This window comes from Jaculus jaculus, chromosome 15 (assembly GCF_020740685.1).
Source record: "Jaculus jaculus isolate mJacJac1 chromosome 15, mJacJac1.mat.Y.cur, whole genome shotgun sequence".
Taxonomy (NCBI): Eukaryota; Metazoa; Chordata; class Mammalia; order Rodentia; family Dipodidae; genus Jaculus; species Jaculus jaculus.
This window is the reverse complement of record NC_059116.1, coordinates 65721568-66870665: the sequence shown is the minus strand read 5'-3', so window position 1 is coordinate 66870665 and position 1149098 is coordinate 65721568. Positions and strand designations below refer to the sequence as shown.

At 44.4% G+C, this 1149098-nt stretch overlaps 3 protein-coding genes, 1 long non-coding RNA gene and 3 pseudogenes across 16 annotated transcripts; 4 read left to right on the top strand and 3 right to left on the bottom strand.

The window, feature by feature from the left end:
• Positions 1-19090: 19090 nt before the first annotated feature.
• On the bottom strand, positions 19091-75622 carry LOC123455070 (annotated as a pseudogene).
• A 383-nt stretch (positions 75623-76005) lies between these two features.
• Positions 76006-77127, top strand: LOC101603514 (annotated as a pseudogene).
• Positions 77128-104811: 27684 nt separating this feature from the next.
• Positions 104812-198234, bottom strand: Bend7 (BEN domain containing 7). 5 transcript variants are annotated; one of them, XM_045135427.1, is made up of 9 exons: positions 198146-198234; positions 195626-195709; positions 161812-162114; positions 156254-156376; positions 151292-151560; positions 139481-139706; positions 116536-116655; positions 110249-110302; positions 104812-106958 (listed from the first exon to the last, which is right to left on the bottom strand). In XM_045135427.1, exons 1-9 carry the CDS (start codon positions 198204-198206, stop codon positions 106897-106899), a joined length of 1302 nt encoding a protein of 433 aa, XP_044991362.1. In that variant the 5' UTR covers positions 198207-198234; the 3' UTR covers positions 104812-106896. The 5 variants fall into 5 exon arrangements, with proteins under 5 accessions (XP_044991362.1, XP_044991363.1, XP_044991364.1 ...); XM_045135428.1 differs by having other exon boundaries at positions 110249-110299; XM_045135429.1 differs by lacking the exon at positions 198146-198234 and adding an exon at positions 197467-197493.
• Positions 198235-220429: 22195 nt separating this feature from the next.
• Positions 220430-230668, top strand: LOC101610727 (annotated as a pseudogene).
• A 75834-nt stretch (positions 230669-306502) lies between these two features.
• Prpf18 (pre-mRNA processing factor 18) lies at positions 306503-348737 on the top strand. 4 transcript variants are annotated; one of them, XM_045135279.1, is made up of 12 exons: positions 306503-306680; positions 313457-313534; positions 313649-313675; positions 315492-315596; positions 319875-319988; positions 324393-324539; positions 326369-326437; positions 327899-328039; positions 328166-328237; positions 331065-331220; positions 343500-343539; positions 347938-348737. In XM_045135279.1, the coding sequence occupies exons 1-12, from the start codon at positions 306615-306617 to the stop codon at positions 347982-347984; spliced, it is 1062 nt and encodes a 353-aa protein (XP_044991214.1). In that variant the 5' UTR covers positions 306503-306614; the 3' UTR covers positions 347985-348737. The 4 variants fall into 4 exon arrangements, with proteins under 4 accessions (XP_044991214.1, XP_044991216.1, XP_044991215.1 ...); XM_045135281.1 differs by lacking the exon at positions 313649-313675 and having other exon boundaries at positions 347938-348736; XM_045135280.1 differs by lacking the exon at positions 343500-343539 and having other exon boundaries at positions 347938-348735.
• Positions 348738-360253: 11516 nt separating this feature from the next.
• Positions 360254-1066171, bottom strand: Frmd4a (FERM domain containing 4A). 5 transcript variants are annotated; one of them, XM_045135267.1, is made up of 25 exons: positions 1065868-1066171; positions 1065324-1065444; positions 581300-581365; positions 530484-530578; positions 515825-515917; positions 500988-501072; positions 482699-482755; positions 481249-481271; positions 465287-465370; positions 458211-458276; positions 457867-457924; positions 453516-453602; positions 420317-420393; positions 415168-415306; positions 407837-407978; positions 393451-393584; positions 388749-388871; positions 384219-384447; positions 381738-381794; positions 378197-378434; positions 377208-377375; positions 374116-375086; positions 371947-372043; positions 368317-368388; positions 360254-363019 (listed from the first exon to the last, which is right to left on the bottom strand). In XM_045135267.1, exons 2-24 carry the CDS (start codon positions 1065366-1065368, stop codon positions 368319-368321), a joined length of 3204 nt encoding a protein of 1067 aa, XP_044991202.1. In that variant the 5' UTR covers positions 1065369-1065444; positions 1065868-1066171; the 3' UTR covers positions 360254-363019; positions 368317-368318. The 5 variants fall into 5 exon arrangements, with proteins under 5 accessions (XP_044991202.1, XP_044991206.1, XP_044991203.1 ...); XM_045135271.1 differs by lacking the exons at positions 1065324-1065444; positions 1065868-1066171 and adding exons at positions 611929-612338; positions 612894-613004; XM_045135268.1 differs by lacking the exons at positions 1065324-1065444; positions 1065868-1066171 and adding an exon at positions 895555-895815.
• LOC123455102 lies at positions 611396-621136 on the top strand. 2 transcript variants are annotated; one of them, XR_006633682.1, is made up of 3 exons: positions 611396-611690; positions 614366-614477; positions 619158-621136. It is a non-coding gene; the product is annotated as an uncharacterized LOC123455102 (long non-coding RNA). The 2 variants fall into 2 exon arrangements; XR_006633681.1 differs by lacking the exon at positions 611396-611690 and having other exon boundaries at positions 613964-614477.
• Positions 1066172-1149098: the final 82927 nt, after the last annotated feature.

Below are 1149098 nucleotides of genomic sequence, written 5' to 3'. Positions count from 1 at the left end.
TACAATGATTTATTACATATCTCAAAATAAGTAAAAGAGATGGCTTTGAAGGTTCTTAACACAAAGAAATGCTAATTACCCTAATTCGATGAGTACACATTATATATATGTATGTATGTGTATGGCAAGTTACCACACCGTAGCCTATAAACTTGTATAATTATTATATGTCAATTAAAGATAAAATATAGTATATGTTTAAATTTAATGCTTTGTTCACATAGAACTAAAACCATGTAATATAATTGTGCTAGTTACCAGGTAATTAGGGATTTTTATCAGAGAAAGCACATCTTTTGCATTTCTAAAACATGAGGCTATGACCTCAGAGAAGGATGAGGAATTTTCTTTCTTTCTTTTTCTCTTTCTTCCCCTTCTTCTCTTCTCCTTTCAGTCCCTCCACCCTCCTTCCCTCTCTTCTTCTCTCCTCTGAAGTTCTAGTGAACAAAGCCTACTTAGCAAGGTCAGGGATAAGAAGAGACCTCGTCTCAATAAAGGTGGACAGCAGCTGAAGGAGGTCACCCCAGTTGCCTTGGACCCCACATGCTTGTGCACATGGACCCGCATGCACATACTTGTGCACCCAGACTGTAGTAGCTACACCCTTAGACTTCCAAGAGCTTCTTTTGATAAGTTGATTTTATTCCTTTTAAAAAATCTTATTTATTTATTTATTTGAGAGCGACAAACTGAGAGAGAAAGAAGCAGACAGAGAGAGAGAATGGGCACACCAGGGCCTCCAGCCACTGCAAACGAACTCCAGATACGTGCGCCCCCTTGTGCATCTGGCTAATGTGGGACCTGGGGAACTGAGCCTCGAACCAGGGTCCTCAGGCTTCACAGGCAAGTGCTTAACTGCTAAGCCATCTCTCCAGTCCTGATTATATTTCTTGATAATTTTGTACATGTATAGAATGTATGTTGACCATAACCCCATCACGTTAACTACTCTTGTCCTCAACCCCTACAACTGAACCCTTTTCTTCTTCCTAATCAGACCTTCTTGTACTTTTTATTATTATTATTATTTATTTGTTTGAGATAGGGAGACACACACACACACACACACACACACACACACACACAGAGAGAGAGAGAGAGAGAGAGAGAGAGAGAGAATGGGTGCGTCAGTCCAGCCACTGCGAACTAACTCTAGACACAAGTGCCACCTTGTGCATCTGGTTTATGTGGATCCTGGGAAAATGAAGCTGGGTCTTTTGGCTCTGCAGGCCTTAACTGCCAAGCCATCTCTCCAGCCCCCTCTTGTACTTTGACATCTTTTTGTTTTCCTTGTGTGTGTGACCCACTGAGTTACATTAGGGTTGCTTTCATGAGCATGGGTTGGGGGTTACTTACCAGAGAATGTGCAATTTATCCCTGGCTACACCATTGAAGAAAATGTCTCCCACTTCCCCAGCAACTATTAACTGCAAATAACTCCTCAGAGCGGGATGGGTGCCTCATACCCCCCTCCACCATTTACGATGGAATATTGATTGGACCAATATTGTAAAGGTATTTGAACAGATAACAACAGTTACTATGAAGTTATAAATGTGCTGACCGGTGTTCCATAGCACTCCTCCCCCATGCTTTTACATTCTTTCTGTACCCCCTCATTCTGCAATGTTCTCCAAGCCTGAGGGGTGACACATATGTGTGTGTGTGTGTGTGTGTGTGTGTGTGTGTGTGTGTGTAATATATATCAGGGATGTTCTTGTACTGTGATTCTCAAAGGCTGATCCCTGGAACAGCCCCAACTGTTTCTCTTATGAACTTGGTAGAAAAACACATTTGGGGTCCAACTACATCTGATCTGTTGACTCTGACATTGGGGAAGAAAGCATACTGTGTTTTGGCAAACTCTACAGGGAGGTGGATGTTGGTGTGCTCCCAAGTTTGGGCACACTGCTCTGATGTGATCACACTGCTCTGGTGTGATCGCCCTGTTCTGGTGTGATCACATTTCTCTTTGCACCCACCTCGGGGGATGGGGTATACCTTCAAAGGTTTCTGAATTGTTACCAAGACAAAAAGAAATTTAGATTTCTGTGTGCTGCCCTGTCTTCATGATGGCTGTGGGTACTGCCAGGGTCAGCCCAGCTGAGTGGCAGCTGCCCTGCGGTGCTTGGCAGGCCTCACTCCCACCTCAGCTGGGCTTGACTCACTGTCTGTCTCTGGCCTCAAGCTCAGCTCTCCTCACTGGCCTTTGCAGACCTCCTAAAACTGCCCGTTCAGTCACTGGCAGGGTGTAAGTCCTTCCCAGAGGAGCTGTAACACCTTTGGGGAATTGGGATAAAGCCAGGTACCCTGGGTAGAGAGGGGTGGATCCCTGGGTAGAGAGGGGTGGATCCCTGGGTAGAGAGGGGTGGATCCCTGGGTAGAGAGGGGTGGACCCCGGGTAGAGAGGGGTGGATCCCTGGGTAGAGAGGGTGGATCCCTGGGGAGAGAGGAGTGGATACCCGGGTAGAGGGTGGATCCCTGGGTAGAGAGGGTGGATCCCTGGGTAGAGAGGGGTGGATCCCTGGGTAGAGAGGGTGGAATCTCGGGTAGAGAGGGTGGATTCCCGGGTAGAGAGGGTGGATCCCTGGGTAGAGAGGGTGGATACCCAGGTACAGAGGGGTGGATCCCATGGAAAATGTTAATAAAAATTAAATTTTTTTTTTAAAAGAGGGGTGGATCCCTGGGAAGAGAGGGGTGGATACCCGGGTAGAGAGGGTGGATTCCCAGGTAATAAGGGGTGGATCCCATGGAAAATGTTAATAAAAAGTAATTTTTTTTTTTAAAAGAGGGGTGGATACCCGGGTAGAGAGGGTTGGATCCCTGGGTAGAGAGGGTGGATCCCCGGGCATAGAGGGGGTGGATACCAGGGTAGAGAGTGTGAATACCCGGGAAGAGAGGGTGGATATCTGGGTAGAGAGAGATGGATACCCAGGAAGAGAAGGGTAGCTCTGTGCTCCACCAACTTGTTGACCAAACACTCAGCTTGCCTGAGCAAGGTACTACCCTCCTTAACTGGGGTTTTATTTCTTTAATTAATTTACTTTACTTAAATATATATTTCACTCTCTTTTTACAGTTTCATACATGCATTTTGATTATATCAATCCCTCATTACACTCACCCCCTTCTATTCCAGCTGAACCCCTTTCTTCCCACCTAGCTCCTCGCCCACTTTCATGTCCTGTGCGTGTGTGTGTGTGTGTGTGTGTGTGGCATACATGTATGCATGTGTGTTCATGTGTGTGTGCATATATGTGTGTGCATGTTGGTATGGAGGCCAGAGGCTGATTTTGTGTGTCTTCCTCAGCCACTCCTCACCTTGTTCTTTTGAGACAGAATCTCACGCTGACGCTAGAGCTCACTGCTAAAGCTAGATGAGCTAACCAGCCGCTGCTCTCTACCTCCCCAGTGCTGGGATTACAGGCCCAAAACACCATGCTCAGCTTTTGCATGGGTGTTAGGGATCCAAACTCAGGTCCTTATGCTCATGTTCCTCATCTCCCCACAACCACCCCAACCTCAGCTTGGCTTTTAAAGCCCTCAGTGACTTGGCCCCGTTTTCCCTCTCCCTTGAAAATTATCTGTGGCTCTGGAAAAGCAGCATTTCTCATTGCCTAAGGAGGATGTGTTTATATTTTCTTGGTTTTTTTTTTTTTAATTATTTTATTTTGGGCTGGAGACATGGCTTAGAGGTTAAGGAACTTGCCTGTGAAGCCTAAGGACCTAGGTTCGATTCTCCAGGTTCCACGTAAGCCAGATGCACATGGTGGTGCATGTGTCTGGGGCTCATATGCAGTGGCTAGAAGCCCTGGTGTGGACATTCTTTCTCCCTCAGTCTGTCTCTAATAAGTTAATTAAAAATTTATTTTATTCTTATTTATTTATTTGAGAGAGAAGGAGACAGAGTGTGAGAGAGAAGAGAATGGGTACACCAGTGCCTCCAGCCACTGCAAACAAACTCCAGACACATGTGCCACCATGTGCGTCTGTTTTATGTGGGTCCTGGGAATTGGACCTGGGTCCTTTGGCTTTGTGGGCAAAGCATCTTAACTGCTAAACCAGTTCTCCAGCCCTTAATTTCTTATTTTATCTTTCTTCTGTCTGGAATAGCCTCCCAATTTGGCAGTTCCTCTTCCCCATTCACAGATAGGACATATCACCTCAGATTAGCCTCGAAGCCCTTCCCCTCCTTCTTTTACTAGAAGCCATGATGAAGCTGTCAGCTTCTGGAAACTGCAATCCATCGGCCACACTCCCTCTTGTGTTCAGTGTTTATCCATCCGTCCATCACACTCTCGGGTTCTAGCGTTGCACTCTCGTGTGCTGGGGTTGATCTCTCGGCCACAGTCCATCTTGTGTTCCAGTATTTATCCATCCACCACACATTCATGGTCCAGTGTCCATATATCCGCCACACTCCAGCTCTGGTTCCTGTGCTTATTTATGTTCTTAGTCTGCAAACCTCTTATTCAAACTTCTTTGTCAAGATGATTTCTTTATATTTTTTTATTATTTACTTATGAGAGAAAGAGAGAGAGAAAGAGGCAAGTAGAGAGAGAGGGAGGGAGGGAGAGAGGGAGGGAGAGTAGACATATCCTCCAGTCACTGCAAATGAACTCTAGATGCGTGTGCCGCCTTGTGCATCTGGCTTATGTGGGTCCTGGGGAATTGAACCGGGGTCCTTAGGCTTTGCAGGCAAGCACCTTAACTGCTAAGCCACCTCTCCAGCCCCAAGATGATTTCTTTAATAAATTGAACATATTTTCAAATGGAAAGGACATAAAAATATATCATTTGCCAACATTGATGACATGGTCTTCTGTCCTTGACATCAACAAGGTAGACATCTATACACAATTGACGCGACTGTCATAGAGTTTAGGACCTTGAGCAGTGGAATGGTCTGGGGATCTTCTGCTTGTTAAGAGGTGCGGGGAGGGAGGTGTGGCAGGTTTACACAAAGAAGGTGGCATGAGATGCTCTGAAGGTCTGTGACCTCATAAAAAAAGATCTGTAGAGGGGCTGGAGTGATGGCTTAGTGGTTAAGGCATGTGCCTGCAAAGCCAAAGGATCCCAGTTGGACTCTGACTCTCCAGGACCCACATAAGCCAGATGCACAAGGGGGCGCATGCACCTGGAGTTCGTTTGCAGTGGCTGGAGACCCTGGTGCACCCATTCTCTCTCTCTCTTTCTGTCTGCCTCTTTCTCTCTCTCAAGTGAATAAATAAATAAGTAAATAAAATATGTTTTTTAAAAAAGAAAGAGCTGTAGGGTTGGAGATACAGATCAGTTGGTAAACTGTTTGCTTTGTAAGCATGGGAACCTGAGTCTGATATGAAGAACCCATGTACAAATGCCAGGGTGGTGGCCCAGCCAGCCCAGCCTAGTTTATGAGCTCCAGGATGAGGAGAGCACTGGTCTCTAAGGCATTGTAGATAGTGTTCCTGAGGAACATGGCAACTTAAGTAGTTCTTTAGCTTTCTCTCTCTCTCTCTCTCTCTCTCTCTCTCTCTCTCACACACACACACACACACGTGTCTGTTTGTTGTGGAGATATCTCAGTCTGAAAAGTGCTTGCCACCCAAGTGTGAGGACATGAGTTCAGATTCCCAGTACCTAAGGAGAAACTGGATGTGGTCTTGTGCACCAGTGATCCCAGCAAAACAGAAGTAATGATCGCAGGGTCTCTGGGGATTCTGGCTTGCTAGTGTAGCTGAATAAGTGAGTTCAGTGAGAGATCTTGTCTCAAAAAAATATGTGGAGCAGCAAAAATGTGGAGCAATCCCACCGAAGAGAGTCCCTCGTGGAAGCGGGGCAGGGAGGAGGGACATGATGGTACTAACAAATGATGTGTCCATACAAAGTTTCTACTTAATAAAAAAGAAAGAAAGAAAAATTATGTGGAGAGCGATTGAGGAAGACACCAAATATTGATCTTTGCTTTCCACACATACACACACACATGCCCTCTCACATATACATGTGCCCACACTTACATGAACATATATGAACATGCATACATACATGCATGCACACCACACACAGCTTTAAAAAAAAACACAATGCCAGGGCCAAGCAAAGCTGTGCCCCTAGTTTATGAACAAGGGAAAGACAGAAGGACAATTTCACAGAAGCCAGGGAAGAGTCTGCTCTGCAGGAGTGGGCCTCTCAACAGCAGCACAAGCTAGAGGAGAGGTGGCCTGGCTGAAGGTCATAATCACTCCAAGATTATTTCAGGATTACTCAAAGTGTGTATCCTGAGGACCAAGACAATGCCTGCTTTTCAGGATCACCCTTGGAAAGCAGCTCTTGGAATTTGCAACTCGGTTGCTATTGCACTTTGTCATTTGTGACATCTAGAGTGGTGAATTTCACCCTGGAGATTGAGGATATATTTCAAAGATTTTTTTTTAACCTCCTTAGAGAGAACCTGTGTTTTATTAATCAAGTTGAGAAACTGAATTACAAATTTTCCTTCCAGTGGGTTTTGTGCACATTCCCACTTTGGCCACCAGGGGGCAGTACAACCCAATGCTCTGAGTCAGAATCCTGGTGGCCTCTAGTCCTAGCAGGAGCTCCTGGGGACTGCGGGAGTTAATCTCTCTACACTGTAAGTGGTGTCTACTTGAGTGATCAATAGCTGAACATCTTCCGACATTCAGTTCAATGGGTGTTCCAGGCTTTGCTGCAGAACTACAGCCCAGTGCAACACTACTCTCCTTGCTGTCCTAGAATCTAAAAAGCTCTACACTTTTTCTGGATCTTGTTCTCATCCCGGCAGATGAGAAGTCTAGTACTTTAATGCTCTGGAAGATGAAAGAAAAATTGAGGGAGAAACGTCATGTAGATCTTCCAGGTAGATCTCCAGGAGGTAGACATAACTAAACTGATAATAACATTGAAGCCATTTCTTTTTTTAGGGTAGATCTATTTTATTTTATTTTTCCAAATTTTTATTAACAAGTTCCATGATTATTAAAAATACCCCATGGTAATGCCCTCCCTCCCCCCACTTTCCCCTTTGAAACTCCATTCTCCATCATACCCCCTCCTCATCTCAATCAGTCTCTCTTTTAATTCTGATGTCATGATCTTTTCCTCCTCTCATGGTGGTCTTGTGTAGGTAGTGTCAGGCACTGTGAGGCCACGGATATCCAGGTCATTTTGTGTCTGGAGGGAGCATGTTGTAAGGAGTCCTACCCTTCCTTTGGCTCTTACATTCTTTCCCCCACCTCTTCCGCATTAGACCCTGAGCCTTGGAAGGTGTGATAGAGACACTGCAGTCACTTCTTTCCAGCACTATGATACCTTCTGAGTCTTCCCAAGGTCACTGCCATCTGAAAAGAGAAGATTCTCTACCAAAAGTGAGAGTAGCATTAATATATAAGGGTATGAACATTAACAGAAGTGCTTACTGGGCAGTTTGATAAGCATAGTATACACATTTAGCCAGACAACAGCAGACATTATGCCCCTAGGGCTCATGACAACCCGTTTTAAGTTTTCAGTATCAGGGATGTATTCCCTCCCATGGAGTGGGCTCCAGTCCAATTAGAGGGTAGTTGATTTCCACCATGACAGACATGCCACTATTGTACCCACTGGCTCATTTGGCCTGGCTGGCCAAATATAAGGCTTGCAGTGTCCACTATTGAGTATCTTCACTGGTGATTTTCTTTCTCCCGTTGAACTGCATGCAGAATGGCTTCTTCCAGCTTTCTGTCAGCTGGTCTACATGGAGGAGGTTATCAGCTCAGTTCCAGCAGGATTTCTCAGTGGCCTTGCAGCCCAAGTATGTGGAATCTTCAGCAATAGGGTCTTACCATCTATCCCTGGTGGGAAACCAAGGGCCTCGGCAATGGCCTATAATGTTTTGGGGGCATCAGGGACCTCCCTGGCCAACAACTCACTGGAAGGTATCCCATCCCTGGCACTGAAAATTTTCTAGAAACAATCTATGGCTCCTGAGTGTTCCATTGTCCAAAAAAGTAAGGATTTCATATGATTTATTTATATCCTCTTAGATTTTGATTAGACCTCCCTCCACCTTTCCTTTACTCAATCTCTTCCCCTGACTTCATTTTTGGCCTTTTCACCCCCATTAATCTATTCTTCTACTTACATATATATGATACCATCCTCTTAAGTACCTCCTCCCTTCCTTTCTCTTCATTTATATCTCTTTTCTAGCTTACCGGACTCTGCTGCTGAGTTTCTTCCTTCTTACAGAGAAGCCCAATCATCTGTAGCTAGGATCTACATATGAGACAGAACATGTGCCTCTTGGCTTTCTGGGCCTGGGTTACCTCACTTAGTATAATCCTTTCCAGATCCATCCATTTTCCTGCAAATTTCATAACTTCATTTTTCTTTACTGCTGAGTAGAACTCCATTGTATAAATGTGCCATATCATCATTATCCACTCATTAGTTGAGGGACATTTAGGCTGGTTCCATTTTCCAGCTACTGTGAATTGAGCGGCAATAAACATGGTTGAGCAAGTATGTCTGAGGTAATGAGATGAGTCCTTAGGATATATGCCTAGGAGTTCTATAGCTGGGTCATATGGTAGATCAATTTTTAGCTGTCTTAGGAACCTCCACACTGATTTCCACAATGGCTGGACCAGACTGCATTCCCACCAACAGTGTAGAAGGGTTCCACTTTTTTCACATCCTTGCCAGCTTTTATGGTCATTTGTTTTCATGATGGTAGCCAATCTTATAGGAGGGAGATAGAATCTCAATGTAGCTTTAATTTGCATTTCCCTGATGACTAGGGACGTAGAACATTTTTTAGAAGCTTATATGCCATCCGTATTTCTTCTTTTGAGAACTCTCTATTCCATAGCCCATTTTTTTAATTGGCTTGTTTGACTTCTTATTATTTCATCTTTTGAGTTCTTTGTATGTCCTAGATATTAATCCTCTATCAGATATATAGCTGGCAAAGAATTTTTCCCATTCTGTAGGTTGCCTCTTTGCTTTATTCACAGTGTCCTTTGCTATATAAAATCTTTGTAATTTCATGAGATCCCAGTAGTTAATCTGTGGTTTTATTGCCTGAGCAATTGGGGTTATAGTCAGAAAGTCTTTTCCAAGACCAATATGTTGAAGGGTTTCCCCTACTTTTTCCTCTAGAAGTTTCAGAGTTTCAGGTCTGATGTTAAGGTCTTTAATCCATATGGACTTAATTCTTGTGCATGGAGAGGGAGAAGAATCTATTTTCATCTTTCTACAGATACATATCCAGCACCATTTGCTGAAGAGGCTGTCTTTTCTCCAGTGAGTATTTTTGCATTTTAATCGAATATCAGGTGGCTATATCTACCTGGACTTACATCTGGGGCCTCTATTCTGTTCCATTGATCTACATGTCTGCTTTTGTGTCAGTACCATGCTGTTTTTGCTACTATGGCTCTGTAGTATAGGTTAAAATCAGGCATGGTGATACCACCAGCCTCATTTTTGTTGGTCAGTATTATTTTAGATATTCGAGGGTTTTTTTGTGATTCCAAATGAATTTTTGGATTGTTTTTTCTATTTCCGTGAAGAATGTCATTGGAATTTTGATGGGGATTGCATTAAATGTGTAGATTGCTTTTGGTAAGATTGCCACTTTCACAATATTGATTCTTCCGATCCAGGTACAAAGGATGTTTCTCCATTTCCTAGTGTCTTCTGCAATTTCTTGCTTAAGTGTTTTAAAGTTTTCATTGTAGAGATCCTTTACTACCTTGGTTAGGTTTATTCCAAGGTACTTTATTTTCTTTGATGCAATTGTGAATGGGAAAGATTCTCTGATTTCATCCTCTGTCTGTTTGTTGTTAGCATATAGGAATGCTATTGATTTCTGTGTATTTATTTTATATCTTGCTACATGGCTGTAGGTGTTTATCAGCTGTAACAGTTTGCTGGTAGAGTCTTTGGGGTCCTTTATGTATAGAATCATGTCATCTGCAAATAATAACAACTTGATCTCTTCCTTTCCAATTTGTATCCCTTTTATATGCATCTCTTGCCTTATTGCTATGGCTAAGACTTCCAGTACTATATTAAATAAAAGTGGGGACAGTGGACAGCCTTGTCTTGTTCCTGATTTTAGTGGAAAACCTTACAGTTTTTCCCCATTTAGTAATATGTTGGCTGTAGGCTTGTCATAAATAGCCTTTATTATATTGAGATATGTTCCTTCTATTCCCTGTCTCTGTAGGACTTTTATCATGAAGGGGTGTTGGACTTTGTCAAATGATTTGTCTGCATCTAATGAGATGACCATATGATTTTTGTCCTTCAGTCCATTTATATAATGTATTACATTTATCAATTTGCATATGCTGAACCATCCCTGCATGTCTGGGATAAAGCCTACTTGGTCAGGGTGAATGATCATTCTGATATATTCTTGTATTCTGTTTTCCAATATTTTGTTGAGAATTTTTGCATCTATGTTCATGAGGGAGATTGGTCTGTAATTTTCTTTTTTTGTTCTATCTTTGCCTGATTTTGGTATCAGGGTGATTCTTGCTTCTTAGAAGGAGTTTGGTAGGATTCCTTCTTTTTCTAATTAATGGAAAAGCTTAAGAAGCAATGGTGTTAGTTCTTCCCTGAAGGGCTGGTAAAATTCAGCAGTGAAACCATCTGGGCTTGGGTTTTTTTTAGTTTGGAGATTTTTGATAACTGCTTTGATATCCATACTTGTTATAGGTGTATTTACGTGATTAATCTCGTCTTGATTTAATTTAGGTAGGTCATATAAATTAAGGAAATCATCCATTTCTTTCAGATTTTCATACTTAGTGAGTATATGTTTTTATAGTATGTCCCTATGATATTTTGAATTTCTCTGGTATCTGTTGTGATATTGCCTTTTTCATTTCTAATTTTTAAAATTTGTGTCTCTTCTCTTTCTTTTTCTTTTTTTCTTTTGGTTTTTTGGGGTAGGGTCTCACTCTAGCTCAGGCTGACCTGGAATTCATCTGTACTCTCAGGGTGGCTTTGAACTCACAGCGATCCTCCTACCTCTGCCTCCCGAGTGCTGGGAATAAAGGTGTGCGCCACCATGTCCGGTTTCTTTACTTTTTCTCTTGGTCAGATTTACTAAGGGTTTATCAATCTTGTTTATCCTTTCAAAGAACCAACTCTTTGTTTCATTGATTCTTTGGATTGTTTTTTGGTTTCCATTTCATTAATTTCTGCCCTAATCTTTATTATTTCTTTCCATCTATTGATTTTTGGTTTGCCTTGTTCTTCTTTTTCCAAGGCTTTAAGGTGAAGCATTAGGTCATTTCCTTGCAACCTTTCTAATTTCTTAATATAGGCACTTAAAGCTATAAATTTACCTCTTAGAACTGCCTTCATTGTGTCCCAGAGATTTTGGTATGTTGTGTTCTCATTATCATTTGACTCTATGAATTTTTTGATTTCCTTCTTGATTTCTTCATTGACCCATTCATCATTTAGTAGTGTATTGTTTAGTTTCCATGATTTTGTGTATGCTTTATAGCTTTTCTTGCTATTGATTTGTAGTTTGATTCCATTGTGGTCAGATAGAATGCAAGGAATTATTTCAATTTTCCTGTATTTGTTAAGATTTGCTTTGTGTCCTAATATGTGGTCTATTTTAGAGAATGTTCCATGTGCTGCTGAAAATGTGTATTCTGCAGCATTTGGATGAAATGTACTGTAGATATCTGTTAGGTCCATTCCTTCTATGACCCTGCTTAGTCCAGATGCCTCTCTGTTTATTTTTTCCAGGAATGACCTGTCAACTGATGAGAGTGGGTTCTTGAAGTCATCCACTACCACTGTGTTTGGTGTTATCTGTGACCTTAGTTCTAATAGCGTTTGTTTGACGAATTTGGGAGCCCCCATGTTAGGTGTATATATGTTTAGGATTACAATGTCCTCCTGTTGGAGTGTGCCCTTAATCAATATAAAGTGACCTTCCTTATCTTTCTTAACTAACGTTGGACTGAAGACTACCTTGTCAGATATTAGGATAGCAACCCCTGCTTGTTTTCTAGGCCCATTTGCTTGAAACACCGTTTTCCAACCTTTCACTCTATGATAGTGTCCATCCTTTGTAGAAAGGTGGGTTTCTTGGAGGCAACAAATTGTGGGATCCTGCTTTTTAACCCAGTCTGCAAACCTATGTCTTTTGGTTGAGGTATTGAGGCCGTTGATATTAAAAGATATTATTGAAAGGTGTGTATTTATGTTTGCCATTGTTTTTGTAGTTCTTCCAGTTTTACCTTTGCTCTCTTGTGTTAACTAGTATTTGAGTATTGTTTGTTTTTTCCAGTTTCCTTATATGTGTGCTTTTCCTTCTCTTCAGCATGGAGGATTCTTTTAAAAATTTTCTGTAGAACTGGTTTTGTCTTCAAATACTCCTTTAGCCTGCTTTTGTCATGGAATGTCCTTATTTCTCCATCTATTTGAATGGATAGCTTTTTAGGATAAAGTAACCTTAGTTGACAGTTGTTATCTCTCAGAACTTGGAATACATCACTTCACGTCCTTCTGGCTTTTAAAGTTTGTGTTGAATAATCTGCTGTAATCCTGATGGGCTTGCCTTTGTAGGTAACTTGATTTTTCTCTCTAACTGCTTTCAGTGTTTTTTCTTTGGTTTTTGTGTTTGGTAGTTTGATTATAATATGGTGAGGAGAGGTTCTTTCCAGGTTTTGTCTGGTTGGTGTTCTAAAAGGATTCCTGTATCTGCATTGGTACCTCTTTCCCAATTTAGGGGAAGTTTTCTTCTATGATTTTGTTGAAGATGCCTACTATACCTTTGGAGTGAAATTCTTCTCCTTCTACTATACCCTGAATGTTTGATCTTTTCATAGTGTCCTGAATATCTTGAAATTCCCATTCATACTTTTCTTTTTTCTTTTTTTTTTGAGGTAGGGTCTCACTCTAGCCCAGGCTGACCTGGAATTCACTATGGAGTCTCAGGGTGGCCTTGAACTCACGGTGATCCTCCCACCTGTGCCTCCCAGTGCTGGGATTAAAGGCGTGGCCCCCACGCCCGGCATACTTTTCTTTTTTAAAAAATATTTTTGTTTGTTTATTTTTACTTATTTTAGAGCAATAGACAGAGAAGGCGGGAGAGAGAGAGAGAGAATGGATGCACCAGGGCTTCCAGCCACTGTAAATGAACTCTAGACACATGAGCCACCTTATGCATCTGGCTTATGTTGGTCCTGAGGAATTGAGCCTCGAACCTGGGTCCTTAGGCTTCTCAGGCACGCGCTTAACCACTAAGCCATCTCTCCAGCCCCCATTCATACTTTTCTATAAATTTGTCTTTCTCTTTGTTGGACTGAATTAGATCTGCCACCTGGTCTTCTAGCTTAGATATTCTGTTCTCGCCTTCATCCATCCTACTGGTGAGATTTTCTACAGAGTTTTTTATTTCATTAACTGTTCTTCATTGCTAGTAATTCTGACTGGTTTTTCTTTATTATTTCTATTTCCTTATTTATGTCTTGAATTGACCTCTTTATTTCATTAAATTGGTGTCCTGTGTCTTCTCTGATTCCTTTGATTTCCTCTTTCATTCCTTTGATTTCCTCTTTCATTCCTTTGATTTCTTCTTTGACTTCTTTTGTTTGTTTGTTTGTTTGTTTATTTATTTGAGAGCGACAGAGAGAAGGAGGGAGGGAGGGAGAGAGAGAGAGAGAGAGAGAGAGAGAGATAATGGGTGCGCTAGAGCTTCCAGCCTCTGTAAACGAACTCCAGATGCGTGTGCCCCCTTGTGCATCTGGCTAACGTGGGTCTTGGGGAATTGAGCCTCAAACTGGGGTCCTTAGGCTTCACAGGCAAGTGCTTAACCGCTAAGCCATCTCTCCAGCCCTCTTCTTTGACTTCTTTGAACATATTTACAATCATTCTTTTGAAATCTTTCTCAGGCATTTCCTTTAACTTGTTCTCACTGGAGGTCATTTCTGATGTATTAATACTTTTTGGTGGATTTATATTGTTTTGATTTTGGTGTTTCTTGTGTTATAATGTATATATGTTTGCATCTTGGATTGAGTTAATGCTTGGGTTTTCTAGTTAGCTGGGTATTATTAGATGTATCAATTGATCTGATGTTACATATTTTCAGGGTAGGAACTTAAGGTGCTAGGTGTGGCTCTTAAGACTCAGAGTATCTACAACAGTGAACCTCGGTGTTGGGTTTCCCTGCTGTGGGAGTACTCAAGTAGGCTGAGTGGAACAAAATATAGATAGATTCTAAACTTTAACTAAACAACGTACACATTCAGTGAAAAACAGCACAGAATATTTATGCAAGAGTAGGTTTTATGACAACCAGATCCTCTATCAACAAGGTTAAGATTTCTGGTCTGTTGAGGGTTCCAAGTCAGATTGTGGCCAAGTGAGACCCTTCCCTAATGTACAACAGAAGAGGAAACAAAGCCACTATACATCAAGAAGCAACAAATAACAACCCCAAAATATAGCTTATTTCTGAATGGCAAATCTGACCATCCATCAGATTTAACATATAATTTATCCTGATACGGAAGGTGCAATTAGCACTTCTGGTTCAGGCCTATATACCAGGCTTATTTAGCGGGTACTGACCTGGTGTAATCCCAGTTACCTTTTGGGATGATTTTGGTCTCAGTTATGCTGAATTCCTGCTTGGGTCCTTCTTTGGTGCACTGTGGGTTCAAGTAGGCTGGCTGGGTCAGTGGACTGCTATTCTGTTTTCTGGAGCTGGGCACTGGCTTTTCCTGTGTCTCAAGCTGAGCCTGGCAGCTGTGGCCCCGCAGAGCTGGTGCTGCCGCTGCCGGAGCTGCTTCTGCCTGCCTGAGGGGGCTCTGGATGCTCTGGATCTTTCCTACTTCTCTGCTGCTGCTGCCGGAACTGTGAAGCCACTTCTTAACTTTAACTTTTCTAGTAGCTATGTGGGAAGAATAAAAAACACAGATGAAATTAATTAATTTTTTTTTCTGTTTTTTGAGGTAGGGTCTCTCTCTAGTTCAGGCTGAGCTGGAATTCACTATGTAGTCACAGGGTCGCCTTGAACTCACAGCGATCCTCTTACCTCTGCCTCCCGAGTGCTGGGATTAAAGGTGTGTGCCACCACATCCTGATGAAATCATTTTTTTTTTTTTTTTTTTTGGTTTTTCGAGGTAGGGTCTCACTCTGGTCCAGGCTGACCTGGAATTAACTCTGTCATCTCAGGGTGGCCTTGAACTCATGGCAATCCTCCTACCTCTGCCTCCCAAGTGCTGGGATTAAAGGTGTGTGCCACCACATCCTGATGAAATCATTTTTTAATAATATGTCATATTTAAATCCACCAACCCAAAACACTGTCATTTCAACATATATTTCATTCAACCAAAAGTTTTTTAAATTTGTTTTTATGAAATATGTACATACTTAGTATTTAAACAGCACATGTTAGTACCATCATTTCCCTCATTCCTGCGATTTTTCCAAAGAGGCTCTCATTGGGGATGCAGGTCAACCCCGTGGGGATTGTGGGTCACTCATTGTGGGAGCAGCAGTCACTTATGGGGGAAAGGCAATGACTGTGAAAAATGTCCCAACTTGTGGCTCTAACAATCTTTCTGCTCTCTCTTCCCCCAAATTCCCTGAGCCCCATTGTGTAGATTTTAAGTCTACTTCAGTGATGGGGTCTTAGGAGTCTCTGGATCTCTGGTTTGGTAGGAATTGAGTGTCTATCTCCTTCACCCTTGTGCTGATATCAGGTTCACTGAGAAAGCAGGACTCTTGCTCATTTCCCCAATGCCTCTGTGGTTTCAGCTGGTGCCGGGGTGGAATGCACTGAGTCGTTTATCTCCTCATGTTTTGCTAGAATCTCCAATGGAGAGTGAAGTCGGCATTGGTTAAATGGGATAACCATTATTAATTTAGAGAGAATTTAAAGGGTGTAGACCCTCTTATAGCCCAAGATTAGTGGGAGCTTGACAATGGAAAGCAGAATCATTATCTGGATATGATTTGATATGATTCTGACTTGTTTTTCAGTCCCAGATATGGTTTCCTTTGCACTGAGTGGATTTGTTAGCCAATCCAAGAGCAGTTGGTTACCCACCATGGCTGTGTGCCACTATTGCACTTGTGTGAGCATCATGTCAGGTTGTTTGCTGCTGAGTCACAGACTTTGAGTTGCTTGGTCAGATGTTGACCACTTTCCCCCAGTAGAGCCTTCCAGGACTAGATGGGCTAATTATCTGAGGACTGGCTCTCCTCTGGATTCCAACCAGGTCTCTCCATGGTCCGTGCCTTTAGTGTTTGGTGTCTTCAGCAGTAGGGTCTTACCATTAACCTCTGGTGGGTAATCAAGTGCTCTGACATACATCTGTCTTGTTTGTTTTGGGAGACCTTGTAGGTCTCTCTGACCAAGAGCTCTTTGGGGAGGTTAACCACATCCTGGTACAGGGAATTACAGGCCAGCACCAAGGGGCGGGGGGAGAGAAACAGGACGAGTTTAAGGTTAGGCTTCATTTCACCCCATCCAGGGCCCTTTAATTCAGGTGCTCCCCCAAAGGTTGAGGGTTCAACCTTTTAGTCTAATTCGAGGATATAGGATTCTATGTTACATGTTCAATTTGGGTTCAGTCTTGTGTTCCCCCACCACACTCTTCTTCCCCCAAGGGCTATCCTCCCTATTGTCCAAGCCTCAAGATGCCCTTCAGGTATGTCCGACACTCAGGTTAGGAATTGCAGGTGAGGGAGACCATGCAATGATTGTCTTTCTGTGGTTGTGTGAGTTCGCTTAGTATGATTTGTTCCAAGCTTGACCATTTTTCTACAAATTTAATTGTGTCATTTCTTCCTACTGCTGAGTAGAATTCCATCATGTAGATATGCCACATCTTGGTTATCCATTTATCCAATGATGAGTTCCTGGGTTGATTCCAGTTTTTAGCTATTATGAACTGAGCAGCTATAAACATGGTTGAGCAAATATCTCTGAACTGAGATGTAGCGTTTTTAGGGTAAATGCCCAGTAAGGGAATAACAGGATCTGTTGGCAACTCTATATTCATTCTTTTCAGGTGTCTTCATATTGATTTCCATAGCACTTATACCAGCTTACATCCCCACCAACAGTGAATGATCAACCACAAGTTTAAAAATCACTGGCAGGGCTGGAGCGATGGCTTAGCGGTTAAGCGCTTGCCTGTGAAGCCTAAGGACCCCGGTTCGAGGCTCGGTTCCCCAGGTCCCATGTTAGCCAGATGCACAAGGGGGCGCAAGCGTCTGGAGTTTGTTTGCAGAGGCTGGAAGCCCTGGCATGCCCATTCTCTCTCTCTCCCTCTATCTGTCTTTCTCTCTGTGTCTGTCGCTCTCAAATAAATAAATAAAAATTTAAAAAAAAAATCACTGGCAACACACACACACACATTTGGTTTTTCGAGGTAGGGTTTCACTGTAGTGAAATTCTAGGCTTGTAGGGAGCCAATGCAGACGCCATTCTCACCAGTCTTGAGGTAAATACTTCCTCAGTTAGGCAGCAACCTCCCTTGAGGTTGTGCATGCGCTTGATGCACCTTGTCCTGAGCCTATCCCGTGGCTCCTGTGGGTGGGTGAGCCTATGGCAGCCAATCAGCAGGCGTCCCATAGTATTCTGCCCTATAAAAGCAGCTACACTCCTGCGCCCCTCGCCCCTCGCCATCAACTTTTCTGTTAACCAAGAGGCTCTCCAATAAAGTGTGATCAAGAAGGATCCTTGTTTGCTGGTCGTGCTTTTCCTGTGGGACAGGGGCTCGCCGCATAGGCTGACCTGGAATTCACTCTGTAGTCTCAGGGTGGTCTCGAATTCATGGTGATCCTCTTACCTTTGCCTCCCAAGTGCTGGGATTAAAGGTGTGCACTACCATGCCCAGCTCACTGGCAACATTTTATTGAGGTTTTGAAAAAGTATTTTTATTTTTTATAAGAGAGAGAGGGAGAGAGAGAGAGATCTGGAGAGAGAGTTTAGTGGTTAAGATGCTTGCTTGCAAAGGCAAAGGACACAGGTTCAATTCCCCAGTACCCATGTAAAACCATATGCACTAGTTGGCACATGTGTCTGGAGTGCATTTGCAGTGGCTAGAGGCCCGGGTGTGCCCATTTTCTCTTTCTCTCTTTTGCTTCTCTCTCTCTCAAATAAATAAATAAAATATTTATTTATTTTTTTTTTTGGTTTTTCGAGGTAGGGTCTCACTCTAGCCCAGGCTGACCTGGAATTCACTATGGAGTCTCGGGATGGCCTCGAACTCATGGCAATTCTTCTACCTCTGCCTCCCGAGTGCTGGGATTAAAGGCGTGTACCACCACCCCCGTCAAATAAAATATATTTTTTGTTTGTTTCTGTTTTTTTTTTTTCCAAGCCAAACTGTATCCAGCTTTATTAAAGATACTTTTCATAAACAATCATGGTACTTCAGGCAGGACATGGGCAGACACTCAGTAACGGTATACAAGAACTTTCAAACTCCCTTCTTGTATGGACTACCGAAATCAGAAAGCCACTATAAAATCCAATGAAGTCTTCATGTGATGCTCGGAACAGGGGAGTTTAGAGTGAGGGTTGACATTTCACATTGAGCATGTTGTTTTAACAACTTTTCACAAGCCGGCCCTGACTTTCAGGAAATGAAATGAAAATGGAAGGATTATTAATCTGAAAAATCCACAATCTTTTAGAAAAGGTACCACAGCTCTTGAGAGGAACACCGTCATCTCAGTGATGTCACTGCAGAGTCCAGGTCATCTGACACACTGGCAGAACCAGTGGGAAGGGGTCAGGTCCCACAGGTCTCTGGTCTTAAGGGAGTTAAGTCTATGCTGATGGTGGAGGGCGGAACATAAAAATGGACTTTTGAGTTTTCTCATGCCATGAGGCATCTGTGCCAAGGTTGGCTCCTGTGTCAACCCAAGGGAATCCCTCCTCCCCAGAGCCAAGGGGAATCTTTCAAAACTAGCAGGGAAAGGTGTTTTCCCATCACTCCAGCTTGGGATGGGAGACCTTCTGTTAGTGACACTTGTTCCACCCCCTACCCCCAAAACAATGAAGTGTTCTGTGTGCTAACAACATAGCTTTAAAAAAAAAGTAAAACAAAATTCTGCATTTTTATAAAACTTGATAAAAAATAGTATTTCAAACTGTACAGTCACCAGAAGTACACAGTTATCAAAAATGCACACACTTCACTTGGCATCTCTGGCACCTTCGGCTTTCTGTGCCTGGTCTGTTTTGGCATCTCCGGTTTCTGCAGGGTTATTCCCTCCTTGCCAGCGTCAGCTTTTCCTTTTTTTCCCTTTGGGTACCTTCTCTCCCTTCTTTGCAGGGGTCTTTTTAGGTTTGGGCTCTGGCTTTGGAGGAGCAGGTTTAGCAGATAACCTTGCGGATCTTCTCTGTGGTTCGTCCTTCACCTTGGCTCTATCTCCTTTAGCATCCCCCTCAGCCTTTCTTTTGGGCGTGGCGGCAGCGAGGGGGGACGGGGATGTAGGTGCTGAATGCGGGGATGCGGCAGCGTGCGGCTTTGGTCGGTCCGGGGGTCGTCCTCGCTTCTTCTTCACACTGCTCTCAAATAAAATATTTTAAAGAGAGAAAGAGAGGAGAGAAACAGAGAGAGAATGTGCACACCAGAGCCTCTTGCTGCTGCACATGAACTCCAGGTGCATGCACACCTTTGTGCATCTGGCTTACATGGTGTTGGAGTCAGGTTCACATTGCTGGCAGGAAATACCCAACTGTTGCAGTCAGGTTCGCACTGCTGGTAGAAATCACCCAACCAAGAGCAGCTTGTGGGAAAAAGAGGTTCATTTTGGCTTACAGCCTCAAGGGGAAGCTCCACTATGGCAGAGGAAAATGATGGCATGAGCAGAGGGTGGACATCACATCCTGGCCAACATAAGGTGGACCATAGCAACAGGAGAGTGTGTCAAACACTGGCACGGGGAAACTGGATATAAAGCCCATAAACCCGCCCCCAACAATACACTCCCTCCAGGAGGCATTAATTCTCAAATCTCTGTCAGCTGGGAACCTAGCACTCAGAACACCTAAGTTTATGGGGGACACCTGAATCAAACTACCAAAGCAACCAAGAGCAGTTTGTGGGGAAAAAATACCATTTATTTCGGCTTAGCAGACTCTAGGGGAAGCTCCATGATGGCAAGGAAAATGATGGCTGAGCAGAGGGTGGACATCACCTCCTCACCAACATCAGGTGGTCAATGGCAACAGGAGAGTGTGCCAAACACTGGCAAGGGGAAACTGACTATAATACCCATAAGCCCTCCCCCAACAATACATTGCTGCCAGGAGGTGTTAATTCCCAAATTTCCATCAGCTGGGAACCTAGCATTCAGGCCACCTAAGTTTATGGGGAACACCTGAATCAAATGACCACATTCTGCCCCTGGCCCCATAAACTGATAACCATGCATGATGTAAAATGTAATGCATTCACCCAACTTTAAAAGTCCTCATAGTTTTTATCACTCCCAATGATGTTCAAACATCCCCATAGTCCAAACTCTTTTAACTGAGTCATCATACCAAAAATAAACCAAAAAAGACACCCCATAATGGCACAGAATACACATTTACGCTGCAAAAGATGTCACTGGGCATAGCAAAGAAATATTGAACCAATACAAGATTTCAACAGGGCAAACATCAAACTCTGTAGCTCTAAGTCCAATAACTCTAGTCAGTAACAAATCCCTGAGTCCGATAATTCTAACCAGCAACAAGTCTTTGGAGTTCTAATTCTGCTCCTCCAGCTAGGCTACTCACAGTCCTGGAAAACATCCAGGGCCTGAAGCTCTCCTTAGCAGCTGTCTCATGGTCCTGGCATCTCTACTGAGTCTCCACTGCAACCCACAATTCATCCTCATGGCTCCTTCAACTGCCAACTCATCTTCCCAGCCCTCACTGAGGTTTTGAAATGAGGTGTGTACTTTATACTCAGGGAACATTTCAAATCTGATCACCCATCTGTCAAATATGTAATCGTCACATGGCTAGTGGCTACTGTATTGGACAACGTGGGCTTACAGAACCCATGCATCAGAAAGAACTCCACGTAGAATCTGAAAAGTTACCAAAGAATTACAGGGAAAATAATGAAAAAGGATAGAAGGTGCAGACTGGCTGGGGAGATGGCTTGGTGAATGACGTGCTTCCCGCATAAAGATGATGGCCTGGGGTCTGATTCCCAGCACGCACAGACAAGCGGACTATAGTGATGCAGGCTGGTCATCCCAGTGCTGGGTGTGGGGACAGGGGCATCCTTACAGCATGCTTGTCTAGCCAGATCAGAAAGCTTTAAATTCAGTGTGAGACCTTGTCTCAAAAATAAGGTGGAATGGGCTGGAGAGATGGCTTAGTGGTTAAGCACTTGCCTGTGAAGCCTAAGGACCCCAGTTCGAGGCTCGATCCCCCAGGACCCTCATTAGCCAGATGCATAAGGGGGCACACATGTCTGGATTTCGTTTTCAGTGGCTGGAGGCCCTGGCGCGCTCATTCTCTCTCTCTCTTTCTCTCAGCCTCTTTCTCTCTGTGTCTGTCAGTCTCAAATAAACAAACAAACAAACAAACAAAAAAAGTTGGAAAGAAGACATCCAATGTCAATCTCATAACTACACCCACGCATACACATGTGAACACACACAGGCAAAAACAGGGTACAGTATTATGAATGTAAAGAGCAAGGGGAGGGTTAGTCTTGTCAACTTGACTAGATTGAGAAGTGCCGAGGAAAGTAGTCGAGCCTGCTGTTGAGTGTGTCTATGAGGATGCTGCCAGGCACACTAGATCATTGGGTTCACACACTGATGGATACAAAAACAATTTTTTTTTGAGGTAGGGTCTCACTCTAGCCGAGGCTGACCTGGAATTCACTGTTAGTCTCATGGTGGCCTCGAACTCATGACCATCCTCCTACCTCGTCCACGTGTTGGGATTAAAGACATGTAACACCACGTCCAGCTAAAAAAGATTTTTATTGGTAATTTTCAAACAAATGTAAAATATATTGTGATCGCAATCGCCTCTTGTTGTTACCTTCTCTCATCCTCTGTCTCCCATCTTTCTGCTGAACCACTTCTTGCTAACTACTCTCTTTTCTACTTTGATGTCTTTTTTTTTAATCTTTGGCCCTCCACCACCGCCCATGACAAAGTGTTGATGGGCCCAAGCTCATGCATGTCTTGGGCAGGTAGACAGTCACTGGGAGGTCCTGAATGCAATGGCCACTCCATGTCAGGAAGGCAGTGTTCCAGAGCGCCCCTCCCACCCTCTGGCTCTTAAATTCTTTCCACTCCCTCTTCTGCTATATTCTGTAAGCCTTGAAGGGTGTGAGAGAGAAGGCTCACTCGAAATTGAGCACTAAAAAGTCACTTATTCTTAGCACTGTGATTCCTTTTGCGTATCACCAGTAATCTCTGCCAATTACAAAACAAAGCTTCTCCAGGGCTGGAGGGATGGTTTGGCGGTTAAGGCGCTTGCCTGCAAAGTCAAAGCACCCAGGTTCGATTCCCCGGGACCCACGTTAGGCAGATGCACAAGGGGGCTCATGCATTTGGAGTTCGTTTGCAGTGGCTGGAGGCCCTGGAACACTCGCATGTGCACACTCTCTCTCTCTGAAATAAATAAATAAAATTACCAACAACAACAACAAAAAAACAAAACAAAGCTTCTCTGACTAAAGGTGAGAGCATCTCTAATCTATGGGCATAAACAAATACTGACAGGGTAATTTGATGGGCACAAAATATTCAGTTCACCAAACAACAGTAGCAGATTCCCATCTAGGACCCATGATCTTCACAGCCATAGGCGTTTGAGTAGGCATTCAGTATCAGGTGTGAATTCCCTCAAATCTAGGCAGAGGGTAGTTGGCTATTCCCACAAGATTCACACCACTATTGAACCACTGGGCACACCTGCCTGGCCGGGGTTCAAAATGTGAATAGACTGTTGGGAAGTGATGGATTTGTGGAAGGTGGGGCTGTTGAGGGGAAGGGGGTTACCAGGGCTGTGTCCTCGGGGGTTCATCATGCCAGACCCTTCCTGTTACTGTTCTCCTCTGCCTCCTGTCTGCGATGAGGTGAGCTGCGCAGCCAGGCTTTACCACCATGATAAATGGAAGCCTCTGGAACTGTGTGCAAAAGAAATCTTTCTTCTCCTTAAGCTCTTTGTCAGGCCTTTAGTCACAGCAATGATGAAAACACAGTCAAATGTTAGAAGGCAGCGTACCCAGGCAAAGGCTTAAATGACAATGAAATTATATTGGGATTCAGAAGGATCTGCTATGCAAGAAATACAAACCAGATAAAAGTTGTGACCACTTTTTTTTTTTTTTTTTTTTTTGCATTTCTCTTAATATCCCTAGCAGGGTGGAGGAGAGGCACTTGCGTAGTAGGCCAGGAGGCAGCAATCTCACATTCATCTGTTGCTTTGATTTCTAGCTCAGTTGTTCTCGATGTCAGGATGACAAGACCGCAGTAGAGCTTGCCGTGTTAATTATCTTTCTCATAATTCTCTACATAGGCAACACCTGACTGACTGTGCAACATGAGTAATTTGTGGGTGTGTGTGAATGTGTGTATATATGTTCATGTCTGTGGGTGCATGCGTGTATGAAGGACAGAGATTGTCATTAGATGTCTTCAGAAGGAGGATCCACCTTAGAGTTTTTGAGGCAGGGTCACTTACTGATCCTGGAGTTCACCCTTTAATAGACTAGCTAATCGGCAAGCCATAAAAGATCCTCCTGCCTTCATCTCCTCAGTGCTGGGATTACACGTTATAAACCACCGTGCCCAGTTTTTATATGGGTGCTGGAGATCTGAACCCAGGTTCTCATACTTGCACAGCAAGCATTTGACCCACAGGGCCACATTCCCACTCCCTGAGAGAGTTTCTAAACTCCATGGATGAAGGTTTTACCAGAAACTGGAGATGATTTTATTTCTAGGCCTCATTTTAGGTTTTGGCATCTAGACTTCCCACTGTGTCTACATCAACGTTCTCTACATCCTCAGCCAAGCTCTCTCCCTGTGTCTCCACTCTGTCCTCACCTGACGTTCTCTACACCCTCTCCCAGGCTCCCTCCTGTGTCTCCATCTGTCCTCACCTGACGTTCTCTACACCCTCTCCCAGGCTCCCTCCTGTGTCTCCACTCTGTCCTCACCTGACGTTCTCTACACCCTCTCCCAGGCTCCCTCCTGTGTCTCCACTCTGTCCTCACCTGACGTTCTCTACACCCTCTACCAGGCTCCCTCTTGTGTCCCACTCTGTCCTCACCTGACGTTCTCTACACCCTCTCCCAGGCTCCCTCCTGTGTCTCCATCTGTCCTCACCTGACGTTCTCTACACCCTCTCCCAGGCTCCCTCCTGTGTCTCCATCTGTCCTCACCTGACGTTCTCTACACCCTCTCCCAGGCTCCCTCCTGTGTCTCCACTCTGTCCTCACCTGACGTTCTCTACACCCTCTACCAGGCTCCCTCTTGTGTCCCACTCTGTCCTCACCTGACGTTCTCTACACCCTCTCCCAGGCTCCCTCCTGTGTCTCCATCTGTCCTCACCTGACGTTCTCTGCACCCTCACCCAGGCTCCCTCCTGTGTCTCCATCTGTCCTCACCTGACGTTCTCTGCACCCTCTCCCAGGCTCCCTCCTGTGTCTCCACTCTGTCCTCACCTGACGTTCTCTGCACCCTCTCCCAGGCTCCCTCCTGTGTCTCCACTCTCTCCACACCTGACGTTCTCTACACCCTCTCCCAGGCTCCCTCCTGTGTCTCCATCTGTCCTCACCTGACGTTCTCTGCACCCTCTCCCAGGCTCCCTACTGTGTCTCCACTCTGTCCTCACCTGACGTTCTCTGCACCCTCTCCTAGGCTCCCTCCTGTGTCTCCACTCTGTCTACACCTGACGTTCTCTACACCCTCTCCCAGGCTCCCTCCTGTGTCTCCATCTGTCCTCACCTGACGTTCTCTGCACCCTCTCCCAGGCTCCCTACTGTGTCTCCACTCTGTCCTCACCTGACGTTCTCTGCACCCTCTCCTAGGCTCCCTCCTGTGTCTCCACTCTGTCTACACCTGACGTTCTCTACACCCTCTCCCAGGCTCCCTCCTGTGTCTCCACTCTGTCCTCACCTGACGTTCTCTACACCCTCTCCCAGGCTCCCTCCTGTGTCTCCACTCTGTCCACACCTGACGTTCTCTACACCCTCTCCCAGGCTCTCTCCTGTGTCTCCACTCTGTCCTCACCTGACGTTCTCTGCACCCTCTCCCAGGCTCCCTCCTGTGTCTCCACTCTGTCCTCACCTGACGTTCTCTGCACCCTCTCCCAGGCTCCCTCCTGTGTCTCCACTCTGTCCTCACCTGACGTTCTCTACACCCTCTCCCAGGCTCCCTCCTGTGTCTCCACTCTGTCCTCACCTGACGTTCTCTACACCCTCTCCCAGGCTCCCTCCTGTGTCTTCTCTGTCCTCACCTGATGTTCTCTGCACCCTCTCCCAGGCTCCCTCCTGTGTCTTCTCTGTCCTCACCTGATGTTCTCTGCACCCTCTCCCAGGCTCCCTCCTGTGTCTCCACTCTGTCCTCACCTGACGTTCTCTACACCCTCTCCCAGGCTCCCTCCTGTGTCTCCACTCTGTCCTCACCTGACGTTCTCTGCACCCTCTCCCAGGCTCCCTCCTGTGTCTCCACTCTGTCCTCACCTGACGTTCTCTGCACCCTCTCCCAGGCTCCCTCCTGTGTCTCCACTCTGTCCTCACCTGACGTTCTCTACACCCTCTCACAGGCTCCCTCCTGTGTCTCCATCTGTCCTCACCTGACGTTCTCTGCACCCTCTCACAGGCTCCCTCCTGTGTCTCCACTCTGTCCTCACCTGACGTTCTCTGCACCCTCTCCCAGGCTCCCTCCTGTGTCTCCATCTGTCCTCACCTGACGTTCTCTGCACCCTCTCCCAGGCTCCCTCCTGTGTCTCCACTCTCTCCACACCTGACGTTCTCTACACCCTCTCCCAGGCTCCCTCCTGTGTCTCCACTCTGTCTACACCTGACGTTCTCTGCACCCTCTCCCAGGCTCCCTCCTGTGTCTCCACTCTGTCCTCACCTGACGTTCTCTGCACCCTCTCCCAGGCTCCCTCCTGTGTCTCCATCTGTCCTCACCTGACGTTCTCTGCACCCTCTCCCAGGCTCCCTCCTGTGTCTCCATCTGTCCTCACCTGACGTTCTCTGCACCCTCTCCCAGGCTCCCTCCTGTGTCTCCATCTGTCCTCACCTGACGTTCTCTGCACCCTCTCCCAGGCTCCCTCCTGTGTCTCCACTCTCTCCACACCTGACATTCTCTCCACCCTCTCCCAGGCTCCCTCTTGTGTCCCACTCTGTCCTCACCTGACGTTCTCTACACCCTCACCCAGGCTCCCTCCTGTGTCTCCACTCTGTCCTCACCTGACGTTCTCTACACCCTCTCCCAGGCTCCCTCCTGTGTCTCCACTCTGTCCTCACCTGACGTTCTCTGCACCCTCTCCCAGGCTCCCTCCTGTGTCTCCACTCTGTCCTCACCTGACGTTCTCTGCACCCTCTCCCAGGCTCCCTCCTGTGTCTCCACTCTGTCTACACCTGACGTTCTCTCCACCCTCACCCAGGCTCCCTCCTGTGTCTCCATCTGTCCTCACCTGACGTTCTCTGCACCCTCTCCCAGGCTCCCTCCTGTGTCTCCACTCTGTCTACACCTGACGTTCTCTGCACCCTCTCCCAGGCTCCCTCCTGTGTCTCCACTCTGTCCTTACCTGACGTTCTCTGCACCCTCTCCCAGGCTCCCTCCTGTGTCTCCACTCTGTCTACACCTGACGTGCTCTGCACCCTCACCCAGGCTCCCTCCTGTGTCTCCACTTGGCACTTACGTGGGTGCTGGGCATGCCAACTCTGGTTCTGAAACTTGCACAGCAAAGGCTCTGTCCGTTGAGCCCTCTCTCCAGCCTCTTTACAAAATGCATGTGCAGGCATGTTTGTGTGTCTATACATTGTGCCCCGTGAGTGGAGGCCAGAGGACTGCTTCAGGTGTTGTTTCTCTCAATTGCCTTCCACATTTTCGACAGAGAGAAAGAGAGAGAGAGAGAGAGAGAGAGAGAGAGAGAGGGAGGATGGGTTTGTCAGGGCTTCCAGCCACTGCAAATGAATTCCAGATGCTTGTGTCCCCTTGTGCATCTTGCTAACGTGGGTCCTGGGGAATAGAACTGTGGTCCTTTGGCTTTGTAGGCAAATGCCTTAACTGCTAAGCCATCCCTGCAGTTCGAAGAATGTTGTTTTTGATTATGTGACTTCCTGAGGCCAGGTTTCCGCTGACAAGGGGAGAAGAAAGACGTATGGGGAAAATGGCTTGTAAAGAGCGATGTAGACTCATACATGCCTGGTGGTCTAGCTCCTCCTGCCTGGGCCTGTCTATACTATGAACTTGGGTTTTTTCTGATCTGTTCTTTCATCCTCACTCCTTTTGTTAGCATCTGCCCTCAGAAAAGAAGCCAATCAAGCTAGTATATGCATTAAGGATTTTTAAAAAATATATAATGCATATAATAAAATTCATTCTTCTAAAAAGTATACAATTGAACGTTTTTAGGTATATTTATAAAGCTATACAACCAGCACCTCTACCTAATTCCAGAACATTTTTGTCACCCGAGAGAAACTGTTCCCACCACCAGTCAGTCCCTTTACCCTCCCTGTCCACCCCTGGCAACATCTTACCTGCATTTTGTCCTTGAGATGTGCGTATTCCTCTAAAAGCAGTCGCAGCACGAGGCTTTTCGTGGCTGTATCTGGCACTGAGCATTAGAGCATTGAAGTCTTACCCATGCTGTCTTGGGAGTCAGGACGTTACTCCTTTGGCCAGCTGGGCAATGTTTTGTTCATTTGCTCATCAGTTGGTGAGTTCTATGTCGTGCTTACCTTTTGGCTTTTATGAACAATGGTGCTCTGAGCATTGCGTGTCCAAGCTTTTGGGTGGATGTGTTTACTTTCCCCATGGGCGCGTCACTGAGTAGAAATTTATTTACTATAGCTTAGGGTAGTGCCGTGCTTACTTTTTTGAGGAATTCCAAACTGTTTCTCAAAGTGGCTGCATCATTTTACAATCCCACCAACACCATATAAGGGTTCTATTTTCCTTATAATATCCATATTTACTATGACCTGCCTGCTCTTCCCTTCTGTTTTCCTCCCTCCCTCCCTCCCTCCCTCCCTCCCTCCCTCCCTCCCTTCTTCCTTCCTTCCTTCCTTCCTTCCACCTTTCCTCCCTCCCTCCATTTTTCTCATTTTTGGTGGGTCTGTATGTGTGTGATGTGTGTATATACAGGTGCATGTGTGCCATGGCATGTGGGTGGCATCGGGTGCTGGTCTTTGTTTTACCTTGTCTGTGGCAGGGCTTCCTTCTCGTGCCATTCCGTCACTGTGGACGCTAGACTGGCCCCTCAGCTTCGAGTCTCCTGGCTGGGCTTCCCACTGTGGGATTACAGACGTGGGAACTACTTGCTTCCAGTGGGTTCTGGATATCCAAACTGCTCGCCAGGCTTTTAACCGCGCAGTGACGTCCCCAGCCCCGCCTTTTCATGATGGCCATCTTAACTGGTGCGACGCAGCGTCTCACGCTGGCTTGGGTTTGCATCTCCTTTTGTGAAGGAGTGTGAGAAACAGGAGAGGTGTGCTGTCTTTCCTGTTAAGGGGTTAAAAGAAAGACAAACTCAATTCTGGAGGGATGCCAGTCTGTCCCTTCCTGAGTCAGCTAGTCTTGAGACCAAAACAACCCTTGAAAGCACCGCTTCTATTTCTGCAACTTGTAAAAGACCCCTGTGGTAGTTTGAATAGATGGCCCCCAATATATTCAGCGCTTTATTAGTTTGCAGTTTACATCTGCAGCCACCTGGCTGGAGGGGGTGTCACTGGGCTGATCTTAAGGTGTGGTGGTGGGTTTGGGATTTCAATCTAAAGATATGCAAAGTGTTCTTAGCTGGAGTTCCTCAAGTGTGCTGTGCTGTGTGGCATTTTGCTTTTTGCTTGTGCTTCTCTCTGTGTTTGGTCCTGTGAAAGCAGGCAATTTCTTCTGCCATTATGGAACTTCCCCTGGATCTGTAAACTTCAATAAATCCCTTTGTCCGTAACTGTGCCTGGTCTGGAAGTTCATCTCAGCGACCCTGAAGCTGTTGGCTACAATCCCTAAATCTACCTTTTCTTTAGTTTCCCCCTAGAAAGTGCATCTTTTTTATATGTTAGCCAATTGCATGAGATTGTGAGGCCAAACTCTGGCTCATTGTAATGCCCAGGACCCCACCTGTATTAAGGGATATAAAAACTCCAGCAGGCTCCTGGTTTTGTGCTTGCTTGACCCAACTCTTTAAAAGTTATGGACCCTGGGCTGGAGAGATGGCTTAGTGGTTAAGACATTTGCCTGCAAAGCCAAAGGACCCAGGTTAAACTCCCCAGTACCCACGTAAACCAGATGCACAAGGTGGTGCACATGTCTGCCACTCTCTTTCTCAAATAAATAAAATTAAATTAAAATAATATTTAAAAAAAAAGCTATGTACCCTTCTGCACAAGTAAACATTGGCTTGCCAATATACTGCAATATACAATATGCTTCGAAGTGTGGTCAATCTCAGACCCTAGTCTCATTTCTCATACTGATGACAATGACACTTTGCTCCTGTCCACGTGCTTATTAGCCATTGTCTCTCTCTGGAGAAATGTCTATTCTGGTCCTTATTTTTGGTGACTGTTGTCTTCTCGGAGGATGGGTTGCTGGAGTTCTTTTTGAACACCGGCTCCCCACTGAGATACATGATTTTCAAACTATTCCCATTTTGTGGATCATGTTTATTTTTAAAAAAGTATTTTATTTTTATTACTTATTTATTTGACAGAGAAAGAGGGAGGGGGAGGGAGGGAGAAAGAGAATGAATGGGTGCACCAGGGCCTCCAGCCACTGCAAACAAACTCCAGATGCATGTGTCCCCCTGTGAATCTGGCTAATGTGGGTCCTGAGGAATTGAACCTCAGTCCTTTGGCTTTGCTGGCAAACGCCTTAACTGTAAGCCATCTCTCCAGCCCTCATGTTTGCTTTTGATAGTATCCTTTGAAGCATGAAAGTTTTTAGTTTGGATGAGTCCTATTCATTGATTTTTAAAAATTTTGTGTCTGTGTTTAAGATTATTGTAAACTAGGCCATCTCTCTGAGTGTCCTTACATTTTAAAACTGATTTATTTATTTATTTTTTTATGAGGTAGGGTCTCACTAGCCCAGGCTGACCTGGAATTCAGCATGTAGTCTCAAGGTGGCCTCACACTCAGGGAAATTCTCCTACCTCTGCCTCCTGAGTGTTGGGATTAAAGGTGTGCACCACCTCAGCCAGCTTAAAAGCTGAATGTTAGGGCTGTAGAGATGGCCCAGTAGTTAAGGTGCTTGCTTGCAAAGCCTAATGACCAGGGTTCAATTCCCAGTACCCACGTAAAGCCAGATACAGAATGGCATATGCATGTGGAGTTAGTTTGCAGTGGCTGGATGCCCTGGCATGACCATTCTCTCTCTTTCTCTCTTCTATCTCTCTATGCTTTCAAACAAACAAATAAACTTTTTTTTTTTTTTTTTTTTGGTTTTTCGAGGTTGGGTCTCACTCTAGCTCAGGCTGACCTGGAACTCACTATGAAGTCTCAGGGTGGCCTCGAACTCATGGCGATCCTCCTACCTCTGCCTCCCGAGTGCTGGGATTAAAGACATGCACCACCATGCCCGGCAAATAGACTGTATTTTAATCATTGAATCTTTGCTGTCAGTAAGAGTAATGTAAGCATAAAGATCAGTGAGGTTAAGTTCTCTCTCTCTGTGTGTGTGTGTGTGTGTGTGTGTGTGTGTGCATGTGTGTGTTCCTGGGGACCATGCCCAGGACCCTGTACCTGCTAGGCAAGAGCTGTATTACTGAGTCTTCTCGAACCCAAGGAAAGGGTGCCTGAGGCAGGGAGCTCCTTGGGCCATGTGCTAGAAAGCACCTAGTCACAGGTCAGTACTGAGATGAGTCCTGCAGCACACGTGCAGATTGACATTACCCAGGGCCTTGGAAATAGGACCCATAGTTAAAAATAATGCAGATTTCAGACCTGAACTAATTTAACGAGGGAGGAAACCACCTTTTACCCATGTGGTTCGCCCCAGCTCCAAACCTCCTAAGTCCACACCAAAGAGAATGCTCTCCACTTTCCCCACGCGCCTAAGTTAAGCTTCTCCCTGGCTTCCTGGCATGGCCACCTTCCCCATGAGAGTGCAGTCCTTCCTCCGAGGCAGGCTCCAGCGCAGCTCCTTACAGAGAAGCAGAGACATCTAGGCTCTCAGTCTGCCTGTTTTTTTTATTTATTTGTTCATTTAGCAGTGCTGGGGATCAACAGGAGGGCCTTGTGTTGACTAGGCCAGCACCCTACCACTGACCTTCATTCCCCAGGCACACTCCCTTTTGGGGATGTTATTATTCTCTGCTTTGTACCTTGCTGGCCCACACTGTCCATGACAAAGTCAACTCCCACCACTGCCCCCCCCCCCCCGAGATAGAGTCTTACTCTTGCCCAGGCTGACCTAGAATTCACGACGTAGTCTCAGGGCAGCCTCGAACTCAAAGCAATCCTCCTACCTCTGCCTCCCAAGTGCTGGGATTAAAGGTGTGCACCACCACGCCCAGCTATGACTTAGCATTGACAACCTGATCCCAAGGATGAAAGCAATTACTCTTTAGGTTGTGGGAAGGAGCCTAACTCTGAAAGCAAGAAGCCAGGATTCTAGCTGATTCTGAGGTGCCTGCCTGCTGGTCCCTTAGCCACTGCAGCCCACGGCCTGCAGGTTCCCGTGACTGTCTTGGCCTGCTGTGTTCTTGTCCTGGACTAGTGAACTTGCCTTGTTCCGCTCTGGGCTGACAGATGAATTCTTTTGCTGCCCACCAATTCCCAGCCACCAGTACCTGTGGCCTGTCTGTCTGGCTGACTGACAGGTTTATAGGAACTAGCAGCAGACAGCTAGCTTTCTTCCAGTAGTTCTTCTAAAGGTCTAGTCACAGACTAGAATAAAAGAAAAAGAAAAAGAAATAGTAGGTATTAACCTGGAAGAAAAGAGCAAAATGTAAGCCTACTAAGAAGTGTCAGAGCGGGCTGGAGAGATGGCTTAGCGGTTAAGCGCTTGCCTGTGAAGCCTAAGGACCCCGGTTCGAGGCTCGGTTCCCCAGGTCCCACGTTAGCCAGATGCACAAGGGGGCGCACGCGTCTGGAGTTCGTTTGCAGAGGCTGGAAGCCCTGGCGCGCCCATTCTCTCTCTCTCTCTCTCTCCCTCTATCTGTATTTCTCTCTGTGTCTGTCGCTCTCAAATAAATTAAAAAAAAAAAAAAAAAAGAAGTGTCAGAGCTGCAAAGTGGTGGTTTACTCTCCCTTCCCAAGGGTCAGAAGGAAGCTCACAGAGTGAAGGGAACCAACCATTGCACACAAGTTGGTGGCTGATCTGAAGGAAATGGATCGCTGACCATCGAGAAAGGATATTTTGTCATCTGAAAAATATTCCAAGACAGGAACTTTGTGTGGAGAATTTAGATTACAAAATCTCTTGACTGTAATACCAAAAGACACATTGTGAAACTTAGGCTCCTAGAAAAAGTGTGTAACCAAATCTTCACAGAGGGAGAATTCATGACATGTCTTCAAAAATATTTGGGGATGAAAGTAGGGACTTCTAACTTAATTTCATAATTGTACCATGCCAAGTAGAAAGGAAGCACCTACTTTTTCATCTGATGTGAGGAAAAAGAAAATGGTTACAAATGATGCTATTTTGAAAGGCCTGACATACTCAAGACACTATAATGTCAGCCAAGCGAAACCCTGAGCTACACGGGGAGTGGACGGAAGAACGTGTGGCCGCAGCTGGACGTGGTGGCGCATGCCTTTATCCCAGCATGCAGCCGGCTAAGGTAGGAGGGTTGCTGTGAGTTCCAGGTCAGCATGAGACTACAAAGTGAATTCCAGGCCAGCCTGGCCTAGGGCAAGAACCTTTCTCAAAACAAAATGAGACTATAGGGGGCTGGAGAGATGACTTAGCAGTTAAGGTGTTTGCCTGTGAAGCCTAAGGGCCCAGGTTCAATTCCCCAGGACCCACATAAGCCAGATGCACAAGGTGGCGCATGCATTTGGGATTTGTTCGCAGTGGCTGAAGGCCCTGGTGTGCCCATTCTCCAACAACCCCCCCCACCTCTTTCTCTCAAATAAGATCTCTCTCTTTTTTTTTTTGTTTTTTTGAGGTAGGATCTCACTCTAGTTCAGACTGACCTGGAATTCACTCTGTAGTCTCAGGATGGCCTTGAACTCTTGGCGATCCTCCTACCTCTGCCTCCCGAGTGCTGGGATTAAAGGTATGCGCCACCACGCCCGGCTAAATAAGATAACTTTAAAAAAAAAAAAGAATATGTGGCTACATGATGGGATAACCCTTCCACTTCTGAGAGGCAGAGCTAGCTTCCCAGGCCGCTGAGCAAAGGGCTAGGTGCAGTCATAGCCTGTGAACTTGATCATGAGCATTTGTGAAATTGATCCAGGAGCGTGACTTCCTGGGGGAGGTGGCGAGCTGGTGTCTCAGTCACTGGTCACTTGTGGGGATTAGAGGCCAGAGCAGCATGTTGAAAGGCCCAAGAATTCAGAAGCCCAGAAATACTATCACGCTCCAAAGGGAGCTTAAGTGGGCCCCTGCATACCTCAAACTCCAGGCTTTACTCTCTGTTGGAAGCAAGTAAAAAATCCCTCTTCTCATTATATCAGAGCCCGCTCCTAATATAAAACTAGGTAAAAAGGGCATGAGATAGCCCTCAAGGATGGGAAATGAATAATAAAGTAAACCACTTATTTGGTTTCTGTAAATAGCCTGCACCATAAGCCTTAATAGCCCACACCATAAGCCTTAGTAGCCCGCACCATAAGCCGTAGCAGCCTGCCTCAGACCACCAAGGTCATAGGAGGCTGATACCACACTCTGCTACTCCCACCCAAGGACCTGCGCAAATGCTGACCTCCAAGGTCATAGGAGACTGATTGGTCTAATGCACAGGCTTTGTTAGAAACCCTATAAAAACTGTCCCGTTCCTGCATTCGGGGCTCTGCAGTCCTCTGCCCCTGCGTGGTGTACGACTGTGGGCCCCAGTGCGCTTGGAATAAAATCCTCTTGCAGTTTGCATCAAGACCGCTTCTTGTGAGTGATTTGGGGTGTCGCCATATCCGGGCAGAGCGTGGGGTCCTCGTTTTGGGGGTCTTATAGTGCTAAGGACCAGCCTAAAGAGACTAGTAGGTACAGCAAAGGGGCTCCACAGTGGGAAGCAGGGCACAGAGAAAACCAAACAATCGATTGCCAGGGCCCCAGGGCCCAGACAAGGAAAGTTTAAAACCCTTGGAGAAAATGAAGAGGAGGAGAAGGGGGGGGTGGGCAAGAAAATCAGATGCAGCAGGCCTCGGAAGTTGGTTGCTGTTGTCCTTGGGCAAAGGTTTTAGGCCTGGCCAGGGGCAGTGAAGAAAGAACCCTAGGCTGATTGCCAAAGATCAGAGGTAAACGATGCAGGAAGAGTTCAGAAGTTCAGGAAAATAAAAGATGATTACCGTTCAAGGGTTCTGTGAACCTGGAAGTGGCTGGAGCTGCCACTGGAGGGTTTGGGGGGGACAAGGAGGGCAGAGGGGGGCTAAGCGTTGGGAAGGTGAGGAGCTCTGGGATGTGCAGGTTGAGCTGAACTCTTCCCACAGAACCAGGGACCACCTCAGGAGTTTCTACACGTGGCCATACTGCAGGGGGAAATAAAGCAGTGTTCTGAGGGGCTGAGCTCGCAGGGCCTCCTGCGTATTAAGCAAGCCTCTGCCACAGATCGAAGGTACCCCAGGCCTAGACTCGATTGCACGGAACAGATGCTCTGTTTCACTTAATAGGATTTTTATTGTTACGATAGCTCTTTTTTTTTTCTTTCGAGGTACGGTCTCGCTCTAGCCCACACTGACCTGGAATTCACTATGAGGTCTCAGGGTGGCCTTGAACTTACAGAAATTCTCCCATCTCTGCCTCCCAAGTGCTGGAATTAAAGATAAGGGCCACTAGGCCCGGCCAGTACTGCTCCTTTGAAAAATTATTTTTGAGAAGAGAGAGAGAGAGAAAAAAAAAATGAGCGAAAGAATACACCAAGGTCTCTTGCCCCTGCAAATAAACTCCAGGCACATACTGCACTTTTTGCATCTGGCTTTACATTGAGTCCTGGGGAAGCAAATCCTAGCTGGCAGGCTTTGCAAGCAAGTGCCTTTAACCACTGAGCAATTTCCCTAGCCTAAAGCACCTTTCAAGTTCAAGATACTAAGTCAATTAGGAACTACTAAATGTCAGCAATACCAAGCTGTGTGTGTGTGGGGGGAGGTCACACACCCCAGTGGCCATTTGCATTTGTCTGCTTGGCTCTGAGAGGCGGATCCTGGCATCGTGGTCCCCAGCACTTCCCAGCCTCCCAGTTCCAGCACCGGCTGGAGACCCAGCTGGGATTCCCCTCTGCTGTTCTCAGCCCGAAGCACCCACGCGCCGCGCCTGCGTCTGAAAACCTTTGAGACAGTATATGCGGAAACTGCATGTAGTTAGCATCTTGCCAGTCTTCCCAATCACTGCGGCCGGGGTGTCAATCACATACAACTGTGGACAATGGAGGAAAAAATCCCAAAACTGTGTGGTAGAATGATCAGCCTTTGACTCTTTGATAAATACAGACTAATGGGAATTCCAGGCCGCATTTTGGCAAAGCTGGAGTGGAGACAGTTGGCAGGAAAAGGAGTGAGCAACACTGACAGTGTTATCAACTAAATGAAGGGTGGAAGAAATAGAAGGGCTCCCTTCCTTCTCTGTTGTTTATTTTTTTTTATTTTTGAGGAGGGTTTAATTTTGGATCCCAGGCTAGCCTGGAACTCACAGTGATCCCCTGCATCAGCCTTCTGATTTCTGGTATTACAGAAACAAGCCGTCATGCTCAGCAATGTATGAATTCTCATCCATTCATTCCCGTGTGTGTGTGTGTGTGTGTGTGTGTGTGTGTGTGTGTGTGTGTGTGTTGGAACTGGGGCTGGGCCATTAACCTTCAAAGACCCACTTCTCTTGACTTTCTCTGACCAGCTATACTACATCTCCTAAAGACCTCACAGCCTTCAGCAGCGTGGTGATGAACTCAGAGCCTCACACTTGCTAGGCAAGCACTATAGCACTGAGTCATACCCTAGTCCCTGATTTTTTAAATAAATATTTGATTTATTTTTATTTGAGAGAGAGAGAGAGACAGAGAGGGAGAAAGAGGGGAGAGAGAGAGAGAGGGAGAGAATGGGCATGCCAGGGCCTCCAGCCACTGCAAATGAACTCCAGACACATGTGCCACCTTGTGCATCTGGCTTACATGAGTCCTTGGGAATCAAACCTGGGTCTTTTGGCTTTGGAGGCAAATGCCTTAACCACTAAGCCATCTCTCCAGCTCCCTAGCCCCTGTTTTATCAGCATTTCTTGATCTTTACTATCATGTAGTTGTTTACTATATATATTAATTTTGATTCATATTGATTATATCTGTACAATAAGATATAATTCCGACACGATTATGGTAGGGTTAGCATTATTGTGTTAGCATGTTCAGATGTGAATCTTTCTTTTTTTTTTTTTTTGAGCCAGTATCTTACTCTGGCACAGGATGAGCTGGAACTCACTCTGTGGTTCCTGTTGGACTTGGAACTCACAATTCTCCTTCTACTTCTGCCTCCCGAGTTCTGGGATTAAAGGGGTGAGTCCTCCTGGCCAGGCACCTTAGTTTTGGGTGTGTGTGTTTTAAATTATTCATGAGCAGAGAAAGAGAAGGGAGGAGAGAGGGAGAGAAGCACATGCCAGGATCTCATGCCACTGCAAACTCCAGACACAGGGGCCACTTTGTGGATCTGGCTTCATGTGGGTACTGAGGAATCAAGCCCAGGATATCTAGCTCTGCAAGCAAGTGTCTAACCACTGAGTAATCTCCACAGCTTAATTTTGTTTGTTCATTTGTCTTGAGGTAGGGTCCCACTATAGCACAGGCTGACCTGGAACTCTTTCTGTAGTCTCAGGCTGGCTCAACTCATAGTTATTAGTTGTTTTTTTTTTTAAAATGCTAATTTATTTTTTGTTTAAAACATTTGGGTAAGGGAAGTGCATAAAAGAATATTTGAGCACTGAGACATGACTCAGTGGGTAAAATTCTTTTTTTCTCAATTTTTTTATTAACAACTTCCATAATTATACAAAAAATACCCCATGGTAATGCCCTCCCTCCCCCAACTTTCCCTTTTGAAACTCCATTCTCTATCATATCCCCTCCGCCTCTCAGTCAGTCTCTTTTATTTTGATGTCGTGATCTTTTCCTCCTATTATGATGGTCTTATGTAGATAGTTTCAGGCACTGTGAGGTCATGGATATCCAGGCCATTTTGTGTCTGGGGGAGCACGTTGTAAGGAGTCCTACCCTTCCTTTGGTTCTTACATTCTTTCTGCCACCTCTTCTGCAATGGACCCTGAGCATTGGAAGGTGTGTTAGAGTACTGAGCACTCCTGTCACTTCTTTCCAACACCGTAATGCCTTCTGAGTCATCCTTAGGTCACTGCCATCTGAAAAGAGAAGATTCTGTACCAAAAGTGAGAGTAGCATTAATATAAGGGCATGACCATTAAGAGAAGTGCTTACTGGGCAGTTTGATAAGCATAGTATCTACATTTAGCCAGATAGCAGCAGACATTACACCCCTAGGGCTCATGACTACCCCATTTTAAGTTTTCAGTATCAGGGATGTATTCCCTCCCATGGAGTGGGCCTCCAATCCAATTAGAGGGCAGTTGGTTTCCACCATGACAGATGTGCCACTATTGCACCCGTTTGCTCATTTGGCCTGGCTGGCCAAATATAAGGCTTGCAGTGTCCACTGTTGAGTATCTTCACTGGTGATTTCTCTTTCGCACAGTGGGTAAAATTCTTGCCACACAAGCATGAGGAACTGAGTTTGGATCCCCAGCACCCACATAAAATCTGAATGTGGCAGTGTGTACCTGTAATTCCTGCTCTAGGGAGGCAGAGACCAGATGGCCCCCAGGGCTTGTTGGCTGGCTACTGTAGCCAAGCCAGGTGAGCTCAGGGCCAGTGAGAGACCCTGTCTCAAAAAACAAGATGGAAAGCAATTAAGAAAGACACCTCATCTTGACCTCTGGTCTCCACACACATGCATACAAATGTATGCACACACGTATATGTGCACCCCACACATACAAACGTGCATGTACACATGCATTCATACCACACATGTGTACAAAAATAGGGGAAAAAAGACTTTTCATAATCCCAAGAAGATGCTTTGTCATCTAGGGAAGGGTGCCCATGTCAAGTCTCTTGTGCCACTTGCTCTGTGACCTTGGGGAAACTAGTCTACTTCTATAAATTGCAATACCTCTATCAGTGAATTAGACCCCTTTTTTAAAAAAAAAACTTTTTTTGTTACTTTTATTTATTTGAGAGCGACAGACAGAGTGAGAAAGAGGCAGATAGATAGATAGATAGATAGAGAGAGAGAGAGAGAGAGAGAGAGAGAGAGAGAGAGAGAGAGAATGGGCGCACCAGGGCTTCAGCCCTGCAAACGAACTCCAAATGCGTGCGCCCCCTTGTGCATCTGGCTAACGTGGGACCTGGGGAACCGAGCCTTGAACCAGGGTCCTTAGGCTTCACAGGCAAGCGCTTAACCGCTAAGCCATCTCTCCAGCCCTAGACCCCTTTTTTATTTAAAAATTTTACTTTATTTATTTGAGAGAGAAAAGGAATATATATATATATATATATATATATATATATATATATATATATATATATATATATGTTATACACACACACACATATATACCCACACACCTATATATGGAGAGAGAGACCAGGATCTCTAGCCATTGCAAATGAACTCTGGATGCATGCAACACGTTGTACATTTAGCTTATATGGGAACTGGGGAATCAAACCTGGGTCCTTAGGCCTTGTGCACCTTAACTGCTGAGCCATCTCCTCAGCTACTAGATCCCTTTGATAGAGCTGTCGGAAGGTGGGTGAAGTCATTTTGTGATGACACTCAGTTAATGAAGCGCATCCATCACCAGCATGTTATTTCCACAAAATGAAATGGCCTGAACTCCAGGGTCCCCATCTCAGAGGTTGGGCATTGATTCTGGAAACCTCCACAAAATAAGATGGCCAGGATTCTAAGGTCTTCATCTCAGGGGTTGGGTGTTGGTTCTGGAAACTTCCACAAAGTAAGATGGCCAGGATTCCAAGGTCCTCACTTCAGGAGTTGGGCCTTGGTTCTGGAAACAAGCTCTACAAAGTGCAGAGAGCCGCCCATCAACAAACAGTTCCTGAGGGCGCTCTCAGTGAGGCCGGCTGGGTCCCTCGCCTTCCCGGGGAGCTGAGTGGGACCTCTGCACCAGAAACTGGGAAATGCAGAGCCAAGTAATCGATGGCTGGTTGGAACAGCAAAAGGAGGAGAAGCGAAAAAGTACCAAGAGCTACCCCTCCTGGGAGGGAAGAGGAAACAGCTGACAAAGGAAATGGGGATGTTCAAAGTAAAGGGAAAGGCCTGATCTAGTTCCTGAGCAGCAAGCAGAGCAGCCATCAAACTTCCAGAGGCCTGAGACAGGGTGCATGGAAGAACAAAGCAAAGGGCAGGCAAGCGAGCGTGGTGGCGCACGCCTTCATCCCAGCACTCAGGAGGCAGAGGTAGGAGGATCGCCGTGAGTTCGAGGGCAGCCTGAGACTCCATAGTGAATTCCAGGTCAGCCTGAGCTAGAGTGAGACCCTACCTCGAAAAGCCAAAAAAAAAAAAAAAAAAAAAAAAAAAAAAGGCAGGCAACTGGGAGGCTAGGAATTAGAAAATTGAACAAAACTGTAAACAATAAAATACATTACAAGCCTGTAAGTCAAAAAAGAAACTGAAAACAAAACTAACTATTCAAGATAATTAGAGAACATGGCGAAGAAAGTCACTTCCCTGGTCAGAATCCAAAAATGGCCTCCTTGCCTCAGTGTTTAATTATGGTTTTCTGTCATTTTGACCAAAATGTCCCTATTCAGTATTGATTTTTCTTTTTCTAAAACAAAGTCATTGAAAAACCACTTCTCTCTTCTCTTACTTCTTTTTCTGTGGTGCTGGGGTTGAACCCAGGGCTCCACACATGCTAGGCAAGTGTTCCGCCACTGAATTCCATTGCAGCCCTGTTTTTTTTTATTAATATTTTTGTTCATTATTTATTTATTTATTTGAGAGTGACAGACACAGAGAGAAAGACAGAGAGAGAGAGAGAGAATGGGCATGCCAGGGCTTCCAGCCTCTGCAAACGAACTCCAGACGCGTGCGCCCCCTTGTGCATCTGGCTAACGTGGGACCTGGGGAACTGAGCCTCGAACCGGGGTCCTTAGGCTTCATAGGCAAGCGCTTAACCGCTAAGCCATCTCTCCAGCCCGCAGCCCTGTTTTGCTGAGATCAATTCTTGTAATACAGCCTGATATTGGCCTGGAACTCACAATCTTCTGACCTCAGCCCAGATGGTTTCTAAAATTAACAAAGATAATGATTTGTAAGTGTAATTTTTATATGCATCTATCAGGGAAAAAGAAGATTGCATACCAAAATACGTGTTTAGCAAATGCTAGCCAAGCAGTGTTCTGGAGTCAGAGAGACAAGCTTACTGCCCTTCTAATCGCATAGTCTTTCTGCTAGGGTGGCCAGACAACAGACGAACAAGTAGATCAAAGTAACAGAATTACTAAGAAAAATAAAGCAAGGTCAAGGTGTGGGTAATGTGGACACACAGACAATGGTTATTTCAAGACAGAAGGATGACAACTGATTATTATTGGTTCCCTTGTGTTTTTCTCTACTTTCCAAATTCTTGACAGTAAGCACACATGTCTTCTATAATTAGCAACAAAAACAAATCAATGTGGAGCAGTATTTATTAAGTGACAATGAAAGGTTGCTCTGCTTTTTCTTACATCCTACTTGGTTCTTTTTTTTGACAAAGGTCCCCTTGGCTTGCTATTGATCGAGCCATTGTAAGTACAGGAAGAACAGGGAAAAAAAGAGGAGGGCAGGTGGATATGCAGTTTTAAAAAATTCACGTTAGCCATGAAACCCAACATTGCAGGGAACCCAACATTGCCAGGGTTATGCTTGGAAAGAAGTGATTGGTGGAGTCTATGATAGCAGCAGCTCCTACCTAGTTTCCACTCATCGGTGTGTGTGTGTGTGTGTGTGTGTGTGTCTGTGTGTGTGTGTGTGTGCGTATGTGTGTGTCCTTCACAAAGAACGGACATCCATGGAATTACTGGAACGTCCGCTGCCTCTCTCACAGCCCATGTTGGTCCAGTCCCAAAGCTGCAAAGATACCAGTTGAATCAGTCTCTGTGGTTGTGACACTCTGCTAGTGGAGCCCTTGGATCTGCCCAGTGTCACCACACGCAGGAGTCACCAGCCCCTGCGCCTGTCTGACTTGATTGGCAGTTGTCAAGGTCACGGAGCAAGGGCATGTGGGGCTGGGCGGAGTAAGAGGATAAGCAGAACGAAGGTAGCCCACAGACTCTTAGGGCTTTGAGTGACCCGGAGGGCCGTGCCCGTAGGAATAAAGGTCTTGGGGTTAGCAGAGATATTGGGGAGGGATGCTAGGATGTTGTGAGATGCTCCACATTCCTGTGTGAATGAATATATAGTCCCCAGCTAGGGTTGCTGTTTTGGGAGGTTTGCCTACATGCTATGGGATTGTGGGAGACAGGTAAAGTCTGACAGGGAACATATATGAAGGTAGCCCCAGAATATGTGAACACACATGTTGTAGTCCGGTTCGCATTGCTGGTAGAAATCACCCAACCAAGAGTAGCTTCTGGGAAAAAGAGGTTTATTTTGGCTCACAGGCTTGAGGGGAAGCTCCACGATGGCAGGGGAAAACGATGGCATGAGCAGAGGGTGGACATCACCCCCTGGCAAACATAAGATGGACCATAGCAACAGAAGGGTGTGCCAAACACTGGGATGGGGAAACTGGCTATAAAGCCCATAAGCCCACCCCCAACAATACACTCCCTGCAGGAGGCATTAATTCCCAAATATCCATCAGCTGGGAACCTAGCATTCAGAACACCTAAGTTTATGGGGGACACCTGAATCAAACCACCACAACACATTTTTTTTTATTTTAATATTTTTATTTATTTGTTTGGGAGAGAGAGGGAGAGAGGCAGATATATAGAGAGAAGGGGTGCTCCAGAGCCTCTAGCCATTGCAAAGGAACTCCAGATGCAGAGAGGCAGAGAGAGAGAGAGAGAGAATGGGTGAGCCAGGGCCTCCAGCCACTGCAAACAAACTCCAGATGCATGAGCCCCCTTGTGCATCTGTCTAACGTGGGTCCTGGGGAATCGAGCCTCGAACCGGGGTCCTTAGGCTTCACAGGCAAGCGCTTAACCGCTAAGCCATCTCTCCAGCCCGACAAATACAATTTTCACAAATTATACATTTGAATAGGTATGAATTTTCAAGGCTCCTTTCTAAGGAGAACTATTTTCCCTGGGATTTCATTGACTGAAAATCACTATGGTCTGACAGCCTTGGCCACTCAGCACATTCCAGTGTGATTGCTCCACAGGGCCTGTCTTAATCCATTGGCTGTTCCTGTAACAAATTACTTGAGACTGGAGGCCCAAAGTCCAGGACTAAAGGCTGCACTGGCAAGTGTCTCATGCTGTGTGTTGAGTCAGGTTCACATTGCTGGTAGAAATCACTCAACCAAGAGCAGCTTGTGGGAAAAAGAGGTTTATTTTGGCTTACAGGCTTGAGGGGAAGCTCCACAATGGCAGAAGAAAACAATGGCATGAGCAGAGGGTGGACATCAACCCCTGGCCCACATAAGGTGGACAACAGTAACAGGGGAGTGTGCCAAACACTGGCTTGGCTGTAACACCCATAAGCCCGCCCCCAACAATACACCGCCTCCAGGAGGCTTCAGTTTCCAATTGCCATCAGCTGGGGATCCTAGCATCCAGAACGCGTAAGTTTATGGGGGACACCTGAATCAAACCACCACACTGTGTCATAACACAAAGTAAAAGTGAGCAGAAGAGGCAAAACCCAAAAGGATAGCCTTGCTTTATAATTTACTCTAGTGCTAATCTAGCTCTTTGAGACGAGAGAGCTCATGCCCACAAACATTAACCTGGCCTCATCTTGCCTCTCATGATTCAGTCACCTCTTGAAGTCACACCACCAAGGAGCACTAATCCATCGGGAATTAAGGCTGGCTCAGTCCATGAGCCACACATGGTTCTTTCTGCCAAATACAAACATCTGTTACCCAAACTGCTGTTTGCCGTGGTACTTCCTGGGCTCAGCATGCTTCCACTGTGTGACTCTGGTGTGGCACTTTAAAAGCCACGTGGATGATCTACACAGTGAGTTAGTACATCGTGCTTAGTGATCTATGACAAAATAACAAGATTTAACACATCCATGTGTTTGTTACCTTCCTGTTGCTGCCGTGACACATCACTGCAATTAGTACCTGTAAGAAAGCACTCAGAAATTTATTATCTTATACTTTAGGAGGCCACAAGCCTGAGACATGACTTCAAAAGCTAAGATCAAGGTGTCAGCAGAGCTGCTTTCTTTCTGTTTAAAAATTTTTTAATTATTTATTAGAGATAGAGTGAGAATGGGTGTGCCAGGGCCTCTAGCCACTGCAAAGAACTCCAGAAGCATGTGCCACCATGTGCATCTGGCTTATGTGGGACCTGGAGAATCGAACCTGGGTCCTTAGGCTTTTCAGGCAGGTGCTTTAACTGCTAAGCCATCTCTCCAGCCTCAGAGCTGCTTGCTTTCTGGAGGCCAAGGGTAGTGGTAGTTTGGGAATCCGTTTCCTGGTGTTTCTCTGTGTTCTTGACTTTGGGCCATTTTTCCTCCTTTGAATATGCTGTCTGACTTTGATTCTGTCCTCACATTCTCTTTTGTGATTTTATTTATTTATTTTGAGAGAGAGAGGGAGAGAGAAAGAAAGAGGCACATAGAGAGTAAGAGAGAGAATGGGTGCATCAGGACCGCTAGCCACTGCAAACGAACTCAAGACGCATGCACCACCTTGTGCATCCTGGCTTACATGTGTTCTGGGGAATTGAACCTGGGTCCTTGGGTATCTCAGGTGAGCACTGTAACCACTAAGCAATCTCTCCAGCCCTATCTCTTTTGTGATTTTGACCTTTTATGTTGTTGTTGTTGTTTTGTTACATTTCCTGTCTTTTCTTCTTTACTCCTCCATCCCTTCTTCTTTATTTGGGAGTGGGGATTGCTGAGGATCAAAACTAGGCCTTACACATACAAGGTTCTACCACCCTACTGTACCCTAGCGTTCCGCCATGCATATGTGGTGTGTGTCCAAATATATGTGTGCAAATATACGTGCATAGATATGGAGGCCAGAGAATACCCTTGGGTTTCATTCCTAAGCACCATCCATTTTTTTTTTTGAGGCACAATCTCTTACCGGCCTGAAACTCGCCAAGTAGGCTAGATTGTCTGGCCAGAGAACCCAGAGATCTACCTGTCCCTCCTCCCAAGTGTTGGTTTATAAGCATGTGCCACCACACCCAACCTTTTTAAAAATTATTTTTTGTTTATTATTTATGTATTTGTTCATTTGAGAGTGACAGAGAGAAAAAGAGGCAGAGAGAGAGAGAGAGAGAGAGAGAGAGAGAGAGAGAGAGAGAGAGAGAGAATGGGCATGCCAGGGCCTTCAGCCACTGAAAATGAACTCCAGATGCGTGCGCCCCCTTGTGCGTCTGGCTAATGTGGGTCCTGGGGAATTGAACCTCAAACCCAGGTCGTTAGGCTTCATAGACAAGTGCTTAACTACTAAGCCATCTCTCCAGCCCACATCCAACTTTTTAAAAAGTGGATTCTGATCATCATGCTAGTAAGGCAGGCACTATACCAAGTGAGCCATCTCCCCAGCTCTGCCCCCTTTTACTGTTGTAAAATAATATATGACAAGAAATATGTAACATAGAATTTGCCATGAAAACATTTTTTAAAGTGTACAAGTCAGTGATCGTATAACATCTGCAACATTGTACAATGCTTACCACTGTCTGTTTCCCGTCACCCCCGTGGAAAGATCGCACCCATCAAGCAATGCCTTCCTCCTCCCCCTCCGCCGCCCCATGACCTCTGTTGCACTTTCTGCATGTACGAACTTGAGGTTCTTGATGTTTATGTACATGGAAATATAAAATATCCATCCTTTTGTATTCACCTGCTTCACTGAGCATCTCTCCAGGGAGCCAGGGCTGTTACCATCTGTGGGACAAATGTCGACAAGGTCAGAGATCATGACCTTGCAAGTTGGAACAAACGATCTTGGGCAACTTTCACCTAGGACCTCCCCTTAACCCCTTGTTTCCTTCTTACAACGGGGATAGCTTTCCTCTTTTCTTTCTATGGAAAAGGATGAGGAATAAGCGGATCTACTTTGGGGCTTTTTTTTGTACACATGGATCAGAAGTCCCAAGTATAAAAGTCATTATAGGGAATTTCAAGAAAACAATAGCATGGAATTTATGTGGGTTTGTATCAGGGAGGAAATAACAAACCTATAAAATAAATAAGACCATGTCCCTGAAAATTTAAAAAACATTTTTTTATTATTTATTTGTAAGCAGAGAAAGCTCGAGAGAAGGGAGACAGAATGAGAGAATGGGCACACCAGGGCCTCCAGCTGCTGCAAACAAACTCCAGATGCATGCACCACTTTGTGCATCTGGCTTTATGTGGGTACTGGGGCACTGAACCTGGGTTGTTAGGCTTTGCAGGCAAGTGCCTTAAATGCTGAGCCATCTCTCCAGCCCCCCCAAATCTTTAAATGAAGATATGTCTACACCCTTGCTCCCCTTACCTTTTTACCTTTTACTCATCCCTATATTGCCCATCTATTCCTAGGAGCTATTAAAACACCCTGGCATTACTGGAATGAATAATTGTGATTTGGGTGTGAATGTGGAGTCCACCCCATGTGGGAACATAGGATCAAATGCTGGATTAGCATCAGGAGCGAGCTGGGTAGAATACTCCCTCACCAGGGGCCATGGAAGCTGAGAACATAGATATTTCCTGTGCTCCTCAAGGCCTTAGAAATGAACATGTGCATATTTCACATAATGATTTCGCCTATAGGGATTTAGCCTAAAGGAATCATCAATGATGTTTGCTAGCATTATTTATAATTGTCAAAAAGTGGATACCTGAGCTGGAGAGATGGCTCAGTGGTGAAGGCAGTTGCCAAAAAACTCTAAGACCTGGGTTCGATTCCCCAGTATCCACATAAAACCAAATGCACCAAGTGGCACATGCATGTGAGTTCATTTGCAGTGGCAGGAGGCCCTGGCATGCCCATTCTCTCTCTCTCTCTCTCTCTCTCTCTCTCTCTTTGACTCATTTCTCTCTGTGTGCAAATCAATAAACATACAAATAAATAAAAAGTGGGTACCCAAATGTCCAACAGTTGGAAAATGGTTTTTAGATTCAGTGCATATAATAGTTTAAATGTATGTTCCCCCATAGACTCAGGTGTTTTATTAAACTTGTAATTTGGATCTCTAGCCCCCTGATCTAGAGGAGGTGTCACTGGGGGAAGATTCTGGAGTCCAGCCAAAAGTGTGTTTGGGGAAGAGCTGAATTCTAGCCTAAAGGTGCAGAAAGGTTTGGGGCTGGTGGTGTCTCTCTCTGTCTGGATTCATGAATGGGACCCAACTTCTTTCACCATTAAAGAAACTTACTCTGGCTCTGTAAGCTTGAAGTAAATCCCTTCCTCCCATAAGCTGTGTCCGGTTTGGATGTTCATTCCAGCAACAGGAAACTGCTTACTACAGAACGCCCATTATTATGCAGTCATTCAGCATGAGAAAGAATAATTATTTTTTAAAGACAGGGATATAACTCAAGCTAGTCATTTTTTTTTTTTTTGCTTTTTTTTGAAGTAGGGTCTCACTCTAGCCCAGGCTGACCTGGAATTCACTCTGTATTCTCAGGGTGGCCTCGGACTCATGGCAATCCTCCTACCTCTGCCTCCTAAGTGCTGGGATTAAAGGCATGCGCCACCACGCCTGGCATTTTTTTTTTTTTTTTGAGGTAGGGTTTTGCTCTAGCCTAGGCTGACCTGGAATTCACTATGATGTAGTCTCAGGGTGGCTTTGAACTCACAGTGATCCTCCTACCTCTGCCTCCCAAGTGCTGGGATTAAATGTATGTGCCACCATGCTTGGCTTCAAGCTAGTCTTGAGTGAGTAGTTGAGTATGACCTTGAACCTTCTTTTTTTTTTTAATTAATTAATTAATTTATTTATTTGAGAGTGACAGACACAGAGAGAAAGACAGATAGAGGGAGAGAGAGAGAATGGGCGCGCCAGGGCTTCCAGCCTCTGCAAACGAACTCCAGACGCATGCGCCCCCTTGTGCATCTGGCTAACGTGGGACCTGGGGAACCGAGCCTCGAACTGGGGTCCTTAGGCTTCACAGGCAAGCGCTTAACCGCTAAGCCATCTCTCCAGCCCGAAACTTCTTTTTTGAGTTAGGGTCTCACTCTAGCCCAGGCTGGCCTGGAATTCTCAGGGTGGTCTCGAACTCACGATGATCCTCCTACCTCTGCCCCTCAAATGCTAGGATTAAAAGCATACACCACAATGCCTGGCAAGAATAATTTTTTTTTTTTAAATTTTGTTTATTTGAGAGCGATAGACAGATAGAAACAGGCAAAGAGAGAGAGAGAGAATGGGCATGCCAGGGCCACCAGCCACTGCAAACGAACTCCAGATGCATGCGTCCCTTTGTGCATCTAGCTAACATGGGTCCTGGGGAATCAAGCCTTGAACCTGGGTCCTTAGGCTACACAGGCAAGCACTTAACTGCTAAGCCACCTCTCTAGCCCAAGAATAATTTTTATAAGATTAGAAAATATGTATGATAAATACAACAGACAAAAAGCAAGGCTCATCTTCTATATGTACACACAAATGAGATCATCAGCCATGTCAATACTGTTGGGACAGCTGGTGAACTGAATACACTCCCGTGAGGGCGCCTCTGCCACTCAGGTGCACCTTCCAGACTTCATCTGTGCTCCATTTGCCTAAGATGTGTTTCTTTTATGAAAGACATTGAATAAATCAAGGCAGGGCAATGTCATTTGTGGTAACATAGGGAGTGACCATTTTTATTTTCTTTTTCTTTCAAAGCCTATCTTTTTTTTAAGTTTTTTTTTTGGTTTATTTTTATTTATTTATTTGAGAGCAACAGACAGAGAACGAGGCAGAGAGAGAGAGAGAGAGAGAGAGAGAGAGAGAATGGGCGCGCCAGGGCTTCCAGCCTCTGCAAACGAACTCCAGACGCGTGCGCCCCCTTGTGCATCTGGCTAACGTGGGACCTGGGGAACTGAGCCTCGAACCGGGGTCCTTAGGCTTCACAGGCAAGCGCTTAACCGCTAAGCCATCTCTCCAGCCCAAAGCCTATCTTTTTTTGACAACTTCCATACTTAACAGACAATAAGCCATGATAATTCCCTCCCCTTCCCTCCTCTTCCCTTCACAACTCCACTCTCCATTATACCCCCTCCCTCTCTCCATTAGTATCTCTTTTATTTTGATATTATCACTTTTCCCTCCTATTATGAGGGTCTTCTGAAGGCAGTGCTAGGCACCGCGAGGTCCTGGATGTCGAGGCCAGTTCCTGTCTGAACGATTGCACTGTGAGCAGCCCCGTCCTTCCTTCAGCTGCCACATTCCCGACACCTCTTCCGCAATGGATCCTGAGCCTTGGAGGGTGTAATAGAGATGTTTCAATGCTGTCACTTCTTCTCAGTCCTATGGTGCCTTTTGGGTCATCCCAGTTGTCACCTCATCTGAAAAGACAAGCTTTTCTAATTAAAAGTGAGAGTAGCATTAATGTATGGGTATGAATGCAAAGTAAAGTGCTTACAGGGCAGTTTAGTGAGCATAATATATGCACTTAGCCAGACAAGAGCATGTGTTACACTCCTAAGGCTCATGACCCACCTCCCATAGGCTTTTGATTAGGCTTACGGTACCAGACATGTATTCCCTCCCACAGAGCGGACCTCCAGTCCAATTAGAGAGCAGTGGGTTTCCCCCAGAGAAGACATGTCCCTATTGCACCCATTTTGTCTTTTGGCCAGGCTGGCTAAACTTGAGGCTTACAGTGTCCACTGTTTTCACCTCTGCTGATTTCTGTCTCTCATAAGGCCGCATGCAGTGCAGCTTTTTCCAGCTTTCTGGCACTTGGTTTATAGTGAGCAGATTTTTCAGCTCAGCTTGATTTCTCAGTGACCTTGCAGCCTAGGCATGTGGAGTCTTCAGCAATAGGGTCTCACCATCTCTTTCTGCTGGGAAACCAAGAGCCTTGGCAATAGCCTGTAATGTTCTGGGGACATCATGGTCCTCCCTGGCCAAAAATTCACTGGAAGGTATCCTGTCCCTGGTACTAAAATTTTTCTAGTAACAGTCTATGGTTTCGGGGTGTGCCATGATCCAAAAAAGTAGATTTTCACATGGCTTATTCACAATATCTTGAATTTTGATTGACCCTCCCCCACTCTTCTTTTACTCAGTCTCTTCCCCTGACCTCGCTTAGGCCATTCCACCCCTAGTGATCTGTTTTTCCACTTAGCATATATACAACACCATCCGCATAAGTCCTTCCCTTCCCTCCCTCCCTTAGGGCCCTTACCTATCTTACTGGTCTCTGCTGCTGATTTTTTTTCTCCAACTCACACACAGGTGTAAACATTTGCAACTAGGATCCACATATGAGAGAGAACATGTGATGTTTGGCTTTCTGAGCCTGGGTTACCTCACTTAGGTCCATCCATTTCACTGAAAATTGTATAATTTCATTTTCTTTACTGCTGAATAGAATTCCATTGTATAAATGCACCACATCTTCATTATCCATTCATCAGTTTAGGGACATCTAGGCTGGTTCCATTTCCACTTGCCTAAGGTAGAGTTTTCTAGATTGCTTCACTGTGAAAGTACTCCCTTCCCTTCTTTTCCAGTCTTGGGAAGGAACTTGTTGTGCACGCCCCGTATTTAACAAGAGATGGCGCATTACACTCACCTCCTTGACAGAACCGTATTTATTTATCTAGCAGGGCCAACAATAGAACACAAAGTCTCATTGTTGAGGTCCAGTTCACGTTGCTGGTTGCAATCACCCAACCAAGAGCAGCTTGTGGGGAAAAAAAGGTTTGTTTTGGCTTATAGGCTTGAAGGGAAGCTCCACAATGGCAGGGGGAAACAATGGTATGAGCAGAGAGTGGACATCACCCCCTGGCCAACATAAGGTGGACCACAGCAACAGGAAGGTGTGCCAAACACTGGCATGGGGAAACTGGCCCTAAAGCCCTTAAGCCCGCCCCCAACAATACACTCCCTCCAGGAGGCGTTATTTCCCAATTGCCATCAGCTGGGGAACCTAGCATTCAGAACACCCAAGTTTATGGGGACACCTGAATCAAACCACCACACTCATGTACTCTCCCACTGAGCCACACCCCAGGCCAGCAGAGCTGTTTTTGCAACCGCTCTGTTGAGGTATAATATACCGACTGCAAAATACACTTGTTTCACATAAACAGTTTGCTGGGTGGTAGGAAATTTATATAGCCGTGCCTGAGGGAAAAGGTCTTTGAGTTGACATCTAAGGGATGAGAATGATTTAACTCCGGGAGGAAGAAAAAGACTATTCCAGACAATGGGGACAGTATGAGCCTCTGCAGGGAAGCATGGCCCATTCAAAGAACTTAGACTGAACTTGGAGAACAGAGGAAAGGGATAATATGTCACTGTACTTCATTTATTATGCTTCATATTTAATACTTTTTAAAACATTTAAAAGTTAACAGCCCTTAGGTGACTTAATGTATGAACTCCATTTATGTGAAATACTTGTCTAAAACAGTTCAGTCCCCAATGGGCTATCCAAGGTTTCACTAAAACAATAAGTAAATATTAGCGTAGTAAAATGCAAAATGATCCCTGAGGGAAATAAAATTGTAATAAGATTTCCTTCTTTCTCAGGTCTTATTGTAGTGAAAATGTAAAGTATGTACAGTATGTGTTTCTTGATGAGTTCTTTAATTTATTTCCTTCTAGTACAAATATGCCACAAAAAAAAAAAAAAGTGAATGGGAAGGTGTTACGGCTTGAAGCTGAAATGTCCCTGCAGGCCCACGCGTGGTGAGGTGGTGGCACTCTTTTAAAGGCTATGGAGCCTGGCTGGCAAAGGTGGGTCAATAGAGGTGTGCCTGAGGCTATTCCCACCTCTGGTTCCCACTGAGCTCTCTGCTTCCTACCCTGCCGCGAGGTGAGGAGCTGCCAGGACATGTTTCCATTGCTGTGAGCTCTGCCAGGCTTTCCTTGCCATCATGGACTGCAATTCCCCTGAAAACACAAGCCAAAATAAACCCTTTTCTCCCTTAAGTTTTTTTTATGTCAGGGTTTTGGTCACAGGTAATAGTCACAGGGCAAAGGTAATAGTATAAAAGATAATTCAGGCCGGGAGAGATGGCTTTAGCAGTTAAGCGCTTGCCTGTGAAGTCTAAGGACCCTGGTTCGAGGCTCGCTTCCCCAGGACCCTGTTAGCCAGATGCACAAGGGGGCGCTCACGTCTGGAGTTCATTTGCAGTGGCTGGAGGCCCTGGTGCACCCATTCTCTCTCTCGATGCCTCTTTCTCTGACTGTCGCTCTCAAATAAATAAATAAAAAATAAACAGAAGATAATTCAGAAGTGGGAGTGAAGACAGGAATGATATTCAGAAATACGTCCCCACAACAGATTAAAATCGGAACAAACATCTAGTTTGTGGAAACACTGAAAGTTTATTTCCACGTGCGACATATCTGAGAGGCTCTCTCAGAGCACCTGCAAGACATTGAAACCCCTGGCATAAGCATGCATGAGTTCCACGTTAGCCAGAATACGTCTATGTGGTAGTAACAAAGAAATTCATATTGTCAGTGGCTTCCTACCACAGGGCATTGTTTGTTATAGGTTCAGCGATGTTCCTTAGCAGCTCGTCTCCAATAACTGATTCAAGTATCTAGGCTTTTCTAGATGCTCTACTTAAGTCATCATCTTGCTACCTTAAGAGTTTGCTGCAGAAGATGTAGAGAGAATAATGATGATATGAGAGGATTTCATGGCCAGGTGTGCCCACATCCCTGATCAGAGCCCAGCTTCACTGGCCGACCTGGGGGCAAAGAGGACTGGGAGATGGAATCTTATGTGTGCAAGAAGAATATATGAGATTTGGTGAAAATTGCTATTACATTTGCCACTAGCTTTTTTGGGGGTGGGGTGGGCGGAGGTGGACAGAGCCTTGCTATGTAGCCACGGCTGTCTGGAAGCCGTGATTCTCCTGCCTCAGCCTCCCAGGTGCTGGGATTATAGGTGAGTGCTAATATACTCAGCTGCTCTTTAATATTTTTGTTATTTTCCAAGGTAGGGTCTTGCTGTAGACCAGGTTGACTTGGAATTCACTATGTAGTCTCAGGATGGTCTCAAACTCCCAGCAATCTTCCCAAATACTGGGATTATAGGTGTGCGCCACCACGCCTGGCATCTTTAGTATTTTTTATTGAGTGCTTTCTTAAACAGTTTTTGCTTGTGAGTATAGAGCATGTGTGGTGTGGCGTGTTATGCATTGTGTAGGCGTGTGTGTGTGTGCACCGTGCGCATGTAAGCAACAGCCAGAGAACAGTGGGCGTCCTTCTCTATTGCCCAAATGTGTGCTTCCTTGAGACAGAGTCTCTCCCTCAACTCAGTGCTTCCACTTCCCATCAGGAGCCCCAGCAATTCTCTGGTCTCTGCCCCTTTCCCTCCCCTCTCCCATGGACTAGGGTTACAGACCTGAGTGACCATGCCCAACTTTTTTTTTTAAATTTTTTAAAAAATTTATTTATTTGAGAGCGACAGACACCGAGAGAAAGACAGATAGAGGGAGAGAGAGAGAATGGGCACGCCAGGGCTTCCAGCCTCTGCAAACGAACTCCAGACGCGTGCGCCCCCTTGTGCATCTGGCTAACGTGGGACCTGGGGAACCAAGCCTCGAACCGGGGTCCTTAGACTTCACAGGCAAGCGCTTAACTGCTAAGCCATCTCTCCAGCCCCATGCCCAACTTTTTATGTGGGTTCCGAGGGAACCAAACTCAAGTGGTCTCAGGCCCTCCTAGACGCTTATGCTTATGGGTCAGCTGTGCTTAACTGCCGAGCTATCTCTCTCCAGGCCCACCGAGTGCGTTCTTTCTTTAAACAATGAAATTCTGGCCAGGTGTGGTGGCGCATGCCTTTAATCCCAGCACTCGGGAGGCAGACATAGGAGGATTGCTGTGAGTTCCAGGTCAGCCTGGGCTAGAGTGAGACCCTACCTCGAAAATACAGAAAAAAAAATCTGTTATTTTAAAAATATTTTTATAGGGTTGGAGAGAAGGTTAGTGATTAAGATGCTTGTCTGTGAAGCCTAAGGACCCAGGTACAACTCCCCAGGACCCATGTAAGCCAGATGCACTAGGTGGCGCAAGTGTCTGGAGCTCATTTGCAGTGGCTGGCTGCCCTGGTACGCCCATTCTCTTTCTCTCCTTCTCTCTCTCAAATAAATATCATGAAATATTTTTTATTTATTTATTTGAGAAAGAGAAGAAGAGAAACTGTGAGGGTACTAGAGCCTCTTGCCATAGCAACCAAACACCAGATGCATGTGCCATTTTGTGCTTCTGGCTTTACGTGGGTACTGGGGATTTGAACCCAGGCCAGTAGGCTTTGCCATCAAGTGTCTTTACATGCGGAGCTCTCTCTTCAGTCCTGAAATGTATTTATTTGTTTGCATGTGTGAGTATACGGGTGCACCAACGTCTTTTGCCACACCTCAGACACTTGTGCCACTTTTTGCATGTGGCTTATGTGGATGGCTTGGGAATTGAGCCCTAGCTGCCAGGCTTTACAAGCAAGCCTCTTTAACTGCTGATCCACTTTCTCTGCCCCCAAATGAAATTTGTATCTGTTTACTTGTGTGTGCGCGCACATGTGCTTGCGTGCGTCAAGCTCTCTTGCCACTGCAGCAGAATACCAGGTGCTACATCACGGTTTGTCTCCTGCTGCCCATGGGATGGGGAATTGATCCTGGGCCAGCAGGCTTTGCAAGCAAGTGCCTTCAAAAAACTTTCTATCTAATACAAGAATATGCACTTAAAACAAGTGAAACATCGGCGAGTCAAAGGGAAACGAGCCATCGTCTGATTCTGTTTCTCCTCACTTCTTCTTGTGCTTTCTTTTCTTTATTGCCATGATTGCATTCCAAGTGCGCGTATGAGTCAGGAGAAACGAACTCTGCAAAACCTGCAGAAGAGGATATTTTTCTGATAATGAATTGTGGAAAATCATCTGGGTGAAATAGTCATCTAAGCTGACCACTAGGCTGGCAGCCGTGAGAGCAACTGACTGAAATTTAAAAGCCAGTGCATTTATGAATTTATTATTTTCTTAGCTGACTGTGGTTTTTGACAGTAGTTTCAGTATCAGACCTGGACTCAGAGCTTGCTGTGTGTGTGTGTGTGTGTGTGTGTGTGTGTGGAGGGGATGGTGGTGTGTGTATGTGCCCTTGTGGAACCCCCTATGTTTGTCTATAGCAGGGATAATTCACCTGTGAAGGCAAAAAAGGAATGTTGGGTGGACTGCTCCATCACTCTTCTGCTTGTTTTTTTTTTTTTTTTTTTTTTTTTTTGAGTAAAATGAAGTCTCTTTTTACTAATTCTAAATCTTTCAGGGTTCCAAAGAGTCTTAGGTCTCTGCTACCCTGTGGGAGCACATGGCCACGCCCGGCCGTTTCACGTGGGATCTGGAGATTTGAACTCGGGCAGTCTCAGGCCTCCTCCGGGCCTCATGGTTGTGCTGAAGGAAGCACATTTAACTGCAGAGCCGTCTCTCCAGCCCTTATCTCGTACTTGAAACAGACACCTGGTACTTGATTCATGTGGTGTCCTACGATACTACAAGAAAGCCTACTTTCAAATCTCTCACTCGCTGGGTCTCTATGGCATATTAGCTTCCACAGCTAGAGTCCAGACTAGTCTCTAGAAAGTGGTTATGTTACACGAAGCACAGAACCTTATGATGGGAAGGAAGAGAAAATATAAACTCAAAAAAAATGTTAGTGGAGGGCTGGAAAGTGGGCATGTGCTTGCCTTGTAAGTGTGAGAACTGGAGTTTGGTTTCCCAGCACCCATGTAAGAGCCAGGTGCTGTAGTGGGTGCCTGTAACCCCAGTCCACCAACAAGAAAGGGGGCAGAGCCAGGAGAATCTCCCAGAAGCTCATGGGCCAGCTGGCTGGGCAAATATAACCATAGACCATGATAGACCTGGACTCGGATGAGGCGGACGGTGAAGACCGCCGCCGGCTGTCTCTGCTCGCCACATGTGCCCTAGGGTGTGCCCGTGTCTGCACTCGAAATACGACATGACCGGGCATTCACCTACGCGTACCTCCAAAACCGTTAGTGGACCGGGAGTATCCACTTAGGCCGGGAAACAACGTACAGGGACATGAATATTAGGAGATCTGGAAGTTATCAGAAGCATGTTGAGACCCATCAGGTCATTTTGATACCAATTTTCCTGTTCATTAGGTATGCATAGCTCCTGTCTACAGGGGCAGAGTCATGCTGTGCCCTAATAGAACAAAACACTCAGTACTACTTGGAGGATGAGATGTTCCCAGAGGAAAGGGCTTGGCTCTGCCCAGTGCTCTCAACTTCTTTTGCTGTTTACTGTAATAGTGATAAAGGGATTGGAGCACAGTAAGGGTTAGCACAGGTCTTACTTGCCCTTGTTGGGAAGGTGTTGTAAAGAAACAACAAAGACCAAAAAAAAAAAAAAAAAAAAAAAAAAAAATTAAAAGATGAAAGATCGGGGGCTGGAGAGATGGCTTAGCGGTTAAGCGCTTGCCTGTGAAGCCTAAGGACCCCGGTTCGAGGCTCGGTTCCCCAGGTCCCACGTTAGCCAGATGCACAAGGGGGCGCACGCGTCTGGAGTTCGTTTGCAGAGGCTGGAAGCCCTGGCGCGCCCATTCTCTCTCTCTCCCTCTATCTGTCTTTCTCTCTGTGTCTGTCGCTCTCAAATAAATAAATAAAAAATTAAAAAAAAAAAAGATGAAAGATCGTACTGAATAACTCAGCCACAATGACAAAAGAGAGAGGTCTAGAAGGAAGTTCTTGCACATTGATAAGAGTGAAGGAAACACATTTGAGTGTTTGGTCTGAAGAAGTAGAAATTGCCTTAGGTATTTCCAAAGAGAGGCACTCTTTGTCGGGAGTTTAGGAAGCTGGCGGAAGGGCCAGGAGAGCAAGCACGGGAAGGACGCGCCCAGAGACGGGGGACTGCGGCGGCTGGGGACACGTTGCAGAGGGCTGAAATCTGGACACCGCAAGCTGCAAGTCACCTGATGGTTTTTTTTTTTTAATATTTTTTTGTTCATTTTTATTTACTTATTTGAGAGTGACAGAGAGAGAGGGAGTGAGAGACAGATAGAGAGAGAGAATGGGCGCGCCAGGGCTTCCAGCCTCTGCAAACGAACTCCAGACGCGTGCGCCCCCTGGTGCATCTGGCTAACGTGGGACCTGGGGAACCGAGCCTCGAACCGGGGTCCTTAGGCTTCACAGGCAAGCGCTTAACCGCTAAGCCATCTCTCCAGCCCCACCTGATGTTTTAAGGACAGCTCTGCAGTTTTTCTGGTACTTGTGCTTCCTGCAAGTGTAGGTGAGGGCATAATCCCAAGGCATAATTCTATGGTCTTTTATTATGATTTGAATGTGTCCCCCAAGGATCCATATTCCGGAAGTTTGGTGTTCACTGTGATGATGTTTAGAGGTGGCCTAACCTTTAAGAGATGGGTTTACTGGGGAGCAGTTAGGTCATAGAGGTCATGATGCCCTTGAAAACGACTAATGCTGGTTTCTGGAAGCAAGTGACAGTGGGCAATTAAAAGAGAGTCTCGGGCTGGAGAGATGGCTCAGTGGTTAAGGTGCTTACCTGTGAAGCCTAAGGACCCAGGTTCAGTTCCCCAGTACCCACGCAAAGCCAGATGCACAAGGTGGCACATGCATCTGGAGTTGTTTGCAGTGGCTGGAGGCCCTTGCTTATCCATCCTCTCTCTCTCTGGTAAATAAAATATTAAAAAAGGAAGTCCTTACACTGGAGTCTTCCTGGCATCCTATCTCACCACATGACCTTTCCCTCTGGCCTGATTTTGCACCATGATGCCATTTGCCATGGTGTGATGTAGCCAGTGCCAAGCCGATGAGGCTGTCTGGTCTTGGACATTCAAACTCCAAAACTGTGAGCGAGATAAACTTTTTGTAAATACCCAGCTTTAGAGGTTCTGTTATAGTAATTTAGTGCCCTATACGTGTTCAAGGCATGATACTGGTAATGTGGTCACGTGTAAGCCTTGAGGACTGGTCCATGATACCAGAATGCTTTAGCCTTGGCTGAAGCTCGATGGTGGAGCATTTAACTAATGCTTGCAAGGCGTGTGCACGCATGCCTCCTAGTGGTTGTTGATGCACATGGGCTGCTCAAAGCTGCTCAATTTTGTTCCTTCTGATTAATGTTAATGAAGGGTTTGCAGCTGGAGTTTTTCCCATTTAGGCATGCATCCGACTGGTCTCTCTCTCTCTCTCTTTTAATTTATTTATTTACTTATTTGAGAGAGAGAGAGAGAGAGAGCTAGAGAGAGAGAGAGAGAGAAAGAGAGAGAGAATGGTGCACCAAGGCCTCCAGACACTGCAAACAAACTCCAAATGCATGAGCCACTGTGTGCATCTTACGCGGATACTGGGGAATTGAGCCTGGGTCCTTAGGCTTCACAGGCAAGCGCCTTAACCGCTAAGCCATTTCTTCAGCCTTGGATCTTAAAAAAATATTAATTATATTCCCATCAGCTTATCCTCTTATATTCCCTCTCCCCTGCCCCCATTCCACTGAGGACCCTCCTAAGTGGGGTTTCTGGTATTCATGGTGGGGTCATGAATGCACCAGTCAGTCATTGTGTGGGGGAGACACTGCCTCATGATACTCCTTCCCACCCTGTGTCTCTTACAGTCTTTCTGCCCCCCTTCCACAATGATCCCCAAGCCTTGATGGGTGTGTTAAGTCTCCTTTCATATTAAGCTCTCTGCAACCTCTGTTTTTTTTTTTTTTTGCTTTGGTGAGTTTTGAGTGTCCTCAGTGTCTACTGATGTCTCCCTGGAGTTTGGTGAGTTAAATTCAGGCCATTAGACTTTGTAAGCAAATGCCTTTAGCAAAGAAGCCAGCCCCTACTATGAGGACTATTAAAGCCGAACTGAATACATTTTATGTGATACAATGGCCATGAGTCTATGAGGTCAGGACCAGAACATGGCAGCTTGAATATCAAATATCCCCCACAGGCTTGTGTGTTTGAACTTAACCTCTAGATGGTGGCACTATGTAGGAAGGCTGTAGATCCATGCTGGAGGAAGAGCCTTACTGTGGGCGGGCCTTGAGGTTTTATAGTCTATAGTCTTTTTTTCTTTTTACTGTTTCTCCCCTCTCTCCCTCTCCCTGCTATGTGACGTGGGAACTGAGATGCTTTTCCTACTGTGATGGATACTCTTTGAAACCGTAAGCCAGAATAAACTCCTTTCCTTAAAAAAAAAAAAAAAAAAAAAAAAAAGTAGAGGCTGGAGAGATGGCTTAGCAGTGAAGGTGCTTGCCTGCAAAGCCTAAGGATCCAGGTTCGATTCCCCAGGACCCACATAAGCCATATGCATAAAGTGGTGCATGTGTCTGGAGTTTGTTTTACAGTGGCTGGAGGCCCTGGTGTGCCCATTCTCTGTCTCTGTCTCTCTCTCTCTCTGCCTCTCTGTTAAGTAAATTAATTTTTTTTTTATTATAAAAAGCAGGGCTGGAGAGTCAGCTTAGTTTGCCTGTGAAGCCTAAGGATCCAGCTTTGACTCCCCAGCACCCACATAAACCAGATGCACAAGGTGGCACACACATCTGGAGTTTGTAGTGGCTAAAGGCCCTAGTGCACCAATTCTCTCTCTCATAAATAATAATAGAAAAAGTAAAAGTGGGGTTTATGAGGATAAAGGTCTTAATCCTGGAATCTGATGGCACGTGGATGGGTGAGAATCTATTCCCATTTCCTCTGCTTCCACTGTGCTGGGAACCGCAGACTTCCCTGAAGCCCCAGGGGTTGGGCCTTACCGGGGTCTGGCTGGGAGAACTATCCCGCGTTACTCAGCAAGCTTCACCTATCATAACTCTCCAATTTACATTCTCAAACGTACCACCTCTAGAAGCTCACACCATGCCTTTTCTTTGTGTAGTAACTTTGATTTGAAAAATTTTGGGCATTGGGACCTTCCTCAGTTCTTGGGTTGGCAATCATAACTCAGGAGCTAGGGTGCTGGACCCTCAACGTCATGCAAAGTGAGCTAGGGGCCTTCCAGGGGGTCTTGTCTTTCAATGAACAAAATCCACAGAGCTGAGGACAAGGTCTCAAAAGATTCTACTGCGGAGCTTGGAGCTTATAGAGACGGAGCTTTAGAGAAGGAAAGGATACGGAGCTCCTGTACAGCAAAGGAGGTTTCTGGAACTGGAGACCCAGACTGGAGTCTTAGGGGAGCTTACTGGGTGGGGTGAACTGGCCAGTCTGGCCCCGATGGCTGGTGTCTAGGTGCTGTCAGATTTTCAGGAAGGGATTAATTCCTTTACATTCCTTTCTCTTCTAAGAAAGAAGGAGGAAAAGCCAGAGGCACCTCTTCACACCCCCAGACAAGGTTTAGGGGAAAATGATGAGGCGAAAAACCACATTCTTCCTCATGGGCTCCAGGAAATTCCTCACTTCCACTTTAGGTTGGGGAGCGGGGACTGTTGTTCCTCAACTGTCTCACGTTCTTGATCTCTTGCCCTCTTAATATGGTGTGGTAGTTTGATTGGATGGCCCCCAATATCTTCAGTGCTTTATTAGTTTGTAGTTTGCTTCTGTAGCCACCTGGCTGGAGGCAGTGTCACTGGGCTGATCTTAAGGTGTGGTGGTGGGTTTGAGATTTCAATCTAAAGATATGCAAAGTGTGCCTAGCTGGAGTTCCTGAAGTGTGCTAGGCTGTATAGCTTCTTGCTTTTAGGCTTGGCTTCCCTCTGTGTTTGGTTCTGTGAAAGCAGTCAGCTTTTTCTGCCATTATGGAACTTCCCCTGGATCTGTAAGCTTCAAGAACTCCCTTCCTCCATAACTGTGCCTGGTCTGGAAGTTCATCTCAGCGACCCTGAAGCTGTCTGCTACATATGGTCTATAAGCTCCTGAGTCTGACAACTTCTTTGCAACTTTTTTTTTTTTTTTTTTTGGTGAGGATGCAAGTAAAATTAATAACATCAAAGAAAGATTTTTTAAAATATTTTTATTTATTTATTTATTTATTTATTTATTTATTTATTTATTTATTTGAGAGTGACAGACACAGAGAGAAAGACAGATAGAGGGAGAGAGAGAGAATGGGCGTGCCAGGGCTTCCAGCCTCTGCAAACAAACTCCAGATGTGTGCGCCCCCTTGTGCATCTGGCTAACGTGGGACCTGGGCAACCGAGCCTTGAACCGGGGTCCTTAGGCTTCATAGGCAAGCGCTTAACCGCTAAGCCATCTCTCCAGCCCCAAAGAAAGATTTTTAAAATACATTTTCTCCCATGAATTTCAAGTTTGTCAACTTATTCTTCTTAACTGCTTAACCACATCTCTCCAGCTCTATGTCAACTTATATTTGTTTAATATTTTTATTTATTTGCAAACAGAGGGAGAGAGAGAAAGAGAGAGAGAGAGAGAGAGAGAGAGAGAGAGAATGGGCACACCAGATACTCTTGCCTCTATAAATAAACTCCAGATGCATATACCAATTTGTGCATCTGGCTTAATGTGGATACGAGAGAATTGAACCCAGGCCATTAGGTTTTGCAAGCAAGCACCTTAACCACTGAGCAATCACTCCAGACCATCAACTTTGTGTGTGTGTGTGTGTGTGTGTGTGTGTGTGTGTGTGTGAGGTAGGGTCTTGCTGTAGCCTAGGCTGACCTGAAATTCACTAAGTAGTCTCAGGCTGGCCTTGAACTCATGGCGATCCTCTTTGCCCTGCCTTCTGAGTGCTGGGATTAAAGGTATGTGGCACCACACCCAGCAAATCAGCTTATTTTGATCTGTCTATTTTTGCATGTGTGTAGTATGCATATTCATACATGTGTGGGCACAGTTGTGTGTGTGTGTGTGTGTGTGTGCACACATGAATCTGTGTGCGGAGGCTACAGGACAACAATGCTATCCCTCAGGTACCCCCTCCTACCTCTTTTTGAGGTCACCTGGCACTTGCCAAGTAGGCTAGATTGGCTGGCCAGTAAGCTCCAAAAATCGTTCACCTCTGTCTCCCCACATTGGGATTACAGGGGGGTGCTAGTACACCCCCACTTTGCTTGGGTACTGGGGGTTGGATTCAGGTCCTCATGCTTACAAGGCAAGAACTTTACCCATCAGCTCTTTCCCCAGCCCCAGATTTTGTTGACTTAATTCACCGGCCCTGGTGTTGGACATAAGACTGTGGAAGAAAAGTTTATCTTTCTCTACCGAGGGAACTTGGAGACCAAGGACCATTTTCTCCTTGAATTGTCTTGAAAATTGAGTTTTCCACCAGCAAACAAGCTATTCTCTCTGCTTTAAAACAAAATCTGGATTTCTCTACTTAATTTTCAGGAGACCAGGCAGCAAGTAGTGATTGGAACGTGTTCGTCATTTATAGCAATTATTACACCTGCCGGTGCTGGGCTAGCTGTGTCTAAGGGGTGTGTGTGTGCGCGCATGCATGGAAGTCAAAAGTTGACTGTGGGAGTCTTCCTCAGTAGTTCTCTCTCTCTCTCTCTCTCTCTTATTTTTTAGGTAGGGTCTTGGCTCTAGCTCAGGCTGACCTGAAATTCACTATGTCATCTCAGGGTGGCCTTGAACTCATGGCGATCCTCCTACCTCTGCCACTCAAGTGCTGGAATTAAAGGTGTGCGTCACCATGCCTGGCTCTCCTTTTTTTTTTTTTTAATTTTTATTAACATTTTCCATGATTATAAAATATATCCCATGGTAATTCCCTCCCTCCCCACCCCCACACTTTCCCATTTGAAATTCCATTCTCAATCATATTACCTCCCCATTACAAACATTGTAATTACATATATACAATATCAACCTATTAAGTATCCTCCTCCCTTCCTTTCTCCACCCTTTATGTCTCCTTTTCAACTTACTGGCCTCTGCTACTAAGTATTTTCATTCTCACGCAGAAGCCCAGTCATCTGTAGCTAGGATCCCCATATGAGAGAGAACATGTGGCGCTTGGCTTTCTGGGCCTGGGTTACCTGACTTAGTATAATACTTTCCAGGTCCATCCATTTTTCTGCAAATTTCATAACTTCATTTTTCTTTACCGCTGAGTAGAACTCCATTGTATAAATGTACCACATCTTCATTATCCACTCATCTGTTGAGGGACATCTAGGCTGGTTCCATTTCCCAGCTATTATAAATTGAGCAGCAATAAACATGGTTGAGCATGTACTTCTGAGGAAATGAGATGAGCCCTTTGGATATATGCCTAGGAGTGCTATAGCTGGGTCATATGGTAGATCAATCTCTAGCTGCTTTAGGAACTCCACACTGTTTTCCACAATGGCTGGAGCAGATTGCATTCCCACCAGCAGTGCAGAAGGGTTCCTTTTGTTCCACATCCCCGCCAACATTTATGATCATTTGTTTTCATGATGGTGGCCAATCTGACAGGAGTGAGATGGAATCTCAATGTAGTTTTAATCTGCATTTCCCTGATGACTAGTGACGTAGAACATTTTTTTAGGTGCTTATATGCCATTCGTATTTCTTCCTTTGAGAACTCTCTATTTAGCTCCTTAGCCCATTTTTTGATTGGCTTGTTTGATTCCTTATTAGTTAACTTTTTGAGTTCTTTGTATATCCTAGATATTAATCCTCTATCAGATATATAGCTGGCGAAGATTTTTTCCCATTCTGTAGGTTGCCTCTTTGCTTTTTTCACAGTGTCCTTTGTGGTGCAAAATCTTTGTAATTTCATTAGGTCCCAGTGGTTAATCTGTGGTTTTATTGCCTGAGCAATTGGGGTTGTATTCAGAAAGTCTTTGCCAAGACCAATATGTTGAAGGGTTTCCCCTACTTTTTCCTCTAGCAGTTTCAAAGTTTCTGGTCTGATGTTAAGGTCTTTAATCCATTTGGACTTAATTTTTGTGCATGGCGAGAGAGAAGAATCTATTTTCATCCTTCTGCAGATATTTATCCAGTTTTCAAAACACCATTTGCTGAAGAGGCTGTCTCTTCTCCAATGAGTACCTTTTTTTTTTTTTAATTTGTTTATTTTTATTCATTTGTTTTGACAGTGACAGAGAGAGAAAGAGGCAGAGAGAGAGAGAGAATGGGCGTGCCAGGGCTTCCAGCCACTGCAATCAAACTCCAGAAACATGTGCCCCCTTGTGCATCTGGCTAACGTGGGTGCTGGGGAATCAAGCCTCGAACCAGAGTCCTTAGGCTTCACAGGCAAGCGCTTAACCACTAAGCCATCTCTCCAGCCCGTTTTTTTTTTTTTAAAAAGATATTTTTATTTATTTAAGACAAAACAAAGCAGACACACACACACACACACAGAGAGAGAGAGAGAGAGAGAGAGAGAGAGAGAAAGAGAGAGAGAGAGAGAGAGAGAGAGAGAGAGAGAGAATGAGTGCTCTAGGGCTTCCTCCCACTGTAAACAATCTCCAAATGATGTAACACTGTAACACTTTGTATATTTGGCTTTATTTGAGTACTGGGGAATTGGATCCAGGCCATCAGGCTTTGCAAGAAAGTGCCTTAACTGCTGAGCCATCTCTTCAGCACATCCATTTAATTTTTTTTTTTTTTTGAGGTAGGGTGTCACTGTAGTCCAGGCTGACCTACAATTCACTGTGTAGTCTAAGGGTGGCCTTGAACTCATGGCAATCCTCCTACCTCTGTCTCCCGAGTGTTGGGGCTAAAGATGAGTGCCACCATGCCCAGCCTTTTTTTTTTTTTTTTTTTTCGAGACAAAGTTTCTCACTGAACCCAGAGCTCGCGGGTTTGGTCAGACTAGCTGGCCAGTGAGCCCCTGCCCTCACCTTCCCCGTGCTGGGAATACAACGGTGTGCCACCATGCTTGGCATTTTTCTGTGGCTCCTGGGGACAGAACTCAGGTCTTCATCCTTGTGTGGCGAACACGTGACCCGCTGAGCCATCTCCCCAGCATTCCCTTGTTTCTTGGGTCCTGGTGCCGCCTCTGCACAGCTGGAGTACACAGAGCCCAGGGCTTGGAAGCTGAAAAGTAGCCCAAGTCGCCAGTACAGCCTTTCTAAGCCCAGTGCCTACTTGGTTCAAAGACCCGGCAGCATGGCACTGGAGAGCTTGTGGAGGGCTGGTTCCAGGGTACAGGGTCAGCCTGGCAAGACTTGCCAGGAGGTAAAGCCTGCCAAACCAGTTTGTACCCCAGCTCCGGCTACTTCAGGGAAACTGTTGGATGCCTAGATGAACACAAACGTCTTATGTTCAGTTTTCTTTTAACTTGAGAAGATCTTTTCCTTTCCTTTCCTTTTAATCTTTTTGCAGCTGGTTCTTAGATCTGCTCCAGGCCGGCCTATTTGTCAAATGAGCTTCAGAAGGCATGCTCTCCCCCCGCCCCCCGCCCATTACTACTACCATTGGATTGCATCTTTCCTTGGCAGTGGAGTTTTTGGCTGGTCTTTGTACAGTGCTAAGCCACAAGGAGGCAAAGATATTCTCCCCGTGTCTTAGAAGGTGCTTTTCTTGCCTGAGCTGTCAATGTTTCCGATTTTGCTCCTGGTTGGGAAAGGGGCTGATATCAGGGAGAAGATTGGATGCTATCATATGTCAATTGGCGTTTAAAAGAAATAAGCAATAGTTGCTCATAGGCTGAAGCTCAGGACAAATGTAGAGCTGTCTCCCGAGAGGCCAATCAATTTTAATTAAGGGATTAAGAGTTCTGAGCACAGAGAAGCCCGGCTCCATGCTTCTGAATGCCTCAATCCTTCAATGCCATGAAAACAAAGCACTAGGGCCCATAATCGCTGAACTGCAAGCACTGGGTCAATGTTAAGGTGACAAACCAAGCAGACGAGGGAACCAAAGGAAAAGCAGCTCATTGTTTTCCCAGGAGGCTGTCGTGGTGGTTGGGGCAGGACTGCTACCTTATACTACATGGGTGCGCTAATCGCAGCGTGCCTACATCGCTGTCACAGACCCACGTCACTGTGCCAGCCACCCCAAAACCAGCTCCCCACAAAACCAATGTCCACACACTTGCAAGTGGATAGACCTACCCATGGGGCCCTGATAGCCCTGCTCTCAAGGGGCACCAGGAGGCCTCTGCCTCACGGAACAAGTGATTGGACTCTCTTGTCCTTCTCCTGTACTGGATACCTGCACATTGAGTTTTATTTATTTTCATTTATTTACTTATTTATTTTGTTTTTCGAGGTAGAGTCTCACTCTAGCCCAGGCTGACCTGGAATTCACTATGGCGTCTCAGACTGGCCTCGAACTCACTGCGATCCTCCTACCTCTGCTTCCCGAGTGCTGGGATTAAAGGCGTGCGCCACCATGCCTGGCTACATTGAGTTTTAGATCTCCATGTTTCCTAACTTCCTGGAGCTCTCTCTCTCTCTCTCTCTCTCTCTCTTTGTGCATGTGTGTGTGTGTGCATGTGCACATGTATGTGTACATGTTGGTGAGTGCGTTTGCATGTGGGGCTGCACATGCATGTGTGTGTTCATGTGTGGAGGTCAGAGGTTGACTCCCAGAAGGCCTTCCTCGGCAGCTCTCCAGTGCTCCTCCTTATTTATTGAGACAGATTCTCCACTGAACCCAGAGCTCACCAACTTAGCCGAAGCGTCAGTGATTGCCAGGAATTCCCTGCCTCTTCCTCCTCAGCACTGGGATCCCCAGGCGTTTGAGATAGGTGCTGGAGATCTGAACTCCGTCTTCATACTTGCACAGCCAGCGTTTTACTCACTGGGCCATCTTCCACCCTAACAGCAGGCAAGGCAAGGGCAAGGCTTACAGAGGAGGGAGAAGGAGGTGGCAAGGGAGGAGCTGAGGTCCTGCTGGGGGCTTTCTTATTGTATACACTGGGTTGACCCGGTCTCTGCTCGCCACCCTCCCTGAGCTGCTGGATGTGGTCGATTTGTGCTTATTTCTTTTTAAGACAAACGCACTTCACATTCTGTATTTATAAGAAGGGATCTGGGTGTTTTTTTTCCCCCAGGTTCACAGGAGGGAGTGGATGTGCATACATGTCACCTAGCCAGCCTTCTAGCTCCATGGCTACAGAGATGCAGGGCGGGCGGAGGGACACTCAGCTTCCAGATATGATGGCCTAAGTGTCTGCGTCGTTCTCCAGATTCCTCGCTGCCTGTAAATTGTGCAGACAGCTCGAGAGATGCAGCTTCACGCTTGCCACCCATGCTGGAGTGGGCTTTTTGGAGATGCAGCTGACTGAGTTTTCCACGCTTCTTTAAGTAGACCCCCACCCACTGTTGTAGCTCCACGTTGCTGGAACGACCATCCAACCAGACAGAGCTTATGGGAGAAATGGGTTTATAACAAGCTTCCACCCATGCTGGAAGAAGCTGGCTCCCTTTCAGAGATCCAAGCAGTGAGACATTACCAACAGCCGGCTGCACAAGATGGGAACGGCCGGAGCTCACGCTGTTCTCTATACCTTTGGGCTGGACTGCAGATCTGCCCTCAGTGACACCTCCTCCAGCTAGACAGCTGAGACCCAAGTTTATTTATTTTGTTTTTATTTATCTATTTGACAAAGAAAGAGGGGGGGGAGAGAGAAAGAATGGGCCCATTAGGGCCTCTAGCCACTGCAAACAAACTCCAGATGCGTGCGCCCCCTTGTGCATCTGGCTAATGTGGGTCCTGGGAACTCGAACCTCAGTCCTTTGGTTTTGCAGACAAATGCCTTCACCGCTAAGCCATCCCTCCAGCCCCCAAGTTTAATTTTAACAAAACACCTGAGGGTTGGAGAAGCCTGCAAAGCCTAAGGACTCATGTTCAACTCTCCAGGTCCCACGTAAGCCAGATGCACAGTGACACAGATACACCGTGTCACACAGGCGCACAAGGGACACACACATCTGGAGTTCATTCACAGTGGCTGGAGTGCCTGCTGCGCCAATTTGCTCTCTCTCTAGTATGTAAAAAAAAGTTTGTTGGGTTTGCCTCCAAAAATTACACCTGAGTCTATAGGGCCATATATTTACACTACCACATTCAAAGTACCACACCCAAATTCCTCTAAGTTATCTCAATAAACTCACAGCTCACTAAGCTCGACTTAGGTGAAATCATGTCTGGGGTCTGTTGTCGGTGCCCTATCTGATGCAAACAGACCTTTGGTTCATGTGTCCCCAGGAAAAGTCACACCACAGGGGCAGATGACAGGCTAAAGTCATAGTTGCCGAGTGGCTGTCCTGATGGGCCTCCACCCTCTCCCCACTCCCCATCTTTCTGCCGATTTCCTAGTAATAAGATGGCCTGGAGAGGGAAGGGGGGAGAAGGTGAAGGGTTCTCACTCCATTTGGGCAGTGGGGTGTGGGCTAGAGACACAGCTTCACAGTGCTGACTGCGACAGCCCGAGAAGTTCTTTGAGCAGCTTCCACTCAGATGACATGCTGGACTCTGCCAGAGAGCAAGAACTTCAGAACAGCCAGTACGAAGAAGAGCTGGAGTTTATTAGGAGATGCTAACATAACAGAACATGGATTTAAGATGAGAGTTAATAGAAAGATGCTCAGGAAAAGAACAAGACGCGCTCAGGTGTGGGCGTGGGCTCCTCAAAGGAGAAGTGCTCTAGCAGTCACCACGGAGATGGTGGTGGCTCTCAGCTTACACTGCAAAGAGCTGCTGATGAATTTTATTTCCATATCAGCGAGATGATAGGGCGGCCTTGGAGGTGACTTAGATAGGGATCCCAGTCTGATAAGCTAAAATCATGGATCACGAGGGCGGCCCAAGGGAGTTAAGGCATGTCTGTACTGTACATGGACTCCATTGTGCAATTCCTAGAAAAGTGCAGGTTCACTACTGCCCGACTGTGGAGGGGCCTTGGAGTCGACGCTGACTCCTGGAGTTGTTTAAAGCCAAGGATGAGCTTGCCGTCTCTGCCTCTGCTGGGTCACTATAGCTTCTGGGTGGGCAAGCACGCATCTGGTGTTCTTACTGGACAGCAAAAGTGCTGATATGTGAGTGAGCTGAGCCAGCAATCAGCATTACATGAGCAAAGGGCAGGCAATGAAGAGTGAGGGACAAGGAACTTTGACTCTGAAAAATTCCTTAAACATTTGCTGGTGGAAGGGCTGGTAGAACTCTGCTAATCTAGAACACACACACACACACACACACACACACACACACACACACACACGCACACACAGTTGACAGATTCCGCCACTCTCAGCTCACATGTTGCTTTCAACATTCTTGTGGGTATTTCATTGCTTTTAACATCCATTGGTTTCGACGGCGGGTCAACATGTCACACACATGCACACATTGTTCTGGGCCATGAGTATAGCCAGGTCACTGAAGAGGCAGGGCAACCATGTCCGTGGGTCTAACATTCCTTGTCAATATTGGCCACCTGTGCAGTCCAGGGTGAAGGCAATCCAAGGCATAGTAAGTCTGGTTGCATTGGTCTAAGAAGGCTGAACACAGTGTTGTAAGATTAACTTCAGGTCCAGTTACAAGACATGAGTTTCGCAGAAAAATACACTATAGCAATATTCTCAGAAAAGTTATTTGTAAGGTCCATAAGAAGTATTCCCATAGTTCTTTCCTATACTTCATTCCCACATAGTGGTGGGATGGGAAAAAGGACATAGCTAAAGGTCATATGTGCTTAGGACTTAAACATGGTTCATTGTTATTTTAACCTCCTTATTTGAATCCTCTCTATATAAACACACACACACACACACACACACACACACACACACACATATGATATCATATGTGTAGGCAACCTCCCCAGCAAGTGTTAGCTGATGCTAAAATTCTATTTTTAAAACTTTTTATTGACAAATTCCATAAATAAAACAATATACCATATCATAATCCCTCCCAAATACCTACCCTTTCCTCCTCCAATCTCCCTCCAAGTCCCTCTCTCCACTGATTCTCTTTTCCAACTGGTTCCTTCTATTTTGTTGTCATCTTTCCCCCACTCCTCTCATGCAGGTCTTGTGTAGGTGGCATCAGCCACTGTGAGGTCGTGAATATCAAGGCCACTTTGTGTCTGGAAGACAGTATTTTAAGAACTCCTTCCTTTCCTCTGGCTCTTACATTCTTTCCACCACCTCTTCTACAGTGGTCCCTGAGCCTTGGAAGGCGTGATAAAGATGTCTCATGTAGTGCTGAACACTCCACGGTCACTTCTTTGTAGTACTTTGGTGAGTTTTGAGTCACCCCAGTGGTCAACGCTATCTGAAAAGAGAAGCCTCTCTAACCAAAAGTGAGAGTAGCATCAATATATGAATATAAACATAATTGTTAGAGAGCATTCTGGTGGGCATAATATATCCATTTAGCAAGACAATAGTAGTAGTTCCTCACAAGGGCTTGTGACTTCCAAGCCATAGGCTTTTGATTAGGTTTTCAGTACCAGACAGGAATTCTCTCTTGTGGATAGGGTCTCCAGCCCAATCAAAGAGCACTTGGTTTCCCCAATAACAGACATGCCTCCATTGCACCAGTTGGTACATTTGGCCTGGTTGGCCAGCCATAAAGCTTGCAGAGTCCACTGCTGGTTAACACCATTGATGACTTTTCTCCCCCAACAGGCTGCGTAACTCTTTCCAGCATCTGACAGCTGGATGTGCTGGGTTCTTGACTCCCAGCTGATAAGGCTTCAACCTGACTCCAGGGGAGGAGCTCCTTTTCCTTTCCACGTCACCACACTTCATATGGTTATCTACAAGGACACCCAGGGGTGGCTCTTGAAAACAACTGCTTCACGAAGTAGGGCCAGATCCTTGTGAGGTGACGACACGAGAGGACCCCTGTTGGTTAATGACAGGGCCATCTCCTGTTCTCCAGTCAGGAGGTCCTTCTGAGAAACTGGGAGCTAGGTAGCTTTCAAGTCATAGGCAGTTTAGTCAGTCCTGGAACCCTCAAGGAGAGGAAAACGTAGATCCGCCCTGAAGAGCAGCGCTCAGGGAGTTCCAGAGTCCTTAAAGATCTCCTAGTCCTCAAGGTGATGGCTGCTGCTTGTCCACTCACTGCCTAACTCCCTGCCTTTGCCCGCTCTTCTCCCGTGTACCTTAGGACCTTGGAGGGCTGTCCACTTCCTGACCTTCTTAGGAATCTCTGAGGCTCCCTTGATCCTGTGCAATCTCACCTTACTTCTTCATTTATCAGAGACTCCCAGATAGGTTTATGTAGACCTGTCATCACTGGTACCTGTTCAATGCCTGCGTCACCACCACCCAGACTCGTCCCAAACCTATAAGAGCTGCTGCAACCTGCAAAAGTCTTGTATAATATCGGACCACGTGCTGGTTTGATTCACATGTCCCCCATATACTTAGGCGTACTGAAGGCTGGGTTCCCAGCTGATGGAGATTTGGGAATTAACACGCCAGGAGGCAGTGTATTGGGGGCGGGCTTATGGGTGTTATAGCCAGGGTCCCCTTTCTGGTGTTTGGCACATTGTCCTGTTTTTGTTGTCCACCTTATGTTGGCTGGGGGTGATGTCCACCCTCTGCTCATGCCATCGTTTTTCCCTGCCATCGTGGAGCTTCCCCTTGAGTCTGTCAGCCAATATAAACCTTTTCTCCCCCACAAGCTGCTCTTGGTTGGGTGATTTCTGCCAGCAACGCGAACCTGACTGCAATAGGCCATCAACATGTCATCATGGATGATGAAAGAGGGCAAAAACCATGACATCAAAATAGATAGAAGAGGGAGTAGTTGAAAAAAGAAGGGTTCAGTGGAAGGGGGGATGGGAGGAGATACAAGAAAATAAAGCTAAAAGGGCACTGCAGTCCCGAGTGCCAGTGGGTAACCCTTCTTGAGTTCCTTCCTTACTTCTACTGGGAACTTTGTTCTAGCTCCTTCCAGCAAACCTTATTTGCATACCCCTCTTCGCATGCCCTCCTCTGCCTCCCACTGTTCTGAGCAAGCTGGAAGCAAAGACCTTGGCAGCCACTGGCTTGGGGATTCATTGTTGTTTATTATATTATTATTATTATTTATTTACTTATTTGAGAGCGACAGAGAGAGGGAGGTAGAGGGAGGGAGAGAGTGAGAGAGAGAATGGATGTGCCACTGCAAAGGAACTCCATACGTGTGCGCCCCCTAGTGCATCTGGCTAACGTGGGTCCTGGGGAATCGAGTCAAACCGGGGTCCTTAGGCTTCACAGGCAAGCGCTCAACTGCTATGGCTTGAGGATTTTAGTGACTGTGGACCCCCAAGCTATTCTGGTCCATTGCTCTCAAACCTGCTACTGCATCTCAGACCCACAGCTCAGAATAGTTGAAAAATGAATGGCTGCAGCTACAAGCTTAGGTTTGTTTGTAAACTTCTAAAATATCTGACCTCTTTTCTAAAAGAAAATTATTCTTATGCAGTTACAGGTCTTGTAAATACTTGCACAGGTGCTAATTTTCTTGATATAAGCTTTTTTTTTTTTTTTTTTTTTTGAGGTAGGGTCTCACTCTTGTCCAGGCTGACCTGGAATTAGTCTCAGGGTGGCCTTGAACTCACAGCGATCCTCCTACCTCTGCCTCCCGAGTGCTGGGATTAAAGGCGTGCGCCACCACGCCTGGCTAAGCTTGTTTTTTTTTTTTTTAAGTTATGTATTTGCAAGCAGAGAGAGAGAGAGAGGGACAGAGAGAGGGGGAGAGGGGGAGAAAATTGGTGCTCCAGAGCCTCCAGCTGCTGCAAATGAACTCTAGATACTTTGTGCACCTGGTTTTACGTGGACACTGGGGAATCAAACCCAGGTCATGAGGCTTTGCAGGCAAGCACCTAAACGACTGAGCCATCTCTCCAGCCCCTTATTTTTAAGCAATGGAAAAAACGAACTTACTATTTATTCTGAAACGGAGAGAAAACTTTGAGGTTGCTAAGAACGGAATAGAAGGTTTCTAAATGGGATCCTGGTCTCATGGTGGCAGCGATGTTGTGAGAGGGAGGGGACTGTGAACCTCCAGGCCCTCTCCCTTCTTTCTGAGGCAGAGACTGTGAGGGATGGCTGGCAAGCACGAGGGCAGGGCACGGTGGTCAAGTCAGATGGCAGAAGGAAGGGGTGTGCTGTGCTTCAGGACTTGTGAAGACTCAGTTGGGCATCCAGTGTTCTGGGGATTGGCTTTGTCATATCACGAACCCAGGCCAGTTTCTTCTGTTTTATTTTTATTTATTTATTTGAAAGCGACAGACAGAGAAAGAGGCAGATAGAGAGAGAGAGAGAGAGGGAATGGGTATGCCAGGGCCTCCAGCTACTGCAAAAGAACTCCAGATGCGTGTGCCCCTTTGTGCATCTGGCTAACGTGGGTCCTGGGGAATTAAGCCTTGAACCGGGGTCCCTAGGCTTCACAGGCAAGCGCTTAACCGCTAAGCCATTTCTCCAGCCCCAGGCCAGTTTTAATAAAGACCGGAGGGAAGAATGGATTGCCAGCAGAGGCCACATCAGCCAGGGGGCTGTGGCCTGTCCCAGTGTGCATCAGTAGCAAAACAGGGTCTGCAGTTAGCTCACACTGCTGCAACAGAACACCCTGGCCAGGTGGCTCAAACAGTGAGTTACTCCTCTCGGTGAGGAGGGGAGAGGTGAAAACCAGAGCACCAGCATGCTGTTTTGGTAAGGGAGTCTCCTGGTTCTCTTCTCACAAACCTCCTCTGGTGCACGCACCCACAGACAAGGGACCCCACTCTCTTTCTCTTCCTATAAGAACAGGAATTCACTGTAACCTTGACTACACCCAGGCACCTCCCAAGGGCTTCACCTCCAAGAACTGCCAAATTGGGGTCAGGGCTTTCTACATATGCAATTTGAGGGAACATTCATGATAGCAACGGCACACAACAAGAAATCCAAAAGCATTGGTGGGGTCTCCTCTACCCATGGAGCCGCTGCGAGGTGGGGGTGGGGGAAGGGAGCAGGGTCAGCCCTTAAGATGGCCGCGAGCACTGGAAAAGGAGGTACGTGTATGGTTTGAATACGAAATGTCCTCCATAGCCTCGTGTGTGGGGGCTTGGTTACCAGCAGATGACTTTTGGATGTGATTAAAACCTGATGGCTCTAACAATGTATTGCTCTGTTGATGGATTCATAAGGTGATATCATTAGAAGACTTTGGGAGATGGTAAAAACAAACAAACAAACAAACAAACAAACAAACAAACGACCAGGTGTGGCCTAACTGGAGGAAGGAGGTCAGTAGGGGCATTGGCATGAAGGACTATCTATGAATCTAGAGGGGACTCTTTCAAACTGCGAGCCAAAAAGAAATCTTTCTCCCCTTTGGCTGTTTCTGTCAAGTGTTTTGGTCATAGCGATGAGAAAAGTAAGAAGTGCAGAAAGCTAGCGTGGACCCCTTGTGGCAGGGTTGGGCCGGAGGTTTGGGAGAACCTGGTTGGTGAAGGTGGAGGTGGGTGTGAAGATACCGCGCAGCCTGGCTTCTGAGGCAGCTCTAGCGCGTCTATTACAGCACAAACCCTCCACACTTCCATGCAGAGGGCAGCTGTGCCCAGTCATTTTTTGGCAAGGTGATGCTGAGGAGTGGCCGCTGCTGTGGAACTGCCTGGAAGCTTACGGGCAATCCCTGAAGAGGAAGTTCCTCCCTGTAGCAGGAAGGTGCCAGGACAGAGAACAGCTACCGCAGCAGCCGACAAGCAGGAGCCAAGACTTGACCAGGTGCAGGTGGCCTGGGGGGCTCCGGCAGCCTGGGACCAGATTTCCCTGGTCTTGGACATGTAAAAGCTCATCCTAGATTTGAGCTTGGTCTTCCAAGTACTGCTGGATGTGGGACTTAAGGCATGCTGTGCAACTTTAAGAAAAAAATTCATTTGTATTTATTTATTTGACAGAGAAAGAGGGCGAGAGAGTGAGAAAATGGGCACACCAGGGCTTCTAGCCACTGCAAATGAACTCCAGATGCATGTGCCCCCTTGCGCATCTGGCTCATGTGGGTCTTGGGGAATCGAACATGGGTCCTTTGACCTTGCAGGCTCCTTTACCGCTAAGCCATCCCTCCAGCCCCTGTGCAGCTTTTTTTTTTTTTTTTAGTGAAAATTTATTTACGATGCATAGGTAATAAAAACAATGACTATCTCCTTAGCTGTTCTGAACCTTGAGATATGGCCGTAGCCACAATGCACCACAAAACAAAACAAATTAGTCCTTAGGACAGACAATCCAGAAACAGTGAACAACCACCAAATACAAACTTTCCAATTAAGGACAGAAAACAAGTCAGCAATGCCTTTATAGCAGTGTTGATGCAATGCAAAATAAATGATGTTGGAAAATATTGACTCTCTTTCAGAACCGACCATAGGCTTCACTCAGGTTTTAGTCACACACCACTTCCAATAGATTCTGGTCTCCTTGGAAATCACAGAAATCGATGTGTTTTAGGACCCAAATGACACCATGTTTTCTTTGGGAAATAAGGCCTATTTGGGAGAGGGAAAAAAAAACCAAAAAAAAAAAAAAAAAAAACCAACTCCTGTCTTAACAAAATTGAAAGCATATCTGTCTTCAGATTTATTTGATTACAGAGTCTTTCTTGGGGGTAATTAGTTTCAGAACCAGTTCCTATTGGCACCTGGGCGCCAATAAAAAAAAAAAAAAAGAAAATCCAGGAGAAAAAAGAATCACAACTCAGAGAAAGAGGTTCTTCATTAAAAAAAAATCAAAACATTGAATCAACGTTCGCAGCACAGTCAGTTTATTTACACATACACTATGGATTTGCATACCCAGAATTTGTTAGTGGTAGGGCATGATAAATTGCACCTGACTTATTTGTGAAAAATCATCCTAAGATTTTTCTCCAGTGGAAAAAACATGCAGAGGACAGCTGGTGGGGTTTACTGAAGCTGTTCTTCGGGTGGTGGGGGAGGGGAGGGGCCTCACTTTGCTGAGTCGGGATGGATGGTTCTGGATTTCAGCTTTGGAGCGGTTTTGTGATGCTCATCAAGTTACTTACCTCCGATCATCATTTTCTTCATATCTGACATAAGTTCCCGATTCAAGGGTTTCTGTAAATATGAAAGGGCACAGTGCATGCCGAGAGCTTTGCGTGAGCCCTCCCAGGGTGAAGAGTCCAGCAAATGGCAGCTTTTACAGTGTCATTGTCACAGAGGCCCTTTGTCTGTTTATATTTCATCTGCAAAAAAAGAATTCAGGGAAGCACTTTGAAAATGGCATCCTTGGGCTGGAGAGATGGCTCAGCTGTTAAGTGCTTGCCTGTGAAGCCTAAGGACCCCGGTTTGAGGCTTGGTTCCCCAGGTCCCACGTTAGCCAGATGCACAAGGGGGCGCACGCGTCTGGAGTTCGTTTGCAGTGGCTGGAAGCCCTGGCGCGCCCATTCTCTCTCTCCCTCTATCTGTCTTTCTCTCTATGTCTGTCGCTCTCAAATAAATAAATTAAAACAAAAAAAAAGAAGAAAATGGCATCCTCCTCAATAAGAGCTCCTGCCCCGGCAGCTGGAAAAGATGAATTTCCCAGTGAGAAGTCTGAGCCAGAGAACCGAGACAAAGCAGAACTCCTCACTTGTTCCTGATGGTTGGAAGGAGCCCACACTCTCTAAAGAAGATAATCCCAGAGGATTCTGGGAGGAAAGCAGTTTTGCAACGTTGTTTCCAAAATACAGAGAAGCTTACCTGAAAGAATGTTGGCCTTTGGTGCAGAAAGCCTTGAATGAACATCATGTTAGTGCAACCCTGGACTTGATTGAGGGCAGCATGACCATTTGTACCACAAAGAAGACTTTTGACCCACATATCATCCTTAGAGCCAGAGACATAATAAAGCTGTTAGCAAGGAGTGTTGCATTTGAACAGGCAGTACGACTTCTTCAGGATGATGTTGCCTGTGACATTATTAAGATAGGCTCTTTAGTAAGGAATAAGGAAAGGTTTGTAAAGAGGAGACGGCAGCTTATTGGTCCAAAGCATCTACGTTGAAGGCATTGGAACGCTTAACACACTGTTACATATGGTTCAGGGAAATAGTGTCTCAGCCATTGGACCTTTTAATGGCCTACAGGAGATTCAAAAAGTAGTCCTAGATACCATGAAGAATATTCATCCCATTTACAACATTAAAACCTTAATGATTAAACAAGAGTTAGCAAAGGATTCTGAATTACGAACACAAAGTTGGGAAAGATTTTTGCCACAGTTCAAACATAAAAATGTGAATAAATGCAAGGAACCAAAGAAGAAAACTGTTAAGAAGGAGTATATACCGTTCCCACCACCACAGCCAGAAAGTCAGATTGATAAAGAACTAGCTAGTGGTGAGTACTTTTTGAAGGCAAATCAGAAGAAATGGCAGAAAATGGAAGCAATACAGGCTAAACGGGCAGGAGCGCTTAGTAAGAGACAAGAGGAAAGAAACAAAGGCACTTGTGAAACCTAAGGAAGCTTCTACTGAGGGTCAACTCGATGTGGCTGCTGTCAAGGAGAAGGTCAAAAAAGCAAAGGGGAGGAAACCTGGAGCTCTCACTGCTGAAGAAGTGAAGCTGAAGATGGAAGCAGATGAGGAGAAAAAGAAGAGAAAAAAGTAACTCTGAGAAGCCTTCTTGAAGTGAAACTTATATCCCCTTTTGTAGAGGGCTGTGAGAAAGCTGGCCATGAGTTGCCTTATACGTGAGCAATTACACTGCTCATCTCTTTTCCCGAGTGTCTTCGGTTCGTAGAGCAGCGCTCATTATAACTGATCTTCATGTGTCTTGACAAAGAGTGTGCTGGGATGTGCTGTATGTCCTTGTGAACTATTGTCTGTCCACCCCAGCCAGTGTTTGACACCATTGGATAGTCTTTGTGGTCATGCCCAGCATGTGAAAAAACATTGCAACATTTTCAGTGCTTTCATTCTTCCTAGATGCAATAGCTCCCAAGCCTTTGGAATCAAATCCCATTGTTCTGTGTCTGGGGAAACGGCAAACCAGAAAGACAGCAAGTTGCAAGAGAGATTGAAAACATGGCAAATTGGGATTTTTTTTTTTTTTTTTGAGGTCATGCTGTTATGTGGCTCAGGCTACTTTGAATATGAACCTAGAGCTTCCGCCTTCGAGTTCTGGGATTATAGGTATGGATGGACCACCATGGCCTGCCTGAATCATGATGTTTTCTTAGCTGTATCAATTGATTTGATGTTATATATTTTCAGGGTAGGAGCTTAAGGTGTTAGATGTGGCTCTTAAGACTCTAAGAGTATCTACAAAGGTGCTCCTAGAGGTTGAGTTTCCCTGCTATGGGGGTATTCAAGTAGGCTGAGTGGAATAAAATACAGGTAGATTCTAAAAGTTAACTAAACACTGTACCCATTCAGTCAAAAACAGCCCCAAGTATGTATGCCAGAGTAGTTATTATAACAACCAGATCCTCTATCAACACAGAGGTTAAGATTTCTGGTCTGTTGAGGGATCCAAGTCAGCTTGTGACCAAGTGAGACCCTTCCCTGGTGCAAACCCAGTTACCTTGGATGAGTTTGGTCTCAGTCAAGTTGCTGCCTGGGTCGTCGGGCTGCTGTTCTGATTTCTGGAGCTGGGCACTGGCTTTTCCTGCGGGCAAACCAAGCCTGGCAACTGTGGCCCTGCAAATCAGCACCCCTGCTGCTGGAACTGCTGCTGCTAAAACTGCTGCTGCTGGGTCTGTCAGCAGCTCAAGCTGCTGCTGCTGGGCCCACTGCTGCTGTTGCCTCTGCTGCTGCTGCTGCTGCTGCTGTAGCTGCCACTGCTGGAGCCACTGCTGCTGCAGAAGCTGCTGCTGCCGAGTCTGCCGCTGCTGCCGCTCCTGGGTCCGCTGCTGCTGGGGCCGCTGTTACCGGTGCCGGAGCTGCTGATGTTGCTCCCAGACTCTGCTCCTGCTTGGGTCCCGCTGTCAGCCCAAGTTGGCGTGGCCGGGTCCCGGGCCGCTGCTCTGTTCGCTGGAGCTGGGCTCAGGCGGTGGGGGAGGGGAGGGAGCCGCGGCTGCTCTGGTTCTCTCGCTGCTCCACGTGTTCTTCTACCTCGCGGTCTGCTCCTCCGCTGCTCGCTGCCGCTCTCCCCTCACGTTTCCCGAGTCGCGGAGAGCGCGGTGTGAGGGGAAAATCCCGCACCTGGCTTCTCCTGCGGCTGGAGCCGAGTCTGGCGGCTTTCTGGTGCCCCGCCGCCGCCGCCGCGGTTCACAGAGCTGCCGGGGCCACTTTTGCCACCTGTGCGGGCTCTGGATGCTCTGGATCTCTCCTACTTCTCCGCTGCTGCTTCACTTTCCTATACACCTCACTTTTTAGTAAAAGTGTGTATTTTGCTGAGTTTTTTTGGTCTTTTTTCCCCCCAGGCTGCTTTGGCATGGTACCTACGCCGCCATCTTAACCGGAAGTCCCTGAATCATGATGTTTTGAACTGATGACTGCTACTTGAATTACTCAATACCACCTAGATGTACGGAGCTCACTCATTTTACAGACTTGGAAACTAAAGCTTAGAGACAAGGCTACTTAATGAAAGTCCAGCTATTGAAGCTTACAAACAATATTTGTTTGTAGAAATGTGGAAAATAAAGGGGGGGAGGGTGGCTAACTTACAGAGTTAGGAAGCCAAGCAGTTCTTTTGACTAAAGCTTTATTGCAACATACATTTTTCTGAAATATTTTAAAATAGAAATTAAAAATATCCCCAGTTGTAACAACAGCAACAACAACAAAAAGAATTCAATTTGTTGGGAAAACAAGCATTGAGTCTCCCTTGAATGGGCTATCAGCTCTAAAGAGAGATGTTTCCCCCAACCCAGCATAAGCTTGGCCGGGGAAGGAAGAGTTGGTGGAGTTGGATAGTGAAATGATGTAGAGGTTCTAGTGTTTTCTGTCTCCCCTTTGAGGCTTCACTATTTGGCTTCCTATTGTATGAATTACAAGATCAGCAGATCTACCTGCTAAACACCAGTGCCCAGCTCTTTCCAAATTCAACAACAACAATTGTCATCATCATCATCATTACTTTTTTGTTCACATCACTGTCCCATTGTAGCAGAGAAGCTTGAAGTTGAACCAATGAACCACTGAATGGAGGGAATCCATCTGGATTATGAATTTTGTGGACTTGCACGTTTGTGTACCTCTACCTCAAATCCATATGTTGGAATCCTAGCAGCCAATGATACTAGGAAATGGGGTCCCTGGAAGGGGCTTAAGTCATGAGGGTGGGCCCCTTTCCATGAGAATAGTGGCCTTTTCAAGAAGCAATAAAGGGCTGGAGAGATAGCTTAGTGGTTAAGGCACTTGCCTGTGAAGCCCAAGGACTCATGTTAGGCTCTCCAGATCCCACATAAGCCAGACACACAAGGTGACCCAAGCACACAAGATGGCACACGTGTCTGGAGTTCGGTTGCAGTGGCTGGAGGCCCTGGCGTGCCCATTCTTTCTCTCTGTCTCATAAAAAAGAAAAGAAAGAAGAGGCGATAGAGAGACTACTTCTTTCTCTGCCTACTACCAGGTGAGGATTCAGCTAGAAAATGGACATCCGCAAAACAGTGGCCTCTTGCAAGAACCCTGCTTGCTGGTACCCAGTCCCTGGTAAAAAGCGCCTGGAGAGATGGATTAGCGGTTAAGCGCTTGCCTGTGAAGCCTAAGGACCCCGGTTCGAGGCTCGGTTCCCCAGGTCCCACGTTAGCCAGATGCACAAGGGGGCGCACGCGTCTGGAGTTTGTTTGCAGTTTCTGTAAGCCCTGGCACACCCATTCTCTCCCTCCCTCCCTCCCTCTCTCTCTCTCTCTCTCTCTCTCTCTCTCTCTCTCTCTCTCTCTCTCTCTGTCTATTTCTCTGTCTGTCACTCTCAAACAAACAAAAAGACAAAGACAATGGTTGTTTCAAATCACAAGAACTCGAAGACCTTCTGACTTCCTGCTGCTAGGTACCCTGCTTGCAGGTTGCAATTTGCATCGAAGAAGCAAGGGACCTGGGATAAAGGGAGGGATAGATTTCCCCCTTGTCCCACAGGCTATAGCTTCACATTTTACCTAATGCTCGTGGAGACATGTCCAGCAACGAGAAGGGCCAGTGTGATAGCATGCCAAAGCAGGAATGCTGGAGAAAGTTCTGTCTCGCATTTTGCCGCCTGCCCCAGTGACAATAGGGCTGCTATTTATTGAGTGATTATCATAAGGGGTTGGCTTGGCATATTTTATTTCTGGATCATATAACAACTGTTTAGGTAGTCATGGTTACTCCTACTTTAGAGATGAGTTCACCGCAGCCTGATCCTCACAGCTAATAAGTAAAAAAGACAGGGGTGGCTCCAGATCCCAAATTTTAACCCCCGAGACACTTTTATTATATATTTTATTTTAAAATAGTTTATTTCACAATCAGAAGGTAACTGCAGCAATACTAAATGAAATAAGACAGGTACAAAAAGAACTATCTTATGCTGTTTACAATGACAAGCTTCTAAGATCTTCATAACCTGCCCATTCTCATCAGCTGCAGTGGAATGACCACTTCTCCTTGCTTTCTATTCATTCCTCAAGAATCAGTTTAAAGCCCCCTCTTCCATGGAGCCCTCCAATGGCACCACAGTTGCAGACGTTCCAAATTTTTTTTTTTTTTATTTTTTTTTTGTTCATTTTTTATTTATTTATTTGAGAGCGACAGACATAGAGAGAAAGACAGATAGAGGGAGAGAGAAAGAATGGGCATACCAGGGCTTCCAGCACTGCAAACGAACTCCAGATGCGTGCGCCCCCTTGTGCATCTGGCTAACGTGGGACCTGGGGAACCGAGCCTCGAACCGGGGTCCTTAGGCTTCACAGGCAAGCGCTTAACCGCTAAGCCATCTTTCCAGCCCAGACGTTCCAAATTTTATGGGTTGTTTTGGACTCACCAGTGCTGGAGAAAGGATTTTGTGGTGGAAGTTGGGAAATGCCGTTTTCCATGCAGCCTTTTGGCAAACACTACATGGTGCCTTGTAGTCCCTCGTTCACAGTTCTGGTAGCTTCTCTAATGCTCGTGGGCTGATGAAGTGAGCATTGTGGAAGGTTCCCTCAGTACTCTTTGCAGGTGCAGGGCTCTGACCACTGTAGCCTCACAAGAGGTAACTGTTAGTTTGAGTAATGTCTTTTTGGAATGAAATTTTAAAAAAATATTTGTATTTATTTGCAAGCAGAGACAGAGATAGGGATGAGAGAGGAGGAGAGAGTATACGGGTGTACCAGGACCTGTTCTCACTGTAAATGAATTCCTGATACTTGTGTCACTTTGTGCCTCTGGCTTTATGTGGGTCTGGAGAATTGAACCCAGAATGGCAGGCTTTGCAAGCAAGTACTTTTAACTGCTGAGCCATCTTCCCATCTCCAGGAATTTTGATTTCCTCTACAGCAACTGCCTCCTGATCCTGGGCAAAAAGTCTGCTGATTCAGCCAGGCGTGGTGGTGCACGCCTTTAATCCCAGCACTCGGGAGGCAGAGGTAGGAGGAACGCCATGAGTTTGAGGCCACCCTGAGACCTATAGTGAATTCCAGGTCAGCCTGGGCTACAGTGAGACCCTACCTCGAAAAATCAAAAACAAAAACAAACAAAAAATTCTGCTGATTCAAGGTCAGTTTTTTTTTTTTTTTTTTTGGTTTTTCGAGGTAGGGTCTCACTCTGGCTCAGGCTGACCTGGAATTCCTATGTAGTCTCAGGGTGGCCTTGAACTCACAGCGATCCTCCTACCTCTGCCTCCCGAGTGCTGGGATTAAAGGCATGTGCCACCATGCCTGGCACCAAGGTCAGTTTTTAAGTTTATTTTTTAGTTTTGGTGTGTGTGAATATGATGCGTATATGGTATATGTGTGTGTATGAGAGCTGATTTTTCCCCAACAGCAATCCCCATGTGACGGGTTTACCTGAGGCTCTGGCACTTCCAGATGCTTCTGCAATCCACGCAGGGTCTCTCCAATCAGAATGGAAGGGCAGAGTAATGACACCAGAGAGACGGCTCTGAATCTGCTGTAATTCATTACAGGCAAGGATCCCCACATTGCTATTGAGAACCACAGGTAGTCATGACCTACTCGTGGCTCAGCAGTAAGACCTTGCCACATCTCTCAGCTCATTTAGGGCTACGTGTCCCAAACTTAGGCATGCTCTCAGGATCCCCTGGAGGCTCTGCTCCCAGGACATGGGAGGCAGCAGGGCTGGGATGGAGCTGGGGGTTCTCTATTTGTAACACATTTCCAGGCGATGCTGATGTTGCTGGTTTGGGGGCCACACTTGGAGGATCACTACTGAGTGACATCACTTCCTTGTGGTTGCCCCCTCAGCAAATGTCTTTCCAGTGAGGTGGGGACTCCAGTGATTTCTGTGGTGCTCACCATTGGGGAATCGTTTGATTTCCATTTCAATCTCCTCTGGTTCATTGGGAGAATGGAGGGGTGGTGGAGAAGAGAGAGGAAATGGCAGGGTGAAAAGGTCCCAGAGCTACACCAGCGGTAGAGCCAGTATCTGCTCTCTGGTCATTCTGGTCTCCAGACTCCCTCTTTTAGCCACTTTGCTATGACCCCTCAAAATATTTTAATAATGACAGCCAACAACCTGATGTGATACTCTCACAACTGCAACAGTGGCACACAGCCATGGTGGGAAACCAGCTGCTCTTGATTTGGCTAACTGATCTGCTCAGTGGAACAGGACCCATAGCTGGAACTGGGAAACAAGTCAGAACCATATCCAAACATGAGCCCGCTCTCCACTATCAAGCTCCCACCAATCGTGGGCTACAAGAGAGCCTACACCTGTTAAATTCTCTCTAAAAAAATAATGCTTATCCCATTTGTCTGGTGCTAATTTTACTCTGTTGGAGAATCTGCTTCTTTTTCAGGTAGATGCAGATCCTAAGGAGAGAACCACCCCATCATACCTCAAAAGGGCCCCAGCTGAAACTAAGAAGAATTGGTGAAGCTGTTTTCTTGGTGAGCCTGGTACCAGCACAAGGGTGAAGGAGATAGACACAGAGAACAATCACCTCCTACCAAACATGATACCCAGAGACAGAGGCTCCCAAGACCTCATCACTAAAGCAGACCTAAAACGAACCCAACATGGCTCGGGGAAATTTGTGGAAGAGGGGGCGGAAACAATGTCAGAGCCCCACGTTGGGTCATGATACACAGAGCCATTGCCTTCTACCCATAACTGATGGCTAAACCCACAATGCACGACCCATACTCCACAACAAGGAGGGTCCCTGTGGAGGGGGGTGGTCAGGGAAGAGACTAACAATGGTACCAACTTGACTGTATTCACTAAGTACAAAACTAATAAAAATATATTTTAATAATGAATCAATAATAAAGACTCTAGCATATACTTTCCACCATCTATTGGGCAATATATTGGAGGTATTTCAGATGAGATGATCCAACTCATACACATAAAATAAGACCTAGCATTTCACAATAACCGATGCATTTCCCTAGAATATAGCCTGTGGCATAGATCATAAAACTTTGGTTCAATCCTGGCTCTGCTAGTTGTTAGCTCTCTGATGTTAGGCAAGATGCTCAAACTCTATGACTTGGTCTCCTCACCAGTAAATGGAGATGACAGTGAAAGTGCTACCAGGTTTATGGTAGAGATGAACTAAATTGCTCTCAGTAACATGTTTGACAACGCCTGGCTCAAAAGAGGCACTCAGAAAATACATGCTCTTGTGTTCGGCTCAGTGATGCTGGGTGAACTCAAGTACTAAGTACTGTAAAGGGGAATCATACGGGGTGCATCTTCATTGGGTCTATTCTGGATGCTTCTCTGCACTTGGAGGCAAAACAGACGGTAAACAGATAGGATTTGGAGTCACAACCACTGGGCAAAAATGACTCTTCAGTCACGTGAGCTGAAACAAGTTCACTTGTGAAATGGGGCTAGTAAGAGCGTCACTTTTTTTTTTTTAATTTATTTATTTGAGAGCGACAGACACAGAGAGAAAGACAGATAGAGGGAGAGAGAGAGAATGGGCGCGCCAGGGCTTCCAGCCTCTGCAAACAAACTCCAGATGCATGCACCCCCTTGTGCATCTGGCTAACGTGGGACCTGGGGAACCGAGCCTCGAACCGGGGTCCTTAGGCTTCACAGGCAAGCACTTAACCGCTAAGCCATCTCTCCAGCCCAAGAGCGTCACTTTGTAAGATGCTCCGGGGATGAGCTGAGCTGACCGGAGGACGAAGCTTAGGGCCACGACCAAGCAGGCTCTGGACGCCCAGCACATGTCTTCCCGCCACATGCTGGACTCAAGGGGCACCAAACACAGATTCCTTAAGCCTGGACACCTGTTAGGTGAGTGCAGAATTGCATGGATGAGTCAGAAGTCTGTGCGAGACCAGATCCTGTGGCTGTAACTGGTTAGGTTCCTGGTTTAATATGTTGTAACCATTGCCTCATGTTTTGCCACATGTGTATGTGTGTGGCCCGGTGGGTGCATGTGCATGAGGTCTTCAGACATTGATGCTGAGTGTCACTCCAACCCCTTCCACCTCATTCTTCTGAGGCAGGTTCTCTCACTGAACCGGATCCCCTGGGGCATCTCCACGCCTCCACACCTGCCATTTATGTGCGCGAGCGCTGGGGATCCACACTCACTTCCTCGTGCGTGTGCAGCCAGGACTTCGCCAATGGAGCCAGCTGCCCAGCCCACCTCATGTTCTGTTTTTCTTGGATTGCACTCCAAATCCCAAAGGCCCTGGGGCCATTGCTTTTTTTGAGCTGATGTGTCAGATGCAGATCAGTCTCAGATGGTTTTCTTCTCACCTTGCAACTGGTACATTTTTTATGAAGTTCTGTCTCCAGTGTCAGGCTGCAGAGAGGATACCCTCTTCTTTCTAGCTTGCAGACTAATTGTTTTTCCTTCAAAGTAAAGCATCAGCCTCTGGGGCCCTGTGTGTGGCTTTAATACGCCTGTCACTGGAGCAGCAAGGATCGGGAAGACAAAGTTTTCTCTGGAGTGTATCTGATACATGAGAAGCCTGCATCATAAGAATTTCAGGTTTTCATAACAATCTCTGAGTAGTGAGTGCCACAGATTTCCAGATATGTGCACTTGAACCTTTTCTTCTATATTTATCTGTTCTGTATGTATCTTTATTTTTAGAAAATGACATGTATTCCTTTTAGAAAATATAAAACATGGGCTGGAGAGATGGCTTAGTGGTTAAGCGCTTGCCTGTGAAGCCTAAGGATCCTGGTTCGAGGCTTGATTCCCCAGGACCCACGTTAGCCAGATGCACAAGGGGGCGCTTGCATCTGGAGTTCGTTTGCAGTGGCTGGAGGCCCTGGCACGCCCATTCTCTTTCTATCTGCCTCTTTCTCTCTCTGTCACTCTCAAATAAATAAATAAAATGAACAAAAGATCTTGTCTTAATATATATATATATATAAAACATAAAATCATATTGTAAAAAAACATTACACATGGGATTGGAGAGATTGCTCAGTGGTTAACACCTCTTGCTGCACAAACCACAAGCCCAACACCCTGTGTTCAGATCTCCAGAACCATGTAAAGCCAGAGGCAAGTAGTGTATGCCTGTAACCCCAATGTGCCTACAGCAAGGGAGGCCGAGTCAGGAGGATATGGAGGCTCTTGGGACTGCTAGTGAGGAGTCTATAGTTACTAGAATCAAGAGAGACTTAAACAAGGTAGAAAGAGAGGACCATCACGTAGGGGTTGTCCTCTGACTTCCACAACGCACCATGGCATGTGTGTGCCACATCACACACACACACACACACACACACACACACAATTCCATGTAATTCCATCACTCAGAGTTAACTGCTATCAATAAGTTCCTTCTGCTTTTATTTCCATGCACATTTTTCTTTCACAATGTGATAAGGCTAATATTTAATGAACAGATTGTCTATGACTTTATAAAGAAGTATGTATACAACTTTTGAAAATTATACAATTGGTCAGTATTTATAGATACAATTATAACTAACTTTATGAAAATAAAGGTGATTTTGAAATTAAAAAAAAATAAACAAAATCCAAGCAGGTTGAACTTAACAAAAAACATGTCATGAGCATCTTCCATGGCATTCCATCTTCTTTTAGTGTTAAAAATTTTTTATAAAGTAACTTCCCTTCTTATTGCAAAAGTGAGATGTTCATTATAGATTTCAAAGCATCCACAATCTCATCATCCCGAGGTAACTATGGTCAATAGTTCAGATGATGACTTGGTCTTTTTTTCTTTTTTATAATGAACAACTTCCATGATTGTAAACAATATCCCATGGTAATGCCCTCCCTCCCCTACTTTCCCCTTTGAAACTCCACTCTGTCATATCCCCTCCCCCTCTCAATTAGTCTCTCTTTTATTTTAATGTTATCATCTTTTCCTCCTATTATGATGGTCTTGTGTAGATAGTATCAGGCACTGTGAGGTCATGGATATCCAGGCCATTTTGTGTCTGGAGGAGTACATTGTAAGGAGTCCTACCCTTCCTTTGGCTCTTACATTCTTTCCGCCACCTATTCCGCAATGGACCCTGAGCCTTGGGAGGTGTGATAGAGATATTGCAGTGCTGAGCACTCCTCTGTCATTTCTCATCACTATGATGCCTTCTGAGTCATCCCAAGGTCACTGCCATCTGAAAAGAGAAGGTTCTCTAACTAAAAGTGAGAGTAGCATTAATATATGGGTATGCACATTAAGAGAAGTGTTTACTGGGCAGTTTGATGAGCATAGTATATACATTTAGCCAGACAGCTGCAGACATTATATACCTAGGGCTCATGATTACCCCTGTTGTAAAGTTTTCAGTATCAGGGATGTATTCCCTCCCATGGAGCGGGCCTCCAGTGCAGTTGGTTTTCCTCATAACAGACATGCCACTATTGCACCTGTTGGCTCATTTGGCCTGGTTGGCCAAATATAAGGCTTGCAGTGTCCACTATTGGGTATCTTCATTGGTGATTTCTCTCTCTCCCATTGAGCTGTATGCAGTGTGGCTTTTTCTAGCGTTCTATCAGCTGGTCTACATGGAGGAGGTTTTCAGCTAAGTTCCAGCAGGACTTCTCAGTGACCTTGCAGCCTATGTACGTGAAGTCTTCAGCCATAGGGTTTTATCATCTATTCCTGTTGGGAAACCAAGGACCTTGACAATGGCCTGTAATGTTTTGGGGGCATCAGGGACCTCCCTGGCCAACAACTCACTGAAAGGTTTCCCATGCCTGGCACTGAAAATTTTTTACTAACAGTCTATGACTCCTGAGTGTTCCATTGTCTAAAAAAGTAGGTTTCTATATAGATTACTTATATCCTCTTAGATTTTGATTAGCCCTCCCTCCATCTTTCCTTTACCCAATCTCTTCTCTTGACCTTACTTAGGCCTTTTCACCCCCATTAATCTGTTCTTCTACTTACATATATATAGTACTATTTGTCTTTTTAAAAGATTATTTTAATTTATTTGAGATAGAGTGAGTGAGAGAGAGAGAAAACGGGCATGGCAGGGCCTCTAGCCATTGCAAACAAACTCCCAATGCATGTGCCACCATGTGCATCTGGCTTACGTGGGACCTGGAGAATCGAACCTGGGTCCTTAGGCTTCTCAGGCATGCAGCTTAACTGCTAAGCCATCTCTCTAACCCAATTTGATCTTTTTCGTCTGGGTCTGTGCATCAAAACAGAGAACCCAGGCTGGAGAGATGGCTTAGCAGTTAAGGCGCTTGCCTGAGAAGCCTAAGAATGCATGTTCAAATCTCCAGGTCCCACATAGCCAGATGCTCTATGACACAAGTGTGCAATGTCTCAGATGCACACAGAGCAGCACACACCTCTGGTGTTTGCCTGCAGCGGCTGAGGGCCCTGGTGTACCCATTCTCTCTCTGCCTCTTTCTCCCTCTCTCTCAAAGATCAAAATACAAAAAAAGCAAAGAACCTTACTATATATTTTTGTAATCTAGTTTTTTACAGTTAGCTGAGATTCTTTTTGAACATCACCTAAAATGGATCCATGGGATTCCCTTTTAAGGATGTCTTATAATTTACATTATTATTGGATGTATGAATTGTTTTAATTTTTTGTTTGCTGTGATGAAGAACCTATGACTTGATCCTTGCGCCAATCTTTGATCACTTCTTTAATTCTTTCAGATAGAATTGCTAGGCCAAAGGCTGGGCAAGGTTGTGAGCAGCTGAACGAATAAGCTCTGGGTCTGGTGAGAGACCCTGGTTCAATAACTAAGATGGAGAGCCACCAAGGAAGACACTGATGTGACCTCCATCTGCACACACACATACACCTGCACGCAAACATGCCCCTGCACATATTAACACACATGCATACTCATGCCCACCATATACAATATGTTTTTTTTAAACTATATTTTGGATGCAAGATTTTCGTAAGACATACAATTTGCATGCATGTTCTCCCATTCTGTAAATTTTCTTCTTTTGGATTTTTGGTATCCTTCCTAGCACAAATGTTGCTTTTTTTTTTTTTTTTTTTTGGTAATGTCCAGTTCATGTATTTTTCTTTTGTAATTTATTCTTTTGGCATCAGATCTAAGAGATTATTACCTGACCCAAAAGTATGAAGATTTTTTTCTAGATTTTCTTCTAATTATTATATAGCTTTAGCTCTTCTATTTAGGCCTATAATTCATTTTGAATTGATTCTTGTGTATGTCTGAACTTCCTATTTCTCTTAAAATTTTTTTTTGTTATTTTTATTAATTTATTTGAGAGCAACAGAGAGAGAAAGAGGCAGAGAGAGAGAACGAGAGAGAGGGAGAGAGAGGGAGAGAGAATGGGCGCACCAGGGCCTCTAGTCACTGCAAACGAACTCCAGATGTGTGCGCCCCCTTGTGCATCTGGCTGACATGGGTCCTGGGGAGTTGATCCTTGAACCAGGGTCCTTAGGCTTCACAAGCAAGCGCTTAACCATTAAGCCATCTCTCCAGCCCAGAACTTCCTATTTCTTTGACAAATGGCATAGCCAGTTACCTCAACACTAGTACTTGAATAATTCATCCTCCCCCCCCCCCAATTAAAACAGAACCTGTGATGTCAGCAGCTAATTGTTCCAAGGATTGAGACTTGTTCTCCTTCCAGTAGAAATAGAATCAAGCCAGGCGTGGTGGCACACGCCTTTAATTCCAGCACTTGGGAGGTAGAGGTAGGAGGATCGCCATGAGTCCAAGGCCATCCTGAGACTACAGAGTTAACTCCAGGTCAGCCTGGACCAGAGTGAGACCCTACCTTGAAAAACCAAACAAAAAAAGAAATAGAATCAAAATTTTGTCTGGGTATGGAGCCCCCAAAGAGTTTGTATATCTCAGCCTTCTGGGCCGCCGTCTCACCAAGTTTCAGCCACAGGGTAACATTTTCACAAGGAAGCCAGGCATGGTGGCTCACACCTTTAATCCTAGCATTCAGGAGGCAGAGGAAGGAGGATTGCCATGAAGTTTGAGGCCACCCTGAGACTATATAGTAAATTCCAGGTCAGCCTGGGCCAGAATGAGACCCTACCTCCCAAAATGAAAAAAAGAAAAACATAAAAAAAATCACAAGGAATTTACCTTCTTGACCTTTCCTTCTCAAAGCCTTCAGTGGACCTGTTAGAGACAGCTCTGAGGATGTGCACGTGGGTCTCTCTAAAAGGGAGGCCAAACAATAAGATGGCCTGCCTGGATTTCTAGGTGGCCTCATGGCGCAGAGTTCTGCTGCCCAGCACCGTCCATCCAGCTCGGGGCTGTTAGGAGTTAGAAACCATTTCACTGTAGCTACCATTTCAGGGAGCCCTTTGTCTAGCAGCACAATATATATAATGCCTATTGCTATGTCGCCTTTAATATATGTTTTGGTATTTATATTTTTTCCTTACATGCCTTATACTGTAGTCAAAGATTCAATTTCCTTTTTTGTCTAGATTTAAAAAATTTTAATTTTACTCATTTATTTATTAGAGGGAGAGAGATGCGCAGATAGAGAGAATGGGCATGCCAGGGCCTCTAGCCACTGCAAACAAACTCCAAATGCATATGACATCTTATGCATCTGGCTTTATGTGGTTTCTGGGGAATTAATCCTGGGTCCTTTGGCTTTGCAGGCAAACTCCTTAACTGCTAAGCCATCTCTCCAGCCCAAAGATTCAAATTCCGTAGTATTACTCTTTCACTGGGAGCAGTGGAAGAGAAGTAAGTTTCTTTCACATTTTTAAAAGGACCATTTGGCTTTTCACCCACATAGGTGAATAGTATTTCAGATGAATTTTATCAGCTTGTGCCATCTCTTCCTTTCCTCCCCTTAAGTCATTTTCTAAGGCTGTGTGTTACCATAAGGGCATGGTCATGGTGCATTAGGACTCCTGGTCAGCAGCCAGTGTCCAGAAGTCAGCCCAACATTTATAATAGGGTCACACCCTGTGACCGGGAGTCAGTCCCACTGGGGCAGGCAAAGGAACTATTTCAGGACCATTAACATTGTTGGGGAGGAGAGCCGACACACTTGAACAGTGCCTAGCCCAAATTGTGGCAACAAACACAAAAATATTCAGTTCTTTGTGTGTGTGTATGTGTGTGTGTGTTTGTGTGCGTGTGTGTGTGCAGATATATGTGAGGAATAGCAGGTGTCTTCCTCAATCACTCTCCATCTTATTTGTTTTTATTTTTATTCTATTATTTGGTTTTTTTTTAAGGTAGCATTTTGCTCTGGTCCAGGCTGACCTGGGATTCACTAGGTAGCCTTAGGGTGGCCTCGAACACTTGGTGATCCTCTTCTCTCTGCCTCCCAAGTGCTGGGATTAAAGGCATGCGCCACCAAGGCCGGCTCACCTTACTTTTTTTTAAAAATTAATTAATTAATTAATTAATTTATTTGAGAGTGACAGACACAGAGAGAAAGACAGATAGAGGAAGAGAGAGAGAATGGGCACGCCAGGGCTTCCAGCCTCTGCAAACGAACTCCAGACGCGTGCGCCCCCTTGTGCATCTGGCTAACGTGGGACCTGGGGAACCCAGCCTCGAACCGGGGTCCTTAGGCTTCACAGGCAAGCGCTTAACCGCTAAGCCATCTCTCCAGCCCTCACCTTACTTTTTGAGACAGGATCTCTCCTTAAACAAGGAGCTCGTTGATTCCGCTAGACGAGCTAGCAGTAAGTCCTGGGGATCTTCCTGTTTCCACCGCCCAGCACTGGGATGTAAAGGCATGTGCTGCCATGCCTGGTTTTTTATGTTGATATCCAGGATCTGAACTCAGGTCCTCCTGCTTGCATGGCAAGAGCTTTTCCTCACCGAGCCGTCTCTCCAGCCCCCAGACCCAGAAATCTTAATGAAAGCTAAAGCTACCACAATTACTGGGCCACGCTACCAGGAGCGCCGGGGAAGGGCGCGGTGAGGAAGGCGGCACGGCTTCATGCAGTGAACCGGGTTTCTCATAAGGACCGTGAAACGTCACCTGAGCAGGACTTGTTAGCTTGGTGGTTGTCATTGAGTCACTTCTGATTTTCCTGACCAGGTGCTTTAAAATACATTACTTCTGAAGAAAATTTAATTTGGAACAACACAGAGTGAGCATTCTCTATTATAATAGTCTCTCCCTCGTGCAAGAATATAGGAGAAAGTAATTTTCCTAACAAAATATGCAATCGGCATCAATTCATTGGAACAATTTAGGATGCTCCATTTCCCTTATAAAATTGATTTTCACTCCACATTCATATTATTCTTGGCTTTTTTTTTTTACTACAGTTCTTTGAATGCTCTTCTGTTTTCACTAATAGCAAGATGAAATAAACAAATATATACACATTTGTATGTATGTAATATATAGAGGCATATGTTATGTTGGGGTGATTAATTTCATGCATTCTAAGTTATAAGTACAGGAGTGGATGCAGGTTAAAGCAGCAGTTGGAATGGAATCATGAAATCCTCACCATGCAGAGCCAGTGTCTCTGGCCATCAACTGTCGCAATTTCTCCACGATTTATGAAAGCAACAGGTGGTGACGGGGAAGGAGGTGCCCATGATCTAGACTGTAGGGAGGAGCAAAGGGCGTCCCTGGAGCTCGCTGGCTGGCTGGAGTAGCTGAGTAAGAGAGCTCTATGTCTAGGGAACGACCCTGACAGTGGTCGAGAGAGGTAACCTACGTCTGTCTCTGGTGCCCACACATGCCCACACATCTGCCCACAAACATGCAGCCACACACACATACATGCACGTGAGTGCACACATACACCGCACACCACAAAGTGTAAAAGCGAAAATAAAAGGCCTTCCCATTTTGCTGATGACAGGGGAGTTACTCCTGTAATCAGTTCCACTGGGTATGAGGCACTGATCTGGAATGTCCCCCAGTGGCTCGTGTGTTGGAGGCGTAACAGTGTTCAGTGGCGGGTCACTGATGAGGAGGGCTCTGGCTGACCCACTGATGAGCAGCTCACAGGTGAATGGGCTATTCAGAGTGGGGGCTCGTTGGAGGGAGTTACTGGGGGCGTGACTGGAAAGGTATTATTTTGTCCCTGGTCCCCTCCTCTTCCCCCCTCCCCGCTTCCTGGCCACCACCAGGGAGCAGCTTTGCTGAGCCGCATTCTCCCCACCACAGCACAGCAGTGAGGTCAAGCCAGCAACAAAACAAACCTTTCCTTCCTGCAGTTATCTCTCTCAAGCAATTTTCCAGCAACAGGAAGCGTGCAGGAGAGCACAGCAGGCTGTGGCCAGGATGGCTAGGTGGCAGATTAAGAAAACCTCACGTGGAGCTGGAGGGATGGCTTAGCGGTTAAGGCGTTTGCCTGCAATGCCAAAGGACCCAGGTTGGAGGCTCGATTCCCCAGGACCCATGTCAGCCGGATGCACAAGGGGGCGCACGCGTCTGGAGTTCGTTTGCAGTGGCTGGAGGCCCTGGCGTGCCCATAACTCTCTCACCTTCTTTTCTCTGTCACATAAATAAAAATAAAATGTTTAAAAAAAAGAAAACCTCTGTAGGACTTTTATCATGAAGGGATGTTGGATTTTGTCAAATGCTTTCTCTGCATCTAATGAGATGATCATGTGATTTTTGTCCTTCAACCCATTTATGTAATGTATTACATTTATAGATTTGCGTATGTTGAACCATCCCTGCATCTCTGGGATAAAGCCTACTTGGTCAGGGTGAATGATCTTTTTGATATACTCTTGTATTCTGTTTGCCAATATTTTGTTGAGAATTTTTGCATCTATGTTCATGAGGGAGATTGGTCTGTAATTTTCTTTTTTTGTTCTATCTTTGCCTGGTTTTGGTATCAGGGTGATGCTGGCCTCATAGAAGGAGTTTGGTAGGATTCCTTCTTTTTCTATTTCCTGGAAAAGCTTAAGAAGCAATGGTGTTAGCTCTTCCTTAAAAGTCTGGTAAAATTCAGCAGTGAATCCATCCGGGCCTGGGCTTTTTTTAGTTGGGAGATTATTGATAACTGCTCGGATCTCCATGTTTGTTATAGGTCTATTTAAGTGATTAATCTCATTTTGATTTAATTTAGGTAGGTCATATAGATCAAGGAAATCATCCATTTCTTTCAGATTTTCATACTTTGTGGAGTATATGCTTTTATAGTATGTCCCTATAATTTTTTGAATTTCTCTGGAATCTGTTGTGATGTTACCTTGTTCATCTCTGATTTTATTAATTTGTGTCTCTTCTCTCTTTCTTTTGGTCAGATTTGCTAAGGGTTTATCAATCTTGTTTATCCTTTCAAAGAACCAACTCTTTGTTTTATTAATTCTTTGGATTGTTCTTTTTGTTTCTATTTCATTAATTTCTGCCCTAATCTTTATTATTTCTTCCCGTCTACTACTTTTTGGTTTGCCTTGTTCTTCTTTTTCCAAGGCTTTAAGGCGAAGCATTAGGTCGTTTACTTGCGACCTTTCTAATTTCTTAATATAGGCACTTAAGGCTATAAATTTACCTCTTAGAACTGCCTTCATTGTGTCCCAGAGATTTTGGTATGTTGTGTTCTCATTATCATTTGACTCTATAAATTTTTTGATTTCCTTTTTGATTTCTTCATTGACCCACTCATCATTTAGTAGTGTATTGTTTAGCTTCCATGATTTTGTGTATGCTCTATAGCCTTTCTTGCTACTGATTTGTAGTTTAATTCCATTGTGGTCAGATAGAATGCAAGGAATTATTTCAATTTTCCTGAATTTGTTAAGATTTGCTTTGTGTCCTAATATATGGTCTATTTTAGAGAATGTTCCATGTGCTGCTGAAAAGAATGTATATTCTGCAGCCTTTGGATGAAATGTCCTGTATATATCTGTTAGGTCCATATCTTCTATGACCTCATTTAGTCCAGATGCCTCTCTGTTTATTCTTTCCCTGGATGACCTGTCAATTGATGAGAGTGGGGTGTTAAAGTCACCCACCACCACCGTGTTTGGTGTTATCTGTGACCTTAGTTCTAATAGTGTTTGTTTGACGAATTTGGGAGCCCCCATGTTAGGTGCATATATGTTTTTACAGAAGACACTAGAAAGTGGAGAAACATCCCTTGTTCCTGGCTTGGGAGAATCAATATCGTGAAAATGGCAATCTTACCTAAAGCAATCTACACATTTAATGCAATCCCTATCAAAATTCCAAAGGCTTTCTTCATGGAAATAGAAAAAACAATCCAAAAATTCATTTGGAATCATAAAAAACCTCGAATATCTAAAATAATACTGAGCAACAAAAAAGAGGCTGGTGGTATCACCATACCTGATTTTAACCTATACTACAGAGCCATAGTAACAAAAACAGCATGGTACTGGCACAAAAACAGACATGTAGATCAGTGGAACAGAATAGAGGACCCAGATGTAAGCCCAAGTAGCTATAGCCACCTGATATTCGATAAAAATGCCAAAAATACTCATTGGAGAAGAGACAGCCTCTTCAACAAATGGTGTTTTGAAAACTGGATAAATATCTGCAGAAGGATGAAAATAGATTCTTCTCTCTCGCCATGCACAAGAATTAAGTCCAAATGGATTAAAGACCTTAACATCAGACCGGAAACTTTGAAACTGCTAGAGGAAAAAGTAGGGGAAACCCTCCAACATATTGGTCTTGGCAAAGACTTTCTAAATACAACCCCAATTGCTCAGGCAATAAAACCACAGATTAACCACTGGGACCTAATGAAATTACAAAGATTTTGCACCGCAAAGGACACAGTGAAAAAAGCAAAGAGGCAACCTACAGAATGGGAAAAAATCTTCGCCAGCTATATATCTGATAAAGGATTAATATCTAGGATATACAAAGAACTCAAAAAGTTAACTAATAAGGAATCAAACAGGCCAATCAAAAAATGGGCTAAGGAGCTAAATAGAGAGTTCTCAAAGGAAGAAATACGAATGGCATATAAGCACCTAAAAAAATGTTCTACGTCACTAGTCATCAGGGAAATGCAGATTAAAACTACATTGAGATTCCATCTCACTCCTGTCAGATTGGCCACCATCATGAAAACAAATGATCATAAATGTTGGCGGGGATGTGGAAAAAAAGGAACCCTTCTGCACTGCTGGTGGGAATGCAATCTGGTCCAGCCATTGTGGAAAACAGTGTGGAGGTTCCTAAAGCAGCTAGAGATTGATCTACCATATGACCCAGCTATAGCACTCCTAGGCATATATCCAAAGGACTCATCTCATTTCCTTAGAAGTACATGCTCAACCATGTTTATTGCAGCTCAATTTATAATAGCTGGGAAATGGAACCAGCCTAGATGTCCCTCAACAGATGAGTGGATAATGAAGATGTGGTACATTTATACAATGGAGTTCTACTCAGCGGTAAAGAAAAATGAAGTTATGAAATTTGCAGAAAAATGGATGGACCTGGAAAGTATTATACTAAGTCAGGTAACCCAGGCCCAGAAAGCCAAGCGCCACATGTTCTCCCTCATATGGGGATCCTAGCTACAGATGACTGGGCTTCTGTGTGAGAATGAAAATACTTAGTAGCAGAGGCCAGTAAGTTGAAAAGGAGACATAAAGGGTGGAGAAAGGAAGGGAGGAGGATACTTAATAGGTTGATATTGTATATATGTAATTACAATGATTGTAATGGGGAGGTAATATGATTGAGAATGGAATTTCAAACGGGAAAGTGTGGGGGTGGGGAGGGAGGGAATTACCATGGGATATATTTTATAATCATGGAAAGTGTTAATAAAAATTAAAAAAAAAAAAAAAAAAGAAAACCTCACGTAAAACTTTTCAGCCAATTCACACTTAACTCTAAAAGCATCCTAAAACCCGTTTACACCAGGGCTCAGAATCTTTTTATGCTTTTCATTTGTGTGTGGTGTGTGTGTGCCTGTCTGTGGGTACATGTGGGTGTGCAAGAGTGACATGTGTGCTCTTGCATGATGAAGTGTCTTCTATAGATCTCCACCTCATTTTATTTGAGACAGGGTCTGTCTCTGAACCCAAGACTAACCAATTCAGCTAATCTAGCTAGCCAGCCAGCAAACTCCAGGGATTCTCCTGTCTCTGCCTCCCCAGTGCTGGGATGACAGGCACATGCCACCAGGCCTGGCTTTTAGCATGGGCCTAAGGTTCTCAACGCAGGTCTCATACTTTACTGACTGAGCCATTCCCTAGACCAAGGTCAGGAATCTTTAAATAAATAAATAAATAAATAAATAAATTTATAATTTATTTATTTGAGTGGGAGGAGAGGCAGATAGAGGGAGAGAATGGGCATGCCAGGGCTTCCAGCCACTGCAAACGAAGTCCATACACATGTGCCACTTTGTGCATGTGGTTTATGTGGGTACTGGGGAATAGAACCTGGGTCCTTAACCACTAAGCCATCTCTCCAGCTCTAAAAATATTTTTTTTTGTTTATTTGCAAGCAGAGAGAGAGGGAGAGAGAGAGAAGTGAGACAGAATGGGTGCACCAGGGCCTCCAGCCACTGCAAATGGACTCCAGATGCACTTGCCACTTCATGCATCTGGCTTTATGTGGGTACTGGAGAAATGAACTTGGGTCATTAGGCTTTGCAAGCAATTGCTTTCACCACTAAGCCCTCTCTAGCCTCCAGTGATCTTTTTGAACATATATTTTAAATAGAAATGTACATTTTATATAAAAATGTACACAATTTCATCCCACCACCTTTTCCCATCCCTACTCCATTCACTGACCTCCCTCTTTTTTCCAACTATTTCTTGTTCTATTTTTAAAATGTATTAATTTATATTTATTTATTTGCATAGAGAGTCAGAGAGAGAAATGGTGTGCTAGAGATTCTAGCTACTACAAACGAATTCCAGATGCATGCACCACTGTGCATCTGGCTTTACATGGTTACTGGAGAATTAACCCTGGTCATTAGGCTTTGCAAGTGCCTTAACCACTGAGAAATCTCTCCAGCCCCTCCTGTTCTATGTATTTATTTGCAAGCAGAGAAAGAGAGAGACAGAGAGACAGAGAGACAGACAGGGAGATATACAGATAGAGACGGAATGGCACATCAAGGTCTCTGGACACTGCACACAAACTCCAGATGCGTGCACTGCCAGGAGCCAGCCCCAGCTGGAGTGAGTTATTGCAGCTGTGGAGTCGCGGGGAAGAATGAGAGACACCAGGTTGCTGTTTCAGGTGATTCCGGCATCTCTGCCTTCTTCAAAACCTTGTGTTTTATTTCTACTACTACAGAACAAAAGCAGGCCTATTTTCCAGGAAATATCAAAACACTCAATTTTCAGCAAAAAAAAAAAAAAAAAAATCAGTAATGTGCTTGCCAGACTGTTTCATACCAAAAGGCATTCTTGAAACTTTCTTATACATTTCTTGTAGCCAAGTTTAGCAAAGTTGTTATTAACCTGTTTGATTAAAGAGTTCTATTGTTTTCTGGATAACAAACTGATCGAGCAAGCGTTTCCAAGAAGGGCAGTGAACTATAGCGTACCCATTTTCCATTCTTATTCACGACATGACTGAGTTCTCATCACAAATTCCTGCATAGGGTAGAGGTGGATCGGCAGGAAACCTCAATGCATTTGTCTTAGCTCCTCGAGGTGGACTTCGGAATTTCTGGTGTTGTAATGGGAGGGTCAAGTAATTCTTATTTCTGTAACTTTGCAAAGAACTCCTTATTAATCGTATTCTTATATTTATCTGGGGAACATAAGTCTGTACAAATGGTTTTAGTTTCATTTTCTTTCAGCTCTCTTATTTCTCTGCAGCACAGTTTGAGTTTTCTTTTCTTTTCTCTCCCTCTCTTTTTTGGTTCTTTGAGGTAGGGTCTCACCCTAGCCCAGGCTGACCTGAAATTTACTCTGTAGTCCCAGGGTGGCCTCAAACTCACAGCGATCCTCCCACCTCTGCTTCCCAAGTGCTGGGATTAAACATCTGCACCACCATACCCGGCTGAGTTTTCTTTTCTTGAAAGCCTAAAAATGACAGGAGTGCTATTGTTTTATCTTTATTTATTTTTCTCAAAGTAGGGTTTCACTCTAGCTCAGGCTGACCTGGAATTCACTATGTAGTCTCAGGATGGCCTCGAACTCATGGCGGTTCTCCTACCTCTGCCTCTGTGCAAGGATTAAAGGCGTGTGCCACCACACCAGGCCAGGAGTGCTACTGTTAAAACTAAACACAGGGAACCGAATAATTTCAGCTCCATCATGAAATTCCAGCCATGTGGTAACCTGCTCCTAGCCGGGACCCTGTCAAATGGCAGAAGTGACTTTGCCTCCACCAGCATACCTTTGTGTATCTGGCTTTACGTGGGTACTGGGGAATCAAACTCAGGTCATTACTAGGTTTTGAAGGCAAGCACCTTAACTGCTGATCCATCTCTCCAGCCTTCCTGTTCTATTTTTAAATTTTTAAAAATTTGTTTGCAAGGAGAGAGAGAGAGAGAGAGAGAGAGAGAGAGAGAGAGAGAGAGAGAGAGAGGGCGAGAATGGGGGTGGGGAGCGAGTATAAGCATGCCATGGCTTCTTGCTGCTGCAAATGAACTCCAGACGCACGGGGCACTTTGTGCATTTGATTTTATGTGGGTACTGCAGAATCAAATTCCTAGTTCAACTGCAGGCTTTGCAGCAAGCATCTTCATCTGTTGGGCCATCTCCTCTTCTGTTTTGATGTCTGGATGATTTTTTGTTGTCCTCTTCCATAACCCATGACAACATGTTGATGGGACCCATGTTATGCAATCTTGTGCAGGTAACAGTAGCTGCTGTGAGATCATGAATACAATGACGACTTTGTGCACCGTAGACGGTGTTCCAAAGCACTTCTCCCCTTCCTTTGGCTCTTACATTCTGTCACCTCTTCTGCAATGGTCTCTGAGCCTTGGAGGGTGTGATAGGGATGTCTCAGTGCTGAACGCACCACCGTTACTTCTTCCTAGCACTTTGATGAGTTTGGAATTTCCCCAGTGGTCAGCACCATCTGAAAAGAGAAGCTTCTCTAACCAAACGAGAAAGCAGCACTAAGATATGGGCATTCACATAAATATTGAGAGGACAATTTGGTGGGCACAATATCTTCATTTAGGGCTGGAGAGATGGCTTAGCAGTTAAGTGCTTGCCTGTGAAGCCTAAGGAGCCCAGTTCGAGGCTTAATTCTCCGGGACCCACGTTAGCCAGATGCACAAGGGGGTGCACGCGTCTGGAGTTCGTTTGCAGTGGCTGGAAGCCCTGGCACGCCCATTCTCTCTCCATATATATGTCTCTTTCTCTCTTGGCACTCTCAAATAAATAAATAAAAATGAACAACAACAAAAAAATCTTCATTTAGCCAAAAACACTAGCAGCAGTCCCCGAAGGGTATATGTTTTTTCCCGGCCATAGGTTTTTGATTATATTTACAGTGTCAGACGTGAAGTCCCTCTTGTAAAGGAGGCCTCAAATCCAGTCAGACAACAGTTGGTTATCCCCGCCTCTATTGCACACCTTGCCTGGTTGGTTGGTCATGCAGCTCTAGGGCCCGCTGAAGATCAACACTGTTGATGATCTTTCTCCCCCAAGAACCTGCGTAGCACTTTCCAGCACTATGCCATCAAGACAGCCAGGAAGGAGGGAAGAGGATTCCAGCTCAGTTCTAGCTTGATTTCTCAAGTGTCCCTGCAACTGAAGCATGTGTTATCTTCAGGAGTAGGGTCTTACCAGCTAGCTCTGGAGGACAATCGAGGGTTTTGACAATAGCCTGTATTGATTAGGGGGCCTCAGGTGCCTTCCAGACCAACAACTCACCAAGAGGTATCCCACCCGACAGTGGGATTTTTCCATAACAATTTATGGCTTCTGGGTGCAGCATTATCCACTTCCGCAGGGTATTTCTGCCTAAACTCTCTATTTTTTAAATTATCTAACAAAGACCTGGGTGTGGTGGCGCACGCCTTTAATCCCTGTGAGCTCTAGGCCACCCTGAGACTACATAGCATATTCCAGGTCAGCCTGGGCTAGAGTGAGACACTAACTACCTTGGAAAAAAAACAATTAGCTAACAAAGGTTTCCATATAGCTTACTTGTAACTTCTTTTTTTAAAAATTATTTATTTATTTATTTGAGAGCGACAGACACAGAGAGAAAGACAGATAGAGGGAGAGAGAGAGAATGGGCGTGCCAGGGCTTCCAGCCTCTGCAAACGAACTCCAGATGTGTGCGCCCCCTTGTGCATCTGGCTAACGTGGGACCTGGGGAACCGAGCCTTGAACCAAGGTCCTTAGGCTTCACAGGCAAGCGCTTAACCGCTAAGCCATCTCTCCAGCCCTACTTGTAACTTCTTTTGCTTTGATTAACTCTCTCCCACACCTTCCTCTTCTCCATCTCCAATCTCACTTTACTTGGACCTTCCCGCCTCAATTACGTAACCACTATCCCCTCTCCTTAAGCTCTCCTCTCCTCCACCTTCAAAACTCTTCTGGCTTCCTGGTCTCTACTACCCATTCTTACTCCAGCTCACATACAAGACTAAAAATTTGAAGCTAGGATCCACATATGACAGACAACGCGGTCAAGGCCAGAAATCTTAGTGGCCTCAAAGTGAGGCTGCCTGATCTTATGAACCTTAGACTCCAGAGGAGATGAACAATAATCGAATGTATAAAAAAACAAGATAATTCAGTAGAGTTCATCATTCCAACGGAAGTGAACACAAGTGACTTGATGTGGAACCTGGATGCCTACCTGTGCACGACAGCCATAATTAGACTGTATTTTAAATTTACTATGAGATGGGGAGCAGGCAGGATGGGGAGAGGGAGGGAGGAACGGGCTCGCAGACTTCTTGGTACTGCAGAGGAACTCAGCGTGTATGTGCCACTTAGTGCGTCTGGCTTTATTGGGACCAGCAGGCTTTGCAAACAAGCCCCTTTAACTGATGAGCCACCCCCAGTCCCCATGAACCCCTCATTGATGACGTACTTGAATTACGAGGAATGAATGGTGCTTCAAATCTTGACTCTGAGTTTGGGACAAAGCTTCCAAGTTTAAATTCCCCCCATCTGCTAACATGGTTTAGGCCTTGTGTGGGGCTGTTGTCCCCAGCATTTGGCCCTCTGTCCCCTCCGCTGAGGCGTGGTCAGAGGAAGCTCTGAAAGAGCAGGGCACTGTTACCCACTGCTATGCCCCCAGTGTGGCACGGAGCACAGCGTCAACACCGAGAGTGTGAATGAGCGAACACGCTTCCCACCCTTCTCCAAACCATCCCTCTGTGTCCTGTTTCTTTAAAAATATATTTTCAGGGCTGGAGAGATGGCTTAGCAGTTAAGGTGTTTGTCTGCGAATCCTAAAGACCCACGTTAGCCAGATGCACAAGGTGGCACATGCATCTGGAGTTCCTTTGTGGTGACTGGAGGCCCTGGCGCGCCCATTTTCTTCCTCCCTCCCTCTCTCTCTGCTTCTTTCTATTTCTCTCTCTCAAATAAATAAAAATAAATTTAAAAGATATTTTTATGTTTCTGTGCGGGCACACACGTGGGAGGGTGCACATTCCCATGCGTATGCATACATGAGGAGGTCAGAGGACACCCTTGGGTTATGCCATTTGCCTGTTATTTACTTGAGAGAGAAAGAGGCAGAGAGAGAGAGAGAGAGAGAGGGAGGGAGGGAGAGAATGGGCACACCAGGGCCTCCAGGCACCGCAAACAAACTCCAGACGCATGTGCCTCCTTGTGCATCTGGCTTACATGGGTCCTGGAGAATCCAACCAGGGTCCTTTGGCTTTGCAGGCATGCGCCTTAACCACTAAGCCATCCCTCCAGCCCACTATTTATTTTGTGGGGGATGGGGGTTTTTCCTTGGCTTGGGGCTTGTCAATTAGGCTGGACTGGCTGACCAGTGAGCCTCAGAGGATTCTCCTGTCTTTGCCCCCTCAATGCTGGGACTGTAAGCACAACCCGGAGTCCAGCCCTTTTATGTGGGCTCTGGGGATTGAGTTTAGGTCCTCCTGCATGCTAGACAAGCACTTTTTCAGCTGAACTATTCCTTGGCCCTGTGTTCTGTATCTTAGTGAGCAAAGGACATTCCAGCTCCCCACCTGGAACCATCTCTCCTTCCTCTAGCCCAAGCTAGTTACTGAGTTTTGTTGATTCTCCTCTTTTGTGTGTGTGGATTTTGCCCCGTGTTTTTTTTTTTTAAACCAAAAACTTTTTTATTGACAACTTCTATAAGTATAAACAACATATGATCATAATTGCCTCCCACAACCTTCCCTTTCTCCCATCAAATTCCTCCTCCATTCTTTCCAGCTAGTTTCTCTTCTATTTTGATACATTCCTCTTTTCCTCCTATGGTGCAGTTCTTGTGTAGGTAGGGCCAGCCACTGGGACATGGTCATGGATGGAGATCAAGGCCACTTCGTGTCTAGAAGGTAGTGCTGTAAACACACCCCCTTTCCTTTGGCTCTTACCTTCTTTCCACCACCTCTTCTGCAATGGACCCTGAGCCTTGGAGAGTGGCAGAAGGTCTCAGCACTGTGTCGAGGTCTGAGTCACCCACTGGTCACCGCCATCTGAAAAGAGAAGCTTCTCTAACCCAAAGGGAGAGTAGCATTAGGGTTTGACTGCCCTGGGCTCCTATCATCTACCCGTCGCTCTCCCAACAGCTGACCGATGCTTACTACAGCCAAACCATCGTCAACGCGTGACAGACACCAGGACTTTCACTTAGAAGGCTTCGGTGGCTGTCCCCACCGTCCTGCTCATCAGTGCCGCCCCGGTCTCGGATCTTGCCTCACCTCTGCACCCCAACCCGTGTGGTCCTAAGCCATCACAGGGTCTGACCCAGTTGGTACCGAGTAGATGGTGGAGCGGTTTGGATTGAGCCCATTGCACTCAGCAATCACGGGGCAAAGCTGGAAAGCAGCCCGAGGCAGGGATGAGTGCGCGGGCCACGTGGGCTGGGTGGGTCCTGTATTGTCGTCATCCATGGCAAGCAGCTCATCTGCTGCCTCCTTCCCCCAGGTGAGCTGCTTAAAAAACATTTACTGGGGACTTTACTACAGGAATATACTGTAATGTGGTAGTGTTCCCAGCAGGTTATCCTCTTTTTTCCCTCGCCCACGCCCATTCCACCGAGGACCCTCCTCTGTCAAAGCAGTCCTTCCTCTGTCTTCCCATTCCTTCTGCCCTCCTCCATCTTTGGTGTCAAAATGGCAGGTCCCAGGCCACCGCTTCTCACAGCTGCTGACCCCTCCTCACCCTGCAGGAAAGCCCCATTGGGGCCAGGTTTCAGCCTGGGGTACTATATGCCCTGGGAAGGGGGCTGGGCGTGTCCTTGGGAGGCAAGCAGGGGTGGTAGTGGGGAGGCGTGGGGGGGCGACAGGTGCTCAGTGAGGAGTAGCGCCCTCCTGTGTTCAAAGATGAAAATAACAGCAATTTTGTTTTAGCAGCCACTTTGCATTGGAGAAGATTGAAGTGTTCTTCTGATGTGTTGTTTCCATAGAAGCAGGGCTTAACCTTTTAAGAGAAGATTATAAATCTACCTAATTCATTTAAAACTGGGCCCGAAGCATCTCAGCACTTAATGCCCAAGTGTTTCTGGGGACTCGCTGCAGCCATTCATCTGATCGCCAGCAGAGCTCCGACCTCTGCAGCTTTTCAAGACGCTCATTCTGGTAGCAATCTACTTTGCTTGGTTTTTGTTTTTTTTAAATTAACTTCATAAAGAGGTATAACTTCAGAGGAATACCACCAGAGTGTTCATGAATACCTTTAAATTGACGAGGAGCACTGATTTCATAACCATAGGAAAAAGACTATTGCACAAGCAAGACACAGATACATTCATTCAATTAAAGTAATTTATTGTATTCTTCCAGAATGGACATAAAGAGCATCTTGAGAGTGGATATCACAACACAGTGTTATACACCATTTTCACAACTAGCTTTGCGTTGAATTCTTTTCTTTTACAGAGCATAGTAATTTAAAAAATCTAAGTATTTACATATTAATAAAACATATGTACAGAAGACCAAGACACATTATCCATAGGTATGGACTTGTTTTTGCTAAGAAAGCCTGTAAAAGGGATTTCTGAACAAAGTCCAAACAGTAGTCACAGTAAGTTAACACAAAAAAAATTTTAATGTACAAAATATGATTTTCCTGTTGCAGTTTTGATATGTCTTTCCCATGTGTGACTCCACTGCACATATCTGTGGGCTGGATAATCCCTACCCCTCCTCAAGTACTGAGACTCCAGGCTGCCACCTGGCCTGGGAAGGAAGTGCTTTTCAAGGTTCACAGTGCGTGTTCATCAGATCTCCTGTTGTAAGTCAATGTTTCTACCTTTCCTAGCAACGAATTCATCATAGTTTAATAGAGTAAAGGTCGCTAATTCATCTTTCCTACTCCCTTGAGGAATATTTCATTCTCGGAGGCAGAGGGCATTTTTTCTAGCATCTGCTGCAGAGTTAAGTACAAGTCCTGCTCTCTGTGCAGTTGATCAGGACACAGACAAAGGGCCAGCTTCGTGAAAGTGGTCGTACTGGCTGCAAGGACCAGGCAACCGAAAGGTATGATGGGAATAGTTTCTCTAAGCCATCCTTGTAGCTTCCAAAGGAAGTAAAATAAGACGTACGTGTATGAGATGCAACTGTCTGATAGCTAGGCTAAATTCCACAAGCCACACCTGAAACCAGGTTTTTGTCACATTGCAGGGATATCGTGCAGCATCCTCAGTTGTCAGTGTTAGCGGCACACTGCCTCGCCCGAGGGGTCCTGTCTCTAGCTTTGGATGTCCAGTGGGGTGTGACGCAGTACCTCGCACACAGGGCAGGACGGCCATCCACTTCCACTAACCTGACCCCGGGCAATCACTTACCCCTCCTCAGTGCCCTCAGCGGCAGAGCAGGGGGAACTGAATCCCTTCAGCAGCAACAGCTAGCTGTGTACCGGGGGAGGAGCTGGGCTCCAGCACCGCACCATTAATCCCGAGTTTGGCAATCTGCAGTCACATTTCTTTCATGTCAATTTTGGCCTTTGTGTTAAATGCCAAAGATTCATGGCAATTTTCTGTACACAATAAATGATGTGTAAACATGATGTTTCTAAATTTTAATATGTTATTTTCAACACACTATTTTATTAGTGAAAGCAATCTGGAAGTAAATATTTCTACAAAACAAATACCCTCATGGCAAGACAGCTCTTTAAAATAGGTTCAGATTTCCTGTAGTGAAGTGGAGAGCAGTGTCCCGGGGAGCAAACTGTAGAATCTTCAGCATGAACAGTGTCAAAACCTTGGGGCGCCCACTGCAAGCCATCTGAGAACATGTTGGCTATCAGGTGGGTAACCGGTCACTTTGAGCTCATTATTTCATCCCTGTGTCATTATAAATTACATAAAAGGTTCTCATTTCCTAAGAATTCATACATCACTTGTACTTCTGCAGTTCCGAATGGTTGTTGTGAGCTATTATGACTGATGTCATCTACGATTTCATCCACCAGGTCAGAGCTGTCCTCCCTCCCCGAACAAGCTGACAAAGGCATACTTTTTACTTCCATAACCACCCAGTCAGTCCTGGAAAGAACCATTTTCCTTCACATGCAGCTAAGCGATATACAATAAAATAAATATGTTTTAAAACTCTGTATATTCACATTGAGGGCATGAATGAGAAAGCCAGGAAGAGAATGGCTCCTTCATGATGGACTTTGAAAGGGAAGGAATTCTAAAAATGATTTTTTTAAAAAAAATTCTTATACCAAACTGGAGGTGTCATATCACATATTACAAAGAACCCATTTGTAACTCTTTAAACATGACGCCACAGAACACCCACACTTTGCAGGAAGCTGAAGTGCTACATGGATCTTTGAGGAAACAGAAGAGTATGCTAATGACCAAGGCCACTAAATGCAAGTCTAGGCAATGAAATCTGCTTCTGGCTCCTCCGCGTGTTCTCTCCTGGCGGCAAACAGGTTACCTGCAACAGAGACAGAACAATGGAGGGGAGCCACTTCTCTGGGTGTTCTGGGCAGGCGGGGAACAAGTAAGTCCACTGGGAGGGGTCTGTGTCATTGAGTCAAGTCACCAAGTATTCAGACAGACTTTTATTACTACATGAGCATTTAAGCATGAGGGATAATGAGGATTTTTTACTTTTTAAACAGGAAAGTGTGAGTGACTATGCTATGCTCAGTAGTAATGTATTGTTCAGTAATAGAAAATAATAGCATGCTTTCCCTGCAAAACAGAGCAACACACAGCTAGTAATATCAGTGAAGACTGTAACAAAACAGAAAGAATGCTTCTTGGGTAAAAAGCCAAACAACTCAAGTGGCAAAACTATATGTATTTGATCTCCATTATATAAATAAACTGAGAGAAAAGTTGAAGGTGAGGGGAGTGAAATACCCCACAATGCTTGTTCCTGAGTGGTCACATGAATTTACCTTTTTTCCTTGCACTTATACCAAAGAAGAGTTTGTGAAAGACCACCAATTCAGGATGCTAACTGCTAAGCCCAGATGAACATCACCCTATTTCAAATTCAGAAGCTCCACCTTTAAATTTTAGGAGGGATTATTTTAATTTTATATTTTCTGAATTTTTTACAAGTATCAACGGTTCCCAGATTCTGGGAAGTTCTCTTTCCTCACCCAGCACTCCCTGCACATCTGAGCACAGCACGCTCCTGTCTCTCACCCTAGCCCGAGGACAGGCATTTGTGCGCAGACCCCAACATCCTGCCGGCTACAGTTGGTTGGTCAAATGGCCCACTGAGCAGGGCAGAGGAAGGAATTTGTTGGGTAACATGTGCCAGTGGGGTGCCATGGCATACGTCTGTGAACCTAGCACTAGAATTAGGAGTTCAAGGCCAAAGGCTACCTGAGACCTTATTTTAGGTTTTACTGTGGTCCATGGATACAAATGACATTTAACTGTAATTCTATCCTGACCCCTACAGCCTCACAGTAACATGAGAATTTCTACTTCTTCCCTTACCCTCTCCCTTATACACACAAAACTGGAAAACAAAAAAACAAACAAACAAAAAATCAAGACCCTAAAATTAATAAAAACATTGTTGCAAAGGACGGACCGTTGCCAGCTCAGATAAGTGAGGAAACGGGTGTGTGTCAGAGCCTTGGCTCGTCCCTCGGTTCTAGCCATGAGGCTGGGCCCGGGATGAAGTGGATGAGGGTGAGTGCGGACAGCCCATAGAGGGGGCTCACAGCAGCACCTCCTTCTAAGCAGCCAACCAGAATGGAGATTTTACTTCAGAGAAGTCACCCAAAAGCACTATGTGTTATGGCAAAATTTGAGCCCCAATCTGTGACTTCCCCCTTTCCAAGAGTGATATACATTTGTTTCTTAGTCTCTCATGCTGTTTAGTAATGTGCATTAGCATCCAGAAGTAATCTACAATCTACTTTGTTCATTATGCATTAGAGCCACGGGTAAAGATCTGAGAAAGAACGTGAACAAATGAACTTCAACTGCAGCGAGGCTCCAGTGCACTGACTCTGCTTGACTGCGGAGGCCGAGGGACACGAAATAGAACCTGAAGAGACTGGTCGGTCCCCATCTCTCAGGAGCTTTAAGAAACATGGAGAGAAAGCTGCCCTTGGCCTAGGTATAAGAAACCTCAACGGAGGGAATGGAAGGGCCTGGGCTCTGGCCAGGAATCACAGCTGTGAGACCTTGGGAAAGTCATTTAATGTTTCTGGGCCTCAGGCCTTTTTTCCTGTAAAATAAAAGGACTGGATAAAAAGAAAGGATTGGACTAGAAGATCGCTCATGTTTGTTCTTACTGTCAGCTTCCTTGACAGCTTGCTCGATTTTGGGAGGCTGTTCTAGCTATCTCTAAGCAGTTAAATGCAGAGGTATTACTGCAAAGGGCATGGCCTTCAAATATGAAAGCAAAACCCACTATGTCTTCTCCGGTTAGGGGAAGTTGTTGCAAATGCGCAGGGGGCAAGCAGTTCTCCTAGAGGCCCCCAGAAAAAAAATTCATTATTAAGATTTAGTTTGCCACATCTGCTGGGGCAGGGCCAGGAGTGATTATGAATATGGCCAATGTGAGTTGTCCTGATATTCACAGAACGACCGATTGGGAAAGAACAATAGAGATCACATACATAATTCTCCTAATTCACACGTGGAAACAGCGAAGCAAGAGGAGCAAACCCTTTTACATGATGACTATATTTGGCAAGAACTCGATATAGGCAGCTCCTTTTACATCATGTGGCTCACTGCATTTATTTGTCCATCACTCTGTTGCTTAGCTACTCAAGGCAGAGAAAGCAAGGTATCATTTACATGGCTGGCTTTTCCGGCTGCTCTCAAGTTGACTAACATATGCCCGTCCTTCACCTGTGAACTCTGCTTTGGGGACCACCTCAGGGGATATGCTGTCAGTGACCATGTGACTACTAGGGACTGTACTAAGAGTCCCTGCGTAGACCAGATATTTTACTTGTATGTTTTTGAATTTAACTAGTCTTATCACCCCAGATCTAAAGGAAAAATTTAAATACTGAAATTTTAGGTTAGAGGTTTCTTTGGGGTGCCTGTAACATTCAGGTATTTTTGAGGGCGGTCAATAAGTGCTGACACCAAGTGAGGGGCTACCTTATTTGATAACATGGCTCACTGCGCAGACCCCGCCTCTCTATGCTCAGCTATGAGCTGATAGGCAGGCAGAAAGCCCGATCAGTGTCATTGTTTGAGTCCTGGGAGGTGAAGCCAGCATCATGTTTATGGCTGAAGACAGCCTTGCGGAGCCAGTGCTCTGGTGCTGATTTCATTCGAGTTACAGGTGCGTGTCACTTTCACTGCGCAGACAGGCTTACCCAATCACACAGGAAAAACAGCAGTTACAGAGCGCCTCTCAGAAACGGCCTTTTGGAGGAGGTGAAAGAAACGGAACAGGCATGAATTTGCTTACCCAAAACCAATGACTGCTATACTAAAGTGAAGTCTCTTTTCATGCTAATATATATATATATATCTCCAAAGGTTTACAGAACGTTGTGCTGCTAACTTCTTAGGATTTGCATTTTTGAGATTTTTATGAATATGAAGTAGGCTGTGATTAAAAATGCTGCTTTTCATACTGAATGTGAAAGATCTCTGGACCACGGGCCTGGGTCGGCTACAGAGGCAGCTTTCCCAGCATCTGCATCCTAATGTGAAAACCATTTTCAATGCAAATGTTTGCATGCGCTCTACTTTGCAGCGGGTGATGAAAATGTAAATGTGCTTTACCTGTTGGTGGTAGAGAGATGCCGTCCAGTCTTTCATCACCGTCAGCCACCTCTGCTGGTTACAAACATAAAACACAAATCTCATTAGTTGCAGGGAGCACATTCATTTTGCTGAATACAGGAACACAATTAAAATAACTCCAGTGTACATAGCAGTCTTCATCCTTCTTTCCCTTTTTCGCCTCGCTTGCTTCACATTACAGGTTTTATCATCATTATTTAAATGAAATTTTGTTTTCATGATGACAGAAAAATCAACCCTCATGGATTCAAATAGAAAAATATCCTATGAAGCATTCTGTCAATCATTGATGATTTTTCATTTTCACTCATTTACATAGGCATAAGTCATCCAGCAGCAGGGTGCACTGTTCAAACATGCCACTGAAGTGAATTCCCATTGTAGAATTGTACTTTTCCCACCCCTTGCCAGAGCCCATTCCTACTGGGAAGTGCTGAGAATGAACCTTCCTTGGGAGATGCCTGGAAATTCAGGTATTGAGCTGCCAGCTAACTCTGGCATCCATTCAGTCACAAAGTCAGACATGAAGATAGCTCCAATTTGTGAAATACCATGCCAACCTTGCCTTTCAGTTTATGTATTTCAGTCTCCTTAGGAGCTTGTGAAGGGAGATCCTTGGGGTCACAGAGCATTCCAGTAAATGCAAAGAGAAGGGCCCATAAGTCTCCTAGTAGCGGAAGGGTAGGTGACTCTCCTTTATCGAGGTAGGACACAGGAAACATCTGCCCATGACCGCTGCTGTCACTGTGGTGGCAATTTCTGCATTCCAGAGCTAGAGGTCCTGGAAAGTTCTCTGATGACTGCACTTGTTTTTGGTCAAAGAAGGGCTGCCTTTCACATCACACTGCAGTCCTATGTTCTTATTTGTTTATTTATTTATTTATTTCGAGGTAGGGTCTCACTCTAGCTCAGGCTGACTTGGAATTCACTATGTAGTCTCAGGGTGGCCTCGAACTCATGGTGATCCTCCTACCTCTGCCTCCCGAGTGCTGAGATTAAAGGCGTGCGCCACCACACCTGGCTTCTATGTTCTTATTTTTAAAACACAATCAGAGATAGACGCAGTTAGAAATGTCCTGAACTTTCTACCCCTGGCTTGTCCTCACATCTTGTTCTTACATGAGACATCTGGCATTAAGGAAAGAGCCACTGTCTGTTGGCCTGTTAGTCACTGCAGGGAAACAGAGGAGAGGTGGAATGACCCAGGCCAGTTTTGACTGAAGTACAGTAGAAAGTACCAGAAATGATGCTATATGTGAATATGTAATAACACGGGAGAATGGTAGTCAAAGAAGAGGATAAACAGCACAATTAAATTATGTAAAGTGGTTTACAGAAAAATAATTATGACAAGGTAAAATTCTTGGACACAAGAGATTAGGTATTTTAGTTAAATTCTGTGGGGTTTAAAAATATTTTATTTGTTAAAAGCAATGAACACGTGTCTTTCTAAAGTTAAAATCTGTATGTGTGTGCATGTGTGTGTCTGTGGTGTGTTCATGTGAGCTGCTTGGGTCTAATGCACATTTGTGTGGAGGACAAAGGAGAATGTCAAGTGTCCTCCTGTATCATTTCTACCCTGTTTTCTTGAGACCATCTCTCACTGACTCTGCAGCTGCTGCCTTTAAACGATTCATTTTATTATTATTATTATTATTATTTTAATTTAATTTATTAGTTTTCTTTTCAGTAAAAGAGAGAGAATGGGCACACCAGGGCTTCCAGCCACTGTAAATGAAGTCCAGACGCGTGCGCCCCCTTGTGCATCTAGCTAACGTGGGTCCTGGGGAATCGAGCCTTGAACCGGGGTCCTTAGGCTTTACAGGCAAGTACTTAACCACTAAGCCAACTCTCCAGCCCCCTCATTTTATTATTTATTTATCTGTGTGAATTTGTGTGTGCACGTGTTTACATGCAGAGGCACATGCTATGGCACCCGTGTGGAAGTTAGGGGATAACTTTCAGGTTGGTCTTTGCCTATCTGCCTCCTCTGAGGCAAGGTGTCTCGTCCTGTGTCCTAGCTTGGCTCTTGTGCTGGGTTCACCATGAGCTCCGTCTCTGCCTCCCATCTGGCCATGGGCATGAGCACAAGCTGGCGGCCACTGCGGAAGCTGCCGTGGCGTTCAGCGCTGTACGTGGGGCTGAGCGCCTGGCCGCTTTATTCACTTAGCGTCTCCCCAGCCCTCATTTATCTGTTTCATGCTTAGGACCACCACTTATTTCTTGTTGGTTTGAGTGATTTCGAAAGCTGCATGGGGTGGATAGGATAAAAAGTATTATACGTAGGTATGAAATTGTCAAAATTACAAATTAAAAAAATGAAAGAGATGGCTTACACGGTGAAAATTTCTCATTTTTAGGATGTAAGCATTCTTCAACAATAACAAATAATAAGGACAGCTACCACCACTTATTAAATGCTTAACTTTTACTGAGCACTTTATGTGCAGCCCATCATTTAACCCTTGAAAACCTCTAGGTCCGTTGCTTTGCTCCTTTTAACATGAAGCAACAGAGAGGTGAAGAAAACTGAGGCGGCAGCTGGTACGTGGCTGTGCCAAGGATCTGAACGGGATTTCTTTGCTATTGATAGTCCAAACATAAGGCTCACATTATTACAAGCTAAGTTTGTTTTTTGTTTGTTTGTTTTTTGGGTTTTCGAGGTAGGGTCTTACTCTGGTCCAGGCTGACCTGGAATTAACTCTGTAGTCTCAGGGTAGCCTCGAACTCATGGTGATCCTCCTACCTCTGCCTCCCAAGTGCTGGGATTGAAGGCATGCGCCACCATGCCTGGCACAAGCTAAGTTTTTAAAGTCACCAACTTTTGGTTCTTTGTAAACTTTAGGAACATCTACCTGATATGCATAATTGCTTTTCAGTTAGTTCTAACAAAAATCAGTTTGGGGCCGGGCATGGTGGTGCACTTGAGACTACATAGTGAATTTCAGGCTAGCCTAGACTAGAGTGAAACCTTACCTCTAAAAACAAGCAAACAAACAAAATCAGTTTGGGGTGTACAGTGGCCTTCCCTTGCAATTCTGCTTTCCTTACTTGTTTTATGCAGACCTATGCAGTCATGTGTTTTTGTTAGGTAGGACATGTATAGCCCCGATATTTGTCAGTGATATATAAAGCAGAACACGCTGGCTACATAAAAAAAGGGCCAAGTATCATGGTTGATGAACATCAGTGTGTTACTTAAACTTAATTATAACGTCTGTCTATAACAACAAGTTCACAATCTTTCTTCCTTGGTGACACTCATGTTGTAAAATTTGGTAAAGATTGAGCAAGTCTAATAAAAATTTAATAGCAGTGGCATCTTTAGTCTTGGATCTAACACAAATAATAAATTGTGATTTCAGCTATGGAAGGTAGTCTAATGAAAATGATAAAAATCCACACTAGGAATCATTCTAGTTATAGTAAAAAAAATTATTACATGTGATGAGAGCCCAAATTAATTTCTATTTGGATTTGCCTAACAACTTTTCCAATCTGTGTGGGGCACTTTTTTATCCCTTAGAGGCAGTGCAGACTTCCCTGAGCTAGTAAGTTAGATTTTCCCAGTCAGTTTGTACCTGGCTCCAGGAATTGAGCTAAATATGCTAAGGCTGAAGTTGTGGGATATCTATGAGTCACTGTTGATATCATCATTTGGATAGAAAATAATCAAGATAGAAAGTCTGACAGCCCCATGACTGAGCCTCTTGCAGACAGGCAATTGATGTTTCTTGTTTGGATTTGAGGCAGTCCCACTTCTGCGTTGCCCAAGAGGAAGTTTAACAACGCCCATGTGTCAGGCCATGACCTATGTACCTTCCTCTTGGTCTGGTTTGGTCTGTGTTGGGGTGGCCTGTCTTAAAGCCACCTCCCATTTCTCAGTTGCTGATAGAATTTACAAACATCCAGGTGGAGCTTGCAAACCTTCAGGTCAAGTTAAAATATCTTAAACCATAATGCTGACAGGAGTGGACAACCCCTGGGTTAAGGAGTGAAGGGCTCCTAGGGGAAGGGAAGCGTGGGGTTGTAGGCCGCCTGGATCTCTTTCTGGAGAAAGAGGCAAACGTGTCTGTGTGTGTGCATGGCGGGGTAGCGGAGTACGTGCTGTGATGGTTAAGAAAGTCAGCCCTGGGCCACGCTGGGGGAAGGCACAAGGGATGCGGAGGCACATCCCTACTGAGTGTGTGGGGGGAAGGTGGAAAAGGAAGAGATCAGGACTTACCCTCCTCTCAGCATTTGACAAGAGATCTGTTTCCACGCAACAAAGTGTGATTTGGATGTGAAGTGTCCCCCACAAGTTTGAACACTTGGTCCCCAGCTAGTAGCCCCGGATTTTGCAAGCTGTGGAACCCTAAGCAGGGGAGGCCTAGCTGGCAGGAGCCAGGTCACTAGGGACATAGTGTGGGTTTTGGCCTTCCTGCTTTCCTTCTTGTTCTACGGAGACGAGGCGGTGAGGAGTCCCAGGAGCACCTCCAACCACGCGCTGAAGCAGCTTCCTCCGTGGACTAGCTCCGTGTCAGGTCTCTTGTCCCAGCAATGAGAAAAGCAACGAATACACACAGGCAGCATAGTGAAGGCACTAGAAAAACTTGAAGCTGAACTTCTTAGTTTCATCTTACGATCCAGCAAGGCTGCTTCTCTGTCCTCTGGGCATATCCGTCTCCAATATCTCCTTACTTTTTATGACTTGTACCTTTACAATTTCTCTTAGATTGAAACTTCTCGGGTCCTTTAGGGGGCTTTTTGTTCTCTCCCTTTAGTGAGCTACAGGCTGTGGAACGTGACACCTTCTTCTCTTTCCTCAGGTGGTCTCTGGAGCACTTAATTAAGAGCACAGAGAGCCTGGGAGCCGAGTCTCCTTGTACTTGAACTCTCAGGGAGCAGTTGGGGTTCTCACCGTTGCCTCTCTGCTCCCAGCAGCCCCTGGGAAGCAGGAAGGGGGCAGCTACAGGTGTTCGCTGGACTCCCACAGGTTAGTTCAAAGTCAACAGCAGAGTTGAGACCAGGATATGAGACAGCCCAAAACAGTTAGGTGGCCAGATCTCGGGTATGTTGGTCCTTTGCCTTGTTTTTTTTTTTTTTTTTTTTGAGGTAGAGTCTCACTCTAGCCCAGGCTGACCTGGAATTCTCTATGAAGTCTCAGGGTGGCCTCGAACTCATGGCAATCCTCCTACCTCTGCCTCCTGAGTGCTGGGATTAAAGGCGTGCGCCACCACGCCTGGCAGTCCTTTGCCTTTTGGGCTCGTTGATAATGGAGTTCGGTCTTTTTAGCTTGATACATTTTAAGTTTCTGTCAAGCCTGAATACATATTTAGTATCTTTGTATTTTGGGTCAATAATGTCCCCCTCTACATGAGTAGTTAAAGGGAGGCTCTAACATAGTCCAATAGTTGAGATGTCCAAGTTGGACTCTAGGAAACACAAGGCATGGATACCATTCATGCTTAATGTCTGAAACTTGCCTATGCTTAATTAATACATGTATTACCTCACATACTTTGTGGTGAAAACATTAAAAATGTTCTTTCTTAATTTTCTTGTCTTTTTAAAAATTTATTTATGAGAGAGAGAGAGAGGGAGAGATAGAGAGACAGAGAAGGAGAGAGAGAGAGAAAGAGAGAATGGGTGCACCAAGGCCTTTGGCTGCTGCAAATGAACTCCAGATGCACGTGCCACTTTGTGCATCTGGCTTACATGGGTCCTGGGGAATTGAACCTGGGTTCTTTGGCTTTGTAGGCAAGCACCTTAAATGCTAAGCCATCTCTCCAGCCTTTCTCTTAATTTTCTTAATCATAAATAGCACTGTTAGTAACTGGTGGTTCTGGTGTAAAGTGGTCCCCATAGCCTCAAGCATTGGTAACTAAACCCCCTACTTGGTCCCAAGCTGATGGCACTTTTGGGAGGTAGGCAGATCCTGGCTGGAGGGGTTTATTGCTGGGGGCAGACCCCAGGTTGATTAGTGCACCCCATTGGGTGTTCAGAGCCAACTTAGCTCAGTCTTGCTGCTCTCTCCCAGTCCTTTTCTCTTACACTATTCAAAGTAAATGACCTGACATAATTTCTACTATTAACTTGAGGTGAGTTTCAAAATTCCCCTGAGTAAGATTTTAAGATAGCACATTATAGGGAGTGTATCCTTCAAAGGACAAAGACACCACAATACTTGGAGAAAAGCACTGTGTTTCATAAAGAATAAGGATTCAGTAAAACACTTCCCCAGTTACTTTTTTTTTTTTTTTTTTTTTTTTACAGCTTATTCCTACCTGAGCCTCTTTTTAACCTTCTTCTGGCCAGTTTAATTTGATCCTGTAGAATCTGTACCCAGTCTCTTGGGCCAGGAAGTTTATCCACATGGTTAGCAGTACAGTACTTTTCTGTGAAGACTGAAAGAAATCATAAGATGCCATTAATACTTACAACAACAACAACAGTGCAGAGCTAAAACAGGAATGTAGTTCAAGAAGAAAAGAAGTGTATTGCTTTTCTTTCTCAGTGCCGGGAATTTAACCTAGGCACAGGCACACGCTTAGCTCCACCACTGAGCTGCGTCCTCAGTCCTCAGGGTGAGGGTCTAAAGAATGTCAGACCCGCAGGGTGTGTGCTCCTTATTTGCATGAAACCCACATGGTAAAGATGGAAATCAGCTGGGACTGGCTCTGTGCTAAGGATTGTGCTTCAACATGAAACTGGTTAGAAGCCCCACACAGTTGACATGGAAGCTGTTTGTTCACTCATTCATGTCTGTGTGTGTGCGTCTTATAGGCAGAAATGTAAATGCTTTCTATGGGTTCTTTGGCCCCACCCAGGAAAAAGCTCAGCGAACATTTGCTGTCAATTCAAAATCAAATGCAGCATCACACAAAAGTTCATGTTTTCATGGTGATTCCCATGAACCCAATTAGTACTCAAATAATAGGGCTGGAGAGATGGCTTAGTGGTTAAGGCACTTGCCTGCAAAGCCAAAGGATCCAGGTTTGACTCCCCAGGACCCACATAAGCCAGATGCACAAGGTGATGTGCACTCATCTGGAGTTCATTTGTAACATGCTCATTTTCTCTCTCTCCCTCCATGTCTCAATGACAAATAAAAATAACATATAAAAATAAATAATAACACAGTGTGTCTTAATGAAATGTTAAGACACAATCTGATATAAATCCCAATTCTGCTTTAAGCCAACCCTTGTACATTGTACTAGCTGTGAGGAGAGTGTCACCCTATTTCATATTATTGCACAAAGCAACTATGAGAGTCAGTGGGCAGGACAATGACCTCAGGAGAGTTGTACACAGTGTGGCTGCATGTGAGGTGCCAGTGTTGACAACTCTGCATTGCACCCTTTCCTGAGGACCAACGTCAAGACTGCCTTTGCACCTTGCTCTCTGTAAGGTCCACGTTACATCTGCAGTCCCATCTCACTACGTTCGTGGGGTTTAGCATATCAGTAATTTTAATGCTTTAAAAGGTTTCTTTTTAAGAAGAAATGACACGGTAGTATACTTGTCTCTACAAAATATACATCAAACTATATAAAAATTGAAATTTCCATTGAATTGAAAACAAACATTTCCACAGGTTAAGAAAAACTAGCTATATTAAATGTTCTAGATCCACTACCACATAGTGAATAGCCTCAAATAAAGAGCCACTTCAAAAGTCCACAGAGGTAAATGGGCAGGGTGTCTTGGCAGTATAAAAATATTAGGGCAAATGGTAAACTATGACGTCAAGCAAAGGGCTGCAAGAACACTTCTTATTTATACCTAGGCTCAGTAAAAACGCTGCCGAAGAGCTTCTGCTTGACAGTGACGACAGACATGGTGGCGACCCGGGAGAGCCCAGCAGTGCTGGGGGCATGAAACTAGCAACATCCTCTTAGGAAACCAAAGCAATACATGATGAGAGCCATAGACCTGTTATCCTTTGAGACGATACCATCGGTCCTAGAAATGTAACCTAAGGAGGCCATTGAAGGAGGAAACAAGGCTGTCTGTGTTTTAAAGTGTAAGCCGTCACGTGTGTGGGAAGAGGCTCCAGGCTCCCGAGGGGGTCTGGAGGTAGAGAGCACTGGAAGGATTGAAATGGTCACTGAGAACAGGAACGCGGCCCAGGGAGGACAACAGTCCACATGGGTGGGATGCTGACTCCCTTGGCACTGGGCAGCTGTCTAGGACACTGGAAGGTAGGGCTGCCCATGAGTCAGCATTTTGCTGGCTAATTTCAGAGCGGGAACATAAAGCACTTGGAGGCGGTGGTTCAATGATGCCAGAGAAAGGCTCATGGACATGGAGACACCTATGCAGACCAAGACAGGGAGATGCCAAGGGGTTGGCCGGCAGGAGCTATACAGGGGGCAGGAAGCATCTAGAATAGTCTCACTGGGATAGGGAAGCCTAAAACAGCACTGGTGCAATCGCTGTGTGGGAGGGTGCTGAAGGTATATTCCATGTGCAGAAGAAAGAAAAGGCACAACTGAGTAAGTAGGTCCTGGCACTGCGGGGCCGGGAGGCAGAAGGATCTCCCCGTGGACAGTGGAGGCATCCATACTGGATGACAGCAGGTCCCGGCGGAGGAGAGGAAGACACACAGCTCTGTTAGGGGTCTTAGTGGGAAGGTCCTGTCTCAGCCCCGCCTGAATGGGGGCTGGAAGTAGAATGAAGGTGCAGGAAAACATCAACTCGGTGACCCGCTGTGGCTTACGTGAGGCAAAGGAGAGCATGGAGCCTCCACCTGGCCCGGATGCAGAGGAGCTATTCCTGGGGTAGAGAGGTGCTCTCCCGTCTCCTACAAACATGCTGTATAGTGCCTTGTGTTGAAGAATCTCAAGAAACGTGATGAACAAACAAATATATTTCTCAGTTTTGCTTCTAGTGTTAGCAAATAACAGTAGCTCACAAAATTTAGACTAAATGGAGGAGAACGGCCTATCTGAAGTAGCAGGAAGTCACAATTAACTGAATATGTCTTAAAAAAGACAAGGGTTTATTATACTCAAATGTCACATTTACGAAATGGAGCCCTGTCAAATGGTTTCTGAAGTTCTCTTTTAATAAATACAAAAATACATTTGCATTTGGTACCCATTCACTTATCTAAAAAAAGAGTACTATAAAATGACTGAACATGCTATCTCAGTAGGTAAGCATCTTCCCACTTATAATGTTATTTACACAATTAACTTCCATAGCAACCTCTTTTCTTAGATTGTGAAAAGCTTGCACTCAAATTATCACACATTAGAAAGTAGTGGCTCCAAAATAACAATGCAGACCTGAACTGAGCCAAACTCCTAATGACACCCGTATGTGCCAAACAGCTGAGTTCACGCGCTGCAGCGTGCAGGCTGTGGGAAGTCCTCTCCACTTTATCAGAGGCCGAAGATCGCAGAGCTTTAGAATGTAACCTTGAGCTCAAGCATTCTGTCACTCGCCAAGAAAGGCAATGGTTCCTGCTTGTTTTTCTCCTTGCAGTGAAAATGTATCTGCTTTCAATAGAAATATGCCAGGGAAATTGCCGTCTCCTGGGTCTGTGACTGAGACCTTTGAAGGCTTCTCAAAAACATATCCACACAAACAAATATTTCCACCAGGCACATTATTGACATTCTAGCTCACGGATTACATCCAAGCTTCAAAGGCACTTTTAACTAGAATTTACCTATTGAAGATGAAATCCTGTTCTCTCCATTACAATCACAGATGAGGCCTTAGAACAAGGCCAAAAGATTGTCCCTGCATTGATGTGCAAACAGTCAATCACGCTATGTGAGTACAGGTCTGGAGTAAGCAGAATATATTTTTGCTATCTGAATCTATAGCTAAAGGTCAGGCTATTATCGTGGTAACAGTTCCATTAGGAGTAATGATGTGAAAACTGGTATTGCCTTAATGCACTGGGTTTCCTACGATGTTAATAGTGGGTCATTAAGAATCATAGGAGGATAATTTGCATCCATCCTTAGAATGCAATAGGTTCTGAAAAGAAATTTCCCTCCTTTCCCATTTTAATACATTAAGGAGACATGAGGGCTAATTTTAAATGAGCCCAAATAATCTGAACAAGTGGAATGAGACCAACGATTAAACTAAATAAGAGAGTTTAAACATCTCCTCTGTTTAATCTAATTTGAGGTCTCAAGGCACTGAGAGTATGTTAAGTCACCGGGGAAATGACAAATGCTGGAGTAGATTCGTGCATGAATAATGACTTTCCCAGACGCTTGTATTCATTCAAACCATGCCCTTTAATTGTTTATAAATAATGAATAAGCTTGTGGTAGCAGAGCAGATCCTTCCCTAGGAATGCAGCTTTTAATATAATCATCAATGACCATGGTGTGGAGCAGCGTGTATGACATGAAGAATATGTACCCTAAGAGGGCACACTGCCATGCCCCCAAACCACTTTCTTTTCTAAAATCTTCTCATCTGAGCTGGGCGTGGTAGCACACACCTTTAATTCCAGTGCTTGGGAGGCAAAGGGAGGAGGATCACTGTGAGTTTGAGGCCATCCTGAGACTTCATAGTGAATTCCAGGTCAGCCTAGACTAGAGTGAGACCCTACCTCAAATGCCCCCTCCAAAAATAAAAAAAAAATTTTAAAAAATAAAGAAACCAACAACTTCTCATCTGGATTCTTTTTTGGGGGGTGTCTGTGCTAGAAAAGCAAAGCAGGGTATGCACTTTTAAAAGATGTCACTGTGTCATGCAGACACCTGAAGGAGTGGGAGATTTGCAGAGTTCCAGTCTTCCTATGGAGTCCTACAGGAACTCTGGCCAGCAGTGACAGCCAGCTTCGACTATATGACAACTAATGTGTCATTTAAGGTCAAGCAGTCAGTACTTGATGTCAATTCCAACTGAAAACTCATGAGATCTTCCAGACTGCTCGGGCCTGTGACGGGTAGGGCAACCGTGTTGGCAGTAGTGTCCCAGGTGGCAAGCTGTGTGGCTCAGCTGGGCACCACTTGTAGCCAGGGCAGTATAAAAACAGAGGGAATGTGGGGATCTGAATGAAACATCTAATCCCTCGCACACCCTCTTCTGCTCTGGGAAGGCTGCTACGGGAGGCTTCCTATGCCGGGCAGTTTCTGCATCTCACTTAATCTTCACAATAACCAGCAAAATGAACCTACAGATGACAAGATCAAAGCATGGGGCACTTAAGGAACTGGTTTGAGATTCCCTGACTAATACATGTTGTTATACATGTTAATTTTTTTTTAAAAAATTAACCTTTGATTTTGTAGATGAATATACAGGTATTATAAAAGAAAGATGTTCAAAGTTGACATAGAAGCAAGGTAATGACTCAATCAATCACCCCATGTTAAAGGTGAGAATGTGGGTGTTACTTTCAACCACACACCACGGAAGTAAGGTGACACCTGGAGACAGCTGAGTGGGGTGGTAGTCATCTGTCCCTGTGGTCCCCAGTCCCTAGACCAAGGAGGTCAGTTGGGCATGGGAGGGAAGCTGTTCGCAGAAGCTGGATGCTAGGGGCTGAGCACTAGTGAGGTGCTGGCGATGCCCAACACTACATCAAGGGTGGGCAATGGTAACAAAGGGTTCAGGCGAGACTGGGAGCCCACGATGTGAGCAGCCTCGTTGGACCAGGTGAAAAACGCAGAGGTGTGGGGGAGTGGAAGGCAAGCAGAGGGAGCAGGAGGCAGAGCTACAAAGAGGAGCGAGGACAGAGAGGCCGAGCACACGCTCCCGTGGGACCTGCTGCGCGCATCACAGAGAAGCGGGGGGCGGCCGCCCCCTCGCCATGCTCACGCATGGGCTTATGGGACAGCTGGTGCAAAGCGCAGTTGGGTAATAGCCACTTCTGGAAATCACGGAGCCTTCATGAAGGGAGCATCTTCATATATTTTTTATTTATTTATTTGCAAGGAAAGTGGGGCACGGTAGGGCCTCTAGCCACTGCATACTCCAGATGCATGTACCACTTCTTGTGCATCTGGCTTCAGGTGGGTACTGGGGAATCAAACCTGGGTGGCTAGGGTTTGCAGGCAAGTGACTTAACCACTAAGTCATCTCTCCAGCCCCTGAGGCAGCATTTTATACAGGCTGGAGGAAAGTACCACGAATTATGTCAGAATATGTACTTTAATGCCACCTGACGTCCGCGTGCCCATTGGCCACCACCTCTTTCTTATCACTGGCCTCTATGCTGACAGATCTTGGGAGGGCACCGTCAGAGAAAAGGCCACCAAGGATGTTGTAAGATAGGATTGCGTCTATGGTTTCACCTGTTTGTTGATTCTTATTAAGGTCACTTAGAGTGGGTGATGTTTTCTGATCCTGTACACAAATAGGGAAGTGCTTTATATCCTGAATCTAAATGCCACCATGCCCTTACTAGAAAAACAACATACACTCCTTCAGGAAAAATCTAGCCAGTACCCAGAGCCAGGAAGCACTAGGTTCCAGGGAATAAATGGCTCCTTGGTTCTCAAAAAGCTTGCAGTGAAGTGGAAGATGAAGGTAAATAAGAACTCAAGAAGCAGTCTAGGGCTGGAGGGATGGCTTAGCAATTAAGGCACTTGCCTGCAAAGCCAAAGGGCCTGGGGTCCACTTCCCCAAGACCCACGTAAGCCAGATGCCCAAGGTGGCACGTGTGTCTGGAGTTCACTTGCAATGGCTGGAGGTCCTGGCATGCCCCTTCTCTATATCTGCTCCCCCCTTTATCATAAATAAATAAAATATTAAAAACAAGATCCAGGCCACATATACATGCACATTCATGCATGCACACCCCATACAATAAGAACAGATATGCACACAACGAGGAAAGAAAATAAGAAAAAAAAGAACAGTAGAGAGCCAGGCATGGTGACACACACCTGTAAATCTAAACACTTGAGAGCCTGAGGCAGGAGGATTGACAGTTTGAGGCCAATTGGGCTATTTAGTGAGATGTCTATTGAATAAAACGAATCAAAACAAATAAAGACACAACAAAAGCACAGATCAAATTGCTTCTACAGAAATAAACACAAGACTGCAGAAAAGGGACACCTCATCATGCTGGAGCTGAACGGCAGGAAGTTGGGGAAAGATCTGGATAAAGTGATGGCTAAGTTGAACCTTAAGAAAAAAGTAGAGGCTAGAAGAAAAAGCAAGAGGAGGTGGAGAACATGTCAGGCACAGGAAAGGGCACATCCTGAAGCCATCGGCTGCTGCTGTAGCCACAGTGCCCGTGTCTCTCAGGTCTCCCACTGGTGAGGGAGGAGGCGATGCAATGCAGTCCTGGGCTTGAGGGAGGTGGATGTGAAAGCAAGCTGTGAAGACAGCAGCAACTGCCCCAGGCCCGGGGTGGGTGCCACAATGAGCAAACACTGGCCTGCCTAACAGAAGAGCTCAGATAATAAAAATCCATGACCTGAGAGAAATGCTGGAAAAACATGAAATTCACATAAGAGAAATAACAAATACGGACAACAATGAAGTGATGCTCGGTCAATATTAGAGATCAGGGACCCTACCATTAGTTCCCATTCAGAAGGTCTAAAGCTAAGAAATGGAGGCAGTATTCCTCTTCATCTTTGAAGATAATGAAAATTTTTTGCTAAAATTTGTTTTCTCTCTGCATTACTCCTGAGATTTAAAAACTGGTGTTATATTTACGTCATACCTATCTCTTCAGTTGTTTTTTTTTAATGTTTGTTTATTTGTGTGTGAGAGAGCAATACAAAGAGGCAGATAGAGAGAATGGGTGTCCTGGGGCCTCTATCCACTGTAAACAAACTCCAGATGCAAGTGCTACCTTGTGCATCTGGCTTTACATGGGTCCTGGGGAATTGAACCTGGGTCCTTTGGCTTAATGGCAAGTGCCTTAACTACTGTGTCATCTCTCCAGCCCTCTTTAGTTTTGAAGAATAAAAAAGCACAGCTATTTTTAATAAAAAAGTGATGTCTGAAACTGAGGCTTACTGTGAATCTCACCATCTCACTTAAGATTGTAAAATTTCAGGGCTGGAGAGGCGGCTTAGCTGTTAAGGTGCTTGCATTATAATTATAGTTGATGAACATCAAGGTTCTGTTTGTTGTCACATTTTTATTATGTGTATATTTCTATGAATTCTATACGCCTTACCATTATTTCAAACTGTTTTACATTTAAAGATGAATAGTACAGTTCTTATGTGCCCTGTTGAGAACATGAATTTTCATCAGTAAATGTCATATATATATATATACATATATGTATATACATATATATATGTATATGTATGTGTGTATATACATATATTGATGTCTGTTAACAACAACATGTGAACACTGACCGGGCTTGATGAACATGCTTTACCAGCACTGGTTTGAGGTCAGCATGGAAAGTGAGATTTAAGAGGGGTCTGGGAGGAGGCTCTGTAATTTCTTTGCAGGGACTACTAGAGGAAAGCCAGCTGTCCATTACACCTTTCAGGCCCCTGGCCTTCTCAGATAAGGCCTCCCTGAGTTCACACCGGTACGTTCTCAGTAACAATGTCTAGTGTTTACCTAGACTATAAGCACAATGAGGGTGGAGACTGTCTCGTTCACTGCTGGCACACAAGAGGCAAATGCAAAAGAGAAATAAAAGAAGGGTTTCCTTAGTAAATAGCCACAGGTCTCAAATCTACAAGGTCCCAGAAGCTCATTTCCAATTTGGCTTAGCAGTAAGTACAGTCCTCAGTACCTCAGAGCGCAGTAGGGGAAGATATGGAAATACAGTGCTGCAAACGATGACATACTGAGGAAAGAACAGCGTCCAGGTCAGTTCTCCTCAGGCGCTTGCAGGGAAGGTCCACCCCACAGTAGCAGGCCCGTGGTCGGACCTGGTCCTAATGACCACCCACCACTCAGAATTGACTGTCACTGCAGGGCTCTACTATTTGCAGTTAGTGGCTGGAATGAAAAGGGCCCTAGATATCTACACCACTTATCCCCAGCTATATTTATTTAATTCTGTAGATTTACTTCTGAGAATTTGGATGATAACTTCTGATCCAGAAAATTACTAGCTTGGAGGGTCTAAAAATTAGACAAGCCAGCCAGGCATGGTGGTGCACGTCTTTAATCCCAGCACTCGGGAGGCAGAGGTAGGGGAATCACCATGAGTTCAAGGACACGCTGAGACAACATAGTGAATTCCAGGTCAGCCTGGGCCAGAGTGAGACCCTACCTTGAAAAACAAAAAAACAAAACAAAACAAAACAAAAAAATTAGACAAGCCACACTCTTTTGTAAATAAGATACTGTTTCCAGAGATTAAATGGCTGCCAGGAACAAGTCTGCATCTTACATTATCCCTTTCATCACCTCCAACTTGGTGCAACTGTGAGTTTGAACAATCTTGCTTAATCACAGCGATTCTCAAAGGGCTGAGGCCAGTGGAGGAGTCTGGGGGAAAACAAGCTTACCACTTGTCTACCCTCATTCTGTTCTGCTACGATGGCATCTCCATCTAGAGTGGAGGGTTGAAAAATGTTTCCAGTGCCTTCCAGAATTAAACAAAGCTAACTGCAATTTATAGTCATTTAAGAAAGCCCACAACAGCCTACACCTATTAAATTCTCTCTAAAAAAAATTATGGTTATCCCATTTATCTGGTGCTAACTTTATTCTCCGTTGGAGAATCTGCTTCTCCTTTTCAGATAGACACAGATCCTAAGGAGAGAACCACCCCATCATACCTCAAAAGGGCCCCAGCTGAAACTAAGAACAATTGGTGAAACAAGCAAGGGTGCTGTTTTCTTGGTGAACCTGGTACCAGCACAAGGGTGAAGGAGATCGACACAGAGAACAACCAACTCTTACCAAATCAGATATCCAGAGACACAGAGGCTCCCAAGACCTCACCACTGAAGCAGACCTAAAAAGAACCCAACATGGCTCAGGGAGACTTGTGGAAGAGGGGTTGGAAAGAATGTCAGAGCCACACGTTGGGTCATGATACACAGACATTTCCTCCTACCCATAACTGATGGCTAAACACAAAATGCACGACCCATACACCCCAACAAAGCGGGGTCCTGTGGAGGGAGAAGGACAGGGAGGGGCTAACAATGGTACCAAGTTGACTGTATTCACTGAGTACAAAACTAATAAAAAAAAATAATTAAAAAAAAGAAAGCCCACAACAAAGCTCATCTATATAAGGAAATACGATTAACACTTCCCATTGGCAAACTGGGCTGCAAGGCACCTCTGTTTAATGTGTCTGGTACAGTGCAAGGGAATAGACTGTATCTGCTAGATATTAATACCTGGACCACCACAAACTTTGAGGGCATGGGGTTCTAATATTTATTCCATTTTTTTAAGCACATAAAAATGCTTCACAATCACAGATTGATAGGAATTCTACTTGAAAGGCATTTTGGAAACATTAATAAAATTAATTCATTTTATAATGAGTCAGCTCAAGTAAAACAAAAGTTTCAAAGACTGTGAATCGTCAAGTTAGTAGACAAGTGGTCTCTGCCCAAGCACTCTGCACCACAGAGCTTGCCTATGCTCATCTGCTCTTAGACAAATGCTTGAATGAGAAAGTAAGGTTTGATAGCTAATGCTTCTGGATATATGAGCTTCTGAGCTCATTCCACGGGCTGCAGAGTTGATACTACAGCCAGCAAGTCTGGGGGAGGCGCCTGCAACGCCAGTGGAAGTTATGATGCTGAGAGAAGTTCAGGAGCTGTGGGAAGGAACTACAGGAAGAAACTGGGAATGAACTGTAAGAATGAACCATGGGAAAGAACTGTGGGAATGTTTCTTACGGACTTACAAATAACTTTTCTTTTTTTTTCAAGGTAGGGTCTCACTCTAGCCCAGGCTGACCTGGAATTCACTAAGGAGTCTCAGGATGGCCTTGAACTCATGGCGATCCTCCTACCTCTGCCTCCCAAGTGCTGGGATTTAAGGCGTGCACCGTCACGCCCGGCACAAATAACTTTTCTGAGAATATTGCCGCGGGATGCTTTTCCTGCCAAATTCCTGACCTGCATCTTGCCCTGAAGTTAATCTTACAACCGTGTAACCCATCTGCTTGAAGCAATGTGACGAGGTTTCCTCTGCCTTGGTGAACCTTTGTCCTGAACAGCACAGATGGCCAATATTGACAAGGGATATTCAGAGATGCTGACTGATATTAATCTATACTCTTTGTCCTACTTCCTTGGTGACCTGGTGACGGTCTTGACCCAGAACAAGTGCGCATGTGTGAGAAGTGCTGAGCACGCCGAACTGCCACGGTTGCTACTGATGACAACAGTGGGTTTAGTGTGATCACATCTGTGAATGGTGTGTGTGTGTGTGTGTGTGTGAGTGTGCGTGTGTGTGTTCGGGATCAGCAGATCTAATATGTCACACCCCTAAATCCCTTACTTTAACAAATGTTTAAGGACTACTCAAAGTCAAAAGCTCCTTGCCCTTTACTCATAGCGTTCAACCTTTCATGTATTTCTGCTTTTTGCCATTCAGTAAAAACCCCCAGGAGGGCCTGTCAGCAGAGACACGAGAGCGGCGACTGCAGATGTGGTGGGCTCGTCCCTGTTTCAAGGACTCCACGGGTCCCTGGCTTTTCCTCAGGCTCTGCTCCAGCAGCTGACTCACTCTTGGGTAAATGATTCCAAGGATCAGTTTCCTTCTTTCAGGCTCTCCTCTGAAAAGCAGCCAGCCCACTCACGGCAATCAAATCCAAGAGTCAGTTTCTATAATTGCAGGGCTGTGCCTCCCCAGTTGGGCAAGGGACCACGTGGCCCTCACAGCCATCTCAATGTGGAGGCAACCCAGGCCGGAAGAACAAAGCACCACACGCTGGGACGTCACTGCTCACACCCCGCAGGACTCCCCGCGGCTGCGGAGCAGTGACATCAGCGTGAAGATGCCTGGCTGTGAGGGCTCGTGCTCCGAGGTAGGGTTTCCCTTCTTTTCTTTTTCTGAGATTTACACAAACTCTGAACTTAACAGTTTGAGTCTTAAAATCAAGTTCTTAGACTTCCTCTTGTGTGTGTGTGTGTATGTGAGAGACAGAGAGGGAGGGAGACAGGATGGGCACACCAGGGCCTCTAGCCAGTGCAATTGAGTCTAGATGCGTGTGCCGCTTTGTGTGCATGTGCCACCTTGTACATCTGGCTTACATGGGTTCTGGAGAGTCGAACCTGGGTCCTTAGGCTTCACAGGCCAGCACCTTAACTGCTAAGTCATCTCTCCAGCCCTCTTAGACTTTCTTTTTGATACCTTAGCTTTAGGCACCAATTTGCTATGATAATGAATGCTAAAAAAGTATGGTTCAGTGGGGATATGGCTCATGGTTAAAAGTGTTTGCTTACAAGCCTTCCAACCTAAGTCCGATCCTTCCCAGAATCCACATAAAGTCAGACACAAAGTGGCAAGCGTCTGTGATTCCAATGTGCCTGTGGCAATGAGAGGCAGAACTGGAAGAATCTCAAAGCTAGTGTGCCAGCTAGTCTGGCCTTCCCAGAGGAAAACAAGAAGAAGAAAGATTCTGTCTCAAAGTAGGCAAAAGGAAAGAATGGACAGCTTGAAGCTGTCCTCTGACCTCCACATGTATGCACTGACATACACATGCCCATGTTCCCATGTGTACACACGGCGAGATAAACATTATGTCTTAAGAAATTTTGAGATAGAATAGATGGGAAATGATACATTGAGCTTGACTAGGGATTCCCTTTATTAGATTTATTCAAACCCAAATCCCATAATTAACTTAGTCCATCCCACCTTTTGAAGATGACTTTATCATCTGGTGTGAAAGAAAGACAACAAATGGTATTGTGCACACTGCATCCTGTAAAGTTTTTCTTTGATATGGAACTATAATTAATGTGTTCTAAGCCCCTACTGAGTATAAATTTGGATGCATATTTGGGATTGCCTTAATGTTTTTGATCAGCAAGCTTTATACCATGCTTGATCATTATACACCACTTGGTCTGTTGCACTTGTTTTTCTAATCTTCAAACTAATATTCTACCTTCCTGAATTCCAGCTGCACTTTTCCAACTTGTCACAGAGACGTGGTATGACTATCCTGAAACTCACAGTCTATATACAGCTAATGTGGTAGAGCTGTGTTTTGACTATAAGAAAGCACCGTGTTCAATGAAGATAAATTGACTGTCTTGTTCCTTCATTCCCTCTCTCTTTCCTTTCTCCCTCCTCCTGCCTTTTTTCCTGGGCTTACCAGTCATTCATCATGTGAATGGAACTGTTTCATGTGCCAAGGAACTGACGAAGCAGATACAAACATACTCTCTGCCCACAGGAACTAAGACTCTTGCTGGGAAGAGATGTTCAGCATCAGACGCATGACCATACATCCCCAGCTCTCTGTTTTCCCAGTGAAATTATTATCAGAACCATGGTACTCCTTGAACTGTCCTAATTTGAGGTATCTTCCACATAAACCACTAACAACAGAGCAAAGGGTTAAGACTTTTTACTAAGCCATATAAAGGTAGTGAATACTACAGGAATTTAGAGAAAGAGACAATCGGTGTATTCGGGCCTCTGGAGAAAGTGTCACGGTTGCAGTGATGAGACTTGGGCTGGGCCAGGAAGCATGAGCTGGACCTCTCTAGAAGAGCTGAGTGAGAGAACAGCATTGAAGGCTGAGGGGGAATGCTGAACCCAAAGCTGAGACTTAGGTGGGCGTGATGTCTGAGGAACACGGCAAGGTGTGGTTAGCTCACTACGAAGACTGAGAACTCTACTTGCAAGGGGATGGAGATCAAGCTGAGCAGGCTGGAGAAGACCAGAGATTAGACTTGACTTCATAGGTAGAGGCAGGGACTGAGGATGAGGCACAGTTGGATGAGTGCTTGCCTATCATACATGAAGCCCTGAGTTCAATCCCCAACACTACATAGAACTGGGTATAGGGCCACATCCACCTAATCCCAGCTGTCAGGAGGTGGAGACAGAAGGACCCTCAGCTACATGGTCAGTTTAAGCTACATGAGACCTTGTCTCAAAACAAACAAACAAACAAACAAACAAACAAACAAACAAACAAACAAAAAACAGGTAAAGAGAAGCAGGAAAAGTAACACAATAAAAGAAGTTTGGTTTTATTGGCATTAATTGGCTTTTAGAATACAGTATGACCCAGAGGGGAGAAGGAGGAACAAAGCATTTTGAGGTTTTGTGGAACTTTGAGACAAAGCGATGGACAGCTGGATGAGGTCAGAGAAGTTCAAAGCTATCGATGAAGTGAAGAAGGACAAAGAGCATTGGCAGGGCCGCGGGAAGACTCGGGACGAGTTGTAAGAACAGGCGCAGGAAGAGCCGGCCAGGGTCAGCGCTGAGCCGGTTCTGTGCTTCTTAGCTCCTGTCCACCCTGACTGGAATTTGGCCCCTTGAGTTGCACCTAAGCCAGTTAAACATGGTACATGAGGCGACAAAGAGGAGTCGAGGGAAATGCTTAGATACTGGATTTGCTCTCATCACAGCGAGGCTGAATACAGGAAAGTCTCTGAGAATAGAATGATGGAGGGGCCAAGGGCTCCCCCAGAGCAGCAGCAAGAGGTAAGGCTTGGAGACCGTCACGGTGCTCCAGTGTCGCGGGAAGCCCGAGACATTCCAAGATAGGAGCCTCCCTGTCCCCCACGGATGCAGCCACACTTTCTCTTATGCAGAGGTAGAATCTTTAGGGGTGGCCCCAAATCAGTGACAGCTTTTGTTTCTAATTTAAATGAAAGACTACAGATTTTAAAGTTTTTTTTTTTTGGTGGATTTCTCATCAGTCCACAATATTGTACTGACTAAAAATGTCCCACAATCATTTACGTGCGGACTTTTAGGACAGAACCACTAGCAACTACAAATTCTCTGAATCTTTTATATTTTGATGCATGCCTTGTATGGGACAGTCAGTAGCAGCTTACAGAACTACTGTAGACACTGCTGGAATCAGCTTCAGGCCCAGGAAAGGGTAGAAGGGTGTAAGAGGCCAATTACGATACAATGCTACTTCCTTTTATTCCTTTCTACTTTTTAAAATATATTTTATGTATCTGAGAAAGAGAGAGAGAGAGAGACCGAGAATGGGTGCACCAGGGCCTCCAGCCACTGCAAACGAGCTCCAGATGCATGCACCACCTTGCGCATCTGGCTTATGTGGGTCCTGGAGAATTGAATCGGGATCCTTTGGCTTTGCAGGCAAATGCCTTAACCAGTAAGCCATCTCTCCAGCCCGCTACTTCCTTTTAAGAAGAGAGAAAACAGGAGGATGTGGTGAGCATCTTAGATCAAGCACATAATTCAGGGAGTTGAACAGAACGAGAGTGGGCTAGGTAGGAACACTGCTTTCAATCTGTCAGATCCATAGCTGGCCCGCAGGACAGCACAGCATACATAACAAAGGTGTCCTTCCCTCACGACCCTGCCTCCTCCTGCTAGGAAACTGTCATCATGATTATATAAATTGGCAGTGTTCACAGGAGTAATGGTGCCACTTACGTTGGGCAATACACAGTAGCCGCTTATGGTACAGGGGCCCATGTACTCTGTGGGCGTGGATAATGCATCCAGAAGCTACAGATGTTTACAAGAAAATTTCAGTGCCAGGGGGCTGCTGGTGAGGGAGGTCTCTGATGCTCCCCCAAACAATAGAGGCTACTGCCAAGGCCCTTGGCTGCCCACCAGAGCTGAGAGACCTCACTGCTGAAGATATCCCGTGCTTGGGCTGCAGGGCACTGGGAAATCAAGCTGGAGCTGAGCTGGAAGCCTCCTCTCTGTTGACTCACTGTCATAGCGCTGGAAAAAGCTACGCAGTCGGCTGGGACGGAAAAGTTATCAGTGGTCTCAGCCAACAGTGGACTCTGCAAGCTTCACAACTGGACAGCCACACTGAATGTACCAACTGGTGCAATAGTGGCATGCCTCTGATTGCATGTGAGACCCACTTCACAGGAGGTAACTCGCGCTGGGCACTGAAAACCTACTCTAAAGCCCACGGCTAGAAAGGGGAGAAGCGACTAACCATTGTTTGGTTACGTGGATATGAGATGCCCACCAAATTGCCTCTAAATCTTTGTGTATGCCCATGCCACTTGCACTTTTGGCTAGAAAAATTTCTTTTTCTTTTTTTCTTCAGATGGTGATAGTACTAGGAGACTCAAGACTCATCAGAGGGCTGAGAAGTGACAGTGGAGTCCTCAGCACTGAGAGGAGTCTCTGTTACAACCTCCAAGGCTCGCGGACCACTGTGGAAGAGGTGGCAGACACTAAGTGGTGGCTGCATTATGCTCTCACAGTGGCTGACGCCACCTACGTAAGACTTGCCTAATAAGAGGGCAAAGGAGAAGAGACGACATCAAAATAGTAAAGGGACCAGTTGGAAAGAAGAAGGGATTTAGTGGAGGGAGGTAAGGAGGTAAGGTAAGGGTAAGGGAGACAAGGGAGGCTGGTTGGAATGGGGTATGATCAGGGTACATTCTGATATGAATGGAGGTTGTCAATAAAAAGGGGTTTTTTTTAAATAAAATGCAGGTTTAGTAAGAATTTAACATCTGTGAATTAAAATTGAGTCCCTGAAAGCTAATATAGAACTGGTTTCTACTCATTACGTGAAAGGCTAAAGAAAAGCCAACCAAAGCCACCATTTCTTCAATTTCTCAACACTTCCCCTTGCTCCTTCTGTAGGAAGCCGATGGGCCTATAATTCTGAAGATAAAGATGAGAGTCTTCTTTTATGTCTCCAGAAGACTAGTGATAAAGGACAGACATCAGATCCACCTTGGCTCCAACTCTAACGGTTTTGATTTATTAGTTCTAGGATGGGACTTGGGTAGCTTTAAGAAGCAAATTTAGGACTGGAGAGATGGCTTAGTGGTTCAGGCACTTGCCTGCAATGCCAAAGGATCCAGGTTCAATTCCTCGGTACCCATGTAAGCCAGATGCGCAAGGTGGCACATGTGTCTGGAGTTTGTTTACAATGCCCCTGGCATGTCCATTCTCTCTCTGTCCCCCGCCCCCATCATCTAGCTCAAATAAATAAAACATTAAAAAAACAGTAAACTTAAGAAGGACTATTCTGGTTGAAAACCCCTGGAGGCCCACTGTATGTGTGTTCACTTCATTGACATTATGTTCCTGAAGTTAAATACTTTAAACAGGTTGCCAAGGACTCAAAGTCCACTGTGAGAGTAAGTTTTCAATAGTTCTGGAGGCAAAGGACTTTTATTCCATATTTTATTGAGTTTAAGCATCTCGTGTTTTCTGTAGGTTACTGTCCTTCTGGAACAAATGAGAACACAGCGGTGACTCAGCAGCCCTCCGCAGGCAAGTCCCCCGTTCCCTTTGCATGTGACAGACTTCTCGTCATTCCCAGTCTATGTTGATGTCACCTGCTCAGTGAAGCCTTCTTCTACTGGGATTTGCATTTTCTACGCTTCTTCCCCATTAGCCAGCAGGCATCTTAATATCTATCTATGTATTCTGGCATGGAGTATTATTCTGTGATATTGTGTGATAAAGGCCACTGTTGACATGACATAGAACATTCCTTAAGGTCAGGAGCCAAGTCAACATAAAATGATGTCACCAGCTCCTGACTTACAGTGGTGGATAATAGATGGCTGTGCTCATAACAGAAATTTCATGTCTGCGGAATATTTTCAGGTTTATAAGGCCAGTGTGGAAATAGTCTCATGGCCTCTTTAATACATGAAAAGCAGCAGAGGACATGTTGTCTCCATCACTGGAGAAAAAGCTGACTGAATAAGCACTTCAGACATGCTACTGAGGAGACTTTGGCCAAGATAGCACCAGGAGTGTAATGACAAAGCCACGTGGAATGCCAGCTTGGTTGTGTCTAGTGATCCGTGAGTTACTCTGATGCCTCGTAATGCTTTTCTCCCCCCTGGCGAAGTGGCTGAAGGGGACGGTCATTCAGTCAAGTGTGGGGACCCATAAGTGTACCCCAAACCAGAAACTTTGTGCAACAAAACAGAAAAAAAATATCCTTTTAAACCTCACAGCTCAAAGGAGGAGGGCAGCTGAGAGACAGTGCTGCGTTCTCATCTCATCTGTTCTAAAAAGGAAGCTGAACAGCCTTTAGAAAGGTGGGCACTGATCTGAAAGGACAGCTAAGGAAGCGCAGTCCCCCACTGTGGGCTAGAATCAGAGCCGGGAGGTGCTGCCTCTCGAAAGGGGTCGAGGTTCTGAAAAAAGAAAACAACATTAGCATTGTCTGTTCAAAATCAAGATTTCAGGACTATCTTATAGCTACTGACTCAGTCTCTGAGGACGGAAAGGGATGGAAAAATAGATGGCTGTGCACACGTGAGGAGAGGTCCAGTGTGACTTACTTGTCATGAGCTTCTAGAAAAGTACGGAAATACAAATAGTAGCTAGTGAAGGCTGCACATGGAGGCCGACGGCAGAACACTTCCCCAGGTTCAATCCCCCAAGCAACAAAACAATCAGGTGCAGCTAAAGTTGACAGATAAGCTATGCTTAATGTAATTTTTAGTTGTTATAGAGTTATATCTTAAGTATATTTGTTATATGAAAATATGAATAAAGTACCAGATGCTTACACATGTTCCACAGATTTTTGAAACAAAGCATCCACCAATTGGCTCTATTGCAAATGTCTAAATAAAAAGGTCATTAACATACAACCTGAGAAGACATATTTTCTATAATTTTTTCCAAGATAGCTATCTTTTGTTATTGTTGGTTTTGTTTTCAGCTCTATGGACTGTGAGAGTCTAGGAAGTGTTTCCCTAGCACCATGGGACTGATTCTCAGTATCTTCAAGAAAAGATCTAGCCTTGAAGCTAATCAGTAAATTAAAGCTGAACTGTACTTTAACCAGCAATTCATTATGAATATATTTCAAATAAACAACAACTGGCTGGTTGTAGATCACTAGCCTAGCCACCATCCTCACAGTCCTGGCTACACTGCAGTTCTTTTATTTTTATTTTTATTATTTTTTTTTGGTTTTTCAAGACAGGGTCTCACTCTAGTCCAGGCTGACCTGGCCTCAGACTCATGGTAATCCTCCTACCTCTGCCTCCTGAGCACTGGGATTAAAGGCGTGCACCACCACGCCCAGCCTTACAGTGCAGTTCTTAATCCACCACGCACTGAGCTTTACTCACACTAAATTTAATGCCATTCTGGAGATCCAATCCAGGTTCTCAAGCACTATGCCACGGAGCAACATCCTCAGCCTTCAGAAGAGTTTTTCTAATTCAGGTTATTTTCATTAGCAATATCTTAAGTGATATTTATCAATGAACTTTAAATGGATTACCATTAAGCAACCATCCCTATTAAAAGCATAAGATAAAGCTGGGCATGGTGGCACATGCCTTTAATCCCAGCACTTGGGAGGCAGAGGTAGGAGGGTCATTGAAAGTTCGAGGCCACCCTGAGAAACTACATAGTGAATTCCAGGTCAGCCTGAGCCAGAGTGAGACCCTACCTTGAAAAACCAAAAAAAAAAAAAAAAAAGATAATGTGAAAAGTATTATTTGTACAAAGACGTTACACTTTACTTTTGAGATACTGTCATAGGGAGTATTTTCCCACAAAAAGCTTGCTAATAATTTTTGAATAAAGCCGGGCATGATGGCGCACGCCTTTAGTCCCAGCACTTGGGAGGCAGAGGTAGGAGGATCGCTGTGAGTTCGAGGGTACCCTGAGAATACAGAGTGAATCCCAGGTCAGCCTGGGCTAGAGTGAGACCCTACCTTGAAAAACAAACAAAACAACAACAACAACAACAAAATTCTGAATAACTTTTTTTCCCAGTGTATTTCAGTTTCTACTTAAAACCATTTTATAGATTTTCATTCACCTTTCCCCTATTGTTTTAATCAATCTAATCACCTTTATTTGAAACAGTATCAAAACCCAACCCCTATTTTTTACATATGAGAATTAATAAAATTAACCAATCTTCTGGTTCCTAGGTCATGATACTTTCAAATTAATACACAATTTGTTCATTATTTTGTAAGAGAGAGAGAGAAAGAATGAAAACTTAAAATCTTTCTGTGTATGTGATGGAAAACAGCCCAAACAAATATCCTTGGCAGTATGAAACAGAAGAAAGCATGTGTCACTTGTCCAGAGTACCCAGATCCCAAACCTTGTATTAGGTAAATAACATTCTGTTTGTCTCTACTGATAGTAATAAAAATCAGAAATAGCTATTCCCTATGAATTTCATTCAGTAGCTACTTCCAAACTTCATTTGCAATATGTGGGCTAATAAACACTGAGAGAAGAACTATGGCAAAGAAAAAATGTATTAGGGAGTTAAGAGAGTAGCATTCAAATTTGTACTCTACTTTGGTTTCTACTTTTTTTTTTTTTACTTTCCCTGTTACTTTATTAAGTGGGAGACATTTACAAGTGTGTTTTGATGTCATTTGCTTACAAGAAGACAGAAGACTAGAAATTTAACATACAATCCATCATGTGAATAAAAGCCAAATTCCAGATGAAAGTAAAAGCCTGTGCCTGCTCGCTCAGCGGACACGTATTCTCAGAAGTCCTACTCGATAAAGCCCTCAGTAACGCGTGTAGAGGAGGGACAACTTCCAACTTTCCCTGACCATGAGAGGTCGAAGACTGACAAAACCTGGCAAGGGGCAGATGAACAGGGCAAAAGGTACATGCGCCGAAAGAAGAAGGAATACCCCCAGCCCAGCGAGATTTAGAAACTTGCACCCCTTCCTCAGAGAGGAGAAATGACTTGGAGGAGAGATCGAGGGGCCCAAAGAACAGGAGGTAGCTGGAGACAGGCTGCCTGGGTGTGCTGTGACCCTCAGGTTCCCTTTCCAGGAGCCATGAGCTCCTTGGGAGCATCCCACAGAGCAGGTGCAAGGGGCTCGGGGGGGGGGGGCACCCCTGCTCACCAGGCTCCTCCCTCTGTGCCCTCAGCTGAAGTTGGCAGAGCAACGAGTGCTAGGTATGTCTTGAACCCCTTCAATTGCCCCAAGTAATAAAAATATTTAAGTCAAAATTTGTTTTCAAGGTGCTTATAAGAAATTATCAGAATTAATCAAGCAAAATCACTGGTGGTCAGTATAAAGAGAACGTCTTGTGCAAGAGACCAGCCTCCGCACACGTTCACTTGTGAGTGAACACGACACAGGAAGCCCACAACAGCCTCCCAAGTGTGAGATTCTGAAGGCCTTTCAGTGAGCTCTCCTTTCTTTTTCATGAATTAAGACTTTTACAAGGATGAGTTACTCTTATAATTGGGGAAAGAAACCAAAATATATGCCTGTAGTTAAACATTGCAAGGTGACAAATGAAACTAAAGTCTTCTGATTATGGGTGGGTTTTTGTTTGCAAGTTAGTGTGTTGTTAGAGAATTTCAATGACATAGTTAATTAAATATAGAAACTTTAAGTTAACTTGAATAATTTCATATTAGGAGTAGGAATCTTGCTGCTATTTTTCCTGCTAACTATCGAATATAGCTGAAAAAAAATTAAGACAACCTTTTCTGTTTATAGTATACTTTCTAAGTTGTTTGATATTTAGTATAGATGGAAAAGGGTTAGATGAGCCTAAGTTGGTCTACTGAAATAATCTCTTTCATTACCATCCATTATTAAGTGAGCTCTTCTATGTCACTAAAACAGAATGTGGTCATTTTTATAGTGCTCTAACTTTGAAATGCTTTTAGGAAGTTAATAAACTTCCCTGGGAAAACAAAGCAAACCAATTCCCGTGTGTTTTGAAAGGCATCCGCGCTCGACCTTTACGGTGTGAGATGGCCCGGCCTGTAACGGGAAGCCAGCCTTCTTGACTACTGACATCACAGCCGTCTTCTCTTCTCTCACTCAGTTTTTAGTGTCACTGCAGGTGGCATCATTCTTTTCATAAGTGGCAGAGATCGTGATACTCTGTAGTTTCCCTTACTTTACATAACTCAACTGTTACTGTAAGCGAAACAATTCTGATGGCGTAGGAGAAATCTCCTGTTAATAAAGGCTCATGTCCTTCTGTCCATGGATAGAGGGTGTCTGGTACTTGCTAACTCCATTTGAACATCGAATTATTTTGTAAAGTTAATTGTGAGTTTCCAAGTACCCTTTAAGCATTATTAAATTCATTTACTTGTCCTGAAAGATAAGGAGGCCGCAGTCAGCCCCGCTCACAGGCCCAACAGTGCGCAGCCGAGCCACTGGGCACTGTCCTCAGTTATGTGAGGCTTAGGGAAGGTGGCCCAAAGTTTCATTTTCATGGTAGTTGTGTTTTGATTTGAGACTTGGTATGCATTCATTCTTTTTGAAAATCACATTGAAAAAACTTCTACTTCCTGGGCTGGAGAGATGGCGTAGTGGTTAAGGCATTTGTCTGCAAAGCCTAAGGACCCAGATTTGATACCCCAGTATCCACATAAGCCAGATGCACAAAGGGGTACATGCACCTGGAGTTTGTTTGCAGTGGCTAGAGGCCCTGGCATATCCATTTGCTCTCTTTACCTGCTTCTTTCTCCTCTCTCTCAAAATAAATAAGTAAATAATTAAATGATTAAAAAAGACAACAACCCTTCTCAAGGTAACAGTCACGAGAGTCCTGAGTGAGAACACTGAACAGTGAAGAAGGTTTAGGAGCTGGAAGAGGCTAGACGTGACAACGCACGATCATGCACTTGCCAAACCACAGAAGGGACACGTGCTCAAAGGAGTGAGGGGAGAGCCAGGCGCTCCCTCCACGTACCAGGTAGACTGCCCAGCACAATGGGAGGCACCAAAGCGGCCAGGACTGTGAGGAGAAACCCCGCGACTGGCTCAACTTACACTTGAGATTTCATCAGATGCAACAACCTGCCAACTCAGCATCCAAACTTCAGGTGAAACTTTGGTTATCAGAAAACATGCCATAGCTTTATTCATATTTACGTTGAAAAATCAAGTTTAAACCATACTTTGAACAAGTTCTTAGAAATTTCTGAAAGGAAAATAGTTTCTTTTGAAAGTCTTTTTTTTTGGCTCTGTAGCAGATCAAATTGGCGTTTGTTATTATTTTTAAAACTTAATGTCATTTTATAGCATTCTAATAGTATGTGGTCAGGGAGTGGCAGAGATCACACTCAGGAGCCATGTCTATGGGTAAGTGGCTACTGGGAACTGAAATCAAGTCTATTTAGCTGCATCTTAATTGAATGAAGGCAAAAGGCAACAAGGAACCCATAAAATGCAAAATGACAAGACCAACCTTTGATTGCACCCACAATATTTTGGTCTAGTCCTTTCCGGTTGTCATTGAGTCCTCTTTTCCTCTTCCCATTGGGTAGGGAGTTAGCCAAAGTCTTGTCATCAAAAAACGCACACACCAGTTTTCTAAACAGAAGGCTTCCTGAGCGAGTGTAGTTTGACAATATAGGGTCCAGCTGAGATTTAGGCATAAACACATCGAAGCCTTCAGCAAGTTGCACTTCTGGCTGCCAAAAGAACAGAAATAATCCATTAAGAGAGAGATGAGAAGCATTTCCCTTTGGCATAAGTGCAGCAAGGACGTCAGCAGCTCCGAGCGCCCGTGCCGCACAGTGATACACTCTAGCTGCGTGCCAGAATTTGCAATTGAGACAATCAACGACCAAGTATAATTCATAAAATGGGGAGCTCCATTTCAACATGAAGTCTTAGGAACACACTGGGAATGACTCTGATTCATAGAAACAGTTCAGGGAGGCTGGATAATCACACAATCTTATCATTCCACAGCTAAAGAGACATGCGCCTTCTATCAGCAACATACATTCTGTAAATAAAGCAACTAAAGCCCAAAGAGACCATATAGAAAATGACTTCAAAATAGCTCAGATGTGCTTGGTACATTACTATTTATAGTACTTCTTATGCATTAAAATTTCTCTCACCCACAGTGACAAACACTGAGCTACCCTGTTCTTTCCACTAACTGTGCAACTAGTTTTCTCCCCATAAAAACTTACATAGAGTAATAAATCAAAATAAATGATCCAGCTGTAGTGGTGCAAACCTTTAATCTCAGCACCCTCCAGAGGCAGAAGTAGGAGGATTGCTGTTTGAGGCCAGCCTGGGTCTACAGAGTGCCAGGGCAGCCTGGGCTAGAGTGAAAAAAAACAAAACAAAACAAAACAAATAAATAAAATCAGCAGACAGGTTCCCCAGACTGTTTCAATCAACTCCCTTCCTCTACTTGTGACAGGGCACCCTGGCAAACCACTACACTGGCCATACTGCTTCCCTGCCAGGGATCAGAGGACCAGTTAAGGTGCCTTTCAACGTGTATGCTATCCTATGACAATACGGGCCCAGACAAGCCTGCCTTCCACGTCAGTGCTCCACAGACAGTTACACCTAGCTTTTCCCCTTGCAGCCCTGATCACATCACCTCCTTTCCAGAGCTTTTCCTGCTCATGGAGGTGGCCCTGTACTCTGTTCCCCTCGTGATTTTACATAAGCACACGACAGTATTTATCATTCTATACTTTGTATCCCTAGTGCCTGGCTCATAGTAGGCACACAGAAAATTCCTACCGAGAAAACAAAAGTTTATTAGCCATAATTTAAACTGTTAAATCATTTGCTGTTGGACATGTCATGGCAGCATAAAAATAACAACTTTAGTATGAAGAAACATAGTTGATAAATTTAATTAGGAAAAAAATGGGGTTGGGGGAGATTGTTCAGTGATCAGAGGCACATGCTCCTCAAGCCTGCCAACCAGAGTTTGGGTGCCCAGCTCCCACATAAAGCCAGACACGAAAGTGGTACATGTGTCTGTCATCCGAGTGTGCCTACAGCCATGTTAAAAGGATTCAGGAGAATCTTAAAGTTCATGGGCCAGTTAGTACGGCGGCCTACCCAGCAGCAAGACACAGCCCACCTTGAACATGGTAGAAGAAGCGCACCAACACCCCAAGGTTGTCTTCTGACCTCCACGCGCACTCCATGGCACATGTGCCCCCATAAACACACACGTGCACACATACATGTACATACAAACAGTGATAGATGAAACAGACTTTAAAATAAAAAGGAATGTCTGTCCTACAAAGCTGTCAATACTATTAGAATCACTGTTAGATATCGTATTTGTTACTTTGCAAACCTGGCACTAATTTATAGGTTTTCTATATCACATTAGACACATGAGGATTCGGAGCCAGTTTCTGTCCTGGCAAACAGGAACTAATTTTTTTTTTGTTTATGTAAAGTGTGTGTGTGTGTGTGTGTGTGTGTGTGTGTGTTTGTGTGTGGTGTATGCATGTGTGTCTGCCATGTGTGAGCCCCGTGTGCGTGTGCATGTGTGTGTGTGCAAGTGAGGGCTAGAGAAGACTGTCAGGCATATTCCATCACTTTTCTGGTTTCCTTAAGACATAAGTCTCTCACTGAACCTGGAGCTGCCATTTTTGGTCATGCCAGCAAGCCTCGGCAATCCCCCTACCTCTGCTCCCCACAGGACTGGGGTCACAGGTGTGTGGCCATGCGCAGCTTTCTACATGGATGCTAGAGATCCAGCACATGCAGCCTCGGGTCCCCTCAGGTCCTCACGCTTGCATGACATGCGCTCTTTTCGACGTAGCCAGTTTTCCAGCACGAGGACTATTCTTAAATGCCCAGCACACTCTAGTCAGAGTGAAGAGCTCTCCCAGTACAGCTGGGTTGACGTGTATGACGTAGGGAGGTGTTTGTGACCTGTCCCTTCAGAATGGAAATTTAGATTAGATTATCCAGAAAGTCATCTCACTCCTCTCTAAATGCTTGGTAAATATCACAGGACAGGCAGTACTGTTAGACCTTCCCTGACTTTTGCATCTCGCTGCCTGCTGGTCAAAGGTCTGCAGAGGAGCTTGGCAGGAGCTGGAGGCTGAATACCTAATCCCTAGAACTGCTCTGGCACATACCAAGCACTCCAAAAATGTCTCTGGACTGAGTCAATGTGGAAATGTTGGGACTGAGAGAATTTTACCCTTGTAGTCTTAAGATGAAGTTTTATTCATGATCAGAATATATATATATTCTGTATATCCTATGAACTTTGATTCTAGTTGAGCTGATCTTGAATTAAAAAAAAATACTTATTTAGCCAGGCGTGGTGGCGCATGCCTTTAATCCCAGCACTCAGGAGGCAGAGGTAGGAGGATTGCCATGAGTTCAAGGCCACCCTGAGATGACAAAGTTAATTCCAGGTCAGCCTGGACCAGAGTGAGACCCTACCTCAAAAACAACAAACAAACAAACAAAAAAAACACAAAAAACTTATTTATTTACCACACACACACACACACACACACACACACACACACAGAGAGAGAGAGAGAGAGAGAGGGAATGGGCACACCAGGGCGTCCAGCTACTGCAAACTCCCCAAATGCATATGCCACCTTGTGCATCTGGCGTTACGTGGGTACTGGCAATCAATCTCTGGTCCTTAGGTTTTGTAGGCAAGTGTCTTAACCACTGAGCAATCTCTCCAGCCCTGGTCTTGGATTTGTCAAAAAGCGCTCTTATATCACTTGGAAGCCATTAAAACAAAACACCAAGTGTGTCACACTGCTGTGCAAAGCTCTGGGGTGGCACAGAAGTTGGAAAGTTGCAAGACAGGAAAGGGAAGGGTGCCAACTTATTTCATGCAAGTAACCCTCAGTTTGATTTTGATACACAAACCTGGGACTTAAAACTCAGCCACTGGACTTCTGGGACTCCTAGAACTTTCCCTTTGATCTGTCCTGGAGGACGTGGACCTAGCTTGAGAAACATGCACCAAATGAGCCACCAGGCATACCTGGCCACTCCCTTCTGTATGCACTCAGAATATTTTCTATGAAATATGTTCATAGCACTTAAAACATTTTTTAAAAAATGCTTATTTATTTGTTTGTAAGCAGAGAGAGAGTTAGAGATAAAGAACGAAGATTGAGAGAATGAAAATGAACACACCAGGGTCTCTAGCCATTGCAAATGAACTATATACGCACGTGCCACCTTGTGCATCTCACTTATGTGGGTACTGTGGAACTGAACCTGGGTCTTTAGGCTTCACACACAAGCACCTTAATACCTAAGCCATCTCTCCAGCCCCTCACAGCACTTTCTGCACTGCACTGATTTAGTTAGGAGCTTGGTTTCTCCTAAGGACGAGCAACTTTTCCGTAGTCACCAGGCCAAGTACCCACTTAGTGTCCAAAGGATGCATTTAGAATTAACAAAAGGCTATGAGAAAATTCTTTCACAGTGCCTAGTGCTGGGTTAGAGTTCTTGCCTCTGAACAGAGGCAGTGGCCTGTAAGTCTCCTGCTGTGGCTAGGTACACCCATGTCAGTGTCTTAGAATGGTCAGATGCCAGCACCAGGAGCATATGACCTGGACAATGTTGACCGTCTGATTTAGTGTCTACTTATGAAGCACTACCTGTAGGGGTTTCGAGGCTGGCTCTGCAGCTGAGACATAAACACTTGCACCCACACAGAAGGTGAGGAACACCACCAGAGGGGTACAGAGCAAGTGTCAGCATCAGGCAGGAGGGACTCTTGGGGCCAAAGGGTAGAGGGGGTGCCAGGACAGGCAGGGGAATGGGATAGCACTTAGCAGGGCCTTGAAGTTTAGATTCAGGAGACAACAGTGTAGTTGCTGTTTGTGGCAGCCACTGGGATGCCAAACACTAAGCACCTGGAGGGTTCTGTGGAGCCAGGACTTCTTATGGCATTGGCATTGAAGTTACACTGATTTCAGAGGTGCCATCCAGGGCTGAAGGTTTCCCTGCTTTCTGTTCCACTTTCTATAGACCAGTATGGTCATTTTGTTTACTCCAGATCAAGGAACAGGACCTGCTTCCTTGAAAGCACCTTACAGGGGAGTCAACAGTCTGCTTACCTCCAGCAGGAGCAGCAGCAGTCAGGGCAGGGTGGCCAAGCTCTGGCTCCTCCCCGCCTCCATTCCTCTTTCTTTAGAGGCAAGACTGACTGCTAAAGCATGGTTACCAGTGCCACAGAGCACTATTCCTTAAAAAAAAAAAAAAAGAGCTGGACAGATAGCTTAGCAGTTAAGGTGTTTGCAGTTCGATTCTCCATGACCATTGTAAGCCAGATGCACATATATATTTAAAAACCACATTAAAATTCTTTTGTTGTAGAATCATATGTCTTTTTATTTACTGGCCATTGTTGACATGAGACGTCTCTGTTTACTGATGTTAAAAAAAAACACTGTGCCAAATAAGTATTATTAAAATAAAAATCTACACTTCCTTTAACAAATTCTCTACTAGTCTAGCTAGCCGGCTTGCCCTGGGCACCTCCAGAGTCCACCTTCCAAGTGCTGGTCTTACAGGTGGTTGCCAAGCCCACCTGGCATTTATGTGAATGTTGGTCCTCAGGCTTGTAGGGAAAGTACTCTGCCAGCTGAGCCAGCCCCTCAGCCCTGTGAGAAAGACACTTTCAAGGAGAGTACATAAGTGAGTTAGGCAAGGAACATGCCTGATGCAGGCCACTATACATAAGGTATTACCATTTCCAGATTACAATGAGACATGGGACCAACTGCATGTGGTCGTTGCTTATGAGTAAGAAGCAGTGCGTAAATGCCCATTGTGCCCAGATTTTCAACTGTGCATGAATACTGATTATGCATAACAGTTTTCAAGTTCTGTGTTGTGCAATATCTGCATCTACAGACATCGTCACACAGCTGTTGGCATAAGATATGCTGTGTGGTGTAGCCCAGAAAGGTGAGGCTGGCTGGCTGGTTAAGTATCATCCTGACTCAGGGTGAAAACCTCAAAGAAAGCCACAGCAGAAGCCGTGGGTTCTGCAGAGCAAGACTGACTGACCTTCTACTGAAAAATGTAAAATGTAAACCATGGCTAATAAGAATGGTTAAGGATTTCATTTAGTCTTTCATTCATGGGGTTACCATTTACAATGATCCTCTGTTCTATTCGCTTAGATGCATTTACAAGAAAATGAGCTTAAGGGTATGAAAGAAAAATTCTTACAAATACACAAAAATCCTGACTGATTTTGTTTTGCTCATAAGTATGATCATCTGTTTAAGAAAATTTAACATAATTTCCTAGAAATCAGGCCTGCTCGAGATAAAACTTATTGTGATCATTTATTAAATGCTATGAAAAGTACTTGGCCAGTGAATCGCTGAAGCTTGCTCAGGCTGGCCCAGCTGTGCAACTGTTATTGTTAAGCCTCTCAGAACAGACGTGGCCTGGGGTTGGGGCTAGGCTGAGAGCTCCCAGTGCTAGAAGGGCAGAAGTCTGCTGGATGTCCTCCATCAAGACCAGCATTGTAAGGTGGATGTTCTGTATGAATCGAAAAGTGCTCAGTCACAAGTTATATGAAAAAGCAAGTGTATTAATCATGGCATATATTTAATATTGACTAGGATCAAAATTATAAGGCGCCATTAAGGGTCTAGTTATTTTAAAAAATTGTGTGTGTGTTGGGCGTGATGTATGCATGCACATGTACAGATACGTGCACCCCATGTGCAAGGCTGTGGAGGCCAGAGAAGGGATCTGGGTCACTTCCTTCTTCTACTCTTCTGTCTCATCTCTCTAAGACAATCTCTCAGTAAGCCTGGGGCTTGCACTGTTTCTCAGTCAGGCTGGCTGAGCAGGGAGCTCCACCAACCCTCCTGTCTCTGCCTCCCACAGCTCTAGGATTTAAAGGCAGGCCTAGGTTTTTAAGTGAGAATTGAACTCAGGTCCTAATGTTTATGTAATAAGCACTCTTACATGCAGAGCTATGTCCCTACCTCACAAGATCCAATTCTCTTCCTGGCTTTTTGAAGCAGGGTCTCATTCTAGCCCAGGCTGACCTGGGACTTACTCTGTAGCCCTGGCTGGCCTTGAGCTCACATGGATCCTCCTACTTCACCCTCTCAAGAGCTGGGATGATGGGCATGAGCAGAGCCCCCCCATGCCTGGCTGACCCAATTCTTTTAATTTTTTATTTGTCAAAATTTTGGTAGAGTTAAGCATTTAATTTTAGAAAAGATAATACAATGTGGTCCCTTGAAAGCTTCTTCATGTATTTGCATAATGAGAGATTCCAGCCTTTTCCTTCCCAGGTAATAAATTAATGACTCTGAAGACTAGGGCTTGATTTATGTTGTAGATAGTTGCGCCAAATGGACAATATATAAGGTTTTAACAGCACAGTCTAGCTTCTTTCCTCCTGAGTCCTCTGAGATGATGTCTACCCTAAGTATCTGTCTTTGACCTTGTAGGTAGATAAGTCCCATTCTTCCCAGTTCCTATGAGACTCGGGCTGCCGGAACCCGAGCTTCAATCCTACTACACTGTAATCGCAAGCATTGTTAGTGAATCTCCTCTGTGTGCTGTGAAAAAGGCAAAGAATATTACGTTCACTTCAGTACCCCCTAGAAAATGGTGATGTAATTAATGTTTATTTGCTACTTACTATGTTCTAGGCCCTAGGCTAGCATACAATTCATCACTTTTCTAATTTAATTCTCATCTGACAAAGTGGCTATCATTACTATTCCCCAATTTGTAAATGCAAAAACCCAGACTCAGGAAGCTAAGCAAGCAACTTGTTTAAGATCATCCAACTACGATGCGATGAACCAGGGATTTGAACTCAAGAAGCCTGAGCTCGGAACTTGTGCCGTCACGCATCCATCGCCTCAATCTCCATGTGTCAATGGGAAAATGAAAAATGGCTTCCTTGATTTACCTCAGTAGATCCCAGCAGATCATTTTAGCTACTGGGCTAAAAAGTGCCATGAAAACATTCTGAATTTGGAAGATATTTCTGTTGAAAGCATCATGCATTTAAAATCATTTAAGAATATAAAAGAAACATTAACAAATCTATCATAAACTGACGAATACTCACAAATTTATCTTCTGATAATTTTACAATTTGTGCAATTTAGAATTACTGGATAATATCCGTAGTCACTTCAACAAATAAAAGCATTTTCTATTATTAAAAATGATTAGTAGCTGCTCACAGATTCTCACTGCTAAGGCTGTTGGCTTTGCTGAGTTGTAACTCAAAAAGTGTAACTGCTGGGCGTGATTGACACATGCGTTTAATCCCAGCACTCAGGATGCAGAGGTAGGAGGATTGCTGTGAGTTCCAGGCCATCCCGAGACTACATAGTGAGTTCCAGGTCAGCCTGGGCCAGAAGGAGACCCTACTTCAAAAAAAAAAAAGGTATAACTTCCTTTTCTCCATTATTTCTTTCTCTTTCCTTTTTTGCTTTTTGAGGTAGGGTGTACCTCTAGCCCAGGCTGATCTCCATGAAATCCACTATGTAGTCTCTCAAGCTGGACTTGAACTCATCGGGACCTCTGCCTCCAAATGCTGGGATTAAAGGTGTGCGCCACCATGCCTGCTCACAAATAATTTTCTTAAAGCTTGTCCAAGGGTTTCACCAAAGCTCCCTTTCCCCTAAAAAGTTAAGCAACAGCAATAAAACTACCTGAAGTCAGCTACAGCTGCCTAGAGGAATGCAAGTCAAAATACCCAGCCCTGGGAAGCTGGGATGACAAGAGACCAGTGACCGCCGCAGCTGCGCCCTCGTGACAAGAGCTCAACACTGCAATCTCAGCTTGGGTTTCGGGCTTCTGCCTTTGCTTCTGTGTAAGTCAGGCTTGAGTTCTATGTGAGCGCTGATTTAGAGAGGGTCAACTGATCCTGCTCCAAGCGCTGCCCTCATCAAAAGCAGCTTGTTCAGACAGATCTGCTTATTCATGTCAACAGTTCAGTTTACTTAAAAATAGTTACATTTGGGCTGGAGAGATAGCTTAGAAGTTAAGTGCTTGCCTGTGAAGCCTAAGGACCTCGGTTCAAGGCTCGACTCCCCAGGGCCCACGTTAGCCAGATGCACAAGGGGGGCGCATGCGTCTGGAGTTCGTTTGCAGTGGCTGGAGGCCCTGGTAAGCCCATTCTCTCTCTGCCTATTTCTCCATCTGTTGCTCTCAAATAAATAATTTTTTTAAAAAAGTTACATTTGTTCCTATAGTATATTTAGGAAGCACTGCTAAGGTTGAAAAATGACCAATATTCTGTCTCTTTTTCTTTCTTAATAAGTAAATAAAATTATTTTAAAAATAGGGCTGGAGAGGTGGCTTAAAAAGTATCTCCTGTGAAGCCTGAGGACTGAGGTTTCATTTTGGAGTACCCATGTAAGCCAGATACACATGGCAGTAGATGCATCTGGCGTTCATCTGCAGTGGCCGGAGGCCCTGGCTTACCTGTCCTCTTCATCTCTCACTCTCATAATAAATAAATAAAACTGATAAAAAAATGACAAATATTTATTGTGCTTAAAATACTCTAGATACTCCTACGAGTCCAATTCTATGAGGAAACCATTGCTATGGCGCTCATTTGCAGAGGAAAAGCAGCGGTTCACTCGCTCAGGCACACAGCTGAGAGTGTAGCCCGGCAGCCTGCTTTCTTACCCGCTCCCTTTTCAACGAAGAAAATTCCAAGTAACCTGAATCAACAGCTATAGCCTAACTCCTCAGTTCATAGGATGATCACCCCGTGAAGGTACTGGGCGCTCATCAGGCAGAACCTGTGCCTGAATGGACACCCAGGGTCTTCTTCAGTGGACAAGGGCAGACGCCGGCCTGGGGCAGGGAACCAGCCTATGAGAACTTGTCACAGCAGGACAAGAAGACCTCCGAGCGAGCTGAGGTGAGACCGCTTACTAGGTGCACGATGGCACACGACTCCTGTCAGTATACGTGACCCGCTCCTGAGAAGATGGGACAACATCATGGGCATGACTATTTCAAAATGTAGAAAGTCCCATAAGGGAGAACTGTTCAAATTAGAAGAGAGCCCTGAGGTGGACAGGATAGAGAGGAGGAAGAGATAAGCTTCAGTTCAATGGAGGAGGAGTTACAACTGGAGGCAAGTCTGGACCCAATGTGTCATAGGCTTTTATGCACAGTGTGGTCAATGCGAATGTAAGTGTTTTGTCACTTACAGATCAGGTAAATAAAGTTACTGAGTACTGTTTATGTGCCAGGTGCAACTGGACAGTCCAGCGACGTTTGGTCAGTCGGAACATGTGCGATATCTCCAGTATCTCCAGTCCCCCACGGGCCCCTGCCTCTGTGCTGGTACCATACCTTTCTTGCTTTTCTTTAACTGCATGCTATTCTTCAGAGGAAATCAGTGCTTTAGCTTTCATGAACAATTCTGAACATGCTCAGTCAAATTAAATAGCTCTTATTAGCAAAAATTGTCAGGAGTAAAGGTAATTTTACATAATAGATAAATAAAATTAAATTACCAACTTAAAATTGATAATAATAAAATCTTATTTTATGCCATTTTATGAATATACATAAGGCTTTTACAAGATCTCTTTCAATTTATTTCAAAAATAGAGGGCTGGAGAGATGGCTTAGCGGTTAAGCGCTTGCCTGTGAAGCCTAAGGACCCCGGTTCGAGGCTCACTTCCCCAGGTCCCACGTTAGCCAGATGCACAAGGGGGCGCACGTGTCTGGAGTTCATTTGCAGTGGCTGGAAGCCCTGGTGCGCCCATTCTCTCTCTCTCCCTCTATCTGTCTTTCTCTCTATGTCTGTCGCTCTCAAAAAAAAAAAAAAAAAAAATTAAAAAAAAATAGATTTGGAGCTTAACAATAAAAAAGGGAGAAAGTTCAGTTAGTAACGCTAGCCCAACCCAGGACGCAGGTGGTTTATACAGCCCAATTCTGCTCCCAGCGTCAGCACCAAGCAGAAAAAGAATGTTTAGAAAATGTAGGGAAAATGTGAAAGCTTATAGAAAACTGCTTAACCACACTTAGTGGAATAATGTTCCTGTTTCCAAACACATGATCTATGTAGGCCTCTGAGCCAGTGACAACATGGTGGAATCAGAATTGGCGGGTCCCAGAGAGAACTCAGGATCATTAATGAGTTTCTCTATCAAATTCGTAGTTTCAAAGAGCTTAATGGTTGTAGCATATGCTTACAGAGGAAAACAAAATACCTTTTTAGCACTAAGGATTGGATGGAAGTTCACATGATTTTCTAGTCTAAAAATGCTCAAGACGATTACTCTTATTGCCTCCTTTTATTAAAGATCCCATGTGGATATATGCTAGCAAGCTGTCTCCCTACAACTGAAAGAGAATGCTTTATTAAAAAAAAAAAAAAACCCAGCAATTTGTTTCTTATTTAAAGTGTAAAAGGTAGGCCCAAACCCCAATCCTAGATAAGCCTGTGGGTGTTCTCAGCAGGATCCTCTTCCTGTGTGATCTGATAATAATAAAGCACTCCTTCTTATTTATTTTAAGAACTCTGCCAACAAGCTTGGGTTCCCAACATGAATGTACTTAGATAAAGATATTGTAAATTGAGTACACAATTGCAAATTCAGCACATTATGACCGAAGTTCATCTATGGTCCTATGAATCTAAAGCAGCGAGTCAGATGGATACTTCAGATGTACTCCAGCACCCTAGACCGCAACAGCATTCTGGCTATGAGACTAAAATAGCAAACCCTTGCAGAGCAGAGTGTTAACCCATCATTAGAGTAAATGGCACGGCACTACCACCTAATTAGCAGTAGAGCTTGCATCTATAAAACAGAATTAGTACTACTGTTCCTCTTTTATTATTAGTTTGTGTTTCCAGAAAGGTATGACCTTATCTGTACGTGTCTATTCATTTATACCCATCTACAAAGAATTTAATTATGTTCTTTTAGTTTTCTTTACTGAGGAAATTAAAAACTGTCACTTTGAAATTAAAAATGTTAAAGAAATTAGTGAGCAGATTATTTACGCCACCAACCTTCTTTCAGAGATAAAAGAATGGAAATGTGTTTGAATAAATAAAGCACGAACTTTTTAGAAAAGAAAAATCTAGGCAAAGGGAGACTACTACTTTTGTTTCTTTCCCTTTCCACATGCATTCTCTATGTTTCCCTAGTTATCGTGGGCAGAAGGACTTAGGGGGAAAGTACCCTAACACCATAAAATTCCTGAAAGTTCCATCGATTGGGTCAGCAGACAGAAAATATGAACTTACATCTGAGGAAGGTGATTCAAGAACAATGCCAAATCCCGGGACACGGCTCTCCTCGGCAGACATGTGCTCCTTGGCTTGGAGACCAGACTGTCCCATGGCCTCGGCAGCTGGCTTCTTGTCCATTTCCAGCACACTGGGCTTTGGTTTCACAGTCACAGGGTCCCCGGTCTTTGGGAGCACTTTTTTCTTTTTATTTCTCTTGCGTGAGACAGCAGTTCGCTGGGAGCATATAAGGGAAATTGGGGGTTGTTGTCTGTTTTGAGTTCCAACTGTGGACAATAAACACAAATATGGTACCGGCACTTGTGTCTAGCTGAGGAAAGTTAGCCCTGGTCTACGGCTGTGCCTGAGACCTGACACCAAGGACAGGAGACCCCCTCAAGGAAGAAGCAATGGAAACAATCTCACTTTGCACCTCAAAGTTGTCCAGTCAAGCTCAGGGGTACTCTAATGTTCTAAGGGCTGAGCAACTCCCAGGAGAAAGTGGCACCAAATGTCGTGGTTCATTACAGTGTCTTCACATTGCTGACTTCAAAGGAAGGAAAGGGTTAAAAGCTGTGGGAACACACAGCTTCATGACATTTATGTGAGAACTCCAGAACTTACGTTTAGGAATAGATATCCATGCTTTCTCATAAGCCATGTCAGAGATATTCCCACTGTCATTTGGGTTCAATTGATTGGCTACAAGTAACCTACAGGTTCCAAAACTGGCAAAAACGAACCACCGATTGTTTTGGCAAGATTGATCAAACAGTCTGGAAGGATTCTAGAACAGGGACTGTTAGTCATTCAGGATCTCTCCCCATCAAATATTCTCTGTACAACAACTATCTCCAAGACACCATGTTCCATGCTACCAGACCAGGCTAGTTCTCTGGAACTCACTTTTACATAGATGAAGAGTAAGGATGAATAATTCTGAACAAGTCAAGCAAATGAGGAAAATCTACGAACAGCCTAGTCCCATGAGAGAAGTCCAGCACGAGGACCAAGGTGCCCACTGGACATAAACTTAAAGAACAGCAGGTGGGGCCAGAGCAGGGTCCCAGTCACTCATACGCATGCAGGCGGACCTGGGGTCACAGTCCCACTGCCCACGTGAGCTCTGGGCATGGTGGCACGTATCTGTAGTTTCAGCACTTGGGAAGTAAAGACAGGAGAATCCTTAGGGTCTCTGGGGCAAGTTGGCCAGCTAGACTGACCAGTAAGCTCTGGGTTCAGTGAGAGTTCCTGCCTCAGTTGATATGGTGGGAGAATGATGGAGGACGACACCTGATGTTGACCTCTGACCCCTACATGCATATGCAATGATACACATATGAACATGTACAAATGTGTAACACACACACACACAGCCATAAAAATAAATAAACAATTTCAAAGAAAACCCAGAATGGCAAGTTTGGTTTTTACAGTACGGTCTGAAAAGTGTTTATTAGCCATTTGAAAATATTCTGATGGAATGTGAAACAGGAAAATATGGCTGAAATTTGCATTAAATCCTCATATATGAATATGGTTTCCTACATATGACCGCCAGATGCACTGCTTTTTTTTTTCTACAGAAAGAAATCTATCAAAAAATAGCCAAGTGAAAAGTAACGACAATTCAAATGTACATGGATATGGAGTATATTTCCTCTAACTTATTTTCGGTGTGAAAACAAAGACACACATTTTATCTCCACACTGGAGGTGACCTATAAGGATCAAAAGCAAGGAGCTGGAGTTGTGTAACCACTCATATGGCAATCGGTGTCACTGGCTCTAGCCTTTAACTGCACATTAGATTACTGGAGTTTTAAGAATTTATTTTTATTTATTTATTTACCTATTTATCTATTTATTTATGTGAAAGACAAAGAGGCAGATAGAGGAAGGAAGGAAGGGAAGAAGGAAGGGAGGAAGAGAGAGAATAGACATGCCAGGGCCTCCAGCCACTGCAAATGAACTCCAGACACAAGTCACCTTATACATCTGGCTTACATGGGTCCTGGAGCATGGAACCTGGCCTGGGTCCTTAGCCTTTGCAGGCAAGTGCCTTCGCTGCTAAGCCATCTCTCCAGCCCAATCACTGGGGCCACAAAAGCACATCAATACCTTAGCCCGTCCCAGGTTGAGTGGGTCAGAAGGTTGGCAGAGGGTCGGGGGGAGAAGAGGGGGAGGGAGTGACTCTAGGACACAGCCACATGCACCTGAACTCCAGCCTAGTCTGTTCTGTCCCCAAGGGCCAGTGGACTCTCGAAGTGATGGTCAAAACCGGCGAGGCCACAGCTCTCAAGCCTCACTCTTCAAGTTAAAAGTGAGAGCGTTTCGGCGTGAAGCAACAGAGGCTACTGCAGCTCCGCCTTGACTCTTACTGAGTTCCGCAGAGCTGAGATTCTCGCACTCAGGTCTTGCTGCTTGACCTAGCTCCCTCTTCTCTTAAAGTAAGGCTGGAACTTTCAAAACATAATTTAAATCTAAGTCTCAGAGGCAATAAACCCTAAGTAAATTTGCCCACACAATGCACAGTTTTTAAGACAATTAAAGGAGCGTCGTCCACTCATTTTATCCTTTATGCTATCCACGGCTCAGAACCGCTCACCTCCCTAATCTTCAAAGATTCAGAAAAGAAAACATGGTGACAAAGTGGCATTTACTTAATAGATTCAAAAAAGCTTCAGTCAAGGATTTAAATGGTTGCAATTTGTAGCTTGCCATTTCAGTGGTAAGGAGCTTAAGTAACAAAATAAATCATTACAATTTCATATGCATATTTTCTTAAGTACTAACAAATTCTCCCTCTGTGCAAAGGATCCATCCAGAATAAAATAACCTTTCTGCTTGAGGCCCTTACTTTGGGGCCAATAACCTTTGTCTGGTTAATAAGAACACATATTATTGTGGTGGAACAATGTGAATTAAATACTTTCTGGACTGAAAAAATGCTTACTTTTGCCTTGGGACAAGTCCAAATTTTCTCCTAAAAAAATACTACTTTCTAGCTGGGTATGGTGGCACACACCTTTAATCCCAGCACTCAGGAGGCAGAGGTAGGAGGATTGCTGTGAGTTCAAGGTCACTGTGAGACTACACAGTGAGTTCCAGGTCAGCCTGGACTAGTGTGAGACCATACCTTGAAAAACCAAAAAAAAAAAAACCAAAAAAAAAACAAAAAAACCCCTACTTTCTAGAAAGCCTTTAGCTTGCCTTATGTTAAAAAGGTGATCTTGGGCTGGAGAGATGGCTTAGGGGTTAAGGCACCTGCCTCCAAAGCCAAAGGACCCAGGTTCAATTCCCCAGGACCCACATAAGCCAGATGCACAAGGTGGCATATGCATCTGGAGTTCGTTTGCGTGGCTCAAGGCCCTGATGTGACCATCTCCCCTCTCCCTCCCTCCTTCTCTCCCTCCCTCCCCCTCTCCCTCTCTGCCTCTTTCTCTCTCTTAAAAAATAAAATAAAAATTTTTAAACAAGTGATCTTGGGTGACTGAAATGTCCAAGTATGAAGCTTTATAGTTTTAATTTTTTAAAAATATATTTAATTTATTTGAGAAATTTGGGAAAGAGAAAGAGGCAGAGAGAGAGAGAAAGAAAGAGGGAGAGAATGGGCGTACCAGGGCCTTTAGCCACTGCAAACAAACTCCAGATGCATGCGACCCCTTGGGCACCTGGCTTACGTGGGTCCTGGAGAATCAAACCGGGATCCTATCCTTTGGCTTTGCAGGCAAACACCTTAGCCACTAAGCCATCTCTCCAGCCCCTGTACTTTTAATTATTTTTAAATTATTTTTACTTACTTGCAAGTACACGCACACACACACACACACACACACACACACACACACACACTCAGGGCCTCAAGAGGCTGCAAACGATCTCCAGATGAACGCACTACTTTGTGTATCCAGCTTTACATGTGTCCTGGGAAATCAAACCCAGGTTGTTAGGCTTTGCAGGCAAGCTCCTTAACCACCAAGCAATTTCTCCAGCCCAAGCTTTTGTATCAAAACCACATCGCTGAACATGAGGCTTTTTACTAGAATTCACTGAATAGCACCAAGAGCAGTTTCTGAGCGACTTCTGGCATGGCACCCTGATGAAAGGGAAGGAAGGTCAGTCACGATGGGGCTGCGCTGCCGTCCTGCACCGAACTCAGAGGGAAGGCTCAGTAAAACGGTTTGTTATTTCTTGTGCCTATGACAAGAACTTCCTGGTTTTCCTCCTGACTGTGGACACTGGAGAACGAGTCCCTAACTAAAAACTGTGAGCCCAGATTTTAAACCCTCATCGGTGCAGGTGACATATGTGTGCATTACGCCTTGCATGGTGCATTTACAGCTGCTCTCTCCTGAGTCAAAACCCACCTTCCATTTGCAGATGAGAGCTGGGAGGCTCAGGACTCATCCAGCTAGGAGGTGAGAAACTTGGCATTCAGTCCCCAAATATGCACCCTGTTCTGTTGTTCACCTCCTAGATGAGGTCGAGAACAAAAACAGAAGTTGTGGATCAAGGGGCAAGACTTGAGCTGTGTCTGAGCTACATGCTGATGTGAGAGGAGAGGTCACAAGCAGAGCGTGAGGCTCCCTGCTTCTCGCCTGTCTACATCCATGCGCGTCTTCAACAGGGAAGCTGCGTTTCCTGAAGGGCTCTCTCATGTTAGATATTCCAAAATTTAATTAACTGACATTTGTGAAGTACCAGGAGCTCATGGGATGAAGTACACTGAGAGCATGTACATAAGCCTATGAGCTGTATTAGGAGCAATATAAAATGTGTTTGATTTGCTAAACACACACGTACGCACACATGCACACACACCACCACCACCACCAACAAAAGCACAGAAAATGGATACGTGAAAAGGTACAGTGAGACAGCAAGGTGGGATGGTTCTAACCAAAAGACTGTGAAATTGCAGTGAAGATGCCACATATGCAGTCACAGAGGACATATGCAGAGGACTGCTCTTTGTACCTGCTTGAAACTGCATCAGTTTCCTCATGGTCCTGAGTTCCTGCAGAATGGCCTGCAATGTTGACTGGCAGTTACAAGTACAGCAGTTTGATCCAACTGATGAATTCACCACCGGAAGTTCTCCTAAGTATGAAAGGAAAGAATGATATATTCCCAAAACACACACACACACACAAATCTATAAAGAGAAGGGGGGAAAAGGTATGACAGGATTTTGAAGTGTGTGTAATAATCATGAAACTGCCTAAGAAAAACATACCCAATAATTTTCATCACCTAAATTTGGGGGTATGACTTTATCCAAGCTTGCGTATTTTTTAAAATATATTTTATTTATTTATTTATTTTAGAGTGATACAGAAGTAAGCTGGGAGAGAGAGAGAGAGAGAGAGAGAGAAAGAGAGAGAGAAAGAGAAAGAATGGGCACACCAGGGCCTCCAGCCACTGCAAACTCCAGATACATGCGCCCCCTTGTGCATCTGATTATGTGGGTCCTGGGGAGTTGAACCTGGGTCCTCTGGCTTTGCAGGCAAGTGCCTTAACAGCTAAGCCATCTCTCCAGCCCTTGGGCTTGTGTATTTTAAGGTGCATTCATGTCACAGGTGGCAGGGTCTGCGTGAATACATGCACACAATGAATGCACGGCCATGGAAGTCCCCTGAGGTGAGGCCATCTCACCCTAGATAGCAAGGCCCTAAGAGTCACCATAAACATTCATGCTAGCTTCTACAAAAAGAACATTAAACGAACTCTGAGAGCAATTTTGCAAAACTGCTGGTGTTGTGTATGCTATCAGGGTTCATATTAAGAACTACATCAGTCTATTAAAAGTTTGATGGTAAGTGTACTATTTCAACAATGAAGACACATAAAAACTTCTAGAATAGCTTGGCTGGGAATTGTTTGAGTGGGGAAAAATAGGGGTGCAAGGTAGAAGTGTGTACCTTGATGAGCTAGAGGTATTAGAGTGCTGCTTTTCTTCACAAAGGGGTCTTTCTCTAATTTTTATCCCTCCCACTTCTTTTTTTTTTTTTCCTGGCTGGATAAATTTATTTATTTATTTATTTATTTATTTATTTTAAATTTGTATTAACATTTTCCATGATTATAAAATATATCCCATGGTAATTCCCTCCCTCCCCACCCCCACACTTTCCCATTTGAAATTCCATTCTCCATCATATTACCTCCCCATTACAATCATTGTAATTACATATATACAATATCAACCTATTAAGTATCCTCTTCCCTTCTTTTCTCTACCCTTTATGTCTCCTTTTTACCTTACTGGCCTCTGCTACTAAGTATTTTCCTTCTCACGCAGAAGCCCAGTCATCTGTAGCTAGGGTCCACATATGAGAGAGAACATGTGGTGCTTGGCTTTCTGGGCCTGGGTTACCTCACTTAGTATAATACTTTCTAGGTCCATCCATTTTTCTGCAAATTTCATAACTTCATTTTTCTTTACTGCTGAGTAGAACTCCATTGTATAAATGTGCCACATCTTCATTATCCACTCATCTGTTGAGGGACATCTAGGCTGGTTCCATTTCCCAGCTATTATAGATTGAGCAGCAATAAACATGGTTGAGCCCGTACTTCTAAGGAAATGAGATGAGTCCTTTGGATATATGCCTAGGAGTGCTATAGCTGGGTCATATGGTAGATCAATCTTTAGCTGTTTTAGGAGCCTCCACACTGTTTTCCACAATGGCTGGACCAGATTGCATTCCCACCAGCAGTGTAGAAGGGTTCCTTTTTTTTCACATCCCCACCAACATTTATGATCATTTGTTTTCATGACCCTCCCACTTCTTACATCCCCTCACCAGTCTCTTTTTTTTTTTTTAAATTTTTATTTATTTGAGAGCGACAGACACAGAGAGAAAGACAGATAGAGGGAGAAAGAGAGAATGGGCGTGCCAAGGCTTCCAGCCTCTGCAAACGAACTCCAGACGCGTGCGCCCCCTTGTGCATCTGGCTAACGTGGGACCTGGGGAACCGAGCCTCAAACCGGGGTCCTTAGGCTTCACAGGCAAGCGCTTAACCGCTAAGCCATCTCTCCAGCCCTCACCAGTCTCTTTTTTACTGTTTAAATTTAGTGTATTTTCTTTAACAAAACTGTTCCATTCTGTTTTCCGTATATGTAAACAAATTATCTCTGGTTTGGTCTTGAAATAAAATAACACATTTGGTAGCTTTTGGTAGTGTTTTTAGAATAAATTTTAAAAATACTTTTTTTTTTCTTTATTAGAGAAAGGGGGGAGTGGGATGGGCTCGCCAGGGCCTCTTGCCACTGCAGGTGAGCTCCAGACACGCGCTCCACCTGGCGCACTTGGCTTTACGTGGGTACTGGGGAACTGGCACCCAGCCATCATGCTTGGCAAATAAGCACCTTACCATTTAGCCACTTCTCTCGCTAAAGTAGCCTTTGGAAAAGAGATGTGAAGACAAGGTCCCCTCTTGCATCAAGTCCAACCACTATGAACTGAAGCTGTTTAAAGGGAAGCTACTGCTTACGTTTCCGATAGGTGGGCAAATCAAAGTTCTAAGGTTTTGTTCCAAGTATGTGACTTATTAGACACTGGATATAATTTAAATACCATAATCTGCACTATCAGTGGATACTAAAGTTCACCACAGCAATACCATGAAATAACTAAAGAAAAGCTTTGGAATCACTTTTCAAAATGAGATGTTGTAACATTTAAGTTAGAAATGATTCCAATGAAGCACCAGGATGGTCAAGAGTTAGATGCGGGTGAGCCTGAGCAATGCCAAGTGGTGAGGGTGAGGCACCTTAAAACCTTAAGTCCATCTCTCTCTCTCTGTGTATTATTTATTTTGATTTTTCAAGGTAGGGTCTTTCTCTAGCCCAGGCTAATGTGGAACTCACTCTAGAGTATCAGGCTGGCCTTGAACTCACAGTAATCCTCCTACCTTTGCTTCCCGAGGGCTGTGATTAGTGTGTGAGTGCTGTGTGCATGTGTGAGAGTTCTGTGTGTGTGTGTGCGTGTGTGTGCGTGTGTGTGTGTGTGTTTGTGAGTGCTGTGTGTGTGTGAGCACCACCACATCTGAAAATCAATATTTAACTTAATTCCTCACATTGACAGCAGGAAATAGCTATGAAATTATTACACTTAATTTTATGAAGTTGTTACTTAATATAGCATCTTTACATTTGTTTAATTTCTCTCAGATAAAAATGGTATCATGTATAGTCTCTAAGTGTTTGTGTATATAAGTTTTGTTTTTGGTTTTTCAAGGTAGGGTCTTGCTCTAGCCCAGGCTGACTTGAAATTCACTATGTAGTCTTAGGGTGGCCTTGAACTCTTGAACTCACGGTGATCCTCCTAGCTCTGCCTCCTGAGTGCTGGATATAAAGGTGTGCACCACCACATCTGGCTTTGTGCATAGTTTTGACAAATCTTGTTTTGAAAATGGTCTTGTATGTATTTTGGTAATAAATGATAAAGATTACTATCTACATATAGTTTATGCAATCATGACATGACTCATATATATTTCCCTTGTTTTCACAATTGTAGACTGTGAGGTCCACTTGAGAGTTTTCACAAATAGTAGCATTTTGTGTTTGTTGTTGTTTTGAGGTAGGGTTTCACTCTAGCCCAGGCTGACCTGGAATTCACTCTGTAGTCTCAGTCTGGCCTTGAACTCATAGCAGTCCTTCTACCTCTGCATCCTGAGTGTTGGGATTAAAGGTGTGCACCACCAAGCCTATAGGAAGTCCTACACATTACAACATGCATTATTCAAGGTTCGACTGCACAGTGCTTTTTATTGGGAGCCTGCAGGCAATAAACACGGGAAGGTCTGCTGACAGAGTTATTTGTAACTTTAACATTTTCCAAGCAGACCTGTCACCTTGTTGTGGGCTGGAAAGAAGAGTACTCGTTGCCACAGACTGTCCATGTAGGGCCAGCAACGTCACACATGGTAAAGGGCATCGCATGTCTCTTATTGGCAGGAGTTAGGAGAGCTCTACAGAACATTCCCAAAGCACTAGTAAGCATTATCTTTATGAGTTTTAGAGGACAAAACTAGCTCTTCTCAGCTCATTATAAATCATTTTCCAATTTTAAGAGAACTGACTTAATATTTTTATGGAGGAGGCTTTAAAGAGCCTCCTCCTCCAAGCTGGAAGCATGCCAGCACATGAGCCTGATCTTGGCTTATGTACCACTGAGAGGAAGAGAAGACCCCATACGTCTCTGGGGTCCCCAATGTTCCCTCATCAGTATCACAGGATGTCTTCTTATGCCCCTGGATTACTTATTGTGAATTGTGTTTAAAAAAAAATCACATCAAAACATCTTCTTTTTCTTCAAAAATATCATAAAATAAAAATAAATGGAAAAAAGTTTATTAACTTTCCAAGCAAGGTGAAAATGCCTTATTTTTTCCTTTGTTCTTTGTGAAAACTATAGATCTGGACATAATTTATAAACCAAATAACATCCAATGTCACTGGATGTAAAATTAATATGACCAAGCAAAGCATCAATTTTCCCCTTAACAGTTGCGGATTTTAAGTGCTGAAGTTTTACTTTCAGCACTAATGAGGTTCAGATATAAATATGGGTCCTGTGCTGTTCTGCACTGTAGGACAGAGGTGGCCATAGGAGGGAGCAGTGAGAGAGGCCGAGTTATCAGCCCTGCCTCTGACTCAGGCTCCTCTGATGGAGCAAAGCGAAGAAGTGAGAGCAGACAACCAATAAAACCGTACAGCCGTACAGCCAATCATACAGCCATGCAGACATACAACCATACAGCCATGCAACCATACAGCCAATCATACAGCCATGCAGACATACAGCCGTACAGTCAATCATACAGCCATGCAGACATACAACCATACAGCCATGCAACTGTACAGTCGTATAGCCAATCATACAGCCATGCAGACATACAGCCATACAGCCAATCATACAGCCATGCAGACATACAACCATACAGCCATGAAACCATGCAGACATACATCCATACAGCCATGCAACCATACAAACGTATAGCCAATCAGACAGCCAGGCAACCATGCAGACATATAACCATGCAACCACACAACCACACAGCCACACAGCCACACAGCCATGCAGCCAGGCAACTTCTTCCAGGGCTGAAGGGGAGCTGTGTCTGCCTTGATGCTCTGTCTGATCTATGTCTTGGCAGATCTTTGGTTTCATTAAGACACTAATACAGTTTTATCTAATACAGAACCTCTGACTTTCCTGAGTCTAAAATCTGTTGTAATTTTAAATACACTTCAACCTCTTTCTTTATCTCTTCCTTATCTCTTAAAGTACCCCAGTGAAGGGCTGGGGTTGCAGCTCAGTGGTAGAGTGTGAGCTTGTGCAAAGCCCTGGATTCTGTTCCTAGAACCAGAGCTCCTTCTCCTCCCAAACAAGAACAATCTCAGTGGAAACAGATGATTAAGGGAAGGCTTAGTAGATTTATCTCAAGAAACAAACTATTTAGAAATAACAAAAGCCAGGACCACTCCCCACAATTACATTCTTAACACTGAATAACAATCATACCATTAGAACTTGAAGCGGTCTGAGGCTGACTCTGGAAAGTTCTAGAGCGGGTGCCATATTGCCCTGAGAACTGCCCGCTTTGGGGTGGTAGCTCATTCCACACACCACGTGAAGGGGGGTGTACGTTCTGAGGGGTCTCAGCAGAGGAGTTCAGACGCTGAGGCCACACTAAATCCAAGTCCTGGGGCTCTTCTTTTAATTTTTCTCCCTCTTTGCCGACACGCTGATATATCCTCCCCGCGCTGTCGTTCAGCAATCTTCTCATCCCTGTAATTTGCTTTTTAATTTCCATGCTCTCATCTCCTAATGGAAACAGGGCCAAAGTTAGCAATGTCACATTAACAAGAGAAAGAAACACTCCATGACCAAAAGCTCCAGACCATACAGCCCTTCTTTGGAAATGAGAAAGAAAACTGATTCTACTCATAAAACCTAAACGCAGGAAAAGTGGTTATGATCTGAAGACCATGGACTTGGTACATCTCATTTTTATCTTTTTATGACCAAGTTCTCTCTGAGAAAAGAGCTTTCTTTAGTGTGTCATCAGAAACAAACTTTCAGCTTCCTCTGTGGAAGCGTTTTCTGAGTGAGGATGTCATGCGCAAAGCAGCTGTGAGAGAAGACAAGGATGGAACTGGAAGGGAAGAGCCATCTGCTCAACCAGTCCTCCATGTACGGCAAATGGAGGCCAGCCAGCTATCTCATTCTGTTCTGGTCACTCAGGCATTAGCCTCAGAGGGCAGACATCAAAACAAAGAAGGCAGGCTACTGGGATGTGGGGTGGAGTGTGGGCCACACACACAGCACCTTAGGAACACCCCTGACAGCACGTGTCATTTAGGGTGGCACGCTGTTTCTCCTTACCTCCCCGTGAATAGTGGGAGACAGAATTACTGAGGTTCACAGGGAAAGCAAGGTGGCCTGTGCCTCTATCAGCCTAGGGATGTCTCTGAGGTCCTGGCCCACTCCAGGACACTGGCTGCACCAGTATAAAAAGTGAAGGGAGTGCAGCCTCCCGTCTCCGCCTTCTGCAAGAACAAAACCTCCCAGCTTGGTTGGCTCCAACTAACCCAAGCCCAGTTATCTTTCCTACAGGGCTGACACCGTAACTTGGTGCAACTTACATCTGCGTCACCTATTTCGACTTCCTGTTTAACTATAGAAAAGTATACATACCATAAAATTTACCATCATGGGGCTGGAGAGATGATTTAGCAGTTAATGCACTTGCCTGCGAAGCCTAAGGACCCAGGTTCAATTCCCAAGCACCACGTAAGCCAGATGCAGAAGGTGGCATAGGCATTTGGCGTTTGTTTGCAGTGGCTAGAGGCCCTGGCACACCCATTCTCTCTCTCTCTCTCTCATTCTTTTTTGTCACTCTCTCAAATAAAATAAATAAATAAAAAGCCAGGCACATGCCTTTAATCTCAGCACTTGGGAGGCAGAGGTAGGAGGACTGCCATGAGTTCAAGGCTACCCTGAGAATACACAGTGAATTCCAGGTTAGCCTGGGCTACAGCGAGACCTTACCTGGATAAACCAAAAGCTAAAATAAATAAATTAATTTAAAAAATTAAAAAAATTGTCATAATAACTATTTTCAAGTCCACAGTTCAGTAAAATGCTTTTATATTTTATAAAATATTTTCATTTTCATAAAATATTTCATTGTTGTGTAATGAATCTCAAGATCTTAGTTTTTGTTGTCATTTTATTTGAAGTAGGGTCTCACTCTAGCCAGGCTGACAAGGAACTAACTCTGTAGCCCAGGTTTCCCTAAAAGTCATGGCTATCCTCCTGCCTCAGTCTCCCAAGTGCTGGGATTAAAGGTGTGTACCATCATGCCTGGGGCTGGGAAGACAGCTTATCAGTAAAGTACTGGCTTGCCTTGCAAACATGTGAACCTGGGATGGACCCTCAGTACACATGTGAATACCAGGCAGGCATCCTGCTCCTGTGATAACCGTGCTGGGGTGGTGGAGACCAGAGGATCGCCAGGCAGGGCTCACTGGTCAGCAAGTCGTCCCTAATCAATGAGCTCCAGGCCAGTGAGCATCCCTGTTTCAGAAAGAAGTGGATATGGTACCTAAGGAGAACAACTGATTGCTTTGGTTTCCACAGACATTCACACTCCCCCACACAACACATAAACACACACACATGAACACAGACCACACACCTACTCATGTAAACAAAAAATAAACTTGAAGCACATTAGTTTTCCCTCAGGGATGTCTTATTTTTTTCATTAAGGTATCTCTCTATATTGGAATTATATTTAGTAAGTGTTAAATATTATAAAATTATACAGATATTAGGAGCTACTACACACATACTGCCTGTGGTGGTTTGATTCAGGTGGTCCCCCATAAACTTGGGTGTTCTGAATGCTAGGTTCCCAGCTGGTGGAGATTTGGGAATTAACGCCTCCTGCAGGGAGTGTATTGTTGGGGGTGGGCTTAGGGGTGTTACAGCCAGTTTCCCCGTGCCAGTGTTTGGCACACTCTCCTGTTACTGTTGTCCACCTGATGTTGGCCAGGGGTTGATGTCCACCCTCTGCTCATGCCATCATTTTTCCCTGTCATCGTGGAGCTTCCCATCTAATCTGTAAACCAAAATGAACCCTTTTTCCCACAAGCTGCTCTTGGTCAGATGTTTTCTGCCAGCAATGTGGACCAGACTACAGCACTGCCCCTTTCTTGTTCTTTCTCTTACACTGCTTGAAATGGAACCCAGGGCCTCATGCACGCTACCCAAGTACTGTACCCAGCTCCACACTGCACACCACACCAGCAAGTACCCACACTGTGATTACCAGTAGTGTGCTTTCATTTCTGGGCCATCAACATCCGACACGGAGAATGCAGGAGGTCAAAAGGAACAAGACAACAAAGCAGAAGGAAGAGTGTCCTCTGGGGATGGAGTGTGAGGGAGAGGGGACAAAAAAGGGATAAAGAGGGGAGGGGCTGGAGAGATGGCTTAGCGGTTAAGCGCTTGCCTGTGAAGCCCGAGGACCCCAGTTGGAGGCTCGGTTCCCCAGGTCCCACGTTAGCCAGATGCACAAGGGGGCGCACGTGTCTGGAGTTCGTTTGCAGTGGCTGGAGGCCCTGGCGCGCCCTTTGTCTCTCTTTCTCTCTCTGCCTCTTTCTCTCTCTGTTTGTTGCTCTCCAATAAATAAATAAAATTAAAAGAAAATAAAAAACGAATAAAGGGGATATGATAAAATTATTTATGTTAATATATTAAAGTACTCAATAAGAAAAATAAAAGTAAGGCTGCAGAGATGGCTCAGTGCATAAGGTGCTTGTCTGCAAAGCCTAACAACCTGAGTTCAATTTCTCAGTACCCATGTAAAGCCAGATGCACAAAGTACTGCATCTGGAGATTGTTTGCAGTAGCTAGAGGCCCTGGCATGCCTGTCTGTCTGTCTGCCCATCCATCTATCTATCTATCTATCTATCTATCTATCTATCTATCTATCTATCTATCTATCTATCATCTATCTATCTATCTATCATCTATCTATCTATCATCTATCTATCTATCTATCTATCTATCTATCTATCTATCTATCTTCAATCATTTCTCTATGCTAGCAAATAAATTATATGTATATAAATAAAAATAGGATGCTTTTCTCTAACCAGAGTATTAAAGTCTTACACCATAATATGTATGTGTATCTATGCAATCACCCTACTATGGCATCATACTATAGCATCAATTTTTTTTCTGCTAGCATTGGCAGTGGCAGAGCTAGGGTGATGGCTCAGTGGATCAAGTGCTTGGCATGCCAATGTGAGGAACAGAGTCTGGCATTCCAGCACCCATGTAAAGGCAGGGTGGATGTCATGGCCACCTGTGGTTCCAGCACTTGGTGAGGTGGAGATGGGCTCCCCAGGATAAGCTGACTGGCTAGACCAGTTGAATTAGTGAGCTTTGGACTCAGGGAGGAGTGTATGTGTCTCACTAAAATAAACAGAGTGATTAAGAAAGTTACCAGATGTTAAGCTCTGGTTTCCATATATACTTGCATATACATGCACCTAGTTACACACAGACACATACGTACACCACACACATATATATGCAAAAAAATAACTGGTGGTTGTATAAAAACTCTACATATTTGGGCCAGAGAGATGGCTTAGTGGTTAAGGCGCATGCCTGCGAAGCCTAAGGACCCAGATTCAATTCTCTAGGTCCTATGTAAGCCAGATGCTTACGTATGCTGAGGCATGCGTCTGGAATTCTTTTGCAGTGGCTAGAGGCCCTGGTGTGCCCATTCTCTCTCTCTCTCCCCCTCGCTTTGTCTCTAATAAATAAATAAAAATATATCTTCAAAAAACCTCTGCATATGCATATTCATATTATCCAGCATGGTGGTTTGATTCAGGTGTCCCCTATAAACTAAGGTGTTCTGAATGCTAGGTTCCCAGCTGATGGAGATTTGGGAATTAACACCTCCTGGAGGCAGTTTATTGTTGGGGGTAGGTTTATGGGTGTTATAGCCAGTGTTCCCTTGCCAGTGTTTGGCACACTCTTCTGTTGCTACTATTCACCTGATGTTGGCCAGGGGTGATGTCCACCCTCTGTTCATGTCCTTGTTTTCCCCTGCCATCATGGAGCTTCTGCTCAAATCTGTAAGCCAAAATAAACCTTTTTTTTTTTTTTTTTCTCAATAGCTGCTCTTGGTTGGGTGATTTCTGGCAGCAATGTGAACCTGACTACAACATCTAGATATTTAGTTTATTATTATATGTATTACATTACTGGTACTATATAAGGAAATTTTATATACCATTTTGAAATAAGTATCTTCAAAAAGGCTATTTTTGTTGTTGTCTTCTGGGGATCAAATCCAGGGATGTGTTCATGCTAGGTATGCACAACTGAGTGACAATCTAGTCCTTCCAGCTTTTAAAAATGGTAATAAGGACTGGAGTGATTGCCCAGTGGCTAAGGCGCTTGCCTGCAAAACCTAACAACCCAAGTTCAATTTCCCAGTACCCAGGTAAAGTCAGATGCACAGAGTGGCACATGTATCTGGAGTTAATTTGCAGCATACAGAGGCCCTGATGCACCCATTCTGTCTCTTTGCTGGAAGTGGGGGTGCACATCTTTAATCCCAACACTCAGGAGGCAGAGGTGTGCTGGTTTGATTCAGGTGCCCCTTATTAACTTAGGTGTTCTGAATGCTAGGTTCCCAGCTGATGGAGATTTGGGAATTAACACCTCCTGGAGGCGGTGTATTGTTGTGGGTGGGCTTATGGGTGTTACAGTCAGCTTCCTGTTCCCAGTGTTTGGCACTTTCTCCTGTTGCTGTTGTCAATCTAATGTTGGGCAGGAGGTGATGCCCACCCTCTGCTCATGCCATCATTTCCCCTGCCATTGCATCCCCTTGAGTCTGTAATCCAAAATAAATCCTTTTATTCCCTACAAGCTGCTCTTGGTTGGGTGTTTTCTGTCAGCAGTGCAAACCTGACTGCAACAGTCAAGTTTATACCAGAAGTGGGGATTTTGCGGCTAGAAACCTGTATGGCTTTTGGTCTTTTGGAGCTGATTTTCAGGAGGAATGTGGAAGGATTTGAAACCTTGGCCTAAGAGATGCCTTGCAGTGCTGTAAGTACAGCTTGATGGACTATTCTGCTCAGAGTTGAAAGATCTGAATGCAGTAAGAAGTATGGACTGTGAGGTTTGGCTTATGAGGGTGAGAAAGAGCTTTGCCTGGACTGGGCTAGAAGCAGTTTGTGTGACAGGCTTGCTGTTATGCCCATGTCCTGAGAACTTTTGCAGGGTTGCATTGTGTAGAGATGGACTGGTGTGAGCAGAGGGATATGGTAGAGAAAAAAAATGAAATGTTTGAGCCAAAACTACTACTCACTCAGCTGTAACTGTATGAGAGATTACAACCACTGAAATTGGGCCAGCTGACCTGCCTTTGGACAATAGGTAGAAGGGGCCTCATTTCCCCTTGGATTAAACAAATTGGCATCCCACCTGGCATTATTGAGTATAACAAATGCAGGAAAGAGAAAGTCATTGAATTTGCAACACAGTTTTTATATTGTGGAAATGGCCATGGGCAGTGGGAAGCAGGCTTGTTGAACTACCTGTGTGTAGACCCAATGGAGCCATGAGGATGAACACCATGGGGTTGCAGTGGAGGCTCCATGGAGATGCCAGGACTATGAGAAGGCTGCCAAGGAGAGCTGTCAGCACCAGCTGATGTTTTCTGGGAGTAGCCTAGCTGGTGTAGGAGGGTGCAGAACTGGAACTCCACAGTCTGGTCACTGGTTAGACTTGGAGACTTGTCACTGGTTAGAGTTGTTGGACTTGGAGCTACAGAGTTTGATGTTCGCCCTGTTTTTTTTTTTATTATTTATTTATTTATTTGAGAGCAACAGACACAGAGAGAAAGACAGATAGAGGAAGAGAGAGAGAATGGGCACGCCAGGGCTTCCAGCCTCTGCAAACGAACTCCAGACGCATGTGCCCCCTTGTGCATCTGGCTCACGTGGGACCTGGGGAACCGAGCCTCGAACTGGGGTCCTTAGGCTTCACAGGCAAGCGCTTAACCGCTAAGCCATCTCTCCAGCCCAATGTTCGCCCTGTTTAAATCTTGTATTTGTTGAATATTTCTTTGCTATACCCAATGTCATCTTTGCAATGTGAATGCTTATTTTGTGCTATTATTGTTTTTTATTTTTTTTTTGGTATTACAGCTCAGTTAAAAGATCTTGGAATATGGGGATATTTGAATATCATTGGGATTGATTAAAAATTATAGGGACTTTTAAAGTTGGATGAATGCATTGCATTTTATATCACGCATGCTTATCAGTTTATGGGGGTCAGGGGCAGAATGTTGGTTGATTTGAGTGTCCCCCATAAGCTTAGGCATTCTGAATGCTAGGTTCACAGCTGATGGCGATTTGGGAATTAACACCTCCCAGAGGCGGTGTGTTGTTGGGCGCAGGCTTATGGGTGGTATAGCCAGCTTCCTCTTGCCAGTGTTTGGCATGTTCGCCTGTTGCTGTTGTCCACCTGCTGTTGGCCAGGAGGTGATGTTTACTCTCTGCTCATGTCATCATTTTCCCCTGCCATCATGGAGCTTCCCCTTGAGTCTGAAAACCAAAATAAACCCTTTCTGTTCCTCAAGCTGCTCTTGGTTAGGTGTTTTTTCTGTCAGCAATACAAACCTGACTGCAACAAGAGGTAGGAGTCACTATGAATTCAAGGCCAGCCTGAGACTACACAGTGAATTTCAGACTAGCCTGGGCTACAGTGAGATCCTACATTGAACCCCCCCCCAAAGGTAATAAAATACTAATGCTGTCTAAATATTAAACACTGATGCATACAGAGAAAGCAGATTTCCAAATTTATAATATCATTACATGTTAGCATATGCTTGAGGAGAAATATCTTAATTTGTAATAAAACTATTTCTGCTTCAAACACCAGCAAAAACTGTAATACAGACATAATAAATCACATTCCAGATTTTATGAGAATGAATGACCAAGCACAATTTAAATAACACAGAGTCAGCAAAATGTCCATCATTCTCACAATGTCTATAAAGCAGGGTGTGTCTGGAAGAGTTCCCAGAGCCATTCTGGAAGAAGCCCTACTACTACTGGCAAAGGTGGTGTTAATTTCACTGTCCAAACATGTCCTTCCCGCTGACTAACAGCACAATTCCGGAGGAAGTCTCTTTCGCAGTGGTTTCAGTTTCTGTTTTTGACCCTTTTGATCAGTCACAGTGTACCAGAGGCTGGGACGAGGCTGGTCTTCAATGACATAGGGGCTATGTCATTGCCCCTAGGTCATGACATGGTGGCTACTCCTCCTCTTATGTGGACCTCCTGGAAAGAGCTCCCCTCAGCCAGAGCAGCCAGCTTTCAAGCTAGTGCCCAACCCTGTGTGTAGAGAAGCTGGGAGAGCCCAAGGCCACCACCTCTGTGTCCCTAGAGTGGAGGAAGTCCTGTGGCTCCTGGAGTTGTAGACTTCAGCAGAGAGAAAAGCTTTACTTGCATATTTGGGATACACGGAGCAGAAGGTCAGAAATGAGACATAAAGAGTAGAGAATCACCAAATATCTGAGGGAGCCTACAGAAACCGGGGGCAGTGGGTACCAAAAACAGACAGACAGATGGAACCAGGGAAGCTCAGACAACAGGCGTTTGTTGGGTAAGTGAAGAAATCTGAACTTGCTTCTCAAAGTGCTGTCTTAATACTAGCTATATGACAAGTCTGTTTCTGGAATCATCAGTTGAAAGTTTGAACTACACTGAGGCTATGCATAACCCAAGGGGTAGAAAGAACCTGTCTAGGAGGGATGAGCTATTCATAGCCTCCAAGACGTTAACGAAGCATGAAAAGCTGCACAGAAAGGTGGCGGTGTCCTCAGAGAAGGGCCTTAACCTACTACAGTCCTCAGAGAAGGGCCTTAACCTACTACAGTGGAGTCTAAGTACTTTGATTAAAAAAAAAAAAAAAAAACTGATGGAACGCATATAAAAGATTGAGATTTAAAGTAGTTGATGTCTACTTATTTTTATATTTGTAATGAGTCAGTGTCTTCTCTATATATAGATATTGGAAAAGGAAACTCAGAAATTAGGCATTCTGGAGAACAAGATTCTGAAAGGGAACCTTTTTCCAATTTCTTAAACTCAACTCAAAGAGACTGCAGAAGTCTTACTCTAGCAGAGCTGGGCCATGTAGCTGCTTTGTTGGTAAAACACCAGTAACTGAATTCCTTTCAAGAGTACAGTAACTGTGATCCACGGACAAGGCCCCAAAAAGATTGTAGATCAAATTCTACTCTTTACTAAGTGTCAAGACTCTATCAGATCATTTTCCTTTACACAAAGAATTTATGTGATGGTATAGTAAATATTGGGACAACATAGAATTCCTACACATAATCTTCCTTAGCTTGGCCAAAAGAGACAAATACATTTCACAGAACGTGACTATTCATAGTCCGGGGTGATTAAAAAAGGAAAACAGCTGGTTGGCGACGTGGATCTGCTGTGCCCCCCACGTTTCTCTGTAAACATTTATGCTCATGTACACGCACGAGCGCTGCTCTCACCTTTGGTCAGAGAAGCTTCTTTCTGTAGTTGGCAGTGCCTACTTGGGAGACTCCAAACTTGCCAAAGTGCTCAGAGTAAGGGACTGTGTAATGCTCAGCACTAAATGAGACATTTACATGGCCCCCTTCCAAGGCTCAGGGAACACTGCAGAAGAGGGCGTAAAAAGAATGCAGAAGCCAGAGAACGGGCCTGGGGAGGAGTGCTGTGGCACACTGGTTCATGCACCCATGACTTCAGGGATTGTCATTACCTACACAAGACCTGAATGATATTGGGCTTATCAATATTCCATTATGGATGATGGAAGAGGACGCAAGGCCTCCTTCCCTCCCTGGTGAGTAACTGGTAGCTCGAGGTTGTTAAGAGAGCAGGAGACGTTTTCCTTGGGGTACCGCCACTCACAGGTTGCACGTGCTCTGTTGTTTACTCCTCTATTCAAGCTTGGGCTGGCAATTCTACATAAGCTCAGTGGGTCACATAAACAATAAGAAAAGACATCAAAGTAAGAGAGGGACGAGTCGGGAAGAAGAAGGGGTTCAGTGGAAGCATCACTGGGAAGGAAGACAAGAGGAGGTTAGAAAAGATAAGAAAAAGGAAAGTTAAAAAGAAAGAAAAAAACAGAAACTACTTAAAAAAGAAAAAAGGATGACAGCAAACAGACCTCCAGAGAACAGCTGCATGTGAGCACCGTAGGTCACACACATGCCTGTGTCCATGAAGACACACAGGGAACAGGAGCCACGTCTCCGCCTTACAAATGAGCCCATGCTGATACGCAGTAAGGGTTCAGAAGCCTTTCGGAAGAAACTGAAGGCAATGGCTTATCAAAACCAGAACGAAGATCAGTAGAAACAAGTGCGATGCTAAGGTGGTAAACAGGTAATATGTTAAGAGGAAAGGGTGAAAAGGCACTAAAATAAATTATTTAACAAAACAGTTATCACATCCCAGGGACACAAGAACCACTGGGCACAAATTGCAAGTACTCCCTCCAGAATCTCTCCGCATTCTGCACCCACCCCCTTCCTGCTGACTTGCTACATGGAAAACTGGTCCCGACCTCTCTGCTCTCCTGACGCCACCTCTTCTGCACGCTCCGGACTCTAGCCAGCAAACTTGCCCCGTCTTTAACTGACCACGCATCTTGTTTCCTTTCTGGAGTTAAAACAGGACTCTTCTCCAATGATGCTGTTTTCCCCACAGCCCCCTGCATAAAAGTTACTCATTCTTTCCAGCAGGCAGGGGAAGGTGGAAGGTGAACTTTGGCTTTTTTTCTGGATCCCAAAGTTCGCTCTTCCAGCCTCAGGACAAAGTTCTTGGAGAGGTGACACCTTCCCTTCCTCTACCTGAGCAGCCGCTCTGTGCCCAGCAGTTCAAGATGTCATAGGAGACGTGGCAGGTGACACAAGGTAGAGTGAGACCATCGCTCCATTAAAGGCCTTCCATGCCAGGTTAAGCAGAATGCCACACTGGAGACTGGGTACCTATGCTGGATAACTTAAATTCATTATCTTTTATAAGGATGGGAAATAATCAGGCATATTCTGTAGAAAAACATTCCAGTAAGTTATAGTGATACTGATATGGGGTGAGAATGACATGGGAATTTTGGGGTGGGAACAGAAGATGGAAAGACATGAAGGAACTGGCAGGTCATGAGCAGGGGAGGAGCTCCTGGGGTAACGTCACAGAAGAATCAGCGACAGCACACCAAGGTTTCCGGCGCAGGTGCCTGAATGGATTCTAGCACCAGTCAGAGAAGCAGAAAAGAGAAAAGTGCTGAGATATGGGGAAACAATGAGCCTCGTTTTCTGCCTGAGGCACTGGGGATTTGAGGCACTAAGCCAGAGCCTTAGCACACCCTCCACCACCGAACCACACCCAGATCCATGAGCCTTGTTTTGATAGGATTTAGGTAACAAGTACGCCCTTGGAAATGTAACGATGGGTTATATAAAGTTTATGGGGAGGCAATACTCCAGTACTAATCCCAAAAGTAACTGGCCTTCTAGCAGAGTATCTCGATTGGAGGGCCCCTTACAGGGAGACACTAGTACTGTAGTGAGCAGACGAACTGGACACGTGCATTCACATTCAATAGTGGAGATAGGACTAGATTTGTTTCCAAGCTAGAAGGTGAGTCAAATCTGTTCCTTCTGAATTCCCAATTCCACTGCTCCCTCTCCGTGCTCCCATATGAAACCAGCCCACACAGGTGGCATGCCAGGAGACCTGTCTTAGCAGAATCAACTGACGGAATTCTAAGAAGCTGAGTACAATCTTCCACTACATTCGATGTTGGTCACAGGCTTGTATTGTACTATCCTGTCCAATTTATTTTTCCATTTTAAAGAGGCCATGGAGAAACAAGGAGATAATGAGAAAGCCAACAAAAATGACTCAAAGAGCAAGGAAAAGGTTAAAGAAATTGGGCTGTTTCACTAAGAAATAAATGGCTCCTGAGTGACTTAATTATCTTCAAAAACACTGTAAAGCATTCTGAGCAGGACACTGTGGACTAAAAACATAGCTTCCAGGCTGGAGGGCAGCAACAGATGGTCTTGAAGAGCCGGCCCCTCCAGCTCACAACGCCAGAGTCAGAGAGCAGACCCTCTGCCCGAGAGGGGACAGCGAGGACGGTTCTGCTCAGGACGATGAAAAGGCTCTGGAACCAGATAGTGGCAATGGTTACACAACACTGTCAGAGTACCTTTTATAACTTTTAATTAATTTATTTATTTGAGAAAGAGAGAGAGAGAGGCAGAGAGAGGGAGAAAAAAGGAGGGAAGTGAGAGAATGGACACTCCAGGGCCTCCAGTCACTGCAAAAAACAAAAACCGAAACAACAAAACCCTCCAGATGCAGGTACCACCTTGTGCATCTGGCTTACAGGGGTCCTAGGGACTTGAACCTGGATCCTTTGGCTTTGTAGGCAAGTGCCTTAACTGCTAAGCCAGCTCTCCAGCCGCAGGGTGCTTTTTAAAGGAATGCTTCAAAGCCCTTGCATTTTTCAGGTAATGGCATGTTGAAATAGATACAAAACATTTGAGTCTATCAGTAGGAAATAGTTTGATGAAAAGATTATACTGTACGATTTCAAATATTTTCCCAGACAGCTGTATAGATTGGCATGAAGCTAAGTCTTAGGAAAGACTAGGCGGCAGCCTCGGATACCAGCAATGAGGCGGGCCAGCAGAGAGGGCCGAGTGCTCATGTATAGGGTGCGTCTTTTCTTCAGCACTAATCTTAAGCAGTGAATTAGGAGAAAAGGAATGTGAAGTAGGCTCTGCTATGAGGGGACAGGAGGGGGCACCTCATTCCAGATTCCAGGCTGATGCACATGTATGCTATCAGGGTCCCACTTGGTGGCCCTCAGGGACTATGTTTACAAGAGGCATGCAAGACTGGGATGCTAACTCAGCACAGACCAAAAAACAAAATGTCTTCAAAGCAAGTCATCAGAAGAGGGGGAGAGAAACTGTTTTCCAAGTGAACCCCGATAAATAAGGAGCAAGCTCTGTTGAAGAGGGCACGCCATAATCCAGAATCCTGTAACAGTCCTTGGAGTACATTCAAAGAACTCCAAGGACTCCACACAGCATAGTTGAAATACCTTTTAAGAGGCAAAAAAAAAAAAAAAAAAATTGTGCCCACAAGTCATGGAATTGGCTGAATCAAATACTACCATAAGGGTTATCTAGGCTGCAAATGTGCTGCCACGTTTGGGGAATTCGCTCAACTAAAAGCTACAGGTGGGGACTAGTCAAGCAGATCGATGCACATATAGCATCTGCACTGAGGGCACAGCCAGGCTCCCGTCAGACGACGCTACAGAATATCAGGTTCAATGATCCATCGAACAGATACCTGTCACATGACTATGAAATGCTGTACAACCTAGGAATATGACAGAGCCGCTTCCCTTAGCATGGGGTGAAATAAATGCACATACTCAGCTTTAACACTGCAAGGCATGGTTTCTCACAGGCGAGCAGACTGAGCTACTACCGCAAGGCAGGAACTAACAGCATCTTCTAATAGGAGCCAAGGAATGGGAAACCGGAACAGGTGCTGAGAAAACACCACAGATCCTACCTGGAAAACAGACCTTCAAATCAAAATGAGCAAAAAAGAGGCAAGACTGGTATCCGGAGCACAGGGAGCACCTGGAAAGGTGGCAAGAAACAGCTTCCACAACAGGCTGCTACACTGCTTCTCAAACTGCTCCCTCAAAGTTTCTGGAAGGGAATAAGGACCAAACAATTGTCTTCGATGTCTCTGTGTTTTATCCTAAGAATACAAGCAGTTTCTTTGTTACGCCGTGCGTGGTGGCACACACCTTTGATCCTGGGAGTTTGAAGATGGAGGTAGGAAGATCACTGTGAGTTCAAGCCCAGCGTGGGCTAGAGTGAGCTCATGCCTTTTATTTTTTTATTTTTATTTTTTTTAATTTTTGTTTATTTTTATTTATTTATTTGAGAGCAACAGAGAGAGAGAAAGAGGCAGAGAGAGAGAGAGAGAGAGAGAGAGGGAGGAAGGAGAGTGGGCGCGGCAGGGCTTCCAGCCACTGCAAACGAACTCCAGACGTGTGCGCCCCCTTGTGCATCTGGCTAACGTGGGTCCTGGGGAATCGAGCCTCGAACTGGGGTCCTTAGGCTTGACAGGCAAGTGCTTAACCACTAAGCCATCTCTCCAACCCAGGTCATGCCTTTTAAAAAATTCTTTTTGTTTCTGTATGTAATTTAAAAACAAGTATCCACCCACTGAGATACGCAGCTTCCCACAGAACGTGGGTAGCCGTGGGCATCCAGAGCTGTTTTCTGGGAGAGAGAGCACGGGCCCAGTGACTGGGTGCGCTTTACAGGGAGAGGCTGGCGTTTACAAGTCAGGCTTCCCGTGGCGCCTGCTCTGCCTGGTGGCGGTGGTGGTTTTCTGAGGCAAGGTCTCACTCTCTAGCCCAGGCTAGCAAAGAATTCCTGAGTGCTGGGTTCACAGAGTAAGCCACCATGCCCAGGTACGAGGTACACTTCCTGGGGATACATTTAGTGCCCACTACTTAACAGACACATCACAGTAATAACATATGACAGGCGCCTTAGAAATTATATTTTAACAACTAAGGAGAAGAAGGGCTGGAAATGTAGCTCTGTAATAGACACCTTGCCTAGCATGTATATGACCCTAGGTTCAATCCCCGGTGCTGAAAAAAAAAAGTTCCTTTTTAAAAAGGATTTTAAAAAATTTATTTATTAGAGAGAGTGAGAATGTTTGCCCAAACTCCAGATGCATGTGCCACCATGTGCATCTGGCATATGCAGGACCTGGAGAATCAAACCTGGGTCCTTAGGCTCCGCAAGAAAATGCCTTAACCATTAAGCCATCTCTACAGCCCCCCCTTTAAAAAAAACTAGGGGATGGTGGCACTTATCTATAATAGCATCTAGCACTCAGGGGCAGAGGCAGGAGGACTGCTGCAAGTTCAAGGCCAGCCAGGTTTTTATAGTGAGTTCCAGGATAGCCAGATTTATAGAGAGTCTGTCTCAAAGCACACACGAAAACAAGCATACACACACACAGAATTAAGATCATTTTAAACTTGGAATATTAATTACAGGAGCTTTATGAAGCTGTAAGATCAGAGGTAGCCAATAAGAGGAGATAGTGTTTCCATGGTGAACTTGAGAAAAAAGGAAAACATCAAAAGAGGCTCAAGGACAGAGCAAAACCAAGTGGACAATGGTGGAAAAGCTAACTTTGCTGGAATGAAGGCAAAGTCGGAAACAAATGGAGCTGGACGCTTGGACTTCAGCGCAAAGTCAGGAAGTCAGTGAGGGCATTTCCTAAGGAGTCACATGGCACAGTTAGAGCTGTCCAAATAATTCAAATGTTCTTGTAGCGCAGAAGATGAGGTTCTGTTTTACAATGAATACAGCACGTCCAATCTTCCTCTGATGAGTAATTCTATCCACCATTAAGTAAGCCTGAGAATAATCAGTGCAGCCTTAAAATCACAAATACAGGGGCTGGGAAATGGCTCAGCGGATAATGGCACTTGCCCACAAGCATGAGCCCCTGAGAAGGCCTGAGTTTGATCCACAGCACTCACATAAAACAATAACAATAACAGTACTAGCCTTTCATCCCAGCATTTGGGAGACTGAAGCAGCTCAGCTGCCGTGAGACCACCCTAGGATGCAAAAGTGAGTTTCAGGTCAGTCTGGGCTAGAGTAAGACTGCCTCACAAAAATAAAAATAAATAATACTGGGCTGGAGAGATGGCTCAGCAGTTAAAAGCACTGACTTTCCAAGCCTGACAGCTTGGGTTCGAGTCCTCAGTACCGCATAAATCTGAATGCATAAAGTGGCACATGCATTGGGAGTTTGTTTTCCAAGAGTCCCTGGTGCACCCATTCCCCTCTTTCCCCACGCTCTGCTTGCAAATAAATAAATATATGTTAAAAACCCTGTCTGTGACCACATGCACCTGAGACCTTAGCCCTGTCGGGAGCAGAGACTCACCGAGGCTCACTGTCCGGCTGGTGTGACTGGACACACGAGCTCCAGGCTCCGCGAGAGGCCATCTCGAGGACACAAGAAACAGGGTGGTAGAGGGCACGCACATCGTCCCCGCGCCTCTGCGTGCACACACAGGGGCACACACGGGCACACATGGGCGCACACCACGCCTGCAGCGCACCACACAGACTGACTCTTATGGTCAGGTTTGCATTGCTGGCAGAAAACGCCTGACCAAGAGCAGCTTGTAGGAAAGAAGAGTTTATTTTGGCTTGCACACTCAAGGGGAAGGTCCATGATGGCAGGGGAAACAATGGCAGGAGCAGAGGCTGGACGTCACCTCCTCACCAACACCAGGCAGACAACAGCAACAGGAGAGCTTGCCAAACCCTGCCAACATGGAGCTGGCTATAATACCCGCCCTCAACAATACCCTGCCTCCAGGAGGCTTTAATTTCCAAACTGGATCAGCTGAGGACCTAGCATTCAGAACACCTAAGTTTATGGGGGACACCTGGGTCAAACCAGCACATTCTACCTGTAGCCCCCATAAACTGATAACCATTCATGATGTAAAATGCAAGGCATGCAGTCTAACTTTAAAAGTTCCCATAGTTTTTAATCAATCCTAATGATGTTCAAACATTCCTATAGTCTGAGATCTTTCAACTAAGCCATAATACCAAAAAATCCCCCAAAACTCCATAATGACACAGAATAAACATTCAAACCTCAAAAGATGGCACTGGGTATAGCAAAGAAATATTCCATCCATACAAGATTTAAACGGGGCAAACATCAAAGTCTGTAGCTCCAAGTCTAACAACTCTAGCCAGTGACAAGTTTCCAAATCCAGTAATTCTAACCAGCAACAAGTCTCTGGAGTTCCAATTCCGCCCCTCCAGCTCTGCTGCTCACAGTCCTGGAAAACTTCATCAGGGCCGGCAGCTTTCCTTAGCAGCCATCTCGTGGTCCCAGCATCTCCACTGGGTCCTCATTGCAACCCATAGTTCATCCTCACAGCTCCATCAGGCCTCCATGCAGGCAAGCCTGCTTCATACTGCCTATGGCCATTTCTAAAACATAAGACTGCATTGCAAATTCAATGATGCTCTCTTTCCTGCATTTCTTATACTCCATAATACCAGGTAAGGCGACAAGTTGTTAATCCAGAGGGAAATAAAGCAGAGTTTGAAGAACAGGACACGCCTTCAGCATTCAGGTCCCTTGAAAAGAGTTTACAGTTTTCCTATTGGCCCACTGCAGGTAAACTAGCACAATCTCAATGGTTGTAATCTCTCAATTGTGACTAGACAGGCAGCAGTTTCACCCAAAGATTTCATTTTTTATTTCATTTATTTGAGAGAGAGAGAGAAAGAGGGGGTGGGGGAGAAGCAGAGAGAGAGAACAGGCACGCCAGGGCTGCTAGCCACTGCAAACCAACTTCAGACACATGCGCCCCCTTGTGCATCTGGCTTATGTGGGTCCAAGGGAATTGAACCAGGGTTCTTAGGATTCGTAGGCAAATGCCTTAACCACTAACCCATTTCCTCAGCCCCAGATTTCATTTTTTATGTGCCATGTCCCTCTGCTCACACCAGTCCATTTCTATGCAACGCAACCCACGCTTGCTTCTAGAGGCAAAGATCTTTCTCACCCTTATAAACCAAACTTCACAGTCCTTAGTTCTTACTGCATTCAGGCCTTTCAACTCTGACCAGAACAGTCCATCAAGCCGTACTTATAGCACTGCAAGGCATCTCTTAGGCTGAGGTTTCAAATCCTTCCACATTCCTCTTGAAAATCAGCTACAAAAGGTCAGGCTTCAAGCAGCAATAACCCACTCCTGGTATCAACGTTACTGTTGCAGTCAGGTTGCTAGAAAATACCCAACTAAGAGCAGTTTGTGCAGAGAAAGGGTTTAGTTTGGCTTACAGACTTGAGAGGAAGTTCCATGATGGCAGGGGAAAAGAATGGCATGAGAAGAGGGTAGATATCACCTCCTTGCCAACATCAGGTGGACAACAGCAACAGGAGAGTGTGCCAAACACTGGCAAGGGGAAACTGGCTATATTCCCCATAAGCCCCCCCCCCCCAACAATACACTGCCTCCAGAAGGCTTTAATTTTCAAATTGCCATCAGCTGGGGACCTAGAATTCAGAATACCTAAGTTTATGGGGGACACCGGAATCAAACCACCACACTACCCTTGGCCATATACACAAAACCCACAAATACCTGGAAGATGTGCTGTGAGTAAAGATACATACCAATTATGGAAAACCAGGGAAAGGGTTCAAACATAATTTATAAGAGAAATAAATGATTAATAAATAGTCTATGGCCGGGCATGGTGACACACACCTTTAATTCCAGCACTCAGGAGACAGAGGTAGGAGGATCACCATGAGTTCGGGGCCACCCTGAGACGACATAATGAATTCCAGGTAAGCCTGAGCTAGAGGGGAGACCTTATCAACCATATATATATATATATATATATATATATATATATATATCTATGTATGTATGTATGTATATGTATATATGTATATATGTGTGTGTGTGTGTGTGTGTTTAGTCATTCTAATTTTATCTCTCTGATGACTTATGCAATGTGCATTAATGTCAAATTCATTATTCTTTAATTTGGCAAATAACATAGACTCACATAGAGTCCATTTTTTATGAAAGAATGCATCCACTTTTATATGTTCCTAGTAGGTCTGTCTTGGCAAATGATCTGGCAATTTCACTTATAGGAATTTAACCTACAGAAATAGTCCAACAAATATCTATGACATGTGTACATGATATTCACCTAGTTGTTATCAACACAGCACCACAGCAATTATAGTGTCTACTTACATCTTAGGTAAGGAGTGATAGAGACTATTCTATAATCACTGGCAAGTTTGTATGCATTCCGTGCAGGCTGATCTCATTCAGTTCTGGGTGATCTGGGCTTATGACTACCTGGCTTAAACTGAGTACTCACCATGAGTGAGGCGAGTGGAGATCTGCTGACGTGAGAAGACGCAGCGCACATGCGCATGTGTTTTACAGACGCCCGCGCGAGCGTGTGGCTGGGCTGTGAGCTCCACTTTGTACCTTGCGTAAAAGCTCACAAGCTTTAGCTCTGAGATAAATATGAATTACTTTTTGAAGAAACAATAATCTAGAAAATTATTTATAATATTTTCCTTGTGGTATTCTAAAACTGGGTACAAGGTAACTGATAGCAACAGCTTTGGACGTAAAAACATCTTGATGAAGGTGAGCAGAAATGACTAGGAGGCAGGTAGACAGGTCACAAGGAAATACTTTGCAACTACTGAATACATGTCCTAGATCATTTTCCCTTGATCTGCAGTCCAAACTGTGTTTTAAAAACCGAATTTAGAAATATTTAAGGGAAAGAGTGCTAAAGCCACCATTTATAGAGCATTTACTAGCCCCAGGCCTTCCAGCAACTTCTTTACTGTACCCCTGAGAACAAGCTGAGAGTTTTCAATATTAGTGCATATACATATCCCCCCGCAACCCCCATGGCAAACCGTGACTCAGAGAACTGAACTGGATGCCTCTGGCTCTGAGGTCCATATGATTTACTGCTGTTCCAACTCATGCAAGTAGACAGGGAAAGGGCAGGAGGGACTCCATTCATGCCATGTTCAAGCTGCCATGACTGGATATGGGTGCTGACTGAACTGCTTAGCACCTCAGTCACCTAGCTATGCAAACGTACACAGGGAGGCATATGGGCTCATTGGATGGTCCATTTTTATGGATTCTGACTTAGCTGCAAACTAAGGACAATGGAGCTCAGAAATCCCCTTTTACAATGGAAACCTGGTTCAAAAGAATCCTGTCAGCATTATAAAAGACAAAGATTAAAAGTTGAAAGATGAGGGCTCAGCAATTAAGGTGCTTGCCTACAAAGCTTAAGGACCTGAGTTTGATTTCCCAGAACCCATGTAAAGCCAGATGCATAGATGGCACATGTGTCTGGAGTTTGTTTGCAGTAGATAGAGGCCCTGGCACACCTATTCTATCTTCCTCTTTCTCTCTCAAATAAAATAAAAGTTGGGAGATGAGCCTGGTGTGGTGGCACACACCTTTAATCCCAGCATTCAAGAGGCAGAGGTAGGAGGACTGCTTTGAGTTTGAGGCCAGCCTGGGACTAGAGTGCGTTCCAGGTCAGCCTGGGCTACAGTGAGACCCTTCCTTGAAAAAAACCAAATAATAATATAAAAGTTGGGAGACAAACATAAATTTATTTATGTTGGTGATTCTAGGAAGCATATAACAAAAAGCTCACAATGCATATAGGAGAAAATATTATAACAATATTGTGGATTAAGAGCTGCTTAATTCCCAGAACTGCAAAGGCAAAACAAAACAACTATAAAACAAACAACAAAAACAAGCCACGTCAACACCACCTCCAGCAAAACAAAACCATAAAAGAGCTGCTTCCGAATTCCTATAGTAATAATGTAAATGGAATTTTGCCTTCATTCAATAAAAAAATAAAATATTTATAAGTTATTCTTTGGAAAGAGACACCCGTTTCAATGTAACTTGAAATGCTGATCTTTTAATCAACTGCACAGAAAACTTCTGACAGAGCCCTAATACACAATGCAAATCTTTCTTCCATATCCTTATCTTGGATCAGTTAAATATGAACATGATAGGGCTCTGGATCATTACATTTCTTCAGCAGTTGACTTTAATATTACAAGTTAAATATACGTCTGTTTCATAGTTTTATTTTCAATATAAATAATGTAAGAATGATGAAAACGAGTCACATTTGTAGCCTTTTTCTTCTATATATCTCATGGAAATCAGGTATGCTTGGACCCAAAAGCCTTCCATGAGCCTGGTGGGAAATCCCCAGATCTAATCAATGGTAGTTTATATCCGTAGCCTCCATGTTTCCTGACCACAGTTCAAAGCAAGAAACACATTTCCATGACGAGCTAGAACAAGGATCCGTATTTGGACACCTTGCACACACGGGACAAGCTCCATGAATTTATTCTCTTTCCGTGCAATGTACTCGATATTCTCTATGCCTTTATTACTGCTTTTGTCTTTGCTGCCGTTGCTCTCAGTGTTGGTGACCAGGTCTATGTCACAAGCGCCGGTGTGCAAAGCACCGCCTTTGGTGTCCAGCACCCCAGCACCGGCTTCGGCTTCTTGGCCTCTACGCTCTTCGTGCCCCTGCTTCACATGGGTGTGGCATACGCGGCAGGGCATGTGCCGCAGGCTGCAGGAAGTGTCACGAGCTCAAAGGTATGCGGGGTGTGGAGCTCTGCTGGGTTCCTGCTGTCTGGCTGCTGGATTTGCTCTTGCTTGAGGTGCTGGCTGAGTCTCTCCTCATGTCTGCGAAAGCGGGCCAGCTTCTTCTGCCATCAACAGAACTGGCCCTGGATCCATGAGCTTCAGCAAATCCCTTCTTCCCAGAAACCGTGTCACTTTGGAAGGAGCTGCCGATGGCACACGTGCACGTGCTGATGTGGTGCCCTGCCTGAGGCAGCCTGAGGAAAACATCCAGTGTCGCCCTCCATCACTCTCCGGCTCTGGGCGAGCGTGTGTATGTCTCATGGAGTCTTTTACTTATCCTGAAGCTTTCTGCTTGAGAGCCCAGAGATTCTCTAGTCTCCACTCCAACCCTGGGGTTACATCCATGTGGCCACACCCAGCTGATTTGATGGGTTCTGGAGATTTCCTGAGGGGCCCTCATGCTTGTGCATGGGGAAAAAAAACCCCACTTAACCGCTGAGTCATGACTCCGGCCTCTAGGCCTCCAGATTCTTTCTGGATCCACTGATCTGCTCTTGGATTGAGGGCTCATCTGTTGCAAGTACCCTGCTTCAGGACCTCAGACCCACATGCCTAACCGCCTGTTAGACAGCTTCAAAAGCAACATTATAATCTTATCTAAAAATGTCAACGGCAACTATCAGCAGGTCTTCATAAGTGGCACCCACTCAGCTACCTAAGCCAGAAACTTAAGAGCTACTCTTTTCCTCCGCACTGCGGCCCAGGCACCACAGTCCTGCCTTTGCTCATTTCTAAATTATTTCGGGATGCTCCCCGTTCTTTCTACCACAACCCTGTCCTATAATCACTTGACAGGGCTACTGTCCAAAGACTCCAGCGACACCCTCCTCCATCTACCCCGCTCTGGAGCTAGAGGGATCATTCAAAAGCTATAAAGCTGGGTTAAAAAGTAAAACCAAAAACCTGTAAGCCTCTACGTCCTGTCCCCCAGTAGAAGGCTCTCTCATCTCCTCGCTCATCGGGAGCCGTGGTCCTGGCCCCTCCTCCTGTGGCAGTGGGGCTCAGGCGAGGCTGCACATCAGAACTGCAGAAGTACCTTTTACAATGCTAGCGCCCAGGCCTCCCTTCAGCACAAGTCAATCAGAATCGAGTGAATGACTGTCACACACGGCCAGTGGGTCTCCCGCTGCTCACACCTCCCATGTCTCCTCTGCACAGGCCGCCTGCTCACCATGCTCAGCCCCCTCCACCCCCATGTTCAGCTGTCAGCTTCTCTTTTTGTTTTTAAACATTTTTTTGTTCATTTTTCTTTATTTATTTGAGAGTGACAGAGAGAGAATGGGCACGCCAGGGCCTCCAGCCACTGCAAACAAACTCCAGATGCGTGTGCCCCCTTGCGCATCTGGCTAACGTGGGCCCTGGGGAGCGGAGCCTCGAACCGGGGTTCTTAGGCTTCACAGGCAAGCGCTTAACTGCAAAGCCATCTCTCCAGCCCCCAGCTTCTCTTAAGAAAGGTCATGTCCCTTAATCCTCCGGACGTGTTCACCATCCTTCTTTTCCTTTGGGTTTTAACATCTCCTAGTCTGGCCCTAATGGCTATCTCATAGATAGCTACAAAATACAATTTTTAAAAATGTATTAACAGATGGTAGGAAGATTCTGTTAGGAAAGTGGAGGAAAATACTAACAGAAAGGAAGTAATTGGGCCACTGTGACATCTCTGAAAGAAATTCTTCTTTCCATAGAGCCTGCATGGGGCCACTCACATCTTGGCCCCATCATGTCTATTTCCAAAGAATATCTGTCTGTATCTTCCCCTTAGCTCACCAAAGATGGTAGGGGTCAGGAATAGTTTCCTCTACTTAACAAATGAAGGAACGAAGCTGCTTGGCCACATTGTCCAAAGTCAAGCAGGGGGAGCAGGGCCAGATGGGGATCACATATCTCCACTGTGCTCCATGCCAGGCTCCCTGCCAGAGCAGAGTCCAGAGGAGGAATTCTGAGCTGAGGAGAAAGGCTGCAGCTAACGTGCCGGCGGCAGAGGCCCCCCCCCCCCAGCCGTAGCTTATGCAGTGCATATTAAGGTTCCCATTAAAGTCTTGCTAGTAATCGAAAAAATTATCTATGTGCAATGAGAATGAGTTAATGTTAATGGAAGAACCTTAACTTCTGCCTCCCCTGACTTTGTACTTTTAAGTTGTACCTTAACCTTGCATTTTTGTGGGTTCGTTACATTTATGTGTAGGTGTAGAGTCATATTTGAGATATAATTCCATTAACCACACAAGCAACTTCATAGTCTGTTATGTTGCATCAACTTCTGTAAGAATAAATTCTGAAGGATATTATTCCTGGAACCGAATAAATTCTTGGAATTACTGAGTAACTTATGTACTGTACCACTGTTCCAAGAACGCATTACTTATTTTATCATGACAAAATAAAGTTATTAATCTTCCGGCTTCCACTTCAACAATGAGAAATGCTATAAGATGCACAGACACCTGCATTACATTTCAGTTCAACTTTATATCATCCATAAACATCTCTGGTTTGGACACCTCGTCCAAACAAATGCTTCCAGAATACTCTATGTAGCTTTCAATTTTATGAAACTATAAAAGTTCCTTGCTGTTAATTACAGAGACAAATGTCTCATCACACATTTGGTTACCAGATAGAATAATTAGTTTTCTCCATTAACCTTTCAGATATAAAATTTGATTTCCAAGTAAAAAACATTGTAAAGCCCTTGGAACTCAAATAACACAGTATATCTGTACATGTTTGGAAAAAAAATGTAATAGCCAGAGAACAATTTCATGGAGCCTGTTGTTTTTAATATTTTATTGATTTACTTATTTTTGAGGGGGAGGAGGAAAGGCAAATAGAGAGAGGGAGAGGCAGATAGAGAGAGAAAATGGGCACACCAGGGCCTCCAGCCACTAAAAACAAACTCCAGACGCATATGTCACCATGTGCATTTGGCTTCATGGGTTCTGGGGAGTCGAACCTGGGTTCTTGGGCTTCACAGGCAAGCGCCTTAACAGCTTAGCCATCTCTCTAGCCCCAATTTTATGGACTCTTATTTACAAGCATACTGATTGGAATGGTAAAAGAAAGATCTGTCTAAACTTTGCAGTGATTTAAAATATATCGTCAAGTATGTCTGTAATAACCTGTCCTTTGAATAGAAAGCAAGCACAGTAATCTGACCATCATGGAATGTGCCCTTGATCTTTCTCTTCTAGTCATGATTTTGCGGCTAAATTAGTTCGTCATAGCCTCTCATTTGTGACAAACAGGCAAGGGTGAGACAATAAGCAAAAGAAGGGTGTTGAGCCAGCTGACAGCAATAGAACAGTCATTTACCACATAACATCACTGTGATCCTCTAAGACTGTATCAAATAGCAATGCTGTAGCAACTGTAGCTTTGAGAATACAATCTGTAAGTGTCTCTCACACAACGACAGAATTTGTTACTGGACCGTGTCTTGGGATACATTCCCACTGGTAAGTGCTGCATGACTGCAGTTTTTTGTTGCGAGTTAATTGCTCACCAGTGGACAGGTCCCGCAGCCATGGCCACTAAGGGTGTACTTCAGCTCACATGTGTCAGGGACGTGTCAGATCGTCACAGGCAGATGGAATTGACTGAAATTTACGTATCTTTATGTTGCCAACATTTCAAAGGTAAGGTGAAGACCTCATTGTATTACTGCATGGGACAGTCCTGCAAATGAAAGCTGGCTCTACTCAATTCACTCCTGGTGGTCAATTATATTGAACATGTTTTAACACAGTACTCATTTGTTCAAAATGGTTATGAGGAGCGTGCTCTGTGCCAAATATTGCACTAGGAATATAGTAAGCATTTAAACTTGGAAGTCTTGCCCTGAAGGGACTCAGGCCGAGCATGTGGGGATGAATAAAGGAGGACTATGCCGACAATGGAAGAAGGCCGCTAGGCTTAGAGACCAGAGTGAATGTGCTCAGGCCACAGCAATGTCCCGGGGACACCTTCATGTACAGTGTGCACGTGTAAGGTCTGGGCGTGGAAGGTAGTTTACACGCAGGGCATATTAGCATCCTATTTCAGATGAAGAGCACTTATTAATCCAGTGAAACTGCAAACATATACAGTGAAAAATAACACTCCCTTTTTAGAGTTGACTTGTTTTATTCCTTATACGTGAGGTTTAGTTAGCTACTAAGAAAGAAGGATGTACAGGGTTTCTACAACAAGAGCTCGGATGAGAACTTGGCGGTAAAAGAGCCAGAGAATTTCAAATTGGCTGACTTCGCTTTACACTGAACTTAAAATCAGACTCCCATTTCACTCATTCACTACTATGTGACTGGCAGGCACAGCGCTGGGCAGCAGGACACAGCACCGACCCTGCATTTACCGTGCACTGGGAGGTCCACACATGCCCTAGTAACACCTCTGCTCTGAGGAGGATCTGCACAGTGTGCTGCAAAGTGTGTGTGTGTGTGTGGGGGGGGGATCTGTGTGGACGGCCTGCGGAAGCTTCAGGAGAGAGAGTGGGGAGGTAAGGAAAAGAGGTTGGCCTGGCTGAGCACACAAGCTGAGAAAGGAAGCATCAGGTTAAGCTGGAAGGAGCCAGGCACAGCCATGCTGGGCCTCCATTAGCTGAGGAGTTTGGGTTTTAACTGGAACGCAGGTGGTGATGAAGGTGTGCTGTGCAAGGCTGAAAGGAGCTTAAAGGCATCCTCTGGGTCAACCGCTGCACATCTGGGCTTCTGCCATGCTCAGTCTGTCTCCCGCCACTCCTGCTGATACATCCCTTTCCGACCCTTTTCTCTCCAACAACCTGTACTTATAAGAATAACAGACTTGGGCTGGAGAGATGGCTTAGCGGTTAAGCGTTTGCCTGTGAAGCCTAAGGACCCCGGTTCGAGGCTCGGTTCCCCAGGTCCCACGTTAGCCAGATGCACAAGGGGGCACACGCGTCTGGAGTTCGTTTGCAGAGGCTGGAAGCCCTGGCACGCCCATTCTCTCTCTCTCCCTCTATCTGTCTTTCTCTCTATGTCTGTCACTCTCAAATAAATAAATAAAAAATTTAAAAAAAAAAGAATAACAGACTTCCTGTGTCAATGTTCTAGGACTATTTTTAAATTTAAGATGCAAAACACACCATTCCAAAATCTTTACTTTCTCTCTTTTTAAAATATTTCATTATTTATTTATTTACTTATTTGAGAGAGAAAGACAAGGGGAGAAAGAGAATCGGTGTGCCAGGGCCTCCAGCCACTGCAAATGAACTCCAGACGCATGCACCACTTTGTACATCTGACTTACATGGGTCCTGGGGAATCGAACTGAGGTCTACTGGCTTTGCAGGCAAACGCCTTAACCACTAAGCCTTCTCTCCAGCCCCCCAAATCTTTACTATCTCTAATAGAGTGCCATGTCATGTTTTCCAAAGTACAATCCTAGTCCCATGGAAACCAGAGAGGTGGAATTGTCAATATGTCTCAGATTCTGCCCTTCATAGGCATTTTTAAATGACCGAGTCATGATCAGTAAAGGAAAAGTAAAACGTCACAAGATATCCTCCTCACTCTGGGGAAGTTGCTGAACCACAGGGTGCCATCTTGAGAAACATAAGGCAACTTTTCTCCAGACAGATGTTGCCCCAGTGTGGATCCTGGAGTGGCTGCAGGTGAGATGCCAGCTCCACATGCCTCTTGTGGGGTGCCCCCAGGTAGGAATAACCTGCACAGCTATATGCAGGGGCCCTGTGGCCCCACAAACGTGGCAGTTACTAAAGTTTATTGTTGGCATTCTAAAATATGTATCATGTGACTTTATTTTCTTAAACAAGTAAAAAATTTGGAGATGTAGACAAGGTCAAATGCTGCACTTGAGTGGGTTGGTATTGTCTCACACATTTATATAGTGGCCCTGATGTTACATCAAGAGTTCAGAATGAGCTGCAAATTTAGTTTTCACCGTGTTATTATCTTTACATGTGTGTTTTTCTCCTTTCTGATCTTTTGTAGATTTGTAAGAGAAAAGATTTCAAATTGTTTCTCACAAAGCAACATTAATAAACCAAGATTTCTGCAATAGTTTTATACATTACAAAAGCTTCTTCAAGTTCCGTAAGATGCTGACGTATGGCTCATTAGCTTTCACAAAAGTCTCAGTACAGTAGCGTACTTTACGATGAAACTTCCGAGTCTGAGACAAGTGTCCAAAGTGTCCACGTACTTAAATAACACGAGTCTGAGGCCCTGTGCGCTGGGTGTCATTTGTGACATAACACAGGTCTAGGCAGCCCTAGAATGCAAACAGGAATCCAGGCCACCTTCTTTTAGGATCAGACTATCGGCATCAGGAGAGCTTGGGAGAGATGATGCAAATCAATGAGTGCAATTCAGGGTGTAACAGTTGAGGCCAGGCCGGAGAGGGATTTTCAGGGTCACCTAGACCCCAATGAGGCCACGCACAAAAACAAACCAAGCCAAGGCAGTATGTGATGACTGTTCTTCACTTCTGAAATGCTAAGGAGGAAAACAACTTGTAATTTCGATGGGTGTGGAAGAGGGGAGTAATAAAAATAGGAGCACAGTGCCTTCCAGTTCGAATGCGTGTTTCACCGCACAGGACTCTGCATGTCCAGAAGAACTGGCGAAGTGGGCAGGCCAATATTCTACCACAGATGATGAAGGCGGCATGCCCAGTTTAGTTCAAGGTGTCTTTAACTGTTTATCTGAGATCAAACCACGATTTTCTGATCCAAAGTCTGGCTGTTCACTGCTTTGCTATGAATTGAAAAGTCTAATGGGATTGGCAATGAACTTTAACCCTTACAGGAGGGACAGAATTTAACAAGGACTCTGGACATGAGGTAAGACCAGGTAGCAGAGTGAAGACTGGAGAAGATGCCTTGGTTAGGAGAGCAGAGATGAGGCAGAGGGCGCTTTGGGGAGTTAGGGGGTCAGTTTGACACAGCACACTTGTTCACGAAGGGTGAAGCAAAGAATGAGAAGGTAAGCTGCGAACAGTTTATAGAAAAAGAAGGAACACAGGGCCCTCCTTTTGCCCAGGCAACGTGACAAAGTAAAAGGATGTGGCCAGATCCCATTTTTGTTGTTGTTGTTGTTGTTTTGTTCATTTTTTTATTTATTTATTTGAGAGTGACAGACACAGAGAGAAAGACAGATAGAGGGAGAGAGAGAGAATGGGCGCGCCAGGGCTTCCAGCCACTGCAAACGAACTCCAGACACGTGCGCCCCCTTGTGCATCTGGCTAACGTGGGACCTCGGGAACAGAGCCTCGAATCAGGGTCCTTAGGCTTCACAGGCAAGCGCTTAACCGCTAAGCCATCTCTCCAGCCCGAGATCCCGTTTAAATCTAGCTCTTTATAGCTCTGTAGCTTAGAGCAGGTGAGCAATGCTACAGGCCCAGGTCTCATCTATCCAAATTAAAATCTTCTCAGAAGTCATTTGGGTTAAATGTAGTAAGTATGGAAGTGCCTAGAATACAGGTTATGGTAAACAAACCGTACTTCCTGCCCTCCTCCAGTGGTTCCTGAACTTCCCCACTGCTTCCCTCCTCCCCAAGGACTCACTTCACCAGAAGTTATACGGTAGTTGGAGGTAGGGTTGGACTGGAGATGCTGAATGCTTAGTTAAGAGAAGCAACCCTGACACCAGAGTCCCTGACACCAGAGTCCATGAGAAGGCAGTTTAAGTCTCTGACGATGCAGAGGAAGAAAATTTACTCAGTAAGAACAACTTATGAAAGCACAATAGGAGAACGAGACACAGACTTGAAGCAATTCATTCATAGCAAAAAAGGTCTCAGAAATGGATGTCAGAGACCTGATTTTAGTCATGGTCAACTATCAAGTGATATGTGGTCTTGTGTGAATCACTTTTATCTCTGAGCTTAGCTTTTCACTATAACAGGTGATGGACTGAGGCCTATCTCTTGGTAGATTTTATTTATCTTTATATTTCCTAAGTTTTAGGTCACCGTTAACATCATAAGAAGGACCAAGGCTGTGCCCACCAATACCAAAGGACACTGACATGTGCACACAGGCCTCCAGACGCCGTGGGTGCACATGGCCCTCAGGAGGCTCTCCAAGCTGTGGCCTAGCCTGCAGTTGTTTTTGAAGGCACTCTGAGAGCCCTGCAGCATAATCAGGGTGACTTTTTGTGTATGCTGCATGCAACCTGGAAAGCGTGGAATTTCAGGGTTTTTTCAATAGCGACTAAGGTACCCTAATGAGTCGCAGAGACCCACAGAAGACTGTGGGATGCAAGGTGCTTTGGGTCTCCTCTACCTTTCCTCAGACAGTTCTGCTCCCCTCTGAACAACTGTACATGCTGGGGTCTTTGAGAAAAGCATGCCATATGATCAAAGGCAAGATTTCTGTAAAGTTATTTTTTAATTCTTTTGCAAGTGTATGTATATGTGACATGTTTGTATGGTGTATGTGGAAGCCAGAGGTCAACATCTGGTGTCTTCCTCAGTTGCTGTCTGTCATATCCTTTGGGACAAGGTCTTCTGCTGAATCTAGAGCTCACAGATCTGGTTAGACTAGGTAGCCTGTGAGCCCCAAGGAGCCCTGTCTTCGCTTCTGCAGCTCGGAAATCACAGGCGCTTGCTGTCAGACCCAGCATACTGACGTGGGTGCTGGGGAGCCAAACTCAGGTCCTCATGCTTATGCTGCACACTTTACCCACTGAGCCGTCTCCCATCCCAGCGGCATGATAACTGAGAGACATGCTGGAGATCGTGGGGACCCTGGTAAAGGCAGCTGCCAGCCAGCCAGCCACTGAAAGCAGATTCAAAAATTCAGATCAGGGGCTGAAGAGATGGCTTAGCAGTTAAGGTGCTTGCCTGTGAAGCCTAAGGACCCATGTTCAATTCCTCAGTACCCACATCAGCCAGTTGTACACGGTGGCACTTGTGTCTGGCATTCATTTGCAGCGGCTGGAGACTCTGGTGTGCCCATTCTCTCTAGGTTTGCCTCTCTCTCTCTCAAATAAGTAAATAAATAAAATATATTTTTTAATTTTTATTTATTTATTTGAGAGCGACAGACACAGAGAGAAAGACAGATAGAGGGAGAGAGAGAGAGAATGGGCGCACCAGGGCTTCCAGCCAAATAAAATATTTTTAAAAGAATTTTAAAAGTTGGGCTGGAGAGATGGCTTAGCGGTTGAGCGCTTGCCTGTGAAGCCTAAGGACCCCGGTTCGAGGTCCCACGTCCCCAGGTCCCACGTTAGCCAGATGCACAAGGGGGCGCATGTGTCTGGAGTTCGTTTGCAGAGGCTGGAAGCCCTGGCGCGCCCATCCTCTCTCTCTCCCTCTATCTGTCTTTCTCCCTGTGTCTGTCACTCTCAAATAAATAAATAAATAAATGAACAAAAAAAGAATTTTAAAAGTTCAGATCAGAGCTGAACCCTGCTCAGATGGCATAGCTACCACGCCACGTGCTGAATCTACTGACAGTCGTATAACTAAACTGAATATGAGAAAGAACAAGAAGAACAGGGCCCGGCACGCAAGTTCCTGGAGTTCAACAAGCATTTGTTAAATGAATAAAGTAATGAAACCTGAACATCTGAAAAATAAGTATGCCTCGTATTTATTACTATGATAGTAAACCTAAACTAAAATCCAAGGCATAAGAAGAGACTTCATTTAATGGTTGTTGCGAATAATGAATTGTCTCAATAAGATACTTAAAGAAAAATATTTTCCTACCAGCTGAGGCCTCTTCAACGATTCCTAAATTGACTTGCCTCAACATGGAAAATGGAGAATTTGGATAGAAGGCTGTATTTGCTCCAGGTTCTGATACTTATGGGCCAGTTGCCCCACTTTGAGCTTTAGTTCCCATTCTTGTGGGACTAATGATACCTGCCCTGGTCATAAACATCCTCTGAGATAGCAGATGTGAATGCACTTTCTAAACTACAAAGAAAAGCCCCCACTTAAAGTCTAATTATAAGGATACTAATCTCTGCCTTGGCCTACCCCCCCCCCCCAACAATCCTCTGCCTATGCAAATCTTGCCCATAGTTCAAGGTCCAGTTTTCCACTCTACCCTCCAATTCTACTTTGCTCATTGCCCTACCCATTTGCATCTGTCATTTAATAACTATTCACACATAGAGGCATATAGTGGGGCATTTAAAACTCAGAAAATCTTGTCCTGGAACCCCAGTCAGGGCAAGTCTATTGGGTGACCTTGACATCTCTAAGCTTTATCAAGAATGAGGACAATGATGATGCTTACAGATTTGCTGTGAGAAGTAATTAGCACACTCATAATAAATTGGAAAGTCTTGCACACAGAACTTAAACCATATCTGTGGTGATTGCTGCCCTCCGTTCCCTCGCTGCTTCTGGAATTGGTCCATCCCCACATCCCTTGATGACTCTCAGAACTGAGCCCAGGGTCCCTGTCCTGCCCATTCTCACCTCACACCCATGCCAGAAAAGGGCTGGCCAAGCTCACAGCATTTCCTCACAGAAACTTCTTGAATTGATCTTCAAATGGCACTCAAGTCTTGACTGCAGTTCCTCTGAGCTCCCTTGAGAAAGTTAAAGTCCACAGGGTAAATTTGCCTCTCCTAACCTCTTGTCAAATCAAAAACATGTGAGTAATTACCAAACCACCAAGACAAGCCATTTCTACTACGGGGCCACCTTATCATGTCAGATGTGTAATATTGTTAACAGCCTGAAACCACTTCTGAGAAACAGTTTTGACGTGGGAACCTCTGACGAATTGTAGAGACTCTCTTTCCTCCCTGGAACATGCACTTAAGTCATACAGATGCAAAGTGTCAAAAGAGAACACATACGTCTGAACGCACAGAGTCCTATACAACACCACGGTAATAGTTCAAGTATTTTTTACAGGCGAAACAGTTCTCAAGTATTTTGATATCAAATTCTCCTAGATCCACATCACAAGCCATATCATGATGCAAAGGCCAACAATTTACAAAATAAACCTGATATGAATCTGTGTTGTGAGAAGAGTAACTATAAAGTGTAACACTGCCAACAACAAAATTCTTAATTTCAGATAATAACTAACTTTTCCTGATTGTTCTAAAGCTATTTCCATAATCACTTCCATTATATTTTCAAAAATTGATCTGATGATTATAAAAAGGAATGCATTCTTTGGAAACTGTACCCAATGTTCCCCAGAACAGCAAAAGATTGAGTACTAACAGCCAACCCCAGGGCTGCTGCATTTTGCCTCCTTTTTCATCCCACAAATTTATTTTCTGTCCATAACACTGTGACTAATTTCCAAGCACACAGCAGGAAGAGGGCTGCAGGGAGATCTTTGCTGGACAAGAGCAAAATCCAGGACATGACGTTCCACTTGTAGGAGAAATGTAAAGTTTGCACTACAAGGCAAATTCATTCTTTCAAATGGCTAAATCAAGTGGTACTTAGAAACAGAACTCATTTGGGCACGGTCAGGGCACTGAAGAGTCCAGACTGAGACATGTCTCTTTCTGGGCCTGTAGTGTTTCACCGGATTTGGGTTCTTAGGGCTATTAACAGCCAGCAGGTGCCGCAAGCAGTGCTGGCCTCGCTAACGGGCTCTGCCATAGTTGAAAGGTCCTCTTGTGCCTCCAGGGGTCATTCCTGCAGGAAGGGCTCATGTTTCCCTCCTGTTTCTTCTCTGAATGTGTGTCTCCCCCGTCCTTTGCAAGGCACCCCAATTTTCCCTCAAAGCCAAACGGATCCCGACTTAAGTCCCTTCTGCTCTGACTGCAGCAGTGTTGTCAGCTGAAAGACTACCAAGGCGGGTCTGGGCGACAAGGTCACTCCAGTCGTCGCCGGTGGCAGGGCCATCCTGGCCTTTTGCTCCCAAGCATGCTTGCCCTTTCGCCCCTATTCTGTTTCCTGTGAAACAACTGGTCCTCACCTGGGGTTGAAGATAGCTGAGGATGGGCGAGGTTAAAGCCAAACACTGGCATTTACCCAGAATCCTGCCACGAGGGGCACTTGGCTCACCTTTGAAGCAAACATTCTAAGTGGCTCGGGTTTTGGCTCTTGCTGTGTGGATGATGAACTGTACAACCAAGGTTCCTCACGTACAGGATCTGTGCCCAAAGCTACTCACGGACAGGAGAAGGGCAACGCACTTGGCTACCTACCCATCTGTGGCACAAGGACACTTGTCTGCAGACCCAGGGGGCCGCTGCCTTTGCTCTGCCTGTCCCCGAGGTGTGCCTGAGGATGGCAGGTGAGAGGCATTGGTGAGCAAGGAACACACAGCCGGGGAACGAGGAGCTGCTCAGTCAAGAGGTGGTTAGGCCGACAATCACACTCTTATTCTCCTTACGCTTTTTGACTGTAGATTTAATTGAATTTTGTCATGGCAGGATTAGCAACCAGGCCACAGAGGTGAAGGGACATTATAATAAGACAGCACATTAATCCTCTATCCCACCCAAGGCAGAGGCAAAACCAAACAAATAGCAGCTTCCTGGAAATTGAATTTCTGTTATCCAGATGTCAAAGATGTAATACCCCAATTACACAAACTATTGCCAGTGGAGCATGCCAGCGAATATGCAATGTAAATGGGGTGAGCACGGAGTGGCAAAACCGCACAGTCAGCATCTGGCTCTGCAAGTGAGTGATAATTAGCACTGTGTGTAGGCACTAATAAACATTTATGTCTGAAATTACAACTTTTAGCAATGTTAATAAGGGATCTATTGGCAATCTACAAAATAAAAGGTCCTGAAAAGAATGTCATAAATTAAGCAATGGCAGACATTTCCCGTTCTTGCACGATCTCTATTTTTCCCCTAATTGCTAATGGCCACACTGTTTTGCTGAGAAATTATTTGACAGAGGAACCTACCTAAAAAAATGGGCTGTGTCTCTTTGGCCTCCCCATTAACATCATGGCTGAGTTCTGAGATCTTATACACCTCATGGTGATAATCTGGTATGAGGAAAAAAAAAAACCGAAAATTAGAATTCTAATGACTTCAAAATAGTAATAAGCAATAAAATCTAGATTTCTATTTTACACATCTATAATTTATAAATGTATTTTTTGGGAACTCAGTCACAGAATTTGTAGTCATAAATAATCGTTCAACTTTGCCTATTCCGCAGTGCACAAACTTGAAATATGACTTTGCCTCTAGAATTCAGCTATGATTACTACAGTTTTCATGGTAAATATTGCCCCCAGATGCTAATGATCAGGTTTCTTTGAGACAGCAAGTGTGTTTGTAAGAAAAGGAAAAACTTCTCGAATCACAGGCCAGGGGAGTGTCCCAAATGCATGTCCACAACCCATTTTTATGAGAATGTCAATGGCACGCTTTAGAATGGCTCGATGCTGTTTTCTCAGTTTGTCCCAAACATCTCAGCTGGTAGGCAGCTTCCAAGCAACCACCCATGACGTGTCGTTTCAAATAAAGCATAATTGGAAAGAAAGAGTTTTCATCTTTCAGTACTAAGTGAATTTTTTCCCATTCGGATACAGTACTTTATTTAATATGGAATAGTTTATTTTCTTTAAAAAATGCACCTGCACAGCAGAAAGAAGAGTCAGACCCATAATTTTAAAAAGAGAAGGAAAAACGTGTACGGTCAATGGAAGTTTAAAATACATTTTATAAGCTGTTCCTATGGAGGCAACTGCACTTGGGTAATCAGTTTTATCTTTAAAAGTATTCATAAGAGCCAGGCACAGTGGTGCATGCCTTTAATCCCAGCACTCAGGAGGCAGAGGTAGGAGGACCGCTGTGACTACATAGTGAATTCCAGGCCAGCCTGGGCTAGAGCGAAATTATGCCTCAAAAACAAAAGCAAACAAAAAAAAAAGTGTTCATAAAGTATGAAAATAGAGATCCCTTCTTAACAGCTATTCTGTTTTGTTGGCCCTAGATGTTACAGGATGTGACAAAACTACTCTTAGTTTTAAGATACAGTAGTAGAGTTTCCTGAAGTTGTTAATAAGATAGCGGCTTATATTCCTGAATGAATCGCATAGCAGCGACAGGACCATCATACAGGGAGAGACTTCCAAAGCACAAATAACTGAGTAATCAACACCCCTGGGAGGGGTTCCTAAGAAAGAAGAAGAGCCAAATATTTTGCATACAAACACGACTGCAAACCTCTTTCATTAAACGGCACGGCAAACTAAATTAGGGGAAACCCAGATGAGTTGATCCTCAAATTGCCTATAATTAAACCATTTTCAGACTAACCCAAAGTGGGCTTTATTGAATCCTCATCTCAGCTTAGCTGAGTTTGAAAAACTGGATTACTTGCAATTGCCTTCCAATTTCGTCTGTTTGCAAGCGACTTCTGCAGGTTGTTGAGCAATCACGTGGTTCTCTGTGCTGATGCCAATGCTAAGATAAGGCACCCCGAGAGAAGCAGACAGGTTTTGTGTTTGGGTTTTTACGTCCACTTGGTCAAAGCCATTTAGAGAGGATGAGTCTAAACTCAAGACAAAGACTTATGGCCTTACAATTAAAAAAAGAAAAAAGTCACTTGCCTCTCATTTAAGGTGACACAAGTCGTCTGAACAGACAGACTTCCATGACTGCTCTTGTCTTTAGTTGCCATCATTTTTTTTTTCTTTTAGAATCAAATCAAGAGGCAACACCGTGACAAGTAACTGAACACACAGGACCCCGGATTCAACTTTGCCCTCCCCGAACAAAGGGTGCTGTACACCTGTTAAGTCGTTAGAAGCCGGCCGCATTGTTGTGTGTTCTCGTCATGATACTTGTCCGGCCGGCAGACGATGGAGTCTCACACACCTTTCCACCCCAAGGCAGCCAGCTGGGGAAGATGCTGCACGGCGCCAGCTCGGACAGCTCCGAACCGCTGCCGCCGCTTCTTAACAAGAGCGATGGTCTCGTCCCTCCCTCTCCTTGGGGGTTGGGGGCGGGGGTGGGAAGGACCCAACAAAACCCAAACACCGAATCCCCCCGGTGCTAGCGTGCAGCTCGGCCTGCCGGCCAAGGCAGCCCTTGGGCCATCCATCCATGTGCACGCATGCATCCATGCATGCGTGCGTGCATGCAGCCGGGCCGCGGCACCCCGCGACGACTGGGGCTCCCCGGTGTCATTGTTTGCTAATTTCCCGACCTGACCTCCGACTTGTTTACGTGCCGTAGCGCCCTGCTCTCTCCTCCCGCGCGCAACTTTCCCCGCCCCGGGCGCGCGTGGGAGCGGCGGGGCCCGGGGTCGGTCGGTCGGTCGGGCAGGCGGGCGGGCGGGGACGCGGGGACGCGGGGCGGGAGGACGGGCGGGCGGGCGCGCCCCCGGCGTGGACCCCGGGGCGGGCGGGCGCGCGGGGCCGGAGCGCGGCGGCGCTGCCTTCCTCCGCCGCCCCGGGCCGGCCGCTTACCTCGGCTCACCAGTTTGAAGCTCTGGGATTTCCTGCTCCTCCTCCTCTCCGAGAACTCCATGGTGCGGGGCGGCGCGAGCTCGTGCCGCCGCGGCCGACGCGGGCAGCGCCAGGCCGAGCGACCCGGGCGGGCGCTCCTCCGCTCCGGCGCGGGCTCCCGGCGCCCTAGGCGTCCCCGCGCCCGCCCGTCATGCCGCCGCCCGCCGCCGCTCAACTTTCCGCGGGCAGCGGGGGCGCGGAGGAGGAGGAGGAGGAGGAGGCGGCGGAGGGCTCGGGCGCACGGGCGCGGCGATCCGGGGCTGCGGGGCGCTCGCCTGCCGACGCGGCGGGAGAGGGCGGCGGCGGCGGCGGGCGGCCGGGGCGCTGACCGCCCCCGCGGGAGGAGGGGCGCCGGCGGAGGGGGCGGCGCCGCCGGGACCCCGGGGCCACCTGCTGGCGGAGCCCGGCCGCCGCCGCCGCCGCCGCCGCCCCGGGGACCGTCGCCTCCGGCCTGGCCGTGCGGCGCCCCGAGGAGGCGCGGAGGCCGCGGCGCAGCGCCCCGGCCCGGGCCCCGCGCAGCCGACCCCGCTGCTGGCCGGCCTCCCTCCGGCGCCGCCCCGAGCCCCGCGGCTCCGCGGAAATAGTCCCGCGGGCGGCCGCGCGTGCGTCCCCGGCGGCCGGTCCCCGGACCCCGCGTCCCGAGAGCCGGCCGCGCGGCGCCAGGGCCGCAGACGCTGATCGCTAGGCAAGTTTTAGGGGCAGAAAAACTTACCCCGTCCTCGCTCTGCCCACACCCGGGAGGAGATTGGGTTTTTTGTTTTTCTTTTTTTTAGAATTTGTAGTTGAGAAAAGTCTCGGGGAGAGTGAGCTCCAATTCTTTACCCCATCCGGGGGGTGGGGGGGTGACTGTGGGAACGAGCCAAGGAGCGCTTGGAACGTGGGGGGCTGAGCAGGGTTGAAGGGGTCAGGGGTGCTTGCTGGCTCCGAGGACTTTTAGGGGAGCAAGTGGCCATGGCAGGAACAGAGGACATTGTCACCTAACGTCCAAATACCCAAATAATTGACATATGCAGATTGATGTGCTTAACGGTTCTATGCAAGACTTTTCTCTGGGGAGCTGAGAACGCACTCCAGGCACCGTTTCCTTCTCGCAACACCTTTTAAGCAGGAATAGAGAGGAATTTTGCAGCACGTGGGAATGGCAGTGCCGGAACACGAGTTGACATGTTTTAAAGTCTTGTCGTCAAACCAAAATGCAGAGCGAATAAAGGAATAGGCACTTCAGGTGGCCCCAAGGTGTAGAAAGGAAAACGAGAAAGGGGCGTGTGGGTGAGTGAGAGTCCCACTCAGATGGGACAGTCACTCAAGACCCACCTTGAAGTATCAAGGACATGAGTAGGGCAACTAGCAAGGAACTGCCAGTGTAAAACTAGCCAGGGCAGCGGGATGATGGCCATGCGTGAGGTCTGTCTGTTTCTGCTTCCCCGAGCACTGGGAGTACAGGCACGGGTCACCACGTCCTGTCCAGCATTTATGTGGCTGCTGGTGATCTGAACTCAGGTCCCCACTCTTGGCAGAACAAGCGCTTTATCCCCTGATTGATTACCTCCCCAGCTTGAAACTTCATTGGTTGAGGTTGTCGCCTCTCTGGAGTTTAGAGGTGGCAGACGGGAGTAACAGAACAGTGATTTAAGCAACTGTCCCATTAGGTTCTTGTCCCACCCCTTCCCTTTTCTTCATGTGGGATGCTTCATAAGTAACAGAGCTACTCCTGACTTCCTGGTTCTGGGCCCCTGGCTTTCTTTTCTGTATCGTCTTGCCAGATATGATTCCAACGTCCACAGGTTGAGTGCCATGCCCATTGAGAAGGGCTGAGTGTTGTTCATGCCTTGGAGCATTAACTGAGATTGTACTGTGCTTATTATGTATTATCCTAGGGAATTCTTAGTCCGAGTAGAAATATGAATTCCACCTACTAAAGAGGTTATTCTTTATAATATTAAGAAAATATTTTAAAAGATATCCAAAAATAGTCATAACTTTTCCTTGACCTTTTGTACCTGAATCACCAAAGATAGTCTTTGAGTGGGTGGGTCTGCAGTGGACATAAGCTAGCCTGACCCTATTCATTTTTAGAGAGAGAGAGAGAGAGAAAATACTTATTTCCTCTCCACTTGGCGCATGTTACCATGCCTTATTCTAGCAGAATGTATGTATCCATAATTAGTATTAAGCAGTATTAATTATTAAGATAAGATTGCTTTAAGTAGGAGGTACCCACACTCATCTGCTTGGATTGCCTTAACAAAATAGCACAGGTTGGAGCTGGAGAGATGGATTAGTGGTTAAGGCACTTGCCTACAAAGTCAAAGGACCCAGGTTCAACTCCCCAGGACCCACATTAGCCAGATGCACAAGGGGGTGCATGCATTTGGAGTTTGTGGCCACAGGCCCTGGTGCACCTATTCTCTCTCTCTATCTGCCTCTTTCTCTCTCTCTCTCTCTCTCTCTCTCAAATAAATAAATAATACAAATCTTTGGGGAAAAAAGCGCAGGTTGGCTTAAGCAAAAGAAATTCCTTTTCCTTTCACGCTGGAGGCCAGAAGTCATAGGTGCAGGCCTGACATCTCTCTCTGGGGAGGGTCTCTTCCTTGGTTTGTGGGTTGGTGCCTTTTTGCCGTGTGTGTGCACATGGAAGATGGAAGAGAGGTCTCTGATGAGGCCACCTGTCTTACTGTGTAAGGGCCCTACACTTATGACCTCTTTTCAACTCTAATTATCTCTGATGAAAGGTCCCGTCTCCAAATACAGTCATATTAAGGGTTAGGGCTTCCACGTAGAACCTTTGAGGGGATGCAGTTCCATCCACAGAGGTGTTTTTATTTGACTATGGTGTCTGGCAAATCCTGTCGGGCATCTACTAAGGGTTTTTGCTGGATACTTTAGTTCTCAGAAGTTTCAGAACCACACGTTTACATGTTACTGGAGTTCAGGGAAGACTGGGCAAACATTCCATGACATCATGCAGGCCAAACATCTTATTATATGACCATTCTAAAACCCAGTTGATTATAAAGATTAAATGTAGGTTTTAATCTTTGACAAAGACAGATGACATTAAGTAACCATAGCACCAATACTTAAAACTCTGAGTTGTCCTGAGAGAAATAAATAGCATTATAAAAATTTCCATCTTTTTTTTTTTTTTTTTTTCGAGGTAGGGTCTCACTCTAGCCCAGGCTGACCTGCAATTCACTATGGAGTCTCAGGGTGGCCTCAAACTCACAGCAGTCCTCCTACCTCTGCCGCCCAAGTGCTGGGATTAAAGGTGTGTGACACCACGCCTGGCTAAAATTTCCATCTTTAAATATATTTAGAGTCCTGATATACAGTAGAAAGATAACACAAGCCATATGTGTAAATTTATTGGCCACATTCAAAAGTAAAAATTGTGTTAAACTCATTTTCATTTCCTTAAACACATTAAAAATTTGGACATGTAATATAAGAATGTTACTGAAATATTTTACAAAGTTTGGAAACTGGTATGTGGAATGTTTTATATTCTTAGTGAATCAATTTAAAGGGGCCAAATTTCAGATTCCCATAATTGGTGGCTACTGTATCGGACAACTCAGATTTAGAGGAGCTGCATGATGGGCGCCAGCCTGTGAACATAGGTGTGGCTACAGCTTGCTTATTACCTGACTGTTTCATTATTAACCTCAAAATTAAAAGCAGAATAGTATTATTCAACTTTAGCTGTTATTAGCCCTTGTATGGATTCTTCAGAATTGAGCATCTTGTCACTAAATACATTCTGGGAATCCTTTAGGAAGACTTAAATATAAATATTAGTTTTGTTTTTTTTTTTTAGTTCTATAACAGTCACTTATTAGAAAGGTCATAGAGTAGATAGTCCTACTTTAGCCCCTATTTATTCATTCCTGTTCTTATACATATTTGCAGACTAGTGCACTTACTTTCAGTGACTGTAATTTAAAGTAATGGGGAAAGTCTAAGAGATTAATTAAGTAAAAATGAGATTTTGGAATGTTGTACAAATATTGTTACATTATATTTGCAGGGCTTCTCTTTTAGTAACTCAAACATATTTGTGTAAAATCTAGTTATCTTAATCTCTCTATAAGGTTGTTATATATGAGTGTTTTGGTTTTTGCAACTAAGAACAATGTTTTCACAAGACCACATTTTATTGACACTTGAATAGCCAGTTTTCTATAAGTGATGTGGGCTAAACTTACTATTTTTCTCTCAATTCTTTTAAAGATATTCATGTCTTTATTTGATATACATGCATGTACATGCTCGTGTGTGTGTGTGTTTATGTTTATGTGCCAGCTTTTACTGGGGATCTGAACTCAGGTATTCAAGAGTTGCCCAGCAGGCACGTAATCCACTAAACCATCTTCCCAGCCCCCCTTTCTGTTTCTTTAAAAATATTTGGGGGGGCGGGAAAGATGGCTTAGTAGCTAAGCGCTTGCTTGTGAAGCCTAAGGACTCTGGTTCAAGGCTCGATTCCCCAGGACCCACATAAGCCAGATGCACAAGGTGGTGATGCATCTGGAGTTCGTTTGCAGTGGCTGGAGGCCCTGGTTCTCTCTGTCTCTCTGCTTCTTTCTCTGTCTGTCACTCTCAAATAAATAAAACTAAACAAAAAATTTTAAAAATATTTTTTGGGGATTTTTTCCCTTCAGAACTAATGTAAATACAGTAAAGAATACAAATCTGAAGTGAGTAGTTGTTTCTTTTACTAATATAGCCCTCCATGTATCTAGCACCTCAAAGAAGACATAGAGCTTTCCTAAACCAACTAGCAAGCGCCCCCTGAAATCTCCTCAGGAAACCACACTTCTAACTTCCGTCATTAGAACATCATACAAATGCAGTCATACAGTATGTCCTGTTTTGCATCTGACTTCTTTTGCTTAACATGTCTAAGAGACTGATTTATCTTGATGGCTGTAGTTAGCATCCATTCCTTTCCCTTGCTGTACATTACTTTGTGATATAAATATGCCACTTCTTACATCTGTTGATGGTGGACATCCTGCACTTTTGATCATGTTGTCTGATGCATATAAGCGTCCTTTAGCTTATGTAGCAGTAAATACATATGTTTTGACTTAGTAAACTACTGCCAACATAGTTTTTGTTGTTGTTTTATTTTATTTATTTGTTTATTTATTTGAGAGCAACAGAGAGAGAAAGAGGCAGATAGAGAGAGAGAATGGGCATGCCAGGGCCTCCAGCCACTGCAAATGAACTCCAGATGCATGCATCACCTTGTGCATCTGGCTTATGTGGGTCCTGGGGAATCGAGCCTTGAACCAGGGTCCTTAGGCTTCATAGGCAAGCACCTAACCGCTAAGCCACTTCTCCAGCCCAATTACTGCCAAAATAGTTTTCAAAGTAGTCCTACTAACTTCCACTAGTAGTGTATGGAATTCTCGTTATTTCATGTCTTCACCAACACGTGGCATAGTCAGAGCTTTTAATTTTAGCCATGGAGAAGTAATGCTATCTCACCGTGTCGCTGAAATTTTTCATTTGCATTCCCTGGTAGATCAATGATGTTGAGTTACATGTTCATATACATATTGGTCATTTGGACATCCTGTTTTGTGATAGACCTGATTTTATTAATTTTTAAGAAGTTCTTGCTATATTCTGGTAGAAGTCTTATGTAGAATTTTTATATTATGAATGGTTCCTACAAATCTGTTGCTTGTGGTTTCATTTATTTTAAAAGCTTTTTTATTTGTATTAATTAATTGTTGTGTGTGATATTCCTGCATGTGTGAATATGTGTTTATATGTGTAGAAGTGCATGGAAGGGCCAAAGGCATGTATGTGTGAAGGGCATGCGTGAAGACCAAAGGTCAATGTTGGGTATTTTCCTCAATCGCTCTTCAACTTTGAGACAAGGTCCTTCACTGAACCCAGACCTTACTGATTTGACTATTTGCCAACCAGTGAGCTCCAAGAATTTTCTGTCTCTGTCTTTCTAGGGCTGGAGCCACAGGCACAAACTACCACACCCATCCTTTTATGTGGATACTGTGATTCTGAATTCTGGCCCCTGTGCCCACATGAAAAGCACTTTACCATTGAAGCCATCTGTCTAGGCCAAAGTTTATATGGTGCTAGGGATTAAGCTCCGGGCTTTGTGCATGCTAACCAAGCACTCCACTAACCAAGCTGCATTTCCTGATTTACTTCTAAATAGTCTTAACTTTAATGAAACCAAGTTTCTAATGTTATGCCACATTAAGATAGTATCTGCTACCCACATAAATTTTTCGTTTAAGCTTGAATTTGTCAGTATATTGGCTTCCTGGGGCTCAATAACAAATTATCTAAAACTTGGTATCTTAAAACATCTTTTCTTCCACAGTTCTAGAGGTTGGAAGTATCAGTATTACTCGCTGAAGTCAAAACATCCTGAGACTCTAAAGGAATATCTGCTCTTTGGCTTCTAGAAGCTGCTAGCTTTCCTTGGCTTGTGGCTTCATTGCTTCAATGTCTTCCTACTGTGACCTTCTGTGGAAAGCTCTCTCTGGCCATCTTGTACAAGGACTGTCATGATGGCATTTAGGCCACTCTTAGGTACTCTCCCATCACAAGGTCCTTACTTTAATCACATCCAACACCCATTTTGACATACCCTAACCTTCTGAGTCAGTGTTCACTGGGATCTGTTTTCATCCAAGCACGCTGGTTCTGGAATAACCAAATTTCATGATATTATAGACCAAGGCAGTCTGGCTAGCTTGCTTGGTAGAACATGAGGCTTTTACAGACAAAGTCTCAGTAGGATTTAGCAGACTCGTTTGCGGACCTAACTTTATATATGGAAACAATTATATATTCCTTGTCAATGCTACAGAATTATTGGAGATGTAATCCTGCTTGAGAAAGTGACTTGAAAGTTAAAATTTAGGATGTGATAATGTCAGTCTGTTATATTTGAGAAGACAAAGTCAAGTATTTACCTATTGGATTGGAAGTCTTTTATATTTATTTATTTATTTTATTTTATTTTTGGTTTTTCGAGGTAGGTTCTCACTTTAGTCCAGGCTGACCTGGAATTCACTGTGTAGTCTCAGGTGACCTTGAACTCACAGCGATCCTACCTCTGCCTCCCAAGTGCTGGGATTAAAAGCATGTGCCACCACACCCGGCTCTCTCTCTCTCTCTCTCTCTTTTTCTTTTTCTTTTTTTTTTTTTTGCCATTGATTTAAAGTCCTAGATCTTACAGCATTAGTGGTATTCAGACTGCAGTAAAAGTTAATCTGAACTTGATCTCATACCTCGGAGCAGTGAAGCAGAATAATTTGGATGTTATACTCTGCTATCAGACAACTTGGATTGAAAGCCAAGTATTCATAGTGATAGTCTTGTGCAATTCTGTGTCTGATATGATACAGTACTCTAACAGTACTATATTTGAGGAAAAATTAAAGAATTGCTAATTTATGCATAGTTATCTAGTTACAAAACAGGATTAAAGAAAGCCAGGCATGGTAGCATATGCATGTAATCCCAGCATCCTAGAAGGAAGAGGCATGAAGACACTCAGTTCAAGGCCAGCCTGGGCCTTTAGACCCCATCTCAAAATAAATATAATAGAAAATAAAAATTAAGAAATTTGAAGGGCAATGGGAGTATCTGGAAAGGATTATACTTAGTGAGGTAACCCAGGCCCAGAAAGCCAAGCACTACATTTCTTTCTCATGTGTGGGTCCTAGCTACAAATGTTTAGACTTGTATGTGAGTTGGAATAAAACTTGGTAGCAAAGGCCAGTAAGCTAGAAAGAGACTGTAAGGGAGGGAGGATTTAAGGGGATGGTATTGTATATATGTAAATATATATATATATATATATATATATATATATATATATATATATATATATATATATATATGTAAGTAGATAAACAGATTACTGGGAGTGGAATGACCTAAGTGAGGTCAGGGGAAGAGACTGAATGAAGGAAGGGTGAGAGGGGTAACCAAAATCTAAGAGGGTATGAATAAGTCATATGGAACCCTACTTTTTTGGACAATGGCACACCCAGAAGCCATAGATTGCTACTAGAAAAATTTCAGTGCCCGGGATGGGCTACTTCTAGTGATTTTTTTTTAGCCAGAGAGGTTCTGAACGCCCTCAAAACATTATAGGGCATTGCCCAGGCTCTTGGTTTCCCACCAGGAATAGATAGTAAGACCCTATTGCTGAAGGTTCCACAGGCTTATGCAGCAGGGTCACTGAGAAATCTTGCTAGAGCTGGGCTAAAAGCCTCCTGTGGACCAGCTGACAGAAAGCTGGAAAAAGCTATGCTGTGTGCAACTCCATAGGAGAGAGAGAAATCACCAGTGGAGATAAACAACAGTGGACACTGCAAGCCTTAAGTTTGGCCAGCCAGGCCAAATGAGTCAGTGGTTGCAATAGTGGCATGTCTGTTATGGAGGAAACTAACCACTCTATAATTGGACTGGAGGCCTACTCCACAGGAGGGAATGCATGCTTGGTACTGAAAACCTATGATGGGGGAGGTCATGAGCCATAGGGGTGTAATGCATGCTTTTATCTGGCTAAATGCATTTATTATGCTCACCAAATTGCCCAGTAAGTACTTCTCTTAATGTTCATACTCATATATTAATGCTACTCACTTTTAGTTAGAGAAGCTTCTCTTTTCAGATGGCAGTGACCTCTGGGATGATTCAAAAGCCACCACAGTGCTGAGAAGAAGTGACAGAGGATTATTCAGCACTGAAACATCTCTATCATACCTTCCAAGGCTCAGGGTCAATTGCAAAAGAGGAGGCAGAAAGAATGCAAGGGCCAAAGGAAGGGTAGGACTGCTTACAACATACTCCTCCAGACACAAAATGGCCAGGATATCCATGACCTCACAGTGCCTGGGATCACCTATATAAGACCATCATATTAGGAGGAAAAGATGGTGACATAAAAAAATAAGACTAATTGAGACGGGGAGGGGATATGATGGAGAGTGGAATTGCAAAGGGGAAAGGGGAGGAATTATCATGGTTTATTGTCTATAATTATGGAAATTATCAATAAAACCATTAAAAAATTTTGGGGGGAGCGATTTAAAAATTTTTTGTTTATTATTTTTATTTATTTGAGAGCAACAGACACAGAGAGAAAGAGGCACAGAGAGAGAGAGAGAGAGAGAGAGAGAGAGAGAGAGAGAGAGAGAGAGAGTATGCCAGGGCTTCTAGCCACTGCAAATGAACTCCAGACTTGTGCATCTGGCTAACGTGGGTCCTGGGGAATTGAGCCTTGAACCGGGGTCCTTAGGCTTCACAGGCAAGTGCTTAACTGGTAAGCCATCTCTCCAGCCCGGGAGTGATTTTTTTTATTGACAACTTCCATGATTGTAAACAACAACCCATGGTAATTCCCTTCCCTTTCCCCACTTTCCCCTTTGAAACTCCACTCTCCATCATATCCCCTCCCTCTCTCAATCAGTATCTCTCTTATTATTTTTTGTTTATTTATTTATTTGAGAGTGACAGACAGAGAAAGAGGCAGAGAGAAGGAGAGAGAGAATGTGCACACCAGGGCCTCAAGCATTGCAAACAAACTCCAGATGCATGTGTCACATTGTACATCTGGCTTACGTGGGTCTTGGGGAATCGAGCCTTGAACCAGGGACCTTAGGCTTCACTGGCAAGCACTTAACCACTAAGCCATCACTTCAGCCTCAGTCTCTCTTTTGACGTCATGCTCTTTTCTTCCTAGTATGATGGTCTTGTGCAGGTAGTGTCAGGCGTTGTGTTTTTATTGACAACTTCTACAATTGTAGACAGTATCCCATGGTAATTCCCCCCCCCACACACACTTTCCCTTTGAAACTCCACTCTCCATATCCCTTCCCCCTCTCAATCAGTCTCTCTTTTATTTTGATGTCATGATCTTTTCCTCTTATGATGGTCTTGTGTAGGTAGCGTCAGGCACTGTGAGGTCATGGATATCCAGGCCATTTTGTGTCTGGAGGAGCACGTTGTAAGGAGTCCTACCCTTCCTTTGGCTCTTTCATTCTGTCTGACACCTCTTTTGCAATGGACCCTGAGACTTGGAAGGTACAATAGAGATATTTCAGTGCTGAGCACTCCTCTGTCACTTCTTCTCAGCACCATGGTGCCTTCTGAGTCATCCTAAGGTCACTGCCATCTGAAAAGAGAAGCTTCTCAACCAGAAGTGAGAGTAACATTAATAAATGAGTGTGAACATTAAGAAAAGTACTTACCAGGCAGTTTGGTGAGCATAGTATATGCATTTAGCCAGACAGCAGCAGACATTACACCCCTAGGGCTCATGACTACCCCTGTTGTAGCTTTTCAGTATCAGGGATGTATTTCCTCCCATGGAGCAGACCTCCAGTCCAGTTAGAGGGTGGTTTGCTTCCCCCATAACAGACGTACCACTATTACACCTGTTGGCTCATTTGGCCTGGCTGGCCAAATATAAGGCTTGCAGTGTCTGCTGTTGAATATCTTCACTGGTGATTTCTCTCTCCCATTGAACTGCACACAGCATGGCTTTTTTCCAACTTTCTGTCAGCTGGTCTACATGGAGGAGGTTTTCAGCTCAGCTCCAGCAGGATTTGTCAGTGGCCTTGCAGCCCAAGTACGTGCAGTCTTCAGCAATAGGGTCTTACCATCTATGCCTGGTGGGAAACCAAGGGCCTCAGCAATGGCCTGTGAGATATCTAAAGGGAACTGCTATCAGGCAAAAAAGAAAAGAAAAGAAAAGAAAAGAAAAGAAAAGAAAAAAGAAAAGAAAAGTGTGTGTGTGTGTGTGTCAGAAAACAACTAAAATATTTACTACCTTTTGGCTTAGGGAAAGTGGACAATAAAGGAGCCAAAGACTAGAAATATGGCAGCAGTCCCACCCCAAGATTGGCATACAACTCTCTTTGAAGAGCATGTGACAACCACAGGGACACCCAACCTGCTGATAGCAAAAGGCTCAGGCTGGTCTGCAGAAGCAGCTACGGGAAGGACAAGGGAGTCTGAGAAGAGCTTAGAACTCTTACAAATTGGCCACTGTGCTTCCAGGCGGCGTGACAGCAGCGCCTGCTCTGGGGAGCCCTGCAAAATCCCTCCTGTGCCCTCTGTTGACCGAGCTAAAAGCCGCAGGTTCGGAACCACTAGAAAGGGCACACAAAAGTGGATGCGGAGCCCAGAGACCATGCATTGATGACCAGCAGTAATCTATTTTCTTAGGCTTTATTTTTATCATCTGAAAATGAGGGATAATAGTTGTACTTCTGACATAGAATGATTGTGAAGAGTGAGTAAATTTTAATACAACAGTCGCTCAGCCTGACTGACTAGTCTCTATCACTTCTCCCGATTGGCTCTTACTCATCCCAGCCCAATGTTTCAAGCTCATATAGAAAGGGAAGTAAGAAATCGTCCCTTATACTCATGAAGCCTCATCTTTAGTGCCCTTAATAAGATTGTTCTATTTTAAATACATCAGTGTTTATATTTTAAAGGCTACTACTATCTCAGAGCCCCCATTTAGGAGTTTAAAGAATTTCTTCTATATTAACGTATCCATTGTCTTGTATTAATTTTGGCAGATGGTATGCATGATATCTTCACATTTGCTCCCTTAAATAGAGAAATGTGTCAAATAAGTGAATTTATTCCATCTATTAATTATTTGATTACCTTGGGTCAGGCACTGTTCAGAAACATATAAGTATATAAAAGTTGCATGAGATTTCCATCCTCATGGAGCTTAAATTCTAGTAGAGAAGCTGAATCTGATAAGCAATAAATAAAATAAATATAATTGTAAGTTTAGTGATGGGTTTTATGGAGAAAAATAAAAATTTGTTTTGAAAATGAAATTTGTAACAAATTTTATTTTAACATGGATTTCAATTTTATTTAGTTAGTTAGCAAAAAGAGATTCAGGTATCATTCATTCTATCATCTTCAGCTACAGTTTGCTTCAGTAGATTCACTGATTCTTAGATCTCATTGCTTGAGTTATGTGTGCACCTATAATTGCAATAATCACGAGGCCAAGGCAGGCAAATCCCATGACTTTGAGACCAGTGTGGGCTAGAGAGTGAGACCATGTGTTAAAAAATGAAAAATGAAAAAGAAAGTCATGTGTGTGAGCCTGTGCTCACATTTGTGTATGTTTATGTTTAAGGGCAATTTAATCTTTATTCTGAAATTTTTAAAAAATATTTTTATTTATTTGAGAGAGAGAGAGAGAATGGGTGTGTCAGCTCCAGCTGCTGCAAATGAACTCCAGATGCATGTGCCACCTTGTGCATCTGGCTTATCTGGGTCCTGGGGAATTGAACCTTGGTCCTTTGGCTTTTCAAGCAAGTGCCCTAACTGCTAAGCCTTCTCTCCAGCCCTATTATGAAACTTTGTGTTTGTTGTGGAGATCAGAAATCCCAGCAGTTACCTTGGTATCACTGGGACAATCCACCTGATGGAAAGCAGCTGGTGGGAAGAAAGGACTTATTTTTGGTAAATCGTCTCAATGGGAACCTTCATCCTGGCGGGGGAGAGATAGAGCAGAGAGGCTGGACATCACTTTTGCCACAGCAGGTAGAAAACAGCAGTAAGAGAGTGAGCCAAGCCAAGTGGAGTGGCACATGCCTTTAATCCCAGCACTCAGGAGGCAGAGGCAGAGGTAGGAGGATCACTGAATTTGAGGCTATCTGGACTACAGAATAAGTTCCAGGTCAGCCTGGGCTACAGTGAGATCCTATCTTAAAAAAACAAACAAACAAACACCAGAGCAAGTGAGCAAGAGAGAGAGAACACCAAGTTCTGGCAAGAGGAAAGCTGACTATAATACTCCTCTAAACCTGCCCCCAGCAAGACGCTTCCTCCAGCAAGACTGCACCTCCCAAATTGCCACCAGCTAGCCAGCTGGAGACCAAGCATTCAAAACACATGAACTGGTCTGGAGAGATGGCTGAGAATTAAGGTGCTTGCCTCCAAAGCCAGAGGACCCAGGTTCAATTCTCCGGTACCCACATAAAACAAGATGCACAAAGTGGAACATACATCTACAGTTTGTTTGTAGTGGCTAGAGGCCCTGGCATGCTCACTCTCTCCCTCCCTCTCTCTCCCTTTCTGCCTCTCTCTCTCTCTCTCTCTCTCTCTCTCTCAATCTCTTTCTCAATCTCTCTCTTTTCTCTTGCTCAAACAAATAAATTAATTAATTTTAAAAATACAGAAGAGTTTATGGGAGACATCTGGTTCAAACCATGACTGTTGTGAAACTCACTTTTCCACCTGTCTGAATATCTGCATCTCCTCAAATTTGGGCAGGGCTTTCATGTTCGATTTACTTCTAAAAAGTTCTTCCCAAGCTGGAGAGATGGCTTCGTGGTTAAGACATTTGTCTGCGAAGCCTAATGGCCCATGTTCAACTCCCCAGATCGCACATGAGTCAGATGCACAGGGTGACACGTGCAGGGTCACAGGCACAGGAGGTGGCGCACATGTTTGGAGTTCCATGACGGTGGATGGAGGCCCAGCGCACCATTTCTCTCTCTCTCTCTCTTTCTCTCTCTCACAGACACACATATTAAAAAGGCCAATCTGTTGAGCTTGCCTCAAAGGAGAAAAACGTTCTTCCACTTTTAAATATTCATAGGAATGGCCAATCCACAATCTATGGAAGAATGGTAGAAGTTTGAGACTAATCTCTCCCATCTAGTTCCCCTATTTCAAAGACCCCAGAAACAGGTCTGAAAATCATAAGAACCACAAATTTAAAGTGTTCGTTTGATATGTCTGAAATTAATGCTTTAATTTATTCAGTACAGAATGTCTTCACACATCGCTGTTTTATGTAATTTATACCATATACCGTCTACTCAGTTAATGTTAAATTATGCCTATAGAGGAATATGAAAAACTGTCTACAGGCTGGTGAGGGGAAGAGGGTCTAACTAGGAGTAATGGGGCAAAATTTAAATGAAACAAACTGGAATTAAAGTTTCAGACAAGCTCTCAAGTGCTTAAATCGGTCCTGCCTGGAATGAGCTTCTCAGGAGACCTCACGATATTTAGAGTAAGTCTACTGGAAATGGATTAGACTACATTCTAGAAAACATTTCTATAGGGAATGCATAATTGTACACATGGCCTAAAAAATTCGATCAGTTAATCCAATAGTCTTTTATGTGTTTCATATCTTCAGTTTTCAATCTTGGGTTAATCATGTCAAAGAAGATTTGGGATAAAGATCAAATGAACAGTTCTATAGAGAAGAAAGGCACGTCTTGCCAGTATGATTACATTTTGTTCTTTGCCCCAATGAGGGTAGCGTACTGACAGGCCTCTCTCTCATTTTCTTACGGATAGTTTAATGCTGGTGAAGGGTGCCACACTCAACTCAGGAGGCTGGCTTCTATTCCATTCTCCACTAACTTTGCATGTCAGTTTCAGTCTAACCATGCTCTCTATGTGATTCACTTTTATTTTTTGAGATTAGTAATACAGTATTAATTAGTGGTTGTATATTTAGCAATTTGGAAATTATATTCATTAGTTGACTTACGTCCCTACCTGTATCCAAAACAGTTTGTTCCAGTTGTCAGGGTGTGTATCACCATCCTTGACCCCCATGGTCCTGCTTTTGTTCCGTTTTGTGTGTGCATGCATGTGTGCGTGCGTGCGCGTGTGTGTGTGTGTGTGTGTGAGTGTAAGAGCTGAAGGACAGCTGCCTTCAGGGAGTGCACAGTTTGGCAAGCTATTAAATTGAGAAAGAGGTCGGGATACAGCTCACTGGGAGAGTGCCTGCCTAGAATGTGTGAGGCCCCGGGGACTACCCCAGCCCAGCAATGAAGAGGAGAAAGCTGCTAGCATTGGTCTGGGTGATCACTTCTGAATGACTAGAAGCACAGGATGAATGATGGAGCTGAAAGAGCTCAGCGCCTAGGGGTGCCCAGAGGAGACGTCTGGGGGAGCTTGCCAAGGAGAGGATGGTTAAGTATAGGATTATTGCCCCCTCTGAGGTTTCACCGCTTTGGTTTGACTCTACAGTCATAGGTCAGTAGAAGAGCATTCTTTCACAAAGCAGACTTAGAGATGGGAATAATTCTTAGCATTCTTCAGAAGCGCAGTAAGCAGGACAAGGACACTGTGCCTGAGCGTTTCCCCCGAGGCAGTGGAAACTTTGTCCTGTTCCCTTGTCCACATTCTGAGCAGCTCTCCCAGTCTCTACTCTTCTTGGGAGCTCTGCTTTCGTTCAGACAGCATCTTGTCATTGACTTACACTTCTAGAGTACCTCCATATATCGCCGGGCAACAGGTTAGAGGAGAAATGGAGCAAGACTTACCTGAGATTAACTGAGCACCATAGATGTCATCCTCGGGGAAAACTGTCAGGAATTTATGATATGCCTAAACTGGAATAAGAGCCTCAGAAAAGACCTTAAGACATTTAGAGTAAGTCTATGAGAAAGGGATTAGACAAAGTTCTAGAATATTCTGGTAGGCACAGGAAGCACTTAGGCACCGAGCATCCACCATGGCTATTTCTGAGCATCCTGAGCTTCTGTCGTAGTAGCTGCAGTGGCCTCGTGGCATCCTCGATGCAGGGCCCAGGGCCTCTGCTCCCCTCCGCAGCATGGTTTACACGGAGACCAGACTCACCCCCCTTGGACACTGTCTGCATCGTACATAGTAATTCAATTTTCGGAACAGGGAAGTGAAACAAATTGGAACTGTCATAAAACTAAGGAGATTTTTCTGGTTTCATACTTTGATTATTTGTAATTAGTTATCTGTTTATATACCTCTCATAACTTTTACTTGTTTAATTTTGATGTTTATAGTTACAGAGCAAAAACTATACATCTACTCCATACGACCTATAGAATCATGATGTCCTATGCAGTTGCACTGTGAGAGCGTCTATTTCAGCTAAGAATTAGGATGTCAGTCCACATTCCTTTTACAAGGAAAATTGAGGGTGAAGATTAGAAAGTGATAGCCAGATTAGATTGTTTATCCCTTCTGATGCTCCCCTTCGGCTCGATCTGCAGTAGTGCTTCTCAACAAAAACCTCTTTTTTTGCACGTCTGTGATTTCTCCTCCCTTCCCTTCCCTTCCTTATGGTTGTCTGGTTACGGGAGCTACATTTTATTGTAGTATCTTTGGCCTACATGTTTTCTTAATTTGGCAATTCAGATTTCTTTTGAATAGTCGTACTTTGAAACTGCTCTCCTACATAGATTATGCTGACAAGTAATTTTCACGTGCATTCCGCGACCCTGTGCGCTCTTGAAAGGACAAGCTGACTGGCTCTGTGTGTAGTGCGCCCCGAAACAGTCTTGGCTACTTAAGCACATTTGTGCTCCCGACTTTCAGTCTGACCCTGATGTTTTCAAAGACTTTTAAAAAATATATCCTTAGGTTTCAGGGAATTTTTTTTTTTTTTACAATTAAAGAGAGTATATGCCTAGCAATTCTCATTTTGGTGGGGTGGGGATTGTATGATGTGTGTAGCTCACGTATGGAGGTACAGGTGCATACATGCCACAGAGCATGTGTGTAGATCAGAGGACCTTACGTGTTGGTCCTTGCCTTCTTCCTTATTTGAAGCAAGTTGTGCAGCTGCATTTCCAAGGCTAGCTGGTCCAAAAGGTTCCACAAAATTCTCCTGTCTCTGTCTCCCTTCTTTCTGTGGGCACACTGGGGTTACAGAAGATTATGCATGCCCATCACAGCGTCCCGCTAGCTTTTACTAGGGTTCAGGGACTTTTTCAGCAAGCACTTTATCCACAGAGCCACTCCCTAGCGTTCTACTTGAAATTTTTTAATTATGAATTTTACAGTATGAACACACGGCATATTGGTCATATTCCCACTGTGCTCTAGTCATATCTCCTCTCCCTTGCCCCATTCTACTGAGGACCCTCCTAAGTGGGTTACTGGTATTCGTGGTAGAGTCATGAATGCACCAGTCAATGTCTGTGTGTATTGGGGGGAGGGTGATAATGCCTCTGGATACGCCTTCCCACCCTGTGGCTCTTACAGTCTTTCTGCCCCCTCTTCCACAATGTTCCCTTGGCGAGCATGTTTAACTCTCCTTTAGGGTTTAGCCCTCTGTATCTTCTGAATTTCTACTTTGATGAGTTTTGAGTTTCTTTGGTGTCTACCATCTCCCCAGAGGGGGTTGTCAGTCTAGCAGTAAGAGCAGAATTTGTGTTTAAAGGTTTTTCCATTTTATTGTATTCATTTATTTACGAGAGAAAGAGAGAGAAAGGGAGAGAATGGGCATGCCAGGGCCTCTAGCCAGTGCAAATGAATACCAGACATACGTGCCACCATTTGCATCTGACTTATGTGGGTTCTGGGGAGTTGAACCTGGGTCCTTGGGCTTCACAGGCAAGCACCTTAACTGCTAAGCCAGCTCTCCAGCCCAGAACTCGTGTTTAAATTGCCACTTCCTGCATTGTGTCTCCTGGGCCCTGACAGATGTGGTAGAGATGACTCAGCTCACAATAGGCAGTCGGTTTTCTTTGCTTGTCACACTGATGGATCTTGGTTCTCCCTGGTATTTGCTGCCGTCTGTGAAAAGATTCTCCAACCAAGTGTGAGAGGAGCATGGATCAAATGGGATATGCATAGTCCTTCCACAGCGTTTTGATGGGCATGGCCACTCTTCTTAGACAAAGGACAGTGGAAGCCTCTCTCTAGAGCCTATAACCATCCTATCTGTAGGATTCTGACTTAGTTCTCAGTGTCAAATATGAGTTCCCGCCCACTGAGTGAGCCTCCTATCCAATCAGAGAGCAGTTAATTACCCCCATAGTCTGTGTGCCATGGGTGGGTACATCTTGCCTGGCTGGTTGATGTCAGAGCTTGCAGGATCCCTTGCTTCTTCACCACAGCAGCTCGCATAGCATGTGCCAGCACTGTGAGAGCTAGCCAGCACAGAGCTGGCTTTGAACTCAGTTCCAGGGTGATCGTTCCTTTCCCTGTGCCCTTAGCCTGTGGTATCTTAAGCAATAGGGTCTTACCATTTAGCTCGGGTGGGTAACCAAGTGTTTTGACAGTGGCCTGCATTATTTTGGGGACCTCATAGGCCTTCCTGACCAACAACTCTCTGTGCAGACTAACCCAGTTCTGGCGCTGGGATTTACCACCCAGTGCCTATAGTTTTAGGGTTAAGCTTTCTCGAATCCATACAGGGCACTTCTGCCCAAATAATTCACGCCCACCATCCTTATTACGAGCTTAATTTTTAATCTTTTAATTTCTAAAGCAAGAGGAAGGGTTCTGTGGTGCAGATTCATTGCCCTACACCCCCCTTACCCCCATAATCCCAAGACCCTTCAACCCATGTAGTCCGTCCGTCCTCTTATCTGTCAGGGATCTCCTCACATCCGCCCCTGTTCTCACACTCTCCTGGCTTCGTTCTCGCTCCTTGCTGGTGCTACTGGTGCTTAGTACAACTTTTCTCTATCTGAGCCGGTGTGAACTCACTTAGCTTGACTTTTTCCCAAGCCCATCCATTTTTTCTACAAATTGTATTATTTCATTTTTCCTCACTATAAGTAAGGAAAACGAGTAGACTTTCATGATGTATATCTACCACGTCTTCTTTATGCATTCATCAGTTGGTGGGCATCTGGGCCGATTTTAATTCTTAACTCTGCCTCCCAAGTGCTAGCATTGAAGGCATGTGCCACCATGCCCACTGAATTTTATTGGCTTTTTTGTGTCTGAAATCATTGGGGATATTGGTTTCTAATTTTCTTGTTGCATTCTCTGTCTGGTTTTGGTATTAGTGTAATGCTTGCTTCACAGTCAAGGGAAATCCATCCTTTACAATTGTGTGAAATAACTTGAGAAAAACTGGTTTGAGTTCTTCAGTGAAGGCATGGTAAAGCTCAGTAGTGAACCTGTATGGGCCTGAACATTTTTTTGTTGGGAGGATTTTTAAAATTTTAATTTAATTAATTTATTTGTAAGCAGAGAGAGGAGAGAGATAGACAGAGAGAGAAGGGGCACACTAGGGCCTCTAGCTACTGCTAATAAACTCCAAACACATGTGCCCCTTGTGCATCCGGCTTTATGTGGGTCCTGGGGAATCGAACCTGGGTCATTTGGCTTTGCAGGCAAACACCTTAACTGCTAAGCCATCTCTCCAGCCCTGTTGGGAAGATTTTAATTTTTAATTGTGTTTTCAGTAATGTTAGATGCTATAGCTCTAATTTAGGTTATTTATCTCTTCTGGGTTTAGGGGGTATGAATCAAAAAATTAATCCATTTCCTCAAGATTTTCCAATTTTGTAGAATATAAGTTTTTGAAACAGGTCCTAATGCTTCTCCCAGTTGCATTGATATCTGTTGTGAAGTCGCCTTTTCCAACTCTAAACTTGTTGATTAGAGTCATCTCTCTTTTCCTTTGATTAATTTCACCAGGGGTTTATCAATCTTGTTTATTTTTCTTATTTTTGCCTTAATCACTTTGTTTTTTTATATTTTTTTGAATTGTTTTCATTTCTAATTCCTGATTTCAGCTCTGATCTTGATTATTTCTTCCCATCCAGTAGTTTTGGGTTTGGATTGTTCTTGTTTGTTCAAAGCCTTCAAATGGATGGTTATTTATTTGAGAGTCCCTATTTTTGTAATATATGCACATAGAGCTATACACTTCCCTCTTAGGGCTGCCTTCATTGTATGCTATAAGTCTGGGTATGTTTTGTTTTCATTATCATTCAGTTTGTTTAATAGTGAATTGTTCTGTCTCTGGGAGTTTGTGTACCTTCTGTTGTTTCCCTGGTTCATTTCTAGCTTGTTTGCATTATAGCCCATTATACTCCAGAGAGTGCTGTCAGGTTTCCTGGACTTGTGGGGACTTGGTTTATGTCCTGATATATGATCTATCTTAGAGTAGGTCCCATGAGCTGCTGAGAAGATCATGTGTTCTGTAAAGTTAGGAAGGAATGTTTTATAGACATTTGTTAAGGCCATTTGATCTGTGGTGGTGTTTAGCTCCATATTTCTGTGTTTATTTTCTTTGATGGTGTGTCTCTTAATGATCATGGGAGTATTAAAATCTCTTACTATTATTATGTTGAGATTTCTGATTTATGTCTAATAGATTTTGCTTTATAAAATGTGGTACAACTGTGTTTGGTACATATATGTTTATAATTGTAATGTCCACTTGTTGAATTGTTTCCTTAATGAGTATAAAGTGGTCTTCTCTTTGGAATACTTTTGGATTAAAGTCTATTTTGTCAGATATCATTATAGCTGTACATGCTTGCTTTCCTACTTCTGGTTGCTTGGAATATCTTTTTTCCATCTTTTCACTCTAAGGTGGTGTCTATCTTGAATTGTAAAGTGGGCTTCTTATAGATAGCAAATGGATAGATCCAGTTTTCTTACCCAGCCTGTTAACCATTTCTTTTAATTGGAGGGTTGAATCCATTGATGTTCAGAGTTATAATTGAGAGGTGTGAGTTAATCCCTGTCAAATTGAAGACTTTGTGAAGCTTGGTGCTTTCTGTTTGAGTTTTGATTATTGCTTTTTCCCTCCTGTAGCCTCTTGGGGATGTTTGTTCATCTCCTCAGTATAGACTATTCCATGCAGTATTCTCTGTAGGGCTAGTTAGTGGTTAGTGCTCATGTATTAAATGAACTGGATTTCATCATGGATATTTTTTTCTTTCACTTTCTATTATGAGAGGTAATGTTTCTGGGTACAGTAGTTTGGGTTGGCAGTCATGTCTTTTAATTTTTTTTTAATTTATTTTTATTTTATTTATATGTGTGTGTGTGAGAGAGAATGGGTGCTCTAGGGCCTATAGTCACTGCAAATGAACTCCAAATGCATGTACCACCTTGTGCATCTGGCTTATGTGGGACCTGGAGAATCGAACCTGGAGCCTTAGGCTTCACAGGCAAGCACCTTAACCACTAAGCCATCTCTCCAGCCCTGTCTTTTAAGTTTTGAAATATTTCAGTCTAAGCCCTTCTGGATTTTAGAGTTTTCATTGAAAAAATCAGGTATAAGTCTGATGGGATTTTCTTTTAAAGTAACGAGCTGCTTTCTGTTAAAGCTTTTAGTACTCTCCCTTTGTTTTCTGTGTTTAGTGTTTTATTAAAAAATGATTTGATGGGGTAGGGAGAATAAGTGCACCAGGGCCTCTAGTCACTGCAAACAAACTCTAGAAGCATGTGCCACCTTGTACATATGACTTATGTGGGTTCTGAGGAATCAAACCTGGCTCCTTAGGTTTCGTAAGCAAATGCCTTAATCACTAAGCCATATCTCCAGCCTTGTGTTTAGTGTTTTAACTATAACATGACAGGGGAAATTTCTTCTCTAATCCTATTTAGTGTTCTGTGTACCTCTTATACATGGATGGGCCTCATTTTTTTATAAGATTAGGAAAATTTTCTTCAATAATTTGGCTAAAGACATTCTCTGTGGTGGTTTGAGTTAGGTGTCCCCCATAAACTCATGTGTTCTGAATGCCAGGTCCCAAGAAGTTTTGCTATGGTTGTAAGACTTGTTCCCCTTTTTTTTTGCATTTGTTGAAAGACTCTGGTTATTACACATATTTATTGAAAGAACTTTTTTGCTTTCACATTTATGTTTCCTCTGTTGTAGGCTATGCTGAGGCTCTTCTACATATAACCTAGCTTTCCATCATTGACATGAAGTGAGGAGGAGGAAGACAGAACAGAACATATCTATTAAATTCTGAGGAAATAAATGTTGGGCAGCGAAGCTGTAAAACTAGTGCTTCATTTATTCCATCATTACAACATTCCCTGTGAAGAGCTAAAATAGTTATTCCCAACAGGAACATAAAAAACTAAATGGACATTGTCTATTTAAGTCTTTATGACATTATAGATTTTCTCTTTACCTTTTTTCTCTTTCTGCTCACATAGTTAAATATATGTGTGACATGATGTGTGGCCATGAAGTAAATTTATATTTTTATCATGCAAAATGCAACTTAGACTGTAAATTAGTACAGATTTTCTTTTTCCAAATTTGTTACCATGGATGCTGAAATTTTTGCATCTATGCATTATTCTATTCCATTGTATTTGAACATTTTATCATTTAAAAACATTGGAATCTCTTATTTTGAAATTGACTCCTGACTTTGTATTAAATTATTTTTGTTATTCTAAATAATAGAAAACCTTCATCCTTGAAACATTGACTTAGAAACAGTCAAGGATAAATTGGGACATAGTTTGATGGATAAAGTAATGCAGTTACAAGACACCATTTTGGATGAGCGTAAGATAGAAAAATTATTTAATTTTTTATAGATTATCAATACAAAAATAATTATAAAAGACATCCTAAATTATTTTAGGGCAATTGATTCATTTGAATACAAGTATAGTCATCTAACAAAAAGCTATTTCAAAATTACTACTTGTTTGGAACTATCATCATTTATTTGCTTATTCTTCCATTCATTCAACATTAACTCAACAAACATTTCATCAGGACCCATCAAATGCTAGACACTAGTCCAGAGAGTACCAACTTAAAAGACCTATTTATTATTCTCAAAGACCTTCAAGTTCCACTAAAAATAAGTATAAAAATATACAATTATATTGTGTAAGTCATTTAGAAATATTTATTTATTTACGAGAAAGAGAGAAGGGAATACCATGGGCATACCAAGGCCTCTTGCCACTGCAAACAAATTCAAGATACATGTTCTATTTTGTGCATTTGGCTTTAAATGGATACTGGGGAATTGAACCCATGCCACCAGGTTTTGTCAGCAAAGCACCTTTAACCACTGAGCCATCTCTATACCCCCAAATAATGTATAAGTCTTACCTGATACCTTTGGAATTCAGAATTTTCAAATCTTAGCAAGGTAATATGATGGTATTTAAGTTATTGCAGGTATAGAGCAAATACCTCAAAATGGAGTAGAGACTTAAGACTGAGAAACATTCATTTTTCTCAAGAATTTGTATTTTTGGCATATCTTGGTGACACCAGCTTCTCTTTGCCCCATTGGGACAATGGAGGAGATGCTTGAATGCCAAGGACAGGAATCACCTGAAAAGTTAGTCAATGGCATATCTGGAGTTTGGTGGTGGCTGATAGTTAAGACTGCAATAGGAACTGAATCAGACCACTTCTACTTGGCTTTGAAATGTGGTCTTACCTTCCTCACAACATGTTGGCTGTGTTCCATGGGCATGCAGTGTTAAGTCAAGTGACTTTTAATGACATAGCCTTGGAGTCAAGCATTGTTACTTCTGCTTTTTATTCTCTAAGATACAGCAGTTAAGGCACTTGCCTATGAAGTCTAAGGACAGTCATTAAAATCACTTATAATTTCCAGGCAGATAAACAACAGTCTTGACCTATTGGTGAGAATTGATAATTCTTTAAGGAATACTAAGGAGATGGCTTAGTGGTTAAAGGTTCTTGCTTGCAAAGCTTGCTGGCCCATGTAAAATGGCATGTGTGCCTGGATATTGTTTGCAGTGTTAAGAGATTCTGATGTGCCCATATTTATTCCTTCATTCCTTATTTTTATCTTTGCTCTAAGTAAATAAATCTTTCATTCTTTCTTCCTTTTTTTTCAAAGTAGGGTCTTACTCTATCCCAGGCTGACCTGGAATTCACTATGTAGTCTCAGGGTGGCCTCAAACTCATGGCACTCCTCCTACCTCTGCCTCCTGAGTGCTGGGATTAAAGGCATGCACTATCATGCCTGGCTGAAATAAATATATTTTTTAATTCTAGAAGAACATGTGGAGTAAAAACTATTACTCTAGATAATTTTGAAAATAGGGCCTGCTACAGTCAGTTCCTTATTTCCATGATGAACATCCAACTAGGCACAGTGTAGGGAAGGAACAGGTCTATTTCAGCTTACAAATCCATCAGTGGCAGAAGAAACTGGCTTTCTTTCATAAATCCAAGCAGTGATGAAAATACAAGCAACCTGAAAACACCTAAAACAAGCAAGCAGTCACACTCCCAGAGCCCATACTGCTCTCCACACCTGTGGGCTGGAATCATATCCACCCTAGTGACACACCTTAGGGCTGGGCTCCAGGATCTACCCCAGAGATATGTCCCTTCTATCAGGAATATGCTTGCTAGGGGCTGAACTTCCAAACTCAATTAAACACCTGAGTCTGTGGGGCCATAGATTGACACTACCATATTCAAACTACCACATTCCACTTCTGACCCCTATAGACTCATGACCATACCACAATGCAAATGGCATTCAGTACAACTTCAGAGGTCCCATAAGCTTGTAACAACTCTGAGTTCCAAACTCCAATGACTCATCTGAAATTCAAGATTCTCTTAACTGTGAGTCCTGTAGAATCAAAACAAGTTATATACTTCCAACATTTAATGACATAGATTAAACATTTCTGATGCAGGATTTTTGGGTTTAGGAGAGGTCCCCCAGAATTTATGAACCCCAAGTTTTGGGTTCTGTCTTACCTTTACTAAAGAACTAATAAGGATGGACTCGAGAAGGATAAATTATGAATTATTGAGTTTATTTAGAGGAGAATGACAAAATTGTGGGGTTTGTTTAAAGGAGATTGGGGCTTAAGAGAAATGGGCCTTTAAAGAGAAATTAGAGTAAATCCTTAAGCACATGCAAAGTAGAAACTAGGAGCTGGTGTATGAAGACTTAGGAGGAACCTGCATGTCATATTCCATGTGCTTTTTTTGTGTCGGGAAGTTAAGAGGACAAATGGTGAGGCTCAAGGAAAAATGAGAAGGCAGATATCAAAGCAGAGAGTAGGAGATTCAGATGAGAAATGAGTAATGAAGAGGGTTACACTCATGGTTACCCCGAGTTTAAAGAAATTAAACAGGTAACAGGCCTAGAGTTTGAGAAAGCACTCACATAGTAGATCTAGAGTGTACAGAAAATACACACAGTGGATTCAGAGATGAGAGGAAAATCATACATGTAATTGAAGTAAGAAATTACCCCAAACTATAAAGCAGAAAAACCCATCCAGAGCAAAAAGCAGTATTCTGCCCTTCCTCAACATAAACCCGGCCAGACTGGGTGAGAAGGGAAAACACTCATGTGCATCCAAGAAAAGATGATAGAGAATCCAGAGAGAGCAGACAGGAAGAAAGCTATAGCCTTTACAGTATAGAAAACATATTCTTTCATCAGATTCAGGTATGCAACGGGAAGGCCTGATTGGTTGGTAGATTTGGAGGGCAGATCTCAGCGCCAGCTCACCTGAGTCAGCCCGCAGGCCTGACCACCTGAGTAGTCCATTTAGGCTGTCTATCTAGGTAGTGTGCTAGACTGTAGACAGAAGGAGGCTCCGTAGATTGGTCTTTATCAGACATGAGTTGCATTTATGCCAAAAGTTCCATTCTTGTGTCATGGTGAGGTGTCATGTGGGATAGCATCTCTTGGTTCTCTCCTGGCCTCAATTTCTAACCGAAACTGCCTAAAAGAAACTAGTTTTCGCTTATTTTGCTTCATTTCCATTGCAACAAAGCATAACAACGAAAGACTAGACCAATACAAAATCAATTACCATCAGGTAAACATTGAACATCTGCAGTTCAAGTCTGATATCCATAACAAATGAAGACAGTCTCTGGATTTTCAATTTCCATCACTCCAGCAGCCTTGGCACCATCTTGGTATATGTAAAACATTTTAGGGCCTCCACTAAAACCATGGTCTACCTTACAGTGGCCTTTTTGGCCTTCAATACAGGAATATTATCCTGCTTCCCATGCCATATCTCAGCAGCAGCTCCTACTCAACTTCAGACACTGGCCAGGCAGGGACATTGCCCTGCTTCACATGCCACATCTCAGTAGTGGCTCCTGGAACCAGGTGCCCATCATGACCCTAGTCCATACATTTTTCATGCTTCCAAAACCAATATCAGATGTGCAACAATACAGCCATTGTTAATCAGAGAAGAAATAAATCTTACCTTGAGCCTTCAGAATTCTTTTTTCAGTCATCTCTTTTCAAAAGAGTTTACATTTCTACCAGTTAGCTGTTCCTAAGTGGATACTCTCAGGCATTTTTTCCATTGTTTCAGTGTAAAGCAGTTGAGCTACCCTTATTGATGGTAATCTGTTTAACAATACTAGTTTTTTAATAACCTAAAACCAATTTCTGTCCCTATAACTTTAAGCTTGCTTGAAATTTTCAGCTTTAATTAATACATATTTCAGTTCTATACCTTTATATTGAAACTACCACAGGGCCATATGTATATTTGCTCAACATTACATAATATCATCAGTGATTCAGTGATGCGTTTTCACATTGTGATGGAGTCCATTAATATTTCTGCAATAAACCTAATGAGCTGGATATAGTAATGCATGCCTTGAATCCAAGCACTCAGGAGGCAGAGGTAGGAGGATTGCCATGAGTTTGAGGTCAGTCTGGAGCTACAGAGTGAGTTACAGGTTAGCCTGGGTTAGAATGAGACCCTACTTCAAAAAAACTTAATGAATAATCATGAATATCAGAAAAGCTCATTGAAGATGACTTAAATAATACATTTATTCTCATTTGAGGACTCTACCTTAGGCAGACTAGTTCCTTTCATGATTGACAAGATGAATGCTTCAGTTTCAAGAGTCACTTCAGCAATGGAAGGAGGATAGGGACTGTTATTGAATCTGTGTTGTTCAGTTTAATGGCAAATAAGTATTTTTAGAGGCTCTCCAGCTCCTTTGCCTTCATGACACTTTAGCTTCCTTGAGACACATGTCTTGTGTTGGCTCATAAGTTGTCCACTTGGCCTGCCCACAACCTCTGGTAAGGTCTTCTCTGCTTTGAAGTGAAGTCATACAACGTTTACCAAAATCTTGTTTGTTCTATAGTCCCAAGCTAGAATCTCTCAAAAAGAGGCCCTTGAGCCAGTGATGGTAGAATCACTTTCCAGAGTCAGTTGGAGACAGAATTCTGAATGGACATGAGACTCCTGGAAACTTCTAGATGGGTTTTGGGAAACCCCTGCTTGAGTGCTCCAGGATGAGGGTCAGTGGCAGTTTCTCTGACACCTGCTTCCTGGGTCATTTTACTTAGTGAGTCACCAGTTCCTCATGTTTAAACACTTCGTATGTACACCATATAAGCAAATTTCCATTTTCCTGATATATGACCTTTCTAAACTATCACTGATACAGGAGTACTGAATGAATTACAACTGGCAAAGTCTAATCGCATTTATATCCCCTATGCTAGTACTAACAAAGAAAAACTGAAAAGCAGAGGACATAATTCTGGTAGGGAGCAAAATAGCAATACCAAGAAATATGTCCTCTGGTGAAGGTGGTATAGCTTCATTGGACTAACCCTTCCACAGATAACAATGATGAAGATCCTGAAAATTGACTCCTTGAAGATACCAGAAAAAAAAAATTGAACAACTAAAAGCAGGCAAAACCTGGAGAGGACTTAAAACACTGGAACTATACCAATGTGCATTTTGAGTTTCAAATGTTTGCCCAAACATGTTCACTAATCTACTACATGGCTCAGAATAAATTTGCAGATTGCTGTATTGTTATGTAACAGTCCAGGATTGTGGTGTCAGAGTACAGAATTAAGAACTGAAAAACAGATGGAAAACTAGGACTCCAACAAAGGAAGACAGCACTGAGGTAGCGAGCTGTAAAATATATGCATGCATGGATGAGATTATTGTTTGACCCCTGAAACAAGCATCAATGGGAAAACTACATTGTGCAGTGAAAGAACAAATAGAAACTGAAAGAGAACTGAGTGGACATTTCAGCTGTAGTTCAAACCAGAGACAACAGCCAGGGGCATTTTAATCCAATAAAGTTAATGCTGAACAATATAACAGAATCTAGAGTCTCTATAGTATACCATTCATTATGTCTAGTATTTAATAGAAAATGGCTAGCCATGCAAAGGTACAGAAAAATGAATCCATACGTAATAGAAATAAACAGTCAGTGGACACCAGGCCTTAGATGGAACTTAGAAAACAAAGACCATGAAGTAATTATGATATAGATGCTAATAAACTTACTGGAAAATATACTCATAACAAGTGAACAGATGGAGATTATATGCAAATCAAGTAGCAGAAATGAAAGAGACACAAAGAAAAATTTTAGATTAAAAATGCAGTGACTAAAATGAAAAATATACTGAGAATGGCAGATTATAGAGCACAGAATAGAGTGAAAATAATCTACATGCAATGAAAGTGAAAAATAGAAAATATGCATAGAGCTTCAGAAAACTGTCTATGATACCAGGCAGTTTAACACACATAATTGTGATGCAGGCTTTTGGGGTTCATGATGGGCACCCCAAATTTATGAACCCCAACTTTGGGTCCTGTCCTATCTTTGAAAAAAAAATTATTTATTTGAGACAGAGTGAGGGAGGAAGAGAGAGAGAATGAGAATGGGCACACCAGGGCCTTCAGCCACTGCAAATGAACTCCAGATGCCTGCACCACTTTGAGAACCTGGGTCCTTAGGCTTCACAAACAAGTGACTTAACTGCTAAGCCATTTCTCTAGCCCTACTGTCATATCTTTAACAAAGAATTAGAAAAAAAAGGACTCAAGAAGAATAAATTATAAATTAGTAAGTTTATTTAGGGAGAAATCACAAATTCTGGTGTTTGCTTAAGGGAGATTGGGATCTTGGAAGGAAGGCCAGAGCAGAGTCATAAACACATGGAGAGTAGGGAACACACTGTCATGTGGAAAACACTGCATAGTTTATAAGAATCATTTAAGAAAAATTGAAATTTTTTTTTAGGGAAAGACTGGAGTAGAACCACAAGCACATGGAGGGGAGTTCAACTGAGGCTTTCAGGGAAGGACTGAGGTAGAGCCACAAGCACATTGAGGGTAGTTCATAAAGATCATTTAAGAGAAACTGAGACTTTCCCATAGATTTTTAATAGAAAATTTTCAGTTCCAAGGATGAGATACCTTCCAGTGAGTTGTTGGCCAGGGAGGTCCCTGATGCCCCCAAAACATTACAGGCCATTGCCCGGGCTCTTGGTTTCCCACCAGGAATAGATGATAAGACCCTATTGCTGAAGACTCCACATGCTTGGGCTGCAAGGTCACTGAAAAATCTTGCTGGAGATGAGCTGAAAACCTCCCTGTTTACCAGCTGACAAAAAACTAGATAAAACTATACTGCATGCAGTTTCATGGGAGAAAGAGTGAGAAGTCATCAGTGGAGATAAACAACAGTGGACACTGAAAGCCTTAAGTTTGGCCAGCCAGGCCAAATGAGCCAACAGGTACAATAGTGGCATGTCTGTTATGGGGAAAACCAACTGCCCTCTAGTTGGACTGGAGGCCCACTCCATGGGAGGAAGTACATGCCTGGTACCCTCGTATTACAGGGGAAGTCATGAGCCATAGGGGTGTAACACCTGCTGATGTCTGACCAAATGCATATATTATGCTCACCAAATTACCCAGTAAGCACTTCTCTTAATGTTCATACCCATATATTAAGGCTACTCTCACTTTTGGCTAGAAAAGTCTCTTTTTTCAGATGGTGGTGACATCTGGGATGACTCAAAAGGCACCACGGTGCTGAAAAGAAGTGACAAGGAATGCTCAGCACTGAGACATCTCTATCACACCTTCCAAGGCTCAGGGTCCATTGTGGAAGAGGTGGCCAGAAGAATGTAAGAGCCAAAGGACGGGTAGATCTGCTTGCAATGCACTCTTCTAGACACAAAATGGCCTGGACATCCATGACCTCATAGTGCCTGGCACTACCTACATAAGACCAGTATAATAGGAGGAAAAGATGATGACATAAAAATAAAAGACTGATTGAGAGGGGGAGGTGATATGATTGGGAGTGGAGTTGCAAAGGGGAAAGGGGGGGGGGGAATTATGGTTTATGGTCTATAATTATGAAAGTTGTCAATAATAAAAAACAACAAAAGAGAAACTGGGGCTTTCAAGCAGAAACCAGAGTAGAACTTTAAGCATGTGTAAGGTAGAACTTGGATGTATATGTAGAGTGACTTAGATGGAGCACACATGACATCTGCAATGTGGTTTCCCATGGAGGGGAGTTAAGAGGGCAAATGGTGAGGGTCAAGGAAAAATAAGAGAGAAAATGTCAAAGCAGATACCAAGAAATTCAGAGAATAAATGAGCAATGAAGGGAGTTACACACATGCTTACCCTGAGTTGACAGAAATTGCACAGGTAGCAGGTCTGGAGTTAGAGCACCCATGTGGTAGACCTGGAGTGTAAAGAAAATACCCATGTGGTAGACCTGGAGTGTAAAGAAAATACCCATGTGGTAGACCTGGAGTGTAAAGAAAATACGCATGTGGTAGACCTGGAGTGTAAAGAAAATACGCATGTGGTAGACCTGGAGTGTAAAGAAAATACGCATGTGGTAGATTTACAGACCAGAGGAAAATCATACATATGACTAAAGTGAGAAGTTACCACAAACTATGGAGCAGAGACAAACAGAAGAGTCCCCCAGAATAAGACACAATGTTATGCTCTCCCCATACACACCTAGACATGCAGGGTGGGGGAAAGGCAGGTTCCTGTCTATTCCAGTGGCCCAAACAAGGAGAGGTAGGCAGACACACACACACACACACACACACACACACACACACACACAGAGAGAGAGAGAGAGAGAGAGAGAGAGAGAGAGAGAGAGAGAGAGAGATTCAGATGAAGGAGCAGTACTATGCTTTCCCTGCATGAGGGGGAAGCCAGACTTACATGTATGCAAGCAGCACAGGGTAAGTCCAGAAGAATCCCACAGAGAAAAAAACAAAGACAGGAGAAAGATGAGGGCCTTCCTATTCAAGGGGAAAACCTGGCTGGTTTGTAGATTTGGAGGGCAGACCCCAGGACCAGCCCACCTCAGCTGTCCATCTTGGTAGCATGCTAGACTATGGACAGAAGGGGGCGCTGTAGATCAGTCTTCAAACAAGCATGAGATTCCACCTTACTCCAGTAAGGATGACAACCATTAAAACAACTAGTAACAACAAATGGTGAGGATGTGGGGAAAGAGGAACGCTCATCCATTGTTGGTGGGAATGCAAACTTGTACAACCACTATGAAATCAATGTAGAGATTCCTGAAAAGGATGAACATCGAGCTACCAACAGATGCAGTTATTCCCTTACTGGGATTGTTCCTAAATGTTTCATGCATCAATGCTGAGAGATTTGCCTCAACCATATTTATAGCCGCTCAATTCATTATAGCTACGAACTGGAATCAACCTAGATGCCCCTCATTGGATGAATGCATAACAAAGTTGTGGTACATTCATACAATGGAATTCTACTCAGCAGTAAGAAAAAATGGTACAATAATATTTGTAGAAAAATGGGCAAACTTGGAACGGATCATACCCAGTGAATTTACACAATCACAGAAAGACAAATACTGTGTGGTGTCACTTATCTGTGGTCCCTAACCTGGACCTGCTTGAGTTGCTGTCATACCTGATAGGCAACTCAAGGCCCAGACAATAGGGATACAAGGGTTTTCGGGGGTGGGGGGGGAGGAGATGGGGAGAAACAAACATGAAATTAAATTCAAAATGAACTTACAGCATAGAAACCTTTATCCTTGCAGGTAGTCTAAAAGGTATAACCCTCAAAAGAGTAAGAGGCCCGCCCCGGAAGATAAAGTTGCTCGCCAGCGTCCTTCTCCCTCTCCCAGCGAGCAGACCCAGCACGGTGGGCCGCGTGATGCGCGGGCAGGGGAAGGGCACGGCTCCGCGTTCCGCGCTCACGAGGGCGCCGCGCGGCTGCAACGTGGACTTCGCCCAGCGGCATGGCTACATCCAAGGCATTGCGAAGGACATCGTTCACGACCCGGGCCACGGCGCTCCCCTCGCGAAGGTGGTCTTCCCGGACCCGTACCGGTTTAAGAAGCGACAGAGCTGTTCACCGCTGCGGAGGGCATCCACGCCGGGCAGTTCATGTACCATGGCAGGAAAGCCCAGCTCAGTATCTGCAATGTTCTTCCTGCGGGCACCATGCCGGAAGGCTGTCTGGAGGAGAAGCCTGGGGACAGGGGCAAGCTGGCCCGAGCGTCTGGGAGCTATGCCACAGTCATCTCCCACAACCCCGAGACCAAGAAGACCCGAGTGAAACTGCCTTCCGGTTCCAAGAAGGTTATTTCTTCTGCCAACAGAGCTGTAGTCGGTGTGGTGGCTGGAGGGGGCCGAATTGACAAACCCATCTTAAAGGCTGGCAGAGCCTCCCACAAGTACAAGGCAAAGAGGAGCTGCTGGCCACGAGTAAGGGGTGTGGCCGTGAATCCTGTGGAGCATCCCTTCCGAGGTGGTAACCACCAACATATTGGGAAACCCTCTACCATCCGCAGAGATGCCCCTGCTGGACGAAAACTTGTCTCATTGCTGCCCGCCTCACTGGGTGACTATGTGTAACCAAGACTGTGCAGGAGAAAGAGAACTAGGACTGGGGGACTCAGTAAAGTTTGTCCTTTGGCTTAAAAAAAAAAAAAAAAAAGGAGTAAGAGCACCTGAAAATTAGGACTCTGGTGAGGATAGGATGAAGCCTAAGCGTAAAAGAATTTTATTTTCTGTCTCTGACCTGTACCCAGTACTCTAGAGTGGTTGCTACTCACATTGAGACATTGATCAGAGAGACCCATGAAGTCCCCAAGTCAAGACAGCTTTCTTTCAAAGCACATGATCACCTGCCTGAGGCAAAAACTAAGACCCTTTTGCCAAAGACACCACATGCTGCTGACATAACATGGCGAGACCTGGCTGGCATTCAGAAGAAAGCCCGTCCCCAGACAGTTAGCCTGTCTACAGATGGAAAGTGCTACATGAGCCACTGGGGGAAAATGGCCAACAGTCTGAGCAACCAGAGGTCTAAGCTACTAAGAAGCAAACACCCTGATGCAATGTACACACAAGTGCAATAGTGGCACACAGCCTTAGTGGGTAACCAACAGCTTCCTGATTGGCTAAGAGATCCATACAGTGTAATGGAACCCATATCTGGAATTGGGAACCAGATCAGAATCCTATGGAGACAAAGATTATGGCCTCCAGTGTCAAGCGCTCACTAGTCTTTGGCTAAAAGAGGGGTTATACAATAATAAAGATTAGGGCAGAAATTAGTGAAATAGAAACTAAAAAAAAGAATCAACGAAACAAAGAGTTGTTTCTTTGAAAGGATAAACAAGATTGATAAACCCTTCACAAATCTGACCAAAAGAAAGAGAGAAGAGACACAAATTAATAAAATAAGAGATGAAAAAGGTAACATCACAACAGATCCCAGAGAAATTCAAAAAATCATAGGGATACACTATAAAAGCATATACTCCACAAAGTATGAAAATCTGAAAGAAATGGGTTATTTCCTTGATTTATATGACCTACCTAAATTAAATCAAGATGAGATTAATCACTTAAATAGACCTATAACAAGCATGGAGATCCAAACAGTTACCAAAAATATCCCAACTAAAAAAAGCCCAGGCCCAGATGGATTCACTGCTGAATTTTACCAGACCTTCAAGGAAGAACTAACACCATTGCTTCTTAAGCTTTTCCATAAAATATAAAAAGAAGGAATTTTACCAAACTCCTTCTATGAAGCCAGCATCACCCTGATACCAAAACCAGGCAAAGATAGAACAAAAAAAGAAAATTACAGACCAATCTCCTTCATGAATGTAGATGCAAAAATTCTCAACAAAATATTAGCAAACAGAATACAAGAATATATCAGAAAGATCATTCACCCTGACCAAGTAGGCTTTATCCCAGAGATGCAGGGATGGTTCAATATACACAAATCGATAAATGTAATACATTATATAAACGGGTTGAAGGACAAAAATCACATGATCATCTCATTAGATGCAGAGAAAGCATTTGACAAAATCCAATATCCCTTCATGATAAAAGTCCTACAGAGATGGGGAATAGAAGGAACATATCTCAATATTATAAAGGCTATTTAAGACAAGCCTACAGCCAACATATTACTAAATGGGGAAAAACTGGAAGCTTTTCCACTAAAATCAGGAACAAGACAAGGGTGTCCACTGTCCCTACTTTTACTTAATATAGTACTGGAAATCTTAGCCATAGAAATAAGGCAAGAGACACTAATAAAAAGGATACAAATAGGAAAGAAAAAGATCAAGTTATCATTATTTGCAGATGACATGATTCTATATATAAAGTACCCTAAAGACTCTATAAGAAAACTGTTAGAGCTGATAAAAACCTACAGCCATGTAGCAGGATACAAAATAAATACACAGAAATCAGTAGCCTTCATATATGCTAACAACAAACACACAGAGGATAAAATCAGAGAATCACTCCCATTCACAACTGCATCAATGGAAATAATGTACCTTGGAATAAACCTAACCAAGGAAGTAAAGGACCTCTACAATGAGAACTTTAAAACACTCCAGTGAGACATTGCAGAAGACACTAGGAAATGGAAAAACATCCCTTGTTCCTGGATTGGAAGAATCAATATTGTGAAAATGGCAATCTTACCTAAAGCAATCTACACATTTAATGCAATCCCCATCAAAATTCCAAAAGCATTCTTCATGGAAATAGAAAAAACAATCCAAAAATTCATTTGGAATCACAAAAAACCTCAAATGCCTAAAATAATACTGAGCAACAAAAATAAGGCTGGTGGTATCACCATACCTGATTTTAACCTATACTACAGAGCCACAGTAACAAAAACAATGTGGTACTGGCACACAGGCAGACATGTAGATCAATGGAACATAATAGAGGACCCAGATATAAGTCCAAGTAGCTATAGCCACCTGATATTCAGTAAAAATGCCAAAAATACTCATTGGATACTAGGCAAGACCCTGAGACCCTGTCTCTAAAGAATAAACTAGATACTAATAAAACAGGAAGATAATCAACCAACAGATAAAATCACAAAACTAAAAGTAGTTATTTTTATATATCTATTTATTTTTATTTATTTGACAGAGAGAAAGAGGCAGAGAGAGTGGGAGAGAGAGAGAGAACGGGCGCACCAGGGCCTCTAGCTGCTGCAGACGAACTCCAGAAGTGTGCGCCACCTTGTGCATCTGGCTTACATGGGTCCTGGAGAATCAAACCTGGGTCCTTTGGCTTTGCAGGCAAACACCTTAACTGCTAAGCCATCCATCCATCCCTAAAAGCAGTTATTTTAAACAAATAATAAAATAGACAAAAGTCTGGCTCTGCTTATTAAGCTCAAAAGGGAAAAATACAATTTATCAGTATCAGTAATTAAAGAGGAAATATTATTATAAATCACACATACAACAAAAGGATAATAGAATATTATGAATCACTGGGCCAATATATCAAACCTTGGATAAACTGGTCACATTTCTCAAAAAAGAAAAAAACCAAAAAAACAATTTACCAAAGTTGGAAAAAATTAAATCTGAGCAACTCTATAGCAATTGGCTGTTTAAAAAGTCATCCCATAAGGAAAATTCCAGGTCTAAACAATTTCACTAGTGAATTCTCTATCAAATACTTAAATAATAGCAAGTATACAGAGAACCTTTCAGAATATAGACTAGAAAAGAACACTTGTTTTGTGAGAAAAATATTATCCTGATATGATTATCAAAGAAATTGGAAGAAAAAACAGTGATTTGCTTCATGAAGTAGGTGTAAAAATTATTAGCAAACATGTCAGCTATTGTGAGGCTCATGATAAATGAGGGGTATCCTAAAATACAATGATAAAATCAACATAAGCATGTCAAATAAAATAACATGATCATATCAGAAGATGTTGAAATAGCACTTGAGAAAGTTTAACACGCATTCATGATCACCACAGTGAACTAGAAATACAAAGGAATTTCTTCCAGCCAAAAGAGACAAGCACACATTCTTCCTTATGCTGAAATGCTAAATATCCCACAAACAAGCTGGGCATGGTGGTGCACGCCTTAATTCCAGCATTCAGGAGGCAGAGGTAAGAGGAGCACTGTGAATTCAAGGCCATCCTGAGACTATAGTGAATTCCAGGTCAGCCTGAGCTAGCGTGGGACCCTACCTCAAAAAACCAAAAAAAAAAAAAAAAAGAAGAAGAAGAAAACAAGAACTTCCAGCTTGCCTATTTCTTCCTTTCTATTCAATTTGAAGCCCACAACAATGCTACAAGAGAAAGAAATGGAAACACAGACATGAGAAGACGTAGTACACCTGTCTGCACAGGTGGCATGACTGTTCACAAAAACAATGATCTTCATGAAATGTTAATCATGAAAGGAAAAAGAGTAACTAAACTGGAGTCACCTGTTAGGCATCATCTTAACGGAACAAAGACTCTGTTAGAATGCCTGAGAAGAGCACATCTGCTCTGTGCCATTCCTGTCAAATTCATGTCCCAAATCTAGTCATGAGGAAACAAAAACAGCCGAGGGATATTCTACAGGACAACCTCCAGAACCATCAGAATGTTGAGCTCGTGAAGATCAAGGTAATAATGCCAAGGAACTATTAAGGAACAGAAGACTTGCAGGCTAAAGCAGACTACGAAGACATGAATGCAGTGTGGGACTGGGGACTTGCTACTTTGTTATTAATGACACTTGAAGGGCAACTTGTGAAATTTGAATACTAGGAGGATTAAATAGTAGTAACAAATTAATGCTAAGCTCTGGTTCTGATGTTGATGCTGTGATTATGCAGAATAGCCTTCTCTGAGGAAATATGCTCTCAAATATTTGCCAATAAAGCCCATTCTTTTTTAGCTTTCTCCTCTTAATTTACAACCCTATCATCTGTTTTCTACTGCTGACTTTTTAAATTTGCTTATTTTGTTTTACTGATACTCCTTATCAATCACTCCCTTCATCCTCTGTTGGGGTTATATATATTAATTTTTACTTTTATTTGGTTTCAGAAGTGATCAGACAAAAATATTTTTGTACAAAGCTGTATGTTTTATTATAAAATAATATATTTTTTAAACATTTTTATTTATTTGAGAGAAAGAGGCACAGAGAGAGAGAATGGACGTGCCAGGGCCTTCAGCCACTGCAGACAGACTCCAGACCTGTGCACCCCCTCATGTGCATGTGTGACACTGCACACTTGTGTCAATGCATATCTGGCTTATAGTGGATCTGGAGATTCAAATGTGTTCTTAGGCTTTGCAGGCAAGTGCCTTAACCAATAAGCCATCTCTCCAGGCCTAAAATAATATATATATTTAATGCTATTGAAAAGTCAGTCCTTACTTGTACATGGTACACACCTTTAATCCCAGCACTTGGAAGGTTGAGGTAGGGATTGCTGTGAGTTCAAGGACAGCCTGGGGCTACAGAGTGAGACCCTACCTGAAAAAAAAAAAAAGAAATAAAAATCAGTCTTCAGCAAAGCAATAGCAAATAAAACTCAACAATATATAAGAAAATTCATTCTAGGTATGCAAGGCTGATTGAACTTTTGAAAATCAACAAGCTAAATAAGAAAATCCTATGATTGCTTCAGTAGGTGCAGAATTTATTATCTAATACTTATCCATCATTAAAAACTCTTAACAAAATAGGAATAGGGAGGAAATTTCCCAACTTGATAAATGACACCTACAAAAAACAAATCCCTGCAAGTAATGTCAGACTTGATGGTGAGGAGGATTAAATGCTTTTCCACTAAAATCTGGAAACAGATAAAGATATTTGCTCTTCCACTCCTGTTCATTATTGTACTGAAGTCCTAGCCCAATACCATGGCAAGAAGACAAAACAAAATGTATGTAGATTAGAAAGTAAGAAATAAAATCATCTTCTGCAGATGACATGATTATCTATATAGTAATCACAATAAAAAGTAGAACTAAAAAGTGATTATCAAAAGGATGCAAGAGAGCTGAAGAGATGGCTTATCAGTCAAGGAATTGGCCTGCAAAGCCAAAGGACTCAGGTTCAATTTCCCCAGGACCCCCGTAAGCCAGATATACAAGGTGGGTCATGTGTCGAGTTTGTTTGCAGCAGCTGGATGCCCTAGTGTGCCTATTCTCTCTCTCTCTCTGCTTTTATTTATTTATTTGAGAGAGAAAGAGGGAGAGCAAGAGAGAGAGATAGAGAGAGAGAGAGAGAGAATGGGCATGTCATGGCCTCAAGCCACTGCAAATGAACTCCAGACATGTGCATCCCCTTGTGCATCTGGCTAACGTGGGTCCTGGGGAATTGAACCTGGGTCCTTTGACTTTGCAGGTAAATGCCTTAACTGCTAAGCAATCCTCCTAGCCCAAATAAATTATTTTTAAAAAAGGATGCAAGAGGGCTGGAGAGATGGCTTAGCTGTTAAGTGGTTGCCTGTGAAGCCTGAGGACCCTGGTTTGAGGCTCGATTCCCCAGGACCCACGTTAGCCAGATGCACAAGAGGGCACATGTGTCTGGAGTTTGTTTGCAGTGGCTGGAAGCCCTGGCATGCCCATTCTCTCTCTCTCTCTATCTGCCTCTTTCTCTCTCTCTCTGTGTCACTCTCAAAGAAAAAAATAAAAATGAACAAAAAAAAATTTTTTTAGAAGGATGCAAGAGGCAGGCATGGTGGTGGACATTTTAATCTCAGCACTTGAGAGGCCAAAGTAGGAGGATTGCCATGAGTTCAAAGTCACCTTGAGACTACATAATGAATTCCAGGTCAGCCTGGGCTAGAGTGAGGCCCTACCTCAATAAAAAGAATGCAAATTATACAAGCATTAATTGTGTACTTATATACTAAAATGAACAAGTGTAATTTAAAATACATAAAACATTTTTGTTACTATCCCAAAGAAAAATACTTAGATATGCCTAACAAAATATTTTTGTTATGTAATGAGAAAACTACAAAATTCTAATGAAACAACTGAAAGAAGGTCTAAAGAAGAGGAGAAATACCTCTGGACGTACAAAGAAGACCCATATGGTCCTCTGTCAGTTCTTTTCAACTTGATCGTAGAGTTAATGTATTACCATTCACAGAAAAGAAAGCGCAGAAATAAACCCACACACAACAGCCACACTGATCTTTGTCAAAGGAGCAAATGCAATTAAACAGATAAAGTCGGCCTTTTTCACAGGTGGTGCTGCAACAACTGGGCATCTATATGCAAAATATGTCACTGTAGACACCTTTCATGCTGCACAAAGTCAACTCAAAATGAATCTTAGACCCAATGTACAACATAGGAGAAAATCTAGCTAACCATGGGCTTGGTGATAACTCTTTGGATACCACACCAAAAGCAAATTCCATGAAAGAAAAAACTTCTGCAGCGACAGAGGGAGGGAGGAGGAGGAGAGAGAGAGAGAGAGAGAGAGAGAGAGAGGGAGAGAGAGAATGGGCACACCAGGGCCTCCAGCCACTGCAGACAATCTCCAGATGCATACACCCCCTTGTGCATCTGGCTAACATGGGTCCTGGGGAAATTGAGCCTCAAACCGCGGTCCTTAGGCTTCACAGGCAAGCACGTAACTGCTAAGCCATCTCTCCAGCCCAAAAGAAAAAAAAAAAATGAACCTCATTAAATGGGAAACAAAAACTCTATTCTGCAGTAAACACTGTTTTGGAGTCTAAAATGACAAGGTGCATACTGAGAAAAAAAAAATCTTTGCAAACTATATCTGACACCAAATCCTTGTATGGGGCTAGAAATATGGCCCAGAGGTTGAAGGCATTGTCTGCAGCCATGCCAACCTGAGTTTGAGTCTCTTCAAAACCTTAGAAAGCCGGATGCAAAGATGGCGCACGTGCTTATGATCGTGATGCGGTTACAGCGGTGGGAGGCAGAGCCAGGAGAACAAACATGGAGCTCACAAGCAACAGCAACAAACAATGAGAAACCCTGTCTCAGGACGGTGAGAGCAGACGAGAAACACCCTGAGGTTGTCCTCTGACTTCCACATGTGCTGCGTGCATGCCGCTTGTGCTGGTTTGACTCGGTGTCCCCCATAAACTTAGGTGTTCTGAATGCTATCTTCCCAGATGATGGAGATTTGGGAATGAACGCCTCCTGGAGGCAGTGTACTGTTGGGGGCGGGCTTATGGGTGGTACAGCCAGTTTCCCCTTGCCAGTGTTTGGCACACTTCCCTGTTGCTGTTGTCCACCGTTTGTTGCCAGCGGGGTGATGTTCACCCTCTGCTCATGCCATCGTTTTCCCTGCCATTGTGGAGCATCCTCTCGGGTCTGTAAGCCAAAATAAACCTTCCCCCCCCACCAAAAGTAGCTTTTGGTCAGGTGATTTCTGCCAGCAATGTGAGCCTGACTACAACACCCATACACATTTATATACATGCATACAAAATTAATAAATAATTCAAATGTCTGATATCCAAAACGTGAAAAGAATAAAACATGAGAAAACAACAACTTAGATAAAAGATGGGGAAAGATGTGAACAGACATGTTCCACCAAAGAAGGCACAAGGAGCAAATTTTCTTGAGAAGAGAAAGAAGCGCAAAGCATGTGTACCATTAAAGAAGTCCTCTGGGAGAACAGTGAGAGCCTTCTGCACACCTATCTGACAGGCTAGAGACCAGAACACTGACAGCACCAAGTGCCGCTGAGGATGCAGAATGCTACGACCTTCCCTTCACTCTTGGATAAAAGATGAAGCGACATAGCCACTGTAAAAGACTTCTTACAAAAGCAAACATCTGAGCCAGCAAACATGCTCTGGTGAGTTAGAAACTTAAGTTCATGCAAAAATCTGCATACTCAGTAGCAGAGAGCCTACCTAATATGGAGGCCCCAGTACTCCAAAAGCAACAAGAAAACAAAGAGAACTAAAACCTGCACACAAATGTTTATAACCACTTTCTTAATAATGGCCAAAAGTCGGGCTGGAGAGATGGCTTAGCGGTTAAGCGCTTGCCTGCGAAGCCTAAAGACCCCGGTTTGAGGTTCAATTCCCCAGGACCCACGTTAGCCAGATGCACAAGGGGGTGCATGCGTTTGGAGTTTGTTTGCAGTGGCTGGAGGCCCTGGCACGCCCATCCTCTCTATCTGCCTCTTTCTCTCTCTGTCGCTCTCAAATAAATAAATAAATAAATAAACAAAAAACAATTTAAAATAATGGCCAAAACTAAATGGTTGCCAGCCAACATGTTCTTTAGTAGATGAGCAGATAAACTGACTGTGGTGTAGCCATACAACAGAATATTTAGAGATTAAAATAAATGAAATATCAAGCCTTTGTGGACATGAGAGAACTAAGCGCATATTGCTAAGTGAAAGAAACCCATCTGCAAAGGCCACATACTGTGTAAGTCCATGAAGTCTATGAAAGGCAAAATACGAACACAGCACAAAGATAAGTGGTTAAGGGGGCAGGGAGAGATGGATGATTAGGTGGAGAGTAGAAATTTGCGAGATGAGGGGGTGAAACTATTCTGCATGAGTAGTGTGTGTATGTGACATATGTTTGCCAAAGCCCATAAGTGATGACACTCTAATCTAACTATAGACTTAGTTACAGTGCATCCATACTGAGTCATTAATTACAACAAATTCATTCTACTAATGCTAGATGTTAATAAAAGAGGTAGCGGAGAGGAAAAGGGATGTATAAGAACACTGTACTTTCTGCTTATTTTTCCCATAAACCTAACCTAGAACTGCTTTTAAAAAATAGCCTTTAATTTAAATTTTAATTAAGAGAAGAAATCTAAAAGAGCAATCCTGTGAGGAACATCTTGAAATGATAGAAATATCTATGTCTTGACAAGGCTGGTGGTTATATATGTGCATATGTTCCTTATACTCATTTATTCGTACACAATACATTTCTCTGTACGGAAACTTGGATTTCCTTGTATATAAATTGTGCCCCATCAATAAAAACCAAGTCTTTATTTGCCCAATCATGGCCGCATCCTGGAATTATAGATACTGATTCTGGAAACCGTTTACCCGAGAGTGCGCCGCTGCTTCTTAGAGCAGAGTCTGAAAGCAGACAGTTAACTTTTGGGCTCATTTAACCCACACTGCTGCGGCCGCCGCTGCCTCTCATGTCCCCGCAGCCGCTGCCCTGCGGACAGGAACTCATTGCTGTTTTTATTGAACATCAAAAACAGCAATATACGAGGAATCAACATTAGTGAACAAAGGACAGGTTGCGCAAGAGTGAGGGACAAGGAACTTTGACTCCAAAATTTTCTTCAAACATTTGGTCAAAGGAAGGGATTTAGGAGCAGGATTGCTGAGCTTTGCTGACCCAGAACACACACACAGAGTGGTCATAAGTCTGTTAGTAACTCATTACTTTTTAAATTATTTATTTATTTATTTATTTGGGAGCGATAGACAGAAAGAGGCAGATAGAGAGAGAATGGGCACGCCAGGGCCTCCAGCCACTGCAAACGAACTCCAGACTCGTGCGCCCCCTTGTGCATCTGGCTAACATGGGTCCTGGGGAATTGAGCCTCCAACTGAGGTCCTTAGGCTTCACAGGCAAGCGCTTAACCGCTAAGCCATCCCTCCAGCCCAGATTAATTTTTTTAAAGCACATACCTAGTATGGACACATCATGTGTTGGTACCATCTTTTTCCTCCTCCCTGCCCCCATCCCGCTGTGGGCCCTCCTCAGTGGGGTTGCAGGTATTCCCCATGGGGTCTGAGTTATGCATTCTGGCTGCAGCAGTCAGTCACGGGGGGTGGGGGAATGCTTCTGGGTATGATGTCCCAACCTGTGACTCTTACAATCTTTCTGCCCCTCTTCTGCAAAATTCCCTAAGCCTTGGTGGGTGCGTCTTAAGTCTACTTCAGGGATGGGCTCTTAGGAGGCTCTGGATGTCTGCTTTTGTGTGTGTTGAGTATCCTCAGCGTCTGTCTGTTTCACCCTGGTGCTGATTGTCAGGGTCACCATGGAAGCAGCACTCTTGCTCATCTCCCTAATTCCTATTTGGTTTCACCTGGGCCTTGGCCTTGCAAGGGGCGCTTTATCTCCTCAGGTCTCTCAACCTTCTGAGAAAGGAAGATAGAGTCTCCAACGGAGAGTGAAGTCAGCATGCGTTAAATAGGATAAGTGTTATTAACGTACGGAGATTTTAATGGTTGTATCCCACCTTTTAGCCAAATACCAATGGGAGCTTGACATTGTAGAGAATAATGTTTGTCTCCATAGGATTCTGACCTGGTTCCCAGTTCCGGATACGGGTTCCTTTCCACTGAGTGGATCTCTTAGTCCATCAGGAAGCCATTGGTTACCCACCAAGGCTGGGTGCCACCATTGCACTGGTGTGTATATCATGTCTGGGAGGTTGCTTCTGAGATGCTTAGACCCCTGGTTGCTCATGCCCTTCTTGGCCACTTTTCCCTAGTAGCTCAGGTAACACTTTCTAACCCCAGACAGGCTAGCTAGATGAGGACTCACTCAACTTCCGGATTCCAGCCAGGTTTCTCCATGTTCTGTATTGATAGCATATGGTGCCTTCAGAAATAGGGTCTTACCTTCTACTTCAGGTGGTTAATCAAGTGCTCTGACAGAATCCTGTCTTGTTTTGGAAGCCTTGTAGGTCTTTCTGATCAACAGCTCATTTTGGGTAGCAACTTATTTGTGGTACTGGGAGTTACAGTCCAGAGCCAAATTTTTTTTTTTTTTTTTTTTTTTTTTTGGTTTTTCTGTGGTAGGGTCTCACTGTATCCCAGGCTGACCTGGAATTCACTCTCTAGTCTCAGGGTGGCCTTGAACTCACAGCAGTCCTCATACCTCTGCCTTCCGAGTGCTGGGATTAAAGGCGTGCACCACCACGCCCGGCCAGAGCCAAAATATTTTAAGGTTAGTCTTCATCCCACCCTCTCCAGGATACTTCTTATCAGGCACTCTCCCCATACTCCTGCTTAGGGTTAAAACCTTTAGTCTACATTCAAGAATAAAAGTTTCTGGGCCAGAGAGATGGCTTAGTGGTTAAGTGCTTGCCTGTGAAGCCTAAGGATCCTGGTTCGAGGCTCAATTCTCCAGGACCCACGTTAGCCAGATGCACAAGGGGGCGCACGTGTCTGGAGTTTGTTTGCAGTGGCTGGAGGCCCTGGTGCACCCATTCTCTCTCTCTCATGCTCTTGCTCTTGCTTTCACTCTTTCTCTCTCTCTATCTACATCCCTGGGATGAAATCTGCTTGATAAAGGTGGATAATGTTTTTGATTTCAGTTTGTGAGAATTTTCTTCAGGATCTTTGCACCTAAGTTCATCAGGGATATAGATCTATGGTTTTCTTCTTTGGTTGCATCTCTTGTTTTGGTATTAGAATGATACTACCTTCGTTTTTTAAAAAAATTTTTATTAGTATTTTCCATGATTATAAAAAAAATCCCATATTAATCCCCCCACTTTCCCCTTTGAAATTCCATTCTCCATCATATTACCTCTCCATCACAAGATACTACCTTCTTTTTTTTTTAAAATTTTTATTTATTTATTTATTTGAGAGCGTCAGACACAGAGAGAAAGATAGATAGAGGGAGAGAGAGAGAGAATGGTTGTGCCAGGGCTTCCAGCCTCTGCAAACAAACTCCAGACGCGTGTGCCCCCTTGTGCATCTGGCTAACGTGGGACCTGGGGAACCGAGCCTCGAACCAGGGTCCTTAGGCTTCACAGGCAAGCGCTTAACCGCTAAGCCATCTCTCCAGGCCAAGATACTACCTTCTTAAAAAGAGTTGGGGAGCATTTTCTGTTCTACAATTATGTGAAACAGTTTGAGAAAAAATGGTTTCAGTTCTTCAATGAAAGTTTGATAGAATTTGGCTGAGAAACCATCTGGTTTTGGACTTTTATTTTGGGGGAGGTTTTTGATTACCTTTTCAATCTTGATAGATGTGATAGATTTGTTTAGGAAATTAATGTGCTCTGAGTTTAGTTTTGGTAACTTTTATATATCTAGGAATTCATCTCTTTCTTCCAGATGGATGTCGGCAGTGACCTTTCCCTTTTCATTTCTGATTTTTTTTTTTTTTAATGTGAGACATCTCTCTTTTTGTTTGACCAAGTTGGCAAGGGGTTTATCAATCTTGTGTATTTTTTCAAAGACCCAGTCTTCACTTAATCATTTTTCTTAGTTTCTGACTCATTATGTTCTGCTCTGATGTTGATTTTTTCCATCTGAAGCTCTTAGGGTGGGTTTCTTGTTGTTTTTCCAACAGCTTTAGGTAGATGGTTAGGTTATTAATTTGAGATCTCTCTGTCATTGCTATGAAGACATTTGGTGTATAAATTTTCCCCTTTGAATAGCCTTCATTGTATCTCATAAGTTGTATTCTCATTATCATTCAATTCTAGAAATTTTACAATTTCTATTTTGACTTCTTCCACTACTCATTCATTTTTTATTTTATTTTATTTTTATTTTGTTTTTTTTTTAATTTTTATTAACATTTTCCATGATTATAAAATATATCCCATGGTAATTCCCTCCCTCCCCACCCCCACACTTTCCCATTTGAAATCCCATTCTCCATCATATTACCTCCCCATTACAATCATTGTAATAACATATATACAATATCAACCTATTAAGTATCCTCCTCCCTTCCTTTCTCTACCCTTTTTGTCTCCTTTTTACCTTACTGGCTTCTGCTACTAAGTATTTTCAAACTCATGCAGAAGCCCAATCATCTGTAGCTAGGATCCACATATGAGAGAGAACATGTGGCGCTTGGCTTTCTGGGCCTGGGTTACCTCACTTAGTATAATCCTTTCCAGGTCCATCCATTTTTCTGCAAATTTCAGAACTTCATTTTTCTTTACTGCTGAGTAGAACTCCATTGTATAAATGTGCCACATCTTCATTATCCACTCATCTGTTGAGGGACATCTAGGCTGGTTCCATATCCCAGCTATTATAAATTGAGCAGTAATAAAAATGGTTGAGCATGTACTTCTAAGGAAATGAGATGAGTCCTTTGGATATATGCCTAGGAGTGCTATAGCTGGGTCCTATGGTAGATCAATCTTTAGCTGTTTTAGGAACCTTCACACTGTTTTCCACAATGGCTGGACCAGATTGCATTCCCACCAGCAGTGCAGAAGGGTTCCTTTTTTTCCACATCCCCGCCAACATTTATGATCATTTGTTTTCATGATGGTGGCCAATCTAACAGGAGTGAGATGGAATCTCAATGTAGTTTTAATCTGCATTTCCCTGATGACTAGTGACGTAGAACATTTTTTTAGATGCTTAGATGCCATTCGGATTTCTTCCTTTGAGAACTCTCTATTTAGCTCCATGGCCCATTTTTTGATTGGCTTGTTTGATTCCTTATTATTTAACTTTTTGAGTTCTTTGTATATCCTAGATATTAATCCTCTATCAGATATATAGCTGGCGAAGATTTTTTCCCATTCTGTAGGTTGACTCTTTGCTTTTTTCACTGTGTCCTTTGCAGTGCAAAATCTTTGTAATTTCATGAGGTCCCAGTGATTAATCTGTGGTTTTATTGCCTGAGCAATTGGGGTTGTATTCAGAAAGTCTTTGCCAAGACCAATATGTTGAAGGGTTTCCCTTACTTTTTCCTCTAGCAGTTTCAGAGTTTCAGGTCTGATGCTAAGGTCTTTAATCCATTTGGACTTAATTCTTTTTTTTTTTTTTGTTCATTTTTACTTATTTATTTGAGAGTGACAGAGAGAGTGAGAGCGAGAGCGAGAGAGAGAGAGAGAGAGAGAGAGAGAGAGAGAGAGAGAGAGAGAATGGGCACGCCAGGGCCTCCAGACACTGCAAACGAACTCCAGATGCGTGTGCCCCCTTGTGCATCTGGCTAACGTGGGTCCTGGGGAATGGAGCCTCGAACCGGGGTCCTCAGGCTTCATAGGCAAGCGCTTAACCACTAAGCGATCTCTCCAGCCCTGGACTTAATTCTTGTGCATGGTGAGAGAGAAGAATCTATTTTCATCCTTCTGCAGATATATATCCACTTTTCCCAACACCATTTGCTGAAGAGGCTGTCTCTTCTCCAATGAGTATTTTTGGCATTTTTATCGAATATCAGGTGGCTATAGCTACTTGGGCTTACATCTGGGTCCTCTATTCTGTTCCACTGATCTACATGTCTGTTTTTGTGCCAGTACCATGCTGTTTTTGTTACTATGGCTCTGTAGTATAGGTTGAAATCAGGTATGGTGATACCACCAGCCTCTTTTTTGTTGCTCAGTATTATTTTAGATATTCGAGGTTTTTTGTGATTCCAAATGAATTTTTGGATTGTTTTTTCTATTTCCATGAAGAAAGCCTTTGGAATTTTGATAGGGATTGCATTAAATGTGTAGATTGCTTTAGGTAAGATTGCCATTTTCACAATATTGATTCTTCCAATCCAGGAACAAGGGATGTTTCTCCACTTTCTAGTTTCTTCTGCAATTTCTCGCTTGAGTGTTTTAAAGTTCTCATTGTAGAGATTTTTTACTTCCTTGGTTAGGTTTATTCCAAGGTACTTTATTTTTTTTTGATGCAATTGTGAACGGGAGTGATTCTCTGCTTTCATCCTCTGTGTTTTTGTTGTTATCATATATGAAGGCTACTGATTTCTGTGTATTTATTTTGTATCCTGTTACATTGCTGTAGGTTTTGATCAGCTCTAACAGCTTGCTAGTAGAGTCTTTAGGGTCCTTTATGTATAGAATCATGTCATCTGCAAATAATGATAACTTGATCTCTTCCTTTCCAATTTGTATCCCTTTTATGTGTGTCTCTTGCCTTATTGCTATGGCTAAGATTTCCAGTACTATATTAAATAAAAGTGGGGACAGTGGACACCCTGGTTTTGTTCCTGATTTTAGTGGAAAAGCTTCCAGTTTTTCCCCATTTAGTAATATGTTGGCTGTAGGCTTGTCATAAATAGCCTTTATTATATTGAGATATGTTCCTTCTATTCCCCATCTCTGTAGGACTTTTATCATGAAGGGATGTTGGATTTTGTCAAATGCTTTCTCTGCGTCTAATGAGATGATCATGTGATTTTTGTCCTTCAACCCGTTTATGTAATGTATTACATTTATCGATTTGCATATGTTGAACCATCCCTGCATCTCTGGGATAAAGCCTACTTGTTCAGGTTGAATGATCTTTTTGATGTATTCTTGTATTCTGTTTGCCAATATTTTGTTGAGAATTTTTGTATCTATGTTCATAAGGGAGATTGGTCTGTAATTTTCTTTTTTTTGTTCTATCTTTGCCTGGTTTTGGTATCAGGGTGATGCTGGCCTCATAGAAGGAGTTTGGTAGAATTCCTTCTTTTTCTATTTCTTGGAAAAGCTTAAGAAGCAATGGTGTTAGTTCTTCCTTGAAGGTCTGGTAAAATTCAGCAGTGAATCCATCTGGGCCTGGGCTTTTTTTAGTTGGGAGATTATTGATAACTGTTTGGATCTCCATGTTTGTTATAGGTCTATTTAAGTGATTAATCTCATTTTGATTTAATTTAGGTAGGTTATATAGATCAAGGAAATCATCCATTTCTTTCAGATTTTCATACTTTGTGGAGTATATGCTTTTATAGTATGTCCCTATGATTTTTTGAATTTCTCTGGGATCTGTTGTGATGTTACCTTGTTCATCCCTGATTTTATTAATTTGTGTCTCTTCTCTCTTTCTTTTGGTCAGATTTGTGAAGGGTTTATCAATCTTGTTTATCCTTTCAAAGAACCAACTCTTTGTTTCATTAATTCTTTGGATTGTTCTTTTTGTTTGTATTTCATTAATTTCTCCCCTAATCTTTATTATTTCTTCCCGTCTACTGATTTTTGGTTTGCCTTGTTCTTCTTTTTCCAAGGCTCTAAGGCGAAGCATTAGGTCATTTACTTGCGACCTTTCTAGTTTCTTAATATAGGCACTTAAGGGTATAAATTTACCTCTTAGAACTGCCTTCATTGTGTCCCAGAGATTTTGGTATGTTGTGTTCTCATTATCATTTGACTCTATAAAGTTTTTGATTTTCTTTTTGATTTCTTCATTGACCCATTCATCATTTAGTAGTGTATTGTTTAGTTTCCATGATTTTGTGTATGTTCTATAGCCTTTCTTGCTACTGATTTGTAATTTAATTCCATTGTGGTCAGATAGAATGCAATGAATTATTTCAATTTTCCTGAATTTGTTAAGCTTTGCTTTGTGTCCTAATATATGGTCTATTTTAGAGAATGTTCCATGTGCTGCTGAAAAGAATGAATATTCTGCAGCCTTTGGATGAAATGTCCTGTATATATCTGTTAAGTCCATTCCTTCTATGACCTCATTTAGTCCAGATGCCTCTCTGTTTATTTTTTCCCGGGATGACCTGTCAATTGATGAGAGTGGGGTGTTAAAGTCACCCACCACCACTGTGTTTGGTGTTATCTGTGAACTTAGTTCTAATAGTGTTTGTTTGACGAATTTGGGAGCTCCCATGTTAGGTGCATATATGTTTAGGATTGTAATGTCCTCCTGTTGGAGTGTGCCCTTAATCAATATAAAGTGACCTTCCTTATCTTTCTTGACTAACATTGGAGTAAAGTTTACCCTGTCTGATATTAGGATAGCAACCCCTGCTTGTTTTCTAGGCCCATTTGCTTGAAACACCGTCTTCCAACCTTTCACCCTAAGGTAATGTCTATCCTTTGTAGAAAGGTGAGTTTCTTGGAGACAATAAATTGTAGGATCCTGCTTTTTAACCCAGTCTGCGAATCTATGTCTTTTCGTTGGGGCATTGAGGCCATAGATATTAAGAGATATTATTGAAAGGTGTGTATTTATGTTTGCCTTTTTTTTTTTTTTTTGTGGTTCTGGTTCTACCTGTGCTCTCTTCTGTTAACTAGTATTTGAGTATTGCTTGTTTTTTCTAGGTTCCTTATATGAGTGCTTTTCCTTTTCTTCAGCATGGAGGATTCTATCAAGTATTTTCTGTAGAGCTTGTTTTGTCTTCAAATACTCCTTTAACCTGCTTTTGTCATGATATGTCCTTATTTCTCCATCTATTTGAATGGATAACTTTGCAGGATAAAGTAACCTTGGTTGACAGTTGTTATCTTTCAGAACTTGGAATATATCACCCCAAGCCCTTCTGGCTTTAAAAGTTTGTGTTGAATAATCTGCTGTAATCCTGATGGGCTTACTTTTGTAGGTAACTTGATTTTTCTCTCTAACTGCTTTCAATATTTTTTCTTTGGAGTGTGTGTTTGGAAGTTTGATTATAATATGGCGAGGAGAGGTTCTTTCCAGGTTTTGTCTGGCTGGGGTTCTAAAGGCTTCCTGTATCTGTATTGGCACCTCTTTCCCAATTTGGGGGAAATTTTCTTCTGTGATTTTGTTGAAGACACCTACTATGCCTTTTGAGTGAAATTCTTCTCCTACTATGCCTTGAATTCTAATATTTGATCTTTTCATAGTGTCCCGAATATCTTGAAATTCCCACTCATACTTTTCTATAAGTGTGTCTTTCTCTTTGTTGGACTGTATTAGATATGCCACCTGGTCTTCTAGCTTAGATATCCTGTCCTCTCCTTCATCCATTCTACTGGTCAGATTTTCTATAGAGTTTTTTATTTCATTAACTGTGTTCTTCATTGCTAGTAATTCTGACTGGTTTTTCTTTGTTATTTCTATTTCCTTATTTATGTCTTGTATTACCTTCTTTATTTCATGAAATTGGTGTCCTGCATCTTCTTTGATTCATTTGATTTCCTCTTTAAGTTCCTCTTTGACTCCTTTGATTTGTTCTCTGACTTCTTTGAACATATTTACAATCATTCTTTTGAAATCTTTTTAGGCATTTCCTCTAACTCGTTCTCACTGGAGGTCATTTCTGATGCATTAATATTTTTAGGTGGATTTATATCGTCTTGCTTTTCAGTGTTTCTTGTGTTATAATGTATATATTTTTGCATCTTGGATTAAGTTAATGCTTGGATTTTCTAGCTAGCTGGGTATTCTTGGCTGTATCAATTGATTTGATGTTATATATTTTCAGGGTAGGAGCTTAAGGTGTTAGATGTGGCTCTTAAGACTCTGAGAGTATCTACAAAGGTGCTCCTAGGGGTTGAGTTTCCCTGCTATGGGAGTATTCAAGTAGGCTGAGTGGAATAAAACACAGGTAGATTCTAAAAGTTAACTAAACACTGTACCCATTCAGTCAAAAACAGCCGCAAGTATGTATGCCAGAGTAGTTATTATAACAACCAGATCCTCTATCAACACAGAGGTTAAGATTTCTGGTCTGTTGAGGGATCCCAGTCAGCTTGTGACCAAGTGAGACCCTTCCCTGGTGCAAACCCAGTTACCTTGGATGATTTTGGTCTCAGTCAAGTTGCTGCCTGGGTTGTCGGGCTGCTGTTCTGATTTCTGGAGCTGGGCACTGGCTTTTCCTGAGGGGCAAACCAAGCCTGGCAACTGTGGCCCTGCAGATCAGCACCCCCGCTGCTGGAACTACTGCTGCTTCTGGGTCTGCTGTTGTTGCCGCTCCTGGGTCCGCCGCTGCTGACGCTCCTGGGTCTGCTGCTGCTGGGGCTGCTGGTACCGGTTCCGGAGCTGCCAATGTTGCTGCCGAACTCTGCTCCTGCTTGGGTCCTGCTGTTGGCTCAAGTTGGCGTGGCCGGGTCCCGGGAAGCCGCTCTGTTCGCTGGAGCTGGGCTCAGGCGGTGGGGGAGGGGAGGGAGCCGCGGCTGCTCTGGTTCTCTCGCTGCTCCACGTGTTCTTCTACCTCGCGGTCTGCTCCTCCGCTGCTCGCTGCCGCTCTCCCCTCACGTGTCCTGAGTTGCGGAGAGCACGGTGTGAGTGGAAGCTCCCGCACCTGGCTTTTCCTGCAGCTGGAGCCGAGTCTGGCGGCTTTCTGGTGCGCCCTGCTGCAGCGGTGGTTGGCGGAGCTGCCGGGGCCACTTTTGCCAGCCTGTGCGGGCTCTGGATGCTCTGGATCTCTCCTACTTCTCCGCTGCTGCTTCAGTTTCCTATACACCTCACTTTTTAGTAAAAGTGTGTGTTTTGCTACGGTTTTTTGGTCTTTTTTCCCCCCAGGCTGCTTTGGTGTGGTACCTACGCCACCATCTTAACCAGAAGTCCCCTCATTCATTTTTTAAAAGTGTGTTGTTCAGTACCCAGAACCTTGTGGAATTCCTGATGTGGCTCTTGTTGTTAATTTCCAGCTTTAAAGTCTTATGATCTGATATGATGCAGGAAGTTATGTTAATTTTCCTGAACATATGGAGGCATGCTTTATGGCCTAATATATGATCTATTTTGGAAAAGGTTTCGTGGGCTACTGAGAAGAATGTGTATTCTGTAGAATTTGGATGGAATGTTCTATAGATATCTGTTAGGTCTAGTTGATCTATGGTATTGTAGAGCTCTATTATTTCCCTATTGATTTTCTGTTTGGATGACCTGTCTATTGATAATAGTGGAGCATGGGAGTCCCCAATTATGATGGTGGTGTTGTTTATTTCTGTTTTGTTGTCAAGTAGGGTTTTAAGACAGCTATGTGGATTTCATTTATGCAATTGTTGGTTTTTTATTGATTTGCTACCAGTTTTGCAATTTTCTTGGTCAGGGTCACATATCTTGTGTTTTGAATTTGGGGTTCTATTCCTGTTGCCTCTTCTATGTTTTAACTGAAGACTTTCATTGTGGGAATAGGCAACCATGTTGGAGATATCTCAATTTGTTGTTTCATGGTGTGTGTCTGTGTGTGTGTGTGTTGCGGTCTCACCATCTCAGCGTGAAAGTCTTACTTAATTAAGGGTCAAGCAAGAGTTTTCACTGAAGTAGTATCTTCAGTGAGTGTTCTGTTTTGTGTTTGAAGAGAATAAGCATGTGATGGCTTTGTATTTTGGGATGTACAGGTCATGGAGGGCATAAGTGCACCAGCAGCTCTGGATTGGTATTTAACGCCAAAGGTGGGATTGAAGGTCTGGGATGTCCTTGACCTGGTCTCAGCTATATCTTATTTGTGACTCAGGGGCTGTAAGCACTTTCCTTTGCTCCCCAACTGTGCCCAGCTGGGCAGGTTATAGAGGACTCACTGGTTGCTCTTGGCAGGTAATTGCCTGATATTCATGTGTACTCCTTCTGGAGCTAAGATATTCCCCAAGTAGTCACTTAGAGTGGGGCAGGGCATGGGAGAGATGGTGGGGTCACTGGGTTCCACAGCCTAGGCTGGATCAGTGAATTGGCTGCCATGGGGAAGGTAGGGGCACTGGTCAAGGGGCACACACAAGGGTACCTGCAAACAGCACAGACTGTGGTGGGGCTGCAAACAGGGGGATCAAGACAGCCTACAGGCCAGTGCATCAAGGAGGTGAAATCATTCTCTAGAAGAGAAAGGGGTGTCACTTGCACCCATCTCGTCTCTTTAGTTACAGTCATAAACACAACACAACTAACAAGCACAATGAGCACACATAAACACATACACACATAAAAAGAACAAATCCTCCTGATAAAATCAAAAAATTTGCTTACAGAAATTGAAGCAATCTTAATTCCTTGTGCTTTTAAAATATCTTTTACTATGACAATTAGCTCCTTTTTTACTCTTTGCTAATTTTTTTTTCCGAACCTGTGTTTCTTGTGTCTTGAGAGAAGTTTTAAGCCCTTCAACAATGTATGCTAACTTAGGGTCTGTCCCATGATAGAAACGGAAAGAGGAGAAATGGCAAGACCAAAGGGCAATGTACCCGGTCAGAGAACCCCCATGGGGGATTCCCCGGTGGGCTTGATGTGAGCCTGACTACAGTTTTAAGAACTGGCAGCCACTCTAAGAGCATTTACTGGCTGTTGTGTAACCAGGTTGGTTGGTAGGAAGGGAGGCTAGATAGGAGGTTTTTGCCAATGCCTGAATGGGCTTTTGGGATTCTCACAGGGAGCTAGGGGCCTTTAGCCAATGCCAGAGGGTAGCCCTGGCCAAGAGGCTTCAGTTGCCCTGTCGCTATGTTGCAATTCCATGCGATGGCACCAACCGAAAGTAAAAGGAGGAAAAGAAGTGCAAAAAGAAACCCCGCAGTTCTTGTGTCTTGCACATCTGACTAAATAGTCTTTACTTAAATAGTTTGCCTAAAATTCGTCACTTACCTTCACAGATCAGTATCACAGGCAGGTTTTCTGCGTCAATCACAGTACAGGTGTGTATTACAGGGGAGGACTGCCTGCAGTGACCTCTATGCAGACCTTCACTCACCCACCGGTGGGGTGGCGGTCCAATGGCTGGGACGGCCATCCACTTGAGCGATGTTCAGGTCTTTCTTCGAACCTTGTGCCCCAGGTTGGGCACCACTTGTCCCGGCCAGTGGGGAGTTGAACAAGGACATGAGGGGAAATTAACCTGGGTGAGAAAAGTCAAACAGATAAAAGAAGGAGACCATGCTAGATGTTTGTCAAGGCCTCTGAGTCTTTATTTTTTACACAGTGGTTATATAGGGGAAGAAAGGGGGGGAATAATCTGGTTGACGTGATTTAGGGCTTTGGAATTGTCAGGAAACCTAGAGGGGATGTAATTAGGAGTTCATCTAATCTTGCTTCAATGGTTTAACATCCTGACTGCACCAGGCTTCACATACTGACTATAAACTGGCCTTTTGCAAAAGATAAGATTCTGTAAGCAGTCTGCTGACTGACGTTCCAGAAGTACCAAACAGAAAGCTGGATTGACCAGCTTTCTGAGTAATGAGTCAGCTTATGAGCAGGCCCAGGCAAAATGGAGAGGCTTTTGCTCTATGGCTCCCGACACTGGGGAAGCCTGCAGGTAGCGTGGCAGGAAATGGAAGCATGCATGGGCCAATGCAGTTAGATGCAGTTGGGGGAGCCTGCTGGAGATAGGGAAGCATATGCAACCATGGATAGATGGGTGTCTGAAGGCAGCCTGGAGGGAGATAGGGAAGAGCATGTAGGGGTCTGTGGAGCCTACAGATAGTGTCTCAGTGAAACTGTTCAGGAGTCAGGGGTGCAGTGGCTGCCACAAGTGGTGGTTGGGGGAACATGGGGCTACCTAAGAGCTTGGGATCAGAAGATTCCCAACTGTGTCCCTCCATTCCTGCCCAGTGGAGGTCTGATAAGTCCTAGTCAACCTGGAGCCCCACAAACCTTGTTTGATATTACCCTAAGAGCTGGAGAGTGTTTAGGAGGCTACTGTCTTCACTGGAAGTTCTAATTTGTTATTTTTAATGTCTGTTGCTTCAGTGTACTCATCATATTGCATGCATATGAATGTTACTTTGGGTTAAAAGTAAAACAAGGTCACTGAGAAAATAGGACACACAGCATGGCTTTAGTTCATGTTAGCATCTCTTACTATTCCTTGTCAATATTGGTCATCTATGCTGTGCAGGGCAAAAGCAACCTAAGGCATTTATAGTAAATCTGGTTACATTGCTCTAAGCAGAATGATTACAGTGTTGTTAGATTAACTTCAGGACAAGTTACAAGACAGGAACTTATCAGAAAAAGCATCCTGCAGAAATATTTTCAGAAAAATTATTTGTAAGGTCCAAAAGTTTTCCTCAGTTCTCTCCCATAGCTCATTCTCATAGTTCATCTCCATACTTACTTCCCTCAGTTTGTTCTCACAGTTCATTCCTCCTTTTACTATCATCTGTTGCTTAGTCTAGTTACAGTAAATACATGATAACACACTGGAAATATCAAAGGAAGACAGATCCAACCATAAATCAGCATTTGTGAGCATTTCTAATAGATGGAAAATAGTTCTCTCAAACGTAATCTTTAGCAGAACTTGTCTTTCAGGATAACAAATGTGCAGAGGAGGAAACTCCAGGTCCAGTGTTTTCCTTCACAGTGGTTTTGTTGTTGACATCTCATTACATGCTTTATTTTCCCAAATGCAGTCATAAGTGAAAAGCTTCCTTAGGTCTGAGGCCACTCAGCACTTGGCAGAGAAGAATCCATTGAGCTTGTTCTTGAGTGAAGTGAGAGGTCTGGGCAGGCAGAGGGAGATGGGATTTATGACAGCCAGGGTCCTCCATGATCTGCTAAAAATGCTAATGAAGGGTAGGAAGAGCTGACAGGGTCCATAAAGAAAGGTTCCTGTTCAGGTCCTGTGAGAATTAAACTCTTAAGTGTCAGAAAGAGCAATGTGGATTTGGTCACGTAATTTGGAAAGAGTCTGGAAAAGTTATATTTGCCTCTATCTTTTCCCCATGCTCAGAGGTTCTTGAGGCTTGTTTCATTGCTGTGGTAGTTTCAGATGTCATGTTTAGGCTATAATACATGATTGTTTGGCTAAGCAGCAATTTAAATGTGGCTGCAAAGTTGTATCTTCAACGTGACTAACATCTAAGCTAGAAGACATGACTAAAGCAGATAAGACCTTCAGAGAAAAGGCTGAGGCCACTATAGAGGAGGGGTTCTGCCTCCAGATGGCTTCATACTTGTGATGCAATATCACCTCTTTCCTGAGCCAATGGCCTGTTGGTTCACCCTGCAGATTATAAACTTTCTAGATACCCATATCTTAAAATTTATTGTCTGTCTGTCTGTCTGTGTCTGTGTTCTCCTTCTCTGAAGAATCAGACTAATGCAATAGCCGGTTGTCAACTACCATCCCCAAAGCCCTCTTGTCTCTTCCCTACCTTCATCACCAATCAACTTTGAAGCTGACCAGATTTTTATATACCATTGAAAAATGATGATGCCTTCAAGCCAAAAGAAAGGAGTGATAAAAGTGGAATTGGATTGCATGAAGCTTGCCAGGTTTAGCATATGTGTGCATTTGATGCTACATATGCATTAGTCAGGAATTTCTAGAGGAACTGAACTGATAGAATGAATTGTATTAAAATGAGAATTTATCAGATTAGTTTATGGCAGTCCAACAATGGCAGTCTCCAGGTTTGAGAGTCAAGGAACCCAATAGCTGCTCAGTCCATGTGGCTGGATGCCTCAGCAGTCCCAATCCAGAAATGAAGGCCTTAGGGCTTCCTGGAGAGCTGCTGGTCCTCAGCCCATGTTGGAAGGATGAGGAAACTTAGTTCCAACGCCCACAAAGGATAGCAGAGCAGGATGGATGCATGCCCAAGAGAAGGTAGTAACCATCAAGTAGCACAGGTAGCCAGATGGAAGCAAGGGGTTTATTTTGGCTTATTGACTCGAGGGGAAACTCCATGATGGGAGAGGAAACCTTGGTATGAGCAGAGTCTGGTCATTATCTCCTGTCCAACGTCAGGTGGACAACAGCCACAGGAGAGTGTGCTAAGTACTGACAAAGGGGAAGATGGCTATAACACCCATAAGCCTGCCCCCACCAACACACCTTCTCTCAGGTTCTAATTTCTAAATTACCATCAGCCAGGAATCAAGACTTCACAACATATGAGATTATGGGGGACACCAACTTTAAACCACCACATTCTGCCTTGGACCCTATGGTGGTTTGATTCAGGTGTCCCCCATAAACTTAGGTGTTCTGAATGCTAGGTTCCCAACTGATGGAGATTTGGGAATTAATGCCTCCTGGAGGGTGTGTATTGTTGGGGGTGGGCTTATGGGCTTTATAGCCAGTTTCCCCATGCCAGTGTTTGGCACACCTTCCTGTTGCTGTGGTCCACCTTATGTTGGCCAGGGGGTGATGTCCACCCTCTGCTCATGCCATCATTTTCCCCTGCCATCGTGGAGCTTCCCCTCGAGCCTGTAAGCCAAAATAAAACTCTTTTTCCCAGAAGCTGCTCTCGGTTGGGTGATTTCTAACAGTAATGCGAACCGGATTGCAACAGACCCGATAAACTCATGACTATTCATGATGTAAAATGCAATTCATTTAGTTCTGTTTTAAAAGTTGCCGTAACTTTTTTTATCAATACCAGTACTGTTTAAACATCCACATACTCCAGGGTCTTTTAACAGTTAGCCTGCAAAGCCTAACCAAAAACATAATGGCCCAGAATAAACATTCACAACAGCAAAAGACAACATTGAATATAACAAAGAGACTGAACCAATACACAACCCAAAACAAATAGGGAAAATAATCAGGTTCCATAGCTTGAAGTCCAACATCTCTAACCTCTGAAATTCCAGTTCCACTCCTCCAGCTAGGTCGCTCACATCTGGGAGAACAGTGCATCCCACACTGGCAGCTCTCCTTGGTGGCTGTCTAACAGTCCTAGCATTTGAAAAAGTCCCAGGGCCTCCACTGCAACCCATGCATGGTTCATCCTCATGGCTCCCTTTGGGTCTCCACCCAGATAATCCAACAAGCCTGCTTCATACTGTCCATGGCCATTTCCCAAAACAAAAGCCCATTGCAAATTCAATGATGTTCTCTTTCCTGAATTTCTTATACTCTACAGTACCAGGTGGACTACCAACTTGTTAATCCTGGGAAGAGCTACAGCCGACTTTGAAGAGCAAGACACTGCTTCAGGATTCAGGACCCTTTTATGTTTATTATTATTATTAACAAGATGTTTTGTATGGACACATCATGCTAAGAGAGTCATCATTCTTTCTGCTGCCCAAATGCAGAACAACTGGCCCAATCTCAATTGCTACAATTTATCAAATAATTGCAGCCAAACTGAGCTGTTGTCTGAAGCTGTCATTTCTTTCTGTGCCATATCCATCTGCTTAAACCAGTCCATTTCTACACAGTGCAACCCTGCACAAGTTCTCAGGACACAATCAGCCTCTTTAAAAAACTGCTTCTATCCCAGTCCCTACAAATCTCTTTCTCACCCTCATAAGCCAAACTCACAGTCCATAGTTCTTACTACATTCAGGTCTTTTAACTCTGAGCAGAATAGTCCATCAAGCTGTACTTACAGAACTGCAAGACATCTCTTAGACAAAGGTTTCAAATCCTTCCACATTCCCCCCATAAACCAGTCCCAAAAGGCCAAAAGCCATACAGTCAGGTTTCTAGCAGCAATGACCACACTTTTCAGTACCAACTTTCTGTTGCAGTTACCTTCTTGTTGCTTGCACAAAGCACCCAACTAAAAGTAGCTTGTGGGAAGAAAGGGTTTAACTTTGGCTCAAAGACTCAAGTGGAAGCTCTACGATGTCAGGGGGAAATGTGTTATGAGCTAGACATCACCTCTTGGCCAACATCAGGTGGACCACAGTGGTAGGAGAATTCAAATGCTGGCAAGGAAAGCTGCCTTTAAGACCCACAAGCTGCCCCAACAACATGCCTCCTCCAAGATTCCAATTCCCAAATTGTTGTCAGCTGGAGGTCAAGCATGCACAACATAGGAACTTATGAGGACACCTAATTCAAACCACCATGACATCCATGTATCTTTTGACTTATATTGATTTTATTTAGAGGTCATTTTAAATTTAAATAAATAAATTTTCATTTGTTTATTTTCAAGTGGAGAGGAGAGAGAGAGAATAGAATGGGTACAGCAATGCCTTTTGCCACTGAAAATGAAGTCCAGGTGCATTGTGCCACTTTGAACTTCTGGCTTTATGTGGGTACCAGAGAGCTGAACCCACGCTGGAAGCCTTTGTAAGGAAGTACCTTTAACTCCAGAACTGTCTCTCCAGCCCCAAGAGGTCGCTCTGGATGTCCGTCTCAGCTACCTACACAGTTAAGTGCCTCCGCCAGTAGGCTGTCGGGATTATGAATTTTCTCACTCCGTGCCTGGTAGATTAAGAAATCAGTCCTACCAATTTCAAATCTAGTTTATTGCTTTTAATTAGGAGCTTAATGTGGTAATTCCTTTGAAATATGACTTTTTTTTTTTTTTTTTTACCAGTTTCCCTACTATTTGCATAGTTTATACAGCTGGACTTCTGCCCTTGCCCCTTGTTCCGGAACAATGTCACACATCCAGGACCACTTACTTGGGGTGAAATCTTACCTAGTTTTTTTCCTTGGCTTTGTGCCCCATGGTGGCTGATCGAGTACACTTCTTTTGGGCTCTGATTCTGGTCCTAAGCATATCATCACTGTTCAGTGACCATGGCTGTTCCCTCACTTCCTGGGTAGGGCTTTCTGGGTGGACTAACTTGAACTGGACCCAAGTATGTTCTTGCTCTGATGGGAATTGTGACAAACATTTGGGGACTCAATATATAAGTCTGGGTTAGGGTATCCTAGATTTATTCCCCCCTGGCCCCAGTTTATTCCCAACTTCCTGGTGGTTAGTCCCCAGACCCAATATGCTTCAGAGTTTTATCCAAGAGTCTTATAACGTAATCATCAGACCACATGGAAAATATGCAGATGAACATATAGAATATCTTAAGAAGGTGGCATTATGGAACGAGCAGTGATCTAGTGTTATGCAGGATAGATTAAAGCAGGAGATGCTGGCTAGCATGTCAATTTCTTGAAATAGTGATAATTAAGGCCGAGTCAAGGACAGCAGTGCCATAAGAAGTAATGAGGGGCTGGAGAGATGGCGTAGCGGGTAAGCGCTTGCCGGTGAAGCCTAAGGACCCCGGTTTGAGGCTCAGTTCCCCAGGTCCCACGTTAGCCAGATGCACAAGGGGACGCACGTGTCTGGAGTTCGTTTGCAGAGGCTGGAAGCCCTGGCGCGCCCATTCTCTCTCTCTCCCTCTATCTGTCTTTCTCTCTGTGTCTGTCGCTCTCAAATAAATAAATAAATAATTAAAAAAAAAAAAAAGAAGTAATGAGTCTGGGCTGGAGAGACGGATGACCTGGGTTCGATTTCCCAGTACCCACATAAAGCCAGATGCACAAAGAGGCATACGCATCTAGAGTTCGCTGATGGTGGCTGGAGGCTCTGGCGTGCCCATCCTCTCTGTCTGTCTCTGTTCTATCTCTTTCTGCTTCAAAACAAATAAAATATTTTTTTAAAACATTTTTTTTTAATTTATTTATTTATTTATTTGAGAGCGACAGACACAGAGAGAAAGACAGGTGGAGGGAGAGAGAGAGAATGGGCGCGCCAGGGCTTCCAGCCTCTGCAAACGAACTCCAGACGCATGCGCCCCCTTGTGCATCTGGCTAACGTGGGACCTGGGGAACCGAGCCTCGAACCGGGGTCCTTAGGCTTCACAGGCAAGCGCTTAACCGCTAAGCCATCTCTCCAGCCCAAATAAAATATTTTTAAAAGTAATGAATCTAAAACACTTTATGCGAATAAGATGCTATTTACATAATGACATGCACTGCAAAATAATTTATAATAGCAAAAGCTTTCAGTGACTAAATATCCAATGGGAGGAATAACTTAAATACTGGTTAAAACCTACTTAATGAAATATATAACTATACAGTCCATTTTGGAGACTGACTCAAAATAGGAAAGTGAATATTAATAGATATAATGTTGTCTTAAAAAGTAAAAAGTAAAAATATAGAGCCAGGCATGGTAGCGCACACCTTTAATCCCAACACTCACTCGAGAGGCAAAAGTAGGAGGATCGCCATGAGTTCAAGGCCACCTTGAGAGTGAATTTCAGGTCAGCCTGGACTAGAGTGAGACCTTACCTTAAAAAGCCAAAATAAAAAAAAAAAAACAAGTAAAAATATATGCACAATTTTTATATGCATAATTTTTTACAAATTCTATAAATATTAAATAAAATGTATGTATATAAGTTGCACCAGTGGTAACAACACTTGCTTGACAGAGTTGAAATGATGTGATTTTATTTTCTTTATTTTATAAATTTTTATAATGTGGTTGTCTTAGTTACATGCATAACTGTGACCAAAATACCTTGAGAAAAAGTTAAAGGAAGGAGGATTTATTTTGGCTCACAGTTTCAAAGGGTCCACCTCATGGTTGTTTGACCTCCACTGAGAGGACAGGAACCAACGCGAAATGTGGGAGCCAGAGACGTTCTACCCCAAAGACCAGGCACAGTTAGCACCTTCCTCCAGCTGGGCCCTACTTCCTAAGTTTGCACAGTCTCCCAGACAGTGCTACCTGCTGCAGAACAGGCTTCTAACTCGTGAGTCTGCCTGGTGGTGAGGGGTGGGGAGAAACATTCAGATTCAAGCTACACAGTGGCTATATTGGTTTTGAAGGTTCTATAACCCTAACATTCTAGCTCCCTCTAATTTAAGTGATCTTTTTGATAAATGTATTGGTGCACTGATATCACGTAGGTCCTAGAATAACAGCGTTTATATAGCCATTTTCAGGAAGTCATAGTGTAATCACCAAAAGCATATTTGGCCATTGGGGGAAAAATGTATAAGGCAATAACAAACATAACTTTTTCTAGGTACTCCAAGAGAGACTTTAGTACTAAAATACCTAATTGGATCCTTATTGATTTTTATCATGGCTGGAGCCCTTCTCCCTTCCAGATCACCAGGTGCTCATGTTCTCTCTTCATGGCTGCATTAAAACCAACAGCCTGGACTAGAGAGGTGGGTTAATGGTTAAGGAGCTTGTCTACGAAGCCTCCTTAGGCTTCAAGGTTCAATTCTCCAGGTCCCCGGTAAGCCAGATGCACATGGTGGGGCATGCGTCCACAGTTTGTTTGCAGTGGCTAGAGGCCCTGGCATACCCATTCTCCCTGTAATAAATAAATAAATAAAAATAAATCAGAAACAACTTTTTAAAAAATCCAATAAGCCTTAACTATTGTCTGGGAACTAGGACTCCTTTGTCCTTTAAAACCACTCTTTGTCTTTGCCCCGAAGCAGTACTAACTCAGTTAATAAAACCATATACTTAAAAAATACAGAGCTGGGTTAAAGTTCTGAGTTCTCTGCTTGTACCTGTCTCACTGGGCAAGTTATTTAACTATCAAACTTCTAGTTACAAAACCAAGAAGAGCTGTTGATAGTGACTTTCTCTCCCTTGGCCTCATCAAGTTGCTGTCAAGGGAGAAGAACCTGGCTTCTTAAAGTGCCCTGTACCTCCCATTCAGGGAGGTAGGAGCAAGACTGTGCTCAAGGGCTGGAGAGATGGATTAGCGGTTAAGCGCTTGCCTGTGAAGCCTAAGGACCCCGGTTGGAGGATCGGTTCCCCAGGACCCACGTTAGCCAGATGCACAAGGGGGACCACGCGTCTGGAATTCATTTGCAGTGGCTGGAAGCCCTGGTGCACCCATTCTCTCTCTCTCTCTCTCTGCCTCTTTCTCTGTCTGTCACTCTCAAATAAATAAATAAAAATAAACCAAAAAAAAGAAAAAAAAAAGACTTCTCAAAGGCCCTGTTTTGCCACTCAGGCTGCTCTGAAATGTGACCTGCATGCCTGGCTTTTCGGGGCATTTGGAAGTCATTATCTGGAATCTACACAGAATTCCCCAGCAGCAGAACTTTGAGGTAAAGGCACAACACTTGATGATGATGCTTTGTATACCTTAGTGAGGGCAAAAATCAGCAGGTAAGCATGGAACAAACCCTGCATTTACATGTAACAGCTCTCTGAACTCCTCTCCTGAATACCCACTATTGTGGGATTGATGACTTTTGTGACACCCCTTCCTGAGCATCCAGAACCTCTGTGAGCCCAGCCACTGGCCAACTGTGTGTAGGAACGCAGGCTGCTTAGGAAACATATACTACAAATATACTACATGGCCATGGTCAGCAAATGGGATGGAAAGTTCCTCGACTCTCTGTCCTCTTGTTTCACAACTCTCCTCGCCGGACAGTCCAAGACTCTCCAAAGCTACAAAGTTCCTAGTTCTCACTGCTTCCCATAGTCGGTTTTCTCTGTATATGCTATTTCACTCCAAGTTTCCACACTTGTCCCATAGTCCAAGGACAATCCTGCTTGTGTCCTCAAGCGCATGATGAGCAGAGCTGATGGTGCTTATAACGGCAAAGGCCAGTGCCAGCTCTAGTCCAGAGGTAGAGGCACAGATTGGAAGATGCTCATCAGACACTCCTTGGAAGAGGACTCTGTCTTCCATTAAGAGAGCTCAGGCAGGTGGCTGGGGAGATGGCTCAGTAGGTAAGGTGCTTGCTGTTCACACAAGGACCCATGTGCAAACCGGGCTGGGCCTATCCTATCTGAAAAGAAGGACCTACTGAAGATTAGCTCACTCTATTTTACTCTTTCCTTCCTTCCTTCCTTCCTTCCTTCCTTCCTTCCTTCCTTCCTTCCTTCCTTCCTTCCTTCCTCCCTCCCTCCCTTCCTCCTTTCCTCTCTCTCTCTTTCTTTTTTTTTTTTTTTTTTTGAGAGAGAGAGAGAATGGGCCAGCCAGGACCTGCAGCCTGCTGAGAACAAACTTCAGACATATGCGTCACCTTATGGCGCATGTGCGACATTGCATGCTTGAATCACTGCATCTGAATCCCTGCATCTGGCTACGTGGGACCTGGAGATTTGAACATGAGTTCTTAGGCTTTTCAGGCAAGCACCTTAACTGTTAAGCCATCTCTCCAGGTCCACCTTATTCCTTTAAGACGGCCTTTCCCTTAGCATATAAGTACAAGGTTTATTATAACTAGTCTCTTGTTGATAGAAATTTGTTTACAGTGTAGGATATCAAATGTTTATCTCATGATTTTGCTCTAATTTATGAAAGGATTTCTGGATCTTGGCTTGTTTATGGTGGCATGCTCACCCCTCCAATATCATGTTTGGTGCTGTCTTTTAGGCACAGCCTTCTGATTTCTCTTCGTATCTTGTGTTTGTTCCTTGAGTTAGTGACTTCTTATACCTCCTCTGAGTCAACATTTCTTCCTGATGGAGCCCAGCATTTACCACCTTACGACCAGCATTTTCACCTTGGCCATCCATGTTAATAGAGATTAATGGGGCTGGAGAGATGGCTTAGCAGTTAAAGCACTTGCCTGCAAAGCCTGTGTTTGACTCTCCAGATCCCCCTTAAGCCAAATGCATAAGGTGATACAAGCATGCAAGGTCACACACTGTGGGGTTCCCCGGAGGGGTCCCCGCTCAGGGCTGTCTACGGGACCCCAAGAACACTCACGCAGGACGCTCTCAATGCAAACCGCACGAGGTTTATTGATTCCGATGCATCGGGGCTCAACACAGATTCCTCTCGCAGGAGGAAAGGTGAAGAGCCCCTAGCCACGTGTTTGGTCAGCTTATAAAGGCTGAAAACTATAGGTATGCAGAGTCATAGGGGCTTTTCAGCCGTGGGTTCCCCTGATTGGGTGGGGCCCATGAGGCGGACTCATGAGGGTCCCTCTGATTGGGTAGGGCGTACAAAGGGCCAGGTCCTTATGGTATACTTTTTACAAAATGGAGGTAGTTGCATACTTTTTACAAAATGGAGGCAGTTGCAAAATGGCAGTTCTGTGATTCAGTGCAGTAGCAAGCAAGCCATATTACAGAAGCTTAAAAAGGCAAGTTAGCAAAGCAGCTAGAAAACAGAGCAGCAGAAATATGGCAACTTTTATCCTTTCATTTCCCCCTTTTCTTTGTCATAATTCCAATCATGGAATTTCAGTTTCTGCAAGAGACTGGTACTGTTGTTTAAGTATCATGGCTTGGACAGTGCTGATCCTTTCTCTAATAAAGGTAACTAATCTATTTATTATTCATGGACCAAAGGTGAAGAGGAGAATTAAGATGATGAGTGGCCCTAGCAAGGTGGAGATCAAAGTAGTCATCCAGGGGGACCTGGTGAACCAAGATTCATACCAAGACTGGTTCTGTTGTCTCTCCCGTTTGCGTTGTTCTAGGCTTCCTCGTACTTTCTGCAAGCTGTTTTCTACTAATCCAGTCTTGTCTGCATAGAAGCAGCACTCTTCTTTTAGAGCTGCACAGAGTCCCCCCTGTTGTAAAAATAATAAATCTAGGCCTCTTCTATTCTGTAACACAACCTCTGAAAGTGAAGAAACCGAGTCCTTTAGTTTCTGCACTCCTGACTGTAACTCTTGTAGATCCTTGTCTATTGCTAAACTGAGTGGTTGGAGGTGACAAGGGAAGCTATGCCGGTGCCTGCTCCTGCAACACCCAACCCCATCATTAAGGGTCGAGATGGGGGGTTGTCTTGTTCTTTTGGCAGGTCAGCGGCAGATGTTTCTTCTGTGCGAGGCAATGGTAGTAACCAGCTTGATTGCAGAATCTACCTGACTCTTAATGAAACTGGTTAGTCATCTGAAGTCCCAGGGGCCAAAGGAGATAAGCAAAAGGAATCCAACAAAAGGGCATAAAAGACTGGGAAGCAAAGTAGTTAGCCAGGGAGATGTGGAAAACCAATTTTTCCTCTAGATTTTTTTTTTTAACTTTATCAAGGCTATTTTGTATTAGCCCAGTCTTATCTAAGTAAAACAACATTCTTCTTTGAGGGCTACACAGAGTCCCCCTTCCTTTAAGAATACCAAATCTAGCCCTCTCCGGTTTTGAAGTACAACCTCAGAGAGCGAGGCCAAAGAATCTTTGAGATCTTGTATCCCCTCATGTATGAGGTTAAGATCTCTGTCCACTAAGGCACTGAGTTGTGAAAAATGCTGTTGGGAGGTTACCAGCGAGGCAATGCCTGTTCTTGCTCCCATAACACCAAGTCCCAGGAGCACAGTCAGGGTGAGGGCAGTTAAAGGCTCTCTATTTGGTTTAATGGCAATGCCTTAATCTATAGTAGATGTAAAACTTTCAGAATCATGAATGAAAAATCGTGGCAAAACTATAACTACAACACAATAGTCCTTAGTCTGTAAAAAGTCCTTGTTGACAATAAAGGGAGTCAGCCCCATGGAACAAGCAAGATAGGAGTTACTAGGGGCTTTAGTATATATAAAGGAGTCATTGATAATAGCAGTTTGGTTGCATACCGGTTCAAGAGTCAGAGGAGGGAGCATATCAGGGCCTAATAGACACAGTCCGAGGCCGGAAATGGATGCAAGAGTAATACCCCCCTCTGGGGCAGAGTGCCAGAATAATCCCTCTGCACTGTTAGTAGACACAGGAGATGTAAGGATGGCAATTCCCTCATAAAAGGGAGGTCCTAATCTGTATGGCATTTCAACCAAGCTCTATAATTTTATTTGAGGAACTTTAAATAAACTTATTTTAAGTAAACTTTATCTATGACAACAGGAACGTATGGTATAGACAGTCTATTTCCCTTTTATTTCTCCCTCTCATGAGAAGACACTCTAACTGCTTTAGGGGACTGGGTCGAAGACATCAGATCATTTACTACTTCCTGCTGAACGGGACACGAAGTGGAGACTTGTTGCAGTTAGAGAATCTCTCCTAGAGAGGGGAACTATTTTAATGTACCCCAGAGTGTAGGAAGATAATCTTGAAAGATAACTTTGGAAAGAATAAAAGTAAGGAGTTACTGAGAAGTGAACACACAGCAAACTGGTCTTTTTGCAGGTCGAGGGAATCCAGGTAGACAGGCTTGGATCATCTCAGGACCATCTGAGGATGAGCTGGCTGAGATCTTCTTTCAGAACTGTTCATTAAATGGCACAGTAGTATTTAACATGGCTTGTAAAACAGATGAGATGCTAGCAGAGTTATCAGAAACATATACATAACATTTAATCTTAATAATAAAGAGCTATATATTTTTTTCAATCTTTGGTTATACATTTCTCTCTGAGTGTTTAAGACCTTGTAGATAGCCAAAAGTTAATTAAGGATTAATTTTGGAGGTCATTAATGGCTCTCCAAAGAGACTTTAGGGACACAGGAGTAGCCCCATAGCTTACTGGTGTCTTTTGCCTGTTAGGATGAGTCAGGGCCATGCTGGCCAGGTAGTTTTCCCTTCTTTGGGAAGTCAGGAGGACTGATTGCTCCTCAATTGTGACTCTCCTGTTTTACATTGTACACCACTTTTGTTTGGGTCTCCATATCCTCCCTGCTCAGGAAGACAGGTGACTTACCAGGGGGCCAGTGTAGAAGTGTCCCATCATCTCCAGTGGCCTCATGACATGGGAGCACAGGCCAAAATATTGACACTTTTTACTCCGATGATTCCAATTGGCTTTGGCTTCTACATAGGTGATTAACACACTTAGAAAGGAAGTTACACCAGCTTGGATGTACATACATATAGAGCACATTTAATTACTGAAATAGACTTAACTAAAGAATGGCACAGGGCTTCTAAAATCATTTTGTCCTATCTTTAAAATTTTTGTTGTACTGTGGTAGCATAAGCCATATATCTGAGGTATAGAAAGTAGGCACATCTCCCATTTTAAATATCCAACATTTATAAGTATAGGCAGAACCTGTTACCAGTCTTGAAAACAGTACCAGTTGATTTACAAACTTAATTCATTTAACGTAGAAAACAAGTAAGACAATATAAGATCTTAGCACCTGTGTGAAAACATCTTTGATTAGTTTAGATACCTGTGTGGGTACAAATTACCCAGAGAACATTGGAAACAGAACCGTGGAGTTTGAATTTTTTTTTTTTTTCCTCAGATGAGGACCATTGTTTGAGCATGAGGCTGTGCCCTAAAGTAGGGAATATGTCTTAAGGGTTAATTTTGTTATAAGCACTGGACTTAAGATGCCAAAATTGAGACAGTTACTTTACATACAACAAAGTAGAATCCGATCTTTTCTGAGCCCAAACAGCTAGCTAAATATTAATATAACCCTTGATAAATCCTTTTGAAAGAAAAAAAACATTATTTGACAACCAATGATTTTGGCTTAAACTTGATAACTATTGATTTCATGCACCACAGAAATTTTTATTAACATAAAACAATTTTATGTTTTACCCATGACTTAAATTTGATAAAGCTCAAGCAAACTATCCCAACATACTTCAGCCTGAAAATATATTTTTTTATATCCACATATATATATATATATATATATATTTTATATCCACACATCTTCATCTACATACTTTAACATTCTGATCTAAGTACCACTCAAAAGACATTTTTAACAAGCACTCTATGTCCCAACATTGAAAAATTCCTTCCCAGTTTCTTTCCTTTTGGGGCATTCGCGAACCCAACATCCTCTTTCCTTGCAATACGTACATTGATCCTTCTCAAGGGGCTTCCTAAAGCCCTCGGGTTTTTTTTTTTTTTTTTTTTTTTTCACTGTAGCCAATATCCTATCTAAGTTCCTTTCTTGTCCTGCTTTTAATGTCTGGAGTGGACTGCCTTATCTATGTCATTGTTATCACTGCCTGTTGACCGGGAGAAGTAAGGTCAAAAGGAGTATATCTCTGGGAAGCCTCCATCAAGCATTCTAAAAAGATAGAGGGAGGTTACTTTAGCCAGATTCATGGGGCGGCGAGCAGCCCCCCTGAGACCTGCCATCAGAGCCTGGTGGTAGACTGTCAGTTGCTCCCTACCTTCTGCTGAGTTGTAATTCCATTCAGGTCAGGTGAGAGGGAATCCCACATCAATCTCATTTGGGAGCTAGGTAGGCTGCTCATTTGGGCCTGAGACATGCTAGGTCAGGGGGAGGACCAAAGGCTCATACGGTAGAATCAGGTCCTTCAGTTTCTAGTCCCTGCAGTGGGCCCATCTCCTCCTCCCTCAGCCAAAGCTGGAGCGGGGAGAGCAGGGGGCTAAGGTGGGGGAGATGGAATCGGGCAGAGGGCCACTCGGGAGGGTCCTCTATTTCAGGATATATTTTGGGCTGAGCCGAGGGGTCTGTGGCCATTCGGCTTGGTTTTCTCGTGGCTTGTTGGGTCACTGCCAGGACTTGGGAGCCTGACCGTGGCGGGGGTGGATCCAGGGCTTGACCCATGCCGGGGGATCCATCATTAGGCTCTCCCAGACCAGGATGTATGGCTGTTGATCTGGGTGAGAATGGGTCCCTTCTGAAAAACAATATTCTTAACAGCAGAAATAATGGTTAGATCAAATGCTCCCTCTGGCAGCCACTCAAAGGAGCAGAAAGTCTGTTATTTACCTTTTTTTTTTTAATTTTTACAGATAAGTCATGAGACTTACTTCTAACTTCAGAGAAATGAGATACCGTCAGAGTCAGGGGGGGTCGTCATAGTCTGTCCCATAATTAGAAACAAGAGTCCACAAACAAACACAAAACAGATACTGACAAAAAGAAACCAAAAAACCGTGACACCTCCGATGTGTCCAGAACAGAAAACCAAATGCAGTTTCAGATGGAAGATGCCTCTGTGGTTTCTCCTGAAGGAGAAATACACAATCTTCCTTTACCAGATAGGAGACTGTCAGCCACCCTGACTTTCCTCAGATCCAGGGCGTCCCCCAGGATTGCAGCCTGTGGTCCTGCCAACCACCATTGTCAGGTCCTCGTGGTCCTGAACAACAGCTGCCCAAACTGAAATTAAAACAGATCAGAGTAACAGAAATCACTCAAACACTCAGACAAACACTCAGACAAGCAGCGCTGCAGACATTTACATTGTTTACCTCCAAGGGGGTCTCCGGAGTCCTGGGTGGACGTGCAAATCCCTGGACGAGTCCTCAATTGAAAGACCCCCAGAGGGAGACCTTCACTCAAGTCTCGAGATAGCATGCACCCAAAGACACACAGGAGACCCAACTTGCTGCAAAAGCATGAGGCTTTATTCAGGAAACCAGAGCTCTGGGGTCGACACATATCTCACACAGGAGACAGAGGTGTTGACTCTTTGCCATTTTTTTCAGTAGTAAGTTTTTGATTTAATTCTTTACTAACCCTTTGTCATTTCTTGGGATGAATGTTAGGTCCATCAATCATAAACCATGGACATGTCTTATCAACAAAAATAAAAAACTGTATAAGATCCTTTTTCTTTACCCATATTCTTCACTCTCTGAGAGAGGTTTTTAAATCCTTTATGAAAGAAGCCTCTTTAGACAATGAATGGCCCATCTTGATGGGATGGAATGAAGAGGGAAAACTTACCAGGTCTTGCCGTCTTCTTGGGCGGAGAAGCGGTGACCCCGGAGCTCATGTGCTGGGGGCTTTCCGTCCAGCAGGGGTCCGTGCCTCGAGCCGCCACGTTGGGCGCCCGTCGTCACCAGGGACGTTCTTTCTGGCTTCCAACAGGATACGTTCCCTCTCCTCGGTCGTGAAGAGGGTCTGGAGTAACTGCTGGCAATCGTCCCATGTGGGCTGGTGGGAGAAAACTAGGGATTCCATGAGTGCAGTTAATTTTGAGGGGTCCTCCGAGAAGGGAGGGTGGTTGGCCTTCCAATTATAAAGGTCTGCGGAGGAGAAAGGCCAATATTGTAGGGGTGGCAGAGGTCTCTGAGTTGGATCATCCCCTGGTAAGATCTGGGTTAAAGGTCCCTCCTCGGGGCCATCCAACATTAAACATAGTCCCTTCTCCCTCACATAGAGTTTGCCATTTTCCTTTCTTTATTTCAACAGATAAATTATGAGCTCAGCTCTTAACGTCAGTCCAGTGAGCTAAAGTCAAGTCCAAAGGGGTTGAGATAGTCTGTCCCATGTTGGAAGGGGAATAAAAGAGATAGGAGAACAAAAGGATCTGGAGAACACCGAGAACAAAGAGACAAAGGCGGCCCGATCGCTGCTCGAGTAAAAACGAAACTGAAGCAGATGGCGGCGAGCGGGACCCAGATGATGCTTCCCGACAGAGGCGAACTCGATCCGAGTTCTTCAGATAGGAGACAGAAATACCTGTCTCCTGGGGGCAATCAGGAGCGTCCTCCAGATTGCTGGGTGGTGGTTCTCAGGCCCGTCAGCCCCAACTCAGAGCACCCAAAGGGAAGGCATCCAGATACTGAAACCGGTTGAAATCGAGAATTTTTCCAGAGGACAGATATAAAAGTACAGACATACACAGACAAGACGGGAGGCGCCTCTTACCTCTGAGGGGTCCTAGATGAGGTCTGGGGTCCTGTAGAGACTCCTGGCTGGCTCGCCAAATGTGGGGTTCCCCGGAGGGGTCCCCGCTCAGGGCTGTCTACGGGACCCCAAGAACACTCACGCAGGACGCTCTCAATGCAAACCGCACGAGGTTTATTGATTCCGATGCATCGGGGCTCAACACAGATTCCTCTCGCAGGAGGAAAGGTGAAGAGCCCCTAGCCACGTGTTTGGTCAGCTTATAAAGGCTGAAAACTATAGGTATGCAGAGTCATAGGGGCTTTTCAGCCGTGGGTTCCCCTGATTGGGTGGGGCCCACGAGGCGGACTCGTGAGGGTCCCTCTGATTGGGTAGGGCGTACAAAGGGCCAGGTCCTTATGGTATACTTTTTACAAAATGGAGGTAGTTGCATACTTTTTACAAAATGGAGGCAGTTGCAAAATGGCAGTTCTGTGATTCAGTGCAGTAGCAAGCAAGCCATATTACAGAAGCTTAAAAAGGCAAGTTAGCAAAGCAGCTAGAAAACAGAGCAGCAGAAATATGGCAACTTTTATCCTTTCAACACATGCACAAGATGACGCACACATCTGGAGTTCGATTACACTGGCTGAAGGCCTAGGCATGCCAATTCACTCTCCCTCCTCCCTCCCTCTCTCTCTTTCTCTCTCATAAAAAATACAATAACAGAGACCAGTGTATCAATACACCACAAACTATAAGGACTGTAGCATCATAGCAAGTTTTACCACTTTTTTTGTTTTGATTTTTTGAGGTAGGGTCTCACTCTAGCCCAGGCTGACCTGGAATTCACTATGGAGTCTCAGGGTGGCCTCGAACTCAGAGCGATCCTCCTACCTCTGCCTCCCGAGTGCTGGGATTAAAGGCGTGCGCCACCATGCCTGGCTCAAGTTTTACCACTTTTATCTCACAAAGTCCCAATCTAATGATAGTTATGAGAAAGGTCAATTACAAAGCAGACTCAGGAAGCATGTAAGTGTGACAGCTTTAAGATAGACGTGAGTCTGAGTAGAGTGCTTGCCTAGTGTATGCACAGTTATAGTTTCCATCCCAAGAATGCAAAAGAAAAAGAAAGAAAAAGAAAAAAGGATAAAAGTGTACAGTTAAAGGAAAAAAAGTGTGCTATGCAAGTGAAAGGAGAATGTTGTAAACAGTGAACAGGCCTGACTGCCCCGCTCATGTGTTCTGATCACTGCACCTTGTTAACTGTCTTTCCCATTTCCTCATCTGTTATCCTTGGCTGGATCCATTAACTTCCTGGCTATTCTTAGCTTACCTCTTTTTCCATACATTAAAAAAAAAAATATTTATTTGAGAGACAGAGATAGAGGAAGAGAGAATGGGCACACCAGGGCCTCCAGCCACTGTAAACAAACTCCAGACACATGCGCCCCCTTGTGCATCTGGCTAACATGCATCCTGGAGAGTCGAACCGGGATCCTTTGGCTTTGCAGGCAAATGCCTTAACCTCTAAGCCATCTCTCCAGCCCCTTCTCCATACATTTTTTTTTTTTACAATGGATCTCTCCCCTAACAATTTTCCGCTCTGCTTATCTATTATGAGAAAATTGAGTCTCCCTTCCCCAGCTGGTCCATGTCTCATTTGACCACTTCACCCAACATTGCCCAGAAAGTACATTGCCGTGGGCCAGCCCCCATCCTCCCAGCTCCCTTTCCTGGGTCACAGAGTCCTTTGAGCAGTGCTACTACCCTCCATAGGGAGTGTAGAAAAAAGTAGTTATATGAAAAGATCAATGAATGGAATTCGGAGGTAGGAGAAGTAGAGAAGGGTAAGCAGGTCAGGGATGAGCCACAGAGGATGTTGGAGTTGCCTTTGCATTGCTGGGACAGAACACACAGCCAAAAGCAGTGCGTGAGAGGAAAGGATTTGTTTTGTTTTACAATTTCAAGAGGAAGCTTTCACCGTGGCAGGGAAAGATGGTAGAGCAGAAGTTAGATATCACATCTTGCCATAGCAGCTGGCAGAAGGCCGCGAGACTGAGCTGAGCTCTGCCCAGGGTAGCTGAGCTCTAATACCCCCAAAGCCTGCCTTCGGCAAGGTCCAGCTCTCAAAACTGCCACCAGCTGGGAACTGAGGATTCAAAACACACGAGGCTATGGGGGAACCTTCCACATTCAAACTACCACAGGGGACAAGGAAGGGCTGCAAAGTTGCTCAGGTTAAATTTGGGAGAACCGGGCTGGAGAGATGGCCTAGCAGTTAAGCGCTTGCCTGTGAAGCTTAAGGACCTCGGTTCGAGGCTCAGTTCCCCAGGACCCACATTAGCCAGATGCACAAGGGGGCGCATGCGTCTGGAGTTTGTTTACAGTGGCTGGAGGCCCTGGCGCACCCATTCTCTCTCTATATATATCTGCCTCTTTCTCTCTCTGTCTGTTGCTCTCAAATAAATAAGTAAAAATAAACAAACAAAAAAATTTGGGGAGAACCATGAAGATGAACAGTAAATGGATTTCTGGAAAGAAACAACAATAAAGTGTGCAGGTAAGAGTTGAGTGGGTGTAGAGTAAGGCAGATGGGTGTGACATTCACAGGAGAGACGTGCACCAGGACTGAGGGTGGGAAATATGGAATGAGGGGGATCCCAAGGCTAAGTTTTAGAGTACATGGCTAAAGCTACCATTGTAGCATGGTTGCTTTAGAGGCTGCCAAAATAGTTCCTTGAATCCCAGAGAGACATATTCTAAAAGATGGATTCAATAAAAAAAAAAAAAAGCAAACTAACTATAAGCCTATTGGTATTGTGGCACAAGCCTATACACCCTCCATTTGCAAGTGGAGGCAGGAGGATTGTAAGGTTGAGGCTAGCTTTGGTTACTTAGTCTCAAAGACCAAGGAAAACAAAACAAAAAATCTACGCCATTAACCACACAATAAAAGGACAAATAAAGGAGACATACAAAAATATATGATGAGATTCAACATTAAGTGCCAAGAGTTGCAGGAGAGAACTGATGTCACCAAGTACCGAGTGACGTTCTGCATGGCCGACATTTCATTCTCTGAGAGTAAGTCTCAGTACCTGGGTGCATCTCAGAGCTACTCTCGAAGTCTTTGGAACTGCTGATGTCCAGCTTCCCTATTGGGATAGCCCAATGTAATCAGGTGGGGACGAGGCATTAGCAGTTTTCAGATTATTTTTAGTTAACACTAGAGAACTTTGGGGCCCAAGAACTCTGGTCTTCATGAGTATTTAAGAACCCTTTGGAAGGTGAGGGGGCTTTGAAGCCCAAGAGGATCGAACAGGTTCTAGACCCACCACTAGAGTCCATCTTTGATGATTCTTCCCCTGCTCCATCAATGTAATTAAAATGGTACTTCAATGTGGGCAGTATTTCTGTCCCTTGTTTCTGCCAAAGAATTCTAAGACTGAGGACAGAGGAGATGGCTCAGCTGGTGTTATGTAAGCTTGGACTCGAGTTTGAGCTACAGCACCCATGTAAGAGGCTGGGCTTGGTCAAGCATGCCTGTAACCCCAGCCCTGAGGGGGGTGGAGACAGGAGGGTCCCTGGAGCTTGCTGGTCAGCTAGTCAGACTGAAAAGCAATGAACATTAAGTTCAGTGAAGGACTCAGCCTCAAAGAAATGATGGAGACGAGCAACTCAGGACACCTGGCACCCTCCTCTGTCCTTTGCACGCAAGCACATGGGACATGCACATTTACACACATACACACACACACACATCCTGAGACTGAAATTTACAGTTTCTTTAAGAAGTTACCATGCAAATATAATATAAAAAGCCTTCGGCAATGGAAAGAAATCATATTATTATTGATGACATACCACAATTTGAGTTTACTTACAGTAGTGAGTTAATGCGCTTGCCACATCTTATCTCATGAATGTCTTCTAAAATCTCTATCGGTTAGATATCTTTCTTTTGCAAATGTCTGGCTTAACATCACATCTCCTTAAATGGAAAGGCACTTTATACTTCTCTTCAGTCCAAGGTATTTTCCAGAAGATTGGTGGCTTGCCAAAATTTCAGGTTCTATGATATGTCTGTGGCATTGTCTTAATGTAAATGGTACATCTTTAGCCATTGCCTATCTAGATGACAGAATAGGATTAAAATACATGGGAAAGGAGGCTGAGGAGATGGCTCGATGGTTGAAGATGTTTACTTGCAAAGCCTGTTGGCCCAGGCACAATTTCCCAGTACACATGTAAAGTCAGATGCACAAAGTGACACATGCATCTCTAAGTTTGCTTGCAGCAAGAGAAAGCCCTGGCATGCCTGGACTCATGCTGTGTCTGTCTGTCTGTCTCTCAAATAAAAAAAAAAATAGATGCAAAAGGGTAAGTTATGAAGGATTTGAACTTGCCATTTCTAAGGGGAGTAAGCAGACAATGAACAGTAACAAAATGGAACAAACTATGCACTTGCTAACATAACTGCTAGGTAAATGTTTGTTGCATGAATAAAAGAATAAAAATAGGAATGTATGGCTGGAGAGATGGCTTAGCAGTTAAGGTGTTTGCCTGCAAAGCCAAATGATTCTAGTTTGATTCTCCAGGACCCATGTAAGCCAGATTCACAAGGGGGCACATGCATCTGGAGTTTGTTTACATTGTCTGGAGGCCCTGACGTGCTCATTCTCTCCCTCTTTCTCGCTCTCAAATAAATAATAAATAAATAAAATATAGTTCAAAAAATAGGCAAGTAGCTATTATGAATGTAAAATTATTTAGTATTTACCATATGCCAGGAGCTATTGTATAATTTCATATACATTATCACTTTAATCAGCACTCTAATTCTATCTCCCAGATACTGTTATATTCCCCATTTTACACATGAAGAAGCTTAAGTACAGAAAGATTAAATACCAAGGCCCTGTCTACCTGTAATATTATAGCACTGTGGCAAATTACCCAATTTCAAATCATAATTAGCGGCCACACTTCCTGTGCCAGCCAAGGCCCAGACCATTTATTTGTCTGTTCTGTTTTTGGTGCCATCTACTGGTAATGGGGCTTGCTTTTGTCCTTCTACTCTTACCTTTTAGCTCTTTTTTTTGTTTTTGTTTTTCAAGGTAGGGGCTCACTCTGGCCCAGGCTGACCTGGAATTCATGACGTAGTCTCAGGGTGGCCTTGAACTCATGGCAGTCCTCCCACCTCTGCCTCCGGAGTGCTGGGACTAAAGGCATGCGCCACCATGGCCGGCTCCTTTTCGCTCTTTCGGCTCATCACTTCTTATTCCAAAGGCTGCATCTCCCCAGCCTTAACTAAGGATAAGAGTAGGTGAATCACAGGCTCACTTCAAATAGAATGTCCAGTCTCGAGTCCAGAGCTTGGATGCAGACCTTCGGCTTTTACCTCTGCTGGCTGACCTGCCCTTGAACACCACAGCAAAACCTCATGCTCTGTGTGTATTCTGCAGTTGATTGACCTGCCAGATGCCATCAACTCAGGCATCCCGATGAATTTGGGCTCATATCAAAAAGCTGTGCCATTTAAAAAATTCACTTCTACAAGGACTGGAAAGATGGCTCAGCAGATGAGAGCACTTGTCACTCAAGCATTAGGGCCTGAAAAAGCATGATGCACCCTGAGTTAAATTCCCTAGGAACCAAATAAACAGCCAGGCATGGCCGTGCACTCCTGTAACAGCAGACCTCTAGGGGCCTGAAGATCCTTGAGGCTTGCTGGTCAACCAATCTGAACCATTGAACAGGAGCTCTTGGTTCAGCGAGAGATGCCGTCTCTAGCAAACACACGGATGAGCCACAGCGGAGGATACCCCGTGCTCTCCTCTGGCCCCGGCATGCGTGTGTGCGAGGTGTGCTGCCCACACACATGTGTATACACCACACCACACCCAGATGCACGGACAGCACATGGCACACACACCAAAGAAAATTCACTACTAACGTGGACTTAATAAAAAAAGTTGGCTGTGGTCGCACATGCCTTTAATCCCAGCATGTGGGAGGTTGAGGTAATAGAGTTTGCAGACTGGGCTACAGAGTGAGAGCCTGATCAGCCTGAGCTAGAGCGAGACACTGCCTCCAAATAAGGAGGAAAGAAGAAAGAAAGAAAGAAAGAAAGAAAGAAAGAAAGAAAGAAAGAAAGAAAGAAGGAAAGAAAGGAAAGAAAGGAGGAAGGAAGGAAGAAAAGGAAGGAAGGAAGGAAGGAAGGAAGGAAGGAAGGAAGGAAGGAAGGAAGGAAGGAAGGAAGGGAAAGAACAGGAGGAGGAGGAGGAGAGACCATGCCTGGCCTTTGTCACACTGGAGCTGGGCTCAAACTCCAGCCTTCACACTACTGTAGCAAGTGTCTTGACCCCTGAGCCGGCTCCCCAGCACCTTCATTCCTTTTGGACAACAGAATTCTAGGACGAAAGGGTTTTGGTGTTTCTTCTGAAAGGCCCAAGAATTCAGAAGCTCAGAAATACTATCACGCTCCAAGGGGAGCTTAAGCGGGCTCCCTGAATACCTCAAACTCCAGGCTTTACTCCCTGTTGGAAGCAAGTAAAGAATCCCTCTTCTCATTATAACAGAGCCCGCTCCTAATATAAAACTAGGTAAAAAGGGCATGAGATAGCCCTCAAGGATGGGAAATGAGTAATAAAGTAAACCACTTATTTAGTTTCTGTAAATAGCCTGCACCATAAGCCTTAATAGCCCACACTGTAAGCCTTAGTAACTCGCACCATAGGCTGTAGCAGCCTGCCTCAGACCACCAAGGTCATAGGAGGCTGATACCATACTCTGCTACCCCCACCTAAGGAATTGCACAAGTGCTGACCTCCAAGGTCACAGGAGACTGGTACCACACTCTGCTACTCCCATCCAAGGACCTGCGCAAATGCTGACCACCAAGGTCATAGTCATAAGAGAGTGATTGGTCCATGAGGGGCTTGAGCAAAGTAAACTAATTGGCTTAGAAACTGTGGGGTGGCACAAACTGACTGGCTAACACCCTGCAGGGGCTCCTGATATTAAATAATGATTGGTCTAATACACAAGCTTTGTTAGAAACCCTATAAAAACTGCCCCGTTCCTGCATTCGGGGCTCTGCAGTCCTCTACCCCTGTGCGGTGTACGACTGTGGGCCCCAGCGCGCTTGGAATAAAATCATCTTGCAGTTTGCATCAAGACCGCTTCTCGTGGGTGATTTGGGGTGTCGCCTTATCCGGGCAGAGCGTGGGGGCCCCCTGCGGGGGTTTTTTCCTACACTTCCTCAGTACCTCCACACGGTCACTCTTCTGGCTTCTATACTGATAGGAAGTGTGTACTCATTTTTTTTTTTCATTGTTCCTGTTTATGTGACTTTTAGGAGGCTTTTTTTTTTTTAAACTTTCACCACTTCTCAGAAATTGAATTAAGAGGTAGGTGTCTTAATGTGATTTTCCACTATTAAACACGAGTCTAGGGTCTGAGAATGACCACCTAATCCGAAGAAAACCGTTGGGCCTTGAGAGGCCGGGCCGTGAGGCCTAGCAGAGCTGCCTGAGCCTAGCTAAAGTTCGCCGGCCTGCCTCGGGCCAGCTAGGACTCAGCGAGACACGCCTAATGGCTTCCGGCCTGCTACTTCCACGGGAGTTGAAATTACCATCTCAATAGTTACAGTTTACTATTGGCCCTTACCTCTCTCCCGCCCTAGAATCCCCGCCTTCGTCCCCAACATGATATAGGCAACTGCTCATAGCAATCAAGCGAGTTCCTGTGAGGTCCTGCTTCCACGAGACCAGCGGGCCTGCTCCCTCCTCAGCACTCCCTGCCCGCGGGGAGGCGCCCGGCGGGGAACTGGAAGGCAACGTTTACTTCTGCAGAAGGCTGCCAGCTTTTGAAGCACTCTGGCAGCTAGCACACAGACAGGCGGTCTGCCTGGTTTTTATTCTTTTTTATTTTATTTTTAAATTTTTTTGTTTATTTTTTATTTATTTATTTGAGAGCAACAGGCAGAGAGAGAAAGAGGCAGAGAGAGAGAGAGAGAGAGAGAGAGAGAGAGAGAGAGAGAGAGAATGGACGCACCAGGGCCTCCAGCCACTGCAAACGAACTCCAGATGCGTGCGCCCCATTGTGCATCTGGCTAACGTGGGACCTGGGGAACCGAGCCTCGAACAGGGGTCCTCTGGCTTCACAGGCAAGCGCTTAACCGCTAAGCCATCTCTCCAGCCTTGGTTTTTACTCTTTAATGTGGTGGTCCTCTGTCTCCTAGTCAGAGCTCAACCGCATGCTTTTATGAGATGGGCTAAAATATAAAAATGCCACAGCTTGTAGGGCAAACCTAAAGGAATGGAAGATTTAGGGACCTTTGATCAAACATAGAAATAGAAGCTTTGGTTGCAAAGATTGTTGACTCGTTTGGTCTCAGGAATTGCTAATTCTTCTGGCCTCAAGGATGGTGGCTTCAGGAAGGGGGCTTCCCACAGAATGGTGTCCTTCCAGAATTGGGCTTCCCTACATTTTTAACCCTTTGACAGAAAGATAGCACGTTCTTCTCATAGTCCTTATACTACTGAGGCTCGTTAAGCTTCTTCACTTTGTGTTTCCTCTACTTTCCATTATGCTTGGTGAGAGGACCCACCTCAATTAACCTAATTAGAAACGCGCTCACAGACATGCCCAGACTTGTGTTCTAGGTGACAGTACATACAATCCAGGTGGCAGCTGAGATAACTATCATGCTCCCTCCTCCTGTTTTCTCTTACTGTCTTTTGTTGAGAACAGTTCTTCCAGGAGGCAGTCCTCGGTGGTATTCAAAGGTTACTATACCGCCAACTCTGGCGGTGCAGCCACTTGAAAGGCTGAGGCAGTGGGAGAATCACGGGCTCAAGACTGCTTGAGAGGCTGAGACAGGAGGGTTGCAAGTTTTAGGCCAGCATGTGCAACTTAGTGAGACCCTATCTCAAAATAAAAAGTGGGGCCTGGAGAGATGGCTTAGCGGTTAAGCACTTGCCTGTGAAGCCTAAGGACCCTGGTTCAAGGCTCGATTCCCCAGGACCCATGTTAGCCAGATGCACAAGGGGGCGCACGCGTCTGGAGTTCATGTGCAGAGGCTGGAGGACCTGGCATGCCCATTCTCTCTCTCTCTGCCTCTTTCTGTCTGTCACTCTGAAATAAATAAATAAAAATAAACAAAAACCAAAAAAAAAAAAAAAAAAAGTGGAAAAAACTGCTGGGATTTTAGCTCAGTGATAGAGAACATTTGCCTAATATATGCAAGGCCCTTGTTGAATGCCCACTAGTGAAAAAAAATCACTACGCCTTCTCATAATTTTTAGAACTATTAATGAAAATTTATATGCCTGCATGAGTTTAAAGAACATTTTCTCTTATTAAAAAACCTTACCCAGGCATGTTGGTGTACACCTTTAATCCCAGCACTCAGGAGGCAGAGGTGGGAGGATCGACGTGAGTTTGAGGCCACCCTGAGACTACATAGTGAATTCCAGATCAGCCTGGACCCATGTGTGACCCTACCTTGAAAATCAAAAAAAACTTATTCCATAAAATTATAAATAAAATATGGACAATTACTTTAACAAAATTTTTTGAGGCAAGCCCAATGTATTGCCTTTTTTATGTGTGTGAGAGTAAGAGAATGAATTGGTGCCAAACATGAGTCCTTAGGCTTTGCAGGCAAGTGCCTTAACCACTAAGCAATCTCTCCAGCCTAGACTTTATTACTTTTTGTAAAATTAGTTATGTGCTATTATGCTTCCTTATCCAAGAACATATTTTGCTATTCCTCTTCCTGTGTCTTGTTTTCTATCCTTTCTCATCTTATAAATTATTATGTAATCCAGATGCTTTTGTTTAATTTAGTTCTAAGATTTTTGCAGATTTTGTTAATGAAACACTTCCCCATTTCTATATTATTAGTCATATGTAGAAAACATTAATTTGAAGCTGAGTTTGACATAGCTATATTTATGATTCTTTTGGTAATTCTGGTATTTAGAAAGTCAATGGCTATAGGGTTTAATAGGAAAATTATCTAATTATCCCCAGAAAGCAATAATTTTATTTCTTCTTTCCAACACAGTATTTATACTTGTTTTCTTTTGTTTTCTAATTTTTTGAGAGAGAGAAAGAGAAAGAGGGAGGGAGGGAGAGTGAATGGGTGTGCCAGGATGCATGTGTCTCCTTGTGCACATGTGTGACATTACACGCTTGTATCATTGTGCCTCTGGTACACGGGACCTGGAGATTTGAACATGAGTTCTTGGGCTTCAGAGGCAAGTGCCTTAACCATTAAGCCATCTCTCCAGCCTTGTTTTCTTTTGTATAACATCCAAAACAAAGCTGAATTATTATGACGGTGAGGTTATCCTTATTGTAACTCACCACTTACAATGGTATCATTTTTTTTTTTAGTTTTTAGTTTTTAGTTTTTTGAGGTAGAGTCTAACTCTAGCCAAGGTTGACCTGGAATTCACTATGTAGTCTCATAGTGGCCAGGAACTCATGGCAATTCTACCTCTCTGTCTCCCAAGTGCTGGGATTAAAGGCATGTACCACCACACTTGGCTTGTTACTGTTATATCTTTATCATCTTTAAATGATTTCCCTTAAATTTATTTTACTCATTGTTTTCATTAATTTAGACCACTTAATTACATTAACTATCTTCTCACAGGTTTTTTTTAATATATAGTCATTTATTGTTTTTCTTTTGATTTGTTACTATAATTGATTATTTAGATAAACATCAGCCCGGTGTGCATGGTGGTGTACACCTTTGATCTCAACACTTTGGAGGAAGGGGAGGAGAATCACTGTGAGTTTGATGCCAGCCTGGGACTATAGACTGAGTTCCAGGTCAGCCTGGGCTAGTATGAGTCCCTATCTTGGGAAAAAAGCCTAGGTAAATATCCTAGGAATAACCCTCATTTAGTGGATTTAAACAAAAACAAATTTTTATACATTTATTTGAGAGTAACAGAGAGAGAAAGAGGCCGATAGATAGATAGAGAATGGGCATGCCAGGGCCTCTAGCCACTGCAAAGGACCTCCAGACACATGCGCCCCTTGTGCATCTAGCTAACAGGGGTCCTGGGGAATTGAGCCTCGAACCGGGGTCCTTAGGCTTCACAGGCAAGCGCTTAACCACCAAGCCATCTCTCCAGCCCTAGTGGAGCTTTTAAAACGATGCTAACTTCAATTGTTAACATTTTAAACACAACTTTATAACAGACATCCAGAAGTACAATCAGTATGTATATTTTTTTCTTGGTCCCATGTCAAGTTTCAGTGCTAAGTTTATAATGATTTCATAAAATGTTTTCTAATTTTTCTTTCATTGTAGTCTGGTGAGTTCTCAAATCAGTGATTCTCCAAGTACTGTCCACTTATGGAACTGATGGAACCAAAGCTATTTTGATAATAGCAGACATAATTTGTCCTTTCAGTCTGTTGACACTAGCAAGGAAGTCTCAGATGGAGCAATAAGTTAATGGAAATCAAGCCATTGCACCCCACTCTCCTATGCCCACACTCCACTGCTGTGCAGTGAAGGAAAGAAAAAAATCCAGTTTCACTTTAAAATATCCTGGATAAAGAAGTAAGATTTATTAGTTTCATTAAAGCTCGGCACTTGAGTGGGCATCTTTTCCCACATCCTGTGAGCTGGGACAGGAAGCACATGCGCAGAGACTCTGGCTGCCTTTAAGAAAAGCGCCGTGTGATTGATTGAAGTGTGAGCAGCATGTCCTCCTTTCTCCTGGAATCCATTTTTTTTTGTTGTTGTTGGAAAGCAAAACTAATATACAGCCTATAGTTCTTTAGACTTGAGTATTTGGCAGCGGTTTTCTTGCAAATGAACAAAGTGAGCCTGTCACTTAGGAAAATATTTGCCAATATTTGTGACTAGTGATAAAATGTAAGCTTCCAGCAAAAATGAGGAGTTTTGAAAGTTGTATCTGCCACCATGAACTGGTGTCTTCTCAACCATTAAAAACTTTTCTAGGGGGCTGCTAAGATGGCTCAGTGCTTAGAAGTGCTTGCTTGCAAAGCCTGGCAGCGAGTTCAATTCTCAAGCCACCCACGTAAGTTAGATGTAAAAAAAAAAAAAAATGGTGCAAGTGTCTGGTATACATTTGCTGAGGCATGAGGCCCTGGCACATCCTTCACACCACACCACACAAATAAATTTATTTATTTATTAATTTGAGAGCGACAGACACAGAGAGAAAGACAGATAGAGGGACAGAGAGAGAATGGGCGCGCCAGGGCCTCTAGCCTCTGCAAACGAACTCCAGACGCATGCGCCCCCTTGTGCATCTGGCTAACGTGGGACCTGGGGAACCAAGCCTCGAACTGGGGTCCTTAGGCTTCACAGGCAAGTGCTTAACCGCTAAGCCATCTCTCCAGCCCAATTTTTAAAAAGGTTTTTTGAATCAGACAGGGTTGGGTTCCAGCAGGCAGCCATGGGGAAGTTCTTGCACTGCCCTGCCCGAGCCAGCAAGAGCATTGGAAATGACACACGATCCTGCAAAACTGAAAGAATCTGCACTCAGGAGAAGATAACAGGGACCAGCTGAGCAGCTCCAGTGAACCTCCAGAAAGCGTTCCATCACCTCCCTTCCCCATACACTGAAAACACCACTGTTGACCAACTGAGCCTCAGCCAAGCCCAGCGTGCACCAAAGAGGAAACCGGCTTCATAGCTCAACATAGGTGAGATAGAAACTCACCCTCAAAGGCTCCTGAGCTGGTTAACACTGGAGCAATACACACCCTAAAGGTGGTTAGATAGATTTGAATTGGAAGAGCTAATCTTACCTTCTATATCGGGGCAGGTTGATTAAAAACAAAACAAAACAAAACAAAAAAAACGATCCCAGGGTAGGAAAGAATTTAAAATGAAGTCCACTAATGCACAAATATTGTAATGTTAGACTTGATACAACTTTAGTATACTTTGCCATTCTTAAGTAACTGGCATCTTAGGGTTAATATTAGTCACTTTGAATATTTCTTAATTTTTAGTGCCTTTCTTTAAGGCAGGGTCTCACTCTAGCCCAGGGTGATCTGGAACTCACTGTAGCCCAGACAGGCCTTGAGCTCGCAGTTAGGGTCCTTTTCCCCTAACCTCCACTCGCGTATATGTATATCCCATGATGGTTTGTGTGTTTATATACTGCTCTGTTGGATTCGAGGTTCTGTATTTTTCTTGACTCAGCCTACTAGTGGGCTCTTGTACTCTTCCTGGGTACAACTCCTGTGCTTTCTTTCTCTTTCTGACCTCCTCCATATTCCCTCCTCCTCATCCTCCTCTTTATTCTCCGTAACTACAGCCTTCCATATCCCCAACAACCTCTGAAGTCTGTGGAAACGAACACAGTGTAAACGTCTATCCCTCACATGTTTGTGCAACCTCCATCTTCTTCAAAGTTAATACTAGTCCTCACCCCAGCCTCTCTTCACCCCCTGATTTTTGCTCCTGTGGGTAAATGTGTGTGTGCATGGGTAATGTGTATGCTGTGTGCACATGTGTGTGTCCCTGTGGCACTCCGCACGCTTGCCTGTGGGAGGGCTTGCTCAGCTTGGTGGCTGGAGGGGAATGTAGATCTTCCGTTTCATTGCTCTTATGCCTACGAGTCTCTTTTTTCTTATTAATTCCAGAGTTTGGGGACTCTGACAGTTCCCAGCTCTCTGCTCTCCTGAAGGACTGGGATTCCAGGTGCTTGTGGCCATGCCTTGCCCAGCTGTTTATGTGTGACATGAAGATCTGAACTCAGTTGTCTCATGACCCTTAGACCCTCATGCTTGTGTAGGAAGTTCTCTTAACCTCTGAGCTATCTCTGAGACCCCAGTGTACCCCAGACTGGCCTTGAACTCCTGATCCTCCTGAGTTGCATCTTCAGCAATTTTCTACTGGTGTATACCATCACAGCCAGCCCTGTCTACCGTTTAGGAACCAAAATCTTACCTTGGTTCATACCGGTCTTGCTCATTTGCCATCAGTACTTACCGAAGCAAAAGGAACGTTGTTATTAATTTGCTACTAAGACATTCACATAGCAGGCATGTCCAACAGCTTGGGCCACCTCTGCTGTCATGCTGGGAGTGATATAGAGGCTGTATCTGCCACTTAGAGCCACCTGGAATATATAGCTTCTGACCTACTTGTCTAAGAACATGGCTATTAGTAAAAGGCCACAAGGGAGGGAGGAGAGAGGATGGCTTAACGGGAAGGTGTAGTAGGTTTGTAAGTCGATTGGCAGAATACTGGGTGTGCAAAGGGCTAAGTGAGGTCAGGCAAGGGAATGTAGCAAAGGAGGGGCTAGGAGGAGGGTGAGCAAAAAAAAATAAAGATGTTATGAATAAGCTATATGGAAACCTACTTCTTTGCTAGCTAAATAATATATGTTGAGGGCTGGAGAGATGGCTTAGCAGTTAGGCGCTTGCCTGTGAAGTCTAAGGACCCCGGTTCGAGGCTCGGTTCCCCAGGTCCCACGTTAGCCAGATGCACAGGGGGGCGCACGCATCTGGAGTTCGTTTGCAGAGGCTGGAAGCCCTGGCACGCCCATTCTCTCTCTCCTCTCTCTATCTGTCTTTCTCTCTGTGTCTGTCGCTCTCAAATAAATAAATAAATAAAAATAATAATAATATATGTTGAAAGAGAGAGAATTTAGGCAGAAATACCTCATGGGAGTGGCTAATGCTATGCCCAGGAGCCACAGATTGTTACGAGAAAAAGTCAGTGCCAGAAGTGGGAGACTTTCCAGTGAGTTGCTGGTCAGGGAGGCCCCTGATGCTCCCAAAGCACTGCGAGCTAGTGCCAAGACTCTTGGCTAGATGGTAAGACGCTATTGCTGAAGACACCACGAGCTTGGGCTACAGGACACTGAGAAACCAAGCTGGAGCGAAGCTGCAAGCCTCCTCCCTGTTGACTAGCTGTCAGGATACTGGAGAGCCCTATGGCCCCCTTTGGGAGAGAAACATTATTAATCATGTTAACCAGCAGTGAGCTATGCAAGTTTTATAGCTGGCCAGCCAGGACAAACGTGTAAACTGGTGCAATGGTGGCGGGTCTATAATGGAAGAAACAACTGCTCTCTGACTGGTCCTTAGGCCCATTCCAGGGGAGGGAGTTCATGCTTGTTACTGACAACCTAACCAAGAGCCTATGGCTGGGGAGGTCCAAAGCCCTAGGAGGAGCTGCTGCTGTTATTTGGCTCAATGGATATAGTTTGGCCACCAAACTGCCCTCTAAATACTTGAGTTTATGCCCATATATTAATGCTACTCTCACCTTGGGTTAGAGAAGCTTCTATTTTCAGATGGAAGTTACCACTGGGAAGACTCAAAACCCATCAACGTGCTGAGAAGTGACAGTGGACTATTCAGTACTAAGTGAAACATCTCTACCGCACCCTCCAAGGCTCAGGGTCCATTGCTAAAGAGGTGGAAGAAAAAAATGTAAACTCCAAAGGAAGGGGGGATGTGCTTTGCAGTATTGTCCTCAGCACACAAAGTGACCTTGGCAGTCATGATCTCACAGTGGCTTATGCTCCTGACACAAGACCTGCATAACAGGAGGAGAAAGATATGATGACATCACAATAGAAGAGAGACCGGTTAGACAGAAGGGATTCATTGGAGGGGGGATTCGGGAGGTGGAAACGGGAGGGGAAAGGATCATGGTAGATTGCTTATAAGTATGGAAGTTGTCAAAGTTTAAAGCAAGAATGCAGGGCTGGAGACATAGCTCAGTGGCTAAGGAGCATTTTGGCTGGGGCAGGCTCAGAGGTGGTGTGGCTGGTCGGTCCCAGCTTGAATGCATCTGTGTCTTTTGAGTCTTTCAAGATACAAATTAGTGCCAGAGTTCCCAAATCAGACAGGATTTCCCCTATTTCATATTTGCCAAGTAGGTGAACATCTGATGTGGGAAGAAAGATCTTCCTGAAAGGCCTATCCACTAGGGTTCGATTCCCCAGAGGCACAAAGTAGTGCAAGCATCTGGAGTTTGTTTGCAGTGGCTAGAGACCTGAGTGCACCCATTCTCTCTCTCTCTCTCTCTCTCTCTCTCTCTCTCTCTCTCTCTCTCTCTCTCCTTCTGTCTCTCTCTCTCTCTCTCTGCTTGCAAATAAATTAACAAAAAACAGAATACAGAAAGCAATAGAGTAACCTGATGTGGGAAAATAAAAAACAAAATATCAAAGCAAAAGAGCTCCTCCAAAAGTTATAAATCCAGCTGTAATGACCTCCAGTGACACTGAATTAGATGAAATACCAGACAGAGAGTTTGAAATAATTATGAGAATGCTCAATGAAATTGTGATGGTTTGATTCAGGTGTCCCACACAAACTTAGGTATTCTGAATGTTATGTTCCTAGCTGATGGAGATTTGGGAATTAATGCCTCTTTGTGGCAGTGTATTCTTGGGGGCAGGCTTATGGGTGTTATAGCCAGTATCCCCTGGCCAGTATTTTGCACTCTTTCCTGTTCCTGTTGTCCACTTGATGTTGGCCGGGGGTAATGTCCACCCTCTGCTCATGCCAGCATTTTACCCTGCCATCATGGAGCTTTCCCTCAAGCCCTGTAAGCCAAAATAAACCCTTTTTACCCACAAGCTGCTCTTGGTCAGGTGATTTCTGCCAGCAATGAGAATCTGACTGCAACAGTACAGTTAGTACCGAGGAGTGGTGTCATTTGCTGCTAGACACCTGACTGTGTAGCTTTGGCCTTTTGGAGCTGATTTTCAAGAAGAATGTGGGAGGATTTGAAACCTTGGCCTAAGAGATGCCTTGCAGTGCTGTAAGTACCGCTTGATGGACTTCTGATCAGAATTGAAAGACCTGAATGCAGTAAGAACTATGGACTGTGAGGTTTGGCTTATGAGGGTGAGAAAGAGCTTTGCCTGGACTGGGCTAGCAGTCTGTGTGAGAAGGTTGCTATTATGCCCCTGTCCTGAGAAGTTGTGCAGGGTTGCTTTGTGTAGAAATGAACTGGTGTGAGCAGAGGGATATGGCACAGAAAGAGATATTTAGGCCCAAACTGCTGCCTGTTCAACTGCAATTTTATGAGAGATTACAGCCTTTGAGACTGGGTCAGCTGACCTGCACTGGAGCAACAGGAAAAATGTAAACTTTTGAACCTGAGTGCTCAAGGAGTGCCCTGTTCTTCAAAGTCTGCTTTATTCCCCCCTGGATTAACAAATTGGTACCCCACCTGGTATCATAGAGTATATGAAGTGCAAGAAAGAGAGGGTCATTTGAGTTTGCAGTGCGGTCTTGTGTTTTGGAAATGGCCATGGGCAGTGTGAAGCAGGTTTGCTGGTTGCCTGCATGGAGACCCCATGGGGCCATAAGGATGAACTCCGGATTGCAGTGGAGACTCAATGGAGATGCCGGGACCATGAGATGGCTGCTAAGGAAAGCTGCTGGCCCCGATGAAGTTTTCTAGGACTGTGAGTAGCCAAGCTGGAGGGGCGGAATTGGAATGCCAAGACTTGTTGCTGGTTAGAATTAACAGACTTGGAGATTTGTCACTGGCTAGAGTTGTTGGACTTGGAGCTACAGAGTTTCATGTTTGCTCTGGTTGTTTTAAATCTTGTATTGGTTAGATATTTCTTTGCTATGCCCAATGCCATATTTTGCAGTGTGAATATTTATTCTGTGCCATTATGGGGATTTTTTGCAGATGTTTTTAGTATTAAGCCTTAGTTAAAAGATCTTGGACTATGGGGATGTTTGAACATCAATTGAAATGGATAAAAATCTATGGGGCTGGAGAGATGGCTGAATGGTTAAGGCATATGCCTGAGAAGGCTAAGGATCCAGGTTCGATTCTCCAGGTCCCACATAAGCCAGATGCACATGTGGCACCTATGTCTGGAGTTCATTTGCAGTGACTGGAAGCCCTGGCACACCCATTCTTACTCTCTCTCTTTCCCTCTATCTCTGTCTCTAATAAATAAATAAATAAAAATAAATCTTCCTTAAAAACTATAGGGATGTTTAAAGTTGGACTGAATGAATTGCATTTTATATCATGGATAGTTATCAGTTTATGGGGGCCAGGGGTGGAATATGGTGGTTTGATTCAGGTGTCCCCCATAAACTTAGGTGTTCTGAATGCTAGGTTACCAGCTGATGGAGATTTAGGAATTAATGCCTCTTGGAAGCAGTGTATTGGTGGGGGCGGGCTTATGGGTGTTATAGCCCGTGTTCCCTTGCCAGTGTTTGGCACACTCGCCTGTTGCTATTTTCTACCTGATGTTGGTGAGGAGGTTATGTCCACCCTCTGCTCATGCCATCGTTTCCCCCTGCTATCATGGACCTTCCCCTTGAGCCTGTAAGCCAAAATAAACCATGTTTTCCCCAAAAGATGCTCTTGGTTGGGTGATTTCTGTCAGCAATGCAAACCTGGCTGCAATAGAAATCAAAGAGGAAATCAAAGGAATCAAAGAAGTACACTCTTGAAGGAATCCTAAGAGAACTCAAAAAAAAAGTCTAAGTAACAAAATAAGGAGGTTGATACAAAACATAAGTAAAAAATATAAATATTGAAGAAATATTAATCTGAAATACTGAAAATTAAAGACACTGTAAGTCAAATTAAAAAAAAAAATCTGTGGAAAGTCTCACCATAGAATGGATCAAGGAGAGGACCGAGCCGAGAGTGGGGGCACACCACACATTTAATCCAAGCTCTCAAGAGGTACAGGTAGTAGGATCAACATGGATTCAAGGCCACCCTGACACTGCATACCAAATTCCAGGTCAGCCTCAAGTGGAATCAGACCTTACCTTGAAAAAATAAAAAGAGGACAGAATATCTAAGCTTGAAGACAAGGTAGAACGACTTGGAACATTCCAACAAAGAAAATGATAAGTTAATAAGAAGATAGAAGTGGGAACCTCAAGACATTTGAGACATTATGAAGAGATAAAAATTAAGAACTTAGGGTATCAAAGGAGACAAAAAAAAAAAAAACAATCTAAAGCCATAGTAACTACTTCAACAAAACCATATGTGGTGGTTTTAATGTGAATGTATGCTCCCATAGCCTCAAGTATTTTTGGTTAAGTTTGAAATTTAAGTCTCCAGAAGCCTGCTGGAGGAGGTGTTACTGGGGGAGGATCTTTCAGTCCAGACCTCAAGTGTACAAACAGGCAGTTTGAGCTTTGGCTGTTCATGATTGGCTGTTGGCTTTGTCTCCCTACTGTGGATCTATGGAAGTGAGCCAGCTTCTTCTGTCATGTTGGGACTTTCCCCTGGAATCTGTAAGACTGAAGTAAAACCTTTCCTCCTTTAAGTTGCTCTCTGGTCAGATGTTTGGCTCCTCAACAAAAAGTAACTGCAACAGTAAAATTGGTATCAAGAAGTGGGGTCATTATTGTGATGAATCTGACCATGTGGATCTTGGACTTTGGATGTGTTTGTGGGAGGAATGTGGAAGGATTTGGAATTTTGCACTGGAGAAGCCTTGCAGTACTGTAAGCAGAGCTTGATGGGCTATTCTTGAGAGAGCTTGAAAGTGCTAAATGCAAAGAGAATTGTAGACTGTGAAGGCTTGGCTTATGAACTTTTAAAAAGGAAAGAGATAACTTTGTTTGAACTGGGGTACTGGTGAAAAGGCTGGCTGCATTCTTCTGCCCATGCCCAGAGAGTTTGATCAAGGTTGAATCAAGTCAGAAACATAGAACAGAAAGATAAGAAAGATGTATGGTTATCACATGAAAAAAAAAATCAAGCAAATTTGAAGTTACAGGCTCAGAAGCTGGTTTTAGGTTACTTATGCTGCAAATGTTAAGTTATTTTTCTTTTTTAAACCACCATTAAGGTTGAGCCAACTGCTTTGCATTGGAACAATGAAAAAGATACCTAAAGAAACTCAGTCATAGAAGGCTCAAATGAGTAGGAATGCAAATTCTTTTGCAAAGAAGAGGCTTAAAGGAAGAATTCTGAGTATTGTAGTTTGATTCAGGTGTCCCCCATAAACTTAGGCATTCTGAATGCTAGGTTTCCAGCTGATGAAGATTTGGGAATTAAGGCCTCCTGGAGGTAGTGTATTGTTGGGGGGGGGTGGGGGGTATTATAGCCATTTTCCCCTTGCCAGTGTTTGGCACACTGTCCTGTTGCTATTGTCCACCTTATGTTGGCCAAGGGTTGATGTCCACCCTCTGCTCATGCCATCATTGAGCATCCCCTCAAGCCTATAAGCCAAAATAAACCTCTTTTTCCCCCCACAAGCTGCTCTTGGGTGATTTCTACCAACAATGCAAACCTGACTGCAATAGTAAAGTGGTATCAAGGAGTGGGATTGCTGCTAGACACCTGACTATGTGGCTTTGGCCTTTTGGAGCTGATTTTCAAGAGGAATGTGGAAGGATTTGAAACCTTGGCCTAAGAGACACCTTGCTGTGCTGTAAGTACAGCTTGATGGACTATTCTGGTAATAACTGAAAGACCTGAATGCAGTGAGAACTGTGGACTGTGAGGTTTGGCTTATGAGAGTGAGAAAGAGCTTTGCCTGGACTGGGCTAGCAGTCTGTGTGAGAAGCTTGCTGTTATGCCTGTGTCCTGAGAAGTTGTGCAGTGTTGCTTTGTGTAGAAATGAACTGGTGTGAGAAGAAGGGTATGGATAGAAAAATGAAATTTCTGGGCCTAAACTGCTACCTGTTCACCTGCAAATTGTTGGAGAGATAAAGCTATTGAGATTGGGCTAGTTGACCTGCACTGGGGCAACAGGAAGAATGTAGAAGGGGCCTGAGTTCTCAAGGAGTATTCTGTTCTCCAAAGTCTGCTATATTCCCCCCTGGATCAACAAATTGGAACCCTATCTGGTATTGTGGAGTATAAGAAATGCAGGAAAGAGAGGGTCATTGAGTTTGCAACATGGTCTTGTGTTTTGGAAATGGCTATGGGCAGTTGAAGCAGGTTTGCTAGATGCCTGCATGGAGACCTGATGGGGCCATGAGGATGAACCATGAGTTGCAGTGGAGACCCAGGGGAGATACCGGGACCATGAGATGACTGCTAAGGAGAGCTGCCAGCTCTTATGAAGTTTTCCAGGACTGTGAGTAGCTAGCTGGAGGGGCGGAATTGGAACTCCAAAAAATTGTTGCTGGTTAGAATTATTGGATTTGGAGACTTGTCACTGGGTAGAGTTGTTGGACTTGGAGCTACAGAGTTTGATTTTTGACCTGTTTAAATCATGAATTGCTTAAGTAATTCTTTGCTATCCCCAATGCTATCTTTTGCTGTGTGAATGTTTATTCTGTGCCATTATGGTTTTGCGGGGGATTGTTTGGTATTATGGCTCAGTTAAAAGATCTTGAATTACGGGGATGTAAGAACTTAATTGAAATTGATAAAAAAAATAGGGGGACTTTTAAAGTTGTATGAATGCATTGTATTTTACATCATGGATGGTTATCAGTTTATGGGGTCAGAGGTGGTTTGATTCAGGTGTCCCCATAAACTTAGGGGTTCTGAATGCTAGTTTCTAAGCTGATGGAGATTTGGGAATGAACACCTCCTGGAGGCGGTGTATTGTTGGGGGCGGGCTTATGGGTGTTACAGCCAGTGTCTCCTTGCCAGTGTTTGGCACACTCTCCTGTTGCTATTGTCCACCTTATGTTGGCCAGGGGGTGATGTCCACCCTCTGCTCATGCCATCATTTTCCCTGCTGTCATGGAGCTTCTCTCTTAAGCCTATAAGCCAAAATAAAACTCTTTTTTTCCCCCACAAGCTGCTCTTGGTTGGATGATTTCTGCCAGCAATGCAAAGTTGACTGTAACAAGTGTCCTCTTCTTTAAGGTCAAGTACCATTTCCCCCTAGATTTACAAGTTAGGCTATGCTGCACACCTGGTACTGGTTTTTAAGCGTGAAAAGTATCCTTGGATGTGTAACACAGTTTGTTTTCTGGAAATGGCCCCTGGGCTATGTGAAGCAGGGTTTAATCCTTGAATGGAGGCCCAGTAAGGCCACTGTATAATGATGAACCAGTTCTAAGAGGCACTGTTGAGATGTGTTCGGTGAAGCAGGGTAGAAATCCCTGTGTGGAAGGCAAGAAAGGGCATTGTATGGTGCTTTGAATATGAACCATGGTTTTCAGTGTAGACATGAAGATGTTTTGGATGTACCAGGACTATGGAAAGGCTGCCATGGAGTGTTGCTAGCCAGGGTAGATTTTTTCCCAGGCTACTCAACTCAGCTGGAGGGGCAGAATTGGAATCCTGACACTTCCTTTATTCGCTATGGCTGTTGGATTTGAACTGCAGATGTTTAACTGCTGGTTATTAACTTTGTATTGGTCTCTTTGTTATTTCTTTTTGTAATGGAAATATTTGTCTGTGCCATTATGTGTTGGAAGCATGTAACCTATAAGGGATTTTTTTTTTTTTTTTTTTTTTTTTTTGGAGGTAGGGTATCACTCTAGCCAAGGCTGGCCTGGAATTCACCATGTAGTCTCAGGCTGGCCTCAACTCCTGGCAGTCCTCCTACCTTCACCTTCTGAGTACTAGAATTAAAGGTGTGTGTTACCACACCTGGCATAACTTGTGTTTTGTTATATTAAGGCCCACAGTTAAGAGTCAGTATTGAATCTCAGATGAGACTTTGGAGTCTTAAAAAATGTTAAAGTTGATAAAGGCTATGGGAGCCAGGTGTGGTGGTTTGAATGTGAATGTTTGTCTCTCATAGCTTCAGGGATTTTTTTTTTAATTTTTAATTTTTTTATTTATTTGAGAGCGACAGACACAGAGAGAAAGACAGATAGAGGGAGAAAGAGAGAATGGGCGCTCCAGGGCTTCCAGCCTCTGCAAACGAACTCCAGACGCATGCGCCCCCTTGTGCATTTGGCTAACGTGGGACCTGGGGAACCGAGCCTCGAACCGGGGTCCTTAGGCTTCACAGGCAAGCGCTTAACCGCTAAGCCATCTCTCCAGCCCAGCTTCAGGGATTTTTGGTTAAGCTTGCAACTTAAGTCTCCAGCAGCCTACTGGAGGATGTGTCACTGGGGACAGATCTTTTAGTCCATCCCTAAGGTGTGTGAAGAGCTCTGGCTGTGTTTGCTGACTGTTGGCGTCTCTCTGCTATGGGTCTATGGAAGTGAGCCAGCTTCTGCCACGATGGAGCATCCCCTGGATTCTGTAAGCCTGAAACAAACCCTTCCCTCCCATAAGCTGCTTCCCATAAGCTGGTTGGATGTTTATCCAGCAATGAAAAGTAATTGCAACACCATAGAAGAAAAGTTCACCAAATTAGGAAAGGGAGATGCCAATATGGAGACAGGAGGCATTTAGAACACCAAATAGACAAGACCAGAAAAGGATCTCTTGCCATATTGTAATTACTACACATACAGACCAAAGAAAATATGTGGAAAGCAAGAGAGAAGTACCTAGTCACCTGTAGGAGCAAGCCCATCAGGATAACAGTAAATTTATCAGCACAAACGTTAAAAACCAGAAGAGCTTGGAATGATGCATTCTGAGTTCTGAAAGTCTGGACATAGTGTATCCAGACTAACATACTCAAAGAGCAACAGACACAGAGAGAAAGACAGATAGAGGGAGGGAGAGAGAATGGGTGCGCCAGGCCTTCCAGCCTCTGCAAACGAACTCCAGATGCGTGCACCCCCTTATGCATCTGGCTAACGTGGGACCTGGGGAACCAAGCCTCGAACCGGGGTCCTTAGGCTTCACAGGCAAGCGCTTAACTGCTAAGCCATCTCTCCAGCCCGAATACACCTTTTCAATAATAATTCTGAATATCACTAGTCTTACTGTCCCAACCAAAGACACATAGTACCAGATTGGGTTAAATGGCAGGATTCTTCTGTTTGCTGCCTCCAAGAAACTCACCTGTCCATAAAGGATGGATATTGCCTTAAGGTGAAAGGATTGAAAATGGCATTTCAATCAATGGGGCCCAGGATACTGCTTAGTGTTGCTGTTCTAATATCTGACAGGAGAAACTTCAAACTAACATTAATCATAAGAGATAAAGAAGGCCACTTCATACTAATTAAGGGAACAATACAACAAGAGGACATTACAATTCTAAACGTATGCATTGAGCATGGGTGTATTCATGTACCCACGTAAAGCCAGCTGCACAGATGCACAAAGTGACAGACGCATCTGGAGTTTGTTTGCAGGGGCAAGAGGCCCTGGCATGCCCATTCTTGATCTCTCTCACTCTCCTTCTCTCTATCCTTGTTAATAAATAATTTACAAGTATGAAGTCAAATTATTATTTGCGGATGTTATGATGCTATACATAAGAAACCCTAAAACTCTACCAGAAAACTGCTTGAGCTGACACACATGTTCCGCAACATAGTAAGATACAAAATCACACAGAAATTAGTAGTCTTCCTGTATACCAATAACAAATGTGCTGAAGATGGAATCAGGGGAACAACCTCATTCACCATTGCTTCAAAAAAATACCTTGGGCACTCTCTCTATCAATCTGCCTCTTTCTATCTCTCTCTAACAAATAAATAAAAAGTTTTTTTTTTTAAAAAAACCCTTGGGGGCTGGAGAGATGGCTTAGTGGTTGAGCACTTGCCTGTGAAGCCCAAGGACCCCGGTTCGAGGCTGAATCCCCCAGGACCCACGTTATCCAGATGCACAAGGGGGCGCACGTGTCTGGAGTTCGTTTGTAGAGGCTGGAAGCCCTGGCGCGCCCATTCTCTCTCTCTCCCTCTATCTGTCTTTCTCTCTGTGTCTGTTGCTCTCAAATAAATAAATAAATAAATAAATAAATAAATAAAACCCTTGGAACAGGGCTAGAGAGATGGTTTAGTGGCTAAGGTGCTTACCTGCAAAACCTAAGGACTCATGTTCAACTCTCTAGGTCCCATGTAAGCCAGATGCACAAGGTGATGCACATGCGCACAAGATGGTGCCCATGTCTGGAGTTTGATCGCAGTAGCTGGAGGCCCTGGAACACCAAATCTCTCTCCTTCTCTCTCTCTTTGAAAAAAAAAATGATGATAATAATAAGGTACCTTGGAACAAATGTAACCAAGGAAGCAAAGGATCTCTACAATGAACACTTTGAAACACTAAAAGAAATTGAAGAAGACACTAGGAAATGGAAAGATATCCTATGTTCATTGATTGGAAGAATCAATATTACGAAAATAGCTACTTTACCAAAAATCATCTACAGATTTAATGCAATCCCTATCAAAATTCCAATGGCATTCTTCCCTAAAATAGAAAATAACAACCCTAAAATTCATTTGGAAGTTTTAAAATCCTTGGATAGCAAAAGCAATCTTGAGCAATAAAAATAAGGCCAGCGGTATCACCATACCTGGTTTTAAGGCATATTACTGAGCCAAAGTAACAAAAGTAGCATGTTACTTGCACAAAATATACACATAGATCATTGGAACAAAATAGCAGACTCAGATATAAAGTCAAACAGCTATAGCCATCTGAGTTTTGACAAAATTGCCAAAAATATTCAATGGAGCAAAGAAAGCTTCTTTAACAAATGGAGCTGGGAAAACTGGTTATCTATATGTAGAAAGATAAAAACAGATTCTTACATCTCTCCATGATCAAGAATTGACTCCAAGCGTACCAAAGACCTGAAACTCTGAAACTGCTAGAGGAAAGAGTAGAAGAAACACTTCAATATATAGACATAGACAAAGACTTTCTGAATGGGACCCTAGTGGCTCACAAAACAAAGCCACTAATCCATCACTGGGACCTCATGAAACTAAAAAGCTTTTGTACCTCAAAGAACATTGTGAATGGTGTATAGGCAGCCTACAGAATGGGATAAAACCTTTTCTGTCTATATAACTGACAGAGGAATAATATCTAGAATGTGAAAAGAACTACAAAAACTAATCAGAAATCAAGCTGGTTGTGATGGCACAAACCTAGGGCTATAGGAGAATCACAAGTTCAAGATCAGCCTGGGGCTATAGAGTAAGTTCCAGGTCATCTTGGGCTAGAGTGAGACCTGCTTCAATTGAACAAGAAAAGAAACAAAACAAAAAGCAATGAATCAACCATATTTAAAAAATGGGCTACAGAACTGAATAGAGTTATTAAAAGAAGAAATAAAACTGACCAATAAATATTTTCAATTATTTATTTATTTATTTGAGAATAACAGACAGAGTGAGAAAGGCAGAGAGAGAGAATGGGTGCGCCAGGGCCTCCAGCCACTGCAAATAAACTCCAGACACATGCGCCCCCTTATGCATCTGGCGAACGTGGGTCCTGGGGAATGAGCCTTGAAGCGGGGTCCTTAGGCTTCACAGGGAAGCACTTAACTGCTAAGCCATCTCTCCAACCCCAATAAATGTTTTTAAAAATGTTCATCATCTCCAGGCGTGGTGATGCACACCTTTAATCCCAGCACTCGGGAGGCAGAGGGAGGAGGATCACTGTGTGTTTGAGGCCACCCTGAGACAACATAGTGAATTCCAGGTCAGCCTGAGCTAGAGTGAGAGCCTACCTCAAAAAAACAAAAAACAAACAAACAAAAAAAAGGCTGGAGAGATGGCTTAGCAGTTAAGTGCTTGTCTGTGAAGCCTAAGGACCCTGGTTCAAGGCTCATTTCCCCAGGACCCACGTTAGCCAGATGCACAAGGGGGTATACCAATATGGGAGGCCCTGGCATGCCCATTCTCTTTCTCTCTCTGCCTCTTTCTCTCTCTGTCTGTCAATCTCAAATAAATAAATAAAAATTAACAAAATAAATTTTTTTAAAAGTTCATCATCTTTAACTATCAGAGAAATGCAAATTAAAACTTCTTTGATGGTGTGGTGAAAAAGGAACCCATCTCCATTGTTGGCTAGAATGTATTCTGGTAACCATTATGGAAGTCAGAGTGGAGGATCCTGAGACAGCTCAAATGGATTTACCATATGACCCAGCTATAACACTTGAGGGTGTTTACCCTAAGGACTCCATACCTTACTATAAAGATACTTGCATGGCCATATTTACTGCTGCTCTGTTCATCATAGCTAGGACATGAATGTCCATCAATGGATGAATAGGTAAAGATGAAGATGTGGTGATTACTGGGGAGACTCAAAACTTATCATCAAAGGGATGAGAAGAGACAGTGGAGTGCTTGACACTAAAGGTGACATCTCTATCATACCCTCCAAGGCTTAGGGATCACTGGAGAGAAAGTGGTAGAAAGAAAGTAAGAGCTGAAGGAAGGAGAGGAGTGCTTTGCAATAATGTCCTCCAAAAGCTAAGCAACTGCTGCATTCATGACCACAAAGGGGTTGACATGACCTACACAATAAATTCCTAATATGAGGGCAAAAAATGGTGGCAGAAGAGAGACTAGTTGGCAAGAAAAAGGGGTTCAGGGGAGGAGAATAGTAGGGCAGGCAAGGGCGAGTTCTTGGAGGAAAGTATGATCATGCTACATCGTTCACATGAATGGAGATGGTTAATATAAAGGTATGAAAGGCTTTTCTAATGTGAGGGGGGAATATTAGTGACCATGAATTTTAAAATGTAAAATAAAATGTGTCAATATTGATTGGATTTGCATAAATCAGTGAACTGACATATTTTAAAAATATTTTTATTTGAGAGAGACAAAAAGTGAATATGGGCACACCAAAGCCTCAGCCTCTGTAGACGAACTCCAAACGCATGCACCACTTCGTGCAGCTGGCTTTATACGGGTACTGAAGAACTGAACCTGGGCAAGCAAGTGCCGTTAACCACTGAGACACCTCCAAGCCTCCAATGTTTTCCTGAATGACTAATGTCTGATGACACAAATCATGGATGAGTAAAAGGTTCTATTTAAAGTTCAACAGACAATGAATTTTTAAATTTTTTATTAGATATGGACATATTTTGTATGTAAACATCACATGTTGGTACCATCCTTTCCCTCCTCCCTGCCCCTTTTCTCAAGAGGCCTTCCTTGTTGGGGATGCAGGTCAATCCCATGGGATTGTGGTGCAAAATGTCCCAACTTGTGGCTCTAACAATCTTTCCAGCCCCTCTTCCACAAAATTCCCTGAGCTATTTTAAGTCTACTGAGCATTTTAAGTCTACTTCAGTGATTGGCACTTAGGAGCCTCTTGATCTCTGGTTTGGCAGGTGTTGATGTCCTCAGTGTCTGTCTCCTTCACCCTTGTGCGGATATCAGATTCACTAAGAGAGCAGTACTCTTGCTCATTTTTCCAGTTCCTCTGTGGTTTCAGCTGGGGCCAGGGTGGAATGCACTGGGTTGTTTATCTCCTCAGGTCCAACTCCCATCTGAAAAAGAGAAGCAGATTGTCCAGCAGAGAATGAAGTCAGCACCAGTTAAATGGGATAACCATTATTAATTTATAGAGAATTTAAAGGGTGTAGACCCTCTTATAGCCCAAGATTAGTGGGAGCTTGACAATGGAAAGCAGACTCATTATCTGGATATGATTCTGACTTGTTTCCCAGTTCCAGATATGGTTTCCATTCTACTGAGCAGATCTGTTAGCCAGTCCTAGACCAGTTGGTTTCCCACCATGGCTGTGTGTCACTATTGCACTTGTGTGAGCATCACGTCAGGTTGTTTGCTTCTGAGTCGCTTAGAGTTTGAGTAGCTCAGACAAATGTGGGCCACCGACCACTTTTTCAAACATGATCGATATTTGCAACACATGCATCCGAAGACTCCTGTCTTCTAGTCAAAGCATTTCTTTGGCTCACACGCAGGTGGTTGTGGTAGAGCCAGGAAGAAGGCTGCAATGAGGCCTGTGGCCCTCAGGGGGAGCTCTAGAGCTAGAAAGAACTATCAGATGTCAAGGGAGGGCAGGGGAGCCCAAGCCTCCGAGAGGCCTTTACATATCCTCTGGTTAGAGGTGTCAGGAGAGGGTGTAAACTCGAATGAGCCTGAGGCTGTGCCTGTGTGGATCCGCTTTAAACCCGAGACAGCTCCGATTCCCACTAGGTGGAGGATGGGCACAACACCACAGCACTCACGGCAAGCATGTTGGTTGTAAGATGCATCCCGACTTTGGAAATAGTGCAGTGTTTTTGGAGCACGTCTCAAGATATAGTCCAGACTAGAGGAACTGGCATCCCAGAGTTCCCGGAGATCGTTTCTCACTCTCTTCGGTTCAGGTTTCTTCTTATACATCTGGTTTACTCCTCTTCCTTGACATACCTTCCCTTGCTTTAGCTAAACAGTTTGGTTTTCTTGTAAACAGCCTATAGGAGAGGTGGATAATTTCCAGGGCTATGCCAGTACATGCTTATAGACTTGTTCTCTGGGGAGAAGTCTACACATCTGTGCATAAAAGTTTTACTGTACAAAGTAGTGGGGGACGTAGTATATAAGGAATAGCAGAGTATGTAGGACTTTTCATGGTAAATTCCATAATATCCAATTGCTTCTCACTGAATACTTCCATTGATTTTTGCAGATTCCTGTATCCAGAGCCAACGTGTGGATCTCATGGATGACGCAGCCCAGCTCTGGCATGCAGGCTGGTTGATGATTTTGACTGGATTAATAAGACAAAAGAGAAACAATGAAAATGAGTGTCAGAACCTGTTATTTGTCAATGCTGCGAGAGATTATTAAATCAGGTAATAGTTTTCTAATATTGAAAAATAGTTCTTCAATTTTTTTTTTGTCCTACTTACTAAGTAATGAGTTCTGACATTATGCTTTTCAGCTTATTATGTATTGATGGCTTTCCACCGAGAGACATTTGCTCCTCAGAGAATATTTAAGCATGTCCAGAGAGGAGGATACTATTGATCACCTGGGGGAAGGTTAGAGACATCCCGCCCACAACAAAGACTTGATGAAGGTTGGGAAGCCCGCATTTCTATTATTAGCATTGTATCTGGTTTTTGTTTGTATGTTTGCTTGCTTGGTTTTTAAATTTTTTATCTATTTATTTGTTTGTGTGTGTATTCATGTGTGTGTGTTTGCATGTGTGCACAAGTGTCTCTTGCACTGCAAATGAACACCAGGAATTTGTGTCACTTTTTGTGTCTGGCCTACTTGGATCTTAGTAACAAAAATGACATGATGGCAAGCTCTGCAAGCAAGTGATTTTAGCCCCGAGCCATCTTCCCAGCCTCCAAATTAATCAGTTAATCTGTTCATTATCTTCCTGCGTGTGTGGGAGAGGTTGTGCAGCAAGGTCTTTTGCTACTGCGAAGGCATACCAGGCCCATATGCTATTTCTTGCGTCCAGCTTGATGTGGGTGGCTGGGAAGTTGTATGTGGGCCAGCAAACACTGCGGAGAAGTGCCGTTCGCCACTGAGCCAGTTCCCCAGCCTGCTTGCTTATTTGTGTGACTTTGTCGCTTTGGCTTGCCTGTCACCCACCTTGTAGACAAGGCTGACCTCAAATCTACAGTGACCCTCTTGTCTCTGCTTCCCAAGTGTTGGGCTTCTAAACAGATGCCAACCACACCTGGACTATCCATAAATTCTTTTAGACCATCAGCATGATGTTTGCCAGTTTCTGTGGGGTCGCATACTTGCATGGTGATGGCGAATTTCCTATGTCAACCTGCCTGGCCTGAGAGATGTCCAGACAGCTGGTAAAAACACACTGGTCAGTATGACCGTGAACACTCCTGGAGCATCTCGTGCCCTGGGGCATTGGAATTCCTGGCTCTTGGCTCCCCAGACTCTACACTTACACCAGTGTGCCCCTCTGTTGCCCTGCTCAGTTTTCAAGGCTTCTGACTGAATTCTACCTCTGGCTTTCTTAGCTCTCCGGTTTGCAGGCGGAGATTTGTGAGACTTCCAGGCTTCCGTAATCATCTAAGCCAATCCTCACATAAATACCATATGTACTGACAGTCTCCAACTTATGATGGTTAGACAACTATTTTGACAGCTGAACAAAAGTGATGTATATGCAGTAGAAACCATGGTTGGAAGTTTGAATGTTGATATTTTCCCTAAGGTAATGATATGTGGTAAGATGTCTTGAAATGCCAGTGGCAATCAGTTCTTTACATTATGCTGTTTCTTAGGTGCAATAAATGTGCTCTCGACTTATGATGACTTTAATTTTTTATTTTATTTATTTGACTGATGAGAATGAGGAAGAGAGAGAGAGAAAGAGGACAGAAAGAGAGAGAGAGTGGGCATGCCAGGGCCTCCAGCCAATACAAGCGACCCCAGACGGATCATGTACATCTGGATTACGGGTACTGGGTATCGAACCTGGGTCCTTAGGCTTCACAGGCAAGCGCTTTAACTGCTAAGCCATCTCTCCAGCCTGATGTCTTCTACTGTGCATGGGTTTCATAGTCTTGTTTGTCAGTGGATTTGCTCTGGAGTCCTCATGAAAGATTTAACTAAGGGGGAAAGGTGCACCCTGAATGTGGGGAGCATCCTCCCACGGGCGGAGATTCCAAACTAAATGAAAAGAGAAAAGCGCGTGCGGGCATCAGCACTGGTCAGTCTCTGCTTCGCTGGCTGTATTTGCCTGGCGTCCAGCAGTGAGTCCAGGGACTCACTTACCTGTAGTGGAGGAGCATCTCCACAGCTCACCGTCCTGTTGGTTCTCTTTGTCTGGAGAACAGTTGGCTAATGCCTTCACTAAGGTTGGCATCACAGTACCAGTGTGACACCCTTATATGTGATGTTGCTAAGCACACGGTTATGTAGCATTTTAGCCATCAGCGTAAAGCTGTCATCAATAAAGCTAAGAGCACAAATAGTAAGATGACCAGCATACATGTACATATTACCTTTACTTGCAATAGGTGATTATAACCCGTACTGTTTCGTACAGGCCATGGCGAACAAGTGCCTTAAAGTCATTAGCTGATGGTCAGTGGAGAGCTTGGCTCCACACTCTCACACTTTCAAGTCTACTCCCTGCAGCTTGGGAAGCTACGGTCCCACTCTCAGTTGTAAAGAAGGGGTGCCATCCTGCAGGGGATTACGTACCACCCATGGCCGAGTTGTATGAAACAACCATGTATGCGTGGCTGGATGCCAAGGCACATTTCCAAAAGTGTCCTCTGGAAGGATGGTTACGCCGGCAGGTGCCACGGGAGTGTTGCGGACACACACACACACTCTTCCTCGGCCTCTTCTCTCAAGATGCCCCACAGGTGGCATTTGTGACTTGCCCTCTCTTTCCCCACCGAGAGGTTACAGAATAAGGGACCAGTGGCTTTCATTGTGTGGTCCCTGCATCACCAGTGTCTGCCTCAAAACATGAATTCCTGGGCCCTGCGTGAGAGTCTGGGGGTGGAGGCCAGCAGTCTATGATTCAAAAAGTCCCACAAGAACACAGAGACATGTGAGAGATTGTGTTGTATTTGATTATAAAGCTCTTCTTTTCCCTTTTAAAAAGTTATGTTTTATCCTTAGGATAGCAACAGAACAAATCCAGGCCATCCTGATTGAATTTGGTGTTTCTCTGTAGTCTCCAGAAATGACAGCTAATTCCTCAGGATGCATCACTCCTACATTGGAATCATTGCATCAGCCACGTACTTCAGTGGATGACTGTTTTGTAATTCCTATGGACATTATGGTCCACATATGCCATTAAGTCATATTCATCCAGCCCTGTTGACCTCTTCGGGGCATTTATCTCAGTTTCTAACCTTGATGTTACCTTCCTCATAGGCAGGGACAGTGCTTTTTAATTTGCTTTAGACCGCAGAACCACGAGTACCACAGGGCTTATATAAGATGTTGCAACAACAAACTGAATAATTACGAATATCTAAAAATAGTCTTTTCCTTAAATCCTTTGCTTTCTTTTAAGACATTCTTTAAATCTTATCACATGTGATTTCTAAAATAGGCTGGAAAAATGATAATTGATTTCAATAATAAGAAAATAAAATAGAACATCCCTGACATGTGAATTTTCTTCTGCTAAATTATGGAATTTGTGCTGAAGTTTGGTTATAAAGAAGACAGTAAGACTATTCAGTATGTCTACTGCTTACATAACAACTCATGTTTTTGGCATGTTTCCTCCTGTTTCTGTGGTTTTTAAACCCTGTGCAGACCCAGACTGATTTGGAGCTCACTCTAGTTTGGCCTGGTCTTGAACTCAAGGAAATCCCGGTTGCTGGAATTAAAGGCATTAACCAACATGCCCAGCTTATTTCTGATTTATTTTTTTGTATATATATACATCAGAAACTATATGTCATCATTCTACTTTCATTATTGTAATTTTTAAACTAAAATTGTGTTATGAGTGTTACTGCAGGATTATTTCTTTTGAAATGCTGCTTTCTATGTGGCTAATATTATTTATTTGTATCTGTGAACATAATTTAACCATCCCCCTTCTGGATAAGCCTAGGGCTAGAGCTAATGCTTCACTTTTTTACTTGTTTGTGTGAGGTAGGGTCTCGCTGTAGTCCAAGCTGACCTGGAATTAACTATAGAGTCTCAGGCTGCTCTCGAACTCACAGCGATCCTCCTTCCTCTGCCTCCTGAAAGCTGGGATCAAAGGTGTGCACTGCCACACCCAGCTAATATTTCACTTTTAAACTAACAACAGTGATGAAATGAAATGCATGCTTTCTAGAAGATTATTTGTTTCTTTAGGGTGTTTCTAAGTCCTCAGGTCATTTCCCTTTTTCACTATGTAGTCTCAGGGTGGCCTCGAACTCACTGTGAGCCTCCTACCTCTGCCTCCCAAGTGCTGGGATTAAATGAGTGCGCTGCCATGCCCGGCTCCCTTTTTCTACATTGTAAGGCTTGCTTAGCTGCGTTTCACCTTCAGGTTTTCTTCTCTGTCACCCCTTATTTCAAGGCCTCATCTGGCATTAGGGTCATGCTTGCACGAGTGTCAAATCCAGACCCATAATTTAAAAGGAGCTAGTGTCCTCTCAGGTTGACACTGATAGTCTCCCATCAGCCAGCCGAGCCTTGCACTCTGTGTAAACTTCTACTGTTAATAAATCCATGTCAGTACTTAGGGGTGTCTTCGTTTATAATCTTTAAATCTGAAACCAGAATGATGCAGATAGATTATTTGCTTATTAACTATAAGTGACCCTGGAAACAAGGATTCATACCAGAAGGTTAGGATGTGTAATTCAAGGACTTTTCTTGGTAAAATACCTTGAGTTTTCAAAAGCCCCAAATATAACAAGGTATTTTAAGACAGAGTATGAAAAACTTCCTGGGCTGGAGACATGGCTTAGTGGTTAAGCGCTTGCCTGTGAAGCCTAAAGACCCCGGTTCGAGGCTCGGTTCCCCAGGTCCCACATTAGCCAGATGCACAAGGGGGCGCATGCGTCTGGAGTTCGTTTGCAGAGACTGGAAGCCCTGGCACACCCATTCTCTCTCTCTCCCTCTATCTGTCTTTCTCTCTGTGTCTGTTGCTCTCAAAAAAAAAAAAAATTAAAAAAAAAACTTCCTATGTTGGTATATTTCTGGCAAAAGTCAGATATCTTATAGTTGAACTATAAACCCAATCCATACACATTATCAAACTTCCTAAGTTGGAATGAACAATCATTTCTGCTTTTAACTTGATAAATTATCTTACCTGTCAATTTTGAACTGAATTGTTTTCAATTGAATGGAAAAAAAGCCTAACATCAAATATTGCTCAATTATGATAACTAAAAATAAAATTGTAGTAATATCTTTTGAGGCAGTGTCTTACTCTCGCCCAGGCTGACATGGAACTCACTCTGTAACCTTTCCAGACCTTAAACTCACAGCGATCCTCCTACTTCAGCTTCCTGAGTTCTGGGATTAAAGGCATGAGCCACTTTGCTCAGTTTAAAAATAAAATTGTTTCCACAGCATGGAACAAAAAAATGCATTAGTAATGGCTTTTAAAAATATTTTATTTGTATTTATTTGCCAGAGAAAGAGGGAGAGAGAGAGAGAGTGAAAGACCCAAGAATTCAGAAGCCCAGAAATACTATCACGCTCCAAAGGGAGCTTAAGCGGGCCCCTGCATACCTCAAACTCCAGGCTTTACTCTCTGTTGGAAGCAAGTAAAGAATCCCTCTTCTCATTATATCAGAGCCTGATCCTAATATAAAACTAGGTAAAAAGGGCATGAGATAGCCCTCAAGGATGGGAAATGAGTAATGAAGTGAACCATTTATTTGGTTTCTGTAAATAGCCTACACCGTAAGCCTTAATAGCCTACACCATAAGCCTTAATAGCCCACACTGTAAGCCTTAGTAGCCCACACCATAAGCTATAGCAGCCTGCCTTAGACCACCAAGGTCATAGGAGACTGATACCACACTCTGCTACCCCACCCAAGGACCTGCGCAAATGCTGACCTCCAAGGTGTCATAGGAGACTGATACCACACTCTGCTACCCCCACCCAAGGACCTGCGCAAATGCTGACCTCCAAGGTCATAGGAGACTGATACCACACTCTGCTACTCCCACCCAAGGACCTGCGCAAATGCTGACCACCAAGGTCATAAGAGACTGATTGGTCCACAAGGGGCTTGAACAAATTAAACTAATTGGCTTACAAACTATGGAGTGGCACAAACTGACTGGCTCGCACCCTGCGGGCTCCTGATGTTAAAAAAATGATTGGTCTAATGCACAGGCTTTGTTAGAAACCCTATAAAAACTGTCCCGTTCCTGCATTCGGGGCTCTGCAGTCCTCTGCCCCTGTGCGGTGTACGACTGTGGGCCCCAGTGTGCTTGGAATAAAATCCTCTTGTAGTTTGCATCAAGATCGCTTCTCGTGAGTGATTTGGGGTGTCGCCATATCCGGGCAGAGCATGGGGTCCTCATTTTGGGGGTCGTACAAGAGAATGGGTGCACCACGGCCTCCAGCCACTGCAAACGAACTCCAGACATGTGCGCCCCCTTGTACATCTGGCTAACATGGGTCCTGGGGAAGTGAGCCTTGAACTGGGGTCCTTAGGCTGCACAGGCAAGCGCTTAACTGCTAAGCCATCTCTCCATCCCAAGACTTAATTTTTAATATTTTACAGTAACTTATTCTAAGAGCTTAGTAAAACTTGAAAAGGTTAATATGCTGCACAAAGAAAAAGACGAAAATAAAAAAGAAACTCCACCAAATTTATGATGCTTTTCTGCTCAATTTAATTTTTCTGTTTGGATTGGAAATAAAAAGAATGTGTGATTATATCTCCAACTATATAACTGAAAATCCTGATGGGTGAATGCATAACCAAAAAGATGATCTTAGGGGCTGGAGTGATGGATTAGTAGTTAAGGTGTTTGCCTACGAAGCCAAAGCACCCAGGTTCGATTCCCCAGGACCCACGTAAGCCAGATGCACAAGGGTCTGCATGCTTCTGGAGTTTGTTTGCTGCAGCAGATGGAGACCCCAGTGTGCTCATTCTCTCCATCTCTCTCTCATATCTGTCTTTCTCTATCTCTTTCTATCTCTGCCTCTTTCTCTCAGTCTCAAATAAATAAAGATGATCACAATAGTTAACTTTACAGGACAGTTAACAGACCAGTAAGGAATATTAACTTTCTAAGTGAGTGTTATTCAGGTCATTCTTTTTTTGGCTAGTACATTAATTCTCTTGGAAAAAAGTGCTATGATAAACTCTAATACGATCTTCAAGCATAGAAAAGATCTTGTCTTAATATGTAGGAGGTATTTTATTTACAAGGTTGAAACTAGTAGATGCAAACAGGTACAGTAACGATTTGGAGGGATAGTGCAGGTGTGCTCCCGGAGGGCGCCACTAGGGGGTGGTAACCCACAGCGGCTTCACCAGCAACAGTTCCGCGGGACGCTCTTTTCCCTCCTCTCGTTCGCCGCAGCTTCCGCCGGAAGTGGCCCCCGTCAGTTGTTTTGGGATAGATGGGCTGGTGGTAGCCAGCAGGTATGGCCCGGCTGGCCGAGTGAGGCCAGTGTGAGCAGCTGAGGAGGGAACCTGAGCGACGCTCGCCCGCAGAGAAGATGGACATTCTGAAATCAGAGATTCTTCGGAAGCGGCAGCTGGTGGAGGACAGGAACCTGTTGGTGGTAAGGGTCCTGGGGGCGCGCCTCGGCGGTGGAGGAGGCCGTGGGGCCGCGGGGCAGCGAGGGGAAAGGGACGCCCAGGCCGGCCGCTGCCCCGCGGTTTACCCGTCACCCCGCACCCACTCGCATCTGTCTGCAAATGCTTTCCATTTTAATCTGCCCTAGTTGTTTTGATAGTGAACTCTGTCATCTCACCAGGGATTTGTGCCCAGGTGAAACAAGGCAGGCTCGAAACCTTTTCTTCCCAAATTCTCTGTATTGGTAAAATTCAGTCTTTTCTTTCTCTCTCCACCCAATCCATACACACTTTATAGTCCTCATTTCGTGCACGAGAAAGCTAGGACTTTTGGGGAGGTGCTAAAACAGTAGGCAGAAGAACCTCTTGTCCTTAAGTTGATTTCCATTAGTTCATTGAGTAAAACTAGGTCATCAAGTTTCAGAGTTGATTTTTTTTTTAATTTGTCTCAGGATCCCTTTACACTCTTAAAGTTACTAAGACTCCCAGAGTTTTTATGTGTGAAGTTTCTTAGTGTTTACCAAATTAAACGTTAGAGAAACTGTAAAATATTGATATATCCAGTGATCATTTAGGAAGTTTTGCTTTACCAAGTTACATAAGTATCCCAACTACTGACAGTTTATTTCACATTATTTTAAACAGACGTTATTTTATTTTATTTATTTATTTATTTATTTTTATTTATTTATTTGAGAGTGACAGACAGAGAGAGAAAGACAGATAGAGGGAGAGAGAGGGAATGGGCGCGCCAGGGCTTCCAGCCTCTGCAAACGAACTCCAGACGCGTGCGCCCCCTTGTGCATCTGGCTAACGTGGGACCTGGGGAACCGAGCCTCGAACCGGGGTCCTTAGGCTTCACAGGCAAGCGCTTAACCGCGAAGCCATCTCTCCAGCCCCAGACGTTATTTTAATATCCACTGATCTCATGAGGTTTGTGTAAACTGTCAAGTTCTTGATGACAGGTCCAGATTTCCTGCTCTTTGATTTATTTACTTACTTGTTTTGAGAAAGAGAATGACAGAATGTTAGGACCTCCTGCTGCTACAAATAAGCTCCAGACTTGAACCAGTGAGCCATTTCTACAGGCCAATTTTTATTTATCTGAGAGAGAGAGAGAGAGAGAGAGAGAGAGAGAGAGAGAGGGAGAGAGAGAATATGAATGTGTATGTCTGTGAATATGGGTGTGCCGTGGCCTCTTGCCACAGCAAACAAACTCCAGATGCATGGTTCATTTTGTGTATCTGGCTTCACATGGATACTGGGGAATCGAACCTGGGCCAGCATCTTTTACCAATAAGCCATCTTCCCAGCCCTTCCCACACTTGGAATTTATGCTTGAAAGCTGGGATTTCATCATAAATTACAAATACCATCAGTTGTTTACCTGAGGTGATAGACTCACTGTGCTCAGTTTGGGGGATGATGTTGTCTGACATATACAAACATGAGTCATTAAAAAAAAATTTTATATTCTGAGGTAGAGTCTTGCTCAGGCTAACCTGGAATTCACTATGTAGTCTCAGGGCAGCCTTGAACTCACGGGAATCCTCCTACCTCTGCCTCCCAAGTGCTGGCATTAAAGGTGTGCGCCAACATGCCCGGCTTGAGTAGCTATTTTTTGATCAGTGTTTGTTCATGACGTAATGGTATTCAGTGAAAAAAGGCAGGAGGGTAAGAGGTCAGGGACAGCCTGAGCTACATAGTGAGAACCTGCCACAAACAAAACAGCAATAAAACAACAAAAACCAGGACAGGAGAGATGGCTCAGCGGTTAAGGGCACTTGCTTGTAAAGTCTGATGCCCTGGATTGAATTCCCCAGTGCCCACATAACAAGTCAGGTGCACAGTGGCAAATGTGTCTGGAGTTCTTTTACAGTGGCGGGAGGCCATGGCAGTTCTGTTTTATTTCTTTCAAATAAATACTTTTTTTTTTCCTGAAGTTGATAATTTCTATCGAAAATAACCTTTTGCATATCATGCAGTATGTCCCGTGTGAGACAGCTCATTTAATTTGTCCCACTCCCATAAAGGTACTGTTTCTCATCTAGAGATGAGGAGCCTGAAGCAAGAAAAGGTACATGATGTTCTGGGGCATCACAGGTAGTGGGGAGAGTGTGGATTTGAACCTTGGTCTTGATAACTTCAACACCTGCTCTATTAATCAGCACAAGTAGAACGAACGTGTAACTTGTTTGATAGGATTGCTAGTATATTTTTAATAACAAACATTAAAATTCAAGCACTTGAAAATTGAATTAGCATAAACAATTTGACTTTCTTTCCCCAAGCATTAGGCATGTATCACCACACCTTGTTCCAATTTGTCAATTTTTTATGGTTTCCTTTTTTGTGGCCTGTGTGGGGACATAAAATAGTACAATCAGAAAACAGTTTGCCACTTTCTTAAAAGTCACGCAGTCATTTACTATATGATCCATCTATTCCACTCCTAGACATTTACTCGAGTACATTGCAAAGATATCTTCTAAAACTTTATAGTCTTTTATTAAAAAAAAAAAAAAAACAACGGGCATTTAAAAAAATGCAGAGGGAGCTGGAGAGTTATCTCAGTGGTTAGGGTGCTTGCCTGCAAAGTTTGATTTCCCAGTACCCACATAGGGCCAGATGCACAAGATGGCACATGTGTTTGGAGTTCTTTTGCAGTGGCTGGAGACCTTAGCCTGTGCATTCTCTCTCTCTTCCTCCTGTGTTTGGTGGCGCACACCTTTAATCCCAGCACTTGGGGGCAGAGGTAGGAGGATTGCTGGGAGTTTGAGGCCCACCTGAGACTACATACTGAATTAAAGGTCAATCTGAGCTAGAGAGACCCTACCTCAAGAAACCAAAATAAATAAAAATAACAAAACAAGTAAGGGTTATAGTTTGTTATTTTCCATGTGGTTATCCTGTTCAGTATTTACTGACAGTGTGTTTCCTTTCCTTTGCAAGGTTGGCGTGTTTGCTAAAAGTCACATGGTGAAAGTGTGGCTTGTTGTGGGGCTGCTGACGCTCTTCATAATGGTAGCAGTCTGTTAAGCCTTTTAAAAACATAATTAATTAATTTGAGGGGAGGGAGGGAGAGAGAATGGATGCGCCAGGGCCTCCATCCACTGCAAAGGAATTCCAGATGCATGTACCACCTTGTGTATCTTGCTTACATGGTATTGGGGAATCCAGCCTGGGTCGTCAGGCTTCACAGGCAAGTGCTTTAATTGCTAAGCAATCACTCCAGACCTCTGCTAAGTCTTAAAGCCCGACAGTGCTTAAAATGATACCACCACCACGACTTCTTCTCTTCCCATTATTTCTTTTCCTTCTCTCTTTCCCCTCAGTCATTCCCTCTGTCACTGTCCCTCTTACATCCTTCTGTCCTCCAGCCTTTCAGTCCTTGTTCATGGAATTGTACTTTTAAGGTTGTTTTAATTTGCAATAAACTGTATATATTTAAAGTGTACAATTTGGGGATTTCTTTCTTTGAGTTAGGGTCTCACTCTAGCTTAGGCTGACTTGGCTCTCACAGTGACCCTCCTATCTCTGCCTCTTGAGTGTTGTGATTAAAGGTGCATGCTCCCATGCCTGGTTGGAATTTTGAACCTAGCTTTGTCACCCAAAGGCTTATTTATTTATTGGAGAGAGAGGGGGGGAGGGGGGGGGGAGAAGGAGAAGGAGAAGGGGCACACCAGAGCCCCTGCTGCTACACAAACTCCAGACATGTGAACCACTTAGCATCTGGCGCCACATGGGCGCTGGGGGGAATCAGACCTCTAGTGGCAGGCTTTGCAAGCAGGCACCTTTAACTGATGAGTCATCTCTCTAGCCCTCTTACATGTCTTTGTAATCCTTTCTTACCCCTCCATGCACTGATCTACTTGGGCTTACTTTAGATTGCATTTTCTAGAATTTTATATAAATGGAATTACTTGCTATGTTTTCTGCCAACCCCCTCCCTCCCATTCATTCATTCTGGAATTTTTCTTGTCCTCTGAAGTTCACTGATGAGGCCTATATATGGCCTATCCACCAGAACTCATCTGACACTGATTTCTTTCACTTTGCAAGGCATTGTATCTCTCTCTTTAAGTTGCATTTATGTGTGGGTGTGGGTGGGTGTGCCTTACCATTTGGTGAATAACTTCAAACTCTTCAAAACTTATTTTCATTCTTTAAAAGATGTTCCCCTCCCCTCCTTCCTGCTACAACCCTTCATCTTCCCTTTTATTCTCTTTCATGCCATTTTTAACAATTTTATCTATTTATTTGAGGCGAGAGGAGGAGGCAGAGAGAGGGAATGGGTACACCAGGGCCTCCAGCCACTGCAAATGAACTCCAGATGCATGTGCCACCTTGTACATCTGGCTTTCTTGGGTATTAGGGAATCAAACCTAGTCCCTTAGGTTTTGCAAACAAGCTGAGCCATCTCTCTCTCCCCACACACCTATGCCATTTAAAAATAGTTACTTACTTGAGGGAGGGAAAGAGAGAAGCTGTGTGTGTGTGTGTGTCTGTGTCTGTCTGTGTCTGTAAAGCAGTATGTAGGTAGGGTCTCCCAAGAGTCTGTGGACATTTCAGGAGATTCTAGGCTTAATTTTTGTTAGGTGTGTTCACTTGAATTGAGACATGGTAGTTAAAAATAACATAATCGGACCTTGTCTCCCACTTAGCCATCCTTTGTCGTCCTGTGTATCAGCCCTTTCTGGGAGGGCACTGGAATGTGTTTGCCAGCTTGCTTACTTGAAGGATGACAGCTCTATATTACATAGTCAAACAGTAATTTAACAGGCTGAAGTTTGAGAGTGAAAAACTAAAGCTTGGAGGAATAAATCAGTATAATGGAGTTAAGGAACAGCATTCCAGTTCTAATTTTGTTACTCAGCAGGCTTATTACATTCTTGGAATGTCACCTAACCTATCCAGTTCTCAACTTCCTTACCTCTAAATTCAGATTATTTGCCCAGACTTTTCTCATGATAGGTTTGTATTTGAGGTCACCATCAATTCCTTACCTTAGGTAACATTTCACTTTTATATCTTATTTATAAAGCTGTGTTTGGTATGTGATAGGTAAATATAGGTAAATGTGTACTAAGTCAGTGAATATATTGTAAAAAAGAAAAACCAAAAACAAAACTGTTATTTTGGTTAAACATGGTGGCACATTAACTATAATCCTGAGACAGAAAGATCTTGAGATTGAGGCCATCCTGGGCTATATAGCAAATTCAAGGCTAGCTTGGGGTGTACAGCAAGACTCAGTTAAAAAAAAATTGTATAGGGCTGGAAAGATGGCTTAGCAGTTAAGCACTTACCTGTGAAGCCTAAGGACCCCAGTTCAAGGCTCGATTCCCTGGGACCAATGTCAGCCAGATGCAGAAGGGGGCACACAGGTCTGGAGTTCGTTTGCAGTGGCTGGAGGCCCTGGCGCACCCATTCTCTCCCTCTCTCCCTCTCTCTCTATCTGCCTCTTTTTCTGTCTGTCACTTTTAAATAAATAGATAAAAATAAACAAAAAAATTTAAAAAAAATCAAGATTCTGTGTCAAGGAAAGAATTTAGACACCTTCTCAGAGATCTCTTGTTATAAACACAAACTATGTCATAATATGTATTTGTTTTTAGTTAGGAGAAAATAAAGAATATCATTTTATGTGGCTTATAATGAATCTGCAGAAATTGCCTTTGAATTCAGACATAAGATTGAATTAAAAATAGGAAATTTGAAAGTACTGTTGGTTTATTCTTTCTATTGGACAGTTCTTTTTAAATGATAGCTCAGAAAAAACATTTCAGTGTTTTTCACAGGGTGACATCTATGTGGGGACTCAGTGTGATTATCTCTGTGACTAAAAGTACATTACCAGCCGGGCGTGGTGGCACATGCCTTTAATCCCAGCACTTGGGAGGCAGAGGTAGGAGGATCACCATGAGTTCGAGGCTACCCTGAGACTACATAGTGAATTCCAGGTCAGCCTGGGCTAGAGTGAGACCCTACCTTAAAAAACAAACAAACAGGGCTGGAGAGATGGCTTAGCGGTTAAGCACTTGCCTGTGAAGCCTAAGGACCCCGGTTCGAGGCTCAGTTCCCCAGGTCCCACGTTAGCCAGATGCACAAGGGGGCGCATGCGTCTGGAGTTTGTTTGCAGAGGCTGGAAGCCCTGGTGCGCCCATTCTCTCTCTCTCCCTCTATCTGTCTTTCTCTCTGTGTCTGTCGCTCTCAAATAAATAAATAAAAAACTTAAAAAAATATTTAAAAAACAAACAAACAAAAAAACCCAAAAAATAAACTTAAAAAAAAAAGTACATTACCAAAGCTTTGAAAACCTGGAGTGTTCTCAAAAGGTTTCCAAGAGCACTTGATAAGTATGTGTAACAGACAGTTTCCAGGTCAGTGAGATGAACTTCCAGATCAGGCACAGTTATGGAGGAAGTTCCATAATGGCAGAAGTTGGCCTCCTTTCACAGGTCCAAGCAGAGAGAGCAAGAAAGCCACAAGCCAAATCCCTAAAACCACACCACAGACAAGCACACTTCAGGGACTCCGGGCACTTTGCATATCTTTAGACTGGAATTTCAAACCCACCCCTACCCTTTAGGGCTTGACCACCATAACACCTCCTCCAGCCAGGTGGCTGGAAATCCAAGAAGTTTTAATAAACTGAACCTGTTGGGGGGGGGGGGAGGCATTTATTCAAACTACCACATTATGGAACATAAAATGTTTCCCAAGGATATAATAACCACTTAGAACATTTTTTCTTTAATAGGAAAATAAAAAGTATTTCAAGCGAAGTGAACTTGCAAAAAAAGAAGAGGAAGCATATTTTGAAAGATGTGGCTACAAGGTGTGAATCCCAGCTTTTATGTTCAATTGTGTACTTGTGAGTTTGAATTTATGTAGATATTGTTAAATGACAAAATTATTTATCTCTGTTCAATTTATCAATGTTGTACATTAGCCTTTAAATGAGAAGCCATCTGGAGAGGTATGAGTTTTTTTTTGTTTTGTTTTGTTTTTGTTTTTGCTCTTTTAACAAATAAAGATCTTGAATTCAGGAAAACACATGCATGACTTTTGGCTTGGAATGGTTTGGCTTTCTGTGGACAGCATGAACTGGCTTGAGAGCAAAGCTTGTTTTTTTTTTAAGTCCTGGTTCTGATACTGACTTATTTTTGTCCCCATCTCCATTCTCTCCTCTACCCCTCCCAATAAAATAGTCTCTTTTGAAAGATTTCAAGACATAATCAGCAATAATGATGTTAGCAGTGGTATGTCCCTGCTTTCTCCTGAATATTTTGAGCTGCTGGCTTTATGTTTTATGTTGGCATTGCTGATAGATAATTCCTTTTGGGCCCTGAGTGTACTCTTCTGCCTGAAATGCAGTACCTTACACACATGCGCTTCTGTATAATATAGGGCGATAGTTCAGCTACTACATAGTCTATTGTTTAGAAAAATAAATTTGAAATACTGTTTTAAAGTGAATGACTTGTTAAAAGACGTATGCTTTAAAGGCATGACTGAAGCTGTCTTTGAAAGTACCTAGCTGATAATCTTTTGGTGTTTTTATTGGGAGGGTTTAAAGGTTATAAGGTGGAGAAGTTCTATTCCAATTGCTTTAAAAGAAGACCTATCCAGTTTAGTAACTTAAACTGACAGGTAGGATGTTCTGCTGAAATATGCTTGGTCATATATCTGAAATCATTTTTTTTGCTTGTGAAACAAAAATATAAAATAATACTCCTGTGCATGTAATGGAGAAAGTTCTGGAAATGAATTTATGTGGCATAGCATTTCTAGAAGGAAGCATGAGGAATGCAAGTGGTATGTATATGCATTTGGCTTTCTTTCGTACTGTTGTGAGAGGGCAAGGATTAAAGGAAAATATTTTTGCTCTTTGTTTGTTTGCTTGTTTTTTGAAGCAGGGTCTCACAGTAGCCTAGGCTGACCAGGAGTTCTTTCTTTCTATAGTCCTGGCTGGCTTGAACCCTTGGTGATCTTCCTACGTCAGCCTCCCAAATACTGCCATTACAGGCATGCTACTAGAAAAGCATTTTTAAAAGATAAACTTTTAACATTTATATTTGTATTTTGGTCATTTCTCATAAAGATCCTGATTTCATTTGCTTCTTGTTTATGAAATTAAAATTGAGTAGGTATTCAGAAAGAAGAACGATCAGTTTGGCTTGCCCAACATTGTCTAACCTTACTCAGGCTTGACCTGGAGTAAGAATCACTCACCAGAGTTTAGTCTTCTGACTTTTCTCCAAATTTGAAACTTTTCAACTTTTTCTTACGGTAGCAAAGCAGTTAGTGTCATAGTAGTTTTGCTTTGCGTGGCTGTTTCAGTGACATGAAAGGTGGTTCTTGCATTCAGAAAGGCAGTGAAGCAAAAGCAGTTTGTGGACACGCTGCTTGTTACTTGGATGCCAGCTGACAAAAGAGATCTTACAACCAATCTTAGACCTCTTCCTCATAGTTACATTTCAATTGCCATTCTATAATTTAAGATGCTTTCAGCCTCTAGGTGTGGAGAAACACTTGTTGACATGCTTAGAAAGTAAGCGTAGGCCTCTCTTTCCGCGCTCCTCTCCGTGCGTGCTTGTCCTTGTGCTCCTCCTGAGCTGAGCATGTCTGACGAGCTCGTTAACGCATGCACAGCCAGTGCGTCTTCCTCAGAGGAACAGCATTCATGACAGCCTTCAGTATGCTGAATTCCTGTGACTAGCTAAGGTGATAGAATGATAAACATTAACCTTATTTTAAAAACTAAGTTCCAGTTCCTTTGACTATTAATGTAGATACAGCCCAAGGAGGAGGACCAGAAGCCACTAACCTCATCGAATCCGGTGTTAGAACTTGAACTGGCAGAGGAAAAACTACCTATGACGCTTTCTAGACAAGAGGTAAGTTTCTGTGTGGGAACTGTGTAGATCAGAAGAAAAATCTGCACTGTACTTCTATAAGCTCTGTGTTATTTTCCAAAAGCATGACCTACTGACCTCAAAATCATATGCAGCTATACAGTTTTCTTCACAATGTTCTAGATCTATGCTTTTTCTCTTAATCATGTTACCCTTCTGTATTTTGTGTAGTAAGAAAAAAATTTAATATTTATTTGAGAGACAGAGAGAGGGAGGGAGAGAACAGGCATGCCAGGGCCTCTAGCCATTGCATATGAACTCTAGACACATGTTCCACCTTGTGCATCATCTGGCTGGCTTATGTGGGTGCTGAGGAATCGAACCTGGGTCCTTAGGCTTCATAAGCAAGCACCTTTAACCACTGAGCCATCTCTCCAGCTCTGTTGGGAACTTTTGTTGTTGTTTGTTTTCCGAGGTAGGGGCTCACTCTAGAGGGGGACCTGGAGTTCACTGTGTAGTCTCAGGGTGGCCTTGAACTCATGGCAGTCCTCCTATCTCTGCCTCCCAAGTGCTGGGATTAAAGGTGTGTGCCACCACTGTTGGCTGTTGTGAACTTTTAAAACAATTTTTTATTTATTTGCAAACAGAGAGTGAGAGAGAGAATGGGCATGCTAAGGCCTCTTGCCGCTGCATATGAACTCCAGATGCATGCGCCAATTTGTACATTTGGCTTTTTGTTGGTACTGGGGAATTGAACTCAGAACGTCAGGCTTTGTAACCACTGAGCCATTTCTCCACCCATGTATTATAAATTTTACATAATAAACACAAACATTCTAAAGCATAAATTAATGCGTTTTAAATAATATTACTTCAGTTATTATTTGTTTAGATTGTTTCATATAATTCTGTTTTGCTGTTTGACCTCTTCTTTATGGTAAATCTTTCACATTAAAAATACTATTAAAGTCACATTTGCATTGCTGGTAGAAATGCCCAACCAAGAGCAGCTTGTGGGAAAAGGAGATTTATTTTGGCTTACAGGCTCCAGGGGAAGCTCCATAATGGCAGGGAAAACGATGGCACGAGCAGACAGTGGACATCACCCCCTGGCCAACATAAGGTGGACAGTAGCAACAGGAGAGTGTGCCAAACACTGGCATGGGGAAACTGGCTTTAACACCCATAAGCCTGCCCCCAGCAGTACACTGCCTCCAGGAGGTATTAATTCCCAAATCTCCATGAGCTGGGAACCTAGCATTCAGAACACCTAAGTTTATGGGGGACACCACCACATTCCACCCATTGCCCCCATAAACTGATGTAAAACGCAATGCATTTAGTCCGTCTTTAAAAGTCCCCATAGTTTTTACTAATCCCAATGATGTTCATACATCCCCACAGTCCAGGATCTTGTACCCTGGCAGCTCTCCTCGGCAGTAATCTCGTGGTCTCAGAATCTCCACTGGGTCTCCACTGCAAGCCAGGCTTCATCTTCATGGCCCCATGGGGTCTCCATGCAGACATTCAGCACACCTGCTTCACACTGCCCATGGCCCTTTCCAAAACACAAGACCACATTGCAAACACAATGACTTTCTTTTTCCTGCATTTCTTATAGTCCACAGTACCAGGTAGGGTGCCAATTTGTTAATCCAGGGGGAATAAAGCAAACTTTGAAGAACAGGACACTCCTTGAGCACTCAGGCCCCTTCAAAAGAGTCTACATTCTTCCTGTTGCCCCAGTGCAGGTTTATCTCTCAAGCAGTTTGCAGGCGAGTGGGCAGCAGTTTAGGCCTAAAGATTTCATTTTTTTCTGTGCCATATCCCTCTGCTCACACCAGTTCATTTCTACACAAAGAAACCCTCCACAACTTCTCAGGACATGGGCATAACAACAAGCTTCTCACACAAATTACTAGCCTGGTCCAAGGAAAGCTCTTTCTCACCCTCACAAGCCAAACCTCACAGTCCATAGTTCTTACTGCATTCAGGTCTTTCAATTCTGACCAGAATAGTCCATCAAGCTGTACTTACAGCACTGCAAGGTGTCTCTTAGACCAAGGTTTCAAATCCTTCCACGTTCCTCTTGAAAGTCAGCTCCAGTGGGGAAGGGATATGATGGAGAATGGAATTTCAAAGGGGAAAGGGGGGGGGGTATTACCATGGGATACTTTTTTTTTTTTTTTTTTTTTTGGTTTTTCAAGGTAGGGTCTCACTCTGGTCCAGGCTGACCTGGAGTTAACTCTAGTCTCAGGATGGCCTTGAACTCCTGGCAATCCTCCTACCTCTGCCTCCCAAGTGCTGGGATTAAAGGCGTGCACCACCACTCCCGGCTACCATGGGATACTTTTTATAATCATGGAAAATGTTAATAAAAATTGAGAGAGAAAAAAAAAAAGAAAATCAGCTCCAAAAGGCCAAAGCACACAGTCAGGTGTCTAGCAGAAACCCCACTCCTCGATACCATTTTACTGTTGCAGTCAGGTTCACATTGCTGGTATAAATCACCCAACCAAGAGCAGCTTATGGGAAAAAGGTTTATATTGGCTTGTAGGCTCAAGGGGAAGCTCCATAATGGCAGAGAAAAACAATGGCATGAACAGAGAGTGGACATCACCCTCTGGCCAAGATAAGGTGGACAATAGCAACAGGAGAGTGTGTCCAACACTGGCAAGGCCATAAGCCCACCCCCAACAATACACCGCCTCCAGAGGATGTTAATTCCCAAATCTCCATCAACTTGGAACCTAGCATTCAGAACACTTAAGTTTATGGGGGCACCTGAATCAAACCAACACAGATATCTTCCTAATTTTAGAGTTATGCTTTTACTGCTTGTGTGTGTAATGTCTGTGCATGTTTGCATGCATATGGGTGCACATGTGGGGTGTATGTGTCTCTGGAGGCCAGAGGTTGATGTCAAGGTTCTTTCTCCATTGCTCTTCACTTTATTTAGGTGCCGGGTCTCACTGAACCTAGAGACAACTGATTTTGCTAGACAAGGCAGCCAGACATTCTGGGGAATTCCATTGTCTCCAATTACAGATATGTAACACCATGCCCAGCCTTTTACATGGGCACTGGGGATCTGAACTTGGGTCTTCATGCTTGTGTGACAAGCACTTTTCCCCGAGCCATGTCAGCTCAGAGCTACAAAAATTTTAGTTGCTATATAACTTCTCATAATATGCTTATACTATTTTTTTTCTTCTTTTTTCCTTTATGATTTGTTTTTTGAGAAGATGTCATATAGCCCAGGCTGGACTTGAATTCCCAGTTTTCCTGCCTCCCCCTCCTAAGTTCTGGGTTTATTACCATAATATTTTAAAAACCATTTCTTTCTTAATGGTCATTTAAAGTGCTTCAGCATTTTCTTATATGAAGGGTAGTAATTGACCATCTTGATGAGATACTATTGCACACATCATTAAGGTTATTTCCTTTGGAAAAGTTTCTAGAGGTGATTTCTAGGGCAGAAACTTTGTATATTTTTAATGTCTTTTTTTTTAAACGAGTATTGCTAAATAACTTCATAGATGTTAAACATGATATGTCAGTTAATAATCCTAGCTGTAGTGTTTTCCCATACCTTGGTCTATATGAACTATTTTTTAAGGTATTCATGTGACATAAAAACTTCAAATTATGGACCCTCCTATCTCTGTCTCTCCAGTGCTGGAGTGGGTGCACATCCCCACACTGGTCTTTTCCATGGGTGCTGGATCTGAACTCAGGGTCTCATGCTTGTGTGGCAAGCTCTCTGTCTACTGAGCCATCTCCCTAGCCCCACTGCTGAGCTTTGCATCTGTATTTCAAAACAAATCTTCTGGTCACCTAAAGTATGTATTAGCATAAGGAATTCCTGTTGTCTTGATTTTCTTTTTGAGAGGACTAAATCATATTTGCTTAAAATGAGGACCAAGAGTATATTCCTTTTCTTATGTTCTCTGACAAAGGGTGTGTTTGTGTGTGTGTGTTAACAAAAGCTGGTTGGCCTACATTAATGGCTTGTTTTAGATTTAACTTGTAGATTCATATGTCCCAATTACTTGGTAGGAGCTATTCAGTAATAAAATTTATAGCAGTGACATTTGAATCAAGAGTTTTATCTATAGTATTTTCTTTCATTCACAGCTACCTTTGTCAGCATAATTGAGACAGATGATTAAACATATTTGAAGGATTTTATATTTCACTGAGAAACATATATTTGGATAATTAGAATTACTAAACCTAGGTTTTGATTTTAATTGTTTTGAGATGTTTAGCTTTTTTTCTCTTTCAAAAAGTTTTCCAGGTATTTGTTTCTCTTTGTAGGTTATCAGAAGATTGAGAGAAAGAGGAGAACCAATTAGACTGTTTGGAGAGACTGATTATGATGCTTTCCAGCGCTTAAGAAAAATAGAGATTCTCACACCGGAAGTTAACAAGGTAAGAAGTGGAATCAAAGCAGTCACGCTGTGTCGTGTCCACTATGAAGAATGGAGTCTGACTAACTGGTAAAGCAAAGATGGGAAACTAGAGCTGTCGTATTACTGGTGTTGGAGGTAACCTCAGTTTTTTAAAGTGTGATTTATGCATAAAATTGAACTCACTTTGACAAACACGTGTAAGCACGCTACGTTACCTTGCACAGATGAGGGCATTAGCACCCCTGAGGGCTCCCAGTGCCCCGCTGAGCCTGTGCCACATCTCCCCCTGCTCATCATCCTTCAGCATACCACCATGAACTGAGTCTGGCTTGTTTTAGTATTGCATATGGGTAGATTTAGAGGGGGGGTGTGTGGTTTCCTTTGTCCAGTATTACATTTTTTAGTGTCATCCATGTTGTGGAAAGCATCGTTTTCATTGGCACTTAATTCAGAGTTTCCCCTTCTTTTGTGAATGTGTTCTGTCTTTTAAGGAAATACTGACAAGTGGAGTTGCTGAGTGATGGGTAGATGTATGCTTGGCTTTATGAGAAGTACCAGACTTTTCTAAAGCCCTGCATATGATACCATTAGATTAAGTTTAATTGAATTGAATTGAAGTTTTTCATGCGTGTAATAGCATCTTGTGACTCTTCACATCCCTGACGATAAGAGGTGATAAGCATTTTTATACTTACCTTTCTTTGCATGGTGGTTTTTAGTCTTCTGTTCCTTTTTATTGTGTTTTATTATATCTTTAACTTTTTATTGACAACTTCCATAAATATACACACATATATACAATGCCATGACCATAATTTCCTCCCACACCCCACTCAGTATTCTCTTCACTGAATCCTTTTTTCTTTTCAACTAGTCTCTATTCTGATGGCATCATTTTCCCTTCCTAATATGCAGGTCCTGTGTAGGTAGTATCCTGTGAGGTCGTGAATTCCAAGGCCACTTTGTTTGGATTGTAAACAGTTCTTACCTTTCTTTTGCTGTTTACATTCTTTCCATCACTTCTTCTGAAATGGTCCCTGAGCCTTGGAATGTGTGATAGAGATGTCTTCCTTAGTGGTAAGCATTCCACTGTCACTTTTCAGTATTTTGGTGAATTTTGAGTCACCCTGCTGGTCACCACCATCTGGGCGTAAACATAAGTGTTTAGAAGGTGATTTGGTGGCATATTATATACATTTTCCCAGAAAAGAGTAGTAGTCTCCTCCCACCCCCAGGCTTTTGACTAGGTTTTCAGTACCAGGCAGGATTTCCCTCCCATGGAGTGGGGCTCAAGTCCAGTCAGAGGTTAGTTGGTTTCTCTTATAACAGACATGCCACCATTGTTCCAGTTGACAGCTTTGGCCTGGCTGCCAGCCATAAAGCTTGCAGGGTCCACTGCTGGTTACCACTGTTGCTGACTTCTGTTCCCCAACAGGCTGCATTTGATAGCTTTCTCTAGCATCCTAACAGCTACTCAACAAGATGGAAGCTTCCGGCTCAGGTCCAGCTTGATTTCTCAGTGACCTGTAGTAAAAGCATGTGGAGTCTTCAGCACTAGGGTCTTATCTGGTTCTGATGGGCAACCAAGAGCCATGGCAAAAGCCTGCAATGTTTTAGGTGCATGAGGGGCCTCCCCTGGCTAGAAACTCACTGGAAGATATCCCACGCCTGACTAATAACTGTCTATGCTTTTTAGGCAAACATTATCCACATCCATAGTGTACTGCTGCCTAAATGCTCCCTTTTTTGTTCTGTTCATTTTTCAGTTGTATTGTTTACCTTTTAATGAATTTAAAAGTTCCTTAAATATGTTAGCTGTAGACCCTTGCCATGTGTGCAGATGTGCTTAATCCCGTGTGCACACGTGCCGGGTGTGAGCCCTGTCATGTGTGCAGACATGCTTCCTGACTTCTTGCTGTGGCTTACTTGCTCTCTTAATGGGGTCTTGCTGAGCAGGAGTAAACTTTGATGAAGTCTGATTTACCTGCTTTTCCTTCTATGGTGGTTTGTTTTTGTGGTCTCCTTAAAACATTTTTGCCTCTGCCAAGGACGTGAAGAGATATATTATAATTTCTTCTAGAACGTTACCAGTTGTAGCTTTTACATTGGAAGCTCTGGTTGTGTTATAGCTCAGTTTGTGATCTGGGCGCTTGAAAAGGGTAAGACTATGCTTTGGTGATGTAGTCTGCATGTCAGTTATGATAGGGTTCAGATGTTCTCCAGCCTCACTAACTTCTTATCAACTTGTTTTCTTGGTCACTGAGAAATGGGTATGGCTATCTGTGGCCATCCTAGAACTCGGTGGTATAACATAATATATTATTGTGACTTTGATTGTGACTAAAGCAGCCTCCTGTGGTTTAATTAATTGGGGCCACGCTGAGCACTCTTGCTTGAGGCCTTTCCTGCGACTACAGTGAAATGAGAGCCAGGAGACTGCTTGGCTGGTCCAGCTCAGTCCCAGGCCTGCTGTCTTATTTGGAGTGGTGAGAAAAGCCGGCCGCTGGCTAGGCGCCTCTGTGTGCGTGTTTGGTAGTCTGGGCATCTTGACAGCTGTTCTTACTTGTTACCAAACTCCTTTCCTCCTTCGCTTCTGAGCATTGCCGTTGCAGCCCCGTGGTGTTCACAGCCCTCAGCTCTGTGCTGTCTGTGCTGGGCTTGGGGAAGCTCTGTCCTCACCTTGTGCTGGCAGTGCACACGCACGTCTCCTAAGCGCGCTGTAGACCCAGGCGACACTGATCGCGTCTTCCTTCTTCGCACTCCCGTGAGAAGCTTCTGCTGCGCACTTCATGGCTGCTAGAACTTTGTGCATTTATTTCTCTTCCTGGTGGGCAAGGCCCTTTTTGGGGGGTGGAGGGAGGCTTTGAGGTAGGGTCTCACTCTAGCCCAGGCTGACCTGGGATTCACTGTGGAGTCTCAGGGTGGCCTCAGACTCACGGCAACCCTCCTACCTCTGCCTCCCGAGTGCTGGGATTAAAAGCATGCGCCACCACGCCCGGCTTCTATTTTATTTTTGTATGTCCACTCTAGTACCAGTCTGTTGGAGGTTTTAAGGAAAGAGCATAGCTATTGAAGACTGGATTCTGTTCCTGGATTATAATATAGTGCTGTGAGCTCTGACAAATCTTGTAAGTACTACAGACTTAGAATTTTCACTTGTCAAATAAAGGGATTGGTGAGTTCTGGCTCATCGTGCTGTTGTAAGAATTAAAAGGGGTAGGTAATTTTTGGGAACCTCTGGCCCTGTGCATTTTATATAGCAGGTCCTCAATGCTTCTTAAAAGTGTCCTGAGTTGGATATTTTTATTTTACAACTATCAAAGGACGGTTGAAAATGATCAGATGCTTGCTTCTAGTGCAGTAAATGGTGAGTTAACATTTGTTGAGTGCCTACTGTACTTCAGTAGGTATTAGAAGGATACTGTGCATTTATTGACTCATTTAAGAGACTCCATATTAGAAAGGCTTTTGGAACAGTCCTGGCATATAACATATGTTAAATAAATTAAAAAATATAGTTCTCATGACAACTCCAAATATTAGATGGTATTATTCCCTTTTACAGATGAGGGAACCAAAGCATAAAAGTAAGTTGTCCTAGAACTAGTAAGTAGCAACCTAATTGTAACCTAAATGGCCTCTGCATTCATCTACTGCCAGGCATGTCCAACCATTTGACATTGTGATATAATGTCCTCATTGACAAAATACATTTAATTACTGCACAGTCCAGTTACAAAAATTTTTCAGGTAAGTTTAATAATGTCCTGACAGACTTATTGTTGGACTGCATTCATAGTTATTCCGAGCTGCACGTGGTCACAAGTTGCTTGTTACACCTGTTCTTTATGTCATAGCCATGATTCTGTGACGAAACCTCACAGCACTTGGCTTTACATGGGTACTGGGGAGTCAAACTTAAGGCATTAGCCTGCAAAGTCTAATGACCTAAGCCATCTCTCCATCCCTTTAATTAGTCATGTAGTAGAAATGCATCAGATGTGGAATTACCACATATTAGAAGTGAAGTTGAGAGTCTGGCCTATAGATGAGATGCCATGTTTACTCCATTGATGTTTCAGAATGTTTAGTAGTTCAGAGTTGTTGAAATGAAGTTAGATATGTAAGTAAACTGGGAAATTTAGTGCTGGTCACTCTCACTAAGCTTTGTTAGAATACCAGTCTTTATGAGGATTCTTGGTTGGATTTATTACTCCTATCTCTTTTCTTTTTCTGACCCTCACACTGGCCATTTAAAAAAATATGCTGGTAAGAGTTAATGAATTAATTTGAGTCTCTAATTTTGCGAATCTCTTATTCTTTGTGGAGGTAAAAATGAATTTTTCTTACCTTTATGAAAAAAAGCATGATGAAACCTCAGTGAAATTTCATAACAAGTATACTTCTTTTCCACCTTGTTTAGGGATTGAGGAATGATCTGAAAGCAGCTCTGGATAAGATTGACCAGCAGTACCTGAATGAAATTGTGGGTGGTCAAGAACCTGGTGAGGAGGACACACAGAATGACTTGAAAGTCCATGAAGAAAACACCACCATTGAAGAGTTAGAGGTAATCTCTGCACACAGCCCAGCCCGGCTGCCAGCCTGTCCCCGCCGAGCACACCACCTTCTCTCGTCAGCGGACAGGCCTTTTGTTTGATGTCTAGTTGTTTCTCTTTCTTGTTCGTCTTCCTGCTTTGAAAAATAATTGTTGGAATGTGCGTGATCTAGTTTTTATGCTGGTCTCATGTCAGTGTTTTATGTGGGTTTTTTTGATTTGCATTGTCTTGTGTTACCTAATTTTTTCACTTCATTCTTTTTTTTTTTAATTTTTTTGTTCATTTTTATTTATTTATTTGAGAATGACAGAGACAGAAAGAGGGGGAGAGAGAGAGAGAGAGAGAGAGAGAGAGAGAATGGGCACACCAGGACTTCCAGCCACTGCAAACGAACTCCAGATGCGTGCGCCCCCTTGTGCATCTGGCTAACGTGGGTCCTGGAGAATCAAGCCTCGAACCGGAGTCCTTAGGCTTCACAGGCGAGCGCTTAACCACTAAGCCATCTCTCCAGCCCGACTTCATTCTTTTTCTAAGATGCTTGATGTTTTAGGTACACTTAGTCTTTTGCTCTTAATTGCTACATACTATGGCATTCATGTACTTTACTTTTTTATGTTTGTTTATTTTTGAGGCAGGGTCTCACTCTAGCCCTGGCTGACCTGAAACTCATTCTGTAGCTCAGGCTGGCCTTGAACTCATGGTTATCCTCCCATGTCAGCCTCCCAGGTGCTGAGATTAAAGGCGTGTGACACCATGCCTGGTTCTTTTTGTTTCTTAAAATGGAGCACAGCTGGATTATTAATCCCACACAGCTTTGTGAGGACTTCTTAAGCATAACCACTGTGAACTGAAACAGGTTTATGAGGTTTATACGTACATGTTTAGCTTGTCTAAGTGGCTTTCTGGAATAGTTTTTGCAATATAGGCTCTTACTAGCAGCATATGAAGGCTTGTTCTTACGATCTCTATCAATATGTGGCAGTATCTCATTGCTTGATTTTGTCACTGTGTTGAGTGTGGGTAATATGTCTGGTCTTAATGAAAAAACAACACTGAATTATGTTTAGTTGCATGTAAACAATATAGCTGGACAAAGGTTCTTTAATCTGCTGCTGTCTTTCCTTTTGTTTCTGGCCCTGCACCTGTAGCCATCTTAAGAACGAAATCCTAGTTGAGAAGGATGTCATTTTGTTGTACTTCCTCCCCATCATCTATCTTAGGTGGTCCCTAGATTTTACTTAAACAAGTAGCATGGGCAATCACTTGTCAGTCAGTCTCCCTCCCTCCTTTTCCTTCCTCTCATCTTCTCTCTTTTCTCTGCCCCTCCTCCATGTCCATTTCTCCCTTCTTTCCTTTTCTTGTATTTCCTTGCTTTTTGAAAAAATAACTTTATTGAGATATTCACATGCCATATTATTTAGCTATTTTAAATGTACAATTGGGTAGCTTATAATATATTCACAGGGTGGTGCCAGCATCATCACAATCTGATTTTTACCTAGCTCCATTAATAGGCATTGTCCTTCTCTGACCTGGAATTCACTGTGTTTTCTCCGGGTGGCCTCGAACTCATGGTGATCCTCCTACCTCTGCCTCTGGCATTAAAGGCGTGTGCCACTATACCTGGCCCTTCATATCTTTTGCTTCATCAAAGTTTGCATGTTTTATAGATGAATAGCAAATCAGTGCTTTGGATTCTTTTCTAACTTGTCTAGAATTCCAACAGATTTTAAAAGAAAAATTGTAACAGTATATGTAACAAAGAGCTCTTCTGATCACACGTACCCATTTTTGTTTTAATTTTTTCTGTTAATCAGTGGAAGTATTGTTCCTTCTCCAGGCTCTGGGCGAGTCTTTAGGGAAAGGCGACGACCATAAGGACATGGACATCATCACCAAATTCCTGAAGGTGTGTACCTCAGGCAAGGGACGGGTGCTTTTCTAATGGCTTAAGAGGCATTTTTATGTTTGAGATTATCAAGGGTTAAAGGTTGGACAGGGATATTCTCAGTAAACATTTGTGCATATGCTCTATCATTAATTATGTACTTGTATGTAGCTGCTAGTAAAAGAAATGTACATTATGTATGTTTACCTTATGGCACTTTTCTTCAAATCTGGTTTATTAATGTAAACCCACAGAAAAGAATGTCAGCAGCAGAATGAACAAAACAGAACCAAACACTTAAAGACATTTCCTATTTTTTGTTAACAGCCCGGGAAGAAGTGCCATGGCGGGAGGGTCCCAGGGGCTTTCATGAGCAGGTGATGAAAATCAGGAAAGGAAAGTGGGGGAAGGCCATTGGTTGTAAAGAGTAAACAAATCTGCAGTCTTTTAGAAATGATTTGCTTCATTTCCTTGGCTCTGTGCACACTTGTTCATTCTTGCAAATTCTGTTTTTTAAGTATTTCTGCTTTAGTAGTCAAGGTACAGCATAGGCAAATAGATCATAGATGGACTTACACATTTATTCACAAACTATTTGTCTTCAGAGTACATTTAATGCACCTGGCTTGATGTGGGTGTTGGTGAATATAACCCAGGCCATCAGGTGTTGCAAGCTGGTGCCTTTAACCACTGAGCCATCTCTCCAATCCCTCTCTCCAGTTTTCGACCTAATGTCTCTCACTGAACTCACAGGTCACAGATTTGGCTTGTCTAGCTAGCCAGTTTGCCTTAAGCACCTGCCTGTCTCTGTCTCCTAAGCTGTGGGTTACAAGTGCACACTACCATGCCTGTTACCTATGTGGGTGCTAGGGATACAGTCTCAGACCCTCATCCTTAGGCAGCAAGCATGTTCATGACTGAGCTGTCTTCCATCTCCAGTTTCAATGAAACAGTTAATTCTGGAACGTAATAGCATGTTTTGTTTTGTTTTGAGGAAGTAGACTATCTTGATATTACACAGACCCAGAGCTGTGCATATTAAAATAAACAGAAATACTTGATTAATTAAATATTACTTAAGGGCTGGAGAGATGGCTTAGTGGTTAAACACTTGCCTGTGAAGCCTAAGGAACCCGGTTGGAGGCTTGATTCCTCAGGTCCCATGTACGCCAGATGCACAAGGGGGCGCACACGTCTGGAGTTCGTTTGCAGTGGCTGGAGGCCCTAGCACACCCATTCTCCCTCTTTCTGCCTCTTTGTCTGTCTTTCTCACATACACACACACACACACACACACACACTACTGTGTGTGTGTGTGTGTGTGTGTGTGTGTGTGCGCGCGCGCGCGCGCATGTATATTACTTGACAGTGTTTTAATCCACCAGGGCATTGTTTATAAGGATGTTAACATTTTGTGCTAGTTTTGCACCTATGAGACCACTTGGTGGCATTGTAGTCTCAATTTACTCATTCTTTCAACAGTTTCTCCTTGGTGTTTGGGCTAAAGAATTGAATGCCAGAGAGGATTATGTGAAGCGCAGTGTGCAGGGCAAACTGAACAGTGCTACTCAGAAACAGACTGAGTCCTACCTCAGACCGCTTTTCAGAAAGCTCCGGAAAAGGGTGAGGTTTCTTGGGAAGCACCTTAATGAGTAATGTTTAAAAATCAAAATATATAGATTTGCAATAAATGTTTGCACTACATATAGTAGCTTCCAAAACTATTTATGCTTGTCTTTTCTTTTCCAGAATCTTCCTGCCGATATTAAAGAATCAATAACAGATATTATTAAATTCATGTTGCAGAGAGAATATGTGAAGGTACATTATTGTGATATGTATTGAAATTACCATGAAAGTATAGGTTATATGCATAATATAATGGAACTTTGAGATTTTTCCATAACGCATGTAAGAATGAACGGGAAATGAGCTAGTAGAAAACAAGTTTTACTTTCTCTTGTTCTGTCAGCATTATTGTTAGGCATAGAATAACAGACTTCAGACCACAACTGCATTTTCTTAGTCATTTTTAAAGTAAGGTAAAAGGTTCTTCCTAGTGTGAGCTGTATATAGGCAGTGTTCATTTTATGAATGGTTGAGAATTTCAGAGTTTATAAATGGTTGATTATGGCTTGGAACAAATTCTCCTGTAGAAAACTGAAATAGATGAGTTTCCCAGACCAGCTGTAAAAACCCATTTAATCTGTAATATAGCTGAACTACTGTACTGCTGATATAATTGAATTTATGCTTTGTAGTTGTTTCTGTGGGAAAATGATCCAAGGAATGCTGCCAGGATTCATCTCTTTTGAGTACTCAGCAGTCTCCACTCCTGATGGGCTCTGCGAGGAGCTGCAGGGGAAAGCACACTAGTGTCCAGTCCAGGGCTGCTGGGGGAGAGTTGGGATGGGAACAGTGGAGGGCGGTGAGTTGGCAGAACATAAGGCGAGAAAGGTAGTGGTTCTGGGGGTAGGACAGCGTGCGAAAGCGGGCTTCTCATAGCTGAGTTTTCCGAGAGGCTTAGAGTGAGGCTATCAACAACCACAAGGGTCATGCCAGAGAGCACTGGAAAGGGATGAAGGGACTGCTGGGCGTTCCTGGGTTCTTCGAGCTTTAGGCTAATGGGGGTGGCAGTGATTTTACTTTTGTAAAAGCCAGTTTGTCAACAAGAACATTTTTTGCTCTACGATTATATATTTCGTTCCTTTTTAAAAATATTTTCTTTGTTTGAGAGATAGAGTAGGCATGCCAGGGCCTCTAGCCACTGGAAATGAACTCCAGATTCATGTGTCACTTTGTGCATCTGGCTTGTGCAGGTACTGGGGAGTTGAACCTGTGTCCTTAGACTTCCTAAGCATAACTGTTAAGCCATCTCTCCAACCCGATACATTCCATTAGAATTTTTTTTTTTTTGTATCTTACTTTTATTGATATGTAAGAGAAAAAGAAGCAAGAGAGAGAGAGAGAGAGAGAGAGAATAAGAATGGGTGCACCAGATGCAAATGAACTCCAGAAGCATGCACCTGGCTTCTGTGGGTCCTGGGGAATCAAACCTGGGTCCTTAAGCTTTTCGGGCTAGTGACTTAACTGTTAAGCTATCCCTCCAGCCCCATTTCATTCTTTATTCCTCTCAGTTGCAAGATTTCTTACTCAGGAATGCATGGCTAAAGTCCGTATAAGTGCAGGGAATGTTCTGAGCATCTTCCTGGCAGAGCGGACACCCCTTTGTTTGTTCTAATAATTACATATCAAAGCCAGGTGAAGGTTGTTTTGTATAAACTGCAGAAAACAATAAATTTTAATAGCATATTTGTACAGTTTTCTTTGGAATTTTGGGTGAAGCTGAAAATTAGAATTTTAATCAATTATAGTCCAGAGTTAAAACCAGTGATAAAAACATGCATATGCCCTTTTAAAACTAAGTTTGTAAAACCTGTTGAACAGAGCAAATTTATACTTATCTGTAAGGTAGAAAATGGTCTGCTAGGACAAGCATGAGGGTTTTAGACTATCTGAGATTGAACCCTAGCATCCATGTGAAAAGCTGGTATGCCCACCCATGCCTATAAGTGATGGTAGAGAGAATCACTGGAACTCTCTGGTCATCCAGTCTGATGAGGTGGGGGGAGGGACGAGGAGCAGAACAACTCCAGGTCCCATGAGGGTCTCCATGATAAAGTGGAAGAGCAATAGAGGAGGTCGCTGGGCCTTCTCCTCTGGCCTCTGCATGCATGCGCACAGGGCATGTGCATCTACACACAGATGCATGCACTCTACCTACATACACCATGTGTGTGCATGCGCGCACACACATACAAATACTGATGCCAAGAAAAGTGGCAAGTAGAAAGTTTTTTCTGTCTGTAATGCTTGTTTTCTTATATCAGCTGTACATACCAATCACATAGGTGTTTGATTTTTAAAATGTGAATCTCTTTGAAGCCTGCTTTGAAATGCTTAGGATCTTTTTCAGTTACTTGCTTTGCATTTTGTATTTCTCCTTTCTCCTTACTAGCGAGACTTGATTTTTAAAGTGAGCCATTTGCCTTCACTGGTTTCTGTCTTTACTTTTTGTTGATTTTAATATTCTAGGTAGGTGGGAGGCCTCGGGGGCCCAAGTGAAATGTGAGCAGTCTTCCCTTCAGCTGGCTGTGTGACTCAAGGGTCCAGTGGTCCATCTCTGCACATGTGTCATGGACCCTGTGGTTGCCCTAGCAGAGTCCCCACTGCTCCCAGAGGTCTGCAGAGGGCGTGGACAGGACACCAGGTTGCATGGTGAAAGGCCAGCTAGCCTCTGCCTTCCATTGGGCCAATGATGGGACTACTGGGTCTTAAGGAGACACAAAGTAGAGTTTCTGTTAGTGCATCAGATCAGCTACCTGCTAATCCAGATCTGAGATGCACAAAGGCTGTAAGGGAATGTTTGTCTTACAAGCTTAGCTTTGGTTTCTGTTTTTCCATGGGAATCTGTTTCTGGGTAGGGCAGTCACCACCCCATATTTTAACCACTTTTATTTGAGCAACAGAAACAGTATTTTCAACAAGTGGTAGGTAAAAGTATGTCCCATAGTGCAGTGAAATCCTTGAAGTAAAAATTCTGACCCATTTGTTTTTGCCTTTGTAATCTCTTGAACTTCCCTTTCAGGCAAACGACGCCTACCTTCAGATGGCCATTGGGAACGCTCCCTGGCCCATTGGCGTCACGATGGTCGGCATCCATGCCAGAACTGGCAGGGAAAAGATCTTTTCCAAGCACGTTGCACATGTCTTAAATGACGAAACTCAGCGGAAATATATTCAGGTAAGCAGTTTCCAGGAATAGAATTTACTCTAACTTTTTTTTTATTATTGTTTATTTCATGTGTGTATATTTGTGTCTGGGTTCTAGGGCCTCCTGCCTTTGCAAAGGGAATACCAGATGCTTGCACCACATTTTGCATCCAGCTTATATAGTTGACTTGGGAGTTGAACCTGGGCCAACAGGCTTTTTAAGCAAGCTCTTTTAACCACTGAACTGTCTTTCCAGCCCTCTACCATTCTTTAATTCCCAAAACTTAAATGTCTAAGGAACAAGGAAAGGATTGCAGTAGTCCCCTGTATCTGTGGGGAATACCTTCCATTACCCTCAGCATATATCTGAAAGCTGTGATAGTACTGAACTCTGCATATAGTAGGTTTTCTTCTAGTACATACTTAATTATAAGACTTCATTTGTAAACCAGAAGGAATAAGAAATTGAGAACAAAAGCCAGGCATGGTGGCTTACACCTGTAATCTCACTACTCAGGAGGTGGAAGCACGAGACTCTGGCTAGGAGGAGGATGGCTTATAAAGAAAGAATGGTTATTATGCTCCTCTGTTCACCATTCTTCTTGGCTTGACGGGAGGTGAGACTTCCCAGAGAGTGAGGTGAATGATGCAGCATTAGGACTTAGCTGTAGGCTACTGATTCATCAAGCCATGGGATGACCTCTGGGTAACAGGAACTGTGGAAAGTGCAACACCAGGTAAGGAAGGGGCAACTGCTGTTCAGGAAATAGGACATGGCACAGTTGCTCGAAAGACATCTGCTGTTGATAAGCACTTGTTTTTAAGACAGCTTCTTAGATGCGTATATGATGGTAGGCAGAGGAAAATGCTAGGCTTTAATTACCTTAGCACTGAAAACTATTGGAGTTTGTTTTGAGAAGTGGTCTTGTTGTGTAGTTCAGGCTGGCCTCAAACTTATGACCTCCACCTCTTGAGTGCTAGGATTGTAAATGTGAGCTGCCACATCCAGCTACACAGCTTGCTTTAAAAAGTTCATCAGAACAATTTTGGGGTTTAGTAAAGAGTAGCCAATTTAGAGTATTTTGTTTATAAGACATCTTACTGTGTTACTTTGGGTATGGATTTAGTATCTACTGAGCTAAAAGGGAATAGAAAGCAAAGGCAGTTTCAATATATATGACCATTTTAGCATCTAACGGCATTTTTCTAATTACATGACTAGGTCTGAAATATTTATAGTCATTTTCTTGAAGTCATACGTGCCTCACATAAGTTTGTTTGCACAGGGATGAACTCTTCTGAAAACTTGATGGGGATTTAAAAATAAATCAACTATAATTCAGCCTTGCCAAATTTTCATAAATCCCAGCTTGTGTCTGTATGACGACTTGCTGGATGGTGCGGCTAAAACTTGAAGATGGTATTGTGGAAATTTATTTAAATTTTGCTTAAAAGCATAAAATGCTTTTAGATATTGTGCCAGAGAATAGGCATTAGCATATGCATGAATTCCCTCATTATTATTTGTACTTCAGTTTCAAGTGCTGAATGTTAATTTGTGTGGCATATTTTATGCCTTGTTCATATGCATTAACATTCTAAAATATTTCAACCTAACTCCCCAGTGTAGATTGGATAGTTTATAGAGTTATACTTGCAAAAATTCCAGCACATTTTCATTTCTTAATAACCTCAAAAGACTGTACCAAAAGCAAAAAGCTTTTGAGTTGAGTAATTTTTTTTAAGAATAGAATATCCTGTTCATCTGTACTTTGGCCAAAGTTGTCTACATAAAAATTCATATAATTAGATAAGTTTTCTTAAAGATAGCATTTTTGAGGTAAAAAAATGATATGATTTCCATTTTCCTTTAGACTGATTTAAAGAAATACTTAGCATTTATTTAAGAAGATATATGGATTATTTTGGAAACTATATAATGATCTGTCCTTCCCCTGTTCTTCCTTTTTAATTAATTTTTTTTAGCACTTGTGTTGTTTTAGACACTTTTACTGGATAAAATAAAATTTTCCTCATGTGTAATGCATGAGAGGGTGAAGTGTCAAATTTTCATTACCTTGACATTTAAATAAAACTATTGTGATTTGTTTTCTTTAATGACACAAGTTTTTTTAAAAATATTTTTGATAACTTCATACATGAACATAATGTATTTTGATTACATTTGCCCCATTACTTTTTCTTGTTTCCCCACTCTCACTGAACCTTCTTCCTGACTAGTCCTACTTTGATATCGTTTTTGGGGGGAGGTTACAAATTTTAATTTACAATCATATCAGCTAACCTTAAAAATATCAGTCACCTCAAAAAATAAAATTAGGCATAGGTGATCCATTAAATATTTTCTCATTGGTTCATTCGTCAAATCTCTAATTGATATCTTTTTATTAAGTGTGTAAGTTGATGTTAATTAGGGTTGCTTGTGTGAGGATGGGTAGTGGTTGTCTGCCGCAGCATGGCTGACTTACCCGGAGCCACAGCCCTGAAGGAGTTGTCTCCTCCTCCCAGTAGTCAGTAGCTTCTAGTAGTTCCTCAGGGAGGGGTGGGGCCGTAGGAGCCTCTTCTCATCCATTATGGAAAGTTGACAGATCCAGTCTTGGGCAGGTCACCCCAGCTGCTTATGAGTTTATAACTGCAGTGGCCATATCATGTCTGAAGTCAGTGTTCCAGAGCACTCTTTTCCATCCTTTGACTCTTCTTTTCTTCCGCCCCTCTCTTTGGTTATGTTATCTGAGCCTTGGAGGAGGAGATAGAGGTTTCTCTATTTAGGGCTGAGCACTCACCATTCATTCATTCTGAGCACTTTGACTAGTTTCTGCAGTAACTGCCTCATATTACAGTAACCTGAAGGCTGAGATGAGGGTTGCTGTGAGTTCAAGGCCAGCCTGGGCTAGAGCGAGACCTGTCCTCCAGAATAAAAATAAGGAAGAAAATGTGCTAGAAGCTATTGACAGACTTGAAGAAAGAGCAGATTCTTCTTGTACATGTGTGTGGTATATGTGCCTGTTTGTGTATGTGTGGCTGCACTGTGTGCAGGTATAAGAGTCAATAATGTCAGAGCTAAGGGCCAAGTAAGGTGAGGGGGGATTGAATTTTAGTTAGAGTAAGGAACATTTTTATTTGGAAATAATCAGAGACCCATGAAAAGTCACAAAAATAGTATGGAGAAGCTTTTTATAGCTGGCAGAATGACCCTGCAGTGTGAGGAGGGCTGCTTTGACTTTGAGGAGGGAGCTTTGCTCTTGATGTTTGCAGTCACTGGTGAACCATTCCCATGTGGCCTCTGTGCTTCTCAAGCTGGATCCCCTGCCGTTGCCACTCGGGGCCCCGGCAGTCAGTGAGATAGCGGAGGAGGAGGAGGAGGAGGTTAGGTTCCCTGGCCTTCTGCCAGCTTCTGTTTCTGTTTTACATGTGCACAAGTAGAAGCAACAGCGCCTCTTCTCTCAGCGCTGCTGGAGGAACAGGGCTGCGCTGTGTGAAGCATCCCTGCTGGAAGTCACTTTAGTTTATTGTTGCCTGGTAGGGATGTGGTTCCAGTCATGCTAGTGTTCATTCTCTTCTCCATCAGAAGTTAATATCCTGTGTCCTTTTTGCATGTGTATGTGGTGTTTGTTCATGTATGCATCTAATAGGTGTGTTTGTCACGTATGTGTAGGGGTACACATGTGTTGATACCAGAAATTGACTTTGATGTCTTCCTCTGTTGCTTTCCACCATATGTATTGAGGCAGGGCCTCTCACTGAGCTCAGAGCTCTCTGATTCAGCTAGTGTAGCCAGCCAATTTGCCCAAGGATGTACCCTCAGCTGTCCACTGGGATTACATGAGCATACCATCATACCTCACATTTATGTGGATGCTGGAACTCCAAATCCAGGTCTGCCATGTTTGTGCAGCAAGCAATTCACCATCTCCCTAAAGCTAAACACCTTTTTATTTTTGTCTTTTGATGTAGGGTCTCACTCTAGCCTAGGCTGATCTGGAATTCACTATGTAGTATCAGGGTGGCCTCGAACTCATGGCGATTCTCCTACCTCTGCTTCAAATTACTACTTTGTGATTGTTGTCTTAAAATAATCTCATTGTGCAGCTCAGATAAAAAGCATTTTTGAGTTTTGTAAAGTTCTTGATTTCTGTCTCAGAAAGTTTCCTCCTATTTTGTGTTTAGGTGAAGTTGGTTTGAAATGTGGCTTGAAAAGGACAGTTGCTTGAAGTTCAGATCATGGGTTGGCGGATTTTCTTAATGGGTCAGATAGTGAAATATCTTGGGCTTAGTGCTATCCACAGTCTCCATTGCAGCTATACTGGCAGCTTCTCTAGGACCCAGGGGCTGTGTTGTAGGGGAGCTGTTTATAGAAAGGTCAGGTGGCATTGTGGACCAGTTTGTGACCATTGATTGCCAAACGCACAACTCACATTTCTTCTGTGGGAAGTTACTTGCCAAGGAGATCATTGTGAAAATCATTTAACAGAGTACCTTAACAACCTACAGTGTTTTAAGTGCACTAACCTTGGTGGTATGGCCCAGTGGTTCTGCAAAGGCATCACATACATAGAGTATAAGACAAGACCTGGACCTGCAATATCCGGAGCAGTAGTCAGCAGATCCCTTCACCCCGCCCTTCACGCCCTCAGCTCCGTCAGCAGTGAGAGCTGCTCTGACTTGTGTCGCTGTCCTCTGTTACTCAACTTTTCTGTACATGGAATCTTGGAATGTGGGAAATAATTATTTTATTTTATTTGAAATGCTGAGTTTATAACATATTTGATGAAGTATGGTAAAAAATAAGACTCACTGAACCATCATTTCATCTTTTGACTTTTATGCAAACATCTGTAGATTTCAACCATGGAAGTGGTTTGAGGTGTTCTGTTTCTCACATAATTAACTATTCACGGGGAGGGTTTTCTTACCAGACAAATCACAGAAGAGATGTAGAATTTACTGGCTCACTGCTAGCCTAGGGTTGGATTTAGATTGCTAGTAGTAGTAACTTTAAGGGTTTTGTGCATCTTCCAAATACAGATGAAACCACTGGTCCAGAGTTTGAGAAAGCTTCTTTTATACAAATTGATGGAGGCTCTTGACTAGAGTATAATTTGGCCATTTCTAGACATCTCTTAGACAGTCTTGTCAAAAGAGAAAGAAGGTGACGAAGAAAAGGAAGAGAGATGAAGTACATGCCACAGGACGGCCAGACCCTCCTGAGACCCGTGCCTGCCTCCCCTTGCCCTGCGCCCTGGAAACCTGAACAGCCGTGACTGTCCTTCGTCCTGGGCTCAGGCCACTGCTTCCTCTGGTGGCTGTCTGCAGACAGTTTCCCTCTCGGGTGTCATAACTCTCTTCACTTGCCCTTGACTACGGCGCCTCAGGACGTTTAGCTCTGGGTGCTGCCTCTCCTCTTGTTAGCCCTAGTCTTGTCCAGTTCTTTGTAACAGTCCTGAAACTCCTCCCACCAAGTCTTCTAGTTTGAGTGTGCTCTGACACCTGTGCACTAACTGACATGGGTTCTTTGACACAGATTCCTTGAAGACGAGGCTGTTTATCTCAAATTAGTTTTCTTAAACTTTCACTATTACACATGGAAAAAGGTCCTGTAATAGCTTCTTGTAAGTTGTCTTCTGTAATTTTCAAATTTTATTTCCCTAATAGTAAAGTATTCCAACTTTTTTTTTTTTTTTTTTTTTTTTTTTTTTTAGGTAGGGTCGCATTTTAGTCCAGGCAGACCTGGGATTCACTATATAGTCTCAGACTGGCTTCGAACTCCCAGCAGCCTCCTACCTCTGCCTCCCAAGTGCTGGGATTCAAGCAGTGAGCCACTGTTGCAGTCAGGTTCGTATTGCTGGTAGAAATCACCCAACCAAGAGCAGCTTATGGGAAAAAGAGGTTTATTTTGGCCTACAGGCTCGAGGGGGAAACTCCATGATGTCAGGGAAAATGATGGCATGAGCAGAGGGTGGACATCACCCCCTGGCCAACATCAGGTGGACAATAATAACAGGAGAGGGTACCAAGCACTGGCTTGGGGAAGCTGGCTATAATACCCATAAGCCTGCCCCCAACAATACACTGCCACCAAGAGGCGTTAATTTCCAAATCTCCATCAGCTGGAAATCTAGCATTCAGAACAACCAAGTTTATGGGGGACACCTGAATCAAACCACCATAGTCATGTATGCCAAAATTAGTATAGCTGATACTCATTATTATATTTCTTCTTTCCATAAACTATATGTTCTCAAGCCTCGCTGGTTCAGGATTGAAAGTGGGTCTAGCAGTCTGTGGCCTGTTTGGCTGCTGAGTAAAGCCCTCGGTGTCTCATTGGGAACTTTTCTTTCCTGGCTTTGCCTCTCTCTTACCTGTTCCTTGAGGAAACACAAAGGTTTCCATAGCTGCAGATCCAGTTGTGTTCACGTGCAATTAAAACTCACAGCAGGGGAAGTAGAAGGTCTTTATTTTAAAACAAATCCTGATATTAACTCAGGGAAAAATGAGGAACAAAGCAAATTACATGCTATCTTCACAATCTTAGCAGAATTTTTTTTTTCCCCATGTGGAAATCAACCATTATACCCCTCATGCCCCCCCCCCCTTTTTGAGAACTTTACTGTATAAACATTATATATTGGACATATTCCAGTTGGGTTATACTCTTAGGTTTTTTTCTCCCTTGCCCCATACCACTCAGGTCCCTCCTCAGTGGAGTCAGCATTATGCACTGTGGGGTTATGAATGCGCCAGTCAGTCTTTTCAGGTGGGACGGTGCCTCACAGTGTACTACTACCCTGTGGCTCCTACATTTTACTGTCAATTCCTCCACAGTGTTCCTTGAGCCTTGGAGAGTGTGTGTTCTAATCCTTCTTGAGTATTGAGCTCTCCGTGGCCTCTGGTTTTCTGCTTTGATGAGTGGTGAGAGGCCTCAGTGTTTACCCCATTCCCCTGGAGAAGGTTCTTGGGCTAGCCCTGAGAGCAGCACTCATATTTAATCTGCCACTTGCTCTGTGTTTCCTGGGCTATGGCAGATGTGTAACTTGTCTCATGCTAGACGTGGCTTTCTTTCCTTGTCATCTTGAGGGGTCTCGGGTTGCCTCAGTGTGTGCTGCCATCTGTGAAAAACAGGTTCTTCAGCCAGCAGTGAGAGCAGCATAAACCAAAGGGGATAAACTCAGAAGACTTTTTGACAGGCCTAATTTTTCCTTTTAGCTAAAGAATAGAGGGAGCTTCTTTCTAGGGTCTATGACTTTCTAAGCCATAGGCTTCTTTTGGTTCTCCATACCAGCTGTGAATTCCTTCCACTGAATGGGCCTCAGATTCAATCAGAAGATGTGAATTCCACCCCCCTCCCCAGCTGAATGGGCCTCATATCCAGTGAATTATAGAGCAGTTGATTACTCCCTTGGCCTGTGTTCAACTGTTGCATCAGTGTGTACATCTTGCCCAGGTAGTTGATTTTGTAGTTTGCAGGATCCACTCCTTGTTCGTGCTATTGATACCATTATGCCTCTGCAGCTCACATAGCACTTTGGCGCTCACAAAGCACCGTGTCACTGTGCAAGCTAGCCAGCAGGGAGCTTGCTTCCAGCTCTGTTCAGCTCGATCTCCTGATGTCCTGTGATCACAGCCTGTGGTGGCTTTAGCAGTAGGGTCTTACCATTTGGATCTGGTGTGGCGCCCTATGGGGCTCAGTGACCAAGAGCTCACTGGGGATAACTAACGTAGTCTGGCACTGGGTTTTACCAGCAAGAGCCTATGGTTTTTCCACCTCTACAAGGTGCTTCTCCTCAAAGTATTCCTCCCTCTTATTAAAAGTTTTATCTTGTAATTAGCTAACCACTAGGAAGGTTTCTACGGTACTGATTCATGCCTTCATGAGTTTTGTATATCTGTCTTCCCCTCCCAACCTCCATTGCTCCAGTTCCATGAGGACCTTTGCACACCCTGTATTCTGCCTGTTATATATCCCCTCCTCTCCTCCCTTCCTGTATCCCCTCTCTCTAATCCCCATTCTAGCATACTTGCTAGTACTACTGTTGCTGCTTCATCTTATAAGAGAATCAAACTATTCCATGTTAGAACTACATACAAGAGAAAACATGTGGTATTTGTCTTTTTGAACCTGTGTGACCTTCTTAGTATGATTTTCTTTCCAAGTCCATTCATGTTTTTCCTGAAAACTTCATTATTTCCTTTTTTTTCCTTGCTTCTGAGTAGAATTCCATTGCATATATATACTACATCTTTATTAACCATTCATCTGTTCGTGGCCATCTGGGCTGATTCTAGTTCTTAGCTGTTGTGAATAAAGCTCCAACAAACGTGGTTGAGGGATCTCTGTAGTTAAGAACAGAGTCTTGAGGGCATATGCCCAGGAGTGGTGCACTGGGTTAAATGGTAAATCTATTTTTAGATTTTTAGGAGCCTCCATAGTGATTTCCATAGTGGCTGTATAAGTTTGCACCTCCATCAACAGTAGATGAGGGGTCCTCTTTTCCCATACCTTTGCCAGCAGTTGTTGTCATTTGATATTTTGATGATCGTCATTGTGACTGGAATGAGATGGAACCTCAAAGTAGATAATTTGCATTTCCCTGATGGATAAAGATGTCAAACATTTGAAAATATATATTGGCTATTTGTATTTTTTACTTGAGAGCTTTCTGTTCCTTGCCCCATTTTATGATTAAGTTGACTGATTTTCTTTTATTGCTTAGTTTTTTGAATTCTTTGTATATTCTAGATATTAAACCTCTGTTGGATATACAGCTGGCAAAGATTTTCTCCTACTCTGTACATTGTCTGTTGACTCTTGATGGTTTGCTTAACTGTGCCATAGCTATTTAGTTTCATGAGCTCCCATAGTTGAATGTGTGTCTAATTTCCTGGGCTACTCCCTACACCTACATTTTGGAGTGTTCTCCCTACTCTTTTTCTTTCTTGTTTTAGAGTTACAGGTCTTATGTTGAGGTCCTTGTTCCATTTAGAGTTGATTTTTGTGCAGGGTGAGAGAAGAGGATCTACTTTATTCTTTCACATGTGATTATTTAATTTATCTAGCACCATTTGTTGAAAATACTGTTTTTTCTCCAGTGTGTATTTTTGGCCTCTTTGTCAAATATTAGGTAGCTGTAGTTACTAGAACTTATATCTGTATCTTCTATCTAGTCTGTTGACCTGTGTGTCTTTTTATGCCAGTACCATGTTATTTCTTTTCTTTTCTTTTCTTTTCTTTTCTTTTCTTTTCTTTTCTTTTCTTTTCTTTTCTTTCCTTTCCTTTCCTTTCCTTTCCTTTCCTTTCCTTTCCTCTCCTTTCCTCTCCTTTCCTCCTTTTCTCCTTTTCTCCTTTTCTCCTTTTCTCCTTTTCTCCTTTTCTCCTTTTCTCCTTTTCTCCTTTTCTCCTTTTCTCCTTTTCTCCTTTTCTCCTTTTCTCCTTTTCTCCTTTTCTCCTTTTCTCCTTTTCTCCTTTTCTCCTCCTTTTCTCCTTTCTCCTTTCTCTTTTCCCTCCCCTCCCCTCCCCTCCCCTCCCCTCCCCTCCCCTCCCCTCCCCTCCCCTCCCCTCCCCTCCCCTCCCCTCCCCTCCCCTCCCCTCCCCTCCCCTCCCCTCCCCTCCCCTCCCCTCCCCTCCCCTCTTCTTTTCTTTTCTTTTCTTTTCTTTTCTTTTCTTTTCTTTTCTTTTCTTTTCTTTTCTTTTCTTTTCTTTTCTTTTCTTTTCTTTTCTTTTCTTTTCTTTTCTTTTCTTTTCTTTTCTTTTCAAGTAGGGGCTTGTTCTAGCCAAGGCTGACCTGGAATTCACTATGTTGTCTCAGGCTGGTCTAAAACTCACAGTGATCCTCTTGCCTTTGTGTTGTAGTCAGGTTTGCATTCCTGCCAGAAAACACGTGACCAAGAGCAACTTAGGGGAAAAAAGAGGTTTATTTTGCTTACAGACTCGAGGGGAAGCTCCATGATGGCAGGGGAAAATGCTGGCATGAGCAGATGGTGGACATCACCCCCTGACCAACATCAGGTGGACAACAGCAACAGGAGAGTGTGCCAAACAGGAGGTGTTAATTCCCAAATCTCCATCAGCTAGGAACCTAGCATTCAGGATACTTAAGTTTATGAGGGATACCTGAATCAAACCACCACACTTTGCCTCCCGTGTGCTGAGATTAAAGGCATGCGCCACCCTGTCTGGCTCCTGTGTTGTTTTTATTACTATGGCTTTGTAGTAAATCTTGAAATCAGGTATGATGATACCACAAGTATTAAGTGTGGGGAGGATATTTTTGGCCATCTGAGGTCCTTTGTGCTTTCATATGAATTTTGAGATTTTTTTCTATTTCTATGAAGAATGGTACTAGAATTTTGCTTGGAATTACATTGAATCTGGATACTGCTTTTGGTAGGATGGCCATTTTCACAATATTAATTCTGATCCATAAGCATGGGAGGTCTTTCCATCTTGTGTTCTCATTTTCTTTAGCATTTTAATGTTTTCATTGTAAGAGTCTTTCATTTCCTTGGTTAGGGGTATTCCAACATATTTATTTTTTTATGTCCATGATAAGTGTGATTACTTTCTTCATTTCTGTCTCCATATGTTTGTCTTTGGTGTATACCAAGGTTATTGATTTTTGTAAGCCTGTCACTTTGTTAAAAGAATGTATTAGCTCTAGGGGTTTTTTGGTAGAGTCTTTTGGGTCACTTAATATATAAAATCACATCTTCAAATAGGGATAGTTTGACTTCTTCCTTTCCAATTTATTTCTTGAATTTCTTTCTCTTGTTTTATCAGTCAAGCTAAGTATTATGTTAAATAACACTGCCGAGAATAGATACCCCTATCTTATTTCAAACCTTAGTGGGAATGCTTCAGGTTTTTCCCTATTAAGTGTGATATAGACCTTAAGTCAGTTGTATTATGTTGAGATATGATCCCTCCATCCCTGAACTCTCCAGTGTAGGGATCTGAATTTATTGAAATGACCTTGTGATTTATATTCTTAAGTCTCTTTATATGATGAATTCCGTTTATTGATTTCCATATGTTGAACCATCCTTGTATCCCTTTGATGAAACCTGTTGATCAAGGTGGATGATACTTTTTAATGTGTTATTGGATTCTACTGGTAAGAATTTTACTGAGATTTTTTTTGCATCTAAGTTCTTCGGGGATATTGGTATATAATTTTCTTTGCTTGTGTTTCTGTCTGCTTTTAGTATTAGTGTAATGCTGGCTTCATAGAAGGAGTCAGAAAATAGTCCTTCCTTTTCCGTTTTGTGAATTAACTTGGGAAGAAGTGGTTTTAGTTAACTTCAACAAAGGTTTGGTAGAATTCAGCAGTGAGTGAATCAGGGCCTGGGCTCTTAGTTAAGAGTCTTTTAATCGCTATTTAAATCCTATTAGGTATTATAACTCTATCCAGTGATTCGCCTCTTCTGGGTTTAGTTTTGGTTGGTTATATGAGCCAATAAATTCACCCATTTCCTCCATATTTTCCAATTTTGTAGAACATAGGTTTTTGAAATATGTCCTGATGATTCTCCTAATTTCATTGATATTTGTTGTAACCTTTCCTCTTTCATTTCTCATATTGTTGATTAGTCTTCTCATTCTTTTCTTTCAAGCAGTTTGGTCAGGGATTTAGCTGTCTTTTTTTTGAAGAATCTGTTCTTCATCAATTTAAATTGTTTTCTTGGGCTGGAGAGATGGCTTAGCGGTTAAGCGCTTGCCTGTGAAGCCTAAGGACCCCGGTTTGAGGCTCGGTTCCCCAGGTCCCACGTTAGCCAGATGCACAAGGGGGCGCATGCGTCTGGAGTTGTTTGCAGAAGCTAGAAGCCCTGGCACGCCTGTTCTCTCTCTCTCCCTCTATCTGTCTTTCTCTCTGTGTCTGTCTCTCTCAAATAAATAAATAAATAAAATTTTTTTTAAAAAAAGGACAAAAGTCTGCGTTGATTGCAGGCCCATCTTTAAAAAAAATTGTTTTCTTCATTTCAAATTTATTGATTTCAGCCTTGATCTTGATGATGATGATGATGATGATGATGATGATGATGATGATTTTGTTTGTCTGTTTTTGAGGTAGGGTCTTATTATAACCCAGTCAGACCTCAAACTCACTCTGTAGTTCCAGGCTGGCCTCAACCTCAAAGCGATCCTCCTATTTCTGCTTCCCTAATGCTGGGATTAAAGGTGTATGCCATTGATTATCCATGTAGTATTTTTGGTTAGGATTGTTCTTGTTTTTCCAAAGTCTTCAGATGTTTCATTAAAATACGTACTTAAGATATCTCTGCTTTTGTAATATAGGCATTTGGATTTCCTCCTAGGAATGATTTCACTGGGTCCCGTAAGTTTTGGTATGTTGTGTTTTCATTGTCGTTCAGTTGTAATTTAAAAAAAAAAATTTTTTTAGTTATCTATCTAACGTGGATACTGGGAATCAAACCTGGGTCCTTATGCATTTTAGGCAAATGCCTTAACCACTAAGCCATCTCTCCCATCCCCAGTTCTAGTAATTTTTTTTGATTTACTTCTTGATTTTTTCAGTGTCCTATTCATTATTTAATAGTGTGTTGGTCAATCTCCAATAGGTAACATATTTTCTGTGGTTTCTCTTATTGTGGATATCTAGTTTTAATGCATTATGATCAGATATAATGTAGGGACTTAGAACAATATTCCTGAATTTGTAGAGACTTACTTTATGTCCAAATATGTAATCTATTTTAGAGAAGGTTCCATGAACTGCTGACAAGAATGTATATTCCGTAGAGTTTGTGTGGAATGTTCTGTAGATGTGTGTTAAGTCCATTTATCTGTGGTATTTAGTTCCATTGTTTCTCTGTTCATTTTCTGTTTAAATGATCTGTCTGTTGATAATAGTGGGGTTTTAAAGTCACCCATAATGATGTGTTGGGATTTATTTCTGATTTAATGTCTTGTAGATTTTATCTTTTAAATTTTGGAATACTTGTATTTGGTACATATATGTATGATTGTAATAACCTTTTGTGTAATTGTTCCTTTAATGAGTATAAAGTAACCTCCTTCATCTGTTTTAAGTACTTTTGGTTTAAAGTCTATTTTTGTCAGATATTAGTGTAGCCACACTTGATTGTTTCCTATTTCCATTTGGTTGGAATATTTTTTCCGTCCTTTCAGACAGCAAGCGGATATATCTACTTTTCTAATCCAGACTGCTAATGCAGGTCTTTTTGCTTGTTGTTTTCAAGGTAAGGTGTCACTTCAGCCTGGGCTAATCTGGAACTCACCCTGTAGTTCCAGGCTGGCCTCAAACTCACAGTGATCCTCTTGCCTCTGCCTCCTGAGTGCTGACACCACCAGGGTGGCATGCCCTACCACCTTGGCTGTGGCTGTTATTGGGAAGTTGAATCCATTGGTGTTCAGAGTTATAATTGAGCGTGTGAGTGACTCCCTGTCAAGTTGATGACTTTATGAAGTTTGGTGTTTTTTTGATCTTCATTTGCTTTCCTATCTGTTCTAGTTTTGATTATTGCTTTCCCATCCTATAGCCTCTTGAATATGTGTGTTCATCTTATAAGTGGCTTATATTCCATGCAGTGTTCTATATAGAGCTGGATTAATGCTTATATACTCCTAAAGCTGGCTTTTATCATAGAAAGTTTTTGTTTCACCTTCTATTATGCAGGCTAATTTTGCTGGGTACAGCAATTTGGGTTGGCAGCTATGGTGTTTCACAATTTGAAGTACTATATTTCAAACTCTTCCGGCATTTAAAGTTTCCCCTTAAAAGTTTTGAAGTAATTCTTAGGGTCTTAGCAAGCTGTTTTTCTCCTGTAGCTTTTAGTACTCTTTTTGTTTTCGTTATTCAGTGTTTTAAGTATAAGATGATGTGGGAAATTTCTTCTCTTGTCCTTTCTATGTGTATTGTAATTGCATTTGGCATTCTGTGTCTGGAGTTTCCTCTGAGTTTTTTTTTTTTTAATTAACTTATTTATTTGAGAGCGACAGACACAGAGAGAAAGACAGATAGAGGGGGAGAGAGAGAATGGGTGTGCCAGGGCTTCCAGCCTCTGCAAACAAACTCCAGACACGTGTGCCCCCTTGTGCATCTGGCTAACGTGGGACCTGGGGAACCGAGCCTCGAACCGGGGTCTTTAGGCTTCACAGGCAAGCGTTTAACCGCTAAGCCATCTCTCCAGCCCTCCTCTGAGTTTTTACTGGAGGCTTTTGACTGTGGAACTAGGCACTCTTACTGGGATATCTTGCTTTGGTTTGTTGTATTGTTTTGCTGAGATCACAGCAGTAGCAGCACATGGGGAGCCTGTGTTGAGTGGTCTAGTCAGCCTAGATCCAGGTGAGTGTGAGATGGCAGTGTATTCGCGGGTTTAGGCTGGGTACAGTAGCAGAGCTTTTGTGTTTGAAATCTCCAGGCAGGTCTGGTCTGAATCCTGGCAGGCCTGGCTGGAGCTATGCCTTGTGATCTGCTTGGGAGTCCCAACACGGGGTAGTGTAAGTAGGTAGGCAGAGATGTGAAGTCAGTGCTAAATAGGCCTAATCCCTGGCACAGCAAGTGAGGGTTGGAGTTGTTACCTGCGGGGCGATGGGAGGGCTTACCTGGGCCCTAGTCAGCTTACTCCATTGTGTGCCCAGGGTTATGGAGTGTGGTCAGCTCGGGAATTCCTGCTCTGGCAATAGGGGCACAGAGGGGCAGGCTCTACACTTCTGGTTCTTAAACAGCATAAACTAGACGAGCCTTGTATCATGATTGAATTCCTTTTCTTTTTTCAGTCTTAGAAGGCTTTATTTTTTAAAACTTTTTATTGACAACTTCCATAAATGTAGACAACATAGAATGATCATAATCTCCTTCAGCTACTTTTTTCCCTCTTCCAACTGCCTCTGCCCCCACAGAATCTCTTTTTCTAGTTAGTCGATATTTCAGAACTATATTTCACTGATGTGGAATCTGATAGATCATGGCTCACCTTATACAAGTCATTTGTGTTTGTGTTGTCAAATAGATTTTGTAGGTTTGTTGATGTTTGTTTTTAGTGGTATCACTGACTCGTAAGAGCTACTTGGAGCCAGGCATAGCAGCACAGATCTGTAATCCCAGCACATAGGAGGCTGGAGGAGAGTTGTGAGTTCTGGGCCAGCCTGGGCTAGCTAATGAGAACTTGTCTTTAATGAACAAAAATCTAAAGTAAAAGAAGAGTTACTTGAATACTTAGGTAATTTACAAAGTCCTAATTCTAAATGCTTGATGTTTTAAATATCTGCTTGAGGCTGTTTTGAATGCCCCCTCCCCCCACATTTCCAGATATTCTGTGTATAACTGTAGCTACATAGCATGCTCTTCCCACCAACTCATGAATCTGGTTCTTGTTTAAAGATCAGGTGATGCCTCAATGTAAAAAAAAACTAGCTTAAGTACCAGGTGATATGCTATATATACTTTTTTGTTCAATAATATTATCCTAGGCTTAAACATAGCATTTGACCTATGAGGATATGATTTCATTGTTTTTCTTACTGTAATGGGACCTCTGGGTAGTTTAAGTTTTTGAGAACCCAAGGTGAAAAACCTTAAAATAATTTGTGCTAAAAATTACTTTGGTGTGGGGGAAGGGGGCATTAAAATTAAGTACTGCTGTTCTCTGCTGGTTTTTTTTTTTTTAGTGTGTAACTAAGCAGAATTGTTATACATACAGATTTCAGTAAGATATTAATGGACCCTCTTTGTAAAGAGAGAAATTGTAAGTTGATAGAGCAGACATTTAATAGGATTCTTTACTGATTGCAAATCTCTCACCAGGTTGTTCTGGTGAGAGATGAGATCTATGGTGACATGTTGCATGTTTCTATCCTTGTCCTTGGATACTCCTTGTCGTATAAAGGACACACATAATTTGTATAATGACTTGGAAGGCATTGTCGACTCCATGGTGAGTGAGAAAGCTAAGAAAACTAACTAAAGTCTAAACGCCAGCTGAGGGCTTTAAGAGCTCAGACTGAAGGATAAGAGTTAAAAGAGAAGCCGGGCATGGTGGCACACGCCTTTAATCTCAGCACTTGGGAGGCAGAGGTAAGAGAATTGCTGTGAGTTTGTGGCTACCCTGAGACTACATAGTGAGTTTCAGGCCAGCTGGGATAGAGTGAGACTCTACCTCAAAAAAAAAAAAAGAGTTAAAAGAGGGGAGCTGGAGAGATGGTTTAGCAAATAAGGCACTTGACTGCAAAGTGTAAAGACTCAGGTTCAATTCTCCAGTAGCCAAGTAAGCCAAATGCATATATAATGTGTCTGGAGTCCATTTGCAGTGGCTAGAGGTTCTGGTGCACCTGTTCTCTATCTGCCTCTGTCTCTTAAATAAACAAACAGGTTATCACTTCCAGTGATTGCCCTGGGCAAGTAATGCTTCCTTTTATTGGAACCTTGTTGAGAATGGCTACAGTTAATGCAGTTCTACTGCTGTGAAAAAAGTCCATTTGTGAGCATATGAAAACCCATTTATGTATTCTTATGTAGAATGAAAGTTGGGCCCTCTCCGTTTGCTTTTGCTATCTCTTTTGATAGGATGAACAGTGCCGGTGGGTAAACCAGTGCATATGAATAAGCATTACTGTAGATGCGCCTTCTGAGTGGCATTGATAGTAACTGCTGTATTTTAGTAGGGACATTGATAAGTGGAATGCATCCAGAGAAAGGTAATTAGGACTAGTTCAACCATATTGTATCCAACCTCATTTTCTTTGTTTTTAGGGATTGAAGAGGTTAATGACTATTTGCCAGAAACACTTCCCTACTGATCCATCCAAGTGTGTGGAGTACAATGCACTGTGAGATCTGTGTGCCCTGAACTCAACCAGCCCCTGACAGGAGCAGGATATGGCCTCTGGCATTGGCTGCGGGAAGGAGGAAGAAGACAGCGCTGTTCTACCTGGTGCCTCGCTTGATGGGCTTTAGGAACTGTGTGGGCTTTCATATTGTATCTGACTGCAAACTGATCTTTGTGTCTTGCCTTCATTATATACTGTTGAAATATTAAGTACTAAAGACGTTTATCCACAGCTTAAATGGGTAGACCACAATAACAGAAGGAGTTTGAGGTGACCATTTCCCATTAGACTTGAAATGTGACTTTAGACAATTAGAAACATTTGAGGATGGACTTAATTTTTCTTTAAAATATAATTTGCACATTGTCTTTTATGTAGTATTTATAGCAAATATTTTTGATATCTCAACAAAAGTATGGGACCATTAATGGTTGGAAACTATAGTCCTTAAATTTTTCTGAGCTTTTTTCTCCTTGGAATATAATGAGACTGTAAACACCACTGTCAACTCAGGTGTTTTCCTTGTGCTTCAAACTTGCTTTTGTCTTCAAAGGGGAGCAGATTTTACCGTTTGTTATCTCTGAACAGATAGAATTAACGGGAGATAAAAATCTAAAAAGTAGATCACAGATGAGCCTAAATAATGGTACCAAACTGCCTGTATTTACTGAAAAGAAAACTAATAAATTAAATTAAAAAAAAAAGAAATAAAAAATAAAAAAAATAAAAATAAATAAATAAATAAAAAATCTAAAAAGCAAAGATGGTATGTTATACCAACATAAGCTCAGAGTCCTTGGTGCAGCGCGGTGGGGTGGAGCCAGCTGAGTGGGGACGTTGTGACTCGGCGACGTGAAGAGACCTGCGGTGTGCTGTGCTCCCAGCGCATGCTGTCAGGATGGGTGGTGTCATTCAGGATAGTGTGTCTTGGCTCTGATCTTCTACAAAGTGAGGCCTTGGTTTCGATCTCACACAGTCAGTCATTGTGTTTTATTGTGGAGAGAACTGAGTTAATATACTACTGTGTGTAAATAAGTTGGATCGGTAGAATGGCAGTGTTAGAGAGTGAGGAAACCAAAATCAGGACTTCCAAGTTGGTGTTTTAGGTCAGGTCTCCGTAAAGTGAGAATGGTGATTTGCCAGACTAGAGCCTGTCCTCGCTCAGCCGTGTGCTGACAGCCCAGCTGTGGTAAGTGACTTCCTCTCGCTCGGCTTTAGCTCTCATACGTGCTGCAGGCGGGCCGCGTTGCTGCAGAAACCGCCCAACCAGGAGCAGCTTCTGGGAAAAATTTATCTTGGCTTATGGAGGGGATGCTCCACGATGGCAGGGAAAGCGATGGCATGAGCAGAGGGTAGACATCACCCCAAGCCCACATCAGGTGGACAACAGAACAGGAGAGTGTGCCAAATACTGGCGAGGGAACACTGGCTATAACACCTGTTGCAGTCCGGTTCGCATTGCTGGTAGAAATCACCCAACAAAGAGCAGCTTCTGGGAAAAAGAGGTTTATTTTGGCTTACAGGCTCGAGGGGAAGCTCCACGATGGCAGGGAAAAACGGTGGCATGAGCAGAGGGTGGACATCACCCCCTGGCCAACAGAAGGTGGACCACAGCAACAAGAGTGTGTGCCAAACACTGACATGGGGAAACTGGCTATAAAGCCCATAAGCCCGCCCCCAACAATACACTCCCTCCAGGAGGCGTTAATTCCCAAATCTCTATCAGCTGGGAACATAGCATTCAGAACACCTAAGTTTATGGGGGACACCTGAATCAAACCACCACAACACCCATAAGCCCACCTGTAACAATACATTCCCTCCAGGAGGCTTTAATTCTCAAATCTCCATCAACTAGGAACCTAGCATTCAGAAGGCCTAAGTTTATGGGGGGCACCTGAATCAAACCACCATATTCTGCCCCTGGCCCCATAAATTGATAACCATCCATGATATAAAATGCAATACATTCATCCAACTTTAAAAGTCCCCATAGTTTTTATCAGTCTCAATGATATTCAGCATTCCCATTCAACATTCCCATAGTCTAAGATCTTTTAACTGATCTATAATCCCCCAAAAGACCTCAAAACCCATAATGACACAGAATAAAAATTCACACTGCAAAAGATAGCATTGGGCATAGCAAAGAAATATTCAACCAATACAAGATTTAAACAGGGCAAACATCAAATTGTAGCTACAAGTCCAACAACTCTAGTCAGTGACAAGTCTCCAAATTTGATAATTTTAATCAGCAACAAGTCTCTGGAGTTCCAACTCTATCCCTCCACCTAAGCTGCTCGTGGTCCTGGAAAACTTCATCTGGGGCCAGCAGCTTTTTTTTTTAGCAGCTATCTTATTGTCCTGTATTTCCACTGCAACCCATGGTCGATCCTCAATGGCTACACCCGGTCTCCATGCAGGCACCCAGCAAACCTGCTTCACTCTGCCCATGGCCATTTCTAAAACACAAAACTGTGTTGCAAATTCCACGACCCTCTCTTATATTCCATAATACCAGATAGGTGCCAATTTGTTAATCCAGGGGGTAATAAAGCAGACTTGGAAGAATAGGATATGCCTTCAGTGTTCAGGCCCCTTCAAATTAATCTGCATTTTTCCTATCATTCCAATGCAGATCAGCTGGCCCAATCTCAATCTCAATCGCTGTAGTCTCTCATACAATTGCAGCTGAATGGGCAGCAGTTTCAGCCCAGAGATTTCATTTTTTCTGTGCCATATCCCTCTGCTCACATCAATCCATTTCTATGCAATGCAACCCTGCACAAGTTCTCAGGACACAAGCAAGCCTCTCACACAAACTGCTTCTAGCCCAGTACAGACAAAGCTTTCTCACCTTCATAAGCCAAATCTCACAGTTCATAGTTCTTACTGCACTCAAGTCTTTGAACTCTGACCAGAGTAGTCCAGCAAGCTGTACTTAGAGCACTGCAAGATGTCTCTTAGGCCAAGATTTCAAATTTGTCCACATCCTGCGAAGCAGTTCCAAATTGCCAAAGCCACACAGTCAGGTTTCAAGCAGCAACAATCTCCCTCTGGTACCAACTTTACTGTTGCAGTCAGGTTCACATTGCTGGCAGAAATCACCAAGAGCAGCTTGTGGTGAAAAAGGTTTATTTTGGCTTACAGACTTGAGGGAAAGCTCCATGATGGCAGGGGGAAATGATGACATGAGCATAGGGTGGACATCAACTCAACCAACATCAGGTAGACGACAGCAACAGCAGAGTGTGCCAAACACTGGCAAGCAGAAACTGGCTGTAATACTCACAAGCCCGCCCCCATCAATACACTGCCTCCAGGAGGTGTTAATTCCCAGATCTCCATCAGTTGGGAATCTAGCATTCAGAAGACCTAAGTTTATGGGGGACACCTGAATCAAACCACCACATTATCTAACAGTGATGGTAAGAAGAGTATGTTATTGTGAAATGTTTACCCACTGCCTGGCCAATGATAAGAGATCATTTAATTGATTGTTCCACAACTCAAGGACCTTTCGGAATGTTGTGGCTATAATGGGATGGTATGTGCTCATGGAGCAATAACCATAACAATGGTGCTATTGGCAGCAATAATGGCATCGTTGATTGAGCCTTTACTGTATCTGGGCCTTTACTTTGAACCAGGTCCAAGTTTAGAAGTTGTAGAGATGGAATCTGGAAGCTGCTGAGAAAGTGGGATAAATTCTCCGTTCCTTACTCTGGCTTCTTTTACAAAAGAGTGAAGGCCACTGTGGGCTGCTTACGGTCCATGGCTATGCATAGACACATTGTCTCTCCTGCTTATTTGCAGGTTGGTGGGTGTTCTGCATTGAATCACTGTTCCTATCCCTGCTTTTACGGTTATAGTCAGTAGAATTTATTAACACAAATGTGAAAAAGACTTTCACACGATGTGGAAACATTCCAGGCTGTGACTGTGATCTTGTGTAGATCTTCACCACCATTATGAACAGACACTGCCTGGGTCACTTTACTTCATTCACAGGTCACAGCATGGTCGGTAATTTCATCTTGTTTTCCCTTTTGTGTTAGTTGTTATTCCACATAAAGAAGGCATTGTGTCATGTGACACCAGTGTGTCCTAGCAGTTGATCTGTGTGGCTAGTTTGGAAACAGTTCTTTTACAAAGCCAGGACTCTTAGTTATTTTGATTGGGGTGGAGGGAAGGTATGTTCAAAGACACGGATCTGTCACACAAGAATTTTCCATATCCTTGAAATTAAAGACTGCAAGTATTTAGAAAAATGATCTCTTTCGTTCTCTAAATCATGAAAATTTTAGTTCCATATGTACTATGTATTTGTTTCAAACTATTTTTAAACAAATAAAGACACATCTTTTTAAATCAGTTATACTTTTAAGTAACTATTTTCCTTCATGTCTCCCTACACTTCTGTCCAAAAGAGCTGGAGTTTTTCAGATTTACATTTAGTAAATACTGCTTTTTTCCTTAGGAATAAATACAGGTGCTTTTCTACTAAATACTAAAGTAGTATTAAATCCATTGTGGTTAAACAGTTCCTTTAAAACTACTCTTAACCTAATTTCATAGCTTGATCTAGATCACCTTATATGTGCTCCAGACACACTAGCATATAGCTGGGCAAACTCTCCTCAGCCCATGTTATTATGCATTAGTTTCTTAATTGTGTATGTGTGTGTGTGTGTGTGTGTGTGTGGTATATGCATGTACATGTCAGTACCGGAGGGAGGGTATAATGCCACAAACTTGGTGTAAGTCCGCACTTTCCTCCCTGTTTGAAGCCAGGTTTCTCGTTTTCACTGCTGTTTGCCAGGCTAGCTGACCTGAGAGCTTCTGGGGATTCTCTCGTCTCTACCTACCATCTCCTGTAAGCTTGCTGAGATCCCAGACGTCATGCTACCACGTCTAACTTAGGCGCATTCTGGGAATCTGAACTCAGGTCGTCATGCTCGCGTGGGAAGTGCTCTATCCATTGAGCCATTTCCCCAGCCTTCATGTATTTTTTTGTTGTTGGGTGTACTGAGACAGGGTCTCACTCTAGCCCAGGCTGACCTGAAATTCACTATATATGCAGAGTCAGGGTGCCCTCGAACTGACAGCGATCCTACTAGCTCTGCCTCCCAAGTGTTGGGAGCAAAGGCATGTGCCACCACACCCGGCTGCTTGTAGTGTTTGTGGTATTTGCAGTAGAGCACTGTCTGCATTTACCCTGGGGATCACATGGCTGATGGAGTTCTGGGGAGCAGCCACTGCTTGTCAGCAGGGACGGTTGGAGGATGATGCTGCATATGGCTAGCCTGGGTAAAGATCCAGATTCAAATTCTAAGGTAGAATTTCTACTGAACACTTACTGCTTTCACGCCATTGTAGAGTTGAAAATCCTAAGTCAAGGACCATCTGCATTGCACATGTGCCATTGTCAACCAAAAAGACAGGAGTATTTTTTCACCATTGTAACAGTCTTCAACGGGCAGTCTGGAAATCATAGCTGTGATTTCAATCTTTCGAGAAAATTAAGAAACCAGTGATGAAGCCAAAGAATTGTCCATATCTTGTGGAATAAGGGAGATCAGGGAGAGGCAAGCAGGTGTCCCTACTAGCAGAACGGGTGGCTGTGATGGCCCTGGGAAGCTCTGAGGGTGGGGAGGACTGGGCGATGGGATTGGTAGTGATCTCACTTCTTGCTGTTAAGATTGTCCTGACCTGTTCTACCACTTTGAACACCCTGGGTTCCATCTCAGTAAATAAATCAGAAATACAACTGCCTTGTACTTTCTTTTTTTATTATTATTTATTTGAGAGTGACAGAGAAAGAGAGAGAATGGGCGCGCCAGGGCTTCCAGCCACTGCAAACGAACTCCAGACGCATGTGCCCCCTCGTGCATCTGGCTAACATGGGTTCTGGGGAATCAAGCCTCGAACCGGGGTCCTTAGGCTTCAAAGACAAGCGCTTAACCACTAAGCCATCTCTCCAGCCCACCTTGTACTTTCTAAAAATGAACAGGGGAAAGAGAAAGTATTGCAGAATCTTTGGAAAACTTGGGTTTGGGGATTCATGTCTCATTCCTTTCCTAGTGCACAATATCCCCACCGATGCTTCTTACTATAGAAGGGTCCTGCAGGTAAGAGGGGGGGGGGGATTTAATGAAAGGAAAACTTGAGCCATAAGTTTCCTTTGTCTGAGTATTTTGACAAACACAACTCGCGTATTATACCTCCTCCCTGGCCCAGGCTGCTCCCATGAAAGGATAACTGTCCCCTAGAAATGTATGCTATGGTATCATATTGGGAGTCTTGAGCTGAAAAGCACTTTCTCACGGTAAATTGATGTAAGAGTTTCCAGCTGTCCAGAGAACTACAGCCAGGCTGGGTCTCCAGGGGGGTCACTATAGGAACACTGTTATGACAACTGGTTTTCATCACAGACCCTGCAGTCCCACTGGCTGTTTTAAACACTAGTACTTTAATGGTTACCAGTAAGCTGAAAGTCTTGAAATTTAAAGGCAAGTTCTGCTGGAATGGAATAACTAGAGGAATGCAGTATGGCTAACAGCAACAGCTGTGGAGTGAGCTGATCCCATTCAGGATTTGGGAATTGTGCTCATAAAAAAGTTTTATATATTGATCAGAATAGTTCATCATGGAAGCCATGACTGCTTGTGCATTCTCCCCCATTATAAGCTGGAATACTTTACCCAGTGTGCTTGAACTAATCCTCGTATTGCCCTTAATGGTTACTGTATTTTAACCAGGCCACCTCTTTGTTTTGTTTCTTCCCTGTCCGTAAGCATGAGCTTTGAAATCACGGTCAGCTGTCTTCACTTTTCCTCAGTGTCCAAGCATAGATTCACCATGATGAGCAGCTGAGAAGTTTCCAGCTTTGTTTGGGATTTCATTGGTGACCTCAGCTTGCTGCAGGCCAGTTACGTCACTGCCACAGGCTACAATCCTTGCTTTTCAACTGAGTTTTACCACCTACCAAAGCCACATTGTGTTTGCCCTTAAACTGCTCCTCCTTTAAAACTTCATGGTAGTGTTAGAGTCTGAGCCTGGCTCCGACTTTCTGTCCTTCCATGATGGGGAAGAGGTGAAGTTGTAGTTTTTGAGACCTTTTCATCACAGTTCCTAGCAAACAATCATGAATGCATTGAGACCCACTATTACACACACCTGTACATGTGACTAAAACGGAAGCTTTTACCCTGCCAAGTCTGAAGGGCTCATGTTTTTCTATTCTATGGTGTTACTTTAAAAAAAATACGCTGGTTGGAACCCTCTGAATCAGTTAATAACTTACTAAATACATTGCGAAAACCACGAACTATGAAGAATTTTCAACTGAGTTAAGGAAGGAAATGATTTGTTAGATGAATTTAGAGCAAAAAGAACCGACCTCCTATATCACACAGAGGTGACGCCTGGCTCTTAAAGTTGGTGTGAAATTTAGCAGATTATAAAATTTTGAGTACTTCAAATAGTAAGTTCTTCTCAGGTCATAATTCTCAAAATTTAAGATAAGACAGAGAAGTAGCCCAAACAGGCTGTAAATTGTTGGCTAAAGCAAGAATAAACAATTCAGCATAAGAAAAATTGAGGCAGGGATAAATGAGAGTCCAAATGATGCTTGATGAAAGGGTTTGTTAAGTTCTGAAAATTATTCTCAAGACTTGGGCACGACTAAACTGCATTTAAAAATAACGTTATTTCAGAGAGATGCAGAAATATATATACATATCAAGAGAGAGAATGCGTGCAAGGGGCCTCCAGCCACTGCAAATGAACTCAAGACGCATGTGATCTTGTGCATTTGGCTTATGTGGGTCCTGGGGAGTTGAATCTGAGTCTTAGGCTTTGCACACAAGCAGCTTAACCACTAAGCCATCACTCCAGCCCCTAAACTACCTGTTTTTCTTTGTTTTTCGAGGTAGGGTCTTACTATAGCTCAGGCTGACTTGGGAATCACTCTGTAGTCTCAGGGTGGCCTCGAATTCATGGTGATCGTCCTCCTTCTGCCTCCTGAGTTCTGGGATTAAAGATGTGCACCACCATGCCCAGCCTTAAACTACATTTTTAGGTGTAATTTTTATTTATTTATTTATTTATTTATTTATTTATTTATTTATTTGGTTTTTCGAGGTAGGATCTGACTCTGGCCCAGGCTGACCTGGAATTCACTATGGAGTCTCAGGGTGGCCTCGAACTCATGGCAATACTCCTACCTCTGCCTCCCGAGTGCTGGAATTAAAGGCGTGTGCCACCACGCCTGGCCAAGTGTAAAGTTTCTATTAAGTTTTAACAGAAAAATCCAAAGAGTACCACATCATGATAAGTTTTTCACAAACTGAACAACTCTCAACCAACACCCGAATCAGAAAATAAATTTTTATTAACATCCCCAGAATTTCCCATGTTACTTTCTAATCATATACCAGCTTCTCCCTCCGCCTCCCACCGTGCACACTCCACTGCGCACACCACACGCTGCTCATATACATATGGACATTTTCCTTGTATTCATTTCTCCTAATTTTCAGTACCATTTAGTTTCTTTTTTCTGTGATCAATCTGCATCCCATCACCATGTCAGCCTGCAGCGCCACTCCCTGCACACTTCTATCCTGGTACACCTCCATGACAAAGCTCAAAGAGGCTTAATGACAGCTGCACCCTTCCTCTCCCTCACTGACACAGCTCTTCTAGGGTGGCTGTATCCTGACCCAACTCTGTCGTCCCTTTCATATCTCATGTGGATGTCCCTTCACCTGTTTTCTCCTGCAAGGTTGGACTTGAAAGCAATCTTAAGGACGATTTCATCACTGACCTTGCCACTGTCTTTTTGTCTGACTTTGCAGAAAAGGTATAGCTCTTCCTGTCACAGGCTAAATCATCCACTATGCCTGCTTTCTTATCATTCTCTGGTACATTATATAATCCACTTTTTGTCTTTTTCGTCTTTTTTACCCACCAAAGTAATATAAATCTCACAAGGGCAAGGAACTCATATCTATTTCATTACCTGTATACGTGAGGAGTGAGAGAAAGAGAGCAAGCCCGGAGGACTGCGAGGTCTTTCACCTGAGCCTTGGACAGCCTGAGCTACCTGTCACCAAGCTAAAGAAGGCCACTGGTGGAACAGGCTTGTAGGGGAAGGTCAGGAGTTCAGTTCTGGACACTCAGCATGTTAATCATCCATATAGAGTTGCTGAGAAGATACTAGAAAGTGTAAGATTGAAAAGGAGAGGTCCAAGATGGATGGAAAGTACTGGTGTCATCAGTATAAAGATGGCACAGAAAACTAGGAGATCAGACAGAATATTATGGTTTGGACTTGAAATGTCCTCCCACAGGCTCATGTACTTTAGCACTTGGTATCCAGCTGGTGTCGCTGTTTTGGGAGGTTGTGGAGCCTTTGGGACATGGGATCTAACTGGTGTAAATAAATCATTAGGAGAGGTCCTTGAAGTTTATCCACATCTCTGTTCCCAGATTTGCTCTCTCTCTGCTTGCTGGTCAGCCAAAAAAACGAGAAGCCTTTGTCACAAGGTCTTGCTACAAGAAACTGAAACTCCGGCTGGAGAGATGGCTTAGCGGTTAAGCGCTTGCCTGTGAAGCCTAAGGACCCCGATTCAAGGCTTAGTTCCCCAGGACCCACGTTAGCCAGATGCACAGGGGGCACATGCATCTGGAGTTCATTTGCAGTGGCTGGAGGCCCTGGTGCACCCATTCTCTCTCTCTATCTGCCTCTTTGTCTGTTGCTCTCAAATAAATAAATAAAAATAAACAAAAAAATTTTTTAAATCTTGGTATTATTTTCAACCTTTGGGCCCGCCCTACCAATTGCTTTCCATACTCTTTCTCTCCATTGAAAAGTAAACCCACCAGTTATTACCTGACTATAAGTGACTTCTGGGAATATGGTTATGCGGCGCTGAGTAGTCCAGCTTTTTCCGGCCATCTTTACAGAGCCAGCTCCTTGAAGGAGGTATTAACAGAAGCCCCTGTGCCTGTGTGCTTGTGATGTAGCACCCTTGGGAATCAGTTTACTCTCTTCTCTGTTCACTGCCAGTGGTCTCCTTTCTCTGTGCTTGGGATCAGGTACCCTTTGTCTCATCCATGAGTACCTGAGCTTTTGAGGATGTAGCTACCCTGCATTGTGTGTCCAACACAGTGACATTGACAGGGATACTGTGTGTTCAGCAGTCTTCATCAGTGGCTCTGCACACTCTTTTTAGTTTTTACATGATGCTTTTTGATCTGATATCTGAAAAAAAAAAAAGTCAAGGTCTGGCTATTTCCAATACTTTCTACTTGAGTGGGATGTTGTTGGCCTATGTAAGGAGGAAGGTAGAGGGAGGAGAGGCAAAAATTGGCAGAGAATGAGAGGGGTGTGTGGATGGTGGGAAGGAATGGGGAACATGGAGATAGTGACACACACACACACACACACACACACACACACACCCTGGGTTCCAGTTGCTTTCATGTGACAGAGCTTCATGAGGAGGACCTAGATTTCTTTCAGAGCTGTGACACCTTTGCAGGCAGCCTTTTCTTTCTGTCTCACGTGTAGATTATTTTGGGATACTCCAAAGCTTCCCTAGAGGCTTTAGGCTTGCTCCTCCTCCAGGCAGTTGGCAGGCTGGGAAAGGACTATAAGTTGGCTGGTGTGATCATTTACTTCCAGACAGACCCACTTTTCAGTAAGTACATTATTGTCCTTTAAGGGCTTTCTATCCAGAGTGTTCCTGGAGGTCAGACTTCTCATTTCTGGCTAGGGAAGGAGATGCCTGTTAGGTTAGGGGTCAGGGGATTGACTGTAGGGAAGTTCCCGCTGAAATCAGCCAGTAGCCATGTGTCACGAGTGTGGGCCTTTCATACCTCTGGCTCCATAGGCTGTTGCTTTGGTGAGAGGCTTTGGAGGGCAGGGGCAGAGTTTGAGTTGCATTGTAAGAAGGGGAAGAGTGACAGTTGTAAAGGATCAGTGTGTCTCCGTGTGTGCCCGTGGGGACAGCATGGAGACAGACTAAGGAAGTCCCCCAAAATCTCCCCTCCATGATTCTTCGCTATGACAACAGTACACACAACAACACATATTACACGTATGGATTCTGATAATGTCCTGAAAAGACTGCCTCTAATCCCAAATCCTCGTTGGAGTAGACTTGTGTAATTTATAGCCGGAAGCTAGCTTGGCATTCTCATGTAGCAATCCCAATACAAGTGGCATGCATAGCTGGGCATGGTGGTGGTCACATGCAATTCTAGCACTTGGGAGGTGAAGGACAGAGGACTGTGAGTTTGAAGCTAGCTTAGGCTACATGGTGAATTCTTAGTTGCAAGCCAGCCTGGACTGACTAGTGATACTGTCTCAAAGAAACCAAAAACCAGGATGGAGGGATGGCTTAGTGGTTATGTCGCTTGCCCGTAAAGCCAAAAGACCCAGGTTTGATTCCCCAGGAGCCATGTAAGCCAGATGCACAAGGGGGTGCACGTGTCTAGAGTTCGTTTGCAGTGGCTGGATGCCCTGGCATGCCTGTTCTCTCTCTCCCTCCCTCTTTCCCTGTCAAATAAATAAATAAAAATAGAATATGAAAAAGTTTTTTAAAACCCCAAAACCAAACCAAAACAACAAAAAAGGAGTACCATGCATAGACTGAGGATGTGTAATAGAAGATGAGCCCCAGACCCCCCTAATTTACAGGTTCCAGAGCATGATTAAACGTTTATCATTTAGAAACAAACACTGTCCAAGAGGCAACTGGGATCTTTTCATTTTGAAAATGCTTTAATAAGTGTTGACAACACTGTTTTGCAAAATGTAAAGGAACTATACAAATTCTTAATACAAAAGGAATAAATTAAAAGCAGATTTCTTTAATTCTGCAACTTTGTCTACAACATACATCCTTTTCATTGACGACAGTGGGACAGAATCCAGTAAAATCAATTTACATGCTCTACAGTCACTTTCAGGAGCAACCTAATCTTTTCCCCCATCATTAGAGTCCATTTTACACGACTTGTAATAAACTATTGACATGAATGGATATGTAAAACTTTACACCTAGTTAACTAAGTAGTAATTGGTCATCCAATAGCACCTGAATGAGGTTTGCTATATTTAGAACTAAACTAATACTGAATGAAAACAAATTGGGATTTTAACAGTTTCAACACTCACCTGCATATATCAAAATAAAAAACAACCTGGCTCACAACATAGTCTGATGTATATGTCTTTGTCAACCTTCTGACTTAAACAGGCAATTTTTTTTTTTTTACATGTATCCAAAGAATCCAATAGGAGCTTTGTATCAGACCAGGGGCCTTGTATTCTATCTTCTTTTCCTTTAAAGAAATAGAGATCTGTAAGGAGTTAGCAGACGCATGTATACAATAACCAGAGAGTTTCCCATCATGCTGGTCATTCATCGGGTCAGGGAAAGTGTTAAAGTTTTATGTACATTTTGAATTAACTGAACATAGCTGAACAGTAAAACCTGTCTTACTTTATCTCTGTCTTTACCACCAGACTATCATGATGTTTACTACTTCTGCTCTGTTCCTCTCTGCTCCCTGGATCTAACGTAACCCAAGGTTTTAGGAAGAACTTCTCTTCTCATTCCTTGCTTATAATAAGCTGGCTAAAAACCTCAGTGCAACTGACTTCAGACTGGATTTCGAACCACCGTCCATGTTACAGCCTGTAACCAGGTACCCTCCTCGCCTTCTCCATTTCCCTTTGGACTTTTCCTGTTACACATAGTTCAGTCTAATTATTCGCAGATCTTCTTTTTAGAGAAAGAAAAATGACCCAACCTGTAATGATTCCAAATAGGGAAGGAAAGAAAAACTATGCCCCAAATAAACCTGCTGTCTATAGTTCTGACCACCAATGTACGAGCAACGAAAGGGTTCCCGACTCAGCAGCTCCCAGATTCGTTCAGGGAACTAAATCGTCACCGCTTTCTATCAGTCCTACAGGTTTACCCCTCAGTGTTCTGGGAATAGCATCGTGTTCTGCAAGCTGGAATCACCTCCTCCTCCAGGCACAGCCTTGAATGGACGGAGGAGGCTGCAGACCCCCAGGTATGAATGCTTCCACCTGGCGCGAACGCTCCCATTTGACTTCCAGAGCTTTCCAAGCAGAAGCCGAGGGAGCGATGAGGTTAGTTAGTCCCTTTTTTGGTGTCCATTTCTTACCCTCCTGGTCTGTAGAGTCTATCATGATTCTTGGATTACACATACATGAAAAACAAAGATTTTTTTTTTTTTTTAATGCCACAGCTAACTTGAGTTCTGCTTTCCCACAAAAGTACCCCCACCCCGGCTCCTGCTCCTGGTTGCCAAATGCCTTTCCAATAGGAAGTCATTACAAATGAGCCCTCCTTCCTATTACTTGTGCCAGCAGACACAGTATACTACCTCTGTGGAGACCCTTTTGTGCCACCTTGGATAACCCAACTAAGTTTGTGCACTGTTAATTACAAAAGTATTTTTGAGGCCTTTGAAGATTGATGGCTTTCTGGTTGTGTATCAAGCATAGCTCACAACACATGTAAACGAGTTGCTCCCACGCACCCTAGCTCTTTTGTCTTGGGTTGGTATCTGCAGACACAGTGAGAATCAAGCACAGATACTGTTGGAAGGTGTATGGGCTTTTGGGGAGCTGATCTGTTTCAACCCTGCTCTGTCAGACAGCTACAGACATGCGTAAAAATCTTCCTAACTAAGGGTAGAGTTGGGTTCTTTGAGTAACGACACACAGGAGAGGTGGCATCTGAGCTCTTTGTCACACAAGTGCTAACACACATTAAATGAGCCACAACAGTTAAACATCTGAATGGATTGCAATGTGCTTTTCCCTTGGTTTCCCATTTAAAAAACAAAAACAGAAAATGAAACACCTTGTGCAAAAAAATAGGTTACAATTGTACTGGTTTTAATGAGAGAGAACCACTTTTGGCAATGATCACCTTATGTTTCCTACCAGTCCCCAGAGGGAAGCAGCTCTGGGCTTGGAGGGGGTGGGCTGAGCCCCCGCACACAGCAGGGCTGACGGTACCCTGCTCCTCCTGAGGTCTGTTTTCCTTGGGGTCCAGGTGGATGGAGATTCGGACTCAGCCGGGGCCAGCCACGCCTCGCCGGTGCGCGCTGTCCCGCCGGCCGGCCGCGTGCTGTAGGCTCCGTGGAGGCAGTAGGCTGCTAGGGAGGGTGGGTCAAGACAGGACGTGGTTTACAGATGCTTGACGTTCACTGGTGCTGCATCCAAGCAGTTTGGAATTCAAACGAAATTTCACTGCAGAAGGAATGACTTCCTCTTGGCCCCTCTGGTTTATTTTTTTTAAGTGTTTAATCTTTGGCAGCGAAGAACTGATGGTGATCCTCCAATGCATCTTTGAAGTGCTGGTCTTCCTGGCTCACTCTCCCCCCACGGCCACTTCCCCCAGGCTGGCTCCCTTTGGGCGATTTCAGGTGTAAACCCAGCGGCTCCATCTTCCTCTCGGCCGACCCCAGGGCGCCGGGACCGGCTCGGGTCTTCTGCGCACGTCATCTCCGGGCAGCGCGCGCCCGGGCATGGGCATCTCCCAGCCTGGGGCTGTCACGGCAGGGGAAGCCACCAAGGTGCCATTGAGGATTGCTGTCCGACTCTCTGTGAGCGAGAGAGCCAGGGGACACACAGTGGGACCGGAACCTTCCAGAATGTCTCCTCAGTCAGGGTTTTGAGGGTGGAGGGAATGCGGAGACAGAAGAGAGGGAAAAAAAAACAACCAAAGTGCTGAGGGCCAGGCTGGTGCAGGTGACGGTGCAGTGCGTCTGGGTAAGGCAAATGAGAGGCAGTGAGGTGACTCAGAATGGCATCGAGGCGGTCAGATCGGGCCGGGCTGGCTCACACGAGGGTCCCGGGCTTGGCTTTCTCCTGCCCGTACCACTGGACGTCGGCTAGCTCTGGGTAGAGGGAGGAGTCCAGGAAGCAGCTGTCACTGGAGCTCCTGCGAGTCAGAAAGGAGAGGATACGGTCAGCGCGGGGGGCACGCTCGCGCCCTCCACTGAGCTGCAGTCGTGCCCACCCCGGAGGGCCTGGCACGCTGCATGGTACCGCGGAAGTGCAAGGTGCTCGCAGACCCAAAGCTCCTGTGACGGGGTGGGGATGGGGCTCCCGGAGTCTCGGAAGTGAGGCGCAGTGCAGCGTCCCCAGGCCTGGCTGGACCTTGGGGGGCCCCCGGGGACCCTAAGAAATGATCACATCCGGCATGCACCCCAGAGACGCTGGTGTTGCCCTGGGGCAACACGACTTCGAAGCTTTCTGGGTGCTCCGGAGGGCTTTCAGACACAGCCTGTGGGGCGCCCTGGGGCTGTTTGCTGACGATGACTCCTGTGTGACAGGGACTGGCATGACTTTTTCAGACCCAAGTAACCAGATTTCACTGGAAGATGTTTACTCTGGCCTGGAAAGCATTCGAAATGCGAAGCTGTCCTATCGTGTAACCCCAGTGATATTCTGAATTGGGTTTTAAATGTTTTTGAAATCAATGCTGTTTCTCCTAAATAATGTATTTTTGCGATTTTACAAAATATTTTTAAAATATTTTATTTATTTATTTTGATTTGAGACAGAGAGGGAGAGATAGAAAGAAGCAGATAGAATGGGTGCGCGAGGGCCTCCAAGCCACTGCAAACCAACTCCAGATGCAGGTGCCACCTTGTGCATCTGGCTACTGTAAGTACTGGGGCTTTGCTGGCGAGCACTGCTAAGCCATCTCTCCAACCCAAAAATATTTTTAAAAAATATATAGGACTGGGCATGGAGCTCAGTGGTAGAGAGCATACTTACTATGAACATAGACCTGGGTTCAATCTCCAGACCAAAAAATAATATAAAATATAAACAAATCTCAGGACATAAATAGAATAAAAAGCCATGGAAAGGTCTTCAGATGAGTGTAGGTTGGGTGGAAGTAATTCTTAACCGTCAACAAGTAATCAATCGGGTATGTCGAGGCTACGGATCATTTATAGGGATCAGTATTATAGAAAGGCCCCTCTCCAACTAACCCAAACTTCCTTCACTCTGCCCTGCAGCTGATCTCCCTATGCCCAGTGCTAAGAGCACACCGGGGATGGATGACAGGAAGAGACCCTAATTTAATACAGAAGAAAGAAAAGTGAGTTTAAAGAGCACCTGTCTCATGAGCCAGCTTATTAAGGTTAAGCGATCACTCTCGTTTTTCTGTCTGGTGTGCTAACTTCTCCAGGGACACATGAGTGAAAGCATTCCGTATACATTGTAAATGCTCCTCATCTGGCCTAGCAAAGCCCCCGAAACGTAGAAAACCTGGAGGCATCCACAAGCACGTTGGCTTTAATGAATCTCACGCTTGGAGCACTGGAAACACACCAGGTTAACTGTAGCTTCCTTAGGAAGCAAGGGGAAGACCCCAATCACCACCCTGGGTATTTCTATGGGCAGGAAATGGTGGCTGAGTCTACTGTCCCCCTCTGTAAACACCCTCTCCTCAGTATGAATACCTTTTTTGTCAGGGGGACAAGGACTTCTCATAGGAAAGGTGGCTGGGTCGTCCTGGTGACATGTAACACCCTTGGGAAACAGCCCCTTTGACACTCCCTCTCTCCAGCAGGGTGGACATGTGACCCAGGACTTCCAGTTAGAGTGCTCCAGCCACAGTCACAGGTTCAGAGATGACCAAGCAAAGGATGTGCAGGTTCGCAGGCATGGAGTCAGGCTCCCTCGGAATAAAGTTCCCAGGAGCAGGGAGCAGAGCTGGGGCTGAAGAGAATCGGCTACCGGGGACCGGCCTGATGCTGCTGCCCACGCACTCCGCACGCTCGTTCCCTTCACGCCACTGAATCAATTTCATTCTTCCATGCACAAATATTGGCACATTTAAAATTAGCCTTTTACACTCTTGACAGAAATTTGTTTCTGATACAACTGGGATGCAGATCTCTTAGGGACAAATTTTTCCTTAGGTGTTTCATAAGATATAAGGAGCCACACTGAGAAGTGTTTCGCAAAATACACCCGTGAAACGCTCTGGGGAAATAGAGGGCAATGAGTTTTAGGTCTCAACCACTTGGAGCACATGGAACATACATCAAAGGCTCTGAGAAGTCATGGATCGCTTGTTTCATCCAGAACTTCCCAATCTTACCTATTAACACCCACAAAATAGAATGTATTTGAATCTCTTGTATGTTGGATTCTAAATAGTTGGGAGTGAAATTGTTTTAAAAAAGGATTTAGTAGGGCTGGAGAGGTGGCTTAGCGGTTAAGCGCTTGCCTGTGAAGCCTAAGGACCCCGGTTCAAGGTTCGGTTCCCCCGGTCCCACGTTAGCCAGATGCACAAGGGGGCGCACGCATCTGGAGTTCATTTGCAGAGGCTGGAAGCCCTGGAGCGCCCATTCTCTCTCTCCCCCTCTATCTGTCTTTCTCTCTGTGTCTGTTGCTCTCAAATAAATAAATAAAAAATTTAAAAAAAGGATTTAGTAATATATCACAAAGAACCTTTGTCATAATATGCCTCAAGGGAACTAAATGCCTTCTGTATATGAATCATAGATTTAAGGAAAGAGGACGGCTGGGGAGAGAGCAGCAGTGTCTGGGAAGGCAGCAGGTTGGTGTGACGCGGTTTGCTTTGCATGCAAACACAGTATAAGCCATGGCTGGGGTATGCCACTCCGGCTCATTGGGGAGCTCCTGTGTCTAGAACCCCACATCTAGGAGCAATGTGATACTATAAAGTTTTATGGGGTTTGCTGCTTTTAAAACTGTGCACCCCATTTGCTCATGTTATTAGCTCATTAGCAAGCTAATGCACAAAAAGAGATCATTCAAAACCTGTATGATACCAGTGGGGAAGCTGGGTGGGAACACCCCAACAAGCTGGTGATTTTTATCCAACCACAGGTATTTTCCACAGAATAGTTCTAAGTGATTTTCCATCACTGTCGAAAGACATGGCATGCAGCTTCTTAAAGCTGCAACTGGGCTGGAGAGATGACTTAGCAGTTAAGGTGCTTGCCAGCAAAATCAAAGGACTGATTCCCCAGTACCCACATAAAGCCAGATGCACAAGGTGGCGCATGCACTTGGAGTTGGTTTGCAGTGGCTGGAGGCCCTGGTGCACCTTCTCATTCTCTCTCCCTTCCTCCATCGGCATCTTTCTCTCTTAAATAAATAAATAAAAATGTCTTAATACAGCTCCAAATGTTTCTTAGTGTGTTGCCATCACCTTCTCATCATGTGGGGAAGAGATCCTGTTCTGGTGGCCCAGCCAAACCCCTAATTCCCATCAGGAGACATTCGGTTCTAAGCTAACAAAGAAATGCCACATGCCAAGAAAGCAAAATTAACAACACAGACTACTCAGGAAGAATTACTCTTTACAAATAATACCACAAGGCGGCACTAAATGGTCACCCTGGACATTTTGGTGAACCATTATCTGGGACTGGGTGAAGACAGGCTGAAAACACCAGAAGTGTCTCTAACTGTCACCCAGGGCACCTTCTGATGGCCACTTCTGACTTCTGATGGCTACTTCTGATTTCTGATGGCCACTTCTGACTTCTGATGGCCACTTCTGACTTCTGATGGCCACTGCCTGTGGAGGCTTCCTATAGCAAGAATGTATCTCCCCAGGGTGACACTCAGAAACACAGAGAGGTGTGGCTTGTCGGGGCACTGGCTAAGGCAAAGCCTCTAATCTGGGGCAGATGACCAACTCACGAGCCACTGTCACCCACAGAAATTTATGGTTTATAATGCCAGGCATAGGGAAGTGGGAAAAATGTATCTATGTAAGATCTTGGGGAGAGGAATTTTGACCATTACTATGACACAATTCATAAATCAATTGTGCAGATATACATTTCAGCTATGGTTCATCGTCTTAGCAATGCTTGATCTCCTTTTCTTGCTAATAACTGAGACATGCAATGCAGTTGACAAAACCGACTGGCTGGACATACTTGGGTTGGTGCTATAGGTCACAAGCTGGGATGTCAAGGCCCTCTGGGGTCATGTCTCACCTGGCCTGGAGATGTGCCACTACTTGGCATCCTGTTTATTTATTTTGAGCTGACTCGAGCACATTCCAACAGTAGACTGGCAACTCTGTTTCTGAAGAGCTGGCCCCCATTCCCACTTCTGTCACCTTAGCACATGATTTTGTGCCTTTGTGTTAGAGGGAGCACAAGTGATTCTTTGTAATTCAAAAATGGTCTCATATCATTCTCTTCCAATCCCTTCTCGGTCACCAGTGGACAGGGTATCCATCTTCCTCTCCTGCTTTCCTAATCCCCACTGGCCAGCTTCCAGATCATTCCACATCGTCCTCCTCGTTTGTTCGTGCTCCCGTCCTGATATGTATTCTAGCTTGCAGCTCTGCTCCCTCTCTACTGTCAAATGAGACTTGGCCGGGCCTGAAGCAGCCTGCTCGTCTCTGCACCTGCGTTTTGCTCTGGAGAAGTTTCTCTGCCTCGGCCTGTCCCTCTCTCACCCCACCCCGCTGCAGTTCTTTGAAGCCAGGCTTTTGAGCATCTCTGAGAGCTCAAAGTTAAACTTCTTTAACCAGAATCTTCAGCATGGCATCCTCATCTTTTTATTTATCCATTCAAATGCTATTTCACTTCCAATTCTATACAAGTAGTCACTTAGATCTATGGTCCTAGAATCAGAGCAGGTGTTAGGATTTGGTGTCTACAGCAGCAGTGCTCTGCAGATCTCTATGAGCCTTTGAGTCAGTAGCCAGAGTGGTGCCCACGAGTCAGCCTGAGCTTCCAGGTAGGAATCTGAAGAGCACGTTTTGAAAAGCAGAGGAGCATTTCTGTATATAGCCTCCATCTGTCACTCAAGAATACCAGGATGCACTTATGGGAACTTCTTGGATACTTCCGGATCAACTCTGCCCTGGGCTTCTGGACCAACTCACTCTGCTCTTAGCATTTGGAAACCCTACTTCACGGACAATTCTTTTAAAGCTGTTTTAAAAATTCCTACGGATACCTGTGCGTATTTGAAGCCTGGGGATGTCTAAAAATATACTGTGGGGCCTCTTCTGGGAGCTGGCATGGGGGATATCCAACGTGTACGGTAAAAACATACTTCTAAACATATAGCTCCACATGCATCTAAAAGAGACATGAAAATAATGGCTTCCACACCACTCAGATGGTTCCTCCCAGAAATGAGGACACGGGCAAAAGAAAACAAACATCTGGGGCCCGGACTCGCGGGCAGTAAGAAGAAAGCATTCCCTTACGATACCTCTATGCGTCAGTACTTTGGTGAGTTGGAGACTCAGACCCATCCATGACGGGTGAGTTTTCTGTTGCTTCTCTGAACAAAGGAAAGCAGAAGAAGGAAGAGAAGAAAGCTTATGTTAGAGAAAGGAATCGACAAACATGATTAGTAGCTTATTAACACACTGGAAAGACATGCAGAAGTTTCTGTCCCCACCAATGAATCCAGCCAAAGACCTTGTTAATTGTTGGGAAGGGAGGTGTAGTCACTTTCTTGCTCCCATTGGCTTGTTTCCTTAACATATCCCAGAGAATGATTATTAGACTTGAGTAATTCTGCTGAATCTGGCAAAACAGTTGATTTCAGGGATTAAAATACCTTTTTGTCTTCAATTTTTCTTGAGTACTCACTGGCCCAAAGTGGTGAAATGGGAAGTGTCAAGATCAACTTGAGAGAGAGAGAGAGAGAGAGAGAGAGAGAGAGAGAGAGCACGCGCCGCATGCACTTGTGGGGGGGGGTTGTTTGTAAGTTTCAGAGCTGACTGCCAGTCAAACAACCTGATAAGACTGAGCATGCTCCAGAAACTTGGGAGAGCCCAGAGAGACAGCTAGAGACCCAAGACACAGTATTTAAATTAACATGGGTCTAGCCACTAGAACTATACAGGAGACGAGCCATTCTTATGAGAGAACCCTGGCAAGACTCCTGGACCCTAAGCTGTGTGGACACCGAGGCGGGGAGGATGCTATGTAAGCATGTGTTGCCAATGCTTTGGGATCAAGGCAGAGTCAAGGCCCACCAAGATGTAGGAGTAGACATGGGAACCATGTAGTTGTGGACTGCAGATTCCTTGATTCCTTGAATCCGAAGAATAAGAGGCAGCGTGGGGTAGTTCAGTTGATGTCAAACTTATGGTTGGAATTCACTAGGGTAGGGAGTGCCTTAAAAAACATCTCGGAGTTTCTGACACATTGGGTCCCCTGCTGGCCTCAGAACTTGTACTCTGACAGGGTTGCAGGGGAAGCTCAGGCTGCCAGTCTGGGGTTGATATTTAAGAGCCATTCTCATAGTGCAAAATGGCAGGGTTTGGGAGTCACAAGCTGCAGCAGTGTGACTATGACCTAGGCATCTTCTCTGAGGGTTATTAAAAACCAAAACAGAGCCGGGCGCGGTGGCGCACGCCTTTAATCTCAGCACTCGGGAGGCAGAGGTAGGAGGATCACCGTGAGTTTGAGGTCACCCTGAGACTACACAGTGAATTCCAGGTCAGCCTGAGCTAGAGTGAGACCCTACCTCAGGAAAAAAAAAAAAAAAAAAGACAAAGAACCAAAACAACCGGACATTCCCCTTGCCAGTACGCGAGATGCCACCAGCCTTTGAGCACACAGCGAGCACTCAATGAGCATGAGCCCTCGCTCCCCTTCCCTATCAAACTGAAGGCCGAACCAGGCAGGATGGGCACACCACACAAGACTGGCACACAGGCTACGGGGGTCACTAACTGCTCGCTGACTGTAACTGAGGGGCCGTCAGTGAGAATGTGTACCTGGTACTAAGAACCAAGTCAGAGGCCTATGGCTTGGAAGGTCATAGACCTTAAGGTTTCCACTGTTCTTTGTCTAAAAGGAGAAGTTATGCTCGCCAAAAAGTCTTCCAAATGTCTATGTTTATCCCCTTTGATCCACTCTTGGCTAATGAATCTATTTTTTTTTTTAATTTTGGGTTTTTGCTTTTTAAAATTGTCAGTGAATAACTTGGCAACCCAAGACCCATCAGTGTGACAAGGAAAGAAAGGTGACTGTCTAGCACCAGGTGAGTCATCTCTATCACACCGCTGCCCTCACTGACGGCTTGAAAACGTCCCAGGGAGACGGCCGTAGACACTGAGGAGACTCAACACTCATCAAGGGAAGATATCAGAGGCTGCTGAGAGCTCAACACTAGAGGAGACGTGTAACACACCTTCCCAGGTGCAGGGAACATTGTGGAAGAGGGAGCAGACAGATATAAGAGCCACAGGATGAAGCCGGGTGTGGTGACACACGCCTTTAATCCCAGCCCTTGGGAGGCAGAGGTAGGAGGATCACCGTGAGTTCAAGGCCACCCTGAGATTACATAGTAAATTCCAGGTCAGCCTGAGCTAGAGTGAGACCCTACCCTGGAAAACTAAAAAAAAAGAGCCACAGGATGGGAAGGTGTATTCTGAGGCATTGTTCCCCCTACATAAACTGAAATATAATAAAATAGTGCATTCATGACACCACAATAAATATTGACACCCCCACAGAGGAGGGCCTCAGGGAATGGGAATGGGGGGGAGGGAGCATAAGAGTATAACCTCATGGGAACATAGCCAATATGAAATATGTTTATACAATAAATTTTTCAATAAAAAATTTTTAAGCAATGGCTCCAGACAGAAAGCCTGGTATACCTCCATAGCTCAAGGACCACTGCAGAAGAGGTGGGGGAAAGAACGTTAAGAGCCAAAGGCTGTAAAGAGTGCTTCTGTATGGAGGTTGTCTGTAAAAAGGTGGCTTGTGGGCTGGAGAGATGGCTTAGCGGTTAAGCGCTTGCCTGTGAAGCCTAAGGACCCCGGTTCGAGGCTCGGTTCCCCAGGTCCCACGTTAGCCAGATGCACAAGGGGGCGCACGCGTCTGGAGTTCGTTTGCAGAGGCTGGAAGCCCTGGCGCGCCCATTCTCTCTCTCTCCCTCTATCTGTCTTTCTCTCTGTGTCTGTCGCTCTCAAATAAATAAATTAAAAAAAAAAAAGGTGGCTTGTTTGTTTCTTTGTTTTTTAAGCCTGGTGTAAAATTGCGTCAAATAAACATGCAGGACCAAAGAAGCCAAACATGAGAGTCTGAATGTCGTCAAGGAAGCCAACTGTGACTGCGCTTTTCAAATCACGGTCCCACTCACAGCTGTCAGCTTTTCCAGACTTTTCCAGCAAAGTGCAAGCTGTGGATTCGGCTGGGCACAGGCCCTTGCTTCCTGTAACCAACAGCTGTTGTCATGACGTAGTATCTACTTAAGAGGCATCAAAGGAAAGAGGAGTAGGGCACAAGGGACAATGTGGTACCTTTAACAGCAAGTTACTTGTGTCTGCGGGATCCTTCAATGGCCAGAAAATCCCAACTGGCCACAGATGCTATAAGTCTACATTTAAAGCTATCAAAGAGTGGACTTCCACTTGCTGTATTTTGCTGTGGGCCACTTCTAGTCAAAGGTTTCAAGGAAACTGAGTTCCTTCATTGATAATGAACACGTGCTTGGCCTAGACAGAAACGCTTTTTCTTAAAGCACATCCTGATAATTAAGGAAGTGACTACATTCAGGCCCTGTATAAGATCCGCCTCAGGGTGCAGGACAAGGAGGGACCTCATTAGCTTTCTCCCCTGCCTTCCTTGCATTTTGACTTGGCCTCAGTATTACCTGTATTACCAGTATTACCACCAAAGGACAGCGGGGCAGGGAGTCACAGGACACTCCGTGGGGACTCTCCTGAATGGAAGCAGTTTCACAGTCACGGGTCCGCATCACTCTTTTGCTGGTGCCTTGTTCTGTCCCTGGGACCTCAGTAGTGATGACCTCTTCCTAGCTGACAGAATCTAGAGCCCAGAAGAACCAGGTCAGTGGCCTGGAGGCAGGACTCACCCAGTCTGCCAGGTCAGGATGTGGTGCGGACTGCTTGGGGGGGTGGCTCCGATTTCACTCGACGGAGTTGAGCTTCTCTGGCTTTGAGGTAAGGCAGCTGCAAGGGGGTGATGTGGGAAAAGCAAAGAGAAGACAGGTCAGACGTGGTGAAAGAACACAGAATTCACCAGCCTGTGCAGACCCAGAGGCCAGGAATGCGTGACCTGGTGGCAGGGTTTCAGTGACCCTGGGGCACACAGTGGGGAAAAATACCTTTGCGCGCACACAGCCAATCCAACATCCCACCAGTAACATTTTCTCCTACAAGCCGTGGACCTCTATTTTGACTCAGGATGCTAAGGCCCCGCTTTGCACTTAGAAGTGGCCACAGGATGGTGAGTTTCTACAGCAACAGTCCCGTCTCCTCCACTCCATTCCTGTGAGGGAGACCGCAGGTGCGATCTGGCGGGGCAGGGGAGGAAGGTCTGCCTTGCCAGTTTACGAATGCATGTGGGGGCTCTCGCTGCAGGGAGAACCTCCAGAGAGGTGGTCAGGACCTTGCCCCGCTGGGTCAGGCTTCGGGCCTGCTGCTTTAGCCCCCTTGAAACAGCGGAGCACTTCCCAGCCCGTCCAAACCAAGCGAGTTTACTGCTGGAGGGCTAGTTTACTGCTGGGAAGATTCAGCAGGCGGTAAAGCCTACTTAAGTGCATCCTTTGCCACGTGAGCATGGAATCCTTTTTCTCAGTCAACCTTGGATAGAGCTTACTAGAATCTTTGTCTAAAACCATCTCCTTTCATTTGGCAAAGCAAATCCATGTGAATACAAGCAGTTTTGACTAGAACATAACCACGCCTATCCTTTTGCCATTGATACTTACAAAGCACCTAACCGACAATCTTGCTGGGAAGCCAGTGGCATAGTTCACTGGGCTCCTTTTACAGATAGGGAGTAGGAGAACCGGTGCAGCGCCTTGAAGGCCGCGCTGCGGTCAGGACTAGGTGCATCACTTGTACCCTGTTCTGTGGAGCCTGTTGGGATGTGCCCTGATAATGCAGTGGGGATGCGGAGGCACAATGCAGGGGCACCTAGGCAGCCAGTTTCCTGCCCCCCCTTTTATTTATCAGGCTACAACACGTTCCTTCAGCTCCAAGGTGATTCCCCACCTGCAACTCTTTCAGATGGTACTCACTTCCCCCAGATCTTTGCTTTTTTTTCTTTTGGGTTTTCGAGGTAGGGTCTCACTCTAGCCCAGGCTGACCTGAAATTCACTCTTTATTCTCAGGGTGGCCTCGAACTCACCGAGATCCTCCTATCTCTGCCTCCCAAGTGCTGGGATTAAAGGCGTGTGCCACCATGCTGGGCTAGATCTTTGCTATTACTTAAGTACAATTCCTGGCCGGGAATTCTATTTCCTTCCACTCTCGTTTTATTCTTGTGCTGTTTTATCATTTTTCTCAAAATCCTCAGTGTCTTTGTGTACAGCCAAAAGATGTTTACGATGCAGAGTTTATCACTGAGTGGTGTGAGTATGCTAATGAGCACAGCCAACGTGACATACGGTAACCGCTCAGCTAACGTTGACTATTCGGACCATTATTTCACAGAGAAACTCAAGAGGAAGGAGAGAAACCACCTTAGATTCAGTACCGCCCCACGTTCTGGATGCGAAAATAGACAAGAAATGTTAGGCATGAAAACTCTCCCATGCAACATCCAGGATGCGGAAAGCACTTTGCAGAAACTACTTTGTGGCGGTGTCAAAACGTCGAAACCAGAAAGCCAGGACAGTCAAGAGTGACCCATTAGGACACCAGTGTCACATGGGTAGACAGCTCTTCTTTCCTCCCATGCCCATCCGTGGGGTGTGTGTGTGTCTTTAGCTGAATAGTTACTGCGTGCTACGTGGGTGTCCTCACTGAGGCTGTCGAATTTCAGGCCCTCAAGACCCAGGCTATTTCCAGCCCCGTTTTCCCTTCAGTGTCTTCATTGCAATATGGGTGCACCCTTGGCTGAAAAGGCGCTGCGTGCACCCCCTCCCTCCCCCGCCCAAGTCATCAGGGCCGGGGCTAGCAGGAGAGGGCCCTGCAAGACCTCCCGTACCCCACGACAAGGCCGGGCCCCCACCTCTCCGCGGTGACAGCCGGCACCCCGAGACGCCCCGCTCCCAGCCCCGCGGGCGCCCCCTCACCTGACGTGGCCTTGCACATCTGGGGCATCCTGGTGACCCTGCTGTGCGCCACGAAGGTGCTCTGGGACGAGGGGCTGCACTGCGAGCCGCCGTCCGCCGAGGCGGAGCTGGCGTGCGCCAGGCGCCCGTGCTCCTTGTGCGCGGCGGCCGAGCGCTGGTACCACTGGCGCAGCTCGTCCGACACGGCGGCGCGGCCCGCGCCCTTGTCGCCGGCGTTGGCGGCGGCGGCGCCCTCGCGGCCCAGCGACGGCGTCCGCAGGATCTGCGAGCGCGACGGCGTCAGGCGGCCGCCCGCGTCGGCCTCGTCGCCGGGCCCGCGCCAGCTCTCCTTGAAGAGGCCGCCGGCCGTGTACGAGTTGGACGTCTTGAACTGCGCCTTGACGCTGTAGTGGCCCTCCTGGTCGCTCTCCAGGCTGCGCACCACCACGGGCGTGGCGCCGCCCTCCACGTACAGCGGGTACTCCTTGATGGGGTACTGAGAGCTGGGCTGGCTCTGGCTGTGCAGGTACACGCCGCCCGCCGTGCCCGCCGCCGCGCCCGCCGTGCCCGCCGCCGCCGCCGCCGCCGCGCCGCCCCCCGCGGGCCCCGCGCCCGCCGCCCCGCCGCCGCCGCCGCCGCGCGCCGCCAGGGTGGGCATGCTGCCCGAGCTGGCCGAGCCCAGGCCGCCCGCCGCGCGCTGCCGCTGCCGCTGCCGCTGCCGGGCCTTGGACGGCGAGTCCTCGGCCAGCGTGGAGTAGTTGGCGTTCATCTGCGCCGGGTAGTAGTGCTCCGAGCTCGAGTGGCTGGTGCACGACGAGCAGTCGTCCATGGGGTCCGAGCCGTTGCTGCTACGAGTCCGCGGGGTGTAGAAGTCCGGGCTCCCCGTGTCGTTCTCCGAGCCCAGGAGCTTGCCCTGGGACTCCAAGCTGGAGCTCCGGTGCCTAAAGTGCAACGCGAGGCTGTGCAGTCGGGTGGGGCTGATGTCCACGGACCTGCGGGGGAAGAGGCAGGCTGGGTGTGGGGCGGGGTGCGGTGCGCGCGTGTGTGTGTGGGGGGGGTCCTTGGGTGGGCGGTGGGGGTGGGAGAAAGATGGACCCCCCAAAAGTCCAAGGAGACCCACCACTCACTGACATGCAAAAACCCTGGCAAGCTGGCAGGCTTGGGACCCCAGCCCATGAGAATCTGCAAATGGGGATTCTAAGCAAGGTTGCCCTGGAAACCGGGGTGCTCCCACGGAGTCCCAGAAGAGAATGGGAGCTAAGGGTTCTTGGAGAAAAGACAGCCAAGATCCCTAATGGGACTGAAGTTGGGACTCACACAGGGTATCCTCTGAAAAGTGCAACCCAATATCCAGAGTTTTTGTTTTGTTTTAAAATGATGGTATAGATACAAAAGGAACCAGACCAGAAAATCGTTATTTTAGATATTATTTAAGTCCCTTTTAAGATGTCCATTGTAGTTTACCAAAAACAAACAAACAAACAAAAAAACCTAAAACCATCAGTTCAACACACACTCTAATACGGTTTAACCAAATACCAAATCTTTTTTTTTTTTTTTTTTTTTTTTTTGAGGCAGGGTTCCAGGCTGACCTGGAATTCACTATGTAGTCTCAGGGTAGCCTTGAACTTAAGGTGATCCTCCTACCTCTGCCTCCCAAATGCTGGAATTAAAAGGTGTGCACCACCTAATCTAATTCTAATTCTTTTTTTTTAATTAAGTAATTACTTTTTTTTTTTTTGTTTTTTTCGAGGTAGAGTCTCACTGTAACCCCCAGGCTGATCTAGAATTCACTATGGAGTCTCAGGGTGGTCTCGAACTCACGGCAATCCTCCTAGCTCTGCCTCCCAAGTGCTGGGATCAAATCCCATATCCTTAAGTGCACATAAATGGATATCCAAACCCCTGACGTGGAGCACAGAGCCTTACAAAGGAGCATGCAAATACTTGCAAACACCCCACTAGGACCTTGTCTATGACCCACTCGGCTTATTAGCACTGGTTCTATCAACATCCATCAATGCCACCCGCAGGTGGCACCTGATGTGGGTCTGAGTGTAAACTTCGCAGTGACCCCTTGTTCACGTATCAGCAGAGGTAAGCCCTAGTTCCGTCACCTGTGGTAGGATTGGAAGCCCCTACCAGCGACCTTCCACAGCCTAGATTTTGTTTCTTTTTTGACAATAAATATGATTCACTGAAGCCAAAATTTTGCCCGTTTCTTTTGCCTTTCTATAAGTTTATACACCGAGGCATGAGAGGAAGCCCAGAATAAATTTAGGACCCTGGATAAAGGACTGTCAGGCAGAGACTGGCCTGCCTGTGCTACTGTATTCTGATGTTGTCTTCCCGTGTGAGCTGGGCTAGCTCTCCAGTTCCAGCAGGAAAGTCCCAAACTTGTTGGCTGTCTCCCCTCGCCTGCCATGGATGTGGACAGAGGGTCTCCTGGCTAACGTGGGTTTAGTTTTAGTACTGCCACCTCCATTAAAAAAAAAAAAATCTGGGGCTGGAGAGATGGCTTAGCGGTTAAGCGCTTGCCTCTGAAGCCTAAGGACCCCGGTTCGAGGCTCGGTTCCCCAGGTCCCACTTAGCCAGATGCACAAGGGGACGCACGCGTCTGGAGTTCGTTTGCAGAGGCTGGAAGCCCTGGCGCGCCCATTCTCTCTCTATCCCTCTATCTGTCTTACTCTCTGTGTCTGTCGCTCTCAAATAAATAAATAAATAAAATTAAAAAAAATCTGGGGCTGGAGAGATGGCTTAGCAGTTAAGGTGCTTGCCTTGCCTGTGAAGCCTAAGAATGCCTGTTCGAGTCTCCAGGTCCCACATAGCCAGATGCACAACACCCAATGTCACACAAGAGGGCCCACACATCTGGAGTTCGTTCACAGTGGCTGAAAGGCTCTGGCACGTCCATTCTCTCTCCCTCTGTCTCTCTTTTTTCCCCTCTTTCTCTTTCTCTCTCTCTCACTCAAAAATAAAATTAAAAAAATTCTGATTCATTTATTGAGCACCTGCCCAAGCAATCTGGTCTGGCCTCAGCCCACCTGTTACCTGGACTAATTTGGGGCCAATACTGCCATCTCCGCGTACAAAGGGAGGCCCAACAGACTCACCTTGTGGAGTGGACATAATGGGGGCTCCGGACACGCAGGTCTGGCGTGGACGGCATGCTGGACTGGGAGTTCCAGTGCGGGAGGCTGCGGACCGGGCTGTTCTGCAAGGAGCTGCTGCCTCCGCCTGCTTCAGCGCAGCTTCCGGTGCTGGGAAAGCGCTTGTGGCTGCTGCAAGCGAAGGAAGCCGTGCTGGGCACGCCGCAGGCAGCGCGGCACCCTTCTGGGGTGCGGGGGGGGGGCATGACTAGCACGGGACACGAACCACTGGTGCGGAGAAAGGGTGCCCCGGACCCCCCCTCACTCCCCCAGATCTCCACCGTGGGTCTCGGCCTTTTTTTTTTTTTTTCACTAGCAATAGGCGGGGCCCTGTCATTCCTCCTTCCCTCCCAAAATACGGCATGGAAGTCCTCCTCTGCAATAAACGTAGGGTGGGCCTCACAGTTTTTGTTTCCTAAGTCAAATACCTCTTGGGGTGGCCCCTACAGCCTTATCTTAATAATTAAGGGAGATGAGAAAAGCAGAAGCAGACCAAAAATGCCTTTCAAAATAAATCCTATCACGTTGGTATCAGCCAGGTAATGAGCTGACAATGTGCAGTTCACGGCACAGCTGCTCTGCTCCAGAAGAGGGCTGGAAGATGGTTTAGGGTTCTGCACCCCTCTGGGGGCTCTTCTGAGCAGACCTTCATTTACCATTTTGGGATACTGCTGCCTAAGATTTCCTAATTAATTCCTGTGGAATTTAACAGCATGAAAGCCATCTGCCAACAGCCAGACTGCGAACCAAAGCCTCAGTCCCGCTTGGCGCCACACACCTGCGCTTCAGCAGGTCGGGCAGTAGAGGGCGCCGTGAGCACGCCGAGGCTGAAGCCCAGAGCCGGGCTGCAGAGCTGGTTTGGCACCTTGCGGGCGGCGGGTGCCCCGTGGCACCCGTGCATTCTGCTCTGCGTGGGCCGGGGCGCCCTCCGTGCGCGTCGCCACCCAACTCACCCGGAGTGGCCGTGGGAGGACCGTTTCTTCACCTTCTCGTAAGGCTCGTCCAAAGACGACTCGCTCCACATTTTGGGCTTTAAGGGTGACTTATAGTCAGTGCGGTGGTAGTGCGTCTGCCGGAGCCCCTCCAGGGACTGCGGGGGAGGAGGCCTATTGTGGGAAGACGGCGGCCGAGGAGGGAGTCCCTTGTGTGGAGACTGAACGGGGGATATTGTGCTGGTAACCTGAGAGTCTTCTGTGCAGACAGAGAGACAGGAACAGGGTGGGGTCATCGTTCCCACATGTTCTAGACACCCCCCCCCACACACACCCCAGCATCACCAATCAGTACCACAAAACAAATGCACACCCATGGCATGAATGGCCCACAAGTCAAGGCAGAGCCAGCCAGTCCTGACTTCAGGCAGAACTAAACGGTAAGAGGAGGGCCACTTTGGAGACAGGATCTGAACTGGATTCAGTGACATCTATAAATGATGGCTTCATACTAAATAGCAAAATATACGTATTACATTGAAGCTTGTCTTCTCTCCCTCACTCCCTTTCCCTCTCTCTCTCTTCTTTGCACTGGGGATTGACCCAGGGACTCCTGCATGCTAAGCGTATGTTCCACCGTGGATCTGTCACCCCAACCCCATAACTTTTCTTTGAAGAAACACTAAGTGTCTGGATTTGCTTAGGGCAAGTTTAAGTTCCGGGAAGATTTTGTCTGCTCTGCTCACTACTGTACCTTCAGGGTTATGAGTGAGAGTTGGCACTCACCAGGTGCTCAGTAAACATTTGTTAGAGAAAAACAAAACAAAAACAAACAAACAACAACAACAAAAACGAGTGGCAGTATATTTGTCATTGTATTTCCTGGTTCATCTGCTTCTCTGCCATCTCATTTTTTTCCCCCTAGAACTAACTACATTTTCTTTTAGTCTGCTCTGGCACAATGAAATTTTTTGTGACTGGAATGGAACCCAGGGCTCATGCATGATGGGCAAGTGCTCTATCTCTAAGCTGCAGCCTGAGCTCTGTTCTGATATAGTTTAATTCAAGAACTGCCTTCATGGGTTTTGGAAGGGGAGGGCTCAAATTTCCCCTGTCTTCTAGAAGTAATGCTCCCATGCTCCCATGTTCTAGAGAAGCTCTGAGCAAGGTGCTGTCTCACTGGGCATGGTGGTACATTACTGTAATCCTAGAATTTGGGAGGGAGAGGCACAGCACTCAGGAATTCAAGGCTAGCTGTGGCTACAGAGTGAGTTCAAGGCCAGCCAGGGATACCTGCGACCCTGTTGCATAAAAAAAAAAGTCTCTGGAAGGGAACTGTGCTCTGGGTAGGTGAAAGAGGAGGAAGGAAAGAAACTGAGCTGAAGCAAGGAAGACCGGAGGGTGGGTGAGAATGGTGGGTGCCCTGCCCTGCCCTCTAGCTGGGCCTTGGCTGGGAAGGAGGGAGGAGTTCTGCCAGAGCTCAGGGAGCAAGACTTTGAATTCTAGGCAGAGTTGGGATTTGGTCTGCAAGCCACAAGAAGGATTTCAGGGTAAAAATCGTGCTTTAGAACTTTGTCTGGCCGATTCTACCATGGGAAGAGCAGTGAGAGACTAGGGAGGTTAAGGAAGTGGAATGGGGTGAGGGCCTGGGAGAGGGTGATATTGAGACAAGGGAACAGCTCTAGGTACTCCTGCGGAAGGAGGGCAGTGAGGAGAGGAGCAAATCTCAGCAGCCTTTCATGAGACCCTCAGTCCCTTTTCAGCTACTGCGCCTTCTGTCTCCCCAAACCTAGCAGCCCAGGCATTTGTTATGCTTTCACCCCTATTGTGATGTTCAAATCAGAGCACAGAAAGTCTTTAGCATGAGAGAGCTTAGAGTGGGAACGCAGGATGCACAAAGGGAGGCAATGACGCCCCTCCAGAGGCTGGAAGCCCGAGGTACAGAGGTGATGACAGAAATCACGATGGTGTCTCAAAATCAGCCAAGGACATTAGCCATTGCTCTGGGAACACCTCTGCTACAAAGGAACATCACTCATTTGTTCTAGGGGAGATAGGGGTACCAAATACTGGACAACAGGTCTGGAGTCTCTTATTCAAAACTTCTCGTAGCTCCCATGGAGCCCATGGCATTTCCACTCACAATAAAATCCAACAATCTGATTTCCAACAGTAGGGCCCGGCCAATGGGTAAATAACTCTCTAGGCTTTCCCCACATCAAGAGCAATCATTATTATTACAGCAATTATCATTATTACTGTGACTTGGGTAGACCTTTCATGTGTTTCATCTGAATAGGTACTTATCACTACCCACCTGAGGTTTCCCTAGAGGGCAAAAAATTAAGTGCCACTTAGTATATTTCCATATAATTAGTGCCTTTACCTCTCAATGTTTGGCTTAACACCCACAGGAGCAGCCTCAGAGCTGGTGCTAAGTTTGGGATTCCTGCTTCTGTAGCTATGATAGAGGCTGTAGGCTTTGTGGTTCCACTCTGCTTTTCTAAGAACTGCCCAAGAAAATACCTTAGCAACTTGCCAGGTTTGGAGAGTTCCATAGCAAATAAAATGATAATTTCCAGGGTTGTTCAGGAAAGGGATCTAAAGTGACATCATGGCTTCTATTTCTTCTTCTGTTCCAGAAAGGAGCTGAGGGTTAGCTTGAGTCCTTCCTACGACCCAGACTCTTCCAGAAGCTTCCAGTCTTTGCCCTGTGATCTAGATCAGCTTCTACCTCTTTCTTCCACACAGTATGTATACCCAAAGGGAAGGTATCCACATGGTGCAGGTTTTCTACTTAGTTGAAAACATGGTGCCGTTACTGTCATTATTGGGCTGGGGAATGAACCCAGGGTCTTGCACAGGCTATCCAGGCGCCCTACCATTGAGCTACACTCCCAGCACCCCTCCTTTTGCTTTGCTTGTCTTCTCCTTGCTGTATGGGTTTGTTGTTACTGGGAGGCAGGGTCTTGCTATGTGGCTGAGGTTAGCCTTGAGCTAATTATGTAGCCCAGTCTGGCCTTGAACTTGTGGTCCTCCTCCCTCTATCTTCCAAGCGCTAGGGTTATATGCATGTGCCACCAGCCTGTCTAAAAATGTGCTTTGGGAACTTAAAAGTGAACTCGAGGGCTGGGGAGATGGCTTGGTGGTTCAAGGCACTTGCTCTGCAAGCCAGGCTTGCTGACCCCAGTTCCTATCCTCAGCACCAATGAGAAACTGGACACAAAGTGGTGCATTTAGTCTATAATCCCAACACTCCCATGCCGGTGGGAAGCAGAGTCAGGAGGACCTCAAACTAGCAACAAAATAAGGAGAGAGGACTGCTAGGTGTGGGGAGAGAGAAAGAAAGCACAATGGTTGAAATGGACTGAGGGTCACATGAAAGGCTGGTGAGTTTTGTTCCAGCTCCTCATCCCGTTCCACTTCCTTAACCCTCCCTCATCTCTTCCCATGGTGGGATCTGCCAGACCAAAGTTCTAAAGCACGATTTTTACTCTATCCACAGAGTAACCCTAGCTTAAGCTGTGTTCCACCTTTTAGGGGAGGGGACAGGAAAACCTACCATCTTCGAGGACAAGGGCATCAGAGAGGGAGCTGTCTTCACTGGCAATATTTCCATCTGGAAGACAAAGGCAAAAGCTGACAAGGTTAGCACATTCTGGAAACATAGCCCTCCGTGTAGGAGGAGAGCATGACTACCCCCACGCCCTTCTCTTCCAAGTCTGCAGAACTAGAAGCCAGGAAACATAATCAAAATGCTGTTGGGCGTTTCTTTTGACAGCCCTGTGGGTGGGTCATCAAGTGCTTTCTTCCCACCCCTGGCCCGGCCACGGGCCCACGCCTCTGTGTACTTTTGCTCTCCTTCACGAGCTCTACTGTAGTGCAGTGACTTAGCATCTCACACAAAGGCAGCCGCCCTGGCTAAGCCCCATCATTGTTCTAGCATGAACTCAGGGCATGTACTGAGCATGAACCACAGGAAGTCAGTAGCTATTCTACAGATGCGAAACTAGGGTAGGGAACTTAGTTTTGCTCACATGGCAATAAATGGTTTCTCAATAAACTTAATTCATTGGGAGAGAAAACAGACATGCTAAAGACAGACTCCATCTCTCTAAAGCTTATTTTTATAGACTTCAACTAAGAATACACCCAACAGGGCACATTCAGTGCTTTCACCGTGAGGAAACTGAGGTGGGCAGAGGAAGAAGGGGCCTGTTTGCAGTGGCCCTCCCCAGAAACTGGCAAAGGTCTTCATCTTCGATGTTTAGAGTTTTAGAACTTGAAATTTTAAAAGATGGAAAAAAAATCATACTAGGGAATTAAAAAGCAGCTTACTGATTCCTAACCCAGCTGGGTCTTTGTGTTGAAGACATTTCACTGAGGCAGCTGAACACAGAAGGCAGATTCTCGAGCAGTTAACAAAAATGGTGATAAGCTTGGACAGAAGGAATGAGGAATGGGTACAAATCATGACTGAGAAACTGAGGCTGCCATCTGAACTAAGAGACTAAGCCTCATACAGGCCACAGAGTGGACTCCCCAAGAGTGTCCCATGAGACGGGCTCTTCCCAGACTCAGCTCTAATGGCTCTTCTAGATGTTCCCATAGAACTGGGAAGTTCAAATGCCTTGGAGGAGACAGAAGGATGTCTTAAAGGAGGCATAAGACAGAAGGGCTGGCTCCCTGCAGCCCTGTTGGGAAAGTTACATTGTCAAGGCCAAGGACTATAGAATGGGTTACACAAAGATGAGTGTGGCCAATTTCCTCAAGCAAAAAGATTTTTTTTTTTTTTTGGCCAGCCTCACCCCCTTTTCAATTTGTTCACTTTCTTCATGTTTGATGGATGTGAACAAGAGGAGAGATCTTACAGTTTACCAAAGCTTCCCTACTACCCCAGGATGCACATGCGCTTTCTTCCCCTCTCTCTCTCCATGTCTATGAAGTTCTGGACCACTATATATAACATCAGACTTACCATTGTAGTCTGTAAGTGCTCAGAGGAAGTAAGTATATTGGCATGTTGTGTAACCACAGTCACCATGCATCTTCTGTTTGGCTAGCATTTTCATTTCCCAAACTGAAGCCTTGTACTTATTAAGCAACACCACTTCTCCACCTCCCCCAGCTCCTGAAAACCCACATTCTAATTTCTGTCTTTCTAGAGCAAAAGAATTCTAAATATGCAGGCACTATGAGAGAATATTGACATATATTGTCAAGATATTGGGATTCTTTCCTTCCTCCTCTTTCACCTACCCAGAGCACAGTTCCCTTCCAGAGACTTTTTTTTTTTTAAATACAACAGGGTCTCAGGTATCCCTGGCTGGCCTTGAATTCACTCTGTAGCCACAGCAAGCCTTGAACTCCTGAGTGCTCTGCCTCTACCTCCCGAATTCTAGGATTACAGGAATGTACCACCATGCCCAGTGAGACAGCGCCTTGCTCAGGGCTTCTCTAACTTAGATAGAAGGATTGTAACAATGCGGGAAGTCTTTAAACTTGTTGGTAGATTTGGGATATTTCCTTCTAGACTTTAATAAATATCTTCACCCAAACTCCTAACCCCAGATGAGAGCTGAGGGCCCTAGACAATTGTTAGGAGATAGTCTAATTCTTCCACGTTACAGTTCTTGGGATATGAGGACCCTGGTGCTAGAATCATTCTGAAGAGGACAGAAGTGGGGACAGGATTTTAGTCACCTGTAGAGCCGGCTCAAACCCCCAGCTATCCACTTTGCCTTCCAGCCCTGAGGATGAGGGTCAGCTCTCTGAGAATGGCAGAACCTGGGCCATTTGGGGGTAGTCTGGGCTAGCACAGTCACCTCAGCTCAGTTCATGAGGACACCCGAGAGGAGAGGTGGTTCATCCCCGCAGTTTCTCCGGGGACGTGTAAGAAGTGATGATGAGCTTCCGGAGTGCGGGGCTGGATTCCTTATGCATGGGCAGTAAGACACATGTGTCAGGGGCTGCCTAGATCCTGCACAGATCTGGAACTAGGACCTCGACTGCGATCTGGGCAGGAGCTGCGGATGGCACTGACCGTCTATGACCAACGATGCCCGCTGGGTGGGTTTCTTCCCAGACTTGATGCGGTTCTCATTGATGGCATTTTCAATCTCCTGCAGTTTCTTCAGTGCATTCAGATAAGAGGTTTTTCTTTGTTTCTTCAGTTTCTTGCTGACGTTGGGGTCACTGGCCAGGCGGCGGGCAGCCTCGGTGATCTGGGACTGAATGGCAAACTCGCGTTCCAGCCGTTCCAGTTCCGCCTCCTGCGGGCGGAAAAGCCAAGGCTTACATTTGTTGGAGAGGCTGTGCGAGAAGACCTCATCCTGGCCACCTGGGTCCAGACCCCAGCCCAGTTTTGCTGGGCTTCGTGTCTCCTGCCTTCAGCCAGGTCCATGGTGACCAATTCTAAGGGGAAATTCTCAGCCCACTCGCTGTCCTTTTCCTTCTACTTGCGTAAGATACAGCAGGATTTCTAGAGTATTCTTCTGTCATTTTTCTTGGGGTTTGCTCATACCTGTGCTTCTCTCCACCCTCCCACACATGCTTTCGGCCCCACATGCTTGTGTCTGGCATGTTAGGGCGCATCCCTATTCTCCTGAGTGTCTCCCAGAAGCTTTTTGCACGCTTCAACCACCCTTATACTCCTATTCCATGTTCAGAGAAGTCCCGCCTGTGGCCATGACCCCGGCCCCCCAGGAGGCTTGGGTGGTGGAATCAGCTTTCGGCCAGCTGCTTGGAAGAGTTTCAGACTCCCTTCCGTCCTTCTTGGCTACCTTCTCCCTACCTCTGTCACTTCATGTGGCCCTTTGACCAGTGCAAACCTCCCCAGATTTTGGGACCCAGAAGAAATGAAGCTTTGTGTGTGCTAGCTGTCCGGAGATCCCAGAGGATGGTCCCCCGGGCAGCGTGTCGGCTGCTGGCCTGTGGTTCAACTGTCTCCTCTGTGGGTGTGTAACTACCAGTTGCTGAGGGATGGGGGCAGACCTGAATCAGGTTTTGGGGGTGAATGCAGAATCCCCTGAATTTTTCTCTAGTTGCTATGGTTTGGATGTAAAATGCCCCCCCCCCCTGCAAACTTAATCACCAGTGGGTGATGCGGTCTTGGGAGGTTGTGTGGCCTTAGGGAGGAAATGAAGCAAGCGGCCCAGTTCTGTGAGCCCTGAGGGAGACAGCACGACTGGCTTTCTCCCAACCCTTCTTCCCCCTGTCTGCTGCCAACAAGTGACACGCCTTCCTCGTCACGATGAGCTGATGGCCCTGACGGCTGCTTCTGCCAGGTATTTTGCCACACTGACCAGAAAGCCAGCTGATTCTCCAGTGGAACCCTTGGTCAAAGCTAGCTCTATGCGCGTCTGAGCCCCGGCCTGTGTTCTGCGTGGTGGATGTGGGGACCAGCGGCATGTGACTTCGGCCCCTCACACTGAGTAAACTCGCGGTTGCTGCAGAGCAGTCTTCTCCCAAGACCCCATGTGGCCAGTGGAAACCACCCATCTTGCAAGTTTGAAGGGCTGATCAAGCCAAGGAAGGAAAGACTGACATGTTTGCTGGACTTTCCTTGTAGCACAACAAAACTTTCTTTTTTAAAACCTCTGGGCATAACACACCATCTTGGTGGTTCTACCAAGGACAGTATATTCTCTCTCTCTCTCTCTCTCTCTCTCTCTCTCTCTCTCTCTCTCTCTGTGTGTGTGTGTGTGTGTGTGTGTGCACATGCGTGCGCAGGCCAAAGGACAACTCAGGTGTCTCTCTTCCTGTGCTGGCCATATTTTGTTAAAATAGTTTCTCTTGGGCTGGAGAGATAACTTGGAGGTTCAGGTGCTTGACTGCAAGGCCAAAGGGTCCAGGTTCGATTCCCCAGGACCCACGTAAGTCAGCTGCATAAGAGGGCATATGCACCTGGAGTTCGTTTGCAGTGGCTGGAGGCCCTGGTGCGCCCATTCTCTCTCTTTCTCTCTCCTTCTCTTCCTGCCTATTTCTCTCTCTTAAATAAATAAATAAAAATAAATGAAAACAAAGTCTCTCTCATTGGCCTGGAACTTGCCAATTAGGCTGGATTGGCTGGCCAGCTAGCCCAGGGGTCCACCTGGCTCTGTGTCCTCAGTACTCAGATGACAAAAACACACCATCACACCTGGCTTCCTGTATGTGGGTTTTGGGGATTGAATCCCCCTCCTCACGCTTGCTAAGCAAGCACTTTCCCAATGGAGCTCTCTCCCCAATCCAAGGACAATACCCTGTCCCTCATTTCATTTACTTCTGAGCACTTCAAGCCCTAAGGGGACAAGAACCAGAAGTGAAAAGGGAATGCAGGGTAAAAGAAACTGCTTTAGGGATACTATAAACTCTGTCCAATGCTTGCTGAATTTGTGTTTTCTGAGGAAGAAGGACATTGGCCTGGACTCTTGCCCAGGACCTTGAAACAGGGACAAAGACTGTTCTGTGAACTTGGGCTACTCAGAGCAGCTGTTCCCAGGTGGTCATGATAACTCAAGCCCAAGACACAGACACTGAGATCCGTGGGCGTCGAGAACAGGTTTTGATACTCAAGCCAAGTCAAGGACAAGCCTGAAGGCCCTGTCTGCCATGGTCATACAGCTAGGAAAGCAAAGCCCGTGCCCAGGAGAACTGGCATAGCACCAGAATCCAGGTGGGTCTCTTTCTGCCCTGAGGGGAGCTCTGGAAAATTCTGCCTGTCCTTTTGTGAAGTTAGGAAAGAAAATCCATTTCAGGGATAGACAGGGAAGATCCAGATGCACAGAGTTCTCAGGGCTCAAGAGTCTACTTTCACTGGAAAAAACTAGACAGTAAGAAGCCTGATTGGGCACTGGGGGTGGCACTCACTAACCATGAGGGTGCTTTTCAATTTGATTAAATTTAATTAATTTGAAAGAAAGAGAGAGAGAGAAAAAAAAAGTATGGGTGGGCCAGAACCTCCTGCCATTACAACCTTCAGACACATGAGTCACTTTCTGCACCTGGCTTTACATGGATATTGGGGAATTGAACCTGGGTTTAATGATCAAGAGCCTTTCACCACTGAGCACCCTCTCCCTATGTGTGTGCTTTGTAAGTTTAAGTGCTAAGCATACGCCTGGCAGCAGAGGGAACTGAAATTTCTTGGAACATTCTGATGGTTACCTCCGTTTGGAAGGCACCAGACCACATGGTCCCCTAAATCACTCCCCTCCTCTGACACCTCCACTTCCAGCAGCTGTTGGCTGAGCATCGAGCAGGTGCTCAGTGTGGGCTGAAATGTTTTTTCTAGCTCATATTCCTAGTGGCAACCCTGATATGGCCTGCTTGGATTTCATTCTGGACCAAGCAGGTGTGCCCACCAGACTTCCAGGGACCTGGTGGCTGTAGATCTCAGGAATGGGTCCTGGTGCGTAGGTCCCCCTCTGTATTCACTCTCTCATGACTGTACCCCTTACCACAGGAGGACTAGAATGTCTTCCTCCCAGGTTCTTTCCTTTTTGCTTTCTGCATGTGTACTGCGTGTGGGGTGCTGGCGGTAATGGTGCTGGGTGTGCGCGCGTGCAGGTGTGTGCTTGCGGAGGCCACAGGAGAATGCCAGGCGCCTGCCTCTGTCACCCATTTGTGTATTTCCCAGAGTCCCATGTGTGGCCATAGCCAGCTGTTTATATGGGTCCTGGGGAATTGAACATGGGTGGTCCCAGGCCTCCTTAGGTACTCCTGCTTGCAGCAAACACTCGGCTAAGCCATCTCCCAAGCCCCCAGTTTCTTGAAAGACTGTTTTCTTTTCCACTGGCTTCCACTCCTGAAGTTAACTCCCAAGTCTTCTGCATGTTAATGAGTAACTCTATTCAGAATAAGTCCAGGAAGAGCTTGAGGCCTGAAGGTATATACCTGGCTTTCTGTTTCTCTCGGATACTCATTATATGGACAGAGTCTCAAGGATTGTTGTGGTTGTGGATATTATTTGATTAGCCTCTAAATCTGGGTTCTGTGGTTTCATCCCAGTTCAGTGTTCCATCCAAAGAGGATAAAACCACCTTAACATACGGCTCTTCATCCATAGACGGCTGAGGCCAGGACAGACCGTGCATGCAGTGGAGGGCCAGGCAGGGATGTCACTACCTCTGTCAGCTAAGACAGGGGAGGGGAAGCCCTGCTTATCTTTCCCTAGCTGATGGCACCCATGCACTTGTAGGCGTGCCCTCTAGTATGGTGTTTTCTTCCACAGAGTCGGCATTAGGCACGGCTCCGAGTAAGCAAGGACTGGGAGGCCACTGCAAAGACACGCATCTGTGAGTGTTAGTGGAAATGTTCTCCTCTGGCTTAACTTGGCTACCTGCAAATGGTCTGTAGTATCAGGTCAACACGTCACTAGAAATCCAGGTGGGTACTGAGGCAAACAACCCCATTCATCCAAGGAGAACTCATCCTGACCAGCCAGCTCACTCCAGAAAGGGGGAAGGAGAGATATAGGCCAAGTACCTCAGTACTTGTTACAGGGAACATAAAAGCTCCAACAGGTGAGAAAAGCCAGGAAAATCAGAAGGGATCACAGGACAGAGCCCAACACCCAAAGAGAAGCACACACCTCTGCCTTGGGCAGGATTTTCTGTTCATCCAGCTGAAAGGCTGTCCCAATTCTTCTCCGAACAATGGGCGGCTCCTCTCCAGGATCCAGGGGATACTCAATGGGCAGCTTGCCAGTGAGCTCCTAGACGTGTGAGAGAGCACTCAGTGAGAGGGTGCAAGTCAGGGTTGGCACATGCTTGTCTTCTTTCCGGGACACACACAAACACACGCTCCAATGCACAGATTCAATAGAAAGAGCCATTAACATTAAGCACCATGCCTAAATAAGAGTTCATGAAATAGCTGCGCCTGACGGTGCAGACCTGTGATTCCAACTACACGGAAGAACTGGGGCGGGACCACGAGTTCGAGACCAGGCTGGGCAACTTTATGAGATCATGTTTGGAAATGCAAAAATGTCTGTGGTTATAGTTCAGTGGCGATGCATCTGCCCAATGTGTGTGAAGCTCCGGGTTCAATCCTGGTCCGTGTTAGCATGTAAAGAAATTATGCCTGTATAAAAATGTATGAGACTACTTCATTCCCTACAGGAGAGATGTGCTTCAAAAACTATTTTCAAGCTCCGTTTCTGTCAAGTAAATAAAATTCTCCTGGGTTTCATACTCCTCCAGTTTCACTCCTTTTCTGGTCTAGCTAGTGTCTCTCGTGGGAGGCCTGGTCCCCCAACCAGTAAGCAGCAGCCAACACACTTCTCAGGTGCACTGAGTTCTCTGACTTGCATCACATATTGCTTCTCTAAGTCACAAGGTTACATTTTCCTTCAAATGAGTCAAGAAGTCTGGCAGCTACAGTGCAAATCCCAGAAAAGCATATTATATAAAGACTGAATGTGGTAATCATTATTCCACTCTGAACCCAAAAGACAGTATCCAGAAATGGAGAGATGGCTTAGCAGTTAAGGTGCTTGCCTATGAAGCCTAAGGACCCAGTTTTGACTCTCCAGATCCCTTGTAAGCCAGATGCACAAAGGTGAGGCAAGTGCAAAGTAGCATATGCCCACTAGGTGGCACAAGTGTTTGGAGTTCAATTTCATGGGCTGAGGCCCTGGCTCATTAATTCTCTCTCTCCCTCTCTGTTCTCTCTGCCTCTCTAAAAGTAAAAAATTAAAAATGAAAAAAAATTTAAAAGACAGTAACCAGAGGTGATGCAAGCCTGATCCTAGTGCTCCAAAAGCTGAGGCAGAAGAAACTTTAGTTTAAGGCCAGCCTTAGCGACATAACTAGTTCAAGACTAGCCTTGGCCACGTAGCAAGTTACAGGCCAGCCTAGGCTACATACAGAGATTCTGCCTCTGAACAAACAAATGCTACCCCCAAAAGACACTAACCTGTGTACAATTATGAGACCTATTAGGAACTAAAAATCCAATCTATTTCATTGAAAAGGCTACTAATGAAAGTCTTTTGTGTGCATATGGGGGAATCTGTAAATCTAACTGTTAGTGGTATGATAATTGACTTAAATGATAGATATCCACAGTGACAGTGACCTGGGCCAGTCCAGGAGGCCTGAGGAATGACTCAGGATTGGAAGAAGGTTCTGTATGAGTAGATCTGGGCTGAATAACCCGCATTATGGAAGCCAGGCAGGAGTGCAAGAAGTCACTTCCAGAGATCAGAAAAGGCTGAGGGGCCACTTTGTTCCTTCAATGGGTACATGCAGGCATACACCAGCTCTGGCTTTCTAGCCTCAAACCAGTGCTAATGCTGCTCCGATGAGGAGGAACGCAGACGTGTCCTCTCAGAGTGTCTGTCATTTACACAAAAAGCTTTTTACCGGGCAGTCGGGTCCTGAGCGCCCAGCAGCACAAAAACTCCAGTCATGGCAACGATCACTGTGGCCCACATGTCGGGCACACTGGCGTGTGTGTGTCTATGAGCACAGCACCTGGTCCCCACCACCCACCCGGCCTCTTTCTTTCCATGTCTGCCTTGCTGCAAGTGACCTGGGCCAGTCCAGGAGACTCAGGATTGGAAGAAGGTTCTTGGACTTCTTACTTCTCAGTGCAAGCTTTGCACAGCCTCGCCTGATATTTGAGTTTGAACCCCCCATAAAGTTCTTTCTTCTTTTCTTTCTTAAAATTGTGGTTCTAATGTCTCCCAAGATGATACGTGTTTATTCTTTATTTTTATTTTTTATTTTTTTGGTTTTGTGAGGTATGGTCTCACTCTGGCTCAGGCTGACCTTGATTTCACCGTGTAGTCTCAGGGTGGCCTTGAACTCACAGAGAGCCTTCTACCTCTGCCTCCTGAGTGCTGGGATTAAAGGCGTGCACCACCATACCCGGCTAATTTTTATTTTTTTAAATATTTATTGGAGAGAGAGAGAGAGAGAATGAGTTTGCCAGGGTCTCCAGCCAAATAAACTCCAGATGCACGTACACCCTTGTGCGTCTGGCTAATGTGGATCCTGGGGAATCGAACCTGGGTCCTTTGGCTTTGCAGGCAAATGCCTTAACTGCTAAGCCATTTCTCCAGCCCTATTTTTATTTTGTGAGAAGGAGAGGGAGAGGAAGAGGAAGAGACAGATATAGAGAGTGGCCATGCTAAGGCCTCAAGCCACTGGAAGCAAACTCTAGATGCGTGTACCACCTCGGGGAGGAACCTGGGTCCTTATGCTTTTGTAGGCAAGTGCCTTTACCACTAAGCCATCTCTCCAGCCCTATTCTTCCGTTTTTTGTTTTTTGTTATTTTTTTGGTTTTGTTTTGTTTTTTGAGGTAGGGTCTCAACTCTAGCTCAGGTTGACCTGGAATTCACAATTCACTCTGTAGTCTCAGGGTGGCTTTGAGCTCACTGCAATCCTCCTACCTCTGCCTCCCAAGTGCTGGGATTAAAGGCATGTGCCACCATGGCTGGCTTCCCAGCCCTATTCTTTAACTGTTTATCTGTTTCCCCTCATAATCTTTCTATAAATAACAACCTCTTGAGGGTTTTACATTGTCCGAATTTTCTTTTTACTGCCTTGAAACTTACAAAAAGAAGGAAAAAGTTGTTAACATTGCCATGGACTTGTGGCTTTAGAGTGTTAAAGTATATTTTAAAGATGAGGCTATTGGTTTTTCCCCGTCTGCTTGAAGGTACGTGGGTCAAGGCCTTCATACAGGAAACCAGAGCTGCATGGTGGGGAAGTAATTTGATGCTTTGCAGTGGGGCCCCAGCTTGGGTTCTCTCTTCAGAGAACACCCAGAACTCTCACATGGCTTCTTTCTGGCCGCATTGCTTCATGGGTTCAAGCAGCGCTTCCAGCCACTCTGAGCAGAGGGTGGATCTGGTGAGCGGAGTCCGAGTGAGGCTCATTACTCCACATGCGCCAGGAGTCTCCGATGGGAAGCCATACTGGGAAAAGTGGCTGGCCCTTGGTTCCTTCAAGGTCTACCTTGTGCTGTCGGCATTTCAGAAGTGGGAGCTTTGTTTTGCTTGCTTTGCTCTGGTGAGCCTTTCAGCTTCTGCCCTTGTGTCGTGTGTTCCCGATGTACTCTGAAGTGTATCCCTTGCTGGGTTAAGGGACTTGATTTTTATAAAACACAAAATAGATCTTTATAAATTATGAAAAGCAGACACCCAAACCTTATTTTTATCCTCTCCTTTAAGCACACTCTTTCTAAATGCTGCTAATATTTACAGTATCACATAGCATGTTTTCCCCAGCCAGGGCCACTGCTTTCCTTATTTGCAATGGATTTGTGCTAATGTGGTTCTGCCTTGAGCAGGCTTCGGTTTAAGTCAATCCAGACCCTAATTAAGCCAAGTTGAAATGTAACGTGACCTCAGTCCATGGCCCCTTGCTTCATTCTTCCTGTGGCAAAGTATTATTACTTGGGGGAGGGGAATACATCCTCGACTTGGTTTGGGAACCTCTTTCTCCTTCCCATTCAGAACTGTTTACCCACAGAGCCTTTCATCATGGTCTGTGGAGCACAACCTCTCCTGGGCAGGCAGCCCCTCATCGCGTTTCTGGGAAGGTATCTGCACATGTGTGTATACACACACGTGTGCGCAGCTGGGCTACACTACAAAGTCAAGTCTCTAAGCACCGTTAACAAAGAGTTCTGGAATAAACAGAAGGCGGCGGAAATGGACATTTCAATAAATATAAAAATGGACAGCAGGAGTCTCTACATGCTTATGAAAATTGAGACTAGCAAAGACACCGGCCCACAGACATATCAAATTTAAACACATCTCTGTGCTGGGAGGTGTTCGATGGTGGAGTGCTGGCCTAGCATGTGTGAAGTCCTTGATTCAATCCTTAGTACTGCAGAAACAGAGAAAAGAAAAATAAGTCACTAGGCTAAGATTTCATTTTTAATGATAGAAGAGTTAAATAAGCAGCAGATTGTGAGGTTTTTGGCAATGAATTCAGGCAGAGACTTTGGAAGATGGTCCTGAGGTATTATATTGAGTGTGGTAATTTCACACGAGTCAATGCCCAAACTGTGGTGCACCATTCATGGATTCGGGATTGTTAGTGTGACTTGTCATTAGCTTCCGGTGGGGACCTATTTAAGGCTCAGCCAGCATCAGCCTTAACCAGTGATGGTGGTGCCTTGATGTTCAGTGCTTTGACAGCGGAGATCTGTGTGTTTCCACCACTGGTGAGAGCCCTTGTTTTCCTAGGAGGCATACGTATTGTCCCCACCCTGTCTTCTGCCCATATCTAAGATGGATGACATCAGAAACAACACAGATTTGACTGCTTACAGCTTCCCGGAGACAGAGTCTCTTCAGTTCCTCCAGCCTCTGGCGCAGCGTCTCCTCCAGGGCCTCCTGCCTGGATTTCAAGGCAGCCAGCATGTCTTTCTTGGCCGACTGTGAGCTATCTGATTCCTGCGACCCTGTCAATAAACAGAGAGGTTACTAGGCCAACCGACTGGGGGGGGGGGCACACATCTGGACCATTAATGAATTTCACTGGAGCCCACACTGTGGATATGGGATTTACCCTGGGAATCAAGGCACTGGGCCACAAGCAGGCTCAGAGCTCGAAGCGTGAGGAGTGAATTCCAGCACCGCGTGGAAGTGACAGCTACTCGGAGGACTGGCCGGAAACTGACAAAGAAGTTTGTCTTTCTCAATTACCTTAGGATATACCACATACCTGTTAACAGAGGGGGAGCGCAGGGCAAGCTGGGAATGGTTAGACACAGCGTAAATTTCCTTTTGTCTATTGAAAGATGCTGCTTTGAATTTATTTTTAATTAAGACTTTGCTGAGTGCAAACATAGTGTTGATAAACTATCAGCCTGATTTCATGTGTTTTCTTTTGGCTTTCTTTTCCAAGCACATATATTTAAAAAATTAGAATTCTGTCATATATTTTAACTTATTGCTGTGTCATGAGCAAATTTTCTCCTCGTGGGGAGAGGAATCCACATAGAGTTACACATATTTTAGTGGAATTATACATATTTTTCCATGCTTTTCTAGCTAGACTAGCTGCATGATGATTCAAATAGCAGGTTGCTAGATATAAAACCTTTATAGAAGGCAATGTTGTGAACGAAACAAAAGGAAAATGAGTTGAAATGCCAACTGGAGTAATTTAGGTTAGACCAGGAGAGTAATTTCTGGGCTGCAGTGCTTTGATCCTAAAGTAGGTTTCCAGTCCTTTCTTTCTCTTGTGATGGGTTAGGAAAGGCACATTGACCTCTTTAAAAAGACAAGCTGATGGCTCATTTTCTTCTTGCATCCACAGTGAGCAGAACTATTAGAAATGGACGAGGCCAGCATTTAATCCTAGCACTAGGGAGGCAGAGGTAGGAGGATTGCTGTGAGTTCAAGGCTACCCTGAGACTACATAGTGAATTCCAGGTCAGCTTGGGCTACAGTGAGACCCTACCTTGAAAAACCAAAAAAAAAAAAAAAAAAAAAAAAAAAAAGAAAGACAGAAAGAAAAAAAAAATGGATGAGTGAAGCTGGGTGTTGTAGTGCATCCTTTTAATCCCAGCACTTGGGAGGCAGAGGTAGGATTGCTATGAGTTTGAGGCCAGCCTGAGACTACATAGTGAATTCCAGGTCAGCCTGGGCTAGGGTGAGACCCCACCTTGACAAAGCAAAGGGGAAAGAAAAAGAAATCGAGAGAGAAAGAAAAGAAAGGCATGGGTGTGACTGGCTGTGCACCCAGGAAGCTCAGATAATAGCAACAACATCTAGCCACCTCAAATCCCTAGAGACCCAGGCGAGGTGATGCATGCCTGCAATCCTAGCTACTTGGGAGGCCTAAGGAGCACAGCTCAAGACCAATCTGGACTCCAAAGCCAGTTCAGATGCCTAAGGTGATTAACCTAATTAAAGATGAGCAAAACCAGTGCATTGTGACGCTCTACTGGGAACAGTTAAGGCCCTAAGTACATGTAGATGTATACTGTGGTCCTGGACCCGAATGGTAATGTTTTAAAGATATTAACTCACCCTGATTTCAACAATATAAACGATGTAATTTGACCCTAACCCAGTTGGATTTGTTTTTTCCAATGGTAAAGAAGGTATCTCAGAATCATAGAGTCTAGAAAAAAAGTTCTGTATCTGCGTCAAACAGCTCTGCTAGGAACAAAATGTTCCCATAAATATACTATTTACTCTTTATTATTTAAGGTCTCTGAGCAAGAAACCTATATTCCCTTAGTTACTCTACTCCTAGGCTCTTATGACCCAACCAATGAAGAAGTCTTGTTGGGTAAGTATATTTTTGACTCTGACCTGGACTTTGTTCTTGTCCTTTCCTGGCTCATTTGAACTTGAAATTGAAAATATCTATCACTGTAGGAACATATCATCTTTATGCGTCCCCAGGAACACATAAATATTAGCTTGAATGAACAAGCAAATAGATGTTGTCAGTTGTACATTTGGATGCTATAATTAAATTGTACCTCATCTCAGTAAAAAAAATAAAGAAAAATTTACTGCATGTATATTGTTCCTTTATTGAAGCTGCCTTCCAAGTGTTGAATCATGTTGTAACTCTTGCCTGGACTTTGACATGCCTCAGTTGTAGGTTTCCAAATTCAATAGCGAACTCAAGCAAACGCTTCATTCTTGCTGAGACGCCATTACCTCATGGTTCTCATACACAAAATCCATATGGTGCCGTTCCCCTGTAACTCATCACTGCGGGCTATCGTCGGCTGCCCTTTTGGGGACGGCTCAGGCTTTCCACATCTCTAAGCCCCTTCCTTGTGCTTCATCAGCACTGCATCACCTCCAGTTCACACCCACCGAATGCAACATGGCAAAGTCATTATGAACCTGTACATGGCCCTCTCAGAACCCATCACCAATCCTGCCTGAAGACACAGGAAAATTTAATGAGGCATTCTCCATCCCATCATCTAAAAAATTAATAAGGATGTAAAATAATACCAGAAGGAAGTCAGCTTTCGGATTTTAAAAACAGGCCTGGGGAAACCTGAGTCCAAGAAGATTAAAGGATTTCTAGCCCAAGTTAGAAATTCACTGTTTTCCCTTTCACCCCTGGCCTTACTCTTCAAGAGGAAATGATGATTTATTAAGTCAAATCTAAGAATTTACTGTGTTCAAGAATGGCAAAAAGCACCACAACATTAAATTCTGGGAAGGAAACATACAATTTGTGAATGCTTGGGTCTGCCATTATGGGATTAAGTAAAGATGTGGCTTTGAGTTTCAGGGCTAATTACTGCTACCTAAATTATTATTGTTGTTATTAATTAACAATTATCCTAAATACCAAACCCACATAAGACGGGCTAGAGTAGAGAGTCTTGGCAGGCTTGATGGCTCCAGAATCCTTCTCTGTATGTACCTTGGACTCAAACGCTGGCTGGCTCTAATGCACACCTTTAGCCAAAAATCCTCTAGGTTATAATCTGGCAAAGTAACTGAGTCAATCTGGTCATGTAGGTTTTCACTTTTGGATAACCAGCTAGACAAGTAAAACATCTGTGTTTCATTCCAATCTAAATCATTCACTAGATGTGTGGCTATTGGTTAAGTTAATTGCCCTCCTAAATTTATAGTAAAACTATAAATGAGGTGGTCATATGGAGCACTTAGTGTGGCTCTTGGAATAGGAAAGCCTTCTACCTAGGATCTATTTATCACAGAAGTACACACACACACACACATACACACACCCTCATAGAATTAGAAGGAAGTCGTCAAAACTCTTGTTGCTCAAGGAATTACTGTTCAAAGAACTCTACTCTGCAATTTGGTACTGGGATAGGGCTCCAGAGCCCACCTGTAAATATGAACAACACAGGTGGAAGCAGTCTTGTCAAAGCATGCTTACTGAGTGCTGGGTCTGCAGATCTGTCTCTGGGACTACCATGCATAGGCTTAGGAATTGAGTCAGGATAGTCAGTGGACTTTGGTGATCTTCATTCCACACCCTTCAACCTTGCAGCAACTCCATTCTCTCAGGTTAATGGAGGCTGTCTAACTGCATTTGAAAAGAGGTCCTACTGCCTTCTTATCTTCAAGAAGAAATCTGCTATTATCTATTTAGTTTGCAATTTTAAGTGCATGTATGATTGTGTGTGTAGGCATGACTGGTCCATGGCAAAGGTCAAAGGACAACTTGTGGGAGTTAGTCCTTGCCTTTTATCTCATTTGGAACAGGGTCTCTTGTATAATTGTGTTATTTTTGGTTTCCAGAAAATTCTCCTGTTTCTGCCTCCAATTTCTGTCATGGTATTACAGGAGTCTCTTGCAACTTCTGGCTTTTACATGACGTCTGGGGATCTGAACTCAGGTACTTAGGTTTGAGTAGTAATTGCTTTATCCACTGAGCCACCTCCCCAGCCCCCAAATTCACTATTCTAAAGCAAAGATTCTGAGGTCTGATAGTTGCTATGCTCCAGAGCTTGTGTGATCTGAGCCTGTAAGCTGTCACCTGCGCCTGGGTACGTATGGCTACCCTGAGGAGAGGTGGCCAAGTGCCTAGGCACATTCCCACTGAGAGAAGCTCAAAGGGCACCTGGGGAAGAAACTCACAGGCTTCCTCCTACTCTAGCAGGCTAAAGCAAATACTTGTGAGCTAAAATGCTAAACGCAGTTGGTTGCATCACATCTGTCCAAGACAAATGGAGTCAGAAGTTAGATGGAACATCTTTACCACACTTAGAGTGAGATTTCCAAACTTCGGCACTGACTGCTGCCTGGGAAGGACTGTCTGAGGATGGTGAAGCGGCCTAGTAGGCCATGGAAAAAAGAAGAGAGATGAATATATTTTAAAAATACACATAATGAATCAATTCATCTGTGTGTGTGTGGGTGTGTGTGTGTGGAGCGGGGAGTGAAGTATTAAACAACAGTCAAATCTGTAAGAAAGACTGTGTTCAGGATATTCTTTGGAGAAAACCAACTGGTGTGGTGGCCTCCCAAAGCGGGAATCTACAATCTGGGAGCCTAGGGTTGATTGTGTGTGTGTGTGTGTGTGTGTGTGTGTGTGTGTGTGTGTGTTTTCTAGCTCTGCTACAGTTACTGCCTGGCTTTGGGATATGGGCAGGTTCTAGAACCTCTCTACATCTTAGTTTCCTCCCCTAGTGGGCAATGAAAACAGGAGTGTTTAAAAGTTAGGAGAATGAGCCCTGGCATGGTGGCTCACATCGTTAATCCCAGCACCCGGGAGGCAGAGGTAGGAGGATCACCGTGAGTTCAAGGCCACTCTGAGACTACATAGCGAATTCCAGGTCAGCCTGGGCTACAGTGAGACCCTACCTCAAAAAAAAAAAAAAATTGGGAAAATGAAACAAGATAATGCTTGGAAGAAGCTTAGAAAGAAAAAAATAAACTTAGAATGCGGCGGACAAGCACGACTGTTCCCCGTTATTTTTATTAAAAACTGTCCTCAGCTTTTCTTAGGGGTTACCAGCCCAGTTCCAGAAAACTCTGGAATGTAGGAGGCAGAGCACTGGGAGACAAGCAAGGACTCGCGCGATGCTGGCGGTGTGGCTTCTGGGTCCTGTCGGTTCAGGAAGCTTGGGAGCAGAAAGGACAGGAAATGGGCTTTTGCAGACTTCGTAAGCAGGAGCTTCCTACATGCTACACCTTCATTAATCCTCTTACAAACGTTCCTGCCATGTTCACCGCACAGGCCACGCGTCAGTCGTAGGGAGGCAGAGCCAGGATGTAAGCTGGACTCTGTACGGTCCGTTTTGCCCCTGGAACGGAAACCCCACGAATGTGTGAACTTTCTGTCTTGGACTCTGCTGGGTTGCCATGGTAACACTGTTGTGTCATATCTTCTTATATCTGCCTCCCAGGTGAGCGCTTTTCATAATACTGCACAGATCAAAATGTAGACACAGAGGGCTGGAAAGATGGCTCGGCGGACAGCATGGTCGCTTTGCAAGTGTGAGTACCTGAATTTGGATTCCCAGAACCCACGTCAAACCTGACACCGTAGAGAGGCTAGGGGGAGAAGGAAGTCAAAGGTAAGAGAGCTGTCGGGGTGCTCACGAGCCAGCTTGCCAGATGCTGGCAGTGGGGAGCAACGAGACACCCTGCCTCAAACAAGGTGGGCGGCGAGGGGTAGCATTCAACGCTGTCTTCTGACCTCCTCACGTGCACTGTGGCACACGTGTGCGCTCATTCATACATGCATACACATTGCACACACACACACACACACAGGTGCAGGACAAGGGTGGAGGAGATGCGACCAAAGCACGCTTCAGATTTTCTAATCAAACAACAGAAACTTCTGGAGCTCCTTCCACGGTGAAGGCGACGTGGAGAAGAAGCCACGCTTCCAGCCCTCAGAGCAGCGCACTGGGAAGAGGCGGAGAACAAGTAGAGATGGAAGGATGGAGGAAACTTTCCTTGCCAAAGGCAGACCATGCAGCCCAGGAGCCAACTGAGTGACTGAGCCCCGCTTTTCCTGGTAGTCACCTTCCTCCGCAGAGAAGCGGGGGTCAGACAAGCTCTCCAACAACACTTTCTGCCTGTCAGTTAGTATCTGCTAATATCAAGTATCTACTTGACTGATGTCAGATGGAAGAGGATCTTTTGTGGCTGGGGATATGGTTCATTTGGGACAGTACTGGCCTAGCCTACAGGAGACCTGGGTTCTAGCTTATCCCTAGCACTGCATAAACCAGCTGTGGTGACACAAACCTGAAATCCCAACATTTGGGAGGTAGAGGCAGGAGGATCAGGAATTCAAGGTCAGCCTGGACGACATGATACCCTGTCTCAAAAAAAGGAAAGCAAATATAATCTTTAACTTTTGCTATTTTACAATCTGATTTCAATCCTACTTCACAGGATGTGACTAAAGAAGTTCACCAATAATCTAGCCAATAATCTGAGGAAGAGATGAAGAGCTGACCACCAGGAAGTCAAATCTTTTTTTAAAATTTTTTGTTCATTTGAATTTATTTATTTGAGAGCGACAGAGAAAGAAAGAGGCAGAGAGAAAGAGGCAGAGAGAAAGAGAGAGAGAGAGAATGGGTATGCCAGGGCCTCCAGCCACTGCAAACAAACTCCAGACGCATGTGCCCCCTTGTGCATCTGGCTAATGTGGGTCCTGGGTAATTGAGCCTCGAACCGGGGTCCTTAGGCTTCACAGGCAAACGCTTAACCGCTAAGCCATCTCTCCAGCCCAGGGAGTCAATTCTTATCTAAACGTGGCTAACGAGCCCAATTTGCTCAAAGAAAGTCATTTTCAGGGGCATTTATGGGTCTTCTGTGGAAACCAGCTGACTCTGTAGAGACCTAGAGACCAGGAGGCCCTAGAGGCACAGCATCCATCACTGCTGGCTTCCCATTTTCCTGCCAGACACTCTGAACATCAGGCCAGGGGCAGCTGCATTTGGCAAGGCCCGGATGTACAGGGACAACAGCAGCGCACATATGGGAGGATCTCCTCCCTGGGCTGCAACGGAGAATTGGTTCCAGCCATTCTGAAGACTGCAGGCCGGTCCGTCGGCGCCGGATATGAGTGAGCATCCTGCTGAGAAGATGCAGGAACCTGCTCATCTGTTTCCACACAGACCAGCGCTGATGAGCAGCGCTTGCCTTCCAGAAAGCGGAAGGGGTACTTTCCTCCCTGGAAGAGGTGGAAATTGAACACAAACAGAGCCTCCCCAAAGAAAGGAATCTGTTGTCCTCAAAGCAAGGGAAGGAAATGACAATCTGTTTTGGCTCTTGGGGGTGGGGCGGGGGCATGAAGGCAGCGTATTCCCAGCAGCTCTGTAAAAGCTGCAAGGAAAAGTTTTGGCAGTCACTCAGGAATAAATATGGGGAAAAGGTTTGAGACTCTCTTTATGATAAAGAGATATTTTCCTGACACATCCTCAAGGATGAATTTCTTACATCAAGGATGTCCTGGGAGACCTTGTGAAATAATGCCACATTGCAGATGGCAGGATCAACACATTATCTCTAGGGACCATCTCGGTAAATTCAATGCGATTTTCAACATGAAAAATGCATGCTTGCAGAACTTTTCATCAGGCTTCGGGAGTTTAGAAACAGAATAGTTCAGAGAGTACTGACGTTGAAACTGATCAGCCAGCAGCTTTTGATGGCAGCTGGGAGCGCTGGGGATGGATGGCTTTGCTCCCAAGGGAGGCTCTGGGCCCTGGTGGTACTTTTCACCAGAGAAGAATATGAATGGCCTTAAAAAAAAATGCAGGTGCTGGGTGGCAAGAGGAAGGACAGGAGGCAGAGGCATAATTTAACCATCAACTTAAAAAGTGCAAAACACTTGACAGAATCTCTAATTGAAACAAGCATTTGTGAGCAACGCACAGGAATTCCATGTCTTCACCCAGGGAGCTGATCGTGCTGGCTCCAGGGTTGTGCTTGCATTGTAATATACAGGTCTGGAGATTAACTGCAAATCTCAGTGATCTTTGTTCTATGCTACCAGCAAGGGCAGCGGAGGGGGGTGAGGTCAGCGGGACATGGAGCTCAGCTAAATGGAAGCAGCAGTGCATCTGAGAGGGGACAGGGAGATTTCTCCTCCAGTGTTTAAAATCTCACCACTGGCGTAGGTATTTATCATCTGTCTTAGCTCTCTTTAGTAGGCAAATACTCCTTTACCAGTAACATCTAAGGGCTTTGTTCATCCCTCCACAAAAGAAAAAAAAAAGAAAAAAAAGCCAGATTAGTGGAAGGGACAACCGCTCTGTCCTCCCATTTTCAGCTCACGCAAGTCCTGCTCAAATGAGTCCAGAAATATCTATTGTGCAGCAAGAGCTAAGCAGTCTACCCAGATCCACAGTGCAGCATAAACAAACCACTGGCAGTGCCTGGGAGGCTGTGCCCAACAGCAGAGCCAAGGCTATGACCAAAATTAAGGCCTCTGGGATCCACTAGACCTAAAAGGAGAAGCAACACACAGCTGACAAGAGAGAACTTTTGAAAGCCAGAGACAGATACGGGAAGGAGCCAGAGCAGTGATTTTCTTTTAAAGACACAGAGAGGGAGAATGGATGCAGACCAAAAGCAAAATACTGAACAGAAAACACTGCCCGAATTATGCCGGCACCGGGCAGTACACTTTGAGTTGAACATGGTCATGACCACAGTGCTGGCAGGCGCCTATCAGCTCACCTCGCTGTGGGGAGAGATGTCAGATAGCTGGCATCCTCATTGTTGGACTAGTTATTAATAAACCTTTTTTCACAATGGAAGGAAGTGCTTGCATTCAGAAAAGGAGAATGTGGGAATCGTTGAGCAATGAACATGGACGGATCCCAGAGGGGCTGGACAAGTACAGACCACATGTTTTCTTGGAACGGAAACCGCCAGAGCTTAAACCTGCCACCTAATTGACCACATAGCCCAGTTCCCATTTATAAACACAACGCACTTTTTTTTTTTTTTGAGGTAGGGTCTCGCTCTAGCCCAGGCTGACCTGGAATTCACTGTGTCATCTCAGGGTGGCCTCGAACTGATGGAGATTCTCCTACCTCTGCCTCCCCAGTGCAGGGATTAAAGGTGTGCACCACCATGCCTGGCCCACAATGTACTGTATTGTTGTGTGGGTAAGGAGTAGTTTATGCCCCCTGTGCTTCCATTTAAAAAGCCAATAGTGGGCTGGAGAGATGGCTTAATGGTTAAAAGCTTGCCTGTGAAGCCTAAGGACCCTGGCTTGAGGCTCGATTCCCCAGGACCCACGTTAGCCAGATACACAAGGAGGTGCATGCGTCTGGAGTTCGTCTGCATTGGCTGGAGGCCCTGGTGTGCCCATTCTCTCTCTCTCTGTGTTTGTTGCTCTCAAATAAATAAGTAAAAATAACGACAACAAAAAAAATTTAAAAAGCCAACAGTGCCTTGTCCATTTCAGATAGGAAGCACAGTAATATCTTTGCTATGAATGGTTATTGCAACAAGGCCCAGCAGAACACTGAGTATTTTCTAAGTGTTTATGCATTCGCTGTGAGTAGCCTGAGCAAAAACGCATCAACCTCACCCCTACACTCCCACTAAGTCCTGGTTATCCCGTGACAGCGACTCTGGAAACAATGCTCCCAGCAGGCCTTGCTCTCTCCCACTTCCAGACAAGCGATGAAAAGCCCCTGTGTCCTCAGCTACAAAGACAATCCGTTTTTGTTGCTGTTGTTAACTCTTTTCATTTCTTTTCCCCTCTTGGTTTTCAAATACTGAGAGAAAGGAAGGGAGAAATAAACCTTTTGAAAAGGATTGGGGGGGTGTCTTCCAGATTTTTCTTTCATTTTTGTTGGTGAAGATTGAGCAGCGGACCTTGTACGTCCTAGGCAAATATTCTACCACTGAGCTCTTCCTTTAGTCGGGGTTTCTACACATGTGGGTTTAGCCCAACACAGGGCTTCAGCTCTGACTTGAAGGGATCAGGCCCTGTGGTCTCCACGAGGACACATGCTTGCATGCAGGGCCCCCCAGCAGAGCCCTCACAGAGTGCCCTCTTCCCAAGCTTCACTCATTGAACCATGTGGCTCTCTTCATTTTGAAATGTTGGCCTACAGCTCAGGGCATCAGTGTGCATGAGCTCACCCTTTCTTCAGTAGATATCAATGATATTTATTGCCTTCATTTTTTTTTTTTAATGAAAGGCCTCAATCACTATGAACTGGGCTTCCAGGTCATTTTCAAGGTCACGGCACGCCCCTGGGAAGGCCACCTTCAAAGTCACTTGCAGTGGGGAACTACTTTGTCTCGGTTTCGCAGCAGTCAGCACTGTGTGGTCTCCGCACGGAGGAACTGTGAGTTCTGAAATGCTGTGCATATTATCTCCCCTTATTTTCAGCTCGGAGTAGCCATGTGCCATCTAGTTCAGACACATCCACTCTGCAGAAAGAGCTTTTGCAGCCCTCAGGTTGCCCAGTCCAGCATAAACAAACCCCACCAGCACAGACCCATCTGGCAGAGCCAAGGTTATGACCCAAATCAAAGCACAGCCCAGGCTAGCCTAGGAGCGAGAAAGAATGCTTATGCCATAACAGTGCTACGGCACTGTCACGTGCTCAGCTACATATGATGTGGGTACAGGGGGGACAGAAGAATGAGTGGTGGCAACAGGCCGGAAGCCTGATCTGACACGAGTGAGACATTGTAAGGCCCAACACTGGTGTGACAGGGGCTCCCAGCACATTGGGGAGGATAATGTTGGTGGCAGGTCACAGAAGAGCTCTTTGGAAGGCATGAGGTACTTTGGAAACACGAAAGCTCTTAACATCCAGCCCAGGCTTTATTAGTAGTCTCAAAAATTTCAGTGTCTGTTATTTATTGCGATGCTGGAGAATCAAGCCCAGTGTCTGGCAATGCCAGCCAAGTACTGAACTGTACCTCCAGCTCTCTCCAAAATGCCATGTCAGTAACTGTATACTGACCAGGGTGTTGTGCCCTGGGCAAGGATTAATAAAGAAGATTTTTCAAATGGTGACCAAGTTCTCACCAAGCTCTTCAGAAACATTTATCAGAAACCACATTAATAAACAGGAGAAGAGAAAACAGTTGGCCCAGTTAGACACCGGGCTGTGGGGGCTCTGAAACTGTTCCCTTGTGGACAGGAGCACCAAGAGCTCTCACCAAGTGAGGGTTTCCTGCTCCCAGAGCAAGGAAAGAGGAGGGGCAGCCGGCAGCAGCCCTGAGAGTGGGAGGAGAACCCGATCAGAGATCCTAGAAATTCCCTTTGTGCATTAATAGCATCCGTCAGTCCCTCCCTCCATTGTCCCAACTGTGTTTTCTAAGTCACGGGGTGGGCACAGGGCATCCCCGAGGAGTATTAACCTTGGCATTCAAGGACATTTTTCAGGCTCCAACTTGCAGACTTGGGAAGAGGTTGACATGCTATTATTCTCTGGTGTCCTCAAGGGGCCTTGTCACTCTGTGTTTCTTCTTGCATAGCGGGGCGAAGGCAGAAAGGCCTGGGGAGAGGAAAGCCAATGGCGGCCATGACTCTGCGGGTGGCCCGAGCTGCTTCGATCGACTCCCGAACACCTGGGATCCCACTAGTAAATATTAAACATTTGAAATCCACTTTGGCATCTTGGGAGAAAGATGCTTAAAAGATTAGGTGTGGGAGTGGATTTTGCACAATTCTTTTCTTTTTCTTTTTCTTAGGACCAGATCTATGATTAAGGTCAACCGGATAGCAGTCATACAACTGTGTTGCTCTTTTGGTTTTAAAGATACTTGGCTCTCCTTCCTGGATTTTATCCAGGCTGATGGCTATGCATGCCAAATTCCATCTTAGGATTGGGCTCCTCTTCACAACCTCATCTCTAGCTGCTGGTAGGTAACTGGCTGGATTCTCTTGGTGGTTGACCCATAGATATAAGAGGCCCAGGAAGATGGACCAGGACACAGGCTGAGAGTGGGGAAAGCTGAGTTCTGTGATTCTGAGGAACCACACCCTTTGCCCCTTTCATCTGGTAGGAGAGTGGCTTTCAAAGCTTACTCCCTGAACCAGAAGCTCCGGAATGATCTGGGAACCTGGCAGAGATATAAACTCATTCATGGCCTCATCCAGACCTACAGCATCTTGTGTGTGTGGAGGCTCAGCTGTCTGTGTTTCAACATGCCCTCTAAATGGTTCTGCTACATGCCCAAGAACCCCCAGGCCGGAAGAATCCAGGCTGCGTTCTCTATAGCTAGACATGGAAACACATGGGCTTTCATATAAGAGCCTGGGCTTTAACAGGGGTTGGAGAACCACTGCGTACAAGGTGTCACCTTTAGCTCTGTCCTTTGCCATTTAGCAGGTGTTAGGGGTAGCTGTAATTCCAGGGGTCTTAAGGTTTTGAATGGCACTTTGTCTTATGTCTTTGACATAAGAAGGCAGCATTTTCTACAGTCTCTCTTACAAATGTCTAGGCCTCACAAAGAATGAATATTTGGCTTATTTAAAAAAAACACATTTTATTATTTATTTATTTATTTGTTTGTTTGTTATTTCAGGGAGAGAGAGAATGGGTATACCAGGGCCTCCAGCCACTGCAAACGAACTCCAGATGCCTGTACCCCTGGTGTATCTGGCTTATGTGGGGCCTGGAGAATTGAACCTAGGAACTCTGGCTTTGCAGGCATGTGCCTTAATGGTTAAACCATCTCTCCAGCCCTGGCTTATCTTTTACGTGAGACAGCTTTGAGGACTCCAAGCTGAAATAGGGTTACAGAAGTCCAGTGAGCCCATGGAGGTCCTGCAGAGGCAGATCCAGGCTTTGTGGATCTGAAGCTTATATACTGTTGATGGTTCTGTTTGAGACACACGATATCCAGTGTATTAGATTTCACAAAGCACATGAATGCGTGAGGATACCACTTGAGCCTTAGCTTGTCTGCTGTGGGGACGGGGACTGATTCTCCCTCAGCCCCCACACCCATCCACAGCTCGGTCCCGTCAGGGTGCACACCCTCTCTTTAGTTTGTTCATTTTGAACGTTGGTCTGGCTATCATCGGCCAGCACCAGTGAAGAAGCCAAGGACACGCTTTACCTCACTTTCCTCTCCCGTCTTTCCCTTTGTCACTATTGCAGTTGCTATGCTTAGTTATAGAACTGACCGTGGAAGATGACCTCTGGTTTTAAAGTCCCACGGCTCTGCTCCTACATCAGTCAGGCTTTCACTGCATGGCCTCATGAGTAGCCTTTATTGGTCAGACATCTCTTGGGATTGCTGCCTTCCTCTCTCCTTGCCCTCCTCAAACCCACACCTCTTGTGGTCATTTCAGCAAGACACTCATTCATTTATTCATTCATGTTCTCTCTTATTTCTCTCCTCTCTCTCTCTCTTTCTCTCTATTTCTCTCTCACACCCTTTCTCCCACAGGATGAACCCACAGCCTGGTGGGTGCTAGATAAACACTGTACAGCTGAGCTCCATTCCCAGCTCTTCTCCTATTCTTGAAGCCAACCAAACCTGAAGTGTCTGAACTGTTAATATAACCCGAAGCGAGGCCCACAATACTTGGTGACAGAAGGTGCGTATCATTCTGCCACACTCTGTAAAAGCAAGTCCTTCCAGTCCTTGACCCTTGAAGCCTGACAATTCCACCCGAGAGGAAGATGTAGCAACTCAATACCACGACCCTGAACTGCAGCCCTTTGTCAGCACAATCTCATCTTAAAGTCACACAAGTGAGGGAGGAAGAGATGACTTAGCAGTTAAGGTGCTTGCCTGCAAAGCCTAGGGTCCTAGGTTCGATTCCCTAGTACCGTATAAAGCCAGATACACAAGATGGCACACACATCTGGAGTTTGTTTTGAGTAGCTAGAGGCCCTGGTGTGCCCATCCTCCCCCCAGTTGCTAATTAATCAGTTAATATTTTTTACAAAGACACACAAGTGAGTCCCACTTTCTGCCTTAGGGTTGACATTCTTGGTGATGTGATAACTAATTATCACGCTTTTGAAAGACTAGAGGACATGAGGAGACTCCAATAATTTGTCCCACACATTTTAGGTTTCCTGGTCCTCTTCCGGCTCCCTGGGACCCTTTAGAACATTTTTCTTTGACTCCCTTTTGGTCTCAAACCTCAGTCTGGAAACCAGAGCCAGTTTCTGACAAGCATGCTGAGTGCCCTCCTATGCATGGCTGCCCCACCCCCAACACCGTGTGGAAGCACCGTATCATCAGGGCTGCGTACCCCACTTTGCAGAAGGTCAAGCTGTACCTGAGGAGAGCAGGCTCCCACTGCTACCGCTAATGATCTTCCCTTTGCTCCCCATGTTGGCCAGCTTCGAGGTCTTCAGCGTCCCTGTCTCCGTCAGATCGATGGCGATCTCGCTCAGACTTCGCGCTGCGTGGATCTTAGACTGGAAGAAAAGGAGAGCAAGTGGCGGAAGGACCAGAGAAGACTTGCCCATTCACAGTCCTGCAATTCTGGTGGCTCAGGAAAGCTGCACAAATGAGGATTGCGCGATGTTGAAGGACATAGCTGGGAAAGTTATTTAATTTCACTAAAGCCTCATTTATCCCCAAATGTAAACTAGGGAAGACTTCAGCTACCACAGGAGAGTGGGCTGAGGTCAAAGGAAATTAGGTATATAAGCCTGACCCAGCATTAATAATAATAATAATAAAAATTGTGCTAGTCCTGCAATCTGAGCTACGTGGGAAGTTAAGGCAAGAGTAGCAGAAGTCTGAGGCCTGCCTGGGCTGTGGGGCGAGTTCAAAGTCAGCCTGAAACTGATGAAAACTCTATCCAAACATAAAAAGTTAAAAAAGGAGATGTTAGGAATGTAACTCAATAATTGAGCGCTTGCCTAGCATGTGCAAAGAGACCCTATGTTTCTTCCTAGCAGAACATAGACACAAACAAATATGTAACACACATGCATGTGCGCACACATGAACATACACACACAAGATGATGACTAATTTTGTGCTTAAACAGAAAGCGAAAAAATTTCAGTTTTCTAAACGACACAAGTTCGTGAATTGCCAATAAAATGGGAAATCATGAAGACATCTTAAATTATTGGCCATGCCTCCAGGGTTAAGTTCCAGCATCCTATACTCGCAGTAACAAGGTACTCGGCTGGAAGCCTCTGGAACACTCAGGTGCCCTCAAAAGTATCTGGCACGTGCTTTATTTCTGTTTCGATAGCTTGAAGTTATGCCCCCAAGTCTTCGCGTTCTAACTTAAAACCTGCTCCATTTAGAGCAAAGAGTAACCAGTCCCATTTGGTTACTAGTCTCAGCATGTGAGGAAAATCAGAGCGCGGTTCTGCACAGCCACATGCCTAAAGCCATCCAGTAAAGCTACCCGCCTTAGTTATCACCTGTGGTGAGTGAAAATTTCCTTCCTACACACATCATTTGGTGTTTTGCTTTTGTGGATAAGAAGATCAGCGCTTACTATTTCATGAGCTTTATGAAAGCCACTACAAATGATGGCTCAATCACAGATGGGCTCATCTGCCTCGTTCTTCATGGCCACTGGCTATGGTACGCATGAATAGAATGGTGAAGCCTAATGGCTTGTTGCTGTGTGAGACCAAAACTATACACACCCACGAGGTGCCAGGCAGATTCTGACAGGCGTGGAGAGGTGTGCGTGCCACTGTTCCTTCTCCCTGATTTTCACGGTTCCTTCTTTGCCCAAGGACCTTTATTTGTCTCACAAAGGCTGTTGGGATTCTTAAGGCCTTGTCCTTCCTCCGGCCAGGATATTGTTGCCCATATTAGTGAATGATAACTTCTGGCCCCTGCACACTTTGCTTCTGTTAACAAAATGGGCCTCTGTGGCCATAAACAATGCCAATGCCTTTAAAAAAAATTTTTTTGTTCATTTTTACTTATTTATTTGAGAGCAACAGACAGAGAGAGAAAGAGGCAGTTAGAGAGAGAGAGAATGGACGTGCCAGGGCCTCCAGCCACTGCAAATGAACTCCAGTCGCGTGTGCCCCCTTGTGCATCTGGCTAACGTGGGTCCTGGGGAATCGAGCCTCGAACCGGGGTCCTTTGGCTTCACAGGCAAGTGCTTAACTGCTAAGCCATCTCTCCAGCCCATGCCAAGGCCTTTTGACTTTGTTCTGTTCACCTGACTTAAAGATTCATCTTCCTCCTCTTCTCTCTCTTTCCTGTTGTTACTTCTGTGACTTGGGTTTGCTGACTAACCTCAACTTTCCTTCTTGCGAGCAGAGCCAGGTCAACTTCCTCAGGTTAGCGCCACCCACACAAGGCCTCCCCCCCCACCTTGTTCATAAAACAACCCCAGCTGCCAGGCCGGGCAGGGTTTTGGCTTGGGGCAGAAAGCAGGAAGAGTTTTCAGTTTCATGTGGGCTTCACATATCGGTGGCACCCATCTGGCCATGAGTGAGCACAGTCCATTCCATCCTCTCTTTCTGCACTGATTTCTACCAAGACCCATGTTTTCATAAAAGAAGCCCACACTTAAATAGTTATGGACTAATAATTCATGAAGATCTTAAAGCCACACAGCCCAGGCTCTGAAGTCAGCAAACTCTGGAATGGGATCCGAGCTCCTTCCAATCAATCATAGCTGGACCTTGATCTCTGACCTCTCTGATCCTCAGATGCCCATTTGTACCGTGGAGATCTTAAAGCCCACATCACAGAGTTGGGATCAGGACCAAGTGAGATAATATATGTCAAGGCCATTGCAATAGGAATGGGCTATAAATTAGGGCCTGGAAGTAATTTGCTAAATGAAGCTAGATTGATGGCTCGACTTGGTATTTTAAGGATGCCATTAATCACACGGAGACCTGTCCTCTCACTAGTTGGCTCCCTCCTGCTGTACTTCAATTGAAGAGGCACAAAACCCAAAATACTGAAACGGGAGCAACAGGTACCCTTTTCCTTTCATCTTCTTTTCTTTTTTGAAGGAGGATCTCACTCTAGCCCTGGCTAACCTGAAGGTCACTCTGTAGTCCCAGGTTGGCCTTGAACTCCCAAAGATCATCTTACCTCTCTCTGCCTCCTGCTTGCTGGGATTAAAGACATGTGCCACCATGCCCAGTTAGATACCCTTTTACTAATGGATTCTTAGTGGCTTTAAGAACTTTCTGAAATGGACTGCCACAGTGACTCATTCAGGGGGAAAAAAAAACAAGAAGAAATAAATGAGCAATGCTGGGAGAGTCTCTCTTTGAAAAGTCAAGCCTCTGGGCTAACCCAAAAGAGGGCCTATACATTTGAATGGTCATTCGGCGTCATTACCCATGCTTTGGGTGCAAGGCCTAGTTTTCCTAGCATGTTATCCCTCTGTTCTTAAGTTGAGAGGAAATAAATAGAAGATTGGACCAGAAGAAAGGATTGAAAAATGGGAAGGAGGAAAGATGTTCCATTGGGAGCTAATTCGAGAAGACCTCACTTTGAGTTTAGAGAAAAAGCGTCTCATAGTTCTAAACAACTTAGATTTCGAACCGTTTTTCCAAAGCCCATAAAACAGTCTTTGTCTTCAGGGTGCAGAGGTTGCTGGGATCTCACTGACAACACTGCTGATCCTTGGGGTCAGCAGATACAAGTTACCAATTACAATTAATGTCTGCTTAAGTTCTCGTACAAATGAACCACAGGAAACTAACCTCCTTGTGTGCTCCCTTTGATAGAAAAAGGGGTCTTTTATGTACGCATATAGGGAGCTGGAGAGGGGTGAGAGGGAAGAGGCGTGGGAGAGAGGGAAGGTGGGGAGAAAGGGAGAAGGAGACAGAAGTGGGGGGAGATAGAGAATGAGAGAGAGAGCTTTCTTAAACGTTTTACACAATGACCCTGAAGTAAGAAAGTACTGAGTGTGTGGTAGGATGGCTCATGAGCGGTCTTGGCTACTCCTCTTGCGGAATCAAGCCACTAGACTGTTCTTGTCTCTCTGGGCATGGTAAACATCTCTTGGGAGGCTGGGGTTTTGCTGAAGCCCTTCAGAGAAAGGAATGGTTGGCATGGCCACTGCAGTACAACGTGAAGCCATGCCTGGTTGCCAACCCACACTGGCTGCTCAGAAACATCTGAAGCTTTTCATCCCAGGCCTGTTTTCCATCACTCACTCAGAGCCCATGCTGCCCACCAAAGACGGCCCCCGAAGCCTCCCGGAAAATGAGACAGGTGGCAATTGAATTCCTACGAGGAATTTCACCATCTCTGATTTAATCTGGGGACTTTTCAGAAAGTGTAATCTTAATGCAAACATCAAGGGGACAATATATTATATGAATATTATATGAATATTATATGAATTATATGAATCATGATGTTAATAAACAATAGTACATATTTCCCAAAGCCATTTTGCAAATATTATGTCCTCTGACCAATTACTAATTTGAGTTAGAAATTTCCTTTTATGTTTTCTAATTGTTACAGCAAAACACTTGGGACGAGAGGGTGGTCAAGGTCACAGAGCTGAAAAACAGTTGTCCAACTTGGTCCTCACCTGTCTCTAGGGTTAAAGAAATTGTTCCCAGGAGACTTTCACACTGGGAACATAGATCAGTGGCAGAGCACCAGCCTAGCATGCATGGGCCACGGATTCAGTCCCTAGCACCACAAGAAAATAAACAACAGAAATTCTTGACTGACAGCTAGGAAAAGGTTTTGGACACTTGAGACTCTGCAATGTTCCTGGATAAAATTCTATTCCTCTTGAGAATTCTGTTTTTCTGCCCTTCAGGGTTACTGGGGTTAGCTGAGAGCTTCTGAGTATTTGGGCATTTGTGGAGGGTTTGTTGGTTATTTTTTTTTTAACGTCTGTATGCCTCTGAGTGTGAGGGTACATGTGTGGGCATGTGCATCTGTTTGTGTCCGTGTGTGTGTGCGCACGTGCATGCGCGCATGTGTTTTTGTGTAGGCCAGAGGACAACTTTGGATGTCACCCATTTTGTTCCTCTTTTTAAGCTCACTGGTCTGGAGCTCGCCAAGTAGGCTAGACTGGATCGCCAGTGAGCCCTAAGGATCGTCTTGTCTTCATCTCCCCAGTGCTGGGATTACAAGTGTGTACCACCTGGCTTTTTAAATGTGGGTTCTATGGGTTGAACTCAGGGCCTTATGCTGGCATAGAAAGCACTTTACCAACTGAGTTCTCTTCCCAGCCCCCTGTTTTGCTTCTAAGACAGGGTCTTGTTTACTTAATGAGTGGCCTGGAGCTCACTAGGTAGACCAGAATGACCTTGAACTTTCAGCAATCCTTCTGCCTCTGTTGGCATTACAAGTGTGTCCAATCCCATCTAGCTATTGTTGTCCCTTAAAGGATGCTTCTTGTCAGTGAACAGTCTGTGATCACTTCTTCCCGAGGCTCACTTGCTATAATCGATGACCAGACTGGAAAGCTGCAAGCCTGCCTAGCGAAGCACGCACGGCACCTCTGTGCAAAGGACCTTGAATGCGGGCGGAAGGAGACGCCCAGGAAACGCTGACGAGAACCAGCGTGCAGGGGAAGGCCTCCAGCAGCCACATCACGCTATCCCGGGGTGAGATGGGCTGCTCTCTTCCTTTTCCCACTGTGGTATCAGGGTGTGGGATCCGCCTCCAAGTGGTACTGGCAACAGGGTTCAGGGGAATTACCCTATTCTTCATCCTTGGCAACCCTTCACCAAGCAACAAGGAGCGAAATCAAGGTTCAAGTGTGCTGACCTCCAGCTTATGCCCCTGGAGCGCAGAGTGCTGCCCACCCCCAGCACTGTCTCCACATCCAGAATGAGTCAGACCCCTCCGGCTGTTTCTTTTGATCTAATCAAGCTTCAAAGTCCTGTGCCAAGACCCATCATCACCAGGAGAGTGTGGAAGACTCTCATGATTCTACCTCCAAAAATTCTCCTCTACCCACACTCTGTCCCTCCAAAAATGATCAAAAAAGGGTGTCAGAAAGTGGCTGAAAAGGAACCAATGTTTTACAGAGGAGGCTGACCACCACAGCGACAGGTCCGGGATTTACAACAGAACTAGGGCTGGAGGAGTGTTTCATTTCTTTCTATCCTTTTCTCTAACTATGTTCTTCTTAACTCCCAACTCTCTTCTCCAAGGAAGGAGAAACCCCACAAAAGGAAAACCAAGCAACTAAGAGCGAGCCCAAGAGGGCATCAATCCAATGATCTGGGGTCCGCCAAGCACAGGGTCCTGCCATCTGCTCCTGAGAGCACCCACTCTGGGAAGAAGCTTTCTAGAGGTGGTGGGAGTCAGTGAGGGGCCAAGGCTGCTTGTGCCCTGCGTTCCAACTACCCCCAAGCCTGCGGGGTCCTAAGAGGAGCTTCAAGCCCATCTCTGCAGGCAGGGCCCTTCCCAGGAAGGAGAATGAGTGGGAGTGGCGTGGGGGGGGGCCCTGGCAGGGGGGTAAGGGAGGCAGGTGGTAGAAGAGGGGCAGAGTGTTGCTATAAGCTGTGTGTGAACCAAGGACACGTCATTCTCCCACCCACCAGAAGGCCCAGCTGGCTGTCTGGGATGGGGGTGGGTAAATCTCCTTGGACATAGAGATGGCAGTCTACCAATGCCTCGGGCTCTGGATCTACCTGAGGGAAACAGGGCTGTTGCTGGAGTGGTGTTTTTTACTATTATTATTATTATTTTTTTTACTTTTCTACTTTTGCATTTTTAAAAACAGCACTGGCAGTTGGAAAAGCCTGGAGCATTTTCACTGCAATTACTACCCTCATTAGGTGGGGTCTATGAGTTGAGGACAGTTATTTTTGTTTTTCAAAACAAAACAAAACACTATGCCACTGTTTAAATATTGCAAAGGGTTTGAGGGCTTGGTCCTGAGACAGTCTTTTAAAGTCCAAAGGCATGTGTGGAATGCCTCCCAAGGGCCCCTACCTGGCTGCACCTTACTCAGGCTTGAGCACTTGTGATAGTGGCTGGGCTGCAGCCCCTGGCCAAGTAGACACACACCATGCCCTCTTAAAGAGTTACCATCGGTCTAGGCGATAGCGCACACAAGAAAGTGCTTTCCTTGCAGGCATGTGGACCTGAGCAGAATCCCCAAAACCCATGTAAAAAAATGCTGAATGTGGTCATGTGCGCATATAATTCTGGCACTCGGGAGGGAGGTGCTGACAGGAGGGTCCCTGTGGCTCCCTGACAAGACAGTGTAGCCTAACTGGTGAGCTCCAGGGCAAAATAGACTTTGTCTCAAAAAAGGTACATGTGTAAATATACATGTACATATTAAAACATTTTTAATATTTTATTTATTTATTTGAGATAGACAGGGAGAGAATGGGTGGACCAGGGTCTCTAGCCACTGCAAATGAACTCCAGACACATGTGCCACCTTGTATATCTGGCTTAGGTGGGTCCTGGGGAATCGAACCTAGGTTCTTAGGCTTCACAGGCAAGAGCCTTAACCACTAAGCCATCTCTACAGCCCCCAAAACATTAAAAAAAAAATTAGCCATGTTTTCACTACCCACATCCTTAAGGTGCAAGATCATACCTGTTCAAGTCTCAGGCCAAGAACATAGTGTCTCTGTCCCCACCCATCTAATTCCCACCCCTGCACTATTTCCCTGAGGTTCAGCTCATGGCTGAGCAAAGGGTCTGGTCACTTACCTTACTCTGCTTTCTATCCAGATAGAACTGGTGTTGGCTAATCGCCATAGCCCAAATGGATTTGATTAATGCTGGACATGCATACCACGTGTGCACAGCAATGCCGCTGTGCCCGAAAGTCCTCCTTGTCACTGAAGCCCTGGGAAAGTAAGCATGGACAGCTTCAGTCTGGGATAAGGGACGAGGCCATACATCAGTCAACACAGTTGTGGAGTGAGACCACTGGATTTTAGAAGTCCTGACGTGAAGGAGACAGGAGAGCCCCCACACGTGCACAGGTTCACGCACACACCTGCACCCTGAGACATGCATGTATGTATGTTAGGTATGGACGCGGACTCCGCAAAATTCAGATTTAGCCAAGATCCTGCCTTGCTTGGGACAAGACGGGTCACTCTAGGTCACCAGATGATCCTTTCTGAGCATCAGCTCCTGGCATGGGGCCAAGACAGGAAAAGCCTTTGACAAGACTCCCCCAACCGGGCAATGCTGCTTAGGTTGAAGACAAGTGGATTCTTTTCTTGTCGCCACTGGCCACAGCATTTCCTACATCACAGGACTTCCTGTATTTCTCTAGGTCCGTGTTCCTGAAGAGTCTGGTGTTATCTATTGCAAATATATTCCATGAGGGTGAAGAAGCAAGGGGGAAGGCAGAGGGAAAGGACCCAGCCAATCCTGTAAGCTCTGTGTGAACGTTTACAAGTTCAAATGGGACATGCATGTATGGAAAAGAGAGAAAACAATCAGTTTAAAAGGAGAGTGGGGCTGGAGAGATGGCTTAGCGGTTAAACGCTTGCCTGTGAAGCCTAAGGACCCCAGTTCGAGGCTCGGTTCCGCAGGTCCCACGTTAGCCAGATGCACAAGGGGGCGCACACGTCTGGAGTTCATTTGCAGAGGCTGGAAGCCCTGGCGCGCCCATTCTCTCTCTCCCCCTCTATCTGTCTTTCTCTCTGTGTCTGTCACTCTCAAATAAATAAATAAATAAATTAAAAAAAAAACATTTAAAAGGAGAGTGATGGGTGGGAGATGGCTCAGCACTTAAAGCAGTTAGAAGGAAACTGGGTGGCCTCAGTGTCAACAACTCCCATGTTCATGATGTTTGGGGTGGGTGGGAAATACTATTTATATGGTCATACTCTCAATGAAGTCTATTTTATAGGATATGTAGATGAAATCTGTGGACAAATAAAATTGACTCTGTGTGTGTATGTGTAAGAGAGAGGAGAGAGAGAGACGATTAAGAAGGCTGGCTGTGACTGGGGCATTTGTCCTGGGTATCAGAAGAAAAAGATATATGCTTTCAATATCTAATTGGGAAGAGCTGTGGAATTAAGGGCTTATGAATAGCAGCGTTTTTCCACAATGCATTTTCCCTTGAAGAAAACGTCAAGCCGCTCCTATCATCTTACTCCAGCTCTAGCAGCAGGGCGTCTTCACACCCACTTTTGAGGAGAAATTCAAATCTGGTGGTTAGAAACTTGATGCTAGGCTGGTTATCTTCCCTTTGGCTCCAACAAAAGTTAAGGGGGGAAAAAGTCAGTGCTTGAAACAGCACACGGTTGAGGACAATTGAGGAGGAGGCAGTGAGGGGGTGAAGGAGGGCTCCCCCTCCCCTCTCTGTAGACGTGAAAGGGAACTGTCACCTGAACCCCTAGTTTGGCTGGGAGTAAATGAAAAACCAAACAAAACAAAACTTATTTTTCCAGAAAAGATGAAGAAGGTAGGGAAAGGAACTTGAAATACGTTTTTGTACAGACAGTGAGGGCCGTAAACGCTAGGTGCTTCGATTTTTTAGGTGAGGTGAGTGAAGAAGATTTAAGTGGCCCATCAGGTCTGGGAAGTCAGTCTCATGGGAACATCTAAATCAGATACTCTCGAGCTTTTTTTTTTTTACCCTCCATTAGTAATTTATCTCCTCTACTCATCTCTCCTTTCAGTACTCCCACACCAATGATTTTTCTATTTTGCCCAAACTTAGAAATGGAACAGTGTTTGCCCAACCTAGTGAAGGGCAGGCACAAAGGTAGGTCTGGAGCTGGAGTGGCTAAGAAGACAAAACCCACAGTACGTCCTGTCCCCAGGGAGGCAAGGACAAGAGGGAAAGGTTGGGGTCACAAATGTCCCAAAACCAGTCAGAAAGATGCTCCTGTCACGGTGGTTTCCCACCGATGACACCTCGTTCGTGATTATGCCTGGCGCTTCCTGTCCAATAAACTTGGCTCTGACTCCTTTCCTGACATTGGAGAAGGCACTGACCTTGAACCCCATGACAGGACAAGGTGAAGGAGCTGAACTTTCCTTGCTCCAAATAGGCAGGCTACAAGCAATAGGGTGGCCCAGGCTGTGGAAAGGGGACTCTGAGCCCAAAGACCTGGTGGCAGCTTTGGCTCTGTCACAGAAGTAGCTGGCCCGAAGCAATCCTCCTTCCTTGGAAATCTGGAAGGAACATCTTTTCTTTGCAGATGAAGTCAGGGTGTTTACCCATCTCACCTCCCCGGCCCTACCTCACCTCCCCTGCCTGTCTACAGGAAAACATGGCAGACTTAGAGCTAGTTTTCCTTCACTTCCTTCTTTTTAAAAATTTAATTTATTTGTTTGAAAGAGAAAGAGAGAGAGAGAGAGAGAGAGAGAGAGAGAGAGAGAGAGAGAATGAGAATGGGTGCTCCAAGGCCTCTAGCTACTGCAAACAAACTCCAGACATGTGCTCCACCTTGTGCATCTGGTTTTACATGGGTGTACTGGGGAATTGAACCTGGGTCCTTTGGCTTTGCTGGCAAGTGCCTTAACTGCTATGCCATCTCCCTGGCCCTCCACTTCCCTCTTCTGGCCACACCAGATCCTCTCTCTATTCTCTATCTCAGTTGAAGAACACCTACTGACATCCTCAGCCTCCTGACTTTAATCTTTGTCACCTGTGGGGTTCAGCTCAGATCCCCCCTCCTTAGGCAGCTCCCCATAACCAGCTCGTCTGTGTTGTCTGTACCATTCAGCACCCAGTAGGCTCTGCCTGGTGTATCACGTAGCAGCAAAGTATATGAGCTCTGGCCCCACATTTCTTGGGTTCAAATCTAGCCCATATTAGCTATTTGCAACCTGCATTTCTATGCCTTAGTTTCTCACATGTAGAGCAACAGGAAGCCCTGTCATAGTGAGAACCTAGTGAGGGAGTAAGTGTGAGTGTTTAAACGGTGCCTACATTTGGCAAACCCATCGGTTCCTTTTTCCCATTCTCTTCTGAACGTTTAAAAGATCTTTAGAGGACAGGACACCAACTCTGTCTTTCTTGTGTACCCCACCACAGCTAACATAGAAAACCACAGAAGCTTCTCAATACGCATGACATATATCAATTCCTTAGTAAACTAAATGCCCAACTACATGGTCATGTGTGAGGTTTGGACCCTTTCTTGTACCTTTAGACCTTGGGAAAGGGAAAGGATCAAGTAATTACATTGTTGGTAGGATGATGGATGAGGGAAGGAACACGCACACACATACACGCGCATAAACACACATGCACAGTTAAAGGGTCTGTTCAAGGCACACCTGAATTTGTAGCACTCCCAACAGAACGTGTGCCTGGAGACTCTGTGTACCCCAGATGCTCAGCCCCTCAGACTGTCCAAGTTTTGTATGATTTTTCACTCTGCCAAGCAACACCCCCTTTGTGCATGACTCAAGGCGCAGAAGTCAGTTCCCTCTTTCGGCACTCACGTTCCCCTTCCTCTCGTACGCCTATGAATCTAGTTTGACACTAGTTCACCTGGAAAAACAGCAGTGAGTTTTTTCTTGGCTGGATTATTATTGTTGGCATCCATCTGTCCCTCCTTGGCCTGTGCAGATGGATTAATGCAAGCTCTGTGGAGGAGGTCTTTGGACCATGAAATGTATCTTAGCACCTTGAGAACCACTGGGCATCCTTCTGCTTAATGCTCTGACCTGCACCTGGCTGCAGAGACTTGGAAGCTCTGGATTCCAGAACATTCTGTTCTCTAGTTGCTTGTCTCACAGTTAACTGTGGGGCAGGGATAAGCTTTTGCCTACAGGAGGGAGACTGTTCCATGCAGATTACAGGGTGAGGCAGCCAGTCAATCGGGGTTATCAGCAGTAGCAGGGACGGAGGCTTTTGCACAAACCTCGGCTCCCTCATTGTGGGCAATGTCACATTCAGCATCCAGACAGCTGCTCCGAAGTCATATTTGAGGTGGGCTTGCTGCCCAGTGCTGGGCGTCAAGAGTGCCTGAGATACGCCTTACGTCCTCTCCAGCATCACAGCATCTGATTTCTCTACTGTCTTCAGGCTGCCTTCCTTGCCTTCACCTTGTTTCTGGATCCATGTAAAGCAATCTATACTGAGGTGTTAGGCCTAGATTTCCAGAATGCTGCTGCTGGCTGTGTGCTGCCCACCACTTCAGGTCTGCCAGCAAACAAAGAAAAAAAGCAACACGTGGATGGTGCCCACTCCCCTTCCACACTGGACTCCTCGCACTTCAAACTGGGGCCCTGGTGTCAGGCATCTGGCTTGGGACATAGGTTTTCACCCTGGTGTTCTCTGGGGCACAATGTGGGTTGGAGAGAGAAAATAGTTGTATTTCTTTCACATCCGCCCACAATGATAACATCCTAAAAATACAGCTCCCAGACAAAAATGAACCTTACTGCATCAGTGACAGGTTTCCTTGGTGTTGAATGTCCTGCCTAAAATGTGCTCATCAGCTCTGACTAACCTTTGGCCTGCAAGACTGAGGCTGCTGCCCAATCTAACCCAGTATTTGTTATAAAATTGCCTCTAGTCAGCCTCTCTCTCTCTCTCTCTCTCTCACACACACACACACACACATACACACACATGCTCGTGCACACACACAGGCAAGTGACATGTAGTCAGATGAGTCATGAAAGTGTTAGTTTCACACACATACACACACACACACACACACTCACACTTGAACTCACTTCATTTATCAACACAAAGCTTTACTGTCTCATTTGAACTCTGTTCTCCATGACTCACCATCCAAGGAGATTCCCCCCACCCCCCAACACACTCCAAACTGATCATAGACATGAGACATAACGCCAGCCCCAAACGGAGAATAAAAATAAAACGCCGCGCACCCTTGCAAGAAAAACCACTCTTCAAGCTTACCTGCGGGGGTCATGAACTTCCACGGAAAACTTCTTTTCTCTGAAATACAGGTTTTCCAACTGTCTCCATTGGAATATCTGGACGGAAAACAGTGAGGTTTAAGTTCAGCAGTTCTTTGGTTGTCCTTTCGCTGGTTTGACTTTTCACAGCTGGCAGTTTCCTTATCAGAGCGGGAGACCTTACGGTTGTTTGCGGCTCCTCTGCCTGCCTGGTGCTTGAAAACACACACACACACACACACACACACACACGCACACACGCACGCACGCACGCACACACACACAGCTCTCCAGTGCAAAACCACGCAACAGTGGGTGTGGATATTTTTTTCCCCTCCTGCAGGTTCCTTAACAGGAACAAAACAAGTCGTTTTCAAGTTGCTCCCCTTTGTTGAATTCGCCAAGACAGTTTCCCAGCTCCGCAGACTTTTCCCTCCAAGGAGCGGGCGGGGGCGGGGCGGGGCGGGGGCGGGGACGCGAGCCCTGCGCTCCGCCGCGCGCGGGAGCCGAGTGCGCGCGCCCAGGCCCGCGCGGCGCTTCCTGCGCTCCGGTGCTGAAACGCGGCGGCGTTCCAACGCCCAGCCTCGCGTCGGGACTCCACTTCCTGCCGCTGATGTGCGAGAGCCTCGGACGGCGGAGGCTGGGCCATCGTGGGGGCGGGGGGGGGGGGCGACTCGCGGCCGCACACTCTGCGCCCGTCGCGCTCTCTTTCGGGCGGCACGGAGGCAAAGCCGGAGTGGGAGCTGCGGGCACCCGCGGGCACAGCCCCACGGCAGCAAGAAGGACCCGTGGTGGATGCTCGGGGACTGGGGTGCCTCTGGCTGGGTGAAAGTGAAAGTTAGCCTGCGAGAAGCGTCACCAGAGGAAAGGACTCTGTGCGTGCCCGTTTGTATTTGTGCGCATGGGTGCCCCAGCCTTTTCCACATGTGCTCCCGGTGGACAGCAGGAAACCTGCCCTTGTCTTTGCTCCACGGGCACAGATAATTCTCCCTTGGGGGTCCCTCTTTCTCTGCCCACTGAGTTAGGGCAAATTCTCTTTTAGAGTCTCATTCCAGACCACGTTCCCAGCTCTCTCCTACCTGCTCTTAGGATGTGAGGGTCATTCCCTTGGGTCTTGTGAACCCTATTTCCCCCCGCCCCACCCCCCCCAAGCCCAGAAAACCGCTAGGCGATGCTTGGCCAATAGATTTGCCACCCAAGCACAACTGGGCTGCAATCAAAACTCGTTTTCTAGAGTGGCTGCCTTCTTTTATCTTCACAGTCTCCTCTCCAGGATTCCAAAGTTATTTTGTCTGCATGGGCAACTGGAGTACTGTTTCCTATTGCAGAACTGCCTCTTTGTACACAGCTCGGAGTGCATTTCACTCTGAAGCCAGAAGAACTAGACTCTTCTTTCTCCTCAAGGGTCAATTTCAAGGGAGGTAAATAGACATTTCAAGGAAAGTAAATGGTGAAAAGCCTCCGCGGTAGCTCAGTGCGGCCTGCATCCCTTGAACAACTGTGTCCTGTGCTTCCACTTGACAGCTGCCTCTGCCACTAGGAGTCCCTCATTACAAACGAGCTGATCTCTCATTGTTGGGGACTTATGGACACTGCACCTGAACTTTATCATCGCCGCAAAAACACTGGAACTGACAGACTATATGACTTCTAACCTGCCGAGTTGTAGACTGATGTGGCCAGGCATGGAGGCTTTGGACTCTTACAGACCCAGTAGGAATTCAGTCTCTCTCCTTCCACATCACTGGTCTTAGACATGCTGCAGCGTTCCCTTTAGCCTCAGTTTTGCCAGCTGTAGTTTTTAATTTTTGGGGAGGGGGGTATTTCACGGTAGGGTCTCATTTAGCCCAGGCTGACCCAGAACTCACTCCATAGTCCCAGGGTGGCCTCAAACTCACGGGGATCCCTCCTACCTCTGCCTCCTGAATGCTGGGATGAAAGGCGTGCACCATCGTATCTGGCTTAGTTTTGCCATCTTTAAAATGGTAGTGATGGCTCCCTTAAAGTTGATCTTAGGAGGAGCAGATCCTTAGATCAGTATTGACACAAAGTAAAGCACTCAACCAATATCAATCTTCCTACTGTTCCTAATGTGCTACTTACTCCTCCCAGATCCTGGCACAGAGGAGAATAACTCTAGAGCACCCAGAATAATTCTTTCCTCCAGTTTCTCAAGTCTTGGCTTAGACATTGAAAATTAAATTAGATGAAATGTGTGCTGTAAATCTTTAAGTATATATAAAGAGCTATTCTCCCACCCACTTTTTCTCCTTTTTCCTCTCAAGAAAGGGGTGTGGCTGGTGGCTGATAGGAACCTTCTCTGTCCCTGTGCTACATCCACCTTAACCAAACGAAGTGGGACCTGAAACAGAACTGGCTTCCTGGAGGTGTGACCCAAAGGCCTCTGGCTTGTGTGGATTTCGTATTTATTGCTGTTGCCACCTTGAAATTCATAAGTTGTATTCCCCCATTCTGTGTGAGCCCTGCCAACGATGTCTCAGTCCCGAGCTTTCATGCTGGCTGGTGCTGGTGCCAGCGGGGTCTGTTCTCATCGCCACAGCACAGGGTGGTGGTGAGCCACAAGGGTCCACTCTGCATCTGGTGGGCTGACACAGGGAGGTTGGACTGTCCATGTCTCTAAGAGGACCTGGTGAACGTGCGCGACAAGTCCCACTTGTGACTTTCTTTTGGTTTTTCGAGGTAAGGTCTTGCTCTAGCCCAGGCTGACCTAGCATTCATTACAAAGTCTCGGGGTGGCCTCGAACTCAGGGCGATCCTCCTACCTGTGCCTCCTGAGTGCTGGAGTGCTGGGATTAAAGGCGTGCACCACCACTCCCGGCTGTGTGACTTCCTTTGGAAGCCCCCTCGTGGCCTGATAAAGAACCCCACAGCCGAATGCTCAGAGGGTTAGTTTTTTGGCAACTTCTTCTTCCCCAGCTCCTTGCAAAATAAAAAAAATAAAAAAAAAATACAAACCATGCCTCTGCTTTAAGTAGTCCCTGATGCTGTGCAGTGTGGAGATCAGGGGTGTCTGCCAAGGGGCCCAAACAAAACCATCTGGGCTTGCTGCAGGCCCCCCATCCGCAGCCATAGCTGCCGCAGGGATGGGGGAGCGTTCTGCTTCTCTGCTGCTCAGGGCGGTGAACCCTGGGGTCCTGACTCCCAGGCATGTCCCTAGCATCATTGGCTGTCTTTAGAGATTTTTGTAACAGAACGCAGAACAACAGCTTCTCTGGTGTCCGCTTTAAGCAGCACTTTGGTTTGGTTTTCATTTTGCAAATGCAATACTGAGAAGCGAGGGTGGGAGGGAGGCAAACGAGCTTGATCCGCTCACGGCAAGGGCGCCCCGGCTGGGGTGCAGAACAGAGTGCGATGTGCACAGACCAGTGAGAGCCCTTTCTTCCTCCCTGAGGGGGCCAGAGGTGCTGGGAGCCTGGATAAGAAGGCAGTAGTTAGGAGGAGGCAGGAACAGCTGCTGCTGGCGCTCAGGGCTGGGTATCACTTTAAAGGCACTGTGCTTTCCATGGGGATGTAGGCATTTTGGTTTTTCTGGCTCTGTGCCCCAGCTTAGAGGCCCTGGCCGCTCAACACTTAGCTCTGCAGACAGCAGAATACAAACAGTAAGCGAATAAACAAAGGGAAGCTGCTTGATCTCACCTCCCTCGGTAAACAGGGCAAGATGGGCTTTGGCTGTGCCGGTTCCGGGCAGCCCCTCATTCTCTGAGCCCCTCCAGGGGCGCCTTCACAACTTGGCTTTTAGAGCAGCCATCCAACCCTGCTACCGCATGAAGTGTTTCCAAGTGTCCGGTGACTCTCCATGAAGACACATAGACACTCGGTAATCTTGGCTAGTTCCCTGTGGACTCTGCCTCCTATGAGCAATTATGCTCACAGAGCTAATTAAAAGCTCAACTGCAAAAAAATTTAATAAAGCCCAACTGAGTAGTTCTATCAATAATCAAAGGATTTATTAATTAATGCCTGTTAAATCAAGGCCTTTCTAATGTACTTCATGCAGGCATCTTTAAAAATCTCTGCAAACCTTGTTTCTTTGATCCTTTAGTATTCTCTAGGAAGAGTGAGTGGGAATTTTCTTGGGGTCAATGAGGCTCAAAGAAATGAGGGGAAACTGCCCAGGGCCACTCAGCAAGTTAGTGAAGGAAGCAGAAATAGAAGTTGAGGGCGCCTGGTCCATTACTGCAACCTCTAACTACGCTGCTTGTCCCATGGGTCCACCAATTAGTGGGAACAGCTCTCACTCTCCAGTGGGTGATTAACTTTACAAGTGGAATGCTTCGTTACAAATGAGCAACAGTGTGACTGGAAGTCGCCAGCATGACACAAAATGTGTTCACCCCTCTACCACACCTTTGCTTTCCTTCCATACTGGAATAACAGGCAGTGCTTTCTTTTCTCGGAGACCTAGCTTCTGGCTCCTTCCCCGCCGCCACCCATGGGTATGTGTCTGTGGTGAGCATGTGTGTGTGTGTCAAGGTGGGGGCCAGAGTTGACACCAGATATCTCCCATGGTTGTTCTCCACCTGATTTACTGATGCAGGGCCTCTCACTTTAACCCAGAAGACAGTGATTTGGCTAGCTTAGCTTGCCTGGGGAATCCCTTCTCTGCCTCCAGAGAGCTGGAATTACAGGCAGGCTGCCACACCCACATGGCATTTATGTGGGTGCCAGGATGGCACTTGAGTCCTTGTGCAGCAAGCGTTTCAGCCACTCACTAGCTTTCAGTCAGAGACTAAGAGACAAAAGCAATCAAAGTTAAGATTGGGGTAAGTGATTAAGGTTTGCACGGAAAATAAAAACTTTAAGGCAAAACACGGTGGCATTTGCCTGTAATTCCAGTATTTGGGTGGTTGAGGCAGGAGACTCAAGTTTGAGACCACCCTGGGTTACATGGAAAGTTCCAAGCCAGCCAGGGATACAAATCAAGGTCCTGACTAATAATAATGATACTGCCACTAGTAGTAATAATAATAGTAACAATATAATATGTATTATTAATATTAACAATAGTAATATAGCAATAGCAGTAAGAACAAGAACAACAATGATAATAAAACAAGTTAAAGGAAGCCCTGTAACTTAAAAAAAAAAAAAAAACATCAGGAATAAGTTTCAACGTGACTGGGTAGATTGTATCTGTCACTACATTGAGGCCTGATGATTCCACACATGGGTTCTTAGCATCTAAGTTAGGGTGCTGTGATTCCTATTGTGGTTACATGTTCTCTACCTTCCAAATCTGGGTCTCAGTGTCCCCATGTATGAACCTAAGATAGGAAACATTTATTCAGAAAGCAAACAAAAGTGAAACATGGGGCCCTATAAATCCTTAATGAGTGGGGCCTCAGCCCTGGCTCCTATTAGCTGGTCCACTGGCCTCTCACATCCTGTGCGTGGCTGAGGCTGGGACAGAGGAAGAGGCCTTGACTCCACTGGACTTCCTTTTCAGCTGGTGTTTAGTGAGCCCTAGAATGACATGTGTAGTAGTGGGCGGGTGCTTGGGATGATGAATTAAGGCTTGAGAGGAAGCTCAAGCTAGTGGCTCTGATTCTTGACCAGGACTTCAGGGAGTCTGCCTCCCTCCTGTCCCTGAGGCTGAGTCACCAAGCCTCTTAGTGACCTTCCTATGAGTAACTTCCTGCTTCATCCAGAGGGACCATTATACAAAATCACAGTAGCCATCTGGCCTACCTCCTCCTTTCACAGATAAAGCTGTGCCAGTAGACAGAGGCTAAGGGGCTGGCAGAGGTTAATTAAGTGATTGATGTCAGGACCCAAGCCCAAGGCTTATTGTCCTGCCTCAACTCTTTCTAACACACCGAAAGCTCTGACGAATAACAAGAACAAAGACACTACAGTTTCTGGCTATGTAAGTGTTCACTTCTCTGCGAGACCAACTTTGGCAATCTGAATGATGCTGTGCACATTACAAAGACCAGCAAGGAATTTTCTAATGAGGAGAATAAGACTCACAGTTAGGAACCATCTCCAAGTTCAGAATGAAACATGCAAGTAAAAGTCACTTCCTGGGCTGCAGAGGTGGTTCAGCCATTAAGGCACTTGCCTGCAAAATCTAACAACCTGGGTTCGGTTCTCCAGGACACAAAGTGGAGCATGCATCTGGAGTTCGTGTGCATGTCCATTCTCTGTCTCTCTGCTTGAAAATAAAATTTTAAAAGTCACTTCCTTGTTTCACTTGTTACTTCCCAAAACAGAACTGCCACCCATGACTGTCTAGGTTTACTTATGCAGTCAGCAAATCTATCTGTAGGACATAGGGAGGCGCCACAGAAGACTCCAAGACTTTGCATGCAAAGGATTTTGTTATGTGCACTCTGGTGAGGTCCCAGGGGCAACAGAAACCGGTGTACAAACACAGGCAGAAGCAATACATTGAAACTGCATGTCTTTTAAATTGCTTTCATAGTCATTCAATGAGTTTTACTCTATTTGTAAATAGAGAAGTGAAGCTTTTGGGCTTTAGGTGAGATCTAATCCTCATGCTCTTTCCAGCACTCATGGTGTGTTTCTTGGTACTGGTCTGTGCCAATATGTAAGAGGGAGGACATGATGCCTAACACATGCCTACACAGTCCTCCACATCCATAGAGTGCATATCTGCCTGTTCTTCCAATCCAGGATCATAAATAGTTTGAAAAAATTATATCTGATCAGAAATAGTTGGGAAAAAATTATATCTGTTCAGAACATGTACAGTCATTTTTTTTCTCATCGTGATACTCCAGACAACACAGTGTGATATCTGCTTATATACAGTATTACATTGTGTTAGATGTTATAAGTCATATACAAATGATTTCAAGTGTGCAGGAAGCTGGGTGTGGTAGCTCACATCTCTAATCCCAGGATTCAAGAGTCTGAGACAGGAGGATTGCCACAAGTTTGAGGCCAGCCTGGGTGAGTTCCCAGCCAGCCTAGGCTACATAGTGAATTTTAGGCCAGCTTGGGCTACAGAATGAGTACCTCACAAAAAAATTATAGGGAGAGGATATAGATAGGTAATATACAAATACTGTGCCATTTTATATAAGGGACTTAAGCATTCTTGGATCTTGGTATCCAAAAAGGGTTCTGACTAAATAATCTCCTCCAGATAAAAGGAACACTGTTATTTCTAAGGAGCCTATAATCTAGCTGGTAAGACCATTCATATTGAAGTCACCAACTGCATGCTGTATCATTTAAATCATATATATATGCATATATATATATATATATATATATATATATATATATATATACACACACACACACGTACATATAGATTATGGAGAATAAAAGTCATTGGTTTCCATAGCAGGTTTCAAAAACTCTGTAAAGGTGCTGCCATATCAAGACACGACTCATGCTTTACTTTCTCTAAAAGAACACTTATGACTGTCATTTATTCTTGCTTGAGGTTATCATTTTTAGGAGTACACAAGTTGGCCTTACTTCTAGCCCCTAACTTGCAAAGCTTCCTAAATCTGAGTCCTCCCAAGGCTGGAAATTATGACCCAGGTAGTGACTGAGAGTGTCCATGTCCCATAGCCTGTTTTGCGAGAGTTTCCAGGCATCTCTTTTCTGTGGATGGCTACATACCCAGAGTGAAACAATGGCTAAGTTCTCTCCATGGTCAGATCTAATGGAATCAAGATGTTCCTTCAGACGATTGCCTCCCTTTCACTGTCAGACAACAGGAGTTCCAAATTGACTTGGTTAATCCAGTGACAGATGCCCAGGGCACCAGGCCCTGACCCTCTAATGGATGGCCTCTTTTTAACCTATCAAAACCTTTTAAAGCATCCTTTGGCTTATGAATCATTAGGAAGACAAAGAGAGAAAGAGGGTAAGGAGTCCTTATGGAGCCTGGAGAGAAACAGGCCATTGGCTTTTCCCCCAGTGGACTTAATTTCCTTTTATTTTTCTCCCTGAGGGCTTCTCTCTGTATTATTTTTTTCTCCTATGTACTTTAGGTTTTCTTGCAGAAAGACTGTATTATTAAGCTTTGGCACATCAAACACCTTAAGGGAAGCTGTGAGTGTTTTTCTCTCATCCTGATGTTGCTTTTTCTCGTCATCAGTGTGCTTCCAGGGCTGGAGGACAGTGAGTGCTGAGTGGTGGACACTGTCTAGGGATGCAGAATATCTGAGTCTAGCTTTGGATTTCCTTAGGAGGAGCCCTGGGCGCCAGTGCTGTGTGGCTGAACCTCTCTAGGTTCACACCTCTATAGGTGTGATGGCTCCTCTCCATTGTCAACTTGACTGGGTTTAGAGTCACTAAGAAGACACACCTGTTGGTGTGTCTGTGAGGAAATTTCTAGAGAGAAGGGAAGACACATCTGAAGGTGGATGGCACCACGCCCTGAGCTGGGGTCCCCGACTGCATAAAACGGAGAGAAGGAGAAATCAAGATGAACACCAGCATTCTTCCCGTTCTGCTTCCTGAGCGCACAGACAACGTGATGGATGCTTCACGCTCCCAAAGCCAGGCCTTCCCCACAAGAGACTATCCCCAGAAGCCACTGACAAAACCTTTCCTCCCTTAAGTGTCTTCGGTCAGGCATTTGCTCTGAGCAATGAGAAAAGTAACTGATAAAATGGGGTCCCTCAGAACCCAGAATGAATAAGCACCGGAAGCCCTTAGTATATCTGGGGGGAGACTTAAAATGAGCCGTTTCACATGCTTTGACAAACGTGTCTCTTTCTGGATTGCTGTAAAGTGTTAATTTTAAGCAGGATTTCAATACTTTGGAAGGCACACTGTGTGTAGAAAAAGCTGTATTGTTCTATTGGGGGGAGAGGAGGGGATGAGAGGGATGCCAGTTCTCTCATACCTGGGGGCATGTGGCATCTTGGAAACATGCCGTCCCCTTTGTAGACATCATCTCACTCAGGTGAGACAGACATTGATGGTAATGGGCTATACAGGAAAGTACAGCTATTCACTGGGCAACTAAAAAGCAAGCCAGTTTAAAGATGATAAAATACAACATAGTGACTTCTATGTGAGGCAAAATTTAAAAAACAAATAAACAAACAAGCAGGACATCTACAAGGACTGTTTGGCAGATATTATTTAATAATGGCTTCTTTGCATACTGACACTTGGGTTGCTTCAAGGACTGTCGCTCTTGCTGGGGAGTAGCAGGTCCCACAAACTAGATTTAGGTGAGTACAAGAGGTGACATCTTGTGTGTTGCTGACTCTGGATTTACCTGTGAGCCCCAGGCCCCTCTAGCTGGACTGTGGGCAGGGGCAGGCCAAGGCTCTATCATTTGCTTTTCAAGTCAACTGCAGGCGAACACTTTGGGTCTCGCAGGCTCCTTTGCAACTATGGCTGGAGTCTACCCGGAGAGCATAGCCTGGCCTGAGCTTTTTGCTACAAGGTCTGACTGCCCAGCTTGTGCTGAAGCATGTCAAGACACCCTCCTCTCTAACTGCAGTCCTTGTTGAGTCCGATGCGGTCCCTCTAGGGAGTCTCTTACTGAAACAGTGCCTTCCTCCAAGAGGAAGGGGGTGAGATGGCAATTTCTACAGGTGAGGGCTTCACGTCTCACATTCCTGTCTTTCCAGAAAGGCTGGTCCTATTTCAAGCTCTGATTTCCCTCCTTTTACCCTGGGGGAATTCTGAAGTGAGTAGGTCAAATGGAGGAATCCTGAACTTAGGACAGGAGGAGAGGTGACAGCCCCAGTACCCCAGGCTTCTCCGGCCCAACCTGGGGTAGTTCTCTCAGGAAACGACACAGACTCCTCTAGCCAGGCCATTATCATGCTGTGATGTCGCTGTCTTTTTACCCAAACTCAGGCTGCTACTATGACGTAAGGAGCTTCTGTTGACAAAACCAGACGCTTCAGTAAAAGTGCATTCCTAAGACTGAGGAGATGGCTCAGCTGGGAAAATGCTTGCTATGCCAGCATGAGGACCTGAGTTTGACTCCCGGAACCCTTGTTAAAAACAAACAAACAACAAACAACAGAAAAAAAGCAGGACATGGTAACACACACTTGTAATCCCAGAGCTGGGGACGAAGAGCCAGGAGGCTCCCTTGCCAGCCAGTCTAGTCTATTCATCAGCCTGCAGGCCACTGAGGGATCCTGTCTCAAAAAATAGCACATGATGTTCCGAGGAACAAGCCCCAAGGTTGTCCTCTGGCTTCCACGCGCGTGTGCACGGATGTGCGTGCACACTTGCTTCACACACAAAGTGCATTTCTCAACTGCAGAGGACACAGCAATAGGGAAGCAGAAGGTAGGGTTAGACAGAAAGGTAAAGGACCAAGGCGCCACCACTGCCTGGCAGTTCTGTTTGTGCTTGACACTATTCCCAAAGGACCCGGGGACTTCTCTAGTCCCGGGGGCTCTTCATCTCCAGCTGGAATCCTGGACCCCACTTGGATTGAATTGTCACAACTTATCTGGCCTACAAACCGCTTTCCTCTGCTCAGGGTTCTGTATGGGAAGGGACCCTGGGCAGCCTGGATCCCTGTAGAGGAATCCTCTGGCTCACCAGCAGTCCCTGGCTCTGATGTTCTGGTTGGTGGGTAGAACTGAGGGCTGGCTGCGCTGGGGTTTGGTGTGAAACAGGTTTGACAATGTTCGGGAAGGTCAGTGCAATCTGGGTTTTTCCTTTGAACCATTGCTGTTTGGGAACACTGCTTTCCAGAGTATTGCACAGTTGGGCAGAAATAAGCCGCGGCATCCTCCATGACAGAGGAACCGGCGCTGCGGCATTTCCTAACCCAGCACCGCCTGCTTCTAGGGAAGACGAGGACGCCTATGAACCAGAAATGTTCAAGCAGCAAGATATTGACAGCTCATTATTTGCTCTTGCTTGCTTTTTGGTCCCAGCAGACAGGAAATAAAAGGAAAGGAGAGTCCAGATGGAAGCAATTTTTTTTATGCTTTCCTGTTTCTTTCCACCAACAAATCTAAGATATAAAAAAACTGTAGTATTTTCCTGCTATTTCTCGCTTTCTACCGCAAGTGTCTTATAGTTTATGTGGAGAGAGATCCACAATTCCTTCCTCCTGAGCTACCATATTTATACTCAAGGCCATGAGGCTACTATACACACACGAGAGGAAATGTCTTTAAAGTAGTGTCCCAACAAGCTAGGTGGCATTACTCCAAACACATTTTAAAAGTAAACTTTTTTTGGAGGTTTCCTATACATAAAGCAATATACACAAACCACATCCAGTTGGATAAGTTTTCATACTCATGGACATACCATGTCCTCAGTACAAGAAATAAACCATTTTCCTCATGGCAGAAGCCTCTTTCTGTTCCCTCTCAAGTCACTTTCCATACAAAGGGACTCCCTTAATTCTAACACCGCACACTAATATTCCCTGGTTTTGAATGTTTTCACTTTAACAATTAGCCACTTAAAAGTTCCTTCTAGGGGCTGGAGAGATGGTGTAGCGGTTAAGCGCTTGCCTGTGAAGCCTAAGGACCCCGGTTCGAGGCTCGGTTCCCCAGGTCCCACGTTAGCCAGATGCACAAGGGGGCACACGCGTCTGGAGTTCGTTTGCAGAGGCTGGAGGCCCTGGCGTGCCCATTCTCTCTCTCTCCCTCTATCTGTCTTTCTCTCTGTGTCTGTCGCTCTCAAATAAATAAATAAAAAATTTAAAAAAAAAAGTTCCTTCTAGGACAAAAATACTTGTCAAACTTTTTTTTTAGTTCCCTAGAATGGTTCCTGACTGGCCTGGTACTCACTATGTAGCCCAAGGTGGCCTTGAACTCACAGAAATCCTCCTGCATCCAAACTCTCTAACTTGGTGTCTATCATGTGCCACTCACTGCTGGGGCCCAAAGAGACGGTAGTGAATAAAACCATCTTGTACAGCCTTAGGAGGCAAGAACTAAACAATTAAATATGAAATCCACAGGGTGCAGAAGTCAAAGGATAACAGAGTCCCAGGATACATATAAAGCAGGCAGGGGGGATAAGGGGGAGGTGCTCATGGTAACAAGGTCGTCAGTTTACAGCTAGACAAGGGACGACGCAGGCTCAGAAGCCTACCCCGTGTCTAATCTTTTGGTTTCTCTGGGCACACCGGATGAAAAAAAATGTTTAAGTCACACCTTTTAGAAGTGTCCAACCCATGCCTCATGGTTGTAAAACATACGTACTTTTTTACACGACAAAGCAACATGATATTGCTAGCTTCATGCTTGAGAACCATGCAATAGAATTTAAAAAAATTAAAAATATTTATCCATTTGAGATATGGAAAGAGGGAGGGGAGGATGGAAAGGGAAGAGACTAGAGAGATAAGTTAGTAATTAAGGTGCTTGTTGGCAAAGCCAAAGGATGCAGGTTCAATTCCTCGGTACCCACATTCAGCCAGATGCACAAGGTGGTGCATACATCGGGAGTTCGTTTGCTGTGGCCCTGGTGCACCCATTCTCTATCTTTCTCTCAAATAATGAATGAATGAATGAATGAACAAATGAATAAATAAATAACTAAGCAAATTTAGAAAAGAAAGAGGGGACTGGAGAGATGGCTTAGCAGTTAAGGCACTTGCCTACAAAGCCAAAGGACCAAGTTTCGATTCCCCAGGACCGGCATAAGCCAGATGCACAAGGTGGCGTATGTGTCTGGTTTTGTTTGCAGCAGCTGGAGGCCTTAGCATGTTCATTCTCTCTCCCCCCACTTTCTATCTGCCTCTGTCTCCCTCAGTCTTTCTCTCTCAAATAAATGGAAATTAAAATAATTTTCTTAAAAACTAAAAAGTAAAGAGAAAGAGAGGTTGGGAGGGAGAGAGAGAGAAAGAAAGGGGGGAGGAGAGAGAGAGAGAGCGCGCACATGGGCATGCCAGGGCCTCTTGATAGTACAAATAAACTCTACACACACACACTACTTTGCGTATCTGGCTTTATATATGTGCTGAGGAATTGAACTGGGGCTAGTAGGCTTTGCAAGTAAGTACCTATAACTGCTGAGCAATCTCCCCAGCTCCCGTACATAATCTGTTAAGTTGATGATTTTGTGTTGTGCCACATTTATAGCTATGCTGGACTACATGCAACTGCTGGTTGAACCTCCCTGGTCCAGTGTCATGTATGTGTGGGGTTTGCTGGTGCAGAGGGGTGCTGAGGTGACCTTCAAGGAATGTGGTCTATTATTCAGCCTTAAAAATAAATCGAATATTGATTTATAATATTACATGGATGCTATTCTCGGAAGCATTCTAAATGGAAGAAGTTAGACACAGAAGGCCAGAAGGCCACATCTCATATGCTTCCATTTATATAAAATACCTACAATATGAAAATCCAGAGAGAAAGAAGGAACCTAGGATTCCTTCCTTCCTTAGGATTTGTGGGAGAAAGATGAGATGGTGAGCAGGCCATGTTGTCTTTTGCTCTCTTGATTGATAAATTGCAGACTGGATTAATCATGGATCAGGGATGGTCTTTGGTTAAATTTCAGTCCAGTCAAGTGGACCTGGTAGAGGCCTGTAATGCCAGCTACTCAGGATACTGAAGCAAGAGGACTACAAGTCCCGAGCCTTCCTGTGTTTATACAAAGGGATTTCAAGGCCAGTCTGTTTCAAAATCAAAAGTAAAAAGTGGGGTTGGAAAGATGGCTTAATGGTTAAGGCACTTGCCTGCAAAGTCAAAGGTCCTAGGTTCGATTTCCCAGGACCCACATAAGCCAGATGCACATGGCGGTGCATGCGCCTGGAGTTCGTTTGCAATGGCTGGAGGCCCTGTTGTGCCTATTCTTTCTTTCTCCCCCACCCCGACTCTCTTTGCCTTTTTCTCTCTCAAATAAATAAATAAATAAAATATTCAAAAGTAAAAAGTAGACTGGGCATGGAGCTCAGTGATAGGGTGCTTGCTGAACATACATGAGTCCCTGGGTTTAATCCTTAGTACTTCAAAAAGCAAACCAACAACCAATCAAGTGAGTTTCATCAAAAGATCATTTTTTCTATCTCTGTGAAGACCAATGTTGGGATTTTAATTGGAATGGTATTAAATCTGTATATTGCCTTTAGTAGGATTGCCATCTTCACAATGTTAATTCTGCCTATCCAGGAGTATGGGAGGTCTTTCCATTTTCTCAAGTCCTCCTCAATTTCTTTTTATGTTTTCATTGTATAAATTTTTCACTTTCTTGGTTAAAGTTATTCCAAGGTATTTGTTGTTGTTGTTGTTGCTATTGAAAATGGGACATGTCTCTTATTTCTTTCTCTGTATCTTTGTCATTTGCATATAGAAAGGCTACTGATTTTTGTGCATTGATTTTGTATCCTGCTACTTTTCTATAGGAGTTAATCACCTTCAATAGTTTTGGGATGGAGTCTCTTGGGTCTCTTACGAATAGAATCATGTCATCAGCAAATAGAGCTAACTTAACTTCTTTCCAAATTGTATCCCTTTTAATTCTTTCTCTTGTCTTATTGCTTGAGCGAGGACTTCCAGTATATTGAAGAGCAGACACCCTGTCTTGTTCCTGATCTCAATGGGAATTCCTCCAGTCTCTCTCCATTAAGTATTATTTGGACCTTAGGAGCTTTGTATATTGCTTTTATTATGTTAAGATATGAACCGACCATGCCAATTCTCTTCAATGTTTTCATCATGAAGTGATGTTGAATTTTGTTAAAGGCCTTTCCTGCATCTATCAAATGATCATGTGATTTTTGTGTTTAACCTTATTTATGTGGTGTATTACATTGACAGATTTCCATATGTTGAACCACCCCTGCATTCCTTGATCAAGGTGGATAATGCTTTTGATGTGTTGTTGGATTTGGTTTGTGAGGATTTTGTTCAGGATCTTTGCATCTAAGTTCATCAGGGAAATAGGCTGGTAGTTTTCTTTTCTTGTGACATCTCTGCCTGGTTTTGGAATTAGGGTGACACTAGCTTCATAGAAGGAGTTGGGGAGGTTTCTCTGTTCTCTGATTGTGTGGCACAGTTTGAGAAAGATTGGTTTCAGTTCTTCCGTGAAGGTTTGATAGAATTCAGCTGAGAAGCCATTTGGTCCTGGACTCTTCTTTTTGGGGCGGTTTTTTATTACTTTTTCAATCTCAATGAGTGTGATAGGTTTGTTTAGGAGATTAATCTGCTCTGAGTTTAGCTTTGGTAGATGGTATGTGTCCAGGAATTTATCCATTTCCTCCACATTATCCAGTTTTGTGGAGTAGAGGTTTTTGAAATAAGTCCTGATGATTTTCCCAATTTCACTTATGTCTATTGTGATATCTCCTTTTCATTTTGAATTTTGTTAATTTGAAGCATCTCTCTCTCTTTTTTTTTTTTTCTTGATCACATTGGCCAGGGGTTTGTCAATCTTGTTTATTTTTTCAAAGAACCAGCTCTTTGTTTTGTCAGTTTCCTTAATTGTTTTCTTAGTTTCCAATTCATTAATTTCTGCTCTGATCTTAATTGTTTCTTTCCATCTGGAGTTTTTGGTTTGGATTCTTCCTGCTTTTCCAGTGCCTTTAGGTGGATAGTTAGGTTATTGATTTGGGATCTCTCTGTCTTTGTTATGAAGGCATTTAGTGCTATGAATTTTCCCCTGAGGACCGCCTTAGTTCAGTATAAAAGAGAAGCCCCTTAATTCTCCAGGGTAGCCCTTTTCCCTAAGAAGCTCACTCCCCCGTGTGGAAATGCTCTTCTCAACTGTAGGTGTGTGTGTTGGGGGGCAGAGGGGTGTATAGATAACTTACTTTCTCTGGTCCACAAGCAGCGGAGAAACCAAGACAGCTGCACCTAGGGGTGCTCTTCTCTGCTGTTGTGTGACCAATTTTTCATTCTGCTAGGGAGGAATTTGGCCAGTGACCATTTTTTTTTTCCTTTTAAGGCTTTTCAAACCTCAAACGTAAACTCAGTTATGTACTTAAAAACACACATACACAGGACACTCACTGGGCTTGGATTTCCAGTGCTCACAGTAGAGCTGGAGTTTGGCTTCCACTTCAACACAAGGATCTGCAGAGACTGGAGTCCTGAGCTCCTCTGTCTCTTCTCCCAGACACTGAAAGGTCAGAATAGGGGCTGGAGAGATGGCTTAGCAGTTAAGCGCTTGCCTGTGAAGCCTAAGGATCTTGGTTCAAGGCTCAATTCCCCAGGACCCAAGTAAGCCAGATGCATAAGAGGGCACATACGTCTGGAGTTCGTTTGCAGTGGCTGGAGGCCCTAGTGTGCCTATTCTCTCTCCCTCTCTCTGCCTCTTTCTCTCTCTGTCTCTGTTTGTTGCTCTCAAATAAATAAATAAAAATAAACAAAAAAATTAAAAAACAAAGGGTCAGAATAGAAAGAGCCATGATAGCACATGCTGAGGACAAGGGCTAATCATACGTTGGCATCTGCCTTCCAGAATGATTATAAGGGTTGGTGCAGAAACACTGGTTGGAAATGCCAGAGATGAAGAGCTGAGTGGTGAAATGGTCTTCTGTTCCACTGGGAATCTCCTCGTCACTGGCCACACCCAGGGTTACCACCTTATGGGTGACCTTGCCACTGCCTCCTTAGGGCCAAAGGTAAGTAAAATGGAAGTCCTGCCTGAGACTTCAAGGTGAGCTAGAAGCCAAATGCGACCTGATTATCTGGTAGGAAAGGCAAAAAACGGGACAAAGCTGGTTAGAAAAGTCACCAAGGTGGCTAGATGAGGTGATAGAGGGCTTTGGTGGCCTTGTAACAGCTCTAGGTTGTCTGAGACTGTGTCACAATTATTGTCTAGGACCCTTTTACACTCTGCAAAGGATCTAGTCAGGGCTGGGAGATAGGTCAGTCAGTAAAATGCCTGCCTTGCAAACACGAATACCTTAGTTTGACCTCCAGTGTTCACACCAAGTACCGGTGTGGTGTGCACCCCAGTCCCATCTGAAGGCGGGCTGAGACGGGTGGATCCCGGGAGCTCACTGGCCAGCTAGTCCAACCTAACTGGTGAGCTCCAGGCCCGTGAGAGAGCCTGGCTCAAAACCAGGTGGATGCCGGGCGTGGTGGCACACGCCTTTAATCCCAGCACTCGGGAGGCAGAGGTAGGAGGATCGCTGTGAGTTCAAGGCCACCCTGAGATGACAGCGTGAATTCCAGGTCAGCCTGGGCTAGTGTGAAACCCTACCTCAAAAAACCAAAAAAAAAAAAAAAAAAAAAAAAACCAGGTGGATGGCAAATCTGATGAGGACAGTGAGGTTGTCATCTTGGCCTCCACGTGTACATGCACACATATGAACACACACACACACACACACACACACACATGCACATAACCCACTCACACATGCAAACAAACCAAAACTCCAAGAAGTTACCAAAAGACAAACACTTTGATTACATTTTAACCCAGTATCTAACCTGGCATCTGTAAAAGTCGAACTACTAGAAACAAGAAGGAGACTGCTGGCTGCCCAAGGCTTACACAGAGGAGGTGGGAAATGGTTGTTTAATAGGTACAAGGCTTCAGTTTTATGAGACTGACACTGTGAATAGAATGAACTCTACTGAGGCATGCACTGAAAAATGGTGAGGGCAATCACTTGTGCGAATTTTATTACAACTTACAACAAATCTCATATTGGATACTTCTGAAGTTCTTCACTTAAAGGTGAAATGTCACATGTCTTGGAAGGTAGCAACTGATACAGCGTCATTACAGGGGAAGCCATTGGGAGAGGGACGTGCTGAGTTTTCTGCCACACAGAGGGGACAAGTGGCAGATCCTTACCCTCCCTGGAGAACCAAGGTGCATTACTTTTACCTGCACAATCTGGACGGTGTCCCAGGAGTCAAATGTGTAATGAAGGGGTGAAGTGAAGGAGGGGTAGAGTCACTGAGAGAGACTGAACTTTAAGTGAAGATTGCAGCTACTATCCTTTGGGTCTTGGATGCCCCCCAGAAGTCCAGGCATTAAAATCATGGTCACCAGAGAGCTGCTAGTGGGAAGGGGTACCACCTTTGGGTGGGGCCTAGTGGTGGGTCAGAGGTGACAGGGGGCTCGACCTGAAGGGGATTTTGGCCCCTGGCTTTTTTGTTTCACAATGTGGTTGGTGCTTTTGCTCTGCCATGTGGCCTCCACCACGATGTGTTGTTTTGCCACCAACACAAACACAACAGGGCTCACCAGTTATGGCCTGCAGCCTCCCAAGCTGCGAGCCCAGGTTACCCTTGCATTTCCTACAAGTTGATGAGCTCGGGTGTTTTGTTAAAGCACCCCAAAGCTGATTCACGATGCTCTTTGACTGTTATATAGGACGGAACATTCTCATTTCTTTAGAGAGAAAGAGGCAGAGAGAGAGAGAGAGAGAGAGAGAATAGGTGTGCCAGGGTCTCCAGCCACTGCAATCAACTCCAGATGCATGTGCCACCTTGTCCATCTGGCTTACGTGGGTCCTGGAGAATTGAACTGGGATCCTTTGGCTTTGCAGGCAAACACCTTAACTGCTAAGCCATCTCTCTAGCCCCCTTTTACTTTTAGTAATTTATTAAAGAGAGAAAGAGAGAGAGAGAGAGAAAGAGAGGGAGGGAGAGAGGGAGAGGGGAGAGAAGGAGAATGGGCATATCAGGGCCTCCAGCCACTACAAACAAACTCCAGATGAATGCGCCACCATGTGCATTTGGCTTACGTGGAACCTGGAGAATCGAACTTGGGTCCTTTGGCTACACAGGCAAGTGCCTTAACCACTGAGCAATCTCTCCAGCCCCATTCTAATTTCTTAATACAAGTGTATTTTGCTATTTGCGGTGACTAGGTGACATTGACAACATGGCTGTAAGCAGAGTAGCCACGGGCTGCCTGTGGTTTTATCAAGGGACATGGAATGAGAGAAAGGTTCGCCCTGGAGTTTTATGGGATCAGTGTTCTTATTTTACTAGGCAAAGTCTTTGAATTTTTTTGCATGTGTATACGTGTATGATGTGTATATGTAGTTTCTGTGTGTGCATACATGCGTTTGTGTGTGGGCATATGCATATGAAGGACAGAGGACAGTCTTGGGTGTTCCTCAGAGAAGATGTTGACCTCCTTTTGAGACAGGGTCTCTCATTGGCCTGCAGCTCATTAATTTGTCTAGACTGGCTGGCCAGCTTCTGTCTCTGTCCCACAGTGCTCAAACTAGAGGCGCGTGCTATCATGATTGGCATTTATGTGGGTACCAGGGATTGAACTCAGCTCCTCATGTTGCCAAGGCAAGCCCTGTACCAATTACGCTACATCCCTAGCCAATGTCTTGTGGTTTTTAAGCTAGGAAAAACAAATCTATTCACAAGTTACTACTGGCTTGTGGTTCCTTCTGGCGGGAGTGAGGCTCCTGAGTGCTCTGCAGTGCTCTGGGATCAACAGCAGCATTTGGTTTTGGTTTGTTTCGTCAAATTGTATCCGGGTCATCAGGGCTCCTGGAGGAGAGGCGATCTGTGTCTGCAGAAGCCGGCCACTTTCAGGGGAGCTGCTGTGCGAGTCTGGCCAGAGGTTTATTTGCATGTTTAGCTCTGTTTGACCCCTACTGTCTGCAGTATCAATGTGGCCATTTATAAGGCCTGTCTTAGTGTTGGCACATGGTCTGCTCAGGGGCCGGGAGGACAAGATGCTGACGAGACAAGGCACTGCGATGGAAGGCCAGCAAAGCCCAGGAGACCACAAACCACAGCAGACATCTCTGCTGCAGGGAGATGACTCTGCCGATCTAGTCAGATCTAGGGCACAGCCTGGCTCCCCTGGAAGACAGGCAAAGATGGCATGAGATTACGTCTTCCCTTTCAAACTCTTTCTTCTAGAAAAACCATTGCTTTTTTAAAAAAATCAATCTCTTCCTGGCTTTTAAAATGAGCTTGAGGGATATGCAGACGGCTCAGTCTGTGCAGAATTTGTAGCGCAAGCCTGAGGATCCAAACTAGGATCCCCACACTCAGGTAACATCAGGTACGCTTGTGGCTCACCTATAATCGCAGCACCCGGGAGGCACAGACGGGGTATCCCCGAGGCAAGCTAGACTACCTGAATTGGTGAGCTCAAGACACCTGACGTCAATGTCTGACTTTCACATGCATGCTCACACATGTTTACTTGCACCAGAACACGTGTACCCACACATAGTGCACACACAAACACACATGTAGCCACCCCCAAACACACAAAGGAGCTTGCTCCTTGATTTCTTCCTGTTTCTGATTTCAAGATTCCCCCAATCTCAAGATTCCTAATCAGTTGTATCAACCACCTTGCTGGGGAGGAAAGTAAAATAAGAAGGTGGCTCGTTTTGCAGACCTGGGGCAGTTGTGTTGACGACCAGCCTGACGCGTGGCCTTTCCAAGTAGAAAGCGGACCTGAGGGCTGGAGAGATGGCTTAGTGGTTAAGCGCTTGCCTGTGAAGCCTAAGGACCCCGGTTCAAGGCTCGGTTCCCCAGGTCCCACGTTAGCCAGATGCACGAGAGGGCGCACGCGTCTGGAGTTCGTTTGCAGAGGCTGGAAGCCCTGGTGCGCCCATTCTCTCTCTCTCCCTCTATCTGTCTTTCTCTCTGTATCTGTCGCTCTCGAATAAATGAATAAAAAATTAAAAAAAAAAAGAAAGAAAGCGGACCTGAGGCAAGGGCAGAGGTGTGGCTTGGAAGCTGACCCAGTGACAATTTGGAGGATTCTTCAGAATGTGAATGTATCCTTCCAAGAGGGGCCCCCAAACTGTTACCCTGGGAACAATTTGGGCTGTATGTCTTACAAAGATAATTTCATTCTTCTCTTCTTATACCTTTATAGGGAAATTCTCTCAAAAGGTAGCTTCTCTTAAGACCTTTTGGGGGCTGTAGAGATGACTTAGCAGTTAAGGCAAGCCTAAGGACCTAGGTTTGACTCCCCAGTACCCACATAAAGGCAGATGCACAAGGTGGTACATGTGTCTGGAGTTTGTTTGCAGTGGCTAGAGGCCCTGGTGTGTCCATTTTTTTCCTCTCCCTCTCTATCTGCTTCTCTCTGTCTCATAACTAAAAGAAATAAGTAAATAAATAAAATTAAAATAAAATAAATTAAAATTTAATTGATAGAAATTAAACTAAAATAAAAGAAGTATCCACTTTGAAGCCAGGCATGGTAACTCACACCTCAGTCAGTACTCAGTGGCTGTGACTGGAGAACTGAAGCGAGGTTGAGCTCAGCCTGAGCTACAGAGTGAGGCCAAGATCAGCTTGGGCTAGAGTGAGACTGCTTCAATTAAAAAAAAAGAATTGCCCATGGAGGTTGGGGCATAAAGATAGTTTAGTGGATTCAAAGTGCTTTTTCTCTACAAGCCTGAGGACATGAGTTCAATCCCCAGCACCCACAGAAAGTGCAGGGCCTGGTGATACACACCTGAAATCCCAGCGCTGTGAAAGCAGCAACAGGGGCGTCCCTGGGGCGAGCAAGCCAGCTAGTCTAGCCTAACTGGTGGGCCCCCCACCAGTGAGAGACCCCGTCTCACAAAGAGGTGGCCCATATACCTAATGATGACACCTGAGTTTGTCCTCCTGTGAGAAACTAGGTTAGCCACAGATGGGCGGTACAACCCTTAAGGGAGGATCTTATGTCACACCCTTACCATGCTCGCTCTGCGGGGCTTCTGTTGCGGGATTCAATATCTGCCAGCCCCCCATCCCCAATCAGAGCTCTCTTGAGCATACGCCCTACCCAGGTGTGGGTAGATTCCTCCTCTGAGCCCAGGTTGTTACCTGGGATATCTGGTACAGGTGTGCTCAGGTGTGCTGAGTGCGGACTTTAAGCTGTATCTTTTTGGGCCCATGGAGAAGGTCATTACTATCATTTCCAGCCCTGGAACTACGCACAATAACACACCTGGCTCTTCACGCAGTTACGATCTGTGGGAAGGGAAACTTTTTTCCCCTTATTTTTAAATGTTTTTTGAATTTTATTATTATTATTATCATTTTTATTATATATATACACATATATACATATATATACATATATACATATACATATATATATATATATATGTATATATATATATATTTATACAACTTCTATACTTACACACAACAAACCATGGTATTTCCCTCCCCTCCCCCACTTCCCCTTCGTACCTCTGCTCTCCATAATATCCCCTCCCTCTCTACATTAGTCTCTCTTTTAATTTGAAAGAGAAAGAGAGGCAGATAGAGAGAGAGAAAGAGAGAGAGAGAAAGAATGGGTGCACCAGGGCCTCCAGCCACTGTAAAACGAACTCTAGGTACATGTGCCACCAAGTGTATCTGGTTTATGTGGGTCCTGGGGAGTCAGATCGGGATCCTTTGGCTTTGAAGGCAAACGCCTTAACCACTAAGCCATCTCTCCAGCCCCTGCTTTTTCTTTTTAATCTCTTTGGAAGGTCATGCTTTTCTTTTAAACCCCTTCTCATATTTTTAATCTGAAGTTCATGCTCGTTTACATGGGATCCCGGACCACATAACATGTGTCCCCTCCCACTTTTCCTCAGCCCCTTCTCTCCCTCATGTTCTTGTGATAGCCGAATAAAATGTGGTGGTTTGAAATCATTTTCTTTAGTCTGGATTGCCAATTCTTTGGTCAATTTGTAGACTCAAATTTGGGGGCTTGGGGTTCCAGGGAGCACCCAAGAACCACATTTTAGACCAGCTCCCCATTTCACTCTGGACTCCACACGCATGTGCACATATACATATGTGTATCCCCTATACACACATATGCACTAAAACAATATGACAAAACAGTATTATCTACCTGGAACCAGGCATGTTGGCACAGTCCTATAATCACAGCTACTTAGGAGTCTGAGGCAGGAAGATCAAGAGTTCGAGGCCAGCTTGGCCTACATAGAGAGTTCAAGGCTAGCCTGGACTACATAGTAAGCCATTTCCTCTCTCACACACAAAAATTCAAACAAAAACCTCATTCTACAACAACGTCAAATCGCCCACCTGTATCAAACAATGTTGTTTTGTTCCTGCTTATAGGCAGATCAGGTTTCCTCAAAGGTAACAGCCTGACAGGAGCAAGGGCTTCAATAAGAAAACAACAGGACTAGAAGCTGGTGCCCTTGGAAGTTTGGCTTTTTCAAGACCAGACTCAGAATGGTCCCCTCAGGAACCTGTGGGAACCAAGGGACCCTGGATTCCCAGACTCAATCACCAGGAAAAAAAAAATCCCCTTAACAAAGAGCTGTTGTTTGCTGCTGAGGAGATCCCGCCACTCATGTTCAATATAAAAGAGACTGTAACAATATTTGCTATGTCAACGGCGAAGGCACTTTTATCTGGCGGAAGGGAAACTTGGAGAAGTAAACTTAACCAAAATGGTGAAAACAAACAATCAAACAAACAAACAAACAAAAAACTAGACTACATGTATCCTATATCTTTCAGTCATCCTTTCATAGATACAAAAAGATACAGAAAACTTAAGTAAGGTATTAGGACTTGTGGGGGGGCCTGAGGGGTGGGGGGAGCAAATATTGGAAGTGAGCTAATAGCACCCAAATTTTTATTGTGATTTACTTTGTACCTTTGAATAGATATGGAGGTGAGTGGTTTACAAAGCACTATTGTATTTTTTTTTTGCCAGTTGGGGGAAATGCACATGCTGGGGAGTTAAACTTAGGGCCTTGCTTATGCTAAGCAAGCTCTCCATGACTCAGTTATATCCTCCGCCCTTGTTTGAAACAGGATCTTACTTTGTAGCCCAGGCTGGTCTACAACTCCTGATTATCTCTTTTCAGCCTCCCTAGTGCTGGGATTGTAGGTACCAGCCACCACATCTGACGTGGAGAGTTATTTTTATTTTTTAAATTTATTTATTTTGAGAGAGAGAGAGAGAAAGGGAGAGAATGGGCACATCAGGGCCTCTAGCTACTGCAAACAAACTCCAGACACATTTGCCACTTTGTGCATCTGGCTTACGTAGGTCCTGGGGAATCAAACCTGGGTCCTTTTGCAGGCAAGTGCCTTAACTGTCCAGCCTGAGAGTTATTTTATTTTTTTTTAATAGACTCTGGTAACTTCTCATGCCTCTTCCCCAACATCCCTCCTGAACACCTGCTTCCCAGCTTTGAGGCCAACTCCCTCGATGACCCACGGCCAGGGCTTTTCACCCACAGGCCTGGAACCTTTGCTGATCCACTTGTCCCCTCATTGTGATCCTACAGAATTTCAGGAGGCAAATGGAGGAGGCCCTTTGAAGGTGGCGACATGCTAAGAATGCTAACCCTATTAAGTGGCGGTTTCTTTCTCTGAGTGTGTAGGGTGTGGTTTCCAAGGGGAACAGGCAAGCTGGCAAGAGCGAGGCACCCAGCCAGGGCCCGGCAAGTCAGAGAACTCTGGCCGCGGGCACAGTGAGTCAAAGGCACCCAAAGAGAAGCCCGGGCACCAAGTCAGCGGCGAACGGCATTCTAATCACACTGAATAATTAAGTAGGGCGCGTTGGAAGTCAGGTCATAGTTAATGGAATATTTCCTGTAAATATTCCTTTCCCTTCCTGTCTCATCATCTCACAGAGTTCAAAAATCTTTACTAATCTGGGGAGGTGACAGTAATGCATCCATTTCCCGAGCCAATGCCCCGCCTCTGAAATACTCCGAGGAGCTCCCTAGGAAGCTGTGGAGGCCAGTTACTTTGGTTCCTTTCTCTAATGCCTCAGAAGGGACCTCATAGTGTTCCTAATTGTGCATCTAAGCATACATAAAAGCCCCCTAATTGCACATCAAATAAATAAGTAAATGGCAGTCTGCTGAATACGTAACAAAGCCTGCGTCGTTGCCATCCGTCTCTGTGGAGAGTCAATACAGACTGGTGAGCGAGCTGAACGTGTGTGTCAGTGTTCACTGATGGAGGGGGAGCGCTCCTTCCAGGGACTTCTAGGGCTCTCTGGTCCTTCCAGCCTGCATGGTAATCCTTACTCTAAGTCCCATCATGAAAGTGCTTTCTGCTGTCTGTCTGTCTGTCTGTCTGTCTTTCTTTTTTTTTTTTTTTTTTTTTTTTCGAGGTAGGGTCTCCCTCTAGCCCAGGCTGACCTGGAATTCACTATGGAGTCTCAGGGTGGCCTCGAACTCACGGCGATCCTCCTACCTCTGCCTCCCGAGTGCTGGGATCAATGGTGTGCGCCACCACGCCCGGCTTTGCTGTATTTCTTATCACAGCTTTGGATGGCCCGTGGCCAGTGTGTCCGTGGGCCTGAAGGGTGCAAAACACGAGAGGGCTTGGCCTGGAGCTTGACCCCTGTTGTCACCAGCGTGGGACAGTTAGTCCTCCCACACTTCTGCAACTGGGTCTGCCAAGGAGGGGCTGATGGCCACAGAGATTGAGGGGTTGCACTTCCTGGGGCTTTGATCTCAGGAATGTAGAGCGCTCCTCCCCTGTAGAGGCAACCTCTTTGAGAGACAGGCTTTATTTATCTCTGCCCCCCCCCTCCCTGATTCTGTCAGACTTAATAAATGATGCCTCTTTGGCATGTGGAATTCACTTTTCATTCAGATGTTTTCAGGAAAGAAGAAGGAAATTTCACTGCTTATACTAGAACAGCTGGCGAAGCCTGTGACATAACCAGGGTGGAGGCTGGTGGTTTTGCTGCAGCATGCTGCTGTACTTGGCCATAAATGCAAACCAAGAGGAGGCCCGGGATTGGCCTCACTGTCCCAATGCCCACTGGATATCACTTTGTCATTTCCTAAGACAAGAGGACTTGAATTTAGGAAATCCCTCATGTCTTGCTTAGAAACGTGTATTCTGCATGCATTCATATACATGGTAAAAGATCTATGGAGCTACAAGATTTTCATTTTCTTTTTCTTTTTTCCCCCACTCTGACTCTCCTAGTTCTTTCTTCCTTTCTAAACCAAGACAGACATGTCCTTGTCAGCTCGGATCTTCTGCTACCACCCTGTGTGTAAAGATTACCAAGACTCCAGGGCACAGACAAGAAAGCAAAGGAGAGTTACATTAACCAAAAGGGATGTTTTCTAGCGGCACGTGGTGTGTGAGTATGTCGAGAGCCCAGAAACTGGGAAGCCAAGGGTCAGAGGGCAGCCTTGCTGGACGAGGGATGGAGACAGGACCTTTGGAAAGTGGACAGCGGCTGCGTAATGGCTCAGCAAGCATTGCTCAACTTACCCTCAGATACTGTTCGGGGCTCTGCCTAACCTTTATGAGAAAGCTCATGTATACAAGCAAGGACTATTGTTCTGGGAATGTGCATGTCCTTTCTTTCTTTTCTTTTCTTCTTTGTTTCTTTGTTTGTTTGTTTGTTTGTTTGTTTGTTTGTTTGTTTGTTTCTTTCTTTCTTTCTTTCTTTCTTTCTTTCTTAGTTCTGTTTGCTGCTATTTTAGGGCATTTGAAGGCCAATTATTTTTTTTTTTTCACATGACATCAAAATACTACAGAAGGTTTTCAGAAGTTCAATATTTCTGAACCTTTCTGAGCACACTCAAAAGCCAAAATCCAGCCTGTGAAATGTGCCCTCGTACCTAACGATTCCTAATACTGCAAGTGCTCTGAGGGTGGGAAAATTCTGTACTTTTTGGTTTGCTTCCTTTTTTTCAGTGACCTTCATTTTGAAAAAACCCTAAGCACTAACATGTTCTTTGAGTCTTGACGTTTTTTCTTTGATCATCTCTTTATTTTTATTTATTTTTTATTTTTGCTTCAGTTTTCAATTCTTAAGAAATTTAGGAGAGCTGGGCATGGTGGCACACGCCTCTAATCCCAGCACTTAGGAGGCAGAGATAGGATGATAGATGTGAGTTTGAGGCCAGCCTGAGACTACATAGTGAATTCCAGGCCAGCTTGGGCTAGAGTGAGACCCTACCTCGAAAAAAACAAACAAAAAAGTAATAGTAATAAAATATGTATTAAAACATTTTAGGGGATGGGGACATAGCTCTGTGGACAGAGTGTTTACTGTGCAAACATGACTGCCTGGCTTTGGGCTCCCCAGAACCCACATAAAAGTTGGACGCTGCAGCAGCAGTGTCTATAATCTAGCACACGTAATGGCAAGAGGGAAGGTTGAGATAGGAGAATCTGCCAGAAGCTTGCAGGCCTGTGGAACAGGAGATCTTGCCTCAAATTGGTGAACGGTGAGGACCCACACCTGTGATTTATGCTTGTGCACCCATACTCACATACCTCATACATGCATGCACGTACTCACCAAAAATTTTTATTTTTTATGTGCTTTTAATTTAAAAAAATCATTTATTTATTTATTAGAGAGAAAAGAATGGGTGCGCCAGGGCCTCTAGCCGCTGCAAATAAACTCTGGATACATGTGTCAACTTGTGCGTCTGGCTTATGTGAATTCTGGGGAGCTGAACCTGGGTTATTTGGCCTTGCAGGCAAACGTCTTAACCACTAAGCCATTTCTCCAGTCCTTATTTATTTTAAAATTTTATTTATTTGAGAGTGACAGAGAGAGAAAGAGGCAGATGGGGAGAGGGAGAGAGAGAGAGAGAGAGAGAGAGAGAGAGAGAGAGAGAGAGAGGGAGAGAGAGGGAGAATAGGTGTGCCAGGGCCTCCAGCCATTGCAAACGAACTCCAGATGCATGCACCTCTTTGTGCATCTGGCTAACATGGGTCCTGGGGAATCGAGCCTTGAACTGGGGTCCTTAGGCTTCACAGGCAAGCACTTAACTGCTAAGCCTAAGCCATCTCTCCAGCCCCTCTATTTATTTTTTAGACAGGATCTTACTCTGTAGCCTAGGCTGACCTGTAACTCTCTATGCAGCTCAAGCTGGTCTATAACTCATCACTTGCTGAATTTGTCTCCCAAGTGCTGGGATTATAGGCCTGAATTATCACACCTGGAATAATATATATTTTTTTAATTTTTTGTTTATTTTTATTTATTTGAGAGCAACAGACAAAGAGGCGGATAGAGAGAGAGAGAAAGAATGGGCACTCCAGGGCCTCCAGCCACTGTGGACAAACTCCAGATGCGTGCGCCCCCTTGTGCATCTGGCTAACGTGGGTCCTGGGGAATCGAGCCTCGAACCAGGGTCCTTAGGCTTCACAGGCAAGCGCTTAACTGCTAAGCCATCTCTCCATATTTTTTAAACAAAGTTTGGGCTGGAGAGATGGCTTAGCAGTTAAGGCGCTTGCTTGTAAACAAAGTTCAACAGCTTGCATTGAGAACTGTGCTTCAGGAAGACCAGAAACCAGCTCATTTAGAAGGTCCGGGCAATAGACTGTGAGGGCGTGATTGGGAAGGAGTACAGTGATCTCTCCTCTGTTCCAAAAGCAAAGTACCTCACTTGTTCTCCCATCTCTCCAAAGCTGCTGAAATTCAGAGCAAAGACTGTGCAATACAGCATAGACTCTGAGATCAGAATGGCCAGCCTGAGACTACAGAGTGAGTTATGGGTCAGCCTGCGCTTGAGTGAGACCCCACTTAGAAACAAAACAAACACACACACACAACCACACACACACAAACAGACAAAAAATAGAATGGCAAACCGCATTTCACCCAGAAAACTGGGACGAAGTCCCAGTCTAGCCTGTTTCTTGACAGCTGTTAGCTAAGGCATGTCCTGGCTCTGTTGGAGGGGACATTTTCAACGAGCCTCATGGAAACACTTGTGTAGACTGTCACTGGCAGTGACTGGGCTCCTAATGATTTGCACCACGCAGGGAGGGATGACACTTGGCCTCCAAAGGAAAGGGCGGAGCTCAGCCCTGGCCCTGCCTCTACTTGAATGCTGGCTCTTAGTCCCGCGCGACCATGTGATGGAGCTGTTAGAAGTGGGTCAGAGTGTCAGCGAGGGCCTGCGTCTGCCACTAGACAGGAACACTTGCCTGGGCAGGACATGTGTCTGTTGCCACAGATGCCTCCGGGAACTCAGAGCTGGACCCCGAGCCTCTCCTGAGCACCCCTGGAGGCTCACGGTGGCGGAGCTGGGCCTGGCTCCAGTGCCAAGAGAACATGCTGCTACCTGGACGACATCTTTTCCCTTAGTTTGCCAGCCTCCTGGGCTTGGGAACGCTCCAGCTCGCAGTTTTCGGGGACGCTGCAGCCACACCTGCTCAGCCTGGCTGACTTTCAAGTCTGAATCCAGAGGAAGCTCAGATAGACACGAGTGACAGTCCCCATCTCCCGCCTCACGGCCGAATCCTTGCAAGGCTTCCCACACAGCAGAGGGGGGCTAGAGAGCTGGGGGGACAGGACCTGGGGAGGCATTTAGCACCCCATCGGTTTTCTATGAGTTTCTGACGCACAGTAGAGGCTAAGAAGAGCGACTTTGGGCGCTTACATGGACATACGCATTGATAATTATTTTCAAGTGTTTATTTTCAAGTGTATCACCTTAGCACATGCATGTTCTAGCCCTCTGTGATGCTCAGAGCCCCGCACATTTCCTATGTGTAACAAATAGGCTGTTCCTGATGTGTCGATGGATGTTGGGTATTAGAAGAGACACGGGCAGCCTGCCCAAGTCTTACTGCAGCTGGGATTTCATCCCTAGGGCTCCGCTGGCATCTTAGCAGCCGCGAGGGCCTCTCCGAGCTGAAGAAGCTGGGGCTGGGCTTCCCCTCATGGTCCTTTGTTCTTAACTTTATATTCGAATTGTGCACTCGTTTCTTGAGGGCCCCCATACTGGACAAAGGCCCATGCCACAGCATCTGGTTGTGCTCTCTGGGATGGCCATGACACTGCTGTGGTGTCTCTTCCAAAGGGCCAAATGTCCTTCTCTCCCTGTCCAGTTTCTGTTTCAGTTATATTTTAGAGATTCTTTTATTTTTATTAGTTTGGAGAGAGAGAGATGGAGAGGGAGAATTGGCATGCCAGGCCTCAGCCACTGCAATCGAACTCCAGACACTTGCGCCACCTAGTGGGCATGTGCGACCTTGCTCTTGCCCCACCTTTCTGCGTCTGGCTTACATGGGATCTGAAGAGTCTAACATGGGTCCTTAGGCTTCGCAGGCAAGTGTCCTAACCACTAAGCAATCTCTCCCATCCTTCTTTTACTTTTATTTTTTTATTTTTATTTTTTTTAAATTATTTATTTATTTATTTGAGAGCGACAGACACAGAGAGAAAGACAGATAGAGGGAGAGAGAGAGAATGGGCGCGCCAGGGCTTCCAGCCTCTGCAAATGAACTCCAGATGCGTGCGCCCCCTTGTGCATCTGGCTAACGTGGGACCTGGGGAACCGAGCCTCGAACCGGGGTCCTTAGGCTTCACAGGCAAGCGCTTAACCGCTAAGCCATTTCTCCAGCCCTCTTTTACTTTTAAATACAGAATGTACATGTGCGTGTGCATACAGGTGTATATATGGGGGGCACACATGAGTGTGTAGGTATGTGACTTTGTGTTGTCAGCAACAAAGAAGACAGTGACTCAGCACCCAGTTCTCTCTTGGGTAGGCGGGGCAGGCCTGCAGCTCCTTTATATCAGTGCTTGGCACATAATAGGAATGCAATACTCGTTTGAAATGAATTCAGAGTGAATGAATGAAGGAATGATGGCTTTGATAGTTGTCTGTCAGCAAGCAATAAACACAATTCCAACTCCCCCCTGCCAAGCACAGAAACATAAATTATTTCAAATAACTGAGTATGAATTAGAGCAAATATCTTAGAGAAACATATGGGCTTTTAAACATTTTTAAATTTACTGACCCAGAAAAGTCCTACAGGTTATTTAATCTTATTCAGCGACTGATTATTTACATGCTTGGCTTCTCACTATCTCCTTATTTGGATGTCCATTTCCCAGTCTTGTATTAACAGGGATAATTTATTGAGCTCTTACTGTCTGTCTCTCTTGCATTTTACATACACGAATGCTATCCCATTATAATTTCCATCTTCATTAATACTACAATTAGAGAAAGAAAAACACTTAGACACAGGAATACATCAAACAGAACGTGTCTGAATACTTGCTGGTGTACCTTTCACAACGCTCAGAGGGAGAAGGTTTAACTCCATTGCCAGGTCTCAATTACCCACTCTGGTCTTCGTCTTCCACATACGTGGGCATGAGAGAACTGGCTACATTGTAATTAGAACTTTCTTTAAGATTCTAAGGATGGGGCTGGAGAGCTAGCTTAGTGATTAAGGCAGTTGCCTGCCAAAACCAAAGGATCCCAGTTCGATTCCCCAGGACCCACATAAGCCAGATGCACAATGCGGGAGCATGCATCTGGAATTTGTTTGCAGTGGCTGGAGGCCCTGGTGCACCCATTCTCTTTCTCTCTGCCTTTTTTCCTCTCTCCAATAAATAAATAAAATATATTCACAAAAAGATTTTAAGAATGTATTTTGCTTTTGCAAGAAGGAAAGTCAGTGTGGCTGGTTGCAAAGAGAGAAGAATGGATGTTACAAAACTGCAGGTGGTAAGAAGAAAACTCAGGAAGAAAGAGCATAGCAAATTATGCCGCCTGGGAAAGAGCATGGGGGAAACTGGAAGAAAGACACAGTCCAGGAGAGGTGTGGACCTGTGGTTCAGAAAATGAAGAGGGTCAACATAGGAACACAGGCTCTGCTCATTTCTCGAGGATACAAATGGAAAACAGAAAGGTTTTGGAATAAGACACTCTCCTGAGGCAGGTTCCTGCTGGATCGTTCCCAGTGAGCAATCCATCATTTGTTCAGAACTTTTACTTAGCTTTTACCAAGTCACCTCATTCATCAATTTATTGAAAAGCCTTCCACCATAGGGCCACATTTCCCCTATAAATTTATTAAGGGAGTTGACTAAAAGGACAGAGTTTAAGTTCAGGTAGCTCGAGCGGGCTTCAAGTCTAGCTGGAAAGTAGACCGGGGAGCAATCGGGAGTGACATAAGGGACCAATGGTGTGCTCTCTCCCAAAGCCAGTGTGCTTCCGATAGAATTTTAGCCTGTATTTCAGGATCTGAACTGCATACCATCTCCCTGTCACTCTGTGCCAGAGATTTTGAATGTCAGTACTTGCTTCAAAGGTATTTTTCCATTGTGGTTTTTCAATTCTTTCTGGTTTCAAAAATGCTTGTAAATGAACACAGAGCACAGAAAGCTCAAAAGCACGTCTGAGCAAACTTTCCTCAGCTTCCCTTTCTCTTGGGAAAATGACCTTATTTTCTGATAATGTGTATGACAGCATATTTGCCCAGTTGTCAGTACCACTTCTGACTCTGTATTTCTCACAGCCTGTGCTCTTACAAACTAGAACCTTGTTCCACAAACCTGGGAAAATTCAGATGGGTCTCAGGATTCAAGAGAGAGGATGTTTATTTCCTGGTTTTCTGAGATCATGTAGTCTGCCCTGATGGTTAAAGTCTATTGTCAACTTGATGAGAATGGGAATCTGGTAAGAGACCCACCTCTTAGGTGGGTCTGTGAGGGTGCTTCCATGAAAGATTACCGGAGAAAGACCTGACCTGAGGCCTTCTGACGGTGGACTCCATATAAAAAACCTCCAGCAGAACATAGTGCTTCTTGTCTGGCTGCTGGTGCCATATGCAGGTGTCACGCCTTCCAATGTGGACTGAAGGCCGGTGACTCTAGGAATTTCCCAGGCCTTCAGTGCCAAAACGGGACTGCTAAAGTACCCAGCCTTGTGGACTGAATAGATAATGGGTGTTTAGCCTCTCCAGCTGGCAGATTGATAAAAACTATGGGGACTTGTAAAGTTGGATGCATTCATTTTTTCATTCATTATTGCCAAAAGGCAAAATGTAAAAACACCATGCGTGGTTATCAGTTGGACGACATTTGTAAGTCCCCTTTATAATATATATTCATTCTGATTTTTTTTCAGAAAGAGAGAGAGAGAATTGGCATGCCAGGCCCTCAGCCACTGCAATTGAACTTCAGACCCTTGCGCCACCTAGTGGGCATGTGCAGCTTTGTGCTAGCATCACCTTTCTGTGCTGGTTTAAGTGGGATCTGGAGAGTTGAACTTGGGTCCTCAGACTTCGCAGGCAAGCACCTTAACCGCTACGCCATCTCTCCAGCCCTCCTTCTAATGGTTTTATTCCTCTAGCGAGCTCTGACCAATAGCTCCTCAAAGCCCTTTTACCCATCTGCTTTGGGAGAATGGAGCCAAGTATGTTACCTTAAATAATTATAACAGTTTAGAAAACTTAGATACAGGAAGAGAAAATATTTATCCAGGCTTAGAGTGAATTAATCTGCATGCATGTACATTAGCATGGTGAGCCTTGAGACTATAATGTTAGCACTTTAGCTCACATCTACCTTTCACAAAATTCAAGTGCTTAAGCACTGAGAAGAGGCCACCTTACCTTCCTTGGCTTCACTTTATCATGATAGTCATACTGGAAGATTCCCTTGTAGCTCAGCCCCAGCCACCATGGTATCCCTTGCTTATCCTAGAGCATCAAAAGGAATATAGGTAAGTACAAGGCCAGAGAAGATAACAATAGACCAAAAGGGGAATTCTTGGCTGGGCTGACATAAGAGGAAAAGCAATTTGCTTGGAGTGGATAGAACCCACTTCTAGTTTGTACCTTAACAGATGTGCTCACCGTGGAAGCATGCTTAGTTGTGTTGACAGGGTGTCATGGACTGAGCCTGGGCTTGGGGATTGGCTCTGTGTTCCAACCAGGACATCTCTGCCTCTTAAGGAACAAGTCCCTCTTATCACCTGAGTAAAAACTGTGGTCAGAGAGGATGAGTCGTCCTTAAAAGCTCCCAAAAGGCCAGGATGTTATGATAAGCAAACCAAGCAGCCTTTCCAAAGTTTATACTAATTTCCAGGTCTCTGAATGACCTAATAAACCCCTCCATCATGGAAGTCATAAAAAGTTCAAAATTACCATGATGGTTTTCAAATATTTATGGACATGAGTTATTTCAAGGTACCACAAAGGTTAAAGGTAAAAGAAATAAATTTTAAAAAGTTATTTAAAGTTTCAGGGGTATATAATTCTTTCTTTCTTTTTTGTTTTTAATACTGGCTACTGAGGGTGCTGGGGATTGAATTTAGGACTTCATGTATGGTAGGCAAAACAAAATGATAAAGATAGTATAGGGTTGGCGAGATGGCTTAGCAGTTAAAGCACTTGCCTGAGAAGCCCAAGAACTCATGTTTGAATCTCCAGGTCCCACTTAAGCCAAATGCACACAGTGACGCAACCACACAATGTTGCATATGTGCCACAAGGGGGCGCACACAGCTGGAGTTGGTTTGTAGCAGCTGAAGGCCCTGGCATACCCATTCTCTCTCTCTCTCTCTCTCTCTCTCTCTCTCTGTCTGTCTCAAAATAAAAAAATCAGATAGTATAAAATGATTAACTTGAAGCAGTGTCTCTGGGAAGTACCTGGCACTGATTTCAGAGAGTAGAACCAGAGGAAAGCCAGCACCTCTGTGACATCAACCTGATCGGGCAACTGTCATCTTTCCTCTGTAACTGGGCATTGGTGAGACGGCAAAGCTATCTCAGTGAGCATTTTGCAGATGGGTTATGCTTGCTTGGGCACAAGTGTTCTTCTCCCAATCCATATCAAAGCAGGTGTTTAGGTTTTGAGATTTCAAGAGCCAAACACCCATGCTCCGTGGGTGCTGTGACAGTCATAGACCCACCCAGACAGCAGGAAGAGCATGTTTCGCAGGCTTTGCTGTAAGGCAGAAAGTATGCATCTCAGAGGCTGCCTTTCTGCTACATTCTAGGGCCGAACTGGGGCAATAACCACATGCTAAGTCATTCTTAAGACCAGATGCAAGTTTCCTGCACGTCCAGTAGTTTTGTAATATTCAGAAGGCTTTCATGGGGGTTAGTTGGGGAGGCAAATTTCTGAATGTGAAATGGTGAGATAGAAGGGAACTCAGAACAAACAGCAAGTCTGGGAATGTGGCCTGAGAAACAGAGAATTCCTGGCTATTCTGGAACACACCCCTCTTCGTGCTGCACGGGCCATTTCTACAATCGAGAGGCGCTCTCGTGGTTTGCTTTCTATGGAACATCTCCACCTGTCACGTTGGGAACTCTTGTAGGTCCATGCCGTGCTTTCATGGCAACACCACGGCACAATGGACACAGGTCCTTGTCTCTCAGTAGCAGAATCCCTTTATAGCAATATTTGCATTTCCTTTTTTTTTTAAAAAAATTATTTATTTATTTGCAAGCACAGAAAAGTAGAGGGAAGAGAGACAGAGACAGTATGGGCACACCAGGGCCTCCAGCCACTGCAAATGAACTCCAGGTACATGCACCACTTTGTGCTTCTGGCTTTTTACATGGGTACTGGGGAATTGAACCCAGGTCACTAGGCTTTGTAGGCAAGTGCCTTAACCGTTGGTCAATTTTTCCAGCCCTGTATTACCTTTTTGGGAGCACACAGCTGTCAGAGGCCACATCCCAGGACACAGAGCTATTTAGGGGTGGTCTCCTTAAAGGAATTACCTTCCTCACCTGGGCAAGAAGAGAACCCTGGGAGGCCAGGTCACCCTGCTCATGACCTATCAGGAAAGGCTGGAGAAAGACAGGAATGGGCACTGGAGAGATGGCTTAGCAGTTAAGTGCTTGCCTGTGAAGCTTAAGGACCCCATTTTGAGGCTCGATTCCCCAGGACCCACGTAAGCCAGATGCACAAGAGAGTTCATTTGCAGTGCCTGGAGGGTCTGGTACATCCATTCTCCAACTCTCTCTCTCTCTCTCCATATATATATATATATATATATACATACATACATATACATATATCTGCCTCTTTGTCTGTTGCTCTCAAATAAATAAAAATAGACAAAAAATTTTAAAAAGATTAAAAAAGAAGACAGGAATGGGTGTAATGGCTGTACGAATTCTGTGAATGAGGGTGAAGTGGGACTAAGGACGCCCAGCGGTGGGAGAACCTTCACTGCAGAAACTATTTCTTGCAGGCTTTAAGACACCCTAAAACAAATTTAGGATTGGAGTTCCACAGATGCCTGACAACTCTGGGATGTGCAGTGCATTCCCAGCACTTATTACCACTATGGACACACACATCCAAGTGCTCACAGCAGTTCTCAATGTACACCAACTCAGTTAGTGCTTACTGACAACCTACTATGTGCCCGGTGCTAAGTATTAGGTTCTGGGATTGTGCAACAGACTATACCATGCAGCCTTTGTCATCAGAAACTACAGCTTAGCACTCGATGTCACAGGCAATCCAGTGCATATTAACAGTATAAAAATTGTTTCTCGGGCTGGAGAGATGGCTTAGCGGTTAAGCGCTGGCCTGTGAAGCCTAAGGACCCCGGTTCGAGGCTCGGTTCCCCAGGTCCCACGTTAGCCAGATGCACAAGGGGGTGCACGTGTCTGGAGTTCGTTTGCAGTGGCTGGAGGCCCTGGCGCACCCATTCATTCTCTCTCTCTCTCTCTCTCTCTCTCTCTCTCTCTACCTGCCTCTTTCTCTCTCTGTTGCTCTCAAATTAATAAATAAATAAAAAATAAAAATGAGCCAAAAAAAGAACAAAAAATTTAAAAAAACGTTGTTTCTCAAGCTGTCATAGATGGCCCAAAGTGAATGAAACATGGTATTTTGGTCTAAACAAATTGAGTGTGTAGCTGAGTGACACATGGAGAATGACCCTGGTTAGCAAGTGCTCTGAACTGCTGAGTCTACTCCCCAGCGCTGGAAGACACCAGCAAAAGTTGGCTGATGGAAGTGTCTGGAGTTCAGAAGTGTTTTCTGCTCTTTTGGGTTGGACTTTGGGCAATGGCTTAAGCTTTTCATGGGGGATACATGAAGTTATGAGAGGGAAGGGAATTTTCCTTCTCATAGACTCATTAGGGGACATCTTTGTTATTTCAAAGAAGATATCCTAGTTCAGCACACTTGGTTGAAATGAAAGAGAATTTAGAGTGGAGCCAATCACACTGGATTTTCCATCGACATATTCGAGAACACAGACTGTGACCTCATCGATGGTCTTGTGAGTAACTGAGTAATTTATCAGTTCTCTTCCTAAACAGTGATTATGAGGCCTTGAACCTCCAGGAGGACCCCTAGATTCTGCTGAGCGTTTTTTTTTTTAATGTTAAAAAATTTGTTTGACTTATTTATTAGAGACATAGAGAAAGAGGGAGAGAGAAAGAGAGAATGAGGTATACCAGGGCCTCTAGCCCCTTTAGCTATTGCAAACGAACTCCAGATGTGTGCACCACCTTGTGCATCTGGCTTATGTGGGACCTGGAGAATTGAACCTGGGTCCTTAGGCTTTGCAGGCAAGTGCCTTAATCGCTAAACCATCTATGCAGCCCTCTGCTGAAGGTTTCTGGTCTCTCTAGCTCTTTGTACTGAATAAGCTTTTCTTACTGAGAAGCCCTGAAGCCTTGGCTTCCCAGGATTCCTTAGAGACTGCAAGGAAGTCAGGATTTATTGCACTACTTCAAAAACAGAGGAAAAAAATGAATTTTGGAGGGTAACTCTATCAAGTGTTAGCACCCTAGGGATAAAATCCAGTTGCCCAATTTCCTCTGGCAAGCAATCTTTCTGACAAAGCTATCTCCTGGCAACTCCAATTCTCTCAAAAATCTCCAGATCAAAAAAAACCAAAATAAATAAAAAATAACCGAGAATTTTTTGTTTGCTTGGTTGCTTTCTTTTAAGGACAGGGGAGGCAAGCCAGCCCATGAGTTCTCTTACCTTCACTGCATAGTAGTGAACCCCATAGGTTGGGAGAGACTCCACAATGCTCATGTAGCTGCAAAGACAAGACAAACAGTGTACAACAAAAGTGGTTGTTTGGAAGAATCGGTACCATGTACATATTGTTTGGGTGTGTATGTGTGTGTGTGTGTGTGTGTGTGTGTGTGTGTGTGTGTGTGTATGTGAGAGAGAGAGAGAGAGAGTTCTGGGAGTGATTTATTTTTAGTTGAAAATTAGTTAAAATACCTCCCCCATATGTCCTTCATGCAGAATTGAACCGGCTTTGACGTATGACCATTTAACACCCAAACACAGGCTTCACTCTGGGCGGGACCACTTACTTCACAATTGCTTGGCCTCTCGTCTGGCCATTCAGTTTCTTGTAGTGCTCAATGACTCTGTCTTCACTAGAATCAGAAGGAAAGAAGTCTGTTACCAGAGGCCGCGCATCCTGCGGGCTGAGGTGCTTCTCAGCCTCCTCCTGAGACAGTGGGGTCCTGATGTGACATTCCACGCTCAGCTCCAGCGCAATCGAGGCTGCAGACTGGGGGAAGAGACGAGCCTGCGCTCTCCTCGGAGGACGGCCACTCTTTTTATCTTGGGCTTCTAATCAGCGAGGACAGATCAGCACCCAGGCTTGGGGGGAAGGCCCTTGCAAGAGACCACCGAATGGGAGAAGAGCTGCCTGCCGGGAAGTTGTGGAGGACACCGTGGTTAACTCCCTCCCGCCCTCCTCCCTGGATGACTAGCGAGGGGACTCAGAGCTTTCCAGGAGCACGAGGAGTTCTGGAATTGGTCTGCTTAGCAAAGATCAGGAAATACACTAGGAGTCAACACACCCACGACCAGGATGAGATGGCAGCTCACGTATCGTTGGAAATCTTAGTTCTCAAATGAACAGAAGGAGGAACTGGCTCAAGGGCCAGCCAAACTCTACTCTGATAAAGACAAGGGCACCCACCAGGGCAGCGGCTCCCGCCAGCACCTCGGGGACGGAGAACCTGCCTGGGAAATCACAAGGGCGTGAGCAGTTTTGGCAGAAGACCTCAGATCCTACCTGCTCAGGACAAGTCCAAAACCTCCAACCTCTATGACCTACCTATGTGGTCTTGACTTGGATACCTGCTATGTTCATTATTTCCCACCAATAAAAGGACTCCTTCAGTTTTCCATAAAAGTTCCACAATGGAGGAGAAGATAATCTTAGGCTTGTTCCCTGCAGACCTCATTAATCTGTCTTTACTATCCATTTTTATTATTAATTTGTTGCTATCTATTATTAAGTTATTATCCCAGAATTTATGTGAAACCTTCTTTCCTTCAATTTCTTTTGTTTTTTATTTTTTATTTTTTTTACTTATTTATTTGAGAGCGACAGACACAGAGAGAAAGACAGATAGAGGGAGAGAGAGAGAATGGGCGCGCCAGGGCTTCCAGCCTCTGCAAACGAACTCCAGACGCGTGCGCCCCCTTGTGCATCTGGCTAACGTGGGACCTGGGGAACCGAGCCTCGAACCGGGGTCCTTAGGCTTCACAGGCAAGCGCTTAACCGCTAAGCCATCTCTCAAGCCCTCAATTTCTTTTTTTTTTAGCTAGGTCATCTTTTTGTTGGGGGGGGTGGTTCTATTTTCTATTTGCTCATGTCCTAGTCCTCTGAACTAATTTATTTATCTTTTAATTACTACCTTATTTTTTTTAAAAATAATTTTATTTACTTGCAAGCAGAGATAGAGAAAAGAGAGTGACAGACAGAGAGAATGGGCACATCAGGGCCTCCAGCTGCTGCAAACAAACTCCAGACACATGTGCCACCTTGTGCATCTGGCTTTATGTGGGTACTGGAAAATTGGACTTGGGTCATTAGGCTTTGTAGGCAAGCACCTTAAACGCTGAGCCATCCCTCCAGCCCACTACCTTAATTTTTAATTAATGTTATTTAATATTAATATTCTGAAATTTGATGCATGCGAGACAGCCAGAGCGCTTCACAAAAGTGTCTCTGTAGTAGGTTCCCAGAACGGGGTCTGGCTAGCTATAAGAAAGAGACCTTTCTCGGTCTACACAGCCATTTCTGCAGAGTCCAGGACTTGCTCTCCTCCAGGGGTAGTCTCCGCCAAGCTTTTCCGCAGCTCCCACGCTTGGTGGAAGCTCTAATTTTAAGTGTGACAAATTCTTCAGATAGTTCCTGAAGGGCAACTTCCAGAGGCCGACCTCAGGCTCACTCCACTTTCAGGCGGTGCCAGAAGGTTCCACATTTGACTTCCTAGTCTCCTTCCCTTCCACCCACCCACTAAAACAACAGCTGTGCTGGCACATTCGATCCGTGCCCATGGGTGGGTGGGGGTCGGCTCCTAGATCCACGTCAGTTAACTCAGCGATCCAGACGTGATGCCTTTCCTAGCTGTGGGAGAGATGGTCCCGGGGGTGGAGTGGGGTGAAAGTCAGTGCAGTTCTCTAGCTGTGAACTTAAGCAAGGCTCATGGGGCATCAGCCAAAGTTCCAAGCACTGCCAGGCAGCTGTTCTCCTGCCTCTACCACAGGGTCTCACGGGGCCTGACAGCTGCAAAAGTTGCTGCCCTCCCCCACCTCATCTTCTCGCCTGCTGTCTGAAGCCACCTGGGAACCTACAGTGGTGACCTCCTTCTTCTTCCCCCTCTCCCATCTCCCCTTTTAACCAACACACGCCTGTCATGTGATGACACACTTGGTAACAACCGGAGACCAAGCACGTCCCCCCTCCATCCCAATCCCAACCTTCTCTGGAACCAACACAGGGATGGTGCCCCCAGTTCTGCAGACCGTGCCCCAGTACCTCAGATCCATGTGGGAATTTGATACAAGAAGACTCTTACAAGCCATAATAAACTAAACCCCAAAGGGCTGTCTGCAGTCCTACCCGAGGCCACGAGGCCACATGGATGTGACCAGGGAAAACCGTGTCTTCCTATGGCCTGGGATGTGCTGTGAAATTCAATCGTGGCTCTGTCAACAAGGAGGTGTAGGCAGAGGGAGGGAAATGGAGATGGTGCTGGGGTTCCTAGAGAGACTTGTCAACCTGTTGCAGTGGCCAGGGTTTTGATCAAGCCTGATATTCTTGTATACACTACAGGGTGTCTGACATTCTCCAGCTAGGCTCATGAGGGAGAATCTGGGCCAGGGTCCTAATTCCATCTTGTTCTGTAGTCCTGGGCACACTACTATCACCGGCTAAGATGCCCACTTATAGAGAAGTCATGTACGTGACACGAAGACATCCATACTTTCTGAAGACTTGAAAATGAGCAGAAAAGATCAGAGCTTAAGAACAAGACATAGCGACAGAGGACTTGGCACCTTGAACAGCTTTCCAGTCACATGATGTGACCTACTTTCTCTCTTAATTATAGCCGAATGTAGCTTGGCGTCGTTAGCCCCATTTTTCAGATGGAGACATTGAGGCAGCAGAGAACAAAGAAAGCTAGTAAGACAGTCACAGTTTTGTGTTTCAGAGGTCTGGCTGGGATCATGAAACCTACTCCTTTGGTCACTAGGCTGTCAAGCAGAGGGGTTCCCCATGGTTGATTTTAGCACAAAGGAAGCCCTCACTGCATCTCTGAATGCTAGTGGGAGTCGAAGAGCTGGGAAGAATGGTAAATATATATTCTTGGTACAGAAATGGTCGGGGCTACCTGAGACTGTGTGGCATTGAGGAACAGGGAAAGGCCTCCTCCCCCAGGAGGGTCATGACCATTCCTGGCGATGAAGGACGCTGTTGTGGTGGAGAGGGAGAAACGTGGGGTCCTCTGTCCTTAGCACTGAGGTTACAGGTCTGTGCCACTAGCTTTCCGTCTCCTTTTATTTTATAGTTACATGAAGGGCGAATAGCAGCCTCTTTCTCCTTAATCCTTTGCTTTAAAAAACTTTAAATACATTAGAGCTAACCACAAGTAGCTGGCCACAAGGAAGCAGGGAAAAATGGTCTGTGGATGTTTTCTTATCATCTGGATGGATGGCCCAAGCTCCTGACTGACTGGCCACCTTCGCAGAGCATTAGACAGTATTCTGAGCACGTGTGGATCTGAGTGAGGCCCCGGGCAAGCACTGGCCTCGTCACAAAGCTAAGGGACAGCTATGAGCATAGATTCAGACAAAGGGGTTCGTGTTGACAAAAGACCGAAAGCATGTTCTAGAAGGCAGGCTTTCTGTAACAACACGTGGGAGCACAGAGCAGCTGCTAGAGGCAATGACTGAACAATCCATGATCAGAGAATGCGGCGAGAGGAGAAATGCATCACTCGCAAATGTGCATTGGAAACAAGCATTGGAAAAGGGGAATGAGGGATGGATTGGGCAAAGAGCAGGTCTGACTCCTGACCACCCACAAGCATTACAGCTCCTAACGGCAACATATCCCTGCATGCACAAAAAAACCACTGGTCTCTTGAGTAATCTTTTTTTTTTTTTTTTAATGAGACAATGTCTTACTGAGTCTCCCAGGGTGGCCTTGAACTTGCTACATGCTACATAGCCTAGGTTAGTTTTGAACCCCAGTCTCGGCCTCCCTAATGCTGGAGTCACAGGTCCATGTCACCTTATCCTGCTTGTTGCATCCCTGCCTCCTGCAAACTTCACTTCATGAGTGAGGCCAGCTGGGAAGATGCAGAGGACAGGACCTAGCATGCAGAGGGAGTGGAAGGCAAGGGGTTTGCTGAGCAGAGGGTCAGGAGAAACAGGCGTGCTATCTTTTAGTGTTCCTGTGTGCAGATCGCAAGATCGCAGTCTGGAAGAAGGTACATACAAAATCGCCACAAGTTCAACAGACGTTCCCCCCCCACCCCCGCCATTGGGCACAGTTTATGATAGAAAACTGTTACTGGTCTACTGCTGTGTTCTTGAAGGAAGAACAACAACAGATTAGTTCAGACAGATGAAGTTAGAGATGGCAGCGTACTGATGGAGTTCACAGCCAGGCCCCACATCTCACTGCACAGGAACGGGGTAGCGGCGGGGGTGGGGTGTGTCTCTGAGAAAATGATATCTGAGACCAAGCTTAATCTTACTAATGAACTCTGAACCAAGACAAGGCCTATTCTATCTAAAGATGTTCTTTTAATTTATTTATTTACTTTTATTTATTTGAGAGTGACAGAGAAAAAGGCAGATATATATATATGGAGAGAGAATGGGCACACCAGGGCCTCTAGCCACTGCAAACGAACTCCAGATGCGTGTGCCCCCTTGTACATCTGGCTTACATGGGTCCTGGGGAATCAAGCTTTGAACCAGGGTCCTTAGGCTTCACAAGCAAGTGCCTAACCACTAAGCCATCTCTCCAGGCCAAGTTGTTCTTTTATTTATTTTTTATTATTTATGAGAGAGAGAGAGAGAGAGAGATGGAGGCAGATAGAAAGAGAGATGACACACCAGGGCCTTCAGCCACTGCAAAGGAACTCCAGACGAATGCGCCACTTTGTGCATCGGGCTTATGTGGGTCTGGGGATATAACCTGGGTCCTTTGGCTTTGCAGGCAAACTCCTTAACTGCTAAACCCTTTCTGTAACCCCTGAAGGCATTCTTTTTTTTTTTTAATTTTTTTTGTTCATTTTTTAATTTATTTATTTGAGAGCGACAGACATAGAGAAAAAGACAGATAGAGGGAGAGAGAGAGAATGGGCGCACCAGGGCCTCCAGCCACTGCAAACGAATTCCAGATGCGTGCGCCCCCTTGTGCATCTGGCTAACGTGGGACCTGGGGAACCGAGCCTCGAACTGGGGTCCTTAGGCTTCACAGGCAAGCGCTTAACCGCTAAGCCATCTCTCCAGCCCCCCTGAAGGCATTCTTAAGGCATATAAACACCTGAACAACTGGTTCCTGCCTGGCACTGTCCAGACAAGATAAAATGCTCGTTGTCCAAAATTTCAGAAGTATTACAGGAGAGCTTAGTGAGCAGTGAGTCACATCCTATGGTTTATTATTAGGATCAATTTGTTATTTTTCTTTACTTTTCCTCTTTCTTTTTATTGTTCATTCATTCAGTAATGGGACTAAACCTAGGGCCTCAGATATAATAGGCACACATTCTATACTGAGCTACATCCTAGCCCAGTTTTTAAATATGTATGTTTAATTTTACTTATTTGAGAAAGGGGTGGGGGAGAAAATGGGCACACTAGGGCCTCCAGCTGCTGCAAACAAACTCCAGACTCATGCACCACTTTGTGTATCTGGCTTATGTGGGTCCTAGGGAATCAAACCTGGGTCGTCGGGCTTTGCAGGCTAGCGCCTTAACCACTAAACCATTCCCTCCAGCCCCATCCCAGCACCCCCCCTCCCTTTTTTAAACAATTCTGAGACATGGTCTAGGTGGCCTGAGCTAGCTTTGCATTTACTCTACAGCACAGCAGGTCTTGAACTTTCAATCCTCCTACCTCAGGTTTCTGAGTGCTAGGGCTGACAGGCCCACTCGAGGCTTTGGTCATGGCTTTGTCTTATATTGGAAGCAGTTCACTGATTTTCATGAAGGGTCAGAGGGAACACCAGGGAACTGTCCTGTCCTTGTCAGAGGGCAGCGAGCAAGCTGAAGTGCCCGGCAGAGTTTCCACACACTCCTCAAGAATGAGAGCTCAACCGCAAAAGCCTGAATCACTCAGAAGCAGTCAGACCTCGGACAGGCAAGCTCCAGCATAAAGTTACAAAGGGGGCTAACTCAGGAGATACGAGACACCCAGGAAAAGAAAAGAATCAACCTCTCTTGTTGACAAAGAAAAAACCCCTGTACTTCTCCCACACCTCCAAACCTCCCACAGGCTGACATGGATGACCGAGTCTGGTGTGAAACTTTACCAGCTCAGGAAAGACTCTTGAAGTGAGGCTTTCAGAGTGAAATTGGAGATCTTATTATTATTATTTAAGAGTGGTCACACACCCACCCACCCACACCCACATATACAACATACCATTTAAATCAACGCAGAAATGGATTCTGGCTTTTCAGTTTGGTTTGTGGGTTTTTTCTTTTCTCTTTTCTTTTAAGGCAAAGATGTATTCTAACCTAGGCGGACCTGAAACTCACTGTGTAATCCAGGCTGGTCTTGAACTCACAATGATCATCCTACCTTAGTCTTCTGAGTGCTTGGATTATAGGTGTGAGCAAGAACACTTGGCTTTTTTTTTTTTTCTTTTCTTGAGACACAGTCTCACTCGGTAGCCCAGGCTGGCCTCAAATTTGGCATCCTCCTGCCTCAGCCTCCTGAAGTGCTGGAGTTCCAAGCATGAGCCACCATATCCAGCTCAGAGGATGGGCTCTAAAGACCCAAATCACTTAATACAACGGGAGCGCAGGGGCCAGTGAGAGCCGGAGGGACACAGGCTCAGTGGTCTGAACCTCGTGTCCTTTCTGGTGGGGAGGAGACTAGCTCCTGAGAAGAGGGGTCTTACCAGTAGGCCAGGGAGGGGTGTTCCTTCAGGGCTTGCGTGGGAAGAGCTGGCAGTTTCTTCAGGTCACTTCTCACCACCTCGTTGCTGAAAGGGAGAAGGCCATAAAGTACACTCAGCCTGTCTGAACACAACTGTGTTGTTTGATACGAACTGATTTACCTGAGTCCCCGCATCTGCTCCCTTTTTTTTTTTTTTTGTTTTTTTTGAGGTAGGGTCTCCCTCTCGCCCAGGCTGACCTGGAATTCACTATGTAGCCTCAGGGTGGCCTCGAACTCTCGGCGATCCTCCTCCCTCTGCCTCCTGAGTGCTAAGATTAAAGGCATGCTCCACCACGCTCGGCTATCTGTTCCTTTTTTTTTTTTTTTGAGGTAGGGTCTCACTCTGGTCCAGGCTGACCTGGAATTCACTATGTAGTCTCAGGGTGGCATCAAACTCATGGCGATCCTCCTACCTCTGTTTCCCGAGTGCTGGGATTAAAGGCATGAGCCACCACATATGGCCTATCTGTTCCTTTTTAATGACAAGGAAGGGGGGCGCCTTCTTTTTACTCATTTGCTAAAAGTGTGTGGAAAAGAATGCAGGGCTGTGGCACCTTGTCCTCTTGTGCAGGCCGCATGCGTGGACAGGCCAGGGAGCCTTTCAACCCTTCCCAGAGGAACAGGCTGTGGGGTCCCCGTGGGGTCGGATCTCTGGAGAAGCTCCTAGGGCTTTGTGTGATGGGGGCTCACAGTCTCCAAGAACGGGCTAGCTCACTGCTCATTCCTAGACCACTGCCTGCCTCAGCGACACACAGTGTTGGTTTGCTTGGCTAAGGCTGACCACACACGAGGGCCCCAGTGCCCGAGGTGATCAATAAATAAATAACCTTTGTTTTTGCATAAGCCTAGAGACAAGTTGGCAAATGTGAACTGATTGGTACTATCCAGAGGATGTGGGCAGCCGATCCTGGAATCCGACGTCATTTCCCTTACACTCACACATGCGCAGGTTTCAAAAATACTTGAAACCGACCCCTGGTTCCACTACTGCTCTCTGGACACTTAGCAGATGCACCTCATCTTTGGGTTGGGGCTTCCCTGGTGTCTGCACCCACTCGCTGTCAAGAGCTGTTAGCAGCCCACACTCAGTTCTGGCTACGGTATCTGAAAAGTGTCCTTTAAGACTGGCCCACCGAAAAGCCCCAGGTTCCTCAGGTGAGGCTGGCCAGGTTGCACCTTGTGGATCCTGCCGTAAATCCATAGTTCTAGCCTGGGCTGTTAGCAGCTTTGCCTTGCTCCTATAAAGCAAGGGAACTGCCGGCCCTCAGGACACTGGCCGGCATCATCCAAGAAGTAATGAGATAGGAGATCAGTAAACAAATAGGAAAGGAGAGATGGAGGAAGAGAGGACAAAAGAAGAGGAAGGAAGGAAGGAAGGAAGGAAGGAATGAAGGAAGGAAGGAAGGGGGACTTAGACATAGTTGGGAAGCTCCTGGGGCATTTGGGTAGCAAACATTTTAGCAGCTATGCTGATAACTGGAGGACCAACAGTTCATTGTGTCCTCAGAAGAAAATAAACCAGTGACAGTCATGCCAGCAGATAACCCACTTCTAGGAGCATTAGAGCTGCTGACATTTTCCAAATATACTAAGAGAAAAAGAATAGAAGTGTCATGAAACCAGCTTCAAGCAGGCAACGAGGAGGAAGAGCTCAACTTGGACTTGTGTGACTCAGTCTATGTGCCTGCGCTGTTATAATCCAAGAGGTAAGGCAAAGGTTTGTCACTCACTGGCCAGTAAGATAAAGGTATGTACAGAGCCCGCACTGGTATAGAGAACATGTGAGAGGAGATGGAGAAGTGATGGGACATGGTCCTTATCCAAAAGGTGCTCACAGGTAGATGACAGGGAAGTGAGAGACCTTCCTTGACGAAAACTGACCACGCGGGTAGAGCCGTGGAGTCTGACCATGCTCAATCAAACCAGAATCTCACAGTCCAGAGGACATGAAGGCCCTTCTGAGCTGGGAAACAAAAGCAGGCTTCGGGAGTGCCCCTGTGGGAAGTCAAGGCAGGAATCTCATTTTTTCTCCCTCAGGGGAAGCCATGAAAACCCAGGAGGCCACCCAGCCTGAGCAGGAGAGAAGTGGTTGACATGACGGCACTATGGGGTGGCAGAGGTAGGGAGGGGCGTGGGTTTGAAAGCCTTCAATGCCAGGCGATGAGAGTTTTAGGTGCTCCAGTGGAGACTCACTGGAGGTTTTGAAATGGGCAAGCTCCGGGTGCCTAGGAACATTCTTATTCTTTTTTTAAAGTTTTATTTATTTTTTAAAAAATATTTTGTTTATTATTTTCAAGGGAAGAGGAGAAGAAGAGAGAGAGAGGGAGAGAGAGAGAAGGGCCTCTTGGCATTGCAAATAAACTCCAAACACATGCACCACTTTGTGCATTTGGCTTTATGTGGATCCTGGGGACTTGAACACAGGCTGGTAGACTTTGCAAGCAAGTGCCTTTAACTCACTGAGCAATCTTCCCAGCCCTGAAGACTCTATTCTTAAATGTGGCTGGGAATCACTTGCTAGTGAGGCATAGTTAAAGCAAATATTTAATTGTCCAAACATTTTTGAGCCCACAGGGATGGGCTCGTAGACCTTCTCTCCCCATTTAACAGTGAGCTCCTAAACATGGGACTTGATTCACTAGGTCATCAGTGCTGAGAGCAATTCCTTAACCATCAACATGCACATTTCCTGGGTCCACTTTGTTATTGGTTGAAACTGTGGGAAAAGCTTTGAGTAAAACATCTCAATGGAGCTGAAACTTGAGTTTGGGTTTGCTGCCCCCCCCCCCCCCCCCCCCCCCCCGCCCATCACATCCAAAGTGTATTTGGGGAAGAAACTAATGGAGGAAGAGATCTTTTTACCTAACAACTCTCATTGTTGGCAAACAGGCTTCCCTGTGGACAGCCTCAGGCGGCCCTTCCTTGCTGGGGCTTGCAGAGGACGCTCCTGATCTCCAGGGCAAGGTTCCACAGAAAAGCATCACAAGAAATCACCAGGGCGTGAAGCTTGTCCAAAGCCATTATGTTCTGGAAGGGATCCACAGCTCCTAACCCTTCCCAAATGACAAGTACATGGAGATGTCCCATTTGCCTCTTCCATCGATAAACACACAGGGACTTGGAGGTGGCCAGTACTGCCCACTCAGTTGAAGTGTGCAGCAGCTAGACATGGGAGAGTCAACCCGGGGGACAGGTGGCCATTCCACCTAGAGATTCAAGAGGATGTAGCTCAGTGAATGTGTTCCCAGCTTCCTCATCCAGTGAGCTTCTCTCTAACACTTTCCCAGAGTTCAGCAGGTCTGGTAAGTTACCAGTATACCTTGGAACAGCTCATTGTGGTCCGGAGGCTAATTTTAGAAGAAAATCCAAACAGATTTCTTGGAGATCCAGTTGATAACTATGAATAACATCCCAGTCTTATTTTTAATATTAACTAGATTGTATTCAGAGCTTTTGGGTGATCATTAATATTCCCATTATAAAAGTGGCATGGCAACAATGAACTAGTTTTTTATGGGTTGTGGGTTGAGATGATGTCTCTGTGTTCAACAGTCTAAAACACTGGAAGTCAGAATGCTCTGCTAGGACAAACCAAGGTTTCCAGCAATACAGTGAATAGGGAGCTTGCCCCATACCATCACCATACTTAACCAAGATGCCATGAAGCAAGGGAAGCCAAAATTAAGTTTGAGAAGATGGCTAGTAAAATTCACAGCGTATTTTTCTTTAAAAAGATTAACCTGGGAAATAACATTAGCATTCCCTTTGGGTCAGTTGAGACACTCATAACTTGTAGGGGAAATTTGGAGCCAATAGAGTAGCTTACTGTGGAAGAATTCTTTCTGAAACCACTGATATAAAAACAAAACTAGGGTAATACAAGAGAATAACCAGAAACTCAGAAAGGGTGATACCAGGATGCTATATCTAAACCAAATCCTCCATATTTAATGTGTCTATCATAAAGACATGGCTTTCCAAGGCAAAGAAACTTCCTAAGTAAAATAAGGGCATTGCAGGCCCCCTTTCCCCCGATCTCTTTCCAAACAATTCCAAAATCCAAAAGGGTCCAACAAACAAACTTTTCTTGACACACTTGGTGGCAGACCTATATCTACTCATGAGCATGCATGTATATGATGTGGTGTGTGTGTGTGTGTGTGTGTGTGTGTGTGATATGCATTTGTATATTTGTATGATGCAGCGTCCTATGTGAGCACTTGTAGAGGCCACAAGAGAGCATCAAAGTCTCTCACTGATTCTGGAGTTGCAGGTATTTTAAGCCCCAGAAATTCCCCAGTTCCTATTACCCTACAGGACTGAGGTTATAGATGTGCATGCCCCCTCCCCCTGAACTTCAGCCGACTGTTTATTTGCGTACTGAAGAATTGACCTGGGGCTGGGGGCTCAGGCCACCTCAGGCCCTCATGTTTTCACTGGCAGCACACTTAATTGCTCAGCCATATCACTAGCCCGCCAAAACTACATTTATACCTGAGGGCATGTTTGACCTACGTCTCTCCCACCTGGCTGTCTTCACTCAGAAGTGGAGAAACATTTGATGCCAGGTTCTGCCCCAGGCCCTACTCAGGGCGTGAAGGAACACCGGTGCCAGTATTGAATCACAACTACCTCGAATCTGGGCCACGCTGACGACAGAGGCCCTGCCACCCTCAAGTCTCAGACATGAATTGTGATCAGCATTCCTTTATTTATTTAATATAACGAACAAAAAGATTCTAAGATGGATTAGTTGAAAAGCTATGGACGTTTGTTCTCTCGATTTTAGAAAGCATGCAGGGATCGATCTCTTTGTCTTTCCTACTGTCTTCCTCTACCCCCTTTACTGTTCGGGTGCGCCAAGTACAAATAAAAAAAGAAAATGGGAAGCCATTTGCCTAGTTCCTTTCCCTCACCTGCTTTCCCAGGGGAGCAGGGAAGGTAAGGACTTGGGGATGACATGGGGTCTCTCTTTCCCAGGGGTGAAGGGAAGATAAGGACTTGGGGATGACATGGGGGCCTCTCTTTCCCAGGGGAGCAGGGGAGGTAAGGACTTGGGGATGACATGGGGTCTCTCTTTCCTAGGGGAGCAGGGAAGGTAAGGACTTGGGGATGACATGGGGACTTTCTTTCCCAGGGGTGCAGGGAAGGGCAGGGCTTGGCAGATGGCATAGGGGTCTTTCACAGTGGGGCAGTATCTCACGTGTATGTGAATCTTCTGCAATTTTGTCTGACATCTGCAAACAAAGGGAAACACCTGGGGACCTTTAGAGATTTGTGTGTGTGTGTGTGTGTGTGTGTGTGTGTGTGTGTGCGCGCATGGTTTTTTGTTTTTTTTTTTTTACAGTTTAGGATTCTGGATTCTGAGCATATGTCTGGGTAAATATGCCATGTTAATTTGGCAAAGCTACAGTCAAACTTATAAATTATAAGCCTTTGTTATTACACTAATTATCCTCATATAAAGAAGATTCCTTTCCTGATTAGCGAATCTGGTTTTCCTATCTTGCAATGAAATTCTTGTGAATTTCTAGTTTAGTTGTAAATGTATAAAATGAAAAATGAGTTAAAAACTGTTTTCTAAGCCTGTGATTTAGGCAAAACTTCTTATACAAATAGCATGGAGAAAACAACTGATTAATTTTCTATAATGCCAGACTTTATCTTGGAAATCTCAATTCTGCAAACCTGATGGTACTGTCATAGTCAAGAACTTCTTTGCCATTCAGACTTCACTAAAAAAAAAATATGATACTGAGGCTAAATAAATGGAGGCTAGAGAGATGACTCAGCCATTAAGGCAATTCTTTGCAGAGCCTCATGGCCTGGGTTCGATTCCCAGTACCCGCATAAAACCAGATGCACAAAGCGAGATTAAATAAATGCTTAACTAAAGAAATGAGGTGTCATAGCACAAAGTTTTCTTCTAACTATATTTTAGCAATTCCCATCAGATGTGAAGAATATCATCTTACAAAAAACAAACTCTATCAGTACTTTTCTACATTTTGCAAATGTGAATCACACCCTTGGAAGCTGAAGTGTGAACAAAACAATGCTTTGTGTGACTGTTTACACCTTTGCCATTGAGCATTTCACTTTACATTCCCAGATTCTTCCCTTTGAAGAGTGCTTGCTGTCAAGGGTCCAGCTGCTCCCAAATGACTCATGATTCCCCAGGTCACTTTCAAATCATGGGAAAACTCCACCCAGTCATGATGGTCACATTAATCTCAATTCTTCCCTCACACAAGATCTTTTTTTTGTGATGATAGGTGTGCTTCAAGTTCAATAGATGTCATTTTCCCAAGGAAGTTTCCACTAGGGACATTCACAAGTTTAGATTGTGACAAAGCTGGTAAGGTTATGTAAATTATATGCTAAATGTTGTCTATCACTAGCATAACAGCCTGGACATTTTTATACTAGTTATCTAAAAATCTCAGCAAATCTGTTTCTCTTGCCATATGATAGGAACAGCTGTTTTCACTTTTGTGGCAATTAAGCAATTATAGGAGCCAGTCATGGTGATTGTATTAGTCACCTTTCTTGTTGCTGTGACAAAACGCCTGGCAGAAGCAACTTCAGAGAGGAAGGGTTGACTTTGGCTCCCAGTTTGAAGGGTTAAATCTATCATGTTGGCAGGAGCAAATTCAGCCCGTAGTGATGAAGGAGGGAGAGAGACAGACAATGTGCATGACAGGTTTGCATTCTCATTTTCACTCAGTACAGAGCTCCAGCCCAGGGACAGCACTGCCCACTTTTCTACCTCATTAACCACATCTAGAGAACCCCTCCCAGCCATGCCCAGAGGCTGACTTGATCTATGTAATGACACCTTTTAGATGTGCCCAAAGGCTTGTTCCCTATGTAACTCTAGGTCCTGTCAAGTTGACAGCCATATCACACAGTGGTGCACGCCTGTAAATCCTAGCACTCAGGACGATCATGAGTTTGAGGCCAGCTTGGACTACAGATTGAGATCATGTCCTCACTCCTCCTCAACAGAAAACAATTGTAGGAAAATAGACCCCACACAATCAAAAGACCTACGTTTATTCAGCTTCTCATCACTGAGACAAAATACCTGACCAAACTCAGCTTAGGGGAGAAAGGGTTTATTGCAGCTTGCAGGTCCAGGGCCCAGTATCCACCATGGCACGGAAGGCCTGGCGGCAGGATCTGGAAGCAGCTGGTCACAGTCAGTGCAGTGAGGAGGCAGAGTGAGGACGGCTGCTGTCAGCCAGCTCTCTCCCCTTTCCACAGCCCGGGACCCGGCCATAGAACAGTACTACCTCCGTCTAATCAAGATAGCCCCTCACAGACACCCAGAAAGGCTAACCCAAGCTACAACTCCCTCACGGATGATCTTAGCCCTGTCAAGTTGACAATCAACATCAACCATCACAGTCTAATAATGTCTTTAAACTGCTCCTCCTTAGTTAAGACTTGGGCAAGCATGGGGTCACACATTAGTGATTTGGGGCTGTAATTCACAGACTGTTACTTTAGAGTAACAAACACTCAATGCCATCTTCTTTTATGAGCTAACCATTGGTATCAGTATATATATTACTTTCAAAAGAATTTTTTTAGCTAAAGTGTCTAGGGAACAAGGTGATTAATGGGAGGGACGTAAAGCATGGATGAGAACATGCGTAAATACATTATATATTTGCATGAAAATGGCTTTATGTAATGCAGCATAATAAAATAAAATAAAGTAAATGCAAAAAAAGGGAGATTTTGGGGAGAAAATGAGCTCTTTGTCTTCTTTGCCTGTTGGTCTTTTGAACTTCATGCTTGCGTTGTGACTGCGTTCTCTGGCCTGACCAAAAAGATTTCTGAACCTGAAGCTTTCAAAGACCAGTAAGCCAACTTTAGCTTATATTCATTACAAATGAACTTTGAATTCAAAAATAGAAAGAAAGAAAAATCAAATGGGCAGCCCTTTTTGGTCATAAAAGTCTCTTTCTAGACTAGCAATCACACAGTCTTGCAGTTTACAGAAGATAAACTATTAAAAGGTCTTTTGCATCCAATTGCTCTCCCAGGGACCTAAGAACATGCACCTCTGGAAGTTAATGGGAATTTTTCAGCACAAATAAACACTCCATCTCCTCTTCTAATGGAGGAGAAAATCAATTTTCCTTGTGAATGAAGGACTCCTAGTTGTCTCTATTGATTAAGTAACATGTTGCTTTATTTATAAAAGCAGAGTTTTTTTTTTTTAAATGAAGTAGAAGAAGAATTCTACAGATTGATGTCACAGGGCACAGGAAGATTTCTTCCTGACCATTAAACAATGATAAGCTCATAGTCTCCCTTGTGAACCAGCATTTAATATTGTACAGATGTTGCTATGGTTTTAATCTGAAATGCCCTCCACAGGCTCTTGTTTTCAATGCTTTGTCCCTAGTTGGGGATGTTAGAAGGTTCTGGAAACTTTGGTAACAGGCAGGACCTAGCCAAAAGCATTAGGTCACTAGGTAATTAGGTCATTAGAGATATGTTACCCCTGGCCACTTCCTATGGTGTGCTCTGTTTCCAGTCTGCCACAAAGTGAGCACTTCCCACTGCTCCCCTTCCCCTCCCCCATGCCATGCTGCTCTGCAGAGCTTGAGGACACGTGACTATGGACTGAACCTGCCGAAACTGTGAGCCAAAATCCATCCTTCCTCTCCTAACTTGTTTTTGTCAGGCATTTTGGTGATAGCAATGCACAAAATAGCAAACAGAGATGTCACAAAAGTTGACTCCCAGGTATTCGGCCAAAGCTTCACTTCTTTCCTTTGTCTCTGGTTATTTGGAATGGTGAGCCCGCTGCACCCCTCATTGCTCTGCGTGTGTGAGAGGCCCCGCTCAACGGGGAAGGACAGCAGTCACAGGCATGCCGCGTGTGGCCCGTGGGTGTTTATATGGACTCTGCCTAACACGAGTCCTTTTCAGGTATTGCTAGCTTACGGCTCGTCATATAGCTCATGCTTGAATGACTGGCACCACCATGTCTGACCCTCAGTAACAAAGGTGCTTCTGGGTCCTAGTAGACAGCACAGAGCAACAGAGCTTTATTGATTAGGTTTCAATAAATCTTGTTAGCAAATAATTCCACGTGACAGATGTTTTTTATTAGCTCTGTTAATGGGCTGAGGATTCCTTATGTCAGGGGTAGTGTGGTTTGAATACTTATGATTTGTCTTATTCAGCATCAAGCAGTTTAAACTCATTCAACATTGCAAAATGTGTAAGTTATTATTATTGTTGTTGTTATAATAATAATGATTATCATTATTATTTTGAGAAAGGGTCTATACTCTGTAGCCCACACTGGCCTTGAACTCACAGTGATCCTTTTGTCTCAGCCTCCTGAGTTCTAGGATTATAGGCATGGGCTAACATGCCTATCTCAAAAATTATTATGATTATAATTTTTGGATGTCTATGTGTGTTGTGTACATGTATGTGGGCACACTTGCATGTAGAGGCTAAAGGTTTATATCAGGTGTCTTACTCTATTGCTTCTCAGCTTATCGACTGAGATAGAGTCCCTCACTTGAATCCAAGGCTCATCTGTCCAGCTAGTCTTCCAGCTTACCTAGAGATCCCCTGTTGCCTCCCAAGTGCTGAGGGCCACCATGGCCACCCAGGATTTGATGGAGCTGTTAGGGATCTGAACTCTAGTCCTATGCTTGCTTAGCAAGTGTTATATCTACTCAGCCATCTCCCCAGCCCCCAAGATTATTTTTTTTCTTTTTATTTTTAAAAAATTTTTTTGTTTATTTTTATTTATTTATTTGAGAGCTACAGACAGAAAGAGAAAGAGGCGGGGGGGGGGATGGGCACGCCAGGGCCTCCAGCCACTGCAAACAAACTCCAGATGTGTGCGCCCCCTTGTGCATCTGGCTAACGTGGGTCCTGGGGAATCGAGCCTCAAACTGGGGTCCTTAGACTTCACAGGCAAGCGCTTAACCACTAAGCCATCTCTCCAGCCCCCAAAGATTATTTTCTTAAAAAAAAATGTGCCCATTTCCAGAATGATCAGAAGGGCTGGCAAAAGATGACAAGTAAGGTCATTCTCAAGATTCACACAGTAAGGAGACTGTTCAATGGTGTTTTCAACTAACCTCCCTGTATGAGAAAAATACCCACAAAACAAATTCTTATACCTAAAACCTTGCCTAGTAAAGCATGATGATGTCTTCGATCAAATGAAATGAGAATCTCACCAGCAAGTTAGGATCTCCTTGCCGGTGGGTCAGCAGTGTCTTTATACTGACTTTAGTAAGGAAGAGAATATATATATTTTCGCCATAGCTCAAGGATTTAAACAAAAATGACAGTAAAAAGTGCTGAGCACTCCAAACACTACAGCATTTGTGATGAGCAAAGTTTGTGCCACTCATAGGCGACATCAGTTAGCTGACTATGTCTGCCTGTGACAATCTAAGCAGAGCTGCTCAGTCTGATTCAGCATTGGCCACTGAAGCTAATGTGCATTCCTTTTTCTGCCTTGACTAACATCTTGAGGCAACTCAATTGTTTTTAAACATAAATGCCAATGCTGCTGATTTTCTGAATGGTGACAGACATGAGTTGTTTTTTTTTTTTTTTGCATGTATATCAACCCATGCTGTTACGGAAAATAATACGAGTGAGAAAACATTATTTTTAGATAAGACCATTTCCTAACTGCTTCATACACTTTTGTCTACCCTGTGTCAAACATCAACATGCACAGTACTGATTTCTCCCTCTCACAGATAATTCTGACTTATCTGACTATGCTTGTCACCTGCTTTCAGCGCTGCTAAACCCGACCTTTCCCTGCCGCGTTTAGAAAGACTCGAAAATGGTCATTTCCATTAACTGGAAGAAGAGACATAGAGAGGAGTGGCCTTCAGATCGGCTGAGCAAAGCAAGTGGCCAAAAGAAGGAACAGCAGAGCCTACAAGGTGCCTGAGACAGTGGATGTGGTTCTGGGCTGTGTTCATATGTTCTTTCCAGGGGAGTGTGACGTATGTCTGGCTTTCCACTTCTCTCTCATAAAAACTGCTTCTTTACTAGGCTTCAAGGGAGTTGCATTCATGATTTGTAGGTTTTTAACACTCATTCCACATTCGAATCAGTACATGCACAAAAATATAAGGGTAGAAATGACAGTGCCCTGAGTAAGGTAGGTTTTTATGACAGTGATAGATTTAAGACCTTAGGTTCTGGAACAGTTACTTTGATTTTTGTGTGAGGTCAGCAACTTAAAAGGCTATGTAATCATTTGGGTTCTGGGATATTTTAGAATTTTAAGCCTTGAGCTCTGTGTCAAGCATACAAAAACCTCCTCCCAAGGTCTGCATTTTTAAGCTGGCATCTTATTACTGATGCTATTTACAGGGGACGTTGGCAAGTTAAAGCCATTCAGTTATCTGCAACTAACGTTGCATAGTCAAGAATTAATGACTATTAGCAAAACTTGCTTTCCATAAGACAAAATTATGCAAATGGGACATCTAAAATGCCCAAGTCCAGTCACTAAAACGAAAGGTGCAAACTTCACTGTTTTGGGGAACTTTCCAGAAGTAGACTGGGAGAGCCACACACATTCTAAAACTCGAGCATACTCTTTTTCTCTGAAGAGCTACTGGTCTTGGGCCTGCTCCAGAAATGAGTGCATACCAGGGGCTCACATATAGTGGATTACTCTACTGTCACATGAGTCATTTTTAATTTTTATTTATTTTTTTATTTGAGAGAGAGAGAGAGAGAGAGAGAGAGAGAGAGAGAATGGCCTCTAGCCACTGCAAACGAACTCCAGATGCATGCACTCCCTTGTGCATCTTGCTTACATGGGTCCTGGGGAGTCGAACCTGGGTCCTTTGGCTTTGCAGGAAAACATCTTAACTGCTAAGCCATCTTTCCAGCCCCTGTTGCATGAGTTTTAAGGGATGAGGTGCCTGACCTTCTGCTCCCCTGCCAGCTATTTCTCTCCCCAGACAGCTGTAGCTACAAACAGGCTACGAGACAGCTCTGACAAATGGAGCCCCGCCAGCTCCCCCTGGGTTTCTGCTCCCAGTCCACATGCGGGCATGCTGGAGCACACGAGGGAGCCGTGAGTGACTGTGGGGCCAGGCCTGCTCTTGCTCCCTGCCGGCTGGCCGGGTGGCCATGTTCCCATGATCTGTAGGGCCAGAGGAGGTTGGTCTTAGTTCACATTCCACCCTGTCAGGGTATCCACAAAAGTAACTAATATTTACAGCAAGGTTTTAAGCCGGCAAATGAAAAAGTGTCTTCAGAGTAAGTACATTAGACACTGGAGTCTACTGGATGTGTGGTTTTCCAACCACTTCTTACAGGACTCCAGAAATCTCTTAAGTAAATGGACTTGCACTTATCAAAAGCCTGAATTCCAATCCCAAGCGAAGGTCATAAGAAAGTAACAAAGAACAGAACATTACAGGCTACAGTGTCTATGACTGGAAAATGCCTCACTCAACAGATCTGGTAATCTGTGATGGACCCCTCAGCCATGTTCAGGTTTTCCAGTTAACACTTCTCATACTCAGGCAGAAGTGGATTTGTAGCAAGCCAAACAGCTATTTTCTCGAGTGCCCATGAGTTTTCACTTCTTTACAGGAAAAAAGTGCATAAGCATGCAGGATAGGCAAGAAGTGCCCACTGGTCAATAATGGAGACAAGTCACTACGTTCTGACTGGAGTTGAGCCAGTGTCCCAAGAAGAAACTCAGATCTGGCACTGTAAACCAAATAAAGGCGTCTACTAAAACTCTGACCACCTCGGAATCCTGCTAAGCATGTGGGAGCCCCAAATAAAGGGAGTCTTCCCATTCACATGTTCAAATTAAGCTGAAGGGCCTACAAGTTAGAACAGGGGTCAGTGAAATGAAGCCCACGGCTCAAACAAACCATTGTCTTGGCCAGGTACAGCCCACCAACTAAGAATGGCTTTTACATTTTTGAGTGCAGAAGAAGTCAGAAGAGGAGGTCGTGAACAAAAAGTTGATGATACGTGAACACTTAAATAGTATTCAGATTTCCGTGTCCCTAAATAAAGCTTTAATGAAATACGGCTATTGTGGTTTGGATGTGAAATGCCTCCACAGACACACATGTTTGACCACTTGGTCCCCAGCGGGTGGCGCTGTTGGGAAGGTCCCCTAACTTTCAGGAGGTGGAGCTTTTATTTGGAGGATGTGACTCTCTGGGGGCAGGCCTGGTCCCACTTTCTGGTCTCTCTCTTCCTCAGTCTCGATGCCATGTGACCAGCTCTGCTTCTTGCTCCTCCTGTCACCAGAGTGAACACGCTCCTTCCTTAAGTGGCTTCTTGTCAGGTATTTTGTCACAGCGATGAGTAGAGAACTCACACAAGCGTGCTCATCAGTTGACCTATCACCCGAACTTCCTTTAATGCAGTAGAGACTATGTGACCTGGGAAGCCCAAAATTTTTGGCCATTTACAGAAAAAAAAAAAATTGCTAACCAGTGTTTTAGATTTTAAAAGTAGTTGTTCCTTTTGCTGAGGACACATACCTCAGATTTGATTAGGGTGCACTGGTAGATTAAATCCCTCAAAGATAGCTATTTATGTTTTTTTAAAAAATATTTTACTTATTTATTTGAAAGAGAGAGAGAGAGAGAGACAGAATGTGTGTGTGTGCCAGGGCCTCCTGCCACTCTGTGCATCTGGTTTTATGTGGGTACTGGTGAATTGAACCCAGGCCATCAGGCTTTGAAAGCAAGCACTGAGCCATCTCCCTAGCCCCTATGTTTCTTTTGTTAAATATAAATAAATAAATAAATAAATATATACATACATATATATATATATATTATTTGAGAGAGAGAGAAAGAGGCAGAGAAAGAGAGAGAGAGAGAGGGAGGAAGGGAGAGAGAGAGAATGGGGGCTCCAAGGGCTCCAGTCACTGCAAACGAACTCCAGACTCATGTGCCACCTCACATTGTGCATCTGTCTGCCTTTAAATGGGTACTGGGGAATTGAACCTGTGTCCTTTGGCTTTGCAGGCAAGCGCCTTAACTGCAAAGCTATCTCCCCAGCCCTAAGTTTCTTTTTATGTTTTTATTTTTTGAGGTAGGGTATCGCTGTAGCCCAGGCTGACCTGAATTCACTATGTAGTATCAGGGTGGTCTCAAACTCATGGCAATCCTCCTACCTTGCTGCCTCCCGAGTGCTGGGATTAAAGGCATGCGCCACCACACTTGGCTCCTATGTTTCTTTTTGATACTAATTTTCTCCACTTTTCCTGATGGACTGGAGCCATGTATCCTTTTCTTTCCCCACTGCTGGGGGCAGAACTCAAAGCCTCCTGTATACTGGGCAAGCCCTCCACAGCTGTATACCCCATGTGCCTGGCATCTCTGTAGACTCGGATCCTAAAGAGTTGGCTATCCTGAGTATATCTCAGTGGAGGCTGATAAGACAGAACACCTGGAATATGACTGTCTTTAAACAGTTAGCCCTGTTGGGGGTTGGCTATAATCCTCTGCTCTGGGAGTGCTCGGTGAGGGGCATGAGACACAGGGCTCATTCAGCCATCCTGTTCAATGGGCGGTGCTTAACGTGGGAGTGGCAGGATTGAAGTTTACTGTTTCTTCTTTTCTAAATTCTTTTGTCTTCCCCGTATGGAGTGTATGCATATGTGTGTTCGTGCAAGTGTGCACGCTGGAGGTTGACGGTGAGGGGCTTCCTCAGTTGTTCTCCACCTAGTGTTTTGAGACAAGGTCTCTTGCTGAATCTAGAGCTCACTGACTCAGCTAAACTAGCCACTGAGGCCAAGGGCTTGCCTGGCGCCATGTCCCTCGTGCTAGGATTGCAGGCGTGCGTCACCCCAGCAAGCATTTGTGCATGGGTTCTGGGGACCCACTCTTAGGTCCTTATGCTCGCACAGCAAGCACTTTACCTATGGGACTTTCTTCCCAGTCCTCAAGTTTGAATTTTTTGTTTTGTTTTTTTGAGGCAGAGTCTCGCTCTAGCTCAGGCTGACCTGGAATTCACTATGTAGTAGTCTCAGGGTGGCCTTAGACTCTCAGCGATCCTCCTTCCTCTGCCTCCCGAGTGCTGGGATTAAAGGCGTGCGCCACCATGCCTGGCTCAAGTTTGAAATTTTGTAGAATTATTAAGCTGTTCTGAAGAATTCAGTCTATGTTTTTTCAACATGGCATCTTTTGCAGAAAGGCAGGAATTCCCCTGTTGTAACACTTCCCTGAAACCAGACAGTGACCTTTATTTCCCCTTGTAGGCCAGGGACTAAACTGAGAGGAAAAAAGATGCCCGGATACTTGTTAGGCTGTCACGTGTCTGCAGTCAGACCTCCCACAGAAGCGACTTTACACTCCACACAGACACTTGACCAACCTATCAAACCTGAGGACAATGGTGTCACTGAACTCAGAGCTCAACTTTTCAGTGACACAGAGGACAGCATTTACTATAAAATGGTATCTGCACTTCCGTTGTCCTTTCTCTGCCAGAGCTGCCTGTTTCAGTTGACAGATAGGTAGCCGGATCACATCAATTCATACAGCATCCTACAGCGGGCAGGTCAGGCTGTTTGTTTTATTTATTTATTTTTTAAATTTTTGTCGTTTATTTTAATTATTTATTTGACAGCGACAGAGAGAGAAAGAGGCAGATAGAGAGACAGAGAGAGATAATGGGTACGCCAGGGCCTCCAGCCACTGCAAACAAACTCCAGATGCATGTGCCCCCTTGTGCATCTGACAAACGTGGGTCCTGGGGTATTGAGTCTCGAACCAGGGTCCTTAGGCTTCACAGGCAAGTGCTTAACTGCTAAGCCATCTATCCAGCCCCAGGCTGTTTCTTTTAATAAGAAAGCAACGGAATATGTTTTAAGAACCCCCACCCCCCACACAAAAGCAACTTTTGTAAACTTACCTAGAAAAATCTCCTTTTGCCTCCTGTAGAAGAAAAAAATAACATCAGTAAAATACAAATACATTGTAAAAATGTTAAAATACATTATAGAGTCATGAAAGCTCCTCTGATAATAAGGGAAGGTCAGCTTTTACTGCTAATCACCATTTGTTATAGGAATGCAATTAAGAGAGACCGTTAAGCCAGGCATTGTGGGGCGCATCTGTAATCACAGTACTTGGGGTTGCGGCAGAAGAATTGTGAGTTTTAGGTTGGTTTCAGTACATAGGAAGACCCTGTCTTAAATATATATATCAGTTATCTGAAGATGAGACACAAAATTAAACTTTAGAAAGTTATATAATACAATGAGTTTTCACCTCTCGGCCGTAGTCTAAACTTATCTAAGTTTAAAGTTTCTAAATCTGAACATGTGTCTAGATCTCTGTTTGTCCTTACCTCCCTCCCTCTCCTTTATTTTATTTTATTTTTAAACTTGTTTTTTTCCCTCTCTTTATTTCTTTTTTGAAATTCTATTTATTTATTTATTTATTTATTTATTTATTTATTTATTTATTTGTGAGACAGAAAGAGGGAGGGAGGGAGAGAGGGAGGGAGAGAGAGAGAGAGAGAGAGAGAGAATGGGCACACCAAGGCCTCCAGCCACTGAAAATGAACTACAGATGCACATGCCCCCTTGTGTATCTGGCTTATGTGGGTCCTGGAGAATCAAACCAGGATCCTTTGGCTTTGTAGGCAAACACCTTAACTGCTAAGCCGTCTCTCCAGCTCCATTTTATTCTATTTTATTATTATCTTCGGTTTTTCAAGGAAGGTTCTCACTCTGGTTCAGGCTGACATGGAATTCACTATGCAGTCTCAGGGTGGCCTCAAACTCATGGCGATCCTCCTACCTCTGCCTCCCAAGTGCTGGGATTAAAGGCGTGCGCCACACGCCAGGCCCCATTTTATTTTTTAAAAATATGTTATTTATTCATGAGAGATAGAGAGCAAGAGAGAAAAAGAGAGAGAGAATGTTGTCTACGCCATACCACCCTGAAAGCGCCCGATCTCGCCTGATCTCGGAAGCTAAGCAGGGTCGGGCCTGGTTGGTACTTGAATGGGAGAGAGAGAATGTTATACCAGAGCCTCCTGCCTCTGCAAACGAATTCCAGACACCTGTGGCCCTTTGGGCATCTGGTTTTACATGGGTACTGGGGAATTGAACCCAGGCTGTCAAGCTTTGCAAGTAAGAACCTTTAAGTGCTAAGTTGTCTCTCCAGCCCATCTTTCCTTTATTTTCTTTTGCTGGCGGGATCCCATTCTGTTGACCAGACCGATCTTGAACTTCTGCCCTCAATCTGCCCCCCTACCTTAATCTCCTGAGTAGCCGGCACTATGCGCTCATGCCCCGATGACAAGATAGAACTGTCTATTTTGTATGTCACTTTTTCAGTGTAGAGCAACTTACCTGTAAAATATAGGAAGCTAATTCGAATACCACTTCACTGTCCACATCAATAAGCTCCTGAAAGGGAAAGCCAACAAGCAAGATGAGTCTGCTATGTTACTCACTTGTTTGTAGTTAATTGCTTAATTATTTTTAAAAAATGTTTTTGACAGGGTGCCACTGTGAAGCCCAGGCTAGCCTTGAACTCATGGTACCCCCACCTCTGCTTTCCCAGTGTTGTGATTACAGTGTGCAGCACCACGGCTTTTTCAAGTTGGGTCCTTTAACGAAGTCTTATTCACAGTAGTTCTATTAAAGGAGACTTGATCAGGCTGGAGAGATGGCTTAGTGGTTAAGACATTTGCCTGCAAAGCCAAAGGATCCCAGTTTGATTCTCCAGGACCCAATAAGCCAGATGCACAAGGGAGCATGTGCATCTGGAGTTCATTTGCAGTGGCTGGAGGCCCTGGAGCACCCATTTGCTCTCTCTCTCTCTCTCTCAAATAAATAAATAAATAAAATATATTTAAAAAAAAAAACAGACTTTATCCTGTTTTCTGAGGACCTTCTTGGAATCGCAAATACTTTTAAGATGTCTTTGGTCCCTGAGGCCCCTGCTCTGAGTTACTGCGTTCCCAACATTCCCTGACATCTTTTCACAGCTCTTTGCCACAGTGGACCTAGCTTGCATGCCATCTCTAAGGCTTCAACTTCCAGTCTCAGTGAGGGTGCAAGACAGCTTGTTACAAACCTGCTCATCTTAATAGTCACTGGAATATGGTTGCTCAATCACTAATCACATTCTCTTTGTGAATTCTGCTTTAGAACCCATTGCAAGGCTTTGTTGAAAGAAATGTTATAATGGGATTATAGCTCCTTAAGTTTAAATTGAATTAAATAAAATTAAAAATCTAAGTACTCAGTTGTATTAGCAATATTAGCTGAATGTAGCTAGTAGCTGTTAGTACATATATAAAACATTTGTATACTTGCAAAATGTTTTATTGGTTAGTGTTAATATGGATTGAATTTAAGCATGCTATTCCTCTTTTTGTCTTTGTCCCAAATACTTAACTGTGATCAAGGGACATAGTCTTAGAAGAGACCAAACTTCTTCTTGGTTCTTTAACAAAATCTAATATATATATATACATATATATATTTATACATAGTTATATGTTATATGCTGGGTAATGACATTTGGATCAATGACAGACTCCAGTATTCTCATAAGATTACATCACCTAGCAACGTCACAACTATCGTAGTTGATGTAAGTATATGCCATGATGTACGCACAGTAACAAAATCCCTCAACAACACTTCTATCCAAATATATCCCCGCCATTAAGTAACACATGCATGCTCCAATCTTTTTAAAAGAAACTTCAACTACATGTGTTTAAGCAAACAAAAGCTACATGCGTTTAAACAGGGCCTCACTCTGTAGCTCAGGCTAGCCTTGAACTTGTGGCAATCTTCCTGCTCAAGCCCCCCACCCCCAAGTGCCCCCACACTGGGCTCATCTTCATTTTTCTTTCAAGAATATCCTTTGAAGCTGGGTGTGGTGGCGCACGCCTTTAATCCCAGCACTTGGGAGGCAGAGGTAGGAGGATTGCTGTGAGTTCAAGGCCACCCTGAGAATACATAGTGAAGCCTGGGCTAGAGTGGGAACTTACCTCAAAAAAAAAAAAAAAAAGAAAGAAAAGAAAAGAAAAGAAAAAAAAGAATATCCTTTGATCATACAGTGAATGAATAGATGTGAAATCCACTAAGAGAAATTTTGAAACTGGCTAGCCAAGCACCATGCTTTTATTGAGAATAGAAATCCCCCAAACATAATAGGACTTGCTTTATTGACAGTTGTGGCTCTACAGCTTCTTGTCCAGTCCATGACCTGGCTTAGGACTTGCCTTCTGCTAGGTCAGTAAGTACTCATTCTTAGCTAACACATTCTCAAAATAATATTTATAATTGAAGCTAGCTTAAAAGAGTTACTTTTAGTTAAGCATTACTTGAACTATAAACAAAACTCAGAAGAACTTTCTAATTATTTTGTGGGAGTCCAAAATTGGCCTGTGTAATTCACACAATCCTATATCATTTGAAAGAGGGATGTCCTTAAGGTCTTACAGACCTAGGAATTTCAAAGATGGTTAATAATCTTTGGTACTGAGTCACCTCTGAAGTGTGACCCAAAGACCTAACAAGCATGTGCAAGGCTAGGGGAAAACAATTCTCTATGCCTAAAGAGTTTATGGCCTCTGTAACTCATCGAGACTGCCAGTGCCGGGATGTGGAAGAATGTTTGGAATTGCAGTTGTGGGATTACCAGCTCCCATCAGAATGTAAATCATTTAACAGTGTACAAATGATTTAACAGAAACTCTGTCCAGGGTTTCCACCATAAATCATTTCTACTCTCACTGTCTATTTCCTTTCCCAACAATCAACTTCCTAACGAGCTCCCAGGGCTTGCTAGCATATTGGTTTGTGTGTGTGTGTGTGTGTGTGTGTGCATGTGCGCACACACAGACATGCATAAGCATGCACACACACATGTACACACTTCAGCAAACCTTTGCATCAACAGCACAGTTAATGGAGGTTAATGGTTCACATCCGCTGGGGGCTTATCACATGTGCAACTCAAAACCAACCATCAGCAAACAGCAAACAGTGTGAGCACGCGAGACGCAAGTAGAGGGAGGCAGGGGTGGGGGAGGGGGAGAGAGCTTTCATTTTACACAACACATGATGCAGTTCCAGGAGGTTCTGTCCATGAATATTAACTGTGATATTCTATTACCCTCAGTAGAGCTTCCAGCAAGACACTATTAAATGTCTAACCTGGTTTATGCACGCTCTCCCTGCCAAGAGGTATCCTTGGGGAAAGCGGGTGTTTGAGGACTGGCACCTTTAACAAGGGGGAGTTTTTACCCTCCTTGACTTAGGCCATCTCCCACTGAAGATGTTACACACAGTAAGTCAAAATAGCCCAGCAAGAGAGCACAGGAACACAGAGAGAAATGCCCCAGCCGCTGCACACTCATGCAACAGCAGGTGGATAAAGGTTTCCCTGAGACTTCTTACCCTCCCCATGTAATAGCTATTGAGTGTGAGGGTCATCTCACTGGAGAATGTCCTCAGGGGAGCTGGCCTAGGGTGCGTGTAGAGAAGCCAAATGAGGAGTGGTGTGAAGACATATTCTAATTGTGAAGAAGAGACTTTCTCAGTCTGCCCGTCTTTGTTCAATTCCTTGAGGTACTTGAGGTAGTGCCTTTTCTGTCTGTGTGTGGTGTGCATGCCTGCGTGTCTGCACGTTTGGATATGTGTGGATGCACGTGTGTGCGCACATGTGTGTGTGTGGAGGCTTGAGGCTGATGATAGCTGTCTTCCTCAGTCTCTCCTCAGGCTCTGTCACTGAACCTGAAAGCCAGCGACTCAGCTAGGCTGGCAGCCAGCAAGCCCTGGGGAACCCTCCTGTCTCCATCTTCCCAGCGCTGGGCTGACAGGTGTAGATCACCTGGCCTGGATTTTATGTGGGTGCTGGGGGTCCGACCTCAGGTCCTCATGCTTGTGTGACAAGCACTTTACCCACTGAGCTAGCTCCCCAAACCCTTGTCGTATTGATTTATTATTACTTAATTGCAATTGCCATCATTAAGATTTCACTGAAATGGAACAAAGCCTTAGATTGTTTTTCCGCTCACTTCCCAAATTTCCCCTGAAAGCTGAGTTCCCTGGGGTGAACGGAAGTTCCTAGGGATCTCCTAACACATACCATTAAAAAGGCCACTCTACCTTTTCCTCCGCTGACTTCCCTGGGCAAGCCGAAGGTTTTCTTCCCCCCTGTGCTTCTGCTGAAGCAGAGACAACAAAAGGTGTGTGCAAACCCCCCATTCTCTCAGGCTAGGGATCACCCTTGTCAGGAAGGTGGGAGGTAAGAAGCAGGAGGCTCTTCAAGGGAGATCTATGGGTGGCTTCCAGCTGGCCATCTACAGAAGCTGGTGGTGTGACATTCCTGTGGGCTTTTCCAATCTACAGCCCTGTGTTAAAGCCCCAGAGCTGTGAGAGACATTGGGGAGGGGGTTCTGCAAGGGTTAGAAGCTAGAGTCTTGCCTGGAAATCTAGTGTGCTGGAAGGAGTGTGACAATTTTATCTCGAGACTCACCAGGAAGAGGGAGACGCCGGCAGAGCACGCTTTTGGCTAATGGGGGCCATGTGGCATACAACTTGCACCCCAGTTGTCCTCACTCTTTGGGAAATGAAATCAGACTGTTGGTCCTGGATATCTGCAGATATGCGTGTGCCTGTATCAGTGTGCTTTCAGCGGGCGTGGAAAGGATGGTTCACTTTCTGCTGCTCAACAAAACTTGATAAGGCCTTCTTCAGAAACTTAATGGTTGATAGTAAGATTTCCTTTAATCCCAGCACTTGGGAGGCAGAGGTAGGAGGATTGCCATGAGTTCGAGGCCACCCTGAGACTACATAGTGAATTCCAGGTCAGCCTGGACCAGAATGAGACCCCACATAGAAAAACTAAAAAAAAAAAGATCTCCATCTGAGGGTTTGCATGTGCTCCAAACCTCCCCGCGGGAACCTTGTGCGGAAGGGCCCTCTCCTATTGCCCTGAGTGCTGGAGGGATTTGCTGATATTCTTCTCATTTCTCCAAGAATCTCAATGGAAAGCATTCCTCTCTGGTCAGGAGTGATAGGAGCTCCACCTTTCACAGAAATGAATGGGACACTTAGGACTCTGTCTAGCAACCACGGAGTTTGAGGCTGACCTCAGCATGGTCCACGGAGTGCCCGTTGCAGGGCTTTTGCAATGAATCCTCACTGTCCACCGCCTCTACTGCTCTGCTTCTGCATGAGCACGTGTTTGTATGTGTGTGGGTGTGCGCATGCATGTGGATGCGTGTGCACATATTTGAACATGTTCGTGGAAGCCAGAGGTTGACATGAGTATCTTTCCCTATCATTCGTCTACATTATTATTATTTTGCATAGACATGTGTGTAGAGTATTGTGTGCCGTGGTGTGGTATATGCATGTGTATGTGTGTGCAAATGTGCCTCATGTGCGTGCCTGTAGAGGCTAGAAAACATCTGGCATCCTCTTACTGCCTGCGTATTTCTTTGAGATGAACTGCTGTCCCTCTTTTTCCCAGTGACTCTCTAGTCTACATCCTTGAATATGGGGTTACAGATGTGCATGGCCACTCTCGCTGTTTTACATGGGTTCTGGGGAGTCTGACTTGGCAATCTCAAGCCCAAGAGGCCCTCATGCTTAAGCAGCAAATGCCCCTAACTGCTGAGACATCTCTTTAGCCCTTATTTTTGTTTACTTGTAATGGGCCTCTCATTGAACCTGGAACTCACTGATTCGGCTAGACTAGCTAACCAGCAAGACCCCCAGAATCCTCCTGTCTCTGCCTCCCCAGCACGGGGATTACAGGTACGTATCACCATGTCTGCCATTTTCACATGGGTGCTGGGGATCGAACTCATGGCTTCCTGTTTGCACAGCGTGTTCTCCAGCTTCCCACCTTTATTCTTGCCCACAAAATGGCAGCGGATTAGCATGGTGGGGCTCCTTTGAAAGCTACTCCTGATCTCCCTGTAAGTTAGGTCTAGCTCTGAAACCCCAACAGTCAGGGCCATCTGACAGCATTGAGCCTCCTTGAGTTTCATTTTCCTTGTCAGCCAAATGTGAAGAGCAACTTATTTTTTCACTTATTTTACTGCAGTTTGTGAGATAGCAATGTAGAGGCCATTTGGGAATTGAAAACACACTAGAAATGCCATTGCTATTTTATTTACTTCTGCTCACTTAGTATCTATAGATAATTTGAGCTACACGGTGTTGTTTGCTCTTTGTCCTAGTTTAGTAAGATTTTTCTTTCAAAGAAGGCAAGGAAGTGTTGCATATATATGTCTGTGAGTGCATATATCAGTCACAATGTGTGTGGCACTTATAATTTACAACCACGGTGATTTGTAATGGTAATGTAATTTTATGTCACCATGACTTATTATGGGGTGCTTAAATTTAACATTATTTCTGGATCTGTTTGAAGGGTGTTTGGGATGACATTAGCATTTTAATCACCGGATTTAGTACATATCCCTCCTCAGTGAAAGTGGCCATTATCCAATCCCTTACAAGCCTGAATAGAACAAAATGTGGAGTAAATGAAGCTCATCCATGTTTATTCTTCACTTCTGGAGAGTGGGAGTTAAGACAGGGTCTTGTTAGGGAGCCCAGGCTGGCCTGGAATGCACTACGTAGCCTGGGATGGCCTTGAACTCATGAACTCAGCCTCCCAAGTACAGGGATTATAAGCATGCCTCACCATACCCCAATTCGAGGCTCAATTTGAGCTGGCTCCTCCCCCCTCCTGTTCTCCTGCCCGAGCGCTGAGCGATACATAGCAGCTTTCCTGGTTCTCAGGCCTCGGCTTGGACTGAGTTGTTCTTCAAGCTTTCCTGGGCCTCCAGCTTATCGGTAGACCTCCTAGCTTCCACTCATGTGGGCCACCTCCACATCACAAATGTCTTTCTGTTTCTTTCTTTCTTTATTTATTTGAGAGTGACAGGGAGAGAGAGAGAGAGAAAGAGAGAGAGAATGGGCACACCAGGGCCTCCAGCCACTGCAAACAAACTCCAGACATGTGCGCCCCCTTGTGCATCTGGCTAACGTGGGTCCTGGGGAATCAAGCCTCGAACTGGGGTCCTTAGGCTTCACAGGCAAGTGCTTAACCACTAAGCCTCCTCTCTAGCCCATCTTTCTATGTTTCTACATACATTTTATTGTGCTTGTTTCCGTGGAGAACGCAAATTTGGCATCTGTCCTCAAACTGGGTCAGATGTCCATAGTTAGCTCTCCAGGCTGTTTACTTTCTGTGGCTATCTGGTTGTCACGCCTCATTGCACAACTCATAATGACTCCACGGAGTTGCCCCTGGGTACAGGATAAGACCTCTGCAAGCTCGCACAGTTCTTCTGTGTCAGCCCTTTGCTAGGTTTCATCAGTCAAGTCACGTCATGTTTGTCTCATGATCCACAGGGGTGCCCGCCATCCACGTTGCTCCAGGACTGCAGTGCAGAGGGTCTGGAGCGGCTCATGATGGTCGCTCTAAACAGCCTACCTTAGGGTTCCGCAGAAGCATTCCTTTAGGAGCCTAAGCACAGCAAGATGACAGGTCTATGGGAGTTTGTTTTTAGAAAACTGAAAAGGGAAGTCCTTCCTTGTCCTTTCTTCTCTATATCTTACAAGCACATCTATTAAATCTATATCAAGCTGAGAGAGAAAGACCAGGCCAGGTAAGACTGAGGCCAACATTTATGTTGTTTTCTTTGTCTCGTGGGACTGGATTCGGGACTTTGTTTCTCCTACCTACAGATGACAGGATATCATTGGTTCATTAGTGAAACTCTTCAAACATCTTTAGTGAAGCTCATTTATTTACTTTTTCTATTTTTACAATGGACCTTTAAAAATATTTTATCTACTTATAAATTTATTTATTTGAAAGCAGAGAGAGTGATAGAAGAGAAAAAGACAGAAAGAATGGGAATGCCAGGGTCTCCAGCCACTGCAAAGGAACTCCAGACTCATGTGCCACTTTGTGCATCTGGCCTTATGTAGGTTCTGTGGAATCAAACTCAGGTGGTTAGGCTCTGCAGGCAAGCACCTTTCACTGCTGAGCCATCTCCCCGCCCCCAAGAGTATTTGTTTGAGCAAGAAAGATAGCATTTAGTCCTAAGTGAGAAGTGAGGGCCAAGGGTAATTACTTAAACTCTACTAGCATGGGAAGCTCTGAGGCCAATGTAGATATTTCAAAAAGGAAATCTGAGCAAGACCCTTCACCACACAGAAAAGTGGCTTTTCTCTTTGGGTATTTTGAGAGGTTTCATACAGCCTCCACTAGCCTCAAATTTACTAATAGGCGAGAAGGCCCTTGAACTCATGATCCTCCTGCCTCCACCTCCCACGGTTTGGAATTGCAGGCATGAGGCAACACCGTGCTCGGCTCAGGCTTTTCCTTTTTGGTCACGAACTGCGCACGCATCAGCCTTGGTGGGGGAGGGAGGTCATCACGAGGAAACAGCTTTCTGAGCGCCAGTGGCGTGCTTAGCGCAATGACAGGTCTGGGCAGTGGTCATCGCTCAGGAAGATGAGTATGCCACTGTTCCCGAAGTCCATCCTCAGACAGTGACCAGGGGGTGGGTTTCTCTGGTTTCCACTGTTGCGCAAGCCAAGCACTGGTTGACCAACCATGATTTAACTGTGATGAGTACAAAGAACAGAAACTGAGACAGGCAAAGCATGAGACTCATGACAGCACACCTGATGTAGACCAGCAACTTAGGTCACCAAACCTATATCAGACAAGTACTGGGGGACAAGAGAGATGGCTAAGCAGTTGGGGATGCTTGCTTGCAGAGCCTAGTGGCCCAGGGTTCAAGTCGTTACTGCTTATGTGGAGCCAGATGCCCGAAGTGGCACATGTATCTGGAATTTGCAGTGGTGAGGGGCCCTGGTATGCCCATTCTCCTTTTCTCTCTTTCCTTGAAAATAGATAAAATTTAAAAAAAAAAACTTTTATTAGAGAGAGAGAGGGAGAGAGAGAGAATGGGCATGCCAGGGCCTCCAGCCACTGCAAACAAACTCCAGATGCATGTGCCACCTGTGCATCTGGCTTATATGGGTTCAGGGGAAATCGAACCTAGGTTCTAGGTCCTTTGGCTTTGCAGGCAAATGTCTTAACTGCTAAACCATCCCTCCAGACCAATGAAAATACTTTTTTTTTTTTTTTTAAATAAGAACTGTATTACTCCTTTACATTGTTGAATGGAAATAGAAGGTCTTCAGATGTACTGAGAGTTTTATGTGTGAGGAATATTTGAGGCTGGACCTAAAACTTCTACTTTTCCCTTATACCTTTATAGTCTGTAATTTATGGGATCTTTGTCTTTTAAAATTTATAATAGTATTAACCATATTAGATAAATATGGTATTAGTTATTTATTTAAGAGGGCCAGACAGAGGGAGAAAGAGGCAGATAGAGAGAGAGAGAGAGAGAGAGAGAGAGCGGGCATGGGTGCACTAGGGCCTCCAGCCACTGCAAATGAACTCCAGACATATGTGCCCCCTTGTGCATCTGGCTTATGTAGGTATTGGGGAATCGAATCTGGGACTTAGACTTTGCAGGCAAGCATCTTAACCACTAAGCCATTTCTCCAGCCCTAGATATTTAAATTAAGAATAAAAATTAAAAATAAACTATAAATTTATATAATGTCTTTGTTGTTTGCAAGTCTCCTATAGTTTTCTAGTATAGCTAATTTTCCCCCTTCCTTCCTTCTTTATTCTCTCCCTCCTCTCCCTTCTTTCCTCCCTCCCTCCCTCCCTTCCTTCCTTCCTTCCTTCTGGCCATCTTTCCTTCCTACCTACCTATCCATCCTTCCTTCCTTCCTTCTGGCCATCTTTCCTTCCTACCTACCTATCCATCCTTCCTTCCTTCCTTCTGGCCATCTTTCCTTCCTACCTACCTATCCATCTACATACCTATCTACCTACACAGGGTTTCATGATATAGCACAGGCTGGCTTCAAACTTGTGATCCCCCTGCTTCAGCCTCCCAAGTACTGGGATTATAACAATAGTGTCAACATACCTAGTGTCTGTGGCCACTCATTTTTTTTTAAAAAATTTTTTTAATTTATTTATTTGAGAGAGACAGACACAGAGAGAAAGACAGATAGAGGGAGAGAGAGAGAATGGGCGCGCCAGGGCTTCCAGCTCTGCAAACGAACTCCAGACACGTGCGCCCCCTTGTGCATCTGGCTAATGTGGGACCTGGGGAACCGAGCCTCGAACCGGGGTCCTTAGTCTTCATAGGCAAGCGCTTAACCGCTAAGCCATCTCTCCAGCCCTGGCCACTCATTTTTTGACAGTGGTTTCATTACACCCTCAGAATAGGCAGGATTCAATAGTCCAGCCTGACTGTGGTGGAGAAAGTGGGGAACATAGAGCCCACCTCTGCTGAGTCAACTTTACTTTGTGTGAAGGGTTTTGTTTCTATCTTATGGCAGTAACCGCTGGACTTCAGTTGGCATAGGAAGCCCCTTTCCAAGAAAGAGGAGACCAGAGGGGAAGTTTTGGCAGGAGAACTGTGCTGGCTCACAAGTCTCCTTCCAGGGAACACCCAGCATCCCAGGCAGGATTCCTGTGGGAGTTTTCTGTGGAACCAAACACGTATTCTAAATCAATTTCCCTTCTACTGCCCACCTGTCTCCTCAGTAAGTTAAACTGATACTGGGGTATCAGTAAACCTCACTTCTTCCGGCTCCACAAATGTAGACACTTGCTGCCCTTCTCTCTTCTAGCTTCAGTTTCTGCAAATTGGGTGAATTATGAGCATGCTTTCTGAGAGCCAGGAGGTGCAAGGGAAGAGGAAGTGAAAGTGACGTGTGCCACAGCTTTGTTTTCTGCCTCCTGGGAAGAGGAGGGAGGAAAAATGGTGTTGATAGCTTAGGAAGGTCAACAAACCAACCTTCCTTGCCTTGGCTTTCCACTGTGGAGAAGAGCAGAAGCTGTCACTGGAGAAACCCATGCAAGCTGCCATTGCCAGGAAGTCTCTACTCAAAACGAGGCCACCCCTTTCCCCAAGCCCAGGAAGCAAGACATGTTTCAGGTGGAAGTGGTGGGGTGCCTCTGATCCCCATGTTGATGCTCAGGTCCCCATGGAAAGAACCCCGGCCCAGCACGGCAACACTGTCAAGACACGCTCTGAGCCATGCCCTCAGCGCGCCCCGTTAGCCTACCGTGCGCCTCTCTGAACTATGAATGGACAGCGCAGGATCCACAGCAACTGAGAAAAAACCCCGGTCGGAGAGACAGAGGCCCACATAAGCAAACAGCAAAAGAGAGAATTGGACAGAAATGGAAGGAAAACTATGTACTGTAATTAATGTAGACAGAATGACAAGAGAAGGTGTTAGGTTGCTAAGCCATTTCTCTAGTCCTCTTTTTTTTTGTTTATTTTTATTTTATTTATTAGTTTTTAAAATTTTTTTTATTTTTTATTTGAGAACGACAGACACAGAGAGAAAGACAGATAGAGGGAGAGAGAGAGAATGGGCGCGCCAGGGCTTCCAGCCTCTGCAAACGAACTCCAGACGCGTGCGCCCCCTTGTGTATCTGGCTAACGTGGGATCTGGGGAACCGAGCCTCGAACTGGGGTCCTTAGGCTTCACAGGCAAGCGCTTAACCACTAAGCCATCTCTCCAGCCCTATTTATTAGTTATTTGAGAGTGACAGGGAGAGAGAGAGAATGGGCGCACCAGGGCCTGCAGCCACTGCAAACGAACTCCAGACGCGTGCGCCCCCTTGTGCATCTGGCTAACGTGGGCCCTGGGGAATTGAGCCTTGAACCAGGGTCCTTATGTTTCACAGGCAAGCGCTTAACTGCTAAGCCATCTCTTTAGCCCTGTTTTTAAAAATATTTTTATTTTTGGGCTGGAGAGATGGCTTAGCGGTTAAGCGCTTGCCTGTGAAGCCTAAGGACCCTGGTTCGAGGCTCGGTTTCCCAGGTCCCACGTTAGCCAGATGCACAAGGGGGCGCACGCGTCTGGAGTTCGTTTGCAGAGGCTGGAAGCCCTGGCGCGCCCATTCTCTCTCTCTCCCTCTGTCTTTCTCTCTCTGTCTGTCGCTCTCAAATAAATAAATAAAAAAATTTTTTAAAAAAATATTTTTATTTTTACTTATTTGAGAACGAGAGCAAGAGAAGGGGGGGGGGCAGATATAGAATGGATGTGCCAGGGCCTCTAGGTGCTGCTAATGAGCTCTAGATGCATGTGTCACCTTATGCATCTGGCTTACTTAGGTATTGGGGAGTCGAACCTGGGTCTTTTGGCTTTTCGGGCATGCGCCTTAACCGTTAAGCCATCTCTCCAGCCAGATGCCCACCTTTTAATACCAGCATTTGTGAAGTTAATATAGTGGGAGTCACTGTCAGTTTGAGGCCAGCCTAGGTTAGAGTGAGACTCTACCTCAAAATCAACCAACCTTAGAACCAAAGAAAGATTAGAAATCTCCAGGTTAAAATGCTCATGTAACATCCCAGCATCATATATTTAAAAAAAAAAAAAAACCTGCAGGCACATTCCTGAGATTTTAGAACAACAGAAATACTAAGACCTCCAAATATTCTGTTGTTGCAGGATGTGATGGAGAGTATATAAAGTGGGTTGGACAGTGGACCCTTGATGTTCTGTCACTTTATTTATATATCTACTCAAATTACCATTCAGATATGCAGGCAGGATAGAGACCATTTCTGAGGTACAGGGATCCAAACATTGTTCTTCCAGTGTGTTCTATCTCTGAATTTACTTCAGGGAAACAATGGTGTAGAATAAAACAAGAAAATAGAACCCGATACAGAGCTAGGGTGGGGAAAGTGCCAGGCGGGGAAGTGGCCTCCCAAATGAGGTCTGTCAAAGGAGGCCAAGTTCAGGTTGGAGCAGGACAGAGGCTTCCAAGAGGAAAGTCCCAGGAAAATCAACAGCAGCAGTGGTAGCCAAAGTCAAATGAGAAAGGTAGAGAGAGAAAGAGAGAGAGGGAGGAAGCTGATGAATTCCTATCGCGTTGCACATGAATACTGGAATACATTTGGGAATCTGTAGGTTAGAACAAAACAAGTGAAAATAAGGTCATTATTCCCCTTCGATAAAACCACTGGTTGCCTATAAATGGAATCCCAGCCTGAGGATACTATGTGGTTAGTCATAATAATGTCATGGTGATGAGCATGACATTAACCCAGAACTATGAGATGCTCTATTTAGAAAATGGGGAAAGGGAAAATGTAGGTGGTTACAGAGGACATACTCATCCCCATCTCTGAAAATGAAATTCAACACATTTAGAATGGAAAATATCTAGAAAGAGCCATGCCATTTATGTAGAAATAAAGAGACACAGCTAAAATCGTTGAAAGGGGTCGGACCTGGGGTCGCAGAGGAAGTAGGTGGGCTCATTTTCATCACGAATAGCTTTCAGAACCATCTGACTCTTAATTTATGTAATTTATGAGTTTAATACAAATGTACTTAACTTTTTTTGTGGTGTTGGGATTGAAGACTGGCACTCACCATGGGGCTACATCCCAGTCCTAATTAAGATAAAAACAAGGGCTGGAGAGATGGGTTAGCGGTTAAGCACTTGCCTGTGAAGTCTAAGGACCCAGGTTCAGGGCTTGATTCCCCAGGACCCATGTTAGCCAGATGCACAAGGGGGCGCACGTGTCTGGAGTTCGTTTGCAGTGGCTAGAAGCCCTGGCGTGCCCATTCTCTCTCTCTCTGCCTCTTCCTCTGTCTGTCGCTCTCAAATAAATAAAAAGTAAAATTTAAAAAAAATTAAATTAAATTAAAAGAAATCTTTGTTGTTGTTAAATAAATAACAAACAAAATTTTAAAAAATTAAATTAAATTTAAAAAATCTTTGTTGTTGTTTATTGTTATTTATTTGTTATTATTTGTGCATCTGGCTAACGTGGGTCCTGGGGAATCGAGCCTCGAACCAGGGTCCTTAGACTTCACAGGCAAGCGCTTAACCGCTAAGTCATTTCTCCAGCCCACAAAAATATTTTTTTAAAAAAGATAAAAACAAAACAAAACAAAATGTTGGTGCAAGCATGAGGATCTGAGCTCTCTAGAACCCACATGAAAGACGGGTGTAGGGTCTGGAGAGATTGCTCAGTGGTTAGGGCGCTTGCTGCGCAGCCTGATGACCAGGGTTCATCTCTAGTGCCTACGTAAAGTCAGATGCTCAGTGGCACATGCATCTGGAGTTTGTTTGCAGTGACTGGAGGCCCTGGTGCACCCATTCTCTCTCTCTCATTGTCTCTCCTCTCCATCTTTCTGTGCTTGCAAATAAATAAAAAATAAATAAAAGTTATTTTTTAAAGGCTGGGCATAGTTATGCATGCCTGCAATCTTTGCACCGAGGGGTGTGGAGATAGGAGGAGCGTTGGCCAGCCAGCCGAACTGAAGACCTGCAAGATCCAGGCTTCGTGAGAGGCGCTGTCTCAAGGAAATAAGGCTGAAGGCAATTAAGTAGGAAATACGACATCTTCTTCTGGCCTCTGTACGTGCACATTGCACATACAAACATGCATGTACCCCATGCACACGCCACATGTACTACATTTGAACACACTAAGAACTATATCTTAGTGATTTAAAATGCGGATGAGATAGATCTTGGAGGAAGCAGGGCTAAGCAGATTATTTTATCTAAACAATATATATTCTAAAACACCATAGGAGTAGGGTGTGGTGATATAGGCCTGTGATCCCAGTTACCAAGGTGGAGGCAGGAGGATTGCAAATTGAAGGGCAACCTGGGCTACAGAGTGAGTTCAAAGCCAGCCTGGGCAATTAGTGAGACCTTGTCTCAAAATAGATATAGAATAGAGAGTTGGAGATATAGCTCAGTGGTGCAGTCCTAACATGGGTGAGGCCCTAGCTTCAATCAATGGTACTACAGAAACAAAGAAACAAGGAAGGAAATGAGGGAGGGAGTAAAGAAACACAACCCCCGGAAGTTACTCCCCATGAAACAAAGCTGATGTTGGGCTGCAACTGCTGAATAAATCAAAGCCTGGGGCCACAGCAGACTGACAAGCTCTCAGGATCCCCGCCTTCTGGACTCTCCAAAGCCATGCACCTGGGACCGTGTAAGTTAGCACAGAGAGAACCTCAGCCAAGAGAAACAGCGTGGGTCTGGATCCAAGTGGCTAATACTGTGCCCATGAATCATCTTGCAAGAAGATGTGGGTAGGGTATTGCAATAGACTTCTTCACTGAAGGGGAAGATGAAGCTTAGAGACAATGTGGATGGTGCTCGTCTGTAGGGTCTGTAGTGTGTTTACCAAGTGGAAGCACTGGGCCAGGAGCCAGAGTCTGTCTCAGTAGAAGTTAAACTCCTCACTCTGCTTACATGGCGTCCTATTGCTTTGCATATTTATGGCCATGGCTAACAAGGCACATGGCCATCCAGCCACTTCCCCTTCCTCTGAACACAGCTTCCTTCTGGGCTCAGGTAAATGATTCCTGTTGTAGCTCACTCAGAACTTAGGAGGTTTAAAAGGAATTCATTCCAAAAACCTTTGAGTAAGCTCAGCTAGGAATATACAAATGAAGGTCCTTTTGACCACCAAGGAAGACATGTGGTTTTGCGATCCTCTGTGGTCTCCTACGTGAACCTGTCCTTGGTCACTTATGGTCACTTGTGTGACTACACCTCAGAATTTGAGAAGAGTTCAATTCTGGAAAGCAGTTACACACTTCCTGTAGGCAGGCAGACTGAGGCCTGTGGGCACCTGGACTTTAAATGTGGCTGGTTCTGGAGGCACTGCCACATCAAATTGGGCAATCTGTTATAGTTGTTGTTATTTATATCTGATATATTCTCTCTCCATTTTGAGAACGGTCTGCGAATCCTAGAGACCTCAGAGTCCTTGACGCTAACCTCCAGCTCAACATTTGAGACCTAGTGGTACTGAACAACTCCAGTGCAGAAACTGCTTCCTTTTTTTCTACACAGGTAGCTGCACCGAATAGGATTTGGGGCCACTTTTTAATTTCACTTCTACAAGTAGAGAGCACTTCATGGGTTCAGCGACTTTCCAGCCATTTACTGTAGCTCAAGTCTGCCACCTGGTGGACAGGGCTCACTTTTTTATTTTTCTACTTAAAAGTACTTGCCCATTCATTAAAAAAGTCAAGTACATGTACAATCTGCGAGGTATCTGGATAAAATTATTTTTTTCTGATTTAGAATGATACAATGGGGCTTACAGAGAGGAAAGGATGTTTAAGTACCTGGAATGACAACTAATGTCTTTTCTCACCATTCCGCAACACCCCCCCAATACTGGCCCCTGCATGCTCTGGTTGGAACCCAGCATTAGTCCTGGCTCAGCACCCACCCCCGGCGAGGTCGTTCTGCAGAAGTGGACGTGACTGTTGGCAGGTCTCCGTCGCCGGGAGCAGTCACACTTGGCAGAGCTGTCCCACGCCGCGCGGCGATCCGACGGAAAAGCAAGGGCGCCTGCGTCTGCACCGCCGCCACGCGCGTGTCCACGCTCAGCGGGTCCTTGTGATGCTCCGAACCAGAGGGTCGTGAAACCAAACGCCCACGTCACAAGCGTTCCCCTTGGACTCCTCCGAAGACACACAGACACACGCCTTGACCAGCGAGTCGGCTTGGATTTGAAGTTCTCTGGGCGGCATGGCATGCCATTCACGGGCACTTGTGACTATGCAGAGCTGTGAGTTAAATAGACCTCTTTTCTAACTTAAACTCGGGCATTCTGAATGGGTCAAGGGAAGGTGCACGGTGGGGGCAGACAGTTTCCACCTAGGGGGTGTCCACCAAGCCTTCTCCTCCTGGTATGGGGGCGTTGCGGGTTAGTTAGCCACAGGCAATGAGACAGGCGCGTGCTGGGGCTCAAGGCAGTGCAAGTGAGCGCGGCCCTCACTCAGAAATGGCATCTTCAGTAGCTCTAGAGAAGGTAAGCTATGAAAACAGCCAACAGGTAACAGACGCGGTCCGCATCAGTAATCACTGGGGAAGTGGAACTCCAAAACACAGGGAGATGGCACCTACTGGGACAGTTCTTATCAACAAAAGACGGGGGGTGGGGGGGTGGGGGGTGGGGAGCGGGGGGGGTGGGGGGAGCGAGAGAGAAAGAGAAAAGGAAGAGCCGGTGGGAAGATGACGTCCAAGGTGACCCGTGCAGGTGTGACATGGGGACGCTTGGACCCACGTGCACTGGGGGTCGAAGTAGGAAGTTGTTCGAGCAGTATGGAAAACAGTATTCTTCCTCCAGAATTAAAAAAAAAAAAAAGCCAAGCATTTTACTTCTGGGGGTGTACCCAAAAGAACTGAAAATGGTGTTGATATTTGGACAACCATGTTACAGCCACATTGTTCGCAGTAACCAAAGACAGAAGTAACCTGTGTCTATTGACAGATGACCGGATAAACAAACATGACGTTCACACACAACAGAATATTATTCCACCTTAAAATGGAAGGAAATTTTGGCACATGCTGCATGGATAAAACTTTAAAACATTATATTAAGCAAAATAAACCAAATGCCAAAGTATGATTCCACTTACTGGCGGTTGCAAGGACAGTTGAACTCACAGACTAAAAGCAGAATGGGAACTGGGGTAGAGAGGGACATGTGACGTCATTGTTTCATGGGTACAGAGATTCAGCTCTGCTCGACGGAAAGAATTCTGGTGACAGACGGTGTCGGTGACTGCCACAACATAATGTGCTGAATGTCACTGACCCTGACGTTGTGCTGCGTTAGGCTGGGGTGGGGCTCGGTGACAGACCAGCGTGTATGAGGCCCTGGGCTTGATCCCTATCGCCAATAATAATAAAGGAAATAATGGCAACGTGCATTTAACTTCAGTAAAAAAGTAAAAGGATTAAGCCGGGCGTGGTGGCACACACCTTTAATCACAGCACTCGGGAGGCAGCGTTAGAAGGCTCACTATGAGTTCAAGGCCACCCTGAGACTGCAGAGTGAGTTCCAGATCAGCGTGGGCTAGAGTGAAACCCTACCTTGAAAAACCTAAAATAAAATAATAAAATAAAATAAAAGGGTTATGCCACTTAAAGTGTCCATAACATTCTTTTAAGAGAGAGGGGAAAAAAAGCGATATTGCTAGAACTTGTGAGCATGGTCAGACATTTAGCTGTGTGCTTGGTTGCAAGTTCATTCATTTGTCATACTTATTCAGGTTCCCCTTTGTCTCAAAAAGACCTTTACAGCCAGGGTTAAGGAACATTTCCACAGAGCTAAGAACAGTGATGGGATAGGAAGGAGTCGTGTTGTTGAGCTGGTAGCTTTTCTTGCCCACAGTTCTCATTTATTTATAGTCATTAATTTATAAATTGCTTCTAATAGATAAAATCCTCATGTGATGATAATTTAGTATTTCTCACTTCAAATGTTTTTTTTTTTTCTTTCTTTCTTTCTTTCTTTTTTTTTTTTTTTTTTTTTTTTTTTGGTTTTTCAAGGAAGGGTCTCACTCTGGCCCAGGCTGACCTGGAATTAACTATGTAGTCTCAGTCTGACCTCAAACTCATAGAGATCCTCCTACCTCTGCCTCCCAAGTACTGGGATTAAAGACATATGCCACCATGCCTGGCTCCAAACGATGTTTTCTGACCTCGCTGGGAAACTGAACAGGAAGAGCACATGCCCACCTTGTAGATGCAGGACTTGGCATTCAGGAAGAAGAGTTCAATGGTGGCGTTGTCCTTCAGGTAGGAGATGCTTTCTATATAGAATCTGCAAGATAGAAACTGCACGTGAGTCAGTGGAAGGGGAAATCAACGGTTCCCTTGAGCTACAGGGTTTGAGATAAGGACTGCAATTCCCAATGCCAAACAAAGGAAGGGAAAAGGTGTCACCAGCCTTCTGCCTGTTTCCTTCGTGAGGGCAAAACCACACATTACGCATAGCCACAGATAGTTCTCTGCAAAAAGCAAGACGCAGATGCATGAATGCCCCATGTTGCCAACCATTAGGGCAATGCAAATGGGAGCTACATGAGACAGTGCCTAACACCAACTGGAAGATTCTTAGCTTCTTTTTCTTTTAATACCCAATGAAGTCATATTTATATTTATTTATTTAATGAGCGAGCGAGAGAGAGAGTGAGAGATAATTGGTGCACCAGGGTCTCCAGCCACTGCAATTGAACTACAGATACGTGCACTGCCTTGTGCGCATGTGTGACCTTGTGCATCTGGCTTACATGGGACCTGGAGAGTTGAACATAGGTCTTTAGTCTTCGCAGGTAAGTGCATTAACAGCTAAGACATCTCTCCAGCCCAAAGTCATATTTATTATATTAAAAATATACAGTCTTGGGCTGGAGAGATGGCTTAGCAGTTAAGGCGCTTACTTGCAACACCTGAGGATCCAGGTTCAATTCCCCAGTACCCTCATAAGCCAGGTGCAAAGTGGTACATGCACCTGGAGTTTGTTTGTCGTGGCTATGGGTCCTGGCATGCCCATTCTCTCTCTCTCTCTCTCTGTCTGCCTCTTCCTCTCATAAATAAATAAATAAATAGGCATTGTCTTTAGAAAAAAAATGAAAAAAAATATACAGTTTTAACACGCACATTTTTCTTTGTATTGGAATAACAGTCTTACCTCTAAAGATACTAAGTTAGTAAGATACAAGACATAACAAAGCTTACAAATAATAATGCCTTTTCTTTTTGGCATTGATCTAAACAAACAAGGAAAACTTTTAAAGACACACCCTAGGAGATGAGGAGGCTGCTCAAGTACTTCACCAGCACTTGCCTCACAAACATGAAGACTTTAGTTTGATCCCCAGAAGCCACACAGAGAAGCCAGGCATGGCAGTGTACGCTTGTAACTCCAGCATTGGGGAGCCCTGAAGTTCACTAGTTAGCCAGTCTGGCCCCTTGGTAGTTCCAAGCCAATGAGAGACTCAGTCTATCTCAAAGAGAAGTGGGTAGAATTCCTGAGGATGACCCTGGGAGGCTGTCTTCTGCCACCACAGACATGCACACACACATGTGCATTTACATATATGCAAACACATAAACACCACACATAAAAAAATTACACACTGAAGAAAGAAAAGTGGCTACATATGCCAATACCTATCTGAAAATTAGTGTGGTTTTGGGGCTTTGTGGTTTATTTTTTCCAACAGTGGCACAGTTTAAGGGACATAAACCAAAACTGAAAACGGCCAAGTAGGCCTATCAGGATGAATATTTCAAATTGAGGATGGATTATCAAAAGATAAAGGGGACATGCTACACAAACTTGTTCTTTCTCCTGAGTCTCCTTCCACTTGTCCATGGCTGAGTCTGTAAGACAAAGCCATTTCTGAAACCTTCTGGAGTTGAGCCAGATCAAATTTCTCCTACTAGCAACTGAAAAGACTCACCATGGGGACCGTCTGTCTACAGCAGAGCAAATCATCGCCTTATCCGCCTGCCCCTCCTCTCCAAGCTCGGCTGAGCCACGTCCATCATGGGCACTTTGAACATGGTGCATTTCCAGACCATGCTTAAATAAAGAATATTCTAAGACCATAAGCTGGGTATCTACTTATTTTTTTCTCATAGCAAAAGTTTGAGATGAGCCTAGGCTACATGAGACCTTGTCTTAGAAGACTGTAAACAAACACCCCACAACACACAGACAAAAAAAAAAAAAAAGCAAACAACCCAGGCTAGGTGGGTTGTTTCTCTAGTTCGTGGACTAAATAAAGTAATGGAGACCTGAAATTCAGTGGAAGCATTTACATTTCAAAGCAAAGCATGTTAAATTTGATTTGAATTTAAAACCAAAACCTGTGTCATTTACTAAGAGCCTTTGGGAAGGGGTAGTAGTTAACATCAAAATAAACTGAATGAAGGAAGGACAGAAGGAAGGAAGGAAAGGAGGGAGGAAGGAAGGAAGCAGAGGGGAGAACGGAAGGAAGGGTGGGTGAAAGAAGGAAAACAGAGGAATGGATAAGGAGGGAAATAAAGGGGATAAAGACATGTGGAATGGCTCGAAAATTAAGCTATTTTAGACATTACCAATTCAGGCTCAAAATTGTTATTATAGCAGAAAGGCCACTGGTAGCCTCAGGAGGACTCTGAATGTCCTGGCTCTGGGAACAAGTGAGGCAGCCTCTTTGCTTGAACAGTGAGAGGTGGAGACAGTAGGGTAATGGATGCTGGGTGGAGCATCAGACTCCACACCTGACAGCTTAGAAAGCACTTGGCAAGTTGTCCATGTGACCTTGTCTCCGTGTTCAAGCCACCCGCACACCTCGCATGACTCCTTACTCTTCCTGCCTTGAAGAGGCATTTCAAGCCCCTGATCACCTTCTTGTGCTCCTGGGACATTCTGCTGTTTGTTTGTTTGGTTGGTTTTTCAAGGTAGGGTGTCGCTCTAGCCTAGGCTGACCTGGAATCCATTATGTAGTCCCAAGGGCTGTTTTGGAACTCAAAGCATCCTCCCACCTCTGCCTCCTGAATGCTGGGATTAAAGACATTCTTTTTTTTTGGGGGGGGGGGAGGGTGTAGGGTCGCACTCTAGCCTAGGCTGACCTGAAATTCACTGTGTAGTCTCAGGGTGGCCTTGAACTCACAGCGATCCTCCTACCTCCACCTTCCAAGCGCTGGGATTAAAGACACGCACCACCATGCCCGGCACATTCTGCTTACTGTATTGTCCACAGATGAGCCATCTTCTCATTGTTGCTAGGGTGCCTTCCCACTAGGCCACCAGCTCTTGGTGGCCTGGGACTGCATCTAACTCACTTTGTGCCCCAAGCACTAGATCAGTGCCTGGCACAAACAGGGACGTAGAATCAGTGGTGTAGGCTTTGGTTTTAAACTTTTCTCCGTTACTGCTCGGAGTTCTTATTGAGCAGGTACATTATTCCTTTGCTCATTGCTGTGACAGAGTACCTGACAGAAATGATTTAAGGGAGGGAGGACTTATTTTGGCTCATGGTTTCATGAGACATTGGCTGGCGGTGGGAAGGCATGGGACGAGGGGGCGGGGGCAGTTCTATCTGTGGTCTGGGGACTTGTAGCCTGCCTAGTTCCCGTGCTGGTGGGTGGATCAGGAAGCGGGAGCTTGGGCTGGACCGACCATGCATATATCCTTCAAGGCTTGCCTCCAGCAATGCAATTCTTTAAACAAGTCTCCGCAGCCTAAAGGATTCCCAGCCTCCCCCAAACAGCACCGTCAGCTAAGAACCAAGTGTTCAAATGCATGAGTCTACAGGGGGCCTTAAACACTGAAACCCCCGGGCTGGAGAGATGGCTCAGCAAGTAAGACAATTGCTGTGACACCTGATGGCCTGGGTTTGATTCCCCAGTAAAGGCAGATGCACAAAGTGACACGTAGATTTAGTGTTCATTTGCAGTGGCTGGAGGAGCTGGTGCACCTGATACTCTCTCTGTCTCCCTCCTTTTCCTTCCTTCCTCCTTTCTTTCTTTTAAATAAATAAATAAGTAAGTAATGTTTTAAAAAGACTCAAACCCTAACAACAGTAAAAAGGGTGATAAGGGCCAAAAGGAGGGCAAAGGAATATAAATGACACGTACCACGTCATAAAATTCCAGGTGTGTGGTCTCCTATGCCACACAGCCTGCCATGCATTACCCACTCCCGCCTGTCTCTCTCACTGGCAACATGCAAACTAAAACAAAGCCCCTGACCGGCTCATCATTCTGATACCGGGATATTCGCAGTGGCCTGAAGCTGACAGACGCCTTAAGTAATTAGGAGTGTGAAATAGCTTCATTTTCAAAGCAAGCCGAATGCCTTTCTTCCATTTGTTTGAGCTCATGATAATGAAGGGTGAAAACCCGTGTGCCCCCCGCCCTCAGCCCCTCTCGGTCCAAATGTTCCCCTGAGTGGTATTTTAAGAAAACCTAACACTTTGCTCTTCCCCTCCACCGAGTCCTGAGTCATTTCTGGCAAGGGCATCCGCTTTCACCAGGGTCTTTGCCGCCTGGCACGAGGGGTAGGGGAGGTGATGGGAACACGCCTTTTCCAGGGATGAAGACAAAACCTCCCCTCCTCTTGAACGAAATTGGAAAGAGGTTTCCTGTTAACCTTTATCACTAAGACAACAGCCTAGAAAGCCCAGGGAGCTTCCTGCCCGCCACGTTTCTGCTCGCAACCATGGATATCCTTAACTTGCCACCCGCAGCAGGAAACCGTGAAAATGTCTGGGTTAAAAAAAAACCAGACCGAGAAGTCTCCATTCACACCAAGGTGAAGAGACCTGGGGAACCGGGAGCGCTGGTGGCTTGCATGCCAAGCGGAGATGCTCTCTTCCCGTCCAAGATGGAACGCTTCACGAATTTGCCTGTGTCCTCGCGCAGGGGCCACGCGCATCTCCTCCGCAGCGTTCCAATTTCCGTATATTTTTAAAGAATTGGGTTCAACTTTCGTGAGCATCTGGGTCAGTCGTGGTCCTCTTTGGCAGCAGGTGGCGCTGTTGCGCTTCTTTAACTGCCGGCATGGGGAAGGGCCAATGGCCACACTCACAAAGAAGTTTCTGGGTCTCTCCGTAAACCCAGGGAAATGAATCCGGTAAGGGTCATGCATGGGCAGATTCCAAGTCTGCTCCATATGAACCATGGCTTCCAAGTGCCTGAATGCCCGAGGCCGCGCAGGCGCTGGAGGGACCCCCCCGCCCCCGCCCTAGAGCTAGGAGGCTTGTCACTGAGTGTGACTCCCACGTGCACTCCAGACACCTCTATTGACCTGTGCACACTCCATTTGCACTATCCCTGCCCTCCATCTCACACAACACAGGAAGACCCCTGTGTCCCAAAGTCCTTCGGAAGCAGCCTTCAAACCAGCTGATCCCAAGCCTGCTTCCTCATGTCTCCAGTTCCTTCCCAGTGGAGGTTTCTGCTTACATTTTCCTTCCCTCCCTCTGCTTCTTAACCGGCCCAGGTGCTTCCCTGTGTGGCCCTCCAGAGCACAGAATTGGCCTGCCTCATTCATGGGAGCTGTCACAAGCTATCTTTTTTCTTCAGCTTTTATTTTAACATTTCTTGAATAATATCTTATTTTTATTTATTTATTTGAGAGAGAGAGATACAGAAATAGGCATGGAGAGAGAGAGAGACACAGAGAGATAGAGAGAGGGAGAGAGAGAATGGGCGCACCAGGGCCTCCAGTCACTGCAAACGAAGTCCAGATGCGTGTGCCCCCTTGCACACCTGGCTTACATGGGTCCTGGGGAGTCGAACCTAGGTCCTTGGACTTTGCAGGCAAGTGCCTTAACCGCTAAACCATCTCTCCAGTCCCTATTTTAACGTTTGTAACTGGCCATTTTCATAAGCGCCATTTAAAAATATTTGTGTGTGTGTGTGTGTGTGTGTACACTCAGACACTCATGTACCACAGCACATGTGTGAGGTTGGAAAACAGCTTATTCATTGGTCCACACCTTCCCCTTTGTCTTTTGTTCTCTATCATGTATACCAAGCTAGCAGTCTCTCTCAAGCTTCCAGCTATTATTCTCCTGTTTCTGCCTCCCATCTACCACAGCAGCCCTGAGACTACAGGTACGTCCTACTGTGTACAGCTTTATGAAGATTTAAACATGGGTCCTTACACTTTTGTGTCCTCGTCAAACTGAAAGGGAGCTTTGTGAGCCAGTTAGGGTGACTGGGCCCCTTGAAAGTATCCTTGAAGTCTCCACTTTGCTGGAGATCAAAGTATGGTCTGACTTCTTATCTCTTCCCTAGATTTGTTTTTCCACAAACAACCTGGGGCCCCTCTTGGGAGGGAGGTCTTTCCTAGAATTTAAATCTAATCCTAACATTGGGGTGGGTCAAGTTCAGCCCCCAGAAGCTGGTGTCATGGCTGGCGTCTTCCTGAGACAGCCCCTAGCCCAGATCACTTGGCTGGCTCTCTGGCTTACCTGAGTCAGAAGGTAGGGCCTGCCACCGTAAGGTAAGAAATACTTTACCAGGGGAGGGTAAGCTCTCTTGGGGCTCGCTCATCGCTCATGAACCACCAGATTCTGGAGACCCTCCCTTGTCCCGGCCTACCTGGGCGAGATGAAGGAGACCCCGCTGACCCCCACTCCCACATGGGCTCTTGACCCCCGCCTGCCCTCCACACGGCAGGAGCTCTGTGTGCTTCCCCCCTCAACTCTCTCTTTATGGTTTTTCCAGGCCCACCACATGGGCTGTCAGCCCACGTGGGTGTATTAACTTCCCTTCCCTGCATTCTGTACTTCCCTCATTATATATAATAATTAATAGTTATCCTTCGCAGTATTATTTGATCCAATTCTTTGGTCAGAAGTAGACATGAACCTAGGGGTTGGGGTTGAAGGATGCTGTTCCTGAACCCCTAACACCCATTTCGATACTTGATCAAAATGCACATCTTACCTTCCTCACATTTAGCGGGGATGAATCCTAGAGCTGCCTTCCTCACTGAAGACAGCGACTGTCCAGGCAGGGGTCAAATCTGCCCCAGTGCGCCTTAACTCCCGTGAGCCATGTCACACCCACACCCGCTCAGAAAACGCGGTCATACTGTGTGCTCTCTGTTTCCATGCCCCAGTCGACTGCACACTCATGAGGCTCTGCCGCCTTGAGGGGCGTCTCGCCCCTCATTTAGCTCATGAAAGCTTTGATTGCAACAGCCTGAGCTCTGTCTAGAGACATGACATCAGCCAGGTCCTTTCTAGCCCCCTGCTCCTCCCCCACTCCTCACAGCCACCTCCTGGCACTTGGGAATCACTGAATATTTACAGCAAGTGTTAATTAAACGGACCAGTGATCTCATTTTGTAGTGAACACAAATATTACGTTGGGAATGCTGACTTTTGATAGCAAAGAGGAGCGGTAATAATGAGAATAAGAAACTGTGAATTTCTCAGCCAAGTGCCTCTGATGTTTAGAATTTCAAAGGTGCTGAAGTCTTAACCGGTGTCCCAGCTGAATTGTGGCAAGTTGTTTCAGTGGGCACCTCACATCAGATCCATGCTGCCATTGTTTTTGTGAGGGACAGGAAGTAGCAACTGCTGTCTCAATCAGCAACCAAGAGGTCCTGTGTGCTGTAAAATCGTCATCCTGATAATGGCTTCCTGAATCTTCTGGTTGTCTTTTTTCTATTGTTCATTTCAATTTTTTGTTTGTGCAGCGCAGTTTGAGGAGACAAATCTAATCTCTGTTTATTCTCTTATAAACAGTGAAGATCACCGATGCTACAGGGTCACTAGACTGAATACACAATTCAAAAACTGGCTTTGATATAAAGGAACCATTCCTAGGACAAACTTGTGCCTACCAAAATGCATAGACTTTCTTGGGTGTGTGTGGCTATATTTTCTTCCCATTTTTTTTTTTTTCTTGACCTAGTTCTTGGTATTCTGCTCAGATTTCTTGTCTTTTATTTTATTTATTTATTTAATTTATTTATTTATTTGGCAGGGTCTCACTCTAGCCCAGGCTGAGCTGGAATTCACTATATAGTCTCAGGCTGGCCTCGAACTCATGGTGATCCTCCTACCTCTGCCTCCTGAGTGCTGGGATTAAAGGCGTGTGCCACCACGCCCGGCTCTCCTCTCGGATTTCTACAGCTTGCATCACAGAACAGAGGCTGTGGTCAGTGGGCTTTCAGTCACATTTTGATCACTGCTGATACAGGGGAGTGGTGTGAGCTGAGGCCAAACCCGCAAGCAGCGGTCAGATCGCCCAGGACATGCTAAGGGGGTTTTCTTTTCCTAAGGGTACTAAGAGGCCTGAAAAAGCCATGGGCCAAGAGCAGATGAGAATTTTCTTTTCTTTTAAGATTTATTTTTTTATTTACTACAGACCGAGAAAAAGGGAGAAAGAGACACCGAGAGAATGGGCACACCAGGGCCTCCAGCCACAGCAAATGAACTCCAGACACATGCGCCCCCTTGTGCATCTGGCTAACGTGCCACCTGGGGAATTGAACCTGGGTCCTTAGGCTTCACAGGCATGTGCCTTAACCACTAAGTCATCTCTCCAGCCTAGATGAGAATTTTCGAATGGTGTTCAGTAGCAGTACACAGGGAGAGGCAAATGGGGACAAGGTCAGAGGTGGCGATGAACCGAGAGGCGTCAGGTCTGTGAGGGGCTTATGAAGCCTTGAATTACAGCAATGCATGTGCATGGAGAATGGACACAGGGACAATCTCCGATGCAGAAATAACAGCAGGTAGTGAGGGCAAAGAAGGGGACAGGTGGGACAAAGCAGGTCCTGTCAAGGTTGATACTTAATATTCAGGCTTGGCGGGACATATGGGTGTTAATTCTAGTCACAGAGAAAACAGATTGCCATTGAAAGTGGAGTTTGTCACGATAGAAAAGGAATGACATTGTTGGATCGAGACTGCATTTGAGCACACAAGTCTAGTAGCCAAGGACCTGGAGATGGGGTCAGAGGTCAGGACTGGGAGTTGAGGATGGAGTCTCCAGTACAAAGAGGGCATTGGCACCATGGGCGGGGGTGAATTCACATGCTGGAGAGCAGCGGAAAGAAGGCAAGCAAGATGGGACCTCACGGGTGCCAGTGGACAAGGACCCGGGCAAAGGAAGGAAACCTATAGCAGAGCCAGGACAGAGGGACAAATTGATTGACCAGGACAGCATGACACCAGATTTCCCAGGAACCTGCAAAGGCAAGCAGGGTCACTGGGGGCCAGAGCGACAAGGGGCCATGGTAGGGGAGTGTTAAAGAGAGAGGGACTATGGAATCTGGGGCTGTGGCCCCAAGTGTGCTGGGACCAGGGCTGGATGGCCACAAACTGAGGAAGGAGGCAGATGTGGAAAGAGAAGGTAGCAAGCAGAGAAACTCTTACCGACAGAGCTTGAGAGAAAAAAGAGAGAGGCAGAGAGAGAGAGAGAGAGAGAGAGAGAGAGAGAGAAGACTTGAGAGGGCAAACGTTGAGGTGGTAGAAGGAATAGGTGGTTTTGTTAGCACTGAATGATGAGATAATACTTTTCTGGAGTGTATGCACACACACACACACACACACACACACACACACACACACACACACAGTGTGCAGCAGATGATCCAGGAGTTCACAAAGACGAGCACAGACACAGTTAAGAGTGTGGGAAAGACGGAGGCTCACGGAGTATACTCATGCTCGCTTCTGTTTGTTTTTTCTATAAAGTCACAAGTGACACCATCTTACTGGCATTTGGGTTTGAATGTCGGGTTTGGAGTCTGCAGCAAGTGGTAAAATCATCACGGGGAAACGGAGTCCTAGAGCAGGGGTACCTGGCAGAATTGCCTGAAGTACTTGAGGTAGGTTGGTCACGGGCATGCACCAGACTGCATGAGCTGGTGGGGGAATGTTTCAGATTCAAGCCAGAGCAGTGTCATGTGTGGGAAAACCCAGTGAGTATACAGCTTGGTATTAGCTGCAGTTTCTGGCACTCACTACGGTCCTTGGTGTTTTGAAGTAGGGTCTCATGCAGCTCAGGCTGGACTCAAGTCACTACATAGCTGAGGCCAGCCTAGAACTCCCGACTCTCCGGCCTCCACTACCCAAGTGCTGGAATTACAGGTGCTCCCCACCACGCCAAGCCTTCATGGAGATTCTTGAAATCACACCCACATGAACAAAGGAGATTACTGGAGTGGATACATGTTTACTAAAAATGTATAGTTTTTCTTTCTCTGTTTTCTTATCCGTTTCAGGTATTATTAAGACTTGGAACCTCCTATCATCACTGCCAGTGATCTGATAGATGAGGAGTTGGAGGGACCAGGATGCTCCAGGTTCCTGCCTGACGAGATTGTACATCACTGAGTCTCTCTTCCTGCCCTTCTTCTTTTTTTTTTTAATTTTTATTTATTTATTTGAGAGCGACAGACACAGAGAGAAAGACAGATAGAGGGAGAGAGAGAGAGGATGGGCGCGCCAGGGCTTCCAGCCTCTGCAAACGAACTCCAGACGCGTGCGCCCCCTTGTGCATCTGGCTAACGTGGGACCTGGGGAACCGAGCCTCGAACTGTGGTCCTTAGGCTTCACAGGCAAGCGCTTAACCGCTAAAGCCATCTCTCCAGCCCTCTTCCTGCCCTTCTTAAAAGGTCCAGCTGCAGGCCTACTCCTGAGGAGATAACTCATTAGGAAGGGCTTGTATGAGCTGAGAAGATGGGACAGAATCCCATGCATTCAAGTCCGTATTCACTCACGTATTTAGGTCTTAGTTTACTAAGATATTGAATGCAGGTGATTACTAGGCCATGACTCTCATTGATGTTTTGAATATGAACCACAGTGAAGAAATAGCAATGCCAAAGAGCAGTCCACCCAGGGACAGCAGCTCAAACTGATACACCTAGTGACACCATGGCAATGAGGCCGCCCTACCCCCGGGCCTTAGGGCCTATTTTATCAGGCGGTTCTCTTCTGCGTTGCCACAAAGGCCCGCTGTACCTTGGTCACATTTGCACTGGGTGCACCACGGTGTGGATGTGTAAGGAGTGGTGACTCAGTGCGGGAGCTCAGAGTCCCATGTTGTCACTTACAGGGCCGGCACGGGCCCAGGGAAACCCTCGGCTAGGACAGGATAGGTGCTCGAGTGTGGCGCTTTGATTCCATTGGAGAAAATAGACCATGGACATCTTGAATGCATGTCCGCCATAGACGCAGACAGGTGCTTGATTAAAACTTGCACCTCCATTCACCTGGCTGGAGGAGGTGTTCCTGGGGGTGGATCCTGAAGTCCAGCTCAAAGGTGTGTTTGGGGGCGAATCTGATTTCCTGCCCGAAGGTATGCAGAGCAGTCTGAGCTCTGGTGGGGCCCCCCGTGGTTTCGCTGCCTATTCATGCTTGCTGCTTTGGGCTTTTGGGTGTTAAGGGCAGTCTGGGTGTTGCTCTCTGCTTGGAGAGATGGGAGCAGCTTCTCTGGCCATTGCTGGAACTTCCCCTTGGATCTGTAAGTTTAAAATGAATCCCTGCCTCCCATAAACTGTGCTTGGTTTAAAGGTTCACCCCAGCAGCGTGGAGCTGACCACAACAAGCCCCAAAGTGCACACAGAAAATTCTCAGACCAAACATCAAGGTCCAAATGCAGAATCTTCCTTCTCCTTTGAAGAAAACTAGTGATTTGGGGGTTGGGGTTTTATTAGGGTGCTGCTCAGCAAGCTGAAACGTGTAACGCAGGTCAGTGAAGGGGCCAGGCTTCTCTGGCTACCACTAGGACAACAGCCACCTGGGAAGGCCACAGCCTTGCTAAAGTGACAGGAAAGAGGACCTGGGGTCTGGAAACAAGGAAGATAGGGCAGGTGGAGAGGTCTGGGAAGAGCAGCAGAGAATTGATGCACCAGACTAGCTGGGTTGCAGACACCTATCACTGCTCCTGGGCTTTTGTGGGTGCTACGGACCTGAACTCATACATGCACGGCAAGCACTTTACCCACTCAGCCATCACCCCAGACCCATAGATGACATTTTCCAGAGATGAGCTTATTCACTGGTTATTTCTAGTTCAATACAAAGGTAGTGGGTTTTTCTGGGTGTGGCAGCGCATGCCTTTAATCACAGCACTTGGGTGGCAGAGGTAGGAGGACCACTGTGAGTTCGAAGCCACCCTGAGACTCCATAGTGAATTCCAGGTCAGCCTGGGCTAGAGTGAGACCCTATCTCGGAAAACCAAAGAAACAAAACAAAACAAAAATATACTGAGGTTTTGTAGATGGCTTTGACTGTATTGGCAGTCGACTGACCATTCTGTAGGTGGGAGGTCAGTATTATATTCTGTAATACCACACACCCTCAATGGTAATTTGGAGTTATGGTTGCACTTAGTCTCAAAACATTTTTAATTCAATAGGTCTTGAGTACTTTTAATTTAATTTCCATGTTGTGATTTGGTAAAATTGTTCCTTAGTTTTTGTCCTGTCAGAATTGTGTGTCTTCTGTAAACTGGGTTTCTATCTGCCAATTTGCTTTTCTAATAATTGTGTCAATTTGTTGTGAAAGAGTGACAATTTGAATGTGTAGTTATATGGAATTAAATTGAGAGTGGGTGGGACTCATGTAACAGCTCATTAGCAATTGACGATATTGGTACCAGAATATTCTCATAGACAAAATTTGCATCTAGATTTGAAGCTGGAAAATTGTTGGCATAATTAATGAACAAAGAATCACGAGGGCTAGAGAGATGACTTAGCATTTAAGGCACTTTTCTGCAAAGCCAAAGGACCCAGGTTCAATTCTCCAGGACTCACGTATGCCAGATGCACAAGGTGGTGCATGCATCTGGAGTTTGTTTGCAGTGGCTAGAGGCCCTGGCATGCCCATTCTCTCTCTCTCTCCATTTGCCTCTCTCTTTCTCAAATAAATAAAGATTAAAAAAAGTTAAGAAAAGGATCACAATAAACAGATTGTAGATGTTTACACACATGTTAAGAATTGTCCACACATTGAAATGTGTCTGCATGATCCTTAACACAGCCAATACCTCACGTTAAAAGACAAGAAGAGGAAGGAGCGGGAACCTGACACATGGTCAAGTGTACTCCTTGGACTGGGATCTCAGGGTAATGAACTGCTTCCACTCGACTTGAGTCTCTCTGGATATCACCTTCCCCTCCGCAGGCATTGTTAGACTTGACTTTATAAGGTTATTTCTCCATTCATCTGAGAAACTGGAGACACCATTAAAGAGAATATGGTATTGAAATCATTCCCGTCAGTAATGGAAGTGGCTGAGATTAGCTCTGATATCTCCACAGCTGTTAAGCAAATCAAAAAGGCATTAACTGCGAGTTGAAATTTACTCTGCCAGCTGAGGTAAAGTCATACACTCTAGCCTGTTAAATGCACCTTTTTAGGCTCTTACTTGAGATTCTCAGAATGCTGTTTGTAGAGTCTAAGTAGCCATGTTAAGCACTGCAATTCTGACCCTGTTCTTTAGGGAAAAATTATTTGCAAATAGTTTATCAGACCACCCAGGTTCAATTCCCCCAGTACCCATGTGAAGCCAGTTTACAAAATGGGGCATGGACCTGGAGTTCATTTGCAGTGGCAAGAAGCCCTGGTGCATCCACTCTTTTCCCCCTGCCTCTCTCTCCCTGCAAATAAAGAAAGAAAAATAACACCCTCCCCTAAAAAAGAGAAAAAAATGCAAAGAGCAGGGCCTGGGCTGGAAAAAGGCTGTTGGTAAAGTGCTTGTCTCACAAGCATGAGGACCCGAGTTTGATGCTCAGAATGCAAGTAAAAATGCTGGACGTGGTAGCATGTGTTTATGACTCCAGCAATGGGCAGGTGGAAACAGGTTCGGTAGGTGAGGTCTAGGCCAACGAGAAACGCTGTTTCAAAAACAGGTGGACAGGCTTTCTGAGAAACAATCCTGAAGATTGTCCTCTGGCTGCTTCCACATGCACAAGCCAGCATATGTACCCACACACGCATGTGCACCCGCACACACATGAACACACACATTCTCAAGCATATTTTAAGAAGCCAGCTGGGCCAAACACAGCCAGCCCTGACTACCTCTGCAGTGGTAGTTCACAAAGGTTCCAGAAAGAGCCAGCCTAGTGGCTCCATAGACAGAGACAAGAACTGCTGGGTCTGAGGGCTCCTACCCTTTGCTTTGATTCTGATTTGGATTTAGACCCTCTGTAAACAGAGGTGATTGGTCCTGCGGTCTTCAGAAGAGAAGGCAAATGTTTATCCTTAAAAGCACCATGTCACAAACATAGTTCCTAAGGTGATCGTTAAATACAATGTCTTAGAATAGGTGAGTCAACAGAAAATGCCTATTGTTTCTGATGTATTTTTGACAGTTTCCTGTCTTGCTAGCAAATGTGCAAAACTTTGATTTGTGGCTGGGTTTCTACTAGTCTTATTAGCGATAAGGCATCGACATTTCAAGAGACTCAAATACTACTTGTGACAGAAGCAGAGAATACAGAGATTTGTCCTGGAGGTTCAAATGCCACCAAAGATGAATTTAGCACATGTATTAGGAGAAAAAGACTCAGTTTGCTTTGAAATGCATAACCCTTCCCATGCCTGCTGGTCCCGCCAAAACCCATCAAAAGTTTTATCTTCATTGCCCTTTAGGACAGGTGTGTAATCATATGTGCCAGTGCATACTAGCATGCCTTGCACACTTACAACCCGAGTTTCCGTACGTTAGCTAGAGATATAACAATACTACAATACCCACCCCTAAGAAGCCAAGAAAAATTTGATCTTCCTTTCTTTGGAGTTACATCCTTCTCCCAGACTTTTCTGACAAAATAATAAAGCCGAAGGGAGAATCTGAGATCCCCACCTTCCTTGCAGGTCAGTAGATCATCTTGGGAGGACTGGGTCCAATTCTGAGCACTGACCTTTACAAAGCGCACCGGCATGCTTGAGGAAATTCAGAGGGGAGAATCAGCACGGGCAGTTGAGGAGCAAGCTAAGAAGCACTTTAATATCACTCATTTAAAATATCCCTATATAAAGGAATATAGCCCTATGGTTAACAACACCAACAAAAAGAATCCCAGGTGTACATACCTGACACAAAAGTACAAAACCACAGGTCCTGATTTTTTGGGGAAGTCGTGTTCCAACACTCTTCGATCTAGCTGAAGCCAGTTTAAGTGTCCCCTGAAGAAAAAAGTGACAGACTGGTTAGGACCTTGACTTTTGCTGTGGTAGTTGGGATCCCTGTGGAGCAGAATGGGCTGGGTTGGGGTATAGGAAGCCTTTGTGTATTGAAGGGACTCCAAACAGTTATCTGGGGGACAATATGCAAAAGGAAGATGCCGTGTGGCGTGAGAGGGAAGTGGGGGAGGGACTGGAGCTCCTGAAATCAAGGCAGTGAGAGCCACGACGCTTTCCCCACAGCCGCAGGTCTCCCTCTTGGTCTCCACCCCCACCCCACTTCTCCTGGCTGTGTTTTTTCTGGGGAGACTCAGAACATTCTTCACATACACCTAACCATCCTCACAACATCTTTCCTGAAGCAAGTGGTGTGAACCACGAGCCACCGTTTCTTTGTTACTTTTGTTTATGTGTCTGTGCAGGGACACCATGCGTGTGCAGGCATGTGTGTTTGTGGGCACGCACATGTGTGCATGTGTGTGTGTGTGGAGGCCAGATTATTGCATGTATTGCTTTGCAAACAGCATCCATCTCTTTTTTTCTTTTGGTTTTTCGAGGTAGGGTCTCACTCTAGCTCAGGCTGACCTGGAATTCACTATGTAGTCTCAGGGTGATCTCGAACTCATGGCGATCCTCTTACCTCCCAAGTGCTGGGATTAAAGGCATGTGCCACCACACCCAGTAGCATCCACCTCTTTTGAGACAGGACCTGTCACTGGCCTAGACTTCTCCTAGTGGGCTAGAATGGATGACCAACAAGCCCCAGGGATCCACCTGTCTCTGCCTCCCCAGTGCTGGGATTACAAGTGCGCATCACCATATCTGGGTTTCTTAGGTATGGGTTCTGGGCTGAGCTACTTCCCTAGCTGCTGAAATACAACTTCTTTCCTTTTTTTTTTTTTGTTGTCTCTTTCTTTCTCTTTCTTCCTTCCTTCCTTCCTTCCTTCCTTCCTTCCTTCCTTCCTTCCTTCCTTCCTTCCTTCCTTCCTTCCTTCCTTCCTACCTTCCTTTCCTTCCTTCCTTCTTTCTTTCCTTCCTTCTTTCTTTCTTTCTTTCTTTCTTTCTTTCTTTCTTTCTTTCTTTCTTCCTTTCTTTCTTTTTCTCTCTCTCTTTCTCTCTCTCTCTTTCTTTCTCTCTCTCTTTCTTTCTTTCTGTCTTCCTTCCTTCCTTCTTTCTTTCTTCCCTTTTCTTTTTGAGGCAAGCCCAATAGACTGGCCTTTTTTATTAGCAAGAGAGAGAGAATTGGCATGCCAGAGCATCCAGCCATAATCAAACTCCTGACGCAGGTGCCACCTTGTGCACATGCATGACCTTGGACATGTGTCACCTTGGGCGTCTGGCTTACGTGGGATCTGGGGAGTCAAACACAGTCCTCAGGCTTCACAGACAAGCACTTTAACCACTAAGCCATCTTTCCGGCCCCCAATTTAAAACAACCCCAGTGCTGGCTGGCAGGGGAAAGGGCAGGTAGCCTGTGCTCACAGCAGAGTACAGTACAGCAGTAACAAGAGTGAACCATGGCTATGCTCAGCTATGTGGACAAACCTCAACTGCATTGTGCTGAAAGAAGCCAGATTTTAACAAGTGTGCAGATAGCTTGATTCCACTTACGAAAACTCTAGAAAACACAACTAATCTACAATGACTGCAAGCAGATCAGGGATTGCCTGAGGCTGGGAAAGACCCACAGAGAACCGTTTCAGTCGTGACGGGCCTGGCCCTTATCTGCACCGCAGTGATACCTTCATGGATGTCAACCGGTGTGGAGACACGGTAAGCCGCATGCGTTCATAGCTGTTGTTTGTCATGCTTGGAGCTTACAGGTTCCCCAGTGGCCCACGCTTTGCTGGGAGATAGTGAAACCTTTAAGGGGCCGGGTCTAGAGGGTGTAGGCTACGGGTGGAGGGGGGGGCATGTCTTTGAAGGGGATCGTGGGATCCTGCCCTTTCCTTTTTTCTTGTTTCTAAGCCAACCTGAGGTGACTAATAATTTTGCTTCACCGTGAGCTCCCTGCTCTGATCTGCTTTACTGTGGCCTGCAGTGCCATAAAATGAGACCTTTAAAACTATGAACTAAACCAGTCCTTTCCTCCTCTTTAATTGTTTATTGCTTTTTTTCTCCCCCTGGCTTTCCTAGGTAGGATCTGGCTCTAGCCCAGGCTGACCTGGAACTCACTGTAGTCTCAGGGTGAGTCTCGTGACACAGCAATCCTCCTTTCTGCTTCCCAAGTGCTGGGATTAAAGGCGTGCACCCCCACGCCTGGCTTATCACAGGTATTTTGTCACAGTGATGGAATGCTCACCTGTTGCTTAAGCTTAGGGCTCCTTCAAACTTCTCCAGAGCTTATGATTTGTGTCATCTGCAAGGCATTTAGCCTAATTTTACACAACTAGTTATGTTAAAAATATGGTTTATTCATCCATCTAAGTTGTAAGTTTATAACATTAAAAAGGCAAGGGGAGGGCTGGAGAGATGGCTTAGTGGTTAAGGCACGTGCCTGCCTTAGGCTTCCAAAGGACCCAGGTCCAATTCCCCAGGACCAACATAAGCCAGATGCTCAAGGTGGCACATGCATCTGGAGTTCATTTGCAGTTGGCTAGAGGCCCTGCTGTGCCCATTCTCTCTGTCTCTCAAATACATACATACATACATACATACACACACACACACACACACACACACACACACACACACACACACACACATATATATATTTAAAGGCAAGGGGAAGATCTGGAGGAATGACTCAATAGATAAACGACTTGCCTGACAAGCATGAGGACCAGAACTGAGGCCCTCAGCACCCATGGACATGCTGGGTGGACATGGCCATTGCCTGAAGTCCCAGAATTCTAGGAAAGCTGGCTAGCGAGACTAGCTGTGTCATTAAAATTTGGGCTCAAGTGGGAGACGCCAACTTAGTAAGTAAAGAGGAAAGTGATACTTGGTGTCAACCTTCAACATCCATATGCACACACATGTAAGTGTGCCCTCTCACATGAGTGCCCGCTCACATGCATATACACGTGCACACATACATGCATGCACGTGAAAGCACAAACATATGAAGGAAAGAAACAACTGTCTTTCCCAGAATGCAGCATCATCCCTGGCAAGTATTGGTTCCCCAAAGGAGCGTTTGTTCACTGACTGGACGACCACCTACAAACGTAATCCACCCAACAACCATGTAGAGTTAAAATCGTCACGTTTGTCTCACAAGATTTCTTGGTAGAATGTCTGGTGGGAACAACGTTTTCATGAGCCTCACAGGTGACACCTTAGAGTCACCCATAAGCTAGAGTAATTCAGAGCACATTTGCCATTGCTATGGCCACAGCTAAGGAAGGCTAAAGACCTGAGAAGGTCCCGCAATGCTCTTAAGACTGGTCAGTGGTCCACCTCACCCCAATAGCACATTATTGACCGCACAGACTACCGGGACTAGACCTGGCTCTTTGGGGCTGTCATCCCTCAAAGGGAGGGTGTGACGTTCCCAGGGGACAGAGGCATGGGTGACACTGGGCCATTTCCTCTCGATTTTTCAGTCCTCACAATAAATGTTTTAAAAGTATGCCATTTTAGCCGGGAGTGGTGGCGCATGTTTTTAATCCCAGAAATCGGGAGGCAGAGGTAGGAGGATAACCATGAGTTCGAGGCCACCCTGAGACTATATGGTGAATTCCTGGTCAGCTTGGGCTAGAGTGAGACCCTAGTTCAACCCCCCCAAATAAAAGCATGCTATTTTTAGCATACTCCTGTATGCTAAATGGATTTATTATTTTGTTTGTGACCCTTGTGCCTTAGCCTGCCAGATGCTAGGATTCCACATGTAACACACCATGCCTGGCTGCATTGCATTTACCTGGAAATTCCTTTGTTATTGGCTATGGGTTGGTTTGATGTTTGTAATTAAATGACTAGAAACAAATGCATCAACATGTCTAGGAAGCAGAGAGAAAAAGGAGGCAAGAATCATCATGAAACTGAGTCTTGGAAAAAAAATGACCTCACATTGTTCGCTTCTCCTATAACTGTAGTCTCAATCCTGTAAGGAACAGCCTGACCCACGCACGCGTTCACCACCTTTTTACATGTATGTGGCTCTATGGCGGCACTGGGGAATTGAACCCTGGGCCAGGGGGCTTTGCAAGCAAACACTTTAACCACTGAACCATCTTCTCAGCCCATTTTTTAAAATTTTGTTTATTTTTATTTATTTATTTGAGAGACAGAGAGGGAAAGAGGGAGGGAAGGAGCGAGGGAGAGAGAGAGAGATTATGGGCGTGCCAGGGCCCTGGCCACTGCAAATGAACTCTAGATGCATGTGCCCTCTTGTGCAGCTGGCTAACGTGGGTCCTGGGGAATCAAGCCCGAACCGGGGTCCTTAGGCTTCACAGGCAAGTACTTAACTGCTAAGTCATCACTCCAGCCCTTCTCAGCCCATTTTTAAAAAAATCATATGTATTTGCTCATATAGGTACATGCATGCGTGTGTGTGTGTGTGTGTGTGTGTGTGTGTGTGTGTTGTGTGCCAAGATTTTCTGTCACTGTAAACAAATTCCAGATCCTTATGCCATTTATTTTTTTATACATCTCACTTATGTGAATGGCTTGGGAATCAAACTCGGACAGTGAGGCAGGCAGGCTTGGTGAGCAAGCACCTTTTTTAAAAAAAATTTTTATTAGCATTTTCCATGATTATAAAAAAAATCCCATGTTAATTTCCTCCCTCCCCCCCCACACTGTGAGCAAGAGCCTTTAACCTCAGAACCCTCTCAGAACCCCCTTTCTAGGCCCCCTTGTTTGCCTCTTTATCCCACAGGGGTGACTTCCTCAATACCCATTGCCCTCTGACCTTTAGGAGGAAGGATATGGCTCCCTCCATTTCTTGAGCTGTGAACATCTCTCCATGAAAGCCATTGAAAGGAAAAGACCCAAAAGACAAGCAACTCATCCATGGTTCCTCAGAGCAACGTCCCAGTATTTAAACAAAACATAAAAAGTAAAGTGGAACCCATAATCTAGGGTAGTGATTTGGGGTTGCAGTAAGCCTTCTTAAAATGTTGTTTTCTGCTCATGTTTTGGCGGTCTGAAGTCACAATTACTACACCCAATAGAGACAAGGCTTTCTCCCTGGAGAGGGCTTGTTCTGTCCTATTTAACAGCCCACAGTTAACTAGACACCAAGTGTTTCCTCAGACCCATTTCTTCTCCTCGAAATAGGGTGGGATGAAGATCAAAGGGGAAAAGAAACACTGTCTTTGGTCTGTAGCTATGAGATGATGGCCCATGGCTTGGTTTTCATGATACCCATTGATTTGTCATTTGATAATACACATTAGTGCTGCTGCCAATAACAAAGCCAGATATATAAATAAAAGGATCCCAGAAGACAAAGTCTTTTTGCTATGCCCTCGCTGATAACAATCTTTAAACTGAGCAAGATAAGACTCATTTGGTTTATAGATGTGGTAGGTCAAACTATTGGGTCAGAAATAAATATGCAATTGTTTCCAGGCAATAGAAATTGGATACCTTTGTTTAACATATTGCTTTTGGCTACAACATATAATACAAATAGATTTTTCATTCAAGGGCTGGTACCTTTAATAGAGATGGCCTCAGGGAGAGCTTTGTTTGGAGTCACTGGAGGGTGAAGGTGCACGGTAAGTCTATCTGAATGCAGCCCTTCTCAGGACCCAGGAGAGAGAATGACATTGTAGGCCTTTACGTGCTTTTATTGTATATAAGTTACTGCACATGGAATGAGCCAAACAGAATATCAAAGTGAGGGTAAGACATTCTTTGAGATATCATTGGATAGAGGTGGAATGGAGATTTTTTCAGGCTGAAGAATGTTTAGTCATGTAGTGTCTTTGATTGTTGAACATACAAGCTCATCAAGGAGGGATCAGGAATACTAACTACTAGCTTGGCTAAAAAACCTTGAAATACTAGAGAAAGATTCAGAAAGGGTAGGTACTAGGGAAACAACATGACCAATCAAGGCCTATTTAAATTCCATTAGGATTCTAGCTGTCCTTAAAAAAAAATATTTATTTATTTATTTATTTATTTATTTATTTATTTATTTATTTATTTATCAGAGAAAAGGAGAGACAGAGAGAGAGAGGGAGAGAGAGAGAGAATGGGTGGTGCCCCAGGGCCTCCAGTAACTGCAAATGAACTCCAGATGCGTGTGCGCCCTTGAGCATCTCAGTAACATGGGTCCTGGGGCTTTGCGGGCAAGTGCCTTAACCACTAAGTCATCCCTCCAGCCCCTAGCTGTACTTTTTAGTTATGCAGAAACTGGTTACCCCACTATGTTATCTTAAGGCTGTCCCCAAATTTCTTTATAACATCTTCTACTTCATGTCTTATTAATTATTTCCTATACCACAAACACAGGATTGACGGGGGCCAAAAGCCAATTATTTCTGTAACTCTCATCAGTCACTATGGAAGCTAAATGACCCATTGACCGTGAATGAGCAGGCTTTATGATCATACCCCACGGATCCCCATTCTTGGAGATTCAGTGACACTAACCAGACATAGACAATGTGCCCATCCTAAATTAAGGGTCTTGCATGAAGAATTCACCCCGATCACCTGGTTCAAGACCCTGCATCCTCAATATCATTTGCACTGGGAAGGAAGAGGCTGGAAATGCTGGGGTTCCCAGCCTCTCCTTAGATGACATCATTCTTTTCATTTATCTTCTTCATGCACAGCACTTATCTGCTTGCTACATAGTAGGTTGTTTGCCAGAATTTCAGACAGCGAGTGTTCCTCTCAGAAGAAGCCATGACTGTTGAATGTCAGGTTCCCTGAAGCAGCTATGACAAGGCAGGTGTGATGGCTGGAGCCATTGAATGTCTCTGTCCCACTGTCCCGGACTCAAGGTGTGGAAACCTGGAGCCTAGTTCTAAATAAATTACATTCCCAGAGCTGCTTGCTGCTTATCCTTGCTGCCATGATTGGAAAATTGCTTTTGTACTTTGTTTACATCTGAAGGGCAGATAAGCCTGTGGCCTCACATAGACGCTTCATGAGTGCCCAGCCAGCCCGCCACCTTCTGTTCCCGCAGACATGCAATGACAATGCACAAAACATCATTCTTCATGAGATAGCATTCCTGACCGTGGGCACGGATGCATTTCCAACAGTACCTACCTTATGTAGGTAACTCTAATTCCCCAGTCAGTACTGACCAGGCAATTCAACTAACTGGGACTGAGGATGCTTTAAAAAGTCCTTCCTTAATCATTCCTTTCTATGTTTGCAAACTAGAGCTGTGGCTTTAGAATGTCCAGGGACCTCTCTAGAACTCAAGCAAAAATTTCGTATGTGAACTTTCCTGCAAGAGAAGGAATGTAAATTCTTAACAAATTTCAAAGGGGTCTGTTATGAAATAATATGTTAAGAACTACTCATTTTCTTAATTGGTACTGAAAATGCATTCAAATTGTACTTGGCTTTTTAAAATATACAATATGGCTAACCAATTTTTCCCTTTCCCCTCAAATTTCTAAATGCTTCCTAAAGATATTTAAAAGCCTTTTAGTAGAACTTGTTTGGTGTGCATGTGTGTTTGTGTATGTATGAGTTCTCTATATTAAGGCACATGCGTACGGGGGAGGGTATGTGTACACGCGTGTGCCTGCAGAAGCCACAAATTGATGTCATTCTTAGTTGCTCTCCACCCCCACTGCTTTTTGTTTTTTTTTTTCATGACAGGGTCTCTTGCTAAATCTAGAGCGCATGGATTCAGCTAGGCTACCTGGCCAGCAAGTCCTCAGAGATCTGCTTGCCTCCACCTCCCCAGCACTGGGATTACAGGCAAACATATCACCTGTCTTCTATGTGGATGCTGGGGATTCACCTAAGTACACTGTCCACTGAGCCACCTCCCTACCCCAGAAAAACTGGGCACTCATTTATGCCATCTGGTGAGTGATTCATAAAGTTTGGGACAGGAGATTACAATTAACATGTAAACATACTATGGAAATCATTACTTCAATTTGGGATGTGTTTGGTTATTCTGTTTAGTTATAGCTTTAGATGATGAGTTCCTCTGCCTTCCCTCAGTCAATCATTTAGAAAACTTAAAATTTGGGAGCTGGAGAAATGACTCAGTGGTTAAGATACTTGCCTATAAAGTCTAATGACCCAGGTTCAATTCCTCAGTAACTGCATAAAGCCAGATGCAGAAAGTGGCACATGCATCTGGAGTTCATTTGCAGCAGCTAGAATGCCTGGCACACCTATTCTTTTTCTCTTTCTGTTTGTCTCTCTCTGCTTGCAAATAAATAAATATACATTATTAAAATTAAAAATTGAAAGTTAAAATAACAGTGGAAATGTTTCAGAATGAAAATGTATATATCAGAAAGATCATCCACCCTGACCAAGTAGGCTTTATCCCAGAGATGCAGGGATGGTACAACATATGCAAATCTATAAATGTAATACATTATATAAATGGACTGAAGGACAAAAATCACATGATCATCTCATTTGATGCAGAAAAAGTATTTGACAAAATCCAACATCCCTTCATGATAAAAGTCCTACAGAGACTGGGAATAGAAGGAGCATATCTCAATATATTTAAAGGCTTTTTATGACAAGCCTACAGCCAACATATTACTAAATGGGGAAAAACTGGAAGCTTTTCCACTAAAATCAGGAACAAGACAAGGGTGTCCACTGTCCCCACTTTTATTTAATATAGTACTGGAAGTCTTAGCCATAGAAATAAGGCAAGAGACACACATAAAAGGGATACAAATTGGAAAGGAAGAGATCAAGTTATCATTATTCGCAGATGACATGGTTCTATACATAAAGGACCCTAAAGACTCTACCAGAAAACTGTTAGAGCTGATAAACACCTACAGCCATGTAGCAGGATACAAAATAAATACACAGAAATCAGTAGCCTTCCTATATGCTAACAAAAAACACTCAGAGGATGAAATCAGAGAATCACTCCCATTCACAATTTCATCAAAGAAAATAAAGTACCTTGGAATAAATCTAACCAAGGAAGTAAAGGATCTCTACAATGAAAACTATAAAACACTCAAGGGAGAAATTGCAGAAGACACCAGGAAATGGAAAAGCATCCCTCGTTTCTGGATCAGAAGAATTGATATTGTGAAAATGGCAATCTTACCAAAAGTAATCTACACATTTAATGCAATCCCCATCAAAATTCCAATATCATTCTTCACGGAAATAGAAAAAACAATCCAAAAATTCATTTGGAATCACAAAAAACCTTGAATATCTAAAATAATATTGAGCAACAAAAATAAGGCTGGTGGTATCACCATACCTGATTCTAACCTAGACTACAGAGCCACAGTAACAAAAACAGCATGGTACTGGCACAAAAGCAGACATGTAGATCAATGGAACAGAATAGAGGATCCAGATGTAAGCCCAGGTAGCTATAGCCACCTGATATTCGATAAAAATGCCAAAATTATTCATTGGAGAAAAGCCAGCCTCTTCAGCAAATGGTGCTGGGAAAACTGGATATGTATCTGTAGAAGGATGAAAATAGATTTTTCTCTCTCTCCATGCACAAGAATTAAGTCCAAATGGATTAAAGACCTTAACATCAGACCTGAAACTCTGAAACTGCTAGAGGAAAACGTAGGGGAAACCCTTCAACATATTGGTCTTGGCAAAGACTTTCCGACTATAACCCCCAATTGCTCAGGCAATAAAACCACAGATTAACCACTGGGACCTCATGAAATTACACAGATTTTGTACAGCAAAGGACACTGTGAATAAAGCAAAGAGGCAACCTACAGAATGGGAAAAAATATCTTTGCCAGCAATATATCCGATAGAGGATTAATACCTAGGATATATAAAGAACTCAAAAAATTAAATAATAAGAAATCAAAGAAGCCAATTAAAAAATGGGCTATGGAACTAAATAGAGAGTTCTCAAAAGTAGAAATATGGATGGTGTATAAGCATCTAAAAAAATGTTCTACATCCCTCGTCATCCGGGAAATGCAGATTAAAACTACGTTGAGATTCCATCTCACTCCTAACAGATTGGCTACCATCATGAAAACAAATGATCATAAATGCTGGCAGGGATGTGGAAAAAGAGGAACCCTTCTACACTGTTGGTGGGAATGCAATCTGGTCCAGCCATTTTGGAAATAAGTGTGGAGGTTCCTAAGATAGCTAAAAATAGATCTACCATATGACCCAGCAAAATGAAAATGTAAAAATGTAAAAAAAAAATTTTTCTAAAAGGATGTCAATGATAAAATAAAATTTCAGTTATTTTATTTAATTTCTTTTTATCTTTCTCCTATTAGGAATCCATGGCCTTGAGCACGCTAGGCAAGTACTCAAGCTCAACCATTGAGCTAGACCCTCAGTTTTCAGTAATGCTATCTGTTCATGTGGGAACATTAAAAGTTGAACGAGAGAGCTAATTCTCAGACTGTTAGAATGGAGCCTGAGGACTGAAGCGATGGCTCAGTGGTTAAAGGTGCTTGCTTGTAAAGCTTGACAAGCTGGCTTCAATTCTCCAGTACCCATAAAGCCAGGTGCAAAAAATGATGCATGCATCTGAAGTTTGTTTGTAGTGGTAAGATGCCCCAGGGTGCCTAGTCTCTCTCTATCTTTCAAACAAATAAATAAAATACTTTAAAAAAAAAAAAAAGAAGAAAAGGAGCTTGGCAGAGACCTGGTCGATAATGCTGCCCTCCTGGGATATGTCAGCATTGGTTCCCAGTATTCAAAGTGTTAAGTTGAATCAGCTCTTCTCAGAGCTGGATCTAGGTGACAGGAGAAATCGGCTCACATACTCCCCTTCTCCAGAACAGACCTTTTGAACTTGGCTGCAATTCGAATCAACTGGGAGCTTTGCCAAAAGTCTCAACTCTCAGGTCATACTGAGCCAACTGGATCAGAATTTTTGGGGCAAGTCCCAGTCACTCGTGTTTTATAAAGTGTCCTGGGTCTTCCAGTGAGCCACCAATGTTGAGAAGAAACCTGACTTCAGCAATGGGTTAATGAACATTTGAAGATCCCATTTATACCCGGCTTTGACCCTGAATGAGAGTGCCCGATGTCCTTGTTTGCAGGACACAGACCCAGTTCAGATCACTAATAGATGACTACCTGTTCCTCTTTACATTTGGACATACAAATAAAAGAAAACTAAATGCAATTGAATTCTAGAACAGGAAAAGACAGTCATTGGAAAGCTGGGGATATTTGGGGAAAGCCTATAAATTAGTATATTTTAAACTGTAGTAAATGCCATCACTTTTTGATGGACATAATGTGTTTGCAGGGTGCCTTCAATAGAGAAAGTTAATGAAAAGTGAAATGGAAATTGTACTATTTATCTCTTCTGTAACTGTAATTATTCCCAAATAAAAAGTTTAAGAATTAAAAACAAGGAATACAGAGCTAGAATGAATGCTTCAAAACTATTATTCTTAACAACTCACAGTGATCCTCCTACCTCAGCCTCTCAAGTACTGGGATTAAAGGTGTACGCCACCAGGCCTGGCAAATTAAATAGATTTTTTTCTTTTTGGCACATGCCCAGTTTGAAAGCAGTTATTAAATAAACTCAAGTTGGGCAGAGGGTGTGGTTCAGTGTTATAGCACGTGCTTAGCATGTATGAGGCCCAGAGTCCTATCACTAGTACCAGCACTAAAACCAACAACAAAAGATGTCATGCTAGGATCACATGGAATTCAGGGGACATACTCTAAGGGTGGCACATCTTGACATAGGAATCACCAATCCAGAGCGGGCCACATTCACAGGCACAGTTTTGTGGGGACAGCCTTTGTTTCTCCCTTTCTTGCCAGGAAAAGGAGCAGAGTCCTGGTTACCAGAGATCCCAGACATGTGCATGTCTGGGTATGACCAGGTGATGACAGCCTGTCCCCGATATAGGGCCATTCTTACTCAGTAGGCTCTGTCTCCTTGTACGAGCCCCTTGAGGGTTTGGTTTCCTGTGGGCCTCTCACAGTTTCATTTTCCCCAAGACCCCAGGCACAAGCGCAGGTGCTTGCTCAGGAACTGTCTGTGAGCCCAGCTCTTCACCGCGGATCCCTGCTGGTTGCTGGCCCCTTGCATCGTCATAGCTGGAGATACCTTCCCACTCAGATCTGGAATGAGGTGCTGGAGGGGGCACACATTTTGTGTCTAGGCATGCTAGCAGGATGCCTTCAAGGCCTTGCTAGAGAGAACATGTTGTTTTTGGAAGCCTGACCTCTATGCATGTTTGCACACACACAGATGATTGCTCCTGGCCTGAAGAGAGACCAAAGAGACCTCAGCTCCAGAGTGCACAGGCCTAACAGAATGGCCTACTGGACTTTGGAGCATTCACCTCATGCCTGGGAGGTATGGCTTTCCTGCCTCCTGCGGCCCTGAGGGAAGACTGACTTTTCACCTTCTAATCAATGCTTCTGGTCAGCACTGGCAGGAATGTGGTCTGCAATACTTAGCACACAGATTTCTTCCTCTTTGGCCCAAGATAATGTGCTCATTCTCTGAGTCTTGTTGATTCAAAGGGAAGTCTAATTGGGACCATGTAGAGTTCATGGATTCTTTGAGCTGAGTAAACTTACTTGGGAAACGGGGACAATGGAGATATGATTAATTGAAGCTTACAGTTTCCTTCTAATCAGTGAAAACAGCATGAAGAGCAATTAAGGGTTCACAGTGATTCTCAAGAGAAAGGGCAGAAAACACTGGCATTTATGAAAGTAATTTTTCTAGATGTGCCAATGTTTAAGTTTCTTCTTCGTGGCTTTCTGGATGCTTCCCTGCATGGGCCTCACCTCTCCCAGCTGGGCTCACTTGGCCCATTTCTGTTGGATGGGACAGCTGGAGTGAGCCAAGTCACAGGCTCACCTTCCACCTCCGTGTCCTATGGACTCCGGCACCACGCCTTGACCTCGTTCCTTCCCAGAGAAAGAGGTGGCTTTTGATCTCTACATATCATTGTCCAACATGTCACTTATTTATCAAGGGACAATATATTTCGGTTTGCTTTCTATAGCTCCGTTTTACATTTTCTTTTACTCATAGTGTCTCCATTTGGAAAATCAGTAATATGGTCATCTTGTCCATCTGCAGATCACCAAGGCTAAGTGTAGTCGTGAATATGGTCACTTGCTTATTGACCAGCATGGGCCATCTGTTCTTCCTTCAGAATCATCCTGCCTCAGTCGTCCCGCCTCATTGTGGGGGTCTTGACTCATCTCTACTGTCCTGCCCAGCCGCTAACGTCACGCTGGGTTATGAGCATTTCAGGATATCGCTTCCCTAATTCTAAAGATTTCACACACAGAGACATATACACAAACACACACACTCACGTGTGTGTGTGTATTATATATGTGTGTCTATATATAAAACACTTTGTGCATACACATCTAGAGGAAAGAGGCTTCTTATGAGACATTTTGGTGTATGTGTATAGCATATGTTGCTTATGGAGGTGGTATGTGCGTGTGTAAATGTGTGTGACTCCGGATGCAGGAGGAAGAGGCTAGTTATTCTCTTCTTCTGCTCTTCTGCTTTATTTCTCTGAGACAGACTCTCAGTGAACCAGGAGATCCCCATCTTTCAGTTATATTAGCTGACCAGGGAGTCCCAGTAATCCTCCTGTCTCCACTCCCCTCAGCGCTAACATTGCATGCATGTGTGGTCATACCTGGCTTTTTATGTAAGTGGTGGAGTTTGAACTCAGGCCATCATGCTTGCAGAGCAAATGATCTTACCTGCTGAGACCCCCGCCCCCAGCCCTAAACAGTTGTTAAAGATAGATCCTCTCTCTGGGTGTTGGAATGGAACTTGGGTCCGTGTACATGTAGGGAAGTGTTTGGCTGTATAAGTGCATTCCCAGCCCTTCGCTTATTCTCATCTAACAATCTGGGCAGATGTCCACTGAACTCTTGTGATAACAATACAGAGCAAATCCAAATGCTAGTAAAGCTGTCCTTTCCTTGTATCACAAAACACTACTGCGCGGAGCCAAATTGGAAGGCTGTCGAAAGCTAGTATCATTTTCCATCAGATGGGTGATCTGAAGTTTTGATTTTTGTATTCTGTTTCAACTTAGTGGAACAGCTCAGATATATTTTTTTTTTCATTTTGAATTTGTCATCAGATTTACTTCCTGTTATTGTTATTCCAATACTGGAGAGAAACATTTAATTTCCAGAAGTTTTCATTTAACCTTAATGAAAACCAAACCCATACAGATCTACTTAAAAAAAAGTAAACATTTTGGTCTGAACATGAACCTGCTTGATTGCAAGAACATTTACCTAATAATTTCATAATATTAGCATCACTCTAATTATATCCTTTGGCTCTCCCAGGCATGATCACAAGGCTTTTGAAATTCAGATGATGAACTTGGACTGACCCCAGGCCACAGGACCCAAGTGGCCAGCAGCTTAATTCACTGTTCACAGCTGAGACAGGGAAATTTCTGATTCTACTCTTTTGTTCTGGGCTTTGTGGGCTCTGAACGGCACTTACGTCTCGTCCGTGAATGCTATTCCAAAATATTCCTTCTCCTTCAGGTTGAAATGAGATGCCACGAGGTCAAGAAGCTCCTTGGCCAAAAGCTTGGGCTGGGAAAGAATAAAAAGGGAAGAGATTAAGTGAGGAGACAGCTTTTCCTAGAACCTGCCATCTCAGGTTTCTAGCATGTTTTCTGTGCAGTGTTTCAAAGCTCAAGTGTTATACATAAATGCAGATTGACTATTATAAAACCCAAAGGAACAGACCACCGGAACACTATTGAGCAAACAGCCGAGTCAAAGGTCATAGGTAACAGATGGAGACTGTCTTGTTTCCTAATAGGTTCGTTCTGTCAATAAATGGCACTGCTCTTTGCTGACAAACCCAGTGACTTTCCCTCTTACATTTTGTGCCGCACTGTTGGGAAGTTTCCATTATATCTTTTTATAGGAATTAATAATTTAGGGGCTAGGTAGATGGTTAAGTCAGTAACGTGCTTGCTGTGCATGCGTGAGGACCAGAGTTCCGAGGTCGGGGACCCATGTAAATGCTGGTGTGGTGACATGCATGTGTACCCCCCAGCTGCGGAGGTGGGGAGGAGGAGGAAGAGCCCTAGGGACTCACTGGCTATTCAGTCTAGCTGGGTTGGTGAGCTCCAGGTTCAGAGAGAGGCTCTGTCTCAAACATAAGGTGGACAAGGACTGGAGAGCTAATGTAGAGGTTAAGGCGTTTGCCTGCAAATCCATAGGACCCAGGTTTAATTCCTCAGGATCCAAGTAAGTCAGATGCACAAGGTGGCGCATGCATTTGCAGTTTGTTTGCAGTGGCTGGAGGCCCTGGCATGATCATTCTCTCTCTATCAGTCTGTCTGACTCTCTCTCTCTCATAAATAAATAAATAAAAATAAGGTGGAGAGCAACTGAGGAAGGCCCCCCCCATATTCATCTCTGGCCTCTGCATGTACATCTGTGCACGTGCACATTCATGGGTACCACACACATACAAACATGCATATGTACATGCATGCACACCACCCACACAGTTGAAAAATAATTTATTTCACAACCACTGCACACAAATGCTCTGAGGTAACTTTCCAATAAATCCATCACAAATTGAAAATACTGTTGAGTAAAACATACATTTAGGGCTAGAAAGATGGCTTTGCAGCTAAGGCACTTGCCTGCAAAGCCAAAGGATCTAGGTTCGATTCCTCAGGACCCCATGTAAGCCATATGCACACGGTGGTGCAAGCATCTGGAGTTCATTTACAGTGGCTGGAGGCCCTGGTGTGCCCATTCTTTCCCTCTCTTTCTCTCTTTCTCTCTCTCATAAATAAATAAATAAAATCTAAAAAAATACATTTAATCAGCACGTGAGAGGTTTGTAATACAGACAATTAGAGACGACTGTAGCATCTCGCCCTGGCCCAATTCAGCATTCAAAGTATGGTTTCTGCTAACTGCTTATTGCTTTTCTGCCATCATAGAGTGTAAACCCCGAAGCTGAACTGTGGTAAATCTAGGGTGCTCTGTATTTGCTATGTGGTGGCCATTGCCCTGAGCACTTTGCATACAGCAGAATCTCTCAGCTTCAGTATAATCCTGTGCAATTGTTCACCATATGGGAGGAAACAGGCTAGAGATGAGGTTGATGTTCCCCCTTTATGATCTTCATGCCTTCTTATCTTGACTCACCAGCCAGGGAAAACTGTGCAGAGTGATGGTGTAAAGCTACATGTTCTCCCTGGGAGGCAGAAATCCATGGGAGAACCCAGCTTGCTAAGGCAATGCCCTCTCCTGTGCTCATACTTCCATTCCCCCCACACTTTGCAGCCATGAAAAAGCCACCTCTGAACCAATAGGGAATTGAAGGTTTGATGACAGCCCCTCCTTCATCAACACAAGAGAGTCTCAGATTGGAGGGTGGGGGAGACGCATGGCACATCTCGGAATTGTACTGATGAGTCATGAGGGAGAACACAAGATGGGGGCTCCCAACACTGCAAACAAATACTGATTGTTGTGGGATGCTGCAGGCTCTTCTGCCAATGCTAGATCCTCCCCAGAAACTGTTGGGCTGCCCAGATATGAAGCACTTAATATGGGACTATGAGGCAGGCTGGACGCTTGCCATCCCTTTCAAGTTGGCCACAGCTTTTCTTTTCTTTCTTTTTTTCCCTTTGTGTGCATATGTGTGTGAGCATCTGTGCATGTGTGTGCCCAGATGTGCAAGTGACATGCGCTCATGCTCTGCCTTACTTCCGTGAAAAAAGTCTCTTACTGGACTTCGAGCTGTTTTAGGTTAGACTGGCTGATAGGGAGCCGAGGGGTTCCTCGTGTCTCCTCCCCTCCCTCAGCTCTGGGGTAACAGGCACACGCGGCCACGCCTGGCTTTTTCCCTCGGTGCTGGGGATTGCACTCAGCTCCTCCACTCTAACCCGCTACGCCATCCTCCTAGCTCCTAGTCATAGTATTTCTGTGACGACTGCTTCTCCTGGGAACATTCTGAGCAGGCTGCGGCACCCAACTACAATCCCAACACTCAGAGACAGAGGAAGGAGGAAAAGGCACTCAAGGCTGCTCTGGGCGACACAGCAAGAGCCTCTCTTGAAACAAAACAAAACAAAACAAAACACGTTTTTCTTCTTTGGAGAATCTTTGGACCTGACCTTGAGGCTGTGTCAGACTTAGCATCCTCGCCAGTAAGAGATCATCCAGCACTCCGAATGGATTGGCTCTTGGTGTAAATGTCAAAAGTCCCCTGAGGGCAAGCCTTGTGCATGGGGACACAGACGGAACAGTAGGTGGTCTGACAGGGTCAGCGTGTGGTATTATAAAATGAGGTGTAACTAAAATGTCTTGTTGTGGGCTCCTCCAGATTATTGTAAAACATCCAGGCCAAACTTGGAAAGGACAGAAACCAAAAGTTCTTTCTCTTTGGAGTAAACTTTAAAGCCAGTGTCTGGAAACATGTGGTTGGAGATACATTTATCCAAGAGAAGGAAGGAATAATTGACCTACCACCAACTCATTACATACATTAGTCACAGAAATGATGGGGTGCATGGAAGGCGAGGTATGGGACGGGATTAGGGAGAATATAGGGGTGGAACTGGGACCTTGGTCAGTAGGCATTGAAGACGTGGGCCTCTTGCCATTTAAACCTTAGCGTGGCAAAAGGCAGGCATCGAGCAACTTTTGCTAATCATATCACATTTGTATTGCTTCTTCTTTTTGTTGTTGTTGTTTGTTTTCTCAAGGTAGGGTCTCTCTCTAGCCCAGGCTGACCTGGAATTCACTTTGGAGTCTCAGGGTGGCCTCAAACTCATGGAGATCCTCCTATCTCTGCCTCCGGAGTGCTGGGATTAAAGGAGCGCATCCTCTTTTGAATTCCATGTCTTCCAAGGAAATCTCTGAGGAATCACTACTACATCCGAGATATGGAACTGAGAGTTGCCATAGACTATCTCATCTCATCCAACTTAGACATGTCTATTCTGTTGCCAGTCAAGAAGCAGAGACATCACACAAGTTGTTCTCAGTCTCACGGGAAAGTGAGAATTGAAAACAAGGTCTGGATAGACACAATGCATAGTGCTCAGCCACAGGGGAATGGAATTTCGATACACGCAGCAATGAGCAAGCCCTGAAGACATCATGCTAAATGAAAGAAGCTAAAGCCACAACACCAGGTTTTATTTTGTGATTTCATAGAGAATAGACATTACCAGAGGGCCGGGGCTGGGCTCTGCTGTCGATAACGGCAACGTTGTAGAAATGGTGGTAGCTCTTACGTAACATTGTGTGTACTTAACGCCCTGAAGCGCATGCATACAAAATGGTTAAAACGGTAAATTTTGTGTTTTGTACATTTTAACCTCAAGTTTATGAAAAAAAAAAAAACCCAATAAACAAACAGCTTTGCATGGCCTCAAAGCGCAGATGGATAACCTCTCTCTGAAGTCTTTTCCTGGACCTCAGAACTTCTGGGTGAGAGGTCAAGGATCATGTGCCCCAAAGGCTCTGGGGGTGAGGGTTACAATGCTTGCCCCAAATTCGTATGCTGACTTCATGGATAGCTTCTGTAGAAAACAGAAACCATCAATCCCTTTCCAGTTTCGTCTTTAAGTACATATGCACCGTTCTCAAAGAAGGAGAGAGGTCATGGGTCATCCACGATTTAGACATGGAGAAGTGGGCTGGGGAGATGGCTCCGTTGGCAAAGGGCTTGTGGTGCGAGCCGAGGGTCCCAGTCAGATTCCTCAGCCCCCGTGTAAAAGCCAGGTGTAGCAGGGCGGCCTTAGAGCCAGCATGATGGGGAGGTGAAGCCAGGAAAATCCTGGGGGCTCTGAGGCTAGCTAGTCTGTCTTAACCAGTGAGCTCCAAGAAAACTCCAGAGTCTGTCTCTTTCACATGCCCTCTCTCAAAAATCAGGTGGAGGAAAACTGAGCAAGACACGAGACATCAGCTTCTGGCTTCTGCACGCGTGCACACATATGCATGTGCACCTGCCCACACACATATGTATGCATATACACGAACACATACACATGCATTAGACAAAGGGAGAAACCAAGGCAGTAATGGGGGAGATGATAGATTCCAGAAGACATGGAAATTGCACCTCCCAGTTTAACTTTCCACAAAAGCCACGCAAGTCTGCTGTCAAGGTGTCTGGCAGCAGTTGCTGGCTGCTCACAAACATAAGAGTGGGGGTGCATTCAGGGCCCGGGATGTGGTCCACCTCCTTATCTGTCATTTGTATCCATCCCAGTGTGGTTTTACCAGTCCTCACTGACTCAAGCAGTCTCTTAAGGCTGGGGTTTAGCTATTTCAGGCAACAGCATCTGGATTTCCCAGTCTTGCAGAGGAAGACAATATTCCCCTTTGATGTGATGGTGATTCACAAACTACCTTGCTCTGCAAGTGCCTTACACCCGTTGGAAGCAAGCTGCTTGATAAGCAGACCACTCTGCCATTCAGTACTTGGAAGGGCTGTTTACAGAATCCTGCTAATTATAATTTGCTAATTGCTTGTGTTGAAAACATTTGGGGAGCCTTGCAGGGGTTGTGCTGGGAGCAAGGCCAAGAGAGCCCCCAGCAGCCCGTGGGGTCCTATGGGACAATGGTGGCTGGGGCGGAACAGGATGAGCAAGGGGAGCTCTGTGTGTCGGGGGTTAGCTACTCCAGTCTCTCCGGCCGTGCGGGCCCTGTGACGTCAGTGCGCTTAAGACTTTCTCTCAGCCTGTCATTAACTGTCCTCTCAGGAGCTTCTCTCCTCCGTATTCTTTAAAAAAATTATTTTTGTTTACTTTTGCTTTTATTTATTTGAGAGCAACAGACAAAGAGGCAGAGAGAGAAAGACAGATAAAGGGAGAGAGAAAATGGATGCACCAGGGCCTCCAGCCACTGCAAACGAACTCCATACACGTGCGCCCCCTTGTGCATCTGGCTAACGTGGGACCTGGGGAATCGAGCCTCGAACCGGGGTCCTTAGGCTTCACAGGCAAGCGCTTAACCGCTAAGCCATCTCTCCAGCCCTGTACTCTTTTTCCTATCAAATTCTTTCCCACTCTCCCTCTAAGCCGGCCTCCCTCCCTACATCTGGCAAGTGAGGTTTCCTTGGGAACGTCCTTTTCAGTCTGTTGTGCACAGTGGAGCCACCATTGTGGAAACACCCCAGTGCTCACTGGAGACCTGGACGACCAGTGTGGTGACAGGAAGGACGGCCGGAGGCCGGAGCAGCCCACTGACCCTGCTGCTCGGGCCTCGCCCTGGACTCACGTGCGGGGCTCAGGAGGCTGGCCTGTTCCAGTAGGAATCTGCATGCATACAGGGCTCCATCTTTTTTTGTTTTGTATGTGTGTGAACCCATGTTTATTTGTGTGTATGTGTAGGTACCTGCATGTGGAAACCAGAGGACAACCTTCAGAGTCATCCACAGGAACATGTTTGCCTCCTTTGAGATGGAAGCCTCTGGTTGGCCTGAGCTCACCAAGGAGGCTAGGCTAGTTAGCTGCATAGTCTGCATGTGTGTTTGTGAGTGTGCCCATGGAGACTGGAGGTCAGTGTCAAGTGTCTTCCTCAGTGGCCCTCCAACTTACTCTTTTTTGGAAAATTTTTTGTTTATTTCTATTTATTCATTTGAGAGCAACAGACAGAGAAAGCGGGGGACAGAGAGAGACAGAGACAGAGAGAGACAGAGACAGAGACAGAGAGAGAGAGAGAGAGAGAGAGAGAGAGAGAGAGAGAGAGAGTGTGAATGGGTGCCAGGGCCTCCAGCCACTGCAAACGAACTCCAGATGCATGCCCCCCCCTTGTGCATCTGGCTAATGTGGGTCCTGGGGAATCGAGCCTCGAACCAGAGTCCTTAGGCTTCACAGGCAAGCACTTAACCACTAAGCCATCTCTCCAGTCCCCAAGTTACTCTTTGACATGAGGTCTCTTGCGGAACCTAGAGCCCAGTGGTTTGGCTAGACGAGCTAGCGAGCTAGCCCCAGAGACTTCTGATCTCAGCCTCCCCTGAGCTGAGCTTACAGGGACAGGCCACCATGGTCCTGGTCCACATGGGTCCTGCTCCACAGGCTTGCCCAGCAAGCATTTTACCCACCTCCACAGCCTCAAGATAGGCTTTTGACACAGCCACATGCAGGAGAAGACACGACAGGCTGAGATGGGAGTGGCCCAGACGCACTGGTCAGCAGTGGTGGCCACTACACATGCCACCAGCAGCAGGAAGGGCCGGGGCTGAGGCTCCCTCCAGCTTGCTTCAAACTGTGAGAACACAGCTCTGACATTTTCAGCCACCAGATTATGGTGATTTGCTTTGGCAGCCACAAGAAACATTTAAATCTCCTCAGATTAGAACCTCAAAGATCCGGTGTGTCCTGCGTAGCCTGGCTGACAGGTCCCAGGCACAGGAAGCACAGTGTTTGCTGGCTGTCTGCCTCAGGAAGGGCCTTGAGCCCAAGCCCCTTGGAGTAAGAGTGCTATCTCTGTCTGTGGACAGATGCCACCCTGGGCAGAAGGAAGGTGAACCAACTCTGGTCAGCCAGTGGTGAAGTGGCATTAATTCAGCAGTGGGTTCTCCCTCAAGCCACCATTCCCATGGGGTTTCTATCGAACTCAAAGGAAGTTCTGCTTCTGTGTTAATGGCATTAAAAATAAAATAAACCAGCAAACATCAAAAAGCACCATCAAATGGCTTCCATCTGCCCTTTGGGAAGACTCAGAGCTGTGTTCCAAGACTGAGTCCACTCTCTCTACATCACAAGGGTGATTTTCTCTTCCTTTTCCTTTCATTTCCTTCCTTCTTTCCTTCCTTCCTTCTTTCTTTTCTTTTCTTTTTTTAATTGGAGACAGGTGTAATGCTGTGTAGCTGCAATCCTTTCACCTCAGCCCCCCTGCTTCCAGGATGATCGGTTGCATAGTGCCATGCCTGGCTCTCAAGGATATTCTTTTCCCTCTCGTTTGTATATGTGCGTATGTGTTTCCATACATGTGTCCGTGGGTGCACGTGAAAGTGAGAGTTAACATTGGGTGCCTTTCTCCATCACTCTCCACATTATTTACTAAAGCAGGCTCTATCATTTGAACCCACAGCTCATTGCTTTGCTAGACTAGGTGTAACAGGGTGTTAGGGGTCAAGGAAAGTTCTTGAACCCCAAACCCAAGGTTTATTTTTTTCTGTTTTATGTTTATTTATTTATTTTAAAGTGACAGAGAAGGAGGGAGAGAGGGAGAGAGAGAGAGGGAGAGAATGAGCATGCCAGGGCCTCCAGCCACTGCAAACAAACTCCAGACGCATGTGCCCCCTTGTGCATCTGGCTAACGTGGGTCCTGGGGAATTGAGCCTCGAACTGGGGCCTTTAGGCTTCACAGGCAAGCACTTAACCACAAAGCCATCTCTCCAGCCCCAAGGTTTGTTTTTTAATTCTAATCAAAGAATTGAATAAAAAAGACTGAGAAGGATAATTATTAAATTAATATATTTATTGAGGGAAGCTAAGGACAGAGCCAAGAAAAGGCACCCAGGTGGCTAGAGATCCCACATGGAGGGCCTGGAAAAACCATGGAAAGAAAAGAAAGAAAAGAAAGTTCAAGAAGCTCCTGCCATGTGAGGAGCTGGAGGGGGTAAAGAACCCATGTAGAGAGTAAGGGCTGGGGGGGGCTCCCCTTGGTTCAACCGGGCTGGACCTAGAGGAAATTTCACCCATAGCTGAAAGTTCCTAAGTGATCAGAGAGCCTGCTCTCCCCTTGCAAAGGTATTTATGACCATATGGTGGTGGCTGTCTTCAGGCTCAGGTGAACCAGGGGACAGCTGGTTGGTTAGGGCGAGGGGCTGTCTCAGGAAGAGGCTAGCCCTGACACCAAGTTCCAAGGGCTGAACTTGACCAAGCACCATGTTTAAATCCTATGAAAGACACCCCTCCCAGGAGGGGTCCTGGTTGGTTGTGAAAAAACAGGTCTAGGGAACTAGACAAGCGATAAAAAGTCAGATCATCTTTGATCTTTTAGCAAGAGTAGACTTTCCTGTCTTTTTTTTTTTAACCTGCAGGGGTCCAGTCACCCTAACCATACCCCTCTCTCCTAGGTACTGTCTCTGCCTCCAAGTCGGGTAACAGGCAGGCTGCCAGGCCTGCCCAACATTTATGTGAACGCTGGAGACCTGAACTCAGCAAGCACTTCGTTCAGTGCGCCGTCTCCCCAGACCTCAAGGGTGTTCCTGATAATTTGCTATTGCCAGTTGCAGTGACCACGAGGCTGGTAAGGGTCACACTCCATGGACACAGCTGTGGGTACTCTGTGCTCAGCACTGCCTGCCCGCCCACTCTGCCTACCGGGAAAGTGGGCACTCCAAGACCTCGTGGACAGGTGATTCCTACTCGTTAAGCAAGCCCACAGCTGTGAAATAAATGGCAGCACAGGTCAACTCCAGGAGACCGTAGAAACCACGGCCAATATGCCCTTTCTTTCTGGACAGGAGGAGCTGGGTTTTCTTCCCAGAAGGCCTTGGGCAGCTTTAATAAATGCTGCCTGAGCATGCGCTCTCCTTGTGCTCCTGAGTCCCCAGCCTGGGGCTCCGCGCTGTGCTGGCCAGGGCTCACTGCTTGCTTCCCGGGAGAAAGGGGGCGGGGAGGGGCTGAGGTCATTCCATGCAGAGCCCATTCTGGCAGCTCCCCTCCCCTGCCAACGCCACCCTCGGGCTCTGCTCATTAGTCTGTCTAACAGAGCCTTGGATTCTGCAGCAGGGAATAAACAGAGGCCACTTCTTTTATGCAGACTGATGTAAAGAATAATGGGGCCAGGGTTCCAGAATAAACAGGGAAGTTCTTGCCCCACTGGGGAGTCCTTGTCCAACCAGAATCCTATTCCGCTAATGCCTGGCTGGCTCTGCGTCCAGACTAGGAGTCAATAATGCCCTGAGCGCGCCACAGAGCTGGCTGCAAACCAGCACCCAGCAACACTATTAAGCACTCGCTGAGCACAATGTCTGTGTTTCCAGCCTGAACTGGGTATTTTGCATGGACTCACTCCATTAATTCCATAAGCCAGGCACCTAGTCCCAGATACCTCCATCACAACCAAGTCACAGAGGCGACCAGTTTACCGCTTTCGCAGTCAATGGGCGGCTGGTCTCAACCACGGGTCAGGTGGTTTAGATCACCTGGAAACATGGGTTATATAAGGAGACAGAGACCATCCAAGGGCAAGGGGAGCCACTTTGTTACCAGCTTATAGCTTACAGCTTACATATGAACGGGACCAGAGTGTCTGCCTGTAGCCATTAGCCCCTGATGGTTCATTTGAGGAGAGACACAGCAGATCTTGGCGCACCGAAGTGGGATGGAGCGACAAAAGTCAGGCACAGGAGTGACAACAGGACAGCAGCAGGAAAGAATTAAAAAACAAAGGCTGGGGCTGGAGAGATGGCTTAGCGGTTAAGCGCTTGCCTGTGAAGCCTAAGGACCCCGGTTCGAGGCTCGGTTCCCCAGGTCCCACGTGAGCCAGATGCACAAGGGGGCGCACGCGTCTGGAGTTCGTTTGCAGAGGCTGGAAGCCCTGGCGCGCCCATTCTCTCTCTCTCCCTCTATCTGTCTTTCTCTCTGTGTCTGTCGCTCTCAAATAAATAAATAAAAAATTAAAAAAAAAAAACCAAAAAACAAAGGCTGTTGACCAGACCCTGAAGTTATGCTCACGTATAGACGTCTTGTCTTTCCACTACCTATTGTGACATTGTCTCTTCTAGTAAGAGCTCTTTCACCAGGTTCTAGGTTTATCCTTTCTCATTTAATCTTCAAATTAGTCAGCTAGTATTAATGGTATGCCTAAGGCCACCATCTCCATAGCACCTGCATAGAGCTTGAGTTTAGGGTTGACTCCAAAGGCTGGGTTTTAGTTTTATTATTCTTTGTTTACCTAGTCAGTCAAAACTGGCCAACATTGCGGATACTGTGACTACAGCATACAACGCGGTGCTCCGATGTGCCCATCACAGCCTGATGAACCCAGACAAACTCATACATCCATTTCTGCACACGCTTAAATTTCTCCTAGCGAGGAGAGCACTTAAAATCGAGTCTCAGCAATTTCTGATACGGAAGAAGTGTTACCACCTGGACAACGGAGCTCCCGAAGGAAGCTTTGGTTTAAACGACACCGCACACCTCCAACAAGCAATTGACTTCTCGGACGTCCCAGCATCTAGGTGAAGTTGCATCTGTTCACACGGTAAGATGTGGTCAGGCAGTATTTAATTAATATTTGCAGCCGTAACAACGCCAGTGCTTGACGCGCAGTTGGCACCTGGACAAGGTCCCTATTAGGGGGTGGGGGGAAGGCTCAGTTGGTAACATGCTTATTCTGCCAGCATGAGGACCTGAGCATGGATTCCCAGGGCCCACATAAAATTTGGGCAGGGAGGCTCACACCTATAATCCCAGCGCTGAGCAGACAGAGACAGGAGATCCCTGGGGCTTGCTGGTCAAATTCAATCAAGGAGCTCTGGGCTCAGTGTCTCAAAGAATCAGGTGGACAGTGATTGAAGAAGACACATGACATAACTTCTGGCCTCCACATGCATGCACCACACCACATACATATGTAAAATCCCCTGAGGTTTCTCTTGCTAGAGTGGGCAGACAAAGGGGTAAAGTATTTGGTCTCAGCCCAGCCCAGCAGGGAAGCAGACTGCAGAAGGGGATGGTGTTTGGACACACTTTGGGAGCTGGTCTAAAGCAGAGAACTGCTAGGCAGCCGGTGGTACCCCATGCAGCGAGAAGGGGGACGGGGCCAGATGTCACATGCAGTGATGCAAAAGAGTTGCTGGGTTTTCTTCCCAGAATGCATCTCTAGACACCATGCAGGAAGCCTGTGGCTTACAGACTGAAATGCTGCCGGTGTGCCCCAGAAACAAAGTGACAGTTCCCAACTGCACTGCAGTGAGCCTTTCCTTCCTTCCTGGTTCTTCCCGATGCCAGTCCATTCCTACAGTCCTCTCTCCTCCCTGTCCATTTTCCAAGGACTCAGCTCAGGCAAAGGCACCTCTCTGGGAACGACCTTCTCTTCTCTTTTTACTGTCCTTTTTACTTTCTTCTTTTGATCCCTTCCTCTTATTTCCACTTCATTTCTTTGGTGTTTTTCTAAGTTACTGATTGTCCTGAGCATCTAGGAAGAGTTGGGAGCTGATATCATTCTGGGAGGGAGTCTTTCTCCCCCATGCATTTGAATGATGCCCAATGGGAAGGCTTTGACAGGCATCCATAATTATTACTCCTCTGGAAATGCACAGCGCTCCACTAGCCTGCTTTATTCAGGACGCCCCTGGGGACTCTGGAGGCAGGCAGGTGTTCATTAGGGGCTGCCTTCCAATTCACCCAGCAACCCCCAGACTCCAGCCTGCTCAGGGCAATGTCACAGGCCTGTTAATGAACAATAAACCTGCTTTGGTGTGGGGAGAGGTTCGTGGGGGAGGCTACAAAGGCAGTTCCATGGTCATCAGTGGACCTCTGCCAGATAGGGCGGTGAAGTCTGCAGCCCACGTTACTCCTAGTGAACAAGAGGGTGCTAAGCTGCGTTTCATCCTCCACCAACATCGTGTTGACCACTTACATTATCTATTTTTATTTGGGACAAAGAGAGAGAGGGAGTGAGAGTGTGTGCAACAAACTGCAACAAACTCCAGACACATGTACCACCTTGTGCATTTCGCTTACAAGGGACCTGGAGAATTGAGCCTGGGTCCTTACGCTTCGCAAGCAAGTGCATTACCTGCTAAGTCATCTCTCCAGCTACAATAAAAAAAAAAATTTATTTATCAGAAACAGAGAGAGAGAATGAGCATGCCAGGGCCTCTAGCCACTGTAAACGAACTCCAGATATATGGACCACCATGTGCATCTGGCTTATGTGAGTACTGGGGAATTGAACCTGGCTCCTTAGGCTTCCTAGGCAAGTGCCTTAACCACTGAGCCATCTCTGCAGCCCCTTTTCTTTTCTTTAGAGAGAGGCCTATCTGGGCTGGGGAGATGGCTCAGTTGGTAATGTGGTTGTTGCACAAACATTAGGACCTGAATTCAGGTCGCAGTAATCAAACCAAAAGCTGGACACAGTGGCATGTGCCTGTGTTCTAGGTGTTGGGGAGGAGGAGTCGGGAGGACTCCTGGGACTTGCCGCCTACCAGCCTGGAGGAGTCAGTGAGCTGCAGGAGCGGTACAAGCCCCTGGCTTGTTACATAAGGTGGGAGCAATTTAAGATGACCCTCGGTGTTGACGTCCAGCCTCCACATGCATACACACAGAGATGTACAGATGCCTGAAAACACAAACGCAAAGCTACGCCCGCCTCCGTACACACACTCACGTACACACAGAACCAGACGCCTGCCCTGTATGCTTGGTCTTGCACCTGTCTCACACATAAAGCAGGGAGTGACAAGACTCCTTTGCGTGTAAACACCCTATGCTCACTACTTGAAGAAGTAAACTTTTCAAGATCAAAAATCACACTGATGGGGCTGGAGAGATGGCTTAGTGGTTAAGCACTTGCTTGTGAAGCCTAAGGACCCTGGTTCAAGGCTCGATTCCCCAGGACCCATGTTAGCCAGATGCACAAGGTGGCGCATGCATCTGGAGTTCGTTTGCAGTGGCTGGAGGCCCTGGTGCGCCCATTCTCTCTCTCTCTGCCTCTTTGTCTCTCTTTCTCTGTCACTCTCAAATAAATAAATAAAATGAACAAAAAAAATCACAATGATGGTATGGTTCTACCTCTAAAGTGGCAGAGGGCACCAGGACTGATTCAAACCGAGTCCTGGCACCTCGCCCTTCATTTTGCATCTGTCTCCTTTACTTTGGGTCACGCAGCGGGTGAGCACGTTAACTACGCAGGGAGCGTCTATTCAGAAACCGTCTTCTTCCCCTGTGAGACTGAAGGTGACTGGGTAAGAGTCACGCGGGCATCCTGCTATTAGTTTTTCACAGTCCTCGCTTCCAAATTCACCAATGACACATACCTAAAGGTCTTCAGTTCTTCCTTGTCCTAAACCTGCAGTCACCTGAGAGTCTAAGGCAGCCAAACAGATCCCTGCCCCCACCACGAAGACAATTATCCATGTTGTCCATCAAGGCCGTACCCTGCAGCATAAATAATGCTCTCCAGGGCACAGCTTGTCCCCACAAGCAACCAGGGCTTCCTCGGGCCACGCTGTAGCATCAGAACTGAGATGGAGATCAACCAGACAGCATCTTGGCCATGAATGCTCAGTTATGAGCACTTCTTGCCTCCTCTTCCTCAGTTCTTCCTCCTTCAAAACCTGAAGTTCACATCAAAACCCCCTAAATGGACTTGGGGTCACTGGGGTCCAGTATGCACATCTGTTTAATCTCCTTTCTGTCCTTTCCGCTATTCCCGATCTCTGGTTGGGTTAGGCTCCTTGGGACTGTCATCAAAGCTGGGGCTTTCCCCATAAAGCTGTGACGATGACAATTACATTGGTCTGACACTCAGGAAAGAGTGGAGGAAGGTGCTACTCCAGCAACCCAGGAGCAGCCACTGAAGTTGGAGCTGTGAAACTGGCTCTACATAGCTCGTCTGGAGTCTTAGACAAGCCATGGACCTGAAGTTTCAGTTTCGCAGCAGCGGCGAGAAGCATCTAGAAGTTCTTCCTTAGAGGTGAGCACAGCAACAGCGCAGAGTCAAGCACAAGCGCTCATTCATATTTCCTTTCCAGGGTAAGGAGCAGCCGGGCTTTCTCCATGGCGGCACCCCCCGGCCTCCGCCTTCCCCTAGGGTCTGGCCGGTGTTCACGGAATGTGGCTTTTTTGCTGTCCTAGTGAAAAGAGACCTTTGCATGTGGTGTGATGCTGGGGAGAGGTGGAGATTGTGAGGAAGCGAAACACAATACAGGGTTGAGATGCCTCCTCTTAAGATATAAGTACCCCTTTCATGAAACCTGGGTTGTGAATTTGTGATTAAACTATGGGGCTCTGCAACCTAATTCTTTTTATCTTTATTTATTTTGGTATTTGAATGTGTGCATAATATATGTGGTGTGTGTATGTACAGTAGAATATGCACATGTGTGCGGAGGCCATGGGTAACCATCACGGCCCGCTGCTGCTCTCTGAGTATCTTCCTTCCTTCCTTCCTTCCTTCTTTCTCTCTTTTCTCTTTTTCTTTCTTTCTTCTTCCTCTTTTTCTTTTTTCTTTCTTTTTAAAAAAATTTTATGTATTTATTTGAGGGGAGCATGAGCATACCAGGGCCTCTCGCTGCCACAAAGGCACTCCAGAAGCACGTGCCACACTGCGCATCTGGCTTTCTGCAGGCACTGGGGAAACGGATCCTGGGCCGGCAGGCTTTGCAAACAAGTGCCGTTAACGGCTGAGCTATTGCCCCAGCCCCTGAGTTATTTTCTTGTCTCACTGAACCTAGAACCGCTGTTTTCAGTCAGACTGGCTGACCAGCAAACCCCGGTGACTGTCCTGTCTCCCTCTCCCACGGGACTGGGGTGGCGGTGTGCAGGGCCCTGCCCAGTTGTCTATGTGGGCGCTGCAGATCACGCTCGAGCCCACTCAAATCTTCATGCTCTTGCCCACAGCACCATCTGCCCAGTCCCTGAAACTCCAGTGTGCCACAATGGCATCCATCTTACAGGGTTTTGGTGTCAATTCAATAAACTGTCACTTATAAAAGTCCTGGTATACAATAGGTAATCAATAAAAATGGGTTCCCCTTTCTCAGGTAACTGAATCTCCACAAAAATTACTTGGCCCCTTATCACTTCAACAAGGACCATTCCTATCAGAATCTAAGTTTTCTTCAGTAGCAACTGTCAGCCTTTATCTTGGGAGCTATGCATAAATCATCCCCCAGAGTAAGGAGAACAGAAAGCAGCCAAGTTCCTTTGGATTCGAGCTTCTTCCATAGCCTGGCCCTACGGAGCCCCTCTTGCTTTTCTCTGTTTGCAGTAATACGCACTCCATTCACCGAAGGAGCGCTCACATTTTCACACCTGCTACCTATTGCTTCTGCAGGGTTACAACTATTCTTGCTGGCTGGGGTGTGTGTGTGTGTGGGGGGGGGATTTCCAGTTCCAGCAATATGCCTGGAGACTTCCATGGCTTTTCAGCGTGAATCCGTATTTGAGTTTGGAAGCTCTCTGAGTGCCGCCCTGTGCATCCTCCCTGCGGAGAGCTTTGGCAGACAGCTGGCAGGTGCATGCTGCAGAGCGGCACTTTGCCCTGCTGATGTCATTTCCAATACAATTAGCAAGGCATGCTCACTGGGGCGGGAGAGTAATGGGCAAGTGCACAGGTGCTGGATCCCAGGAGGATAGGGTGGAGAGACCAACGTTTGGCTGACAAAGATCTATTCCTAAAAAGCAGTTGCATGAAAGGCAGACCAACAACACTGCAAAGGCCATGTGGCTCCCCGGCTGCCTTGCACCATGCCAGTTAAGAGAGTGCCAGCGCAGGATGGGCTCCTGGGCCGGAGCGAATCGCTCCACCATCCTCACATATCGGAACGGATTTACAAGACATCACCTGAGCCCCGAGGAAATATTCTATGTGGTATCTGACATTAGACATTGATAGAAGTGAATTGGGCCACAAATTTAGTAAAATCCTCATGCTTCCATAAAACACATTATTTTTATTTTTACCCTTTTTTTTAACCCTATGTTACCATTTTCAGAAGGTCTTCAGAACTGTAATAGTAGACTAAGAACATAAACTCTTCTTTCCCCTTATCCACTGTTCTGTTTAGAAAGTTATCAGAAAATGTTAGTAAACATATGAATTATATTGATAAAGTATAAATATTAATAAAATATTAACATTTGCCCTCACTCCTTTCCCTCTCTCTCTTTCTTTCTTTTGAGACAAGTAGCACAGTCTAGCCTCAAACCCATGATCTTCTTGCCTCAGACTACTGAGTGCTGGGACCATAGGTGTGCATCACCAAGCATGCCACCTTAACTCTTTTAAGATATCACGTAACTTTAATGGTAGTCTATTGTTCTATTTTGTTACTAGCAGTTGTAGTTGATATCTTATTTTCATGATCAACTAAGCATCGTAGGCACTTAACTTCATGGTAAAGAGGTCTAGTATAATTCCTACTGCTGGACCAACAGTGTGACTCTGGAGAGAAGTTCCGCTCAGACAGGCTTCATGAGCAGCAAAAACTAACAGCCAGGTTCTTTCACAGAGGCCACTGTCTGCAAGTTTGCCCAAGCAAGGCACACGGGTGGCATTAGAGGTCATGTCTGCAGCACAGTTTCTGGGAGAACCAGAGCTGTAGGTGACACACATGCCTTCTAACTATGCAGACAGCTCAGCACACAGGTGCTCAGCGAAACCAGCCCCTTAGCTTGGAACAGACTCACAAACCATCTCCAGAAACCTGATAGGATACCCTGGATCCATGCATGGATCTGGCCAACAAATTTTTGGAGGCAGTATTTTATTAGGCTTTAAACACATGCTAATGTCAGCCATTATTAAATGGCTTGGCATTGACATTTTATCTTGATCCTGAAGCCAAACCACATAAGAAATATGGAGTGATTCTCAGTCCAGGCAAACTGACATAGCCTCCTGCAATACTGATAATAAGACAGGAAAGATGTTTTAAAATTCACATTCAGGGCTGGGGAGATGACTCAGCACTTAAGAGTGCCTGCTTGCAAAGTCTGATGGCCTGGGTTCGATTCCCCAGTATCCACGTGAAGTCAGATGCTCAAAGCGGCATGTGCATCTGGAGTTCGTTTGCAGAGGTAGGAGGGCCTGGTAACCTGTTCTCTCTCTCTCTCTCTCTCTCTCTCTCTCTTTTCCAGGCTTGCAAATAAATTAAAAAAATATATTTAAGTCACATTCAAAATAGCCAAAACAGATGAACAAAGGCCAGTGCTCTTACACCTGAGAGATGGAGGAGCTGGTACGGTGGGTCAGGACCCAGGATAGCTTTGACCTGAGTTTCCTCACTGACGGATCTGCACCCCCCCCCCCAGGTGTAAGGGATGGGCACATGGGGGGAGGAGAAGTAAGCAAATGGGAGTGCCAAGGGCCCCTCTCTTCCCTCCTGCTTCTGACGCCCTGCTCTTCCATGATGCCCTCAGCTACTCCAGAGCCCTTCTCTTGGATTCAATATCCCTTCCCTTTTCTCTTCTGCCCAGCTACTAAGATCTAGTCCTGCTCGGCCGGTACTCTGGGAAGAGCAATGCCAGGGTTGCAGGGTCGAGTATCTGTTCCAACAACTCCACAGCTGGACTCACTGACCACTCAAGAGCTGCTGACGCCAGCCTGGCCATCCATCTTGCTGCGCCACCCACTCTGCTCCTTACGTCTACTTCTTTGCAAGGATGGCCACATCTTGAGGACAGGAATTGTCCTGGGTGCACCTTTGTTTTCACATGAGCCTGGCCCAGTGTGAAATGGTTGCAGGAGAGAATGGATGAATGAGTGAGTAGATGAATATACAAATAAATGACGAAGTAGAGAAATAATTAGCAAGTCTTCAGATTGATAAGAAATAGCTTTTCCCATCGTTTCTGTTTCCTCATAATCTCATGAGCCTTTAGAAGATTCATTTGTTCTGCAGATTGTGAACTCATTCAAGCCCAGGACCTCCTAAAGATTATTTTTATTAGGACTCACAGATATGTCTTTAAAATTTTTTTGGTTTATTTTTATTTATTTATCTGAGAGCAACAGAGAGAGAGAGAGAGAGAGAGAGAGAGAGAGAGAGAGAGAGAGAGGGAGAGAGAGGGAGAGAGAGAGGGAGGGGGAGGGAGGGAGAATGGGTATGCCAGGGTCTCCAGCCATTGCAAACAAACTCCAGATGCATGCACTACCTTGTGCATCTGTCTTATGTGGGTCCTGGGGGATCAAGCCTCGAATCGGGGTCCTTAGGCTTCATAGTCAAGTGCTTAACCACTAAGCCAGGGACTCAGAGAAATGTCTTTTTCCTTTTGCCCTCCTTCTCTCCTTCCTTTCTTCCTTCATTTTTTTTTTCTTTTTGCAGTGCTTGGTATAGAACTCAGAGCTTTGCCCATGCCAGGAAAACATGCTACCACTGAGCTATATTACCAGCCTTTGATTTTTTTATTTTTTTTGAGATGGGATCTCAATATGTAACATAGGCTATGAACTCAATCCTTCTGCCTCAGCCTATTGGTATAAATAAGATTACAGGTTGTATGGCTCAGAGAGTTATCTTCAACCACTGGAAAATTCTCCTTGCACTGGTACTCTTTAGCTATGGGTCCAGCTGACATTGAACACCTTCTCTCCCATGTGTGATCCTGTGTGTCCCCATAAGTGGCGCTGAGGAAGTGTGGCATGAGATACCCTGTGAACGGAGAGCAAGGAGAAAAACACGCATCCCACTTTGCCTTTGTCTCTTGCCTGTTTCTTCTTGTCCAAAGCATTTCATCGAAACACTGGAGGGCCTGGCAGAGCCCTCGGCAACACTTCACAACAGCGAGACTTAATGGGATGGTTCCCATGCAATGCCTGACATCCTGACCCCTCCTTGTCATAGACAACAGAGCCTAGCAATGACCTCATCCGGGGTTAGACTGTGTGCCTCCTCCGCTGCCCTCGCTCTCTGGTGCAAGGCCTTGCCTTCTCATTCCTGGGGTAGAGTTAATAGGCTTTGCATTCATCATAATGTGTCCGCCTGTAAGAAGGAAATCATCATAGGCTACGACCCCATGACAGCAAGTGCCACTGTCTGCCAGGATGTGTGTCTGCTGGTTGTGGAGCTGTCACTCCCTGTCCTCATCCCTTTATCAGCAAGAGGAAAGGTCAGACCATGGCCCAAGTCACAGGCACAAAAGAGATGCTGCTAACTGAGCAGCTGCCTTCCCCAGCCTTGCCGTCAGCCTCTCTGCCTTTCCCAGCCTCTCCTTCACCTCTCTGCTTTTCCAGGAAGGTAAGGAATCAGGCTAAGAGTGTTAGAATAAGAACATAAAAAGTCAATGAAATACATCTTCCTCCTGGACCACTCCAAAGCCATGGGGAGATAGGGATGTAGCTCCGTGGCTGAGTGCTTGCCTAGCCTGTGCAAGGTCATGGGTGCTATGCTTGCATCAACAATCTAAAAATAGAGCCCGAGATCAAGAGAATACAGTCCTGTGGTTCTTAACCTGACTCTGCTGGCTGCAGAGGTTGTAAGTACAGAAGAATGAGCGTCACATCCTGCCGCCCATGACTGTATTCAACTGGCTCTATGCCACAGAACCGTCAGACGTCTTCAGATGAGTACAGTCCCCGCCTGACACTGAACTTTCGTGAGAGACAAGGCTTTCCGGGAAAGCAAGGCAGGAAAATAAAATGAAAGAAAAGGACTGTTCATGGTCAAGGTTGCACGTGTGTGTGTGTGTGTGTGTGTGTGTGTGTGTGTGTGTGTGTATGCATGCATGCACATGTGTGCCCACGCACACACATGTCCAGTATCATAAAGTTTTATTTTCTTAAGCTGGACATGGTAGCATATGCCTATTAATCTCAGTACTTGAGAGGCAGAGTCAGGAGAATTGTGAGTTTGAGGTCACCCTGAAGTGCATAGTAAGAACTTGTCTCAAACAAACCAAACAAGCAAACAAACAAAAGGCTCATAAATGTTATTTTAACAATCATTGCAGTGTTGAGGACATAGTTCAGTAGAACAGCGCTTGTCCAGTGTCCGTGACTCCTGGGTCCACGGAACACGCCACACAGCCAGATACGTATGTCAAGACAGAAAAGCATGTCGGATCCATGCCTTTCACTAGTCACTTTTTCGCCACACAGAGCGACAGAGCAACGGCATGTGAGATGTGGTAACGTCAACTTTCCTGGCTGCCACTTGGGGAATTGGGCATCAAATCACAACAGCCTGGAGAATCTAGGGTCAGTGCTCAGAAACAGGACCCTGGAGGCAGAGAAGTGAACTGGAATCAGGTTTCATGAACTGTTATGGGCTTCTAGCCAAGTAGCTTAATTTCTCAGACCTTCCAGCTTCTTCCCTATAAAATGTGAAGAAAAATACCATGGCATTCTAGAACTTTGTGCAGATTATAGAATAGACTTAAAATGTCATTCAGCTTTGGGCACATGATAGTTTATATATATATATATATATATATATATATATATATATATATATATATATATATATAAAATTTATTTGAGAGAGAGAGAGAGAGGAGAGAATGGGTGCTCCAGGGCCTCGAGCCACTGCAGATAAACTCCACATGTGTGTACCCCCTTGTGCATCTGGCTTATGTGGGTCCTGGGGAATAGAACATGTATCATTTGGCTTTGCAGGTAAGTGCCTTAACCGTTAAGCAATCTCTCCATCCCATGATAGTTTAAAAAAAATTTTTTTAAACGTTGTGAATCTGGCTTTATGTGTGTACTAGGCAATCAAACTTCTGTTGTTAGGATTTGCAGGCAAGTGTCTTAACTGCTGAACCATCTTTCCAGCCTCCACATGATTGTTTTAAATGTTTGCTAATATTTCCCAAGCTTCCCTCAGCATTTAACCTCCACATCCTCAATTCCTAACCCATCCTTAGCCCATGTTCCCTTTGCTGGTTGGGAGTCCTCTTAGTGCCCTGAAGAGCAAGGCTGAGCCACTAGGCCAATAGTCATACTGCTGGCTGGGCTCCTACCTCTACCAGAATTCAGGCAGTCCCTATCTGCTTGAGAAGCTGAGACAGGAGGATTGCAAATTCAATTCAAGGCTTGCCTGGGCTATAGAGTGAGTTTAAAAACAGACTGAAGGGCTGGAGAGATGGCTTAGTGGTTAAGGGCTTGCCTGTGAAGCCTAAGGACCCTGGTTTGAGGCTCGATTCCCTAGGACTCACGGTAGCCAGACGCACAAGGGGCGCACGCGTCTGGAGTTCGTTTGCAGTGGCTGGGGGCCCTGGTGCGCCCATTCTCCTCCCCCCTCTCTCTATCTGCCTCTTTTTCTCTCTGCCTGTTGCTCTCAAATAAATAAATTAAAAAAAAAAAAAAACCAGACTGGAGCAACTAAGGGAGATGAGAGCAAGGGAGACCGAGAAAGTCCTGGAGGATCTGGTCTGAGCCTTGGAGGGCTACACCTGAATTTCTGTCTTTGTTTGGGAAGTACCACCAAGGAAGGAGGCAAGTCTAGAAGAAAGACGATTTAAGCTTTAATAATGGGGTCTCAGAACTTCTGAGGCACTATTGCCTATTTCCTCCCTTTCCTTCTAAAGAACAAAGAAGTTCAGAAAACGCTCAGTGAGTTACTGGTTGAGCCTATTGGTGTTTCTGAGTTCTCATTCTATAGACACTGATAAGCACGTCTTTCTTCTAGAGGTTATGCTGTGAAACTCTTTAAGTAGAGCATTAGTGTAAATGTGGATGTGCTTAGGAGTAGGTGCTTGTTCAGCATGCCCCCTGCCCAGGTTCTATCCCAACACCACCAAAACCAAACCAAACCATAACTCAATTTCCATACAAACAAGGTTTTGGCCATATCAATGCTTGAAAGGTAACAGTTGAAAAACATATTTAAAATTTATGATCTAGGGGGCTCTAGAGATGGCTCAGTAGTTAAGGCACTTGCCTGCAAAGCCTAACAACCCAGGTTCGATTCCCTAGTACCACGTAAAGCCAGATGCACAAAATGGCATATGCACCTGGAGTTTGCTTGCAGTGGCTAGAGGCCCTGGTGCCCCAATTATCTCTCTCCCCCACTATCTCCATGCAAATAAAATAAATAAATAATTTTTTCAACTAAAAAAAATCTATGTTCTAACATACATAGCCTAAAATTCACCAACTCATTTTACAGTGTATGATCCAGTAATTTATTTTTTATTTTCAGAAAGGCTGAGGATATTTATTCAGTGCCAGAGCCAACAAGCAGAGGTTTTGGCCAGCATCCCAAGAAGAGAAAGAGAGAAGAAAAAGAAAAAAAAAATGCACTTTCTGAGTTAGAATGCAGAATCGTGGTCAGGCTCAACAGTGAAGGTCTGTGATCAACTGCCTGATTCAGCTCTTGGAGTATATTTAACAATCTCAGAAAGTTTTGTTTCAAAAAAATGCCCATTACACATACTAGAAGAAAATTTAAATTAGTGATGTTTTCCAAAATTGATCAACTGTGGCCAAACAGAACAGAAGAGGGTTAAATATGCAAACACACAGGTTTGGTTAAATGCTACTCATTCGTAAATCCATCACTTATCCCATTTTTATCACTTGATCCTTCGCCGTACAATTTCATGAGCACAACACATTAAAAATGTAAGGAATAAAGATACCCAATAAATGCAAATATCCAGTGATATCACAAAGCATAGTCATTCACCAAATCTGACTTGAATACCTTCTGTATTTCCCACTAACCTGGGAAAAAGACACACATTTTATGCAACGTACAACTACAGATATTTTTTTAAAAAAATCTTTTTCCAAGATCAGTCCAAGAAAGACAATCTCAGTGATTTGAGACATTTTCTGGTCTAAATTGGGGAAAGTGTCATGTATGTGTCACTTGACATAGCATGTCTTGTCTTTCAGGAATAGAAGACATGATTTCGTTTTTACCATTTTAATTGGTGCAGGGCTTTGCAAAAGGTCTGACTCTTAAAGGTCTTTGCCAGGTTCATTCTGAATAAATTACTTCCATGACATTGAATGGCAACCCACAAGATCAGGCAACCTTCAAATAGTCATGGAGGGAGCACTTCCCAGCATGCATTGCAGAGAGGACACCTGGCCCAAAGACAGCGCTGGCAGGTGAGATACATAATGCGGACTTCATGTTTATAAAGCTGGCTTCCATGGAGAAAGCCGCAGAGTGTTGACTTAAGTACAGCGGTGAAGAAAGACTTCTAGTCTCTTCTGCGGGCGGCGTTAACTTTTGTACCTGGCTTTGAGATAGCTGCCTCTGTATGGGAGCCAATAAGGTAGATGTGTTTGAAAGGGAACCTTTAGAACTCAACATCTGAGAACGAACAGAACCAGGGTGACTTTTGCTTACTTTGGTTTACTTGTTGATAAGAAGCTTTCTCAGGATTTCAAAGACCAATTGTGTAGGGTCTTCCAGATACACACATGCACACACACGCACACACACACACACACACACACACACACGAGAGAGAGAGAGAGAGAGAGAGAGAAAGAGAGACAGAGAGAGGGAGAGAGCTGCGGGATGGACCCCCAGGACAACCTGAACGTCCAGCAGCCCCCACCTGCCTGTCCACCTGCTCTCCTCACCTGTCCACTCAGCTGGTGCCCCTCTCCAGCACCACGCTCAGGTTCAGTGTCTCTAACAAGCCCGGTCCTGAGGGCTCTTGCTGCCCACTCTTCCTGCCTTATTGCCCAGGAAGAAGTGAAACTTTCTACTCACACTGGGCAAAGAGGGCACAACTCCTTTCGCTGCTCCTGTGAGCCCTTCGAGCCCAGGACGCCCCGTGTTTCACTCCTGATGAGAGCACTCAGGCTGAGAGGCTGGAGCAAGGTGCGGAGAAAGGAAACCATCAAGCACGCTTGACTTTCCTTCGAACGCTCCTGAATCCTTCTGCGGTGGTTTCTCAAAAGCCCGTGAACACCTGGCACGGACGCTGGCTCAGCTGTCTGCGAGTCACGTCTCATGACCAGCAACTCTCACCCAGAGACAGTGGGAGTGGGCAAGAGTGCCACTGGGCTCAGGGAGGGGGGCGCTGTGTTGGCTAAGGTTGAAGAACTAACTAGAGACCTTCTGATGGTTTTACCTGTATCAGAGGGCCAAGTTACATGACTTAAATATGTGTAGTTGTGTCTATATACACTGGTGTACACCTGCAATCCCAGATCTTTGGAGGTTAATGTATAACGATGGCTTCTGATGGTCTTATAAGTGTATGTTAAATTACATGCTTTAAACACACATCGTTTAGGGCAACCACAGTAGTGTACACCTGTGATCCCAGGCCTCAGGAAGCTAACACAGAAGGATTGGGAACTTAAGGCCAGACTGGACTGTATAGTGAGTCCAAAGCTAGCCTGGGCTACACAGTGAGACCATATTTCAAGCAAACCAAAAAAAGACAGAACACAGAATAATACTTGCAACTTGATAAAGGTCAATTATACTTCACTGTAGGTATTAAAAGTGTATTTTGGGGGGCTAGAGAGATGGATTAGCAGTTAAGGTGCTTGCCTGCAAAGCCCAAGGACCCAAGTTATAATCCCCAGATCCCACATAAGCCAGATGCACAAAGGTGATACAAGGGCATGGTTGCACATGCTCACTAGGTGGAGCAAGCGTCAGGAGTTTGATTGCAGTGGCTGAGACCCTGGCACGCCAATTCTCTCTCCCTCCCTCCCTCTCTCTCTCTTTCTCTCTCTCTCTCTTACACACACACTCTAAAACAATGTATTTTTGAAACAAAACAGTAGGCTAGGCATGGTGGTACATACCTCTTAACCCTAGCACTTAGGACTTGGGAGACAGAGGTAGGAGGATCTCTGTGAGTTCCAGGTCAGCCTGGACTAAAGTTAGACCCTACCTTGGAAAAAATGGTAATATATTATTGTGGTAAAAATTCAAAGATTGACCGGGAGTGGTGGCATATACCTTTAATCCCAGCACTCTGGAGGCAGAGGTAGGAGGATTGCCAAGAGTTCGAGGCCACCCTGAGACTACATAGTGAGTTCCAGGTCACCTTGGGCTAGAGTGAGACCCTGCCTTGAAAAATAATGGCGATATATTATTGTGGTCAAAATTCAAAGATTGACAGGTATGCACAGTAAATCTCTCTCCCGGTCCCGACCACCAGTTCTGGGGACTTCAAGATAGATGCTCTGTCACATACAGTGGAGAAGCCCAACCACATTTATATACGGAGGCTCTTATCCCTGAGAATGGATAAGCTGGTTTAAAACAACTCAGCATCCCGTCAGCAGAGCCAGGTCTCTCAAGAAAACAGATTCTAAGGCTGGAGAGGTGGCTTAGCGGCTAAGTGCTTGCCTGTGAAGCCTAAGGACCCCGGTTCGAGGCTCTATTCTCCAGGACCCATTTACCCAGATGCACAAGGGGATGCACACGTCTGGAGTTCGTTTGCAGTGGCTGGAGGCCCTGGCACGCCCACTCTCCTCTCTCTCTCTCTCTCTGCCTCTTTCTTTCTCTATGTGTCACTATCAAATAAATAAATAAAAATAAACAAGAAAATTTTAGAAAAAGAAACCAGGTTCTAGGGGCTGCATGGTGGTGGTGGTAGTGGGGTGGCTCAGTGGCCTGTCTATCGTGCATGAGGACCTGGCTTCCATCCGCAGCACTGCCGAATAGAAAAAAAAAAGAAAGAAAGAAAAAGAAAAAAAACAGCTAGTCTCTGGACACAAGTTAGTTCAGTGTTCCCTAAAATATAGCACTGCCTGCAGACATGAGCTCAGCCCTTCATCCTCTCATCCAAGAGGAAGAAGTATGGGGTGGAACCAGGTCCCTTACCCCCAGGTTCTTTCCATGACTTCCAGCTATTAATTTTAGAATAGTCCTAGGACACCGGAATTTGAAAGCCTGACATAGCAAAGGAATCCCCTGGAGCACTAGGAATTGATGCACCTCGAAGTTCTGGGCCAGAGGCCAGTCGTGAGGCTTACAGAGCAGATCCAGAGGAAATGGATGGGCACACAGGAGGTGAGCAGAGACTTCAGACAGACTCACATAGACATATTGCCATATGCTTGTTGGAAGACCATAAAAAGTAGGTTGAAAAGACACGGGCTATTTAAGCAGACAGGGTTAACATTTCCTTCCTCCACCCCTCTCTTGACTACACAAGACCCCATCTGAAGCTCTCTGTTCAGTTTTCCCCTCCTGTTCATTCTACTTTGGCAAATGCACACAACCCCATAATATCCTCTGATGGCAACGTGTGCTGGACAGGTCATTAACAGTATCATCTCTGAGAGACCTAAGTGTCACGGAGCTGAAGGGGACTTGAGATGGAGGCCTCTGGGAGTACTGGAGAGGCACATGTTTTCTTTGCCTTTTCAAGAATGTTCTTGCCCAGCCTGAAGTATGCGGTGTGTCCAAGAGCAGGACTTCAGGTCTGACGGGCGCCTGAGCTCAGCAACTGCAGGGGAGGGCTCTGCAAACCACAGCAACTTACTGACACTTTCTGCCTCAGTTTCTCCCACAGTAAAGTGGAGATAACAGCCTCTCTGAGGGCAGTTTTAGGACCCAGTGAATCCAGGTACAGTGGCTCTACCTGTAATCCTAGCACTCGGGATGCTGAGGCAGGAGAATTGCTGGAAGTTTGAGGCCAACCAGATCTATATAGCAGAGATCTTGCCTTACAAAAATAAAAATAATAAAGAAGCAATGAAACCATGTGATAGTATTTAGCAGTATGCACATAGCTGTCTTTCTGCTGTGTGCATTCATTTTATATGTAGTTCTGTACTTCTCTAGCATTTAGTTACCTTCATAGTGTTGGGACAAAACACTTGACCAGAAGCAGCTGATAGGAGGAAAGGACTTATTTCAGCTTAAAGCTTCATCTTAGCAGGAGAAGCACAGCATGAGCAGGTAGCTTGCTCGCCTCCTCACAAGCTACCCAACGCACTGAGCTCAGAGCCACTACATGCCATTTTCATGATGTGTTAGCTTGCCTGGTAAAGACAAAGAGGTAGGCTGGAAATGATCTCCCCCTCCTCTGTCTTTTTCTCCTTTGGAGACAGGGTCTTGCTGTCTCGCCTCCTGCTTCCACCTCCCGACTGCTGGGGTGACAGGTCTGTGTCACCCCACCTGGCAAAATCATTGCTCCTTGGTAAGAAAACACAGAAAGTCAAAGGGGCAGCTCAGAGCCACGCAGCTGGTCCCAGGAGAGCTGAGAGTGGGCATTTGCCTTTTCAGAATCAGATACGGTATTTCCTGCAGTGTGTTACATGGAGCCCCGATTTCCATCAACCTTAAGAAATGGAGCACCCCCAAAGAAGTTGTTGGTCCAGGAATGGAAGCCTGCGGAGATGGCTACCGAGGGATTTTCACTGCAGGGCTTCTTGATGGACTTTGGCAGGCCAATGGACCCATATCTCAGATAGGAAAATGCAGTGAAGAGCTTCTCACGTTAACCTGACACCAACACTCTGAAGGACATTTGGGGTGGCATGGGCAAGGGGGGATACTGGTTCTTGGAATCATTTCCCCAGGGGTATTTCCTTCGAGAGGACTATCCACGTTGAAACCAATGTAACTGCTCTCATTTTCCTTCCTTATTAGGGTCACTGAGCTGGAAAAAACTCCTCACAAAGTATATCTGGTTGAGCTTGCATGGCTCAAGGCAAGGGCTTAGGACACTAACCAAGCTCCGAGTCACAGTTTCTACTATGAGAAGCACCGAGAAGTCAAAAGTTTCATCTAAGCTTCTGATCTTGGGTTGTGTGGGTGCGCACATGTGCACGCACGCATACGCATGACTACGTGCATGCGCGTGAAGTCAGAGGACACCCCGACTGTCATTCCTCAGGCACTGCCCACAGTTTACTTAGTACTCACCAAATATCCTAGATTGGGTGGCCAGTGAACCCCTGGGGTCCTCCTGTCTCTGCCTCTCCAGCACTGGAATTATAAGCTGTGCCACTGCATCTAGCTTTCTCTTTTTTTTCTTCCTTAAAACATGTGTTCTAGGGATTCAGCTGAGGTCATCACTTTACCAACTGAGCCGTCTCCCTAGACCCTTTGATCGTGTTTAGTAACGCTACTTAGAACTGTACATAGGCCAAAATTAGCAGGTGGGAATGTATAAACGTTACAAAGGATCAGAAGGTCATTGTGTTTGATAAATGGGCACTTTTATCTTTATTTTTTTATTTCTGTTTATTTATTTATTCGAGAAGGGGGGGGTGGAGGAGAGAGAGAGAGAAAGAGACACACACACACAGAGAATGAGCATGTCAGAGCCTCCAGCCACTGCAAACAAACTCCAGAGGCATGTGCCACCTTGTGCATCTGGCTTACATGGGTCCTGGGGAATTGGATGTGGGTCCTTTGGCTTTACAGGCAAGCACCTTAACTGCTAAGCCATCTCTCCAGCTCCCTATTTTTAATATTTTATTTATTTATTTGCAATCAAGATAGAGAGAGAATGACTGTGCCAGGACTTCTAGCCACTGCAAATGCACTCCAGATACATGTGCCACATTGTGTATCTAGTTTACATGAGTACTAAGGAATCAAGTTCAGGATATCAGGCTTTGTAGGCAAGTGCCTTAATCACTAAGCCATCTCTCTAGCCCACCTTCTAGTTTTCATCCTCTTGAGTAATATTATCACCAAGGCCAACTCATCCCTGTGTCTGGGGACCAATATGTTCCTTAGGTGTTTTTCATCTAAAAGTTTAACCTTGCATCCAGATATGGTGTTACACACTTATAATCCCAGCACTCAGGAGGTAGCCGTGGGAGGATTGCAAAACTTGAGGCCAGCTTGGCCTGCCCAGTGAGATCCTTTCTCAAAATTCCAAATTCTAGGGCTGGAGAGAAGGCTTAACAGTTAAGGCATTTGCCTGCAAAATCAAAGGACCTTGGTTCAATTCCCCAGGACCCATGTAAACCAGATGCACAAGGGGACACATGGAGTTCGTTTGCAGTGGCTGGAGGCCCTGGCACGCCCATTCTCTCTCTCCCTCTCTCTGTCAAATAAATAAATAAAAAGAAAAGTACTTTAAAAAAATCCAAATTCTAGTCCTCTTCTGCAAGGTTTTCCGCAGGACACCTGTCTCTACTTACACAGGCCCCCTGAGGGCTGCTTGTCCTTTCTACACCCTCCCTTACATTCTTTCTGCTCGTTTTCTTACATGAGGTCAGTTCAGAATCTGGTGGTTTCCATGGAAGCAAGTCCAGTAAATAATTTGAAGAACATGTAGGTTGAAACCCTCTTTTTCCTGAAATATAGGGCAGGACTTTTCCCCGTTAACCATTCCTTCATTCAGGGCATCATGGGAAAGAACTCTGAACTGCAACCTACCATTTATGGTTGGCCAACTGCATTATTTCATCTCTTGCTTCTCCATGTCTTTTTTGTTGATTTAGTTTTATACCTGCTTAACAATTACATTGTGTCTGATATCAGCATTTTTTCAATTATTATATAACGCACCTTTACTTATCTCCAAGTTTTTGCTGTAACAAATTGTGTCATAGTGAGAAGCTCTGTGCATATACCATTTTGTATCTTGATAATCTCTGAAATTTGCAGCATTAATTGAAGATAAACAATTGGTTTAAAGGTTAAATAAAACCCCATGGTGAATACCAGAAATCCAGCTGAGACTGGCCCTCAGGGTAATGGGTGCAGGAAGAAGGGAAATGGTGGTACCAACACATGATGCGTCCACACAAGGTTTCTACTTGTACCTAAAGAAAGTTAAATAGATATGTAATTTCCACTTCTACTGACTATCAGACATCCCACCCTTCATCCCACAAAATGCTATGGGTAGCTAGGTGAAGTTGTATGTATCTATACTTCTAGCTATTTAGGAGGATCACTTGACACCAGGTGTTCAAGTCCAGCCTGGGTGAAGGCACAGACATCCCCATCTCCAAAAAAGAAGAAGAAAAAAAGGTCCCTTTTGAATCTGCGAAGACAGTGAATGAAAGTGTTATTTTCTTGCAGCCTTATGAACCCATAAAGTGTTAGGTTTCTTCAGGTTTTACATATTATTAGGTCAGGATGGGCTCCCAAGATGGAGTCACCAAGGACAGCGGAATGGTGACAGAGGCAGACATGCTCCGTGTCTTGGCACATTGTGTTCCTTTCTCTACTGACATTCTGTTTTCAGACTACACGGAGAGATGGGATGTCACCTGTTTGCCTTTACTGTCGAGTCTAAAGTGCTGGCTGCAACCATGACATGGAAGAAAAGCCATATAAGGACGATTAACACAACTCCAGGGCTGGGCTGCAAGAATCACCATTTCCCCAGGCACTTGAGGGAGGTCACCATACACTGAGTCACTCATCTGGACTGAAGGCACAGGAAACTGTTTATGAGGAAATAACTTTTGAATGAGCCTCTTCAGTGGTAGCCTCAGCCAACAGGATTCTTGCTATATGGTGCCCGCCAAAAGAACTCTGCATGTCTTTGGAAAGTTCTAGGCGTTTGGGGGAAGCTCCAGTCAATTTGGCCTTCGGTGCAGTTAACATCTTTGTCTTTTGTTTTTCTCCTGTGAGCTTATTGAGCTTAAGGCACGTGAGCGTTTTTGGATTTCCATGTGATCATGTCAAAGACACCCAGCTCTAGGGTCCAAGCCTCACTCTGTGTGGACAGTCTGCTGGCTCACAGAGGTGGAAGCCTCCGGAGCTGTTATCCATGTCTCACAGTGGCTGTGATTAGGGAATGACAGAAACTTGACTGAGGTCTGAGCCAGCTTGGGCTGACTCCACCAGAGGCCTGGCTTCCTCTGAGTCTGCTGCCTTCACATCCAGAGTGAAGCAGGTCAGCCCTGGGAAAAACAACCACTTCCAAGCACAGGCAGCAAATCAGTGTGACCCTATAAAAAGGATGGTGTGAGGCTACTGTGCTCCCCCAGGTCACTGTGCAGGCAGCTGTGGACACTGCTGCCCTCAGACCTCAGACCTCCTAGTGCCCTTTCAATGCATGAGTCATTATCTTTTCTCTTCCTTGCTTTCTTCTTGAAAACTAAAGCAGAGAGGCCCGGGAAGATGGCTCACTCAGTGACGTGTTTGTCATAAAGGATGCAGACCTGAGTTCCCCTCCACATCACCCACGGAAAGCTGGGTGTGGTGGTGTACGTCTATAGTCTCAGCTCTGGGGAGGTGGAGATAGCAGACAGTATCTCTGAGACGTGCTGGCTGGTGAGTCCAACTAACTCTGTGCTCTCCAAGTTCAGCGAGAGACCTTGTCTCACAAAATATGGTGGACAGCAATTGAGGAAGACACCTGGGATTGACTTCTGACCTTTACATACACACATGTAAACACACATGCAAACATATGAAGATACACACACATGTACAATGCATACACATAAAAAAGGAAGAAAAAGAAAATAAATTCTGGGCTGGAGAGATGGCTTAGCGGTTAAGCGCTTGCCTGTGAAGCCTAAGGACTCCGGTTCGAGGCTCGGTTCCCCAGGTCCCACGTTAGCCAGATGCACAAGGGGGCGCACGCGTCTGGAGTTCGTTTGCAGAGGCTGGAAGCCCTGGCACGCCCATTCTCTCTCTCTCCCTCTATCTGTCTTTCTCTCTGTGTCTGTCGCTCTCTAATAAATAAACAAAAAATTAAAAAAAAAAAAGAAAAGAAATTCTAAGGGGAAAAGAAGTCATTTGTATAAACCCACTGTTATGGAATGAATTGTTTGCCTTCCAAATTCACTGATTCATCCTAATCTTCGTGCCGCAGGATGGGACAGTGTTTGGAATTAGCCTTTAAGAAAGTAGTTAATGTTGAATGAGGTCACAAGGGTGTCCTTAGCGAAGAGCCACCATCACAGAGCACACACAGCAGAGGCCTTGTGAGGGCAAAGAGAAGGAGGCCTCCTGAAGGCAGGGAGGCAGGCCTTGCCCAAATCTGGATCTTGGACCTCTGGCATCCAGAATTATGAGAGATGTTTCTGTGTTCAACCCATTCACCTAGTCATTGGCATTTTTTTTTTTTGTTGTTTTTTCGAGGTAGGGTCTCACTCTAGCCCAGGCTGACTTGGAATTCACCATGGAGTCTCAGGGTGGCCTCGAACTCACGGCGATCTTCCTACCTCTGCCTCCCGAGTGCTGGGATTAAAGGTGTGTGGCTTTTTTTTTTTTTTTTTTTTTTGTAGCAGCAAAACTTGATTGATCCAGTGACATTTAAAAAGTAAATTCATGCAAGCCGGGCGTGGTGGCGCATGCCTTTAATCCCAGCACTCGGGAGGCAGAGGTAGGAGGATTGCCGTGAGTTCAAGGCCAACCTGAGACTACAGAGTTAATTCCAGGTCAGCCTGGACCAGAGTGAGACTCTACCTCAAAACCACCCCCCCCAACAAAAAAGTAAATTAATGCCAAAGTTCATGCATGTTTGGGAGTGACCAAGACTCCAAATATTAGCTCTGGTCTTTTTTCAACAATTCCAGCCATGGCTTATGATTTGGATGATTAGATCATGAGCTGTTTTTTTGTTGCTTTTGTTTTACAGTGTTGGGATTAGAACCTAGGATCTTGATTGTGGTAGGCAAGAGCGTTAGCACTGAGATACATCTCTAGCCTCAACTATGGTTTTGTAATAACAAAGGTGGTTGCTATTACCTCTGTTGCCTAGGAGGTTGGCACTATAGTTTCTGGTTATCTTAAGTAACTGGAGTGGGATTCTTTTGTTTCCTTGTTTACAAGTCTAAGGTTACATCCATGACATAACTTGTGATGGAAGTGATGGAAGCTGGCCACCAGCCACCCTGTGATTTGAGAGCTGGACAGACTCTCCTTGGGTTGGTGATGAAATAAGAAAAAAACAACACTAATGTATAGAAATTTTAAACAAAGGTAAATGTAGCCTGTTCTTTATTCTCTTCTCAATAAAGACTGGGCTTTATTCAAATTTCATACCAATGTTTTGGTGTGTTTTACTATTTTATTATATAAATGAAGATCAAGGAAGATAAAAATATTTCTTCATATTTGACAAAGGAAAACCTTCTAGGAGGTAGGGTGAACTTCAGTCATAATGTTTGCCACACATGGGTAAGGCCCTGCATGCCACCACCAGCACCAAAAAGCAAAACAAAACAAAACAAAACAAAACAAAAAAACTCCAAATAAGCAAACAAAAACAGGCCTGGTGATGCATACCTGTAATCCCCCTTTACTTGGGAGGCTGAGGCAAGAGTATTTCAAGTTCAACGCCAGCCTGGGAAATTTAGTGGGACCCTGTAAAATATTATTTTTTAAGGCTGGGAATGTAGTTCAATGAGTAGAGTGCACGCTTAGCATGTGTGAGGTCCTGGGTTCAATCTCCAGTATGACTTTTTTTTTTTTTTTTTTTGTTTTTTCAAGGTAAGGTCTCGCTGTAGTACAGGCTGACCTGGAATTCACCATGTAGTCTCAGGGTGGCCTTGAACTCACAGCAATCCTCTTATCTCTTCTCCCGAATGCTGGGATTAAAGGTGTGCACCACCATGCATGGTTAGAACCACAATTTTTGAAAAATAAACAAAACAAAACTACTCTATCCTCATTTTCCTTCCATCTTTAAATTTTAATTCCAAAACTCAGGGACCCAGTGTGCCACACTGGCTCTGCCTGTAAGCCATGGAGAAAAGGCAAGAAACAGGCTATGTTCTTTCCTGTTTCATCTTTGCCTCTGTGTACTACATAAAGCAGTCCACTACTGGGTCCCAGTCCCAGCCTGGTTCTGGCCATCTTGGGTTCTGCTCCTACGCTGATTCCATATACAAGATTAGTGACTTCGAACTTGCTCCTCTAACTTATTCTGTTTCCCCAGCACTACATATGGAGAACGTCTGGTTCCAGCCAGGCATGTTCACTCCACTCCCCTTGTGGTGATGGGCTGAGACCTGAGCATATGAGCCTCTATGGTCTTGGTGTGGGGAGTGGGCAGGGATTGGAGGCATAGGAAGTGACAACTGGGCAGCTTTCCTGCTCTAACAAAAGGAGGCACAGGAGGAGAAATAACTCCCTTTTATCCTTTGAGTATTGGCATGAGGATGCCATGGGCTCCTTAGGGTGGCTGGGGCCATGACCAGCGTACCCATTTCTTCTGGGAAGGTCCATAAATCAAGAGCTGCAAGGCGAATCTAGAATAAGCTGGGTATCATTGAAGCCAAAGTGGCACTGTTTAGGAGGAGATCATAATTTTTTTTTTTTTTTTGCTTGTCTTATTAAGGTAGGGTCTCACTTTATCCCAGGATAACTTGGAACTCACTCTGTAGTCCCAGATTGGCCTCTAATTTAGAGGGATCCTCTTACCTCTGCCTCTCTAGTGTTGGGATTAAAGGCGTGTACCACCATGCCTAGTAAGGTTCACCATTTTTATCTTGTTTATGACTATAGTTTGGTGAGAAAAAGCATTATTGAACTAAAGCTACAGAGCAACTCTGCTCTCTTAAGATTTGTACACGGTATGTGTGTACATATGCGTGCACATGTATGTGTACCATGACAGTGTATAACAGTGTGTGTTCATGAGACTGAGAACAGATGTCAGTGCATGTCATAGACCCAACTTAACACAAAAAAATTGACATCACAGTACTCATTAGTTTATATGTCATTTTATTAATCTCCAAAGGGGAATGAAAGGCAATGATTTCCTCACACTTCTCTGACTTTGTTACTGACACATGGTAAAATGAAATGGAGTTCTGAGGCATTCTGAAGGATTATTACAGTTCTAAAAGACTTAAGCATGAAATATATAGATATTAGTCTACTGATGCTCTTTTTGTTGTTTTATAAATCACCAGCTGTATTAGAAGCATAAGGAAGACCAGAACAGAGGAGTGCTCATTCAAGGATATTTGATTATACCAACATATGGCCCACTTTATTGTAGCAATATATCTTACAATCTATCAACAATTTTAAAACTGAACAATCACTGTACTGATCTATTACCATGCTCAAAAGACTCCACATGGAATTTTAAAACCTCCTTTCCTGAAAGAAAAAAAAACAAAAAAAACAAAAAAAACCCTCCTTGATCAGTGTGAACTGGCACTATGGCATTCCCTGGGAAATGAGGTTCTCCTAGATGATGGCTCCAATTCCAAGGCAGGATTCTGAATCATGCAGTGGAACAGAACGTGTTTGAATGCCCCCTAAATATGGGTCCCACTGTGCATTATAAAATCTGGCTGGGCATGGCAATCTCTACAAAAGATACACAGCCCTACTGGGAAATGGCAGTTAATACATGAACTTGTGGTACCCCGGGCCTGAGAGTCACGGGCTGAGAAATACAATCCCCATCCTGTTTATAAGGGATCCATTCATAACTGTGCTTCAGTGCTGTTTAATATAAAGCACTAAGGATGAACCACTGATGAAGTATTGTGATACCACCGTCAAGATTATTAAAAAAAAAATTATCCCCTGGAGTGATGAACCACTAGCATGTTCTGGCACCGTTGGAACACAAAACCAAATCCATGTCTCCCGACCCTGCAAAAACACCTCCATGTAAACATCACACCTGTCACCTCATGCACTTGTCACATGGGTTATATGTGATATTTGGAGGATGAGCAATGATAACCAATGTCTGTCAAAAAACCAGGTCATGATGGCTAAGCAGTTAAGACATGCTGTGATGGACTGTCAGCCCATCACTTGTCAAGTGACCTCTGCCAAGCTCTGCAAATACTCCATAAAGTCTTGTGCACAACCACACAACCACACGGATGGCTAAATGAATAGAAACGACACCACCAGAACCTTGGGAGACGGATCAGTCGCGAAAGTGTTTGCCACACAGGCACGCGGACTGAGATTCAGATCCCCAAAGCCCACATAAATGTGTGGCAGCCACCCGCAATTCTAGCATCCATGAAGTGAAATAAACAATCCTTGGGTAAGCTGGCTAACTAGACTAGATGAGTTAACAAAGTCTGGGTAGAAATGAGAGACCCTGCCTCAGTCAAATAAAAATGAGACAATGGAGGGTGACATGTAATGTCAAACTCTGCCATCCGCACACATACACATGTACAGCCACCCACAATATGTGTGCCACCACACACCACACATACACATGCAAAAACAGAAGTAACAACACGATGAATATGTATTATTTCATAGCCTTGTACATGCTCCCCAAAGTCAAGATAGCTAACATTATCATTTTATAGCTGAGAAGGGAAAGGCAAAGGACTGTGGTTAGCAACCATAGTTACCAAATGGCCCAGTCTGAGCCTTGGATTCCAGCTGAGAGCTGTTTACCATGTGCCAGTGAGTCTTGTGGGCATGGCATTGGTTTTCATTCATTTACTCTTAAACAGAAGTCTATGAAGCAGTTATGAGCATCAATTCACCAATAAAATTCAAGCACCAAGGCTGGAGAGATGGCTTAGTGGTTAAGGCATTTGCCTGCCAAGCCAAAGGATCTCAGTTTGATTCTCCAGGACCCATGTAAGCCAGATGCACAAGGGGATACATGCATCTGGAGTTCATTTGCAAGGCCCTGGCACTCCCATTCTCCCCTTCACTTCCTCTCTCACTCTCTGCCTCTTTCTCTCTCTCTCTCAAATAAATAAATTAATTAAATATATTTTTAAAAGTCAGAGCACGAAAGCTGTAGGTAGCCATTGTTCACTGTATATAGAGAAAGACACTGAAATTCAAGCATCTCGAGGACCAGACAATAGGGTGGGTGGGAAGGGAGAGAAGGGTAAGGGAGGGGAGAGGGACACAAAACTGGACCCAAACAGCAATGGTACCATAAAATTCTACATCCTTAATGATAGACCAAATGGTCGAACCTTCACCAGGACCTTAGAGGGAACACCTGAATCACAAGGCCCTGGAGAGGGTATGATGAAGACTGACCTTAACCTCCTTCCTTCTATTTCAGTTTCTCTCTCACTCTCTCACTCTTTTCTATCTTCTTTCTATCTCTTTTATATTACTTGTCTTTTTCTTCTTTTGCTCCTTGGGTGCTGACCTGAAACTCTCAGTACTAGCATGTGGCTATCATCAACAATGAGTTCTTGGTCAGAGAGACCTACAACGTTTTCCAAAAGAAGACAGAATTCTGTCAGAGCACTTGATGACCCAACAAGGGTTAGTGGTAATACCCTACTGCTGAAGACACCATATGCTGTTGGCACACAACATGGAGTGACATGGCTGGAAGCTGGAAGACAGTCAGTCCCCAGACAATTAGCACATCTAATGCCAGAAGGTGCTACATGAGCCACTGGGGGAACATAACCAATATCTGTCCAAGTAAATCATGGTCTAAACTACTCTGCAGCAAACAACCTGATGTGATGCTCACACAGGTGTAATAGTGGCACACAGCCATGGTGGGAAACCAACTGCTCTTGATTTGGCTAACTGAACTGCTCAGTGGAAAGGAACCCATAGCTGGAGCTGGGAAATAAGTCAGAATCATATCCAAAAATGAGCTAGTTCTCCATTATCAAGCTTCCATCAGTCATGGGATACAAGAGTGCCCACACATATTACATTCTCCCTTAAAAAGGGGGGGGTTTATGCCATTTATCTGGTGCCAACTTTACTCTCTGTCACAGAATTTGCTTCTCTTTTTCAGATAGATGCAAATCCTAAGGAGAGAACCCCCCTATCATACCTCAAAAGAGCCTCAGGTGAAACTAAGAATAATTGGGGAAACAAGCAAGAGTGCTGTTTTCTTGGTGAACTTTGTACCAGCACAATGGTGAAGGAGATAGACAGAGAGAACACTCAACTCCTACCAAACCAGATATCCAGAGATACAGAGGCTCCCAAGACCTCATCACTGAAGCAGACCTAATATGAACCCAACATGGTTTAGGGATATTTGCTCAAGAGGGGCATAAGGAATGCCAGAGCCACACATTGGATCATGATACACAGAGACATTTCCTCTTACCCATAACTGATGGCTAACCCCACAATGCATGACCATTAGACTCCAACAAGGAGGGTCCCTGCAGATTGGGGTGGTCAGGGAGGAGGCTAACAATGGTATAAACTTGACTGTATTCACTGAGTACAAAACTAATAAAAAAATACACAAGGTCATGGAACCTGTTAGGTGTCAGTATGAGGGGTTGAAAGCCTGTGCTTTCAGCATACAGGAGCCTGTTCTCACTATGGAGTCAGGAAAGCTTGTTTTCAATAGGATCTCTGCTCTTTACCAATTCTTGATAAGTTACATGTCCTCCCTGTGCCTCTATTTCATCATCTGAAAATGAGAAACCAAATAGTAATCTATCTGGAAGAACTATGGTGCTGATTAGATGAACCGACACACACAAAGCTCTTTTGAACATAGTGTGATAAAAAAATAAGTATTAGTTAACCTAACACAATGTTTAGTCACTGAGCTACACAAAATTTTCCCAAACATTTAAAAGAGGACAACCTCATGACTTTGAAAGACTTAGAAATGATCCACGTTGTTAGGATGTCTATGTCAGTGCTGAGCAAGTAAGAAAACAGAGCACTTAAAGGGTTACAGAGATGCTGTATGACAGAAGATGCAGGAGCTAGAGAAGCTGAGACCTTCTCACACCTTTCCATCCTTCCTCCACCATCTCTGACACCTGAGGGTTCTATGGAGACTCTGAGACCTCCTCACACCTTTCCATCCTTCCTCCACCCCCTCTGACACCTGAGGGTGCTATGGAGACTCTGAGACCTCCTCACACACTTCCATCCTTCCTCCACCCCCTCAGACACCTGAGGGTGCTGTGGAGACTCTGAGACCTCCTCACACCTTTCCATCCTTCCTCCACCCCCTCTGACACCTGAGGGTGCTGTGGGGACTCTGAGACCTCCTCACACACTTCCATCCTTCCTCCACCCCCTCTACACCTGAGGGTGCTCTTTCTCTCTTGTGAACCAGACTTCCTTCCTCCTTGGGTCTGGATACTACAAGTGGCAACAGAATGAGTACAGCTGACTCCTAGCATGCCAGGGTCCTTCCTAACTAGAGAGGATGGCATTTGTGGACACAAACCCATGGAGAAGTGGTGGTGTCCCACCAACAGGGTAAGCAGTGACCACACAGCCCACTTGAGAAATAGGAAGAATCAGGTAGTAGACTTGCAAAGAGAGGTACAGTCTAAATAATCATTTATCACCTTCAAACATGGACTGTCAGCCCAGGGGAGAAACTGTCAGATCTGCCTGGAACCATGGTAGATGCAAAACAGATACTTATTTCATAAGCAAGCATCTGAATGGGGTACTGGGCTGTAGTAGTTACTTGCTAGTTGTTGGGACAAAGTACCTGACAGAAATCAGTTTAGGAGAGAAAAGGTCTATCTCACCTATCAGCTCCAGGTAGTACTCTGTCTCAGTGCTGCTGCCCAGCCAGCTCCCTCCTTCTATGTAGTCTCTAGCCCATCAAATGTTGCCACCTTAGGTAATTAAGATGGGCCTTCCCACCTTAATTACCTAATCAACAGTCTCTCATGGACCCACACAGAGGCTAACCTAATCTACATAATCCTTCTCAGGTGATTCTAGGTCCTGTCAAGCTGACAGTTAACCCAGACACAACACAACACAATATGCGTGGTAAAGTCTTGGACGTATGGGTACAAAACAGTTCTCACCCCACGGATGTTAACTCTTGGGTTTCTTCCTGTCACTCCACTCTTTTTAGAAGCTCAGTTCTCTCCAATTCCACAGTCTTTTATAGTGTGTGTGTGTGTGTGTGTGTAGGTGTGTTTACACGAGGCTTTCCCCTACCACTTCCACACAGAACTCACATTTTGCTGAAGTGTGGGCTGAGTTTGTTTGCATCAGCCTCTCCCTTCTCAGTGGCTCTTTAGCACAGAGACAAGAGGAAGTCTCCCCAAAGCTCTCCACAGAGCCCTTAGCTCTTCACTTCTCTACAGTGCTGCCTAAGAGGATCTGTAGAAACGGTTTTATTAAAAAAAAAGATCATGGAGAACCAGAACTGAACAGTAAAACCAAAAAAAAAAAAAAAAAAAAAATCAAAATAGCACACAGAACTTTCTGGAGTGCTACCCATCCCTGGAAGAATGAGGGCACTGTGTTTCTCCCCTCCCCCTCTCCCTTCAACATTGCCATTAAAGCCAGATGACATTGTCCTTTTTGGAGGACAAAGTTGGCCAAATATTGGCAATTTATAGGGCTTCTAATGAGTGCATTTTAAAACAAGTTAAAATTAGCCTCAGGGGGGGAATGGGGCTCAGAAAACGGGGAAGCAGGAGGGTGTGGGGGAGGGGAGCAATGAAGAGGTGTTGCTAGGCAACCAGCAGCCTAGCCAGGGCAGCCTAGGAGCTGGAGATGCGGAGATGGCGTCTGCGCCTCCTTGCCCTGTCCTGTGCTTGGCTGAGCTGTCTGGCTCCGGAGCCATGTGTGTGAGACGGTCCCCAGATGGTAGCATCAATCTACTATATCCTGCCACTTGGCCCTTTGTCACATCTCCCCAGGGAGACTGGGTTTTGTCTTTGTTTTCACTCTGCATAGAAGAGACGCTCACCAACTTTACTATATCCCCCCACCAAAAAAAAAGCCTTTGCTTGCAGAAGGGACAGGGACAGCATCCCTATGCTCCTCCTCCAAAGAGAACCATGTTTTATTCCTCCACACCATGAAAGGAGCGTTGCTGACACATGGACCGACCAGCCCGTCAGCTGACTATACTCTTATCTTCACATTTATTTGCTTCGCCATGTGCCTTTAAATGTTAAATATTATTGGCTACCCCCAGGGTCTGGAAAGACATCTGTTTTGCTCATTTGGTGGTGTTCCCAGCTTTGCAAGAGAAGCCTACCGAACGATGACGGCAGTCACACTGAAGTCTGAGGTCAGCCCACCGAGATGCTGTCCATGTCCCACCCCCGGCTCTTGATGTTGAGGTGGCTGATGGCTTGGGAGGTCCAGGACAGAAGGTTCTTAACATCGAGTCCCCCTATCTGCTCCTAGCTTCTGCTCTCTCTGTTCCTAGCTCTTGGTTGAGCTAGAAACTCTGAGTAAACTGAGTGTAAAGGAAGCAGATGGTAGATATGGACCAGGCCTTAGCAGATGGTCCGGCCAGCCAATCAGAAGATGCCACCTGCCTGCCGAGCTTAGCTGAGAAGACACGGAATCAATTCTATCTTCTTTTCTTGGCAACATGTATTTTGGGGGAATTCCTGGCTTACTTGGTAGGAGCCAATTCTCTGCACATTTTACAAAATAATATTATTAACCATGAAATGGCTGAGGAGATGTGATGATGAGTGTGTACGTGGTTGCGGCCACATGGAGAAAGCCCAAGTCTGTTCATTGATTCTCTGTAGAACTACTGGAGTTCTACTTTTTTGTTTTTAAGAGGTAGGGTCTCACTCTAGCCCAGGCTGACCTGGAATTCACTCTGTAGTCTCAGGGTGGCCTCGAACTCACGGCGATCCTCCTACCTCTGCCTCCCGAGTGCTGGGATTAAAGGCGTGCACCACCATGCCCGGCTTGGAGCTCTATTTTTTCATGTGTGTACGTAGTGTGTGCTTGGATATGCATGTTCATATATATGTGGGCACATGTGTGTTTGTAGGCCAGAGGCTGTGCATCCTTCCTTTCTTTTCCCTTTCTCCTTCCTTCCTTCCTTCTTTTATTCTGCTTGCTTGCTTGCTTCCTTCCTTCCTTTCTTTCGTTTTTGTGAACCAATGAGTTTATTGGGGTTACTTACAGAACAGGATGAGGGGTTTCTGAAATGAGCAATTGATGACTCAAGCACAAACAGCCACACCAGAAGTCCAACCCTATCCCAGGTAACAACCTCTCACTGCTGACTCGACTCAGGCAGCTGCAGGAAACCCACCTCAGCAGAGGGGATGGTTCACGGGAGCCGTGTCTCCAGCACACTGTACCACTTGCTGGTGGCATCACCCCACAGTCACTCGCTTTATGGGTTTTTGAGAGCTCACTGATTCACCTAGATGAACTCCTGTCCAGGCCTCCTCAGTGCTGGGATTACAAGCACGCCCTGCCACACCTAGCTTTTATGTGGACACTGGAGATCAAAACTCAGTTTCTCGTGTTTGTACAACAAGCACTTACTTTGCCCAATAAGCCATCTCTCCAGTCCCTAGATTATTTTTCTAAGTCATACGTGGTTTCTTTTCTATGCCATGGCAGACCGCAGCATTGATGTTGCGTACAGTGCTACTTTCTTCAAAGCCTGTATCAGCTTCCTTCACCTTTGAGACTAGTATACACAGTATGTTGGTCAGACAGAGAAAAGTGACGGAGGGCAATAATGAGCTCATCTACTGCGCGTAAAGAGAAAGTGAGGCTTCCCCTGATGTAAAAATTCTTCACCTTCAAGCCTTAAATGTAGAAATCTTTACTAGCTCCATTAAGAACTGAGTTCAAAGAAAGGACTGGTCAGGGGAACCGGCCTCCAGGTGCGGACGTGAGATAAGGTTCCCCGTCCTTACATTCCGGCCTTAGGGTGCTGGTGAGGGAGCAGTGAGGCAGCCTCAGTGAGGTCTCAGGTTGTCGATGGCTTGGGGAGACTTGTTACGGCACAGTGATGAGTGGACATAAGATCAGAAGCCTTGAGCTCTATCTGTGCCGTGACGACGAGCCAATGACCCTTTTTGAATTCCTGGTGCTTATCTGACAGAGCATCTACTTTTCTGGTATTACAAGGGTTAAATCAGATGTGCTCCATACAGACTTCCAAAAGGGCTAGAAACCATGACCATTGCTGTGCTAAACAACCGGTGTGAATCTGGATAACCCTAGATAATTCTATTATGCTCACACTTTTTTCTTGTTTGGACTAATTTGTTTATCCTCTAGAGATAGCCATCCAACCACAATATAATATGATCCACAGCTACATTGAAAACCTGACTTTCAAAAATTTTCTATCTTTTTTAAAATTTGCAAGCAGAGAGACAGAATGGGTGAAGCAGGGTCTCCAGCTGCAAATGAATTGCAGATGCATTTACCATATTGTGCATTTGGCATTATATGGGCACTGAGGAGTCAAACCTGGGTTGTTTAGACTTTGCAGACAAATGCCTTAAATTCTGTGTTATCTCTTCAGCCCCAAACTTGACTTTTTTGCTTTGTTTTGTTTTTCAAGGGAAGGTCTCACTCTAGTCCAGGCTGATCTGGAGGTCACTATGTAGTCTCTGGCTGGCCTGACCTCACAGCAATCTTCCTACCTCTGCCTCCATTGTGCTGGAATGAAAGGAGTGTGACACCCCACCTGACCTAAAATTTGACATTTTTGACAGAGCCTTACTATGTAGCTTAGGCTGGCCTTGAAGTAATTATGTAACTGGGCCTCAAATTCATGATCCTCCTGCCTCAGCCTCCTAAATGCTAGGATTACAGGTGTGTACCACCACAGTAGTCTTAATCTTAAAATACAGCCACATTGAAATAGCAAAACAAACAGGTGAGTTAACTGAAATATATTTTTTCTTCAACCTAATATAGCCCAAATACTATCATTTCAACATGAAGTCAATGCAACTGTCATCAATAAGGCACTTTTCTTTTTTAAATGAAATCTTTAAACTTGAGTGTGTATTTTATACACACAACATACCCTAATTGGCAATGAGCCTCATCTGGACAGTTCACTGGCCACCTGTGGCTGGTGGCTGCTATCCCACATAATGCAGTTTCGGCCTTTCTGGAAGTTTATGCCCCAAAGGTCTTTTTGGAATCAGGGCACCAAGTAATTACAGCAGCCATCTAATTATCATGTGAATCATCTTGGGAAACATTCACTAAAGTTTCATCTGTTTCTCAGAACTGTGGGAAGGTTTATTTCTCTCTATTGCATTAGAAGCTGGCAGTTACAAAGGTCCTGCCTGTGGCCACTGAGAAACCAGGCCAGAGGGGACAGACACGGCCATCTTTGGAGAACCTGTACTTAAAATGTTGTCTCGATCCCACGGCGACTTCCTCGGCAAAGGTGGGAACGTGGCCGGTGGGGGTGAGACTGGGCTAGAGGTGTGCAAGTCATTGTTGCCAGAGAGAAGCAATTCTGCCGGCGGAGCTTAGTTTGTCCTCCTTTAAAGTGATGGGAAGAACAGAGAAAGGCGGGGGTCTGAGCAGAAGGCAGATGCCTGTTTTTTCAAACTGGCTTGTCTTCCTGCCAGACTTCCTGAGCTTCCCAAGAACCACACCTCTTCCATTCCATTCTAGTGAAAATTATATTTTTAGAAAACTTGAGGAAAAAGGTCTAACACCTTTCCTAGGAACAGCTTCCCGTGTTCGGTCTATTGACTCTCAGTGTATGGACGTCCTAAGTCTCCCTTCAATTATCCTCACTACCACTAAACATCCCCCACCCATCACCTTCATTGTTCTGTGTAAAGCTGGGAACTTGCTAGGAATCCAAGGCTGGCCTGCTGGAGCTCTCTATGTGCACCATACTGGTGTGAACTGGGATTGATCGTCCAGCCTCTCCCGCCTGGAGCACCGGGATTCCAGGCTTGTGCCACCATGCTGAGCTCCCTGTCTTTTCTTTCCAGAATCTCCTTCCAAATAGGTATTCAGATCAGAAAACATAAAATAAAAGAATCTTAAAGGAATGACAACAATAAGACAAGATTTGAGAAGTTTCACTGATGTTCAAGGCATGCTATGTTCCATCTCTGCCTATGGAAGGTTCAAAAGAAGGCTGACTGAGGCAAGATGATGGTGGCTTCTCACTGTGATGAGGCATTTTGAGTGAACCTCTCACTGCTGGGGACAGTTTTGGTTGACAGAGCAAAGAAACTGCAGGTTAGACTGGAATGAGACCTGGTCATGCCACCTGCACATAACTATCGTATGTGGCTGAAGACTCATGATATCTTTCAGATGTCCTTTTCTTTTGAGATAGGGTCTCAGTGTAGCCCAGGCTGACCTGGCACTCACTCTATAGTCCTAAACTGGCCTTGACTCATAGGAATCCTTCTACCTCTGCCTCCCGAGGCTGGGATTTAAGGTGTCCACCAGTACACCCAACCTCAAAACTATTTTTTTAAATACTTTATTTTTATTTACTTATTAGAGAGAGAGAGAGAGAGAGAGAGAGAGAGAGAGAGAGAGAGAGAGAGAGAGAGAGAGAGAGAGACAGAAATAGGCAGGTAGAGAGACAGAGAGAGAATGGGTGCGCCAGGGCAGCCCTGTAAACGAACTCCAGACGCGTGTACCCCCTTTTACATCTGGCTAATGTGGGTCCTGGGGAATTGAACCAAGGTCCTTTGGCTTTGCAGGCAAGTGCCTTAACTGCTAAGCCATCTCTCCAGCCCCTTAAAACTATTTTTGAGGCCCACCTGTTCTTAGAGGGATTCAAGGACATAAAGAACTACATAGCAGTGATATGGGTGCCAGAAAATTGCATGTGGATTTCAGAGTAATTTGTAGCTAGTGCTTTTGATCTTCTACTCTTTCCCAGTGGGGTAATGTGTCATATACTGGGAGCAACTGGATTCTGCAAGTACAGATTTCATACAGTAATCTCAAAGTGCATATTAGGGTAAAAATCCAATGTTAGAATTTTGGCCATTTTTGCTGGACATGGTGGTGCATGCCTTTAATTCCAGCACTTGGGAGGCAGAGGTAGGAGGATGGCAGTAAGTTCGAGGCTACCCTGTCGGGGGTGGGGGGAGATAAAAAGAACTGTGGCCATTTTTCTCTGTAGCCCAGAGAACTGTTATGCTTATTGTGGTCAACTTTGCACCACTGCCTGAAAGTATCTGTGCTCTTGCCTGATTCCCAGAATCCGCCACAGAAAGCATTTTTTTTGACTTCCTGAGGTGATAGACAGAGAGAGAGCTGTTGAAATGAGTCACCTTACCCTTCTAACAGTTATGTTAGAAGTTTCCTTGATTCTGAGGATTTGAGGTGCAGCCTTAGGTGAGGCTCCTCCCCTAATCATTAGTAGCTGCATACTCAAGTGACACTTCTGTCATTTCTCATGAGTGACTTGATTGGTCAACTTATGACAACTCATGTGCCTCTCTGCACAGACAAGCACTTCCTGTAACTCCGCTTCCTCATCTCGCAAAGCATGTTAGGAAAACATGGGCTGCAAAGGCTCTTTACCCCGTCCCCTACTTCTGTATCTCCACGCAAAAAGGCTGTGAAAGGTATTTCTTAGTCCCAAGATCATGACAGATGCTCTGAAATTGTTCTTAACAACAATAATTACAATAACGACACTTTTCAATACTTAAATTTTTTGTTGATTAATGTGTAAATGAATGTGAGCATTATCACTCTAGATGCTAAGGCAATTTAAGTCAGCATACTGTAGAAATACATGGGCTAAGAAAAGCTTGTACATCCAAGCTTACCACAGCAGTTTTCACAATGGCCAAGGTATGGAGCCTGCCTCTGCGCCCGTCACCAGAGGAATGGATACAGGAAATACGAGATACACAAAATGAAGTTTAATCCAGCCACAAAGAAGAATGAAATTATATCCCTTGCAAGAAAATGGATGGAACTGGAGACCAGTTAAGTAAAATAAGTTAGACTCGAAGATGACAAACACCAGGTGTTTTCAGTCATATGCAGAATCTAGATTTAAGGTCAAAGACATGAAAGTACAAGATTATGGCCAGGGAGGAGTGGTCTGAAGTGTGGAGAAATGGGAAGAAAGAGAGGGGAAGGGAGGTGGGGAAGCAAGCAAATATTGCATGTTGTCTCTCATATGTGGAATCTAGATTTAATAGAATATTTGCACATACACAGCATAAGATGGATTACTTGGGGGCTGGAGAGATGGCTTAGTGGTTAAGCGCTTGCCTGTGAAGCCTAAGGACCCCGGTTCGAGGCTCAGTTCCCCAGGTCCCACGTTAGCCAGATGCACAAGGGGGCGCACGTGTCTGGAGTTCGTTTGCAGAGGCTGGAAGCCCTGACGCGCCCATTCTCTCTCTCCCTCTATCTGTCTTTCTCTCTGTGTCTGTTGCTCTCAAATAAATAAATAAAAAATTAAAAAAAAAAGATGGATTACTTGGGAGGAGGAAGGGGACTGCTGTGAAGAAGGAGGAGGGTTAGGGAGGATAATATGAGCGCTCCCTCGTCCAGTGATATTTGTGTATAAAAATGTCATCGTGCGGCTGGGGAGACAGCTCAGCAGGTAAGAGGACTTGATGCACAAGCATAAGGACCTGAATTCAGTCCCCAGCACTCACATAAAAAGCCTGGCGTGACCACACACGCTCACAGCCCTGAGCTGTGCAGAAACAGGAGGTTTGCCAATTCAGCCAATCTAGGTGTAAAATGGCATGACCTTCAGAGTTAGTGAGAGATCCTGTCTCAAGAAAGTAAGTCAGAAAGCAAGAGAAGAGGACATGTGACATCCTCCTTTGGCCTCTGCATTTGTACATACATGTGCGTATGCCACACACACCACACACACACACACACACACACACACACACACACACACACACACACAAAGTTATAATGAAACCTATTATTTTGTAAGCAACTTTAAAAACTAGTACTAAAAACACAATGGTATGGGGTCAAAATGTTTTGTACCATGTAAAGCCTGGAGATGGGGCTGGAAGGATGGCTTAGCAATCAAGGCACTTCCCTGCAAAGCCAAAGGACCCAGCTTCCATTCCCCAGGACCCACATAAGCCAGGTGCACAAGGTGACACACGCATCTGGAGTTTGTTTGCAGCAGCTGGAGGTCCTGGTGTACCCATTCTCTTTCTCTCTCTATTTGCCTCTTTCTCTCTCTCAAATAAATGAATTAATAAATAAATAAAACCTAGAGATAGGTCTTTAAGAGCTTAATAATAGAACTAACTTAAGAAAGGTTTCTGCCTCATGTTGCTGAAAGATAGAACTTTGTAGAAAAGAACACATTTCACGTATTTTAACCCCATCTCTCCCAATTTTGCTGAAGCCCACTCTGCAAGGGAGTTTAAAATATTTGTATGTGCCAGACCAAGTCCTCTGTTCAAGCAGTTGGGATTTAGGCAAGAAGCCCTTCCAGGAAGCAATACTAATGCATCTGACTCAATATATTCTTTCATTCAGAAAGTGTATTTTAGTGATATCATGTACCAGACATCAGGCTGGGTATTGGGGTATGCAAGTGGGGATAAGCAGATGCAATCATCAAATTGTTAGAGGCTTTGGGAAATGGTGACAAGTACCCAAGCAATGACAATGAGATGTGGCCTTTATCATAAGAAAGAAACTCTGGTAAAGTCCCAGACTCAGGAGGGACATTATAAGCATATAACACCATGCCCTGACTTTTTTTTTTATGTGGGTTCTGGGGATTGAACTCAGGCCTTCATGCTTGCAAAGTAAGTACTTCATTAAATGAGCCATCTTCCAAGCCCTTCTCCATTGATTTCTAGCAATTCAGGGCATGAAATATTGTTTAACTGAAAGATCTTGCTCTCACTTACATTTTCCCCTTCCTTCCTTCCTTTCTTTTTCTCCCAAGGCAGAGTCTCATTTAGCTCAGGCTGACCTGAAATTCACTATGCTGTCTCAAGGTGGCCTCAAACTCACGGCGATCCTCCTACCTCTGCCTCCCAAGTGCTGGGATTAAAGGCATGTACCACCACACCTGGCTTCTTTATTCTCTTTTTAAAAAATATTTTTATTCATTCATTTGCAAGCACAGAGAGAGAATGTGGGGAGGGGGGGGTGAAGAGAGAAAGAATGAGCACTCCAGGGCTTCTAGCCACTGCAAATGAACTCCAGATGCATGTGCCACTTTGTACACCTGGCTTTATCTGGGTATTGGGGAATTGAACTTGGGGTGTTATGCTTTTCAGGCAGGTACCTTAACCTCTGAGCCATCTTTCCAGCCCCATTCTCATTTTTTTGTGCTATAATTTTATTTTTTCTTTATTATTATTATTATTAAAAATATATTTTGTATGTGTTGCTACCCTCTTTTCCCTTGTCCCTGCCCCCATTCCACTGGGGACCCCCAGTGGGGTTGCAGGTATTCCCCACGGGGTTTGGGTTATGCATTGTGGGAGCAGCAGTCGGTTACTTTTTGGGGGGAGGGGATGCCTCTGGGTATGATGTCATAACCTGTGACTCTTATAATCTTTCTGCCCCCTCTTATGCAAAGTTCCCTGAGCTGTGGTGGGTGAGTTTTAAGTCTACTTCAGTGATGAGCTCTCAGGAGCCTCTGGATCTCTGCTTTGGAATGTGTCGAGTGTCCTCAGGGTCTATCTCCTTCACCCTGACACTGATTACCTCACTCACTCACATGCAAACCACAAGATGACTTTAACACGGCTATCGGCTATGGAATTTAGCTTGATGCACACATAACCTGGGAAATTTCTACACGTGATGAGAAGGTAATCATAGCATTTATTTGTAATACTGGAAAAATTGCAAGAGGGGAAACAAAAGCCTTGAATATGCCCAAGTGAGTGAATGATTCAATAATGATAGTATAACCACTTCTGGAATTTAAACAGCATTTAACAAAGATGAGAATTTATGGCAATTTAGGACATGCTAGTGAGAGACAATGTAACATGGAAAACTTAAACGTGTAGCATTAAGAATACATTATGACTGCAACCATGAAAAACTGTAAATATGAAAAATGCTGGAAAGAAATCCACCCGCATGAGAATAGAGTTGTATTTGCCAGATGTGATGGTGCGTCTTTCCCAGTTTTCTCTATTTCATACATTGCATTCATAATCTGATGCCCATGGAATGTATCAACTCTTGAAGTTTTCAACTGGAACATTTTGATATGCAGTCAGCGAGTCTGCAGGTGGGTCACTTCGCTGGGAATGAGCATGTGGGCATGTCCCTGCCTCTTGTTGCATCTTGTTGGGAAAATGTCATGGAGTGGTGAGCATGGGACCTCATGTCTGTGATCTCGGCACTTGGGAAGCTGAGGTGGGAAGTTTGCCACAAGTTCAAGACTAGCCTGATCTACATACGTGTGTGTGTGTGTGTGTAAATAACATGGAAGGGGAGACACACCACCCTAACCCGAGACAGACAATGAGTGACCAAAGTTGGAGTTGGGCAACACATTTTCAAGGTCTTTAAAGCAGGTTTGGAAATGCCTTGATTCCTTGGACAAAGGGGAAAACGATGGTCTTTCCACCAGCAAGGTGACGAAGATGAGGGCCTGGCGTTCTTATGACTGTGACTTTTTGACCTATGTGCTCTCAGTTTGGGGATGTGTTGATTTCTCTCTGTTTTTCCAGATGTTCACCATTACTGGCAACATCAACCCACGGGATAAAGTGGGAAGGGAGCCCCTGAGCCCTTAGGGGACACACGGAGCACAAAGATGCTTTCCCTCTTCTCACACACCGTGAAAGCTGAATTTGCAAAGAAGCAGCTGTCTTCCCCTCTGAGCGGAAGCAGCACACCACTTTAGTTACAGCGGGAGTGGCATAGGTTACATAGCAGTTAAATCCTTGCTAATGGCACTTGTGGTATTTCCTTCTCTAGACATTCATAACAATAGGTTAGATATACATCTGGCCTTGAACGCCTGAGGCATGGAATACACAGAATCAGAATGAGCAAAAATAGTACGCACATGCACACGCAGTACCAGTTGTGTCCCAGCCATTGTCCCACAGATTTTAATAAATAGAGATCAAAACCCAATGGCCACCCTTGTCCCCAACCCCCACTGAATCCTCTCTGCATCTTGCTAGTCACAGAAGGAACTCGGAATGTTGACGCAGGGGATTTACCTGTACTAGGAGTTCCAACTTCCGGTCATCTAGGAGATGGACTTGACATCGACGGCCCTCCGTCATCTGTGGGAAAAGAGAACAGTGGTCACTGACAGTCCAGAAGTCAGGAAAGGCGTAGCAGGCTCCTGGAATAAACTCTTCCAGGCATCATCCCCAGGGTGACATTTCCCCTGTGGGATTTGGCCCTGTGTTAGAAGTGGCTAGATTGCTATTGCTTCCAAAAACAAACAAACAAACAAATAACAACACATTTAAGGGGCTGGAGAGACGGCTTAGTGGTTGAGGTGCTTGCCTGCCTCCAAAGCCAACGGACTCACGTTCAATTTCTCAGGACACATGTAAGTCAGATGAACAAGGTGGCACATTCGTCTGGAGTTCATTTGCAGTAGTTGGAGGGCCTGACACACCCATTCTCTATCTGCCTATTGCTCCTTCAAATAAGGATTAAGTTAAATAATAAAATAAAAAGCCGGGCGTGGTGGCACACGCCTTTAATCCCAGCACTTGGGAGGCAGAAGTAGGAATATTGCCGTGAGTTCGAGGCCACCCTGAGACTACACAGTGAATTCCAGGTCGTCAGCCTAGAGTGAGACCCTACCTCGAAAAACCAAAAAGAAAACACTTTTAAGGAGCACTCTCTGTGTAGTGGTGCTATGCTGGGTGTTGGGGGACAGTGTCTCACAAGAGAAGGCTTCTGTCTTCATGGTGTCTACATTTCTGTGGAAGAACTACAAGGAACTACTAAAAACTTCTGTAACATCCAGTTGTCATTCATTCTTCATCAGTCACTGTCGCCATGAATGAGGGACAGAGCTTGGGATCTTCAGCGTCTGTCTTCCTGACCCCTAAAGAGCAGAGGGCCACTCATTTGACAGCTGAATTTATTCCCATCTTAGCTAAGTGTCTCTTCTCACATCTGACCTGAGACTCTGCCATGCTTTAGCCAATTACACAAGAGGCTTGGAGATAAGTGTCTACAGATAATCCTGACCCTTGTTCCCTCCTGCCTTTCAGGACTGCTGGCTCTGAGCAGTGAAACAGAAAAAGCAGACACTGAAGATGAGCATACGCGTTTGGTTCTAACCCTGCCAGCTACTAACAGAAGGTCTGTGCTCATCTCTTCTTGTGATGGTTGCTTGTTCCTGCCAACCTGACTGGATCAAGAACCACCTAGGAAACTGGTGAGGTGCACCTCTGTGTGTGCTGTGAAGACGTGTCCAGGATGATTCACCGAGGGGTGAAGACTCACCCTGGATGTGGCTGGCGCCCTCCTATGGGCTGGGGGTCAAGATGGAATAAAAGAGGTGCAAAGGAAAACTACAGTAGTGCGTTGGCATTCCTTCTGTCCTACAAGAAGTAAAACTCAGGAGCTGGGGAGAGAACTCAATAGGTCAAGTGTTTGCCTTGCAAACGTGAAGACCTGAGTTCAGTCCTCAGAACCCACACACGAAAGCCTGGTGTGGGCTCTCGTGCTTATAATCCCAGTGCTGAGAGGCCAGAGAGATACGGATCCCTGTGGCCTGTTGAATAGTCAGTGTAGCTTAGTTCACAAGCTCCAGGCCAATGAGAGCTCTTGTCTCACAAAAGGTGATGTGATGCCTAAGGATTAACACCTGAGGATGTCCTCTGGCCTGTACACACACACACACACACACACAGACAGACACATGTAGGAGCACCCACATGAACACACACATACACACACACACACACACACACACACACACACACAGACACATGTAGGAGCACCCACATGAACACACACACACAGACACAGACACATGTAGGAGCACCCACATGAACACACACACACACACACACACACACACACACACACACACAGACACATGTAGGAGCACCCACATGAACACACACATACACACATACACACACACCACACACACACACACACACACAGACACATGTAGGAGCACCCACATGAACACACACATACACACATCACACACACACACACACACGCACACACACGCACATACACACACAGACACACGAAGCAAAGAACAGGTCTTTTCCACCACATAGTCCCATCTCCATGTTGTTCTGACAAATCTCCTGGGACCAAGGCACCAAGAACTGAACCCTTTGAAACCTAAGCTAAGATGACTGTCCCTTCCTGCAAGTTGTTTGTGTCAGCTATTTATTCTGTCCCTAGTCCCAGGCAAAGGCCTGACACTGGTCTCCCATATAAAACACAAAAGGTTAAGTTGGGTGAAGGTTTAATAAGTGGCTTTCTGCATGGACAGTTCCTGCATTTGTGATGCTGGCTGGGGTGCTGGCCTCCCCTCAAGGAGGTCCTCTGAAGAAGCAGGGCTCCTCCGAGACGTCAGCCGACTGCAGCTCCCACCGTGACCTGCCTGCTACCTTTACCCGTAATGCTAACCGATGGTGGCGAGAATGTCAATAGTGTCTCCAGCGTCAGATCCATACACACAGATTAATAGTCACGTATAGTCGAATCGAGGGTCTTTCACTTTGACTTTTGTTGTGATACCATGCGATTGATTGCATGTTTATATAAGTTAATAATGACTAGGTTTTACATGGGATACTGAAGGAAATCATCTGCGGAGAATGTAGTAATCAGCTCTTTCTATTGCATCCAACACCACTGCTTGGGTCCAATGGTGCATACGGCTCCTCCAGCTCCGTCCTCCCCATCAACCTGCAGCTTCCACTGAAGTCCTCCCCGCGCCCAGTGAGCAGCTGCAAGGATGCACACAGACAGAGCTAACTTTGCTCACCCCACAGCCCTCAGACAGCTTCTTTCAAGGGCCTTCTCCAGGGGAGACGGTATTTACCAGGAATTGTCTGATGGGCAAGTCTAAAGGTGTCATGGACTCCGATGAGAAAATTCCTTCCTTCTGCCTTCAGAGAAGCCATCCACCTTACTCCATCAAGCCAGAATCGTCAGATCCCACATAGAAAAGCCTGCTGTGGGGATTCAGGCTTATCATCCCAGTGCTGAGCAGCCAGAGAGAGATGGATTCCTAGGGCCTGGTGGACACCCAATCCCAACCCCTACTTTGGAAATTCAAATCAAATAGCATGGCCTCTTGAATGGGCCTAGTCTTTTTTTACTTTTTAATATACATCTTTTGTATTTTGGTTTATTTATTTGACAGAGAAAGAGGGAGCTAGATAGAGAATGAGCATGCCAGGGCCTCCAGCCACTGCAAACAAACTCAAGACGCATGTGCCCCCTTGTGTATCTGGCTAACGTGGGTCCTGGGGAATTGAACCTGTGTCCTTTGGCTTTTCAGGCAAATGACTTAATAGCTAATCCATCCATCCAGCCTGGATGGGCCTAATTTCAAACTGCTTTGGATTATGAGTTATCAAGATGACTTAGCAGTCAGGTTTAATATAAACTAATGAAGGGATTAAAATAAACTAAAAATTGGGAACAATTTCAGCCGTTTCGGACATGCAAGCCTAATCAGGTGGCTTTAGACATGAGATGGGTTGATGTGAAGTCCTTCCTCTTTGAAGTCACCTGCAGAATTATGTACTTTAGTAGGAAAACAGGCTTGAGAATCTGTCAACGGGGCTAACAGTAGGCAGCCTGTCCAGCTGAGGCCACTTCCTTGGGGCTGGGGAGATGGCTGAATGGATAAAGCACTTGCCGTGTTAAGTGTAATGACGTGAGTTCAGATCTCTAGAACTCATGGAAAGCTGGACACTGGGGTAGCTGCAGTCCCAGTGTGCTTATGGCGAGATGAGAGGTGGAGGCAGAATTCCTGAAAGCGTGTGGGTCAGCTAGCCTGACGCCTTGCCTCAAACAAGGTGGAAAGTGAGCTCCGACACATGCCATGGTAGGCTCGTACCTCCCAAGGATTAAACCAACCAAAACACAGATCCCTCTACACAATTCCAATAATTCCCCTACCAAATTCAATTAGTCATTATAATTTTAAATTAAATTGAAATCTATGCTGTCATGCCAACATTTAGAAATCATTTCTTCATCAAAACAGAGGCACACCAAAAATGTTAATCTGAGGGCCTGGGAAGATGGCTCAGTGGTTAAGGGGCTTTCCTGCAAAGCCAAAGGACCTGGGTTTCATTCCCCAGTACTCTCATAAAGCCACATGGACAAAGTGGCACATGTGTCTGGAGTTTGTTTGCAGCGGCTAGAGGCCCTGGCATGCCCATTCTTTCTCCCTCTCTGCAACCCCTCTCAAATAAATAAATAAATAGTAACATATAAAAACATTATTTCACATTCCAAGAGGAAAGTTCATGGCAATCACATGGCCACTTTAGATAAAATTTTAGAATGACGAAATTTCAGCTCTCATTAAAAATATTAACAGAGTACAAGTTCAAGGAAGGAAAGTAATACAATCCTCTTGCATGCTATTTTGAATTTCTTAATTTTTTTTTTTATCACATACAGGCCCAAGAAATTCTCTAAGGAGCAAAGATAGGAAGGGTTTTCCAAGAAATAAATGTCATTTTGTCCTTTGCAACTTCAAACACCATGTTTTGAGCTTTAGCACACAGAACAAGTAAGGTAGGCACAAGATTCCAAGTTGCTTATTTACTCCTAATAAATTCTGTAAAAAATAAACTGCTATCTGAAAGCCATTACTGTATCAAATAAAGTTTTAATCACAGTCATTAAAAGGAGATAATGTACTCTCTCAAAATATTTTAAAGCACACGAGGTTTATACTTTATCTTTACCCTGAGGGTCTTATCTTCATTTGAAAAAAAAATAGTAGTCTTGAAAATCAAATGTCATTGTATCTGCCCAGCAGCTTAAGAAAGTAGGCTGTATGTCATTAAGATGTTAGTATTTACTGTGTTTTTTTCAAATGTGCTCCAAGCCTTGTTTTCGGAAAGAGAAATCATATCCCTGAAAAAGGTGCAGAGAGAAGAGTCAGTTCAGAAACTCACGCTTGCGTCGCTGTGGCTTTGAAGGAACAGCATTCTTGAGTGGGCGCTGCTGTGGCTCGCTTCTCGAAAGGGTACCTGCTTGTCGCCCCATTCCCAAGTGCAACTGAAGTACGGGCTTCTCATTCTCCGCTAGGAACAGGCTCGCCCTTGTGGGTGTGTTCAGAGAAACAGCAGACATCTGTCGCTTTGTTTCGCTTGCCAGGCACACTGAAATTTTCTTCTGAATACTCACAATTGTAAAATAATACAGCTTTCCTTTTTATTTATTTATTTATTTTATTTTCAGCTGCACAGGCACAATTGGAGCCCTGGCATCGCCCTCAAAGGAAATCCTTTGGAGAACAAGGCTGCGTACAGATGTCAGCTGGCTAACATCCCAACCACAAATTGCCTCGCTGCAATACAATGCTATAGCAACGGGGCTTGCCAAGGGCTCCGTCATTTGGGATATACGGAAAAGTGTTATTTTGAAAGTGAGGTGTCCGTCCCAATGTATTCCAACTTGCTGTGAAGGCCCAGGCTGAGTCACGAAGACTAGGCATAAAGAAGGGATGTGAGCACAGAAAAATATGAAGTGATCTCTGTATCAGAAAGCAGCCAATAAAACGGCCCTGTACATGGACAGGGATCAGGAGGCAAAATTAAGAGGAGTTGATATGCTACGTAGCAGGATTATGGACGGTGGGTGGGTCTTCTCTACTCACCCCACACAGGTAACTTTTAATGACTTACTCTGTATCTAATCATGTTAAAAAAGATACTATCTCACTGGGTGTGGTGGCGCACGCCTTTAATCCCAGCACAGGAGGCAGAGGTAGGAGGATTGCTGTGAATTCCAGGCCACTGCTACTACATAGTGAATTCCAGGTTAGCCTGGGCTAGAGTGAGACCATACCTCGAAAAACTAAAAAAAAACAAAGAATGATGGTGGCCTCCTTAATAGAGATGACAGAAGTCTTACTCAGCAAGTTTGCTTCCATGGCCTCTGTTTTAAACATTTTATAAATGAGAATTACAATTGTACATTAGCCAGGACACTCAACCCTGAGTGTCTGACTCCTTCTTTCCCTGTGAACAGAATGAATGGGAGACTGACTGTGACCAGCAGTGACCAGGGAAGCTTCGGTGTAGAAAGGGCCGGGCCGTAGTTATCTGTGTCTGAGGGTATACGCGTACAGCCGTCCGGCATAGTCACAATGGTAAGAGGGATTCTTGCTCCACGGTGACAGTGGAGTCTCCTCTTTGGGATGAATGAACACGAGTAATCAAGCCATGCACCAGCAACGACAACCCCTAAATACTGAGCTCAGGATATTCTACAGGGAGTAGTTAGGGTCCCCAGCTCAAGGTACAGATTTGCTTTTTCTGGTTGAGGTTCAGATTTGAAATGGTCAAATGGCAACTTTGGGAACACTCTGCTGCCTCCACATGGTGACGCGGATGGCAGTGGAACTGAGGGTCTGACAAGTGCTTGTTTAATGCCCGCGTGTGTGTGTGCGTGTGCATGTGTGCGTGCGTGCGTGTAGGCCAGAGGACAACCCCCAGTGTAGTTTCTCATTATTGCTACCCACTTTTTCTTTTCTGAGACAAGGTCTGTCATTGACCTGCAGCTGGCCAGCAAGGCTAGACTAACTGGCCAATGAGCGCAGGGACCCTGGTCTCTGCCTCTCTTGGTGCTGAGGTTACGTGTTTTTAAAGTGGATTCTAAGGGTCAAACTCAGGTCCTTGTGCTTGTGAGGCAAGACTATGTCTGTAGCCCCCAACAAGTCTCTTCTTAAAGACAGTATAGACATTCCAGGTTGGGAAAAGTCTCAAAGATAGTTTATTAATAATGTTTTTCTCTTCCAGTATGAAGCGAAGACATCCCAGTTTCAAGGGCCTTTGCTCTGCGTACCCCAGTTCTGCTTTGCTTAGCCTGGACATTTTCCTTCCTCATTCTCTCGCCCTGCCACACAAAGCCATGCGCCGTAGTGTGTGCTTGTGCAGGAAGGAGTATGAAGAAGGAGCCCCAGATCCACGGAGGGGGACAATGTGTGAGCAATATAACGCAGCTGTGCAGATGCTCACACCATCATGTGAGGGGAATGCAATCCGAACTCGGAAAAATGTGTGGCTGAAAATGAAAGCTACAAACATAGCCAATCGATACATGTCACTGTTTCTTTCTCAGGTTCTTACAGTGATTTACACTAAAAGTGTTATGGAGGAGCTGGGTGAGGGTGGGTGGTGGGAGGGCAGCTGTTTAGGGCAATATTCACAGGCCTGAAAAAACATTTGTGTGTGTGTGTGTGTGTGTGTGTGGTATGATACGTGTGGTATGTACACATATGAATGTGGATGGCCATGCCCTCTCTGTGTGCATATGGAGGCCAAAGCAGAACTTCAGGTGACTCCCCCCTGCCCCCTGTATTGTTCATCTGCACATGTCCTTGAGATAGAGTCTCTCCCTCAGCGTGGAAGTGACATTTTCAGTCAGTGAGCCCCAGCAATTCTCTGGTCTCCACTCCATACTTCTGCGAACCTGGGAGGTACAGACATACATGGCCACGCCCAACTGTTTACATGGGTGCTGGGGAGTTGAACTTGGGCAGTTTCAGACACTCTCAGTCCCTCATGCACTCTTACCCTCCGAGCCATCTTCCCAGCCCCTGACAAACCTCTTTCTTTTTCTTTTTTTCTAGGTAGGGTCTCACTCTAGCCCAGGCTGACCTGGAATTCACTATGTAGTCTCAGGGTGGCCTCAAACTCATGGCGATCCTCCTACCTCCTCCTCCTGAGTGCTGGAATTGAAGGCGTGCACCACCACGCCCAGCTGAAAAACCATTTTTTAACCCAATTAGCACACACCTACTTGTTTTTGTCTTTTTGCAAAGTTACTAAGTTGTGACTCAGATTCAGTTTTGAGACAATCAATTGATGAGACAATAAAATAAGAAATATCCATGGCTCATGAAAATTACACAAAACCAAGAAATTGGCAGTTCCAAGGCAAGTTTGCTTTAAGAAAATCACCAGTAGTCTTTAGACAACCTGGGGTATTGTCTTTGAAAACTACCACCAAACAGAAAATTTGATTTCAGTAGCATCTAAAACAAGAAGACTCTCCATCCTCCCTAACTATGGGGCCCCTTAAACCATGGGCCATCCTGAGGATGCCGGATGCATTACAGCAGCACCTTACAATCTGACCTCTGACCCAGCTATTTCCTGGCTCTGAAGGAAATTCCAAGGCTGTGACTACAACTTCCCAGCACAAGTCATAGTTGGAACCCCAGCTTTCTGGGTCATTTCAAGAGTGTCACCTCACTGTTCTTCTCCACTACAGTTTCCTCCTTTGGAAAAAAAAAAAAAAAAAAGTAAACCCAAGGACCAATCTAGTTACTCAGAATTTGCAAGATCACAAAATCTCAGCAATCTTACAGTATCCCACAGCCAGGAAGAGATCGATGAGTTCAGCGCACAGAGATCCACAAAAGCACATGGACAGAGCACATACAGATAATGAAGGACTTCAGGCCACTTAATGAATGTGGATATATTCTTCCCACTGTTAAGCTGTACCACAAAAATAGCTGATCTAATGGCAGTGGGCACAAAGGGCCTCTGCTCCTAACATTTAAAGGCAAAAGGGACAGTGTCCATTTTTATTTTAGTTGTCTCTGTCTGACTTAGCTGTGGCTCACGTCTATTTCCGTGTGTGTGATGTGCATGAATAGGTGTATGCATGTTTGTATAAGTGTGGGTGCACATGCTGGCATGAGATCATGTGCTTGTAGAGGCCAGAGGTCAACATCAGGTGTCTTCCTGGATCACGCTCCACCTTTTATTTTTTTGAGATATAGTCTTTTATTAAACCTGGAGCTCACCAGTTTGGATGGACTAGCTAGCTAGGAAGCATTAGAGATCCTCTTGTTTCCATTTCCCCAGAATTGCAATTGCAGACACATGCTACCACACCTACACTTTTGAGGTTGCTGGGGATCTGAACTCATGTCCTCAAACTTTCACCACAAGCACTCTGCCTATTGAACCATCTCCCACCCCTAGCCCATCAATCATCACATGGTCTCACTCATCTGTGGCTCCTAACCTGGATCTGCCCAAGATGCTGACTTACCTAATAGGCAACTCAAGGACTGGACAATAGGGAATGTGGGGTGGAAGGGGAGGGTAAGGGTGTATGTGTGTGGGGGGGGGGTCACAAAACTGGACCCAAATGGAACTGGTACCATAAAATCCTATATCCTGAAAGACAGACTAAAAAGGTTGAAACTTCTTCAGGTCCTTAGAGGGAACACCTGAATCACAGAGCCTGGGAGAGGGTATGATGAAGACTAACCTCAATCTTCTCCTGTTCCTCTCTCTCTTTTCCCTCTTTTTATTTTGTATTACCCATCTTTTTCTTCTTTTCCCTTGGCGCTGGCCTGTAACTCCCAGAACCAGGATGAAGTTAACACCCACAATGAGCTGTTGATCAGAGAGACCTACAAGGTTTCCCATAAGAAGACAGACTTCTGTCAGAGTACTTGATGACCCACTAAAGGTTAATGGTAAGACCCTACTGCTGAAGACACTATATGCTGTTGGTATGGAACATGGAGAGACCTGGCTGGAATTTGGAAGAGAGCCAGACCCCAGACAGCTTGCTTACTGCCAGAAGGTGCTACATGAGTTACTGGGGGGAAATGACCAACATCTGTCCAAGCAACTCATGGTCTAAGCTAGTCAACAGCAAACAACCTGACGTGATGCTCACCCAAGTGCAGCAGTGGCACACAGCCATGGTGGGTAACCAACTGCTCTTGGATTGGCTAATGGATCCACTCAGTAGAATAAAACCCATAGCTGGAACTGGGAAACAAGTTAGAATAATATCCAAAATCTGAGTTCACTCTCCAATATCAAGCTCCCACCAGTCTTGGGCTACAAGAGGGCCTAAGCCAATTAAGTTATCTCTAAACTAATAATGGTTATCGCATTTATTTGGAGCTCACTTCACTCTCCGTTGGAGAATTTGCTTCTCTTTTTTCAGATGGACGCAGATCCTCAGGAGAGAATCATCCCATCACACCTCACCAGGCCCAAGCTGAAACCATAGAGGTAGTGGGGAAATGAGCAGGAGTGCTGCTTTCCTGGTGAGCCTGGTACCAGCACAAGGGTGAAGGAGATACACACAGAGAACACTCAACTCCTACCAAACCAGAGACACAGAGACACAGAGGCTCCCAGGACTCATCAATGAAGTAGACCAAAATGAACCCAACATGGCTCAGGGAAATTTGTGGAAGATGGGGTGGAAAGATTGTTAGAACCACAAGTTGGGTCCTTGCACATAGAGACATTGCCTCTCTCCCATAACTGATCACTAGCCCCACAATTCACGATCCACAGTCCCCATGGGGATAACTGGCAACCCCAATGAGAAGGGTCCCTTCAGAGGGGGGAGGAGAGGGAGGAGGTTAAAGATGTGCTGTTTACACACCGAGTACATACATAACTAATAAAGGAAAAAAGAATCACTATATTAAAACGACATGCAAGTGGACAAAAAGGAGTTTAACAAGTACTGCCCACTAGAAGATTCATTCAAAGAGACTAATGTTGTCCCTGTTTTGCTCTGTGACCACTGGCAAGGCTGAGCCTCCTCTGTGTTTATCAGGTGTTGGAGGCTGTCATATTCAGCAGCAGAGGTGGAAGCTCCGAAGTGGCTGAGAAAGGAATTAACATGACATGCAATGTGACATCGAAGTGAGATCAGCCATGGTGAATCTTGTGCACATTTGCATCTGGATGAGGGTTGTAATGGGGCCAGTATGGCTCTGAGGTTTCTGGCAAGCCCATTCTAATGACACTGTGGGTGCCCAGCTGTCTCTTTAGTTACAGCAAAAGGAAATTAGGTTTTCTTGATAATCTAGAAGGAAAAGAAGACATAGGGTTTGGGTCACCCTCAGGGCATGGGGACAGCATAGGGCTGCCATGTCTGAGGAGAGAAGACAATTTTAGTTTCTGATACTGATGCTATAAGGATCCAGTGGCCTGTGTACCTTCAAGCCTCAAGTCCTGTGAGGTAATCAACTTGAATCCTCACCACATGATCCTGCTGGGTGAAGGGTCGGCAGCACATAGCCAGGCTTTGGACCTCATGTTTAGATGGCAAAGCATGGATCCAGGCAAGTAAGAGTTGAGTACAACCAAGAGACCCCATAGATGGCCTTGGGGATCTCACAGATGAATAACCTTGACCTGAAGGTCAGCAATGGGCTACGGGGAAGGACTGGCAAGCTTCACCTTTACAGCGGAGGACAAGCTGCTGGTATAGATGTTGAGTAGGCGCATCTCGGATGCAAGAAACCCAAGGGCTTTACGGTCTGCGTCAAGCCAGGGGCCGAGGCAGACAGTCAACCTCTTTGCATCTGGCAGCCAACACAGAGGAAGTGCTGTCAGGGAAACACTGGGAGATCTAAGCACGTGAGCCTGGAACGACGTTATGCATTTGGACATCAGCTTGGAGAGCACAGAGCTATGAAGCCATGCATGGGGTGGTGGACAGGAGCCGTGAAGGCTTACAGGTTACAGGCAGGTGGCATCACTTTCCATTTGCCACTGTGACTGGCTGGACACCTCTACAACAGTCTTTTGGTTATCTCACATGGGCTGTGCCACTGCTTCTGCAAACAAGACTCCATCTTCATTTAGAGTCCACTGCTAGCATGTTAGCCTAGCATTCTGCTCAAACCAAGGTGTATTCAGGCCAAGCAGTTACAGTTACAAAGCCTGACATGTCTGGGTTCCGAGGCTTGATCATCAGGTTTCAGGGAAAGATGGGAAAGATGCTAACGCACGTTCATCCTTCAGTGCCCAGTTCTGATGATCCACACACTTTCTCCCAGCCACAGGGAGTTTGCCTAGCCCCAGATGGCAGCCGCCCCAGGCAGGATGTCACCTCTCCCTGACACTCCTGCTAGAACATCTAACAGTCCTAGTGCGGGAAATTTGTCACCACGCTGGAGATTCTGTGGATCTGCCAGATGCTCTCTGCAGCTGGCGGAGTTGAGGGAGACAGCTGCGGGCACATGGTCACTCCCAGTCCCCAGTCACAAGGGGACCGGGACGCACTGAGCCAAGGGCCGTGCCTACTTCACTGTCCCTCCCGGGCTGGGCTGTGCGCGTTCATGTTCCGGCCTCAGCTCTTGCTAGCTAAGTGGGACACTCCACAACTCATGTCAACAAGTTGGGCCTCACAGTCCAATCTATAAAATGGAGCTGGCAAAGCCCACCTTCAGGGGTGACAAAGAGCCACTGCAGCTTGGTAGAAATTTTGGTCAACTGTGTACCCCCGCCCTGCACACTCACTGAACAAAACAGCCATGGGTTCTTCTTCCTGCCCCTCACGCGAGGTGTTTATACTGGCTGATGAAGAGGCTGGATCTCACAGGGGGACATTTGAGAGGCTGTTCCCAGTGACTGAGCAAATGTCAGCCCTTCACAAAGCCCTGGTTGTACATAATCAGGGACTTTATCCACCCAAGGGTGTTGGAGGCCTTTGGTTCTGCTGCCCAATGGCGGAGACCGCTAAGGTCTCCCTGTGGGAGATGTGGGTATGCAGCAACATGGAGTCTGCCTAAGACATGAAGTGTAGGACCACGCAAACATGAGATGTGGGAAGGGGTGACATGTTCAAGTCATACATGCAATTCTTAGTCACAGCACACATGTCCATGTAGACATTCTGTAAAGGTGGCTGAGTCAAGTATGAATCCCCAGGACACAAACATACAAACCATCAGCAAGAATGTATATGCACCTCGGACATCCCCTCTGCTCTCCTTGAAGTGTGAAAGATGAGAGAAAACACTGCATCTCATTTGCCATAGAAATTGGCTTGAAGGTCTTCGTGGCTGTGTGTGTGTGTGTGTTTTGTTTTCAGTGAGAATTCCCTCCCCCTCCACACACACAAAGGCTTTTGTTTCAGTGACTGCTTGGAATATTTGGAGTTGAAAAAGAGCCAGACAGGGAACCCAAACTCAAGAAAGAAAGTTTTAAATAGTGCAGACAGAAGATAAGGTTGAACTAATTGAGATAAGGTGTATCCTATGGGCCTTGAAGGACATTGTTTGTAAAAGATACAGGCTTTAAAAGTAAAACCATGATGACATACGGAAGATGGAGCTGGATGAGAAAGTGGAGAATGACGCATCAGAGAGCATGTGCAATGTGTCTGGAGAACTCCTGAAGGGTGCTGTGGGGACACATATGGAGCATTAAGTGTCTATAACCTAGGACCAAGAATCACAGCACGGCCCAAGTTTCTATGGGCACAGAGTTGGGAAATGGAAGCAGATACTTAGACCAAGGAAAGTCAGAGGGCAAGGAGGGTCCTCCAAAGACATGTCTAAAGCAGGAGCAAGGTCAGGCATGGATTCACTGCTGGCAGAGAGGCTTTCAAGGTCAAAGCACTCACCTATGCAGCTCCTGCTTCTTTCCCAACTTCTCAGTCAAGAAGGGGTGTGAGGAGCTCAACATGAAAAGAACACAAACCAACTGTAGCACTGTCCCCTAGATAAGTCCCGGATGATTGAGTTCCATATTAAAAACAGGTAGGGATCCAAGTGTGGTGGTTCATGTCTAAAATCCCAGCACTTGCGAGGCTAAGGCAGAAAGATTGCTGAGAGTTCAAGGCCAGCCCGGGCTGCAATGGGAGACCCTTCCTCAAATATGCAAGCAAACTAACAACAACAACAAAAACAACCAAAAACCAGGTTGGGAATATTTCTGAGGTCTCTCTATACATGAAAGCAGTGGGACAATTTATGATCGTATACATTATAAATACTTCTAAAATTCAATCCCTTTTCACAGAAAGAATAGGTAAGTGAAATTGGGGAAGTGTGATAATTAAAAGTTTTTATGTTAAAGATAACATTATTTTGTTAGTGGATAATTACATCTTAAATAGAAAACCATTAAAATCCTATAGGAAATAAACAAAACTAGAATTCAAATGACTAAAGAAGATTCATATCCTTGGGCTTTGTCATTTCATTTCTAGGAATTTATTCTAATGAAATAATAAAAATAGAGCTAAGAGATAGCATGAATAATGCTTGTGGTATATTTGTCATGTGCCAGGCATCTTATAAGACACAAAATGACGAGCCAATTTTGTGCCTAAACCTAAGAAGATTCCATGTCCTCTATAGCCAGAGGGAATACTAAGTTAACATGCAATTACACAGAAATCACTGTGATATGGAGGAGGATAGAAAGTGCTTTGGAATGAAGGTAAAGGTGAGGGGACTACACTGGTTTCTTTTCTTGTTGCCATGGAAAAATACCTGTCAAGAGTTACTTTAGGAAGGGTGAATTTTGACTCATGGCTTGAGGACACAGTCCACCAAGGTTAGGAAAGTGAAGTAGCAGGAGTGGCTTGCAGCTGCGGCTGTGGGAGTGTGTTCACAATCTGATGGATCAGGCACAGACAGCAGGAAATGCTCTGCTCAGCTCACTTCCTTCCTTATTCCTTTTTATTCAGTCTGAGAACCCAGTCTATGGGATGGTGAGAATCCAGTCTATGGGATGGTGATGCCCACATTCAGGATGAGTATTCCCTCCTCAGCTCGACCTCTCTGGAAAAGCTCTCACAAGCATGCCCTGAAGTGCATCTCCTAGGTGATTCCAAATTCAGTCAACTTGACAATGAAGATGAGCCATCACAAGGATCCTCTCGCACCCAGCGATTAGGACCATGGTGGGTAAGTGGCATTTACAGAACCAGGAGTCTGGCATAGACTGTCTAGTCTAAGGAAGTCTAAAATGGGAGAGAAGATGGAATGCTCTAAAAACATCTGTCATCCTGTGAAGGACAGTGACAAATAGAGCCTGGGAGCTGGAGAATGTGAAGACGTCTAAACCCTGTGTGACGCCATAAGCTGAACACTCTTTTCAGACCCATTCCATCATAATGAGGGAGAAATAAGGGCAGTCTTGAAGAGGGTTCCAACTCACACACACTTGAGGCCCAACAACACCCAAACACTTGAAAAACTGCAAAGAGATACTCAAAATAAGCTGTCTCTCAATCTATGCATTTCCCCTAGCAATTTATAAACAGACACAGAAGGCGTGCTTATCAAACCCACAGCTGATGAGGCACTTTGGAGGGTAGATTCAAAATGTAAAACCTGGGACTGTGTTGTTTCTGGTTCTGTGCTCCACACGTAGCTCCCATGCCAGAAACAGATCATCCAGAATAAGGGAATCACCAGGCATCTGGTGCTCTGATATTAAACCATTTTTAGACTCTGGTTAATTCTGGGTATCATATTTTACATAAAACTGAAAGAAATGGGGGACACTTGAAACAAGGCAACAGGTCCATAAATAAAAGCCTTCCCCAGGATTGATGGGAAAACTATACACATAGCCCAAGCATCTAAGATTCTTGCAGCAGGCTAACTATGCAATCGACTGTCCTGATCATGGCATGTTCATGAGCTCAAGGGAGGTTCTGGTTGATGGAAGGGAGATGAATAACAGGTGTGAAATGGAGACTATCCTGCACACAGCTAAAGGTGATAATATAAGCTTAATGAAAAAGGAGAAGAGCTTTTTCTTAGATGGGAGAAAGAGCCAGTGGGTGGGAGTTCCCGAGGATCTATTCAAATTCAGTAGAAGGAAGACCTTTCAAACAGGCATCATTGTTCCACAAAGATTGGGCTGTCCTACTATGGCAAGTGATCAGTAAAGACAGAAGGCCATCATCCAAGGGACACTTTAGAGGGAACACTGTACTCGTGAGGAAGGCACCTCCCTCCCTCCACTCTGATAAACTATGGCAGGCAAGACATGGATTTCAAAATAGATATACTCATCTTCATGGCTGGTATGTGTATTTGTGATATTTCCTGTTATAATAATACATGCAGTTTGATGAAATGAATATTTATAGCATTTATTTACTAATCAGAAGGCTTTAAAAATTACAGTACAGATTGGCAGGCCAATCACATTTTTTCCTGTTTTTTTTTTTTTTTTTTTTTTAAGCTATCAACTTGTCTTGAGTAAATATGCAATCACATACCTTCTATTGTAAAATCTCATATTGTCACTAGAGGACAGGTAAGTGGCAGATTGCCCACCTAATATGCAAAGGGTCCTGGGTTACATTCTCACTCAACACCACAATTTGTTTTGAAAAAAAATTAGTGCTACTTTATTGTTTTTATTTATAAGTGGGACCTTTATGTGTATTGCTGCTATTTGGGTGGAGAATTCAAGTGTTAATAACAAAATTCTTAATGATATCTTCTTGGACACATGGCTTAATGCCAACATCAATTCAATCTGTTAGCTTAAGTTTGACTGCTTTTGCTTACACTGGGATCCACAAGAGGTAATAGTGCTCTATTTACAACTGTGGGTCTCATGATACAGTAAGTTGTTACAGTGGTATTGTAAATATTTTATTGATATTGAGATGACAATATATGTATAACTGAAATAGAATGATATGACTGTCATAATAAGTACTCCATAAATATTTTTATGTAATTTAGCAAATATACATTTACATTGCTCATATTCTTATCTGTCAATCCAGGGGCAATGACATAATAGTGACTATAGAATGTAGTTTGTGATCACTGACATAGCTCTTAGTTTCCATATTCTGTAGAAACATTCCCCAAACCTGGGCTTAGGCACATGCCGTTTACATCCTCCGTAGTCCACAGGCCTGTATACTGCACGTTATGGTTTGAATGCAAACTAGCCCTCACGGGCTTGTATGTTTGAACATTTGGTCCCTAGCTGGTGGCATGTTTTGGGAAGCTGTGGAACATTCAGAGGTAGGGTCTAGCTGGGGAAAGTGAGTTGCTGGTGGATGGGCTTTGGGGGATATGGCCTACCCCACTTTTGGCCTGAGTGTCCTGTTTCCTGGTTGGCACGATGTGAGAAGGCACAGCCACCGCAGCCACAAACGGAACCCAAACCACGCTGCTCTCCTACCTGCCACGAAAGACTGGGTCCCCTGTGAGCCAAAATCAGTTCTTCCTCCCTTAAGCTGCTTCTGTCAGGCCCTCAGTAAACAACACACTGCACCTCTGGCAGAATCGGTGTCAGCCGGCCACCAGAGGCAGGTGACACATCTACTTGCCACATGAGCAAGAGAGCTTGGGAGTGGTCCTGCCTCTTGGGTCCTCCTTGAGAATTGAACGTATTACATCCTTTGCCCTTCATGAGGTGCATGGGGCAGAAAATAGCATCTGGGCCACGTCATCTGCAAGCTCTGCTGATTCCACACATGAGCCCTTCGAGGCTCTTGAAGTAGAGTGGAGAAAGGGCCACCTAAGCACCCTGCCACCCACTTTGGCGGGACGCACCCTGGACAATGCAGAACGGGGGCCCGTCAGGAAGCATTCCTTCCTGACGGCTGACCTAAGTTAGACCAAGATTCCAGTGTTCCAGAATGCAAGTACACCCTTCCTGCGTGCTGGGCCCGGGGCCCTAGCTAAGGGAGGTTGAAAAGCAACCTTTCGGCCATGGCCATGACAGCAAAAATCGCAGGGACAGTTTGGGAATGCACAGCGCAGACATTAAAGGGAGGTTTTGACAGCTACTCTGACATCTCCGCGGGACAGCCCGCCGGGCTGGAGGATACTGCCCATGGGTTGACGTAGCCGAGTTCTTTGGAAAGGATTCCGCCACGGGCAGGGACCTCTCAGGTTCGTGTTAGCTGCGCTGGCATGTTGCCCTCCATTAATCATATTCTTCTGGGGCTCTGACTGTGCCTCAGTGGCTCCAGAGAAACAAAAAGTTCCAGAGCTTTCCTTGTGTCACCCAAGGCCATTTAGCAGTGAGCATGAGGAAGGAGGGTGGGAAAGGAAGGCAAATGGAGAAGGGTGAAAAGGAGGAGGGAGAAGACTCCCCACTCGTCGCTCTCAAATCTGTAAGCTTCCAGGTAGAAGAGCTGCCATAGGAAATGGTGCATTGCCTTCCAGTGCACCGGCCATGCGGGCAGGAGATCGAAAAATCGAGTGCACAGCATTAGGGCACAGTTTCAGAAATAAAGACGTATCTCTTAGTCAAATCAAAAAATTCTAATTGGATACAGAGTGATTTCGGCAGGAGGCAATTATCATGTTGACTACACATGGAAAAAATGGCTGAGACTGAGCCTACTGTTTGGGTTGTTTCCACGTAAGGAGGAACAAGGGATGTGTTTTTGCCCAGATCAGAGCTGATTAAAAGATGGCAGGGTTTCTGATCTTTGCTCCTTCCTGATTTAAAACAGTAGTGCTGATGGCAAACACTACAACGTGTCACTCAGAGCCTTGGAAAGCAAAGCTAAGTGTTTGCGGCATGGTTTTAGAAAAGACCTGGAGACGAGGCTGTGATGAGATCATAGCATAAGGAAAGGCAGAGTTTTATTTTATGTGTGTGTGTGTGTGTGTGTGTGTGTGTGTGTGTGTGTGTGTGTGCATTTGTTGATTTGTGTGCAAGTGCACCTGCATCTGATGTGCATGCATATATGTGTGCATGTAAAGGGCAGATAGCGACATCAGGTCTCTTAGCAGCTTTCCACCTTGTCTTTGGAAACAGGGTCTCTCACTGATCCTGTAGCTCAGTTTCAACTAGACTAACAAGCCAGTTAGCACTCTATACAAGCACTCTGCCGACTGATTTATCCCCCTAACCCTGACAGTCAGAATTTTAAATGAAGATACACATGGGAGGCAGGGACAAAGATTACATACACTTCGTATCTTTCCTAGTGCCTAACACAGAGCTCAAAACACAGAAGATTCTTATATGCTGATTGCCATGGCAAACAGTGAGAGGGAAGAGGGAAGACAAGAAAGAGCAATAGAAGGGTGAAACTATAATAATGAAACCTATTATCTGGCATGCCACCTAAAAATGCATACAGGACAAATATGGCTGGTGGAAAGTATGAGGCTGCCATTTTTATTTTTATTCTTAGAAAGAGTGGGTGCACCAGGACCCTCAGCCTTCTGCAAACAAACTCCAGATGTGTGCGCCCCCTTGTGCACATGTGCAACATTGCACACTTGCATCACTGTGCTATGTGGGACCTGGAGATTTGAACATGAGTTCTTAAGGCTTCACAGGCAAGCACCTTAACCACTAAGCCATCTCTCCAGCCCGAGGCTGCAATTTTTGATTGTGATGATGGCTTCATGCACAGTTTTCTGCAATGAGTTCAAGGTTGGCCTGAGCTATACAGTAAGATCTTGCCTCAAAACAAGCAATAGTAAAAGAGTGTACTTTAAGTACGTACAGTATATGTCAACACTTTATTAATGAATCCAGTAAGGTATGAGAGATATTCCTTTTACACATCAAAAGAGACAATCAGAACAAAGATATGGGTGATTAATTTATGTAACAGCACATTTTGAAAGCTATGTACAGAGGCCAGAAGTATGTACAGCACATGATATGTGTGTATATGTGTAATTGTATGGTGTATAAATGAGTGTGTGTGCCCATGGGAGATATCAGACCTCCTCTAGCATGTACACACATGCAAATACCATACATTACATGTACACACACCCCATGAGTTATACACACACTAACAACAATAGCAACAATCTGTTTAATTTCAGAAATTGTTGGAAATCCTATACTAACCTGACGCCAAAATTCACGTCAGCAACTCAAAGAGCAATTGTTAAAATCAAACATTTAGGGCTGGCAAGATATCTCAGTGGTTAAAGACTCTTGCTTACAAAGACTGGGTCTGATTCCCCAGTACCCACGTAAGCCAGATACATAAAGTGGCGCATGCAGCTGGAGTTTGTCTGCAGTGGCATGATGCCCTGGTATGCCCATTCCCTCTTCTCATTTTCATTCTCTCTCCATACCTCTCTCTACTTGCAAGCAAATAAATATTTAAAAAATAAAACATTAAAAATTACTTGATACTTATATCCTGCAGAATGACAGTGCTGGTAGGAAAATATTAAAAGGTCCTGTTTTCCATAATTAAACCATCATGCTTGTGTAAGCTTAGAAAAATTTGCATGTATAGTAAAATCACTGCAATTCATACTATCACGATGTTGGCTCTGAGCCAAGGCACTTTAGGCAGGGTCACTGACACCGGGTGGTGCGAAGGCATGCGCAGTGCAAAGGGCGCGTGCTGCGTGTTCAAAGTCAAGGCTGCAGCGAAGTCACGTGATGCTGCAGCGAAGTCACGTGATGCCGCACTGACTGAGTGCTGCCTGGGGCTCACTCGGTGTTTCACTGTGAATTAAGTTTTGACCATTGAGCCTTCATGGACCTTTTACTGTTTTTAATCAAAAAAAACACACTCGTTTAATTACAGAATTTAAGAAGCCACAGCTTAAAAAGATCTGGAGAGAGCAATATTAGAGATTAGAGTTAAAAGGTGAGTAGAAGTCGGGCGTGGTGACACACGCCTTTAATCCCAGCACTCGGGAGGCAGAGGTAGGACGATCACTGTGAGTTCAAGGCCACCCTGAGACTACATAGTGAATTCCAGGTCGGCCTGGACTAGAGTGAAGCCCTACCTTGTAAAACAAACAAACAACAAAATGTGAGTTGATGTGGCCCAGGCAAAGAAGAGATGGGGCATTTCAGTGCCAAATAGGAGCAATGACATAGCATCAAGTCTAAGGTGAGAGGCAAAGTTGTTTTTGTTCTCTCTCTCTCTCCCCCCCCCCCTCTCTGTCTTTCTGTAGGGTGATGGAAGAAAAGAACTTTAAGAAAGCACTGCTAGATTGTGATGAGCCCTTTGTCTCATGGTAAAGAGGCTGAACTGCAGGGAGTGCAGGTAGAAAGGGGCCAGAGTGGAAAGGAAAGGGTCTGTGTGAATGTAGCTGTCGGAACAGGAAAGCGGGGAAGGGAACGTTGGTGATGATTTTATGGCAACTCGAGACAGGAGTCCTGAGCTGGGACCACAGGAGACACATGTTGCTCAGGCAGTGGAGAGGCAGCAGCCTGGAGGAGGCGCTGGATCCCAGCGAGGCGACCGGGAGGAAGTGGCAGGCAGACTGGTGAGTCAGTGGTCACAGGACAATGATTTTGAAGCCTCCCGAAGAAGAGGAAGAGCAGAGCCACAGGGAGGACTCAACAACCAGGAAAAGAGCAGCAAGGCTCTGATGAATTCTGGGACACCATCCAAGAGCAGTGAGGACGAGAATTTGGGGTAAGTTGATCAGTAATAAAACCCAAAAGCAGCCATTTCAAGGCCATTGTGATAGACGACCTCATGCTGTAAGGTCTGATGAGAAGAACGGAGATGTCCTGACTGGCAGCACACGCCCCTTCCAGCTGAAGCCACGGGAACTTGGCCTCCTCATGCCTCCGTTCCTACAATCAACGAGCATGACACCTACACAGTGCCTTGTGTTTTTGGCCCAGTATAAAACCAAAAAGCCAATACAATGTAAAACTTACAACTCACAGAATTTCTCAGTTGATTTTTGTTTCTCCTTGAGGAGTGTGGTCACTTCTACTGGCAAGAAGAAAAGAAAGTTGCTCCATAGGAAATAAAAGTCTGTGTTCGGATATTATTCTCTGACTATTTGGGCTTCTTTCCAAGTTGTAAATCTTTGTATTAAAATAGCACGAAACCTCTGTGGGCTAAGTTACAACCTTAGAAACAGGAAGGGAGACAAACCCAATTGTTGTGGACTACAAAAACCATATTTTCCACAAGAAAGAAAGGAAGGAACCACAAACAAATGCCAGCTTATAATTTCTCTATAAAATGACAGACACTCCACCCTGTCTAGGCAAAAGATGGCCATAAGCTGTCCCTTAGGGTACACCTAAAATATATCCTTGTTTTGGATGTAGGCATAATGTTCTATAAATACTTTTTTTTTTTTTTCTGTTTGTCCATTTGTTTTGTGCTTTTATTCTACTGCTCATGTGTGTCTAGTTAATCAGACCAGAAGACAGATCATCTCTTACTGTGATTTATTTCACTTAACTCCTAGAAGGTTAAGCTCTCAAATCATTGTATAGAATACAATGCAAGTCAGCTTGTTGATCTCTTGCATGACAAGGAAATGATACCAGAATTTCCAGTATGGCTGGGTGATTGGTATAATGGAAAAATGAGGTGCAGAAAGTGTTGAGTACTCTCTGGCTCTAAGGCTGGTTTCTGCCAGTCATGCAATGTATTAATAAGTTCAGTAAAATATACCAGATAGGAGTTAAATGTCTTCTTGAGTCATGGCAACAAATGGGAAATAACCAAGGAACAGCATGCACTGACCGGATTTTTGCCTTTGCTGCGAAGAGGATGCCATTGAGGCTGGGAAGATGGCTCAGCGGGTAAGAGTGCTTGCCATGCAGGCACGAGGAACTGAGAAGATCGGAATTCGGGCTCCAGTGTCCACATCAAATAGTTGGGAGTGGCTGCACACCCCTGTCATCCCAGTTCTGAGGGGAGAGGAGACAGGAGGCTTGCCCAAAATGAACAAACCTGGATGGCAGCTCCAGGTTCAGGGAGACTCCTTTTGAGGCAAGAACACGGAAAAGTAGCAGGGGAGGACGCTTGGTGCGCTGCTTTGGCCTCTGTATGCATGGTGTGCGCAGACACTCCAAATACTCCACACACAGGCACTAACAGACATAATCTTACCAGTCATTCTCAATTCCACTCTAGACTCTTTTCAAGACAAAAGTCCTATGCATTTTCTGATCATGTGTGACGACTGAAGAATATCACAATGGAAGATGGTTAGAACCCATCATGCAAAGCCGAACCTGACTTTCTTCTCTTCTTCCCAGCCCCCTCGCCTTCCACTGAGACCCGGATATAGCAGAACAGCCCCAGGGCTTTCATTCCTTCATTCCTGGTTATCCACTCTCATCCCTTCACATTCAGTTCCATCCTGCCACCTGCCATGCTTCAGAAACTTGGAGCCCCTGTCCCCAATAGTAACCACTGCTAGGGCCATGCCTTTTTCCCCTTCAGAGCTCTTTCTTTTTTAAAATTTTTTTTGTTCATTTTTATTTATTTACTTGAGAGTGACAGAGAGAAAGAGGCAGATAGACACAGAGAGAGAGGACGCGAGCGCCTCCTTGTGCATCTGGCTAACGTGGGTCCTGGGAAATCAAGCCTTGAACCGGGGTCCTTAGGCTTCACAGGCAAGTGCTTAACCGCTAAGCCATCTCTCCAGCCCCCTTCAGAGCTCTTTCTAGAAGGCTAGGATGATATTTTGAACTATCAGAGCTGTTGCACTTAATCTGTTCCACCTAATGCAAGACTCTCTGCATAAAACTTCAGCGCTGTAAGTCAGAGCACACCACGTAGTTCAGTCTTGTCTTCTCCTCCACAGCTAGCTGTCTTCTTATATCTCAGGGTTTCTAATTCCCTCCAAAGTTAACATTGTTGATCTGTCCAAAAGGGAAGGATTGCAACAGATACAGTGTCTGTTTTTTTTTTTTTTTTAAAAAAGAACACTTACTTATTTGAGAGAGAGAGAGAAAGACCGACAGAGAGAAAGATGCAGATAGAGAACGAATATGGGTGTGTCAGGGCCTCCTGCCACTGCAAACAAACTCCAGACACATGAGCTACTTTGTGCCTCTGGCTTTACATGGATACTCGGGAACTGAACTCAGACCAGCAGGCTTTGCAAACAAGCGCTTTAACCACTGAGCCATCTCTCCAGCCCATACAATGCCTTCAATCTTTTTTGCTTTTGCACATTGATTAAATCAGAAGGTAGATGTGTATGAGCATGCATATGTAGTGTGTTTACATACTCATGTTGGGGTGTGTGTGTGGGTGTGCCTGTGTGCATGAGTGTGTGCAAAAAGGCCAGAGGTTTCCATAACCATGCTCCATTTTATTTACTGAGTAAGAACCTAGAGCTCACCAGTTCAGTTACCCTAACTAGCCAGCTCGTCCCAGGGACCCTTGTCACCACTTCCCGAAGGCCCAGATCACATGTGGGTTGCTATATCCACCTGGCATTTCCATGAACCCCGGGGATCTGAAATCCAGTCTCTATTCACTGAGCCATTGCCCCCCCCACCCAAACTTAGTGTTAGGTGCCTCACAGATAGGACCTCACTTGGCTCTGTGAAGGTGACTTTGCTTACTGAAGCTTAGAGAAAATTGGTAAGTCTCCCCAGGTCTCATCACTAGAGAGTGTCAGTGCTGGGGCAGATGATGCCACAGTGTGCTCTGAGTTGGCCCTACTATGTGGAGTCTTGTGAATCCATGTCATAAGGCAGGGACCCTGGCCCCAGTGGCTGAGGTGCTGGCAAGGCCCCTCAATGGCTGGAAGTGCTTTCTTTGTTTTTCAAATTTTTATTAACAACTTCCATGATTATAAAAAATATCCCATGGTAATACCCTCCCTCCCCCCACTTTCTCCTTTGAAACTCCATTCTCCATCATATGCCCTCCCCATCTCAATCAGTCTCTTTTATTTTGATGTCATGATCTTTTCCTCTTCTTATGTAGGTATCCCTGTACCCCCTTGTACCTCCCTCATTCCTACCCATGGCCATGTCTAAAATGTGTGATGGATCCTCTCCAAATCCCATGTGCACATGCTGGGCAGACAGCCCTGGTAGCGGAGTGTACCCGCAGTCCTCATGCCCAGAGCTGTACCCCTGGCTACAGTCGCCTTCTGCACTTATCCCTTCCCTTTGGCCAAGTTCTGCTGGCCACATCTGTGCCCCTGGTCACTCTATAGTTCCTCTGTTACCCAACACTCAACCGGCCCCACAGAAGACGACAGAGACGGGAGAACACTGCCCTCCATTGTGCTCTGCTGTGCGTCTGCTTCATGTCCTCACCACCTCCCCTCTTCTCTGCTCTCAATCTCTCTCTTCCTCTGAGCAACACAGAAATAAATATTGGGTATTTTTGTGGGGGGTAGCCAGAGGGAGTCGGGAAGTGGCCAAGCCAGTCCCATGCTTTTCGGCTAACGGAAGGTGTGGCTCCAGTTCCACGTGGCTCTACACTATTTGGGTCTTTAGCTTGGCTCTGTCCTTTCACAGGTACGCGGAGAGAGCGTAATTGTGCACTTTATGGCTATGAACGGCACACTATGGCAAGTCTCCAATTATTATTTCCATTTGCTGTCATACGTTATCCATCTGATTCCCTATTACGTGCCATTTCTTTTTTTCATGCATTCCTCATCCAGTAAGGGTGAAGAAAGGCAAGAGCCTGACAGAGAAGATCTCAGCTCCCAAAGGACAGGCTGATTCTGATGGAAATGACAGAATGATAGCCTTGAGTTTGAAGGGGTGGATATTTGCAGATTTGAAGTGAAAAAAAAAAATTCTTCAAAGCCAGAGGTGGTGGTGCATGCCCGAGAGCCCCAAAAGACTGAGGTCACGAGTGCGAGGCCAGCCTGGCCTACACAGCCAGACCCTGTTCCAAATTTGAAAACAAAGTCGCATCCCTCACAGATTAGGTTGTTCTCCACCAAAACCATGTCTCTGGGCTCTAAGGTTGGCTCTGCATTGCTGAAGAAGAAGAGCCACGCCACCCATGAGCAGCCACAAGACAGGCTGGACATAGGAGGCCACATTTAACTTCTGTAGAGGCTTCTATAGACCAATGTGGGAATATGGTCTGATGATTCCTACAGATACTGTCTATTCAACAAGTACCTATGAGGTGCCCATCATGAGTGGTAGGCTACACATTGTGAATAGTAAGTGTACAACAAGAATGAAGATGTAGCAGGTGTTGCTTGGTGGGTGCACGCCACCAAGACAGGAACACGAAAGAGCATGTGAGTATGGTCAGAGTCGAGGCCAGATGATATGGTGCATGTACCTGTTTCGATCACAGACAAAAGGTTTCCGCTCATGTTGCATCATGGAAAGCCAGAGCTCCACTTTCAGAACAAAATCCTAGAAAACACTGCACACGAGATGGTGCTTTCTGGCCAGCGAGCTCCTACAAGGGACCTCTCGGAATTACAGTTAGCTTGCATAGCCAAAGGAAGGTTATTTATTCACATCAAGCCATGATCATCTGCTCATCTTTTCTTGACTCTCTGACAGCAATAAGACCAGTGAACAGAACCATGCTTCTCATAACTCTCTATTACTCGTCAATAATTTGGCTTTTTCTTGTGTGCGTGTGTGCGTGCACATGCGTGCATGTGAAGGCCAGAGGGCAATCTCAAGTGTCATTCTTTAGGCATTGTTCATCTTTTTTTTTTGTTTGTTTTGTTTTGGTTTTTCGAGGTAGGGTCTCACTCTAGCCCAGGCTGACCTGGAATTCACTATGTAGTCCCAGAGTGGCCTCAAACTCATGGCGATCCTCCTACTTCTGCCTCCTGAGTGCTGGGATTCAAGGCATGTGCCACCACGCCTGGCCCCATTGTCCATCTTTTTGTTTATTTGAGAGAGAGAGAGAGAGTATGAGAGAGAGATAGTGAGAGAGAGAGAGAGAGAGAGGGAGAAATATAGAATTAAATGGATACATCAGGGCCTCTTCTCATTGCAAATGAACTCTAGATGCACATACCACTTTGTGCATCTGGCTTTGTGTGGATACTGAGTAATCAAACTTAAGCCATCAGGCTTTGCAAGCAAGTGCCTTTAAAGCTAAGCCATCTCTACAGGCCCATCCTTTTTTAAAATTATTAATAGTTTTGAGATGTGGTCTCTCACTGGCCTGGACCTCATCAAACATGCTAGGTTGGCTGGCTAGGGAGCTCTAGGGATCTTCCTGTCTCAGTATCCCCAGTACTGAGGCTGTAAACTGGCACAACCGTGTACAGACTTTTTTTTTAATCTTGATTTTGGAGACTAAATAGGTCCTCTTGCTTACAAGGCAAGCATTTTGCTGACTGGGACGTATCCTAACCCTGTGGATATTATTCCTAGAGGGAATTTCCATATTTAAAGCAAAGAATTCTTTTTGGGGTGCCTGGTTTCCACTGATACAGTTAAGAACTTAAAGCAGAGGTAGTCATCAGCACACACAACAGGCATCGTGCCATCCACTAAACAGTAGCAGCAGCTCTGGTATCTTATGTGAAAGACAAGGGGCTCCGTGATCAGGGGTTCTAGAGCAGTGCTTCTAGTGATGGAGCTGGCTTGTGTGCCTGAATCAGTCCTTACCAGAGAAAAGACATGCTGATCCTCAGGACTGAGGAAAGGGAACTCAAAGGAAACTGCTGGGGAGAGAGTTTCGATAAGCTACAGTCATGCTGATTCGGAAAACTTCTGCAGAAAAGGACACTAGGGCCGCCTGGCCTTTGTGTTCCGTAGTGACTGTGCAGCCGGCAGCACCCAGAGCTATTGAACTTGCGTTGCACTGACATGGGCTCTTCTGGGGCAGACAAAAACAAACATGGAAAATGCTTCTCGCACACACCATTCTAAGTGCGGGTAGAAGGAACTCTACAGGATGAAAATATGGAGATCTTATCATTCCCCAGTAGGTGGATTTTTGGTAGCAACTTTTCCCAGTTGCCTAAGATTGCTTTGGAAAAGCTGCTGGGGCTACATATGATCAACAACTCTTGTTTTTCCTATTTCAATATCTCCTTTTTTTAATATTTATTTATTTATTTATCTGAGAGCAACAGACACAGAGAGAAAGACAGATAGAGGGAGAGAGAGAGAATGGGCGCACCAGGGCTTCCAGCCTCTGCAAACGAACTCCAGACACGTGCGCCCCCTTGTGCATCTGGCTAACGTGGGACCTGGGGAACCGAGCCTCGAACCGGGGTCATTAGGCTTCACAGGCAAGCGCTTAACCGCTAAGCCATCTCTCCAGCCCATCAATATCTCTTTTTTTTTTTTTCCAAGAGACATCCAAGATCTTTTACCCTCTTTTCATTATATTTTCAGAAAGCAATACACAGCATGTAACCAGTTATGGGCAAGGTAGAGAAATGGATGAAAACAGCAGAGGAGCCCTAGAGTGGACCTCAATTGTTTGTGGAGCCTGGGAAGGAAAGGGGGTGAGCTCCCCTCATGCATCTTCAGTTCAAGCAAAACAGAAGTTTTAGGAAACCTGCTGAATAATCACTGGCAGATCACCAGCCTATTAGTTTCCTATAAGGTCCCAGAAATCGTTCCCAACTGAGATGCTAGAATATTTCACAACAACTAAACCTCAAGAGAGAACTTCTACCGCCCATTTCATTAGCACAGGAGATGCTATCGAAAAAGAAAGGGATAGGTTGTGGCTGGCAGTGCAGGCTGTCTTTCCAGTTATTCTGGAGGCTGAGGCAGGAGGATCACAAGAGCAAAGTCAGCCTGGGCAACTTAGAGAGAGACAGAAAAGAAAACAGAAAAAATAAGCTTGAGGAAAGGTTGGGGAGACATCTCAGTTACAGAAACCTGATGATCTTTCTCACCCTCAGACTCCACGGACAGCCAGACATGAGTGCATGGGTCAGAATCCCAGCAAGATGGGAAGGGAACATGGGCCAAGTAGCCTTGTGTATGCAGCAGCTAAGAACAAGAGGCCCCACCGCAAACTAGGTACAAGGAGACACGGCTAACACCCAAGGTTGTCCTCTGACCTTTACACAGGTGAATGGCACACACATCTCTGGGGACACACACACATACACACATACCCCTGCTATGTGAGAGGTCGTTAAGTTCAATGTAATGAAGAAGAAAAAGAAAGAACTAAAGTTGGTGAATCTTGACTTCAACATTTTGATACTGTGAATAGTATGGTTTAAAATAACTTCATAATCTAACTGTTTAGCAGTCACACTTACTTATGGAACTAGAGACTCTCCAAAAAGTTATATTGTTTGACTATTTTTAAGAGATATATATGTATATCTAAGAACAAAGCTTTAGAGTGTAAATTACCCACTCTTGGTTTCAGGCATCCAGTGTGGTATGTCAGTTTAAAGGCAATAAAGATTAGCCCACATTTCTAAAGGATAAGTATGTGTTTTGTAGGACACATGGAAAGAGAACTATAAACATCGTACACACACATACACACCCCAGGATAAACAATGGCAACGCAAGTGCTATATTTAGGAAGTAAAGTCAGTACTTGTACTTGAAAAAGTCCTTTGTCTACCACACACTTATACACTTATGTAGAGACAAAAGTAACTCTTCAGCAGATTTCCTGAACTCTCCAATTCTCTCTCCTTTCTGACACTAACCAAACCCAATCTACCTGCCAACGGTGACTCCAGAGCCTTTCCTCGAAAATTTGCCTACCTACTATTCCACAAAACTTTCACCTGGGTCCAGAACCCAAGCAAGGACTCATCTCCTGTCTTTGACCTTGGGCTTTGACTTTGCCGTGACAACTAAACCACTACTGTATGTATCTGGTATGCAATTGTCATTGATTAGAAATGTACCATCTTGCCAAACCTCACCAGGTCTCAGTTTCCCCAATGACAAGAGCACGCTAACGACACTCCCCACCTGGTAGGCTATCAAGAGACCTAACAACAACGTGTACAGACGACGTAGAGATCCAAGGCCATAAAAAAACCTTATTCAGGGCTGGAGAGATGGCTTAGCGGTTAAGCGCTTGCCTGTGAAGCCTCAGGACCCCAGTTCGAGGCTCGGTTCCCCAAGTCCCACTTTAGCCAGATGCACAAGGGGGCGCACACGTCTGGAGTTCGTCTGCAGTGGCTGGAAGCCCTGGCGCCCCCATTCTCTCTCTCTCCCTCTATCTGTCTTTCTCTCTATGTCTGTGGCTCTCAAATAAATAAATAAAAACTGAACAAAAAAATTAAAAGCGTGCGTCACCACGCCCGGCTTTATTAAAAAAAAAACCTTATTCATAAAATTAGTTCAGGACAAATGCTAAAAAGAATATAGCAACAGCGGGGTTAGCTCACACCTGTTAGAACAAAAGAGGATGGAGAGACTTTCTGATACTCATCGCTGCTGAAACTGTTATTTAAAAAGAACTTTTTTTTTTTTAAATATGAGGTTACTTCTGTCCACACAATTTTGCACATCAGGCTTTACTTCCATTTATCTATAGGCAACTTTGTATCCACTGATGCACAATATGGTGTTGATTTCAAAGCATGTCAAAATACTGCCTCCAATTAAAGTAATTGTATCTATATAACTTCTGAAGATTAAATGGATTCTAATCTGATTGCTGCAGGAGCCTCGTTCCTGTTGTGCCTTAGACAGGCGGGGAACTTTCATTGGCAGCAGAATGGACCCCTCAGCCAACAGAAGACAATGTACAAGTTGGCCCAGCTGATTCTCGAGGTTGTAAGAGACAAATAACACTTAAGAGAATCCAAACCAGATTTCTGCTGATCTGAGACGCTGTATGTCTTCTGGGGCCAAACGTTATAAGTGGGCGTGATGCATTTTAAAGACGAGGAACAAAACAATGAAATGCGTTTCCCCTACATGCAGCTCCACTCCTAAAAAGCCACTGGGTTGCAGCGGTAAGGACGACATGCATAGCTGAGGTCAACGAAGTCTACAGGACATACGCCTGCAGCCATCTCCCGAGGTGCGTTCCCGGGTTCGCGGTGGCTGCCCTATGCGAGGTTCCCTTGGTTCTCGGGCTGGCTTTCCCACCCATCACTCACTCACACATGTGGAACGGGGTAAGCCTTAACGGATGCGGAGGGGGCAGGGGGTAGGGGTCGCTGAAGAATCCTGCCGTTAAATGCAGACATCCGAGCCAAGACTGGAGAGTGGCCACCTCCGATTTAGAAGGGGGCCCGTCTCGTTTTCTCGGAACATACCTCGCTTCAGAATCCAGGAGGATTCAAACTGAAAGGAGGCAGAAGCAGGCAGGCAGCCTGGGTCGGGATGTTCCATTCACAGGGGAGGCAGCGCCTCGTCCATTCATGGAGGGGTCACTGGATGTCGTCTCCCAGCAAGCTGCGCTCCCCAGCGGGCTGGCGACGCGGCATCATTCACAATGAGGAGGTCTATGAAGGAGCCGCGGCCAGAGCTATTATTAGAACAGCCATCCCTTGGAAATTTTGCAGAATTTGCCTGAATCGACCGAGCCGTGACTCCGCTAGCCAGGCACTAGAGAAAGGCGTGGAGCGGAGTTGCTGGTTACGCTCCGGCAGCCCCCCACGCCCTTCAAAGGGCGGCACTGGGGATCGTCCTCGCATTCAGTGCGCACCAACATCTGGGCAGCTGCCTGCAAACACAGATGCACTGCCTTTAGCCATTTTTCCTTTTTAACTGAGAAGGTCCTAACTGTTCTCCTCCCCTTCCTGGCCGGCTCGCATTTTCCGTGCACCTCGCTCTCTGCAGCCCTGTGGAAAGGAGAGGCCGGCTCCGTGCCCGCCTCCCACCATCCAGTCTGGAGCGCTCTCTTCAGCACCCAAAGGACTGGACACCCCTGACGCTTCCAGAAAGAAAGAGCAAAAGAAAAAAAAAAAAATCCCCGCCCAGCTCTGCCTACAGCAATCTTTCTTCCTCCCGGAGCAAATTCAGACAGCGAGCGTCTGCGATGAGAAAGGAGCGCGCGCGTGCAGGGGGAGGGTTCGCGGGAGGGGGCGTAGTATGAGCCCCACGTGGGGCTCGCATTTTTTAAAAAATGTAACAGACGCGAAATGAAAGACTCGGAGCCCCAAGTATGGCACAAGGGGCTCGTCCCCGTGGCCCAGCCTAGCACTGGAAAATGGAAACAGAAGTCCGGCATCATCACTTGCCTCCCTGCCACCGAGACTGGGAAACAAAGACACATTACCTTTTAATATATATATTTTTGCGCTTCTAAGGGAGCCGAGGAACTTCGCGTCGCAAGCAGCCGGTCCGCCGAAACCGGCGTCCCATTAGCCCCGGGAGGGCGCAGGCCCGTGGCCTACCAGGCGGCCTCCGCGCCCAGCGCCGCCTCCGCCTCCTCCTTCTCCTCCTCCTCCTCCTCGGCGGCGTCCACGGCCGCCCCGCCGGTGCTGGCTGGCCGGGCCCGGGTCCCCGCCCCCGCCCCCGCCGCCACCCCAGCCCCCCACGCCGCCCGCCCGCCAGCCGCGGAGCTCCGTCAGCCCATCGCCCGCCCGCGCCGCCGCTCACGCCGAGCCTGGCCGCGCGCCAGGGCGCACCGCCACCAGCCCGCCCCTCGCCGCCCGCGCGGGGACCTGCGGCGCCCGGCCCAGCGCACGGTGCCCGGCGTGCCCAGTCCGCCCGCCCGTCCGCGGGCAGCTGGTAACACTGGGACCTCTTGCAGCCGCGGCAGGGCCTCCCCCCAACACCCCCCTCCCCCCAGCGACTCGCCCAGCCAGGGACGCCCCCAAGTCGCCCCGGAGCGGCCTCAGCTTCCCATTCCTCCCCACGGCTCTCCGCAGGAGAGACACAAAGTTAGCTGGCGACCCGAGTGACTGCACGCAGGGAAGGCTGAGAAAGAGGACCCCAGACCGGAGGACCACCTCCCCTTCTCCCCTGGCACCATCAAAACCCACCCAAAAACCCCTCTGTGTGCGCGGCCTTCTCCTACCCTGGGAGCCCTGGGCTGAAGGCGCAGCTCTTTCCCCTCGATCTAGTCCAGTTGTCTTGAATGCTAATATCCCTTCAACTCTTGGGTAATGGAAGTTGCTGTAAGATAACCTAGTCATGGGTCTATTGTCAAGGATTCGCGACGCTCCTGGAGCGGGAGACTTCCATTTCAAAAGACCTGGGGGAGGCAAAGGGGCTGGTACAGCTCTCTTTCCAAAGCTAGAGAAAGAAATTGACAAGATCCCCTCCAAAAACAGTAATTCAATTCACGTTGTATGTCTAAATGTTTATTACTTCGTTAGCTCAAATTGCTTTAGACACTTTTTTTTTAAAAAGAATTGTCAAAACACAGCTAATAGGATAAAAGAAGTGGGCAGGAGCGCCCTCTTGGCAAGAGCCCACTCTTCTGGGTCTTACTTTAGAACCAGGCATCTCTTCAGTTCCCAGCATGTATCCATCCACCCTTCTGGTCAGAGGTGAGGTTTTCATTCCACAAAGTAGGAGATCCAGGTAGCTTAATACCATTATTTCCAGAACACCCCAGATAGTGAAGACCCCCAGATTTTATCATGCAAACACATCTCTTGCATCCCATACTGGGGTTGGAAGCCAGGGTCTTGTGAGTGCTAAGCAAGCCCTCTACTATTGCATGACATCCCTGGCCCACACCCTACCTTCTTTCCAGACACTGGCCTGTTAAAGATCACTGGTAAAAATTTCTTCTGACAGTTCAAGAGGCGTCATAACCAACAGAAGGGCAATTGTGTACATAGGGAGTGTTAGAGGAAAAACATGAACACCCGATCATGATCACGCACTCAAGACCCGGGAACTGGACTCGGTGAGTAATGGGGAGCTGGTCTTGAATGAGATTTTTCTGAACTTTTGGAGACATTGAGACTGGTTTAGTGCAATAATTTAACAATGCACTCGAAGCCTATTTCATGTGCGAGGTTCTTTGGAAGTGTGATTATTTCTTCTTTTGGTGCTAGAGATTGAACTCAAGGCCCCACACAGGCTAAGGTGGGGATATTGTTGCCTTGGAAGCATGCCGTTGCCAGTTCTTATCTGTTTTGACTTCAACGCCAAGGCATTGGCATGCCCGCTTTGCAGGTTCACTCTTGCACCTGTGAGCCAGAAGCTGGGACCCAGGACCCTCTCCTTCCCTTTTCTCCTGCCTTCATTTATTCCTCCCTTCTTTCTGCCCTCCCTTTCATGGATCACCAAACCAGAACTCACAAATGCTCCTGGGGGGGGGGGGGGCGATGGCTCAGTGGGTTAGAGCACTTGCCATGCAAGCATGAGGATGTACATTTGGTTACCAGCACCCATGGGAAAAGGCATGACCACCACTGCCTGAAACCCCAGTGCTGGGTTGGGGGGCATGTGTAGTGTGATGTGTGCACCCCAGGTGCACAGAGGAGAAGGTCAAGTGTACTCTTCTATTAATCTTTTCCCTTAAGTCCTTAAAAAAGGGTCTCAAACTGGACCTGAAACTCACTGTTTTTCAGCTACACTGACCAACCGGTGAGCCCCAGTAATCCTCCTGCCTCTGTTCTGTGCCCTCCACACACACACACATGTCCTGGAGAGATATGGCCACGGTATCCTTGTCTGACTTTCTCCAACAGGATCTGGTGTAGATGAATGACTAACTGCTGTCCCCAGATGTCCCTGGATGTCACCAGCAGCTTTGTGAATAGGAACCCATCTCCTATTTCCCAAATCCATTATCCACTCCAGCTGACGCAATACCACTCACATTTGGATGAGATCCTTTAACTTCCACGTGTGAGATTACATTCACTCAGATGGCCCTGAGAACTGACCAGACCCTTCTCATGCATCAGCCTTGTGTTTGGTTATCCCATCCCATCAGGGTCCCAGCCACTTCCTGCTCTCCAGCTCCATAACTGTCCTCCACATCTCCACACATGTGGAGTCACACAGAAACCAGGACCTTAGCAATTACCTGGGTCATGCCACTCTCTGAGTAAAGACTGCAGTTGGGGGCTGGGGCCCTAGCTCAGAAAGTAGAGTGCATGTTGTATAAACATGAGTTTAATGTCCAACACCCAAATGCCAGGCAGGCAGCATGGGCTTTTAATCCTAGTGTCAGGGAGGTGGAGACAGGAAGATCCTGGAGCTTGCTGACTAATAGATGAGCTCTAGGCCAATGAGAGACCCTGTCTTTAAAAGCAATAGACAAAGGGGCACATGTGTCTGGAGTTCGTTGGCAGTGGCTGGAGGCCCTGGCATGCCCATTCTCTCTCTCTCTCTCTGCCTATTTCTCTGTCTGTCACTTTCAAATAAATAAATAAACATCAAACAAAAAAATTAAAAGCAATAGACGTTATACCTGAAGTTTTCCTCTGGTGTACACACACCTCCTCACACAGGCTCCTGCATACACACGTCAATACACCACATACTTGCATGCAAAGAAACAACTGTAGTGGCTTCTTATTGCTCTCTGTGTGTCCTGTCTTCATCACAATTATTCTCCCATGACACAGGCCTTATTTCTGTCCTTGAGCCACACTTGTCCTCCCTTGGCTTCTCCACTTCCTGTTCTTGGGCCTTCAAGGCCCACCCCAGTCACTGTGGGGCTGCAAGCCCGCTGTCTGCTAGGTCAGGGCTTCCATACCGCCTCCTGGTCACACGTGGCTTCCTCTGGCACTCTTTGCAACAGCATCTTGTTTATTTCCCTCTTAGAACTTGTGGGATCCCGGGCTATGCCCCCTTGAAATATAATTTCTTGGTTTATTTGGAAATGGGAATTCAGAGAAATGGGGGACAGGCGGAAAGGCTGCTAAGTTGTAAAAGAAATCTATACTTGTCCACACTAGTAGGCCAGAAAACAGATTTCATGGACTCCTGCCTGACATGGAAAGCAGAGGGAGGAAGAGCTCAGAGGTCTCCCCAGGCCCAGGCAAAGTCTCCCCTCCGGCCAGCAGCCATTCTGTCGCTGTGACTAGAGATCATAGTTGCAGACCAGTGTAGCCTTCGTTGGGCTACATCCCATTCCCATCATCTGTGTCTCCTTCCCACAAGATCCCAAAGTTTTTCCAGACAACATAGAGTTCAGCGAGTAAGGCCTCCTTCCAGACCCACTTTGTATGCTTTAATCATCCCTGGGTTCAGATGTGTCATAAATTTGCATATTTTAGCTGGGCACTGTGGTTTCTGCCTCTAATCACTGCACTTGGAATGCTGAGACAGGAGAATCATGAGTTCAAGGCCAGCCGTGGTTACATGGCAAGCCTGTGTCTCAAAATAAATAAGTATATGAATAAATAAATACAAATAAATAAAAAAGGAAAAAAATAAGTAAACAAAGGGCCTGATAATGAAGTCTCCCTAACCTTATAAGGACACATATTATTTTTTTCCAAAACCATGCAGCTGATATTGGTTAACATAGGGGGCGGGGTGAAGCTTGGTGGCAGAGGATATGCTGAAGGCCTGGGCGTGATCCTCACCTAGATCCCCAGGGAACATGTTAGGAAGCAATGCAACAGAAAATAGATGGGTATTGTGGTGACTCAGGCTTATAACCCCATCACCTGGAAGGCTGAGGAAGGAAGTTCTGTAGCTTAAGGGCAGCCTAGACCACAGAGAAAGACTCCGCCTCCAAAACAGAAAGCAACAAAACTGAATATAAGATAAAAAACCAGCAAGTTCCATGGCTGCTGGTGCAGTGCCAAGAGCCTAGCAAACATCTGTTGATTTGATCTCATCATTCCTGTCCCTCTTCCACAGATTCAGGAAAATACTAAGGGTCATGCTTGACTTGCCTGCCTCTGTGAAGTACTTGTGAACCCATGGTCACCCTTTAGAGCCCCTGAGCTCTCCTTTGCCAAGTGGTGCCACCACATCCTTCACACTTGAACATGTTAGTGGTCACCGCGGGTGTGCCCACAGATTTCTCTTCTGTGCACTGTCAAGTGGGGGGTGAAGATGGCTGGAGGTGAATTCTCTGGGGGGGGGGGTGGTCCTTGGCACATCTGATGCTGTGTTGCCATACTGGTTCCCAATCTGTACCCGATCGATCTTGCCTTCCATTCCACTTCCTCTATCTTTAGCAAGCACCGTTGACACCGTTTCCTTTTGTATTTCAAGAAGGTCTTAAGGGTGGAGAGTGAGTGAACACAAAGGGTTTGGTTAGAAAGCCCAGCTCAGGTACTTAAATAAACTGACCGGTTTCAAGTGAACCCTATTATATTTTTGTACCCTATCTTTGTTTTTTTTTCTCACTTCCAGGCCAATTAAAGGCCAATTCTGAACCACTTCAATCAAAAACAAAGCATTCTATCTCTCCTCTTGGCCTTGGATCAAGTGGTGAAAACCCTGGTTGTTCCTTATTTCATTGTTTTTTTAGATGATGATGTCATTCTGTAATAGCTTTGTTTTCACAGTCTTGCGTTCTCATGGCGTTAGAGAGTTGCTTCTTAGTTTTTTCTGGTCAGGAATCATGGGTTAGATGGCCCCTACCTATGGCAACACGAATCCAGGGCAAGTCTTTCAGAAACACAGACAAGAATCAATCAAAACATCACAAGCTAATTAATGCAATGTTGAGCCCTGGGGAGCAGCTGTGCTAGTGAGTAACATTGTATAAAATTAGTTTCCCCTAGAAGTTCACTCAATTACCTGAGCTTGGCTTTTTGACCAAGCTTCTTCTGCTTATTCATTCAGAAAATATACATTCATGGGATAAGTTAATGCTTGCCCAGAACCAGGTACTGACTGTGCTCTAAGTAAAACAAGGCAGTGATGTATCGTATCATATAATAACTCATTTAATCTTTTCAATTGCTGCTCATTGAGATGGGCACCATCATTAGCCCCACTTGTAGGGGAGGGAAGTCAGGCACACAGAGATCTGATCAGCCAGCCCAGTCCTGAAGAGCAGCAGGAGCCAAATGAAGGCAGCCTCCTTCCAGCTCCTATCTCTCACCTATGGCCCCTTTCACAATCCCAAATTCAATGTGTGGCCTAGTGACCATCAGGGAGGCTCACTGGGTCTTAGTGGTTCACTGTATCCTTATAATAGGCAATTCAAGGAGAAGTAGTTGTGAACCTGAATGGAGAAGATTTCTAGCAAGTTTTCCTCACTCAGCAATGAATTCTAGTATTGATACATGACAGCAATCAATTCGTCTGTCTTCTACACGGACAGTAAAGTTGTACCACAAAGGCCAGAGCACAGGCTGGGAGGCAGTTCAGTTGGTAAAATGATTATCATGTAAGCATGAAGACCTGAGTTCAGATCCCTAGTACCCTGTAAAAAGCCAGGTATGGCCATGTGCCTGTGATCCCAGTGAAGGAGACAGGAAGATACCTGACACTTGCTGAGACTTGGTAAACTCTGGGTCCAGTGAGAGACAATGGCTCAAAAATAGGTGAATTAGAGACACAATTCTGGCCTTTATACCCATGCATATACCTAAATATACAGATGTAACTATTCTCCCTCTCTCTCTCTCTCTCTCTCTCTCTCTCTCTCTTTAAAACAAAGCCCAGAGGTAGCAGCAAGAGCTCCTGAGTCTCAGAGAACATGCACCTCTGGCCCCAAAGAAAAAAGATGAGTCTCAAAGTGGGCCTAGGGTTGAAACTGCCATCAGGCGTCACTTGTAAGGTGGCCATTTCTCCTGCCACTCTCTCAATCAAGCCTACTTCAAAGTATAATGGAGAGCCATTTGTTGAGAAAGAATCACAAGAGTTCAGGCTGGTGAAGTTCTAAGATGCAGATGTTATCAAGCTGGAGCAGAGTTCGGTGAGGTGCTGAGATGGAGCTTGGATACCGAAGATTAGAGGTCTGGGTGGAAAACAGAAATGGCTGGAGATGCCTACATATGGTAGGCATGAAAGCCTGTGACTATTGATGAAATCATTTGAAAGACTGAGAGAAAACACTAGCTTAGGCTCTGGTTCCTGGGCAATGGTTTTCAAATTTAAGCCCAGGGAACTTAATTCTGTGTCCCAATTGGATAATCACCTGGAAGATTATTCCAGCCAGATTCCTGGATGGCTTCCCATCCCCACTCAGGTCTGGTTTAGTACAAAATTCTACAAGCTCCAAACTGTTGATGGCGCTGACTGGTCAGGGCCTGTGTTCAGCACCTGTCACCTCAATCCTCCGGCAGCAGTAGGCACTCTGGCATTCTTATATTCGAGCTAGCCCCACGGCCTTAATGCTCAGAATACACTTGGATATCAGCAAGAATCAATTCCTCATCATCTCAAGGTCCCTTCAGATGCACAGATGTCATCACTTTGGAAGGAAATTTAATAGGAAACCAGCAAATTTCCCTATCCAACCTCCTGTTGCCACCCCTATTCCTTCCCTATTTTATTTTTCTCCAGTTGAAATCACTTTCTAATAGTCTATACTTTTTATTTACTTAGGTATTTTCATAATTGATCCCTCCCTGGAGGGATTTATATCTATTTTGCGTTTTGCTGAGTCTCTTAAGCCCAGAACAATCTCTGACACAAATTAAATGTTCTATAAAAATACTTGGATGAATGAATGAAAACAAATATTTTAAATGTAGGATATGGCTGCTGCTGCTTTTTGTTTTCCTAGTTTGGATGTAAATGTGCGGGGAGATGGAGGCCCAGAACAGCATGACAGGCATTCCTCCTCAAGCACTGACCACCAGTTTTGATACAGGCTCTTTCACTGACCTGGAGCTCACCAAGTAGGCTAGACTGAGTGGTTAGTGCACCCCAGGGATCGCCTTTCCCTGCAACACCAGTGCTAAGATTGTAAGAGCAAGCCACCATGCCTAGCATTTCTGTGTGCTTTAGGACAGACCAAACTCAGGGCTTCATGTTCAAAGCAAGCACGTTACCAACTGAGTTATCTCCCTAGCCTGGATGTGGTTTTAAAAATTGAATTCCAATGGGAACACTTCCTCACTGGTTGGTCTCCACATCTGAAATGAGGCAAGACTGTGTTGCTTGCTTCTGGAATGTCTCCTGGGGCCCAGCTACTGTGACAGGGAGCAGACTCGAAGGTGGCCATGCAGCCTTCTAAGGAGCCCCGGTTTGTTTACGAGAGACAGAGCCCATGAACAGATCCGAATGGAATCCTCCATCCTTTTGCTCACAGCCTGGTTGCAAAGAGGACCTGCTCGCCCATCCAGCTCTGCCAGCTCCCACAGATTGCCTGGAATTTTACCTCCTAGCACAAGAGAAGTGGGGTACCTACTACTTCTTTGTGGGTGGAGGCTATTCCACCCTCATACCACTGAGCTGATTTGCACTTGCTTCTCACACCCAGTGCATGTACTCCCTGGCTTAGGGATCCCCCCCAGGGCTCCCCTCTTCTGTGCTTCAATGCCCTCTGCACTTGCAGTGACCTTGGCATTTCTCACAAGCATCTTTGCTTATGTTTGCACTCTGGCCTGTTGGGCATTCCTCATGGGTGAATCAAGGTGACACTTGTATTTATTTTAAGAAGTTTACTGCATTCCAAATCTTCAAAATGTGTTACTCTGTACATGTGTGTTTAATTTTACTTTATATTATTTTTCTTCAGGCCAAGAGTTGGGATCATTTTTACAGTTAGATCCAATCCATTGAATAATCCAGCTATAGAAATCCAGAAGAACTTTCTGCGCTGGTGAGAAACAGCCTTGACCATACATTCCTATAAGAAGCTATTGTGCACCTGATATACTTCGTGGGTCCTCCTAAGTGAACCGGGGTGCCATGAAATTGACATCAAAGGCCACCCATTTCAGGGGTACCTGCAGTGTAATTTCTAGAGGCCCTGACAGCTTGTGAGACCCAATAAGATTTCCTCATAATTGAGCAGGTATAACTTTTTATTTTGAAATGTTCATCCTCTTTGCCTCTAAGTTATTTTGATGCTTTCTCTCAGAAGTCTAAGGTCCTTCTTTCAATATTGTTGATGTTTCAGGAAGTCTTTACAGGCTTTTTTTTTTAAAGAGCAGGGTCTCCCTGTAGCCCAAGCTGACCTGCAATTCACTATGTGGTCTCAGGGTGGCCTTCCTACCTCTGCCTCCTGAGTGCTGGTTTTAAAAGGTGTGCGTCACCACACCTGGCTCACAGTTCTTTTTAATTTTTTTTTATTGACAATTTTCATACACGTATATAATGCATTTGATCATGATTCCCTCCCATTACCTTTATTTGTCCCCTCTCCCATACCCTTTCTACTAAACCCTTGTGTGCTGGTTTGATTCAGGTGTCCCCGATAAACCTGGATGTTCTCAATGCTAGATTTCCAGCTGATGGAGATTTGGGAATTAACGCCTCCTGGAGGGAGTGCATTGTTGGAGGCGGGCTTATGGGCTTTATAGCCAGTTTCTCCTTGCCACTGTTTGGCACACTTTCCTGTTGCTATGGTCCACCTTCTGTTGGCCAGAGGGTGAGGTCCACCGTCTGCTCATGTCATTGTTTTCCCCTGCCATTGTGGAGCTTCCCCTTGAGCCTGTAAGCCAAAATAAATTTCTTTTTTCCCATAAGCTGCTCTTGGTTGGGTGATTTCTACCAGCAATGCGAACCTGACTGCAACACCTTTCTTCTTTCTAACTTGTCTCTATCCTATTTTTTTATTTTTATTTTTTTAAAATTTTTATTAGCATTTTCCATGATTATAAAAAAATCCCATGTTAATTCCCTCCCCCCACACTTTCTCCTTTGAAATTCCATTCTCCATCATATTACCTCCCCATCACAATCATTGTACTTACATATATACAATATCAACCTATTAAGTACCCTCCTCCCTTCCTTTCTCTTCCCTTTATGTCTCCTTTTTAACTTACTGGCCTCTGCTACTAAGTATTTTCCTTCTCACACAGAAGCCCAATCATCTGTAGCTAGGATCCACATATGAGAGAGAACATGTGGCGCTTGGCTTTCTGGGCCTGGGTTACCTCACTTAGTATAATCCTTTCCAGGTCCATCCATTGTATAAATGTGCCACATCTTCATTATCCACTCATCAGTGGAGGGACATCTAGGCTGGTTCCATTTCCCAGCTATTATAAATTGAGCAGCAATAAACAAGGTTGAGCACATGCTTCTAAGGAAATGAGATGATTCCTTCGGATATATGCCTAGGAGTGCTATAGCTGGGTCATATGGTAGATCAATCTTTAGCTGTTTTAGGAACCTCCACACTGACTTCCACAATGGCTGGACCCCTATTCTACTTTTAATGTCTCTGTTTTTGCCTTCCTGCACCACCCATGATGGAATGTTAATGGGCCCAATATAGTGCAGTTTTGTGCAGGTGCACCAGCCACTGGGAGGTGATGAGGGAAACGGTCACTCTGTGTCTGGAAGACAGCCTTCTGAAGCATTCTTCCCCATTTTCTGGCTTTGACATTCTTTCTGCCCTTTTTCAATGTTCCCTGGCCCTTGGGAGAAGCATAATAAAAATGTCTCATTTAGTGCTGAGTTCAAAAGTTGTTTCTAAAAGAAAAAAGAGAGGTTGAGTTCTTGGTGGAGCAGGACACATTGGAGAGAAAGGGAATTTTCAGAGAAGACTTTCTGTACTTTTTACAAAGAAAATTTCCCTGAAAACAGTGCTGTCCTAACCTATGACCAGATTTTAGTACTAATGGTGTCTATTATTTAGGAATACTGTGTGCAGTATCTGTAATCTTTGCAGCATGACCACAGTAGATATTGTTAGTTCTCATTGTAGAGAATCAGAAATCAAGGTTCAGAAACACAAAGCAAGTCGGTGCGGTGGCGCACGCCTTTAATCCCAGCACTCGAGAGGCAGAGGTAGGAGGATCGCCGTGAGTTCAAGGCCACCCTGAGACTACATAGTGAGCTCCAGGTCAGCCTGGGCTAGAGTGAGACCCTACTTTGAAAAACCAAAGAGAAAGAGAGAGAGAGAGAGAGAGAGAGAGAGAGAGAGAGAGAGAGAGAGGGAGAGGGAGAGGGAGATAAAGAAGAAAGAGACACAAAGCACCTTGCTAAAAGTTTATACCTGCAAAGAGAAGGATTTGAATCCAAGAATGTCTCTGGCCTTTCAAGTGTGTTTTTTCCACAGTAGTAGTAGTGCCTTCATGTTGACAAAGAAGACACAGGCCAATAAAAGGTGTGTAGTGAGGAGCTTTAGGACTGGCATCTGTTGGAGGCGGAGCCTTGGGAAGGGATAGACTGCAGGAAGCACAGAAGATAAAGCTAGGGACTGGAGAGATGGCTTCGCAGTTAAGGCATTTGCCTGCAAAGCCAAAGGATCCTGGTTCAATTATCCAGATGCACAAGGGGGCGCACACATCTGGAGTTTGTTTGCAGTGGCTGGAGGCCTTGGCGTTCCCATTCTCTCTCTCACACACATAAATAAATAAATAAAATATATTTATAAAAAGATAAAGCTGGGCTACAATTAGCCTAGGAATCAGAATTCCTAATAGCCCAGCAGGGCCCTTCAGATGCCTGGAAGAGCTCTGGATCATTGCCGTTTGAATCTGAAATGTCCCTATAGTCAGATTTTTTGAATTTTTGTTTTAAATATTTTACTTATTTATTTATTAGAGTGAAAGAGAAAGAAAGAGGCAGAGAGAGAGAGAGAGACAGAGAGAATGAGTGGCCATGGCCTCTAACCACTGCCAAAGAACTCCAGATGCATGTGCTACCTTGTGCATCTGGCTTTACATGGGTCCTGGGAAATTGAAGCTGGGTCCTTAGGCTTTGTAGTCAAGTGCCTTAAGCACTAAGCCATCTCTCCAGTCCTTTTTTTTAAAAAAATAATTTTATTAATTTATTTGCAAGCACTGAGAGATAGAGAGAAGAGAGACAGAGAGAATGGGCATGCCAAAGCTTCCAACCTCTGCAAACGAACTCCATATGCATGGTCCACTTTGTGTGTGGGGACTGGGGATTCGAGCGAGGGTCACTGGGCTTTGCAGGTCAGCACCTTAACTGCTAAGCCGTGTCTCTAGTCCTATGTTTTAAGCACTCTGGTTCCAGATATTTTCGAAGGCCAAGGAGCCTTTTAGGAGCGGTTGGTGGGAGAAGGTCGTTGGAAGGGAGCCTTTGGAATCTATCCCAGCTTTAAGTTCTGCCTGCTTTCTCTCTTTCCTGTCTGCCTTCAAATGAACAAGCCACGGCCACAGTCTCCTATGGCCAGGAACCGAGCTGCTCCCGGCACCACGCCTTCCTCTCCACGAGGGACTGGAATCCTCCGGATGCCTATGTCATAATAAACCTTGAGCTGTACTGACAGACATTCTGTCAGAGTGACACAAAAGTAACTCCTGCACAGACCAATGGTGCCACGTCCAAAGGCAGGATGACATGGTTCTCTGAAGGTTCATGTGTTACAAGGTGTGGTTGCAAGAGAAACGGGCCTTTGGAAAGAGATTGATTGGGAGAGTTCTGAACTCATAGGTGGATTAATGCATTGATGATTCAAATTTTGAGGGCATGGGGTTGGGGAGATAGCCCAGTGTTGCAGTCAGGTTCCCATTGCTGGCAGAAATCACCCAACCAAGAGCAGCTTGTAGGGGAAAAAAAAAGGTTTACTTTGGCTTACAGCCTAGAGGGAAAGCTCCATAGTGGCAGGGGAAAATAATGGCATGAGCAGAGGGTGGACATCACCCCCTGGCCAACATCAGGTGGACAATAGCAACAGGAGAGTGTGCCAAACACTGGCAAGGGGACACTGGCTATAATACCCATAAGCCCGCCCCCAACAATACACTGCCTCCAAGAGGAGTTAATTCCCAAATCTCCATCAGCTGGGAACCTAGCATTCAGAACACCTAAATTTGTGGGGGACACCTGAATCAAACCACCACACCCAGGGCGTAGGAATGCTTGCTGTCCAAGTATGATAACTTGAGTTCACATCCCCAGAACTCACATGAAGCCTGGTATGGTAGCACACATCTGCAATCCTACTGTGCCTATGGCAAGACAGGAGGTAGGAACAGGAGGGTCTCTGGAAGCTTGCAGGCAAGCTAGCCCGCTGAACTGTACCCAACGGCGAACAAGAGACCCTGCCCGAAACAGATGGAAGCCTAGAAATGACACACCTGTTTTTTTTCTGACCTCCAAATGTGCATGCCCCCTCTCTCTATCACACACACATTCACATATAACACACAAAGATTTTTTAAAAAAATTCATGGCATTTGGATAGAGGATGGCTCAGTAGTTAAAGTGCTTGCCTGCAAAGTCTAACAACCTGAGTTCTAGTCCCCAGTACCTATGTAAATCTGGAGTCTGTTTGCAGTGGCTGTCTGTCACTCCTCTATGTCTCTCTGCTTTAAAAATTATTTATTTATTTATTTATTTGAGAGTGACAGAGAGAGAAAGACAGATAGAGGGAGAGAGAGAGAATGGGCGCGCCAGGGCTTCCAGCCTCTGCAAACGAACTCCAGACGCGTGCGCCCCCTTGTGCATCTGGCTAACGTGGGACCTGGGGAACCGAGCCTTGAACCGGGGTCCTTAGGCTTCACAGGCAAGTGCTTAACCACTAAGCCATCTCTCCAGCCCTCTCTCTGCTTTTAAAAATCCATGGCAGTATTGGGAGGTGGTGGAAAGAAGGCGAGAGGGCCTTTTTTGAGATGCGCGACTCAGTGAAGCTATGCTCTGGAAGGATGTTATCTCCTCCTTGGCTATTTTTTCTCCCTCTTTTGGTATTTCTCTTTTCCCATGATCTCTCTCCTTCCTGGATGTGAGCAGCTTTGCTCCCCCATGCTCTCCGTACCGCAGAGTTCTGCCCCACCACTGGCCCAAGGACTGTAAAGATAGCTGATTACAGCCTCCCAAACTGTGAGCTCAAATAAACCTATCCTGCCTTGAGTTATCTCTGTCTTTCAGGCATTTTGTCATAGTAACAAAAAGCTGACTAACACACCAGCTGAGCTTGCATGGCATACTTCTCGGCATATACTTTCTCATTGTAGTTGCTTGTGGCTTGTTTTCATTTTCAACATAATCCTGGAGGCTGTCATAGTCATTCTTCCGATTCTGCTCTTCCTCCCCGTGGGCCACTGGGAGGACAGGTCCGCTGGAGTCTTTGAGCAGGGCCTCGCTCATTTGCCACACAGTAGGCATGGTGAATCTGGCATTGTAATCCTCCTTCCTGCCCAAGGATGCCTAAAGCAGTCTATGTTACTACATGCCTGCAGACGAGTCCTCATGAGCCATGTAACCTTCCACTCATGAGTTCTAAACATCTTGGTCTCAGCTTTTGGACCATACTATGAAGAATACACTGTCACATATGTGGAGAGACTGTTTTAGCACAAAGCATTTTTTAAATAAAAGATATGCTATTAGTATTCTTATTTGCATATGTGCGCCAATTCAGGGCAAGGAATCTGGCAGTTTTTGTCTTTATTCAGTACCCCAGTATTCACCATGTCAATGTGTACTGCCAGCTTGACACGTGAGTTTTAATGAGACCCCAGGTGAGTTAAGGCTGTAAATAAATCCAAGGAAGTATCTGTATCATAAATAATTGTGTCCTAAGTTCTCCCTTTGCCTCAGCATGCACTGTATGCTCGCTCCTCGTGCAGAATGTTGTGCAGCTTGTGTTGGACTAACTTAGAGAACTCAAGTCCCCTCAAGTGGCCTCTGACTTTGTTCAGCCCTCAGAGCACAGTGCTTTCTTTCCATGGGTACCCAGCGGCTGAGGCTCCCATTCTGAAAGGGGCTTGTTGTGTTTTCTCTCATCTCATTCGGAGATGTCTTGTGCAATAGCAGCTCCCCACCCACCTGCAGCCTCCTCACGGCTTCTACTTGCTAAGACTCTGACAGCCCCAGGTCACTAGGTAAAGAAGCCACAGTAAGTCACACATAGCCCCAGTGTTATCATTGACCGTGGAACTAAATTGTATTCAACAGCAGAGAAGTCCGTAGCCTAAGTAGAAATGACCTGGTTTGTAAGTTTTCCAGTCTCCCTGTCCAGTGCGCTCCAGGTTAGATGAGGGGAAGCCCATTGCCAATCATTGTGTGACAGTCGCAGGGTAGGCAAGGCTATTACCCTGTTCACTGCTCAGCAGCGCTTTGAGCGTTACAGGCCTGGCCTGCGTCATCTCCCTGGCCTGCCCGAGGGGGCCTTGGACTTGGAGGGAAGCCTGGTTCATGCAGTGTCGCCTGTGGAACTGCAGAACGAGAAGAGCTTTGTTGCAGTCAGCTTCACATTGCTGGTAGGAAACACCCGACTGAGAGCAGCCTGTGGGAGGAAAGGGTTGATTTTGGCTTACAGACTCAAGGGGAAGCTCCATGATGACAGGGGAAAATGATGGCATGAGCAGAGGGTGGACATCACCTCCTGGCCAACATAAGGTGGACAGCAGGAGAGTGTGTCAAATACTGGCTATAATACCCCAGAACTACCCCCAAGAATACATCACCCCCAGGAGGATCCAATTCCCAAATTGCCACCAGCTGGGGACCTAGCATTCAGAGCACACAGGTTTGTGGAGGACACCTGAATGAAACCACCACATGCTTTCTCTGATCCCTGATAGCTGTCACCTACCAGCATCGGCTGGAATGACTGTAGGCAGATGTTTACACATGTGAGCATGCCTTCTGCTTTGGTGAGGTTCTCGTGAGGTTCTCCTTCTCCTTGACCCCTCTCTGCTGGGGTTTCAGAGTCTCGGTGGCTGAGTTGGGGACAATGCTTGCTGCACAAGCTGGAGCACCTGAGTTTAGATTCCCAGGATTCCTATAAAAATGCCAGGTGTGGTGGTGCCAATCCAGTGCCAGTGAAGCAGACAGGCAGACCCCTAGGGCTTGCTGGCTACATAGTTGAGGTGAATTAGTGAGCCTGAGATTCAGGGAAAGACCCTTAAAAAAAAGGTAGAGTGTGTCTCAAGACGTTACCTGATATCGACCTTTGGCTTCTACACATGGGCACACATACCTTCATAAATGCGTGTGCCCACATGTACGGGTAATTCCACACACGTGTGTGCCCACACACACACCTTTATACACACGTGTGCCCACACGTATGGATAGCTCCACACATGAGCATGCACACATGCACACAATAAAGAGAAAGTAAATTACTTGAGTCTCACTGCATAGCCCAGGTTGGTTTCAAACTAGTGATCTGCCTGCTTCTGGCTCCCAAGTGTTGACATTATAACGCATGCCATCCTATGTGGCTTTTTCTTTAATTTCCATGTCATTCTTTATAAAAAGTATTTAAAATGATGAGATATTATAAGCTTTCAGAAAACACCAAGAATATATTGTTCTGCAATGTCACCACTATGGGGGTTAAACACTTGACTTTAAGTACTTTAGCTTTTCGAGGAAAACGGGGCAAGGGAGAGGAAAACTAAAACCTCACCTCCTCCCTTCTCAACTTCCCTTCCAAAAGTTGCCAGTCTCTTAAAGTTAGTGTATATCACATTTTTGTACTTGACTACAAATAGTCATATTGTTACATACATATGTATTTATTTCTATTTATGTTTGGGTGTTCTGTATGAGTGTGGGTATACATGCATGCCTCAGCACACATGTGGGGGGCAGAGGACACCTTTGGGGGTTGGGCTTCACGTCCCCCCTTGCTCGAGGCAGGGTCTCATTGTTGCTCACTACGGCAGACTCCAGGCTGCTGGCCTGAGAGCACTGGAGGATTCTCTGGTCCCCACTTTTCAACTTTCATAGGAACGCTGGGATTTCAGAGAGTCACGCTACTGTCCCTAGCTTGACATGGGTTCTGGGGATCCAAACTCAGAGAATCATGCTTGTACCACTGTGTCTGGCACTTTGTGTGGTTGCCTGGGTGGTAGTCCACACCTCGGTCCTCACACTTGTGTGGCAAGTGCTTTCTTCACCACGGAGATATCTCCCCAGCCTTTGCTTTGCGGGTTTTGAAGAACAGGTTCTTCTGTGTGTGTGTGCGTGTTTGTGTGTCTTTTATCATCTTTTAAACTACAGTATTTTAGAATATTGAGGCAATAGCTACAGTTAGTAATAAAGCATAAAGTAACCACTAGTGAACTATGACTAGTGACTTCATAAGAAGCAGCAATTGCTCATTCAAACCCTGTGGTGTTTTCAGGTTCTTACTTAACAGATGGGTGGGGCTGAAGAGATGGCTCACATGGAAAAATACTTGCCATGTAAGCACCAGTTAAGATCCCCAGCAGCCATGTAAATGTAGGAATGCCACGCAGTGCTTGTAATCCCAGCAATGGGGAGACAGAGACAGGACTAGCTGGGGTTTCTTGGTTAGTAGGTCTAGCTAAATCCACATGCTCCAGGTTCAGTGAGAGATCCTCTCTAAAAAATAATATGGAGATGAGCTGGAGAGGTGGCTTAGTGGTTAAGGCACTTGCCTGCAAAATCTAAGGACCCCAGTTCAATTCTCCAGGTCCCACATAAGCCAGATGCACAAGGGGGGTCATGTGTCTGGAATTCGTTTGCAGTGACTAAAGGCCCTGGGGCACCCATTCCCTCTCTCTCTCTCTCTCTGCCATAAATAAATAAATGGAGAATGGCTGAGGAATCATGTTTTTCTCTGGCTTCTACATATATGTGGGCATACATGTTCACATGCAAACAAATATGTACACACAAATACTCTCACAGGCAAAATAAATAAAATAAAGAATGAGTTAATTATCACAGATAAGCCAATAATTGTAAGCCACAGGGTCTCCTGGATGAGAAAACAAAGAAAAAAATGCCTTAAAAAAGTTATCAAGGGCTGGAGGGATGGCCTATAGGTTAAAGTATTTGCCTGCAAAGCCTGAGGACCCAGGTTCCATTCCCCAGGACCCACGTTAGCCAGATGCACAAGGGGGCTCATGTGTCTGGAGTTTGCAGTGGCTGGAGGCCCTGCCGTGCCCATTCTGTCTTTCTCGCTCTCTTTTTCTGACAAATAAATAAAAATAAAATATAAAAAACTATCAAAAAGTTCAACAAATTGATCTTATTTATTTTTTTGTTTATGCAATTTAAAATGAGGAAGTTTTGAGTAGGAAAAATAAAATGAGATAAAAATTTTATGACATGTCCTTTCAGATTGCCTACTGAGTTGAGAATGTACCTCAATGGTAGTGTCGTTGGTTAGTATGCCCTGGGTCTGGGCTTGATCCCTATGTTCCCAGCCCCATCATTTCAGAATTTCCAGAAACATGAAACTAATGACCAAAAAGAAAATTTGTCAAAGTTCTTTGTTACAAAGGTCAATCTCTTTTAGACCTCAAAGATGAACTTAAGCTATCCAAGTACATATTTAAAAGCTCTGTGATGAAAAGATATAACAAAATGATGCATTTTTAATGTAGTCTGGAACAGTCCTGAAATAAGTTGCAGTATGTTGCAAAAGTGTACCCAGTCCTCTATTCTTCTCTGTGTATATGCCCTTTGTAACACACCTGTGGTATATCTGAAAAGTATATTTTCCCCACCTCCTCGTGCAAAAAGGACAGGAGAAGCAACGATATGCCAGTTCTGAACTTAGACCTTCAACGGTCTTTTAGTCATTCTGAGCTCTTCAGATGTTGTCCAGCAGCCATGGGAATGAGTCTCAGCTAGCCTATGGGAAGACGAGACAGAAGATGCACCAAATCCATGACAGTCAGCCTGTATCCCAGGCAAGGCTCACACAGGTGGGAGAGTCCAGTTAAGATCAGCAAAGCTTCCCACAGGACTGCAGTCAACCACAGATGCAGGAAGAGACTAGAAAAACCATACTGCTGAGCCCAGCCTAAATTACTGAGTTACACAGTAATGAACTCAGTAAATGCTAGTTATTTTCAGCTACCATGTTTGGCAATGGTTTCTTACACAGCAATAGTTAACACATTGCTCTGGCTAACTTGGTTCTCCACTTTACAGAAAACAGCATAGTCAATTCCTTTATTTTCCCTCCTTCCTTTTCACTTCCTTCTTTTCTCCTTTGGTTTGCTGCACTTAGCTAGTGAATTTGTTGAACATATCTCTTTTTAAATATTCTATTTATTTATTTGAGAGCGAGAGAGAGGGGGAAAATGGGCACACAAGGGCCTCTATCCACTGAAAAAGAACTCTAGACACATGTGCCACCTTGTGCATCTGGTTCACATGGGGACTGGGGAATTGAACCTGGGTCTTTAGGCTTTGAAGGCAAGCACCTTAACCACTAAGAAATCTCTCCAGCCCCTGCTAAATATATCTTGATTTGCAAAAGGATTGATGGAAAAATAACTAATATAATGTGTGTGTGTGTGTGTGTGTGTGTGTGTTTTCTTTTTTTGAGGTAGGGTTTCACTTTAGTCCAGGCTGACCTGGAATTCATTAAGTAGTCTCAGGGTGGGCTTGAACTCACAGTGATTCTCCTACCTCTGCATCCTGAGATCCTGAGTGCTGGGATTAAAGGTGTGCGCCACCATGCCCAGCTGTAATAACTGATATTTTTGTCAATGAAACATGAATGTTTTACTGGATTTAATGCCACCCTGAACCATAAATAATCACATACACACACACACACACACACACACATCTGTGACCAATATAAGTTGTATCAATCCATTTTTCCCTGTTCATACACCAGTAATCACTGCATCTTTCATCAAGAGCGTCATACTTGTAAGTCCTTGGGGAGTTTTATGGAAAAAAATCCAGTGTTTTGAAAACTTGTCTTTTTAAGGGAATAAGTAATAAAATGAAAACTGGCTCTAAAATGTGACTTTAAACGATGCCATTCTCAGTGCATCCTTTCTCTCATCGAGAAGCATAGCTCAATTTTGTTGTCAAACACAGAGATGGTGGTAATTTTCCTGGAGAGCAACTTTAGAATTAGTAAAAGCCTGACCAATAGCCTTGAGGAACACAGATAGGTAACAGTACGTGTGAAGAGTGGTTCCCAAAATTTTGTCAACCCTAAATGAACCCTTCTAGTTCACCAGTACAAAGAAAATATAAGTGTGTTTCTTCTTGCATGAGGTAATGCCATTTCCAAAATAATAAGGTTGTATGGATTTAGGCAAAGTTTGATCAGAAACAACAAGGCTTCTGTAGCTCTAAGTTTAGTTCATAGTATACAAACTGTAGTGTTGGGGTAAAATTAAAAAAGAATACCAGCCATCATGTAACTGCACTTGTAGTCTCAGATCCCCAGTAATGTACAAGAGATTGACGAATGCAGGTTTTCTTAAGCTTTTTCCATTTCTGACCCTTCTTACCTGAGAAATTCTTGGGTGTCTGCTTTCGCTAGGTTTTTCCTGAGGCCGTAGGAATTTCTCCTCCAAACGATAAGCTGAAATAAACCTTTTCCTTCCACAAAGTGCCTTTGGTTGAGTATTTTGCCCCAGCAACAACAGAGTAACTGCTACAAGGGTCATGGGCCTAAAAGTATGAAACTTGGGATTAACAGACCAGCGTTCACTCCCCATCTGCAGAAGCTTTAGTAAAAATGCACCATCACTTGGTAGCACCCTAGGGAATCTCTCTAGAGATTTCTGCTAGCCAAACAGGTAAAGCAGAGGTCATATATTTTTGGAATCCCAGGTCTTCAAGGTGCTGAGGAAAAAATGAAACTTTCTGGATCCTGAACCAAACAGCTTTAGATTTTCTTCCATTTTCATTAATGCAGCTATGTTTTGCAAACTAAATAGACACAGTCCAGATGCTTTCCATTTTTGGTTCTTTATTTTGTTTGTCTGAGTGTTAAATAGTCTAAATTCAATCAATGACCCTTTAGATCATGAGAAAGGATTCAAAATTCATGAGGAGGAATACATGAGAAATAGACCAATCAGAAGCATCCTATAATAGCAATGTTCATAAAGCTATGGGAAATCAGACTCTCAGACATTGTTGGTGAGATGTAACATAATACGGCTATTCTGAACAATAGTAAATCGTTTTTAAAGTGTGTGTATGTGTGTAGGCTAGAGGACAACCTCTGTACTCTCCCTCAGGAACACCATCTGTCTTCTTTGAGGAAAGATCTGTCATTGGCCTGGTGACTGGCAATTAGGCTAGACTGGCTTGCCAGCGAGACTCAGGGATTCTCCTGTCTCAGCTTTCTTAATGCTGGGCTTATAAGCATGTGCCACCATGTCTGAAATTTTTGTGTGGGCTCTGGGGATCAATCTAAGATCCTCATGCTTGCAAGCTGGCACTTTAGTGACTGTGATACCTCCACCACACACAGCCCCAGATCTTAAGCACAGATGACCATATAACTCATGTCTAAGCATATAACCAAGACCAATGAACACTTGAACATAAGTGCTCTTAGCAACATTGCTAATAACACACATGCCTGTCAACTAATGAATGGATAAATAAAACACAGTACATCCATAAGAAAATATTATCCAGCCACAACATAAAATTATGTGTTGACGTAAGTTATGATGTGAATGAATGTTGAATATATCACACCAAATGAAAGAATCAGTTAAAAAGACAGCATACTATGAAAAATCCACTGTTATGAAAGGAGTGGAATAGAAAAATCTATCTGTAGAGGAAGTAAATTAATGTTTGCATGGGACAGAAGGGATGGCTGTGTGTACACGTGTGTGTGTGTCTGCGTGTGTTGGGGATAGTAGCTAATAAAATAGTTGGAGGTGGTAAATACTTTGAAACTGATTGGTGGGAAACACATTATTTGATGAATATACTACAATAAGTGAATTGCATGCTTTAGTGACTATATCTGAAGCACATCTCAGTATGGCTAAGTGTAAGGATCTTGATTGCAGTAGGCCGCTGTCCCCTAAGCCACTGTTCCTAGTCTCTGGCACAGGTCATTATTCATCTCTGTCAATAAGGTCTTTGGTGCTAGAGTAATTGCATCATTATAACAAAGTTCCATGGACATTCCACCATGGGGGTTAGCCAAGAACTCTCAAGTAATGATTGCTATTCAACTAGTAAGTGTGTACTGAGCTCCTATGGGCTGTAGTCCCAAGGAAAAGAATTCATGGACAAAATTCCTCCCACAGAAAGTGGGGTGGGGGGAGGGAGGGTATTACCATGGGATATCTTTTTATAATCATGGAAAATGTTAATAAAAATTGAGAAAAAAGGAAAAAAAATAAAATTTCAAGGAAAATAAAATTTCTCCCACAAGTCCAATCTCAAGTGACATCCTAGTGGGGTGGCTGGAAAGTTGAACAGATGTCAATAGGGACATAACATATTAAGAACGGAGTGGGAAGACAAGTACGGGGGGAAGAGATTTCTGAAGGACAGGCATCAGGAGTAGGAGCAGAGCTAGCAAGGCAGAAACTGGTTGTATGTATTGGGGGCAGGGGCATGAGGCTTGTGGCATTACTACCCATTGACGCAATATCTTTCTATCTGCCCGAGGCAACTTTGCTTCCAATTTTTATTAACATTTTCCATGATTATAAAAAGATATCCCATGTTAATACCCTCCCTCCCCCCACCCCACTTTCTGTGGGAGGAATTTTGTCCATGAATTCTTTCCCTTGGGACTACAGCCCATAGGAGCTCAGTACACACTTACTAGTTGAATAGCAATCATTACTTGAGAGTTCTTGGCTAACCCCCATGGTGGAATGTCCATGGAACTTTATTATAATTATGCAATTACTCTAGCACCAAAGACCTTATTGACAGAGAAGGGAAGGGAAGTAGAGGTTAAGATGAAGGTATGTTAGGGAACTCAGTGCCCTGCTCCACTCAAGAAAGGAAGAGTCCTCTTGTTGCCTGAAGCTCTCTGGGCATTACATACATTGGTTTTAATAAAGGACATCAAAGTTTTTCAAGAAATAAGCAAACACAAAATACAAACTATGCTCTTTCCATGAACAGATTGATAACTGGCAAGATAACCACAAATGAAGAATGTCCACTAAGCTGGGCATGGTGGAACACCTCTGTAAGGATTGTACTCAGCCTTGTGAGTTCAAGGGCAGAATGGGCTACATAGTGAGACACTGTCTTAAAAAAGGGAAAAAAAAAAGTCACTTAATGAAATAGTGTAACAAGTAATGAATAATGTAATGTGCCCAGTCTACATGTGTGCATTCTGACAGTGGTAAAACTACTTAGTAGCATAACATTAGCTCTGCTGACTAATAAGGCCAATAATAATTGGAGATATTCGTTAACATTAACAATAACAACTGTCATTTAGTAAGAACTTCATTGGTCTCTGTTTATGAGCCACAGGACCTGGGTCTGTTTGTGTACTAATAAGAATTCTTATTAAGCCCTTGACCAAATCTATAAATCAAATGTTGAGCTGAGAAAAATTTAATAAGATAGCCAAAAAGCAGGATTCAAAGGATCAAAGGAGAGAAAATGATAGATTTGACATTATGAAATAAAGACATGACTAAATCAGCTAAATATATGTAGGATAAAAAGTATTTAAAGAAAAACAAAGAACAAACAAACAAAAAAAGCTTCCTGAATTTTATTGACCACAAGAAAAACTGAAGTATGATGTCACCAACCCCTGAAGGCTGTGGTACTAACTCATGAAACAGGTCATGTTGTGACTACCGTGTGTTAAACCCAGGATCAAAACATTCAGACCACGTGTAAGATGCTTTGTTCAGTTTCACCAGCTACATTATAAGAGGGATGTTTGTAAATCTGTGTCAAGGTAACAGTAATTAGCACGGCAACATGCCTAGGGTCAAGTTAAATGGCTGAAGACATTGGGATCTATAGTCCCGCAAAGCCTAACCCTGACTAATAAGTAACAGCCGGAAAGCCAGCACCTCCTGTGAAATTGTTCTGAGAGAAAACAGATGTTGGTGTGTTGCAGGAGGGCCACCTGTAGGTGGGCAGGGCAGTGGGACTTACAGAGGGTACATTTTAGGGCATCTGCCAGTAGGGCATTACTTTTTGTGAAAGTAACTTTTTCCTTTGATTTCTTTTCCAACATATAGTTCAATAGAATGCAATTGTTTTTTAGAGAGAGAGAATTGGCACACCAGGGCCTCAGTCATTGAATGGAACTCCAGACACTTGCGCCACCCAGTTGGCCTGGGCGACCTTGTGCTTGCCTCACTTTTGTGCATCTGGCTTACGTGGGATCCTGTAAGTGGAACCTGGGTCCTTAGGCTTCACAGGCAAGCATCTTAACCACTAAGCCATCTCTCCAGCCTAATACCAGTTTTTAAGGTCAAAAATTTGATTCCAATGAGAGTCCCTAATGCCTCAGAGAGCTGTGACTTTTCCAGGAAATAGGTTTGCAGCTGGAAGAGAAAGCAAACCTTGAACAACCTCAAAGGCTGCCTGTTGGGATAGTTTTCTGTGAGGGTATGGTGGGCCTCCTATGCAGGAGAGTTTCTGCTGAGGTCCCATGACACCTGCCACCTGCCATCCTGCTGTGGAGGGAATCCGTGCCTCTTGCCGGCTGCTGGACTTCTGACCTCAGATGTCCCTAGTGGGCCTGGAGTCAGAGTGGTCACTGAGGGACAAAGAGCTCCATTTGGATAGTTGGCCTGGGGCTGTGGTCTTTCAGCACTAGTGTGTATTCCAAGAAAAAACCCAGCATGGTCAAGTTTTGTTCTGGATGAATGCATAGACTTGGAGAACTGGGATCTAGGATGCCATTCACTGCAGGCTAACTAGAGATGCAAAAAGCTCTCCAAAATGAAGAGTAGCTTTCCCCATAGGGAGTCCGGCACAGTCTGAGATTCTCTGACAGGGAGGCTACACCATGCAGTTCTTGACCGGTCTCCCCCAATGTCCCCTCCCCTATAGCCAGCATCTTGGGGAGTCCTTCAGCTCTGTCAGTGGAACTACCCACTCCAATCGGCCTGGTCCCCACCGTAGACTGGGCCTCTTGGAACTGCTGTCCACCTTAATCATCGGGACATTTAGATGGGCCCTTGCTCCAAGGGGCTCCTAGACTTCATGCTTCTGATGTTCTTGTTGCCCAGTCCTGCCCATTCCATGTCTAGATTTTGAGGGTCTTTGCCTTTAGTGCTAGTCTAGAGAGAGAATGTTCTAGAGAAACATTAGTTGCTACTCACTGGCCTGGTAATAGGGCAACTTATTGACCATCTAATACATACAAATACTGATTCTAAATTTCATGCAATCCTTGTACTGGTCTTTCACAACATACTTTATGCCCATCATTCAGAACAAGTACCTAAACTTGGTACCTTGCTCAAGATTGCTCAAAGAGCAGTCAAGCTTCAATTCCGACCTCCTCTCTACTTCCCAGGTTACCAGGCTCTCCAGTGTGCAGTGTTGATTGTCCTTGCTTTGTTTGTTTTTGGCATGTGTACGTGTGCAGTGTGTATGCATGTGTTCATATGTGTGTGGGCGCATGTGGAGGCCAGAGATATGCTGTCTGGTGTCTCTTTCAATCGTCCTCCACCTTTGGTTTTTTCTTTTTCTTTTTCTTTTCAGCAGTGGGGAGGAGACAGGTCTCGGTAACGACCTTAGTAATCCAGCAAGATCAGCTAGTCAGTGAGTCTCGGGGCTCCTCCACTTCCTGCCTCCACATTGCTGGGATTGCAGGTGCGCATCTCCATGTCCAGTTTGACATTTGTTCTGGGGTTCTGAACTCAGGTCCTCATGCTCCTTCCTCATGTTTGTGCAACAAGCACTTTACACATGGAACCATCTCCCCACACCCTGGCTTGCTTGTTTTCAGGGGATGGCATGGGGTTCCAATGCTGGCAGATGGGAGGACTCTCGTGTTACCCAGCTCTCCTCTCCTGCATGTTAGTGGTTGTCACAGGCATCATTTAACAGCACTTTGTTCACCCCCAAGGAGAAACCAGAGCCTGTAAATATCGAACTCCGTGACAGAATAACTCTGAACAGACACAAAACACCTGCATGCGCTCCCTCAGTCCTTTGCTGGCAGTGTTGGCACAGACCACCACTCTTCATATCACCATGCAGCTGGCACAGAGAATCCAGGCCCAAGGACAGAGCAGTCACCACTGGGCATGTGGCCCTGGCCTGAATGTTTACTCCGTTTCCAGCCCTCAGTTACATCGCTGATAGAATGGGGACTTCTGCGACATCATAGAGCTGCAGGTAGATGAGGTAACAGTTGCCAGTATACGACTGTGACACATAAAGCAGTCTGCAAAATGTGATTGCTGTCCCCTCACGCAGTGGACTTGACTAGTGGCAGAATTCAACAGACTTGCTATCCCGTTTACCCGTCAGCACACTTTCGTCTGTGGCTTTGTTTTCTCTTCGATTTTATCCTCCACTCTGTTTTATTTATTCTTCTGTGTATTAGACAGAGCCACAGTTTTTTGTCTGCTTTATTTTGGGATTTCTGGATCCATGAAGAGTACCAGGCGCAGGTACAGGCCAGGCTAGGCTCAACCCTTGTTCAAGTTCATGGATGAGTGACTCATGGTGTCCCTAGTCTGAGCCAATCCACTCTGCCCCCAGCTCTAACACTGCCAATGAGCAGCCTTACTATCAGAGAACTTCAGAAGCTTGAGCTATGCAAACCGGATTTGAGAGTACTTTATTTATGTGTGAACCTATTACATACAGACTCTGGACTGTCAATCTCATGAATATTAACCAAAAATATTATAAAACAGAGGGCTGGGGAGATGGCTCTGTGCACAAAGGGCTTGCCATGCAAGCATGAGGACTAGAGCTCAGTGGCCCAACATCCATGCAAAATCTGGGTGCAGAATCCCAGGAGTGGAGAGGCAGAGACAAGCAGAACACTGGAGATTGCTCACCAGGTAGTCTAGCTGAATCAGTGAGACTCTCAAAAACTAAGGTGGTGGGCTGAAGAGATGGCTTAGGTGCTTGCCTGAGAAGTCTAAGGACCCATGTTCGATCTCTCTCCAGATCCAATGTTAGCCAGAAGGATAAGATGAGGCAAGCACAAGGTTGCACGTACACACTAGGTGGAGTTAGCATCTGAAGTTCAATGTCAGTGGCTGAGGCCCTGGTGTGACAGTTCTCTCTCTCTCTCTTGCTCTCACTAAAATAAAAAAAAAAAATAGGTGGAAAATGATTGAGGCAGACACCCATCATTTACTTCACGTGCACACATGTGCATATGCCCTGTACACACACACACAGATCATACACACATAAACATGCAAAAAAAAAAGACTATCGTAAGACAAACCATGTGTGGTAGAAAGAGCCTGTAATACCAGCACTTAGAAATCTCAGGCATGAAGATGGAGACTTTAAAACTAACTTAGGGGCTGGAGAGATGGCTTAGCGGTTAAGTGCTTGCCTGTGAAGCCTAAGGACCCAGGTTCGAGGCTCGATTCCCCAGGATCCCCGTTAGCCAGATGCACAAGGGGGCGCACGCGTCTGGAGTTTGTTTGCAGAGGCTGGAAGCCCTGGCGTGCCCATTCTCTCTCTCTCCCTCTATCTGTCTTTCTCTCTGTGTCTGTTGCTCTCAAATAAATAAATAAATATAAAAAAAAACTAACTTAGGCTACTTATCTTAGTTACTTTTCTCATAGCTGTGACCAGAATCTGACAGGAAGCAACTTAAAGAGGGTTGGTCTTGGCTTACAGTTTGAAGAGCTGCATGCATCATGGTGGCCATGGCAGGAATGTGGCGTGCTTGGTGACATCATATTCACAGTCACAAGCAGAGGACAGGAGGCAAGGCTGGACTAAGAGACTTAATCCTAGACCCCAGCAATTCACTTCATTCAGGTAGAGGTCACCTAAATGTCCCGTCACCAGCTGTGGCCCAGATAGTCAAGTACATGGGCCTCCAGGGAACATGTCACATAAAAAGCACACGACACTGCATGAAACGAGATCCTGCTTTGCTCCTCAATCCAGCAGAGATGTGAGTGTGTTTCTCAAATTACATGTTCATTCCCAAGTCACCCTATGTGGTGTCGTCATGGCTTCTTCTCACCTCTGAAACATTAGTGTATGTTTATGTGTGCATGTGTGGGTACACATGTATGTCTCTGCATGTGTGTGTGTAGGTATACATGCACCATGGTGTGCATGGCAGGGTCAGAGGACAGCCTCAGGGTGTTGGTTCTGTCCTTCCACCTTGTTTTGGAGACAAGGTCTCTCCTAGTGCTTTTTGCCTCTAGGAAGGCCAGTCCAGAGGGCCCATGAGCTTCGGGCCTCTTGTGGCTCTGCCTCTGGTAGGTGCTCTGGGATTACAGACAAGTGCTGCATTCTGTGTCCAGCTTCATGTGGTTGCCCGGGATTGAATTCAGGTCAGCAAGTTTGTAGAGCAAGAGCCTCTAACCACTGAGCCATCTCCTTAGCCCTGAGGCTTCCTTTTAGAATCGAGGGGTTTGTCTTGATTTCCAAAGTGACATCTTATTAGATACTGAGGGCAAGGTGCTCTTTTGTCTACTTCCTCCCGCACTTGCTTCTAAACTAGCTGCGATTAATTCTTGCGGGTCTGTGCATTTCAAAGCGCGGCACTCGGGGAGTTGGGGAGGTCCCTCAGTAGAGAAGGCTGGAAAGAAGCAGCTCTGGTGTGACATGATGGGCTTCAATTGAGCCACTGCTGGTAACTTTGTCCATACTACAGCTGGGCGTCGTTTCACTTGAGAAGCCATTCATCCATCATCCTGCTAATGAGCTAATAAGTAACTAGATGCCTGCATTTTCCAGTTATGTGCCCCACTGTATTTCTAGGTAGTAATGGTGTAGACAGTTCAAAAGGAAGGGTCTTAGAGGAAAAACACAAAAAGACCTCACAACCTTCAGAAATATGTCTCAAAGAGTTATACATAATCACTGGACTTAGCATTTAGAAAATACTCCAAATGATTAATATTATTTATTACATATACACATATGATAACATGTAGCAAGTAAGAGAATACCTATGTTAAAAATCCTAATTTTTTAAAAATTGAAACTTTGTCATTACATATGGAATCCAGCTTATATAACACAATAGAGGCCTTCCAAAAAAACCCAGTGAAAACTCTAGAATCTGGTCTGGGGAGATGGCTGTGTGGATAAAGCACTTGTGTAACTCTGAGTAGTCAAGTTCTGGTCCACAGAACCTATTATGAAAGCCAGAAGCTGTGGCAAGCTTCTGTAATCCCAGTGAGCCTTCAGCAAGAAGGCAGGCAGAGATAGAATTTCCCAGAAGCTTGCAAAAGAAGTGGTGAACCAGGCGTGGTGGCACACGCCTTTAATGCCAGCACTTGGGAGGCAGAGATAGGAAGATCGCCAGGAGTTCAAGGCCACCCTGAGACTACATAGTGAATTCCTGGTCAGACTGAGCTAGAGTGAGACCCTACATCGAGAAACAAAAACAAAACAACAGCAAAAGAAGTGGTGATCAACAGCAGAGACCTTTCCTCAACTGCGGTGGAAGGTGAGGACCAACCAGAAAGTTGTCTTCTGACCTCCACATTCACCTACACCAAACAATCACCAAGGCAACTCCAGAAGCTACCTCTGCCCTTTCCTCCACATGGTCTCAAACAATGCTTATTTGTCAGAAGGGCTACTAAGCAGTTAAAGGAAGCCCTTAAACACAAAGGAATCAAGAGTCACACCAAATCTTTATGAAACCAGTTAGATTGGAAAGAGGGTAAGGGCCAAGGTGGACTTTAATGTTTGCTTAAGCATACTTAAAAAAATAGGCTGGAGTGATGGTTTAGTGGTTAAGGTACTTGCCTATGAAGCCTAAGGACCCAGGTTCAATTCCCAGTACCCACATAAAGCCAGATATATAGGGTGGTGCATTCATCTGGAATTGGTTTGAAGTGGCTAGAGGCCCTTGCGCACACACACACATACACACACACTCTCTCTCTGTCTCTTCAATAAATAAATAAATACAATATTTTAAAAAATAATTAAAGGGGGTTCTATCTGTCTTTAAATCCCTGGGCTCATACTGCCCTGCCTCAGCTTTCCCAGTACTTGAAGTATAGACTTGCCGCACCACATTTAGCTACTATAGGCAGTTTTGGTGGAAGCAAATGTTTAGAACTTTTAGAACAATAGGTCTAATGTGATTCTTTCCATCCAAATGCTTTAGCCTTGTTAGGATAATCATGTCCTTAAAATCTATGAAGAAATTCTTTTTTAAAAAATTATTTATTTATTTATTTATTTGAGAGTGACAGACACAGAGAGAAAGACAGATAGAGGGAGAGAGAGAGAATGGGCACACCAGGGCTTCCAGCCTCTGCAAACGAACTCCAGACGTGTGTGCCCCCTTGTGCATCTGGTTAACGTGGGACCTGGGGAACCGAGCCTCGAACCGTGGTCCTTAGGCTTCACAGGCAAGCGCTTAACCGCTAAGCCATCTCTCCAGCCCAATGAAGAAATTCTTAACTGATTGTTTCCCATGTCTCCATTGTATCTGTCCTGCCTTCACCCATTCTCCCCTGCTGATGTCTAATAAACTCCTTTGTCTAGTACACAGATTTTCTGGGCATTCTTCCTAGGAGATTAGAACCTTGCGGTTATCTCAAGTCCTAGCAATTCCCCTGCCTCTGCCCCCGCTTAGTGCTGGTGTTACAGGCATGCACGTTGTACCTGGCTTTTTAATGTGGGTGCTGGGAATTGAACTCATGCTTGAGCAGCAAATGCTGTTACCTGATGAGCCATCTCCCAGATTTTTATTTTTATTTTTATCTTTCTAACTCTCCTGCAGCCCTAGGATATGACCAGTTATGCTCAAGTACTTTAATTAATATTTAATATTTATTCACTAATAAAATACTTAATTTTGACAACACCCATCATTTCACTGATCTCTTAACTCCTCAGGCCGCCATAACAAAATGCCATTGCCTGGGTGGCTTATAAAAAATGGACATTGTTCTTAAGGCTCTGGAGGCTGGAAGTCTGTGCTTGGGTTGCTGTCTGCTCCAGTTCTAATGGGAGCTTTCTTCCTAGTTGGTGATCCCACATGGTGGAAGAGACCAGGGACTTTTTGAGGACCTCATTTATAACATTGCTATTTCCATTCATAAAGCATTTGGGCCTTCACCTGAATTTTTTAAAATTGTTTATTTATTTGACAGAGAAAGAAGGAGAGAGAGAGAGAATGGGCATTCCAGGGCCTCTAGCCACTGCAAACGAACTCCATATGCTTGCCTTCCCTTGTGCATCTGGCTAACGTGGGTCCTGAGGAATCGAACTTAGGTCCTTTGGCTTTGTAGGCAAATGCCTTTGACCACTAAGCCATCCCTCCAGCCCCTTCACCTGAATTTGAAGGGGGCATAATTTAGTACCTAGCAGTGACAATGTAAAATTTCTAGTGTTTTGCATGTGTGTAGTACATGTGTGTGGCACACATGTGTGTATGCATGTTTACATGTGTACAGGTGCATGTGTATAGGGACATGGACATGTGTGCATGTGCATGTGGAGGCCAGAGGTTGGTGTCAGGTGTTTTCCTGGATCACTCTCCACCTTACTTATTGAGACATGGTCTCTCGCTGAACCTAGAGCTCACCAGTTCAACTAGCCTACTTAGTGTTCCCCAGAGATCTGTCTGTGTCTGCCTCATGAGCTCTGGAATTATAGGTGTGTGCCACCACTCCAGGCTTTAATGTGGGATCTAGGGTCCAAACTCATATCCTCATGATTGTACCAAAAATGCTTTACTGAGTCATCTCCTAGCCATGGACTTTTTTGGTTTTTTTTTGAGGTAGGGTCTCACTCTAGCCCAGGCTGACCTGGAATTCACTATGTAGTCCCAGGGTGACCTCGAACTCATGGCAATCCTCCTACCTCTGCCTCCAGCCATAGATTTTTAGTACATATGGAGGCAAATGTGGCCTTAAGAAGCACTAGGTAGCCGCGCTGGCATGCGGGAACTCATCTGATCTGTCTGTACAGCCTGGATGTTTATGCTTCCCCCCAGTGCACCCATGGTCATCTAATGCACAGGGTGACGAAATGAGGAGCGGGCATTTAGGGAGCTTATTAGTTGTGGTCATCAGGGTGGAGCTCCCAGGATGGGATTTATATCTTTTTTAAGCAAACAAAAAGAGACCAGAGCTTACTTCCTGCGCTAGGTGGGGTCGGGGCAACACCACAGGGAGAAAGCCCGCATCAGGAACAGAATCTGTTGGCTCCTTGAGCTTGGACCTCAGCCTCAGAGCATCGATGAATGTCTGTTGTTTAAGCATCGATTCCATTTATTTTAGTAGCCCAAGCTAACCAACACAGGGACAATTCTCTGTCTGCCCCTGACAACGGGAAATGTAAAGGGAAAGTAAGAAAGTAAAGCAGAGGAAAAATAGACCTGCACTGGGCTCTAAGATCAACGGCGGTATACAATTACAACAAGAATTAAAGAGTTTAACAGAACCAGGAAGCATGTAGGGCCCAATGCCTTCATTTTGTAGAAGAAAGTGAAGTTTAGAGAGATTAACAACTTGGCCAGAGTCACACAGACAAGAGTATATGCAGCAGACACGTGATTGTTCATTTTGGGGACTAGAGACGATGGCTTTCAGTCTAATGGACTGCTCTAGAAGCCAAACCCGGTTCTCCTCATAGCTTTCATTGAGGGTAAAATTCCAGTTATCTTTTCTTTGTTTGTTTTTGGTTTTTGGTTTTTCAAGGTAAGTCTCACTCTAGCCTAGGCTGACCTGGAATTCATTATGTAGACTCAGAGTGGCCTTGAACTCTCGGCGATCCTCCTACCTTTGCCTCCCGAGTGTGGGGATTAAAGGCATGAGCCACCATGCCCGGCTTCAGTTTTCTTATCTTAATAACAAGATCACATGGCTTCTGACTAGACAAGAGTTAAACTATGAGATAAAATCAGCGTGTACAATATCAGTTAAAAAAAGATTTAGAAGCCAACAACTTCAGCACTTTGTAATTCCACCGCCCTCTCTAGGACGTAGTTAACAGGACTGAATCATTACAATGGGGCATGTGACGAAATGTTGTCTGTTTCTGCCATGTCTGTCTGTTTATGACTTCTTCAGTCTATACTAATTGTCAGTAAGAAATAGACTATATTCAAAGAGCAGGATGGATATGCCTTTCAGTGTTATAACCCACTGTGAGTAGTTCATTCTTTGGTTAAATTGTACTCATAAAAAGTAAGAAAATGAGGGCTGGAGAGATGGCTTAGCGGTTAAGCGCTTGCCTGTGAAGCCTAAGGACCCCGGTTCAAGGCTCGGTTCCCCAGGTCCCACGTTAGCCAGATGCACAAGGGGGCGCATGCGTCTGGAGTTCGTTTGCAGAGGCTGGAAGCCCTGGCGCGCCCATTCTCTCTATCTGCCTATTTCTATCTCTGTCACTCTCAAATAAATACGTAAAAATGAACAAAAAAATTTAAAAAAAAAGTAAGAAAATGAGATGAAAAAGTGTACTTGATCTACAATGATAACCCAGAGTAAGCGTGTCTTTTCTCTGAAAGGAAAGAGAAGGAACACACGTCTGTGCACACAGATAGGAGCAGGGTGGAGATCCTACTGTGGAGCGGAGGGCCTATGAAAAGCAAGGCTTTGTAGGGGCAAATTTACGCAAACTCTGTCTGTTAGCACGAATTTCAGAGGCATCCATGCATGTTCCTTGAGGACAGTATTTAGTTGAATCCTCACTTTCATCTTAAGATAATCTATAGTGAATGTGAAAACCAATGGCTTTCTGGTTCAGATGTCAACAAAACACAAGGCCGAGTTGAATGTCAAGGCACTTACGTTCCCAACATCCATTCCGGGGTTCCTGAGTGTGAAACTTTCTGCTTCCAAAGTACTGACACCATGACTTTAGAGTTAGGCTTGCTGGCCAGGCCAGTTTTCTGATAAAATGACAGATGATGTTTCTGTTCATGCAAGTGCATGCACACACACACACACACACACACACACACACACACACACACACTCACTCCTCAAGACAAGCATGTTAGAACAATGTCGTGTATACCGTATTATGTTTTGGTCCTAACAAGCAAATTGCCAAAATCTGGGCGGACAGCTATGTCAGTGCCTCGTGGTGGCAACTCACCTATAATTCCAGCCAGCATTTGGGGGGTGGAGGCCGGAAGATTAGCGGTTCAAGATGATCCTCAGTTCCATAATAAATTCAAGTCCTGCCTGGGCTACATGATACCCTGTCACAATCAGAGAAACCAGCCAACAAAAAACCCAAAGCTATATCACACGTATGTCTTACACTGAGTTAGTTATGATAACTATCAGTCCTTTTTAAACTGGGGTCTTATAAAAGCAGGCTGGCTCGATCTTTTCAAGACACTGAGCGTTTAACTCAATTTCATCTTACTGCCATGATCTGGTCCTAAGAGACTGCTAAAGGTTCACAGATTCCCAGCAGCACAACAGCGCAACCTCTGCCCTGCTAGTCTTGGGGGAAGGGGTGGGGAGTGAGCCTTGCTTTCTAGGATGGCATATTGCTGAAACTCAAGTCACAGAGCAATGTGATACTGGAAGTAGGCATGTGAGAAACAGTGACAAAACCCACAACCTAACAACACACACACACAAAACACACAAGCCAGATCACATTAGGCCTCCGTTCAAGTTCAACCAGTGATTGTCCATATACTTAAGAGTAAATCTCAAGCGCACAGCCTGACTTAGTCACCTCCTCCCTGCGGCGACTCAATCCCTCCTCTTCCCCCTCGCTGACTTTCCTTCGCTGCGCTCAGTAGCTGAGCGGTGGTCTTACCTCCAGGACGTTGCACTAAGTGGACGCTTTCTCCCTTATAACGTGTCTTGGTTCATCAGAATATCTCTCAAAGAGAAGTTCTCCCTGGACACTCGCTGCAAACAGCTTCATTTTCCCTGTCAGTTCTCTTTGGTCTCGCTGACTGCTTTATTTTGCAACATTGTCCATCAGCTGGCACGGCATGGCATGGGTTTGGGTGGTTGACTTTTTCTCGTCTACCCTGCATCCTTTCAGAACGCAGCTTCCATGCGCTTGGCCATGGACAGTCTTTGTTCTCTGCTCTCTTCCCAGCGGTCAGGGGAGCCTGACAGAGCCGGAGCTTAGCAGACATTGTTCAAAGTACAGCTTAACAGAGAGTACGGCTGGGCCGCCTCTGCATCAGCACAGCCTGGGCATCTGCCTGGTAGCGCTGTTGGCAAAACCCTTTTGTTAGCTGCTAAGTGAGGGAGGCATCTTTGGTATCAATGCACCTTCAGAGTGCCTTTTCCTTTCTTATTGATATGCTTTCTTCTTTTGCATGTGTCTTATGCCTGCATGTATGTATATTTGCATGTTTGTGGGTACACTCATGTGTGCATGTGTGTAGAGACCAAGGGTTGATATTGGGTGTCGTCCTCTCCTATTTTTCCAACTTATTTTTAAGAAGCGGGGACTCACCGATTCAGCTAGGCAAGCTAGAGAGTAATCCCCCATCTCTACCTCCCCAGCTGCAGGATCATAGGCATATGTTACCATGTCTAATATCTTGCAAGGATGCTGGAGATCTGAACTGAGGTCCTCATGCTTACGTGGTAAGCACATTATCTACTGAGCTGTCTCCCCAGCCTCTGTCTGTCCTCTCTCTCCTTTCCTTCCTTCCTTCCTTTCTTTCCATCCATCTCTCCATTTTTCCTTTTTCCTCCCTCCCTTCCTCCTTTCCTTTTTCTTTCTTTTGTTGAGGTAGTGTCTCACTGTAGCCCAGAGACTGACCTGACATTCACTCTGTAGCCCAGGCTGGCCTCGGACTCATGACGATCCTCGGACCTCAGCCTCCAGAGTGCTGGGATTAAAGGCGTGTGCCACCACGCCTGGCTTCCTTTCCTTTTCTTCACAGCTAAAACTTTTTGGGTACATTTGAGTATGTCCAGAGGTGGCTCTGTTCACTATTTTAATGTCTCAGTCATGTGCTCTATGACCTTGAGCTGAGCACAGCCCACAATGTGTCCACCTTCCTTCCTTCTTGAAGTATGACCTTAAGCTGAGCATGCTCGGAGTGGGCTCAGCCTCACGTGCTTTCTTATAGGAGCCTGGCCAGGCTTCCTGGAGAACAGCCCTCGCCCCCACTTCCTTTGTTTAAAGACATTGCTTTGTACACATCTGCTCTCATCTCACGTGCTGTAGGTAATAAACTTTGCTTTACTTTTTGGCTGTGTTTGTTTTTGGCTTTGTATTCACTGAGATGTGTACTTACTACATTTGGTTTCACTTCTTTTTTTTTTTTTTTCTGGAATGTGGGAATTTATTGGGATGGACGGTAGGGCCTATTCCATCCATGCTCAGGATTTGGCTTTAATCACTGTACCATTGATGGTCCTTGAACTTAACCACTGAACCAAAAGACAGAAACACAGACATCATGTGTAGAATCTTCTCAAAGCACAATTTTTACCATTAACTCATTTTTATGTTTATATTTTGTATGCATAATTTCTCTCACACATCTGATTATTTCACAAATTCTGGTCTTAATTATTCAGACCTGTGTCTTAACCAGGTTAATCTGAAGTAGAGGTAGACTATTAATGATTTTTAGTTTCAGTTTCTCTCCCTTAATGAAAACCCTGTTTAGCATGAAAAGTTCAATCATGGTGGAAGGGCATGTGTGTGTGTGTGTGTGTGTGTGTGTGTGTGTGTGAAGGTTGCTTTTACCTCATGTAATTTCATGTTATAAATCAGTACATTTATTTGATTGATTGAATATGATGTGTGGTAAAAATGTGTTACCCATGGAAATGAACTTTTTATTGCTGCATTTAGGTGCTTGTTGCTTGCGTTTCGTTCCAAGAAGAAATTCTTGGCTTCAGAGATTTGAAAACCACAGGGAAGGGAAAATATTCAACCCCACTTTGACCCATGTCTGCTTTGGGGTATTGTGCAGTAACTAGAAGTGATGTGGGGAAATAAAACAGAGGAACAAGTGAAATGGTGAAGTTGACAATTGGCCCTGGCAGACCCTGAGCACAGACCGCCCCCCGCCCCAGTGTGCCAGGGAGAACATGTCGTCTGCACATATCTCCTATTTGAATGGTGTAGTGATTGAGGCCAGTCTGAGCTGTCTGACATTCTGTCTCAAGAAAACTAATAAAGAAACACCTCAGCTTCACCACACACTTGGTTTTCTGTTAGTTTTGGTCGTTGCATGTTGAGAAACCTTTTTCTGTCTCTGAATTTTTTTGTGACGTGCAGTTACATGATTCCATGTGGGGTTGCAGCTCACAGTGTAAGAAGCTGGGGTCTAAACAAGCTAGACTACTTACAATATCGACTCCAATGTACATGTTTTATAATTGGTAGTTATACTGTACTGTTTAAGGAACAAACCATATAACATATTTGGTACACATGTAAATATGTATGTATGTATGCATTTTTAAGATGGGTTCTTACTACATAGCCCAAGCTATGTAGCCGAAGTATTATGTAGCCCAAACTCACAATCCTCCTGCCTGATCCTCCCAAGTGCTGGTGTTACAGGGATGCACTATCACACTGGGAGGTATAAATGTAATTTTTCAAAGAAAAAAAAATATATATGTTTTTCAAGGTAGGGTCTTGCTTTAGCCCACACTGACCTGGAATTCACTATGTAGTCTCAGGCTGGCCTTGAACTCACAAAGATCCACCTACCTCTGCCTCCTGAGTTCTGGGATTAAAGGCATCTGGGGCGTCACAAAGGCAACCCCACACTTCACTGCAGCGTTTGCAAGAGGTCGCAATTGAAGCATCAAATAAGCACCCAGTCTTTCTTTGGCTTGAGTTTGGTGCTGTGCTGTCATTGGGGCTAGAGTTGCTCCAGGCATTGCCTGGGCCTTCATCAGTACCCCACACACAAGGGGACCCCTGAGATACCAACAAGTCCAGGCGCTCCTCCTCATACCTGGGTTCTGCATTGTGTATTCGGCCAACCTAAATCAAAATATTTCTTTGGCTGGGTATGGTGGCGCACGCCTTTAATCCCAGAACTCAGGAGGCAGAGGTAGGTAGGGGTCTGATGGCAACAGTCAGGAGAGAAGTTGGTCTCACGCCAAGCTCATAGGTCCCTTTGTGCTTGATTTCCTCACAGACAAGAAAGAACCCGGGCTCCAGGTGAGGGCCCGCAGGCAAACAAGGGAGGGAAGATGCCAGAGGCACAATTAGAGATGCGGTGGCCGCTGTGGAATGACTTTAGAATTTCCACTCAGGACTTAAAATTATAGCTCAGCAATCTGTTTTCAAAAGTAGAAGTTCAGCTGGAACTAACTTGGTGATTATACTTCACACACCCTTAGCTGATTTCACAACGGAGTGTAGTTTTCTCTTCTGCTTGAAAAAATTCCTGAACTCTGAATTCTAATCAATGAAAGTTGAACAAGTTTTGTGTGAGTTTTGCATTGGTATTTATGTTCTGGCAAATGATCAAACTGTCTACCATTATTATTATTATTTTTAATTTTTATTTATTTATTTGAGAGCAACAGACAGAGAGAGAAAGAGGGAGAGAGAGAGAGAAAAAAAAATGGGCACACCAGGGCCTCCAGCTACTGCAAACTCCATGTGCATTTGCCTAACGTGGGTCCTGGGGAATCGAGCCTCAAACCAGGGGTCCTTAGGCTTCACAGGCAAGCCCTTAACTGCTGAGTCATCTCTCTAGTGCCCATTATCATCATCATCATCATCATCATCATCATCATCATCATCAGTATTAATATTTTAGTGTGTGGTACGTTCATTGTGTTATTAGTGTATTATAATTGTGTGTGTGTGTGTGTGTGTGTGTGTGTGTGTGTGCATTTGGAGGCTACAGTTTTTTGTCAAGTGTCTTCATCAATCACTCTCCACTGTGAGTCTGGTTATGTGGGACCTGGAGATTCAAACATGAGTTCTTAGGCATCACAGGCAAGTGCCTAACAGCTAAGCCATCTCTCCAGCCCTAATTTTGTATTTTTGAATTAAATTGCCACAGGACACACAAAACATATATTTCCTTAATAGTTAATATTGTTAGAGTGACAGGCTTGTGTTTCACATTTGCCCAGTTTGCTCTCTTCCTTTATGAAATAATTAGCATAAAGACTGGAAGGTTCCTACATATTATCCAGGCTGAGTTCTTGCTGATGGATACCCTGAAGTGCAGGTATAGCTTCTCACTGGAGACCCTTTAGGCAGTCTCAGGAGCAAGCCTGCTCCTGTCTTGGGTCACTTGTCTTAGGAGTGATGCACTTTAAGGTCTCTAAAGGTAAGGTTTGGCAAGAAATAGTGTTGTCATTTGTAGTGTGAAAAATGAGAATTTATGTCATCACTACAAGCAAATCTGAACAGCTGCAATAGTGACTCCTTGCAATTTAGCTGATTGTGCCTCCAGACAAAAAGGGCAGGTGAGGAGGGACCCATATCCTGAAGACTGTCATCTGGCTGCCAATATTGTCTGTGAGACATTCCCAAATGTGATCTTAGAGTTTTTATCACCTCTGATGTTTAACACCCAATAGGCAAATGACAGGAAGGTTTTGGGCTAAAGAGACACAATCTGGGGTCCACTTCTAGGGGGCTAAACCTTGCTACTGGCTCTATATAAAAGGAAATTAAGTTAAACTTTGCATGCTAAAAGGGAGGGTCACGGGGGGAAATTATGTTCATGGTATATTTATATTTATGAACATTGTCAATAAAAAGTTATCAAAAGTATTGGAACAAGCCGGGTGTGGTGGCACATACCTTTAATCCCAGTACCCGGGAGGCAGAGGTAGGAGGATCGCCCTGAGTTCGGGCCACCCTGAGACTCCATAGTGAATTCCAGGTCAGCCTGAGCTAGAGTGAGACCCTACCTCGAAAAACCAAAAAAAAAAAAAAAAAAAAAAAAAAAAAAAAGGGGGAAAAAAAGCATTGGAACAAATAATTTTTTTGGAGCAGAGAATCCTTTAAGCAGAATTCTCTGTTCAGACATTTTCCTTTCTATTTTTATGAGAAAGAGTGAGAATTGGTGCACCAGGGCCTGCAGGCACTGCAATTGAAATCCAGACACATGCGCCACCTTGTGTGCATGTGTCACCTTGTGCATCTGGGTTATGTGGGATCTAGGGGGTCAAACATGGGTCCTTAGGCTTTGCAGGCAAACGCCTTAACCACTAACCTATCTGTCTAGCTCCAAATAATTAATTTTTGCATAAAAAATTTCAGTGTTCCAGTTTTCTCATCTATTAACTTGGAACAATAAAGTCTTTCTTATAAGGTTATTAGGAGAATAAATTCGCTATTCCATAAGACTCACACAACAAAGAGAATAGTATGCAATAAATGAAAGCTATAGTGGTTCTAATTTATTATTCAGAACTGAGACATAATTCCTTTGTCCAATAAAATACTTGAGGTGGGTCTAGGGAGTGGGTTCAGCGTGTAAACGTGCTTGCTGCACAAGTGTGAGAACCTGAGTTTGCTATCTAGCACTCATGTAACAAGCCAAGTACGGCCAGGCACCCCCATGCGTGTCGTTAACCCCAGCACTGAGGGGTCTAGGGAGATGGGAGGGTCACTGGAGCTCATTCATCAGCCAGAGTAGTGAAAAACCAGGAAGCACCAGGTTCAGTGAGTGATGCAGGGGTGCCTGTGAGCTCGTCACACACACACACACACACACACACACACACACACACACACACTTTGGATTTCTGGAGATACATAAGAATAGCACAGTTCAGACTTACTGAGGTGACAGGGGAACTTTCCTGGTAACTGGAATTATGTGCTTTATGGTGCTTACAACTGCTCTAGGCAAAGTCCATGTCCACAGGCAGGGATGAATTAGAATTCAGCTCCTTACCCATCACCCTCTTCCTGAGTCACCGTCAGTTCATGGGGTTTGGTGGCTTGTGTTGATTCTGGCTTAGGACTTCAAAGAGGTGGTGAGTGACTAGAGTAGATTGCTACTGTAATCTCCCTTCTCCATTAAGTGTGTGATAAGGCTAGTCTACGCTAGATAACCACAGTAGTGACGTGTTCCATATGAGCCTTCCAGAAAGCCCTCAGGGGCGCAAGGGTGCCCACGGAGGCTTGGCACCATGGCTGTGGGATTGTCTCTATCGAGTAGAAGAATCTCACTAGCCTACTGTACAATCCGGTTCCACATGGAGGACCCTTGCCAGGCATTCCTGTGGTGACTTGTGGAAAGAGGCAGATGAAGGGATCTCAGCTTCAGAGCAAGAGCATGCTGACAAGAAAGACCACTTCATGGGCTGGAGAGATGGCTTAGCAGTTAAGCGCTTGCCTATGAAGGCTAAGGACTCCGTTTGAGGCCCAATTCCCCAGGACCCACGTCAGCCAGATGCACAAGGGGTGCATGTGTCTGGAGTTCGTTTGCAGTGGCTGGAAGCCCTGGCACACCCATTCTGTCTCTCTCTGTTTGCCTCTCTCTCTCTCTCTCTCTCTCTGTCATTCTCAAATAAATAAATAAAAATGAACCAAAAATATATATTTAAAAAAAAAGAAAGACCACTTCATGAGCCACATTGCAGTGCAGAACTAAATCATGGTGACCAGGGCCTTCACCGTCATCGGTTCTCAAAGCATCAACTCTAACCTAAATGATACTTTCTAGTGCAAAGCATTCTAAAAGCTTGACTAAAGACTCAAAGTGTGATGGAGCCAGGGAGAAGTTGGGGGAGAGAAGCTGCAAAGACGATCCAGTCCACAAATCCATTGGCAGATTAGAAAGCCCATTTTGGGGAGACAAGTGCCCAGAGACCTATGGCAGAATAGGGGCCCAGGCAGGACTGGAATCTCATTCCCCTGACCCTTGGCTCTAGGTACTTTTATGGTCCCCTGCATGTATCCACTTTGAGTTGGTGGACTGCAGCCAGTGAGATCTTGCGGTTCTGGAATAAGCCAGTCCATTCTGTCCAGGCCTTCCCACCGCGCCACCGATGTCGCCAGCCACTTGGCAGTCTCTCTGCATCCATGGTGTTGGCTGTCACCATGCTGCGTCCCCAGGGAGGGCTTCCATCGCCCTTACTGAGGGGTGAGATGCTCCTTTCCTGTACTAAGGGACCCCACACGTTGCAGATTGCTACCCACCTCACAATGGGGTGTAACTGCCTCTTTTTGAGGGGGTTAAAAAAAAAATAAGAAGCTGGAAATAGGATCACAAAGGTGCAGAATTAGGAAATACTAAGGTGGGGGGACTGCGGAGTTGTAGACCCGGGTTTGGATGGGCAGGGCCCGTGCAGGCAGGTGTGTCTAACTGCTTGCAGTCTCGGTGGACCTGCTGGGTCAGTTGACTAGCCAAATTGGTGACCTTTGGGTTTAAGTGAGAGACCCGGCCTCAGTAACATAAGGTGGCATGTGGTCAAGGAAGATATCTGACATTAATCTCTGGATTTTGCATGCACATGAACACGTGCAGATGGATGCACACACGTGTGTGCTCACACATGTACAAACACATATGCATGCCACACATAACATATATGCATGGAAAAACAATAAAAAAAATAAAAAGGAACTATAAGGCAAGTTCTTTTTATTTTCCATTGAATTGAGAAGTAGTTGCTGTCCTTAATTCTATTACACCCTAGGAAAAATCATTTTTTTGGGGTACAGCCTGCATGAAGGAAGTGGTGTCCTCATCTCTCATTTGCTCTCAGCTTCATGGGTCCCTAGCACAGCAGGTGGTACCCAGAAGTGTTTGTTTGGAGAAATGCCTACAGTTTACCTCATTAAAAACTAATCAGGGGACTTCTGGTTAAGATGGCAGCGTAGGAACCACGCCAAAGCAGCCTAGGGGGGAAAAAGACCAAAAAAACTCAGCAAAATACACGCTTTTACTAAAAAGTGAGGTGTATAGGAAATTGAGGCAGCAGTGGAGAAGTAGAAGAGTTATAGAGCATCCAGAGCCCGCACAGGCGGGAAAAGCGGCTCCAGCGGCTCAGGCAGCTCGGCCAAACGCCGCAGCCGCGGCGCAGCAGAAAACCGCCAGACCAGCTCGAGCTGCAGGAAAAGCCAGGTGCGGGATTTTCCCCTCACACCGCGCTCTCCGCAACTCGGGAAACGTGAGGAGAGAGCGGCAGCGAGCAGCGGAGGAGAAGACCGCGAGGTAGAAGAACACGTGGAGCAGCGAGACAACCAGAGCAGCCACGGCTCCCTCCCCTCCCCCACCGCCTGAACCCAGCTCCAGCGAACACAGCAGCGGCCCGGGACCCGGCCATGCCAACTTGGGCTGACAGCAGGACCCAAGCAGGAGCAGAGTTCGGCAGCAACTTCAGCGGCTCCAGCACCGGTACCAGCGGCCCCAGCAGCAGCGGACCCAGGAGCGGCAGCGGTGGCAGATCCCGCAGCAGCGGCTTCGGGGGGAGCAGCGGCAGTGGTCACGGCAGCGGCAGCTTCAGCAGCAGTGGTGGCTCCGCTGGTGGCAGCTATAGGAGCAGCAGAGGCAGCAGCAGCGGCTCGGTTTGCCCCGTAGGAAAAGCAAGTGCCCAGCTCCAGAAATCAGAACAGCAGCCCGACGACCCAGGCAGCAACTTGACTGAGACCAAAATCACCCAAGGTAACTGGGATTGCACCAGGGAAGGGTCTCACTTGGTCACAAGCTGACTTGGATCCCTCAACAGACCAGAAATCTAAACCTCTTTGTTGATAGAAGATCTGGTCATTATAATAACTACTCTTGCATACATACTCGGGGCTGTTTTTGATTGAATGTGTACAGAGTTTAGTTAAATTTTAGAATCTACCTGTATTTTATTCCACTCAGCCTGCTTGAATACTCCTATAGCAGGGAATCTCAACCCCTAAGAACATCTTTGTAGATACTCTGAGAGTCTTAAGAGCCACACCTAATACCTTAAGGTCCTACCCTGAAAATATATTACATCAAATCAATTGATACAGCTAAGAATACACAGCTAGCTAGAAAATCCAAGCATAAACTTAATCCAAGATGCAAAAATATATACATTATAACACAAGAAACACTAAAAAGCAAGATGATATAAATCCACCTAAAAGTATTAATGCATCAGAAATGTCCTCCAGAGAGAAAGAGTTAGAGGAAATGCCTGAGAAAGAGTTCAAAAGAATAATTATAAATATGTTCAAAGAGGTCAAAGAACACATGAAAACAATCAAGGAAGAAATCAAAGAGGAAATCAAAGAGGAAATCAAAGGAATCAAAGAAGAGGCAGGACACCAATTTCATGAAATAAAGAAGGCAATACAAGACATAAATAGGGAAATAGAAATAATAAAGAAAAACCAGTCAGAATTACTAGCAATGAAGAACACAGTTAATGAAATAAAAAACTCTGTAGAAAATCTCACCAGTAGGATGGATGAGGGAGAGGACAGAATATCTAAGCTAGAAGACCAGGTGGCAGACCTAATGCAGTCCAACAAAGAGAAAGACAAACTTATAGAAAAGTATGAGTGGGAATTTCAAGATATTCGGGACACTATGAAAAGATCCAATATAAGAATTCAGGGCATAGTAGAAGGAGAAGAACTCCACTCCAGAGGCATAGTAGGCATCTTCAACAAAATCATAGAGGAAAATTTCCCCCAAATTGGGAAAGAGGTGCCAATACAGATACAGGAAGCCTTTAGAACCCCAGCCAGACAAAACCCAGAAAGAACCTCCCCTCGCCATATTATAATCAAACTTCCAAACACACAAACCAAAGAAAAATTATTGAAAGCAGTTAGAGAGAAAAATCAAGTTACCTACAAAAGCAAGCCCATCAGGATTACAGCAGATTATTCAACACAAACTTTTAAAGCCAGAAGGGCTTGGAGTGATATATTCCAAGTTCTGAAAGATAACAACTGTCAACCAAGGTTACTTTATCCTGCAAAGTTATCCATTCAAATAGATGGAAAAATAAAGACATTCCATGACAAAAGCAGGTTAAAGGAGTATCTGAAGACAAAACCAGCTCTACAGAAAATACTTGATAGAATCCTCCATGCTGAACAAAAGGAAAAGCACACATATAAGGAACCTAGAAAAAACCAGCTATACTCAAATACCAGTTAACAGAAGAGAGCACAGGTAGAACAAGTAACACACACACACACACACAAATGGCAAACATAAATACACACCTTTCCATAATATCTCTTAATATCAACGGTCTCAATGCCCCAACGAAAAGACATAGATTTGCAGACTGGGTTAAAAAGCAGGATCCTACAATTCGTTGTCTCCAAGAAACTCACCTTTCTACAAAGGATAGACATTATCTTAGGGTGAAAGGTTGGAAGACGGTGTTTCAAGCAAATGGGCCTAGAAAACAAGCAGGGGTTGCTATCCTAATATCAGACAGGGTGGACTTTAGTCTGACGTTAGTCAAAAAAGATAAGGAAGGTCACTTTATATTGATTAAGGGCACACTCCAACAGGAGGACATTACAATCCTAAACATATATGCACCTAACATGGGGGCTCCCAAATTCGTCAAACAAACACTATTAGAACTAAGGTCACAGATAACACCAAACACAGTGGTGGTGGGTGACTTTAACACCCCACTCTCATCAATTGACAGGTCATCCAGGGAAAGAATAAACAGAGAGGCATCTGGACTAAATGAGGTCATAGAAGGAATGGACCTAACAGATATATACAGGACATTTCATCCAAAGGCTGCAGAATATACATTCTTTTCAGCAGCACATGGAACATTCTCTAAAATAGACCATATATTAGGACATAAAGCAAATCTTAACAAATTCAGGAAAATTGAAATAATTCCTTGCATTCTATCTGACCACAATGGAATTAAACTACAAATCAGTAGCAAGAAAGGCTATAGAGCATACACAAAATCATGGAAACTAAACAATACACTACTAAATGATGAGTGGGTCAATGAAGAAATCAAAAGGAAATCAAAAAATTTATAGAGTCAAATGATAATGAGAACACAACATACCAAAATCTCTGGGACACAATGAAGGCAGTTCTAAGAGGTAAATTTATAGCCTTAAGTGCCTATATTAAGAAATTAGAAAGGTCGCAAGTAAATGACCTAATGCTTCGCCTTAAAGCCTTGGAAAAAGAAGAACAAGGCAAACCAAAAATTAGTAGACGGGAAGAAATAATAAAGATTAGGGCAGAAATTAATGAAATAGAAACAAAAAGAACAATCCAAAGAATTAATGAAACAAAGAGTTGGTTCTTTGAAAGGATAAACAAGATTGATAAACCCTTAGCAAATCTGACCAAAAGAAAGAGAGAAGAGACACAAATTAATAAAATCAGAGATGAACAAGGCAACATCACAACAGATTCCAGAGAAATTCAAAAAATCATAGGGACATACTACAAAAGCATATACTCCACAAAGTATGAAAATCTGAAAGAAATGGATGATTTCCTTGATCTATATGACCTACCTAAATTAAATCAAAATGAGATTAATCACTTAAATAGACCTATAACAAACATGGAGATCCGAACAGTTATCAATAATCTCCCAACTAAAAAAAGCCCAGGCCCGGATGGATTCACTGCTGAATTTTACCAGACTTTTAAGGAAGAGCTAACACCAATGCTTCTTAAGCTTTTCCAGGAAATAGAAAAAGAAGGAATTCTACCAAACTCCTTCTATGAGGCCAGCATCACCCTGATACCAAAACCAGGCAAAGATAGAACAAAAAAAGAAAAGTACAGACCAATCTCCCTCATGAACATAGATGCAAAAATTCTCAACAAAATATTGGCAAACAGAATACAAGAGTATATCAAAAAGATCATTCACCCTGACCAAGTAGGCTTTATCCCAGAGATGCAGGGATGGTTCAACATACGCAAATCTATAAATGTAATACATTACATAAACGGGTTGAAGGACAAAAATCACATGATCATCTCATTAGATGCAGAGAAAGCATTTGACAAAATCCAACATCCCTTCATGATAAAAGTCCTACAGAGACTGGGAATAGAAGGAACATATCTCAATATAATAAAGGCTATTTATGACAAGCCTACAGCCAACATATTACTAAATGGGGAAAAACTGGAAGCTTTTCCACTAAAATCAGGAACAAGACAAGGGTGTCCACTGTCCCCACTTTTATTTAATATCGTTTTGGAAGTCTTAGCCATAGCAATAAGGCAAGAGACACACATAAAAGGGATACAAATTGGAAAGGAAGAAATCAAGTTATCATTATTTGCAGATGACATGATTCTATACATAAAGGACCCTAGAGACTCTACTAGCAAGCTGTTAGAGCTGATCAAAACCTACAGCAATGTAGCAGGATACAAAATAAATACACAGAAATCAGTAGCCTTCATATATGCTAACAACAAACACACAGAGGATGAAATCAGAGAATCACTCCCATTCACCATTGCATCAAAAAAAATAAAATACCTTGGAATAAACCTAAACAAGGAAGTAAAGAATCTATACAATGAGAACTTTAAAACACTCAAGCGAGAAATTGCAGAAGACACTAGAAAGTGGAGAAACATCCCTTGTTCCTGGATTGGAAGAATCAATATTGTGAAAATGGCAATCTTACCTAAAGCAATCTACACATTTAATGCAATCCCTATCAAAATTCCAAAGGCTTTCTTCATGGAAATAGAAAAAAAAATCCAAAAATTCATTTGGAATCACAAAAAACCTCGAATATCTAAAATAATACTGAGCAACAAAAAAGAGGCTGGTGGTATCACCATACCTGATTTTAACCTATACTACAGAGCCATAGTAACAAAAACAGCATGGTACTGGCACAAAAACAGACATGTAGATCAGTGGAACAGAATAGAGGACCCAGATGTAAGCCCAAGTAGCTATAGCCACCTGATATTCGATAAAAATGCCAAAAATACTCATTGGAGAAGAGACAGCCTCTTCAGCAAATGGTGTTTTGAAAACTGGATATATATCTGCAGAAGGATGAAAATAGATTCTTCTCTCTCGCCATGCACAAGAATTAAGTCCAAATGGATTAAAGACCTTAACATCAGACCGGAAACTTTGAAACTGCTAGAGGAAAAAGTAGGGGAAACCCTTCAACATATTGGTCTTGGCAAAGACTTTCTGAATACAACCCCAATTGCTCAGGCAATAAAACCACAGATTAACCACTGGGACCTAATGAAATTACAAAAATTTTGCACCGCAAAGGACACAGTGAAAAAAGCAAAGAGGCAACCTACAGAATGGGAAAAAATCTTCGCCAGCTATATATCTGATAGAGGATTAATATCTAGGATATACAAAGAACTCAAAAAGTAATAAGTAATCAAACAAGTCAATCAAAAAATGGGCTATGGAGCTAAATAGAGAGTTCTCAAAGGAAGAAATACGAATGGCATCTAAGCATCTAAAAAAATGTTCTACGTCACTAGTCATCAGGGAAATGCAGATTAAAACTACATTGAGATTCCATCTCACTCCTGTCAGATTGGCCACCATCATGAAAACAAATGATCATACATGTTGGCGGGGATGTGGAAAAAAAGGAACCCTTCTTCACTGCTGGTGGGAATGCAATCTGGTCCAGCCATTGTGGAAAACAGTGTGGAGGTTCCTAAAACAGCTAGAGATTGATCTACCATATGACCCAGCTATAGCGCTCCTAGGCATATATCCAAAGGACTCATCTCATTTCCTTAGAAGTACATGCTCAACCATGTTTATAGCTGCTCAATTTATAATAGCTGGGAAATGGAACCAGCCTAGATGTCCCTCAACAGATGAGTGGATAATGAAGATGTGGTACATTTATACAATGGAGTTCTACTCAGCGGTAAAGAAAAATGAAGTTCTGAAATTTGCAGAAAAATGGATGGACCTGGAAAGTATTATACTAAGTCAGGTAACCCAGGCCCAGAAAGCCAAGCGCCACATGTTCTCTCTCATATGTGGATCCTAGCTACAGATGACTGGGCTTCTGCGTGAGAATGAAAATACTTAGTAGCAGAGGCCAGTAAGTTGAAAAGGAGACATAAAGGGTGGAGAAAGGAAAGGAGGAGGATACTTAATAGGTTGATATTGTATATATGTAATTACAATGATTGTAATGGGGAGGTAATATGATGGAGAATGGAATTTCAAACGGGAAAGTGTGGGGGTGGGGAGGGAGGGAATTACCATGGGATATATTTTATAATCATGAAAAATGTTAATAAAAATAAAAAAAAAAAACTAATCAGGTCATATCCATGTCTTTTCTTCTTCAGTTTTTTTTTCTTTCCTCCCCCCCCCCCCCCGTCTCTCACTAGACCCAGTGCTCTTAGAGGCTCCCTCTCCCCATGACCTCTTTGGGGCCAACGACAGGTCTGGAAGGATCTGTCTAGATAGTGATTCCACAGCTGCTACACTGGGCCCTGCAATGACAAGGCTGGGCAGGAAGTTTTCTTCCCATGAATTCTTCCCATGACTGCGTGCGTGCATGCGTGTGTGTGCGTGTGTGTGCGTGTGTGTGTGTGTGTGTGTGTGTGTGAATACTGCTTGAGTCTGTGTTACTTTCCTGCTCAGCCACACTGTGAGCACATCATGAACTTGCACATGTCCAAGACCACCATATCTTCCTTTCCCTCTCTCCCTCTTTCCTTCCCTCCCTCCCTCCTTCCTTCTTTCCATTCTTCCTTCTTTCCATCTATCCTTCCTTTCTTCTTTGTTATCTTTCCTTCCTTCCTTCCTTCCTTCTTTCCTTCCTTTCCTCTCTCTTCTTCCTCCTCTCTCTTTCTTTCTTTTCTTTTTCTTTTTTTTTTTTTTGAGATAGGACTGCCCTTAATGCACTATCCTCCTGCCTCAGCTTCCCGAGTGCTGGTCTCTTTCCGTGGTGACTGTAGAACAGGGAGAAGGCTCTGGCAACCCCGAGGTCTTGGACAGCGCAGCAGGCTAGGGAGGGAGGGAAGGGCAAGGGGTGGACAGCCAAGAAGAGAAGCTTGTTCTAGGGACCGTCAGTGAAGTGGAACTCTGGACAAAAAGGACTATCACTGGTACACCCGCGTGGGAAGAAGTCCCACTGGGAAGCCAGCATGGGGTCCTGACAGCTTTCTGTGCAGGAAACACCACCAGCCAGAACCACTCAAGGTGATCGTGAAGCACTAGAGCGATTACATAGGAAGACCTGAAGCATGGGCTCCAAACAGTACTCCAGGGCTCAGCAAGCAGCAAGCATCTTTCTTGTGGTTGATTAAACTTTCACACTCTGAGGGAAAAAAAAAGCTATAATGTTCTATGCTACAAAAGCACTGGCTAGGAAAGCATTGTGGGCGGTTAAAAATGTAGATCTAGGCTTTGCAAAATATTTGACGAGAACTTAGCTTTTGGGACATGTTAGCTTTTTTTGTTTGTTAGTTTAAGTCTTGTGGCGGGTAGAACAAAACAGACTCTAGGAACGTGTGGATGTCTAGCTTCTAATTATGCTGGCCAGCAGAACAGTTGAAACTATTCTTTCCAGCATGTAGAAGACAGAATTTGAAGAAAGTCTTTCTCCTGACATATTAGAGGTGTACTTTATTGAGCTTATGTGAATACAGACTAAATTTATTGCTAGATAATTAGTGTTTGAATGCCTTCTTGCCATCCACTTGAGTTTTAAAAAATATTTTATTTATTTATGAGAGAGAGAGAGAAAAAAGAAGCAGATATACAGAGAAAGAATGGTCATGTCAGGGCCTCTAGCAACTGCAAATGAACTCCAGACACATGCGCCACCTTGTGCATCTGGCTTTATGTGGATACTGGGGAACTGAACTTGGATCCTTTGGCTTTGCAGGCAACAGCCTCATCCACTAAGCCATCTCGCCAGCCCTGAATTTTTTTTGAAGTTGATGATATTGGTTATACTTTCCTATTTGCTGGTTAAAGTGTATCAGGAAGCAAAGTTTGCTGAGCAAGTCTACTGGAATCTATGTTGATAAAGATAGTTCCTGAGAATGCAAGTTTTATTTATTCATTGCCTATTTGTGCAAAACAGTCTGTGGTCGCTTTCTTGAAAAACACTTCTACATATATAGTAGTCTAGGATGCTAAATTATATTTTTTTCAGCTAACCCTACACACAGAACACATAATTACTGTTTTATGGTTTGACTCTGAAGTGTCCCCCACAGGCGCATGCTTTGGCATGTGAGTCCACGTGCCGGGGTGCTATTCTGAAGGCTGGGGAGCCTATAGGAACTGGTACCTGGATGGTGAAAGTTGGTCATCAAGTGCAGGTCTCTGAAGGCTGAAGCCTGCTCTGGGCTCTAGTCTAGATTTCCTTGCTTCCTGCCTGGCTCCTTGTGCACAAGCCACGGCCACCTGCTCGCATTGCCATGGGCGGAGCTGCTCCGGCCATCAGGCCTCATTCGCCCAACGTCTGCACCCCTCCACCCTCCCCCACCAAGTCCATATTAGGAAGAAGACTGTTTAGAACGGGATCATCGGGCAGAATGCTCATAAGTGAGATTAGATTAGGGCCTTGATAAAGGAGACCCCAGAGAGTGCTCGCCCCTTTAAGCACAAAAACACAGTGAGGGCCAGGGCCTCATGAACCAGGAAGCCATGGCCCTTGCAGACCCCGAAGCACGGCCCTCGCAGGTCCTAAGCCACGTTCAGCTGGACCTCCAGGCTCAGGAGCTGTGAACTTGTTTTCAGCTGCTGACCAACGTCTCAGTCCATGACGGGCTTTCTGCTCACGCAGCCTGCGTGGACTAAGACCCATTGTGACTGAAGACATGAGCCGTGGATGCTCCCTAAGACCTAGGATCCTGTGTTAACCAAAGAGCTCTTTCCATTTTGCTCAGCTCTCCTCACTCAGACAGCACACTCGTGTTCATTAAAAGTTTTCCCTCCACTGAGTTGTTTTGACATTTCTTTGTGCCGCATCTGTCCGCTGAATAGATGCCCACAGCTAGATACACACCAGTGGTACTTCTGGGAGGCCGCCAAAGGAACCCCAAGTCTTCAATGAGGCCAAAAACTTTGGATAGAAAACAGGAGGTGGAAAATGTGGTCTGCAGGGGGAGGGGGTGGCATTTCTGAAAACCTTTGAAGATCTCTGGAAAATATCAAATGTTTGCGATCCCAGAGGCTGCATATCTTTGGAGAAAACAAAGAATAGAGCAACGGTAGCCACCTTCAGGTGGAAGGTTAGACTCCTGCTCTGGCTACAGTCATCCCCAAGGGACCTGAAACCATTGCCTCAGGGGGCATGAATTCAGCGAGGCCGAAGGAGAAGATGCAAAACAAGAGCAGGTGAACCAAAGAGTAGAAAAACAGAAACAGCTTGAGGTTGTGTGGAGATGTGAAGAACTGTTGATGCTATCAAGGTCAAGGCTCCAGTATCCCTCACTAACCCGGCCCTCCATCCACCTTTGAATGCTCTGCTTATATTTAGGGTATTTTTTGCTTATGCATTATCTTCACAGCTTTAGGGAAACAACCCAGATCCTTGCCCATGTTAGGCAAGTGTTCTACAGCCATACCCCAGCTGTGAGCAAGCACGCGCCTTTAAATGTTGGGATCCCAGAGGAAGGGATTTTAGGTAGGGTTAGCTTCACCACCTTCAGGTGAGGAACCTGGCCTCAGGCCCTTGTACACTCAGGCTGCTTCCTGGTGAGCTGCACGGTGACAGTCTTTGTTCTTTGTGAGTGAGAACCCTGGGGCCCGTGGAGCACTGGGGCTCATGAATTATGACTTACAGTGAAGCTTAATAAAACTGAAATTTATAAAAGGACTTAAACTTTAAAAAGCTCTTCAATCTGCAAATCCATTTTCAGCAAAAGGAAGGAAGAACAGTTGACACCATGTGTGTTCTGAGACATTTATCAGGAGGCAAATCTCTTCCTTGTAACTCTTACATTATATTATGAATGATCCACTAATCTCCCAATTTCATTTTCCATTGTTTCTCATTGAAGAATATCTTCGTATCCCCTGACCATGCCCAGTTCTTCAGTTAAAGTGGGAACGCTTCCTTTGAAATGATGAAATAATGTATGTTCCTTTGTATTCTTATGCATTCACATGCCTTTTTGTTTATCTTTCCTGTCAAATTTGAAAGAAATCAAACACAAAGTCTGAAAAAAGACCTTAGAGAATTCGATTCTACTTACTTGCCCCTAAACCACCTACCACAGATAGTGTCAGAATTTTAAAGACCTTCAAAGAAGTGCAGTGAATACATTCCATCACTAAGCACCCTCGAAGCTAGCAGCGTCTCTCGTGTTCGGGATCAATATTGTGGTTTAAGCTGGGTACTTCTTGCTTTGTCCTTAAATAACCCCCACAGCTCACAGCATCATATATTCATCCAGCGGAGCCAGGAAGCTGAGTCACGGCGAAGCTCTGACTTGGGTACTGAGGAGTTAAGGGGTTCTCAGCTGGTGGTGATTCTGCCTGGCTCCAATGCCTGGGGGGGCATGCGGCAACATCTGGACATGGGTTTGGTTGCCACAACCTGGGGGGTATTTCTAGCATCTCAAGGCCAGGGATGCTGCTAAACATCACAAACCCTTCTCCCCTCAACAAAGGATCAGCTGGTCCCAAATGTCAACTGCACCAGGGCTGCGACACTCTGGGTTGGGAGGAAGTGGTAGTTATATGGGAAGGCAAAGCCAATGAAACAGCTGTAGGGAATTCAACCCTGGTACAAATTGTACAGTTGGAATTGTTCACAGAGTCTCATGGGATTAATCAATGGAGGGAGAGATTAAGGAACAAACCAACCTGGAGATCATTTGAGGTTTGGAAAATTGTTAACCACATGATTTCATTTAGATTTTGGATCCCCTTCTGATTTTATCCTGAGATTACCAACTCAGTTTGCCCCTGTGTTTCTGAAGGTAACAGCTGTGATGCATTATTTGGAAATCCTAATTTTCAGGAAACATTTTCACTTGGCCAGCTTAACTGTCAACCTTTGACATGCTTCTCTGGCATAATAAGCGGGATTGATTGGTAATATAAACTTCTGACTGGTTAGTTTCTGGCTCCAACTTTAGAAACTGCCACATTTTTGAGGGTTGTTGTTTCCCAACATTAACTTGAAAGTTTGAATGTTTTCTCCCTCCAAGAAAGTTCACATGTCAAAGGTCAATGATATAAAATATTCCGAATTTAACAACAGACATGACTAAATATAGAATGGAACAAAACTCTAAAATTACTTTGTGGAGCCAACGACAAGAAGAATAGCCAATGCCTTTGTGTGGCACCCTCCTCTCTGACAACTTCTAAATGTGCCACATTTTTTGCAACAGCAAGATCACAAAGGAGGCTGGCATATACGCTGCGTTCAGTCAGATTTCCTAATCTGGCAACAAAAGGACTTTCCTGTCTCATCATTTGAGTGTTCAAACAGAGTTCAATATTCTGATAGTTTCAGTGCTTTGCCAATGAAGTGATACACACACTTGGAAGGCTTATTAAAGTATGAGTTTCCACTTATTTGGCCAACAAAACAGTGCAGTTCTTTGCTTGAAATAAATATGAGAAAATGACTCGATACTTATTGAAATCCTGTCCACTGAAAGCTATTTGGCCCTGTGAGGTAGGAAGTGAGAAATATTACAACAGCCCATGTGGCTTGAGGAAATTGAAGGAGCTTTTTTACTCCTTGGGGAGTTGCACGGCTTTACTCAGAGTAGTGTCAACTGAGGCCACAGTCATAGGGTGACTCTTCCCAAGGACAGCTAGCATGCGCTCCTAGCCTTCTCTCCCCAAGGGTGTGGGGTCTTCCCTCACCTCCATGAAAGACATCATTCAACATTGCATTGATGTTCTAGCCAGCCTCAGGAATCCTTGGGTTTTATTTGTTGTGGTGTAGTGCCATCACTTCTTGCTTTACTTTAAAAAAATGGGACTGAGGTGCTGGTTAAGTGGTTAAAAGCAATTGCTGATGACTGGAGTCAAAATCATAAAGCTGACGGCTGGAGTTCAGGATCCCATGACCTATGTACAAGCTGGACACAGTAGCACGCAGGTCTACAATGAGAGGTGCAGTGAGGAGGTCTCGAAGCTTTCAGATCTGGCATTTTCAGTGGCAAGTGACATGAGCGATGGAGACCCTGTTTTAAGCAAACTAGGAGCCGGGCGTGGTGGCGCACGCCTTTAATCCCAGCACTCGGGAGGCAGAGGTAGGAGGATCGCTGTGAGTTCAAGGCCACCCTGAGATGACACAGTGAATTCCAGGTCAGCCTGGGCTAGAGTGAGACCCTACCTTGAAAAACCAAAATAAATAAATAAATAAAATAAAAAAAATTAAGCAAACTAGAAGATGGGGACCCCCCAACTTTGTCCTCTGACATTCACACATGCCATGTCACACTTGTTCCCACACATCCATGCAAAGTATGACTGTTAAGTTTTTGTTTCGGCAAACTGTTCAAACCCTGGCCTGGAAGTGTTCCTCTTTCCTAACATGCATGCTAGGGGTCTGGAGCAGGAATGGCTCCAGCTTTGCTTCTGGGTGAGACTGAGGGTGACCTGGGAAGTCATGGGATGAGAATGCCAGGAGGAGAAGGCAGTGGGCTGCTACCTTGGGAGCATTCCACTGTCATAATGGGTCTTATCTATGTGCACCCTTCTGACAACCTAATTGTGGTCGTTAATCTTGATGGTCAACTTGATTGGATGGAGGGACACCTAGGAGACCAGCAGAGCACACTTCTTAGTGTGTTTATGACATCAGTCCCAGAGGATTAGGGGGGAAAGACCTGTCTTGGATGTAAGTGGCACCATCCCAAAGACTGGGGGTCTGGATAAAATCCAAGGGGCAGGAGGACCACATTGACACAGGCATGCTCTCACTCTCCCTGCTTCCTGGCCACTGGGAGGTGAGCAGCTCTGCTCTTCCATGCTCTTGTCATAACACTCTGTCTCATCACAGCCAACGAGCAGCAGAGTCGGTCTACTATGGATTGAACCACCTGGAAATAGTTCCTCTTGAGTTTCTATCTCAGCACAAAAAGTTCCATTACTGTACAGAGCCTCTCCTCATCCATGATGGTCTCTTGGAAGGTTCCAGCTCAGGGTGTCATTTATGGTTTTCCATTCCAACTTGTCGATAAGCTGTGGGCCAGGGTAGTTCGGCATTCAGTGGTCACACAACTGGGAAGCAAGATAGCAGGATGTCAAGGGACTTGATGGGAGGATCCCAGGGAACTCATGGGAAAGATGGAAAGGGAGATGGGGACTTAGAATTCTAGAGTTCAAGGACCACAGGACTGAAAGAGTCCAGTTTAGTTCAACATAAAGAATGTGTAGTAGGGCTGGAGAGACAGCTTAGTGATTAAGGCACTTGCCCACAAAGTCAAAGGATCCAGGTTCAATTTTCCAGGACCCTCATAAAGTCAGATGCGCAAGGTGGTGCATGCATCTGGAGTTTGTTTGCCATGGCTAGAGGCCCTGGCACATTCATGCTCTCTCTCTCTCTCTCTCTCTCCCTCTTTCTTAATTTCTTTCTTTCTATCTCTAAATCAGATAAATAAATTAGGGAAAAATACAAAAAATTAAGAATGCGTAGCAAAGGAAGAATATATAAAACTTGGTTTGTAAGGAAATAGGAAAGTTCAACCAGCAAAGCAAAATGATCGAGAACAAGGGCTGAATCTCAGACAGAAACATGGAGGAGTTTTCCTATTGGCTAGGAGCTCACACTGAATCACTGCAACTGGATTTGTGTTGGTTCTCAGAAGGAAAGTTCTTAGCCCCCAGCGTGGAACAGGGCCCTTCCTACCTACAATGCCAGTCAGCTCAAGTCCCCTTCCCAGCCTGGGATGGCTCTATGAGTGGATCACAGGGTAGACCAAAGGGCAGGGCAGCAGTGCCTGAGGCTCCTCCAGAAGCTAACTCCCATTGCCTCCCCCGGGGCGACTGTAGACACCATTAGTTCCTTGTCCATCAGGGGCATGCGCACTTCTGAGAGAGAGCAGAATGGAAGGATCATGGGGAATAGCGGGACAGGTGCATCAGGGGCTTCTCACCCAGGTAAACTCTGGAAGGAGCTGCCTGGGAGCCTGCAGAGTTGTAGCAGGTGCCCAGGTGCCCAGGGCCAGATAGGACCATGTCTGCTTCTTTGGTGGTAAATTTTTACGGCACTCTCTCCATGATAGAGGAGCCTACCCTTTCTGGTGTGGGTTACTCACCAGACAACTGCTCTGTCACAGGGTCTATGATTCAGAAATCTTTAGATTCAGCCACAAATGAAAATGGGGCAGGCTCACTCACGTCACTAACGAGTTCTGCAATGTCATGGTGGCTAGTGCTGCCCTGTTGTGGGCGCCCCTGTGCCTTCAAGAGACCCAATGCCAAGCACAAAGAAAGCCTCGCCACCCAGCTCCACTAGGGGAGGGGCTCAGTGTCTGAGTGCCCACCTGAATCAGAACAGCAGCAAGATGTCATGTCTCACAGGTTTTTGACTATGATGCCTAGAGATGGCATGAATTAGGTGTTTCACATCAATTTTACAAAGATTCTGAATTTCATGCAAAACCAGAAAGACTTTTCCTTAGATGGAAAAGGGTTAAAAAGGCATGTCTTCTGTTTCCATTGTTCTTGACAGAAACAAGATGAGTGGTTGTTTAGGTCAGAAAAGCTTTGATTTTTTTTAAAGAGTGTGTGGATTGTATTTATTTATTCCATGAATTCAAAGCATGCTATCAAATCATTCTAAAATTATTGGTTATATTTGCATGTTACATACTTACATTATCTTTGTTCTGTCTCATATGGCAAAAGCTTTAGGACAATGACACAAAATCCAGATATAACTTTTACTCATAATAGATAATTTGATGAAACAAACAAACAAAAACAAAACCAAGGATGTCCTACTTGGAACTATAATGCAAATACTTTTCATGCATTTTAGACAATACAGAAGCCAAAGCTCATTGGGGATTTTAAAAATATTTTTGTTTATTTTTATTCATTTATTTGAGAGCGATAGAGAGAGAAAGAGGCAGATAGAGAATGTGTGTGCCAGGGGCTCTAGCCACTGCAAACAAACTCCAGATGCATGAGGGGCCACCTTGTGCATCTGGCTTATGTGAGTCCTGGGGAATTGAGCCTCAAACCAGGGTCCTTAGGCTTCCCAGGCAAGCACTTAACCACCAATCCATCTCTCCAGCCCTCACTGGTGATTTAAGAATACTTGCTCTAAGCTACTCTGATGCTCCAAGTTCCATTCAGGGGTGGACTAAAGCAGAGGCTCCCCTCAGATGGAAAGAAAAGTTCCTTTAAGATGACAGAGTATAGGAGAAGAATATGACATGTGTCATTGGTAGCGATATTCAAAATGTCTCTTCCTCCTTAAGAAAACAAGTTTCTGTGTGTCTGCTCTTCTTTTCTTCCTGTGCTGGGAATCAAACCCAGGGCTTTGATTATGCCAGGCAAGCTCTACCACAAAACTATACCCCTAGCCCTTAGCCTTAAGAAAACAGAAGGAAAGAATTGGGCAAGTCAGAAGAAGCCATGTGTCTGGGACCTCTCATCTGGCAGTGAGTATTAAAACCAACAGGTCTTTCAGGCTTATGTGTTGAGGGTGAGCGATCTCTTATGAAGCAATGACCATAAGCCCTTCAGCAGTGTCTTTCACAGGTCTGTGGAAGGTTCAACTTATTTACCTTTTAGACACAAAAAGACCTCCTATTTTCATAATCATGGTGATCTCTACAGAGTCCTGCTGCCTCTGTTGCTGACTAGGTCTTGACGCCCCTTTTTGTAAAACAGAATGCTTAAGAAATAAATTCTGAATCTTAATAGACTGTGAGGCCAGAAGATCACAAGCTTGAGGCTGTACTAAGCTACACAGTGAGTTCAAGTTTAGCCTGGGCTATGTGCAAGGAGACTCTGTCTGGAACTAAATCAGGCCAGACCAGATCAGATCACACTAAACCATAGCATGCCACTCCACACCACACCACACCATACTATATCATACCACACCACACCACACCATACTACGTCATACCTCACCACACCACGCCATACCACATCATACTACGTCATACCACACCACACCACACCATACCACACCACATCACATCATACCACTCCACACCACACCACATCACATTATACCACACCACACCACACCACATCACATCATACCACACCACACCACACCACATCACATCATACCACACCACACCACACCACATCACATCATACCACACCACACCACACCACATCACATCATACCACACCACACCACATCACATCACATCATACCACACCACACCACATCACATCATACCACACCACACCACACCACATCACATCATACCACACCACACCACATCACATCATACCACACCACACCACATCACATCATACCACACCACACCACACCACATCACATCATACCACACCACACCACACCACATCACATCATACCACACCACACCACACCACATCACATCATACCACACCACACCACACCACACCACATCACATCATACCACACCACACCACACCACATCACATCATACCACACTACACCACACCATACTACGTCATACCTCACCACACCACACCACACCACACCATACCACATTATACCACACCACACCACACCATACCACGTCATACCACACCACAGCATACCACATCATACCACACTATACCATACCATACCATACCATACCACACCACACTACACCAAATAATTCTGATGGTGTATCTTGCTTTCCATGCCCACAGAAATAGACAAAAAGTGATCTCTCTCGATTCTGATGGAGGCCATGAACTGAACATTTGCCAGAGGCAGCCGGGTGAGAGCCCTGTGGTATAGCCCTTATCCTTCAGAGTTGGCATGATCAGGCTAAGCCACGTTTATGTGATGTCACCAGGGCAGGGATTAGCACTGGCTCGATTCCACTATTGCACAGGCCCCATGGCCATCTACCAGCCGCCATGCCTGGGGAAAGACAGGGAAACAGAGCCATGCTGGGGGGAGGCAGGGGAGGCATTAAGCCAACCAGGCTCATGCCAACTCTAGCGCCAAGAGGTTAAATGGGCAGCAGGAGAAAGAAAAAAAAAAAAAAAGAGAATTTCTTAGTATGATGAAAACAGCCAAGTCCATGTCTGAAATATTTTCCAGTAAATTTTGATCTGTTACCTTAGATTAAGGTCTGTATGGTTTGTTTCCTTCTGAACGGGGATCTATTTGCTTGGCTTGATTATGTGCATTTTTAAAGTAGTGAATTTTTAATAGGCTCCTTTCTTCTCCTTTCCTCCAACAGACCCAGGAAAGGAGCTTAAAACCAGAATGTTATCAAATCCTTTATGAAACTTTTGGGGCTAATTACCCTTGCTGAAAGTCTTGAGACTTTTTCCCTTAGTTTTATCCCCCATTTTAATGGAACACAGTTCAAGTCTCATAAATGCTTAAATATGTAGTCGTAAAGTTTGAGGTGTCTCACGGGCATCGCTGCCTACAAATCTGCCAAGCAGAGCTTTGCAGAAGTTCAAATTTGAACTGGTTTCAGCCTCTTGAACAGTGTGTTCTGTAAGCCGGGCTGGAAGACTACATGTTCTGTAAGGGGGAAAAAAATCATTTAATAAAGCTCACTAAATTATGGAGCCAGGATCACCCCAGGAAGTCTTGCTACCTCCCCATTTATGGAGAGAAAGAGACATTTGGCGGTTGCTGCTTTCTCTTTATCCAGTTCACCCAACAACTGATCTTTCATTTCCTTGTTCATTATTCCAGACTTTTTGAGGAAGCAGCCAGAGCCGACTAGGGTTAGAGGCCACTCCTTCACCTCCATTTGGCTGAACACAAAGCCATGAGGCTGAGCATACTTGTTGTACACATATCCCCTGGTGTTTGCCTCCTCAGTTGGGGCAATGGACATACCACCGAGTGATTGGAAGGTCTGAGAGTGGGCTGCCCTCACAGGCACTGGTATTTGGTCCTATAACTATGAATTGGGAACAATAAGAGCAAAGAGATCCCATTTACTTGTAGCCACCATGACCCCAAATGTCTGGGGGTTGCTAGGAAAGGCTGAAGCCCAAGCAACTGTTTCTTCTTGCTAAGACGAAGAAGAAACTATGGCAGAATGTCTAGGCGAGCCCCACCCTGAGCACGGGGGCCTTTGCGATGGGTGGAAATCCAAGCTGGAAGTTGAGATGTCATATTGACCCTGTTTCTCCATCTCTGCTCCCATCCTCTTGCCAGCAAATGAGGAAATGCTTCAGAATCCTGGGGGAAAAGAGAGGTTTCTTGCCCTAAAAATGATTTTAGGTGCTCCTGTGTAATTGTCACATCTTTATTTATCTATTTAATTCTCCCAAGTCACATAACACATCCTTTATTCCGTTTCACTTCTCTTAGGTCAGCTCCTGGTGGCCCCTGGCTGGTTTTGTAGTTTATCGTGAGACTACAGTTCGGTCCTTCTTTGGTCTTTGCTTCCTACCTTCCAACTTCTGTTCTCTCACTAGCCTTCTTGCCAAGCAATGTGGTGCCTGCTTAGTTGAAAGTCACCTGTATTGGTCGTACAAAAAATTGCTGACAAAGTGGGGTCTATGCCAAACCAGTGGTGCATTTAGTTCATCAATGAGACAGCAAGCCGGCCAGCCTACCAGCCAGATGGTCTGTCAGTTGATCAGTCAGTCAGACAGACATTCAGATGACAGCCAGATAGACAGACAGCCATCTAGACAAATAGACAAACAGAGAGATGGCCAGTTGGTTAGCCAGTCAAGCTGGCTGCAAGCAGATGGTCAGTTAGTCAGTCTGTCCCTCTCTGTCTACCCTGCCCCTGTCCCTGTGCTCTGTGTTGGAGATGCAACAGTGAACTGCAGACCCCGCCAGCCCGTCATGGGCCCTAGGGCACAGAGAGGAAGGAGGCTCGCAGGCGAATGAATGCAGACAAGAGGAGCGCATTACAGGGGCTCAGAAACACCTGTGAGTGTCAGACCCCGGGGGAGAGAGTGCTGCGGACCGTGAGCTGTCATCACAGGGGCCTTCAAGTCAAGGTAGGCCTTCCCGTATGGGTAGGAAACGCCCCAGCCATTGGAGAGGAAGGACTGCATTGGTCCTTCCCCTGCTGGGCTTTGGAAACTAGGAAGAAAAGCAGACACCAGAGTGTGCCTGGGGGGTGGGGAACAATGAAGACAGGGCTTGACGATTTGACTGAGGTAGAGACCAGTTATGCAGCAGTAGAAAGGATGATGTCAGAGGCACGAGCTCTAAGCATGCCTCTCTGCGCTCGGTCGTCCAGTGAGTGTCTCCATGCCCAGCTAAATGGAGGGCTGCACTGAGACACAGCGGGCTCGTGAAGGCTGGAGGTGTCACATGCACGAAATTACCAGTCTGGGTCTTAACTCGGCGGGGCGGGGGCAGGGCCCGATGCCAGAGTCCACCCATTTAAAACTAGCGTCCTCTGCTTCCTTGCTCCTGGCAGGAGGCAATGAAATTGAGCAGGTTTGAATGATTAAACCAAGGTCTGGGATATATGGGAAGACTAGGGGATTTGGGAAAAACTGGATTTAGTTCTCATTAAAGCACCCCCTGCCCCCGCACACATGTTCAGGAAACCTGTATCAGACATAGTCGTGGTTTTCCCCCCAAAACAAGCCGTAGCACAGCGGAAGGCACTGGCATCTATCCCAGGCTGCTGATCCTTAACTTGTCTTGAGACACGCCTGGATCAAAGTTCCCTCTGCTGTCATTTGGATCCCTCCGAGACTTTTCCAAGCACATTTTTAGCTATGGGTTGTCCATGGCAACAAGAGAATTTATGTGCCAGCCTCTGCAAGCATGCAGGCCTGTGTACATGCACCCACACAACAGGGACTCCCAGGATTGTTACTATATTGTTACTATAAATGATCTTGTAATAAACAAATGTTGTATAATGTTAAAATATCATTTTGAGATCTAGTTTGTATTTTGACAGTTCAATATATGATTCTACATTAAAAAGGGATTTTGTTGCTAACGTATTTGTTCTTGGCATAGGTGATTAGGAGCCACTAAAGGTGTCTATATCCTAGAAGACAAAGACACATCCAGGGTGAAGATGAGAACATTGGATAAAGTCAGGGAGGGGTTGGAAGCGGTGATCAGGCAGCTGAAAGGATAGGTGTGAAGGGTCTAGAGACTGCAGCTGGTGGAGATGAAGGGAAGGTGCCAATAAAATTGGGGGGAGCTACTGGTAGGGAACTATAAGAGCAAACTGTGGGACCAAACTATGGGAATGAACTAAGGGAAAGAACTGGGAATATTTCTTATGCATCTTACAAATAGCTTTCGTGATATTATTTCTGCAAGGCAATAAATTCTTTACTTGTAACTTGCTCTGAAGTCCATCTTGTAACTGTGGAATCTACTTGCTTAAAGCAAGGTGACTAGGTTTCCTCTACCTCGGTGAACCTTTGGCCTGAACAGCACAGCTGACCAGTACTGACAAGGAAGATTCAGAGATGCTGACTGATTTTCAGATATGCACTGGGCTCCTTTCCTCAGAGGCCTGGTGGAACCCACGACTTAAAACAGATATACGTGCGTAAGAAGTACTGACCACAGCGTTGAAGACAATGAGGTCACTGACTATGGGCCTACAGGTCTGTTGAAGCCAACAGGTTGGCTTAATGTGACATGACTACTCTTGCGATCAGAGTGAGTGTGTGTTCTGGGTCGGCAGAGTCCAGCAGGTCATTCCCCTGGATCCAGACCTTTGACCCACGTGGAAGGACTGTCTAAAGCTGAAAGTTCCTTACCCGTGGCTTGTGTGATGTGCTACTTGTTCACATATCACTGGTGTTTTGCTGTTCAGTGACAGTGCCGCTGAGCACCTGTCTGCAGAAGGGAGGAAGTCGCAGCTGCAGGAACGTCAAAGCGGACATGGCAACAGATGCGGCAGGTTTACTAACGGCCTAAGCTAAACTTCTGTTCAGGTTTCTTTTCCCACTCCTGGGATAGGAGTATCAGGAGGTGGCTGTCTCGCCTCTCAGGCTCTACTTCTAGAAGCAGTTAACCCACTTCTGGATAGGAAAGTTCCAGAGGTTAGTCTTTCCTGAAGCAGGGCTGTGCCTCCCTCTGTCCCCCCCTCCCACCCAAACAGGGCACCTGTGGAAAGAGAAGACATCTAAAAGTCTGAATACAAACAATTTACTTGATCATTCCAATGCCATTATAACGTTTGTAATAGAGTTACACTTCCCTGAAGGATGGGTGTTTGTTGAGCGTTAGTAACGGGAATGTGTTCATTCTTAGTACAAATTAAATCTCTTATTGAATAAAGCCAATTAAAATCGTGCCATGAAATGTTTTTTTCTTATTAATATGTAATCATTTCCCAAGTCATTTTGCTTTTAAAAATGATGAACTCAGTGAATCCATGTCTATGGTTGATCCCAGATGAAAAAAGCTGCTGGCCCTGGCCTGGGGGTTTGTGGGAGAAGCTATGGTTATATGCTAGTAATAAAATGTGACTGAGTCAATAGGAAGTTTTCCGTTTGCATTTGGTGGAACTTTACCTTTTTGGTGTGTGCACGCATGTGTGTGTGTGCTCATGTGGGTGAGTCCAGGCACCCTGCGTGCCCTGGTGCACAAGGGAAAGCGGGGCAGAGGGTCGGGTGTGCCCTCAGCTCCGTTGTTGGGGGCAGGGGCTCTCCGTGCTCGCTGCTGGGCTCCTCCGGCTGGCTGTCATCTGAGCCTCTGGGTGCTCCAGCTTCCACCACCCATCTCCCCACAGGGCTGCTGGCGCAATTGGCACCTGCTCCGGCACCCAGCTCGCATGTGGGTTCTGGGGATCTGAATTGGGGCACTTACTGAGCCATTTCCCAGCCTGAAAACGTCACTTCCTAAGCACAGTTTGGCTTACTTGCACAGAAATGTGGCTCACATGGTCACGGGTACATGTCTTCCAGTTTAGTGATCTCACCCCTCACCTCCACCCCAACATAGCACGGGTTTTAAGAACTTATGTTGAAGGGAACTCTGGGAGTATTTTGTTCTTATGGTTCCATATAATTAAGGTGAGAATTGATATTGCCCAGGTTTATGGTGCTTCAAACATATGTTTGTTTTGCAAGGCCCTTCATGGCTTACCAAACAGCTCAATACCAGCACTATCACAAAGGGCAGATCGATCTGCTTTCTGTGATGAGGACCATCTATAATTCGGAGCTGGAAAGTGTCCTCAAGGCTCATGTGATGAAGACATAGTCCTCGGTTTGCAGTGTTGGTAGATGACAGGACTTTTAAGAACTGGGATCCCATAGGAGAGCGTTAGGTCATTGAGGGTGTGCCCCTGAAGGGGATTCTTGGACTTAAGTACATTTTCTTCCCTTTCTCTTTTGCTTCCTGGTCATGAAGTGAGGAGTTTTGTTTTGCTATCAGTTGCCACTGTGATATATTGCTTTGTCCCAAGCCCTAAGCAAAAGGCCAGCCACCAACTTTGAGCCCAAATAACCTTTTCTCTTTATACCGTGATTGTCTCGGGCACTTTTTATAGTAACACAAAGCTGACTAACACAGCCATGTGGCGCTGAGTGAGGAAACGACACATGATGTCAGCTAAGGCAGTAGAAGCTACCAAGCTGATACTTGAGCCCAGGCTTTCTGCTTGCAAACTGCACCCTAAACTGCTGAGCCTTCTCAGCATCTTGCTTCAGAAGTGGTGGGTATGAGAAGCAGCCACTCACATCTGTGAATTTTTCTTTTTGGAATGCATGAAATAAGATGCTAGTCATTTTCCATGTCATCAAGAGTCAACACTTCTTGTGACAGATCACAGCAGCTCAGAAAACATTTCTTTAATTAGTGGCGGTAGGGACTCCACAACATTTAGACTATTCCCCCAAGAAAGGCTGTGGATTCATTCAGTCCAGCCTCAGTGTGTGTGAGGAACTCTTCTCCACCCACAGTGGGCCCTGGAGATGAAAAACAGGCACACACCCTAACATCCTGTCTCAGATGAATGGCCACAGGGGCTCTCTGAACTCTCTGACAGGCAGAGGCAGAGGCAGAACAGAATGGGACACTTGCCATAGTGTCCCATTGTGACCAAATGTTGCTGATGATTCCACATGATGTTATTTCTGGCAACATCTCACGAGTGAGTCAAAGACTGGTTTTGACTTGGGAAAGTGGACGTATTCCCACCTAGCATTTTGGTCCTATACAGTTATCCTTCCCTAAAATTCAGTGGATTTCATATCACGCTGATCTAGTGCTTTCAGGGTTAGAAAACAAGATAGATCTGCTATTTTAAAAAAATTCACTCAGAGTGCTTATAGCAGGCGGAAGAGAGAGAAGCTTTGATGTAAACTGCCCTCACAGGGCAGGATGGGCTATGTATGACATCAAAGATGCCAGCTGACGGGTGGACTTCTCATGGAGGGTCTGTCTCCCCATCTGAACCCCCGCACTGGTTTGGTTTGCTCTGGCCACGCTGTCTTTCTCTCTCCTCCATGTCTGCCTCATATTCTTGCATTTGCTCTTCTCTTTGCCTTTTGGATTTTTTTTCCTGAAAACTTTGTTTGGCTTGTTATTATTATTATTGTTGTTGTTGTTTGCCATTTGGGTTTTGGCAATGATATCATTTCTTTCCTCGTGACCTTACCCTGTTATTTGTTGATTTATCATACCTCTCTCTCCAGACTGTTTTTTGAGTTCCATTATGGCCTCGTCTGCCCATGACTCCCAAATACTGACACTTCTTGGGGCTGAGGAGGTAGGCCAGTGGGGAAGCGTGCTTGCTGAACAAGCATGAGAACCTGAGTTGCACCCCAGCACTGACAGAAAACATCACGTGTGGCAGTGTACGCCTGTGACCCCAGCGCTGAGAGAGGCTCAGACACAAGGATTGGTGGGGCGGTCTGTTCAGCCAGACTAACGGAAAAGTGATGAGCTCCTCTGGGCTCAATGACTTTGTCACAGAGAAATAAGGCAAAAGAGAGATAGAGGAGGACACGTGCCTTCCCCTCGTCTTCACAATGTATGCATCTGCTTGCTCATTTGTGCATGTGTCACACACATGGCAGACACACACACACACACACACACACACTAAAAACAAAAAACCCTGAAATTCCAAGAGACTATGGGAAGAGAAGAGGGTAGGATGAGAACTGTTTTTGGGTTTATTCATTAAGGTAGAGTGTGGAGACAAAGGGAAAGACGCTGGAACTTAGAGGGCTCAGAGAAGGAAGAGAAGAAGATGGAGGAGGAAGAAGATGGGCTAGAAGGAGGTAGAGAGTGCAGACTTGCTCAGAGTGCTCAGCACTTTCACAGAAGGGTGACTAAAGACCACAGCCACTGAGGCAGGTAGGCAATTGTCCTGTGTGTGACAACTGGATGGTCCTTGGTAATCTCTTAGGGAAGCAGGGACAGCAGGGGCAGAGGCCAAATATGTGCGGGCTTAAGAGAACATGGTGAGTACGGGAGTCTTGGGAATGATGCATTCCACTGGAGTTTGAGAGGGAGACCCCAGACCCATCAGGGTTCCCCAACTGTGGTTTCACAATCCATAGTGGCATTTTTAACCATCTACTGCCTGTTGCCTTTGTGACTTGTGGTCATTGGCAAAGCTCCACCAAGGTAGATACCCAGGCTGGAGTAGTGCCCAGCCCTTTTCACATCCGCATGTTTAAGGCTAGCTCTTCATACCAACCCACCTCCCAAATACACCTTGAATTCTTGATGCTTCAGACTGAATGTAGGCTCAAACGAATAGCACATTGTCCTTAAAAGCAAGTTAAATTTTCATCTAATAATGGACACTGACTTCAATAATTTTAGCCACAAACACAATATTTCTTTCCCCTAGGCAGGTGCCATTTTTCGAATGTCACAAGATCTTAACAAAGCATATATCATTCTCAGTTGTGTAAGGTGTGGTCATCATCCAACTTGTTTTTCATAATTCTGCTCTTGAGTGCCCATTGGATGGGTGATCCATCGTCTTCCTGACCCAAGCTACTGAATATAAATGCATGAAGAAAGATCTACTGGCTGCTGGGTTGGCAACCCATCCATCTGGAGAAGGTTTCCTCTGGCTGCAGGCACCTCTGTTCTTCAGATGAGCTGTAACAGTGGCCCACAGACTTTCTCACAGGGAGGAGCTGGCCATTGAAATCAGGCCTTCAGCTCCCTCTTTAATGAAAAGCACACCACAATAGCAGAGCTGGCTCCTGATGGCAGGCTTGTTTTGCTTTGGAATTTCTAGCACGTTACAGGCTTTACAGAGAAACTGTCCCGTATGTGGATATATCTAGCCTTCTAGAAGGGTGCAGTGCAAGGGAGGTAGAGGGTGGTTAGCAGCCAACCCCAGGAGGAGAGGGTCACTAGTGTTTCTCATAAAGCAGTCCTTTCTGGAGAAATTGTGTTCTGATGCTCCCACTCTTTGACTGAAGTTGGTGACGTAAGTGACAATTGCTCAGGTAGTTTTCATTTTAAACCCCTTCAAATTCAAACTGAACAAAGCCTGCCACAGAGGCCTTTGCAAGGAAGAAGACTTCTCAGGAGAGTTTCAGGACGAATAATGGGTTCACAGTGAAACGACTCTCCTTGATTAAGTACCTCGGGTGTGCTACACAAAGGGCCCCCTGCTTTAGACAGGGTTCAACCTCCTCAACGGGGTCCTGTCTGAAATTCGTTTTGACCCCATTTTATCGAAGAGGCAACCAAGACTCGAGACAGCTAAGAAGCTTGCAGGTTCATGCAGCCAGCGGATGGTGGAGCTGGTATAGAATATATGTTGTAACAGGCAGTAGGATGGTGCTTATCCTAAAAAGCACTGGCTTCTCACATGAACCCACAGCAGCAGGACAGAAGCCTGTCATCTCAGCCTTCATTTTGCATCAGTCTCATTTACTACAGGTCAGAATTCCAAGAAACATAAAACCTCTTAGGACAGACCCCTTCCCACCTATCCCCACAACAATTATCTGGGGCTGTGAAGCTATAGCTTGGAACAGATCATCTTGTAGGAACAGGGCTGGACCCCTTTGGCGATGACAGCTGTAACAACCTTTGGACCACTGGACCCCCTTGCAGGTCTCAGAGCTAGCTGACACAATGACCAGAGGTCCCTCCTTGACCCGGAGTACTTAACTATGTGTACCTCTTCCCCTTGCCTCAAATTCCTCCTTTATTTAAATTCAAAGCTCATATCAGTTCCATGAAAGTGACGGGGATCACTGGACTCCTTTATCAGTCCTTATTCATTCCTAACACATGCACTGATTAAGTCTCTTCCTTCTGCTGCTCACCGTTACTGTCTCTTTCACTGGTGAAGTGAGACAGTGGCTGAACTTAACCTATTGCTGCTATAGGAGCAGAGACTTTGGCCCTAAATCTAAAACTATAGATAAAGTACATTAAACTCACCAAGTCTAATCTTCAGTATGCCGTGATGGACAAAGAAAATAACTGGGTGCATGGTTGTGTATTTTTCCCAGTGGTAACAAAACTGTGAACTGATTAGAAGATTCCACAGTATTTAAAGACCCTAAATTGACTTGCACTTTTTTATTCATTTATTTGCAAGCAGAGAGAGCTAGAGAGAAGAGAGATACATGGAGAGAATGGGCACACCAGGGCCTCCGGCCACTACAAACAAACTCAAGTTGCATGTACCACTTTGTTCATCTGGCTTTATGTGAGTACTGGGGAATTGAACCCAAGTCATTTAGGCTTTGAAGGCAAGTGTCTTACCCACTGAGCAATCTCTCCAGCCCTGACTTGCATTTTTGAAGAGCATTAGGATTTTGTAGAACAGTGCTGGGGAGATAGCTCCATGGATAGAGTGCTTACCATGAGAGTTTAGGTCCCCAGCACCTCCATAAATGCTGGGAAGGTGTGGTGTCTGCCTGTAACGCAGGGCTTGGGAGGCAAGGAAAGGAGATGTACAAGGCAAGGCGGCTAGCTGGACAAGCACAGATCTTGGAGCATTCTTGGAAATAGATTCACAGTGAGTTCTGCATTCAGTTGCCATCTTCCAGCTAGTCCCCACACCAGGCACGTTCTCCTGGCCTGATAACTGAGCCCCTGCTTCTGTAGAACATCCTTGTTAAACCACTGGCTTTGGAAGTAATGAAGTGAGTCAGCAGGCTCTGATCCCCCAGGTCACGCCAGCAGCTGATTAAGGGTAAGAACAGCTCTCTTTGGCCTGGCAGATGATTCCGACTTGGTAAAGAACAGATGTGTGGGAAGGTGGTGTCTGCCTTTAAGCTGAAAGATTAAACAGGCAAGATACCTTTGAGAGGCCACGCAGCCTCACTGTTGGTGTCTGTGAATTGTTCCTTCCTTCCTGATAGTACTTTAGCGAGTCCCAGGAGAAAGAAGGACGTGTAAATCCTGCTCTCCCAGGGAAGCACTGTCTCAGGATTTAGAATCTAGCTGGGAACTGAGAATCCTTGGAGCTGTTACTGCTTGCAGTATTAATTCATAGGCTGAGAAATTTTTGAGCCATCTGGTTTTTTTTTTTTGTTTGTTTTTTTGCCTTCATTTCCCTATTGTAGTTGTGCAGGATGGAACCAGAGCCTCGTGTGTGCTAAGCAAGTGTTCCACTACTGAACCACACTCCCAGTATCCTTTTCTCTCCATTGGATTTATTTCTTTTTGTACCTTTTGTATCTTTTTGCCTACATTTGCCCCATACTCCTGCTGTATCTCACTATCAACCTCTTAGAAAGGTGATTGTATATGGTAACTGTGAACACTGTTTTTATTTTCACGTGTCCCCTTGCATGTACTGTCTTTCCTGTTTGGAAACTGTCCCCATAGCCTATATAAATCACATCTGACCTTCTGCTTCCTCTCTGAATCCTGTCTGAGTGCTGCTTCCTTCTGCCTCTGAAATCCAACTGTAGCTGCTATTTGAATTTCTCTCTTGTCCTTTTCCTATTGGCTACTACCATGCATTCTCCCCACTTACCTAATTAACGGATCCAGTCCCTTTGAAGGCTGGAGGGAAATACATAGCCTATCCTTGTGTGGTTTTCTTTCTCAGGATTGGCAGGCTGGTATGTAGCTGAGTAAATGTTGAGTAAATGAGTAATGACTGTAAAATAGTAACAGTGATAGCAACGGTTGCTTTTATGGAATGTGTATGAGAACACTGCAAATAGATCATTCATTACTATTACTCACTGCTGTATTACTCATATCTTTGTCCCCATTTTATAGTGGAGGAAACCAAAATGAGGTCACAAGGTAATAATCAGAAAGCTAGTAACTACTAAAACTGAGAATCCCAAAACCACCATACCACCCTGCTCCAATCAAGACATACCTGATAGATTTGACAATGGGTTGAAATGATAGTGAAAGGAATGGGATGTGTTTGAGGTAGGGATGGACATAGCTGCAGACATGGGAGGGCAAAGTCCAGCCAGGGGAGGAAGCAGAGGGAGGGTGGGTTCCACAGGAACCCTAGGAATAGCTCAGTAGCCACCAAGTCCCTCACGCAGACTGTCACCATATGCCATGAACCTAACTAAGGCTTTGGGCTTGACCTCTGAGGGCTTACTCACTGGTTTTCAGTCCTGGCCTTAGCACTCACATGGGTATTGTGTGACCTTGACCCTGTAATTCAGAACTTCCTGGGGCCCAGTCTCCTCTTGCACAAAATTGGACGGTAAGATACTTCCTCCATTTGGAAACCTTGAGACATGTGAACTACACATAGATCATGCATGAAATAAAGGTTTTGTTTTTGTTTTACTGCTATCAAGAATGTCTGGGGGGCTGGAGAGATGGCATAATGGTTAAGGAGTTGTCTGTGAAGCTTAAGAACACAGGTTTGATTTCCCAGTACCCAAGTAAAGCCAGATGCACAAGGTGGCACATGCATCTCAAGTTCATTTGCATCAGCTAGAGACCCTGGCGCACCCATTCTATTCCCCCCCGCCCCCGCTTCTTTCTCTCAAAAAGAAATAATTTAAAAAAAAAAAGAATGTCGGACTTAGAGCAAAGCAATGGAAGCTTGGCTTAAAGGTGAATGCTGGCCAGTTCACAGGATTTCAAGTGGGTGGAAAGGGGTCTGTTTCTACCCTTCAGAAGTCAGTTTTAGAACACAGAGGAGGGCAATTGATGATTGCATTTTAAGGATTAGTAAATATGCCAATTACCAACAGATCAGAAACTTGCCAAACCAATACAGAGAGAGCCTTTGAGCAGAATGTACAAATACTCAAATCAGCACTTCGACATTTGACCAGCACGGACTCAAATATGGCCTTTCATTGACATTTAGTGGCCAATTGCCCGCTTATACATGAAAACAGTGGGGAAAATAATCAGAGTGATCCTCTCACAGGATCATTTGGAGAATTGATGACCAGGCAAAGCACTTGAATAGAATGACTGGATTTTTTTAAAGAACATTTTATAGTTATATCCAGTCTGGACAATGAACAAGTCATTTCCTTGTTTGGTTGAGCTGTGACATTGGCAGAAGAGATGTCAGTGGGGCAAGTGAACAGGATTCCCCAGGATTCTTAAGTCTATCATTCTATCGCGTGGCATAAATGTGGATGTTTTATGGCCAGACAGCATTGGGAAGACTCTCTGTATTGAGAACTACTATTGTGAGAAGTCCCTCCTTCCTCCTACAAGAGGAATCAGAGACGGTCTATCTACATTCAAAAGATGTAATTTTAAAAAAAAGATTTTCTGGGCTGGAGAGATGGCTTAGCGGTTAAGCGCTTGCCTGTGAGGCCTAAGGACCCCGGTTCGAGGCTCAGTTCCCCAGGTCCCACGTTAGCCAGATGCACAAGGGGGCGCACGCGTCTGGAGTTCGTTTGCAGAGGCTGGAAGCCCTGGCGCGCCCATTCTCTCTCTCCCCCTCTATCTGTCTTTCTCTCTGTGTCTGTCGCTCTCAAATAAATAAATAAAAATTAAAAAAAAAAAAAGATTTTCTACCACCAGGTGACATGCTGAATGACCTCCAGAGAACTTGTCTAGAGGGACATTTTCCACAATGGGCAGGTTTTGTCTCAACAGCAGAGCCAATTGCTTCAAAAGGTTTTATCCAGGGCTTCCTGAGAAAGTAAAGCAGACTAAATAGAACACAGACATTCGAATAAGGCTGCACTGGGCTGCAGAGCTGGCTTAGCAGATAAGGCACTTGCCTGCAAAGCCTAAGGAAGGACTTATGTTCAACTCTCTAGGTCCCACATAAGCCGAACACACAGTGATGCAGGTGCACAAGGTCGCACATACGCACAAGGGGGCACGCGTATCTGGAGTTTCACTGCAGTGGCTGGAGGCCCTGGCACACCAATTCTCTCTCTCACTCTTGCATAAGAAAGGCAGTTTGTTGGGTTCGCCTCAAAGTAGAAGGAGGAGGAGGAAGAGGAGAAGGAGGAGGCTTCACCAATCCCAACTGTGTCTCTGATTCCTATCCTGAACACATAGTGACACTTGGCATTTTGTGCCCCTCCACCATCACTCCTGGAGCAGAGCCCCCAAGCACAGTAGCAGCTGCAATTGACCCAAGGAGCTGAGAGCCGATGGGCTCCTCCTCTTGCTCAGAAGATGCTCAGGGCGCCCCATGCTCTTGACTTGGCTCTCAAAGAGTAGGAGCAGAAGCTAATTTGGCCCGGTCCAGTGCATTTGTGAAAGAAGTTGTAGTGGCTGCCAGAGAACAGGAAATCATGAACAAATGCCCACCCAGAGGAGTAGAAACAGAGTCACATGGTGTGGGAGAGGCACCCCCAGGCGCTTAGATCCTGCTTGAACAAGGCAAAAGACCAATGTGCTTGGACTTCTGGGAATCAAAGTCATCGACCTTCTTTTTGTTAGGAACCCTCATCAGCTTTCGGCCAAGACTGTCACCTACAACCTTTGGCTGAGGCTGTTTCTTGACATAATTTTTTATAACAACAACAAAAAAATCTTGCTTAAATTTTTCCTGGAAACTTAAAGATGGTTCCCTATAGTTATGATAACTACCCTATACTTATTGTGGGAAATTGAGGCTTAATTTTTAGAAGTGAAAGAATTTTTATTTATTTATTTATTTATTGCTGTGTGTATGTGTGTTATTGTGTGTGTGAAGGAGAGAGAGAGAGAGAGAGAGAGAGGGAGAGAATGGGTGTGCAGGGCCTCTAGCCACTGCAAATGAACTCCAGATGCATGCACCTTCATGTGCATCTAGCTTACATGGGACCTGGAGAATCAAACCTGGGCCCTTAGGCTTCTCAGGCAGGCACCTTAACTGCTAAACTGTCTCTTCGGCCCCAAGAATATTGTTTTTATCTCTATTATTATTTCTCAGAGGTGAGTATATAATCAGATATCTTGCAGTTTGCTTTACTTTGTCACAAATGACTGAGTCAATAATGATGGCTTGCCACTGACAGGTCTCCTTCTCAGAACTGTATGAAGAGCCTTGCACCAATCCCAAGGGCAACTCGGTGTAAGTGGCGTTGGTGTTTGCATTTTATAGATGAGACAACTTGGATTCTAAAAGTTATGTGATTTGTCTTCAGATTCATCTAATAGGAGTCAGGACTCACATTAATCTACTGTGATCCATAGTTTTGTTTCCTGCTTTTGTTAATGTGCTATGATCCAAAAATATTAACTTTAGAGCTGAAGAGATGGCACGGGGGTTAAAGGTACTTTCTTGTAAATACTTCTGGCCAAAGTTCAATTCCCCAGTCCCCACATAAAGCCAAATGCACAAAGTGGTACATGGGTGTGGAGTTCATTTGCAGCAGCAAAATGCCCTGGCTCTCTCTCCCTCTGTCTTACTCTCTTTCTCTGCTTGCAAATAAATAAATAAAATAAAAATATTTAAAAGATATTAAGTTGAATATTTTAGACCCAAGCAGTATGTAGTTTGAAATTGTGCACTGTTCTGAGTAGCATGATAAAATTACCATCCTTCTCAGCCTTGATGTGTACACAAGCCTATTTGTCCAGTGTATTTACACTGTCTACACTACCTAGCAGTTAATCAGCCATGCTGTCCCAGGGGGTATGTTCAAGTCATCCTTATTTTTTGTTTATTTTTATTTATTTATTTGAGAGTGACAGACAGAGAGAGAAAGAGGCAGAGAGAGAGAGAGAATAATGGGCACGCCAGGGCTTCCAGCCACTGCAAACGAACTCCAGATGCGTGCGCCCCCTTGTGCATCTGGCTAACGTGGGTCCTGGGGAATCGAGCCTCGAACCAGGGTCCTTATGCTTCACAGGCAAGCACTTAACCGCTAAGCCATCAATCCAGCCCAAGTAATCCTTATTTTTTTAACTTTATTTACTTGCAAGCAGAGAGAGACAGAGAGAAGAGAAGAGTAAAGAGAGAGAGAGAGAAAAAAAAACTCCAGTTGAATGCAACAAACTCCAAATGTATGCGCCACTCTGTGCATCTGGCTTTATGTGCGGACTGGGGAATTGAACTTGGGTCATTAGTCTTTGCATGCTAGTCCCTAAACCACTGAGCAATCCTTCTAGCCTCAAGTCATCCTTATTTTACTTAGCAGTGGCCCAAGAATACAAGAGCAATGACACTTCCAAAGAGAAGCTGAAAAGTGCTTCCTTTAATTGACAGTGTGGAAGAAGAATAAAGTATTTTGGGAGCGATGGAAGACACATTTGCATACCTTTCATTAGAGTATGCTATTATAGTTGCTCTACTTCATTATTTAATATTGTTGTTAATTTGTTCTTTATCTAATTATAAAGTCAACTTTACCACAGGTACATATTTACAGGATAAATATAGCGTGTTTAGAGTTTAGTAATCTCTGTTGTTTCCAGCCTCTGCTGGGGTCATGGAATATCCCCTCCTGTGATGGGACGGGACCAGCGTATACTTAATTCACTGCCTCCACCACACATTCCCTTAACCCCAGGCAAAGATGGTCAGCTGACCAGCTGCCCATGCACCTGCACTTCCCAGTCTGCCTAGCATTTGCATATGGTCATGTGACTGAGTCCTAAACTGTAAGTAGAAGGTATACACCCCATGTGGAGACCTCGTCCATAATAACCTCTCACTTGAGTTCTTCCATCATCTGTCCTGTGTTGTCAGCAAGATGAAGGGGACACTTGAGACACTGGAGGAGGACAGAGTTACAAGAGGACACCAGATGACCCTGTGGAAGGCTCTCAACCAGAAAGAACATGAGGAACTTTCTAAGAGGGAGAAATGGGTTTGTGTTGTGCTAACACTGGAAGTTCCAATTACCTACTATAGGTCTAAAGTTACTTTAGGTGTGCCAATGACAAAATATTGATTGCTCAGAGGGAAACCCTACTGTTAGTAACTTCTTCCTAATGCTAGCTTAGTTCTTAACTGCGTGCTTTCTCTCAGTCTACAGGGTAGGCATCACTAGACAATTCTCATCTACTTTTCAATGATGAAGAGAATCCATATTCTGCTTCCATTTTTCCAAGGAGTCAGCATGACAGAAAATCATCAGATTGCATAATAATCCTTCGTGGAACCCTCTCTGGAGTGGCAGTGAGTTCCTACCATTGAGAATGAAAAAAATTCCCATCTGAGGCCGATCATGGCTTTGATATTGGCCGGCTGGCATCCTAAAGATCAAGAGATGGGTGAGGACAATGCTAAGTAGAGTGTCCAGTGGCCAGTTAGTATGGTCAACATTATGGCAAATGGTTAAACCACAGTGCACTTCTTGGCTGAGGACATGGAACTGTTAGGCCACGCATGCTCAGGGTCCTTGTCTTCTTGACTATTGGCTTCAAGACCTCTAGTCATGTAAAACCTCCCGGAAGCTATCACTGGCATCTTGGAAAAGGTAAGTTCCTTTGTTATTCCCTTTGTTCTCAAAGGTGACCTTGCTTACTTCCTAAGGGTGCTGAGAATCAAAAATAAGGCAATACATTTGAAAGTACTCCATAAATTAACTAAATGATATGCACATATAGCTTTCTTGGCACTAGAAAGCATGTCTTCTCAAAATTTGAAAAGACATTCTTAAGGGAAGAGCATAACATTTTAAGGATATTAAGCAGACTTTTCATTTTTTCAAATAACTAAATTTTTAGGCATTGGCAGCATGATTAGATTCTCCATTATTTTCATCAACCTCACTCCAAGAGAGCTAAAACCAGGCTCTTTTCTTCCTTTAGTGGGATTCCTGTCCTTGGAACCCATCAGAGATCTCCAGAAGCTGTTTCTGTCAGAGGAAGTCTGTTGTTAGTCAAAAACCAGGATGCCGAGTGGATTTCCACAGGCGCCAACGGTGGATTAGCGAATGCTGGAAGCCACAGCCCCCAAATGAGGGGTGGTCGGTGCAGTCATTGGAAGCTAGATGTCAGCCTCCAGATGAAGTATTATTTTCTCATTAGAAAAGAGAAAAGTACAGTGCAGGATAGTGAAAACACCCCCATGTTAGTATGCAAAATATGTTAGGAACGAAATAAAAATTAATACATGAGTTTGTTTCCTGTGGACATGACAAGAAGAACAAAACCCACTAGTCCCAGTGCAGAAGCATGTGCAAATGTAAGAAAATGCTGGTGCAACAGACAAGGGTGTATGAAATCCATGCACGTGAACACAAGTGACTGACATGACGACGTCACTGAGAGCTGAAAAATGTGAACTAAACACATGTGCAGAGTTGACGGAGAATCGAATAAGCTTATTGATGGTTCCTCGTTGGTCCCAGCCGCTCTCCCCCACCTTTAAGCACAGCATACATTATAGATCAATGGAGCAAAGTTTCGGCCTAGGCCACATGCGACATCAACTAATGCAGAGGACGTCACCTTTGAAGCCATACATTACCGTAATGAAATGATGAAAGGGGAACAGCGAAAATAGCAAATTGAGAATCAAAGCCTCACTTTCCACATGTGGAAACGTTTGTTGGAGTCTCAGCCTGCTCCCTCCATCCACACTGGCTGTGTTGGCTCTTTCAGAAGAGACCATGAAGAAGGAAAGCCACTCTCGCTGGAGAGGAATCGCCCGTCATTTGGAGAACCAGTGGCATCAGAATAAATCATGCAGACAGCTGATGAGGCTGTATTTGCAAACTCAGGCTTCTAGAAGCTTCTTACTCAGAAGAAAGCACACAAACCGAAACACTGTGACTACAAACCCCGGGCCAGGTTGATAAAGCAATTTCATGTAATAGCTTGTTTTTCTTTCTTTTTTTTATTGACTTTTTAAAAATGTGTGTGTATGGAAATGCAGGTGGAGCTCAGAGGACAGCCTCCGGATGTGGGTCCTCTCCTCCTACTTGTTTTGAGACGTGGTTTCTTTTGTTGTTTGCTGCTGGGAAGGTCAGACTAGCTTTATTTGGGCTGTGGGCATCTAAACTCCAGTTAGCAGTTTGTGGAGCAAATGCCTATAACCACTGGTCCATCTCACCAGCCCCCATTAACTTGTTTTTCTTACAGTTTGTGGGAAATGTAAGCCCGGCTCTGTGGTCCCCAAAGGACTAGTGTTAGTGCTCTGGGTGAAAACTACAGTTTATGAGAAATACAGTATCTGTAGGTCATTGTAAGCCTGGTGCCGGGTTGTTAAGGGGGCCAGTGTTGCAGCCTTCAGTGAAAGCTACCGTGGAGGGCTTAGGAGCTGGCTCATCAGATATAGTGCTTGCTGCCCGCAGGCGGGGCCTGGGTTCAGAGCATCGGCACCCGTATAAATGCCCTGGCTGGCTGCCTACGCTCCTAGTGCTCAAGGGGCGAGCCAGGTCACCACCCAGCCCTGGGTTCAAGTAAGAGCTCGGGTCTCAGCAAGAAAGATACAAGCAATTGAGGAGGACGCCCAGTGCACGTGTACTTGCAGAAAGAGCCGACTGTGTAGATGGAAAGAAAGAAAAAGGACTCTCCCAACTTCCTAACACCTGAGTGGTTTGTAGCACTGATCCATATTCCTTCTAGAAGCAACGGGGATGTCTAAGTGCCATGAAGCCATACTTTATGGAGGACAATGGACAGCCTCTGTCCTAAGACCAGGGAGAGAAGGAGGAGCAGACTTTAGAAAGTGAAGAAAAATAAAAAGTGTTTGCAGCTCTTAGGAAGGGTGTACTTTCTGCAAATGGAGTGGGTAAAAAAAAAAAAAAAAAACAACCAACTAATGGCATCCAACAACAACAACAAAAAAATTGTAATCTAAAACAGACTTACATATGCCATACATCTGTGTTCTACATCTTTGGGGCCAGAGGCAATTTATGGTGGGCCAATAATTCAGATTGTTCCTCTCATTTATTTTATTTTTCTTATAGCTTGAGTAACACATCCAAGAGGGACGTGGGGTTGGGAGAGCCAGGGTGGAGACAGAGGGAGATTCATCTGGGCAGCTAAACGTGAGGGATTTTCATTTCTTGGACTTTCTAAGTTGATTCCTAGTAATGTGCTCATGGAGTCCTTTTGGCAAAAGTGAAGTATTTTAATTGTCATCATTTATGACTAATTTCCCCCTCCACTTTGACTTCCCCTCTGGGAAGTGTCCCCTTTGGATCAGGCAGCTTTGGAATCTCCATGAGCATTTTAGGAATGCAAGTTGAGTAAAGACACGTTTGGTTTAGGATAAAAGGGCCGCAGACTCGGTTGTGTAGCCTGCTCCATGCGCTCCCAAGTCATGGGGTGCTACATCAGGGGAGGAAATGTCTCCCAGCAACAGCCTTGAGTCCCAAGGACAGAGTTATTCTGCACTACTCATGGGGGGCAAGAGATCTTACCACGTCTGTTGCCCTGGCTGCAGAAGCTGATGGGAAATGAGGCTCAAAATGCTGACAGCCTGAAGCCAGTTCACGGGGAAATCCTCCAATCATCAGGCTTGTAAAATTATTAATAGAAAGTTCAGCTCTCATAACCCAGCCAAAGATAAAAGATTTCCCCCACCACACATATATGTAATAGACAGTGTATGCAATTATAAAGTACCATAGAATTTTTTTATTGAAGGAAATAGAATCTCATTGTATTTTCCCACAATGCCTGCATTTAAAGGGCACACAACCTCTAGTTTGATTCTAAACAGCAATAGATCAGATGCAAAAGAAACTAGAGAGGAAGCTTCCCAAATTCTGACAGCATTTCCAAAATGTGCACATTTTTTCAACAAGAAGCTATGAGTCTGAAATACAGCCTGTTATATATGCTGGAATGAAAGGACACACTTTGATGTGCCTTGCTGAAGGAAGGACTGACCTATCTTTCTCTCTTCTCTATGGGATGAATATATTTCAAAATCATGAAAAAGAGATCAAAGAGAAGGCAGAGAAAATATGTGGGCTAAAAGAATAATGCATGACAATGATAAAAGATATGCTATACAGTTAATTGACAAACACATAACTTCCTTGTGGATTTTGTGATATGTTTGACATGTATCAGCTATATTATATTATAATTTTCCTTTCACATCTAAGTTTGCACAATGGCTATTTCATTCTAAAGCTCCCCATTCCTAGTTGTAAATATTTTAAGCCTCATAATTAACCTTTGCTTAGGAGAGTGATATGCAAAAGGACTGTGTAAGAGACACGTGAAAAAATTGGAAAGTCCCTGTTGAGAATAGAGCTGTGACGTACACCACAGCTCCAGTTTGTTTCGAGAACAAGAGGGATCTCGGGATGTGATAGAGTCCGCTGTAGAGGCAGGCACTGGTCTGTCCAAGAACCAACCAGGTCCTTCCTTTTCCGGGGCATGGCCACCAATGGGCACGTTCAGTCTTGTGATCAAAGATGTCTATTGAGTGTTTCCCATGTGCCATGCCATGAGCTTAATTGGAATGATCTGAGTCAGTCCTCATGATTACCTTGTTGAGTCATTGATTAAGACCCTCTTTAAAAAAGAACTTTGACCCCTGAGAGCTAGAACGCCGAGACTTGCGTGTGCTAAGCAAGTACTCCAGTGCTGAGTCACATCTCCCCCAGCACATGACCTTCACTTCTGAAGTGTCACCTGATGTTCTCATGCTCCGTGACTGACAGCGGGGTTGCACACAGGTTAACCCATCATTGGCTGAGGCTATCCCATTGCCAGACTCACACATCAATACACGTTTAATCTAAGGTGGTACTCAGGCATTATATATATTTAAAACACACATACATGCCATTATGCATACATATGTATTTATATATATGCAAATATAATGCACACATACATACCATATAAGCACACAAAGGGATAGATACATATATATTTACATATATATCTATACATGCATACACACATATGTACATGTAATCTGAGTAATGCTTCTGATATTTTGTCAGCTTTCTTATATTTTTAAATTGTGAGTTTTCTTTCCTATGTAAGTTTATATAATTTAAAAAATATTACTTTATTTATTTATTTGAGAGAGAGAAAGGGAGAGGGGGCAGGGAGAATGGGTACGCCAGGGCCTCTAGCCATTGCAAATGAACTCCAGACACAGGCACCACCTTGTGCATCTGGATTATGTGGGTCCTGGGGATTTGAACTGGGGTCCTTAGGCTTTTCAGGCAAGTGCCTTAACCACTAAGCCATCTCTCTAACCCAGTATGTACAATTTTTAATTATGTCCATGATTCATTGTACACAATGCATAGATATTACCTTTAAAATGTCATTAATATTTTAAATTCTGATTGCGAGTGCATGTATTTCAGGGCTGCTCCACCTCCTTACTTGTGGTGCTGGTGATTCTGTTTGGGCTCTGTAAGCCTCAGTGCCAGTAGAAGAATGAGGCTCCTTAGCTCAGGCTGTCTGGCTGGACTTCCCATTTGGAATATTTTTTTTAAAAGAAATATCTGGAAAACTTTTCCAGCTTGTAGGCCCTGATCAATTAACTCAGGATCTCTGGGAGTTGATCTGGGAATGGGTGACTTTTTCTTCTTTTTTTTTTTTTTTTTGAGGCAGGGTCTCTAGCCCAGGCTGACCTGGAATTCACTATGTAGTCTCAGGGTGACCTCAAGCTTGCAGTGATCTTCCTACCTCTGCCTCCCAAGTGCTGAGATTAAAGGTATGTGCCACCATGCCTGATAGAATGGATGTTTTTAAGAAAGGCTTGTGGATCTAGGCTTCATCCAGGACTCAACAATTATGTTAGCCCATGGGCAGACTGTGAACCATGAACACAATACTTAAACAAAATACATGAAAAGGACTGTGAGTCAGTATATCACTCCAATAAATGAATGCACTATGATGAGTTTTTATCAAGGAAAAAACTGAAAATACTATATATTAAAAGTCAGCAATACTCCACATACTTTTTATATGTATTCCCTGATTTCTTCATTACATTATGTGGTTATTTTCATGGAGAGAGCAAAGGCCAAGAGAGATGAAAGGATTTTTTTTGGCAAATTTTTGTTTAGCAAAATTAGTTATTCTTTGGGGGTCTCTTAAATTTGCTTTTGGTTGAAATGAAAAATATATTTGTGGACTGGAGAATAGATTAAGAGTTAAGGTACTTACCTGCAAAGCCTAAAGACCCAGGTTTGATTCCCCAGTACCCATGTAAGCCAGATGCACATGGTAGTACACACGTCTGGAGTTCGTTTACAGTGGCTTGAGGCCCTGGTGCATCCATTCTCTCTCTCTATCTGACCCCCCCTCAAATAAATAAATAAAATATTAAAAACATACTTTGTGTTCTTGAATTGTGTTCCATGAGTCATGGGACAATTGGAGATGGATCAGTATGTTATTTTCAATGTCCCTTTAAACTAGTCCCTGGCCAGTATACGTGAGGTGTTGGGAGCAGGAAGGAGGTGCTCGGGGTGGGGTACTTCTTGCCTGGACCCCACGCAGTGCAGCTAGTCCACCTCTGGCCTACTTTCTCCCAGAAAACTGACACCGCAGTATGTTAACTGAGCCCTGCTCTGAACCCAGCCCTCAGGCTGCTGAACTCATCTGGACATGCTATACTGGCCTTCCCTCCTCGCAATGGCTTTCCACCCACCTGTGGGGATCACTTGCTGCCTGCAAACAGGGCTGCGTGGGTCCGAGGTATTTGCCGCCTTGGGCCAAATCAGCCCAGCTTGGCCATAGATGGACTGTGATCAAGTCTGCAAGACTAACGAGCCCTGAAGTCCCAGTCTCCCCTACCTCGACCACACACGCACACCCACAAAGCCAGGCCCATCACTGATGCTCAGCAAGTGTCGGCGGAGTGAGCTTGCGGGTGCACGCAAGTCTTTTGCCAGGCCTGGCTGATAAGTCAATGTTCTTGTCAATATATGTAAGTTATTGATGTTTGGAAAAAGCCCCCCCCCTGGGGGTGTTGGATAACCCTGCTCACTTGATTTTGAGGTTCAATTTTTATGTAACTTGAGATAGGAAAGAAGACAGAAAAGAAGGTGGGAGGTGGGGGCAAGAAGCCAGGCCCCCAAACTCATAATCATCTCAAGGACAGAAGTATCTCGATGAAGTAATTACCACAAGTACCAGGATGAAGGAATCTTTGACTTCAAGTTAAGGTTTCAGCCAAGCTTTAATAGGCCAAGCTGCATTCCTGCTGGACTCTCCCAGAGAGGGATAGTCCACCCCTCCCCCACCAGAACTCTCTCAGACTCACAACTTGGCATTGGGACTATGTAAGCTTTTTCTGATGGTTGTCAAATTTGGGGAGATTTCCCTCATTTCACATATGCTGTATCAGAGACATAGTTGCTGTTTATAAGAAAACTCTAAGTGATCCTTGTGCCCTTTGAGTCCAAGGATTCTGGAAAAATCTCATCTCCAGAAACACTGTTTGCCCATGGGCAGATGAGGAGCCCTGAGGAGAGGGGCCTTATTCATGAAGACCACCCAATACCTTGGGCCTGACTGCCAAGAAACTATCCCTTTTATGCAAGTCCAGACACCCTGTGTTGGGCCGGGAGTGGGAGGGGCATAGTCCTGAGATGTTCAGACACTATGGTTCATTAAGAGATGATTGTATACTGCCAAATTACACCTAGAAAATACAAAGGCCAGCTGTGTCTGCTTGGTGCCAAGCAGTGTGGTGAGCCAGTGACAAGGAGAGAGAGCCGCGCCCCCTCAAGTTGACTTAATGCCAATAAACTGGTCCACAAAAAATATATATATCAGGCAAGGAAAACAAGTGACTTCTCTTTGAGGAGCCAGGCCAGAGGAAGTGCTGCTGGTTGCTATTTTTCCCACCTCCCTCTTCCTCAGCAGGCTGGTGCCTCAGGGTGGGCTGGGGCTGACAGAACTGACACTTTCCTGTCAAACAGGGAAGTAGCTTAATGCCACCAGTCTGGACTTGGGGTGGCCCGAGGAAGCAGGTATTCTTGATTTCCATTTGGAAGGACTCTGTGTGCCCAGCCAACTCCTCGGGCAGAAAGTCTGGCTGGGGGTGTAGCTTGGTGACAAGACGCTTGCCTAACCTGGAACGCTGGATTCCATCCTCAGCATTGCCAAAAAGAAAGAAAGAAACAAATGCAAACTACAAGCAAAAATGATCTCCCACCACTCAGATTTGAACGGCCGTGTTCCGGGAGGCCCTGGCGTTAGCTTCAAAGGACGAAGAAGGCACGGAAAGACGTAATGCTGGTGCTTGGTGCTCTGGTCCCCGTGCCCGCTCTTCTGACACAGTCACACTCCCTTCTCCAGCCTGTGCCACCCTCAACTCACACACAGAAAACACTAGACCTCGTGAGGGGATCATGGACCAGTCAAAAGAACACCTTTCTCTTTGTAGTCGGAAACAACAACAACAACTATGTTTTAATCACAGGCCCCTGGCATTTGCATGCCAGGTGACTGAACTACTTCCATCCTTCAATAACCCGGTTTCTTTAACGGTGCCATGCATCTCCTCCATGGGGTTGCCTCGCATGCTGTACTCACAAAACACCTCGCCTGACCCCCAGCACCTTGGAGAAGAGGCTCAATGAAGGCTAGCCAATCCATAATTTGGACATGTTCTGAAATCCTAAGCAAGGATGCCCCCCGGGCCACCACCACCACTCCCCACTCCCCATTGCCGCTTCAGACTGCAAAGGAAAATACGAGGAGCTTGGGTCCCACCTGGTAGACAGCCCTGGAGAGGCACCATGGTTTCAGCATCAGCTGCAGGAACCGGAGGTTTCCCCCTCCACAAGTCCTCCGTGCCCGGCAAGCCAGGTTCCAGCTACATGGCACATCGGCAGAGCCCAGGAGCCCTGCAGCCATGCCAGCTATAGGCCCTTACTCTGCCTCTCTGCCCCTCGGCTCCCAGAGCCCCACACAGGGCTTTTTTTTTTTTTTGGTAATACAAAGTTCCAGTGCCACAGAGATTTAATCGGGCCAGGAAAAATGCAGTCAAAATAGCTCTGCTCCCTCTTGCTCTCCACTGCCCCTAGCTGCCCCCTCCACCTCCCTCACTAGTCTTCAGAGATGTTTTCCCTCAAGAGTTAGTCTCTGGGGACTCTCCAGCACAGGGGAAGAGTGAGCCTCAGTGTGCAGATAAACACACATCCCTGCCTCTCACTGCACCCTCCTGTCTTCTGGAGCTGGCTCGGAAGGCAGGTCTGGACAAAATGTAGAGAAGAGCACAAACCAGAAACATTCCAGGGTGAGAAGTGGAGGGAAGAGAGCCTTGGCCTCCCTTGCCAACATTCCCAAGGCATTCCATTTCTTTATCTTAACTCTTTAAAACTTGGAGAACCCAAGCTTTTTTGCCTGGGGTAGTCTTAAGTCCATTTGTACATCAACACTGGGAAATGGCTTTCCGTGGGCAACTTGTAAAGGCACCAGGCATTTTCATTGGGATTGTGTCAAATTCAGGTTCAGATAAAAGGGAACGTAAGAAAACTTATCTGGTGGGTTTAATATCCACGTTCAAGATCTTGGAGGTAAATGGAGGAACGACATCGAGGTAACCTGTGGCTTTATGCCCCCTCACCCTCCAGCCACCCCGAGATTTTGACAGAAGCTCTGGCTGTGTTACAGATGAGCCACATATACACTTTAACCCGAAGGAAAGGCATTCCTTACAACAGTTATTTTGATTTCCATGCAGATTCTTTGACTTTTATCACTATTGTTATGTTTTTCTGAGCTTAGACCAGGCCTAGAACTCACTATGTATCCCAGGCTGGCCTTGAACTTGTGATCCTTTTTCCTCTGCCTCCCAAGTATTGGTATTATTAGGCAGGTGCCATCACACTTGGCTGATGGGAATTTGTTACTACTTCTTGCATGTGCATGGTGTGAGCGACATGTGGTGCATGCATCTGTGCATCCGGGTGTGCTTGTCCCGTGTGCATGCGTGCTGAGGCAAGAGGAGCGTTTGGGGTGTCTTGCTGATGTATTTCTTTCCTGGAGACAGGCTTCCTCCCTCAATCTGGAGCCACCATCCGTCAGAGCGCCCCAGCAGTTCTTCAGGCCTCGCCCCTCGTGGACTGGAGTTAGAGGCATGCACAAGCACACCCAGGTGCTCATGTAGCTTCTGGGGAGTAGAGCGCGGCGGTCTTTGGCCTGACAAATTCTCGTGCACTGAGCCGCCTAACCACCCCTCATGGTTATTTTTAATTGTTCCAGAAGGAGATCCACGTCCTAGTTCAATATATTTTTGTACCAGATCCTGAAGCTAAAAGGAGGAGTAGGGAATGTAGGAGCATGCAGTCATTATACAACTTGTATAATTAAGAGAAGGACCAAACTTTATCTGTCTTGGTGTGTTTATGTGTGTGTGGCATGTGCACACAGATGCATGCATGCTTCTAAGGGTATGGATGCATGTGTGTTTGCGAGTGCACATGAGCAAACCTGACATTTTCCATGGGCTCTAGGGATCCAAACTCAGGCCTTTGTGTTTGTGTGGCAAGAGCCTCACTGACTAGCCTACCTCCCTAGCCTGTTTAATCTTAGTTTCATTTGTAATTTTAGTATCATTTGTGTCAGAGTCCTGAAAAAAATTACTTAATACTAAGTGATGGTTTTCTTCTGAACTTTCATCATTATGAGAGGAGTCACACAGCATAACTTCCTAACCTGTTGGAGTGTCCTGTAGTTAGACGGACTTGAGATTGAACTTGGCTCCTGCAGGACCCTGGACTGGTTAATTGACTTTACTGACTTATTTACATATAAAGTAGAAACAATGTCTACTCACTGGGCTGTTGTGAGAATTAAACGAATCAATGTGCTTCCAAAGAACAACATGGGACATGATAGATTTTTTTATGAGAGAGAGAGAGGAAGAGAGAGATAGAGAGAAATAGAGAGAATTGGTATGCCAAGACCTCTAGCCACTGCAATTGAACTCTAGACACATGCACCATTTTGTGCACATATGGCACCTTGTAGGCTTGTGTTACCTTAGGTGTCTGGCTTGTGTGGGATCTGAAGAGTTGAGCATGTGTCCTTAGGCTTCACAGGCAAGTGTGCCTAAGCTGCTGAGCCATCTCCCCAGCCCATGACCGACTTTTTGAAGCACTCATCATGATGTGGTACCCAAGGGTACCCCTACCACAGACAAAGCCCTAAGGACATTTCAAAATTTGTTCTTTTCTAATCCTGCTTCATACCCTGTCTCCTTTTGCTATGAGTATTCATGCTAGTAAGATTAATATCATTTTCATTTACACTTTTTGGTGAGTTTTATCATATTTCTGTGAATAGTAGTTCTCAGGTAAAACATAAATGATTTTATTCCTATATACAAAAGATGAGAACTAAAGAAACATACTTTTATATGAACAGGCCACTAGTGTATAAACTGTAACTTAAATCAGGAGGAAGGAAAGAAAGGGGGGAAGAAGGAGGGAGAAAAGGAATTAAGGAAGAAGAGAGAAGGGAAAAGAAATAAACAAAAAGGAAAAGGAGAAATAAACTAAATTAAGAAACAGCAGACAGAAAATGTTTCCATTAAATGCATTAGCTAACTGCGTTGGTATTTTCAAGCAAGAACAAATGCACCTGTTATGATTGTTACCTCTGCATGTGAGCCCTGATGATCTCTGCCCTCTGGGGAATTTTTACCATGAATTTAAGCTCTTATCCAGAACATGCAATTAAGGAATGGATAGCAAAGTTCTGAAAGTGTTGTTTAATTTTATGATTAACTAATGGGACTTTAAAAATAAAAAAAAAGTTAAGCATATATTTAACTTATGGGTTTTTTTAATGGAATTTTTCAAATAAAAGGTGCTATGATAATATATTTTTAAGTGTCTGAATATAAACACAAATTCTTGAGACCAGTAAGGCCTACTTAAACTGTCCTGAACTTTTTACCACTGTGAGGACCAACGGACAGCCTCTTTTGACGCGTTCATCTAGTAGCACCAGCTTGTCGCTGAGACCACAAAAGCCCAGGGTGACAGAGTTCTGTTCAAGTCCTAATGGAGGATCTTGCTGGAATTGCCTGCCAAGCTCTCCAGCTGTCTCTCTGCTTCTCCCTGAAGCTTTAGGTTATAGACAACGTGCGGCCGGGGAGCTTTCCAGCCGCCATGTGACAATCTGTGTCAACCACCGTCACAGCAGTCACCAAGCCTGCTACCCTATACTTTATTGCTTTTGGAGGTTCGGGAGATCGAACCCAGGGCTGCGTTCACACTCACCGAGAGCTCTGCCATTGTGCAAGGCACCCAGCCCTGCCTTGCACTTTAGAAAGGGATTTCGTCCTACAGAGGAGGAAGTCATGGTGTACTAGGGCGGTGACCTGTGTAGCCGCAGGTGCCTTGTAACCTTATCTGTCTTCTGACTCCTTTTAATCACTGTGTTTTTCCTTGCATATAACAACGAAATCATCGGGGTTTTCTAGGCAGCTGGCACTTTGCCTAATTGCTGAAAAACTTTTAGAGTGAGTGTCTCTTAGAGGTCTGACAGGAAAGAAACAACAGTTAGATACTAGAAAGGTCCAATCAGGAGCCATCACTAGATTTCCACCTGTCTTAGGAGATTTTTGGCTAATATTTGGAGTGGAAAGAGTGAAAGTATGGAAGAAGTGGGCCACCGGATAATTGCTGGGCAGTTGCCTGTTTTGTGTCTTTAGAGAGAGTGCAAAGAGGGACTGAAGTGCTGGTCCCAGGGCTCTGCGCACGGGCTTGGGACACTCCATCCATGTAGCGGCATTACCCAAGCAGCCGCTCCCACTGGGAGAGAGCAGAGAGCATACTGGATGACACCCACAATGACTGCGCACCCCAAGTGCTCTTCTGCAGTTCCTACCCTGACCAGGTAGGCCACTGTGCCCCTCTCGTGGCACCTCTGGGCTTCCTTGGAGTGTGCGGACTCTCGTTTTCATTGTTTTTGGTCAGAGAGAAGAATTTTTTAAGCTTTATTTCATGCTGAGATGCTTGAGGTATACTTACTTCCTTGAAATTCAGAGAAACAAAGTTGAAAGTCATGTATAGTGTAATTATGGACAAAGTTTGTAATATATAAATTCACCTGAAATAGCACACACACAGAGTAGTGTATTTATCGTAACCAAAGAAACATATTCTGAAATGTAATTTAATGTAACCTTCTGTTGCAGTCAGGTTCACGTTGCTGGCAGAAATAACCCGACCAACAGCAGCTTGTGGGGAAAAAGGTTTATTTTGGCTTATAGACTTGACGGGGAGTTCCCTGATGGCAGGGAAAATGATGGCATGACCAGAGAGTGGACATCATCCCCTGGCCTACATCAGATGGACAACAGCAACAGGAGAGTGTGCCAAACACTGGCAAGTGCAAACTGGCTATCACACCCATAAGCCCACCCCCAACAAAACATTGCCTCCAGGTGGTATTAATTCCCAAATCTCCATCAGTTGGGAACCTAGCATTCAGAACACCTAAGTTTTGGGGGGTACACCTGAATCAAACCACCACACCCTCTTAATCAGTTAGTGATTATGACTTCCACTTATCTGTAAGATTGGCTGAAGAAATTTATGTCCACAATGAACTACTGAGAGGTACAAAAGGGAATACTTCAAAGATAACTCAGAAGTCCTTTGTTATCTTTTACACATAGGATCTGGAGATAAAGGTTGAGTTGGGTAACAGCCCACCCTAGTAGTAATCCAGAAACTTCCATCAGGATTTAGGACATAAGCTAGATCCATTCTCTTGGAAGGACAAGGCATATCAACAAGCCTATTCCAAACAAAGTGACAAGAAAATGAATGACTTCCCAGCAGTTTAAGGATAGACAGGGCTGAACTCAGCACTAATCAGCCACCAAATTTTCAGAGCAGCAAGCAGATTTCTTTTGGATTTTAAACATGGACATTTAATAGACATGTCTTCTTTCTGCTAATGAACCTTTTCATATATGAGTTACTAATCTTCATTTTAATTCTGCATTCTTGTTCTGACTCTGAGGTTTAAGTTCATTGCTTGTCTCTTTCTGAAGAGACGTCAAATACCTTTGTATGAATTCTCCACATGTAATCAAAATGCTGCTTCCAAAAAAGTTAGAAAGTCTTTCCCTCTCTCTCTCCTTTCTCATCTTCCCATCTTCCTGGGAACTGGACCGAGGGCCTCACTGGGCAAGTGCTCTAACCACCGTGCTTTGTTCTTTAAACTGAAAGTGCTCTGAAACTCTCTGTTGGTGTTCTTCAAAACCACATACACACAGAGAAGCTTTACTGAGCTATAATTTGTATACCAGGCATTTCAACCATTTAAAATGCACCACTCAATGGTTTTTGGTATATGCACGATTGTACAACAATTACCACAACCTAATTTTAGAACATTTTCATCCCGGTGCCCTAGATTTCCATACTCATGAGTTGTCACAGTACTTGCCATTCCTCTCTTCTCTCTCCTGCATTCACTGCCAACCGCTGATCTACTCGCTGTTTCTATAGATTCACCTGTCTGGACAACCCTGGGGTCAGTCCTTCTGTCCGCTTGTGTAAAAGCATGGTCTCTTGTTGCTTGCTGCTGGCAACTAGCTGACCTCCACGCTTTCTGGGTCACTCCTGCCTCTGCCTTCCAGCTTGCTGCAAGACCGCTGCTGGGATTTCAAACTTTGTGTTGCCCTGTCTGGCTTTCTATGGGTTTTTCTGGGGATCCAAACTCAGGTTTTCTGGCTTGCTTTCCTGTGTACATTTTATGATGTAGGGTAGTTGAACACAGACTTAAGAGGCTACTCCTAGCGAGGGCAGACTCCAGCCCCTCCTGACTTAGCCCCTGACACGCTTAAGGCAGACTAGATAAACAGAGGCTGGAGAACAGGGAGCCCAACGTTTCCTCCCCCTGCCTCAGCAGCTCCATCCCCACCCATGTCTGCTCCAGATACAAGCCTCCACCCACCATCTGGGGAAAAACCCAACACTTCTGGGCTGTTTGTCACTCTGTAATCCCAGTTCCAGTTCCTTGGGAAAAGAATATTTAGAAATAATACTTGTCTGGTTAAGTGAGTGGGTGATGTGCAAAGTCCAAACCCAAACAATCGTTTGAAATCCAGAGGCATTTCAGGACTGCTCACTGCTCATTAACACATTTAATCCCATATTTGGATCTGGAGAATGTCCCAGCTCTGACAGAGTCATCATTGCACCGTCATTTCTTATCTTAGGGGCCTAAACAGCCATTTATATCAATGCTAGGAACTCACTGTTTGAGGGGTTTGGGGAGGAGAACAATTTTTAAAAAATGCTTGGCTGTGCCTATGAAAATATTTTGGGTCCCTGGGAAAGTATGAGAGAGGCAGGAGCTGCCCTCCAGTTTAAGCACTCCAGAGTAGAAAGCCAAGAGCTATGTTTAGAAATATTTTCCCCAAATTCTGCAAAGCATTCTACAAGTGATCCTATGGCCGTAAAAGTGACATCATGCACCGATTACACCATGTTAGGAAAGCAGATGCTCACATATATCCCAGACCTTCACAGAAAAGCAATCAGGGCTGACTGAATTAAATCAGCCCAGGCTCCAAATCAGAAATTGAGTGCCCTAATCTCTTCTTATTTGGTTTCCATGGAACTCAGCGAGGAAGGATAGCTTTTGGGTATATATTTTCCATGGATATGCTTATGTGATCACAGCCTAAAGGGAAAGGCCCCATGTGTCTTGTTTTGTTTTGGGGTGACAAACACAAGAGCAATGGTCTGGAACCAGTCAGTAGTAAGAGTTGTAAAGGAAGGCTCTGAATCACCAAAGAAGAGGCGTTGCTTGCTTAAGAAACTGTCTGAACAGCCTGAGAACCACTTCCTTCCCATAGGAAATGCCAAGGCTGAGCTGGGTTAATTTTCACAGGAGAATCACCTAGAGGATACTTAACACTATCCTTTGAAGCAGGAGCCAGAAGAGGTTAGCAGATTGTCTAGAGGCTGTGAAGAAGTTTTGGGACAGGTGGATCAGTGAGGAGGAAGTTCTTGTGTTGAGAGGAGGATATAAAATTTAGAAGAGGGACATTAGGGATTAGAACACTTGGTTATCACCTATAGCATCAATTCCTTGGAATCCTTGACTGTATATATATATATGTGTGTGTGTGTGTGTATGTGTGTGTGTTTATTTATTGTTATACAATAACGTGTTGCTATACACTATTATTTATAAAAAGATAGCAAAGTTTTGGTGTTTTAATAATGTGCTATTTCTTTCTCGTACTCTTTTTCTCTCTAAAACTTCTAACATGGTGATCTTACTTTCCTTTTAGCCCTAGTATTTTGAACTTAATAGAAATGTAGAGGGCTGGAGAGATGGCTTAGTGGTTAAGCGCTTGCCTGTGAAGCCTAAGGACCCAGGTTCGAGGCTTGGTTCCCCAGGTCCCACGTTAGCCAGATGCACAAGGGGGAAATGTAGAGACCACAATATGAATAAAGTATATGTGTGTGAGAGAGTGTGTGTTGTGTTGTGAGAGTGTGGATGTGAGAGAGTGTGTGTGTTGTGACTGTGTATGTGAGAAGAGAGTGTGTGTGTGTGTGTTGTGAGAGAGTGTGCATGTTGTGAGAGATTGTGTGTGTGAGAGAGTGTGTGTGAGAGAGAGTGTGTGTGTTGCAGTGCTGTTCATGGGAATTGGGGCCTTGAGCATGCCAGACAAGCTTTGTACAACTAAGCCACATCTCCAGCCCCTAAAATGCGTATTGTTTACAAAAGTATAGGCTTTGTCTTTTCCTCCACTCTTAGGCAACCATGCATACCTCTGATCTGCCATGGAATAGCTTAAACTCCCCAGCATCCATGGCCACTGGTTATGAAGGTTAGTCCTGCATACCCTATGCTATTAAAAAAAAAAAAATGCAACCCTAACACACTGGGAAAACCGAGGCCAGAGAACAGCCTAGATCACGTAGATGGGGTCACTATGGCCTCCACAGGTCAAATGCCATTTTGTTGAGCTCATGAATTTGGGAAGCCACCTGCTATGCTCTATAGTTCCCTCCTTTGGTTTCTTAAAATGCTTTTCTCAAGGGAAACAAGAAAGCAGAGGTATCAAGGAAGACTGGCCCCCCCAAAGAGCCTGGCTGGGAAGCTATCTGCTGACGGTGAAGTGGCCCTATTCCAGGGCCCTGTGTGACAGTGTCACCGAGTACATAGGTCCAAACTCCTACAAGCTCTTAGATGTATCTCGTACCTTCAGGACTGCGTTCCAACGTGGCTGTGCGAAGATACCTCATTTACTGCCTTTCGCCATTTTCTCTATGCAGTTGCCCCACCATATCCTTCGGTTCCATGTCTATATGTGCAACTAACCACAGACTCAAAATAGTTTAAAAATTGCATGTGCACTGTATCTTTACCATTTTTTTTTTCCTCTCAGCATCTGCAGAGCTCCAGTAATCAATCCACTAGTTTACTATAGAGGGATGACTGTTGCTGCTAGGGAAAGTTCAGGCTCTCCACCAGAATTTTAGATGATAAGTTATTGATATCAATATAACATTATATAAATATATTAATATACTATATAGGAATGATAATACTATATATTATATTGTAAGATTTATATATATATATATGTATATATATATATATATATATAGCTAATTATTTTAACAAATTTCTCTCACTATAACAATGATCACAAAAACTTGAAACAACTAGCAACCATGAATTAGTTATGCTGAGCTGGTCAACGCTGAGTGGATCATCGATAAGGGAGACTAGGGAATCCCGGACTCAAAATGAGACAAAAAGGAAGGAACCCTTTGACACACACCACAGCAGGCCTGCTTTGGTGTATGCTTATTCATGTAGTGAACCACTTAGGGTTTTGATGAGGAATTCAAGCTGTACTTTCTCATTAGGATCCCTTACAGACAAGATTTCCTTAGGGGGCCTGGGCATATCTCGGTGGGGACAAAGTGATTGCTGGGTAAGCACAGGAACCCAAATTCAGATTCCATGATACCCACATAAAAAATGCCATAAGCCTGTAATACCAGTGCTGGAGACACCAAGATCGGTGGGTCCCTAAGGAATGGTGGCTAGCTTGTATAGCGAACTCAGTGAGTTCTAGGCTCCATGAGACACCCTGTCTTAAAGAGGAAGGTGGAGAGTGATGGAGTTAGACGCCTGATGTCAACCTCTGGCCTCCACACAAACACACACACATGTTCCCACATATTTAAATGCCCATGTACACCACACATAACACACCCAAAAATATTTAACTAGAATGCTGACTTTGGAACCATTTACGTAAGACTGACCACAGGTGGTATGGTCTGCTGAGGATGGTAGCTGTGGGTGAGGATTTGGCAAAACCAAGAATCATCCAGCTTGGGAATGGAGGTCTGGGCAAACTGTGGAATTTGGAGCAATGGCATGGGCCGTCAGACTGACCCAAAGCTGAAAGGCCAAGATGAATCAAAGAGTGGGAAGCAGTCAATCAAGCATCACTGTCAATAGTGAGCCCAGAATTCAGACGAGCCCGGAGACCAGAAACTAGGTGGACTGAGAACAAAGGGGTCGAAACATTGCACGCAGAGACCGGGGGAGTGAGACCACTTGGAGGCCAAGCAGGTCAGATGCTGCCTCGTCTGTGTGCACCAGGGACTTCATGCCCGCCCTGTTGGCAAAGGGGTCAGGCTCCTGCAGGTGAGTTGCTGGTGAGGAAGTGAGGCTGGGCCACTGCCTTATACCTGGGTTGGTCATCTAGAACTCTCTTTCCACACCTCTTCTGTCTCACCAGATTACGACAAAAGCCAAGTGGCCTCTGAGAGTCAAATATTTACTTAACACCCAAGGCCCGGTGTGCCCCTTGAGGTCATTCTACTCATTTGGAAGACAGTAAAGGTCGCCCTCAGTGGAGCCAAAGCAAGGAGGACTGGGTAAATAACCAATGGAAATAAATGGAATGCTCTTTAGTGGTTCTAGGGACAATGTAATTATATCTTTCCAGGCCATGAAACATCTGAGAATCTATAAAGAAAACTGTTGTAGGGTGCATTGCATCATTAGCCATGAAGTATATTTTATTTTCCCCCCTTTTTAAAAGAAAAAGTCTGTGCGCAATAATTTGAAGCATCTTTCACTGAAGAGGAAGGAAAGCAGATGGGCGTGGGGGATTGGCTACTTTCCCCTTGATGAAGAACAAAGGTGATGGCTTCACATTCAGAGACCAGAGGGAGCTTCTGATGGCAGTCAGCACGTGCCCCCTAGTAAGCTGGAGCAGCGCCTCACTAAGGTGCTAGGACAAGCTTTCTCACAGTCACCCACGGGTGATGGCCAGATCTGCGGTTTTACCGTTGGCCTTCTTGCTGTTCACAGTGACCCATGCTGAACTGGTGGGGGCTGGCTCTTGCCCCTCAAGACCAAGTTCACGTGAGTAGTGTCCATGGAGGACGTTATAGTAGCTATGGCAGCATGGGGGAGGGTCTGTGACTCCACGGAAATGACCCCGAATCTAGGTGGGCCTCGGGGCTTGTGAATGAGTGAAGCAGAGCGGGTACAGCGCGGAGCAGACCCCAGGCCGCTGCACCTCTGGACAAAGGCAGGGAACCAACACCCTCGAGCCTTGAGGCTTTGGCCAGAAGGAAGAAACCAAAGGTTACCTTGGTCCCTGAGGGGTCCCCAGCACCTTGTATCCAGTGACTCCCAGGCCGTGGAGCAGACTGATTCTGTCTGCCGACCTCAGCCTGTCCGGATCGGGACAAATGTCAGAAAGGAGAATCCACACTTGCGCTTGGACAGGGCTTGGGGGGCAGGCTTTGGCAAAATGTCGCCAACAGGCCCCACATGCAGCCCTTCACACGCCACCGACGGCTTTGGGCATCTCTATGACACAGACAAATGGGATTGCAGGGACTCTGGACCCACACATGGAACCCATCTCTCTTCCCCAGAGACCCGCATTTCAGTACAGTCAGCAGCCCTTCCCTACCTGGTTCCTCCTTCTGCCCGCCCCCCCCCCCACCAAGCGACCAATTCCAGGTCCCCACCAGAGCCTCTGGAAGTGCTTATGAAAAGCTTATACTTGGGCTCCATCCCTCGGAATTCTGATGTTATTGGTCTGCGTGAGGGGCTTGCTTTACTTTATGAGCAGCACCCAGGGGTTTCTATTGCACAGACAAGAAAAAGAAAGAAGAATCATGAGTTCTCTTTGTCTGGCAAATGACTTCCTGACCCTCCTGATATGACCTAAGGTCTCAGCTAGAGGTTCTCACACCTTAGCCGTCATCAAGATCCCTCTCAAGGTGTGCTAAAACATCTCTGGACCTCACCTTTATGTGACCCAGTAGATCTAGGGTAGGACCCCAGGTTAGCATTTTATCTTCCTCTTCCTCCTCCCTCTCCTCTTCCTCCTGCTTCTTCTTCGAGATAGGAACACGGGTACTTCAGGTGGCCTCACACGCATAGTAACCGAGGGTATCCTTAAATTCCTGTTTCTCCTGCTTCCACCTCCCAACAGAATTCCCTCTTCCAACAAATTTCTAGGCGTGATTGGTGCCCTGGTGCTGGATGCACTCTGAGGGCCCACACCAGAGCATGTTTTAGTTCTTGGACTTGGGCTAAATGGAAGAAATATAAGCAAGCTATTCCCAGCATCATATTGACTACTTACAACCTTACAGTTCTTGACACAGATTCCAAAGACCAAGACCACTTGATCCATTCTCAGGTTGGAAACCCCAGCAAAGCAGGTGTTCATGGAAAGGGTCAATCAATGATCCTTTCTCCAGATACAGAGTGACAAATTTGAAGAACCTGTTATCCAAGTTTTCCCTACCCCTCCCCCGAAAAAGATTAACTAGTTCAAAGACATCAAAGACATGTATTCGAAGAATAGAATTTTATTGTTTTTGAGGCAAGGTCACTGTAGCTCAGGGTGACCTGGGACCTATTCTGTAGCTGAGGCTGGCCTCAAATTCACAGCCAGTTTCCTACCCCGGCCTCTCAGGGGTCGGATTCTAGGTGTGGGCCACCATGCCACACACCCAGGCTTCCTTATCTGGGAGCACCAGAAACACAGATCTGTGGACCTGACTTCCTGTTACTAAGGAACACCCTACTATTTAGCAGAGCAAGAGTCTCAGCAAAGCCACAAGTCCAATGAGTTCAGAGTTTGTTCCACCTACAATTAGCTCAGCCACAGCTGTAAAGGAAGAGAAAGACAATCGCATCCCAAGACAGGCACACTCAACATCATCTGTGGTTGAAAAGTCAACATTTTCATTCCTCCTTTTGAAAAGGAGGGCTGTCTGAAGTCAACAGAAATAAGGACAGTTTGCATAGACCAAGAAGCAGTCTAGAAAATTCTGAACTGACAACAGGCTAAGGCGGGGTCTCCAGTCTACTTTGTGTGTGTGTGTGTGTGTGTGTGTGTTGAGCACGTGTGTGTGCATGTGTATCTAAGTACACATGTGGAGGCAACAGGACACCCAGGGGTATCACCGCTCTGCAACACCACTCACCTTTGCTTTTTCTGAGACATCGTCTCCCATTCACCAGGAACTCACCGATTAGGCTAGACTGGCTGGTCAGTGAGGCCCAGGGATCCACCCGTCTGTGCCTTGCCAGGCCTGGATTACAAGGGTGCACATCATAACTGGCTTTTTTTTTTTTCTTTTTGATGTAGGTTCTGGAAATCAAACTAAGGTTCTCATGTTTGCAAGGCAAGCACTTTGCTGACAGGCCCATCTCCCAGCCCAGACTTACTTACATTACTCAATATTTGTACAAAGGAGTGAGGGAATGAAAATGATCTTTGGATCTGCCTTCAGTTGGCACAGAGGACTTCTTAAAGCTAAGTACACTGTGGAAAGAGTCCTGCTGCTGGGCTGGAGAGATGGCTTAGTGGTTAAGGCATTTGTCTGCAAAGCCGAAGGACCCAGGTTCAATTCCCCAGGTCCCATACACAAGAGGCACATGTGTCTAGAATTCATTTACAGTGGCTAGAGACCCTGGCATGCCCATTCTCTGTCTGTCTCTCATCTATCTATCTATCTATCTATCTATCTATTTCTCTGCTTGCAAATAAATAAATACTTTTTTTTAAAAAAAGAGTCTTGCTGCTCACGCAGCGTTGTCATGGCTTTTGACTGTTCAGGTATGTAAGAGTTCCTCCTTTGGCACACGTGAACTTTTCCTAGTGTATCTTTGACCTTGGTGGATTCCAGGGACAGACAGATCATTGCAGAGTGGGATCTATTTTTCTGTATGTGGTGTGTGTGTATGTGTGTACTTGAGCACGTGTGGAGGCCAGAGGTTGATGGTGGCTGTCTTGGTCCATCACTCTCCACTTGATTTTTGTAAAAGATTTTCTTTTTTAAAAATATTTTATTTTATTTATTCGAGAGATGGAGAGAAAGTTACTGTGTGTGTGTGTGTGTGTGTGTGTGTGTGTGTGAGAGAGAGAGAGAGAGAGAGAGAGAGAGAGAGAGAGGGGGGGGGAGAGAGAAAGAGAGAGGATGGGCATGCCAGGGCCTTCTACGTTGCAAATGAACTCCAGAAGCATGTGCCACCTTGTGCATCTAGCCTACGTGGGTCCTGGGGAATTGAACCTGGGTCCTTTGGCTTTGCAGGCAAGTGCCTTAGCCACCAGGTCATCTCCCCAGCTCCACTTCATTTTTCTGAGACAGGCTGTCTCACTGGTGAGGCTAGTACAGCTAACTATCTTGCCGCAGGGTTCTGCTATTCCTTTCCTCCAGAGTTCTCGGATGGCAGGCGCACACTGTCGCACCCACATGGCATTTATGTGCATGCTAGAGATCTGAACTCTGGCTCTAACACTTGTACTGCAAGCATTTTACCAAGGGAACCATCGTGCCAGCCCTGGAGTCTATTGTAAGTGTCCATGAAAAGAAAGCAAGTCCGTAGGGACCACCGCAATAAGCCAAGTCCCTTCCTTTCTCTCCCGTGACTCCTGGCTCACTGGAGCCTTCATTCCTCATTGGGTGAGTTGGACAGTCACTGCTGATATTATCTAGATATTCAGATGAGACAGTCATGGCAAAGACAAAAGAGAGATGACAGATTGAGATGTAACAGGGCATACCTAATGATCTGCCTGCCTACTTGTAGAGAAAAGCTGACGTCGAACAATAATGTACATGCATGTGCAGCCGTGGGGGCTCTTTCAGGCAGGGCTAACATGTGGCCTGCAGGAAGTATGTGGATAGCTATGAACGAACGCGATACAAAATTGTAAACTTACTATCGTGGGGTTTGTTGTAAAGATCTAGTTTTTAAATTGTACAGTTCTCCAGTGTGAATTCTGTAGATGATAAATAACAAGTACGTCAAAAAGTTGGACATGCTGCTGGGTCCTCCACCACTTCAAAGTGTCCTCCCTGGTCCTCGGTAGAAGTCAGCACTTGGGAGCTGGTGAGAAATGCAGATGAAATTGCCTTTGTCGAGACACTCCCGTGATTCCCTCACACATGGAAGTTTTGGGAAGCCTGCTTACCCTGGCAGTCCAACATCATGATTTTCAAGAACTTGGCTTTTCAGTTATAAAAATCCTCTCAAGGGCTGGAGAGATGGCTTAGCGGTTAAGCGCTTGCCTGTGAAGCCTAAGGACCCCCGTTCAAGGCTCGATTCCCCAGGTCCCACGTTAGCCAGATGCACAAGGGGGCGCACGCGTCTGGAGTTCGTTTGCAGAGGCCGGAAGCCCTGGTGCGCCCATTCTCTCTCTCTCCCTCTATCTGTCTTTCTCTCTGTGTCTGTCTCTCTCAAATAAATAAATAAAAAATTTAAAAAAATCCTCTCAAATGAAATCTTCAAAGCAAAGAAGGAATGTGTTAGAAGCCAACTCCAGTGGCTGAGGGGCCAGGGGTCTGAGTCTTTCCTGCCCCCTAGTGGTAACTTCTACCCCCACCACTTCTGCCCAGCAGCTGTCTGTTTTGTGGGGGTGGCAGGGACTCTGACATCTGAAGGACAGACATTATTGCTATGGTCTTCCTGCCTCCCTCCCTCCCTCCCTCCCTGTCTCTTCCAAGGGAACATTGAGCTTCACACTGTCCAAAATACTGTGACTTGCTCTCTCTTTTTCTTCCTTCCTTGCATCTAGTTACATCCATCCTTCCTTCCTTCCTTCCTTCCTTCCTTCCTTCCTTCCATCCTTCCTTCCATCCATCCATCCATCTCTCTCTCTCTCTCTCTCTCTCTCTCTCTCTCTCTCTCTTCATCATCGTCATCATCACCAATCATATTTCTTCCTTTCTTTTCTACTTTCTTTCTTTTTTTCCTTCTTCCCTTTCTTCAGTTTCTTTCATTCTTTATTTCTATGCTAGATATGGAACCCAGGGTCTCAATCATCCTACTCCTGGCTCAGTGGTACAGTGTTTTCCAAGTATGCTCGAGGTCCTGGGATCTGTACTAGCACTGAGTGAATAAATGAATGGATGGATGAATGAATGAATTTAGACAACCTATCAGACAAAAAAACAAAACAAAACAAAACAAAGAGACTGAGGAGAACTAAAGCTCAGAGCTCCAGGAATGGATGTAGGAGGAGAAATAAAGAGAGCAGGAAGGTAGTATGCCTGATGCGTGAAGAAAACCAGAAAAGAAATGGAAGTGTTAGCATTTCCAGGTAAAATAAAGGCAGTTAGTAAGATATGAGTTTGAATAAGTGCATCATTTATAAAATATTCATCCCTTGCTTATCTGAAATGCACACATGGCTGGGTATTGTCGTGTGTGTGTGTGTGTGTGTGTGTGTGTGTGTGTGATTGGAGATGGACCCAGGGCCTCACACACCCCAGACACTGAGTGACATCCTCATCCCTCTTTTACTTTAAATTTCGAGATAGCGTCTCACTAAGTTGCCCAGTCTGGCTTTGAACTCACTCAGTACCAAGGCAGACCTTGAACTCGAGATCCTCTTGCCTTGGCCTCCGTGGCAGCTGGGAGGACGGGCATATGTCACCAAGCCTGGCTGCATTGTCATTTGCCAAATCTGCTCACCCTACCACTCCTCTCTAAGGTCACTGTCAGGAGCTTCGGCCCCAAGGGTCAATTTAATCCCTACCCAGTCCCTCTGGAGATTTCTCTTGATTCAGTCCGCCTGCATTCAAACCCGGGACCTGCATGGTGGCTTGTGTGGCCCAAAGGTGAATGGTTTCATCTTGCTGCCCTCCATTTCTCCTTTTATCAGTTGGGGACTTCAACACAAGCCAGCCTTCCCGGGGCCAGATTAGGGATCAGAGGGATTTGTAAAGAGAGCTCTCTGCACTGGCCACAGTAGGTACTCATTAAGTGTACTTTCCATTCTTGTCTATACAGCTAGGGTCTTTGGAGTTTCCTTAATTTCCTTTGTGTGTGAATTTACTGTTGGCCATTTTCTTGAAGGTATGAACCATGTCTGGGGCAATGGGGTTGGGGGGGGGGAGCACAGGACAGAGAGAGGTGTGAGAAGGAAGATGGGAGGTAGTGACAGGAGAGCCACCAGGGAGAAACATTCTCTTCTTCCAGGCTTGACCTGCCTTAGCTGTCCGGCTGCCCAGTGACTGTGCTTTCTCCCTTACTGTGCCGAGGGCTGAGCCTATGGTGGGTAGGGAAGGAAGGAGGCAAGTGCGTGAAACTGTGCATTCATTCTTTGACCCTGGATGGCCCGGTCAGGTCTCTCCAGGGTGGAGATAAAGAAAGCCCGCTCGTTCTCCAGCCCTGGCCGCAGTTCTCGGCCTGCGCGTTAGTCACAGGGGAGCTGTCTTGCCTCTCGTAAACTCTGCTGGGTAAGGTGGACAAACCTTTTATAGTCACAGCTCACATCTCAAGGTCAGGAATTCTCAGAAGCTGTTTCAGGCACCAGAGCCAGTCCCTCAGGAGCACATTATTTCTTCCTCTTGGAGTAACCCTGGCCCACCCTTTTCTCTCACCTCCCTCCCACGCCCAACCAAGACCAGATACCAGGCCCGAGGAGTAGGTGGTTTATAAAAATTAAACAAGAGTCTATGCTCAGTAGGAAAGAGGGCTTGTAAGGATAAGTACCCGAGTTGTCTCCCCATTAAAAAAGCAGAGAGGTGGCCACTCATACCTGGACCCAACCCCAGTGCTGAAGGAATTGGAGTCAAGGGGCTGGTTCAGTGAGAGCCTGCCCCAGGGAAATAAGGTAGCAGAATGGCAGGGGAAGAAATCCAATGTTCTTTGGTTCTCAAGTCTGTGTGTGTGTGTGTGTGTGTGTGCGTGCACACACACACACACACACACACACACACAGTATGGCCATACCATCCAGAATTCTCCTGATTTTTTTTCTGCTCTCAGAAGGTAAGCACAGCTGGGCACGGCTAGTATTTGAATGGAAGAATTAGAGAAAACCCAAGGTAGATGGGGGCAGGGACTGCGTGGGACTCAGCATTCCCTTGGAGAAGATGTGGAGGCAGATTCTGGGGGGATCCGACCCAGCATCGCTAATGGAATGAATAGTGATCCCCAAAGAGTACTAACTGCGTTGAGCAACTTTCCTGAAGCTGTGCTGTTGGCTCGCTTCCCCTTCCTGGCCCGGGGCCCAGGCCCCCAAGTGGGAAGTCTTTCACAGGGAGCCACGGCTGTATGTGCATCTGACGGCAAGACAAGCTGATGGCAAGCATTTGAAACGAAAAGAAGAAAAGAGCTGCAGAGTGAAAGGGGCAGAAAGGAGGCTTCCTGAATCCTGGGGGAAAGCCAAAAGCTAAGGAGGATCGCTGTGAGTTCAAGGCTACCCTGAGACTACATAGTGAATTCTAGGTCAGTCTGGGCTAGAGCGGGACCCTACCTCAAAAAACAAAACAAAGCAAAACAAAACAAAAACAACCCTCCCTTCTGGCCATCAGCTGGTTCTCCAGTGCGGAGGGCTGCAGCTTGCTTTGTGGGTGGGGCACGGGGAGATGCCTGTAGGTGTACCTGTGCCCTCTGCCAGGGACCCCCACACCAACAGTGTCTTCTCTGTTCCTCCCAAGAGAATCCCTCCAACTAGGGGCATGCTAAATCCACAGGATCCCTGCCCCCCCCCCCGGCACACACACAATGGGGTGAGATGAACCGCTCTGGGCTGCCAGCAGCTAACGTTCCGAACGCATTCACCCCGTCATGGGAAGAAGGACCGCGGTGTTCAGACTGTGATGTTCCCATGGCTCAGCTTACCTGGGAACATTTTTTATCCACCTCCTGGGACAACTATTTCTGCCAAGAGAAAAGGAAGTTGTGTACTTTGTTCTATTTTTAACTCTCAATTGATTTTCTCCCCAGAAACCCACACAAACAGAAGAGAAAGCCGTAGGAATCTGTGTATGTGGAAAGGGTGCCAAGTACATGCACATAAATATGCCACATACATGGACATAAGGGTGAAGTAGGAACTTCAGCACGATATGAAACACAGGGAAAAGCTAGTGAAATGTAGGTGATAAATGCTCAAAGGTGTCTAGAATGAAATAGTACTTAGGTCAGGCCCTGACTTAAGTGAGTTTCCTAACAGCAAAGATTAAAAGGGAAGCATATTAGCCAGGTGTGGTGGCACACGCCTTTAATCCCAGCACTTGGGAGGCAGACATAGGAGGATCGCCCAGAGTTGGAGGTCACCCTGAGACGACATAGTGAATTCCAGGTCAGCCTGACCTAGAGTGAGACCCTACCTTGGAACCCCCCCCGCCCAAAATAGGAGATGCATATAGAATTGTATACTTATTATTTCTTTTTTGTTTATTTTTTATTTATTTATTTGAGAGCAACAGACAGACAGAGAAAGAGGGAAATTGAGAGAGAGAGAGAGAGAGAGAGAGAGAATGGGCGCACTAGGGCCTTGAGCCACTGCAAACGAACTCCAGATGCGTGTGCCCCCTTGTGCATCTGACTTACGGGGGTCCTGGGGAATCGAGTCTCAAACTGGGGTCCTTAGGCTTCACAGGCAAGCGATTAACAGGCAAGGCATCTCTCCAGCCCTTATTTCTTAAAAGGAGTTAACAGGATGGAATTCCTGAAGGGACCCTGAGTAACAGAGGGCAAAGGTGGGGGTGATCTGAGATGAAAACGCAAGGGTTCAGTACCAGCTTGGGTATGACCAGTGAGAGCTGGCACTGAGAAGGAACATTTGAGAAGCTTGACTTGTCATCTCTCCTCGACAGAGCATCACTCCACTTCTACCCCAAGGAAAGATAAAGAGTTCCAGTGGGGCCAGCCAAGATTTCCATCAGCAGAGGAGCCTGCTCAAGGACTTTGCCTAAACCCCAGATAGTTCAAGAAAAAAAGCAGGCTTTAATCTGGCTGCTATCAGTCAACCACGCTGATCATAAGACTATCAATATGGCCATGGTGCAGCCTCAAGTGTGGACTTGCACACTGCTGGACTGTACATCCGAGTTAGCAGCTAATGTAGCACTAACTGGTGGGGTGAAAGGCCTTACTGGATGAAATGCATTGATACAGTTCACTGTGACTTGGGGAAATGCCTACACCCAAACAAAAGGATGCGGCTGAGGCCAACCCACCCCATCAGGCAGTGATCAGAGCCGACATCCAGCTACTCCTTACGGTCTGGTCCTCCTGATGGTAATAAAGTCCTGCTCTCTGCCAAGATCAGACTGGCTTCCCACTGCCTATAGCTGGAGGACATGCGTGCGATTTATTTAAATGTATTTTGAAATTTGCATTTGACTTGTCAAAAGCATTTTTTTAAATACAGTATGATTTAGCAGTAAGATTATGATGTCAGTGGAAGGCCTAAAGATGTACTCCAAAATTAGTTCATTTGCATCATGACCTCTCCTTCCTCTGTGCTCTAAGGCTGGGGAGAAAGCCTGACTAGACCTTTGCGATGGGGCAATGCTCATTTTCTTTGAGAAGCTGAAAACTGGATCATTACTGTGCTTGACACGCAATAAAAATGGGTTTTGCTTTCACTTGCATCCATATGCATATGTAATTTTCCTTAAATGCAAGAAAACGAGGCTGGGGATACAGCTGACTAGAAGAGCGCTTGCGTAGCCTACGCAAGGTCCTGGATTCCATCCTCAGCAAAGCAAGAGAAAAAAAAATGGAAAAGAAGTGAAGAGAAGAGGAGACATGTTAAAACATAGCAGCTGTGATGGCAAACCACTGTAACTCCAGCACTGTGAAAGCTGAGGCGGGAGGCCCGTAAGTTGGAGGTCATCCTGGGTTCCAGCCTAAGTGAATTTCAGGCTAGCCTGGGATATATGGTAGTATCTTGTCATCTCGTCTCTGGAAACCTTGATGATCAAGGGCACTGGCCTCCGTGTCGCTGTGCGGGGCTGAGTGGCAGCTGTGTGTCCCTCTTGCACGGGCAGTGACAGACATGTGCATCCGTCAGGTCTGCAGAGCAAACAGAGGCTGGCCACAAGATTTCCAAAAGAGGGGCTGCATCTATCAAAATCTCCCAAAGTTAACGATGTTTATCCCATTTAACCTATGTCGACTTCATTCTCCGTTGGAAGATCTGCTTTTCTTTTACAGGAGGCAGCGAGATCCAAGGACATACAGCACCCCTCACACTTCAGCCAAGGCCCAGGTGAAACCACAGAGGAAATGGGAAGATAAGCAAGCTTGCTGCTTCCACGGTGAGCCTGACAAGCAGCGCCAGGGTGAGGGAGACAGACGCTGAGGACACTTAACACGCACCAAAGCAGACATCCAGAGGCTCCTAAGAGCGCATCACTGAAGTGGACTTCCGACACACCCAAGAATATGAGAGCCACAGGTTGGGACGATGTACCTAGAGATATTAGCCTCCATCACCAACACACACAGTGACTGACTGCTGCTGACACAATTCATAATTCACAACCCCATGGGAATACCAGCAACCCTACTGAGGAGGGCCTGCACAGGAATGGGGCCAGCGGGGAGGGAAATGATGGTACCCACGCATGATGTATTCATAAAAAGTATGTTCTTAATTAAAAAAAGAGTTAAGATATAGGATGAAGCCTTATAGATGTCATACAAGGTAGAAATAAACTCTTGCAAACATCCCATTTCTGATAGGTGGGTCTCAGAAGACAAAGTTTTAAAAAATATATTTTTTATTTATTTAAGTGTGTGTGTGTGAGAGAGAGAGAGAGAGAATGAGAGAGAGGAAGGAGTCATATAGAAAGAGAATGGGCCTCTAGCCACTGTAAACGAACTCCACATGAACGTGCTACCTTATAAATTTGGCATTGAATGGGTACTGGGAATAAAACTCGGCTCCTCATGCCTTAACTGCTGAGCCATCTCTCCATCCTGATAGTTTTTCTTTTTTTACTCTGTGCAGGCCTTATGCAATGCCATCTTGTCTCATGCCACCTTAAACCCATTTGACAGAAGGAGAAAGAATATTTTTGTTTGCTTTATGGCATGTTGATCTAATACTGACCAGGATGGAAAACAGAACACACATCCAGAGATTCTGCTAGAAATAAAGAGTGATTAAGATGCTCTGCAAATGAACTCTAACAGTTGATCCAAACACCATAAGACCAAGGAATTGCCTCTGACAGGAGACACTATAGGGGATGGTGACCCATGGCCTGAGGAGCCAGGTTCCTGTTCATGGGGCATCAGACTTGAGGAATCCCAGTTTGCCCAGGATTAATGTACATAACCACACAGTGCTGTTGATTTCAAATCAGTGTCCTTGTATGTTTGTATCCGGGAGATATTTTTTTATTTTTAGAAATTATCTCCTCTTTCATCATATCTCCCACTTAAAAACCAGTCCTAACAGGCTGAGATGACTCCTCCTCTCCCCTTCTTTTAAGTCCTGTACATTTATTTATTTATTTATTTTAGAGAGAGAGAAAGAGAGAGAAGGAGAGATAATAGGTGTACCAGGGCCTCAGCCACTGAAATCAAACGGCAGATGCTTGTGCCACCTAGTGGGCACATCCCACCTGGGGCTTGCCTCATCTTTGTGTGTCTGGATTACTTGGGATCTGGTGAATCGAACATGGGTCCTTAGTCTTAAGTGCTAAGCCAGCTTCCCAGCCTAAGGCCCGGATCTTAATCTACTCTGCTTCTTTAGCAAAATGCCATAAGCTGGGTGGCTTACAAACAACAAGTTGTTACTCATTGTTCCAGAGGCTGAGGTATCTAATGGCAGCAGGTCTGTATTAGATCAAGCCTCATTCTCTCCTAATTGGCACCTTTGTGTTATGGCCTCATGTGGCAGATGAAACTAGTTAGTACTCTGACCACTCCTTTTTGAGATAGGACCCCATGAATCGCAGGCTGTCCTGAACACACGATGTAGATGAACATGACCTTCAACTCCCAATTTTCTCATCTCCATCTCCTGAGCACCGGGATTACAGCAGGTAACCACCAGGACTTTGTGAGTGCTAGGCAAGCAGTCTACCAACTGAATTACATTTCCAACCTTTTACAAAAGCGTGTGTGATGTAAGTTTCTGTGTGGGTGCAAATTTGTGTGTGTGTGTGTGTGTGTGTGTGTGTCCTGTGGAGGCAGAGAACAACCTCTGGTGTCATCCTTAGGTATACTGCCCACCTCTTTTCGAAACAGGGACTTTCACTGGTGTCAAGTTCACTGTTTGGGATTGACTAGCTGGCCACCGAGCTCCCAGGATCCTCCAGTCTCTAGCCCTGGGTTTACATGCGTGCTCCACCATACCCAGTATTTACCTAAGTCCTGGGAATCAAACGAGTCCTCATGCTTGTAAGGCAAGCCCTTCACCAGTAGAGCTATTTCCCTAGCACCCTGCATTTGGTCTATGTGTACTTTTTAGTGTTTTGTTTTTCTTTTTCAAGGTTGTGTCTCACTTTAGCCCAGGCTGACCTGGAATTCACTGTGTAGTCTCAGGATGGCCTCGAACTCATGGCGATCCTCCTACCTCTGCCTCCCAAGTGCTGGGATGAAAGGTGTGCACCACAATGCCTGGCTCTCTGTATACCTTTGAGGAGGAAAAGTGCTTCTCCCCTCTGTCCATTGTGCTGAGGGAAAGTCATGTCCAGCGTGGATCCCTGGGAGGGTCCCATCTGTGACAGATCTCCTTCAAGAGGGTCCCCCAGGGACAGCGTGCAGAGTTCTTCCCCAGACCCTCGATTTCTTCTGGTTTAGTTTAAAGGTATTTCCTGATACAGAACACCTCTAATGCCCCCAAGTCAGAGTTTAAAGAGGAGTTACGAATTTTGGAGATGGGATAGCTAGTTTGGCTCCAAGTTATACTTTCTAAAGCTGTTCTGGGATTCAGCTGGGTTTTGAAGCCCTGACACATGATGCCATGAGAACGTTGAAAGAAGATGTTTTCAGAGGCTAAAAGCAAAGTGAACCAAAGAGCTTTGCCTTTGGATAAGTATCTGGGAAGCTAAGACCTGGGCATTGTGTGGTGGCTTCCCACAGGTGACCAACATAAAATATGGAAATCTGCAGTTTATCTTCTCTCTTGACTTCCTGTTTTAAGGTGGGGGGATTAAGGGGAGGTCAATAAACTCTGCTGTAGTGTTTTAAGGTGGAATCAATCACTATTTCTGTGGTACTCCAGGGAGAAGATTCTATACCACTTTAATCTCCACCATGGTCAGGTTGTCCTGCCCAGGACTAGTCCTAGGGTGAGGAAAGCTTGTCTCTGAGAGCTCCTCCCTTCCATATACAGTAGTTCCCCTTTCCTCACCTGTGAGCTTTTCTGCCTCTCACATGGTAGTCTACCTTACATGTCTCCAAGAATCAGAGTGAGCTCTGTTACAGTACTGCCTCTCAGAGGAGAGTCTACATTCCGTGTATCTGAGAGTCAGTCAGGTTAAGTACATTGGGGAGGAAAGGGTGGCCCTGTGTGTTTGAAAGCACTTATGCTCTTCTGATGTATGACAGCTGAGCAGTTTTGGTGATGACTCCTAGGTTATTCTAGGTCCTTGTCAAGCTGACCATCAATAGAACCATCACAGTCTATCTGGGAGGAAATCTCTCCACATGGAAATGTGAGCTTGGCATTATTGAGAAAAGTCAGCTGGTAATGCAAGAAGACCGTTTAAGGCATATTTATGGACTATCTCTAGTACTTAACATAGGCTCTGCTTGGGGAACAAAAGACTGCTTACACACTCAGAGGTATAAATTGTGCAGTTCATGAGTAGGGTTTCTGCTGAGACAAACTAGCATCTTAAATCAAGTTTTTTTTAAATGGGCAAGAGAATTGGCACACCAGGGACTCAGCACTCTCTGTAAATAAACTCTAAATGCGTGTACCACCCTGAGCACGTGTACCACCTGTGTGCATGTGCCACCTCTAAAACAGGTTATTTTGTCAGGACTGATGACGACATGGCATATTTATCAGCATAAGAAAGGCAGGTGTTGCAACCTGATCCCTTAAGGACGTTTATTTTGTTATTAAAATCAGTTTATTATCAAAGGATTAAGTTTATAGCCTTGAATAAATTGTTTTTATTCATCTATTCAATATTCACCAAGAGTAATTATCTTATCCATGCACAAAGCACTACTCTACCCTCTCGGCCTTAGCGGGAAAACTGATCAAGTCTTTGGAAGCAGTTAGTAACTGTGATGGCTAAGCTCAATTATCAACTTGACAGCCGTTAGAATCACCCAGGAGACGTGCCGCTGGACATGCCTGTGAGGACAGTTCTAAGGTGGTTTAACTGGGGACAGAAGACCTCCTGAATGTGCATGGTACCCAAGTAGGGCGCCAACATTCATCTCTCTCTCTCTGCTTCCAGCTGAGCTTGCAATGTGACCGGCCGCCTCATACTCCTGCACCATGCCTTCCCCATCTCCATTCATCTCACTATGAAGCAAAATCAGCTCTTCCTCCACTCTTGTCAGGTATTTTGTCACAGCACTGAAAAAAGTAACTGGTATAGCTAATGTGTGACCAGTAAGGGAAGATAAAAATAAATACATAATCCACCTACATGTTTCACATGGCTTGATTCCTCCCCTATTATTTTATGTACATGAGATAATATTGTCCTTGGAAGTTCATTGATGAATCAATGCAACTATATAAAAGTAGATTGTTTTCAACTATATGATCAAAGAATCGCTTGTGTTATGTGGGCAGATAGTAGCTAGAGCAATTCATAGGAGACCTGTTTTCCAAGCACTTAACTTAGAAGATGTCTTTGAAGTACACCTGGTTGATTTTACGCACGTACCTGCACTGTGGTAGACTGAACGATGTTCACCCAGGTCTGTGCTTCACTGGAGAACAGAAACATGCAAGAATAGCTGGACTGTTGGCACTGCTCTCTGGTTGTCTAGAAGGAATCCCTGTATCAAACCAGGCTTTAAGACTTCAGAAAGCGGAAGTTCACTAGACAGAGTCACCTCAAAGTGCATGGCGTCGCACAGGATGCCCCAGGAATATGGAGCCAACTCTCAAGGAGTTCAAATTCTCCCTTCAGCTCATTGAAAAACTTTTCTCTTATTGAAACTTTTGACCGAAATAAGATAAAATTCAATGCAACCTAGCTACTTCTTCCCTTTTCATGTGAAACACCAGGAAACATATGAGCTAGCTAAATTCCTTAAGCAAACTAAGGAGCCAGTTGATGGATGATGGAAATATATTATTTGGAGACACAGTACTCAATGCAGGTTGCTCAGAAGAGTCCCTGGTGGTGGTGGGGGGGGGGCGGAGGATTTAAACACTGATCCCTGCCCACCTCTTCTGTAAGATATTCCCTGGCCTGGGGTGTGGCCCAGGCACTGACAGTTTTCACAACTTCTCAGATCTTGTCAATGCAAAGCAGAGATTGAAAAGCAGATTTTAGATGCACTGATGGCACTTTACTCCAGATGCTATGGGGACGGGGAGTTTGAAGGGAGACCACTGCCCAGTTTCCAACTGTAGCATGATGCAGAAGTTCCTGGGAATCCTGGCCATGGATGAGAGAGAGAGAGAGAGAGAGCGAGAGAGAGAGGGAGAAGGAGAGGGAGAGGGAGAGGGAGAGAGGGAGAGAGAGAGGGAGAGAGGGAGATAGATCCTGGGAATCCTGGCCATGGATGGGAGAGAGAGAGAGAGAGAGAGAGAGAGAGAGAGAGGGAGGTGAATGTGGAGGCTAGAGGTTGACATTGGGTGTCTTCCTTAGTCGCTCTCTGCCTAATTCTTTGAGACAGTTTTATGCTAAATGTAGAGCTCACCGATTAGGCTAGAGCACTTAGCTAGTGAGGCCCAGGGATTCCCAGGCATCACCCCTGCCCCCCATGCTGGATTTGAGGCTTGTGCACTTTCCATGCATCCTGGGGGTCCTCACTCCAGTCCTCATGCTTGCACGGTAAGCCCTGAGCCACTGAGCCATCCCCCCACCCCCGCCAGCCTCCTGAGATGAGATTTCCCATCTATTCTCTACATGGGTGCGAGGCTTGAGCCCTGGGACAGACCTGGTCAAGGCAGCCTATCCTTCCCAGCACAAGTCAACACAAGGACTTGTTCTTCCCAAGATGGGGAGTCATTGGCTCAACGGGATGTAAGCTCTTATAAGAAATAAAATTGATTTTGGTTGGCTGAATTTAAAACACTAAAAATTTCACCTAAATGTTATCACCAACCGACACAGGGAGGAGAAGACTTTCAATGCAATCTGTAAGCCAGAGAATTCGAGACCCCCCCCCCCCCGCCATCCCCGTGGACACAAGCTCTTGTTCTCCAGAGTCATATATTTATAGACAACAGCACTGTTCACGGGGTGATGGGGGTGGATAATAATATGTGTGAGTACACTGATCTGTCTGAATAGTTCTGGCTGTCTGCTTCCAGTGGTAATAAATACCCGCTAAAAGCTGTCTGCTGTATGTGTTTTTGGTACCGTCTCACACTTCCCTGCATGAATACGTTCAGAAAGTAAGCACCATACACACGACTATAGAGACACTGTTGTATTCCCGATCCCTAAGTTATGCGGCTCAGCAGCTGTGATAATGTAATGGTTTGCAAAATAATAGACGGGCAATACGTCAACCTGGAATAACACACCAAATAATGAATGATGTGGGCGCAATGAGGTTTAATTTATGCTGTGTTAAAAATACCACTCCAGAAATATCACAGCACAGCAATTCAGTCTTTCCAAGACCAGAAAGGCCCTTTCACCTAAGATATTCAAATAATTGAGGAAATGAGAATGATTTCTTGTTTCACTTCTCCCCCCACCCCCACTGCAATAAAACCATCAAATTTAAACTACTTTGTGAAAAGACATAATTGGAGTCTGGCTAGGTGTTTGGTCCATTTAAAGGAATATTGCCCGAGGCACCGGGAGCCTGCCCTGAGCTGGGTCTCAGCGTGGGAGGAAATACACATTGCTTAGGTTACATGAACAGAGAATCCCCCACAGCAGCTGCATTGGAGACCTCAACTTGATGTCAACTCACAAGTTCAAACAACTTGAGGTGGGCCAAATAAAATGTGTGCTCACTTCATTTTTCCTTTGTGTTTTCCTTTGGGAGTCCAGGGAGAGTATCACCAGAAGAGACTGCTTGTTTGGGCTTGCTTAGGACCTCATCAGTTACTAAAAATCAAAAGCAAAGCGTTGTTCCACAAAAAGATGGGTGACCTTATGAATGTAGCCATAAGTTCTGACTGCATTTCATGACCCCCACCTTCTGTTAGGCTCTTACAAGCACAGTCCTTAACAACAAACCTCAAGGGGCAGATGGACGAAATGAAGCTGAGGACGTCCCAGGCACCTGGCTAAGGTCGCACACTAGTGCATAGCATGGCTGGGGCCTCTTGGGTCTTCCCACCCCTCCTTGCTGCTTCCCATCTCTCCCCCCCGCCACACACAAATATTTTATTGCTTATTTGTGCTGGAATTCTAGCTCATATTTTATTGACACATTATTTCATTTCTACCTTGCATATGTAGTCCCTCCCATTGTTTTAAACATAGTATCATATACATATATATATATGTGCACATATATATATGTATGCATATATATGTATATATGTATGTATGTATGTATGTATGTATGTATGTATATGTGTATATATATATGTGTGTGTGTGTGTGTGTGTGTGTGTGTGTGTGTGTGTGTTTCCTGAATTGCTTTTATTAGGAAATAATCAATATAGTCTTAAGGATTATTTATTTTATTTTATATATAACAGTTTATCCTCTTCCATCCCCTTACTTGGATCCCTACCATCTTTTTTTTCTTCCCAAGGTAGGGTTTCACTCTAGCCCAGGCTGATCTGGAATTCACTATGTAGTCTCAGGCTGGCCTCAAACTCACAACGACCCTCCTATCTCTGCCTCCCATGCGCTGGGATGAAAGGTGTGCTCCACCACGCCCGGCTCTGCCATCTTTTTTGAATGTGTATGTTTGTGTGGTATGTTCTTATGTATACTGACATGTGTGGGGAGCACATACACAAGTGTGTGTGTGTAAACATGTGCATGGAGGCTGATGGTTTATGCCAGGCATCTTTGAAAATCTCTCTTCACTTTTCTTCTCAAGACAGGGACTCTTACTAAACTTGGAACTCACATTTTGGTTCCATCACCTGGCTAGCAAGCCCCAGAGATTCCCCCTCTTTGTTTCCCCAGTGCTGGGATTACATGCACCACCATCATACCTGTATTTTATATGGGTGCTGGAGATCCAAACTCAGGGGCTCATGCTTTTGTAGCAAGCACTTTCCTGAGAGAGCCATCTCTCCTTCCCTCCTGTCTTTCCCCTTCCCTTCTGTCTCTCCTCTTCCCTTCTATCTCTCCCCTTCCCTCCTGTCTCTTTACTTCCCTCCTGTCTCTCCCCTTCCCTCCTGCCTCTCTACTTCCCTCCTGTCTCTCCTCTTCCCTTCTGTTTCTCCATGTCCCTCCTGTTTCTTCCCTTCTCTTCTGTCTCTCCCCTTCCCTCCTGTCTCTGCACTGCCTTCCTGTCTCTCCACTTCCCTCCTGTCTCTCCCCTTCCCTCCTATCTCTCTCCTTCCCTCCAGTCTCTTCCCTTCCCACCTGTCTCTGCATTGTCTTCCTGTCTCTCCCCTTTCCTCCTGTGTTTCCCCTTCCCTCCTGTCTCTCTCTTCCTTCCTGCCTCTCCCCTTCCCTCTTGTCTGTCCACTTCCCTCCTGTTTCTCCCCTTCCCTCCTGTTTCTCCACTTCCCTCCTGTCTCTCCACTTCCCTCCTGTCTCTTCCCTTCCCACCTGTCTCTGCATTGCCTTCCTGTCTCTCCCCTTCCCTCCTGTCTCTCCCAGTCCCTCCTGTCTCTCCACTTCCCTCCTGTCTCTCCCCTTTCCTCCTATCTCTCCCTTCCCTCCTATCTCTCTCCTTCCCTCCAGTCTCTTCCCTTCCCACCTGTCTCTGCATTGCCTTCCTATCTCTCCCCTTTCCTCCTGTGTTTCCCCTTTCCTCCTGTCTCTCCCTTCCTTCCTGCCTCTTCCCTTCCCTCCTGTTTCCCCCCTTCCCTCCTGTGTCTTGCCTTTCCTCCTGTCTCTCCCCTTCTTTCCTATCTCTCCCCTTCCCTCATGTCTCTCTACTTCCCTCCTATCTTTCCCTTTCCCTCCTGTTTTTCCCCTTCCTTGCAGCCTCTTCCCTTCCCTCCTCTCTCTGTACCGCCCTCCTGATTCTCCTCTTCCCTCCTGTCTCTGCACTGCCTTCCTGTCTCTCCCCTTTCCTCCTGTCCTTCCCCTTCCCTCCTGTCTCTCTCCTTCCCTCATGTCTCTCTACTTCCCTCCTGTCTCTCCCCTTCCCTCTTGTCTCTCTACTTCCCTTGTCTTTCCCCATCCCTCCTGTCAATCTCCTTCCCTCCTGTCTCTGCACTGCCCTCCTGTCTCTCCATGTCTCCACTTCCCTCCTGTCTCTGCACTGCCCTCCTGTCTCTCCATGTCTCCACTCCCCTCTTGTCTCTGCACTGCCCTCCTGTCTCTCCATGTCTCCACTTCCCTCCTGTCTCTGAACCTCATGCTCTTCTTTCCACTTTTTTTTTTTTTTTTTAGTTTATTTATGAGAGAGAGAGAGAATGGGCATGCCAGGTTCTCTAGCTCCTGCAAACGAACTCCAGATGCATGTGTCTGGCTTTTGTGGGACCTGTAGAATTGAAGCTGGGTCCTTAGGCTTCACAGGTATGTGCCTTAACTGCTAAGCCATCTCTCTAGCTCCTTTCCACTTTTTTGACAGAACTTCTGGGCATTGTGGGCAAACAGAAGAAGTAATTGTTGAATCATGAGTATTGAGGGGAGCATGAAAGGCTTGAAATCAGCACATCAATTCTAGTGTGCCTTTTGTTTTGCTTTGTTTTGTTTTTTTGAGGTAGGGTCTTGCTCTAGCTCAGGCTGACCTGGAATTCACTATGTAGTTTCAGGGTGGCCTTGAACTCATGATAATCCTCCTCCCTCTACCTCCCGAGTGCTGAGTTTAAAGGCGTGTGTCACCACGCCCAGCTCTACATGTCTTTTATATGAAGTCCTGGTGACAAGTTGGTGGCATGTGACAAAGAGACATGGTCGTGAAGCATGGCTCAGTAGCAAGAAGCCCTGCCCTGTCATAGACCGAAAGTAAGGGCTCTGCGCCTGACTTTACCTGTTCTCACAGGGCAATGGAGACAAGCCTCATGCCATATGTCTCACTGGCATCTCAAGGGGGTCAGGATTGCTCCTGGGTCTGAAATGCTTGGGAGTAAAACCCGTCTAGAAACAGGATGCCTTGCTGTAGTGAGGGACTGTGGGATCACAGTCACTCAGACATCGTCACCGCTGTCGCTGTAATGGCGAGAGCTGATGGTGCTTGCAATTGGAGGAGTGCCAGGGGCGGGGGCCAGAGCTCAGGGCCTGAAGCTGTTTCTTAGCTGTCCTGCCTGTGTTTATACAAATATATGACTGTAATCCTGAGAACTGTCACAGAACCACTCACAGTGTAAGACCTTCGATTGGGCTTGACAGGCCACCATACATTCCAATTACATTCAGCCCCACTGTAGCGGAGGGGGAGGTGGGAAGGTGGCGGGCCATGGTGGATGCTCAGTGATTCAAGGAGGTGAAAGCTTCTCTGAAGGGCCCAGAACTCTCAGTTTCCTGAGGCTGCGAACCATGGCATGCACTCAAGGGTGGAAAATAAATCTGTATGATTTGAATGCAATTCTGCCCAGGTAAATATATATGGTAACAGACATGTGATATGTAACATTTGTAATCCTGTCTTGTTGGCTTACCTTAAGTTGATAAGCAGTAACAAGTAGTAAGTGTATACATCTGGGTTTATGTAGATAAACAAGGAAATGTGAAATACACACTCAGAGATTGGAATGGGATAAATACAGGCCATCAGATGACTGTGGGGGGAGGTTGTACTTCTCTAAGAAGTCGGGCAAAATTTTCCTCAATATTGCCAGGTTTCCCAACCTTAAGTTAGGTGTTCACAAGTTCTCAGATGGGTGGGCGTTTCCATTTGAGCCCTTGTGAGCACTTAACGTAGCAATAGAACATATTACAGACACATTACATTTAATTTTCCAGAGGATGAAGAGTTGTCATCAAAACCTAGAATCAGGTTGGAAAGATGGCTCAGCAGTTAAAGGCGCTTGCTTGCAACGTCTGCTGGCCCTGTTCAACTTCCCCAGAACCCACACAAAGTCAGAGGCAAAGCGGCACGTGTATCTGTGATCCCAGCGTGCCTGTGACAATGGAAAGTTGAGGGGATGAAGCTACCTGCCAAAGGCATTTGCAGCAGCAAGAGGTCTTGCCTCATAGAGACAGAGCACAGACACCTCAAAGTTGTCTTCTGCCTTCCATACATGCATGATGGCAGGTGCCCATGCATACACACACACACACACACACACACACACACACACACAGAGAGAGAGAGAGAGAGAGAGAGAGAGAGAGAGAGAGTAAATTTAAAAAGGCTTTAAAACCTAAAATCGGATTTAACATGCACCTGAGCCAAGAGTGGTGGTTCATACCTATGCCGCTAGTACTTGAAGGAATGAGGCAGAAGGATTGCTATGAGTTTCAGGCCAGCCTGGGCTATAAAATGAGACTGCTCAAAACAAACCAAAACAAGAAGTGCCTGATAAATGTATTATAACTGGCATTCCTATGTGCAAAAGCTAAAAATGAAAACACGTAATAGGTATTTAACGTATATTAGCTAATGTTCCTGATATTAAACATGGAAATATGTCTCAAACTACTAGCTAAAAAGAAGAACGGGTTCAATGGAAGGGGGATGGGGGGTGAGGACAGAGTAGGTAACAGGAGATTATGGTCAAAATTCATTATGTATACATGTATGAATACTGCCCCAAATTTTTTTTTTTTTTTTTGAGGTAGGGTCTCACTCTGGGTCAGGCTGACCTGGAATTCACTATGTAGTCTCAGAGTGGCCTCATAAGCAATCCTTCTGTCTCTGCTTCCTGGGTGCTGGGATTAAAGGCGTGCACCACCACACCCTGCTAATATATTTTTTTTAAAGATCTCCGATGGGCTGAAAAGATGGCTCAGTAGTTAAAGGTGCTTGCTAGCAAAGCCTGACAGCCTGGGTTCGATTCCCCAGTACTCACGTAAAGCCAGATGCCCAAAGTGGCATATGCATCTAGAGTTCGTTTGCCGTGGCAAGAGGCTCTTGCACACCTCTATTCCCTGTCTCTCCCTCTACTCGCTTGCTCTCTCAGCCTCATTTTTAATCTCTCTGCCTCAAATAAATAAATAAAAATATTTTTTAAAAAAGTCTCCACATGGAACAGGAAGTGAATCTTTTTTTCAATTCAACTCAAAAAAAAAAAATGTAGCTCATTAGAATCAGAAAATCAACTGTGCCTGAATGTTCTAGACATAGTCTTCTTATTTTTAAACCACTGGGTTTTCTGTACATTTCAAAACCCTTAAGTATACTAGCCAGAAAAAGCCCTTTCAATTAAAACCCACTCCCCTTCACAAGCTGTCTCAAGCTGTTTATATGTTTCAATGTTTGTGTTGCTATTTCCTTTGTTAGGTCATGGACTACACTCTAAGATCTCTGTGTGGACACTGCCACTTCCCAAGGGGTTACCAGGACTCCAACAGGGCCTTTGGGGGTTCCTGAAATCCGAAGAATCACCCTACCTCAAGTGGGTGCCAGCCCAGTCCCCACATGTTGAGCTTAATATCCCCAAACAGGTCAGTTTGTGTTAATGACAGCCAGCCTCCAAACCATGTTCATTATTCCAGAGAAAGACAAACGTTGATTATTATTTATTGGATCTTTCCTGCTAGGGGCCACCATGCTTTCCAGAAATTAACAGAGTCACTGCAGCCAAAATCTATAGTGCTATGAACTGACAGAGTCAAAACGACAGCGCTGCGTTGAAAAGAAACACCCACAGGCGTTTCCAATTTAAATCACCAGAGCTCTGAAGTGCCTTAAAGCCACCATCACCTCCTTTTCAGACACTGTCACCCACAGAGGAAATCTACAGTGCGACTGCGCTCCTGAACATGGTGCCACAAAAGCAGAGCCTGAATCCGGGCAGGCAGCCGTGACACTTCTCATCAAGCCAGCATCTTCCATCCCCTGTCCAGGGAGGAGGGTGCAACTCCCACCGTGAACTTTCCCCTCAAATTTGATCTCTAAGAGCTCCCCCCCAAATTCTCCATTCCAGATTCCCCATCCTCTTTGTCCGGAATCAAAGAATCACAGAGGACACAATATTGGAACTTGAGTGAGGACAGTAAGTAATTCCACGCACAATGGAATGCACATGTCCCTGTCTTTGGCGCGACTGCAACTGCTCACTGAACACAGACTGCCCCCCCTCACCCCCACATAGCTTACCCTCTCCATGCTGCGCCTTCTCAGGGATCCATAAGGTATTTTCAGTAAAAGTCTTTGAGGTCTATTTGGAGTCACCGCAGTCTGAACTACCATGGTGTAACTCTGTGCGTGCGTGCGTGTGTGTGTGTGTGTGTGTGTGTGTGTGTGTGTATGTGTGTTACCAGCAAAGAGAGAGGCGATTGAGACACTCAAAAACTAAGCTCTGCTCTTCCGGAGCTTTCCCAAATATCAAATAGCTGGAAGAGTTTTCCTTTCGACCAACCCTGTGAGTCAAGAAGTGATGTCGGGAGGCGGGGGATGGGGAGCAAGGAAAACTGCCCAAGTTCTCCAAATTCAGCGTGGACAAAGCAGCAGCTCTGGATTCCTTCTGGCTGTCCCCTAGAGCTGGCTCGGCGAGCCTGCTGTCCCAGGAGCGGAGGCAAGTGGAGCTTCTGGGGAGAGTGGTCCAGACATGTCAACGTCACTTCTCGGGGCCGCAGATGGGAATCAGGTCAGCTGTCTTATCAAAGCTCTATCAGACGTGTTATTCAGTCCACCACGTGACGCCCAAGCCCCTCGGCTGTACAGTAGATCACATGCTTACCTTAAAAGGACTATTTGGAATAGCCCCATCTGGAGCAGAGATTAATGTGGATCCTACATTCGGATTTTGCTTTCTTCTGAACACAGGAAACATATTTGAAGGCTACTGGCACACACGAGGGCCTGGCGGGGAGTGTTTCTTGAATCATGAATGACCTCCGCGAATAAGGCGCGCGTGTCTGTCTGTCTCCTGCGTCTCAGTGGAAAGTGAGTTAGTACATGAGACTAGGTGGATTTAGTCCGTGAGGGGAAAATGAGGGGTCAGGGGGGAACAGTTCTCTGTGCCAGTAGCTCGGATGAATCAAATCAAATCTAACGCACATACATGTGTCACCCCCTCATGTAAATGCTTGCATTTAGGGCATTTATTTTTCTGCATGCCAGAGAGCACGCTGGAGTCGTGTTTGATTTTAAAGGGCTTTGAAAAGACTTTCGAAAGCTCAGATGAGCTGATCACATCTGCCAGTTCTTTTCTAATCATAACATAATTCCAGGTCAGCTAGTCTTTTTGACAGATGGTACAACTGGTCTAAAATTTTAACTGTTCTGCAGTAATTTTGTAATGGATATTTTACTCCCCTCCCTCCCCCAACACTTCATCTCCCTAAATCGGCTTATTCCCTCACTATAGAAAATTACACTAAGGCAGCAGAAGTCCCCGATTTCCAGAACTGGAGGAATTTTTGTTTCGCTTCTCTTGAACATCTTTCTGCGCTCACTGCTCCTCTTTCTCCTGGGTTTTAATGAAAGGGACAACCACATCTTTCGCAGAGTTCACATGCTTTTGCTCATGCACTTTGGGGACCGGCTTTTATTTATTCTCCACAAACCAGAGCTTCGCTGATTGAAAGTGGTGGAAAAAGAAAGTTCTGTTTATTCAAACAAATCCAATAGGAAGTGGGGGTGGAATGCGAAGGGAAGAAGCGTTGTAGGCTCCTAGAGAAGGAATCAGGGCAAAGATGCTCAGAGGGAAGGGACACTGGGGTGGCTGGGGTGTCAGGCTGGACCCGTGGGCACGTTCCTCCCACGCCAACACACCCCGAGAGGCAGTTAAAGGAAGCGTGGGGTTCATGTGGGAAATATACAACAATCGGACTTTGTTCCTAATTGGTTCCATGTGTGCAGTTGGAGTGAGCGGGGAGAGGCAGGGCAAGATGGGGAGCTCATAGACGCAGCTCTCAGAATGTCTTTGCAGGAGAGGTTTTAGGTTACAGCTCTTTGTCCCCCGCCCCCCCTTCCTGCATACACTGGCTAGTTTCAAAGTAGATGGGAGTAGAAAATAGATCTGGAAGCATACCCAGTTATTTACCCCAAATCAATAGGTTTACTTTCCTTTCTAAGACCATTCTGGAGCGGTGTGTGACAGTTTAGAACAAAGGACAGGAACACATTCCAAACACTTCCCTGTCGAGGACCATGATTTCACGTCTTTTCAGCTTACTCTGACAGGACATCGTGAGTCACATCAACCAAAAACTTGCCGCCTCTCCTGTGACCCAGGCCACGGCAAAGCCCCTGAGAGCTGAATTTATTTATATTTCACTACATGCAACTTCCTGTTTCCCAGGGGTATTAATGAGTGTTGCACTAAAGAGCTGAAGGCTTCGAGGCACATTTCGGACCATAAGGGGCACTTTGATGAACTGAGTGTAAATCAAACAAAAACATGTGCGCTTGATTAGGGTTTAAATACATATAGAAGAGAATGTTAATGGAAATGAAAATAACCCTGGGCTAGACTCCCACACATCTGAGCCCCACAGTCACGCCTTCCCCAGGGTGGCAGGAACAGGATCAGGTTTCTATCGGCGCTAGTTCTTCCTGGCTAATGGAGCCCTTCTCGGTCCCCATAGAATAAATGTCCACCTCGTTATGATTTCAAAACTCTCAAAGGTCAGCTTGTCTAGAAATATCTTTCTGATACTCTTGGATTCATTACTGCATCTAAAGTACTTACATCTAATATTTCTTTTCATTATTAGAATGTAGACATGCATCTCATGAGGGAACAGAAACTTGTGCCTTAGCTGATATACCACAAGAGTGAATGAACGTTTGCAGAGTTACCTCACAATGGGCTGGGAGACTTCCAAGGGCTGTGTCAATGAGGGAAAGGACTTCCACTGTCTGCATTTCACAGATGAAGGAAATGGGGCTAGTGAATTTGGATAAGGTGACCCGGGCACACAGCTAGATAGGTCATATCTAAACTGAAAACCGGAGTGAAAAATCACTTTGTGTGCCCATGCCACTGTCACCTGTTACCAGGCGCTTTGCCAACTTATAGCAGTTTCTAAGCCCAGAAAGACTTATTCACTGGGTTCAACAGGCAAGAGGAGAACTGTGTACGAGAAGGAGAGACAGTCAGTGCACGAGGCTGCAGAGGAAGTGGTCTCAAAGTCTCTGCAGCCACGATGTCGTGTTGTCCAGCCTTGCCTCCAGCTGGCTGAAGAGCTAAGCAACCTCAAGGAGCTGAAGAAGGAGGGCAGTGTTACTGCATGAGACCCATGCCCGGGGCCCTCGGGAGTTTATGAGCCACCAGATCTCAGGGTCACCATCACCTGGTGGAGGTCTTAGGCTTGTGGACACTATGGTGGGCTACTGAGGCATGAATGGAGCCACCATCCAAGGCCAGAGAGTTGGGAGAAAAGGGAGGAAAAATGTCCAGCTTCTCTCTCCCTCACCCTCTGGTAACTTCCAGTATACCATCTTCCTGTTCCAGCCAGGTGACAGAAAGCCACAGAAATAGCCACACAGGGAGGGTAGGGATAGGGGGAGGGCAGGGAAAGGGAAAGATTTGAGCATGAATGGGCCCAACACTGAATTTGGACAAAAGAAATAGAAATTGGGAAGTTACAAGGCTCAGGGTCTAATGCGGAAGAGGTGGCGGAAAGAATGTAAGAGCCAAAGGAAGGGTAGGACTCCTTACAACGTGCTCCCTCCAGACATAAAATGGCCTGCATATCCATGACCTCACAGTTCCTGACACTACCTACCCAAGACCATCATAAGAGGAGGAAAAGACCATGACATCAAAATAAAAGAGAGGCTGATTGAGATGGGGAGGGGATATGATGGAGAGTGGAATTTCAAAGGGGAAAGTGGGTGGGGGGAGGGTAGGTATTACCATGGGATACTTTTTATAATCATGGAAAATGTTAATAAAATTGAGAAAAAAAAAGAAATTGGGAAGTTAGAGACCACTGATAGGGAGCAGGGACCAGAGGAGAGTGTTGGGACAGAATTATCCTCAGAGAGTGTGGGTCCTGACCAGGAGAAGCGTGTCAGGGGCCTGTGCCCCAGGGAACAGCCTAGTGGGTCCCAGACAGCTGGGAAAGATTTTGCTGAGAGCTAGGTTCAGTGAGGAGCGTGGCTGGCACTAAGAAAGCCGTCCCCAGCCCTTCAGTCTCCCACATTGCTGCCTTCAAAGCCTGGTGGAGCAGAGAACATACGGCTGCTGGAGGTGTGTGCGTGCTCACTTTGAACTTTTCCTTCCAGTCCCAGTGAAAACATCGACATGCAGAGTCTGGACTACAAGATGCCCAGGAGAGCAGCGAGCAGAACTTCAGAAAATGTGAGAGGCAGTGGGTCAAAGGTGTGCCCTAGGTCATGGGTAGCAGGATAGGAAAAGGTGATGGAGTAATGGCCCATGAGACAGAAATAGGCTTGTGACACCCATCAGCGATGGCAGGAGGTGGCAGCAGGAGATGGAAGAACCCATGTAGTGTATGTCTGTGTGTACAGGTTATGTGGGTAAGCGTGTGGGAGTGTGGTTTTCTGTGTGTGCCTGTGTAAGTGTGTTCATGCACACCAGTACAAAAGGGGCATTCAAACCAGTGCAATGAACATGCCACTTCATGCGACAGGTCACACCAAGGGTAAGTGAGGTGCTCATGGGACCCTGGGTCAGGGCAAAGAAAAGGATGCAGCATGCTGAAGCCCTCCCCAGGAGTAAGCCTGATGTTTATCCAGATGTTGCTGGTGAGGCTAACGCTTCTGTTCTCCGGAAGCCCACACGCATGCAATCGTCCCTCAGAATTGTGCAGTGCAGGCCCTCAGTGAACTCATCCGTTTTGTTTAGCAGCCAAAAATGGTCCAAGCAGGTCACGGGCAGGGTGATTTCCCATGGGAGGGTGGTGCTGGAAAGCATGCTGGAGACAGGGCGCCAAGGGAAGTCCAGAGGTAGAAGGCAGGTGAAGGGAAGGGACAAGGGACAGTGAGCTTAGGGAAGTGTTGGGGAGTTGAGCTGAGTGGTCTTTTTGGACCAGAAGGGCACAAGCGATTAGAAAAATGGAGGCCTCAACTTTTTGTCGTTTTGAGTGTATTACTTGCTTTTTTCTCACTGTGACTGAATACTTAGCAAGAAGTAAGGAGAGAGAGGTTTATTTGGGCTCATGGTTCGATGGGGTTCAGGCAATCATGGTTGGTAAGGCATGGCGGCTGATGGTTCCTTTGTAGAGCATCAATTAGGAATCAGAGGAAGATCCTGGTTATAACCCTCAAAGCTCTCCCACCAGTGACCCACTTCCTCCAGTAAGACCCTACCTCCCAAAGGTTCCACAGCTCTCCAAAAACAGTTCCACCAGCTGGAGGCCCATGGTTCAAACACATGACCCTATAGGGAGCATTTAACCTCCAACCCATAACACTTAGCATTCTTTGTCTTATGCAAAGTGAAATACCACAACTATTGAGGACTAAGAATCACCACAAAGCTAACAGTAGACACATCTTTTCAGAGTTCCATCCCAGAGTGGTCATTGCATCTTGCAGGAAGGTAAAGAGGGCTCTTTTCTCAGTGCTCGGTGGACAGATAAAATGTTTTCTTTCCCTTCCTCTTCCCTTCTCGTTCCTTCCTCTCCCCTCACTGTCACCACTGGGACACGGTGTGATGCTCTGGGATCAGTGTCCACCTCTTGCCTCTGAGATGACATTGTGACCTTGCATTCTATGCCAAGCTCTATGATGTTGCAACCTCTATGATAATGGCCCTGGCCTCATCCAAACCAAGTTTCTTATTTCCTTTTATTGTTTACCCTTCCTTGTTCATTCAACAATTATCTTATTGTCCCATAAAATAACTCAGTCTTCTTAGGTGGCACTTGAACTGAAGGGACTCTTCCAAAGTTTGACTCATTTACTTCTCACAACACCTTATCACACAAGAGAAAGCAACTGGGACACAGAAAAATGGAGCCAAGGATCATTCTGGAAGTGGCTCCTTGGCCATGAAGCACTGCACTCCCCTACGTCCAGACTACATATCAGGCTGGTGCTAAGTTAGCGGATACAAGGGACCTTTGCCTAGTGGAAGAGTTTCCGTCTGCTCTTCAAACTTGGCTTCTTTCTATGAGGAGGAATCTTGTGAGATGAAAGACCACTGGCCTTAGACCCAAGTCTGCATTTGGAATGTTCTGGAACCCCTGCTCAGTAAAATGCAATGAAATACTGCTTGTGAATGTTCTTTGGGATGGTGCATGTGTGTACATGAACATGCACACCTTATTTGTTTTCGCTTTTAATTCTGTATACTTTCCCTGGCGCCTCTGTCACCCACTTGGGTGTGTTTAGCTGGAGATCTATGCATCATCCCCTTGACTCCTTAAAGGCAACACCACTGAGCCACCTGCAGGGTAGTAAAGAGACTTCTTCCTGATCCTTTTAGAGCTTACTATGTAATAGCTCTCAGCTCAGTGATGGAAGAAGAGGATGAGTTCACTAAGGATAAGGCCCCTGTCCCTATCAAGTCAAAGGCATAAACAAATCCAGACTACACTTTCAAATTAGCAAGCATAAAGTCAGCAAGTGTCACACGGACATTTCACATGCTAATGGTTTTCTTTTTTCCTTCTCCTTCAATGTTTATGGCAATGATAAGTCCATGAAGACTGTAAAGTGGAATACATTAATGTCCTGTGTGGAAGACTCATCAACATTCCATCTTGGCATGCCTTTCCTCATGGACACCAAACCCAAGGCTTGTCAGTCTGCCCATGGCATGGTTGGGCTCTTTTCTTGTGGAAAGGGAGTGAACAGAGATCTGGCTCACATGCAGCAGGTATATTGTATTCCTCTTCAGGGAAGTCCTTCCCACCTAGCTGTGATATGGTTTGCCCCCATTAGGGCCCCACTTGTCCTTCCCAGCATGAGACCATTTCAGACATTCAATGGCCACAGCCTGGGCGAGTGGCCCTTCTGTATAGTGGGAATAGCTTATCACATGTGCTGTTAGGAGGGATGTCATGCCCAGGTCCTCAGGAATCAATAAGACAGCCAGGATGCTTGTGTGATTATGCAGGTGACTAGCTGATCTGTGCAGGGCTGGCTGTGCGGGTGGGCTTTCACGATCATTTTGCAAAGCCCCCTTTCACGTTCTGTCAGCCATGGATGTATTTTGATGACTAGCATTGATCGCCCGTGTTTATGAAGTGCACTTTTCACAAGGTAAACCCTGTAATTGCACCTGGAATGGAAAAATAAATAATGCTCCTTATCTATAGTATTGACTACCTAAAATTAGCTGAATATATATGGCGTCCTTACAAGCTGCGCCTGTGCAGGTTGGGGTTTGATCTGCATGAGGCTTGGCTCTCTCCTTCCCATGTCAGGCATGCGAGATGCTTAGCTAAGCTTTGGGTGGAAAATGATTAACGTTTTTTAAATAAAATTTTTATTTATTTATTTGCGAGCAGAGAGAGAGAAGAGAGACAGAGAGAGAATAATGGGTGTGCCAGGGCCTCTGGGCACTGCAAACAAACTCTAGATGCATGCACCACTTTGTGTATCTGGCTTATGTGGGTCATGGGGAATTGAACCTGGGTCCTTTGGCTTTGCAGGCATATGTCTTAACTGCTAAGTCATCTCCCCAGCCCCATGATTAACTTTTGAAGCTGATGCTAATTCGTACGCTTCCTTTCTCCAGGCAGAGAACCTGGATGTGCGATTTTCTTCTATAAGAAAATAGCCCACACTACCTTATTTGTTATTGTTGTGTATATGTGGGGTGTGTGTGTGTGTGTGTGTGTGTGTGTGTCTGTCTGTCTCTGCATGTGTGTGTGTGCATGCACATGCATGTAAGTCAAAGGAAAGTTTGGGTGTTATATTCAGGAACATTGCTCACCTCTTTTGGAAACAGAGTCTCTTGCTGGCCTGGAACTCCTGAGCCCCAGGGATCCTCCTGTCTCTGCCTCCCCAGCACCAAGATGACAGGTGTGTGCTGCTAGGTCGTGCATTTTATGTGGGCACTGGGGAGTGAACCTGGGTCCTCATGGTTGCAAGGCAAGCACCTTACCTACTGAGCAATCTGTCCCTCATGGTTTACATAGTCCTGGTGCTGAGAAGGATGGTGGCTCCTTGGGGCTTGTCTGACCACTGCTCTCCCAGGCTGGGGAACATGTCACTCCCAGGGGCAACTGCTTCCTTGCCCAGCGGGCCTCTGTGTTTTCTGAAGTGGGGGGGATCAAGCATCTAGAATCTTTTAGAAGGACTGGTGTCTCCAAGCCTCATGATGCGAGAATATAGTTTGTCTTGAATGTAACCTAGAGAAGTCACTAACTCATAAGTCAAAGTGTCAAAGGATTTCCCAGTACAAACTCATGACCAGAGTGCATGAAGTACCTTCCGTGAACCAAGTCTAAGGGTGACTAGAAGACTCTACTATTGCTTGCTGGGGTTAGTCCACCATGCATGTTCAGCCTGTACAACGTCAAGATAGTTAAAATTATTGCATGAAATAGAGGAGTCCGATGTGTGAGGTCAAGGGTGATCACAGATGACCCTGAGGTCAGATTGTGACCAGTGGTCTTCACTCTGTGAGCAAAGGTTGAAAGTTGCTTTTAGGAAGGAAGTGGAACCGCATCTCACTTGAGTTCTAAGGAGCCGATTCACAAATGGACTTTAGACTACAGGTCAGGAGGGCAGTTATAAGGTTATTGCACTTGTCTAGAACTAGATCATCGTCCCCTAGAACCTCTATAAGGTGGAGATCATGTCTGTATTCTAAGAGACTCGAGGAAGGATGATGGATGCCCAGGAAGAGGGAAGGTGGGGATGAGGAGCTCTGGGCATGCTGGGTTTCTGACGCCTGGACCTTTTCAGCTGGAACTCGAGAGGGCCACCCAGCCTGGAAATGCGACTCTGGTCCTCAACAGTACTTGAGCCACCTAGACAAGTTATTAGTTTTCACGAATAAAGAGGGTAGACATCCACAGGCTGGGGATGGCCCAGCAGGCGAGAGTGCTTGCACACAGGACCTGAGACTGTCGCCTGAGTCTGATTCCCCGACACCCACATACAAAGCTGGGTGTGGCAATGTATACCTGTAACTCCAGTTCATTGAGGGCAGAGACTGGAGAGTTGCTGGGATTCACTGGTCAGTCAGCCTGGCTTTAAAACACCGGCTCCAAGTTCAGTGAAAGACTTCATCCCAAGAAAACAATGTTCAGGCTATAAAAGACAGCTCATGTTGTCCTTTAGCCTATGCACATATGCTCAAGGGTCTTACACATCTGCGCACATGTGTGTATACCACACATACACATCACACACAGTATACACAAAACAAAAAAGAGAAAACATCTTGAGGAAAAATAAAACACATAACAACAATGATGGCAGTGACAAAGGAATGAGGGTAGACACTCCATAGAGCACAATGTTACTTCTCATGAATATTGAAAGAGGCTTTTCTCAGCATTTTTGCTGGACATTGAACCTCAGAAGAAGGCAGCAAAATTTGCAACAAACGAATCTAGAGAGAAATCAGAGGGAGTTTGCAGGATTAATGGAAAAGAGGTTCTTCTTAACAAAGGGTGTCCTGCAGTAACCCAAGAGAGGTGCTAGTTTAATTGATGAAGGGGAACAGAGGCCTTCAGAAAGGTCACACCCCACCACAAAATAGAAGTGATTTGAGCATATAATGAACTTACCAAACTGAAAAGAATCCTATAACTCTACTGACGGACTTAGAGAAAAACGTTTGATCAGAATATAGAACACAAACATTGAAACAGAGCAATTATTAACTCCAAGTAAAACATGAAATTATAAAGCCCACCATATACGATCAGAAGACACTGTTTATCAGATGTAAATAATTTGGGTTAGCATAGCAAAACTAGATTATAATTTAAGTTTTTTTGTTTTTATTTTTATTTATTTATTTGAGCGTGACAGAAAGACAAAGAGGCAGAGAGAGAGAGAGAGAGAGAGAGAGAGAGAGAGAGAGAGAGAGAGAGGAGAGTGGGCTCACCAGGGCTTATAGCCACTCCAAACAAACTCCAGATGCATGAGCCCCCTTGTGCATCTGGCTAATGTGGGTCCTGGGAGTTGAGCCTTGAACTGAGGTCCTTAAGCTTCACAGGCAAGCACTTAACCACTAAGCCATCTCTCCAGCTCAAAACTAGATTTTAATTTAAACTGTAACATCAGTACATCAAGATAATAAAAAAGAGCAAGATAGAGATATGTATGTTTGTTGGTATATAATAAGAGTTAAACCTTCATCTGTCAAGATGGTAGCATAAAATATCAGGAATTAAGTCACCAAGAAATTTCAATAGAAATATATTATTGAGGAACCTGAAGTTAACCACTGGGTATAAACGTTGAACGAGTTGGACGTAGTTACCTGGGGGAGAGGAACTCAGAAGTTGGAAGCAAAGGAACCTGGAGAGATTTTTCATAAGACTTCTAGTGCTCTTCAACTTTTGTTATTAGCATTGCCATGAACATATGTTAATAAAGATAGAAAATAAATTGCAAACAGGAGTGTTGTTACAGGAACTTTGAGCCAGATAAGGACCAAGAGCAATAAGGTGACAATTCGAAGTTCCTGATGGTCATGGAAATGTGCACAGGAATGTGTACTGGAGGAAGAAGAGAGAAGAGCTGTTGGCACCGGAATCCTTCTGAAATGACGGATTTGAGTGCAGATGTCAGAGTATTTAATCCAACAGGGGCATCTGCTTGATTTCCTCTTTCTGTTTTCTTCAGTCTGTGTTGTGGGGCAGTTGGTCTGTGGAGCTGCAATTGGAATGTCCGAGGGATGCAAAGCCCCTGAGCTACATGGTGTGGATCAGAGCGTCAGATCTTCTGAAACAAGGCAAGGACGGTCTGACAAAAGGAAGCAGGACTAACACAGGAAATGGTGCTAACCATTCTGGGGCTGTGATTTAAAGAAGAGTCATGGGCTGAGGAGATGGCTCAGTGGGCAAAATGCTTGCAGCGCAAACATGTAGACCTGAATTTAAATCCTCAGTGTCCACGCAAAAGTCAGCTGTGGTGGTGTGTGTCTAGAATCCCAGCAGAGGGGAGGTAGACATAGAAAGATCCTTGGGATTTGCTGGCTAGTTTAGGTGAATCACTGAGCTCTGGGTTCAGTGAGAGACTTCATCTCAAAAAAAAAAGATGGAGAGTGGCTGAGTAAGACACCACAGTGACCTCTGCCCTCCACATATGCACACACATGCATGAACACACACACACACACACACGAAGAGTCAGACTGGAGAGATGGCTTAGCAGTTAAGGGGCTTGCCTGTGAAGTCTCAAGACCCAGGTTCAATTTTCCAGTCCACACATGAGCTAGATGCACAAGCTGGTGCACGCATCTGGAGCTTGCTGTGGCTAGAAGTCCTGAAGTGCCCATTCTCTCTATCTGCCTCTCTTCTTTCTCTAATATATATGAGTGAAGTTTTATGTGTGTATTTGTGTGAGCATGCTTACACAAACATATGTGTGGGCTATTTCCTCTCCTGAACCCAGCAGCCTGGCTGCAGCTGGAGGAGCCCCAAAGTGCTGACAAGTACTTATGAAACACCAGGTCTGATATGTCCTTTTTATCTCCTCTTGCAGAAGCCTTGCATTCCCACGAAGCCTCCCCATGGCCCTTTATGATCCTGGCAAACAAGTGCCAATATGGAAACAGCTGTCCATGGGACAGGGGTATGACATCCTAATGAGCATGCTCTGAGCTCTAGAGGAAAGCCAAGGCTAATGGAACTTCGAGGCAAATATTCTTTCTACACAATTAGGCTCATGTGAGACAGCCTGTGGTTCCTAGCCAGGCCAAGAGAGAAGACGGTGGCCTACAGACTACCAGGCCTTCTGTGTTTGCTTACATTTTATCCTCTCAAGCACTGTAGGATACCAGACACACTCCCCTTTTCTTCCTGGAAAGGCAGCCATAGGTGAGCCAGATCCAGATAAGTGGACCCTCTGGGGATGCCAGGAGAGGTTCCCCTAGGAGCTACGTCCCTGTCAGTACCAGAGCTCAGGAGCAGGAGAGTCCTGACACTTTGGTGGAGGAGCAGAACAGCTACAGGTTGACAAATTCATGCAGAGTGAAAGTTGTGCTTAGAAGGCGTTCAAAATCTCAGTGTTTCAATGAGTTGTTGTGGGGGGTGTGGTAACAAAGGGAGAGCTTTAGGGCTAGAGAAAATGGAAATGATGCCACTTCTAGGGCACAGCAAAGAGGATGAAATCAACTGACCTAGTGTCTTCTGTGCACCAGCCAGGCCCTGGGCACTGGTTCTATGCCACCTCCTTTTAAATTTTATTTTATTTATTTATTTGAGAGCGACAGACACAGAAAGACAGATAGAGGGCGAGAGAGAGAGAATGGGCACGCCAGGGCTTCCAGCCACTGCAAACGAACTCCAGACGCATGCGCCCCCTTGTGCATCTGGCTAACGTGGGTCCTGGGGAACCGAGCCTCGAACCGGGGTCCTTAGGCTTCACAGGCAAGTGCTTAACCGCTAAGCCATCTCTCCAGCCCGCCACCCCCTTTTAAAATACATTGTATTTTATCATTATTTTGTGCATTGTGTGCATGTGTTCATGGGTGCACAGAGGCAGTGTGTGTGGAAGTCAGAAGACGACCTGGGGTGCTTTACTATCACTTTGTGCCTGTGTTTACATGTTCATGGGTACCTGGAGCCCAGAAGATGGCCTGCATGTTGCTCTTCAGGCGTCATCCACCTTGTCCTCACACAGCGGCTCTCACTGGCTTGGAACTTGCCAACTAAGTTAGACTGGTTGGCCAGTGAGCCCTGCAGGACCCACCTGTGTCTTTGCGTACAACACGGGGACTGCCACCATTCCTGGCTTTTGAAAAGGGTGAGTTTTGGGGCTCAAGCTCAGGCCCTCACGCTGCCAAGGCAAGCGCTTTACTGACAGAGCCACCTCCCTAGGTGTTACGTCCCCTCTGTGCACTCCTCTCTGCTCTAGTCCTGTGGTCCTCGACCCTGGACAATTGGAGCTGACTGTACTGAGGAAATGAACCGTTCAGAAAGAGGACGATTTGCAGTGCTCTCGTAACTAGGACATGGCGTTCCCACTCATGTGCATGTAGCTTTAAAGCTCAACCCAAAGTCTCTTTCTGAACTTTGTATGCAGGAGGGAAAATTCTCTCAAAAATAAAGAAAATGCTGTCATGAAGGCCAGTGGTGAGGGAAATCTAGCAGAGGGAGGGGAAGAATTTTGATCCAGAAGAGGCCCATGGAGCTCCTGAAGGATTTACTCTATTCTTCTAAATCCGAGTGTTTGTCCTACATGGTGTCTGTGACATCTGTGACATGCCTTCTAGGAGCCTCTTCCATGTCTCACATACATCCTAAGGTGTGCGTGTGCACATGCACACGTGCGCGTGTGTGTGTGTATATGTGTGTGTTTCTAGAGATTCAACCCAGAGTCTGGTGATTGCTAGGCTGGCACCCCACCACGGCACTACACCCCCAGCTCCGTGTGTATGTCCATGTATGTGTGGGTGCACATTTATGCGCAGGTACACATCTATGTGTGTGCATGTAGAGGCCAGAGGACAGCCTTGGGTGTTGTTCCTCAGGATCCATGCATCTAGTTCGGAGACAGGAACTCTCACCTACTTGGAACTCTCCTAGTTAGGCCACCTGTCCCAACCTCCCCAGCACTGGGATGAAAAGGGTGCACCATGCTGTCTGGCTTTTTAAATGTGGTTACTAGGAATCAAACTCATGTACCCATGCTTGTGAGGCAAGACTTTATCAATGGAGCCATCCCCTGCCTCCCCCCACCCCACCTCAGCCTTTCTTGGACTTTTCATTTTGAGAAAGGATCTCACTGAGTGACCCAGACTAGGCTTGAGCTCATTCTATAATCCAGACAGACCTATAATTTGTAATTTTCCTGCTTCAGCCTCCTGAATAGCTTGGATTATGAGCCTGCACACCAAGCTTGGCTCACATAAATCTTCCAGTTGTAAATTCAAAACACAGAAGGAGTCCTTACTCTTTGCACTTCATTCCCCTGGGTTTTGATCACCATGGTGACCTCTGTCGTGGCTGTGTCAGAGACCAGATCATATACCTGGTAAGAAACTGGAGGATTCTTTCTTTTGCATATTGATGCCCCCACCCAGGTATATTTTTTCAATGGAAATAAACAATATTAATTAAGACAAGCAATTGACATGTATCTACTACGGTCAATTTCCATCAAATTCCAGGTGCTAAAGAGGTTCCAGAGACATCCTTGACTATGACGGAGTAAGATCAGAGAGTGAGGTGTGCCAAAGACAGTCACCAGTACAGGAGCCCATGAACTGTCCTCAACAGCCTCACAGAGTGGAGGACATGTCATTGTCCCCGAGGACTGAAGGGTATGTGGAGTTGGGGCGGGCCCAGAGGAAGTAGAAACCCAGGCACAAGACACAGTCATGAGACGGAACTCACTGTCTAGGAAAGGCTGACGTTGGCCATGTGGGCTACACTGGGGGAATGTACAGGGGGCAGTGGAAGGAGATGGAGCTTAACAGAGAACTTGGCGTTTGATATCTTGTGTGTGATTTGTCTCAAGTCTCCTTCTAGTTACTCAGCTTATTTGAATCATGCTAAAAGGAGATGAAGATGTTCTCCAAGGAGGAAAGTATGGCATGGCACCTTGCAACAGAGACTGGGCAAATGCTCTGTAAGGAAGGGTTTCAAGCAATAGGTGGTAGAGGGATTGAGTAGAGATCAGAATGGGTCGATGAACTGGAGGAAGAATTCTGGGGGGGGGGATTAGGATGATTAGAAGCTTAGTCAAAGGAGAGGTAAAAGGAAAGGAAGGAGGGCGGGAAGGTGGATCAGTGGGTGAGGCGCTGGCCATGGCGCATGAAGCCCTGGGAGCACTCACGGAACATGTGGATATGGTGGTGCATGCGTGTGTAAGCCCGAGGGGGACAGAAGCAGGAGGATCCCTGGAGCTTGTTGGCTAGCGAATCTAGCTGAATTTGTGAGTTATGTCTCAACAAATATGGTAGAAAGCTATTAAGGAAGATACTTGGTATCAACTTCTGGCCTCCACATGCACATGCACACGTGTGTGAGTGTGCTGAGACTCACCCACACACATATACACTTGCATAGAAACATGCATACACACTACACACATATACATGCAAAAAAAAAAATAAGCAAGAGAAGGGTCGTAAGTACTGGAAAGGTTCGATCCTGTAATGCATCCCTTTCAAAGGCGAAATAGGTCTTGGAGCTTTGAAACAGGGTTGCGGATGTGGAAAGGAACTGGGAAGAGAACGGAAGTGGCGTTGAAGGAGACAAGGAGACACACTGATGACCTTGGGTACTTCAACAAAACAATTTCCTGATTTTTTTTTTTTTCCTCTGAGATACGGCTGATCTTTTCCCATGCCATAGGTCACCCTGAAGAACGACCTTGACACCATTGCTGCCCGCCCTCAGGCAGTGGGGTCTGGGCAACCAGCAAAGGCATTTCTGCCTTACATCTGATGAAGTGATGGTCTCCTAACCGAGGCGTCCTGAAGGCCTTCTCTGTTGTTCTTAACACACTCTCCCCTCAAACCTCACTTCCTCATGCCGCAGAAGGAGCATGAATCATTCAGCTCCTCTCACCCAGCTGCAAAGGGCAAGCCCCCTGGGAATCCTGCCAACACAATGCTGTCTCCATTTGCAGACAAATTATAAATTAATAAAGAAAAAACAGGTCCAGACTCTCTTGTCTGCCAAAATACACCATTCTTTTGCGAAGTTTCTGAGAAGGTCCCTGGCAATGTATAGCAAAAAGAAAGGAACAAAGTGCCAATCCTTTACAGCCCTCACTGTATTCCGCACACAGAGCGGGGCATGTGTCCTGGGAATGCCACACAGCCACCTTATTGTTCTTTTTCAAAAAAAAAAAAAAAAAGATTTTATTTTTATTTATTTATTACAGTGAGACAGAGAGGGAGAGAGAGAGGAGAATGTGTGTGCCAGGATCTCTAGCCACTGCAAATGAACTCCGGGCACATGTGCCACTATGTGCATCTGGCTAACGTAGCACGTGGAGAATCAAATCTGAGTCCTTAGGCTTCCTAGGCATGAGCCTTAACTTCTAAGCCATCTCTCCAGCCCCACCTTGCTGTTCTTGGAAGCAGAGCACCTTCCAGCTGCGTTGCCACCTGCAAAGCTGTCCATCTGCAGTCTCCTCTGCCCCATCTATAACCCAGAGCCAGCAGACCCACACCTGAGTTCCAGCAAAGCGTCACTGCCATGAGCCGCTGAGGTTGGGCTGAGCAGCAACGGTATCGGGTAGCTAGAAACGGCAGCACTTTCCAGGGTTGTAGGGTGAAACTTGCAGGAAGAGAAGTGTCCCTTGTCAGCTGCTCTTTTCTTTAGAAGCAAATAACCCAAACAGCTTTATCCCATCAAACTGATTCCTGCAGAACCCGTGGTAACTGAATACCCCTGGAAATGCTAAGGATCTGCATAGCGGGATTCTGGGGACATGGAAGTTGGTCACCCTGTCCAGCAATCTGCATTTTCTTCTCTACATAAAATAAAGTTAAAAAAAAAACTCGGAATTTTGAACACTCTTGTTACATCTCCCACCCCCGTTATTTTTCTGGAACAATCTCTCCACAAAGAAATCTGGTTCTCCCAGGGAATGCATACTAAAGCTGCTTTGACCTCTCCTGGCAAGTGTTGCCTATTTCTTCACCCCGTTCATTCAGGCTTTTGTAAGTGACTTGATCTAGAAAGCCACACCTCTCCTAGTAAATCATGTGTGTATGTGGGTGTGTGTATGGGCCTGTGTGTATGCATGTGTGGGTGTGTGTGGGCATGCATGAGATGCATGCATGTGGAAGCCAGAGTTTATGCTAGGTATCTTTCTTAATCACTTGCTATCTTATCTTTTCATTGAGAACTTGATTATATGAATACATTGCAAAGTGATCACATGCCCTTTGGGTTAAATGCTTACGAGCCTTTCCCCACCCCCATTCCACTGGGGGCCCTTCTTAGTGGGTTACTGGTAATCACTGTGGAGGGGGCCAATGCCTCAGAATGAACCTTCCCGCCTGGTGGCTCTTACGCTGTTGCTGGAAAGGGAGTTGTTAGGAAGAGAAGGGAGTGAGGAGGAGTCTACCTCATTTAAGGCAAGGTTCCTCACCTCAGCTGGAGCTCACGAATTCAGCTATGTCAGCTGGTGAGCAAGCCGTAGGTATCTTCCTGTCTCCACCTCCCTAGCACGGGTGATGTGCCATTGTGCCTGGCTTTGACCCAACGCTGGGGATTCAACCTTGGGTCCTCCTGCGTGACAAGCTCTCCTCTCCTCAGCCCCTCTGCTAGTCAGTCACGCTGTGTGGACAGATCTGCATGTAGACACTTAGGCTCTGCAGCCCTCCTCCCCCACTCTGCCCTGGGACATCAGCAAGACAACACAACACAGCGTAGAGACTGGACAGTTACGGATTAGAAGATTCAGTCAGGGGCACAGGGTCTCAGAACCTTTCATGGTTGAAGGAGGTCACCTTGGACATGGACTCACAAAAAGCCTTTACTTACAAACACATCCATGAGCAGGTGCTCCAGCGTCATCTCAAAGTCGTCCAGTCTGGCAGCTAAGGTCATGATGAATGTCCCACTGGGCCCAAATCTGCAGACCCTTCAGCTTGCAAAACTCCCTCTGAGTCAAAGATAGTCCCAAGATAGGGTCGCCTCTACTGGGGAGTGGAAATTCTTAAGACAAAGCAGGACATCACAGGCTGGGCTGCCAGAGCTTCAGAGGAGGACACTCATGTTCTTCAGCAGATTTAAAACCACAACTCTCAGTGGTTCTACGGGAGCAGACTGGGCATCTGGGGAAGGGCTCAGGTACAGCCTTGTGAGGTGCCTGCTAAGAACCAGGACCCTCAACAGCAGGTGATGGAGAATTCTGACCAGGGAACGGAGTGAGAGTGAGACTGGGAAGAACGGCAGACCCCGTCTGACTGTGATATTTATGGGGCCACATGCTCTTGACTCTAGCTCGTTTCTCAGTTCATTTCTGACCTTTCATAAACGGCCATACACACTAGAGCGTATTGTCGAACAGGGGCAGTGGGTCCTGCAGAACTTGGCTGTGACCAATGCCAGGGCAATTCACACAGACATGCCATCAATGGTTCTTTGTGAAAAACGTATCAGACCTTGTTCTGTGCACCATGACAGAAAGGCACATAGTCTTGTGGAAAACAAGGAAATGAAACTCGGAGGGTACTAAATTTTTCCTCAGAATATTATTAGATCCCATACACGCTGTTCCACCCTCGTTCTTCCACACCCCCGCTTGCAAGAGTAAATAAACATTACAGAAACACGCCTAATCTCTGTGTCAATTCCTCAAGCTTCTGCCAGGTAGAGTATTTCTGCTTCTGAAGTTCGACCTTTAAAATTTTTATTTTATTTTGGAAAACTCTATATATGTGTATAATGTATTTTGATTATATTCAATTTCTTCATTACCTAATTTTGACCCCCACTTACTAAAATCCTTCTTATTCCCAATGAATCCCTTCCTACTTTAATTTCCTTTCCTCCTTCCTTCCTTCTTCCTTTAAAATTTTTTTTTTGTTTATTTATTTGTGAGCGACAGACACAGAGAGAAAGAGGCAGAGGGAGAGAGGGAGAGAGAGAGAGAGAGAGAGAGAGAGAGAGAGAGAGAGAGAGAGGGAGAGAATGGGTGCATCAGGGCCTCCAGTCACCACAAACGAACTCCAGACGTGTGCACCCCTTGTGCATCTTGCTAACATGGCTCCTGGGGAATAGAGCCTCGAACCGGGGTCCTTAGGCTTTGCAGGCAAGTGCTTAACTGCTAAGCCATCTCTTCAGCCCCTTCCTTCCTTCCTTCCTTCCTTCCTTCCTTCCTTCCTTCCTTCCTTCCTTCCTTCCTTCCTCTCCCTCTCCCTCTCCCTCTCCCTCTCTCTCTCCCGCTCTCTCTCTCTCTCTCTCTCTCTCTTTCTTTCTATCACTGAGTTAAACTAGATTTGCTTGCATGAGCATGGGCGGAGGGTTACCTGCCGGAGTATGGTTACACCACTGAAGAACACTCCTGCCCTCCCTCCTCCCCCAGCAGTGCTGATAGGATGTTCCTGAGTGTGACAGCCCTGCCATGTCCAGAAGACAGTGTGCCACAGCTCTCCTCCTCATCTTTGGCTCTTACATTCTTTCCATCCCCTTTCAGTTCTGCAATATTCCTTTTTCTTTTTCTTTTTCTGGCATGTGAGCATTGAAAAGAGTTGTGGTAAAATACACATAACCACAAATTTGCCATCTGATTTCCAGCATGTAGTTCAGTTATATGACGTCTAATCACACTGTTACACAATTGGGCATCACTACCATACCACCTTGGAAACCTTTATTTTGCAAAACAGAAACGCTGTCTCTATTCAGCACTAATTTCAAATTTCTCCCTCTCCAAGCCTCTCTCACTGACTGCTCCATTTTCTGTCACTGTGCATTTGGCTGCTCTCTCTGGACCCTCACGTGAGGCAATGCCATCTCATCTGTCTGTAGTGAATGGCTCATTTTCCTTAGCATAAGGTCATCAAGGCTTATCAATATAATATTATAGCCTGTGTCAGAAGCTTTTTTCTTTTTTTTTTTTTTTTTTTTGGTTTTTCGAGGTAGGGTCTCACTCTGGTCCAGGCTGACCTGGAATTAACTCTGTAGTCTCAGGGTGGCCTCGAACTCATGGCGATCCTCCTACCTCTGCCTCCCAAGTGCTGGGATTAAAGGCGTGCGCCACCGCGCCCGGCGTTTTTTTCTTTTTAAGGCTGAAATATATATATCCCCAAAACACTATTGTTTTGGGACAATTGTTCAGACCCAGTAAAATCACTCAGGGGCACTTGGTTGTAAAAACTGTACTAGCCATTTGTGCTATGACAAGACTGACAGAGACAGCCTTGATGTAGAAAAAAGCCAGGGATCTGCTGTTCTCCAAACAAGTTCTGAGTTGCAGTGTCGATTTTCATGATCACTAACAGGGGGAAACCCTTAACTGTCCACACTGATGTCAGAGAAGTTAGCCCGCATGGGATCATGGGTAGGGAATGGAGAGCTGAAGTTTCCACTCTGCCATGAGATGACCCTCTCTTCCTATCACAGTTCTCTAAAGTGTGAATAGCAAAAAATCCCCACTTAATATCTGTCACAAGCATTCATTTCCCCAAAGAAGACACAGATGAACCGATTTAGCATTTAACATTTAACAAAGTTACTATGAAATGCCGACCCTCCCCAAATAGAACCTGATAGAAAGCAGCATATCATTTTAAAAGCAGATTTGGAGTCTGCCAAACCAAATCAGCTTGACAGTCAGTCATAAAGAGTACATAAAGGTTCGGCGCTTCAGTTGGATTGTTTTTAAGCCTCAGTAGGGAACAGAGCGGGCGTCACAGCAGGTGTCTCTTATTAGGCCGTGGCATTGGGGAGGGGGCAGCTGGTGCGTGATGGATGGCTTCAATGGCTGAGAATGTACAGGAAACATATTTCCTTGACAGGAAACTCGGTCAAAGGCTTCCTATCTGCTAATGTGTGTGCCAGCGTCTGACGCGGATTCAGTAACCAGAGCGGCAGCATCACAGCGATTCAGCACGAGACGACTTCTCGCCACAACGTTGCCATCTTCTTGCCGCATAGTTGCCATCTTTTGTTAGAGCTATAATTATGCTCCTTGCCACATGAGTTCTTGTCACATAGTTGGCATCGTCTGTTAAAATTATAGCTACACTTCCCACCAGATAATTGCCATAGTTTTATTAAAACTGCCCTTGCCCTGGACGTATTCACAGAGCCAGATGTCTTTCATCAAGCAACACAGTGATGCGGGTACCATCGGCTCTGTCTCCAGGAGGCTGTCTGGAAGGGTATGTGTACATCAATGCAGTGTTGTCTGATTCCCAGTAATTTCAGAGGAGCGTTCAAACTTAAATTTTCTCCACCCTCTTTCTTTATGAATTATGTTTGACATATATATATATATATACATATATATATACACATATATATATGTATATATGTTGTTGAGTGTGTGTGTGTGCTGTGTGCCAGTGCATGTGGAGGCCAGAGAACAACCTCACGTGTTGTTTCTCAGGCACCATCCACCTTTTTTAGTGTATGCATATGTGTACATGGTATGCATGTGCACACACATGTTCATTCGTGGGGGCCAGTGTGGGGGGGTGCATGTGCACATATGTGTGGAGGCAAGAGGTTGATACTGGGCACCTTTTTCAATTGTTCTTCACTGTGTTTATTGAGCTAGGGTCTCTCACTGAACCCAGAACTCAACAATTAGGATAGACTAGCTAGCAAGCTTGCCCTACAGATCCACCTGGGTCTGACTCCCAAGTGCTGGTATCACAGGTTCGCATCACCATGCGTATCCACACCTCTTAACGTGGGCACTAGGGATCCGAACTCAGGTCCTCATGCTTGCACAGCAAGTGCCTTGCCAATGGAACCACGTTCCAGTCCTTTTTGAGGCAGGGTCTCTCATTAGCATAAAAGTTACCAAGTAGGTCAAACTGGCTGACCAGTGTGTGACCTCTAGGGATCTATTGCCAGTTCTTCAGAGTTGAGATTATAAGCACATACTCCTATATTTGGTCTTTTTAAAAAGAAGGAAAGAAGGAAAGAAAGAAAGAAAGAAAGAAAGAAAGAAAGAAAGAAAGAAAGAAAGAAAGAAAGAGAGAGAGACAGAAAGAAAGAAAGAAAGAAAGAAAGAAAGAAAGAAAGAAAGAAAGAAAGAAAGAAAGAAAGAAAGAAGAAAGGAAGGAAGGAAGGAAGGAAGAAAGAGAAAGAAAGAAAGAGGGAAAGAAAGAAATCATGGATTCTGGAAATTGAACCTACACCCTCATGCTTATCAGTCAAGCACCTGATCAACTAAGTTTTTTCCCCAGTCCCAAATATTTATTAATATATGCAGTATCATTAAAGATATTCTGGTTTATTTCATCAGCCCTCTTTCTAGGCTTGACAAAAGGTCTGCAGATAGAGAAGAGCCAGTCAAAATTGGTGAACTATTAATGTTGGCTGATATGAACAGTGGCAGTTAACAGCTCTCATTTAAGAGTTGGTCTCCCAGCTTCAACAAGGCTGTCCATGGACATTTCCTAAGATTGCCTGAGCTTGAGGAACAGTTCAAGGCGGTCACTTCTCTTAGACTATAAGTGGCACATTTCAGGGACCAGCAACTGTACATCATTCAGGGACGTCAGTGGTTCGCACTCTAGGGTGGGGGCTCTAGGGAAAACGGGTGCAGAGCATGCTACTTCTTGCCATGAGTCACTGCAGTAGTTTCCAAGGGGGATAAATTGAGCACAAAGGCATCAGCCTGAAGAGCAAACAGAAAGTTGGACATGGGTTGCGGAGATGATCCTAGAGAGGCCTTCATTATAAACTATGGTGTTCTTGAACAACATCAACCCAGGCGTGGTGGTATGCCAGTCAACCGTAGCACAAAGACAAGGATGCTGCTGAAGGCACTGCTCTAAGGCGAGTCCACTGATAGGGGGCGCTCGGCTGGAGTTCAGTGATGCCCGTGTTCACCCTATGCAAATCCAGTAGAGACGCTGCCCACAGCAGATCAACTGCGGAAGCTTTCTTCGTAACTACATTTTATCTAATGCGTACATCTATCAGACAGATGTGAAATTTGTGGAAAGACCTTGAGCCAAATCTGAATATTTATTTGTTCATTCATTCATGTATCCTTTAGACAAATATTTATTTAGTGTCTAGATCAGTGCTGGGATAGGTACAAGTGCCTGCCTTGAAGGCAAAGACATAGCTTCTTTCTTAAGACCTGGAAGAGATGAGGCTTGATGTGATTTTATACAATTTTTTTTTGGGGGGGGTTAAGAAGACAGATTACACTTTCTTTTTTTAATTTTTTTGTTTATTTTTATTTACTTATTTAAAAGTGACAGACAGAGAATGAGGCAGAGAGAGCCAGAGAGAGAGAATGGGCACACCAGGGGCTCCAACCACTGAAAACGAACTCCAGACACGCATGCCCCCTTGTGCATCTGGCTAACGTGGGTCCTGGGGAATTGAGCCTTGAACTGGGGTCCTTAGGCTTCACAGGCAAGCGCTAAACCACTAAGCCATCTCTCCAGCTCCAGATTACACTTTCTTATCAGGGGCACCCTGTCTGGGACTTGGGGGAGGAAGGAGAAGTCATTAACTAAAAGGAAAGGGAAATGTTGCTCCCACCCAGGAAAGTCACTGAGTAAGAATGAATGCGGTACAGAGCCCATCTGCCGAGGATGGGACTTGTAACCCTTCACAGGGCAGGGACATTGGGTTCATCCTAGGAGTCCGTTGCCCAGAGACCATTCAAGAGCTGTCAGTGAAGATCTCTAGGCCGTCCAGAGACATGAATTGTTGAGATAAAGCTCAGTTGGTCAAAGATGTGTCTTAATAACTATTGATCAAAGTTTGTCATCCAATCTAGAGAGACCCATTAGGAACCACTAGTTGAGAATCCTAATTAGAAACACATCCTATACGGTAGCCAAACCCTCAATATGTTGTTCTGCATGCTTAAATTAGAATCTTTGTGGGCATGCTTTCAAATCTATAGAAATTAAAATTTTGCTTTTGCCTAAATCTCAGATGCTCATTTTCTCTTCTTTTGTCTTCAAAACAGCTCAGGTTTTAATTTTGATTACTCAATTATGTCCCACAGGCTTAGTTTTAAAAATGAAACAAAGCAATAACCAAAAGGAAACATAAACCTGTCATGATTAAGATTTTTATCCATTTGGAACTGATATTTTTGTATATGGTGTGATATTTGGGTCCAATTTAATTTGTTTGTATGTGGAAAATCAAGCTTTTCAATACCATTTGTTAAGATAGAGTCCTTTTCTCAACTTGGAATATATTATGCTGAGTTAAATAGGCCTCCACAGAGACAAGCCCAGATACTCTCACATGGGGATCTGAAACAATCAAACTCACAGGACAGAACATAAAGATGGTTTCCAGGGGGCCAAGGAAGGGGTGTGTGGAGGTGGTGGCCACAGGGAACAAAGTGTCAGTTATGTAGAATGAATAAGTCCTGGGGACCTAATGCACAACAGTATGACCATAGTTAATCATGCTGCAATGTACTGAGAAGATCGATCTAAAGGCTCTTTCTTTCTTTCTTTTGTTTTCTTATTTCTCTCTTTCTTTACTTTTCTTTCTTTCTTTCTTTCTTTCTTTCTTTCTTTCTTTCTTTCCTTTCTTTCTTTCTTTCTTTCTTTCTTTCTTTCTTTCTTTCTTTCTTTCTTTCTTTCTTTCTTTCCCTTCCTTCTTTCCTGCTTTCCTTCCTTCCCTTCTTTGATGCAAAGACATACAACATGAAGGAATGAGAAGGAAAGGAAAAAGAAAAAGAAAGAACTAGGTGTGGTGGTACATGCCTGTAAGCCCAGTATGGGGGATATAGAAGCAGCTGGATCAGGAGATCAAGGATAGCCTGGACTACATGAGACCCTGACTCCAATATTAATAAAAAAAAGAAAGAAAATGTAATAACATGAAACAGTGGGTGTATTAATTAGCCAGGTTGTAGGCTATTTCATAACACATACATTTATGAAAGCATTAAATGATACATCTGTAATATTTGTAATTTTTATAGATTAATTATCCTTCTGTAAAGATGGGGATGGGATGGGAAAGCCTTCAATGATACATGTGAAAGTGACTGATAGTAATGACCTATTGATGGCCTGTCTGTCTGTCCAGCTTCTGCCTCACCTTACATCTAGAAAGTGAGTGAATTCCAGGTATATTATGTGTAAGTAAATAGGCCTTTCTGATAGTCATACAGACCACTGCCTTTCTGCGTGGTTATAAAGACTGGCCTGTTTGCTCAGGCTGTGTGTGGGGGGACAGATGTGTTGGTTTAAAGGCTTATGTCCATAGGGCCCTGGCAGACTGGCACTGGCTGGGCATCAGGCTGTGGGGATAGCTCAGTACTTGGCCTCATTCCTCCCCCGTGGGTGTCAGCTGGCTTACATAGCCAACCTTGTCTTCCCCGCTCACACTGTGTTTTCTATTCCTTTGCGTCTGTGCCCTGACCTTGCTGCAGCCCCGTCTCCCATGACCGCAGCTCTTGCCGCACAAGGGTGAATTTCATGACTTCTGAGCCCCACAAGCAGCGACTTTAGTGTCAGGCACTGGCGATGGTGCCCTGGAGAGGCATACACAATCACTTGTCTGATCTTCTCATGGGCTGGGCACCTGTCACACGCCCTACCATTTGTAGTGGAAGCAGCCTGGAGCAATTTTCACATCACCAACGGAAAGGAGCCTTAGGAAGGCATGAAGAACGTCATCTCAGGTGAGCCCCATGGACGTTCATGGTGCTTTCTAGAGTTCAGACCCAGACCCTTACCCTATTCGCCTGAATCTCCTACAAAACAGCTTTTCCATCTGCACCCAACACAAGGGATTTGAAGAGTTCCATATGCCTTCGGTGAGGGTTTGAAAGCAAACATGATGGACTCTGGGTCGAAGCGACAGAAACCTAAGCTGTGTGGTAGTTACTCCTGTCAGGGCTCTATGTCTGGAGCATCTGTGAGTGAAGCTTGCTCCCTGGGGTCATTGCTAAGGACAGTAAGTTTGCTGATAGCAAGAGAACACCCCAGCAGACCTGACTTCCATTTCAAGTAACCCTGACCAGCACCTTTACTACGATGACATACAATGGTCTTAACACTTTGAGAGAGACAATGATGCATTGTTTAACACATACTTTATTAAAAAAATTAAATTCCCTGACATGTAAACAAGAAAAAAAAACCAATTCTGTATTACAATATAAGATTTTTATATCACAAGTAAGTATTTGCATGTAATGCAATATACCAGAAATCACAGGAAAGTGATTGGTTATTTACTATGAATGACAAAACTGGAAAAGCTAACTACACTTGACCTGCTTTGCTGGGAACTGAGCTGCACATGGGCACTGCCCTTGGGGAACCTTTGCTCCTGCAACATGAATAACTCTTGGAGATATTTAAAGAGAGACAAACCATGACCACACCCTGATCTGCATGAATTCCTGAGAAAGTCTGTAAGTGGTGAAAGGTGCAGACCGAAATCCACACCCATGGCCCTTCCTTTTGCTGCCTGAAGCCTCTGTCCACTTCACACCTCAGCTGTCTGCCTACCACCACCCCTCTCCTCATCTGCTGCTGGGAGGCAGCTTCACTGGGCTGGACAAGAGACAAAGAAATGAGGGAGGATGCAGAATGGAAGGAAGTATGGCTCTGCGTGCACCCATGTGTGTGTGTACTTGGGGTGTGCATGCATGCACACAGGACAGAGAAGCAGTGGGTCTCCCACATCTTCTTTCAGTCTTTGTAACTTTGCCTGGAGTTTCCAGACAATTCAGGAGGTCATAATGATCTTGGACCTGCAACCGAACAGAGCATCCAACAGTCCACCCTGTGCTCCTGAGCAGACCATCAGACACTCCACCCTGTGCTCCTGAGCAGATCTTCAGCCACTCCATCTGTGCTCCTGAGCAGACCATCAGACACTCCATCCTGTGCTCCTGAGCAGACCATCAGACACTCCATCCTGTGCTCCTGAGCAGACCGTCAGCCACTCCATCTGTGCTCCTGAGCAGACCATCAGCCACTCCATCCTGTGCTCCTGAGCAGACCATCAGACACTCCATCCTGTGCTCCTGAGCAGACCGTCAGCCACTCCATCCTGTGCTCCTGAGCAGACCATCAGCCACTCCATCCTGTGCTCCTGAGCAGACCATCAGCCACTCCATCCTGTGCTCCTGAGCAGACCATCAGCCACTCTATCCTGTGCTCCTGAGCAGACCATCAGCCACTCCATCTGTGCTCCTGAGCAGACCATCAGCCACTCCATCTGTGCTCCTGAGCAGAGCATCAGCTGCTCCACCCTGTGCTCCCAAGCTACCTGTGTCTCCATAACAAGGGCTACCTCTTATCCTGTGGGCATTTTCCCACTTGGGTAAGCCATGACATGGGGCAGCTGACTTTCCCCAGGTGCTCAACTAATGCATTTGTTGCACTGTGTCTGTGTGGCCCCACTCAAGGGAGGGCGCTGGGTGCAGTGATTCAGAAGTGACCAGAGTCCAGAGACAGGTTGGCTGGGCTCCATGTGTCTGTCACTCTTCAGAACTCAGAAACATATTTTGTGTGTAGCTGGCTGGAGTATGACCATGAGAGGAAAAAGCAAAAATTTAAAAATTTCAGCCTTTCATGATCATAATTTAACCCCATTCCTGGGAAAGGTGAAGCTTTCACAGAACACAGGCACACTTTGCTGAAGCATGGCTGACAGAGAAGAAGGACCTGGGGCCAGGCTGCAGATGGTAGGCCTCACATCTCACAGACCTCATAGGTAGATAACCCAGCAAGTCGTTCGAGTTCCAAGTACCTAGTCAAGGGTAGCACGGGCGTGAACTGTAACGAGAGGACATGGAAGGACCTGACTATCTCACCATGGCCGCATGGTGCCTGGGGCCTGGTACAAGTGTCTCCACCAAGAACACCCAGAAGAGAGAAGGGTACATGTCCTCCCAGGTTCCCCGACTTTAATTCTTTTTGTTTATTTTTACTTATTTATTTGAGAATGACAGAGAAAGAGAGGTGGGGGGGAGAATGGGCACACCAGGGTCCCCTGCCACTGCAAACAAATCCCAGGTTCATGTGCCCCCTTGTGCATCTGGCTTATGTGGGTCCTGGGGAATTGAACCTGAGTTCTTTGGCTTTGCAGGTGAGTGTCTTATCTGCTAAGCCATCCTTCCAGTCCCATATCTTGAAAATTGGAAAACCGAGCTGGAGAGATGGCTTAGCAGTTAAACGCTTGCCTGTGAAGCCTGAGGACCCCGGTTCGAGGCTTGATTCCCCAGGACCCACATTAGCCAGATGCACAAGGGGGCACATGCACCTGGGATTTGTTTGCAGTGGCAGGAGGCCCTGGTGCGCCCATTCTCTCTCTCTCTCATAAATAAAATAAAAAATTTAAAAAGATAACTGATATATTCAGATGCTATCTAATGCAAAGTTACCAAGAAAGTCTCAATAAGAAATTAATTTGGGAGGTAATATGATGGAGAATGGAATTTCAAATGGGAAAGTGTGGGGGTGGGGAGGGAGGGAATTACCATGGGATATATTTTATAATCATGGAAAATGTTTATAAAAAAATAAATAAAATAAAATAAAAAAATTAAAAAAAGAAATTAATTTGTTTCATATTCTTGATTACAGCCACCTAGTTCTCACTAGAGGTGACCACTGTTGCCTGCTTTGTGGATATTATGAGATTCAGGTATAAAATGCTACCGTTTTTGATTTTATACAGACATATACATATATGCAAATACACAAATATCAATATACTTTAGAACTGTAAATTCTACTTCATTGTCCCCCACTGGTGAGTATCTATGCCAATACTCATTATTGCATTGATGGATGCAATATGAAAGTGTATTTGGTTAAAACCACTATTTGACCCAGTGATATGGGTCTGAGGTATGTATTCAAAAGGCTCTTAAGTCAATATACCACAGAAACACTTGCACATCCATGTTCATTGCTGTCATATTCACAATAGGCAGGAAATGGAACTAGCCAAGATACCCATTACCAGATGAATGGATAAAAAGTATAGTACATATATATGCAATAGACTTTTATTTAGCCATAAATTAATATGAAACTATGGTATTTACATGAAAATGTGTATAACTGGAAATCACTATTTTAAGTGAAGTTAATAATTTTACCATAATAAGATTATAATAAGCTAGTCTCAGAAAGATACATACTATATGTTTTTTTCTCATATGTAAAATCTAGATTTAAATTACACACACACACATAGTTTTGTATATTTATAAAAAATAAAAAAGCTAGGTACAGTGGCTTGTGCCTTTAATAGCAGCACTCAGGAGGCTTAGGTAGGATTATCACTGTGAGCTTGAGGCCAGTCTGGGCTACAGAGTGAGTTCCAGGTCAGCTGGGGCTAGAAAGAAACCCTGCCTCAACCCCCCACCCCAATAAGAGTTAAAAAGGTAAAATAGAAAATGTTTTGTGCCGGGCATGGTGGCACATGCCTTTAATCCCAGCACTCGGGAGGCAGAAGTAGCAGGATTGCTTTGAGTTCAAGGCCATCCTGAGACTACATAGGGAATTCCAGGTCAGCCTGGACTAGAGTGGGACCCTACCTCGAAAAAAAAAAAAAAACAAAAAGAAAATGAATTTTGTTTATGCACTATTGTGTCTATGGTAAACTTCTTGAAGTAGAATTGTTGACACAAAGTCATCAGTACTTAACAACTACTTTATTTCCAATGTGGTACCTCACAGAAATTATGCAAGTTATACTCCTACAGACAGACAGCCCCTAACTCCCCTCAGCTGAGCCACACAGTGTAATAGCAATCTTGAGTCTTGGGCAATGTGAAAACGGTATGTCATGTTCATATCAAGGAAAATTCTCCTTTCATAAGCCAAAATGCTGGGTCTTAAATTTCCTTAATACGAATTCTTTCCTCAGTTGAGGTTCCAATGATTCAGATGGATCCAGCTGTCCCTGAAGTGTTCAAATAGTGGACACAAAGATGCTGGGAACAGCTGTACACGAAGTGCATGCTCCAAGGCCATGTGAGGAAACCTTCACAGCTCTCTTCTGCTCTTCCGTACGCTCTACCCAGTGCACTGTTAGGGTGAATGTCGTCAAGCCCCGAAAGGGTTGAATTCTAAAAGACTTGTGACACTAACACCTGCTCAGATGTAGAGTGAGATTGGTAACTGTTGTCAGCCACTCAAATCTACCAAGCTCAGGAAGTAATCTTATAAATGACCAGCAGTGTAGCCAGTGAAGGCTTCCAGACTTCCCAGTGTATACTATGGTATCCAAGACATCAAGAAAATCTGCATATACCCCACACCGAGGGTGAGACCATTACTGAGGACTTTTTTTAAAAAAAATTTTATTTATTTATTTATTTAAGAGTGACAGAGAAAGACAGATAGAGGGAGAGAGAGAATGGGCGCGCCAGGGCTTCCAGCCTCTGCAAACGAACTCCAGACGCGTGCGCCCCCTTGTGCATCTGGCTAACGTGGGACCTGGGGAACTGAGCCTCGAACCGGGGTCCTTAGGCTTCACAGGCCAGCGCTTAACCGCTAAGCCATCTCTCCAGCCCTTACTGAGGACTTTTATCAGTCAGGCTGACCCTGGTGCCTGGATCCATTTATGACTGGAGTCCACTTTATTCTGTTGCAAATGCATATTGGTTTTCTCTTATTCTCATAGTCATGAGTTGTATTTGCACAAAACGATGAAATATCTTCCAGGACAACACTATTGCAGCATTTTTTTTTTTGTTTTTTTGCAAGGGGCAGTTCAGATACCCTTAATTTCCTGGACATGCAAAAAATCATTATAGAACAGCAGCCAAGAAATGAAATAATTGATTTAATTAATTGAACAAAATTAACCATATTAAATATTTACTCAGCTTGTTAACTATTGAATTTGCATTGAGGTTGCAGTGATTTTTTTGCCATGTACTGCAAACACCAAGCTATTAATCCTGTTCCTGGAAATGTTTAGATTCATGAATTGTTAGAAGTCTCTTCTATGCGCTATAGCTGTGTTTTAGACTATTCACTTATATTTTTTGTTTAATAATAATCATTTCCTCACAATGTGTTAGGTGTCATATATAATATTGTAAATACTATGGAGAAGGCAGGTCTCTTTTATCTATAAATTTGCATTTCTATTTTCTTTTTAAAAAGCTTTGCTTGCATCTCTCTCACTCTCTCTGTCTCTGTAGAGAGAGTGAGAGAGAGAGATGAGGTCAGAGACCAATAGCAGATGTTTTCCAAAATTGCTTTTCACCTTACTTTTGAGGAAGGGTCTCTCACCAAACCTGGAGTATATGATCTGGCTAAATTTTTTAGCCAGGAAATCTCAGGGCTCCTCCTGTCCCTCCCTCACTAAAACCATCACACCACACATATACATAGGTGCTGGGTCTCTGAACTTATGTCCAACTGGGTGATCTGTCAGGCTCCTATATTTCTAAGCATGATCTTATTACTTGTTCTACCTGATACCTCCATTTGCAAAAAACTATTACCTATAATCTACCTACCTATGAATCTATCTAATGAATCTATTTACTTATCATCCATGTACATATGTATTTTTATGTAATACCTGTCTATCTAATCTTTAGTCTATTACAGGCACTGTTCTATCTGCCTTAGAAATATGAATTTACTTTATCCTCAAAATAGCTCCTTAAGATAGTAATCATTTTTATCACCCCCATTTTATAGAGCAAGAAGTGTTTGAACACTTAGGTTAAGTCATTTGCTCACGGTCATATGAACAGTCAAATTGTGTAGCTACACAGGATCCCAAACATTCAGGCTCCAGAGCGTGCTACGCTGGGCTCCTGTGCACACTGCACTCTAGTTTCACGAACCACCAGTTGCTCTCTGTCACCAGGGGAAGATCATTCTGTGGAATGAAACAGAGAGTCCTTGTGGGGTAGCCCAGCCGGTTGAAAACAGTGTGTGGCAGTGCAGTGGGGGGAGGGGCGCTGGAAAATGATTGGCATTCATCTCCAAGACAATCTTAATAGCAAGTCCATTGTGTAACGGAGAGAGTCAAGAACAGGAAAAAAGGAATTTAGTTGAAGTTGTCATGTTGGAGAAACAACTCAAGAATGATGCAATGCTTAGTTGGGAGGAGGGAACGTTCATGTGAGACTGGCTGTTTTCGAGACAGGGAACAGGCCTGGGGACCTTGACCTCAGCTGACTTGCTTGTAGAAAAGCCATGCATGGGGCTGGCGACCAGAATACAGACTTGGATGTCCAGGTGGAGCGCTCATTCTGATTCACTCTCTGCTAACAAAATGGGAGTTCTTAGACACTGGGTCGGGTTGCTCTCCGCTTCTTCGTAAATGCATTCCCCAGAGCCTGGCAGTTCCTCTGAGACACAAGCTTCACTCTGTGGCTGATGATGGGGTTCCAGCCTTGGGGTGCACAGGTGTTCCTACTAATGAGCTGTTGATTGGAAAGTAGCTCAAAGGGAAATGTGCAGCAGAGGGAGAAGGACGGTGTCTATCACCCTCCAGCAGAGGCAGGGCATTTCTGCAGGCCGCAAAGTCGCAGGAGCCAGGCTTTGGAGTGAGATCAAGGTGTGCGTCTTCATAATTAAATGAACTATGTGGCTCCCTCGTGAGAGGTCGAATGACTTACCATAATGAAGCTTTGAGAAGAGCAACTTGGAGCACTTTGGAAAAGTCACAGAGGAGATGGAGTTTTATGCTCACTTTGTTGTCTTCATTTTTCTGCTGAAACTGGGGCATCAGAGTGCATCTTCTTCCTCCAGATACAGCAGAGTCTGTCCTTCGCATTTCTCAGAGCTGCTAATTAGGCAGCCTAATTAGACCTAATCACCTTTTTATCATCCCCAAAAAAGCCTTCCTGAGGACATTCATCAAAAAGTTTCATTTATTTGTCATGTTCTGGTACTTCTCCATTTTGTTCCACAGTTAACTGTTATGAAAGTTCTGACCAACTTTCATCTGTCTGTCTGTCAACCAATTTGTTTGCTGTACCAAGGGGTGCATCATAATCTCTCTACCTGAGCTATTTTGTCAACCAATAGTTAACATTAGGAAATGAAAAACGTTCAGAGTTTAGATACAAACAAGTCTACATGAAGCAAAAGCCATGGGCAGGCATTTTCATAGCAGCCGTATTCACAACAGTTCCTTAATAAAAACAATCCACACACTCATCCGAGGAAGAAGAATGTGTGTGCATTACTACTGTGTGGTCACGCGATGGATTGAAAACTAGCAGTGAAACTGCATGAACCACCACGCCTTTGACAGCATCTCACCAACCCGCACATTCTCCAAAGGCCAGACGTGAAAGGTATGGATTGTGTGGTCATGTTCATATGAAGGTCAGAAACGCTGGACCAAGTGCTATGTTGCTGGAAGTGAGAACAAAGGCTATTTCTGCAGAGGAAGGGAGGCAGTGGGCAGGATGAGCACATGATGGCTGTCAAGATGCAGTGGCTGCCACCGCTGCTGGATGAGAGAAGGTGGCTGACATTATTTACTCAGTGGCGATTCATGTGTGTGGATTTGGGCTCTTTCCTGAATATTAGCTATATATACTTCAATAAGGAATTCATTAAAGGAAATTCTACTGTGTGTGTGTGTGTATGTGTGTGTGTGCATGTGTGAAGTTCAGAAGACAATTTTCTAGATCAGTCCTTACTTTCTCTCTCTCTTTTGAGATAGGGTTTCACTCTAGCCCAGGCTGACCTGGAATTCACCATGTAGTCTCAGGGTAGCCTTGAACTCATGACGTCCTTCTACCTACCTCTTCTTCCCCAGTGCTGGGATTAAAGGCTTATGCCACCATGCCTGGCTCTTCATCTCGTTTTGAGGTAGGGTCTTACATTCTCATTATTGTTCATGGTTCTGCTTTCATCTGGCCAGCTGACCTGTGAGCTTCTGGGAAGTTCTATCTCCACTGCTCACCTCGCAGTGCGGTCTTCATGCTGGGATTACAGGACTATGCCATGACTCTTGGCTTTTACGCAGGGTCTGAAGGTCTGAACTCAGGTACTTGGACTTGGGTGATAGGTATTTTATCCACGGAGTCATCTCCCTAGTCCTCTAAGAGGAATTTGGCAATCAGATAAAACAAGGAATCCTCTCTGGTTCAGAATGAGGAAATCACTTTAACAATCCCCATTGCAAAATCTATATATAATTGGCCTCTGTATCTGTAGATTGCACACATGAATTCAAAAAGCCACAGACCAAAAATCTAGTTGGGCCTATGGCAGTTGCCTTTGCACTGAACTTGTGTATGCCTTTCCCTCCTGTCCACACAATATTTACATTTTGTTAAATAATACCTGGAGATGTTTCAATGGAAGTAGAAGGATGATGGACATGCTGTTATGAAAGGATTGAGCAACTCCAAATTTGTTATGTGAGGGATTCACGGAAGCAATGCCCCACATATATGGAAGGACAATTGGGCTTTCTCCAGAGTTCTGGGAGATGTGGATGTCTTTAAATGCAGAGATAAGATAAAAATAAGATACTTTATATATATAGCATGTGACTATGTTACCTGCCTAGAAAGAGACTAAACTCCTTTCTTCATCAAAAAAAAAAAAAAAATGTGACTACTTACTGTTCAGGTTTCATGGGACTGACTATTGATATGTTTCTGAAGGTCTTTATTTTGTATGTGGTTATGTGTAGTATATGTGCATGGGAGCATATTTGTGGGCACAGGTAACTGTGTGCACGTAGAGGCCAGAGGTCAACACTGGGTATCTTTGTTGATCATTTTACACTATGCTTTTTTGAGAAATGGTTCCTTGCTGAATTTGGAGCTCACCCATCCAGCTAGACTAGCCAGCCAACATGCCTTAGGGATCCGCCTGTCTCAGCCTCCCCAGAGATGAGATTGGAGGCACATGCTGCTACCATGCTGAGGGATCCAAACTCAAGTTCTCATGCTTGTGAGGCAACTACTTTGCCCAATGAGCAATCTCTCCAGCCCCTGAAAGGTTTTTTAGAATGAGAAATGTTATTTCTGCATTCCGTATTGTTTATTTATTTACTTATTTTTGAGGTAGGGTGTCACTCTAGCTCAGACTAGAACTCACTCTATAACCCAGGTTAGCCTTGAACTCACTATGGTCCTCCTACCTTAGCCTCTCAACTGCTGAGATTAAAGGCATGAGTCACCACACCCAGTTTATTCCACATTATTTTTAAAGGAATTCTGGTATTTTGGGTACACTGTGGATGTATGAGTAGTACTCAAAGAAAGTATCTGGGAATATGTTTATTTTTATTACAGGATTAAGTTGAATGATTTCTCCACAAGCTATTCTTTCCTTCCTCTATGACGTTCACTCCCTGCCCACTGATTTGTTCCTCTTTCCCACTCTCCTCTCCTCTTTCCTATGTAACTGACCTTTTCTATCTTCTCATAGTCTGGGATTTACCCATGTCTCTGTTTCCTTTTGTTGGCTTATTCCTAACTTCCCACCACCAGCCTGATCCTTGGCCAACACTCAAACCTCAAATGCCCAGCTGTGGGTAGGCATTTGTCAGGTTAATACAATGAAGGGTAAAAATCAAGCCAATCTCTCCCTAAACTAGCTTTCTCATTGTTTATGTGAGTTGATAGCACCATTCTCTCGGATTCCAACTCCCAGATCAAGGAGCATTCTTAACTTTCCTTTCCTTAATTTCTAATCAGCTACCCAATCCATTGATTGTACACTTTATACCCACTGTCATACCTGATCCCTCTTCTCCATCCACAACGTTTCTACTATAGTTTGAACCCTCATTGTTTTGTCTGTTGGGCTCCTTTCTGATCTCTCTGTGATTATCTTTCCCACTCTAATTCCTCCTACACATGGCTCCTTGATGGATAGCCTGTAGCCCCTCTAAATTTATGTCTACCTCACCCCCATGAATGGACTTTATTTGGAAGATGGTATGATGTAGAGTTTGGGTTATTCTGGATTAGGCTGGGCCCTACATTAAATGTGAGTGGTGTCCATGTAAGAGACAAACTTGACATAGGCACTGAAAGAGAACAGCACGTGAGGTCAGAGGGAGAGAGGACTTAAGTGTCTACAATCAGGGAATATTTAGTTGCTGACAACAAGCAAAAGCAAGAAAAGAGGCATGGGGCACATTCACCCCTAGAGCCTTCAGAGGGAGCCTGACTCCACCAATGCCTTGATCGCCTACTTCTAGTCTCTAGAACCATGGGGGAATAATTTTCTGTTATTTTAAGCAATCTACTTTGTACTTTCTTGCCATGGAAGGCTTAGGAAAACAATACAGCTACCATTATAATTTCAGAAATTGGCTTTGATCATCAGAAACAATACTTCTCTGCTCAAGAACATTCATTGGTCTTTCTCCTAGATTATATTGATTCCATTACCAGTCAGGCTACAATCCTGCTGCTGTTATAACAATGTGAATTATGTTGTCAACTAACAAAATCCCTTGCTTGGTCTCTCTCCAGCCCATAGTGTCCTTTCCACTCAGGTTTGCAATCATAAAATCATATGACTTATCCCTTTGACCTTTCCGTGTTAAACATGTTTTGCTTTTTCAAGATGCCCAAATGTCATTGTACTCGAAGCTTTCTTGGCTGAGCCAGATGTGGGTGTTATGGTTTGAATTTAAAATTTCTCCCACAGGCTCATGCTTTCATGCTTGTTCCTTAGCTGTGGTATCATTTGAAGGCTATGGAGCCTTTGGGAGGTTGGGCCTGGTCGGCAGAAGTAGGTCACTAAGGGGCAGGACTCCAAAGGTTATACCCAATCCCTTGCTCTGCTCTGTGTTATCTGCTTCCAGGCCAGCCCCAAGTGAAGAACTGCAGCCTTACAGTCCCACTTCCATGATGGAGCCAATTCCTCCCCGATGCCTCTCCTTCCTCGGTGGACTGAAATCACAGGCCCAAGTGAATCTGCCCTCACTTGTGTTGCTTCTGTCAGGTATCTTGTCACAGTAATGAGAAAAGTGACCAAGACAATGGCTATCCTATCCTATTTCTCTACCTATCTCTAACACTTCCTTTGTACACAGTTTGCAATAGTTTATGATATTAGGCATAAATAAATTAATTATGAAATACTTAAGACCAAGCAATTCATCAATGATATGTTATGGGTTAGATAATGGAAATATGCTTTATGTTTATTACCCAAACATAATAGATTAGATACAAATTAGCATGGTGGTTTAAGTGCAAAAATGGCCCCATAGAGCTGGAGAGATGGCTCAGGGGGTAAAAGCACTTGCTTACAGAGACTGATGGCCCAGGTTTAATCCCTAGTATCCACATAAAGTCAGAAGCACAACAGGGGACATGTACCTGGAATTTGGTTGCATTGGCAAGAGGCCCCAGTGTGCCTATTCTTTCTCTTTTTGCAAATAAATATGAAAAAAAAAATTTTTAGATGTTCCCCACAGCCTCATGTGTTTGTAATTGAGCCTCATATTTAGTCCCCAGCTGGGAGAGCCTTTGGGAGGTGGAACCTTGCTGGAGGAGGTGAGTCACTGGGGATGAGCCTTTTAATGTCATAGCTCAGCCCCACTTGCCACACCAAGCTCATTTCTGTACGTCCTCTCTGCTGGTGTGACAATGTGATGCTGGCTGGTTGCTCCTGCTCTGCTTTTCCTGCCATGAAGAAACTCCCCAGAACTAGACCCTTTTCTGGCATAAGCTACTTCTGGTTGGGTGTTTGGTCAATGCAGAGACAGTAAGTGACTCAGTTAGACTATCAACTTTCATTTACTCTAGTCTATTCACTAATTCATATTTACTTTCCTAAATATTGTTAGATAGTTTCTTAGAGAAAATGTGTTTGTTGTTGGGGACTGAAATCAAGGCTTTGGACATACTTGGAAATGCTCTGCTTCCACCACTGAACTATATCTCCAAGCAAAAAATGTTAAAATAATTCAATTATTGAAACATATAAAATATGTGATCATTAAAGTGACTACAGTGATTAGGATTGTGACGCTTTCTTTCTATAATGACCCCAAGGTGTAAGCTTGTTAAAGAAATACAATGAGCCAGTTTTCCTCTTCTGTAGTATGCTTCAAGAATGTTTTCTGACATAAGAAGACACTGGGAAGCAGCTTTACATAGCTGGTTTATGGCACATTTTAAAAGTGTTTTCCACATCAACTGAAGCTGAAGGACCTAGCTTGACTATATATATATATTTTTCAAATATTTTATTTATTTATTTATTTAACAGATAAAGAAGGAGAGAGAGAGAGAAGGAATGAATGGGTGCACCAGGGCCTCCAGCCACTGCAAATGAACACCAGACATATGTGCCCTCTTGTGCATCTGGCTAATGTGGGTCCTGGGGAAATGAACCTGGGTCCTTTGGCATGCAGGCAAACTCCTTAACTACTAAGCCATCTCTCCAGCTTGCTTAAGTATAGTTTTAAAAATAGAAAACAAAATTATGTTAATATTTGTCAAGGACAAGGTGGACTTCATTTTCAACTATACTTTTAAAATTTTTATTTATTTATTTGAGAGTGACAGAGAGAGAGAGAGAGAGAAAGAGGAAGATAGATGGAGAATGGGCATTCCAGGGCTTCCAGCCACTGCAAATGAACTCCAGACACATGCACCTCCTTGTGCATCTGGCTTATATGGGTCCTGGGGAATCGAGCCTCAAACTGGGGTCCTTAGGCTTCACAGGAAAGTGCTTAACGACTAAGCAATCTCTCCAGCCCCTCAACAATACTTTTTGTTTATTTTTTATTTATTTATTTCAGAGCAACAGACAGAGAGAAAGAGGGAGAGAGAGAGAATGGGAGAGCCAGAGCCTCCAGCCACTGCAAATGAGCTCCAGAATTCCAGATGCATAAGCCCCTTGTGGGTCCTGGAGAATCGAGCCTCAAACCAGGGTCTTTAGGCATCGCAGGCAAACACTTAACCGCTAAGCCATCTCTCCACCCCCTCAACTATACGTTTTCACGGGCTTCCTAACTGTGGTCCCAGCATCTCCAGCTCCTGACCTCCTTGAAGACTGCATTTGTGTTCATGTAGGGTGTTGATCAAGCCCTTAACCTTCACAGTGGAGTTCACAGCTACATGCTATGATGGACAAAGATTAAATGCCCTGCCAGGTTTTGCCTTGGAGCAGCCTGAAGCTGGCTGGGGGAATGATTTTGTGGTTGCTATAATGAAGGAACCCCAAAGTGATTCACACACAGGTATATGCCATTCCTACCAAGTGGTACTTTTGTTACCGGGGCATATGTTCATAAGGGCTTGCTGCTAGAGTTTGTCTGGAGAAGAGAGAGGTTGTGGAGAGGTTATCAAACATGGAATTGCATCCAGGGAGCTTATATCCATGCTTCTTTGGATCTATCAGACTGAGTAGTTGGGCTTCTGCCCCAAACCCTGCTCACAGAATATGGAAGGATAACACTGAGGCACAGTAGCTTCCTCCTTTGAACCTGACTTTTGTGGCTTCTATCTGTGTGATAGAAATAAGTGAAGGCTGGTTGCTACGACCCTTCCAGCTCTTGGAACCTTGCTTCATGTCAGGTTTTCTACAGAGTGAAGGGCCACTCCTTAGCTGCTCTGCTGTGTGAGGAGGGGGTCCTCCACAGATGTCAATGTGCTCTGGTGGTACTAGTGTCTCACAGTGAACCCCTCGAACAGTCATCTGTGGTATGCATCGGGCAAACCTAGACAGTTCTTCTTCTGAAATGTTCCTCACAGGCTCATGTGTTCAATGCTTGCTCCCAGGTCTTTGCACTACTTTGCAAAGTTGTGGACTCTTTAGCAAATGGGGCCTAGATGATAGAAATAAGCTACTGGGGCTGACCTTTGAGGATGATCGCTTGGCCTCTCTGCTTCCTGGCCCGTCGTGATGTGAACAGCCCGGCTATTTGCTCCTGCTTCCCTGATGCTCTTCTGCAGCGCGTGGGACTGACTGAGCAACTATGGACCAAAACTGAACTCTGAAGCCATGAGCCAAAATAAGTCTTTCCTCCCTGAAGTTATTTTATCAGATATTTTGATCGTAGCTCAACCCAAAAGTATCTAGCACAGTGTGCCCTGCCTACCAGCCTGTGGCGCATTCATAGCTCTCTCCTCTGATTGCAATGTGGGGGATTTTTACCTTCAAGGCTGTTGCAGTCAGGTCCACATTGCTGGTAGAAATCGCCCAACCTAGAGCAGCTTGTGGGAAAAAGAGGTTTATTTTGGCTTACAGGCTTGAGGGGAAGCTCCATGATGGCAGGGGAAAATGATAGCATGAGCAGAGGGTGGACATCACCCTCTGGCCCACATAAGGTAGACAACAGGTACAGGAGAGTGGGCCCAACACTGGCAAGGGGAAACTGGCTATAATACCCATTAGCCCGCCCCCAACAATACACTCCCTCCAGGAGGTGTTAATTCCCAAATCTCCATCAGCTGGGAACCCAGCATTCAGAACACCTAAGTTTATGGGGCACCCCTGAGTCAAACCAGAACAAACGCACTCCACAGGAGTAGGCTTTTGGAGATAGGTGGGGTGATGGCTAACTGTGTTTGTGGGAGGCCTAAGGCCCCAGCCCCCAAACTGCAAACTGCACAGAAAGAGGCCTTGGCCTTGACATTCCAGGTGTGTAGGCAAAAGCAGCAGGATGCCTTTGCTTGTTCACTTGTGCCTTCTGGGGTCCGGCCTGGGGAGACAGAGCAGTTGTTGCTTTTGCACTGACTTGAAGGGAAAGGGTATAATCTTAAAGCTCAATGTACATCACATGCATTGTCTGGACCTGACTGCTTTGGGAACATCTGTTTTTAAATAAACGTTAATCATATTATTAGAATTTGACCCTTTAAGGGGACTGACAGACATCAATGACCATTAGCACAATGCATGCTCACCAATGCAAATGGATAGTTTTAGGTAGAAACACCATAGATTTATTACTTTATCATCAGGGCTCATAATTCCCAAAAGAAGAACATCATTAGCAGTTAAAAAGACCCAACAACAGAAGAAACGAAGGTATGAAGAAGGAAAAACTAGAATGCACTGTGCTAATTCAGCCTTTAAATTGGAACATAGTAAATTTTTAAAGAATATTTTGTTTATTTGACAGCCAGATCTATCTATCTATCTATCTATCTATCTATCTATCTATCTATCTATCTATCTATCTATCTACCTACCTACCGCCACTGCAAATGAACTCCAGATGCATGCACTACCTTGTGCATCTGACTGGGGAATCAACCTGAATTCTTAGGCTTCACAGGCAAGTGCCTTAACAGCTAAGCCGTTTCTCCAGCCGCATAGTACATTTTTAACCACTTTTACTGATTTCATTTGTGAGGCAGAAGGTCATGGGGGACGAACATAAATTCTAGGTATATTTTATCTATTTAATCTCTAATGTGTACCAGGTAATTATCAATTGATGAGGAAGAAAATTTAAAAATTCCTGAAAATTGATTTCACTGCTGTGTTCTGAAATCCCGAAGAATAAGCCCTCGTTTTGCTCTAGAACAGCACAGAAAGCAAAACTAGCTGTAACATGGAAAGTGAAACTCGAGGGCTGGAAAACACTTTCCGTCGCAGAAGGTTTGTTCTGAGGGATTTCCAACGGCTTCCTCTGGCTGAGTGGCGAGCCTGTGACAGGGACGAGAAAGGAGCTCTGGGTTGCCCAGAGCAGGCCTAGCCTGTGGCACTGCTACTTCCCGTGTATGCAGCGTTTCCTTTTAATCTCTTTTTAAAATTATTTTATTTTTATTTAAGAGAGAGAGATAGCGAGAGAGAGGGTGTTCCAGGGCCTCCAGCCACTACAAATAAACTCCAGTTGCACGCACCACTTTGTGCATCTGGCTTACGTGGGTCCTGGGAAGTTGAACCGTGGTCCTTTGGCTTTGCAGGCATGCGCCTTAACCGCTAAGCCATCTCTTCAGCTCCCTTTCTCCTCTTGTTTGCATGTGCATACATGCTCCTGTGGGTGTGGGGCCATGCGTGAACATGTGCATGTAGGAGCCAGAGGTTGGTATTGGATTATTAGATGTCTTTTTAAATTGCTCTTCCATCTTTTCTTTCTCTTTCTCTCTTTTTATCCTCTCCCCCTCTCTCTTTCCCTTTTTCCTATGCCTGGGACTCCCGGATTTGACCAGACCAGCAGGCCAGCAAACCCCAGCGGTCCCCCATCTCCACGTCCCTGCACTAGAAGAATAAATGTGTGCCACCGTGCCAGACATTTTACCTGTGTGCAGGAGAGCCACGCGTGGTCCTCGTGTTTACACAAACAAGCGCTTTACTGACCGAGCCATCTCCCCAGCCCTTAGGGCAGAGTTTTGAAGTGAGGTCTCAGCTTTCTTCCCTCCCCACTGGGGACAACAGAACCTACCATCTTGAACTGCTCTGTCTGGTTCATGAAAACTGAGCGAATACATCTCGTACCCAGCCTAGCACCCAGTTGCTCATCAAATCACAGACATTACTTCTATTTTGTTACCAGTAAGATCCCTGGTATTTTGATACCAGTAAGGGTGGAGCAGGAGGTGGTAGTCTTTCTCAGGCCTCTTTCAAATTAAACAAGTTGAGGATGGTAAACTGAGCAATTAAACCACTTAAGATGATGAGGGGTGTCATGCAGACTTGGAGGGGGTGCTCAGTGCCAGCTGAGGCAAGTGAGGAATAATTAGATATAGAGTTTCACACAGATGTCTTCCACACAGGGAGGGGCCAGGAAGTTGGAGCAGAGGGACGGACGTCCTGGCACGCATTCAGGAGCTTCAATTACTAAAGGTGGGCTCTGACCCCCTCAAACTGGAATTCCCCTGTGAGAGTTGTTGCTTCAGGAAAAAGCCATCTGCCAACATGTGCCTTTTCACTCCTCCTAATTCAGAGTCCTGGAAGGCGACCTTTTCCTCCCCTACTTTCTTTGGGGCTGTTGGATCTTATCTTTGATAAATGTTGGGCCTTACTGTGGAAAGATTTGTTTGCAAATGGGGGAAATTTTTTGTTTTTATGAGCTGATTCTCTTTTAACTGTTATCCTACCTGAGAGACTTGGCACACTTTGATCTGAAAACCCTCATGTTGACAAGTACTTACTGAACACCAATGATGTGGAAGCCAAAACGGTCAGGGTTTGAGGTGTGGGCCTTGGCTTTGCCACTTACTAAGTTTATCAGAGTAGATAGTGCTATTACATATAAAAGAACACTTGTTAAAGAGTGATAATGACATTTGTGTCATAGAGTTGTTAAGATTAAATTAATTAATACATGTGAAGTACTTAATAACGCCTGACCAAACAATACAAAGTCGCTCTAAGTAACAGTCATCAGGTCATCACCACTCCCTGAGACATTGCTCTGTGCCAAGCACTGCTGCCCCCCAGAGAACTCTGCATGAGTTAACTCTTTACTTCCAGCAAGGGCCTGCATGTAGGTTCCATTGTTATCCTCACTTTGGATATAGTGAAACGGAGCCTAAGCGAAAATAAATGATATTCTGGTTACCATAAAGGCCACCAGAGATGGTAACAGATTAGCTAATAATATAAGAAAATACAGCTTAGGGGTCTGGAGAGATGGCTTAGTGGTTAAGGCGTTTGCCTGCAAAGCCAAAGGATCCCGGTTTGACTCTCCAGAACCCACGTAAGCCAGATGCACAAGGGGCACATGCATCTGGAGTTCATCTGCAGTGGTTATGGGCTCTGGCATGCCCATTATCTCTCTCTCTCTCTCTCTCTCTCTCTCTCTCTCTGCTTGCAAATAAATAAATAATTTTTTTAAAAAAACTTTTAAAAGGGAGCTGGGGAGATGGCTTAGTGGTTAAAGACACTTGTTTGCAAAGCCTCATAACAGGCCCAGGTTTGATTACTCAGTCCCTAAGCAAAGCAAAAGCACAAAAGTGACATATGCATCTGGAGGTTTTTTTCAGCAGCAAGAGGCCCTGGCACACTTGTACACTCTCTCACAATATTCATAAATAAAAACGTTTTTTAAAAGATTAAGACGCCAGTCTATGGCCCTTACTATGAGTAGAGCATCTGGAATTCTCTGAGTGAGTCAGTGAGGGAGCAATGAGAGAGTGGAAGTCTAAGACATGACTGGGCATTATCAGTGACTTTATAAACACCATATATTTATGCTATACTAAATCCATAATGTTTGTCTTCAACAGTCAATTCAACTTAACTCACCACAGCTAGTTTGTAAACTTAATTTTAAAAGTTTTTGACTCTTATAATAATAAGAAATATTATTTTGGGGCTTTGAGATAGGGTCTCACTACAGAGTCCATGTGGGCCTTGAACCTGGTATTCTCCTGCCTCAGCTTCCCAAGTTTTAAGTGCTGAAATTACAGATATGTGTCACCATCCTGGGCTAAAACATAATTTAGCACATAGTCTAGTTGACAGGAATTTTTCAGCCCAATTATGGCCCTATGGGCCCTCTATTGCCCATGAGGTCTATTGCTGAAACAGTCACATGCCACACGGCAGTACTTGGTTTTCATACCAGGTTCTTGGTACAAAGTTTGAAATAACTCTGAATTTATTCATTTGTATGCTAATGAGATTGGCTGCTTGAGAGGCAGTGAAGGAACTTAGATAGTTTCAGAATAGGGTCTGGTCACCATAAAGACAAGGCCATGAGAGAGACCGGGAGAGGGGCTGCTGATCAAATCCATTACTGTGGCCAATGATTTAATGAATCATGCCATATCCTGCACATTTCTTCTAGGATTTAGACCTTTCTGCACATTTGGAAGAAGCCATAGCATAGTTCTAGTTGTGGTGTCCTGGTAACCAGGCTGAAGGCAGAGATAATCAAGTTCTGCAGGAGAAAGCCACCCCCCCCCCCGGGGTGCTAACGAAGGGAGTTAGGAGAGACAGACTCAAAATGCAAGAAGGCACACATTCCTTCAGATGTCCCTAGGTGGCCAGAGCAGTTTTAACAGCTGGCGGAGTAGCAGTGATGGGCTTCACTTGGACGGAGCATGGCACCGTGGGAGAGGGGAGACGCAGGCTTGCCCAACGGTGGCCCTTGCAAAAACCATGCCTGCAGGAGGGGCCTCTGAGCAGGACGGGAGGGAGGGATTCTAGGTGAGTGCTGAAGGAACCTCTTCTTTTGTGCAGTGTAATGAGTTAACAGGGCCTCTGCTCCCACCAAGTCACATCCTTCCAGAGCCTCAGAATGTGAGCTTGCTTTGAAATCGGGGCATTACAGTTATAATTACATTAAGAGGAGGTCAGACAGGAATAGAGTCATCTCTTAATGCATATGACTGCTGTCCTGAGAAACAGAGCCACGGAGAAGAGAAGACCTTGTGCTGATGGAGACTCAGGTGTTTCGCTGGCCCCAGCCGTATTCTGTGGCCACATCACAATATCACTGACTAGGAAATTTATATAGAGAGACCTTTTTGGGGGCCATGGTTCTAGCGGCTGGGAAGTCTAAGCACATAGTATTGTCATCTGGTAAGGACCTCTTGCTGCATCATAACATGGCAGAGGCCACCCCAGGGTGAGACAGAACAAATATGCCAGCTTGGCTCTCTTTTCACCATCTTTTAAAAGCCACTAATGTCATCATAGAGCTCTACTCTCCTAACCCCATCAAATTCTAATTACCCTTCAAAGTCACATTTTATTCATTTATGAATTTAGAAGCTAAGTTTCACCACATGAATTTGGGGGAATATTCAAACCACCCTATGCATCTGCAAGATAGATGCAAAAAGATTCCAAGCCACCACCAGAACATGAAATAAACTCTCCAGAAGCTTCAGCCATGCTGACATCTTGCATTTGGACTTCTGGCCTGCAGAACAGTGAGGGGAATACATTTCTGCACCTTTAAGCCAACTGCCCTGTTACGATAGCCACACACACACACACAAAAAAATGAATAGAAACCTCATAGACATGTCCTAAGGACTCCCAAACAATGTGGGTAATTGTTTTGAAGGCTTTCTGCAGAATGTGGGGCCGTGACCATACAACAGTGCAAATGCTGTCTGGTGACTTGTTCTTGTTTTCTCTTAGGCTGGTAAACCACGAGGAAAGGGAGGCCGAGAGCTGTGAGTATCTGCACAGTAGCATATTAGCAGAGACTCAGAGCCACTGATCCATGATGGTGGCGCATGGCTGATTAGCTGCGCCAAAGCCAGGTCACATCCCAGTGAGCAATTACTTCCGCCTGAGTCAGCGCCTTTCAGATGGGGGATCAAGGGGCAGAGATGCGCAGGAAGCGCCCCGTTCCGCAAGAGCCATGTCAGTCACGTGCTTTTCTTATCAGCAGAGCCCAGCCTGCAAAGTTCCCCCAGCTGGAAATTAGAATGCTCTTCCTTCTCTTGTCCCTGTTTCCTCAGAACTTTGGCCTCAAGTTTACCTTTTTCATCACCCTTTGCCTCGTTATCCTCTCCCAACTCAGGTGACACCTTTATTTTACTTCCCTTGAGTACTTGCTTTTTGTTATTCATTGTCACTGTATGGCCTAGGAGTCCCCCACCTGTGACTTGTAAGTCTGGGAGTTCCTCACCTATGCCATGCTTGCTTTTGAGGTGAGTGTGTGTGCATCCATGTGTCCATGTTCATGGGTATGCAGGTGTACATGTATGTGAATGTGTGTATTTTCATGTGTGTACAGGTGCGTGTGCGTGTGTGTGTGTTTGTGTGTGAAGGCCAGAGGATAAGCCTGGGTCGTGCTTTGGCACTGTCCATCTTAATCTGGGACACGGTCTCAGTAACCTGGAGCTCAGCAAGTAAACTAAGCGGGCTGGTTGTTGAGCCCCGGGATCCACCTGTGTCTTCCTCCCTGGTGCTGAGATTACAAGCGCTCATGCCATCACACCTGATTTCTTTAACATAGGTCCTGTGGCAGAACTCAGTTCCTCATGCTTGTGAGGTATGACTCAGAAACAATGCAGATAAGGGAGCATGCAGTGAAAACTCTGAAACAGTGCACCAAAATAAATTCTCCATTTTGCAGGCTGTTTTTCTTGGGTTCTTGTCACTGTGATGACAAAGCAACTCATCCAACTGTCTTCATTTTAAGAGCATTTGATTTTGTCAGGTTTAGAACACCAGCTTCTCTCTCTCTCTTTCTTTCTTCCTTCCTTCCTTCCTTTCTTTCTTTCTTTCTTTCTTTCCTTCCTTCCTTCCTTCCTTCCTTCCTTCCTTCCTTCCTTCCTTCCTTCCTTCCTTCCTTCTTTCTCTCTCTCTGTCTCTCTCTCTCTGTATCTCTCTCTCTCTCCGATAGAGAGGGAGAGAGCATATGTGTATACGGGCATGCAAGGGCCTCTAGCCATTGCCAGTGAGCTCCAGGCAAAAACACTGCCCTGTGTGCCTGGCGCTACATGGGCACTGAGGGTTGAATCAGAGCAGGCAGCCTTTGCAAGCAAGTGTCTTTAACCACTGAGGCATCTCTTCAATTTCTAAAGGACTACTCACTCATTTCCACCCCAACTCAGACCTACCGCCCCTGGCTGGGGAGGAGCCTCCTAACCAGACCATCTGCTATGGTTCATTCATATACAAACAGTCCTGGGCTTATTTGTTTCTTCTAGTGAAAACAGGGGCCTTGCTAGAGTTACTGTTCTCTGTCTTTCATACACTGAAAAACTAAAAGCTATTGCTGGTGGGATAGCTTGAAAATCATTGTTCTGGGCATCTTTCCTAGTAACAAGTGCATTTTAATAGTTATTATTAGCATTGCTAAGTCTAGCCAGGTTGTGCTTATCACTAATCTTTGAATCCTTAGTCAGTGGACTGGCATTTTTCCTTCCAAACCAGGCTAGACCCTGCTTTGCTTCTGAGAGCAGATGAGATCAAGCGCCTTGAGGGTTGTATGACTGTGGACAGAACGGCCATGCCCCACATTTCCTTTGGTGCGGGTGTGCTTGCCCATATGTGTGCCTGTACCTGAGGCCAGTGGACAACCTCAGGAGTTCTTCCTCTGGATCCACCCACCTTTTCTTGAATCAGGGTCTCTCATTGGCCTGGAGCTCACCAACGTGGCTAGGCTAGAGGCCCAGCAGGCCCCAGGAACCCTCCTGTCTATGCCTCCCCAATGTTGGGATTACAAGTATGCATCACCATCCACAATTTTTAAAAATATTTATTTATTTGTGAGAGAAAGAGAGAGCAAGAATAGGCATGAGAGGGCCTCTTGTCTCTGTAAACAAACTCCTGATGCATGTGCCACCATATGCACCCGGTTATTGTGGGTGTTGGGGAATAGGACCTGAAGCTCTGGGCTTCATAGGCAGGTGCTTTAACCACTAAGCCATCTCTTTGGGCCCCGATTTTGCAAACATGGGTCTTGAGGAGCAAAATGAGGTCCTCACGAAGCCTTCTGGTGACTGAGCCATCACCCTAGCCTGCGCTCTACTCTCGAGCTCCTTTGACATGTCACAGCTAAGTGTCAGCAGGTAACAGAAAGAGAAAATTCAAATGTTCTCCAGTCAGGCTCAGGCCCCAGAAACCTCTGCAATTAAGCCATTTGCTTCTGGGTTAGGGGGAGCTACGGCACATGATGCTGTCCATATAATTTCCTAGACTTTCAATTACTCCCCTCTCACTTGTGGCAATATAGACAGAACAGACAGATCCCTGACTGTTTGGATCCTAATGAACACCCAGACGCTCTTAATTCAATGAGAGTGGTAAACAAGAGGTCTCCCGTTCCTCAGCATGGTTTGAATGTGATATCTTCACACATACTCACCTAGAGCTAGATTTATGAGAATATGTTATGTTGACAATTCTAAGGAAATCATAAGCACTGAGCTGTAGGGCGATTTTGTATTATTTCATCACCTCGAGAAATTTTAAGAGAAAGGGGACAGGGATACAGGAAGACAAAAGCCAAGGGGCAAAGCAGCCAATTTTGAAGCCCAAGGTCTCCCTTCGTATGGGCCGTACGTATTATACTGTTGACGCATGTGCTAGGTCAGTTTCTCTTAGCATCCAACTCAATTTGCTTGTCTTTTGTAGTTCGATGCAATTTCAAATATATAATAATAAAAACTCACCCAGAAATAAGAAAATCGACTTGATTGAGCATGTAATGGCTACTTACAGACAATTCCAACAATTCATTCACACCCCACCTGGGCCTTTCATTAAGCCTAGCCCAGATGTGTGCATTTTCTGGTTCCTCTCACGAACAGAACTGGAGGAAATGACTAGAACAGGCGAGACCTGGTGGGAGAAGGCGGTGGGGGGGGGTGGTCTCTGGAGCCCGCAGGGACGAGAACGCTGAGGTTTGCTTTCCTTTCCGTCTGAATTCAACCTCACACCAAATCCATGGACTTAGGTCTGCCTAAAGTCTGAGCTTACCTACCTCTTGATTTCTTTTTTTTTTTGCATGTGCGTGGTATGAATGTATGTTTAAATATCTGGACACACGTGTGTGCACATGTGTCTGCATGCATGTGGAAGGCCGAGGCTGATGTCAGGGGTTCCCCAGCTGCTCTTCCCTTCATTCTTTGCGACTGGGACTTTTGCTGAATGTAGGGCGCACAGGTTGAGCTGGTGAGCTGTGGGGATTGCTGACCACCGCTTCCCCAGCTCAGGGAGTCCAAACCCCGCCATCCCTGGCGTTTCATGTGGGACCTGAGCATTCACACTCAAGTGCGCATGCTTGTGTGACAAGCCCTTTGGCCACCGAGCCATCACCTCAGCCCCCACCTCTTGCTTCGTCAAGGACAAGTTGTCCTTTGTTATATATACTTTGAAATGTATCCATTTGTTTCAAAAGTTTTATTTCTCATCATAACATCTTTCCCCCATTTATTTTTGTGCTGCCTAGCCTAGGTCAATAAATGAGTGGCAAAATATGAGAGTCTGTGGAAGAAGAAATGTAATATGTATTTCTTTAAAAAAATCTCTGTACATTTACCTACTTCATACATGCCCCCAAACAGGCAAACATATAAAGATGGAAAATAGACAAGTGATTCATCAGAATCATGGAGCTCAGTGGGGGATGGGGAGGTGGAGGATGACCATTAATGATGGTAGACTTTCTTTTTTTTTTTTTTTTTTGATATTTATCTATTTGTGCATGAGGGAGAGAAGGAGAGCGAGAATGAATGTGCCAGGGCCTCCTGCCACTGCAAATGTACTCCAGATACATATGCCACTTTGATTATCTGGCTCTATGTAGATACTGAGGAACTGAACTTAGACCATCAGGTTTTGCAAACAAGCGCCTTGATCCACTGATCCCTTTCCTCAGGCCGTAGAATTTATTTTTTCTTTTTTCTTTGCAATGAGCATGTTCTGAAATTGTGGTGATGTTTGCATAACTCTGAAGACAACGGTTGGATCCAACATTTTAAACAAGTGAAATACATGAGGTGGGAATTATTTCAATAATGTTTTTTTGAAGGAGTATTAAAAATCAATGCTACTGTTTATATACATAACTTTATATATTCTCTGCGTGTTAAAAATGAAGGAAACAATATCAATGCTTCATAGAAAAGATCACTACAGAAGATCCCACTTGCCATGGGATCTAATCTGGGAAGCACAGGCTGGGCTCTCATGGTCCTCTCTATTCCTCACAGAACCAGAAGGGGTAAGCAGGCACCCTGCACATCTCACCCCGAAGCTGTTTTACTGTGAATTAAGTGGGGTGTAGAGGCCAGGGCAGAGGGCCTCAGAAGCTATCTGGACAGAGGCAGCCTCCTAAAATCCACGTATTGGAACTTTACCCTCTTGAGTGGCTATATGAGGAGATGGGACCTTGTAGGAAGTGATAAAGGTTAGATGAGATCATAATGGTAGGACCCTGATCCAATATGAGTATTGCCCGAGGAAGGGAAACCACACAGAGTTCTTTGTCTTTTCTCCTCCTCCATGCACTTAGGTTAGGGTTAGGCCCTGTAAGCACAGAGAAAGCCAATGACCACCTTGAATCCAGGAAGACAATCCTCACCAGAGTCATACAGCTGGTGCCTTGCCTAGATGTTCTAACCTCCAGTGAGAAATGGATTTCAGTGGTTTAAGGCACCCACACTACATCAGTTGGTGGTGGCAGCTTGAGCAGACTAAAACACCATCGCTCTGCATGTTCAGTTGGGTAGATCGATAATAGGGATCTCTAGGGCTGGAGAGATGGTTCCACAACTAAAGAGGCTTACACGCAAAGCTTGATGGCCTGGGTGCAATTCCCTAGTACCCACATAAAAGCCAGATACACAAAGTGGTGCGTGGGTCTGGCATTTGTTTACAGTGGCAAGAGGCCCTACCATGCCCCTCCGCACACTCCCAAATAAATAAATAAAAATATTTTAAAAATAATAGGGAGTTCCTAAGAGTCCCCCAAATTTGTTTTCTATCCCCTCTTTGACTGTGGACAGGATCTGCCAATTGTCCGCCATCAGATGGTTATCTCCCTTGGATAATAAAAATAATGACTATATGTATTTTTCATGCTAGGTATTCCTAGGTATCAATTTATTAAATAATTATAATGTTATGAAACCAATGCCACCATTACTGTCTGCTTTATAGATGAAGAAGCAGAGGCACCATATATTAAGTAGCAATGACATGATTACTCAACTGGAGACTGTGTAGAGAGAGATATTAATTTAACCCTTGCAGGCTGGTTCTAGAATCTGTGCCTTTAGCAAATGTGCTGACCTACCTTTTGCAGTACCTGGTATTGATGCTATCTTCCTTTTGGACCAGACTCTAAGAATGAATTCACCTAGGATATAGTTTAGGACCTTGTGCAATAGGTCCTAAACTATAATGATTCTAAAACTGAAACAGAGAGACTGAGGAGGTCTTCTAAGGTCATATAGCTTTTACAAGTGAAGTTCTGGAATCAAGCCAGTCACTCCTTGTCCAGAGACTGCCTTCCTCACTCACAAGCATATGCATGCATGAGGACCCTTAGGGTTGAAATCTCAACTGTCCTCCACAGGCTTGTGTTTTGAATGCTTGGCCTGCAGCTGGGCTGCTATTTGGGGGAGGTGGGGCTTAGCCAGAAACTGGGTCACTGGGATATATTATCCCTGGCCACTTCCTGGCTCTTGCTGTGCTGCCTGTGAACACTTCCCCTGTCCCACACTGCCCCTGCTGTGACGTCCTGCTCCAGGGCATGAAGCTAAGCAACCATGGACTGACCCCTCTGACACTGTGAGCCCACATGCGTTTTCTTTACTCTTGAGTAGTTTCCGTGAGGTATTTTGGTCCCAGCAGAGGAAAAGTAACTAATACAGACTGGATTCATTCAACACATCTCTGTTTCCACCGTGAACCTCATGCAAGATACTTCCAACCTTGGAAAGGAGAGATATTTTGTTGAACATTTTATTTTTTAAATTGAGGTCTACAAATATTTAGCAATTTAGCTAGTGATAAAGACCTTTAGTTAGTGGGAGGGAAGAGAGACTATTGTATCCATGTTTTTTGGGACAAATGGATGCCAATTAAAACAAGAAATATAAGAAGAAACAGAAAATTTTTATTCTTATATTTTAGTTACGACTTAAACCTAGGCTGTACCAACTTCCAAACTTCATTTTATGTGACAGAATAAATTCCTTACTTTAAAAAGTTTTCTTTTTAATGCATGTGAGGCTGAGCTATCTCCCCAGCCCATTAAAGTTTCTTTAACTTTCTCTTGCCTGTTCTTCACAACTGAAGGAATCTTGGCATAAGGGATTCTGATGTTAAACTGAGCTGAGCTAAGGAAACTCCATTTCTTATGCAAAGTCCACATACCCACTGAAACTCATATGCAATTTACAGAGCTTTCTCTCAAACATACAGAACATGGTATTGACAGTCAGGCACCATAACTGAGTTCGACATTGTGATGGTTAATATTGGCAACTTGACAGGATCTGCAGTCACTTAGGAGACAAACCTGTAAACATGTCTGCAAGGGAGTTTCTTGATTGGGTGAATTGAGAAAGGAAGCCCCACTAAATGCGAGGATGAAGAGGAGACAGCTGGCTGAGCTTCGCATTCCTTGCGTTCTGCTTCTCCACCACTGTGCAGTGAGACTGGATCTTCGAGCTCCTGTTGGCATGCCTTCTCCAACATGATCTCTCAAAATGTAGGCCGAAGCGAATCTTTTCTCCCTAAAGTTGCTTTTGCCGGGTATTTTGTCATAGTATTGACAAAGTTACTGATACAATCACCAAAGACTCGGTCCTCTTCCTGTGTCCACTATGCCCGCCTCAAAGTGGGCTGCACCCTCAAGTGAGCACAGAGAGGCTGTGGAAGCCAGTGGTCATAGACATCTGCACAGACACCTCACAAAGGACAAGTCATCTCTGCCTATAGGTCTCCCCCAGCGCCTTCCTGCTCCACTTCCTGTTCATCCCACCGGCCACATTCCCATTGGTGAGCATGAACTGATTGTTTGTTGAAGGAATGGAGTCTCCTTAGCTCAGCTCAGTTTAACATCAGATAAAGATGGGTTCTGCTTTTGTCTATAGGGACATAATGTGCTGAGCATATATAAAATGCATACCTTTTGTGTCTTGTCAGTATTTCCCATGATAACACTAATTATATAATTTATATCATAGGACTTATGAAGCACATAATGTGGGCCAGACATGATTTTGAGAGCTTTGTACTTAAGGATACATGCGTTTTGGAGACACTCTTATTTCTGTTCCCAAGATAAAGTCTGTTCTTTTCATTTTAATACTAATAGCATGATGGTGCCCAGGTCCCCCTCTTGGATGCTGTGGTGACTGTGTGTTGGGCTTGAATGACTCCCAGACATGGATGGGAGCCAATCTCTGATATGTTATAAACAGAGACAAGAGCCAGAAGTGGCGGTTCATGCCTTTAACCCCCGCCCTCAGCAGACCCTGGCAGGAGGACTCTGAGTTCACTGGGCTACATAGCAGAGACCACGTTGCAAAACGACAGCAAAAGGGAAACATACGAACACACACACACAAAGCACAAAACAAGACAGGGGTTAAGGTTTAGAGTAGATTCTTCCTCTTGCTTAAGTCCTGATTTGCTTCATCAAAGGGAGGCAGAGGGTTGCCACGCTGTTTATGAGTATTGCGTCATCATTCTCTCAACACTGTCGTGTAGGTTTTCTTAGCTCTGAATGTTTCACGAGTATGGAAATCAGGGCTCAGAGAGTCTAAGGCATTCTCCAAATGAAAGACTTCTCAATGGTGGCAAAGCTAGCATTCTTTCCTACATGCTACAAAGGTAGCAGATGCTGGTGAGGCTGTGGAGAATGAGAAACCTTTATTCACTGTTGATAGAAATGTAAACTAGCCCAGCCATTATGAAAATCGGTATAGAGGTCTTAGAAAACTAAAAATAGAACTATGATATGGCCAACTCTACCACGCCTGGGCATATTCCCAAAGAACTCTCAGCCCTACGGCAGAGATATTTGCACATCTGTATTTATTGCTGCACTATTTATAATAGTTAGGAAATGGAACCAGCCTAGATGGCCGTCAACAGATTAATGGACAGTGAAACTGTGGTGCATACACACAATGTAATGTTACTTAGTTATAATAAAAATAATGAAATCAGGACACGTGCAGGAAAATGAATGGAACTAGAAATTATTATTTTAGTGAAATATCCCAGACCCCAAGAGAAAATGCTATATGTTTTCTTTCATATATTGGTCCTAGATTTTAATTTGTGTGTATGTGCGTGTGGGGGTGTGTGTGTATTTAGGTGTGTAGGTATTGGCTATGGAAGTAGAAAGGGGAAATTCTTAGGAGAATTTTAGGATGGAGGTGGAAAGAGGGTAACAGAACATATGAAAGAAAAAGTGGGCTGGAGGGAAGGGGAGAGGAGCAATGAGAACCTGCCAGGGGCCGGGGAGGGAACTGGGGAAAGAATATCAAGAAAAACAAAGTATAATTCCAAAATGAAACCTGTTGTTTTATATACTGATCTAAAACAAAGCCACCTGCTAAAACAATAAAAGCAAAATTACCATGCCCTACACTTTACTGTATAAACTTCACTTAAAGACAAACTCCATATGCTTCTGTGGAAAGCCACCAGGGTTCAGCTGAACATTGATAACGACCTATCTTTTATCCACTCCAACAAGGATAGCCTAAGGATCACCATTTCAAACCACCCAATGTTGTACGTGGATTCCACTAACTCCCATTTGGCATGTAGTCTCTTGCAATTGCACTCTAAACTCTTAGGATCTCTATCTGCCTTAGAAAAGAACACACTGTTGCCAAAACATGAGAATTAAGGCCTCTTGTTATAATAAGTACTCCATTAAAAATGCCTCAGGAGTTTGAAGCACACTAAAAAATTAAGAATCTTAAAATAGAAATTTTACAGCTTCCCCGAGACTTTTGAGCCCAACAGAATAGTTCAAAAGCTTGAGAGCAGCATTGGATCAACCAGGGATTTGGTTCTTCCTGCTACTTAAGTCAATGCTAGGCATAAAGACTTTGCAATCAGAAGCTCACAAGCAATTTTGCCAGGAAGTGCTCACCAGCGGAATTCCACTTCATTTCCCCTAAGCTGGTCGGGAACTGCAGCCCAACAGTAGCTAAGTGTGTCGCCCTTGTAAAATGTGACTCAGAGGCATTCTCATATGAAATACTGAGATCCTAAAAATAGGCTATTTTTTTTATATTGATGTTTTCCCTAACTACAGCCCTGCCGAAAGAATGCATGTGTCCCCAGTTCCACTTTCCCTTCCACAATGCTTTCAATGACATGCTGTTATGGCCGTTTTCCAGTGGCCTTCTAAATATTTCTCACTGTAGAACAGCGTCATGTGAAGAAAACGACTGTTACTCTCCTCTACCCTACATGGCCCCGGCCACCTGAGGCAGGCGGGGTTTGGAAGCATTTCAAGCTTATTCTTGTAAAATTACAATAAGCACATTCTTTTGCAGGAATTTTAAGGCCCTTTTCTAGTTCCCATTGCTGGGGAACTTTGGCAGTCAGAATATTGTGCTTAGTGTGCTTTGTGTGTGTGCGTGTGTGTGTGTGTGTGTGTGTGAGAGAGAGAGAGAGAGAGAGAGAGAGACAGAGAGAGAGAGAGAGAGATCTGTGCTCATTTTTAACAGTGAGAATATGGACCGTTCATTGAAATGGGAGTAGGGGCCAGATTAGAATGCAAAACTGCAGTGATAAGGGTACATTATTATAATGTCACTGCGCAGTTATGGACTAGACATCACATTTTAAGCATTTTCATAATACTGCCTAATCTGAGTGGGAGAGAAGCTAACACTACCCTGTGGGCTCATGGGATCTTTCCTCAAACCCATCACCGATGTTAATGTTTTATTCTCCGGTAATGGGAGTTCCAGATGACAGGCCAGGCTTGTCAGTGACATTTTATGATAGCGATGCCTCCAGGGTAGGCTCTTGCAGTTCCCCACTGAGATCCCGAAGGCACAGAAAGTGCTCAGCAGACACTCAATCCCCCATCCCCCACACCCAATAAACTACCTAGAAAGAGAACGCTGGAGAAAGGTCCAATATCACAGGCTAAACAAACAATAGCTGAACAATGCTTAACTTTATGAAACACAGACATGCTAAGCCCATGAAAGGAAACAGGACCCCCCCCCCATTGTCCCTTCTGTGGGTGTCTCATGGCTCACACATGTCAGGTTTGAATAAATGAGCCAAGGGAGTCATGCTACTTTCTTCTGAATTGTTTAGAGATAACCAGTCTTAGCCCCCAGTTCTCTCTGCCCACATTCATATACTACCACAAGCAACAAGCACCCAGTAACTTCCAGAACACAACAGAAGAGGGAGGGAGGGGCAGGGGGAAAGAGAGCTTGGGGGTGCACAGTGAGCAGTGACAGCCCAGGGTCTTCTGACAGTCCTGTCTTTTCATGTGGGTGGTAATGGCAGAGGCAGGCAGCAAGACACAGTGGAGGGTGCATGCTGCAGAAGCCTGCCCTGATTTCAGGTTGCAGAGGCCTGGGCGTCCGAGGGGGAGGAGCTCCCGTGGTGGGGCGCTGACATTGACTCGCACTTTCGTGCTTCAGTTTGCCTTCCCCGACAATGACGTCAGGGGTTGGCTGCTGGTGTACTCAGCGTGTGTAGGTGTGCACTGGTTTTCTGGGCCCCAGAACCTTAAAATCAGGAGCCTGGCTGATTATAGCACACATTTATTAAAGAAACCACTGGACGTATTGAGTATGGATAGAGAGAGTGAAAATGAAATATAAGAAGTGTGTGTTTGGGCTGGAGAGATGGCTTAGCGGTTAAGCGCTTGCCTGTGAAGCCTAAGGACCCCGGTTCGAGGCTCGGTTCCCCAGGTCCCACATTAGCCAGATGCACAAGGGGGCGCACGCGTCTGGAGTTCGTTTGCAGAGGCTGGAGGCCCTGGCGCGCCCATTCTCTCTCTCTTTATCTGCCTCTTCCTCTCTCTGTCTGTCACTCTCAAATAAATAAATTTAAAAAAATTAAAAAAAAAAAAGAAGTGTGTGTTTATGTGTGTGTATGTGTGTTTATGTGTGCATATGTGTGATGTATGTGTATGTGTGTGTTTATGTGTATGTATGTGTGTGCATATATGTATGTGTGTGCATATATGTATGTGTGTATATATGTATGTGTTTGTATGTGTGTGTGTATGTGTGTTTATGTGTGTGTATGTGTGTGTGTTTGTATATGTATGTGTGTGTATATATGTATGTGTGTATGTGTGTGTGTTTGTATATGTGTGTGTGTGTATATATGAATGTGTGTATGTGTGTGTATATGTATGTGTGTGTTTATGTGTGTGTAGTGTGTATATGTATGTGCATGTATATATATGTATGTGAGTATGTGTGTGTATGTATGTGTGTTTGTATATGTATGTGTGTGTGTATGTGTGTGTATGTGTGTGTGTATGTATGTGTGTATGTGTGTGTGTGTGTGTGTGTGTGTGTGTGTGTGTGTGAAGCAGACCGTAAGGAACACGCAGAACAAGGCAGCGGGAACCTGCAGCATTGGAGAACTCAGTGCTGGAGACAAGCCCAGGTTCTGCACACTGAGTTCAAAGACGACGAAGATAAGCATGTCGGCAGAGGGTACAGCCAGCACTGGCAAAGGGCACTAAAATTATGAAAAGTTACACAGCCGATAACCCAGCAGAAGAGCATCCAAGGCAACATCTGCTAAATTCAAAAAAGAGATGGGAATAAAAACGATTGCTCTTGTTATGAGCCTTCAGTGTGCACCTCTCAGCTCTTGGCTGCCGGGGCATGACAAGATCCAGTCTTCCCGTGGAGAATGCGAATGTAACACAGCAGCGGAGTTCCCCCAACCTTGCCTCCTTCAGGACACAAACCTCCTGCTTAAAAGCTCCAAGAATGTGCATGAGGCAGCAACAAGTGCAAAGTATTACTTCCTCATGGAAACTAATGTCAAATATCTAAACAAATAATAATATAGAGGAGAAAAAGAAATATAAAGCAAAACTTGAAAGAAAAAGGTGAGCCACAGAAAAATCAGCCTCACTTATGACAGGCAAGCTAGCTAATAACACGAACTTTCCAGGTTGCTCAATAGCTCTGCCAAGAACACACATGCTAGTATGTGTGCCCAAACTGAGTAACCTCATACACAGTAGTAGCATTACCAGACTATTTCTTGATTCTGGGAATAAAACATAATAATGACCCTCTTAAGACTTAATTTGCACTGGGAAAGTTTTCTTCCACTCCAAATTGCTTCTCCTTCCAAATGATTATCTGTACAAAACACGCCATTGGAAGTTTATTTTATTAAATCAAATAATGTGCCTCATCTTTCTTTAATATTTTTATTTATTTCTTTTAGAGAGAGAAAGAGACATATAGAGAGAATGGGCATACCAGAGCCTCCAGCCACTGCAAATGAACTCCAAATGTATGTGTGCATCAGTACGTGGGTACTGGGGAATTGAGCCTCAAACCATGGTCCTTAGGCTTCACAGGCAAGTACTTAACTGCTAAGTCATCACTCCAGACCATGCCTCATCTTTTGATGCATAAATATGTCTGAGAATAGTAAAGCTTGTAGTCACTAACTCCTTAGCGGGAATTAGGGATTACGTTATAACCTTTCCAAGTTGACTTCCAGATCTGGGCCATAGGAAGGGTCAGGGGCTCAGCTGGTATTGAGATGAGGGACTGTGTACAGTTTTCTTGGCTGTGATTATACCACACATCTAAGGGAAATGCTTGGAAGAATGAGCCAATTATGATCAAGAATATTACTATATATCAGATCCTTAATGTTTATTTATTTCAATGTGAATTGTACATTTTGTCATTCAAGAAGTATGCAGAAAAAAATTCCAATTTAAGAATTAATTATGTAGGACCTAGCAAATGCATCTGCTATTGCAGTCTGCTCACTACAGCAGTGTTTTTGGCCAGCCCTGGATTGGGCTCAATGGCTACATTCACAGTCCTTAGTCTTTGGGATCTGAAAAAGTGTGGGGGTTGGGAAGAAACTACTTCAACCTTTCTCATGGGAATTAGTCAAATTGTACAGAAACAGACATGGCTTAATTTTACTACTGTTTCCATTTGTGTGAGTTCAAAGTTCTCACACATATATTATCATGCACTACTGTGTAGCAGTGAACTGAACATTCACAGATTAGGGCATTAATTTTATTAGGGTTAATGGAGAAGTTCCCTGGGTTAAGTGGAAGGGAGGAAGCTGTCTTTTAATACCCTGAAGCATGGCGTGTGTATTTTCCTCTCATGTCAAAGTGCAACGCCTTTGTTTTCTCTCCCCATCGGCTGTCTGTCTCCAGGACCCCCAACTTCACCGTAGTATTCCCTTCTGCCTGCTGAATAGACAGAAAGTGGTTATCACTGATTTGACTTTCTGTAGCATTGGGAAGGTATCATGTGATTGCTATGTGATATCCTCAGGGTGTTAAGTACTTTGCCTATTCAATGCTGGACTTAGAGGTCATGTGAATTGAATTCCTATTGTCCCGCCATCAGTTCATGTGAGAGGGTTGTAAGCTATGAAGCTGTCTTGCCTACTGTCCACAGCTACAGTAAGTGAAGGGATGGCTGTGGTCTGCTGAATTCATATGGCCAATCCAGCAATGCAGCTGGTGCTTGGAAACAGGTGCTTATCATAGAGGTGAGCTTGTGCTTAGGCCTATTTTCTTGAAACAGGGCTCCTGACTTTCCAGTTCATGGGGGAATGTGTGCTGGGGAACTTTGGAGGTAGTGGTTTGCAACATTTTTCTGAGAGCCCATGACAATTTTTTTTTCTTCTTCGTCCTTTACAGCATGTAAAAAATAGGAACAATTGTAAAGAGGTTTTCACAAGGTTAAACTAATTCAACTTTAAAAATTGTAGTGAGAGTGAGTGAGAGAGAGAGAGACACTGGGAATGTAGTTGGCAGAGTGCTTGCTGAGCAGGCAAAAGGCCCTGGGTTTTATCTCCTGCTCACATAAACAGGTCATGGTAGTACATGCCTGTAATCACTTTGGAGGTAGAGACAGGAGGACAGGTTCAATGAAAGAAAAACAAGTGTTCGGAAAGATTTCTACTCCGCATTGCAGAGCTACTCAGTTTAACATCACAAAACACTAAAGACTGTGCCCAAAGCTTAATAACCTTCGATGACTTGATGGTGGCACCTGAAATTCCACCCAGTAGACACTGCTCACAACTTCCTCAGAAGAAACTTCTCTTGGGAAAGTTCAAGTCAATCAGCTATTCATTTGTTAGGATGAGTGTTTAATATGACTGCTTTCTTCAGGATCTCTGGTTGAGATCAGCTGAACAAGGAGAGGTTAATGGTTGACGGATAAGAGACACAAGGCAATTCTGGGTCAGGCACAAGCCGGGTGTTAGGAAGTCAAAAGTTTTTCCTTGGGATAATGTCCTCAAAGTGCCAAGTGAAGGGGTAACTGGAAAAGCTCCCCAATTAGTACCTGTGATTATGCAGTTTGGGGCACAATGTCACATTCACAGATTCCCTCACTCTTGAAATATCTGAGCATTTTAATTTGAGAAATGAAAACTCTCAGATATTGAATGATATACATCCTGTGCATCGGGCTCCACTCGTCCTTTCCCGTTCTTGCTTTCTGAGGCCGCGTGGCATCGCTCTCCCGTGAGCCCCGGCTTGCTGTCTGCAATTGTGATGCACATCCCACTGTCCAGCAAGATGTCAAACAGCCGTTGACAACAGTAGAGGCAACATCCTGCCCATCACCACAAAGGACCATTTGTCCGTTATTTTGGGAAACAGATTTTTTTTTTTTTAAGAAAAAGGGAAACCAAAGTAATAAGCTTTTTGTCTGCGCTTAATCCCCACTGAGATCCCATTCTGCATGTCTCAGTTTGCTGCATATTCTGTGTTTTAACGGCAAATGAGGTGAGATGGAGACACGTGAGTCACAAAAGTAATAAAACATGCTTCTGGAAGGTGGCTTTCCTACTACACCGCTCATTCCGCCGCCAAGTTCTGTACCTCACAGTTAAGGAGCTTGTTTCTTCAGTGAAAGCCTTGGTGATGTAAGGCTAGGATAGTGGTTACTAGAAAAATGCTACATGTGTTTATAATCTACAGGAAGGAAAAGACAGAAAACCAAAGGAAGGGGATAAAAGAAACAAAGATAAAGGTTTTTTGTTTGTTTGTTTTTTGTTTTTCGAGGTATGGGCTCACTTTGGTCCAGGCTGACCTGGAATTAACTACGTAGTCTCAGGGTGGCCTCGAACTCTCGGTGATGCTCCTACCTCTGCCTTCTGAGTGCTGGAATTAAAGGCTTGTGCCACCACGCCCAGCTAACAAAGTATTTTTTAAGAAGAAATAAACTAATACTTGCTCTATGAGGATACTCCAAAGGCAACACCCTTATCAGTGGCCCAGGGAAGCTGGGGCTTCCTCCTTGGTTGTCTCAGATGTGGTGACGAGTAGTCACTTTTGCTCACATGGAGACTTGAAAGAAATTCTCTCTCTCTCTCTCTCTGTGTATGTTTGGGAGGGGGTGCACATGCCATGGCTCTGTGTAGAGATCAAAGGACAACCTTGAATGCTGGCCTTCTCCTTCCATCTTGTTTGAGGTGGGGCCTCTTTGCTGTTCCGCTGCACACCCCAGGCTTCTGGCCATGGACACTCCTGTCTCCATGTCCCAGCTCCTTCATAGGCACGCTCGGGTTACAGATGCTTTGCTACCACATCCGGCTGTGTGGTGATTCTAGGGATCCGAACTCATGTACTTGTGTTTGCAAACCAGGTATGTTTCCCCCTGAACCACCTCCTCGGGGCAGCCACACTTCTTGAAGCTCCTTTGGCCCTTTAGCAGCCTACGAGCACAGGGTGGGGGTGAGGATAAGCCGGTTGCCACTGCCAGAGTTGGAGTGGGTGACGCCTGGGAGCTTTCTGGGTCTGAAAGGAGCTGTTTTAGACTAGGAAAAGTGAGGGTCCCTGGGTTGTCTGCAAGAAGTACAACTTTCACCAAGCTCCCAGGTGATTAACTTCATGCCCCCACCAGTCTTTGTGAGTTTGGTTTTGTGGTTATGTGGTTGAAACGAGACACAAAAGACCTTGAATATGGTCTCCATAAACCAAAATACAACTGGGGGATGAGATCATTAGCATAGCAACGTGCATGATGGGAAAGAGATCAGGAATAAAGTCAGATACAGTGGGAAGTATGTTGGCCCATGTATACTCAAAAGCTGCTCTCAGGGAGGAGATGAAGGCAGAGCCATTTGGGAAAAGGGTAAGGCACTCTATGGGATTTTCACCATCATCAGGATCCTGTTGTAGACTCAGAGATCAAGTTTAAATCCTATATAACATGTGCATTGGAGAATGAACATTGCCTTTAATAGCTGTACAAAAAGTTTCTTTAAGCTTTGCATAGCATGAGGTCACCAGCTAAGTACTTAGAAAGTAAATATAAGTGAGGTCAAGGAGCATTGTAAGTGTGAAGATTCTAGAACAGGGTTTCCGTGACAGAGAGAATTACAACACAGTGAAAGGGGGAGTGTATTCTTTTAGGGTACACGAACTCCCCCAAATGAGGCTCTGAGCTCCAGCCCTCCCCTTCCCTAGCACCTAAGCACCAGGGCCAGGGGACTACACCTGTTTATGCCCTGGTTTTCTACATGGTAAATTATCAGTCATTTCATGGCTAGGTCTTGGATACATGCGGGTGATCAAAGCCACAGCAATGAAAATCAATAGAAAGCTAGCAGGATCTCTGTCCTGGCTCTGTGCCCTTGGATTAATGAATTTGGAGTTCATGTTCAGTGGCTCAGAGAAGATGGAGTGCCTCACTCAGCAGGGTACTGATCTGAGCTGATGTGAAGCCCACTTGGTTTAAGAACTAGCGCTCCTTCCTCAAGTTTTATTCGAGTCCCTGTAGGTCTGGAAAGAGTCCAGGAATTAGTTGACAACTGGGAATAGTGGGCATGGTAAAGAAGATAACACCAGCATGGTCTAACGGACCAGTTTGGACTGGGTGATGGAGAGAGAAGCAGAGGACAAGTGTCTCAAGCCTCAACTACTTGCTCCTAACTTAACAGAAGACTCATTACTACAGGTGGGACAGTCTACAAATTCTATGACAGAGCCAAAGAAAGATACATTTAACAATAATGAAAGAAAACTATAAGAACTTGGGCCAATTTCTTATGCTAATATCACCAAGGATTAGATAGGGCTTATTATAGATTATAATTGCATTTGCATGCAAACAACAAAGGTCCATATCTCTTAAATATTTTCTCTCTTCAGTAATCCCTTGATGTTCTGTTTACCTGATTATTTTACTCCATAGGCTGAGGAAAGATGTGCTCAGCTCCTGGTCAATCCTGGTGGATGTTAGGTGCTCTGCTTCCATAATCACATTCAATCATCAGACCACTATGCATTTTGCTTCCTTTCTTTCTCTCTTTCCTTCCTTCCTTCCTTCCTTCCTTCCTTCCTTCCTTCCTTCCTTCCTTCCTTCCTTCTTTCCTTCCTTCTTTCTTTCTTTCTTTCTTATTTTCTTTCTCTTCCTTCCTTCCTTTCCACTTTAATTTCTTTCTCTTGTGGTACTGTGGATAGAACCCAGGGCCCAAGGTATGCCAGGCAAGTGATCAAACATTGAGCCTCATCTCCAGCTTTATAGTTTTATTTAAACAACGATTACATTGTTCCTTTGAGGTGTTGAAAATTAGTTTTATTTTAATTGATATGTAATAGTTGAATAATTTATGCATGATCTGTGATATTTTACCATATGTGTATATAGTCTAATGATCAAATCAAGGTAGTTAGCATATCTATCTCCTATGAATCATTTCTTTTAAAATTTATTTATTTATTTGAGAGAAAGAGAGAGAGAGACAGGTAGAGAGAAAGAGAGGATGGGCAAGTCAAGGCCTCCAGCCACTGCAAGTGAACTCCAGACACATGTGTCCCCTTGTGCATCTGGCTTACATGGGTCCTGGGGAATTGAACCGGGGTCCTTAGGCTTCACAGGCAAATGCCTTAACCACTAAGCCATTTCCCCAGCCCACCTATGAATCATTTCTTGGTGAAGTGGAAACATTCAAGACCCTTTCATCTATCTTGAAATCATAATATATCATCATTAACTCTATTCATCCAACTAAACAGTATGTTATAAGAAGAAGTTCCAATGACATACTGTGGCACTATGTGCATTTGGCTTACGTGGGACCTGGAGAATCGAACCCGGGACCTGAGGCTTCGCAGGCATGTGTTGTAACCGCTAAGCCATCTCTCCAGCCCCTATTTATTCTTACTGTTTCAGTGGTTTCAGCCCATCATAGAGGACAGGGGATGATGAAGCAAAAAGGCTCACTTCCTGGTAGCCTGGAAGCAGAGGTAAAGAATGCCTAAGCTATCTGAATTCCTATTTCCCTCTTTTATTCCATGGGTCCCCAACCTGCAATATGGGGTGCCCACATGCAGAACAGGCCTTCATTCCTTAGGTAGTCCTCTATGGAGCCCTTACTGACATACCAGCTTGATGCTTTACTAATCTCCTAGGTGGTTCTAAATCCAGTCAAGATTAACAATCACAAGAGTGATACCTATTATGAATCATAATAATGCTGACCCCACAGATCTCTCAGGGTTCTTGTGAGCCTCAAAGAAAATATGAGAAGGTGCTTCTCAAATTCTGAATGTGTGCCCTAACTATTTACAGTCATTATCAGTGTTGACAAAGTGCCAATTGCTGGATCCCCTTCCGTCAGACTGGGAAGTCTTTTCCTCTCCCTGCTATTTAGTAGGTCACTTGTGTCAATACTGGGCACTTCGTGTGTCTTGTGAGAAGTGATTCTTGTAGAGGAGCAGCTTGTTATGGCTTGGCAAGTGCATTAATTTTTAGAAGCAAACACGAGGAGAAACAGACTGGCCTGAATTGAGATTGTGTGACTAGTTCCCAGAGGACTACATAATAGACCCATAAATACTAAATTCAACTTTCTGAAATGAGAAAGATCCCCATTCTCATAGAGTCCTCCCACTTCATGCTCGAAGACACATGTGCTACATGGCACCTGTGTGCCCATGTGCACACATTCACGTGGGAACAGGGAATACGTGGGAAAGAAGAAAAGGCTTTAAGAAATGAACCGACATGTGGAAAATATTACACAGTGGTGAATGGTCTCAGGTTCAGTCCACATGATAATCACATTGGTTTTAACAATCATGGCCCTGCTATTAGGTTTCTGACAGCATCGCCTTGCAAGGGACAAGGGACCACTTCCGTGAATGAGCAGACATAACAAATAAAACCACTGGCCACAAGTTCAGCTTCTACTGTGCCTAGCTTAAGCCCGAGTTCAACCTGGGTTGCAACATTCTCAGAGCCATCCTCTTGGAATCCAAGTGTAAGAAAGACCCGAGGCCATTCTGCTGTGTTTCTTGTTCACAGGGAAGCTGATCCTGCAGTCAAACCAAATGGAAGTAAGAGCCTTTTTGGTGTTTCTCTGGAAATACACTAGGGCTATCCTGACCCCTTCTGGCTTTGGCTCAAATTTAACATTTATCTTAAATTTTGCCATAGCCTAACCAGATATATTTGGGACAACAGAGACAGCAACCTTCCCCTCTAATCCCCAGAAGATTGGGCAGTGTCTAGAGTGTTCGACTCCAGGGTAAAAACTGTCTCTTAAAACTGTCCTTTATCAAACATCTACTATGTAGTAGGCACTCTTCTGACATGTGGCCTTGTACAGTGTGTGACATTTTTCTTCTCCTCGTCCTACATTGACTTTACCTGTTAGTTCATTGTGTTAATTATTTTTTCTTATTGTTGTGTGACAAAATCCCTCATAGAATTAACTTAAATAGGGAAGGAATTCTTTCAGGTCATCATTCCAGAGGACTTTAGAAGATCATGGCAGGGAAGAGAAAATGGTGGAAGCACAAAGGTAGCTGATGATATCACACTAACTGGCCAGGAAGCAGAAGGTAGAGGAGGAAGGAGCCAGGGATAACATACTCCCAAGAACCTGTTCCCACTGACCTACCTCCTCTTGCTAGGCCCCACCTCCTACAGGTTCCAAGGCCTCCCAGACAAAGCCACTAGCTAGGCAACAGTGCTCAAACACACGAGCCTATGGGGGGCATTTCAGTTTCAGACTCAAACAGACATGATGGAGCTGTGACACCTATATGACGGTGATGAAATTATTTTGATGCTCAAAACAGTTATGTGAATTTCCCAAAGTCCAAAGGAAGCCAACTTCAAACTCCAAGTACCTGGGCTTCCTGTTCCACCACGGCAACCTCTCCCTACCCAGGCAGCCTCATGTTGCCATTTCTCCCCTACAGATGGGCAGGTCGGCTTGCAGCATTTCCAGCTGAGTCTATCTAAATGGAGACTGTGGTAGTATGCATAGACGGCCCCAGTATATTCAGTGTTTTATTAGTTTGTAGTTATATTTACAGCCACCTGGCTGGAGGCAGTGTCATTGGGCAGATCTTAAGGTGTGGTGGTGGGTTTGAGATTTCAATCTATAAATATGCAAAGTGTACCTAGATGGAGTTCCTGGAGTGTGCTGTGTGGCTTTTAGACTTGTACTTCTCTCTCTCTAATTGGTCCTGTGAAAGTGGGCCAGCTTCTTCTGCCATTATGGAACTTCCCCTGGATCTGTAAGATTCAATAAATCCCTTCCTCCATAACTGTGCCTGGTCTGGACGTTCATCTCAGCGAACCTGAAGCTGTCTGCTACAGACTCTATAATTTGAATGGGTCTGGGAATTCTCCATGGGGAGGGGTAAGACATGACTCCATAGGTTTCCCATAGAACCTGAGACAGTTAGAGCAAAGGGCTTCCAGAGTCTGGTCATTCTCAAGGAGCAGTGAGTTTTACAAGAAGAGTGATCGTTCATTGGCATCCTGCTTCCCTCGGCCATGCTAGTGCCTGGACCAAAGACTAAGCTCACTAAGCCCCTTTGGAATTGGAGACATGTTTACCAACACTATCTTTCTACCTCATTGTGCTGCCTGCCTGCCATTTGCCAGGCCTTGTACCATCACTGTCAGGTTTTCAGGGGGGCTTCTCTGGGGGCCTGAGCTACTCCCGCGTGGGTGGACTTAGTTATCATTCACCAAGCAGAGACAGCCGCCGTCATCGTAATGAAACTCCGGCTCTTTGCTGTTTCTATAGAAAGATTACTCACTTAGTAGTAATAGCCCATAAATTAATAAGTGCCATTAAGTTTATGGACTTGCCATCGTCAGAGTCTTTGGAGCTATCAATTAGGTTTTAGTGACTTCTTCATGACTTGCGAAAGCACGCAGTCCTTCGGGGGTCTGCGCTCCTGCTCATGCGCCCAAGCAAGCAGAAGGCTGGAAGCAACGGGAAAGAGGCCGGAAACCATTCGTCCTTTGCCATCGCAGTGCTTGCAGTAAGGTCAATGTAGCTGTCCTCCGGTTTGGGTAGCTGTGAGCACTGAGGGGTTTGTAAACATTTCTATGGGTGGACAGCCAAGGAAAAGCAGACCAAAGGAACCACCATCAATAGAGATCCGTTGAGTGGCCAAATTGGGTAGGACCATGGCTGACCCAGCAAAGGACTTAACTTGCAAGTAAAAGCGAGTCCTGAATCATCCTCATTGGCGGTGTTGAAATGCTGGGCCTATGACTGTCTAAACTGCTTATGGCTTAGAGAGCAAAGCTAGGAGGCAATTGCAAAAGAGAGAATGAAGGGCCGGGCATGTCAGCGCACACCTTTAATCCCAGCACTTGGGAGGCGGAGGCAGGAGGATCGCCATGAGTTCGAGACCAAACTGAGACTACATAGTGAATTCCAGGTCAGCCTGAGCTAGCGTGAGATCCTACCTCAGAAAACCAGAAAAAAACAAAAAAGAAAAGAGAGAATGAAACAGAAAAAGCTTAGAACAAGATCCTTGTCACAAAAAAAGCATGGAGGGAAGCAATAGCTTTGTTAGTCATCTTCCCACTCCCCAATCTTTCTGCAAATGCAACTTCAGCCAATGGAAACTGGTTGCTAAAAAAACTCGATGGGGGATCAGGGGCCGGGGGATGCTCAGTGTAATAAAGCACTTGCCGGGCAAGTGTTAGGATCTGGGCATGGATCTCCAGAAGCCATGCAAATCCCACGTGGGTGTGGTGGTCTATCCAGAATCCCAGCACGTGGTAGGGCAGACGGAGAATTCCTGGGCCAAGCTGGCTAGCTAGACTAGATGAAATGGCAGGTGCTGGGTTTGTGAGGAAACTTGCCTCAGGAAATAAAGAGTTATATCCAGGAAGACACCCAAGATGTTTCCCTCTGGCCTCTATGTGTACTGTGTGTGCTGTGTTCACATCCACGCCTCACTACCTGCACTCATTCATATATGCACATGCATACCACATACAAACACAGATGCAATAAAAGAAGTAGATGATTAAAACTCAAGTACCATGATTCAAGCCCTCAGCTGAAAAGAAAGCATTTATGGGAAGCTACACTCAGATGACAAAACTAAGTGGGTCCGTGTTTGAACCTGTGACTTGTGAACAATCCATGTGCATTGCCCCATGAAAAATGTTCATAGCAGGTCCGCTACTTAGGTAATGAGAAAGAATAGAAAGTCAAGTACACAGAGGAAATTTTGTGAGACCTTCTGTGCTGCTCATATCTTTTATTTTCTGCATTTACAGGTGCTGTCTGACGTATCAGGGTCTTGTGGGCTAAAGAGATGGCCTGCTAGAGCATTAGTTAATTCCTAGACATAGCCAACAGCTAGCTTGTGGTATCTGTGAGGTGTCACCTCGCCAAACATGAATCCATACCCCCACCGGCCTCCTTCACCGGAGCATGAAGTCAAGAAGTATTTCCCTACCCTACCTCACAGAGCCAGGTCCCAGCCAACCAGGAATCCCCCTCAGCCCAGAGCCCATCACACTAGGAAAGCTGCCTACAAAAGTATTACTCCCTATGAAAATCACCACTAAAGGCTTTTCTACTTACTCTTCTCTCTCCTGTCTCCTAATCTACTCTTCCCTTGTGACTGCCCAAGATGGCCTGCTTGCTGCCCTCAGTCATGGTCAGTGACAAACTGCCTTTTCCTTCCCTTCCCTTCCCTTCCCTTCCCTTCCCTTCCCTTCCCTTCCCTTCCCTTCCCTTCCCTTCCCTTCCCTTCCCTTCCCTTCCCTTCCCTTCCCTTCCCTTCCCTTCCCTTCCCTTCCCTTCCCTTCCCTTCCTTTCCCTTTTCCATTCCCTGTCTCCCTCCCTTCCTTCCTTCCTTCCTTCCTTCCTTCCTTCCTTCCTTCCTTCCTTCCTTCCTTCCTTCCTTCCCTCCTTCCTTCCTTCCTTTTACTCTTGACAGGGTCTCTCGATGTAGCCCAGGCTGGAACCGAACTTGTTTCCTTCCTGCCTCGTCCTCCATAGTGCTGGCATGATAGGCATGAGCCACCACTCCTGAAACCAGCTGTCTCTTTAAAGGCAGCTACTGTCTGATCTGTTCTCCTTCCTGTGCATGAGAAAATATAAAATGTCCAAGAAGCATTTTGAAATACTTCTTACTAAGAGACAGAATTAAATTCTCCTGCTGTGGTGGTTTGATTCAGGTGTCCCTCATAAACTTAGGTGTTCTGAATGCGAGGTTCCAGCTGATAGAGATTTGGAAATTAAAGCCTCCTGAAGGTGGTGTATTGTTGGGGGTGAGCTTATGGGTGTTATAGCCAGTTTCATCTTGCCAGTGTTTGGCACACTCCCCTGTTGCTACTGTCCACCTTATGTTGGGCAGGAGGTGATGTCCACCCTCTCTGCTCATGCCATCGTTTTCCCTGCCATCATGGAGCTTCCCCTTGAGTCTATCAGCCAAAGTAAACCCCTTTTTCCTCAAAAGCTGCTCTTGGACAGGTGATTTCTGCCAGCAATGTGAACCTGATTGCAACACCTGCCTTTAAAATTTTTTTTTTCTGTTTATTTTTATTTATTTATTTGACAGAGACAGAGAGAGGAAGAGAGAGAATGGGCACATCAGGGCCTCCAGCCACTGCAAACGAACTCCAGACACGTGCGCCCCCGTGTGCATCTGGCTAATGTGGGTCCTGGGGAATGGAGCCTTGAACCAGGGTCCTTAGGCTTCACAGGCAAGTGCTTAATCACTAAGCCATCTCGCCAGCCCCCAACACCTGCCTTTTAGGAAGGAAGCCATTCTCCTATCTGTTTGTAAATCAAGAAGTGTTCCTGGATTCTCTGCAAACCTTTTCACCAAGCAGGCTACCTTACACCTTTATAAAGCAGTGATGGATGAAATGTATGCTGGTGGGATAGGGAGAAACACGGACTCCCAGCCTCTGTTGACCAGCTCCGTGGCTTGGTGTTGTCATGGGAAATGCCATAGGGAATGTCCACCTCAAAACAGATGACACACGGGAAGAACGGAGCACCTCTTCATCTCCCAGTCGGCATGACACCCATGGCAGCTTTGGGCAGTTGTGTTTTTCCTCCAACACCCCCTGGATGAGGCTCCGGTGCTGGGTGGGGACAATGCTGCCTTATCAGAAAGCCTCAGAAAGGCAGACAGTGAGCAGGTCGCAGAAGCCCACAGTCTGAGGATTTGCCTTGCATCTCAGTGCCACGGGGTAGGTACTGCCTCACGGACCACCTCACACGTGGGCAAGAAAAACGCACAAGCCAGCCCGCGCTCAGCCTGCGGAACAGAGCCGACTGTGGGGAGCTGTATGCCCATCTATTCACTTGTGCTCGCTGTCCTGTGAAAACCTCCACTCTGTGAAATTGGTGAAGCCATGATTTAGGGAATGGACCATCTGCCTCGTCCAAGTGCGACTCGTGAACTTAGAGGGATTTCTGCTAATTGTTCATTGCAAGCAAAAGGCCTTATGAATTCATTTTCTAGCTTTAAGATTTTGCATCTTTTTTGGACTGCTGCTTACATTGCATGGGTTCTGGATGCCAAGTAGTGTTGCAACCCTATTTATTATATTTTGTTATTTTTCCAAAATCCTGTGATTTTTAACCTTAACATGATCGTCAGCCAATATTTTATGCCTCGGTCCTTCCATTGTTTCTCATTCTATCTCAAGCATAAACTTGACACAATATAAATGTATAAAATGAAAGTGGTACACTTTTCTACTTGTCTGCAAAGAAGGAAACAATTATGTAAACAGGGGAAAAGGATATGTGGAGCAATTGATATGTTTTTTTTTTCTTTTTAAAGCATGTTTTATTTATTTGCAAGGAGGGTGCAAGAGAGAGAGAGAGAAAGAACAAAAATGGACACACCAAGGTCTCTTGCCACTGCAAACAAACTCCAGACACATCCGCCATGTTGTGCACAATTGATCTGTTTTAATGAAAGACTACCCAGAAAACTCATTGTGGGTTTTATTCTGGCAACAAAAACTCTTTCAAATATACTAGCCCACTTTTTTTTTCCTTGATAGCTAAAAATTTCATCAATCCAGCTTCTGACAGAGCCTCAACTTCACTAGTAATGTGAATATCAAGTCTGCTGATATAGATTTGATTGATGTCATGGTTTTTGAAATGTTAGGGAAAATTGTTCTTTCTGTGTTGTTTTTTTAAAATTTTTTGTTTATTTTTATTTATTTATTTGAGAGCAGCAGAGAGAGAAAGAGGCAGAGAGAGAGAGAGAGAGAGAGAGAGAGAGAGAGAGAGAGGGAATATGGACGTGTCTGGGCCTCCAGCCACTGCAAACAAACTCCAGACGCGTGCGCCCCTTGTGCATCTGGCTAATGTGGATCTTGGGGAATCGAGCCTCGAACTGGGGTCCTTAGGCTTCACAGGCAAGCACTTAACCACTAAGCCATCTCTCCAGCCCCTCTGTGTTATTTTTTGCAAGTGTATTCGTGTGTCATGCATATCTACGTGTATGTGTGCATGGGTACAGCATACTGCGTATATGTGGGTGTGTATGCATGAGTATGTACATGCGTGTCAAGGCCAGAGGTCATGGTTGATGTGTTTCTCTTCCTCAGTGCACTCCATCTTATTTTAAAAAATTTATTCATTTGTAGCCAGATGTGGTGGTGCATGCCTTTAATCCCTGTACTTGAGAGGCAGAGGTAGGAGGATGGCCATGAGTTCAAGGCCACCCTGAGACTATGGAGTGAATTTCAGGTCAGCCTGGGCTAGAGTGAGACCTTACCTCAAAAATAATATAAAATAAAATAAAATAAAAAGGAAAGAGAAAGAAAAAAGAAAATTTACTCATTTGTATGTGGAGGGGGCACACAGGACCCCTTGCCCATGAAAACAAATGCCAGTGGCACCACTATGTATTCAGCTTTAATTGGGTGGCTTTGGGATTAAACCTGAGTGGGCCATCTTTGCAAGCAAGTGCCTTTAACTGCTGGGCTGTATGTCCAGCCCCTCCTCCTCACTGTTCTCGAGGCAGCCTCTTCCTGGACCTAGAGCTTACCAGCTCGGCAGACTAGCTGGCCAGCACGCTCTAGAGATGCTTCTGTCTCTGCCTCCCTAATGCTCCCGGTACTGGCATTCCACATGCCACATGCCCGGCTTTTAGGTGGGTGCCGGAGAGCCAAACTCAGGTCCTCCTGCTTGCACGACAAGTACTTTACTCACTGAGCCATCTGCCCGGACTCAAAAGCTTATTATTCAAAATTTATTTTCACAAATGATTTGCATCTTAGCAAGACCTGATAGTGCAAACCTAGAGGTTACTTGGGAAGCTAAGGCAAGATGATCATAGGTTCAAGGCCTGCATGAGCAACTTAGACCTTCTCTAAAAGAGAAAAAACTAGGGAAAACGGCTGGGACAAGCACCGGTTTCTGGTAGTTCATTTACCTCAGTTTGCCTCTGTGAGAACTAGGCATCACATATGCAAATCCATTGAGATGGCACCTAACTCAGAAGACAGTAGCTAAGTATGAAATCTGTACATCACATCAACTTCAAAGCCACCAGCATAACTAATCCAAACAGGACCATGTGCTGCCATAGTGCCAGACGGAAACTAAGAATCACCCTTGTAGGCTCCTGCTACGTGGCTTCCGCCGGGCACTAAATGGAGAGTCAATGATGGGTGGTCATTCACAGGGGGCGCCTTGGTGCCTGGAACAATGGTAGAAGCTATTGGCGGATATTTAGCAGTCTAGGATGCCAATTGTTTTTTTTCCCACCATGCCTGGCTTCCAATTATATAAATATTTGAGAGAGAGAGAGAAAGAGAGAGAGAGAGAGAGAGAGAGAGAGAGAGAGAGAGAGAAAGAAAGAGGTTGAGAGAGAGAGAGAATGGAGGCATCAGGGCCTCCAGCCACTGCAAACAAATTCCAGATGCATGTGCCACCTTGTGCATCTGGCTTACGTAGGACCTGGGGAAATGAACTGGGGTCCTTTGGCTTTGCAGGCAAATGCCTTAACCACAAAGCCATCTTCTCCTGCCCTAGGATGCCAATTCTTACATTAACAGGCACATCTCGGAAAGAAGGAACATAGAGCCTCTGGGAGGAGGTTTGCTGAGATCCTTGGAAAGGAGATCCAGGAGAGAGCAACTAACTCAAAGCCTGACACTGTGCCGCGGCTGCCCTCCAGCTTCCGCATCTCAGCTCAGGGCTCCAACCTGCCTATGCTGCGTGAAGAAGTGTGCCATGGTCAGCCTTGAACCTATGTATCCTATAGTTAAACCTGCTCACACTCATCTCTCTAGGCTAAGAGTAGGCCCATTAGACTTTTGTGTACTTATTTCTGTTAGAACCCAAGTCTTACATCCATCTGTCTGTTTACCTATCTCTCCACCTATGGTTTTAATAAGGCTGGTCTTTCCAAAAGTAGATTGACATTTGCCAATATGGCAGCTTGAATGTGATACTGTAAATATATGGCCCCATAGACTCTGGTGTATTTATTAAAATTAAACTTGTAGCTTGGGTCTCCATCTACCCAGCTGGAGGAGGTATCACTGGGGGCGGATCCTGGGGTCCAGCCCTAAGGTGTGAGGAGCAGTTGATCTCTGGTTGTTCCCAGTTAGTGGTGCTGTTGGTGCGTCTCTGGGCTTGGATCTATGAAAGGGAGTGAGTTTCTTTTGCCTTTGATGGTGTTCCCCTGGATGCTGTAAGCCTGAAACAAAGTCCTTCCTCCCATGAACTGTGTCTGGTTGGCTGTTCACCCCAGCAGCGTGGTGCTTTGGACAGTAGGACTACAGAAGTTTCAGTCCTGGGACTGGAGCCCTCATGAGCAGGTTAATGCTTTTCTCTTGGGGATAGGGTCAGTTATTACCAGAATGAGTTATTGTAAAAGCAAGTTCAGTTCTCATCACTCCTTGCCTCCCTTCTTGACATAACCTCACTTCAGCCCATGTCTACTTCACTTCTCTTTTCTACTATGAGTTAAAGTGCCCACCAGAAGCTGAGCAGATAGGAGTTATATGACATTGGACTTCTCAGCCTCCAGAAATCAAATTACCCTGCCTCGAGTATTCTACTACAGCAATAGGAAACAGAAGAGACCACCTGCCTGCCTGTCTACCTACAAGTCTGACTACCTATCAACCATTCCTGGCTGACTCATAATAATCACTGTATCTCCAGGAATCTGGAGGGAGGAAGGGGACTCTGATGCACATTTGAATCCTCTCCACAGGCATTAGCACCCTGTGTAATGGGGAGAATCCTTTTTTTCCAGATTGCCAGGAATCCAAATGATCTTTAGATAATTCTGATGGTGGGCAAGTTCAAGAACTTAGATGCAATTTCCTCCACCCAAGCCTTCCCCAACAAGCTTCACCTTTAATGAGGAGAGACTAACACTGTGATACAGTTTACTCTCAGGAAGTCCTTCAGGACTTTAAGACCTTTGGGACTTTATCTTCCACTCACTGGTTCAAGGTGGGATTCTGGGCTGATTTCATGAAGACACCTGTGTTCACATGGGCAAAGGGAAGTTTCCTTTACAAGACAGGTCACTAGGCAAGCTCGCATGGCTGACAGGAGGATCAGGACATGGAGCAAGATGACCACTGTGTGGGGTTCTCACACTGCTCCCCATGCCTGGCCTGCAGAGGACACCTCAAGGGCAAGGTGGCCAGCAGCCCCACAAGAGACCTGCGAGTGAGTCCTCACTGAGGAAGGGGCCAGTGAGGCTCCATATGCCACCTCGCTCTGGTCACTGCCACATCAAAGCCTCTTTCTTAGAATGTCCCCAGCACCTAGCGTTATTCACTTCCCCAGCTGATCTTACTGTCACATTTCGCTTCTGATATCACCTAGTTTCCCACAGGTCCAGGGCTGGCTCTCTGGGGGGTCCTTCCACAGGGGAGAGAAGCTGGCTGGTTTCCCACCCACTATTCATTGTTCCCATCCATCTGGTTGGCCAGCTCCGTGCACAGTGCACGGTCACTTATCAGCGCATTTCCCAAGCTGGTGGACGGGCTGGTCTAGCACAGAGTTGTCACCTGCCGCATGCAAACAAAGCCTTCCCTAGTCCTCTGCTAAGAGTGCTTGGAATCTGGCCAGCCTCGTTTCATGTTTTCAAACATGTTAGTTTCGATGGCAGCTTTCATGGTGATTATCTCATTAGGGTTTAGGCCCCCACACACCTTATGTACTAATAATAAGAAGAAGGGCCCCCCTTTTCATCATCCAAAAGAGAAGTAGAAGAAGTTGGAGAGGACATGATTTTACTGGAAAATTCTCACTCCTGAGAAAATATAGTTGGCTCCTTTAGCACTACTGTTGGCCCGAGTGTGGATTTCTTGGGAGGGACCCGCAAACTGCAGCTCGCAGGGGCTTACCAATCCAGAGGGGCTTGGGCTTGACTTGGGTTTATAAGCCCATGGATTCACCCTTAGGAGCCCACAAGTTCCCGACTGCCTTATCTGTGAGGCACAGGCTTTTCCACAGAAATAAACTAAATCTTGCTTTATCCTGACAAGAGCAGAGGCTCCTCGGGGAGGGAGAGGAGCAGTTGAAATGACTCTAGAACGGATGGCAGGTCTGTGACTGTGTGACTCACACAGTAAGCATAAAATAGTAACGCTCTGCCGCGGGAACGGAGGCTGCTGGGAGAATATTTATAGCAGAGACTCGGGAGTCACTGGAGGAAAAGCCTTCTGAGACATGTGGGGGAAGAGGCTCCACGATGGCACCTTGTCTCAGAGGTAGCCTTGCCTTTTCTGAGGCCCAAGGCTGCAGATCTGCTGCCACCCAGGAGAGGATGAATATTTGTCCGAGTCACAGCCCATGTGCCAGCCCCTCCTCTCACACTTCTGTGCCACCCAGGTTAGAAAGAAAGGCATTCGAGAGACGAGGGCAAACAGAAGGTTCTTAGAAGTTTGTTTCATGCATTCTGTAGGTCATGGCCGAATCCCTAGAAGGAAGGTCCACGTGTTATAGAAAGGTCCAGCAAGAGGTTGAGAAGCACACTGTCAGCATGCTAAGTGACAGGCAAGTGGCATGGTTGAGGTGCAGCTTTGCAGGGCACGGACTAGGGCAGGGGATCGAGGACAAGGTCAATGACAACGGGATGGGACTAGAATTGGGACTCATCACCTGCTCCAGCTGCTCCAAAGACATTTTCGCAACTTCCAGTGAGCAGAGGTCTTTAGTTACCACGGGAACCATGCTGCCAGTGAGGCCTTACCACTGCTGGCAACTTCCTGACTTCATGAACTGCCTCTGGCGTACTTGCAGTCTGGGTACTTGTAGTGCGTGGCAATGCATGCTCTTGCCATTGGTACAAATCCCCAGGTATTGGCTGCTTTTCCGCAATCCAGTACCATAAAGAAGCAACTCAAGGGAAGAAGGATTGATTTTGGTTCTCGGTGCAGAAAGGATTCGGCACATTGTAGTGGAGAAGGCACAGCGCTCGTTCACCATCAATAGCGGCAGGTACGTGTTTGTGGCTTGTTACATCTCAGTAGACCAGGGAGCCGAGCCGGCCCACCTAGGACCCGACAAAGCCTACCCCACGGTGACACGCTGCCTTCAGCTCTGCCCCATCTCTTAAAGTTGACGCCCCCCCCCGCCCCGCCCTCAGTAGCACTATCAGCTGGAACCAAGTGTTCAGTGAGCCTATGTGGGGGGGGGGGGTCGATTTCATATCAAACCACAACTGCTTCAGATTTCACGAAAGAGAATCATGCAAATTAACTCCCCACTAACATGTGTGACTGCATAGACCACATGACACCCAGACTACTTTAAAGTTTAAATAGGATTCCAGGAAAAATGAATAAAGCACACTTATATCCCCAAAGTCTAACTGAAAAGGGAACTTCACCCTTCCCCAGAATTTACTTCCCTTCCCTTCCCTTCCCTTCCCTTCCCTTCCCTTCCCTTCCCTTCCCTTCCCTTCCCTTCCCTTCCCTTCCTTTCCTTTTCCATCCCATCCCATCCCTACCCTTCCTTTCTCTTTGCTTCCTTCCAATTCCCTTCCTTTCCTTTCCCTTGCTTTCCTTTCCTTCTCCATCCTGTCCCACCCCTTCTCTTCCTTTCTCTTTCTTCCTTCCAATTCCCTTCCTTTCCCTTCCCTTCCCTTCCCTTCCCTTCCCTTCCCTTCCCTTCCCTTCCCTTCCCTCCCCTCCCCTCCCCTCCCCTGCTCTCCCTTTCCTTCCCTTCCTCAGTCCCCTTCCCTCCTCTCCCTTCCTTTCTCCATCCCTTCCCTCCTCTGCTCTCCCTTTCTTCCCTTCCCCTTCCTCTTCCCTTCCCCTTCCTCCCTACCCTCCTCTACCCTTCCTCTTTCCATCCCCTGCCCTTCCCTTCCTCTTCCCCATCCCTTCCCTTCCCTTCCTTTCCTTCCCTTTGCTTCCTTCCATTTCCCTTCCCTTCCGTTTCCTTCCTTTCCCCCTCTCTCCCTCTACTTCTTCCCTTCCTTTTCTTTTCCTCTCACTTTCTTTCTTTCATTTGGAGATAGGGTCTCACACTTTGGTATCAATGACCTTGAACTCACAGTCATCCTTGGCTCAGTCTCCTGAATGCTGAGATTACTAGCATGTACCACTTGCCCAACTTAGTTTCTTTAAGGAAGACATTTTATCTTTTAAAATTACATTAAATGGAGAATTTGATGGATATAGACCCTCTCTTTAGAGAGTCAACACCAGAGTGAAGGAGATAGACCCTGAGGACACTCAACACCTACCAAAGCAGAGACCCAGAGACTCCTAAGAGCTCATCACTGAAGTAGACTTAAAACTCACCCACCATGGCTCAGGGAATTTTGGGGAAGAGAGAGCAGAAAGATAATAAGAGTCACAGGTTGGGACTTCATGCCTAGAGAGCATTGCCTCCCCCTAAAATCTTCTGCTCCCACAATGCATAACCCACAACCCCATGGGGAATACCTGCAACCCCACTGAGGAGGGTCCCCAGTAGAATGGGGACAGGGACAAGGGAAAAGAGGGTACCAAGCATGATGTATCCATACAAAATATGTTGTTAATAATAATAAATTTTAAAAATAAATATAAAGAAATCCTCATGTGGACAAAGTACTTTAAAGGGACTAGAGAGATGGCTCAGAGATTAAAGGCTTTTACTTGCACAGCCTGGTGACCAGACAGAGTTCGATTCCCCAGGACCCATATAAAGCCCGATGCACAAAGTGGTCATGCATTTTTTGCATGCATATTTGCAGTGGTAGGAGGTCCTGATTCACCCATACTCTCTATCTGGCTCTCTCTCTGTCTCTCTCTCTCAAATAAATAAAGCCAAAATAGATGTGAGTTTTAGTTTTATAAAAATGAAAGCATTTTCAAAAGTCCACAAGAACCTGAGTTCTATCCCTGGACGGAGTGTGAGCGTGTGCTTATGAAGCTCTGAAGAGGTGGAGACACGTGGATGCCTGAGACTCACTGGCCAGATAGTCTAGGATATGTGGTGAATCTCAGGCTAGTGAAAGGGCCTGTTTCAATGAAGATTGACAGTGACTGAAGATTAATACCCGAGGTTGTCCACTGGCCTCCACATACATGTGCAAATTCATGAACACACACACAAAATGAAACGATAATGTAAACTTGTGTATAGAGCACATATCTCCCACAGTACTAGGGAATAAACCTTCAAAACACTACCATACTTTTTTTTTGGGGGGGGATTAAATTGTATGCACAAATATTTATTTCTGTAGAGACTGTCCTTTCGTGAACAGACATCAAAATTTTGTTTTCCTAGTAGTACATTTTCCCATGTCTGTCTAATTTCAGTGGGTTATACTTGGCATTTTATTTGTTATCTAGTAGACATATCAGCAAGATTTATTATGTGTGTATTAAATCCTCTCGTGGAATTGCCAACATTCTTAATAACTCAGGGCAGTCCTTTTTAGATAATTAACACAGTATCAGAAGCACAACTTTTCAGAGAGATCCAACTTTGCCCTCCATGGAGAAAATTGGCCTTGGATCAGTTCACCTACTTAGCAAGGGATAACTCACATTCCCATTCAACCACACGTCAAGATCACTTCATCACCTATATCAGTGAAGCCAGGGTGAGGTCATTTCTTACTTCTGACATGTTAATCTCTCTTATAACAAATTAGCCAGGCAGAGTTGAGCAGCCCTGTGGCTTCCCTCCCAAGTCTGACTGAATCCTCACTTCGGCTCCCATGTTGCATTACTGATCGAGCCAGCAGACACAAAAAGTCAGTTACTAGCACCGAGGTGCCCTTCCCTGTAAAAGAAAGGTCACACCAATAATCTACTTGTTGACAGCTACAGGAAGGGTTTTACTTGAAATGGGGCTGGGCACTTTGATGCGCTCAGGCATAGCCAGGTACAGCTCTTGGCTTCCATAGTACTGGATCAACCCAAGGCTAACATCTGAAGTAAGACTGGTTTGGGAAAGACTATGCTACTGCCATGGGAAGGTGCCAAGCAGAGGCGAGCAGAGATATGTAGGTGGGCTGTAGACTCTCTGATGACAGGATTAGCTCTTATTTCTGCCGCATCCCGCTCAGAACTTAGCATATAGCCATACTTCAGACATGTTCATTGAGTCCAGGCATCAGACATAGCTGGGCTTTTCCGTGGTGACTCTTACTGAATGGGTTTAGCATGGAACCACATGGTGACCATATGGTGGAGGACATTACTAGAGACCCAGAAGTCAATAATATCCAGCGATTCCAGGTGTGTGGTTGGCACTGAGGGCGCATGTCCATTATCAGACAGTAAAGTTCCCAGGCCTGGCTGTGATACAGATGTGGCACGTTAAACTTTGCAGGACCCATAGATTCATTACTTTCCTTGTCACAATGACAAAATACCTGACAAAAACAATTTAAGGGAGGACGGATTTATACTGGCTCATGATTCCAGTTGGTTCTGCCTACAACCAATCACTTGCACCCCCTTTCATCTGGGCAGAACATCATGCCAGCAGGAGGTGGAAAAAGTGTTTCGCTGGCCTTCTCCTTTTCCTTTCATTATTGTTTCTGGTCCCTCAGCCCATGTAAATGGTACTGACCACATTTGACGGAAGTAGGACTTCCCACCTCCATTGATCCCTTCTGGAAAGACTCTCATGGCCGGCCCTGATGTGTGCCTCAACCTTCCTTGGTAATTCTAAATCAAGTCAACTATACAATGCTGGCTAAACATCACAGAGGGTGTTTTGACAAGATCAGGGCAGGGATAGATGGTATGACTTATGATCAAGGCACAACTCAGGCTGTGGAAATGGCAGAGACCACATAGGGTAAAGAACAGAGAGAAGCCTACTTCTGAGAAGTTCAGTGTGTGGTCATGGTCGGGACAGCAACAGGACTCACACAAGGATGCCACATGCCAACAGCGTCTGATAGAAGCAGCATTCCATGCATAGCTTCCATTGAGGGCCAGATCAGGGTCAGATGGTGGACGGAGACCATGGGAGAGAGGAACAGGCTGTGGGATGACAGTGTGAATTTGACCACGATGACCTGTACAGAGATGAAGCTTAGATTTCCCTGAAAAGTGTTTTCTGAAGCTGATTCACAATTACTTTCTTTCCCTTCTGTGGCGGTTTGAGTGGATGGACCCCAATTGATTCAGGAGTTGAATAAAGCTTGTAATTTAGCTCTCCAGCCACCCAGCTGGAGGAGGTGTCTCTGTGCCTGGGTCCTAGGGTCAGGCCCTAAGGTGTGTTTGGGGTGGGTTCGGAATTTTCAGAAAAAGATATGCAAAGTGCTGGACCTTTGTCTGTGTTGCTGGAGTGTGCGTGCTGATGGCAATGGTTGCTTTTCTCTGCGAGGCCCCGTGAAAGGGGGCCAGCTTCTTCTGCCATTATGGAACTTCCCCTGGATCTGTAAGTCCCTTCTTCCATAATGTGCCTGGTTTGGAAGTTCAACCCCGCAACCTGAGTCTGTCTGCTACAACTTCCATCTAGGTTAAATCATAGGAAACATAAGGAAACTATCTGAAAGCACATGTAGTTCAGTGTCTGAGTTACACGTTTGGTGTGTATGTAGCATGTGTGGTGCATATGTGTCTACGTAGGAGTGGTGTACGCATGTGTTTGCACAGATGCTCTGCGTTCCTGCACGCAGAGGCCGAGGAGGGAGTCAGGCTCCTCCTCGAACACTCTTCCACCTTGTGTCCTTGAGACATGGTTTCTTACTGAACTTGGGGCTCCCTATTTTGCAGTTAAATTAGCAAAACTAGTCTGTCCCCTCAGCACTTGGGTCACAGGCATGTGCAGCTGTTTTAAGGGGGTACTGAAGCTCAAACTGAAGTCCTCATATTTGCACAGGAAATGCCATTTCCTACTGAGCCAGCTCTCCAGCCCTCCAGCACCTTTAAGATTGAAGCTTTGGAGTCTTCATGAGACTCCAAGCTTTACCTGCTGGTGCGCTGTGCGGTGGAGTTGAGCAAGGAGAAAGGTGGGTTCTTGGTTGAGAAATGGAAATGATGATTAATTGGGAGAATGACTCATAAGGCAATGATGCTCACTCTCAATGTGATCATGAGGCTCTCCTGTCTTCTAAAGAAAGCACACACACACACACACACACACACACACGCACACATACACGCACACTCACTATATACTGTAGAAGTGGCTGAAATGAATAGGACCTACTTGTGTGCACTATATTATGTAAAGAAATGTGCTAATAGGCAATAAATAGTTGTTGATATTTAACCATATCATGAATATAACCATAACAGAAACTGTCAGCATTTCATCATTTAATAAAGGCTATATGCATCCATTAGCAATGAACAATAGGGGTTAAAGCTCCTAGAAGAATTTTTTGTTTTAAATTCACCATTTAATAAGTTTTTTACTTGCCTTCGAATTTCCTTCCTAAAGCAAGCCTCTTTCCCTCACTGTTCACTGCCACCTAGTGAATTTATTTGGGAAAGAAAGAAAACACTTTCTAAAAGGGGATGGCTTTAAACAGTGACTCGCAGGGCCAAATTACAATAGAGCTAGCGTGGGAGGGTAGAGGCTCTTGCCTAAAGGGCGCTGCTGTGATAATGAAATTTAGCCCATTTGGGCAGAACAGGACAACAACAAACAAGTGATAGTTCACAGTGGAGGCTTCTGGAAAGAGCAGTTAGGGTGCGCAGTGACAGTACCGGGCTTATGATCCGAGAGCCAAGAACTGTGGACTGCGACCTCACAGCCAGGCTCCACGGGCTGTGAGCTGACAGCCAGGCTCTGTGCACGGAAGTGGCGCACAGGACACACTGTGGGGACAGGGTGATGGAGAAATGGCCTGTGGAATGATAGGCCTCTGCAGAAGCTCCATGGGAAAGCAGGAAGCATCGAAACTATGCTAACGAGGCTCCCCAGGGCGATGATTAGGGGAGTGAAGGAAGTGGTAATTAGAACGAAGATGTGCAAAAGGCACGTGCAGCTTTCCCCTGCACACCCCAGCTCTGTCCTGGGCCAGGTTCTGAACATGGAGGCTGGCTTCCTATACTGAGTGCAAGCCCATGCTCTGGGTCACCCAGTGCCTCAAGGAAAAAAAGGCTCCCTTTTCCCCCATCTCTGCCTCCATGGCAGTGGGCATGGGACTGACCCAGTGAGCCCCACCTCGCTCGGCCTGACCATCCCTGAGAATCCTGTGTGCTTCACCGCCTACCTTGCCTCTCTTTGCTGGGCTAATTTTGCAGTGATCTTTTGTGATCACCTCTGCCTAGTTCTACCTGGGCATGTGCCAAACAAGTGGTTTACTAGGGTTAGAGTCATAGTTCCCAAAGAAAAAAACCACTGGCGATCTGCAGTGGTGGCTTCCACGGGAATGTGCTCGCCTGTGCCTGTGGACGTGGGTGTGCGTAGCTGCGTTTACATGAATGCAGCAAGCATGAGTTCTAGGATGTACACAATGCATACATGCGTGTATGCATGTGAGAGCATGCTGGCATACAGGCACAAGTATGCTTGTGTGTGCATGGCTATCTATGGATGTGCATGCAAGTGTGTGTGCACGTGTGTGTTAGCAATGGGGAATGAAAGGCATTCATTGCTCAATGACAGGCATTGTCTTTGAAAGGTGAACTTCCATACCTGAAAACCTTTAGAAATCAAGACAGTCAAGGAACCCAGATTTAATAATTTAGGTTTAATAATCAAATGAGACAAACATGAAAGTATTTTTTTTCTTCACTCAGGATACCACTGGCCATTTAGCTCCTGACATCTCTCTCCACTGGCTTCTTCCATGGTGGATGTCTTTCTCTGTAGAAGCTAGTTACAAGTTTTCTAAGATTCTACATGGAATTGACTGAAGACTTCCTGCTAGCCATCATTTTCACACTGGGCACAGATCTGTCCCATTACAAACATGGTAATACAATTTGGCACTGGGCCATTCACTGATTTGATGGTATTTGTATTGTAATTTACAGTTGTCAATTGAATTGAAATGCTTGAACTATCCATGGGGATATAAGCTATTAATAAAGCAATACATAGGGGGATCATTCGGCTGGAATTATTTTATAGATGTGCTTCTAAACATACAACCTGAGCACTTCCAGCCAGTGTGGCTCACCAGATCCATTTCTGCAGAATCATTGTTTCTACTTGGCACTGTGGATCAAATCCCTGCTGATGTGATGCAAGGAAACACAGCCCATGAGAGTAGCTTTTGGCCTGAATAAGGTGATGGGCATATAATTAAGAGCAGCTATCATGCTTTCCATACAATCCCCAGCCTCCAGAGCTTAATGACACTGGGATTTCTCTGGAGGTGGGTGGGCACAGCCCTGAGCAAGACACAAGTATCACAATGGAAACAGCTGCTCCCATGCACCAATAAAACCAGAAGAGGAGGAAGACATAAGGGACAAAGATGGAAAACTGGGATACCACAATCACATGTTCTGGATTTAGATTGAAGAAGGCTGAAACAAAAATAAAAGCTTAGCCAGGTGTGGCGGCACACGCCTTTAATCCCAGCATGCAGGAGGCAGAGGTAGGAGGATAGCTGTGAGTTCAAGGCCACCCTGAGACTACAGAATGAATTCTAGGTCAGCCTGGGCTACAGCGATACCCTACCTTGAAAAACAAAAACGAAAAAATGGCTTGCACGATTCTGGTCTTCAGAAGAAAGGCCAGGGCTGGAGAGATGGTTTAGCGGTTAAGGTGCTTGCCTGCAAAGCCTAAGGACCTATGTTTGACTCTCAAGATCCCACATAATCCAGATACATAAAAGTGAGGCAAACGCAAGGTCACATATGCCCACTAGGTGGCACCAGCATCTGGAGTTTGATTTCCGTGGCGGAGGACCTGGAGTGCCAATTCTCTCTCTCTCTCTCTCTGAAATGTGATAAAAGAGAGAGAGAGAGAGGGAAGAAAGGCCATTTTCTAGGTTACTCTGACAAGATTCATATGTTGAAGTCTAACTCCCAGTGCTTTGGTGTTAGGAGATGGGACCTTTGAGGACAATTATGAATGAAATTATTGTCCTTATAAAAGAGGGAAGTGGGAGCTTATTTGTCCCTTTTGTCCTTCTCTTAAATACGTGAGGTCATGTAAACTCGCCATCAGTGAGGAACAGCATCTCACCAGACACCAACTCTGCTGGTGTCTTGATCTTGTACTTCCCAGCCTCCAGAATTGTGAGAAATAAACTTCTTTTGTTTAAAGTTATCCATTCAGTGTATTTTCTTTTTACAACAACCTAAATACACTAAGACACCTTCTTCTTTTTTTTTTTAAGGTTAGAGAGATTTTATTAGATTATGGCTAGAACATAAGAGAAGGAAGGAATACAGATCTCTTGTCCAAGCAAGAGGGGGTTCCACAAAATGGGAAAGCCCCTAAGACACCTTATTAAACAAGTTTATCCCCTGGAAGCGATTATGTAGAAAGACTTCATAGTCCAAATCCCATGACATGAGGATTGTTGACTAGTCTCTGAATTCCTAAACAAAAATCCAGACAACACTGGGCAAGTTACCTCTATTAGGGTTTGGAGACATCTAACGTGTCTCCCAAGGGCTCCCGTGCTGCAGGCTTAGTCCCCAACACCGCAGTGCTCAGCTGTGTCTGGGTAATGAAGGCTTTCAGCTCATCAGTAAATCAATCCATTTGATGGAGTCACAGACAAGTGGACTATTGGGAGGTGGCGAAAAACTGCTGGACGTGGGACCTAATTGTAGAGAGCAGGAGAGGCGTGCTTGTCAAGGTAATATCTTGTTCCTGGTCCTTTCCTCTCGCATCACACTTCCTGGCTGCTATCAGGTAAACTGTTTTGGTCTAGAACCACAATGGGTCTATATTGATGTGGTGCCAAAGCAACTACAGACAGAAACCTTTGAGACGGATCCTAAGCAAATCCTTCCTCCTTCAAGCTGTTTATCTCAGTTACATTACTGGGGTGATGGAAAGGGAGCACAACTTCTCCACTTAACTTTGCAAATAAAACTTTCAATGTTACATATTTCCTTCCAAAATTCCAGAGGAAGACTGTTTAAAGAGATGGAGCTGGGCTGGAGAGATGGCATAGCGGTTAAGCGCTTGCCTGTGAAGCCTAAGGACCCTGGTTCGAGGCTCGGTTCCCCAGGTCCCACGTTAGCCAGATGCACAAGGGGGCGCACGCGTCTGGAGTTCGTTTGCAGTGGCTGGAAGCCCTGGCACGCCCATTCTCTCTCTCACTCTCTATCTGCCTCTTTCTCTCTCTGTCACTCTCAAATAAGCAAATAAATAAATAAAAATCTTTAAAAAAATAAAAAAAAAGAGATGGAGCTGTGGAGAAGGCGCAGCAGTTAAAGGCACTTGCTTGCAAAGCCTGAGAGCCTGACTTCAGTTCTCCAGCGCCTATGTAAAAGGCAGATGCAAAAACCACTGTAAACATCTGGCATTTGTTTGCATCAGCAAGAGATCCTGGTGCACCCACATGTGCCCACACATGTATGTGCAAGTAAATAACTAACACCTTCTAAGAGAGAGAGCAAGTTTGAAGCAACTAACTTGTGGGGATGAGCCAGGCAGTCCTGACTTTTCTATCTAGGAGGTGACTTCTTGGGACAGATGCCTGAGCACAGGCTGAAGGGTGATGCAGGGACACGACAGCAAATACCTGTCAATGTCCTGCTGAGGCTTCAGTGACACTGATTGCTCAGTTGCTTTGCCTTCATTCCGTAACTAAGTAACAGTGCCATTTTGGGGAGACGCCCTGCTATCACCGTGGATTTTCTACTCTTCTGGTCCGCAGGAAATATTAAAAATGCAAATTCTTAAAGTATTCTTCATCATTTTAATGAGTCATAATGAATTTTTTTTAAAAAATTCATTCATCCTGATTCTCTGTAGAGTTTTGTCCTCTGGTTAACATGGATGACTAAGATAGTGAGGAACGTTAACAATTCTTAGAATGATAATAAAATAACTTGCATTTACAGAATACCAGGTCTACCTGGGCAACTATACAGTATTCTTTGAAGTCAGATATCTTTTTAAGTTTTCACCTTTACAATCCTCTAGGATAATACCATTATTTCTGATTCACAAAGGAAAAAGTTCAATGGCTAAGGTTAACTGCTAAAACTAGGGTTGAGATTTAAACTTAGGCTAGCTGGTTTCCAATTTAGTGTGCATGGTCGCTCTACTTACAGATATATTGTACCTTAGGGATTCAGTTACCTCTTCTTGATCCCTAGTTTGCTGGCCCAGGAAGTGCTCACTGGACTATTCTGGTAACATTTACATTGGTTATCTCCAGTTCCTGTCTTTGTCCCAACCAATCCATCCCCGTAAGTAGAAATAGTTGTGATCTTCACATGTAAGTCCTATTATTCTCTCCAGTATCTAAACGCTTTCTGTAGCTTCCTTCCTTAATTGATAGTATATACTTTTGAGTATCAAGGACTTGACTCAGCCTCTTGCTCGTTGCTAGTGACCTTCTGAACATCACTGCTCAGTGTCCAAAGGGTCCAAGATGCAGGCTAGGACCCTGGTGGCCCTGCTGTTGTAACTAACTTTGTGTTGCTGAAACCAAGTGCCTGACCAAAAGCAGCTGATGGAAGGAAAGGTTTTATTTTGGCTTACAGTCTCAAAGGGAAGGTTCATGACGGCCAGAGAAAACATGACATGAGCAGAGGCTAGATATCACTTCTGCCACAGCAGGTGGAACACAGCCACAGGAGAGAGAGCTGCCCAGCGCTGGCAAACTGGTGATAAATAAGCCTCAAGGTCGATGCCCCCCCAACTTCAACTGGCAAGGTTTCACCTCCCAAATTGGTATCAGCTGGGAATCAAGCATTCAGAACACAGAGTTTATGGGGCACATCTGATCCAAACCACCACACCTGCTTTCCTGAGAGGCATGGCAGAGTGAGTATGAACAGTTTGTAGTCAAGAGAACTCTAGTTAGAAAGCTGGCTCTGACATTTATCAGATGTGGGACCTGTATTGGATGAGCAATTTCTCCAAATCTTGCTTGCTTCATCTGAAACCACGCATTGTTGAGAGCACAATGAGCTCACAGGCGTGTCCCACATAGGACAGCTCCTAGCATTCAGCATTCAGGAAATGTGAACTTCTTATTTGCTTTGGGACACTCTATGCCCTTTCTTAGATCTGTATCCAAGGATAATATTGACAGCAGATTCATGGCTGCCTAACTTTTGTCCAGGACCCAAACCCATTCTTGTGACTCACCTTTCCTCCTCTGGTGTGGAGTTGGTCTTAGTTGCATCTTCCAAATGCATCCCCCCAAATACTCACTGCGGCCTCAATTTTCACACCACGGTTAGGAAAGAGATGAAAAGTAGAATACAGAAGCATGAGAAAGTTGTGAAGATAAATATTATGATTAAAATAGCTAATATATCTTGAACAATTTATACCACACACTACTTTAAGTGACTCATGTGTATTTAATTATGGAATATTCAAAATATTAGTACAACTGTTACGTCCCTCCCTTCCCAGGGAGGTTGTGAGGGCCAATGTTGATTGTCAGCTTGGCAGGATCTACAGTCATGAGAGACAAACCTCTGGACAGGTTAATTGAGATGAGAAACTCCACCTTAAATGAGGGTCACCCTGTCCCATGCTCTGGGGTCCTCGTGAGCTGAACACCACTATTGATTGCTCTCGGCTTCATGTCTGTGCATGAAATGTAGCCAGCTTCCTCATGTTCCTGCCTTCCCACCTTCCTTGCAGCATCATCTTGTCTTCAAACCATGAGCCCAAAGAAACCCCCCCTTTTCTTTAGAGTGTTTTTGTTAGGTATCTTGTCCGGGCAATGGGAAACAACAACATTTAGATGGTAAAATTTAAACATTTTGTGACAGCTTGATTTCAATGAAGACAAACTGCCTTAGGGTTTGGTTTGTAGGCCAGTACCTTCTCCTGTGCCTGCGCCGGGTCCCTCAGTTCCTCTTTCCTGCCATTTCTGCAAACTCCCAGGAACAGTGCTGATCTCCAGCTCCCACCTCCACCTGCCTGACTTCGGTAGCTCATCACTTCCTGCCGAGCAGTCAGCTCAGCAAAGCAAGTCGCTGTGCTTGGGTTGTCTTGACAATTACGCCAAGTTCCTTCCCCCTCTCATCGTGACGCGCCTGGACTTAGGACTCTGAAATGACTTAATGTTTGTGAGAAGAGAAGCACTTGCCTTTTCTACCACACTTTTATGCTAGGACGTCAGATAATTCACTAGTTACACCCAACAGCATTCAGGCCTTGAACACTTGTATCCTTTGGAGGAACGGCTGGAAAGAAAAATACCATCATACATCCTTTCAAATTATGGTCTCATAGCCTGCAAGAACAGGGAGGGTTTGGGTTCTCTGGAACCACTGAGAGAGGTTGTAGAAAGAGGTGTTTCAAAAGAAAAATCCCTCTTCTACCATTTATTTCTCCCTTCTAACTTTGCACACACGAGACAGAGTAGCTTGTCTGAATGTAGAAATAGCCTACCAGGGGTAACATTTTATTACCTTTCCTCAAGTTCATATCTGAAATGGCATGAGATAAACTGAATTTGTTTAAGATTGTTGAAGTAGGATCTCTGCAGGTTATTTATGCTGGAAAAACGTTTATGATTTTATTTTGATTGATAGTATTTTAGATGTACTTAATCCCCTCTTTCCACCCCTATTTCCCTTTTCACCGATCAGAACAAAATGTCCATAAGAAAAGCAACCATTTGTTCACTTTAGAGGGAAATGCCTGAAATATCTCTGGAGTATGATTCGTTTCCACTAGGACGTCCCTGGCTGGGTAAACTCAGGTTTAGCATCTCAAACTCAAGGCTTGGGGTCTTCACGGTATGTGGATGGATGGCACTGTGGTGTTTAAACCCAAGGCCAAAATCTCAGGAGTTCCTCTCTACCTGCCCCTTTTAGCTCCCTTCACAGGTTTCTGAAGAGATGGCTTTGTCTGCTATATGCTTTACATTTTAGCAATCTCCATACTATTTCTATTTTAAAATATTCCACTTATAGCAAAGAAAGCTTGGAAACTTCTGGGCTTTGTGGTAGTTAGACTCTTCTCCCCTGCTACTCACATCCTTTTGTCAGTAGAGTTACATGCTACATAAGTATGTTGTGATGGGTCATATCTATGGTGGTGGTCCCGTAAGCTTTCAATGGAGATCACAAAGTCCTATTGCCTTGTAATAGTGGAGCCGTCATAGCATCACTGTTGCAATACCTCGCTTGTGTGTGTAAATGGTGGTGTGAACAAACGTACTACATTGACAGTGGTTGAAAGAAACCAAATCAATACAACCGTGTACATGATAATGATAAAAACGACTATGTTACTGGCTTGTGTATTTAATCTATTTTTGTCATTATTTTAGATCTTATGCCTTCTACTTATAAAAAAAAAAGCACTGTGATACAGTGTGCTTTTAGAAAATACACAAGACAAAGAGCCCTGAACAAGCAACAAGGAAAGAACACAAATGTGGAAGCTCACAGGTTGGAAGAGTCTTTGACAAGTGACAGGCCTTAAGGTCCTTGTCATCTGGGAGGTTCACTCGTGACACGCAGCTTCACTTCTGCCATATGGCACACCCAAGGGTGCCCACTCCCTTTTTATCAACCAAGCTTTGATTTCGCAGGTGGCGGATCAAGACCCAGTTGAACTTCCCAATGCGTTAGTCATTGGCCTGGGCTGTAGCCTATCATTTAAGAAGCTCTGGCAGCAAATGGATTTTATGAGGGAAAGGACGTCTCAGAGGTACTTCCCCTTGCTTCTCTTGTCCTGTGCAGATTTTTGAAATTTCATATGCAGCCCATATGTAAACTTGAAATCTTACTGAATGAGATGGAGTTGGCTTCTAGTATAAATCTTGAAGATAGTGGGAAAAAAATCTTGTGAAAACGTACTGAAAAGAGCAGGGCTTGGGTGTTCTCATTCTGGCATGTAGCCTTTAAATAGATCTGACAGCTCAATTTTCCAATATGATGTGCAGGAAATATGAAATTAGCTCCAATTATATCCGCTACAGTGATTATGTACAGCAAGTTTCACATGGGGCGACTTGTCACAACTACTTCCTAAAGCTTTGTTTTCTAGAGTTCAAGATCTATAAAGCATATAGAAAGCCAAGAACGGATTTAAAAATGTCAGGGCTGGGGAGATGGCTTGCTCAGTGGGTAAAGCGTTTGCCATGCAAACATGACAACTTGGGTCTGGTCCCCAGAACCCATGTAAAATGCCGGATATGTTGGTGTGCAGACCTATAATCCCAGCACTGGGGAGGTGGAGGCAGGGCTTGATGGCTAGCTTGTCTAGATAAATTGGAAAATGCTAGGTTCAGTGAGGGACTGTGTCTCAAGTAGCAAGACAGTCTGTGACTGACATTGCCGTACAGCCTCCACATGCAGGCATACACATGTGCATATGTGCACACACACACACACAACTTCACACTGAGTGTGTATGACATTAGTGTGCAGAGTAGTGTCCTGAGATGGCTCCAAACTCTCCAATAGTGTTTAATACACCTGAACTCAATTCCACCAAACCCTTTCCCACTGTAAATAGGACTTCTAGACACAGGGTCTCCAATTTCTAAATGGACCTTTCTAAATCTGGGTGGGATTACCATTATTCTAGATCTTCACATGGTGAACTTCATCCCATTCTAAGTTTTAGTTCAAATATTCTGAACTACAACTGAAGCCCTGGTGCTTATGAGCAAGGGGAGCATCCTTTCTAGATTTCAGCTCCATTTATGATAAATACACTTTAAAACATGTTTTAACTTATTTGTTATAAATTAGCAGTAATTTATAGAGGGCCTGTCATGCTGTGAGTACATTTAGGCTGGTTATTCTGAATGTCTTTGGGAGTACTGAATGCAGCATCTGTCTGAAGGTTCCAGCAGTCCCTTATACTATCTGGAACCGGCACCCTTGAGAGCTGATGTGTACTATGAGGTTCAAACTCTTTGTTAATTCTGGGTTATATGATTGGAAATTCATTGAAAATGAATTGGAGGGCTGGAGAGATGGCTTAGCGGTTAAGCGCTTGCCTGTGAAGCCTAAGGACCCTGATTCGAGGCTCGGTTCCCCAGGTCCCACATTAGCCAGATGCACAAGGGGGCACACGCGTCTGGAGTTCGTTTGCAGAGGCTGGAAGCCCTGGCGCGCCCATTCTCTCTCTCTCCCTCTATCTGTCTTTCTCTCTGTGTCTGTTGCTCTCAAATAAATAAATAAATAATTAAAAAAAAAAGATTAAAGGGCTGGAGAGATGGCTTAGTGGTTAAGCGCTTGCCTGTGAAGCTTAAGGACCCTGGTTCGAGGCTCGGTTCCCCAGGTCCCACGTTAGCCAGATGCACAAGGTGGTGCACGCGTCTGGAGTTCGTTTGCAGGGGCTGGAAGCCCTGGCGCGCCCATTCTCTCTCTCCCTCTATCTGTCTTTCTCTCTGTGTCTGTGGCTCTCAAATAAATAAATAAAAAATGAACAAAAAAATATTTAAAAAAAATGAATTGGAATGTTGTCTTAATGAATGCTCATGGAGAACTTCACTGCTTAACCTAGTGAAAATTGGTCCCAACATGAACCTTTTCATCCAGAGCATAATCAAATTTGGCAGTCCTGCTTAACAAAAACATGGGTGAAAAAATGCTTTCTTTGGAATCGCCTTAGAGCAGGGACATATTCACAGGCTTGGTTTCCCCACAGAAAACAGTGACATAGAGAATCCAAAGTACGGCCACCAAGCTGACTAAAGACATTCAGTACAACAAATTCCCCAAGGACCGTGAGGAAATGAAAAAGGTTTCATTGCAGAAGGTGGCTCTGCAGGAGCAAGAACATTCAAAGAGGAGAGTAAGGGGCCGGGGGCCCAGTTCAGTGGAAGACAAGGTGCTGAGCATGCCCAGCTGCTGGGTTCAGCTCCGGCATTTTCCTCCTCTACTTTACCAGCAGGAGAAAGTAAGAACCCGGGGCACAAAATTCCCACAGACCCCTCAGAGCCAGAGGCCCTGGGTGCCATGGCAGCTTTCCAGACTTTTAAGCCCGTGTGGACCACTTACCTCCTCATTGCTGGGACAAAACACCTGACCAGAGGTAGCTCATGGAAGGAAAGGATTTATGTTACTTTACACTCTTGAGAAAGTTCTTCATGCCGGGGGAAGCACGGCAGGAGAAGGAAGCTGCCTCACATCATCACATCCCAGCAGGATGCAGGGAGCCAGACACAGTGAGCTAAGCTGAACACTGGTGGGGCAGGTCTGCCCCCAGTGACATACCTTCCTCAGCGAGGCTCCTCCTCCAAAGGATCCACAGTGCTCCAAATTACCACCAGCTAGAGGCAAAGTATCCAAAATACATGAGGCCTCCACACATTATTTTCCCTACCCTTCTCACTGATTGATAAGGTTGACCATTTTGGTACCTCCTCAAACATGTCCAATCCAGCACCGTATTGCTTCTACCCAATCTTGTATCAGTCTCTACTTGATTACTTTTATGAGGTTGGTGCCTTCATTTTACTTTCAGTGCAAGGGATAGAAGCCAGGACGCTGTCCATGCTAGGAAGAGCGCTGCCACTGAGCTCCATCCCCTGTGCACTACACCCATTCTAACGACATGGCTCTCTGAGGTTTGTATGGTGCCAGATAGTTCCAGTTCCCCAGCCTGCAGAATAGTAAATGTGCATACACTCCCTGGACTAAGTAACAGACGTGGAGTGAGAGATGCATCTCAGGAGTTCCAGGGGGGCAATGGTGAGACACTGTGCACAGAACCAGCTGAGAATGAATCATTCATCCATTCTCTTCTTTCAACTCTCTGGCAGAACATGATCTCTACTGTGTTCCACTGCTATGAAAATTACAAAGAAGATGACAGTGTTACAAAGAAGGAGAAGACATGAAAGTGTGAGAAGTTAGTTTAACAAGGAAAGGAAACAGGCGGTGAGTCAAGCATAGACTTGCCTCCTTCATGTTAGTTCTGCTGTGGTAAGAGTAATGAATGCAGGGTTCCTCCGCCTTACACAGCTTCTACTCTGGGTGAATAGCTAAGCTTAAAACATCATGGTTTGTTTTCTTCTTCAGAGTACAGACAGAAGTCTCTGGTGCTAAATTTTACCAAAATCAGTCCATTAATTAGAGATTATTGAATACCTCAAGGAACCTGTCATAAGTAAAGCATGTCAAGTTAAGCAAAATAGGGTTGGGGAGAGGGCTCAGTGGCTAAAGCATATACTTCTCAAGCTGGAATTTGACCCCCAGACTCCATGTAAAGAGCTTGAAACCCTGGAAGGCTTCTGTAATCCCAGAATGCTAACTCTGGCAGCAAGGGGGGAGGTGGAGACAAGAGAAGTTCATGGAAGCTCTTGGTGAGCACAGCAAAGAACAGCATAGAAAGAAACCAGAGAAGGAGAAAGAGAGAGAGAGAGAGAGATCCTGCTTCAAATGAAGCAGACAGGCAGAGACCAACCATAAAACCGTCCTCTGACCTCCACACATGCACCATGCATGCAAATGCAGGTACATACATACACATGAACATGTGCACACATAAATAAGAAGAAATTAATAAATAAAATAAAAAATAATGTGATTATTTCTGTGCTGAGGAATTTACAATCTTTTTGTGTTAAATCTTTATTTTGGAGGGCTGAAGGATGGAGGGTCTCCTGCAGCCCAGACTAGCCTCAAACTCCCTATGTCACTGAGGACAACCTTGACTTGCTGATCTCCTGACCCCATCTCCCCACTGTGAGGATGATGAGTGGGCATCACCATGCCCAACATAGTTATGGTGCCGAGGATGAACCCAGGGTTTAATGCATACCAAGTGAGCAATGTACCAATTGACTTACACATTCTGAGTCCTTGAGCTAAATCTTAAGACCATGAGGCTGGGCATGTTGATGCATGTCTGTCATCCCAGCACTGAGAAGGTCGAGGCAGGAGGATCATAATTTTTAGCTTAGCTTAGACATAGAAAGTTCTAGCTATTCAGAGTTATATAGTGAGATCCTGTCTCAAAAAGCAAACAAAACAAAACAAAAACAGCATAAGAGGTTTCAGGAGTCAATGGCCAGTTGACAAATGAATCATAACGCAGGGACTGAAGTTGTATGGGCGCTGCACACCCCAAGGCAGGATGGTGGAGGCGGAAGGAGGAGGGTTCACCCTAGCTCCCAATCCATGCCAAATACTCTCTGGTTCTGGAAGAAGAGGGGACCTAAGAAGGCCAAAGCATAGAAGACCTGAAAAGTCCAAGTAGACAGAAAGAGAGTTCTGGCCTGAGTTAGTGTGAATAGATGCTACGTGCTGGGAAAGTCTATGACGTGGTGCAAAAACAATGAGTAGGTTGGCTTAACCGGAGGAAGGGGGCAGGGGTGGAGGGGCACGACCAGGAATGTAAGCCACGTGAGTCCAGCCCCCAGGGAGAGCTTGGGACAGTCAAGTCTGCCTTCACATTTATTTTCTAAGTAATTAGGTGTTCTGAAGATCGGTGAGCAGGAGGAATCATGATTAATGTGGCATTTTAGGAGGGGTAATCTGGCAAGGGTGTGATGGGCCAGCACAGAGCAGACAGGGGAGGGGGGAGATGTAGAGGGGTTCGCAGTGGTCCAGAGCTGTTGCACTTTTACCTCAGCCAATTTCAAAGAAGAGAGACAGAGCCTTTGAGAGAGACCGCGGCAGGCCCACCGGGATCTCACCATCTTCACACTAGGCTTGGCTGATGGACAGGAAATGATTGAACTGAATTTCTTTCCAAATTCAAAAGGACAGCTCATTGTATGCTTCTGTCTGTCTCACTCTTGACTCAATATATATAATTGTGAGAATTATGGAGACCGTCAGAAGTCATTAAATATTGACTCTGGGTTAGTGGGTGCTAATTCGTGAAATACTCACAAAGAAGGTGGTCCAGAGTGAATGTGCTGGGTAGGAAAGAGCATACAGATAGAGAGGAAGGTTATACTCAGTGGCCCTGCTCTTTTCTTGAGGCAGGGTCTTGTTATATAGCAGAGGCTGCCCTTGAACTCACTATCCTCCTACTTCAGACCTGGGATTATATGTGAGCCACCACGCATGGTTCCTCAAATCCCTTTTCATGGAAGACCTACATTTTGCCTTTTTTTTTTTTTAAACAGGGAGACTAGTTAAAGCATCCTGTGTAGTGTAATGATTTTCATTTAATCACTTTTAAGACATAAAAAATTCCTTTTGAATTCAGTTTTGTATAAAAACCATTTAAAAATGATTTGATGCCCATATCTTTTTTTTTTTTTTTTTCGAGGTAGGGTCTCACTCTAGCTCAGGCTGATCTAGAATTCACTATGTAGTTTCAGGGTGCCTGGAACTCATGGCGATCCTCCTACCTCTGACTTCCCAGTGCTGGTATTAAAGGCATGCACCACCACACAAGGCTTTGATGTCCATAGCTTTTCTTTTTTTAAGATTTTATTTTTATTTATTTATTAAAGACAGAGAAAGAGAGAAAGAGAGAGAGAATGGGAGCACCAGGGCCTCTAGCCACTGCAAACGAACTCCAAATGCATGTGCCACCATCTGGCTTACGTGGGATCTGGAGAATTGAACTGGAATCTTTGGGTTTTGCAGGCATGCACCTTAACTGCTAAGTCATCTCTCCAGCCCATGATGCCCATATCTTTATGTTATACTAATCAAAGACTAGAAAGGCTCTAATTAAAAAAAAATATATATATAATATACAAAATATTATTAATAGTTATGGATATATGTGTATATATACATATATATGTATGCGTGTGTAAATATGTGTGTGTGTGTGCATATATATATATATATATATATATATATATATATATATATATATATATATATATACATTTCTCCTCCTTCCCTTCCTCTTCCTTCTCTTCTTCTTTCATGGTCTTGTCTCTCAAGAGGTTGCTACTAGTGAGTAGAACATCCTTATTTCTCACTTCCCACTCTGGTAGTCTGGGAATCACATCCCTTAGCGGTCAGGGAATGGAAATCCTAGCTCGGTTGATCTTCACCCTGTCCCACTCCCAGGTGACTTTGTCCCAAGCTGCTGAGAGCTCTGGCGGGGGCTTGTCCTCAGTCCGCAGCACTGGGCTATCGTGTCAGCGGTGGCATTTCATATGCTCATGCAAGCCCATCCAAGCTTGAATATGTTTCTCTCAGAAGTTCTGTCTTCTCCCCAGGACTTCTTGAAAGCCCCACCTGCCCAGTGTCTAATGGATGCTCCAGCGAAGAATTAAGGTAGTGGCTTGGACAAACGTCCCCCAAACCTGGGACATCAGTTCTTGTTTGATATTTCCTGCAGACTCGGCTCCCAGTGGTGAGCCTTGGAGCATCAGCCAGCCAGGTCTTGCTTCTGAGCCATGGGAAGGCCTTCAAGAGCATCTTTTGGGGGCTGGGGAGATGGCTCCATCAGGAAAGCACTTGCCACACAAGGGTAAGGATCTGAGTTGAGATCGCCAGCACTCATGTAAATGCCAGGCACGGTAGCACATGTTTGTCATCCTGGCACTAAGGCAGCAGACGGGTGGATTCCTGAGGCAAGAGGGCTAGCTAAACTAGCTCAGTTGGTAAGATCTATGTTCAGAAAAATCTGTCTGGGCTGGAGTGGTTAAGGCACTTGCCTGTGAAGTCTAAGGACCCAGGTTTAATTCTCCAGGTGCCACATAAGCCAGATGATCATGATGGTGCATACATCTGGAGTTCGTTTGCAGTATCTAGAGGCCCTGGTGCACCCATTCTCTCTCTCTGTGTGTCCTTCTCTCTATCTGTAATAAATAAATCATAAATCAGAAAAAAAACATTTAAAAATCGGCAGCACTTAAAAAAATACCCTGTCTCAATAATTAAGGTGGGGCGTGATTGAGGGGGTGCCTGATGCAGACCTCTGGCCTCCACTCACATGCACACACATGCACGCGCACACGTGTGCCACACACACGCTCTGAGTCTGCTTTGGTCCTCTAGCAACATTGTAGCCTCACTCACTCACTTAGACATGTGACCTTACTCATCAGAACTCTAAATTGGCCCATTAGAGCCATTACCCATCAGCAGTGAAATATTCCTTTACCACGCTTAGGTATCTGTGTGTAAACTGTCCTGGAAACACTCACTTAAAGTCTGGTTGGGTCTAGCTGAGTGCCCTGACAAAATATTATCTTAACCTCACCTCAATTGCTCCTTACTTTCTGCATCTTCCCAGACATAGTTTAATCTCATTTTTCAGAACTCACTTCTAACCACCTCATATACTGCTTGAAAGAGGCCAATAGAAGCCATCTAAAATCATGGTCCAAAGCCAGTGTCCTTCATTGGTAAAATGGCCTCTTTAGTCCTTGTTTTGAATGGATTCATTTTTTTTTTCTTTTAGACATAATTACTACAAAAAGAAGAAGAAATGGATCACTCAGCCACATAGCCACTCTCTGACACTAAGCTCTCGGATAAAAGGCAGAATGGGAAAATGCTTTTTGGGTCTTTTTTTTTTTTTTTGAGAAATTTAACTAGCAAAAAGCAGGAAAGATCCGAATATCCTGAGTTAAGCTCCTTTTAGAATCACTCAGATCAATGGGCGGGTGTCCAGCCTGCAAAATCTCCACTTAAGCCACAGGATTAGCACATGCTGCTGGTTGGCATGGGATCCATGACGGGCATCTGCACACTGGATGCCAAAGATCAGGTTGTGGTTCTAAGGTTTTGTAGAAGGGGCATGAGCGAACTGGAGAGAGTGGGCACACACAGTGCCATGACAAACAATCACCAACTATAGGATACACAGGCAACACGCACCCAGCCAGCAAACACCTTTGATCACTGAGCCCATTCTAGAAACTGTCCTGGGCTCGGAGGCTATAGTGAGTACCTAGTCCCTCGATGCTTGTGACCCACAACAGCCCTGTCTTTGAAGTCACATGTGCATTTCATGCTAGCACATACCATTCAATTCAGAGTAGTCACATGCAGGCCTGGGAAAATCCCTGCATCCATTAATTCTTCCCATTGCAGAGGCCATGGGACATCTGGGATTGATCTGCTTATAACTTGCCTTCTAGCTGTCATGACCTCACAAAGTCCATAGGAAAAGTAATAACTACTCCCTTATCTACTTAGGAGATATACTATGACGAGTCTTGCAATCTGCAGACTAAGCTCCTGTTGGTATGATTGTTCTCGTCTAGCCTACTTGTGGACACCAGCCCTAAACCCAGCCCTGCTCCAAGATCTCTGTGTGCACTGCCGTCCCTGGAAGGAGCCCGGCCCACAATGGGCGCTCAGCAGATAGCGTTACACGGAGGGCTGAAGAAATGTTTGTAAATGCCATCCACGCACAGCAGTTTCAAAGTGCCCAGAAAACAGCAGCCCTATTCAGAAGCGCTGCAGATCTGGTTGCTTTAGTGATTTTTCTCCTCTGGTTATCTGTCCATTTGTGCATGTAAATGGAGGAGTCGCTTATGAAAATTTCATGCCCTGCCTCATTGCACTGTCCTGTTAGGGAGCAGAGCTGACAAAAGAAGTTCTGGAAAGGTGGGCAGCATCTGGTAGGGAAACCTGAAAACTGCCCCCCATAGCTAGTTGGCCACCTGAGACAGGAAGGGAAAATGCACCCTGGTAGGTGGTTTTGTTGCATGCTCATCCTACTGATAAGATTAAATTGGGTCCAGAAGACTGTGTGGGATGAACAGACTTCATCAAGTGTTGCCTGTCCTGTGTTTCCTACCTCTGCTGAAAGCAGATATTGAGGATGACCGAACCTTGGCTTGTACTGGCGCCCAAGCTCTGAGGTGGCAAATTGAGAAGTTCCGACATGTAAAATGTACAAGGGCTGAAGGAAGGAAGGCTTGTGACCCCAGGATCATGGGTGGAGAGGAGCATGCGTGGAACTCAGCTTCCTCCCCATGGAGACACTCCATCTCCAGCCCTGTTGAAAACAGGCAGTACAGAAGTGTCATCTCATTAAATAGGTGTCCAGCATTCTGACCCACCAACACCTGTAGGACTTAGTGCATCTCCCCCCTGGGTCACATTCATATGGTTCACCTTCCATGAGTCCTTCCACTGACCAGTCAAGCCTACGCTATCCTTGAAAGATGGGTGTCACAGTGGAGTGCTGGGAATAATGATATTTACCGGCTCTCCCTTTCTTGGTCTGGTTTTGCTTGGAAGCAGGGCTCTGCAGCTAATTCAAGACTGCCTGGCAGAGCCGCGATGGCGCAGGCTGTCATCGGTTGAAGGTACGAAGGTACGGGTTGAACCCCATCACTGTGCTTGCCCTGAGGCACGGTAGACTGGCCCCACCGTGACAGAGGATGGCAGAGAGACCTAAGGCCATACATGGGTGGCTGACTTAGGCTCAAGTGACTTGCATCCTCCTGTGACTTCACAGCGTCCTGCACAGTCTCTGAGCGCTCTCCCAGCCCTGAGAGCTTCTCCGTCTTTCCATGCGTGTCGCTCCCAAGAACATACTGGCACATTTCTCGGAGGACCCAGACTCCCGTTGGACTTCTTTCTATTGCTTTAGGAGAAAGCAAGAGTTCATCATAAGGTGAGACTAAGGGGCTAGGGAGATGGTTCAGTGGGCAAAGGGGGCCTGAGGTGTGGATCCCCAGTACCCACATACAGTGCCAGGTGTGGCAGGGTGCTCCTGTCGTCTCGGCACTAGGAATGCAGAATCAGGTGGATCCACAAAGCTTACAGCTGATTAGGAGAGCTGTAGGCTCTGTGAGAGAACCTGTCTCAAAAATAAGGTAGAGAGGGCTGGAGAGATGGCTTAGCGGTTAAGCGCTTGCCTGTGAAGCCTAAGGACCTCGGTTTGAGGCTCGGTTCCCCAGGTCCCACGTTAGCCAGATGCACAAGGGGGCGCACACGTCTGGAGTTCATTTGCAGTGGCTGGAAGCCCTGGCTCGCCCATTCTCTCTCTCTCTCTCCCTCTATCTGTCTTTCTCCCTGTCTGTCGCTCTCAACTAAATAAATAAAAAATGAAAAAAAAAAATAAGGTAGAGAGCCGGGTGTGGTGGCACATGCCTTTAATCCCAGCACTCAGGAGACAGGGGTGGGTAGGATTGCCGTGAGTTCAAGGCTACCCTGAGACTCCATAGTGAATTCCAGGTCAGCCTGGACTAGTGTGAGACCCTACCTCAAAAAAATGAAATAATAATAATAATAAAGTAGAGAGTGATTGAGAAGGGCATCCTTTACATTGATCTCTGGCCTTTACATACACACACACACACACACACACACACATTGACACACATACAAACATGCATATATACATGCACATACCATACACATATACATATGTGAAATTATTAATACGGGAAGACCTGAGCAGGGTCTAGAATGGATGAGGCACTCCAACCACAGTTGTGAATAAGTGAAGTTCCCTGTAGCGGGAACTCCTAATACCTCCTTCTCACTTGCTTTCTCCATGTCATTCTTTATGGCAGGCATATAGGACTCATGGAGTCAGAGATGAGTCTAGAAGCCTCGAGAAGCCCTGGGGAGGCAGGCATGGTGGCATAAGTTTGTAATCCCAGCACTGAGGCAAGAAAGTTGTGAGATTGAGCTATATGTCAAGAACTTGATGCAAAAACAAACAAAAAATATCAAGAGCTTAGGATGTCGTTGGGATAACTCGAGGGCTGAGCATGCATAAAGCTCCGGGTACTGAAAAACCGAGAGATAAAAACAGAACAAAACAAACAGCCCTGGGGACCAAGAGGCAGCTTCGCAGTGGCAGAGCCCAGGACAGCAAGGGCGACAGTCCTGACAAGGAGGTGGCGTTCCAGGGCTGACAGCTTAGCGGCGTGAGCTGCGGCATCTGGGCTGGCTGTGGAAATGGCAGTGTCTTCGAGGACTCGTTCGGTGATAAGATTTAGGGGCGTTATATTTCCTGGTTACGTAACCCTGAACCCCAACACTTCTCCTTTCTCTTTGAAAACAACACGTTTCTTAAGTTACATTTGCATTGCTGGGACCAAACACTTGACCCAAAGTAGCTGATGGGAGGAAAGTTCTTTATGTCGGCCTACAGTCTTTTTTTTTAAATATGTTTTTATTCATTTTTCATTTATTTATTTGAGAGTGACAGACACAGAGAGAAAGACAGATAGAGGGAGAGAAAGAGAATGGGCGCGCCAGGGCTTCCAGCCTCTGCAAACGAACTCCAGACGCGTGCGCCCCCTTGTGCATCTGGCTAACGTGGGACCTGGGGAACCGAGCCTCGAACCGGGGTCCTTAGGCTTCACAGGCAAGCGCTTAACCGCTAAGCCATCTCTCCAGCCCCGGCCTACAGTCTTGAGGAGAAGCTTTGCTTCATGGTGGCAGTAGAAGGATGGCATGGACAGTGGCTGGGCATCACGTCTGCCATAGAAGATGGAGCACTACAGCATGAGGGCCTTGGGAAACTGGCTTGAACCCCACAGCACCCCCAACAACACACCTCCTTCAGCAAGGCTCCAACTCCCAAATCCCTACCAGCTGGGGACCTAGCATTCAGAACCCATGAGTTTATGGTGGACATCTAATTCGGACCACTACATATATGTATTTGTTTGAATATGAGAGCAGAGTGCATATGTGTGTATGCGTGCTTATAGGTGTGTAAGTGCCTGTGCACAGGTGTACTTCCACATGTGTGCACATGCATGTGCAGGCCAGAGGTTGATATCAGGGGTCTTCCTCCATCACCTTATTATTTGAGATAGGGTCTCATTAAACCTGGAGCTCACTGATTTGGCTAGACTAACTAGAAAGCAAGCCCTAGAGGTGCCCTGTCTTTCCCTCTCCAGCTCCCAGCTTTTACATGGGAACTAGGGATTTGAACTCAGGTCTTCATGTCTGTGCAGCAAGCACTTTACTAGGGATATGAATCATATCCCTAGCTTTAGAACTCTTGACTTTATTGGGCAATCTGTTGTTCCCATATACCCTCCCTTATAACACATTTCCTTCCAGCATAGCCAGCCAGATGTTTCTTCACAGGAAGGAAGGAGACCTTTGTTAGTGGCTTGATTTGCAGCTGAGAGTCCAGTTCAGGGAGATGAGCACAGGCAGAGTGGAGGCTCTCGGAGCTAGCTACCAACAGTGCGTGTGCCCCAGGTTCAGAGGATGTCAGCCATGGCTGAGGATGAACATTTCCACTTCCCGCTGATGTCTAGGACGCTCAGAACACAGTGCTAGAAAAGCATCTGTCAGGAGCATCATTAGGGGTGGAAGACGGGACCAAAAGAGCGAGTTATTCTCTCGAGCAAAGCCTGACACCTTACAGCAATAGATAAAGGTTTCAGCACAGGCAAAAGATGCCACTGGGGCCGGAGCTCCGTGGGAGAGCGGACCTGTCGTTCTTCCTAGGTGAATAAAGCACCTTTCCTTGACATACGTGGACTATGCCCTCGACCGAAAATGCTCATCTGAGAATTCAACTTGGGCCGGTGACAGCAACGCGGCCTGTGATATATCGACAGTGGTTTTGAGGCAGATTGAGGGAAGTGGTGAGGCCACCACAGTCTAAGCCTCAAAGCACACTCTCTTCCACGTTCAGAATGTGATTAATGGGGACTCAGAGCCCAACAAATGAGAGGAGGTGACATTGCCTGAGCTGCTATCTGTTCTGATTAAATAATTAATCACTCCTTAATTATGAAGGACAGAACTTTGTATCCTGTCCCACATACCTTCCAAAGGATAGATACGTGCCTGAGTGTGTGTGTGTGTGTGTGTGTGCGTGTGTGTGTGTGTGTGTGTGAAGACACAGGCTCTGCTCTTTGGAATGCCCAAGGCCAACCACTACTGAGGGAGTGTGCAGAATCTGCATGCCACTCTGCTAAGTAATGAGTTCCCCAGGGCACAGCAGGTGACAGCTGTTCCAGGATTATAACATGCGAGTGAATTTCAAGCAGCTCCACTCTTGCAGATTACAAAGGGCATTTAAGGCGGGAAGCTCAAGGTGGCATGCAAGAGTTTGGACAAAACTATCTGCATCTTTTCCTGCCAGGTTGAGGCAGAACCCGGCTCTATTCTTCCTGTCTCCCAGGAGAGAGGCAAATTAGCATTTTGAACTGTATTTCTTTGTGCCCCCCCAGCCCCCGCCATTCTGTGACACAGCCAGACATAGCAGCTCCTGAGCGGAGCACTCTGTGACTCTGCACGTGTTGCTTGCCTCCGGTCTTGAGTCTTCATGCTCTGTCCTCTGCTCAGTTTGTTCCTTCCATCAGTCTGAACTGACCACCTTGTCATTTCCGCCAGGAAGTCTTTTCTGAGGCCCCTGCCTGAAGTTCTCTCTTCCTCTTTCTCTCAGTCTCTCCCATTCTCTCTCTCTGCCCTGCTCTGTCCAAAGCACTCTTCCTATTGACACCCAACCCACTCTGTACTTCCCTCGACGTATCTCCTGACTCTACGACCTTCTCCCTACCAGCCAGTAGTAAACGTTGGTTGACTGAGCAAGTGAACACATGGTGGAATAAGTGAGTCTCATTAGCTATTCAGTAACATCGATTCATTGAATGAATAAATGACGAATATACTGAAGATTGGCTGATCCACCTTTCCTTGTGGCTGTAGAAAGCGAGGGAAAGTTCTGAGGACGGTGTCTCATTTGGTGGGGAGCAGAGCATTCCCTGCTGATCAGAATTCACATGAGTAAGGAGAAAAAAAATATATAGATTTTATGGCTGGGCGTGGTGGTGCTCGCCTTTAATCCCAGCACTTGGGAGGCAGAGGTAGGAGGATCGTGGTGAGTTCGAGACCATCCTGAGACTACATAGTGAATTCCAGATCAGTCTTGGCTAAAGTGAGAACCTACCTCAAAAAAAACAACAAAAAAAAATTATTTTCTGAACCCACCCTGACATCAGGGGTTGTCTGCTATGATGCCTGATGTAGCTGTCACACACGCTTCTCTTAGCTGGGTGTCTCTGGTGTGATGTCCCTCTGTGAGACACTGAGGGTTGTGTACATCGCCAGTGGCTGGGCGCCCGTCCTTTCCCCCCTAGCTGGAAAGTGGGGAAGTGCCATGAGCAGCTGGCTTGGTGTGATCTCACTCTGTTGTCGCCTATCCTAGTGGCTCGTGGCCTTCACTGTGCACAGAAGCCCTGGGGAGCTTGTTAAAACTGAGGTTCCTGGTAGAGGCAAGAGGATCAGAAATTCAAGGTCATTCTTTTTTTTTTAAAATTATTTATTTATTTATTTGGGAGTGACAGACACAGAGAGAAAGACAGATAGAGGGAGAGAGAGAGAATGGGCGCGCCAGGGCTTCCAGCCTCTGCAAACGAACTCCAGACGCGTGCGCCCCCTTGTGCATCTGGCTAATGTGGGACCTGGGGAACCGAGCCTTGAACCGGGGTCCTTAGGCTTCACAGGCAAGCGCTTAACTGCTAAGCCATCTCTCCAGCCCTCAAGGTCATCTTTGACTATCTAGTGGGTTCAAGCACAGCCTGGGACACATGAGACAGCGGAGGGAAGAAGGGAAGGGGGGGGAGGGACGGGGAGAAAGGGTTTCTTAGCACCCCTTTAGGATGTAACTTCAGAGCCACCAAAGTGGCACGTACAGCAATTCTTCCTGAGAAGCCTGCACCAATGTTCTGGGTGTATCTTTCTTTCTGGGTGCCTTTCTCCCTATTAATGACCATGGTTAAAATCTCTATTAAAATAGCTTTAATAAATCCCAACTCTGCTTCAAAATTTAAAAACAAGGGTTCTGCTTCCTTCCACCTAGGTTGGGACATGAGAGTCCGTATCTCTAGCTTAATGGTGCTTCCTCACAAAGGAGCACATGCCGAGAAGCACTGGCATCGTGTCTGAAATCGTGCACCTAGGAGCCGTTCCAGCTGGCTCTGACTTGGCCCTGTCACGCAAAACTACATCACTGTGAGCAAATTGCCTTCATCCTGGGATATGTAAGTTTCTTCATCAGTTAAATGGAGATGATGTGAGGGACGGTGTCTCCCTTGGAGAGATGCTGTTAGGTGGCATTAATGTATGCAGGTCTATGCCTGACACTGAATGGTTCTCTGTTGTGTCAGCTCTAAGTGTTACACTACATGCATATGTGACTGACATTGGGAGAGAGACCATGATCTAACTCTAGCTTATTTTTTATTTTAAAAACAAACAAACAGCAACAACAACAACAACAAAAAACCTTTTGGGCTGGAGAGATGGCTTAGCGGTTAATCTCTTGCCTATGAAGCCTAGGGACCCCAGTTGGAGGCTTGATTCCCACGTAAGCCAGGTACACAAGGTGGCACATGCATCTGGAGTTCATTTGCAGTGGCTAGAGGCTCTGGTGTGCCCATTTTCTCTTTATCGGCCTCTTTCTCTCTCTCTCTCTTTCTTTCATAAATAAATAAAATCAATACAAAAATATTGAAAAACATTTTATTGACAGCTTCCATAATTATAGACAATAAACTAAAATTCCCTTACTCTTCCTCACTATCCTTTTCTCAAATACATCCCCCTTTAAATTAGTCTCTCTTTTACTTTATTTTTTATTTATTTGCAAGCAGAGAGAGATAGAAAGAATAGGTGTGCCAGGACCTTCAGCTACTGAAAACTTCAGAGGCATATGCCACTGTGCATCTAGCTTTATGTGGGTACTGGGGAATTGAACCTGGGTTGTTAGGCTTTGCAGGACAATACCTTAGCCACTGAGAAATCTCCATCCCTCTCTTTTATTTTCATGTCATCGTCTTTCCCTCCTATTATGAAGATCTTATGTAGGTAGTATTAGACATTGGAAGTCATGAATATCAAGGCCATTTTGTGTCCGAAAGACTGTGTATGAAAGATTGTCCTACCCTTCCTTTGGCTCCTACATTCTTTCCACCACCTCTTCTGCAGTGGACAATGAGCCTTGGAAGGTGTGAAAGAGATATTCCAGTGCTGCATACTAGCTTATCGCTTAATCATTATACATGGTTAGCTCCACCTTTCTTAATCCCACTGTCTCTAATTGTCAGGTGGAAATCAAAGTGCTAGATTCAGAGAATGTGGTACAGATTAAATAAGAAGGCACATGGAAGGCTTCACTTAAAAGGTAGTTTCTGGGGCTGAGGAGGTGGTTCAGTAGTGACAAAACTTACAAAGCTTGCTGGTCTGGGATCAATTCCCCAGCACTACATAAAAAGCCAGATGCTCAAAGTGGTGAATATGTCTGCAGCTCCTTTGCAGTAGCTCCCCCCCCACCGCCTGTCTCTCTCTCTCTCTCTCTCTCTCTCTCTCTCTCTCTCTCTCTCTCTCTCACACACACACACACACACACACACACACGCATGAATATTATTTTTAAAAGGTCGCTGCTGGTAAAATTAATAACATCCACGCGGACTTTAGGTAGATTTGTTCATGATTTTGTCTTGTTATAAAAAGCCACCAAGGTTTTAAAACCCTTAAGCGCTACTGAGATGGGAAGCTAGCTGGGACTTCCCTGACATGACATTCTGTAGAGAGGCGAAGGGCCGAGTCATCCCTGACTCTGGGGCAGAAGCTGAGGTGCCTCCACCCATTGAGTTAGCTCTGCTCTCTAGGTTTCTTTAGTGCAGGCATCTTGGTGTTTCTGGGTGAAAATTTCAATAGCTGTATTCAATTCTGACTCTCTTACCATATGGACAGTGGAAGATGGGGCAACATTGTGAAAGAACAGCCAGTGTCCCTGGGCTGGAGCTCACAGGCCTCTCCCCAGGAAAATGGGACTTCCCCAGCAGGGTCAGTCTTCTGGAAGGTCACTGGGACCACTTCCTTGGGCTCTCCCTGACCTTTGTTTCTGGTATTAAGGGAGTTGTTCCACCTGACAGAATCCTTCCTAAGAGGCAAATGCATATCTATGCTAAAAATTTCATCTGTCATTCAGAATCCTGATGGGTTTGGGCTCCTATTCCTGGGAGGAAGACTGCTGAGCAGTTCCACATGGGAAGTTTAAGTTTGTGTGTTGTATTAGTTACTTTCTCATTGCTGGGAACAAACACCTGACCAGAAGCAACTTAAGGAAGTGTATCATTTATTTTCTCCTTGCTAGAACCAAACAGTAGACAAGAAATAGCTTAAGGAAGGAAAAGGATGGAAGTGGACTTACAGTTTCAAGCCAGTGTCAGGACATGGAGCTGGTCTATAACACGTCAAGGCCCATCCCCAGTGACACCTTCCTTCAACAAGGCTCTACCTCCTAAATGTTCCATGGCTTTCCTTCCACCACCAGATGACCAAATATTCAAACGCATGAGTCTTTGGGGAAAATTTCACATTCAAACCACAAGAACATCAATGTTCCTAAGCATGTGTGTACCATTTTTCCAGCACATTCAGGAGTCACTAAGGTCTGCTGGTATCTAAATGCAGTGACTTTCAATATTCATTTAAATAACATCCCAGTCTTTTACACTGAGGATACTTCTTGCCTCCTCCTTCTCTTTTCCTTCCCTTCTCCTCTTCTTTCCTTTTCTCTCTTTTTCTTGTCCTTTGATAGTGCTGGGAATCAAACCCTTGCAGGATCCCTTTGGCTTAGACTTGGCAAACCATGTGCAGGCTGAGTGTGCTAGGGACTCTTCCCATTGCTGTGAACAAATTCCTGGCAAAAACTCTGGCTTTCAGCTGGAGAAGGGTTCAGTCCATCATGGCTGGGAAGGCAAGGCAGCGGGAGGGTGGAGTGGCCAGTCACATTGCATCACCTTCTGTCTCCAGTCAGGAAGCAGAGAGGAGACAGGAAGTCTGGCCAGGCTATTCAGCCCTAACATCTGCGTCCAGTGAACCATATTCTCCAGTGAGGCTCCACCCCCAAAAGGTTCTCCAGTCCTCCAAACAGTGCTAGGTGTGGACCAAGTGTTCAAACAGGTAAGCCTATGGGATCATTTCATATTCAAAACAAAATACTGAACATGTACTTTGGGCATTTTATTTACAGCTTTCAGTCTAACTTATTTTCTCCTCCAGTAACCATAAGAGGATGTAGAGAATTCTGTCAGATTCTATAGTGACCTGGGTTGGGGACAAATATCTGATCCCAAACCCCCCAGCTTATACTGGGGTTCCTTTGAAACATGTACCATGCTAGTGTCCAGGTATAGAATATTGATGCTGCTTCTTCGTGGGCGTTCATTTGCACCTGTGTGCACCTGTGGGAAGGCCAGAAGACAGCCTTAGGTGCTGTTCCTCAGGCATCGCCCATGTGTGTTTTGAAAGAGTCTCTTATTGACCTGGTGCTCAAGAAATAGTCTAGGCTGGTTGGCCAGTAAGATCCGACCATTTTGTTCTTCCACAGTGCTGTGATTTTGATGCGGTGCCAACATGCTTGTCTTGTTCTTCATGTGGCTAGGGGATTGAATTTAGGTCCTCATGCTTACATGGCGAACACTTTTCCGATTGAACTATCTCCTCACTTCCTGAAACTGTTTCTTTTAAAAACTATTTGTATTTATTTGTTTCTAAGGGCAAAGACAGAGGAAGAGCGATAAAGAATGAGAGAGAGAGAGAGAGAGAGAGAGAGAGAGAGAGAGAGAGAGAGAAATGGATGCGCCAGGACCTCTTTCCACTGCAAACAGACTCTAGATACATGTGCCAGTATGTGCATCTGGCTTTACATGGGTGCTGGTGAATCAAACCCAGGCTGTCAGGCTTTTCAAGTAAGTGCTATTTACCACTGAGCCATCTCTCCGTGCCATGAAACCCTTTTTATAATCAACCATCACAAGCATGCTTATCTCCGAGGCTCCTTTATTGAAATTTAATGAAGCAAAGCAGTATGAGCTAGTCAAACCAGAGTCAGGAGATGTTACTTGGAGATCCCACTTTCCCCAAGCTCATTTAATTAATTAATTTATTTATTTTGAGACAGGATCTTGCTATGTAGCCTGATGCCTTAGAACTCACTATATAGCTCAGACTAGCCTTGAACCATTGATAATCCCCCTGCCTCCTAAGTGCTGTGTTTATAATGTGAACTCTTTTGTGATTTTAGACATAATAATTCGAGTTCTGCATACTGAATACCTATTCAATGCTACACACAGGACTGTGCAATAGGAGGCACCTTTTCTTCCTTTCTTCCTTTGGTTTAATTGTATGTGATTTCCTTGGTGGCCTACCATGAAACCCAGGAGCCTTTGGATGTTATCATTGAGTGCATTTGGAAAAGGACTGCGAGGGTAGACAGAGCTTCCTCTGATCTCAGTCGTCATTCACAGCAGAAAGCATGAAGCCCCATGTAGGGCTGTTTTCCAGCTCTGCCTTCACAAATGAGGTTGAGAAAAGACAGTTAATGAGGCAGCTCCACTATGACCAGGAATGCAGTGGAGGTAATCAAGTCGGGGACTGGGGGATGGTTGCCATGACATTACAAAGCATGTACCCTGATGACCACCTATGAACATTCCTCACCTGATTGATGGCAAGTTGCTTCTCTTTTCTTGTAAGCAAGTATGATAACAATATTAGACAATTACAAGTAATGTCTGCCAGCTGCTTCTATGCCTCCTTGCTTGGAAATAATATTTTAGGTCTGGTAAAATCATTTCTAACCTATTAACAAGAAAGAAGAGATAATAGCCGGGCGTGGTGGTGCACGCCTTTGATCCCAGCACTTGGGAGGCAGCAGTAGGAGGATTTCCATGAGTTCGAGGCCACCCTGAGACTACATAGTTAATTCCAGGTCAGCCTGGGCCAGAGTGAGACCCTACCTCAAAAAAACAAACAAACAAAAAATAGTTCCCTGCCTTCTTGAGTAGTATATTTATCCAAAGGCAAAAGGTGAGAATCTCCTCTGGGACATGCAAATTCATTAGTTGTCACCCTGACAAACAGTTGCACTGGTCTGATCTCATTGTTAAGAAACTTCCTGGGGCCCCATATGTGCATACACACACACACACACACACACACACACACACACACACACACACACACACACGTAAACATGCATATACACTGCACCCCACACAAGTACACATGCAAAACGACAAAGAAAAACTACTTTACCCGGGCTGTAGAGATGGCTTAGTGATTAAGCGCTTGCCTGAGAAGCCTAAGGACCCCGGTTTGAGGCTCAATTCCCCAGGACCCATGTTAGTCAGATGCACAAGGGGGCGTATCTGGAGTTCGTTTGCAGTGGCTGAAGGCACTGGTGCGCCCATTCTCCTTTCCTTCCCTCTGTCACTCTCAAATAAATAAAAATAAAAAATATTTTAAAAAATACTGGATGCGCTCTGTAAGTTTGTGTGCAATCACGAAACAAAGTCACAGTGGGCTTGAGAGAATCTGACTAGAAGTGAGCATTTTCTCTGCCCCAAAGTTCAAATACATCTTTTCCACCAAGCGTGGCTATCTGACTTTTACAATGCCTCAGCTTCAATAAACCAAATCTTTGTTCACCACTTGCTTTAGGCCAAACAATAATCTGCATGGGGAATGCAATTTCGCATGCACACACGCACATGCGCACACACACACACTCACCTACAGACCCAAGCACAGCTCCTGCTGTCTCGGAGCTCACAGGCTGGCAAGGGGGAGTGTAAACTTCAGCAAATAAGTCTGCCACAAGGGGGACTTTGATAAGTAAGACAGACAGAGGGCCCATCCCCGCTCAGTAGAAGCAAATAAACGACACAGACAAATTCTGATCCACTCCAGTTTATGGAACTGGGTGGAATATGGCATGAAATGTTTGATGGGAAGAGTCTTATTTCTGCCAGTGTTTTCTATCCAAGTGATCAAAACTCCTATCCATCCATCCACGTGGTTGCCCAAGCCAGCAAGTTGAATTCCACTGAGACCATCTTCTCCCTCATCATTCACACACTAGCCACCGTCACCAAAGCCTGTTTGCTACCCACCCTCTCTCTACGCCCTCAAGTTTTCCTTCTGTTCAACTCACACCTTGATTTCCAGGTGGCCTCTGGGTTTTATTTATTATTTCTTTACTTTCCCTCTGCACAGAGTATGTCTCCACTCAGTCTACTTGGACCACATCAGACCAGAGGTTGTTCCTGGGCCAACAACAGTTGCCAGAGAAATGGATCAAGGTGGGAGAACGATTATGATCTCATATAGCCAGGGACTTCATGGTGAGCAGGGCGACACGGGGGCATTATAGGAAAGTCAAGGGAGGAAGCAGAATGCTTCTTGGGGGAAGAAACCCAGAGACACTGGCTGAAGGAAAACACTCCGAGAAGATCAAGCCACCGGTCATAATTGCATACTCACGGCGGCCCTTGCCTTCGAAGTCCCCTACACGGAACTGTATGGACAAGCCTTTGAGCAGCAGGCACCACGACATGTGAAGTGGGGCAGCAGCATTGCTCACAGGACAGAATGCGCAGACAAGGAATAAGCCCAGGTGCTGCCAAAGCCTTGGGGAGTAAAGTTGACCTTCTGGGAGAGTCCGGCAAGGCTCAGAAGTAGCACAAGAGCTGGAGGGAAAGGGACGGGGCCAAAGGCATGGGGAGAACATCTGGCCCCAGGGGGTAGCTGCAGCAAAAAGCCCCTGGAGTGGAGCAAGGGAAACGGTTTCCTGTTTGTGAAGGAACACATATCCTTTGTTACTTAACCTAGTCTGAGTTGAGGTTTATTACTGGCATAACTGCTTTGAAGCCCCATCCTGTGAGGTCCACAGGAGACCCACCTGGTCTGGGGAAGGAAAACCTGGAGAGAGGTTTTAGAGGTTTCTACCAGAAGCACGACTCAAACTCTCTGCCACATTCCGATGGCACCATTCATTGTTCCTTTAGAGTGGTTTTTCCTTTTCACACTTCTTGTCTGGAATAACACTGGGGGCTGGAGAAATGGCTCAGCACTTAAGGCACTTGCCTGCAAAGCCCAAGGACCCGGGTTAGGTTCCCCAGGACCCATGCACAAGGTAGTGCATGCATCTGGACTTCATTTGCAGTGGCTGGAGGCCCTAGTATGCCTATTCTCTCTCCCTCCCTCTCTCTCTCTCCCTCTCTCTCTCTCTCTCTCTCTCTCTCTCTCTCTCTATATATATATATATATATATATATATAAATAAAGGAATAACACTGGGCTTCTGCTATTGAAAACCAACCCAACTCCAAAATCCAGGTCAAATTCTGTCTCCAAAATGCTGCCTTCCATGAGCCCACAGCAGACATCATATTTTGAGCACTTCTTCCTGGCATTTCTTATGCTCTGCCTGCTTTCTTGTTATATATGGTTATGAGAGTTCATAATTTTCCCTTCCACTCCAGTATGAGGTTGTTCAGAGCAAGACCCATTTGCATACTGATCATATCCTGAGCATCCAGGGTCTTCAAATCTAATGTAAATTGTGTGATGTTTCCCTTGTCACAATAAAATAAATTTGCTGGTTTACTGGTACGTGGGTTTGCATGGCACCCTGTAGCCCACACAATCTATAATCGAAGTCTTCCCGCTGAACACAGCAGCCCTATATACGAGTGCAGAGAAGGTACATATGGCACTGCTTCGTGGATTGCATGGCACCGTATGCACATTAAACCCTTCCCTTAAGAGCGCCATCACTGCTGGGTGTGGTGGTGCACGCCTTTAATCCCAGCACTCGGGAGGCAGAAGTAAGAGGATCGCCATGAGCTAGAGGCCACCCTGAGACTACATAGTGAATTCCAGGTCAGCCTGGGCTACAGTGAGACCCTGCCTTGAACACCCCCCTAAAAAAATAAGATCACCGTCACTGTCATGCTAGTGGTCAGTGCTGTCAGACCTCACCTTGCCTCCTGTCCTCTGTCTACCTCGCCTCCCTCATTCCTCACCATTGCGTTATGGAAGTGAGGCAGTCAGGGTGACTGGGCCCCCGAACGTAAAAAGCAGGAATGTCTCAGGGCCTATCCTTACAGTCCCCATTTTGCTAGAGATCAGAGAAAGATCTGACTTCTCCTTATCTCTTGCCTAAAGGGGTAGATCTGTTTTTCCATGAACAACCTGAGCCCCTCCCTAGAAGGGAGTTCTGCTTGCCAGGAATTTAAATCGAATCTTGACATTGTGGTTGGTCAAATCAAAACCCCAGAACTTGGTGCTATGGCTGGTCTCTTCCTGAGCCAGCTCCTTGCCTAGACCAGTCAGTTCTCACTCCAGCTCATCTGAGCCTGAAGGTGAAACTCACCACAATATTTAGAAATAGACCCTGAGCAGGGGGAAAAACTCTCTTGCTGGCTCCTAAACATGCAGGGTCTTGTAAGTCTTCTGTAGTCTGAGCCCAGCTGGTCCTGTGTTTGAGTTGACATATTCCTTTTCCCATTTTTTCAGCACTCTAGAGAAAACCCTGTAGTATAAGGAACTATGGCCTCTGGATATTAATAGCTTTCATTAACACTCGACAGAAAGAAGGCGACCTTTGATATCTGAAGCTGGCAAGCCTCCTGCCCGCATGCTGCCAAGCTTTCCATCTTGTGGGCACCTGGCATCTGGCTTTCCATGGCCGCAGCTGTGGGGAATCTTTCTTTCAGCTCCTACCATGTGGCAGCCTGTGCCTTGTTCTCTTGCTGTGGCCGGGGGGCTGGCCTCACCCATGGCTTCCTCCCACCTCTCACTCTGGCTGTGGTCTTCCCTGGGTATTCTGCTGCCTTGCCACCTAGTGCCAGCTGTCCTTGCCGCATAAGCTACTCTCCTCTTCCCTATGACCTCGCCGCGCTGACAGGTGGCGGGGATGTCCGTGCTGTGTATCACCAACACTTCCTTTTCTTTACTGCTCAGTCCCTAGAGGACTCCCGTTCTTAGCTTTTAGAACATTCATCCTCCATGCCACTAGAGACTTCTTTCTCTCTGAAGAATACTCCCATTCCTCTCTTTTCTCCCCTATTCTATTTTGCTTAGATTCATTATGATTTGAACTTGGGATTGAACCTATGACCTTGCACAAGCTAGGCAAGTATGCTACCAGTGACCTATATCCTCAGTCATCTTTGTATTTTTCATCTTGAGACAGGGTTTCACTAAGTTGCCCAGGAGTATCTTGAACTCACCGTATAGCCCAGATAGGCCTTAAACTTGTGATCTTCCTGCCCGGCCTCTTGAGTAGTTAGGGAGTTAGGTCTGCACCACCATGCCCGGCTGAACATCTTCTTAAGTTCATTCTTCAGAGTTGTTTTGGTTTGAATCTGAAATGCTACCACAGGCTCATGCATTGAATGCTTGGTTCCCACCTGGTGGCACTGTTTGGGAGGTTCAAGAAGCTACAGGGGGTAGGACGAGCTGGAGGACATAGATCAATGAGGGTGGAGCCTTGGTAATATTTTGTCCATGTTTGCTTCCTGTAGCTGTTTTTCTGTCTCTGTCTGCCATGATGGGAAGAGCTGTCCCCTCCATATGGTCCGCAGCCATGCTGTTCTGCTCAAGTGCACACAGTTTAACAACCATGGAATAAATCCACCGAAACCATGACCCCAAATAACTCTTTCCCAAATAGCTAGTTTCTACCGGGTATTTTGTGGCAGTGATGCCAAAGGAATCAGTACAGTATTTATAGACATGTTTAGTTGGTATAGACCCAGTAGTTCCAAGTGATACTGTTAAGTGATACTAAACTAACACAGGGCTGATTCTATAGTTTCTCATATAAACTTGGAAAACAGGGGCTTAGCAGTTAAGGTGCTTGCCTGCAAACCCTAAGGACATGGTTTGACTCCCCAGAACCTAGATAAGGACCAGATGCACATGGTAGCACATATGTCTACACTCGGTATGCAGTGGCTAGAGATCCTGGTGTGCCCATTCTCTCTCTCCTCTCTCTCTAAAAAATAACTAAAAATAAAATATTTAGAAAAAATAAACTTTGAAAAAGTGTAATGATTCTTATAACTAAATGTGCATTTAGGCTGGATAACTGAGGATTAGGCACTGTTACCTATCAGCACACATGAATTCATAAATATATGTAGATTTATTTAGACATTTAAACAAGGAGTCAGACAGTGTTTCAATATTCCTTAACTTCTGAAAACTATTAAACTGGGCATCAAGTTCCCACGATTCCAAAGTTTTCCAGTCTGAGGTTGAATCTTTATTCTAAGACAGAGCTCCAGCTTCGTTCTGAATTGAATGCATCAAGGTCACATCTTAGCAATCTTGGCTTACACACTGGGCCCCACTGAGGAGGAAGACAAGGTTCTTTCCTTTAGAAGAAGTTAGCAGTGGGGCTGGAGAGATGGCTTAGTGGTTAAGGCACTTGCCTGCAAAGCCAAAGGTCCTCTGTTTGATTTCCCAGGACCCATGTAAGCCAGATGCACAAGGTGGAGCATGCATCTGGAATTTGTTTGCAGTGGCTGGAAGCCCTGGTGCGCCCATTCTCTCTCCCTCTGTTCTTTTCTCAAATAACTTAATAAAAATAAAAGGAGAGAAAAGGTTAGCAGCACTGGGCGTGTTTGGTTCTCCTCCGGCATCTCTAGAGTCTCTCCTAATTGTTCTTGGGGCACCATAAACTCCTAAGAGCAGCATGTGCAGTGTGTGTTTCAACCGCACAAACCCCCAAATTATACTTTTGCTAGGACAAAGGAAACAAAGAATTACAGAGTTCACAAATCCCTCTGTAACTACAACACACCCAAAATGCCAGGATGAGGAAACCATGAAAGAAGAAAGGAGTTAAGGATGATGAGGAACCTTTGTTGAGGGAGGGTGGCCAGGCTGGATGGATGACAGGCACGGGCAGGAGGAGAGGAAGTCTTCCGGCTGCTTTGGCCAGGCAGTCCAAAGTGCTGCCTCAGTCACTTTGTCTTATACTCAGCCTTGATGATGAGAATCAACGACGTGGGACTGTGTGGCATAGATCCCAACCATGCATAAGCCTCCCGTTGGCGGCTGTGCCAGCCCTACTGACCCCACCTTCTCAGCTGAAGCTCTGGCCCACTTGTCAGCCCATTGCAAGACGTGGGGGTGCGGACCACAGCTCAGTTCGGATTCTTTGCTGGAAAGCTGGTACTGCACGGGCGCACGCAGGCACAGTTTCTGTAGTCCACTGACCCAAGAGGTCTCGCTCCTTTCCTGCAAGAAGCCACGCCGGTTGGGAGCTAGGTTATTGAAATCACACATCCCTGGCCTTTCCTTTTAACCACTACAATAACCTCTTCACTCCTGTTTGAAACTCCCCCGCATCCTCTGCAGCCCTGAACAAAGACTCCTGCTTGCTTGTCGTTACCCTTTGGTCCACAGTCATGCAGGCAATTTCCCTGACCAGCGGGCCATGAAACTCAAACCATCAGGCGGGAGTCCCCGAGTGCCACGCAGCCTGGCCCAAGTTGTTCACTGACAAGACCCGGAAAGACTGAGGGGCCAGGAGATTGGAACCGATGCCCACGAGCCTCTCACTACTGTTGCCATCCCACAGGCAGGTAAGGGACATGTGAGGCTGTCAGTCAGGGAGAAGGAAGAAGATAGCAAAGACAGCAGGTTTGGGAGATTTCCCACCACTCACCATTGCTCTCTTCAGGATCCTTCCAGATAATGTTGGGATACCCCCCCCCACACACACACACAGTTAGAAGGCTGGAGCTGTCTAGGGAGCTGGGAAGCAGGACACATCATGGCTGGTGTGAGGTTCAGACACACACCCAGTGGGGGAAGACCTGCTTCTGGGAAGGCAAGGGTGACACATCCTTGCCCCACCCAGCCCTGCTCTCTGAATCACATGCTGCCTTTGGCATGGCCCGGCCCCATGGAGGGCCAGGCTCCATAGCACCCGAGCTCTATTATGGGTTTAAAGAGATTTATCAACAACATTCCCTCAGGCCAGTAAAATGCCAGAGCCAGGGCATCGGTCCTGTTTCCCTTTGATGAAGAGCTAGTCGCATTGCATCCTTGTGCCATCAGTAAGACTGGGATAAGGAGAAAAATCAGAACAATTGGAGTTAGTGAATTCTCATCACATTTCGGATTTGGTTCAAGATGTGAGGTGGGGAGAAGTGCACTGTTTGCAAGAGTGATTTCACTCTGGCAGAAGATGAAGTGGCTTGAGGTTGAATTAGCTGGAAAAGATGATGTCTCATCAGAGGTCTTTGAGACAACGAGGACTTTAAAAGAGAGCCCGGTGGGGGTGGCACCGGGGAGAGAGTTCAGTGGGCAAAGTGCTCGTTGTGCAAGCATGAAGGCCCTGTGTTCACATTCCCCGAGCCCATGTAAAGCTGGATGTAATAGTGCAAGGGTCCATAAAGTCCATGGTTCTTATGGCAAGACGGGAGCCAGCTAACATGGTATACTCACTAGAGAACAACAAAGATATGCTTGTTTTTAAAAAAGTGGAAGGCGGGCTGGAGACTGTGAAGCCCAAGGACCCCGGTTCGAGGCTCGATTCCCCAGGACCCACGTTAGCCAGATGCACAAGGGGGCGCATGCGTCTGGCATTCGTTTGCAGTGGCTGGAGACCCTGGCACGCCCATTCTCTCTCTCTCTGCCTCTTTCTCTCTCTGTCATGTTCAAATAAATAAAGAAACATAAACAACAACAACAAAATAAATTGGAAGGCAAGGATTGACACTGAGCTTGTCCTGACCTCCACATATGCACCACAGTATGCGTGCACATGAACACACACACACATACACACGCTTTAAATATCAAGCTGACATACATAAATTGAATAACGAATGAAATAATTTGATTTTAAGTACCAAGCCAAGGCTGGAGGATGCAGTAGAGACTGGTGTTTGATCATGTGTTCAAGGCACAGGTGGCTCTTCATACCTGAGCAGCAGTCTGTAGATGCTTGGTCATCCCTGCAAGAAGCTACCATATCCAGCTGGCCCACCTAGGGAGGGCATGATGGGTAAGGCTGGCCATCAGTATACCAACCATGGCTTCCTGTTCCTGCTGGCTGACTTGCTGCTCTTGCACTGGCTGCAGGAGGAAGGACTCCATTCCCTTGGAGAATCATAATGCTTTACTCTCACTGGTGTGGTACCCCAGCTCTAACATGGAGCAACGGGCTTCTTAAACTTTTACTCATCTCTTTCATCCCCAGTGAACCCATCTGAGGACAAGGGGCACACTTCTGGAACCAACTCTGGAATGAAAAGTTCATCCCTTCACCACACTTTCGGGTGGGAAAATAACCTGTCAGGATCAAGTGCTGGTGGGCAGAGAGAGAAAGAGGGAAGTGAGATGTGGTGTGGAAAGGCTATTTCACATTGGTATCTGCCCTGAGTCTATCCTGTGAGGCCGATGAGCCTTACATTGGGCTGATTTTTAGTATCTGCTGTGGTTACTAGGAAATTGAGTCATGTATGTGAGACCTGCCTTTTAATAACTTCTACAAAGCTTCTGGCACATTCCTGAGGACTGATTTATCCTGGGCTTCTTTTTCATTTGTCTACATCTTTATTCCAATTCTGTTTTGTAACATGTGTTAAAATCTTTCTGGAAAATAAAAGAACAGATGAATGAATGAAATGGTGGATGAATGAATATACAATCACATGGGCAGAAAGAAAAGTAAAGTGGGGATACATGTACAGAATTTTGGAGGGATGAGGAAGAGTGTTTGGCGGTTGAAAAGAGAGGTGCAAATATGTGAGAGGCTAATGGAAGGTGAATATGATCAATGTACATCATATCCATGCATGAACATGTCACGGTGAAATCCATGTCACCCTTAATTAATTAATCTATGCTACTAAGACTCAAGAAAGGATGACGACCCAATTAATGTTAAAAATCACCTGATCTTAGGCTGAAGAGATGGCTTAGTGCTTAAGGTGCTTGCCTGAGAAGCCTAAGGACCCAGATTCCACCCTCCCAGAACCTACATAAAGCAGATGCACAAGGTGGCACCAGTGTCTGGAGTTCATTTGCAGTGGCTGGAGGCCCTGGTATATTCATTCTCTCACTATCTCTGTCTCTCCCACTAATAAATAAATAAAAATAAATAAAAATAAAAGAAAAATCACATGCTCTCCAGAGATTATAGCAGGAACCATTATACAAGGTCCTTTTCTGTCATTTATAAGTGAAATCAAAAAGATTTCAAGAAGCCAATTAAGAAATCAGGAGTACAGGTTTCACAGGTAAACCATTCACGTTGCATAATATTTTCATGTGAAAACATTTTTTTAAAAAAGAAAATGAACATTCTGTCACCATCAGTATAGAAAATTCAGCTTTCAGATGCATGCTTTTAAGCGCTCAGAGATGTGTCTGACATGAACTATGAACACTGACCCCTCACCCCGATGGTCAAGGTTGGCCCTGAACCTCTCACTGCTCCCTTTTCAGCTTGCTCAAGGCGTTCCACTCACCTTGCTTCAATGAATCCCTGGCCACTAGTAGGTTTCCCGTGCTCATGACAAGCATTGTGCATTTTGCAGGCATGGAACAGTGAGAGGAAGTCAGGTACGGCCAGCAAGGCAATGCCAAATCCCAGTGAGTGTCCTGTCGGGCACATATTTTATCCACCTCTATGATAGATCGGTAGGTCCCTCAGGGCTGTGCTCAAATACGCCCTCAGTGACTCACACGTGTTCATGACTCCAACTTTACAGGAGCCACTCATTAGGGCAAGATGCCAAGGTTTGTTACTGTCACCTCTCCGAGCCACCACACAAGGCCACATGTCCAGTAGATCATTCTCCTCCAGGTAAAGGGTCACCATGTAAGCTTTGTTTCCCACTAAGTAGAATGGAATGAATATTTTATGGGCTATTGTTCATTTAAAAAAAAAAAATCACCCTTGCCGGGCGTGGTGGTGCACGCCTTTAATCCCAACACTTGGGAGGCAGAGGTAGGAGGATTGCCATGAGTTCGAGGCCACCTTGAGACTATATAGTGAATTCCAGGTCAGCCTGAGCTAGAGTGAAACCCTACCTCGAAAGAAAAAAAAGAAAAGAAAATCACCCTTTCAACAGGGATAACTCCACGTATCCTGTGGAGGGATGGCTGCTAATTATGAGATGAAATATGCAGTCTGCGTTCAAGCACATGGGCTATTTGAACTAGGTTTTAAATTCTTCCCCGGGAATGTGTGAGTTTTGAAGTCATGAAGAGTGTCAAAAAGGTGTTGCATTTGTCTGAGCAGAAGCTTTGAATTCATTTGGCATCTTTCTCTCTGTGTTCCTTTCCCATTGAGATTCCTGTCGTTTGAATTTTGCCTTGTGACTCCACAGCTATCAGCACATACCGATTTCAACATCAAGAAATTGTTTGCCTAATATGAATGATTGAAGTTGAGTAGAGAGACCTGATAAAAATTCACACTACGCAGTCCAGGAAAACCTGTTCTCACTGAATACAGACACCTCTCGGCAGCCACCAGTCTCCGATGTGTGAATCTCTCTCATTCCTGTCCTTGATCATCTCTTTTCATTAGCCATCAGATGCATGCATATTTTCCAACTCTGAATACACGGGGGGGGGGGGGGGGGGGGTTCTGCTTCCTTCCTTCTCAATTCTCTATCTAATTTAATTTTAATTCTGATACGACGTGTTTTCCTCCTTGCCTCTTTCCCCCCTCTCTTTCTTTCACTCTCTTGAGACAGGCATATGTAAGCCCCAAGTACTTTTTCTTTATAATGCATTTTGGAACTGGGCATGCCAGAAGACTTTAAACGCAGTGATTCGCACTTTCTCTGCTTTCCAGCAGTCACATGAGTGCTCTGTAGGTTAAGAAGTCAGGGTTAGATATAAAGACCACCACAGCATCCTACTAGGTCATTTTAGGAACCAAAAGACTTAAGTATATTTGCCCAAAGGGAATGGAAAATGGGTTGCTGTGCTTTCATCTAGCACTGCCTGGAGAGACTGGATAAAACCTTGTCCATAAAGTCATGAAATTTATTGGTCACTTTCAATGTGTCTAGCCCAGGGCCAGGTATCAGCAACACCAACATGTTCAAGAAAGACTTGCCTTTGCACACAGCATTTTACAATACATTATTTGGTAGAAGGAAGCAGTTGGATTCAACTTCCTCCAAAAATAAAGATCTATTTCTAGCTATATAGTGAAGTTTTGATAGCCATGAGAGCAAAATAAATATATCAAACCTGCTTCCTTATCTTCAGACACTGCCAGAAAAATAAATGGATGCACCAATAAAAATTGGAGAGCCTGGAAGCTTAACCTACCCGGTAGCATCAAAGATGTTTAGTTAATTTAGTTAATCAAAGATGCTTAGTCAACACAGGTGGGGAGATGGCCCAATGGGTAAAGCGCTTGCAGTGCTTTGGGTATAATTTCCCCAGAAGCCTGGACCGAGTGAAATGGTAAGTGAATGGACCTGAGTTTGGCTCCTCAGAACCTAGTCAAATGCTGGCGTGTTGGCATGTGCCTGTAATCTCAGTGCCAGAGACGCGAACATACGTGATACCTGGGGCTTACTGGCTGGCTAGTCTAGCCAAATCAGTGAGCTATAGGTTCAGAGAGAGATCCTGTCTCAAAGAATAAGGTGGGAAGTGATTTTAAAGGACACCTCATAATAGACTTGTGGCCTCCACATGTACCCCGCACATGTGTACCCACACACATATGAACATACACACACACACACACATACACATGCATACACATCACTCATACATGCAAAAAATTACTGGGAGAGCTTTCTACTGGCTCGTAGATAACCATGGTCCTTGATCCCTATGAATGACCCTTTGTTGTAGCATAGACAAGCCCCCCTCCCCTTCTCTGGGACAACTGATTTTTCACAGTATTCAGCATGGCTAGGAATATCCAAGGTCTTTTTACAGTGCCATAAAAAGCTTCCATTTCTGGGTGGTGGGTAACTATGGCTTCTTATTTGCCAGGAGTTTTATAACCACCCTGTTGGTGAACAGGAACAGCGGAAGTAGGAGGAAACATGCAAATGAAACTCCAAGGATTCCTAGAATTCAGGAGTCAGAGAACAGCTACACCTGTGGTAGGAAATCAAATATGCACTTGCCATAGAATAAATCGCAGGTATTTCTTAAACGGGCCACTCTAAAGGTTGCCAAAGTCAGGGACCAAATAATGCTCTTATCTATTGCCCACAGAAGGTAATGAATTTTTTTAAATACATTTTTTTAAAAACAGGAGATTGTTACTCCTCACCAATACTATTAGTCCAATTCACTATGATTTCTTTTGACACATGTTGGAATTCTTTCTTTTTATCTTTTCTGTATGTTCATGGTCTTCTAAACAACTCATAAACAGTACTGCTGCAATATAGCCTTTTAAAAACTCCATTGTTTATTTTTCTTATTATTCATATTAAATTGTATAATTGTGCATACCTATTTTGGAGTATACCTAAATGCAAGACCACAGAATATATTTCCAGAATAGGGAAAATAATTTTAGGGAAGGATTAGATGCCTACCATTCATGAGGGAAAGCCTTGAGCATTTTGTGGATTTTATTTGAGACTCATTTCAGCCTGTTGAGATAAATATCATTACTACATGTGGACATGGAAGGTCTGAAATCTAAAATTTTGCATTTCCTTTACTCCTAACCTCAGCAGCTTGGTATCAACTCTTCTCCTTAAGACTCTTAACTTCTCTTATTTTCCTTGGTGCTACCACTGGGTCTACTGATGTTAATTTTCCAAGTTTTCTTCCTTTATGTCTTTTTTTGTGGTCTGCTTTTCTTCTATATGTTTGAAATTTTATCTCCCATAACTGTTCCAAACTATATTTAGAAAAGCAAGAAATATATGATGGTGCCAGAGAGCTGCTCAGCGTCCTCCAGCTCCTTATTTGCTATAAATAAGGACTGAATTTCTCAGGGCATAGGGAGCTGGGGAAGGGGTGCTGAGGACTGGCTCTTTGGGTATAATTTCCCCAGAAGCCTGGACCAAGTGAAATGGTAAGTGAATGGACAGCAATTGCCCCGAGGTAGCAAGGACTTAGACACCAGGGCCATGGGAGAGGCAATGACTGTCCACTCCCAGAGAAGATAAACTTAGAGTCAGAGCACAAGGCCTGTACAAGGAGAGAAGGTTCCAGGTAGAAGCCAGGGGAGAGACTTGGAAAAGTTTATGACCTTAAGTCATGGTGGCAGGTTCATTTATAGCCTCTAGCTCTGAAAACTGGCAGAGAGAAAATGCCCTGAAAACAATCTCCACTCAGAAGACATAAGGAAGACATGAACTGAACCCCCTGGGTACACCCACACTTGAACGAGTCACCTTGCTTATGGCTTCTAAATACTGGAACAGCAGCAGAAGGAGGAGAGGCAGTAGATGAGAAGGAAGAGGAGGAAGAGAAGGAGGAGCACAAAGAAGAAGGGGAAGAAGAGGAGCAGGAAAAGAAGAAGAGGAAGAGAGAACCCAACATTTTATGAGAAAATGAGGCACATGCAGCCACTTAACCACACAACTCTTTTCTGTTCAACCTGTTCCCATTGCTCCCTGACGACTATGTGACAGTCTTAACTCCTGGGGCCACTTGTAACACACAAAGCATTTCAGTCCTGCCATGCCTTCTGGCCCATAACACTCCCCCACTGATTCCCTCCACTTATGAAATGCCACTTCTCCTTTAAGCTTTAAAGGTTCCTTGTCTATGAAGCCTGCTTTGGCCACTGCCCCAGCCCCACCCACAGGTGACTTTAACTGCTTCCTTCCTCTGCACCCTCTCGTCACTGCTGCTGCCACTGTTATTCTGTCCAATAGATCTCACCATGTAACCTTTCTGGTTCAGAGTTAGAAGTGTGTGTGTGTGTGTGTGTGTGTGTGTGTGTGTGCTCATACATGTACACAATTTACATATAGTGTTACCAGCTTCTTATACATTTGGACCCTGGCATTGAAAGTGAATTCAATAAGTTTTGAGTTTAAAAAAAATATTGAATTCAGTACAGAAAAAAAATCTTATTTCCTTTTCACCATCACAAAATGTATTTGTTCTAATAGACTTCATTGCCATAAAGGAAGTTTCATGAAAAAAGCAGGTTTGGGGTGTCTGGTTTTTATTATAAAGATCATTCTATATGGCAAAGACTCTATTACATGATGGAGACATTGCATGGAATAGGATAACATCCCTCTCCCCTTGGGCATGGTGGCACATGTCTTTAATGACACAGAGAGAGAAAGAATTGGCGTGCCAGGGCCTCTAGCCCTTGCAGTTAAACTGAGAATGTATGCATCACCTTGTACCTGTGTGTGACCTTGTACACTTGCATCACTTGTGTACCTAGCTTATGTGAGATCTAGAAAGTCGAACATGAGTCCTTAGGCTTCACAGCCAAGCACCTTAACCACTAAGCCATCTCTCCAGCCTGGTGAGACATCTTTTAAGCAAAGATTTGACATGCAAGAAAGAGGTGTTTCGTTTTTCTGGAGATGCCCAGTTTGGGCCTCCGTAGTCCCTTGAGTGTGCTTCCTGTCTGCTACAACAATGGCTGCTCATGTATGTGCATCTTTTATGTGCGTGAGTTACCGAGACTCTAAGCTGCTGAACATGGGTTTTCTAGGCAGAGTATACTGTTGTGCTGTTAAGGGAACTATCACACAATTTAAGCAGAAAATTTGACTGAGTAAACACTGACCCTTCAGAAGGGTAATCCCATGGTGACTACTTCTTAGAGCATAAATACTGTCAAAAATCCATCAAACACCTAAAGGAATTAAGAAATCTAAAATAATGAGCTATGTGTCCTTAATTGGAAATCCCTGATATATGGATTTGAAGAGTTTGCCTGTGACACGCTAAAAGCGATGTTTGAATCTTTCTAAACTTCTAGGACTTTAAATATTTTATATTTATTTATTTATTTGACAGTGGGAGAGAGAGAAAGAGAGAGAGAGAATGGACTCGCCAGGGCCTCCAGCCACTGCAAATGAACTCCAGATGCGTGCAGCTCCTTGTGCATCTGGCTAACTTTGGCCCGGGGAACTTGGACCTAGGTCCTTTGGCTTTACAGGCAAACACCTTAACTGCTAAGCCATTCCTCCAGCCCAACTTCCAGGACTTTAGAACCTGGAAGAGATCGAGGGAATGCTAAGCAAGTCCCTTCATTTGTCAGCAAGGTAAAATGAGCCCTGGTGGGTGAAGACAAGCACTTTCAGCCACACGCTACTTTAATGGGCAAAACTAAAACCCAAGCCTCCGAAAATGCATAGGCTTGGATCACCATGACCGGTTGTGGTGGTTTGATTCAGGTGTCCCCCATAAACTTAGGTGTTCTGAATGCTAAGTTCCCAGCTGATGGAGATTTGGGAATTAGCGCCTCCTGAAGGGAGTGTATTTGTTGGGGGAGAGCTTATGGGTGTTATAGCCAGTGTCCCCTTGCCAGTGTTTGGCACACTCTCCTGTTGCTATTGTCCACCTTATGTTGGTGAGGAAGTGGTATCCACCCTCTGCTCATGCCAGCATTTTCCCCTGCCATATGGAGCTTCCCCTCAAGTCTGTAAGCCAAAATAAAGCTTTTTTTCCCCCCACAAGCTGTTCTTGGTTGGGTGATTTCTGCCAGCAATGTGAACTTGTTCGTAACACCAGTCATTGTGGAAATGCAAACCTAAACCACCCATAGGATGACCTGAAAAAAAAAAAAAAAAACAACAGAAAATAATATGCCAGCAAGGGTATGGAGAACCTAGAACACGTGTGTTCAGTGGGCATGTATAATGGTGCACTTGCTATGGAAAAGAAATGGTGGTTCCTCAAAAACTGGAAATAGAATTTCCACGTGACCTGGAAATTTTATTTCTAGGTAGATATATAACCCAAATCAGGGACTTATAGAAGATATTTGTATATGAATGTTCACAGCAGCCATATTTCTATAGTCAAAAGTTGGAAGCAATTGAAGTGTTCCTTGCTGGATGAATAGATAAGCAAAATGAGCATGGTATGTAAGCTGAGCATGGTGGCACGTGGGAGGCAGAGGTGGGAGGATCACCATAAGTTTGAGGCCATGGTGAGACTACATAGTGAATTCCAAGTCAGCCTGGGTTAGAGCGAGTCCATACCTCAAAAAAACAATCAAAAAAGATATACACATACAATAGAGTATTATTCATCCTTAACAAGGAAGGGAATCCTGACAAACGCAACAAGCAAATGAATCTTGAGGACAGGATGCCAAGTACAATAAGCCATTCACAAAAGGACAAGCAATGTACGACTCTGCTCATATGAGGTTGGAGTCACAGAGGTAGAAAGGAGAAAGATGGTGTCCCGGGCTAAGTGAAGGAGAGACTCAACATTGCCCATTGTTGTTTAATAAACATAGAGCTTCAAGTCTGGTAAATGGGTGATGGTAGCACATGATTCAGATTGTACTTAGTGCCATGTTTGTGTACTTAAGATGGTTAAGATGATCATTTTGTGTTAAACGCACCTTGTCCCAATGAAAGTCAAAAACGTTAAGTGGAGTACAAGTGTAGAATACAGTGTGATGGTTAATCCTGAAGGTCAACTTGACTGGATTTAGAATCACCAAGGAGATAGGCCTCTGGGCATCTGTGAGGGCATCCCAGAACTGCTTACCTGCGGAGGACAGCCCACCCTAGCGTGGCGGCCCCCTTCCCTGGCCAGTGTTTGGGACTGAATGAGAAGGAACAGGGAGAGAGCAAGCTGGCGTCAGCACTCATGGCTCCCTGCCTCCGGACCGGACACCACGTGAGCAGCCCGCAGGCTCCCGCTGCCTCGCTTTCAGGAGCGCTCTCGTGTGAGCCAGCGACAGCCCTTCCTTCCTTGAGTTGCTTTTGTCAGTTATTTTGCTACATCAAGGAGAAAAGCAAGTGATCCACTCCGTTATCTTTTTCATGATGTGAGGACAAAGGAGTGGGGATTTGGGAAAGCAGGAATGAAATACTACCTCAAAGAGATGCTCAAGTGGGGTGCGATGGAATATACATGAGGAGAAACAATGCTATCTCTGGGCTCTGGGAGACACATTTTCTCTTGTTTCCCCCTCACATACTGGCTCGATATTCAAAATTCCATCCCTGGAATTTCAATTTTTTGACATGAGGCTATGTTAAAATACCAATCAGGGCTCCTCTTGGGAGCCTCAGCACAATCCCATCAGCCTCCTGCGTCAAGGCTTTCCCTGTGGACTGTTCTGCTGTAGTGACAGGAGAAGGGACAAGGAGTGAGGCTGAAGCACGCGTCTGCGTCTACTCTTCCTGGGCTGGGGAGATAATTCTGTCAGTAAAATGCCTGCCCGGTAAGTCTGGGGACCTGAGTTCAATCCCCAGAATCCATATTAAAAACACACCCAGGCACGGTTTCAGTAGTGCTGGAGACACAGAGATGGGTGGATGCCTGGGACTCCGGCCAGCCAGTGAGCTCTAGGACAGCGGGAGATGTTTCAAAAGGAAGAAAAAAGCTGGGTGTGGTGATGCACGCCTTTAATCACAGCACTTGGGAGGCAGAAGTAGGTGGATCGCTGTAAGTTCGAGGCCAACCTGAGACTACATAGTGAATTCCTGGTCAGCTTTGACTAGAGTGAGACACTACCTCAAAAACAACAACAAAAACAACAACAAAAAAAGGGGGGGGGGAGAAAAAAAATCTACATTGTAGTCAGCCAAATCTTTTGAACAGTACAAGAAATTATGTTCATTTTGCAACATTGAAAATTTTCACTCCAAAAATTAAGAATTACAAAACTTTAATGAGCTTCTGCTTTAAGTCACCCCACTGGCAATGAGTGTGTCCTTTTTCAGTGTGGGGTCCTGACCCCTGGTCTTGTTTATGCCACTTAAGGGTTTCACCCCACAGCTCCAGCCTGAAATGAATAGGTCTTAACAGCTTTTTCCTGCCTTCCGTATGCGGCACTTCCCAATGTTCGGCCATTGTCTCAAGACAATTTGCATCCCTCTCAGGCCAGCGTGCCCTGTAGGAGTTTGTTATAATGGGTAGGATGCCATCTATGGGCCTTAAAGAGACGAGGCAACTTCCCAAGCCTGGAGTCAGTTAGGAAGTAGCCTTAGGAGGGCAATTGATGGCTTCATATGAAGCTTGCCTCTGAGGCAGGCAGTGAGGAGCGGTGAGGGGTTGCCGAACTCCAGAGAAGCACAGGGGCACAGGAGGAGGTTTGGACATGGAAGTGACCGGATGCGGGTGAAGATGTGGTAGACGCTGGCTCTGAGGACTCAAGAGTTCCTTGGGAGACAGGTCCCGCCGCTCCTGCTTTTAACTGAGAGCTGAAGGAAGTGTTGATGGTTGATTCTGGCAGTGGCGCTGGCAAAGACAGGAATTGAGCTCACTTCAAAGTTCAGTGTTGCCATGGACAGAGATAAGATCATAGAAAACCAGAAAAACAGAACACACACACACACACACACACACACACACACACACACACACACGAGAGAGAAGACTAGGGAGAGGAGGCATCATTGACACGCATGGGGAAGTTGTCAGCCACGGAGTAGAACAGAGTACAAAGGCAGCCAGGGAACATGAGAATTCACTTCTGAACTTCCCCAGTGACTCACGGCACAACTTAGGAAGAGTCAGTAAGCCTCCCTCAGGGTCTCTTGCTAATCCTGGTGCTCACCATTGTGGTTACAGTAGGTGACAGTGAGTCCCAGCTATCCTTCTGTTTCTGCCCCTCCCCCTTTGCCCCTGGAGATACAGAGGTGCATGGCCACTTTACATGGATGCTAAGGATTGAACTCAGGGCCTCATTCTTGCATAGCAAACATTCCAGCCCATTGAGCCATCTCCCCAGTGCCCCTCTCCCCCATCACTCTAGTTTTTGAGATAGAGTCTCACTATGAACCTCTGGCTGGCTTTTAACTCTTAATATCCAAGTTGACTTTGCACACATGATCTTCCCACCTCAGCCTCCAATGCACTGGGGTTACAGGCATATGTCCCCAGCATGAGCAGCTGCTCACAAGCAAGTTAAACACTGTGGCCTGGCTATTTTGTAGATGTTGTTAGTAGTTAGCAAGTCTATCACAAAATCCTATTTATTATTCCTGTCTGAGGAGACTGAGGCACAGGGAGGTTAAGTAATATCTCCAAGGTCACAGAGGTTGTCTGAACTTCAATTCAAACATATTTTCAGTATATCACTATTCTGAGAGATGGAAACTGACTGAAAACAATTGAGAAGGGGTGGTATTTATCTTTTTTAGATATAAGCATGGATGTAGGGTGTCTGACAAGGTAAAAATATTTTCATTTAAAGAGGGAGATTGTTTTGTTCTAAAAGAATAATAAAGGAGAAATGACGTGTTATGGGCTCCCACAGGTCAGACTATTGCCCTAAAAGTCCAACTCTGAAATGAAAGCATCATCTCAAGGTCAGTGATGAGGAACTCTGCCTCCCTTAGCTGTGTGACCTGGGTGGGGACCAAAGATGTCTGCACCTCACAGTCTCTGCAATGGGGACAGCAGCAGGACCAGCATACCAGAGTTATAAGGAATCCATGGGTGAGGCACGAGAACAGCTCAAGAGATGCTCGTAGGAAGTGTTCTAGAAACATCAGCTCTAAGACTTAGCAGCATTCATTCACTGTGCGGAAAGCAGAAGCCCAGTGAGGTGCCAGGTGACGGAGAGGAACTGATCTCTCATGGGCAGATATTCAGCATAGCGATTTCTTCCTCACATCTATGACTGGCGAACACTGTGATAAGACATGATTTGAGGTGACAGCAGCTGTTAACCTGATCCTGGCCATAAATTATGAGGTCACCGGAAGTCTGGTGGTTTGCACTCCCTTGATTTCACCTTCCAGAACCTTTGTCTACCATACTAATAACCCTGTAAATTCCACTGTAGCTCTGGCTCGCATGGGTAAGACTTTCCCCAAGAACAGATGTCAGCTCTAAGGCAACAGGCTCCATCATGCCTTAAACACCTTTATCCAGGTTACATAGGACTTGTCAGATACCCGAGTTGAAAATAAATGGAGCTCTGTACAGAATCAGTGAAGGTAAATGACAGAGTACTACATAAATGTAATGATTAATTACAGTAAATATGTAATCGTCTATTTGCTTCATTTCCTTTTACCACTCACAATATTCTATTTTTACCATTATAAGCATAGGCATGGTATTTTTTAAAATATTTTTTAAAATTTACTCATTTATTTATTTGAGAATGACAGAGAATGAGAGAGAGAGAAAGAGGCAGATAGAGAAAGAGAGAGAATGGGCACACCAGGGCTTCCAGCCACTGCAAACAAACTCCAGACCCGTGTGCCCCCTTGTGCATCTTTCTAACTTGGGTCTTGGGGAAATCGAGCCTCGAACTGGGGTCCTTAGGCTTCACAGGCAAGTGCTTAACCGCTAAGCCATCTCTACAGCCCAGCGTGCAATCTTTATTGTAAGTTGCTTCAACTCCTCTTTGGACAAAATATATATATATATATATATATATATATATATATATATATATATATATATATATATAAATGAGAAATAAACATGTCAGTTGCAGAGGGTTTAACTGAAAGATTGCCTGATTTTTCAGAATTTGAAGCCCCAACAGATGCTATCTTTTGGAAAATGTACAAATATTGAGTTCTTTGAGCCAATCTCTACCTGAAGAATTCTATATGATGCCAGTGAAGTGAGATCCTGAAGGGTAAGTAGGGAGCAGACAGTCCAGAGCCATGCCTGATGTGTGACCATTCTGTTGCTAACAGCAGTTCAGAAACATTGCATGCTGGGGCTCTAATATAACTCTAGGCAGAGGATCAAAGTGTCGTGAAGCTGGGCATATAGATTCTCAATAGTTTTAGTGCCAATACTGACTCTTCCACTCCATATGTGATGCCAGGGCAGTTTCTCAATGTGTCTTTGCCTCAGTTTCCTTGTTTTTAGAGAAATGGCTGAGTGGCATAATTTCTACCTAAAGATGTTTGGTGATAATGAAGGTTAGGTCTTGCCCTGGAGCAATACACTCAGTGAAATTGACTGCTGCCCTGAGAGGGAGAGGGAGAGGGAGAGAGAGGAGGGGGGGGTATATAAATGTGGACTGGGTTTTTGGTGCAGTGTTACCCAGGTGTTGGAGAGAACTTAACCCCATCAAGAATTTGGTGGGCACCTGCATTCTGTTACCATTTCAGAATCTGTGTGAATCTAACATAGCAAGGAAACTGTTTTCATTGTCCTTCAGTTTCCAGACTCACAAGCTGTAAGGCATTTATGTGATATGGCCATATTCTTGTTTTATCTGATTAATAGAAACTGCCACTTCACCTTTTAATAGGGTGGACTTTACCGGGCCACCCTGCTTTCAACCTGGTGCTTTCTTCTGCAAAGAATGTGTGGACAGAGAAGACATCATTCTCCAAGACTCTAGAATAAAGAGGGGCAAAAAAAAAAAAAAAAAAAGTTGCTGGAGATAAAACCCACAGCCTTTCACAAGGTCTTTCCTACCAATCTATATTGCCCATCCCTTCTTCAAAATATTTGTTTTAAGAAATAGTGAAGGCGGGCTGAAGAGATGGCTTAGCGGTTAAGCGCTTGCCTGTGAAGCCTAAGGACCCCGGTTTGAGGCTCGGTTCCCCAGGTCCCATGTTAGCCAGATGCACAAGGGGGTGCATGCGTCTGGAGCTCGTTTGCAGTGGCTGGAAGCCTTGGCGCGCCCATTCTCTCTCTCTCCCTCTATCTGTCTTTCTCTCTGTGTCTGTCGCTCTCAAATAAATAAATAAACAAAAAATATTAAAAAAAAAAAAAAAAGAAATAGTGAAGGCTAGCTGGGCATGGTGGCGCAGGCCTTTAATCCTGGCACTCGGGAGGCAGAAGTCGGTTGATCACCACCCTGAGACTACATAGTGAATTCCAGGTCAGCCTGGGCTACTGAGACCCTACCTCAAGGAAAAAAAAAAAAAAAAAAAAGTGAAGGCTGGGTAGATTGCTCAATGGTTAAAAGCACTTTGTCCACAAACCTGACAACTGGATGAATTCCCAAAACACACGTAAAGCTGTATGCAAGTGGATACACCAGTGTGTAATCCCAAATGTACTTATGCTACTGGGAAATGGAGTCAGGAGAATCCTGAAGCTCACAGGCCAGCTAGTCTGGCCTCCACACAGCAAACAACAAAGAGACCCTGTCTCAGATAAGGTTGAAGGCAAAAACTGATACCCTGAGGTTGTCTTCTGACCACTACAGGCATACCTTGGGAAGTGCCTTCATTTAAGGAGGGAGATTGTTTTGTTCTAAAAGAATAATAAATGAAAACTGACGTGTTATGGGCTCCCACAGCTCAGACTATTGCCCTAAAAGTCCAACTCTGAAATGAAAGCATCATCTCAAGAAGGTCAGTGATGAGGAACTCTGCCTCTTGTGTTTTGAAACAGTATATCTCACTGAACCTGCTGGGGCCACAGGTACACAGGGCAATGTCCATCATTTGAAGTGCGTGTCGGGTTCTTAACTCAGGTCTTCATGCATGTGTGGCAAGCATTTTCTGCACTGAACCATATCTCCATCTCTGCTTCTCCCATTTTTATGAAGATTTCTACATTAGGAACACATGATTTTAATGCCTGGACTGAGAGTCCTTACAGTGGTAATGCAATTTGGAAGTTATTAGGCTTACATGAAGATTTTATTTCGCACATACATACTGACACATGTATGACTGCCTGCATAGACATAGCCGAAAATAAACTTAATTCACACACGATGGCACAGAAATGACGAATCTCAACAAAAGATGTTCTTGGAACTGACAAACAACATGAACAAACCGAAAGCAAGTTCTATTTATTTATTTGTAGTGCTTAGGCTCAAACCCAGGGTCTCACACATGCTGAGCCACACCCCAGCCCCAAGCTCCAAGCGATTTCAAAGTGATTCAGTTCATAGTTCAAGTGTATACTTTCAGTGACTTGTTCTTATACCAAACACTACTATCATGAAAACACATATATTTTTAATCCGAAAATAACTCCAAAATCCATCAGATGCGTGGGTACCTGCTGTTAAGCCTATATTTAAATACTAGTTATATTAGCGGCAAGAAAGAAAATCCCATCCTCTTGTGTGCCTGCATGTGGGTATGTGTACGCACGTGTATGCGCCTGTGGAGGCCACAGGAAAACACTGGGTGTCATTCCTCAAGTCACTCGCTGGTCTAGAATTCACAAAACCGGCTGTCTGGCAAGCTCCAGAAATCGCCCTGCCTTCACCTGCTCAGTGACATCACAAACATGGCCCTCATGCCTGGATTTTTTGTCAGTGGGTTGTGGTGATGAAACTAGGGTTGTCATGTTTTCCAGACAAGCTGTTTGCTGGCCAACCTCCCCACAGTGTTCACCAAGCCTATCAACACTCTGCTTCCCACACCACCAAAGACAGACCTGGAGCTATGATGATCACAGCTGTATGTGGGCAGTTAAATGAACATGCGCCAAATTCCAGCCAGCTCTCTTTCTTTTCTTTTTTGGGTCTAAAGCACACATTAGAGAAGATCATGAAAATCTTTAACAGGATTCTGCATTAATGTAAAGCAAACCACACACGTGTCCTGGTGAGAGCGAGTGACTCTGTCTTCATTTTTAGAAGATAATTTGATGTTTTCCTCATTTCAACCACAAAGCTGAAAACAGCCTGATGTTCCTATTTCATTGCGTATTTTCTTTTTTTTTTTTTTGCATTTCCAGCCAATGTACCAATTTGTGTTTCCCCCACCATCCTGCCTCTGCCTCATCACTACTTCCAAGAGATTTCGTTGGGAATAGTATATGTTCTTTATTAATTAAAGACCTAAGAGCTTGGCTCGTTATTCATTTTCTTTCCCTGTACACCTCTACTTTCAAATTCCTCCCTCCTTCATGTCTCCAAGAGTCTGCTGCACTTGATCGCAGCTGGTTTCCTAGGAAACCCAGTCACAGCTAGGACCCCCAAATGGCAGGCTTCTACTTCCCTCCCCACTTCCCCTTCCATTAAGCGCTGGCTAATGAAACAAGGTGGAAACACATCAGCACTTTTAGAAATGACTCCACACAGGCAGGTTACCAATTTCATGCTCATTCATGGAAAGACCCAGTATTGTGCAGACAGTGGGCTTTTTCTGGAGAAATCCTAGTTTAGAATTGAACCTACTAGTCCTGATATTGGATTTCTCACAAACCTAGGAACTATATACTCTCTTAAGATGTTAAGTCAGGGAGATTCTTTTGCTTCCTAGTTTTGAGCGCCACAAGGAAGCTGTGGCAATTCTATTTTACCAGTGCCTCGTGAGCCTGGGTGGAGCCACAGTTTGAGTATGAAATGTTCCCCACAAGCTCATCACTTGAGTGCTTGGTCCTCATCCTGTGGCACCATTTTGAAGGTTGTGGAGACTAAGGATTTTAGGTTTGGCTGGGGGATGTCAGTGTCTTGGAGCAGATCTTTGAGCTTGATCATTGCTGCTGAATTCTCTGCTTCTGGCCACTGTCATGTGAACAGTCATCTAGCCTTGTACTACCGTCACATTCCCTGCTATGATGGACTAGAACTCCCTGAAACCGTAAGCCCGCATAATCCCTTCCTCCTGTTGGAGTGAACTTCTCGTTTCTGGGAAGAGACACTTGACCAAAATCAGCTTCTGGAAAACAGCAGCAGAAGAGTGAGCCAAGTGCTGGCAGCTAGGGCTAAAAAAAAACCAACTCACTGTCCACCCCCAGCAACACACCTTCCTTAGCAAGGCTCCACCTCCCAAACTGACACCAGCTGGGCACCAAGCATTCAAAACACAAGTTTATGAAGGACATCTGATTCAGACCATCACATCTTCCTTAAGTTGTTTCTGTCAGGTAACTTGATCGCAGTGATGTGAAAGTAATGAATGCCGATGGGTCTGCACATTGCTGAGGGAGGAAAGTCTGATGAGAGAAGTGGAGCTCCAGGCTATGGGCGCAGTGCTCCCTCCCCCCTCCTTGTCCTCAGGATATCATTCTCAGAAAAGCTGGAAGGTTAATTTTTGGAGATGTTTAATTCATTTCTTTCCTCTCTATCCTTTTCTCTCCTTTGTTTTAAGGAAACATCAAGCCCCAGTGCCCCTCACTTGAGGAATGTTTTCATTGCTGTGCAAAGGCAGAAATTGCTTGCAGGATACTTTCCACCTCACAAACTCACAGCAAAAGATGTTGCATTTGCAGATGGGCCCAGGCTCCCCGAGCAGAACACAGAGCAAGAACGGGATGCTGAGCAACGCAAAGGGAAGGATGCGAGATGCCCTTGCCATGTCTTTCCCAATAATCCAGAATTTGCTGGAAAAATAAACACACATGCAAACTGGGATACAGTCATATATTTCCATTGGAAAAGTCTAAAGTTAAGGCAGAATATTAAAAGAAAAATAAAATCAAACTCTCAATTTCCCCTTCCAACATTTCCTACTCTCAGGCTCTGGTAGCCATAATTCTATCCCAGCTCTGTGAGATCAATTTTTATATTCTGTATATGAATGTGATAACGCAATGCTGGACTATGAAAAATAAACCTTCAAAACAAACAAATAAAATATCTAGCAGGTGTCATGTTTATGCCAAGCAAAAAGACACAAGGGAACAGATGTCTACTTCTGACTCCCCTTGTGGAGCGTCTGCACTTATGAATGGAGTGACAAGGAACTCCGCCAGCCTGGGAATGCGGTGTGAGCAGCAGAGGACTTTACCCTCAGAACCCAAGGAGGGAAGAGAGACCCAAGGGAAGATGGTACTATGGAGCACCTGAAAATTCTGGGCCGTGGGCATGAGGCCTTGTCAAAGGTTCATGGGCAGAGAAGAAGAGAGCTGTCCATCGTTTATCATACTGGCTTCACCATAAGCAGTCAGTGAGGACCATGACAACCGCATTGCAGACATCTCTTTCCACCTTCCACACACTATATGAGAAGTGGGTGAGGCTGAGAACCCCATGCATGCAGACATGGAGACTTAGGCACAAATTAATTTACATGAAAATGATAAAGAAATGGACAATCCTGCACAACTGGGTTTCTGAATAGATCTGTGTTCCCATCTGCTCCATACAGATGTTAATTTTTGCATTTTACTGATGAGTGATTTTTCTGAGGAAGCACAAGATAGGGATAGAATATGCCAAGGCAGACATTATTCTGCTTCCCTCGCTCTACACTTGCGGCAAACATTATTAATCAGTCAATGATTCTCTCCTAATATAGGCCCAGGCAGACACAACAACCAATCCGAACTGGTACACAACAGAAATTCAATTTCCTTTTCCTATCATTGGGTCTTTGCGGTCTTATCTAGGTGTAGAATGTGGAGTCATGCACAGTCATTTCCAGGGTGAAAAGGGAAGGGCTATCAGACGAGAAAACTGAGTCTGACATGTGTTATGCTGAGTGTGTTGTCCTCACTCCTTCACTCTTCTTGATATCACAAGTCATATGTTTACCTCTCTTACAAGCTAGCTTTGCCAGCAGGAAGCGCTAACAGCAAGGTGGAGGGCAGGAGACCGAAGGACTTTTCTCTTGACTTCCAACAGTGGTGCACCCCCTTGTCTGTGAGCTGCTCCTGCTGGGCACCTCTGTGGTAGTTCTAACTCCTGACAGATGCCCCTGGCTTCTGCCTTCAGCAATCTCTCCACCTGGCTGACTTCTACACCCAAGGGGGCCTGGCTCCTTTCTATCATGTCAGCGTCCTCTGCTTGGCCTTTCAGCTCTTATAGCACCCAGGGAAATCAACTTCATTAAAGGATCTGTGTGTGAAAGACTTGTCTGGGAACGATCTGGAAACAGTTCCCGGGAGGTTGGGCAGGAAGGTTCTTTCTTTTGACTTGAGGCACTAGGGGATGGATTTTGAGAGGCTGTATCGGCTGTGATGGAACTATGGGGTGATGAAGACAGAGGGGGTCTCTGTCACAGGGGCAAACAGGGCTCCACAAAGACCGCAGAGTCGATGGCTGGATTCTCTCTGGCACTTACAATTGTCCTTGTCAAGCTGTCCACAAGACTTCAGAAAGGCTTACTCAACGGCTTCAGCTGGGTACAGCCCTACTGAGAGGTCTGATTCCACGTCAGGATTGCATGGCTCTCTTTCAAGGACATCCAGTTACCAGCCCACTAGTTCTCATTTCTTTTGTTGTTGTTGTTTATTTTTATTTCTATTTATTTGAGAGCACCGACAGAGCGATAAAGAGTCAGATAGAGAGAGAGAGAGAGAATGGGCATGCCAGGGCCTCCAGCCACTGCAAACGAACTCCAGACGCATGCATCACCTTGTGCATCTGGCTTATGTGGGCCCTGGGGAGTCGAGCCTCGAACCAGGATCTTTAGGCTTCACAGCCAAGTGCTTAACCATTAAGCCATCTCTCCAGCCCTCATTTCTTTATTTATCTTAATGTTAGCTTCTTAATTATGCATTGCCACCAAAAATGGATTTCTTTATGCTTAGAGTTTGTATATAAATATATAGTTCAATGAAAACTTGAATATATAAATACATGAAGTCAATCCAATTCAAATTCATACCATTGGTGTCTCCTGGTGATGATGGGAAACCCTCCCTTCACATGACTCAGCTTCTGGCTCCCAGTGCTGGATTATTTGGTTTGGGATGCCTATGTTACCATGTCCTGGGTTGGACATGAATTCATCCATTTTATTCTTGCTTAACCCTTTGCAAAACCTTGAATAACCTAGGGTGATATTTTCACCCTCCATTTGGCAGAGCCACATCATTTGTTAGCAGATAAAGCTCTGCTCTTTCCTTACTAGCTTGAAAAACATTTGGTGGACAGAGCAATCATAGACTGCCACTGGATGAAGAAATGGTCATCAGCTGGATCATTCACAATCCTTACCCTCTTTGTGTTTATATGTATGTATGTGTATGTGTGTGTGTGAGAGAGAGAGAGAGTGAAAGAGGGAGGGAGAGAGGTAGACAGAAAGACAGAGAAACAGAGAGAGGAAGGCAAGGAAAGAGATAATGGGTACACCAGGGCCTGTAGCCACCACCTTGGGCATCTGTAATATGTGGGTACCAAGTAATTGAACCTGGATCCTTAGACTTCACAGGCAAGTGTCTGAACTGCTAAGCCATCTCTCCAGCCCTTTAAATATATACATACATACATACATACATATATATATATATATATGTTTTATCTTTGTGTTTTTAAGATTAGTATGTTGACAGCACATGACTTCTTATAAAGGTATCCTCAGAGACACAGTAATAACCCCCCCAAAAGTCTCGCCCCAGCCCAGCCTATCAGCAACAGCAAAAAATAATGAGCAATCCCTGGGGAGTCAAAGCCTCAAGAACAGCTAACAAAAAAAGTAAAAATAAAAATAAAAATAAAAAAGAATAGCAACTGTTTCTTGCTAGACAGTCAGTCTCCTTTCTTGCCAATGTTTAAGGATATGGGCTTGGTTTCAGTCATGGGGTCTATCAAGTTATAAGTTTCATCTCTAGGAATAAAGTCAAGGGACCTCCAATCAGGTCTACTGATAAATGGCAAATATGATGCAATGCATACCAAGGAGAGGGTGGGATGATGTCATTGAATGTAAATGTTAGAGGAAGAAGACGGTGGATACAGGTGTTTTGGGCAGGAACAATCAAATTGATGTCTTTTTCTTTCAGGACACAGTATAGCTGAATCCACAGAGAAATTGGGGAGATGAGGAAGAGTGCCTCTTCCATGCTGATCCTGACAATCAGCACCAGCATGAAGGGGAAAGACCCTGAGGACACTCAACACCTACCAAAGCAGAGATCCAGAGGCTCCTAAGAGCTCATCACTGACATAGACTTGAAACTCACCCACCACGGCTCAGGGGATTTTGCAGAAGAGGGGGGCGGAAAGATTGTAAGAGCCACGGGTTGAGACATCATGCCCAGAGGCACTACCTCTCCCCCAAAACAACTGGCTGCTGCTCCCACAATGCATAAACCACAACCTCATGGGGAATATCTGCAACCACACTAAGGAGCCTCCTGAACAGAATAGGGGCAGGGGCAAGGGAAAAGAGGGTACAACACATGATGTATCCATATGAAACATGTTATTAATAATAATATAAAAAGAAAAATAATGAATAAAAAAGGATGGCAGATGAGCTGCACAAAGATAGAAATATTCATACTTTTCTTTTTGATATACTCCCAATTATGCCCAGATGCACCTGCCACAGAACACAGTGAAGGCAGAGGCATCGCATGGGAAATGCAAACATGTTTCAATCATCAATTTTTTTAGGGAGCAATTTAGTAAGTGTCAGGGTATCCAAACCTCACAGCCCAGAAATGCCTCTCCCAAGTGTAGACTCTGGGAGACTTGCATCCGCAAGCTGAAGGGAAAGTGTTTAAGTAGAGTCACAGCAGTGTTGTTTGTATATTCTCTGGAAATGTCCACCTACAAGAGAATGAATATACGCTTTGTGGTTTAGTCAGGCCATGTTGTATTCAAGCAATTTGTTTAGCAGAGAACATTAATGAACAGCTCCAAATAGATCTTCATGTTGGTGACTTACAGAAAAACTGCCAAATGAGATGAAAAAAGTTGCAGAAGATTTATATAATTGGAACACACATACTTATAGATCATTTCTTTTTTTGAAATATTTATTATATTTTTTTGAAAGAGAGAGACAGACAGACAAAATGGGTACACCAGGACCTCCAGCCACTGCAAACACACTCCAGACACATGAGCCACCCTGTGCATCTGGCTTACGTGGGTCCTGGAGAATTGAAGCTACGTCCTTTGGCTTTGCAGGCAAGCGCCTTAATCACTGAGCCATCTCTCCAGCCCCATCTCATATCTTTATATATAGCTTACTATAAATGTAATAAAACAATATTGTGTGTGCCTCAGTGCTTTCCAGAAATGATCGATGGGCTAGGGAGATGGATTAGTGGTTAAGGTGCCTGCCTACAAAGCCCAAGAATGCATGTTTGAATCTCCAGGTCCCATGTAGCCAGAGACAAAGTGACACAAACGTACAATGTCACATATTGTGCATAAGGGGCATACACATCTGGAGCTCGTACACAGTGGCTGAAAGCCCTTACACACCCATTCTCTCTCTCTCTCAAAAATAAATAAAAAGTGAAAAAATATGTGAGATTACAAATATCAAATTCAGGACAGCTGTTAACTTTTGCAGAGGAGTGAGAGGGGAAGAGTCCCTTAGGCTATCACCCATACTTTATTTCTTAGGCTAGGTGATCCATATGTAGGTCTGTGCCATATATATGGTTTTGTGTGCTAGAAACAAGACAAGCTAAATAGAAGGTGACAATAAATTTGTCATTTTGAGTAAAGCCCGTCTCTGCCTGGAAGCGCCGTAGCAGGTGGATGACGTCTTCCCGCGCTGCTGGAGCACAGTTTATAGGCCTGAGAACAGCCCTTTCCTAATGACCTCGCTAGGGTTCTCCGCCGAACACTTATCCCAACAAGGCTGAAACGCATTAGTCAGGAAGACAAAATGGACTTTACAGCCACCTCAGTGGCTGTTTCCTGAAAGCGATGTCACCCTTGTAAAAGGAGATTTTCTTTTATTATCCTAGTGGATTATTGCCTGGGGACAGAGCAGAGGAAGACAGACTTTGTCCATGGTGCCGGGTATGTATTCAGTCCTGAAAGCTGGAGCTGTGTAGACCAAATAAGAAATGAAACACAAAGCCTTCCCTTGTGCTACATAAAGGAGGTCCCCTACTTTAGAACAGTCTAGGCATTGGATGTTGCTCAAAGTTTTGCAGGAGCTGGGCTTTAAAGCAGAGCAGGGAGCCTTCTCCATGGCTCTTTGTGTAGTTCCATGTCCAGGTGGGGTCCATGAGTTACTGTTTGCTGTCTCTGCCTTCTGGCTTCTTCCTGAGAAATGCGACCCCTGCTACACTGCAGCATATTAAAAATACCACTGAGTCCAACACAAATTTGGGAGGCATCTGGCTGGGTGAAAGGAGTGTGGCCTTGCAACCAAGTCTAGGTTTAGGATTCTGATCTTTCAGTAATAGCTCTTGGGTACTGAGCAAGCAACTTCACTTATTTACTATTTATCTCTTTTCTTTTTAAATGTTTTATTTGTTTGGGAGAAAGTGAGAGAGAAATTGGAGGGCGGAGAGAGAATGGGCACACCAGGGCCTCTAGCCACTGCAAATGGACTCCAGATGCATGCACCACCATGTGCACCCAGCTTATGTGGGTTCTGGGGACTTGAACCTGGGTCCTTAGGCTTTGCAGGCAGCCATCTTAACCACTAAACCATTTCTCCAGTCCAGGACATAGGGGTTTCTGGTGACACATGAACAATGCTACAGGGACATCCTAAAAGGTAGTAGCCATTGAAACTCCACAGACAGGCAGGAGCCTATGAACAGGGGACCTTAATTGTCACATGAGGTAAAAACATTTTCTCCTATAGGTAATGGGAACAGTGGGGAAATGGCCTGTTCAGATTTCTACTTAAAAACTGTAGCTCAACAAGTAAAGTCTCCTTAGCTTTGTTTAAAAATATTTTATTACTTATTTATTTGACAGAGAGCGAGAGTAAGTGAGAATGGGTGCGCAGGGGCCTCCAGCCACTGTAAATGAACACCAGATGCATGTGCCACCTTGAACATCTGGCTAATGTGGGTCATGCAGATTCGAACCTGGGTCCTTTGGCTTTGCGGGCAAACTCCTTAGTTGCTAAGCCATCTCTCCAGCCCTAAAGTCTCCTTAGCTTTTTAGATTAGAGAGAGGACCTTGGAAGAAAGCCCAGTGGGAAGGCAAAGAATTCAGTGCTAGGATAGCTGCTTGCTGCGCGTGGATGAAGAGGGAAGATGCAAGGTAAATGGAAGAGATGAACCAGCCCAATGTGGAAACTGACTGGGGATGATGAGCGAGGAGAAAGGGACATGTGGAAGACCCAGGTTCGTGGCTTTATGCCTGGGCACACAGCTATCTTCAGCAAAGTAGGGCTCACAGAGAGAGCAAGAGCTTGAGGGGACTGGAGGAGGTCATTATTATGCTGTTAGAAATAGCTCTGAAACATCCAGAAGATGGCAAGAAACAGAAAACAAAACTTCCTTGGGCATAGCTGTGAAACTCGAGACAGTAAATGTTCCCTAGCTTGGAGCTTTACAACTAGAAATAACAATGCTAGATTTAGCAGAGAAGGAACTATACTATTGTTTCTTTAGAGCACATTCAGAATATGTCAGCCACAACACAAGCAATTCTAATAATATATTATGATCCATGAAATATAGCCAATATACTATGATTTCACCATGTAACCAATATAATTATTAATGAGATCTTATACATTTTTATACTAGCACCTCAAAATATACCGTGCATTTTATGTGACTAGCACCTCTCAATTCACACTGGCCATATTTCAAACGCTCAATGGCCATATGTGGTTAGTGGCTACCATATAAAGCATGGTAGCTCTGATTTATTGGACAACCATAGAAGCCATCAAGCTAAGATTTGTCTTATCTGGGTGAATTTAAATAGCTTCTCTTGACAATGAAGCTGCTCTCAGTGCTATTTTTAAAATCACTTTATTGACAATCTCCATGCACCCAGACCATATACCATGATCATACTCCACTCCCATCACCTTATTTCTCCCTCCCAAATCCACCCTCCACTGAATCCCTTTTTCTTTCCAAATAGTCTCTCTTCTATTTTGATGTCAGCAATTGTTCCTCCTTTTATGCAGGTTTTGTGAAGATAGTGTCAGCCACTCTGCGGTCATGAGTACCACAGCCACTTTGTGTTTAGTAAACACTCCACTGTCACTTATTCTCGGAACTTTGGTGAGTTTTGAGTCACCCCAGTGGTCACCACCATCTGAAAAGAGGAAAAGAGAAGCTTCTCTGACCAAAAGGAGTACAATGCTCTTTTGCCGTTGTGGTTCTGCTCAGCCTGAGGCATTTGGCAGATGAGTATTTGGTGGGACAGATGTCTAGCTTACTTTAACCTCTGCACTGTAAGCCCATGGTCACAGGCAGAACGAATTAGCTCTGCTCTCCCACTGTATGGGAAGGGTGCAGGGTCAAGTTGAAAAGGATATCTAGGGGACCAGCAGGATGGGGCAAAACTGGTTACCTTGACAACTAGCCACTCTTTCCTATTGGCTAGTTAAACCTGAGCCTGGAGTTCAGAATCTCAGTCAGTGCCACTCTCCTCTCTTTGCCATTAGAAGTATTTATTTAAGGGCTGGAGAGATGGCTTAGTGGTTAAGCGCTTGCCTGTGAAGCCTAAGGACCCCGGTTCAAGGCTTGGTTCCCCAGGTCCCACGTTAGCCAGATGCACAAGGGGGCGCACGCGTCTGGAGTTCGTTTGCAGAGGCTGGAAGCCCTGGAGCGCCCATTCTCTCTTTCTCCCTCTATCTGTCTTTCTCTCTGTCTGTTGCTCTCAAATAAATAAATTTTAAAAAAATTTTAAAAAAGAAGTATTTATTTAAGTCTTCGTTTACACTGCTTTCTTGGAAGGATGTTCTTTAGGATATGATAGGTTTGAGGGTACAAGGTAGAAATATGTTCAGCTTAGACTTAGATGCTAATTTCTTTCAAATCGGCCCATGAAAGATATGTCCAAGGTTCTTACCCAAGAGCTATCCATTGCGTACTTAATCTATAAAGTACAGTAGTCCCCTCTCATCATAAGATATATAATGCAAGACCACCAGTGGATATCTGCAGTTTTATATAGTTCTGAACTCTCTATATAAGCATGATGATAGACAGTTGATCTGATGTCTGGGGTACCCACTAACAAGTGGGGAGTATAGTGCATACAGTGTGACAACCCGGACAAAGGGAGGGTCAATGTCCTGGATGGAACAGAATAGCACGGTGCACAATTTCATCATGCTACTCTGTGGCGTGTGACTTAAAATTTATGAGTGAATGATTTCTAGAATTTTCCAATTAGCATTTTCAGAACATGGTTGATTGCAAGTATTTGAAACACTGTAAAGTGACTGGGGATTCGAGGCACTGCTATGAACTAAGAACTGCTTCAGTAAGCGTGTCCGTGTACTCCTGTAATGCCACCACTTAGGAGGCCAAAGCAAGAAGATCATTTGAGATCAGGATTTTGAGACCAATCTTAACAGAGATAGTCTGTCTCAAAAAAGAAAACTCAAAAGGTGGCGGAGAGCTGATTTAGCAGTTCAAAAGGTGCTTGCTAATAAAGTCTGCTGGTCCAAGCTTGATTGCCCTATACCCACAGAAAGCCAGATGCACAAAATGGCACATGCATCTGGAGTTCATTTGCAATGGCAGGAGGCCCTGGTATCCCCAGACTCTCTCTCTCTCTCTCTCTCTCTCTCTCCTTCTCTTTCTCTCTCTCTCTCTCTTTCTCTCTCTCTCTCTCTTTCTCTCTCCCTCTCTCTCTCTCTCTCTCTCTCTCTCTCTCTCTCTCTCTGTGTGTGTGTGTGTGTGAAATAAATAAAAATCCTGGGCTGGAGAGATGGCTTAGCGGTTAAACGCTTGCCTGTGAAGCCTAAGGACCCCGGTTCAAGGCTTGATTCCCCAGGACCCATGTTAGCCAGATGCACAAGGGAGCGCATGCATCTGGAGTTCGTTTGCAGTGGCTAGAGGCCCTGGTGTGCCCATTCTCTCTCTCTCTCTCAGTCTCTCTCTCTCTCTCTCTCTCTCTCTCTCTGCCACTTTTTCTCTGCCTGTCGCTTTCAAACCATAAATAAATAAACAAAAAATTTAAAAATCCTTTTAGAAACCACACAATGACATGTACTTACATATGCATTCAGGTGTGCACACACACAATTGTTTTAAGGCTTGTAGGCTAATATTTAAATCCTATCCAATTCCTAACAAGTATGTGGGTATAACTATTAGAATTATTAGTATCAGTTTTAAAATAAACAAAGACCAATAGACAAACTTACAGGCGAGTATTTGCAAACACACACACACACACACACACACACACACACACACACACACGGGCTAAACCGCCCATTAAAAATCTGCACAGCCCAAAGAATAATAGGAAATCCATGTTTAGACTAGAAGCTCATGTAGTTCTCAAAGAAAAACAAATGAATTTAAGCAAGAACTTTAATCTTGGCTGAGTTCCACAGCGTCCTGTAGTGTTTTACTTGAAAATCTTTGCAGAAATGACTGAATTTCAGTTTCCCTGTTTATAAAATATATCTGAGTTCATGTTCTTTGTGTCATATAAAGGAGACCTTTTGAGATTCATAGAAGACTCCTGGAGGTATTTTTATTCCTTTGAGGATAGTAAATTATTACCATTAACGTAAATCCCTTCGAATATCAATGTACAGTGGTTTTTCCCAGTTGATATTACCCGCTTTTATTCAAATCATCACGCTCACTGAGAAGTAGTGTGGCCTCTAAAAAAGCAAAAAATGTCTGTTCTCATCAGCCTGCAAAGAGAGTTGCAGGCTTGATTTGGTGTGTTGTGGCCTCTTAGTTATCATGTCCCCTCTGTTTGTGCAGCCTTGACAGACAACGCGACCTTACTGCCTGACACTCAATAGGTGCACTTAGCAGGACCTTGCGGGGCGGGTGGATGAATAAGCAACAAGAACAGTCAGGTCCCCATTTGCCTTCCCGGCAGCTCTGCGCTTTCTCCTGATGGAACGACCTCCCAATACCTCTCCTGGAGGGCGGGGTCTGCAGGTCAGGCAGCCTGGGGGAGCTCACCTGTGAACTGTCACATGACCACTCCCTGGAGTTTAAGGAGCAGTAAACAACTGTTGAAGGGCAGACTCTGACAAGGGTTGTGTAGCAATTATTATTTTTTTAATTTAAAGTGCTGTAAGACTCCTCCCTAAGGATATATAAAAGGTAAAACAACTGCTTGGGAAGAAACACCCACAATGTGCTTTTGGGGTGTGGCTTCCTTGAGTCCTCGCCTATGCTGCGCTTCACCCTTCTCTGTTAGTAACCCCAGTAACCTCACTGGTTCACCAGCACTGGTTTTGGTGCTCTTGTGTTTTGGTGGTCTGACGTCTGTGCCCACTGCTGGGGTGAACAGACGTGTGTGGGTGTCTCCCCAGAGAAGAAGTTTCACGTGATTTCTCCCTAATCAGGATGTAGTAAGTGGGCCTGACTTGAAAATGAATGGAGTTATTGCAAACATATTGAATCCTCAATTTTTGCTACATTGGAAATTTCTAGAAAGCCTCTTTCTTTCCTTCCCTGCCTTGGTACTTCCTATGCCCTGCCATGCTCTCGTTATGACATGAGGCTAGTGGGTTGGCGTCTCGCCTAGCATCTCGCCTCCAGGTGAGTACGGGCTGGTTTGCCCACCCCAAGAATGGGTCACAGTGGCCCTTCTGTCCTCTCTAATGAAGTTCATGACCACAGGGCCATCCAGGCCATCTCCTGAACGAACAGGGATTTGTTGACCCATGGTAGAAAACACCTTCAACTAACCATGGCTGTAAAAACCCACTGCTAGTGGTTTCCGTTTGTCTTTGACTCTTTCATCTCTCTTCTGGGGGATGGAGCGAGCTTCGCATCCTGTATTCTGAGAATGGGTCTTGGAGCACTGAAGGCTTATTTTTCTGGTTGGGAAACATGAGCACTGCCTGCAGCCCTGGGCCAGGATTTCTGAGACCCAGGAGGGATGTCTGGTGGGCTGCATCTGTAGTCCTTCGTCAGAAGCAAGTGCTGAGCCCCAGAGCCTGAGCCTCAGGCAATGCCAACACTGGTGTCTGCGGCCTCACAGTGAGGTTTGTGCAGGAATGTGCTGTCGCAGGGACCACATGGTTAAAAACCCAAGACCTGGAGCCTGGGCATGTAGCTCAGTGGGTGGAGTGCTTGCCTAGTACGCATGAGGCCTTGGATTTGAACTATAGCAACAAGCACTCTCTCCCTCTCTCTCTCTCTCTCTCTCTCTCTCTCTCTCTCACACACACACACACACACACACACCAAACAAAAAACTGGTGGATTAAAGAATAAGGCAGCACTGTGTGCCTCACCTGTCATTATTTCTAGATTATTCCTACTTCACACAAAGGCAATAGAGAACTCAGTTTCTTTTCTATCTCGTATCTTACTGGACAGAGGGTGCAAGTCATTTTGGAGGGTAGAGCCAGAGAACTTTGGATTCAAATTCTTATTTACTCCATCTTCATTTCTATAGATATGTGCTGTCTATGAAATGAGATTCAAATATTTACTTTCCAGTCAGAATGTTGTCTGTGTTCCCAGCATTCTGGAGGCTAAGGCAGAAGGATGCTGAGTTGGAGGATGGCCTGAGCTACATGCAAACAAACAAGAGCTGAAAGACGTGGCTCAGTGAGTAAAAGTGTTCACTGAGACTGGATCCCCAGGACCCATAGAAAGCCAGACACCATAGCTCATATCTGTAACACCCCAGCATGTCTACAGAAAGATTGGAGGCAGAGACAGAAGTCCCAGAAGCTTATGGGCCAGCTCGACTGCTGAATGCAGTGACAAACACTAAGAGACTTGTCTCAAATAAGGGTGTCCTCTGACCTCCACACGTGCACTGCGACAGCCTTGCATGTGTCTGTATTCAGACATGTGAACACACATACATCCTACATGCACAAAGATTAAAAAAGAATAAAAGTCCCCTTTGCAAATTTCTAACATGAGAAACTTTCAAAAATCAGCTAATGGGGGCTAAGATGGCAGCATAGGAGTCATATTAATCCAGCCTAGGGAGGGATTTGAGCAAAGCCACAGTGAAATACACTTTTCATCTGAAAAGGGAGGGTGTACAGGTTAGTATCTGCCACGGCAGAGAAACAGGAGAGACTAAGATCTATCAGAAAGGAGGAAATGGGCCAGAATCCCACTGAGGAGCTTGCGGACCCGGACCTGGACCTGAGCCCCAGGACCCACATGGCACCCAACTGTAGGAGCAGAGACCATACCATACATCAGCCTCCTTACGAAGTCAAGAAATCTGAAGGGAGACAGCAGGCCACAGGCGGGACGAGCTGAGCAGTTCCAGTACAAGTCCAGGTTTCCTGCACTCTCCCATCCCCCAACTGACAGAACCACGACCCTCCTGAGAACACATTCAGCTCCTGGTGGCAGAGCATCCAGCACAGCAGATCAGAGCACCAGATCACAGCACAACGCAGAGGGATCAAGGTGGACACTCATAATCGGTGAGATTGGAAGCCACCCCAAAAGGTAATGAGGTTGACTTACATGAAAGCAGGTACACAGGCCTGCACTGGAAGTGCTCATCTCTCTTTCCATGTCAGGGCAGGTTATGGGCTACATGTTCTTGGTTGGCTTTACCATTCTCAACTAAGCTGTATTTAGGGTTGACTATTGCTGCCTTTAATGTTTTCAGACTCTTAAGGCCTTTGTCTTTTTCTTCTGTCATTACTGGGGGCAGGACCTGATTCAGACTGAGGCTGAACTGGAACTCATTTCAAAACAGAAAGCTCAACCTCCCAGTTAACTGGATTAAAGGTGTCGAGCAATACACACCCTTAGGGTTTGTAGCTTTATAAGGTTATCTGTTTGTTTCAATCTCCACACTTGCATGCTCTATGCTGGTCTTTATTGAATGTGTATATTGCTCAGTTGAATTTTAGAATTTTCCAGTAAAATGTTCTACCAAGCCCACTAGGATACTTGAATAGCAGGCAAACTCAACACCGAGGATGACTTCTGCAGTTGGATTGGAGCGCAAGAGCTACACTTGCCCCTTAAACTCCTACTCTGAGGTACATAAAGATGGACTTCCAAATCTAAAAGCACTGCAGATTCTTAGAAAAGTCAAGCATTACATCAATTCATGATGCAAAAATTGCAATATTATAATACAAGAAACAGAAAGAATCAAGAAAATACAGTCCCTCCAAAAATTATAAATTCATCAGAAATGGCCCCCAAGGAGACTGTTTTAGATAAATTGCTGATAAAGATTTAAAAAAAGATTTTATCTACACTAAAAGAAATCAAAGGAATCAAAGAAGAAAACAAAGGAATTAAAGAAGAAAATGAACTTCTGAAGGAATTCCAAGAGAACACAGGAAACCAAATTAATGACATAAGGTGGTCTTTATAAGACATGAGTAAGGAAATAGAAAAACTAATGAAAAACCAGGCAGAAATTCTAGTCTTGAAAAACATAGTCAGTCAAATAAAACACTCTGTGGTAAGTCTCACCAGTAGAATGGATGAAGGAGAGAACAGAATATCTACATTAGAAGACTAGTTGGCAGACCTAATACTGTCCAACAAAGAGAAAGACAAGTTAATAGGAAGGTATGAATGGGAATTTCAAGATATCCAGGACACTATGATAAGATCAAACATAAGAATCCAGGGTATAGGGCTGGACAGATGGCTTAGCAGTTAACATGCTTGCCTGCAAAGCCAAAGGACTCAGGTTTAATTCCTCAGTACCCATGTAAGACAGATGCACAAGGTGGCACATGGGTCTGGAGTTCATTTGCAGTTCCTGGAGGCCCTACTGTGCCTTTTCTCCTCTCTCTCTCTTTCTCCCTTTCCCTCTTTCTCTCTCTCAAATAAATCAATTTAAAAATTTAAGGAAAAAAAAAAAAGAATCCAGGGTATAGTAGAAGGAAAAGATCCAGAGGCTTAGTAAGCGTTTTCAACAAAATCATAGAAGAAGTTTTCCACGAGTTGGGAAAGACATGCCAATGCAAATACAAGAAGCTTTTAGAACACCAAACAGACAAAGCCTGGAAAGAACTTCTCCTAACCATGTTATAATTAAATGACTAAACACACAAACCAAAGTTAGAGAGAAAAAGCAAGTCACCTATAAAGGCAAGCCCATTAGGATCACAATTACTCAACAGAAACTTTAAAAGCCAGAAGGGCTTGAAATGAATACTTTATCCTGTAAAGCTATCTATCCAAATTGAAGGAGAAATAAGGACATTCCACAACAAAAACAGGCTAAAGGTATTTATGACAACTGAGCCAGCTCTACAGAAAACACTTGAGGAATCCTTCACACTGAAGAGAAAGCAAAGCACACACATGGGGGAAACAGGAAAAAATAAACCATACTCAAATAGCAGTTAAAACAAGAGAGTATAGGGAAACAGGAAGCACTACAAGACAAGAAAAATGGTGAGAATAAACACATACCTTTCAATAATAACTCTAATGATCAGTGGCCTCAATGCTCCAACCAAAAGACACAGGCCTATAGACTGGATTAAAAGGCAGGATCCTGGTATTTGTTGCTGCTAGGAAACTCATCTCTCAATAAAAGATAGACATTGTCTTAGGGTGAAATGATGGAAAAAGGTATTTCAAGCAAATGGACCTAGGAAATAAGCAAGGGTTACTATCCTAATATCTGACATGATAGACTTTAAACCAACATTAGTGAGGAAAGATAAAGAAGGTCACTTTATACTGATTAAAGGAACACTCCAACAGGAGGATATTATAATCCTAAACATATATACACCCAACATGGGGGCTCCCAATTTTATCAAACAAACACTATTAGACTTAAGGTCACAAATAACACCAAAACCAATTGTAGTGGGTGACTTCAATACCCCTCTCTCTCAAAAATAAAAAAAAAAAATTACCCCTCTCTCATTTATGGACAGGTTATCCTGGTGAAAAATAAGAGAGACATCTGGATTAAATGACGTCATGGAACAAGTGGACCTAACAGATGTCTATAGAACATTCCATCCAAATGCTGCAGAATATACATTTTTCTCAGCAGATCATGGAACATTCTATAAAATAGACCAAATATTAGGTCACAAAGCAAATCTTAACAAATACAGGAAAATTGAAATAATTACTTGTATTCTATCTGACTATAATGGGATAAAACTACAACCCATCAACAAGTAAAATTACAGAGCATACACATATTCATGGAGAGTAAACAGTACACTGCTGAATGATGAATGGGTTATTGATAAAATCAAAAAGGAAATCAATAAATTCATAGAGTCAAATGACGATGACAATAAAACATACCAAAAACCTCTGGGACACAATGAAGGAAGTCCTAAGAGGAAATTTATAGCTTTAAGTTCTTTATATTAAGAAATTAGAGAGTTCACAAGTAAACAATTTACTACTTCACCTTAAGGCCTTGGAAAAAGAAAAACAAAAATCAGTAGATGGGAAGAGATAATAAAGATTAGGGCCAGAAATTAATGAAATAGAAACAAAAAAAATCAATGAAACAAAGAGTCAGGTCTCTGAAAGAATAAACAGTATTGATAAACCCTTAGCAAATATGACCAGAAGAAAGATAGAGGAGACAAAAATTAATAATATTACAGATGAGAAAGGCACCATTACAACAGACACCAGAGAAATTCCGAAAATCATAAGGAGGTTTAAGAATATATAGACCTCTAAATTTGAAAATCTGAAAGATATGGATGATTTCCTTGATTTGTATGACATACCAAAATTCAATCAAAGTAAGATAAGCCATTTAAATAGACCTATAAGGATTAAGGAGATCCAAGCAGTTGTAAAATGTCTCCCAACTAAAAAATGTCCATGCCCAGATGTATACACTGGTGAATTTTACCAGACCTTCAGGGAAGAACTAACACTACAGTTTCTCAAACATTTCTATAAAATATAAAAGGATAGAATTCTACATAACTACTTTTATGAAGCCAGCATCATCCTTATACCAAAACCAGACAAAGAGAGAGAGAAAAAAAAAAAAAGAAAATTACAGACCAATCTCCCTCATGAACATAGATGCAAAAAATTCTCAACAAAATATTGGCAAACTGAATACATCAGAAAGATTATTCACCCCGACAAAGTAGGCTTTATCCCAGATATGCAGGGATGGTTCAACATATGTAAATCAACAAATGTAATACACTATATAAATGGACTGAAGAACAAAAATCACATGATCATCTCAATAGATACAGAAAAGGCATTTGACAAAATCCAATATCCCTTCATGGTAAAAGTCCTACAGAAACTGGGAATAGAAGGAACATATTTCAACATAGTAAAAGGTATTTATGACAAACCTACAGCCAACATAATACTAAATGGTGAAAAACTCAAAGCTTTTCTACTAAATTCAGGAACAAGACAAGTGTGTCCACTGTCCCCACTTTTATTTAATATATTACAGGAAGTCTTAGTTATAGCAACAAGGCAAGAAACACTCATAAAAGGGATACAATTTGGAAAGGAAGAGATGAAATTATCACTACTTGCATATGACATGATTCTATACATAAAAGACCCTAAAGACTCTACCAGCAAACTGTTAGAGCCAATAAACACTTTTAGCAACATAGCAAGATACAAAATAAACACACAGAAATCAGTAGCTTTCCTACAAATTAATGCCAAACATGTGGAGGATGAAATCAGGGAATCACTCCCATTCACAATTGCCTCAAATATAAGTAAATAAATAAAGCACCTTGGAATAACCCTAACAAAGGAAGTGAAGGATCTCTGCAATGAGAACTTTAAAACACTCAAGCAAGAATTGCAGAAGACACTAGGAAATGTTCTTGGATAGGAAGAATCAATATTGTGAAAATAGCAATCTTACCAAAAGCAATCTATACATTTAATGCAATCCCTGTTAAAATTCCAATGACATTCTTCACAGAAATATAAAAAACAATCCTAAAATTCATTTAGAAGCACAAAAAACCCTCGAATAGCCAAAACAATTTTGAGCAACAAAATAAGGCTGGTGGTATCTCCATATTTGATTTTAAGCTACATTAAAAAGTCATAGTAACAAAAACAGCATGGTACCGGCACAAAGACAGACATATAGACACATAGGAATAAAATAGTGAATCTATGTGTTAATCCAGGCAGCTACAGCCATCGGATTTTTGACACTCCCTTAGAGATACTTGTACAACCATATTTATTGCTGCCCTATTCACAATAGCTAGGAAATGGAACCCGCCTAGATGTCCCTCAACAGATGAATGGATAATAAAGATGTGGTACATTTACACGATGGAGTTCTATTCAGCAGTAAAGAAAAATGAAATTATAAAATTTGCAAGGAAATGGATTGATCTGGAAAGGATTATATTAAGTGAGGTAACCCAAGCCCTGAAAGCCAAACATTGCATGTTCTCTCTCATTTGTGGATCCTAGCTACAAATGTTCAGACTTGAGTGTGAGCAGACTTGTGTGTGAGCAGACTTGTGTGTGAGCAGACTTGTGTGTGAGCAGACTTGTGTGTGAGCAGACTTGTGTGTGAGCAGACTTGAGTGTGAGCAGACTTGTGTGTGGTAGCAGAGGCCAGTAAGGTAGAAAAAAGCTATAAGGGAGGAAGAGGGAAGGAGATGATATTGTAAGTAGAACAGATCACAGGGAGTAGAATGGCCTAAGTCCAGGGGAAGAGATTGAGTAAGAGAAGGGTGGAGGGTCAATCAAAATTCAAGATATTCCAAATAAGACATATGAAAGCCTACTTTTTTAGATAATGGCACATCCAGAAGCCATAGATTGCCACTAGAAAATTTTCAGTGCCAGGGATGGGCTACCTTCCAGTAAGCTGTTGGCCACGGAGGTCCCTGTTCCCTCCAAAACATTACAGGCTATTGCCAAGACCCTTGGTTTCCCATGAGTAACAGTTGGCAAAACTCTATTGCTGAAGACTTCACATGACTGGGAAGCAGGTCACTGAACAGTCAAGCTGGTGCTGAGCAGAAAACTTCTCCCTGTAGATCAGCCAACTGAAGGCTGGAAAAAGCTGCACTGCATGCAGCCCTATGGGAGACAGAAGTCATCAGCAGTGAAAACAGTGGACACTAGAAGCCCCAAGTTTGACCAGACAGGCCAAATGACCAAACAGGTATAACAGTGGCGTGTGTACTGTGGGGGAAACCAACTACTCTGTAATTGGACTGGAGACCCACTATACAGGAAGGAATGCATACCTAGTACTGAAAACCTACTCAAAAGCCTATGGCAGTAGGGGTCATGAGCCTTAGGGGTATAAAGCCTACTCTTGACTGGCTAAATGCATATATTATTCTCACCAAACTGCCCTGAAAGCACTATACTTAATGTCCATATTCATATATTCATGCTACTCTCACTTCGGGTTAGAGAAGATTCTCTTTTCATATGGAGGTGACCAGTGGGATGACCCACAAGGCAACACAGTGCTGAGAAAAAGTGACAGAGGAGTGTCCAGCACTGAAACATTTCTACCACACCTTCCAAGGACCAAGGCCCATTACGGAAGAGGTAGCAGAATGTAAGAGCCAAAAGAAGGGTATCACTCCTTAAAATGCAACTTCCCAGACAGAAATTGGCTTTGATATCTGTTGCATTGCTAGTAGAAATCACCCAACTAAGAGCAGCTTGTGGGAAAAAAGAGGTTTATTTTTGCTTACAGGCTCCAAGGGGAAGCTCCATGATGGCAGGGAATATGATGACATGAGCAGAGGGTGGACATCACCCGCTGGCCAACATAAGGTGGACCATAGAAACAGGAGTTGTGTGCCAAACACTGGCATGGGGAAACTGGCTATAATACCCATAAGCTCACCCCCAACAATACACTCCTTCCAGGAGGCATTAATTCACAAATCTCCATCAGCTAGGAACCTAGCATTCAGAACACCTAAGTTTATGGGGGACACCTGAATCAAACCACCACACCATCCAAGATCTCACAGTGCCTACCAATACCTTCATAAGACCCTCATTATAGGAGAAAAAGACAGTGACATCAAAATAAAAGAGAGACTAATGGAGCGAGGGAAGGGATATGATGGAGAGCAGAGTAATGAAGGGGAAAGTGGAGGAGGAGAGGGAATTATCATGGTTTATTGTCTGTAAGTATAGATGTTGTCAATAAAAAAATTAAAACAATAAATAAATCATCTAATGGTGAATGTTCAATAAATGACATTTTCATTATAATAATTATTTAAAATATTATGTTAATGTTTTATAATATATAAATATATACTAATTTCATCAATATACTATATGATGTGTAATCAATGTGCAATTAGTATGCTAGACTATTATGCCAAAGTACCCTAACAAATAATGAACCAAAGTTTACTAACATCGTAAGATATTAACATAGCATTACTATGATAATAATCAGTTATGTGCTGTTATATTATAATAATATGTTATTTTTTGCAATGTTGGCAAGACAGTTTTGTAGGGTCAAGGATGAAGTTCAGTGGTAGGGTGCTTTCCCAGCAGGCGCAAGTCCTGGGTTCAGTCCCCAGTACTATAAAAAAATATAATGAAGTCATCAATTTAACTTGTTTTTAGCTTGCTTACTTTCCCTACTGAGATATACTTAAGTTAAAAAAAAAAACACAATTCAGCACTTTTCACTATTTGCCTAAAGTAAGCCTAGCATGGTTTTATTTAAAAAGTAGTCATTTGCTTTTGTAATAAAAGTGAAGTCCTTTCAACATTTCTGTATGCAAAGTTCTGAATATAAATCAGGACAACAACGACCCCTGAACTGAGGTCAATATTAGCCTCTCATTATGTTTCTCTACCATCCAATCTCTTAAGCTTGGCAGCTGATAAAACACACAGTCTAAAGCCAGGTGTGGTGGCGTATACCTTTAATCCCTGCAGTGGGGAGGCAGAGGTAGGAGGATTGCCATGAGTTCGAGGCCACCCTGAGACTACTTAGTTAATTCCAGGGACAGCCTGGACCAGAGTGAGACCCTGCCTCAAAAAAACACAGTCTAGGGCTGGGGAGATGGCTCCATAGTTAAGGCACTTGCTTGAAAACCCTGATGGCCTGGGTTCAATTGCCCAGCACCCACATAAAGCCAAATGAGCAAAGTGGTGCATACGTCTGGAGTTCACTTGAAAGGCAAGAGGCCCTGGTATGCCCATTCTGTCATTCCTTCTCTCTGTGTCTTTGTAAATAAGTAAATAAAAAATAAAAGCCTATCATAATAAAATAAAACCAAAAAGAAGGAAAGAAAAAATTAACTGTTTAAAACAACACTCAGTCTATGTCAGTTATTATTACTCACAATTCGCTCTTGAGAATTCTGCTTTAGTGGCCTTCCACTGAGGACTTTTCTAACCCTGTCTGGAGGTCATAATAGACAGATCTCACTAGCCACTCTGGCAGCACATTTGATCAACGCTTGGTATTTATTGAACTCCCAGGAACCCTTAGAGGACTTACACAGAAGCTTTTGGTTCATACATTTGTCAACAAATAGGCACCAAGGGCTTACAATTCTGCTGCATTACTCTGTGTACGCTGCATTATAAGGGAGGAGACATAGATCAGTGAACTATGCTCCCCATATACTCATGTTGCATTGCCCAGGACAGTAAGTGAGCATGAGCTTACTCAGAACATGCAGAAGGATGCGTGGGAGCAAGGCGGACAGAGCATGCTCAGTCAGTAGTTCACCCAGAGAAGGGTTATCTGACCTGCAGCCGAAGAGGGTGTCAAGTGGCAGCATGCAGACAGGATGGAGAAAGACGATGCTTCACTGGCAGGTAACAGCGCCCTCTAATGTCTAAGGGGCAAGAAACCACAAAACGCAGTGCTCCTTCTAAAGGACCGCTTACGTCACAGCCCTTCAGCCTTCTGACAATAATGCAGATTCCTTGTCCCACTTCAGACTCCCTTGAACAGCATCCCAGGAATCTGCATTTCAAATATCCTTAGGTTATTTTCAGGGTCAACTGAAGCCTGACTGTCTTGTATTGAATGTCAAGGTGAGAATGAAGGGGGATGAGATAGTGGGTGAGGTTCAGGTCATAAGGAGCCCAAAAACCCAGATAAGACACAGGCTTTCTCATAAGGGACCCACACAGTGGTGTGTTGGTCAATGATTAAGAAATGGCTCTGGGGTGGGGAGCAGAGTTCAGGCTTCTGGGTTGTATCTACTCTACAGCAGATTGCTGAAATAATAACATGTCTAATTTTGTAAGATCAAAGGCCACAAGGGAGGGAAAGCTTTCAGTCTTTTACTGGGTGGATACCTCCTGGCTTACCCTGATTCTGCAATCTGCTCTTCTAAACAATCGATGATTGTAATCCTTTGTTGTGAAAGGGTTTATCGTAATGAGAGCTGATTTATACTACAAGGCCCCTGCTTTCCTCCGAGTAGCTTGAGCTGCACCTTCACAGGTGACAGGTGAGGCCCTGGCCTGGCGGGGAGCTTGCTGGCAGGCGGGGCCCGCACGCTGCATTCCAGCTCCAGCAGCATCGGAAGACGGATCACCTGTTTTCTGCTTGCGCTCACTGTGCTAATTTGTTCCAGACACATGAAGAGCAGGAACTAACATTCTTGTGTGGGAACATGCGTATTCATGTGTGCGCAGGCGTGGAGGCCAGAAGATAACCTCGGTGTTGTTCCTCTAGGATACTGTGAACTTGTTTGAGATAAGGTTTCTCACTGGTCTGGGACTTGTCCAGTAGACTAGACTGGCTGGACAGTGAGCACCAGGGATCCACCTATCTCTGCTCCCGCGCACTGGACTAACAATGCATGTCACCACACTCAGCTTTAAAAATATGTATATATATATATATTTAATTAAATTAATTAATTTATTTGAGAGAGAGAGAGAAAGAAAGAGAATGGGTGCTCCAGGGCCTTCAGCCACTGAAAACGAACTCTAGATGCAAGCGTCCCCTTGTGCATCTGGTCCTAAGAAATCGACCCGGGGTCCTTAGGCTTTGCAGGCAAACACCTTGACCACTACGCTACTTCACCAGCCTGTTTTTCCTTTCTTCTTTCTTTCTTTCTTTCTTTTTTTTTTTTTTTTTACATTAGTCTGAGGATTGAACTCAAGTCCTAATGCTTGCATGACAAGTGGTTTACTGCCTCAGCTATCTTCCCAGCCCTGTAGTGAAGACCTACTAAACATGAACTGGTTTGCGTCTCACCATGACCTGTGATATTATTCCTATTATCTTATGCATTTGACACCTGAGGAAACTTAGGATCAGCAAAGTGTACTCTAGGAGGGAACAGATCTAAGTCTGAACCCAGGTAGTTCGACACAACATGCTGCCTGTGTATCCCGTCCTTCCTAACTGCTGTAGTGTGGCTCTGGAGTGCCCCCCAAAGGCTCACGTGTTAAAGGCTTGCTCTCCAGGTTGGAGCTATTGGAGGTGGTGGAATCTTCAGTGATATGGCCCAGTGGGAAGTTTTAGGTCACTTGGTGCATGCCCTCAAAGGGGAGATAGGGCCTTGGTATTTTCTTGTTTTGATGTTTTGCATCCTGGCAATGAAGTGACAGCTTTGTCCCACCATGCTTCCCACCGGCCTTCATCATGTACTGTCTTGCTATGGCCCAAGAGCAAACAGGTCTAGCCGACCATGAGAGCTCCAGAATGGAACCTTCAATGCTGTGAGCCGAAGCAAACCTTTCCATTGGACAAGCTGATTGAGGCAAGCCTTCGTTACAGTCACATAAGGCTGTCTAAAAGAACATCCAAGCAAATAAATAAACCAAATAAATAATCCTTCTTTTCCATAATTCACAGAAGCCTTCCAGGAGGTCACTCTAGACAAGAATGAACTTATCTTCTGCTCGGTGAATCAAGCTCAGCCGTTCAACACACACAGCAGCTTTTGGTGGGGAAATCTGACGTGAGCTTCGCACAAACTTATTTCTGCTTTTATTGGCTTTATGGTTCCAAGTGACATAGCACCATTAAAACGTGGAATGTGTGTGTTAGCTCCTCCTCGTTTGGCATGTAGGGTCACACCTTACCAGTCTCAGAATTTCTTAAGGAAAACAATTTGCTACCCAAAAACATTTCCTTGAATTTAATCTAAACCTGTCATTCTTCAGCTCCAGCAAGTCCCTTTAAATTCAAGCCTCCATTAAGATAAAGCACAGGCTGTCATTAGCTTGCTCATGATCTTGCGCACAGTGATACTGAGCAGCTCTGAAAGTGACTGCCAAGGCCTCATTCGTCTTAGCCCTATGCATGCCAAACCATCCCACAGTTCTTAGTGCTGTCTGGTTCACAGAATTCTTTGAAGGAGAGGGTCCAACATTTTAGCTGAGTCAATGTGTAAAGTAGATAGAACACAATAGGTCATTTCAGGTATGAATCTTTAAGGAGTCCTCATGAAGTTTCAAGTAGATTTAGTGTAATTCTAAGTGACTTTAAGTGTTTCATACACTGTATGATAAGAGGTCTAAAGAGCCACACAGTTTTGACTACACTCTTTGATTGTTTCTTTTGTGTACATCATGTTTAATTCCAGAATTTGTCATCTTGCATCTATATCTACTGCATTTTCAAAATTGTAGTGCAGGGCTAAGACGGACAGTTCTTAAGCTATTTTTAGCTATATGAGACATCTTATCCCTGGGAGCACAAAAGGTGGACTTCAGGATACAATGCTTTTATTTATCTATTTATTTATTTATTTTGATGCTGGGAATTGAAAATAGGCCCCTAAGCATGCCACGCAAGCCCTCTGCACTGAGCCATATTCCTGGCCATTCAAATGTTTGTTCTTCATAAGCCCATCTTCCATTTCCCTTCACCAGAAGAACTGATCTCAGATTTCCTTTAGAAGGCTCTTTCATGTCACAAATCAGAAGCCCTCCCTTTGTATTAAAGAAAAAGTGACTCTAGTGCAGTGGATGATGCAATGTCCTCAAAGCAGAAATAAGACAGGTTCTGACACATCAGAGCACCGTCCCTGGGGACTGAGGTAATTGTGAACCAAGAGCAGATATTTAAGGCAACAGCATTGGGATTATTCCTAAAGACTCCAGCTGGCACATGAAACAGTTGTTCAGATTTTCTAAACTTCAGAATCTGTCCTTTCTCAAGAGGTTAGTATGGACTTGCTTTCTCTTCCCTGCCCAAACATTTCACAAAACACTGCTGTAACTGAGTTTGTATTTAAAAGGTGAATCTCTCCCAACAAGTCCATCTTCCCTTCCTTCTCCTCTCCTCCTCTCTTTCCTTCCCTCTCTTCCCTTCTTCTCTCTTACTCTTTTCTTCTTCCCTCTCCTCCCTTCCTCTTCATTCCTCTTCTCTTTATTTTCCTCTCCTGTCCCCTCCCCTTCTTTTCTTACCTTCCTATTCTTCCATTCTCCACCCCTTTTCTTCTCCTTTTATCCTTTCCCTTCCTCTTTTCTACCTTCCTTTCCTCCTCTTCCTCATCCTCCCTTCCTCTCCTCTGTCTTTCCGTCATCTCTCCTCCTTGGCTCTCCTTCCACCCCTCCCCCCCACTATCTTCCTTAGCTCCTCTCCTCCAGGCCCTTCTCTCTCCCTGACATTTCCCCCACCTTCACTTTCTGTTGATATTGCAGTTTCTTCCAAAAATACTGCTTACAACCATAAAAGCCAGAATGTTGCAGATTCTGATCTGACTTGTCCTGACCAGGTTTTACTACAAATCATGAGCAGAATTGGCAAGCAAAAATCCCCAGAAGCTAAAAGTAAGAACCATCATCATCATCATCATCATCATCATCGTTTGCCTCACTTGCTGGAGGCAGGGCTAGAAGATTAAGAATGAAATTGAAAAAGGATACATTTAAAAAGTACATGGAGATGCCAGGCGTAGTGGCGCATGCCTTTAATCCCAGCACTCAGGAGGCAGAGGCAGGAAGATCACCGTGAGTTCGAGGCCACCCTGAGACTACATAGTTAATTCCAGGTCAGCATGAGCCAGAATGAGACCTTACCTCAAAAAAAAAAAAAGTACATAGAGATGATGCATTATAAAATGATTCCCTTCCTCTCATTGGAGAAACAACTCAACTTCCTTCTGTTTTCCTTTCTTTCTTTCTCCCCACCATGCCTCTGTAAGCATCAATTGGTTTGGGTCGAGTCCCAAGGCCTGTGTTATGGCCTGCCAGGAGGCCAGTCAGAAGTATGCCCCTCAGCCCTGCAACCCCCCAGTTTGCATTGCGTGTAACAGTGATACTGAGGGGTGGGCACTACTGAGTGCAGCCAAAGGCCAGAGCTGTGCTTGGGCCCTGCAATGGCTGACAACACTCGCTGTGATTAGGCGATGCCAGCTGCTGCCCTGTCTGTTCCTAGCTATGTAAAGTGTGGCCGCCCACCCAGGAGACAGAGGGAGCTCAGGTGCCTTCCTTGAAATGGCCTTCGTTTCAACACTCATGAACATTTTGCCCACTCTATTTTGCCACTTCCAGTTAACCTCATGCATATTTATGTGCTGATTATGCAAATCCCAAGATAAAAATGCATTAAGCACTCATGATTTAGACTGGTTAAGTCTATTACATGGCATAATGAAATTATTGCATGATGTCCAATTTACCTCCACACTTCCTATAAATTGTCAATAAGTTATAAAGTAGCTCAAATAAGTTTCTATTGTTTGCTCCATCATGATATTAATGGATCAGAAACTTTAAACTGTACCCTTATCAACAGGGGAAAACATTCCAGAATAGATTTAGCAAGGCAGAGTGGCATCAAAGTTCAGGAAAGAGAACACATTGTCACTGGCATAAGTAACGAAATCACTGGTCATTTCAACAACACAGAATGCAGCAGTTTAGGATCTAAGTGTGAGGCTCGTGAGAGAGGTTTTCTTCCTGCAGCCTCACACAATCAGGTCTTCTTCCCCCAAGTCAACATGATATTGTAGCTTACCAAATTCAAATGTAATTTGAACTTTCAGTAGGGAAATATCAATTCCAATGTCAGAAATAAAGAGATTAAAAAAGGAATTCACTAAAGCAGTTTAAAATGACACACATATAAATCCCTTGAAACCTAACAACTGAAAGGTTTGGAGAAGAGTCAATTTTCTGTTCTTTCTTTTGCTTTTATCCTTTTAAATATGTTTTAAAAATATTTATTTTTATTGGAGAGAGAGGGAGAGAGAGAAAGAAAGAGGCACAGAGAATGGGCATACCAGGGCCTTCAGCCACTGCAAATGAATTCCAGAGGCTTGTGCCACCTTGTGCATCCAGTTTACTTGGATCCTGGGGAATCAAACTGGGGTCCTTTGGATTTGCAGACAAGCGCCTTAACTGCTACGCCATCTCAATTTTCTATTTAGAAATTTTTATGCTTGAACTTTGATAGCTCCAAACTTCCATAGTTTGAACATACATCAGAATATGTGATGGTCCGAGAATAAGCCATGATATGAGTCCAATGGATAAACATAATATATGAGCAGTTTGACCCACTGACATCCATTTCTTTCCCTAAGATAGCATGCCACTTTAATGGGCTCATTGCTTGATTTACACAGAGCCCCAGTCCTGGCTCATTTGCATAGGGAACTCCTCTTGAAGTCTGGAGTTGTACTGCGTGGGGTTACTCTCTCAGATCCACAGATGTGTTTTGCCCCAGCGAGTGCACACAGCCAAGAGAATTTGTCTGAAACAAGCCTGTGAAAAGCTGGCCAAGTGAACAGATTATAAAGCCATCCCCTAAAGGATTCTGATCTCAACTTGTCAATACAGAGAAATAAGAAGCCAATTGCATTTGCTGTTTTCTTTGCCACTGTGAAGGCTCTCTGACCAGTGCTTGCTTTATCCACAGCCACGCACTACTATGCCTGACAGCAACCTGACTTCACCTAGCTCAGAAAGAACAAGGAGCTACCAAGGGGGTCTCCAAGGAGATCCGCCAGCCAGCCAGCCAGCCAAGGGGTTGGAATTAAAACCTTTGTAACCAACTGTCACTTGGGGCTGTCCTCCTAATAAACGACTATCAAACAACTGGTGAACACAACAGAAACAGAATTCTCCCAAAGGATGCGGTGCTTTCTTGCACAAGACCCCTGTGTTCTGATGTTCTTTCAAACTGTCATGGTCATGCTCATTAAGTAGCAGGAAAAGAAAAAATAAACCCATTCATGGACAAAAGGGTCTATTTGTATCCAAATCACCAGCCAAGCATCAAGTGGACAAGATGAATCAAAGCCTTTTCCTGTTGGGTTTATGGCTGCCATGTGTTCAGAGAGGTATTTGCCTCTTGGTTTTTTTTTTAAATTTAATTAAGAAAATAATATTGCCAGCATTATTTAAAACTTCTGGTTCATCCACTTAGTTATATGTGGATCCAGCAGTTATCAAATAGTCTTCCTGATCAGAGCTTTCAGGGGGAAATCCCACGTTCAAGGCATCCTTTTCTGAAGTGAAAAGCGAACTCCAGCTAAGGATGGAGTGCTCAGAGCCTCCCTGAGCGTTTCCCCGCCTGCAGGACCGAGTTCAAGGTGTCAGATGAGAACACTGCTCTGAAACCTTTCCCGCGGGTGGGCTAGTTTGCTGAGAGCACACGGGCTTCCAGAATGCATTAACCTACTTTCCACAGCGAGGATTTCCCACCCTACCGCTCTGAACAAGAGGAGGAGGATATTTCAAGTGTGAGCTGGGCATGCTTTTCACCTTAAAAGTGACACCCTTCCTTCCAAATCACAGCGCAGCCCAAGAAATTGGTACTTCCTGCAAAGGAACAGCTCCAAGGGTAGCTCCGGCCCCAAAGCAAGAGTGATTGGAAATTCTGCTAAAATATGGCTGTCTAATCAACAGAGAGGCGAACTCATTTACTAAGATGCCCATTGTCCACGCTGACAGATGGCTCTCTCCCCCCCTGCCCTCCCCTTCCCACCCATTTGATTGCAATTGCACTGCCTCGGAGGCAAAGCTATTCTTTGAGACATCCACTTGCATCCGCCAGCCTAGTTCTGTAATAAGACAAAAGCCCATTCACCGAGTCTTCCCTGAACCGCCAAGCAGCATCAAAAGAAGCCAGCATTCTGTCTTCTTACCTTCGTCCTCATCGGAGACAGGAGCCCTTCCATTTTGGCCGAATCCTCATGCCAGTTTCCCTTTCCTGCAAGTTACTCTGAGTGCCCTCCTGGAGCATCCCACAAGAAAAGAGCCATGCCCGAGCCAGCCGCCGCCGGGGCTCCCCTCTGCCCGGTGGCGCCACAGCACCAGCCACCGGCCGAACTTGAATCCCCAGTGCCTGGGAAGCCGGGAGCCTGGAGAAGTCTGCTGCCTCCTCGCCCTAGCCCCCTTCTCTTTCTTCCCTCCGCTCTCTCTCCTCCCTCTCTCTCCTCCCTCTCTCTTTCCATAATCTGCCTACAGCTCTCCGTGCACCATGCTCACTTGACAAATGATCCCTGTCTTAGGTATCGCGTTTGAGCCAAGAAAAGTGGTTTGAAGCGAGCCACAGGGCAGCTCGCTCACTCAGAACCCAGGCCAGTGGGGCTGAGCCTCTCCCTCCCCCACCCCCATCCTGTCTCCCGCTTCCCAGCTTGGGAGTCTGCAGCCTGCTCTCTCTGGACTGAGAGCATTGCCGTAGTCCTTCATTCGTTCATTCATTCATTCACTCGTCCATCCATCCATCATCCACCCCACCTACCCGTTCCTCTTTTAAGTATTGGGATTCCCCACAGCAATGTAACCAATTGATAACATCACTCGTCTGGGTTTCTGGTCTGTGTTCAGAAAGCACAAAAAGCAACTGCACTTCCATTAGTGGATGTAACATCTGGATAGTTAACTGGAATTTTAAAAGTTTGACCAGGTATTTGAACACATCTTCTTTGGGAAAGTTTCAAAAGCAAATGTATGGACACCATTCTTTTTCATTTTATTTTATTTTTTTATTTTGGACACCTATTCTTGATCACCTGAGCATTAAGTAGTGTGTGTGTGTGTGTGTGTGTGTGTGTGTGTGTGTGTATGTAGTATGTGCTGTCCAGGCGTCTGAATAAGTCAGGATTGGCTATCTCATTTAGCATGGCCTGGTTACATGGAAAAAGTTGACAATGAAAGCAATATTCACAGACCTGGGTTGGAGTGTGATAAACATGAAAATATGAGATTTTCCCTACACTTCCAGAGGCTTGAGCAATTATCTATGTAGAAATAAATCATCATCTGCCTTTTAATTGGGGAATCCTTCATTGTAGCTAACACTTGGGCTTTTACATGGGCCTCCTGGGCATGTTCATATCATATATTGAGAACACTACAAACGTGGACTCACCAGGAATGTTTAAGGTCAATGGTCCCCGTCTCTGGTTCCTGGACTAGAATTCTTTCGTCTGCTCATCTTGTGCCTGACTCTCCAAAACATTTCCGAGACGAGATACGCCACACTCCAGGAAGCACAGGTAGATTCTCTGACCCTGAATTTTCCTTCATTGGCACTTTTTTCTTATGGCTTATGTATATGTGTATGATGTGTGTATGCATGTCCATATGTACGTGGACTTACATGTCTGGGGGTACACGCACACATGCGTTCATACAGAGGTTGACATCAGGTGCCCTCCTGGGTTACTCTCCGTCTCATTTTTTGAGACTGAAAATACATCTCACCACCTCATCTAGACAGGCTAGCTGGTGAGCCCACCTCCTTAGTTCTAGGACTATAGGGCATGTGCCACCATGCCCAGCATTTTTACACAGTCCTCATGCTTGCCAGGTAAGTATGTTACCCACTGAGCCATCTCCCTGGCCATTTCACTGACACATTTAACTCCCAATTAATCCTCTCTCCCTTCTAGTCCCAAATCCACACACCAGAGCAGAACTCTCAGAACCTATATCAACTATACTGAGCTCTCCACACATTCTCCAGTTCTCCGCGCTTCACCCCATGTTGCTTAGTGATTGAGGCTATAACTTCATTCTCACTTAACCAAGTTCTTAACAACTTTAACCGTCAGACTCTCAGCATGCTGACGAACCATCAGCAGCTCTAACATAGTCAGTAGAGCACCCTGTCCCGACATCAAAGATTCTTGCAACTTCTAGAAACTTCTAGACCTTATTTCCTTTATTACTGCTTCAACTCGACCTACTCAGCAAGCTAGTGATTGGAGTCTCCTAAGTCATTCTTTCAGTCATTCAGCAAACAGTTGTAAGGTTATATACTGGGTCAGACCTGCTTCAGTTCTTAATGACACTGTAGAAAACAGCGGGGGGCGGGGTGCAATTCTCTGGTCCCCAAGACTCTGTGGCAGGTCTGATACTCAACCAACCCGTCAAGCCCTTCTGCCTGTTACCTCATTTTGAGCATCCATCTCTCCACATGTTTCTGGGCTCCTCTAAGGGGCTATAGATCCACTTATGTTATCTCTGCTGGCATTTGGTGGCTACTGTCTATGTGGCTTTTCTGCTTTCTGGATTTCATCAATAACTTTCTCTGAGGAAGCGCATCTCCACAAGAATTCTCCTCTCTCAGCTCCATCTTTACTTCCACTTCGCTCGTCTTCCTCAAGCCTGTCCTCTGGTTGCCTATGGGCTCAGCAGCCAGCGGAGAGCTCATTCTTCTTCAAGATGAAAATTCCACCCTTCACTTTCTCTACTTCCTGGCTCAGAACATTGGTAGGGCCCTGTTGTCCCCTCTACGTACAGTGATGCGCTACACTGTATGTGATATAGAGCTTTCATATTTGATTTCTCAATGACTAGAATGAGCTATATCTATTGCTTCCTCCTCCTCCTCCTTCTTTTTTTTTTTTTTTTTTTTTTTGAGGCAAGCCAAACTGACTGGCCTTTTTCTTGCGAGAACAAGACAGGGAGAATGAGAGAGAAAAACCTGGTGCACCAGGGTCTCCAGCCATTGTAATTATACTCCAGGCATGTATACCACCTTGGGCACACGTGTGACCTCATGCACGTGCATCACCTTGTGCATCTGGCTTACATGGGTTCTGGGGAGTAGAACCTGGATCCTTAGGCTTCACAGGTGAGTATCTTAACCACTCAGCCATCTCTCCAGTCCTTGTGTTTTTTTTTTTTCCCCCGAGGGAGGGCCTCACTCTAGCCCAGGCTGACCTGGAATTCACTATGTAGACTCAGGTTGCCTCAAACTTTCAACAATCCTCCTGTCTTGGCTTCCTGAGTAGTTGGATTAAAGGTGTGCACCACTACCCTTGGCCGCTAGTGGCTTTTTGATGCCAGTCAAACCTTCTACAGCCTTCTTCTGTGTCCAATGTCCCCTTTCCTAATCCCAGAAACATTTCTCACCAGTATTTCCAGTCATGTCCACCTCTCAAGTGCTCTCCTTGACTTTTTATGTCTTTGGCACAATTTGCAGCCAATTGCTTCCTGTTATTCTCTGTGGCTCTCAGCCTCCCAAAGGATTTCTGTAAGTTAGACGTGCCCTGTTTCAAGCTGGCTGGTGTCTGACAGACAACAGCGTCATTTTGGAACCACAACTGCCTTCCAAAGCCAGAGGAAGTGATTTCAGAAGAAAATTTGAAAACTTGTATATAGCAAGGCTTTTCTTTATTTTCATTAATTTATTTAGTTTTTGAGAGAGAGAGAGAAAGAGGAGAGAGAGAGAGAGAGAGAGAGAGAGAGAGAGAGAGAGAGAGAAGTGCATGCCAGGGCCTTTCACCTTGGTGAATGAACTCCAGACCTTTGTGCCCCCTTGTGTGCATGTGCGGCATTGCATGTTTGTGTCACTGTGTCTGGCTAAATGGAACCTTAGGCTTCTCAGGCAAGCACCTTAACCACTAAGCCATCTCTGGAGCTGGTATAAAGCAACTCTTAACAGGAGTGTAACTTTCTGGTTGTTTCCACGCCAACGCCTCCCCTCCCCCCGCCACATATCCACCCATCCCTCATCCCTGAAATCTGAAGTTGATTACCATGTTTTAATTTTTGTGTAAGATATCTTTATACCAAATCCCTAGGAGCTGAAGAAACCCAGAACCTCTTGTTTAGTGCTTGGGATGATACTGATGATGGCAATATGCCAGGGGCTATTAAACATTTGCCTTGTGTCAGCACGTAACTGAGTGACTTTCATCATGAGGTCACCTAATTCATGCACTTTGTCACCTTAAGCAAGGGAGACATCCTTCTCAGTACTATTATCCATAAATTGTAGCTAAGTCATCTGTCCACCTTATAGAACGACCTTTAGCTCAGTGAGGCCGCTACTACTTGTCCAGTGTTCCCACATCACCTCACCTCACTTTGTAAACATCTCCTCTTCCAACCTAAGGCCTACAAATAGTTAAAAGACAATCACTTTGTGTTTGTTAATAGTTAGTGGCTGCAAAAAGGCATAGGAAACTGTATTCTTTTAAGCCATAGCATTAATATTCTGTACTTAATTTTTTTTTTTTTCGAGGTAGGGCATCACTCTGGTCCAGGCTGACCTGGAATTCACTATGTATTTCCAGGCTGACCTCTAACTCTTATCTGAAATCTGGCTAAAGAAATTTTCACTGCAGGGACTTCCTTACCTGCACCCAGGCCAATTTAGCCAACGCCCTAGTCCTTTAAGTCATTCTCTTCCATGTATATGTTAAGGAGAAAGGGAGAGAGAAAAAGAGAGAGAGATAACTTCATAATAAACTTCACTTGACTAAGAGCACTTGTAAATGACATGAGGGCCATTAGTATGTCAGGGTCATAAGGTCAGTCTTTCCATCTCTCATGTACAAAAACATTGACCTTTGGTCTCTCCCATCTCTGCCATCTTCGAGGTTAATTTCGTGAAGTCCCTTGGAGTCTCGGGGGATCATAGCTAGCTGCACATTAGGGTTCATGATGTGAGGTATGTATCGCATTGCTTCATCCACAGTGCTTGATTCATGAAGGTAAGAGGATTGCAACCTGACAACCACTCAGGTTTTATTTTCTGTGACCTGCCAATCAGTATTTACTTCTTATTTACAAACATCCTCATTAAGACCTAGGGTTTTGGGTGATCAAGGATTGAAAAGAACTTTCTGAATGAGTTCCAGAAATCTTGGGTAACACTGAGGAGGTTGCCTTGCACTAAATTGCTTTCCTTTCTCTGCAACCTGACCGGCATACTAAGCCACACCTATGTGCTTGGATTTCTGAGTAGTGCACCTGTCACAGAGACAACTCTCACTTACGACATGCTAGTCAGTGAACACTGTGGTTATATCTGAGTACTTGAGTATATTTTGTGTCTTATAAGGGTAAACATTGTGTATATTATTGCAATACAAAAAATTATATAGCATTTGAGAGTCTTTCGGAGTGCTTTCATGTGTTGCCTTTCAAACAACCCCACTCAGGGTGGCAGGTATTAATTTCCTTTTGACAAGGGTAGAGAGGTGAATTCAAAGAAAGCAACATTGATTGAACATCGCCTTTTTCCCCCCAGAGCTTGAATTGGAAACCTTTAAGTGACACCACATTTAATGTTCAAAAGTTAGCAGTACTTCCAATTCAAAGATGGTGACCTGATAGGAAGAATTCAATTTGTTGGTAAGCAGCATCATTTTGCCCCAATTAATCATGGATTTTTTTTGTTATCCATGCCATTTGCCAAGTGATATTGTCACACCCTTTGGCTTTCTTTAGATATGACTGTCTTATTTCAGCCCTTAGAATGCTAGCCAATGGGATGTGCACCAAACCCTGAGAACATCTGGGGGAAGGAACTGTCAGACTAGTCTGCTGATCCCAAGAGAAACATGGGAGGAGATTCAGAGATTCAGCCCACAGACTCATGAGCAAGCCAGTGAATCACAAGTGAACAAGACTAGACAATCAGCTGAGCTCACTCGGAGCAGCGAGACACCACACACTTCTGAAACACCAGTGTCTATTGATTTGTGGGCTGGGTGCTTGTTATGTAGCTCACAGATCTAGCTATCCCAGGAACACAGAATGCAAGAGGACATAAACTAGAACTTCAAAATGAAGAGCTCCTAACTTGGGTTTCAAGTTCTTTCTATAGCACTGCAACCATAAAGCTCACCATACAGAACAATGGGGTGGGTGGCCATTAAATATTATTAAAACTTTAAATGATTTCCAGAACTCCAGATTAAAATCGGTCCTTCTAGACACATGCACTTACATGCTTTCAGATATAGGAATTATTGTATTTGTTCAGTTCTTGACAATTGGGGGCCACTGGGGAAAGAATAGAGTGCCACATAGCTCCGTGTCTTGGCTGATCAGTCATCTTGTTTGGATAATCTTTTACATTCCTTGCTCCATTTTCTAAAAAACAGTGGCTGCCTAAAGTTATCAGCAATTGGTATAGAAGGTAATTTGAATCTATCCCTGAGAGACTTCCTCTTTCAGCAGTTCTTGTCATTCTGAAAAAGTGCCACACAGTTGAAAAAATAAAACTACTTTACTTTTTTCATCATCATGAAAACTTTGGGTGGAAATGGGTCTTTATCTACCCATGGAAATACATGGAGGACAGAGTGCTGTGATTTTGCAGCATTTGAAAAGAGGTATTTACACTTCTTTCTTTTTCTTTAAGATTTTCCATTTCAGTGCCTTCATGAGGACAGAGAAAGCGAGCAGCTGCTGTGGCCCCAGCTCACTGCTTCAGTGTTTCCCCAAGATGATGTTTGGGAGTGCTTGATTCAGCAGTTGCAGTCACCTACTTGTTGCTGGAACAAACACCCAGCCAGAAGCAGCTTATGGGAGGGAAGGGTTTATTTCAGGCTGACAGATTCCAAGGGATGCTCAGTCATGACGGTAGAAGTTGGCTCACTGCATCATCCGTCCACAGCTGAGAGAGAGCAGCCAGAACCAGCAAGCTCAAGTTGATTCTAAACAGGCTCCATTGGCTGGACTCAAGACCCCACCCTCCGTGTCATATCTCCTCTAGCAAGACCTCACCTGCTGAGGACTAGGAAGATTACTCAGAAATACCCGAGGCTATGTGGCCATTTCCATTCAAGCCACCACAGGCAGGAGGTTCAGATATGACACACGGTGGAGGAGAACACAGCCTCTTTGAGCTCTCTCCATCTACCTTCAGACAGCCCGTGCCAAGGAGCATTTCTGAGCCCTCTGTTTTCGCTGGGGTGAGTATTTCAAAGCTCCCAAGCAAGGATTTATGTTGAAGAACATAAGGTAAGGAAACCCTCTACATTTGGAAAAGGGAAAATTTGTGAGATTTTTGTGTGTAGTAGCATGGTTTGAATGTATAACGTCCTCCAGAAGTTCCGGTGTTCGGACACTTGGTCGGTAGCTGGTGGTGCTGTTTGGGAAGATGAGGAACTTTTGGAATGTAGCATAGCTATCAGAACTTAGCCAATGGGAGGGGGGGCTGGAGAGATTGCTCAGCAGCTAAGGCACTTATCTGCAAAGCCTAATGGCCCGGGTTTGATTCTCCAGTACCCACCTGAAGCCAGATGCACAAAGTGGAGCATATATCTGGAGTTCATTTGCAGTGACTACAGGTCCTGGCACACCCATTCTGTTAATCTCTCTCTCTCTCTCCTTCTGTCTCTCTCTTTCTTGTCTGTCTGTCTCTGCTTGCAAATAAAAACATAATTTAAAAAAGAGAAATTAGTCAATGGGTGTGTCACTTGAAGGTGATATCCATTTCTGGTTTCCATCTATGCTGTCTGCTTCCTCCTGGTGGCCAAGGAGCATCTTCCACTCAGTCCTATCCCTGTGGCATGCCTTTATTTTTGTCAAGGGTTGATATTCCTTAAACCATGGGCCCAAAAAGGCCTTAAGTTGTTTCTGTGAGGTATTCCTTCACAGTGGCTACAAAAGCTAATTTACACAAGGATTTAAAATGTGATATTCTGATACATGTATACATTGGGAAATGATTACCACAGAAATGTGTTTTTCTTGATAAGTCTTTTAAAATATTCATGAACAGCTAGACCTTATTTGAAAAGTTTAATTTGTTCATCTGGATTTTTTTTTTTTTCCTGCTGAGGCAATATCAACATTACTACTGCCAAATCATTCCACCTTTATCAAAACGTGGCTGGGAGAAGAGAAAGATGACAGTGACCAAAGCAAACAAGAATTGCATGGTTTCTCTTTGTGAGACTTCTGTGACACGCCCTCAAGCTGTATAAACAGAACAAGAAGTCTGTTCTCCAGTGAGCCTATCCTAGACATAAGAGTTGTGGACAAAACACATCTTCTACTGAAAACCTCAGTGAGACCATCGCAGTTTGGTATAGGGATACTGTGGGCCTCTAAGCCAAGTACATATGTAAAGAACCTGCTGCTGTAAGTCCAGCCCACTGAGGAGCCCTTCATCAGGCCACCAAAATGAAGAACAACATTCACAGGTTTTGAAGAACTTCAAGAATTTGGACTTAGTATTGTTTAAACACATAGTTGGGTTTATGCGGAGTGGAAATGGATAGAGGTGGACAATTAAGGTGGAACCAGAAGATGGGGAAGGTACTGATTTCACCTGAAATTAATGAACACCTCACACAAGAACTACATTTTTTTGTGTGTGGAAGTAGGTGCTAAGGATTGAACCCAGAGATTCATGCATGCTAATCACATACTCTACCACTGAGCTACAACCCCACCTTTGGAGGTCATAATGTTGGCGTGTGTAGTGGTTTGATTCAGGTGTCCCCCATAAACTTAGGTGTTCTGAATGCTAGGGTCCCAGCTGATGGAGATTTGAGAATTAACACCTCCTAGAGGCAGTGTATTGCTGGGGGCGGGCTTATGGGTGTTATAGCCAGTGTCCCCTTGCCAGTGTTTAGGCACACTCTCCTGTTCCTGTTGCCCACCTTATGTGGGCCAGGGGTGATGCCCACCCTCTGCTCATGCCCTTGTTTCCCTGCCATCGTGGAGCTTCTCCCTGGAGCTTATAAGCCAAAATAAGCCTCTTTTTTTTCCCCACAAGCTGCTCTTGGTTGGGTGATTTCTACCAGCAATGTGAACTTGACTGCAACAGAGTGTATAGTGATCAAGATGGGAGAATTGAGTGCAGAAATATGGAGCTTAGAGAGGATTTCAGGCAGAAGGATCAATAGGTATAAAAGCAGTCCAGAAACAGAAAATATTCTATTTAGGACAAAAGGTAGTACCAAGGTTTACAGGTACTAATACATGATCTACAGGTCCTATGGTTTTAGATTCTTAAATTAAAACCTACTTTGTACCTCCTTGTATGTTACAACACTTATAAACCATGGATGAATGAAGTAATATGAGGCACAGTGCCCTTTTCACCATCAGTCATATCCCAAATAACTATGGATAAATTTATTTAAAAATTTGCAGAAAATTATTTTATTGAGAAATCTCTTCTTCATTCAAGTTATTTAATTTTATAAGTTGAAATAAAATGCCTACATCATATTTGATGGGATATTTAACGATAATGGCATCACTTAATGGAATTTGGTTTAGACTGTGGCTTTTCATACAATAAATACCTCTGTGTGCATTATTTTCAGGGTCTGATTAATTTCTGAAATTAATCCTGTGTACCTTAAGTTTCCTTGGTCAGTTTCAACCTGGGGCATAAAGGAAAATAATTTCTTGGTTCAATTTCTTATGTCCAAAGAATGAAGTTAATAATAGGTATTGTTGAGCATCTGAATTAACTACTTTTCTCATGACCATGACCAGATAACTGAGAAGAAGCAACTTAGGGGAAGGGGGCTTGCTATGGCTGGTGGTTTGAATTCACTCTGGAAGGAAGCCATGTGGAAGGGGATGACTCGGCTGAGAGGATGGGGCGTAAGGCTGCTTGCTTACATCTGCATTAAGAAGCAGAGAAAGAGATACCTCACTGGAACTCATGGGACTTCTCTTCCTCCCCGCTTAATTCAGTCCCAAACTCCAACACATGGAATGGTCCTACCATAATCAGAATGGGCCTTCTCAGTTACACCTAGAAATGCCCTCAAAGACACATTGAGAAGTGAGACCCCTCACTGATCCCAAGACCAATCAAGTTTGGAATGAGTGAGCTGTGTTTTGTAAAATATATCTTTACCTTGATATCTAAGTATGTCCCTTAAAACTGAAATTCATAGCCTTTTTTCACCCTATGAGCAGAGAAAGAGACCCTAGTGCCCTAGGTCACAAAGTTGACCAGCATTTTGATAAGAAAGAAGTATCTGTGCTTCTTTATTCATAAGACAGGACTTTTCTAACTCAGAACCTCAGCCCAAACCTGAGAAACCAAATTCAGAATATGAATAGGATTGGCTTTTTACATAGTGGTAATTAATCACAAACCCACAAGAAACTATGAGTATGGATTATAGCCACAGGGAAAACTACTTTAAAGCTTTGCTATGGTTTCCAAGACTGACTTACCTGGTCATGGTCTTAGGAAAAGGCCTGGGTCTTCTAAGAACAGATCATCAAAACTTCTAACCCCATTCTATTTTTATGTGGCTTGTTGAGTGATCATGGCTATATATAGCTTTTCTTGCCCAACGCTCTATTCAATTCAAAACTGGGAAAGTTACTATTTCCAAGTTCTGGGGAAGAAAAGGCAATTTTTTTTAATGTAAGGGAATTCATTTGCTTAATGAAGATGGTAGTACTTTCTAAAAGTCACCCTGCCTGTCTCCCAAGAGGCACTCTGAGCACTGGCAGGTCCGGTCTGGCAAGACCTTTCCCCACTCACCTCTCCGCGACAGAAATCCCTGGACCGCTTTCCATCCAAGAAGCCCGGGTGTACTGCACGTGGAGTGTATGTCAGAAACGAAAGAGGAGACGTTTGGGGAATAAAGGCCCATTTGCTTTTCTCCTATTTCTAAAGGAAATGCTGAATTATCTTACTGTACCCTTATGCAAGGGCTACCAAGTTGAAACTGGGGATACAAGGGCATAGTGGAGAATAATACATGTGACCAGTAAAGAAGTTTGGGGTATTTCCCTTTCATGCCTGAATATGTTTAGACAGTTATACAACCAGAGAGCTTGGAATGAAAGAAAACAATGCCCAGGAGAAAGGAATGCTTTGAATCTGCTTCCTGGGGGCCTTTTTCTTTTTCAAGCCCATCCAAGGCAATTCCACATGTTGATCATCCTATGCCAGAGCCCCGTGTCTGGACAGGTTCCTCCTGGGCACGTAGCTCAGAAATAGCTTTTCATCCTAGCATTGTGTGGTCCAATACCACTGTGGGGTCAAAAGTGCGTGCTTATTTCAAGAAGCCAGGAAGCCCCACTTCCTAAGACCCTTGCTCTTGAGAGACCTCAGAAGAAGGATTCAGAGATGGATGTCTTTCATTTGTTCACTGAGTCCTAGGCAGCCTCGTGGAGGACAGGTAGAATTAAAACTCCGTATCTGTAGAGGGGGCTGGTGGAACAGAAAGTGCCCTTCTGAGCTAGATGGTAGCCCATACTTATAGCCCCAGCACTCTGGAGATAGAAGCAGGGGGTTATCATGAGCTCAGGGACAGCACAGGCTATACAGTGAGACCCTGCCTCAGAAATGAAAAATCGATTAATCAATTAATCTTAAATGAGACATAATATCTTGGCAAAGAATGGCCCCAAGAGCTCTGGCAAGTTCTCCACACTGTGTGGGTTTTCCAATCCACATTAACCTCCAGAGGCAAGTGCAGAGGTGGCAGCCACAGTCTTTTTGCGACAGTGTCTGAAAAGTGAGGCTCGCTATAAGAGAGCGTGACTGTGGTACTGGCAGGAGAGGATCCAAAGTCCAAGTTTGCACATGCGTGCAGCACCCTTGGTGGCCGTGGTGGAGTCACTCCAGCAGCAGTAGCAGCATTAGGCAGTGGTGATGCCGACACTTCCACAGAGTGAGCATGGCAAGAAGAGGGAAAGCTGGCCGCACCTGCCCTGCCGGCAGAAATGTGGAATCCAGGCTAGTCTTAGAAGGCATGGGTGAGATGTGAGATTCAGCAGAAGCAGCAGGGGCCAGGTTGCGTATGGAGAGGGGACATAGAGTGGCAATGAAAGCAGGGAAGAGTCGGACAGCAACTCAGAAAATGCTATGGGGTGGCCAAGAGAAAGCAAGCATGCAGCGAGCATAGAGCCACTCAGATCAAGGGTCATGAAGAGAGAGGACAGGAAATGAAGGTACACCATGCGGTTACGGTCTGAATGTGAACTGCCCCCCATAGACTCACACACTTCAACACTTGAGCTCCAGCTGGAGGCACTGTTTGGGAAGGTGGTGGATCCTTTCGGAGGTGGACTCTAACTGAAGGAAGCGGGTCACTGGGGACTTTAACTTCCATAGCCTGGGCTCCACTTCCTTTCCACTCTGCTTCCTGACTGTGGAGGCAACAAGACCAACTACCTCATGCTCCTGCCACCATGTCTGTACCTGCCACCGTGGGCTGTGCCTCTCAAACTGTAAGGCAGTGTTGCTAATATTCTGCAGCAAATAATTCTGTCTGCTTATACTGCCTCAAGATTTAATGGAGGCCGGGGTGTAGTGGTGCACACATTTAATCTGAACACTAAGCAGGAAGAGGTAGGAGGATTGCCATGAGTTTGAGATCAACTTGGGACTATACAATGAATTCCATGTCAGCCTGGGCTAGATTGCATCTTACCTTGAAAAAAAAAATAATTTAGGCCAAATTCAATTCTAATCTTCTTTCCCCCAAATGAAATCCTTTCTTACATGATCCAAACACTGTTCTCCATTGTTATCATTCCAATTAGACTTCAATTATGTTTCTTTCCCCATGCTATGATCCCACGGCCTAATGCCAAGGTGATGCCAGGGGTCTGATTGCTTTCCCCAGTCTTGGATTGCTTTCTTCTTAAGTCCCACAACTAGGGACTCGGCATTCTGTACTAAAAATGTGTCATGCCTCCTCATTCTACCTGAAGGCCATCCTTGGGCTTTCGGGGTCATATAGTGTCTTCTTTCTGGTGACCACTCTCCTAACAAATGTATTATGCAACCATTCCCACTTCTGGCTGTCAATTCTGCCTTTCCATGTGCCTTACCTTATCAATAATCCAGTCTTCAATCAATTAGAAAAAGCAGACAAAGGGCCCAATATCTGTTACTCTATATGTACTCAATAGATATTAGCTCCCTTTCAAATCCACATGACTCCTTTCCCTTCCAGGAAGGTTCCCAAGTAACCAGCTCCTATCTGCTCATCTATCCCTATTTGACATTTAACTCAAGTTGCCTTGTGCTATTATCTACTAATCTTCAATTGCATTTTAACCCTGAAGCATGGGTCTCATGGCTCTGTATTTCCGTGTTCTATATCATGCCCTGTAGATAAGAAGTTAACAGCCTCCATAGATGCTTCTGCTATATCATTGCTAGAATGTTCTTCTTAGCTCCAAACAAGCCTGCATCACTAGCTCCCTTTGTAAACCCTACAGCAGCATATCAGGGATGCAAGAATGTGAGCTGAAGAATGGACTAAGCAAACAGCTGTGCGCTCACTGTCTTCTGTGTATTTAAGTGTCTTCTTGTATAAACAACAACAACAAAAAAAACAAAAAAAAGGAGTGAACTGATTCAGGCAGGGAAACAAATGCTGGTATCATCACTTAAGACTGGAGTCCATAAACTTCTGACTTCCGCTGAAAAGCAGACAGTAAGACCCACGTTTACAGGTTGACACTCATCAATGAGGCTATGGTAAAGCGTTGGGAGGTTGGGCCTGCCTCTCGAAGAGAACCCTTATAACTTTAATGAGCAGTCAGAGGAGAGTCCTTCCTGCCTTACTCATGCGTTCAAACCTTGGGGTGCTCTCTCAGACTCCATATTGAGAAAAGCAGCATCATTGTACCTCTCATACATGAGTCTAAGGCAGCTGGATTCCTTCAGACATGTCAGTCACATTCCAGACTACATTTGTCCAACCTTGTCTAGAAACTTACAGTCCTTCCCCTGTGAGGAAGAAAAGGCATTGTGAATGTTCTCATTGCATAGATGGGACACCCAAGGAACAGACCATGACAGTGGCTTGTCCCTTATGCCATGACACAGCAAGTGCCCTCACTTAGCACATGAGCTGTTGTTTATCCTGAGGAGCAAACAGTAGGCTTCGTGGCGTATGACAACCGCTCCTGTCGGTGGCAATTTCTCAGACAACTGGGCATCACAAGCAGAAGCCAGAGGGGGTTTTGCCTCATGAAAACAGAGCAGCAGCCAATGAAGGCCAAGGTTAACACCCAGGCAAGTGTCGGCTTGCAGGAGGAACGTCACCGATGGATACCTCCAGCTTACAGGGCGCAGTAAAGGTCCTCCACAGTGGCTCCCGGCGTGTCACCAATGAGAAAATACAATTGACTGCTTCCTCTTGCTTCCTATGTGGTACATCAGGAATCCTGTGACTACACAAAGAACAGAAAGTAGCATTGGCTGTTGCTATGGAGACATAAGAACCATCTGAATTTCTATGGGCATCATAGAAGCAAAATTCCAATCATCGGTCTTTAACTACCGGGCTGTTGAAATCTATCTCATATTTTTAGAATGTGTGACATTTAACACATTGATATATATTTCCAGCTCCACTACACATTTCTTGCTTTCATATTTAGATGGGATTTTTCAGCTCAACTAGATGGATTTTTTTTTTCCTTCTTGGTAAATATCTCCTCATGAGTGAGTGCAATTCATTCTATACTTATTTCCTAGATGTTGGTTTTTTCTTCCAGCTGCTAATTATTTTATAACTAAAATCATTTTTCATATCATCTATGTCCACCTCTCCTAGGTTTGCCCTTTATAGCCCAGGGTAAAATTTCACCAGGTCTTCATCTCCACTGGTCCTGGCTGATTGGCCACTTGTCCTTGGTGACAGCCAGTGGTTCTGTGTCTCAGCCAAAGGTGTAGAGCTGAGTCTCTGAAGACACGATCCCCTTATGCCCCATGGTGATTCCAAGTTATTGACTCTTCCAGCCTTTGTATAAACTCACTCTTTTAGATCTGGAATAACAGGGTGTGGTGGAAAACACCTGATCAGAAGCAGTTACAAAAGGACAGCATTTCTTTCTGGCTTACAGTTTTGAGGATAAGTTTCATCACAGATGGGGAAGCATCTGGTCATGTCAGGGGGGAAGAAGCAGCAAGAGTGAGCTGGACTGGACTAATGAGATGGTCTGCCCCCAGTGACCCAGCGCCTCTGGCAAGGATGTACCTCCCAAAGGCTCTGCCAGCTGGGGATGAGGTATGAGGGCACATTTTGTACTCAAATCACCACACAAGCATGTATATATGTGTGCATGTATGATGTATATATACACATACATATAAACATATATAAAATCATTTTCCACGTCAATGAAAATTGCTAACAAGATTTTCTTGAGCGCTGTACACACCAGCATTTTGTATTTTTTCCATTTTATTTCAGTGTTAGGAGTGGAACCCAGAGCCCAGACATGCCAGGTAACCATTGAGATACATTCTCAACAAATATTCGCCTGTTTGGTATTTCTTCCCTTTCACCTGCTCATCCTGCAGTGCTGGGGGTAGGACTCTGGCTTTGTGACTGCTAGGAAAGCACTGAACTGTGCTCCCCGACCCTTCACACCACCAAAATTGCGTGTCCATGCACACCAAGTATGTTGCTCATCTTTATGTGAAAGATTTGGAAAGATATCAATTAGCTTCTAAAAACAGAAACTCTTAATATCTTTGGTTTTTAAAAGAGGGAAAGTAATAAATATGTAGTCAACAAATAAAATTTCATGAGACAAAGTTCTGCTAAAAGGAATGCACTTCAAACCTTCTAGTGCATATAAGTGTTTGTTTTATTTTTTTAACTAACTCTTTCCTTACAAAAGTTCCAGAGTCCTTTGCATTTATTTATTTTCTTCTCTTTAAAGTCTTCTATATGGGCTGGAGAGATGGCTTAGTGGCTAAGGTGCTTACCTGCATAGCCTAAGGACCCAGCTTCAATTCCCCAGTATCTATGTTAAGATAGATGCAGAAGGTGGCACATGTGTCTGGAGTTCATTTGCAGGGGCTAGACCTCCCCCCATAACCTGCCTCTCCCTCTCCTTCAAATAAATAAATTCTACTAAAAAAATAAAGTTGTCCATAGGAGGGTCTTCTTCTCACCACAGAATTCGGCAGCAAGTTCAGGTCTACCCATGAGGATGGCATTAGGATGGTGTGACTCTTGTTTTGTAAGTTTCCAGAAACCTGCCCCTCTCTTCCAAGTTATTCGATTTAAAAACATAATGAGTTCCTTGAAAGAGTTGTGAAGAATTTTTTTTTTGCCTCAGATTCTTCTTCCAGGGGTCACTGAAGGATAATTTATTCACTATTACATTTATAATCACCACAGTAGGCTGCAGTTGTCAGAGCTTTGTAAACAGCAATGGGAACTAAATGTATTTGCACAGACAGTAATGCCAGGAAAATAAAAAAAGAAGAACAGCCTATATTTGCTGTTTCCAACATCAAGGACTACAGTGTTGTCCTTGTCAATAACTAGGTCAAGTTTAATACTGTTTTCAGAAATTCCACTCTGGGCCAGTCATAGCTAGGTTGGTTTTGTATTTGAAGACGCCTGGCATTCCTGATCTGGGGAAGAGCACACCTCTACTGCATGTAATTGTTTTTAAACACATTTTGACTGTCAGCCAATGAAACCATACCTTCCTTTCCCCTGGCAGGTTGCCTCCTAATTAATCAACCCATCAATCAAGAATAATGTACCAACAATGTGCCTTACATTGTAATCTGTGCTGTAGAGCCTGGAAACATTTTTACTTAGTGCTTTCAGGTCTGGAGACCTGGTCATAGCCACTAGCAACCAAGCTCCCAGAAAACAGAAATGCCTTATATTCTGTTGCTTCTGAATCTTCACAGTATCTTATCACACAAGTGTGCAATGAAAACTTATGGAGTGACTGAAAAACTAAAAGGATGAATGACTAACAGGACCCAGAGCACACTTGAAGGAGGGTACCATTCGGCTGGGTAAAGACCTAAGGCCGTTCATAAATAATAAAAGATGGCTTGTGGTATCAGATAAGATGCCACTATAAGAGATTAATGGCATTGTGGAGGGACAGACAGTGGAGAGGCCAGGTAAGGTGGGAATGAACCACCGAGGGAGACACTGTGGTCCCAAATCATTTGCTCTGGATTTTCCAAAATGGGCAGCACCTGCTTGTGTGGGGAGAGGAGTGGAAGGTGGTATAAATGATTTCAGAGCATCGTCTGTGTAGAAAAGGGCAATATCAAATACAGTCACAGCCAAGTGTCCCCTGAGCTCCAGTGCAAGCAGGAATCACTTGCGCCAAACTACTGTGTACTCATTATGCTCCTGCCGTGTGTCTTCAAACTTAAAGGGATTTTTCCTATTCAAGGCTTTGAAAAACCAACCACAGAAAGAACAATGGAAAAATTCTTAACCAGTTATTACAAACATAGGCACATTAGCAGGAAACCAGCAGTGGCATATATGTGCATATACGCATATGCATGAGTGCCCAACATAACCAGACTATTGTCTCTTGTGTGTGTGTGTGTGTGTGTGTGTGTGTGTGTGTGTGTGTGTGTGTGTGTTTGGAACATGTGTGCTTTGAGACGCCACTGCTACATACATTATAGGGTCAAATCCAAGTCCTCATATGAGAACAGTGCCATACATCTTATTTGGGTGAAATTGAGGAAAAATGGTTGTGACTTAGCCAAGACATCTCACTGCTTCTCAGTGGTTCTGGAGTGAAGAGCAATGGGCTGCAGCCAGTGGCCAGTGCTTACCTCAACTCTTTTGCTTCAAGGCTGATACACGCAGCCCCTGGAGATCTCCATCTGCCTGTACATCCTTGAAGACTAGCTTCTAAGAAGCAGACCACCTAGCGGTTGGATGGATCTGACTAGCTACGTATATTACCAAAGGTAGAAACCTGTACATGAAGGATCCAGGGAGTCTCGTGTCTCTCCACCTGGCACTCTGCATGGTATCTTGCTGGCATTGCTGTTGGCACTGCTGCTGGGGTTATTCATGGCCAGCTCTCCATCATGCAGGTTGAGCACATGTGGAGGTGGAAGGGGGGCATGGTGGCCTTGCAGAACCCCTGGACTTCTCAGGTGTAGAGGTGGGAAGGGCTGGAGGTCTGGACTTTCTAGGGCACGGAATGAATTCAGGAGATGACTTTCACACAGTGCTTACCTTCATTATTCACAAAGGTACTGTTCCTTGCCATTTCTTTTTTTTTTCTTATAATTAAAAAATTATTGTATTTATTTGAGAGAGGAGAGAGAGAACAGAGAGACAGAGAGAGAGAGAATGGACACACCAAGGCACCTAGCCATTGCAAACTCCAGATATATGCACCACCTTGTGCATTTGGCTTTACATGGGTAGTGGGGAGTTGAACCTAGGTCCTTTGGCTTTGTAGACAAGTATGTTAACCATTAATACATCACTCCAGCCCACTTATTTTTTAAGTATTTTATTTATTGGAGGGAGAGGAGAGAGAGAGATAGACAGACAGAGAGAATGGGTGAGCCAGCGACTCCAGCCACTGCAAACAAACTCCAGACAGATGCACCACTTTGTGCATCTGGTTTATATGGGTTCTGGGGAATTGAACCTGGGTTCTTAGGCTTCACAGACAAGCTTCATAACTGCTAAGCCATCTCTCTAGCCCTTTGACATTTCTTTTTTTTTTTAAATTTTTATTTATTTATTTGAGAGCGACAGACACAGAGAGAAAGACAGATAGAGGGAGAGAGAGAATGGGCGCGCCAGGGCTTCCAGCCTCTGCAAACGAACTCCAGACGCGTGCGCCCCCTTGTGCATCTGGCTAACGTGGGACCTGGGGAACCGAGCCTCGAACCGGGGTCCTTAGGCTTCACAGGCAAGTGCTTAACCGCTAAGCCATCTCTTCAGCCTCCTTTGACATTTCTTATACTCAGCTCTCCCTTTCTCAGACCCTGTGCTTCTCTTCTGCCCCAACAGCTTCCCCAAGCGGCTGCTGTGTCCTTACGCTAAGTCCTGCTCACTCAGCATGTGCCTGATTCACACGAGGCACTTCAGCTCTTTGACTTTCATGTGAACATTTGGATTTTCTTCTATTTTAAGTTGAAGTGAAATTCTGTTGCCCATATTAAATTGCCCAGTTTAAAGTAACAATATAATAGCAACTGATACATTAGTATTGTATAACCAACATTTTTCTTATGGTTCTAAAATATTCCTGTCACCCCGAATGGACCCCTGGAACCATCGAGCAGTTGCTGCCTTTGCCCCTTTTCCTCGCCCTTGACAGCCACCAGTTGTGTTCTCTGTTTATACAGTCATCTATTTTGGCATTTTAAAAACTATTTTTTTCAATTTTACTATTTGACAGAGAAAGAGGGAGGGAGGGAGGGAGGGAAGGAGAGAGAGAGAGAATGGGCACACCAGGGTTTCCAGTCACTGCAGATAAACTCCAGATGCATGCACCCCTTGTGCATCTGGCTAATGTGGGTCCAAGGGAATCGAACTTGGGTCCCTTGGCTTTGCAGGCAAACGCCTTAATTGCTAAGCCATCCCTCCAGCCCTATTTTGGCATTTTCTATAAATGGACCCATAAGGCATGTAACCAGTATCTGGCTTTTCACATAGCATCATTCCCAGGTTCGCTCATACATCACAGCACACCAATATTTAATTTTTTCATATGCACATTGCTTGGCACACATGCTTGTATGTTCATATGTGTGTAGTGGCACATGGGTAGGGTGCACAAGCCATGTGTGCACACAATGTGGAGTCCAAAGGGGGCATTGGCAGGCTTTTTCAGTCTCTTTCTGCCTTATTCTTTAAGACAGGGTTTCTCACTGAGCCTGGAGCTCATTGATTCAGCTAGACTAGCTGGCCAGGAAATCCAGCAACTCCCTGGATTCCCTGTATTCAGCACTGGGATTATGACATGCTCCGTCACACCTGGCTTTTGTGTGTGCTGGGGACCCAAACTCAGGTCCTCTGGTTTGCACAGTAAGCAGTTTACCTTCTGAGCCATCACCCCAATCTTCATTTCCCTGCATTGCTGAATACTACCCACTGTACGGGTCTGCCAGAATTCCTCTCTGGGTTTGCTATTCACGGGGTGTGTTTCTACTTTCCTGTCTGTTGATAGACATGCTGGCCTCAAACTCATGGCGATCCTCCGACCTCAGCCTCCCAAGGGCTTGGATTAAAAGGCGTGTGCCACCACATCCATCAGCTTGCTAGTGTTTTGTTAGTTTCTTATTTATTTTCATTTGATTGTTAACTTTACTTTAGGAACATAATTAGCCATAGTCCCATCAGGTTGTACACTTAGGTTCACTGTTCCTCTTTCCACTGAGGAACTTCCTCAGTGGGGTTATCAGTGTTCACTGTGGGGACATAAATGCACCCTCAGAGTTTGGGGGCATGGACAGTGCCTCAGGATACTCCTTCTCACCCTGTGGCTTTTACACTCTTTCCACTCTGCGCCTTGGCAGCTGTATTATAAGTCTACATTAGTGCTGGGCTCTCCACCTCCTCTGATTTTCTGTTTTAATGAATTTGGGTCTCCCAGTGTGGGCTGCCATCATCCTGGAAGAGTTTTTCAGGCTAAGAGACAGAGCAACACCCATCTCTTATTCTGTAATGTTTCCTGGACCCCAACAGGGGTGATAGAGACAACTTGTCTCCCACTAGGAAGTCAACGTCTTTTCCTGTCCTGCTGATGAGGCAATGGGTCTTGATTCTCCCTGGTATTTGCCTTTATATGTAAAAGGCAGATTCTTCAACCAAGAGTGAGAGCAGCATGGATCAAAGGATAAACACAGTCTTTTAAAAAGACTTTCTTTTCTTTTTTTTTTTTTTTTTTTAAGGTAAAGTCTTGCTCTAGCCAAGGCTGACCTGGAATTCACTATATAGTCTCAAGTTGGACTTGAACTCATGATAATCCTCTTACCTCTACCTCCCAAGAAGAAAGACTTTTGAGGACAGGCATAACAATTCATCTGAGGAAAACAATAGTTGAAGCCTCTCATTTTGTTGAGAATTTTTGTACCTTTGTTCATCAGGAATATGGGTCTATAACATTCTTTTGTTGTTTTTGTTGTTGTGGCCTATGTAGGCTTGGTGTAAGGGTGACACTGGATTTATATGAAGAGTTCCTTCATTTCATTTTTTTAACATGAGTTTGAGAAGTATTGATATTTGTTTTTAAAACTGTCAAACTTAGGTAGTGAAGTTATCTTGTTCTAGGCTTTTCTGTGTTGAGACACATCATTTGTTTCTCCTTCATAAGTGTTTATCAGCTCACCTCTTTTCCTGCTCCCCTTCCAGTATCTAGAGGAGCTCTCAGGTGGTTTGTGCTTCCAGAGAGGATACACAAGCTTTGCACACCCAATAAAGCACACTTCCAGAGGGCACACACAGGCAAAGAACAAATACAAAAGATTGTCGAATACATGCCAAAATGGACCAGGGACTTGAAAAGTGGTTGATCCTCCTATGGCTGACGAGTCATTCTGAGAAAATCACTCACAAGTTTAAAGTTTTATGTACAAGGGAATCAGTGCAGAGTTGTTTTTAGAAGTGGACATCTAAATGTCTACCCTTTACAAGAAAATTTAATTATCTATGGTATATCCAGGCATACCTTTAATATTTTACCTGAGAAAATATCTGTAGACTATTAATACAATAGGGAATCATAACTTTTTGTTGTTGTTGTTGTTGTTGCTTTCAGGTAAGGTCTCACTCTAGCCCAAGTTGACCGGAATTCACTATGTAGTCTCAGGGTGGCCTTGAGCTCATGACAGTCCTCCTACCCATCCTGAGTGCTGGGATTAAAGGCATGTGCTACCACGCCCAGCTCAATCCTAACCTCTTTATAGGGCTGAAGAGATGGCTTAGCAGTTAAGGTATTTGCCTGCAAAGCCCAAGGAGCCAGGTTTGACTCCCTAGAATCTATGCAAGCCACATGTACATGGTGGTGCATGCCCATTCTCTTTCTTTCTCTTTCAAATAAATAAATACAAAATAAATAAATATATAACTCCTTTTTAAGTTACATAACTCCTATGTACATGTTTTCACACATGTCTGGACACAAGATGCAGAAATTCAATATGCCACAACATTTACAATGAAAAATAATTTTAATTTTCACACTTATTATTTTATAAATTTTCTACAGCTTTGAGGCCAACAACAAGCCCCTAAACAAACAAAAACAAATATCAAAGTGCTTGATTGATTCTAGAATATTCATTTCCTTATTGCTCTGCTCATCTCTGTACTTCTTCCTTCATCAACCATATACTGAACCCTTTTTTTCTCATGGCACTATCCTAGGCATTGTGAAATAAATAGGGTCCAAAACAAGAATTTTTACATCTTCTGATTGTCTAGATACTAAGGGCTATAACTTATGAACCACATGTGGGCCTTGGAGAGGTGCTCCACTTCCCTTTAGATTGGTCAAAACATTATTAAATCATTACATCTTCCCTCACCTGTATTTTTCCTTATTCCATAAAAGTCAAGCAACAAGCCAGGTGTGTTGGTGCATGCCTTTAATCCCAGCACTGAAGAGGCAGAGGTAGGGGGATCACCATGAGTTTGAGGCCAGCTTGAGTGAGAGTACATAGTGAATTCCAAGTCAGCCTGGACTAGAGTGAAACCATACCTCCAAAAGCAAAAAAAAAAAAAAAAAAAAAAAAAGTCAAGCAGCAGTACTTAGTCTCAGGACAACTTTAAATAGAATAATGAGAATTATTATTAGCATCACATATCCTATTTATTTCTTCTAGAACATCAAAAGTATCCTACCCTATTTCCTTGGTATTCCTTTAGGCTAGGTGTACTAATTCTTATTTTAGCTTGTGTGTAAACAAGCCTATAGAAGGTTAAGGGCATTATTATAATATAATATACATTATACATATATATATACACATATATTATATATATATATATGGATACTATTATAATCAAGCAAATTAAAAGTGGAGAAAAACTAAACTAGAAATAATTTTTCCAGAATCTGGACCATGGCATCTGTGAAATTTAACAAGAAAACCATACCTGGAAGAGAATCATATTGGCATGAGATAGTAAATCTTTCTGACAAAAATAAGATGTCTCCTGGTGTTTCTTTGCATAAGAAATCAGCTGCTATCGGAAATAGCAGAGAGACTTGGCAGCAGTTTGAGACTGAATACTACCTGTAAAAATTATTTCCCTAAGGTTTCCCATTCATCCAGCTCTGTTCAGATAACAAATACACTTGCTCAGTTTTGAACATCCAACGTGACTGTTCTTGTGGTGAGATCTCCAAGGTACGCATTGTAGCAGGAGAAGTCAAGCTGAGTCCAATCAGTTCCTACATGATTGGGAGCAGGAAGGGGGTAGTATTCATGACTGGAAAGCCTGCAGTGAAGGCCACTTGCTTTTGGAGGATGTATTCCATTATAAAGTTAATAGCAGCAAGTGCTTGGATTAGGTGCATCGGCGCCTCCTGCCCCGTCAGGGAAGGTCACTCAGAAGGTGGTCACTACACAGCCCGTCACAGTTTCTCACAAAGACCAAAAATCTGAATCACAATGATTTTCACTCTGAAATTTGTCATTCAAAATTCCAATCAGATGGTCCTTAACCTATAATGGCTCAATTTAGGATTTTTTTAAACCTTAAATGGTACAAAATTAACTTGTAAATATTCTGGGTGTTTTTGTTGTCAGTATTCAATAAACATATGAGATATTTGACACTATTATAAAATAGGCCTTGATTTTGATTTTGCCCAACTGTAATCAGATAAGTGCTCTGAGCACAATCATAGCAGTTCAGGCTATGCTAGGCTCTTCAGAAGGCTTGGCACATGAAATGCTATTTTGGTTTGTTTTATGTTTTCTTGAGGTAAGGTCTTACTCTAGGCCAGGATCGCCTGGAATTCATTATGCAGGACCAAGGCTGACCTCAATTTCACAGCAATCCTCCTATGTCAGCCTCGTGAGTGCTGAGATTAAAGGCATGCATCACCCACCACCACACCCAGGAGAGGGAGAGAGAATGGGCACACCATGGCCTCTAGCATCTGCCAGTGAATTCCAGATGCATGTGCCACCTTGTGCATCTGACTTTACATGGATTCTGGGGAATCGAACTCAGGTTGTTAAGCTTTGCAAGCAAGCACCTTAACTATTGAGCCATCTCTCCAGCCCTAAATGCATTTTTGACTTGTGATATTTCAGTTTAAGATTGATTTATGATAGCATTATAAACTGAGGATCATTTGTATTTTCAGCGTACTTTGAATTAAGTGTCCCCCACCCCTGTAAACTCATGTGTTTTGAATGCTTGGTTCCAGCTGGTGGCAGTTTGGGAGGTGAAGCCTTGCTGGAGGACATGTGTGGTTGGGGCCAGGTTGAGGGGTGTTACAGGCAGCTTTCCCTTTCTAGGGTTCAGCTCACTCTCCTGTGGCTGTTGTCCACCTGATGTTGGAAAGGAGGTGATATATACAGCTTCCTTTCCGCCAGCTTTTCCCTACCACCATAAAGCTCCCCCCTGAGGTGACACAGAATAAAACCCTTTCCTCCCATCAGCTGCTTCTGGTCAGGTGTTGTACCAGCAGCATGAAGGTGCTACAAGTTAGGTCTCCTTATTGGCCATTTCCAAGCATCAATGGCATCACTGCAAGAACAAACACCCTCAGGGAAGGGCAGTGCCAATGGCCAGAAACCTCCGAGACAAATTCTGGTTCTTGTGTCCAAATCCTTCTACTCAAACATACGTACAAACGTATGCACACATGTTTGTAGTCACACCCACACATCCTTGCACATTCGTAGTCAGGGAACAATGTTAGGCATCCCATTAATGACAACCTGGGATAGTTGAGGCTGAGTGAGATTCATCATTGAAATGACTCCAGGGGGCTGGGGCGATGGCCTAGTGACATCTGAGTTAGCAGCCCCAGCACCCAGATAAAATCTTGGAATGGCAGCATGCACCTAAGATTATAGTTCTGGGGAGGTAGAGGTGGAAGGCTACTTAGGGCTTGCCAGTTAGCTAATCTAACCAATCCATGAATTTCTGGTTCAGTGCAAGATTCTGTCTCAAAAAAAAAAAAAAATCAATAAATAAGGGGCAAAGTGACTGAGGAACACCTGACACTCACTTCTGGCCTATGTCTGCACGTGTACACGCACCCAGGATGCAAGACCTCAGCAGGATCACGGGAGGCCTGGCAGAGAAGGTGAGGACGGGCCATTTCACAGGGACTTGCTGAGTTCTCCACGCCCCCGAGTCTTATAGTTTTGTTGTCTCCCATTTCCTCTATCCTTTTCTGAGTTTTCACTTCTTTTTAATTGATCGCAGACATTTCATTGAGTAAGTTAGTATTTCAGTGTGCACATCTTTGGCAGCTCACTGAATAAGAAGAACTGAATGGTTTTCCTTAATTTGCCTTTTCCTGTCTTACAGGCATTGTCTTGCAACTTTTCTACCTTTGGGATCTATGTCTAGGCAAGTTCCCTGAATTTCAACTCCAGCTCCATAGTTTTATGCGCTGTGAGGATGTTCTGAGTCTCCGTTTTCTCACCTGTGAGATATGGAGTGGCCTGCCTCACGAGGCCACCCCGAAATTGAAATGAGACACTGTACTGATGACATTCACGTAGTGCCTTTCATTCTCCAGGGCTTTAGCCAAAGGTATTTGTTATATTTGCTTGTGCTTCAGCTCTTTGTTCTAGATTCCCATATTTCCTCTTAGAATCTATTTCCAAAAGCAATTTAATTCCATTATACTAAGTTGGTTTTAATGTAATATTTGCTTATTTTAATTTTCTTTGCGTTTTCATTTTTAGCGCATTAAATTTCATTTATTTTATAGCTATTATTGTTTATCTTTAGTTATTTTACATTACATTAACTCATATGCATTTAATTCTCTTATTTTAAGGACTTCCATACTCTCTTTTTCCCTCTCATTACAGTGTCTATTTTTAATCTTGTTTTTCCCATTTTTTATTGTTTTTGTCTCTTTTTTGATGTTTTATTTTAAAAATATTTTTATCTATTTATTTATCTGGGAGAGAGAAAAAAAAGAGCAGAGAAAGAAAGAGAGAGGGACGATGGGTGTGCCAGGGCCTCTAGCCATTGCAAACGAACCCCAGACGTTTGTGCCATCTTGTGCATCTGGTTTACGTGGGTTCTAGGGAATCAAACCTGGGTCCTTAAGCTTCACAGGCAAATGTCTTAACCACCAAGCCCCCCCCCCCCCGACCACCACTTTTTTTTAGATCTTTAAGAGAACATTTAAATTCTAATGTGAAGAAAAGAAATTGACCTTGATACGAATAGGGTTGCATAGCTTTCCTCCAACTTCTAAGAAAGCCACTAGCAACAATTACTGATAGGGTTACGGGCATAGAGCTGCATGCATACAGCAGATAACTTGGCTCTTAAAAGGGACCAGCCCTGCATAAATTGGTTAGAAAAGAGATACCAAGAGGGCACTGATAGGGACTGAATTGGAGCAATGGAATCATAAAACCCTGAGCACCATGGTGTATGAACAATCTTCTCATTCTCCTCTATGCTTTCAATCAACTTGTATTCACTGGAATGCCAATTAAGTTATTATTTCTCCATTTCAAATCCACTGTTCTAGATCATTCTTCCTGATGCTTGGCTGAGGGTGGGTCTAGCTTCCTTTTCAGGCTCTGGCAACAGGGGATGCTGGAGGGAGACCATGAGGCAGAGATTTGATACTTCCTAATTAATTATCTGTGATTCTTCCATTTCCTCTCTCCTTCAACACAGCCTGGCTACTGGACCTGCCAGGGCATTTGGCTCCGACAGCTGCAGAAATAGCAGAGCCAGCTTCTTCGATGAGCCGCCTCAGACACCAGGCCCACCCAGACAGGACACAGCTCACTGACAGCCCTTCCTCTGGGCTCAGAGACACCTGCTCCAGGCTAGCTGCACCCATCCTCAGAGCTGAGTCCCCACTTGTGGGAGCTCATCTCTCCGCTTCCTGCTTTTCCTAGCTCAGCCTCTACCCCTACACCCCCAAGAGGTGGCTGAATCCTACCACAGCTTGTGTTCTTGTCTGCCTATTGAGTTTACCTAGTTATCCACTTTTCACCGTCTCCCAGTTCAAATCGCTAGGGCCGATTCCATCTCCTCACTGGACCGTGACTAACACACTTAGGGATGCCTAAACAGTAGATTTTTCTATTAGAAGGACTGTATAGAACTTTGGAATATTGCTTCAGGGCTAGCTTGAGGGAAAATAATAAGGGCTTCACCTAAGCAGACAAGCATGTCTGAGCTGTCCTGATGAACACACATTCCATTCTCTTTAGTTTCTTTTACCTTAGATTTGTTTTTTTTTAAATTTTATTTTGGTTTTCTGAAGTAGAGTTTTGCTCTAGCCCAGGTGGACCTGGAATTCACTATGTATTCTCAGGGTAGCCTTGAACTCACAGTGATCCTTCTACCTCTGCCTCCTGAGTGCTGGGATTAAAGGTGTGTGCCACCATGTCCAGCCCTTTACTTTACATTTTATTTTCCATCATGCCAACAAAAAGGGTCTGAGGCAAAAGAGCCCCTTAGACAAGAAAGCTGCTCCTTGGGCCTCTGGCTGTTACTGAGCTTGCTTTTCACAGCTCACACACTGAGAAACTGGGCAGCCATCATTGGATTACTACTGATGCAGGATTTATTTAAGATTTATTTTTATTTATTTATTAGAGAGAGGGAGAGAGATAAAGGGAGAATGGGCATGCCAGGGCCTCTAACCATTGCAAATGAACTCCAGATGCGTGTACCACTATGTGCATCTGGCTTATGCGGGACCTGGAGAATTTAACATGGGTCCTTAGACTTTGCAGGCATGTACCTTAACCATTAAGCCATCTCTCCAGCCCCATGATGCAGGATTTTAGTACCAGAGAGAGAGTAAATTCCATAAATATTCAGGAGATTCCAAACCCTGGGGCGCCAAAGTTTGGTTCCTTATCCAAGTCAGCAAAGAATTAAATATAAAAACTCAGAGAGAGGTAAATTATGAAGTATAAGATTTATTCTTGGGGAAATTAGGACCCAAAGGGAAGGCTAGCATGGAAGCCCAAGCCAAAAACACTTCTCCCTCTTTTTATCCCAGTAAGGAAGGGGAAACGGAGAAAAGCTCCTTCACATCTCTGGGGAAGAAGCCACCAGGGCAGGCGCACATGCACACGCACACGCACACGCACACACAGAGAGCCCATGCCAATCCCCCCCCCCACACACACATAAGATAACTGAGAGGATTAAGACATAGTGAAGGGCTCAGAGATTTAAAGGACAGATTGCATATGACGAAGCAATAAGGCACCCTAAAACAAGGCAAGAAAGTGCCAGACAAAAAGAAATCCTCTCCCTTCCCACCTTGCTGGGAACGGGCAAAGATTTACAAAGCACGGACCAGGAGAGTCGAGGGCCAGGAGAATGAAGAGATTTACACACGCATGCACGCACGCATGCACACATGCCAGGCCCATTTATGGATTAAGCATCCGATTAGGATGAAACTTCTCATCAGACTCAGGTGTGTAAGAAAGAGACTGATTGGTTGGTAGACAGGTGTGCTAAGCTTGAGGAATCAGGCAGCAGCTGCTAGGGAGTGTGGCTTGCAGCCATCTTGGGTGAGACTGGGTCAGACACAGGTTCTAGTCCTGCCAGGGCAAGCAAGGTGACATCTCCTTGGGCCTCTGTCCCTGGCTAACTTGCCCATTTAAAAAAAGAAAGAAAGAAAGAAAGAAAGAAAGAAAGAAAGAAAGAAAGAAAGAAAGAAAGAAACCTACTTTGTCCTTCTCTGCTTCACCACAGCTGAGGTTCTCTCCAAACACTCAGCTTTAATTTTTACATATTATTTACATATTACATATTATTTACAACAAGCTACTTTCTGTTATTTCATACTAACATTCAAATATCCCTTCTCATTTTTAAAGTCCTGAGGGACTTGGGGCCCCAAAGTCAACGGTGTGTTGTAAGACTATGAGAGCAGGAGCTTGCACCTCAGGAATGGCATTCCTGTTGGGGCCTGGCCAGACGAAAGCAGAAAGCAGAGATGCCCCTGTGTAGGAGATGCCGTTGTCAAGACTCTCAGATGTGCCAGAATAGGGACGGTTGTCTTTATTACAAGCACTGGTGAGTTCTGACTTTATGACACCATCTGTTTTACAACTAATTATCTCCTAACTACCTTAATGTTTGAGTCAAGTTTTAAGCCAACTTTCCTATGGCCTGGAACTCAATACACTGTCAAGGAAGACCTTGAACATCTGCTCCTCCTGCCTTTATCTCCCAAGTGTGGGGATCACTGGTGTGTACAAACATACCCAGTTTTATTCCATGTTATGGATCAAGACCAGGGCCACATGCATGCTAGGCAAGGGCTCAGGCAACTGAGCTACGACCACAGCCCAAGTGTCTTTACTTTTTTGAATTTAATTCTTTTGGAATTGAAGCATACAGACATTAAGGAAAATGATCCAGTTCTTTGAGCCAAGGGTAGTGGTGTATGCCTGTTATCACAGAACATGGGAGGCTTAAGTAGACGTATGAATTTGAGGCCACTCTGAAGTACAGAGCAAGGTCTTTTCTCAAAAAGCCAAGGGTTGCAGATGTCACTCAATGGGAGAGTTTACATCTAGCATGTACAACACTCTGGGTTCAGTCCCTGGTACCCAAGATCACCACCACAAGGGCGGGGTGCATTGGTTCCATCCTCATTGCTGGGATGAAATCAGTTTAAGGGAGGAGAGGTGGCTGCAAGTTTCAGAGCCTCATGGCAGGGAAGTCAGGGGAGACGAGCCCAAGGGAGCGCATCACCTTACACCGCCAGTGAGGATTGACAGTGATAAACGCTGCCTCTCTGCCAGCTCGTTCTCTGCAAAACAGCCCAGGCCCACAGTCCATGGTACCGCCGCAGTAGAGATGGGTCTTGCTGCCTCGATTGACTTAATCAAAGTGATCTTTCACAGGCGCGCACAGAGGCGATACATAATCTTTGACAGGTGATTTTAGGTCCCCCTCAAGCTGACAAATGTCATAGCCCATCCCAAGTGGGGAAACCTGCTTCTTTGAATATTTGATGTAATGTAGGTATAACTGACATCTTCATTTTCTTGGAATTTGGTAAACGTAGGCTCTCACTGTTCCTGTACTCAATGTGGGATATTTCTGCAGTTTCAAATGCACAGAGGGAGGGTATCTAAGACCCCCTAGATGGACGATCATATTCGATTGTAGATAGCGCGTAGGCGCGATGGCGTTGCTCCCTCAGCAATGGCAATGTCACTTGGGTTTGCCTCTACTCCCCACTAGAACAGAGAGCAGCTCAGCTGCAGTCACCCTTGTTTGCCTCTGCTCCTCATCACCAAGTGTGTGAGTCGCCTTGTTTCTCCTTTTGCCATTTGGCTCGGTTCCATCATTGTTGGAAAGCTTTACTGTTTCCCTTGCTTCCACTTCTGCATTTATTGGAGTAGAATTATATGGACGGGAATACCTTATCTTGCGTTGTCATGTGACTATAATTTCCCTTGATTTAAAAAATACTCTTGGGCTGGAGAGATGGCTTAGCAGTTAAGCGATTAAGCACTTGCCTGTGAAGCCTAAGGACCCCGGTTCGAGGCTCGATTCCCCAGCACCCACGTTAGCCAGATGCACAAGGGGGCGCACGTGTCTGGAGTTCGTTTGCAGTGGCTGGAGGCCCTGGAGTGCCCATTCTCTCTCTCTCTCTCTCTCTCTCTCTCTCTGCCTCTTCCTCTCTCAGTCTGTCACTCTCAAATAAATAATAAATAAATGAACAAAAACAATACAAAATAATATATACATGTATATTAATGTATATTTTTTTAAAAAAGACTCTTCCTTTGAGATTTATCCATGTGCCCAAAATGATTACAGGCAGCTGTCCTTAGGTATTGGCATGAGGACTCTTTCTTCAGTCATGTGCCCATCACAGCGTTTCCCCCTCCCTCCGCAGCTCCACACACGTGTCAGTAGCAAGGGGCTCAGCTTCTTTTTAAGGGTCACAGTAGACCAGAGATGGTTTTCTTTAGTGAGTCTTAGAAGAGTTAGTCAGCTTTCTTGTTTAATGAGGTACCTGTCACTTTGAATAACTACTAAAAGTGAAGGATTCAAAGATACTTCTTAGACACTCATAAATAATTTTTAATTGGGATAATATATGCAAGAGTGGAACTTCATAATATGTAAACTACCTTGAATCTAGGTTAATTTCTATATTTGGGATTTTAATTCTTTTGGTTTTGAGGTATGGGAGATTGAACCAAAGGTACAATACATAGCAAATCCTATCACTGAGTCTATCTCGCCAGCCTTCTTTTTATATTTTATTTTGAGACAGGGACTCAACGAGTTGCTCAGGCTGGCTTTGAACTTACTCTGCAGGCCTTGAATTTGTGATCTTCCTGCCACAGACTCCTGAGTGGCTGGGATTACAGGCCTGTGTCATTCGGCCGGGCTTAATCTCCTTACTTTCTTCATTTATCTTCTTATAACTGCAAAATAAGCCATCTAGGACCCACCTGATCAAGGCATACAAACAATAAACTTAACTTGGGACCATAGTGCCTTTTGCAGGGCACTTTTTTCCCCACGAAGCAGCAGCTTGTTTATTTCTCTATGCGAGCACATCATAAAAGCTGTCATACTCCATCAGCACCCGGAGAGAGCGTCATAGGCAGCTTGCACATCTGTGCGGCTGGAAGGATCGGGGAAATTGAGAAGATGAAGCAAAGTGCTTTCATGCCTGAGATAACCCAGCTGTGTGAAAAATCAAGGCTATTGGACACAAGAGCACTGAGCCACCAAAATAACCATTCTCACCGGGAAGACGAGGCAGCCGTGCCCCCACAGAGCGCTGAAAGTCAGATAGACTTGGATGTACTTCCAAGGGATTTGTTGCTGTGAGCCCCACCCTGAGTTAGATGTCTGCTTCAACCTTCCTAACAGAAATTCTGCCTTGTCATTCTTTCTGGACTAAAGAGCAACATTTCACTTCTTTGAGATTATACAGAGGGAAAAAATGACCTAAAACCCAATTTGGGCATTCAACAATACTGGTCATTGAGATGAGAAAGCTTTTCAGTTTTTTTTTTTTTTTTCCGTTACTGTGCTTATATAACAGCAACCAACAGCCATAGATGAGTATGTAAATAAATAATTAGAATAAAGTTGAAAACGTAGTTTCTCAGTTGCCCTAGGGTCAGGGAGAGCAAACAGACTCCATGTGGCTAGTGGCTACTCAGCACTGACTGAGAACATTTCCATCTCACACAAAGTTCTCACAGAAAAGCCTTGTAAGAGTTATAGAACTCAGGCTGGATGGATGGCTTGCCAGTTAAGGTGTTTGCCTGCAAAGCCAAAGGACCCAGGTTCAATTTCCCAGGACCCATGTTAGCCAGATGCACAAGGGAGCGCACACATCTGGAGTTCGTTTGCAGTGGCTGGAGGTTCTGGTATGCCCATTCTCTCTCTCCCCCCTCTCCCTCTCTCCCTCTCTCTTTCTCTGTCAAATAAATAAAAATAAAATATTTTTGAAAATCTTTTAAAAAAAGAGTTATAGAACTCAGCTCGCAAGACACCTATTTATCTGTAATCCCAGGAGCTTCCTGACCCTGACAGAACACCTGATCTGCTTCCGGAGTGACCTGATATTACTGAATGCGGACCAAGACCCAAGCTCCCAGAGCTTGCCTGACACTGGTATCTGGTATCTGGTATCTGGTATCTGGTATCTGGTATCTGGTATCTGGTATCTGGAAATGAGTTTAGTCTTGCAAGCTAGTAAGTTTCTGTTTACTGGAAGAGGCAAAAACAGACTTCTCTTCTGAAATTAGAGTATCTTTGCAAGCCTTTCTCCTCACTTCACTAGATGGGTATGCAGAAGGGCAAATCCAAATCTTTGTGTTTGTGTGCATGAGTGTATATGTGTTCACAGGTGTTCGGGCATATGAGTGTGTGTGTGTGTGTGTGTGTGTGTGTGTGTGTGTGTGTGTGTGCCATAGAGTGATGTTAGGTCTCCCACAGTCTCTATCTTATTGATTGAGGCAGAGTCACTGATTTGAACCTGGAGCCCAATAGCTCACTGGTGAGCCCCGAGGATTCCCTGTCACTGCCTCCTGAGCACCTGGACTACAGGCAGGCCTTCACGGAAGTGTTCAGGGTTTAATCTTAGGGCCTCTCACCTGCATGACATGCGCTTTACTAACTGAGCCATCGCCCCAACCTCATGAACCCATAGTCTTATTATTTCAGCCTCAACTTTCTGACCTTCCTGCCCACGATGCCTAAGCAGACCCCCCTCACTGCCACCCAGACAATGGCTTCCCCTCCTGGCATGAGCCCCAGCTGAGGGTCACACATGAAGCTTTCTGAATACATCAAGGATACTGCCAGGGAGACGTGGGATAAGGGTAAATAGAGACTCCCTGGGGCTGCCATGCCCCCTGCGTGGTTACTGGAGAATGAGAGGTGCTTCCCCTTGCCAGCTGTACTCTGGACTTGTTGGATGTTCTGTGTGGCCACTAAACAATGACTTGCCTCAGAACTTGTCACTTCCCGAGACTCATATTTCTTCCCGTAATTGACCATATATTCTGGAGTGAGTGGATTCAGACAGAAAGGCTGGCTCTTTGCTGGTTTTCCCAGGGGCTGGTCCTCTTGTCCATTTGATGTACAGCATGTCCAGCTACCACTGACATAAGCCCAGGAGTTGATTGGTTGCTGGGCTGCGTTAGTTAATGGACATGCACATAATTACAAGGACATATACGGCTTTTATAACCTTCTCAACACTGAAGTTCACATTTCTTCTCTCTATCCCAGCAACAAACTAATAAGCAGCCAGAACTTAACTTGGGAGGGAAATAATTTTTAAAAGAGCCTACCACTTACAGCTTAAAAGCAACACCACTGTTGTGGCTGCCTTCACACTAGACTCTAAGTTCTGAATTTCAGTGCGTATTCATCTATTTTCTGTTCTACTAGTTGGTGTAGATGTCCCCATTTCTCTCTAACTGTAGACTAAAATGTTAATTGTTAATCTATATTTTACAAAGGAAAACTAAATATGCCTTTTGCTTATTTATGTTGCTGTTTTAGGTGCTGAGGATCCAACCAGGATCTCCTGCTTGCTAACTCAGCACTCAACGATAGAAATATTTCCACAATTTTTAAGTATTTTAATCACAAACAATAAAGAAGGCAAGACCAACAGATTCATAACACGCTGATAAGAATAAAACGTGAGGAAAGGATTGAGAAGATAGATCAGTCAGCTTTACAAATATGAGGACCCAAGTTTAATCCTCTGGAATCCATGTTTTGTTTTGTTTTTTTTTGGTTTTTTTTTGTTTTTTAAGGTAGGCATAGGGATGTGTGCTTATTAACCCTGTGCTGGAGAGATGGAAATGGGTAAATTCCTGGGGATCACTGTCCAGGCAGCCTAGCCTACTTGATGATGTCAAGGCCAATGAAAGACTCTGTTCCCAAAAAGGTGGAGGAAGCTTGACGAATGACACCCGAGGCTTTCCTCTGACTTCCACATGTATGTGCACATATGCATATATGCACCCACAGACACATGCACACCCTCACACATATGTTCACATGTATACGTATATGCACACCAACAAAGAATTTAAAAAATGAGAAATTTCTCTGGGAAGGCAATTTATTTTGACTGGATTAATGGCTTCAAAATCAGTTAGACCTTTACTTTTAACACCTCCATTTCTAGGGAGCCGGCCTTCAAAGACTTATGCACATACTACCCCAGCACTCCGCACAGTCTTATTTATAGTGCTAAGAAGCTATAAAGGAGACCTGAAATGATCCACAAACAGCACTGGCTACAGAAACAATATAGTTATTCTCCAACAAGTGACACAACCATCAGAAAGCATGCTTCTGAACACCACCAAATAGCATGAAATAAGCCCCCATTATGGTGTGTCAAAAATCCAACAAAAACCTACAGAAAAAATGCAACTTCAATGCAGGCCACAATTCTTCTGCTTGTAAATGATGTTAGCTATATTCCCCAGTTTTCTTTAGGTTTTCTGTAGCGGTTAGATGAAATAGGCACAATGCTGGGCCTAGAAACGTACGAGGCCTATAAATGTCAGCTATTGTCCTATGCGACGGCGGGCAGGCACGCGCGCGCACATGGTGACAGGGAGGAAGTAACAAACACTGTATCAGGACACAGTGAGTTTATTACTAACTTCTATCCCCTTCTTTAAAAATTTTCTTCTTTTTACTTTTGGAATTTTCCATGTAATAATTAGAACACCCCTAATCCAAAGATTCCAAATAGAGAACATTTTGAGGGCCAATGGGATGCCACAAGTGGATGAGGCCACACCTGAGCTCAGGTGAACACAGGCACCCCAAAGTTGTATAAAATTAGGTACGCTCTGTATATGAAGTGTATGTGAAACATACATGAAATATGTATTGAGGCTTGGGTACTAACTCCATATATCTCGTTATGTTTGTGTTCCAAATATCTACCTCCAGTAAAAAAAAAAAAAAAATGAAAGGCAAAAATTCAAATCAAACCAAAATCCAAAACACTTGGGATTTAGAGAAAAGATTATACTGAGCAAATAGCTTTCGTAATTGTGAGGAGGCAATCTAAGCTTTGCCTCATCATAATTAAAACGAAGTTAATTGGGCTGGGGAGATGATTTACTCAGTAAAGCTCTTGCTGCTTAAGTATAAGATCCCGAGTTCAGATCCCCAACACCCACATAAAATCAAGGAATGGTGGCAAATGCCTGTAGTTGCACCACTGGGGTATCACAGATGGGAGCCTTGGGGCTTGCTGGCTACCTAGTGTAGCCAAATTGGAAAGCTCCAGGTTTGCCTCAAAAAATAAGGTGAACAGGGCTGGAGAGATAGTTCAGTGGTTAAGGCACTTGCCCATAAAGTCTAACGACCTGGGTTCAATTCCCCAGTAGCCACATAAAGCCAGATGCACAGTGGTACACGCGTCTGGAGCTCATTTGCAGTGGCTGGAGGCCCTGGCGTGTACATTCTCTCTTACTCTTCTTCTCTCTCTCTGGGTCTCTCTTTTCTCTATCTCTCTGCTTGCAAATAAATAAATAAATAATCTTAAAAATAAATAAATAAGGTGGAGAGCAATTGAGAAAGACACTGACTATCAAGTTCTGGCTTCCACAACTACATGAGCACACACACACACACACACACATCACACGCACACATGCACGCTGCGTCATGCAGCGGCTGAGGAGGGCCCATCCTGGCTGCACCGTCCAGCTGCTTGCAAGTTGTTACTTGTCATTCTGAGGTAGGAGTACAGAATCTGAATGCAGACTGCCTAGATCTGTGGCCTGCTTTTCCTCTCTGCAACTTACTTCACCCCTCTGTTCCCATTTCTTCACCTAAAAATAAAGGACGTAGCAATACTGCCACCCCAAAGGATTATGGTGAGAATTAATACTTGGACAAAACCTGGCACATGGAAAATTTGTCTGTGCTTAGTAAGTGTTATGTTTTCCTGTGCAATGCTCATCTCGGGCTTAGCAATAGACGCTACTCGGAGTTCGCTTTCACTTTCAGTGTAAATGAGGACTGTGATGTCTGGGTTCCAGTCTGCCTTCCGTGGGGACCATATTGGTGAGGTGGTGCTGGGTAGAAGACACCAAAAGGCTACTTTGTTGCTCTCCTAGTCTTCCCCATTCCAGCCCTTCTGGGGTTTTCAATAGTTTATGGAACCTCTCAATCTCTCCAAAGGAGGAATGGATGGCACCAAGCGCTTAGGCATTGTGCATGACCCCTACACCTGCAGGTAGTTCCGAGGCAGGATAGAAAGACAGGGAGATCTAAAGGCTCTTGGGAAGAGAAGAAAGCTCCTCACCTCAAGATCTAATCTGGGGCCTTTGGGGATGTGACTAGGTCATGAGGGCGGAGCCTTGATAAAGGGGACTTCTTGAATCATAACAGAGTCCCAAAGGACTTGTCATTCCCCTTCCACTGTGAGGACACAGCTCGAAGTGGGCCCGCACCACACTCTGAGTCTGCTGGACAGCCCAGCTTACAGAATTATAGGAAATAAATGCCGGTTTGAGGCTCAATTCCCCAGGACCCATGTTAGCCAGATGCACAAGGTGGTGCATGCATCTGGAGTTCATTGGCAGTAGCTGGAAGCCCTGGCACGCCCCTTCTCTCAGTCTCTCTCTGCCTCTTTCTCTCTCTGTCTGTCACTCTCAAAATAAATAAATAAATAAATAAATTTTAAAAAATATGATTACTGACTACCTTCATGCGCCAGCCTCTGGTGGGCATTAAACATAATATAGAAATCTGCATATTCATGTTGGCCCTTTGATATTTGCAACTTAGGGAAGTTTTGGAATACAAAGGAGATAAAATGGCATTAAAAACATTTTTATTTATCTGAGAAAGCAGGGGCAGGAGGGAGACGCTCCAGGGTCTCTTGCAGCTATACTGTAACCCCAGATGCAAATGCATGTACCCCTTTGTACATCATTGTTTTGTTTTTTTTTTTTTTTTTTTTTTTTTGGTTTTGTACATCATTCATTATGTAAGTACTGGGAATTGAACCCAGGCCAGTGGGCTTTGCAACTAATTGTCTTTTACCACTGCACCATTCCCCATTTCCCCAGTCTGAACATGACATTTTTAGAAGAACTGGGTTTCTCTACCTTCCATACTTCCTCAGTTTGTCACTATCACTGGAACCGGGTCCTTGGAGCTAGTAATGGTATCAGTAAGCCTAGACCCAAAGCTTTTATTAGGGTGTCTGTTTAAGCCAGACAGGGAAACCAGCTGTAATCCAGAGCAGGTTAGGCTGTAGCTCCCAGAACAAGGTACATAGCTAATATAGGAAAAGCTCTAAATTCCCAGGCAGGTCCTTCATGCAAAAAGGGGGGAGGTCTAAGCTTACAGTGTCTAGTCCTGATTGGCCAGTGCCTAAGCTCATTTGCATGCATCTCATTGGTTAGCCAGGAGTGCAGAGGAAGGCAGCTTTTCAGGAGGCTGGCTCTTGCTTGCATCTCTGTGAGTAGGATGTTGCTTGCAGCAGTTGTAGTTTTAATTCTTGGACTACATGTGCACCCTGGGTGCCCATTATGGCCTTGTTCAACTTTCCTGCTAAAGGATATAATGGGTGTGATTCTTGTAGGGCTCTTTCCTAGAATCTGTGCGTTTTAGCCTGCCTTTGGGTGGTTCCTAACTACCTCTTTGGGACTAGTCAAATGGATTACGTGATAATGCTTAAGAATGTAAATATTATCAATAGTTCATTTTGACTGAGAACTTACAATGTGCTAACTCTGTTCTCCTATCAACACAGAGAAGTAGGCACAGTGACCAACCCTGAGAGGGCAGAAAACAGAAGCTTGTAGAAGTCTGGAAACTTGCTCAGAGTTCTTGAGCCAGTGAGAGGCACAACTGAGGTTTAAGCTCAAGTCTGGTTTGGGGGCCTTTGTTTTTAATTGTCCCTTAGCCCCTTAAGGAAGTCTGTTGCTTTTCTTGTTACCTTGATGTGAATATCTGACAGAAACAACTTGAAGGAGGTGGGTTCATTTTGGTTCACAGTGTATCCTGGTGAGGAGATGTGACAGGTGGAACCAGCGGTGGCGGCAGCTGGTAGCGGCTGTTCACCTCAAGGTGACAGACAGGAAGCAGAGAGCTCGTGGTGAAAGTGTGCTATGATATAATCTCCAACGTTGAATTACATAAACCACCTAGAATTTTATCCCAAAGATCCCATGACTGCCCCAAACAGCACCATGAACTCTGAGCCAGTCTTCAAGCTCATGCACGTATCAGGGGCATTCACATTGAACCCATAGCAACAGTCTTTTGTATTGGCAAGGAGACACTTCTTCAAGGCTGCGCCCAGAATGAAACCCAACTGGGCATGTTTATAAAGATCAAATCACTATTAAGACCCCAATTGCCTTTCCTCCACCATGATAACATCTTAGGGGACAAAGATTGGATTTTACTGTCTTGGGTCCCTTTACAACTTTATCCCAACCCCATCAGAGCAAATGACAACTGTCTACAAGGATCCAGGCGTAAGTGTAGGGAAATTTAAAGTTCCAAAGAAATGTTTAAGGCTGGGCTATAAGAATTAAGTAAAAAACATAAGAATGATTTGAATTATGTGACTTAAAAAGCTGCGTCACCCATTATGATATATTATAAACCAATTCCCAAGTGGAAGCTGAAGAGGGGGAGAGAGAGAGAGAGAGAGAGAGAGAGAGAGAGAGAGAGAGAGAGAGAGAGAGAGAGAGAGAGAGGGAGTCAATTGATTTAAATTTGAAGGTGCTGCAGCAAGCCCAGAGTCTTCTCACTGATACCTTAGCAGGAAATGGGCTGCCGGCTTTTCCTAGCCTGTCTTTATTGAAAAACGGTGACATAATGAGGCAACATTAAGCTCCAAAATGATGCCTGGGGTGTGACTAGACATAGCCTTTGATGTTTAGAAACAGCTCAGTCTTTGTTTGAGTTGGAAAAAAAGAGTGCCCCAGGATAGCTCGAAATTGGCCCTCTTTTCCCAAGGGAAGGAAGGGGGTGGAGCCTCTTAAATGCCATGCTTTTCACCCCCCAAGGCACCCTCCTTAACAAGGCACCTCTGGGCAGTGCTCACACCACCATCCGCAGGCCCCAGCTCTTTGTATTAGCCTGGGAAGAATATTAATGATAAGAGATGGAACACCCTTTTGATCACCACCTTATCTTCTGGCAAGACAGAGGATGGCTCCAACTGTCTTACCAGCTTCATCTAACTGACGTCCACCCTGCCGTATCAAATGTCTCTTCTGAGCTCCTGACCTCCAGTGATCATTTTTCCCTCTTAATGGAAAGACAGATTTACACTTCTAATAGTAAAACCCATTGAGTCCCCCGTGATGCCAGTCATAGACTCAGCTCTGCTGTTCTACACAGCAGATGTCAGGAAAGATGTGTGTGTGTGTGTGTGTGTGTGTGTGTGTGTGTGTGTGTGTGCGCGCACACACACACACACTTATGATGGGGTTACATTCCACTTGAATTGCAAATCTCATTAAGTAGAAAATATGCTTAATGTACCTAACCTACTGAACAGCAGAGCTTAGCAAGACAGCACCCTGCAAGGTATGGAGTGGCTGCGTGTCCTCTTGACTACGGGGACAGCTGCTTTCTTCCCCTGCTCAGCATCAGGAGAGAAGGCTGTGCGTGCATCACATAGGATCAAAATTCAAAATCTAGAGTATGACTTACTGAACATGTATCATGTCCCCACCAGCCTAAAGCTGCAGAATTATAAATGGAAACTTGGGTCAGGAGCATGAGACTATCCTCAAAGGACATGATGATGTTTTGAAACTTGAGCAAGTGACCAGGAAAATGAAAGTTGACCACTTTCTGACTACGTTTGTTACGGGCAACATGATGACCCTGTTGAGAGAAGGTCCACAATTTGAAAACCAATTGCCTTAATACTGAAGGAGAAGCAGGGGCAAGATAGTTTTATTTATTTAGTTTAGTTTAGTTTTTTCGAAGTAGGGGCTTACTGTAGTCCTGGAATTGACTATATAGACCCAAGGTGGCCTCAAAGTCACAAGTGCCACCCTGCCACCTCTGCCTCCTGAGTTCTGGGATCAAAGGCATGTATCACCACAGTTGCATAAGATAGTTTTCTTTTTCTTTTGTTTTTCATGGTAAGGTCTTGCTCAGCTGACCTGGAATTCACTATATAGTCTCAGGGTGGCCTCGAACTCATGAAGACCCTCCTACCTTTGCCTCCCGAGTGCTGGGATTAAAGGCATGCACCACCATTCCTGGCCAAGATAGTTAGTATTGTTGTTGTTTTTTAAAATAGGCAGTCATACAGGGACAGAGGCTCAACAAGAGGCCACCTGGCCTGCCCTGGAATGACTAAACACTCATGCGTGATCCAGTCTCACCCAAGATAGCTACAGGCAATTCCTCAGCAGCAGCGCTTCTAGACTCTTCCTGGGCTAGCACACCAAGGCAGGCTTCTGCAGCAGCACTTGAGTCCATAAAGCAATAGGTCTCTCCCTCACCCACCTGAGTCTGATGACAAGGCTCCTCCATCAGATGTGTGATTCATATAAAAGAGACCGCCAAGCATGTATGAGCTCTCTCTCTCCCACCGCAGCCTGTTTGGTTCTGTGATGTTTCTGCCTGAACACCGGTGTGGAAGTCCCTCTCCCCAGCCTGGGTGGGAAAGCAGGGTGCTTCTTATTTGCCTCTGTGGATTTCTGCTTGCTTTCCCATGCATTTTGCTTCCAGGTGCTTTCTTGCTATTACGTGCATGACTTTCCTCGAAGATATGGCACTTTACTATCTAGTCTCTTAGCTTTCTCGATGTGAGGTCTGAAGGGCTCATGCTTTTGCTTCCCGTGTGCGTGTGTGTGTGCATGCGTGTGTGTGTGTGTGTGTGTGTGCGCGCGCGTGCGTGTGTACCCTTCCTGTGGGCTGCACTTTAAAGACTCCTTTGTGATGAAGATCCCACTCTCCTCCCCCTCCATTCCCAGCCAGCAAGGAGGGAATTTCCTTCTGGTTGAGTCTTTCTAGCCTTTCCCTGGATACCAGTTCTCCCTAAATAAACTTCATAATTCATAAATTGCCCTTTCCAAAGTCTGTTTACTCAATTCTTTGTTAAAATGGATAAGAACCCAAAAGCTTGGGTTCATAGGCATGGGGTCTCCCTCAGCCCCCAGATCAATATCATTGGGAGAAATGCCAGAGGGCTTCACTCATGAATGTGGCTTTCCACTGTCCAGGGACCTGCTTCCTGCATATTCTCTGCCTTGACCTTGCTGTCATGAAGGTGAATGTGGAGTGGCCTTGCCCAAGGTCACTAATTTCTCAGACGAATTGCTCAGCTCACATCAAGGGGAAATTCAGGGGAGATTAGAACACTCTTGGTAAAAATATTAAATGCTTATATTGCATATAAAACAACCAGGGGCTCTGGGAATTGCTACATAGTCTCATTTAACTTCCCTAACAACCTTATGAGGTTGGTGCTATAATTACTTTTGAGCTCATACAGGGCAAGGATATTGCCCAAGATTGCAGAGGTAGTGAACAGAACATCCCAGTGCATCTTCTAACATTGCCCAAAACAAAGCACCTGGAAGATCCCACCCCTCATTCAAGTAGACAACTTCTCAGGGACGCTCCAGGCTAAGGTGATCTGTATAACTACAGCCATCTCCAGGGGCCAAAAGAAAGTTCCAGTATTCCTGTGACTCATGTTCTCTGTCTGAACCAAGCCTACCTACAGCTGGTGTGCCTTCTCCTTAGCCCACTGGCGTGGCAGCTTCGGTAGATGCAGCGGGCCCAGAATCAACAGCTCTACCTGGAGCCCTAACTGTTGCTATTCAGAGCTTGGCTCAGACCCTATATCTGGGCAGTAATGGTGCACACAGCACTGGGCTCAGCTTTGGTTCTTCTATATGCAAGCCAGATGACCTTCAAACAAATTTATTAACTACTCCGAGCCACTGATTCCTCTTTAAAAAAAAAAGAGTTAGAGCTAAGCGAGTCTAAACTAACTGTGGGTTCCCAAAACTCTGTAGCATCTCATTTGAACCCTAAATATTTATACCCTAATACTTAATGCACATTTCTTTGTATACCATAATGGTTTTCACAGATCTCCATCTCTCTATATTGTGTTTTTCTAAATATTTTATCTCTTTTTCAGGCAGGAACTGTATTTCTCAATCAATACTTACTGACTGTGTGTGCAGTTCTAGGGAGGGTACATGTGATTGCTGTGCAAGTGCGTGTGTGTGTGTGTGTGTGCGCAAGAATGTGGATGCCAGAGGACAACTTTGAATGTTACTACTTGTGCCTCCTGAGTGCTGAGATTAAAGGCGTGTGCCACCACACCCTGCCCAATCCACCTCTTTTTGACATAGGTTCTCTCATGGCCTGAAGCTCACCAACTATGCTAAACTGGTTGGCCAGAAAACTCCAGGAATCTACCTGTTTCTACCTCCCCAATGCTGGGATTATAAGAATGAATCCCCATACCCAGCATTTTCCAAGGGTACTGGGAATCAAAATGACATCCTCAGGTTTCCAAGGCAAGTACTTTACCAAATGAGCCATTTCCTTATACCCTTACTGATTTTGGAGGCAGGATCTCACTCTGGTCCAGGCTTGCCCAGGACTTCTTCTGTAGCTCATGTTGGTCTTAACCTCATGGAAATCCTCCTGCCTCAATCTGATGCGTGCTGGGATTAGAGGTATGCGCCATCACACTCTGCTTCTTACTTCTCTGACGTTCAGAATCCCATTGTTCACCGACAGCCTCGTCTATCAGTCTGTTTTCTGCTGCTATAACAAAATTCTGATGTATGCTACTTAAAAGAAAAATAGGCTTGTTCAACTCTTTGTTTGGGAGGCTGGAAGTCTACACCACACATCTTAGCTGACAGGAGCCTCCTGGCTAGGTCACCTCATAGCACATGATGTCCCAGTAGGGACATATGTGGGAGTGATCATGAGCAAAACAAGAAGTCCAAGTGAAGAGGAACCTGCCCTGCTCTTGTGTAACAGTCTCGTTCATGAGAGCTGACTGAAGTTTTTATGAGAATTCACTCATTTTCTGAGGGACCTCCCCACAATGACCGAAAGACCTCACACTGGGCTCTGCCTCTTGAAGGCCCTGCTACATATTAATGCTGCCAGATTGGTGACCAAGTTTCCAAAACATGGGCTGTTGGAGGCCACTCTTAGGTCACATCTAAACAAGACACCTTGTATGTGTCATGCTTTCCCTGGGCCAAAAAGTCTACCATCTTGGTACCACATGGATAGAACAAAATTATTGTAACATTGAAACGGAACATTCTAAAATGAAAGAGAATGAAACCTGCTGCTCTTTTAAAAACTTGCTTTATGGGAGCTGAAAGATGGCTTGGCAGTCAAGGCACTTGCCTGCAAAGCCAAAGGACTCTGGTGCAATTCTCCATAAGCCAGATGCACAAGGTGGCACATGCATCTGGAATTCATTTGTAGCAGCTGAAGGCTCCGGAGTGTCCATTCTCTGTCTGCCTCTCTCTCTCTCTTTCTCTGTCTCAAATAAATTTAAAAAATAAAATATTTTTAAAACTTGCTTTATGGTACGTTGAAATGTACAGAGAATCATCTAATTGCTCCTGTGCTAATTTACTCTTCAGTATCATAATCTATAATAATAAATTGCATCAATAAATTTAATAGGTCCATAAAAATAATCTCTTTTTGCAATTTATTATTGAATTTAAATGAGAGTAAACATGATGAATTGGGCCACTTAATTTAGATTTAAGATAAAACGTGAAATTTTTAAATGCTAACAGCTAGACTGCTGATGTGGTCTGATAATCAGCTATGTAGGGATAAGGTGAATTCACAGCTAAACTTGCTGATGTAGTCAGATAATAGTTAGTTATATAGGGATCAGGTGGGTATCATCAGTTCCAGAAGCCTTTTTCTTAGCATTAATAGGAAAGTCAATGGAAAGAAATACATTCCAGGAGCTCAAAAGTTATTTGATTAGTTTTTTTCTTTTTTAGTATTTTATTTTTAAATATTTTATTTATTTGAGAGCGACAGACAGACAGAGAAAGAGGCAGATAGAGACAGAGGGAGAATGGGCGCGCCAGGGCCTCCAGCCACTGCAAATGAACTCCAGATGCGTGCGCCCCCTTGTGCATCTGGCTAATGTGGGTCCTGGGGAATAGAGCCTCGAACAGGGGTCCTTAGGCTTCACAGGCAAGTACTTAACTGCTAAGCCATCTCTCCAGCCCAGTATTTTACTTTTAGTTATTTGAGAGAGAGAGAGAGACAGAGAAAGAATGGATGTACTAGGGCCTCTGGCCACTGCAAATGAATTCCAGACACTTGCACCACCTTGTGCATCTGGCTTTATGTAGACACTGGGGAATCAAACCTTGGATCCTTTGACTTTTCAGGTGAGCACCTTAACTGCCAGGCCATCTCTCCAGTCCAAAAGTTAGCTTAAATTCCAGTGTACACTTAAGTGAAACACAAGCAAGGCCCGAAGATAATTAGAGTCATCAATATTTCCACCCAGTATTCCTTACTCATGAAAAATGAAATACTGTGTGCAATTTGGTCTATGCTGTCTGCTACTTGCATCACAGGGTATTGTTAAAAAGTTAACACCAAAGCCGGGTGTGGTGGCGCGCGCCTTCAATCCCAGCACTTGGGAAGCAGAGGTAGGAGGATTGCCATGAGTTAGAGGCCACCCTGAGACTACATAGTGAATTCCAGGTCAGCCTGGGCTAGAGGTAGCCCCCCCACCTCCCCCAAAAAAATGTTAGTACCAGACTGTAATTATTAAGAACACAGACTACCTAATCTTTGTCAAAGCATTACAGGATGGCTTTCTTTTTATTGCTTCTTTTTTGGTATTTTTATATATTTATTTGAGAGTGACAGACAGAGCGATAAAAGAGGCAGATGGAGAGAGAGAGAGAGAGAGAGAATGGGCACGCCAGGGTCTCCAGCCACTGCAAACAAACTCCAGACTCCAGATGTGTACGCCCTCTTGTGCATCTGGCTAACATGGGTCCTGGGGCATTGAGCCTTGAACTAGGGTCCTTAGATTCACTGGTAAGTGTTTAACTGCTAAGCTATTTCTCCAGCCCTTTATTGCAATTTTTAACTCCATAAACTAAAAGCAACAAAATAATTTTATAATTTTGGAGCACTCTCCCTTTGAGAGAAAAAGAGCATTAAGCCACTGGGAGATTCAAAACAAATGTAGTAAAATTGAATATACCACACAATTCCCAACAGATTACTGTGGCAAGGTGTTCATGTTCTGAAGTTTCTCCCACTCCCATGGGAAGCTTTTCTTAGGGGCTCTGTTTGCAGAAGGCTTTGAAGAACAGAGCAAACATGTGAGCAAAGGTGGATATTAACTGATCTGCCCGTGAAGTCACTGAGCTCTATTAAAGGATGGGGCAGCCTGCTGTAGACGCCCCGTTTCACACCACCAATGCTGCTTCACCACGGACTGTCTTGCGTCTCCTTGGGGAAGAATCTCCCTAGCCCTGCAGGTCACGGCCCTTTCCTTCTTGTTGAAAAAAACAAACAATCATGCTTTTAGTTGTTTCTAGCTTGATAAGCCTGGGGTGAGATTGCAAGCCCGTTGGAAAGTTGTCACCTCCTTCCCGTTTGCTACAGCAGTCTTAGCACTTCGGGAGACGTGATGAGCAGACTGATCCCGGAGAGACCTCTGCCAGGTATGTGAGCATCACTCAGAAAGTGGAGCAAGAGTTGGGGACACAGCGTCTGGCTCTTTATGTGAGGCCTGGGGATCAAACTTGAGCACTCAGGATTGAGCAGCAAGCGCTCTATCTAATGAGCCATCTCCCCAACCCAGATTAACTGTGTATATGAATGGTTTTCAGTGCGGTATTTTTATACATGAATTAATCATATCCCTCTCTATCTGTTCCCACCTCCAGGGCCCTTCCCAGTCCCCAGTTATCACTAGTCTACTTTTAGGCCAGCTTATTTTTTATTAATATTTTTTATTCATTTTTTATTTATTTATTTGAGAGTGACAGACACAGAGAGAAAGACAGATATAGAGAGAGAGAGAGAGAATGGGCGCGCCAGGGCTTCCAGCCACTGCAAACGAACTCCAGACCCGTGCGCCCCCGCCTTGTGTATCTGGCTAACGTGGGACCTGGGGAACCGAGCCTCGAACCGGGTCCTTAGGCTTCACAGGCAAGCGCTTAACCGCTAAGCTATCTCTCCAGCCCCCAGCTTATTTTTGATTCCATATCTATAAGAGAGTACACAGTACTTGCCACCCTCCTTCTGGCTTATTTCGCTTACCACAATGTCTACTAGTTCCATACACTTTGCCACAAGTGGCAAGATTTCAGTGCTCCTTATGGCTGAAAAATATCCCACTGCGTACATTTCTTTATCTGCTCATGTGTTGGGCACTGAGGATGACTTGAGAAACTCTGGATAGTGTCAGAGTAACCCTGAGCATGCAGGTGTTCCTTTAATAGCTGATTTTATTTCCTTTGTAAATGTATCTAGAAGGGGGAGAGCTGAAGCATATGGAAGTTCTGGTTATAGTTGTTTTTTGGTTATAGAATTTTTTAAAGAACTTTCATACTGTTTTCCATAATAGATTAATTTACACTTTTCTTTCTTCAAAACTAGATTGGGGGCTATAGAACTAACATCTTTAAAGATTAGAGAATTTCACCTAGAGCTGCATTTCTTAATACAAGGAATTTGAATGCAAAAAGATTTTGTTCCTGAACCTGCCTGTGTTATGGAAGGGGCTGCAGTTGTATATTGACCAAGGAGTGAGACTGGCCTTATTTTCTGAGACAACTGGCTGAAAAGTGATCTTTTCTCTCTTGAAGGTAGGTAATTGCCTCTGGTGTCTTTTGCTGTCTCTCTCTTCTGATGAAAAAGCATAGTCTTATGTTTTCCCATCAGCACACACATGCTATATGCGACCAATGTCTCAATTTTAGCTCATCAGTGAAGTATGAAATTATTTTAAAACGACATATCTTTCAATATTCAAATGAGTCTCAATCTGGCAAGAAAAATTACGTGTTATTAATTATTCTTTGTGCAAATAAATCAGCTGTGAAATCACTTGAAACTCCTGTGTGTTTGGGTTCTTTTATTGGCAGTGTGGAATAATTAGCAACAAGCCTCAGTAAGCCTCTCTTACTAAAAGGTCTCATTATTCAATGTGAGTCCAGCTTTGAACTCAGAAGCAGAGGTGCTTTCTGGTGTGCAAACATAGCTAAAAGTTTTTGCTTACCACTGAGCATACCTACAAAAGCACCGATGGCTACCCAGGGACCAAATAATTGGGATATTCTTTGGGAGGCCGGAGGGAGAGATTGAAGAATGGGAGGAGGGAGAAAACAGAGAAGAAACTAAGCCATGTGGAACAGTGGATAGTCTGCATTGAGAGTATGAACAGATACTTACAAGTCAGAAGCTACTTCTAAGACATTCACAGTGGGATTCTTATTACATATGACCCTTCCCAATCTACTGGTGCCCTGCCCTTGCCCCTCATCTGAACCCTTAGCCATCGCTGTGGTAGAGAAGCGCAGGAGAAAAACTAGGGTGGACACATTGCAAAGATAAATACTGCTTGTCTTCTCGTCTTGCTTTGCTACTGGTGACCAAAATGGGCTCTGAAATTAATAAGGCATTGAGGGCTGGAGGGATTGCTTAGTGGTTAAAGTGCTTGCCTGCAAAGCCAAAGGACCCAGGTTCAATTCCCCAGGACCCACATAAGCCAGAAGCACAAGGTGGCAAATGCGTCTGGAATTCGTTTACAGTGGATGGAGGCCCTGGTGAGCCCATGCCCTTTCTTTCTCACACTCTTTCTCTCTCCATCTCTTTCCTCTTATAAAAATAAAATATTGGTATAATGCCCCGAGGCCAGCCTCATTTTTCCCGCAGTACTAGGAGTACCTGCTCCCCCACTGGAGTGGCTGAGATGCTTCCTCTCTTACACTGATCCAAGCCCATTCTCTCCTTGCAAAAGAGTTGCTTGCCTTATAGTGCCAAAGGATCCTGTCTATGTTCTCTCAGGTTCCTGGTTTACAAGGAACCAAACATGCTATGTGGACAGAGGCCTTTAACACTAAGAGGGGATAGTCTAGCAATCCCTCTCTCTCCCTGTGGTTTAATTCTCCACTTTGACTGTATAGTCACCTGCTTTCTCCTCTGCTTCCGCATCTCTATTGATGCATTCCAGCTGAAAGATTTCAGTAGATGACCCCTCTGCCATGAAACCGACCATCTGCAGAGACAGCTTTGCTCTGCGTTCCCTGTGAGAAGATGAATTGGTGCCAAGGGGCTTCATTGTCCACTGCTTTGCTCAGGTGAGAAGTTTACCTAGTAATAAACAGGATAGGGGTGTTCTCATTCTCAGCAGAAAAGACCTGCATCTGTTCCTTCAAATTCATGCTTCTTTGCTAAAACAAAAAGTGCACAGAAATCCAACTCTACAAAACAGCCCATCTCTAAAGAATGGCTCGCCAGTCAAGGCCCTTGTTTCTAAAGATGCTGCAGACAGACGCTGATCCACCTCCACCCTGAGAGCTTCTCCCTGCCCACTGTGCTTTCCTGCAGCATTCTGTAGCCCTCAGAGCACTTGACCCAGTGTGGGCTGCTACTTGGCCATGTGTCAGTCTCCTCGTGAGATGGGGTCTTCAGAGAGCCCAGCATTGCACATACAGACAGAGACGAAAGGTCTAATGTAGGTCGGGCTTGCCTTACACTGCCTACAGAGCCAACAATAGCCTTGAGCATCTGATCCTCTTATCTCTACCACCGAGCGCTAGGATTGCAGACCAGTCAATGCGATGCGTACGCGAATGCGCTCAATCACAGAGCTCCAAACGAGCCCTTGCCAGGTTTCAGTTTATGGTGTCTTCTCCTTTTACTTTCTTTCCCACAAAGAAAGATTATGACTCCAGCCATTTTCAAGACTGGGTAATATGTATGCAAGGTGGTACACATCTTCAATCCCAGCACTTAAGAGCATTGCCAGCTAAAATATATAGTGAGATCCCCATGCTTTTAAAAACTATATACACAGACACAGACAGACAGCCCAAAAGGTGGTACATGCCGTAATCTCAGCACATGGGAGGTAGAAAGATCAGAAGGTCAAGGTCATAGCAAGTTCAAGGCCAACTGGGGTTACAAGAGACCTTGTCTAAAAAGAATTCTGAGCTATGTTTTCCTTGTGAAAAGCTTTCAAATCTCAGCATCCTGTAAACCAGCCCACCCAAATAAAATTCCAATTATAACCTTCAACCATTCATGATTGCTCCCAGATCCCACTCCCAAGGCTACAAAGATAATAGCAGAAACTTAAAAGAGTTGTATTTATCTCCGTAGAGCATATGAATTTTGATGAAAGACTGTATTGAAACTTGATTGATTAATTTCACTGGCCTGAAGCTGTGAAGGCAGAGGCCTCAGGTTTTGACAACTTTTAAAAACAAATTGTGCTTGCAACTAACTGAGGAAGAGCATCCCAGAAGAAACATTGTTTACCCATTCATAGAAAAGGGAAATATTCAAGAGGTCTGCCAGAAATGAAAGACACACCTAATATGAGTGTGTATGCCTATCCCATTATGACGCCACGTAGTCTAAATTCTAAAACTTTCTAAAAGCAACACTGCCCACAGTAAGACAGATGTCTCACTGCAAAGACACTTAGCATTCTTGCTAAGATTAGTAAAGCAGTAAGAAGGTTAACTTTGATGTAAACTTCATGGAAATAGATTATTAATAGTTTAAAAACATACATTTAAAAATATCGAAAAATATTTACCCTACTAAAACATTTACACTACCAAAATCAGTGCTTAGACATATTAATTTTGTATCCGGTTTAGAAGCTTAAAGGGGGCCACAATGAGGCCTCATTTTCAACCCTCAGCCTGTTCTTTCCAGAGGTAAAAAAAATGTAGAAATAAGTGTGAAGAGAAAGATTAAAGTTAACACAGAATTCAGTAAAGTAGATGGGGGGGTACATGCATCTTGAGCTCCTTTGCAGTGGCTGGAGCTCCTAGTGTGCCAATTCTCTCTCTCTCTCTCTCTCTCTCTCTCTCTCTCTCTCTCTCACACACACACACACACACACACACACACACACACACACACATTGCCTCTTTCTCACTCTCTCAAATAAATAAATAAAAATATTTTTAAAAAGAATATAGAGAACTCAAACACTGAATTATTCACTTCTGATGAGAAATAAAATCGGCAGGTGGAACAGTACACAGGTCTGTCTAACCAGCTTCTTTTGTCACATACAGAGGGAAACAAGTTGTCATCATCAGGTGGTTGTTTGACGCACATGGAATGAGAGTCTGAATTTCAAGCGAGACAGCCAGTGTGATGGAGTGGGTCCTGGGGACTTGAACCTGGGTCCACAGGTTTCACAGGCAAGTGCCATCCCTCCAGCCCTGGTTCTAGATATTCTTTCCTAAGTTTATGTGAGTTAATCTCTGAGGGTTCCTGAACCCATTTCAAAAGTAATTTTTTTAAAAATTTATTTTTATTTATTTATGTATGTATTTATTTAACAGAGAAAGAGGGAGAGAGAGAATGAATGGGGTGAGCCAGGGCCTCCAGCCACTGCAAACAAACTCCAGACGCGTGCGCCCCCTTGTGCAACTGGCTAACGTGGGCCCTGGGGAATAGAACCTGAGCCCTTCGGCTTTGCAGGCAAATGTCTTAACTGCAAAGCCATCCCTCCAGCCCAAAAGTCAATTTCCTTTTTTTAAAATTCTTTTTGTTTATTATTTATTTATTTGAGAGTGACAGACAGAGAAAGAGGGGGAGGGAGAGAGAGAGGAAATGGGCTTGCCAGGGCTGCCAGCCACTGCAAATGAACTCCAGACATGTGTGTCTCTTTGTGCATCTGGCTAACGTGGGTCCTGGGGAATCAAGCCTCAAACTGGGAACGTTAGGCTTCACAGGCAAGTGCTTAACCGCTAAGCCATCACTCCAGCCCTGAAAAGTCAAGTTCTTAAACCAATGTCACCAAGGCTGGCCTCTGGGTGGTCTTGCTAATTCCTATAGCAATTATTCCAAACCAACTTAAAGCCTTTTTCATCTATTTGCTCTATGGCAGAGAAGCCAGACATAAAGTTAGCAGAGGGCTCTTTTTTCACATCCCCTCCCACTTGCACATCTTCCTGGCATTGGGTACAGCTTACATGCCAGGGACTCCCACATTAGTCATTACCCAGCCAGCCCTCTCTCCTGAGCCCTAAGCATCCAAGAGCTGACGATTTCAGCAACAGGCTGAAAGCTGGAGTCGTCAGGACCTGTCTCAGTGGACCCCTGCTCCTGTCCTATAATTTTGGAGGCTTCCACCACCTCACCGATGCAGAGGAGGGTAGGTGTCCAAGCTCAAGTCATCAGAAGCACTGATTCCTCCTACAGGCCGCATAGAAGAGTCGGTGAAAACTCTACTAGAAGGCCATCCATCACCTGTGACTTCACATTTTCCTTCTCTACATATCTCTATTCAAATTTCCCCTTGTTGAAAAGGTACCAGGGACTTGGATTTCAACATGTGAACATTGGGGGAATGCAATTGAATCCACGGAATGGAACTGCTCTTAATTCCCTGCCTCCACACTCACACCATTGGGAAGCCGATTGACAGCAGAACACCTCAAGTTTCCGCTGCTCCCTTTGTTTAGGCTCCTCCCATCTCCTGTTCCTTATCTCCTGGCTGGCTTTCCTGCCCTCCTGCTGGATGCCCCCCGCCCCATGTCAAGGCCTAATTTTCTCTTCATGTACAGACATGGAGCACTGCCTCAAAAATACTTGCCATGGTGACCGCGACCTTCAGTAGCAAGTAAAAAGGCCTTCTTACCGTTTCTAAGTCTTTTAAGATCCAGTGCTTATTCACCCCGCCATCGCTGCAAATCCCAGGAAGACGTAGATGCTTCCAAAGAAGCCAAGTGTTCCGCTGCATCGAGTCTTTGAACCGGCTCCTCCTGCTACATGGCTCTCCCGGCTCGCTCTGCCATTAGGAAGCCCTCGGGTTGGGTGTCACACCAAAGCTGTGTGAAGAGGCCTCTTCTTACCCTCATGGGACTCTGAATCCTTATCAAAAATGCCAACTGGTCCATTTACTCACCTACACTCTTCACTGGACTTAATGCTCTGGAGTGGTTTGGACTATGTTGATTTGCCACGTGACTCACCCCTGATACTGCGTAGATTCCCGATTCACAGAAGGTGTTACACAGCATTGCAGGGTGCTTGTTCAAAATGATGACTGCAGACCTTTCTAGCCAAACTTTCTGACCAGAAGTGCTTATTCAATCATCTTTTAAATCATCATAGGTGTATGTATGTACGTGTGTGTGTGTGTATGTGTGTGTGTGCAAGTTCAGGTGCACATGTGTGGAGGTCAGAGGACAGCCTCTGATGTTGGTTCCTGCTTCCCACCTTGTTTGAGGCAGGGTCTCTGTACTAGTCAGAGGTCTCTAGAGGAACAGAACCGCTAGAATAAATTATTTTAAAAAGGGGATCTGTTGGATTAGCTTAAGGTATTCCAATAGCAGTTGTAGGCCCGAGAATCAAAGAACCCGGTAGCTGCTCAGTCCACGTGGCCAGATGCCTCAGCAGTCCCGATCCAGCACTGAAGGCCTGGAGGCTTCCTGAGGAGCTGCTGGGTTTCAGTCCACATGGGTCTTAAGTGGACACTGGTTTTCAGTCCGCGCTGGTCTTCAATCCACGCTGGAAGGCAGCAAGCAGCTCCAGCAACCAAGTGGGAGAAGGAAGGGGCTCTTTACCACACCCAGAGCTTTGTTATATAAATAAAGTCCCCCTCTGAGATGGGCCACCCACTCTGGGGGAAGGGCTCGCTCTGGGCGAAGGGCTTCCTCCTTCAGTTACTCATTCCTGGAAGCAACCTTAGAGACCCACCCGAAAGGGATTTCTGAACAGATCAAGTTGACACCAGCTTCACCATCACAAGTTCACCTCTGTCAACTTGACACCAAACTATATCTCCCTTATATCATACTTAATTTCCAAACGAAAACAGTAACAAGCTCATAATTCTGCCTAGCATGGTATAACTATCCCACATACAACTGGAAATCCACAATCTCCAATCCCAACACAAAGGAAGGTTCCTTGAGGAAGGCTCAGTCTCTAATATAGTAGGTCTAATATAAATTCAACAGATAGCTAGTGTAGACATGTATAAACACTCTGTATCCAGGTAGGACAGAAACATTGCAATTACAGTTCTCGTTTCTATAACTGGTCACGTGGCTTAACTGGTATTTGTAACTGCCTTCTACTACCCAATCTGTATTTGCTCCACTTTCAACAAGCACCTCAGCAAGTCTTGGTTCTTTACCTTGAAGAGTGACCCACACCTTCATTCCTGAAGGTTCTGGGCCATTTATCACATTGCCTTGATTGGGTTGTTGCAGCTGTCCATTGACTGATAACAGGGCATGTTTACCACCAAGAGATGCCCAAAAGGATCTCCTGCACTCCAGACATACTCTTTCTTACCTCCATTGTGGAGCAGCAGTCCAATTTCCCCCTGGTAATCTGGATCAATCACCCCTGATACTACTGTAACTCCTTTCTCAGCCTGTTCACGCAAGGGCATTAGGAGCCCAAAGTGGCCAGGGGGAGGGCTTAGGTTCCAATTCAGTGGAATGTCCTTTATGCCTCCTGGAAAAAGCACTGCCCCCTCAGTATGTGGTGGTTTGATTCAGGTGTACCCCATAAACTTAGGTGTTCTGAATACTAGGTTCTCAGATGATGGGGATTTGGGAATTAATGCCTCCTGGAGACAGAGTATTGTTAGGGCCTGGTTTATGGGTATTATAGCCAGTTTCGTCTTGCCAGTGTGTGGCACACTCTCCTGTTCCTGTTGTCCACCTGATGTTGGCCAGGAGGTGATGTCCACCCTCTGCTCATGTCATCATTTTCCCCTGCCATCATAGAGCTTTCCCTTGAGCCTGTAAGCCAAAATAAACCTCTTTTATCAAACAAGCTGCTATTGGTGGAGTGATTTCTGCCAACAACGTGAACCTGACTGCAACAGTGTCTCTGGTGCCCATTGCTACGTATTCCAGGCTACCTGACCTTTGAGCTTCAAGGGATTGTCCCCATCTCTGCCCCCTTTTCCTGTAGGAGCACAGGAGAATAGACATAAGCTACTACATCCAGCTGTATGTGGGTTCTGGGGCTCTAAATTCAAAACCTTATGGTTACATAGCAGGTACTTTACTCACTGAGTAATCTATATAGCTTTCACATCACATTTGTATCAAACCAATGTGTAATCAAAGTTGAGGATAATGTTGGAAAACTATTTTTGTTTGTTGTAAAACTAGTGGGCTAGGAATTCAAGTCCTATTAATGGACTCACAGACAGTAGTATATAATGATGATATTTTCACAGAGGAACAGTGAACATATGCTCTTTGTGATTGGGACCATCCACTTGAAGCTGGTTGTCTGATCATAACGATTAGTAATGGTCCCACTGACTCTCACAAGTGTGCTAGTTTGTGTTATTAATTATGCATTTACCTACTCATAAAATGGTTAACAAATGTTTAGTTTTATAAATGAAGTAGTGCTTGGCTAGCCTTTATTTCTGAGAAAAAGTAAAGAGCTATAGTCCAAACTGCAGAATTCAGTTTGATAAACTTGAGTTTGAAGAAAGAGTGACTATAGTGGAAGTTTATAATAAATAGGTTTTTCACATAGACCAAGTAGTAAAAGAAATAAATTTGAGTAAACTTGTAGTCAACACAAAAGGGAATCCACGTACATGAAGTAATTGAGTTAAAGTAGATTAAGCTCTGGCTTAAAACAAATTACCAATTTCCATCTGTTTATTTTTTGGGTAATTGAAAAATATATCCAATTAATTTTTTATATTAAGAAAAATTAGGAGTAAGCCATCACTGTAAAGAGCAGAGTGGGAGGTGGATGTGGGTCAATTTAGTATCTAGACACTCTCCATCAGCTTGCTCATGGTTGCTTTGTTAGTTTCAAGTGCTAAGTATTTCCACAGTACCATTTTTACCAGTATATTATATAAGCATGAAACTATATCAAACAGTGGAATATAAGTGCTTCTGGGATTTCCTGTTAATGTAAATTTCCCTTGCCTTTGTACATACTTATTTAAGTGGCCCTGATTTATAAAGCTAAAATCAGGTTGGGAAATATAACAATGAAACTGATAAATACTATAAAATGCATTTGAATACCTTTTCTTGACATTTTGGGGCTGGACTTACAGCTTCATGCATACCAAGCAAGCACTCTACTAAGGAGCTACATCTCGAGGTCAATTACACATGAATTGCCTAATGAATTTCTCCCCTTCTCTCCTTTTCCTCTCTCCTTCCCCTCCCCTTCTGTCTCTCTCTCACACTCACACACACACGCACAGTTTTAGTTCAAATACCAAGCAATTTAATGTCAACAAGCCCTATATGAAACATGAAATGAATCTCAAACTATCCCAGCTATCACATTGAAAACAAAACTGAAAGCTCTTACAATCTAGCCAGCCTGTCCTCTCTGCATGGGGTCATTCTGCCCAAATCAAAACTTGAATTGTCTTCTGAACTATAAAAGTTGAGTTCATGACCTCTAAGAATTGGTGGAAAATCCAATTTACTTCATTCATCCCTGCCAATAGAGGCAAGCTGATCTAATTGTGAGAAAGGTTTTCAGTCCCAACGACTCAGAGCTTCTTACAAATACAGTCCCTGGCCTCCACTCGTACGACACTTTACACACATCTCAGCATCTTGCACAATCCGACACATTGTGCCTCTTCCTCTCAGTCCAGAGACGTCCACTACTGAGCCTCACTTCCCAGGCCAGAAATATGGTACCTTTGTTGCATAGCATTATGGATCAAAGCCACTGAATTCAGGGTCACATCTGTCAGTGGCCACTACTGAAGAATGGTGAGGATGATGTGGCATTTAGATACTGCAGAACTTGGTCTAAAGCTCAGCTCCACCCACTCCTGCTTGTGTGTTCTGAGGAAATTTCCTTAGCTGCTTAGGATCTTAACCTCCTCACTTGTAGAATAGGAAAACGGTAAATCACAAAGCTGCTGTGGGACTACAGAGGTACCGCACGCTAGTTCTTGCGATCGAATCAGGACTAACTGCTATCATCATTTGTGGATTGATTTTGTGTGCGTATGTGCGTGTGTACTTGTGTGTATGCACACATGTAGGTGCAGGTGCATATGTGTGTGGTGACCACAGGTCAACATGGAGTATCTTCCTCAGTCACTATCCACCTTCTTTGATGAGAAAGGGTCTATTACTGAAGTTGGAGCTTAACAACTGGGCTAGATCAGTTGGCCATCCAGCAGGTCCCAGGGACGCTCCTATCTCTACCTCCCCAGTGTTGGGGTTATAGGTAAGTGTCACTACACATTGACTCTGTATAGATGCTGGTGATCTGAACTCAGATTCTTACACATGCATGGCAAGCACTTTACCCACTGAGTCATCCAGCCATCCCCCATCATGACATTTGGCTGAAGATATTATTACTGCTGCTAATAAGAACTGTCATTGATTCTTTCAAGCCTGGATATAAATTTAGTGGCACAGACAGAGTTGTTTCATGGTAAAATATAGACTTTATTATTTTCCCCACAGTGTTGGGGATTGAAGCCAGGTTCTTGAACATGCTGGGCAAGTACTCTACCACCGACCTATATTCCCAGCTCTAAATACAGACTGCATGAGCAGACATGACTGCATCCTACTTCAGTCCTGAAATGTGCTAGTTGCATGACTGTTACTTTCTAAACCCCTGTGAGACTCAGCTTTTGTATCTGTCACATGAGAATGCTTCACAGAATTATGAGTGCCTGGGGCAGAACGAGCATTCATTAAATGGTTATAATTGATATCCTTCAGTCCTCTATCTATGTCCATTGAGCAGCAAAAATGTACAACCCCAGAACCAAGTGATTCCATGGAATGCTCCTCACACAAAGCACAATCACCTTGGCCATCTTTGTGACCCTAGTCAGTATGGAAACACTCTGTAAAGCCTCACAAATAAGAAGGGTAGGAAACAATAAAAACATGTAATCAGAAAGGCAAACTTTGTTTGCTAGGAGACAGGGAAAGCCCCCACAGCTGCCCTTCGACTGCACAACCAGGCATATGTGACTTAAGAGAACTGATATCACACTCAGACACTGTTTTAGGTTCGCATCCACCACTTAAAAGGCCATAGAGTGAGCTGGAGTGATGTCTTAGTGGTTAAGGTACTTGCCTGCAAAGCCAAAGGACCCATGTTCAATTCCCCAGGACCTATGTAAGCCAGAGGCACAAGATGGTGCCCACATCTGGAGTTCATTTGCGGGGGTTGGAGGCCCTGGCGTACACATTCTCTCTGTCTATGTCTCTCTCTCTCTCTCTCTCTCTCTGAACCTACCTCTTCCCTCTCTCTCAAATTAATAAATGACAAAATATTTTCTGAAAGGCCACAGAGATGTTTGGAAAACTAATTCTAATATCATAAAGCAAAGTGATGCAGAGAAAAAGTCTAAGGAGGCAACATTTTGCCACTGCTAAAAATGCAGACATCTTTCCTCTGCTGCTGGACTGAGACAGAGGAATAAGAAAGAACTCCCAGGATGACAGTACAGGAAACTCTCTCCCTAGACTTGCTTAGGACATGCCATACTCTTGCTGTGCTTTGTAGAGGGCAAACAGGTAAATGAAATGCACCTTTCTTGGGTGAACTTCTCTTGTGAATCTGGCTTTATTTTGAACTCTTGATATTACATCTCTAAAGAGACTGATGCCCTGCTCACTAGGACTTCTGGGATGAGAGAAAATGTCCAGTTTAACCTTGAGCTTCTGGATCAGTGGGTGTGCAATGCTGGTCACATTATCTGTGAGGTCTGAGCTAGCCCATCACATGGATTGAAGCAGCCGAGGCTGACTGTCCACCTTTAGTCCACCTAAACTCTTATTACCTGCAACTTCCTCTTCTCCAATGCTCTGATGGGCCCATCAAAAGGATCCCTAATTTGACATGAAAATTGGGCATGAGGTAATAAATTCCTCTACGCCACCATCAACCCATCATATGCAGGGGTATTCTGAGTTCATGCCCTAACGTGAGCTCCCAGGGAGTTGGCACTGGGAGGGCATTCTAGATGCACATCCAGTACCAAGGCAGAGGCTTGGTCTTGTTATGGAAAGAGAACTTGATAATTCCAGTGAGAGCTAAGTGCAAAAGGCCAGTCCTCGCTTGTTACGGTACCTGGGGATCTGGGCTAAGATCCACTGAGGAGCGTTCACACTGGGCATTCCACCCTCCTTTCGTCATTGGATGTATTGCCCTTCATGGCCCTACACCCACCAGCAGCCCCCTGGCTCTTTGCTCGACCAATCATTTTTGCATCTCATCTGGGATCCATGGAATACAGAGAAATGTCAGCATTGCACAGAAATTGCTCCGAGCAATTTTAAAGTGTTTGTCTTCATCAACTCTCCTTTTATGAATTTTTAAAAATTTTGCTGCTGAATAGACACATGCAGCAGCAGACAGGATGCTTGTCTTCTAGAAACAGCAGTGACATGGTCCAGCATGGCCCGAGTGCCTGGCTTACAGGTGTGCGGCAGCACGTCTGACTCACTTCTGGATTTGTAATTACTCCACCTACACTTTTCTTGAGAGCACTTGGTATTTCTTAGTCTGTGATGCGTCAGTGGGGAGGGTTATGGGTGGCGCCTCTTACTACCTCCCCACATCACCTACCCATGAACTGCTAGGGAAATGTTTTATGGTTACTCTTGTGTTTATAATCTGCAATGCAATTTCTAGGCCAATGTCTATAATGCTTCATTTTTTCTTTTTCTGTTTTTGCTTTGGTGGGTGAATTTGCTGAACATTGGTGATGCTTATTCACTCACAGAGGTCTTAAGGAGCAGTAGCTGTTTGGTAGTCAAGCTCCTTACCAAGGAAGGACTCTCCAGTTGCCTGAGACAGCTGTGCTGCTAGCGCTCAAAGAAATAATGAGAGGCTCCCGGAGTAGAGCAGGACATCTTCTGTCCTTGGGAATACTGGCTGGTTTTCTATCTGGTATGCAAAGAAAGTCATTAGAAATAGTCTGCCATGGTTTTCTACATGCCACATAGAATCAGAATGCACCACAATCCTCATTCCAAACAATATTCACCCACAGTCTCTCTAAAAATTCAACCTTCAACATTTAAAGATACAACAGGGCAGGGAGGGTGAGAATATGACTTAGTGGTAGAATGTCTACCTAGAATGTATGGACCCCTAGCACCATACGCAAATACCAACAAAAATCTCATTAAGGACTGAAGATATAGCTAAGTGGTAGAGTATTTCCTCAGCATGCATGAGGCTCAGGTTCAACCCTAGCAGTGAAATATATATATATTCACATACACACACACTTATATATTCATACATACATACATATATTAATACACACATACATATATTCATACACACATATATTCATGCACACATACATATATTCATACATACATATATCCACACTTGCACACACATATTCATACATGCACACATATATTCATATATGCATATTCATTCATACATACATATATTCATAATGCATACATATATTCATATATACGTACATACATTCATACATACACACATATATTCATACATGCATACATATATTCATGCATGAACACATATATTCATACATGCACATATATATTCATACATACATACATATGCAAGCAAACAGAGAAATACCTAGACTAAAAGTTAAGAACTGGGTCTCACCAAATCCTACAACCAGAATTTGGTGGGGTTGGGAGCAGTGGAAAACAGGAAGAACACCATCTGACCATCTGCATGATTACCCTCCATGTGGTTGTTTTGTGCATGCACGGGTGTGAATGTGTATTTGTCTATGTGTGAGTGTGTGTGTTGTGTGCAGGTGCCTGTGCATGTGTGTATACATGCACACAGAAGCCACAGGTCACCATCAGGCTTCTCATTTGCCCTTCACCTTGTTCTTTGAGGCAGGGTCTCTCATTGAACGTGCAGCACTGACGCAGCTCCATTAGTCAGACCTGTCTGCGTGGCGCTGGCTTACTGCCATGCCCAGCTTTGGCATAGGTGTGGGGAATCTGTTCTCATGTCATTGGACATCCCCCTGTCTCTTTCTTAGTCCTTTATATTCTTGAGGACATTCTAACTGGAAGAACAAAGGTAAAGTCTTTTTCTCAATCCCATCTCACCTCAGCCTAACCACAGATATTTAAGAGAAATATCTTTTCCCAGGTACAGCACCCTATCCATGGACTGTTGGTTTGATTTCTCAGCAGCACAGATAAAAGGCTCATGACTGGACTCCAAGAAAGTGATTCTGGATGATTCAAGCAAAAGAGATATTGCTGGAAAGATTTGGAGCACTCCCTGAAATGAGATAGAGACACAATGGTCAGAATAACGGGATGAATAGAAGTGGGGTCTAAGCCGGGCGTGGTGGCGCACTCCTTTAATCACAGCACTCGGGAGGCAGAGGTAGGAGGATCGCCGTGATTTCGAGGCCACCCTGAGACTACATAGTGAATTCCAGGTCAGCCTGAGCTAGAGTGAGACCCTACCTCAAAAAACAAAACAAAACAAAACAAAAAAAAAGAAGTGGGGTCCAGGTGGCAACAGGGATGACCACAGTCAGGGTACTACAGCTGCCCCCACAGTATTGAATAGTTGATGCTATCACTGAAATGTAGCCTGTCCCTACTAATCTCCATCCGCCCCATGGAATGTGTTGTCCCTGGAAATGCTGAGGACCACACTGGGGTGAACAATTGTCTGGGTCTCAGTCCCAAGGCTGTATTCATCTGAGGATGGTGAGATCGGGAACACTGGCTCTCCTTGTATCCAGCCTGTACAATGAGACTCTGCTGTTCACAGTGGGTGACAGATTTCCCCTTAAGTCAGCAAGGGGTTCAAAGGATGGCCAGCCAACCAAACAGTGGGCAAACAGTCAGCAAGCATCTGAACTGAGGAAATTAAGTGTGAGGACAATGAAGACTTTGAGAAGAAATGCACCTGCTTCTGGTTGTGACCTTGGGTTTGAGGGTCTCACCCTACTTCTCCATAAAGAGAAGATAATAAGCCTGCCTTTGTTAAAGGTTTACAAAACTGTCTTAGTTTGGGATCCCCTGAGTTCAGGACCTAAGTATTGGATCTGTGAGGGAATTCCAGGGCTTGGCAGATGAAGAGCAGGGAAGTGAGCCTGGGAAAGACTGAAAGCCACTCAAGGTCATGGTCAGGCACGATCTCTGAGTGGGGTAGGTGATAGTCATGCTCACTGGAGAACCCTCCAGAATGTATGTTAAAGTTGCTTCGCTGCCAGGCATTGTGGTGCACGCCTTTAATCTCAGCACTCAGGAGGCAGAGGTAGGAGGAGTGCTGTGAGTTTGAGGCCAGCCTGAGACTACAGAGTGAGTTCCAGGTCAGCCTGGGGTACAGTGAGACAACTACCTTGAAGAAAAACAAAGCTTTTTCTGGGATGAAGAGCTGACCCATTTCCTCCTGGTCCCCATCTTTTTGGCTGAGAACTGTCACCAAGAGTCTGTGCTCCAAGTACATGGCAGGCAAGCTTCTGGGGAGAACTCTGAAGGAAGAAAACAGAAACAAGGTGTGGTTCTCAAAGTGGGGCCCCTGGAACAAATGCGGTGCTGTCCTCAAGCTGCACTAAAGGTCCCTGCAGGAGAAATGACCAGGGGCACAGCCAGCACCATCACTGTTAGCCACATTTCCAGAATGTGGAATTCAGGAGCAGGAGTCATTCATTCGGTCATGTTCCTTATATTCCCCATTTCATTAGGGGTAAGTCACATATGTTGAGCATTAATTTTCTTCTTTCTTAGGAATGCAAAGAGAAGAGAAAATAGAAGACAGAGATGGCTGGGGAGATAGTTCAGTTAGGAAGAGTGCTTGTTTTGCAAGCATGTGAGGACTTGAGTTCAATCCCTACTACCCCCCTACACACACACACACACATACACACACACACACACACAAAGCGAGCTGGGCGCCATGCACCTGTAGTCCCAGAGCTGGTGGGGAGGTGAAAACAGACAGTTCCCTAGGGATCGCTGGCCAGTCATTCCAGCCTAACTGGTGAGAGACATTGCCTCAAAAAGAGGTGGATGGGGATGGAGAGATGGCTTATCAGTTAAGACACTTGCCTGCAAAGCCTAAGGACCTAGGCTCAACTACCCAGAACCCATGTAAGCCCGATGCACAAGGTGGCATCTGCATCTGGAGTTCATCTGCTTTGCAGTGGCTAGAGGCCCTGGCATGCCCATTCTCAGTCTCTCTCTCTAATAAATAAATATCAAAAAAATTTTAAAAAGAGGTTGGTGGTGCCTGAAGAATGACACCTAAAATTGTTCTCTGGCCCTCACATGCACACGGGCATGCACACCCACAGGTACCCACATACATATGAGCATGCATGCATACATACGTGCTCATCACGGGCACACATGGGAAAATGACAGAGACAGATAAAAGAAAAAGCAAGAGAGAGGAAGAGAGAACCTCAGTCCTACGTATGCTCTGTGGTTGTTGCCAGGACCTAATAGGATAATGTGTGGAACTCCCAAGTGGTAGTCAAGTGCTATTCATTATATTGACCACTTTATGTCCCTTCTGGGAATCCGTTATTTACTCTGGGTCTGCAAGTATCACAGCCTCCGAAGTTGCTGGCCGAGGTGCTCCCTTGACAGCTTCTAGCAGCAGAGCACACACAGCGGTGGTTCCACCTGTGTTTGCATTAGCATTGGCGCTCAGCTCTGTCTGCGTCGCTCCAGGGTGCCCGAATAGATCTGGCCTATTGGCAGGGCTCTAGGAACCTGCCTCTGTGCATAGTACTTCCCCCATGTTGAGCCCAAGAATTTGTCCTTTCCACTGAATAGTAACAAGACATCAAGTGTGCTGCAGGAGCATCTGTTGCCAGGTGGTCGTAAGCCAAGCACGACCACAGGGCCCCTTGTATACCATGTCAGCTGATTCTCACACTCTGAAGGCGTCGTAAAAATGATATCCCAGAGTTATGAGAAAATTGGAGGCTTTTTTATTAAACAAAAGCCTGATGGATCTCAGCAATAAACAGTGGACGCAACACGTGTGCTCAGATCTGATCCCAGAGCCAGGGACTTAACCACTGTGTGCCAGACAACCAAGAAGTGAGATCATCACTCGCTTTCTTTCTTCCTTCGGAGAATAATTCCATGCTCTGCCCCATCATTTCTCCAAAGAACCCTGTAAATATTTGTTTCTCCTTTCCCCATTTCTTTTTATAGCAAGATGTACTCCTCCACTGATTTATCTCTACTCTTCCTGCCATTCCCCTTGTATCCTGTAAAAGTGTCATATAAATGTGACTTTAGCATTGAGGACATGGAAAGGCAGTCTGGCATTTCACCTCGAGGCTGTTGTTGTCTTGATTATTTAGCGTGCTCTTACAGAACAAGCTGGGTGACATCTCCCCTTTTTCTTCTTTTCTGGTGAGATAGGTGGGCCACTCAGGAGCTGTATGTCTGAAACAAAAGAGCCGCTCACATTGTGGGACACTCCAGGGATCAACCTTAATTTGCTCCAATAAAAGAGGCTTCATAGTTGGCTGAATGGATGAATGAATGAATGAATGAATGAGTAAATAGATAGTCTTTTGGCAACTGCTTCTTTAGGCCAGGAAAAGACAGGGTGGAGTCAGGCAGGTTTCAATTGATGTCCAATCTAAATTCTCCCATCACATGGATCCCAGCCCCACTGCTGAGACTGCCTTGACTGGACAAGTAGAAAAGAGCAGAGGAGGGGAAACAAAGAAAGAGGACTGGAGGGATTGCTTAGTGGTTAAGGCATTTGCCTGCAAAGCCAAAGGACCCAGGACCCACATAAGCCAGATGTACAAGGGGGCACACGCGTCTGGAGTTTGCAGTGGCTACAGGCCCTGGCGCGTCCGTTCTCTACCTCGCTCTCCCTCTTTCTCTGTCAAACAAATAAATAAATAAATAAAAACAAAATAGTTTTTTAAAATGACATAAAAAGGAGAAAAGACTGAGCATATGTTCCTCTCAGTCAATGTGACTTGGAAATAGCCACTCAGGTTTCAATTGTGTTTAGCCAATCTGCTCAATGAACAGTGGAGACATTTTACTTAAGTGATGTAATAGCTTCTCTCTCTCTCTCGCATGTGTATGTGTGGTCTATGTGCATGGTCAGATGTGTGTGGTCACATGTGTGTGCGCAGATGCATGTGTGCAAGTTTGTATATGTTTGTGGAAGCCAGAGGATGACCTTGTCTGTCATCCCCAGAAACATCATCCACTTCTTTTTGAGGTGAGGTCTTTCACTGGCCTGGATTAGGCTAGACTGGTTGGCCAGTAAACCCCAGGGACTCACATATCTCTGCCTCAGTACTGGGATTACATGTGCATGCCACCACTCCTGGCGTTTTCATGTGGGTTCTGGGCATCAAACACAGGTGCTCCAGCTTTGTGAGGCAAGCACTTTACTAACTGGAGATATCTCTCCAACCCTATTGTAATGTCTTTTATACAAGCAGCTCCCGGGTGACATCCTTTGTACTTAACAAGTCAGTTACATCATGAAATCAATCTGAAGTGTATTCATTGATGTTCATAGTTGGCACTCACTTGGGTTGTAGCACTGATAATCTGTGGTGCTATGTTGATTATTGCCAGTCACAAGCCCACTACAGACACAGCAATGTCGTCTTCATTGCTCCCCGTATCCTGGTCCCTTCCCCTCTTCTGCAAGAGGCAAGATGGTCACACAGTAAACTGCTATGGTACAAGTAAAGGGCCATGGTGAAAGTTTCTGTCAGAAATCACAGAGGCCATGATGTGACAATGACTCATGACTTCTCTGGCGTCCTCCGAATGCGTTGCTTTTCTAAGAGTGTGCGTGACTGCCTGTCGTGAGACAACTCCACACATGTGTCAGGCCTTCTCCCACAACACTGCTAGTAGATGATGAAGAGTGCCATGATCTGCAGGGCTTCCTGCCCCTTCACATGCTGGCAAGGTCTCCTAGCAACTGTTGTTATGGGCAACACTAGCTGTTTGGTTTAAGTCTGTGGCAACAGGACATCTTCCGTCTCCTGAAGGAGTTTCAGAACAGTTCCTACCTTAGAGACCAGGAGTTCCTCACAAGCCCACACTGGCCATCACTGCACCATGGCCTGAATGAGACTTAACCAATGGCATCCAATCTGCTCACTTAACAAGATCAAAATAGCCATTCTTGCAGCTATCACACTTTCCACACAGGCTCTGGGAAAGAGTTAGTATCACATTTTTAAAACAGCTTGGCCTCTTCCCCTTCCCTACTTAGTATTCACGACACTGACTTCAAAAATGATTTCCAAACTCTGAAGCTTGGTACAAGAATAAAAAGTCAAAAAAAGGAAGAAAATCCTTTATTAAGCCCCTGCTGGGATACTTTCCTCTTCGATGCACATGAAAAAAAAAAAATCTGGACCATTTTACATTCAGATGCATCAACAGATCTGTGTGGAAAATGCCTGTGGTGGTGGATTACACCACCCCCTGCTGATCGATCCTCTTAATGGCTCTATGTTTTGCAAAGGCATCAGTTAGCTCTGTTTCTTAGCTACTAATTCAGCCCTACACATTTCTGCTGGTGTCATGAGAGCAGAGTATCTTCCCCCAAAATACAGTGCTTTCAAGCTTAATGGTAAAATAGTTGTATAAAAAAACCTATGTTAAAAATAGTCTATGAAACAATGTAATAAAATTGTCCCATTAATGTACACTTCCATGTCATTTCACTGTATTTATAAAATAGCCACTTACTCTTTTTTCAGAGAAGAAAAGACTATATGAGTATGTGCCAAGGAAGAATTTGTAGAAAGCCACGATACAAAGCTAGAACATGGGCAAAGAGAACTGAGACAGGCTAAGCTGTCCCTTTCTAGGAGGAAGCAGGCCAGTTCCAGGTTGTCTCTGTTCTCTCTTACACAGACAGATGTTTATTCAAGTCCTGGTGAGAAAAATGGCATCTTAAGTATCCCCCATTTAAAAAAAAAATAGTTTATTTATTTATTTGAGAAAGAGGCATTGAGAGAGGGAGAGAGAGAGAAAGAGAGAGAGAGAGAGAGAATGGGCACACCACAGCCTCTAGCCACTGCATGAATTCCAGATGCATGTGCATCTGGCTTATGGCTTATGTGGGTAAGGGGTCTTTAGGCTTTGCAGCCAAGTGCCGTAACTGGTGGGCCATCTCTCCAGCCCCATGTGTCCATTTTTAAAGAGAAGGGTCTCAAGTTATGTGCAATGTGGCCTGGCAGAATTCTTCCTCTCTAGAACTATTCCTTTGACAGGAGAGTGGAAAACTTTGTATTTCTTCTTTTGAGTTCAGCTTCAAGCTCCAAGTCCACATGTTTACTAAATATGCTAAAAGTTTGTGAGCGTCAAACAGGAGAAAGTCTGCCAGGGTACACCTTTGTGTGGCTGCAGAGCTGTCTGAACCTGATATTTAAGAAGCCACTGGACTTTTTTTCCTGTCATTGGCTTTTCTTTTTTCTTAGAACAACCTTGCATTCAGGAGAGGCTAATTATTCAACAATAATTAAGATTTCTATTTAGCAGATTCCACTATGAGTTTGTTTCTAATTCTTAGTATAAAAACACAGTGTTCTGGCTGCATGGGGTGGTGTCACACAGAAGGCTACTTGGGAGTCTGAGGAGAGGATTGCTTAAGCCCAGGAATTGAAGGCCAGTTTAGACAATATAGGGAGACTCTGTCCCAAACTGACTGGGTAGCTAGTCAGATATAAGCAAGCTTGAAAATTGCTGAGAATGGACTCTGGGATGGTTAAGTTCTGTGGTCAACTTGATCAGATTAGGAATCCACACACATTTCCTCTTGGATGGGATTCAGAGGTTGTTTTCAGGAAGAATTAACTACAGGAGGAAGTCCTTCCTCCAGAGTGGGTGGCCTTCCCTGTAGTGGGACATATAATATATAATATATATGCACTGAGCGCCCACCTGGATGCCTGTACTATGCACTGGTGAGCACCCTTACTTGTAGATGCAGCTGTCCTGTTTGACTACCCTTGGTAGGCACTGGAACTAAGTTTCCTCAGCCTTCCAGTGTGGACTGAAGACCAGCAGCTCTCCAGGAAGCCTTTAGGTTTCCAGTACTGGATTGGGACTGCTGAGGCATTCAGCCAAGTGGACTGAGTGGCTACTTGACTTTCAAGACTACATGCTGCTATTATTGGACTGATGTAAGCTAATGCAGTATTTCCCCTTCTTTAAATTTTTTTTTGTTTATTTTTATTTATTTATTTGAGAACGACAGACACACAGAGCAAGACAGAGAGATAGAGAGAATGGGCATGCAAGGGCCTCCAGCCACTGCAAATAAACTCCAGGTGCGTGCGCCCTCTTGTGCATTTGGCTAACGTGGGTCCTGGGGAATTGAGTCTCAAAATGGGGTCCTTAGGCTTCAGAGGCAAGGGATTAACTGCTGAGCCATCTCTCCAGCCCAGTATTTTCCCTTTTTAACACGAACTCATTCTATGGGTCCTGTTTTGATACAGATGACTTCCTCATCGTCGGCAGCTTATAAAAGCAGGAACTGAAACTGAAAGGCTCTGACTACTGCTAAAAAGACAGTTTCTGAGTTGTACCTCTGGCCTTAGGTGGAAATATAATGTTTTGAACAGGCCAAAAACACCATAAAGTTACCAGATAATAACTTAGAAACTTCTGGTAAAGAATACTATTATACCTTCCCTTAAGAAATACTTTCTTGGCCTGGAGAGATGGCTTAGCAGTTAGGGCGTTTGCCTGCAAAGTCAAATGGCCGCTGTTCAATTCTCCAGGACCCACATAAGCCAGATGCACAAAGTGGCACATGCATCTGGAGTTCATTTGTAGTGGCTGAAGAAGGCCTTGGTGTGCCCATTCTTTTTGTCTCTCTCGTGCACCCTGTATCTTTCTCTCTCTTAAAGAAATAAATAAATAAACAAATAAGAAATACTGTTCTTTCTAACTTTTTTATTGACAACTTCCATAATTACAGACAATAAACTATGATAACTTCCCTTCCCCACTTTCCCTTCAAAAATCCACTCTCCATCATATCCCCTTCCTCTCTTCATTAGTCTCTCTCTTATTTTGATGTCATCATCTTTCTTTTCCTCCTATTATGAGGGTTTTGTCAAGGTAGTGTTAGGCACTGCATGGTCATGGATATCGAGGCCAATTTCTTTCTGAATGATTGCACTGTAAGCAGTCCTACCCTTCCCTTGGCGCTCACGTTCTTTCCAGCACCTCTTCTGCAATGGACCCTGAGCCTTGGAAGGTGTGCTAGAGATACTTCACTGTTGATCACTCCTATGTCACTTCCTCTCTTTTGGGTCATCCCAGTGGTCACCACCATCTGCAAAGAGAAGCTTCTCTAACCAAAAGTGAGAGTATCATTAATACACAGGCATGAACATTAAGTGCTTATAGGGCAGTTTGGTGAGCGTAATATACGCCTATGAGGACAAGAGCAGATATTACATTCGTAGGGCTCATGACCGCCCCACCATATGCCTTTGATTAGGTTTTCAGTACCAGGCCTGTATTCCCTTCCATGGAACAGGCCTCCAGTCCAATTAGAGAGCAGTTGGTTTCCCCCAGAACAGACATGCCACTATTGCACCTATTTGGTTATTTGGCCTGGCTGGACAAACTTAAGGCTTGCAATAGCCACTGTTTCCACTGCTGATGGCTTCTGTCTCCAATAGGGCTGCATGCAGTGCAGCTTTTTCCAACTTTCTGTCTGCTGGTCTACATGGAGGAGGTTTTCAGCTCAGCTCCAGCTTGATTTCTCAGTGACCTTGCAGCCCAGGTATGTGGAATCTTTAGCAATAGGGTCTTACCACATATTTCTGGTGGTAAACCAAGAGCCTTGGTAATAGCCTATAATGTTTTGGGGTTATCAAGGGCCTCCCTGGCCAACAACTTACTGGAAGGTATCCCATCCCTGGCACTGAAATTTTTCTAGTAACAGTCTGTAGTGTCTGAGTGTGCCATTATCCAAAATAGGCACAAAATAGGTTTCCATATGGCTTATTCACAATATCCTGAGTTTTGATTAACCCTCCCCCACCGTTCTTTCACTCAATCTCTTCCCCTGACCTCATTTAAGCCATTCCATCCACAGTAATCTGTCCATCTACTTACATATATACAATACCATCACCTTAAGTCCTCCCCATCCTCCCTCCCTTATAACGCTTTTCTAGTTTACTGGCCACTGCTACTGATTTTTACTTCAACTCACAAGTCTAAACATTTGTAGCTAGGATCTACTTATGAGAAAGAACATACAACACTTTGGCTTTCTGGGCCTGGGTTACCTCACTTAGTAGAATCTTTTCCAGATCCATTCATTTCCCTGCAAATTTCATAATTTTGTTTTCTTTACTGCTGAATGGAATCTACTGTATACATGTACCATACCTTCCCTATCCATCCATTAGTTGAGGGACATGTGGGCAGGTTGCATTTGTTAATTACTATGAATAGAATGGCAATAAACATGGTTGAGCAAGTGTTTCTAAGGTAGTGAGAAAAGTCCTTAGGATATATCCCTAAGAGTGGTAGGGCTGTGTATGATAAATGATAAATCTATTTTTATCTTTCTCAGGAACCTCCACACTGGTTTCCACAATGGCTGTCCCAGATTACATTCCTACCAACAATGTAGAAGGGTTCCCCTTTTTCCACATCCTTGCCAGCAGTTATTGTGATTTGTTTTCTTGAAGATAGTCATTTTGAAGTGAGATAGAATCTCAAAATAGTTTTAATTTGCATTTCCATCTTTGCTAAGGATGTAAAACATGTTTTTAGATGTTTATAGGCCATCTGTATTTCTTCTTTTGAGAACTCGCTATTTAGTTCCATAGCCCATTTTAATTGGGTTGTTTAATTTTTCATCATTTAGTTTTTTGAGTTATTTGTATATCCTGGATATTAATCTTTTAGCTGGCAGAGATTTTCTCCCAATCTGTAGGTTGCCTCTTTGCTCTATCCACAATGTCCTTTGCTGTACAAAGCATTTTTAATTTCCTGATGTCTCAGTGATTGATAAGTTGTATTTATTTCCTGAAAAACTGGGGTGATATTCAGGAAGTTGTTGCCTATGGCAATATGTTGAAGTGTTTCCCCTAATTTTTTCTGTAGCATTTTCAGAGTTTCAGGTCTGACATTAAGATATCTGATCCATTTGGACTTGATTTTTATGCATGGAGAGAGATAAGAATCTATTTTCATCCTTCTACATATAGATATCCTGTTATCCTTGCACCATTTGTTTAAAAAGCTGCTTTTTCTCCAATTAATATTTTTGGCATTTTCGTCGAAAATTGGATGGCTGTAGCTGCCTAGATTTATATATGGGTCCTCTATCCTATTCCACAGAGTTATCTGTCTATATTTGTGCTGGTACCATGCTATGTTTGTTTGTTTTTTTACTATGGCTTGTAATATATCTTAAAATCAGGTATGCCATATTACCTGCCCTATTTTTGCTATTCGAAATTGATTTGGCTCTTTGAAGATTTTTTTTCTTTTGTGGTTATATTCCTTCCTTTTCCATTTTGTGAAAAAATTTGAGAAGCACTGGTGTTAGTTTTTCCATGAAGGTCTGGTAAAATTCACCAGTGAATCCATCTGGCATTTTTTTCAGCTGGGAGAATTTTTTTTTTTAATATATAAGTGCGTGGCTCTCCATACTTGTTATAGGACTATTTAAATGGTTTATCTCATCTTGATTTAATTTTGGTAGGTTATATATAAATCTAGCAAATCCCTCATTTCATATTTTCAAACTTAGTGGAGTAAATGCTCTTAAAGCATGTTCTTATGATTTGCTGAAAATTTTTTTTTGGTATCCATTGTAATTGTTCCTATTTCCTGTCTAATTTTATTAATTTATGTCTCTCATCTCTTTCTTTTGGTCAGATTTGCTTAGGCTTTATACCATTATGATCACATAGAGTACAAGGATTATTTTAATTTTCTTCTATTTGCTTTGTGTCCTAATATATGGTCTATTTTGGAAAAGAATGTATATTCTGTAGCATTTGGGTGGAATGTTCTATAGATATCTGTCAGGTCCATTTCTTCTATGATATCACTTAATCCAGATGTCTCTCTGGTTATTTTTGCTGGGATGACCTTTCAATTGATGATAGGGAGGTATTGAGTCACCAATTACAAAGGTGCTTAGTGTTATCTGTGATCTTAAGTTTAATAGTGTTTGTTTAATGAAATCAGAAGTACCCATGTTAGGTGCATATATGTTTAGAATTGTAACCTCTTCCTGTTGAATTGTTCCTTTATTCAATATAAAGTGACCTTCTTTATCTTTTTTCCCTAATGCTGGTTTGAACTCTATCCTGTCAGATTTAAGATAGCAAAACCTGCTTGTTTCCTAGGCCCATTTGCTTGAAATACCATTTTCTATCCCTTCACCCTAAGATAGTGTCTGTCTTTTATAGAGAGGTGAGTTTCTTGGAGGCAACAACAGCAGGCGCCTGCCTTTTAATCCAGTGTGCAAGCATGTGTCTTTTGGTTGGGGCATTGAGGCCATTGATATTAAGTGTTACTATTGAAAGGTATGTGTTTATTCTTACCATTCTTCTTGTTTGGTAGTGTTCCCATTTCCCCTTTACTCTCTTGTATTAACTATTATTTGAGTATGGTTTACTTTTTCCTGTTTCCTCATGTGTGTGCTTTCCTTTCTCTTTAGCATGGAGGATTCCTTCACGGATTTTCTATAGATCTGGCTTAGTGGTCATAAATTCCTTTAGGCTATTTCTTGTTGTGGAATGGCTTTGTTTGTCCATCATTTGGATGGATAGCATTGCTGGATAAATTAATCTTGGTTGACAGTTGGTATCTTTCACTACTTGGAATACATCATCCCAAGCCCTTCTGGCTTTAAAGTTTGTGTTGAGTAACCTGCTGTTATCTTAATGGGCTTGCCTTTATAAGTAAATTACTTTTTCTCTCTAACTGCTTTCAATATATTTCCTTGGTCTTCATGTTTAGTAGTTTAATTATAATATGGCAAGGAGAGGTTCTTTCCAGGTTTTGTCTGTTTCGTGTTCTAAAAGCTTCCTATATATGCATTGGCATCTCTTTCCCAATCTGGAAGAAATTTTCTTCTATGATTTTATTGTAAACACCTATTATAGTTTTGGAGTAAAATCCTTCTCCTTCTACTATACCCTGAATTCTTAGGCTCGATCTTTTCATAGTGTCTTGAATATATTTAAATTCCCATTCTTACCACCCTATTATTTTGTCTTTCTCTTTATTGAACTGTGTTAGATCTGCTACCTGGTCTTCTACGTTAGATATTTTGTTCTCTCCTTCACCCATTCTATTGGTGATTCTTACTTCAGTTCTTTTTTTGACTTACTGTGTTTTTCATTTCTAGTATTTCTGATTGGTTTTCCTTCAGTATTCCTATGTCCTTACTCATGTTTTGTGTTGATCTCCTTATTTCATTAAGTTGGTTTCCTGTGTTATCCTTTAGGAGTTTGCTTTCTTCTTTGATTCCTTTGATTTCTTCTTTGATTGCTTTGAACAAAGTTACAATCATTTTTTTTTTTTTTAGAAATCTTTGTCAGCCATTTCATCTAAATAAGTCTCACTGGTGGTCATTTCTGATGGATTTATTATTTTTGGTGGAATTATAGTATCTGGATTTTTATGTAACTTGATTAAAGTGTAGAGATTTTTGCATCTTTGGTTAATTTGATGCTTGGGTTTTCTAATTATCTGCATTATTCTTAGATGTTTAAATCTGACACTACACATCTTCAGGGTAGGTGCTTAAAGTGCCAGGTGTGGTTCTTAAGTGACTCCTAGAGTAACAGCAGAAGTGGCTATAGGTGTGGGGTTTGCCTGCTATGCAGGTATTCTTAGTAGGCCTAGTAGAGCAAAATTCAGGCAAATTCTAAAATTCAACTGAACAATATAGCTTATTTAAGAATGGTAAAGCTGGCCATCAATCAAATCTAACACATAACCTGCCCTGAAAGTACAATTAATACTTCCAGTGAAGGCCTATATACCAGGCCTTGTGGTAGATACTGACCCGGTGTAAATAGGGCCTGTTACCTTTTAGAGGGCTTTGGTCTCAGCTATGCTGTGTGCATGCTTGGGTCCCTCTTTACTGTGCTGTGGGCTCAGCTAGGCAGCCTTGGCCAGTGGGCCCACTGTTTTCATCACCTGTGCTTGATGCTACGAGGCTGATCTCCCTTCCCCAGGTCTCCAGCAGCGGCAGGCACTGGCAGATGGGGGGGGGCACGCTGCGGAGGGTGCCTGAAGTTGTACTGGAGCTGCATAGCCAATCCCCGAGATCCTCTTCCTCACCGTCCACTCAGCTGGTCCCTGCTGTCCTTTCCTTTTTAGGTTTCTTGGCTTTGCGAGGAGGCTGCTGTGAGTGGAAAGTCGTTTCACCTGGCTTCTTCTGTGGCTCAGGCAGAGCCTGGTGGCTGTGTGGACCAGCACTGCTGTGGAACCCAATTCTGCCTGCTTCTGTGGTCACTAGAAGATGTGGGTCTCTCCTACCTCTCTGCTGTGGTTGATATTTCCTCATATACCTTCACTTTTCAGTAGAAGAGTACATTTTGCTGTTTTTCTGCTTATTTCCCCCTAGGCTGCTTTGGTGTGGCTACTATGCTGCCATCTTACCTGGAAGTCAAAAGTTACTCTTAATGAGCCTGTCAATCACTTGGGCAGGAACACACCCCTCAAAAAGCTGTCTTTTTTAGGAAGTTGAAGTACCAGTACAAAGCCTCTCTAAAAATGGATGTTGAGGGCCCCGAGATGGCTTAGCAATTAAGGTGTTTGTCTGCAAGGCCAAAGGACTCAAATTCAATTCCCCAGGACCCATGCAGGACAGATGTAAAAGTGGCACATGTGTCTGGAGTTCATTTGCAGCAGCTGAAGGCCCTGGCATGCACATTATTTCTCTCTCTCTCTCTCTCTTTCCATCTTTCTCTCTCTCCCAAGTAAATAAATAAACATTAAAAAATGGTCTCTTAGGCCATTGCCCACTCTCACCACTGAACGCATTTTTCTTTGCAATGGTACCTTTCACCATGGCTAATTCTCAGCCTTGAGAGCACCCCACCTAACTCTGTAATAAATTCTATTTATCTTCTGCACTGCACTCTTCTTAGTCTAAGTTATTTCAATGGAGATCAGAAGGACTAGGTAGCCACAAGAAAGCCCAAGTGACAAAAGAGCAACAGATAAACAAATAAAACCAAAATGTCATTGTTTATTCTTAAAAAAAACACAAGCGTGATGAATTGAAAACACGTGTAAGTTTCAACTAGTGTCTTCAACTTTTATATAATTTTACTTTGAAATTACTTTATTAGCCTACACAGAATTTTATAAGAATTTGATTCCTTTCCTACCAAGTATTGAAGGGGAATAAATTTTCCTTTCTTTAAAGAAATTAAAAAAAAAAAAAAACAGGCAAATGAGAATTAAACAGAGTTATGATCAGGAACAAAAATGGCTACAGTAAAGTGAAAAGCACAGAATTGTCTGCATGTGGCATGTGAATGCTCACCAGTGCCTGGAAGGACAGACAAATAGCTTTCAGACAAACAGACTATCCAGTGTTGGGGGGGGTAGGTGGGGGGGCAGGGTATGAATGCAAAATGTCTTCCATAAGCACATGAGTTTGAACACTTGGTCCCCAGCTGGTGTCACTGTGTTGGAAGGACATAAAGATGCCAGATAGCAGGCCGCAGGGCTGGGGCTGGAGGTTCTGGGCCAGTTGACTCACATCCTGCCCTGGTTCTCTGCCCTCTGCGGCCACCATAGAAGAAGCAAAAGCTACCACGCTCACCCACTGGCATGCCTGAGCCCTCAGTCGTGATTTCTCTTCCTATGGGATGGACTCAAACCTCCTGATCCATGAGCCAAAGAGATCCTTCCTCCCTTGCTTTCTTTCTTGTTCAGCACCAAGAAGAAACTTTTGTGATGTTTAGCAATAAGGAAAGTAGCTAAAGCAGGAGAGGTGGCAGGGATTTCTGTGAGCAGGTGACACATGTCACTTCTCAATGGAGGTGTTTCTTTGTTGGTCAAGATCCTCTGGCCATGTAGGGCGAGGTGGCCATCCTTGGAGATCTTTCATTTTCCTAAGTGTGCGTCACACCAGGCTGCCTTACCGGGAATGAGAAGCACGTGGGTAGGAGGGACCCGATGGCAGTTGCTGTTTGTTCCAATAATGCTGGGAGCTACGAGCAGTCTGTCTGCATTAGTAGCTAGCAGAACTCACTGCTGTCAACTCCACTCCACGCCAGCCCTCAGAACATGCGCACAGGGAGCCACAGGTTAAGCACGCAATCACGGAGAGCTGAAGCTCCTCAGGCTAAGGACACAGAAGAGGTGGAATGCACCGCCACTTCAAGAATAAAGGGGATGGATAACGGTGAGGAAATAGAGACAAATTCCAAAGATAGGATATTTATTGCCATCAAGTTTCACACGAAAGCTAGGGAGAGGCAAGCAAGATCTTTTCCAAGTGTTCTTTCTTTCCCACGGTAGCATCAAGCACATTGCCAAGTGACACTAACTGAAATCAAAAGAATTAATTTTATTCTTGCAATTCTCCATGGGACTACATTTCTCTATTAGATTTTGTAGACATTTCTTACATGTTGTTGCTAAGGATCTTGGAGAAATTCAGTGATGAATAGCCCATAGGTACAGGTAGTATATTAGTGGTAATAAAAGATGATACGAGCCCAATAAAGACATACGGGGATAACTTGTACATGTATGTTTCTGGGTAAGCATTTAAAGGATAACCTATGCCTCTAGCCATGACCTCTGAGGAAAATTACAAAGCAAAGCAGGGATAAAGAAGTAATAAATGTCAAATTAAGCCATGACCGATGGGATGCACAAGAGACTCTGTCCTTTGCACAAATGACATGAAGCAAAGCCACTGACACTCCCCGGTTCTGTGGAGAGAGGACAGACAAGGAGTTAAAAGGCCCAGGCTTGCTCCCAGAAAATGGGAAATGGTGAAGCCACCATGGAAGTCAGTATGGCAGTCCTTCACAGGGTTAGAGGCAGAAGGACTATAGGACCTTACAATTCTACTTCTCAGAATGTGTCCAAAACCATAAAAAATAAAAACAAGGACTTGAACAGCTATTTGAAGACAGGACGTACTCGTAGGATCATTGTTCACAATAGCGAAAAGGTAGAGACAACTACATGCCTATTCATGAGTGGATAAGGAAACAAAATGTGGCATACACATACATAGCCTAGAAAGGAAGGTTATTCAGACACATACATGCTATGACAATGACGGGCTTTGCAGACATTACGCTAAGTGAAATAAGCCACTCATAACAATACAAATACTGTTCGAATCCATGTATAGGAGGTTGCTAGAATGGTCAAATGTATAGAGACAGGCAGTAGAATAGTAGTTGCCAGAGTCTGAGGCAAGGAGGAATTGAGAGTTACTGTTGAATGGGCACAGTTTTCATCTGGGAAGACACAAACAAACATTTTGTAGAGGATGGCCATGATGATGTTTGAACAATAGTGTGAATGAACTTAATTTCACAAAGCTGAACATTTCACCATGGCTGAAGTGGTAATATATATGTGTATACCAAATATATATATATATATATATTCATACTATGAAAGGTACATGAAAGAAATTGACACTGAAGTGCAGTCTAGTAGTCTAGTTACACTCTGGTAAGTTCTAAAACACAATGTATCACTCAGTTGTGCCCCTGAAACGAAAGGGACCCTCTCTAAGCTCCATTCCCTGTGCGAGATACAATGTCATCCATGCACTGACTTTTTCCAACCTGTTGTCATCGGTTTCCTTTTGTCAATGAGTCTACACAGCTCCACCCAGAGAGCTCAGAGAATAACAATGACCTGGAGACATTTGGTGATCATTTTCCTCGACAGTGAGTGAACAAGAGAATATGAAAATAAATTCATTAACCTAATGAGTATGATTATATCCTGGTTTAAAGAAGACAAAGTGGATTGAAGACAACAAAAAAGTAGGATGAGAGAATGGAGATGAAGTGCTTGCCATGCAAGCGTGAGGACCTGAGTTCAAATCCCAAGTATGCACATAAAAATGCTGGGCATAGTGGGACGTGCCTGTAATCCCTGTGTTAGAGATGCAGAGACAGGCAGATCCTTGGGACTGTGGGCTAGTTAGTCCAGCTAAACTGGTGAGTTTCAAGTTCAGTAAAGACTCTGTCTCAAAAAACTAAGAGAAGAAAAAAAATTTAAATAGGATGAGCTGTAATAATAATGCCACTGTTTTCTGAACAGTTACTTGCCACTAGGTCATCCCTGCTGACCACCAAGGGCTCAGAACCTCCATCTGCCAAGCGCTAGGCTAGATCCACTCCATAGTTCCTTTGTGACTACATGGAGCCCTGTGAGTGAGAACTGCAAGCAGGAGTGACACATGCCCCTTGCAAAGTGAAGAATTCCATTCCCAATGTAAGATGGTGGCTGGTGATTGACAGCTCTTGACTCTTCTTTCAGAGTAAGGAATCATGAGTAGACCTATGTCATGAGATGTAAATATTGGTAGTATACTGCTAATATTATAAAATGCAGATTATTTTTTTACAAAATAAAACAAAACCCAACCATACACTCAACTAGGAATTTCCCATATAATTAGTAATCCTACAATGACTCTGCCAAGTGATCTTATAGACCTATTGTTTTAATCCTTTTTTTGTTTATTTATTTGAGAGTGACAGACAGAGAGAGAAAGAGGCAGAGAGAGAGAATGGCACGCCAGGGCCTTCAGCCACTGCAAACAAACTCCAGATGCATGTGCTCCCTTGTGCATCTGGCTTATGTGGGTCCTGGGGAACTGAGCCATGAGCCAGGGTCCTTAGGCTTCACAGGCAAGCGCTAAACCGCTAAGCCATTTCTCCAGCCCAAGAGCTATTTTTTTTAAGATGGAGCAACTGCAGCCAGAACATCACACATAGGAAGACAGCCTTAAAAATTAAACAAAAGGTGTCAGACTTTAAAACATGTATTCTTTCTACTATAATAAAGTATCTCCTTTAATATTTGTGTCTTCTGAGTCCAAGAAGGGTTATTATGAGTCATTTTTTACCCTCTCCTAATGGTTATGCTTGTTCCCCTAAGAGAGAAGATGGATTCTAGAAAGGCACAATCTTTCCAGAAGAATAGTTCTGTTTGGTAAGCAGAGGCCTTCTGGGCTCTTATGTCCCTTCAACACAGGACTTATACAAAAGGTTCACCCTCCTGGTCACATAGTCATTGAGATAGCAAAGCCATCACCCTAATGCTCACGCTCATCTCGAGCCTGAGCACAGACCCCACACCACCAGAACTGGGACTTGACCACTGCATTGGTTATTTTCCTTGTTGCTGTTAGCAAATACCTGACAAGAAACAGTTTGTCTGAGGAGAGGTTTAGTTGGCTCCTAAGTTTCGGGGTCTACTTCATCATGGCAGGAAAATACACGGCAACAGAAGCACAAAGCAGCGTCACATTCAATCTGTAGTCAGAGGGGAGGAAGCTAGAACTCACTTCACTTTCTAATTTTCTCTTTTTTGAGACCCAAGTTCCTAAAGTGAAGCCACTCACAGTTAGGATGAGTCTTCCTACTTCAATTAACCTAATCTAGAAATTTTCTCACAGAGATGTCTCCTAGGTGACTGTAGAACCAAGATCAGCCATCACAAGCACTGAGGAGAAGTGAAGTTCATGAGCTTTTCTTAGGCTCCCAGGGTCCACACTAGTGGTGGAGGGAGGTGGGCACAGGGTGGGCCAACACAAAGAAATGTGCAGGTGCTGGTGGCGGGTCCCTGACAATGTCAGCAAAGGCCAGCACCAAGGCATAGTTAGGTTATCTGCCACCGACTTCAGTTTCCTCTTAAGTAACATGGGGATGATAGTAACTTCCTCCTGAGGAATGTGTGTATGGAAGACATGAGTGCATGCCTATATAATCCATACATGTTGTAGGTACCTCCTGTTGCTGGGACACAGCACCTGGCCAAAAGCAGCTGGTTGGAGGAAAGCTGTTTATTTTGACTTACAGTCTTGAGGGAAAACTTCATAATGGTGAGGAAAGCATGGCATGAGCAGAGGCTAGACATCACTCCGCCTCAGTAGGTAGTAAACAGCATCAGGACAGTGAACCCAGCTTTGGCAAGGGGTTGCTGGCTCTAGCACCCATAAGCCTGCCCCCACCAACAGACCTCCTAGTTAATGCAAGACTCCTCCTCCCAAACTGCCATCAGCTGAGGACCCAACATTCAGAATGCATGAGTTTATGGGGGCCATCTCAATGGAACCAGCATATTAGGTCAGACAGGAACACATAAACTCAGGTATTACACACATTAGCAGAACTTTCCGCAGTTGCTTACATCCTGAGATGGGCTGAAGTATATTATGAAAATTTACATGCTAAAGGCTGAACTCCCGACACTCAGAGAATGATTATCTTTGGAGAAAGGGCCTTGAAAGAGTAATTAAGTAAAATGAGGTTATGAGACGGGCTTTGAACCAACATGACTAGAGTCTGCATAAGAGGAGAAAATCTAAACCAGACGTATATGGGGGATCATGAAAAGATAGCTATCAGTAAACCAAATAAAGAACTCTTAGAAGGAGCCAATCTTGCCAGTGCCTTGAACTTGCACTTCTGAGTTGTCAGCACTTTGAGGAAGTAAATTTCTGCTGTGTAAGCCACCAAGTCTAAGGTGTTTTGTTATAGTAGCCTGAGCAAACTAATCCAAGCTCCCATGATTGCCAATGGCTGGAGCAAATTTGATGACCTTCATTAAATAAGGAAGCCAGAGAACATAGGTGTCCTAGAATAAGACATGGTAGGGCAAAGAGAAACTCCCTCCATGCTGTGCCTTAGCTATAACACCTTATACATGGATGGCATGGTTTCAGGTCTGACCATCACTTCCTACACAAACTCCTGGCCAGCTCTTGGTGTCTGGTTGAGATTTCTCAGGTCTAATGAAAGAACTAAGTCTTCAATAAGTAGGAGTGTTATAGAGACAGAGGCAAATTTTTCAGAATAAAACATTATATGGCACCTAAACAGAACACTGAATATTAATAGCAACAGGAGAGTCCATTTTGAGTGTCTATACATGCCCCCAAAGTGCTGGCTCAAAAACTTCTCAGTGGGGATAGGGGTGGGTCAGTGGGGAGAGTTCTGGCTGTGCAGGCATGAGAATCCATGTTTGGAACCCTAGTGCCTATGTCAAAAGCAGATACTGTGGCTGTGGCAGGTCTGTGAATTCCAGCCATGCTCATGAGCAAGAAGGGAGGTAGAGAAGGGGAATCTGTTGGAAGTTTGGGGGCCCACAGCCTGGTGTAAAGAAGAAAGCCATGGAAAACATGAGACCCTGCGTTGAAGGACGTGGGAGGTGAGAAAAGACACCTGAAAGTTGTCCTCTCACCTCCACATGCACCATGGGGTGCCTGCACTCACACAAGTGAGCACACACACAAACACACTCCACACATCAAGACACACAATTAAGTAAAAACACCTATGCATACCCAAATGCCAATATATGTACGCACACTCACACACAGACACGCAGACACAAAAATATGCATTCACATACAGCCTTTCTGCTTCTGAATGCAATGAGCTGAAATTAAGCTGCTCTGACAAAACACCAAGTGTTGGACATGACTTCTATTTGAGATGGAGGAACCCCAAGTCAGAGAGGGAGGCAAGGACCCTCCTGAAGGGAAACAGACACGAGAAAATACAGGGAGGGCGGGATAAAACCGAAGAGGATAAAGGGTTTGTTCCAAATGTCGATGTAAGAAATACATGGCTAGAGAAAGAAGAAGGAGGCTGTGGTTGTATGGAAACTTCCAGAGAGCAAGTGCAGCTGCTACAGAGATGGGGTCGGCCTCAGGGCTACTGTGCGCTACATTGTTCTTCAAAGGAGGGTGTTTGAAAACACGTGCGTTTCTCTCCCTGTCGAGTGCAGATGGGATGCATGAGCTCGCTGAGCGTGTGCACCCAAAGGACCAGGCTGTGTGTTTTGCAGCGGGTTCTGCCCACCCCTGCCCTGATACTAGTCATGGATACAAACTGCTGGCCAAAAGCGGGGCCAGTGACCCAAAGGCCCGGGAGCAGAGAAGGGTAGAACCAGTCACCCCTGCCTTCTTAAGGGAGGCGGTTTGCCATTTACATGGCTAGAGGGAACTTCTGAGAGCTGCTCAGTACAACTAGTTATGTCCCAAATGGTCTCCTCTGTTAAACTCTGCACCCGAACAACTGTATTCAGGTCTCAGTCTGTAGAATGCAGACATTTACACAGAGCCCAGAACTATAGCAAACTGCAAATGCAGCTCCAAGAGCCTGTCAAAGGAAATTGGATCACATCACATTCTTGCCATTTCCTTTTTCTGCTAAAGTAGGGGGGTTCGCATGGAACTAAGTCTCCCCCCGCCATCGCACTTCCTCACGCACTCTTTCTCATCAGGTTTTTGGACTGTGGCCCAAAGATCAATATGTTACAACACATTTATTTTCCTCCTTTCAAAGTAGCTTAGGATAACAGATCCATTTAGTAAAGTTCTAGTTAAGAAGCAGAGATTAGAAGGACTCTTTGGAGTATTGGATGTTTCAGCTTTAGAATCCAAGCTTTTATTCCATACTCATATCTTGTTCTTCAGAAATAAAATATCTTGGTTATAATTTTTTTTGAGACAGGGGTTCATGTAGCCCAAGCTTGCCTTAAGTCTCTATGGAGCTAAAGATGACCTTGAACTTCTGATTATCCTGCTTCTACCTCCTGAGTACTGGGATTACAGACGTGGGTCATCATGTCCACTTCACACATGATTGGTGCGTCAACTCAGGGCTTCGTGCATGCTAAACAAATCCTTTACCAACTTAGCTACATCCCCAGCCTTTTTAGGCTTTTTTTTAAAAATTATTTTATTTTTAAGCAGAGAAAGAGAGAGAATGATGGGCATACCAGGGCCTCTTGCCACTGCAAATGAACTCCAAGCACATGTGTCATGCTGTGCGTGTGGCTTTATGTGGTCCTGGGGATTTGAATCTGGCCATCAGGCTTTGCAAGCAAGCATTTTTAACCACGGAGTCATCTCTTCTGTCTTTGGTTATAATTTTTTCAAAATTTTTGTTTTTATTTTATTTATTTAATTATTTGAGAGTGACAGAGAGAGAAGGAGAGAGAGAAAGAAAGAAGGAGAGAGAGAGAAAAAAAAATGGGCACTCCAGGGCCTCCAGCCACTGCAAACAAACTCCAGATGCATGTGTCACCTTGTGCATCTGGATTGATTATGTGGGTCCTGGGGAATTGAGCCTCGAATCAGGGTCCTTAGGCTTCACAGGCAAGTGCTTTAACCACTAAGCCATCTCTCTCTATCCCTGGCCATAATTTTTGATGGTTTGAAATAGTGACTTCCAGGTTACCCTGGGATAGAGACAGACTCTACATCAAAAAAAAACAAAACAAAGCAAAACAAAACTTAGAAGTGCTCTTGGATCTTCACATGAAACAGCAATTTTTCCTGTTAAAAAAAGAAAACAAATGGCTCCATCCAGCCCAAGCCTGTTCTAAGTCAAGTGTTAAAATCAGTAGTTTTCTTTCCTTTCCATCTGTCCCCAAATCTTCACACTGTTCTCATCCTGTGTCACTTTTGCTTTCCAATGCTACCTGTTGTCAAGCTTTCTTCCTACAAGGATCTAGCATTAATTGAGAAATTGCTATGTGTTATACAGAGGGCAAAACATCTCATTTTTATTCTCATGCAATGAGATGAGTTAGGTACGAGAGCAAATCTGCTCAGACATGAGGAGATCCCTCATCTTCAATGAGGAAATCCCCCAACAACACTTTGGTTCAGTCATAGATTCTTAGAGATATAGATAAAATGACTTAGAAAAGTTCAATCCATCAACCCAGTTGCACATGCATACTTAAATCTGTACTCTCTAAAGAATAGGCTAACGTACAACCATTGCTGTTTTTTAGACTTATATGTCATTGCATAATTTTATTCATAAAAGTGTTATTTATCTCTAATGCCAATTGCTCAGCCATTTAATTCCCCTTTTTCCAGAACACATCATCTTTATTTCCATCTCAATTATCTGAGATATAGCACTCTGTCAATCGAAACTTTATCCTGAGCCCTTAGTGAATATGCATTAATATAACATTAGGATAGTTGTTTTATTTTTCAAGTCACAGGTACATATTTATGAGCTCTGCAATATAATAATTTACTGTTCTGTTACTGCTGTCTGTTGGTCTATCTATCTGTCTATCTATCTATCATCTATCTATCTCTCATTCCTATCATTATTTATTAGGGTGGCATTTTGAGGTCTCACTATATAGCCCAGATTTCCTCAAACAACTTGTGATCCTTTTGCCTCAGCCTCCCCAGGGCTAGGGTGACTGGAATATGCCACTATTCCTGGCTATCTCATTGCTTTTTAAAGGAACCTTTAGAAAGCTTATTAACCATGCAATCTAATACTTGTAATTCACAGTGGCATATTCCAAGAAATAATAGCTAGAACATGTGTTTGAGTCATTTATCTCTTCCTGCTTCCTGATGCTGTGAGGATACCTTGAGAAAAGCCATAAACAAGCACTGGCTGAGTCCCATTCAGGTCAGTGTGCTTTCTGGAAACAATGCCATGCTTTCCAAGTTAGGGAAAATAAGACAGTATCTCAAATATTGAGACATCCAGTGCAGCTTGTAGTACTTGCCGGTGACTCGCTTTCTAAGGGATGATTTTGGCAAAGTCCTTGAGACCTAAGGTTTCAACTTCTGTGAGATCATTGGCCCCATCATTTTACACGTTGTGAAGCCAAAGCTCAGAACTTGCAAGATCGAAGAGCGAGTGCTTGAAAAAAGATAGATTGGGACTGGTGGCCAGGAGTTTCTCAGCATGGAACCACAGGCTGTACTGCCCTTGTGTTGTGGTGTGGCCCTCAAGTGACATCCACGGTGTCACCAAGTCTCCCTCAGAACATCCTAGCTTTTCTAAGCATCTGTTCCGATGCCCCCATCTCTGACCCAGAAAGTTCACTTACAGGGAAGCTATCTCTAAAGAAAATTCTGAGAGGTGTGCAAAATGATGACAGCCGCGAGAGCATGCTGATAGTCATGATGACCTCTTGTCAGGGTAAAGCCTTGAAAGCACACTGGGTACCTTCACTGGGTGCTTGGCATCAAAGGAACCTATCTTCATGTAACAGTACACTAAGCAGCCATGTTTAACATTCACCTAATAAAAATTAGAAAGAAAATTAGAAGTTGTGCGTTATGATTCTAATTTTATTTAATTTTTATAAAAATTATATATATATATGAAGTAGAGTAACATGTAAATTTCTGATAGAACTAAATGATATTTTTGCTTTCTTATTTTTACTGTTCTATTTGCCCTGCTCAAGAAAGCACTCCTATGGTCAAGGAATAACTAGCAGTGAGCATACAGAATCAAAGAAAGAAGCTGAGACTGACAAAAGCATTGCCTGGAGAAAAATGATGTCTTGTTTTATAAGCTGTTACCTCCTTACCTTTTACAAAGGTGTTGCCCTGTGAAAGGATTTTCCAGTTAAGGAGGAAAGATTAAGGTTATAATTCTTGGAAGTTATCAAGTCCATAATCTGTCTGCTGTGCCTATTACAACTGCCCAGGTCTAACTGTCGGCCTTAGAACCAGCTAAGTGTGTAAGCCGCTCCGCCGTATGTCAGACCTCTGCTAGGGCCAAAACACAAGCAAGCTTTCCCAGGGAATTTGCCAGTTCTCTTTAACCTAGCTTCTGGCTTCAGGTTTGTGCTAGGTGGGAAGTCTCAGATTTAGAAAAATATAATACATTCTCTGTCCTCAGGGCGTCCCTGAGTCCAACAGAAGTTTGCTGATGAAGACATAGACCTGACCAGCAGGAAGGGCATGGCTCTCACCGCAGTGATGTTTAGAACCCAGAGGCTCCTCATAGAACACTGGACCTAAACAGGTTTCTGTGTTTCTGGTCACCTGCTGTTATATGCTCTTGCTTTGCATCTTTCATTAGAATATAGGGTTCTTAACTTCAAGGCAGGAAGCATGTTGTCCAATACTTATAAAAGAAATATTTTGTGGGCATGCCACTTTTTATGTATAGTTAAATTCTACAAATTGCAGACTAGGCTTCAAGGGGAAGCATCAAAATGCACCACGTTGCATCAAAATGTGGTCTCCAAGAGGAAGGAGCTCAATGGTGTGTAAGACCCTGGAAACACCGCACACTTCCATTTGTCCTTAGTGTCCCATGGAGCTTGGAGCTTGCCTTAAAGCAATGAGGGCAGGAGATAATCAGCCCAGCAAGACGCTTGCCAGACTCCAGGGATGTAAGCTGTGAGCCAAAGATGTCAACCTGCCTTTAAATTGCAGATCTGGATGAGGAGACAAGTTCAACCACCAGAAACAACTCAGCCAAGAGACCAGAATAGAAAGAAATGGAGTTTAAGTGTTGGATGCCAAAAGAGATCAAACCCGTTTAAAAAATTATAGATTTAGAAAGTGATTTCACTGAGTGGCCAGATAAAACATAAGTACATCCAAAGCATTTCCAGTCCTGTCAGCAGAAACTAATTTTAAAAATATGCTGGAGAGTAATAAGCAGAAAGTGTCTAGGGTGTACTGGGCAAAAGAACTGTGCACTAGAGTCATGAGGAAAACTATAAAGCTTTCATGAAGGACAGAGAAGATTTATGTCAAAGACAGCACATAGAGACTGTTTTCATTGTATGGCTAAAATAAAAAAAAATAAAACTATGGTTCTCCCCTAAATCATGTATTGCAGCAAAACTATCCAACCAGAAATTACAATGGTCATTATTATTATTATATTATTATTATGACATCATTATTTTGTGGATTATCTTGAAGAATAAGTATGGATGAAAAAAATGAACAAAGTTAGGGCTGGAGAGATGGCTTAGCGGTTAAGCACTTGCCTGTGAAGCCTAAGGACCACAGCTCGAGGCTCGATTCCCCAGGACCCATGTTAGCCAGGGGCACTAGGGGGCGCACGCGTCTGGAGTTCATTTGCTGTGGCTGGAAGCCCTGGCACACCCATTCTCTCCATATATGTCTCTTTCTCTCCCTCTCTCTGTCACTCTCAAGTAAATAAATAAAAAAATGAACAAAAAATATATTAAAAAAATGAACAAAGTTAGATTTTTTTTTCTAAATTATTATTAAAGCAATTATAAAGTTATAATGGACATGAGAGTGGCACTGGTTCAAATCTCAACCAATAGAAAGAAGTGGACACCAAATCAGCCTTAACACATATGTTGCTAAGAACTTACTGGTGTAAAGGAAGTCACACACAGGCCAAAAAATGAAGTATTCCACAAACAGAAAACGGCCAGTTTTTAAAAGTATTTGTAATCATATGTACATTTATGTAAAGTCATAAATATATATTTTTGCAATACCCAAGGTCTTGGATATGATAGGCAGGTTTTCTACCACTGAGCTACATACTTAGTCTTTTTTTAAAACCTTTTTATTTTTAGAGTCTCATTAAACTGCCCAGTCTGGTGTTGAATTCACTCTATAGCCCAAGCAAGCTTTGAACTTATAAACCTCTTGCCTTAGCCTGAGTAGCTTGGGTCTGGACCAGGTTCACCCATGTTCGACTTTCCAGATCCCATGCAAGCCAATTGCACAAAGGTGAGGCAAACACAAGGTTGCACATGCCCACTAGATGGCACGAGCATCTGGAGTTTGATTTCAGGGGCTGCAGCCCTCATGTGCCAATTTCCCCTCTCTCTCTTTCTAAAAACTATAAAAAATTCAAAAATGAAGAAAATGGGCAGCACCTGAGAGGAATGGCACGTGAGGCTGCCTGCTGGCTTCCACATACATATACATGCATTTGCACACACACATGAACATGCACAAGACAGCACACACACTTCTCAAAAAAACCAAGAGTGTAAACAGATTTCACAATTGAAAACATACAAATTGGCAATATCCATATTAATAAATCAAATAACTGGAGACCAGATTGTCTGCCAGTTCTCATTTATAGGAAGGGCCCATCTTCTTCAAGTTTGATAGTTACTTCTGGAACTAATGCTGTGAGGTTGGAGAAGATGCAGCATGCTCTAGAGAGGCTGATTAATGTACTTGGGAAAACCTTTGGGGAAGTCATTTGCTGCTGCCTTAAAGTCTTTATGCATCGAAGTCCTAAGGCCTGGAGTCATTGTAGTTTTTCCTTTATAATTTCCTCTTTTAGCACTAACCATATATTTTAGAATTATTGTTAGGGTTGGGGATATTGCTCAGTGGTTAAAGAGCTGGCTTGAAAAGCCTAGTGGCCCAGGTTCAATTCTCTAGAAGCCACATAAAGGCAGATTCGCAAAGTAGCACATGCATCTCAAGTTTCTTTGCAGTGGCAGTGTGCCCATTCATATTCATTCTCTCTCTCTCCATAAATAAATAAATAAATATTATTATTATTATTAATTAATATTATTATCAGTGTGTGTGTGTGTGTGTGTGTGTGTAGGTGTGTGTGTAGGTGTGCACATGCACGTGAGGACAGAGGAGGAAATCAAATGCCTTCTCTCCTCTCTGCCTCCTCAGTACTGGAGTTTGCAGGAATCCGCAGCCACACCTGCCATTTTACATGGGCTCCAAAGATCTGCACTGTGGTCCTCATACTTGTTCAAGCAATGTTCTTTCCCATGAGGCCATCTCCCCAGCTCCGAAATATCTATCATCTGTCTGTTGGTCTGCCTATCTATCTATCTATCTTGATTTTTTTCAGGTAGAATCACACTCTAGCCCAGGCTGACCTGGGATTCACTATGTAGTTACTGGCTGGCCTTGAACTCACAGCGATCCTCCTACCTCTGCCTGTCAAAAATGCTGGGATTAAAGGCATGTACCACTACACCCAGTACATCCATACATTTGTAATTGTATTTTTATTTATTTATTTGAGAGAGAGAGAGAGAGAGAATGGGCATGTCAGGGCCTCTAGCCACTGCAAATGAACTCCAGATGCATGTATTTCTTTGTGCATCTTACTTACTTGGATACTGGGGAATCAAACCTGGGTCCTTAGACTTTGCAAGCAAATGCCTTAACCATTTAGCCATATCTCTAGCCCACATCCATATAGTTTTAAGCAGACAAAATATTCTTAAAAGGGAAATGTTTGGATTGGCTTCATTTTACAAATTTCCACGAGCAAAGACTGTGGTGCACTGTGCTTCCCACAGTGGGGGAGGAGTACGGAGCTGGCCTGCAGGAGGACATCAGGACCTCTAGAATGAGCTAAGAGCACTTCCCAGCCAAATGATCCAGTTTACTCTCTCGTGTATGCTTCTATGTCCTACTAATATCATGACACTCCTGACAGAAGTCTCAAAATTTTGGGGAAAGTGATCCTAAAATTTTAAGAAAAATAATCTTGTGTCTCTGACAAGGTTCAGACACAGAAAAAAAAAAAGTCACAAAAGTCTATCACCTGTGCCCTCTTCAGCAGTTGAGCGACTGTTCGGGGAGGCTATTACTTGGCATCATGCAGAAGAGAAAATGTAGAACAAAAGGGAAAAGGTGCGGAGGCTTGAGGGCCCTCAGCAAGTTAAAGACGGCCCAAGACCACAGCCCCCTGCGATCCAACACCCGCCCATGCCCCTCTTTCCTATACCATGTGGATTCTCCTTTACTTTCAGTAAATACCTTCCGTATTTTGCATAGGGACCCATTTCTCTTTGACTAGACTAATAAAGAAGTTTTTGTTCTCATAAGCAAACCTTTTAGCAGAAGGAGGCCATCCAGTTTTCAAACGTTGACATCAAATGGTGATAATGACAACAGGTTAAAGCCACATACCAGCTGTAATAACACGGGGAAGGCTATGTCCTTCCAGGCTCAGAGGCCACATGCTGATCCAATCAGAGGGTCATCAGTTGTCTTAAATACTCCGTTATTCACAAGCCAAAGGTGTTTTCTTTCATGGCCAGACACCCCAAAGGTTTAGTTGAATCATGTCTAAGATTAGAGCTGAAGCCACCATGTTCACCATTCAAAGCACATCATCATCTCAACCACCTCAACTGCCCACCACTTCCTCAAATCCTTTATTCTTGAACTCAAGAAAAAAGGTAGAAGAGATGAAAATGTTTACAGCCATGCTCATTATCTTTGCTCCCAAAAGATGAAGCATGCATTTTGGTAAAGGTAATTATTTCATTAATCACAACTACAATGAAGTCATCCTCTTCCTAGAGTCAGATGGCTATTTTCAAAATAACTAAAAAGCTGCCAAGCCCTAGTAAGACATAGAAAACTGAAGCCTCAGCCTTGGAGGAAAAGGCTACACAGAGGACTTCCAATCATACTCATTTAACATGTGCAAATATTATTATCATTACACTTGGGTGATGTGGATTTCTTATCAACACACACTGGGTGATTGAGTGAAGAGAAGGAATGAAGTGTGAAAAACTCTGGGCCATGTCTTAATGTAGCTCACCTGATTGCCCTTGTCTGCTTGAAAAGCAGCTCCCAGCACCAAATGGAAGAACAGTTGCATAAAAGTGACAGACAGATCTTTAGTAAGTATCATTGATAAATCTGTTAATGATCACCCAGAAATCATTGTAGCACCATTACTGAACAAACGCAGTAGACTCCATGGGGGAATGAACAAAGTCTTTAAGGACAACCCAGGAACTTCTTGGTGTTCAAACCATTCTGGGTCCTGGGAATAAGAACTTTGGCACTCAAATTAACTGTTCATTTAATATCAGCCCTTTTAAGTGGATGAATTATTTGTTAGCTGAGTGGGCAACCAAATTCTGTACTCCAGCCCATCCCAATAAATACTTACATGAAATTGAGACATGGGGGCAGGCTCCTGTTGGAACTTAGGAGTAAAGAAGGAATTTGGATACTGGTGGGCAAGATAGAAAAATAAAAGTCCATGACATTGAGATCACCTATTATAATTTACAAAAGAGTGAACTATCATGGCTGTCACATTGGGCACACACATGGACCATGTTCAATTTCTCCAAGTGAAGCAAAGGTTCTGTTAACAACTATGGAAAGTCCTTCTACTCACATTTGACTCTTAACATTAATCACCTCTGTAGTTGATTTTTTTGTAGTCTTAATTTATAACAACAACCCCCCCCCCTAGAAACTAAATATACAATTCTAGTGCTATGTATCAAGTACTGTTTTAAATGTCTCATAAGCATCAACCTATGTAATCTTTGTTAGCAATCGTTGCAGTTAGCTTCGTGTTGCTGGCAGAAATCACCCAACCAAAAGCATCTTATGGGAGGAAAGGGTTTATTTTGTCTCAGAGACTTGAAGAGAAGCTCCATGATGGCAGGGGAAAACATGGCATTAGCAGAGGCTGGACATCACCTCCTGGCCAACATCAGGTGGACAACAGCAGCAGGAGAGTGTGCCAAACACTGGCAAGGGGAAGCTGCCTATAAAACTCATAAGCCCACCCCAACAATACACTGCCTTCAGGAGGCTCCAATTCCCAAATTGCCACCAGCTGGGGACCTAGAATTCAGGGCACATGAGTTTGTGGGGGACACCTGAATCAAACCACCACAACAGTCATATGGAAGATCCTATGGTAAACTCCACTTTATATATGAAGAAAGTGAGGTAAAGAAGTCAAGAATAAAGGTAGGTTACATGTAATTACTGCAGGGATTCAAACCAGGCACTTTGACTTGCCAGTCTTTAACCATGATACTGGGGTCTTCTTTGGGATTTTATGTCTTTTGTAAAATATTTATTTATTTATTTAACAGAGAGAGAGAGAGAGAGAGAGAGAGAGAGAGAGAGAGAGAGAATGTGCATGCCAGGGCCTCCAGCTATTGAAAATGGACTTCAGACGTGAGTGCCCCCTTGTACATTTGGCTAACTTGGGTCCTGGGGAATCGAACTTGGGTCCTTTGGCTTTGAAGGCAAATGCCTTAACCACTAAGCAATCCATCCAGCCCAGAATTTTATTTCTTTCTGTGCATTTGTCTTCATCCAGTAAGTCTTCTTTTCTCCTTTTCCTTCTGTCCCTCTTTATTCCCTTCTCCTTCCCTCCTTCTTGATGTTCCCCAAGTCCCTATAAACCTTATTTTTAGATGGAAAATTAAAAACAAAAAAGGAACTTTAACCACAAAGAGAACAGTCATCCCAAGGTACTATGAAGTACATGTCTGACATTTGAAACTTCTGCAGCCATTAGAGCAAATCAATTTTCAGTGATTATTTTTCCCTATCACTGGCCTGGGAAGTAATTAAACAATGCTAAAATGGTATGGGTCCAGAGTAGATTTTTCTTTAAAACTAATTCTCAGGCTATGTTCCTTTTATGTTTCTCTCATGTCCTAAAATGGAACTGACCTGCCCACCTACAATTCCCACACCACCTCTTCCCTTCCAGTTGCTCAACGCAAAGCTGCCATCAAGACAGCTATCGGGGAAGCTAGCATTTGTTCCTCCAGCTGCCGTTTCCAAGAGAACGTCTTTCCAAGGAGAAAGCCATCACACTGGTGCCCCATCCTGCTTTGCTGTCAGTCCCCCAGAGCTCTGCAAGGAGAATTGATTAGCCCCGAAGACCGGGCCCTTCAGGGCTTCACAGTGCTGACCTATTTCATCTCTGCCAGTGGTTGGCCAGGTAGTCTTGGGGAAGGCACTTGACTCCTCAGGACATGTGTGTCTTCATGCAAAACCCAATAGAGATAGCCAAGAGGAATTGACAGTGATTTACTTATTTATTTAGCTCTGCAGCAGAAACATAGACTTATGCAAAGGTCTGGAGTTTGGGGGCATATTAAAACATGCCCAGTGAGATCTCCTTCATCCCATCTCTGGCCTCAGGCTGTGTGGTTAAGCACTCAGAGGTTTCTGGGAAGCAGATGGTCATCCTCTTTCCACCATTCCTCATTGTCCCAATTACACGCTTTCACCTTCTTTCTGCCTCTCTCTCTTTTATCTTTCTTCAACATAATTCCTACCCCTCTTCCCAATTCTAGCATGTGAAGATTGGTTGGTTCATAAGTCTGAAGATTTTGGGGGAAAGTTCATGTTTAAGTGGCCAAAGCACAAAATGTACACAATGTAATATGCTAGTCTATGGCTTTCTCCAAACTTCTACCTGAAACCTAAGCTGGTTTTCTCTGACTTACTTAGACTAACAACCTGACCTTCTACCAGTAAGTCTCTGAATCCTGGTTCTATAAAATTGGTTTCAAATATCTATTTCATGAGATCATGAACTGCGTTAAAATTTCAGCATTTGTTATAACATGCATGTTTTGTGATTATTTGTGAAAATAACAGTAATGGTAACAAGATCATATTTTGTGTAGAGGCTTTTCTAGAAGGCTCCATGATGTTGAATATATGCATCCAACAGCATAATCAGACAGACAAACAGATCCAAAAACTGAATGTCCTTCCTCATGGGGCCACCACAATCTCACCTCATTCTCCCCCATTCAGATTCTAGCCATGGCTCAGGACTTAAAGACACACAAAAGGCTCCTGGGTGGTGATGTGCAAGAGGAATTTGAAATGAGCCTGTTCACTTTCTGGAAGAGTTTGGGAGACAAGTGCTAATGTTTCAGCGATGGGGAAAAATATGGAAAGAACATCTCTGACCTCAGTGTGGCTATTGGGAGCCTCTGCACATGGTGTGGTTAATAAACCTTCAGGTGCACTGGCATTGTGAGAAGCACGTTTGTCTCAGAGAACATTTTCTTGTACAAGTAAATTAAACAAGCAAGCATACTGAATAGCTCTCCAATTCATCAGAGAAACCCGAGGTCAAGCTATGAAAGCAGAACACAGCAATCCCAGACCATGCTGCTCTCATTCTGTCTGTCAGGATGGGCAAGGGGTGTAAATAAACCAGAGTTCCCTGGCCCGGTGCCTTTGCCGTCCTTGCTCAGAAATGTTCCTTCAGGACAAGTAATCTATGGAGAGACCTGTGTGCTACTTTGCAGTGATAGGAGTAAAGAAAATAAGGATGTAAATTTGAGTCTGACTTGCTTCTTTATTATTATTTCAAATATTTTTATGTATTTATTTATTTGAGAAAGAGGCAAGAGGAAGAGAGAGAGAGGGAAAGAGAAAAAGAAGACAAGTCAAGGCCTCCAGCCACTGCCAAGGAACTCCAGACACATGCACCACCTTGTGCATCTGGCTTATGTGGGTCCTGGGAAATCGAACCTGGGTCCTCGGGCTTCACAGGCAAGTGAGTTAACCACTAAGCCAACTCTCCAGCCCCTGACTTACTTCTTTTTTTTTTTAATATCTTTATTTATTTATTTATTTGAGAGCGACAGACACAGAGAGAAAGACAGATAGAGGGAGAGAGAGAGAATGGGCGCGCCAGGGCTTCCAGCCTCTGCAAACGAACTCCAGACGCGTGCGCCCCCTTGTGCATCTGGCTAACGTGGGACCTGGGGAACCGAGCCTAGAACCGGGGTCCTTAGGCTTCACAGGCAAGCGCTTAACCGCTAAGCCATCTCTCCAGCCCCCTGACTTACTTCTTGAAAACAGAAAACTAACGTCTACTTTCATGAGCTGGCACAACACACCAATGATGGGAATTCATTCCTACCCTGTTTCAGTGAACCCTGCTGGGCAAATCGGAGGCCCCTTCAGCCAGGGCAAGAGGGAGCTGGGGAGCCTCTGGAATCCCTTGAAGGGTGCTGCTGGTCGGGTTGCTGCTAAGATTTGTCCCACATTTTCATCAGTGGCCTTTGTTGCATGAACTAGTTTTGTTCTTTTTCGATTTTACGAGGTGCATCCACTCCATGTGCCTTGAAAACTCAACAGATCAAGGCTCTTTACTGCCAATCACCTTCACCCATCGCCACCCTCGCCAACGGTCAGATGTGTTTCTTGAGCATCTTCTCCCCTCGTGAACTGTTAACTCGTCGCCCCAGGAAGATGCTGGGGGGACAGTCACAGGAGGAGGACTTCGGGCTGGGTTCTGCAAGCTTCCTGGCTCTGGGCAATTAAGCTGTGAGGGAGAAGGGACAGTGTTCCAGGAGGCCCTCAGAAGAGCTAATGAGGCACTTTATTTTCATTGTAACCCACAGGCATCCTTGATAAAGCCAGTGCAAACCTAATTAAGAGATTTTAGCAGCCAGGTCCATTGTTAGTAAAGGTAACCCAGAGAAAGGCATTCTGGGTACTCTGGGGCTGAAAAACCCCACTTGGAGGGCCTCAAAGGAAAGCGATGGGCCGAAGCAGCACCGAGCTCTTCTGCTCTGCGAGCGAGCGTCAGGCTAACCCCAAAGAGCCACGGCTGGCTTTAATTACCAGACTCCTCCCGGAGAGCCGAGGAAAACTAATGAGCGCAATCACAGCCCCGCTCAGGACGTCTCACCTGCCACCTGCCGAGCGCGCCCCAGGGTGAGCTCATTAATCCCCCCTGCCCGCCCGGGACGCTGGGGATGGTGATTATGCCCAGTTCAGAGATGGAGCGACTGAGCAGTGAGGAAGCGACTGATAGGATTCCCCTCCTGTTCCACACCGCAGCTCACAAGTCTCTGAGTAGCATGATTTCTGCCCATCTTTATTTTCCCCCACCTCCCACGATGCTGCTGCCCTGAAGGAAACGGGTGGCTGAATATTCCACTAACAGCTGGTTGATTTCATGTTTGTGTGTCTGCGTTCACATGTGTGAGCGCGGCACGTATGTTGAGCTCAGAGGACAACGTTCAGGTCAGTCCTGGCCTTCCACCTACTTGGAGGCAGGGTCTCTTGTTATTCAGGGCTCCACTTAGCTGGCCCTTGAACTTCTAGAAAATTCTCCTGATCAGCTTGGCTTTAGCAACTGTGGCTATGCCTTTAATTTTATTATAGTTATTTTACTCAACTCAGGGATTCCATTTAAAAAATACTAAAATACATATCATTCTATATTCCTTATAACCCCAACTTTGGTTCCCTCTAGATTTCACCAACTCAATAAAGAAGTGATTATTTAACACTGTAATTCATCAACATTATTCAAAATATTGGAAGATAAAGAAGTTTCCTGCCAATTATTGGCTCTGAACTTTTGTTACAGCCACTCCTATTGACTGTTGGAACAAGTATCTATTTCTCCTCTTGGTATCCAAAGTTATGCAAATATCTTTTAAAATTTTTCTGATTTATTATTTATTTATTAGAGACAGAAGGACACATGCCAGAGAATGGACATACCAGGGCCTCTAGCCACTGCAAACGAACGCCAGATGTATGCGCCTCCATGAGCATCTGGCTTACATGGGACCTGGAGAATCGAACCTGGATCCTTAGGCTTTGCAGGCAAGTGCCTTAACGGCTTAGCCATCTCTCCAGCCCGCAATATCTACTGAGGAAAGTCATTCCTTGTGCCTTGCTGGTAGAAGGAACATAATGTAACTTTCTAGGTGTCTGCTTTGGGCAAAGACTTGGGAGGTAGAAGTTAAGTAAGTTACCTGACAAGTTAAAATGTTAATTTTCTATTAAAATCAGCAGGGCCACGTGATGGTGTAAACTCAAGCACAAGACCTTAAAGAAATGGCTGGCACCTTCCACTCCTTCAGCTGGCACATTTTCATGAGGACCTTAGGGGTAGCACCTTGGGCCATATTATGAGTCTGTGCTATCAAATCATATCTCTGACTTGAGGGACATCGAGAAGCACTCTCTTGAAGTTTCAGGGTTAGTCTTGATCGAAAGGTGTTTCCTAGCACTGACATCTCTGTCCTGTAGCACCATGCTTGGACGTCAAGTTTACAGGTAGCAGAGGCCAGATGTACATGTGCCAGTAAGAAAATGGAAGAATTCCACCAAGGTATGTTTGGTAGAATGGAGCGGCTGTTCCTGATGTCATGCCTGTCTGGTCCAGTGTGACAAGCAGGCACTTAGTCCCTAAGTCAGCTTTGGATCAGCTGGGTTCGACTCCAATGCTGCTCTACCCGTTATTCTTTGGATGAGACACTTATCAACTCCATCCCCTCAGTGTCTTCTTCTCTAGCTAGATTCATGGCAGTAGTGCTTCCTTCCTGAGATGGTGGTGAGAAGTAAATGAAATAATCCACGCAATATGTTTGCTATATCAGATTCATAATTTTCATATGACAATAGATGCATACTTCTACGATTTGAAATTGTTAAAGTGCTACATAATTATAAAAATGTATTATTTTTATCATTAATGCCTTTTATTTTTGGACTCACTTTCAAATGCAAATTAGAATTAATAGATGGTATATGTATAGGAGCATAGCAATAACTTTTCCTTTGGCTTTGTTTTATTCAACTTAGAGTTTCCATAGGATTTTTTGGAAAGATAACTTGCCAAATTTGACACCCCACACCTCAGCACAGGTGTGAGGACTTGGAAGGGAAAGAAATAACTTAAAACATCCAGTGTAATTACTGTGTGGTCACTGGAGCCACTGAAAGGAACTGGCTTTGAGTGGGCGCCCCAGCCTCAGCACATGGAAATTCTAGATGGTGAATTCTTTGTCTGGGAAGCTGTCCAGCGCACTGTTGGATGTTGAGTAGTATCCTTGCATGATCTCTACTGACTGGAGGCCAACAGCAATGCCTCTCCACTTTTAATAATCAACATTCTCTTCCAAATAGGAACAAAGATTCTGGATTGGGGAGAAGGGTTGTCTCAGCCTCTGGGAATCACTGTCTGGTCCTCAAATACTTTTTACCAAAGTCAAAAAGCATTGGGGAGGTAACCTGAAGGTTATTAATAATATTTTTGAAAAAAATGATTAACATGTCAAGTTAAAGAATCATATTTGTTTTATTTGATGCTAAAAACTTCTGGTATGTGTTGTGCTGTGTGTGCCCTAATGCTCAGAAAGACAGAGAGCAGAAAAACCTGTCTGAAAATGTTCTGCAAAAGATTAATGATATAAATCAGATTCATTCATAAAAGAAAATAAATGAAGGAGGAAAAATTCATATTTTCATACTTTCAGAGTACTCATTCATTTAACTGCTTTTTATTTTTTTCTTATCATAAAAAGACTTCAAGAAATATAATTGCAAATATGGTTAAAAGTTAATTATACTATTATAAATTATATCCTTTTACAACTCTCAGGAGAACACTAGGAATTTTAGGGTGAATAGATGTGCATGAAGTACATCTTACAGTTAATGTATGATTTATATCATCATGTTTGCATAAATATAATGAATTCCCATACTGTGTTAGGATAAATCAAGAGCAGAATTATTTCTTCTTTGGAATTCTTATGAAGTATTTAAGCTGTAGTGTTGCTAGTGTTGTGAGATCAGTGCCTGAGTGGGCAGGCAGATGCAGTTCACAGAGGCAAAGCATACAAAAATGATGCAATGAACTTGAATTCTGATGATTGAGCCCATGTCTGAAGAGAGAAAAGGGAGGCTAACAACTGTACAAGATTAAACCGCAGGGACTGGAGACAGCTCTCATTTGTGGCACAAGCATGAGGACCCAAAATAGATACCCCGAATGCATGGGAAAAGGCTGGGTGTGGTAGTGTGCATCTGCAACCTCAGCTCTCCTAGAGTGAGATGGGAAGTGAAGAAAGGCGAATCGAGCCGGGCGTGGTGGCACATGCCTTTAATCCCAGCACTTGGGAGGCAGAGGTAGGAGGATCACCGTGAGTTCGAGGCCACCCTGAGACTACCTAGTGAGTTTCAGGTCATCCTGGACTACAGTGAGACTGTACTTCGAAAAAACAAACAAGAAAAGAAAGGACGATCCCTGGAAACTCATGGAACAGCTAGCTTGGTGCACACAGTGCTGAGAAGCAGAGATTCTTTATCAGTACAACGGAAGGTGAAAGCCCCCTCCATGGACACACTGAAACCCCCACATCCAGACATGAACATACACACATACCCACTTCCACAGATATTCCAAAAAATAGCAAGACTTTGGGATTTACACGTTATTTTAATAATTTGATATTAATTAAGGTTTTTCAGACAGGATCTTGCTATGTAGATTTAGGCTGTTTTGAAACTTGCTCTGGTGACCAGGCTGCCCTTAAACTCACAATCCTCTTTTCTCAGCCTTCTGAGTGCTATGGTTAGAGACATGAGTCACTACGCCTGGATTATTGTGTTATTTCAATTGACACATAGCGTGCATGTATGTGTATGCATAATAATTCAACACATACTTATAATATGTAATGATCAGTTTAGAGAAATTAGCATTTTTATCTCTTCAAATACTTATCATTTGTATGTGTTCAAAGCTTTCAGACTCTTCTCATAAAATTATTTTAAAGTACGTAATAAATTGTTGCAAACTATAATCACTCCAATCTACTGCATACTTCTAGAAATTAGTCCACATATTTAATGTTTTGCAGTGTTTATTAATACATCTTCCTCCGTGCTCCCTGCCCCCAACGTCCAAAGCCTCAAGCAGCCACTATTCTAATCTACTTCTATGAGATTGGCCTTTTCAGTCTTGACATATGGATGAGACTATCCAGCATTTATATTTCTGTGCCTAACCTCTTTTATACATCTGTTCCATATGTCAGGAAATGAAGGTATGTGTTGTGCAGGTGGTTGTTATGAGTGTGTCTGCAGGTTCTAAAGAAAGGAGTGAATGCATCAGTCCATCTCTGTGGGGATGAATGCCAACAACTCTACTGACAAGGACCCTCAGTAGAATGACAGTGGAAGAGAAGAGGATACCACAGGGGGAATGAGACTAAAAGGTGATTTGTTCATGCCATAGAGTTCATAATTGATAAAAAATAAATTAAAAATAAAATAAATAGAAAAAAAAAGAAAGAAGTGTAGCAGAAAAGAAAAACAGAGGCAGCTCAAAGATAAAGCTTCATATATCATTGTATGTGTCCCCTACGGTAACCCTGGGTAAACAGTGTCATTGCCCTCATTTTGAGTATATGTGGAAACTAGCGGCCCAGTGATTAACTTGTTCGTTGTCCAGTGAGGAACTAAGGATATCATGACTTGAGCTCAGATCCATCCAATCCCAAGGTCCTCTTCTTATCAATAAGCCCCTTTGTGGCAGCTGAAATATGTATTTTTACATCTACCATAGGCAACACTTTTCATGTTCTTTCTATATCTGTAACTGAGCCATACCATCTCCTGGGCCTACTGGCGGGTTGAAAGACATGCTATTAACTGTGCTGACCACGGGGCCTCTGGCCTTGTACTTAGATATGTTACTGGATTCCTTGATTCTCCAGTTCGAGATGCCTGGATGTGGGACTTCTCAGCCTTTATACCTATATGAGTCAGTTTCCTGAATTTCTTCTTCTATTTAATCTGTACCTCACTGGTCTGTCTCTCAGGACATTTCTGACCAAACTGTCCCCTTTCCAATGTAAGGTGACATACTCACAGGGTCTAAGATTAAGACAAGGATATTTTAGGGAGGTCATTAGCCTATCTACTATGACAATCTATGATTTGAAGATTCCCACATCCTATATTCCTGAACACACATTAATAGATAAATTCCTCTCCCATCCTTAGCTACTGAGAAAGCTCTCGAGAGTCATAACAGCAGAAGCAACTTTGCTTTTTGCATATTAACTCTGAAAGTCCATTATTGTTTTAATCATTTATGTAGTATACTCTCCAAGGCCCTCCTATGAGGACAACTGGTAGCTAGAATGTATTTACATTTTGTGTCCACCTTCTTCTTCATTCCTAAGGACATTATCTCATAATGGGTTTAAAATAAATTTGCATTAGGTAATTTTATTTATTTATTCTTTTATTTAGTCACTGCATCCCAGGTTGATCTAGAACTCACTCTGTAGCCCAGAGTGGTCTCAAACTCATAATGATCCTCCTATCTCAACCTTCTAAGTGCTGCAATTAAAGGCATGAGCCTCTACATCTGGCATAATTTTCTTTTTTTATACATATTTTATTTTTATTTATTTATTTGAGAGAGAGAGAGAGAGATACAGAAATAGGCAGGTAGACAGAGAGAATGGGTGCGCCAGGGCCTCCAGCCACTGCAAACGAACTCCAGATGCATGCACCCCCGGGTACATCTGGCTAACGTGGGTCCTGGGGAATCGAGCCTTGAACTAGGGTCCTTAGGCTTTTCAGGCACGCACTTAACCACTAAGCCATCTCTCCAGCTCGATAATTTTCTTATTTAATGAACAACATCTATAAAAATTCAAATGTAACTGAGAAGACAGTGAGGCATTTAAAAAATTGCACATTGTAAGTAGTTGGGTGAGATTAATATGTAGTGTTCTTGTAATTGCAGAGTAGGCAATGTAGCCATTTACAGTCTTATCAGTGGAAAGATTATAATAGGCTTAAAAATTTATAGCCACACTTAATAGATATTATCTATTTTTATAAATCTTTTACCTGAATACTAGGTGAGAAACTCAGAAACATATATTAATTAGGTTAAGATCAGCTATATTGTGACAACAAATAAATCCTACTACCTCAAAAGATTAATAATTTTGAGGGGGAGATGGGGAGACGGCTCAGAGGTTTAAAGGCACTTGTGCTGCAAGTCTGCAGACCAGAATTGAGATCCTCAGAACGCATGTCAGGACAGAGGCCACAGTACACACTTCTGCAAGGCCTTTCGGCAACATGGGAGTAGGGATTAGCCAAACTCCTGGAAGCTCACGAGCCACCTCATCTGGTGTGCGTACACAGTGGCAAACAGCATGAAGGACCCCGTGTCAAGGTGGAAAGAGAAGGTTGACACCCCGAGCTTCGTCCGTCACCTCCGCATACATGCCATGGCACCCCCCCCCACACACACACACCAAAAAGTAAACAAGCACTAGTCATTTTTTTTTCTCATGCAAAACCTGGTGCAGCACATCTTGTAGCTGGGCCGTCAGGAGAGCATGATTGAAATGAGATGCCATGCAAGGGTTTCTCTTCCTCAGCCAGAAAATCACACAGCACTGCTCCTTACAGACAATGACAAGAGGCAGTGACATGACTCCCGCATGACTTCAGAGGAGGCTGGGTAAAACAGAGGCACACATGGGTCATTTGATGAGGATCATTCAGTTTTGATAGTGCCACCTACATTCATGTCACTGATTTCCTTCATCATAGTGTGAAAAATGAGCAGAGGTAGACTCAAAAGTGCTATATAGCCATGAGGAATGGGTGAAAGGGAAGGGCTTAAGGGGAGAGGATAGTAGATATGTGAGGGGCAGAATACTGGAAGGGAACGGTTTAATGATTTAGGAGGAGAGAGTACAGGATAGCAAGGGGTAAGAACAGGGTTAATCAGAAGTTAAGATTATGAATAAGTCATGTGGAAACCTACTTCCTCACTAGCTAATAATATATATGTTAAAAAAGAGTTTGATGGGCTGGAGAGATGGCTTTATGATTAAGTGCTTGCCTGTGAAGCCAAAGGACCCTGGTTCAAGTCTCGATTCCCAAGGACCCACGTAAGCCAGATGTACAAGGGGGCACATGCATCTGGTCTTCGTTTGCAGTGGCTGGATCCCCTGGTGCACCCATTCCTTCTCTATCTATCTGCCTCTTTCTCTGTCTGTCACTCTCAAATAAATAAATAAAAATAAACAACACAAGAGAGTTTGAGCAGAAGTATCTTGTGGAGGTGGAGAATGTTATGCCCAGAAGCCACAGATTGATATTAGAAACATTTAAGTGCCAGGAGTGGGATGCCTTCCAGTGAGTTGTTGGCCAGGGAAGTCCCTGCTGCCCCAAAACATTACAGGGTATTGCCAAGGCTCTTGGTTGCCCACCAGAACTAGATGGCAAGACCCTATTGCTGAAGACTCTACATGCTTGGGCTACAGGTCACTGAGAAATTAGTCTGGGGCTGAGCTGGAATCCTATCCCCGTTGACTACAGGATACTGGAAAGACCTATGCAGCTTGTTGGAGGAAAACAATCATCAATGATCTTGACCAGCCGTGGACCCTGCAAGCTTCACTGCTGACCAGCCAGGCCAAATGCAGCAAATGATAGTGGTGGCGTGTATGTTATGGAGGGGTACCAACTGCTCTCTGAGGCCTGCTTCACAGAAGGGAATTCCTGCCTGGTACTGAAAATTTAATGAAAGGCATGAAAACCCTATGATTGGGAGGTCATAAGCTCCAGGGGGAAGCTACTACTGTTGACTGGATAAATGGATATATTATGCCCACCAAACTGCCCTCTAAATACTTACGTTTATGCAAGATATTAATGATACCCTCACTTTTGGTTAGAGAAAGATTCTCTTTTTAGTGGATGTGACCACAGTGCTGAGCAGACATGGTAGTGGAGTATTCAGTACTGAAGCGTATCTATTACACCCTTCAAGGCTCTGGGACCACTGGGAAAAAGAAAGCAGAATAATGTAAAATCCAAAGGACGGAAGGAGTGCTTACAACACGATCTTGTAGACACAAAGAGGCGGGTGCTACACAAGACCTGCGTAATAGGAGGGGAAAAATGATGTCATCAAAATAGAAGAGAGACTAACTGGAGAGAAGAAGGGATTCAGTGGAGGGGTGTTTGGGTGAAGATTGTGGGAGGGAATTATGATCATGGTATATTACTTATATTCATGAATGTTGTCAATAAAAAGTTTATTTTTAAAGTGGTCTATAGCTAGACCAACCAAGATAGCCCATGCTCACACCTCCCCCAATGTCTCTGCTCTGGAATTTACTGAAAACCAGATCATTTTCTCTAAGTCTCTTGAGGATATCCAGAACGACTACCGAAAGTCATAGCAATTTCAATGCCTGGCACTTTGCAGCCGTATTACATGCCTTTCTAGAGCTGCTCTTCCGTTATGGTGGCCGGCAGTGTTGACATGCTCCGAGCTTATACTTCAAAGGGCCTCAAATTCTACTCTCTCAGATATTATGATGTTAGTATGTGAATCAGCTCAATTTCACAATATTTTACCAAAAGACACTTTGATCTTTGAAACACCTTACTGCTGCTTTTTAAAAACATGTCTAAAAGACATGTCTTTCCTGGGAAGAGTAAAATAACTGATTCTGCCACCTTAGGAAGATATAGTGGTTTGCAGTCACAATGCTATGTTAACACATGCCCATTTGCTAGATTAAAGATACCCCATTCCCTCCCTCTATCTGTCTGCCTCTTTCTCTCACTGAAGTAAATAAAATAAATAAATAAACAGTTTTGAAAATTGGGCTGGAGGGATGTCTTAGCAGTTAAGGCACTTGCCTGAAAAGTCAAAAGACCCAGGTTCAATTCCCCAGGACCCACATCAGCCAGATTTACATGTTGGCACATGCTTCTGGAGTTAATTTGCAGCAGCTGAAGGCCCTGGTGTGCCCATTCTCTCTCTCCTATCTATCTATCTATCTATCTATCTATCTATCTATCTATCTCTTTCTCTCTCCCTCTCTCTCCTATCTGCCTCTTTCTCTCTCAAATAAAATAAATAAAAAGTTTTTAAAATGCCCCATTATTCATTCACCTCTGTTCAAATATTCAACTTTTCTTCCTTTATTTCATTTTTTAAATTTATTTGAGAAGGAGAGAGAGAGAAAGAGAAAGAATGGGCACACCAGGGCCTCCAGCCACTGAAACGAACTCCAGACACATGCTCTACCTTCTGCATCTGGCTTACATGAGTCCTGGGGAATCAAACCTGGGTCTTTAGGTTTTGCAGGCAAGCACTGTAACTGCCAGTCCATCTCTCCAGACCCAAATTTTGTTTATTAGTAATTTCACTTGCTTCCTACCAACTTTCACATAAACTGGAGAATATATATATATATATGTGTGTGTGTGTGTGTGTGTGTGTGTGTGTGTGTGTGTGTGTGTATTATATATATATGTATATTCAATAAAATTACTGGTAAACTCTGCTCATCTTTTCAAGTTAGAGTCTGAGTTACAGTAGAGTTGGATTCCACCCTTTTCATAGACTCTTCCAGATGCTTCCAGACTCAGTCATTATGTACAGATGTGACATGAGCCATAATGGAACCTAATCTTATATTTGCAGCTGGAGCTCTGAGTGATCAAAGCAGGCTCCAGCACTCTAGCTTGCATCCGGACAACAGTACCTCTGGGAAGACACAGGATGGAGTCTTTGCTTCCTTAATGGGATAGATGGCTTTCAGGATTCACACTGTGTGATAGAGAAATTGTTCTCTACTTAGTCCTTAAACAAATACTTTGGAGCAATTACTCATGCCAGGCATTGTTCTAGAATCTATAATTCAACAATGAACAAAAAAAAATCATATTTAAGCTTTGATTAATAGAGCCCAGTGAGAAAGATGAGGCTGAATGAAATGCCAGGAGAAAAAAAAAATGAGCTCTAATAAAATTAGTTTCAATAATGATAAAGCCACTAAAAAATAAAGTACATGTTAATATAATGAATACTTAAGGGAAATGATAACCGTTTGGATGTGAAATACTTTCACAGATTCAAGTTTAAGCATGCTTAGTTCCTGACTATTTGGGAGGTGGTGAAAACTTCAGCAGGTGGGCCTCGTCACTGGGAGCATGCTCCTGGGGGCTGTTTTCCCTGGCTATTGTCCTGTTTCTCTGCCTTCCGTCCTCCACAAAGAAGCATCTTTGACATAACACCCGCATCACCATGATGTTACGCGTCACAACAGGCTCTGGAGTGTGGAGCCAGATGGCCATAGGCAGAGTCCTGTGAAACTGTGATCCAAAATAACTCTGTCCTCATTGAAGTTGCTTCTGTCGGCTATTTTAGTCACAGCAGATGAAAGGTTAGCTCACATCAGAAGTATATAGGACAAGAAATGCTCCTAGAGAAGTGACAGAGACAAGGGACAAGCCACCGCAGTCTGGCCTGATCATTACTGAAACTGTGAGCCACTGGCTCAGGCCTGGACAGCCATACTTATGAGCGTGTCCCTGATGCGGACAGCTTGATGACCTCCTCTCTGCCAATCTCTGGGAAGATTATGGTCATTCATAACTTTTCCTGAAGACTGATTCTAGCTCTAAGCATTTAACATGCATGAAGAAACTTTTAAAATTTTATATATACTTACATATTTGAAGACCAGAAAAGCAGTGACACTTGTCTCTCAAGTCATGCAATATCAGATCTATGTCTCACTCAGGCTTTCAGATTTCATGCCTCATGCTCTCACCCACTCTGTTACTTCACTTTAAAAGACATGTGGTTTCCTCTGAGGAGCAGAGAGGCTTAGGGGAGACCCTGAGGTGTGGAGAAGGAGTAGCCAGCCATTACCTTGGGAAGCTCCTGGAGCTACCAGCATGATGTGACTTCAGCCAAAACATTCTGAAGGAACCAGGACTCCTGACTTTTTTTCTCCATGACCAGAAAAACAATGCCTGAATCCAGCAAGGTGGGGTGGGAAAGGGCTTCAAGAAAGGAAGGGCCAGAGGAAGACATTCTCCCACATTTTAGGGACATAATAACTAGTGTATACTCTTGTCCACAGGATCCTCTCCAGTTCCACCTCATGCCATTGTAGCAAAACATAGCACAGAATGTGTACTGCACTGTGATATTGTTTTGTAATCCAAATGCTTATATGTATAATGTATTTCTGTAAGTTACCATGTAGTTGGTATCTGTACTAGTTGCTTTTCTTGACACACAACAAGAACCAACTTTAAGAGAGAAGAGGTTTTTTTTGGCTCAGGGTTTCAGAGGGTGAGCCCATTGTGGCCAGGCATCATGGTAGTGAGAGGGACAGGTTCTCATCTCAGTAAAGCAGGAAACAGAGGCTTTGGCCTGGAACTGGAATTAGGCTGCAACCATGATCCCACACTCCCCCAGAAACCCACTGCCTTCATCTCAGCCCCAGCTCCTAACATTTCCACAACCTACCAAAACAGTACTGCCACCAGCTGGGAAACAAGTTCAAACACACTAGCCTCCAGACTCTTACAGGGGTCAGGTGAAGATTTTGAGCCTCAGAAATATGTCAGGCAATATTAAGAAAGGGAACAGAGAAAGAGCAAAAAGTGTCAAGAGCAGAGAATAAGCCCAGTTACATTTCAGGTGACGTTTCTAAGGCTGCTTCAGCGTGTTTTGAGGTTTATGTTTTTCCCTGTGCAGAGCCAGACAGTAACTGGATCTCTGAACTCAGGTAAAACGTCAAACTTCTTTCACCAGTTACCCACTTCTTGTCTTTGATATATTAATATTAGTTTTTATGTGTGTGTGTGTGTTAGTGTGAGTGTGGGTGCAGTAAGTCCATTCCTTTTTAGGCAGAGTGTCTCATTGTCCTGGAATTCTCCACTGAGGCTGTCCAGAGAGGCGCAAGGTTCTATGTGTCTATTTTGCGTATACTGTTGTTTCCCACCACGTCATCACACCTGGCATTTTACGAAGGTTCTAGGGACCAGACTCGGGTCCTCACACTTGCAAGGCAAGCACTTTTCCTGCTGAGCTATCTTCCCACCCTTTTCACTAGTACTACTGCTGTTGTTATTATCATTAAGTATTATTATGTGGTTCTGGGAATTGAACCCAGGGCTTTACACATGCTAGGCAAACACTCCACCACTAAGCTATATGCCACTCCTGGTCTAAAAAATTGCAAACTAGAGGGAATTAGGAAATCTAGTTCTCTTGTTTTGGCCCTGTCTTTACAAAAAAATGTTTATTTAGGGCTGGAGAGATGCCTTAGTGGTTAAGTGCTTGCCTGTGAAGCCTAAGGACCTCGGTTTGAGGCTTGGTTCCCCAGGACCCACGTTAGCCAGATGCACAAGGGGGCGCACGCATCTGGAGTTCGTTTACAATAGCTGGAAGCCCTGGTGCGCCCATTCTCAGTCTTTCTCTCTGTCTCTTCCTCTCTCTCTCTCTCTGTCACTCTCAAATAAATAAATAAATAAAAATTTAAAAATTGTTTATTTATTTACAAGCAGAATGAGAGACAGAGAGAAGAGAGCCAGAATGGGCATGCCAGTACCTCTAGCCACTGCAAACAAACTGCAGAAGCATGCAACACTTCGTGCCTCTGGCTGTACGTAGGTACTGGAGAATCAAACTTCAGTTTTTAGGCTTTGTAGGCAAGCACTTTAACCATTAAGCCATTCCTCCAAGCACTGGCCCTGTCTTTTGACATTGGCCAAATCACGTAGCTTGTAGGGGATGTTTTTTCCCCATTAGAGAACTGTGTTCTACGTTAGTAAGTATGTAAGGCCCCTTTTAGTTATGAAATTCATTCTAGAACTGCCAAAGGTCAAGACTCTTAGCTTTGGCGGTCCCAGAATTCCGGGAACTTATTCTAACTACAGAACAGTGGAGAAGCGAATGTGATCAGTTTGACAATCAGGCACAGTTCTGACTCAACTGTAAACTTCCTCTAAGATGCCTCCCTTCCCCCAAGACTGTCACAAAGGCCACTTGGCGCAAACTCTGCCACCCAACGTTTGCTTTCCTCCCACCTCTTGGGAACCCTATTCAGAAGGAGGGATCCCTTCAGAATCTCTTAATGAGAAGTCCCCGGTCACATGGCCTTTCAGCTAGGGAACTCTGTGTCCCCATTTCAGGATACAAACTTGCCACTTTGGTCCTCTGCTTCTAACTTCTGGTTTTTGCTCTGGGAAGACTGAAGAGGGAGTAAAGTATGTGAAAAAGAGCTGGCCTGAGGTCATGAGCCGCCCTCCCCACCAAGGCCAAAGAAAATCTCCAGAGCCAGTGAGCGCCTTGCTTCCCTAAGGCATTAATCCTGGACCTTCCTGATACACTTGGCAGGATGTGACATTCTCAGAAGCCCTTATGGTAGTTTGGGAGGAAGCTCTGAATCTGAGCCCTGGAGAAAATAAAAAGAGTCTTTGGATTAAATGTGTGTTTCCTCCACTCGCAAATCCATGTTAAAAATCCTAATTCCGGGCTGGAGAGATGGCTTAGCAGTTAAACACTTGCCGGTGAAGCCTAAGGACCCCAGTTTGAGGCTCGGTTCCCCAGATCCCACGTTAGCCAGATGCACAAGGGGGCGCATGCGTCTGGAATTCGTTTGCAGTGGCTGGAAGCCCTGGCGCACCCATTCTCTCTCTCTTCCCTCTATCTGTCTTTCTCCCTGTGTCTGTCGCTCTCAAATAAATAAATAAAAAATAAACAAAAAAAAATATTTAAAAAAAAATCCTAATTCCCAAGATGCTTTTATGAGGCGGTGAGGCCTTGAGGAAGTGACTAAATCATGCATGTAGGATTATGGCCATGTAAGAGTGAGCTCCAATCAGACATGGAATCTTCCAGCGCCTTGCTCTTGGACTTCCCAGCCACCAAAACTATAAGGATAAATACTTGTTCTTTAAACTACCCCTCCTATGGTTATTAAAACAGCCTGTAATGGTTAACTCTCATTGTCAACTTGAGAGGACTGAGAGATGCCCAGGAAATCAGCGAAGCGCACTTCTGGGTGCTTTTGTGAGGGCAGTGCCAGAGAAGACGGCTAAGCAAGAGAGCAACTAAGGGCAGAAGAGCCGTGCTGGGTGTGCGTGGCAATGTGCAGTAGGCTGCAGGCCTGGGGAGAACCAGTTGGTGGAAGGAAGAAGCTGTGAGCTCCACTCTTCCCAACTGCATGCGCCTTGTTGCTTCCATCGAGCGTGGAGCAGACGCCGCGTTCTGCAGCCTTTCAGCTCACACCCGGTGACTCTAGGTAGTCCTCAGACCTTCCGCCTGCAACCAGGCTGACATCCTTGGGCCCTCTTGTTCTAAGGTTTTCTGCTTCTTGGTCTGAGCAACTGCCAGGCTCTCTGGCTCTCCAGCATACAGGTAGTCATTTGGGATTACCCAACCTCTAACTGCATAAATCGGGCTAATACATCTCTCTTACTTTTTATGTTCCATTGGCTCTGTTCATTGAGAAATTATGATGACTATATAGTCCAAGCCTGCACACACAGATAAGAAAGGTCCTGAGAGTGAGAGGAAAGGCCTCAGCCAGTGAGGAGGCAAGCCCTTTCCTTGGCTTTCCACCCTCTTCTATGTGTTCCTTCCAGCTCTTTCTCCGTCATGCCAACTGGCACTAACTGAGCACATTAATCTCCACTTGCTGGGAAAGGGGATCAAGAATAGAGGGGCTCAAGTATGCTCTGCTTTCTCAAGGTTACGTCCATCTCATCTGGGCTCCCTCTATGAACACTGTGCTTTGGCTGTAAATACAGCAGTTGGAGTTCAACCCTGAGGCAGAACACCATGACTTGCCACTTTTTAAATGGTGCCCAATTGCTCCGGTTCATAGTTTGCTAACTCCTGACCTGGCCTTGGAACCTGACTTCCAGCAGCACGATCCACTGCACAATGTTGGGTACTTCATTTGACATTCTAGACCTGTAACAAATCAAGGCTGTACATTTCAGATCAATGGAGAGGCTCTAGGAGGTTGAACCCAAGGACTAAGGCCTCAGAGATCTGCCTTATTGGGTCTCAATTCTCAGGTTACTCAGTAACTAAATCTAAGGAGTAGCCCAGACACTGCTTTTGTGTGGACTTAGTAATTGAAGGCTGTGCAAGTTTCTCTTCTCATTGCAGTGATAGAATGCTCAACAGAAGCAGCTTGAGGGAGGGAGGGTCTATTTTGGCAAGATGCTTGGGGGAATACAGGCCGCCATGGTGGGGTGGGGGGCTGTGGCAGCAAGAGCTTGTGACATGACTGCAGTTTCTGGTCAGATCAGCAAACAGAGAGCTTGGGCTGGAAGCAGAGCTGGAGCTGGACTCTGACCCTCAAGCCCCATCCCTTCCTATATCCCTACAGATAGGCTTCAAATCCAAGTTTCCATACCCCCCAAAACACCACTGCCAGTTAGGGATCAGTAGCTTGCACACATGGGCTAGTAAGGAACATTTCACGTTCAAACCATAACCAAGGCTAATAACTCAGTTCTACATTATCTTTTCCACTACAATCCTATTCTTCTAACTTATTTGTAAGTTGCAAAATCAAGAATAAACTTTTTTACCACACCACCATCTCCACAATCCTGATGGGTCTCCAAGTTTTTCAGCTGGGCTGTTGAGGCTAAGGCTCTGAATAGCTTTACAAGAAAATAGTCTTTTTTAAAAAAAAATTATTTTCTTGTATTTTGAAAACACCTTTAAATTCATCATAAAAATTCTGTGATCTCCTCTACTTTCCAGAAGTCTATGTTTTAATCTTTCCTCTAAAACTTGAAAACAGTTTTTTCTCAGAGTCCTTTATTGAAATAAATGAATAAGTATGTAAATAAATAAAGTTTGATGATTTTTTCAAGAACAGAAACCAAAGCCCAAAATATGGCATGGATTGAGTGGCTCTGGGCATGAGAGGGCATGTGCTGCTAGCCCCTACCTGGAGTTTGAATGGGGTCACGTGCTTTGCAGTTGATCGCATGACACAGGCTGCTCATGCTTTTTCTCCTAGGGCTTTGGACCTGGTTTAATGAAGCAGTTGATTTCTTCCTGTCTGACAAATGGTACATGGAGACCAGAAGCCAGGAGAGCAGTGGTGCTAGCTTTTTTATTTTCTGCTGTTTTGCTTTTAATTTTGTATCCTCCAGAAGAAATGTATGGATTTCTTTCCCTAGTTAATCACGGCTGTGACACTGTCATTCTCTCCTTTCTCGGTAGCATTGGGTTTTCTTGCTTACCACTTAAGGAAGATGTGGGCATTTCTTTTCTCTAACACATCTAATAGGGCCACAGCCACTTCAGGTTGTGATAACCACTTGGCCTAGCCTGCTGACACTGGTCTGTGAGCATTTAAAAACCATGAGAAAGATTTAGCCCAATCCCCCTGTCACAGTCTGTTTTCTGTTACTGTAACATAATAACACAGACTGGCTGCTTTATAAAGAAAATGATGTTTATTTCACTCACTGTTTGCAGGCTGGGAAATCCAAGAGCAGTGGAAGGGGGCAAGAGAGTCAGCAGGAGAAGGTGGAGGTGAGAGCAGATGACTTTTATAACAGCCCACTGTCTCTATAACTCACTCACTCTGGCAGCAATGGCAAGAACGCACCAGGAAGGCTTCCGTCCTCATGACTCCGCCTCTCAGCACAGCTGCACTGAGACTTCTCCTCGATACATGAATCCAGAGGACACTCCCAAGCCAAAGTGCACTCATGGGACATCCCAGCTTTCACAAAACACAGGCAGAGTCTATATTTACTACTCATAATATTCTTTCCTCATAGCTTAACCAAGGAAGTTAATTACTCATCTAACCAGATTGGCTTATTTGTCAGTCAAATAACCAGGGTCGCACGATTTGGAATTTGGTGGAATACTGGTGATGGGTCATTACTGCACACTAGAGTTTCCATTTAATCCTCACAACAATTGTATGAGGGTCTATTATTTGTCTCATTTTGAAGAAACCAAGGGTCAAAAACAACTTTCTGCAGGCTTCTAGTCTGGTCAAATCCCATGTTCACACCTCTGCACACTATTGCAATTATGTGCCCATCACATGCCTTGCACAAGAAGAAACTGAAGCTAAGAGAGGAAAGATGGTTCGATGTCACATGGTAATTGCAGGTAGAGTACGTTGGCCAACCCAGGGCTCCTGAGTTCTATCTGCACTCTCATTATACTATACCACATTTGCAGGATATGATGTGGGGAGCAGTTGAGGCAACACCAACTCATTATTTATATTGAGCTACATTTGGCTCCCTCAAGAAATAACTAGCCATTAGTTTTTTTTTAATGACAATACTGGCTAGGAAAGAGAGGGTCCATGTGTCACTGAGACAAATGACAGGTGAGAAGAGCAGCTCACCATATTGGAATCTCAACATCAAAAAGCATCATGGGAGCCTGAAGAGATGGGTTAGTGGTTAGGGTGCTTGCCTGCAAAGTCTAAGGAAGCAGGATTGATTCCCCAGAACACACATAAGCCAGATGCACAAGGTGGAAAATATATCTAGAGTTCAATCGCAGTGGCTGGAGGCCCCGGTGTGCCCATTATGTCTCTCCCCTCTTTTGTTGATTAATTAATTAATTAATAAAATAAAGCACCCTGGAAATTCCCCTTCCTCCTGATTGGCTTTTTTGGTTTGTTTGTGTTTTTAGGTAGGCTGTCGCTCTAGCTCAGTCTGACCTGGACTTCATTATGTAGTCTCAGTGATCCTCCTGCCTCTGCTTTCTGAGAGCTGTGATTAAAAGCATTCATCATCATGCCAGACAGGTTGGCTATTTAACATCCTGGCCTCAAACATTATGAAACTCTATCTCTAAAATCTACCAAAGGCAAAATCACCATTGAGAGATGTTTGAGTGTAAAAATTACACTCTGCATTTACACACATCATTTTTACATAAGTTAAATACAACCATCATTTCCAAATAGATTCCATTAACTCAAAACTCTTGTTTTCACTATAAAAGTAACTGGTTCCCTTCTGTCTTTCTGTTTTGCCACACTTTGTTATCATTGAGGTATTTCAAAATATGTAAGATTCTGAATCAAAATTCTAAAAGTTTCTAAGTAAAGATGAGTTTTGAAGAAGCTTATAAGTAACTCTCATACACTGAGAACCATTAAGTTACATGCTTGAAGTTTAGGCTCCTTTCAATAAACCACCCATTTAAACTTTGTGATTGTTGACTGAACTGTATATGGTCAGAACGCACAGCCTAAAGCCCTAACTTTACTGCTTCACAAAGAGGTGATGGAGGTGATGAAGTTAAACTGGGCACCTATAGATGGGTCTCAACCCAGTCTTGATGGGTTTCATTTCAAAGGGAGATTAGGATGGACACTACTACAGAGGGCGATACACATGAAGACACAGCAGGAAGAAAGCATTCTGCAAGTAAGGAGAGAGGCATTGGAGGAAGTCAACCTGGCTGACATTTTGAGCTCAGACTTTCAACCTCCAGTTCAATAAAAAAAAAAAAAATGATACAGAAATCAGTAAACATAATATACTACATAAATAAACTTAATCATAAGCACCACATGATTTCAACAGATGCAGAGAAGGCCTTTGACAAAATACAACATCACCTCATCATCAAAATCATGGAAAAAATAGGTATGGACAATTTATATCTGAACATAATAAAGGCAATATATAATGCAGTAAAGTCCAAATAATACTTAATTGAGAAAGACTCCAGAGTTCCCACTGAGATCAGGAATAAGACAGGGGTGTCCATTATCACTATTGATCTTCACCACAGTTTTAGAAGTCCTAGACCAAGCAATAATACAGGAGAAAGGAAGAAGAGTAATAAAAATTGGAAAGGAAGAAGTCAAATTAGTGCTATTTGCAGATGACATGATCCTGTACATAAGTGACCCAAATGTATCCTTCTCAAAACTGCTAAAGGGGATTAATTTCTTCAGCAAAGTGGCAGGATAAAAAAATCAACACACAAAAATCAGTAGGATTTCTATATGCAAAGTACACATATACACAAAGAAATTAGCAAGGCTGTTCCATTTTCAATAGCAACAAAAAATTAAATACCTTGGAATAACACTAAAATAGGAAGTGAAAGACCTATATTATGAAAACATAAAACACTCAAGAAAGAAATTAAAGAGGACTTCAGAAGACAAAAAGGCCTCCTATAATCCTGGATATGCACAACTAAGATTGATAAAATGACAATTCTACCAAAAATTTATACAGATTTAATGCAACAACAATAAAAATTCCAGCATCATTCTTTATAGAGATAGAAAACAAAATGATCTCAAAATTCATATAGAATGGTAGCAGGCCTCAGATACCCAAACATATTCTCAGCAAAAAAAACCATCTCTGGCAGTATCACCATGCTGATCTACAGCTATATTACAAAGCCATAGTAACAAAAAATAGTATGGTACTGACATAAAAACAGAAATAGACCAATGGAAGAGAATTGAAGACATGGACTATAGGTCAAGTCAATCTTGATCTTTGACAAAGGTGCCAATAACTTACACTGGAAAAAAAGACAGCATCTTCAACAAATGGTGCGGGACAAATCAGATAACCACATGCAGAAAAATGAAACTAGACCCATATATCTCACCATGTACTACTATCAAGTCCAAATGAATTAAAGACCTAAATATAAGACCTGAAACTCATCTCCTACCAGAAGAAAAAAATAGGAATAACTCTCCCTGACATAGGAGTGGGGCGAGACTTCCTGAACAAAACCCCAGGAGCCCAGCAACTTAAACCATCACTCAGCCAATAGGATCTCATGAAGCTAAAAAGCTTTTGCACAGACAAACATACCATAAGTAGAGCCAACAGATTATTCACTGAGTGGGAGAATATTTTTGCCAGGTGTACCACTGACAAAGACCTAATATCTAGAATCTACAAAGAACTCAAAATCTAAACAATAAGTAATAAAACACTCATTCCAAAGATGGGGCAGAGAACTGAACAGGGAGTTCTCAGAGGAAGAATTACAAATGGCTAACACACACTTAAGAAAGTGCCAACATCCCTGACTATCAGAGAAATGCAAATTAAAACAATTATGAGATTCTACCTTACTCCAGTAAGGATGACAACCATTAAAAAATCAAACGACCGGCTGGAGAGATGGCTTAGCGGTTAAGCGCTTGCCTGTGAAGCCTGAGGACCCCGGTTCAAGGCTCAATTCCCCAGGACCCAGGTTAGCCAGATGCATGAGGGGCGCATGCGTCTGGAGTTCGTTTGCAGTGGCTGGAGTCCCTGGCGTGCCCATTCTCTCGTTCTCTCTATCTGCCTCTCTCTCTCTCTCTCTTTCTGTCACTCTCAAATAAATAAATAAAAATGAACAAAAAATTTTTAAAAAAATCAAATGACAACAAATGTTTGCAAGGATGTGGAGAAATAGCAAACTTCATTCACTTGTGGTGGCATGGTAACCTTGAACAACCACTATGAAAATCAATATGGAGATTCCTGAAAAGGATTAATACAGAGCTGCCAACAGACCCATTTATTCCCTTATTGGGCATTTATGCTAAATGCTCAACACTTCACTACAGAGATATTTGCTCACCTATGTTTATAGCTGCTCACTTCATGAGAACTAAGAACTGAACTCATCCCAAGTACCCATGATTGAATTAATGGATAATGAAGCTGTGGTACATTTACAAAATGGAATTAAATTACACAATTACAGAAAGATAATCGCCACATGATCTTACTCATCTGTGATTCCTAACCTGGATCAGCTTGAGTTGCTTACCTAATAGGTAACTCAAGGCCCAGATAATAGGAACAGAAATGCATGCCAGGGAGAGGAAGGGCAGATGGGGGGAAAATACAAAACTGAATCCAAATTGAAGTGGTATCATTGAAAACTTTATCCTTGATGACAGACTAACAGGTAGAACCCTCAACAGAAGCATGGGGAAAGCACCTGAAAAGAAGGGCCCTGGAGAAGGTGGAATAAAGCCTAACCTTCAATTTTTTTATTTTACTTTATTTTTGGCTCAGGCCTGAAACTTCTAGTACTAGAATGCAGTTACCACCCACAGTGATCTGTTGATCAGAGAGACCTGCAAGGTCCCAAAACAAAATAGGCTTCCATCAAAGCACTTGATTACGAACCCAAGGTAAATGGTAAGACTCTACTACTGAGGATATCATATGCTGCCAGGACAGAACACTAGGAGAGCTGGCCAGCATCTGGAAGACAGTCAGACCCCAGAGAGTTAGCCCATCTAGTGCTGGAAAGCACTACATGAGTTACTGGGTGAAAGTGGCCAATTACTGTCTGAGTGACCAAGAGTATAAGCTACACAAAAGCAAATACTGTGATAAGATGCACATGCCGGTGCAATAGTGACACACAGCCTTTGTGGGTAACTAATAGCTTTCTGATTGGCTAAGAGACCCACTCAGTGGAAAGGAACCCATATCTGGAACTGGGAACCAGGTCAGAAGCCTATGGAGACAAAGATTATGCTCTCCAGTGTCAAGCTCCCACTAAATTTGGACTAAAAGAGGGGCTACATCCATCAAGTTCTGCCTAAATTAATAATGCTTACCCCTTCTAACCTGTGCTGACTTCACTCTCTGTTGGAGAATCTGCTTTTCTTTTTCAGACCAGAGTGAGACCCAAGGAGCTAAACCGCCCCTTGCACTTCATCCAAGCCCTTCAGAATCTACAGAGGAAGTGGGGAGATGAGCAGGAATGCAGCTTCCATGGTGAGCCTGAGAATCATCACCAGGGTGAAGGAGACAGATGCTGAGGACACTCAATACCTACCAAAGCAGAGATCCAGAGCTCCTAGGAGTTCATCAGTGAAGTAGACTTAAAACACACCCACCATAGTTCAGGGAATTTTGCAGAAGAGGGGGCAGGAAGATTGTAAGAGCCACAAGTTGAGACATCTTTCCAAGAGGCATTGCCTCTCCCCAATAACTGAGTGTTGCTCCCACAACGCATAACCCACAACCCCATGGGAAATACCAGCAACCCCACTGAGGAGGCACCTACCACAATGGGGGCAGGGCTGAGGGAAAGGATGGTACCAACACATGATGTATCCAAACTTAGTATTAAACTATTTGACCTGTGGAACTTTATTTTGACAGCCAGAGCAAATGAACACAATTTTGGTAAAATATATATAATATAAGATTTTCCACTGTGACCATAATTTATGAGAGAAAGAGAGAGAATTGGTGTTTCAGGGCCTCCAGCCACTGCAATCAAACTCTAGACACGTGCACCCCCTTGTGCACATGTGTGACCTTGCACACTTCTGTCACTTTGTGTGTCTGGCTGATGTGGGACCTGGAGAGTTGAACATGAATCCTTAGGCTTTGAAGACAAGCATCTTAACCACTAAGCAACCATTTTAAGTATGCATTTCTGTGGTATTAAATGCATTCATTATTGTGTAAGCATCATCACCCTCCATCTATAGAACTTTTTTACCCTCTCCAGATTAAACTCTATCAAGTCAACACTCACAACGATTCTACTGTACCTTAACTATTATGCAACTTAATTGTTTGCCTATTCTTCTAGCTCCATTCCAGCTCAGATGGACTAGTTTGTGCAGGGAAGTGAACGCAGAAGTTCCAGGAGCTGTGCCTGAGGACATTCACAAGTTCCCTTCTAGCTCCTTGCCTACACAGTCAACTCTCTGGCTTACAACTGTGATTCATACCTCCTTCCAGAAGACTCAGTAATCTCCAGCAAGTCCTCTAATAAAATGAGTAATTATCTCTTCTTTACCCATGAGGAGACTGCAGATTAAGTAAAGGTAGAAGAGATGGAGAAAGAAATGAATTCCAGTGCAGCCCTGCCAAGGAGTATCTTTTCACCAATTCCAAATCCACATGGAGTAAACCCTACTCTAATAAACTGCAGGAACCTTCCAGGATGAAAATCAAAACCAACAGCAATAAGGAAACTAAGAAAGCCATGCATGGTGGCTTCTGACTATCCTCCCAGAACTAGACTGAGTAATAAAGATGGAAGCAAGTTCAAATCCATCCTCGTCTGTATAACAAGTTCAATGCCAGCCTGGGCTACATAATAAACCTACCTCAACAAATCAAATAAAAGCAAATAAACCAAGAAATCCACCGAGATCAGCCTACAGGGCACAGATGAGTCCTGTGACTAGAAAGATCTACTTCATGGGGACATGTGGAAAAAGAAATCTATGTGTTTTGTCCTCCATAATTTCGCTGCAGAAAGACTTGCTATCTAAGCAAATACTACCATGAATAACCTCCTTCCTTGTACTGGCTGCTCTCAGACATCTTATTACTGATTCACCATCCCATGCCCTCTTCCTCAGATTATTGAGCACTGCCTAGAAACACTAAGCCAGACCTACAACCAGAAAAAGTAGTTTCTTGACGTTTGACATAACATCAAAGCACATCTCTTCAGAAAGGGCTGTGAATGCTAAATTCCAAACATCATCAGCACTGGACACATAAGAGCTGTATCTTCAATTGACAGCAGTGTCTTTCACGAGATCCAGTTTGAACCCAAAGTACAAATGCATACACTAGAAGGTATTAGCACCAGGCGACAATATCTAAGGGGCAGCACTTGTTAAATGTCACTCACCGTCTTCTTCAAGCTTACCCTCGGCTAAGTCTCTCAGCCTCAGGTTTGGATTTTTACTAACAGCTAACTTTAATTAAGCAAGATTTCAAGCTCCAAGTGGTTTCAAGTCAAAATGGCTATCAAATACCGAAACTGTTAAACAGAAGAGCTCAAAATTGTCAATGGTAGAGAAGTTGATCACTGAGAACACATAGAGGCTAAAGAGAAAAGAAATCACATAACAGATCTAATTACAACCATATGTGTGTGTGTGTGTGTGTGTGTGTGTGTGTGTGTGTATCGCATAATATCATATATATATCATATATATCATAACAATGAAAGGACTGAGGTGAAAAATAACAAAGATAAAACAAACCATTAAATCAAGGAAAGAGAAATTTGTGGACTGGCTTCATGTATTTGAATTCAAAACTCTTGAGTATTTTCTTTAATTTGTTAAATTTAATATATTTTTATTTGTGACTAATGGGTGCCTTAGCAGAGCTGAAAAGCTTATGAGCTCATTTTTTTCTGAAAAAAAAATAGAAATATTTGTTCTTAGTGCTCAAAATAAAATATCTTGGCCCTAAATAATGTATTCCACTTACAACTAGAAAGTCCATTGAAATACTGAAGAATGCATCACTATAATGATACATTATTTCTCTCCTACCCCAGAAGTTTTAGTCTTAAAGGTCTTTTCTTCATTTCTTGTGTTTTGTTTTTTTTTATTTTGTCTTTCTTTTTTTTTTTTTTTTTTGAGGTAGGGTCTCACTTTGGTCCAGGCTGACCTATAATTCACTACATAGTCTCAGGGTGGCCTTGAACTCACAGTGATCCTCCTATCTCTGCCTCCCGAGTGCTGAGGTTAAATGTGTGTGCCACCATGGCCTGCTTCTTCTCTTTTTAATTTTTTTAAATTAAGTAGATAGAAACTTTGTATGGACACATCATGTGTTGGTACCATCATTTCTCTCCTCCCTGTCCCCACTTTACTGAAGGTCCCTCCTCAGTGAGATTGCTGGTATTCCCCATGGAGTTGTGGATTATAGTTAGTTGTGAGAGCAGCAGTCAGTCACTGTGTCTGGCGGGGAGGGGGCAGCAATGTCTCTCCCACCATATGGCTCTTACAATCTTTCCACCCTGTCTTCCACAAAATGCCCTGGTCCCTGGTAGGTGGGCTTTAAGTCTACTTTGCTGTTGAGCGCTAGTAGCTTCTGGATTTCCGCTTTCGTGCATTTGAGCCTCCTCAGTGTCTGTCTCCATCACCCTGGCTCAGGCTGTCAGGCCCACCGTGGGAGTAGCTCTCTTGCTCATCTCAACAGATCCTCCGTGGTTTCACCTGGGCCCTAACTGCTGTGCCAGGGGTGGTTCATCTTCTGCCAGGGAGTCAGCTATCCCTGTTTTGTTGATAGAATTTTGGTCGTCCTAGGTTTTTGCTGCTTTCTGCCTGGAGTACACAGGCCCCAAACTATTTTTTTTCTTGTGCGCCAGTCCATTTTCTTACCACCTCATAATTACAAGATCTCCTCTGGTTGTATATGATGTTGACCTTCACTTATTTACTTATAGCATAATGTTTCAACATCTCGGCTTATGTTGCATATTTGCCCGGTCATTGAATCTGAGTTTTAGTTTTGAAAGATCCAAGTTTATTTTGGAGCCAGATAAAACAGTGACTAATCCTGGTCAAGTTAACCTCTAGAATAACAATCATAACTAAACAACTATTCTTTCAGACTTACAATGGAGCTGAGCACTGAGCCAAGGGATAAACACAGAGCATCTTCATTAATCCTTTGACAACTTTTTGGTAAGTATATGGACAGAATTGCTGCCATTTCACTGATGAGCAAACTAATACATGGACTGGTTATGTGACTTGCCTTTGGAAAACAAATTACTGGTAAGCAAAGAGCTAATATCTAAACCCAAGGAGTCCAACTCAACTGTAAAATATGGACAAAAATATTTAACTCAGAAAGCCACTATAAAATTTAATGGTATTACTGATCTAACCAATACAACAGAGGCCTGGACACTGTATGCACTCAAGAAATATGAAGTTTGAAAAGTGTTCAATAATGTCCTAGTTATTATCACCATTAAATTAATCCTTCCTACAATAACTAAATGTAGGCACACCAAATAACACTTTTAATAATAGTAGTGAAAACTGGAATTTATAGATTGTTATGGGTTAAACACATTAGGATTTTTAGCAATAAAATATGAATGAATGCAGTGATAGCATATTTTTTGGTGTTTTTGAGAGAAAGTCTCCTTCTCTATGCAAGGCTTGTTTTGTACTCACCTTGAATTCATAGAAATCCTCCTACTTCAGCCTCCAAAGAGCTGGGAGGGCATCTGTGAGCTACTATAGCTGATGAAATGGTATATTTGTGTGGTGCTAAAAGCAGAGTTTATGCTATATGCTGATGCAGAAGAACCATATTTTCAGTCCTCATTTTTGCCTTCCCTTCCTGGAAGAACCATTCATCCCCACAAGCCCTCCTCTACCCCTAAGTGCTTTCCCCAGAGAAATCCTTTCCTTACACCTAGAGAAACAACTCTCTCTTCTGTAGTACTGCAGCACAACACTAGGTGGTGGTGAAGAGCAGGAACCCCATCCTGCTCAGCCTCATCCTTGCCCAACACAGGGCCTGATATATAGAAGGGACACAGTGACTCTTTGTTTAGGGAAGGAACATTTTCCCTGTGCTGGTGCTGATTGCTAATCATTTGAATACGTGAGCAGCCAATTTACTAGATTAGATAGGGGGTAAATGCATATATAAGTGTCTAATCTTTTGATATTACAACCTGACCCACTGAGCTGCAAACGTGTTGTGCTGCGTCCAAAGCTATTCTGGAACCCATACATCCTATAGTCCACAGGTTGAACACGCCTGGTGCAATATGCGTGTATCACAAACTTTCATTAGACTTTCCATATTAGAGTAAGTGACATCACTTTTCAGTGTGGCTACAGTGAGGGTCAGTCCTAGAGCAACAAACACTACTCCTCACAGGACCGCCTCCACCCTCAGCCGAGATGAGTGCCTCAGTAAGGTTGCCCATTTCTCCTTGCCTTATTTGTCTTATTGCCCTATACCCATTCTGGTTCTTGTCTGCACAAAGCTCTCCCTGAAGTTCAGTGTCTCACTGAAACTCCAGGCAAACCTGCCAGCAGATGTCAGTTTTAGCCATGAGAAATGGGACAAAACACCAGACCAGAACTATCTTAAAAAATGGAAAGGACTGGGCTGCAGAGCTGGCTCAGAGGTTAAGGCATTTGCCTGCAGAGCCTAACCACCCGAGGTTGATTCCCCGGTACCCATGTAAAGCCAGATGGGCAAAGTGCCACATGCAGCTTGAGTTCATTTGCAGCGGCTGGAGGCCCTGGCATGGCTATTCTCTCTGTCTGTCTCTCTTCTCTCACTCTCTGCTTGCAAGTAAATAGAATTTTTTTTTTTTTAAGGAAAGGATTTATTTCCAGCTTACTGTTTTGAGAGCCAGTTTGTCATGGCAGAGGAAGCAAGGCATGAGCAGAGAGTCAGATGTCACATCTCGTCACCTCAGCAGGGAGGATGCAGCAAGAGTGAACTATGAACACACAGTAGGGCTGGACTACTAAACCTTAAGGCCCACCCCCAGTGGCACACCTCCTGCAGCAAGGCTCCACCTCCAAAAAGCTCCACCCACTGGGGATCAAGGAGGCTTAATCACAAATATGTGAGGCTATGGAGGCCATTTTAAGGTCACACCAGCACATGGGGAATGTCAACAGAAATAACCACACTCAACTGTGGCACCATTCAAGGCTTTGCACTGGGCTCCCCCAACCCAAATGGACTCGTGCAAGATTGCATGAGTAAGACACTTCCAGCTCTTTCTCTGCCCTGGTAGAGTGCCACATGCTATCTGTGAGATCATTAGCAAGAAAGTCAACCTGACCATCTTTAAAAAGGACTTAATCATTCACATCAGGGCTGGGGTGGGGTCTACATAAAGTTCTGTGTGTTAAGCACTTAGGGAACCCAGCCCTGAGCATGTTCAGTATGTATTCATTCCATTGTTCTTCCCCTTCCTCCACCCCAGCTTTCTTTCTGAGGCAATCTCCCTCATGGTTCCAGATCATGGATAAGAGCAGCTGACAGGGAATCAATAGATCTGATTTTGGATTTGCCTCAGGCCCAGTGAACCCACCAAATTGTGGAGTTTGATGTCTGGGTCTGAATAGGCAGGGCTGAGTCATACTCAGTGTCCACACATCTAATAGGAAACAGAATGGCAGATCCATGAGAGAACATGTGTTCCTAAAATACTAAGAGCCATGCAATACGACGTGATGGCCATTAACATTCTCCTCAGGCATTAATGTGCTAAGTTAAGATATGAAATTGCCCTTATATGTTTTGATTCTTCACAGAGAGCTGGCATTCTCATTAAAGTGCCAGTGCTTCTCCGACTCAGCAAATGGATTTGTGTTTGGCTGGCTGAAAAAAAGAAATCACAAATACCCATGAAATGTTTTATTTTCTTCTGTCAGCCTCTCAACACTGACCAGCTCAGTCAAAAGGAGGGAGGAGGGACGTTCCAGCTTGCCATTCTGTTCTCCCTCCACCCTCTCTTAGGCTGTCTCTCAAGCGCTCCCATGATCTCAGGAGTGCTGCCCAGCCCCACGTTGAGAGGGCCTCAACAGCTGCGCTCTGGCCTGTACAGGTTTTCAGTTAACTTACATTCATCCATATTCAGGATATTTGCTTAACCATTGGTCCGAAAAGCATTGTGCTTGGAAAATCAAAATGTTTCAGATGGGGCAAGAGCTCCACACGAAGAGAAACGAAACAACTCCCCATTCCTGAGTGACGCCACGTAACGAATGACTCCGTAGAAGTCAGCCAGCCCTGTTTCCCATAAAGAGGCTGGGAGCCCATCTGTCTCTGATTCTCAAAGTCACCTCCGTGGTTGCAAACAGGTCCTTTGGAAACCTGGATATTTGCTAACGTGGGGATTATGCAAAACCCATTAATTAATTAAATCTAAACAATTCAATCTTCAAAAATAATCCACTGTGATGGGCTGGATTGATGGCTTAATGGTTAAGCACTTGCCTATGAAGCCTAAGGACCGTGGTTCAAGGCTCCACTCCCCAGGACCCACGTTAGCCAGATGCACAAGAGGGCACACGTGTCTGGAGTTCATATGTAGTGCCTGGAGTCCCTGGTGCACCCATTCTCTCTTTTTCTCTTTCTCTCTATCTGCCTCTTTCTCTGTCACTTTCAAATAGATAACTAAAAATAAACAACAACAAAAAAAAAAACTTAAAAAAAAAATAATCCACTGTGAGCAAAGCACAGGTTGTAATCCCCAGATCCTCTTCAGGTCGTAGTTGCTGGTTACCTGGGACCTCACTCTGTACCAAGGGATTCCCTCCTTCTACCCCTCTCCCCTCCACAAAAGCTGACATAGGAGAACCACTGCCTGGCACCTCCCTTCCAGCCCTACATTGTCTGGGTTGTCACTCCTCTTGGCCCACTTCCAAGGGAATCTGGCTCTGTTACCAGCAAGACCATTCCCACAGTTCCCAAGTATTAACCAGATACCCACAAGCAAAGCCACTTGACCCCTGGCCAGAGCCCTTTCACACTCCCATGGTGGAGGGCCACCCAGGCCATACCAGAAAGCTTCCTGGCAAGGAAGGTCTACTGAAGGACAGGAATCCACAGAGGAAGGATTCTTGAAGGCTTTCTGGTACATGTGAAACAGCATGTTCATGCTCACAGGATATATTTCAAGTTTCTCTAGGTCTCTGAACTGTTAGAGTTTATCTTGAATAAAATCCCAAAGTAGGCAATGTTCATTTTCTGAGTTTATCTGTTAGTACCCTGACCCTTCCTCTTGCTACCATGTCATCTTGTTCCATGCCAGGCTTTCCTGTGACCAACACATGCTCTCATTTGTAGACCTACTATGCATAGGACATGGGGATGCCCCACTAAGGGGTATGTGTGTATGCCCTGCATGCTCATATGCACAAATCTCTGTGCACTGATCCTATCATGGGTAGCATGGCTAGAAAATACGTAAGAAATATGTATTGTAGCAGTTTGCAAAGTCCTTAAAGGAGAAGATTCTATTTCTTTCCTACTTATGGCCCTTGATGAAATACATGTTTCAAAACCAACCGAATCAGTTAACGTATTGGTTGACACCACCTTCAGAATATTTCTTAAGAGACCTAAAAGATGATGACAAGGTGTCATGAAGACTTTAGGATTCAAGGATAGTGATATCAGGGAGGGGGTGTAAGAAACCCAAAACCTCAGACCCAGAAAGAGCAGTGGCAACCATCAACTCTTTCCCCCTATTATGTTTTATAATAAACATACAGAGTTTCACGAGTCATTATGGCATTTTCAAACAGTTTGTTTTAGTTGATTCTCCTTCTCCATCCACTCCACTCACTTGTACCTTCCTCTTCCTTTCTTCTATGTCTTATGAACTACTAACTCTTATACCATAGTTCCTTTCATTAATATATTTGTCCTTTGCTACTGAGGGAATGAGTGCCCTCTCCTCCTCTTCCCAACACCAGTTTCTTACTGCTCATCACTCACCTTATACAACCCTCTTGACACTTTATCTCTGGGCTGGGGAGAGAGCTCAGTTAGTAAGTGCTTGCTGTACAAGCATAAGGAGCTGAGTCTGGGCTCCCAACATCCATCTAAGAGTTGATCACAGTGGTGTTCATCTGTCATAGCAGAACTGGGGAGACAAAAGGATCACTGGAGCTTGCTGAATGACTGTCTTGCCAAAATGATGAACTCCAGGTTCAATGAGAGACACCACCTCAAAAATTATGTGGAGGGTGATGGAAATTGAGTAAGACACCTAACATTGACCTCTAGGCCCTACATGAATGTACATGCACTCATACATATATGTGTACACACACACAGACACACACACACACACACACACACACAGACTTGCTTCTCTGCCTGTTCTTGATGTCATTTTGCCAAGGCCTGGCAACTAGTAAGAATTATAAATTCTTTGTTTAAGAGACATTAGGTATTAAGACATTAGTTCTATAATGTCACAAACAACAACATGACTCTTACCCAAGATCAAAATATCTCACAGTTAAACACCCCACTTCTCCACAGGAGTCTTCAGAGAATCTGTGTAACAAGAAGGATCCAACCCTGAGAGCTCCACATGGAAAGAAGTAATTGAGATCAGAGCAGAAATTAATGAATTGGAATGTAAGAAAACAATTAAGAAAAACAATGAAATGAAGAGCTGCTTCTTTGAAAAAAGTAAACAAATTTAATAACCCTTGGTCAATTTGACCAAATGAAAATAAAAGAAGTCTCCAATTAACAAAATGAGAAAAGAAAAAGGAGAGGTCACAACAGAAATCAATGAAACTGGAAGAATCATCAGGACATACTTCTAAAACCTATACTTCATGAAAATTGTATAACCTGGAAGAAATGGATACATTTCTGGACACATACCACCTACCAAAACTAAACTCAGAGAAGAGCAATCTCCTAAACAAACCTATCACATCCACTGAAATTGAAAAGGTTTTTAGAAACTTCCCCAAAAGAAAAGTCCAGGACCAGATGGTTTCTCAGCCAAATTCTATCAAACTTTCATTGAAGATCTGAAACCAATTTTTTAAAATGGTTTTTACACATTTTGTGTTGTTATTTTTATTTATTTATTTGAGAGCGACAGACAGAGAGAGAAAGAGGGAGAGAGAGAGAGAGAGAGAGAGAGAGAGAGAGAGAGAGAGAGAGAGAGAGAGAATGGGTGCGCCAGGGCCTCCAGCCACTGCAAACGAACTGCAGATACATGTGCCCCCTTGTGCAACTAGCTCATGTGGGTCCTGGGGAATTGAGCCTCGAACTGGGGTCTTTAGGCTTCACAGGCAAGCGTTTAACTGCTAAGCCATCTCTCCAGCCCCTGAAACCAATTTTTCTCAAACTGTTTCACATAATTGGAGAACAGGAAATGCTCCCCAGCTGTTTTTATGAAGCATCACCATAATACCAAAACCAGACAGAGATACGACAAGAAAGCTACAGGCCTATGGCCCCATGAACATGCGTGCAAAGACCCTGGAGGAAGGCCCCACTCATCTCACCATACACAGAAATCAAATCTAAATGGCCTAAAGACCTCAGTATAAGAACTGAAACTCTTCAAGTACTGGAAGAAGAATAGAAGGAATGCCACATGATGTAGGAGTGGGAAGGACTTCCTGAACAATACCCCAGTAGCCCAGGAAATTAACCATTTGCTCAACCAGTGGAATCTCATGAAGCTAAAAACCTTTTGTACAAACATGCCATAAGCATGTCCAATAGATTACCCACAACATTGGAGAAATCTATTGCCAGCTCTACCACTGACAGAGGCCTAATATCTAAAATCTACAAAGAACTCAAAAAACTAAGCAGGAAAGCCACAAACAACCCACTCAGAAATGGGGTAGAGAACTGATTAGAGAGTTCTCAGAGGAAGAAATACAAATAGCTAACATACATTTAAGATAATGTTTAACATTGTTACCATCAGGGAAATGCAAATTAAAACAACCATGATATCCCACCTTACTCCAGTAAGGATGACAATCATTAAAATAATCAAATGACAACAAATGTTGGTGAGGATGTGGGGAAAGAGGAACCTTCATTCACTGTTGCTGGGAATACAAACTTGTACAATCACTATGGAAATCAATATGGAGAATCCTGGAAATGATGAATATAGAACTAACAACGGACCCAGTTATTGCCTTATTGGGCATTTACCATAAATGCTCCACACTTCACTACAGAGATATTTTTTCAACCGTGCTTATAGCTGCTCAATTCATAATAGCTAAGAATCAACTCAGGTGCCCATCATTGGATGAACATATAATGAAGTTGTGGTACATATACATAAATGAATTCTACTTAGCAGTAAGAAAAAAATGATACAATGAAATTAGCAGGAAAATGGATGGACATAGAGCAGACCATACTCAGCTAACACACAACAGAGAATGACAAACGTTGCATGTTCTTCCTCCTCTGTAGTTCCTAACCTGGATCAGCTTGTGTTGCTGACATACTGGATAGGCAACTTGAGGCCCAGAGAATAGGGATGGAAGGGTTTGGGATGAGGGGAAGGGAAGGTTGGGGGAAATAAACACAAAACTAAACCTAAAATGAACTGGTACTGTAAAAATCTTTCATCTTGAAGGTAGACTAAAAGATCTAACCCTCAACAGGAATATAGGGGGAACACTCAAAAAGAAGGGAACTGGAGAGGGTGGGATGAACCCTGACCTTAAAAATTTTTGGCTCTGACATGTAACTTGTAGTACCAGAAGTAGGTGCTACCCACACTGAGCTGTTGAACTGAGAGACCTACAAGGTTCCCCAAACAAGACAGATTTCTGTTAAAGTGCTGGATTACCCACCTGAGGTAAAAGGTAAGACCTTATTGTTGAAAAGACCATATGCTGCCAACACAGGACACAGAGAGACCTGGCTGGAATCTGGAAGAGAGCCAGTCCCTAGACACTCCATCTAGTGCTGGGAAGTGTTACATGAGCTACTGGGGAACATGGCTGACAATGGTATAAAAAGCAGGGGTCTATGCTATTCAGAAGCACCAGTCTTACAAGAAGTATACACCAGGACAATGGTGGCACACAGCCTTGGTGGGTAACCTCTGGCTTTCTGATCAGCTAAGAGATCTGCTCAGTGGGAAGGAACCCATATCTGGGCCTGGGAAGCAGGTCAGAATCCTATGGAGACAAAGATTATGCTCTCCATTGTCAAACTCCCACTAGTCTGGCTAAAAGAGAAGCTACATCTATCAAAATCTTCCTAAATTAATAATGCTTATCCAATTTAATCTATGATGACTCCATTCTCCACTGGAGAATCTTTTTCAGAAGGTAGTGAGACCCGAGGGAATAAACCACCACTTGCATCTCAGTCAAGGCCCAGGTGAGACCAGAGGAACCGAGGAGATGAGCAGCAGTGCTTTGTCCATGGTGCACCTGAAAACCAGCGCCAAGGTGAAGGAGACAAACGTTGAAGATCCTCAACACACACCAAAGCAGAAATCCAGAGGTTTCTAAGAGCTTGTCAATGAAATGGACTTAAAACACACCCTCCAAGGGGCTGGAGAGATTGCTTAGTGGTTAAGGTGCTTGCCTGCAAAGCCAAAGGACCCAGGTTCAACTCCCCAGTTCCACGTAAGCCAGATGCACAAGGGGGCACATGCATCTGGAGTTTGTTTGCAGTGGCTGGAGACCATGGTATGCCCATTCTTTCTCTCTCTACCTGTTTATTTCTGTATCTCTCTCTCTCTCTCTCTCTCAAATAAACAAATAAGTAAATAAAAACAACAACAACAAAACATACCCACCAAGGTTCAGGTAATTTTGCAGAAGAGGGGGTAGATAATTAATTATAATTAATTATAAGAACCACAGGTTAGGATGTCATGCCTGGAGGCACTGCCTCCACCAATAACTTCTGCTCTCACAATGCATAATCCACATCCCGGTGGGGAATACTAGCAACCCCACTGAGGAGGACCCCCAGTGGAATGGGGGCAGGGAGGAGGGAAAAGACGGTACAAACACATGATGTATCCATACAAAGTAAGTTCTTAGTAAAAATAAATAAATAAAAATTTTAAACAAGACTACATAAAGGTAAAAAAGATTGGGCTGGAGAGATGGCTTAGCAGTTAAGGCATTTGCACGCAAAGCCAAAGGACCTCTGCTCAATTCCCCAGGACCCACATAAGCCAGATGCACAAGGTGGCACATTTGTCTGGAGTTTGTTTGAAGTGGCTGAAGGCTCTGGTGCACCCATTCTCTTTCTCTCTATCTGCCTCTTTCTTTCTCATTCTCTCTCAATAAATATAAATAAATAAAACAAAATATAAAATAGAATATAAAAATAGAAATATTTTTTACAAAGGTAAAAGGACTTGTGTGATGAAAGTTATAATAGGTACATGACAAAAATAAAAGAAACACAAATAAATGGAAAGGTGTACTGTGTTAATAAATTTACTAAAATGATAGTACTATCCTAACTGATCATTAGATTCAGTGAAATCCCAGGCAAAATCTCAGAGGTACATTTTACTGAACGAGAATTATATCTTAAAAGTAACATGGAACTACAAAGGAGGCTGAATTGCAAAGCAATATGTAGAAAGGACAAAAGTAAGGGCAAGTAAGGGTATTGTACTTCCTGATTTCAAAATATATGACAAATAAACAATAATTAAAACACTGATAAAAAGGAAGGAGAAAGAAAGAGAGAGAGAGACATGAAGGAAGGAAGGAAGAAGGAGGGAAGGAAGGAAGGAAGGAAGGAAGGAAGGAAGGAAGGAAGGAAGGAAGGAAGGAAGGAAGGAAGGAAAGAAGGAAGGAAGGAAGGAGGGAAGGAAGGAGAGAAGGAAGGAAGGAAGGAGGGAAGGAAGGAGAGAAGGAAGGAAGGAAGGAAGGAAGGAGGGAAGGAAGGAGAGAAGGAAGGAAGGAAGGAAGGCCAGTGGAATAGAATACAGAGCCTAGAAATGAAGCCATCCAACTCCACCAACTAATCTTTTAACCAGGGAATCAAAAACACAGAACAAGGGAAATACATGTTTTGAATAAATGGTGTTGGGAAAATACATGCAAACCACAAATGAAATTGGACGTTCATTTTATAGCACACAACAAAAAAGCTCAAAATGGAATATAGACTTAAATTTCACAGACTGTGACTATGAAACATGTAGAAGAAGACAGAAGGTGTTCCATGGCTCGGGGCAGGCCAGTGAGAACGTCCATGTGACACCAACCCCATGAGCTACGAAGTAAAATTCACAAGTGAGGTACCGTGTAACTGAAAGGCTTCTACACCACAAAGGATGCTTGCCTCTTTTAACCCAATTTCCTCATCCATATAATGTGAACAATAGTAATTGTCTCACAGGGTCTCCTGTTCCAAGAAGTAACGCATGTGAAAAATGCATGAGCACAATGCCGGCCACATACAAACTTTGTAAAGTGGGATTGTCATTACTGAAATTGGTTTTTCAATTTCTTGAAATTAATTGACACCTTAGAAATGTGGAACCTTCCACACACAGAAAGTTAGAGACCTCTATAAAATAAGAAATTTCAAACTGTGATCTTTTCCACTCAGCTATTACTTCCTAAAAGTAATACTATGTATGGGAAGAGGAACCATTAAAGTTAAGCCAGTAGTTTTCTTGTTATTGTAAAATTATTTCAAGAAAGGAAGGATGAAGAACATGACATGGTCTTTTTCCTGGACGCAGTCTCGAATAATAGAAACTATTAAATTGCTACAAACTCATGTTTGTATTACATATAAATATTTTGATTAATTTCAGACTCTTTATTTTACAAATAAATACATTGAAAAAAATAGGGTAATAAATACAAAAAAAAAAACCTAGCCTTTATTTGTTTCAAATCTGGTGGCCTAAAATATATTTATGTTTGTTTGTTTTATTTACTTGGATTCTGGATCTTTCTACCATACCACAATGTTTTAAAGTGGTTATCCATCATGTTTTCTTGGTTTAATGTCAGGAATTCAAGTTGGATTAATGGAGCAATTTAATTTACATTATGAACAGCTTAAAATACAAATATCCTCTGATTATTTTTGAAGATGCATAATAATAATATTATTATAATGTATCAAATTCTAATATCTATTTACAGTAAAAAAAACTTAGCAAATTAAGAATAGAAAGAAACTTCACTGCCATAACAAATTAATAGTACATCTGTACATTAAACATTTATAAAATAATGGAAATCAATCAAGGAATACATCTGACATCAACCTCTGGCCTACACACATGCACACACATACACACACACACACACACACACACACATGCACACACACATGCACACATTCATGTGCCCACACAGATATAAACATGTTTCCACATATTCACATGCAAAAAAATGATCCACTAACACACTAAATTTTCTATACTAAGGTTACCATATTCATAGTTGCTGATGTGCACATATTTCCTAGGAATACTCCTAAGTACATGTAGGTGCTTTATAAAGAAAAACTGAGAAAGCTCAATGGGAAGCTAAATACTTCATAGCTAAGACTGAAATAGTAAAAATGCAGCACTGGAGAGATGCCTCTGTAGTTAAGGCACTTCCCTGCATAACCTAATGACTGAGGTTCTATTCCCCAGTGCCCACATAAAGCCAGATGCACAAAATGATGCACTCATCTGGAGTTCATTTGCAGTGCCTAGAATCCCTGGCATGCCCATTCTCTCTCCCTCTCTCCCAATAAATAAATAAATAATAAAAATGAGAATTTCCTCAAACATATGTTTCAGTGCCACTGAAAATGCCAAATATTTCACGGGACTGGAGCAGACTGCATGGCGGCACAGGAGCATGAAGGTCAGGGATCATTAGGATGCTTTGCAAAGGACAATGTAGAGGGCGGCCATGCCTGCAGACAGCTCACCCTCTGCACATCCTCAGCAGTGAAGGCAGTGCATATCGGCGTAGCTTTAAGACACAGGTCAGTGAAATAGACTAGAGTGCTCGGAAATCTTCCCTCACTTATCTAGAATGCTGATTGATCACAGAAGCCTGCTGAAGATCATTGAAACGGGTCAGACCTTTCAATCAATGATGCAGGAACCTCGTTTCACATGAAAGAAATTAGACTGCCTCCCTTCCTCAGATGATACACGAAAATAAGCCCCCAGTAGAGTTGATTAAACTTGGGTAAAAATGAGACAACTTTTAGAAGGAATAGTTCATCTTTATGACCTCCAGGCAGAATACATTAACTACACACATCAGTACATATAATTCATGAAGAAAAGACTGGTAAGTTTGACTACATTCGGATTCAGAATCTGTGACCACCACAAGATTTGAGGAAGAGTGAATATACAAGCTATTGAGAAATATTTATAACAAAGGATAGGACCATGAATAATGTCACAAATGCCTTTGAACGAACGAGAGCTCTATTTGGCTGGGAGATGGTTAAAAACACTTTCTGCACAAGTCTGGTAACCAGGGTTTGGGCCTCTAGGACCCACATAAAGCTAGAAGTGGCGGGACATGTGCCTGTAATCCAAACGTGCCCATGAGTTCATGGACCAGCTCATCTGGCACTGGCAGCAGAGAATAACAAGAGAAAGAGCCATCACAAACGATGTGGTGGCTAGAGTCGTAGCTCAGCAATAGAGCATTTGTAAGGCCCTGGGGGTTCAATCCCAGTACTACACTAATAGTAGTATAAACAATAATAACAGCAAAATAAACAAGGTGGAAGGCAAGGACAGATACCCTATGATTCTCTTATCATCTCCGCCCACATGCTGTGGCACATGGGTACATCACATACATACACAGGCATCACACCCCATGCAGGAAATATCCTACTGTACTGATAATTAGGCAACTAACAAAATCATCTTACCCTTAGAGTTACATTGCCATTTAATACTCTGACGTTGGTAGTTCTAAGTTTTGGTAATGATCTAGAAAAATACAAACAGAGAGCAATAGTGCTTGTCAACTGTTGCACTTGCTTACAAACACTGGTGTGCCTCAGTTAGACTGGAGATCCAGCAATCTCACTCTGACAGCAACCCAGAAACTCCTGTGGCAATGTGCCAGCAGTCATGATCTAGGAAAGCCCACACAGCACTGTCCTACAGGCAACATTCTGCAAACAGCCCAGATGTTCATCGACACCACAAATGAATAAACTTGACTTAGTCCCAACCGAATATTAGGTCAACATGAAGGAACTGCAGAGATAACATAAAGAAAAAAACTGGAGTACATAAAAGATGATCCCAGTTATATAAAATCCAAATGTGGGCAACTCAAATGTACTGTTTGGGGAAGGCTATGCAGTACAATTACCAGGCAAACCATACAAGCTGATACCACATTTTTATGAAGATATACTACCTTCAGACAGCAATCCTGTCTGAAAATAGGGATGTCAGACAGGGGCACCCAATAGATGCTACTAATATTGTTCTCTAGGAGACTGGCAAATACATTGATGGATATTTTGTTCTTCCTTAATCTAGACATATATGCCTGATAGATTCTTCTGTGGGTAGTATGTAGTTTCAATTTTTAGATAAAAGAAATAGGCATATTTTGCCTTTAACCATCAGTGATGCTAAAAGTTGGGGCTTTGTAGGCCAGAGGTGCACATGATTTCACATGAACTAATAAACCACATTAAGCATCCCCCATGTGGCTGGAGGCAGATGAAATAATAAGGCCATGCCTGGGGCTTTCAGTAAATGCAATATCTCTGCAGAGTATTGCAATCCATAGTTCACTGACCCTTCACGTTGGAAACATGATCTTACTGCCTTCACGTGGAATGGAGCGCTTGCTGCCTTTCGGGTAGATCCAAAGTAGCAAAGCCACGAAAGCAAACACGTACAGGATCCTTACCAGTAACAAAGATGCCCAATAACGACAGAAAGCTTCCTCGTCAGCATCAGAGGGCACGCTCTGGCGCTGTGCTGACCCCATGACCCGGTGCGCGAGCCGCACAGAAAGGCCGCTGAAGCCCGGATCCACTCGGCAAGATCCACTACCACAATCGGCTCAAAGTGCGAGTTTTACTAAACATCAGCTCTCGTGTGATGCACTGGGCTCAGGTGTGCCAAGCGTGACTGAGATCGGTCTTTCATTTGCTTAGCATCTGCCCTCTGCGTCCCTCAGTGTGTTTCTGGAGAAGTCTGTGATGGGGTAAACTGGAATTCCTTGCTTTACTGGCAAATGTGGAAACTGACGTTAGATACAGAGATAAAACATTTTTAGCAATGAGATTCTCTCCCTTCCTAAAGCAGATTCCAAGGAGGGTCTGTCTATAAAATTCAGGCTTTGGAATGAGCCAGTAGCAAAAGGGAAGACATGTGACGGGTTTCCAACACCCATGTGACGTAGCACTTGGCAAACTGGATGGCATTTGGGAAAGTGGGCAAGTTGCCCCATGGTTCCACCACTATGTCCTTAGTTTATACAGAAACTTTTTTCTAGAATTCTAAAATAGTCAGCTTAAACTAAGGCTACAATTTATTCAGATTAACAAAAAGTTATTAAGAAACTATAGTAAATCAAGAAAAAATACAGGATTTTTTTTCTGCTTTACTTTTGTGGATTCTAAGAAGAGGTGCACTGAGACCATCATATCACCATTTGATTCCTGGAACTTCCATTTCAGCGTCTGCTGACTTGGCATCTGAACATTCCCCAATTCCCAGGTAGAACAAAGCCAGACCTCATACCTCTTTGCATAATCCAGATCTGTCCCCAGTGATACACCCCTAACCCTGCAGCCAGATTCTGCCTGCTAGGGGCTGAACCAGCAAACTCAGTTTTAATAAAACATCTGAGTCTATGGACAACATGCATTCAAAGTACCACATATGGTAAGCTTCCCTAAGCTTAATTATCTTGAAAATAACCAGAGCATCGAATGTATTTTTACAGACTCAACATGAACAATTGAAGTCATCACTTGGGGAAAGGCAGTGGCATATTGTAGCTCTCTTCATCTAAGGGCTTTTTCAAAAGAGTAAACTTTTTCCCCATGACTTTACAACTTTTTAATTACATAATCAGAAGTGCCTTCATGGCTGTAAGAAGAAATGCAAAGCGAATCTCCTGACCTGGCAGGGGAAACATTACAATCATAGCTCACGTCCCACTCCCTCCAGTAGGGAAATACAGCCAGGGGCACAGCACTATAAACATGTTGTCCAGAGAGCCTATTTCCTGTAACTGCATTAGCCAAGGCAATAAAATCCTGGACTGACCCAACAGGCAGGAACATGCCGGCAAAAGCATAAACTCAGGGCTGGTACTCAGAAGTAAAGGTAGTTTGGGGCTTCTTGCTCTAGAATTTGGTCCTCTGGTTCACAATAAGAACTATCTGGCACCCTCAAGCCTTGCCATCGTTTTGGGCAGGCTATCTTGTCCTTGGCTCTGTCAGGCCCCAAGCACATCAGGATCTCTTGCCGCTACAAACAAATGTCTGTCCAGCTTTATGTGGGTGGCCAGGAAATTGAATCCTGGTCCAGTACACTTAGTAAGCCTTTAACTACTGAGCAATTTCCCCATTCCCCATGTGGAGGTTTTTGATCCCCAGAGTATGTTTGATGTCTCTCTCTTTCTCGCCCTCCTTCTTCCCCCACCCTGGGGATTAAAACCAGTGGCAGGCTCTCAAACACTACACAAGGACTCTCCCATTCTCCTACACTTCATCCCTCCTGTTTAAACGTTCCTTCCACCAAGTTCACATGCTGGAAACTTAATCTCCAAGTACATATGTTGATGGCATTTGGAGGTTGGGTCTTTGGAAGGTAATCAGAGAGTGACAGTCAGAAAAGTGTCACCCCCACTATAGTATTTGTGGCCTTACAAAAATAGGAAGAGAGACCTGAGTGGGTAAACTTGCTCTGTCTTGCCTTTTGTACCAAGAATGACACCACTTTCCAATCACAGAGCTCTCTGGGTCTGGATACAGCTTCAGTGTACTTTGGATCATAGAGCTTCAGTCATCTAGGGACAACTGAACAGAAATAACCCACAAGATGAACCCAATGTTGTATCCTCTACCAGTTAGTTCTACAAGAGAATGTCATCTCTCCATAGGATCTTTTCAGATGTTTTCTAAAAATATGTTTTTTTTCTTAGAAAGGACAACAATATATAAAAGAAGAAAATGCATATCACCCAGACTACCCCTTTAGGAAATTATATTTGGATTATATATCATAATATTATATATATTAATGTTATATAATATAATATATATACTATTCATAATTATATTTGGAGGCACATGACTATTTAGTGGAAAGTTTGAATGTATGCCCTACAATAGACTCGGTTTTTTTGTTTGGTTGGTTGGATTTTTGAGGTAGGGTTTCACTGTCGTCCAGGCTGACCTGGAATTCACTATGTAGTCTCAGGGTGGCCTCAAACTCAGTGATATTACTACCTCTGCCTCCCAAGTGCTAGGATTAAAGGTGTGTGCCACCACGCCTGGCTAACTCATTGTTTCATTAAAGCTTGTAACTTAGATTTCCAGCTGCCTGGCTGGAAGAGGTGTGACTGTGGGGATCCTGGAGTCTAGCCCTCTGGTGTGTTTGGGAGCAGATCTGATTCCCAGCCCAAAGGTGTGCAGAGCAGTCTGAGCTCTACCTGGGTCCCTGCTGTTTTGCTGCCCATTTGTTATTGCTTGTGGTGCTGGCACTCTCTCTCTCTTAGATTTAGGAATGGAAGCCAGTTTCTTCTGCCACTGATGGAGCTCCCCCTGGATCTATAAGCTTGAAATAAGTCCTTTCCTCCTCTAAACTGGGCCTGGTTTGGATGTTCATCCCAGCAACGTGGACCTGACTACAACACACCTTATCATACAGTCTGCCAACTTCTGCCACCTTGACACTCTGTCTTGATTCCTACTATTTCTATTGCTGTGTGCAGCCAATTACAGGTAATGGCTGCAGAGGAACTCTGACCCCATAATGAAGTCGGACCATGACAAATGGAAGCAGAAAGATGGAGGTGTATCCACACGAGCAATTACAGCTGACTCGCCCTTCTTAGTCTAGAAAAGTGAAGTTGGGTGGTGCCTCCTCTTTCCCCACGCCCACGAGAACCTACCGATTCCAGGTATCCTGAGTCTATATACTGGTTCCACCTACCCTACCTATTTCTAAATATCTGCACATATTTAATAAGTATATACTTTATATGAACATTTTTTGTGTTCTGTTGTATGATAATGGAAAAAAACAAAACAAAACACACTTAAGACAAAGCACTTCTGTAAGTTGTCAACAAAGTTAAGATATACAAGTTCCGAGATTGATTGCTCAGTGGTTACAGGTGCTTGCTCTGCAAGTGTACAGACAAGAATTCAAGCCTAGCACCCAGGTGAATGGTTAGGATGGAGTTCCAGGGTGTCTAGGAAGAAGATCTTCAAGGAGACTGGGATGGAAATGCATGGGGACATGAAGTGCTTGGATTTGTGTTGGCCTTTTGAGATTTGAAGAGCTGAGGTCTATGAAGAGAGGTAAAATTAGATCAGGAGATGAAGTGGCCTGGGGCTAAATACAGCTCAGTATCTGTTGTTATAAGTTTTATTGGAACTCAGCTCAACTCACTGTTTTTTAAGATAGTTTTTATAGTATGAAGGTAAAGTTGAGGAGTTGTAACAACAGCCCTGTCTCCTGCAGAACCTAAAACATAACTATCTCACTTCACAGAAAAAACTTGTCAATTTATGTATTATTTCATAACCCAATGGAATATAGGTCCATTCTTGCCTACTTTTTCTTATAGATTATTTTTCTAATATTGGTGATAGAACCTAGAAATCTGAACAACTTAGGGCAGACATTCCATCACTGAGACATACATGCAGCCCCACATATGTGTATGTCTTGATGTAATATCATTTAAAAATAACTTTTCAATCTGATGCATAGGAACCCCTCTTAGGGACAGGCAGATGAACGACTGATTCCCTGGATCTGCCTTTAGGGGACTCCAGAAAGGGGAAGTAGTCAGAAGACTGGGGTGGCAGACAGTTCGCAGCAGAATAAAGACCTATCGTCAGAGACCAGGGATCATGTGGGAGCAGCAAGGGAGGGTGAGGACATGTTGGTGAAGCTGGGCAAGCAGAGTGGTGCCATCTTGGGAAGGCAACAGCTGTCAGGCTGAATGGGGAGCTGTGCAGTTTGTCAGAGAATAAAATGGAGTGTGGAGTTCAAGTTCATGATGGAGCCAGATAAAGCGCTCGAGGCCAGGGTAGTTCATTGCAGGATGACTAAAGGTTCCTCACCGCTCAGAACTGAGCCTTGTCCTTGGTCACAAGTGCTGGGGTGTCATGACCAGTGAGGCTATGACCTGCTAGGGGCAACTCAAGTTTTAGAAGGAAAGAAATACAGACACTGGTAGCCGAGTGAAAGTTGGGATTGGGTCCTCTGTAGGCTCTGTTGGAGGCGCTGTAGCATCGCCTAACCAGCATTGGTTTAAATTATACACAAGTTGAAAAGCTTTGGCAACAACATCTTTTCATTTTTAAAAAAAATTATTAGATATGGACATATTCTGTATGTAAACATCACATGTTGGCACCATCCTTTCCCTCCTCCCTGCCCCTTTTCTGAAGAGGCCTTCCTCACTGAGGATGCAGGTCAACCCCATGGGGATTCTGGGTCATGCATTATGGGGGCAGCAGTCAGTTATGGGGGAGAAGGCAATGTCTCTGCGCAAAATGTCCTAACCTGTGGCTCTAACAATCTTTCCGTCCCCTCTTCTGCAAAATTCCCTGGGCCATGCTGGGAGCATTTTAAGTCTACTTCAGTGATGGGCACTTAGGAGCCTCTGGATCTCTGGTTTGGTAGGTGTTGATGTCCTCAGTGTCTTTCTCCATCACCCTGTGCTGACACAAGCTTTACTGAGAGCACAGAGTTCTTGCTCATTTCCCCAGATCCTCTGTGATTAACATTTTTTTTTTTTAATCAAAGACAGTGAGAGCATGAGAATGGGGCCAAGGCCAGATGATGTCGGAATGAGGCCACTGCAGACTGTCTTTTCATGCGTCCTCCCTTCCGCACAAGGTCAGGCCCATACAGAGCATCCGAGAGCAGGGATTAAGGAGGGGCTGGGCCCCGCTCCCGTCTCTGCCAGTTGCGCTGGAGCAAACATGGCTGTGTCTTTGTCATTGGCTTCTATTGGTTGTGGCTCTCTACCCTGGAGTTGGGACAGTCATGGAACCAGGGATATCTGACCAGCTTTGTAGAGATGAGGATGGCCACAAGGCTAGTTCTCTCAACCCAGTATAAAGTGACATGATTCTTAAGCTTAGGAATCTCTGCTCCATTCTGTTCTAATAAACTTCTTACTAACATTTTTGTTTTGCTCCATGCACATTTTAACCGTAATCTTGTAACTACAAAGCCTTATCCCAAAGGACCATACTGACTCAGTAGTATGAATGTAGGCATATGGCCAGCCAGTGGAGGGCCTGGTGGGTAGAACGCCATATGGTAGAGTTGGGAAAACTTGCTGCTTGAAAGGTTCCAAAGGAGGGAACGCTTGAGATAGCCTAGTATTTCAATTAAACTGTGTGATGATCTATGAAGTGCATTTTTGTACCCTATTTCACAAGTAAGGAAACTGATGAGGTTGGACAACTTCACTAGGGTCATACAGCTAGTAAGTGTGGGAGCTATCTTTTAAATGAAGTCCTTCCAACTTCTCTTCACGCTTCCCCTGACTCCTCCATCATCCTCCATCTGCCCTCTTCAGGCTTCTAGCCTTCAGCACCACACTGGTGCCCACCTCCTGGGAAATAAATTAGCTGCCTCACACAAGACAATCAACTGCCACAAAGGAGTCCGTAGCCTGAAGGAAATTCAGGGGAGAGCCACATGAATAATTAAGGGCCGAGGAGAATTGATCTGTCAGAAAAGATTAAAAGAATTCAATATGTACAGTTTGGCTAATCTGAGCAGCCCTGGGAGGAGGCCGGGGGTGGGGAAGGATCAAGAGAACAAAGTTACTGTAACATAGGGGAGCTTTCTGCTGGCATTGGAGCACAAAGAAGCAAAGACGAGAGCAAGACCTGAGAGAGAGGAGGGGCAGGAAAACCTGAAGGATGACTTCGCAAGGAACATACTTGTCCCAGACCCTATGCTCCTAAAAGAATATGTAAAAGCCTAACTGGGCGTTTCCTTAACATAAGGTATTTTCTTCTGGTTGTGTGCAGGATGTGCAGTGAATGAGTGTGTGTGTGTGTGTGTGTGTGTGTGTGTGTGTATGTGTGTGTGTGTGTGGTATATGCACATGTGTGTGATGATAGGGTGCCCCATACCTCTGGAGGCTAGAGGGAAACATCAGATGTTCCTCTCCAGCACTTGTCTACCTGTTTTTCATTGAGGCAGAGGCTCTGACTGATTCTAGAGCTTTCTGTTTTGTACAAGCCCCGTCAATTCTCTGACTCTGCTCCCAGCAGCACTGGGGTCGCAATGCGCATGGCCACACTCCACTGTCTACATGGGTGGAAGGAGAATTGAACAGTATGTGGTCCCAGGGCCCTGCAGACACTCATGCTGGTGCAGAAATTGCACTTAACACTTGAGCAATCTCTCCAGCCTCGTTTTGCCTTTTATTTTTTTCTAATAAACATGTGCATATAAGTTCAAGTTGCATGTGTACATGTGTGTGGCCACAGGGCATCCTTAGCTGTCATCCTCAGAAATACTTCTTTTCGTTTTTTTTTTATATTTTTGTTCAATTTTTATTTATTGATTTGAGAGTGACAGACACAGAGAGAAAGACAGATAGAGTGAGAGAGAGAGAATGGGTGCGCCAGGGCTTCTAGCCACTGCAAACGAACTCCAGATGCGTGCGCCCCCTTGTGCATCTGGCTAACGTGGGACCTGGGGAACCAAGCCTTGAACCGGGGTCCATAGGCTTCACAGGCGAGCGCTTAACCGCTAAGCCATCTCTCCAGCCCCTTCTTTTCATTTTTTAAGACAGCATCTCTTTTAAGCCTATAGCAAACCAATTAAGCTAGGCTGGATGGCTGGAAAATCCCAGAGGTCTTCTTTTCTCTGCCTCCCCAGTGCTGGGATTCCAGGCTCACAGCACTATGCCCAGGATTTCCTATGGGTACCTGGGATCAAACTCACATACTCATGCTCATGAGACAAGAGTTTCACCAACCAAGCTATCTCTTAGCAGAGAGTAGTGACCTCAAATTCCTTCTTACATCTCTCTAGCCTCTAAGTCTGTCCAGCTGACTCATACTGGAAACTGAATGGATTTATTCTACATAGATTTGACTGTCAATTAACCACGAGAAAGCTAGGAAGAGTAGTGGGAAAACATAACCACTGACTTTCTAGGCCCTTCACTTTCATGTAAACATACTGTCCCATATAATCCTGCTCAAGGGCTTACACTAACTATGTACTTTGTGGTTTTTATTATTATTAATACTATTATTAATAATAATATTAGTAGTAGTAGTAATTATTATTGTTATTCAATTCCCCCCTGTATACTTATTTTTTCTGAAGGTAATTCTACAAGTCAAGCACTAGGCTAACCACTGACCTTTGTGGTGACCAAGAGATGAAGGGACCTCATGGAGTATATAATACAACAAATGAATATCTGAAGTCAAGTGCCACCTCCAAAAGTCATCAATATAATATGGTGCAAAGTATTATGAAAGAAAGGAATGTGGTGTTTATAATGCTATAAAACAAGAGGACCATTTCATATAAGGGCGCAGAAAGGCTTCCTTAAGTAATGAGCAGTAAAAACAAGTCCCCCCATATATTCAGGGTTTTATTAGTTTGTAATTTATATCTGCAGCCACCTGGCTGGAGGAGGTGTCACTGGGCAGATCTTAGGGTCCAGCCCTAAGCTGTGGTGATAGATTTGGAATTCAACTAAAGATATGCAAAATACTGGAGTTCCACCTGGAGTTGCTGAAGTGTTCTCTGGAGTGAGGCCTGGACCTACAAAAGCAGGGCAGGCTCAGCAGGTAAGAATGCTTGCTGCTTATATGTGAGGGCCTTTCAGTTTGGAGACCAAGTTCACCTCCTTAGAACACATGTCAAAAAGCTGAGTGTGGTCAAACACATCTCTAACCCCAGTCCACAGAGGTTGAGGCCCACTTCCATATAGCAGCTCTGTGTTGAAGGAGAGAGCCCATCTCAAGAAAAAATAAATGAGCAATAAGAAAAAATCTGACATCCTCCTCTGGCCCCAGTACACACGTATGCATGTGATGCACATGTGCCTACATCACATATCACATAGAATCCACCACACACATACTCTACATACACATGAAAATTATTGTTATTAATTTTTATCATGACACAGAATAATGGACTAAATCTACTATTAGCCATTCAGTTCCTAAAGCCAAGCAGTTCTTAATATAAATCCTGACTGGTGAACAGGTATCAAATCAAGTATCAAATCAAGACATTGGTGAGACCTCATCAAAAAGAAAAGGGTTTGGCTTTTTTTAATAGAGTATCAGTTGACCTCCCAGCCCTATGCCAATGCTTCCAGTCCAAAGAAATGGACTCTCAAAATCCTCATAGGGACAAAATCCTTCAAAGAAAAAATGGAGGAAAGGAGGTAAGAAAACTACGCAGTCTACAAAGAGTGGGCTGGAAAGATGGCTTAGCAGTTCAGGCTCTTGCTTGTAAGGACCCAAGTTCAACTTCCCAGAACCCATGTAAGCCAGATGCACATAATGGCACATGCTTCTGGAGTTTGTGTGCAGTGACTGAAGGCCCTGGTTCACCCATTCTTTCTTTCTCTCTCTCTCTCTCTCTCTCTCTCTCTCTCTCTCTCTCTCTCTCTCTCATTCACTCACTCTCTCTCATAAATAAATAAGTAAAAAGAGTGTGCCATGTTGGAATCCCATTCTTCAAATGGGACAACCCATGCTGCCCAAGCTTGCTCTATAGCAGTTGATCCCAGTGAAACCACTGGAGATCTAACTCAGGACACCTGACTGTAACTTGGGTGATTTGTCCAAAGCTTCTTACAGCCCCTCATTCTCCTGATATTAATGAGTAATCAGGACCATAGTCAACTTGCCAGAGGCTACCTGTTTCTCCAAGGTGCAAGGGCACAGGAATCAACACATTCTTTCTGAAACGCAAATTCTGAGTAACGTGCTCAGGGCGACAGCTAGTGGATCCCACCATGCTGACTAGTGGGCTGTGGGTTTTCAAGAAGAGCTCAAAGTGGGTGATCAATAACTGTAGTTGGCAACTAGGTTTTTGCTCTGGGAACTGTCCCTCAATCTTAACCACTCCTGTGGAGAAAAATAAGTATAAATAAAATCCATTGAGGTGGGCACTCATACAGTAAAGGGCTTGCCTCACAAGCAGGAGAACCTGGATCCCAAGTACCCATGTAAAATCTAAGCATGGTGGGTCATACCTGTAATCCTAGACACATGCAAACGCTCCTCCATGGTCTGTGTTTTAGATTCCATCACTGTGACAAAACAACCACAGGGGAGTAAATATTTATTTTGGCTCACAGTTTGAGAGAATCCACACTTGGCTAACTCCACTGCTTTGGGGGCCTAAGCTGAGGCAGAACATCATGGTGGAAGGGCAGAAGAGCAAGGCTGCTCATTTTTATAGCTGGCTTGGAAGAAGAAAGAGAAAAGGCAGAGGACAAAACATGCCCTTAACGCCATGTCTTCAGTGACCCACTTCCTACAGTGAGGCCCCAGCAGGCTCTACCTGGTAACAGCACATTCAACTGGGAGCTCATAACTCATAATCCCATCCCATTCAACAGTACCGCTCACACGGGACCAAGCCATGAGCATACAAGCTCCTGGGGACAATGGCACTTCAAATGAAAGCCATAACAGTGTCCTTACTCTACAGCCAGCGAATCCAGCTGTGTGGGGCTGGGTCAGCAGAGACCAGGCTAACTAAGGCAGCCTCTATAGCCAGGATGAAGGGATCTAAGACTTATAGATGTGAAGCAGAGGTATCAGATTTCCACACCAGTACTTTCCCCTTCCCCATTCTCTATACCTTCTAGCTCTTAGCAGCCATCTTTCTACTTTTTATGTCTATGAGTTTTATTATCATGCTTACCTCATCTAATTAGAATCTATAGAATTTGCTTTTTGTGGCTTGTTTATTTTACATAGCATAATGTCCTCAAAGTCTATCCATATTGTGGCATGTCTAAAGCTTCTTTCTTTTTTTAAGGTTGAATAATGTTCTATTGTCTATATATACATACATATACATATACATATACATATACATATACATATACATATACATATATATATATATATATATATATATATATATATATATATATATATATATATATGTGTGTGTCACATTTGTTTATCCGTTGATTATGGTTGAGAGCTTGGGTTATTTCTACCTTTAGACTATTGTTAATAATGGTGCTATGAAGATGGAATACAAATAGTTATGAGACCAACTTTCAATTCCAGAAGTAGAATTGATAGATATCATAGTAATTCTATTTTAGTATTTTTGATAGCCTGAAACATGATTTTTTCCACAGAAGTTATAGTATTTGTGGTTGGGAAGATGACTCAGTATGAAAGACACCTCCTACCCAAACCCAAGTGTCTGCGTTTGGATCCACAGTGCCCGCCTAAGATGCCAGGCATGGTAGCGTGGGTCTGTCATCCGAGCGCTGAGGAACAGAGATGGGAATCTCTGGGACTCGCTGACTATGAAGGTTGGCTGAATTGTATGCATCTAAGCTCAGCAAGGTCCAGATCTCAAGTAATAAGGCAGAGAGGGACTGAAGAGGACCGCTAGCATTGTCCTCTGGATGGCACATGCACCCACACACAAGTGGTCACGTAAACACGGGCACACGCACACATGTGCATGCAAATGAGGAAGAAAGAACACTATCTCACGTTCCACCATTGGCCTACAGGGCTCAGCTTCTCCACATTCTCACCACCTCCTTGCTATTCTCCAGGCTTTTCTTCTTCACTTATAACAGGGGTCTGACATTTTGGTTTTGATTACCAGTTCCCTAATGAGTCATGCTGCCAAAACAAGAAATGTTAGAGCTGAAGCAATGGCTTAGCAGCTAAGGTGCTTGTCTGTCAAGCCTAAGAACCCAGGTTCAATGTTCCAGTACCCACATAATCCAGATGCACAAGGTGACACATGCGTCTGCAGTTTGTTTGCAGTGGCTGGAGGCCCTAGTGCGCACATTCCTCCTCCTTCTTTTTCTCTCTCTCTCTTTCTCTCTCACTTTCTCTCTTAAATAAATAAATAAGTAAAGTATTAAATAAAAGGAAATCTCAGTCGGGATTTAGAAAAAGCAATGCATGATTTGCAGCTACACTATACATTTACTCATGTTGTTCGTTCAGGGCCAACATGAGTGTTCACCTTTGCTTCCAGCTAGACTGGAGAATGGCTGAGTCAGGACACACTCCCTTCCTTTTCTCTGCACTCAGAGCACGTCGTGCCTAGCCACGCTCAGGGGTTCTGCTCTGTTCACGGGCGCTGTGGCCAGTCTTAACTGTGTCCTTTCACATCCCCACCACCAACCATGCTGCTTACTAAAATCTCCTTCTCAGGGCTCTGCTATCTAGCAGGGGGAGGATTCTCTTTCCCCACAAGCACATTAGAAACGGCAAAACACAACTGCCCGAGAATGAACAGTCCAAGAGGAGCCTTAGCCAGTGTCGTTGGGGAACTCTTGTGTGTCTCCCAGCTTGGGTAACTCTGAGGAGCGCCCTCCCTGTCTCCTCCAGGCGAGGTCGATGCTATGGTTTGAGAAGGCCTCTTTGCTTGGCTTCTTGCCCTCCTGCCTCTTTTCTCTACACAGATTTCCTGGGGCTTTAACTGCTCTTGCAAGCATGAAGGTTCATACGAATGCATTTGCTGATCATGTATCACAATACCAGACTTTCTGTCTGCTGGGCTACTCTTGGTGGGAAGCTGTGCCTTCATCAATACCTAATTCTTGACTGCTCGTGTGTGTGTGTGTGTGTGTGTGTGTGTGTGTGTGTACAAACTGTTTGTAGCAGGGACATTAAAGTTCTTCCTGAAGGGAATTGCTACAATTTCAAATAGGAGAGTGAAAATTAGCTAAGTTTAAATGGATAGGAAAGCAAGGAGTAGAGAAATGTCTTTTCCCAATATTCAGAGGTCATCAGACCTTCCTTATGGTAAAGTAAGTTTACCCATGGGAAGCCCGTAGGCTGACACAAACAGGAGCAAGAAGGAGTAACCAAGTAAAGACTTGTAATGTCACAAACAGCTGACCAAGCCAAGATGACACCAGGTCAAAATGTCTGGTGCTGGTTTTAGGTCTGTGGACAGTCTCAGGATAGTTAATAGTCATGCCTAAGCAGCCATGACCTTCAGGTCCACAGGATAGGGGTCTTCTCCATGGCAATAAGTAGAAGGAGCTTGGTCTGATATCTTAAGTTTATCATTTCAATAAATAGCCCTGAGAGGAAAATTCATGTGCTACAATAGAGAAGGAATGTAGAGTGTAATGACTTAGGAAACATTCAATGAGTCTCTTCATTTTAAGGCACCATGATTAATTTTTTACCTTCAATTTCTCTAGCTCTTGAAAATGTGAGATGATTTCTTCAGTATTCAAAAGCTACAGCTCAGTTTATCCATCTGAAAACTGTAAACCTATAGAGAAAATTCAATATATATGTTGTGGTGGGGGGCATGCAGGAAGGAAAGCACAGGAGGATGACCTAGAACAGAATTCAGCAAATTCATAACTGCATAAAGAAATTTTTAGTTTTTCAGTAAGATATTCCTCCTATGTCTGACATGGGATACAAGAAAATGAAAAAAAAAAATTTGAAATTTAGCCATGTTGATAAGAAGCAAATGTTTTTGCTGTTTTCAAATTCACTGACCACAAATGGTGTATACTGCCAAATGGAGTCTTTGATTCAAACAATAGAAGGGAAACCCTGATTTTCAGTGCTCTGAACTAAGTCTTTCAAACAAAGACTGGCTCATTGAAGTTTCATCTCTAATTCTTTAGCTATAGTTAAATGCAGCCATTCTGGAAGAACCTCTCAAAGTCTATGGATGGCCAAATTGTGCTATTGATTGGTACGAACTGCAAGCTCAGAGCTTCCATCCAAATCCCTTTAACTGGGCTTGAATGACACTTTTCTTTGATTCTTGGTTTCTGACTTCTCACACTTCTCTTTACTGCAATTTACATTCAGTTGCCAATAGGAAAATGTAGTACTCAGTAACAGAGCTCCTAATTTAGAACTTATGGATGAACAAGAGAAAATGGCAAACAGAATAAAAGCAACTCATCAGAAAGGGGTGGGGCCTTGCAGAAAGACCTGCCAGCTACTCCAAGAGCCTGCCACAAAGAAGGAGATCATGGTCCCCAAAAATGAGCCTAGAAAGGAAAGGGTATGAGCACACGACACATCCTGCATGTCCCTGGGATATTTACATAGTACTTTTGAAATCTATCTTTAGAAGCACATGCCAGACTTCTGTGTTTTCTCCTTTTTATCCTACATCTGTCTGCCAGAGCAAGACTATGATAAACTTAAACTCATCTCTCCCATTTGGAATGTCTCTTGCTTGCTTACCGCAACAGGAAACCACAGGGAAAATCCCAATTTGGTCCCTTTCCAGGGTGACAATTTGGGAGATAGGAATACTTAGGGTCTATTGAGGAATATGATCATTCATCTTTTCAACTTGATGAGATCTATAATAATCTAAGAGACAAATCTCTGGGCATGTCTGTGGGGGAATTTCTAGGTTAGGTTAACTGAGGTAGGAAGACACACCTTACCTGTGGATGGCACCATTTGCATAGGCTGGGGTCCCAAAGGGAATAAAAAGGATAAAGCTAGCTGAGCATCAGCATTCATTGCTTTCTGCTTCCTGATTATGGAGCAGCAGTCAGTCACTGGGGGTGGAGGGCAATACCACTGGCTATTTCCCTATGCCCTAATCTTTCTGTATCCTCTTTGGCAAAATTCCCTGAGCCTTGGTGGGTGTGTTTCATGACCACTTTAGTGTTGAGCTTTCAGCAGCTTCTCGATTTCTGCTGTGGTCCGTTTGGAGTATCCTCAGTGTCTGTCTCCATCACTCCCCCTCTGGTTGTCAGGCTCACCATGGAAGCAGCACTCTTGATCATTTCACCAATTACTCTGTGGTTTCACCTGGGCCCTAGCTGATGTGCAAGGGGTGGTTCATTTCCTGACAGGGAATCAGCTATCTTTTCTTGCCTTGTTGATAGGTTTTGGCTGTCCTCAGTTAGTTCTTTATTGAATCCTGACTCCATTCTCCAGTTCTTGCCCTGCTATCCTTCCTTCTTCTCCATTAGATTTATTATGAGTCTGTTGAGTAGGTGGAGAAACTTTGGTGGCCAAGCATCCAAGGCACATCAGGCAAAATTTCTTCTTGCCAAATCAACAAGCTTTGGTTCAAACAATGAAGGGGAACCCTTATTTTCAGTGCTCTGAACTAAGTCTTTCAAACAAAGGAAGACTGGCTCATTGAAGTTACATCTCTAATCCTTCAGCTACAGTTAAATGCAGCCATTCTGGAAGAGCCTTTCAAAGTCTACTGAGGGCCAAATTGTGCTATTGATTGATACCAACTGCAAACTCAGAGCTTCCATCCAAATCCCTCTAATTGGTCTTGAATGACACTCTTTTAAATGACTTTGGGAAGAGAAAGGAAAGAAAAGTGCCAAAGACAACTTGCACAAAGAAAATTAACACCCTTTCTTTGTTACATTTTCTCTGGCATAGACACAGACTACCAATTTATTATTACTTTTTTCTTTCTTGAGGAAAGCAGTGAGAATGTGAACAGCAGTTGGGTCTTTTCTTACTCTGTTGCCATAATTAGAAAAATAGACTAAAATTATGCAGAAGCAGATTGAGGGGGAAAGACAGCCCTGCTTTCATTTGAAATAGCTAACGCTTTCTTAAATTCAAAGATGCTTCTCTCCTGCACATGTCTTTCATCTCAGAGTAGTTACTACACTTCTTTTAAGTTTCAGCTTTAAAAACTGGCGACTTCTTCAAAAAGGTTTCAGCATTGATAAGAAGTGTGCTCCTGGCTGTTGCCATGGTTTTTTAAGGCAGAGTGTTCTGATACTCTCCCTTGGCCAAAACCACCACCTCAAAATCAGGGTATTAACAAAATCAGGTTGAAAGAAAGGCAATTAGTTAAATTGTTTTCACACAGATTGAAAAGATGATTTATTAAACAACCCATTGACTAACCATCCTTCATGGCATCATCTCCCTATGGGCCACGGCAACTACTAGGGAGCACCGTGGAAATCCACATGGTTGTCAGGCTTGCCTTTTGTATGTTCCTGAAAAGTTATTCAAGGATTCAGCTGCATCTCCTCTCAGACACATGCCTTTCCTTTGAAGCATGCCCTTCTTCCTAAAGAAAAAAAAAGGGGGAGCACTTTATGCAAGTGAAGAGTTAGATGGCAGCCATTTCACAAATAAAGATTCCAGGAGCAGTGACTTTCTCCCCACACCATGTTGGGTCATGGAAGCACCTGAAATGGTTTCTTCTTCTTCTTGTTTGTCAGTCACATCATTGAGGAACTACTATTGCAAACTCAGAAAATTAAGATCCCAGAGCAAGCACCTGAAACTTGGATTTTATGCAAATTTCCTGTTTTGTTTTTTATGTCATCTAAGTACCCAAACCATCCAAGATCTTTAAGTCCGTTGCCACTAAGGCTTCACTGAGCAGGCATTTGAGACTCCAGCTCTGAGTCTCTCTGTCTCCACATCTGGTAGAGGGTACAATGTTTCCAGCACTCTTGTTTCTTTACAGTGTCCAAACTCTACAGTATTTGTTAATTGGTTGGCTCACCATCCTCCTTGCCAATAAAGCCCTTTCTTCTTTATCTTCCTGCTCAATAGTCTGTACTGCAATGCTGTTTATTTCCTAATTCAATGCGCACTCTTACACACAGAAATTCAGCACTGAAAAAAATCTCTTCTGCCCTGTTGCCTGAACCCTTCCTCTATCTTTCTCTTACATCATCTGTCTAAATGCCCAGAACAAATGGCCATTATTACAAAGTACCTGTGGCATCCTTCATTCTGTCCTGGGATGTCACTCTTCCAGCCCCTCCCATCTAACGGGACAAGTTGAGCTCCATCCAGTACATCTTCTAAGCTGACTGCCTCACATGTCACCTTGATGACTCTGTAGTTAGCTGGGTGCTGTCTCCTTGAACCTCTGCAGCAAGTCCCTTCTGTCTCTCCTTGGCTTTCCCTTTTATTTCCCTTGACACTTCCCTTCTTTATGTACTGAACTTGGCCACATCCCAACAGTCTGAAGGGAGGAGTTTCTTGGACAGTATTTCACCCTCCGTTAGCACTTAGCATGGGGACTAAGGCACAGTGGACTCTCATCACATCATCCTCACATCAGATTCCTGTGCAGACTTTGCCTACTCCTCTTCACATGTCTCCAAGCCTGTGGTTTCTGGCTTGAGAACTTGTTCTCTGGGGCTCTGCCTGCAGCGTCCCTCTCTACTGGTGCACAGGTATAGCCCTTTGTGGCTACATGCCTGGAGCTCTGAGCCAGCCTTCTCACACATCTTCGTCCCTTGGGCTTCCTCCTACCACCACCACTCCAGTCTTCCTTGAAGAAATGCTTATTGAGCAGGCATCCAGTTCCTTTACAAACTCCACACAGTTAACTAAATTTACAAAGTATGGACACGTATAGGTATTTGACACAGAACTTTCAATTATAATTTTAGTTGCTGGGAGTGAGAGATGAGGCATGAGCCATTTTGATTCTGCATGACCATCCTGTATCTACTGCATACTTTATTTCCTCCAAATACCCTTTGTAATTTAGCATACTCATTTGACATTATTTCTCATATTATTCCTACAAAGCAGGGTCTTTGGCTATGTGGTTCCACCCAGCCAACCCAAATTTACTTCATCTCCAAACTCTCTCTCCCTCCAACATGTCACCCTCTCTCTAGCCCATGCCCTGCTCAGTTTCATTTGCTCATCCCTTGCTTCCTAGTACTTGTCTATCTTTTTCCTGCCCCAAAAAAACCAAACCAGCATCCATCTGTCTCCTAAAAGTCCCTGACAGCAACTCCTATGAAAAGCAATTGCTTCCTTCTTTGACTTGACAAGTGTGCTGCTAAATTATACAGTGTGGCACTTCTTCTTCAACTGGCATGTCACCATTCAACTTTATGTACTGATTTCTCAGCCTAGACTGTAAGGTCACTGAAGGCAGGGACCATGCCTTATAATGTTTCCTTTGTGCTTTATAATGATTATTATTCAATATGTATTCATGCAGTAAATATCAGTACTTCATATTTGCTTAGTTAGCTATGAAAGAGAACTTATTCATGTTAGGTTAAAATTAATTTGATATTTTTAAAGTATAATAATACATGTTCTCAGCAAAAGTAAAAAAAAAAAAGAAAGAAAGAGTAGCAATCTGAGAAGGGAATGAAATTTGGGTATAATTTCTTAGAGTATAAAATTAAAAGGCCATCTGCCTTGGAGATACAGCAGATGTGTAATTGATATTCACTGCTCATTTGCCACTTGAATTTTGCAGGCATTAAATGCTGTAATTGTTTATACAGTAAAATTGTAAAGACCCTTTGGAGAGTCGCTAGCTTTCCCTTTTTCCCTATCTTCCCTATAAGCACAAAAGAACTTGTTCATACTTGACTAGAGCTCTGGAAGTACAATTAAAGAAAAATCAAATTGGCATGGTAACTTTTTTGAAGATAGTAATTGGACAATGTCTATAAATGTTTAAGATGATACAGTCTTCATCCAGCATTCATGCTCTAACTAGGATTTTGTCTACATTGCACTCCAGCTCTTTGCACAAAGATGTGTATACATGAATGTTCACTGTAGGAGAGTATGTAATTATCAAACGTTAAAAGTAGCCTACATGTCCATCAATGAAGGACTGATTATATACATGATGAGTCATTCATACAGCAAGCCCTGCGCAATTTGCAGAAAGAATGAGGAAGTGCTCCAGGAACCAACAAGGAAAGATATTACAAATATGCAGAGAAAATCTGGAAGTATGCATGAGAAACCAAGAAATTAGGTGAGGAGGCAGACCTAGTTAATTATATATTTCTTTGCATTGAAAAATGAGTCATTAGTGTATTAATTTTAAAAATTACAAAAGTAATAATATAAAAAAATAACATTAGTTGTTGAAAACTCTTGATCCAAGATTCAAATGGGTGCATATCTGGGAAGAGTTTGAATATATCCTTGTCATATTGCTTGTTTTTTTAAGGAATCATAAATTAAATTATAATGCTCATTAAGAAGGTGATTTTGGATAATTTCTGCATCAGATTCCCACCATTCTGTGACTGTCACCTCTCAGATTTGGGCAGTTGATCTGCCTTATTCAGAGGCAAATGTTCTCAATGACAAGATACCAAGTAGATTATGTTTTGTACTAGAAGCTCTTATCTAGGATCAATAAAATTTCATAGGATGATGTTTATATTTTAAGCATTTTATGCTTTTTCTAAAACATTCATGCACCAAGTGAAAGAAAATGCTCTCAAGTAGTCTGTTTTGTTTAAATGCATACCCATATATGCACACCTTCCCATAGAAGATGATCTGGCGGTTGGCAAGCTGATCAGTGGATAAAGTCCTTGCTGGGCAAGCATGAGTTCAAATTCCCAGTGCCCATATAAACTGCTACACTTAGTGATGCACACATGCCTTTCATCCCAGAGCTGAGGAGGCAGAGATTGAGAACCTCTGGGGCCTACTAGGTAGCTACTCCAGCTGATTTAGTGAACTGTTTGTTAAAAGAGGGACTCTATTAAAAAAAAAAAAAAAGCATGTAGGGATTGATTGAGGAAGATATCCAATGTTGACCTCTGGCCTCCACATGCATGCGCACATACATGCAACACACCCGTCCCCCAACACACGTGCCAACAAACTAACACACGTATGCAAACCACACACACATAAAATATTTTTCATTTTTTTAAAAAGACACTTTTGGTTACCCTGTTCTTTCTCCCTGACCTCAACAGCCTAAAGCTGTCCACTGTTCCTTCCCTCCACGGCAGCAGCAGCAGGACTCTGTGTATTGTTTAGACTTCTTCGCTGCAGAAAACAAAGCTTAATCTAATGAGTGGACGTAGAAAGGGATTTATGGCCAGGTATTAAAAAGACAAGACTCTGTGAGAAACCAGATAGTCGAGATAAATGTTCAACCTCATTTCAGGACTGTTAGAACAGTCCTGAATATTGCCGCAGTTACCAATAGCCTAAGATGCTAATACCAGCAATTGTCACTTTCATAACAGCTGATTTGAAATAAAGACACACACTCTAACAACTATTTTTACCAACTTGCTTCCAAGAAAATCCAACCTGCAGCTGCCACTTCAAGTTGCCCACTTCCTCCAAGTCTGGCATTTGTGAGTTGGCATGGTGGACGCCTGATCACATATGGAACTGCAGCTGCAAAGAAGTCTGAGAAATACATTTTTAGATCGTTGGCCTCTATAACTTAGAACAGAATCCTGGAAAGACTGCTCTGACCTGCGACTGAATGAGAACATGGTGCACACATTTGTTCCGTTCTGGCCAAAGAGGAATACGGGGCATTCTGGGAAGCTTCTAAGAGAGATATTTCTCTTTGATGAAAACACAGGGGCACAGGAATTGTCCTCCCTGCTGTTCTTTCTGCTTTTAGATACAGGTATGATGGACAGGATGCTCGGGGCTGCTTCTGTCTTCTTAGACCCATGCATGGTCAACAACCTCCATTCATAGTGTTCATCTTTTGACCTCTATCAACTGTTCTATTGAATCTATAATGTTCACAATTCCCCAATCCCTAAGATCCCTTCCTTATTTTCTCCCATTCCTCAGGATAGTATCTAATATCTTTCTCTTTATGAACTAGAATGGAATTCCCTATATGTTACCAACTCACATCTTATTTTCTCTGCCATATTAACTTGCAATGTGGTTCTTAAGTCTATCACACTCACAAGGCATCTCACCAACACGTCACAACTGTGGTACTAACTGGAAAATTCTGGTAAGTGGTTTTCAGTCTTTAATGACCTTAATCCTTCTGCTGAATTTAAGCCTTAATTGCTCTGTCTTTGTTTTTATTGAAAGCCTTCACTATCTTTTCATCTAAAATAATATACTCTCCTCTCTTTCTACCTCTAACTTTCTTTGTTCTTCTTGTGTGCCCCTTCTCCACACCCTACCTTCCGTATGCCATCCATGGCTCACAGCTGCTTCAAGTCTACACTCCCCAGTCTGTTATCATGGCCCCCCTTGTTTCTCTAACAATTACCTGAGTACCAAAGGCTCTGAAAGTATATTCTACTCCAGAAATCTTACCCCAACTCCCCATATTTGCATACAACTATAGCTGAACAGTTTGACTAAGTTTCATAAGACTCTGAAATGAACTTATCAGAAAGAAATGCATCACTGGTACTTTAAAGTAGTTCCTAGTGGGATATCCACCTGACTCCTCACCCAACATTAGGATGGGAACCCATCCCTGCCTCTTCTTCCACTGAACCCACTGCAGACTTCAGACATTCATCTGTGTTCCTCTCACAGGAACCAAACCTGAACCCACAGCTGACTTCACTGAGATAGATATTCATCTGTGTTTCTTCAGCTTTCTACAAACCACTGCAGTACTGACCTAGCCAATATACCAATATGACTATTCCATTCTTTTGCCTATAATATTTTAATGTTTCCCCTATTTGTGGTGTCAGTAGGGATTTACCTTCCTCACCTCTCTATCATATCCCTTGCCTCTCCCTGCCTCAGGTTTTGTTCCCACAGCTCTTTTAATCGTGCCTTAAATTTCTCCTCCTATGGTTGATCCATAATATCTAATTTTAATGGCATGTCTTCCTAGGTGTTTCCATGTTTTCCTCTTGACAAATATTTTTGAATATCAACTGTGTGCTACACATTGAGCTAAGCTGAGAAATCAGTGTAGAAAGAGACATAATACTTGTTGATAAGAAATTCATTATCCAAGCAAGACATAGTGGCCTACATCTGTAATTCCAACACTTGGGAGGCTGAGATATGAGAATTATCATGAATTTGATGCTACCCTGCCTACTATATGCTATTCCTACACCTGACAGTACCCACTACCTACCTCTAAACTCACCAAATGCTTTCAAAACCCGCCACAAGTTAGGCATGGTGGTTCAGCTTAAAATCTAAGCAATCTTCTGGTAGAGACAGAAGGATGATGACTTTGAGGCCATCCTCAGCTACAAAGACAGTGAAACCTTTTCACAAAACAAGACAAAACAAAATTCTCAAAGAACCTTCAGAGGTACTTGTGCCTTTTATTCTCTATGGCACTTTACAACTTCTCTGCTATAACATTTACTTCACTGTATGGAAACTGTATATTGGACTTTCCAACAAAAATCTTGAAAACAGAGGCTAGGAGGTGCTTACACACAACCTCAGTGTCAATCAAATTCTCTGATCGACATCATCTGTAAATGGTTTGGAGAGAAGAGAGGATAAGAAAGAAAGGAGAGAATTTTTTTTTTTTTTTGCTTGATAATACAGAGGCATGAGGAGAGTTTGTATCACTGTTCTTTCTTTCTGGACACAGGCACAGTGGACACGATTCTTAGAACTACTTCCATCTTAGAGCCACGCACTGTCAACACCTCCATTCATATTATCCATCTTCCTACCTTTATGAGCCTCTTTTCTGGAGACCATACTGCTCATGATTTCCCCGTCTTTACTCGTTTCCTTCGACATCCTTCCCTTTCCTCCTTTTCTCCTCTCCCTTTCTTTTCCCTCCATTCCATTCTCCTTCTATCAGCTGCCGTTCTCTTCTCTTCTTGTGCATGCCTCCCCTTCTCTCTCCTCCTCTTTTCTTCTCACCCCTTCCTTCCTGCCCCTTACCTTTCAGCTTGCCCCCCTTGCCCCTTCCCTTTCTGCCCTTGGCTCTTCATGTCTTTGGAATGAGCATTAAAAAGGCTGCCTTCCTCAGTCATGAGACCAGAAAGAAAACAAATAGTTATTGACACAGGTAATGTTCCTGTTTCCCTGTTGTAACAGCATATGGCACTACTTGTAATGGCCAGGCGTAAAACATTCCTGGACAATATTAATGACCAACTAGGTTAATGACCAAAGACTCAGCCTCAGGCCATAAACACATTCGCTTGTTCATTAATTCTTGGGAAATGACCTCAGTCATGTTCATTACAGCTCAATTATACTCACAGTTCTCACAAGAAAAAAAAAAAGAGCATTTTCGTTCTAATACCAAGCTATGTCCTTTCTTTTACCTTGACACAAGAGCAATAAAGACACAAAACAAGTATTGGTCTAAATACCCAGCATGTGAAAGAAGTGCCTTGAGTGCTTTTTCCATCTATCAATAAGAACAACTGAAGGATCACAGAGGTCAGGGAAGGCCGAGCAGGCCCCTCCTCTTTATTTATGCACACTCTGAAGTGCACATGTGACTCCCAGATGTTTAGTTTAGAGGCAAATCTGAAAACTCAAAAGCAAATCTTTGCTAATAGAAAAAAAAAATTGGCTTCTCTGGATATTGGCCTATTATTTCATCAACCAATCTTTTTGGAACATTGCCTTTGAGTTTAGCAACATGAATAGGGATGATCCAAAAATTAAAAGAACTTTAGAGAACATGAAATCAAGTTACACAGAAGAAGCACATGCTGTGGTGGTTTGAAACATGTCCTAAGCGGTCAAGAAAATACAGTCTCAGCAAGTCTGTGTGATGTTCTGAAGCGACATCACAGAAGGTGAGGCATCACTTCCTTGCCAGCTCAGACAGTTGGCCTGGGGCCCTGGGTCACTATATGTTCCCAGCTTCTTAGAAGTAGCCATGCTAGAGGTAGTAAGAACGTTGATTCTTGATCTCTCACTCTTTCTCTCTCATACACACACACAGGTCACATACACACATATGCACACACATGACAAATACCCACAGCTGGCTTGGGAAACTTACTAACAGCTGTGCCCTGCAGACATCTGGAGGAAAGTACTATCATCTAATGGAACTACATTAGCCTTACATCTGGCAGAAAAATCTCAAAAACTACTTCAGAGGCCAAGCTGTACATTTGATGTAAGGAGCATCATTTGCAATGTCAAGTCCACATCTGATGTCCCTCAGATGCTACTTACATTGTGAGGTGATAAAATCTCTCTCTGAGGGCTAGAGAGATGGCTTAGTGGTAAAGTGCTTGCCTATGAAGCCTAAGGACCCTGGCTCAAGGATCAATTCCCCAGGACCAATATAAGCCCACAAGGTCTCATGTGTGTCTGGAGTTTGTTTGCAGTGGCTGGAGGCCCTGGCACACACCCATTCTCTCTCTCTCTCTCTCTTTCTCTCTCTCTCAAATAAATAAATAAAAATTAAAAAATAATCTCTCCTGAGCATACCATTTCCATGCTCCCCATCCAGGCTTGGCTTGCCTGTCCCTCTCCAGGACACTTCATTTGGATTTCCGTGCCCCAGTTGTCACCATAGACCTGTCTGCATCGCAAAGCTAATCACTGGCCTGCTGAAGCACATACTAGCACTTGCCTACCACCAATCTCTGCCAGAAAATCCCCTGAGGAACTTAGCATCTTCAACTTGGCGATGCTAAACCAATCCCAACCTGTTCTTTGCTGACTCGCACTTTTCCGTGTCACCTTCGTGCACGGCCTGACACGCTCCCTCCAGAACCATCACTAGTACGCAGAAGTCTCAGCCAGTTCCTACCTGTGCAAGGTCCACTGGCATGAATGCATTATAGGGCAGTTGCCCCATGGAATATTCTGGAATTTATCCCCTTTCCTCTCATATCACTCCTTTTCCCCACCCACAAGTCCCAGCCATTGACTGTACCTTCTCCTTCTTCTACTTCTCTCCAAGTGCATTTCACTTTCAGAACAAACTTCATGAGCCCTTCATCAATGAAATCAGTCTCTCCCAAGAATCCATAGTCTCCTCGTTCCCCATGGATCCAGTTCAGGTCCTCACCATGTGGCCGTTCACCTGGTTCCAACTCACTGATCCCAGGAACTTCCATCCCCCAGTACAGACCCTCATGTTCATTCATCCCAGTAGTCCCTCTGCTGATCCCTCCCTCACACAGGACTCTGCCCTCAGCTCATGTCTGCCCTCAGCTTTCCTGTGGGAAGATGCTCTTTCTCTTCCCTCCCCAATCTTAACTCTGTATACTCTTTAAAATGGCTGTGTCATTTTCCTCCTCCACAAGTTAGAGAGACTAGATCTCTAGATCTTACTTTCTGGACATTTTCCTACCAGCAACCAGTTACCCTAGTCTTTGATATGGGGTTACTTCTCCTACTGTATGGTGCTATCTAAGCATTTTCTCTAATTCCAGTTCTAATTCCAGATACACATTAAGTATTATGTAACAATAATAGAAATAATAAAAATGCATCTATTACTAAGTTGACAGTTTTGAGCTAGCCTGCCCTTCGTAGGATATATACAATCGTGTGCCATGTAACATTTTGATCAACAAAGGAGTACTTAAATAACAATGATTCTATAAGATTATAGAAGAGATGAAAAATTCTTGTTGCCAATGACATTACGGGCCCTCTAATTCAGTATGATGTATTACTTAATGTTTGTAATGATGCCACATAATCAAATCTACTGTAAGAGCAGCTGTACAAATGTATATAGTGTGGGACTGGGGAAATGGCCCAGTGGGTAACAGTGCTTGCCATGCAAGCATGAGGCTTAAAAGAGCCTGAGGCCAACTACGTTCTTTCCAGCACCCACATAAAACGTAGAATGTATTTAGATCATAAAAATTGTTTAAAAAAATAGAAGAAGGTCTAGCTGGGAAGAAAGGATTCAGCAGAGGAGGCATAGCAGAGGGAAAAAAATGGAAGGTAGTGTGAAGGGTATAGTTTGCATATGTATGGATGTTTTCAATAAAAAAAGTTTTAAAAAATCTTTGGGTGACCATGTATACCTGTAACTGAAGATCTATGGGGGGGAGAGGTCAGAGAATCACTGGGGCTTGCTGATCAGCCAGCCTGAGTGAAAACAATGCTAGTTCCAGTCAATTAAGAGACTCAAGAACAGCAATAGAGGAAGACACCTGACAGCTCCTCTAACCAGTGCTCATGTGCACATAGGGCATTGGCATCTGCACACACATATGCATATGTTATCCAAATGCACTCCATACCACACATAATACACACACACACACACACACATGTGCACACATACACACATGCACACACAAATATAGCACATGCAATGAGGTACTATCCCTTCTTCTTGATAACAATAGCAACAGCTATGTTACTGGTTTGTGCATTTACTACACTATACATTTCATCTTTATTTTAGAGTACATTCCTACATACGTTTTTAAATGACTGTAACACAGTGATCTGGGTTACGTGGTGGCTGCCTGCTGTAGCCCATGTGAACTTCCATCACTGCATTATGCACATGATGCTCACACAATGACCAATTGCCTGACCATTCATCAGACCATCTCCCCATCACAAAGCACTGCATGACCAAAGTCACCCCTGTTAAAAGATGAATTCTGAGGGATCAATATGAGAAGCAACAAAGCTGCACAAAGTCGAAAGAAACAATATCATTAAGTGGCTGAGGTGAAATATTAGAAACTTGAGGTCCATTCTCAGGTACAAAGAGGTATTGTTGGAAAATTTCAGGTGGACATCAGAGACCTTCATGTTGTAAGTATGCCTTTGGGGGAAAAAAGGCTCTTTGAACTGATACTAGTGCAAAGAAAGTAGAAGCAGGAAGACAGGTGTAAGGCAGTGCAGGCACTATAGGAGAGGGAGGAGAGTGGGAGGGGGGGCCTGAATAGAGAGAACTTGAGAAAGAAGAAGCCGCAAAGCCTGAGACCAATGGGACCCCATGGATAAGAGATGGCAAGGAGCCAAAGGTGGGTCCTTGTCAACCACCACTAACCCAGCAAAAATACAGAGAACAGGGTGATGGGAAATCTCCTTTAGGGGCCAGGGGGCATGAGCTGAATTTGAGTTCCTTGTGGGTAAGCAAAATGATAGATCAATAAATATTTGGCTCTGTAGTCCTCAGGACCTTGGAGGCCAGGCCTGTGCAAAGTTATGATTTGGAAATCATTAATGCACAGATAATACTTGATATCACAGTGTATATGACGTTGCTTGGGGAGATGAATTGAACCTCCCATTCAGGAAATTGCTTCTCTGGGTCTAGACTGTGAGACTAAGATTTCAATATCCAGGGTTATAAAGAACATTCATTACAATTCACCATGAGTTGCAAGCCAATGTTACCTTGACATTGGAATTCAGTCTTCCTCACTTGGTATGTACCACATGGTCTTAGTTAAACGTGCTTCCAGGACCTTTGATTACAAGCAGACTAAATACCATATGTTCCATTAGACTTCTTTGTCTGGCACAGATTTCAATGAGAATTTGCTACCTGTGCTCACAACATATGCTCTCCAAGCCACTTTTAAGCTTTGTAAAGAGGCTGTGCAATTAATTTTTAACGAAGATGCACTTATAACCACCACATCATGTGTAGCAGGCCAAGAGGCATGCATTTTACATTTGCCAGAGAGAACATATTGGTGTCCATATTTTAGTCATCTTCCTTCAGAGGGGAAGGAAATTTTGTTAGCTATTTAAGACAGGGATGTAAATTTGAATCTGTGCATGAACTTAATGGCATGCGTGGCCCTGGGAACATCAATTTTTCAAAAATCATTGGCCACTCGTTGGGAGACTGGGGTGCCAAGAGATAATTGGACATTTTCTTCCTTTTTGAAAAAAAATGGAATTGAATTTGGCTCATATAGGAACCCACTGAGGTAGGTTCAAATGAGTAGACATACAGCCATTTCATGTCAGATTAAGATACAGCCAGGACTTACTAATACTTATTTTGCATTTGCTTTGGGCCAAGAACACTTTATGTACATAGCTCATTGAATTGTCTCAAATCTTCAGTGGTAATTACTGTCTCATTTTACAGACTGTTAGACTCATTCCACCTAGCAAAACCATTCAGGCAATTGGGTTTTTTCAAATATATTTATTTGCATGGAAACTGGACCCACGGTTAGGATTCACTGATGCTTTCTCTCTAGTTTTTATTTTTTATTTTATTATTTATTTGACAGAGAAAGAGCGGGGGGAGAGAGAATGGGTGCACCAGGGCCTCCAGCCACTGCAGATGAACTCCAGACATGTGCACCCCTTTGTGCATCTGGTTAACATGGGTCCTGGGGAACAGAACCTGGGTCCTTTGGCTTTGCAGGCAAATGCCTTAACCACCAAGCAATCCCTCCAGTTCATCTCTCTAGTTTTATACAAGCCCTGTTATGGTGTCTGAGGTGCAAAGACCTCTTTAATGAGTATTTTTTGTCCTTGCTTTGCCAACTCCCCACTTGTGATAAAATAATCCTTCTCCTTTTGGAAGCTTATCTTCCCAACCCATGTGATTTGAGTAGTTACCAACCAACTGATGTTCTTCCTCCTTTCAATTGGTTTAGTCATAGAAACCAACTTGCCTGACCAGATATTCCCATCTCTGGACCCAGTAATTGATCTAGGACAAGCCTATTATCCAAGAGGGCCAAAGAAAGCATAAGAGCTATGACCGGGTAAGGAGAATCCTGCTTCACTATGTTCATTAAAACCCTTAGAACAAGTAACCCTAGAGCTACTTCTGTGATACACCCTGCCAGACACCCAGGTCATCTCAGACAGAAGCAGAGTTAAGACTTGACAGTCACAAAAATGCAGGATTCAGTGCCATTACTCCAACTCCTCCATCCAACCTCTCCTGGTGCCATTTCATCCCTGGGACACCCCCTTCCCAGTTATATAAGTAAAAAAGTTTGCTTTTGCAAATGTTGCTACTTTGAGCTACTCTCAGTTGTTTAAACTTATAAACTCAAATTTTATAGAAAATCTGGGCTGGAGAGATGGCTTAGTGGTTAAGATACTTGCCTATGAAGCCTAGGTTCAGTTCTCCAGGACCCATGTAAGCCAGATGCACAAGGGGGTGCATGCATCTGGAGGTCATTTGCAGAGGTTGGATGCCCTGGTACACCCATTCTCTCTCTCTGTCTCTCTCTCTCTCTCTCCTCTCTTTTCTCTCTCAAAATGGATAAATAAAATAAAAAGAAAACTAAAATCTGAAATCCCTTTGTACATTAACTAGAAAAAAATTAATTCATTAATATCATGAATTTAGATGCATGCTCTACCACAGAAAGTGGATAACTGAAATTAAGGAGAATTTTAGCTGCTGATGTAGACCTAAAAATGACATCATAATTTCCAAAGACAGTTTGACAATTATCCTACTTTAAATACAGCAGAAAGATAAGTGACATTACTAATCAGCTCTATAGGGCTGGAGAGATGGCTTAACGGTTAAGCACTTGCCTGTGAAGACTAAGGACCCCAGTTTGAGGTTCCATTCCCCAGATCCCACGTTAGCCAGATGGACAAGGGGGCACACGCATCTGGAATTCGTCTGCAGTGGCTGGAGGCCCTGGCGTGCCCATTCTCTCTCTCTCCCTCTCTCCCTCTCTCTCTCTCTTTCTCTCTCTCTCTCTCTCTCTCTCCCTCTTTCTCTGTCTGTCACTCTCAAATAAGTAAATAAAAATAAACCAAAAAAACAAAAATAATCAGCTCTATCTTATACTAAAACTTTCAGAACCCTGTGTTTAGATGGCCAGACTTTAATTTTTACTTCATGTCAGTCTGTGGTGTGCATGCATGTGTGTGCACACCATGTGCCCACATGTGTACAGGCCCCTCACTTTTCCCTCTTGTTTCCTTGAGGCGGGCTCACACTGAACCCGGAGCTTTAACTGTTTTGTGGTTAGGCTGGCCGAGCGGTGAGCTCCAATGATCCTCCTGACTCTGCCCACGGCCAGCAATGGGGGTTCAGGCATGCATGGCAATGGCTGCTTGTTATGTGGGTGGTAGTGATCCAACTCGGGTCCTCATGCTTACACAGCAAGAGGTCTTTACCCATTGAGCCACCTCCATAGTCAAAGACTTTTAATATTACCATATCATTATTATCCTCTCAATTTCTATAAAGATCATCAATGTCATTTTTTCAATTGTATAACAATCACTTTGAAAGCCTTGATCACTTGATATTTTACCTAAGCTTCAAGAACTGGTCCGTCTACTCTGAGTGCATCCAGAACCTCTGAACCCTGAGCCCCATCCTGGGTTCCCTTGGTGATGAGTTATGTGCTGCCTCATTTTAATTCTCACGGGATGCTCTGGTATTGCCCTGGACATTTCTCATCTAGGGACACTGCATTCTAGTCCCCAGGGACTACCATCCTATTTGTTCATTTCAACTAATAGTTTAACAAGGCCAGTTACTGACTCGCATGAAATATCTATTGTTTATTCAAAAAGAAAAATATACGGGCTGGAGAGATAGCTTAGCAGTTAAGGTGTTTGTCTGTAAAGCCACAGGACCCAGGTTCAATTCTTCAGGACTCACATAAGCCATCTAGATGCACAAGGGTCGCATACATCTGGAGCCTGTTTGCAGTGGCTGGAGGCCCTGGAGCACCTATTCTCTTTCTCTCTCTCTCCCTGCCTATTTGTCTTTCTTAAATAAATAAATATATATTTTAAAATAAAAATATCCAACTAGGAAAATGGCTGAGGAAAGAATATGTAATGAAATGAATTGAGAGAGTTAAAATACTATATTATCAGTTAGAATTTATCTGTCTATCCGAAACAGTCCAGGGAACTAGTGTATTCGAAAGAAGTACAGGCATCTGCAAATCAATTTTTTAGAATGGAAAGATCCTTCTGGATCATCTAATTCACATCCTCCACTTATGAAAGAATCACCCACCATTTCTCTGACTTGTGGACTATTTAGACATTAAATTTCTCTATTGTTAAACTCGACTCCAGACAGTAACCTAGAAATACAATCTAAGAGAATGAAACATTGAAAATATGAGTCCTTTACTGATGTAAACATATTTTATGTCTCAAATAGAGAGTCATGGACTAAATGTGGGCTGGAGAGACGAGAGATAAGAGATAGCTCAGTGGCTAAAGGCGCTTGTTTGCAAAGCCTATCAGCCCCACTTTAATTCCCAAGTACCCACATAAAGCCTGTTGCATAGTGCCACATTTTGCAGTGGCAAAAGGCCCTGGTGTGCCCATCCCCCCTCTCTCTTGTTCCCTCCTCCACTTACAAATAAATAAATAAATAAATAAAGTTTTAAAAAAGAAAAGATTAAATGAGGTGATGTATGTAAAAAATTTTCATAGAAAAGCACATTTTGCATTATTTGTTACATATCAAATCACCATTCTTACCCTAAAAACTATTTTAATCTGCCTGTCACAAAGTAATGAGCTTTTAGAATCTAAAATACAAAACAGCATGATACTACTTTAATGGTTCCTTGATGATACATCTCTATTCTAGGTGAACAAAATTAGTGATTGAGGAGCAGGAGAGATGACTCAGAGGCTACAGGTGCTGGCTTGCAAAACCTGCCAGCCTGGGATTGATTCCTTAGTACACATGTAATGTACAATGTGACACATGCATCTGGAGTTCATGTGCATGGGCAAGAGGCACTGGTGTACCCATTCTCTCTCTCTCTCTCTCTCTCTCTCTCTCATTCTCTCTCTCAAATAAACAAATATATTTTAAAATTATATAATGTCTTACAAATGAGGTATAATGGGAGAATACCTGTAATCCCATCACTTTGGAAGTAGAGGCAGGAGGATAAAAACTCCCAGGCCAAGAGATGGCTTAGCAGTTAAGGTGTTTGCCTATAAAGCCAAAGGATCCCAGTTCTATTCTCCAGGATCTATGTAAGCCAGACGCACAAGGGGTTGCATCATCTGGAGTTTGTTTGAAGTGGCTGGAGGACCTGGCATGCTCATTCTCTCTCTCTCTACTTTCTCTCCCTTTCCCTCTCTCCCTCTCTCCCTCCCTCCCTCCCTCCCTCTCTCTCTCTCTCTCTCTCTCTCTCTCTCTCTCTCATCTCTTTGTCTCTCTCTTTCTCTTAAATAAATAAAATATATTTTTAAAAAACCTTCCAGGCCAGCCTGGGCTATATAGAAATACCATCTATTTTAGTGTAGACTTGTGTGAGAGCTAGAACCAAAAATCAGTATCAGAGGCCCAGGCCCTTGGTTTCCTATGACAAAGAGATAGTAAGACCCTATTGCTGAAGACTTCACATGCCTGAGCTGCAAAGTCACTGAGAAATCAAGTTGGGGCTGAGCAGAAAAACCTTCTCCCTGTATCCCAGCCAACTGAAACCTGGAAAAAGTTGCACTGTATGCAGCCTTATGGGAGACAGAAGTCATCAGCAGTGAAAACAGTGGACACTAGAAGCCTCAAGTTTGGCCACACAGGTCAAATGACTGAACAAGTGCAATAGTGGCATGACTGCTCTGGGGGAAACCAACTGCTCTCTAATTGGGCTAAAGGCCTGCTCTATGGGAGGGAATACATGCCTGGTACTGAAAACCTAATCAAAAGCCTATGGCAGGGGAGGTCATGAGCCTTAGGAGTATAAAGCCTGCTCTCTGCATAAATGCATATATCACTCTCACCAAATTGCCCTGAAAGCACTAAACTTAATGTTCATATTCATATATTAATACTAATCTCACTGCTGGTTAGAGAAGCTTCTCCTTTCAGAGGGTGATGACCACTGAGATGACCCAAAAGGCAACATAGTGCTGAGAAGAAGGGATGGAGGAGTGTCCAGCACTGAAACATCTCACATCCTCCAAGGCTCAGGGTCCATTGTGGAAGAGGTGGCAGAAAGAATGTAAGAGCCAAAGGAAGGGCACCACTCCTTATATACAACTGTCCAGACAGAAATTGGCCTCGATATCCAAGACCTCACAGTGCCTAGCAATGTCCACACAAGACCCTCATAATAGGAAATAAAAGATTATGACATTAAATTAAAAGATAGACTAATGGAGAGAGGGAGGGGATATGACAGAGAGCAGAGTTATGAAGGGGAAATCAGGGGAGAGGAGGGAAATGCCATGGATTTTGTCTGTAAGTATAGAAGTTGTCAATAAATATATATTAAAAAAACACTCTAAGCAAGTCAGTCAGTAAGAATATAAATGAATGCGGTGACAAAATAAAAAATCCCTGTCTCTGGCATGTTTCAGCCTTTGCAGCGTTTCTAAATCCCTGTGACTTTAACAAATGACACACGGCCTGCTCTACAATTAGTCATATGCAGCTGAAGGCTTCCACTTGCGTGGGAGAGAGAACAGAACAGTGTCTTGTTTTGCTCATGAGGATTCCTGCAAAGATGGGGAGGTGGGCTTTTCATGCACATGAGGGAATCTCCACCAGCACAGCCTATCTCCTCTCTAATTCTACTTTTCCACTGCCATTTCTGGGGCTCCAATTTTCACGGGCACCTGTCACTCCCACCTGCTAACTTCATTGAAAGAATCAAGCTCACACAACTCGGGATCCCTCCAAAATGACCTATACCAATTTCGGAAAGGTACTTTAGACACTGCCCCAAGATCGCTGGCTGTGATTTAACAAAGTAAATCATAGGTTAAAATTCTTGACAGCATGATGTGAACAAATCCAATGGTCATCTATTTCACTTCATCATACAAAACATACTTGTTCTGGCAGAAAAGTCACATGGGTGGGAACAAATCTCACTATTCTAAAAGCAACGCTATTCGTGGGCTTGGTTGGAAATGAGGACATAACGCTAAATAAAGCATTCAAGTTAGCTGCCTAGGGGCCCTGTCCTGGACTGCATCCCTGGAGACTGCATCTGGTAGAGCTGAAAAAGACCCTAGAGATTAGTACGACCCTCTAAGCCAATGTCATAATTGGGAGCCACAGAGAGGAAGTAGCGTGCCCCAGATTACCTCATAAGTGGCAAAGCTGGAGACAGAATTCAAGTGCTTCAATCCTCCAGATTCTAGCTGCTTCCAGAGCCAAATAAACATATTCTGTTCAGTATCATTTGCATCTAAACTGAATATACCCATGACTGCCACCTTAGTCAAACACAAGGACCATGGCAGATGCCCTCCCCAGTTACCCTTTAGCCCGAATCAGAACGGCACTCAGGCAAGTTGGTATTGCCCTCCTCACAAACTGTGAATTTATGAACTCTGGCTCTTGTTATTCCACCATTCTGCCCTCCCCAGTGCGCAGACACTGGATAAACATTGAGAGTTGATTGGATGATTAATGAGCTACTATGTAATGATGCTTACAGCTTCCTGTCTGAACTCACAGCCAAAGAAGCTCCATGCCTCTTTTCCTCCAGTCTTTTCTCTCCCACTTGCTATAAACTTTGAGACTCATCATGTAACATGTCAGGGAAGCAATTACTTTGGGATTTACTCTTACAAAAGCAAAAAGCACTGAAGTCCACAGAGGGAAATTTCCTTGAACCAAACATGAACCAGAAAATGTGCAGGGACTCTGAGTCCACACGGTGCTCCAGGGGGCTCTAATCGAATGGTCTATCATAGTGTCAAGAGCTACTTTCTTGGCTTCCGAGAGAGGAGTTCTCAATCCTCTAATCTGGGCGGAAGGAAAGAAGAATAAGCTGAGCTAAAGAGACACCTGGGACAACAATCATAGTACTTGGGAGGCTGAGTGTGTGCCCATGGTAAGGACAGCCTATCAGGGATGCTGAGATGTATTCTGCTTGGGTGCCAAGGGTCCTTGGTGTGAAAACATACATCTCTAAGCACCAAGGGATGTTCAGTACAAAAACAAAGAGGGGCAGGTCCAATTCTCCCTGCAAAGCTATTTCCCAGCAAAATTTTTTTTCTGTATATAAACATACTGCAGGATTTATATCTATTAAGCTACATTAGATGGTATATGGGGGCATGCACACATATGAGTGTACGTGCTTGTGTTGTTGTACACATAACCCAGACCCCAATGTCCTTGGCAGCTGTCCACTCCTCGCAGGAACTGCATGGCAATGCCACACAGTCAGAGTCCTGCCCATGCACTTATCTGACCAAAGGGGCACAGCAGAACACACAGTAACACTAGTGAGGAGGGAAGTTGGGAAAAGTGTAATTTCTATAGAAAAGACTTGCATTCTTTTGACTCCCTCTCCCTTCGTGGAGTCAGATGTCCAGGCAATTTCAGGTGGTTCAAGTGACTCTGTAGAGAAGTGTCGTTTTGACTAACAAAGCAGCAGGATACCTGTTAACATCTTAATGGGACGTGGCTCTCCACCGCAGAGGCAGGTTCCCATTGGCCACTCCTCCCAAACAACCCCCTCCACACACACACCCAAGCTGCCCTTCCCCGTCTCAGTGGGCAAACACAGATCAATACAGCAGAAGCACTTAGGCCCTGCTCAAACTCTCCTGTGTCGGGGTCAGGAACATTCCCACGCCAAGCTGATGCAAGCTACTTCCGGGGGCAGCGTTGTCTGGCCCAGGAGCGACTGGGGAGGCAGAGGAGAAGGGAGAGGGATCCTGAACAACAGAAGCAGCTGAATTCAGGGTCAAGCCAAAAGCCAATGGGGTTACAAGACGACGTCACTGTCCACTGCCCTTGTTGGCTTGAAAGCACAAAGAGCAGCGTGTTCGTTTTAGCAGGGAGACAAAATAAAATCAAAGTTCTAAAGTAGGCCAGCAGCTCACACTTAGAAATGGTACATGCCTAAGCAAAGCCTGCCAGGGTCTCCCCATCAGCATGGGTGGAGAGGAGTTTGCTCCAGTTCAGTCAGTAGCCACGGCAAACCTCCCTACGTTCTCTAGGGAAATCTGAACAGGCACGTGGGCCTCTGGGAGGACCATACTACTCAATCAGTCTCTAGGGGGAAAAAAAAAAAAAAAAAAAAAAAAAAAAGCACTTGCCATGAAAAGAAATAAAACAAACCAACAAGCATGATTCTTTGAATTTAAACCCTAAAGACCAGAGGCAAAGGCTGCCCAGCACCCAGAAAGACAGGCATCTCCGCAATCTATTCTGAGGATCCCTTAGCACCTGTTTGCAAGCACATCTCTGCACATAGCGTTCAGCAACAAGTTTCTAAACGGCGAGGCGAATCGGCCTCTTTTCGCGGTGAATGCTTAGTCATGCTAATCCTCTGACCCAAGAAATCCTTGCACCGCAGCTCGCAAATGAGGCACGAGCCAGCCCACGTTCGCTGAACATGTCTGCAGTCCTGCAGCGGACGCAGCGGTTCGCGGCAGCCCCGGCGCAGAGGCTGGAGTGGACGCCGCTCGGCCCCACCTCCTTCCCGGAGCGGCTCACTCACCATCAGCAGGCTGAGAGCGGAGTCCGGCACCAGCTGCACTGCCATGGTCTCCGGTTGCGACTCCCATGCAAGGTTGTTGCTGCTGAATCAGTCTGCCAGGGCCCAGGGCACCCACCGGCACCTACAGCAAATCAGCCGGAAATCCAGACTTAGGGGGCAAAAGGCTCAAGGTGAAGCTAGGCCCCATTTCCCACGGGGGTGGGGAGGAGAGCAGAGGGAGGCTGAGAAGATGAGGTGGGAACTGTGTTAGGAAGGGGAAAATACAAGACAGGAGGAGGAACATAGGAAGCTGCAGGTTATTTAAAGGTGAGCTCTCCTTGGCATCTCTAAGCCGCACAGACACACAATCCACATCCAGTACAAATGCCCAAGCTCGGAACACAGCGTTTTTCACAGCTACCTCAGCCTAGGCAACAATTCTTGGAACTGACAATTAAAATAAAACATTCCCTACTGCAGATAAATCAGCCAGCCCGACCAACACCCCACCCCCTGCATCTCTCAGGAATTCTGCTGCATAAACATGCTGAATGTCACAACCTACCGCTTGCCTGCAATTTGGTCGGTGATTTTCTTCCTGCAGAAAGGTGTGTCCCTCCTGCCAAAGCAAGTGTCTGGGAGGGAGAGAGTCGAGTCTGCCCAGGCTGTCACTGGAGATCAGCAGATGCCCTCGGAAGTCACTTAGGAACTGACCCTTAGACCTTCCCCAGATCTACTTTTCCTCTCCAAGTGCGCTGCACGCTCGGCTCCCCGTGGAGTTAATACTTAGGAGCGACGTGGAATTAAGCCTCCTCTTCTGTTAGCACTCTGATCTCCCAGCCGGCACCACATGTAGACATCCTCTACCTCTCTGCCTTCCTCCCTCTCTCCCTCCCTCCCTCCCCTCCCCTCCCATCGCTCCACCAGGCTGGGCTGCCTGCTAGGAATTTTGAAGGATCCTCCCTAGCTATGAAGAGGGAGGGCATAGGAGACTCATTTGTAGAAAAGGACAGAGCTTAAGACAAAAAGGCAAATTAGCCTTGAAAAAAATCGTATCTTGCAACATTTTCCCTAGAAGATATCCATGGGAAAAAAAAAAAGTCTTCCTCCAATTTTTAAGAAATCAAGAATTTTTTTTACGGGCATTATGGAACTTTTGCCCACCCATGGCATTCAGGTATTCAGTTAGGAGTGATGATTCCTGATACTTCTGGCAATAGCCCTTTATGTCATTTTTTTCTTCTTTCATACACCTGATATAATAACTCAAAAATTCTTTGACATTAGTTGGACAGTGTGAAGTTGACAGATACACAGAAATTGGCATCATGCATGAAGAAGTGGGGCAAAGGGATGAACAGCCTTTTCATTTTCCTATGCAGAAGTGCAGCTGTCATCCCTAGGTATTTTATATTTTAATGGGATTTATTTCATCATCACAATGCGTCATACATAGTGATTGCTAAAAGATGTTCATTGAGGGATGGGGAAATAGCTCAGTTAGAAAAGTGTTTGTCTTACAAGTATGAGGACCAGCCGGGCGTGGTGGTGCACGCCTTTAATCCCAGCACTCGGGAGGCAGAGGTAGGAGGATCGCCATGAGTTCGAGGCCACCCTGAGACTCCATAGTGAATTCCAGGTCAGCCTGGGCTAGAGTGAGACCCTACCTCGAAAAATCAAAAAAAAAAAAAAAAAATACAAGTATGAGGACCGAAGTTTGATGCCCCAAATCCTCATACAGAAGCTGGGTGTAGCCGTGTGGATTTGTAATCCTACTGCTGGAGAGGTAGATATAGGAGGATCTTTTGGATTTCCAGGCCAGTGAAATATTCTACATCAGAAAATGAAAGACAGAGCCGGGCGTGGTGGTGCATTCCTTTAGTCCCACCACTCTAGAGGCAGAGGTAGGAGGATCTCCGTGAGTTCAAGGCCACCCTGAGACTACATAGTGAATTCCAGGTCAGCCTGGGCTAGAATGAGACCTTACCTCAAAAACAAAAAACAAACAAACAAAAAGAGCCTGAAGAACACCACCTGATAATCTCTCTCTCTCTCTCTTTCTCTTTTTCTCCTTGATAACAAATAAAAAATATTTAAAATAAATTAAAAATTTGGAGGAAGAAAAAGTTTGGTGAGATTGCTTATTGATTAAATGCTTGCCTGCAAAGCCTAAGGAGCCCAGTTCAGGGCTCAATTCCCCAGTACCCAAGTAAGCCAGATGCACAAGGTGGTGCAGGTATCTGGTGTTTGTTTGCAGTGGCTGGAGGCCCTGGTGTTCCCATTCTCTCTCTATTCCTCTCTCTCTCTCCCTCTCTCTCTCCCTCTTTCTCTATGTCTATCTGCCTCTCTCAAATAAATAAATAAAAATAAATTTTAAAACTTGGTCTTGGGAGAGGGCTCAGTGGTTTAAGGTGCTTTACTGTCAAAGCTTGCTGGTCCCAGTTTGATTCCCCAGTATCCCTGTAAAGCCAGATGCACAAAGTGGCACAGGTGTCTGGTTGTTGGCAGTGACAATAGGCCCTGGTGAGCCTTTTTCTTTTTCTTTCTCTTTCTCCTAGAAAATAAATAAAAACATTAAAAATAATTGAAAATAAGCAAAAAAAAAAAAATGAACACAAAGATGTTTACTGAATGAATGAACAGATCCTCCTTTTTTGCTTCTCCTTTGACAACCCAATGACCGTGAACCTTTATTCCATGTTGTGATATTGAATTATGTCATTGACCTCTGAGGGCCTTGATAGGATTGCTTTCTGACATCAGGTGCCTAGAGATTCAAAGCAAAGACACATGGGTATGGCCATGCACAGAGCTATGAGAACATTCTGGCATGTTAGAAAATTTCATAATAATATTCCAAAACAACATATGTGTTAATATTAAAAAAAACTAATCACTTAAGAAACTCATCTGTAGTCCTGGTTTAAGGACCCTACCTAACCCTAGCCTGTAGATTTCTGGATGTGCTCAACTACTACTGGCTCAGTGGCTGCCTTCAAGGAACTTTTAATCTTAGATGAGGTAAGCAGTATACAAGAATTACGTACAGCTCAGGGTGCAATGAATGCTGTGAGAAGACTTGTCAACAAGTCATTTGGGAGGCATGGAGATATTGGGCAAGTTTCTAACCTGCAATTTGAGAAATAGTAAGGCATACTTTTTCATGACTTCTGTTGTAGATGGAAAGTATGGAATGAAGGTAGGATTGGAGCAACTTCAAGTGGCACATGTGGCTAGAGAGAGGGCAGAGCCCACAGAGATGGACAGAAGTGGCTCCAAGTGCAGATCTGAGAGGTGGGGCCAGCAGATGTCAATCATGACAAGGCCCTTGGCACATCCACCTTTGCTTATGGTTTCTTTTTGCTTGTAAACCCTCATCCCATGTCCACTTACATTATCACCCATATTCCCTCAATGAATAGAGGTGTGCATCAAGCCTGTGTGTGAGGACTTAATTGAAAGCTGTAAGCTCAGGGCTGCCGGGGTGAGGGAGTGGGCAGAGTGAGGCAGGGCTGGAATGAAAGTGGACACAATATAATGTCCATTGAGGCAACCAAAGTGCTCTGTCCCAGTCATGAGGATGGACTTCACACATGTGTGGAACCTCATGCCTAGGATAGTGCACTAAGGAGAGGAAGGAAGTCAGCGGTCTAGAGCTGCCCACTCTTGAGGGACAAACCAGCAACACAGGTCAGTAATTCTCAGCAGCTCAGGGGTGTGTGGCTTCCTCCATGAAGCCAAAAAGGAACTGAATATGGGCACAGAGCAGGAAGGACACTGCGGGCCTTGTGAGTGAGACAGACAGGACCTGGGAAGTGGAGCGGGGAGGCCCCTTCCCCACTGTATGTGATGGAACCTGCCTCAAAGCCCAGCCACACCACAGCAGGGACGGTGAGGCCCAGCTGGCAGCATATGGCGTTGAGCCAACAATGACGATAGCTAAGCTCCCCAGTCATCAAGTGGCTGGAGCCCAGGAGACACAAAGGGTAAAAGCAGTATGTGCGTTTGGGCTGGAGGGATGGCTTAGTGGTTAAGGAATTTGCTTGCAAAGCCAAAGGACCCAGGTTTGATTCCCCAGGACCCATGTTAGCCAGATGCACAAGGGGGCACATGCGTCTGGAGTTTGTTTGCAGTAGCTGGAGGCCCTGGTGCACCCATTCTCTCTCTCTCTCTTCCTCTTTCTCTGTCAAATAAATAAATAATATTTAAAAAGAAGTATGTGTGTTTATATAGCTTTCAATGTCAAAAGTTATTGGAGTAACAGTTAGTAGTGGAGGCCAGGAAGCTAGAAAGGGGCCATGAGGAGACAGGGCTTAAGGCAAGGGCGTAGTAGATACCTAAGCAGTAGGATGGAACACTAAAGGAGGGAAGGCCTAAGGGAGGGGTCAGAGAGGGACTAGAAGAGAGCACATGGTAAGGATAAGGTTAACTAAAACTTAAGACTATATGAATAAGCCACATGGAAACCACTTCTTTGTTAACCAATTAAAAATGTATTTTAAAAGACAGAGCGGGTGGATGAATTGGGGCGGAAATACATGGGAGCAGAGAATGCTCTGTCCAGTAGCCATAGCTTGTTGTAGGAAAATCCTAGAGCTCAGGGTGGGGTACTTCCTAGGGGGTTGTTAACGAGGCTTCTGAGGTCCCTCAAACAATACAGGCCATCGTCAGTGCTCATGGTTGTCCACCAGAACTAGGTGGTCAGACCCTAATGCTGAAGACCCCACATGCTTTGGCTGTAGGGCACTGTGTACAAATTATGAGAAAGCCGGTAAGGAGCTGGAAGCTTCCCCTTGCTGGCTAGCACCAGAGTACTAGAAAGTGCTAGTACCTTGCTGGGGAGAAAGTCATCAACAATCTTAACTCACAGAGGATCTTGCAAGCTGTACAACTAGCCAGTCAGCAAGATGTGCCCATTGCAGCAACAATGGAGAATCTGTTATGGGGGTAACCAACTGCTCTTTGATTGGATTTGAGGCCCACTCCACAGAAAGGAATTCATGTCTGGTAACAAAAACCTAGTCAAAGGCCGATTCTGGGGAGACCATAAGCTTTGGGGTGCAGGAAGCAACTACCATTGCTTAGTTTAATGGAAACATTGTGCCCATCAAAATGCCCTCTAAGTACTCATGATTCTGCCACTATATTTGTGCTGCTCACTTTTGGTCAGAGAAGATTCTTTACATAGAGGGCAGTAACTATTCAGGAGACTCAAGACTCATCAAAGCGTTGAGAGGAAGAGACAGCTAAGTGTACATGAATAAAAATTGTCAAAAATGTTTTAAAATGGAAAAAGTTAAATTCATGGTAATGAGATCATTTTATTTTGACATTCATAGTTGGTTTTTATTACTATTATTATTTAGAGAGAGAGAGAGAGAGAGAGGAGAATGGGTGTGTCGGGGCCTCTAGCCACTTCACATAAACTCCTGCTGCATGCACCAGTTTGTGCATCTGGCTTTTTGTGGGTACTGGAGAGTCAAACTCAGGTCCTTAGACTTTGTATGCAAGTGCCTTGACCACTGAGAAATCTCTCCAGCCCCTTAAAGCTTAAAAAAAAATTTTTTTAATTTATTTTTGAGGAGAGAGAGAGAGAAGAGAAAACGGACTTTGCAGGGCCTCTTGCTGCTATGAATGAACTCCAGATACATAGTTCACTTTGTGCATCTGACTTTATGTGGGTAGTGGAGAACTGAACCTAGCCTAGCAGGCTTTGCAAGCAAGCACTTTTAACCACTGAGCAATCCCCCCAGCTCCTACATTTTATTACTATATTTTAAATGTTTTAACTTATTTGCAAGCAGAGAGAGACAGAGAGAATGGGTATAGCAGGGCCCCCAGTCACTGCAGATAAACTCCAGATGAATGTGCCACTTTGTGCGTCTGGCTGTACATGGGCACTGCTGAATTGAACCCAGACTGAGGTTTTGCAGGCAATCACCTTAAGCGCTGAGCCATCCCTGTGGCCCCTAAGTTAGAGTTCTTCCCTTTTCCACATCATCTCTAATTGGAAACAAAAAAAAAAGCACAACATCAGAACTAAATATCTTTTATCTTCATTTACTCTTGAAGCTCTAAACATTAAGCATGAATAGCAGTATTGACCAATGATACTAAGTTGAAAAACAATGAAGATGTTAAAACATTAAGTACAAAGAAGCGTTGACTGGATTCCAGAGGATTTGGTAGATTGCACTATAATTTCCATTTGTTTCTAGACTTTTTGGAAAATTTCCTCCTTGATTTTTTTTCAATGTCCCACTGTCCATTTAAAAATGAAGTGCTGTGTCCAGAAATTTGTGTGTTTTCTAAGGATTCTCTTGCCAATTACTTCTTGTTTTATTCCACTGTGCTCTGAATGGATGCAAAGTATCACTAAGGAGAGCAAGAGGTACTGAGATGAGGTGAAAATGGGAGGGAGGCTGAGGCAAGGAGAGGAGATGGGGGCAAGTGAGGCAGGCAAGCGGAAGGAATTGTCTAGCCGGCCATGTCCCTGCTTGGCTTGAGCAGTAAGCACACATGTCTAGACAATGCACCGAGCAACCTGTTGGGAACTTGGGACACCTTCCTGAACTAAAGCACACGTACACCCCACTCCACATAATGAACTAGTTTTCTCCTCCTCTTAGAAACTGTGCTGCATGATCAGTACCCATTGAAATATGTTCTTAGGAAGATCTGAGATCTAACAGGAGGCCATCCTGCCTGGACCAGATGCACAGTAAAGCAAATTAAATGCTCAAAGTGAAATTTTAGGAAGAAACCCCTATTTTGTTATATCTATGTATAATTACATGGATAGATGATTAAAATCAGTTGTATCATGTGAGGGAACATGTGCAGTAGAACCCCAACCTGTCAATCAAATCAATCAAACTACACCCCTAGCAGTCTCTCCATACAATCCTATAAAGATAAGTTGCTTGACCCAATGTCTGGGTCCTCAATTCTATTCCATTGGTCTATGCTCCTGTTTTTATGACACTTTCCGGTGTCCTCAAGCACTCTCCTCTCTGACACTACATGCAAACTCACTGTGTCTTAATGAAATTGTTTTTCTGAATAACTATTTCTGTGCTCCTTTCTTTAATTCTTTGCATAATATTCCAAGAACCCAGAAGTCCCCAGAAACTACCAGTAACAGAAAAGGGATGGAGGGAAAGAGGGGGGAAGTAAAATAAAATAGTTTGAAAAGTGCCATAAAGAAACCTAATTCGTGGGCTAGAGAGATAGCTTAGTGGTTAAAGCACTCGCCTGTGAAGCCTACGGACCCAGGTTCAGTCCCCTCGAATCCACTTAAGCCAGATGCACATGACACATGTGTCTGGAGTTTTTTTACAGTGGTTAGACCTGGCATGCCCATTCTTGCTCTCTTTCCTCCACTCTCTTTCTCATAATAAATAAGTAAAAACAGAACATTTTTTAAAAGAAACCTAATTCTTCGTATGCTAGTAACGGAAGTATAAAGAGACAGGCAATAACAACACCCCATGTGAAGGTAGAATGTGGGAACTGAGTGAGGACAAGTGAAAAGCTGATAGAGGAGAGTAGCTAGAGAAGGTAGAGCATCTGGAGTCCAAGTAGAGTTATGGACATATAAAGCAAACTTCAGGGGATTATGAAACATTTTTGGAAAAAATAATTAATCAGTACTAAATAGGTCCTTATTTAAAAGCAGTAATCAACAGATAATGGATAAAGAAAATGTAGTATAACATATAATGCAGTGTTACTCAGCCATAAAGAAGAATGAGGCATTGTCATTTGCAGGAAATAGAACTCCAGATCATGTTAAGTGAATAAGCAAACTCACAAAGATAATTGTTATGTTTTTTTTCTCACGTGTTTCTTGACTCTTTTGTAAAAAAAAAATATATATATTTCATTTATTTATTTGAGACAGGGAGAGAGAGAGAGAATCATATAGAATGAGAGAAAGAGAATGGACACACCAAGGCCTCCAACCATTGCAAATGAACTCCAGATGCATGTGCCACCTTGTGCATCTGACTTATGTGGGTCCTAGGGAATTGAACCTGAGTCCTTTGGCTTTGCAGACAAGCACCTTAACTGCTAAGCCATCTCTCTAGCCCTTGACTTAAAAAAAAATAAAATATATGAGTTCTTTGTAAATTCTAGAGATTAGGCCTCTGTCAGTTGGATATTCAGCAAATATTTTCTCCCATTCTGTGGGTAATCTATTGGCTTTGCTTATTGTATGGTTGTCTGTGAAGAAACTTAAGCTTCATGTGATCCCATTGGTTGAGTGACAATATAGGATCCTGTGCTACTGGGGTTTTGTTCAGGAAGTCTTTTTCCATTCCTATATCATGGGAAGTTCCTCCTATATTTTCTTCCAGTAGTAGCTGAGTTTCTGGTCTTATATTGAGGTCTTTGATCCATTTGGACTTGAGTATTGTGCATGGTGAGATGTGTGGATCAAGTTTCAATTGTTTGCATATGGTTATCCAGTTTGTTCATCACCATTTGTTGAAGATGCTGTCTTTTTTCCAGCCTATATTGTTATGGCCTTTGTCAAATATCAAGTAGCTATAGTTGCTTGACCCAATGTCTGGGTCCTCAATTCTATTCCATTGGTCTATACTCCTGTTTTTATGCCAGTACCATGCTTTTTTTAATTACTATGGCTTTGTAATATAGCTTTAGATCAGGTATAGTGATACCTGCAAAGGTATTTCTTTTGCTGAGGATATGCTTGGATATCCTAGGCCTTCTGCCTTTCTGTATGAACTTTGATATCATTTTTTCTATCTCTATGAAGAACAATGTTGGTATTTTAATTGGAATTGCTTTACATCTGTATATTGCCTTTGGTAGGATTGCCATCTTCACAATGTTAATTCTGCCTATTCAGGAGCATGGGAGGTCTTTCCATTTTCTCAAGTTCTCCTCAATTTCTTTTCTTTCTTTTTTTTTTTTTTTTGAGTGTTTTAAAACAACCCACTTATAAAATGGGGCAAAGAGCTGGACAGGCAGTTCACAGAGGAAGAAATACAAATGGCAAACATACAGTTAAGAAAATGTTCATCAGCCCTAATCATCAGGGAAATGCAAATTAAAACAAGTGTGAGATTCCACCTTACCCCAGTAAGGATAGCAAACATCAAAAAATCAAATGAAAATAAATGCTAGAGAGGATGTGGAGAATTAGGACTGCTCATCCACTGTTGGTGGGAATGTAGGATGGCACAACCACTTTGGAAAGCAATATGGAGACTCCTGAAAAATCTGACTATAGAGACACCAACATACTCAGTTATTCCCTTACTAGGCATGTACCTTAAAACCTTCAAGCCTCAGTCCAGAGATATTTGCTCAACCACGTTTATAGTGGCTCAATTCATTATAGCTAAGAGGTGGAAATCAACCCAGATGCCCATCACTAGAAGAATGGATAACTCAGATGTGGTATATCTACACAATGGAATTCTACACAGCAGTAAGAAAAAAATGACACAATGAAACCTGAAGAAAAATGTCGAACCTGGAACAGATCATTCTCAGTGAACTCACAGAATCACAGAAATCACAGAAAGATAATCACCACATAGTCTCACTCATCTATAGCACTGCAGAAGGCTTGTGAGCCGGCCATCCTTTCCTCTAAGTATCCAAGTATCACAAGGAAGAGACATACATCAGACAGTTCAGTGTATCTCTGAAAAGCTTCTTGAAGGAAGGTTCAATGCCAAGTCTATCAAAACCCATTAAAAAATTAACACTTAAAAACCTCTTTTGTGGGCTGGAGAGATGGCTTAGTGGTTAAACGCTTGCCTGTGAAGCCTAAGGATCCCGGTTCGAGGCTCAATTCCCCAGGACCCATGTTAGCCAGATGCACAAGGGGGCACACGCATCTGGAGATCGTTTGCAGTGGCTGGAAGTCCTGGTGTGCCCATTCTCTCTCTCTCTCTCTCTCTCTCTCTCTCTGTCACTCTCAAATAAATAAATATAAAATTTAAAAAAAAAATACCTCTTTTGTGTTGAGTATGAGGCTGCTGCTTGACATGGGTCACAGGATCACTAACCTTGCCTGTATAAATTCTTGTAATGTATTACAGTAAAAATATCAATCCTCCCAAAGTAACTCATGTAATGATGATTTTCACCTGTAAACTTCCATTGTACCACTTTACCCTTGACAGTCAGAATCCCTATGCTGTCATCTGTTACATGACTCAAGGCAAGTATCACAAAGCTGAGTTAAAACTCAATGTTAAGCTGGGCGTGGTGGCGCACACCTTTAATCCCAGCACTTGGGAGGCAGAGGTAAGAGGATTGCCGTGAATTCAAGGCCACTCTGAGACTACATAGTGAATTCCAGGTCAACAATGAACTAAAGTGAGACCCTCCCTTCAAACACACACACACACACACACACACGTGTGTGTGTGTGTATAATCTTTTGTTCAGTTGTGCATAGTAGACATTCAATGGCATTATTGTTCCATTGGTCCCCTTTTCATTCTGATATTAAAAATAGCATAACTAATGATGTTTGGCCAGAATGCCCAAAGTCTAATTTGACTTTTAATTACAGCAGATAACATGGTTGGCATTATTTCTTCCTTCATTTTCCTTGACCTTACTTTTCTTTTAGTCTATACTGTATTACTATTATTTAGTAGACCTTGGTGATATGTAAACCATTTAAAATTCTGTCTTGGAAAGATATAAGGGCATATGTGTTTAATGACCTGCATGCTAATAAATTTGGCATACATACTGTGCAATGCTGTTAAATTATTTAAAAAATGAATTATAATACTATTTTAAAATATGGACAATGTCTGAAATGTGATATACTTTAACCATAAAATTATGCATATGCTCCAACTTCAGCTTTGGAAATATTTGTATTTTAACAAGATAGTTTTTAGAAGTGGGTTGGGGAGGTGGTTCAGTGGATGCAGTCCTTGTGGTAGCATGAGTGCCTGAGTTTGGAAACCCAGCAGCTACAAAAAGAAAAAACAGACATTGTGGCAGCCTTTGAAACCCTAGTCATGCCTACCTATGGGTGAAAAGGGAGGCAGAACCAAATGGATCTGCTGGAAGGTCACATGCCAGCTAGCCTGGCACATGAGACCCTGCCTCAAAGGAGGTGGAAGAAGACCCACACCTGAAAGTTGTATACTGTGTCAATTACTTTCTCGTGGCTGGGACAAAATATGCGATCAGAAGCAGCTTTTGGAAGAAAAGGGTTTATTTTGGCTGGCAGTTATGAGAACTGGTTTTCATTGAGGTGGTGAAATTATGGCAGGAGCAGGAAGCTGGCATCATAGCACCAGATCAGCAGAGAAAAATCAGAAAGTGGAGCTGGGTTATGAAGTCTCCAGGTCGGCCCCCAGTGGCACATTTCCTCCAGCAAGGATTCACCTCCCAAAGGTTCAACCTTTCTGAACACCATCAACTGGGTATTAAGTATTCAAATACATGAGTCTATGGGAATATTTTACATTCAAACCACCACATCTTCTGACCTCCACACACATACACACACACACCCACACACATACATATTCAACACACACACCAAAAATGTACAAAATACATGGAGTAATGCTTTGTAAGATAAAGGACATAAGACCACCATGGACTATGAGACAAGAAACGAATAGAATAGAATAGAATAGAATAGAATAGAATAGAATAGAATAGAATAGAATAGAATAGAATAGAATAGAATAGAATAGAATAGAATAGAATAGAATAGAATAGAATAGAATAGAATAGAAGAATAGAATAGAATAGAATAGAATAGAATAGAATAGAATAGAATAGAATAGAATAGAATAGAATAGACTAGAATACACTAGAATAGAATAGAATAGAATAGAATAGAATAGAATAGAATAGAATAGAATAGAATAGAATAGAATAGAATAGAATAGAATAGAATAGAATAGAATAGAAAGAATAGAATAGAATAGAATAGAATAGAATAGAATAGAATAGAATAGAAAGAATAGAATAGAATAGAATAGAAAGAATAGAATAGAATAGAATAGAATAGAATAGAATAGAAAGAATAGAATAGAATAGAAGAATAGAATAGACTAGAATAGACTAGAATAGACTAGAATAGACTAGAATAGAATAGAATAGACTAGAATAGACTAGAATAGAATAGAAAGAATAGACTAGAATAGACTAGAATAGACTAGAATAGACTAGACTAGACTAGACTAGACTAGGCTGTACAATTGTCACAGATTCAAAGTAACAGTGTTCTTAGGCCACAGAATAGAGAAAGCAAATCAAGCATTCAGAGCTGATAGTTGAGGATGACCAAGATGGACAGAGTTCACAAGACAGAGCGCCAAAGAGAAAACTACTGAGAGGGGACTTCAGAGACCTGTAGAGCATCCCTATGAGCCTTCAGCTGAGAGCCCAGCGTCCGTGTGAATGTGAGGAAGACCTTACTCATGGCTAGTGCTATATTTGGATGCCAAATGTCCCCCATGGATCTGTATGTGAAGGCTTGTTCTCCAGCGTCCCCAGGCAAAATTGGGAAGAACTGTACACCTTTAAAAGATGGGGCATCCTGGGAGTTGCTTAGACAACTGGAGGTGTGTTTTGTCTTTCTCTGCTGCAGCTTAGGGTATAACTGTTTATCCATGCACTTCTGCTATGATATCCATCACTCTCAAGAGGCCAAGCAAAGGAGGCTTCCCCATCATGAGCTTGGACCAATCAAATCAAATCTCTGTGCTAAATCTACTTTTGTTTCCTCCATAACATAGCTTGTGCCAGGTACTTCACTATAATGGTGGGAAACTGACTTAACACAGCTAGGGAAGGGGAAAAAAAACTATGTAAAAGAGGTAGAAGGAGTGATGGACCAGTACTTCCAAAGGGCCAGAATAGTGAGTGTTCATAGAAGCTAGGCTGGAGCACCTCATAAATCCTGACACATTAGCAGAATACTCACGAGGCTCTTACTTCATCAGTGAAGAATACTCAGCTATATAGATTGATCACTAACCTGAATCTTAACACTTCTGAGGAATAAGCAATCTCTACAGAACCCAACTACATCCTGAATAATTGTTACCAACACCCAAGAATATACAGAACCTAACAAGATGGAGTTTATGTTTCACATCTAATAAATATTACCAGGCATGAAAAGGAGTGAGGATACATAATCACGCAAACAGAAAATAATCAAAATTACCCATAACTAAGCAAGAGTTAAAGTGAGAAGAAAATAATGTTAAAACATTTGTGACTGCATTCAATATGTTCACCAAGTATACAAATGAAAAGAATTTAAAAAAACATAAAACCTGACCTGGGGAGATGTCTCATCAGGAAAGAGCACTTGCCATGGGAGCATGAGGTGCTGAGACTACCTGACTACAATTCCCCAGCACGCAGGTAAATAGCAGACCATGACCCTGCACATCTGTAACTTCATCTGTGTGGGGAATACAGATGGGAAATTCACTGGGTTCACAAAAAAGGAAAGATCTGGGACCAGTAAGGAAGCACACAGAAGGGTGATAGAGGAGGATAGCTGATACTCTCCAGCTTTCACACATGCACACACAGGGCACAGAATCTACACGTACACACACACACCACACCACACATATTACACACGCACAAAGAATTCAAAAAATAAAAATATTAGGAATTATACAAAATTAGGATCAGTGAGCTATGGGAAATGTCAAAGACTACTCAATGTGTAATTTGTATACCTGAAGAAAGGGAGACACAGAAAATATAGTTGTGGAACCAGTGACCAAAATCTCCCTAAGGTGTATATCAAACAAAATTTATGCATAATGAACATGAAGAAAACTACACAAAGCTACTTCATAATAAGTTTATCAATAAGGGTGTTAGTAACCAAAGAAGTGCAAACACATATCACCAACTAGAGTAACAAAATAAGGATGGCCATAGGTTCCTGCAGATTTCTTGTTGAAAGCAATGCCCACAAAAGCATGGTGAAGAATATTCCTTACAAAACAGCTAAAGAAAAGCTATCGACATGTATTTCAAGCAAATAAAGAGTTTTATTTTTTCCAGATATGCACAGTTAACAAAAGGCAAAAAGATCAGAAAAGAAGTAAACTGTCCCACAAAGAAAATGCTAAGTCAAGCCAGGAGTGGTGGCACACGCCTTTAATCCCAGCACTGGGGAGGCAGAGGAAGGAGGATCACCGTGAGTTCGAGGCCACCCTGAGACTACACAGTTAATTCCAGGTCAGCCTGGGCCAGAGTGAAACCCTACCTTAAAAAAAACAAAGAAAAGAAAATTCTAAGTCAAATGACACCAGTGGTGGACTAAGTTTACATTCTTTGAGAGCATTAAAGGAAAAAGAATTCCAAACTCTGATAAAAACATCACACCAAAAAATATACATATATATAGATTGAAACTGGTTTGAATAAATACCTCTCCAGAGAAATATGCTTATGACACATGAAGAAGGTGTCCACATCATTAGCTTTTGGAAAAATGTACATTAGAATCACAATAGGAGCCATAATGCACATATTAATGATGGCTATAATTAAATGGTCATCCACATGGATGAACTCAAGACCATTATACTAAATGAAAGAAGCTGCACTTTGCTTATTCTGGGGTGGACTAAGGCCTTCCGTACCCCATGATGAATACCAATAACACCACTGATGAGGGCTTTCTGTGGAAAGGGTTCTAGAGAGAGGCGATAACAGTATAACCTTTGAAACAATAAAATTAAGTTAAAAATAAAATAAGCCAGGTGTGGTGGTGCATGCCTTTAATCTTAGCACCTGGGAGGCAGAGGTAAGAGGATCACCGTTAGTTCAAGGCCACCCTGAGAATACAGAGGGAATTCCAGGTCAGCCGGAGCTACAGCGAGTCCCTGCCTCAAAAACAAAAAACAAAAGCAAACAAACTAAAAAATAATAAAATAAAATATTTATGACTTTATACACAAAGAAAGTCAAAAAGAACAAACCTGTAGAAACGGGTGATGACTGCCGATACTTGGAGGGAAAATAGGAGTGAAGGTAAATGGGCATAAGTTATGACTGGGAGAACAAAGTGTTCTAAAGTTGCACTATGAGGGTGGCTGCACAATTCCGAGGCATCTCAATAAATGTACTATTCATGTATGCATGTATTTGCTGAGATTACAGGCATGAGCCCCCATGCCTGGCATTTGCATGTTTACTGAGGAGCCAGCTGAGGTCCTAATGCATGCAAAGCAAGCATTTTCCTCACCAAGCTATCTCCCCACCCCGAACCACCTTTGTTTTAAGATTTATTAACATCTTTTGAATTTGAGCTTACTTACAGGTGTCATACTGGAGAACCAATTTACTTTCTATGCTTTTCTTTATAAATAATGCTAAATATTGTTTCTTTTATGTGCCATATATGTATGTGTATGTGTGTAATTTTGTATAAAATCTTAGAGATTTTATAAGATCATTATGCCATGTTTATATTAAATCTCTCTCTACCTCCTATATAAATAGATCTGAAAACTATCAGAAATTCAAGGCACACTGTCAGTATGATACTTAAACTTCATGAAATTAAGATATATACTTATTTTTTCTATTATTTTATCTTTTGTTGTTACTGTACAGCTGTTTCAAATTTATTTAAGCATCTAAATTAATTTTATCATTACTGTGACAATACACCTGACAAAAACGACTTAAGAGAAGAATTTATTCTGGTTACTGGGAGCTGAAGAGCTCCAGGAGCTCCCTTGAGCTTCCATCACAGGTGCATCACAAGAAGCCAATAAAATAAACAAGAAAGGCTGCAGAGATGGCTTAGTGGTTAAGGCGCTTGCCTGTGAAGCCTAAGGACCCAGGTTCAATACCCTAGTATGAGCATAAGCCAAATACTCAAGGTGATGCATGTGTCTGGAATTTATTTGCAGTGGCTAGAGACCCTGGCATGCCCATTCTCTCCCTCTCTCCCCCCACCTCATAAAATTTAAAAAAAAAAAAAAACGGAAAAAAAAAGGTTTGTGAGAAGAGACAAGGTCCCATTAAGGCAGAGAAGGCCTTAAGGCAAGGAAGGTTCTCACATTTGCAGTTAGAAAGCCAGCAGAGATGACTGTGGGTGCTCAGCTCAATTTCTCCTTTTTATTCAGTCCAGGAGCCCAGCCCAGGGACTGATGTCACCTGTATCACTGATAGGAATTCCCTCTCAGGAAATGCTCTCACAGACACACCCAGAAGTGCACCTCTTAGGTAATCCTAAATTCAGTTAAGGAACCATCAAGATTAACTATTACAACATCTTTGCCAAGCTTTTCTTCATATTCTCTTAAAAAATTTCCATGTTTTCCTATTTTGTTAAACTGCCTTGGTATATATTATTTAATTTTTTATTATAGCTTCTTGAGGTACATTTTTTATCACATCAAAATAAAGTTATCACCAGTAGCATGTATAAAATAATGTTTTTCTTATGCACTTAAAATGATCAATGCATGGCCTGTCTTATTTCAATTGTCTATATTTCTCCCATTTCAGGGATTCACTAGTTCAATTACTGTTGGCTTTTAAAAGTCCATTTTGTGAAGTAATTATCATCCCTTCATTAGCTCTCTAAGATCTTTGTCTATCTTTCCATGCATATCATAGAATTAAAGATTTCAAAATCTATAAAATGCCAATGATATCACTGGTTTTTTTAAATGAAGCTATAGTAAAGTAACATATTAAACCCCAAATAGGTTGCCTCTTCAATTTCATCTTCCTGTCCTGAAGTAGGACATATTTCTGTATGTCTTCTAGCCATTTTACATGAAAATTTTGTGGAGTTTTGCAGATATGCATTACATACATTTGCACAGGGTTAATTAATGCATAATTCAATTATGTGGCTATAATAAATTAGAAGTTTTATTATGATTTTAGCTACCTACTAAAGATGATTGAGTATCTGACTGATTTATGCTGCTGTATCTCCTGAGCAGCAGTTCTCCTCACTGGGCTTTGACCTGTAGTACCTTTGGGATTGGCTGTTAGATCTTCTAGGTATGTAATAACAGTGTTCTAATACTGATCCTTTTGGAGCTCATTTCTCTTCTATACTTTATTATGCAGACACGACAATAGAAATCTCCATAAAATAGTTATGTAAAAGTCTTCCCTCTTCCCTGTAATGATTTAGAACTGAAGTGTCTCGGGCTGGGGTGTTGAAGGTTTGGTCTTCAATACAATGTTCAGAAGTGGTGATTTTGGGAAGTGATGGGACCATGAGGTCTCTAATCTCATAAGGAATTTGCTCATTCCTTCATAATCTGATTAGCTGTTGGAAGGTAATGGAATTTAGGAAGTGAGACCTTCTTGAAAGAAATAAGATCTTGGGAGTCTGTCTATGAATACTGTATCTTGTCTCCTCCCTTCCATTCATCCATGCTCCTCCACTTTTCCTTTCCTTCTTTACTTTTTCCTCTCTCCCCCTCCCTAATTCCCTGTCTTCCTTCTCTCTCCTTTCTGGCCACCATGAAGTGAGCAATTTTGCTTCACTGTTCCCCCCAGCCCTCCCCCCATGAAGTCCTACATGGGCACAGAGCAATGGAACCAACCAAGCATGCATTCACTCATCCATAGTTGTGAGCCAAATAGATCTTTCTTGTTTCTCTTTCCCAGGTATCTTGTAACAGCAATAAAAATCTAATACATTCCCTGCTGTTCATGTAAAAATGAAACAACAAACTTTTGATGTGAGAACAGTTCCTCCAGAAGCTCACAATTCACAGCACCTCCAGAACCCTATCCTTACCCCCATCTCTACTGTGCCCGCATCCCCTCCCACATGGATTATTATCACCACCTCCAAGGTGGCAGAAGAGACCTTTGAGAACTGAGGTCAGATTCTGTCTGAAAACCTCCAAAGTCCTTACTGTCCTTTACAAAGTCCTCAGTGGTCTGGCTCTGCCACCCGTGTAACTTTGTCACTTCTTGCTCTGCCCCTCATTCACTTTCTTACTTATAGGACAGCCCCCTCTCCCCCACCCTTGCTATGCCCTGAACATACAAGACATGCTCCTTCTCAGAGCTTTTACACTGGCTGTTTTCTTAGCCAGGAAAACCTTTCCTAAGTAGCTCACCATTCACACCTTCACTTCCCGCAGGTGCTGCTCATGTGAGATCCTCATGGAGGCCTTCCCCTCCCGTCGTCCCCTGCTTAAACCTTCACCCTCCTTCTTGACGCCCCCTGAGTCTCTTCTATTTTATCTTGCCTCACTGTACAATTGAACCATAAGCTGTCCTGCAGTTGTATTATCAGGTATCTTCTTTACACACACCACCACTGCCACCAAACTAAAACAGAAGCTTAGAGATCAAGGATGTATTCCCACTTTTCTGACTATCTCTAGCATTAGAATATCCATACTCAATAAATAATTGCATTGGATAGAAGCACAACTACTTTCTGTGCCACAATGTGGGCAAGTTATTTGGAAATATCTTCAATGCAGTATTAATTTCATCTATAATATTAAATGAAGCTTTTATCATATTATGGGAGAATATTTTTATTCCTAACATTCATGAATTTGGTTAGGGGCTAAATTCTTTTAAACACTTCATCAGATGGACATAATTTCAGGTGCTGGGTCATCCAGGAGGTTAACATGTTTCCCCTGAATAATTACTCTGTTGGATGATTAAGTAAGGTCTATCCAGGAGGAGGCAGTAAGCCTAGTTGATCAATATATGTGATATTTTTAGGGCTATGCTTGTTGATTAATTAACCTTACTTAATCATCCAACGGAGTAATTATTCAGGGGAAACATGTTAACCTTCTTGATGCACGAGAAAGTGAGGAAGTGGTGCCAGTTTAGCCAACAGGAAAAGAACAAAAAATGCTGTGCTGCCATTTTCAAGTTGACCCTTGTGACTTTACCTTGTTTCTTTCCGTAGATAACAATATTTAGTGACTACATGAATGCGCCTTGAGTAGTTGGTAGAAGTTTCATTATGAGCAACTACTGCTTAAATTTTATTTTATATTTACTGACACATCTTAGACATGCACATGATACATTTTGATTATAATCACCTTTTCTCGTCACCTCCACCTTACCCTCCTCCACGGAACCCCTTCTTCTTCACTAGTCCCTTTCTAGCTAGTCCGTCACAAGCAGCAGTAAATAACAAGAAACACTTCCTGAAACAAGGTAGAAGGCAAGGACCCACGCCCAAGGCAGCCCTTTCACCTCCACATATGTATGCCTACATTCATACACATGAACACAATACACATCATCAAACACATACATCATGCACATTCACACACACACATACATATACACACACATGCGCAAAGATGCTTGATAGACTGCCTTAGGCAGAGTATCAAGGTCAAAAGTAGCAGTGAAGAGTCAGGTCGGTAGATTGCAACCTTTATTTGCTATGATGAAAATGGTATTTTACTTGGCCTTCCTTTCTAAAACCAAGCATCAGGCCAACTCCAATGGAAGGCTAGTCTACAGAATATCCAAGTCCTTAAAAATGTCAGTCTTTAAGCCCAAGAAGATCTAGCAGAGGCAAGACAATTAAATATAATGCAAAACCTGGAGAGACATGAGAACAAGAAGAGGAAATTAAGAAAATCTGAAGGAAGTATGGACTTTAGATCATGATTCTCACTCGTATTGATTCATTCATATCAATTAATGGATTGTACAGCTGCTCCTCAAACTGTAAGAAAAAAAAAACAGAGGTGTGATAAGATGTAAACAGATTGTGTGCAGAGTGCATGAGAGTGCTCTGTAGAGTCTTCTCAATTTTTCTCTAAATCTAATATTATTATATAATAAATGGTTTTTTTAGAAACATTATTTAAATTCCATGTTAACACTTAAGAGACCATAAGAAGCACTGGGAGAAATTATTGTTAAGATGAGAATTCATAGATAAATGTACAAGTTTTAAACAGGGAAATAAGACATTTAAGACCACTCTTCCATGAGGTGGCATAAAAATATTTGGAAAAGAATGGAGAAGTTTCATCACATATGTCTCTTCTTAGATTATCTATATTTCAGGTTAGTTTCTCATTTAGGTTCTATATTGTATGTTTTAAATAATGTTTTAAAACATATTCTTGGGACTGTTTCCCTGCTCCTCCCAGCTCCCTTGCCCAGGTTCCCTATGCCTGTCAGTGGGATGGTGTGCGGGAAGGTGTGGCTGCACGGAGTGAGTAGGCCAGAACCCTGCTACCCTGCTCCTCCAAACTCCATGATTCAGGTTTCCTGTGCAGGAGGGTGTAATGGCAGGCATGGTGAGAAATGAGTATGCCAGTCCCCTGTTTCCCTGCTCCTCCTAGCTCCCTGGTCCTGGTAGGTTCCATTACGCCTTACTTGGGGAGGCCTATCCCTGTGTGAGCTGTGGAATCAGGCCTGTTGCTCTGGTATCTGTACTGGCCACTGGGTTCCAACATCCTTGTTCACCTGAGTAAGAGGGTGCATGGGCAAAGAACAAAAACTTGTTTCCTCCTCAAAAAAAATAAGGAGTCTGCCTAAAATAGATAGACAACAGTACAAACAAAGCCAACAAAAGTCAGAAAACTGAGAGATTTTCACCAAGGATGCCTAGTTCAACAATGAAAGCCTCCAATAAAATCATAGAGAAATCAACAGGAATTCATTCCCAAAATTAAAACAAAACAACCAATGATACCCTAATCAAAAGAATTACTGAACTGGAAGCAAACAATCAGAGAAGCAACAACTGTTGAACAGAATCATCTCAGCTTCTGACAGTAGGCTTAACTTGATTGAAGAAAACATTAGAACCCCCAAAAGAGATATGAGCAAATTGAAGGTGAGTCAAGAAATGGAAGATCTCAACAGCTGGTTGATTAAGCTCAATGAAGAAATGATCAAATATGGGCTGGAGAGATAGCTTAGTGGTTAAATCATTTGCCTGCAAAGCCAAAAGACCCCGGTTCAATTCCCCAGGAACACATGCATCTGGAGTTCATTTGCAGTTGCTAGAGGCCCTGGTGTGCCCATTTTCTCTCTCTGTCTGTCTCTCTTCTAGCTCTCTCTGCTTGCAAATAAATAAATTTAATAAAAAAAACAAGAAATGATCAAATGCAAGAATGAATTCCAGGAAACATTAAGAAAATCAGAACTTGAACTGAAATTGTACCTCAAACAAGAGATAGACACAATGAAAAATAACACAACAGAAAACAAAAATCAAATAGAAATTATAAAAGCCTCTCTTAAACCCCTCACCAAGAGAGTTACTCATGTGGAAGACAAAACCTCTGACCTGGGAGACAAGACATAAGAAATTGGTTGGGAGGCCAAAAACATTGCTAAGTTCAAAACATCAAGTGAACAGACTATGAGGGAACTGTGGGATACCCTAAAATGACCAAACATCCAGATCATGGGTATACCAGGAGGAGAGGTAATCCAGGCCAGAAGCATAGAGAACATATTACACAAAATTATTCAAGAAAATTTTACCAATCTCTGTAAAGATATCTAGATATAAGAAGCCCGCAGAATACCAAACAGATAGGACCAAAGAAGAAACTCTCCAAGACACATCATTTTTAAAACTCTTAACAATGAAAACAAAAAGAAAGTGTTCAAAGCAGCAAGAGAGAAACAACTCACAACATATGAAGGCAATCCCATAAGAATTACATGAGATTTCTCAATAGAAACCCTGAACACCAGAAGGGCCTGGAATAGAATACTTCAAAGACTAAAAAACTGTGTCTTCCAGCCTAAGCTACTCTACCCAGCAGAAGTATCCCCCAAAGTAGATGGTGAAAGGGAAACGTTCCATGAAACAAGTCAATTCTATGATTGTATGAACACAAAGCCAAACCTACAGAGAATACTTGAGGGAATAGTCCACACAGAACAGCCAAGCAACCAATCTCAAGAGCCACCAAGAAGAAGATCACAATAACCAAAAATAAATCAGGCTTTGCATAGTACAAAGCACAAGAGAGCACCAAACCCCTAAAACCACCTCATCCTAGCAGGGATTAATGTAAACCTCACAGTAATAACCTTAAGTAATAATAGTCTTAACTTACCCATCAAAAGAGAGAGGGCATCAGGGTGGATAAAAAATCTGAACGCTTCTATGTGCTGTCTTAAAAAAAAAAAAAAACAACTCATCTTACCACTAAAGGTAGACACCTCTTCATTATAAGAGGATGGAAAATGATATTCCAAGCAAATGGAAATTAAAAAAAATAATAAGTGGGTGTTGCTATATTAATATCTGATAAAAAAGACTTCAAACCAAAAGTAATCAAAAAGGATAAAGAAGACCACTTCTTAATCATCAAGGGAATGATACAACATAAGCACATCATAATCATAAATATATATGAACCAGACACAGGTTCACCACAGTTTATAAAGCAAAATCTACTCAACAATAAAACAAAAATAAACACCAATGCCATCATCTTCAGAGACTTCAATACTCCACTATCATCAATAGACTGATCATTCAAGCAGAAAATCAACAAGGAAATAATGGAGCTCATTAACATTATAGATCAACTAGACCTAGTGGACATCTACAGAACTTTCCACCCCCACTCTACAGAATACACATTCTTCTCAGCAACCCATAGAACCTTCTCCAAAATTGACCATTTATTAGGCCATAAAGCATACCTCCATAAATTCAGGAAAATTGAAGCAACTTCCTGTACCATGTCAGATCACAATGTTTTAAAGCTTGAAATTAACAATAAGGGACACATCAAGAACTCCACCAGCTCCTGGAGACTAAATAACATACCTTTAAACAGTGAATGGGTGGTGGAAGAAATTGAAATTTTCCTAGAATTGAATGATAATGAAAACGCAACCTACCAAACCTTATAAGACACAATGAAGGCAGTCCTAAGGGGAAAATTCCTACCACTAAATGCCTTCATTATAAAGACAGAGAGATCACAAATCAGTAACATGACTGTCCACCTAAAGGCACTGGAAAAACAAGAAGAATCCAAGCCAGAGAGCTCCAGATGGAAATAGTCAAGATTAGAGCAGAAATTAATGAACTGGAAACTAAGAAAACAATTTTTTAAATCAATGAAACAAACAGCTGATTCTTTGAAAAAATAAAGAAGATTGACAAACCCCTGGCTAATTTGATCAAGCAAAAGGAAAGAGAGAGAGAGAGAGGTCTCAAATTAATGAAAGCAGAAATGAAAAAGGAGAGATCACAACAGATATTAATTAAATTGGAAAAATCATCATACCTCTACTCCACAAAATGGGATAATCTGGAAGAAATGTATGAATTCTTAGATACATACCACCTTGCAAAACTAAACCCAGAGCAGACTAATCTACTAAACAAACCTTTCATATCCATGGAGATTGAAAAGGTAATCAAAAACCTCCCAAAAAAGAAAAGTCCAGGATCAGATGGCTTCTCAGCCAAATCTTTCAAACATTCATTGAAGAACTGAAACCAATTTTCTGAAATTGTTTTGCATAATGGGAGAACAAGGAATCCACCTCAACGCATTTTATGAATCTAGCATCACCCTAATGCCAAAACCAGACAGAGGTGCAACAAGAAAATAGAACTATAGGCATATATCCCTGATGAACGTAGATGCAAAGATCCTGAACAAAATCCTGGCAAACTGAATTCAACAACACATCAAAAGCATTATCCACCTTGACCAAGTAGGCTTCATTCTGGAAATGCAAGGATGGTTCAACATATGGAAACCATATAATACAATAGAATATACCACATAAATAAATTTAATCATAAGATCCACATGATTGTTTCCTTGATGCAGAGAAGGCCATTGACAAAATCCAAAACCACTTCATGATCAAAATGCTGGAAAGAATAGGCATGGAACATTTATGTCTCAACACAATAAAGGTGATATATAAAACACCTAAAGCCCAAACAATGCATATTGGTGAAAGACTCCAGAAGTTCCCACTGAGATTTGGAACAAAAAGGGGTTCCCACTCTCACCACTGCTCTTCAACATAGTAGTAGAAGTACTGGACCAAACAATAAGACAGGATAAAGTAATAAAGGGGATTCAAATTGGAAAGGATGAAGTCAAATTGCCCTATTTGCAGATCACATAATCCTATACATAATTGACCCAAAAGTCTCTATTGTAAAACTTCTATAAGTGATCAATTCCTTCAGTAAAGTGGCAGGATACAAAATCAGTGCACAAAAATCAGTAGCTTTTCTATACACAAAGGACAAATATACAGAGAAAGAAATTGGTGAGACTGTCCCATTTTCAATAGCAACAAAAAAGTAGATACCTTAGACTAACAATAACCAAGAATGTGAAAGACATATATAATGCAAACATGAAAAAAAAACTCAAGAAAGAAATTGAGAAGGACTTGAGAAGATGGAAAGACCTCCCATGCTCCTGGATAGGTAGAATTAATATTGTAAAAATGGCAACTCTACCAAAATCAATATACTGATTTAATGCAATACCAATAAAAAAAACCAGCAGCATTCTTCACAAAGATTGAAAAAAAAAAGATCTCAAAATTCATATGGAACAGCAACAGGCCTTAGATATCCAAACATATCCTCAGAAAAAAATAAATAAATAACACCTCTGGACATATCACCATACCTGACCTAAAGCTATATTAAAAAGCCATAGTAACAAAAACGGCATGGTTCTGATATAAGAACAGAAACACAGACCAGTGGAACAGAATTGAAGACCCAGACCTTAGGTCAAGTAACTACCACTACCTGATCTGTGACAAAGGTGCCAATAGTGTAGACCGGAGAAATTCAACATCTTCCACAAATGGTGTTGGACAAATTGGATGACCATTTTTAGAAAAATGAAATAAGACCCACTCATTTCTCCATATACAGAAGTCAAGTCCACATGGATTAAGATCTCAATATAAGACCTGAAATTCTTTAACTACTAGAACTAAAAATAGGAGACACACTCCAAGATATAGGACTAGGAAAAGACTTCCTGAACAAAACCCCAGTAGTCCAGGAAATTAAATAAGCACTCAACCAATGACATTTAATGAAGTTAAAAAGCTTTTGCACAGACAAACTGTGGTGGTTTGATTCAGGTGTCCCACATAAACTTACGTGTTCCAAATGCTAGGTTCCAAGCTGATGGAGATTTTGGAATTAATGCCTCCTGGAGGCAGTGTACTCTTGAGGCAGGCTTATGGGTATTATAGACAATGTCTCCTTGCCAGTGTTTGGCACACTCTCCTGTTCTTATTGTCCACCTGATGTTGGCCAGGGCATAATTTCACCCTTTGCTCATACCATCATTTTCCCTGATATGATGGATCTTCCCCTCAACTCTGTAAGCCAAAAGAAACCCCTTTTCCTCAGAAGGTGCTGGGTGATTTCTGCCAGCAATTAGAACCTGACTGCAACAGTAATATTGGTGTTTAGGAGTGGTGTCATTTCCTGCTAGACAACTGACTGTGTGGCTTTGCCCTTTCAGAGCTGATTTTCAAGATGAATATATAAAAACTTGAAACATTGGCCTAAGAGATCCCCTCAGTGCTGTAAACACAGCTTGATGGAGTATTCTGGCCAGAGGTGAAAGACCTGAATGCAGTAAGAACTATGGACTGTGAGATTTGGCTTATGAGAATGAGAAAAAGGTTTGCCTGGACTTGGCTAGAAGCAGTTTGTGTGAGAGGCTTGCTGCTTTGCCCCTGTCCTGAGAAATTGTGCAGAGTTGCATTGAGTAGAAATGGACTGGTGTGAGCAGAGGGATATGGCACAGAAGTAAAATCTTTAGGATGAAACTTCTGCCCTTTCAGCTGCAATTATATGAGAGATTACAACCTTTGAGATTGGGCCCGATGACCTGTACTGGGGCAACAGGAAGAATGTAGACTTTCTTATAGGGCCTGAGAAGAATGGAGACTTTTTTGTAGGGCCTGAATATTCAGGAGTGTCCTGTTCTTCAAATTCTGATTTATTACCCCCCCCACCCCGTATTAACAAAATGGCACCCTACCTGGTATTGTGGAGTATAAGAAATGCAGGAAACGGAGAATCATTGAATTTGTAACACAGTCTTGTGTTTTGGAAATGACCATAGGCAGTGTGAAGCAGGTTTGTTAGATGCCTGCATGGAAACCTGATGGAGCTATTAGGACTAACCATGGGTTACAGTGGAGATCCAGTGAAGATGTCAGAACCAAAAGACGGCTGCTAAGGAGAGCTGCAGGCCTAGATGAAGTTTTCCAAGACTGTGAGTAGCCTAGCTGGTGGGGTGGGATTAGAACTCCAGAGACCTGTTGCTGGTTAGAATTATCAGACTTAGAGATTTGTTACTGCCTAGAGTTGTATTTGGAGCTACAGAATTTGATGTTTGCCCTGATTGTTTTAAATCTTGTACTGGTTGAATATTTCTTTGCTATGCCCAGTGCCATCTTTTGCAGAATGAGTGTATATTCTGTGCAATTATGGGTCTGGGGAAATTTTTTTTGGTATTATGCCTCAGTTAAAAGAAATTGGATTATGGGGATGTTGAACAGCATTAGGATTTATATAAAATATGGGGACTTCAAAGTTGGATTGAATGCATTGCATTTCACATCACGGGTGGTGTTCAGTTTATGGGGGTCTGGGGGAATGTGGTGGTTTGATACAGGTGTCACCCATAAACTTAGGTGTTCTGAATGCTAGGTTCCCAGCTAATGGAGATTTGGGAATTAACGCCTCCTGGAGTCAGTGTATTGTTGAGGGCAGCTTATGGGTGTTATGGCCATTCTCCCCTTGCTGGTATTTGGCACATTCTCCTAATCCTGTAGTCCACCTTATGATGGCAAGGGGGTGATATCCACCTTCTGCATCATTTCTCCCCAAGTCTGTAAGACAAATAAACCCCTTTTCCCCCCAAGCTGCTCTTGGTCAGATGATTCCTGCCATCCATGTGAACCCAACTGCTACACAAACAGAGCCAATAGATTACTCACTGAATGGGAGAAAAGCTTCACCAGTTATACACTGACATTTCCCTGATGAATAGAGATGGAGAGCATTTTTTTAGATGTTTATATGCCATCTGTATTTCTTCTTTTGAGAATTCTCTATTTAGTTCCATAGCCCATTTTTTAACTGGGTTTTTGATTTCTTATTATTTAAGTTTTTGAGTTGTTTGTATATCCTAGATATTAATCCTCTATTAGATGTATAGCTGGCAAAGATTTACTCCCATTCCATATGTTGCCTGTTTGCACATTTCACAGTGTCCTTTGCCATACAAAAGCTTTGTAATTTCATGAGGTCCCAGTGGTTAATCTGTGGTTTTATTGCCTAAGCAATTGGGGTTATATTCAGAAAGTCTTTGCCAAGACCAATATGTTGAAGGTTTTCTCCTACTTTTTCCTCTAGCAGTTTCAGAGTTTCAGGTCTGATCCATTGGGACTTAATTCTTGTGCAAGGAGAAAGAGAAGAATCTATTTTCATCCTTTTACAGATACATATCCAGTTTTCCCAGCACCATGTGCTGAAGAGTCTGTCTTTTCTCCAATGAGTATTTTTGGCATTTTTGTCAAATATCAGGTGGCTATAGCTACCCCAGTTTACATCTGGGTCCTCCATTCTGTTCTATTGATCTACTTGTCTGCTTTTGTGCCAGTACCACGGTGTTTATGTTACTATGGCTCTGTGGTATAGGTTAAAATCAAGTATGGTGATACCATCAGGCTTATGTTTGTTGCTTATAATTGCTTTATATATTAGAGATACTTTGTGCTTCCAAATGAATTTTTGGATTTTTTTTCTATTTCTGTGAAGAATGCCATTGGAATACTGATGAGGATTGCATTAAATGTGGAGATTGCTTTTGTAAGATTACCATTTTCACAATATTGATTCTTCCAATCCAAGAACAAGAGATGTCTCTCCATATTCTAGTGTCTTATGCAATTTCTTGTTTTAGTGTTTTAAAGTTTTCATTATAGAGATCCTTCACTTCCTGTTGCAATCACATTCGCATTGCTCGTAGAAATCACTCAACCAAGAGCAGCTTGTGGGAATAAAAAGAGGCTTATTTTGGCTTACAGGCTCAAGGGGAAGCTCCATGATGGAAGGGGAAAATGGTGGCATTAGAAGAGGGTGGACATCACCCCCTGGCCCACATAAGGTGGACAATAGCAAAAGGAAAGTGTGCCAAACACTGGCAAGGGAAAACTGGCTATAATACCCATAAGACCACCCCCAACAATACACTGCCTCCAGGGGGCTTTAATTTACAATTGACATTACCTGGGGAGACCAGCATTCAGAATACCTAAGTTTATGAGGGACACCTGAATAAAACAACCACATCCCACCCGTGGCCCCCATAAACTGATAACCATACATAATTTAAAAGGCAAGGTATTCAGTCCAACCTTAAAAGTCCACATAGTTTTTATCAATTCCGGTGATGTTCAAACATCCCCATAGTCCAAGATCTTGTAACTGAGCCATAATGCCAAACAAATGACCTCAAAAAACCCACAATGGCACAGAATAAACACTTATACTGCAAAAGATGACATTAGACATAGCAAAAAAAATTCAACCAATACAAGATTTAAAATAACCAGGGCAAACATCAAACTCTTAGATTCAAGTCCACTAACTCTAGCCAGTGAAAAATCTCCAAGTCCAATAATTCTAACTGGCAACAAGTCTCTGGCATTCCAATTCTACCCCTCCAGCTAGGCTACTTACAATCCTGGATAACTTTATCGGGGCTGGCAGCTTTCCTTAGCAGCCATCTCATCTGTATTTCTACTGCAATCTATGGTTCATCCTTATGGCTCTGTGGGGTCTCCATGCAGGCAACCAGAAAACCTGCTTCACACTGCCCATGGCCATTTCCAAAAAACAAGACTGTGTTGAAAACTCAATGACCCTCTTTACAGCATTTTTTATACTCCACAATACAAGGTAGGGTGCTAATTTGTTAATCCATGGGGGAATAAAGCAAACTTTGAAAAACAAGACACTTCTTGAGCACTCAGGCCCCTTCAAAAGAGTCTATAATCTTCCTGTTGCCCCAGTGCAGGTCAGCTGGCCCAATCTCAATAGCTGTTATCTCTCAATTTGCAGGTGACTGGGCAGCAGTTTAGGCCCAAAGATTTCATTTTTTCTGTGCTATATACCTCTGCTAACTCCAGTTCATTTCTACACAAAGCAATCCTGCACAACTTCTCAGGCCCCAGGCAAAATAGCAAGCTTCCCACACAAACTGCTAGCCCTGTACAAACAAAGCTCTTTCTCACCCTCATAAGCCAAACCTCACAGTTCATAGTTCTTACTGCATTCAAGTCTTTCAACTCTGACCGAAATAGTCCATCAAGCTGTGCTTACAGCACTGCAAGGCATCTCTTAGGCCAAGGTTTCAAGTCCTTCCACATTCCTCTTGAAAATCAGCTCCAATAGGCCAAATCCACACAGTCAGCAGTCTAGCAGCAATCCCACTCCTCAGTACCACTTTACTGTTGCAGTCAGGTTCACATTGCTGGTAAAAATCACCCAACCAAGAGCAGCTTGTGGGATAAAGAGGTTTATTTTGGCTTACAGGCTCAAAGGGAAGCTCCACAATGGCAGGGGAAAACAATGGCATGAGCAGAGGGTGGACATCAGCCCCAGGCCCACATAAAGTAGACAGTAGCAACAGGAGAGTGTGCCAAACACTGGCATGGGGAATAAGCCCACCCCCAACAATACACTCCCTCCAGGAGGCATTAATTCCCAAATCTCCATCAGCTGTGAACCTAGCATTCAGAACACCTAAGTTTATGGGGGACATCTGAATCAAACTGCCACAGTTCCTTAGTTAGTTTTATTCCAAGGTACTTTATTTATTTATTTATTTATTTATTTATTTGATGCAATTGTGAATGGGAATGATTCTCTGATTTCATCCTCTGTGTGTTTGTTGTTAGCATATATGAAGGCTATTGATTTCTGTGTGTTTATTTTGGATCCTGCTATATGCTATAGGGGTTTACCAGCTCTAACAGCTTGCTAGTAGAGTCTTTAGGGTGCTATAGAATCATGTCATCTGAAAATAATGATAACTTGATCTCTTCCTTTCCAATTTATATCCCTTTTATGTGTGTCTCTTGCCTTATTGCTATGGCTAAGACTTCCAGTACTATATTAAATGAAAGTGGGAACAGTGGACACCCTTGTCTTCTTCCTTATTTTTGTGGGAAATCTTCAAGTTTTTATCCCTTCAGTAGTATGTTGGCTGTAGGCTTGTCATAAATAGCCTTTATCATGTTGAGATATGTTCTTTCTATTCCAGTCTCTGTAGAACTTTTATCCTGAAGGGATGTTGGATTTTGTCAAATGCTTTTCTGCATCTAATGAGATGATCATGTTTTTTTGTCCTTCAGTCCATTTATATAATGTATTACATTAATCAATTTGTATACAGTGAACTACACCTGCATCTCCTGGATAAAGCCTATTTGGTCAGGGTGAATGATCTTTCTGATATATTCTTGTATTCTGTTTGCCAATATTTTGTTGAGAATTTTTACATCTATGTTTGTGAGGGAGACTGGTCTGTAATTTTCCGTTTTTGTTCTATCTTTGCCTGGTTTTGGTATCAGGGTAATGCTTGCTTTGTAGAAGGAATGTGGTAAGATTCCTTCTTTTTCTATTTTATGGAAAAGTTTAAGAAGCATGGTGTTAGTTCTTCCATAAAGGTCTGGTAAAATTAACTAGTGAATCCATCTGGGCCTGGACCTGTTTTAGTTGGGAGACTTTTGAAAACTGCTTGGATCTTCGTACTTGTTATAGGTCTATTTAAGTGGTTAATCTCATCTTCATTTAATTTAGGTAGGTTATATAAATCAAGGAAATCATCCATTTCTTTCAGGTTTTCATACTTAGTGGAGTATATGGTTTTATAGTATGTCCCTGTGATTTTTTTGAATTTCTCTGGTTCCTGTTGTCATGCTGCCTTTTTCATCTCTAATTCTATTAATTTGTGTCTCTTCTCTCTTTCTTTTGGTCAGATTTGCTAAGGGTTTATCAATCTTGTTTATCCTTTCAAAGAACCAATTCTTTGTTTCATTGATTCTTTGGGTTTTTGTTGTTGTTGTTGTTGTTCCTATTTCATTAATTTCTGCCCTAATCTTTATTATTTCTTCCCTTCTACTGGTTTTTAGTTAGCCTTGTTCTTTTTTTTTTTAACCAGGCCTTCAGGTGTAAAGCAAGAAGTTGTTTACTTGCGTCCTTTCTAAATTCTTAATATAGGCACTTAAACCTATAAATTTCCCTCACTGTTTCTCAACTTTTCACCCTAAGATAGTGTCCATCCTTTGTATAAAGGTAAATTTCTTGGAGGCAATAAATTGAAGATCCTGCATTTTAAGCCAGTCTGCAAACCTATGCCTTCTGGTTGGGCATTGAAGCCATTGATATTAAGAGTTATTATTATTGAAAGGTATCTATATATATTCCAAGTCAGCCTGGGCTAGAGTGAGACCTTACCTCAAAATAAACAAATAAATAAATAAAAGGTAGCAGAGCATCGGCATTCATCACTCCCTGCTGCCATGAAGATGTGACGTTGGCTGTCAGCTCTTGTTACGCTTCCCTCACTGTGATGGACTTCTCAAAACCACAAGCCAAAAGCAAACTTTCCCTTCCTAAGCTGTTTCTCACGGGGTATTTTGTCCCAGCAACTAGAAAGCAACTGATAAATTACCAGGTCTCAAAGGTCCATTCCAGGGCCTCGACACACTGGGTAAGCCAGTGCTTCTTCCCAGGAACACCACGGCTGCTTGTGTGGAGCCAGAACTGCGACAGCCACAGCCTGCTCCAGGCAGCCTGAGAGTGCCAGCTCACCGCTCTGAACAAGTCTCCCCATTCACAGGGAGAGGAGGAATGAGCTACTGGGGGCCCTGTACTTTACTTTGAAGAGGCAGAGGATCAACTGCACCTGGGATGGGTGAGGGGCGCTGAGTCATCCGTCCTGGTCAGCTGTGTGTGGACACCCAGGCAGCATCACTTTCACTGCCATAGCAACATGCGTCTGGCCTCTTCCTAATCCCAGAATCCAAATCCAGCTCCTTCACCAACTATAGAAAGAAACACTAAACTAAAGGCTAACAGCTTAAAAGCCACCGGTGCCTCTGCGGATGCATGGCAATGGGCTTATTCACAGTGTAACAGGGTTGGTTTTGCTTTGTGATTAGCTCTTCATTTCTGGTATGGACTCCTGCAGGAAAATTACAAGAGCATGCAAAGGAACAAAAGTTAAGTTGTTAGGAAGAGCTGAGAGTGTGTCCAGTGGCCTGAACGGAATCTGTAAAACAGCTTAACTTTACTGAGGTTTTAGCTGATATTTTAGAATAGAGAGAATAAATTTGATAGGTAGGAGGAGAAAGAAGTTTCCTTTAAGTTGAATTTTCAAAGGGTTTATAGGGCTGGAGAGATTGCTCAGTTGTTAAAGTGTTTGCCTGCAAAGCCTAAGGACCCAGGTTCAATTCCCCAGACACATTTAAGCCAGATGCACTAGCTGACACATACATCCTGAATTTGCTTGCTGTGGATAGATGTCCTAAGGCACCTATTTTTTTTTTCTCTCTCTCCCCTCCCTCCTTTTCTCTCTCAAATTAATTAATTAGTTTTTTTAAAAGGTTTCGAGGGATGAGGATGCGGTTCCCTGGCAGACCACTTTCCTAGCATGCATGAGGCCCTAGTTTCCAATACCAACACTACAGAAACAGGTGCTAAAGGAGAAGCACTGGAGCCACCTAGCATGCCCACCTCTGGCTTCCAAAGCTCAAAAGCCAAAGGGGGTACTACACAAATTCATCCTAGAAGGCCTGTCTTAAAATGTCAGAGCATATCTTCCCAGTGAGCTCACATTCCCTGTGCGATTTTGTACACAGAAGGAGGGTGAACTTTATCTGACAACTTGATTGAGATGCCCGGGTAGTCTGGAGAATTTTGTTTCCGGATGTGTCTAGGAGGGTGAATTCAGAAGAGATTGGCTCTTGGAGAAGTCAGCTGAGTAAAGAAGGCCCCTCGCCAGTACTGGGAGGGGGTATCTTCAACTCTGCAGGGAGCCCTAGTAAAGGCAAAGACTGGAACAAGTGCAACTCCCCCCCTTCTGGCTAGAACACCCATTTTGTCTTTGGAAATCCGAGTTCTTAGGCCTGAAGGCTTAGACTGAATGACATCTGGATTTGCGCTCCTGATAGCATGTGTGGGACTTTTGACCTCTGCAATTGCCTGAGACGATTACCACAATAAACCTCTCTCTTCTCTCCTTCACCTGACCCTCTCTCTCTCTCTCTCTCTCTCTCCATGCACACACAGCTATGTGCTGCATAAAACTTCTTTGGAAATAATGAACTGCATATGTCACGATGGTCCCATCAGGTTAGAATGGAGCTGAAAGAGTCCTATCATGTAGTGACTTCCCAGCAATCATAACATCACATCACATCACATCACATCACATCACATCACATCACATCACATCGCATCGCATCACATCACATCACAATGTGTTTGTGGCAATGCTGCTGCAAACCAGGGATACTTCAGACCTTTTCCACTCATGTACCTACTTTGTTTGAGAAAATTTTATGGAACTCTTGATATAAAGGTGTATAAAACAAGTATGGAAATAAAATATTTACTAGTAATAAATCAAAGATCTTGATTTTAATTTTTAAATTTTATTTATTAGAGGGGGAAAAGGAGACAGAGAGTGAGAGAGAGAGAGAGAATGGGTGTACCAGGGCCTCTTGCCATTGCAAACCAACTCCAGACACATGTGCCACCTTGTACATCTGGCTTATATGAGTCCTGAGGAATTGAACCTGGGTCCTTTGGCTTCATAGGCAAGTGCCTTAACTGCTAAGCCATCTCTCCAGCCCCAGAACTTGATTTTAAAATAAGCCTCTGGCATACATACAATTTTTACATTTATTAAAGACAAAAGCAAATCTGTATACTAATGAGATATCCAATCTTACCTTAATATAATTCATGATTGAGAATGATAATAGTAGAAATAGAGTTTCTGTTTTCCACAATTAAACCACTATTGCTCCTTGTGTGTATTGGATGTGTTTGGGCGTTTCTGTGTGTGCATGCATGTGGAGACTAGTGGACAGCCTCAGGTTTGTTCCTCAGGCACAGAGCACAACGCTCCTTCTTTGAAGTAGGGTCTCCCACTGGCCTGGAATGCACGTGCCAAATAGGCTAGACTGGCTGGTGAGCAAGCGCCGGAGATTCGTGTCCTCAGCACTGGGGTTACAAGCATCTATCACAATGCCCAGCCTTTTCTGGACATCGGATTCAAGTCTTCATGCTTGCGATGCAAACACACGACTGACTGAGCTACCACCCCAACCTCTAAGTCATTATGTTTCTATAAAAGTAGAAATTTTTTTGTGTCCCCAGTAAAAACACTATAATTCATTTCACATGATAGTCTCTAATCTGAGCCAAAGTGTTTCAGGCAGCCTTGGTTGGAGTTGCTGTGGCAAAATGGTGCGTGCAAGGCATGGTGCTCTTGGGTGTGTTCAGAACCAAGGCATCAGTGACATCACATGATGCAACATGAAACACCTCACGGCCCTCAGGCAGCTAATGTAAGTTAATTTTAAGGTGGTTGCACTTTCAGAAACCTTTTACTGTTGCCAAAAATTTTGTGACCCCCACAGCCATTCACACAACTCCACATTGAGTCATGACCCCCAGTTTAAGAAGCTGAGGTGTAAATAAGCCCACAGTGCCACCAGCCTTATGAAGTATGGCTCACACACGGGACTTGTGGACAGTGCTCACTTCGGCAGCACATATGCTAAAATTGGAACCGTAGCACTTGTGGATAATAAATGAGTATACTTTTAGAATATATATTTAATCCATTTATGCTTCTTTTATTAGCCTACAAAGAGCTAAGTGTGTTTTTCAAATAACTTTTGCTTTTTTGTTAGTAAATAATAGACTATTATCTACATATATTATGCCTTTATACTGTACCCTTTGATTTATTTTTTCAATGTCATTCATCTGAACTTGTTAATTTGTTGCACAATTTTCCAAGAAAATCCACATATAAGTGGACCTGGGCATTCCAAATTATTCATTCCAAGTTATTCAAAGGTAATTGCATTTACTGTATGCATGCATGTTTATATGTCTGTGTGCATATATGTATATATGCTTATCATCTATATATCTATGATCCATCTTTACCCGTGCATCCTATTAGTTCTTTTTTCTAGAACACTGACTAATATATAAGATAATCCTAAGCAAAGTTAAGTTCGGGGCAAGGCATGTTCAGTGTTCTAGTGATTCTCCTGCCCTCGGTATCCAGTGCTCCCTAGATCTCTGTCCAGGTGATCAGCTCTGTGGACCCGTACACGTTCACCCCTTAGAACAGAAGCGCTCTTGCCCGGGCTCCGCCCCTTCACCACTGGGCTCACCTCCCCATAGAGAGCACCCTCAGCTGTCCATGCATAACTACTTGCCACAGCCCATCAATGCACAGCCCTTCAGTCTATGTTCTTCTCTAGTACCCTGACTATGTCAGAGCTCCTTACAGGTTTGCTAAAGTAATAAACATGAGAAATGCACAGTGGAATCCCATTTCCATAGTACCTGACTACAGTAAAGAAAGATGTTCTGTTTGTACCTAAAAGTATTTTACTTGGGGTCTTCTCAGCTTCTGCTTAAGTATAAATTTATAAGCATTCTTTGAAGGGAATTGCAAGGATAAGCCACAAAGAAACAAATCACTATTTGTTTGCTGGGACATAAAACATAAATATAACTCACTTCTCAGTTTTTATATTGAAATTGACATTTTATGATTAATAATCATAAATCATAGCACATTATTATTGTTTACTTCTAAAACTAACTTGAATTGTGAGCAATTAAAGAAATTCCAACCTTCCAACCTACTACAATTGCTATTAACTTTTCCTGGCAATAAGTTCTTCCTAGGTCAGCCTGACTTGTCTTTGGTATCATGTCTGTTTTGTATTCTCATGATTCCTGTGTCAATACAGAGTTCTGACCTGTTACTGTTATGTTATCATAGGTGGTCTCTAGGCCTTGTTCATAAGCAACAAATTAGATTTTCTCTTTATAAATGTGTATTGGCATGTGGAAAGCAAAGAAGTCGTGTCTCCCTTTGAGGAAGCTCTTCTGCTTCTATATACATGGGATCTTATACATGATTACTTTTCAGAATATGAGCAAGTTCTCTGCAGGAGTTATTACAGAAAGGAAAGATGTATAGAATGACAGACAGATACAAACAACTGAGGCTGCATATATATGTAGGCAGACAGGGCAATGCAAGTAGGTGAGGGGAGGAGTGAGCATGGGTTTCCAGTCGTGAAAACTATCATGCCACTGGTGAGATACACCTGAGCAGTAAAGGAAATGAAGGGCAAAGGCTGAGCAGACGGAGCCTACCAAGGCAGGAGAGCGCCCCCGTGAATGGAAGAACAGGGCTGCACCCAACAGCCAGGCGGGAGACGACAGATGGGCACAGAGCAGGGGCGACAAGTGCAAGAGGCTTAATTATTTTGACTCCATTATACTGATTAAGACTATTAAAGATCAATGTCAGAGAGTTACACCAGGGATTCATTTTTATTATAAACATGATTCGACTCATTTTGCCAGTACTTCCAAAAGAAACACTGCATATATAATGACATATATTCAATTATAGATGAATAAAATTTATTTGCATACACAGAAACTCTTTAGAGCCTAGCAAATCATATTCAGGAAGTAGACATACAAATGTAGATATAGCAAATATCACAGAGAGGGAAGGAAAGAGGGAGGGAAGTGGGGCAGGGGGAGAGAAGGAAGAACCCTGTATATCCTCCTAAGTGTAGATCATAACACAGAAAGTCATGTCACAGGAAAATTTAAGAAATTAACTGCATCTGAATTTGGTTTGATTTTCTTCTCATACTAAAGTTTCCTACAGATGTATTTTCTCAGATCTCCACCATTTTTAAGAAAACAGTTCAAGGCCTTTGAACTCTAGACATTACGACTTCCCTTGCTTAAAGGACATAACAAAGTCTTCAAAAAGGGAAGAGAGGTGATTTGTCTAGAAAAGAGGAAGCTCTCGGGTTTGGAAGAGAAGTTGATGGCCGTTCCCAAAGACCATTGGAATTCCTCAAGACAGAAGGGACAGCGTCTTCCCCAAGTGGTGGGGTGTGTGCTCTGACCCCATGTGGCTTCCTAGACATAGGCTGGAATGCTGGATGCTCAGAGTGGCAGCATTGGGCATGGCCTCTCTGACCATGCCTGGGGTCAGGACAAGATCGCCATGAGGGGTTCACTGAGACTACGGCAACAACCAGGAAATCATGACCACAGTGGCTCAGTGGACAGACATCAGCATAGTCATAACTATGTGCTTCTTCAAGTATTTTGAGTAGAGAAGAAAAACCAGACACACACACACACACACACACACACACACACACACACACACACACACACCCCACAGCCCTTGCCATCAAAAAGGAGAGGAAAGTCTTTCTCACTTTCTCCCTCTCTTTATTGCTCATAAATAAATAAATAAAAATTTATTTTAAGCCAGGCATGGTGGCATACACCTTTAATCCCAGCACTCAGGAGGTAGAGGTAGGAGGATCACAGTGAGTTGAAGGCCACCCTGAGATTACATAGTGAATTCGAGGTCAGCCTGAGCTAGAGTGAGACCCTACCTCGAAAAATTATTTTAAAAATAAAAGGGCTAGAAAAATGGCTCAGAGATTAATTCACTTATCTGCAAAGACTAAGGATCCAGGTTCATTTCCCTGGTACCCATGTAAATCCAGATGAACATGCATTTAGAATTCATTTGTAGTGGCTAGAGGCTCTAGTGAGATCATTCTCCCCCTCTGTTTGCCTCTTTCTCTCTCTCATAAATACATACATACATAAATAAATAAATAAAATATGTTTTATAAAAAGAGAAGAAGGGCTGGGCATGGTGGCCAATGCCTTTAATCCCAGCACTGGTGGGGGGAGAGGGGGCAGAGGTAGGAGGATCACCATGAGTTCGAGGCCACCCTGAGACTACATAGTGAATTCCAGGTCAGCCTGAGCTAGAGTGAGACCTTACCTTGGAAAAGAAAGAGAGAGAGAGAGAGAGAGAGAGAGAGAGAGAGAGAGAGAGAGAGAGAAGAAGAAGGAGGAGGAGGAGGAGGAGGAGGAGGAGGAGGAGGAGGAGGAGGAGGAGGAGGAGGAGGAGGAGAAGGGGCTGGGGAGATGGTTTAGCAGTTAAATACACTTACTGCTGGCCCTGGTTCAATTCCAGCCACCTATGTAAAGCTGGACAGGCATGTGTTTGCTGTGGGGCATCCACCTACCCCCCACCCACATCCATATGCAAATTAATTATTTTAAAACAGGAGAGGAGGCACCTCGCAAACTCAGTGAGAAATTTGACAAGCAGGTCTCAGAAAGGTGCGAAGTGAGCAGTTCAGAGCATTTGGAAAATCCATTCTCTCTGGGAGGCGCATCTGATCTACCTCATTTCTGTATAGGCATCAAGTGCTCAGCTCCAGTTCAAACTTGTGCCAAGGTGGACGTGATTGGCTTGGCTGAGTTGAGTGCTCATCTACTGGCCCAGGGAGAGCAGAAGATGCAATTGACAATCCCTCAACTGAGAAGAAGTCCTTCCCAAGTAACCAGGGCTGTGCATGCTGGCAGAAACACAGTAACCATATAGGTAGTGACTGTGTGCTAAAAGTCTAGAGAGCCATTTCCATTGTTTTCATATGTTTTTGGATTAATTTTTATATGATATTCTAATAGAATAATTTATATAATCTACCATCCTGACAATAGGTATTTATGATCTACTTACATAATGGATGAGAAAAAATTGTATTCAAATTTATTTTAAATACTACATTTTCTCTCTTGTATGTGGAACCTCAGCTTAAGTGTGTGCGTGTGTGGGCATGCGTGCATGCACTGTGGAATCACAAAAGGGGGTGTTTGAAATGAGTAAGGGCACTAATGAGGAGGGTGTTAACAGAACAGAACCCACTCCTTCCTCAAAGGGAATAAGAGGTAGTTTATTCCAGAACCTAATATAAGTGAACACGGCCCTGGAACACAGATTCAGGGTACCTCAAATTCTGTGTTTCAGCTGGGTAACAATTTCATGAAGTTTTTACAGTAACAGAATAAAAATTCATAAATTAAGGCACTCATTAAATATATTGGTGGAAACACCAGCTAGGTGGGTTACAGCAAAGCACAAAAATCTCTGGTATATATCTCCAGTGCTATGCAGTTACATTCTTAGCTTTTAGGCTGGTGGGAGGTCAGGGGTCTGTTCCTACATTTAATGCAAATTTATTTCATTGCCACATAGTGTTAGGTCAGACATGGGAATAACTGATCATGGCCTGACAGGAGCTAAGATAGCCCAGCATGATTTGGCAGTAGACCTGTACCAATCATTGAAATGTTTATCAGTCGAGCAGCCTTGCAGGTCTGAAGGTTTGGTTTGGTAACTGCTTCCTAAGGGCCAGGGGATAAGGAGCAAATATGTGCAAGTACAATGTGTATGTGCATGTGTAAAAACATCATAAAGGCATCAATTATTTTGCATGCTTACTAGAGAGTATTTTGTTAATTTTTTGTTTATTTTTATTTATTTATTTGAGAGCGACAGAGAGAGAGAGAAAGAGAGAGAGAGAATGAACGTGCCAGGGCCTCCAGCCATGCAAACTCCCAATGCATGCGCCCCCTTGTGCATCTAGCTAATGTGGGTCCTGGGGAATTGAGCCCTGAACTGGGGTCCTTAGGCTTCACAGGCAAGCACTTAACCACTAAGCCATCTCTCCAGCCCAAGAGTAAGTTTTAAAAAGACTATAGCTAATATAAGAGACCAATCAAGATGTCCTATTGATAGAGAGCTGGATGGGAAATGAGGGAAGAGAGTTCCTAGGCTTGTTCTTTCCTCACAGTGATTTTCCATCCACTGACCCCACCTGATTCTTGACTGCAAATTTCCACTTGTCCTTGTATTTGGGAGTTGAATTTAATTTTTATCTGCTCCTACAAAACCACAATTTTAGCATTTAAATTTGACATGAATTTCTGCCTTACCATCTTAAAAATAAATAAAGTTCCCTTAATTAACTCTCTGCAAATACTGTTTCAGTATTCCATCTGTTTCCTGTCAGGCCCCTGATGGAAACTCACAGTAAAAACACATTCAGGTTGAGGAACCAAGGAACTGAATAGCCAGACTGAGTCAACTCATTACACTGTGATGTTTGAGCTCATTGTTCCTTCTTCCAATATTAAATAGAAGTTGAGCTCTTGCAGCTGTGAATCTGAGTGTCATCCACCCAGGAAGGCCAGGGAGCCAGCTGCCAGGCTGCGCTTTCGCAAGTCCTGGAGCCAACAGTGCCAAAACCCCAACTCCTTACCTTACCTCACACCACAGCCACAAAAACGCAGGCTAGCTCAGCGCCCCTGCCGCTCTCACAGGGGAAGAGAAAGGGCAAGATGGCTGCTGGCTTGGGCACTGCTGTAACTTCATGCTATTTCCCACTGATGCAGGATTTGGAGGTTCAGGAGGAAACCCTTGAGCTCATGAGCCCCAATTTTGGGTCATGTTCTATTTTTAACAACAAAAATGATAACATGAAACTCAAGAAGGGTAAACTATGAATTATTAAATATGGGAAACAGGAGACACTTTCATGTGGAAAACACTGCATACTTTATCATTTAAGAAAAATTGAGGATTTTAGGGAAATACTGGAGTAGAGCCACAAGCGTATGGAGGACAGAATCTAGGAGCTTGTGTAGGGAGACTTAGAAGAAACACACAATCATGTCTGCCTTACGTTTCCCCATGGGAGGAAGGTAAAAGGGTAAATGGCGGGAGCTTAAGGAAGAATACCAGAGGGAAAATATCAAAGCAAGGCCAAGAAGTCCAGATGAGAAATCTTAAGGAGAAAGGAGAGTTGTACCCATGGTTACTCTGAGTTTGGAGACACAGGTCACAGGCCTAGACTTAGTGACATATCTACATGGTAGATCTGGAGTGGAAGGGAAATACACACGTGGTAGATTTAGACACCAGAGAAAAATCATATATGTAATTAAAGTGAGAAGTTACCCCAAACTATAAAGCGGGGTCAAGCATAAGAGTTCCTCACGACCAAGACATAGTATTTTATTCTCCCCACAACCCAGCCAGGCTGGTGGGGGAGGGGGCGGTGGGTAGAGGCCAGACTCATGTGTTTCCCTGTGGCCAGAGCAAGAGGCAGGCAGAGAGAGAATCTAGAGAGAGCAAAGGAGGAGCCGGAATAACCTTTATACTTAAAAGGAAATACATTCTTTTGACAGATTCAGGTATGCAAGACCTGATTGGTTTGTAGATTTGGAGGGCAGACTCAGGGCCGGCCCACCTGGCATCTAGGTAGCATGCCAGACTGTGGCCAGCAAGAGGAAGTGTGCAACAATCTCCCTCAGACATGAGTTTCATTTCTGCCAACAGTTCCGTTCTTGTGGCTTCTCCTGGTTCTCTCTGGGCCCTAATTTCTAAGTGAAACTACCTAAAAGAAGCTAGCATTCTCCTGTTCTCCTCCACCACCAGGTTACATGGAGCCATTCCCAAAGCCCATCCTCATTCCATTGGCCACCGGGGGCCTGTGCTAGGGATTTCTTGCAAGGTGTGAGGTGCCGTGGAAGAGGGTGGCTAGACCACACACATTACATATGTGTGATCGTGTGCTGGTGCCAAATAGCGGCATGTGTTGTTGATTCTGTTTCACAAGTACCCGACAGTTGGCTGCAGCAGGAGAGAAAAGGATGCAGAGCCTATCCAAAGAAATTGAAAGGCAGAGTGTCATATGGTACTGCAGCCTATTCCAGGAATAGAACTGCAAGAACGAAACCAGTGGTAGAGGGAACTAGAGCTTAGAGGGGTAGGGAATTGCCTTTGCCTGTCCCATGTTGGGAAGGCAGCCCAACCAGCTAGCTGTCTGGTAATGCTTCCTATAGACTGGGAAATGGCTTCTCTGACTGGCTGGAGCTTTAAAAGCCATGGTGCCAATATTAACATCATAAAGAAAAGTGAATGAAAGAGTTAACTCTCAAAATTCCAAGCTGCTAGACAACATGGAGAGTCACAGGGAATGTTATAATATGCTACAAAAAAAAAAAAAAAGAAGAAGAAGAAGAAGGAGAAAGAAAGAAAGAAACTGCAGAAGTTTTACAAGCTGGAGATAGCTTTTTTGATCTGTCTTGTATGTTAGGGAACAAAAGAAAGGAAGGAAAACAGTCTCATTCAGCCCAGGATGACCTTGAATTTGCCCTGTAGCTGAGGATGACCTTGAACTTCTGCTCCTCCTCCCAAGGGCTGGGATTATAGGTGCATGCCACCACACCCACTTTTTTGCATTGCTGAAGAGCATACAGCTTCGTGCCCATTAGGTTAGCACTCTCCTAACTTAAGGTGTATTTTCCCAGCCAGTCCCATAAATTGGTCCCTTGACCAAAGACCATGACAGGAAAGCAATGTCCTCCGCCTTTGGTAAGGGTTACAGGCTGGCTTACTCAACATCCATTCCAATTTCCTCATGGGCGGGGACCTGTGTAGAGGTTCAGCTGTCAAAACTGACATCATTTTTCAGACTCTCATATCTGGGGTTCTGAGGGTGACTCAGATCCAACCAGTCCATGCAAGTGATGCATGCAGAACGAGTTGCCAGGAGAGAGGGAGGCACGGCGGGCCTCCTTCTTGTTAGCACAGATCATGGCAAAGCAGGATGGCTGTGCCAACAGGAGCTTCAGATGTGTCCTCTGGCATAAGCCACCCCCTACCCAGACTCCGCAGAGGCAGTATGATTCTGGGGCTTTGTCTAGAGTGACTCGAACCCTGGTGAATAATTTTATGAGATAATACAACCTAACAGCAAACCTTTCTGCTTTAGCTAGTTAGAATGGTTGCTATGTTTTCATATTCAGTCTGCTCTTCCATTTTTGAGTGTGTGTATGCATGTTCATATGTGTGTGGATGTGTAAGCATGTGTGTGAGTCCGTGTATGTGGAGGCTAGAGGACACCCTTAGGTGTTATAGGCAGGCATGCTATTCAGCGCTTTGTGATACAGGGGTCTCTTATTGGCCTGAAGTTCACTGAGCAAGTTAGACGGGCTAGCTAGCAAGCACCCGGGACCCGGATTCTCCATCTTCCCAGCTCTGAGATTACAGGGGTGCACTTTCCCATGGCCAACATTTATGTGGGTGCTGGGGATTGAACTGAGGTTACAAGGCCAGCACTCTACCAAGAGGTCTTCTCTCTAGCCCATTACCACGTTTTCTGAAAGAGAGAGAGGAGGGAGAGTGGGAAGTAGAAAGGGTAGAGGAGGGGAGGAGAGAAAGAGTATTCTTGAGATGTGTGAAGAGCCGGCATTAGGCAAGAGGAAGATCCTTATATTCCCTCATCACATGGAGTTGTGTTGGCAGCAAAAGGTAATGAAGTGGCCAGATGAGGAACGAGCCAAAATGATTTTTGCGCTTTTTTTATACTACTACATTTCCTCAATCAAAAAGAAAATGTGCTCATCTACTCAGGAAATGCAAAAATCTTGGAGATGAAAATGTACATACTTTAAGACTCCCTCAGCAAATTAAAAACAAACAAATTGAGAGTTATATTCACTTGGGATATGTTCTTGAGTCATGAGATCAAGCATTCTTATTGCACAGCAAGGGAATCAGCATAAAACCAGAAGATGAGGTTAAAAAAAAATCCCAAGATTATGGCACATGGTCCTTGAATCTTGTGTCTTTTTTCTATGCATGTCACAATACTACAGAACACCTTAGAACAATATAAATGTATTCTCTTTGCAGCTCAAGAAGCTAAAAGTCCAAAATTGAAGGGTTGGCTGAGGTGGCTTGTACTGAAGACTCTAAAATAAAAATAGAGGCCATCTCAGGTGTCTCTCCTAACACCTGTGGAGGCCAGCAAGCTGGACAATGCAACTGCAAGCTCTTCCTCCTTGGTTACCTGGCATTCTCTCTGTGGGAAGGTCTGCATCACTTCTCTTCTTACAAAGGTACAGTGATGTTGAATTAGAGTCCTCTCAAGTCTAGTGAAACCTTATCTTGATTTCATCTACAAAGCTCACATCCAGAGCCTAATGATAATGGAACTTCTCCTTGTCTTTTTGGGAGAACATAATTCACTCCACAGTATTCCTTTTTCCTTTGGGAGAAAGAACCAAAGTTTCCTCTGGAGTCCTGCTATGGCTACAGCTAGACAGTTTGATGGTTACAAATAGTTCAGTTGGTTATTTCAAGGGCAACAAAAGGATCATTTGAGGGGTATATACTAGTGAGTGAAAACTGAACTATTTGCAATTATTCCAAATTCTTGGACCATAGAACATAATAAACATTTATTGTGAATCCAGTCAAAATCCTAGCATTTTCCCTTTGGAAGTTGATAAGAAAATTCTAAAAGCCACATGGAAGTGAAAAGGCCAAGAGCCATGCAAAGCTAATTGCTTAGCCAGACTTGTTGCTGTGGGAAACATACCATATGCACAATTTAAGGGAGAGAGGATTGACTTTGGCTCATGATCCCAGAGGTGTCAATCCACTGGTGCTGGCTCCCTGTTTCTGGGCCCATGCTGAGGTTGAACATCAGGGTGGGGGAGGCATTTAGGTGCAAATCTGGTCATCTTGTGGTGGCCAGGAAAAGAGATACAGGAGGGTGCCAGGTGAAAACAGAGCCTTGAGTATGTGCCCCAGTGACCTACCTCCTCCAGCTAGGCCCAAACTCCTAAAGCTTTCACCACCTCCCCACGCAGCACCAGCTGGGATGCCAAGCTTCAGTACACAAGCCTGTGAAGGGCACTTTATACCCAACCATAGCAGTGACCTTCAGATGAGCAAAGCTGGCAAGCATCCATCTCTAGATTGAAGATCTATAGCAGAGTTATGGTAACATGTGTCATTTTTGCCAATATAAGAACAGAATAGACTGAAGAATGGACAAACTGACCAGTGGAATAGAATATCAGGTCCAGAAAGAGCCTCATATATCTAGTGACATGAGAATATCTTTGTACTGGGCACTGGTTTTAAACAGGACACAAAAATACTGAACTTAAAAGAAAAAGTCATGAATTAGACTATATAAAAATTAAGAAATTATGTTAATCAAAAGTCACCATTTAATGAAAGGCAACTCACAGAATGGAAGGAAATATTTTCACAGCTATATCTGCCAAAGGGCACATTTCTACTATCTGTTAAGAATTACTGCAAATCATGGGCCAGATAGATTGGCTAGATGTTAAGGTGCTACATGTTAAGTAAAGCCAAAGGACCAAGGTTCATTTCCCCAGGACCCACATAAACCAGATGCACAAGGTGGCACATGCATCTGGAATCTGTTTGCAGTGGATAGATGCCCTGACACATGCATTCCTTGATATAGCCTTATCTATCTGCTGCTTTCTCTCTCTCTATTAAATAAATAAATATAAAATATTTTTGAAAGACTTCCTGATAATCAATAAGCAAAAGAAAAATACTCAAATTTTCATTATTTGGCCAAAAAGAAAAACTGACTTCTGGTTAAGATGGCAGTGTAGGAATCATGCCAAAGCAGCCTAGGGGAGAAAAAGCCAAGAAAAACCCAGCAAAATACACTCTTCTACTGAAAAAGTGAAGTATATAAGAAGTTTCCAATGGCAGCAGAGAAGTAGGAGAGATCAAGAGCATCCAGAGCCCCCAGAGCAGGCAGAAGCGGCTCCAGCTGCAGCGGCACCAGGCCCACAGGGCCACAGCTGCCAGGCTCAGCTTGAGCCACAGGAAAAGCCAGGTGAGGGGATTTTCCACTCACACCGAAGCTCTTCCCAAACTCAAGAAACATGAAGATAGATTGGCAGCCAACAACGGAGGAACAGATCACGAGGTAGAGGATCATGTGGACCAGTGGGAGAACTAGAGCCACCATCCACAGCCTCCCCTCCCTCACTGCCAGAGCAAGTACCAGAGGCCTGGGGAAGGGAGCTCACAGCACCCAGCACGGTGACCAGAGCAGTGATCCAGTGACCTAGCCAGCCTACTTGAACCCACAGTGTACCAAAGAGGAACCCAAGAAGGAGCGCAGCATAACTGAGACCAAAATCATCCCAAAAGGTAACTGGGATTACACCAGGTCAATACCCACCAAATAAGCCTGGTATATAGGCTTGAATTGGAAGTGCTAATTGCACCTTCCGTATCAGGATAAGTTATATGTTGAATCAATGGATGGTTGGATTTGCCATTCTTAAATAAGATATATTTTGGGCTTGTTATTTGTTGCTTCCTGATATATAGTGGCTTGGTTTCCTCTTCTGTTGCTCATTAGGGAAGGGTCTCATTTGGTCACAAGCTGACTTGGAACCCTCAACAGACCAGAAATCTTAACCTCCTAGTTGACAGGATCAAGGGTATGGAGAAACACATGCCCTAAGGGACTGTAACTTTGTTAGAGGATCTTGTTGTCATAATACCTACTCTTGCATAAATAGTCTGTGCTGTTTTTCATTGAATGTGTACATTATTCAATTAAATTTTAAAATCTGCTTGTATTTTGTCCCACTCAGCCTACTTGAATACTCTCATAGCAGGAAAACCCAATATCAAGGGTCACTTTTGTAGATACTCTGAGAGTCATATAAGCCACACCTAAATCCTTAAGTTCCTACCCTGAAGATATATAACATCAGATTGATTGATACATCTAATAATACTGCTGCAGGTAACTAGAAAATGCAACCATTAAATTAATCCAAGTTGCAAAAATATATACATTATAACACAAGAAATACTAAAAACTAAGATAATATAAATTCACCAAAAAGTATTAATGCATCAGAAATTATCTCCATGAGAATGAGTTGGAGGAAATGCCTGAAAAAGATTTCAAAAGAATGATTATAAATATGCTCCAAGAAGCCAAAGAGGAAATCAAAGGAATCAAAGAAGATGCAGGACACCAGTTTAATGAAATAAAGAGGTCAATACAAGACATAAATAAGGAAATAGAAATAATAAAGAAACACCAGTCAGAATTACTACCAATGAAGAACACAGTCAATGAAATAATTTAAAATAAAAATCTGTAGACAATCTTACCAGTAGAATAGATTAAGGAGAGGACAGAATATCTAAGCTAGAAGACCAGGTGGCAGATCTAATACAGTCCAACAAAAAGAAAGACAAACTAATAGGAAAGTATGAATGGGAATTTCAAGATATTCTGGACACCATGAAAAGATTAAACATAAGAATTCAGGGCATAGTAGAAGGAGAAGAATTTCACTCCAAAGGCATAGTAGGTGTTTTCAACAAAATCATAGAAGAAAACTTCCCCCGGATTTGGAAAGAGATGGCAATGCAGATACAGGAATGCTTTAGAACACCAACCAGACAAAACCTGGAAAGAACCTCTCCTCACCATATCGTAATTAAACTACCAAACATACAAACCAAAGAAAATACATTGAAAGCAGTTAGAGAGAAAAACAAAGTTACCTACAAAGGCAAGCCTATCAGGATCACAGCAGATTACTGAACACAAACTCTAAAAGCCAGAAAATCTTGGAGTGATGTATTCCAAGTTCTGAAAGATAACAACTGTCAACCAAGGTTACTTTGTCCTACAAAGCTATCCATTCAAATAGACAGAGAAATAAAGACATTCCACAACAAAAGCAAGCTAAAGGAATATTTGAAGACAAAATCATCTACAGAAAATACTTGACAGAATCGCACCATGCTGAAGAGAAAGAAAAGCACACATACAAGGAACTTGGAAAAAACAAACCATACTTAAATACTAGTTAATACAAGAGAGCAAAGGTAAAAGCAGGACTACAAAAAATTGTAAAAATAAATACACACCTTTCAATAATATCTCTTAATATCAACAGCCTCAATCCCCAACCAAAAGACATGTTTGCAGACTGGGTTAACAGCAGGATCCTTCAATTTGTTGCCTCCAAGAAACTCACCTTTCTACCAAGGATGGACAGTATCTTAGGGTGAAAGGTTAGAAAATGGTGTTTCAAGCAAATGGGCCTAGAAAGCAAGCAGGTGATGCTGTTCTAATATCTGACAAGGTAGACTTCAGTCCAGCATTAGTTAAGAAAGATAAGGAAAGCCACTTTATATTGATTAAAGGCAAACTCCAACAGGAGAACATTACAATCCTAAACATATATGCACCTAACATGGGGGCTCCCAACTTCATCAAACAAACACTATTAGAACTAAGGTCACAGATAACACCAAACACAGTTGTAGTGAGTGACTTAAACACATCACTCTAATCAGTTGACAGGTTATCCTGGCAAAAAATAAACAGAGAGACACCAGTATTGATTCTTCTGATCCAAGAACAAGGGATGTTTTTCCATTTCCTAGTGTCTTCTGCAATTTCTCATTTGAGGGTTTTAAAGTTTTCATTGTAGAGATCCTTGGTTAGGTTTATTCCAAGGTACTTTATTTTTATTTGATGCAATTGTGAATGGGAGTGATTCTCTGATTTCATCTTGTGTGTTTGTTGTTAGCATATAAGAAAGCTACTGATTTCTGTATATTCAATTTATATCCTGCTAAATGGCTACCTATAGGTGTTTATCAGCTGTAACAGTTTGCTGGTAGTCATTAGGGTCTTTTATGTATAGAATCATGTCATTTGCAAATAATGATAACTTGATCATATTGTGAGAATGACAATCTTACCAAAAACAATCTACACATTTAATGCAATCCCCATCAAAATTCCAATAGCATTCTTCACGGAAATAGAAAAAATGATCCAAAAATTCATTTGGAATCACAAAAAATCTCGACTATCTGAAACACTACTGAGCAACAAAAATAAGGCTGATGGTATCACCGTACCTGATTTTAACCTATACTACAGAAACATCATAACAAAAACAGCATGATACTGGCACAAAAGCAGACAATGTAGATCTATGGAACAGAATTGAGGACCTAAATATAAGTCCAGGTAGCTATAGCCACCTGACATTCGACAAAAATGTCAAAAATACTCATTGAAGTCAGCCTCTTCAGCAAATGGTGATGGAGCATTCAGGAGCCGTAGATTGTTGCTAGAAAATTTTCAGTACCAGGGGTAGGATACCTTCCAGTGAGTTGTTGGCCAGGGAGGTCCTTGATGCCCCCAAAACATTATAGGCCATTGCTGAAGCCCTTGGTTTCCCACAAGGAATAGATGGTAAGACCTTATTGCTAAAGACTCCACATACTTGGGTTGCAAGGACAGTGAAAAATCCTGCTGGAGCTGAGCTGATAACCTCCTCCATGTAGACCAGCTGAAAGAAGTCATTCTGCAAGCAGTTCAATGGGAGAGAGAGAAATCAGCAGTGAAGATAATCAACAGTGGACACTGCAAGTCTTAATTTTGCCAGCCTAGCCAAATGAGCCAAGGGTGCAATAAGTGGTACATCTGTCATGGTGGAAACCAACTTCCCTCTAATTGGACTGGAGTCCCACTCCATGGGAGGGAATATATCCCTGATACTGAAAACTTAAAATAGGGGTAGTCATGAGCCCCAGGGGTGTATCGTCTGCTACTATCTGGTTAAATGTTTATACTATGTTTATCAAACTGCCCAGTAAGCACTTCTCTTAATGTTCATACCCATATATTAATGCCACTCTTGCTTTTGGTAGAGAACCTTCTCTTTTCAGATGGCAGTGACCTTGGGATGACTCAGAAGGCATCATGGTGCTGGGAAGAAGTGACAGGAGTGCTGAGCACTGCAATATCTCTTTCACACCTTCCAAGGCTCAGGATCCATTGCAGAAGAGGTGGCAGAAAGAATGTAAGAGCCAAAGGAAGGGTAGGACTCCTTACAACGTGCTCCTCCAGATACAAAATGGCCTGGATATCCACGACCTCACAGTGCTTGACACTACCTACACAAGACCATCATAAGAGGAGGAAAAGATCATGACATCACAATAAAAGAGAGACTGACTGAAAGGGGGAGGGGATATGATGGAGAATGGAGTTTCAAAGGGGAAAGTTGGGGGGTGAGGGCATTACCATGGGCTATTGTTTACAATCATGGAAGTTGTTAATAAATAAATAAATAATTAAGTTAAATTAAAAAAAAACTGAAATTAACACTTCACAGAACTAGATTCCCAAACATCAGTAAACATCTCAAAACTGTGTTTTATCCCAGTCACCAGGAAAAAGGAAATTCACACGACAATGCACTATCACTATGCAGAAACTAGGATGGATAAAACAGAGAGAGAGAGAGAGAGGCAATTACCAAGTATTTAGCCTTCCACTCTATTTCCTCAGCCTTGTCCTCAATTCTCTCACATTCTGTCTTCTACATGATCTATTCTGTTGGTATGGCTTTCTTGGGGACCTTTTCATTTTTGACTTTCATTAAGTCTTTCTTCATCATCCCTCTTTATTGTGTTCCATAGTTCTTCTTGGTTTGGCTTTCTTGTGGTATTTAGGTGGCTGTCTACACTCTCCTGGAATTCACTGAGCCATTGGTCCATTTCCTCTTTGAATTCATTCATTCTTTTACTTGATTCTCTTGAATTTCATTCAGCCTTTTGTTCATATCTTCTTTAACTTTGTTGTTTATCTTAATTATATTTTTGAATTCTTGAGAGTTTTCTTTAAGTAGCATTTTTGGTGAGGATATCTTCCCGTGTGTGTGTGTGTGTGTGTGTGTTGTTTATTTTGCATTAGGGTTTGTCCATCTGTAGATAATTCCTTTGTGTTGCCAAGAATAAAGTAACAGTGGCTGGCTCCCCTGGGGTCTGTGTTGGTCATCCTGGTCTACCTTGTTTGGGGTAAGGGTGGGCTGGCAGTCTATATGGGGGTCTGGAATAAGCCTATGCTGCTACTCATAGTACGCTCCATGGGGACTTGTATGTGGCATTGTAGTCTTCCTTGTTCAGGGAGGGCATGAGCAGATGGTCTTCACACATGCATCTGGGCTGGATGAACCATGAGGGGGACTGGCGCTGAGCAGCCCCACACCAGGCAAGAGGGAGTGAGAAGTCTCCATGTATGACTGGTCTGGACACAGTGAGCACGCTCACCTGGGACCTGAGTGACCTGATCTGCCTTGTTCTCAGTAGGCTCCAACAGTCTACACACAGGTCTGGGCTAGACACAGAGGTGAGTCTATGGTGCCACTCACTAGGAACGTGGCATCTGAGTGGCCTAGTTGGTCTTGTTCGGTGTGAGTGGGCAGGCGGTTTATACCTGAGTCTCCATACATGACTGGTTTGGGCTCAGGGGTAGTGTGTATTCCCTTACTCTCAGCTGGTGTATTTGAGCTGCAACTCATGGGCCTGGGTGGGGTGCAGGTGGGGCACTGTGGCACTGCTTTGATTGGTTTTGCATGGTGGGTAATCCAGACCTTTTTCCTAAGAGATATGAGACCTGGGTGTCATGCCCTCATCAGCCTGGTTGGCACCACTATCTACATATCAAGAGTTTCCTAAGGAATCCCATGGGTTCCTGCAGGTGTATTGAATGATCATGTCCTCTTCAAACTGAAAACGAGCTCCAGATGCATGTGCCCAGTCATTAGGTTTGAAGGCAAGTGCCTTAGCTGCTGGGCCATCTCTCTAGCCCAGAAACTGGATCTTTTAAGACATGATTAAGCCATAAAACCTCCTGGATGAATTAGGGATTTTTTTTTTTTTTTTTTGGTGTGTGTGTGTGTGTGTGTGTGCTCATGTAAGTGAGACCACAGTGTGTGTGTGGATGTGTGGATGTCAGAGGACAACTCAGATATTGATCCTAACCTTCTGACTTATTTGAAACAGGGTTTCTCTGTCCACTGCTGCACTTGCTTGGGCCAGCTGGACCACAAGCTTCTAGGGGATTCTCATGTCTCTGTTTCTCTTGTTATCAACAGTACACTGGGATTTTACATGTTCTTACTATAGCATCTGGCTGTGCATGGGTTCTTGGGACTAAAATTCTATGCTTGTGTGACAAGTCCTTAAATTCACTGAGTCATCTGCCTAGCCCCTGGGTTGGGAAGATGTTATAAAAAGGGCTTGTAAGAGTGTCTTTGCTCTCTTCTTCTATGTGGGGACATAGAAGGATCTCACTTTGATTTTTGGTTTCCCAATTTCCAAAATTGTGGGAATATATTTCTATAGTTTATGAATTATTAATGCTCAGGTATTTTGTTATAGCAACATGAATGAACTAAGTCATCTCTATGTAGCACCCCTAACTTCCCATGATGATCAGTGCTAATTATCACCACCAGTGTAGTAACCCCTTTGTCTGTAGGACAACTGTCAAAGGGGGCCCCCAAATGACTGAGAAATAGCCATGTCTTCAAGTTGAGTGTCACTTGCTAGAAGTTCCTCATTCCCAGGAGAACCTAATGTTGTGAAAGGGCAAAAAAAGAAAAATTCCTCAGGACACAGTGAGATGATAAGATGATCCAAATCTATATCTATTCATGGTTGCCAGACCCTTGTGTTCTATTTATCACGTACCTGGCACCATATACTTCACTGGTTCATGGCCCATATTATATTCTAAAGAAGTGCGCGCAAACCTTCTAGATGCCTTTTTCAGGGACCCTTTGACATTCAGGTTGGCAATTTTTGACACATTCAGCATAATAGGACCCCTGGATCCCTGGATCCTGGGCTAGTACATCTACTTTGAGAAAAAGCTTGTCTATTGGCCCACAGTGATATTATTCAAGATCCCATTATACAAAGTAAACTATTGGAGAATATGCTGACTGAAGTACTTAGGGAGATAAAGCCACCCCCTAACCAAAATATATGCCTGCTGCACTGTAGAAGAGCTGGTAACTATATCAACAATATCCATTCCATAAGGGCAAAGGAAGGCTGTGGGAATGTTCTAGATTGAAGGAAACTAAAGATATGACAATACTTGACTTTAGACTGGCTCTTGTATTATAGGAATGAATTAAACAATAAAAGATATTTGGGGAGAAGTGAGACAATTGGAACACAGGTAATACAGCAGATGAAGTGCTCTGTCAATGTCAAAACCATTGAGATGCTTTGCAGAGAATATTTATAATCTTAGCATATATACATGGAAGCATTTGACAGGAAGCTGGAATGACATTGACAATGTACATTCAAATAATTCAAGAAAAAGTAATGTGAATATAGGAAGAGAAAGATTGGACACACATAGAGACAGAGAAGCAAAGAAAAAGTTGACACTAGCCAATATCAGTGACTATGGTACAGTATGGGCAAGTGTCTCCACACTTTCTCTATTCTGTGAGTTTGAAATTTCCAAACAAACGCTTAAAACCCACTTCAGTTCAGTAAACCAATACACAAAATTTGCTATGCACCAACACTTGGAGATAAAAATATGACCAAGACCTGTTCTCTGTGTTTTGGAAGCCCTGGTCTAAAGTAGGGGACGCTGCAGCCCCTACTTGGGACAATTTGCCTCAATCAGTGTGGTGGTTACCACTGTGTTGCTGGAATAAAGCTCCTGACCAAAAGCAGCTGATGCGAGGAAAATTTTTAATTTTGGCTTGCAGTTTTAAAAGAGAAGCTCAATGATGGCAGAGAAAGCCTGGCAGGAGCAGAAGCTGGACATCTTCTCTGCCACAGAAGGTAGAACAGCAGCAGGAGAGTGAGCAAATTGGTAACAATGGGGAACTGACTGTCACACCCCAAAGCCTGTTCCCAGTAACACAGAGACATCACTTCCCAACTGGCCATCAGCTGGGAACCAAACATTCAAAGCAGACGGTTTATGGGGGACACCTAATTCAAACCACCACAATTAGTCTTGCATTTGCTTTTGAGATTTCTTTTTTGACTAGTTAGAATGGATATCATCCCTCTCCAACTTTATCAGCAAGTTCTGCTCACTGGCATAACCTCTTGAACGATCCCTATGGCTTCATATTACTTACACCCAACAAAATCTCTCGCATGCTAGGATCCTGTGTGCACTAAACATCCACACAGCCGACCCCCTGGCTGGAGATGTACAGCTCTATACGCCTCTGTTGCTCGGTTTCCTTCTGGAATGCCCAGACACTGAGCTGATAACGAGAGGAACGAGGTGATTCGTCCAGGAGGGTCAGGGCCCCCCAGAGTCTGGGCGGCTCACAGGAGGGCAGACAGCCCCGTTCTGGAGCCGGCTTGTGGGCAAAGCTTTCTTGGCCACCGCAATCCCTCCTGCAAGAGCACAAAGCTGGGGTGAGCATGCACTCCGCTTGTCGGCGTCTGCCAGGAGAAGCTGTCCTTCCGGGCCACACTGATGGGATTAGACTTTATCGCAGTCATTAGAAGCTGTGTGTAAATCAACATGTTCCAATTTTCAGATTGCGCCTGCAGTTGAGAGCAAGCGTTTCAAAAGGCAATGTTCTAAAGTTACGCACGGGGAATGGCTGGAACTTTCTCTCTATGACGCAGTTGCTGGAGCTACGGCTGCAAGCGAGGAAGCCGTGGAGCCTGAAACGCGCCTCTTCCCAAAGGCTCGTTTTACCGCAGGGTTCACCACAGCCCAGCCCCGGCACGGAGCTGCCCTCTCTGATTTGGGTTGCAATCGACTTTTCAGACAGTGTGTTTATTTGAAGGGAAGGGCAGCCCGACCCATTAGGAGTGCTGAGCTTCTGCACCCGCCGAGTCCATCGTCTGAGGCTTGGGTTTGAAACCGTCTGCATTGCGCCCGTCTCACCAGAGCTAGTGGAGCCTGGCCTCTGTCGGATGCCAACATCATCTGATGTGCTTTTCATTTTTTTAATTTCTGAAGGAACCCACTTTCTGTCCTTATTTGCTGCAACACATCATGGCTCTGCAACTCTGACAAATATCTCACATTCCATTTCCCCACTTCCCACGCACGTCTTCACTCTTCAGTGTCAGGGTGCACGGGTTCTTAAGGAAGCATGACCACTCATCGTGTGAGTTCATGAAAACACGCTCCTCTCTTCCACCCAAGATCTACTGACCCTTTGTCAAACTCGTGGGTAAGGACTGTGTCCTCTCTTTATTTTGCCATTCTTCTGTTCCTTTGACCAGAATAGCAACTGAAATGAAGACCTAGCAGTAAATCCAGCCGGCTGGCCAGCAATGGTCGGTTCTCCCGCGGCCTTGTGTGGGGTCCCACCCAGGTTGGAGCATGCCACACATATGGCTGCGCAAGAGAAGTCTACCTACTGTGAAGCCGCCACACTGCTCTTGCCACCGCTGATGCAGCTGCTGAGTGCCAATTTGCTCCTCTGTCACGTTCTAGTCAAGGGAGATTACTCCTCAAACGTGCTACACGGGCTAACGTCTCAGGCCGCGTTAGCAAACATTTTCATCTCAAGATGAAACTTTCAGAATTTTCCGTAACAGAAATTGAAATTGAGAAGTTTTTTTTTTTTTAATTTTATTTTTTTGGTTTTTCGAGGTAGGGTCTCACTCTAGCCCAGGCTAACCTGGAATTCACTATGGAGTCTCAGGGTGGCCTTGAACTCCCCGCGATCCTCCTTCCTCTGCCTCCGGAGTGCTGGGATTAAAGGCGTGCGCCACCACGCCCTGCTCTGAAGTTGAGAAGTTTTAATTACCAAAAGAGCTATAGTTTTCAGTGCAAAAATGTGAAGAGGATAGCTAGTTTTACATTTTTTGTGCATGTCCTAAATGTCTACTTGCAAAGAAATGGCAGGACTCTCATATTCACTCTGCATTCAAATGACTGAGACGTCACACATGTAACCCCTGGAAAATTCCACCACACACAGTAGTGGGAGATAATGAGAAAGGCAAATCCCCCCAGTATTATTGTCCAGATTCTTGACATGTGCATATGTATGCAGTGTATATGCGTGTTTGTATGGATGTAGGCATATGTATGTGAGATTGCACACATGTACATGTATGTGGTGGTCAGACATCATTGTCAGGTGTCTTCCTCAATCACTCCCCCTTTATATTTTGAGATAGGGTCTCTGATTTGAACCTGGAGCTCAACAATTTAGCTAAACAAGCGAGCCAACAAGCCCAGGGATCCTCCTGTCTCTGCCTCCTTAGCTCTGGGATTTCAGGTGTGTGCTGTGCCCAGATTTTACATAGGTTCTGGGGATTTACCTCAGTTCCCCATGCTTGTGCAAGTACTTTACTGACTGAGCCATCTCCTCAGCCATCAGTTCTGACCTCACAGGGCCCCTGAGACTGGGCAACACAGGTCTAGTAGCCAGAACCATAGTTATAGCATTTAGGGTTCTATTCCAATATCATGGCACCCTGGATCAAGATATAGCTCACCATTTATCAGCTATATATCTCTCTCCCTCAATTTCTCCATTCATATTTTTGAATGAATGTATCCTAGGTGCAGTTCTAAGACTACATCGTGTGTGCATGTGTGTGTGTCCTCAAATTCTTAAAAATATTTTATTTTCATTTATTTATTTGACAGAGAGAGAGAGAGAGAATGGGTGTACCAGGGCCTCCAGCCACTGCAAACAAACTCCAGATGCTTGTGCTCCCTTGAGAATCTGATTAGCATGGGTCCTGAGGAATCAAACGTGGTCCTTTGGTTTTGCAGGCAAATGCCTTAACTGCTACGCCATCTCTCCAGCCCCTCAAATTCTTATATGAATCTTAATCCTAATGTGATGACATTTGTAGATAGGTTCTTTGAGAGGTGATTATGCCATTAGGACTGATCTCTCATGACTGATGTTGTGGTTCAAATATGAAATGACCCCCCCCCCACCCAGGCACATGTGTTTAAACACTTAGTCAAGACCTGATGGCATTGTTTTCAGAGCTTGTGGACCATTTGACACAAGGAGATTAGCTAGCAGAAGTAGGGCACTAGCAGAGGACCTTGAAGGTTATACCCTCCTCTGGTCCTGATCTATGCTTTCTGCTTCCTGGTCACCATGATGTGAACAAGGGGCTGCCTCATGCTCCTGCGGCCATGCCTGAGCCTTGCCTACCATCTTGCCTTCCCCACCATGGTGGAATGAAACCTCTGAAACTGTGAGTCAAAATGAACCTTTCTTCCTCTAAGTAGTCTCTGTCAGGTATTTCATTATAGCAATCTGAAATGTAATGAATACAAACGGAATTAGTGCCCTAATGAGGTGGACTACAGGGAGCCATTCTACTGTGTCTTTTCCATGTAAAGACATAAGAAATAGCTGTCTACACCAAAGAGTGTACCCTCGCCAAGACCCAGCCTTGCTGGCACTGATCTCAGGCTTCCAGCTTCCACAAATATGAGACTCAATCTGTTGTTTATAAGCCCCTGGGTCATGGTCTTTGTTCTCACAGTCTGACCAGGCAAAAACACTGAGAGTGAGCAAAGCAGATAGTCCTTGTTTTAACAGAGCTGAGATCCAAGTGAAACTACATTCAGTTTCCCGGCTTGTTGCAGAGCCTGACAATGGAATTCATTTCACTTTCATATATCCATCATTATCAAATCCATTTTATAGATGAAGAAATTAAGATATGTTAAACAATTTGTTCAATCATAGAGAGTGATAAGCATTAAATCAGTCTCTTTTTTTCCTTCCTTCCTTCCTTCCTTCCTTCCTTCCTTTCTTTCTTTCTTTCTTTCTTTCTTTCTTTCTTTCTTTCTTTCTTTCTTCTTTCTTTCTGATAAGATTTCGTTATGTAGGCCAGGTCAGCCTCAAACTTAAGGTCTTCTAGCCTCTGCATTCTGAATTCTGGGATTATAGGTGTGTACTACCACATCCAACTTAGATCGAAGTCTTAACCACAAGACATAGATGTCCATTCCTTGCTGTTTTCGCTGCCATTCAATGCAAAAGTGAAGACAAGAAAATGTAGAGAAGTCAGGATGTTCTTTAGAGATCAGCCTGTGGGAAAGAAAAATCCTACTAGCACCTTGTCAAATGGAAAAATGCATTGTTACATTTTAAGATCCATACCCCCACCCAAGGTACTTACTTAAGTCTCAGGATGCTCAAATTGCAAATGATCACATCACACTTAGACACACCAGAGGCATCATGCAAGCTCATAGAAATATCTAGAGATGGAAGATTGCTCTCATTCCTATGTACTGGAGTTGGCTAAGTGCATGGAGTTTGGATGGGGACATGGTTGGTCTAATCACCTGTAAAGCTGGTTTACCGGCAATTTGATTTTCTTCATCAAGTGGAGGATAATAATTCCTAACTCTGAAGTGATTTGCAAAACTAAGTAGCCCTGTGAAGCATATAGGTCACAATATTGCACACACATAGTAAGTACCCATCAGGTGGTAAGTGTTAAGATTGGCCACTAAAGTGCTATATGCTAAGATTGTGGTTTAGAGATAGAATGCTTGCTTAGCATGCATGAGGCTCTCCATCCAATCCCCAGGGCCACAAATGAAGTAAGATGTAGTATTCCATCACCACCAGAAAGGATTCCAGGCTTCTTAGGATGCCAGAGAAGGCTGTCCCAGGTGCATCTTCAGCCTCACCATCCCCTTCCACTGCCTCCATGAGTCAATCCCCACACAACACCATGCCTCTCTAAGCTAGGTTCCTCCTGGAATGCTTATCTCTGTGTGTGGATGTGTGTGTGTGTGTGCGTGCGGATGCAAGCATGCTCTCAGGACTCAGTGCTCCTCTCTGGTTAGGATGGCCCTGTACACAGGCATGGCTGTGACGTGACAAAGAAGTCAAAGCTGTTGCCCGGGCCACCAGGGCTCCTCCATCAGAACCTCTCTGCCACCTCTTTCCACTGAGCCCTAAGCAGCAGGGAAGGTGAACAATCTAGAAACAGTCCAAACATCCTAGTGGACAAATTCCCAGTGCCCAAATAGTTCCTGAAGATGTGTCTACCCTCTGCAAGCCAGGCTACCTTAGTGTCACCTCTATCTGTCCACCTATGGGCTAATATCTTCCATTGGACACTTCATAGAGTGACATATGTTTGGACTATCATCCCTTCCCAATCCCTGTCACACTCAGATTCCTCTGATACTCCAGCCCTATAGGCTTTACATCCCAGCTATGGTCCATCAGCAGTTCTGGTTAAAAGACTGCATTTTCTAAACATTGGCCAATTCATTTAGCTGACAGTTGGCCAGTTACAGAAGCAGACTGGGAAGGGAGCACTTGTGTGAAAAGTGGTCCCATGGAGCTCAATAGACCCTACAGAGTCTGTAGGAAGGAGTACCCACACAGCCAGACTGTGGGCCCTAACAGGCCCAGTACCACATCACGAATGCTAAACAAGGGAATGAAAGCCATCACCTGGCACTGAGCATCCTGCATCCCATCCAATTTGAATAGTGCTGTCTCCGGGCTTGTCTATCATTTGTTTTAATAGCTCAGCTTACTATTTTTGGTGCAGATGGAGTTATCTGCTGTTTTCAAATTAGCCTCTGGTGCTCATCATTAAGGCATCAAATTATTCCCTGCCAAAACTCATATACCTTAATGTTGAAATATCTTCTGTTTTATTGTCTACAGTAAACGGCTGGTTTTCCCCCAATGAGTCTGCATTCAGCCAATGATTGGCCCCACAGCCCAGTTGGACAGTTGTGCCAGATGCCTTGTTACCCATCAAGGCCACATTTGTGGCCATCTTTGATATCACAATTGCCATTACCTATGGGCAAGCTATGATTTGGTAGCAGAATACTTTGGGCCGTGGCATGTATTACCCAAGTTCTTTAATATCCACTAGGTCCTGTTGTACTTCAGAAGGGAGATGCCAGAACACCAAAAGACCCAAGAGCAACGGTTACCCTGCCATTCCACTTCTGTGCCACCCCTGGCAGGTTTCATGCCCTCTATGAACTCATGACGATGTAAAGGAAATTACATGCCTGAGTCGGAACCAGATTTAGGCAAATGACAATTTCCCTTCCTCCTTCCCCTCAACTAGAATGGTATGGATTCATGTTTTGTTTTGAGAACTGTTAGGAAGGATAGAGCTGGAAAGAAATCTTCTTACGAGTCTCCAATATGACTTGCTCAGTTTCAGGTGGAAATAACAAGGCCTGAGCAGCAACCTCCTCCACCTAACAAGAATTCTTGGCTGTACAAACTGCCCTTCCCATTCCTCTCGCCCAAACAATCTCCATGATCCCCGGAGGGTTGAAAACTCTACATCTCCTAGAGAGACTGCTTCAGGCCTGGAGTCTGTGGTAGGGCCGTCTGCACCAGGAATAATCCATGCATTTATTCAGACAGCAGAGAAAATGGCAGCTCTGGGATTCTGGAGCCCATATCCATGAAGAAAGGACTGTGCCTCCTCAGTGGCACCTCCTCCCAGGAGTAGAGACACCTCACACCAATATGGGCTGCCAGTGTGAAGTCCACAGTGCAATGGAGAGCTGACAGACTCTGAACTTACACAACAAACTTAGGACTACTCAGCTTGTAAGCGCTCAGTGGGGAAAGAATCCTCGCAGCTTTGTGGAGTGCAGAGGTGACAGAGTCTTTAAGATGGTTAGGCCATAAGGACTCCATCTGGGGAAAGTACTAATACTGGTCTTAGAGTGCCAGTTCTCTTGAGAGAGGTTGTTACAAAGTTACCCTGTGAGCAACCATACAACTCCTTTTCCCTTTCTACTTCTCTGCTAGAGAAGCCTTCACAAGTGCACTGGTACTTCCAGAACTGTGGGCTAAATTAACCTCTTTTCTTTGTAGAGCCAATAGCTTCAGGCATTTTGTTATAGCAATACAAAATGTATTAAGACAAAGTCCTATGGTACACTACTTTAGTAAAGACCTCTGATATGCTCACAACTCTGTGCCTTCTGTATCCTTTCCCATACTAGCTTTAGGTTTGTCCATGTTATTTGGTTGGTATAATAAAACATGTGACCTGATTTGGGACCTGCAGAATGTGTGCATCTCATAACTTTCCCTACCTTGGTGCACAAAGAGTCTACAACCAGCATGTTAGCAGGCCCAGGTCAGCCTGCTGGAGAATGAGAGGCTGCAGAAAGAGGTGCTGGTCTTCCAGCTATCAAAAATGGGGCTGTGACACACTGGCTTTCTCAGATAGCCCACTCTAGACACATGAGCCAGCCAAGGCCAGTCCAAATTATTGTCCTCTAAAATGATAGGCTGAGGGGCTGGAGAGATGGCTTAGCAGTTAAGCGCTTGCCTGTGAAGCCTAAGGATCCCAATTCAAGGCTCAGTTCCCCAGGACCCACATTAGCCAGATGCACAAGGGGGTGCACGCATCTGGAGTTCATTTGCAGTGGCTGGAGGCCCTGGCATGCCCATTTTCTCCCTCTCTCTATCTGTCTCTCTCCCTCTTTCTCTCTCTGTTGCTCTTAAATAAATAAATAAACAAATAACTATTTTAAATGATGGAAGCCACTTCAGCTCCCAGACCAATAAGCAGTTTTGTTATGCAGCAAAGGGAATTGACTCGGGTGCCATCGCAGAATCTGCATGGGAGTCGTGAGACTGACAAAATGCATCATCTGGCTTGGGAGAAAGTTTTGGGAGGAAAGCTAAGAGTGAAAGAAAGGCTAAGTTTTCGGGGAAGCTTCGTCCTTCAGTGCATTGTGAACCTCACCCAGCCTGCATTTGTGCATCATTGGGACCTGCACCATGTAGAGATACACCTTAAGACAGCATCCATCCCCAGGCCATGTCTCCTAAGTGTGGCAGGGCTGTCATGTCGCCCCCCTGTGCAGACAAAGGCCAGCATCTCTCCCAGTCTTTGCTATATTTAGGAGCATCCATGCCAAATCCAACATGCATCTGATAGAGATGTTCTTTTTCTACTCTTTTTCTGAGTCTGTTTTATTTTGCTTAATGATCTCTAGTCCCATCCATTTTTCCTACAAAGGTCATAATTTTATTCTTTTATGGAACAATGATATACCACATTTTCTTTATCTTTCATGGGCACCTAGGCAGATCATGTAGCTTGGTATGGTGCAGTGATGTGATCAGCATGTGAATGCAGCATCTCTGTTGTATACTGTCGGGGATTCCTCTAGGGAATAGGACTCAAAAATATACTTTAGGGGCTGGAGAGATGGCCTAGCAGTTAAGCGCTTGCCTGTGAAGCCTAAAGACACTGGTTCAAGGCTCGATTCCCCAGGACCCACATTAACCAAATGCACAAGAGGGGGCGTGCTTCTGGAGTTCGTTTGCAGTGGCTGGAGGCCCTGGTGTGCCCATTCTCTCTCTCTCTGCCTCTTTCTCTCCCTGTCTATATTTCACTCTCAAATAAATAAATAAAAATTAAAAAGAATATGCTTTACCCCAGAGTGCTATATCTGAATCACACAGTAGTTCTAGATTTGGCCACTTAAAAGAACCCATAGTGCCCCACAGTAAGTGAAATAATTTACATTCTCACCAACAGTCTACAAAGCTTTTCTGCAAAATCCTCATGAGAATTTTCTTGTCTCTAGCCCAGGCTGACCTGGAACTCACTCTGTAGTTCCAGGCTGGCTTTGAACTTACAGCAATCCTTTTACTTCTGCCTCCTGAGTGCTTAGATTAAAGGTATGTACCACCATGTCTTGTTTGTCTTGTATTTTCTTGATTATAGCCATTATTAAGCCCTATATGTGAGCTAGGAGACCCAGTGATGCAGGAGCAGCCATGTAATTCCACACTGAGTACTTCATTCTCGACTCCTCCTTTCTGTCAAAGAGCAGACTCTGGGTCTAGCAAGATGGCTCAGTGTAAAGAGCCCATACTGCACAAATGTGTGTGGACTTGAGTTCAATCCTCAACACCCAGGTGAAGAGCTGGGCACGCACATGCCTGTAAGTACCGTGCTGAAGAGAGTGGCCACAGGAAGATTGCTAGAGCTTGCTCGTCAACCAGTCTAACGGTGGTGGGGGAGGGGAGCTCAGGAAAATAAGGCAGAAAAGTGATAGAGAAAGACCAGTGACCTCCTCCTCTGGCTCTGCATGTATGTGCACAGGGCATACGCATCTGCCTGTGTACATCACACACACATACTGAAAGAGAGAGTGAGAGCGAGAGAGAGAAAGAGTACAGATGTCCAATGGAATTATGGCCCCCATTGACTGTACTAATCTTGAGAATGGGAGGAACTCATGTTTAATGATGATGGGAGTCGAGAAAGGGCTTCCCCCTTCTAGTGACATCCATGGGTCTCATATGAGAATGCAAGAGGGAAGGATGAACCCCACTACACTTGTCCATTAGCATTCAGAGGCAGTCAGGAAACATGCCTTTATAAATTCGGTAAATCTCTGAGTAGCAAACGCTGTTCCACCATGTGCGTTATTCCAGTTCTCATGCTCATGCTTTGTGGGAAACAGTTTCACTTTTCTGCACCTATAAATAGAGAGGAGGTTATATATATATTATTGACTGCTATGATGTTTGACAGGGAGGTTCATACATATTGATGAATCTATGCTTGAAATGTGCTTAGAGCTTAGAGACTCTCAAAACTCAGAGACATGTACAGACCAGGAATTGACTAGCAGTTACTATTTGCTGGACAGTTTTTTGAGCACCATGCTAATTGCCTTCCATGTATCATGGGTTGAACCTCTCAAAAAAAGCTGCTGTGAAAGAAAGACTGTTCTTTACCTCATGGTAATGAGATGGACAGCTGGACCTGGAATCCTAGTAGTTGAATGTTATGGCAGAGGATTGTGAGTTCAAACTGGCCTCGTGTACATAGTGAGACACTGTCAAGAAAGGGAGAGAGAGGGGGGAGATGAGGATTCACAGACAGAGGAAGAGCAGAGAAAACAAGACTTATTGAGGATATGTATTTTTACCTGAGATCATACACCTGACAGAGTCCCCACTCAATCCCTACCTAACACAAGCAGGGTTTGGAGACATGATGATAATACTCTGCAGTTTCTGGCGTCAGAAGCCAAGCTGCAAGCCACTGGGATGGAGACATTTTTGTAGATATAAAACACATTTCTATGGCTCTAATATTAATACTCAAATTAAGATACACACAGAGGGGTCCTGCATCAATGTCCTCATCCACTTGATTTATTTTATCCCCCAAATGAACCATTTTTATTAGTGTCTCTTTTACCTCCCAGAGTTTGTGCATATACAAATAGATATGAATATATGCTTATTTCCCTTCATATCTTATGCAAAAGTTCCCATCCCTCTGCTTCTTGCCCTCCTCCTCCACCAAACATCATATCTTACCAATCTTAGCATGTCAGGAAAGAGAACAACCTCATTCCTTTTCCACAATGGAGCAGAATCCCACTGTGTGGAGGTGCCATGGTTGTTTTTGTTTTTTTTTTTTTTTTTGAATTCTCTCATTGTCATCACAAATAATTCTGCAGGTGCCATTTCATATACAGAGAAAGGGACCTAAAATAAGTTACAGAATGAGATTTCTGTCTCAAAGGGTAAATGCATTTGTCATTAGGGTAGGTATTGTGGTATGGAATTTTTAAATTAAAAATAAAAACTAAATGTGTAAAAGGTTATCTTTCAATGCATTAGAAAAAAAATTTTTTTCTAAGGAAACAGACCATGAAGATAGGGAAAATTATCTCACTGCTGTTGCATTGTCCTGTCACATTCTCAGTAGGTTAGGCTGGACACCAGGTGTGAGAAATCACCCTGGCTTAGCTCTTTCTTTATAAGCACAGAGTAGTTCAACCTAATCATTTTTCTTGGCATTTACCAAAAGGACATTTCTGCCTAGGGTTTGTACCACGTCAAAGCTTTTCATGGAGTTAGACAAAATGACAAGATTCTCACATTGGAGACACTTTCCTGGAAGCAGGCGACTCGGCTTTGCATCCCACTGCAGGAGCCGGGAGCGTTAGAAACGCTGCAGCAGATCAGCTTGCTGGGCCATCTGTGGTTTCTCTCTCCATAGCAGGAGGGGAGGGCAAACGCTATCTATCTGAGCCTCGGCAAGTGTACTGAAGTGAGGCGATGGAGCAGGACACCAGGGTCTTTCTGTGCCCAACAGATGTCGTGTGAGTTCCAAGTTCCTGACATCTCTCTGAACAGGACCCTGAACTTGCAGATCAGATGACCATCTCACAAAGGCTAGTCTCCAGGGAGCATTTTTGTAGGAACCTGCCCAAGGTCATACAGATCTCAGAAATGCCAAGGACTAGAAAGAGGGAGGGATGCTGAGGAGGTGGGACATTTAGAAAAGCACTTGACACAGAAGCATGATGACCTATGTGCAGATCCCAACACCCACCTTAAAATGCCAAGTGTGCAATACATGCCTATAATCCCAGCCCTGAGGAGGCAGAGATAAGAGGATCTCCAGGGCTTGCTGTCCACGTTTAGCCAACTTGGTGAGCTCTAGGTTCAGCAAGGGACCCTGCATTAAATAATAAGGCAGAAGTGATTAAATAGATACCCTAAATCAACCTCTGGCCTCCACACACATGTATACACATGTGCCCCATAGACACACACATGTGCCTACACACATGCATGCAGACTACATACACAAAAAAAAAAAAAATGAAAGAGAGCTGGGTGTGGTGGTTCATGCCTTTAATCCCAGTGCTTGGGAGGCAGAAGTAGGAGAATTGCTATGAGTTCAAAGCCACCCTGAGAATACATAGTGAATTCTAGGTCAGCCTGAGCTACAGTGAGACCCTACCTCGAAAAACTAAAAGGAAAACAAAGTGGGGGCAGTCACTGCATGGCTTCAGTGGGCTGCAGACCAACCTGAAGTGCCTCCCAAGTCCCCACATGAATCTGTGGTGTCTGCTAGTCACGCTGGGCGGGCCAGGACACACAGGGTGACTGCAACAAAGTGGCCCATGCTAAGGACCTGGTGGACTGACTGCACAGTGAGGGGACAACTTCTTCATTGAGGTCTTGGGTGATGCTTGAATCAGATGTGTCTCGAAAATGCAGGGATTCAGGAATGCACCAAGTTATGAAGTAAGCAGGGTGTCTGGGCCATGGCCTGTGCAGTTCTATCTTTCATCAATCCACGGTACTTTCCCTTTGGACTGTGGCCACAGGCTGCCACCAGATCGTCGGCCTTTTTACTTTTCCATCTTAAACATAGTGGCCCCAGTGATCCTTTCCCAGTAAAGGTTGACCTGTGACTGCTGCGCTCCACACTGAGCATGGACTGACTTCCTTTCATCACCCTGCCTTCAGCCTCTCACTCTCCCAGCCCTTAGGAAGGGATGTGGCTCTGGCTACTCCATCACCAGACTCTCACCTCTAGGTGGGATTTTGTGTGTGTCGAGTACTTGTATGCAATACCTGCCACCCCCATAGCTCATGACTCCTCACCTGAGAGCCTTGCTTCCCTTGAACCCTCTTCTTAGAAAGGAGCCACCACTTAACCCTTCACACTGGAATTCACTCTTTCCCTCAGGAGAATTTTTCTCCACAGTACTTGCCACAATCTGCATATCACACAATTCATTTTACTGATTAATTTCCTCAACACATTCCCCCTTGCATACTAACATAGTGCCTGGCACACCAGAAGACCAACATATTTGTTGAGTAAATGAACATAGGAAGGGAGCTGTGTGGTCCCCCAAAAGAGTTGGTCTATCTAGTAATAGAAACCAGCTAAAAATCCATGCACAAGAAGACACTGTCTCCACCCAGCTCCATTTCAACACCACTAGAAGTGGACTATTGTCTTTGCCGCATTGTGGATGGGAGGCAAAAAGATAGTGCTTCACACATGGGAAAACCCTCCTGCCACGGTGAGGTATGGCACTTTGACCAGAGAATTTATTGGTGTCACTCTCGCCCCCTGTACTGTCCGCTCCCGCCTCAAGGGGTTAAGAGTAGAATACACCAGCTCAGTCCTGCCTGAGCACCTTTGCTGCAATGGGGGAGAGAGAGAGAGAGAGAGAGAGAGAGAGAGAGAGAGAGAGAGAGCACTCACCATCTACATCAAAGCCTGCAGGTGCTCATCCCTCACACGGCATCAGCCAACTGTGACCCAAACGCCTGGATGCCTGCAGCCTGAGTGGTGAGCAAACAATGTGGGGCATTGTTTCTCCTCCACCTAAGCCGTGCTTTCCCCTTCAGCTATATGCCACAGCAAGGTCTGAGGACACTCATGTTCAAGTTATATGCACCTGTACATATATGTATGCATCTGGTCTACACACATATGCACATCTATCTGTGCCTGTCTGGATGGCAGCCTGGCTGCAGTGAAATCGCAGGTGCAGAGAAGAGAGAAGGGGAAGGAGAAGGAGCGAAGAGCTATCTGCACACTCCAATCATAGCAAAGTCTAGTTTTTTCTTTATTCTGAATGTATAACCCACTCAACACCCTGAGTCACAGAAGTGTCCATCTACTCTTTATCCTAGTGACTGCTGGGATTCGAGAAGATAATCCACGTTAACAACACGTCACAGTGCCGTCTGTTACCCAGTACTGTGTATTACCCTGCATCACAGTGAAGTCCATCCTCTCCGTATCCTGGTGATTTCTGCGATTCAAGAAGATAATCCACGTTAACATGTCACAGTATCACATTTTAACTACTCAATACCCCTGACTGCCACTACTTGTGAAAATGAATGGAGATGAATATGGAATAGAAAGAATCAGGAAAACAAAAATTTAAGACCAGTTTATGATGATGGTGTAGCAGTTAGGTGATTTCCCTTACATCCTACCATATTGCGGACTTCCCTTCATTGCTGTTTTCTCTTGCTTTCGGGTGCCACAGCTGGAGCGCCAGTCTGCTGCTCCCACAGAGCTCCCCGCCACCGGCAATGACAATTCCATTCCATTCCTCTAGCACCTCCAGCCAGAAGAAAAAAGGAATTATCCTTAATGCTGTTTCCCACCTCTTCTCTAAATTATAATAAATCCTATTAACTCTTCAAAATATCTCCCAAGTTCACCCACTTGGGACCATCTTCACCACCATCTTCTGACCTTGTCAAGCTCTTCACTTGTCTTGGTTATTGAAACTGTGTCCTAACTGTCTTCCTGCTTTCATCGTCACCCTCCATTCAGGACACCCTCCACTCAGCAGCCAGGAAGTATGCAAACCCATCTATATCCCTCTTCTGTTCAACCCCCTGCAGTGTCTCTTATAATTTAGATTTGAAATGCCCTCCCAGCAGCTCATGTGTTGAAGCCTTAGGTCTCAGCATCATGTAGAGGTGAGAGGTCCCTGAGAATTGACTGGGTCTGTCAGGCTATGACATTATCCATTGACGGATCTAAACATAATAGGCTGTTAGGAGGTGGTGGAAACTTTAGGAGGTGGGCCTCACTGGAGGACACAGAGCATTAAGTAGATGCCCTGAAGAGTACACCTTGTCCCTAGCTCCTCCCCAGAACTCCATGTTTCCTAGGCACCAAGTTGTGTTCCCCTACAGACTCCCTGCCAAGGCCTCACCAAGGGCCTAAAAGGTTCAGCCAACTATGGGCTCAACTTCTGAATCCATGACCCTGAAAAAAAAGGTTCCTATGTTTTAAGGTTTTTATGACAACTTCCATAATTGTAAAGAATATCCCATGATAATCCCCCCCACACTTACCTCTCTCCCTCTTAATCAGTCTCTCTTTGATTTTGATATCATGATCTTTTCCTCCTATTATGATGGTCTTGTATAGGTAGTGTCAGGCACTGTGAATTTATGGATAGCCAGGACAGTTTGGGTGCTGTAAGGGTGTTGTAAAAAGTCTTACCCTTCCCTTGGCTCTTTCTTTCTGCCACCTCTTTGGTAATGGAGCCTGAGCCTTGAAAGGTATGATAGAGATATTTCAGTGCTGAGAACTCCTCTGTCACTTTGTCTTAGCACCATGGTCATCCCAAGGTCAATGACATCTGATATATGGGTATGAACATTAAGAGAAGTGCTTACTGTGTAGTTTGGTGAGCACAGCATATACATTTAGCCAGACACCAGCAGCATTAGACCCCTAAGACTCATGACTACCTCTGTTTCAGGTTTTCAGTATCAAGGATGTATTTTCTCCCATGGAGCAGATGGAGCAGACCTCCAGTAAAATTAGAAGGCAATTCATTTCCCCCATAACAGATGTGCCGATATTGTACCTGTTGGCTCATTTGGCCTGGCTGGCTAAATATAAGGCTTTCAGTGCCCACTGTTGAGTATCTTCACTGGTGATTTCTCTCTCTCCCACTGAGCTGCATGCAGAGTGGCTTTTTTCCAGCTTTCCATCAGCTGGTCTACATGGAGAAGGTTTTAAGCTCAGTTCCAGCAGGATTTCTCAGTGACCTTGCAGCCCAAGTATGTGGAGTCTTCAGCAATAGGGTCTTACCATCTATTTCTGGTAGGAAACCAAGGACCTCAACAATGGCCTGTAATTTTGGGGGACATCAGGGACCTCCCTGGCCAGCAACTAACTAGAAGGTATCCCATCCCTGGCACTGAAAGTTTTCTAGTAATAATCTATGCCTTCTGAATGCTACATTGTCCAAAAAAGTAGGTCTCCATATGACTTGTTTATATCCTTTTAAATTTTGATTAGCCTTCCCCCCACCTTTCCTTTATTCAATCTCTTCCCCTCACCTCACTTAGGCCTTTTCACCCCCATTTATCTGCTCTTCTACTTATATATATACAATACCATCCTATTAAGTACCCTCTCCCTCCATTTCTATTCCCTTTATAGCTTACTGGCATCTGCTACTGTGTATTATTCCTACTCACAAAAGTCCAATCATTTGTAGCTAAGATCCACATATGAGAGAGAACATGTGACGTTTGGCTTTCTGGGCCTGGGTTACCTCACTAAGCATAATCCTTTCCAGATCAGAGAGAATTGGCTTGCCAGGGCCTCCAGCTGCTGCAATCGGAAGTGTACCACCTTGTGCACATGTGTGACCTTGCGCTTGCATCACTTTGTTCATCTAGATTATGTGTCCAGAGAATTGAACACGGGTCCTTAGGCTTTGTAGGCAAGCACCTTAACCACTAAGCAATCTCTCCAGCCCTGGTTCCTCTTTTTAGGTTATCTCAGGTATTTTGTCATATCAACAGAAAATATTACTCATGCTTTTATAACAGTTTAACCAACTCTTACGGAAGCTGGCTTTGGTTACCTGTCTTAACTAGTCTCATGCCTTCTGTTCCATGACCCAACACAAGCCATTCTCGCCTCTAGATTATTCCCTGAAATACCTAGAATGCTCTCACCAGGGTCTTTGTCCTTGCCGCCTCCTTTTCTTGGCCCCTTCATTCACTTCTCTTAAGTATGTATCCAAGTATCACCTCATCAGGATTGCCATCCCAGCCACTGCCCACATCCTCACTATTTCCCTCATGGCATCCATTGGCACTGGACATATCTCATGTTTCAACTCGTTCACTTCTTATCAACCACTGTTGTAGTTACCTTCTTCTCGCTGGGATAACACATCCAGCCAAAAGCAGCCAGTGGGAGGAAAGTTATTATTATCAGGATTATCATTTTGGCTTAAGTTTCAAGGGGGATCTCCATGATGTCAGGGGAAGGAGTGGCATGAGGAGAGGCTGAAAGTCACCTCTGCCACAGCAGGAAGAAAGCAGCAGCAGGAGAGTCTAACTCTGAGCAGGTCTCACACTGGCGAGCTAGGCTAATAAACCTCAAGGCCTGCCCCCAGCAACTCACCTCCTCCAGCAAGGCTCCACCTCCCAATCTGCCACCAACTGGGAACCAAGCATTAAAAACATGAGTTTCTCTTCCTCCCTCTCTCTCTTTCCTTCTACCTGCCACTTTCTCTCTCTGTGTAACTCAAATTATAAATAACTAACTAAATAAAATATTTTAAAAGGGGAGGGCTACTGGAGAGATGGTTTATCAGTTAAGGTGCTTGTATGCAAAGCCAAAGGACCCAGGTTCAGTTCCTCAGGACCCTTATACCCTTGTAAGCCAGATGCAGAAGGTAACACATGCATCTGGAGTTCATTTGCAGTGGGTAGAGACCCTGGTGTGTTCATTCTCTTCCTCTTTCTCTTTCTCTCTCTACCTGCCCCCCCCCATAAATAAATAATAAATAAATAAATAACTTTAAAACACCTGATTTCATGGAGAACACCTGATTCAAACCACCATAAGCACCCACTAGAAAAAGGTTCCTTTTAACTAGGAACTTAGTGTTTCATTCCATAATGTACTTTAAGTATGAGAAATTGTGGAGTAGATAGGTGACAGATGTGTGCACATGCATCTGTGTGTGTGTGTGTGTGTGTGTGTGTGTGTGTGCACTTTCCTTTCTATTGGACACATGGCCTTTCCATGTAGCCCAGACTAGCCTTGAACTTTATGTAGCCCATGCTGGTCTTGAATGGGCAATTTTCCTACCTACTGATGGCTGGGATTGTAGGCATGCATGACCACCATACTTGACTCCATTAATATTTTTGATTAATTGAAGTTAAAAGTGCAAATGAGTGCTGATTAATTCCTATGAATTCCTGAATGACAGAAACAATGCCATTTTTTTTCCTCTTGATAACATAAAACAAAAAGATAAGTGCATTTCTTCCAGCCACATCAGTGATGTTGGAACCAGCAGTGGTGGGCTCACTATAGCACAAGAGAAAACGTGTCAGAGAAAGTAGCAGCCAGTCTCTAGGCTGCTATAGCAGCTGCAATCCGTGCTCAAGTTAGGACTGTCATTCGGCTTATTCCTTGAACACCCACAGCCAACCTTGTTGCCGTCATGAACCTTGGATCCAAATTAGCAGCAGCAGCACCCAGACACACCAACCCAGAAATGTTGATTGGGATCAGGCTGGCACTCTGTTCTAACCTGCTGGTCATGTGAGCCCCATACATCCAAGATGGTGCACCATGGCCTCTGGGGAAATACGAACCTAGAAGAGGAAACCTGGCAAAACTGTAAGGGCCATGCTAAGCTGAACGCTCTGTCGTAGCCTTGGTGTATTAGGCCGTGACATAAACATGGCAGAGGTGAGAGGCTCTGCCTTGCAAGAGAGGGGAAATCCTATTGCTTCCTTATCCCTGAGCTCTTACTCCAATCCAGCTATTCCTGTCGGGCTGGCATGGAGCAAATTAGCAATGTCACCAGCTTTCCAAGGAAGTCTCTGGTGTACTATCAGCAACCAGTTTCACCAGTTTTACTAACTGGTCTGACCCTTTCAGGCCTGTTAACAGACAGTCACAGGGATTAAAGGGCCCTGCAGATTGACTTGGACTCTATCTGCTCACAGCTATTTTTACCCCTCCTCCCGCCCAATGCAATGCCAGCACATAGTAAACAGGAAACACCACGCAGGCGACACGAAAGTGCAATGCTTGGCTGGCTTTTGTTGGAGGAAAAGGAGCACGCAGGTCTGTCACTTGAACTACGAATCTGTGCCTTGTGAACAAGGACACTTGTGGTTAATGTCTTCAGCACCTCCCTACTATTACAGTACACACGGAGCCTTGCAGGACTCAGGAGCAAGTGGTGCTGCAGGAAAACATAAAATCATATAGAAAGAATCATGTTTTTCTGAAATGTGAACTGACTCATGTCACGCCCCCCCACCTGAGATTCATGATTTCTTTTTATTTTTTGTTTATTTTATTTATTTATTTGAAAGCAACAGACAGAGAAAGAGGCAGAGAGAGGGAGAGAGAGAGAACGGGCGCGCCAGGGCCTCCAGCCACTGCAAACGAACTCCAGACGTGTGCGCCCCCTTGTATATTTGGCTAACGTGGGTCCTGGGGAATCAAGCCTTGAACCGGGGTTCTTAGGCTTCACAGGCAAGTACTTAACCACTAAGCCATCCCTCCAGCCCCATGATGTTTTGACATTATACTTAGCATAAAATCCCAAATGCCCTAACAACACAAAAGTATAATAAGAATGAGGAGGAAGAGAAGCAGCAGCAGCAGCAGCAGCAGGAACTTGAACCAACATTTCTCCAGAGATGGCACACGATGGCCAATCAGCATGTGAAAAGACGCTCAGCCTCACGAAACATCAAGGAAATGGCTTTTAGGAGGCAAGATCTCTTTCTAGCCAAGGCAGACCTGGGAATCACTCTGTAACTCCAGACTAGCCCCGAGCTCACAGTGACCCTCCTACCTCAGCCTCCTGAGTACTGGGGCTAAGGGTATGCACCACCACCATGCCTGGCCTCTCTAGAGAAGTACACATTTAAAGCAGAGACAGTCACTGCCTCCCACCTGTTGGAGTGGCTATTATTCAAAGCAAAACAACAGAAAAATAAGCCCAAACCCTAAAATCCATGATGCAAAGCAATTGGAATGTTTGTGAGCTGCTGGTAAGAAATGGGGCAGCCACTGTGGAAGATACTCACTATTTCCTCAAAAACTTTAAATAATTACCATATCATCCAGCAATTCCATTTATGACACATACCCCAAAGAAGTGAAAGTGGGCACTCAAATGGGTACTTGCTCATTAGTGTTTATAATGGCATTATTCCCAAAGCCATGTGTCCCCTTGATAGAGGAATGGGTAAACAAAATGTGTGATTTGCATAAAGTGGAAAGAAACTCTGACACATGATACATGATTCATCCTCTTCCACCAGGGCACACTTATGGCATGGGCATACCTGGTGTTTGTGGGCTGGACCTTGTTGCCCAGCCTCCCTGGCAATCAGATGTGGCCACTGACAGATGGGCTTTCTGACCCCTCTGAAATGAAAGCTATGGTGTTCAAGAGGGAGGTGAATATGGAAATGAACTGTTACAAACTGAGGAGCAGGGCTGGGGAGATAACTCACTTGGGAATATGCTTGCCTCGTTAAAACAAGGACCTAAATTTAATTCCCAGCACCCAAATAAAATGTCAGGTGTCACTGAGCACGGAAAGACTTGGATGGAATCCAGAAGAGACCCAGTCCCCAGACAGTTAGCTTATCTAGTGCTAGAAAGCACTACATGGGCTACTGAGGGAAAATGACCAACAATGGTCTGAGAAACCAGAGGTCTAAGCTACTCAGAAGCAAATACCCTGACAGGAGGTACACTCCAGTGAAATATGGCACACAGCCTTGGGGAGGAACCAATAGCTTTCAGATTGGCTAAAAGATCTGCTTAGTGTAAAGGAACCAATATCTGGAATTGGAAACCACATCAGAATTCTATGGAGATTGGGTTACATACATCAAATTCTCCCTGAATTAATAATGCTTATCCCATATAAACTATGCTGACTTCACTCTCCGCTGTAGAACCTGTTTTATTCTTTTTCAGAAGGTAGTGAGACCCAAGGAGACAAACTACCCCTCGCATTTCAGCCAAGCGACAGCTGAAACCACAGAGGAATTGGGGAGAAGAGCAAGAGTGCTGCTTCCATGCTGAACCTGACAATCAGCGCCGGGGTGTAGGAGACAGACCCCGAGGATACTCAACACCTACCAAAGCAGAGATCCTGAGGCTCCTAAGAGTGCGTCACTGGAGTAGACTTAAACCTTAGCCACCACAGCTCAGGGAATTTTGTGGAAGAGGGTAAGAGCCTCAGGTTGAGACATAAGGCCCATAGGCACTACCTCCCCCCACCAAAATAACAATCTGCTTCTCGCACAACACATAACCTACAACCCCACAGGGCATACCTGCAACCCCACTGAGGGGGGGTCCCCACTGGAATGGGGGCAGGGACAAGGGAAAAGATGGTATCAACACATGATGTATCCATACGACATATGTTGACAATAATAATAATTAAAAAGGCCAGCGTCAACTCCCATAGCATGTACCTAGAATCCTGGTGCCGGGGAGATGGAAACAGGGTGATCCCCGAGGCCCACTGGTCAGCCCAACTGATAAGCTCCACGGCGATTCCGAACACTGTTTCCAGGCCAGAGAGATGGCTTAGCAGTCAAGGCACTTGCCTGCAAAGCCAACGGACCCAGGTTTGATTCTCCAAGATGCGCATAAGCCTGAGGTACAAGGTGGTGCGTGTATCTGGAGTTCTTTTGGTGTGGCTAGAGAACCTGGTGTGCCCGCTCTCTTTCTTTCTCTGTCTGCCTCTTTCTCTCTCAAATTAGCTAATTAATTACTTAATTAATTTAAAAAAAAAGAAACCCTGTTTCCAAGAAGTTGGACAATGTTCCTAAGGTTGCGATCCAGGTGGTTCTTGGACTTCCACATACACACAACACACATGCACACACAAACACGCAGGGCTACTCCCACAAACACACACATTAACAAACAAAACCTGAGGAGCTACAAGGTCGGAAGGATCAGGGATTCTGAATCACAGCATGGATAAGAGCCAGATGCTGATCCAAACTCATTTTGAATTTTATGTGAGGAAAAAAAAAAAACAACCCAGCTATCTGGCTTTGAGCCATTCTTCAAGTGTGGGGGGCGGTGTACCTATTACCAATAAAACAGCTAGTCTGACTGTAATTAATATGTACCTTAGGCAAAGTTTTCTGTTCACCAGTGCCAAAGAGCTTTCTTGAAGCCAGGCACAATGCCTCATGGTTATAACCCTAGCACTTAGGAGACTTGAGAGTGAGTTCGAGGCCATCCTGGACTACATAGTAAGTTTTAAAGCTTTCGTGCTGGGCGTGGAGGCACACACCTCTAATCCCAGCAATGAGGTGGCTAAGGCAGAGGATTCAAGGCTACATTTAGCTGTATAGTGAGTTAAAACAAACTCAAAGCTCTCCAATCTTTATGCTTCCCTGCTTCAGTCTCTGGAGTTGAGTTGGTAGTTGAAATCTTCTATTTAATGCATTGATTTTAGCATATTCCTTCTCTAGAGGGCAACCTTCTTCGACATGTAAACTGCCTCACTTGTCCCTATATTTTCTTAATGTGATGAAACCAAGCTCAACAACCATTTACTGTGTAAATAAATGAAGGTGTGAATTTCAGCCTAGTTCTCCGGAACCTCCCCCACTCTGTAAGACTCTGGATTAGTGTCAAAGAATGCGATTTTGGACAGTCCCCCACCCTTGCTGGCCTCTGAACTGAAACCTGGACACACTCTTTTACTTAAGATTTTTAAAATTTAATTTTTTATTTATTTGAGAGTGAGAGAGAGGGAAAGGGACAGACAGAAAGAGAGAGAGACAGAAAGAGAGAATGGGTGCACCAGGGCCTCCAGTCCCTGCAAACAAACTCCAGACGCATGCACTACCTTGTGCATTGGACTTATGTGGGTCCTGGGGAATCGAACTGAGGTCCTTTGGCTTTGAAGGCAAACACCTTAATTGCTAAGCCATCTCTCCAGCCTCTTGGACACACTCTTAAATAACCATGTCAAACACTGTTTTGTCATGCTGCAATGAATGCTATCATGTCTGTGTGCCTCCCTGTGGGCTGTTTCTCCAGGACAAAATTTTTGTTCTGTGGCTACTAGGTAATATAGGCTGTCAAGTTTGTGAGTGGCTGGCTGTGTGAATTAATGAATGAGTGAGTGAATGAACTTATCAGAGGAAGAATTTGAGACTGATCCTATCTCAAGTCAGAGAAAAGCCCAGAATGTGGTGTTGGCAAAGACTGGCCAGATCCTTGTCTAGACTCATGCTGTCTGTGAATCGCCATGCCTCCAGGATACAGTCTGGTCTAGAAAGAGCTCTGGCCAGAGCCCAGGAAATAGAATGGAAAAGAGCGCTGTGGGCTCTGCCATGCCACCGTCTTTCTTCTATATTCAGTGCTCCTCTCTGTGAAACAGGTGATTTGCTTTGCAGTGACATCATGTAAACCCAGCAGCCAGAGGGGAAATAGAGAACAATGCTACTAACCCTGTACTGTGTAGCTCAGATGCCCCTAGCCACATGGCACTTGAATCATTCAAATCAAGACGTGCCACAAGTATGAAGGACGTTAAATTAAAAGAGAAAGAATGACTGCTATGTATTTCTCATGAGTAATTTTAATAGTGATTACATGTTGAAATAGTATCTTGGACAGAGCACGTGAAATAAAATATATTTTTAAAATCATTTCACCCAGTGATTTATACTTTTTAATGTGGCTACTAGTAACTTTTAAATTACACATGTAACCTGCATTATGGACCATTCCTAGCTATTATTAGTACCATAACTCAGCTATCTAATGCAAACCATAATGCACAAATCATTGCTTCTAGACCCTTTTATGAGTTTTTCAAATAATTTCCAAAAACTCTCTTTCACTAAAGCCATAACAAAGCTTTGTAATGGGGCTAGAGAGGTGGCTCAGGAGTTAGATGTGCTTCCGACCCAAGCATGAGGACACGAGAGGGCCTGAGACTGCCAGAGTTCAAATCTCCAGATCCCATGTAAAGCAGCTGGGCATGGCCTCAGGTGCTTATAACCCAAGCCTTGCGGAGGAGCAGACTCCATAACCATGGAGCCCTGCAAACCACCAAAGCTACTCAACAGCAATCAACCTTACATGATGCTCACACAAGTGCAATAGTGGCACACAGCCATAGTGGGTTACCAACCACTCTTGATTTGGCTAATGGATCTACTCAGTAGAATGGAACCCATACCTGGAAAAGGGAAACAAAAAGGAGCCTGTTCTCCAATAGCAAGGTCCCATTAATAGTGGGCTACAAGAGGGCCCACACCCATTAAATTCTCTCTAAAATAATAATGGGTATCCATGTATCTTGCACTGACTTCACTTTCCACTGGAGAATTTGCTTCTCTTTTTCATATGGATGCAGAACCTGAGGAGAGAATCAGCCCATCACACACCTCCAGGGCACCAGCTGAAGCCAATGTACCAGCACAAGGGTGAAGGAGACCAACACAGAGAACGCTCGACTCTCACCAAATCATATATCCAGAGACACCGAGGCTCCTAAGACCTCCCGTCACTGAAACAGACCTAAAATGAACCCAACATGGCTCAGGGAAATTCATGGAAGAGGGGGTGTAAAGACTGTTAGAGCCATAAGTTGGGTCATTAGGCACAGTTACATTGCTTCTCCCCCACAACAATGCAGCGCCCACAATCTGCACTGGGGAATGACAGGGAGAAGGCTAACAATGGTACCATCATGGCTGTATACACACTATACACATAACTAATAAAACAATACTGGAAAAAAAGACTCCAGTTCAAAAACAAGACCAGGCAGAATAGAAGAGAGAAGCAGGAGAATGTTAGTGACCCCTGCTGCAGGTGAGGATATGAGGTGCATGCACATGCATGTACCACACACAGACCACAGTGAACACACACACACACACACACACACACACACACACAGCAAAAGAGCCTTTATTATGAATGGGTAACCATGCAGGCCTTACACAATTTGGTTTCAGAACCAGGTATTTTAGGCCAAAACTATTTATGAAAATAAAAACAATTATAGCCATGGGAGTGGGGGGGAATCCTCAGATTGAAACAATATTGATGGATTCTAGGAAAGATACAAGAAGTAAGAGTTTGGTTTTTTATTATTTTTTGAGATACTGTGCGGCTCCACCTGGTCCCCTGGGCCTCTGAATATAATATTAGGAACAAAGCAAAGACCATGTTTTACTTTTTCATTCATTTCAGAAAGGGCTAAGTTGTGAGCTGAGATGGAGGTTGAAGTCAGGTAGGATTAAAGAAAGGAGAAATAGTAGTAAGAAGTGTGGGTAAGAATAAGTGTTCATGTGGAAAATTTGAGAGAAGCTGAGAGAAAGCAGAGGTAGAAGCCAGAGAAATGCCTAATGGGGTGTCTTCAGGACAAGCGTCAGGAGCACCCCCAGACAGTCAATGGGGAGCAGATCCATGGGCCCTAGTCCAGTCTTAGATCCGATCAGGGACTGTTCTCTTGAATAAGAAATTTTCCCTGTTTGCTCGAAAACATGTTCAGGGAACACTAAGCCTGTAGATTCCAAGGAGTAGGATGCTTTTTTTCAATGCTTTTCCTGGTAGATCCCTATGGTAGTTTGAATGGATGTCCCTCCAATATATTCAGAATTTTATTAAAGCTTATAATTTAGATCTCCAACCACCTGGCTATAGGAGGTGTTATTTGGCAGATCGTAGGGTCCAGCCCTAAGATATGGGGGTGGACTTGGAATTCCAGTCTGAAAGACATGCAAAGTTCCTGAGCTTTACCTGGAGTTCCTGAAGCATGCTTTGTTTTGTGTGTGCTGGTGGTGGTGGCTTTTGGATTTTTTTCTGTCTCTGCATAGTCCTGCGAAAGGGTGCCAACTTCTTCTGCAATTATGGAATTTTCCCTGTATCTTCAATCTTCAAATAAATTTCATGCCTCCCACAACTGTGCCTGGTTTGGAAGTTCATCCTAGAAATGTGAGGCTGTCTGCTACAGAGTTGGTACCAAGGAAGTGGTACTAGTTACTAGTGATAAATCTGACAATGTGGATTTTGGTCTTTTGGAACTTGTGTACTGGAGGAATGGTCATAGACTTGGGACTTGCAACTGAAGATGCCTTCCAGCATGGTAAGGCAAGGTTTATGGACTATTTTGATGAGAGTTTAAAATTTCTAAGTGCAGAGAGAATTGTTAGAGGATTGGCTTATGAACTTTCTAAGGGGAAGGAAAGATGGAAGAGAACTTTATTGGAACTAGGCTACTGGCATAAGGGCTGGCTATATTCTGCTGCCTGGGCCCAGAGAGTTTGATCAAGGCTAAATTTGTAATGGGCTGATGTGGTTGGCTAAGATATGGGACAGAGAAATTTTAAAACAAGTTTAAAATTTACTGGCACAGAGACGGGTTCTAGCTTATTGAAGCTGCTATTGTCAAATACATCATCAATCTTAAGAAGGATAGCCCAACTGCTTTATATTAAACAATGAAGAGAATGCCTGTGGTGATCCCACCCCAGAAAGACTGAATGGTAGGAGTGCAAATTCTTTTGAGAAGAGATCTAAAAAGAAGGAACTTGCTCTTCAAAGTCAGGATTTATTTCATCTATTTCATCCCTGAATTAAGAATATGACTGTGTCCTGTATAGCTGGTATTGAGTTCAGAAGCATGGAAAATGTGTGGAGTGGTCATGAAGTTCACATGGTCCAGGAGCCACTGCTGAGACACAGCATGAGGTAGGGCAAGATGACCCTAATAGGCTTGAAAAGCCATTGGCAGATGGGCCATGCTTTGCATGGAGACCCAAAGATATTTTGGATATACCAGAATTGTGAAAGGGTACCATGGAGGCTATTGTCTAGGGATACAAGTTTTCCCTGGATACTTAGCACAACTGGAGGGGAAGAACTGGAAAATCTGGAAATTGTCAGTCGCTGGTTGTGATATCACACTTGAACTGCAGATGTTTGATGTTTGCTTGGTGGTTATTGAGTTTGCATTATTCCAGTCTCTCCTTACTATGCCTTATAGCAATTGAGAATGTTTACCTTGTCCCTTAAAATGTTGAAAATATATAACTTGTGTTGATTTTATAGGACTCACAGCTAAGAAACTATTTGAAATCTCCCACATAAAACTATGGGGACCTTTGAAGTTGGACTGAATATGATTTACAATGTAGATGATTATCAATCTACTGGAGGAAAGGAGCAGTATGTGGTAGTTTGAATGGATGTCCCCAACATATTCAAGATTTTATTAGAGCTTGTAATTTAAGTCTCCATTTGCACAGCTGGATGAGGTGTCACTGGGCAGGTGCTAGGATACAGCCCTAAGGAGTGGGGTTGGATTTGGAATTGCAGTTTAAATATATGCAAAATGCTTGAGCTTTGCTTGGAGTTCCTGAAGTGTGCTTTCTTGTGATAGTGGTGGTTGCTTTTCCCTGTGTGTGTGGGCTTGTGACAGGAGCCAACTTCTTCTGATATTTTGGAACTTCACCTAGATCTATAAGCTTCAAATAAATTTTCCGTCTCCCATAACTGTGCCTGGTTTGGAAGTTCACCCCAGCAATGTGAGGTTGACTGCTACAATCCCCAAGTCAGGTATCATTACAATATTCCACCTCAACCAGGTCCCCATTTCCATGGGCAATTTGGAATCACCTTGAAGCATGGGGCAGAAAGGTCCTTCACTGTTAGCTTAGGGTCCTAATGCCAGCAAAGCCTTCCTCCTGCCCTTTGTCTGTCCTGCACCTCATCACTGCCATGGAAACCTCCTCACCTTCATGTGAAAGGCTGCTCGGTACAACTTTCAATCTGGCACTTTCCAAATGGGTTACTCAGACAGGGAAAATATGATGTAAAGAGGCAACTTATCTTAGTTTTAATGTGAAGTCAGGTGTGATGGTACAGGCTGGTAATCCCATCTACTCAGAAGGCAGAGGCAGGAGGAACTGGGTAACTTAGACAGATTCTATTTTTTATTTAAGGATATAAAAAGGCTGGGTATAAAACTTAGTGGTAGAACACTTGCCTAGTATATGGGAGGCTCTAAACTCACTCCCTAGAATGCATTCATTAGTTCACAATAGATAAACAAATACACAGATATCAATAATAAGGAGGGAAAGAATGGAAACACATTCCAAATGTGTTTTGTAAAATATTTTTATTACTTATAAAGAGAGAGAAAAATGCAAACACAGAGAGAGAGAGAGAGCGTGTGTGTGTGTGTGTGTGTGTGTGTGTGTGTGTGTGTGTGTGTGAGCACACCAGGGCCTCCTGCTGCCACTGCAAACAAACTCCAGATGCATGTGCTACTTTGTGTATCTGGCTTTATGCGGGTACTGAGGAATCAAACCCTGGGCCATTAGACTTTGCAAGCAAGTGCACTAACCACTTAGCAATCTATCCAGCACTCAAATGTGTTTTAAAATTTATTTATTTGAAGACAGAGAGAAGAGAGAAAGAATGGGTGCACCTGGGCATCTAATCACTGCAAATGAACTCCCATTCCATGGACCACCTTGTGTATCTGGTTTTACGTGTATACTGGAGAATTAAACCTGGGTTGCCAGGCTCCAGAGGTGAATGCCTTAACTGCTGAGTCATCTCTCCAGCCCTCCAGCATGTTTTTTAAAAGCAGAAAGAGCTGTTGTTACTAACTCTCTATTGTGACTACCTTGAGCTAACTGCAAATAAAGCCTAAAAACAATGTAGAAAAACATACCTTTTTAATGATTTTTTAATTTAAATGTATATATTTGATATAATATTAAAATTTAATAATTTAATATATGAACATATTGCAAATTGGTCATATTCTCATCCCTTTTCCCTATTCCCCTGAGGGCTTTATTCAGTGGGGACATCATAATCAATATGGGGTCATGAATGTACCAGTCTGTTCCTGTGGGGGGACAGTACACTTTCCCATCCTGTTGCTCTTACAATCCTTCCATCCTCTCTTCTGCAATGTTCTCTGAGCCTTGGAGGGCATGTGAGAAAACTCTGTTAGTATTGAGCCCCTGGCAGCCACTTATTCTCTGCTTTGATGAGTTTTGAGTCTCCTTAGTACCCACTTCCATCTCTCTGGAGAAGGTTCTCTGGCCAGCAGTGAGAGCAGCACTTCTGTTTAATCCACCTCTTCCCCTGGACCCTGTGAGTGTGGGGGAGACGACTCGTCTCAGGCAAGACACTTAGCTTTGTCTTCTTGTCTTTCTGATGGGTTTGGGGTCTCCTCAGTATTTGATGCCTTCTGTCAAAAGCAGGTTCTCTAAGAAAGAGTGAGACCAGGATTGATGAGGTGATAAACATACAATTAGAACACATTTTGATGGGCATAACCTTGTCATTTATCCATAGAACAGTGTTAGCTTCCAGCAGGGACTATGATCTTCCAAGCCATAGGCTTGTGACTTGGTTCTTAGTACCAGCAAGAATTCCCTCCCACTGAGCAGGCCTCATATGCAAGCAACTGTTGACCCCATAACTTATGTGTCACTGTTGAATTTGTGGACACCTCTTGCCCCCCTGTTTGGTTTTGTTAACTTGTAGGATCCACAGCTTGTTCACACTGCTGGTGACCTGCATCCCACAATAGCTTGCGTAGCACTTTCCAGCACATTAACAGCTAGCTGCAGGGAGGTGGCTTCCATCTCATACCCAGTTTGATTTCTCGGTGTCCTGTGATGTCTTAAGCAATAGGGTCTTACCTGCTTGTTCTGGTTGGTAACCAAGTGCTTTGGCAATGGCCTGCATTGCCTGGAGAGCCTCATAGGCTTCCCGGCCAATAGCCCACTGGGGGAGGTGACCCAATTCTGGCACTGGGATTTACCAGCAACAGCCTATAGTTTTAGGGTAAAGCTGTCTGTCTCCACGCTAGCAGAACACTTCCCACAAAATTCTCTCTCATTTTCAGGGAGTTATGTTTTTTAATTAGGTAATGGAGGAATCTCTATAGAAACAATTCATGCCATCTTTAGTTTTGTGAATCCTCCTCTTCTTCTTTCCTTACCTCTACCCCCTTTTATGACTTTAATTGGGAACTTTAATATATGAACATGCTGAAATTTGGTCCTATTTGCATTGGGTTACCCTTCCTCACCCCCATTCCACTATGGTCCCTCTCAGTGGGGACTTCTGTAATCACTGTGGGCTCATGAATGCACCAATCTGTTCCTGTGGGGAGAATGATGCCTTCCCACCCTTCAGCTCTTACATTCTTTCTCTCCCTGGTCCCCAATGTTCCCCAAGTCACCTGCTCTGGGGCAATTCCATCCCAATCAGGTTCTTGACTTTAATCAGGACAACCCTTTTTGCTACAGCACTCATTACACCTGCAAATTATGTATGTACACATATTTATTATTTATTATTGGTTCTTCCACTTGACCATAAGCTCTGTAGTTGCAAAAATCTTGTGTCTCTTTTCATCTCTGTATTCTGGGGGCGCACCAGTATATTTTGTTTCTACTGAGCCCTCCTTTCAAAGGAGATAATATCCACTAAGATATTTTTAAATACAGAACTTTTTCTGAAAAATAAAACACACACACACACACAC

Excerpts from the sequence above, each read along its gene's own strand:
- Bend7 (XM_045135427.1), bottom strand. The coding sequence starts at position 198,206 with ATGGAGTTCTCGGAGAGGAGGAGGAGCAGGAAATCCCAGAGCTTCAAA. Across the intron at positions 139,707-151,291 it reads TTGAATCACCTTCCTCAGAT|CCAGAAGTGCAACTTGCTGA; the intron begins GTAAGTTCATAT and ends TTCTTTTGGCAG. Across the intron at positions 110,303-116,535 it reads AAGGTTAAAAAGAGGCTCAG|CAGAGGTGGCTGACGGTGAT; the intron begins GTAGGAATAAGC and ends GTTTGTAACCAG.
- Prpf18 (XM_045135279.1), top strand. The coding sequence starts at position 306,615 with ATGGACATTCTGAAATCAGAGATTCTTCGGAAGCGGCAGCTGGTGGAG. Across the intron at positions 315,597-319,874 it reads TGACGCTTTCTAGACAAGAG|GTTATCAGAAGATTGAGAGA; the intron begins GTAAGTTTCTGT and ends TTCTCTTTGTAG. Across the intron at positions 328,040-328,165 it reads TCAGAAAGCTCCGGAAAAGG|AATCTTCCTGCCGATATTAA; the intron begins GTGAGGTTTCTT and ends TTTCTTTTCCAG.
- Frmd4a (XM_045135267.1), bottom strand. The coding sequence starts at position 1,065,368 with ATGGCAGTGCAGCTGGTGCCGGACTCCGCTCTCAGCCTGCTGATG. Across the intron at positions 465,371-481,248 it reads GCAAAAGGAGATTTTTCTAG|CAACGAGGTGGTGAGAAGTG; the intron begins GTAAGTTTACAA and ends TCTCCCTTTCAG. Across the intron at positions 372,044-374,115 it reads GATGTGCAAGGCCACGTCAG|CTGCCTTACCTCAAAGCCAG; the intron begins GTGAGGGGGCGC and ends ACCCCCTTGCAG.